The 1153433-nt window shown below is 43.4% G+C and overlaps 2 protein-coding genes across 8 annotated transcripts; one reads left to right on the top strand and one right to left on the bottom strand.

Annotated features, from left to right (window-relative positions):
- Positions 1–116338: 116338 nt before the first annotated feature.
- On the top strand, positions 116339–116719 carry LOC144824293 (centrosomal protein 20-like; the record flags this gene model as incomplete). The annotated part of the gene is made up of 1 exon (XM_078683418.1): positions 116339–116719. A coding segment is annotated over one exon (381 nt), but the record flags the coding sequence as incomplete, so codon positions are not given.
- A 390089-nt stretch (positions 116720–506808) lies between these two features.
- On the bottom strand, positions 506809–1119145 carry LOC144823715 (histamine N-methyltransferase A-like). Of its 7 annotated transcripts, none has more exons than XM_078682469.1 (7): positions 1119097–1119145; positions 999835–1000062; positions 821273–821325; positions 665026–665133; positions 534812–534942; positions 522117–522210; positions 506809–507407 (listed from the first exon to the last, which is right to left on the bottom strand). In XM_078682469.1, exons 2-7 carry the CDS (start codon positions 999969–999971, stop codon positions 507052–507054), a joined length of 879 nt encoding a protein of 292 aa, XP_078538595.1. In that variant the 5' UTR covers positions 999972–1000062; positions 1119097–1119145; the 3' UTR covers positions 506809–507051. The 7 variants fall into 7 exon arrangements, with proteins under 7 accessions (XP_078538595.1, XP_078538592.1, XP_078538594.1 ...); XM_078682466.1 differs by lacking the exon at positions 1119097–1119145 and adding an exon at positions 1112259–1112368; XM_078682468.1 differs by lacking the exon at positions 1119097–1119145 and adding an exon at positions 1112145–1112260.
- Between the last annotated feature and the right edge of the window lie 34288 nt (positions 1119146–1153433).

The raw sequence follows: 1153433 nt of genomic DNA, 5'->3' as shown, positions 1-1153433 counted from the left end.
TAACAGAATGAACACTATTACAAAAAAGATTAAAAAGACACCACAATTGATTGTTACAGGGTGTCCATGAACAAATGAAGAAGAAAATACTCGACGCGCGTTTCGGCGAAAACGCCTTCTTCAGGAGTCACAAATAACCATCTGCAATTACATATAAAAGAAAATCGGTAAATTATATTACTTAAGTGGCTTACATCTACAAGTAATACTATTAAATCGACAGATAATATACAAACCATACAAAACTACATAACATACTACATGACAATATTGTCGCCGACCTAACATTTCTACTTTGTGTCTAATTAGTGATATGATACACATATTTCAAACAGGAGATTGTATAGTACTCAAAGTCCAACTTCAAAGTCTATTTATAACATTTTAGTAACTATTTAGTTAATCAGAGAAACAAATTCTGGCACGTTGATATTTGCATAAAATAATGTGAACTTACAGGGTATGACAAACACCACCTTCGAGTTGGTAGTTTCACGTGAAGAAGAGGTCAAACATGTACCTGAAAAAACATATATACAGGCAACATATGTATTAAGGTGTGGCAATCAAATCTCTTGATACAAAAATTACGATGAGTTAAATGAACACAACATTGCCATACAGATGCAAAGTCACATAGGGTTTCATCTTCTAATCAATAGGTTTCACTCTTGATTAGAACAGATCTGTATATTTGAGATGCCTACAGGTGTGGCGATCAAACCTAAATGTTATGAGAGAAGTCCTATGAGAGAAGTCCTAAATACGACAGGTTCAACAAATACTTCTCATAGTACCTGTTAATAGGATATATTTTTCTTTGGTAAACGTCAATTTGAATTCACAAATATCTGTGGAAGATCACTTCGCTGTGTATCAATGACTGTAAGACATAATAGTAGTAGTTCCTATCGATTAGTTTTTAGAAACATGGAATTTGAAACCAAACACTCAGAATTTAATAAAAATGAGGCATGAAATAAGGAACCATTTACCTTAAATTTCAAAAATTGCCATATATTCGAGATCCGTATATTCAGGAATTATTAGCAAAGTGGGATTGTTAAAATCGATAAATCTAGGAAGATAAGATATGTAGGAGTGAATCTCTAATGTTTCAAGGGACAACCTAGTAATCAAAACGATAAATAAATCAATTACCTGAGAAAAGGGATGAAATATATCTTGTCATTCATAGGAGTATGAGCGATAAAAGGTCCACATATATAGTTCCAGTCGTGTTTGTCTATATGTCGCAGGGTAGTGACTGTAGATATGAAAGACGATCAAATTAGGTATAGAGAACATTGATGAATAAATGTAGGTCTCATATTTAAATTTCGACCCATATCCCGTCAGCCGATATAAAGCCAGCCGAAGAAAATTGGTTTACAAGTGGGGCGCCTGATATATTTAGTTGGAGTTCCTTATCGCGCAACTAGTAAACAATCTAGCGAGGCATTTTTATAAACGATTCTAGTATGAGACGAGGCTGGATACAGACCCTATCTACTGATTTAAGTAAAAGATGGGGGGGAGGAAAAGGAACCGTAAATATTAGTAGTTATTCGATTAAACTAACTGATTCAGCCGAACCGCTGAGGGAGTTACCTGATGAATAGACACGCTGAAACCCGGATGATACTAACGGCGTTCCCGTAATGTGGCGTGCCGTCGGCGAAGCAAGGATCAATCGGCATCTGTTAGCCAATCTCTTTAAATATGTTACTTGGAGGGCGAAGCTGCCAGAGTAGCTCGGAATTGATCATGGAAATAGATAAGGGACTAAAAATAAAAAAGAGAAAAAAGACTAGAAGATATCCTGAATTGGGGCCTCCATAGATAATGCGATGTATTGAGCATATATCGTCAATTTTGTGAGGGATATCTTTGAAACCAGTTGATAATTCAATATTCAAAAGCAAGTAAACTCTAAAGGGATTCTTAAAGGAGAAAAATAGGGATAACAAGGAAAGATTATAGGAAATAAACTAATAGAAACAAGATATATTGATAATGGCCACATGGATGGGAATTACTATATGTACCAAACTATAAACGTGATATATTTCAAATAACATTCGTGAATGAAATAAACTGAAATAAATCAAAATATGGCTGATGACCACACATAATGTGTATAGTGTAAATGCGACAATGGATAAAAATCCAAGAAAATTATTATCGATCCAATACGAAGTATTTGCGAAAAACCGCATATTAATAGGAGCTGGCTAGTTGCTGCAAAAGGATATTGGAATGGACAAAGACATTCCCATACTTGGAAGGGCCTAGAATCGCTCTTGTTAATTCACTATATAAGTAATGGAGTCATGAGATTATATGAGGGAGACAGACGCTTGAAAATTAATACTGGAGCTTTAGTAGATAGCATTTTCCCATGGAATTTCTGAGTTGAGGCCTTTCTTAAAGGTCCCAAGTGAAAAGATCCAAAAAACCTCTCGTTTTTTTCTAATTTTACCTCCACCTTTACTTTCAGTGAGTCTAATTTTTTCGATGATTCACCATTTGAAATCATCTGGAGCGTGTTGTTTCTCGTGGAAATGTTTTGCCATTAGAGCCGTTAGTTTGTGGGTGCGGATAGCTGAACGATGCTCAGTAAGTCTCACTTGAATAGTTCTAGATGTTTCACCCACATATCCTAGCTGGCAGGGGCATATGATGAAGTAGACACAGTTAGCGGTCTTGCAGTTCCACATATCCTTTGCATCAACACGGCAACCGTTATGTTCAAATGACTCACCTCCTAAAATGTTCAGGCACGATTTACAGGAGGAACACTTTACGGTGCCCTTGACTGGGAAGTTATTATCAATGGTCCTTTGAATAAATTCAGATCTAGAATGATTAACAGTAAATCGCGAGTGCACAATTAAATCCTTTAGATTTTTGTTTCGCTTATGTGCAAACAATGGTTTATCCAATTTAATCTGTGATGTGGGGTTAGAGTTCAGAATGTGCCAATTGCTATTCACGATATGTTTCACTGTGTTACCTAGGGTAGAGTGCTTAGTAACACAAACAAGTTGGGTATTCTCTTTTATAGCTTTTTTCCTTAAAAGCGAATCTCGATCATAGAATCTTGCCGGTTTGAACGAGTCCCTCACTAGTCTATGAGGATAACCTCTGTTCAGAAATTTTTGGCGCATAATACTGGCTTGTGCATCGTAATCAGCTAGATTAGTACAGTTTCTCCTAATTCGGAGGAATTGGGAGAAAGGGATGCTTTCGTGTTGACAGCGGGGATGGAAACTATTAAAATGAAGAAGGGTGTTCCTAGCAGTAGGTTTCACAAAGAGATCAACAATTAATTTGTTATTTTCATGTTTAATAGTTAAATCGAGAAATTCCACTTGATGTTCGTCATGGTGGCCTGTGAATTTTAAATTAATATCGGTAAGATTAATCCATTGAAGAAATTCAAGTAGAGTATCTTTCCCACTGGTCCAGACAAAAAAGATGTCATCAATGTATCTGGACCAGTGGGAAACCGACTCATAGAATGGAGCCATTTCGTTGTAGATGAATTTCATTTCAAATGCTGCCATGTAAATATTGGCAATCGAGGGAGCCTCCGAAGCCCCCATGCTGACACCTCTTATCTGTCGGTACAGAGTGTTGCCGAATTAAAAAAACTTCTCAGTCAGAACAATGTGTAAGAGATCCAAAATAAATTCTTTAGGGCAGATGATGTTAAACTGATCAATGAACCAGCTAGTAGCCAAAAGCACTTCTTTCTGAGGTATATTACTATAGAGCGCTTCAATATCCATGGTTACCATAATATCTGTTCTCGGATTAAAGGCTAAGTTTTCAACTTTGTTTATCATGTCGCCCGTGTCCCTGACATAGGACGGTATTCTCGGTATATGTGGGCGTAGAAAAAATCTATGAATTTGGAGAGAGGTTCGGTGTTAGTTCCGATGGTCGACACAATGGGCCTGTAGGGAGGATCTAAGAGGCTCTTGTGAATTTTTGGCATGCCATAGATGCATGCAATTTTCCCTTGATTATAATTGAGGAATTCTTGGTCTTTTTGGTCAATGTCCCCAGATGCGAGGGCCTGATTAGTGAGTATCAGGATTCTATTGGATACTTTACCTAAGCGATTTATTTACTCATTGTGGTGTGGATCTGGTCTCATCTACGTAGTGATTCTGTTTCTAAAAATCTTGTTTGAGATAGGGGTAAGTACCTTCTAATGAATAGAAGCGCTTATCTTTGGTCAATTTGTCATGTTTACGTTTATCAAGATAAGCGCTGAAGGATTCCAATTCTTTGTTGGCTTCTTCAATTTTCTTCATTGCTTCCTCTATATTGCCTGCTGCTCTAAGTTTAGATTCTAACTCGTCAATTTCAGTTTTAATTGCCATTGCCAATTCTTTGGCAGTCTCGACAATCAAGATCATAAGAACTCTAGAGCATCTATTGGCAATGAGGCTCCATCTCTCAAGGAATGGTCTGTGATGGACAAAAAGTCCAGGGATGTTTCGGACTTTCAGTCCCATGGGGATTATGCCGTTTCAAAGGTAAGCCAGCATGAAGTCCCCAGGTGCTTTCATTCGCTTTAGTTTCTTTTTTAGTTCTAATAGATGTAATCTCTTTTTTCAGACGGATCAGACTTAAAAAATTCTTTGAATCAATGGTAGATTCTAATGAGACACAATCTGAAATCAGACGTTTGTCCCTTCCATCCACCTTTTACCCTAATCTAGACCAACTAGGTCCAGAGGTAGCGACATTCGAGCTTGTTGTTCTTCAACAATTAGAAAGAGCCCTTCGGTTTATACCGAAACCCATTTACAACCTTAGCAGGGACGAATTTGAAACACTAAAATCCTTAAAAAACAATGACAAATTAGTAATCAAGAGTTGTGATAAAGGTGGTGGCATCGTGTTTTTAGATTCGAGCCTTTACGAACTTAAAATGAATACCATGCTGGCAGATGTCACCACATATTCAAAGATCAAAATAAATCCCTTAGGTAAAGTATCCAATAGAATCCTGATGCTCACTAATCAGGCCCTCGCATCTGGAGACATTGACTAAAAAGACCACGACTTCCTCAATTATAATCAAGGGAAAATTGCATGCATCTATGGCATGCCAAAAATTCACAAGAGCCTCTTAGATCCTCCCTACAGGCCCATTGTGTCGACCATCGGAACTAACACCGAACCTCTCTCCAAATTCATAGATTTTTTTCTACGCCCACATATACCGAGAATAATGTCCTATGTCAGGGACACGGGCGACATGATAAACAAAGTTGAAAACTTAGCCTTTAATCCGAGAACAGATATTATGGTAACCATGGATATTGAAGCGCTCTAAAGTAATATACCTCAGAAAGAAGCGCTTTTGGCTACTAGCTGGTTCATTGATCAGTTTAACATCATCTGCCCTAAAGAATTTATTTTGGATCTCTTACACATTGTTCTGACTGAGATCATTTTTGAATTTGGCAACACTCTGTACCGACAGATAAGAGGTGTCAGCATGGGGGCTTCGGTGGCTCCCTCGATTGCCAATATTTACATGGCAGCATTTGAAATGAAATTCATCTACAACGAAATGGCTCCATTCTATGAGTCAGTTTCCCACTGGTCCAGATACATTGATGACATCTTTTTTGTCTGGACCAGTGGGAAAGATACTCTACTTGAATTTCTTCAATGTATTAATCTTACCGATATTAATTTAAAATTCACAGCCCACCATGATGAACATCAAGTGGAATTTCTCGATTTAACTATTAAACATGAAAATAACAAATTAATTGTTGATCTCTTTGTGAAACCTACTGCTAGGAACACCCTTCTTCATTTTAATAGTTTCCATCCCCGCTGTCAACGCGAAAGCATCCCTTTCTCCCAATTCCTCCGAATTAGGAGAAACTGTACTAATCTAGCTGATTACGATGCACAAGCCAGTATTATGCGCCAAAAATTTCTGAACAGAGGTTATCCTCATAGACTAGTGAGGGACTCGTTTAAACGGGCAAGATTTTATGATCGAGATTCGCTTTTAAGGAAAAAAGCTATAAAAGAGAATACCCAACTTGTTTGTGTTACTAAGCACTCTACCCTGGATAACACAGTGAAACATATCGTGAATAGCAATTGGCACATTCTGAACTCTAACCCCACATCACAGATTAAATTGGATAAACCGTTGTTTGCACATAAGCGAAAAAAAAATCTAAAGGATTTAATTGTGCACTCACGATTTACTGTTAATCATTCTAGATCTGAATTTATTCAAAGGACCATTGATAATAACTTCCCAGTCAAGGGCACCGTAAAGTGTTTCTCCTGTAAATCGTGCCTGAACATTTTAGGAGGTGAGCCATTTGAACATAACGGTTGCCGTGTTGATGCAAAGGATATGTGGAACTGCAAGACCGCTAACTGTGTCTACTTCATCATATGCCCCTGCCAGCTAGGATATGTGGGTGAAACATCTAGACCTATTTAAGTGAGACTTACTGAGCATCGTTCAGCTATCCGCACCCACAAACTAACGGCTCCACTGGCAAAACATTTCCACGAGAAACAACACGCTCCAGATGATTTCAAATGGCAAATCATCGAAAAAATTAGTCTCCCTGAAAGTAAAGGTGGAGGTAAAATTAGAAAAAAAGAGAGGTTTTTTGGATCTTTTCACTTGGGACCTTTAAGAAAGGCCTCAACTCAGAAATTCCATTGGAAAATGCTATCTACTAAAGCTCCAGTATTAATTTTCAAGCGTCTGTCTCCCTCATATAATCTCATGACTCTATTACTTATATAGTGAATTAACAAGAGCGATTCTAGGCCCTTCCAAGTATGGGAGTGTCTGTGTCCATTCCAATATCCTTTTGCAACAATTAGCCAGCTCCTATTAATATGCGGGTTTTTCGCAAATACTTCGTATTGGATCGATAATAATTTTCTTGGATTTTTATCCATTGTCGCATTTACACTATACACGTTATGTGTGGTCATCAGCCATATTTTTATTTATTTCAGTTTATTTCATTCACGAATGTTATTTGAAATATATCACGTTTATAGTTTGGTACATATAGTAATTCCCATCCATGTGGCCATTATCAATATATCTTGTTTCTATGAATTTATTTCCTTTAATCTTTCCTTGTTATCCCTTTTTTTCTCCTTTAAGAATCCCTTTAGAGATTACTTGCTTTTGAATATTGAATTATCAACTGGTTTCAAAGATATCCCTCACGAAATTGACGATATATGCTCAATACATCGCATTATCTATGGAGACCCCCATTCAGGATATCTTCTAGTCTTTTTTCTCTTTTTTATTTTTAGTCCCTTATCTATTTTCATGATCAATTCCGAGCTACTCTGGCAGCTCCGCCCTCCAAGTAACATATTTAAAGAGATTGGCTAACAGATGCCGATTGATCCTTGCTTCGCCGACGGCACGCCACATTACGGGAACGCCGTTAGTATCATTCGGTTTCAGCGTGTCTATTCATCAGGTAACTCCCTCAGCGGTTCGGCTGAATCCGTTAGTTTAATCGAATAACTACTAATATTTACGGTTCCTTTTCCTCCCCCCCATCTTTTACTTAAATCAGTATATAGGGTCTGTATCCAGCCTCGTCTCATACTAGAATCGTTTATAAAAATGCCTCGCTAGATTGTTTACTAGTTGCGCGATAAGGAACTCCAACTAAATATATCAGGCGCTCCACTTGTAAACCAAATTTCTTCGGCTGGCTTTATATCGGCTGAAGGGATATGGGTCGAAATTTAAATATGAGACCTACATTTATTCATCAATGTTCTCTATACCTAATTTGATCGTCTTTTATATCTACAGTCACTACCCTGCGACATATAGACAAACACGACTGGAACTATATATGTGGACCTTTTATCGCTCATATTCTTATGAATGACAAGATATATTTCATCCCTTTTCTCAGGTAATTGATTTATTTATCGTTTTGATTACTAGGTTGTCCCTTGAAACATTAGAGATTCACTCCTACATATCTTCTCTTCCTAGATTTATCGATTTTAACAATCCCACTTTGCTAATAATTCCTGAATATACGGATCTCGAATATATGGCAATTTTAGAAATTTAAGGTAAATGGTTCCTTATTTCATGCCTCATTTTTATTAAATTCTGAGTGTTTGGTTTCAAATTCCATGTTTCTAAAAGCTAATCGATAGGAACTACTACTATTATGTCTTACAGTCATTGATTCACAGCGAAGTGATCTTACACAGATATTTGTGAATTCAAATCGACGTTTACCAAAGAAAAAATATATCCTCTTAACAGGTACTATGAGAAGTATTTGTTGAACCTGTCGTATTTAGGACTTCTCTCATAGGACTTCTCTCATAACATTTAGGTTTGATTGCCACACCTGTAGGCATCTCAAATATACAGATCTGTTCTAATCAAGAGTGAGACCTATAGATTAGAAGATGAAACCCTATGTGCCTTTGCATCTGTATGGCAATGTTGTGTTCATTTAACTCATCGTAATTTTTGTATCAAGAGATTTGATTGCCACACCTTAATACATATGTTGCCTGTATATATGTTTTTTCAGGTACGTGTTTGACCTTTTCTTCACGTGAAACTACCAACTCGAAGGTGGTGTTTGTCATACCCTGTAAGTTCACATTATTTTATGCAAATATCAACGTGCCAGAATTTGTTTCTCTGATTAACTAAATAGTTACCAAAATGTTATAAATAGACTTTGAAGTTGGACTTTGAGTACTATACAATCTCCTGTTTGAAATATGTGTATCATATCACTAGACACAAAATAGAAATGTTGGACCCTCTCATGTTAGGTCGGCGGCAATATTGTCATGTAGTATGTTATGTAGTTTTGTAATGTTTGTATATTATCTGTCGATTTAATAGTATTACTTGTAGATGTAAGCCACTTAAGTAATATAATTTACCGATTTTCTTTTATATGTAATTGCAGATAGTTATTTGTGACTCCTGAAGAAGGCGTTTTCGCCGATACGCGCGTCGAGTATTTTCTTCTTAGTTTGTTCATGGACACCCTGTAACAATCAATTGTGGTGTCTTTTTAATCTTTTTTGTAATAGTGTTCATTCTGTTATTATATGTAACAATTGCATATAATAATTTTTACTCTGTATTGTCATATAATTTGAATTATGTTAGTTCTATATATGGATTTCATTATGTATATTCAAAATATGTTTGTCTTTTACGTATGATTATGTATATTTTTTGCACGCCTGTTCCTAGTTATAAGTGGGTACCATTACTTGTTGTCTACTATTAAGACTGCCTAGGAGTTTTTGCACACACCCGGTGGGAGCTTTAGTTCCATCATTTGTTGAACAGAACTGTCTCATCAGGAAGGGTATGTTTGCCAGGATTTCTTTGCTGATGGAACCCGGACTGGGGACTGAGGTGTGCCAATTTCCCATCTGTAGATAGATAGGATAAGTAGATCCTGGTGAGCAGAACGTGAACCGTTTTGGTCAGGCAGGAGTTTGTTTTAAGAGAGGTGTCACCTTTTTGGCAGAAGAGGATAACCTCCATTGGGGACACCACCTGTGTCTGTGATCCCTGTATGCCAGAAGTGAGCCACTGAAGACTTCAGAGGCTGTCGGCTGTCGGTTCTAGGATCCTACCAGATCTGGATGTTTGCCTGTAATTATAACTGCCAAATGCTAGGAGGAAACACTGGGACCAGAGGGACTGTTGCTGTGTCAGAGAGGTACCCACAACCAGCGGCGGCTCCTTCGCTAAGCTGCTGGAGCGTCGCTTCACTGCTTTTCAGCAATATCAAAAAAGAAATATAAAATTATAATAACACAATGTTATTATCATTTTATTTTTCAGTGTGAGCTAGGTTAGGATGGCACTGGTCTGTCATAGTAAGGGGAGGAGGAAATATGTGCACTTAAGTGTGCATGAATGGTTTGGCTGACCATCTTGGGCTGGTCAAACAGTCATGCACACTTAGCATATTCTCCACCTGGGTATATTGCACAATCTTGATGGAAAACATACACAGACTCCCACTCCCTGTCTGAGTGCCGAACCAGGCTGCTTATACCAAGCACAACATTAGCATTGTGATTGCCTTAGGGTAGCCTGTGTGCTTCCTGCTTCTGTAAGTCAGGAAGAGAAGAGGAGGAGAGCCAACGGAGGAGAGACAGCGGCCATGCAGAGGTAAGTGTTATATATATATTTTTACACCCCCGCCCTCCCACCCCATTCCATACCTGCTGCAACTGACCGCAACCCATGGAGGGACTCAGAAACAAGACCAGAAGCCGGCCTGCTGAAGGATACTGCTTCAGCAGGCCGGCTTCTGGTCTTGTTTCTGGTCCACCCGGAGGCCTCATAAGTGCTGCCCCTGCTGAACGCAGGATAACAGTGCATGCTTCTTGCTGTGGGAGTGCAGGGGGCAAACCACCCTGGCTCCCAGACACTTTGGACAACCCAATCTGATAAGACTAAAGCAAGGACGCAGGCCCTTCATTGGGATCTGTGTTCTGTCCAAGCACTGATTTATTAAGAAGATAGACAGGCTTTGATGCAGACACTGGTGGGCCACACCAGGGGGCATCACCCAAGTTCCATCTGGGGGCATAGAGTCAGTGTGGAGAGAAAGGGAGGAGAGAAAGGACACACAGTGGGGGGAAACACCATGGTTCAGTGCTAGAAGAAATTGTGAGCCCTTGCATACCTTATACCTACTGCCCTCTTAAGAACCTTGGTCTGTTCAACCCGCACTATCACTGACAGTCAAGTGCTGAAGAGGTAGTACTTGGGCCAGTTACTCAGAGCCCACAGTAATTAAAGCCCTGTGCAACAGGAGTGAAAGGTCACAGTGCAACAGTTGGGCCCAATAGCTTCTGCTTGCCCTGTGGGCATCTGAAAGGAGTTCAGGCAATCATGTTGAAACTAACCACAATAACACATTTCAGCGTGATCCACACTGTCTCCCTTTGGCCTTCCGTTGAGACAGACAGATGAGGCATGATTTCATATCCTCTTTGTATGCTTTTCATATAGGATTTCATATCCTCTTTGTATGCTTTTCATATTTAATTATTTCAAAGCTCAAATCTCTGTCTTTGATAATTGAGTTTCAGAATTAGGTATTGTGGATGGAATTTGGGAACTGGACATTCTTTTTCTATACTATAAAAGAGAAGACAAAATTAGTAAGATGTTACCACAACGGGCATCTAAGTTGAGTTTAGTTTTGTTAAATGGAAGAACAGAAGGCAATTGTAAAGCACCCTGGAATTCACCATGTGATACTCAGGGAAGGGACAGCAAGGTCTTAAACATTGAAATAAGGTGGCTACTTCTCCTTTGCTACACCTAAAATAGAGGAGGGGCAGACAGTGCTGTAGCAATATTTTAGGTAGGAATCTGGATTCTTGGAGTGTTAGGTTCCATAAAGGAATCGCCACTGTGATTCCTGTTCCCATCAGTGTAGGATGCCATGCAGGATTCGACATTTTCATTCCTTAAGCATTAGGTGCTTTAGAAAATAAATCACATTTTGATTTCAGGGCATGTGCATCATATGAGGCATTTTGTTATTGTAGAAGGGGCTGCAGATGCATGTGTGACTCCTGTATAACATAGATCACATTGTGCATATTTTAGGCTATCACAATCATAAGGGGGCACACTTTCATTTGCATGCAGGCGTAACTTCATGGACATGAGGAAATACTTTGCATTTTCACCAATGCCCTTTTACAGATGTGGGTTTACAGCGCAAAATCCCATAAAGAAGTGTACTGAGTGTGTGTCGAAAAGAGGCAGCACACACCCAGTGCACCCCACAAAGGTGTCCTTTTGCAGGGGCTCACTGGGGTTCCAGGTAGCACTCAGGCATTATCCTGTAGTAGGGTGCACTCACTATTTTCACCCACCTGCTGGGTGAACTCTGTCCCCTTTGGAATGCAGGGTGGTTGGTGCCTTCTCAGTGAAAGTAAGATTAGCACCTTCAAGCAGCCAAGCCATCTTTCACCAATGTGTTCTTGCCAATGCAGGCATTGGGTCTGTGCCTACAAAGAGAACAGTGAATGTGTTGGCATTCGGCTAACTGACCTAGCCTTTTGCCAACGAGAATACTTATATATCCCAGGAGGGTTGGGTACCATGCAGGAATAACTATTTCTATTACTGGATGATTTGGTGACATGCAGAAGCCATCTGAGTGATTACTGGATTATTATGTTCCCTTTAGTATTCTACATTTAAATTCCGGAACTGTGCTGTGCCATGTAGGACTCAACATTTAGATTCCTGGTGCCATACTTCTGATATGGCACATGGTCTCATTATGTGGCATGGTGCATACTTAAGGGTATGCATTGCTTGCATAGTGGGACAGAGAGCCTTTACACATCAAATTCACAATTTACAGTGCAGGCACGAACCCAAACTTGCACTGGGAGCAGCACCTTAGTGAAAGACAAACCGGCAGGTTGAAGCAGCCAGCCTGCATTTCACTGGATAGGTGGCAACCCGGCCTACCATTCAAAAGTGGATGCCTTGAGTACTTTCCTACGAACTCCAGTGTAGCACCTTTATGTGATGCTCAATCCACGTGCCTCCCAACAGCTTATTTATCTGTGTGCCCACCCTTGTAGTAAAGTTTGGGCAGCAAGGTAAAGGATTTACTCGTTTTCATGGAGTCACACCAATGCAAATGAGGGAACACCTCTTAGGGTTAAATCAGTGCTCACTTAGTGCTGATGTGATCTATATTACAGAAGGGACCGTGCAAGCATCGGCAGGTACTTCAGTATTACCAAAGTGTCCCAGGGATACAAATATCAGGCATGTAAGCCCATTGCACCCTCGGGGCATTTCTATAATTCCACCCCTCGGCAAGTTGGGCACCATGCACGAATCACCATTAAGCCTGACAGACTATTGGTTAGATTAGGCTAGTGTTGGCATGCAAATGATGAAACATCGTTTCTTACAATTGCACACATTCAGAATGTTAGGGGAACATTTAACTTATAACTGAGCCTCTCGAGGCTGGACTAAGGATAGTGACTTTGAACTGCCCTGTGGGACTCTGGCTGCAACTTCGTGTGCTTTGTGGACCTTTTTGGGGGCTAACGTCGGAACCTACAGCGGGACTGCGAGGACCAGGTATCTCAGCGCCAAAGACACCGGCCGCACCTGGGTCCTCTTCCCGCCCCGCCCCCCAGCACTCCCTACTTAGCCCGCTCATCACACGCGCACGGGCCGCGCTGGGTGAAGCCCGGGCAAAGGGCGGGCCCTCTGTGGTCCTCCGAGGCCTGTAGTGTCTGGTCTGGGCCAGAACCCTTGGCTTTGCCAATCCAACTGTTGGGATAGTTACCGGGGTCTGTTAATAGTGTGACTGTTTCCCCTTTTCTAATTGTGTTTGTTTAGTATTTTGGAAGCAGGTCTTTTGGTTTGCTCTTTTGATAGTTAGGACCAACCTTTTCCCACAGGAATGTGTACCCGTGAAACATGTAGTAAAACCACGGCCGGTGCCTCCAAACTGACAGGCACTTTAGATAACTTTATTGTATGCACTAATTCATTAATTGATGTAGGTATCGCCCTTATGGAAAGAAGGGTGTCCCAGGATCTCGCACACGCGAGAAGATCTTCCTTAGGAACGATAGCCTTTGCGCGCATGCCACTAAAAATCCATTTAACCCCAGAATTAAATCCAATTGTTTTGTCGCCTATTTCCCATTCTACTAATAGTAGCCAGCCTGCCACACTTGAATTCCCCACCTTGATAACCCCTCCCTTAGCTCTTCCCACACCCTCTGTGACTCCCCAGGCAGTTATTGACAACCAGGAAGAGACATCTAATCTTAGGGGCATAAGGGAGGGTGCTATCCCCAAAAATTCAAAACCATCTAGTAAGGAAAGTAGGGTTTGTATAGAGGTTGAAGAGGGGGCGGTGGGCCCTATAGAGATTGCCAGTAACACCAGTGGCAACATGGAGGGAAGGGTTAGTATGGCCAATTCGGTTAACAGCCTAGCGAGAGTGGAGGCGAGCCATGTGCCCCATCCCCTCCCGATGTATCTTCCTGATAACTCAGCCTCCAACACCAGTCTTGCGAGTCTCCTTGAGACAAGCAGCCTGGATGAAACTACGGAGGGATTGGAAGATAGAAATGGCATATTCATGAGTTCCTTATCCAATCTAGTCAAATCTTTGCTTACTCCTTTGGAGACTAGATTACAGGGGATTGAACAGCCGCTCCAGGCTATATACCTTGAGCTCAAAAGCCACTCAAAGGCGCCCGTTCAAAAAGTCTCGAGTACTCCAGTATTGCCCAATACCAAACCCCCTGTACCCTCCAAACATCCAGCAGGGAAAAACGTGTCAACTACATTACTCCCACTTAAAACCCCCACTCTGAAGACCACTAATAACTATGCTGCCAAATTGTCTTCTAATGCTCCTAGTAAATCCAAGTCTTCTGATGGACCCCCCATCCCCGCTCCTAAACCATCAACCCTCCACCTGCGAAATCTAAGGCACGCCGTAATATTAACTTACCACCTGACGCATGCCCCTATGTAATAGTGTTAACAGGCGTCCCTGAGTTGGCCCCTACAATAATTGAATCCTTTTGGGCTCTCAAAAATAAAGTCTGCCATTGGCTAGATCAAAATTATCCATTGCCACCAAATATCCACAGTAATATACTCATGGTAGAGAGAGCCCCTGGGGTAGGGGAGAATAAAAAAAATATTCAAGGGGACTGTGTTGTCGTGACATTTGAGGATTCGTGTTTGGTGGAACATATAATTGATGGGCCCCCATGTAACACTAACTCCTCAGTATCAGCCAAACCTCTATCATATTTCTACATGGTCTCAGACCATCGTAGTAATAGGTGGAGCTGGCTGAGAGGCTTGAACCACACAGGAAGAGGAACAAGAGGGGAGCCTTGGCGGGACCACAATTTAAATCAGTGGAATGGTAGTAATACTGGAGGGTGGACTCCATTGCAGCCTAAAATAGGTAGCCGTCCCCATAGCCTATCCAGCAAAACGGGGCATGGTCTGGGCAACATTATAATAATACTAGTCAGTGGGATGGTGGCAACAATGGAGGGTGGAGCATAGTCCCGAGAAGAACTGGCAGACCCCTGTATGAGGTAAACCATTTTGATGGAGCATGGTCAGGACAACAGCACAACCCTCCTCCCATACCTTGTTTTAACCGTTACAGTGGGTTGGAAGCAGTTGACTGACTCCCAGTTTTTTCATTGGAGAAAGCAACACTGAGGGAAGTATTGGACCATCCTGGGGCTGATGTAGGGCTGATGTATGTATGTCTAGAGAGACTCAAGTATATCTGGAAATCTGTAGCCCCAGTGATAGCAAAGAGATAGATGGCCCTTCACTCTCAACTACACCGGATAAAGAAGTATTGAGAGAAATGATAGACCCTTCGGAGGCTGAAGTTGGTAGTCTCAGGGAGGGCGAGTTATACTCGGCACCTTGCGGCCCAAGTTTCAGTGAAGAGGAGCCCGGTCCTACACGTTTATCCACTGTACCGACTGTAGTCGGCACTCCTATTAATATTCTTTCATGGAACATAGCAGGTCTCAAGAAAAACCTTGCAACTCCAGAGTGGAATGATTTCATTGACCTCTTCCATATCTGCATGTTCCAGGAAACCTGGTCTCTCTCTCCGCAATACAAAAACGGGTATTCAACCTATTACGTTCCGGCAGTCTCCTCAGGGAAAGGTCGCCCGTCTGGTGGCCTCCACATATGAGTGAAAGTTAATTTAGACTACGTTGTTACCATGCACAGTGTCCCCTCAAATGATATCTTGCATATCTCCCTGAAAAGTCCCCATGGGGATAAAATACAATTTTTTTGTATTTATGCAAGAGGGGCACAGGGTTGCCAAATTTCTCCAATAATCGAGCTGCTGGATTCCAAGTTAGCAGAACTACCACCTGGTTCAAGAATCCTGGTTGGGGGCAATTTTAACTGTACATTTGAACCTCTGGATGACGAGGACGTATTGGGTTGGAGCTCGGAGGACTGGAGACATTCTATACCACCTCTAGATCTGGCTCCCATCAAGAAATGGTATCCCAGAGCAATACAGTTGAATGCTCTGGCCTCGGATCATGACCTACGAGCTCTTAATGGGCGGACCATTTCTGATCGTAATGGGGCGATGACCTATAATAGGATAGGCTCCCCATCGCGAATTGATTATATTTTATTAGATGTCAAATCCTGGGCCAACCTTGTAGATATGGAGATCAAGCAGTCCTCAGACAGTGGCCACAACCCTTTGTGTATGGGAATTAACTGGGCCAATGGGTTAAGTGAGAGTGCAGGACCGAAGCTGATTACTAAGGAGGTCTTCCCCTCCAACTGTAACAAGAAATTAAAATGGCATGTGGTTAAGTGTGAAGAGGGGATACTTAACCATATCAGGGAATTAGTTATCGCAGAAACCTCTAATTTCGCAGCGATGGATTTGGTTAATACAAATCTCTCGGGGCAAAAATTATTAGACCATTATCAGAACTTTGTAGTTAATATAGGAAAGTATTTCCTTAAAAACTCTAAGGGGAAGCCATCAGTCGATCTTCGAATCCCGAAGACTAACCTTTGGTATACAGCAAACTGCAGGGAAAAGAGGAAGGTTATTGCCCTAGCCATTAAACTAAAAGATCCAAGAGCTGTGAGACTGGCCAGGTGTGATTATCGCAAAACCATTATCCTAGCCAAAAAGAACTGGGAGGAGAATCACTAGCAGCAGCTTAAAGTCGCGGCTTATGAAAAGAACTCAGTCACTTTCTGGAAATTAATCAATGTCCTAGATCGTAGAGGAGTTGATCCTATTTTAAATCACCTAAGTGAACATCAATGGCATGCCCATTTTTTAAAATTATATTGCGATGAGGACGCTCATCCTCACCCAACACCATTAGCTCTATGTAATCCAAGAATAGATCCATCCACCGAGGCAATCCCATTCACTGTGCGAGAGGTCCAAGACGCCATCTCTAAAATCCTCCCCGGTAAAGCAGCCGGTCCAGATGGCCTGCCCGGAGACTTGTTATCTTATGACCCCTTAATATGGGCAGATTTCATTGCATGCCTAATGAACTTAATCCAGCAAGGTCACCCCGTCCCGGAATCATGGAAAGGGGCGGAGGTGATCACGATCTATAAAAATAGGAGATAGAGAGTACCCTGCCAACTACAGACCAATTAGTTTAATTGATACAATTCAAAAGGTAGTTGGCAGGGTCATCATAAGTAGAGTTGAGACATGGCTTATGGATGATGGTATATTAACACACTTTCAGGCCGGGTTTAGGCAGAATGTAGGAGCAATGGATCAGGTGTTTCGGTTTTGTGCGGTCTACTGGAAGTCAGTATCTATTAATAAGGGCAGCCTCTACCTGGCTTTCATAGACCTCAAAACCGCATTTGACGTTATCCCACGTGTTAAACGGTGGGAGGTACTATTGGCCATGGGGTTTTCTAGCTATTTGCTGCAATTTATCATCAAGCTCCATGAGGACAATTTTGCAAGGATACGGTGGGTGTGTCAGGGGCAATTGACAAGGAGGGTACCAGTAAATAGAGGGGTGCGGCAGGGATGTGTGATGGCCCCAACACTGTTCTCCCTTTTTATAAATGGGGTGGTGGACTATTTAAGGGAGGACCCTGCGGACGCGCCCGTCCTTGCCGGAGAGAAGACCCCCACACTCCTCTTTGCGGACGATACCCTCCTGATGTCCAAGACCCCGAAGGGTCTGCAAAAATTGCTTGACCATTTCTCTCTCTTCTGTAAAGAGCGTGGTTTATCAATAAATACCACGAAAACAAAGTTAATGGTTTTAACTGCAAAAAGAAAGGTTAGGAAAGTAAACATCTCACTTTACAGGTCACCTCTGGAGGTGGTAAATGAATTTGATATTTGGGGGTGAGGTTATCTAATAATATGTCTTGGGGCTCCCATATATCCAAAATGGTACTTAACCTCAAAAGGGTGTCAGGAATGATACTAAAAAATCAGCGCCTCTCCATTAGCAGACCGGTTGCTCCAGCCTTGGCAATCTATGAGGGGAAGGCTGTAGCCTCGGCAGTCTATGGTTCAGAACTATGGGGTGCTGAAAACACCAAGGCCCTGGTGTTTGCAGAGAATAAGTTTATTAGAGATTTGGTATCACTTCCAGTGTCAACCCCTTTGTTACCATTGTTTTTTGACATGGGCAAGAAATCAATTGCTGATAAAGTCCATCTCAGGCCACTGTTATTTTGGGTGCGCCTCAGAAAGACCCAAGAATTAATTGAATATGCCCGAGTGTTGGACGAATTAATCTCTCTCAATGCCAATAATAAGATTAAGTGGCTCAACAATCTTAAGCTGTTGGTAACTTCTATAGGTTTGGGAGAATCTTGGGTTTCACAAATCCCTCCTCCCAAACAATTTGTCAAAAAGTTATACTGGGATTGGGTTGAGACCAAGGTCCATGCCAACCACAAATTGGGATCCCTGACGACTAAATTCCTTGAACATAAACCAACGTGTAAGCTGGAACCATTTTTGGACTTTATCCAGCTACCCAGAGACAGAACCTTGTATTTGAAATTGAGACATGGTACTTTGCCCCTTAAGGAATTTATGAAAAGATGGAAAGGCATGGGGGGGCATGATTTAATTGGCCCAGGTTGCACTTGCCCGAAGGAAACCCTAGGTCATTTCTTATTTGCATGCTCAGCATACAAGAGTGTTAGGAACAAATGGCTGAAACCAGTATGTAAGGCTCTGGGTGTGAAAGGTCATAGATCAGCCCTGCGTATCATGTTAACTAACACTGCCTCAATGTATATTGTTTGTGGGGTTGCAAAATATCTTGCGGGTGCCTGGATAATTCGATCTAGGTTGTTGGGCAATGTATAATAACTGATCTGAAATGACTGTATAGTTTTAATCTTCCTCTTATTTTAAAATAACCATGTCTTTTAAAATTGCTTGGGTTATTTTGCTGGAATGTATTACTCTTGGGTAGATTGTTTTTTTATGTACTATTGTATGTATGTTTGTACTTTTATGATAAATATTTATCGAATAAAGTATCACAACAACAGAAGGTATTTCGGCCCACTACACCTATAGAGAGGCAGTGTCTATCTCATGGATGGGGAAGAGTGATAAGTAAATGTAATGTATCCTGCTTTCATAAAGAGGGAGGAAGAGTGTGGAGACTCTGTCACCCTATTTTCTGGCTGAGAAGGAATAAGTACTCAGTGGAGTCGAGTCACTCTACTTTTGAAAATGCAGCTATTTTCAAAGTACGGCTGTTTTTTAGGCTACTAACCATTATAAAACTATAATAGGCATTCAAGTCAACTAAACTCACAAGACGTTCAGGCCCTCTTTCTTATCCAGGAATCACTGAAAGGAAACCTCATCTACTGAGTGTGTCACAAATGCATCTTTCATTCAAAAGCCAACTGCTGGTAAAAGCCGGAGTCATTTTGCTGTCCTAACTCTCAATTGGAATAAGAGTAACAGAGTTGAACTGACTGGCTCCACATTGAACTATGCTGGGAATATGACTTCTAATCATTCTTAGTGTTAATGGACATTAAAGAAGATCTAGTGAGAGTTCCACTGGATTGTCAAACCAAAAAGATGCACCCATATATTACTCAGTTTTATAGCATCAGTAGGATTTAAAGGGCAAATGCTGGGTGGTAGTGGGGTCACAACAGAGTTCCTAAATTCAAGAGTAAGTTAACTATAGTACTTAGTTTTACTAAAGTACCCATTCCTGGATAATGTCAGCAACAAATGACTGGCTGAGCAACAATAACCCAATCTGGATTCAGACCCAACCACAGCCAGACACTGCTCTTATGTCTGTCATAGATGACATATGACTGTCAATGGAAACTAAACCTATCTACTGCCTTCAAAACTTTCCCCCTCCTCATCTTTATTCAGTGCCTCCACAAGGCCGGCACAAGAAAGCCAATCCTGTACTGGCTCTGCTTCTTCCTCAACTGATTTAGCCATTCTGGTCCTAACACCTCAGTTGCCACCAAACTCATCTGTGGAGTAGCCCAAAGATCCCCTCTCAGTCCAGTGCGGTTCAACATGCCACCACTCACCAAGATCATCCGATCGAAGAGAATCAACATCATCTATTATGGTAAGCAAACCCAACTCATCCTCTACTCAATTGAAACATAGAAACATCCAGTACCTGGATCAAGTTCACCTCTTGCATGTCCGAAGCTGCCCACTTGATGAAGACCTCCTACCTGAAACTAAACAAATACAAAACAGAATTGGTACTCTTTGGCAAAAACATTTCCCTATGGAACTCTACCCGGTGGCCGACAGACTTTTGAAAACACCCTGCCCGAACAATCAAGCAAAAAACCTGGGCTTTGTGGTGAACAGCCAACTCATAATACCCAGCCTGGCCAATACGATCATCTTGTCTTGCTTCCACACCCTAAAGATCCTTAGAAACTGTTTACATTCCTTCCAATTAACTCAGGTAGAACTAAGACTGGGCACCAAACTCCACTTTGCTCGTGGAATTTGCGGATTGTTGGCAAATCCGCGTTCCACGTAGAACGCAGAGTTACCAAATTCTCTGTTCTCCATACCGGAGTGGAGTTTTTTTAGTTCACAAGCTCAAAATGCAATCACCAATGAGATTTCCCATCCGTTCGTGAGCACCACGAGATTTGGTAGGCGGTCGCAAGGTCCAGCAAGAGTGTACAATCGCGAACACATCAGTTATGCGCACCATCGGACTTCTTTGTGAAGATCGTGATCCCTGGACACACAGAATTTGCAATCTGGAGAAGAATTTCTCTCAAGCAGCATCAAAACCTTCTCAAAATGGTGCTTTGGGTTTAAAAAACTCATCAGATTGACATTTGGCTGTACTTGTTTGTGCAAGGAGTCCCTTTTCTTTTTTTACTTTTTTTTTCAAGAGGAAGGAAGTGCCCAAGAGTCTCCAACATTCTGTTCCTGTCCAGCAGGCACCTCCCAGTGCTGATTCCATCTCGTGTTCACTTAAAATGTGGATATGGAGTTGGAAGGATCACTCTTTTTGTCTGCTGCATCATATATCATTGGATCTGTGGACTTTTGGATTTTGGATTTGAGATTTCAAAAGTTAGTTGTAAAATTGGTGTTGTTTGTTTGATTGGGGTATTGCACCTACATTTCTTTGTACTTTTTATCGTTTTTTAAAAATGTTTTGAGGTGGGTGACTTGTAGTTTCAGTAGGGGGCTAGTTGTTTCTATGTATGTAATTTTTCTTCTAGTTTTCTTTTAAATAGGAAACATGTTGCAAAGTTCACTACATTTTCTCCAACTTTTTAATTCAATTTGCAATATTTATTTAATTCACTAGTCGAGTAGTCTTCCAATAGGCCTTTCAGCCAGTTGGCCCAGAGCTACTCATAAGTTTCTGTGGTGTTTGTTGAATTTAAACATCATTAAGAGAATGCATAGCATTGTATTGAAATGCAAAACGTGTTTTTATTTTTGTATTTCACTTTTCTTATGTGTGTTAAATAAATGTCTTTTTTGGATGTGTGTAGTTGTTAACTGCAAACCTTTTTTAGCCCTTTGGATTTTAGTTTTTTGCATTGTTGTATTAAAGCTGTGTTGTTTAGCATGTCTCCTTTGTCTGGCCAGTGGGTGAGTGTGTTTGTAATAGTGGGTCATCATTTGCCTTGACTGAGCCTCCCTGTGTCGCATGGGGCCATTTTGTAAAGTCTGTGTCCATATAAGTCTGCTTTAGTTCATTGTTTTCTAGGTCTCCTGCTTGTTGTTGTTGTGAGTGACTATGTAGCTGGTGGCAATTTTGTGGTGGTGGTAGTGCTTTTGCCATAGACCTACATGTCTTTTTTCCTTTGTTCCTCTTGACTTACTGCTTCTTGTTGCCGCCTGGTGGCCATTTTGTGATAGCAACCAGTGTGCTTTTGCCACAGGACTGCATTGTCTGTCTTCACATTCATGTTGTTGTGGCCTGCCTGGCCATGTAGCTGGCGGCCATTTTGTTAAAGCAGTCAGTGTGCTTTTGCCATATGCCTGTATTGTCTATCCTCACTTTCCTGTTATTGTGGCCTCCCTGGACATGTGGCTGGCAGCCATTTTGTTAAGGCAGCCAGTGTGCTTTTTACCATAGGCTTGCATTGTCTTTCTTCCCTTTCTTGTTGTTGTGGCCTGGCCATGTGGCTGGCAGTCATTTTGTGAAGGAGCAGCCAGTGTGCTTCTGATTAGGCCTGCAAGCCTTATTTATGGTGGCCATGTCTTCTTGCTGGTTATTGTTTTGCATTCGATTTTTTATTCTTTTATCCAGCACAAAATGTAGCACAGTTCACTACATTTCAATATTATTGTTTCGAATTGATTCACTATGTGCCCTAGTCTGCCAATGGGTTTTCCAACCAATAGGCAGATCTACTCATGGGTGCATTAAACAACTGTTTAATTCGCATCTATTGAATTTAAACATCATTTAGGGCATGGGTGGCATTGGATTGAAATGTAAAATGTGTTTTTGTTGTTTTTTCACATTTTATTTTTGTTGTTTTGGTGTGTGTTAAATAAATGCCTTTGTTGGATGTGTGTGGTTGTTTTGTAAGGTGCAAACCTTTTCTAGCCCTGTGGATGTTCATTTTTGAAATTGTTGTATTAAAGCTGCGTTGTTTAGGATGCCTCCTTTGTCTCGTCAGTGTGTAAGTGTCTATGTTTGTAATAGTGGGCAAAAAGAATAGAGGAGGTGTGGCACACCTGAGTGTAGTGAAAGTTCAAACTTGGTAATCTCCGACTGAAGATTAGGATCGTTTCTGGGCGCCTCAGGAATCGTCCCTTCTGGCTGGTGAGGGAATCTTATAGTACAACAATATCAAGCGAGTGCGGGGGTTCCCACACTGGTTCCTGTGGAGCTCCTATAAGGGCAAATGTTGCCTCTGTTTGTCTTTAAAGTAGTCAAGTTCATAAATCAAAATCAGTTTATCATGAATTTATTCATATGAGTCATGTATTACGATCATATCGACCCCAATGATTTTATCCAAAGTTTATCAATGAACGTTCTTCAAATGGAGAAATCCCTATGCATTTTGGGATGAAAGTCCCTTCATCAGAGGACTCAAGGTAATCTGAAAGGAAACAAACACTGGTTCAGGGGGTGGGCACAACCCTAAATTTAAAACAAAGAAGTGAAATGTGAGACCAGAAAACCGGAGGAAATGAAAAAGGAAAAAAGGAAATAGACCCCGTGTTTGACAGTTAAACCGCGGTGCTAAAAGAGCTAAAACGAAGTGGCAAATAAAATAGTGACTTGGGTGAAAGAGCGGAAACTCCGCAAAGTTAAAACGTAGTGGCATGCAAAACCGATACGAAATGGCCAAATATAACAATACCTACTTCTAACGAATAGCGCCAAGGAGATCACCAAAATGGGTGCTGCTTTAACTAACTCTAGTGCACAGAAGAGAAAGGTAAAGCACAGTGAAATGTACGTTCTCAGCAGTGATCCAAAGTGACCGCGTTCTATGGCGGGTATCCACAGAGTCAGTACCCGGATGTAAAAGAGTGCGTCTTCTAGAGGTTGGTAAAACATAAAAAACAGACTACGAAGTATACGGTACAAAACCAGTGTACCAGAGACTGTAGGTAAAGCCCCCGATAATCAGGGAAGGTGTCAAATACATAACAAAGTCATAAAAAAGTCATAAAAAACAAAGTACAACAATCTGAAAAATAAATAACGATCAAAAATTAAACATTGAATCTAGTGTGCAAGTGTCGGCCATTTTGGATAGGGAACACACAATGAAACATTTGGAAAAAAAGGACAATATGAGATGAGGTGCAATGAGAGAAGAATAAAGTGAGGAGGATTAAACGAACAACAGTACAGGCTAGAAAGTGGGAAAATCCAAGACAATATTACAGAGCAAAATCGACAATGTTCCTCTCGGGGTAGGAAGAAGATGTTCGTCACAGAATATAGAGGAAAATTTGAATGTAGAAAGAGGTAGGAATGTATGATAAAGAATAAAAATAAAAATAAGGATGAAAGATTGGAGGCAGGGTAAGGAAAAAAAAGCAAGATAGACTCAGTAAAATGATTGGTGAAAACAATAGAAACCAAGGGAGATAAGAGAGGCATGTTTAAAGAAAGCAACTGTACTCAATTCGTTCATTGAGTCCTTTAGGTTGGCACGAGTCCAACTTCTTTATCCAAAAAAGTTCACACTGTAGTAGCTTTTTATGATTGTCAATGCCAGGTCCCGTCGGGACAACCTCCAGTACAAGGAATCTCAACTGGCTGATGTTATGTTGAGATGAGGTGAAGTGTGCAGCTAGGGGAGACTTTATGGTCTTGTTCCGTATTGTGCTTTTATGCTCAGTCAGACAAACTTTAATTTTCCTTTCTGCCTTCCCAACATATGGTAAGCCACAAGCACATTTAAGTAATTGGCCCCAGTTCATAGAATCACAAGTGGCATTTGTTCTTAGTCTGACCTGTTTGCCAGACAGAGGATGGTTGATGGAATTGCCTCTGATAATGTTATTGCAATGGCTGCAATTGTGGCCTGGTCACCCCCACACCCCCCTGCCGCTCCTCCTTACCTGCTGCCAGACGCCGAAGCCGAGCCTACACCCCAGCCGCCGCAGGGCCGCCAGCCGAGCCCCCAGCTTTTCCCGCCACAGTTTTTCCCGCCGTAGCAGCCCCGAACACGCCCCCCCGCCTGCCGATTGGTCCCCGCGCTACCCGCCCCCCAGCGGACCCTCCCTCACCGCTCCCTTCTTATGACGCCCCCAGAGCGACCGCGCAGCGGACGCGCGCAGCGGGAGCACCGAATGAGCGCCGAAGGTGCGCCAAAGGTAAGCCCGTCTACGCCCGTCCGCGCCTGGACCGCGCCCAGCGCCAGGACCCCTGGCCCCCGCAGACCCCAGCCCACCCGCCGGATGTACGACGCCGCCACCCTCAACGCACTCAACGCCGGCCGAACCCCTGGATGCTACCGAGCCACCCCGAGACGCACCCACGGACCCTTCATCTGCCAGTCCTGCAAGTTCTCCTGCATCCGGACCTGCACTGCACCAGCGTCCACCGAGCAGAACACCAGCAGCAACAACCTGAAGTGCATCCTGCTCAACACCCGCTCCGTCCACAGACACGCCGTCGAGCTCTGGAACCTGCTCGACACCACAGACCCAGACGTCGCCTTCCTCACGGAAACCTGGATGAACGCCTCCTCAGCGCCCGACATCGCCATCGCCATCCCGGACGGCTACAAGATCATCCGGAGAGACCGCGTCAACCTGACAGGAGGAGGCATCGCCATCATTCACAGGAACACCATCCGCATCACGACCAACACCGACGACACCATCGCACCCGCCGAACACCTGCACTTCCAGATCCACGTCAACCCCAAGACCACCCTCAGAGGCACCCTCATCTACAGACCCCCGGGACCACGCACACAATTCAGCGAAGACATCGCCGACTTCATCAGCCCACACGCCCTCCTCTCCGCCGACTACATCCTCCTCGGGGACCTCAACTTCCACCTGGAGAACAACGATGACCGCAACACCACCACCCTGCTGGAAAACCTCGCAAACCTGGGACTCAAGCAGCTGGTGACCACCCCCACCCACCTCGCCGGACACACACTCGACCCCGTCTTCTCATCCAGCAAAGACATCGCCTTCAGCCACGCCACAGGACTCCACTTGCTGGACCACAGCTGCGTCCACTTCACCTTCAGAAGAACGACGATCCACCACCACCAGCAACAGGTTGCCCGAAGAAGCTGGAACAAGATCACAGCCGACCAGCTCGCCGCTTCCCTGAGTCAGCACCCTCCCGCCAGCTCAGCGAACCCCAGCCAGGCCGCAGACAACCTCACGAAGTGGATCAGCAACTGCGCGGACGAACTCGCCCCACTGAGGACCCCGCCTAGCAGACCCGGCAGCAAGAAGGCCCCATGGTTCACCGACGAACTCAAGAGCTCCAAGAAGAACTGCTGAGCCCTCGAGAAAGTCTGGAGAAGGGAACCAACACCGGACAACAGGACCACCCTCAAGCTTGCCACCCGGAAGCACCACCAACTGATCCGCGCCACCAAGAAAACTGCATTCAAGGACCGGCTGGACAACAACGCACACAACTGCAAGGAACTCTTCAACATCGTGAAAGAGCTCTCCAACCCCAACGCCGGAAACAACGACATCACCCCATCGCAAGACCTCTGCAACTCCCTCGCCTCCTACTTCCACAACAAGATCGCGGACATACACAACAGCTTCAGCATTCAACCATCGCACACAACGACCGCAGCAACGCCGCCCACCACCACCCTCCGCGCCTGGACTCCGATCAGCACCGATGACACCATCCGCATGATGAACTCCATCCACTCCGGATCTCCAACCGACCCCTGCCCTCACCACGTCTTCAACAAGGCCGACACCGTCATCGCACCCCACCTGCGGGACATCATCAACACCTCCTTCGACACCGCCACCTTCCCGGAGAGCTGGAAGCACGCCAAACTCAGCGCTCTACTAAAGAAACCAACAGCGGACCCCACCGAACTCAAAAATTACTGCCCCATCTCGCTCCTCCCGTTTCCAGCCAAAGTAATCGAGAAGACCGTCAACAAACAGCTGGCCGCCTTCCTCGAGACGAATGGATCCCTCGACCCCTCACAGTCTGGCTTCCGAGCCAACCACAGCACCGAGACCGCCCTCATCGCTGCCACCGATGACATCCGAGCCCTGATGGACAACGGAGAAACAGCGGCCCTCATCCTCCTAGACCTCTCCGCGGCATTCGACACTGTCTGTCACCGCACCCTAGTGCAGCGCCTCAGCAACGTCGGAATTCAGGAGAAGGCACTGGAATGGATCGTCTCCTTCCTCGACGGAAGAACACAGAGAGTCCGTCTGGACACCGTACAAGTCAGAGGCCACCGAAGTCATCTGCGGCGTCCCTCAAGGATCCTCGCTGAGCCCCACCCTCTTCAACGTCTACATGAGCCCCCTCGCGCCCATCGCACGCCAACACAACCTGAACATCATCTCCTACGCCGATGACACCCAGCTGATCCTCTCCCTGACCAACGACCCCGCCGCTGCCAGAGCCAACCTTCACGAAGGGATGAAAGATGTAGCCGAGTGGATGACGACCAGCCGCCTGAAACTGAACTCAGACAAGACGGAAGTCCTCATCCTGGGCTCCTCGCCCTCCGCCTGGGACGACTCCTGGTGGCCCCCCGCCCTGGGCACCGCACCCACACCGACAGACCACGCACGCAACCTGGGCTTCATCCTGGACTCCTCCCTCTCCATGACCAGACAAGTCAACGCCGTCTCCTCGTCATGCTTCAACATCCTGCGCATGCTACGGAAGATCTTCCGGTGGATCCCCATCGAGACCAGGAAGACGGTCACCCAGGCCCTCGTCACCAGCCGACTGGACTACGGCAACGCCCTCTACGCCGGAACCACCGCCAAGATCCAGAAGAGACTCCAGCGGATCCAGAACGCCTCAGCCAGACTCATCCTCGACATCCCCCGACGCAGCCACATCTCCGGACATTTGAGAGACCTGCACTGGCTCCCCGTCAACAAAAGGATCACCTTCCGTCTCCTCACCCACGCACACAAAGCCCTACACGATCAAGGCCCGAGCTACCTCAACAACCGCATCAACTTCTACGCTCCCAAACGCCACCTCCGATCAGCCAGCCACGCCCTCGCCGCCGTCCCCCGCATCCGAAGAACGACAACAGGAGGAAGGTCCTTCTCCCACCTGGCCGCCAAGACCTGTAACTCCCTCACGACCGACCTGCGCCTGACCCAAGACCACCTCTCCTTCAGGAAGAAGCTCAAGACCTGGCTGTTCGAGCAGTAGCAGCACCCCCCCCCCCCCAAGCGCCTTGAGACCCTCCGGGTAGGTAGTGCGCTCTATAAATGTCCTTGATTGATTGATTGATTGATTGATTGATTGATTGATTGATTGATTGATTGATTGGCATGGTTTGGTCCCTGAAAAAACTGTGTCCGGTACTTTGGGTTTGCATTCCAACAAATTTGTCAAATTGTTAGCTCTTTGGTATGCGAACAAAGGCGTGCAGTTAAATATTCCACCAAAGTCTGGTTCAAATTGAATTATCTGCCAATTTCTTAGAATGATATTCTTGACAGACAAACTTCTGGAAGAGTATCTGGACACGAATACAGGTCTTTCACTGTTGGTGATGTTAGTGCGAGGGGTCAAAAGGTCATTTCTATTCTTAAACTTGATTCGTTCTCGAGCAGCTTGTAAGGTAAATTCAGGGTGTTTCCTCTCCCTGTATTTCTGCAGAATGTTGTCTTCAATTGAGCAATATTCCTTGGGTTCAGAACAAATCCTTTTGGCCCTCATTATTTGAGAAAAAGGTAGGTGTTTTTGCAGAGGAGTGGGGTGACAGCTGGTGTACATTAGTGCGTTGTTCCGATCTGTGGCTTTCACAAACAGTGAGGTTTTTATCTTGGCATTGTCTAGGGTGACTAAGACATCCAGGAAAGGTAAGCATTTGGTGTCCGCACTAAAGGTGAATCGTATATGATCATCCACGCCTTTAATGTGGGAGATGAATTCTGGTATCTCTTCAGGTAGTCCGGCCCAGATTAGAAAGATATCATCTCTGTATCGCCAGTACGTTTCTATGTTCTTAGACCAATGGGCGTTGTTCAAAATGTAATCAAGTTCATGGCGGTACATGAACAGGTTCGCGTAGCTGGGAGCTGCACAGTTGACCATCGATGTACCCACTAGCTGCATGTAGAACTCATTATCCCAAGTGAAATAACTGTGATATAAGGTGAATTGCATAAGCTCAAGTAATAACACTTTCAGAACTTCTTTCATAGGATAAGAAAGTAGAAAGGACTCCATAGCTTCAATGCCCCTGTTGTGTGGTATTGAGGTGTACAAAGCGCACACGTCGATGGTAACCAGAGTGTGTGGAATGTCAGGGTCAAGAGTCACTTTTTGTAATTGATTGAGGAAATCAGTGGTATCACGTATGTATGTAGACATGCCCCTCACAATGGGCTGTCAATGAACTTCCCGGTGGGTTCATGGATGGAATTCTTTGTGGACACAATAGGCCGAAATGGTGGTTGATGTAAATTTTTATGAATTTTAGGCAGCATATGTATGCTGGGACACTTGGGATGAGGGTGTATCAAGTATTTCAAATCTTTTTGCGTGATGGTTCCCATTTCCATAGCGTTTTCCAATATGGTCTTTAAGATCTTCAAAAAGGTGTCAGTTGGGTCTGAGATCAATCTCATGTACAGTTCTTTATCGTTCACATGGTCAGTCACGCTCTTGTGGCAGAACTCCTGGTCCAAGATGACCAGGGCTCCCCCTTTGTCCGCCTTACAACAGGTGATTTTCTTGTTGTTGATGATTTTTCTGAGTGCTCTAGACTCTCTCAAATTGAAATTGCTGGTCTTAGGAGTGTGTTTTCTGAAACTTTCTTTCAAGGCATTCATGGTGATGGTCTCATACGAGTTGAGAATCTTATGGCTTACCGGAGCCATAAAAGAGCTTTTGCTTCTTAAGTCTTTACAAGTGTGTTGTACAGGGGGATCAATCATGGGGTTCACGTTGGTGAAGAAGTGGAGAAATCGCAGGTTGCGCATACATTTAAATAGACTTATTTTGATCTCAAGTTCATTAGCATGGTAGGTGGGGACAAAAGATATCCTTTTTGTAGAACGCTCAATTGGTTTTTAGTTAGGGAAACTTTCAAAATGTTGATAACTAGGTTTTCTTGCTCCTGGTTGCTTGTGCTATGGATGATGTTACTGTTGCGGCTTCTGCCCCTCCGGGTTCTACGGCAACAGTTGGACCTTTCTCTAAAAAAGGAACACCAGTGGTTGTGGGGACTGTCTGGGTGATGTTATCCCCCCCTACTCTCTGCAGGAACAACCCGAAGTTCACGGAACGCTGGTGTTAGAACTGGCTATTTCTGGTAGGCTAAGGCTGACGCCAAAGCCAGGCAGAAACCACGATTCTAGTCAGGGCGAGGGAGTCACACGCCAAGATAACCCCTGCTCACCCCCTTGGTAGCTTGGCACGAGCAGTGAGGCTAAACTCGGAGGCAATGTGTAAAGCATTTGCGCCAGCACACAACAGCAACAACATCCTAGGCACACCACAAAAGGAACTCCACACAAGGTTACATTAAAATAACTTTTGTATTGTCAAAACACATCAGATAAAAATCACACATGTACATTGTGCCAACTGGCACGGGCAATATTCATAAGGGATTATTTACAAGACAGGGCCACATGGGCCACTGCCAGAATCAGCACTTAGTAGAAATAGAAATACTGTCAGAAATTAGAATAAAAGGATATAAAATCACTGTAGCACAAAATAACAGTTATAAATCACAACCAGTAACTACTGGTACAGGTAGGTACACACTACGCAATACTAATAACCATAGGCCTAGATCACGCATGGACACATAACCTCTCTAGTATAAACTATACTAGGCAAAACACAACCACCTAAGAATAAAATAAATTTAGGGGTAGAAGCAAGAACACATTACACATGATGCATCAAAAACACATTCAGCGGTGTAGGAAAAAAAAGGTAAACACATGATGCATAAAACATTCAGAGGTGTAAAATCCAGGAAGACACATGATGCATAAAAACATTCAGAGGTGCCAGAACATAACTCAATAGCGCAAAAACACATGATGTCCAAAAACATTCAGAGGTGAAATAAAACCACACAATTGCGCAAAACCTACATAAGCCACCACCTGTGGCAGTCCCTAGGCCAACTGGCCTTGTTGGGGCTAGGATGCCCTGTGTCTCAATGTCAGGGGCCTAAACGGTGCAGGTGCCCACTACTTGCTGGGCACCTGTGGACAATCCCAAGCGCCTAAACGGTGCAGCTGCCCACTAATTGCTGGGCACCTGGGAACTTCAAACTGCGGCAAGGGCTCTCACTGGCCCTAGACAAACTGCGCCGCAGGGGTTGGAGCCAAACAGGCTCTCAGTCAGCTGAGGGGCGTTGGAGCCATCTGGCTCTGTGAATTCTCTGTACCCAAGAGCCTCACTGGGCTCTAAAACAAATATGGGCTAGGAGCCTCGCAGGGCTCAACGAATATGCCCCCACGAGCCTCTCCGGGCTCGCACAAATAGGCCCCGCACGTTGGAGTCCTCCCTCTGGGGACTCGAAGAATAACTGCGGCCGGGTGTGAGCCTCGCAGGCTTTTAAACACAATGTGGACACTCAAGAGCCCCTCTAGAGCCGCTCAGGCTCGTAATCACAATGGCCGCCGTTGGAGTCCCTCTCTGGGGGACTCGGACCAAACAAAAAGATGCCCCCGGAACGGTGGAGTCCTTCCCTTGGACTCAGAACACAGATGCAAGGGCCCCGGGAGCCTCTCCCAGGCAAGGCACTCACCGGCTGCTTCTAGGAAGTTCTCTCTCCGCCTTCTCCGGAGCCTCGGCTGCTCCGTCTCTGCTGCTGCCGGCCTTCTTTTGATGCGGGGCTCTCCTCTCCTCATGGGAGCCCCGCGGGCGCCGCAGTCTTCCTCCTCACAGGGCAGGAGCACGGGGAAGCCCTCGAGGTCGGGCCAATCCCTGCGCGGTCCCAGGATGACGCGAGGGGAATCTCCGCCGGCTGGGCCAATCCTAGTGCAACCTTTCCGTGACGTCGGCGGCTGCTTCCTCTCGGCCCGGTGCTGCGGCGGTGATACACGGGGCAATGCCGGGTGGGCTCCGGTTTCAAATATCAATATAAATCGAGGTGGGCACTCGATTGAGGGGCATGAAAATCGGCAAAATAGCGGAGTGGGCTCCCGCGCCGCTCCCCACGCAAAATGCGGGCCAATGCCTGGTGTGCTCCCCAGCGCTAGGACCAAAAATAAAGCGCTCTCAAGTGCTAAAGGCAAATAAAGCGCTACCAGGCGCTAGGAGTGAGAGCAAAGCACTCCCAGCGCTAGGGAACAGTAAAGGTCCACAATTCCAGCAAAGTCCTTCAGGGGTCTAGGACCTCAGCAGTCCAGGACCTAAGGTGGAGCACAGCAGCTCCCAGAGAAGGAAAGTCCATCAGGTGTCCAGGGGCTGGGCAGGGCCCAGGGATTCCCCTGGGCCCAAGCAACAGCACGCCCCTGGCAGATTCAAGTCCAAAAACAAGAACACTTTGGAAGGGGACACAGCCCCTTCTTATACAGAGAAAAGTCTTTGAAGTCTTTGTGCAGGCAGTGTGAGAACCAGCTAGAACTGGTTATAGGGAAGTCCTTTCAGTATCAGGGACAGAGATGGCAGTCGCCCAGCGGGGAGGTGGAGCCAGCATTGTGGCAGGCAGGCACAATCTCATTCACTCCCAGGTGCTATCTCCTCCCACTTCCCTGGCAGCAGATGCTGCCTTTCATCCACGGGCTGACTCAGACAAGCTCCTGGGGCTCCCCAGCCCCTGTCATCCTCAAACCAGACAGTCAATCCACAAGCAGGCCCAGGCACTCCTGGGCCAGGCTCACCAGCCAATCACACGCCAGCCACAGACTACACAAATATGCCAACTTCTTAAAAGTGGCACTTCTAGACTAATCACAACCATGCCGCATACACCATTACGCAGCATTCAATCTCACGAGTTCGCACATATCAAACTCGACCCTGCACTCCCCACACATCAGGAACTACCATGGGCATACATATTCCCCATTCATTCCTATGGGAGGGCAGGTCACTCACCACACATACACAGAGAGCACACGCACTTTACACTGTACCACAGTGAAAAAGTGCGCAAAGGCCAAAAATCACCAACACCAGGTTCCAGAAACAGGCTAGGAAAAAGCAAAAAGTTTCGGGGTGAACCTGCCAAAAGGGCCAGATCCAACAGCTGGTATGCCATCTTAAATCGTTGTTCCCTTGATCTAATTTTATTAATTGTTGAAGAACTTTCGAAAGTTATCAATGACCTTGAGAAGTAAATTGACCAGATTCACCAGAATTTGGATAAAAATATGAATAAGGATGAACTTGACAAAGCCCTTGAGGACATCAACATCCAGTTGGACAAGTATACCAAAGAAATAAATGACCGAAAAATCTGAAAATATAAAAGAGACACAATGGATTATAAACTGGGCGAGGTCTACAGTTGGGCGGAGGTTTACGCCCAACGCAGACAACAGAGACCCTTTAACAATCCTTCATCTGATGAGGGTAGTTCTTCTGATGGATCAACAGCCCCAAGAAGCGGCCCCTGTCAGGGGAGACCACCTAGAATGCCCCCCCATGGCAGAGGGGGGGATAACATCACCCAGACAGTCCCCACAACCACTGGTGTTCCTTTTTTAGAGAAAGGTCCAACCGTTGCCATAGAACCCGGAGGGGTTGAAGCGGCAACAGTAACATCATCCATAGCACAAGCAACCAGGAGCAAGAAAACCTAGTTATCAATATTTCGAAAGTTTCCCCAACTAAAAACCAATTGAGCGTTCTACAAAAAGGGATATCTTTTGTCCCCACCTACCATGCTAATGAACTTGAGATCGAAATAAGTCTATTAAATTTTATGCGCAACCTGCGATTACGCCACTTCTTCACCAACGTGAACCCCATGATTGATCCCCCTGTACAACACACTTGTAAAGACTTAAGAAGCAAAAGTTCTTTTATGGCTCCGGTAAGCCATAAGATTCTTGACTCGTATGAGACCATCACCATGAATGCCTTGAAAGAAAGTTTCAGAAAACCCACTCCTAACACCAGCAATTTCAATTTGAGTGAGTCTGGAGCACACAGGGAAATCATCAACAACAAGAAATTCACCTGTTGTAAGGCGGACAAAGGGGGAGCCCTGGTCATCTTGGACCAGGAGTTCTACCACAAGAGCGTGACTGACCATGTGAACGATAAAGAACTGTACATGAGATTGATCTCAGACCCAACTGACACCTTTTTGATGATCTTAAAAGCCATATTGGAAAACGCTAGGGAAATAGGAACCATCACGCAAAAAGATTTGAAATACTTGATACACCGTCATCCCAAGTGTCCCAGCATACATATGCTGCCTAAAATTCATACAAATTTACATCAACCAGCGTTTCGGCCTATTGTGTCCACAAGGAATTCCGTCCATGAACCCACCGGGAAGTTCATTGACATGTACCTTCAGCCCATTGTGAGGTGCATGTCTACATACATACGTGACACCACCGATTTCCTCAATCAATTACAAAAAGTGACTCTTGACCCAGACATTCCACACACTCTGGTTACAATCGACGTGTGCGCTTTGTACACCTCAATACCACACAACAGGGGCATTGAAGCTATGGAATCCTTTCTACTTTCTTATCCTATGAAAGAAGATCTGGAAGTGTTATTACTTGAGCTTATGCAATTCACCTTATATCACAGTTATTTCACTTGGGATAATGAGTTCTACATTCAGCTAGTGGGTACATCGATGGGCAACTGTGCAGCTGCCAGAACCTGTTCATGTACCGCCTTGAACTTGATTACATTTTGAACAACGCCCATTGGTCTAAGAACATAGAAACGTCCTGGCGATACATAGATGATATCTTTCTAATCTGGGCCGGGTTACCTGAAGAGCAGGGGCGACACTAGGGGTTGCGGGGGGTGCGGACCGCACCAGGTGACACCCTCACATGGGGTGACACCATCTGGTTACTGTTACGCTGTGCAGGGGCGTACCAAACACCCCTGCAGCCCCCCAGTCTTCAGTACTTGAAGGAGGCCCCCTTCGAGAAATTAATCCTTCCTGCCTGCGCTGGGCTTGGAGGACTCGTTCTGATTACCAGGTACCAGCCACGGATCTATTGTGTATTTTCCTGCTTCTCCCTCTGTCAGACTGTCAGACTGTCAGCCCCGCCCAGCCTGCCTGGAACAAACATAGTTGCGAATCTTCAGCGCGGGCGGGGCTGCTCAGAATGTCATTGAAAGAGGCTGTGCTTCCTGCTCTGGTCTCGTATTTCCCTGGAGCAGAAAGCCATTGAGCGCGAAAAAAGGAATGACGAGGTTAAGTGTGCCTGCTGTTCACACTTAAAATATTCAAATACAGTTAGTGGCGCTGCCGCCTGCCCTTCCAGCGTTATACCCACCTGGAGGAGAACTGAATGCGACTCTGCACCCATTTGAAAAATACATTGAAATGCTCCTCTGCTGCAGTCCTGCCCAGGATGGTCAGAACACTTCCAAAGCTGGTGACGTCGCAGCTCAAGGGAAAGGAGCAGATAAACCGTAAGCATGAGGATTATTAGGCAACAACTCCGATCTTTCTTTGTTACTTATGATGTGCATTTTAGTCATTGCATGCCAGGTTATCAAATCCGTGGCTTATTTTGGGAGCAGAGCAGAACACGAGTTAGCAAGTCACATTATCGGCCGGTTTTAGAATCCTAAGCACACAGGAAGTGCTCCAGTTACTGTGATTAGAAAGCCTGCACTTGATGGGGTCATGATAAACTTTCGACACAGCACCTGCTCGGGCATCTACATGCCCCCAACCCCTCCACAAAGGGAGGGTCGACGGCTGCGTCAGAGGCCTACACATATTTGTTGAGTAGGCTGGGGCGTGACCTGTGCAGACGCTCCGCAAGGCAAGAGTTTGGCATGCACAGAATAAGGTAAGGTGAGTCCCTATTATTATAGGCTGTTCTACGTGCTGTAGCTGCTTGATGACTGGCACTGCACCAACTGTATTTCTGCAACCACTACCTTAAATTGAGAATATCACCCTGAGAAGTTACTGTTGGGAGCTGGATAGCAAGCCTCCAGCCTAAGGATGAGTTTGCAGGAATAGCAAAATGCAAAGTAAAGGACAAAGTATTGGTAACAAAACCATGCATGTCTTTAGTTTTTCCTGTTCAAACCATCAAATATAAACCATGCAGTTGCAGATATGAGTGTCTAAGCGCATTAAATCAAATAGCAAATCAGGAATGGACTAATGTAACTATAGGGCTGTTTTTGAAAGGTCTATTGGTTGAGAGGGGAGATAGTGCAGGCAGAGGGGAGATGGTGACGGTTGAGGGGGAGATGGCGCAGGCAGAGGGTGAGATGTGCAGGCGGAAGGGTGAGATGGTGCAGGCAGAGGGGAGATGGTGCAGGTGGAGGGGAGATGGTGCAGGCGGAGGGGAGATGGTGCAGGCAGAGGGGAGATGGTGCAGGCAGAGGAGAGATGGTGTAGGCAGAGGGGAGATGGTGCAGGTTGAGGGGGAGATGGCGCAGACAGAGGGTGAGATGGTGCAGGCGGAAGGGTGAGATGGTGCAGGCAGAGGGGAGATGGTGCAGGCTGAGGGGGAGATGATGCATGCAGAGGGGAGATGGTGCAGGCTGATGGGGAGATGATGCAGGCAGAGGGGAGATGGTGCAGGCTGAGGGGAGATGGTGCAGGCAGAGGGAGAGATGGTGCAGGCAGAAGGGAGATGGTGCAGGCAGAGGGTGAGATGGTGCAGGCAGAGAGGGAGATGGTGCAGGCAGAGGGGGAGATGGAGCAGGCAGAGGGTGAGATGGTGCAGGCAGAGGGTGAAATGGTGCAGGCAGAGGGTGAGATGGTGCAGGCAGAAGGGTGAGATGGTGCAGGCAGAGGGGAGATGGTGCAGGCGGAGGGGAGATGGTGCAGGCAGAGGGGAGATGGTGCAGGCAGAGGGCAGATGGTGCAGGCAGAGGGGAGATGGTGCAGGCAGAGGGGAGATGGTGTAGGCAGAGGGGAGATGGTGCAGGCAGAGGGTGAGATGGTGCAGGCGGAAGGGTGAGATGGTGCAGGCAGAGGGGATATGGTGCAGGCTGAGGGGGAGATGATGCAGGCAGAGGGGAGATGGTGCAGGCTGATGGGGAGATGATGCAGGCAGAGGGGAGATGGTGCAGGCGGAGGGGAGATGGTGCAGGCAGAGGGAGAGATGGTGCAGGCAGAGGGGAGATGGTGCAGGCAGAGGGTGAGATGGTGCAGGCAGAGAGGGAGATGGTGCAGGCAGAGGGTGAGATGGTGCAGGCAGAGGGTGAGATGGTGCAGGCAGAGGGTGAGATGGTGCAGGCAGAAGGTGAGATGGTGCAGGCAGAGGGGAGATGGTGCGGACAAAGGGAGAGATGGTGCAGGTAGAGGGGAGATGGTGCAGGCAGAGGGTGAGATGGTGCAGGCGAGGGGAGATGGTGAGGACAAAGGGAGAGATGGTGTAGGCAGAGGGGAGATGGTGCAGGCAGAGGGGAGATGGTGCAGGCAGAGGGTGAGATGGTGCAGGCAGAGGGTCAGATGGTGCAGGCAGAGGTTGAGATGGTCCATCCCGTAAGTTGTGAGGGGGTGACATCAAGAGTTACCCGCACCGGGTGACACCAGCCCTAGTGACGCCACTGCTGAAGAGATACCAGAACTCGACGCTTGACCTTTCAGGTGGTGTTGATTACTCTGCACTTTCTATTTCACCACTTCTACTCCTGGTGTGGAGGAAACTCTGCACCTGTGGAACAGAAAGGTTTCCTAGACTTGAAGCCTCCTCATTTTCTGGGGGTCGGCCATGTGCTGCTGCAGCAGTTTGTGTTGTCTGTAATACATCAAGAGGAGTCTTTGCTTGCACTAATCCACTCACAACCTTTCCACTACATTGCCCCATTTCATCTTTGAGATTTACAGTGTCTAGAAAGGACTGAAGTGGCAGTTGGGGAACGGCTCACTGACAACACAAATGCATCAATTCTGAAAAAATCTGTCTCTGTCTGCGCCTTTGGGAATATGCTTCGTCCTGCATTGTAGTGCACAAGGCTATGACAACATCTTTTATTTGCCTCCATCTTATTATTGAAGGAGCGGTATCCATTATTAATAGTGTTACAAACGAATTGTGACTTTTCTTGTTTCAGTCTCCAGAACCAAAAAGGGCAGAAATGTGCGATATTTACAAGAATACGTGCATTACTGGACTGACCACTTCGCTAATAAAGCAAACTAGCACCAATTCAGGCACCCTCAGTTAAAGGGTGCCTACCTTCCAGGGATTATTGATTTTGTGGAGGAAGGGACCTTCGCTGCCCGTGCAGGTAAGAGCCATGGGATGGTGGGGGGATTTCCACATATGACCACAAGGGAAAATTAATTATTCCCTGTGGCCGTCTGTCGAATCCCCGCCCCATCCCGGCCCCACCGCTCTTACCTGCATGGAATGTGGAAGGTGGCGTGAAACGGGCACATGTTTACAAGGCCATGAAAAACCATGTAAATTGACTTTACTGCAGCACATTGCGCCACCGGATCATCTAAAAGGGGGAGTTGCGGTGGTGCAAATGTGCTGCTAGGGCCTTGTAACTGAGGCCCTGAACCTTCAAGTTCACTAATTGAAAGGATTTAGCTACAACACAATCCTCTTCAACATGACTTAATACACATGCTCTAATTTCTGCTCTGAATTATTATTCCCTATGGTTGTCTGTCGAATCCCCTCCCAACCCGGCCCCACCGCTGGAAAGGACACCTTTCTGCACAAAATAAATCAATAGAGGGGATTTCCTTCTATGTGTGCTGCATTCTGCAGCACTAATAGAAAGAGGAAACCACGAGGAGAAGTAAGGATATTTCTTCTTGTTGCATCTCCCTAATGCCACCCCTTTGGGTTGATGTTAGAATCTGATGCATTCCTAGCTTTACAAATCCTCATAAACCTGGGAATGCTCCAGATTCCATGGGTGTTGAGTGAGAATACCCACAGCAACATCCATGGACCACTCCTTTCATGCGGTGTTCTGCTTGAAATGGGCACATGTTTACAAAGCCATGAAAAGTCATGTAAATTGGCTTTACTGCGGCACATTGCCCCACCTGGTCATCTAAAAAGGGGAGTTCCGGTGGTGCAAATGTCTGTTAGGGCCTTGTAACTGAGGCCCTGAACCTTCAAGTTCCCTAACTGAAATGCTTTAGCTACAACACAATCTCCTTTAACATGACTTGACACACTCCTTTGAGCTGTGGTGAAACGGTGCCTGCCTTGTAGGGATGATTGCTTTTGTACAGGAAGGAAAACCCTGCTGCACAAAAACAATCACAATAGCCTTTTTTACTATTTCTATGTGTGCTGCATTCTAAGAACAGTGTTCGTGCAGCAAAGTATCCCTTTTTGTTCAAAAACTATTCTGACCACAAAGTGGGGATCATTGAGTCATAGCACAAGGGTGCCTGCATAAGCGCTAGGCAGTCAGGAGTGCATCAGCTTTACAAGTAAGCAGGACTGGGCCATATCTTAGTTAGACATGGCAATTTTACGTCTTTCCCTTTCACACAATGCAGCACAGCAGCTTCCCTTGGTGCTCTGCCTTGCGTTAAAGGTTAATAAAAATGCCCCTTAGTTAGATGCTCACCCTCGAGCCTTTCAGTGTGATGCAAGGCTTTGTATTTTCACCCCTATTTAACCTTTTCATCGAAAATCAGTGTCTCCTTCACCAATAAGTATGTGAACCACAACTATACCTGAAAATGGATACCCTTCCTGCCCTAACCAACAGCATATTGGAACTACATACCTGGATTAATAATGTGAAATTAAATTCAAACTCCCTGAAAAAATAATTCCTTATTTTTTCCTCCAGGTAAAACTAAGAGCTACCTATGGACTTGGTTGAACACCAGAATCAAATGGGGATTTCACATAAACTACTTTATTTGGTAAAACCCCTGCTTAATTTTTTAGACTAAAAACTATAGCAATATAAAGAGTGCAAATCACTAACTCAGAATTAAATGTAACATTAAACTTTTTTATCCAAGTGTCATAAATTATCAATGTTTCTTTGCTGTAGCCTGTTATCCCTCCTCCCTGGTGGAATAAAATGAAATAGGTATTGGCCAATTAATTCATATGGCACTCCGCAAATTATATTCTAGGTTTAGGAAAGGGGCAGAATTACACGTACATTATTAATAAACATTCTTGCATAACTTATCTGCTTCATAATGGGAATTAATCCCGAATAATCAATTACGCAACAATATCATTCACATATTTATGTAATTTTTTTATATTTTCTTTTACAAATTCATTTAATTCTTAGTAAATATTTCTTAAAACTTGTTTAAAGCACTCTACAGTAAAAGAAACTTCATAATTAAAATGATTTGTATCACAAAATGTATACATACTTAATCACACACAGTCAGAATTATCCCAACATGAAGACCACTCTTCTTAATCTTCTATTGCTGTGTCAACGCATGTTTCAGTGGACTTCATATTTTCTTTTATATTCTTCAGGGCCTAAATCTATATATCTTTTTCACAAAGCAAACATGTGGGCATTTTAACATGTATACTGTCCCTATATCTGTACATGAAAGCAAAAATATATGTACTCCTATACATCTTATCATTATCAATATTATTAATTCCCAATATGAGGTTACGTGGGAATGTTTATTAATATTGTATGAGAGGCCATTCTGTTCCAGAAGACACTATATCAATCACCTGAGCATCCTGAATGTCACCTCTTCACACCAGTATTAATCTAAGGAGATATATGAGGGAATTTGTTGGTTTACTACTCCGGCATACTATAATGGCAATTATGGTATGTCTGTTTACATGTCTAATTTTCACCTTTGCTAATCAGTAAACATCAGTCACCCCGCATCCGTCACCCCGTATGCTCTCATAACGCGGTCAATACCATGACCGCGTTGTGACAACGCAAAACAATTACCCCGCATGTCGTTACAACGACTTGTGGAGGGGGGAGAAGGTGTTGGATTTAAAAATCCAACACCTTCCCTACTTTCCGCACAGACTTAAGTTGGAATAGTAAATTATACTATTCCGGCATCCAGCGCCCCCCTCCGCAAGTCGTTGTAACGACTTGCGGTGTAATGGTATTGCTTTGTTACAACGTGGTGGTCGTAACAACCGCATTGTAACAACATGCAGGGTGAGGGATAGCGGGAAAAGGAGGCATATTAGTTCTACTGTTTTTCTTAATTTTACAGTAATTCCCCTGCATGTCTTATGGCCTAGGTAAGTATTAAATTACAAAAAGTTAAGACTATTGTTGTCATTTTCTATTATTTCTCAGAACAATATGGTAATCCCATGAATGCAAAATTAAGCTGCAATCTCTCACAAGTCTGTCGTAATCTCCTGCCTGTTTTCCAGACTGTTCAGATTCCTTTGTTAGCTATGAGTGTCTGAGACAAGAGGAAATTGTTAGAAATGGTATTCCTGTTTGGCTGAGGTATGCGCCCCGGCCAGGCACGAACCACCACACCACACTATTTAGGATAAGTAAGATGCATATGAAAAGTTTACCTGTGCTCACCCTTTGGTAGTTTGTCACCGAGGGGTCAGGCTAAAGTAAAGAGGCAAAATGTAAAGTATTTGTGCAACACACACACAGAGTAACCCAATGAATACACCACAAAAGGATTTCACACAGGTTTATAAAAAATATGCCATTGGATTATCACAATGAAACCTTTTTCAGCTCTGCACACATCTCCCAGTATTCATCCTCACACAACCATATACACAGAGATTATTGGACCGCGATAAGAAAGAGAAGGATATTATTAATTCCCAATATGTGGTTATGTGGGAATGTTAATTAATAATGTATGAAAAGACAATCCAGTCCAGAAGACACTATACCAATCACGTGAGCATCCTGAATACGATCTATGGACACCAGCATTGTAAAATATCCTTAAGGGATTCCCTTTTCCTAATCTAAAGAGAGATATGTGGGAATTTTATGGTGTACAACTCAGGCATACTAAAATATCAATTATGATATTTCTGTTTGCATATCTAATTTTCACCGGTGCTCATTATTTATTTATTTTACAGTAATTCCCTGCATGTTTTATGGTCTAGATAAGTATTAAATGACGAAAAGTTAAGACTATCAATGTGATTTCTTATTATTTCTCAGAACAATATGGTAATCCCAAGCATGCAAAATTAATCTGCAGTCTCTCACAAGTCTGCGGTAATCTCAGGCCTGTTTTCCAGACTATGCAGATTCCTTTGCCAGCTATGAGAGTCTGAGACAAAAGGAAATCATTAGAAGTGGGATTCCTGATTGACTGAGGTATCCAACCAGGCCAGGCAGGAACCGCCACTCTAGTCAGGGTAAATAAATACATACTAAAAGTTTACCTGCGCTTACCTTCTGGTAGCTTGGCACAGAGGGTCAGGTTAAACTAAAGAGGCAATGTTTAAAGTATTTGTGCAACATATACACAGAGTAACCCAATAAATACACACCAAAAAGTCTCTACACAGGTTTATTTACAAACATAAGTTATTGTATAAACAACAAAACAATACCCAAATGATAGAAATGCAATTAATACATTTCAAATTATGACTTCCAGAGATTGCACATAAAAATAGTGTTCAACACGCACTTTGTGCTGAAATGAATATGGACGTCTGACTGGACTACTTGACAGTGACAAAGATCAAAGCTGGGGTCCTCCCAAGATGTTGCCTCCAAATGGCTCAGTCCCAGTACCTATGCTCGGATGTTGATGGGCCTCGAAAGTGGGTCCTGCATCATCGCATCTTCCCAGATGGGTAATCACCAGCGTAGAACACACAGCAATGGCCGTGGGACAGAGACGGGCTGACGAGCCCCGTGTCTCGAGCACATCCCTGTTTTCCCTGGCAACGCTTTAACGAAGAGCCTTGAAGGGTTGCAGTGAGGGTCAAGCCGGACAGGCTGGTCTTTGAACGGAGCAGAGCGCTTGTTGATCAACAACACTGCTTGCGATCCAGCAAGCCCCGCTCCTGGTCACAGTTTCAAATGTTCAGAGTTGATTCTGGGCAAGTGAAAGCGCTCGATCAGTAGGCAGGCAAGCTTGGGATCAGGCATGCTCTGTTCAATGCTGGACTCATTGAGTGCAGAGTTCCACAGCCAGGGTAGAGTAAAGAAGTCTTTGATGGCCCTGAGACTTCCAGAACAGGGGGCAAGCCATTAAGACCTTGGAGATCCCTTTGGATGAAGGTAGAGTCCAGCCCTCCTTCAACATAGGCAGAGAGCAGCAGGGAAACCAGCAGAAATCCAGTCCTTCCAGAAAAGCAGTACAGATTAATCATTGAGCCACACAGCAGTTTCTCTGACAGAGCTTAGTTACAAGTCAAGTAGTTTCCAATTTTAGGGGATCAGAGACCCAGTACTTATACCGAAAAAAGCCTTTGACATGGAGGTGACTTCAAAGCAATGTCTTTAAAGTGCACAGTTCCCCTTTCATCCCAGTCCTGTCTGCCATCTGACTGGTTGGGGGTTGATTAGTGCTGTGTGTGAAGACAGGATACCACCTATTGAGGTGTAGATGTCTACTGCTACCTTCCCTCTTGCTTGGGAAGGTCCATCAGTATGCAGATACCCTAAGGTATCCTGTGTTTTGTGGCTGTCTACAGGGAATGTGTAGCTGCCAGCTTTCCCAGATGTATAATGAAGTAAGGCTATGAGGCACATAGAGCGCTAAGTGCAGAGACATGTCCACGTTTTAACAGTGGCACTCCTAAACAAGTGATGTCAAATCACCTTTACCATTAAAGTAGATTTGCCATCACCAATCCAAAGATATAAAATATAAAGCAGCTACTCCTCTGTAATCGGGAATTCAGGATTGGTCATAACTATAATCAAATTCAATGACAGATTACTCACAGGTCGTCCCAAGACCTGACTTGCTCCAATAAAAACAGGTATGGACTCATCTCCATCTATAGGAAATTAGACCACACCACTACAGTTCTTACCTCGTCGAAAAGGCTGCCTCTAAAATCAGGAAAGGACCCTATTTTCAAACTGTATTTTGTATTATGTTTAGTATTTCTCCAAGAGAACTACTAATGTAATGCAAAATGCTTTTCCCAGACCGACAAGTGTAAATCTCAACCTCTGCCTCCCCAATTTTTCATATGGGTGATCCTCAAACATGAAAGTTTACTACTTAGGTCCTTATTTTGAGTTCATGCATACATTCTGATAGTTATGCAAACATGTATTTATGCAAGGATCAGCATTTTGAGTTGATGATAATTATTAAACCTTAGCTGTTTTCCCCTGATGAATTCAGACATATCAAACCTGTGGAAATGTATCCTGTGAAAAGGCCAGGAAAACAGGCATAACATGCACAATTTGGTGTGTTATAACCAATTCTGCATGTTATGCAATGTTTTCCTGTTTAAAACTCAAAGTAGAAGATACCTCACCCTGGGGTAATTATACCACACACTATACCGACAAATTTGCAATGAGTACTTTAGTAGTGAATGTGAAAGGGACAGGGTGGAGTGGTTGAAAACTACCACAAAATAGGTCAGTGTCTAGAGAAATAAGGGGGAGCTAATGGAGTTTTAAGGGTTTAGGGAGGGCCAGGCATCCACCCACAAAAGAGTTTGCGAACTGCACTCCTATATCTACTACATCGAAAAAGGTCTCTCAAAAGAGTAGTAAATGTACTCCAGTTCAGAGCTGGTGTAAGTTCAGCATGACACATGGCCGACCAATGTTACTGCAACAGCCTTCCATAGAAGCCAAAGGAGGTAAGGAGTTAAAATAAAACCTCATAGGAAATATTGTAAAATTAAAATATTTAAATTATTTTTAAAAACACATTTAACTTAACGTTATAAAAAATAAAACATATTTATTTTTTAACTTAAACAAATAATAATACATTTTGAATAAAAAAATTATTATAGAACTCATTTTTACATTTATGAACGCATAGTAAAATATAATTATTTTACCTTAAGTGGAATTATTTGCTGAATGTAAACTATTTAATGTAATATATTTAAATGATCCAAATATTTATTACAAAACTTAGCTAATAGTGATGTAGCATTGTTTTAATTTTGATCTACATTTAAAATAAATACATAAAAATAATTTAAATTAACATTAAACTTAACATATATTTACTATTCTGTTTCAAGCTTACTAAGCTTTTTTTCTTCCCTATAGTCTGTCATAGGAACATCTCTGCGACTATATCTCCCTGGCCACAAGGAAAATCTATAAAAATTTTAAACTTGAAAAAAAATGTTTATTTCAAATATTAATGTAAATAATTTACATATATACTTATTTTAAAAGTAGAACAACATCAACATGAAAACATGCTACACTAAGGAATTAATTTAAGTATATAGAATTTAATGAAAATTAATTTTTATAGTTTTTTTAATCCCATCTTTAGTAACATGTTTGCATTTACTAATTATATATTGAAAATTAAGAACATTCAAGTATTGAATTAATTGGAATAAAGACTGTTTTTTAAAAGAATAAATAAAGTTATATTTTTTCCCAGGTTAAAAAGGGTTATAAAAGGGGCCTGGGCCTGGCCAGGCGCCCAGCGAGCATTGCGGCATTTTCGTGAGGCTCTCCGCACAGGTACGGCGGATTCCCGCTTGAAGAACACATCATGTGAAGCTATGTGGAGGAATGCCTTCATAAAGAGGTGTACACAAGGATGTGCCGTCGCTACCAGCTCTTCACAATAACAGAACGGTTTATTTTAAGGTAAAATGTTCCGAAGTGAAACCGCTGCAAAGTGGCCGCCATTTTGGTTATCTGGGTCGCGCTGCGAACGTCTCTCCTCACAGAGGCAAAAATTATTCATTTCTATGTGTGCCCTGGCTTCTTTCGCATGAAATAACTCTATTGCTTCTTTCTAGTGGTAACTCAATGCGGTACAGTTACCCAGCATAACCTCACCACTTCACAACTGCTGAGGAGATGAGGATGCGACTGCCATTTTGAGGAATATTTACATGCACAATATGGTGAACTCTCAAGTATTTATTTGGTTTATACATGTTTCTCATGAAATTTCTCTCACACAACCCTCTCAATTAGGGGCTATTTTTGCATTTTCCACTCCCCTGCTTTAAGTATTAGTTTATATGACGTATATTAAGAGGAGGGAAAAGGCATTTCAATGAGTATAAAGACTCTCTTTGCAACAGTGGTCATAGTGGTCCTTGTTCCTTAAAGGCTGCAATTATCTCACAGTCCATAGTATGCTACAATACTCACCTTGGCTGCATAGTTTTTACTTAAGGTGCTGCATCTTCCAGGCTCAATCTGCTTCTTCATTTCCTAACTCCTTTACTAATACTCTCTGAATCTGCCTTCAGGTAAGGTAAGGTAAAGTTTATTATGCATAGTTAATTAAAACCAGTGCAAAACATGTTACAAAAGATCATAAAATATCTTACTATAAAACCGTTAAAAAGTCAACGTACAATAAAAGGTTCAGTATGGCTGACTGTACGCCTTTTTTGCGAGGACGGCTCTGTATGAGCCTTTTTCTTCCTTCTGTCAGTCTGCTTGTTTAGCCTGTGTTTATATTGTTTGACCCCGGTTTTGGTAGTTTTAGAATTCTTTGCTCTACCATCGCAAGAAATTTGACATATCTGCAGTTCAGTTTAATATTTGCAGGTTTCAGGCAGGCCAGCACCGCTTGCCTTCTGGTACTGATCCCTTGTTGCTTAAAAAGATCCTTGAGTAGCTGTTGACGGGCTTGTTGTAATTCTTCACAAAGACAGGTGACATGAAGGATGTCCCCCTTCTTTGAGTTACAGAGCGGGCAGGCCTCGTTGCCATCTGTTCTGAGCCAAGGTGGAATGTGCTCTGTACTTGGACGAATTCCTAGTCTATGTTTCATGTGTGGTATATAAATAAATAATACCGGGACTATTTTTGACTATATTAACAATAACAGATAGCTCAATAAATAAGAGGCAGGATCCGATGTGTCCGAGTCAAAAGGATTTATTCAGGCAAAAGGGAAGGGACTGGAACGGGACAGCCTGAAATAAAACAGGTAGGACGGAAGGCAGCTGCAATGCTTCATCGACAGTGCAGCATATATATAGTAATACATTTCAAATACATTACATACAGTAGGCGTAACTTATGACAAACGTAAGATAAGAGTACATTGGGTGGAGAAAGAAAGGCGTGTACAGGGCGTGTAATGAAACATGTGGTATGAAACGTCACAGAAATGTCATGAATGGGGCGGAAACATGGAGGGGGCTACTCGAGCAGCTGGGACCTTTAACCTAGTGGTGGGCGCAAACGGGCAATGACGTGTTACCAGGGAGAACTGGGGGCTATGACTTCTGAACTAGACGAGGAGACTAAAGTCTGCGGTGTCAGGACGACATGTACCTATGGCATATCTGGTATCTGGTGTTTGGAGTACATGTTGATAGAATCCAAAAGTTATCAGGGCAAAGGCTACTTGACTCTAAGACTGGTGCATGCATTATTCTACATGTATTGCGTGTGCTAGGAATATTCTATGAATATTAATACAGTATTTCTCTTACATGGAGACAGAAAGACTAGACCATAGCTGTAACTGTTGATGCAGTTCAGTAGCTTAGGAATGCAGAGAAGGAGGGCTGGACTGATAACTAGAAGCATAACATACTCTTGGCAGACAGGCAGGCAGAGCCAGGCCGGGCCGGGCACCGCGAGGCAGGAAATAAGTGAAGGGTCAGTGATGCAGGTGGGGGCTGCATCGCTCCTCGGAGAGGGTTCAGGAGACTGGAGCTGAATCTGATGTCCGGGCCTTTTTGAGGCCTAGGAACGGGGACAATGCGATGAATTAACGTGCATACTGTGAAACGTGGCAACATAGGCCTAATACTCGTTGCTTTCATGAGAACTGGAAACTGGCATACTAGAGTTGGACACAACTGTAATTGCGTCATTAATCGATCATGAGGGAATACATGCATATCGATCATGCACATATAACATAGAGTGGGGAACACGTAGGCACATACAACATGGCAAAATTTACTTTTCCACATTCCCTCCTTGTGCCCTACGTTTCCATCAGGAAACATCAATATTCATGATACCATCTATCTGGTCGTATAGCATCATTTGCTCGTCTCGAATTGTCTTAGAACGGGATTTAGGACTAGGAATACAAGAGGTAGCACACATGCCGCAAATCGCAGGGCCACATTGTAAACAGAGGCAGCAACTGAATATGATCATTACTGCTATACCTAGGAATGACAATACTTTCCATCCCCAGGCAGATATGATACTCCAGAGCCAACCGGACCATGTCCAGGTGCCTGGATTCTGGTGTAACTGATGGGCAATTTTATGAAGTCTGGTTATAGCTGAATAAACAGATGGCGCGTTATTAGGAATGAAAATGCAGCAACTAGATCCGATGACTCTACAAGCTCCTCCTCTATCGGCCAATATGACGTCAAGAACGAGACGATTTTGGAGCACAACAAAACGCATAGCAGATTGCTCTTCGGTTAAGTTACCTAGAGCGGAAGTAGTCTCATTCACTACTGCTTCAAGGGTTCTGGTTAACCTACGTATTAACTTACTATTCTGGACAGGTCCTATAAAGAAAAAGAAACCTTTATTGAAGTCTTGATATTGTTCTAGAGCAGTTTCAGTTTGATCGACAATTGGGGACTCAGTCTCCCTTCTATGTCTAACGTGTACTAGATGTGTGTTTCTGTGATAATCGGACGGGGCTAGAAAAACTGGTGGCAGTAGGAAGGCAATATAACATGTTCCATCCCAATCGAGGGGCAGACGGACCTATGCGGTCTGACCACACACAAAATAAGAATGACGTGAGGCTTTGAAAATAGATTTCCCACTGTCACTATACTCGACCATAGTAGTACAATCACTATGTCCTACATGTGCGGAACCATTCTTTCTGACACATAATTCGCCTTTGACTGGTAGTACTGAAATAGCAGGCAAATCTGGAGTAGTATCGGACTGAACATTCAAGACCATGAAATTCGAGGAATAATTACCTAAATCATATACTTCATTTTCTAGATCTAACCCTGTTCTATGGGAAAGACCTTGCTTGTCTGGGAAACATGTTTGATTCAGAAGGGACATATCAGTGGAGGATGACGTTAACGTGGACCATGCTCCACACGAACCATTATGTGAAAACGGATAGGGAAAGAGTGGCAGAACTCCCTTCGGTGTCTGGAAAGGGGGGAGTCGACCACACACCCAACAATTTGTGGCATTGCTGGTCTGGTGTGAATAGTGCAACATTCGGATAAAAGTGTTGTTACGCATAGCAAGACGATAAGATATCTCGTGAGGAGGCAGATCACTAAATGTGTGCTCTACTGTAACATTAGAAAACATATGTACATGTGAAATAGGAAAACATAAATGTAACGCATAACTTATGCATGTAACCATAAGACTTAAGAACAATAAAAAGAATAGAACGATAATACATCTTTTAGAGTTTTGACTAACTCTCTCACTGTGTGGGTCTGTCTCATACATGTCATGAACCTGTCTAACCGTTTCACCCGAGAGGGACTTAGACAATTAAACTGGCTGACTTACTAGACCGGAGTTTTGCTTTATACTCCTGCTGCGGAGTTTTCTCTAACAGGGGTATTTTAAATTTATAGTCTGGACAGTCCTTGGGGATGGGGCAGTCCTTGAGAAATGTCTTATTTCTGAGTCCATGGAATTTCTTGATGTGGCTCATATGTAGCCACCCCTTGCGGTTTTCGAGCTTCACTGCAGTCCGGGTGGTGAGGAGGACCAGGCGGGGCTGCTTCCAACGGGGCTCCAGCGGACTTGAACGATCAAAGTTCCGGACCAGAACGAAATCCCCCGGAACGACTTCATGCGGTTTCACCTCGGTGTTGTCTGGAAATGCAGCGGCAACCTGTGAACGACAAGATTGTAGTGCAGACATCAAGGAAGCAAGGTAATCTGTCAACATATTACTGTCAATATCGGTAATGCTACGGGGTCTAGGTGTACCCCACATGTTAGGGGGGCGACCAAATACTATCTCATAGGGAGATAGACCTGAACGGGAGTGAGCGACCATTCTCATATAAAAAAGGGCAACTGGCAATGCTACTATCCAATCTACACCTTTCTCTGCACACACTTTGGCTATGCGGATTTTCAAAGTCTGGTTATGTCTCTCTACGAGACCGGCTGCTTCAGGATGGCGTACACAATGGAACTTCCACTGGTACCCTAACAGAAGGGATACTTGTTTCATGAGCTCGGATGAGAATGGCTGGCCGTTATCTGAATACACGACCCTAGGTAATCCATAGCGGGGAAAATACTCACGAACCAACTGCCTGGCAGTGGTCGCAGCTGTGTAATCTGGAACTGGATATGCCTCCGTCCACCTGGACAAAGCGCATACAACTACGAGGACATACTTGAAACCTCGACATCTCTCCATCTGAATATAATCCATTTGGAGGACTTCAAAAGGGTGGTCAGGGGGTTGAAATCCACCTTGTTCCACCGGGACACTTTTACCTGGATTGAACTGACAACATATCATACAGGTACGTACTTTCTGCTTGGCTGCTGCTCGTAAATGCTTGTTGAACCAAAGGTTCTGGATACTGTCTAACATAGCTTTTTCTCCTAGATGTGCTGGACTATGTGCGGTGTTGATAATGACTTGAACCATAGAGTCGGGGAGAAACCATGTGGCTTTTCCCTTCGTCACCCATCCTTGATCTGTCTGGACCCCTCCTTGTTCGGACCATTTCTTGATTTCATCGGGAGTAGCATGTAACTGTATATCTATGACATCTTGTGTAGGGTCCTTAACTGTCATACAAGTAGTCTGTTCTGGAGTGAGTGTCTGTGTCGTGTTAACTGGAATGTCTGGAGTCTGAGCTGTAAGCTTGGCTGTTCGATCTGCTAGATCGTTACCCTGGGAAATGATATCAGTGACTTTCGTATGTGCCTTGCACTTCATGATGGCAATAGCTGTCGGTAAATGTATTGCATCTAACAGAGCTTGAATGAGGAGACCATGCTGAATCTTGGTCCCATGAGAAGTCATGAAACCTCTCTCCTGCCAGAGCACTCCAAAGTCGTGTACGACTCCGAATGCATAACGTGAATCTGTGTATATGTTTACTTTCAGGTTCTTGGCACGTATGCAGGCTTGGGTCAGAGCGACAAGCTCTGCTGCTTGAGCAGACAGGGTGTCAATACGATGTGTTTCTATAACTTCAGTGTCAGTAGTCACTGCATACGCGGCTACTAGTTCTCCTGTACTTGTTCTCATACATGAACCATCCACATAAAGTGTCAGGTCTGGATCAGGTAATGCAATATCTGTCAAGTCTTGTCTTGGCTTTGTCATGGTGTTAACAACTTCCACACAATCATGTGTGGCAGGATTTGAAGTAACAGACGGTAACAGTGTAGCTGGATTTAGAATGTTGCAGCGTCTGATTTCTATGTGTGGCTGAAATAATGTCAGTTCATAACCTGTTAAACGTGCAATTGTCAAGTGCTGAGTCTGTGTTCGGTTTAAAAGAACTTCCACAGAGTGTGGAACTTGTACTGTCAGGGAGTGTCCTAACACTATGGAATCACTTTGTCTGATAGCTAGAGCTGTGGCTGCAACTGACTTGAGGCACGCAGGCAGAGCCTGGGCCACTGGATCTAATGTGCTAGAAAAATAAGCACAGGGCTTGTATTGTCCTGCTTGATCTTGTGTGAGAACAGATAATGCAGTACCATCACGTTCTGTGACAAAAAGTGTAAAAGGCTTACTGTAGGTCGGTGTTGCTAGAACAGGTGCATTACATAAAGCTTTCCTTAACTCATTAAAAACAAGTGTATGTTCCTGGGTCCAAGGGAGGACAGTCGATGCGGCTGCCTCCTGTGTCGTTAACTGTATCAGTGGCTTGGCTAGAAATACATACTGAGGAATCCATTGTCTGCAGTAAGAAGTGAGGCCGATAAAAGCTCGCACCTCCTTCTGTGTCTTGGGCTGTGGAAGACGTGCTATTAACTGGATACGGTCAGGTGTCAACTGCCTACCCCTCTTGGACAGTAAGTGTCCCAAGTAGACCACTTGCTGGACACAGAATTGCAATTTGGAAGGGGACACCTTGTGCCCCATCTCGACCAGAAAATACAGAACTGTAAGTGACGCACGCTCGCAGTCACGTTCAGAACGGGCTGTGATCAGTAGATCATCGACATACTGGAGCAGGGCAGTGTCAGTTGGCATGTGAATATTGTCTAGTTGTCTTTTAAGTGCTTGACTGTAAATGCTAGGACTTTCTGTAAAACCTTGAGGTGCTCGTGTGAATTTATAGCTTCTTCCATTTAAACAGAATCCGAAAAGGAACTGGCTGTCTGGATGAATGGGGACACTGAAAAATGCGTTCTTGAGATCGATAACTGTGAAGAACGTGGCTTCAGAATCAATGGCTGTCAATAGAGAAGAAATGTCTGGGACTACTGGGTACTGGGGTCTGATACATTTATTAAGTTCTCGAAGGTCAATCACTAATCGATAAACTGGAGGTGCATTTGGATCAGTACGTTTCAGGACTGGAATGATAGGAGAATTACATACATTGGAGTCAGTTTCTATTTCTATTTCTATTTAGGGGGTTTTGTAAAGCGCTTGGTGATGCACAACGGCGTGTCCCCGCGCTGAGGAGCAGCTCTTACTGGAACCTATAGAAGCGGCGTACCTTACTGGGCAAATAGTGCAGTTTTAAGTTTGACTCTGAAAATTGATTCTGATGGCTCTAATCTCAGTGCCATGGGTAGTTTGTTCCATCTTGAGGCTGCAAGGTACCTGAAAGATCTTCCGCCCATTCGAGCTCTAGACACCTTGGGAACGACCAGGAGTCCAGAGCCAGATGATCTCAACGAGCGGGACGGCTCATAAGTAGTCAGAAGTCCCTGCAGGGGAAGAGGGGATCTCCCGTTGATGATCCGATGGCACGTACATAGAGCTTTAAATTCTACCCTGCTTCTGACCGGAAGCCAATGCAGAGATCGGAGTTTCTACAACCACTCCTTGAACAATAAGTTCGTCAATAATTTTGGATAAAGCTGCTACAGCCTCAGGTGGCAATTTGTACTGTCTGATTCGTGGTAAAACAACACCTTGCTTCAGAGTCACACGATGGGGTGTGATATGCATACAACCTACATCAGTTGGACCTTGCGCCCATAAATGCTGTGGTACATTCAATAATCTTGGATCAAAATCACGTAATACATAATGACCTTTAAAATCACGCAAGAACAGACGGACCCCTTCTGGGGAGCAGCAAATGACTGCTCCTAATTCTTTTAGTGTTTTAATGCCTAACAAATTTTCTGGACAAGACTTCGTGAGTAACAAATCTGTAGTTCGGGACAATGGACCAACTTCTAGAGTAACTGGTTTCGATATTTCATTAACAATAGGCTTTCCTGAAAATCCAAGGGAAACATTTCTAGAGCCTGAGAGCGGAGCCCCTGGAACCTCGTCATGACTGATGGTAGTCCTACTTGCCCCTGTATCAATCAGAAACTTTCTGTCTTTCCCCAATACTTGGCTGTGTACATAGGGACCCTCTTGATCTACAGGTATCTCGATGAGAGGCAAGCCTACTTCCCTCTCTAGGCTGTTTCATGAATATGGCTGATTATCTGGATACTCTGACTGTGCATACTGGTACATCTGCTGTGTAACATGCTGTGTTGCAGCGATAGGCTGCGGTGCTGTAACTGTCTGTTGTGCATTCTGTGGTGGCTGGGAAGTCTGTGAAACTTGTTCTTGTCTAGGCGGACGTGGTCTTTCTTTAGTTTTACCAGTAGCTATGTTATGTTTCAGAACTGCACATTCGTTTATAAAATGACCTGGCTGTTTACAGTAATTGCATGTCCCTTTAACAGGAACTGCAGGATGACTGGCTTGATTCGGACCCCTCTTCTGACTGTCTTGTGGGACAGATTGTGCAACTAATACTTTCATTTTCGTGTCTTTCATACGTCTCCTTTCGTGTTCCTGCTCTTCCCTGATTCTGTTCTGGTGGTACTGGAGCATTTGAAGCATCTGTGACGGAGTATTAGCTTGCCAGGTGCTTTCGACTTTTAGTACTCGATTTTTAACTTGTGGGCTTGAATTCTCGACTAGTTTGGTAACAAAAAGATGAGGGTATGATTCACTACTTGTTTTCAGACCACTATTAATAATAAAACATTTTTCAAATCTAGAATAGAAATCACTAGTATCTTCGTCTTGTTTCTGTTTACAGGCTGAGATGGCATCCCAATCTTCCTTTTTCGTGGCTAGTAATCTTGGCAAAACTTGTATCAATAACTCGGGCAATTCTTTAGCTTTATCCCCAAGACCAGTACCTGGTACTCGTGAATTATCTTCAGCTTCTAGAGCTGTCCAATCTATCTTTTTCTCTCCCACCTCCCATTCTTTTTCTTTGAGTTTTTCATATATGCCCGCAGGCAACAGGACCTTTAACATTTTAATGATATCAGGATACGTGTATTCTCCCATACGGAGCATGTCTTTTAATTCACGGTGGAACCCTGCTGGATCTTTATCGTGACAGGGTATTAACTTTTTCATCTCTAAGAGTTCCATTTTTGTGATGGGGGTGTAAACAAATACTCGTTCTAGACCACCACCCTCTTTCTTGACTGGATGTACTTCTCGTAACGGATTCTGTCTGTCTATGTAGAATGGTTTACTTTCTGGGGGTGAGACGTGAACAAAATGTGGATTCAGAAACGTTCGGTATTTGTGGCGCTGTTCTAGAATGACACTTATTAAATCGGTACCTAGACCTTTCCATCTGTACTGGAGTAACTCGTTCAATACATCGTGTAGAGGACCTGGATCAGAATGTTGATCCTCATACAGCGTAATGAGGTGCTGGATCATATACATACCCACCAGTCGCTGCTCGGCTGGGGGCAGTTTCAGAAACATTTGTGCCACTATTTCGTCTGGAAAAGTGGTAGAATCAGTGGTCCATCGGACTGCTGATCGGGCTAGTTCTTGTTCATGCATTGTACTAAGCTCGCTATAACCTATTCGTGATTTCAGAATGTGATCGGTAGCTTGGAATACTTGCTCAAGAGAACACTGTTCTGGTGCTGGAGGAGGAAAAGCTTTCTTGTAATCTGGGTGTGAATGTCGGTCGGAAAGTCTAGTTCTACCTACATACGCTATTCTGGAGGGATTCTCGTCATCTACCTCTTCAGTAGAAGAGTCGTCTTCTTTCTCGGTTGCTTGTTTGGCTTCTCGTTTCTCGTGTATCTTTATGATTTCCCTACGGATTTTCTTGTACATAACCTCTATACAATTTTGTGTCTTGTGTTTTCCCTCGGCTATATTGTCACTCCACCTGGTCAGGGCTTTCATTTCTTCTTGGTCTTGTTCTGGACAATCTTGCTCTCTTATTAAACAGTTAATCAAAAACTTTAAAATCATGAGTTGAGTCTCGACTTTTCTTTGAACCATGGCTTCGTGAATACTTTCTGGATTCACTCCTGTACGGATAAAACGATATATTCTGTCTAGATGTTCTCTCATATCGGGCAGGGTTTCCAAAAAGCCGGCAACCCTTCTTAAACGTAATGAATATATGACCATGTAATCATCGCCAGGAACTGGATCATAACGACATTCAGTAAGGGCTCGCTTGATGTCTACGTATGTAGTCACTTTTTGGACCTTTGGCGTACGCTGCAACGCTAGTTCATGTAGCGTCATACGTCTTGGTTGAGGCGGGGTACTAGGAGAACCTCCCCCCGCGGCTCCTAAACTAGAATCGTCGGTGTATACTATACGTGCTGGTAGAGTGACTGACGAAACGGGTACATGTACTGTGGGCTGGGCCGGGGGTGCTGTAACATGAACTGAACCCACGGAACCACGACTGGAGGAGCAGGAATTACATTATTAACGGGAGCAGGCGGAATAGGATTTGCATATTCTGGGACTGTGTCGTCCAAATAGGACGAAAGAAAAATATCAGCTGCGGTCGGTTTGTGACGTAGCTTAATCGGGACCAATGGTGGCGGGAAATTACAGGGTGCTTCCGGGGTTGCTTTTGGCAAGCCCTCGGCAAGAAGAGGATACATACCTTTAATAAGGGCATTTCTCTGTCTGTCTGACTGTTCTGCTCTAACTCGTTCACCTTCTTCAATTAATTCCCTTTCTTGGGCTCTTTCTGAGGATTCCCTACTTAATTCTGTTTTTCTGAATTCTTTTTCGGTCCTTTTATGAGATTCTTTGCGCCACAACTCGATGGCATCTTTCTGGGACTGTCTGGCTTTCTTTTTCCATAATGCTTCTTCTACTCGCATGATGCACTCGGCATCCCATGTACCTGATACGGGCCATCTATATTTCTCTTCTAGTTCCTTGGTATAATCCGCCCATAAGTCTAGATATATTATGGCATCTAAGCCATGCTTGTGATACATAAAATGTCCTGGACTGTCCCTAGGAGGGACAGGAACTGCTTCTTCGAGTAACCCTTTTCTGGTCTTTAGCTGACGTAACTTCGAGAACAGAGGCATTTCACTAATACACTTGAAACACAATACACAATAATCACAGTAATAATATAGCGAACAAAACTTTCATACCACGACATAAAAATACATAAATAACAGTTCGAACAGAAATATTACCTGATACACTGAAAACAGAACACATGAATTTTCTCGAGAACGAAACTTACTAGAATTACTGGATGCACTGCTAAAACAGTACAGAACATACCGGTCCCATAAAGAGACACGTCAGGACCCGTATCCACCTAGGTGAACACTTCGTACTGGATCTGCGTACCCAAACCCATCGGACCAGGAACAAACTAATGCTCCTGTCTAGATACTTCCCCTGCGACGGTACTCACCGGGAAGCAGAAACTGGAAGGCCTCGGACTGGACTGGACTGCTACGACGTCGGACTACAAACTTCGGAAACTTCGGTTACAGGTGGGCCTCCGGATACTTCGGACCTTGCTCTCTCGGCTTGGGCTCTGGTCGGGACGAACCGCATTCCACACCGCTTCGTCTGGATGTCGGACCGCAGTCTCCGTCTCCTCCGTGGGCCTGAGGGAGACTTGAAGCAGAAATATCTGCACGTGCACGGTATTGTTCCGTCACGGCTGCAGAGGGTCAGGGGACCGGCGTTGCATCGCCAGCGCGTGAGGAAGGGGCTCGTCCCTATTCGGGCGCCATTATGTGGTATATAAATAAATAATACCGGGACTATTTTTGACTATATTAACAATAACAGATAGCTCAATAAATAAGAGGCAGGATCCGATGTGTCCGAGTCAAAAGGATTTATTCAGGCAAAAGGGAAGGGACTGGAACGGGACAGCCTGAAATAAAACAGGAAGGACGGAAGGCAGCTGCAATGCTTCATCGACAGTGCAGCATATATATAGTAATACATTTCAAATACATTACATACAGTAGGCGTAACTTATGACAAACGTAAGATAAGAGTACATTGGGTGGAGAAAGAAAGGCGTGTACAGGGCGTGTAATGAAACATGTGGTATGAAACGTCACAGAAATGTCATGAATGGGGCGGAAACATGGAGGGGCTACTCGAGCAGCTGGGACCTTTAACCTAGTGGTGCGCGCAAACGGGCAATGACGTGTTACCAGGGAGAACTGGGGGCTATGACTTCTGAACTAGACGAGGAGACTAAAGTCTGCGGTGTCAGGACGACATGTACCTATGGCATATCTGGTATCTGGTGTTTGGAGTACATGTTGATAGAATCCAAAAGTTATCAGGGCAAAGGCTACTTGACTCTAAGACTGGTGCATGCATTATTCTACATGTATTGCGTGTGCTAGGAATATTCTATGAATATTAATACAGTATTTCTCTTACATGGAGACAGAAAGACTAGACCATAGCTGTAACTGTTGATGCAGTTCAGTAGCTTAGGAATGCAGAGAAGGAGGGCTGGACTGATAACTAGAAGCATAACATACTCTTGGCAGACAGGCAGGCAGAGCCAGGCCGGGCCGGGCACCGCGAGGCAGGAAATAAGTGAAGGGTCAGGGATGCAGGTGGGGGCTGCATCACTCCTCGGAGAGGGTTCAGGAGACTGGAGCTGAATCTGATGTCCGGGCCTTTTTGAGGCCTAGGAACGGGGACAATGCGATGAATTAACGTGCATACTGTGAAACGTGGCAACATAGGCCTAATACTCGTTGCTTTCACGAGAACTGGAAACTGGCATACTAGAGTTGGACACAACTGTAATTGCGTCTTTAATCGATCATGAGGGAATACATGCATATCGATCATGCACATATAACATAGAGTGGGGAACACGTAGGCACATACAACATGGCAAAATTTACTTTTCCACACATGAACCTCATTTTTTTGGCTTTTGGATAACCCTGACTAAAGTATGTTTGCGGTGTCAGGGATTTGTATGAGTTAAGGGTCATCCATGCGTGGGATCTTTTGGAGAAAGCAGCCTTGTCCTCTAATAAGGAGAGTAATTTTACGTTTTTCCAGACTATTTTTCTGAAGGTGGTATGCCCTAGTTGCATGTCCCAAAGCGCCGTGAGTTTAGTCGTACCTAGCGCTGCCTGCAAATAGGATCTTGCTTGACATACATCCCTGCCTTGTATGTCCTGCCAGAGCAAGGAGTTTAAAGTGTCTGTAGTAGCGGATCTAAGTTTGTGGCAGCAGATAATATATGCTCCGTGCCTGGCTAGGTTTTGTTTTTGCAAGCCAAACTCCAGTCTTATTTGAGCTGGCGAAGTATAGTGCGGGAGTGAAAACATTGATCTGTAAGCTTTGACCTGCATAATGTCCAGGTTTTTTGAGTTTTTGTCCCGCAAGGGCTCACTGCCATAGGTAATCGAGGGGAGTAGCTTCGCCTGGATGATTTTCAGGTAGGGGGTCAGAGTCAGTCCCATCAGTTGAGTTGCGAGGTTTTTCAGCGTCATGGCAATCAATGCTCCGCTCCTTTTTGATTCCTGCTTCTGCTGCGTAAATGAGCCTTCTCTATCAAAAATGACTCCCAAATATTTGTATTCATTGGTTTGCTCAATTTTTATGTTTTTTGTTGATGTTAATTGAAATAGTGCAAGTCTTGCTCAAGTTTAGTTTTAAGGTGTTTTCTGTTGCATAATTGTGCATTTCCATCAGAAGCTGCTGGAGACCGATGTAGGTGTGGCTGATCAGTACAACATCATCAACATACAGGAGGTTGCTCAAAGTTTTCCCTCCCAACCTCGGGGAATGAGAGTTGCAGGTGTCAAGCAGTCCTGGTAGATCCGCCATAAACAGGTTGAACAAGATTGGAGCAAGCACGCACCCCTGTTTAAGTCCTTTGGTGGTGTGAACTTTTGGGGACAAATGAATGCTGCTTCCTAGTTTCACCTGCACCCGGGTGTCAGTGTGAAGAAGCTTCAGCATGTTTAGGGTCGTCTGTGGTGTGCCCCATTGTGCCAATTTTGCCCAAAGTCTGCCTCTTTCGATGTTATCAAATACAGCGCTGAAATCAATATAGCACAGGTGTAACAGGAGTTTTTGGGATTTTGCTGCATCAATAAGTAATGAAATGGCAAGAATGTTAGTTGCTGTGCCGGTCTTTTTCCGAAAGCCGGTCTGGTTTAGAGGTATAATCAGGTTTAACTCAGCCCAAAGTACGATCTCCTCTAGGATGGTACCCGCAAAGTATTTCGCCTCGTTGTCAAGGAGGGCTACTAAGCGGTAGTTGTTTGGGTCCATCTTATCTCCTTTTTTGTAAATGGGGACGATCGTCGACTCCCTCCAGGATTCTGGAATTCTATTTAGAAGCCTGACTTCCACAAATATGCTTGGCATGATGTTCGCCCACTCAGGGTTTTTTGCTTTGTAAAGAGCCGGAGGAATGCCGTTTGGTCCTGGAGCACCTTATTTCCTGCCTTTCGTTATCTGCTTTATAATTAAGGCTATCTGTTGGGTATTAGAGGTATCTTGGCTGTTGGTGGATGAGCCTTGATCAGCCTGACCCAATATCGCAGACATATGTATTGCGCGATCTGGCTCTGTGCTCTTGTTTAATCTTTTTTTGTGTTCCTTCATGCTCTGAGCGGTCATTGAAGTGGCTAGAGAGATAATTAATCCAAGTCTCTTCCACGTCTTTGTACTGTGGGCGCAAGATCCTATTCACTGATTGCCAGAAGCGGGCGCAGTTGTTAGTTTTGGTGTCGTACAATAATTTTGCCCAGACCTCATTTTCTGCCTCTCTTTTAAAGTTCCATTTGATTCGATTGAGCGCAGCTCTGTGGTGTTTCAGCTCTGCTCGTAGGTAGATGTTATTAGGGGCTGATCTCAGCTTTCGTAGAGTTTGGTTTACTGATCTTTTTTGTGTCTTTAGTTGTACTCTCTGTTCTTTCTTTAAGTTGTTTATGCTCCTCTCTTTGTGAGGTCTGCTTTTTGAGGCAACCTTGGTTGGCAGTTCTTTGAGCAATATTCCCGTGTAGTACTCCCAATAAGTGATGTGCCCGACTGCACTTTATTTTTGGATGTTGTATAGTTGAAGTGCAGCTTCAGCCAGAGTGGTTGAGTTAAGTGAGGTGCATTTGATCCTTTTTTGGTTCATGGAATGGATCGACCCAAGCATTGTGTTTGGCCTTATTGCAGTTGATGGCTTTGATGTGATGTGGCATTCCTGGGGGCGGTGATCACTTTCACCCTTAACCCCCATTCTGAACCCCAGGATGTGCGGAAAAACCTCTAGACCGGCAAAAGTGTAGTCAAGAATGGAGCTTGCTGTGGTCGAGTAAAATGTTTCTACTGGGGGAGAGTCTGTCGGAAATCTCCCGTTTAGAGCCCTAAGGTGTTGATGTTCGAGGTCTTCAAGAAGGCGGTAGTTTTGTTGTTTTCTCCTGTTTGGTGGGGCGCTTTGCGTTGGTATGGTGTAAATTCTATTTAGAGCCAATGCCTCTTCTCCTGCTGACGAGCCGAGTAGGTCTTGGTGTAAGTCCCCTGTCAGAAGGAAGAGGGGTTTTTCCATCTGGGTGACATATTCAGCCAGTTGGTTGACGATTTTGGAGGGGTCGTTAGCTCTGTTTTTGGGATGGACGTAGGCATTGATTATGCATACCTCTTCTTCTTTGTTACCAAGGGCTAGTTTTATCCTTACTGCCAGCGTTGTAGTTGAAGATAGATCCATAAGGGTGGCCGAGGACATAGATGTGGTGTAAACGTAGGTGGCCAAGCCTCCTGAGTGGTGACCAAATCTGCTAGTCCTTGCTGCTGCTATGGCATAACAGGTGTATCCCGTGATGTGCTGTGGAGTTGTAAGCCAGGTTTCTTGCAGCGTTATTATGTCGAAGGAGGTAATGTAACGCTGAAAATCTGGATCACCCATTTTTTAATTTAGACCGTTAATATTCCAGGAGCAAATGCCTATGGTTGATGCCCGTACCCTACTGCCTTCGCTGTTATATTGAAGTCGTCAGGCCTCTTCAGGGCGTATAAAAATTGTTCGGGACAATATTTCCTTTGTTGGAACTTGATTTTGCTCCAAACAGCCCCGGACACTGCATATGCTTCCTTTTGGTGAGGTTCCTCGTGTGAGCTTGAATGCACTAAAAGTGCGAATCTGGTATTTCGTTGTCGCTGGGCTCGACCGGCGAAAGGATAGTACTGAGTGGATGCCTGCTGCCGCCGTCGGGCATGCTACTGGTCGCTGCCAGGGGCTGCTCTTGCTTCTTTTGGGAGAGCTTCCAAAAGCGTCCCTAAGGACGCTAAAGGTGTAAGCCTGTTTGGTCTCTGGCGCCTGGCTTGAACTACTCAAAAGTGGGAAAGGATAGGCTGGTCTTTGTAGGGGGACCAGCTTAATACCCCAGTTTTAAATGTCTCTACTTCTGCTAAAATCAAGTCAATAACATTGCTAGAGGACCAGATCATCTTGGTTGCCTCTGGGCTTTGTGGGTTAGTAGCAGGTAAGAATTCTACCAAGACTAAATCCTTTGTGCTTATGGCCCCCAGGTTGGGGATGCATTCCATTAGTCTGAGGAAGTTGCCGCGGTTGAGCAGGTCCTGCTGCCCTTTTGATGTGTATTCAGGGTAGAAGACCAAGATCTCTGTTGACTGTTGGATGCTTCCCTCTCCCTGCGGTTTTATTAGTGGATGGTGTGCTTTAACTGTTAATCCGTAGCCTAGTTGTGCTTCATGGGTTGCCAGGTAATCACTTTCGTCAGATGTTGAGACTGAATGTATGGTTGGTTTGGTTAGGGGATTTAGCTTTGGTATTGCACCCCTGTCAAGTGGCCCTTTAGCCTGTAAGTGCACTTTTTGGCTGGGAAATGAGTGAACAGTAGTAGTTGCTATGTTCCTGCTTAGGTCTTCGTGGATTAGGCTTGGCGTTGGGCCAGGAATTCTTTTTCTAACCCCTTCGTGGGGGATTAACTTAGATGGTTGCTTGCTTGCGTCTGGTGATGGTGCCTCTTGGTTAGCAGTCACAACGTGTGCTTGGCCTAGGGTAGCAGACAGGTGATTTTCCAGCTTGTCCTTGAGTGTCGTCTTCCTGTTTGAACATGTTATCTCCAGTTTATTTTGGCGGTGGGCGTTCGTCGCCTCTTTTTTGTGTGCGTCATTTTGTTTAATTTGATCTGTTTTTGGAGGGTATTGGGTCCGTTTCCCGTCTTGATCCAGTAGACTGCCGTTCAGTTTTTGCTGTCGGTTAAAGCTGTTTGCGGGTTGGTTTGCCCAATCTGTTGGGTGTGTATTAGTTGTGTTGGCCGAGTGTTTTTCCTTTGTACCGGTGAAGATTGAGAAGTATTTTGTTGTTTTGTTGTCGACGTTGTTTTGCATTGAGTTTTTGCGGGATCCCCAGTCCCGTCTGTGTTATCTCTTCTTTTCCAGAGGCAAGGTGGTCATTTAGCCTTTTAACGGATGTTTCCCTTCTGAGAGCTCCCTCTTCGGTTTTGTAGGAACCAAGATCTTTTATTGTTTTTTCTGTGTGTAGGTTCCTTAAGTCGCCTATAAGGACAGATAGCATTGAGGGCAGTGTCTCTAGTTTGTCCACTACCTAGCTACAGTTGCAGTTAAGGTAGGTATTTGTTTGTGCTCTCATTATCAGATTGTTCAAGTTGCCTAGTTTATCATCAATACCAGCTGTTAAGACTGCCAGAGTGTTAAGGAGAGTTAGTTGTAAGTCCATTTTATCTGATTGTATTGCAGTGCTTCAACAGCTAGCTGGATTGTATTTATCAGTGAATTCCAGGTACCGATGTTTTGTTCTTTGCTGAGCTCATTCTCATTTTTGCTGTTGGTATTGTGATTAGCATTATTGGCTGCCAGAGGTGGGTGAAGGTGCTCTTTGTGATCCAGCTTATAGGTTGCGAGCATATCTTCCCGTTCAAGTGTGTTAAGATGTAACACCGTTGCCCTGCCATCAGCCGTCTGGCTGAGGTTATGGCAACCGGCTCCTAGCCTCCCCGAGTTGGACGGTGCAGAAGCTGGGCCATGGTCATCCTGGTCATCCTGGTCTATAGGTGGTGGAGCGCTTACAGGCGTTAAATTTGCAAACTTAATAGGTGTGCTGTGGCTGTGGGTCATGAGTTGATTACATGACTTAGGGCTGGAATATGTTTCTTTGGGAAGTACTGCTGCTTCTGTGTGTGGGTCGGCCCCTGATACCCTTTCGGTTGGCCAGTTCCCTGATTTATCACCTGGGTTTGGTGCTAAAGTTGGTTTCTCACTGTCTGAAAGTTCGGCCAATAAGGACCTCTGGGTGTTGCGCCAACTGCTTGTGTCCTGTCCCGCCAGATGGTCAAGAGATGAATGAGATGAATGTGGAGTAAGGATAAGGACAAGGTCGTGGAGCTTCCCGCTGACAGATGGGACCGTCTGAATTGTGCTCGAGGTCCTGTGGTTCGAAGTTCTGCCTTGATGCGGTTGCGCCATGGTTTTTTCTGGGGGAAGGCTTGTGATCGTTGCTGGCGTTATAGGTTGCGGATCTGATGGTTGCGATGGCAATGGTAGCAGTGGAGTTTGCAGGCCATGTAATTGTTCGTTGCTCGAAAAAATGGCTGACCCTACATCCTTTAGAAAGTTAAATCTTAGGTTGATGGCACTTATTCATGTGCTTAACTTGCGGTTTTACTGCTGGCGTCTCATGGGCAGGGACCGGTTCCTGGTCTGTTGTAATGAGCTTCGGCTCTATATCAAGGGATACACTTAGTTTTGTTTTGTTTCCCTTTTTGTTTCCTGTTGTTGCCTTCGGTTTTGGCTTTGGCCCCAGAGACCCCTTCATCCTGCCTGACCTCATGAATTAGCCCTGGATCGCCCTGGATCGCTGCCAAAGGAACTTTAAAGAGCTCTTTGCTAGGACGGGTCTCTGGTGCAAAAACTCCGCTCACTGTTGGAACTCTGTCCTGCCTGTCTGTAAGCGGCAGCAAACGGTGGCAAACGGTGACAATCGGTGAGCTTGTGGGCGGGAAAGCTGAGCTCCCTCTTCCTTCCACCGATGGTGCTCGCCCGTGAGCCCGTCTCTTCAAGTATCTGGCTATCTAGCTAGCTCACTGGGCAACAGTCTGCCGACCGCCATGCATCACCCTCGTCGCTCTCGTCACTCTCGTCACCCTCAAACGTAAAGCAAGGGCGAAGGTGACCTGCTGACTTTAACTTTAACCCCCCCCCAGGGCCTGCTGAATCCTGGAGTGCGCTTCTGTAATCTGCAGTGCAAGCAGCCCGAGGAGGATTCAAGGCGGGGCGGGACCTTGGCGCGGGGCTGCGCTCTCACCTCACTCCTCGTTTCTCCCGCCCGCCTTGCCTCTCGTCGCAGTTCTCCTCTCCGCCAATGGAGACCGCCGCAGCTCTCCTCTCTGCTGCTGGAGACCGCAGGAGGCCACCGCGCTGGGTGCCCAATGCTGGATGCCGGGTGCCGCCGCCGCCGCTCTGCCCTCTGCCTTCCCTGGACTCTGGCTCGGGTAAGTCTCGGGTTCGGGCTCCAGCTTCCCGGTTTCCCCGCGGCTTCTCGCGGCTTCGCGCGGCTTCTCAGGGCTTCTCCCGGCTTCTCCGGATGTCACAAACGTGGATTCTGCGGCTCTCGCTGCTTCGCTACTCGCTTCTTCGCTTGATCTCGCTCGATCTCTCTCCTTCACGGCTGCTCCCTTCTGCCTTCAAGATTTTCTGCTTTACCTACCTCTCAAGTTCATGGGTAGAACGAAGGGATCTCTTCATAACGCTTCAAAACCACAACGCTTTTTTATTAAAAATGTAACACTCTTTTCAGAACTCTCCAAACTGAGGGACTCAGGATTACTTGTGACAGAGAGCATTAACAGAATAATGGATGACTCACAAGCATTACCAGGAAAGTCCAATGTGAAACGCCCGAAAAAAGGCCCCCCCTCACCACCTAAACCAGTTTTTCCAGTCTCAATTGAATTATTATTACAGAAAATAGGAGGCCTCAGACCCTTTGTGGAGGAGACCAACTCTAAATTACAAGTCCTTTCAGACAATTGGTCACAACTAGATACAAGACTTACAGCAGAAGAGAAAAATGTCTCCTCCTTTAATGATACCACCAAGAGTGTTACTTTTCTGCATTCTCAAGTCTCAACAATTCAAAAGCAGGTCGAGGACCTTGAAAATCCTAATAGAAGAAACAACATACATATTTATGGTCTGATGGAGGGGGCCGAAGGTACGGACTCTCTTACATTCTTTAAATCATTCCTCCTTAAGATCCTTCATATGCCAGAAGGCACAGTGCTGAATATACAATGAGCCCACAGGTTAGGATGAATTTCCACTACCACTTCACCTTCACAACGACCAAAAGGAGTCATCCTTTATTTTCTAGAGTAATACTGATTCGCTGAAAGTAATGGCAGCTGCTAAAGCTATTCAACAGATTTCGTGGTCTGGCTCCGCACTGTTCTTTTCACAAGATTATTCTAAGGTTACGGCAGCCCGGCAATAAAGCCTTTCTAAACATGAGACCAGACCTTTGTTCCATGGGAACTAGATATGGTCTTTTTTACCCTTGTCTTTTTAAGGTTACTTAGAACAACAGAACAACAACATATGAAGATCCAGTACGTATGTAAAGTTTCAACAATTTGCACAAGACAGATCATATGGATTCTTCAGGATCCTCCTCATCACATATTAAATGACTTGCTTGAACTGTATATATGAGGTGCCATCATTCTTTTGACTGCAGATTTTATGATGTTAGTCTTATATATATGCTGGTAGTTTCTTCTCAATAGCATTACAGTTTTTTGTTGCTTTTGATAATCTTAAGCTCATGTTATTGTGTTTCATTGTTTCCATGTTCATCATTCATCCTATGAATTAATGTTAAGTATGTTATTCTTCGCTTCACAGATACGTCTAAGTTATGGCGTGATCCTCCCCCGGTCTAGTCAAGTCATCCTTAGAGGTTCGTCTGCTCCATGTGGTTCCACCCACCCCCGCATCCATGTTTCCTTTTTGTAGAAGTTATTTGTTTTGTTTTTTGTTATTTGTTTTGTCGTGCATTTCCTTACTCTCATCTCTTTTGGTGACTCTATTATCTCCACTTCTTCCTATATATTTATGTTTATTAGTATATTTGCCATTACATATCTAAACCTTCTTATAGTTCTATTTGTATACTACTTAACTATTATACTGATCTTCCTTTCTATTGCTAGCTCTAATTTTCGTTCCTGGCTCAGGTCATCTGATTCTTTTCTCTTCCTTTCTCTTGCGATTGAATTGACCATTTATCTCTATCTTTTCCCTTTCCATATCCTCTTTTGTCGCCTTAATGAATTGGACTTAAGTGTCATGCTCCATTTTCATTCTTTTTCTGAACCTTTATGTCTTTAAAACTGATTTCATGAAACGTTAGGGGATTAAATTCTCCTATCAAAAGACAGAGTCTTAACTCATCTAGCTAAATTAGGCGCTGACATAGTTTTTCTACAAGAAACACATTTTACGGATGTCAAATCTTTAAAACAAAGAAAAAGTTGGGTGGGGGAAGTTTTCTTTTCTCAAGGGGATGGTAAATATAATGGAGTTATGATACTTTGTTGTAAATCCCTTCCAGTTAAACTTTTATCGCAAGACTCAGATGCTGATGGCAGATGTTTGAATGTCAAATTGTCTCTTTAGAGTGTTCCAGTCTCTTTCCTTAAAGTCTATGCCCCTACTGAAGGTGATACTGGTTTTGGGCATACATTGACTAATCAAATTACTCAATGCATTGAAGATAATTTTATATTAGCTGGCGATTGTAAGCAAATTTATGACCAATTGTAGACAGATGTTCAAAAGTTTCTTTTGTCACCAATACGCCTCATAAATCTTTGGTTCACACTATCACTCAGCATAAGCTCCTTGATGCTTGGCGTTTGTGTAATCTGACTACCAGAGAATACACTTTTTTATTCCACAGTCCATCAAACTCAGTCACAAACAGATTATATATTTGTCTCTCATAATATTTCACAAGCCCTCACAAACGCAGAAATTGGCCCTATTCTATTGTCAGATAACGCCCTGTCTCATTGGGCCTTGACACATTGTCTAAAGTTAATGCTCCTAGAAGATGGCGTATTAATAATGCTCTTTTTTAGATCCAGTGTTCACAGCTACCTTTACCACCTTCATCAACGAATACTTTGTGATAAACCAAAGTGAGTCCATGTAATTTTCAACTATTTGGGATGCTTTTAAAGCTTCAGCAAGAGATTTCATTATTGGATTTGTTGCCAAGAAATGAAAATGTGCACGCACACTTGATCTCCTTCATGACATTAGGAGACTGGAGCACTCATACTACACGTCACACTTTAAGGAATGTTTAACAGCTCTTATAAATACCAAAATTCAATTTAACAAGGAATCTACAAATATTGCCTCATTATACCTGTTAAAATCTACTGCAAAATTCTATGGAGGCAAAACCAAGGCAGGGCTAATATTGGTTAATTATTTAAAAATTCGGCACAACAAATTAAATATCGATTCTATCTATGATGAACATTTTGCTTTAAAATGTAAAGATGTTGCGATATTGAAAGAATTTTCTCTCTTTTATAAATCTTTATACACATCCGAAGCACAATCTACAGACCAATCATTGTCATATTATTTTTCTATTATACAGAAACCTCAACACACCACTCCTGATTTATCTTCCTTGGAATTGAACCTAACACAGCAAGAACTCCTCAAAGCTCTCCAACATCTCAAAAAAGATAAAGCTCCAGGTCCAGACGGTTTTAACGTTGAATTTTATCTTCACTTTTCCAAACTTTTAATGCCCTAATTATGCGCCCTGATAAACTCTTTTTGTTCTTTAAATAGTTCCTCTGGCTCTATCTCAGAAGCGCACATCTGCCTCATTCCTAAACAGAGAACAGATTCTAAGTACTGTAAAAACTATAGGCCTAGCTCCCTGTTTAACATTGATTACAAAATGTTTTCCAAAGCGCTACCTATACGCTTAGATTCCTCTTTACCAAACTTGTTGGGCAAAGGACTATGTTGTGTTATGTTATGTTATTTTAATTTGTATCACTCGCAGATACTCATAAGTGTCGTAAGTGTCCCGGCCGCGGAGCAAAGAGAGGTAACCAACAGGAAATTAGGCGAAGAGAAAAGTTTTCAGATTCTTCCTGAATATTACGAAGTGTGAGAGGAAGAGCGTTCGAGGCAGCCACGGCTTTCCTTGCCAAGGAGCTGCCTCCAAGCCTCTGATGTTGATGTTAAAAAAAAGTCATTTAAAGCTATGCTATCATTAAATATGTTCTTTCAATAAATGTATGATTCTTTTAAAATTCAATTTAATTTATATATATATTTTAAAAATCAATGCAAATTATTTTCATTTAGCATTATTTTTTCTGGGGTTCTATTTTAAATCTGTACCTCCATCATGTATTATGGGAGACTGTTACTGTATCAGTGGTAGGCCATGTGTGATACAGGATTTACTACTGCTCCTTTTTTGCTGTTACACGGAAAGGAGATATGTAAGTCTACACTTTTTAGCAATTTTACACTGTAAATGACCATTAACTAATGGTGCCAGAGCCATGCACATATTGGAGTGACCAGTTGTAAGGAAGACTCTACGAGGTAAGCTAACTTGGCAGTAGGATGTACATGCACGTGCGACTGACGAAGCACTTCAGAGTTTAAAGTTCTGCAATAAATCAGTTTTTTGCACCACTAGTAGAAGTACAGGGGACAGATATAAAAGCAAGTGGAAAAACAAGTTTAGATATTGCAATCCTGCTTTGAACCGATCTTGATTCAAGGGGATGTTAATCATTGTTAGATTCAGAGGGACATTAAACTAACAAGTAGGTTATAGGTGATATTTTAGACTGGTCTGAAATAAATGATATTAAGCTTCCATGATAGAGAGTGCCATAGGTTTGTACAATGCAGGAACATGTGCGTTTTGCAGTCGAGATTTTCTTTGTACATAGGAAGACTGAGGCGTAGGAAGGACTCCCCTCTTAAGTCTTTGCTTCTTCCAGAGAGAGTCAGTTTGTTGGTGAGGTAATTCAAATGTGGAACCCTGTAGTTGATACTGTCGGTCTTTTATGCACTTCTATGCCTATTCACAAAGGTAAACTCAAACGAGCGTAAATCTACATGGATAGGTTTACTCCTACGCTTTGATGTAACTTTACTACATTCTGCTATTCACCATGATGCACTGTGCACAAAGAAAAATAAGCAAAAGACTGTAGGGGAGGTTTACAAGTCGTGTCATCTTAAATACAGGGGGCCTTATTTATGAAGGCCTTGCGCCGCCGGTGCGTCACTTTTTCCCATTTTAAAAGTGGCGCACCGGCGGCGCAAGGCCTTCATAAATTTCTAGCAGAAGGTAAGCGCCACATCATGGAGATTTCGCCTGTCTCCCATGTGTGTTGAAAATATAGCTCTTCTAAGTGAAAAAAAAACTAAACAAATACACTCAAATATCTGGAATGAACGTATCATTTCAAATAGGTGTGTTATGTGTGCTTGCGGTGCACCATGACGCAGAACAGATAATATGATTATGACTACGCTATTTGAAGAGCTTACAATACATTTGCTGTATTGCCGACTACAGAAGATGTACGTGTTTAAAGGTGGTAATTTATTAGGTGATATTTTTCGTTAAAGTTATCTTCGAACGATCTTTAATTAAACAGCTGCTTGCTTCTATAGCACTTCTGTTTGCATAATGGAATCGGAGCCAGCTTCGCTTACAGATAACGATTTCTTGAAGTAACTGATTCTGCCTGATGTTAAGAGATAGCTACAGAATTGAAAAATGTTGTTTTTAAAGATGTCTTAATGGCAAGGAGTTTGCAATTGTTCAATAAATAACAAGGTAACAGAGTACTTGTGTATATATTTTCGAATAGGCATAGCCTGATTCTGCAATTCATATAACAGCCACATCGTCTACAGGTCAGTAATATCCACGTCTGTTTAATGAAAGAACATTAAATACTGTTCAGTATAAGGGATGATTTAGACGCACATAAAATATAGTACATGTTCGCGATTGTGTTCCTTGCCAAATCGGAAATCGAACAAATATTATTTCTCTAATAATTACGTTTTTTACATTGATTGGAACTGTGAAAGTGTGTTGCTGTTTTATTCCTGTACTATATTTGATCTATTGAAAACATGCAGCAAATGTGATCAAACTCATGAATTGGTGAAATGGAAAACTGATCCAGACAGGTATTTATTGCAGACTACCAGAGAGTCACAAGTCAATTCAGATTGATGACAGTATACTCAGGAAACAAAAAGAAATCACATGAACACATTATTTTCCTATCATCATACCTGTATCATCCCGCTGTGACGAAGTCTCTGTCACTTGACGTCGGGTAATGGTGATTTTGACAGCACAATAGAGCGACATAGAAGCAACCATTAATATCAAGAGCAATATTAAACACTGTGCCCTGGGGGCGCAACAGGCAGAATGGTATTTACAAGGGGCCGCAGATGCTTTTGCGTCCCCATACTGATAGTTCTGGTGGACATTTTGCGCCAGCTCTATCATACGCGGCATTCCCTCATTTGCATGGTGGCGTGGCCCCTTGCAATGGATGGGATCTTTTTGTCTTCATGCCTGCACCATAATATTGACGCAGGCATAGAGGCAAACATGCATTCAGGACGCACAATTGTATTGAGATGCGGGTGAAGACGCTTGTGCGTCCTCTTCTAAAATACTGACAGCGCTGGGCACATTTTGTGCCAGTTCGATCATAGGAGGGCATGGCCTCATTTGCATGGGGGTGTGGGCTCTAGCAAATAAGCGTCCGCGCGAGTGCCATATTATTGATGCATGTTACGAAAGACAGGGTTGACCCATATAAGTAAATGAACGTTATAGACAGAGTGGTCCCAGACTGGGAGAGGGAAAAAAGGTTTACAGCAAATGATAACACATTTATATAGATATACAAGAGACAAGACAAATCAGATGTACAATGTTTTAATTCACAATGTACCGAGAACCGTGTTAAATGGCTACACACTAGAACAAATGCCTTTTTTTCAGTTTGTTGTAAATAAATGCCTGTTAATTATGGGCATTCATTTACAACAAATTGAAAAAAAAGGCATTTGTTCTAGTGTGTAGCCATTTAACATGGTTCTCGGTACATTGTGAATTAAAACATTGTACATCTGATTCGTCTTGTCTCTTGTATATCTATATAAATGTGTTATCATATTATTGATGCAGGCGCAGAGGCAAGCATGCATTCGAGAGGTGCCCTCACAATGTACCACAAAAAGGTGTTGCAATGTCAGTGTGCTCCTGAGGGTAGCCCTCCCAGTGATGAAAGAGGGTACCATGGAGCCCCCAGATTTCCCCTTGCAGACTGGTGCAGTCACTCACTGTACCTATCTGCAGGGGGATCTCTAATCCCTCTTCAAAGTACAGGCTGGTCAACGCCTGGACTGTGAAACATGGAGCTGATGTGGAGCAGCCGCTCCGTATTTCACTTGAATGTGATGCCCTCGGATGGCACAAGTTTGGGGCAGCTCTAAGGGCAGTGCATTCACCATATTAGAGTGCACTGTCCCTGGTTGCACCCGGCGCACCTGTTTGAAGGTGTGCCATGGTGCAATGGTGCAAACAGGGAAAGTACACCTTTATTGTTGTACAGGCCCTGGTGGATGGTCAATCATTAATTTTAACTATCAGCAAGCATTGCACTTACTTCTTGTGCTGAAATCATTTTGAACTCATGCCTTGGTACCACCCACCTTAAACTCAGCTGACCCATAAATACCAGGTTATGAACTGCATTCCAATGGAAATTTTCTAACTAGGAAAAACAGCAAAACTCCAAATATTAGAGACTGGAAGTGCAGGATTTCCGTGTACTGTTCTGTTAAATTATGACTTCTAGATTTGAAACTTCAAAAATAATTGAAATCTGACTAACACCTAGCATCTTTCTTTCTTCCTTATGCTCTTATAGTGGTAACTCCATTCCTGTGTTTAAATAGGAACTTTAAGATTTGTAGGATTCTTCCTCTCGTTTCACCCAACTAGTGACATCTAGTTTATTTCTGAATACCAAGAAAACCCTGATTTTCAGGTATGATAGCATTTGCACACTTTTTGAAAATTTCCTCCAGAATCCGGAATAGAAACTTTGCAGGAATACATGCACCTTGAGGCTTTTTCCAGGGCACATTTACAAGTGAAGTTTACTTTGTACGTAAACTTTATCCAATATACATTACAAGACATGCAATAACCATGCATGCCTTTACCACACAGTTTTAGCAATGCATGCCCTTACCACACATACACACATATGCCTTTACCCCACAGGCAAGTATATACAGATAAGCATCAGTGTTGCGTGTGCGGCTCATGTCTTTCCAGCAAAAGGGAGAGAGTGGTATAATATGTAGCGGCTTGGTCCCGCCGCAAAGCTACGCACAGCAAGTATGCCATCATTACCCGGCCTTGGACTGATTTGTGTAACTCGTGAACACGAGCTGTGGGTAACGGATGCTGCCAGATACCAGAATTTGGCATGGTTCCACAGCAGCCTCGAAAATAGGACTGCAGACGGAGCAACATTGATTTGGAGACTACAATCACTCCGTTGAGACATTAAAATGTAATGGCACAGCCAACTGGAGGGTTTCTATTTTGAATGAAATGTGAGACCACAAAATCCATCATGCATTGCAAATACCATCACAAGGGTGTCCACTAGAGGGCCGAAAATGTTTAAAATCTGCAATTGTTGTGGCTCACACTCGGTTTCCTGGTACCTGGGCTTACCTCAGAAGAAGTTCAAAGACTGAACGAAATGCAACAGGATTGCCCAAAACTGCTCGAATAAATGCTTGAAGCATCAGTGTTGCGTGTGCTGCTCATGTCTTTCCAGCAAGAGGGAGAGAGTGGTATAATATATATATATATTCACAGAAAAAAACATAGATTTTAGGGGTGTTACAGTTAGTTGGACATTTCACTCATACAAAACCATTGAAATTCCCCCGTTATAGTTAGTTCAGCTAACTATAACTTGCGCGCCCGCAATGCACTGCTGATGACGTCACATATTACATCACTCATGACATGGTCAGTGACGTCACTCATGACATCACTGATGACATCTCAAATGATATCACTGATGACATCACTGATGACATCATCCAGTGAATGCGTGTTTTTCTGAAAATTAAATATTTTTATATATGTATATCTCATGGTCGAAGGAAGAATAAATAGGTATATAAGTATCTAAATGGATGATTTTTTTGTTTTTTATTGATTGTATAACTTGGTGATTAAGTGTATCTTAGTGTATACAGGGGTTAGTGAGTAATGTTTAAATATATAAATATCTATATTGGTCTCTCACTTTTGGGCTGATTCCGATCTCGGTCGGTCAGCCCTCCGAGACGTGTCAGTAGCCTTAACTTACGGCCGAACCATACCAGGAGTGGGACCGTCCAGGCGAGGAAGTACGATGCGGAAAAGTGCCAAATTCCCGACCGACACACACACTCCGACTCCATCCACAATATCTATCCGAGCCTGACCTCGAAACACTCAATTCGCACCGCACGGCACCATAAACACTGCTACTTTTGGCCGGTCAAGTACGATGCGCAGTTCTTACATTCCGGATGGGTCGCCACGTACAGCACGTCACAGCACCTGGAAGAGCTGCATATCAACTGTGATTCACGGCATTAACCCCTTCCACTGATTCGAAGCAGAGCAGCTAGCAACGAATCGAGACGGAGCATGAATCCAATCGCGCAGGTCATACCAGTACTGTATATATGTGACCGGATCAGGAACAGACGCGGACGGCGCAGACGGTAAGTCTGACACCCATCCTACGAACAGTACCACACCTCCTCAGGGAACCCATGGCCACCACTACTGCCACCCCACCCATAGGAGCATGTTACCTATCACTGATGCCACCCCACCCATATGTGTCATGTGCTCTATCACTGATGCCAACCCACCCATAGGGGCATGTTACCTATCACTGATGCCACCCCACCCATAGGGGCATGTTAACTATTACAGATGCCACCCCACCCATAGGGGCATGTTACCTATCACTGATGCCACCCCACCCCTATGTGTCATGTGCTCTGTCACTGATGCCACCCCGCCCATATGTGTCATGTGCTCTATCACTGATGCCACCCCACCCATATGTGTCATGTGCTCTAACACTGATGCCACCCCACTCATATGTGTCATGTGCTCTATCACTGATGCCACCCCACCTATAGGGGCATGTTACCTATCACTGATGCCAACCCACCCATATGTGTCATGTGATCTATCACTAATGCCACCCCACCCATAGGGGCATGTGCACTATCACTGATGCCACCCCACCCATAGGGGCATGTTACCTATCAGTGATGCCACCCCACCCATATGTGTCATGTGTTCTATCACTGATGCCACCCCACCCATAGGCGGCAAGCGGTTTCCGTTCTGGGAAGGACATGGCTTTTGTAGTTCGGACTGGACTGTTCCCATGGGGCACAGGGTCAGCGCTGATTTGCATATCGCCATTGTCTAACCCAGGGTGGTGTGGAGTGGAAAAACGATGGATTTGGGCCCAGATCTTTGGACTGGGGTGAATGTGTGACATTGATCCACATTCTGTCCATCACTGTTGTGTTTGCAATTACCCCACCCATAGGGGCATGTTACCTATCACTGATGCCACCCCACCCATATGTGTCATGTGCTCTATCACTGATGCCACCCCACCCATAGGGGCATATTGCCCATCACTACTGCCTCACCCACCCATAGGGGTCAGTGTGGCAGACAATATTGACACCCCCACCCATAGGGAGGATGATGCGCCACACATCCATCAAACATCAACCACAGGTATGTCAGCCAAATACATTTCACCACAACACCATGCCAACAGTGTGTATTGACTGACAAATAACCCCAACAGTGAAATTGAATTATGACACACAATGTAACTACCATCAGATGTGTGATCAACACCAGAGTGTGGGCTACACAAGTCAAGCTTTGCAATAGCACTGGGACAATGATTTTAAAGAAAAAACCTCAGTGTGTACATCCAATGTAAAATGTGTGGATACAAACTGCAGCTAAAGTTGACCTTCGTGGCAAAGGATGAAAATCCCCCATCATCACAGTGACCTCAGGGTAAGTGTCATCATGGAAATAGCAAACACAACAGTGATGGACAGAATGTGGATCAATGTCACACATTCACCCCAGTCAAAAGATCTGGGCCCAAATCCATCGTTTTTCCACTCCACACCACCCTGGGTTAGACAATGGCGATATGCAAATCAGCGCTGACCCTGTGCCCCATGGGAACAGTCCAGTCCGAACTACAAAAGCCATGTCCTTCCCAGAACGGAAACAAGCATCCGAGGACCGGCCTGGTTTCGAGGTAACACCTCTCATCAGCCCGGCTAGCTTGACTCCAGTGGTGTGGAGTGCCTGGGACTCACGTCTGAGCATCCCCAGTACACTTAGAGCGGTAATTGCAAACACAACAGTGATGGACAGAATGTGGATCAATGTCACACATTCACCCCAGTCAAAAGATCTGGGCCCAAATCCATCGTTTTTCCACTCCACACCACCCTGGGTTTGACAATGGCGATATGCAAATCAGCGCTGACCCTGTGCCCCATGGGAACAGTCCAGTCCGAACTACAAAAGCCATGTCCTTCCCAGAACGGAAACAAGCATCCGAGGACCGGCCCGGTTTCGAGGTAACACCTCTCATCAGCCCGGCTAGCTTGACTCCAGTGGTGTGGAGTGCCTGGGACTCACGTCTGAGCATCCCCAGTACACTTAGAGCGGTAATTGCAAACACAACAGTGATGGACAGAATGTGGATCAATGTCACACATTCACCCCAGTCAAAAGATCTGCCAAATCCATCATATAGCCAGTGTCTAACCCAGGGTGGTGTGGAGTGCAAAAAAACGATGGATTTAGGCCCAGATCCTTGTACTGGGGTGAATGTATGACAGTGTTCTACATTCTGTCCATCAACTGTGTTTTTTGCAATTTTCACCCCGAGTGGGCTGGGTATGCTCAGACGTGAGTTCCAGGCTCTCCACACCACTGGAGTCAAGCTATCCAGGCTGATGAAGGCTGATAGCCAGAAACCGGTCCTTGGATGCTTGATTCCGGTCTGGGAAAGACATGGCTTGGTAGTTCGGACTGGACTGTTCCCATGAGGCACAGGGTCAGAGCTGATTTGCATATAGCCAGTGTCTAACCCAGGGTGGTGTGGAGTGCAAAAAAACGATGGATTTAGGCCCAGATCCTTGTACTGGGGTGAATGTATGACAGTGTTCTACATTCTGTCCATCAACTGTGTTTTTTGCAATTTTCACCCCGAGTGGGCTGGGTATGCTCAGACGTGAGTCCCAGGCTCTCCACACCACTGGAGTCAAGCTATCCAGGCTGATGAAGGCTGATAGCCAGAAACCGGTCCTTGGATGCTTGATTCCGGTCTGGGAAAGACATGGCTTGGTAGTTCGGACTGGACTGTTCCCATGAGGCACAGGGTCAGAGCTGATTTGCATATAGCCAGTGTCTAACCCAGGGTGGTGTGGAGTGCAAAAAAACGATGGATTTAGGCCCAGATCCTTGTACTGGGGTGAATGTATGACAGTGTTCTACATTCTGTCCATCAACTGTGTTTTTTGCAATTTTCACCCCGAGTGGGCTGGGTATGCTCAGACGTGAGTCCCAGGCTCTCCACACCACTGGAGTCAAGCTATCCAGGCTGATGAAGGCTGATAGCCAGAAACCGGTCCTTGGATGCTTGATTCCGGTCTGGGAAAGACATGGCTTGGTAGTTCGGACTGGACTGTTCCCATGAGGCACAGGGTCAGAGCTGATTTGCATATAGCCAGTGTCTAACCCAGGGTGGTGTGGAGTGCAAAAAAACGATGGATTTAGGCCCAGATCCTTGTACTGGGGTGAATGTATGACAGTGTTCTACATTCTGTCCATCAACTGTGTTTTTTGCAATCATGGAAATAGCAGCACATGCCAAACAGTATGTATGTTTCCTGGACATGTCAGCACAACACTTGTTCAGTCAACCATCATTTACCACACAAGGTAGGCTCGGGTAACATACGCCTGCGTACGGTACTGCCCCTCAAGTCACCTGCACATAGACAATACATATGTCTACCAAGTTGAACAGAGGACACAGTTGACTTTACACCAATGATGACCACACCTGCATGTACAGTGGAGATGGGACAACAGTCAGGGAAAGTGTCAAATTGAACATTGCGAAGCACATCATATGTGCATGGGTGCAAGCCACAGATGTTGCCATGCCAATGAAATGTTACCATCCCTGTGCTAAATTAGTTAATCATGACACAAAGGATGACATGGATACCAACCTGTACAGGAAACATATCTCATGGTCCACATGAAATACTCCACATCAACACCTCAGTAACATACATTTGTAAATCCTGCATCACCACAGCAAAGTCAGGGTAATTAGCATCAACAATATGTACAGCTAAATCAAATGCACAAGGATAGCAACAAATATTTTAATCAGCAATTTGGCATCTGAAAGGGAAAATGCAAAATTAAATTTAGTCCATTGTCCTTTCAAACATACACAGTCCAATGAAGGCGTGAGTGACACCTGTCACCCGTTGCTTGCATGCACTGATGAGGACTGGGAAAATTCACTCTGAGGGGCATACATGGGGCTGGCCAAGCACCGCAGGGACAGGATCAGGGCTCATCAGAAGGCGGCTGTGAAGGGGTGGTGGGTGCAGGAGAGTCAGTGGCAACTGCAGCGGAGTTGTCTGGCATGGGTTGTGCTGCCACAACTGTGAGGCACAACTCTGTTGGGGTGGGTGCTGGAACCACTGCAGTGGGCTGGTCAGGTGTAGTGGACATGGTCCCCACTGCAGTGCCCATGTCAGACTGGGTGGTCGTGGACTCTACTGCAGTGTCTAACCCCATGGGAGTGGAAAGGGGTGCAGGTGAGGTTGGCGGGACAGCTGGGGGGCTATGGTCCCCATAGTAGTTGCAGTAACAAACAGACTGGGGTGGTGCCAGTGGAAGAGCAAGTGGGACTTGGGGAGGGCCTGAGCATTTTGGGGATGATCTATCTGTGGGTGGAGGAACCTGGGACAGGGACAGGCAGGTGAACCTATGGTCTGCTGACCTGGGGGATGGAGGAAGGAGACTGTGCAGTGGAGCTGGGGGGTGGGGGTGGGGGTGGGGTCTTGCTCTTCTGGGTACGGGGTGACTTGCGGGTGGGGGCCTCAGTCTGCCTGTGCCTGGGGGAGGGTGTCTTGGTATGAGGGGCACTCTTCTCTGTGTGTGGAGACTTCCTCTTCCCCCTGTAGTCTGGATCTGCTGGATCTGAGGGGAAGAGGCCTAGGTCACACAGGAAGAGCTTCTTAAGAGATGGGGTTGCAGGTGAGGCAAAGTGAAGGGCTCTTGGAGGGAGAGGGATCTGAGGACTGTGGAGTGCTTGTGGATGCCAGTGTGTGTGTTTGCGACCCATCCCCTATGTGTGTGGTATCAATCCCCTGACTTTGCTTGCTAGCACGTTTTGACTTTTGTTTGGGTGATTGTGTGCTGTCTGTGTCTGTATGTTTGGGTGACCGTGCTGCTGTGTGTGTGCTGGGGACAGGTAGGGTAATAGGAGTTGTTGTTTGGGCAGAGGCTGAAGGGGTCAGGGACTTCTGGAGGAGGGATACTGCTGCTGTCAGGGAGGAGGCCATGGACTGATTGGTCCTCTGTAGGACAGACATGCCCGATGAGATGCCCTCCATGAATGACACCAGTAGTGTCAATAGACTGGTGTGTGCATGGTGGACACTCAGTATTGATGTCTGCCCTACATGGATCTGTTTAAGCAGGTCCACAGACTCCACACTCAGGGCAGCAGGGCACACAGGGGCAGGGGGTGCGGTGCCTGGCAGGAAGGAGAAATGCTCCCGAACACGAGGGCTGCCATGGACCTCTGGGATGGGAGCCGAGGGGAGGGTGGTGGTGGCGGGAACAGCCTCACTAACCATGCTTTGCTGACTGCTGACTCCTGCCCCCACAAGGGAGTCATCCTCCAACCTGCTATGGTCCTCAGCTGAGGTGGATGGTGCTGAGGACTCCTCAGTGTGGCTCCCCTCACCCTCCGTGCCACTGGGTGCCTCCGACTCCTCAGTTGCTGGCCCAGGCTGGCTCTGCCCCTCTTCCTGTTCCGTGGCGCTGTCTCCTGTGCCCGTGGATGTAACTATATATAAGTAGGAAAAGAAGGACCACATTAGTCACCTGCGGATGTATGACATTACAACGCATGCATTTACATCGCATGCCTTTACAACGTAAGTATTACAACGCAGTCCATTACAACGCATAGTGCTTTGGGGTGCTGGATAGTGAATAGTTTAATTTACTATTCCAACTCCAGTCCCCGTGGACACTAGGGAAAGTCATTGGATAGTAAATTAACCTATTCCCTATCCTAGAGCGCCCCCCAGAGCAATGCGTTGTAATAGTTTGTGTTGTAATGGTTGCGTTGTAAAGGCTCTGCGATGTAAAAGTTGCGTTGTAAGTGTTGTTCACCGTCACCTGCACTGACTGCATACAACACTGTCAATACACCACATTACAGGTCATGCACTGGCATCCTTAGCTGATATTTGCTCAAAATGCACACACAGGTCTACATAGGGCAATAGCCAGTGTGAACATCAACCATGGCACCCATATCCCTCCTGGACCTGTACCCATATGTCTGTTGCATGCTGGCTGATAATACCCAAAAACACACAAATACCCCACATACACACTTGTTGTACATAAAAATTACAATGTAGAAGTACATTACTATTGACATACATCACATCACATTCCAATCACTCAGTACAGGTGTCTGGATGAATGTATGCCGAGACTCACATTTCACAATCTTGTGATGCCTAGCAGCACAACACACAATGGTGTCCTTACGTCCTGAAAGTTAATGACACAATGGGGTGCATGGAGCACCTCTGATTCCAATGCAGGATCCCTCTTCTCAAGTCAATGCCCTGGCACAGACATGCATGGTAAGTCAGTCTTCACTGTCACATGTCATGGGGCAATGCATTCGGACAACATCAGTCTGCACTGCGTCACATGCATAGGTCATGCTCATTTCAAACTCTGCAGCTGACAAGTGCACCAGTCTGGCCTCTGCCACACACTGTTCTTGGACTATGTTGAACCTACATCACATAAATGTTGCATCTGAGTGACTGCGAACACAACTACCTGAGCATGAGCACCTCACAGTCTGCTGCTAATGACACACAGCTATGTGAAAGTCACTGTTGCATACACCATTGTGCACATTCAACTCACCACACCCCTATATGTGGCACAGGTATCATCCCCATTGTCACAACTCAGATGTCCTGCTGAAACTAAAATCCTCAACACACCAGTTGTCACAAAACAGGAAGCCACACTACAATGATATTGTGTCAGAGACCTGATGGAACATTTCAGAAAGTACAATCAGTAGGTCCATACACGTGAGTGTGAGTACAGAGTCTCCCAATGCCGTGGAGTGGGCATGACTGACCAGGTAAACATAAAACAGTATATTGGCCTGGACAGCAGGCAGGTGTCTGGGCTAGTGTTACAATCTTCCTATACATAGTCCTGAGGACTCACCTGCTGCATGGGCGTGTTTTAAGAAAACCACACACATGTTGTGACCCAGACCAGCAATTAGAACACAAATGAAAGGCACACACAGAACACATGTCAGAGACCAGGCATAGTGCAAAGAATAGACCCACCCATGATGCACACATCAGAGTCCCAGTTACATATGCTGTGCAGGGCCCTCAGCATAGCTGATTGAAGGGACACAGTGCCCAAGTGAAAAAAGTCACAGACTGTAGGGGCCACAACTGTGGATCAGATGAGGAGTGTGACTTACACAATTGAGGGAGATGAGTCCTGGACTCCAAGACCAATGTAATGTTGGAGTGTGACCAGGCCAAAACACTGCAAATAGCTTGCCAGACATTGTTCACAGGTTCAGCAGGGCCTGGTTCTCCTCCTCTGTGAATGCTGGGGCCCTCTCCAGAGTATGTGCCATTGCAGGATCCAGAGGAAGCATAGACAGCAGCAGCAGTGGATTTAGAAAAGTGGTCCAGTACCAAGTAGTGCAGGCAAGTGAGCTCCCTGGGGGGCCTGCCAGTCTTAAATCAGTGCTGCAGTGGCAGATTCTGTGACATTGCCCCTTACTGATAGGCCAGACATGGTTGCATTCTATGAATCTCCCCAATCCATGGAAATGTAAGACTCCTACACGTCTTCCGCATCGTTCAAAACGCTCACCTTCAGTACACCCTAGGATTGCAACATTGTTGTAGGCATCCAGCTGAATTTCCGGCGCACGACTCAATCAAATTTTGAATTTGCGTCCGTCACCATGACAGCCCATTGCCAATGAGTGGGCACGGCTCGGTAAACTGACTATAGGACGCGTATTTGTTTAACCAAACGCATCCGTCTGGATACGATTCTATGGGCTATGCGTGCGCACGTCTCGGTCCATGCCTGTACAGCGCGTCTTCTTACAAGTCACCCGCGTCGGTTCAGATCACAATCAATGGCTAAGCCATACGCACGGCTCAGTCCAGAACTGCACGACCCGTCACTGTTGAAATCACCCACGTCAGGACACATTGCATACGCGTCCAACATGCATGGACCGAGCTGTGCGCACGCATTGCCCATTGGCTTCAATGTGATCCGATGCGGGTGACTGTAATGCTTACTCATCATGCAGTCAATGGACAAGGTGTGAGCACTGCTCGGTCCATGCACGTACGTTGCGTCTGCATATAAGTCACCCGCGTCAGATCACATTGGTGTGACTGGCTGACGGTTTACACACAGATTTAATTCCCATGGCCACACCTTCAACACGACAGCATGGCCCACACTGCATGACATGGCATGTAAGGCTGCATCACCTATGTGTGAATGGGGGCCAACATTTCTATTCTTGAGTGGCACTTAGGTCAAGCCACTCCCAGGCAGGGCAGGGGTTCATGGTGACAGATTCGTTTTGGTGTGGTGCACCTCACAAATGCAAAGTCCAAGTGTTGGCTTATGGGCATGAGTCATGGACACAGTCCCAGTTTAGAGATGTGTATGACCTGTCACATACACCATGAGTACAGGGTTGCATGTCATGTACGTCACAGCCAGACCCATGGCCACAATCATGATGTACGCACAAGGTCTGTGTGCATGTTTGTCTCTGATGTTTGTGGTTCCATGTGCCCAATGAGAGACAGGGTCCACCATGTGCCTTGTGCATCCACATTGATGCTGTGTGTGTGTCTCAGGAACCTCCATGTATGGCCTGCAGGGACCACAGGGGCCATTAACTTTGGGACTCATGATTTGTTTTGGGATGTCCATGATACAACATGTCATTCCAGTGCACATGTGGCAATACAGGGACCATGGCTATCTCCTGACATGGAGTTGTGATACTGTGAAACATCAGTCCTCACTTGTCACTGTGTTGTGTATTTTGAACGTGACAGCAGTCAATATGTACTGTGCCACAGCCCAATGATTTGCCATTGCACTCCAAGGAACCTATGTACACATGTGTCATTGATATGTGAGATAATGGACATGAAGGTGACATATGTGTCCATAACCAACAGCCCACCACTCAGTTACTTTGTATTGCTATGATGTATAATGTGATGTTTTGCAAGGTGAGTGCCACATGGGCAGCTGACATTATAATGTTACTTTACCCATCTCTGTACTGCAGGGCGCCAACAGTCCACAGACCGTTCCCTGACCTCAAGACCATGGTGGAACACGACAGCATCCGACGTTACTGCTTTACCAGGAGTCTGATCGATGAGTTGGCGGAGCAGTTGGCGCAACATCTGGTACCTGGCCACACATACCCAACAGCACTGACACCAAAGGTGAAGGTGATGGCAGCCCTGTACTTCTTTGCCATTGGTACCTTTCACACACTGTGGCTAGTGTTGGTGGTATGTCACACACTATGTTCAGCCGTGTGCTTCGAGATGTCTTGGAGGGGACTCCTACATCAATTTTTCTAGACCGGGTGAACTTGCAGAGATTAAGGATGCCTTTTATGGACTGGGGAGGATGCCAGAGGTGATAGGCTCAATCGATAGCACACATATGGCCCTGATACCACCACGGGCACAGGAACAGACATACCGCAACTGGAAACATTTCCACTCTATCAATGCTTTGCTGCTATGTCTGGCTGACATGGTGATTACACATGTGTGTGTACGTTTCCTTGGTTCGGCGCACAATACGTATATCTTGAGGAGGAGTTGCATACCCTTGATGATGTCATAGATGCCAAACCAGCGTGCCTGGCTTGTTGGTGTGTACTGTTCACCATTGTGTGTGTCTTGCAATTTGGTCTCCCACCCCCTTACAATACTCAACTAATGTGTGATTCTTTGTATGTAGGTGACTCTGGACACCCCAACATGCCGTGGTTGCTGACACCCCTGAGGGACCCTGTGACAGCACCCCAGATACGCTACAACGAGGCACATGGCAGAACCAGGCGAGTTATTGAGCCTACCTTTGGTCTCCTGAAAAGCCGTTTCTGCTGCCTGGACAAGACCGGAGGTGCCCTCCTATATGAGCCTGCTAAAGTGTGCAAGATCATCATCGTCTGCTGCATGCTCCACAACATTGCTGTGCGGAAGAAGGTGCCTCTCATCCTGGACGACGACGACCAACATCCACCACTTGTGGAGGATCCTGGCCTGGGCCGCGAGGCCAGTGATGATGATGATGAGGGTGACATCTGCAAACAGCTCATCAACAACTTCTTCAGCTGAATGTGAGTTCACAGGGTTGTCATGTCAATGTCCTGAGTTAGCCTGTGATGTGTTTGTGCAGCTCAGTTGCTGTTTGAGTTTGTCCGTGTGGTACGGGACTGGATGCGTGCAGTGATGTGTCCTGTCAGATGGTCTGTAGTCCACAATGGTGTTGAAATGCTGATTTGTTACTGTGTAGGTTTCTTGTGACATGTTTATTGCATTTCCATCCTATTCTGGTGTGCTCCTGACTGTGTCTCATTTCTGTCCCTCCCAAGGTACTTTGACAGTCGCTTTGTCAAGTCTGACACCGACAACCCGAATCCAATGCCAGTGTGGGACTTCTAGTATGCCATCATGTGATGTGCATGACACCCCTGAAGCGCCATTTGACAACACTTGGTGACCGTGTGCCCACTGTCATGTCACCTTGATACTGGTGTGTTATAAACTTGTTTCTGATTTGTAATGAACCTGTGCTTCACTTAGTTATGGGTGTTGCCTGTCTTCACACATCTGACTGACAGTTGGTTACCTCACCTGTGGGCTTGTTAGCAATGACTGTGGAAAGGTGTGGTGTCTGTGCATTCCACCGTTTATCAGGCAAACATCTTTGTAGTCAATGTGTCACATGTCCATGGTGAGTATATGTTGTGGGGCCCTATTGGTGTGTCTCCTTCATAGGTGTCACATCAACATGAGTCACATTACGGTAATGACATTGGTGTAGTAGCCGCATGCACTTTGTACTTCGGCATTTAATCATCTCCATGACACATACCAAGTTTTAATCACAACATAGGCAAGTACTGTGTAATATTTACATACATGTGTGGAGATGTGCTGTACATGAGGTTTAGAATCCAAAGTTCACAGATGAGTTTGAAGTATTGGTAGATGAGGTGTCCTGAGTGAAGTCCCCATGCATCTTCTACATTAGTACAACATGGACCCTCCATGTCATGTTGGGGAGTTGTGTCATGTGCAACAAGGGGAACGCTTAGCACACAAAGACCAATATCCAAATCAAGTTCTGGGTTCCTGGGGGATGTGCTGGGACAACTGTGGCTCACTTGTCCTTCTTTGGAGGAGCCCTCTTCTTCTTCTGGGGGGATCCTCAGGTGCAGGCGACTACGTTGCATCGGACTGTCCACCAGATTCAGCCTCCCTCCCTGTGGCATTTGCTGATGTTGTTGCAAAAGATGTTGTTGGCACACAGGAAGGTGTGGACATATTGCTGCTGTTCTGGCGTAGACAAGTCAATATGTTGCTTAGCACACCAGTAACTTTTTCTCACTTGGCCTCCATGCGTGCATGATGGCCAGCCTGGTCCTGTTGCATGTCCTTGAGGACCCCCACTACCTGGCTGAAACCTCCGATGCTATCCTGGTATGCATCTATGATGAGTACCAGTTGGGGGACATCAGGCAGTCCAGGCCCCTCTGTAGACTGTGACCTCTGCCTAACACCACTCCCACCACCCCTAGACACATGGGCTGGACCTGTGGTGGCAGGCACAGTTGACCTGGGACCCCTTGAGTGTTGCTACTGGTGTTATTGTTCGTAGCTTCCTGGGTGGCAGTGTCCCTGTGCTGTTAGAACTTGGTGTCCTAGGTCTGTTGGTGTTGGCGGTGGTGTTAGGTCTTTGGCCAGATTTTGTTGGCGTGGCTGCAGGGGGTACAGGTGTTTGTGACGGTGGGGCTGCCTGATGACTCACACCGGAGGTGCCAGGTTGATCTTCGTCATCGGAAGAGGGCAGAGCCAGATCCACACCAGAGAGCTCATCCTCCACCAGAGACTGGGCCAGGGACTCCTCTTCACTTGCTGCTGTATCCCCAGTAGCACCTGTGTTTAGATAAGACAGACATTGTCAGTTATGTTACTACAGACATCAATGGTTAACCTATGTATATTGCAACAGGGAGGAAGGGAGAGGTACTGATACATTCATCTTGCAATGGGTAGTACTAACAATGAAGAAGGCGGCAAGGTATCACTCATCCTGTGCAGCTATGGTATGTACATGATTTCCCTCCTTTACGTCTACAGAAATGGGGCGGTGCTTCTTGGATTTCCGCCTCAGTGCACTGTAGCAGCATTTCATTTGGATCACCATTACTGCAAATATGATGTGCCTCTACCTGGAGGTAGACTGCCTGCTTTCCCAGTAGTGTCCAGAGGAGATATTAGCTCTAGGAACACATGGGACTGCAACATGTTCACCAACAGTGACCGACCCTGGTGCGGTGGATGAGTAGCTGGATCCACACACGCAACACCTTTATTTGTAACTTCATATGTTTAACATTTTTCTTTTGCCTGTTTAGTAGCTGGATCCACACACGCAACACCTTTATTTGTAACTTCATATGTTCAACATTTTTCTTTTGCCTCTTTGTGTTGTGTGTGATTTTGACTCACAGCCCTTGAGCACAGACACACGCTCTCAGTTTTCATCTCTGGGCTCTACTGGGGAACCAGCCAGGTTACCTCCAGGGGGAAACACAGCATATTTGCAACAATGGGGAGCCAATGATGCTGCTTCTACAGTACACTGATGTGGAAAAGCATGATATCATGCACTACGCATGTGTACATATGTGAGGCTTTCAATGGGGGCAACACAATAAGTAATGAACCAGGTTGCACAGGAAGAGTGGACCATACACCCATCCTTGATCTTTGTAACAATGTTTGATATACATGACATTCGCAACGGGACGTTAGGATGCATGCCTGAACACTGCATTGTCTTCAGTCGTCACGGACAGAGATTGATATTGTGGTAGCACATTGTCCTGCCAACATGAGGCCTTTCAGTGTGCATTTTGATGTGTGCGCATACCCAGCTCATGTATGGATGTCGATGCACATGGTCATTGGTACTCAAGGGCCATCAGGTGGCTGACACAGGAGTGTGATCCCTATTGACATTTGACTCTGCTTCCCTGTGAGGGGGTGTGCCTGTGCTGACGAAATGGCTGGCAGTGGAGTCCTGGTGTTTGGTGGTGGCCAATTCCCAGTTGGGCTTTGTGCTCCCCACAACAGTGCCCAGTCACAGAGATCTTGCCAATCCTTCCCCCCCCCACCCCCGTGAGGTGAGCATGGTTCAGTGTGAACTTGCTGGGCCATGTGGGTGGGTGGGTATTGTGAGTGACTGCAACTCCCAGCATGCTCTGGGCTACACCCTTCTTCCCAGCATACCCTCACTTCCCTCCTTCTGACTCTGCTTCCCTGTGAGGGGTTGTGCCTGTGCTGACAAGATGGCTGACAGTGGAGTCCTCGTGTTTGGTGGTGGCCAATTCCCAGTTGGGCTTTGTGCTCCTCACAACAGTGCCCAGTCACAGAGATCTTGTCAGTCCTTCCCCCCTGTGAGAAGTTGGCCTGGTATATGATGTCCACAGTTCTGTGGGCACCTTGTATCAGTCCAAACAATCCCTTATGGTGATGGTTGTAAGTCAACCTTATAGACAAGCTATCCTAGGGGTAGCATGGACTAAGCAGCCTTAAAGGCTTAACTCAAGAGGGCATGTGAAGCCAGCTGTTTTACCATATGCAATCCTGTAATATCAAATGAAAGGACACCACACAAGTTATATATTATAAAAATTTATGTATTTATTCTCAGAATAATCCCCACTACTCTTTATGAGCAATGAAGCACAAGCGTTTAAACAAAGCACAATATTACATATGAAAGTTGCACGTTTATGGATGAGGCCGGTGGCCACTCAAACCATATATCAAAAAAGTGGTATAAAAATCACTATTCGATCAGTGGTAAGGCCTAGGGCCTTGGGAATCGCTTGGACTACGATGGACTAACACTAGTTAGGACGGGAGTAGCCCACGGGATTCGGGTGCAGTGCCTAAAGCACAAGCATGCACCAATGCAATGTCAATGGTGCGTAAAAGTTATCGAGTTACAGTTTTAAGAGTCTTCCGACTGGACTAGAAGGACAACACTTTAGAATTAGACACTAGAGGTGTAAACCTCTACAGGAGCATCGGCGTTCAAGAGTTACCTCACCCACAGGAAGCGGGTGCACAGGTGCAAAGATGTGTCGAGTTTCGTCACGAAGATCTAGGGTGCCTGGAGATGAAGATGCTGCAGGCGTCCAGAAGAGAAGTGTCCGGTGCGATCCAAGGGTGGATCGAAGTTGGAGAGTACCTGAAAGCAGAGGGGACAGAGTCTGGGTCACTAGCCAGTGACCAGGAAGGAACCAGCCAATGTCGGGCGCAATCAGGTTGATGTCGTGAAGCTTGCCTCCGCTGCCACGTAGACTCTGGGGTACCAAGGATATCCTGGAGTGGATCACGAGCTGTCCCACAAAGGCTCTCGCTGTCGACGGTGTCGGCTTCCGGATCAGAGTCAACAAACCTTGGCAAAGGCAACCCACGCAGGATTCAAAGATCGCTTAACACTCGGACCAGCAAGGTCAGATCGGGTGCTCCTTTTCAGGGGAGTGAGGGCCAGTCTGGAGCAAGCAGCCCAGCTGTGTAAATTTAAAGGTTCGTCAGTTCTGGGGCCACAAGCCAATGGGCAAGCGACTGGACCAACGCATCAAGCAGGAAAATGCAAAAGGACCCCACGCAGCACTCGAGGAGTGTGGAGGGATGAGCTTTGGTGCAAAAGCTGCTCGGGGCTGGCGCTTCTCACGCTCCAATGCACAGCTTCAAGGGAGCCTTGGATGCTGCACGGTCAGCGCTTTGTAGTTTTTTCAAGATGGCCACTCCCACGCTTCAGGTTGCCTCCACGGGTCTCAGCTCTGCATAGACTGTGGATCGGGCTGTTGGAAGGCAGGATCGCTGGCTCTTGTTGAACTCTGTTGCTCGAGTTCCGGCGGGAACTGCAACAAAGCAAATGTTGAGGTGCTGGATGGTGCCTGTTTGCACAGGGTGGTCACTCCTTGACTACAAGGGAGATTCTTCAGTCTTCCACGTCGAGTGGGATGTCGAAGGGTCCAGAGTTTCGTTTCATAAGTTTCAGTCAGGATAATCTGATGTGCATTGGCACTGCTCCCACCTATATACCAAATCTGGGGGCTGGATTACCTGCTAGGTCCCTCCTATGGGTGGGACCCAGGAAGGGGTTAGTTACACCCCTTTCCCATTGTCCAGTTTGCCGCCAGGACTGGGGCAGGATGGCCCGAGAACCGGTTTGGATGGAATCTGCCCAGGGACACCTTGTGCGCCCCAGGCAGTGTCTAGATTCTTTCAACCCTCCCTGCTACAATCCACTATCTCCTGTCGGGGGTGGTGTGACACCTCCCTGTGACAGGATATCCTTTGATCAAGCATCCTCTGCCAAGTTTCGGTCAGCAGCAGGAGGCCAGACTCGTGTCTGTGGCAGCAGCATCCATTTTGTGATGCTGGGGCTCTGGTTAGGATTCACCGCGTTTTCAGTAAAGTAACATGTCTTCTCCCTCTAGAAGGGTGGAATGCTACCCCCGTTGCCAGAACTGGTGAGGGGGTAGTATTCCAAATTGTATGACACCAAACACAACATGTTTTGATAAAGCCAAACCAAAGTTAGCAATAACCGCGAGGATTATAATGCACTTAAGAGTATATGGTATGGCAGTATCACTAGAACAGCTATAAGGAAATGGTTCCGAAAGCTGCAGACAGGCTCAGCTCATGCTAGAGCACCATCTCACATAAAACCAAGCACTCTGCCTCCAGGATTGTTAAGGCCTGCCATAGGAGTGACTGATAGGTATATAGGTTTAGACATAGGTATACTATATCTAAGCAAGGGGTGATTACACCACCTTGCCCCAGCTGAGGGATCAGCCAGTTGTGTCGATTTAAGTACCAGGCAGGGGTGGCAAACGATATGCTGCAGCCCCTGGTAGGCCTTGGATGCACCTATGCCCTGGGCACCTATAGTGCACTGTACAGGGGCTGACAAGGTGTCCAGTACCAAATTGGTGATGTACCTAAAGTACATGTCTGTGAAGTTAGAGAGAGAACAGCAGGCTGTGGGTCTGATTAGCAGGTCCACAGCCACCTTAAGTCGAAAACCAGTGAAGCAAAAAGCAAAAATTGTGGTGACCATAGGATAGCAGACCCTACTCTCCCACATACCCCCCCCCCCCGAACGCAGGGACATTAAACTTAACCTTGACCAGATAAGTCTTCATGTTCTAAGTGGAAATACCTGGAGAGACCATCTGCATTGCCGTGGTCAGTCCCTGGTCTGTGCTCCACTGTAAAGTCCATCCCCTGTATGGAAATGGACCACATGAGCAGTTTGGGATTTTCACCCTTCATCTGATTGAGCCACAAGAGGGGCTTATGGTCTGTCTGAATTAGGAAGTGAGTGCCAAACAAGTATGGTCTCAACTTCTTCAGGGCCCAAACCACAGCAAAGGCATCCCTCTCAATGGCTGACCAACGTTTCTCTCTAGGGGTCAGCCTTCTGCTAATGAAAGCAATGGGCTGGTCTTGACCATCTACATTAAGTTGCGAAAGCACAGCTCCCACTTCCAACTCAGAAGCATCTGTTTGGACAATAAACTCTTTGGAGTAGTCAGGACTCTTCAGGATAGGTGCAGAGCACATGGTCTTCTTCAGGTCATCAAATGCCTTTTGACAGCTAACTGTCCACTGAACCTTTTTGGGCATCTTCTTGGATGTCAAATCATTTAATGGTGTCACAATGGACCCATAGTTCTTTACAAACGTCCTGTAATACCCAGTCAGGCCCAAGAAGGCTCTGACTTGTGTCTGGGTAGTTAGAGCAGCCCAGTCCTGTATGGCCTGGATCTTGCTCTCCAATGGTTGAACCTGACCCCCACCTACTAGGTGGCCCAGGTACACAACCTTGCTCTGCCCTATCTGGCACTTGGTAGCCTTGATAGTCAGGCCTACCTTTTGCAGGGCCTCCAGAACCTTCTTCAGGTGGATCAGGTGATCCTCCCAGGTGGAGCCAGAGACAGCAATATCATCTAGATATGCTGCACAAACGTCATCCAACCCAGAAAGGACTTGATTCACCAACCTTTGGAAGGTGGCAGGTGCATTCTTCAAACCAAAGGGCATCACCACAAACTGATAATGTCCACTTGGGGTAGAGAATGCTGTTTTGGCTGTAGACTCTTCAGCTAACCTGATTTGCCAATAGCCAGCTGTCAAATCAAATGTGCTCAGAAATTTGGCAGAAGCCAACTTATCAATGAGCTCATCTGCCCTTGGAATGGGATGAGCATCTGTCCTTGTGACAGCATTGAGACCTCTATAGTCCACACAAAATCTCATTTCTCTCTTTCCATCTTGGGTATGAGGTTTTGGCACAAGGACTGCTGGGTTAGCCCAGGGGCTCTCTGATGGCTCAATCACTCCAAGTTCTAACTTTTTCTGCACCTCAGCCTTTATACAATCCCTGACATTGTCAGGTTGCCTGTAGATCTTATTCTTCACAGGCAGACTGTCACCAGTGTCCACCTCATGGGTGCACCAGTTAGTTTGACTGGGTGTAAGTGAAAACATGTGTCTATGGGCTTGCAAAACCTGTCTGCAGTCCAACTGTTGCTGGTCAGTGAGGCTGCCTGCCAAGGCAACTCCATCAACTGAGCCATCATCAGGGTTTTGGGAAAGCAGGTCTGGGAGAGAGTCACTCTCTTCCTCCTGATCCCCATCTGTAGCCATGAGCAAGCCCATGTCTTCCCTGTCAACAAATGCTTTCAACCTGTTTACATGGAGCACCCTGTGGGGGCTCCTATGGGTGCCAAGGTCCACCAAGTAGGTGACCTCTCCCTTCTTTTCCAGTATGGTGTGGGGTCCAGACCATTTGTCTTGGAGGGCTGCTGGTGCCACTGGCTCCAACAACCACACCTTCTGCCCGGGCTGGTACTCAGTCAGAACAGCCTTTTGGTCATGCCAAGCTTTCTGTAATTCTTGGCTGGCCTCCAGGTTTTTGGATGCTCTCTCCATGTACTCAGCCATCCTGGAGCGGAGACCAATGACATAGTCCACAATATCAAGCTTAGGCTTTTTGAGAGGTAACTCACATCCTTCCTTCACAAGACACAATGGACCCCTCACAGGATGGCCAAACAAACGTTCAAAAGGGCTGTAGCCAACCCCTTTTTGTGGGACCTCTCTGTAAGCAAAGAGCAAGCAGGGTAAAAGGATGTCCCATCTTCGCCTAAGCTTTTCTGGGAAACCTTTTATCATTCCCTTTAGGGTCTTGTTGAATCTCTCCACAAGCCCATTGCACTGTGGGTGATAGGGTGTGGTGACCTTGTAGTTCACTCCAGACTCCTTCCACATTGCCTTTAAGTATCCTGACATAAAGTTTGTACCTCTGTCTGAAAGTACCTCCTTTGGAAAGCCCACTCTGGAGAAAACTCCAAGTAGGGCCCTTGCCACAACAGGAGCTGTTGTGGTCCTCAGGGGAATTGCCTCTGGGTACCTGGTGGCATGATCCACTACCACCAGGATAAATCTGTGCCCAGATGCTGTTTGGGGATCCATTGGTACAACAATGTCAATCCCAACTCTCTCAAAGGGCACCCCCACCACAGGTAGAGGTATAAGGGGGGCCTTTGTGGTGCCACCTGATTTGCCACTGGCTTGGCAGGTGACACAGGAGCGACAAAACTCCTTGGCATCTTCTGACATGTGAGGCCAGTGAAAGTGAGGGACAAGCCTGTCCCAAGTCTTGTTCTGGCCTAAGTGTCCTGCAAGGAGAATATCATGGGCCAAGATTAGAAGGAAGCCCCTAAATTGCAGAGGTATGACCAACCTCCTGGTTGCACCAGGCTTGGGGTCCCTAGCCTCTGAATAAAGGAGCCCATCATCCCAATACACTTTATGGGTACCTTGAGCATTCCCAGCAGCCTCAGCAGCAGCTTGCTGTCTGAGGGGTTCAAGTGAAGGGCAAGTCAACTGATCCTGCCCCAGGTCTGCCCTTGAGGGTCCCCCTGTCCCCAGAAACTCAACCTGATCAGGTTCAAGCTCTTCAAGGACAGTCTCCTCTTGGATCTCAGAATCACCCTCCTGTGAGGTCTGATCCTCCACCTGGGACAAGTGGAAAGGCTTTGCCTTACCCCTCTTGCTCCTTCTCTTGGGTTGTGGATGGTCTATTGTTCCAAGATCCACCACAGGTTCAGGTAGGCACTTCTTGGCCTGGGACCTGGTTACAGCAAGGACATGGGCTGATATCCCTAGCATTTCTGCATGAGTCCTGTACTCCACTTCTGACCATAATGATTCATCTAGGTCATTGCCCAACAGACAGTCTACTGGGAGGTCTGCACTAACAACAACTTTCTTGAGGCCAGTTACCCCTCCCCAGGAGAATTTAACAACAGCCACACTATGTGTAGTAGTGGTATTGCTAGCATTGGTCACTAGGTAGTCCTCACCTAGTATTATTTGTCCAGGGTCCACAAAGTTTGGTGTCACCATAGTGACACTGTCACAAGTGTCCCTGTAGGCCTGAGTCAGTTTCTCATTAATTAAAGGCGTCTGTCTATATTTGCCCAAAGTATTGGGACTCATAGGTGTGGACATAGATATGTCCACATCATATAGCAGAACTGCCTGAGTAGGGATTCTGACTAAGCCAGACTCCATCTCAGTACCCAGGGTTAACCCTACTATAGCCTTGGGTTGTGTACCACCACTGCTGACTGTACTAGGGGGAGCAGTTGCCTTAGAGGCTGCAGTAGTAGGGACTGGATTTTTCTTGGTGCATTCACTTCCCCAATGAGAAGTAGAGTTGCAAAAGTTGCACCAAGGTTTCTTTGGGCCATCATTCTTCTTTTTCTTGTTTCCATTTTGGGAACCACCCTCCTTATTACTAGTTTGGGGGCCTGTAGAAGACTTCTGGTCTTTATCTTTCTGATTTCCACCCTCCTGATCTGATTTCTTCTGATCACCTCCTTGGTTCTGGGGTTTCTTCTTAACCCTTGTTCTGACCCAATTTGTCTGCCTTCTTTCCCAATTCTCGGGCAGAGATCAGATCAGAGTCTAAAAGGTGTTGATGCTATAGCTGGTGCTGACAGTTATTAAGGATCTGTTCTCTCATTATAAGATTGTACAATCCTGTATAGTCTGCGACTTTACTTCCCTGCAACCAACCCTCCAGAGCCTTAGTGGCTCAATCAACAAAATCAGTCCAGTCTTCAGTCTGTGCTTTTTGGGTGTCTCTGAACAACAACCTGTATTGCTCAGTGGTTAGGCCAAACCCTTCAATAGGAGCACTCTTCAAGACAGAGTCGTTTTTAGCATCCTCAGGTCTAACTGTGAGGAGCTTATCTCTCCCTTTCTCAGAAAAGGAGAGCCACAAGATTGCAGCCCACTGATCTTGAGGGACCTGCTGTACCATGCAGGCCCTCTCCAGAGCAGTTATCCATTTGTGGATATCATCCCCATCTCTGTAGGGGGGCACAATCTTACTCAGGTTTCTATTGTCATAGGACCTGTCTTTATCCTTTGTGATATTGCTGCCACCAGTGGGTATCTCACCACTTAACTTCTGTTCTCTCCTACCAAGGCAAGTCTAGCTTGGGCCAGGGCTACTTCTTCCCTCTCTATTTGGAGATTAACAGCTCTCATCCTGGCCTTATGCTCTCTTCTCTGGGGAGAAGTCATTCCCCATTGAGATTCTCTTGAGGCACTAGAAATGTGAGAATCTCTTGAAAGAGATCTCTCCCTTCTATTGCCTGGGAGAACTCTGTTATGTACTCTGGGAAGGGGCATGCCCTCTCCATTTCCATGTAGGTCCAAGTTGGCCTGGCTAAGCCTCCCAACTGGTACCTGCTAACCCCTTGATCCTGTTCTGACTCTTCACCATTTGATTCAGGGTCTGCCTCCTCATTTTCTACTTCTGAGGAGGTGTTCTCAGTATCTGGGGGGCTCACTCCTTCTCCTGATCCTGAGAGAGCTATTCTAGCTTTCTCCAGGCCATCCTTTTCCAGGATGACCATCATGATAGGAATGGTAGGGTTGTGACCCTTTCTCAGCCCCCTTGCAGTGCATAAGGCACCCAAGTCCTTGTGGCTGAATTTGTCATAGCTGGAGGTTGCCTGTGGAGGGTCAACCCTCACAGGTAGAGAGCTGTAGCTTCACCTGTGCCAGACATGACTCTAGTGAGGTGTAAGTGATGCACTTACCTACACTAAGTGTTTTCCTACTGTACCTTGCTAGTGAGTTGTAGTCAGGGTGTGCTAAGCCCTTTTATCTACAACTACTAAGTTCAGTAGAACTTAAATATGCTAAGCTTTGTTTATATGTACCTAGGTACTTAATGTGATCTTTCAATTTGATATAAAGATTGCAATGGTAAAAACAACAGCAAGCTCAAATCCGCACCGCTGCTCACCAATGTGAGAAGTTGGCCTTGTATATGATGTCCACAGTTCTGTGGGCACCTTGTATCAGTCCAAACAATCCCTTATGGTGATGGTTGTAAGTCAACCTTATAGACAAGCTATCCTAGGGGTAGCATGGACTAAGCAGCCTTAAAGGCTTAACTCAAGAGGGCATGTGAAGCCAGCTGTTTTACCATATGCAATCCTGTAATATCAAATGAAAGGACACCACACAAGTTATATATTATAAAAATATATGTATTTATTCTCAGAATAATCCCCACTACTCTTTATGAGCAATGAAGCACAAGCATTTAAACAAGCACAATATTACATATGAAAGTTGCACGTTTATGGATGAGGCCTGTGGCCACTCAAACCATATGTCAAAAAAGTGGTATAACAATCACTATTCGATCAGTGGTAAGGCCTAGGGCCTTGGGAATCGCTTGGACTATGATGGACTAACACTAGTTAGGACGGGAGTAGCCCGCGGGATTCGGGTGCAGTGCCTAAAGCACAAGCATGCACCAATGCAATGTCAATGGTGCGTAAAAGTTATCGAGTTACAGTTTTAAGAGTCTTCCGACTGGACTAGAAGGACAAAACTTTAGACTTAGACACCAGAGGTGTAAACCTCTACAGGAGCATCAGCGTTCAAGAGTTACCTCACCCACAGGAAGCGGGTGCACAGGTGCAAAGATGTGTCGGGTTTCGTCACGAAGATCTAGGGTGCCTGGAGATGAAGATGCTGCAGGCGTCCAGAAGAGAAGTGTCCAGTGTGATCCAAGGGTGGATCGAAGTTGGAGAGTACCTGAAAGCAGAGGGGACAGAGTCTGGGTCACTAGCCAGTGACCAGGAAGGAACCAGGAAGGAACCAGGCAATGTCGGGCGCAATCAGGTTGATGTTGTGAAGCTTGTCTCCGCTGCCACGTGGACTCTGGGCCACCGAGGATGTCCTGGAGTGAATCATGAGCTGTCCCATAAAGGCTCTCACTGTCCGCGGTGTCGGCTTCTGAATCGGAGTCAACAAACCTTGGCAAAGGCAACCCACGCAGGATTCAAAGATCGCTTAACACTCGGACCAGCAAGGTCAGAGCGGGTGCTCCTTTTCAGGGGAGTGAGGGCCAGTCTGGAGCGACCAGACCAGCTGTGTAAATTTAAAGGTTCGTCGGTTCTGGGGCCACTAGCCAACGGGCAAGCGACCGGACCAACGCGTCAAGCAGGAAAATGCAAAAGGGCCCCACGCAGCACTCGAGGAGTGTGGAGGGGTGAGTTTTGGTGCAAAAGCTGCTCGGGGATAGAGCTTCTCACGCTCCAATGAACAGCTTCGAGGGAGCCTCGGATGCTGCACGGTTAGCGCTTCATAGTTTTTTCAAGATGGCCACTCCCACGCTTCAGGTCGCCTCTACGGGTCTCAGCTCTGCATAGACTGTGGATACGGCTATTGGAAGGCAGGATCGCTGGCTCTTGTCGAACTCTGTTGCTCGAGTTCCGGCGGGAACTGCAACAAAGCAAATGTCGAGGTGCTAGATGGTGCCTGTTTGCACAGGTTGGTCACTCCTTGACCACAAGGGAGAATCTTCAGTCTTACACGTCGAGTGGGATGTCGAAGGGTTCAGAGTTTCATTTCATAAGTTTCAGTCAGGATAATCTGATGTGCATTGGCACTGCTCCCACCTATATTCCAAATCTGGGGGCTGGATTACCTGCTAGGTCCCTCCTATGGGTGGTACCCAGGAAGGGGGTAGTTACACCCCTTTCCCTTTGTCCAGTTTGACGCCAGGACTGGGACAGGATGGCCCCAGAACCGGTTTGACTGGAATCTGCCCAGGGACACCTTGTGCGCCCCAGGCAGTGTCTAGTTTCTTTCAACCCTCCCTGCTACAATCCACTATCTCCTGTCGGGGGTGGTGTGACACCTCCCTGTGACAGGAGATCCTTTGATCAAGCGTCCTCTGCCAAGCTTTGGTCAGTAGCAGGAGGCCAGACTCGTGTCTGTGGCAGCAGCATCCATTTTGTGATGCTGGGGCTCTGGTTAGGATTAACCGCGTTTTCAGTAAAGTAACATGTCTTCTCCCTCTAGAAGGGTGGAATGCTACCCCCGTCGCCAGAACAGGCGAGGGGGTAGTATTCCAAAATGTATGACACCAAACACGACATGTTTTGATAAAGCCAAACCAAAGTTAGCAATAACCGTGAGGACTATAATGCACTTAAGAGTATATGGTATGGCAGTATCACTAGAACAGCTATAAGGAAATGGTTCCGAAAGCTGCAGACAGGCTCAGCTCATGCTAGAGCACCATCTCACATAAAACCAAGCACTCTGCCTCCAGGATTGTTAAGGCCTGCCATAGGAGTGACTGATAGGTATATATGTGTCCAGATATAGGTTTAGATATAGGTATACTATATCTAAGCAAGGGGTGATTATACCACCTTGCCCCAGCTAAGGGATCAGCCAGTTGTGTCGATTTAAGTACCAGCCAGGGGTGGCAAACGATATGCTGCTGCCCCTGGTAGGCCTTGGATGCACCTATGCCCTGGGCACCTATAGTGCACTGTACATGGGCTGACAAGGTGTCCAGTACCAAATTGGTGATGTACCTAAAGTACATGTCTGTGAATTTAGAGAGAGAACAGCAGGCTGTGGGTCTGATTAGCAGGCCCACAGCCACCTTAAGTCGAAAACCAGTGAAGCAAAAGCAAAAATTGGGGTGACCATAGGATAGCAGACCCTACTCTCCTACACCCCCCACCCCTCTGTGAGAGGAGCATGGTTCAGTGTGAACTTGCTGGGCCATGTGGGTGGGTGGGTATTGTGAGTGACTGCAACTCCCAGCATGCTCTGGGCTATACCCCCCTTCCCAGCATGCCCTCACTTCCCTCCTTCTCACTCTGCTTCTCTGTGAGGGGGTGTGCCTGTGCTGACAAGATGGCTGACAGTAGAGTCCTGGTGTTTGGTGGTGACAAATTCCCAGTAGAGCTTTGTGCTCCCCACAACAGAGCCCAGTCCCAGAGTACTTGCCAGCCCATTTCAGGCCCCTCTGAGGTGAGCATTCTTCAGAGAGGTGTTGATGGTGCAATTGTGAGGGGGGCATAATCTGTGACAACAACCCCATCATGCTTTTGTATACACTCACTTTACCAGCACACCCACTATTCCTTCCTGTCAATCAGCTTCACTGTGAGATAGTGGCTGTGGTGGCAGGGATGTCTGACAGTGTTTACTCAGATTAGTGCCACTGCCTTGCCCTATTTGTTGGTAGGTTTGTACATGTCATGACACACTTACACATCACTATGAGTTGGCCATTATTGTGTTTGTGTGACTAGCATACACGTCTTGGGCTGATTGAATTTGGTTTACTATGCCTTTGCTATCAGTGCATGGTTTCACTGTCCCCTTAATGGTGATGTGTGTGTATTGCCACACAATATTCAGTATATTTGTTGTGTACACACTTGGCTCTGGTATGTCTGGTAGGCCTTGGATGCCCTCTGGTGGTGGGATGTCCCGCACCTTCTCCTCCCAGGACCTGAAGTAGACTGGTTTTGCAGGAGGGCCACTGCCAGTGACCTGGCTCAGGACGTGTTCCTTCTGGAGGAGCTTCTTGGCGCTCCTGCGCACGTCATACCACCTGTTCTGGATATCACTCTTTGTGCGATACGCTGGGGCTTGTGGGTTCACCTTGTCCATGATTTTGTCCCACATCTTCATTTTCTGTGACATGGGGGTCTTTTGTAACAATGTGCCAAACAAATGTGCCTCCACTCTGAGGATCTCATCTGTGGATTCTTCTTAGGAGGCATGGTGGTGGTTGGTGGTGAGGAGTGATGTGGGTGGGTGCGTGTGTGGGGGGAAACATCCTTTACAACGCAACTTTTACCACGCAGTGCCTTTACGACGCAACTTTTACAACGCAAACCATTACAACCCATTGCGCTGGGGGGCGCTCTAGGATAGGGAATAGGTTTAATTTACTATCCAACACCTTCCCTACTATCCACGGGGACTGGAGTTGGAATAGTAAATTAAACAATTAACTATCCAGCACCCCAAAGCACTATGCGTTGTAAAGGCATGCATTGTAAATACCGCGTTGTAAAGGCATGCGTGGTAAAACCATGCGTTGTAATGTCATACATCCGTGTGTGGGTGCTGGTGAGACCGGGTGGGTGGGTGTCTGTTTTGGTAGGTGTATGTGTGAGATTTTGGAGGGGTGCTGATGGTGTGTGGGTTGTGTGATGGGTGAGTTGTGTGTGTGTCTGTGGTTGGTGTCTCAAGTTGTTCTGTGCTGGGTGCTCTGTTGTATTTGCAAAGGGTAATGGCAGTGTTTTTTGCCTTTTTATAGGTGGAGTTGTGGGTGTTTATTTGTGTTTTTTTATTTATTTTTATTTATTGACTTTGACATTGCTTGACTGGTCCTTTTTTTGTGTTTTTGCCATTGATTTTTATGGGCATGTAGGAGACGTTCTTCTGACCAAGTCGGACGCTCATGTTGGCTTGTGCGGGCTGCTACGTGCCTTTCACACTGATTGTGTTCTGTGTTGCATGCGAGTCGATCGCGCTGGTCTCTCTCCCTTTAGGTAAGTTTGCGGGCCGTGTCGGTCGTGCGGCTTGGGCTCCGTGCAAATCGGTTGGGTTTCATGCGTTTTGCATCGTACTGTGCGTGTCGGACGTCATGGGTATGTATCGGTCGGGTTCGTGTCCGTCGGTGCGCTCGTGTCCATTTTTCGGCCGGATAGCTGAATTTTGTACGGCTCGGTCGTATGGCTTGTTTTCCGTATGGCTCGGTTGTAGGTCACGGCTTTACAACTTACTGCACGGGTCGGACGGTGCCTGTAGGTGTCGGTCGGACTCCGTTCCCGGTACGAGTCAGTCAGGCCGATTTCCAAACGGAATCGGAATCGGCCTCTTTGTGTATGAGTGGCTGCATGGGTTGGTGAGTAGCTACATGAGTGTCTATATAAGTTATTACTTGGTTTTGTGAGTATCAGTATGAGTGTCTTAGTACCTGTATGGTTCGTTGGGGGTAATATGTAGTGCATAGATGCATGAATGAGTGACTAACTGTTTGTATGTCTTGAAGACAGCATGTGTGCAGGACTGCATGAGTTGATGAGTGTGTGTATGGGTGTGTTAGTGAGTGATTTTCTCAATAGTGGCTTTATGAGTACCTACATATGTTTTAAACTAGTATATGTGAGTATTGGTGTATATAAGTGAGTATATGTGAGAGTGAGAGATTGGAAGAGTTCCTATATAAAGAAGTATGTGTTTCTATAAGTGATTGTTTAAGAGAGTAAGTATGTGTACGTTTCTCTATAAGTAAGTGTAGTGGTTTGTATATAAATGTATATGCATCTAAATAGATGTTTGATTCTTTATTAGCATGAGTGACTATGTGTGTGAGTAACTCTACGAATGAGTGGCGGTGTGTAACAGGATGCATAGGCGTATGAGTACATATAATGAGTGAGTACATGTATGAGTGACTATATAGGACTGTTGGTGAATGGCTGGATGTGTGTGTAGATCTTGGAATTACTGAATAGTTTATTGCAATTGGTATTGGTATGTCCATTTTTCGGAAAATTGTTTCTATTTTTGAATGTGTGTATCAAAGGTTATGTTAGGGTGAGAGGAGGTCTGCCACTCTATCACAAGGATGATGTCATCAGTGATGTCATGTGAGAAGTCATGAGTGATGTCATGAGTGATGTCACTGACCATGTCATGAGTGATGTATTCTATTGTAATTGCATTTATATAGTGCTTACTACCCCTGACGAGGCGTCAAATCGCTTTTTCGGCAATTAGCACGCTACTCCGGGAGCCCTAGATGATTAGTGCTGAATTAGTATAGTGAAACATGCAAGTACATTTTAAGTGGTGGATAGGTTAGTCAGTTAATTGGATTTGAAATGATAGCAGAAGGATAGAGGAGGACTAAAGTTTGTATTTATATAGTGCTTGTTGACGCACGCTATTCAGGAAGACTACAAAGGTTTAGTGGTGAATTAATATGGTAAAATATGAAGTAATTTCAGTGGTAAATATTAGTCAGTTAATTGGAGTGAGAAGGATAGCGGAGGGATACATGGGAAAGAAAGATTTGCATTCATATTGCACTTGTTACCCCTGATGGATGTTGAAGCGCTTTTCTGGCGAGTAGTACGCCACTCCGGAACCCATAAAGGATTACTGTTGAAAATTAGTAAATAATATGTAGTAATTTGAGTAGTGGATATGTTATTCAGTTATTTGGGTAGTCTATTAGAATAGTTTAATATGGAATTTGAGAAGTGAACATGTTAGTTTGTCAATTTCGATTGAAAAGGAAAGTGGAGGGCTAAAAGAGTGAAGGATTTTTTTTTAGGTCTTAGCAGTTGGAGGAGGCTTTTGGATGAGTAAAAAGGAGTTTTGGAGGGGAGGACTCCCCGGGAAGAGTTTAGAAAGGTTTGTTTTAGGGGATTGGTATAGTAAAATAGGTGTCAGATGATGCAAGGAGGGGTAGAATAGGACAGAGTCTAGAATGGGTTATTTTGGCAATCATAGTAGTGGTATGGGGTTTGGGATAAATGAGAGAGTGGATGTAGAGGATATATTGATAGATGTATAGGATTAGAGATAGGGTAGTGCATTGGAAGGAGTAGTAGAAGAATTTTGAGATGAGTCAGAAGGTTGGGCTAGAAGATATATTGAGCGAAGTATAGGCTGAGAAATAGGGTAGTGCATTGGAAATGCTAAATTAAAAGAAAGTGAGAAATATATAGATCCACAATTACATTGAAAGTATATAGATACATAAAGGAGGTAAGTATATGTAGATTAAAGATATTGATAGAGGCACAGGATGAGAAATAGGGTAGTGCATTGGATATGCTTTTTAAGGAGAAAAGTAACAGACCCACAGATCCAAGTACATGGAAGGTACATAGATGCACAATGGAAGTATGTACATGTAGACCAAAGATGATAATTATTATTATTTTTTTCTCTCAACAACATAGCGATTTTACGTGTTTATACAAAGTAATACACAAAGATAGGTATATATCTATAGTGAAAAAAATGGTTGTATACAGCGAGATATGCTGTGAATTTCTGTTTGCGTATGGTGCTTTTGTGGGAAAGAGCCAAACCTTGAGTAGTTTTCTGAAGAGGTAGAAGAGTGATCAGTATTGTGTGGGTTTGTAGCAGTTGTGTTTTTAGTGCTGGTATTAGCTGTATTAGGATCGCAATCGTGTAGCTGTTCTGAATTGTGTTCCTCATCCAGCATGCTAAGAAGGCATTTTGATAGGTTTGCATGTGTATGTGTTGGAGATGGTGTTTGAGAGTGAATTGGAGTGCTTTATTGCTTTTGTGGTGTAACATTGTTGTGAAGGAGACATGGGGAAGCAAAGTTGTGAGGTGTGGCATGTTGCTTATATTTTTTGTGTGTGTTTAAGGCAGAAGGTGTATGAGTCAGGGGAGGTGTTGCAGCATGTGGGTCATGTAGTAATGTTCTAAATTGCCCAATGGATGAGAGGCGGTTAAAAGAATGGTGCTGTATTGCTGTATCTTTGTTAGGTGTGTGGAAGAGTGAACGCTTGGCATTGGAGTTTGTTCCTTTGTGTGGTTTGAAAGGTGGGTATATGTTTGTATTTTGTGATGGTAAGTATTATGAGGTGTTGCGCTTTGAAGATCTTGTTGTGCTGGTGTGTGTGATATGTTTTGCTTTAGAGGAGTAGTGAAAAAGGGTGCTGATGTATATGTTTCATGCAATGGATTTGGTTGTATAGTATTGTTTGTGGGAGGAGGTTGTGACGTAGAGCGGTGGTGATGTGTTTATGAGTAGAGTGTATGTGGTGTGTAGGAGGGAATGAAGTAGAGGTGAGAGTGTTTATCATAGACTGGTTTGCTGCAAGATTTAAAAAGTGTGGTGGTGTGCATTGTCTGTGGTGTGTGTTAGTGTTATTATGGTAGAAGGGAGAGGAGGGTGTTGGTTGGACAACTGATGGAAGGATGATTATATGTTTGTTAGTGATAAAAGGTGGTCTGTTAGGTGTAATGACAGCAGGGAGAGTGTGTCTGAATGGGATGAAGTTATGCATGATGTTGATTGGCGTTGTGTTATTGATGAGTGTATTGGTTAGTGGTATAGGATAGAGTTGTGTACTGCTTGTAGGTGATGGTGGATATGTGTGGTAGTTGGGATAGTAGGGTGTGTAGATGTGGTTTGGTTGGGTTTGTAGTGCATGCTGGTACATTGATCTGTGCATAGTGCTGTGCGTGGTGTACATTTGGAGTGAGTGTGTTGCTCTGTTTGTGGATGTGGATGGTGTGGGCTGGGTATTGCTAAATGAGAAAAAGGGCAGCATTTCTGGCCCTAGTCCCGACCAGTCTCGAACAGGCTCTAACAGGCAACTGCCCTTGTCCTCTCTACCCTTAACAGGCTCTAACAGGCGACTGCCCTTGTCCTCTCTGCCCTTTGCCTCGACGCTCGGGCTGAGACGCCCTAACCCTGGCCTTTTTTTATAGCCCTAGTAATCAGGTGACCCCTTAAGCCAATAAAACGCTAACCCTAACACTATCCAATCACAACACCAACCCTAAAATTTAGAACCAATAGGGGACCAGGACCTTACAGCCAATCTTAACCCTAGTCCAAGCACCCAATCAGTTCAAAAACCCTGATCTCTATGTCCAATAAAGGCCCTAGCCCTAGCAGTATTCCCAAAACAAGTCCATGCAACCAATGGCACAGGCAGCCCTAGTCCCTATTTCCAATAGAAAGCCTAAGCCTACTCCAAGTCCCACACCTAGTCCAGCAACCAATCACACCAGAAGCCCTAATCACTACTTCCAATTAAAGGTCTAACCCTAGCCCTAGTCCCACCCTACTCCCAACAACCAATAACATAGGAAGCCCTAGTCCCTACTTCCAATAGAAATCCTAACCCTAGCCCTAGTCCCTACCCTACAATGATTGAATCACAGACCCAGAAACCAATCAGAACCCTCAAACACCCAACCAATGAGGACATTAACCCTAATCCAATATAAACAACAAATACAACCTCCAACCAGTGTAGACATGTACCAACCACTAGCAGACCATATAATGTCCCAGCGACCTCAGACAAGGTTTTCTGGCCAGGGAGTTGGAAGCTGCTTCTCCTGTTCAGAATCTCCTAGGAGACAGACACGCTCAATCCAGACTTTGGACTTCAGCAGGTAGGGGCCATACTAACTTGAAATCTAACAATACTGTTTGAATAAAACTTTACTCTTGGGAAGAGACAGCACTAGTCTGTCTCCTTACCACTTCCTGGACTCTCTTCACTGCAATCTGGGGCACAGGTAGGCTGCAACTCACAAGATGGAGGAGAATGATTTGGGGTGCACCCAGCAAGGCCTTAAGGAGCCTGGGCATGTGTGAGGGAGGGCTCGGACTTGCCTGGTGGCTAAATAGCCAATGGTCTGCTGGTCTGGGGGTGGGGGCTGGGCAGCTGCTTCTCCTGTTAAGAATCTCCTAGGAGACAGACAGGCTCAATCCACACTTTGGACTTCAGCAGGTAAGGGCCTTACTAACTTGAAATCTAACAATACTGGTTGAATAAAACGTTACTCCCTCTGCTGGCCAAAAAATGAAGTGCACAGGCCCTAGTAAATACAGTTTAAACATCTCACAGAAGCATCCTCTGATATAGGAAATCCCTGTTGCTGGGGGGAGGCAGGGAGGCTGGTCTCACTGGCTTGTGAACACAAAATGGTGGCTGGGAGTGCACTGTTTTAACATATAGGTCATAGCACAGAATTGTTTAGTATACCATCTTTAAAACATCCCTAATTTGTTGAAACATACTGCTTAGATACACATGATTTTCAATGTTGATCAGAATATATTTTTCGCTCTTTTAGATTAAGTGGAATATGGGGTCTCCTTTCTACCTTTTAGTGTACATAACTTTAATCTAAGGGGGTTGAGATTGGATAAGCTAGTGATAGATCGAAGTTTTTTTCAAAACTATGGTGACTTGGATTAATGATCTGTATGTGTAAACATGGCGGAGTCTCAATAATAGATGGGCCGTTTAAAGATGACGGACTCTCAATAATAGACGGGCCGTTCAGAAATAAAATAAGGGGTGTGTAAGTATAATTTAGAAATTTAAATGTGTAGAGCCTATGAACTTCTTGTGAGGTATTATATTCAAGGCATTTAACTAAATAATATAATCAAATTCGATCAACGATATTAATGGGACCATGTCTGCCATTCTCTGTGATAAAAAATCTTTTTTACGCCTCGTTACATATAGAATAGCCCCATTACAAGATGGCGCCCAAGTATTTCAATAACAGACGGGCCGTTTAGAAATAAAGTAAGGGGCTTGTAAGCTTAATTTCGAAAATCCAATGTTCAGAGCCTATGAATTCCCCGCAAGGAACTATATTCAAGGCATATAATTAAATTTGATCAACAATATAAATGGGAATATGTCCGCTATTCTCGGTGATAAAAAATCTCTGCTTGATCATTACATTCGCAAATACTAACAACTTAATTAATTGAAGTCCTAATTTTTCAACTATCGTTGGCTTTTAGAATAAAAACTTTGAACAAGAAAAACTTGTATAAATAAACTTTTTATTGCTTTTCACGTCTCGTTATACATAGAATAGCCCCACTACAAGATGGCGCCCAATTTTTCCATTACGAGGGTCGCAAATGTCCAATACCAAAAAAAGCGCGCAAAAGCTGCCAATTTAAAAGCAATCTAATCGAGCTAATTATCAATTAGCACGAGTATTTAAAGAGTACCTCTCCAGCCACCCCACATGCACCTTGGCGACCATGTGAGGCGGACGTGATCGAGGACTTCTCTTGTGGGATTCGTACGACTACATCCGGGTGAGTTAATGAAAAAATCCCCCTGATATTCTTTACCAGTGCTTTGAAATTTTGTTCCTAGCTTAATAATCACACCGTTGTTTTAAAAACCGATGTATTGTTATATAAACGCTTTTAATCTTATAATTCAGGTTAAGGCCCCTTACACTCTTTACTAGTGCATTGAAATGTAGTTCCTAGTTTAATAATCACACCTTTGTTTACAAAAACCGACGTGTTGCTATACAAACTTTCTTAATCTTACCACTCAGTGCATGGTAGGGTGCTTTAGATGTACAATTAACTATCTGCCTCATATCTTTTTTGTTCTATAAAAAAACTTTGAATAAACCGGTTATGTTTTGTCAAACAAATAATTAATAGATGTAATTTGTCAAGTTTTTTAAATACGTGTAGCCCTTGTGTCATTCGACATATGTGCCCTTCACGTTCAGATATTTCAATACTGTAGTGCAATCAATATGTGCATATTCATTATGAATGCATACGCGAATATCTTGCGTGATGGATATTTTGACTGTAAATTTGCCTAAACAATTGTGTCTATATTATAGACATCGGAATTACTGAGTTGATAGGCCAATAATTATTGGCCTTATAGATATATTAACAACCAAAACATATCCGAGGGTAAAAAATACTTGAATATCAATGGGACTGTATATTAGAGTCACTATGATAAAATAATGACAAAACTATCAATGTTTGATATGGTCGTGTTTAATATTAGTAATATACATCTGATTTCATTTTTATGTTTAGGACATCACCCGTAAATAAAGTCTTGTCACCTGTGAAAAACTACTTTGAATATATGAGGAGGTGCATAAAACTAAATTCTAAAGTAAGTTAATTACAAAGTATACGCGTAGGCCGTAAAATCTCTAATAAAGCCATAGCTTAAAACTATTTGTCCTTATATGTCATTCAATTAATTTTACAGAATCACCAGCTGTAATATACGAAAGACTACTCAATGGAACATTCGTTATTATACTTATTTTCTTACGGTATGTGTTTTATATGTTGGTGTTAATTAATTTTTATATGTTATCATAGCTGTAGCTGTTCCTCCCTTTTCCGTATTCTCTTTACGAATATGTTGTGCTGAGTATGGGTCCAACGTTAATGAAATAACGCACGACAATGAAATTGGACAAAAACTATTAAAAGTTTGTTCAAGTAAGATAGGAATTTTTAGGTAGCAATATGGACTAATTAGATAATTCTGTCAAAGTCGATGTGTGTGTTTTTTTCTTTTTTTGTAAAACTGTGATGTATATATTGTAAATAGATTTTTTTTATATGTACTTTTGTAGCCCTGAAGAAGTACCTGGATGGGACAAAACACGTTGGCGGTTTCAAAAGTGTTGCGTCCAAAAGTCTTTTGAAAGAATGAAAAATAAAGAATAAATTGAAAACGAACATCGACTCGCCTATGGAACCAGATCTTTTTGAACTGTGTGATTTACTATATATTGTGCTTAAAGTGTGCCGGGCTATTATGTGTTTGTAGGTTGATGAATGCTAGGTTCCTTTGAATCGGCTTCTAAATTAATGGAAGTATAGGGAATTGTGCTTCCAGCCCGTTGTTTGCACCTTTTCTGAATACTGACAGGGACCCTAAGACTAGTGCAGGCGAAGTATGCTTTGATTCCCATTCTTTTGCCTTTGTCATAGCACAGAGCGAAGGAGAAATTTGGAGGAAAAACAGAATTATCACCAATGAATGAGAGGGACAAACTACAGAGGTTGGACTGCAAATCCCACAATTCAACACGCTAAATGGAGGTAATCATGAGCAGGGAAAGCACAAGTTTAAAACACAACACAGGTGATCAAATATGCAATTACAGGTAGGCTAAAACTACAATTCTTAACTGTAACAACCACAGGCAAAGACAGTAAAAACAGAAAGTGAAAATTGGTTTTTAAACAACTTTTTGTCTTGGGAAGAGACAGCACTAGTCTGTCTCCTTACCACTTCCTGGACTCTGCTCACTGTAATCTGGGGCACAGGTAGGCTGCAACTCACAAGATGGAGGAGAATAAGTTGTGGTGCACCCAGGAAGGCCTTAAGGGGCCTGGGCAGGTGTGAGAGGAGGGTTCAGACTTGCCTGGTAGCTGAATAGCCAATGGTCTGCTGGCCTGGGGGCGGGGCTGGGCAGCTGCTTCTCCTGTTCAGAATCTCCTAGGAGACAGACAGGCTCAATCCACACTTTGGGCTTCAGCAGGTAAGGGCCTCTCTAACTTGAAATCTAACAATACTGTTTGAATAAAACTATACTCCCTCTGCTGAGCAAAAAACGAAGTGCACAGGCCCTAGTAAATACAGTTTAAACAGCTCACAGAAGCACCCTCTGATGTAGAAAATCCCTGTTGCTGGGGGGGGGGGTCGGGGGGGCTGGTGTCACTGGCTTGTAAATGTAAATGTAAATGTAGTATACTTGTAAAGCGCACAGCTGCCCCAGCAACGGGGCGTCCCGGCGCTGTATAACTCTGGGGAACCCGTCCTGGCTTTCCCTGTGGGATGGTCCCTTGCTGGGAGTCCCCAAGGTGGAGCCAGGCATCCCCGGAATTGGTGGGGCCGTTGTGGAGATTAGGCAAGCTAATGCCCAGAGTTGCCGAGTGGAACCCCTGATTAGAGTAAGCACCGAAGCGAGAATTATCGAGTCCGCTGACCAAGGTCCACGACCCTACCGCGTCGGGACTGGAACCCTGGTCCCAGGCTGACTTCTGCTCTCAGGCCTGCCGCCTCTAACCAGTGAGCCACACTACTCCACTAAATGGTGGCTGGGAGTGCACTATTTTAACATACAGGTCTTAGCACAGTGAAAATGCGAAATTTGGAGGGAATATAGAATTGTCACCAAGGAATGAGAGGGACAAACTACTGAGGTTGGACTGCAAATCCCACAATTCAACATGCTAAATGGAGGCAATCATGAGCAGGGAAAGCCACAAGTTTAAAACACAGCACAGGTGATCAAATATGCAATTACAGGTAGGCTAAAACTACAATGTTTAACTGTAACAACCACTGGCAAAGACAATAAAAACAGAAAGTGAAAATCGTTTTTTAAACAACTTTTTGTCTTGGGAAGAGACAGCACTAGTCAGTCTCCTTACCACTTCCTGGACTCTGCTCACTGCAATCTGGGGCACAGGTAGGCTGCAACTCACAAGATGGAGGAGAATGATTTGGGGTGCACTCAACACCTAATCCAAACGCATGGACACTGTGAGTGCTCTATTCCTTATTTTCTTTGTTTGATCTGTATGTTTTTATTTTTACAAAATTCAATAAATGAATTACATTTAAAAATAGCACCAGTCAATCGGGAGCTGTTTAACTGTTACATTACATTTGATGACTTAAAAAAAAACTGTCTCACGGTGGTGGGGTGGAGTGGACTAAACAAGATAAAAAAAGACAAACTAGCATGCGGAAATAAAGTGTCCTGACTGGCTCGTACGGAGGATATTTTTAGCTGCAGGCACAAAGGATGTAACACTTCCCACCTTCTCATTCCCTATAAAGAGTGATATGTGTGTCCTCTGAACCAACAGGCAAGGAATGTTACAAGACACCCCCCTATCACTGGAAAAGGGAGATTCCCTTTCAGCACACCACTATCCCAGTGCATCTAAAGCCCCAGAAGGAGCTGCACTTTGAGGAAGGAGGCAAACACTTTACTTGTTTTTGAGATAAAGTTGGCCACAGCACGTTTACAAAATGGCCGTTAGTGGTGATGGCACATCTAAGCGGGATATTCCAGCACAGCCTTACATGAACAGAGTGGACAATGAAAGGGCAGGTTCCTTCAGCGATGTGATAACAGCACAAAACCATACAACAGCCACACTAGTCCATGTGCTCCCCTGTGAATTCCCTTCAGAGTACATATAAAGCCCTTCAGAGAGGATTGTGCATGTTTGTGTAGGGGTCCAGTGCATTCTTCTCTAGACACAACTGCCTGACAGCAAGAGGTGAGATGAAACTGAAGGGAATTAGGATATCCTGCATACCATAGAGCTAGAGAAACAGCCAGAGCTCCAGACAGAACTTGGGGCGGGGTGTCTGGACGTGTGACACACAGTTTAATTGGTAAGAATGGTGGACGGGTACACCTTTATAGGAGAAGGATGCCTCTTGCTATCCTTTATGGAATAAAAGCGAATGACCGGATACCTCAACACCTGTGGATCGTTTATTTGGACATTATCTCTGGAACTGTACTGATCGACTGAGTTTTTTCATCATTTTACTCATTGAGGATGATAGTAACATTGCTTTGGTATGTTTTGGTGTTTGTGGTAAATAGTTGTATCCAGACTACTTTGTAGATATAGGGCCATATGTATCAAAGCAAAATGGGTTCGCAAATGGCCAAATTCGCAGAATTCCGGCGTTTGCGAACCCATTTTCGCTAAATGGTATGTATGAATGATTTTTGGTGCAAAATAAGGAATCGCTAAATTTGCCATTCCTTATTTTGCGATTGCATTAAAGGAATTGCAAATTTTGCGATTCCTTAAATGCAATGTATCAAGGAAAAAAACATTCCAAAATGCCATTAAGGAATCGCAAATTACCACCAACTTCTAGTTGGTGGTAAGTTGCGATTTCTTTTAAAAATAGCATTTTTTTAAACATGAAAAGGTGCCATGTGACGCTCATACATGCCCTTACGGCATGTATGTGCGCCATATGCGCACACATGTCATTTTCAGGGGTGCAGCAGGGTGTTCTTGAGACACCCCTGCACCCTTGAAAATATTCACATTTTGCGATTAGCAAATTGCGAATCGCAAATTTCCCCTTCATTCCTATGGGCCTCCTGGCCCATAGAAATGAATGGGAAATTATTCCTTAATTGCGATTAGCAATTTGCTAATCGCAATTTAGGAATTTTAAGGAATCGCTATAAATAAGCGATTTCCTACATACATAAAATTTTGCGATTTCTAAATAGCGATTCCTTAAAAATCGCTATTTAGGAATCGCAAAACTGATTGTTGATACATGTGAATTAATACACAAGGTGGGTGGGTATTCTGGCATATAGGAGCACCCAAAAAATATGATATGATACCAACTCAGTGCAGATTTTATTGTGACCTGATACTTTGATGTGCAGACCGAGAAGCATATCCACTGTTTTTGTACACCTTTACAGAAGAAGAGTTTTTCCACAGGTCCAGGGACCATTTCAACAGAGGCATCTCTAAACATCTGGCGGCCTTCGAGGGTGGACATGTTAGTCAACAGCCAGTGGATTCTACAAGGGACTCAACAGTAACACTGAAGACTTTTCAGAAACTTTCACAAGAATTTACACAAATACTTACTAGACATTGTGCTATCTGTACAAGCTAGGTTCGACAAGATCATCCATGCTCTCAAATGTAACGCATTAATTTATTTACAGCACTCGCAAACATGGCTAGAGGTGCACATAACAGCAGAACTCGTTGCAACAGGGATCCAGATACATAAAGAATGAATCAGAGATCCTGCACACAATTGTCTGACCCCCTAGGCCTGCTCAGGGGTCCCACAAGGACCCTCAGGGCCCAAAAAATCATTTTTTTTTAAATTGCGGGATGAGCGGTGAATCCGCGGATCTGGCCGCAAAAATAAAAAAATCAAAGCGTGGGCTCTCGTGCTTCGCCATTAATTAGCCCTTGGGTGAGCCAATTTCCGGGGGCATCTAAAAAAATAATTTGTGTGGTCCAGGGGGACCCCAGCGCCCCCCTGTGGAGTGGCGTGGCTCACTGGTTAGAGGCGGCAGACCCGGAAGCAGATGTCGGCCCGGGACCAGGGTTCGATTCCCGATGCGGCAGGGTCGTGGACCAGGGTCAGCGGACTCGATAATTCTCGCCTCGGTGCCTACTCTAACCAGGGGTCCCACTCGGCAACTCTGGGCATTAGCTTGCCTAATCTCCACAACGGCCCCATCAACGCCGGGGATGCCTGGCTCCACCTTGGGGATTCCCAGCAGGGACCATCCCACAGGGAAAGCCAGGACGGGTTCCCCAGCGGTATACAGCGCCAGGACGCCAGCTGGCAACAGTACGCTTTACAAGTATACACATTACATTTATATTTTACATTTACATTTACACCCAACAGGGCTTTCTATAAATATTTGCAGAAGCACACAGCCCCCCCCACAGCCCCGGGGACCGCCACCCCAGGGGCTTTCAGTAATTATTGTGCGGGGGCACATGCCCCCACCCGCTGCCCTGGTGATAACCACCCCTAGGGCTTCTTTTCTTACAAAATAAATACCTGTGTGGGCGGGCTTGAGCCCCCCCACATGCCCCGGGGACCGCCACCTCCCCGGGGCACTAATATATTAATTTGGGGGTCTGTTAAGGACCCCTGAGCCCCGAGGACCACCACCTCCCCAGGGCTTTAAATGTAATGGGAAGGGGGTTGCGTAGCCCTCCTCCTGGAGCCTGTGATGGCCCTGGGGATGATTCCTGAAGTGTCCCGAGGTGACAACCCCTATGACACTGCTGTTTGCTATGACAGAGCGGGAGCATCGCGTTCCCGTGCTGTCAAAGCAAACTGGGATTTGAGTTTTGGAAGAGAGTGCAGGAAACCAGCTCTCTCTTCCAAAATCCAAACCACATTGCTTTTCCACACAGGAGCTGCATGTTAGCAGCTCCCCATGTGGAAAAGCAATGCCGGCTCCTGCAGGACGTGGGGAGCCGGCGGGACTGTGGGGGGATTGGGGCTGCCCCCATGGTCCCCAATGAGGTGGAAAGGCCCCGGGATGGGGTCCCTGGACCTATAAATGGCCTGAGGAGGGGGACCACGCAGCCCCCTTCATATTAATATAAAAAAATGTGGCCATGCCCTGGGGAATGGGGTCCCCGGGCCCCTTTCCGTTAATATATATGCATATTTTTTAAATTGGGGGTCAGACCCTGGGGGATGGGGACCCCAGGGCCCCAAAAAAGTAAAAAGAAGGGGGATTGCACAGCCCCCTTCACAAATTCTTTTTTTAAAAAGACACGCGTTCGTGCCTAGGCCCCGCCCCCTCACAGAAACACTCAGCGAACGCATTCTGTGGCACGTTGTAAATTGGGGAATTAGTTCCCTTCAATACTGGTGCCCCTGGAGGCCAACTAGCCCACCAGGAACCTCCAGAAAGCACGAACAGGGCTGCATTGCAGAGAGGTGGTCCAGGCCATGCCCCTTTTTACCCCTCTCTGCAAGGCAGCTCTGTGGCGCTTACTGGAGATACCTGGGGGGCTAGTTGGGCCCCAGGGACCCTCAGGTTTCAAAGGGTCTTAATCCCTGAACTTAAAACGCGCCACGGGGCGCGTTTGCACAGTGGTGAAGGGAGGGGCCTGAGTTGACATGTGTGCAAACACGCCCTGTGGAGCGCTTTAAGTTGGGGAATTAATTCCTCTTCAATCCTGTGGGTCCCTGGGGGCTAACTAGCCAACCAGGTACCTCCAGTAAGCACCACAGAGCTGCGTTGCAGAAAGGTGTAAAAAGGGGTGTGGCCTCTGAAAACCTCTCTGCAAGGCAGCTCCCTGGCGCATACTGGAGGTACCTGGTGGATAGTTGGCCCCCAGGGACCCTCAGGATTGAAGAGGAATTAATTCCCCAACTTAAAACGCGCCACCGGGCAAGTTTGCACACGTGTCACCTCGGGCCTGTCCCCTTCCTTCACCACTGTGAAAACGTGCCCCCTGGCGAGTTGTAAGTTGGGGAATTAAGTCCCCAACTTAAAACGTGCCACAGGGTGTGTTTGCACACATGTCACCTCAGGCCCCGCCCCCTCCCTTCACCACTGTGCAAACGCACCCTGTGGCACACTCATACACACACTCACCCACCCATACAGTCCTGCACACATAATGTCTTCAACACATACAAACAGTGACTTACTCATTCATGCATCTATGCACTAAGTAAAACCTCCAGCAAACCACACAGACACTCACACACTCATACTGATACTCAAAAACACAATAACCCATATAGACACTCATGTAGCTACTCAGCAACACATTCAGTCATTTTTACACAGAGTGAGAGACTCATACAGAGATTTACATATTTAAACATTACTCGCTAACCCATGTATTCACTAAGATACACTTAGTCAGTTATACAATCAATTTTACAAACAAAATGATCCATTTAGACACTTATATACCCATCTATTCTTCCATCGAACTTAAGATAAACATATATAAAACATTTAATTTTCTGAAAAACACACATTCATTGGATGATGTCATCAGTGATGTCATTTAAGATGTCATCAGTGATGTCATGAGTGATGTCACTGACCATGGCATGAGTGATGTAATATGTGACATCATCAGCAGTGCATTGCGGGCGCGCGAGTTATAGTTAGCTGAACTTACTATAACGGGGGAATTTCTATGGTTTTGTACGAGTGAAATGTCCAAATAACTATAACGCCCCTGAAACCTATAGTTTTTTCAGTTAATTCTAAGGTTTTTTAAATGCTCATTTCTGATTATAACATATAATTACTGGTGGTTGACAGTAGGCAAATCTACTTAGGACTTCCTAGTTTCCATAGGAAGAACATTTTTTGTTTTGACAACATCTTTGCACCATTTGACGAATCTTCACACAATTTTCAAACCTAATATGATGCTCAGTTGAACTGTAGTGTTGAACATTTCAGGGTGATCCGTCAAGCAGGGCCCGAGTAAACGTGGGTCCCAAAACATGTTTTTCCCAAATGAATTCCCATAGAGATTTTGAACATGATTTCAGTCCAAACCGCTGGACAGAATTACATCACATTTGCCAGAAAGCTGGCTCTTGGCCCAGAAAGCATGCTTATTGTGAATTGTTGTAAACCCATTCAGTAGTTTTAGAGACATTACCAAAACCCAAATGTGTATATCTGGGAGCGCAGACCCTCTGTGAATCTACTTGTGGTGAATCCGTGGCACCGTCTACCAAAGGAAGGTCCTGTTTGGCTGGCCGCAACTAAATAGAAAAGTTGCGGCTGCCATTTTATTTATTGGGCACGGTGCAGGAGCATGTATTGTGAATAAAGGGGTCAGGTTGGAGGTGTCCTGACCCTTTATGTGTGTTAAAAATGAGGTGTAAGCATGTGTACTGGGCAATAAAAGGCCTCTAGAACATTTTATGTTACTTGCGAGATTTGTGGGGCCATCACAGGGCTCAGAACTGCCCACATATAAAACCATAAACCTCACCATGAAGTTACATGGGGAGCGTGCTGAGCATTGCAGAGATTTTGCGGATTCATGGAAACAAACAACAAAACTGGGCTTCTTCGCAGAGAACATGTGAAGGGTTAAAGAAATACTGACCATTTATAAATGATATAACAAAAAAGAAAGAAGAAAGAGCACATGGTGAGGGGTAGCAGTTTTACCTGCTTTTCTACAGAGAGAGGAGGTACTTTGCAGGAGTTCTGACTGGAGATTTGGAATGAAAATGGATGTTACTGATCCAGCGGAAAACCAGGTATAAATACTTCACAAACAAATATTCAATGGGGCCCATAAACATTTACCCATAAATCACTTAAGTTCTGATTAGTTAAGTTTCCGTAATTTCAAACAATTTAGAACAATATTTAATAGCTAACTAATTGTTTGCAGATCAACACTCTGGTTGATGGACCATTAGCTGAGTTAGCTGATGGTGATAATAATGGACCATAAGCGAGCTGAAGGCTGTTGTAAAAGACACCTTGGAGAAAAGAGGCGTACTTGGGCAAATAAAAGCAAGAGTCCGGGCAGAGGTTTTTAATGCACTAGACGATCAAAGTGAACCACATCCACAACTGTCGCGTGAAAACCTACTCATCAATGAACTTATCCGAGAATACTTGGAATTCAACAAATACCGATACACGGCTTCCGTTTTAAGCACAGAATCTGGTCAACCGGATATTCCATTAGACCGGCAGTTTCTTGTCAGCGAGCTAAATGTAGTTGAAGACACAAATGGAAGATCCATACCACTTCTGTATGGGATTGTGTCAACATTTTTACAAGGAAAAAAGGAAGAAAATGTCCATCCGACATTAATGAAATGAAATGAAATGAAAAATTGCATTTGTATAGCGCATAACTGCCCTGAGGCCTCGCAGCACATTCTCGAAAATATCTGCACAGCAACTTCCAAGAAGAAATCTAAGAGATCACAATGAAAGAAAAGCAATGGATGACCTACCAGAACATTTGCCAAGTACAAGCATTGGAGGACCATTTACTTTAAAGGGATCGCAAAGATGATTTACATTTTGATTTTGTACAGTAATAAATAGAATTGAAATTCAACATATTTTATCTTTTAAAGCACTGTTATACTTTTATATTCAAATGTTTTTTACCCCTACTAATATGCCTTCGGATATGAATTACTCCCCCACAAGCCAATCGGCGCCCATAGAGCTCATCCCCAACAACCCTGTTTTTATAGGCCTAGCCACTACCCAACGGTCACATATAACAGTGATCTCTTGGAATGTGGCAGGCCTAGCCAATAAAATAGACTGCATAGAGTGGGGTTCCTACATCAGCTCCAAAAATATACTCCTTTTCCAAGAGACTTGGGCGCGCGAGGAAATATTATTTCCTGGCTTCGCCTCTTTTTCCAAAGCCGCTAAATGGGGGGGAAGGGGCAGGCCGTCAGGGGGAATCACGACCTGGGTAGCAACGGACCTAGGTTGTCAAGCTACCTGTATAGAGACCGCCTCAGATGACATATTGGCTGTTTTACTTGAGTGGCCAGACTCCATGAAGTTGTTAGTCATTAACATTTATTCAAGGCCGGTACCAATGCACAAAGAATCTGGTACCATAGATGAATTAGCTCGGCTTCTAGATGGCATTCCATGTGAACTCGCCTGCCTGGTGGGAGGTGATCTTAATTCTCATTACGAACCACTGCCTGGACTACGTGACGGGCCTTCCTATGAGGAAGATTCATGTTGGTTCGTCCCTGAGACGGTGGCACCACCTCCAAGGGCCTGGACTCCTTTGGCTTTGCAGATAACTGCCCTCACTCTCAACCAAGGTCTAAGGGCATGCAACGGCCGCTGCAATTCAGACATACCCAGTATCCATACCTATAACAAAACAGGCAGTGAATCTAGACTGGATTACATTATGGTTAAACTGTTCATGTGGCCATCAATAGTCGATTTTAAAGTCACCGAAAGAATGGACAGTGACCATAACGCCTTAGAATTGACTTATTCCCCGCCTGGGGGTGAGGTAACATCTCACGGAACGGACAAAGATAAGGCGGGGCTCCTACTTGAAAATAATCGGAGGAAATTCAAGTGGGAGAAACTGGCCAATAGTCTAGATAGAATACCGCAGTTATATGAAAGGATCATCCCATTTCTGGAGAGCGCCTTTCAGTTAGGAAATGAGGTGCAAGATGATGCCGTCAGAGGAATGCTTGCACAAATACAAGCAGACATCATCAAAACCTTAGAGCAGGATCGGTTCACATCCTCAGGGAAAAGGAAAGGCCCCCCGTCCAAGACGTCTTGGTATAACGCCGCTTGCAGGGAAGCCAAGGCCCATTTGTTACTTGCTATAAAGGGACGTCTTAGCAAGGAAGAAATCCATGCCAGGAGAAGATTGTACAAAAATCTTCTGGAGAATGCGCGGGCGGAATGGGACCACGATTACTGGGAAAATCTAGTTGGAGCACTAACAAACAGAGACTCCCGCAAATTTTGGCGCGTAGTGGCTAATGGCACGGAGGACTTATCCTCCGCAATAGAGCCTAACATAGCCCCTACGGTATGGCAAAGCCACTTCGAGGCGTTGTATGCGGAGGGAGGGGGGGACCAAAATAGAGCTGGTATCATAAAGACATCTAGCCCCACTGGGGTTCCTTTTACTGAAAAAGAGGTGAGGGAGGCTATTAAAGGCCTAGCTGCTGGAAAAGCCCCGGGACTTGATGGGGTGCCCGGGGACTTGTTCAAGCAAGAACCAGGGATATGGGCACCTTATTTCACATTGATATTCAATGCCATTCTGGGGGGAATGGAGGTGCCCGATACTTGGTTGGGAGCAGAGGTGGTCCCAATCTTTAAAAAGGGGTCCCCTCTGCTTCCTGCCAACTATCGTCCCATCAGTCTTATCGATATATCCCAAAAACTTTTCGGAAGACTGATCCTGAATCGGCTCCAGGCCTGGATTGAAGAGATGGACATCCTGTCCCCCTATCAGGCAGGATTTAGGCAGGGTGTATCGACCATAGACCACATTTTCAGGCTGAATCTCCTTTATTGGAGAACAGCGGTAATCGAGGGCGGCACTCTGTACACTATTTTTGTAGACTTACGTGCCGCCTTCGATTCGGTACCCAGAGCGAGACTGTGGAGAGTTATGGAAGAGCTGAACGTCCCTGGTGATATTCTGGCAGTTCTGATGAGACTACACTATAACAACTACGCTCGCGTAAGGTGTGGCAAAGGTGGCAAGTTAACCGAAAGGTTCCCCGTTCGCAGAGGGGTTAGACAGGGTTGTGTGCTCGCACCGACCCTGTTTTGCCTCTTTGTGAACGGGGTTGTTGCCCACCCAAACAGGATTGCCAATACTGATGCCCCAAAGTTGACAGGCAGCAGGGTGCCAGCAATTATGTTTGCAGATGACACCCAGCTGCTGTCTGAATCCCCTATGGGGATTCAACGCATCTTGGACGGTTTTTTAGAGTTCTGCTCTGAACGAGGATTGGAAATCAACCCACAGAAAACTAAATTTATGATTTTGAATCCTAACCCCCATAATCGAGCCCCACCTAGGCTAGGCACAGTCCAACTAGAACGTGTGCACAATATTGAATACTTGGGGATTACTTTAAATGAACATTTAACGTGGACGACTCACCAGACTAAAGTGAACATCAAACTGGCTCAGTTGGCGGGTGGCACTATGCGTCTGGCGAATAAATCCTCCTATCGCCCACTAACCCCAATCATTCATATCTACAAAATTCAAGCACGTGCAGGTGTTACATATGGGGGTGAGCTGTGGGGACATTCTCAACTCCCTAAATTACAGTCAACTGAAAATAAATTTCTGAGACAGGTCGTTGCCCTCCCACAGAGTACTCCATCGCTTCCCCTTAGATTAGACTTGGGAATTCGACCAATAACGGAGGAGCTACGACTTAAACCCCTAACATTTTGGAGGCGTCTGTGGTGTAGCCCAGATCTTATAAACTATAGAGAGGAGCTGCAGGAATTCCTGGAGCTACGGAATGCCAAGAGGATCCCGTGGTTGACTTATGTGAAGGGAATGCTAGAGGAGATGGGCTACCCGGAACTTTGGACGGATCCTTCAAACACCTGCCTAAAGATCCCAAAAAAGGCACTTTTGAGAGCATACCAAGAACTGATGCTCACAAAAGCTATTGACGCCACTCGTGAGGGATCCTTGACACATTTGTTCCTAAAAGTGAAAGACTCCTATTGTCTCGAAAGTACTCTAGACGCTATGTCTCCTGTATTAACGAGGAAATTATTCTTACAATGGAGATATGGAAGCCTCCCTTTAGCTTCATTTACAGTGTCCTGGTCATGCCGCTCCACCACAGAAACTTGCCCAGTGTGTGCTCATCCGAAGGAGGATGACGTTCACGTTGTCTTCTTCTGCAAGGGCTATGAGAGGAGCAGGAAATACTGGTTAGTCCCACTACTCAGGATCCTGGGTTTTAGATCTTTTCAACCTGCTTACAGAGTTTTAAAGACAGACCTTTCCCCCACTGTAGTCTTTACCCTCTCGAAATTTTTAACCTCTATGTGGTTCACTCGAAGCCGATGGGTCCAAAGACTTGTATAAAAAGACTCCTTGAAAGTTATATACTGTTTTCGCAGCACCCCTTGTTTTTTAATGTTTTATATTGGATCACATTGTGTTTAATTCGTTTTTAATTGTGTATAAATGTTATGTATCTTTTATGATCTGTGATCGAAATAAAGATTTTTGGAATGGATAATAATGGTTATATAATCAGTTCATAGATCTCAGTGAAATAGCCACAGACTCTGTGTAAGATTCATAAGTTTTATCTAAGATTTCAGTCATAAATTGAACGCTCATTAATACAAATTCACAGAGCAAACTCCATCATCTTTCACATGGGAGATAAAATTTCATTTGGCAAATACAACCAATGACACAAACTCATTCAACAAATTCAATGCAAAAGAGTGTATGGATGAAGAGACAGAAGGTTCAAAACAAAAAAACATTTGCAAAGGAATATGCAAATTTTGAGACAAAATAATATTTACCTATTCGAAATACTGAAAAACCACCCCTCTGGCCAAAGGACTGGTGGGGGTCCCCTGAATTAGAATCAGGAGACAAAGACAATAGGACAGGACAGATACTTACTAGACGTATCTACAAACCTGACGTACCATGGACCATTCCTCTCTTACACTCTATCCCTCCTTAATGTTCTTCCAGAATCTTCTAATCTAATCAAGTTGTCCTTCAGATATGAATCTTCCTAGTCTGCTATCTTCTCCCGCTTTTTTGATTGCTCGACTCAGCTTCTCTCGCTCTTTTTCTCCAGCAGCTCGATCTGACTTGACCTCTCTAATATTCAATGTCACTCTCGTTATAGTCTTCATTTCAACATGTCCCACCCTCAATAGTTGCAAATGTCAATAAAATACGGAATATGATTGGACAGGGCTAGGGGAGTTTTCATCACACTATGTTGACATATTAGGATACCGTTGTCTCGCAAACCCTTCCCCTTTAGCTCATTCATGTTTTCTTTCACATACATATATTGTTGCCGCCATTTTAATTTAACACTTTCAATACAGGCTCCATAGACGAGGGATACACGTCTTCACTTTCCCATGTCTTCTGTCCTCGGTCTCTGACAGCTGTTCAGTTTTCCGGTCATTGGGTCACATTACGAATCCACTGAGCATGCGCGACTCATTGTCATCCAGCGCCATTTTCTCTCTTTATCATAAGCGTAGCAGGCCCAAATGCACACTATTAATTAAAGAATCATAAATAGATGTTATTTTCTTAAACATATAATTCTCACTGTTCACCACCCACTTCTTCTCTATTCCATGTTATTATTATTTTTTGGGGCAAAAGCATAGACAACAGCAGCTTTCTTTTAGATTCAAGCAAGCAGATGCCGGGCTTGTGGTTCCTCAAGACCAAGTTAGTCCTTCTTTTGCATGCATGAGGTTTTTCCCTATCAAAGCGGGTTAGTCACGTTATCTCTTCGTAATTCTGGTTTGCACATGTGCAAAGGGGTTTTACAAGTTAAAGTGGGTTTTAGTCGCCTTTCACTTTATTCCATGTTAATTAAGCATGCGTAAAGCCTTCTTCCCATATGTCGGTGTCTGGTGTATATCAGTTTAATTTCATCTACAGTTTACAGTTAGTAGAAGTTAATGAAGGACTGCTCCGAGCAAGTTTCATTTTCTTGAACCCTTGCTCCATCATTACCAGATATAGAAGTACAACTGGAGTACAGCAAAAGCTTTTCCAGGTATGTTAATTAGGTTGTAGTATATAAAAGTGTATTTAGAGAAAACATTGCAAGTCTATTTAAGCTGATAGAAAATGTGTACCTTTGAGACACTATGCTAGAAGAGGAAATATAAGGGAGCTTAGATTAAAACATTAGCTAAAAATACAGTGAGCACGAAAGAAGAAAGAGAAATTGGTATACTGAAAGTATAGTAATTTTATTAAGCCAATATAAATGAATGTGTTTTAAATTAGATGTGGGTGCTTGTTTATAGCATGTATTTGTACATTATTTGCACATGCTCACACAGTCAGGCAGGCAATTATATATCCGGTTACACTCCCACAAAAGCACTTCTGTCCCCACTACTCACATAGCCAGACAGAGACTGCAACACAGTCACCTACTGATAAAACCATTCACGCACCCATTTTCACACCCATACGTCCATGTTTGAGTATTAGTTCATCCTTAGAACCTGGGAGGACATGCACAGAATGCAATCTGCACCACAAGAAAAGTTTCAAAAGGACTACTTCAGCACTCTTGAATAGGCAGAACCCTTTTTGTAGTTAAGCTCAGAATCAGGGTATCAATGGGTAGTGGGTTTCAGAAGGAGGGAGAGGAGTGGAGAAATGAGTGAGTAAAGTCTGCAGAGGAGAGAGGGGATCCTCAGAGAGAGACTTGTCTATTGGATATAGTGCGCTGGCAACAGTGCGCTTTACAAGTATACACATTACATTTATATTTTACATTTACATTTACACCCAACAGGGCTTTCTATAAATATTTGCAGAAGCACACAGCCCCCCCCACAGCCCCGGGGACCGCCACCCCAGGGGCTTTCAGTAATTATTGTGCGGGGGCACATGCCCCCACCCGCTGCCCTGGTGATAGCCACCCCTAGGGCTTCTTTTCTTACAAAATAAATACCTGTGTGGGCGGGCTTGAGCCCCCCCACATGCCCCGGGGACCGCCACCTCCCCGGGGCACTAATATATTAATTTGGGGGTCTGTTAAGGACCCCTGAGCCCCGAGGACCACCACCTCCCCAGGGCTTTAAATGTAATGGGAAGGGGGTTGCGTAGCCCTCCTCCTGGAGCCTGTGATGGCCCTGGGGATGATTCCTGAAGTGTCCCGAGGTGACAACCCCTATGACACTGCTGTTTGCTATGACAGAGCGGGAGCATCGCGTTCCCGTGCTGTCAAAGCAAACTGGGATTTGAGTTTTGGAAGAGAGTGCAGGAAACCAGCTCTCTCTTCCAAAATCCAAACCACATTGCTTTTCCACACAGGAGCTGCATGTTAGCAGCTCCCCATGTGGAAAAGCAATGCCGGCTCCTGCAGGACGTGGGGAGCCGGCGGGACTGTGGGGGGATTGGGGCTGCCCCCATGGTCCCCAATGAGGTGGAAAGGCCCCGGGATGGGGTCCCTGGACCTATAAATGGCCTGAGGAGGGGGACCACGCAGCCCCCTTCATATTAATATAAAAAAATGTGGCCATGCCCTGGGGAATGGGGTCCCCGGGCCCGGAATTGGCCACTGGAGGGGGGCCCACGCGGCCCCCTTTCCGTTAATATATATGCATATTTTTTAAATTGTGGGTCAGACCCTGGGGGATGGGGACCCCAGGGCCCCAAAAAAGTAAAAAGAAGGGGGATTGCACAGCTCCCTTCACAAATTCTTTTTTTAAAAAGACAAGCGTTCGTGCCTAGGCCCGCCCCCTCACAGAAACACTCAGCGAACGCATTCTGTGGCACGTTGTAAATTGGGGAATTAGTTCCCTTCAATACTGGTGCCCCTGGAGGCCAACTAGCCCACCAGGAACCTCCAGAAAGCACGAACAGGGCTGCATTGCAGAGAGGTGGTCCAGGCCATGCCCCTTTTTACCCCTCTCTGCAAGGCAGCTCTGTGGCGCTTACTGGAGATACCTGGTGGGCTAGTTGGGCCCCAGGGACCCTCAGGTTTCAAAGGGTCTTAATCCCTGAACTTAAAACGCGCCAGGGGGCGCGTTTGCACAGTGGTGAAGGGAGGGGCCTGAGTTGACATGTGTGCAAACACGCCCTGTGGAGCGCTTTAAGTTGGGGAATTAATTCCTCTTCAATCCTGAGGGTCCCTGGGGGCTAACTAGCCAACCAGGTACCTCCAGTAAGCACCACAGAGCTGCGTTGCAGAAATGTGTAAAAAGGGGTGTGGCCTCTGAAAACCTCTCTGCAAGGCAGCTCCCTGGCGCATACTGGAGGTACCTGGTGGGATAGTTGGCCCCCAGGGACCCTCAGGATTGAAGAGGAATTAATTCCCCAACTTAAAACGCGCCACCGGGCAAGTTTGCACACGTGTCACCTCAGGCCTGTTCCCTTCCTTCACCACTGTGCAAACGTGACCCCTGGCGAGTTGTAAGTTGGGGAATTAAGTCCCCAACTTAAAACGTGCCACAGGGTGTGTTTGCACACATGTCACCTCAGGCCCCGCCCCCTCCCTTCACCACTGTGCAAACGCACCCTGTGGCACACTCATACACACACTCACCCACCCATACAGTCCTGCACACATAATGTCTTCAACACATACAAACAGTGACTTACTCATTCATGCATCTATGCACTAAGTAAAACCTCCAGCAAACCACACAGACACTCACACACTCATACTGATACTCAAAAACACAATAACCCATATAGACACTCATGTAGCTACTCAGCAACACATTCAGTCATTTTTACACAGAGTGAGAGACTCATACAGAGATTTACATATTTAAACATTACTCGCTAACCCATGTATTCACTAAGATACACTTAGTCAGTTATACAATCAATTTTACAAACAAAATGATCCATTTAGACACTTATATACCCATCTATTCTTCCATCGAACTTAAGATAAACATATATAAAACATTTAATTTTCTGAAAAACACACATTCATTGGATGATGTCATCAGTGATGTCATGTAAGATGTCATCAGTGATGTCATGAGTGATGTCACTGACCATGGCATGAGTGATGTAATATGTGACATCATCAGCAGTGCATTGCGGGCGCGCGAGTTATAGTTAGCTGAACTTACTATAACGGGGGAATTTCTATGGTTTTGTACGAGTGAAATGTCCAAATAACTATAACGCCCCTGAAACCTATAGTTTTTTCAGTTAATTCTAAGGTTTTTTAAATGCTCATTCCTGATTATAACATATAATTACTGATGGTTGACAGTAGGCAAATCTACTTAGGACTTCCTAGTTTCCATAGGAAGAACATTTTTTGTTTTGACAACATCTTTGCACCATTTGACGAATCTTCACACAATTTTCAAACCTAATATGATGCTCAGTTGAACTGTAGTGTTGAACATTTCAGGGTGATCCGTCAAGGAGGGCCCGAGTAAACGTGGGTCCCAAAACATGTTTTTCCCAAATGAATTCCCATAGAGATTTTGAACATGATTTCAGTCCAAACCGCTGGACAGAATTACATCACATTTGCCAGAAAGCTGGCTCTTGGCCCAGAAAGCATGCTTATTGTGAATTGTTGTAAACCCATTCAGTAGTTTTAGAGACATTACCAAAACCCAATTGTGTATATCTGGGAGTGCAGACCCTCTGTGAATCTACTTGTGGTGAATCCGTGGCACCGTCTACCAAAGGAAGGTCCTGTTTGGCTGGCCGCAACTAAATAGAAAAGTTGCGGCTGCCATTTTATTTATTGGGCACGGTGCAGGAGCATGTATTGTGAATAAAGGGGTCAGGTTGGAGGTGTCCTGACCCTTTATGTGTGTTAAAAATGAGGTGTAAGCATGTGTACTGGGCAATAAAAGGCCTCTAGAACATTTTATGTTACTTGCGAGATTTGTGGGGCCATCACAGGGCTCAGAACTGCCCACATATAAAACCATAAACCTCACCATGAAGTTACATGGGGAGCGTGCTGAGCATTGCAGAGATTTTGCGGATTCATGGAAACAAACAACAAAACTGGGCTTCTTCGCAGAGAACATGTGAAGGGTTAAAGAAATACTGACCATTTATAAATGATATAACAAAAAAGAAAGAAGAAAGAGCACATGGTGAGGGGTAGCAGTTTTACCTGCTTTTCTACAGAGAGAGGAGGTACTTTGCAGGAGTTCTGACTGGAGATTTGGAATGAAAATGGATGTTACTGATCCAGCGGAAAACCAGGTATAAATACTTAACAAACAAATATTCAATGGGGCCCAAAAACATTTACCCATAAATCACTTAAGTTCTGATTAGTTAAGTTTCCGTAATTTCAAACAATTTAGAACAATATTTAATAGCTAACTAATTGTTTGCAGATCAACACTCTGGTTGATGGACCATTAGCTGAGTTAGCTGATGGTGATAATAATGGACCGTAAGCGAGCTGAAGGCTGTTGTAAAAGACACCTTGGAGAAAAGAGGCGTACTTGGGCAAATAAAAGCAAGAGTCCGGGCAGAGGTTTTTAATGCACTAGACGATCAAAGTGAACCACATCCACAACTGTCGCATGAAAACCTACTCATCAATGAACTTATCCGAGAATACTTGGAATTCAACAAATACCGATACACGGCTTCCGTTTTAAGCACAGAATCTGGTCAACCGGATATTCCATTAGACCGGCAGTTTCTTGTCAGAGAGCTAAATGTAGTTGAAGACACAAATGGAAGATCCATACCACTTCTGTATGGGATTGTGTCAACATTTTTACAAGGAAAAAAGGAAGAAAATGTCCATCCGACATTCTCGAAAATATCTGCACAGCAACTTCCAAGAAGAAATCTAAGAGATCACAATGAAAGAAAAGCAATGGATGACCTACCAGAACATTTGCCAAGTACAAGCATTGGAGGACCATTTACTTTAAAGGGATCGCAAAGATGATTTACATTTTGATTTTGTACAGTAGTAAATAGAATTGAAATTCAACATATTTTATCTTTTAAAGCACTGTTATACTTTTATATTCAAATGTTTTTTACCCCTACTAATATGCCTTCGGATATAAATTACTCGCCCACAAGCCAATCGGCGCCCATAGAGCTCATCCCCAACAACCCTGTTTTTATAGGCCTAGCCACTACCCAACGGTCACATATAACAGTGATCTCTTGGAATGTGGCAGGCCTAGCCAATAAAATAGACTGCATAGAGTGGGGTTCCTACATCAGCTCCAAAAATATACTCCTTTTCCAAGAGACTTGGGCGCGCGAGGAAATATTATTTCCTGGCTTCGCCTCTTTTTCCAAAGCCGCTAAATGGGGGGGAAGGGGCAGGCCGTCAGGGGGACTCACGACCTGGGTAGCAACGGACCTAGGTTGTCAAGCTACCTGTATAGAGACCGCCTCAGATGACATATTGGCTGTTTTACTTGAGTGGCCAGACTCCATGAAGTTGTTAGTCATTAACATTTATTCAAGGCCGGTACCAATGCACAAAGAATCTGGTACCATAGATGAATTAGCTCCGCTTCTAGATGGCATTCCATGTGAACTCGCCTGCCTGGTGGGAGGTGATCTTAATTCTCATTACGAACCACTGCCTGGACTACGTGACGGGCCTTCCTATGAGGAAGATTCATGTTGGTTCGTCCCTGAGACGGTGGCACCACCTCCGAGGGCCTGGACTCCTTTGGCTTTGCAGATAACTGCCCTCACTCTCAACCAAGGTCTAAGGGCATGCAACGGCCGCTGCAATTCAGACATACCCAGTATCCATACCTATAACAAAACAGGCAGTGAATCTAGACTGGATTACATTATGGTTAAACTGTTCATGTGGCCATCAATAGTCGATTTTAAAGTCACCGAAAGAATGGACAGTGACCATAACGCCTTAGAATTGACTTATTCCCCGCCTGGGGGTGAGGTAACATCTCACGGAACGGACAAAGATAAGGCGGGGCTCCTACTTGAAAATAATCGGAGGAAATTCAAGTGGGAGAAACTGGCCAATAGTCTAGATAGAATACCGCAGTTATATGAAAGGATCATCCCATTTCTGGAGAGCGCCTTTCAGTTAGGAAATGAGGTGCAAGATGATGCCGTCAGAGGAATTCTTGCACAAATACACGCAGACATCATCAAAACCTTAGAGCAGGATCTGTTCACATCCTCAGGGAAAAGGAAAGGCCCCCCGTCCAAGACGTCTTGGTATAACGCCGCTTGCAGGGAAGCCAAGGCCCATTTGTTACTTGCTATAAAGGGACGTCTTAGCAAGGAAGAAATCCGTGCCAGGAGAAGATTGTACAAAAATCTTCTGGAGAATGCGCGGGCGGAATGGGACCACGATTACTGGGAAAATCTAGTTGGAGCACTAACAAACAGAGACTCCCGCAAATTTTGGCGCGTAGTGGCTAATGGCACGGAGGACTTATCCTCCGCAATAGAGACTAACATAGCCCCTACGGTATGGCAAAGCCCCTTCGAGGCGTTGTATGCGGAGGGAGGGGGGGGCCAAAATAGAGCTGGTATCATAAAGACATCTAGCCCCACTGGGGTTCCTTTTACTGAAAAAGAGGTGAGGGAGGCTATTAAAGGCCTAGCTGCTGGAAAAGCCCCGGGACTTGATGGGGTGCCCGGGGACTTGTTCAAGCAAGAACCAGGGATATGGGCACCTTATTTCACATTGATATTCAATGCCATTCTGGGGGGAATGGAGGTGCCCGATACTTGGTTGGGAGCAGAGGTGGTCCCAATCTATAAAAAGGGATCCCCTCTGCTTCCTGCCAACTATCGTCCCATCAGTCTTATCGATATATCCCAAAAACTTTTCGGAAGACTGATCCTGAATCGGCTCCAGGCCTGGATTGAAGAGATGGACATCCTGTCCCCCTATCAGGCAGGATTTAGGCAGGGTGTATCGACCATAGACCAAATTTTCAGGCTGAATCTCCTTTATTGGAGAACAGCGGTAATCGAGGGCGGCACTCTGTACACTATTTTTGTAGACTTACGTGCCGCCTTCGATTTGGTAACCAGAGCGAGACTGTGGAGAGTTATGGAAGAGCTGAACGTCCCTGATGATATTCTGGTAGTTCTGATGAGACTACACTATAACAACTACGCTTGCGTAAGGTGTGGCAAAGGTGGCAAGTTAACCGAAAGGTTCCCCGTTCGCAGAGGGGTTAGACAGGGTTGTGTGCTCGCACCGACCCTGTTTTGCCTCTTTGTGAACGGGGTTGTTGCCCACCCAAACAGGATTGCCAATACTGATGCCCCAAAGTTGACAGGCAGCAGGGTGCCAGCAATTATGTTTGCAGATGACACCCTGATGCTGTCTAAATCCCCTATGGGGATTCAACGCATCTTGGACGGTTTTTTAGAGTTCTGCTCTGAACGAGGATTGGAAATCAACCCACAGAAAACTAAATTTATGATTTTGAATCCTAACCCCCATAATCGAGCCCCACCTAGGCTAGGCACAGTCCAACTAGAACGTGTGCACAATATTGAATACTTGGGGATTACTTTAAATGAACATTTAACGTGGACGACTCACCAGACTAAAGTGAACATCAAACTGGCTCAGTTGGCGGGTGGCACTATGCGTCTGGCGAATAAATCCTCCTATCGCCCACTAACCCCAATCATTCATATCTACAAAATTCAAGCACGTGCAGGTGTTACATATGGGGGTGAGCTGTGGGGACATTCTCAACTCCCTAAATTACAGTCAACTGAAAATAAATTTCTGAGACAGGTTGTTGCCCTCCCACAGAGTACTCCATTGCTTCCCCTTAGATTAGACTTGGGAATTCGACCAATAACGGAGGAGCTAGGACTTAAACCCCTAACATTTTGGAGGCGTCTGTGGTGTAGCCCAGATCTTATAAACTATAGAGAGGAGCTGCAGGAATTCCTGGAGCTACGGAATGCCAAGAGGATCCCGTGGTTGACTTATGTGAAGGACATGCTAGAGGAGATGGGCTACCCGGAACTTTGGACGGATCCTTCAAACACCTGCCTAAAGATCCCAAAAAAGGCACTTTTGAGAGCATACCAAGAACTGATGCTCACAAAAGCTATTGACGCCACTCGTGAGGGATCCTTGACACATTTGTTCCTAAAAGTGAAAGACTCCTATTGTCTCGAAAGTACTCTAGACGCTATGTCTCCTGTATTAACGAGAAATTATTCTTACAATGGAGATATGGAAGCCTCCCTTTAGCTTCATTTACAGTGTCCTGGTCATGCCGCTCCACCACAGAAACTTGCCCAGTGTGTGCTCATCCGAAGGAGGATGACGTTCACGTTGTCTTCTTCTGCAAGGGCTATGAGAGGAGCAAGAAATACTGGTTAGTCCCACTACTCAGGATCCTGGGTTTTAGATCTTTTCAACCTGCTTACAGAGTTTTAAAGACAGACCTTTCCCCCACTGTAGTCTTTGCCCTCTCGAAATTTTTAACCTCTATGTGGTTCACTCGAAGTGGATGGGTCAAAAGACTTGTATAAAAAGACTCCTTGAAAGTTATATACTGTTTTCGCAGCACCCCTTGTTTTTTAATGTTTTATATTGGATCACATTGTGTTTAATTCGTTTTTAATTGTGTATAAATGTTATGTATCTTTTATGATCTGTGATCGAAATAAAGATTTTTGGAATGGATAATAATGGTTATATAATCAGTTCATAGATCTCAGTGAAATAGCCACAGAGTGTAAGATTCATAAGTTTTATCTAAGATTTCAGTCATAAATTGAACGCTCATTAATACAAATTCACAGAGCAAACTCCATCATCTTTCACATGGGAGATAAAATTTCATTTGGCAAATACAACCAATGACACAAACTCATTCAGCAAATTCAATGCAAAAGAGTGTATGGATGAAGAGACAGAAGGTTCAAAACAAAAAAACATTTGCAAAGGAATATGCAAATTTTGAGACAAAATAATATTTACCTATTCGAAATACTGAAAAACCACCCCTCTGGCCAAAGGACTGGTGGGGGTCCCCTGAATTAGAATCAGGAGACAAAGACAATAGGACAGGACAGATACTTACTAGACGTATCTACAAACCTGACGTACCATGGACCATTCCTCTCTTACACTCTATCCCTCCTTAATGTTCTTCCAGAATCTTCTAATCTAATCAAGTTGTCCTTCAGATATGAATCTTCCTAGTCTGCTATCTTCTCCCGCTTTTTTGATTGCTCGACTCAGCTTCTCTCGCTCTTTTTCTCCAGCAGCTCGATCTGACTTGACCTCTCTAATATTCAATGTCACTCTCGTTATAGTCTTCATTTCAACATGTCCCACCCTCAATAGTTGCAAATGTCAATAAAATACGGAATATGATTGGACAGGGCTAGGGGAGTTTTCATCACACTATGTTGACATATTAGGATACCGTTGTCTCGCAAACCCTTCCCCTTTAGCTCATTCATGTTTTCTTTCACATACATATATTGTTGCCGCCATTTTAATTTAACACTTTCAATACAGGCTCCATAGACGAGGGATACACGTCTTCACTTTCCCATGTCTTCTGTCCTCGGTATCTGACAGCTGTTCAGTTTTCCGGTCATTGGGTCACATTACGAATCCACTGAGCATGCGCGACTCATTGTCATCCAGCGCCATTTTCTCTCTTTATCATAAGCGTAGCAGGCCCAAATGCACACTATTAATTAAAGAATCATAAATAGATGTTATTTTCTTAAACATATAATTCTCACTGTTCACCACCCACTTCTTCTCTATTCCATGTTATTATTATTTTTTTGGGCAAAAGCATAGACAACAGCAGCTTTCTTTTAGATTCAAGCAAGCAGATGCCGGGCTTGTGGTTCCTCAAGACCAAGTTAGTCCTTCTTTTGCATGCATGAGGTTTTTCCCTATCAAAGCGGGTTAGTCACGTTATCTCTTCGTAATTCTGGTTTGCACATGTGCAAAGGGGTTTTACAAGTTAAAGTGGGTTTTAGTCGCCTTTCACTTTATTCCATGTTAATTAAGCATGCGTAAAGCCTTCTTCCCATATGTCGGTGTCTGGTGTATATCAGTTTAATTTCATCTACAGTTTACAGTTAGTAGAAGTTAATGAAGGACTGCTCCGAGCAAGTTTCATTTTCTTGAACCCTTGCTCCATCATTACCAGATATAGAAGTACAACTGGAGTACAGCAAAAGCTTTTCCAGGTATGTTAATTAGGTTGTAGTATATAAAAGTGTATTTAGAGAAAACATTGCAAGTCTATTTAAGCTGATAGAAAATGTGTACCTTTGAGACACTATGCTAGAAGAGGAAATATAAGGGAGCTTAGATTAAAACATTAGCTAAAAATACAGTGAGCACGAAAGAAGAAAGAAAAATTGGTATACTGAAAGTATAGTAATTTTATTAAGCCAATATAAATGAATGTGTTTTAAATTAGATGTGGGTGCTTGTTTATAGCATGTATTTGTACATTATTTGCACATGCTCACACAGTCAGGCAGGCAATTATATATCCGGTTACACTCCCACAAAAGCACTTCTGTCCCCACTACTCACATAGCCAGACAGAGACTGCAACACAGTCACCTACTGATAAAACCATTCACGCACCCATTTTCACACCCATACGTCCATGTTTGAGTATTAGTTCATCCTTAGAACCTGGGAGGACATGCACAGAATGCAATCTGCACCACAAGAAAAGTTTCAAAAGGACTACTTCAGCACTCTTGAATAGGCAGAACCCTTTTTGTAGTTAAGCTCAGAATCAGGGTATCAAGGGGTAGTGGGTTTCAGAAGGAGGGAGAGGAGTGGAGAAATGAGTGAGTAAAGTCTGCAGAGGAGAGAGGGGATCCTCAGAGAGAGACTTGTCTATTGGATATAGTGCATGAAGTACTGTCTCCTCTCAAATCCAGTCCCATGGTTACCTCAAGGGCAGACAGCTGAGTGGGAGCTGAGGCCACAGCTGGCCCAGCTGGGTGCAGAGGTGAGAGCAAGATGAGGGTAAGCTAGCCTTGGAGGAGAAAAGGATCTTGCTGGCTGGAGTTTTAAGGAGGTGCCCTTGAAGGCTAATTAGGTGTTAAAGTCTAGCAAAAAAGGTATGAGCACTATTAGTGTGTCCAGTGCAGAAGAAAGACTTCATGTATTTAGGGAGTTGGTGCCTGACTTTAAGGAGGGATCTGATATAGACAAGTAGTTATGTCTGCCAAAAGAAGTAGCTGTAATGGTACAGAGAATCTCTTAGGAGAATTGTAGAAGTGCCTTTGAAGTCATATCCGTAGTGACGGGAGGGCCAACATACTGGCTCTAGGGAAGAGGTTGAAGTATCTCACTATGAAGGAGACATTGTCTGTAAGTATGAACGAACCCCAGAGGAGTGCAGATTGAAATTCAGTGTTAGTCAGAAATGGTGCCACTACTGCTGGGAGGATTTTGTGAGCAATGTTTGAAATGTTTGTTAAAAGTACTGTTGTTGTTTTTTAAGTAGGTGTTTCTACCAGTTTTATTAATATTCTTTTCAAAGAGAAATGAGAAGAAGCAACTTGAGGAACCTTTTCTCCAGACACTCATTGGAGTTCTTTTAGCTTGTTTCATTTGATACAATTCAATGGCATCCGCCATAATATCTTTTGAATGTGTTTATGGATTCTGTTGTGCTCATATATTCCTTCATATCTACTTCTATCCACTTTTTCAAACTGTCCACTTGAAGGAAACATTTCTTCCTTCATGCAACTTCCATGTTAGAAAACACCTACATCTTTATAGTAAACATTATTGTGTTTAATATATAATGTAGCTTTCTTCACCTTATTTATGGCCTCTATTTCCCGCAGGATTTTGTTGTTTTTTTGTGGGCACGCCACTCCCTAGAATAACAAGTGGTTCTTCCAACTCTATCTCTACACCCGCAGTTTCAATATTTTGTTTCACGGCTAAAGGAAAATACACAACTGTACTTTTAAGCCTTTTCTGAAGATCAGTGAAAGACAGAGTTTGCTTCTCTCAGAAAGTAATGTAAGTGATCCCATCTATATTCTGCCAAATTCAGGGTTAGAAACCAAGATAATGTTCCTAAATTTCTTAACATGACTACGATACCAGTATTTAAGTGTCCCAATGTTTGTAGAGGTAAAATAAATAGACAGAAGCAGTGCACGTACATGGGTGGGGTTCTAATGTATCAATTTATTCCTGGCAATTAATGCAAATACTACTGCACTCTCATTTATATGCAGCAGCATGTCTATGCCTTCATTTTACCTCTTCACCTATCTCTTTCTAGGAACCATATCTTCCCCATGGAATGGTGCTACTGTCTTTTACTTCATAACATTGGGCAGATCTTACAACTGCATCACTAATTTGTCATCTTTTCATCTTACTGTCCCTCATTTATCGTGCCAACTTCAGTATTACTCTAATTCTAAACATTCTTAGCCATTTTTCTTTAAATTGTTTCTGCCTCCAAGTCAAAATACTTTTATAACAATTTTGACTTTTAATATGACTTACTCCTGCTCCATCCCAAATTTTGAGAGGTAAAAGTAAATACACAGCAGCAGATTAACACCTTGGCTGCTTGGCAGATCCTTCTCCTGTGCTGGACCTTAATGCACCGTGCCTCATGACGAGCTGAGCTTGTCATGAGCACGGAAGGGGTTAAGTATATGGGTGAGTTCCAAGCAAACACCATGCCTCATGACGAGCTGAGCTCGTCATGAGCAAGGAAGGAGTTAAGTATATGGGTGAGTTCCAAGCAAACACAAGGAGATCATGGACAGAGTGCTGAAAATTTTAGGGCACTCAACGCCAAGCACAGATCCGGGTTGAATCCATCATCATTATTTAGCTCACTAAGCCACCACAGTTCAAACCCAGCCAAATGCAAATCAGTCTTAACCCTGTCCCTCATGGTAACACTGAAGCCTTAACTGCCTTAACTGCCAAGCCAGGTCTTCCCTGGACTGGAAACAAGCATCCTGGGACCTGTCTCGGGGGTAACACCCCTCATCAGCCAGGCTAGCTTAAATACAGTGGCAAAGTGAGTAAAGGACCCACGTCTGGCCATACCCTGCCAACTTTTCAGACACTGACCCCCAGTCACAGATCTGGGTTGAATCCATCATTGTTTATTTATTTATTTATTTATTTAAAGAGTTTTATATAGCGCTGGCTAGACCCGAAGGTATCAGAGCACTTTACATGAGAATCAACAATGTAACAGAGAAAGTTCAACAATTACACAATACATCCCCAAAAAATAGGCAATACAATTAGGGGAGGAGAGAAAGGAGAGAGAAAAGTAGTGGAGGGGGTATGGGAGGTGTTAAAGGGAGGATAAGGGAAGAGACAATAAGGAGAGACGAAAAGAAGTCTGTCTAAAGACCGACTGGGTAGGTGACGACCAAGGAGGGAATCCACGGCCCATCTGCCCTATAGCTTAACCAAGTAGCTCCATTGGGCATCAGACAAAAAAGTTCAGTCTCAATACATTGAGAGAGGAGGGAAGGAGAGACAAATAGAGGGAGGAGACGACAGGAGAGACGAAAGGAAGTGCAACAATGTGGTTCAACAATATACCAGAAAAAGATCAACAAGTAAACATTATATCAAACAATCAGCAATACATTAGGAGAGGAGAGAAAGGAGAATGTGATTCAATAATATACCAGAAAAAGATCAACAAGTAAACATTATATCAAACAATCAGCAATACATTAGGAGTGGAGAGAAAGGAGAGAGAAAGTAGTGGTGGGTAGGGTAGGAGAGAAAGTGAGGATAAGGGAAGAGACAACCATAGAGACGAAAGGAAGTCTGTCTAAAGACCGACTGGGTAGGTGACGGCCAAGGAGGGAATCCACAGCCCATCTCCCCTATAGCTAAACTAGGTAGCTCCATCGACTAGCAAAAAAATGGTCAGGGGTTCTGCCCACTTAACCCTCCCATACCTGAGCAGGAGACATCCTAAGATGAAAAAATAGCAACAAAGGGTACCGAAGGGATTGATCCAAATTTAATTCTCAAACAAGAAACAATTAATTATCTTGTGAAACAGAAACTAAACATGAAAGAATTGCATATCAAATTTATCAATACATATATGAGCAAACATCAAGGAAAACACAACAACCGACAGTCTATCTACAAATTAACACATATACATATATACAAATATACATCACATTTATAGTATCACGTATCTATGTACCCCAAACACAAAATATATATAAAAAATATATATATATATCCTAATTCGGATCAGTGCCTCCACTTTATTTGTAATGAGAGCACAATACAATGGTAGTCCCAAGAGTAAAGCACCTAGGGGTTACAGAGTCACCCCAGTCTATATTTGCATAGGTGCCAATCTGAAAAAATCAAACAAATTATTTCATCAAAACAAGGGACTCCAATTGAAGCAAAAGGTGTCGACGCAGTCGCGGTCGCGTTTCAGCCAGATGATATAGGCTTCATCAGGACAATGGGTACTCCATTCATCTAGGTCCTTACAAATTCTCGAACAAATATCGGCGGCCAGCAAACACACCCACCCACATGGGGGGGTGGTGCTGGGGCAGGAATCACAATCTGTCCCCAGTTCAAAGAATTCTTCCTTTATCTTTAAGCAGACCGTCCACTTGGATAAGGCAAGAGGAGGACAGGCGTGGCTTAACTACACATACTTTCTGCAAGCAAAAGACCAAAGCGACACGGACATCAGACCAAGGTAGCTCCATCGGGCATCAGACAAAATAGTTTGGTATCAAGTGGCGGGGGGAGAGGTTCACAGAAAAACCGGGTGGGGACAAAGGGCAAGGGCATGTGAGGGCAGAGGATAGAAGCTGGAAAGAGTAGGAGCAGAGAGGGGGAGGGATGGGGAAAGGGAAGGGAGAGGGGGACGATAAGGTCAGGAGAGACGCGGGAGCATTAGCCCGAAGTCCGTCTGGGTAGGTGATAGTCAAAGGAGGGATCCCAAAGTCAATCTCCCCCATAGCTCGCGAGGGAGCTCCACAGGGCATCAAACAAAAGTAACAAGTAGAGCTTAAAAAACTTGCAAGCCAAAAGATCATGGTGGCTCTGATGAACTTTTCCGGTCTCGCTAGGCTAAGGTTAATTCCTTGGGTGGCTCCAGCGTTATACTTTGATGACGCCGCCTTTGACTGCAGCCGCCATTTTAGGGTCAGGCATTGAGCTTTTATTGCCTCTCTCCTCTCTGGAGCGTGCTGCCAGCCGCAGGCCCTGTATCAACACACGGGCAGTCATCAGGGGGCCAACCACTCTGGCACGCATCAGTCAAATATTCTCTGCCAGGCCACAGCTCTCCCAGGCAGTAACTCTCGTCAGGGGGCTCCCTCACGGGTTCACGTCACCGGGTGAGTGTTAATTCCCCCTTACTACATTCTCGCTCCTCTGGGCCCCCAAGTTGCCGCCACACACTACCTTCACCTATCATTGTGCTTTAGCTCACTTCACCACTTCAGTTCAGACCCAGCTATGTGCAAATCAGACTTGAACTTGTGCCTCATGGTAACAGTCCATCCAGAACTGCCAAGCCAGGTCTTCCATCCACATCAAACCATAAGTTGCTGTGGTATATAGAGCCCATGTTGTGGTCACGGAGGAATGCAGAAACAGCTTTATTAACAATTAACACTGGTCAAATGAGTAATTCATGAAATGCACAGCACTGGAGGATAATCTCTATAACATAGTCTGGCAACCAAGATCACCAGCCATCTTCTTTTGGAATGTTATAACCCCCTGTCTAAAATGCCATCCGAGTCTGATCTGACTATATTTCCAAAAATGTTTGAATGGTTCATGTTGTATTATTCATGTTTCGTTTGCACATGATTTTATTTACTTATGAGTTAATATTGGAACTTATGTTCGAATACGCAGTTGTTGTGATTTAGGGGTTGGGATAACTCAGGGTGAGTTTTATTGGATTTGAGTCAGGTAACGTGGTTTCACCGTGTGATAAGTTTAAAGGCACTGATAGCGTTCATGTTTTTTAAAGAGCACTTTCACCACAGGCCAGAGACGGGCATGCACAAAGGTAAATATAGTTAGTAGGAGGTTTGTAATTAAGTTGTTAGGATACAATGGAGGATATATTTATTGTTTTATTCATTTTTGGGACAATGTTGTGGCATGTTTATTTTTAACATCGTCATGAGTTAAGTTCACCTTTATTTATAATTGACTCAGGCATATTGAATGTAATTTATGTTTTTCGCTTACTGCTGGGCCTTATGGGAACGTGGGGCATCATTCATTCACCTAGCATTTCAAATGTATTCTATGATAATGAGTGCGATGTACGGGTAATATATACATCACCAGTTTTCTTACAGTTACCCCCGATGCAGGGCATAGATTTCCCAAAATGCATTAGGTCCTTTAAGTAACTTATTATCACGCTCTGGGGAGGGGTGAACCCCCAGTTGTTGTTCATGAAAGGCCTAGATTGGCATTCGATGAATTTGGAACGGAAATTTGTATGACCATTTGAGAAGAAATTACTACGTATTGAGTCTTATAAATGATTTGAATGTGGATTAAATTCTTTTGGCAGTACACCCCATGTTGGAACCTGACGAGGTTCCATTATCACTGAAATAGCTTGATTGACATGTTTCCTGGATTTCTGTATCTGTGGACGAAATTTGGTTGACCACTGGCACTTCTGTCTTTGGCAAATGTTGGAGAACACTAAGGCAGTATGTGGGAAAAGTGTCATTATTTTACCCAAAGGTATCCTTCTTAGAATTTCTAGTCTAACCCCAGTAATTGTGTCTTGGTCATTGCCACCAGAGTGCACAATCAGGAGGGCTGAATGATGGCAATTGACAATGCTTTCAACCAAATGCAGAAAATAATGCCACTTTATCCCTCTTTGACTAACCCAAGTAATGTCTACATTAGGTAAACCTAGGTCCCTGTCAATGGCACTTTTTATAGCACTCTCACTGGCCCAAATCACACAACTCTGTCCCACAATGTACACTCTGACCATTTTGTAGACAAGCAGGAGTAGCACACAGGAAGGGCTCCAGAAAAATATGGTTGTTTTTAAGATAAAAGCAGCTAAAATGGAAGGCAGAACCTAAAATAAAAGATACAATATTTTATTGGATGGTGAAGATATGCAGGAAACAAAAATTATGTTGTGACTTTAAAGAAAAAGTAACTAACTCTGTAATTGGCTTTGAAAAAAGAATATTAGTAAGGTATGTTGTGTAGGATATGCTTGAAACTGCAAACAGTCACCAACACCTGCTACGGTTTAGTTTGTAGTCAGTATGCTGTTCAGAGAAAATATTGTGAACGTTTGACCTACCAGTAGCTAGAGAGTGTTGCAAACATGGTTACAATGTAAACTGAGTTAAAAGAATGTGGTGGGAAGTGAACAAAATAGACTGCAGTATGAAAACTCAAAAGCAGAGTGGTAGACAAAAATTGCTCAATATGATGTGTATGCCTTGTAATTAAGTATATTTTACAAAGTAAAACATTGATTAAAAGAATTAACAGTAGATTTCTGAATACCTTGAAGGGCTTCCAAGTGGATCCATGATGGATTCACACAGGGAAACTGCACTGAGCGCCACAGTGGATCTGCAAAAAGCCTTGCAAATTGAGCTTCTTTTCAAGAAACAAGGAAAGGGTTATACATTAGTGACCATTTACAAGTGATATAATAAAATTAAGATAAAAGGAAGTGTGTTATTTGCTAAGAATAGGAGTATAGGTAACAGCACATGGGGAAGGGTAGCAATTTTAGGTACTTTTCAGCAGAGAGTGGAGGAGGATTGCGATAGTTGCAACATGTGATTTGCAGTGAAAAACAGATGCTAACAGAAATTACAATAAAAGTTGGACAACAGCAAAGAGATTTTACTGGTATGTTAATTAGGTTGTACTATTAAAAAGTATTCTAGGAAAAGGTGTGAGTGTTTATAAGCTCAAAGAAAAACTGTAGCTTCTAGATACTACACTAAAAGGCAAAAAAGAGGGGAGCTTAGATAAAAGCATTAACTAAAAATATAGTGAGCAGCAAAAGAGGAAGAGGGATTGCTATACTGAAGATATAGTTATATTATTTAGCCAGTATGTATGAATGTGTTAGACATTAGATGTTTGTGCTTGCTAATATTATATAATTTAATAGTTAGTAGTATGCACCCACTCACACTGTCAGGCAGGCACTTACACACCCAGTTACACTCCCAAAAAAGCAGGTATGTACCCACCACTCATATAGCCATACACAGTCACCCACTCATAAAACCATTCACATACCCATTTACTCTCCTATATATCCACTTACATTATCATTCACACACTCATAAGGCACTATCACACCCACTCACACAGCTATACAGCCATTCACGTACTTAGCACTCAGATAGTAACGCACACACATACTTAGACACCAATACATATTGATATGCACTCAGTCAGCCACCCATACAGTCAGTCACATTCCTATTTCCATACAGCCACTAATCCACCAAGTCATACATTGGCAGAGTCACTTGCACACACATTCACACACCCTTACAACACATATATTTCCTCCACTAATAGAGCCACTTGCACACACATTTAAACAACCAAACACTCACTAACACAGCCAGTTACCAATCCATACAGCCATTTACATACCCATTTGAACACCCACACTCGCACTCTTGCACAGCCTGTTACACACTGATATAACCACGTATGTAGCTCTTCTCTTGCTTATAGTATGCAATCTAATAGTATGTAATCTGAAGTTAAATGTATTCCTTATTTGCTGTTCAGATGTCTACTGGTATTTAAAGAGTAATCGAAGATGCTAGGATGACGTAACAAAAATAGGAATGATGCTTCTTGACAGCATCCATAAAGTGGGCAACAGAAGATATATTTAGTTCAACTGACATATGACATTTCACACAATGGGTCACCATGTCTTGCAGTTTTGGTGAAATAGAGAGAAATATAAGTATCTGATCAAGTGGTAAGGAGCCCAGAGATGGTCCAACTGATGATGATGCACCATCATACATGTCTCTTATCCTCTTGTATGTACGGTTTTCAGGTGTTTTGAAATGGATGTGCCTGATGAACACTGTTTCATGGTTTCTCCTCTTGCCAGTTCATTGCTGTATTGATTTGTTTAAAAACTATTTTAGAAATAGTGTGTTCTTCTTGTTCGTTTTGCCCTTTACATTCTTTAATATTTTCAGTTGAAGAGATGTTAACATTGATGCTTTTTTCAAAATTATGAAATGAAATTATACAAAAGAGCTCTGCTGCAGAGACTGCCTCCAGAGGGATGTGACACTGAAATAACAGATTTAGTGTATGGTGTTCGATGTGGATGGGTGGCCAGATCTGTGGTAGAATTGCAGTGGATCTGCGGATCCATGAAAAAATGTAAAACAATAATTTGTTTTGTAGAAAGTTAAATCATTTATGGTTATTTGTTGTTTTTTTTGTTTAAATTGCATAGTATTTTATAAAAATGCTTTTAAAGTTTTAAAAATGTATATTACTGGATTGAACTTATTGGTTGAATCGTAGTACAATTTATAGTGAAAAAACATTGACATTCACCCAAAAAAACAAAGGTTACAGGAATGTGATATTTAGCCTCAGATGTTGTACGCACAAAACCATACAAATTAATCAGTTATAGTTACTTGACCTAACTATAACTTACACCCCCACATTGCACTGCTTATGCTAGTTTCTGACCTCTATTTTGCCTCTTGCTGCTCGTTTCTCACCTCTATTCTGCCTTCATTCTGCTCATTATGTCAACTATTTTGACTCTGTCTGCTTGCTCCTGACCTGTATTGTGTATTTTTCTGCTTGTTTCTCACCTTTATTCTGCCTCTTTCTACTCGTTTCTGAACTTGATTCTGCCTCTTTCTTCTCCTCTCTGATCTATATTCTGCCGTTTTCTGCTCATTTCACAACTTTATTTTATTTTGTCTCATTCTGCTCAGTGCTGATCTTTATTTTTCCTCTTTCTGGTCATTTCTCACCTTTATTTTGCCTCTTTCTGCTCATTGCTGACCTTTATTTTGCCTCTTTCTTCTCGTTTCTCACGCCTATGTTGCCTCTTCTACTAGTTTCTGACTTCTATTCTGCCTCTTGCTGCTATTTATTGACCTTCTTTTTGCCTCTTCTGCTCACCTCTGCCCTCTATGTTGCATCTTTCTGATTTTTTCTGATCTTTATTCTGCCTTTTGCTGATCGTTTCTGAACTCTATTTTGCCTCTTTCTTCTCATTTCTGACCTTTGTTCTGCCTCTTTCCACTTATTTCTGATTCAATTCTGGATCTTTCTGCTTTTTTCTGACCTGTATTCTGCATTTCAGCTTGTTTCTGACCTCAATTCGGTCTCTTTCTGCTTGTTTCTGACCTCTATTGTGCCTCTTTCTTCTCGTTTCTGACCTTTATTCTGCTGCACTGTGCTAGTTTCGGACCTCTATTCTGCTCATTTCACACCTTTATTTTGTCTCTAACTGCTGATTGCTGACTTTTATTTTACCTCTTTCTGCCCATTCTGTATGTTATTTTGACTTTTTCTGCTCACTCCTGACCTGCATTGTGCCTCTCTCTGCTTGTTTCTCACCTTTAGTCTGCCTCTCTCTTTTTTCTTGTTTCTGACCCTTATTCTGCCTCTTTCTGCTCATTTCTGACCTTTATTTTGCCTCTTTCTGCTTGTATATTATCTTTATGTTGCCTCTTTCTGCTCAATCCTGCCCTCTATTTTGCCTCTTTCTGCTTGTTTCTCACCTTTATTCTGCCTCTTTCAGCTCATTTCTGACCTTTATTTTGTCCTTACCTGCTCATTGCTGACCTTCATTTTGCCTCTTTCTGCTCGTTTATCACGTTTATTTTACCTCTTTTTGTTCATTGCTGACCTTTATTTTGCCTCTTTCTTCTCATTTCTCCTCACGTCTATTTTGCTTCTTGCTGCTGGTGTATGACCTCTCTTTTGCCTCTTCCTGCTTGTTTCTGACCTTTATTTTGCCTCTTTCTGTCTGTATCTCATCTTTATTTTGCCTCTATTTGCTCAATCCTGCCCTCTATGTTGCCTCTTTCTGCTTGTTTCTCACCTTTATTCTGCCTCTTTCTGTTCCTTTCTGATCTTTATTCTGCCTCTTCTACTAGTTTCTGACTTCTATTCTGCCTCTTGCTGCTTTTTATTGACCTTCATTTTGCCTCTTCTGCTCACCTCTGCGCTCTATGTTGAATCTTTCTGATTGTTTCTGAACTTATTCTGCCTTTTGCTGATCGTTTCTGAACTCTTTTTTTCCTCTTTCTTCTCATTTCTGGCCTTTGTTCTGCCTCTTTCCGCTTATTTCTGATTCAATTCTGCATCTCTCAGCTTTTTTCTGACCTGTATTCTGCATTTCTGCTTGTTTCTGACCTCAATTGTGCCTCTTTCTGTTCGTTTCTAAACTTTATTCTGCTGCACTGTGCTAGTTTCCGACCTCTATTTTGCCTCTTTCTGCTTATTTCTGGCCACTATTCTTCCTCATTTTGCTCATTGCTGACCTTTATTTTGCCTTTTTGTGCTCGATTATCACTTTTATTTTGCATCTCTCAGCTCGTTTTCCACCTTTATTTTGCCTCTTTCTGCTTGTTTCTCACCTTTACTTTGCCTCTTCCTGCTCTTTTCTAACCTTGATCCTGCCTCTTCTGCTCATTTCTGACCTTCATTCTACTTCTTTTTGCTAATTCCTGACCTTTATTTTGCCTCTTTCTTCTCATTTCTCACCTTTAGTCTGCCTCTTGCTGCTGTCGTTTGTGGTTAGAATAAGTGGTATATCTGAAAAGTGTCAACATGCTTATTTCTCCTCATATTTTCCTCTTTCTACATGTGCGGCATTCTGCAGCACACATAGAAAGAGGACAACTTCTAAAAGTTTTTTTTTAGTTTTTTTAAATGAAGGTGTCCCTCTCTACACAATCCTGCCTACAAAGCAGATGCACTTACACCATGGTGCAAGGGTGCCTGCATTGGCTCAAGGTAGCACATTGTGCGCAAGGCAAAGAGAGCACAGCAATACCCCATATATAATATTCAATATGGTGTTCTACTGTCCTCTCCCTTTCACACTGCTCAGCAGAGCAAGGTGTCTTGCTATGTTGTGTTGTGTGGAAGTTCGATAAATCTGGGCCTTAGTGTTTGTAAAGTTCAGCAACTCACATCTTAAAAGCTCTGAAGAAAGCTGTAGAGTCTTGGTTTTATGAGCATTAGGACCCTCATGGTTGTGAGAGGACTTCAAACAGGAATCACATAAGATGCTGACAGGTGTTAAGATGTGGTGGTTATTAAATCATGATGTAATTCCTACCATTAAGGAGTTGTGTGATTGTTTGCTGAAGAATAAAGATGTCTGTTACAGAGCTACCTGTGTGGCATGTATCATTTATTTGCTCCCGGGCTGGGGAGGACGAGACATCTGTGGACGAGTAGGGGATATGTGCCCAGCGGGCTGCTCTCACTGAGAGTTTGTGAGGATATAGTAAGCTGCCTGTGCATGCCACATGTGCCCCAGACTGATGCAGAGAAGTCTGAGGTTGGTATGTGTGGAGTAAATGCATTCCACCGGCCTATACAGGGCTCTTGGAGAAGTTGAAGACCTGACGGAGAAGCACAGTAGAAAAGCCCGCCAGAATCTGGTGATAATGCCAAAGGAAGACAAACTACACTGCACGATAAAACAGAGCCATCATCCATGCAAACCAAATGCTAAAGGAACGAAACCAGGAACGAAAGTGGAAACCTACTCACCAACATAAGCGAGTGAAGCGCTATATAGTCTTCAATCGGGCATGGAGATCCATGCCCAAACACATGGATTGTCATGCAGAAGTTGCAGGTGCTAGAGTCTGTCCTCCGCCCAAGTGGCATTTGCCCACATAATGTCGGTGGAGGGGAGCATGAAATATACAGTAGCCTCTCTCCTGAAACCACCACAGCCATTTGACACAGCGCAGAATAAGGACATTGGTGCCAGATGGGCTGCGTGAATTGAAACGTTCGATGACTTCTTAAATGTGCTAGAAAATGAAGATGATAAGAAAATCATTAAATACTTAAAGAACCTGGCTGAAGATAGAGTGAAAGAAATGACAAAGAAAGTCTCGCCAGCTGAGGGCAATCACACCAAAATATAAAAGAAGCATTGGAAGCCAAGTTCAACCTAAACTAAAACGTTGAATATGAAAGTTATATCATCAGCCAAGCAAAACAACAGGTTGGTGAAACGATTAATGAATTTGTTGAAAGATTTGCGACACTCATTATACATTGCACGTTCTGTGATTTCACCAACAAAGAAGCCATGCGACTCTGAATTATTAATAACTGCCTTTCCATGCAGGAGGGGAAGTCCCTATCCTGCTTTTATAAATAAGGGCAGATAGATGCTCCTTAGACGGTAGCAAAAAGATAACTTTATATTTTACTTCATTCTTTTCTCAGTGATGTGTTGTGTCTCCCTAATTGGCTTTTTACAAACCCCCTGGCCATTTCCTATTAAGAGCTCCCTGGAACACGGTCAAGCCCACCCTGACTTCTAGGGGTCAGGTTGACCCGATGATGAGGCATAACGCCACTAGGGTGTGTGAGGGTAATATAAACAAAAGGAATTGTGTCCTTCCCCACTCCCTAGCGGGTACTGATTCGTAACTCCACATAGGATCTTCCCACAACTAACCTACCAGGGTTAATGTTAGACACTCATGGACCCTGTTCACATGCTTGTGGGGTACTTTTTGTGGTTTGGCATTAAAACACGGGGAGAACGTACTTCCTCTCTGCCCTTACGGCACTGGGAAATGTAGTTCCTCATGTACCATTAGTTTCTTCGTGAAAAGCAAGCACCAGCGCCAACAAGTCGAAAGTAGGTTGACATCTTTCAAGAAATCAAAATGATGCTTCAGATGTGGATTTTCATTTTCCCATGAAGGTAAATGTCCAACCATAGGACAGGAGTGTAAAGGTTGCAGGAAAGAAAATCACTACATAACGGTCAGCAGAGCAAAAGAAAATGTAAATGCATCCCAAGACAAGGACAAAATGGATGCGTGAATGTTCCAGAAGCATTCTCGCCATGCCCACAAAACCAAGAAGCAACTTCAGCTACGAGAAATGGAAACAAGAGCAGATCAATCGTCATCACTATCGTGTGTTGATGAAGAAGGTGGGTGTTCGTTACTGGTGGCCACCAAGGAACTACATGCTAATGTTGGAATAGCTGTTTGCAAAGAAGCCCACAATTCAAAAGTAACTTGCCAAACTAAATGACAAACTGCATTTGGACACTGTCCCAAAATCATAATGATATCAACCGATGACTTTCATCATGGACAGTGGTGCTTCACTTAATATCATGTCCATGGAGAAGTTTAAAAGCCTGTTCCCTGTGACTTGTTTTACTCCATATGGCACAAACAAGTACACGTGGGCTGCCTCTGAACCACTGCAAAGCCAAGGATGATTTATAGCAACCATGGGACCCAAAACAACATCAGTACAAGTTCCAATCAGTGTACTTCAAGGATCTTCATCCAGTGCCTGTTCACTCAGTTTTGCCACAGCTGCTGACATGGGACTAGTACCACCCATTTACATTTCACACACAGTCAGAGATTGCGAATAAGTTCCTATCATAGGTTTAGGATGACTCAAGACAAGGAAATTGCAACTTCCTATTAATGGGAACATTCACCCTGTTGCTAGGTGACCTCACAGAATCCCCTTTCATTTGTAGAAGCTGTGAAACCTGTTACACATTCTTTCAATTACAGTGATGACCTATTGGTGGTTCGGACAACACACAAAGAACACAACAAAGCTCTTACACAAGTGTGCCAGTTGCTTGCTGATCCAGGTAAGGTGCAAGCATTGTCATCCGATGTAAGCATGCTGCGAGCCTACTTAGGCATGGCCAATTATTTATTAAGGTATATTTGTGAATTTGCTATGCTGAGTGCCCTATTGAGAGATTTGACAAAGTGAAATGTCCCATTCCAATGGACCCCTGAATGAGATAACATTTTCAAAATATTAGAATTAACGATTGAGAATGCAACTCAGATGGCCTATTTAACCCCAAATTACATAATGAGATCACACTGTAGCTGGGAACTATTCTTCCTCAACGCAATGGTCATCCAAATACTCAGAGACATAGTGGAAAAATGCCAGCAGAAGTCTGTCTGAAACTGAACGTGCCTATTCTCAGGCAAAGAAGGACAGTCTAGGTTGTGCTGTGGCCCTGCAAACATTTTCATTTGCTTCTCTATGAACAACATTCCACCATCATCACAAATCATCAGGCATTGCTGACTATCTTTGGAAATCTGAATACAAAGATACCCCCTTGTAAAGAGAGGTAGGAATTGTGACTGAAAAAATATGACTGAAATAGTATACGCGCCGGAGAATGATCATAGCCTGCTAATTACTTTTCATATTCTAATGCACCACAGTTCAACATCCAAAGTGGCTGAGGAGTATGTTAAATGTATTGTTCGGTTTAGTACACCAGCAGCTCTACCACTTGAAAAGGTTATTGCTGCTACCAACACAGACAAGAACATGCTCATAGTCAAAGACATAATTTCAACTCAATCACAGAAGAAAAGTGCATGAACATTTGCTGATGATGTTGGACTTTGAAAATGTAAAAATATTCAAGACAAATTATCCATCTCTCAAGAAGGAATTATTTTGAGAGGCTCAAGAATTGTCATACCTGAGAGCCTTAGACATTGAGCTTGTCCATTAAGGACATTGTGGCATTGGGGGATCGAGTGTGGTTCTCTCGCCTCAATAAATGAGTTGAGAAAGACCTGAAAGTGTTTCCTCTATGTAACTGTTCATCTCCCAAAGTGACACTGCATCCATTGACTTTGCCTGACCTTCCTGCTCAGGCCTGGGAGAGAGTGGCAGTTGATTTCTTTAGACCAACGAGAATGGACATCATCATACGGTGATCAATAAAGAACACTCATGTTTTCCTTTAGTGAAAGGCTTATCATCGAAAACCCATGACAGAGTGTCTTGATAATATCTTTGCAGCATGATGTATACCTGCAATTCTCAAAACAGACAATGGTCCACCTTTTAATAGCAAGGAGTTCAAGGAATATCTGATCAACTGAACATAAAGCATCAAAATAGCACACCGCTCTGGTAGCAGGCTAGTGGTGTTTTCAAACGATTTATGGGCATGCTTAAAAGCATAATGTAGCTAGCATAGTTGGAGAAAGTTGATCTGAAACAAACCATGTGTCAAGCTCTTCACGCCTATCAGACAACTTCTCACTCCACCACCGGTGAGAGTCCTGCCACCTTGCTATTTGGGAGAGCCATTGGAACTAAGCTACCAGAGTGGATTTCAGACAGATCAACAAGCACTGACAAGGTTCCTGTCACAGACACGTCTCAAAAGTGCAAAATTAAAACCCATGCTGATCGATGCCGATGTGCCCAGGAAAGAGTCTTCAACAGAGGGGGCTCACCTATCCCCCCTCAAACTTACCGACCAAGCTAAGCCCCTGTCGAGGATGGGAGGAAAATAACCCCTGCCCTCGGATGCTACTTTAAGGTGTAAATCTAAAGTAATAGACTTTACCAGGGATAGTTTCCTATTGCTATATCCAAACATCTAACTTGAACTGTGCACAGGAAATCTCACTCTGTAGATTTTACAATTGAACTTCAAAAAAAGGCGTACATATTCACTTGAAGGTGTCCAAAGGCAAATTTGGAGATGTTTGAGAATACAACTACCAGACAGATATGAGCACAGTAATGCGCTAATGATAAAATGTTTGCATACAATGCTCATTTTGCCCCCAGGTAAGCATTTAGACATAGAAAGGGCATATCCATCTCTTACCACAAGTCCAACTGTGGCTCAAATCTCACAACTCTAGGTATTTTCAGGTGTTTATATTTTCAGAAGAGACAGCCGCTTACTAAATATGCTGTGAAAAAAAAGACTAGGGATACCGGTGAATATAACTAATAATAGGGAAGATTTACTATCGTAGTCCAATGTAGTGCAGCAACCAAGTTGTTGCACTGGGTTCACAAGGGGGAGAAAACGGTGCAGAACTATATTCAAAGGCAGCAGGCACAGGTAAGCATCGTGAGGCAGTGGGGCTGTGCAGGGCGCAGCAGGGGGTAAAGCCAACACACGACGGAATATGTATTATTTATTTATTTAATTATACCTATTCCATCATCTGTCGACTTCCCCCACTATCACCACTCCCCGCCTCACCACGCTTACCTGTGCAGCCCGCCGCTGACTATATTAACTAAATATAGGCTGCTGCTCTACTCCCCGATGCAAAGTAGTGAGTTTGATGCCTAGCACAGGTTCTGTCCCAGAAGTATTCTATTTTAGTACAGTTTTCAACATTGGATGAGCACTGTACAGTGCAGCCCACATGCAATGCATGAATGGTTTGAAAAAAAAAAAATTCTCTTTGTGCCTGGCTGAAGGAGGTGTTATAAAAGTCTGTCTCGCAATTTTAGCACATAGGGTGTTACGGCAAAAACACATGGGTGTTTGCGCTGGACTGCCTAAGTCACTAACACTCCTGTGAAAACTCAGTAACTAAAAGTGGTGCAAAGCATTATTGCCACTAAAAAGAGATATATTTGTAACGCAAAAATGTTTTGCGCTGGAAAGCTGCAAAGTCTTTTAAGATTTCAAAACATTTTGTGGAATATTTAGAAGAAAATCGCAGTGTTTCGCCAAATTAGGCAACGCTGCGCTCTGCCATTTTCAAAATGCACGGGTCTGCTGTATTTACAAAAATGCAGCATACCCCTGCGTTTCCCCTAGAGCATGCGCTAAAATCCTTGCCTAATACCAGCATTGGCCCCCTGCCCCATGCTGAAAGGTTGCCTGCACTGCAGGGTTGATTGTTTATGTGCAGGAAGGGGCACCTTCCTCCACATAAACAATCAATAATGATGATTTGTTCTTACAGAATGCAGCACATATAGAAAGAGCAAATAAACAAGGAGAAACTAGTAATTTCTCCTCTTGTCACCATTCTAAGACCAGATATTACATGGCCTTAATTTTTGGCGCTGCCCCTGCCTTGTAAATCTGGGGAAGCATCAAAAATCAATGGGTGTTGCGGTCGAACATCACTGCAACACCCATTGCCCGTCCCTTTGCTACAGCAGACTGAGGGGTAAAGGGGCATATTTACAAGGTGATATCCATACTCTATGGCCTTATAGAGAGTTAAACATGGCAATCAGGGATTAGGCAATTTCTACATGTTTTAGGAGTCAGAGCACATACCCAGTGCCCCGGTGTACAGAGTCTAATGGCCACATGCATCATTGTAGGATTTTGCACTTCCTAAATTGTGAAAATTAAGGAATCGCAATTTAGGAATTGCAAAATCCTATGCATCAAGAAATCCTAAAAGTTTTTAGGATTTCTTAATGTTCGGAAATTGCGATTCCTTAATTGCGAATCGCAATTAAGGAATGGCATTACATTGATTCCTATGGGCCTAGAGGCCCATAGGAATCAATGCCGTTTTGCATTTCTTTTTTTTAGAACTCGCAATTTGTTGATGCATTGCAAGGGTGCAGAGGGGGGTCCAAAGGACCCCCCCTGCACCCCTAAAATGTATTTTAAAGTGCATATTTCACACACACATGTCCTAAGGACATGTGTGTCTGTAACATGAAAGTTTAAAAAATGCATTTTTTTGCTTTTTTAAAGATTTTCGCAAATTAACACGAGGGTCAACCTCGTGTTAATTTGCACTTCCTATTTCAAAATTCGCATTTTTTAAAAAATTGATGCATTGCATTTAAGGAATCGCACAAATGCGATTCCTTAAATGCATTCGCATTTTTAGGAAATGCAAAAAAAAGCGAATTTTGAAACATTGTTTCATGCATCCCACAAACGTATTTAGGAAGCGCAAACGGCCGAATTTACCGAATCGCACCGTTTGCACTTCCTAAATAGGTTGATGCATGTGCCCGCAAGCAACAGCAATAAAAATCCACAAAACATGGGTGTTGTTGTGCTAAAAGGAATATTTACTCACAATCTCTCTATAATTCCGTGAAGAATCATGTATCTCTCTTCTGGATTAAAATGAATTTAGCCTATTTTAAGTGAGAACTCTTGTCTTATCCAGCTTATTACCCGACCAAAATATGTACTTTACGATGGAGAGAATCTCTGGCCACCCACCCTTTCCATTTTAACACGTTTTCTTTAATTTATTAAGTGTTCCTCCTGTAGGAATGCTGAATAAATCTTGGATATGTGTATTACTGCTGAAACCATTCTGATGTTTTTGATGTCATTCAGTCCTTTTTTTTTGCGAGAACTTGATTGAAGGTATCAAAGGCTACACATGAGCACCAGTTTCATTACAGAGGGACACATTCATGTTTCTTTAGACACAGGGAGGCTTAAGTGATTTGTCCACAATCACAGGATGTTTGCGCCTCTGGCCAGACGCGAGCCTGGTTCTCCAGCTTCAGTGAGGTGAGGTGGTGGGCAGGGCGGGGGAGGGTCAGGGTAGGTGGGTAGTGGAGTCGGACGTACGATGACCAGGAGTAAAGTAAGTAAATAAATAAATAAAACTATTTACCTTGCGCTCGCTGCACCGCTGCATCGTACTCCCTCTGCGAGCCGCCACTGTCCAGCTTCAAGGTCAGCACCTCTAGCCGTCAATCCACTACGGAGTGTTAGTTGCTTCTGCGAATTATTCGAGTTCATTAGTGCCTATGTCTGTGTGCTGACTGGTGGAGTCTGCGCAAAATAAGGGCCCCTTTGCTAGATCAGCTGATGCCATTATGTATTCAAACTGGGTATCTTCCCCATCCCCCATCACACTGAATTCCCCACGTGTCAGATACACCCATATTTAAACTTGGCATAACTTCCAAGTAGGGTGTAGCCCGCAGGGTCCCAGGGGCTGGAGGCAGCGTGCACTGCGTACCCACCGCATTCACACATTGATGGCCACCTAATGTGCTGAGGGATTCAGAATTATGCCACCATCTCCCTGGTGCAGACATTCATTTGTCATGATCTAGATTAAAACGTGGGTTCTAATCTAATGCAAATTTGGATTCTAGGTCCTTCTCATATCCACAAGTTCTCTTGCATCTTCACAAACATCTAAGATAGAAAAAAATAACATATCGAGTTTTTTTTACTGATTAATTAGTATTGTGTTGCTTGATTGCTTTTTGCTCAGTCTAAGTTTGCATTTAGGATCGTTTGAGTTACACTTAAAAGGCTAATAAGCAAATCTAGTTTAGATTAAGTAAAATATGCTGCATGCAAACAGTTCATGGAAAAGCTAAGGTCCATACAATGTAAGATTTAAGGCCCCAAAACCCAGCAATTTACAAAACAATTGGGGACTGAATACTTAAAATATGCTTCATACAACAAGTGGTTTCATTAAGCTAATCAGGCAAAGAATGTTTGACTTCTTGATTTTTTTCTTTTCTTTTTTTTAAAAAATATGCGTGAAATTGATGCTTGCTGACAGACAATATGAGTAATCGAGTGGCTGTATTGGCAAATCACCAGTACAAATTCATCAGGTTGCAATTTCCCAAAATTATGTGCAATGTAACATCGAACAGTCTCCTGTTTCAACATGGCACCATGTGTTGTACAATAATGCATGCTGGTAATTACTTTAACTGATAACATATGCGTATCTATAAATGTTCATTAGCTTAACCCACCGATCTTTCTTTTCCATTAGGGGGATACATTGTAACACAAACAAGGTCATGTTAGACAGTGTACTGATATATGACAGAAATTAATCAGATCTGGGAATTTTGCAATTTCATGGCCTAGTGACTTTACTCCAAAATGAATCACTAAATTATTGTTTTTCATGCTATGAATATGAAATTGGCTAACATGTCATTATTTTCTAATAGAAACAACAGTGCATATTAATTATCAGAATATGTCTAGCTAAACATTCTAATTATAAATACGTGGGAATGGAAAATAGTTTAACATATTTTTGTAGGCATGATATAATAAAAGCCTGCTTAAAAATAACATAGTTATTCCTCGAATTAATAATAACGTGGAGAAGGACGCTTCCATTCAAATCACTTTGCACAGCGCATTTTTTATATTCAAATAATGCTGTTTTCACTCTCGTGTCATTTTTCTACCAGGAAAAATGTACAACAACTTCACTGCTGTAGCTAACACATTCCACTGTGTTGTGTAGAAAAAATGAATAATCTGCCCTCATCCCCTTGCTTTCAATACATTGCTAAAAGAAATATTAAGCCCCTCTCACAACACAGATACCAGGCTGTGTGGGGCAGCAGTCCTGTTCACCCAGCCCAAACACATGTGTGCATGTTTGTGAACCCAGTATCTCTAACCCTAGCTGTGTATCAGCTGATCTTGTTTTTAAAAGTTGGCCTAGGCAGTTAGCACCCACAATCTATAATAACAGAGCTTGCAGGGCATGAAACTCAGGCAAACACTCCCACAACCCGGAGTGTGCCAAAAGTAACAAGCATTAGAAATGCAATAGGTCTCGCATTTTTTGAGTTAGAGCTATTGGCATAGCTCAACAACTATCAGACAGAAATTGCCACTTTGCATGTGCCCAACAGAGCATTGCTCCGTGAAACTGCCTGAAAACCTAAAACGGTGTTGATAGCCTACAAAATAAGAGAGAGATCAGGATGGCCAGGAGGAACCGCGGATGTATTGGGATGGACAACGGAAGCAAACAATGAGTGAAATCGCATGAGTGTGACCCAAGCAAGCAAAGGCGGGAGAATCAGACCCAATGCACCAATAAAAAACCCTGTATTTCTACATGGCACTGATGGAGCAAGGATTCACACGTAAAGCGCCTTGCTTGTACTCATGAACCTCGAATAATGGTAATAATGTAACCAACATGTTTGTCTTACTAAATTTGCACATTTACACTTTACACGGGGTATCCGAGTGAAGCTTGCCTATGTGTTTACTAATCTTAATACGCTTGCTATCTAAGATGGCTGCTGCTAAATGGGAATTTCTACTGCGCATGCGTCGGTCATACTCACGTGACGGGACGTACTCGCAGTTCTGGTGGGAACTGTTTGCACATGCGCATTAGAGCTAAAATGGCTGCTTTGTGTTCTCACATGTGAGAAGCTTGCAATGCTGCTTTTGCTATGCTGTTTGTTCTGCTTAATCACTAAAGCTATAGTTATTATAAAGTAATGGGTATAGAGTAGAGATTCATGGTATACAGTGTATTCATTTTTTTTGTATTCCGTACTCCATTTTGCTTGAAACTGAGTCTGCGCGAGATCTGCGAGTCTCCACAGCAATGACCTTTGGAACTTTGCCAAATGGCAGTCCCAGCCAAGATGCGCCTGGGAAGAAGCACCCTCACCTAGTCGAAGAAGCTGAATTGTACTGACAATATTACATTGTATGCAAAGTTAAATTCACCATTGTTATGTGAGGAGCATGTGTCATGGGAACCCAAAATTCGATGGGCGGGTATGAAAATTCTAATGAGGGGCTTGAGAAAGCTCAAATCGTAGGTGGTGTGATGACCTGTCCTTTCCTTTTGTCCAATCGAAATTGGGGATCCTTACACTTGCATCATTTGGGGGGTGGAACACTGACCTGGAAAACAGTATAACTAGCCTAGGTTTAGCTAGAGAATTTGTCCGACATGTCCGAATAGCTGACCTGTCACTGACCCAACGCACTCAATAGCTTATTAAAACAGAGGTGCTGCGGAGCACTCTGTCAAACAAACTCACAGACCCAATCGGGGTTTTGAGAACCTTAAGTGCTGGCGAAGCACTTTGCTGGGGAATTCGATGACCCAATCAGGGTTTTGACTGATAGCTGCAGAGAGGGTGTAGCGCAGGTGTTGCAACTGATCTGCGGGTGCTGGTCTCAACTTAGGAGGTCCTGTCCTGATCCTAATCTGGTTTTCCTGTCCTGGTTTCCATTCTGCACCTGCTGGCCTACTGGCAAACTGCATTCTTTGGGGTTCTCCTGTCCTTAACTGACCCGTGGCCAGGGTTGGTCTCCACACCGTTCTAGGTAAATATAAATCTGTGAGAGAAACCTACTTGCGTCCTTTCCTTGCCTTTCTTGAAACCCCTAAAGTCTTACTTTCACATTGTTCCTTTTTTTCTCCTCCCTATTCTGACAAATAATAAAGTCACGCATTTGAGCTGTTCTTTTTAGCATGTTCCATTCTAAGCATGGGCGTAAAATCCGTTCCGCTCGCGGATTTTGCGGATTTTCGGTAAATTCGCAATCCGCGAACTCTCGCGAACTTGCCGAAAATTCGTAAAATCCGTGCGAAGCGGATTTTTTGCTTGGTCGCACTTGCCAACTAGAATACTATACAATTTCGCGGGAGTAAACACTTGCGAACACGTAGATGCGGCGGGCAGCGACAATCTCGCAAATGCGAGATTGCAAAATTTGCAATTTCGCACAAGAAATCCACCAGCAGGCAGCATAAACCTTGAAAATTATGATTTTTATCAGAATAACTCCTCAGGTTGACATTTGCCTGCACTTTTTCTTTGCAAGGAGTCCATTTTGGGGGGTGGGGGTGGGAGGAAGGAAGTGCCCCACAGTCTCCAACTTCCTGTTCCTGTCCACCAGGCTCCTCCCAGTGCTTTCTTCATGTGCTGGTCACTTTGATTTGGATCTTGACCTGGAAGGATTACTTTTTGTGGATGCTGCTGGATATTTGGATTTTTGCAAAACTGAAAGCAGGTGCAAAAGTTCAATCTTAAGATTAGTAACCATTCCCTGTAGTGCTTCCTGAGGGGGCCCTTCAGAGTACATTTGCCTACTTGCAACTATTCTATGACCCTGCTCTGACCCTCACAGCAGGCTCAGAGAATAGCTACAAGTATACAACAAAGGTCCTGTTAAAAAAATTACACTGCAACAGAAAGCAATTACAGACAAAACTGAAAGCACTCAGCAGGTGCAAAAGTTCAATCTTATCATTAGTAACCATTCCCTGTAGTGCTTCCTGAGGGGCCCCTTCAGAGTTCAGTTGCCTACTTGCAACTATAGGCCACAAAGGTCCTGTGAACTGCAACAGAAAGCAAATTACAGATAAGGAAGCAGGTGCCAGCCAGACTGGAAGTTTAAATTCAGTGACACATTAATCAACCCCAAATTAATTCATGTCAGTTGAAGCAGGGCAGGTGTGCTTGCTTTTTTTCACCCCCATAATCTACAGTGATAAACCAACCAGAGGGTGGCAGTGATGTACCAGAGGGTGGCATGGGTGTACCAGAGGGTGGCAGTGGTGAAACAGAGGGTGCTGTGAACCTGTGATGATGAACCAGATGTAGAAACAACATAATCGTGGCCGTTGCGAGCCGACAAGTAAGTTCGCAATTGCGAACTGGTACAGAACCCTCGCGAACTGGCAGAAATCCTTGCGAACACAAAAAAAAATAAAAAATCCGCAAATTCGCGAGAGTTTGCGGATTTTGCGGATTGCGAATCCGTAAATACGCAAGTTCGCGGATTGCCAATTCGCAAAATCCGCCCATGCTTATTCCATTCTTTTCCCATCCTTAACCAAATTGTGAAATACTGTTTATGAAATATAGATGTTCCCTTTCTTTACCCTCCTTTAGCGGAATTAAAGTGGTTGCTCTGAATTATTAGCGTGTTCCATTTTCCTTACCTTTCCTATAGCTACATGATTATTTCAAAATTTCATCATTAAAATCAAGTTCCTTTTACTTATTCACCTTTCTAGTGGTACTCAAACTGAGACATTCTAGCCTTTTCCTTATTTTTCCTGTCCTTTAGAAACACCATATCAAGTCTAATTTCTGAATATCTTATTAGCATGTTCCCTGTTCTTACCTTCCCTTTAAATTTATAAATGGTTGGAATCATTTATTTCCTCAATGGTTATACGCATTTCATGATTCTGGTTATTGATAGTTTGTTTGCTGTAAACCTCATGCTTTCTAACTTTGAAGATGACTTGATAAAGGTTTTCAAAACTTCCTGAGTCTGTGGTTATTATAAAGAGTGCAAATGTTATAAATGGTTATTTTAGACTGCTTATCTTTTCAGCTAGCTCCCTGATCCATTGTGATCATAGATATCAAACAACACGGATTGGTAAGTCTATGGTAAATAGGAATTAGTTAGTATCTGGATTACTGGTAGTAGAGTGTAGGTTACCCGATTAATAAATATGGTAAATTGAATTTATGGGCCCAAGTGTGCATATGGTAAAATTGTAGTCGGGTGACCTGCGCGCTCTATCAGCAATTTTCTGGTAGCAGAGGCGAATGTATGACGTTCCATCGCGCACAATTACACCGCGCGCTTTTTCCCCGCATCTTTTTGCTCGCCGATTCCATTACATCGTGTGTTTTCACCGCGCAATCTATTGCAGCGCGATTCAATTGGTTTCTATGGGGCCGTACTTTACCCCGCAGTACAGCATGTCGCATGCCAAAACAACGCGGTCTTTGTAATCACCTGCGAGAACTCGCCTCTAAGCCCTGGCCCCCATCTCCCCCCGCCGCCCCCCCCCCACCTCAACGCCAAATCTTCGCTTTCTATCGTAAGTTTGCACATGTTGAATTTTTTTGTGGGGTTGTGTTAATAACATTTTTAATTATACATAAAGAAATTTCAGGCTTTTTAAAGTGCTTCCCCTTACATGTTGTGAACACATATTGGGGTGGTATATAAGGACTCGCCCCCCATGCCTCCATCCATTTTGCAGTTGTTCGTCCAGCTCGCCAGACGTGAGTGCAACGTCCCAGCGTCCCGACCTCCGCCATTGCAAGTAAGTGACAATAAAATATTTTTGAGCGTGAAACCAGCTCTTTGCGCTCTGATGTGTCTATATGATGTACCTTTTGGCCAGAATCTCGTTAGTTTTTGTGATGATGTGTAACCTTTGTCCCTATATTTTACACTCACCGTCCGGCATTTGCATCGATGCCAGTCGGCCCCCCATGCCAGTCCCCTTGTATCGCGCACTTCATTTGCCCTTGACGGTCTAATATCTGCCTAAGGGAGCATTAGAAGAGCGTAATAACTTTATTGCTAAGCAGCAGTGCGTAATGTCCACACATGCTTCACTAAGGAACGACGCAATGCTTGTTGCCGCCTCACGTAATTTAGGTGCGCAGAACGAACACAGTCCCTTTGTATCGCGCCATAGGGCTCGATAATGGGACAAAAAAGGCAAAGCCTTATTTAAAGTACTGATACAACACAACAACTGTTGTTCCTGGCAAATAAGGACAATCATGAACACAGTTACCTGTTAACTCTTTATTATTTATCAACTGTTTATTGCTTATTGATGTTTTCCCAATCATATGTTACTTTTTCGCACAGTACACAAACACATCCATTAGCATAGTGTAAGCAGCAAGCCTCTCTATTCATGACTGACACGAAGTATAGTTTTTTTTCGTAATAACTTTATTGCTAAGCAGCAGTGCGTAATGTCCACACATGCTTCACTAATGAACGACGCAATGCTTGTTGCCGCCTCACGTAATTTAGGTGCGCAGAACGAACACAGTCCCCTTGTATCGCGCACTTCATTTGCCCTTGACGGTCTAATATCTGCCTAAGGGAGCATTAGAAGAGCTAATAGCACAAATATTGCTTAAACTTGGCCACACTCGGCCCAGGGGGCAGTATGTAAAATATGTATCTTGAAAAGGTTTTATAAATGTTGCTCATGTGAGCAACTTTGTTTGTTGTCCCAATTACATTCCCTTTAATTTGTCCCCAACACATGGGGGACCCAAGTGCTGGTGGACTCAGCCAACTCACGCTGCTGGCTGGTGGCTGGTGCCACACTAGGGGTAGACAGCGAGGCATAAAAATGCCAACACCACAAAATAATACGATTTAAAGGACGAAGTATGGCTAGTGATAGTGACTTTAAAAATCTGGCTCCAGCCTGGGCTGCAGAGCTAGTTCCATGTTGGTCACAATTCTGTGAAACCTACAACAAGCTGCTAGAGCCAGGACCCTTTGGTTGCTAAGACAGAAATGTAAATAACTCTCCGGTGTTCCCCTACCTGCGCGTAACACGACCGCCGCCTTCCACAGGATTTACGATTCACAAATCTGGAAATAAAAGTGAAAGTGGCAAGTACTGGGAATAAAATCTTGTAAATGCAGTTCAGAACCGCAGGACCCAAATGTATGCAGTTAAATGGGCAAGTACTTAGTGAATGAGAAGAAAGCAGGAAAAACTATTACAAATTGCATTTCTTAAGGAAATAAGTATATAAGTATGTGGTGAATATGACAAACTGACAGCAGCCAGAAGCTGAGCTTTTAAGAGACAAACTGTTATGTGAATCTGATGTCTCTGGTTTATGTACTTTAAGTTGTTAATGGGTACATTCCTTTACTACAGTCTTTTCTATATAGAGTCTTTAATGTAAAGTTTTCATGTGGGTGGGTGCATGGATGGGTGGGTGGATGGATGCATGGATGAGTGGGTGGGTAGATGGGTGTCATGTAAACACGCAACCAATAATTCAATCGCCAACTCTATTTATTTCTTTCGCTTGCAGAGTCCCAAAGGCCACCGAGTTGAAAGACAAGCTACAGTTTTGTGGGTGTGAGCGCAAAGAGCCAGAGCACAGTGTCCAAAAAGGTAAAAGAGCTAACGTTCGTAATGTGTGAGTGAAGCAATGTTTTTGGTAGCCTAATGCATGGGTGGGTGGATGGATGCATGGATGAGTGGGTGGGTGGGTGGGTGGGTGAGTGGGTGGGTGGGTGGGTGGGTGAGTGGGTGGATAGATGGGTGTCATGTAAACACGCAACCAATAATTCAATCGCCAACTCTTTTTTTTTCTTTCGCTTGCAGAGTCCCAAAGGCCACCGAGTTGAAAGACAAGCTACATTTTTGTGGGTGTGAGCGCAAAGAGCCAGAGCACAGTGTCCAAAAAGGTAAAAGAGCTAACGTTCGTAATGTGTGAGTGAAGCAATGTTTTGGCACCCTAATTTAGTAGGTGCTGATGTCCGTACGCATTTTTAGTGTTTACAAATATGTTTTTGGGGTATTGACGCAATGCAAATCATTGTTTATAGGTCTTGGCTAGGCCATGGATTTAGCGATGCTTCTGCCAGATATTAATTAGTGGCTTGCAAAAATCCCCACAAGCCTTTTTTCAGGCGGATTGCTCTCAGACATACATTCTCATTCCACAGCCTTGTAGTGGTGACCCTTCCTTACAGCAGCAGGTTAAAGGATTGGCAGTTATTAATTGGATTTTAGAATTAGAAAGGTGCAACATATATTGTGCAAATGCAAACAAGATAGTGCACAAAGCGATGAGTACAGTGTACAGAGCATACTCACAGTGTACACCTTTTACGACTCCCAACTTAAATGACACAGCCTGTTTCTGTCTTGAAAATGATTCCCTTATTTTTCCTTTTCACCCTATTCACAGCGTACACCTTTTACGACTTTCAACCTCAATTAAAGCTCCTGTTTGTGTATTGTCAATGATTCCCCTTTTTTTTCCTTTTCCAGGGAATGTCGGATCCTAAGATGGCCAAATACATAACTTTCAGCAGAGGGAACCGGCTACTAAAGCACACTGGTTATATATACTGTAAGGAGAGACATTCTGAGCCACGGGCTCATTGGAAGTGTGTCCAATATTACGCCAAGCAATGCAGAGGCCGAGCGGTTACTGTGGGTGACTCTGTTTTAAGAACCACCGACCATAACCACTCTGCCTCTGCAACTGCAATTGAAGTGAGAGAATCAATAAATGAGATGAAAGAGATTGCAGGCAACTCCAATGACCCGTGCGCTGCTATTTTAAGGGAGGTATCCCAAACCATTCCTGAACATGTTGCTAATAGCATGCCCGCTATTCCAAACTTGCGTCGAATAATCCAACGTAAGAAACAGGCTACTAATCCTAAGCGCATTACACCACAAACCTTTTCTGACATAACAATCCCTCGTGAACTTTCTGTTACAGTTGCGAATGAACCGTTTCTAATATATGACAATGAAAATGCTCTAAAGCGTGTTTTAATATTTAGTACCCCCCGTAATCTAAGTAGGTTGGAGAACAGTGATGTTTGGATGATGGATGGTACCTTTAAAAGTACGCCCACCCCTTTCACCCAAATATACACTATTCACGGCTATGTTAACAGCACAGTAGTTCCTTTAGTGTACAGTTTGCTGCCAGACAAACAATCCTCAACATATAGTGAATTTTTGTCAGTCTTAAAATCTAAAATGCCAAACAAAAGTCAGAGAAAAGTCATCATGGACTTTGAATTACCAATGATCAATACTGTAACCAAATTGTACATGGATACCCAAATTCAAGGATGTTTTTTCCACTTTTCTCAGGCGTTTTGGCGTAAAATCCCAAAAACATCCCTCATTGAGGATTATGCGTCTGACAGCAAACTCCAGTTTGAGCTTAAAAAACGAACTGCCCTTTGCTTTGTTCCTCCTCACAGTGTAGACGAGTACTACACATCGATTACTGAGTCTGAGTACTTTATAGCAAACGAAGACAAATTGGCACCAATTTTAAATTATTTCGAAGTCACATGGATTGGCCATCTAAGCAGGTCAGGTCGCCGGAGGAAACCATGTTTTCTTGTGGACTGGTGGAACTGCTACTCGACCTGCTTAGAGGGAGGAGCAAAGACAAACAATGCCATAGAGGGTTGGCACAACTCTTTGAACACGAGTATTGGTAAACCGCACCCTAATTTTTACAATTTTGTAGAGATTTTGCGAAAGGAGCAAAGCTACCAAGAAATGCGCATGTCACAATCTTTAGCATGTACTTTAAACCCACGGCTTTCACAGCGCACAAAGGAAATGTCGACTCGACTATTGGCAGCACTAAAACTTTTCCCCTTGTCTGTGGTTAGTGACTACCTTGCTTCGTTGGCACATATACTGAATTCCTTTCACTAACAATGTGTGTACCTTGCTGCCTATGACACCAAATTCCACGAATAACAAATACTGTCAATGTTAGATGAAAATGTTTCTGTTAAAATTTCTGTTTTACATCCAACAAGAATGAAATATGTGACATGAGAGCGTAATTTTCCCCAGTGTAAATTCAAGTTCAATAATGTTAGTCATGTCCTACATCGGAAGTATCTATCTCTGTGATATAAATTGAACGGAATGCAAAAAAATATAGACGGTTTCCCCTAAAAAAATGTAGAAGTTTTCCCCGTTAACCTTGTGTGTTGTTATTACATTCTATCAATTTCTGTGATCCCAATCCAATGTAATTCCATAAACATGCAACTTTCCTATGTAAAACTGTGCTTTATTTTCAACGCTTGTGCTTCGATACTCATAAAGAGTACAGGGGATTTTTCTTGTAATAAATACTTTCTTTTTTTATACTATCTAACGTGTGTGGTGTCCTTTCATTTGATATTACAGGATTGCATATGGTAAAACAGATGTCTTCACATGCCCTCTTGAGTTTAGCCTGAATCCCAACTTTTCACATTCCACCCATCCACCCATACACCCACCCACCCACCCACCCACTCATCGATGCATCCATCCACCCAACCACGCATCCATCCACCCACCCATCCACGCATCGACCCACCCACTCATCCATGCATCCACACCCACCCACCCACGCACGCATAAATCCACGCATCCATCCACCCACCCATCCACGCATCGACCCACCCACTCATCCATGCATCCACACCCACCCACCCACGCACGCATAAATCCACGCATCCATCCACCCACCCATCCACGCATCGACCCACCCACTCATCCATGCATCCACACCCAGCCACCCACGCATAAATAATAATGGTGCATATGAAGTAAACATAATTAACGTTGGCCTTGCCCTCAGACCAATTCGTAAATCATTCTTTCCCATTCGACCCACCCACTCATCCATGCATCCACACCCACCCACCCACGCACGCATAAATCCACGCATCCATCCACCCACCCATCCACGCATCCATCCACCCACCCATCCACGCATCGACCCACCCACTCATCCATGCATCCACACCCAGCCACCCACGCATAAATCCACGCATCCATCCACCCACCCATCCACCCACCCATCCACCCACCCACGCATAAATCCACGCATCCACCCACGCATCCATCCACACACCCATCTACGCATCCACCCACTCATCCATGCATCCACCCACCCATGCATCCACTGACCCACCCATGCATCCACCGACCCACCCACGCATCCAACACCCAACCCATCCAGCCCGTCCACGCAGCCATAAAAAGGAAATATATATGTTTGCAAGTAACAAAAACACTTACAATGTATTACGGGTATATTGTTGAATCTGACACGCAGTGTATAAAAAAAAAATTATTTTGTGAATGTGTGTATTTTTTATTGTCGACGTGACAGGAGGTTCGAACATTAGTCCCCGGGACCAAAGTTGTGCGCGTTGCCCTCAGACCACATCGTTACCCGTTATGTGGCCATAAATCATTTCTGGTATTTGGGCGCATATGAAATAAACATAATTAACGTTGGCCTTGCCCTCAGACCAATTCGTAAATCATTCTTTCCCATTAATTGTATCACAGAGTAAGTGGTCGTAATTTCAACCAAGTTGTAAATCATTCTTTCCCATTCTCCTGTCGTAAATCATTCTTTTGCATTATTTGCATCTGTGGCTATTTGTTATTCTCCGTAATAAGTTCCCGTAATAACTTTGGTGAACGTTTTAGGCTTTGTGGCGATGTCATGCCTTTGCCTTCCCGTAATAACTTTGGTGCATATGAAATAAACATAATTAACGTTGGCCTTGCCCTCAGACCAATTCGTCAATCATTCTTTCCCATTCGACCCACCCACTCATCCATGCATCCACACCCACCCACCCACGCACGCATAAATCCACGCATCCATTCACCCACCCATCCACGCATCGACCCACCCACTCATCCATGCATCCACACCCAGCCACCCACGCATAAATAATAATGGTGCATATGAAGTAAACATAATTAACGTTGGCCTTGCCCTCAGACCAATTCGTAAATCATTCTTTCCCATTCGACCCACCCACTCATCCATGCATCCACACCCACCCACCCACGCACGCATAAATCCACGCATCCATCCACCCACCCATCCACGCATCCATCCACCCACCCATCCACGCATCGACCCACCCACTCATCCATGCATCCACACCCAGCCACCCACGCATAAATCCACGCATCCATCCACCCATCCACCCACCCATCCACCCACCCACGCATAAATCCACGCATCCACCCACGCATCCATCCACCGACCCACCCACGCATCCAACACCCAACCCATCCAGCCCGTCCACGCAGCCATAAAAAGGAAATATATATGTTTGCAAGTAACAAAAACACTTACAATGTATTACGGGTATATTGTTGAATCTGACACGCAGTGTATAAAAAAATAATTTATTTTGTGAATGTGTGTGTATTTTTTATTGTCGACGTGACAGGAGGTTCGAACATTAGTCCCCGGGACCAAAGTTGTGCGCGTTGCCCTCAGACCACATCGTTACCCGTTATGTGGCCATAAATCATTTCTGGTATTTGGGCGCATATGAAATAAACATAATTAACGTTGGCCTTGCCCTCAGACCAATTCGTAAATCATTCTTTCCCATTAATTGTATCACAGAGTAAGTGGTCGTAATTTCAACCAAGTTGTAAATCATTCTTTCCCATTCTCCTGTCGTAAATCATTCTTTTGCATTATTTGCATCTGTGGCTATTTGTTATTCTCCGTAATAAGTTCCCGTAATAACTTTGGTGAACGTTTTAGGCTTTGTGGCGATGTCATGCCTTTGCCTTCCCGTAATAACTTTGGTGCATATAAAATAAACATAATTAACCTTGGCCTTGCCCTCAGACCAATTCGTCAATCATTCTTTCCCATTCGACCCACCCACTAATCCATGCATCCACACCCACCCACCCACGCACGCATAAATCCACGCATCCATCCACCCACCCATCCACGCATTGACCCACCCACTCATCCATGCATCCACACCCAGCCACCCACGCATAAATAATAATGGTGCATATGAAGTAAACATAATTAACGTTGGCCTTGCCCTCAGACCAATTCGTAAATCATTCTTTCCCATTCGACCCACCCACTCATCCATGCATCCACACCCACCCACGCATAAATCCACGCATCCATCCACCCACCCATCCACGCATCCATCCACCCACCCATCCACGCATCGACCCACCCACTCATCCATGCATCCACACCCAGCCACCCACGCATAAATCCACGCATCCATCCACCCACCCATCCACCCAACCATCCACCCACCCATGCATAAATCCACGCATCCACCCACGCATCCATCCACACACCCATCCACGCATCCACCCACTCATTCATGCATCCACCCACCCATGCATCCACCGACCCACCCACGCATCCAACACCCAACCCATCCAGCCCGTCCACGCAGCCATAAAAAGGAAGTATATATCTTTGCAAGTAACAAAAACACTTACAATGTATTACGGGTATATTGTTGAATCTGACACGCAGTGTATAAAAAAATAATTTATTTTGTGAATGTGTGTGTATTTTTTATTGTCGACGTGACAGGAGGTTCGAACATTAGTCCCCGGGACCAAAGTTGTGCGCGTTGCCCTCAGACCACATCGTTACCCGTTATGTGGCCATAAATCATTTCTGGTATTTGGGCGCATATGAAATAAACATAATTAACGTTGGCCTTGCCCTCAGACCAATTCGTAAATCATTCTTTCCCATTAATTGTATCACAGAGTAAGTGGTCATAATTTCAACCAAGTTGTAAATCATTCTTTCCCATTCTCCTGTCGTAAATCATTCTTTTGCATTATTTGCATCTGTGGCTATTTGTTATTCTCCGTAATAAGTTCCCGTAATAACTTTGGTGAACGTTTTAGGCTTTGTGGCGATGTCATGCCTTTGCCTTCCCGTAATAACTTTGGTGCATATGAAATAAACATAATTAACGTTGGCCTTGCCCTCAGACCAATTCGTCAATCATTCTTTCCCATTCGACCCACCCACTCATCCATGCATCCACACCCACCCACCCACGCACGCATAAATCCACGCATCCATCCACCCACCCATCCACGCATCGACCCACCCACTCATCCATGCATCCACACCCAGCCACCCACGCATAAATAATAATGGTGCATATGAAATAAACATAATTAACGTTGGCCTTGCCCTCAGACCAATTCGTAAATCATTCTTTCCCATTGTCCTGTCGTAAATCATTCTTTTATTTGCATCTGTGTCTATTTGTTATTCTCCGTAATAAGTTCCCGTAATAACTTTGGTGAACGTTTTAAGTTCCCGTAATAACTTTGGTGAACGTTTTAGGCTTTGTGGCGATGTCATGCCTTTGCCCTGTAATGCGATGTAATGCCTAGCACTCTCAAAGTCATTGCGGCGTCTTGCCATGCGTCGCAGTAGCATGCGGTGTGCAGGCATCTGCGATGTAATTGTCGCGATGCAATAGCAACGCGATGCAGTGCTTCCGCTGTAACGGGTGTTTCCCAGCAGAGGCATGGTTAGGGACTAGTTAAGATAGGTAGGTAGGTAAACTGCTGCTAACTGTGAAAATTAAAACTTGCTGTTAAATAAGTATTGATCGATCAAATGTAAACTGTGTTTTTTCTTTTGAAATGTTTTGAAATACTTCTTTTATATGCTGCTATATTGATTTATGTATTAACAAAACTTGTTTGTGATTGTTATATGTTTGTCTGGAATCCCCGGGGGCAGAATAGTGAGTGGTAAGTGGAAGCCACGTCGCATAGAAGTCACTTACTTGCAGTAAAGTTAGTGCATGGCTGGGCAGAATTGGAAGCACTAATTAGGGTTTTTCTGTATAAATGTATGAATAAATGATAGCAAAGAGTTCGCTGGCAAAACTTCTATTGTGATAGAACCTAGTAAGGGTCACACGGAAGGAGTAGTAGGTTTGTCTGAGCTTGATTGTTAGCAAAAGGGTTCGCTGATGAAACTTTTGACTTAGTATATATCCCAGAGTGGATGAGTCCGAAGGAGTAACAGGTTCTCTAGTGCTTGTGTGAAGAGTAGGGAAGAAGGGATCTACTCGCAGTATATGAAAAGTAAACGGAAGGGATTTACTTGCAGTGAAACAAATCTTTTCTTTCTAGACACTCGAGTACAGTGGAGAATATTTTTGCGTTGTAAAATAAACAGAGCACTTGCACTTTAAATAAAGAATTGAAATTTACGGTACCTTGTGAAGGAGGGAGTCAGTTGCGGAGCTGCGCTGACGTCACTCAGTGCCGCGCTGGTATTGGCGAGACAGCGGGCGTGTAGCTGAGATAGCATTGTAAAGGAGGGGTGAGCACAAGGAGCGTGGGAACTCGTTTTACGAGGAAAGCCGTGCACCCATTGGTTGAAATTGTTTTGAAACCACACATTTGGTTGGTTGCAGAAAAATAAAAAGACGCGCTAATATTGGAAGTGATTTTGTAAACAAAGTAAGTGATTTGTGAAAATATATGTGGTATCCAACTGATCCTGAGACTCGACCTGATCCAAGATATCAAGGTTTTGTGAGAGATCAGTGGAAAACAGGTAGACCTAGCATTATGTACGGAGGCAAGAGAAAAATGACATTGCTAGATAAAGTAAAGAACTACTTCAGGAAAGACAACCCTATCAAAACTAGAGAAGGAGTTATTATTCCACCACCTAATACTCCCGCATCATTTATGTTATTCGACAGAGGCTACCATGCTTGCGTATGGTTGGAAAATTGGGTGGAATATACTAAAGATGACGGAATTTTAGCATTTCCCTTAGAAGGTACATTTAATGGAAGAATTTTGTTTAATTTGAGGTCCAGAATGAATGATTTGCATCCCAGACCTAGACTAACGCAATATGAGGCCTTAGAAGAATGGGAAATAGAGGCTTTTGAGCGAGACAGACCCAGAATTGACAAAGGGTTAGCAAAATTTTATCCGAAGGTAAAGAAAGAGATCTGTGAAAAAAGAATGAAAGAATGGAGACAGAACATGATGGTAGAAGGACTGTACCCTGTGTTAACAGTAGAAGAGCCAATGGGAGGGAAAAGGACAGAGAAAACAAAACATTTAATGACCACTGGTGATTCAGACGATGATTATCTGGAGGATTTGTTAATGAAGAATCCACCACCTTATAATGAGGAACCTAGATCCCTAAGCACGAGAAACCCATTTCTGAAACCTAATTATGATGAGGGACCAAGTATGGCAAATCCTAGTGCCCCGAGTTATAACCCTCCTTTGATTCCACAGATAGTACATGAAACCTCCATGGATAAGGTACTACAGGATAGAGAACGAGAGGCTTTAGTTAAACAAAGAACAGAACTAATTCAGAAAATCTCCCAATTAAATACCAGTCCTGAAGCTCTGACAATTTCAGTAACTATTGGCCCAGTTGTTCTTTTGTATGGGGATAAGCAAGCTAGTTCAAAAGCTCCACTTATAACCCCATCTGTAGTACAGCCGAGAAAAGAGCCCTTGATAATAGACGATCAGGCAAGTGAATGTGAATCTGTGATTTCCTTGATGGATTTACCGATAAGGGAACCAGAAGGGAGTTCACAGAGAAAGAACACTCCTTTTACTTCGAAAGAAGTTCAAATTGAGTCATCTTCTGGTACCAGAAGTGCCACGGTAGTGACTCCTGAAGAAATAGACCATTGGACACGAGAACTAGAAAAACAAAATCCCCAGCCAAAACCATTATATATATATAAACTGAGAATAGAATTGGAGGAACTGATGGCTGGGAATGTGGTATTGGACAGACTGAACACCCTTAGTGAAGAGGAATTATTGTTCATTTGTAAAAGTATCACTCGAAATACGAGAGTGTTCCATGAAAAATTAATGGACACTGCAGCTAGCATGGGAATAGACAACCCAACAGAGCAGAGTTCTCAGATAAAGATTTGGAAAATATGAATGTGTCAGGAAAAAAGGTACAGATAAGAGAATTGCTAAACCTGTTACAAAAATGGGGAGAATTAGAAAAATGGAAAGCCAGATGGGCAAAGAAAAAAGAGGAAATTAGATCCAAACAAATGACTTCTGAGTATGTCTTAAAAGAAGCAGAAAAGGTGGAAAAAGTATATCCTATGAGAGAAGTGCCAGGTGGAGGATATGTACATGTTCCATGGTCCCGACAGGATATTGTGTCCTTTACAAAGGACTTCCCAAAATTGCGAGAAAAACCTGTAGAATGGTACAGACAGGTCGAGAGATTTGTGAAAGTTTCAAAATGTGTTTTGAAAGACCTGGATGGTTTCTTTGACATTGTAGTTCCCATAGACTAGTGGACAGAATGTAAAATTGCTGTTGATTGGCCTATTGAAGAGTTCCCTAGAGACTCAAAGACAGGGGCTCCTTCAGAAGATGTCATGAGAAAATATAATCAGGTGATGTTGTATCTGAAAGGAAAGGTGCCTGCAAAGGAGACTGATTGGACCCGAATAGATAGAACTACCCAGAATCGAGATGAAACTGTATACTCATACTATGAACGACTGTTGCAGGTGTTCAAGACGTACAGCGGCCTGGATAATATTAAAAAGAAGGACATGACCCACTTCATATATCGATTTCTGTTAGGGTTAAGGCCTGAGATCTCTCAGTGGATCAAAGACAATAAAATCTGCTGGCAAGCTAAACCAATTCACGAAGTCCTTAAATATGCTAAATACTGTGAAGATGAGCTGGAAAATAAACGAAAAGAATTCAAAGAAAAGGTAATGTGGGTACAAGTAAAATTAGCAGAGCACCAGGAGCAGCAGCTAAGCAAAATGACTAATAATCAGAGTCAGGGCCCTGGGAGTGGGAGTGGGGGAAAGCTGAGGGTAAAAATGAGCAGAGAAGAGGCACGAAAGAAATTTCCCTGCCATGGGTGCGGAAAGGTGGGACACTGGAGGGAAGAGTGTAAGGCTGTGCAGAATGGTAATGTGCAAATTAATGATTTAAATCCACAGACGCAGAATGAGACACCACGGAAGACCCAGCAGCAGGTAAAACAGAACCAGTTGCCTCGTGCACATAGGCCAAATTATAGGAGCAAAGCACAACATGGTGAAGACACCGAAGTTTGGGAAGAAAGGGAGGATAGAAATGCAGCAACTTCACAATTTTTGTTAAATGACACATTCCTCTGTGACGATACCTACTAACGGTGCCTGAGGGGGGAGGACGAGGAGTGCGTGCTTGGCGCCTGCTTACCGGTGGACCAGTCAGGGCCATACATTGAAGGAAAGGTTGAAGGAAATGACGTCACCTTTCTGTTGGACACAGGTGCTACGCATTCTACTGTGAGAACAGCAGACGTTCCAAACCTACCCCTCTCGGGAGAAGCGATCCATGTAGTGGGCGTTTCTAAGAAGCTAATGAGTACCCCAGTTACCGAACCAATGGAAATTAAAATAGGGAATTTTAAAGAAATGCATAGATTTGTTGTTTGTGATTCCAGTCCCGTGAACTTATTAGGACTAGATTTGTTGTGCAAAATGAACTGTACCATCTTTTGCACTCCAAATGGTGTTGAAATTTAGACTCCAGATGAAGACGGAATATACAAATTAATGTTAGCAAGACCCGACTCAGAAATTAAAAGACTGACAATACAAGACTTACCTGAAGAGCTCCAACAGACAGTGAAACCAGAGGTATGGGATTTTACTGGAAAAGATGTAGGATTAATGGCAGATGTTGACCCAATTAAAATAGCAATAAAGGAAGATGCAGTCTAGCCAAATACTAAACAGTATAAAATGAGTGCAGAAGTAAAGGCAGGGGTTGCTATTGAAATCAAACGGTTGCTAGAAGCAGGCATTTTGCAAGAGGTATTGAGCAGTCCTTGAAACTCACCGATAATTGGCATAAAGAAACCTAGTGGTAAGTACAGGGTCGTACAGGACCTGCGCAAGGTTAAAAAAATTGTTGTTCCTTGCTGTCCTGTCGTGCCAAACCCTGCAGTGATTCTATACCAAATACTGTGGAATGCTGGATGGTTTACCGTCATTGACTTATGTCATGCATTCTTTTCAATTCCATTACATCCAGACAGCAAATTTCTTTTCCCATTTGAATTTGACAGCCATGTCTACGTCTGGAATCGAGTTCCTCAGGGGTACACAGAAAGCCCTTCGATCTTTAATCAAATTCTGAAAAAATGCCCTGATATTGCCTGGAAAATCAGTCCTGGTGCAATACATAGACGACCTCTTGGTGGCGTCTAAAAGCAGGAAAGACTGTGTTGTCGACACCATTGCCTTACTGAACCATTTAGGTGAAGGTGGACATAAAGTGTCGCAAGAAAAACTACAGTTCTGTACCTCATCAGTAAAATATCTGGGGCACCAGATAGAGCGAGGTATCATAAAAGTTACCACAGAAAGAATTAGAAACATGGAATTGCCAAACACCCAGAAAGAAATCAGAATCTTTCTTGGAGTTGTTGGACACTGTAGGTAGTGGATTGTGGGATTTGCAGTCCTAGCAAGACCATTGATAAAAATGACAAAGAAAGGAGCAAAAGATCCTGTGGAATGGGATGACGAAAGCATGACTGCTTTTGTAAAATTGCGAGAATGTCTGAGTACAGCTCCTGCATTAGGAATGCCTGACTATTCAAAAGATTTTGCACTTTTCTGTGATACACGAGACAATTGTGCACTTTCAGTCCTGACCCAAATTCATGGTTTAACCCGACGTCCAGTGGCATATTTTTATTCCACATTGGACCCAGTAGCAGCTGGATTACCTGGATGTCTGAAAGCTGTAGCTGCAACATGCATGAGTCTTGAACAAAGTGAGTCCATTGTTATGGGACATCCAGTAACTGTGTATGGTCCACATTCTGTTGTGATTTTGCTGACAAGAACTAAAACTCAGTATCTCACACCAAGTCGTCTGACTAAGTATGAGAGAATCCTTGTAGGTGCAGGAAACGTAACCATTGATAGGTGTAATATTCTGAATCCAGCTACCTAACTGCCTAATTCATTCTCAGCAGACGTAAGAGAAGAAATTGAACATGACTGCATTGATTTGAACAAGTTTAGTACAAAACCACGCCCAGACATAAATGAAGAGCCTTTGAATTATGAAGATTATGAGCTGTTTGTAGACGGCTCATGCATTGGACATGAGGAAGGAGGCCTAAGCGCTGCCTACTCGGTGTGTACTTTAGGAGGTCCAGTGGAAGCATCTTATTTACATGGAGTCAAGTCTGCACAAGTAGCTGAATTGGTTGCGTTGACAAAAGCTTGTAAATTTGGGAAGAACTCGAAGATAACCATATATACTGATAGCCAGTATGGTTATGGGGTTGTGCACGACTTTGGCCAATTATGGGTGCAAAGGGTGTTCCTGACTTCTTCAGGCACCCCTATCAGAAATGGAAATTATGTGCAGGATTTACTGGAAGCAATCCAGTTACCAAAAGAATTGGCTGTGGTCAAGTGTGCTGCTCACAAATCTGGCAATGACAAAGTGACAGCAGGTAATCGATATGCTGACTAGTTAGCCCAACATTGTGCAAAGTACCGAATAGCAATCAATATAAAGGTTGGTGGAAAAAGAAACAGCTGCCAACTTTTGATGCTAGAAGGAATAAATACATGGGAGGAAGTGAGAGACTTACAGGACACAGCAGAGCCACAAGAAAAGGAAAATTGGAGAAAATTTGGCTGTCAGAGGAGGGTGGAAGATGGTGTCATTGTTTACCTGGAGTGTATGCCTGTGTTACCAGACTGTCTGCTTGCTCCAATGGCTAGGTTGATACATGGAGATACTCATTTGGGAAGAGATGCGATGATTCGCATATTCCGACAGGCCTGGTTCAATTCGAAATTCAGAAACATAGCAGAGGTACTCTGCCAAAGATGCCTGATTTGTCAGCAATTTGACCCAGGAAAGAAAACTGTACGCCGGAACCACCGCCAAACTCCAGAAGAGACTCCAGCGGATCCAGAACGCCTCAGCACGTCTCATCCTGGACATCCCCCGGCGCAGCCACATCTCCGGACACCTGAGAGACCTGCACTGGCTCCCGGTCAACAAGAGAATCACCTTCCGACTCCTCACCCACGCACACAAAGCCCTACACAACCAAGGCCCGGGATACCTCAACAGCCGCCTCAACTTCTACGCTCCCAAACGCCAGCTTCGATCGACCGGCCACGCCCTCGCCGCCGTCCCCCGCATCCGAAGAGCCACCACAGGAGGACGGTCCTTCTCCTACCTCGCCGCCAAGACATGGAACTCCCTCCCGACCCACCTCCGCCGGACCCAGGACCACCTCGCCTTCAGGAAGCAACTCAAGACCTGGCTGTTCGAGCAGTAGCGGACCCCCCCTCCCTAGCGCCTTGAGACCCTTTGGGTGAGTAGTGCGCTGTATAAATGCCGTGATTGATTGATTGATTGTAGTGTTACCAGGAAGGATTGGAAAGTCAGAGGGCCATTTTATTCGACTACAACTTGACTTTATTCAGTTACCCCCTTGTCGAGGAATGAAATACCAACTTGTCATTGTCTGCCTATTTTCAAAGTGGGTAGAAGCTTACCCCGCACGCAGGAATGATAGCCTCACTGTAGCCAAATTGTTACTTAGGGAACTTATACCTCGGTAAGGTTTTCCAGTCACAATTGAATCAGACAGAGGAAGGCATTTCCATAATGAAGTGATAAAGCAGATTTGTGCAGCATTCAAAATCACGCAAGAACTGCACTGTGCATATCGCCCAGAGGCTTCTGGAGTAGAAGAACAGCTGAATGGCACTATCAAATCAAGATTGGGAAAAATGTGTGAATTCACTCAAATGGAATGGCCAGATGCTTTGCCCCTTGTGTTGATGGGACTTAGAAGTATTCCAGACCGGAACACGTGCTTGAGTCCCCATGAGATACTGATGGGAAGAGCAAAGCGGCAAGCATGGATGCCAGGATACAAACTGATAAGCATATCTGATGATTTGGTACTAGAATACTGCAAAGAACTGGCTGACCAAGTGCGTTCTATCTCTCACCAGGTTGGGGAAGACGCTGTCGCCAGGCCAACGACTCCAGCACATGACCTGAACCCAGGTGATTGGGTTGTCATAAAGAAACATACTCGGAAAAGTTGCCTTGCACCAAGGTTGGGAAAACCACAACAAGTAATTCTGGTTACCACCACAGCTGTGAAGTGTGCAGGAGTACCTCGCTGGATCCATGCCAGCCATACGAAGAAAGTGACTGAACCAGAAGAAACTGAGGCTGAAGGTTGTGCAGCTGAGGGGTCCCAAGATATCGGTCCTGAAGTAGCTGAAGAAGACCAACCGAGCTCCAGTCAAGATGATTGGATCCCAATAGTCGACCTGACTATAGATCCTGTGAGAACAAGAAGACAAACCTATTTAGATAGACAGTGGGATAGTGAGGACGAGACAGGTGTAGAGGAAGATACTCAGATCATCGAAATCCAAATCAAATCTGATTCTGAGGAGGACCAGATAGGGAAAGAACAGGTAATTGACACTCCTCCAAGAACTCCTGAGCCAGAAGAGGGACAGAAAGGAATTAGGGCAGAGGTTCAAGCGGAAGAAAATCAAAAGTTCGAAGTGCTTGAACAGGACCAGACAGGAATAGACAATTGTGTTCAGGAAGAAGAAAACGATACAGAACAAAGCCAAATCCAGCATACACCTGAACTAGGCCAGTTTAGGGACCAGGCAGAAGAAACCGATATAAGACCTGGACCTAGTCAGTTAGGGAGAAATACTGAAGACGAACTTGAAACAAATGTGCCACAACTGAATGAAAATAAAAGAGTGTTTGAGGAAAGTCAAGACACAGTGCCAGTTAAAAGACTCAGAAAAGGAGACGCGGTACCTATATTTGTAAAGAGACTGAGACTGCGACTAAAGACAATAAACGAAGAACCTGAGCAGATAAATGAAGTCTCAAGTCAAACTGACCCAGCTGTGATAAAAACAAAGAGAAGAAGTGCCCGTATAAAGAAACTGAATAACAAGTATCAGAGTCCTGAATGGACTTACTTTGTATTGGAAGAATTTGAAAATCTGGAAATAAGTGACGAAAGTGATGAAGAATTGATTACTGATCAGACCCACCAAGAAGCAAAACCAACCTGAAAGTTGTTCGAGTAAGCAAGCTGTGCAGAGTTACAAAGAGGGGTTGAAGCTTCTTTTGAGTCAAAATGTCTGATTCCTCTGTGAATGGGAGACCGAGACGAGGTTGTTTTAAAACATGCTGCAAAGTATGTTTATGTAGTGTAGCAATAGTACTGATACTTTGGATAGGACTAACAATAGCTATTCCTTCTATGATGAGTAAAGACCCAAACCTGTACCCTACTAATCAATTGCCTAAAGACATTGAAGAATTGCAGACTAGAAATACACCACAAAGAGTAGAAGCACCAGAAAAGGTACTTAGCCTTAAGCAAACAAAATTAGATTTAGGAGCACCAGATGAGGAAGGATTACACTATAATAAAATCAAGAATAAAACCCATGTAAATGTTTTCGCAAACCTGTTAGTACATTATGTAGAAGTTATGGAAATAGACGACTGTTATGTCTGTATGAAGCTGCCTACTTCAGTAGCTGAAGGTGTGACATACCACCATCTGCCACTAACCTATGGAATCTCCTGTAGTATTCTAACTAGCTTATTTTATAGAAGAGGACCTTTTACAGTATTATTATTCAAACTTTGATGTGATATTTTCTGAACTTCCTGTGCGAAGAAACCTGAACCCTGTACATACGACAAGAGATGTAGTCAAATACATGACTGAATATTTTCTAACTGTAGGTAAAATAAATATAGATGACGCACACAAAGATAACTTGACCTGTTCATTACACTAAAAAGAGAAAATGTTTCTAAATATGGTAGAGAAAAGAAGAGAAAGTTTCCAAAAGAAAGCAAAAGACAAACATCAGAAAACCCCTAAATGGGCTGAAAGCATAGGGAGCACCTCAAATGGTGGGGCTAATGCTGCTATGTTTCTGGATTTCGAAAAGAAGGGGAAACTTTGTCTTCAAAGAGAAAGAACCAGTTACTATAACAATATATTCATTGGTTCCAGTGAATGCGAACACAATTACAAGGTAATTGGGGGTTGGGGTTTCAAAGATGGGTCAGAGCCTGTGTTTCCTGGAATTTATTATATATCTGGGAACAACGCTTATTTCAAATTGCCCGAACATTGGTACGGGAGATGTTACTTTGGTATTGTCTTCCCAAAGATATACCATGTGGGGAAAATCACTGGAAGCACCGAAAGAACTAATGAATTAGTACGTAGTAAAAGAGAAAGTGTTGGTGAAATAGTAGGTGATATTTTTAGTGCACTGATACCTACAGTGGGAGTAGCTCTGAATACACACAGAATTTGCAAATTGTCAACAGTAGTAGATCGGCTATCAACTAACACTGCTGGAGGTTTCCTGATGGTCAATACTGAATTGGTTGCGGTCAGATCAATGGACACGTTATTGGCAAAAGATGGCGGATTCTGCAGAATGTTGAAAGCGCAACATTGTTGCACTTACATATCAGACAAAAGTGTGGACATTAAAGGGTATGTGAGAAACATTACAAATTTGGAAAAAGAGCTTAAACCACTGGAGGTTGATAGTGCATGGAAGAGACTTACTGATGGTCTCTCCTCTGTAGGTAGTTGGTTTTCTAACCTAGGTAAGAGTCTTGTGAGTAAAATACTGATGGCAATTAGGGGAATAGGTCTATTAGTGTTTATAATAATAATTTGCTGCAAATGTCGAAAACACAAAAAGAAATATACAGTGAATAGGCGAGGAGTGAAAAGAAATGTTGATGAGCTCGAATTAGAAGAATTGAATAATCAGATTTACAAACGGGTGAAAAATTCTCATCCTAATAAAGATACTGAGAACAAGCTAAACAGAACGTTTGAAGAGATTGAACTGGGTGAGATGTGAGACGTTGGCATCTGGTTCCATTAATTATGATGACATAAAATATCATCAAAGAGGGGATTGATGGAGCAAGGATTCGCACGTAAAGCGCCTTGCTTGTACTCATGAACCTCGAATAAAGGTAATAATGTAACCAGCATGTTTGTATTACTAAATTTGCACATTTACCCTTTACACGGGGTTTCCGAGTGAAGCTTGCCTATGTGTTTACTAATCCTAATATGCTTGCTATTTAAGATGGCTGCTGCTACGCGGTAATTTCTACTGCGCATGCGTCGGTCATACTTACGTGACGTACTCGCAGTTCTGGTGGGAACTGTTTGCACTTGCGCATTAGAGCTAAAATGGCTGCTTTGTGTTCTCACATGCGAGAAGCTTGCATTGCTGCTTTTGCTATGCTGTTCATTCTGCTTAATCACTAAAGCTATAGTTATTATAAAGTAATAGGTATAGAGTAGAGATTCATGGTATACAGTGTATTCATTTTTTTTGTATTCTAAAACTGTTTTTTTTTCCATTTCATGGTACATTTACGAAACATGGCCTGCTGTCCCTTGCCGTACTCCATTTTGCTTGAAACTGAGTCTGCGCGAGATCTGCGAGTCTCCACAGCAATGACCTTTGGAACTTTGCCAAATGGCAGTCCCAGCCAAGATGCGCCTGGGAAGAAGCCCCCTCACCTAGTCGAAGAAGCTGATTGTACCGACAATATTACATTGTATGCAAAGTTAAATTCACCTTTGTTATGTGAGGAGCATGTGTCATGGGAACCCAAAATTCGATGGGCGTGTATGAAAATTCTAATGAGGGGCTTGAGAAAGCTCAAATCGTAGGTGGTGTGATGACCTGTCCTTTCCTTTTGTACAATCGAAATGGGGGCTCCTTACACTTGCAACATTTGAGGGGTGGAACACTGACCTGGAAAACAGTATAACTAGCCTAGGTTTAGCTAGAGAATTTGTCCGACTTGTCCGAATAGCTGACCTGTCACTGACCCAACGCACTCAATAGCTTATTAAAACAGAGGTGCTGAGGAGCACTCTGTCAGATAAACGCAGAGACCCAATTGGGGTTTTGAGAACCTTAAGTGCTGGCGAAGCACTTTGCTGGGGAATTCGATGACCCAATCGGGGTTTTGACTGATAGCTGCAGAGAGGGTGTAGCGCAGCCGTTGCAACTGAACTGCGGGTGCTGGTCTCAACTTTGGTGGTCTTGTCCTGATCCTAATCTGGTTTTCCTGTCCTGGTTTCCATTCTGCACCTGCTGGCCTACTGGCAAACTGCATTCTTTGGGGTTCTCCTGTCCTTAACTGACCCGTGGCCAGGGTTGGTCTCCACACCGTTCTAGGTAAATATAAATCTGTGAGGGAAACCTACTTGCGTCCTTTCCTTGCCCTTCTTGAAACCGCTAAAGTCTTACTTTCACATTGTTCCTTTTTTTTCCCTCCCTGTTCTGACAAATAATAAAGTCATACATTTGAGCTGTTCTTTTTAGCATGTCCCATTCTTTCCCCATCCTTAAGCAAGTTGTGAAATACTGTTTATGAAATATAGATATTCCCTTTCTTTACCCTCCTTTAGCAGAATTAAAGTGGTTGCGCTGAATTAATAGCGTTTTCCATTTTCCTTACCTTCCCTATAGCTACATGATTATTTCAAAATGTCATCATTAAAATCAAGTTCCTTTTCCTTATTCACCTTTCTAGTGGTACTCAAACTGTGACATTCTAGCCTGTTCCTTATTTTTCCCATCCTTTAGAAACACCATATAAAGTCTAATTTCTGAATATCTTATTAGCATGTTCCCTGTTGTTACCTTCCCTTTAAATTTATAAATGGTTGGAATCATTTATTTCCTCCATGGTTATACGCTTTTCATTATTCTGGTTATTGATAGTTTGCTTGCTGTAAACCTCGTGCTTTCTAACTTTGAAGAAGACTAGATAAAGGTTTTCGAAACTACCTGAGTCTGTGGTTATTATAAAGAGTGCAAATGTTATAAATGGTTATTTTAGACTGCTTATCTTTTCAGCTAGCTCCCTGATCCATTGTGATCATAGATATCAAACAACACGGATTGGTAAGTCTATGGTAAATAGGAATTAGGTAGTATCTGGATTACTGGTAGTAGAGTGTAGGTTACCCGATTAATAAATATGGTAAATTGAATTTATGGGCCCAAGTGTGCATATGGTAAAATTGTAGTCGGGTGACGTGCGCGCTCTATCAGCACAACAACGACTAAATGGCAATTCATTGGCATGCCAAAAGCCGATAGAGGAGATAACAACAGGTCTTACAGACAGCGCATGCAGGCTGCCTAGGCTCAACCTAAAAATCGCGAGGGTGGAGCAAAATGGGCAGTAACCCATTTTCCTACACCAAAATATGCACAGCTTTATGGGTGTTCACAAACCCTTCACGGCAAATAATGCATTGATAAAGGCACCTCCCACTCCTTCCATTGAAGTTACTAGTGTGTAATTGCACTCAGTTAGGCATACAGTTTACTCCTGCCAGGTGTCCTTTTATGAATAGTTGATAGTCATAAATTGAGCCATTTTTCGTAGTATTCATAAGCTTACTGCCCCAAATAGTTTTGTGAAATTACCATCTCATCACTGTTCCCTTTAAGGTGTGCGAGCAAGCACCTCTCTTCCTGCGAGCGCACACTGCCGCGTAAGGAGCGTGCATATACACAGGATATCCCGCGAGAGTGTTCTCCCCGCCGCTCTAAAAAAGTGAGCAGCACTAAAAATGGGCACTTCCTGGATGCTGTGTGGATGGCAGCGGAAGAGTATGGAGCAGCAGGTACATTTGTCTCACCTTGGGGCTTGGGACTGTTGGGCTGAGGGCACTTGCTGTACTCTTTTGTTAGTAAAGCGCGGTGCGGGACAGATTGTGTGCTTTTGTTTAAGTATTCATGATAATTACAGCCCCTTCACAAGCTGTGATTAACATGACTACATAAACAAAAGCACACAATCTGCCCTGCAGATGCGCTTTGCTAACAAAAGAGTACAGAAAATAAAGGAACAGTATTTGGGGGACACTGTCTTTTGGAGCAGCAATGTAAGAGATCTGACGGTGTTGTACAAGGAAAGTCAAGAGTTTGACAGTGGGCTTCTTTTGTCTTTTGTTTCCCTTCTTTGTGAGCACATTCAAAAAAGGTTCCTTCAGTTCACCTAACTGAAAGAATGGGGACATTTTGAATTCCAGGCAATAGCAACACAATCACATTTTGATTTTGGGACTGAGAATGTACAAAGACTTGTTGAAAAGTAAAAAAAGGTATTGGTCCTGGGTGATTGTGAAACACCGGAAGATGTTTGACAATACAGAGAATATAAATATGTGGTGGCAGAACATGTAAAGGGTGGGTTATTTACTACCATTCAAGACATGGTAAATTTCACTGTATGCAATGCTGCTCAGTATAGTGTGATGTCTCAGCTTGTTGATGTCTGCACAATATTTCAAGCATTTAGTGTGGATTATGAACGAGGATTCAGCCTCATGAATACTTTCAAGAGTAAATTGAGTAATAGACTAGAGCACACGCATTTGGAAATGCTGATGAGGATAAAGGCCTACCTCCTGAATGGGAAAGTTGACCTCAATAGAGTGTATCAGCACTGGAAAAATGGCAAAGATCGCCGTGAGACGCAAGCATGTCACCCATCTAGCTATGGCACTTGACTTTTGTGAACGGCCCTCTCCCACAGTCCCTGTTTGCCTGGGTGTCACACTTTTCCAAACTATCTCTGGCGGGATAGCCCAACATTACTCAGTCGCTTTCACATCAAATTGTAAATATGTTATGTAATTTTTAAACTTATTGTGTATATGTGATCTTGTATAGGATCCACCCAATTAACAGTGCTCCAGTGAAAACTATTTAGTAAAATCTTATGATGGTACCACCGTTGGAGCCTTGTGCTTTTATAAACCTGAAGTGTACTTGCCTGTTTAACCAATTTATGTAATGGCGTGTTTATCCGAATTGCAAATGTGCCATAAGACCTTTAACGTGGTGCTGTATGTGTGGGAATACACGATCTTTCCACTTTTTTAAGTAAAAGTTTGGAGTGATATTTGGCACTGCACACACACGCGGTCTTGTTCCTGATGCACATAGCCATGGTTACAGCGCAGAGAGACCTTAAAATTAAAGGGAACATTGCATGTCACTGTAATCTAAATCCTGTTGAGTAAGTTGCTTTAGTTCCAAGTGCCTCTCACATGTGCTTCAGGTAAATCATACATTTTCTATAGGGTGTGATTACATAAGCAATCAACATTGAGGAAATAAAGTAAAACAACAACACACATAGAAAATGTGAACTTCAGCCTCCTATAATTGATCAATTCTAATTTTGCTGACCATTAAATTGGAACACCCTTCAAAATACATCAAGGACAACAAAATAAAAATTACGTCGTTCTGCCTTGTTGTGACATCAACAAACTGCTGCAAGAGCAAACAAACTTGTAGCAGATAACTTTGTTCAGGTTTGTCCAGTATAGACTGGTGTTATTTTTGGACACAATAAAGTGTGCAAAAAGTGATAGATGGATTGGTCTCATGCACACTGAATTATTAAGTTTTTTAGTAAAAACTAGCGCCTAAAGGATCAAAGTCACAACCATGAACATCTAGTCATACGAGACAAGGGCAAAGTTGAATATTATGTCTCACCGATGGGCTGCGATTGGGATACATGAGGAGAATTGGACCTGATTCCCACTTACTTTCAGACTTAGAAGAAATTTTACAGGAAAATGGCAGAGAAGGTAAAGTTCAGTGGGAGGGGGGCAGCTGGTGTTGTCGAAGAAGGAGGCGTCGTTGTTGCTTTAAAGAATCCTATGTTTGGACTTAGTCTCTTTTTTTGGAGTAAAACATCTCCTGTGGGACAACGCTGCAGTCTGTAGCTAGTGAGAGCTTCAGGAGGACAGATAAACTTCTGTAGAGGAACTGTTGAATAGGATTTGCTGTGGGCCGGGGAAGAACGTACTGGGAACTACCTTAAAGTCAGGCTGAGTGGCGATGCACCTTGGGTAGTTCTCTGATGGTGTAAGGCAGACTTCAAGCTGCAGGACATTCATCTGGGTTGTCTCATGAAGTAAAATGCAGGCTTCAAGCAACAGGGCAGTCCTCTGAAGTACTAGGCAGTCCTTCTGGGGGTTCTCTGCAGGTCCATGTGGGTAGTCAAGACTTAAATACAATGCACCCTGCCCTATGGGCAGGGTAGGGCCTGCCCTAGGGTTGACTTCCATGTATAAAAAAGGGAGGTTAAGGCCTGGCAAAAGCTTTATTTTGACAAGTAAATTGGCAGCTTAAAACTGCATACAGGTCACAATGGCATACCTGAGACATGTTTTAAAAGGCTACTTAAGTGGGTGGCACAAGAAGTAGCAGCATTTAATCTTTAGGCCCTAGGTAAATGTTGTACAACTTTACTAGGCGATACCAAAGGGGATGATGGACGGAGCGTTTGAGCAAATCAAACACTCACCCCCAGTCAACTGATCTGGGTTTAATCCATCACCATTCTTTAGTGCACTCCACCACCCCAGTTCAGACATGGCCATATGCAAATCAGTCTGACCCTGTGCCTCATGGGAACAGTCCAGCCCGGACTGCCAAGCCATGTCTTCCCTGAACCGGAAACAAGCATCCTGGGACCGGTTTCATATTCATAATCCTCATCAGCCAGGCTATCTTGAATCCAGTGGTAGAGTGAGCAAGGGACCCACATCTGGGCATACCCTGCCAACTTAGGGCGAACAAAGTGATACCAAAGAGGATGATGGACGGAGCGTTTGAGCAAATCAAAAACTCACCCCCAGTCAACTGATCTGGGTTTAATCCATCACTATTCTTTAGGGGAAAACTGTTGAGGGTTCTCTTACATCTCGGTATCCCCCATTATCTTCTTGATGTGCTGAGATGGCTCCACACAGAAACCTTTGCCCAGGTGAGATGTGGGAAACAGGGGGAATTGTCGGCCCGTTTTCCGGTACAAAGGGGGGGGTGCCAGGGGCGCGTGTTGGCTCCCACCCTCTTTAGTTTATACATAAATGGGCTCATAGGCCACTTACTGGGTGTAAAGGACATTGATGCCCCTAGACTAGCGTCAGACAGAGTACCTGCATTGATGTTCGCGGACGATACGCTGCTATTGTCCAGGACATCAACGGGTATCCAATGTTGCGTGGATAGTTTTGCGGAATTCTGTGAGTTGAGAGGCCTTGAGATTAATTTAGCCAAAACTAAATGTATGATCTTTAACCCTCCAAAGAAGACGCGCCCAAAACCCAGAATTGAATGGAACATCCCTGGAGAGAGTAAAGACCTTTGATTACCTCGGTATTACTCTTGAGGAACATCTGGCATGGGACACTCAAGTGGCTAAGGCTGCCCTAAAGTTGATCTAAGTGGCGGGTGGGTTAACTAGACTACACAGAGCTTCCGTTTATAAGCCAGCCGCCCCAGTAATAGAAAGTTACAAAGTACAAGCGAGAGCAGCCTTCTTGTACGGGGCGGAACTATGGGGGCACTACAGGCCTACAAGCTTAGCTAGAGTAGAACACTCATTTATGAGTAACTTCCTAGGACTACCAGTTAGCACCCCTCTTGTCCCTCTTAGCCTGGATCTGGGGCTACTCCCTCTGGAGGAGGAGGTGGCATTAAGGCCACTTACCTACTGGAGAAGACTCTGGTCCATTCCGGAATTGGTCTCCTACTGAAACGAGCTCAGAGATGTGTTGACTGTAACCAGACACAAGAAAATTCCCTGGCTATCCCATATCAAGGTTCTTTGTGGTAGGATTGTCCTGCCAGAGCTTTGGCACTCACCTGATGTAGCATGTCCGGCACTTTCTAGGGCGGACCTGGTACATCAGTTTAGGGTTTACAATCTAGCAGCACTTCATGCTTGTCCATCATTGGGTAGACTGACCATGCAGTTCCTCTTAATAAAAGAGGAGTATAAAAAGGAGTACTTTCTTGACCTAATATACCCAGCAGTGCCAAGGAAGTTGTATGTGCAATTTAGAATGGGTTGCCTGCCGCTTAGGGCAATTACAAGTAGATGGGATTCAAACACCAACCCAGAGTGCCCTGCATGCAGACATTACTTTGAAAGCGAAATTCACGTTTTCTTTTTTTGTCCTGAATACCAGCTGCTGCGTAATCGCTGGGTGAAACAAATTTGCAGGAATTTGGATTTTAGAGAATGCGAAAATGCTTTCAGAGTACTAAAATATGATACCCATCCTCCTATTGTCTTTGCCTTCTCCTGTTTTCTTAATGGAATGTGGTTATAACGCAGAACCTTTTTAAACATATAAACTGTGACCCACTTATTTTATGAATTGAAATGTATTCTTTTGATAGCTATTTCGAAAGATTTAATCTGAATTTTAACTGCCTTGTTTTTATATTTGTAAATAGGAATGTATATATATGATTGACTATAACAGTAACAGACTCGACGGTGTTTATTACTGGAATGTATTTGATTTTTTTAATGTATTTATCATCTTGTACTTTTATTGTCCTTTGAGACCGAAATAAAGTTATCAAAGGACCGTTCTTTACCTCACTCTACCACCCCAGTTCAGACTTTATAGCTTTACTAGGGACATATTAGTAAAGTAATTGTGCCAATTGGGTGCAAGCTACTATTACCATGTTTAGAGGAGTGAGCACAAGCACCTTAGAAGTGGTTAGCAGTGCTAAAGTGCACAGAGTATAAAGGCCAAAAGAAATGAATTTCAGCACACAGGACAAGAGAAAGCAAAAGGTTTAGGGGAGACCACCCTAAGGGCTGTAAGCTATAAAAACATGCATTTGAATAAAATTGGAGGCAGGTAGTAAGCAACCGGTGAGTACATTATGGAAGAAAATGCCATTGAGCAAGGGATGGATATACACAGAACTTTACCTAAATGTTTCCGCAGTATTGACCTGTGCTTAACCCTTAGAGAAATGACACTCAGTGCATCAAGAGAAAGGCCCTACTCCTGTCTCATTGTCAGGAAACCATTTCTACACAGGGAGCCCGACCACTAGAGAATGGTAATTGATCTTTTAGAAGGAAATAAATGAACATAAACAGTCACACTTTTTACATAAAGAAAAGCATTGTAATGTTCTTCCCTACAAACTAAGGGCCTGATTTAAAACTGGTGGACTGAAATACAGTCTGTCAGGATGGAGGAGGGCATTACATCTGCCATCCCAAGGGAACTCCACCCACCACATGTAAATATTACCGCAGGCCCTGTAGTCATCTGTGAACATTGAGAGGAACTGATATTGCATTGGTTCCTTTAAATATGATAAAAGTTTGGTGTATGGCTTCCTTTGGTTTTAAAGATCATAAACCAAACTAATGACATTTTTTTGTTTTTTCAAAGAGGGATTTTGTTTTTGAAAAATAGGAATCTAATGGCCCTTACACCCTGGGAGTGTTCTCTCAGGGTTTGTGGGGTCATTATTACTTTTCCCTGTCCTGGGAAAAAAGGCTTTACCCCATCTACCATAAATAGGTGAGATAGAGTAATGTTCTTCCTCCAACAGCCTCTATGCTGTCTGGCCTTCAGAGGAAGCATTCCATCAATGGAGCCAATATGCGCTCCCTTGATGGAATTTTTAAGGTCCAGCCAGCTCTAAATGTCGCCGGATGACATAACAATTGACAGACAAGATGTTTTTTTGCGTTAGTAGCACAAGTACCCTGCTTGTTAAACTCTAAGGGGTATATTTACAAGCCCCTTGCACTGCCTGTGTGTCACTTTTTGTGACGCATCGGCAGTGCATTTTGCTGGCAGATATCTACAAGGACACTTAAAGCCACCCTGCATTGCTTTTTGTGCTCTTGTAAATATGGCCCTTTTTCATGCAGCACTTTGAGTGAAAGGGCCATGCCATAGGTGTTGCTGCGGGTGCATTCCCAGATTTACAACCGTTTGTAAAACTGGGAATGTGTCAGAATGCTGTGACTCCCCAGGGGAGGCATAGGGAAGTGTAATACGGAGAATTGTATTTATTTCTCCTCGTTTTTTCCTCTTTCAATGCGTGCTGCAGTCTGACTCACACATAGAAAGAAGAAATCACCTCTTGTGATTGTTTTTCTCTAGGAGGGTGTCCCTTCCTACACAGAAACAGTCTCTACTGACAGGAAGACACCCTTGCACCAAGGGTGCCTGCATTGGCGCATGGCAGTCAATTGTTGGGTAAGTAGACAGAATATCGAATTTTAAATATCGATGTGACAAAATATTGAAGTTTTAATATCGATAATAAAATATATCGAATATTTTAATATTGACATTAAAAATATCGATATTTGTATGTGTAGTGAAATATCGAAGCTAAAAATATCGAATCAAAAAATATCGTTGTACAAAAATATCGATAAAATGTAGTTTTTAGTAAGATTTTGTTGATTTTATTTTTTTAAATATTTTAATATGTATTTTATAGTGTGTTTATACTATGTAATTTGTTATGTTTTTTTAAATAATATATAAGTTTAGGAGCGGGATGTTGGGTTTATAGGGGATAAGGGTGGGGAGTTTATTAAAAATTTAGATTTTTTTTGTACATTTCTAAAAAAAAAAAATGTAGATTATTTTTTGTAAATTAATGAAATATAGAAAAAAAACGGAGAACATTTTTAGAATAATGTCGAATATTTACTAATATTTGAAAATATTTTAGGAGCGGGATGTTGGGTTTATAGGGGATAAGGGTGGGGAGTGTATTAAAAATGTAGTTTTTTTTTGTAAATAAAAAAAAAAAATGTAAATGTAGATTTTTGTTCGGAAATTAAAAAAAAAAATTACAAATAAAAAACAAAAACTGAGAAAAATTTGACAATAATGTCGAATATTTACTAATATTTGAAAATATTTTAGGAGTGGGATGTTGGGTTTATAGGGGATAAGGGTGTATTAAAAATGTAGCATTTTTGGATTAAATATAAAAAATAGAAAAACATTTTTTTTTATAAAAATGTAAAAAAAAATCTAAAAGTTTGATATTAATTTCTAATAATTGTAAATATGTTAAAATATTTTAGGAGTGGGATGTTGGGTTTATAGGGGATATGGGTGGGGAGTATTTTAAACTATAAAAAATCTATAATTTTTTATTAAAAAAATGAATAACATTTTATTAAAAAAAAATATTATGAGAATATTTTGAGAAATATTTGGAAGTATTACAAAATATTTTATGATTGGTATGTTGTGTTTATAGGGGATATGGTTGGGGATTGTGTTTAAAAATTTTAAATTTTCATGAATTTTTACAAGAATTTGGAAATTAAAAAAAAATAAAAACATTATGAGAATATTTAATGAAATATTTGAATATTACGAAATGTAATAAAAATATGTTGGAGTTGTATGTTCTGTTTATAGGGGATAAGGATGGGGAGTGTTTAAAAAATGTGGAAATGTTTGGCAAGTTTATAAACAATTGTAATTTAACCCAAAATTTACTAATTTACATTGCGAAATTCTTTTATCAATATTTTGGAATATTGTCACATTTTTGTATAATTTTAGAAAATTAAAAGGTTATTGTTTAGAAACTGTTAATACAATTGTATATAGTGATGTATACATTTTAAAAATTTATAATTGTTATTGTGAAAAATTCAATAAATGATGTTTATTTATTGGATTGCGAATAGTAAATAATGTGTAATTAGTGTCCAGTACCTACTTGAAATTAATTTAGACTAGACTTTGAATAGTAAATTAAATTTAATTAGTGTTGAGCACCTATCTTCAATTTATGTAGAGTGGAGTGGGAATACTAAATTCAATTTAATTAGTGTCCAGCACCTACTCCTAATTAATGTAGACTGGAGTGGGAATAGTACATTAAATTTAATTAGTGTCCAGCACCTACCCCTAATTAATTTACACTGGAGTGGGAATAGTAAATTAAATTTAATTAGTGTCCAGCACCTACCCCTAATTAATGTAGACTGGAGTGGGAATAGTAAATTAAATTTAATGAGTGTCCAGTACATAACCCCTAATTAATGTAGAATGGAGTGGGAATAGTAAATTAGTTGTAATTATTGTCCAGCACCTACCCCTAATTAATGTAGATTGGAGTGGGAATAGTAATTTAAATTTAATTAGTGTCCGGCACCTACCCCTAATTAATGTAGACTGGAGTGGGAATAGTAAATAAAATGTATTCAGTGTCCGGCACCTACATCTAATTAATGTAGACTGGAGTGGGAATAGTAAGTTAATTTTAATAAGTGTGCAGCACCTACCCCTAATTAATGTAGATTGTAGTGGGAATATTAAATTAGTTGTAATTAGTATCCAGCACTTACCCCTAATTAATGTAGACTGGAGTGGGAATAGTAAATTAAATTTAATTATTGTCCAGCACCTACCCCTACTTAATGTAAATTGGAGTGGGAATAGTAAATTAAATTTAATTAGTGTCCAGCACCTACCCCTAGTTAATGTAGAATGGAGTGGGAATATTAAATTAGTTGTAATAAGTGTCCAGCACCTACCTCTATTTAATGTAGACTGGAGTGGGAATAATAACTTAGTTGTAATTAGTGTCCAGCACCTACCCCTAATTAATGCACACTGGAGTGGGAACAGTAAATTAAATTTAATTATTGTCCAGCATCTACCCCTAATTAATGTAGATTGGAGTGGGAATAGTAAATTAAATTTAATTAGTGACAAGCACCCACCCCTAATTAATGTAGATTGGAGTGGGAATAGTAAATTAGTTTTTATTTGTGTCCAGCACCTACCCCTAATTAATGTAGACTGGAGTGGGAATAGTAAATTAAATTTAATGAGTGTCCAGCACCTAACTAAAATTAATGTAGACTGGAGTGGGAATAGTAAATAATATTTATTAGTGGCCAGCACCTACACCTAATTAATGTAGACTGGAGTGGGAATAGTAAATTAAATGTAATTAGTGTCGAGCACCTACCCAGCACCTACCCAAGACATAATTAATGTAGAATGGAGTGGGAATATTAAATTAGTTGTATTTAGTGTCCAGCACCTACCCCTAATTAATGTAGACTGGAATGGGAATAGTAAAATAAATTTAATTAGTGTCCAGCACCTACCCCTAATTAATGTAGAATGGAGTGGGAATATTAACTTAAGTTTAATTAGTGTCCAGCACCTTTATTAAATTTATGTAGATTGGAGTGGGAATAGTAAATTAAATTTAGTTGGTGTCCAGCACCTACCCCTAATTAATGTAGATTGGAGTGGGAATATTGAATTAGTTGTAAATAGTGTCCAGCAACTACCCCTAATTAATGTTGATTTGAGTGGGAATAGTAAATTACATTTAATTAGTGTCCAGCACCTACCCCTAAATAATGTAGAATGGAGTGGGAATATTAAATTAAGTTTAATTAGTGTCCAGCACCTACATTAAATTTATGTAGATTGAAGTGGGAATAGTAAATTAAATTTAATTAGTGTCCAGCACCTACCCCTAATTAATGTAGACTGGAGTGGGAATATAAAATAATATTTAATTAGTGTCCAGCACCTACCACTAAATAATATAGACTGAAGTGGGAATAGTAATTTAAATGTAATTAGTGTTCAGCACCTACCCCAAATTAATGTAGATTGGAGTGGGAATAGCAAAAAGATTTTCATTAGTGTGTAGCACCTTATTCAATTTAATGTAAACTGGGATGGCAATAGCAAAATATTTTTAATTATTGTACAGCATCTATATCAAATGTATCTATGTTAGAGTGGGATTTTTACATTATTTATGTAAATAAATAAAGTTCATACAATTTTTTAAAGAGATGTAAAAACGTTTTATTTATTAACATGAGAAAAATGAAACAGAAAACATTAGTATTATGATTTTATTCAATACAAATATATGAATGCATATATTAGGAAATTTTTTAATTGTTATGGTACAGTTTTTAATTGAAATTGAAATTGTACATTTTATTAACAAATAATATTTAATACAGTTGTAAGTGTTGTATAAAGTTATATAAAGCAAGTACAATTTTAGCACATTTTATATACATTTTTTATCTTGTAATACATGTTGATTGTACATAGTTTTTTAAAATTCATAATAATAATAATAATATTCATAATCAATTAAACAAATACAAATTTAAATGAAGACATTTTAACATATGTTCATTTATATACATATAGAAAAACATTTGTAAAGAATTGTTAACATTTGTAAATATTTTTTAATTATAATAATAAATATTATTTATTTGATAATATTTATCTTTATAATTTTACAATATATTTATTTTTTGTTCAGCTTTTGTTTACAAGAAGAAAAAAAAATATTGTTAGCATACTATTGATTTTTTATGTGTAAAGATTTATTTAAAAATATTATTTATTATGTTAGTAATGTTAACCTTTTTTATTTATTTTGGGTCATTTATTTTGTAACCGCTTTAGGTCGTTTGGTGTCATTTGGATGAAGAGAAGCTCGCGGTTGGGAGGCACTTCACGTCGCTTAAGGTAAGGTTTGTTTTATATGTTTTAAGTGTTGTGTATTAATTTAGAGAGTAGTTTGGTGATGTTTACTGTAGTTATAAGTGAGTTTGTTGTATCAGGTGTTTTTATGTGCTGTTTTTATGTGTAGTAGATGTACGTATTTCTAGCGTTGTCTAGGCTTGTTTGTAGATTAGTGTTTCATTGTGTAAAGTTTAGTAAGGAGAAATTTAATGTTATTATTAGTGTTAGTTTGTGGATATTTGATTGTTTATGTGGGTGGGAATGTATGTTTTCAGTGTTTTTATTTTAGGATTTCGTCATCTCGGAAGGAATCGTTTTTTTTAAAGAAGTGTTTGTTAGTTTTATTAACTAATATATTTTGAACACTTCTTTAAGTTTTTCGGTTTTCCTGGAGCGGTTTTTCTATATTTTATCTTTGTTCGGGTTTTTTATGGTTTTTCGAAGGACTTTCGTTGGATGGATTATTCTGTTTTTGGACAGTTGTATTTTTTCTTCGGCTTCATTTTATTATACATGGATTGTTTTGGTGGAAAAGGAGTTTACAGCCTTTGGGACAACATTGGTAAGTATTATTTATTTATTTATTATGGGTGGGTAGTATTTTTATTATTATTGATAGATCTTATTTTATTTCAAATATTATCAATGTGTGTACATATCTTTTATAACATAATATATATATATTGCTCACATTATTATTTTTGAGATAAAAAAGTATTGTTATTTACATGTCGTTGCTATTTTTTTTTACTGCTTTGTTGGTGATAGTAATTTAAAGTAGTGTTTTGGCTATTATGTTGAGGTATTCAATTCCTTTAGTGATAGGATACAATTTTACTTGTTGTTCTAGGTATTTATGCATTTGTTTGGTTTGCTTAGATGTTTTGGGAGTTAGTTCTGTAATGGATTGTTCCATTCGGAACTCTTGATAGCTTTGTTCCTTTTGTAGGCATTTAATAAAGTTTTCTAAACTAGGTTTAGTTCTACCTGTGGATTGAAGGAAGGCATTGTGCCAGCCTTCGACAGCGTTATTTGTTTTTGATTCTCCATTTAGTGTACTTTTGTAAACGTTCCACCAGGGTATTAAGAATTTAGGATTTCTTCTGTGGCCAGATCTATGAAGTCTACCCACCCATGTGTCCTCGAAATAGTCTAATAGAGGACTTAGTTTAGCTTCATTTTGTTTGTAAAATTTGCTGTCAATTAAAAGGTTGTAGTGTTCTGCCACATCTGTTTCGGGGACGTAAGCTAGTGCAGTTAGTTTTTTTATTTGATATGCAAATGATGAATTTGTAGCATATTCTATGCTTAGTGTTCTTTTGTAAATGTCTCCATAGACACTGGTTAAAATGATAATAACATCCTTGGATACAGGTGTGGGGATGTATTTTTAAGAAAGTTGAAAGCATTGCTTGTTCAAAGTCTAGTATTATTTTTTCTGGGGAATACTCATTAGTTTTTTGTTTAATTGTTTGTAATAATTCCATATATGTGGAATTATTTTTGTTTGGTAGTAGTGCATACAGAAGAGGAATATTGCAGTTTTGATAAAGACCATGTACTGTGTATAATTGGTAAAAAGGTCTGGGACAGATGTTAAAAGTCCCATCCATCATCCAATATTGGCTTTATTGAAGTTTTATGAGGTTTATAGCTGTGCCAAAAATTATTAGTCTTTTGTCATTGTTTTCATTATCATAAATGACAAATGATCTTTTGTTTAAAGTTATAATTTGGTCAGGATTTAAAATGATTTCGCTATATGTTCTAGGAGGTGGAATGGTAGTGGTAGTTGTTCTTTTGGTACGTGATATTGTTCTTTTTAGGGAGAGTATATTTGGCATTTGTGTGGTGGTTGTTTTAGGTATTTGGGGTATCTGTTCTTTTAGAATGACGCTAGTTGGTTTTTGGGAACCTGTACTAGCTTCTTTTATATTTTCTCATGCTGTTCTAACTTCAATTTCAGTTACGTTTGGTGGGTGGTTGTGTTCCCTGGTATAAAGTACTGTTGCTTCTCTAGTTGTTGCCCTCCCGTAACATGTGTTTGAATAATATTTACAACATTTCCAATTTACTTTCCTCCCAAATTGTCTTGGGTATAAGTGTAACCCATATAGCACAGTCATAGTTTTCCTTTCTGGCTCGTTACAAATTCTGCTCCTTCTGTCATTTTGCTGTTTCTTAATCTATAAGAAATATATTGTATACTTTTAATGAATGTTGCTAAAAATATATTAAGTTAATTAAAAAAACATTTTTACAGTATATACTTACATTGTTGATTAATCTGTATTTGATTGTGATGTATTTTTCTGTTCACTTGTGTTCTTGGTCTTCTGTATTTTTTGATCTGGATGAAAAGTATATTTATTTGTATCACTTGTTCTGATATTTATTTAAGGTGGTAGTTCAAGTTTTTGCTATAAGTTTGAGCTAACAGTTATTGCATGTGTTTTTAACATTGTTTGCAGATACTTACTTTGTTATTTGTGTATTTCTTTGGTGAGTTCTGTTCTTTGTTATTTGTTTGTAGACTATTCTGTAGAGGGAATAGAAAATAAAAAGTTGATATGCATTAGTACTTAGATAATTTTTAAATTTTTAAAGGTTCTAGCTGTTACTTTTATTTAGTTTAATTTAGTTACTTACTTTGAATTCACTGAATTGTAGGTAGAATGTAGAATTTCTTGTAGGTGTAGTTGAAGGCATCCACAGTGTTTTCTTCTGTTGTTTTCAAATTTTGTGGTCCTTTGTGTTTAGTGTTTAATTGTTTATATAGTATTTTAGAGTTAGTAAATAGGTTGTTATTGGTTCATTTTTTATTGCAGTGTTTTTATTGGTTAGTTTGTATTTTTGAAAATATGTTCGGGTGGTTAATTTCCATATAAGGCAAACGCTAATTAAGAATGTGGTTATTTGATTTTATAGTATTTATTTAAATAGTTTAAGTTAAAATGTAATCGTTTTTAATGTTATTTAATTGTGAAAAGTATTTTTATTTATAGTTAGTAATGAGAGATGTTTATTTTAGTGTTCATTTAATTTATAAATATTTAAAAGTTATGTTATAAATGTATAATATTTTTCGATATTACTAATTTAACAAATTTATTGCTGTCGATATTTTAGCAGCCGATATTTGTTACTTAGAGTGTTTATTTTAGAATAGTCGATAATAAAAATTCCGATATTTATGTTGTCGATTTTAGTGAGATCGATGTTTATGTAGGTCGATATTTTGTATCTGATATTTTTGTATGTTTCTAGATAAGTATAGGTAGTCGATATTATTGTGATCGATATTTTTGTATCAATATTTTTGTAGGTCGATATAGTGTCTATCGATATTATGTCAGTGATTCCAATTGTTGGCCAGCGCAGGGAACAGCACAAGGAAGCGAGATATGATCATAAATATGTTGCATCCCTGTGCTTTGAAAGTGACTCAGTGCTGCGGGGCCAAATGGCTTGTAGTGCCGTGCTGAGTCACTTTCCTGTAGATAAGCCCCTCAATGTCAAAGAGCTTCACAAATCTCCCCAAGAATATCTAAACTCAAATGTGCTCTGAAAAGTATTTAGGCAAAGATTTTGTGGAGCACGTTCAAACACATGGCATGCAAAAGGACATGAGAATCCTTCTCAGAAATGCCAACAAAAAGCACTTAACATGCTTTTTCCAGAAAGTATATCCATACCACATTCTAAGACTTTTACACAAAGTGCCATGTAAATGATGCAGGCATCATATGTGCCATTAAATCTTTTCACTCACGAATATTTTATAAACATGTATAAGAAGGACTTCAAAGCCTTTCAATCAAGGAGCACCAGAAGAGCACTCTCATACATCTATTATGCAAGTACCGGAAATATTGTTTCTGATGCCTTTTACACAAAGTGCACCAAAACACCTTACACATATGTATCAGAGGTAGCTTTAAAGTCTTTTACAAAGGGTGTACTCAAAAGCACCTTGTACTCAGGGGACTAAAGGAAAACCTTTCACATGAAGTGAACACCCAAGTATCTCACCAGGAGAAACATGTTTACAAAAAAGTGCACTGCCAAACACATTATTTACATGCATCAGAGGTGCCTTTAAAACCTTCCTTATAAAATGCGCTCTGCGAGAAAATGAAATTTTTTTGCATGGTCAGCCCTACGTTTTGTCAAATTGTATTCTAAGTTTTAGACTCTGCACAGTGGGGCACAATGGGGCAGGGCCAAGACACTAAAATCTATTTTCATTGTGGCAGGTCTGGCTGCCTTAAATAAAAAAACAGGATACAAAGAGTATGTTTTAAAATATGAATACTTCTATCTCTGAAATAGGACATGCTCGATAAATAATTTATCGATACTACAGGGAGGTTACTATCCCATTATACTGTCAAAGATTTAAGGCAACAGTGGCTTCACTGAGAGATAGGAGTGTCTCACTGAGCATTGGAATTGTTGGGAAAGGAGCTTCTCCCATCAAGAACTCTTCCCTGGGGGGGGTTTTACCTGTCAACCAATTTGAAGGTGCTGTACCCTTCTTTAAATTATTCATGAAATAGTGGTTGACTACACAATAGATACAGTGTAGAGAACACATTGTGGCTGGGAGATATTGTTTTTCCTCCTGAAGAAGGTGGCTGTCAAATTTGAGTACCCACCGAAACGCGATGATGCTTTATAAGATTCGAGACACTAGGGGCTCCATTACGATGTTGGGCGGATCGCCATTGCCATGGTGGCGGTGGCGATCCGCCTGACAGAAAGGCCCGCCCGCTACCCTTTCCCCCCCGCCACATTACAATGGCGGGGGGGACCGCAACGGAGGGAAACACCGCCCGCCACTTTTCCGCCCCGGTCGCCTTGCGGCCGGGGTGGAAAAGGAGTAATATGGTGGCGGTGTCTAATAGACACCACCAGACAAGTTATGATGTGTGGTGTGCAGTGCCTTTCCGCGGCGGCGATGCCGCCACGGAAAGGCATGCGGTCTTCACTCTGGGGGCCCCCTGTGGGCCCCCAGAGTGAAGTACAGGTGGGGGGTGCACATGGGGGGTACCTGTGGTACCCCCCTTCATTGTCATTTGCAAAGTTGCAGGCACCGCGCGGTGCCTGCCGCTTTGCAAATGACAATGTTAAAGTGCATTTTCAGCATTGTGGCGGGCGGTGAAGAGAGCACCGCTCGCCACAATGCTGAAAATACAGGATGTGCCTGCCACTGTGGCGGGCACATCCTAATGGCACCCCGGGACCCGCGCCCTTATGGCGGGCGGTCCTGATTTACGATGGGATGACGGGCGGGCAAAGTCCGCCCGTCATCCTAATGGACCCCTAGATCTTTAGGACATTTGTGAGTCGAAGAGAATTAAATTCAAGGAATATTCCGACTCAAAACTAATGATCTGTTACAGACTGGTGTCCTTTTAATGACACAATACAACTGTCTAATGTATTCTCCCGCTGTGTTGTCTGTCGAATGAGGGTTTATTTCATCTGAAATACTGTGTTATTTGTCCAAAATGATGTATGTTTTTTGCTCTTTTTAAATTGTATTCAACTAATTGTCATTTCTAGCAATGAAATTGTATGTACTGTGTTTTTTAAATGAATATATATTAAATGCTAAAAGGAATTTGGCTCACACTGAGCATACATATGAACTCATTTTTATTAAAATGTATGTTTTGGTGATATTGATTGACTATTGGTGTGTTCGTATGGGAGTGGAGTGATTGAGCTTGCCAAAGGGGGTTTTGAATTTTTGACTTCGATAAATAATTAAGCCACTAACTTCAATACCGAAACCCTAATTTCAATACATTTTAAAAAAAATGTGCTTTTAGAAAGTCAGTTTACCGGCCTAAATTGTCAGAAGACTAATTATTATGAGTCTCTGCAAACTCTAGTCTGTGTTCAAGCCTGGGAATAGGTGTGAAAGAGGTGTGGAATGCCTCTCAGGAGCAACCAGTGGGCATACCTATAGTAGCAGAGATGGCTCCTCTGAACTCTACAGAATATTTAGAGTGCAGGCTGAGGAAAGCATGTTGATACCCTACTCAACTCTTGCTCATTAGGTCTGTTGAGTTACATGTAACACTTGGGGCTCACTTAAGAGGGACGGAACAGGATGCTGACACAGTTCTGGTGGATCCCCTGTCTGGTTGCTGAAGTATCCTGCTTTTGCTCTGCCAGACTTCTGTTTCTGGATGTTTTGTGTGTGAAGTGCCTGCTTCAAACTGGATTTTAGCATTAGATATTATATGAGGACAATGTTGATTTCCATATGAAACTTCCACACAAACCCTCAGCCTTTAGAGCACAAGCTTAGTGTGGCAAAAGACTTTTGTTGTCTTGAAAATGTCCCAGCACATGGCATTTCGGGATTGCATGTAGTAAGGCAAACAGGAACTGCTTAAAAAGTCAGTCACCCAAAGGCATCCAAGGGAACACTGCTGGGCTTGCAAAAGGATATCAGGTGGAATGAACCTGCTGAAATTGACATTTGTGACCTGTGAGAAGGATCTAAGGAGGCTGGACTCTCTTCCACTTACAATTAAAGGATAGAAAGGCCTCCTAGGACAATAAAGCTGGTCCCTTGGGCGGCTCCAGGAACTTGAAAGGGCTGTTGAGGAAATTACTCTGAAGATTACTAGTTGTCCAGTAGCAACTGGTATTGGACTGGACTGCAAAAATGTCCGACCATATCAGATTGAATATCAGGTTTATCCCACAAGGACAAACGTTTTTCCTTGAAAAAAAAAAGACAAATTCTCTTTTCAGATTGCGACTTGGAACTTTTTTTAAACTTCCCTTCTTCCAGGCCCTAGTGAATCTTACCTATTGGTGTACACAACTCATACTGCATCATTTTTGGCCTCAAATGGAGCCTAAGTGCAGGTCTACTGCTACCATTGACTATTATAGGCTGTTTGTGCTTGTTGGTGCTTTTTTCATTTACATTTAAAAAAATCATATTTCCTATTCCTTTTACTGCATTTTTGGTATGTTTAAAATTGGAATGAAATTAATATTTTATTGTGTTTTAGACTTTTTGTCTGTTTTGGTAACTCTAAAATGGACGAGGAGGAGAGAATATTCAATCAACCAATCAAAATAACTTTATTTGACTAACGAGTCATAAAAGCACGTACAAAATAAAAACATATGCCTTAAAATAAGTCCTCAATACAAAGTTAAGGTCTAGTTAAAATCTAAAATCAATGCATTTATACAAAGTACAGACAGTGCTATCTTTTCAAAAGTTGCATGCTAAAACAAGACTGAAAAATTACACAATAATTGAAATCAATCTCATGCACCTGGCATAGGGTAAAATAAACCCACTTTGCCTGATTTGCCCCTATGTTCGTATTGGATAGTGAATAAGTTAATTGAGGGTAAGTGCTGGCCCTAACTAGTTTTGAGCGGATCCTCCACATCCACCCTAGAAACGTAGCCACAGGAATTGAATACCTGGGAAATGGATCAGAGCATAGTATTTGCAGGGCTGCTTTATGTAACTCTGTGCCCATGTTCTTACAAAGCTGGGCCCGCCAAACTTTCCACTGGCTCACATAAGCAGGATAGGCAAGGAGCACATGGGGGATAAATTCTACTTGCTTCATGCAGACAGGGCATTTATTATCCCCGGTGCAAGACCATTTGGATGTGAAAACCTTCAGCGGCAGTATGCCAGATCTAAATTGAAAATAAAGTTTCCAATCCAAAGGCTTTGTAATTTGGTCCCAGTATGACTCGTGGCACAATGACGGTTTTATTTGTAAGAAGAGCCCTGTGAGTGAAGATGGGTCTTATGATCTAAATTCTTCCTGGGCAACCATTTACCAATAAGTCTCTTTAGGAATGATTTTTAAGGGGAATGTCGAAGTGGAGGAGAGATCCCAGAAGTGTGAAAGACCCATTTTGTAAAACAAGTCTCTCAGGTCTCGCAGCCAGCTTATTTTATGGAAGTGATCTGAGTCAATAACATCCCTTAAGCCCTCAGTATATACTAACAATTCCTGTGTTACCCGTAGTTGATGCCAGTATAGGATCAGGCGGAGCCGAGCATGATCCTTTAAAGCTTTCCTACCCAAATCTTATCTTAAAGGGAGAGTGAGTGTGCTCTGTGGAAGGGTAGTTATTGCATGTATAAACGCGTTCTCAGCTAATGTGAGCGGGTTCCTGTTTTCTAATCCCCACAACTCAGCCCGACAGAGAACTGAGCTCACCACCATAAATTTGAAGGGCCAGGCTAATGGACTTAGTCAATGAGGTTTTGATTTGCTTTCTAAGGGGGCCTGCTGTCTGTCGGTGCTTCAATGCTATTGCTTCAATTTGAGGCTTACACCTCATATCCTTATGAAGTTCGATGCCCACATAGACAAAAGCATCCATCTGCTGCAGGGGGGGCCGATCCATCATTATTTTCCCCCTGAAAGATCTATGCTGGTTACATGCCATGAGTTGTGTCTTTGTGGCATTGAGCTTAAGGCCTCTCATAAAAAAAAACACTATATTGCAGTTTAAGTCAAGCTGCAATCCACTAGGTGCTTTAGAGATTAACAGCGTGCCATTTGCAAACATAGGAATGGGACTTTTATAACAAGCTAGAACAGGGACATCAGTGTGGCTGGAATAATAAATAACTAATTAATGTTCCCTCGTTTTTGTCCACCGAAATACCCCCTACCCTGCCCCACTGCTCTTACCTGCATGGGCCACTGCTGGCCTGAATGCCTTGAGCCACAGTTACCCGGGACTGAGCTCAGGTTTACATTTCTGCATCCTTTGACTGGACGTTACAAGAATAGTTACTTTTTAACTTGAGAAGGACATTCAATCACGCCAACCAATAAACCGCTTTCTCACAAACTGCTCTGCACATTATAGACAAGAACCAAGACCCGAGCACCTTGTGTGCAAGCACTAAAGGGAAGTAGCAACACACTGTGCACAGGAACCTTAAAGCCTTTGACAGAAAGTCCAGTTATAAATGAGCCAACCAAATAATGCTGGGTAGCACAACATTATAAATGTTATAAAGTGGCCTTATGTGTAATGACATTTTTCATTTTACAGGGAAAATGTATTGCAAGAATACTGCATTTGTGAGAGGGCAGGAATGCAAAAACACTGAAAATGCACAGAACATCCAATAATCTGGAACAGTTATACAGAAGCAGAAATGAACATAAGGCCTACAGCTGACCAAGCTGCAGTTATCTCTAAATGTTCAGGGCTGGTGACTCAATTCCAAAGGGATTAATGTTCACTGCATAGGAGTCTTAAGTTCAGAGATCTGGTGCAAGCTTTGACCCAGGCAATGTATGGAGATTCAACATATAAGGTGAGAGGAGAGACAAATGTTAAGCACAAACACCTGCTGGATATCTCCAACATCTGCTGCTCCTTCTACCACTGTCCATCGACTGGTAGCTTGGGTACTATATCCTCCAACTCCGTGGTGCTGACATGGCTAAAGTTGCCAGTGTGAGTTTAGTGTTGGTGATACAGAGGCAAAGCAAAAGAAACACAATGCATTGTGGTCTTCAACTCTATGGAGTTGGGCCACGCTGCAACTTACACCCAGCATAGTGCATTGACATTGCGTGGTTAATTCTCCAGGCTCAGCAGGGAACCCAAACACCCTAGAACATGGTTCGCAACTACCCATGGTTTATTCCATGGGCATGCAGCTACTCCTGTTGTCTCTTATCCTGCTATTCTCTGCCTGCTGGGGATCCTCCGTGTCACAGTCTCTTGTTACTTCCTTGGTGTTACGTTGCATTTTGGCTTTGCACTGACTGCTGGCCTACAGCTGTATTTAAATATACTGAAAAAATGGCAGCCTTCATAAAGGAATGAATGAATATAATTTATAAAGCGCAACTTATGCCCTTGGGTGTCTTGGCGCAGGATAGCTACAGCAGATGTCATAAGCAAGTTGGGCAGATGGCCAGGTGTCTTCTAAACCTGCGAGAAAAGCCAGGTCATTAAGGCTTTTCTGAAAGTAAATAAAGAGGGAGCAGCTTTTAATGTCAGTGGAAGGCTGTTCCAGAGCACAGCTGTGGCCCTGAAAAAGCTGTTCCCACCCCAGTTGGTCCTTCTCAATGATCGGACAGTCAGGTTCATGGCAGAGCCTGATTGAAGGCGTCCTCACAGGGACATTTCATTTGAGTTTCTCCTTGAAGTGGGCTGGCCCCAGTCCATGCAATGATTTATAGGCCAGACAGATACCTTAAACCTACATCGTTGTCTAACTTGCAACCAGTGTAGTTTCCTGGTGGCTCCTCTAGCCAATTTATGTTCAGGAATTTAAAAAAAGAAACGGGCAGCAGCATTTTGCAAAGTCTGAAGCCTCTTCAAGAGACCCACTGCGAGAGTAAGATAGAGACTATTGCAGTAATCGATCTTTGTCAGTACCAATGCAATGATAACAGTTCTCATAAGTTCGGGAGGCAAGAATTTTTTTATCTTTTTTATGAGCCTTAAGGAGCAAAATGAAACTGATGTAAATTCATTTACTCGGTCCATTAACTTCAGTTCTTTATCTACCAGGACGCCTACATTTTTTACTTTGTTTGAGGGTTCAGGAAGTGAGCCCAAATCAGGTGGCCACCAATCCGGCGTCCAGAATGAACGGTTGATACCAAAGAGGTTGACCTCAGTTTTAGCAGTATTTAATTTAAGGCAGTTATGGTCCATCCGCTTGCTCACATTGCTTATGCATGTTCTGAATGCCATACCAGCGTTGTTTTCAGGTTTTGCCAGTGACCCCACAATTTGGATGTCATCGGCGTAAGACGCCAGGAGAAAAGCAGCATTTTTTATAATTGTCGCGAGTGGCGTAACATAAAGGTGGAATAGTGTTTGGCTCAATGCCGATCCCTGGGGAACTCCACAGGGCAGGGAGAAAGACCTAGATGTAAACTTGCCTATCGTCACAATATGTTGTCTCTTAACCAAGAAGGATTGGAGGAGGTCTAACGCTGTATCCTTTCTTCGCATTCGGTCAGCAAAAATCTTGTGGCTAACCATATCAAATGCTTTGGAGAGATCCAACAAAATCAGGGCCCCTGTCCAGCATTTCCCGAATATCCTCCATAGCTACCACCAGAGCAGAAGGAGGGGATTCTCTTGAGGAATACTGTGGGCCGGATTCACAAAGGTAAACTTACAGTTTTGTATATGTTTACAATTGTTTACTGTTCACAAAGGGATTTATGAGTAGTTTCTTTATGAGTGCGTAATCTATCTATTTTTTATGTGCTTTGACTCCCCACTTGTAAAAATAATACTCGTAAATCTCTTTATAAATAGTAAACAATCATAAACTTACATTAAAGTGTAAGTTTACCTTCGTGAATCATGCCCTGTGTAAGTCTATTGAAATCTGAGGGGAATCTCCTTATGCCGGTGTTCATTGTGTACCACATGGAGGCCATCTTTGGAGAGAGGATTTCTGTCACATTTCAATGAAGTTCCACACACCGAAGAGCCAGATTATTCTGTAAGAAGGTCCTGGCAAATAGCTCTTGTTAAAAACTCTGCTTTCTCCCCATGGAGTACCGTCTACGTGGCTGCCTGAGGCAATGTTCTGAGAAGATTTTTTTGTCAATTGCCAATTCTTGCAAATTATATAACTGTGCAATACTCTTGTAAACTGATATGAATGTGTCATGCAATCCACTAAAACCTAGCTACAGAGGGTGTGCTCATAGTGATCAGTGACTGAAGTGGGCTTCCCTAAAGCACCGTTTTGTGAATAATTAATGTGCAATGCTAACATGAGCACTGGCTGATATCTAAAAACAGTCACATTTTATTTAACAAACTAAGCGGTCGATTAGGATCGCGGACGGACTTGAGTCCGTCCGCGACCCCTGAGGAGGAGGGAACGTCCGCATGGGCTGCGGCGTTCCCTCCGATCTGATTAGGATGTGACCGCCAGGGTGGCGGTCACATCCTCTATCTCTAACATTGCGGCGGGTGCAGCTTCAAGCTGCACCCGCCCCAATGTAAAAAATGCATGCACAGCATTTGCGTGCACAAAGCGGCAGGCACCGCGCGGTGCCTGCTGCATTGTGCACGCAAATGCAGGGGGGTACCATAGGTACCCCCCATGTGCACCCCCCACCACACCTTCACCCAGGGGGCCCGCAACGGGCCCCCGAAGTGAAGGTCCGTATGCTTTTTCGCCGTGGAAAAGCATAGAATTGCAGACATCCTAATATGCCTGGCGGTGTCTGATAGACACCGCCAGACATGTTAGTGCTTTTCCGCCGCGGTCGCCTTCCGACCGCGGCGGAAAAGCTGCGGACAGATTATCAGACCCACCAGCCATCCTAATTTGGCGGTGGGTCTGTGGAGGCTCCGCTGCGGTTTTCCCGCAACCTCCGGGCCGGCGGTGGCTTCCGCCGGCCCGGAGGATGCGGGAATTCCGCAATCATAATGACCCCCTAAGCCTGTTCTCTAGTAGTACATTGTACATTTGCAGCATTCTCAAAAGTAAAGCTATTTACCAAGATGTCTATACAACAAGCATAAAAAAAACAATTGGGCAGCAAAACTGCATCATCTCGCAAGTACATTATACAACTTCTTGTCAAATTTGACTACTTCACAAAGTCACAAAGCTGTGCTCTCGCAACTACATTAAGGTGTCACAGAAAAAAAGTACAATGACCAATGTGATTCAATGAACAGAAGCAGATTCTTTTGTGTGTTTCTTGTCACAGCAAGATGATGGTTTATTTGTATCCAGACTTGAGGAATATCACAGTTAGCCGACACGTGTTTCGTCGTGTATAGTTGAGTCAACACGACTCTTCAGGGCTGGTGGTACAAAAATAACGTATGCATATTCAATTATGCGTCATGTCACTGTAACATACTGCATATGGTGACTGGAGTGCATTCTACATGCAGTAGTGACGTGCGTATCCATTCGCACATAGTGGGGGTGTTTAGTGATGACGCTCGAGATCTAGAAAGTGTACCACTACAAGGATGTGAGTGGTTGACCTTGAGTGGTAGTGCAAAGGTGATGAAGTTTGGTGATATAACGTCTGAGTGTGTGATGAGTGTTCGCACGCACACAGTAGTCCTGCAAACAGAAGGTTCGTGAAGTGATAAAGCATCCAAAAGAAAGCAATCTAAAGTGAAGTGAAGTGTGAAATTAATGGTGATAAGTTCAAACGGAAGCATTTATGTGTGATTTAGAATTAAATATCGGCGGTGTCTGAAGTGAGTTAAAAGAAAACAAACTCTCTCTAAACGGTAAAGTATTTACCTTAAGACTCAACTCCAAACGTATGGGTTGGAACTAGTCTGGACCTCGTGGTTGTGTTCTGTGTAGGTAGATAAGAGAGAGACTGGAGGAAAAAAGGAAAAAACTCATCAGGAAGGCATTAAACGGGGGATGTCCAAGGACATCTGTTTATCACGCTGAAATCGGAGTAGTAAGGTTAAAAGGGGGACAGAGTGGAAGGTATCCTTACCACTATGTCATTAAGAATCAAAATTGTGACTGAGTAGGAATGGTGTATCCAGTGGAGTCACGTGCAAGATACACTTTTTGCTGCTAAATTCCGCCCTATTGGGTAGGTCAGCGTCTTCGAATATTAGCGCTCTAGTAGAGAGAAAAGCATGAAATGCAAAAATATCAGACTTGAGGTGCCGTATATCGTGGCGCTCTAGATGACATTAATTATAATGTAGGCGGAAATCATTGGTAGGTTGAGAGTAAAGCAGTACCTGAATGCGGGTGCGTATCAGGCAGTAACCGGGAGGGGATCCATCTGTATAAGTGCTGCAGAAAACGGGTTCGTTTTCTCTTTGGCGGTGTGCTGTAGATAGTGAAAAGATTGTATGCGTACGCATTAGACATGCGAGAGCCTGGTCGTATGGGCTTCGAAAGTTGATTTAAAAGGGAAAATAGTTGTTATGGAGAAAACCCAACAACTTACCCGTGGTGCGGTATCCCTCCTCTGTTGGTTCCCGGTCGTCGTCTCTCGTGTACGGACACGTGACCTGGGGGGAGGTGTCGTCATATAGGAGTATTAGACATAAACGATGTCCAGTCATATGCTGTCAAAACATGGACGCCATGTTTGAGAGGGGAGCTATATATGCGAGATGTTCCGTCTTAAAGTGTTGTTGTCTTGTAAACGAATGAAGGCGTGCAATTATTGGAAGGGGAAATGATGCGTACCGAAACAGGATATGTGGGCAATATTGTTTCAAAATTTGATAGAAGAAGAATAAATTCTAACGATTGATGGTAGAATAAAATTGAATTCTAACGACTGTCAAGCTACTTTGTCTTGCTCCATTCAATATCTAGTCAAATCTGATTACGCAGTGTCCTTCCGATTAGGTGAAACATAATTGTGAATACCAACGGCTGGTGTGGGCCGGTGCTCATAGATGTGGTGTGATATATAGAGAGAAATTGGATGACATAGCTGCCACCAGGGTGAGAGTGCACCATCATCACCACTCATTCGTGAGTTCACTCATAATGTTCTCAACAGTACTTCGTTTCAATATGAATTGGCAAACGGTGTGATTGAATTCATGTGACAGACCACAGTACAGGAAAAACATTAAGTTATACAGTACATCTTAAATTCAATACTAAACAGTACATGCAATCGGTGGCATCATCCTCTTCCAAAAAAAAACTATAAACATCTCTAGCAGTGTCTATGTTTGTTTACATGACTCAGTGACTGGTATTTAAAGACAACAATGCAGTGAATGTCACAAATAGAGGATCCCAAGGGGTAACTGTTAGTCACCCAGAAAGAATTGAAGCTCAGGATCGTAGTTAAGCCCATGTTCTACGCTTTGTAAACGCATGATCCACGTGGCTTCTCTACGTCTGAGTGTCAATTCACGGTTGCCCCCTCTGATATTGAGGGGAATCATGTCAATCCCAAAGACACGTACTTTGATGTCATCCTCCAGAGGTTGACATTCAGCTATGTGTAGGGCTACTGGGTATCTGGGATCTCTCTTCTGAATAGCTCTCATGTGTTCTGAGATTCTTTCTTTGAGAGCCCTGATCGTGCTGCCTACATAAATCTTGCCGCATTGGCATTCAATTATGTACACTACGAATTTGGTCAGGCAAGTAATGTTATGTTTGATTTTGTATACTGTCCCTTCAGGACCCTTGAAAGTAGTGGTACCATGTTTCCCCCAGATGCACATGGAGCAGAAACCACACTTGTGGAATCCAAGGCCTCGTGTGGATAGCCAATCACGAGCTGTAGTGTTCGGGGGAACTGTGGGGCTCAATTTGTTTCTCAGAGTAAATCCTTTTCTGTATGTGATGGAAGGTCTGTCTGGCAGAAATTCCTTGAGCACAGGATCATCTGTTAAGAGTTTCCAGTGTTTGTTAAAGCTCTTTTTGGTGGTGTGATTGAGTGCATTGAATTCTGTTACAAGTCTGATTTGTTGGCCAGAGGACTCTGCCTCTGTACGTGTCTTTAAACAATCTGGTCTCGGGATGATTCTGGTCCTTAGTTCTGCTTTCTTGAGGGATGTATTAGAGTACGCTATCTTACGAAACCTGTCTTTCATGTTGGAGATGCAATTATCATACTCACTGGATTCGCTACAGTTACGTTTAGCTCTTAGGAATTCTCCATATGGGATGGAACGTAACTGGTGCTCAGGGTGAAAGCTAGAGGCATGAAGTATAGAGTTACAGGAAGTAGGTTTCCTGAACAATTTAGAATGTAATCGGTTGTCCTTCACATAAAATTCTAGATCTAAGAATTCCATATTGGTAAGGCTATGTCGCATGGTGAAGCTTATTTCCCACGTGTTGGTGTTCAAATACTCAAAAAAAGAAAGAAGAAGTTCCTCAGATCCTGACCATAAGAGAAAACAATCGTCGATGTATCGACCCCAAAAAACTATGGAGTCGACGTATTGAGTTCCTTTGGTGCCCCAAATCAAATCAGCCTCCAAAGCCCCCATAAAGAGATTAGCGAAGGAGGGAGAGAATTTGGAGCCCATAGCTACTCCCTTTCTTGTCGATACCATTTCCGATCAAAAATAAAGAAGTTGTTCTCTAGGATGATTTTCATCATGTGTAGTAGCATGTTGGTGTGTGCCCAAAGTGAAGCCGGTCTGTTAGATAGAAGTTTGGTAATGGCCGATATGCCTAGTTTGGGATTAATGCTGGTATAGAGAGACACCACATCCATGGTTACTAATATGGTGTCTCGTTGCCATTCCATATCTGACATGATACTCAGTATGTGTTTGGAGTCTTGTATGTAAGAAGGAAGGTTCTTGACTAGAGGTCCCAAGAAAAGATCCACATACTCTGCGATTCTTTCGGTGGGACCCCCAATTCCCGATACTATCGGTCTACCCGGTGGAAACGGTAGATTCTTGTGAACCTTGGGTAAAGTATACAACCAAGGATAAGTGGGTCTGAAGACTTTGAGGTACAGGTACTCATTGTCATCCAGAAGACCAGATTGTTTCCAGTTAAGAAGGAGTCCATTAAGTAAAAGTGTTAGTGGACCCATGAGGTTATGGTTAAGTAACTCATAACATGAGTCATCATTAAGCTGGCCATGGATCTCGTTGTTGTAGTCGGTCAGATCCATGACCACCACATTACCCCCTTTGTCTGCCTCCCTGATGATAATGTTGGGGTTATTGCTTAAAGTGGAAAGTGCTAGCCGTTCCCCTTTAGTCAAGTTGTCTTTATACTTAAATTTGGTGTTTAAGTTCTTGGTATTAATGTTATTAAGATCCTCAAGAACGTGTCTGTGGAAGTTGTCAATTACATTACCCCCTGATAGTGTGGGTGTCCATTTGGATTTGCTTTTCAAACTGCTCGCCATGCTGTAATCAGTCTCTACATCAAGCTCCTCAAGTAACCTTTCCATTTCAAGAGGACTGTCTTCCCTGTCTGTTAAAGAAAGAAGCAGGTGTGTAGATTGCACATCTTTAATGGTTAAAGAAACATCATCAAAAACATTAGGAATGTGTCTAGGTTGTCTCTGCGTATCTTGTAATCCAGCAAAATGTTTTTTAAGTTTAAGATTGCGTATAAACTTAAAAATATCAATCTTGGTTTGGCAAATGTCACCGGTGGCATAGGGATTAAAGTTCAGGCCTCTACTGAGTAAGGAGACCATCTCCGGTGTCAAGGGAAATGAGGAAAGATTAATGACTTGTACCGTGTCAACTGGTGTGGCTAATTCCTCTGTGTCCCTGACCTCAGTTTCCTGCGATAGTCTTCGCTTATTCCCACGTTTGCCCCTGTGGGGTTTGGGCCTACAGCGACCTTTGGTGGCTGTGTCCTGTTGCCCTTCCTCACACGTTCCATTTCTAAAAAAAAGGTAGAACTGTTGGGCTCTGTATTGGCTAGAATTTCGTTCTCAATGTCACTGAGTCCAGTAGAGCTTAGTGAAGTGGTGCTGGAATTGACAGAACTGGTGGTAGTGGATCTACCTGCCTGCGGACCTGCCTTGGGCTTAGAGATCAGGGAATCATATTTCCGATCAAAAGTATAGATTCTACCTTCACAAAGTCCCATACTGTTGTTAGAGTGTTATTTATTCATATCTATCGTGCTCACTATTGCAGATGCCCTCTAACCTTATCTTTCTAGGAACTGTGAAAGTGTCAAGTCATTCAGCTAATGACATAGATATAATACCTCATGCGGCATTAGTCTGGAACTAGTGTCTTCTTATCACCATGTCAAAGTCACATGAGAACAAATAAAGACATATAGCCAAAATAGTGTAGCCTGAATTGACCTCCTTTCACTTTATATGTAAACTAGCAGCCCGTCCCGACGTTGTCCGGGTATGAAATAGAATGTGTGTAATGTGTGTATTCAGATACGGTCATTCACGTGTTCCCCCGCTTGATGCCCAGCTGCATCCCTGGTTGATGTTAGCAGGCGCGTGTCCCCCCGCTTCAGGCCTAGCTGCAGCCCTGGTTCATGTTAGCAGGCGCATGTATTTAGTGTAGTGATCCGCCGCCTGAGCCCGGCTACAGCCGGCAGGCAGGCTCGTGTAATTTGGTTTAATGTGATAGTTCAGTAACAGCGCGCATGAGAGTCTGCAGTAATTGTCCCTGCAGACACGCTCAGTCGCGTGTGCCCCCGCTTGAGGGCAAGCGGCGACCATCTAACAATTAGAATTGTGTAAATCTTGAATGATTGTTTCCCGCTGTTCTTATTTTTTTTTTACCCACACCGACGCTCTTCGGCCCGAGTGCTTTTTAGATGCACCCAGGCCAAGCCACACACTGCGTTCGGCCCTTTCAGACGCACCCAGGCCAAGGCACACACTGCATTCGGCACCCCCAGTATTTGTGAGACAACGGGCAGTCCCCCAAGGGAGTCTTGTGCATGGTTACTTACCACGCTTCGAGGTGAACGCCTTTGTGACGCCCCCAGCACACAGCCACAGCAGACGATCTGATTAATGTACGACCCAGATGGCATGAAGTGCGGAACGTAGCACGCACCCCCAGTGTTTGTCACGCCCCCAGCGTGCCCCTTGATGTGGCGCAATTGACGCTTCACATGGCATGAAGGGTGGACACACGCCCACAGCGGGGACACACGCCCACAGCGTTTGTCACGGCCCCAGCGTGTCACGCCCCCAGCGTGCCCCTTGATGCAGCGCAATTACGACTCACATGGCATGAAGGGCAGAACCTACCACACGCCCCCAGCGTTTGGCACGCCCCAAGCACACGCCCACAGTGGAACGCAGACACGCCCACAAAGGACTACTTTGCTGGCACGGTTCTTTTACCTTTTAAATGTATATGGTGGCCGTCTGCATAGCCTATGTCCTTCTGCTGCAACTGCCCTTTCCAATGCTGTATTGGGTGTTGTGATTGGTGCTGTGGTTACTGAGATTACCCGCCTCAAAGCTTTGGGCTCTCTCTTTATAATATCAGTAGCCAGTAGGTATATATAGTTAGGATTTTGAAACTGCTGCATATGTTGATCAGTAGCTATATGAGTAACTATATGGGTTATTGATTGGTTACCCATGTATTTGTATGGGAGACTGAGTGTGTGTGTGGGTGTCTGGGAGGTGTATGACTCTGTGCATAGATGTGTGAGCAGTTGATTCACTAGATGTATGGGTTCAAAAGTGCATGTGGAACCAGCTGTATGGGCGGTTGACTGTGTGCATGAGTGTATTGGTGAGTGAATGGATATCTCAGTGCTACATGTCAAAGTAAGTACATATGTAAAACACAGTACATTTGAGAGTTGACATATATAAATAACTGTGCATAAGAGCCAGTGAATGTGTGAGTGGCTGTATGGATCATTGTGAACTTGTATCCGGGATTGTATAAGAGAGTAAATATGTGTTAGTATATGTTTGAATAAGTAAGGTGTGTATAACTGTATAGTTGAGAAAATGGAGGTGTGATTGATTCTTTGCATGACTGACTAGGTGTGTGTGTAACTTCATGGATGAGTGACAGTCTGTGAGTGTCTGTTTACACTGAGTGTATCTAAGGTTATATTAGAGTCTGAAGAGGTTCATCATATTATCACATGAATGATGTCATCAGTGATGTGATCAGTAATGTCAAATGAGATGTCATCAGTGATGTCATCAGTGATGTCATTTGAGATGTCATCAGTGATGTCATCAGTGATGTCATTTGAGATGTCATCAGTGATGTCATCAGTGATGTCACTGACCATGTCATTAATGATGTAATATGTGACAAGATCAGCAGTGGATTGCGGGTGCGCGATATATAGTTAGTGCAACTAACTATATATGGAATTTCATTGGTTTTATGTCAATAAAATGTCCAGCTAACTATATATGGTCTCTAACCTATGGTTTTTCAGTGAATATATATATATATATATATTTTGATACCCCTCGGTTCCTTTTCGCCAGAATTTGCAGCGCTCTCTCGCCGGTTCGTAAATCCCCGCGGTAGAACCACGCCGCATTTAAATCCACAACCAATTTACCCAGCTGGGAGAAAAATGGGATGAACTCGCGTTTGTCTTCACTTATGTGCTTTTTTATTTAATCCTCACAGCATGGAGTTTCTCAAGCAGGCAGGCACAAATCTATGCGTTTCGGGATAGCATATCCCTTGTTCACGATGAATTTGGCTACAGGCTCTCAGTCTCAATATAGTGAGTCACATTATTACATCATTTCCTGTTTGATGTTATATTGGCCCTCGGCCTTCTGGATGATGTAGTTTTTTGCATTTTTTTTATAATTTTTTTTATCCGTCTGCATAGCCTATGTCCTTCTGCTGCAACTGCCCTTTCCAACGCTGTATTGGGTGTTGTGATTGGTGCTGTGGTTACTAATATTACCCGCCTCAAAGGTTTGGACTCTCTCTTTATAATATTAGTATGGATAGAATAGTATGTTTTTTTTGCAATTTTTTTATACATTTTTTTATCCGTCTGCATAGCCTATGTCCTTCTGCTGCAACTGCCCTTTCCAACTCTGTATTGGGTGTTGTGATTGGTGCTGTGGTTACTGAGATTACCTGCCTCAAAGGTTTGGGCTCTCTCTTTATAATATTAGTATGAATAGTATAGTATGGTTTTTTTGCATTTTTTTATACATTTTTTTATCCGTCTGCATAGCCTATGTCCTTCTGCTGCAACTGCCCTTTCCAACGCTGTATTGGGTGTTGTGATTGGTGCTGTGGTTACTGAGATTACCCGCCTCAAAGGGTTGGGCTCTCTCTTTATAATATTAGTATGGATAAGGAAACATGTGGGACTTATACCCTCATGCACATAATCTATGTCAGATATTCCCGAACTTATGTCAGAAATTCCAATCTCTGATAAGATTTAGTATAATAAGGACTGCCACTTGACCACTTAGCAGGAGAGGTCCTTTGCCCAGATTATCGCACAAGAGTCTGCCAGAGACAGTCTCACCTACACCTATTCCGAGCACACTGAAGATGTTGCATCCCATCTGATGCTGATAAAGTGGAGTACCAGAGAAAGGCTGGTATTGCAGTGTGTTTCCCCTTTGCATGGAAATCTACCTTCGTGCCACCGCTGATAATGACAGCTCTTACTGTCAAGGAAGGTATGCAGTGCTTCTCCCAAAGAAACTCTGGACTGCAAGCTGTTTAACACTCCAAGCTCTCCTAGTGTAGCACATTGAAGTAGGTTTTAGGATATTAGGTTGTAGATTACATTTTAACCATGTACGAAATTTTCATTTTATTTCCATTTGCAATGTGCCTTCTTGCTGTTTTTAATGATATCCTGTGTAGTTATTTTAGATGTGCTGAGAAACAGGTTTGCCCTATTGTGACAAATGCTTTTAGTTAAAAATGCCCATTCTTCTTAGTGCAATGTGTAGGTGAAATTTTGAATAATGAAACAGGTTTGTTTCTGTTACCACGGTACCCCTGATCCCATTGCAGGTATTGTTAGTAATACATAAGTAATACTTCCTACTTAAAAATGTATTGGGTAGGGTTCTGCAGGGCTACATTATCCTGTCTTTGACATTCAGTGTTGATGCATTGAATCAAGTTCACATGTATCAGCTGTGGATGGGAAAGCAATCCTTGTAGAAATACACCAAAGTTATAGTTTGCACAACAGTTGGCGCCCAACATGGGACCTATATCTTACGGTTACACCATAAGTAGTTCTTTTACTATTCACACACACGTGAACCACTATTATGTCATTACAGTGACGTCTGTAGCAGTAACAATTACCTACTACTGGGGATAAGGGAGCACCCATGTTGGTAGGGTTGTCAAGCTTGACACCTAAAGGTTATTCCCCATTCTGTAATTTTTCTTATTCTTTGGTTACAATTTCACTTGAATCTGTTCACCATGGTGGCACCTATTGTGATAGCAGGCAATTACAGGGAGGCAGTCACTCAGTGAAAACTCAAGGCATCCCTGATGAAGGGGCAGTTACTTTTGTAATAGCTGCACACACCATGTATGCCTTTTAGACATTTTAATCATGGGTGGAGTTTGAGCCAATCAATCCTTCCTTAGGGCAGTGTTGTACCTAGACAGCGGTAGACACTATAGGCTTACCAAGATTTGTAAATCCCTTTGACTTATCAGGAACAAATGAACAGGTTCACTGATCAATTGCCGCATACACACAAAAATATTGGTTTGGGGCCTCTGAGAAATAAAGGGGCTACCTGGCCAGTCTTGGCTGGATACACACCTGTTCCTCACCTCCACAACCTAGCACCTGTTCAGGTGATTGAGGTTTTGAACTATGAAGTTGACTTATACAGGAGACTCGTACAGTTCGCAAAAGTACTTTGAGCTCGAGACCTGCTATCACAGGGGACCAGCCGCTCCTACACAAATGCAAACTTTTAGTTCACACACTATTAATGCTATCATGGTAAAAGCACCCATGAGGCATGACGAAATGGCCTTTTGGATTGTTCGCAAGACCAACCAGTTAAAAGCAGTGTATCCAATCACAGCACCCTAGGACAAACATATAATAGTCACTATTTGTCTTCCTCTTTGGATGGTGTGCCTGTTGAGGAGTGTAATACCTGGGGAAGAATCTTTGCATGCATTTACACCAGCAAGCATGCAACGCCTACATTGGTAGTTCTCCCTCATGCACGTGAGCTGGTACAGCATGAGCATGAAGCTGCATCAGCTCTGGACTTAGAAATTAAGTTAATGGGGAACTTTTGTATAGTTTTATCTATCATCCTAAGCACTCTTAAGGGAGAAACGTTGGTTCTGGCTATTGGTCCGAGCCTGAAAGCCGTTTCAGATCAAGCTCTAGAATGGGAACTACTGAAATTAATCACTGAAGACTGTACCCCTGTGAATCAAGGTATTTTGGGTGCACTACCTGTTCAGCCGCATCTAAAACCTAAAAGTGAAACAGAGTTCATATAAATAAAAATCTGCAGGAGAAAGGAAGAAGAAACAGAGGGACAAAGAGAAAAAACAGACTGGAATGCCTGCTTCTTGGGAGACCTATACGGGTGGTTATAATTGACGAGATTGCAGGAGAATTAAAAAACCCAACTGGTATCAGTATTTTACTAACTGCTCTTCATGCTTTTTTCAGGATACTGTTGGTAATGCAAAAAGAACAATTGATGGACACTGTTTCCATTTTTCGCCGGGCATGCCCAGACATGGGGCCCTTGCTCACTTTCAAGGACAGTGGTGGTGAGATGCACACCTATATTATTCATTTTTAACTTACTCCATGTTTAAATTTCAAAACATTTTTCCTTTTATCGGCGTGCACCTTGCTCCGCGCTCCGCCCAATTGCGCTGCAATTGTAAGACCAAACAGGGAGGAGATAGTTGCGACTCCATTCAAGCTGCACAGCCGTTTTGCAAACGAATCCAATAAATTAAATTTATTATCACTCTTAATCCATATGTACTCCATTATATTCTTCTATTTTTATTTTTTCTTCTTTCATTTTCTTCAATTTATTTTACTCATTTGCTTCTTACTTCACATTTTTCCATATAAACACAAGAGAAAAAGTGTTTCCACAAGTCACGATTTATTCACCAACACCCAATGCATTTCGGGACCTCCCTTCCTCAGGGGTAATCTGGGAAAGAATTATTACCAACCATCAGTGAAATACGACTTTTAAAATACAATACACAAACTACAAGCGAAACTGATAACACCCTTTCTCAATGCGATTTCTTTTGACAATGAAAGACTTTTCAGTTATGCGCCACTTATTTATGTGGCTGCATACATTGTTTACAAGACCCATTTTACTTTAACCTATTGCGTTACTCCCTCATTATTTATGCATAAACTCTGAACATCAACATACAGCGCTACTTGCGTGCTAATGGGTTATCACTATAACCTGTTATATTGTCTCTATTTAAACAGCAGATAAATACCTTTCAAGTATGTTCTAGAGAAGTCTTTCATTGTAGAGAGCAAAGAGAAAGGATTGGACTGTAAAACTCTATGTGCCTTTCTTACAAGTCCCTTGCGCTGCTGGTGCATCACTTTTAATATACGAAAAGGTGACATACCTGTGGCACAAGGGGCTTGTCAATAAGGTCCTACGAGTGCATATTTCCACATGCAACAGATGAGGGTAAACAGATAATATCAATCCTAGCTATTGGCGAATCATCTAATGTGCTGCTGCCATGCTCTGGAGAGAAATTAGAAAAATACACAGATACCTGCGTGAAAGTGTACCATATTAACAAAGCTGCCTTAAGCCATGCAAAGTGTCTTAATGTCACTTTGTAAATATGGTGCAGGGTACTGGGTCACCAGAACGTCATTCCGGTAGCACAATACCCTTGTACGTATGTCCAAGAGTCTTTGGATTCTAAAAGGGAATACTTCATTTTCAGTTGATGCAGAAGACTTTATCCTTTTCTATAGGTTCACATTTGAGAAAGAAAATTACACCGAAACCCCTAACACTGGACAAGGTCCTTTCTGCCAAACCAAAGCTTAAATTAACATGCCCAGGGCACTTGGCGGGATTTTATATCAGCTTTGTCACAGTAAGCTTCAAAGGAAGTGAAGAGAGGACGCAGGTCTCTTAGTGTCCTGTTAAGGAGTGGTGCATCATTCACAAACAGTACGAGGTCCCTGTGAAGCTGCCTGGCCTCACAAAACAAGTGTTGGTGACAGCCAGTGAATTCAATAGGCCACACAGTGCAATCACCCAAAGAATCCCATACTCTGTTGTCATTGTGTTAGAATAGAAAAATATGCTTTTGCATTGTTTATGAAAAATTAGCATCCACTGCACCATTATATGTATGGCCGCCATTTTAAATTGTAATCAAAACTAATCCTTTGCCGTTTTCGAAAAACGGCCTTCTCTAGGTTATGTTTCTCCAGAGCTGAGTTTTGCTACATTAATGAATACAAGGTTCTTATTATCGCATACCTTTCTTTTTAGATGTATGCCTTCTCCCACTTCTCTTGCCGTGGGTACAGGCAGAATGACCATGAAAAGCAGGTAATGTGTGCCCGGCCTCTGTATCGAAATGTATTCCTTCTTTAATTTACTGTCCAGCTGCATCTGCTTCAAAAATTCCATGATGGGCGTACTTTCATTGGTTTCGAAGTGTACACAATGTATTATTATGCTTGCTGATGTCAGTGCCTCTGCAGCACTCCTAAGTGATGGGGCAGACAGGGCTCCACTCTGAGTGCATTTGAATAAACAATTATTGGTTTGTATACTCTACTGTCTGACCGAATCTTCATTTAGCATGGAAGGCTGAGAGGAGGTTGTGAGTTACCCAGGTGACCCTATTTGGCCCATTGCCTTCAGTTGGCGCCTGAACAGGGACTCCTTTGGGTGAGCGACCCATCCCGTTCCACGGATGGGGGGAGGTCGAGGCCATCGTCAGGTCGGATGGACAGATCAGGTATCCCTGCACGAAATGTACCTGGTACTCGCAGCTGCCCCTTCTGTCCAGCCGGATGGTGCCTCGCCCAGCGGTCACCCCGACTGTGTGTGACCATTTAGTCTGAAGAGTCAGCAGTGGAAAATCAATTTGTTTAACCTGCATATATCAGGTGAGTTTGTTTTGGATCTTTGTGGATAAGGTAACATTTTAGTTTGTATTTGGTACGGTCTAAGGACCGTCTTTGGGATAAAAAAGAGTTGCAATTATTATGCTAGGCATAAAATAGTGAACTTCTTTTCTTTTCACAATGCTTAGTGTAAGTAAGTTGTTTTCTTTGTGTTGTTGTTGTTCTACTGATGCTCAATTGGAGGAAAGTCAGCTGACACCTCCGGGAGACACTCTGGGCCTTATTTATGAAGGCCTTGCACCGCCGGTGCGTCACTTTTAAAATGGGAAAAAGTGACGCACCGGTGGCGCAAGGCCTTCATAAATAAGGCCCTCTGAATTTTGATATGCATGTGAAACATGGTCTTGGCCCTATTATTTTGAGTACAATATGGCACAAATTTATGAGGGACATTGCCGCGTTACAGTGGCCGCTGCAGGTACTTTCGATGAACAAAAGACTGAGTATTTAGAAGAACAGTTGTTTGAGAGACGAAGTAGGCAGTCTATGGTTGATTCTCTTAGGTCATGGCAGAAAGCAGCTAGACAGAAGCGATTGAAGGCAGAGAAGGAAGCTCGGAAGGGGAGAATGCAGACACTGACTTAGAAAGTGGTGGCCTATGGTAGGGAAAAACAGGAAAAGGGTGTTGAATGTGAAGATAGAAGGTTTTGATTACAAATTGATTAATCATATGTGATGATGTTTTTGTGGAGGAATTGTTGGATAATTAACCCCTGCCTCCACAAAGAATATACCCCACTGTTCCGGTGCCCTCACAGTTGCCCATTACAGTTGAGTCTACTGTTTATGCCCCTGAATCTACTGTTGTTGTTTCAACAGCTGCTGCTTCAGCTCCTCCTCCTCCACTTCCTTCTGTTTCTTTGCCCGTCTGTGGTGACTGTGACTGTTAGTACCCCTGCCACACCTACTGTCTCAGCATCCCTTTGGCCAGCTCTTTCTCCTGCGACACAACCTTCAGCGACGTTAGTGCCTGTTACTTCTGTTGCTCCTCCTACTATTGTTTTTCATCTTCCAACATTAGTAAGTAGTGGGACACCAGTACATGGATTTGAGTATAGGGACTGGATGAAATTTAAGGAATGCATGGGACCATTGATATCTGATGTGGGAGATGATGAGAAGCAGTTAATAGCTAACAAGGCTGTACAGTGGGCATGTAATCCTATTTATAGTGTAGAGGATGTCTGGGCGACTATGAGAGATTTCATACACCATCATGCCCTTAAACACATGTGCACAACTTTAATTGGTCTCTGGCAGTATTGTTTTGAAGCAGAAGCACCTCAAATTTAATATGATATTAGAGATAGTGTGTATATTAGTGAATTGGGGCCAGGACAGGTTTTTTCTAATGTTGTGACAATAATAGCTTATAGGGGAAGATTATATGAGAAAAGTCCCTGGTCAGTGTCTCAGTTTCCGATGCGGGAAGTACATCCTGTGTATCATCCAAAAATACCGGAATTAACGGATGGTGGCAATGTTACAAGGGTGAGGGAGGCGGTCTGTTTTCAGGAACAATCGGTTTATACTCCGTGGAAAAGAAGCAAAGTTTTGTCTCTTAAAACTCATTTGCCTGACCCTAGGAAAAATCCACCTGCATATTATAAGGAATTAACTCAAGCTGCCTCTACTACTGTAATGACTCTTGCTGATATTGAAAAGTTTTTTGGTTTGTTAGTTCCAGTTGATATTTGGAGTCAGGTACATACGCAAGATCATGTTGCAGAGTTGGGAGGTACATGGGACCAAATTAAAGCATCGGACCAGAAACAGAAGCCAGGAGATAAACGCAGAGCTGAGATACTTGCTTTGCCTGGTCGCATTATTACATATATGCATTCTCTTATTCCACCAAGAAAGGTGGATTGGGATAACTTGACGGCTTGTAGACAAAAGAAAGATGAGAGTGTGTCTGATTTGAGGACACAATCTTGGATTACGGTGGGCAGGGTTTGTCTATTGAGGGAGGTGTTGGGTTGTTTGTTAATAGATTTGTTTCCAATTTGCTTTCTGACATTACGACTCCATTGCAGGCATCTGAAAACACCTAGTCTACCTCTTCCCCTTCTGTTATTTTGAATGTGGCACAATATTATGAGCATAGGGATAATGAGAAAAGGTGAGGACAGAGAAAAAGCATAAGGGTTTGAAGATGAATGTGTTGTTGCAACAGACTTTTAGGGGGAATGGCAATTGACGTGGTGGTCCTGCCCAATAGCTTCTACACACTAGTAGGCAGTTGGATACTACTCTTTTAGGGCTGAATCAGTGTGCATACTGTAAGGAGGAGGGACATTGGTGTAGCGATAGTCCTGTGCTTTTGTAGAAGGTGGCAGTCCCTAGAGGATGCAGTTTTTGTGGACGGGGTCATGGAGCTGGTGGGGATGATAGGGCATAAAATGCTGCAGCCTCACAGGGTTGTTCTGATAATAATTACTTTGACAACCCTCGTGAGGGACAGTACTATCATGATGATTATGATATGGAGGAAGTAACGAGGATGTCTTATAGTTATGACAGCCAGGGACAGAGTGGGGGGACCAGTTCCGATATCTGTAGAGAAGCGTGACCCTTATGTAACAGTGGAACTGCATGGTTCGACTAAGGAATTTTTGGTGGACACAGGTGTGACAAAAAGCTCTGTTTCTCGAAATATGGTCCCCGGGGCATCTCTGTCTGACCATAATAATGTTTCTGTAGGTTTTTCTGGTGTCCGGTTGTAAGGTCTATTTTAAAACATCTTGCATTGACTATTGGTCCTTTTACTGTGGATTTGCCATTTTTGCTGACTTCTAATTGTGGTGAGAATTTGATTGGTTTGGATTTGTTGAAGAAATTGCATGCTACGATTTATTGTTCTCCGGCAGGTGTCTATATGACAATGGGCCCAGATGTAGTATGAGCTAAACAGTGTTTGTCTAAGGATGTGCCTCTTCCCATTAAATTTGCCGACGTGCCACCAACTTTGTGGGCAACAGGTGATACAGACGTTGGACTGCTGCAGATACCACCAGTTTTGATACAGGTTAAGGATGGTGCTCTTTTGTCACATATTCCTTAGTATAAAATACCACAGCCAAAAGAGCAAGCCCTATTGCAAATTATAAAGGATTTGATTAAGAAGGGAGTAGTAGAGGAAACATCTGCCAACATTTGTAATAGCCCCATTCTTAAATGGACACCTGCAGGTTCCTCTGATGATCATGAAGATGTTTATCGTTTCGTGAGTGACATGGCAATGTTAATAAAATAGTGGTTCCCCAGTTTCCAGTGGTCCCTGACATTACTACTCTTTTGACAATGATTCCTTCCAGTGCTAAATTCTTCTCCGTCATTGTTTTGAACATTGCATTTTTTAGTATTCCTATTCATCCAAATGTAGGTATTTGTTTGGATTTACACTAGCTGGCAGGAGTTTTAGGTTCTGTTGAGCTCCTCAGGGCTATGCTGAAAGTCCTAGTATCTATGGTCAGGGTTTCAAGGCTCAATTGGATTCTCTTTTGCATCCTGCAGGTAATGTATTGGTGCAGTACATTGATGACCTCCTTATCGCTTCTAATACAGGGCAGGGTTGTAGAGATAGTACTGTTAAAATGCTGTTGTGTTCGGCCCAAGATGGACATAAAGTTTCTCTTCCTAAAATTCCAGTATTGTTGACAGGAGGTCAGCTATTTAGGTCACCTACTGTCGATGGAGGGTAGGAGATTGACCACTGAGCGCATCCGTACAATTGTTAAAATGCCCATCACGCAGACTCAGAAAGATGTGTGCGCTTTTATAGGTATCACTTTGTACTGTCGGCAGTGGATATCTAACTACTCCCTACTAATCAAACCTTTGCTCACCCTAACCACTAAAGATGTGCATGAGCACTTGCCTTGGGTACCTGAATGTCAGCAGTCTTTCGAGCAATTGAAAACTGCGCTTTTTTCAGCTCCAGTACTTTGCACCCCTCACTGTAACAAGTCATTTGTGTTGTTCGTTCATGAGATGGCTGGTTGCACGCTTTATGTTTTAACACAAAAATGTTGAGATAAGCAATAGCTGTGTGCTTATTTCTCTGCTGTACTTGACCCTGTCGCAAGAGCCCTCCGAGCTGTCTAAGAGCAGTTGCGGCTGTGGCCGTTTCGATAAGACAATCAGCTGGACTTGTACTTGATACTCATCTCACAGTCATGGTACCCCATGCTGTGGATACCCTTTTGAATAAGACAAAGACTTAGCACCTCACCAGTGCAAGTCTGACTGGTTATGAATTAACAATGTTTGCTAAACACATCACGATTAAAATATGTGCCACTCTGAATACTTGTATTTGTATGAAGGGTAGAGGTGCACACCTGCTCTGGTTAATTTTCACTAAATTGTTTATTTATTGAACAATTTAATGCAAAGGTGCCTCACCACAGCAGGTGTTGACAGCACATGCTTGCGTAAAACTGTAAAACTAACAGGATCCAAAGCCTGAATGTAGTGAGCACTGTTTACTAAGAACAAGACATTATATGCATTTTTTTAAAGTATCTGCATAAGTGTAATACAAAATTAACACAAACTAATACATGAATAAATATTTTCTATTTATATATCATTCTCAAATTATTATTGCATGGCAAATAACTTTAGTCACTCCATCCAGTTTGCTATGTTCAATATGTGCCAATGCAGTTTCATGTAAACCAAAACAAGATTTTACAATCAGAAAACCAAAATGTCATACAAATATTGCAATCTTTGCACAAACAATTTTTTTCCTCACATTAACATGAAGCCCGATGCATTTTGGGACTCTGCGGTCCCTTCCTCAGGGGAATGTCTGCACCCAAACACATTTTCAATTATAAACTCGTATTCATCTTTACATGGACAAGTCCTGTATCCCAACAATAGATGAACAAACACACCATCATTTTAATGATGAGGCATGAACACAAAAATAAAAACTAAATAGAAAACCATGCTCTAGGAGAGGAAAAAGAAGAAATAGTAGAACAAAACTACTCAGACCACCATGCTGTGTGTAAATAGCGAGTGTCAATAAAGTTGTGTGTAGTCCTAAGTGGAAAGCCTGGAAAGATTCCTAACCCTGATGACCAATGCATGTGAAATCTAAAAAAGATGGTGGATGTGTACCTAGGCAATTATAAAAGACGCGAGAATGCGTACCTAAACTTTGGAAAGAAACAACCTCCTCTGAGAAAAAATACCAAATGAATCTCGAGTTTTTGTAAATTGCTGAAAAAGCTCACCTTATCTACAACCAGATGGCCCCGAGTGAGTACAATCCACGATGTTAAAGGGGGTACTGCAAGTAAAAAATACAAAAAATAATGCTGAGTGACTGTTTGATAATCAACCAGATGCTCAATAAATAACAACCAATTGTAACGTGAAACTCACCTAACGCCTGCAAAACTTAGCCGTAGGTAATCCCAAGTAATACACAAAGTTTGTCACACTGAAAAAGTGCATACTAATCGGACAGAATATGACCACAATTGCGAAAATGAAAAGCTAAAGAACATGAACTGGTAGTGAAATCTTACTGGTCAGGAGATGAGCATGTCGAACGCGAGCGCGTCGTACTGCGCTATAGAGCTAGAAAGCGGACCAAAAAAACAAACTGGAACCCATGGTATCAGAAACTACCTGGATAGATGGCTGTTAAACTCGTGTAAGCAGCGTAAACATAGCCCTACGTGCCGCTTAATCAATATGAAGAGCGGACCGTAGAATTAAACAGGAACTTCGACCACTAGGTAATTCAGTGGGAATGAACACTGACGAACCCTTAATGGAAACTGACGCAATGAAGTCAGGCAAAAGAAAGAGATGTAAGACTCCTAGATGTGCTGAAGATACCTCATTCAGTGCAATTGCTAATGTGAATAAACAAGTGTAAGGGAGTGTTAAATAGGAGATCTAACAGAGTGGATCATAAAGAGACAGATAAAAAACAATAGGAAAGAAAAAAGAAGAAAAACAATCACTTTTGTTACATTTGTAACTAATGTTCATGAATACCTTAACACTAAGCGAATGTTTATTTGCTTCATAAGAAGCACCTCATATCAACCCTGTCATTTAACCCTTTTGGAGCCAAAGTATCTAAAAAGTTTATCCAAAAAACTTCACGTTGCATTAGTTTTTTGTTGTTGTCAATACCCTCATTCAGTTTAACTACCTCAATTATCTGACATCTTAACTGCGATATTGCATGTTTGGCTTCCTGCCAGTGAACTGCTACACTGGAGGTTTTATTGAGGGTGCGTATAGTGCTTTTATGTTCCGTCAATCCAAGTTTGAATTTACGTTCAGTTTTTCCTACATAAGCCTTCCCACACGGACATTTCAAACAATAGACGACATTGTTCATATTGCAGTTAGCAGAATGTCTCAATTTTATCTTTTTACCCGAAGTGGGGTGTGTTAATATGTCTCCCACTATTATGTTATTACAATGAATGCAATTAAAACATTTGGACGTGCCCCTATATTGTGTGGTCTCTGGGCATTTTGCAAGGGTTGTAATCAATTCTTGAAGATTCTTGCCTCTGGTGTAAGCAAATGTCAGTTCGGTGTTGAATAGTCCATTAAAATCCTGTTACTGCTCATCCCTTCTGACAATGATGAAGTTGACAAACATGATTGCATCTTCCGGACGGAAGAAGAGACAAAAGGACAGGTAGACTTGACTGATGTTCCATCTGACCCACAAGGGGAACTATACGTTGATGGCTCTTGTTTTAAATTAAGAGATGGCACAACAACTGCTACGTATGCTATTACCTTGCTGCATACAGTAGTTGAGACATCCTGAGTTTCTTATCAGTCAGCCCAAGCTGCTGAGCTTGTTGCCTTGATAAGAGCTTGCGAATTGAATAAGGGCCTTTGGAGTTGCATACAACTTCAGGTGACTCTGGGCAGAGAGAGGGTTTCTTACTTCGATTACAACAAAGATTGAACATGGGCATCTTATATTGGGGCTTTTGTCCGCTTTGGCATTCCCTAAGAAATTGGTTCTAGTAAAGTGTAGTGCCCACCGGAAGGTTACCGATGATGTGGGAAGGGGTAATGCATCTGCAGATCAGATAGCTAAGGAAACATCCCGGACTAAAATGAAAAGAAAGTTTGTAGCAGGCCCCGCCAGGTGGGTGCCTGAATTTACCATGTTTTAAGATACACTTGAGAATGTCAAAGAGATGGAAAGTGAATCCACTATAGAAGAGTTAGCAGTGTGGCAGGAGAGCACAATACAATTGAATGATGAGGGATGTTGGATTGATAAGTCAGGAAACAGAGATGGATGTTGCCAGATGCATATGTTCTTCCTGTTGTCACAATGGCCCATGGCCCAGCCCATATTAGTGCCAGGGTTATTTGCAATTTATGAGACCCTGTATAGCAGAATGATAACATTTAAAAAATGTCTACATTTTGTGAAGTATTGTATGGTGTGCATGATGCACAATCTTGGTAAAGTTACACCACCTTCTAATTTTGCACGACCCACTTTTCCTTTTGAGGTCCTCCAGATGGATTATATTGAACTGGAGAGGTGAAATAATTTGAAGTATGTTTTGGTGGTTGTTTGTGCATTTGTGATGGGTTGTGTATCGAGCATAAGTTCCATGCTGTCAATCATCCACAGCTCATTCTAGAACAGGGTTGTCACCATACGAGGTTGTATTTGGATGCCCGGCAAATGTTAGGGGCATCCTGCGCCTTCGGGGGTTTTTGGATATTGAGTATCCATTGTTGATAGACTACCCCTGCCAGTTATCTGAAAATGTTCGTTCTATTCACCAACAGGTCCGGGAATCCCTACCAGCTACAATAGAGGGGCCCAGATACGATATTTAGCCTGAGAATGTTGTCCTGATGCGCTATTTCCAGTGGAAGAAGAGTTTGGAGCCGCGGTGGAAGGGACCAGAGCAGGTCCTCCTATTGACACATACTACAGTCAAGGTTGCTGGCCGTAAGAACTGGATCTATGTGACTCACTGTCGCAGGGGCACTCTGCCCTATGACTGACGGACAAAAGATGGAGTAGGGGACTCCAAGTGTGAGATAGTGCCTCAGTTTGTCCCCTTCAGTGATCCACGGCTAATTTGGACCAAAACGGATGATGAAAATGATAAAGTGTTGAATGCAGCTGCTCCTCCGGAAATCCGAGTTGTTCAGGAGCCCCTTTTTGCTGACCCTTCTGTGCCTGGAGACACCCAGTACAATTTCCGCCCTTGGCTGAAAGACAGTGCACTAAAGGAGAAGGAGAAGTCAGATTAGTTAGAGTTAGGGTGTACTTTGCTACAGTACCAACAGAGTTAGTTTAGGGTGATGTGAGGTTTGTGCACTGTTTGAACACTGGACAGGATAGCTTACAAGTATTCCCTTTGGGGGTACATTATTCTGATCAACGTGGGAACCCTAGCTTAGGACAGAGCAAGCTTTACCGCCTGTGCTCAAGTGCGCCAATGTTTTTGATGGACAATAGGAGCCTGTACCAGTGAGGCTCTAACGGACACTTGGAACTTGTATAAACCCCTTGCTGGCATTTTCTTCCCTCTGACCTCACTATTGGTTATGCACCCCTTTGGCAGAATGGTTGCTGACTAAGAGCAGCCAGTGATTTCCCCTGTTCCCTCACTTACATTTTGGTCTGTTAGGAAAAAGATAGTATGCATTATTTTTGTGATTTTGCTGCTATTGATTCTGGGGGGGGGGGGTGTCCTGGTTCTTGGAATGTGATCAGGACACACAGTCATGTACTAAGAATAAGGTTATTTCACAGGTTCATACAAAAAGGACAACTCCAAGTAATGTATTTCTAGACACACATAAAAGATTCTTTGGAGAAGGTACTACCTGCTACCCTACTGAGGGGGATATTCTCAAGAACGTGCGATAATCATTGCCAAAATATGTCAACGCAATTTTTCATATCGCCGTCTATCGAGGGAAAATAACGCTGTGTTTACGTCATATTCACAACACGGCGTTAACATGCAATACTTTCCCGATACCGCATCAAATGTCCACGAACGTGAAAAAAGTGGCAATGGGCCCAACCGCAATAAAAAAATCAGCGACAAGCTGCACCGGGCCTACAATTAACACATGTCAGGTGGGAAAAATCACTATAAAAGCCGAAAAAAATACACAAACAAAACCAAAACAACTGCAAAGCACAATGGAGGTAGCCGGAGCAAGTACAGAGGACAACCACAACCCCACAAGCCCCACTGAGGACCTGCCTGGGACCCCGGGTCAGGGAACTGCAAGGAGAAGAAGAAGAGGAAGACACGGTTCAGTCTGCAGGAGAACATGATCCTGATAACAGAGGTGATAGCAAACCATCAACTACTGTTCGTCACCTCCACTGTGTCATTGGCAACACAAAATGGAATATGGCAGTCCATCGTGGACAAGGTGAATGCAGTCGGAATTCTGAGGAGGACAATCAAAGAGGACAAGAGGCGCTGGAATGATGTGAAGTGCAAAACCAAGCAGAAACTCGGCAACAACCAGAAGGCAGCAATGCAGACTGGAGGTGGAGTCCAGCGCGGGAAACATCCTTAACCACGATGTATGAACAACGACTTACCGGAACAACGAAGAGTGAACAACGGAGAGGGCTGAACCATGAAGGTAACATCCACGAACGACGGAACAACGAAGGATGGAACCACGACTTTTAGAACACTGGAGTTGCACGTCACTTCTCGCCGTCACTTATCGCCGTCTTAGACTCTCCGCCTACCTAAGCAGTTGTGTTACCACTCACAGAGTACCTTTTTCATCTTTTTTTGATTCATGGAATTATAACATGCTACTTAACCATCAGACCTTTTTGTGCTTCTTTGATCCAAAGATTTGCATCTTGCATATCAGATCAGAGATACATAAAACAGAGTAAATGTATTGTTAGTGCCACGTTCTAACGCACACAGGATACAACTCGACAAGAAATAGGACACATGCTTTTACAAGGTGATTGAGGGTGGATCAGGGGTATGGGGGGCTTCCCCCCACAAATACGCATGCTAGGAAAACTTATAAATGGGTAGATGGGGGTCTGGGGGGACTCCCCCCACAAATACGATTAAAAAAATATGTATAGTTAGGAATATAACGTGATGAATAAATTCGTAATAGTTAAGTTTCAAATACAGCTAAGGTTGTTGAAGAAATTGGTTTACATTTAATTTACCGGTTTATGTCAGGAGATGGCAGTGTTGCTTTGATTTTAACAATTGTAAATGCTTTCGAATCACGAACAGAATATGATCAATGTGCTAATTTTTGTAAACAGATATTAACTAGTGTTTTAGAAAAAAAATGGCATACATTGAAAAAGTCTAATTAAATCTTATTTTTTCGTGGATTAGGGAGTAGTGGTTTAAAATGTAGTGGTTAAGTAATGGTCATGGTTTAGCCTTCATTGTTCCAGAAGTCATGGTTTAGGCAGTAGTTGTTAAGTCATACAATCGTCCAGCGCCACAGGAGAAGCTGGATGAGATTGAGGAAATGGTGTCCACAGTCATCAGTATGGAGACAGCGGCAGGAGTTGGGGGACCGGACACTGCTGAACATGACCTGACACAACAGCAACAGGGTGAGTAATGACCAAGGACTGGGGGGACAGGGGAGATGGGCACAATGGCACACAACACAAATAAGTATAGCACAGTGCACACCCACAATGGCTCTGGATCATGTCCCTGATCCCCTTGGCACACTGCAGCACACCTAGAAACAGCAAATAGGCCCTCGTCAATTATGTGCCCAGAGGGGGCCCTTCCCACACATCACCATTCCTACAACCAACCCATGCACATGTGCCAAACCCGGCAAAGCAGTGTGCCTGTGAGCCACACTGACAATGCAAGTTACACTGCATGACTAATAGCATGGCTGCATTCAATATATCATGACATGTTGCACGCCACGACACTGAGGTGGCTGAGTGTGGACCACATCCGTAAAAGAGCAGGTCACACTCTGACACATCCACGTGCACAAACAACCCCTGACAACAACAACACATCTGCAGACAAACCATGCCCCAGACTCCCAACTCCCACCAACAGCCCAATTTACCCAAGTATGCAACATCTCAGCACTGTATAAGCACAGAAGTCAAAGGCACACCACCTGAAAGGGATAAGGGGCAGCTTAATCAGAGCTGCAGGGGTGACTCTCCCATAATGCAGCACACACACATAACGTTCAGAGCACATCAACATTGACAACAATGTGGTACAAACTGCAACACGTTCACAACGGAACAGAGGACACAACTGGTGCCGCTTGTGTGTAGAAACTGGACAATCACATTTGGCATAGCAGGGAAATGTGAGTTGATAATGTACAAGTACAAACACACATCTGTGATGTTGTCGAAATGTCCACTGTCCCGCATCAAAAAGGCAGCTCCTCCCAAACAGTCACATTGCACATTGTCATGCAGTCTGTATGCAAACTTGTACAATGCGTCAACATACATGTGAACACAATGTTAAATTGCATCCCCCCTTCACATTGCAGAGGGAAAATCAACACCTCCTGAAGAGCAGACCAAACATATCTTCACTGATGATGAAGAGGACCCCCACACCATCGACCCTGACGCCATCCAACGGCTCATGGACACCCTCAGCACCCTACCTCCAGGAGCAGGGCAGCCCTGCTGCATCGAGGATACCCCACCCCCAGCACAGACCACACACCAGGAAGCACCCACCACCAAGGCGGTCTCCCAGGAGCCCCCCGAACAACACATGGCCTTCCAATGCAGTGAGTTGGGGTGCCAGAAGAAGATGGCTGTTCAGGTGCGGGTGGGGTTCTACCTCATCACAGCCAAACTAGATGCCATACGTGGGTGTCTACGTCCCATCAGGCACCATTCACAGTCCCTAACGGACCTCCACAGTCCGCTCCATGCTCTCCAACAATCCATGGCTGACATTGCTGGAGTCCTGACTCTGAGACAAGAACAACGTTCTAGTCAGAGTGGCTCCAGCGATGTCAGCCGGGAGTTGGTACACATGCGGAGGATCATGGGGAACGTGGAGTGGATGCAAGCGGAAAGAATGGCTGTCACATCTGCACACCAGCGAGATGTAGCTGGGTTCTTCCATGCACTGCAGACCCTCATCATGGCATTGCTGCCACAATGCCTGGAGCGGATAAATGCTGCTGTTACTACTCCATCCACATATCCACATCTCCACTCCCTGAAGTGTCAGTGACACACAGTGCTGCAGACAATCCACCTCCGGCCACTGATGTGTCACTGCCACATAGTGATGCAGACAAAACAACGCCACCCACATGTGAGGCGGATGATTCTGCCCTACTGGTAAGAAGGAAGCAGCAGCATTCATCTCTGCCATATGGCCTGTTTCTGCTTGGTTCTGCCCTCTGCATCATCACCTTCCACTGTCCCCCGATACACTCTGCGACACTCACCTTGGACATCGACATGGACTGCCATATTCTGTTTGGTTATCAAGGACACAGAAATCAGACTGCAAACTGAACTCTTTCTCTACCGATGAACTTGTCAATCACTGAAGGACTCTGGCTGGTCCTCCATGGGGGAACAATGTAAAGTGGGGTTTGCATGGCCCTGTACAGCTCCAGCTTCAATACTCCACCGAATGTGAATAAAACATTCTAATACACACAAATGTGTCATGTCTATGATCAATCAAGTATGAAAGTATGGATGAATGTAGGGGCAGTGATTCCCCCTCACGCCCTTGTTGCTAATGTTGTGGGACTTGAGTCACAGGATGCAACTCTCTGCATCATGGTGGTACATATTTGAGCCCAAATGACGCCCTGTTGTCTTTTCTTGGTCACAAATAACAGCCTTTATGTCATGAATTTCGACACATGTGCTACGTTGCTGAGTGGGATTACGTACTATATTTGACACCCTGAAATGACATTTTGAATACGTGACACCCTAAACAGTCTCTCTGTACAGAGGTTGACACTGACCATCTAAATGCCATTTGTGAGATTGTTAGCACTAAATGTTGCACTTACACTTGTCAGAGTGATGTGCTTATGCAGAGGAGTGACATGCACACAGGGAATGTGCGCTGGAGTGAATTTATTTGCACATGCTGTGCCTGTGGTCATTTTGTCCGGTCCCATGATTGCTACGGACAGTCACAATGTGGCGTGCTCATGTGAAGAAATTATTAATTATTGTGTTCCTTCTGGCTATTCCTGCTGCGGCTGTACTGGGGTGTGGTCCAGCTGCCTCATCGTCATTATCATCGTCCAGTGCATCTGGCACTTGGATCCATGTGGCATTGGTGCGTACACATATGTTGTGCAACACACAACATGCAATGATCATCTTGCACACTATTTCCGGGCTGTACAGGAGTCTTCCACCTGTGATGTCCAGGCACCTGAAACATGACTTTAACATGCCAAATGAGCGCACCATAATGCCCTTGGTGCGTTTGTGGTCCTCATTGTACTGCCTCTGGGTCTGGGTGTTTGTGTATCGGAGGGGTGTTATCATCCATGGGCAGAGTGCATATCCTTAATCACCTGTGACAGGGGAGAGAGATATGTGTCAATCGGTGGTTCTGCATTCTGTGTTAGCAGGATTATTAGTTTAGTGGTGTGTGATATGTGTGACTTTGGGATTAATGTTTGACATGTATTGCTTGTGGCAAATGAGCGGCATCCATGTGTATGACGTTGCCTCACAGCTGCTCCTCACTCCCCCATGAGCCTATTTACTTGTGTGCGCTGCACGGTTACATCACTTGCACTCCTAAGACACACCATTGTCAGGAGTGTATGCGCATGTCCACACGCCTGACAATGACACTGTGATATTGGCCGTTAAAGGTGGTCGGCCACGTGTGTGTAGGTCTATGGTCAGTACATGGCGGATACAGAGACACATGCAGTATTTACTTTGTTGGCCATCCCGGAAGTGAACCACGCCCAGAGCCCAGGGCTATTTATTCTCACTCCTACGCTGGACTGGCGTACGCCGGCTCAGCTCACTCTGCTTATGCTAACAGGGGCGGCGACATAGTTACATGTCCAAGGTCTTCCCCACTGCCTGAGGCAACATGGTAGTGTACACTATCCACAATAATACAAACACCAGCAGTATATGCCCACATGGACATGTCTGTTTTCGGCATACTGACGTCTGTCCAGCACATCACAGCCACACTTAGCATTGTGTACATTCCTATTCAAGGGTCACTTGCCTCCTTCACATAGACTTGGTTCCCACCTCTCCCCACATTCTGCAATTGTGTAGCAGAGGTGCCATGACATGGATGGTTTGTCTACATGGCTGGCCACTGTTACCACAGTTACTTGTGTTATTGTGTCTGGTAGAAGGGCATTTTATTTGGCATTTTGTGTGTAATTTTGTTACGTGGAAGCCCTAGTTGATAATGGACCATTGGAAGATGTAAGAATCATGCACACTGCCTGGGTAGTTGACGGCGACGTTGGTAAAGAGTCCCCGGAGGTCCACTATTGCCTGCACATTAATGGAATGCATGTGCTTTCTGTTGCGGTAATTGTGAGCCGTGTCGGCAGGGGGCACAAGTAGGACATGTGTGCAGTCAATTGCCCCAACAAGTGCGGGAATCCAGCTATGGCGTAAAAGCCTTGCTCGGTCTCCAGCTGTTCCTGCGCAGTGAGGGGGAAGTGAAGGTGCTGGGGTACCAAGCTGATAATGGCATCCAAGACAGGTGTGAGGAACTTTGATAGGGCTGGCTGTTAGACTCCTACGGCTCTGGCAGATGTTGGTTGGAAGGTACCAGGCGCCAACAGGTGCAGAACAGCCAGTAGCCTTGTCTGCGGAGGGATGCTGGTTCTCCGCTGTGTTGGTACCGTCAGCCTGTGGGCCATGTGGGTCAGGATGCAGAGGAAGGTTGTCCTTTTGAGCCTGTAGTGGGCAATGACATCCTCTGGCATTAAGTCTGTGAGACTGGCACATTTTCAGAAGGTCCGCTGTCTTGTTCTGCGCTGCCTCAGTGGCAGTCCGGGGGGTGGCCCGGGGGGAGCCTGGGGGTGGTGGCGGTGGTTGTTTTGGCCCTCTTGGGTCTCTGAGCTGCATGATGAGTAGCTCCATGACATGTGCTGTTCTTCGGATGTGGCTCTAGGCTGGGCTCCCTTTAATACTGCAGGTTGTCGTCCTGCTTAACACCAGTAGAAGGCAGGTGTTAAATACCTGCTGCTAAAGCACCTTATTGCTTGTTTTTGGATCGCCTCGCCGATCTTGCTGATCGTTGAGAATATCACGAAGTGGTGTTTTTGTGTGTTTTTGCACAAGAACGCCTACTCTGCACATCATTAGCGTTAGTTGTTGCACTCATCCGTGGCAATATTTTTGCAGCAGCCATTGCTGGTACACTGGCGATATTGGCAGTTTGCACCAGCTTGAGAATAGGGCAATAAATCTATTGCCACTTTTGCGACGCTAAAGTGATGATAAATCGGCGATAAGTCCTTTAGAATATGCCCCTGAGTCTGTTACTTGTTTGTGGACAGCAAATCCACTGTCAATTGTTAACTACACTTATACTTGACCCCCTGATTTTGTAGAAGTGCAAGGAGTGTTCAGGTTTGGTTATCCAGGTCCCTGTCTATATCACAGAAAGCCATGAGGCACAGGTTATCCAGAGTGTAACAACAACACTTACTGTGACCAATTTTATATAAAAAAACAGAATGTAACATTGGTGGGTTGGCATTACAAGGAGCTGACAGTTCTCAGAGAGGCTGGTTATTACCCTGCATGTTGTCCAATTGTTCATTTTACTGACCTTATGTAATTTGTCAATTGTTCAGGTATAATATTGTCAAAGGCTACATATCCTATGGTAGAGTCAAAGGACCCCAGAACAGTTGGGTGGAATTCCAGGTATGCTGCCATAGATTATGATAGGCCTATTTATGCACACCCATGTTTTTCTTTCTATCGAATGTTACTTATTCTAATATGCATATTGGTGTACATGACATGGCCCTTGGCACGGTATTACCTTTAGGTGTGCCTTGTAAAAATGCAAAGCAGAAGGTAAGATGGGTTAACAGAATGCGGACAAAGGAATTCTGCGAAGGAGTGACGGACCTCGAAGTCAATAATTATAGTAATGGTATCACTTTTGGGTATATTCTCTCATTCATTCTTACCTTTGGTGGGACTGCTATGGCCAGGGGTGAAAGAGCTAGAGAATATTTTGGATGTAAGTTGCAGATTCTGGCTACTTTGCGTGACATCACCACCCAATTTGAAAGTATGCAGATATATTCCGAACAGACTAGATATGCTGTTGATTTCATTTTAGCTAAGAGCAGTGGTGTGTGCGCAGTAGTAGGAGACCGGCGAGTAGTCAGGATCGCTAACATGGAAAAGAAAATTACCCAACACATTTTAGACATCCTAGAAAATGTTAAAGGAATGGAGAGTGGGAACTGGGGTTGGTCACTTTTTGGTAGTTGGAGTTGAATCCTTGAAAAGCTGATTTTGTTGTGATTCTGGTTTCTTGTTGTCTCCTGGTCCAATGCCTCCCCTTTTGTTGCTCTTATTACACCACTCTTCTTGCACCTACGAAGATATCAATTCATGATACTAATGCAACAATTATGATACAGAAAGAGGTGGATGACCTCATACACATAGATGAGGGTGTTTTCGAGACTTCTTCCCTCCTTACTGTTTCCCTGCCTGAAGCTGAAGACATGGAGTGCTTTTAAAATGGTTCATTTATGGTCTTTGACGCTCTATGTAGTTTGCAAATATATGAAAATGTTTAGCTCATGCTAAAATTAGGGTTAGTCAGAATAGAAAAATATGCTTTTGCATTGTTTAGGAAAAGTTAGGATTTGCGGCACCATTTTATGTAAGGCTACCATTTTTAATAGAAATTGAAACTATCCGAGAAACGGCCTTCTCTAAGTCATGTTTCTCAAGAGCTGAGATTTGCTACACTAATGAATACACTGTTCTTATTAGAACACACCTTTCTTGTTAGATGTAGGCCTTCTCCCACTTGTCTAGCGGTGGACACAGGCAGAATGACCTTGAAAAGCAGATAATGTGTGCCCGGCCTCCGTATCGAAACTTACTCCTTTGTACGTTACTGTCCAGCTGCATCTGCTGGGAAAATTCCATGCTGGACGTGCTTTCATTGGTTTTGAATCGCACATAATGAATTGTTATGCTTGCTGATTTCAGTCCCTCTGCAGCACTCCTAAGTGACTGGGCAGACCTAACACCACTCCGAGTGCATTTGAATAAACAAGTATTAGTTTGTATTCTTTACTGTCTGACCAACTCTTCATTTAGCATGGAAGGCTGAGAGGTGGTCATGAGTGATCCAGGTGACCCTGTTTGGGCCAATTCATTCAATTGTAAGAAATTAGGAGTATATTTGAGGGTAGGGTCATGACTTGAATATGGTTTGGTGACCCTTGCGAGGTTTTCGAAAGCGAGGTTGGCCCCTCTGAGAAATAAAGGGGCTACCTGGCCAGTCTTGGCTGGATACACACCTGTTCCTCACCTCCACAACCTAGCACCTGTTCAGGTGATTGAGGTTTTGAACTATGAAGTTGACTTATACAGGAGACTCGTACAGTTCGCAAAAGTACTTTGAGCTCGAGACCTGCTATCACAGGGGACCAGCCGCTCCTACACAAATGCAAACTTTTAGTTCACACACTATTAATGCTATCATGGGAAAAGCACCCATGAGGCATGACGAAATGGCCTTTTGGATTGTTCGCAAGACCAACCAGTTAAAAGCAGTGTATCCAATCACAGCACCCTAGGACAAACATATAATAGTCACTATTTGTCTTCCTCTTTGGATGGTGTGCCTGTTGAGGAGTGTTATACCTGGGGAAGAATCTTTGCATGCATTTACACCAGCAAGCATGCAACGCCTACATTGGTAGTTCTCCCTCATGCACGTAAGCTGGTACAGAATGAGCATGAAGCTGCATCAGCTCTGGACCTAGAAATTAAGTTAATGGGGAACTTTTGTATAGTTTTATCTATCATCCTAAGCACTCTTAAGGGAGAAACTTTGGTTCTGGCTATTGGTCCGAGCCTGAAAGCCGTTTCAGATCAAGCTCTAGAATGGGAACTACTGAAATTAATCACTGAAGACTGTACCCCTGTGAATCAAGGTATTTTGGGTGCACTACCTGTTCAGCCGCATCTAAAACCTAAAAGTGAAACAGAGTTCATATAAATAAAAATCTGCAGGAGAAAGGAAGAAGAAACAGAGGGACAAAGAGAAAAAACAGACTGGAATGCCTGCTTCTTGGGAGACCTATACGGGTGGTTATAATTGACGAGATTGCAGGAGAATTAAAAAACCCAACTGATATCAGTATTTTACTAACTGCTCTTCATGCTTTTTTCAGGATACTGTTGGTAAATGCAAAAAGAACAATTGATGGACACTGTTTCCATTTTTCGCCAGGCATGCCCAGACATGGGGCCCTTGCTCACTTTCAAGGACAGTGGTGGTGAGATGCACACCTATATTATGCATTTTTAACTTACTCCATGTTTAAATTTCACAATTTTTTTCCTTTTATCGGCGTGCACCTTGCTCCGCGCTCCGCCCAATTGCGCTGCAATTGTAAGACCAAACAGGGAGGAGACAGTTGCGACTCCATTCAAGCTGCACAGCCGTTTTGCAAACGAATCCAATAAATTAACTTTATTATCACTCTTAATCCATATGTACTCCATTATATTCTTCTATTTTTATTTTTTCTTCTTTCATTTTCTTCAATTTATTTTACTCATTTGCTTCTTACTTCACATTTTTCCATATAAACACAAGAGAAAAAGTGTTTCCACAAGTCACGATTTATTCACCAACACCCAATGCATTTCGGGACCTCCCTTCCTCAGGGGTAATCTGGGAAAGAATTATTACCAACCATCAGTGAAATACGACTTTTATAATACAATACACAAACTACAAGCGAAACAGATAACAACCTTTCTCAATGCGATTTCTTTTGACAATGAAAGACTTTTCAGTTATGCACCACTTATTTATGTGGCTGCATACATTGTTTACAAGACCCATTTTACTTTAACCTATTGCGTTACTCCCTCATTATTTATGCATAAACTCTGAACATCAACATACAGCGCTACTTGCGTGCTAATGGGTTATCACTATAACCTGTTATATTGTCTCTATTTAAACAGCAGATAAATACCTTTCAAGTATGTTCTAGAGAAGTCTTTCATTGTAGAGAGCGAAGAAAAAAGGATTGGACTCTAAAACTCTATGTGCCTTTCTTACAAGTCCCTTGCGCTGCTGGTGCATCACTTTTAATATACGAAAAGGTGACATATCTGTGGCACAAGGGGCTTGTTAATAAGGTCCTATGAGTCCATAATTCCACATGCAACAGATGAGGGTAAACAGATAATATCAATCCTAGCTATTGGCGAATCATCTAATGTGCTGCTGCCATGCTCTGGAGAGAAATTAGAAAAATACACAGATACCTGCGTGAAAGTGTACCATATTAACAAAGCTGCCTTAAGCCATGCAAAGTGTCTTAATGTCACTTTGTAAATATGGTGCAGGGTACTGGGTCACCAGAACGTCATTCCGGTAGCACAATACCCTTGTACGTATGTCCAAGAGTCTTTGGATTCTAAAAGGGAATACTTCATTTTCAGTTGATGCAGAAGACTTTATCCTTTTCTATAGGTTCACATTTGAGAAAGAAAATTACACCGAAACCCCTAACTCTGGACAAGGTCCTTTCTGCCAAACCAAAGCTTAAATTAACATGCCCAGGGCACTTGGCAGGATTTTATATCAGCTTTGTCACAGTAAGCTTCAAAGGAAGTGAAGAGAGGACGCAGGTCTCTTAGTGTCCTGTTAAGGAGTGGTGCATCATTCACAAACAGTACGAGGTCCCTGTGAAGCTGCCTGGCCTCACAAAACAAGTGTTGGTGACAGCCAGTGAATTCAATAGGCCACACAGTGCAATCACCCAAAGAATCCCATACTCTGTTGTCATTGTGTTAGAATAGAAAAATATGCTTTTGCATTGTGTATGAAAAATTAGCATCCACTGCACCATTATATGTATGGCCACCATTTTAAATTGTAATCAAAACTAATCCTTTGCCGTTTTCGAAAAACGGCCTTCTCTAGGTTATGTTTCTCCAGAGCTGAGTTTTGCTGCATTAATGAATACAAGGTTCTTATTATCGCATACCTTTCTTTTTAGATGTATGCCTTCTCCCACTTCTCTTGCCGTGGGTACAGGCAGAATGACCATGAAAAGCAGGTAATGTGTGCCCAGCCTCTGTATCGAAATGTATTCCTTCTTTAATTTACTGTCCAGCTGCATCTGCTTCAAAAATTCCATGATGGGCGTACTTTCATTGGTTTCGAAGTGTACATAACGTATTATTATGCTTGCTGATGTCAGTGCCTCTGCAGCACTCCTAAGTGATGGGGCAGACAGGGCTCCACTCTGAGTGCATTTGAATAAACAATTATTGGTTTGTATACTCTACTGTCTGACCGAATCTTCATTTAGCATGGAAGGCTGAGAGGAGGTTGTGAGTTACCCAGGTGACCCTATTTGGCCCATTGCCTTCAGTTGGCGCCTGAACAGGAACTCCTTTGGGTGAGCGACCCATCCCGTTCCACGGATGGGGGGAGGTCGAGGCCATCGTCAGGTCGGATGGACAGATCAGGGATCCCTGCACGAAATGTACCTGGTACTCGCAGCTGCCCCTTCTGTCCAGCCGGATGGTGCCTCGCCCAGCGGTCACCCCGACTGTGTCTGACCATTTAGTCTGAAGAGTCAGCAGTGGAAAATCAATTTGTTTAACCTGCATATATAAGGTGAGTTTGTTTTGGATCTTTGTGGATAAGGTAACATTTTAGTTTGTATTTGGTACTGTCTAAGGACCGTCTTAGGGATAAAAAAGAGTTGCAATTATTATGCTAGGCATAAAATAGTGAACTTCTTTTCTTTTCACAATGCTTAGTGTAAGTAAGTTGTTTTCTTTGTGTTGTTGTTGTTCTACTGATGCTCGATTGGAGGAAAGTCAGCTGACACCTCCGGGAGACACTCTGGGCCTTATTTATGAAGGCCTTGCACCGCCGGTGCGTCACTTTTAAAATGGGAAAAAGTGACGCACCGGTGGCGCAAGGCCTACATAAATAAGGCCCTCTGAATTTTGATATGCATGTGAAACATGGTCTTGGCCCTATTATTTTGAGTACAATATGGCACAAATTTATGAGGGACATTGCCGCGTTACAGTGGCCGCTGCAGGTACTTTCGATGAACAAAAGACTGAGTATTTAGAAGAACAGTTGTTTGAGAGACGAAGTAGGCAGTCTATGGTTGATTCTCTTAGGTCATGGCAGAAAGCAGCTAGACAGAAGCGATTGAAGGCAGAGAAGGAAGCTCGGAAGGGGAGAATGCAGACACTGACTTAGAAAGTGGTGGCCTATGGTAGGGAAAAACAGGAAAAGGGTGTTGAATGTGAAGATAGAAGGTTTTGATTACAAATTGATTAATCATATGTGATGATGTTTTTGTGGAGGAATTGTTGGATAATTAACCCCTGCCTCCACAAAGAATATATCCCACTGTTCCGGTGCCCTCACAGTCGCCCATTACAGTTGAGTCTACTGTTTATGCCCCTGAATCTACTGTTGTTGTTTCAACAGCTGCTGCTTCAGCTCCTCCTCCTCCACTTCCTTCTGTTTCTTTGCCCGTCTGTGGTGACTGTGACTGTTAGTACCCCTGCCACACCTACTGTCTCAGCATCCCTTTGGCCAGCTCTTTCTCCTGCGACACAACCTTCAGCGACGTTAGTGCCTGTTACTTCTGTTGCTCCTCCTACTATTGTTTTTCATCTTCCAACATTAGTAAGTAGTGGGACACCAGTACATGGATTTGAGTATAGGGACTGGATGAAATTTAAGGAATGCATGGGACCATTGATATCTGATGTGGGAGATGATGAGAAGCAGTTAATAGCTAACAAGGCTGTACAGTGGGCATGTAAAACTATTTATAGTGTAGAGGATGTCTGGGCGACTATGAGAGATTTCATACACCATCATGCCCTTAAACACATGTGCACAACTTTAATTGGTCTCTGGCAGTATTGTTTTGAAGCAGAAGCACCTCAAATTTAATATGATATTAGAGATAGGGTGTATATTAGTGAATTGGGGCCAGGACAGGTTTTTTCTAATGTTGTGACAATAATAGCTTATAGGGGAAGATTATATGAGAAAAGTCCCTGGTCAGTGTCTCAGTTTCCGATGCGGGAAGTACATCCTGTGTATCATCCAAAAATACCGGAATTAACGGATGGTGGCAATGTTACAAGGGTGAGGGAGGCGGTCTGTTTTCAGGAACAATCGGTTTATACTCCGTGGAAAAGAAGCAAAGTTTTGTCTCTTAAAACTCATTTGCCTGACCCTAGGAAAAATCCACCTGCATATTATAAGGAATTAACTCAAGCTGCCTCTACTACTGTAATGACTCTTGCTGATATTGAAAAGTTTTTTGGTTTGTTAGTTCCAGTTGATATTTGGAGTCAGGTACATACGCAAGATCATGTTGCAGAGTTGGGAGGTACATGGGACCAAATTAAAGCATCGGACCAGAAACAGAAGCCAGGAGATAAACGCAGAGCTGAGATACTTGCTTTGCCTGGTCGCATTATTACATATATGCATTCTCTTATTCCACCAAGAAAGGTGGATTGGGATAACTTGACGGCTTGTAGACAAAAGAAAGATGAGAGTGTGTCTGATTTGAGGACACAATCTTGGATTACGGTGGGCAGGGTTTGTCTATTGAGGGAGGTGTTGGGTTGTTCGTTAATAGATTTGTTTCCAATTTGCTTTCTGACATGACGACTCCATTGCAGGCATCTGAAAACACCTAGTCTACCTCTTCCCCTTCTGTTATTTTGAATGTGGCACAATATTATGAGCGTAGGGATAATGAGAAAAGGTGAGGACAGAGAAAAAGCATAAGGGTTTTGAAGATGAATGTGTTGTTGCAACAGACTTTTAGGGGGAATGGCAATGGACGTGGTGGTCCTGCCCAATAGCTTCTACACACTAGTAGGCAGTTGGATACTACTCTTTTAGGGCTGAATCAGTGTGCATACTGTAAGGAGGAGGGACATTGGTGTAGCGAGAGTCCTGTGCTTTTGCAGAAGGTGGCAGTCCCTAGAGGATGCAGTTTTTGTGGACGGGGTCATGGAGCTGGTGGGGATGATAGGGCATAAAATGCTGCAGCCTCACAGGGTTGTTCTGATAATAATTACTTTGACAACCCTCGTGAGGGACAGTACTATCATGATGATTATGATATGGAGGAAGTAACGAGGATGTCTTATAGTTATGACAGCCAGGGACAGAGTGGGGGGACCAGTTCCGATATCTGTAGAGAAGCGTGACCCTTATGTAACAGTGGAACTGCATGGTTCGACTAAGGAATTTTTGGTGGACACAGGTGTGACAAAAAGCTCTGTTTCTCGAAATATGGTCCCTGGGGCATCTCTGTCTGACCATAATAATGTTTCGGTAGGTTTTTCTGGTGTCCGGTTGTAAGGTCTATTTTAAAACATCTTGCATTGACTATTGGTCCTTTTACTGTGGATTTGCCATTTTTGCTGACTTCTAATTGTGGTGAGAATTTGATTGGTTTGGATTTGTTGAAGAAATTGCATGCTACGATTTATTGTTCTCCGGCAGGTGTCTATATGACAATGGGCCCAGATGTAGTATGAGCTAAACAGTGTTTGTCTAAGGATGTGCCTCTTCCCATTAAATTTGCCGACGTGCCACCAACTTTGTGGGCAACAGGTGATACAGACGTTGGACTGCTGCAGATACCACCAGTTTTGATACAGGTTAAGGATGGTGCTCTTTTGTCACATATTCCTTAGTATAAAATACCACAGCCAAAAGAGCAAGCCCTATTGCAAATTATAAAGGATTTGATTAAGAAGGGAGTAGTAGAGGAAACATCTGCCAACATTTGTAATAGCCCCATTCTTAAATGGACACCTGCAGGTTCCTCTGATGATCATGAAGATGTTTATCGTTTCGTGAGTGACATGGCAATGTTAATAAAATAGTGGTTCCCCAGTTTCCAGTGGTCCCTGACATTACTACTCTTTTGACAATGATTCCTTCCAGTGCTAAATTCTTCTCCGTCATTGTTTTGAACATTGCATTTTTTAGTATTCCTATTCATCCAAATGTAGGTATTTGTTTGGATTTACACTAGCTGGCAGGAGTTTTAGGTTCTGTTGAGCTCCTCAGGGCTATGCTGAAAGTCCTAGTATCTATGGTCAGGGTTTCAAGGCTCAATTGGATTCTCTTTTGCATCCTGCAGGTAATGTATTGGTGCAGTACATTGATGACCTCCTTATCGCTTCTAATACAGGGCAGGGTTGTAGAGATAGTACTGTTAAAATGCTGTTGTGTTCGGCCCAAGATGGACATAAAGTTTCTCTTCCTAAAATTCCAGTATTGTTGACAGGAGGTCAGCTATTTAGGTCACCTACTGTCGATGGAGGGTAGGAGATTGACCACTGAGCGCATCCGTACAATTGTTAAAATGCCCATCACGCAGACTCAGAAAGATGTGTGCGCTTTTATAGGTATCACTTTGTACTGTCGGCAGTGGATATCTAACTACTCCCTACTAATCAAACCTTTGCTCACCCTAACCACTAAAGATGTGCATGAGCACTTGCCTTGGGTACCTGAATGTCAGCAGTCTTTCGAGCAATTGAAAACTGCGCTTTTTTCAGCTCCAGTACTTTGCACCCCTCACTGTAACAAGTCATTTGTGTTGTTCGTTCATGAGATGGCTGGTTGCACGCTTTATGTTTTAACACAAAAATGTTGAGATAAGCAATAGCTGTGTGCTTATTTCTCTGCTGTACTTGACCCTGTCGCAAGAGCCCTCCGAGCTGTCTAAGAGCAGTTGCGGCTGTGGCCGTTTCGATAAGACAATCAGCTGGACTCGTACTTGATACTCATCTCACAGTCATGGTACCCCATGCTGTGGATACCCTTTTGAATAAGACAAAGACTTAGCACCTCACCAGTGCAAGTCTGACTGGTTATGAATTAACAATGTTTGCTAAACACATCACGATTAAAATATGTGCCACTCTGAATACTTGTATTTGTATGAAGGGTAGAGATGCACACCTGCTCTGGTTAATTTTCACTAAATTGTTTATTTATTGAACAATTTAATGCAAAGGTGCCTCACCACAGCAGGTGTTGACAGCACATGCTTGCGTAAAACTGTAAAACTAACAGGATCCAAAGCCTGAATGTAGTGAGCACTGTTTACTAAGAACAAGACATTATATGCATTTTTTTAAAGTATCTGCATAAGTGTAATACAAAATTAACACAAACTAATACATGAATAAATATTTTCTATTTATATATCATTCTCAAATTATTATTGCATGGCAAATAACTTTAGTCACACCATCCAGTTTGCTATGTTCAATATGTGCCAATGCAGTTTCATGTAAACCAAAACAAGATTTTACAATCAGAAAACCAAAATGTCATACAAATATTGCAATCTTTGCACAAACAATTTTTTTCCTCACATTAACATGAAGCCCGATGCATTTTGGGACTCTGCGGTCCCTTCCTCAGGGGAATGTCTGCACCCAAACACATTTTCAATTATAAACTCGTATTCATCTTTACATGGACAAGTCCTGTATCCCAACAATAGATGAACAAACACACCATCATTTTAATGATGAGGTATGAACACAAAAATAAAAACTAAATAGAAAACCATGCTCTAGGAGAGGAAAAAGAAGAAATAGTAGAACAAAACTACTCAGACCACCATGCTGTGTGTAAATAGTGAGTGTCAATAAAGTTGTGTGTAGTCCTAAGTGGAAAGCCTGGAAAGATTCCTAACCCTGATGACCAATGCATGTGAAATCTAAAAAAGATGGTGGATGTGTACCTAGGCAATTATAAAAGACGCGAGAATGCGTACCTAAACTTTGGAAAGAAACAACCTCCTCTGAGAAAAAATACCAAATGAATCTCGAGTTTTTGTAAATTGCTGAAAAAGCTCACCTTATCTACAACCAGATGGCCCCGAGTGAGTACAATCCACGATGTTAAAGGGGGTACTGCAAGTAAAAAATACAAAAAATAATGCTGAGTGACTGTTTGATAATCAACCAGATGCTCAATAAATAACAACCAATTGTAACGTGAAACTCACCTAACGCCTGCAAAACGTAGCCGTAGGTAATCCCAAGTAGTACGCAAAGTTTGTCACACTGAAAAAGTGCATACTAATCGGACAGAATATGACCACAATTGCGAAAATGAAAAGCTAAAGAACGTGAACTGGTAGTGAAATCTTACTGGTCAGGAGATGAGCATGTCGAACGCGAGCGCGTCGTACTGCGCTATAGAGCTAGAAAGCGGACCAAAAAAACAAACTGGAACCCATGGTATCAGAAACTACCTGGATAGATGGCTGTTAAACTCGTGTAAGCAGCGTAAACATAGCCCTACGTGCCGCTTAATCAATATGAAGAGCGGACCGTAGAATTAAACAGGAACTTCGACCACTAGGTAATTCAGTGGGAATGAACACTGACGAACCCTTAATGGAAACTGACGCAATGAAGTCAGGCAAAAGAAAGAGATGTAAGACTCCTAGATGTGCTGAAGATACCTCATTCAGTGCAATTGCTAATGTGAATAAACAAGTGTAAGGGAGTGTTAAATAAGAGATCTAACAGAGTGGATCATAAAGTGACAGATAAAAAACAATAGAAAAGAAAAAAGAAGAAAAACAATCACTTTTGTTACATTTGTAACTAATGTTCATGAATACCTTAACACTAAGCAAATGTTTATTTGCTTCATAAGAAGCACCTCATATCAACCCTGTCATTTAACCCTTTTGGAGCCAAAGTATCTAAAAAGTTTATCCAAAAAACTTCACGTTGCATTAGTTTTTTGTTGTTGTCAATACCCTCATTCAGTTTAACTACCTCAATTATCTGACATCTTAACTGCGATATTGCATGTTTGGCTTCCTGCCAGTGAACTGCTACACTGGAGGTTTTATTGAGGGTGCGTATAGTGCTTTTATGTTCTGTCAATCCAAGTTTGAATTTACGTTCAGTTTTTCCTACATAAGCCTTCCCACACGGACATTTTAAACAATAGACAACATTGTTCATATTGCAGTTAGCAGAATGTCTCAATTTTATCTTTTTACCCGAAGTGGGGTGTGTTAATATGTCTCCCACTATTATGTTATTACAATGAATGCAATTAAAACATTTGGACGTGCCCCTATATTGTGTGGTCTCTGGGCATTTTGCAAGGGTTGTAATCAATTCTTGAAGATTCTTGCCTCTGGTGTAAGCAAATGTCAGTTCGGTGTTGAATAGTCCATTAAAATCCTGTTACTGCTCATCCCTTCTGACAATGATGAAGTTGACAAACATGATTGCATCTTCCGGACGGAAGAAGAGACAAAAGGACAGGTAGACTTGACTGATGTTCCCTTATCTGACCCACAAGGGGAACTATACGTTGATGGCTCTTGTTTTAAATTAAGAGATGGCACAACAACTGCTACGTATGCTATTACCTTGCTGCATACAGTAGTTGAGACATCCTGAGTTTCTTATCAGTCAGCCCAAGCTGCTGAGCTTGTTGCCTTGATAAGAGCTTGCGAATTGAATAAGGGCCTTTGGAGTTGCATACAACTTCAGGTGACTCTGGGCAGAGAGAGGGTTTCTTACTTCGATTACAACAAAGATTGAACATGGGCATCTTATATTGGGGCTTTTGTCCGCTTTGGCATTCCCTAAGAAATTGGTTATAGTAAAGTGTAGTGCCCACCGGAAGGTTACCGATGATGTGGGAAGGGGTAATGCATCTGCAGATCAGATAGCTAAGGAAACATCCCGGACTAAAATGAAAAGAAAGTTTGTAGCAGGCCCCGCCAGGTGGGTGCCTGAATTTACCATGTTTTAAGATACACTTGAGAATGTCAAAGAGATGGAAAGTGAATCCACTATAGAAGAGTTAGCAGTGTGGCAGGAGAGCACAACACAATTGAATGATGAGGGATGTTGGATTGATAAGTCAGGAAACAGAGATGGATGTTGCCAGATGCATATGTTCTTCCTGTTGTCACAATGGCCCATGGCCCAGCCCATATTAGTGCCAGGGTTATTTGCAATTTATGAGACCCTGTATAGCAGAATGATAACATTTAAAAAATGTCTGTACATTTTGTGAAGTATTGTATGGTGTGCATGATGCACAATCTTGGTAAAGTTACACCACCTTCTAATTTTGCACGACCCACTTTTCCTTTTGAGGTCCTCCAGATGGATTATATTGAACTGGAGAGGTGAAATAATTTGAAGTATGTTTTGGTGGTTGTTTGTGCATTTGTGATGGGTTGTGTATCGAGCATAAGTTCCATGCTGTCAATCATCCACAGCTCATTCTAGAACAGGGTTGTCACCATACGAGGTTGTATTTGGATGCCCGGCAAATGTTAGGGGCATCCTGCGCCTTCGGGGGTTTTTGGATATTGAGTATCCATTGTTGATAGACTACCCCTGCCAGTTATCTGAAAATGTTCGTTCTATTCACCAACAGGTCCGGGAATCCCTACCAGCTACAACAGAGGGGCCCAGATACGATATTTAGCCTGAGAATGTTGTCCTGATGCGCTATTTCCAGTGGAAGAAGAGTTTGGAGCCGCGGTGGAAGGGACCAGAGCAGGTCCTCCTATTGACACATACTACAGTCAAGGTTGCTGGCCGTAAGAACTGGATCTATGTGACTCACTGTCGCAGGGGCACTCTGCCCTATGACTGACGGACAAAAGATGGAGTAGGGGACTCCAAGTGTGAGATAGTGCCTCAGTTTGTCCCCTTCAGTGATGCACGGCTAATTTGGACCAAAACGGATGATGAAAATGATAAAGTGTTGAATGCAGCTGCTCCTCCGGAAATCCGAGTTGTTGGGTGTACTTTGCTACAGTACCAACAGAGTTAGTTTAGGGTGATGTGAGGTTTGTGCACTGTTTGAACACTGGACAGGATAGCTTACAAGTATTCCCTTTGGGGGTACATTATTCTGATCAACGTGGGAACCCTAGCTTAGGACAGAGCAAGCTTTACCGCCTGTGCTCAAGTGCGCCAATGTTTTTGATGGACAATAGGAGCCTGTACCAGTGAGGCTCTAACGGACACTTGGAACTTGTATAAACCCCTTGCTGGCATTTTCTTCCCTCTGACCTCACTATTGGTTATGCACCCCTTTGGCAGAATGGTTGCTGACTAAGAGCAGCCAGTGATTTCCCCTGTTCCCTCACTTACATTTTGGTCTGTTAGGAAAAAGATAGTATGCATTATTTTTGTGATTTTGCTGCTATTGATTCTGGGAGGGGGGGGGTGTCCTGGTTCTTGGAATGTGATCAGGACACACAGTCATGTACTAAGAATAAGATTATTTCACAGGTTCATACAAAAAGGACAACTCCAAGTAATGTATTTCTAGACACACATAAAAGATTCTTTGGAGAAGGTACTACCTGCTACCCTACTGAGGGGGATATTCTCAAGAACGTGCGATAATCATTGCCAAAATATGTCAACGCAATTTTTCATATCGCCGTCTATCGAGGGAAAATAACGCTGTGTTTACGTCATATTCACAACACGGCGGTAACATGCAATACTTTCCCGATACCGCATCAAATGTCCACGAACGTGAAAAAAGTGGCAATGGGCCCAACCGCAATAAAAAAATCAACGACAAGCTGCACCGGGCCTACAATTAACACATGTCAGGTGGGAAAAATCACTATAAAAGCCGAAAAAAATACACAAACAAAACCAAAACAACTGCAAAGCACAATGGAGGTAGCCGGAGCAAGTACAGAGGATAACCACAACCCCACAAGCCCCAGTGAGGACCAGCCTGGGACCCCGGGTCAGGGAACGGCAAGGAGAAGAAGAAGAGGAAGACACGGTTCAGTCTGCAGGAGAACATGATCCTGATAACAGAGGTGATAGCAAACCATCAACTACTGTTCGTCACCTCCACTGTGTCATTGGCAACACAAAATGGAATATGGCAGTCCATCGTGGACAAGGTGAATGCAGTCGGAATTCTGAGGAGGACAATCAAAGAGGACAAGAGGCGCTGGAATGATGTGAAGTGCAAAACCAAGCAGAAACTCGGCAACAACCAGAAGGCAGCAATGCAGACTGGAGGTGGAGTCCAGCGCGGGAAACATCCTTAACCACGATGTATGAACAACGACTTACCGGAACAACGAAGAGTGAACAACGGAGAGGGCTGAACCATGAAGGTAACATCCACGAACGACGGAACAACGAAGGATGGAACCACGACTTTTAGAACACTGGAGTTGCACGTCACTTCTCGCCGTCACTTATCGCCGTCTTAGACTCTCCGCCTACCTAAGCAGTTGTGTTACCACTCACAGAGTACCTTTTTCATCTTTTTTTGATTCATGGAATTATAACATGCTACTTAACCATCAGACCTTTTTGTGCTTCTTTGATCCAAAGATTTGCATCTTGCATATCAGATCAGAGATACATAAAACAGAGTAAATGTATTGTTAGTGCCACGTTCTAACGCACACAGGATACAACTCGACAAGAAATAGGACACATGCTTTTACAAGGTGATTGAGGGTGGATCAGGGGTATGGGGGGCTTCCCCCCACAAATACGCATGCTAGGAAAACTTATAAATGGGTAGATGGGGGTCTGGGGGGACTCCCCCCACAAATACGATTAAAAAAATATGTATAGTTAGGAATATAACGTGATGAATAAATTCGTAATAGTTAAGTTTCAAATACAGCTAAGGTTGTTGAAGAAATTGGTTTACATTTAATTTACCGGTTTATGTCAGGAGATGGCAGTGTTGCTTTTTAACAATTGTAAATGCTTTCGAATCACGAACAGAATATGATCAATGTGCTAATTTTTGTAAACAGATATTAACTAGTATTTTAGAAAAAAAATGGCATACATTGAAAAAGTCTAATTAAATCTTATTTTTTCGTGGATTAGGGAGTAGTGGTTTAAAATGTAGTGGTTAAGTAATGGTCGTGGTTTAGCCTTCATTGTTCCAGAAGTCATGGTTTAGGCAGTAGTTGTTAAGTCATACAATCGTCCAGCGCCACAGGAGAAGCTGGATGAGATTGAGGAAATGGTGTCCACAGTCATCAGTATGGAGACAGCGGCAGGAGTTGGGGGACCGGACACTGCTCAACATGACCTGACACAACAGCAACAGGGTGAGTAATGACCAAGGACTGGGGGGACAGGGGAGATGGGCACAATGGCACACAACACAAATAAGTATAGCACAGTGCACACCCACAATGGCTCTGGATCATGTCCCTGATCCCCTTGGCACACTGCAGCACACCTAGAAACAGCAAATAGGCCCTCGTCAATTATGTGCCCAGAGGGGGCCCTTCCCACACATCACCATTCCTACAACCAACCCATGCACATGTGCCAAACCCAGCAAAGCAGTGTGCCTGTGAGCCACACTGACAATGCAAGTTACACTGCATGACTAATAGCATGGCTGCATTCAATATATCATGACATGTTGCACGCCACGACACTGAGGTGGCTGAGTGTGGACCACATCCGTAAAAGAGCAGGTCACACTCTGACACATCCACGTGCACAAACAACCCCTGACAACAACAACACATCTGCAGACAAACCATGCCCCAGACTCCCAACTCCCACCAACAGCCCAATTTACCCAAGTATGCAACATCTCAGCACTGTATAAGCACAGAAGTCAAAGGCACACCACCTGAAAGGGATAAGGGGCAGCTTAATCAGAGCTGCAGGGGTGACTCTCCCATAATGCAGCACACACACATAACGTTCAGAGCACATCAACATTGACAACAATGTGGTACAAACTGCAACACGTTCACAACGGAACAGAGGACACAACTGGTGCCGCTTATGTGTAGAAACTGGACAATCACATTTGGCATAGCAGGGAAATGTGAGTTGATAATGTACAAGTACAAACACACATCTGTGATGTTGTCGAAATGTCCACTGTCCCGTATCAAAAAGGCAGCTCCTCCCAAACAGTCACATTGCACATTGTCATGCAGTCTGTATGTAAACTTGTACAATGCGTCAACATACATGTGAACACAATGTTAAATTGCATCCCCCCTTCACATTGCAGAGGGAAAATCAACACCTCCTGAAGAGCAGACCAAACATATCTTCACTGATGATGAAGAGGACCCCCACACCGTCGACCCTGACGCCATCCAACGGCTCATGGACACCCTCAGCACCCTACCTCCAGGAGCAGGGCAGCCCTGCTGCATCGAGGATACCCCACCCCCAGCACAGACCACACACCAGGAAGCACCCACCACCAAGGCGGTCTCCCAGGAGCCCCCCTAACAACACATGGCCTTCCAATGCAGTGAGTTGGGGTGCCAGAAGAAGATGGCTGTTCAGGTGCGGGTGGGGTTCTACCTCATCACAGCCAAACTAGATGCCATACGTGGGTGTCTACGTCCCATCAGGCACCATTCACAGTCCCTAACGGACCCCCACAGTCCGCTCCATGCTCTCCAACAATCCATGGCTGACATTGCTGGAGTCCTGACTCTGAGACAAGAACAACGTTCTAGTCAGAGTGGCTCCAGCGATGTCAGCCGGGAGTTGGTACACATGCGGAGGATCATGGGGAACGTGGAGTGGATGCAAGCGGAAAGAATGGCTGTCACATCTGCACACCAGCGAGATGTAGCTGGGTTCTTCCATGCACTGCAGACCCTCATCATGGCATTGCTGCCACAATGCCTGGAGCGGATAAATGCTGCTGCTACTACTCCATCCACATATCCACATCTCCACTCCCTGAAGTGTCAGTGACACACAGTGCTGCAGACAATCCACCTCCGGCCACTGATGTGTCACTGCCACATAGTGATGCAGACAAAACAACGCCACCCACATGTGAGGCGGATGATTCTGCCCTACTGGTAAGAAGGAAGCAGCAGCATTCATCTCTGCCATATGGCCTGTTTCTGCTTGGTTCTGCCCTCTGCATCATCACCTTCCACTGTCCCCCGATACACTCTGCGACACTCACCTTGGACATCGACATGGACTGCCATATTCTGTTTGGTTATCAAGGACACAGAAATCAGACTGCAAACTGAACTCTTTCTCTACCGATGAACTTGTCAATCACTGAAGGACTCTGGCTGGTCCTCCATGGGGGAACAATGTAAAGTGGGGGTTGCATGGCCCTGTACAGCTCCAGCTTCAATACTCCACCGAATGTGAATAAAACATTCTAATACACACAAATGTGTCATGTCTATGATCAATCAAGTATGAAAGTATGGATGAATGTAGGGGCAGTGATTCCCCCTCACGCCCTTGTTGCTAATGTTGTGGGACTTGAGTCACAGGGTGCAACTCTCTGCATCATGGTGGTACATATTTGAGCCCAAATGACGCCCTGTTGTCTTTTCTTGGTCACAAATAACAGCCTTTATGTCATGAATTTCGACACATGTGCTACGTTGCTGAGTGGGATTACGTACTATATTTGACACCCTGAAATTACATTTTGAATACGTGACACCCTAAACAGTCTCTCTGTACAGAGGTTGACACTGACCATCTAAATGCCATTTGTGAGATTGTTAGCACTAAATGTTGCACTTACACTTGTCAGAGTGATGTGCTTATGCAGAGGAGTGACATGCACACAGGGAATGTGCGCTGGAGTGAATTTATTTGCACATGCTGTGCCTGTGGTCATTTTGTCCGGTCCCAAGATTGCTGAGGACAGTCACAATGTGGCGTGCTCATGTGAAGAAATTATTAATTATTGTGTTCCTTCTGGCTATTCCTGCTGTGGCTGCACTGGGGTGTGGTCCAGCTGCCTCATCGTCATTATCATCGTCCAGTGCATCTGGCACTTGGATCCATGTGGCATTGGTGCGTACACATATGTTGTGCAACACACAACATGCAATGATCATCTTGCACACTATTTCCGGGCTGTACAGGAGTCTTCCACCTGTGATGTCCAGGCACCTGAAACATGACTTTAACATGCCAAATGAGCGCACCATAATGCCCTTGGTGCGTTTGTGGGCCTCATTGTACTGCCTCTGGGTCTGGGTGTTTGTGTATCGGAGGGGTGTTATCATCCATGGGCAGAGTGCATATCCTTGATCACCTGTGACAGGGGAGAGAGATATGTGTCAATCGGTGGTTCTGCATTCTGAGTTAGCAGGATTATTAGTTTAGTGGTGTGTGATATGTGTGACTTTGGGATTAATGTTTGACATGTATTGCTTGTGGCAAATGAGCGGCATCCATGTGTATGACGTTGTCTCACAGCTGCTCCTCACTCCCCCCTGAGCCTATTTACTTGTGTGCGCTGCACGGTTACATCACTTGCACTCCTAAGACACACCATTGTCAGGAGTGTATGCGCATGTCCACACGCCTGACAATGACACTGTGATATTGGCCGTTAAAGGTGGTCGGCCACGTGTGTGTAGGTCTATGGTCAGTACATGGCGGATACAGAGACACATGCAGTATTTACTTTGTTGGCCATCCCGGAAGTGAACCACGCCCAGAGCCCAGGGCTATTTATTCTCACTCCTACGCTGGACTGGCGTACGCCGGCTCAGCTCACTCTGCTTATGCTAACAGGGGCGGCGACATAGTTACATGTCCAAGGTCTTCCCCACTGCCTGAGGCAACATGGTAGTGTCCACTATCCACAATAATACAAACACCAGCAGTATATGCCCACATGGACATGTCTGTTTTCGGCATACTGACGTCTGTCCAGCACATCACAGCCACACTTAGCATTGTGTACATTCCTATTCAAGGGTCACTTGCCTCCTTCACATAGACTTGGTTCCCACCTCTCCCCACATTCTGCAATTGTGTAGCAGAGGTGCCATGACATGGATGGTTTGTCTACATGGCTGGCCACTGTTACCACATTACTTGTGTTATTGTGTCTGGTAAAAGGGCATTTTATTTGGCATTTTGTGTGTAATTTTGTTACGTGGAAGCCCTAGTTGATAATGGACCATTGGAAGATGTAAGAATCATGCACACTGCCTGGGTAGTTGACGGCGACGTTGGTAAAGAGTCCCCGGTGGTCCACTATTGCCTGCACATTAATGGAATGCATGTGCTTTCTGTTGCGGTAATTGTGAGCCGTGTCGGCAGGGGGCACAAGTAGGACATGTGTGCAGTCAATTGCCCCAACAAGTGCGGGAATCCAGCTATGGCGTAAAAGCCTTGCTCGGTCTCCAGCTGTTCCTGCGCAGTGAGGGGGAAGTGAAGGTGCTGGGGTACCAAGCTGATAATGGCATCCAAGACAGGTGTGAGGAACTTTGATAGGGCTGGCTGTTAGACTCCTACGGCTCTGGCAGATGTTGGTTGGAAGGTACCAGGCGCCAACAGGTGCAGAACAGCCAGTAGCTTTGTCTGCGGAGGGATGCTGGTTCTCCGCTGTGTTGGTACCGTCAGCCTGTGGGCCATGTGGGTCAGGATGCAGAGGAAGGTTGTCCTTTTGAGCCTGTAGTGGGCAATGACATCCTCTGGCATTAAGTCTGTGAGACTGGCACATTTTCAGAAGGTCCGCTGTCTTGTTCTGCGCTGCCTCAGTGGCAGTCCGGGGGGTGGCCCGGGGGGAGCCTGGGGGTGGTGGCGGTGGTTGTTTTGGCCCTCTTGGGTCTCTGAGCTGCATGATGAGTAGCTCCATGACATGTGCTGTTCTTCGGATGTGGCTCTAGGCTGGGCTCCCTTTAATACTGCAGGTTGTCGTTCTGCTTAACACCAGTAGAAGGCAGGTGTTAAATACCTGCTGCTAAAGCACCTTATTGCTTGTTTTTGGATCGCCTCGCAGATCTTGCTGATCGTTGAGAATATCACGAAGTTTTTGTGTGTTTTTGCACAAGAACGCCTACTCTGCACATCATTAGCGTTAGTTGTTGCACTCATCCGTGGCAATATTTTTGCGGCAGCCATTGCTGGTACACTGGCGATATTGGCAGTTTGCACCAGCTTGAGAATAGGGCAATAAATCTATTGCCACTTTTGCGACGCTAAAGTGATGATAAATCGGCGATAAGTCCTTTAGAATATGCCCCTGAGTCTGTTACTTGTTTGTGGACAGCAAATCCCTTGTCAATTGTTGACTACACTTATACTTGACCCCCTGATTTTGTAGAAGTGCAAGGAGTGTTCAGGTTTGGTTATCCAGGTCCCTGTCTATATCACAGAAAGCCATGAGGCACAGGTTATCCAGAGTGTAACAACAACACTTACTGTGACCATTTTTATATAAAAAAACAGAATGTAACATTGGTGGAGTGGCATTACAAGGAGCTGACAGTTCTCAGAGAGGCTGGTTATTACCCTGCATGTTGTCCAATTGTTCATTTTACTGACCTTATGTAATTTGTCAATTGTTCAGGTATAATATTGTCAAAGGCTACATATCCTATGGTAGAGTCAAAGGACCCCAGAACAGTTGGGTGGAATTCCAGGTATGCTGCCATAGATTATGATAGGCCTATTTATGCACACCCATGTTTTTCTTTCTATCGAATGTTACTTATTCTAATATGCATATTGGTGTACATGACATGGCCCTTGGCACGGTATTACCTTTAGGTGTGCCTTGTAAAAATGCAAAGCAGAAGGTAAGATGGGTTAACAGAATGCGGACAAAGGAATTCTGCGAAGGAGTGACGGACCTCGAAGTCAATAATTATAGTAATGGTATCACTTTTGGGTATATTCTCTCATTCATTCTTACCTTTGGTGGGACTGCTATGGCCAGGGGTGAAAGAGCTAGAGAATATTTTGGATGTAAGTTGCAGATTCTGGCTACTTTGCGTGACATCACCACCCAATTTGAAAGTATGCAGATGTATTCCGAACAGACTAGATATGCTGTTGATTTCATTTTAGCTAAGAGCAGTGGTGTGTGCGCAGTAGTAGGAGACCGGCGAGTAGTCAGGATCGCTAACATGGAAAAGAAAATTACCCAACACATTTTAGACATCCTAGAAAATGTTAAAGGAATGGAGAGTGGGAACTGGGGTTGGTCACTTTTTGGTAGTTGGAGTTGAATCCTTGAAAAGCTGATTTATTTTGTTGTGATTCTGGTTTCTTGTTGTCTCCTGGTCCAATGCCTCCCCTTTTGTTGCTCTTATTACACCACTCTTCTTGCTCCTACGAAGATATCAATTCATGATACTAATGCAACAATTATGATACAGAAAGAGGTGGATGACCTCATACACATAGATGAGGGTATTTTCGAGACTTCTTCCCTCCTTACTGTTTCCCTGCCTGAAGCTGAAGACATGGAGTGCTTTTAAAATGGTTCATTTATGATCTTTGACGCTCTATGTAGTTTGCAAATATATGAAAATGTTTAGCTCATGCTAAAATTAGGGTTAGTCAGAATAGAAAAATATGCTTTTGCATTGTTTAGGAAAAGTTAGGATTTGCGGCACCATTTAATGTAAGGCTACCATTTTTAATAGAAATTGAAACTATCCGAGAAACGGCCTTCTCTAAGTCATGTTTCTCCAGAGCTGATATTTGCTACACTAATGAATACACTGTTCTTATTAGAACATACCTTTCTTGTTAGATGTAGGCCTTCTCCCACTTGTCTAGCGGTGGACACAGGCAGAATGACCTTGAAAAGCAGATAATGTGTGCCCGGCCTCCGTATCGAAACTTACTCCTTTGTACGTTACTGTCCAGCTGCATCTGCTGGGAAAATTCCATGCTGGACGTGCTTTCATTGGTTTTGAATCGTACATAATGAATTGTTATGCTTGCTGATTTCAGTCCCTCTGCAGCACTCCTAAGTGACTGGGCAGACCTAACACCACTCCGAGTGCATTTGAATAAACAAGTATTAGTTTGTATTCTTTACTGTCTGACCAACTCTTCATTTAGCATGGAAGGCTGAGAGGTGGTCATGAGTGATCCAGGTGACCCTGTTTGGGCCAATTCATTCAATTGTAAGAAATTAGGAGTATATTTGAGGGTAGGGTCATGACTTGAATATGGTTTGGTGACCCTTGCGAGGTTTTCGAAAGCGAGGTTGGCCCCTCTGAGAAATAAAGGGGCTACCTGGCCAGTCTTGGCTGGATACACACCTGTTCCTCACCTCCACAACCTAGCACCTGTTCAGGTGATTGAGGTTTTGAACTATGAAGTTGACTTATACAGGAGACTCGTACAGTTCGCAAAAGTACTTTGAGCTCGAGACCTGCTATCACAGGGGACCAGCCGCTCCTACACAAATGCAAACTTTTAGTTCACACACTATTAATGCTATCATGGGAAAAGCACCCATGAGGCATGACGAAATGGCCTTTTGGATTGTTCGCAAGACCAACCAGTTAAAAGCAGTGTATCCAATCACAGCACCCTAGGACAAACATATAATAGTCACTATTTGTCTTCCTCTTTGGATGGTGTGCCTGTTGAGGAGTGTAATACCTGGGGAAGAATCTTTGCATGCATTTACACCAGCAAGCATGCAACGCCTACATTGGTAGTTCTCCCTCATGCACGTAAGCTGGTACAGAATGAGCATGAAGCTGCATCAGCTCTGGACTTAGAAATTAAGTTAATGGGGAACTTTTGTATAGTTGTATAGTTGTATAGTTTTATCTATCATCCTAAGCACTCTTAAGGGAGAAACTTTGGTTCTGGCTATTGGTCCGAGCCTGAAAGCCGTTTCAGATCAAGCTCTAGAATGGGAACTACTGAAATTAATCACTGAAGACTGTACCCCTGTGAATCAAGGTATTTTGGGTGCACTACCTGTTCAGCCGCATCTAAAACCTAAAAGTGAAACAGAGTTCATATAAATAAAAATCTGCAGGAGAAAGGAAGAAGAAACAGAGGGACAAAGAGAAAAAACAGACTGGAATGCCTGCTTCTTGGGAGACCTATACGGGTGGTTATAATTGACGAGATTGCAGGAGAATTAAAAAACCCAACTGGTATCAGTATTTTACTAACTGCTCTTCATGCTTTTTTCAGGATACTGTTGGTAAATGCAAAAAGAACAATTGATGGACACTGTTTCCATTTTTCGCCAGGCATGCCCAGACATGGGGCCCTTGCTCACTTTCAAGGACAGTGGTGGTGAGATGCACACCTATATTATTCATTTTTAACTTACTCCATGTTTAAATTTCACAATTTTTTTCCTTTTATCGGCGTGCACCTTGCTCCGCGCTCCGCCCAATTGCGCTGCAATTGTAAGACCAAACAGGGAGGAGACAGTTGCGACTCCATTCAAGCTGCACAGCCGTTTTGCAAACGAATCCAATAAATTAAATTTATTATCACTCTTAATCCATATGTACTCCATTATATTCTTCTATTTTTATTTTTTCTTCTTTCATTTTCTTCAATTTATTTTACTCATTTGCTTCTTACTTCACATTTTTCCATATAAACACAAGAGAAAAAGTGTTTCCACAAGTCACGATTTATTCACAAACACCCAATGCATTTCGGGACCTCCCTTCCTCAGGGGTAATCTGGGAAAGAATTATTACCAACCATCAGTGAAATACGACTTTTAAAATACAATACACAAACTACAAGCGAAACTGATAACACCCTTTCTCAATGCGATTTCTTTTGACAATGAAAGACTTTTCAGTTATGCGCCACTTATTTATGTGGCTGCATACATTGTTTACAAGACCCATTTTACTTTAACCTATTGCGTTACTCCCTCATTATTTATGCATAAACTCTGAACATCAACATACAGTGCTACTTGCGTGCTAATGGGTTATCACTATAACCTGTTATATTGTCTCTATTTAAACAGCAGATAAATACCTTTCAAGTATGTTCTAGAGAAGTCTTTCATTGTAGAGAGCGAAGAAAAAAGGATTGGACTCTAAAACTCTATGTGCCTTTCTTACAAGTCCCTTGCGCTGCTTGTGCATCACTTTTAATATACGAAAAGGTGACATACCTGTGGCACAAGGGGCTTGTTAATAAGGTCCTATGAGTGCATAATTCCACATGCAACAGATGAGGGTAAACAGATAATATCAATCCTAGCTATTGGCGAATCATCTAATGTGCTGCTGCCATGCTCTGGAGAGAAATTAGAAAAATACACAGATACCTGCGTGAAAGTGTACCATATTAACAAAGCTGCCTTAAGCCATGCAAAGTGTCTTAATGTCACTTTGTAAATATGGTGCAGGGTACTGGGTCACCAGAACGTCATTCCGGTAGCACAATACCCTTGTACGTATGTCCAAGAGTCTTTGGATTCTAAAAGGGAATACTTCATTTTCAGTTGATGCAGAAGACTTTATCCTTTTCTATAGGTTCACATTTGAGAAAGAAAATTACACCGAAACCCCTAACTCTGGACAAGGTCCTTTCTGCCAAAACAAAGCTTAAATTAACATGCCCAGGGCACTTGGCGGGATTTTATATCAGCTTTGTCACAGTAAGCTTCAAAGGAAGTGAAGAGAGGACGCAGGTCTCTTAGTGTCCTGTTAAGGAGAGGTGCATCATTCACAAACAGTACGAGGTCCCTGTGAAGCTGCCTGGCCTCACAAAACAAGTGTTGGTGACAGCCAGTGAATTCAATAGGCCACACAGTGCAATCACCCAAAGAATCCCATACTCTGTTGTCATTGTGTTAGAATAGAAAAATATGCTTTTGCATTGTTTATGAAAAATTAGCATCCACTGCACCATTATATGTATGGCCGCCATTTTAAATTGTAATCAAAACTAATCCTTTGCCGTTTTCGAAAAACGGCCTTCTCTAGGTTATGTTTCTCCAGAGCTGAGTTTTGCTACATTAATGAATACAAGGTTCTTATTATCGCATACCTTTCTTTTTAGATGTATGCCTTCTCCCACTGCTCTTGCCGTGGGTACAGGCAGAATGACCATGAAAAGCAGGTAATGTGTGCCCGGCCTCTGTATCGAAATGTATTCCTTCTTTAATTTACTGTCCAGCTGCATCTGCTTCAAAAATTCCATGATGGGCGTACTTTCATTGGTTTCGAAGTGTACATAATGTATTATTATGCTTGCTGATGTCAGTGCCTCTGCAGCACTCCTAAGTGATGGGGCAGACAGGGCTCCACTCTGAGTGCCTTTGAATAAACAATTATTGGTTTGTATGCTCTACTGTCTGACCGAATCTTCATTTAGCATGGAAGGCTGAGAGGAGGTTGTGAGTTACCCAGGTGACCCTATTTGGCCCATTGCCTTCAGTTGGCGCCTGAACAGGGACTCCTTTGGGTGAGCGACCCATCCCGTTCCACGGATGGGGGGAGGTCGAGGCCATCGTCAGGTCGGATGGACAGATCAGGGATCCCTGCACGAAATGTACCTGGTACTCGCAGCTGCCCCTTCTGTCCAGCCGGATGGTGCCTCGCCCAGCGGTCACCCCGACTGTGTCTGACCATTTAGTCAGAAGAGTCAGCAGTGGAAAATCAATTTGTTTAACCTGCATATATCAGGTGAGTTTGTTTTGGATCTTTGTGAATAAGGTAACATTTTAGTTTGTATTTGGTACGGTCTAAGGACCGTCTTTGGGATAAAAAAGAGTTGCAATTATTATGCTAGGCATAAAATAGTGAACTTCTTTTCTTTTCACAATGCTTAGTGTAAGTAAGTTGTTTTCTTTGTGTTGTTGTTGTTCTACTGATGCTCGATTGGAGGAAAGTCAGCTGACACCTCCGGGAGACACTCTGGGCCTTATTTATGAAGGCCTTGCACCGCCGGTGCGTCACTTTTAAAATGGGAAAAAGTGACGCACCGGTGGCGCAAGGCCTTCATAAATAAGGCCCTCTGAATTTTGATATGCATGTGAAACATGGTCTTGGCCCTATTATTTTGAGTACAATATGGCACAAATTTATGAGGGACATTGCCGCGTTACAGTGGCCGCTGCAGGTACTTTCGATGAACAAAAGACTGAGTATTTAGAAGAACAGTTGTTTGAGAGACGAAGTAGGCAGTCTATGGTTGATTCTCTTAGGTCATGGCAGAAAGCAGCTAGACAGAAGCGATTGAAGGCAGAGAAGGAAGCTCGGAAGGGGAGAATGCAGACACTGACTTAGAAAGTGGTGGCCTATGGTAGGGAAAAACAGGAAAAGGGTGTTGAATGTGAAGATAGAAGGTTTTGATTACAAATTGATTAATCATATGTGATGATGTTTTTGTGGAGGAATTGTTGGATAGTTAACCCCTGCCTCCACAAAGAATATACCCCACTGTTCCGGTGCCCTCACAGTCGCCCATTACAGTTGAGTCTACTGTTTATGCCCCTGAATCTACTGTTGTTGTTTCAACAGCTGCTGCTTCAGCTCCTCCTCCTCCACTTCCTTCTGTTTCTTTGCCCGTCTGTGGTGACTGTGACTGTTAGTACCCCTGCCACACCTACTGTCTCAGCATCCCTTTGGCCAGCTCTTTCTCCTGCGACACAACCTTCAGCGACGTTAGTGCCTGTTACTTCTGTTGCTCCTCCTACTATTGTTTTTCATCTTCCAACATTAGTAAGTAGTGGGACACCAGTACATGGATTTGAGTATAGGGACTGGATGAAATTTAAGGAATGCATGGGACCATTGATATCTGATGTGGGAGATGATGAGAAGCAGTTAATAGCTAACAAGGCTGTACAGTGGCCATGTAATCCTATTTATAGTGTAGAGGATGTCTGGGCGACTATGAGAGATTTCATACACCATCATGCCCTTAAACACATGTGCACAACTTTAATTGGTCTCTGGCAGTATTGTTTTGAAGCAGAAGCACCTCAAATTTAATATGATATTAGAGATAGGGTGTATATTAGTGAATTGGGGCCAGGACAGGGTTTTTCTAATGTTGTGACAATAATAGCTTATAGGGGAAGATTATATGAGAAAAGTCCCTGGTCAGTGTCTCAGTTTCCGATGCGGGAAGTACATCCTGTGTATCATCCAAAAATACCGAAATTAACGGATGGTGGCAATGTTACAAGGGTGAGGGAGGCGGTCTGTTTTCAGGAACAATCGGTTTATACTCCGTGGAAAAGAAGCAAAGTTTTGTCTCTTAAAACTCATTTGCCTGACCCTAGGAAAAATCCACCTGCATATTATAAGGAATTAACTCAAGCTGCCTCTACTACTGTAATGACTCTTGCTGATATTGAAAAGTTATTTGGTTTGTTAGTTCCAGTTGATATTTGGAGTCAGGTACATACGCAAGATCATGTTGCAGAGTTGGGAGGTACATGGGACCAAATTAAAGCATCGGACCAGAAACAGAAGCCAGGAGATAAACGCAGAGCTGAGATACTTGCTTTGCCTGGTCGCATTATTACATATATGCATTCTCTTATTCCACCAAGAAAGGTGTATTGGGATAACTTGACGGCTTGTAGACAAAAGAAAGATGAGAGTGTGTCTGATTTGAGGACACAATCTTGGATTACGGTGGGCAGGGTTTGTCTATTGAGGGAGGTGTTGGGTTGTTCGTTAATAGATTTGTTTCCAATTTGCTTTCTGACATAACGACTCCATTGCAGGCATCTGAAAACACCTAGTCTACCTCTTCCCCTTCTGTTATTTTGAATGTGGCACAATATTATGAGCATAGGGATAATGAGAAAAGGTGAGGACAGAGAAAAAGCATAAGGGTTTGAAGATGAATGTGTTGTTGCAACAGACTTTTAGGGGGAATGGCAATGGACGTGGTGGTCCTGCCCAATAGCTTCTACACACTAATAGGCAGTTGGATACTACTCTTTTAGGGCTGAATCAGTGTGCATACTGTAAGGAGGAGGGACATTGGTGTAGCGAGAGTCCTGTGCTTTTGCAGAAGGTGGCAGTCCCTAGAGGATGCAGTTTTTGTGGACGGGGTCATGGAGCTGGTGGGGATGATAGGGCATAAAATGCTGCAGCCTCACAGGGTTGTTCTGATAATAATTACTTTGACAACCCTCGTGAGGGACAGTACTATCATGATGATTATGATATGGAGGAAGTAACGAGGATGTCTTATAGTTATGACAGCCAGGGACAGAGTGGGGGGACCAGTTCCGATATCTGTAGAGAATGGTGACCCTTATGTAACAGTGGAACTGCATGGTTCGACTAAGGAATTTTTGGTGGACACAGGTGTGACAAAAAGCTCTGTTTCTCGAAATATGGTCCCTGGGGCATCTCTGTCTGACCATAATAATGTTTCGGTAGGTTTTTCTGGTGTCCGGTTGTAAGGTCTATTTTAAAACATCTTGCATTGACTATTGGTCCTTTTACTGTGGATTTGCCATTTTTGCTGACTTCTAATTGTGGTGAGAATTTGATTGGTTTGGATTTGTTGAAGAAATTGCATGCTACGATTTATTGTTCTCCGGCAGGTGTCTATATGACAATGGGCCCAGATGTAGTATGAGCTAAACAGTGTTTGTCTAAGGATGTGCCTCTTCCCATTAAATTTGCCGACGTGCCACCAACTTTGTGGGCAACAGGTGATACAGACTTTGGACTGCTGCAGATACCACCAGTTTTGATACAGGTTAAGGATGGTGCTCTTTTGTCACATATTCCTTAGTATAAAATACCACAGCCAAAAGAGCAAGCCCTATTGCAAATTATAAAGGATTTGATTAAGAAGGGAGTAGTAGAGGAAACATCTGCCAACATTTGTAATAGCCCCATTCTTAAATGGACACCTGCAGGTTCCTCTGATGATCATGAAGATGTTTATCGTTTCGTGAGTGACATGGCAATGTTAATAAAATAGTGGTTCCCCAGTTTCCAGTGGTCCCTGACATTACTACTCTTTTGACAATGATTCCTTCCAGTGCTAAATTCTTCTCCGTCATTGTTTTGAACATTGCATTTTTTAGTATTCCTATTCATCCAAATGTAGGTATTTGTTTGGATTTACACTAGCTGGCAGGAGTTTTAGGTTCTGTTGAGCTCCTCAGGGCTATGCTGAAAGTCCTAGTATCTATGGTCAGGGTTTCAAGGCTCAATTGGATTCTCTTTTGCATCCTGCAGGTAATGTATTGGTGCAGTACATTGATGACCTCCTTATCGCTTCTAATACAGGGCAGGGTTGTAGAGATAGTACTGTTAAAATGCTGTTGTGTTCGGCCCAAGATGGACATAAAGTTTCTCTTCCTAAAATTCCAGTATTGTTGACAGGAGGTCAGCTATTTAGGTCACCTACTGTCGATGGAGGGTAGGAGATTGACCACTGAGCGCATCCGTACAATTGTTAAAATGCCCATCACGCAGACTCAGAAAGATGTGTGCGCTTTTATAGGTATCACTTTGTACTGTCGGCAGTGGATATCTAACTACTCCCTACTAATCAAACCTTTGCTCACCCTAACCACTAAAGATGTGCATGAGCACTTGCCTTGGGTACCTGAATGTCAGCAGTCTTTCGAGCAATTGAAAACTGCGCTTTTTTCAGCTCCAGTACTTTGCACCCCTCACTGTAACAAGTCATTTGTGTTGTTCGTTCATGAGATGGCTGGTTGCACGCTTTATGTTTTAACACAAAAATGTTGAGATAAGCAATAGCTGTGTGCTTATTTCTCTGCTGTACTTGACCCTGTCGCAAGAGCCCTCCGAGCTGTCTAAGAGCAGTTGCGGCTGTGGCCGTTTCGATAAGACAATCAGCTGGACTCGTACTTGATACTCATCTCACAGTCATGGTACCCCATGCTGTGGATACCCTTTTGAATAAGACAAAGACTTAGCACCTCACCAGTGCAAGTCTGACTGGTTATGAATTAACAATGTTTGCTAAACACATCACGATTAAAATATGTGCCACTCTGAATACTTGTATTTGTATGAAGGGTAGAGGTGCACACCTGCTCTGGTTAATTTTCACTAAATTGTTTATTTATTGAACAATTTAATGCAAAGGTGCCTCACCACAGCAGGTGTTGACAGCACATGCTTGCGTAAAACTGTAAAACTAACAGGATCCAAAGCCTGAATGTAGTGAGCACTGTTTACTAAGAACAAGACATTATATGCATTTTTTTTAAGTATCTGCATAAGTGTAATACAAAATTAACACAAACTAATACATGAATAAATATTTTCTATTTATATATCAATCTCAAATTATTATTGCATGGCAAATAACTTTAGTCACACCATCCAGTTTGCTATGTTCAATATGTGCCAATGCAGTTTCATGTAAACCAAAACAAGATTTTACAATCAGAAAACCAAAATGTCATACAAATATTGCAATCTTTGCACAAACAATTTTTTTCCTCACATTAACATGAAGCCCGATGCATTTTGGGACTCTGCGGTCCCTTCCTCAGGGGAATGTCTGCACCCAAACACATTTTCAATTATAAACTCGTATTCATCTTTACATGGACAAGTCCTGTATCCCAACAATAGATGAACAAACACACCATCATTTTAATGATGAGGCATGAACACAAAAATAAAAACTAAATAGAAAACCATGCTTTAGGAGAGGAAAAAGAAGAAATAGTAGAACAAAACTACTCAGACCACCATGCTGTGTGTAAATAGCGAGTGTCAATAAAGTTGTGTGTAGTCCTAAGTGGAAAGCCTGGAAAGATTCCTAACCCTGATGACCAATGCATCTGAAATCTAAAAAAGATGGTGGATGTGTACCTAGGCAATTATAAAAGACACGAGAATGCGTACCTAAACTTTGGAAAGAAACAACCCTTCTCTGAGAAAAAATACCAAATGAATCTCGAGTTTTTGTAAATTGCTGAAAAAGCTCACCTTATCTACAACCAGATGGCCCCGAGTGAGTACAATCCACGATGTTAAAGGGGGTACTGCAAGTAAAAAATACAAAAAATAATGCTGAGTGACTGTTTGATAATCAACCAGATGCTCAATAAATAACAACCAATTGTAACGTGAAACTCACCTAACGCCTGCAAAACTTAGCCGTAGGTAATCCCAAGTAGTACACAAAGTTTGTCACACTGAAAAAGTGCATACTAATCGGACAGAATATGACCACAATTGCGAAAATGAAAAGCTAAAGAACGTGAACTGGTAGTGAAATCTTACTGGTCAGGAGATGAGCATGTCGAACGCGAGCGCGTCGTACTGCGCTATAGAGCTAGAAAGCGGACCAAAAAAACAAACTGGAACCCATGGTATCAGAAACTACCTGGATAGATGGCTGTTAAACTCGTGTAAGCAGCGTAAACATAGCCCTACGTGCCGCTTAATCAATATGAAGAGCGGACCGTAGAATTAAACAGGAACTTCGACCACTAGGTAATTCAGTGGGAATGAACACTGACGAACCCTTAATGGAAACTGACGCAATGAAGTCAGGCAAAAGAAAGAGATGTAAGACTCCTAGATGTGCTGAAGATACCTCATTCAGTGCAATTGCTAATGTGAATAAACAAGTGTAAGGGAGTGTTAAATAAGAGATCTAACAGAGTGGATCATAAAGTGACAGATAAAAAACAATAGGAAAGAAAAAAGAAGAAAAACAATCACTTTTGTTACATTTGTAACTAATGTTCATGAATACCTTAACACTAAGCGAATGTTTATTTGCTTCATAAGAAGCACCTCATATCAACCCTGTCATTTAACCCTTTTGGAGCCAAAGTATCTAAAAAGTTTATCCCAAAAACTTCACGTTGCATTAGTTTTTTGTTGTTGTCAATACCCTCATTCAGTTTAACTACCTCAATTATCTGACATCTTAACTGCGATATTGCATGTTTGGCTTCCTGCCAGTGAACTGCTACACTGGAGGTTTTATTGAGGGTGCGTATAGTGCTTTTATGTTCCGTCAATCCAAGTTTGAATTTACGGTCAGTTTTTCCTACATAAGCCTTCCCACACGGACATTTCAAACAATAGACGACATTGTTCATATTGCAGTTAGCAGAATGTCTCAATTTTATCTTTTTACCCGAAGTGGGGTGTGTTAATATGTCTCCTACTATTATGTTATTACAATGAATGCAATTAAAACATTTGGACGTGCCCCTATATTGTGTGGTCTCTGGGCATTTTGCAAGGGTTGTAATCAATTCTTGAAGATTCTTGCCTCTGGTGTAAGCAAATGTCAGTTCGGTGTTGAATAGTCCATTAAAATCCTGTTACTGCTCATCCCTTCTGACAATGATGAAGTTGACAAACATGATTGCATCTTCCGGACGGAAGAAGAGACAAAAGGACAGGTAGACTTGACTGATGTTCCCTTATCTGACCCACAAGGGGAACTATATGTTGATGGCTCTTGTTTTAAATTAAGAGATGGCACAACAACTGCTACGTATGCTATTACCTTGCTGCATACAGTAGTTGAGACATCCTGAGTTTCTTATCAGTCAGCCCAAGCTGCTGAGCTTGTTGCCTTGATAAGAGCTTGCGAATTGAATAAGGGCCTTTGGAGTTGCATACAACTTCAGGTGACTCTGGGCAGAGAGAGGGTTTCTTACTTCGATTACAACAAAGATTGAACATGGGCATCTTATATTGGGGCTTTTGTCCGCTTTGGCATTCCCTAAGAAATTGGTTATAGTAAAGTGTAGTGCCCACCGGAAGGTTACCGATGATGTGGGAAGGGGTAATGCATCTGCAGATCAGATAGCTAAGGAAACATCCCGGACTAAAATGAAAAGAAAGTTTGTAGCAGGCCCCGCCAGGTGGGTGCCTGAATTTACCATGTTTTAAGATACACTTGAGAATGTCAAAGAGATGGAAAGTGAATCCACTATAGAAGAGTTAGCAGTGTGGCAGGAGAGCACAACACAATTGAATGATGAGGGATGTTGGATTGATAAGTCAGGAAACAGAGATGGATGTTGCCAGATGCATATGTTCTTCCTGTTGTCACAATGGCCCATGGCCCAGCCCATATTAGTGCCAGGGTTATTTGCAATTTATGAGACCCTGTATAGCAGAATGATAACATTTAAAAAATGTCTGTACATTTTGTGAAGTATTGTATGGTGTGCATGATGCACAATCTTGGTAAAGTTACACCACCTTCTAATTTTGCACGACCCACTTTTCCTTTTGAGGTCCTCCAGATGGATTATATTGAACTGGAGAGGTGAAATAATTTGAAGTATGTTTTGGTGGTTGTTTGTGCATTTGTGATGGGTTGTGTATCGAGCATAAGTTCCATGCTGTCAATCATCCACAGCTCATTCTAGAACAGGGTTGTCACCATACGAGGTTGTATTTGGATGCCCGGCAAATGTTAGGGGCATCCTGCGCCTTCGGGGTTTTTTGGATATTGAGTATCCATTGTTGATAGACTACCCCTGCCAGTTATCTGAAAATGTTCGTTCTATTCACCAACAGGTCCGGGAATCCCTACCAGCTACAACAGAGGGGCCCAGATACGATATTTAGCCTGAGAATGTTGTCCTGATGCGCTATTTCCAGTGGAAGAAGAGTTTGGAGCCACGGTGGAAGGGACCAGAGCAGGTCCTCCTATTGACACATACTACAGTCAAGGTTGCTGGCCGTAAGAACTGGATCTATGTGACTCACTGTCGCAGGGGCACTCTGCCCTATGACTGACGGACAAAAGATGGAGTAGGGGACTCCAAGTGTGAGATAGTGCCTCAGTTTGTCCCCTTCAGTGATGCACGGCTAATTTGGACCAAAACGGATGATGAAAATGATAAAGTGTTGAATGCAGCTGCTCCTCCGGAAATCCGAGTTGTTCAGGAGCCCCTTTTTGCTGACCCTTCTGTGCCTGGAGACACCCAGTACAATTTCCGCCCTTGGCTGAAAGACAGTGCACTAAAGGAGAAGGAGAAGTCAGATTAGTTAGAGTTAGGGTGTACTTTGCTACAGTACCAACAGAGTTAGTTTAGGGTGATGTGAGGTTTGTGCACTGTTTGAACACTGGACAGGATAGCTTACAAGTATTCCCTTTGGCGGTACATTATTCTGATCAACGTGGGAACCCTAGCTTAGGACAGAGCAAGCTTTACCGCCTGTGCTCAAGTGCGCCAATGTTTTTGATGGACAATAGGAGCCTGTACCAGTGAGGCTCTAACGGACACTTGGATCTTGTATAAACCCCTTGCTGGCATTTTCTTCCCTCTGACCTCACTATTGGTTATGCAACCCTTTGGCAGAATGGTTGCTGACTAAGAGCAGCCAGTGATTTCCCCTGTTCCCTCACTTACATTTTGGTCTGTTAGGAAAAAGATAGTATGCATTATTTTTGTGATTTTGCTGCTATTGATTCTGGGGGGGGGGGTGTCCTGGTTCTTGGAATGTGATCAGGACACACAGTCATGTACTAAGAATAAGGTTATTTCACAGGTTCATACAAAAAGGACAACTCCAAGTGATGTATTTCTAGACACACAAAAGATTCTTTGGAGAAGGTACTACCTGCTACCCTACTGAGGGGGATATTCTCAAGAACGTGCGATAATCATTGCCAAAATATGTCAACGCAATTTTTCATATCGCCGTCTATCGAGGGAAAATAACGCTGTGTTTACGTCATATTCACAACACGGCGGTAACATGCAATACTTTCCCGATACCGCATCAAATGTCCACGAACGTGAAAAAAGTGGCAATGGGCCCAACCGCAATAAAAAAATCAGCGACAAGCTGCACCGGGCCTACAATTAACACATGTCAGGTGGGAAAAATCACTATAAAAGCCGAAAAAAATACACAAACAAAACCAAAACAACTGCAAAGCACAATGGAGGTAGCCGGAGCAAGTACAGAGGACAACCACAACCCCACAAGCCCCACTGAGGACCAGCCTGGGATCCCGGGTCAGGGAGCGGCAAGGAGAAGAAGAAGAGGAAGACACGGTTCAGTCTGCAGGAGAACATGATCCTGATAACAGAGGTGATAGCAAACCATCAACTACTGTTCGTCACCTCCACTGTGTCATTGGCAACACAAAATGGAATATGGCAGTCCATCGTGGACAAGGTGAATGCAGTCGGAATTCTGAGGAGGACAATCAAAGAGGACAAGAGGCGCTGGAATGATGTGAAGTGCAAAACCAAGCAGAAACTCGGCAACAACCAGAAGGCAGCAATGCAGACTGGAGGTGGAGTCCAGCGCGGGAAACATCCTTAACCACGATGTATGAACAACGACTTACCGGAACAGCGAAGAGTGAACAACGGAGAGGGCTGAACCATGAAGGTAACATCCACGAACGACGGAACAACGAAGGATGGAACCACGACTTTTAGAACACTGGAGTTGCACGTCACTTCTCGCCGTCACTTATCGCCGTCTTAGACTCTCCGCCTACCTAAGCAGTTGTGTTACCACTCACAGAGTACCTTTTTCATCTTTTTTTGATTCATGGAATTATAACATGCTACTTAACCATCAGACCTTTTTGTGCTTCTTTGATCCAAAGATTTGCATCTTGCATATCAGATCAGAGATACATAAAACAGAGTAAATGTATTGTTAGTGCCACGTTCTAACATACACAGGATACAACTCGACAAGAAATAGGACACATGCTTTTACAAGGTGATTGAGGGTGGATCGGGGGTATGGGGGGTTTCCCCCCACAAATACGCATGCTAGGAAAACTTATAAATGGGTAGATGGGGGTCTGGGGGGACTCCCCCCACAAATACGATTAAAAAAATATATATAGTTAGGAATATAACGTGATGAATAAATTCGTAATAGTTAAGTTTCAAATACAGCTAAGGTTGTTGAAGAAATTGGTTTACATTTAATTTACCGGTTTATGTCAGGAGATGGCAGTGTTGCTTTGATTTTAACAATTGTAAATGCTTTCGAATCACGAACAGAATATGATCAATGTGCTAATTTTTGTAAACAGATATTAACTAGTATTTTAGAAAAAAAATGGCATACATTGAAAAAGTCTAATTAAATCTTATTTGTTCGTGGATTAGGGAGTAGTGGTTTAAAATGTAGTGGTTAAGTAATGGTCGTGGTTTAGCCTTCATTGTTCCAGAAGTCATGGTTTAGGCAGTAGTTGTTAAGTCATACAATCGTCCAGCGCCACAGAAGAAGCTGGATGAGATTGAGGAAATGGTGTCCACAGTCATCAGTATGGAGACAGCGGCAGGAGTTGGGGGACCGGACACTGCTCAACATGACCTGACACAACAGCAACAGGGTGAGTAATGACCAAGGACTGGGGGGACAGGGGAGATGGGCACAATGGCACACAACACAAATAAGTATAGCACAGTGCACACCCACAATGGCTCTGGATCATGTCCCTGATCCCCTTGGCACACTGCAGCACACCTAGAAACAGCAAATAGGCCCTCGTCAATTATGTGCCCAGAGGGGGCCCTTCCCACACATCACCATTCCTACAACCAACCCATGCACATGTGCCAAACCCGGCAAAGCAGTGTGCCTGTGAGCCACACTGACAATTCAAGTTACACTGCATGACTAATAGCATGGCTGCATTCAATATATCATGACATGTTGCACGCCACGACACTGAGGTGGCTGAGTGTGGACCACATCCGTAAAAGAGCAGGTCACACTCTGACACATCCACGTGCACAAACAACCCCTGACAACAACAACACATCTGCAGACAAACCATGCCCCAGACTCCCAACTCCCACCAACAGCCCAATTTACCCAAGTATGCAACATCTCAGCACTGTATAAGCACAGAAGTCAAAGGCACACCACCTGAAAGGGATAAGGGGCAGTTTAATCAGAGCTGCAGGGGTGACTCTCCCATAATGCAGCACACACACATAACATTCAGAGCACATCAACATTGACAACAATGTGGTACAAACTGCAACACGTTCACAACGGAACAGAGGACACAACTGGTGCCGCTTGTGTGTAGAAACTGGACAATCACATTTGGCATAGCAGGGAAATGTGAGTTGATAATGTACAAGTACAAACACACATCTGTGATGTTGTCGAAATGTCCACTGTCCCGCATCAAAAAGGCAGCTCCTCCCAAACAGTCACATTGCACATTGTCATGCAGTCTGTATGTAAACTTGTACAATGCGTCAACATACATGTGAACACAATGTTAAATTGCATCCCCCCTTCATATTGCAGAGGGAAAATCAACACCTCCTGAAGAGCAGACCAAACATATCTTCACTGATGATGAAGAGGACCCCCACACCATCGACCCTGACGCCATCCAACAGCTCATGGACACCCTCAGCACCCTACCTCCAGGAGCAGGGCAGCCCTGCTGCATCGAGGATACCCCACCCCCAGCACAGACCACACACCAGGAAGCACCCACCACCAAGGCGGTCTCCCAGGAGCCCCCCGAACAACACATGGCCTTCCAATGCAGTGAGTTGGGGTGCCAGAAGAAGATGGCTGTTCAGGTGCGGGTGGGGTTCTACCTCATCACAGCCAAACTAGATGCCATACGTGGGTGTCTACGTCCCATCAGGCACCATTCACAGTCCCTAACGGACCCCCACAGTCCGCTCCATGCTCTCCAACAATCCATGGCTGACATTGCTGGAGTCCTGACTCTGAGACAAGAACAACGTTCTAGTCAGAGTGGCTCCAGCGATGTCAGCCGGGAGTTGGTACACATGCGGAGGATCATGGGGAACGTGGAGTGGATGCAAGCGGAAAGAATGGCTGTCACATCTGCACACCAGCGAGATGTAGCTGGGTTCTTCCATGCACTGCAGACCCTCATCATGGCATTGCTGCCACAATGCCTGGAGCGGATAAATGCTGCTGCTACTACTCCATCCACATATCCACATCTCCACTCCCTGAAGTGTCAGTGACACACAGTGCTGCAGACAATCCACCTCCGGCCACTGATGTGTCACTGCCACATAGTGATGCAGACAAAACAACGCCACCCACATGTGAGGCGGATGATTCTGCCCTACTGGTAAGAAGGAAGCAGCAGCATTCATCTCTGCCATATGGCCTGTTTCTGCTTGGTTCTGCCCTCTGCATCATCACCTTCCACTGTCCCCCGATACACTCTGCGACACTCACCTAGGACATCGACATGGACTGCCATATTCTGTTTGGTTATCAAGGACACAGAAATCAGACTGCAAACTGAACTCTTTCTCTACCGATGAACTTGTCAATCACTGAAGGACTCTGGCTGGTCCTCCATGGGGGAACAATGTAAAGTGGGGTTTGCATGGCCCTGTACAGCTCCAGCTTCAATACTCCACCGAATGTGAATAAAACATTCTAATACATACAAATGTGTCATGTCTATGATCAATCAAGTATGAAAGTATGGATGAATGTAGGGGCAGTGATTCCCCCTCACGCCCTTGTTGCTAATGTTGTGGGACTTGAGTCACAGGGTGCAACTCTCTGCATCATGGTGGTACATATTTGAGCCCAAATGACGCCCTGTTGTCTTTTCTTGGTCACAAATAACAGCCTTTATGTCATGAATTTCGACACATGTGCTACGTTGCTGAGTGGGATTACGTACTATAGTTGACACCCTGAAATGACATTTTGAATACGTGACACCCTAAACAGTCTCTCTGTACAGAGGTTGACACTGACCATCTAAATGCCATTTGTGAGATTGTTAGCACTAAATGTTGCACTTACACTTGTCAGAGTGATGTGCTTATGCAGAGGAGTGACATGCACACAGGGAATGTGCGCTGGAGTGAATTTATTTGCACATGCTGTGCCTGTGGTCATTTTGTCCGGTCCCATGATTGCTGAGGACAGTCACAATGTGGCGTGCTCATGTGAAGAAATTATTAATTATTGTGTTCCTTCTGGCTATTCCTGCTGCGGCTGCACTGGGGTGTGGTCCAGCTGCCTCATCGTCATTATCATCGTCCAGTGCATCTGGCACTTGGATCCATGTGGCATTGGTGCGTATACATATGTTGTGCAACACACAACATGCAATGATCATCTTGCACACTATTTCCGGGCTGTACAGGAGTCTTCCACCTGTGATGTCCAGGCACCTGAAACATGACTTTAACATGCCAAATGAGCGCACCATAATGCCCTTGGTGCGTTTGTGGGCCTCATTGTACTGCCTCTGGGTCTGGGTGTTTGTGTATCGGAGGGGTGTTATCATCCATGGGCAGAGTGCATATCCTTGATCACCTGTGACAGGGGAGAGAGATATGTGTCAATCGGTGGTTCTGCATTCTGTGTTAGCAGGATTATTAGTTTAGTGGTGTGTGATATGTGTGACTTTGGGATTAATGTTTGACATGTATTGCTTGTGGCAAATGAGCGGCATCCATGTGTATGACGTTGCCTCACAGCTGCTCCTCACTCCCCCCTGAGCCTATTTACTTGTGTGCGCTGCACGGTTACATCACTTGCACTCCTAAGACACACCATTGTCAGGAGTGTATGCGCATGTCCACACGCCTGACAATGACACTGTGATATTGGCCGTTAAAGGTGGTCGGCCACGTGTGTGTAGGTCTATGGTCAGTACATGGCGGATACAGAGACACATGCAGTATTTACTTTGTTGGCCATCCCGGAAGTGAACCACGCCCAGAGCCCAGGGCTATTTATTCTCACTCCTACGCTGGACTGGCGTACGCCGGCTCAGCTCACTCTGCTTATGCTAACAGGGGCGGCGACATAGTTACATGTCCAAGGTCTTACCCACTGCCTGAGGCAACATGGTAGTGTCCACTATCCACAATAATACAAACACCAGCAGTATATGCCCACATGGACATGTCTGTTTTCGGCATACTGACGTCTGTCCAGCACATCACAGCCACACTTAGCATTGTGTACATTCCTATTCAAGGGTCACTTGCCTCCTTCACATAGACTTGGTTCCCACCTCTCCCCACATTCTGCAATTGTGTAGCAGAGGTGCCATGACATGGATGGTTTGTCTACATGGCTGCCCACTGTTACCACAGTTACTTGTGTTATTGTGTCTGGTAGAAGGGCATTTTATTTGGCATTTTGTGTGTAATTTTGTCACGTGGAAGCCCTAGTTGATAATGGACCATTGGAAGATGTAAGAATCATGCACACTGCCTGGGTAGTTGACGGCGACGTTGGTAAAGAGTCCCCGGTGGTCCACTATTGCCTGCACATTAATGGAATGCATGTGCTTTCTGTTGCGGTAATTGTGAGCCGTGTCGGCAGGGGGCACAAGTAGGACATGTGTGCAGTCAATTGCCCCAACAAGTGCGGGAATCCAGCTATGGCGTAAAAGCCTTGCTCGGTCTCCAGCTGTTCCTGCGCAGTGAGGGGGAAGTGAAGGTGCTGGGGTACCAAGCTGATAATGGCATCCAAGACAGGTGTGAGGAACTTTGATAGGGCTGGCTGTTAGACTCCTACGGCTCTGGCAGATGTTGGTTGGAAGGTACCAGGCGCCAACAGGTGCAGAACAGCCAGTAGCTTTGTCTGCGGAGGGATGCTGGTTCTCCGCTGTGTTGGTACCGTCAGCCTGTGGGCCATGTGGGTCAGGATGCAGAGGAAGGTTGTCCTTTTGAGCCTGTAGTGGGCAATGACATCCTTTGGCATTAAGTCTGTGAGACTGGCACATTTTCAGAAGGTCCGCTGTCTTGTTCTGTGCTGCCTCAGTGGCAGTCCGGGGGGTGGCCCGGGGGGAGCCTGGGGGTGGTGGCGGTGGTTGTTTTGGCCCTCTTGGGTCTCTGAGCTGCATGATGAGTAGCTCCATGACATGTGCTGTTCTTCGGATGTGGCTCTAGGCTGGGCTCCCTTTAATACTGCAGGTTGTCGGCCTGCTTAACACCAGTAGAAGGCAGGTGTTAAATACCTGCTGCTAAATCACCTTATTGCTTGTTTTTGGATCGCCTCGCCGATCTTGCTGATCGTTGAGAATATCACGAAGTGGTGTTTTTGTGTGTTTTTGCACAAGAACGCCTACTCTGCACATCATTAGCCTTAGTTGTTGCACTCATCCGTGGCAATATTTTTGCGGCAGCCATTGCTGGTACACTGGCGATATTGGCAGTTTGCACCAGCTTGAGAATAGGGCAATAAATCTATTGCCACTTTTGCGACGCTAAAGTGATGATAAATCGGCGATAAGTCCTTTAGAATATGCCCCTGAGTCTGTTACTTGTTTGTGGACAGCAAATCCACTGTCAATTGTTAACTACACTTATACTTGACCCCCTGATTTTGTAGAAGTGCAAGGAGTGTTCAGGTTTGGTTATCCAGGTCCCTGTCTATATCACAGAAAGCCATGAGGCACAGGTTATCCAGAGTGTAACAACAACACTTACTGTGACCATTTTTATATAAAAAAACAGAATGTAACATTGGTGGGTTGGCATTACAAGGAGCTGACAGTTCTCAGAGAGGCTGGTTATTACCCTGCATGTTGTCCAATTGTTCATTTTACTGACCTTATGTAATTTGACAATTGTTCAGGTATAATATTGTCAAAGGCTACATATCCTATGGTAGAGTCAAGGGACCCCAGAACAGTTGGGTGGAATTCCAGGTATGCTGCCATAGATTATGATAGGCCTATTTATGCACACCCATGTTTTTCTTTCTATCGAATGTTACTTATTCTAATATGCATATTGGTGTACATGACATGGCCCTTGGCACGGTATTACCTTTAGGTGTGCCTTGTAAAAATGCAAAGCAGAAGGTAAGATGGGTTAACAGAATGCGGACAAAGGAATTCTGCGAAGGAGTGACGGACCTAGAAGTCAATAATTATAGTAATGGTATCACTTTTGGGTATATTCTCTCATTCATTCTTACCTTTGGTGGGACTGCTATGGCCAGGGGTGAAAGAGCTAGAGAATATTTTGGATGTAAGTTGCAGATTCTGGCTACTTTGCGTGACATCACCACCCAATTTGAAAGTATGCAGATATATTCCGAACAGACTAGATATGCTGTTGATTTCATTTTAGCTAAGAGCAGTGGTGTGTGCGCAGTAGTAGGAGACCGGCGAGTAGTCAGGATCGCTAACATGGAAAAGAAAATTACCCAACGGAATGGAGAGTGGGAACTGGGGTTGGTCACTTTTTGGTAGTTGGAGTTGAATCCTTGAAAAGCTGTTTTATTTTGTTGTGATTCTGGTTTCTTGTTGTCTCCTGGTCCAATGCCTCCCCTTTTGTTGCTCTTATTACACCACTCTTCTTGCTCCTACGAAGATATCAATTCATGATACTAATGCAACAATTATGATACAGAAAGAGGTGGATGACCTCATACACATAGATGAGGGTATTTTCGAGACTTCTTCCCTCCTTACTGTTTCCCTGCCTGAAGCTGAAGACATGGAGTGCTTTTAAAATGGTTCATTTATGATCTTTGACGCTCTATGTAGTTTGCAAATATATGAAAATGTTTAGCTCATGCTAAAATTAGGGTTAGTCAGAATAGAAAAATATGCTTTTGCATTGTTTAGGAAAAGTTAGGATTTGCGGCACCATTTTATGTAAGGCTACCATTTTTAATAGAAATTGAAACTATCCGAGAAACGGCCTTCTCTAAGTCATGTTTCTCCAGAGCTGAGATTTGCTACACTAATGAATACACTGTTCTTATTAGAACATACCTTTCTTGTTAGATGTAGGCCTTCTCCCACTTGTCTAGCGGTGGACACAGGCAGAATGACCTTGAAAAGCAGATAATGTGTGCCCGGCCTCCGTATCGAAACTTACTCCTTTGTACGTTACTGTCCAGCTGCATCTGCTGGGAAAATTCCATGCTGGACGTGCTTTCATTGGTTTTGAATCGTACATAATGAATTGTTATGCTTGCTGATTTCAGTCCCTCTGCAGCACTCCTAAGTGACTGGGCAGACCTAACACCACTCCGAGTGCATTTGAATAAACAAGTATTAGTTTGTATTCTTTACTGTCTGACCAACTCTTCATTTAGCATGGAAGGCTGAGAGGTGGTCATGAGTGATCCAGGTGACCCTGTTTGGGCCAATTCATTCAATTGTAAGAAATTAGGAGTATATTTGAGGGTAGGGTCATGACTTGAATATGGTTTGGTGACCCTTGCGAGGTTTTCGAAAGCGAGGTTGGCCCCTCTCACAGTCAGACTCAATGCATCAGCCGGGCTCATCACAGGCTCCAAAAACGTAATCGCATCACACCTAACATTCTGCAGCTTAACTGTCTGTCTATTGAAGTTAGGATTTGTTTTAAAATAGCTTGCCTCATGCATAAAGCCCTGCATTACTACACTCCGGCGCACCTGACCTGTGCAGTTTAACTGGCTGTCTATTGAAGGTAGGATTCGTTTTAAAATAGCTTGCCTCATGCATAAAGCCCTGCATTACAACACTCGGGCCTATCAGGTGAACAAGCTTGTTCTTTCTGGCTCCTGTCTGAAATTAAGAAGTACGTCCACACTGCTCTTGAAACCTCATAAATTCAAAAAGAAAAGTACGTACACATGTGCTTTCTCAGGCCCTGCACCTAGAATTTGGAACGCTCTTCCTACGGAGATTAGAGCCAATCCTTCCACTGCTTCTTTCAAGAAACAGGCCAAATGGCTTTTCCTGAGTGAACATTAACTGCATCATCTTGTACTCTTTTTCTAGTCCCATTGTTGACAGATTTGTCATTGATCTTAACATATCTTTCTATATTTATTTTTGTTTGGTTGGTAAATTGTTATTTTACACTAGGGCCCTTCCGGAACTATACTAGAAGAATACTTCTTGACCTGATTACTAATTAGTCATTTCTTTTACTGTGTTGTGACGAGCCACTCTATCATTATTTTGCTGAGTGTTACAAGAAATACATTGCACCATATGAGAAAGTGAACTAGCGAGGCCCTCTACCCGGTACCTGATTTTGATTGTTTACTCCTTGTTGTTTTACAGCATGGGTACTCCCAAAGTTTCTCTCGGGGGCCAAATTTACAGTGTGGTTTGTGTCCGAGGGCCGCACCGGTGGGGGCGGGGTCAGTGGGGGAGGGGGCAGGGCTAGAAGAAAAAAAAACTGACCATGAGGTTGATCACAGGTCCCTGCAGCGGACGCCTTCGTCCACTGAGCCACCAGACCCGGCATGCACACATCTCTTTCTCTCTCTCTCTCTCTCTCTCTCTCTCTCTCTCTCTCTCTCTCTCTCTCTCTCTCTCTCTCGTTCTTTCTCTGTTGCTCTCTCTCTCTCTGTTTCCCTCCCTCCCTCTCTCTCTCCCTCCCTCTCTCTACCTCTCTCTCCCTCTGTCTCTCTGTCTCCCTCCGTCTCACTCACTCTGACTGTCTCACTCTCTCACTCCCTCTCTCCCTCTGTCTCACTCACTCTGACTGTCTCACTCCCTCTCACTCCCTCTCTCCCTCTGTCTCACTCCCTCTCTCCCTCGGTCTCACTCACTCTGACTGTATCACTCTCTCTTTGTCTCCCTCTCTCTCTCTGTTTCCCTCTCCCTCTCTCTGTTTCCCTCTACCTTCCTCCATTTCCCTCTCCCTCTCTCCTTCCTTCTCCCTCCTTCCCTCTGTCTCCCTCTCTCTCCTTCCCTCTCCCTCCTTCCCTCTGTCTCCCTCTCTCTCCTTCCCCCTCCCTCACTCCTTCCCCCTCCCTTACTCTGAGGTCTCCCTCCCTCACTCTGAGGTCTCCCTCACTCACTCTGAGGTCTCCCTCACTCTGAGGTCTCCCTCCCTTGATCTGTCTTTCCCTCGCTCTCCCTCTGTCTGCCTGTCTCCCTCCCTCACTCTCCCTCTGTCTGCTGTCTCCCTCCCTCGCTCTCCATCGCTCTCCCTCTGTCTGCCTCTGTCTCCCTCGCTCTCCCTCTGTCTCTGTCTCCCTCGCTCTCCCTCGCTCTGCTTCCCTCGCTCTCCCTCTGTCTGCCTGTCTCCCTCCCTCACTCTCCCTCTGTCTGCCTGTCTCCCTCCCTCGCTCTCCCTCTAGCTGGCTCTGCCTCCCTCGCTCTCCCTCTGCTTCCCTCGCTCTCCCTCTGCTTCCCTCGCTCTCCCTCTGTCTGCCTGTCTCCCTCCCTCTCCCTCTGTCTGCCTCTGTCTCCCTCCCTCGCTCTCTCTCTGTCTGCTTGTCTCACTCCCTCACTCTTCCTCTGTCTGCCTCTGTCTCCCTCGCTCTCTCTCTCCCTCTGTCTGCCTGTCTCCCTCCCTCCCTCTCCCTCCGTCCCTCTCCCTCTGTCTGTCTATCTCTGTCTCCTTCCCTTTCCCTCCCTCTCCCTCTTCATCTCACCCTGCCTGTGTGTGCCCGGGCTGAGACAGCTTCTGGGCACACACACACTCAGCAAGCCAGCCAGCCGCACCCGAGAACTTAACAGGTCTTTAAAAGACCATTCGCATGCTAATGAGGCTTTGTTCACCTCTTAGGCCCCTGCAGCCCCACTCTGACGGAAATCGCTCGGCCCTCACAGAGAGTCTCTGCATCGCGCTGCAGCAGGGGTGTTTGCTGAGATTCTTTAAGAAAAAAACATACACGGGTACGATGTCTGCACGGTCTGCGGGCCGCCAGGGAAGGCTTGCCGAGCCGCCCTTGGCCCGCGGGCCGTACTATGAGTACCCGTGTTTTACAGTGTTGATCGCCATTGGAATGTGTTTATTCATGCTTTTGCCTCTGTGTACAGCGCTCTGATACCCGCAAATGTCATGTTTGCGCTTTATAAAGCTTTCAAATAAATAAATAAATAGGGTCGGTTTTTAGCATGGGTGAGCTGGACCAATGCCCATGGTGCAGACCTTCAGAGGAGAATACAGATAAGGCATCAGTCTCATTCAGACATGCTCCAGTGATTCAGCCCACACTGTAATTAATCATTAATTTTCTTTTACATGCTGCAGGCACCCCTGTTTAACATCCTTTCCACTTCTCCTTTCCTTTCCACTGCCACTTCCTAGGATTGGCTCAGGCCTTAATGAGTGGGTGATTCAGGTTAGGGTGGGGAGATTTTTCTAATCAGCCAGAGCCTGAGCAACAAGTACAAAAGCCCAAAAGAGGATCTGTGTTGTCACATTTTTCTTAGCAGTAAGGGCAGGGAACGGGAAGTAAGACAAGGCAGCAGCCCAGCCAGTTAGTGAAGGCCTCAGGCTGGAGCATTTGAACCCAACCTCCAAATTATTGTTTTTAAAATGCTAAAAAGATTGTGCTTTCCGGTAAAATAGTGTGTGCAAAATTTGAGTTTGATGTTTAGTGCTTGCAATTTTGTATGTTTTTGGTATACAGAACTACAATGCCGGACTACAAGCACTAGGGTGCAAAGAAACATGTATTTGAAAAGGCAATCAGTTAGCCATTTGCAAATTATCTTTTACAGCAAGTTCTAGGTTATAACAAAAACAAAATGCAGACAAGAGTAGGGTGAGGGGGCAAATTTGATTCCACCTGGGGCGCAATCTGGGCTAAGGCTGGCCCCGGTAGAGGAATTAACTGGCCACCTCAAGTAATAGTAAGTGTTTATTAGATTAGATTATTAGATTGAATCACTATAGTCAGTAAAATAACCTGAGGTCAGGCTCCTGATAGCTAAGGCACAGAGCAGACAGGCTTAACTTAGAGACAATGTGTAAAGTAGTTATGCAGTAACAAAACAGTAATAAAATTAAAACACAATATAAGAAAATATAAGAAAAACCTCAAACTAATTTTGAAGACTAGAGCACATTTTAATAAATAATATGAGACTAAAGCACCAAACAATCAATAAGGTCAACCAGAGATGTGAAGTTTTAAAATGTAAGGTTTAAAAAGTTATTCACCAGTTGCAGTCATCTGGTTGCACTTGCCTGGCACCTAGTTGCAAGTTAGGGCTGACTGCAGTGGAGCACAAGTCAGATACAGAAACCACGTTTGACACAGTTGGAACTTTTACCTATGGACAAAGGGCCTGATTCACAAAGGTAAACTTACAAGTTTGTGTAAGTTTATGCTTTTTCGATATTCACAAAACTGCATTTTAATTGTAGGTTTACATTTGCGGTGACTCTACAGTCAGGGCAGAAAACTCCACACATAAAATAAGTAGGGCAGGCCTATTAAAATTAAGTTTTATAAGTACTGAAAAAGTGTAAACTTTCACAAATGAGTATGTTTACCTTTGAGAATTAGGCCCTCCGTCTCAATGGTGCAGGAGAGCTCTTAGTGGGAGCAACCTGAATCTTCAGCTCAGTGGCGAAAAACCTTCACCAAATTGGCCTGGCAGGTGGGTACTGGTCCTTTACAGGTGTTTAGAGCCAAAAAGGTTCTAAGTCCCAGGTTTCAGGAAATGTTAGAAGGAGTAAACTTTGACAAATCCAAGTATCCCAGGACATTGGGTTAAGCACTTGGGTGTCAAGCCTCAATCCAGCAGAAGGCAGCAGCCAGATCCTGGGCAGGTCCCGTTGGAGTTGTGCAGCCGGGCAATTGAAAGAATTGGCTCTTGTAACGTGTTGTGTCCCTGTGCAGTGATTAGGAGATCAGCTGTTCAACCCTTTTAGGCCACTTCTTTGTTCTGGGTACAAGAAGGAGAGCAGGTCCAGTCTTCTAGCTTTTCTCAGGTATCTGACAGCAGGTTTAGTCCTCTTCTGATCTTCCACAAGCCCAGCAGTGGTCTTACTAGGTAATTGTGGGTGAAGTGGGCGCCACGTTTATGCTTGCCACAAGCTTATGGGTATGGCTAACTTCAGGTCTCTACCTAACCAATAGGATGAAAGTTCCCTGGGGAAACCCTATCCCCTTTTACAGCCCTTCCTGTCTTCCCTACTGTAAACAATCCAACTGTGCCTCTCTGTGCCTAAATCCAAGATGGCAAAAACTTTCTTCCCTCAGCAGAGCCAGTGTGTAGCCAGGGAAATGAGCAGCACCTCCTTTGTGGTTACTCTGAACTATTTCTGGTGGAAGTGCCTGTCTGACCAGGGGAACAAAGAAGGACCCTGCCCAGGTGTCAGCTAACATTTGCCTGTGACAGAGGTTTCTTTGAGGTTAATGAAGATAATTGGCATAGCCCAGTAGGTCATCCTACCAAAGGAGCAGAAACATATCACCACCATTGGAAGATCACCAGGCAAAACCATTAGCACAAGCCTAGAGGTGGTGTTGCCATCATATTCAAATATACCATCAACTGCACCACCTCCATGGACAACTCCACCGGCTACATGGAATACCTCAACTTCAATATATGCAGCAAAGCCAATATCTTTCTAGCCAGAACCCTCATATACAGACCACCAGGGCCCCACTCCATTTCACCAGCGACATCACAGAGTTTGTCGTATTCCTCATCATCAAAAAGGGGCACCTTTCTCTTCCTCAGAGACCTTACCTTTCAACTAGACCACCTCATCGACCCAAAATCTATGTCCCTTCATATCAATCCTAAAACAGGTCTACCAGCAGATACGGAACACCATGGTCACAGCTCTTGCCGATTGCTTTGATGCCGGCACAGTAGCAAGGAATCATAGATTTAGCTGTGCCTCCTTCAGCAAAATCATCCCCTTACAAGGCTTTTGTAAAAAGCTCTTGGACTTCTTCCTTGAGAGTAAGAGAGCTGGTGCCACCAGCCCTGAGTCCAGAGAGGCCAGAAGTACAAATCTGGAGCAGGTGTCACTTGTTCATTCTTTCTATGCTCCTCAGCAGCTCTCCCTTCCTATGCAGTAACATTTGAAGACAAGTCAATATTTCTGTGGCTGGTGAGACACCCCTTCTAATTTAGTGGTTCCACATCATCCCAACACCCCTGACTACCACCAAAGATGTTTGCACGGAATATAGGAACCAAAAATATTGTAGGATAAAATATTATGTCAAGAATATTGAGGTCAAAAATATCATGAAGGTAAGTTTCTATAGATAAGAAAGCTTTTACAATACATAAATAAATAAATCCAGTATTTGTTAAGTTGAACGAATCCCCCCTGAGGGTCTCAAGGTGATGGGGCCGTCGGGATGACTAAGTGAGCTATTGCTCCGGGTCACATAGTGCTGAGTTGAGCTTCCGCCGATGCCAGGGATCGAACCGCGAGCCCCACACTCAGTGTCATCCACTCTGTCCACTGCGCTACACCTCTCCCAACTTCGCATACATGTACCATGACAATATATATATCTTCAAGGTCGTATATGTGGAGATAAGAATGGTAAATTTATACTTAACTCTTAGCACTTTCCTTCTCGATTTTTTGATCCTTTTTCACATCTTATTCTGACCACACAGTAATTTTGGTTCTGATATTCTATCAGTGATCCTACACTAAGAGAACGCACTCACTATCCGCCCCAGATTTGCACAGCAATCTGAATACCTTTCAAGATGGTAGCCCTTACTAAATTGATTCAAATCATTCTCTGAGATATTCTGTGCCCACCAAGGCCTAACTTTTTCTCACTTAAAGCCCTTAATGGGGCAAGTGGTAGTCCAAAGACGTGCAAACATTCTCCATCTCCATCTTCACGCCTGAGAGCATCCCTTAAATATCAGGCATTGGCTATCTCGCATTCTTCTTTTCCCTTCTGTCATCTTTTCTCTGCATCTTGCATTCTCTCTATCTCTCTGCCTTACACTCTCTGTCGTTCTCTTTTATTAAACCTTTTTGAAAGCACTATTTTCTGTGACTTTTCCTGATGTGCTGGCTGAGTTTTGCAGGACTGTCGGTTCCTCTGACACTCCCCTGGATATGGTCACCTCTTACAGTACTCCTCATTTGCTCCGGACAATTATAGCCACAGTGTGGAAGTAATACATCAGAACTGTTTCATGATTTTCAAGATAGCGGAATAACAATTCTACAAAGTCCTTCTCCATCTAATCACAACTGTGAAAAAAATAATTCTGTCATGAATCACTGAATTGCGGTTTTAAATAGTAAAGAAGGAGGGATGATGTTAATTTTTCAAAGGCCCAAACTGGACTCTTTTTAAATGTTTATATCTAAAAAAAATAATGAACGGAATTACACCAATCAAATAAAGCACACTTACTTTCTTACAAAATTTGAAGGCAGATTTATGAAAAAATAACGCAGTGCAGCACAGCAGGTCAGGGAAAGGGCAGGAATGTGCTGACATTGAGGCAATACGGCGCATTCCTGGCTTTTCCCCTGTTCTGGCACCACTTTGGCTGCTTTGCACCAAACCAGGCACCCTTGCACCATGGTGCAGGGATGCCTGAGTTGCATGCAGGATTGTTTTTGTGCAGGTAGGGGCACCTTCCTGAACAAAAAAACAATCCTGAAAAGAAAATATATCTATGTGTGCTGACAAATGCAGAACACATAGAAAGAGGAAGTAAACAGGAAAAATAAATATACTTCTCCTAATTTATGCCTCTCTGGAAAGGCGTATATTTTTGGCGCATAGCCAGGTTTTCCAATTCTGGTAAATCTGGTAATGGTCATAACTTATGGAAGTTGCTTGGGAGCACCCACACAATGTCCATGGAATGCCTCCCTAGCACAGAGTAAGGCAGTGCAGCAATTTGCATTCTGTTGCTTTTACCCCATATTTTTTAAGCCAATAAGGGCCGTGCAAAGTGGCCTTGCTTAGCTTCATAAATCTCATTTAGGGATTGAGTCTCTCTTGCACCACCTTGCTTAGTGCAAGAGCAACATAACTCCACTTGTAAATATGCCCCTTGGTGTATATCCAATCAGCAACTTTGGCTTTAGGTGAAAACCACTTTTCCTTTGGTACTGATATTGGAAAACACCTTGTTTTCACCCCATCTCAACTTTTTTCATCTGTACAGACCTGCTTGAAAGTTACCATGCCTGACCATATGTGTTAAACTGGTTTCCTGCAACCAGAGAAGCTATATTTATCAGATCCAAATCAATAAGGACACCTAGCAAGGAGCAACACATGCAGCAGGAACAATATAAGTTTAATGAAAGTAATAGCAAAACACTCACGTATATTGGCAACGCTGGCTAAACAATAGCAAAACAGTTACGTATATCGCAATGCTGTCTCAGATCAGTTACACTGCAGTACATCAGAGCATAATAATATTAATTTTAAGAATCAAGATCAAGTACGAGAAAGAACATACATCCCTGGTTGACTTTGCTCTGGCAGCAACCACTGGAATCCCGTTCCAAGCACTCCTCGGAAACAGTGCAAAGGGAAAGTGTCTTAGGGCAATGGCAAATCTGGTGTGAGCTTCTCCAAGGGATCCACACTCCTTTTTATACACTAAAATCATGGCCGCTGGAATTATGCGATTGTGCGGCCACTGTGATTTTTGTGCAATTATAGATTAGCCACATTTGCCACATACTCTGTCATCTGACGCATAGTCTGGAGATATTACTAAAACTGCAACAGTACAGGTTGACGTGCAGTAGAAGGCCATTTGAAAAGGTTTACTTGTTGCTTATTGCTATATGGGGGTGTTAAAATGTGGTGCAACCAATGCCCAGACAGTGTTAGCGAGCATTGGCTAAGCCAAAAGGTCGCCACAGTACCAGAGCTATTGGCGTTGTCATAGTGTGCATATATCGTGTGAGTCACCTCCCCAAAACATGTTGCCACATAAAAGACACGAAGCAGGTTGGTTTGTCATTCACTGCGTAGTCTTTTATTAAATCTTAAAGCAGTGTAATCCTTTATTCATTTTGATTAAGGTACTTGCCCATTTTCTTCAACGGCAAAGGTATACACAACATTATTTACAATCCAATCATGGCCATACATCTTCGTCATGGCTGCCTGTGCTTGTTGTGCCAGCAGGCCCCAACTCGCACTGTTTTAGTTGTAACTTTCTGTGCTCGTCCTCCTCCCAGAGAGAGGCACTACCACCGTGGAACTGCTTCCACCTTGGCCCCACCCTACCGGGGTATACCCCCTCCAATGTTCTTAGACATACACACCGGCATCCTGGGAAGGGCAGGAGAGACCAGGACCACCAGCAGGTCAGTCCCCCCTCCCACCAGCCCAGAGCCCCACAATGGATGCTTGACCCTGACCTGGGTCAACCAGTGCATGCCAAAAAGGAAGTCCACACCCTTTTCTTGCCTGGGACCACGCCATACTCATCCTAATGTGCAGGGATGGGTGGGTGGGTAAATCATCGCTGGTCCGCTGCCGCTGGAGCTGCATGGAAAGGGCAAAGAGGATTAATTCCGCCTCTCCCCCTGCTTTTGTACCCTCGGGGGAGAGGTCGACCCTGCCTCTCTGAAGACATGGTGCTTGCGTGGGCACGCCTCACTTTCCACCTCGTCTCACCCCTGTCCCCTTTCTACCTTGATGGCAACCATGCTGGCTCCCGCTCTTGATGCCACTTGGGGCGCCACACCCCTAGACGCGGGTGGCGCTGCTCATAGTGTGCATACATCGTGAGAGTCGCCTCCCCAAAACATGTGGCCACATAAATGACATGAAGCAGGTTGGTTTGTCGTTCACAGCGTAGTCTTTTATTAAATCTTAAAGCAGTGTAATCCTTTATTCATTTTGATTAAGGTACTTGCCCATTTTTTTCAACGGCAAAGGTATGCACAACATTATTTACAATCCAATCACGGCCATACCTCTTCGCATGGCCCCCTGTGCTTGTTGTGCTAGCAGGCCCCAACTCTCACTGTGGGACATATTGGTATGATTATTCCCTGGTAGGCTTCTTGATTAGTGTTATATCCCAGCTACCAAGCTTCTGGCCACCCTAGTATAGTTGTAACTCCGATATCCTAACACTGGCCCCAGAGGTGGAACCTGTAGGCTGTACCTCCCACCTCTACCACGGCCCACTGCTGAGTGACAGTGCCCCTTTTGCAAAACCGCATAACCAACCCTGTTCTTGCGTTGCATACTAGGCGCCAGCCTGGGGCCTCACTAGAGTCTCTGCTTTGCCCCCCATGAGATGTTCTTATTACTGGATCGGGCTGTTGGGCCCCCTTCCACCTCCTACGCCTAAAATTCCCTGCACCCTTTACCCTATCCCTAGGGTCATCCAATAAGATGAAGACATTGCCCCCCACCTTATTAGATGATTGTGAACCGACTGGAAACTGTCCTCCCCGACCACTAAGAATCCCACACATAGGCGGGACTGAGCAACCATGTCCGCTGGCACCTGTTCCTTACAGAGATATCCCACCATACCTAGGCTGCGTAAATGATCTTTCCCTGCGAGCCTGCTTAAGCGACCCTGCCACAACCTTTGGTCTATCCCTGACCGTTAAAATAACCAGGTATATGACTGCCCCCAGCCCTACCTGCCATAATGTTAGGAAGATGTCGTGAATCATGGACCTGCTCATGGACCCAGAGCGTGGCCATCACCCCGTACCATGGTTCGGCTACTAAACTGGAAGTGAAATCAAAATTAACGGAGATGTACCTTGGAACGGTGCGATTGTAAACAGCCGTGCCCTAATGTGGACGTCTAGAAGAATTTATTCATCTTGCAAATGGATGACAACATAGGACTGATGCACCCTAAATATTCCGGACACAACCCAGGACCTGTTTATTGCCATTATTCCAAGCCCTGCGAGAATTATGTCCCCTGGGGAAATAGCCATCACCCCTGGTGGCAGGGTGTGCCCCATTGCATTCTCACTCCACCCTACCTGCTGCAGATCTAGGTATATCCTAGCCGACATCCTATATTAGAGCATTTGGACAAACTATTGCCTTGTGCGATCTTCCGAACTTTGGCGGATCCTCCAACTACGTGAAATTCCCACCACAATAGTGTCATGGAAGTTTTTTGTGGCAAACTCTGTCCTGCCCAGATTTGTGTCCTGGCCTTGGGCCCTATCGACTTCCCCCTCTGGCTTGTACTTTAAAATCTTCGGCCTATACCACGCTCCCCATCCGAACTATCATGTTTGTCTGACATGAGCCACGCCAATATAATTGACAGGAGAAAAATGCCCCCAGAGGTACGATTACCTTCCTAACGCTGTTACGCCAATTCAAGCAGCAATCCAGACCACCTTGTTCTGGAACCTACCTGTGGTGCCCCTCTCGGATCCTGATTACAGGCGCCCTGATGTGTTTAGCAGGTTAGCCCGACTGTTGACCCACTGCTGCATGGGAATATTTGTTCCAACTGTACCACCGATTCCCCTAGCCTTGGGAAGAATGGTCGGGATCAGAGAGAAACTAAAGAGCCAGCATATGGCTTCCAATAATGGAGTGCTCTCGAATTACCCTAGCTTCGGGCCCTTGTAGCAGCCTGGCATGAGTCGATTACCAGCTGTGCCCCATTGTTGGCCAAACCTAGAAAATTGCTGCTAGGAGCTCTGGAAGGGGTGGGTTGGGGGCCGCCAGTTCTAGCACCTATATCTGAAATTAAGTTGGAGTGCCGCCCGCAATTTGCCTGGGGTGCCTGCCCCATACCACATTATAAGCTAGTGTGACCAAGTGGCTCTACGGAAAAACCCAGTGTCGATATTCAGAGTTCACCAAAGGCTCACCCCCCTCTCGGTGATAAAGCGGGCCGCCACTCAGGCCTTGGAAGCCTATGATACCTAGGAAAATTGGCACTCCCCTTAGACCTCACCCAACTGCAGGGGAACCCTTCCCATCTGTGCAGCACCCACCCTCACAGTTCCCATTGCGTCCATCGCATGTATGAACGCACTGAGCTAAGGCTTTAACGCCATCCTCCAATCCACAAGCTGCTATGTGATGTTGCCATGGAATGCCGTAATGTATGCCCAGACTTGCTAAGTACCTTCAGCCAAGTTTTCCCAATCAACTTGTGTGACGTCTGAAAATGCTTGTCCTGCTTGGCACCACGTCGCTGTACCCACTCTGCAAGTTCAAGTGGATCCTCCTGAAATCGCGTTGGCAGCCTGTAGCGTGATGCCCCTCCCAGTCATCACATGAAAGAAGCCATAAAACAAAGGAAGAAATTAGTTATTCGCTGCCCCCTCCACTTGCTGTGCCTACTCATGACACCTCCCAACCTACTTGTTACGACCCGCTACAATATCCCCTTTGATTCTGCACCAGTTAGTAATTGCTGTCTTACCATGCGGACGAGACACTTCGTAGAACCCTGGGGCTGAGACCCCTAGTATTACCAATGGCTGCCCTTATTGCATGAATTCGATGACCCGTCAAAAGTACCTCCTGACATGCGTAGGCCCAGTCCCGGTCGCCCCCAGCCGCGGGCGGCCTTCCTACCATGCGGCCATGCCAGGGGGGGACTCTGACATACCTTACCTTGAGCTACCTTGGTCTTGAGTCACGCTCAGGAGTCCCCCTTGCCCCTATCAACTTGAGAATGTACGTGACTTGCGGCGAGTCAGTCGACTGCTGGCCTTAGCAGATGCTAATGTACTCCACCTGTGGCTCCGCTATATTTGACTATCAGCCGTGCGCCCACGGTCACTACAGAATGCCTAGATGAGATGTGGAGTCCCTGCCATATTCAGCCTGCCTCGCTAGAAAAACCCTGAATATACATTGTGTGCGTCTGCGCAGGCCATGTGAGCTGGCCCCTGTTCGCCGGTGCGCTACTCAAGGTGTGGGAGGAAGCCCCAACCCGAGCTACCAACCCGGGCTTTTAATTCCAAAGACTTCACCTCTGTCTATTACGCCACATTGGAGACATATACTCCCAAATTAGCGCAACTGCCTGCTTATGCCCTGGACAGCCGGAGCAATTGAGTGCCATCGCAATGACATTTGCGGAATCAAGTAAAAGTACTCTCATTTGTTTTTGCAAATGAATATGAAAATGAATACAGCTACTTGATCTTAATCAGACCCTTTTAGGATCTAATTTTTTTTTGTTACATATTTTTCTATATACCGGCTCCACCAAGCAGTATGAAACGCTTTGCAGACACTATTAAATTCAACCAGCTGATGTTCGGAAAAGCTATGAAATGAAGCCACGTGATAGAAAGAGGATACATTGTGTTGGAGATGAAACCTTCTGTACTTTAAGTGTGTAAATTCTGGGAGTAAATAATATGCTGGAGTCAGGGAAGTATCAGAGGTTCACCTTAAGGTTTGAGGCAAAAATTAATTGTAATATTGCCAAACCGTTAGAGATCATGGCAAGCCTATAGATGAAATAGCCTGCAGGAAATATTAGGTGTTTATAAGCAGCAAAAATATCGTTTAACGAAGTCTCCACCCGGAACAATATATCCAATTATCCAAGGTATGAGAACGACTGAGTAAAATGCATTTTAGAGTAAACCGGGACAAACCATAAGTATTAAAGAATATAAGGTTTGTGCATGTGTTGTTCCATCTTGAACAACGATTCTAACCGAAGCAGGGACATTATAACCCCCTTTACAGAATGTTGTGGAATAGTAAAACTGCCGATTATATAAGCCCACCAAAGGCCTTCACTATCTATGTCCCTTAAAGGAAAGGCAAATGTCGGGTTAATCTGCGTTGAAGCACAGTAACTAACGCTGCACCTACCAAAGGTTTTCTTTTTAAAACAGTGGCATCCGGGCGCTAACAACAGACTTGGTCCGTGATAGGCAGATGCCCTGGCCCGGTTCCCTCCCCGATCGTGTTGTCTGCCCGGCCAATCCGCTGGGCCATAAATGCCCTAATCCGCCACAAGCAACCTCAAAAGTTAGGGTCCTAATCTGCCTCCTTCCCGTCCCTTTATGCTCGGATCTGTGACTTGAAACGCGGCTTAACCCGGAAAGCTAAGCACTTACTTAATTTAAATCTATGCGGGCTTCCTAGCGATAAGGAGAACAGCCTCCATAGAGCCTGCCTGTAAACACTGTAGCGATCCCTATATGTAACCCCTGGCAGAAAGTCCACTGCCAGTTTACGTACCACTCACTGCACATGCCTTGAGTCCTCCGCCATTCCATCCGACGATCCTCCGAATTTCTCTGCAATATTACCGTGCTGGGCTGTCGCTCTCCGAGCATGGTGGCGGACCAGGAACTTCTCTCCCACGCTCCATTTAGAAGCATTTCCTCAAAGTAAATAAAAATGAGAAAATTGTTTAGCGCTAACAATCATACTTATGAACACGTACGGATGCTGGTGCTCCATGATAAATGTCTCGTAGACTTATTCGAACACTCACCTAAGAGACGGGGGGCTTGGGGGAGGGAGCTGACCGAAGGGAGGTCTCCTCCCCCGGGCATTTTGGGAGGGCTGCGAGGGGTTAAACAAAATGTAGAACTTTCCAGAATTGGGCTGGTTTAGTAGGTTTTAGCCAGCCCAATTATAAACTCAGGTGTCCCCTCCTCCTAGCCACCATTTTAGGTTTGGTGACCTGGTGGCTAGGAGGATAGTTAGCGTTTTTTGTCTGGTAACTCTTGGTAGATTTTTAGGGCAGTCCCTTTAGTGTTCATTGTCGCTACTTTTCATAGTGTGATGGAAGACTATCGAGTGCTTGAAGCGATGAGGCTTTTGTCTGAAGCAGGTCGCATGGATTTGTTGGTGGGAGGGGGGCCGGCGCGCCCTCAGCGCCAGGCCTCCGCTGGTGTGTCTGCTGCGGTGATGGCGTGCTCCTCGCCGAAGAAGAGACGCTCTGGGCAGGTAAGTGAGAGGGTCCGGTCCCGTACAAAGAAACCGGCCCCTTCTTGTCATGCGCGAGTGGCGGTTGGGGAGGGGGGAGCTCCGGTGGTGTCTGGCGCTCCTTTTGTGTGCGCGAGGGAGGCGCGTCAGGCCCCTGCTGGGCAAGCGCGAGTGGCGGTTGGGGCAGGGGGAGCTCCAGCGATGTCTGGTGCTCCTTCTGGGCAGGCGGGTGAGGCGGGAGGCGCGCTGGTTGTCCCTGCGGCGGTGCGGGCGGGCAGTGTGGCTTCCGTTGAAGCGTTAGCTTCGGTTTTGAATGTATCGGGCAGGCGGGGGAGGGGGGGCGGAGAGGGAGCAAGAAGCGCTCTGCCTCGGACCCATTAATTGAGCGTCAGGTAGAGCCGGAGCTTGTGGTTGTTGCGCGAGGAGCGCGCAGGGGCTCCGTGCAATTGCATAATTTACAAGGTGTATGCCAGAAACAGTTTGAGCCCACTTTGAATCCTTCGGAGCTGGTTGTTGCTGAATCACAGTTTGGATTGGATGCAGGCAATCAGGGTTTATTAACCCCTTCTAGACATTTAGTGTCAGGAGAACATGTTGGGGGAAGGATAGTTCCAGGCAGGGTTGGATCAGGTGGGGGAAGGGCCCTGGGGGTTTGGAGCATCAAGTTGGTCAGGTATTTTCTTCTCATGATGTTGGTGATGGTCAGTTGGAGGTGGAGGGTAATGTGGGCAGCCCTTTATTGTTTTCTACTCCTGGTTCTTCTGTGGGTGCTGCATTGTCTGTGGGGGGAGGTTCCAGGGGAGAGGGTGAGTGGGCTCAAATGGGGGAGGGGGGTTTGTTTTCTGGGGTTGCTTGGGGGCTGGAGGCTTCTCGGCCAGGGGGGGCGGGGTCTTTCGGGTTCATGGAGGTGGATGACCGTTTTCAAAGGGAGGGTAGGGGTGTGTCACAGGTGGGCCATGGAGCTTTTTCTTGCGATGCCAATGTTGCGGGTCGTATACCCGGTGCAGGGAGTTTGCGGCTTGGAGGGGCTGTGGTGGGTAATCCTGCAGGGGTTTGGCAACCTGTTGGAAGAAGTGTAGGGGATGTTGGTTTTCCTGGTACAACGTCACAGCATGACAGGGGTGTCAGGCAAGTAAGTGTTGGGCCTGTACAGGGGCCTATGGATGCTGTTCCATATGGGTCGAGGGATGCAGGAGGCCCCTTTTTGATGTTCGGTTCTCCTGGGTGGGAGCATTTTGGTGCTGCAGGTTTGGCGCAGCGGGGATTACAGAAGGATGGTGAGGGTCAAGATTGGCGTGCGAGGGCTCCTTTGCGGGCTTCTTCTACAGCGGTGGCATTTGATAATTTGGATTATAGTGGGGATGAGGAGATGATAGGCGACTCTCCGGTCAGGGAGGTGCCTTTGAGGGGTAGTCTTAGAGGGCGTTCTTTGGATAGGTTTCAAGGGATGGTTGTTGGTTCTAATTTGCAGGGGACAAGGCCTGCGTCAGGTGCTGTATTTCGGGATCCTAGTACACCAGTCCAAACTTTTTCTTTTCAGGACAGGGATAGGTGCGCCGGTCCAGACTTGGCAGGGCGTGGTCCAGTCCAATTTCGCCAAGGTGAAGTGAGGAGAATGCCTAGCGCGGCCCTCTCTGTTCCACCGAGGGAACCCGCCGCGGTCAGCACACGAATGTCCGGCGTGACCCCGCTGGCCCCAACGAATAGCAGGTCTAGGTGGTCCACCTTACCGTCGGCTATGGAGCCACAGAGTCAGCGCGAGGGGAGGTACGGGTGTGTACAGTCTGCTCCCCCTCATGGAGTTTCTTCACAATTAAAATGTAATATTGCTGATGCCGGGTTAGGTAAGGCCCGTAGTGTGGTGTTTCCTGCTGAACTTGATTCAGTGGTCTTGGATTATGATGAAGATAGTCCCGAAGAAGGAGAGTTACGGGAAGTAGAGGGGGGGAGCCCTCTCATGTGTCTAGCAGTGTTTTTCAGGCTCAAGCGGTGCAAAGACAAGTAAAGGGGAGAAGAGAACACGGCCCGTCAGTCAGGGCGCCTCGAAGACAGGATATATTGGTGTCGGCACCACGGGCAGAGCCTGCGAGAGTGGTCTCTTTGTTACCAGGTGAGCAGTTAGCTACACAGGCCAAACGTATTATGGTGTCTGTGGGCACAGGAGGGGAAGGGGCTGTTGGGGTTGGTGAAGGGCGGTTGCTGAAAGGACGTTATGTAAAAGACACTGCTGTGGGCACTGATGATGTTGTTGAGAGTACAGATAAAGTGGAGAGTAGTACTAGCACCGAGGCTTCAAGTGTGGTAAAAGAGCCATTGGCCAGCAAGGAATTGAAAATTTAAAAATTGCCTTATATGGGGGTCACGAAGCCTTTGGGTGCCCATTTAATGTTGGTCACAAAAGAGAGAATTTGGAAGGGAGAATATGTTGAAATTCTTAAGCTACTACACCGGGAAGTCCGGTCCAAAGAAGGATCAAAAGAAGAAGAGTTTGAGCTTGCAAAACGACCTAGAGTACCGTTAACCATTGAAAATTGGACAGCTGCATTCCTTATTTATGCGAGTGTTTATTGTGAAAAATTTCCAGAGCGCAGCGTGTCTCTTTTTAAATACATTGATGTGATACGTAAGGCGCAGCTTACTGGAGGGGGTATGCTTGGTCCCAATATGATGAGGAGTTCAGGGCCAGGATGGCTTGGGATCCGGAGGCCAAGTGGGGGGAGCTGGACACTGATTTATGGCAGCATACTATGGGATCTGCATCGGGGGGTAAGACGATTTTTACAGCCAGTGGTCTTCCCTTACTTTACCACCCCTTTCAGGCCAAGCCCACCCGGGGAGGGGTGGGGAGTAACTCAAACACACAGTCTGGGGTTGGCGCATGCTGGGAATTTAACAAAGGGTCCTGTAGTAGAGAGTATTGTAAATTCAGACATGAATGCTCCGGTTGTGGTAAGCGGCATCCCTTGTCTAGATGTTGGGATAACAAGCCAGCAGGAGGTCAACAAGGGAAACAGTCAGGTGCAGGTGATTCGGGGACGTCCCAGCAGTTTTCAGGGGGTAGGGGATCTAGAGGTCATCAGGGTGTTGGGCCCAAGGGCTCATACGCCGGTTAAGTTGGAAAAGTTGCGCCTTGCACTTCAGGATTATGATGATGAAGCTGTGAAACAGAAATTGTTGGGAGGTTTTGAATTTGGATTCCATTTGGGTTACATGGGTTCCAGACAAAGGAGATGGTCTGCTAATTTGAAATCAGCGTCTGAGCATGGCGCAGTGGTGCAAGACAAATTGAATAAAGAAGTGCATGAAGGAAGGATGGCTGGCCCTTTTCATGATTGGCCGATCCATAATTTGATAATATCACCTATTATAATGGTCCCTAAAAAAGATCCGGGAAAATTCCGACTTATTCAGCACTTGTCATGGCCGGAAGGGTCGTCTGTAAACGATTTTATTTATCCAGATTCTATTTCGGTCTCTTATTCCTCAGTTGACGTGGCCATGTCACTTGTTGTGACCGCGGGCGCAGCTGCTGAGATGGCAAAGTGTGATATTAAGTCGGCTTTCCGGCTGCTGCCTGTCTATCCAGATGACTGGAGTCTACTGGGCATACAATTTTCCGGAAAATGGTACGTGGACAAGGCATTGCCGATGGGTTGCTCCATTTCATGTGCTCTTTTTGAGTGTTTCAGCACTTTCCTACAATGGTACTTTACTCAGCAGTCTGGTCACTAACTGGTAACGCACTAACTGGATGACTTTTTCTTTGTCGGGTCTCCGGGCTCCACGGAGTGCCACTCTGCTCTGGACACTTTCCAAGGGCTTATGGAGGATCTGGGAGTTCCTTAAGCTCCCGAGAAAACTGTGGGTACTGCCACTGTTTTGTCCTTTTTGGGAATTGAAATTGACTCTGTGGCAATGCGGGCTCGCTTGCCAGAGGATAAAAAAGTGAAGATGCTGGAGTTGCTGGAAACTATGTTGTCAACACGGAAAGTGTTGGTGAGAGATATTCAGGTGTTGCTAGGTCACCTCAATTTTGGATGTAGGGTGGTGAGAACAGGGAGAACTTTTTGTCGCAGATTGGGCAGGGCCCTTGCAGGTCAGCATTTGCCTCACCATCGTGTCCGTTTGTCTGCTGATGTCAAGGAAGATTTGAGAATGTGGAAATTTTTTCTCTCTTCTTTTAATGGTGTACCTTTGATGCGGGATGTTGACTTCCAGTGGGATGTGCAAATGTTTTCTGATGCAGCAGGCAGTGAAGGATTTGGTTTGTATTGGAATGGGAGATGGTGTGCAGAACGATGGCCGGATGAGTGGTTGAATGGTGGTCGCAGCATAACCTTTTTGGAGCTTTTCCCTTTACTGGTGGCTTTGACTCTGTGGGGGGAGGTCTTGGCACACAAGAAGGTGCTTTTTAGTGTGGACAACATGGCTGTGGTGGAGATTGTTAATCGACAGTCCGCCAGGGATGAACAGGTCTTGAAGCTCATGAGAGTCTTCGTGCTGGGCTGTTTGAAACACGACATTCACTTTAGTGCTTTGCACATTCCTGGTGTGGACAATGACATTGCGGATGCTTTGTCTCGTTCACAGTGGGGGAGATTCCGTGGACTGGCCAGGGAGGAAGACAGCTCACCAACCCCGATGCCGATTCATCTGTGGCACGTAGGCAACGTCGGGTCTTACAACTGGTGGTAGGTTCTTTATCTGTGTCTACGCGTTCAGCTTATTCTCTGGCTTGGAGGGAGTTTTTGGAGTCCGGCGCTTGCAGGCGTGAGGAGGTTTGGCGTCATTCTGAGGATGTGGTGAAATTCATTTAAGATCTCATGGATAAAGGTTTGACTAGAGTAACTATTGCAGGAAAATTGGCAGGGATAGCTTTCATGGGTAAGTTGGTTTGGGGTTATTCTCCTTCGGCGGGTGAGATTGGCAGGAGAATGCTTGAGGGCTGGGCAAGAGAGCAAGGTCATTCTAGTAGATTAAGGGCCCCTTTATCTTGGCAGACGCTGGCTCAGTTGATAGCTATTTTGCCTTCGGTTTGTACAGATGACCTTGAGTCTTGCTTGTTCTCCATGTTAATGGCATTTATGTTTTTTGGAGCTTTTAGGGTTTCGGAGTTGTTGGGCTCAAAATGTAAGTGTGGTATTTTTTGGCGTGACGTGTTTTGTTCTGATGTAGGGGTGCATGTTTGGTTAGCTAGTTCCAAAACTGATCAGAAGAAGTTGGGGAAAGGAGTGTGGTTGGAAGCGCGCTCTCCTAAGATTACTTGCCCTTTGCTGTTGGCTCGGCGCTGGCGTTCTTTATCAGAGGGTGGTGATGATTCTCTTGTTTTCCAGCATATTAATAACACTCCTGTTACAGCATACCAATTTCGCATGGTTTTGCGCAAGGCGTTACAACACTTGGGTTTGGATGGGAATTTATATGGTACACATTTGTTCCGGATTGGTGCTGCAACTGAAGCTTTTAATAGAGGATGGACGCAAAGAGATATCATGAGGTTGGGGCGTTGGTCTTCGAACTGCTTTCAGCGTTACGTGAGAGGTCCGGCCGAGGAGGCGCATGCGTCATCTTCCTTTCCATAAGCTTTAACTATGTTTTCTTTTACAGGATCAGTAGCTGGGCCCCGTTCTCCAGTGGAGACGGTCTGGATAGTTGGGCATTCCTTCGTGAAATAGGCCCGAGTCCAGGCGGCGCAGAGTTACTTCGGAGAGCTTTTGGGTTTTAATGCTCACATGTTTCACATTGTTTGGAAGGGGAAGGGTGGTAGGCTCTGGAGAGAGTTAATTCCATGTCTCAACAACAGTATGGTGGGCGGGCTCTGTGCTGACATTCTGGTGATTCATTTGGGGGAGAACGATCTCTGTACCACGAAGGGTGTTGTATTGTTGCGAGCTATCAAAAAAGATTTGAGTCTCATTAAAGAGTTTTGGGCTGGTTGCCATGTTTTCTGGACTGAACTAGTTCCGCGTAGGATTTGGAGAGGAGCGGTAAGCCCCAGAGCGGTAGACAGAGCCAGGAAAAAGGTGAATTCTGAGGTTTCTAGATGTTGCCGGTTGCTTGGTTTCAGCAGGATTTCTCATAGAGAGATACGCTTTGAGACAGTGGAGTTTTTCAGGGACGATGGTGTTCATCTTTCCAGAATAGGGATGGACCTGTATTTGTTGGAGCTGCGTGAGATTTTGGCACGATCACTGTCGATGCAGCGTTGAATTTTGTTAGTTTCTGCTTATATTTTCCTAGTTGGGGGGGGCAGAAAGGGGGGTGGTGTAGTTTTCCTTCCCCCCCTACCTTTCTGGGTGGCGGGGTTTTTGTTGTTTCGGTGCTGTTTATTGTAAGTTTTTGGTGAGTATTGGTCTGATTCATTGATTGACAGGTAAAGGGGAAGTTGGTCATTGCTTGACCGTTCAGGTTTTGGGGGGTCTTGACAGGGGTGAAGGGTCAGGCAGGCTTTTGGTTATCGAGGGCCTGGTTTTCATTATGTGATGGGGGTTGTTGATGACGTAATGTGTTAAGTGATGACGTAATGATTTAACGGATGATGTAATGCTTTATTGATGATGTTATGTTTATAATGTTATTGTAATGTTTTAATGCTGTATTGTTGGGTGGGGGAGGGGCCAAAGAACTTTAGGGGAGGGGTGGGGGCGGGGTTTGAAGTTATTTATTTATTTAGTGAGGTCTAGTTTTGTCAGGCTTTGCCAGGATTTACATATTGTAATGTGCACCTGTTTCCTAATAAAGCGGCCTTTTTCACACTCAAATATTTTGGTCTACTTTCCTCCCTCACCCCTCGCCCTCCCTCCCAAGGGGGGCTTGGGGGAGGGAGCTGACCGAAGGGAGGTCTCCTCCCCCGGGCATTTTGGGAGGGCTGTGAGGGGTTAAACAAAATGTAGAACTTTCCAGAATTGGTCTGGTTTAGTAGGTTTTAGCCAGCCCAATTATAAACTCAGGTGTCCCCTCTTCCTAGCCACCATTTTAGGTTTGGTGACTTGGTGGCTAGGAGGATAGTTAGCGTTTTTTGTCCCTCCCTCCCTCCCTCTCTAATTTTTTATTGACTCTTGGTGAATTTTTTCTTTCCTCCTTATTTTTGGTAGAGTTTTGATATTTTCTTACTTTTTATGGTTTCTGCTTTTGTGTCCAAAGGCTGTTTTCTTGTTAACAGGTGTACAGGGGGTTTTTGATTTGTATTGTCGCTAGGAACAGGTGCGGTGCGGGGTTTTTGTTGTTTCGGTGCTGTTTATTGTAAGTTTTTGGTGAGTATTGGTCTGATTCATTGATTGACAGGTAAAGGGGAAGTTGGTCATTGCTTGACCGTTCAGGTTTTGGGGGGTCTTGACAGGGGTGAAGGGTCAGGCAGGCTTTTGGTTATCGAGGGCCTGGTTTTCATTATGTGATGGGGGTTGTTGATGACGTAATGTGTTAAGTGATGACGTAATGATTTAATGGATGATGTAATGCTTTATTGATGATGTTATGTTTATAATGTTATTGTAATGTTTTAATGCTGTATTGTTGGGTGGGGGAGGGGCCAAAGAACTTTGGGGAGGGGGTGGGGGCGGGGTTTGAAGTTATTTATTTATTTAGTGAGGTCTAGTTTTGTCAGGCTTTGCCAGGATTTACATATTGTAATGTGCACCTGTTTCCTAATAAAGCGGCCTTTTTCACACTCAAATATTTTGGTCTACTTTCCTCCCTCACCCCTCGCCCTCCCTCCCAAGGGGGGCTTGGGGGAGGGAGCTGACCGAAGGGAGGTCTCCTCCCCCGGGCATTTTGGGAGGGCTGCGAGGGGTTAAACAAAATGTAGAACTTTCCAGAATTGGGCTGGTTTAGTAGGTTTTAGCCAGCCCAATTATAAACTCAGGTGTCCCCTCCTCCTAGCCACCATTTTAGGTTTGGTGACTTGGTGGCTAGGAGGATAGTTAGCGTTTTTTGTCCCTCCCTCCCTCCCTCCCTCTCTAATTTTTTATTGACTCTTGGTGAATTTTTTCTTTCCTCCTTATTTTTGGTAGAGTTTTTATATTTTCTTACTTTTTATGGTTTCTGCTTTTGTGTCCAAAGGCTGTTTTCTTGTTAACAGGTGTACAGGGGGTTTTTGATTTGTATTGTCGCTAGGAACAGGTGCGGTGCGGGGTTTTTGTTGTTTCGGTGCTGTTTATTGTAAGTTTTTGGTGAGTATTGGTCTGATTCATTGATTGACAGGTAAAGGGAAAGTTGGTCATTGCTTGACCGTTCAGGTTTTGGGGGGTCTTGACAGGGGTGAAGGGTCAGGCAGGCTTTTGGTTATCGAGGGCCTGGTTTTCATTATGTGATGGGGGTTGTTGATGACGTAATGTGTTAAGTGATGACGTAATAATTTAATGGATGATTTAATGCTTTATTGATGATGTTATGTTTATAATGTTATTGTAATGTTTTAATGCTGTATTGTTGGGTGGGGGAGGGGCCAAAGAACTTTAGGGGAGGGGGTGGGGGCGGGGTTTGAAGTTATTTATTTATTTAGTGAGGTCTAGTTTTGTCAGGCTTTGCCAGGATTTACATATTGTAATGTGCACCTGTTTCCTAATAAAGCGGCCTTTTTCACACTCAAATATTTTGGTCTACTTTCCTCCCTCACCCCTCGCCCTCCCTCCTAATACGCTGTGAGGCCCTCTCCTTTTCTCCACGTGCAGCGACCCAACCTCCTTTGTAGCGCGTAAACCATTGCTGGTCCGCTGCCGCCAGAGCTGCTTGGAAAGGACAAAGAGGATTAATTCCGCCTCTCCCCCTGCTTTGTACCCTCGGGGGAGAGGTCGACCCTGCCTCCCCGATGACATTGTGCTTGCGTGGGCACGCCTCACTTTCCACCTCGTCTACCTTGTCTCGCCCCTGTCCCCTTTCTACCTTGATGACAACAATGCTGGCTCCCGCTCGAGATGCCACTAAGGGCACCCCGCCCTAGGCGTGGGTGGCCCCGCTCAATCTCAACGTTTTTTGTTCACTTTGAATAGCAGTGGCATTCACCAAACATAAGCTCAGCCTTCCGTTCTTCGGAGGTTGGAAAATTGACTACCTTTATCTTAAAGGCAGACATGCCAACCCTCCCGATTCAGGTGTGAGACTACCGATTTTAAGGCTAGTCTCCCGCCTCCCGATTCCTGCAAGCAAAACCCCGATTGGTTTCAGCTGACAGGGCTTGGTATTTATTGTGTAACGTGCAGGGGCTCTAGAAGGGGTGAAAAACCAACAAAGCGTCATTAACAAGGGAATTGTCTTTTAAAGACCTGTGAAGTCTAGGGGGGCGGCTGTGTGTGTGCCTGGAAAGTTGTTTCAGCCCGGGCTGGGAGGGCGGGGGTTCATGCAATTCCAGCAAACCTGCCAGGCCAGTGCACAACCCTTGCATCATCCTCTCTCTGTCTGCCATTGCGCTCCATGCTTCTGAAAGGTAAGAAAAAAAACGTGCATTTACGTTTCAAATGTCCGATCCTGCAGCAACACACTTCTAAAGCCCATACATGTCAGAAACCCGATTCAAGGCCCCAGTCTCCCGATATTTTTTTTTAAATCTCCCACTTTGCTCTTCTGAAATGTTGGCATGTATGTAAAGGTAACTGTAACAACTGTTATTTAAGCTTGAAAAAAATCAGTATTTAGGGCCATATAAATACACCATATTGTGTGGACATTACTTATATGCAAATATTAACAAAATAATATCATGGGTTCCCTGTGCTCATGCTTGCTGCTGGACCTAGGAAGCTCCATTTAACCCAACACTGGTGAAGGATAGAAATTAGATTTCTCTGTGCACGCTCATAAGATATATTAAGCTCACACTGTTGATTCATAATGTATTAGCATGATGTATCAATAAGCATATACCTTTGAATTAGAATGATGTAACTTGCATTATATTTCGTTCTTGTCGAATTGTATTGACTGTTCTTGTACATAAGCTAGGCCCTCACATAACCAACGCCATGTTGTATTCTCGTTGGTCTGTTTTAGTCGAGATCATGTGTTATTCCTTGCACGAATATAATGAGTTATAGTGGACAGCTGAATGTGGAGTGTTCTCCTTTCTGTCCTGAGGACCAAGGTCACATCTGGTTTTCCGTACGATAAGCGCATTCCTCCAGGTGCCATTCTTGCCCTCCCTAGCACCCAGACGAAAGGGAGTCACCTCTACTGACTTTCGCTCACAATAGCTCTGTGTCTAACAACGTAACCAATTATGTGTGCCATATATGGTCCTTCCTTGGATCTCGAGGGCTGGCTGGTACTTTTCCTAGTATATTCATTTCATATGTGTGATGAAAGATATATATGCTCTGTCTTGAATGAAAGCCAACAGTCTTCTCTGCGATCCTCGAGGTTGGAGGTCGTGGGGTGGCTCCTCTGCGTAGAGCCCTTTTTGACTAATAAATGATTGAACTTCCCTCACTGCCAACTGACTGATTATTGGTAAATGGTATAGGGGCTATTGGTAAGTATAGCTCCATAGTCATATTTAATTTCATACAACACTGGTTCATCCAGTCGTGCCTCCTTTGAAGAAAGGATTCCAAACAATAATTTGAGCAGTTACGTGTCTCTAATTGCTCACATTCCCACTGCATGCGAGAAAGGCAGGCCAGACCCCTGACTCGTGGGATTTAAACAGCCCAGTGTGTTGTCTCACCATCAGCCTCCAATAACCAGAGAATACCATCAGTCAGATCAGACAAACGACAGCCCGGGAAACCAGCAGTGCAGTGCAAAAATATTAAATAAAAACATAAAGTGAAGCTCTGGACAATAAAATCTGTTCAACTCATTGAGCATTTGGTAGATTACTCTTCACAACTACAAAAATAAAAACAATTGCTGGCCCTGTGCACATGAATGGTGGTGGATTTGCTTATAAACCGTCTTTGCACTAAATCAAGTAGGTGTTGTCTAGCCGAGAAGTAAAAGGAAAAAAAACCCTCCCTACTTTAGGTTTTGCCATGCACTATAAGACGACCTAGCAGCTGTAGTGGAGATGCTCTGCCAGTCCTGACCCTTTCGGTACAGAACAGTGTATTCTGGAACTTGCAGTTTCAGTTTTTACATTAAGCACAAGCTCAAAAAGCCAGCATGCACAGTGATGTTGACTGTGAGAGGAAGGCAGGCTGAAGATAACACACTTCCCCACTTGTTACAAATAATGTTGACAAATGCACACGATGAGACATATTGGTGAAACTAATTGTTTTGGAGCAGGGATCCTTGTGCAATGTACTGTTATGTACCCCAAAGTACACCTACGTAGCGGATCGACCTTTCACCTACATTTGTCCTATCTTGCTCTGACTGTTTACTCATTTATGTGCTGAATAAATGTTGATTGGTTTCCTTGAAACTAGCCTAATTTATTATGCAAGAGGATCCTTAAAAAGTCCCCTGCACATGACATACATAACAGGATTAACATACTCTGTATAAAAGTCATGATCATTTTCATCTTAGGCTATAGAACTACTTTGCATGATTGCAGGTATTGATTTAGGCTCATTTACATAATTGTACTCACAACATATCGATTGTGGTAGGAACCCTGAGGCTATAATTGTGGTATAAAAGAACCATACCTTCACTAGATAGACAGAGGAGACACTTCCACGCTGACATAGACACTGATATCCGGCCCTTCAGAAGTTCCAGCACACAGTGGTCTGATATCCCTTGTGCGGTTTCCAACTCGAGACCAAGACAGGGTCCTTCATTCTCTCCCATCAGGTAATGTGGTTGGCACTTCCCCAGGGGCTTCATGGCTTTACACCCAAATACATGCTAGGCACACTTAGATAGGGTTTGCCTAGTAGGAGTATGCTTGATTACTGTCATGATTATATGCAGGCATATATTCACTTTCTTAGTACCCTGTTAGAATTCAAGCTTCTATTTAGTCTGTTGGTGCTTGTAATCTTATATATCTGCTTCTGTCTAATGATTGCCGCAACAAACATGTGTTACACTAGAATTACTCTAGTTCAATAAATGCTTATTGAACACTACCCCAGTGTTTTTCTGTGTATCTCTCTGAGACTAAGTGAGGACAATTGACTGAACAAAAGGTACTGTACTGTTTCCAGGATCCCTGAAGGATCAAGGATGGTGGCCAGAAACTATTCACTCCTTGGTAAGGTTAGGGAGCTTATAGTGGCACTGTGAGCTAGGTGGTCTAAAGGGCAAAAAAATCCTATGGAGGTGTCCAGAATCAGTCTGGACGTCAGTTCCATAGTTTATGTTGTCCAAACATGCTGATCCTCTGTATTTTTAGGACCAACACGACAGAACAGCAGTACACTGCTAGACCACACAATGATCCTGGGAGTCGTTGATAGCACTTAGAAATAGGCAGATCGCAGCATTAAGTGCTACATAAAGCCAACAAAACACATGGCAAGGCGCACTAGGCACGTCAGTGTCCAAGAGCACAATGACCCTTTGACTTCACATGTCTCTCTACCAATAACAGCAACAGTTAGGGAGTGACTGAAAACAAAGGCAGCTGAGGGGAACCCACATGGCAGGGATAAGCACTGAGCAGGCACCGTGACTGGGCATCAAAGGCACATCCCCAGGTTTGTGATGTGTAGAATTCTAGGAAAGCAACAGCGTCCAGTATTTACACACAAGACCCGGTGTCCAGGGTGGGGACGAGTGGCAGCAGAGAGGTAGTGCAGATTGGGAGCAAGCATGCGTGTAATAAGGGGGTGCACTGCTATAGGGCCTTGATGCACTGTCCATATGGGGTAACACATCATACCGCATACATGCATTATTATGCACACACTGCTGAAGGGATGCAAGCATTAATGGGGTGCACCGCTGAAGCTTTTTTTTTTAATGTGTTCTCATTTTTTTTAAAATATATGTATTAAATGTTTAGAAAATAGTAATTTTTTCTAAGTAAAATTTGCGTTTTAGTATCAGAGCGGGTTGAGAGTTTATAGGGGAATAGGGTGGGAAGTAATTTAATTATAATTAATTAGTTAATATGTTTTATTTATTGTTATTTATTGTTAATTAATTAATACTTGATGATTAATTATTAATAAGTGGTTAATGTATAAATATATTAATTATAATTCATTTATATTAATTTGTATGTATTGATTGTTTTATAACACATTTTACAAATTTTTCGTTTTCATCCCATTGGTTACAACCATTACAATTACACACATATATCCATCACATTAAAGTTGCAGTGTAGTCTGGGCTTGAAAAAAAGGGGGTAGCTAAGAATACAATAACATATCCATTTGTTTCCAATAGCTTGGCCTTTCCAATCATGTCCATGTTTGCCACTTAATTTTGTCCGTATACAGTCCAATTGAGTCTGTGTCACAGTGCACTGCAGCATTACTGATCCATATTAGAAAAAAGTTGTGTATCACATGAATGCAACTATCCCACCCCTCCCTACCTGCCCCAACTTTGTCTGGCCCTATGCACTATAACTTATTCGTCGAGGTGTTCTGCTAGCTTCACCCGGTTGCACTCAAACATTCCAACATATATATATACTGTACGGTGGGAGGTTTATCTGATATGTGAATCAATATTAGTGTGTACTGGAAGAGGGACTGGGCAACAAAGCTACCATTAGTTCCATGTTACAGGGACAGGTGGCGGAGCCAGGGCCCAGAATACCATCCCGGTCTAGAGAGATAATCTTTTTGCGCAATCCCCGGACTTCCTTCCGGCGGATAGCAGCGCCCTCTTCACCCCCCAACTCACCACTTCCCCGTGCCAGCCATAGAGCTGTGGGTTTGTGACCAATTTCCACTGTATTGTGATGGAGCATTTAGCCAGGAGTAAAGTTAAATCTATAAAGCAAAGCTATACTTTCTGTGTCTTGGGGCGTCGGATCAGTCCTAATAAGTATACTGCAAGCGTGTCCGGGAGAGGAATCCCAGCCGCGCATTTGATTAAAGCAACCACTTCCGACCAGTAAGGTGCAAGTACTGGGCACTGCCAAAGCATGTGTAATAAGTAAGTGTCTTCTAACTTACATCTGGGGCAGCAGTGTTGAATGGTCGGGAATATGCGTTGCAGCCAGTGTGGAGTAAAATACGCCCTATATAAGATCATATACTGAATGAATTTGAATTTGGCGTTACAGGGGATTTTCTTAGAGTATTCTAAGATCCTGCTCCAGTCTTTATCCATCTGGCCTGTACCAAGGACCGTGGACCATTTGTTGTGCAAGTCCATCAATGGGATTCTAGTGTGGGTAGTAATGCCTTTGTATAGCCACTTAGGGCCTGATTATGATGTGGGTTGGAAAGCTTTCCCACCAAGGGCCTGATTCTGATGCGGTTAGGAAGCCTTCTAATGGCATTTGCTCCTTCCAAATCGGATCGGGAACGACCCAGGGACCAATTATGATGCGGTTAGGAACATATGCTCCAATTGAAGTCAATGGGAGTCCATCCAAATCGTATCGGGAAGCATCCGGATGCATTGTACTCCGTCGGTTGGACTGTCCCGATCCGAGTGGGTTGGAAACCATTTCCAACCCGATTCAGTCGGGAAGCATTTCCAACCCGCATCAGAATCAGCCCCTTAGTGAGATGACGGCCCTCTCCCATTAAGTAGGTTGTAAAGTCCATTTCATGCCGTGGGGGGTTCCTCTCTGTGGCGGGCCCAATGTTTATTTACATATTGCAGGATTACGTCATGTGATCAATTTAATGCATCAGAGACTCCATGCCGTCCATAAGTGTACCTTCATAAAACAGATCACCCACTGTGGCCATACCACTCTCCGTCCAGGGAAGCAAACACATTTTAGTGAGGAGGCCAGTGCGGATAGGGATGCCGATGAGTGGTGTGGTATCAGAATAAGGAAGGCAGCTATGCGTGTAGTGTGTGGATTTTTCCCAGTAGGTAAGCGCCGTGCACAGGAGCGTCGGGGCATCGTCCAGGATCTTAGCCAGCGGTAGGAGCAGTGTATGCAGCCGCCCTCGATCTATGTCAGCGGGAGTATAATCTGTTTAATGTAAGTTGCGCCCGTCCAACCAGTACGAGAGCCATTGTAGTTGGCTCGCAGCACAGTAGGCACGAAAATCCGGGACACCCAGTCCACCCGTATCAGTGTCCAACTGCAACTTGGCCAGTCCAGTTCTATGTAGGCCATTACCCCAAATCAAGGCGGAGAGTATAGTGTTCAGTGAGTTGAGAAGTGGGGTCGAAATCACAACCGGCAGGTTAGTAAAAAAGTATAGCATCGGAGGTAGGACTACCATTTTTTAAATAGCCACTCGTTCCATCACTGAGAGTGGTAGGGAGGATCAAAAGGCGACCTGCGAACGAAGAGATCATAAACCTTACCCAGGTTACCTTCCATGAGATCCGGCGCAGTTTGGTACACCTGTATACCTAGGTACTTGGACGTGTGTGCAGCGACAGTTAAGGAGTGGCAGCCAAACTTGATCGCCTCTGGGCATTCCCCTTGGTAAAAAAGAAGGCATAGGATTTGCTTTCATTTATACTAAGGCCTGAGAGCTGCGCAAAGGAGGCGAAGAAGTCCGGTATAAGTGTGAGATCAGAAGTTGGGTCGTTGGCATACAAAATAATACCATCCGCATATGCGGAAATTGCGAGTGTAGTCTGCCCCGGGCGTATTCCTATTTGCGTGGCTGACAGCCACACCTTAAGAGCCAACGGCTCCAGGGCCAGCACAAACAACCGTGGGGACAAGGGGCAACCCTGACGGGTGCCTTTGCCAATCGGATACTCCTGTGAGATGTGACTCGTAGTGGGGTCTGTATACAGGAGTTTGTCTGTATACAGGAGTTTAACCCTCTACAGATAGTCCGAAGGTATTCCGAATCTCTCGAGTATTCGAAGCATGTAGTGTGTCAAATGCCTTTCTCAAATCCAGAGTTATGCACCCTGCGTTACCTCTTTCCTGGGGGGGTGGCTGCCATGACATGGTACAGTTTCCCAATGTTAAGTGAGGGACTCTGCGCCTACACGTACCCACACTGGTCTTGGTGAATTAACTTACAAGATAAGGGAGTAGGCAGCCAGAAAGGACCTTACTCAGTATTTTATATTCAGTTGTGAATGGGGTAATTTGTATTTATTATTATTGTTAATTAATTTATTGTAAATTAATTATCAATTGGTAATTATTTGTTATTAATTGATTAATTTATAATTAAATAAATTATATTATTTTCAATGTGTAGCGGGTTGTGGGATTATAGGGGCATAGGGTGGAAAGTAATTTAAATATAATTAATTAATTAATATGTTTCTATTTATTGTTAATAATTATTTATTTGTTGCTAAATAAATAATAATTGGTAATTCATTTTATTAATTGGATAATTTTTAATTATATTAATTATAATTCATGTATTATTAATTTGTATTTATTGTTGGTGGTTAATTTATTGTTAATTAATTATTCAGTGGTAATGAATTTTTATTAATTCATTAATTGATAATGAAATTAATTGTTTTTTATGTGTAGTACATTGTGTGTTTATAGGGGAATAGGGTGGGAAGTAATTTATTGTTATTTAATTAAATATTAATTTAATTTAGTAGGTATTTATTACTAAAAAATGTGTTAAATAATTATTGATTTGTTATTTATTTTACAAAAAATATTTAGTTGCTAAGTATGTTAAGTTAACCCCGACGCTATCCTACATTTTCCATACTGTTACTCTCACTGGAATTGGAATAGTAATTTTAACCCCTCCGCTATCCAACACTTTCCCTACAGTTGCACTCACTGGAATGGGAATAGTAATTTTTACCCTTCCGCTATCCAACACTTTCCCTACTGTTGCACTCACTGGAGTGGGAATAGTAATAGACTTTAGCAGTGGTAGGAGGGAAGCCTTGAGATTCCTAATTTTCTCCTTAAGGCATTTCCCATCCCTTTCCTATTTTTTTTAATCCTGATAGGGGTACCAAGGAAAGTTTAATAAAGACACTTGTTTGGTTGGCACCCCTAATCAGTTTTAAGCACTTCTCTTGAACTGCACTTTCGGTCGCACTTACAGTTTTGGTCACTGGGTGTTTGCACGGCTTTCACCGCTATTCATGTTATGTGTTGTATTATGTTGAACTACTCTGGTTGTACGTCCTGTTAAGTGGAATTTATTTTTTTTTTCCCCTCCCTAATGCTCCGCCCTGAGTGTGGCTACACCAGGGCGTATTGTAAGCAGGCCCAATGATGAAGCATGTCACGTACTTCGGTATGTGAGTGAGGGCAGTTTTTCCAAACAGAGCAATTTGCCTGATTGGGGCGTTTATGTTCTGTGTTTTGTTTGCGTGGTCTACTCTATTCACCCCCTTTGTGTATGTACAATAGTAATGTGTACCCATCCGCTATCCAACACTTTCCCTACTGTTGCACTCACTGGAGTGGGAATGGTAATTTTTACCCCTACGCTATCCAATACTTTCCCTACTGTTGCTGTCACTGGAGTTGGAATAGTAATTTTATTTCCTCCGCTATCTAATATTTTTTGTATTATTGTAGCTAATGTAGTTACATATATTTATTTAATTTGTATTTATATTATTGTTTTATGTGTATAGATGTATTTATAATTTATTTAAAAAATAACCAATTTATAAGTTATTAAAATAAATATTATAACATATTAATAAGTAAGTATATATATTATATATTATATGTATATGTTTAATGTATTTTTAATTATATACATTACTTATAATTTTTAAACATTTTAAAATATTTTAACTATGTTTATTTAAATTATATGTATTATTTACTTTTTTAACATTATTTCTATTTTTAACAACTATATTTTTGACATCGATATTTTTAACAATGATATTTTTGTACTACCATAATGTAGATAGGATGTCGATATGCTTGTCTTTGATATTTTTGCTGCGATATTTTTGAAGGTCGGTAATGTGACCTTTGATATTTTGTCAGTGATTCGGTGTGTTGCGCTTGATTAAGGGTCTCTCTCTGGTGTAAAACGGGTGATATTGGGGAACACATCAAACTGCGTATATGCATTAATGGGGGTGTTCTGTTTAACAGACTTGAAAATGTGTCCATATGGGAAACAAGCATTAATGAGTGTGCTCTGTTTAAGGGTGTGAAACCCCTGCACATATTGAGGACAGTGGAACACTGTAAGTTAATGGAGTTGCTCACTGTCGTGTACACATATGCACACCAGTGAAATAAAGCAACATTCAAATGTGAGTGTGATCTGGCTGTGGGTGAACGAGGCAAAAGGAGGCAGAGGATGGAGTGATTGGAAACATGAGCACTGGTGGTCTATTAAAATTATATGTCATGGATACTTTTTTTAGGCTTAAATGTTTATTGCTACCAAATAGCCACCAGCTTTAGGTGATGGTGTGTTTTTTTGGTTCAGTTTATTTTTGTGACATTTACTGGTAAGAAAAAAGGAAATATTGCACTATCAAGGAAAGGTAAGACCTATTGACTTTGCCAATGCATGTTACACATGCAACAGATGTATGCCCAGACTTTATGCGATATCATGCGATGGAGTGCTGCTTGAAAAATTACAGTGTTGCCATGCGCAAAAGGCAGAATCAAAATAGTATAGCACCAGATTCAATAAGGCTTGCTTGCTGATCAGTGGCGCTTGTGCTAAATGTGTGCTAAATTTGTCTGTTTTGCCTGATACTCTAGTGAGCCAGTGGTTTATACTGGGATTTATACTTGATGTACAGCTTCCTATAAAAATTCCTATGCGTAAAGAACAGCAACAGGGCTTACGCATGTGTTAAGGTATGTAGCCCAAAGCATGTTACACGTGATCTTGTTTTCATCTACTTTGACTAGAAATTATGATATTGGGCAAGGCCAAATCATGCTACTTTAAATCTGGCATTGTGTTGACTCGAGAAGGAAATGACGGAGCACGATGTCGCAAGCCATTTACCTGTGCGGTGCTGTGTCATTTTGGATAAGGAAATTAACATCGCCGCCATTTGCGAGCAAACCTGTACTCAGGCCACGCCCACCTGAAAAGGCCACGCCCTAACTCTAGTATAAAATATGTGCACTTCTCGTATGCGCAGCGGACGGGCGCAGCAGGCGCGCCGACTGCGCGCCGAAGGCGCGCCTAAGGCAAGCCCGTCTGGGCCCGTCCGGGCCCAGACGGCCCCATGCCCCGACACTATGCTCATTTCGCCAAGGCGCTACCCTACCTTTACACGCGATACGCTCCTGGCGCTGAACGCGCATTAACTCCCCTCCTGTAATTACACTTATACGGGAGATGACTCTTTCATCCGCTGCAATCTCTGCAACCCGTCCTGGGCGGAGACAGAACATGGTAGCCTTCAACTCGGCCTCCTCAACTGCAGATCGCTTGTTAAGCACGCCCACGAGTTAAACCTCCTAATTCTAGACCACGCCATTGACATTCTGTTTCTTACAGAAACATGGCTTACTTCTAACAACGGCGCCGATAGCGTTAATGCCCTCCCTCCAGGCCACCAAATGTGTACATTGAACAGACCGTGTGGCAGAGGAGGTGGTTTAGCGATAATCTACAAAGATTACCTCACCTGCAGAATTGCTGACGGCAACATTAGAGACTGTGAAAGCTGCCATTACACCGTACAAATTTCACCTGAAATGTCCCTGTCCGGGCTGTTGGTATATCGCCCTCCAGGTCCACTTGCCGAGTTCACCAGCAGGCTCATTGACTATGTAACTCTTATGGCCACGACGTCCCCTAACTTCCTTCTGTTAGGAGACTTGAACCTCCACTTTCTGGACCCATTGGACACCCACGCAGCCGATTTACGGCTGGACCTTGACTCTATTGGTCTCCACCTAATAAACTCTCAGGCCACTCACGACAAAGGTCAGCTACTGGACCCGATCTTTACAAATATCCAGGACCTTAAAACCTGCCCGCCACTCCCCCTGCCCTGGACAGTCCACCTCCTGATTCCCATCGACTGGCACCTTAACACCTCCCCCTCCCAACCGCCTAAAATCAGAACTCTTACCAGGCGTTGGCACAAACTTATACCAGAAGACTGGGCACTCAAACTCAGGGATTCCATCCCCTCTCCCACTCAGAACCCTATAACCGCCGACATTGAATTTAATGCTTGGATCACCCACTCTCTGGATTGCCTCATACCCCTCTCTAGCACCCTCAAACGCTCCAAGAGAGTTAACCCTTCCCCTTGGTACACCCCTGAACTGAATTTTCTATGGAAGGAATGCAAGAGATCGGAACGCGCATGGAGGAAAGACAAATCAGCAGACAAGAAAGAAAGATTCCGATCTACCCTAAGAAATTACAAACTTGCGCTTCATAAAACTAAGAGTTCATTTTTTGAGGAAAAAATTAAAAACGCATCCTGCTCCGCTCAAGAAACCTTTGCTATCCTAAAAGAACTTCTTTATGTCCCAGATCCCCCAGTAAAACCCACGGACCCTAAATCCGCGGAAAACAAATGCATTAAGCTGGCTACTTTTTTCGACGAGAAAATCCAAAAAATCCTTTCCTCCCTTCCTTCTATCGACAGCGATGGTACAGGCTCAGACTGCCGCACCCCCCTTTCCTGTCAGGGCCGGCACGTCGATTCATCGGTACCCTCTCTTGACACTTTCGGTCCAGTCACCACAGAAGAGGTAGCCATGACACTCGCCACAATCAAGAGTGGCTCTCCCTGCGACCCGGCCCCCCTACGCTTCCTCAAACAAGTGGCCCCCACCATCACCCCTCCGCTCACGGCCCTTATCAATGCCTCTCTCCTGGAGGGAGAGGTCCCTCCCAGTTGGAAAGCAGCTGTTGTAAAAGGGCTCCTGAAAAAACCTTCATTGGACCCTCAGGATTTAGCCAACTACAGGCCAATCTCCCTCCTCCCAGGAAACAGCAAAATCACAGAGAAACTTGTGAACAAAAAGCTATCTCTATTCCTGGAAGCGAACAACCTGCTCAGGAACTCCCAGACAGGCTTCCGCCCAGGCCAGGGCACCGACACCGCCCTCCTGGCGGCAGTGGAGAAGGCCAGAAGCATTCTAGACTCAGGAGGATCAGTGGCAGTGATCCTCCTGGACCTCAGTGCGGCCTTCGACACTGTCAATCACCAGGTTTTAATCCAGCGGCTGAGAGACACGGGAGTGAAGGGCACGGCCTTGAAGTGGCTTGCCTCATTCCTCGATGGCCGCTCGTTCCAAGTCTGGGAAAACGACAGCCACTCCCCAGCGGTCCACCTCCGTTGTGGAGTACCGCAGGGTTCTTCACTAAGCCCAACGTTATTTAACGTTTATATGTCCCCGTTGGAGGGGCTGGTCACCCCGTTTGGAGTGACGATTATCAGCTACGCTGACGACACCCAGCTGGTGGTGACCCTCTCGCACCCCAACCAAGAACCTTCCAATCTTCACGGCTGTCTTACGGAAATCCATGGTTGGATGAACACCTCCGCACTCAAGCTCAATGGGTCCAAGACCGAAATCTTGCTGCTGGGACAAAAAGGAGCCTCCGTGCCACCCAACATCTGGCCCGCCTGCCTAGGCGACCCCCCTTCTCCCAAAAACGAAGTTAAAAGCCTGGGTGTATGGCTCGAGAAAGATCTGACCTTCAGAGTCCAGGCAAAGAAAACGGCGGGAATATGCCTTGGACTCCTTAGAGCTTGCAGGAAGGTGCTCCCCCTGTTACCCCCGACCTCCCGGAAACTGCTGATCCAGGGCCTCATTCTGTCAAGGCTGGATTACAGCAATGCAATCTATCTGGGAGCCCCAGAAGCCACATTCAACACCTTACAGAAAATCCAAAACGCCGCTGCCCGGCTCCTAACTAACACCCCAGCAAGATCATCAGCAAAACCTGCCTTGAAGCAACTTCATTGGCTTCCAGTCAGAGAGAGGGTGGTTTTCAAGGCCCTCTGTCTGGCTCATAAACTCCTTCACAACAAAGGTCCTCCAATCCTCAAAAATTTCATTATCCCTTACGCAGCCACCAGGTCACTCCGGTCAAACCAAGAGAACTTCATCACGGTACACAGAGTGAAAAAAGCCAGGTCTGGAGGCCGCCGCTTCTCGGTACATACTGCAAAGCACTGGAATAACCTTCCACGCAAACTAAGAACTGAACCAAACATTCTCCATTTCAGGAAATCTTTAAAAACCCTCCTTTTTCCATGATCCCTCTCCCTCTGCTGCTGCTCCCTCTTGATTCTGCAGGTTTTAGCGCTGGGATGCTCAAGGGTTACTACGCGCTCTACAAAAACCTTAAATAAATAAAAATAAAAATGTTCAAAGCACAGGGATGCGTTGTATTAAGGAAGGATGCCTGCGCTGCAGGGATGATTAATTTGGTGCATAAAAGGACACCTACCTGCTTTCTGCAGTGCACATAGAAAAAGACAAAAACTAGAAGAAATAAAAGTATTTCTCCTCGTAGCACCATTCCTATGCCTCCCCTGGGGAGGCGTGAGATTCGGACACATTCCAAGTTTTACAAAATGTTGTAAATCAGGGATGCATCAAGCTCCATGGACATTGTGTGGGAACACCCGTAGCATCCATGGAATGCCTCTTTCATGCAGAGTAAAGCGTAAAATTAATGAAAGGGGCCCTTATCTACATGGCCATGAAAAGTCATGCAGGGTGACTTTACGTGGCCTTGAAAATATGTACAAGCCCATTGCGCCTTATGTGCGTAAAAAAAAGTGATGCACAAGTGGCGCCATCGGCTTGAAAATAAGCCCCAAGGTTTTTCTGTTCTGACCCACTCTTGACATCTACATAAATTAACAGGGAGATGGGGAAAGTTTGTTGGGTACTTTCTGTGGTTTCTCCTTTGGTACGAAAAAGCTTTTGGCATGACATTTTGCACAGTTTTGCACCATACTACATTGCTTTGCATCACACGGGTAACAGTGCAGACCCTTATAAATCTATGCCTTGATGTCTATGTGCATGGAAAAAATGGAAGCCAAGAGTTCAGCAACTCATCATGGAAACTACTTTTGATAAATAAAAGGTGCATATGAATATATCGCATTTTTTTTATAATGTACTTGTGCATAGGCAATAAAGAAATATAAGTGTACAAATCCGGTGCCCGAAGGCTTCAAACTCGCACACCATTTTAATTGTAAAACATTGAACATTGAATGAAGCGTTTAATGAGTGGTAGGCCTGTAGAAAGGGATGATAAATAATGCAAAAATTCATTAAAATGTTATATGCTAAGTAATACGCTGAGATATTTAAACATGTAAAGTGAAAAAGAGGTTTTTGCCTTGAAATGGAGAAAAATAAACTGATGGAATATTTTATTAACTGCTGCTGCCACCTAGTGGGGGATGTTCAAAATGAGCTTCACAAGGCTTGAAGTTATAGATGTTTGTTGACCTATCCCTTTGTGAACTTCATTCATTGAATGTTTCCTTTGTTCAATACCGTTTTACTTGATACCGAATACGAAAAAAAATACCTTGTGATATTCCACTATGGTCCAATGTACGAAAATTAATTAAACATGATTTTTTTAGTGATTGTCGATGGCAGCAGCCTTTTATGAAGTCAAAATTCATTTCCTGTAGAAAAGTCTAAGGACTATGGGCCACATTATCAAGAAAGGGAGATACATTATCGCCGCTTTAGCAACAGTTTCCTGCCGATAAAAGCGGCGATAATGTATCGCCCTTTCTTGATATTATGGCCCTACGTTTTGCAAGCTAATCTGACATTACTTGTGGACATCTCTACTAACTAAAAAAAAGTTACAAAAAGAAATGACAACGTGGCCTAGATTCTCTTTTGTTGCTGTTGCCCTGCTTTCACAGACAACGCTCCTCTGCGAAAGGTAGTTGGCTCTTCGTTAAACATTTTCTGCATTAACAAGCCTCCTGGAAGCAAAATTTCTGCAAATTTACCTATTGCAAAATTTCTGAAAAATTCAATAATGGTGCAAGGGTGCCTGTGTTGACACTAGGCAGTCTATCGAGCGCCAGGGTAGGGGGAAAAGTCAGGAATGGTGATGTATGCCTTAAATACGGTGCATTCCTGCCCTTTTGTGGTGACGCAGCGCTGCAAGGTGACTTGCTGCGCTTTGATGCACAGCACAACTATTTCATAAGTATGCTGCCTTATCCATCTGAGCCTGGTGTGTACATAACACAGCTCAGATATCCAGACCCATATTTATAATTGTTTCACGGAGCAAAATGCAACAAGTCACCTTGCAACACTGCACTCTGCTGCATTGAGCGAAAGGGCATGAATGCGGCAAATTCCTGTCCTTTCCTTGTGCTGGTGTACGTTTGGCTGTACATTGCTGTTTTTACAATGCGAGTCTTTACAAAGACTGGCGCTGTAGGGCGCGGGACTTAGGAATAGTGTGATTTACTATTCCAACTCCAGCCTACGTACAGTAGGGAAGGTGTTGGAATAGTAAATCACACTGTTCCTTAGTCTAGAGCGCCCTCCAGTGCAAGTCGTGGTAATGACTTGCGTTGTAAAAGCAGAGATCTAAATCTACTGCGGTGTTTAGGTCATTTCCTCCTGGGTTGCAAGGGTGCCCCAAGGTGCAAGGGTGTCTGCGTTGTAAGAAGGATTTTTTTTTGTACAGAAAGGAATACCTTCCTGCACAAAAATAATTCTGAGAGGCATTTTCCTCTTTCTATGTATGCTGCAGAATTCCGCACCTGCAGGAAGAGGAAAAAACGATGCGAAATAAAAGTATTTCTCCTTGTTACATCTTACCGGGGAGGCCTTTTAATGCATTCCCAGGTCAAGCAGTAATGGTAAATCTGGTAATGCACCAAAATCCATGGGTGGGTGCATGAGAACACCCACCTCCACCCATGGAACACCTCCCTGGGGCAGAATAACGAAAGGCAGTGATTACTTCTGCCTTGAATATTTACTTTAGATTTATCAAGCCATGCAGGGCCACACAAGGTAGCTGTGTGCGGATTGATAAATCTCACTCAGGTTTTGAGTCACTCTTGCGTCCTCTTAGGTGGCACAAGAGCGATGCAAAACATTGATAAATCTGGTGCATAGAGGTATGAATATTCATGCCTTATGATATCATTATTGTTTCCGAATGTACGTCTGATGTCACACGACACTTCCTGTGAGTTTGTATTGAGGCTGCACTGGCCACAATGGAGGACTTACGGGTTTGCGGGCTCGGCCTCAGCGGCTTGGACTGTTGATCACAGAAGCTGGTCATAGCAGTCACAGCTTGGCTTTCCGACCTTGCCGCAGCCTCTATCATAGCTCTACAGCAACTTGGCGCGGTCTGGCGCGGTCCAGCCTGGCTTCTTCATTGGCCTCATCATCATCTGCTGGTCTCTGCCTGCTGCTTGCCAGCCATTGCGTCTCACCAGTTGTTGTTGCCAATGTCTTTTAGTTATATTTGGACCCCTAGCACCGGCACCGGCCCCCCGCTTTGGTGGCAATAGAAGTGGCCTTGAGACCAAGCCAGAGCAAAGGTGCAGACGGGAAGATCAGGACCTGCAATCTGGAGGGTTCAGTGAGTATTCAGTGAGTGCCAACAAAAGTAAATGAAAAGAAGTGCTGGGGGCAGGGGGACACACAATCACACACACCAGGAAATAGTTGTGTGCTAACGCATAGGCATGGCTGCAGCATGTGTAGCTTAACTTTGAGAACACATTTATCGAAGTGTCCCTCAAGCCTAGAAGCAAATCAGGCATAGCCACTATTAAACCTTCTTATTCAGAGTCAGAAGTGTTCTCATGCCCCTTCCCAGCAGAACTAGCAGATATTTAGCGACAGGGGAAGGTGAGTTGGTGCTGATTGCAGAATCTGGAGGAACCTGAAACCTGGAAACAGAGCGTGGCACTCCACTGAAAGGGCGCGACACAGCACTAGGGGCTGTTGTCAAGTGTTGAGGCTGGGATGGGCATGGAAGCGGCCTGGCTAGGCTCAGGTGTGGCTTGTACCTCCTGAGAATCTCCCCAGCCACAAGCTGCTGGGTCCATCAGTGCATTCCATCAAGCAATATTTCATATCATCTGTTAGTAACTGCTCTAATAGTCCACCATGTGGTTGGGAAAAGTACAAAGAGCCTCCAAATCAGCAAAAAAACACAAGAGGGGCTAAGAAGCGGAAGGACAAGCTTACGATCAACTACGAAGGAGCTCCGGACCCAACCTCTGATACAGATACAGAGCCAACAGGTAGGGACACTAGTCATCACCCCATATTACATCAAGTCCCAAGCCCAGGGCCCAAAAAAGGTCAAGATAATGGATGTTTTAATCATGAATCGCAGGGGCCCATTTATACGACCCAAGTAGCCCATGGGCTAGTTAATCAAAATAGAGCTATCCTCCGAGAAGGAGGCTCTTATCAACATAGCCAAGAACAAACAGCTACCAAAGCCATCGCAGTCAGTTTCAAACCTGACATGCTGGGCAAGATTTTGGAGTTTCAATCACTGTCCTGCATAAATCCCTCCATAACACACAGGCGGAAACTCAGGTCCGACCGATGCTTCTGATAGAGGCATAAGCAAAGGGATTCCGCGCAATATAATGCTCGGTACCTGCCCTTGACACATCAGAGACAATAAACATCTATTCAGTCACAATACTAGTTAAACAACTCTGCTTAAAAGGAGGACCCAGATGACTCAACGGTTTGGTGGGAGAGCCTCCTAAGTCAGTAGAACAGCCACCGGCATTAACTCTTGCTCAGCCCTGCTCCTCCTCCTCTTTACCATGCAAACATCAACACCCTGCTCTCCCCATCAAACTAGCTCAGGGGGGCCACATTGTTTATGAGGAAGATAGTCACCTTAAGATCGATACCAAGGAGCCACCCACAACAGGTGTAAATGGGGCACAAGAGGCCCTAATTAAAAGGCAAAAGACCCATATGGAAATTGAAAAGGCCCTTCACAGGCAATATACACCAACTTAAGACATACAAAGCAGACCAGGTCTGGGGGGGTGTATGACCATACCAGTGACTACGGACCAGCTGGATGCGCAAGTGTATCAGTGCCATTAGTAGTTATTGGAAACAAACAGGCTAGAAAAAATCCCATCAGACCACCCTTTATGGTGGAGTATGCGTCACGTGGGACTTTCTGATCAAACCATAACACAACCAACCAATTAGTGTTAGTGTGAAAATGGATGTCAGTAATCTTAGCCATAGTGTTTGCCAAAGGAGTGGACTAGTAAAGTGCAGTGCTCAGGAAATGGTGAAAAATAAATAAAATTAACTACGCAGGCTCTGACTAAGTGTGCATACAGAAGTCTGTGTGTCAGAAAGTTAAAAACACGCCTGGTGGAGGACTACTACTCCATGGCGCTGTGCAGTTTGGTCGACATGTTTCAGCCTACGGGGAATTACCCCGGCTTTCTTCAGGACCTTGAGATGTGAAATAGCTACTGCAACCAAACCCAAGTAATCCGTTGGGAAGGGATAACCATGACGTTACTGTTAGACAAATACATATCTACCAAGAATTTAGGCGTCCACTGGTGGGAGAAGATACTCTTCTTCCCAGCCTTGTGTTGTTGAAAACCTCACCTCACCCGGCAACCGCTCGGGAGAATGAGGCCCCGCTCTGTCCGTCGGTGCCCCTGGGTCTAAGCCAAGCGGAAGACCTCCACTTCCGCTTGGCTTAGACCCAGGGGCACCGACGGACAGAGCGGGGCCTCATTCTCCCGAGCGGTTGCCGGGTGAGGTGAGGTTTTCACCCACACAAGGCTGGGAAGAAGAGTATCTTCTCCCACCAGTGGACGCCTAAATTCTTGGTAGATATGTATTTGTCTAACAGTAACGTCATGGTTATCCCTTCCCAACGGATTACTTGGGTTTGGTTGCAGTAGCTATTTCACATCTCAAGGTCCTGAAGAAAGCCGGGGTAATTCCCCGTAGGCTGAAACATGTCGACCAAACTGCACAGCGCCATGGAGTAGTAGTCCTCCACCAGGCGTGTTTTTAACTTTCTGACACACAGACTTCTGTATGCACACTTAGTCAGAGCCTGCGTAGTTAATTTTATTTATTTTTCACCATTTCCTGAGCACTGCACTTTACTAGTCCACTCCTTTGGCAAACACTATGGCTAAGATTACTGACATCCATTTTCACACTAACACTAATTGGTTGGTTGTGTTATGGTTTGATCAGAAAGTCCCACGTGACGCATACTCCACCATAAAGGGTGGTCTGATGGGATTTTTTCTAGCCTGTTTGTTTCCAATAACTACTAATGGCACTGATACACTTGCGCATCCAGCTGGTCCGTAGTCACTGGTATGGTCATACACCCCCCCAGACCTGGTCTGCTTTGTATGTCTTATGTTCATGTAGCAGGGGAGGTAGCATACAGGTCTCTAAATATTCCCCTTGACCCTCTACACACCTTTGTTTTGTTAATATACACCAACTGCCAGATTCACCTACCTGGCATCCGTTGTTAAGCACCATGGAAGTATTTATAAGGGCATTAACATACCATGCAGATAAGACGGACATGCAAGTGGATCTATCGAATGCACTAGCAAATCATGTTCAGGAAACTGAACACAAACTGCAGGCATTGAACAAATATGATAATAAAAGTTCAACAGAAGCCAGCTACCGCCTACAATACGTGTCATTCCTCCTGGAGGATGGACACAATTGCCAGGGCTCCCACCATATAGACAGAATTACTGGGAGAAGTAAAGGAGTCTCAAAATTACCCCCATCCCCCCGCAATCAGTGGGTCAACAGCACATAGTGCCATTGCAAGAGTCAGCCAAATGTAGCTCGCACTTCACCTCCCATGCAGATGGAGCCTGAAAAAAAATGAGCCTTACACATGGAGATAATACAAATGAATGGACAACCAAACGTCTCGTCGTCACAGTCAGCTCCAACAGAAAAACCAGCAGAAGTCTCACCAAGCACAAATCCGCAAGTTTCCCTCACGAAGAGGGAATGCAAACACTTGAGGAAAGCCAGGAAAAGCAAAGGGAAAAAGACAAAGCACCTCTACTACACCTGCACAAATGCAAGCCTGGAGCAATATTAGCGATAAGAAGTCTGCTATAGAACCGGCTGAATACCTTACACATGCCCAAATGCATGCCCCTAGCTCAGACAGTGATAAGAAGCTCGCCATAGAACCAACCAAAGAACGGTTTAAACATCAAACTCCTGCCATTACTCCGTACCCAATATTTCAGTGCCCAAAATCAGCCGAGTTTATTGCGACAAGAGGCCATCCGGGTCATTTTACTCATAGTTCACACGCACCTCAAATATCCTTTCAGGAGCTCTCCGCTAACACTGCCAAGAAATCAGCAGTGGATCGAAGTAGTGAAGCCTCCTTAGTCAGATCTCTAAAAATTAGAGAACCAAGCATTGAGGATCCCCCCTAGTGGCAAAAGGCCTTTCCCTATTGAGAGGCCTGAATAATGGAATGGTCACGGCTCACAATGGGAAGCAAATCACCAAGAAGGGTCATTGGGGAAGCCCCCCCCCCCCACACACTTCCCATTCTCCTATTGAGTTAACCAAACATATAAATGCATGTATGGCCATCAGCGCCATCAGCGGTAAACCCCACGGAGTGGGAGTGGAGACAGGTGAGGGGCTTTATAATTCAGGAATGTGTAAAGATTGAGTTGATTCCACATTAGAAATCAAGGGGTGCTCACGACATTGTAAACCGAAGCGCAGTACTAAGATTGCTGGAAGCATTGCCGGGCCTAAATCACACCAGGTCTAGAAACATAGAAACAATTGAGTTCAGACCAAATCCCGAGCAACCAGGGAATGAAATCACAATCACTCCTGATCGGAGGAAACCATCGCAGCCCAAGTATGGCAGTGTAGAGAAACCTTTGCAGTATGGAGCATCGAAATGAAGAAGGTTGAGCCAATACACTGTCCAAGCCCGCAGCTAAAGCCAAAGCCACTGCCAGGCATGCTGAAGGGGGTGATGGGCTCGGATCATCCTATAGTAGTCAAGGAAGGACTGCAAATAAATATCCACATATCTGCCCTAAGATCAACACAGCAGTCAGACATCTATGACGAGTACCAGCAAGATGGACCCCCTAGTAGCAGGCGCAATAGGGAGGCATGAGTGAGGCATGCTGGCTCCCCTCTACATGACTCCTCTCTACAGGTTTATCCTTGTAAAATATATTCTTGGAATGTGAATGGCCTAAGCAGCAAGGTGGGCGAGGACAATTTTCAAAAATTCCGGCAAGAACATGAGGTTTTGTTATTGCAAGAAACCTGGCAGATGTCACACACACCTATGGTGGGATTTTAGGAATATCATAATATAGCAACCAAAGAAGCAAGGACCGGTAGAGCAAAAGGCAACCTATCGAATAACATCTCAACTGATAAACTAGGGGCCCATGAGGAGGTGGCAGTGGACACGTCATGGATTCAGTGTGTTAAGCTTGAAGCAGCCCACTATTTCACACTGATGATCCCAAACCTTTATACACATTAGCCTGGAAGCACAAAGAGGCAACAATCAAGTCCTTGCTAGGCACACTCAAAGCCTTCAAGTCTACATATACACAAGCTAATACAATATTGTCGGCGATTTCAGTATGAACTTACTGCAGGGCTCTGAAGTCAAACGTCCAGGCTAAACCCAGGATATATTTGGCAACCAAACAAGAAACGACCCATCTAGAAAAAAATGCATTTCCGAACTTGAAGCCTTGGGCCTTTGCACACTTAAAGAATGCTGAACAACGGACAATACTGCTGCTTTCACAAGAGTGACTGATGGGGCATGCTCTACCCTAGATGACACCTTGGTGGACCCTGACCTGTTCCAAGGAATTCCCAATTTTATTATAAAAGGAAGATCAGACAGTGACCACTTCCCCAAAACCTTCACCTTGGAACTCATTCATCCTCGGGCTCCAGAGGCGCAAGGTCTCCTCTCAGTCTCACAGGCGTTCAATCTAAGGCACATCGGGGCAGATTTACAGCCCCTCTTTTACGCTGCCATTGCGTCACTTTTGTGATGCAGCAGCGGCGCAAAGCCAGCACCATGCTGCGGGGTATTTACAACGTGACGCATCTGGGAGATGCGTCATGTTGTAAAGTCCTGCGCCACATGTAGGAGTTCTGGTGCGGTGCAGGGGGAGCGGGGAGGGGCGTTCCGGCACAGGAACACCTCCTAAAAGTGGCTGAGTGAAATCTACAAGATTTCACTCAGTCACTTTAAGGGCCATGCTGCATTAAAACCCTGCACCTGCTTGAAGCAGGTGTATGGATTGACGCAGCATGTTAGAGATAGGGCACCCCCCAGCCTTGCTGGAGCTGCGTCCCGCTTGCGACACACATCCAGCAATGTGCCGCATTTCCGCCGGGGATGCGTCACACATCTGCCCATCCGAGCGCCAGGGTGCGCTGCATTGTAAATGCGGCGCATCAGTTGTGGCACACGGGTGGGCAGATGCATCGCAACTCTTCTGGCGCATCTCCGCTGATTAGCAGAGATGCGCCAAACGTCGTAAATCTGCCCCATTGAATGGAAGGGAGAGGTGACAGATACAATTAAGGACTTCATTACAATCTGCCTCAATCATAGTGTACCGAGCCTCGAAGATAGGACGACCTCGACACTGGCTCGGATGGTCGTCGTCGAAACCTTTATACTGACATTTTTATTCAAGTCCACAACCGTACCAGCTATAGGCCAGAACAGGGAATAATGGTTCACTCCAGAATTAAGGTCTGTGAAAAAATTCTCGATACGGATCTCAGAAGTGCACACTTGCGTGGAAATGAGCCGAGTCAAGACTCTATCGCCAATCACCAGAATGAAACAGACCTATCAAAATGCGACAAGGGTGGTAAAATCCAATCATAGTATAGGCATTTGGACCACATTGCCACATGCAAGTCAACAAAAGAATCATAAACACTTTTGGGCTGAAATAAATAAAGGGGCATTCAAAACAATGAATGATGCAGTTCCTAGATTTTAGATTAGTGTACAGAACTGGTGTCAGAATTATCAAAAGAATTTTTTTTTAAACAATTTGCGCACCTTCATGCCCCATGCTCTATATTCATCAAGCACAACCACTCACATTGTGTTGTTTTTTTCTTTGAAGCTTTAATTCTTATTCACAATACTAACACAAGAAAAGTTTAATCAATCACCATCTGACCCAAACAATGTTGTGTGCTCAAGCACGTTCATAATTTAAATCATTCGGGTATGTGATGCTTTGACAAACTAATCATTGGGAGGCATTGCATGGCTGTTATTAGGATAGGTGGTGCACCTTTTTATAACTGCGGTAGCTTTTGAAAAAATATGAGTTAAATTACTGGCAGCATGGGGTTGTAAGTGACATATTTATTACTTGATACACAACGATGATGTGTTTGGTCCGCTAGTGCAAACATTGTCTTCTTTGTAGGAAGCTAATTAAGACTTTGCATTTCAGTAGGACACAAAGGTGAGCAAGTGTATTCACATAGGCCTTCTACTTGAGGTACAACTTCTACTCCTAATCTCTATATGACGGTTATCACCCAACTGTTCATCAACAACATCTGGTACAGTTCTCACAGATAGGGAGATAACTTGGTTATCACACTTCTCCCTGCAGATGTCCCACCTAATAGGGTGGCACGAAATAGTGAAGGAAAAAGTACGGGTAGGGTGTCCACAGATGTGAGTATTTCTACTGAAAATGGGAGGTTATTCTTTAGCACCGAGGTCGCAATCATGCCCAGAGACTGTTCAAAGTCAAGCTTCACTTCTATCTCCCAAGTGTACTCCTACATTACACACTTTGGTGTAGGCCTCTGTCATGTTGTGGCCAAAGCTGGGCCAAAAGCTACCAACATGTTATGCAATGTGTACGTATGTCATGTAAATACTGTTCCTTTGACGTTGTTTTTGTAAATATTGAAAAATACTTAGAGGTGTATCTTTGAATTTATAATATGGGAAAAAACATTTGAAAAAACAAAAGAAAATATAAGTGAATAAAGCCCAGAGTCAATAAAAAGGAGTCTTGTGGTATCAGTAATGTTTTATTTATGGTTACAGAGGTACCTTCTTTGTATTATTGTACGTAATTGATTCCAGCCTCTGTATTCAAGAACTGAATCACTCCCCCACTTTGGTAAGGCAAAGGATACAGGGCATAGTTTACAAACTTTTGATGCACGGCAGCGCAGCAGACCTTCCTCCAAAGAAAAGGGCAGTAATGCGCCATATCTACAAGATGCAGCACCTTCCTATCCTTCTCCCCTGCGCCGGTGCACAAACAGCAGCTGTGCACCAACGCAGGCACCCTTGGTTCATGTTGCAAGTGTGCCTGCATTGCGGGAAGATTGTTTATGTGCAGGAAGGTAGACCTTACTGCACAAAAACACTAATTGATGGCTTTTAGAAAGAGGAAAAAACAAGGAGTAATAAAAGTATTTCTCCTTGTTGCACCACTGCTATGCCTCCCCTGGAGCGTCACCCCACTGCTTTGCGGCAGTGATATAAAGGAAAAATAAAATGATAATAACTTGATGGTATTGCCATTTTATTTTGTCCTGCTTCAGCAGCTTTGCATGGCGGGCGGAGCTGCTCCAATGACAAAGAAGCAGTGGAAGTTGTGAGCACTCTCTGTAAGTGCGCATGAAGTTTGGCAGGTCCATATCGGGCCACCCAAACATTTATGCACACGTTGCATGTTCTCCACCCAGGCTGAATCGCAGCCAGGGTGAAGAACAAGCACAGGATCCTACTGACGCTCTGAGCACCGAACCATGTTGGTCAGACCAATCACAATGCTGCATTACAGGATTGTGATTGGCTTAGGGTTCCCTGGGTGTGTTTCCTGTTCTGGCAGGAGGAGAGACACAGTGAGGAAATGGTGAGGAGATGCATTTTATTTCTTCTTTTTTTTCCACCCACCCCTGGCCCTGCCACTCTCGATCTGTGCCGGCTACCACTGGACGGAATAGGAATCTGACGCATTGCCAAGTTTACGATTTCTCGTAAATCTGGGAATGCCTCAGATTACATAGGTGTTGCATGGGAACACCCGCAGCAATACCAATGAAATGCCTCTTTCACGTTGTGTTTTGCGTGAAAGGGGCACATATTTACACAGCAATAGGAAGCCACATAAAGTGCTGTGGTGTTTCATTGGAAATATGCTGCGGCACATTGCGCAACAGGAGGGCAAAAGAAGTGATGCTTCGGTGGTGAAAAAGTGCAGCTAGTGCCTCATAAATGAGGCCCGCAGTGGGGACCAAGCAGTGTTTAGCATGAGTTTTACACTTGAGGTACAACCTCCAGAGTGGATCTCTTTACACAGGCAACCTTGCAACTGTATGTATGTGTAATTTTGGACAAGTGGTTATTTAAATGGCCACTTGCCCAGCCTTTTACTTTGTGCTCTTTGCTTGCACCTATTTTTGCTTGGCTTTAGGATTTTAAACATTCATGCAAGGCCGAAGCATGTTACTTTGAATGAACTTAATTGATGTGGTGTTACATGGAATTCTCAGGGTGCTTGCACATTTCTCTCCGTAATACACACTTTCCATGGAGTACCATGGGTTCGACACTGTGTGATATGGGGCTATATGTATCAAGCTATTTAGTGTTTACAAACGGGCTGATTCGCAGAATCGGCCCATTTGCAAATGCTGAAACTGCTTTTTACATGTATCAAAATGCATTTTGTGATTCGTTAACCTGTTACAGAATTGCAAAATGGGTTTGCGATTCGCTATTAGGAAGAGGCGAGCTTCAGGCGGCCCTTCCTAAGACCGAATTGCATCAAATGTAGGAATGTTTTGTGACCGAAATGCAGTTGCAAAACATTCACATTTTACCACCTACTTCAAGTAGGTGGTCCCCCATTCCCAAATGGTAAGGGGTCCCCAAGGGACCACTTCCCCTTTGTGAACGTTTGTTGCAGCATTTTGTAAATGCAGGCAGTGGTCCCAGGGACCACTGCCTACTCTTAAAAAAATAAAAGAAAACTTTTATTTTTTATTTTTGAAATGCATTAAAAACAAGCATTGGCATAGCCAATAGGTCTCGCTATTAGGACCTTATAAGTATTAAGTTTTGCAGCACAATATCCTTGGTGCAACAACATCACCTGTGCTACCTGTACAACACCGGGCACACAGAATGGGTGAAGAAATGAGTGGGCGTGGAGTTTGTTAGTATGATGGGGGAAAAGGGAATGAGTGGATCTCAGTGGGAGAGAAATGGAGAAGAAAGAGGGCAAGAAGCAGGTGTGATTGATGTATTAGTGAGGTTGCGTTATTTACAATGTTTTGCATTTATGTAAAGTTATGTTACATACCTCTCGTAATAAAAGTGAACATTTCTGCTTACAAAGTAATAGTAGTATGGCATTTATTGTGGGGAACACATCGTGCACAGCCTCGAAAGGGGGGTGGATCAGATGTACACACTACTACGTGTGCCTCAATGTGGAAATATTTAACATCTCCATGGGGAGATGGTGGGCAGGAGGATTGCTGGGCTGCTCTTCTCAGTGAAGGGGGAGGTCTACATCGTGGGAGCCATTAACCAGTGACTCATTAATGGAAGAAGTTTCCTTCTTGGATTTCCAGCACTGGTTCACCCGGGGCAGAACGGGAATACTGCACAAGTATGCACACTGTGTAGCACTTACACTCAAAGAACCTTAGGCGGCAGTATCTAGCAGGCTAAAGTGAGCTTTGTATGTTTTTGTGTTGTTTTCATTGTTCAGTGTGGTGTTCTTTTCTCTACTAGCTGATGATTTTTTACTTGTTTTTAGAATTGATTTCCTTGTGTCCCACACTTAAATAAGGTTGGAAGCAGAGTTCATATGTATCGCAGATCTATGCATAAGTAGCTCATATGGTCTAGGGTTATACCTCACATTCTGCAATTTGCTGTCCTGTTTATCCCATTAGGAACTGAGGAATACAAGTTTAAAAATGCAAAGATAAATCAAGGAATGGATGAGCTACTCATGCAGGGGCCCGGAAAATTTGAGCTAAGTGGAAACCGATAAGAAATGTACATGGATTAAGAAAAAACAACATTTTCAGTTATCCTGTGACTTTTGTAGTTTGTCACCCAAACTTTGGCTACCAAAATCACAACGGCGATTTGTGCTTCGCTGTCTTCAACGGCTGGGAGCATTAAGGGAGGAGAACGAGTATTGGGGAGTACAGTGCAAAGAAGTGGTTAAAATGGGTAAAGTTTGGGTAAGGCCTACGGAATTCAGGAGGGGGTGCACTGCGCAGGGGTGAAGCAATGGATAGGGCTGAGGACCGCAGCGTGGTATTGTGTGTAGCATAAAGATGCAATGGGAATGGGGGGAGTGGAGAGATGAGGTAGAAACTAAGGCATTATAGAGAGTGCCAGGGTGCACACCGTGGGGAGTCTAGGTGCTGTCCAACATCATAGCGCCATCAACGAAGGGAGCAGAGTGTGCAATAGTTCATACAAAGTTCTAGTATCCTGTCTGTGGCGAAATAGGCGCCTGTGCATTTACAGACCCCAGACACAGACCACTTCACTCTCTGGGGGTAGATCCGCACTGGCCGTGACCTGACGGCTGAGGGGCCAGCAGGAGTGTCATCTCCCACCACGGAAAGGGCCCCCAACCCTACCGGTGGTAGAGGTGAGGGTGTCGGTGTACCCCCTGGCCCCTCACCTATGGTGGAGATGTAGGTGCTGTTGAAGTTGTCTTCCATGAAGCGGATGATGAGGTAGGTGTTCCCCACCCTAGCTGTCCCCGATCAGCAGCAGCTTGTACACCTTTGTCATCTTACAGCGGGGAGAGCGCACCACTGAGGGGAAGGAGCTACATGAAAAAGGAGACGGTCGGGGATGTGCTGAGCCAGGGCCAGGTAGGGCACCCAGGAGAGGCCCAGGGAATTGACTCCCCCGGAGGGGAGGCCCACCATCTGAGGAGGGCAGGCCAGCCCGCTAAGAGGTGGCACCCACTGAGGAGAGGGCCATCCCACGAGGAGGGAACACGGAGGCCAGAGAGGCAACACCCCCTGAGGCAGGGGGATAGAATGGGCCAGGGTCACAAGAGGGATATATGGAGGGAGCCACCCTCTGTGGAGGGAGGAACATGGAGGCCAGCCACCTCATGAGAACTGAAGCCCACGGAGACACGCAGGGCCCAACTTTGAGAGACCTGGAGGCGTGCAACGGTGGAGGCGTCCTCAGAGAGGAGGAGGGGACAAGAAAGCCCTGCGTGTGAGAGAGGGAAGGTGGAGAACAGGGAGAGCCCAACCCGTGAGGAAGCGGGAACAGGGGTGTAGAGCCGGGAGCAAGAAGTAAACAAGTGGGAGGGGTGGGGGGAGTGTGCAGAGAACACACAAAGCATTTCCCTTGCTTGAGCGAGCCAGGGGCACCATGTGTTTGTAAGTTAATTTCAAACCTATGGTGCAAAGTTCGCTGCCGCAAGGGAATCGCCAAATGTGCACGCGTTGCCATTGAAGGCAATGGAACGCGTGCACGTTTTTGGCTGAAAAGCCAAAGTGCTAGCTTAAGGTCTTTTGCCTAAGTAGCGCATGTGTGCTGCATAGGCGAGACCTAAAAATTGCTTTATTTAAAAGAAATCACGGGCATGGTGGTCTGCTGAGCCCAGCAGGCCACCTTCTCCGTCATTTTAGTGATTCCTAGAGGGTCTCAAATTGCGGTCTACCTCTTTAATTTTAAGGAGGAAGTGCAATTTACGACCCCCCAGGAAGTGCTATATAGAACTCTTGGAGTTTCATACATTGTAAATCGCGATTACCTAATTGCAATTCTCAGAAAATCACGATTTGGTATTCACAATTTATAATTTTGATACATGTAACCCTTAGTGCTGCTTCACTTCCATGCTCACATCAAGGGCCATATGTACAAAGAAGTGGCGGAGTGAGAAGTTAGCAGTCATGGCTTAACGCCTCACTCCGCCACTTCAGAAATGCAAGGCTGCACCATATTTACAAGAATATGGTGCAGCCTTGTGTTTCCCCCTGTGTTGGTGCTATGTTTAGCAGCTTAGCGCCAACGCAGGCACCCTTGCACCATAGTGCAATGGTGTCTGCGTGCAGGGGAAGATTGTTTATGTGTAGGAAGGTGTCCTTTTCTGCACTTAAACAATCTTTAACTGCTGTGTTGTAACTTTTGTGTGCTGCTTAATGCAGCACACATGGAAGTTACAAAGTCTCTCTATTTTTTTTATGATTGTTTATGTGCAGGAAGGGACACCTTCCGACACATAAACACTCCAGGGCGTTTTGCTTTTTCCAAGTGTGCTGCACAAGGGATCACACATGGTTAAAGCAAAAATGAGGAGAAATAAAGCATTTCTCCTCGTTTTGCCAAGTTAAGGCAAGGTTTTCCCTTGTCTTAATTTTGTCGCTGCCTCCTATTTACGCCACCCTTGTAAATAGGGGGCAGCGTCAAAATGAATGGGTATTGCGGTGGAACACCCGCCACAACACCCATTACTCTCCCCTTTCACGTTAAATAGAGTGTGATAGGGGTCCTTATTTACAAGGCAGCATTAAGCCAAGTTAAGTGGCTTAACACTGCCTTGTACATAAGGCGATGCCTCTATCGCCACAGGAACGTCGGAAAAAGTGATGTTCTCGGCGATAGGGGCTTGTCCATATGCCCCCAAGTTTCGGTACAAACATTATTATGCTTGCTAAAGTTAATTGATTCTGCAGCTGGTGCCACTTTGTACTGGGTAACACCCACACTAAGGTTTGGTGAATTTGATTAAATTCTGAAATACTGCAAACAATATTGGGGCAGATTTACAAGCCCTTTGCGCCTCATTTACGCCGCCGTTGTGTCACTTTTGTGACGCAGCGGCGGCGCAAATCCTGCTCCATGGTGCGGGGGTACTTACAACGTGACGCATCTGGGGGATGCGTCACGTTGTAATGCCCTGCGCCACATGTAGGCGTTCCGGCGCAGGAACGCCTCCTAAAAGTGGCTGAGTGAAATCTACAAGATTTCACTCAGTCACTTTTAGGCCCCTGCTGCGTCAAAACCCTGCGCCTGCCTGAACCAGGCGTAGGGATTGACGCAGCATTAACTAGATAGGGCCCCCGGAGCATTGCTGGAGGTGCGTCGCGCTTGCGACGCAACTCCAGCAATGCGTCACTTTTACAGCATCTGTGCCGTTTTTGCACCATGGTGCGCCGCATTGTAAATGCGGCGCATCCATGATGGCGGAGCTGTGGCACACAATAACTGGCGCATCCCTGCTGATTTGCAGGGATGCGCCAGTTATTGTAAATATGCCCCATTGTTTTTTTATGTTAGACAGTAAAAAAATATCTACTAGTATTATACAACAAACAAATGTGGGCTTCATAAGCTTCACAACGACTTTGCGAGAATGCACATAATTCATTACAAACGTTCTTGTTATACTTGAAAGCGAATTCCATACTGAAACACGAAGAAGTGCTAGACCATAACCCTAAAGTGACCCACGCAGAGTATTAGTAGGTATTAAAGATGTAATAGAAATTTCAGTGACGAAACTGAAAACGCATCTGAAAAAACATTTAGGAAGATGACTGTTGCCATCTGCTGTTTACGTTTAGTACTGTACTGGCTGGTAAAGAAATACTCTGGTTCAATAAATAACTCCACTGGTAAAAATTGAAATCTTGCAGATATTTTATCCACAGATTGTCTAACTAAATACAACCTAGCCTCCATCTATGTGGAGCAAGCTAAACCCAAGACGCAAGAAGATGGTCTCGTCTGGAGATAAAGAATCACACGATCTCAAAATATCTCGAAAAAAAGGTTGTTCCTATCACATTCTTAATCTGGTCCACTTTGAAAATTTCGGGACGCGATTTTACATACCAAAAGCATTAATTTTGAATAACAATAGCATATGTGTGCATTGTTTTCATTGCTAAATGTGGCTGTATATAAAACTCCTTAAATACCTGTAGGATGTATCACACATGGAAATAAGTAAGGAAGAGAACTAGGGGCATATCAACAAGGGCTTTATCTCTGCTTTTTTGGCTTAAAAAGACAAAAAAGCGGAGATAAAACTATCGCCCTATTTACAAGAGGGTCCTAACATGCATAATCACATGTTAGCACCCTTTTTCCGGACGCCTCCCTTTCCATCTCTAATGAGATGCAAAGTGCGCGTCACTGGGCGTACCCCAATGGAATACCTTGTAAAATATCGCTGATGTTCACAATGCGATATTTACAAGGCAGCCCACAGGATTTTAGCACACGTTACAATCTAACGTCTGCTAAAAACCTGACTTAGCTATCCCTAACATAGGGGGTGGATTATGCTGATACAACCACAGGGTCGTATTAGCAAGGTTATCGTCGTTTTGCAGGGAACATCGCTGGAAAACCAGCGATGTTCCCTGCAAAACGACGATTTCCCCGCTATCGCAGGAATTTTTATCGCCTTGGAGATATGCGTTGCTAATAACGTTTTCTCCGCGATAAAAACCTGCGATAGCCGGTGTTATAAAAATGAGCGCTAAGCGCGCTTTACGATAGTTATCGCAAAGCATTGCTAATATGCCCCCTAGTTCTCCTCTTTACGCATCTCTCATGTAGGTACACCATTTTGGTGCAAACCAGGTTTACTGCCTTTAGTAAGTCTGGGTATGTATCATACATTACACATGGATGGATGCATGGAAGCGCTGAATTACGTTACAAACCCACTCAAGGAAATGCAAGTGAGCCATTGCTTGGCTTTGTAAATCTGGACCAGCATTTTTCGTGGTGGCTGTACCAGAAAAGTTGCACAACCATGACACAAAGGGACAGATTTACCAATTTCTCACGCAGTGCACAAGCTGCAAATGGTGCGCTGTGTGAGAAGGAGAGAGCCTGAGAACGCCAAATTTACTGAAAATGGCACTCTGCTCCCCTCTCCCTAGTTCTGGTGCTGAAATTAACTGCTATGCGCCTTCAGACACACCTTTATGTCATAGTGCAACGGCTTCTCCGTGAGTCAAGCAAATATTTTGTACTGGATGGATACCCTTCCAGTACAAAATACCATCCTTAGACTAATTTTAAACATGTTCCCACTTTGTATTTGTGATGTACAGTGCAGCACACATGCAAAGTCGGAAAATAAAGGAGAATAATTTCTCCTTCATAGAGCCTGGTTGAAGGATGTGCTATTTTCTTACACTAAACCCTGACTACATAATTTAGTAAATTGGGTTTAGCATCAGAAACTTTGGGTGGTTGCAACAGAACGCCCATGCACCACCCGTGGTACGGCTAAGTATGCGCTGCATTTTGTTACCTTGACAGTATTTCCAGGGTGCTAGTTTAGTGCTGGAAAGAAAGTCAGACAAAAAGCTTTTGCACTGACTTGTGTCACTTTTGTGAAGCAAACATGGTGTAAAATGTTAGTAAATCAGCCCCACAATGTTATTGGAACTTGTCCTCCGTGAATGGTCTTATGGGCAACTATTGTTGGTTTAGACATCAAAGATTCCTCTCACCACAACTGAAAAATATGAGATGGCAATCAAGCGCACTTTTGTGTGGAGCATTCACCTTGAATACCACTTGCGTAAAGTTTCTGTCCCCTCTCTGCAGAGTAAAACACTAGGGGCCAGATGTAGGTAAATCTCATTTACCGATTCATAAATACCGAATTTTACCGATTCGGTATTTATGAATCTGTAAATGAGATGTAGGTAAATATTCGGTAATTTTTACCGATTCGGTAGGAATCGGTATTTACCGATTCTGTAATTACAGAATCGGTATTTGCCATTGATTCCTATGGGCCTTGAAGCCCATAGGAATCAATGCCAAATACCGATTCGGTAATTACCGAATCGGTAAAATTACCGAAATGTCAAGGGGAACAGGGTTGTCACTTTGACACCCTGTTGCACCCCTGTTTCAGGCTTGTGTGCCATGTGACACACATACATGCCCTTAGGGCATGTCTGTGTGCCACATGTCACAGGTGTACATGCACAGATGTGCATGTACACAGGGATTCGTTATTTACCATGCAATTGTATTACATGGTAAATACCAAATCCTGAAAGGCCTGTAGCACTGTTAAAAGTGCTACCTACATCTGAAAATACTAGGGGCCATATGTAGGTGGCCAAATACCGGTCGGTAACACCGAAAAAGGCCAGTTTTGGGCGTTACCGACCGGTATTTAGCCATGTGAGATGTACGTAATACCGAATTGAATCGATAATAACGAATCGGTAAAAAATTACCGATTCCTTAATTACCGATTTAAAATTACCGAAACAAAGAATACCGACTCGGTAATAACGATTCGGAATAATCCCCAAAAAAGCGATGTAGCAAACCTCGTTAATACCGAATATGACCAGATTCGGTAATAACGATTCGGTATTTACCACTTTTCAGGAGCATGTGTTAATCAGGTGCAGTGCTTAAAAACAGGCCCAAAATGCATCTGTGTGAACACAATGGCGGGCCTCTACCTCATAGCAAGGCGGCTACGCTTGAGAGCAGCAGGACTGAGGATCTGGAGACGGGAAGAGCTGGTGTACAGATTGCGCATCACATTGTTCCAATTGACAGAAGCAGAAATCCATGAAAGATACAGACTGCACCCTGATACCATCCTGGACCTAATACAGGACCTAAAACCCTATCTGGAGCATCAGACACCAAGGGCCCACGCTGTCCCCACCCATGTCCAGGTACTCTGCTGCCTGCACCTCCTTGCATCAGGAAGTTTCCAGGGTGTGATAGCTGCAGTGGGTGGAGTGTCACAGAGCTGTCTATCCCGGTTCTTCAACACCTTCCTAGATGCCATGATGGACAGAATGGAACATTACATTTCCTTCCCCAGTACACAGGCGGAGCTGCAGAGGACCAAGCTGGAGTTTTACCAAATTGCACACTTCCCACACGTCATCGGCTGCATCGATGGGACCCATATACCCATCTGCCCACCTGCAGCAAGTGAATACATATACAGGAACCGCAAATCCACCCACTCCATCAATGTACAGGTGACAAGTAATGCCAAGTACATAATTACTGACATCGTGGCCAAATTCCCCGGGAGTAGCCACGACGCGTACATCTTCCGGAACAGTGGCATCCATACACGTCTGCTTGCAGGTGAATTTGGAGACGGATACATACTAGGTAAGTAAATGTGACACACCCTGATGTACACCCTGGCTAAAGCTGTTGGTCACACATATTAATGCCACTTACATCTGTACATAGGTGACAGCGCATATGTTCTCCGGCCTTATCTACTCACACCATATCTCAACCCAGCAACCCCAAGGGAGAGGAGATACAATGTGGCACATAGGAGCACACGCAACGTGGTGGAGCGCACATTTGGATTGCTCAAAAGCAGATTGCGTTGCCTCCACAAAACTGGAGGTGCACGTCTGTACAGCCCCATCAAATGTTGCAAGATAATTGCCACATGTGCAATGCTACACAATCTGGCCACAAAAAAAGAACAGCAGTGGAACTGACTGACTCAGAGGACGAGGACGAGGACAACGCTCAGCCAGAGCCCTGCGCAGCAGGTGTTGCTATTGAACATGATGGGAGACAGAGACGGGCAGAGATTATGTCAAACTATTTCTGAGTGAGTAACGACACAGAGCCAGTTACAGATACATGTTAAGGTGTTTATTAGGCACACCCCCAGTATTGTGAGCAATGTCCTATTGGACATGGGTTACATCACCCATCTCATGCATGGTAACAGCCATAGGTCCTTACTTCCTGCGGCCACGCGGTGCCCGTGACCGTTCCCTATCAACACTGTCTGGTGTGTTGGACTGTTCCTGTGAAGGCACGTTACGTTCACTACGCCTTCTGCACTCGGTGGGTGAGGGCGTGATGCTACCACGGCTGGTGGCCTCCTCACTGTCCCCCCCCCCTTCCATTGTGGCCGCCGTAGCATTCTGCATTTGCTCTAGCATTGAGGTCATGGACACCATCCCCCTGGCCACATCCCTGCTGCAATGCGCCATCTCCTCCTGCATGCCGATGGACCTGCGACACATTAGTGATGTTGCAGTGGCCAGCCGGTTTACAGACTTGGTATAGGCCTGGAGCCTCTGTCTCTCCCTGCGCCTGGCTAGACGGTCCTGCTCAAGCTGGCTGCAGAGGTTGTCCACCGAAGTAGCTACTCTCTCCATTCCTGCACACAAGTTCTCCCCCATAGCACTGATGCCCTTCTCCATCCTGTGCATATGCTTGTTAATGTATGCCACCTCCCTGTGCATTGACTTCATCTCTCTCCATTGCAGGCGCTGGACCTTCAGCATGTTGCCTTCCAGTCCAGCAAACACACTGTCACCCTGCTCGGCTGCTTCTGGACTGTCCGGCCTTGCCCTGCGGCGTCTGGATGAGATGTGGGCACCCTCGGATGCAGAACCAGACCTCTCCCTGTTGGATCTATCTCCTATGGGACTTTGTTCGCCCCCTCTGCCCTCCTCCTCTGACTCCTCCATCTGCTGGAGGGTGGCCACGGCATGCCCCCTGCCTGACTGTGGTGGTGGGGGTGTTGGTGATCTTCGCAGTGGGGACTGTGTGAGAGGGGATTGCGGACTTCCCTGGCGCTGTGGTGATGGCTGTGGTGGAGGAATAGATTGCTGTGATGACGCAGAGGTTGTGGTCCCTGCAGGCATGCTGACGTCTTCATTTTGCCTCCCCTCTGGCCTGGCTGACGTAGCTCGGCTGCTCTCTGCTGCACTGCGAGATGACTCGCCTGTAATGACACTAATGTAGATATACTCACTGCTCTGTCTGCTATGGAATTACATTAAACAACATGCCTACCGAGCACAGTGGTTATCCTGACGTAGCCAATTACTTTACCATGCTATTGTGTTCGCTAGCCTGACTGTCCTATTCATGAGTTCCCTCTGACTACATCACCCATAATGCATTGCAGGTAACCAGTAAGACATGGGGTGGAGTGGGAGCCCCTTTGCCACTATGGGGTTTGGGGTTGGGGAGGGGGTAGCACAGCATGCTGGGCATGCTTCTTACCTTGCTTTCTAGCTGCTCTGGCGGAGCTGTCTGCGTCTCCCACGCCACTCACACTCTCCGGCTGGATGGTGGACTCCACCATCAGTTCTAGTGGAGTTGGTGCTGGGGCTCGGTTTTTCCCTCCACCAGTTTTGCCAGCCTGCCTCTGTCTCTCTGCCATTCTCAGTTTAGCTGTCTTCCTGAGGTCGTACCACCTCTTCCTGATGTCCTCAATGGTGCGCTGGGTCACACCTATGGCATTGATTTTGTCCCGGATGCCACTCCAGATTTGCCTTTTCTGTGACTCTGGCACTTAGTGGGACTGGGCTCCAAATAGCTTGTGGAGCTCTTGGCTGACATCCTGGATCAGGACCTCCAGCTCCTTGTCACTGAACTTGAGTTTTCTCTTTCTGTCGCCTCCCTCCTTCTCCCTGTCCTGGCTTGCCATTCCAATGCTTGTTGTAGTATTTCAGTCCTGCTTGTGGCTGTGTGGCTGTGTTGCTGCTGGCTCCTCAGCTCACCTGCCTGCCTGCCTGCCTGCCTCACTGTGAGCTCCAGGTCCTGTGCACCTGGCTGGGTGTGGCCACTTCCTGTTTGGGAGGTAATTGGGTGAATCAGGATTGGCTGATTCAACAAATTACGATCTTTTGAATTACCAAATCGGTATTTCCGAATCGGTAATGGATTCTGTAACACCGATTCGGTATTTTTAATTTATATATTTTTTCCGATTCGTTCTGATTCGGTATTTAATACCGAATTTTAACAAATCGGTAAACTTTAACGAAATTTTATGTACATTGCGTTTACCAATTCCTTAATACCGATTCGGTAAAATTCGGTATTAAGGATTCGGTATTCTCCATTTACCTACAAATGGCCCAGAATCGGTAATGTTACCGGTCGGTAAATTTACCGAATTGGTAAAATTTACAGAATCGGTAAATTTACTGATTCTGTAATTTTACTGATTCGGTAAAATTACCGGTTCTGTATGTTTTTTGAGCCCCTACATCTCCATAGCCCAATACAGGTTGGAAACGGCCAAAAATCGGTATTTTCTGCCGTTTCCGACCGGTATTGGGCTACCTACATCTGGCCCTAGGACACACACATGCCTGGATTTCTAATCACAGCCAGATTCGGCACCAAAAGTCCTGCCTAATTCCGCTATACCAACAACATAATGCCCGGAGCGAGGACTGTAAGTTGTACTTAGGGAATTCTCTCCCAAGACATTTTGGAACAAATTATAAAATGCAACTTTTTTCAAAATTTTCTTCACATACTGCCTTTTCTTGCCATTTCCATACTCTTCCTTTCTTTTGCCTTCTCACACTTTTTCTCAATCTATCACCTCTTCATTCTGAAGATGTAACATCCTTGTTTTCTACAAGCATAACATCCTTGATTTATTTTCTAACTAACGTTTTTTGTTCCATTTTTCTTGCAATTCATGTTTCATTTTTCTTGGGATGGGCTTAGGATGCTGGTTCAAGAAGAAATTATTAATTTCTCCTCGTATTTTGCTCTTTCTATGTGTGCTGCATTCTGCAGCACACATAGAAACAGAAAGTCGCCTTTAAAGATTGTTTATGTGTAGGAAGGTGTCTCTTCCTACACATCAACAATCACCCCTGCAGTGCAGGCACCCTTGCAACATGGCATAAGGGTGACTGGCTGGTGTTAGGCTGCTTTTTTAGTGCCAGTACTTAGGTAAACGCAGGGGTGCGATGTATTTTTGTAAGTACAGTGCATCCCTGCATTTTAAAAATGTGGGAGCACGGCGTTACCAATTTTGGAGAAGCACCACGCTCCAACATTTTATTGGAAATATCCCCTATGGTCTTGCTCTGCCTGGAATTGTGGAGGAATGAATGGCAGTGCCAACAGCCACTGAGTGGGAGTGTGGGGTGGGCGGTTATAAAGAATGACAAAAGCGGCCTCAGGTCTAGGAGAACTAGCCTTCAGGGCACCACCACCCAGGAGAATTTTCTAATGCCAGATATGGCCAGTCCAAGCAGGTGTGCAATATAAAGTCATACAACTCTATGTAGGAGTCCCAATGTGTATAAGTGGCTTGCTCCTTTGCCTGTGGTTTGCTGACCCCTTCACTGCTGTGAGCCTGCAACTCATAAATCTTGGGGGCATATTTATGAGAATAATGGCACAGGACAGTTGAGCAAGTTACTTTGCTGCACTGCCCTGCATCACAGGGAAAGGGCAGGTGCTGTTTTGGCAGCCTATTTCCAACGCAGGCACCCTTGCACCATGGTTCAAGGGTGTTTCTGTTGTAGGCAGAATTGTTTTTTAGAAGGAAGGAAAAACAATCCTAAGAGCCGTTTTCCTTTTTCTAAGTGTTCTGAAGAATAGAGCACACATGGAAAGAGGAAGTAACTTATGCCTCACCTGGGAGGTGAATCTTTCTGGTGCATTCCCAGGTCTAGCAGGTTTGGTAAATCTGGAATTGCATCAAAAGTCATGGGGTTTGCTTGAGAATCCCCACCGCAATGCCCATGGAATGCCTCCCTTGCACGTAGTAATGCATAGATTAATTTGCACTGCTTTGCAGTACTCATTTTTTAAGCCATTTAAAGCCATGGAAAGTGGCTATGCATGGCTTGAAAAAATAGGACTTAGAGGTTTGCGTTGTGCATGTACCACGTTGGGTGGTCCAAGCATGACACAAAGCCCTCGGTTTACACAGTGATGAAGGGGCATTCTTGTGAGCACTTGCATTATGCCCTGGATTTGGCTCTATATTTTAGCTAAATCCCTCCATTATTTCATCCCCTAAACTTTTGATCTGTTTGCCATTTGCCATAATAGATATTGTCCCTCAGTGCTCTCTGGGATGTCTCATGGTTCCTACAGTGTGGCCTTGTGGTTTCCAGATGTTGAACTTAAATGCCTCAGCACACAGCGAAGTTTGCTGAAAGTTCCTACTGCTTGTTCTAGCTTTGCCTCCATTAGCCACTGAGTAATTGTAATTAGCATTGTTTCCATAGGAAAATAATTTTTTCTTTTCCTAATAACTTGGAGCTGTTTTCTGAAATTACACAAAACATTCCCCAAAACAATGTTTTTCAATCTCAGCTCCTTCCTGAGTAATCAGTGAAGCAGGGTCAGAGAAAAAGGGGAGGGGGGCAAACACATTTTCACCATTCATTTTTCCATAGGAATATTAGACACAGATACAGCCCGACCAGGTGTAGGGTTTTACATAAAATTTGACAGATAGATGGATTTTGGTCCAGAAAGCATACCTTGTGCCTCATCGCAGTTTCAAAACAAACAGCCTAATTCCAATGGAGGCTGTTGGTTTGGAAATCTGCCAGACAATCTGGCTGGCTTCCAACTGCCTCAAGGAGCCCATGTGCAAGTCAGAACCAGCACGTAATCCCTATGGACAGCGTTTTATGCCATCCGGATTATGATGTCGGATTCCGGCAGGGTTTCCATACCTGGCTCTCAGACATGGAAAGCCTGTCCGAAAGAGACTTCGGGGCCCCTAGCATGACCCAGCAGCCTCCGGTTGGTGGCCAAGTGGGCACATATGGTGCCCCCACTGTTCATCCCTGCACTGTGTGGCAGGTACCATGAGGGGCCTGCCACACGCGTGGGGCATAAACACAAACTTCCTTTTCTGTATGGGAGCTTGTGCAGCGTTAAGTTTTGGATTGCAGCACAGACTCAGATTCAGAAAAAGAAGCTTACGACCCAGAGGTCGGGACTGCTGACCGGAGGTCGGTCGGACTCATATCCACAATGGTCCGCCCGACATCGATATGTGATTTGGTGTAATTCCATTAAGTAGTTTTTGAGAAATAAAGATTGAAAAAATCCTGCTTGACAGATCACCCCAAAACTTACCCGTTAGGAGCGGTTGTGGAAGAACATTTGTTTTGGAAAGTTTCATGAAGATTTAACAAATGGTGCCAAAATGAAAACTAAAAAAAAAACACTTTTCCCATTGAAACGTGGTTCTAGCTATAACTACCTGCTGGTATAGTAATTGAGGCAGTTCAAATTACTTTATTTCGGCCGCCAAGGCATTAAAAGTACGGACAATATAAAAGAGAGTAAAATGGAATAAAACATGCATAAAAACGTTTTTACAAGCAAGACTAAAATAAAACAACTGAATACAATATATAAAACAGGGCTTACATGAGCATTTGCGTAAAAAACATACATCATACTAATGCCCATTAGATGTCTAGGCAATACATATAGCTGCCAGGCAAGAAAAGAAAAGCCTTCCTACCTGGAATGTGGGCAAAGTTAATAATAGTGGGAGGAAGGGCTCTCATTTGGAGCACCCAAATAGCACCCAGGAATTTCACAACTGAGATGGCTATTATTGGACAACAATCCACTCTGAGGATGCGAAGGGTGACAGAGTGGTGATGTACAACAAGTATCCTGCATAGTAGGGATAACCAAGTGCAACGAGGAGAGGAATAGCCTGGGCACACACACAGAACATATGGGATGCTCTCTTTTGGAGAGTTAAAACCTGGAGGTGAACACTTTGAGGGGTAAGTTGCCTGGAAGTATAACTTCCTGTCCAGTACAACTGACAACAGATCACAGGATGGCTCAAACCCACAAGTGGGCTTGAAATCAATTAAGTCACTGGTGAGTTTGGAACAAACTGGTCTGAGAGATTCCTCAGCCACTAATGATGACCAATATTGCTCTTTCAGGAGGGCCTTTGCATGAACTCTGTGGAATCCGGATGGTTCCACAAATTGTGCATCTCGAGTTAATATCGAGCTAACTTTGTTAAATTGATCAGCCTTCGTGAAATCCTTGAGACTTTCAACATAATTTACAAGTTCAGGGGTTGTCCATAAGTGTCTCCAATTCAATAGGGGAAGCAATCAAATTTTACCTGACATCCCTGTTACTCCCAGATCCATAAACAGTGGGTGCAATGGCATACTAAAGGAAGTGAAACCAGATCTCAGTTAAAGTCAATTTATCGTGTTTGCCCCATACAAGGCAGAAAATCCTTTCGTAAAGCACCAGATGTCTGTTTAAGTTTAATTGCTGGAATCTTAAGGACTAAATGGCGGTTGTAGACATTCAAACATATCTACTAGGATAGAGTCTGTCACGCCTTACTATTCTATAAAGTGTGTAGAAAGAAATTACAATGAAGACTACAAAGAGAAATCAAATCGCTTCAGGATAATTGGTATCCCATCAATACACAATCATGTGCCCAGTATCATCATCTGGGATTCCTAACAATCCTCCCCTGCCTTTCTTAGCAATCAGAGATGGCAACAGAAGAGGCCTGTATCCTTCCGTACGATTCTTTCAGAAGGAAAAAACAAATTAGATTGTGTTGGTGAAAAAGGGGAACTTTTCAAGCAGTATCAAGTGTACAGTGCAAATAAAGATGTGCAAATAAGTGTTTCTTTTAAAAAGGATAAACTGCCAAGATATAGACTATTTGATGGTAATCCTACCAATCTTGCAGTTTTCGGGGTAAAAGCAACATGAAGAGTGAAAAAACAGAACAGTTTGAAACTAATCACTGTTCATATGGTCTGGTCGACATGTTTCAGCCGTTACGGAGTCTTTACCCCTGGCTTTCTTCAGGACCAATCAATTTCTTAGTCACTGCATTTATAAACAAAAATAAGTACAATTCATACATACAGTTTCACTGTCATGTTAATAGTGTTCAAACCCTTTGTAGGCATGATAGCAGAACTGCATCTAGAACAAATAATTGAAAAGCATTCTCCTTTTATACACTAGTCTTCATATATAATACTTCTACTTCTACAATGGATTTAATCTCTTCCTAGCTCAATGAATAAAGCTTCAGGGGGCTTACCATCACTTCTCAAGGGATAAGCCTCACCTCACTCGCACCAGCTCGGATTTATGAGGCCCTGCTCGGTAAATAAAATAGTCCAACCACAAAATTTTGTGTGAACAAACATTGATGTTGCCTTAATCATCAATACAACAATAACAAATCACATAGCAACCTATGTTTAAAAATCACAACCATCAATGGTAAGGAACTCCGTAGGATCTGACTAATGCCATCACGATATTATCTATGTAGATTCATTTGGGCCGATCTATATATAAATATATATATATATACACCCACTTTTCCTCAACAGCCAAGTTGAACTTCCTCTGTTGAGTATATATAAGCAACTCGTCTGTATATGTGTGTCCATATATGCGTTAACTACAGACAACTTCAATCACCGTGTACCCAGACACAGAGAATCACGTGTAGCATGTACCAAAATCAATGTCATAACGTGATCTTAGGTCAAGAGAGTGTTTCGGTACGTCCGCTGCCCCATAACAAAAAAGCTACAGAAGGAGTCCCCCTTGGCAACAAAACATTGTACATGTCAGGCCATCTTAGACAAGATGAATGCAGCCTGAGAGCGGAGAAGGATAATGGAAGAAAACCAGAACATACGGAATGATGTGAAACGCACAAAAAAGCAAACACGCCAACAACAAGAAGGCAGCCATGCACACCGGAGGTGGGAGTCCAGCGCCACACCAGGAGCTGGATTACATGAAGGAAATGATATCCACCAGATCAGTCTGGAGATGGTGGCCGAATTTGGGGACCAGAAACTGCCCGAAACAACAGACACAACAACAACAGGGAGAGGAACCAGCAGGGACTGGGAGGAAGGGGGGAGATGGGCATAATGGAACACATGCACAATTAAGCACAGCACAACTACAGACAAACTATGCCCAAGAGTAACAACACCAACCAAGAGCACAAGTTACGCAACCCGGCAATATCACACCACTGAACAAGCACAGAAGTGAAAACCACACTGCCCAAAAGGGTGAGCCAAATCAGAGCTGAAGGGACATCTCACACACAATGCAGCCACACACATAGGTAGCATAGCACCCCAACATCAAACACAATGTGGTACAAACACCAACATTTGCACAACCGAACACAGGACACAAGTGCACCCGCCTGTGGCCGGTAAAAGGATGTATGCATCTGGCAAAGCACAAAACAGGGACATGATATTGCACAAGTACAAACCCACAGTCCTGATGGGGTAGCAATGCACGTATGGCAGGGAGCCAGAGAGCCTGTGACACACACATTGGCATACAAATCAAGACACAACACAGTTGGAGACAAGTGAAAGTGCGGAAACTTTTTCAACAAGTGCATGTCAGTACGACCAAGAAAAATGCCACGATATGCAGACTAGTGCAGCAGCATGATTGAATGAGGAATGTAGAAAAGCGCACATGTCCACCTCGGGGGACTCCATCACCAACTCAAGAGTGCCAACCCGCGTTGGTGGTCCGCACCTGGATCATAAGTCAAGGCCAATGCAGCTATGTCCACTGTCGTCTTTGGACATGTGACCAGATTCCCAACATACAACCAGGCGTCGGAACACGTGCAATGGGTCACATCCAGTTGTGGCTGCAGGTATCTTGTCACTCGTCCATGAATGTGAGTGCAGCAGCAGAGGCCAACATCACCAATGAGCGATTGTTGTCCACCACATCTGACATGTCGTCGATGTAATCCATCAGCTGACCCGGTCAGATGTGCTGACTCCAACCACAGGACCCAATGTGCACCAAAGCCCAATCGGGTGGAGGCTCAATGTGGTCACTGCACACGACGACTCGTGCAATCTCCCCGGTCCAGTTTCCAGCCTGCATGACAAACATCCATGCATGCCAGAAATGTGCATTACGGTGACACTCTTGGTTGTGGGCCAACATGGGGCGCACACACATGTCGAAACACAGGTCAGCTACCATTACGTTGGAGAGGCAGACATCCATGGACCACTCAAATATGCACGAGTGACAATGCAACACAGGCTGAACGCAGGTGAAGTACGTAAGGTGGAAGCTCAGATGGTAACTGATCCGCAACACTGCCGACGGCAGTGTCCCCAGTACATGCAGCAGACATACACGGTACAGGTCCCAGAGACTGGAGTTGAGCAGGTGTTCGCGATGGGGTGCCATTGTGTCCGTGGCTCTGCTTGAAGCAGCACTGGCTTGCCCTGCGCCAGTCCTGTGGATAAAATGGCACAGCTCGGTGCAATGAGAAGTGTCTGTGTGCAACAGGTGCAGGCCTGGTGTGGGGTGGGGTGGGAGTATGTGTGAAGGCCATTTCACGCACGCTAACTACGACCAAGGACATCTGCTTGTGGGATGTCTACATGTTGGTCTCATGTCAGGCAGTGTGTGGTATATAAATAATTTAATACCGGATCTATTTTTCAGGATACTCATATAAACAGATAGCTCAATAAATAAGAGTCAGGATTCGAGGTAGCTGGAGTTTACAGGCTTTAATCACGCATAAAAGGACAGGAACAGGACAGCCTGCACGGGAATAGGATGGCAGCTGCCGGGGGCAGGATCTGGGAATTGGCTAGCTTTTAATAACAGTGCACAATATTTATAGTTAAACAAATACATTACATTCAATACAGGGGGCGTAGCAGTAGGCGGAGTTTGTAGCAGTCGCGAAAGATAAGGCATAAAGTGGGTGTAACAAGAGGTGTGTACAGGGCGTATACATAGACATGTGATGCAAACGTAACAGAATATGTCATAAATGGGGCGGAAACATGGAGGGGGCTACCTGAGCAGCTGGGACCTCTAACCTAGTGGTGCGCGTAAACTGGCAATGACGTGTTACCAGGGAGAACTGGGGGCTATGACTTCTGCACTAGAAGAGGAGACGAAAGTCTGGAGGGTCAGAGCGACATGTACCCAAGGCATATCTAGTATCTGGTGTTTAGAGTACATGTTGATAGAATCCAAAAGTTATCAGGGCAAAGGCTAACAGACTCTAAGACTGGTGTATGCATAATTCTATATGTAGTGCGTGTGCGAGGAATATTCTATGAATATTAATACAGTATTTCTCTTACATGGAGACATAAAGGCTAGACCATGACGGAAACTATTGATGCGATTCAGTAGCTTAGGAATGCAGAGAAGGAGGGTTGGACTGATAACTAGAAACATAACATATTCTTGGCAGACTGGGAGGCAGAGCCAGGCCGAGCCGGGCACTGCGTGGCAAGAAGTAAGCTAAAGGTCAGGGATGCAGGTGGGGGCTGTATCGCTCCTCGGAGAGGGTTCAGGAAACAGGAGCTGAATCTGAGTCCGGGCCCTTTTGAGGCCTAGAAACGGGGATAATTCAATGAATTAACGTGCACACTGTAAAACGTGGCAACGTAGGATTACATAGGCCTGATATTCGTTGCTTTCACGAAGACTGGAAACTGGCATACTAGAGATGGACACAACTGTAATTGCATCTTTAATCGATCAGAAGGGAATACATGCATATCGATCATGCACATATAGCATAAGATGGGGAACACGTAGGCACATATAACATGGCAAAATTTACTTTTCCACATTCCCTCCTTGTGCCCTACGTTTCCATCAGGAAACATCTATATTCATGATACCATCTATCATTTCATATAGCATCATTTGCTCGTCTCGAATTGTCTTGGAACGGGACTTAGGACTAGGAATACAAGAGGTAGCACAAATGCCGCAAATCGCAGGGCCACATTGTATACAGAGGCAGCAACTGAAAATGATCATTACTGCGATACCTAGAAATGACAATACTTTCCATCCCCAAGCAGATATGATACTCCAGAGCCAACCGGACCATGTCCAGGTGCCTGGATTCTGGTGTAACTGATGGGCAATTTTATGAAGTCTGGTTATAGCTGAATAAACAGACGGCGCGTTATTAGGAATGAAAATGCAGCAACTAGATCCGATGACTCTACATGCTCCTCCTCTATCGGCCAGTATGACGTCAAGAACGAGACGATTTTGGAGCACGACAAATCTCATAGCAGATTGCTCTTCGGTTAAGTTACCTAGAGCAGAAGTAGTCTCATTCACTACTGCTTCAAGGGTTCTGGTTAGTCTACGGATTAACTTACTATTCTGGACAGGTCCTATAAAGAAGAAAAAACCTTTATTAAAGTCTTGATACTGTTCTAGAGTAGTTTCAGTTTGATCGACAATTGGGGACTCGATCTCCCTTTTATGTCTGACGTGTACTAGATGTGTGTTTCTGTGATAATCAGATGGGGCTAGAAAAACTGGTGGCAGTAGGAAGGCAATGTAACATGTTCCATCCCAATCGAGGGGCAGACGAACATATGCGGTCTGACCACAAACAAAATAAGAATGACGTGAGGCTTTGAAAATAGATTTCCCACTGTCACTATACTCGACAGTAGTAGTACAATCACTATGTCCTACATATGCGGAACCATTCTTTCTGACACATAATTTGCCTTTGACTGGTAGTACTGAAATAGCAGGCAAATCTGGAGTAGTATCAGACTGAACATTCAGGACCATAAAATTCGAAGAATAATTACCTAAATTATAAACTTCATTTTCTAGATCTAACCCTGTTCTATGGGGGAGACCTTGCTTGTCTGGAAAACATGTTCTATTCAGAAGGGACATATCATTTGAAGATGACGTTAACGTGGACCATGCTCCACACGAACCATTATGTGAAAACGGATAAGGAAAGAGTGGCAGAACTCCCTTCGGTGTCTGGAAAGGGGGGAGTCGACCACACACCCAACAATTAGTGGCATTGCTGGTCTGGTGTGAATAGTGTAACATTCTGATGAATGTATTATTACGCATAGCAAGACGATAGGATAGCTCGTGAGGAGGCAGATCACTAAATGTGTGCTCTACTGTAGCATTAGCAAACTTATTTACATGAGAAATTGGAAAACATAAATGCAATGCATAACTTGTGCAGGTAACCATCAAACTTAGAAACAATAAGAAACTTAGAAAAACGATACATCGGATAGAGTTTTGACTAACTCTCTCACTATGGGGGTCTATCTCATACATGTCAGATACCTGTCTAACCGTTTCACCCGAGAGGGACTTAGACAATTAAACTGGCTGACTTATTTTGCTAGACCGGAGTTTCTTTTTATACTCCTGCTGCGGAGTTTTCTCTAACAGAGGAACTTTCAGTTCGGGATTGAGATTAATGTCTGATTTAGAGTCTTGTTTCAGGCAGTCTTTAGAAATGGAACAGTCTTTGGAATTGTCATTAAAAGTCTTTTTTCGGATTCCATGAAATTTCTTGATATGCGACAGATGGACCCAACCCTTGCGGCCTTCCAACTTCACGGCCGTACGGGTGGTCAGAAGGACTAGTCTCGGCTCCTTCCAACGGGGCTCCAGTGGACTTGAACGATCAAAGTTCCTGACCAGTACTAGGTCACCTGGGATGACCTCGTGCGGTTTCACTTCGGTATTATCTGGAAATGCAGCGGCAACCTGTGAACGACAAGAGTGTAGGGCAGACATCAAGGAAGCTAGGTAATCTGTCAGCATATTACTGGAAACATCTGTAATACTGCGGGGTCTAGGTGTACCCCAGATGTTTGGGGGGCGGCCGAATACGACCTCATAAGGGGACAGACCTGATCTGGAATGTGCAACCATCCTCATGAAGAATAAAGCAACTGGCAGGGCAACTAGCCAGTCTACACCTTTCTCTTTACATGTCTTGGCAATACGGATTTTCAGGGTCTGATTATGTCTCTCTACGAGACCGGCTGCTTCAGGATGGCGCACACAATGGAACTTCCACTGGTACCCTAACAAGAGGGAAACGTGTTTCATTAACTCAGATGCGAATGGCTGGCCGTTATCAGAATACACGACCCTAGGGAGTCCATAACGGGGGAAAAATTCACGAACCAACTGCTTGGCAGTGGTCGCTGCTGTGTAATCTGGAACTGGATATGCTTCTGTCCACCTGGACAAAGCGCATACCACTACGAGGACATACTTGAAACCTCGACATCGCTCCATCTGAATATAATCCATCTGGAGGACTTCAAAAGGGTGGTCAGGAGGTTGGAATCCACCTTGTTCCACCGGGACACTTTTACCTGGATTGAACTGGCAACATATCATACAAGTACGGACTTTCTGCTTGGCTGCAGCTCGTAAGTGCTTGTTGAACCAAAGGTTCTGTATACTGTCTAACATGGCTTTTTCTCCTAGATGTGCTGGACTATGTGCGGTATTGATAATGACTTAAACCATAGAGTCGGGGAGAAACCATGTGGCTTTTCCCTTCGTCACCCATCCCTGATCTGTCTGGACCCCTCCTTGTTCGGACCATTTCTTGATTTCTTCGGGAGTGGCATGTAACTGTATGTCTATGACATCTTGTGTAGGGTCCTTAACTGTCATACATGTAGTCTGTTCTGGAATGAATGTCTGTGTCTTGTTAACTGGAATGTCTGGTGTCTTGTTAACTGGAATGTCTGGTGTCTGAGCTGTAAGCTTGGCTGTTCGATCTGCTAGATCGTTACCTTGGGAAATGATATCAGTAACTTTCGTATGTGCCTTGCACTTCATGATAGCGATAGCTGTCGGTAAATGTATCGCATCTAACAGAGCTTGAATGAGGAGACCATGCTGAATCTTGGTTCCATGAGAAGTCATGAAACCTCTCTCCTGCCAGAGCACTCCGAAGTCGTGTACAACTCCGAATGCGTAACGTGAATCTGTATATATGTTTACTGTCAGGTTCTTGGCACGTATGCAGGCTTGGGTCAGAGCAACTAGCTCTGCTGCTTGAGCAGACAGGGTGTCAATACGATGTGTTTCTATAACTTCGGTTTCAGTAGTCACTGCATACGCGGCTACTAGTTCTCCTGTACTAGTTCTCATACATGAACCATCCACATAAAGTGTCAGGTCGGGATCAGGTAATGCAATGTCTGTCAGGTCTTGTCTTGGCTTAGTCATAGTGTTAATAACTTCCACACAGTCATGTGTGGCAGGATTTGAAGTAACTGACGGTAACAGTGTAGCAGGATTTAGAATGTTGCAGCGTCTGATTTCTATGTGTGGCTGGAATAGTGTCAGTTCATAACCTGTTAAACGTGCAATTGTCAAGTGCTGAGTCTGTGTTCGGTTTAAAAGAACTTCCACGGAGTGTGGAACTTGTACTGTCAGGGAGTGTCCTAACACTATGGAATCACTTTGTCTGATTGCTAGAGCTGTGGCTGCAACTGACTTGAGGCACGCAGGCAGAGCCTGGGCTACTGGATCTAATGTGCTCGAGAAATAAGCACAAGGCTTGTACTGTCCTGCTTGATCTTGTGTGAGAACAGATAATGCAGTACCATCACGTTCTGTGACAAAAAGTGTAAAAGGCTTACTGTAGTTCGGTGTAGCTAGAACAGGTGCTTGGCATAAGGCTTTCTTTAATTCATTAAAACTAAGTGTATGTTCAGATGTCCAAGGGAGGACAGTCGATACGGCTGCCTCCTGTGTCGTTAACTGTATCAGTGGCTTGGCTAGAAATGCATACTGAGGAATCCATTGTCTGCAGTAAGAAGTGAGGCCGATAAAAGCACGTACCTCCTTTTGTGTCTTGGGCTGTGGAAGACTCGCTATTAACTGGATACGGTCTGGTGTCAACTGCCTACCCCACTTGGACAGTAAGTGGCCTAAGTAGATCACTTGCTGGACACAGAACTGAAGCTTCGAAGGGGACACCTTGTGCCCCATCTCGGCTAGGAAATACAGAACTGTAAGTGACGCTCGCTCGCAGTCACGTTCAGAATGGGCTGTGATCAGTAGATCATCGACATACTGGAGCAGGGCAGTGTCAGCTGGCATGTGAATATTGTCTAGTTGTCTCTTAAGTGCTTGACTGTAAATACTAGGACTTTCTGTGAAACCTTGAGGAGCTCGTGTGAATTTATAGCTCCTTCCATTTAAACAAAAACCGAAAAGGTACTGGCTGTCTGGATGAATGGGGACACTGAAAAATGCATTCTTGGGGTCTATTACAGTAAAAAATGTAGCTTCAGAATCAATAGCAGTCAATAAGGATGAAATATCTGGGACTACTGGATACTGGGGTATGATACATTTATTAAGTTCTCGAAGGTCAATCACTAATCGATATACTGGAGGTGCATTTGGATCAGTACGTTTCATGACTGGAATGATAGGAGAATTACATACATTGGAGTCAGTTTCTACAACCACTCCTTGAGCAATGAGCTCGTCAATAATTTTGGATAAGGCTGCTACAGCCTCAGGTGGCAATCTGTACTGTCTGATTCGTGGCAAGACTATACCTTGCTTGAGAGTCACACGATGGGGTGTGATTTGCATAAATCCTACATCAGTTGGACCTTGCGCCCATAGATGCTGTGGAACATTCAGTAATCTTGGATCAAAATCACGTAATACATAGTGACCTTTAAAGTCTCTCAAAAACAATCGTACTCCTTCTGGGGAGCAGCAAATTACTGCACCTAATTCCTTCAGTGTTTTAATACCTAACAAATTTTCTGGACATGATGTCGTAAGTAACAAATCAGTAGTTCGGGACAATGGACCAACTTCTAGGGAAACTGGCTTTGAAATTTCGTTAATAATAGGCTTTCCTGAAAATCCAAGGGAAACATTTTTAGAGCCTGAGAGCGGAGCCCCTGGAACCTCGTCATGACTGATAGTAGTCCTACTTGCCCCTGTATCAATCAGAAACTTTCTGTCTTTCCCTAATACTTGACTGTGTACATAGGGACCATCTTGATCTACAGGTATCTCGATGAGAGGCAAGCCTACCTCCCTCTCTAGGCTGTTTCATGAATACTGTTGATACTCTGGATACTCTGTCTGAGCATACTGGTACATTTGCTGTGTAACATGCTGTGTTGCAGCGATAGGCTGCGGTGCTGGAGCTGTCTGTTGTGCATTCTGTGGTGGCTGAGAAGTCTGCGAAACTTGTTCTTGTCTAGGCGGACGTGGTCTTTCTTTAGTCTTACCAGTGGCTATGTTATGTTTCAGAACTGCACACTCGTTTATAAAATGACCTGGTTGTTTACAATAATTGCATGTCCCTTTAACGGGAGCTGCAGGATGACTGGCTTGATTCGGACCCCTCTTCTGACTGTCTTGTGGAACAGATTGTGCAACTAGTACTTTCATTTTCGTGTCTTTCATACATCTCCTTTCGTGTTCTTGCTCTTCCCTGATTCTGTTCTGGTGATACTGGAGCATCTGTAACATTTGGGACGGAGTATTAGCTTGCCAACTACTTTCGACTTTTAAAACTCGATTTTTAACTTGTGGGCTTGAATTCTCGACTAGTTTAGTAACAAAAAGATGAGGGTATGACTCACTACCTGTCTTCAAACCACTGTTAATTATAAAACATTTTTCAAATCTAGAATAAAAATCACTAGTGTCTTCATCCTGTTTCTGTTTACATGCTGAAATTGCATCCCAATCTTCCTTTTTCGTGGCTAATAATCTTGGCAAAACTTGAATTAATAACTCGGGCAATTCTTTACATTTGTCCCCAAGACCGGTACCTGGTACTCGTATTTTATCTTCAGCTTCTAGAGCTGTCCAATCAATCTTTTTCTCTCCCACCTCCCATTCCTTTTCCTTGAGTTTTTCATATACCCCTGCGGGCAACAGGACCTTTAACATTTTAATAATATCTGGATACGTGTATTCTCCCATACGGAGCATGTCTTTTAATTCTCGATGGAACCCTGCTGGATGTTTGTCGTGACAGGGAATTAATTTCTTCATCTCTAAGAGTTCCATCTTGGTGATAGGGGTGTAAACAAATACTCGTTGCATTTCACCACCCGCTGTCCTAACTGGGTGTACTTCTCGTAACGGATGCTGTCTATCTATGTAAAATGGTTTACTTTCTGGAGGTGAGACGTGAACAAAATTCGGATTCAGAAACGTTCTATATTTGTGGCGCTGTTCTAGAATGACACTAATTAAATCGGTACCTAAACCTTTCCATCTATACTGGAGTAACTCGTTCAGAACATCATGTAACGGACCTGGATCAGAATGTTGACCCTCATACAGTGTAATGAGGTGCTGGATCATATACATACCCACCAGTCGCTGCTCGGCTGGGGGCAGTTTCAGAAACATTTGTGCCACTATTTCGTCTGGAAAAGTGGTAGAATCAGTAGCCCATCGGACTGCTGATCGGGCTAGTTCTTGTTCATGCATGGTACTAAGTTCACTATAACCGATTCGTGATTTCAGAATGTGATCGGTAGCTTGAAATACTTGTTCCAGAGAACCTTGTTCTGGTGCTGGAAGGTGAAAAACTTTCTTGTGTTCTAGGCGTGAATGTCGGTCTGGAAGTCTAGATCTACCTACATACGCTATTCTGGCGGTATTCTCGTCTTCTACTTCTTCAGTATCAGTGTTGTCTTCTTTCTCGCTTACTTGTGCTGCTTTACGATTGTCGTGTAACCTTATTATTTCCTTACGAATTTTCTTGTACATACTTTCTATACTACTGAGTGTCTTGTGTCTACCCTCGGCTATATTATCACTCCACCTTGTCAGAACTTACATTTCGGTCGGATCTTTAGTCGGACAATCTTGTTCCCTTATTAAACAATTAATTAAAAATTTTAATAGCATGAGCTGAGTCTCAGCTTTCCTTAGAGACATGATTTCGCCAATACTTTCTGGATCGTCCCCTGTACGGATGAAACGATATATTCTGTCTAGATCTTCTTTCATATTCGGTAGGGTGTCCAAATACTCGGTCACCCGTCTTACGCGCAATGAATATATAACCATATTATCATCGCCTGTGACTGGATCATAACGGCATTCGGTAAGAGCTCGCTTGATATCTGCAACGGACTGATATTTGGGCGTACGCTGTAACGCACGTTCATGTAACTCGACTAACGTTACACGTTTGTGTGGCGGCGGGGTACCAGGAGGACCTCCCCCCGCGGCCCCTAAACTGGAATCGTCGACTGATACTCTTCGTGCTGGCAGAGTGACCGATGTAGCGGGAACTTGTACTATGGGCTGGACCGGGGGTACCGTAACAGGTGCTGTAACAGGTGCCCCGGTGGCTGGAAGAACAGGAATTACATTATTTACAGGAACTGGCGGAACAGGATTTGCATATTCTGGGACTGTGTCGTCCAAATAGGACGAGAGAAAAATATCAGCTGCGGTCGGTTTGTGACGTAGCTTAATCGGAACTAATGGTGGCGGAAAATTACATGGTGCTTCCGGGGTTGCTTTTGGCAAGCCCTCGGCAAGAAGAGGATACATACCCTTAATGAGGGCATTTCTCTGTCTGTCTGACTGTTCGGCTTTTACTCGTTCACCTATTTCGATTAATTCCATTTCTTGGGCTCTTTCTGAGGATTCTCCACTTAATTCTGACTTTCTGATTTCTTTTTCGGTTCTTTTATGAGATTCTTTGCGCCATAACTCGATGGCATCTTTCTGGGACTGTCTGGATTTCTTTTTCCATAATACTTCTTCTACTCGCATGATGCACTCGGCATCCCATGTACCTGATACAGGCCATCTATATTTCTCTTCTAGATCTTTAGTATACTCGACCCATAAGTCTAGATATAATATGGCACTTATGCCATGCTTATGATACATAAAATGACCTGGACTGTCCCTAGGCGGGACAGGAACTGCTTCTTCGAGCAGACCTTTTCTAGTTTTTAACTGACGTAACTTCGAGAACAGAGGCATAACTAGGCTAGAGTCTGGACACAGTACAATACACGATAAACACAATAATAACTTTAAGAAAACAAATCACTCATACCACGACATTGAAAACACATGAAATAACATTTAAAATAACAGTTCGGACAGAATACTACCTGAAATACTGAGAACAGAACACATGAATTTCTCGAGAACAGAACTGACTAGAATTACTAGATGCACTGCTGAAACAGTACGAAACTTACCGGTCCCATAAAGAGACACGTCAGGACCCGCATCCACCTAAGTGGACACTTCGTGTTGGATCTGTGTACCCAAACCCACGGACCAGAGACAAATTAATTGACCCTGTCTAGATACTACCCCAGCAACGGTACTCACCGGGCAGCAAGAACGGAAGGCCTCGGACTGGACTGGACTGCTACGACGACGGACGGACGAACTTCGGACTTTAGTTACAGGTGGGCCTCCGGATACCTCGGACCTTGGACTCTCGGCTTGGGCTCTGGTCGGGACTCGCCGCGTTCCTCCACCGCCTCGTCTGGATGCTGGACCGCAACCTCCGTCTCCTCCGTGGGCCTGAGGGATACTTGAAGCAGAAATATCTGCACGTGCACGGTATGGTTCCGTCACGGCTGCAGAGGATCAGGGGGCCTGCGTGGCTTCTCCGGCGCGTGGGGAAAGGGCAAGTCCCTATTCGGGCGCCATTATGTGGTATATAAATAATTTAATACCGGATCTATTTTTCAGGATACTCATATAAACAGATAGCTCAATAAATGAGAGTCAGGATTCGAGGTAGCTGGAGTTTACAGGCTTTAATCAGGCATAAAAGGACAGGAACAGGACAGCCTGCACGGGAATAGGATGGCAGCTGCCGGGGGCAGGATCTGGGAATTGGCTAGCTTTTAATAACAGTGCACAATATTTATAGTTAAACAAATACATTACATTCAATACAGGGGGCGTAGCAGTAGGCGGAGTTTGTAGCAGTCGCGAAAGATAAGGCATAAAGTGGGTGTAACAAGAGGTGTGTACAGGGCGTATACATAGACATGTGATGCAAACGTAACAGAATATGTCATAAATTGGGCGGAAACATGGAGGGGGCTACCTGAGCAGCTGGGACCTCTAACCTAGTGGTGCGCGTAAACTGGCAATGACGTGTTACCAGGGAGAACTGGGGGCTATGACTTCTGCACTAGAAGAGGAGACGAAAGTCTGGAGGGTCAGAGCGACATGTACCCAAGGCATATCTAGTATCTGGTGTTTAGAGTACATGTTGATAGAATCCAAAAGTTATCAGGGCAAAGGCTAACAGACTCTAAGACTGGTGTATGCATAATTCTATATGTAGTGCGTGTGCGAGGAATATTCTATGAATATTAATACAGTATTTCTCTTACATGGAGACATAAAGGCTAGACCATGACGGAAACTATTGATGCGATTCAGTAGCTTAGGAATGCATAGAAGGAGGGTTGGACTGATAACTAGAAACATAACATATTCTTGGCAGACTGGGAGGCAGAGCCAGGCCGAGCCGGGCACTGCGTGGCAAGAAGTAAGCTAAAGGTCAGGGATGCAGGTGGGGGCTGTATCGCTCCTCGGAGAGGGTTCAGGAAACAGGAGCTGAATCTGAGTCCGGGCCCTTTTGAGGCCTAGAAACGGGGATAATTCAATGAATTAACGTGCACACTGTAAAACGTGGCAACGTAGGATTACATAGGCCTGATATTCGTTGCTTTCACGTTGACTGGAAACTGGCATACTAGAGATGGACACAACTGTAATTGCATCTTTAATCGATCAGAAGGGAATACATGCATATCGATCATGCACATATAGCATAAGATGGGGAACACGTAGGCACATATAACATGGCAAAATTTACTTTTCCACAAGTGCATGCATTGTGGGAGTTGCAATCAAAGGCTATTGTATCTGTCAGGGGGTGTTGGGCACATGCCAGTTCCTGCTTGGAGCTGCAGATGTGCTACCGCCTGATAGTTAAGACAAAGGACCTTTCATCTCTACAGTAACTTCACCATCTGCATGCATACAGGAGATGTACAGAGACCTGTTGTGGGTGTGTGTGTTGGGATGTCTGCGACCTTGGGAATCGTGGATGATATGCCCAGCACGTGGCACATGAGCGGCCTCACTGTGTGTTACATTACCAACATATTTTTGTGGCCAGAAAGAGCCGCCCCAGGGACTATATGTCAATAAACAGACCTCTTTGTCACACCTGTGCCACCAAAAATTCCTTAGTCAAACCTTGCAAATACACTGTGACATAAGGACCACGCTGATCAACAGGCATCTGGACTGGTCCCTCACCCTGTCCCCCGCTGTTCAAGCTGTAAGACATCCCTGTCACCTCATCCGTAGCATAGTCATCATGATAATACTGTCCATCACGAGGGTCATCAAAATGATTGATATCAAGATGACCCTGCGAAACCACAGTATTCGGATCTCTTTCAGTCCCATGACCTTTTCCACGAGAACCTCGCCCTCAAGGAGAGGCAGCGTTCTGTAAAAGCACAGGACACTCACTACGCCAATGACATTCCTCCTTACAGTACGCACACTTATTTGGCCCCAAAGGTGTCGTTGACGGCTGCCTACTTGTTCATGGAAGCTGCCTAGAAGGACCACCTTGTCCCCTATTATTTAAGCTAAATGCTTGCTGCAATAACACCTTCATCTTCAAATCTTTATGTTTTTCATCTGTCTTATCTTTCTCTTCCTAATCACGATATTCATGGTATTGAGCCATATTCAATATAACAGAAGAGGAAGATGTAGACCAAGTACTCTCAGACGTCTGCAAACGAGTTATTATTTTGTCAAGAAGATTAGTAACAAACCTATCAACAAGCAGCCCGACTCCTCCCTCAGTGGACATATCTTGCCCACTATAATCCAAAAATGTGTCTTCAAACTGTGTAAAAAAATCTGATACACTCTCTTACTTTTCTGCCTACAAGCTGTCAACCTATCCCATCTACCTTCTTAGGCGGAATAGGTCTGTGCATGTATCTAATAAAAGACTGGGCAAAGGAAGTATCTCAGCGTGAGGCTTATTGCCAGGTTTCCTCTCCTGAACCCATCATTTAATCACATCCCATGTACCACCCAATTTCTCAACATGATCTTGAGTATGCACCTGTTGCCAGATATGGCACATAACGTGTGTGTCTGTATGCAGAGCTCTGACTGGAATCACAGATCCAGAGGAAGAGGAGGAGCCACGTGCCGCCACAGCTGCTTGCTACCTTGCCATCTGCCTGCCGTTATTTGCTGCCCACTGTTTGACTGTTGCTCCGCCGCCTGCAGCCTGTGACCTGCCGCCTTCTCGCCTTGTGCCTTTTTCTCCTGGTTCTTCATTTACAGTCCCCCCCCCGGTCCAGACCGGACTGCACTGTACTGGCCCCACGGGCGACTGTGAGTGCCGGTGGCAGAGGCAAACTCCTGGAGCAGTAGAGGTGAGAACTGCGGGGGCCTGTGAGCCACGGGGCCACAGAACGGCTATGTGCTTGGCGTGGTTGGCAGATCACTGCTTAGGGGGATTGCGGGGACTGCAGGACTGGAGGATTTGCTGGCACACCCCTGGATGGTTCGCTGTCTGAGGGGGTTTGAGGGGGGCCTGCAGTCTCATCCCTGCTGCCCTTGCAAGCTCACTGGGAGTTCTTGGTCGCTGCCTCCAGTTCACATGTTCTGTCCTGCCAAGCATGTGTGCAGAGCAGGCAGTGAACGCCACCACCGCAGCCGAGGAGGAAACAAGAGGTCGCTGCTGCTGCTATATCTGCGACCTGTTGGCAGCTTACCTCCTGTACTGTCCAACTCTGGCAGGGCACATTGTAGGTATCAAAGCGGAACATGAAAAAAGTCCACCTTAGATGGTAACCCAGCCTAAAGCTCCTTGAAACACATATCGAGGTCCACACCAGAGTTGCGCAGCTCTTCATAAACTAATCACTAACCACTGGTCGTATTCACCGGATGTTGAGTGTTGTGCTGTCTAAGCAAGCCGCAAGCTGCTTCCTGTTGAACACCGGCACCCGCTGAAAGCCGCTGTCGGAGCTGAGAGCGAGGAGCAACAGAGAGCTACAGCAGAGTGCCTGCCAAGGGCCGCAGAGCTACCGCAGAGTGCCTCAGCAAGGGGGCAATTTTTTGCAATTTTAGCAATTGCTAGTAAACTTCAGCACTGCAGTCGCTTAACAACCCCCCCTTACTACTATCGGTTATTATTGCAGCATTATTCATCATCATCATTATTATTATTACTGCAGTAAGGAACAGCTACATGTTGCCTGGGGGGGCAATACACAGCGCTAGAGACTTGTTGACTTATTGACAATCCCTGCAACGAGCTCACAAAAAGGCAATCATTATTGGTGGACGGACACAAGTAAATTTTTTTCTCATCTAAAAGCAGGAAGTAGCACCTTTATCTGCCTAATTAACGGTTCACAGACTAGCAGTCCAGCAGACTGGCTTAAACCATGCTTCAATTCCTATAAACCAGGATTTAGCTCCTGCATCTGCTCATTAGACTACTGAGTTAATGTACCAGCCAGCACAAGCTCTGCAAGCGCAAGCGCAAATAGTGTCTCGACACAGCTTTCTGAGGCAGCAGAAGGCTAGAGAGCGGGCAAGAGCGTGGGAACGTGGGGTAAGGCTACAGTGCTCTTCTTTTCACTCTAACTGGAAGGGTTCCAGATGTAATCCAAACTCAACTTGCAAATAATAGGAGGGCTCTGAAGTGGCCGGCTATTTTGGGCAATGTTGATCTTTTAACATTTGTATATAATACCTTTGCTGATTTTCTATCACAGTATCTAGTGGGGTCACCAAATGGCCCAACGATAACACAAATCCATCAGATGTTGATAGAAACTATCAGGCCCCATTTAACTAAACCAGCTTCTGGAAGTAATAAATCAAAAACCAAGGATGGTTATACTAATCTTTGGTTTGACTCTGGCTGTTCCCTTGCTAAGAGAAACCTATGTAAGGCTCTTGACACCAAAAATATCACATTGATTAGGGAAGCAAGGGCTACTTTCAAGAGCGTCCAGAAAGCTGCACGTAGGAAGTGGGAAGATGACTGCTGGGATGAACTGTTATTAGCTTCTAAAAGGAACGATCAATTCCTGTTCTGGAAAATTTTAGCAAATGGTTCAAAGGCAGAAAACCCGGTGCAAGATTATCATTTGGATCCTAAGACTTGGTATAATCATTTTGCTCATCTTTATGCACCCCCGGCTACTGTTGATGAAGACTCTGTAGCTACGGGTATAGGATTTATGTCATCGAGCCATGTACCTACCCTCCAGTTCTCCTTGTCAGGAACAATAAGGGCAATTGCTGCAATAAAATCATTCAAGGCACCAGGTCCCGATAAGATCCCGGGGGATATATTTAAACATGAGCCAGATGTATGGGCCCCTTATATAAATCTTCTCTCTCACAGTATAGCCAACGGCCAGCCTGTCCCTGCTACATGGAAAGGAGCGGAGATCGTTCCAATCTATAAGAAAGGTTCCAAGAAGGAACCCTCAAATTATAGACCAATCTGTCTTCTAGATATATTACAAAAAGTCTACGCTAAACATATTCCTAGATAGGCTGAATGATTGGATTGTGGATAACAATGTCCTCTCCTCTTGCCAAGCAGGTTTCAGAAAGAAAACTAGTACGATAGACCAGGTTCTGAGACTAATAATTATTGCCTAGAAGTATACAAGGTTGTGCCATGGGAATTTGTATGTGGCCTTCATTGATTTGAAAGCCGCTTTTGATTCTTTTCCCAGGGAATGTCTTTGGGCTAGTCTTTTGCATTTAGGAGTCCCTAGTAACATTGTATTACAGCTTATTAAATTACATGAGAACACATACGCAAAAGTGCGTTGGGGGAAAGGGGGTGAATTGACAGAGGAGATACCTGTAAAAAGGGGCATGCGCCAGGGCTGTGTCCTGGCGCCAACCCTCTTTCTCCTGTTTGTCAATGATATGACTACAGCACTTAAAAAAGCTAGCCATGATTCCCAATAACTGGGAGGTGAACACATTTGTGCTTTAACTTTTGCTGACGATACCATCCTATTATCTCAAACCCCAAGGGGACTTCAAAATCATTTAGATGCACTGGATGGATATTGTAGGCAAAAGGGTCTTGAAATCAATCCGATTAAAACTAAATATATGAGTATCAGACCACACAGATGTTTCAATAATAAGATGCAGTCAAGTGGAATTAGCTTGGAACGGGTGACAAATTTCATTTATCTGGGGGTGACCATAAACTCTAAACTTTCCTGGAACCCACAGATTATGAAATCTAAAACTGTTCTTAATCAATATGCTGGCCCAATTGCAAAAAAACTTTTGTCAACATCGTCAAAGGCAGTCACCCCTGCTTTACTAGTCTATAAAGCCAGGGCTCAATCAGCTGCCTTATATGGCTCAGAGTTATGGGGGGGTGGGACTCTTGCCCCGCTAACTTTAGCAGAAAATACAATTATGACGAGATTGACTGCCCTCCCACAAAATACCCCAGTGATACCTCTTATGTTGGATCTGGGCCTTAGACAGATCGAGCATAGGGCCATATGGATGTCTCTTTCCTATTGGATTAGGGTATGGACAACTGAAGAATTGCAGATATATCGACAGGCAATAAGTGAAATAATTAGTCTTGATACTTCTGTTACATTTCCTTGGTTGAGCCATATCCGTACTTGGTTTTTGCAACTGGGTCTGAACAGATATTGGGAGCACCCGGAACAGCTCTCCCCTGACTCAAAAATGGAGTGTAAAACCATTTTTTGGAGTTACATTGATCAAAGTATTGCAGTATGCCCCCCATGGATCCCTTACTAATCGGTTGTTAAGTTTCAAAATAAGTCCCTTCTTCGAGTAGTTTATGGATGAAATACTAGCCAAAGTACTCTATCTAAAATTTAGATACAGTACACTGCAAATTAAGAAATGTATGTCTAAGTGGGGGAAAAATGATTCTTCTTGCACTCAGTGTGCTGTGGGTAGACAAGAGGACCTAGCTCATATTTTATTTTTCTGTTCTTGTTATGAAATCCCAAGGAGAAAATGGATTCACCCATTGGGTAGGAATTTGGGTATCAGACAGTACGCTGAAATGTTACACATCCTCAGATCAGATACCTCTAGGTTGGTCGTATTTGGGTTGAGCAGATTCCTACTAGCCGCCAATTTTATTAGACTAAAACGAGGTTTAAAATTCTGATATGTAAGGGAATATGCTAATATATGATACATGGTCTTGCCCAGGAGTTGTCTCCTACTTTTATTTACATTGGCGTACCCATGTGATAAATGCTGTATAGCTGGATTTCGTAGATGTTTTACTATTTATAATGTATAATGCCTATGATTAGTAACGGTTCTAGGAATTATGAATTAATAAGTGTTACTATTGCTTGACGTATTGGAGAAGTGTGGCTCACTGGTTAGAGGAGGCAGACCTGGAAGCAGAGGTCAGCCCGGGACCAGGGTTCAATTCCCGGCTCGGCGGGGTCTTGAGTCCTAAAATGTCCATGGACTTGACAATTCTCGCTCCGGTGCCTACTCGATTCACGGGTTCACACTCTGCGACTCTGGGCAATAGCTTGCTTAATCTCCACAACGGCCCCTCGCGGCGGGATGCCTGGCTTTCACCTTGCAGATACCCTGCCGGGGTTATCTCACAGGGGAATAGCAGGACGGGTTCCCTAAGCAAGCGCTTAGAAACCGCCGGTGATTTGCGCTATATAAATTCCTGTACATTTACATTTACTATTGCTTGACTGTAGGTTTGCAAAAATATTCCCTATAGGTTGCTGGAACTTAAAATTAATTGAAAAAGTACTTTATGCTAATAACTTTAAAAACTGAACTTTATAACTATTGAATCTATTATTGATAATATATTTTATATACATTGTTTTTAACTTATTTATATATGTATTTTAATGTTATTGATGAATTTTACTACTTTGATTATTCAGTGAATCGAATAAAGATGTTTTTCCAATAAAAATCAAGAGGTCCACAAACCAACAATAGAGGGTACCCAGATTCATCAATATTTCACAAGACAAAAATAGAAGTTCCCAGCACCCATAAGGCCCGCAAGACGAAAGAAGGGGGAGTAATAAAAAACAGTCCCAGTATCAGTTTATACAGCCAAGAGTTGGGGATAACATCATTTAGGTGCCACTAGCATCTTAGAATTGGTATCCAGAGAATTAACAAAAATAACCTCTATAGCAGACCCTAAACTGCAGTTATTGGGAGAGGTCTCTGCAGGGTCACAACTGTCAGACACTGCAGAGCCCAGAGTGGGGAACAAGAGTCAAACGAAAAGTATGGTCCTAAATACATCTTGAATACAATAAATTTGTCCTTACTGGAAGCCGTAGAGGCACTCTCCTGGCAATCACACAAATTAGAGATCCAGGTGGATTTAATTCATATGCTGGCACAAACGGTCTTGATAATTAACGAAAAAGTGGACACGATCAGTCACAATGTTGAACAGTTGGTTGTCAGCGAAAAGAGCAATGGGAGCACCACAAGCCCTGCAAAAAACTTCAGTGACGCAATTGTGGAGAAATTAACCACACTCCCAGACCTGCTGGCAGCATTAATTAAACAATGTAATGAGGCATGGATAAATCCCACACTAAACAGTAAATATTGAAGCCCTGGAGCCATAAATATGTCTACAGCTATGGACTCCGAGGCCATAAAAGACAACGTAGCTATAAACATCTGCAAATCCCCGGTCAAAAGGCCGGGTGCCGGGGACTCAGCTTCCCAGAGTCCCCCGGCAGCCCCCTACCCAGGTATAGGGGAGGTTAACCAAACTGAGAACACTGGTCAAAACCCAACTGATGGACAGCTATCCAGATGTCAAAAGAAAAAACTTCAAAAAATTCTAAAAGCAAACAAAAGGAAAGGCGGCATGTTAACAATGCAAAAAAAGCATGAAACAACAAACTCTTTAATCCAACCCAGCAATCAGGCTATCATTGGAATTGCCAGCAATAAAAATGGTCCTATGACTTATCCAATTTTTCAAATCAGAAACAGCTCCTCATCCACAGCATCCAATGAGAATAACTGCCAGGAAATTCCTGGGAAAACATGTCTGCCAACGCAGCATACGGAAGATCCACATAAGGAAAATGTATTACACTGTAATATACAAACCCCTTTAAATTCACAAGTAAAAACAAATGCTGAGATGGTGATCCCAAACTTTGGCAACCCACCCAACAGGCCAGAAACCGGTGACCTTAGAGTAGAGCCATTGAGAGGGAAAGAAAATCAGGAACCAAGGCTTAGGCTGGACACCAGTAATTGTACGTTTTCCCAATCAACAAGTCAGATGCTCAGCAAAAAGCTACCAGGAGAGAAAACTGAGCTAATGACATTGGCAACGAAGAAGGAACCTGGTGTAGGGAAAACCCTCCAATTTCACATGGAATGCCCTTGCAACGCTCAAAAAACAGCAAGCGCTCTAACCTAGGCAAACAACAAAGATAATACAAGTAAGAAAGACCTCTTCATCTGGTCTAAGGAGTCAGATGCATGAGCAGCCACACTTTCCTAACATTAATTTAGAAAAGGAAGCAAACGCTGCCCCCGGCCGGAATAACCGCCAAACAATGCCCATAGTACAAACGTATCACGGGCCAAGTTATGAGGGTAAGGAAAACGTAGTAGCTCCAGACCCATGGGCAGACATGGAGTCCATGTTGATCTTTACCCCTGAATTTGAGACAAGGGTCCCAGGTGATATCCTAAATCGGTCTAACATTCTGTATCTTTTGACAAGCATACCCTCATTGGCTTATGTAACTACTTCCCAACTCGTAGCGGTCCACTTTAAAAAATACACTTGTGCAGGGAACAAGGAGTCGACCCTAACAAAGTGGCTCAATAAACAAAACATCCAAAACAGAATGGCAGAAACCGACACACTTAAGGATTTGAGTATGCGATTAGATAGTTGACCAACTGAAAAGTACCCACAAGTGCTACTTCAGAGGTCTAAAAACCAAGTAGTGCTTCGTGCACAGTGCAGTACATTAAGGGGCACCAAGACAAATTCAAGCCTATCATTTAACAATGACCGTAAGATTGAGATACATAGAGGTACCACCATCAGACATTGCAAGGAGGTGTGCATCTACCAGGTCGACAAACAGGAAGATTGGGCATGGCTTACTTCTGCATTGCAATCCAAGAATTGGGGAAATTCCTAGTATAAGGAAAACACCAAATTCGCATGGTTTACAACAACATGGCCTGGCAGGGAGGACTAAAATACACATTCACATAGGCACTAATACGGAGATATTAAACTCTAAGTTTAGGCTAATTAGCTGGAACGTGGCAGGGTTTCAGTCAATCATTACCTATAATGAAGCCATTAAATCATTGACTGGAGACATCTTATGCTTGCAGGAAACTTGGTTGGAAATAGCGAATTACAAAGGCTAGCAGACGATCCATACAATGGCAAGTAAAAAAAAACATCTTCGGAAGACCAAGTGGTGAGATCTCGATATTTGCAAATTTAAACCTGCAACTACAAATTGAGGACAGGCCCACGCATGCATCAGATGTCCAGATTATAACAATAAATGGGTTCAGAGTAGAGCGCACCCAATTCAAACTTGGAGTAATTAACCTATATGTCAACCCAAATAAAAAGGTAAAAAATACAAACATCAGAACGATCATTAGGATAAGTAGGATAATTAAAGCATACCTCCACGAGAACCCTGAACATGAATGCATCATAACTGGGGAATTTAACATAGGAGATCTATGTGGCCAGGAACAAAATCACGAGGACCGCAGTCGTATTCTTATGGAAGCTTGCATTAACTAATTCAACCTGGGGTCCACGAATAACGCAAGCCAGCTGAAAACGATTCCACAACCTACATTTAAAAACATCTCCACAATTGACTTTTTCGCCGCTCCTGCCTCACCGCCAGTCTATCTTCTGCCAAAACAGTCCGAGGGGGACTGCACCGTCACTGCTGCTGACCAGGGGGAAGCGCCGGGTGCCGGGGCCTCCACTTCCCGGAGTCCCCCGGCAGCGCCCTCTGCAGCGTCATCAGGAAGCTCCAGGAGGCGCTCAAAAACGCCGCAGGGCTCCAGCAGCGTGGGTCCCTTTTTTGCCGTTCCTACCTCCTGCCTCACCGCGAGTGTATCTGCTGCCAAAACAGTCCGAGGGGGACTGCACCATCACTGCTGCTGAGCAGGGGGAAGCGCCGGGTGCCGGGGACTCAGCTTCCCAGAGTCCCCCGGCGGCACCTTCTGCAGCGTCATCAGGAAGCGCCAGGAGGCGCTCAAAACTGCTGCAGGGTTCCCGCAGTGCGGGACGCGCGCGGACATGCCCGGGCCATGCCTGGGCCACGCCCAGGCCAAGGGCGGGTGTGCCTGGGCCCATCAGGGGCCGGAAGAGGCTGGGCTGGGCCACCCCCCTTACATCTCCACTGGAACTCCAAAACGCTGTTGATCAGGATGACGCTAGGAAGAAGTTCTGCGGACTGGTTTAAAGTACTAATCAGTTGTCCCGTATCTTACCAATCCTTGCCAGGAGGCGTCTGAAGGGCCCTCTTTTGACACTAAATCGACAATTTCCAAAGCTTTGGGATGGATCAGATGGTATCAAAATCAACGCATATAGCTGGTCATACGCTTGATGGCATTTTCACCAATAATGACCATATCAGGATAACATCCGTTATGCCAGTTCCATGGTCTGATCACGCAGCCATCCTCTTCAACCTACAAACCAACCTCTCTATCACTCGCCGAAGGGATCATCTTCTCCCAGTCAAAACGCGTGCCTGGAAAAAGATTCAAGCTAATCAGCTTACTGATATTCTATCCATAAAACCCCCTTTAACTGGAACCTATTACAGTAATAGCGGGGCCAACAACTTTAATGCATGGATTAGCCAAACGATAGATGAGCTGGCCCCAGAGGAAACCAAGATACCTAGATGACGCTCAGTCACCTCACCATGGTACACTCCTGATGTCAAATTAATTAAACTTAAATGCCGTCGTTATGAACGGATTTGGAGATCTGACTATAGCTCCCAAAACAGGAAGGAATACACCAGAGTCCTACTTGAATATAAGACAAAGATAGAACAGGCCAAATCGACTTTCTTCACCCAAAAAATCCAAGAGGCCTCAAATTCCTCTACGGAACTATTTAAAACTGTCTCATACCTAGCTAAGAGTCCCTGTGACACTATCTTTGTCCCGGACCAGAATTTTGTGGAAATCTGGCCCTGTTATTCCAGCAAAAAGTACAGGCGGTCTATGATGATCTCCACAATCTATCCACTATAACAGTGATAAACCACAGGGAAGACATAGTACCAGGCACCAACAAATTCTCGCAATTCTCATATCTAGATGAAACACAGGTGGCGAGCCTGTTAACCCAGATGAAATTGGGCTCACCTTTGGACCCTTGCCCTCCCTACAAACTACATTTGGTACCTGAGACAATCAGCCCTACTCTGACCCCTCTGCTTAATGAGGTCATAGGCTCTGGTATCTTTCCTCACAGATGGAAAAAAGTGTGCATAAGGCCCATTCATAAAAAAGAAGCCTTAGACCCTACGGAACCCAAGAACTATCGTCCGAAATCTTGCCTTCCCTTACCGGCCAAGATTCTAGAAAAGGCCATGAATCAGCAGCTCATGAAATTCATAGACCAAAACAACTTACTAGACACCACTCAACATGGCTTTATGTCATGTCATTCTACGGAATCCGCCTTAATTATGGCAACTGAGGATATCTGGAGGACTATGGATGATGGTGGAAGAGCTGCCCTGATTCTATTAGATTTAACAGCAGCATTCAATACTGTTAATCATGGGCTTCTACTAAATAGACTTTGAACACTAGGCATTACAGACACTGCCCTAACTTTACTCAAGTCTTTCCTAGATGCTCGATTACAGCAAATTTATCGGGGAGGTCTCCAATCTGGAGAGTTCTCTCTCCCATGCGGCGTACCCCAGGGTCACCGCTCTCACCTACATTATTCAATCTGTATGTGACTCCTCTTGCAGTATAAATAAAATAACATGCTCTGCGTCTAGTGTCCTATGCCGATGACACACAATTAGTAGTGTCACTCTCCCAGACGGTAGAAGCCACAGCAGAGCGCTTTAGAAACTGTCTCCTAGACGTTAAGAGCTGGATGAGTGAGAATTTTTTTAAACTCAATACTAAAAAAACTGAAGTGATTGAGTTTGGTCAAAAACCTTCTATCTGGAATCACCTGTGGTGGCCCCCAGAAGCTGTTACATGCTCAGTCACGGCCAAAAAGGTTAGGAACCTTGGTTTCATGATTGACAAGGAACTAAACTGTACAGCATAAATCAGTCAGGTTACATGGACATGCTTCTTTACAATCAAAGTTCTCCGGAAAATCCCGCCTTACATTCCCTTCACTCTGCGGAAAACCGTGATGGGAGCTTTAGTAATGACCCGTGTAGACTACTGCAATGCACTGTACCTAGGTACGGGAGAAAAACAGCTCGCAAAGCTTCAGTCAATTCAAAATGCGGCAGCCAGAGTCTTATTGGACCTCCCTAGGCACCATCCGACATCTCAGGCCATACGGCAACTTCATTGGCTCCCTGTCAGGCGTAGAGTCCAATTTAAAGCCCTCTGTCTGGTCCACAAATCTCTCAATGGAAGAGATTCAGAGGATTTCACTAATCTATTTCCTCATTATGTGCCTTCTTGCACATTAAGATCTAGTAGCCAAGATCTAATCCGCCTGCCCAGAATAAGGAGAGATCGATGGGGTGGGAAATCCTTTTCCTACCAGGCAGCGAAACTGTGGAATACCATGCCCATCACGCTACAATCCGACACGAACAGAACCAGTTTTAGCAAGGCGCTAAAAACCTGGCTCTTTTCTATGCCCTAATAGCTTTCTGAGTTCTCTTCCGTTCTACAGCGCCAAGACGCCTCGGCATAAGCGCGCTTTAAAAATAATTCAGTCAGTCAGTCAGGAAACCCCAAGGCCTCTGGCACAGAACTATAATAGCTGCCAAGGTACTCATTTCTAATTCTTTCATTAATATCTCATCGAATATTCGCCCACTATAAACCCTTTATTTTTCGGGATGAGTAAGCGCAAGGCAACAAGCTCTCTGGTGCAGGGGGTAAAGGGGACTATTGATGCCTTCCTCACGAGAGCGGAGTCTTTGTTAGTCCACGAAATACAGCTTACAGAAAAAGCGATTATCTTTGGACTCGATTATAGAGCAACAGCGATCTTCTATGGGCATCACAGCTACGCGTAAATCACCTAATGCTGGGGCTCCCTTAGGCCAAGCTAAATCCAAAAGTGGTAACAATATAAAGGCCTTAACCCCTGCAGTTCTCTCGCTACAGGGTGTGGGCTTGTCAACTCAACCGATCGAATTGTTAGCTGATGACTTAAGTCCGCCACAGACCATCATAGAAGAAACAGAGGGGGTCTCTGAATTAAACTCTGTGTCATCCGACAGGGCAGGGACGGGAGAGGGAGAGCTCGTTCTAACTGCAGATCCATAAGGCGTAGAACTTATCCCAAGGGAAGGCGGGGAGGTGGTCACCTGATCCAAAAGGGCTTTGAAGTCACAGGCATACCCAGTGTGGCCACCCCTCTGGCTGGGGGGACTGGTCCTCATGCCCATTGGAAGAGGGCTTGCACTTGGAGCATACTAGGGATGGAAGAGAGCTAAGGAAGGTGCTGGGCATACACGCCCTCCTATAACCTATGGACTTGATCAGAGTGGGGGAGAACAGCACGGTCCATCCAACTTTTAAAAGTAGGAGAAGAGACACTTTTATTGATTTTATTTTCACTACCAACACGTTAAAGTGTTGGATTTCAAGTTTTAACAAAGAGGCCAGTATTTTTTGTAATCACAAGCCCCTGATCCTGTCGATCAGGGATACAAACCCGAACAAGCATTCCTTGCGAATGGGGGCCAGTGGCACGATAAGTGCCACCGACCAAGGAACGAGACTCAGATGGGCCCACATCAATGGTGAAGCTTTTTATTGAGAGTTAATCTCAGATTTAAAACTTTTCTTTTCACTCAGGCCTATTTTAAATAGTGATTTTATGTCTTTTTATGCACTGTTATGTTTTGATTCTCTCCTCAGCGCCAAGAAGCCCTTGGGCGTTCGCGCGCTTAACAAGTAATAAATAACATAACATAAATAACATAACATAATGAACAGCAGGTTCGGAAGTGTTTAGATTTAACAGTGGAGGGGGCAGATTTGATCAAAGCCTTTGAGGGTGTTGCCCAACATATTGATGGCCAGCTTAGCAGTAGAACGCCAAAAAAGGGATTGGATATCCCAAGGTGGTTTAACGGTCAATGCTCTATTGCCCTGAGGGAACTGAAGTCAGCTTTAAAAACTGTCCCTAAAGATAAAACTAAGGTGTCTTCATGTAGAGCTCTGTACAAACAGGCAATAAAACGATGTAAAACTACATTGCAGCAGCAGGCCTGGGAGAACGTGAGAGAAGCGGCCAAGTCGAAGGACTTGACCACTTTCTGGAAAGTCATAAATGACCCCTGTTTCCAAGACACAAACAAGCCAAAGGTAGTAAGTCATATTCTACCAGAGTCTTGGTTTGAGCACTTCCAAGGCCTTTACAATCACGGCAGCACCAATGATCCGATAGCAGCAGAGGAGGGGAGTGTGGGCTTCACCCAGATATCTTTTTCCCTGAGAGAGATAAAGGTGGGTATCGAGAGCCTGACACGGAATTAGGCCCCGGGTCCTGATGGGATCCCACCTGATCCTTTCATGAGCCAGGTAGAACTTTGGGCGCCCATATTAACTAGAGTCATTAATGCAGCAGCGGAGTCAGGTATGCCAGCATTCTGGTGCACTGCTACAATTGTCCCTATTTTTTAAAAAAGTGCAATAGGGATAGCCATTATGTTATAGGCCCATCTCCCTCATTGATGTGACAGTGAAAGTACTAGGCAGGGTCATCCTCAATCGGCTAATGGATTGAGCGGATGAACACGAATAATCACTGACACTCAGTATGGATTTAGGTATGTTCGCTCAACTACCCATCACTGCCTTAATCTATATCTTTTGGTAGCCAAGTACACTGTTGCTAGTCAAGAAACAGTGTACTTTGCTTTTATGGACTTGACATCAGCTTTTGACCAGGTAAATCGCAGGAAATTGTGGGAATTAATGGGGGCTCTTAGAGTAGATCCAGTATTTGTAAACACCCAGGAGTATTGCACCAGAACACCTAAGTAATCAGAGTAATCAGAGCATTCGGCTTTGATGTTCTATCCTATGCCGACGACACTCAAATCCTGGCCACTCTTGGCCCTGACGTGAACGAGACCAAAGGCCGTTTCAAGAACTGTCTGATGGAGGTAAAAAAACTGGATGGGCCGAAACCACCTGCAGCTAAATGGCAGCAAGTCGGAGGTCATGTTGTTCGGCAAAGCCATTGAACATTGGACCCAGGACTGGTGGCCTACACAACTGGGCGAATGCCCAGCCCCCAAGGAATTGGTCCGTAATCTAGGTCTACACATGGATAATAGGCTCTCCATGAAAGCCCAAGTAAACCATATTGTTGGTACCTGTTTTGGCATCATTGCGCGGCTTGCGCAGGGTTTTTAAGTGGATTTCAGCTGAAGCCCGTAAGCCCTTGGTACAGGGCCTTATCATAAACAGGCTTGATTATGGTAATTCGCTACTACTTGCCACAAATGAATGCCACCTCAGGAAGCTGCAGGTTCTGCAGAACACGGCAGCACGCCTTGTCTTGGACTTACCTCGAAAATCTCCCTCTGTGCCGTGTCTAAAAACCCTACACTTGCTTCCCGTAAAAAAATGGATCACGTTTAAAACATTATGTATGGTACACCAACATCTGTATGGAAGGGGCCCAAAATATTGGACCCAGAAACTCACATGGTACATGCCAAGGAGGCAGCTGAGATCAAGCACTGCGTCACTACTCACTCCATTGAGAATACAAACTGCCAGGAATGGAGGTCGCGCTTTTGCCTTTTTGGCACCATCACTTTGGAATAAAATGCCTCTTAGTCTGCGCACAACCTCTGAACACACCAGTTTCCGAAAGAAACTCAAGACAATGCTTTTCTGCTAATTTTAGCTGCTTACCTTTCTGTCAGAACTGTCTGCATGCACCATGAGACTCTTTGGACGTGATATGTGCGCAATACACAAATAATCACTGACACTCAGTATGGATTTAGGTATGTTCGCTCAACTACCCATCACTGCCTTAATCTATATCTTTTGGTAGCCAAGTACACTGTTGCTAGTCAAGAAACAGTGTACTTGGCTTTTATGGACTTGACATCAGCTTTTGACCAGGTAAATCGCAGGAAATTGTGGGAATTAATGGGGGCTCTTAGAGTAGATCCAGTATTGGTAAACACCCAGGAGTATTGCACCAGAACACCTAAGTAATCAGAGTAATCAGAGCATTCGGCTTTGATGTTCTATCCTATGCCGACGACACTCAAATCCTGGCCACTCTTGGCCCTGACGTGAACGAGACCAAAGGCCGTTTCAAGAACTGTCTGATGGAGGTAAAAAAACTGGATGGGCCGAAACCACCTGCAGCTAAATGGCAGCAAGTCGGAGGTCATGTTGTTCGGCAAAGCCATTGAACATTGGACCCAGGACTGGTGGCCTACACAACTGGGCGAATGCCCAGCCCCCAAGGAATTGGTCCGTAATCTAGGTCTACACATGGATAATAGGCTCTCCATGAAAGCCCAAGTAAACCATATTGTTGGTACCTGTTTTGGCATCATTGCGCGGCTTGCGCATGGTTTTTAAGTGGATTCCAGCTGAAGCCCGTAAGCCCTTGGTACAGGGCCTTATCATAAACAGGCTTGATTATGGTAATTCGCTACTACTTGCCACAAATGAATGCCACCTCAGGAAGCTGCAGGTTCTGCAGAACACGGCAGCACGCCTTGTCTTGGACTTACCTCGAAGATCTCCCTCTGTGCCATGTCTAAAAACCCTACACTTGCTTCCCGTAAAAAAACGGATCACGTTTAAAACATTATCCGCTATATGTATCAACAAACCATTTTGCATTTCCTAAATAGCGAATTTTAAGGAATCGCTATTTAGCAAATGCAAAACGGTATGTATGTACAAAATCGCTTTCCAATAGCGATTCCTTAGCATTCCTTAATTTGAGATTAGCAAATTGTCAATCGCAAATTACCCCTTCATTTCCATGGGCCAGGAGGCCCATAGGAATGAAAGTGCAATTTGCAATTAGCAATTTGCTGATCGCAAATTAGGGATGTTTCCAAGGGTGCAGGGGTGTCTCAGGAACACCCTGCTGCACCCCTGAAAAAGACATTTGGGGGCATATGGCGCACATACATGCCCTAAGGGCATGTATGGGCGTCATATGGCACCTTTGGTTTTTATCAAAAAAGATTTTTGATAAGAATTCGCAAATTACCACCAACTAGAAGTTGGTGGTAATTTGCTAATCCTTAATGGCATTTATTGCATTTTATTTGTTTGATACATTGCATTTAAGGAATCGCAAAATTTGCAATTCCTTAAGTGCAATCGCAAAATAAGGATTAGCAAATTTTGCTATTCCTTATTTTGCATCATACTAGTTTGATACATTCCATTTGTCTAATTAGCATTCGCAAAGGCCGAAATTCGCAGAATTTCGGCCTTTGCGAATGCTAAATAGCTTGATACATATAGCGGTATGTATGGTACACCAACATATGTATGGAAGGGGCCCAAAATATTGGACCCAGAAACTCACATGGTACATGCCAAGGAGGCAGCTGAGATCAAGCACTGCGTCACTACTCACTCCATTGAGAATACAAACTGCCAGGAATGGAGGTCGCGCTTTTGCCTTTTTGGCACCATCACTTTGGAATAAAATGCCTCTTAGTCTGCGCACAACCTCTGAACACACCAGTTTCTGAAAGAAACTCAAGACAATGCTTTTCTGCTAATTTTAGCTGCTTACCTTTCTGTCAGAACTGTCTGCATGCACCATGAGACTCTTTGGACGTGATATGTGCGCAATACAAATATCCTGACTTGACTTGACTTGACTCTGCCCAAGTTAGATATAATGAGGAGGGGACCACCACTGACCCCTTTCCATGTACTAGGGGAGTGAGATAGGGTTGCATCTTGGCGCCTTTTCTATTTACTCTGTACATAAATGGCCTAGATCAGGCGCTTGGTGCTCTAGGGGTGGACTCCCCAAGGATAGGAATGAGAGGGATCCCTGTTCTGCTATACGTGGATGACGAGGTGCTTCTCGCGCGCACCGCGCATGGGCTTCAGTGCCTGATAAATGATTTTGTCTGCTATATGGAGAGTTTAGACCTGTCCCCCAACCTCTCTAAATCATATATCATGGAAGTGGGAAAAACCCGAAAAAGGAAATTTTATTATAGTATTGGCACTCACTGTTTGGAAAAGGTGCATGCATTCTCATACTTGGGGATTTTATTTGACACCCGGCTCAGTTTTAAAGCCCTGGTAGATGAGAAATGCCGCACACTAGCTAGTTGCTCCGGGGCAATTATGGATTTTGCATGAAGGCTGGGTCGTTGGTCCCCAGAGCAAATTTTGAGACTGTATAGTTCCATGTGTTGTGCCAAAGTTCTATATGGCAGTGAGGTCTGGGGTTTTACTGAATTACAACAGTTACAAACTGAAAAGAATAAATACTTGCGGCGGTTGCTGAAAGTCCCCCAGAGCACACCTTCCCATATTATCTACGAGCAATTGGGTGTTACTTACATTAGAGACAGGTCGCAACTTAAACCCCTAACATGTTGGATTACAATTTGGACAAACCCGGAGGCCCTACTAAGTAAGCAGATTATAATGGACTGCATCGCCTGGGACCGGGGTCGGAACATCCCCTGGCTTAAGTATGTGAGGGAAACTTTAACAGGCCTGGGATGTGCGAACTATTTTAACTACCCGACAAAATTGCTACCCCGGGACAAGGCGCATGTTAAGGCTGACTTTCTAAAGTATGTGGCATCTCTCCGGGAAGACAGGGAGCTGACTAAACCATCTGTGAGAGCACACCTGCTGACCAAATCCTGTCTGGGTATCAAACCCTATCTGTCCCTTATTCACAACGCACAGATCAGATTCATAATGACCCATTTCAGGTTGAACCTATTACATGATATTTTGGCTGTTCCCGCTAGATATACACCATCCATAGAGTTGAAGGGCCCGTGCGGCTGTGACCAACGGTCTCTGCAGGATACCCTTCACTTTGTTTTATTATGTCCCTATTATGCTCACCCTAGGAAGTTATTTTTAAAACGTATTCTAAAGAATGCCAGGTTCAAGCAGGCAAAGGTGGTACTATTGTTTCTGAAACTGTCCACAGAAGTTCTAACACTTTTTTGTACTGTACATTTTTTAAGGTCAGCTGTGAGACTCAGAAATACAAGAGGTGAGGGGTGAATATACATGGTTGTAGTACCTCTTTGTTAGAAATTTTAATAATGAACTGTTTGGGGGTGGGCAACTTCTTAGTATAAATGAATTAATCACTTGTGCACCTATATATTTGATTTTACATGTAACCCGCCATCAAGCGCAGGTCGATCCACTCTATCCCAGGACAATTCATATATGACCGCTAAGAAGAATGACACTGGAAAAGTGGCCCTACTGTGAATTGATTGCACTTGTATTTTAGCCCGGTTTTAATCCTTTTCTGTGATGTTCCTTTTAACTGTACTTTTATGGTATTGTATTTATGCCGAATAAAGTAATCTTGATTGATTGATTGATTGATTGGTTGACTACATTTTTATGAGTAAGAACCTGTTAAGGAGATATGCAGAGTATAAGGTACTGCCCACTCCCTGAAGAGATCATCAACCAATCTCTGTCCTGGTCAACACTAGCAGCATGATGCATGAGGAACATCGAACTGCAGGCAACATGCTCAGTCTAGATAACGAATCAGCTTCAATTAAACGCATAAAATGGGGGCTTATAAGCCGTGCAAAGTATATCAAATGGAAGCAGAACACATGCATAAACGGCACACAGAGCATTTGGGCCGAAACTATGGCCTCGCTATTCAATGCTTTGACTCCAAGAAAACAATCTACTTATAACAATAAATACAGGCAAATGGAGCAAATTAATTACACAGACAATCAAATCTATATTCAGAGTAAAAAGAGATGCAGTTTGGCAGAATTAAAGCATAGGAAGGAAAAATCTATTCGAATGGAAAAAAATTGAAGACAGCAAGGAAAACGCATAAAAAATTGGCAATTGAAACAAACCAACATAGAGGGAAAATGGAGATACATCTATACACTACTAAATAAAAGCAAGGAATTTTGGAGCTATGTCAACGGCCTAAATGGTGTCCAGCACACCCATAATGCTGTCCCTGGTAACAAATGGGCTGCTCATGCCACCAACCTATACGTCAATCCGAAAATATCCATGGAAAGCACTGTCAAGGTCAAAGACCACCAACATGAAGAGAGCAAAGCGGATGATCTCTCCCTAACAGGAAGGTAAACACTAACCATCCTCCAGGGCATCAGGAAGGATGAAGTGCCAGGGCCCCAGGGGCTGCCTGGGTATATCTTTAAGGAAGACTATGAAATTTGGGCACCCCAAATTCAAACTGTATTTAGTCATTCCTACAATATTTCTGTGGTTCCGGATTCATGGAAAGGCTCCATCCTACATCCCATTTATAAAAAGGGGGATGCCGCTGACCCAGGGAATTATAGACTGATTGCCCTACTGGACGTGGAAGGAAAGGCATTTGCAAAAATGCTCCTGAAAGAGCGAGAGTCATGGATCACGAAAAATCAAGTAATCCCACATTATCAGACTGGCTTTCGGCCTAATTCGTCAACCATGGACAATGCCATTGCACTTTCATATCTGGCAACAAAGGCAACCAGGCCCACCTCCCCTCCATTATATGCTTGCTTTGTGGATTACAGTGCCGCCTTTGATGGAGTTGATCGAAACATCCTGTGGGCAAAATTGGCTAAATGGGGAATACCATGGAAACTGCTGGCGGCATTCTTATCACTCTACACCGGCACGTGGGTGCGAGTAAAGCTAACTAGTACAAGCGCAACTGACAAGATCTTCACAAACAGGGGGCTAAAACAGGGCTGCGCGATTGTCCCCACCCTGTTTAATTTATACACTGCTGACTTGGGAGAAGCACTGTTAAAAACTAACATCTTTCCTCCAAAATAGGGCCACCTTAGACTGCTAATTATGCAGTATGCGGGCGATCTCGTTTTGCTGGATCATATAAGAATTGGCATGAAAAGGGCATTAGAGATGCTACATAATTACAACACTGAAAACAAGCTCGCAGCTAATGCATCAAAGACTAAAGTGCTGATCTTTGGCCATAAGCCAAAAAAACAAATACTGGCATGGCAGCTGGACCCTCTAAGGATAAGCACAACCAATAAGTACACCTACTTAGGAGTGCAATTTACAGATACCTGCAGACCAGCACTGCAGGTCAAAGCACTGGAGGCAAAAGCAGCTAAGCTAACATATGGCTTATGCAAATTACACCATAAGCTTGTAAGCTACTCGACGGAGGGGATCCGACGAGTTATCCAAGCCAAGCTAATGTCCACACTCAGTTATGGCCACCTTGTCTTTCCTGGTCTGTTGACCAAAAAATTGGAGGGCCTCTATACAATGGCGTATGGAAAAGTCTTTAAGCTCCCATACACAACCAGGCGTTCACTGATTCGATTAGAGTTTAACATCACAGCAATGGACATTGAATGTAAAAAAGGTGTAGTCAAACTCCAACTCCAAAATAATGTCATCAATTCTTGCCCAGGCACAATCAGGGCTGCACTACAGGTGGTCTTCTCAGATAACAACAGTTGCTGGGTGAGGTATCTCTTGATTGCCAAACAATACTACTACTAACAAAGTATAGCTTAAAGATCCTGCTAAAAAAGTGTGGCAAGAACATTTCGAGGCAACAAGACCTTGAACGGATCAGATCAGTCCCATGTGCAGAAGGCCTTGGTAACTCACATGAAAGCACTACATGTCAGCCCTACTTAAAAGCAGGTGTGAGAGAAAGAGAATGGGTTTGAGACAGGAAGATCTGGCGCTCTAGCGAGTACGATTGTAAGTTAGACTTGTAATTCCAAAATAGACGGCGCCAACAGGTCAGGGGTAACAAACCCAGACAGGAAACAACCCCTGTAAAGGTGAGGGACAGATCCGACACCGTACAAGTCCTGTGCACACGTATCAAAATGTTAGGTTCTAGTGTCAGAACCCAATGAGTGGGACAAGATTCATGCAGACAAATGTAATGAAGATCGAGATCCAGAGTTTCGTAAAGAGCAGATTTATAATTCAATCTTGATCAGTACATATGAAAATGAATCAGCCGACACGTGTTTCGCCACTCCGCATAGAGGATGTGACTCTTCAGGGCTGGGAAGGACATAAAATGACAAAAAAGCTTAAAAGCAGGTCTTGGAAGGCAAGCCCTACATAATGTCTTGAGAGTGAGGCTCTTAACTTTGCCCATACAAGACTATAAATGGTCATCAATTGGCTACAGCTGTTGTCTGTGACAACATCCCACAGAATCTGGGGAACATGTTATTTTCTGCTGTCCAGCTTTGCTGCCCCCAAGGCGCTTGTATCTAAGATCTATGTTCATATACCACGGTGTTATATCATGTAATGAGGCTTTAAGGCACATCTACACCACCACAGTCCCGATGGAGCTAGCACTAATTGGGAAGTTTTATGTTGCTGCTGGAATGCTCATACGTTCAGCCAGAGAAGTGACAGTTGTATAAATTAGGCTCCATGCATCACTGACACTTACAATCATTTATAACCGTATTTCCATTAACACACATGCCTTCACTAACTTTTGGTAGGAACAGGTCGGCCAGAGCAGTTTTGCACATTTCTCGTTTGACAACCTCTGCGTGTGTTGTTTTTTAATGGACCCTTTTCCCCCTATATTTGTTTTGGTAATAAGTCATTCGCGTTTTGCAACCTTCATACTTTAAAAAACATGTTTTTTTTTAAATTTAGATTTTATGTATTTTATTATCACCTTTCTTTTTAAACTTGCACTTTCTGCCATTTTTGTAAAGGATTGTAATTAATCACAAAATAAAGATTCAATGTGTCAGGTACTCTACCAATACTCCATACCAATCCCTACTGAAATCAATTATTTAGGATCTCACCGACCAGATCAGCCTACCCGTTGCTAGCAGTGCCAGCAGAATGCACCCTCACACCCCACATTGTAGGCATTGTGCCTTTCCACCTTCACCTCTGCACTCAATCTTGACTCAAACCTATGTGACTACTGCTCCTATTACCTCCAAGCCAAAACCCACGGATGCACCAAGGCAAACTGGGCCTTCTTGGCCAACTAGCACCAATTTCCAAATTATGCAGGAGTCACTGCCAAGAAGGGTCCCTCTGTCCAACTCCGAAAATTTGCCCAGACTACCTAGGTATGCTCATTCAGCTGACAATCCAAAGGTGCAGTGTATGCGCTCTATCTCTCACCCCAGATCTATTTTCATGATCAAAATCCCTAAACATTTGCCAAATCAGAAAATACGAAGGGGTAGAGTCACTCATAAATACAATTGTACATTGGATTCGTCACTTGAGGGGCTATCACTCAGTAATTATAGATGATATTTTAGGAGCCAGAATGCTAATCCGCCTCAGCGACCACGTGTATTTACTTTGAAATATGCTTGGCTGATGAGACAGTGCCTCATAACCTGATAGCCTTAGAACCAATATTTAGTGCCCATACATCCTCTCCCATCCAATTTAAGTATTGCCTCCCGCAGAACCCTTTGCCCATAAGAGCTCAATCTTCTGTTCCCTACCCAGACAGAGACTCAAATCTGGATGCAAATGATTGACTTGTACTACCTAGCAATTATCTGTGTCCAAAACCTCCATTATCCTTTTTTCCAATTCCTCAGTATTCACATTTAGTCAGGAGATCATATTTCCTTAACTGCCCCCCATATGTTTTGAACAAAGCTACCCAACGGCGCACTGAGTTTTTTCGTACCCCTGACACTCCAACACTGGTTACAGTTTATCAAATTCTTTGACATATGTATACTGCAAGAGTCTTGGAGTACCAAGCCTTGTTATGTCCCTGGCTATGTAACTTTCTATTGCCCAGAAATCTCCAACAAGCCGGGATCAAGATGGCACTCCAATGTACGATTTGCAAGTTGAGGTCAGATAGCCTGGATATTTTTGCTGTGCAACTCAAAGCCAGAGGAACTAAGGTGGGAAAGACGTCAGCCACGCTAGACGAGTTGGAGGCTTCCTGGATGATAGGGCCACTCCACCTCAATTGATTGCGGCTGGTGACTTCAATGTCACTTTTGAACCTCTGGAGAGCGAGGATGTCTGAGAGTCCAGTCAGGAGAACAAACTGTGGCATGTCCCCTATCTTGATCTTCCCCCTATAAAAAATGGACACAAGTGGCACTCCAATTAAATGCGTTGTCCTTGGAATTCATGCTAAGGGCAGCAAACGGTCGTACCATTTTAGACAAAAGGGGGGGCTAACACATTTAACAGGACTAGCAATTTAAGCCGTATAGATTACATTTTGGTGGACCTTAGGCTATGGCCAGTGTGCATGACCTGGATAGCGACCATGACCCTCTACAACACTTGTTCTAGCCACTCTGGGTGGACTCCCTTAGTTCTCCAAATCAAGTCCTGTCTTTAAAGGGGATACTCCCTTCTAATGAGATTCATCCCCTTGAGTGGCCCGCGGCCAGTTAAGGATGTTGAGAAGCTGAAATTCATAAAGCAGAACATGCTGACTTCCACTGCTGCGCTCCAAAGGTTGATTGACCAACCAGGAGGGCTAGAACAGATTAGGGATTGTCACTCCCATCTTTTTGAGCATTTAGCCATTCTCTTTTACGAACCAGTGTGCACATGTAAATCGGTATATCCCAAGACAGGCTGAGTCAACAAGGAATGTAGAGTGATAAGATGACACCTAGCCCAGTCAATCAGAGAGAACAATCTGATAATAATGAGGAACCTGAGGAGAGGGTGCAAGGTAGCACAAAAGAAGGCTAAAGAAGGCTAAAAGGGAGTGGGATGGGAGCAGATGGGCTCTGTTTAGGGAGGCTTGCTATAACAAGGATTCACAAACGTTCTGGCTCCTTGTTAACAGGGGGGCTACTAACAGACCCCAGCCCCACTAAGAACATCTCTACTACCACGTGGTACGATCACTTCTACCGGCTATATTCTGGGCCCAGTCCACTTGGAAAAGAGGATGCCTCATACAGCCTTGACCCTGCTTCAACAAATGATTTCTCGAAGTGAAATCATGATCTGTATTAATTGCATTGCCAAGGCCTAAGCTGCAGGCTTAATGGTGTCACGTGTGACGTGTTTAAATATGACAGTGAGAACTGGGCAAACTATATCCAGGCCTTAGCCAATGCCATAGCTCAGGGGCACAAATACCCATCTCTTGGAAGGGAGCTGAAGCGATAGATGTCTACTGGGCAATTACAGGCCAATCAGTTTGATTGACTGTATGCAAAAAGTCTTTCCCCGGGCACTCCTGCTTAAGGTCCAAGACTGGATGAGTGAATGTAATATTCTTTCCCCATTTCAGGCTGGCTTTAGGCAGAGAAACAGCACCATTGACTATGTGTTTTCATTTCCTGCTTCTCACTTGGAAGATCGTGCTCTTGGGTTATGAGAGTCTCTATGTAGCCTTCATCGATCTCCAGGTCGCCCTCGATCTTGTTTCTAAAAATAAACTATGGCAATTTTTAAATGGTTATGGGCCTCCCTAAGAAGATCTTAACAGTTATCATTCGCCTTCTCAAGGCAAATTTTGCTAGGGTGCATTGTGGTTGCCAAGGTCAGCACACCGGCCTGATAGGAATCAATAGGGTGGTGTTACAGGGCTGTGTTCTGGCCCCCACTCTTTTCTCCTTCTTTGTGAATGATATAGTCCAGCATCTCTTACTGTTATTCTCTGATGATACCTTGTTAGTATCGAAAACACCAAGTGGACTCCAACTACTCTTGAATTGGTTCAAAACCTTCTGTGACCTACGGTGTCTAGAGGTTAATTTTCTAAAGACGAAGCTTCTCCTCCTCAATCCACACCAGTCATTCAAAGGTAAATTTACAATAGGACAGATGCCCGTGGAAGGGTGAACTCTTTTGACTACTTTGGAATTACTATCTCTGAAAATTTGTCTTGGAAACCCCATATAGATAAGCAGACACTCAAGCACAGACAAATTGTTGGGGCTCTGCTCAAAGAACATAGGACATCTTTCACTAAACCACTGGCAGCCCCACTTCAGATCTATGAGGCTAAAGCTGTGTTGTCGTGCATATATTGTGGGGCTTTGAAAGGATGGGTGTTTGGAGAACAAGTATCTGAGGTCCCTAGTCTATTTACCAGAAAGCACGCTACTACACCCGTTAAGACTTGATATGCGTAAAGCCACCATTGTAGAGAAGGCTAAACTGTGCCCCTTAATATTTTGACTGCATATTAGGTCTACGTCGGATGCTGCAGCTGAAGTGGTCACACTTGACCATTCTAGGAAGGTTGGCTGGATTTGCAATCTGAATTCCTCTTTAAGAGCATTAGGTCTGGAGGATCTCTGGAACAGTAAGAACAAATTTCTCTCTCTTAGGAAAGATGCACTTAAAAACAGTACTGGAATTGGGTAGCCCAGGGTTCAGCAACTAGCTCCTCATGGGGACGTCTAACTTTGGATTTTATTAATTTTAAAATCGTTGGATCTTATGAAAAATATCTTGGGCACGATTCACAAAAGTAATCCGAGACAAAATAGTAACTCTACGACTTTCGGTATTCACAAAAGGCATTTAGGAGTAGTAAAGTTAGGATTTTGTCTTACGTTTGTCTTAAGTTTTTGTCTTAAGACAAAAGCCTAACTCAAGTTAAACCTAAGTTAAACTTAGGTTACGATTTTTTCTTATGTTTGTCTTAAGTTTTGGTCTTAAGACAAAATCCTAACTTAAGTTAAAGTTAAGTTAGGATTTTGTCCTGTTCCTTGTAAATACGGCCCCTTTACATGCAGTACTTTGCGTGCAAGGGGCGTTCCAAGGAACCAGACACATTTCCAGATTTACGAGGATGTGTGAAGATGGAAAAGTGTCAGTATGCTATGCAACCCTAGAGGTGGCACAGCGAGGAACAACGAGGAGAAATGTTTTCATTTCTCGTCGCTTTTCTCCTCTTTCAATGCGTTTTGCATTCTACAGCATGCATTGAAAGAGGAAAATGCATGTAGTGATTGTTTTTGTGCCGGAAGTTGCACCCTTCCTACACAAAAGACAATCTCCCCGTGATGCAGGCATCCTTGCACCGTGGCAACTGTTTGTGCGCCAGCGCAGGGGAGAGCACTGCAATGCGACATATTATTGTAAATATGTCACATCCATGTGATTTGAAAGTGCGGCAGCAAGGCGCAGCAAAAGGCTTGCAGTGCCACGCTGCGGCACCTTCTTGCAAATCTTCCCCCACAGGTGTTTGAGTGTACTGAAGAGTGGGTCAAAGGGTCCCCTTTGTATAACTTGTGCCCACTTTGAAGTGGAAGAAACTTCTAGAGTCTACAGATTTGGCTGGAATTTCCTGTCTCCCTGTCCTGGTCCCAGTATTTCTGCAAGCACAATATGCTAGTAGGAATTCCTTTGTGTGTGAGCTGGGGTAGTGTATTTAAAGTACAAGAGATACAGGTGACAGCTCTGCCCCTGTCAAACAGTCAGAATGGCCCTTCATGTTAACACCCAGATCCTCTATTTTGTGGCTTCCTTGGAGGAATAAACAAAGACCAACCTTAAAATATACATAGTTGTGTGACCCAGAAACAAACTGTATGCACCAAAGTGTTAGGGCAAGAAAATGCCAACTTTCTAAAAAGTGGAATTTAAAAAAAAATCTGACTCCACCATTAAACAGGTGCTTCCAATTCCATTTTCTCAGACACCAAACATAATATTCCTACCTATTCCCAATCAAAAGTTATCAATTATTAGATTTAATAAGGTAACCAAATGTTATCCTATGGGAGAAGAAGGCCTTGCGATAATGACAAAATAATTTAATAGTTATTCACTACCAGGAAATATAAAACTTAAAAGTACATGTCCAAATTTCTAAATACAACACACCCTGCTGTGTGGGCTGTTTAGAGTCTACCCTGTGGGTGACTTGCTTATATTAAAAAGGAAGGGTTAGACCTTACAAACTGTTTATTTCGTCATCTCAAGATGACAGTTTAAAATTGCACATACAGGCTGCAATTGCAGGCTGAGACATGTTTTGAAGGGCTTCGTAAGTACATAATTGATTAGTACAATAAGTGCTTTAGGCACCCCAGTAGCATATAATTTATACCTTTAGTATCACTTTACTAGGGATTCATAAGTAAATTGGGTATAAGCCACTTTTACCATGTTGAAAGGAGAGAGCACAATCCCTTTAGCACTGGTTAGCAGTGCTAAAGTGCACAGAGTACCAACACCAACAAAAACGAATTCAGCAAAAACAGATGGGGTGAAGGCAACATAGGGAAAATTGTGAGTAAACCTGTGGAGAGGGCCAGGTATAACCATTACCCCTATATTTATTAGGTAAGTAGTGTGTTCCTGATGTTTCATCATAGACAGTCATTCTTGGAGCCCTCACAATATATTTTTATATCCAAATATTGCAGCATATCTGCACAGACAATGGTTACAGAGGGAGAACTAATTTTAGGTGAAATAACCTGACTCCACATAAGGTTCTAAAATGCATAACCCACGAAAAAGCAATATAATACACGTTAAGTGCTGGAAGATTTTGAAAACAATTTAGTTGGCTCCCTCTCTTCACTCTCTCTCATACCACCCAGTTCAAAGTGGTAATGCACTCGCTCACTGCGATCATTCACAAAGTGACTCCTCACTATTCTTGATTCTGCATACATGTAAGAAGCATGCACTCACAAACATTCGTTATTGTGCAGGGCATAAAAAAAGTTGGATCGTAGAAGTTCTATTCACCACAATGCCATCCCACAGATATGCATACTGTTCCTTCTTGATTTATCATTACTTACCCAACAACCATGATTACCATCAACATACCCAATTAGGTTGTATGCATTAGGCTGCATGGTTCTTCCTCTCAATACTGAGAGTCTTTGTGGAAGAACTAAACCTGAACCACACACCAGAAGGGTTTCAGAGTATAAAAGAGTCAGATAGAAGTTTGTGAATGATCACAAGCTTACAACTTTGTGGGCGTTCACATGCTTAGAAGGCAACTGGAACTTGTAAGATCAACTCCTTGTCCTCAGCTTGGTGTTTTCTGCTTCATGATGTGTGCAGCTGTGGTAAAAATCTTCTTATAGATCAACAGACTTACAGATGCATGGCCTCCTTTCTGGAGTCCTGGCAGCCATAACGCCTTCCCTTTTGACTTATAAACCTTATTTACAAATGCAAATGGCTTTGTAAATTGGATTATAATGTTCTTCAAAAGACCTCTTGTATTCCTCTTTCTGGGATTTAAGAAAATTGCAATTTTAAATTATTTTGCCCCAAGATCATTAGAAAGTGGATGATTTTGTAGGCTGCAGATTTCAATTCAACTATGAAAAGGGTCAAATTGTTCTATCCTTTCTGTGGTCATAATCTTTATCTGGTCTAGGTGCAAAAGAACATTCTCTGCTAATCTTGATGGCTTTAAAATGTCAATGATTACAGTTCAGTTTGCAAGGATTATGGGGTGGTTTAGGTATTCGGTTTACATGCTCATGGTTCTGAAATTTCTGCATTCCAAGGTAAGATAGATAGAAAGATAGATAGATAGATAGATAGATAGATAGATAGATAGATAGATAGATAGATAGATAGATAGATAGATAGATAGATAGATAGATAGATAGATAGATAGATAGATAGATAGATAGATAGATAGTGAACTGCAGTTCATTATTTAATGCATTTCTGCAGTCAAACACTTTTTAGAAACCGATTCAGACTAGTCATCTTCCAATTCTGGTACTGCCAAACATTATAAGGACATTGCAAGTCACAGAGGAATTTCATTACCATATGATGGAATGAGGGCAAGATTATGGAACTCTGAGGTGACTTGCAGTTTCCTTGTCATGTACACCAAGGGGTATTTTAACCCATATAATCCATGGTCAATCCATCTGCTTAACCACAAACCACTTAAGACCTTGGTGTGCAGCTTTCATATGAAAGAGGAGCCTGTTTGCAAACCTTAATATAAAAAAATAAAACCTCTGGTGCACAATTAAACTCATTAAAAATCAGTTAGATATTTGTTGTGAAAAAATATTAGAAACAATTCAATACAAGTCAGGTTTTTTTTACTGCGGCATGTAAGTAACTCCAAACCATATGAATAAAATATCTAAAAAGAGTTTTTCTCTATATACAGAATGTCATATTTTTGTCAAATGCCTTCTTTTTGCCCACATGTGCCCCAAGAACTTGGAAACAGCCCAGACAATCGCCAGGGTGGTATCTGCTCTCATAATATGCAGGGCTTCAATATTGTGACGCATGCCTAACAACTTACAGATTGGTTTCAGCCATTTGCGTCTTGGAGTACAGTAATTAGGGCAAACAAAAATACGTGGGCAATGGTCTCAATAGCGGATATGCACCTGGGACAATGGTGAGAAGGAATAGATGCCTGCCTCCTGGAACTAGTGTATGAGTTTAATGGAAGTGATCCAAAATGAAACTGCATGTAGAGTTTCCTGTCCAAAGGAACAGTGATAAAATCAATGGTCCTAATTCACAAAAGTAATCTGAGACAAAATCCTTACTTTAAAACCTAAGTTTTGAGTTTCTTCCCTTTCTGTGACATTTCTTCAAGCTTCTTGTTTTGCTAGGGTTCTGTAATTAGGTATTGTTCACATCAGTGCCTAGGTGTGGCTACAGGACAGTGACTTCACAGTTAGGCTCGAAGGAAAGACCTGTAGCAGTTCAGAGGTCATTGTACTGATCCAGTGCTCAGGAACTTACAAATTTCCAAAGACAGGGGCCCAATTTCCATTACCCAACAGGTTAGCTCCCTCACGCTTGAGTCAGTTTAACAGTGAGATTCTAATGACTATACCAACTTACCAATTTCCATTAGTATGGTATACCTAATTTACAAAATATGGCGATTAAATCATTATGTTGTTGGCATTTAATGACAAATCAATACTCATGAATAAAATACTCTAATAAAGACCGACTCATTTGTAAATTTAAAATATTTATCTAAATATTGTAAATAAATGCTCATACAGTACTCCGACACAGTACCAATCATAGATCATCACAAAGCAAACAACATTAGAAGAGAAAATGTCAAATTCTTAATCAATGACAATCCATTAAGTAGTGGATAGGAGAAGAGACAAAAGATTCTGAGAGAAAAATACATTTGCAAATGATTATGCAAACTTAGATATCAGGCTATACTAACCCAATTAGGTAACACTGTCACCTGGCCTGGGCAACAGCATGGGCCCTTCAAGAAGATTTGAAAAGGTATCATTTGGATAGCAGGCGGATCGCCACCGAGTCTATGGCGGTGGGGATCCGCCTGCTAAAAACCTCTGCCCGCTTATGATTCCCCCCCACCACATTACCATGGAAGGGGGGGGACCCCTGCGGACGGAAATACCGTCTGCCGGTTTTCCGCCCAGTCGCAAAGTCGACTTGAGAGAAAAGCTGCTAACATGGTGGCGGTGTCTGGGAGACACCGCCATCCATATTAGCATTGCAGCGGGGTTGTGCCTTTCTGTGCCGGTGTTGCTGCCACAGAAAGGCAGGCGGTATTCGCCATTAGGGGCCCGTAGCGGCCCCCCAGGTATTCTGGTGGGAGGGGGGTGCACATGGGGGGGTACCAGTTTCATGCACAACATGGCAGGCACAGCGAGGTCGGTGAGAGCACCGCCCGCCGCAATGTTAAGAATGCGGGATGCGCCCGCCAGTGTGGTGGGCGCATCCTAATGTCACGAACTGGACCCCAGCACCAATGGCGGGCAGTTCCATTCTCCGAAAGGGTGGGGGCGCGGACAAAGTCCGCCCGCCATCCTAATGACCCCCTAAGTCAGGAAAAACAAGAAAAACAGCAAACCAACGACATACGACGATCTCACCCCAACAGTCAGCAAAAATGTCTGTCCTTACTCCTTCCTCCGGGCACCTCAATTATACCCTAAAACCTAAAAGACCAACCCACAGAAGTTTCTAACTTAGGTCATGCTTCACATTTGATTGGTTATGGAAAGGGGGTGTACTGTCACACCACTCTACGCACACATACGTTTTAAAGAGTTCTTTGTTTTATTCATCTATATGACATCAATCTTCTCCTCAGGAAGCAAGATACAAGTTATTATAATTTGTTTCCTCCTCTCCGACAATCATCTTTAACCGTGTATATTTCTTCCTCCAAAAGCCTCTCCTCAGATGAACCTTCCTTCCACGTGCATAACATTGTTCATTTCATTCAGATCTTGGTAGATATTCCGGATTATGAAGGACAAGTTAGGTTCAGCTTTCTCTCTTGCTCAGATTTTCATTTTCTAGTATTTGATTCTTCAACGTGAATGACTTATAACTCGTTATTTGTAATGCAGAACAAAATCCATACTTGTTTCTATAATAAACAAAACACAAAGATTAATGTATCAACTCAAAATACATTTCTATACGCACCATACCAAATGCTGCATTTATCCCCGCGCAACCCATGTTGGTTTCTGCATTAAAGCTATAATAACGTGCACTTGAAGCGGCTTTAGTCCTTTGTTTTTATTAATCAAGGCATTATTGCGGCCTACTTTAGTAGTTTAGCTCGTGCTTGCGCAGAAGCATTTTCCCCATGCTTCACTTGTATTTTTCACTGCACACTGTTGGTAAATGTTACTGAGGGTTCAATCCGAGCAGGTTTATTTTACACAGTACCAGCAACTGAGAAAGAGCAGCTAGCATGGGGGGAAGTCTGGCAACATCATTGACTAGCTTTACACTGAGTAGGTTGCTTCTTTCATGGATGTGCTGGGGTTTACTTCTATCACTGTGTGGTGTAGTTACTTTAGTTTTTCCCACTTTTCTATGTGTGGTGTTTAACGACAGTCGATGGAGATACTGATACTCAGTAAGCATTTAGGGGCATATTATCAAGGGGGTTTATCTCCGCTTTTTTGGCTTTAAAAGCCAAGAAAGCGGAGATAAAATTATCTCCCTATTACCAAGCTGTCGCTAACACCAGTTAGTGACAGCTAGTAGGAGATAGCGACCATCTTGGGCCCCGCTTTGCATGTCAGTGATATTTATCACTAATGACATGCAAAGTGGGCGTGCCAAGATGTTAGCGACTGGAAACAGTCGCTAACATCGCTATCTCCTATTACCAACTTTTGGAGATATTCGCGCTTAGCGTGAATATCTCCAAAAGCTAACACCTGCCCTGAGCAGTTCTTCACCATGTTATCCAATGGGAGGTGGATAACATGGCTAAGAGCATTTGCTCGATAATGCATGAATATCGCTGACTTTTCAGCGATATTCATGCATTGCGGCCGTTTTTTATCGCATTTGCGATAAACCTTGCTAATAGCAAGGTTTATCTGCGATAGAAATCGCCGATGTGCGGCGATAATTTTTGTCTCTAAACAAGTTAGAGACAAAAATTATCGCTAGTTGTTGGTAATATGCCCCTTAGTGTTTCATGTCTGCAGGCTGTCTGATTTATTTATGGCTTGTAGTTTTTCACTTTTGCCTTACTGGTGATTTGGCAGAGGGCGTTTCCATCACTTGTCTCTCACCACATCACCTGTGGGTGAAATATGTTCAGGGCAAGTCAAGTCAAGTCTTACTTTATTCGTTTGGATACATCAACCATGAAAATAGAAGTACAATTAAAAACAATACAAAAAACGTCATTTAAAAAAATATATATATTTATTAAGAATCCACAGTATCAAACCATTAAATACAGACACATCATGAATCAAAATACAATGATGAATAAGTATAAATTCATTCCACTCCCCAAGAGAATAATTTCAGCAGGTCAAATGATCAAGCATACCCCCCCATATATACATACCCAACTTTCGCTTTCTTGGGTCTTTGACAGAGTACACGCTGAACTCCAGGGTAAATGCAATATAAAACCAGCATGCCACAATTCAAAAGAAGGTGCCTCAGGATGAAGCCATGTGGATGCAAAAAACAACCGTGCAACTGCCATAGCAATAAAAATGAGATACCTAAAATGTATATGTTGGAATCCCTTGAAGTAGATCCTCCCCAGTCCCAAGTAACATTATAGGGGCTGAAATCGTTATTGCTAGTCCAGTAACCTCTGATAAAAAAAACTCTTGATGTGTTGTATATACACAGCCAGATTAATACATGACTATAAAAAATATCAGCGCCATTCGCACCACATCGGAAACATTTCCCATCATACACACCCCCATTTCTTCATCTTTGCAGGAGTGTGATACAAATTAAATAATGTTTTATAATGCTGTGCTTTTAAATCCGCTGCCATAAGAATTGTTTCTGCTATATCGATCGAATTCTCTAAGGACACAGCTTGCTCTCCAAGGGAACTCCCCCATTTAAGATTAAGTTTCTCTAGGTCATCGACTTTAGATGCTTGTAGCACTTTATAGAGAGCCCCAATTTTTTTCTGACATCTGATAGCTTCAACTATCTTATGTTGTTTTAGCATCGTAACATGTTTACTAAGAAATCATGTATCTAAAGATATTTTAAAAATTGGCTTTTGGGTAGCTGATACTTATCCGCCAGGTTCGAAAAGGAGGAGTACAGCCCCCCAGGCTCCGTAAAATGCCCCAGTTGCGTGATACCAGACAGTCTCCACTTCCCTACCACATAATCATGAAATATCGGTGGGGGAATTCCTGCTGTGGACATAGATGTATAAAATGAGAGCCCCTCAATCTGCAAATTCTTTTGCATGGTCTTCCACACCTTATAGACTCACTGCACCCAAGGTTTTGAAAAGAGTTCTTTTATAGGCGCTAACGTCAATTATTTTAAACAAGCAATTTCCTGAGCACCATCTGATACATTGATGGAGCCTCAGCAGGGTTATTCACTATTTCTCCAGTCTTCAATAGTTGTATATTTGCTAAAATACAAGCATAATAGTATAATGCAAAATCAGGGACTGACCACCCCCTCTGTCGTGTGGAAGAGTCATTAATCGTGCCGCTCTACATGATTTCCCCGGGGCCCACAAAAATCGAGTACAGATTTCATTTGCTGTTTCTGGGGCAATTTACTTTACCCTCTCAGGCTTCCCTACCTGAAGCTGGACACTGTGTTTGGACCGCCGTCCCCCTGCCGCCACACACACCATTCCCGCGGCCGCCGAGTGGAGGACTACCAGTCCCAGGGTGCTTTGCGGCAGAAGCCGCCCACAGCCACTTCCCGCGCCCAGAGGCGCTTTAAACTGCGCTGCCTCCCGGTGGAGCGGATGTTCATTTGCTGTTTCTGGGGCAATTTACGTTACCCTCCCTGGCTGCCATACCTGAAGCTGGACACTGTGTTTGGACTGCCGTCCCCCCGCCGGCGCACACACCAATCCCGCGGCCGCCGAGTGGAGGACTACCAGTCCCAGGGTGCTTTGCGGCAGAAGCCGCCCACGCCACTTCCCGCGCCCGTAGGCGCTTTAAATCGCGCTGCCTCCCGGTGAAGCGGGTGTTCATTTGGTGTTTCTGGGGCAATTTACTTTACCCTCCCTGGCTGCCATACCTGAAGCTGGACACTGTGTTTGGACCGCCGCCCCCCCGCCACCGCACACACCAATCCCGCCGAGTGAAGGATTACCAGTCCCAGGGTGCTTTGCGGCAGAAGACGGCCACACCACTTCCCGCGCCCGGAGGCGCTTTAAATCGCGCTGCCTCCCCGCGTCACGGGAACGCGCGAGGGAAGCGCCGGGAGAAGCCCGGGTCTGCGGTCGTCCGAGGCAGAGTGAGACCGGGCTGGGCACCCACTCTTACATCCTTGGCTGGACAGTACCAGAGTCATCTACAAGCAAGGTGCGAGACATTGATATACCTGTGTCCAGAGATCTGTTTATATATATTTAGGCTTACCACACTGCTATGGCTAAAGCTAACCTTAAAGTGTGCACTGGGGCTGGGGGGGCGGGTACTCTAGATGCCTTTTTGAAATGGGCGGAATCTGTTGTGGCCAAGGAAATTGAACTGGTAGAAAAGAGGTTGTCCCTGGATCCATCTTGTCTAACTGTTCTCCCTATATTAACCTCAGAGACGTCTGCTTGCTCTGTTGTTATACCTGATTCTATGCACCCCCCTCAGGTTTTTAATGGGTCAGTTTTAGATGATAATTTATCTATCACTTCTGTTCCTTCTCCTGTACCCAGTCCACCTCCTTCACCCCCGGTTACAGGCACTAGGCACCTACGGGCTACGTCGGCTAGTAATGTCAAAGCCACATCGGGGAAAAGAAAGGCTAGTCATGCCCCTAAAGGGAGCTGGCAACAAGCTAAACTGCCTAGGAATATAAATTCCACATATGGGTTGGGTCGTCAGGAAGAAAATGCTTTATCTCAGGTTGCTGAGGGTAGGGCTTCGGGAGGAAATGAGCATATTGTGCAAGATGTAGCAAACAATATGGGGTGCACGATGTCCGAGTTTATGAGGCTTATGGATGATCGGCTCAGGTCACTTATCTCCCCAGTAATGGCCAAACTCGAGCAAATAGATGGCAGATTAAATGTCATTGAAAAATACTATTTAGAACAAAAAGGTCCAATGCTTGAGATTAATCCTCCCGTAGTTCACCCTTTGAGTACAATTACAACTACAGTCAATGATCTGGTGGATTCCATGTTGATCCCATTACCCCAAGCTGCAGCCCAAGTTGTAGCATCTAACATACCATCTCTAGCTACGGGAGCCACGCAGGGAGTGAAGCATGGGCCTCAGGGCCCAGTGGGGAGATTAAGTCCTCTAGCACAGACCCCTAAAAGGGAGTTTCCATTACACCTTCCTCCGGAGGCATGCCCGTATTCAGTAATCCTGGCAAATGTTCCTAAAACTCAGGATGGTCGAGAGGAACACTGGACCACACTAAAAAATAAAGCCCTTCACTTTCTGACTACAAAAACTGTGTTAGGTGAACACTTGTATAATAATTTCAAGATGGTGAGAAGGGTATAATGGGTGGGCAAGTCTAAGAAAATTATGGAGGGTGATTGTGTCGTTGTGAGTTTTGGCTGCTCCAGATTGGTTGATGACATTCTGAGGCAGGCGTGTTCAGCCAGAATTCACCACGACTATGTAAATGTACTCCCATTGGGGTTTTTCTATCCCCCTCACAACATTGGAGCTTTTAGTAAGGGACAGCCCAGTACTCAGATAGCTCCCTATATTAGTTCAGTTGCACTGAGCAACAGATACGAGGTTTTCAGTTCACTGGATATTAACGATTGACTCGGGGGTGGAAATACTAGGGATCAGGGAACGGCCTGTCTAGTTGATGTTAATAGAGTGTGCTCATCTCTGGAAATTGGGTCGCAGGGCTACACTTTTCCCATAGCTCTCAACAGTGCTGCACCTACAGGCCTTAAAGATACAAATCCCCCCTGAGAGAAATAGGCCAATTGGCAGCTAGATAAGACGGGGACCCAGTGGCAGGGGGTTCCCCTGAATCTCTAAATAGAAGTGCTGACCTTAACTTGACATCATTAGTCTCATGGAATGTGGCAGGTTTCAAGAGTAAGGCGTCATCCATAGCTTGGCTGACATTCCTAGATGGGTGGGATTTAGTTCTCCTTCAGGAAACCTGGTTGCAAAACCCAGAGTATAGACCTGGATTCCTTAGCTTTAGTGTTCCTGCTATCCCAAGCCACCATGGAGGAGCAAAAGGCGGACTCTTAACATGGGTCAGACAAGATAGTAGATATAAGGTGACCCAAATAGAATCTAAAAGTAATGATATCTTGCTAATTCAAATTCCATGCCCCGACCATAGTGATCTTTTTATTTATAATGTATACACTAGGGGAATGCAGGGCGGGAAATGGTCTAAGACAGTTGATGAATTAGAAACCCTGCTAGAGTTTTATTCCACTAGAGGTAATAACATAGTAGCGGGAGATTTTAATTGCTGTTTTGTACCGTTAGACAGCAATGATGTGGACCTCACGCTGGAAGAAGATAGTATATGGAACATCCCCCAGCTGACGCTCTCGCCGATCAAAAAATGGACAGAGGCTGCCCTACAGCTCAAGGTCCTGTGTGTGGGATTAGGAGAGCAATAAATGGCAGGTCAGCTTCTGATAAATTTGGGGCTTTTACTTTTAATAATGGTCTACGTAAGAGCTTCATTGACTACATACTCACCAATAAAGAAAACTCGTCCAATTTAGAGGATATGGTGGTTGTAGAAAGGGATGAAAGCGATCATGACCCGCTTTGCCTTACATTCATTCAATGGAAACCCTTAAGGGAGGAAACTCTTCCGGATAGGGTTGACATTGTTCTAACAGATGATGTCAGGCGCATTAGATGGGCGCATTGCTCATTAAGTGAGGCCAAGTTAACAGCAATGAGGGAAATGACTACCCAGGCGACAAGTGATCTCCTAAAATGTCTAGAACAGGAGGGGGTTGTGGCAGATCTAAATCCGATCCACACAAATTTTGTTAACAACCTTAGGGATTTTTTTTTATAAAAAAGGGTCCTTTCAAGTCAAACAGGCCTGTCAAGAAGAAAGATCAATGCTATGGAAAGTCGTGCAGGTCTGCGTATAAAGCACTGGCCCTGGCAATAAAAACTAAAGACAGGGCTAGAGTTAAAAGTGCTCGTGCACTTTATAAAAAAGCACAATATGATGCCACACGTGCTTGGGATGAGGAAAACTGGAGGGAGCTGTACTGCGCAAGCAGGGTACGCTCAATGTGTACCTTTTGGGACCTTGTTAAGTGGGGCAGGGGGACTCAAAGGGGCGAACCGGTAAACTATGTCTCGCCGAAACTCTGGGTCTCCCACTATGCCACTCAGTTTGCATTTCATGAAGCGATCATGGAAGTTGCTGAGGGTCCCGTGTTGCTAGATACGGGAATAGTTCCCATTCACTTTGAGAGAATAGAGGTAAGAAAGGTATTGAATTGTATCCCCAAGGGCAGAGCACCTGGTCTGGATTCCATCCCAGCCGACCTATTTATGCATGACAAAGAGCTCTGGGAACCATATATTCAAGCTTTAGCTAATGGTATCGCAAATGGCTCGACCATACCAATTACCTGGAAGGGTGCGGAGATCGTACCGATCTTCAAAAAGGGGGATCATTCTGATCCAGGAAATTACAGGCCTATTAGTTTGTTAGATTGTATCCAGAAGGTGGTGCCAAGGCTTGTTCTGCAGAGAATCCTATCGTGGATCGAGGAGGAAGACGTATTGTCACCTCTCCAGGCAGGATTCCGCATTCATACAAGTACCATAGATCAAGTTTTTAGATTTCTTTTAATTTACTGGCGGGTGGTAGTCCTAGGGGGAGGCATGTTATTCGCGGCGTTTGTCGATCTTAAATCGGAGTTTGACTTGGTGCCGCAAGATAAAATGTGGGTAGCTTTTGCAGAGCAGGGCATGCCACCTAGCATTTTGCTATTTTTAAAAAAACTACATGAGAATAACTTTGCTCAAATTAGATGGAATCATTAGGGTAATGTCACAGACAAATTTCCAATACAGAGGGGAGTTCGCCAAGGGTGCGTACTAGCCCCAACCCTCTTTTCACTATACATCAATAGGGTGATCAGCTATTTCATGCATCGACTGACCGACGCTCCGAAGTTGGATGGTAAGCTGATCCCCCTGTTGATGTTTGCAGATGACACTCTTCTGATTTCTAAAATGCAGCAGGGCCTTCAACGAGCCATTGATGTGTTTGAGGTCTTCTGCAAGGACCACGGACTTGTAGTAAATGTAAGTAAGACCAAGTTCATGGTACTTCACAAGTCCAAACATGTTAGAGGTAATGTGGAAATGGATGGGGCCAGATTAGATCAGACTCAGGTGTTTTCATACCTGGGTATTACTCTATCATCCAAATTAGATTGGAAACCACACGTCTCTCAGTTGGTTACCAAGCATGCTCAGCTAACAGGAGCTCTAACTAACGAATTCTGCCTTTTCCACACAAGGCCTATAACACCTGTATTGAAAATTTATGACGCCAAAATAGCCACAGCAGTTTTATGTGGGGCTGAATTGTGGGGTTTTAGCAATGTTGCTCACTTGACTAGTCCCAAAATAAGTTCCTTCGAGGGGTAACGGGCCTCCCAGCATCGACCCTGCTGATTTCCCTTTATTATGATCTAGGCATTCAGCGCTTGGAGGATAAGGCGCACTATAGACCAGCCGCGTACTGGAGGAGGTTGTGGGTTACCCCAGAACTTTCCCAGTATGCGAGGGCCTTCCTGGATGTTAGAGATGCGGATAAGGCTCATAAAATTGAATGGATGAGGGAGGTGCGGGTTACTTATTCTGCCATGGGCCTGGCCAGCTTATGGACGGATCCTATAGCAAAGGACTTTCCCCCCAGAAAAACCCTAAAAGAACTTTACTGGATCCTGGTAGCACTGAAGAGATTTGGTTCCACCATTAGTCCATCATTGTCTGCGGATTTTTTGGAACTTAAACACTCACCAGTGCATAAGGGTTAATGAGATTACATCACTGTCCCGGAGGCTAGAAAGAGATATCATCAGTTTAGGGTGGGAAGCCTCCCAACAAATTCCTTCGCTTCCAAATGGAGAGAAGGATCTGCTCCCACCTGTCCTTTCTGCCCCACTCAGAATGAGACCACAGGGCACATTGTATTTATTTGCCCTGAGTATAAAGCTCCGAGACGGATCTGGTTGAAACCTATCTGTTTACAGCTTAGACTCCAAACAGGCTATGAGGCCCTAAGAATTCTTAAAACTGACACTACCAAGCCTGTAGTTATTGCACTGGCTAAGTTTTTACATTTGTCTTGGAGAATCTGTATTAGCAAGATAGGCCCAAGATGATTATTTTAGCCATCCACTGTATACATCTATTAGTGTAGCTCTTTTGAACCAATATCGATTTTAACTTTAGTCTAAAGTGTATTATGAAAGTATAAATGTATAATACCTTATACCCAATTGATCCTAAATTATTTTTTTAGCTTTGTGGGACGGATAGTTTTGCTGTAACGCCCGGGGATGCTCTATTTATATTGGAGTTTGTAAATAACTACTATGTATGTATTACCATATTGTATTATTTTTTTTTTATATCTTGTTGGAATTTTGTATAACTATTGCTGTCTTTTATGATTCATAATCGAAATAAAGACTTTTGATAGTGATTGCAGCTGTTATAATCGCAGCTGAAATATTTCCTAAGGTACCAATCTAAAAAAATATAGCACTTTTGGCAAAATGTTCATTTTAAGATTGTTAGCTCTACTGACCAAAGACAGACAAAGACATTCCCATTTCTCAAGACCTTGTTTAATATTTCCTGTGATGGCCCCCAGTTCACATCGACCAGCTCTTTCAGACCAACCCGTATCGTGATACCTAGATACAAAACCTCGCTAACAACTCTTGGATCATAATCAATAATTAGATTATTACAAAGAATTTGGGTTTAGATGTATTGAGCTTATAGCCAGCCAGACGGATGCATTAGTGTGCCAGATGTTCCATTTCGGGTAGCACCATCACAGGATCAGATGTTACTATGGCTATGTCACAGAACTGATCCTGCACCACCATAAACGGTCTTATCCTTGCACTCCTCTTGAGCCTATCCAAAAACGGTTTGATATAAAGCGCAAACAAAAGCGGAGAGCAGGGGCACCCCTGATGTGTCCCTCTATACATCTGAACTACCTCAGATGTTAATCCCATAGAACAGATCCTAGCCACAGGAGAGCGATATAAAATCTGCAAAGCCCAGATATACCTGGAGGAAACCCCGTCAACTGTAGGATCCCCAAAAGAAAGTTCCACGACATGCGGTCGAACGCCTTCTCGGCATCGAGCATCACTATTCCTACATCCCTAGACTCCACCTGGGAATGTCAAGTATGGTAATATCTCTAGCAATGTGATTCATGGTCCCTCTTCCACGGATGAACCTGTGCTGTCTTAAGGAAACCAAAGGGGATATAACCTTAGCCAGTCGATTCACGAGAATCTTCACATAAATCTTCTAGCCACAATTTGTGAGTGAAATTGGGCGATAAGACCCTGGGAGATCAAATGGCTTGTCGTTCTTCTTAAAAACAACGTTAGCATCATCCCACGAATGTGGTACATACTGCATCAATTTAAGTGGCCCGACAGACAGCCCAAAAAATCCAATCTGATGTCTTTGAAAAAAATCCGGTAAATTTCAGATGGAAGCTTATCTGGACCCGCGGCCCTACCCCTTGTCATGCTATTAATAGCCTATTCTAGCTCATCAATCGTAATAGGACTGTCTAATATTCCTACTTTTTCATGTGCAAGCTGCTGAAATTGTACATTTAAAAACCCCAGATCCTTAGCATCCTGTTCTATATCCTGCTCTGTATAAAGCTATTGATGGAAGTTGTGGAAAATCTCTAGAATCTCCTTTGGATTCTGTACCAAGACACCAGAAGCATTCTTCATGCCTTCTATTCTTTGCGTCGCTTCTTTGGAGCGTAACCTTTGAGCTAAATAACGCCCTGTCGCATCCCCATATTCATAACATTATTTTTTAAAGAGCTGATATTTTCTGGCAATTTCTTTACTCCATGCCACATTAGTCTGAAGCCCGATAATGTTGCTTCTGCACAAAATCCCATGTGTTAAGTTTTCTTCAGCAGATTTCAATTTATTATACAGCTGCTGGACTATGTGTTTAGCCTGTTTCTGTTTATATAGTCCTAAACGTAACACTTCCCGTCTAAAACAGGCTTTGAAAGTATCCCAAACAGTCCCACACCTTGTAGAATGACGATTGCTTTGAAAATAATCCCCAATCCAATTCCTCATATGGTCAGTAAAAACACTATCCAGGAGAAGCTTTCTATCAAAAGTAAATCCCCTTGGAACTGAATTAATACCCAGAGCAGGAATATCCAGCACCACTGGAGCATGATGTTATGTTATGTTATGTTATGTTATGTTAATGGTTTGTTTGAGCGCACAGCTGCCCCAGCTAAGGGGCGTCCCGGCGCTGACCGTAACCTAGTACCGGAAAAGGAAACTGCAGAAGAGAAAACCTAAGTTAAAGGAAAAAGAAAAGTCTCAGAAAATGATCAGAGGTGATTCGGGGGAAGAATTGTGTAGGAGAGTAGAATCTGCTTACTATGGTTACTCCCACTTTTTGCTGGTGTTTCACTGTTTTCCGACTTTAGTCTGGCTGAGGCCCTGCTACCCAGGACCCCAGCCTAGCTGCTTCCTCTCTAAATTGATTACATGTACTATAGGTACACTACAGTTTGATTACCGGAGTACCCTTGTGAGTCCCTAGTATATGGTACACTAGGTACTAAGGGCATAGGTACCCTAGAGGCCTACCAAGGGCTGAAGCATGTATTATGCCTCCTCTGGGAAGCCTTCCAGATGACACCACAGGACTGCTACTGCAGCCTGGGTAAGGTGGTGCATGCACCCCTTACTAAAATATAGGTTACCTACATCTACCTTTAATCACTGCACATATAAACCTATCAGTCACACCTATGGCAGGCCTTATCATTTCAGAAGGCAGAGTGCTTGGTTTTCTGTGAGAGGGTGCCCATGCATGAGCTGGGCCCCTCTGCAGCTTTCGGAGCCTATTCTCTGAGGCTGCTCTCTGATGAGGCCAAACCATATACTCTTAAGTGCATTATAACCTTGCGGTAAATGCTAACTTTGGAATGGCTGCATAGAAGCATGTCATGTTTGCCAGTCCTGGAGGCGGGGGTAGAATTCCACCCTTCTAGAGGGAGAGACATGTGCACACTGGTCTAACCGGTAATAGTTTAAAAGAGCTCTGGCATCACAAAATGGATGCTGCTGCCTCAGACATGAGTCTGGCCTCCTGCTGCTGACCGAAACTCCAGAAGGGGAGGCCTGAACAATAGGTTTCCTGTTACAGGGAGGTGTAACCACTTCCCAAACAGGCTTTAGTGTATTGGGGCTGGTTGGGAGCACTCCATGAGTGCTTTGAAAGTTTACACTGGGGGCACATTTGGTGTCCCTGTGCATAGTCCAGTTCAAACCGGTTGCAGGAAGTACCAGCCCCTGCTCTGGTGCGAAACTGGACGAAGGTAATGGTTGTAACCACCCCTCTTTCCAGACCCTCCCATAGGTGGGTCCCCATAGTATGTCCAACCCCTTTCTTTAGAATAAGTAAGGAACCCCTGGCAACAGGACTTTAGATTACACCTGGACGAAACTCTAAAACTGAATCCTGGAACTTCAACGCTTTAGAAATGACTAGAGGATGGAAGAATCTCTTGGGGTCAAGGAGTGACTCCCCTGCTTGGCAGACACCAACAAAGCATCTTGCCAGTCTGTATTTCCGAAGCTCCCACTGTACTCCAAAGTATTTGCAACACAGGAAGAGGATTTCCAGACTTCTCAGGCCAACCCGAGTCCCCAGCAAAGCTGAGACCCTCAGCCCTCACTAATGTGACGTGGTACCGAAACCCCTGGACACCATTCACATTTGCAAGTGCATTAACTTCTCAACATCCCTTGAAGTTTTGCATTGAATTACTTGTAGCCCAAGTCCCGAGCACCATCTGCACTAAAGATTGTGGACCTACATGCCACAAGTGTTCCGTGAGCCCGCTTCTTGCATTTATGCTTGAGGTTCCTTCGCGATCCCTAGTCTGTCAACTGGTGGGTCACTACAAAGGCAACTCTGATTTTCCTTGGGCTTCCCTGGTTGCTCTAGATGTGCCCTGACTCTCCACCACGTGGTGAGCCCTTTGGACCTTGCTGGTCCACACCGAAGCATTTCTTTGATTGCTGCATGGGTTGCTGTTAACAAGGCCTGTTGGGTCCAATCCGGGCACCTATAACGCAACACTCAATATCCTTTGTTAGACAGCTCAATTCCAGATCCTGGTTGTCATCGACACCTCCTGATCCTCGTGGCTGAAGTGTCAAACGTCACCTCTTTCACCTGAAATCACCCGACATCGGTGGGCATTCGACTATTGTGCCCCTGGTCACTGGCAAGTGACCCAGACTATGTCCCCTCTGCTTTCAGGTTCTTTTGATCTTTGATCTAGGCTTGGATCACATCGGACACTTTCCACTTGGACGGCAGCAGCACTTTGCTGCAGATCGCCATTGAAAACGACGACGAAACCAGACACCAAAAGACACCTATGCATCCAGCTTCCCTGGGTGAGGTAACTCGAGTACTCCGGTACTCCCCTGGGTGATGGCCCTAGAACCCCTTAAGTCTAAAGGGGTTTGCTCAAAGTCCTCTCCTAAGTGTCCTTAGTCTTTAAATTTCCAACTGCGACTTTCCCTATAGAAGTTAATGGTGATCCGCGGCTGTGTTTAGACACTGCATGCGCCCCCTGTGTCCCTACCTTGTATATTGTGCTAATTGACTGTGTGTTATTAAGTTTACTGAATGTACTTTTGCCTCTAGCCTCATAAAGAGACTAGAGGGATGTGTTTAGAACAAATACATATATTTTATATATATACCTGGTGTGGTTCTCCTTTCATTTGGTCATTCACAAGATTACAGACTGGTAAAACAAGCTGCTTTACATTTTTCCAAGACCTAGCCTGAAGGCTGCTCTCCACAGCTACCACTAGGATAGCTTTCTATAAAGTTTGTCTTTAAACCTACCATCAATAAGGGTTGTTTGGACTGGTGCAAGGTGCCCACTAGAATAGTGGACAGCGTATGCCAGGCCAACTTCTCACAACTTGTATCTGGGCTTCTGTAAGTAATAGTGGCGAGAAAAAAAAAATAATCAAGCCGTACTAATTTGCCATGCGGATCAGTATAAAATGTATTCCCAGAGTTGGACATTTTAAGCACCCCAAAAGATCTATTAAGCCATTATCCGAGATTAAATGATATAAAGCCTTGAACACCCTAGGTGTCCTACTAGTAAAGCTCTGAATGTCTGCTTGTAATTCGCCCGCACCAAGTTAATGTTAAAATCCCTACATAACACAAGCGGGGTGGGCCATGATGCAAGCTTGAGAATTAGATGTTCAAGAACAGGGGCTTCATCCAGATTAGTACCATATACTGTACATAACGTAAACCTAGAGCACCCCAAAATGCATTCCAGAATTGGCCACCACCCATGTCTATCCACAGAAGTACGTCAAGATGTAAGTATAGTTCATTTGGCCAACACCGCCTCCCCACGTTTCATTGTTGTTTGCTGTGAGGTGGCTAAGACTACATACCCCAATTCTGATAGGACCTTACTCTTTCTCCAAGGTATGTGTGTCTTCTGTATGCAAATAAGATCGGGGTGGATCACCCTAAGCTGTGCGGAAACTCTTGGTCTTTTATTGTAACTATTAAGCCCACAGACATGTAGCGAACATATTTGGAGCCCTACCTTAGCCATAAGACAAACATGGATGCCATCTCTTGCTAAATTCTCTTAAATAACTTTTGATATCTCTCAATTTCACGAACTTAACAATACTGTGGATTATTTTTCTTTTTTACCCCCACTCACCTTAACCCTAACCCCATCCCCAGCTGGCTTCCCAAACCCCCTCCCTCTGCCCCTCCCCAACCCTTCAATAGGGGAATGTTCCATGTGATGATAAGTTCCCCCCCCCCCCGGGTGACCCCCAACCGCACTAACATACCACTTTGTGTGCGAAAACCCCTCCAATATGTAAAGCAAGAGAAAAACACTTCTACATAACACATATTTATCTCTGTCCCTGAAGGAGCTTCAAGTGCCAATGCATTATTCGCTGAAAATATCGAAATTTGGAACTGGGCATAAAAAGGGATATACAAATGATAAAATCACCCCGGAAGGAAACAGAGTTTGAAGACTATTTTTATTCTCTGCAGACCACTCTGACTCCTCCAGCAATAAACCAGAGCGAAGCCTAAAAACTCAAACATGATTGCATGGGGCCAGTGGCAGCAACTTTAGCAGTGTACATCTGGAGGATACAGGAGGGGATACATCTGAAGACAGCCCTCATACAATGCGAAAGAAACAGGATTTTAGAGAGGGTCCCAAATTGGTAGACAGCGGCAATGGTGGCAATGTTCTGCAGTGGGATTACTCTTTTACAACGGTGAATGGAACGGGTACTGAGGTGGCTAAAGGAGATGCACCTGGTTCATCTGAAGAGGTATCACTTGCCTTGATCTATCAAACTTTAATGAACCATAGGAAGGAGACTTGATCAGAGAGCCAGAGAGTGCAAAGCTCTTGCCGCAAACTTCAGAATTCGGTGCGTCATTTAGCTAAGACCTGCACGGAATTTACAACTAGATCCCACAAAGCTGAGGCACAGATTTCTTCTTTAGAAGATGAACTTGTAGCACAGAAGGCCTTAACTGAAACTTTACGCTCCCTAAAAGATGACACACAGTGGAAGCTGGCTGACTTAGAAACTCGCTTCCGCAGGAACAATCTTAGAGTTCTGCAGATTCCAATGGGCATAGAGGAGCAGGATCCTCGCAAGTTTATTATCGATATGTTCACCGAGGCCTTCCCTGATCTCACACAGTGGGACTGGCATAGAGAGGTGCAGAGGGCACATTGTTTCCCTTTTTTCATTCATCCTGGACCCGGTCAAGTAACTGCTAGACCTAGAGCGATGTTAATTTCTCTCAATCATTTTTTGGCATGGGAAGTCGTGTTTGAGCTGGCCCTCCCTGATAGAAAGAGGGCTGGGAAAGGGCTGGAGTTTTTTGTGCGCCGTTATTACTGCCACCACGCTGTAGAAAACTGCTGGCAGCTCTCACCATTCCAGGCTAAAAGGGCTGGAGACAGCATTGTGGAAGACCGACACAGTCCATTCAGGTGCAAGCAACAACTCCCCCCACTACTCTAAATGCAGCCAGGTCTATGCAGCCTGGCTATGAGGTAACCAGGAAAGGCAGGACTCAACCCCCCTTGTTGTTAGGCTAGTGTGAGTGCACATCCCCTGCACCTGTCACTAAACCCAGACAGGGAATACACAAAAGGCAGAGGCACACAGGATTGTTAGATAAGAAAATTTCCACTTTCTAATATGAAAATCATCCTTACTAAAAGATGTATTTCTAAATTCTGAGTTCAGGCATACTAAATTCAATTTCTCTGTCTTATCCCAATGGCAACTCCCATGTTAAGTATGTGGGACAGACAGCCTTGCAAAAGCGGAAAACGAAATACACAGTCTTTCACTATCAGGACATGTAAAACATACCAGTACATGTCCTACTTTTCACATACACTGCATCCTGCCCATGGGGGTACCTTGAGCCTACCTAAGGGGTGCCTTACATTTAAGAGAAGGAAAGGTTTTGGCCTGGCAAGTAGGTACACTTGCTAGGTCGACATGGCAGCAAAAACTGCGAGCAGACACTGCAGTGACAGGTCTAAGACACCTTGGAAAGGCTTCCTGTGTGGGTGGCACAATCAGTGCTGCAGGCCCACCTGCAGCATTTGATATGCAGGCCCTGGGCACCCATGTGCACATTACTAGGGACTTAGTAGTAAATAAAATAAGCCAATCATGGAAACACCAATCCATATGCACAGTTTCCATGGAGAGCATATACACTTTAGCACTGAATAGCAGTGGTAAAGTGCCAAGAGTCTGCATAACCATCAAGCAAGAGGTATAAAACAGGAGGCCAAAAAGCAAAAAGTCGGGGGTAAACCCACTGAAAAAGCCAAGTCTAGCACTATCAGTCCTGTTTCTGCGATCTGCTGGGAGCGTGCCTGTTCTGTTCAATCTCTGCAAAATAATGGTTGGATGCCTGCTCTATCTATATGTACGGCTGTGCGGATTACCTGACTGCTCTATCTCTGTAAACTGCTAGGATGTTTGCCAGCCTGCTCTCTGAATATGCTGGCATGGGCCCCTTTGCTTCCCTCCTTTGGTATATTCACTCTTTTAACATAATCTTTTATGTAGCGATTTATTTTACATCTGGAGCACATCCGAGCATACATCGCTCCATTTTTAGGACACAGACTTTTCTCTTTTTTGTCCGAATAGTGCTCTTAAACGGAGTCATATTAGTTTTTATTTTCCTTCATAAATCTAGGGCGGTAATAACTTGAATGAGATTTTAAAAAAACACAGCGGGGCAGATTTATGAAGGCCTTGCGCCGCCGGTGCGTCATTTTTAACATGGGAAAAAGTGACGCACCGGCGGCGCAAGGCCTTCATAAATCTGCCCCAGCGTTCGTTGATCCGCAGACGTTTGTCTCCACTTGAGTATTTCCGAATGCTGGCATCTGTCACTTGTATGGTTTCTGGTTAAATCTGTTCTTAACTTTTGCAGTCCTCTGTACAACCAAGGGTTTGTAAAGATTATGAATGAATGTTCTAATGAACAGGCTTGCACAGCACAGTTTTATGAACTAGATCGAGCATCTGGGCACATGCAAATGAGGTTGGATTGGATTGTTTAGAAACGCTGTATGCATTGCATATTCGCACCAAAGACCTTCGGTAAAATGTCTTTTCTTCCATTTCTTATCTGTATGGTACTAGTGATGTTAATACAAGTGTATGGATGCATTTTACAGCTTTTTATATATGTTGTTTGTAAAGGTCTTTCATATTATTTGTATTAATCAGCACCAACGTCAACCCCCCATGTTTTAGGACTACATAAACTGCTTCCAACAGATCTAAACATTTTCCTTAAGTTTGAGGCAGGAATCACAAGGAAGTCACAGACATGCCCATATCTTTACAACACACACACACGTGTACTTGTAGTCAATCTAGTTGCTTGAAACAAAATTAGCACATGGGCAGCCAATAGGTCTGGCGTTAATGTAGTAAATTATAGTGGGGTGATCTATGCACACCTATTTATTAGTTATTAAAAAGCTAAACACTTTCTATTGATCAGTGTGCTATGTCTGAATGGGTGTACCTAAACACTCTAAATTGAAATTCGTGGGGGCTAGCTAGCTCAATTGCCTACTAGACTCAGACATGCACAACTCTTATGTGATTTACCTCACATTAATTCAAAAGTTAGACATTTGTTTTAAGCTATTCACCATGAATTTATGTTCAATTTGATTTTCAAAAAGCATTTTTTTTTCGGATTCTTTGTCAGTAACAAAAGCTGTTCCTATATATACATCAAAACAACCTAATTATGATTCACAAACATGATTTTGTATTTGAAACATATGTATTTTCTTTGAATGATGTAGATGGTGATTGCCCAATGCATTTCGGGACTTTTTATAGTCCCTTCTTCAGGGGCCACACTGTAATTCAAAAACAACAAACAAACATAAACTACTGTTTTCACCACATAGTACGTTCTATACATAACACTTTTCTTATTCACGAGGTAATATACAGCAAATATGTGAATTTATTCAAATACTGTAAAAGTCTATAAGCAAAATGGCTGAATGCAAATAAGCTCTGGTCAATGAAGAAAATATTCATAGAAACCACCACCTTTGTGCAAAATATAATGCTTAACTAATCCATGAAATACACTTACTCAATACGATTCCAAATGCCTCTTGTCAATGATGTATTCTTAAAGATTTCCTAAAACTAATTAGTAAACAACATATCTGTTTTTAGACAACTGGCTTATATCTGATTTAAGACAGCTGGCTTATAACACAATAAAAATAGAAGGGATGCCCTAAAACACAACTTACATTGCTGGATAATTATCGAGGTCATCAATCCTGCATGTAAAAAAACAGGAAATGAACTGCCAGAATCTTTAAAGTCAATGGTTCTATTGTGGTAAATAAATAATTAATTACCGGTACTATTTTTGAATACAGTGAATAAAACAGATAGCTCAATAAATAAGAGACAGGATTCGAGGTATCTTGAGTCTTACAGGCTTTAATCAGGCATAAGGCATAAGGGAAGGGACAGGAACGGGATAGCCTGCACGGAAATAGACTGGATGGCAGCTGCCGGGGAATGGGTAAGGGGGTAAGGGTAAAAGGATATGGGTGACTTTCAGTAACAGTACACAGTATATATACTAAAACAAGTACATTACATTCAATACAGTAGGCGTAACTCGTAGCAGTCGCGAAAGATAAGGACAAAATGGTGTAACAAGAAGGCGTGTACAGGGCGTATACATAGACATGTGATGTAAACGTCACAGAAGTGTCATGAATGGGGCGGAAACATGGAGGAGACTAAAGTCTGCAGTGTCAGAACGACATGTACCTATATCATATCTGGTATCTGGTGTTTGGAGTACATGTTGATAGAATCCAAAAGTTATCAGGGCAAAGGCTACTTGACACTAAGACTGGTGCATGCATTATTCTACATGTATTGCGTGTGCTAGGGATATTCTATGAATATTAATACAGTATTTCTCTTACATGGAGACAGAAAGGCTAGACCATGGCTGAAACTATTGATGCGATTCAGTAGCTTAAGAATGCAGAGAAGGAGGGCTGGACTGATAACTAGAAGCATAACATACTCTTGGCAGACAGGCAGGCGGAGCCAGGCCGGGCCGGGCACTGTGCTGCAGGAAGTAAGTGAAGGGTCAGGGATGCAGGTGGGGGCTGTATCGCTCCTCGGAGAGGGTTCAGGAGACTGGAGCTTGAATCTGGTGTCCGGGCCCCTTTTGAGGCCTAGAAACGGGGACAATTCAATGAATTAACGTGTACACTATGAAACGTGGCAACATAGGCCTAAAACTCGTTGCTTTCACGAGAACTGGATACTGACATACTAGAGTTGGACACAAGTATGATTGCGTCTTTAATCGATCATACATGCATATCGATCATGCACATATAGCATAGGATGGGGAACACGTAGGCACATATAACATGGCAAAATTTACTTTTCCACATTCCCTCCTTGTGCCCTACGTTTCCATCAGGAAACATCAATATTCATGATACCATCTATCTGTTCATATAGCATCATTTGCTCGTCTCGAATTGTCTTGGAACGGGATTTAGGACTAGGAATACAAGAGGTAGCACACATGCCGCAAATCGCAGGGCCACATTGTAAACAGAGGCAGCAACTGAATATGATCATTACTGCTATACCTAGGAATGACAATACTTTCCATCCCCAGGCAGATATGATACTCCAGAGCCAACCGGACCATGTCCAGGTGCCTGGATTCTGGTGTAACTGATGGGCAATTTTATGAAGTCTGGTTATAGCTGAATAAACAGACGGCGCGTTATTAGGAATGAAAATGCAGCAACTAGATCCGATGACTCTACAAGCTCCTCCTCTATCGGCCAGTATGACGTCAAGAACGAGACGATTTTGGAGCACAACAAAACGCATAGCAGATTGTTCTTCAGTTAAGTTACCTAGAGCGGAAGTAGTCTCATTCACTACTGCTTCAAGGGTTCTGGTTAACCTACGTATTAACTTACTATTCTGGACAGGTCCTATAAAGAAAAAGAAACCTTTATTGAAGTCTTGATATTGTTCTAGAGTAGTTTCAGTTTGATCGACAATTGGGGACTCGGTCTCCCTTCTATGTCTAACGTGTACTAGATGTGTGTTTCTGTGATAATCAGATGGGGCTAGGAAAACTGGTGGCAGTAGGAAGGCAATATAACATGTTCCATCCCAATCGAGGGGCAGACGAACATATGCGGTCTGACCACAAACAAAATAAGAATGACGTGAGGCTTTGAAAATAGAATTCCCACTGTCACTATACTCGACAATAGTAGTACAATCACTATGTCCTACATGTGCGGAACCATTCTTTCTGACACATAATTCGCCTTTGACTGGTAGTACTGAAATAGCAGGCAAATCTGGAGTAGTATCGGACTGAACATTCAGAACCATGAAATTCGAGGAATAATTACCTAAATCATATACTTCATTTTCTAGATCTAACCCTGTCCTATGGGAAAGACCTTGCTTGTCTGGGAAACATGTTCTATTCAAAAGGGACATATCAGTGGAGGATGACGTTAACGTGGACCATGCTCCACACGAACCATTATGTGAAAACGGATAGGGAAAGAGTGGTAGAACTCCCTTCGGTGTCTGGAAAGGGGGGAGTCGACCACACACCCAACAATTAGTGGCATTGCTGGTCTGGTGTGAATAGTGCAACATTTGGATAAATGTGTTGTTACGCATAGCAAGACGATAGGATAGATCGTGAGGAGGCAGATCACTAAGGGCCAGATGTAGGTAGGCTTTTACCGGGTGGTAACGGCCGAATTCGGCCGTTACCACCCGGTAAAAGCAATTTGACATGTAGGGCCCTGTAATTTACAGACTCGGTAAATTTACCGGTAGGTAAATTTACCGAGTATGTAAAATACCGAGTCGGTATCATTACTGATTCCGGACAATTGGTATGTAGGTGGGACTCTTCTGAGTCCCACAAGCAGTACCACATCGGTATTTTACCATCAAATACTACTTGATGGTAAAATACCGTTTCTGGTGTGCATGCACATGTGTGCATGCACACCTATGCCATATGACAGGCAGACCTGCCCTTAGGGCAGGTATGCCTGCCACATGGCACCCGAGCCTCTTTTGGGGTTGCCAGAGGGTGTCAAAGTGACACCCCCTGCACCCTTGTGACAGTCGGTATTTTCCGATGTGGTAAATACCGACCGGTATATGCCCAATCAATCCTATGGGCTTCAAAGCCCATAGGAATGCATGGGCATTAACTGGTCGGTATTTACCACATCGGAAATTACCGACTGTTTCCGATTCGGTAATTGCACATCTGCAATTACCTACATCTCGGTATTTTTATTTTCCGACCTCTTAAATACCGAGTCGGTGTGACTCGGTATTTAAGAGGTCGGTAAATAAAAATTACCTACATCTGGCGGTAAATGTGTGCTCTACTGTAGCATTAGAAAACATATGTACATGTGAAATAGGAAAACATAAATGTAAAGCATAACTTATGCATGTAACCATAAGACTCAAAAATAATAAAAAGAATAGAACGATAGTACATCTTTTGGAGTTTTGACTAACTCTCTCACTGTGTGGGTCTATCTCATACATGTCAGGAACCTGTCTAACCGTTTCACCCGAGAGGGACTTAGACAATTAAACTGGCTGACTTATTTTACTAGACCGGAGTTTGGCTTTATACTCCTGCTGCGGAGTTTTCTCTAACAGGGGAAGTTTGAACTCAGAGTCTGTCTTTGTGTAGTACTTAAGAATAGGGCAGTCTTTGATAAATGTCTTTTGTCGCAATCCATGGAATTTCTTGATGTGGCTGGTATGCACCCAGCCCTTGCGTCCCTCGAGCTTGACGGCGGTCCTTGTTGTTAATAACACCAGCTGTGGCTCCTTCCAACGGGGCTCCAGCGGACTTGAACGATCAAAATTGCGCACCAGGACGAATTCTCCCGGAACGACTTCATGCGGTTTCACCTCAGTGTTGTCTGGAAATGCAGCGGCAACCTGTGAACGACAAGAGTGTAGGGCAGACATCAAGGAAGCTAGGTAATCTGTCATCATATTACTGGAAACGTCTGTAATCTTTCGGGGCATAGGTGTACCCCACATGTTTGGAGGGCGGCCGAATACGACCTCGTACGGGGACAGACCTGATCTGGAATGTGCAACCATTCTCATATAAAAAAGAGCAACTGGCAGAGCTACTAACCAATCTACACCTTTTTCTGTACATACTTTAGCAATGCGGATTTTCAAAGTCTGGTTATGTCTCTCTACGAGACCGGCTGCTTCAGGATGGCGTACACAATGGAACTTCCACTGGTACCCTAACAGAAGGGAAACTTGTTTCATGAGCTCGGATGAGAATGGCTGGCCGTTATCTGAATACACGACCCTAGGTAATCCATAGCGGGGAAAATACTCACGAACCAACTGCCTGGCAGTGGTCGCAGCTGTGTAATCTGGAACTGGATATGCTTCTGTCCACCTGGACAAAGCGCATACAACTACGAGGACATTCTTGAAACCTCGACATCGCTCCATTTGAATATAATCCATTTGGAGGACCTCAAAAGGGTGGTCAGGAGGTTGGAATCCACCTTGTTCCACCGGGACACTTTTACCTGGATTGAACTGACAACATATCATACAGGTACGGACTTTCTGCTTGGCTGCTGCTCGTAAATGCTTGTTGAACCAAAGGTTCTGAATACTGTCTAACATAGCTTTTTCTCCTAAATGTGCTGGACTGTGTGCGGTATTGATAATGACTTGAACCATAGAGTCGGGGAGAAACCATGTGGCTTTTCCCTTCGTCAACCATCCTTGATCTGTCTGGACCCCTCCTTGTTCGGACCATTTCTTGATTTCATCGGGAGTAGCATGTAACTGTATATCTATGACATCTTGTGTAGGGTCCTTAACTGTCATACAAGTAGCCTGTTCTGAAATGTGTGTCAGTGTCATGTTAACTGGAATGTCTGGAGTCTGAGCTGTGAGCTTGGCTGTTCGATCTGCTAGATCGTTACCTTGGGAAATGATATCAGTGACTTTCGTATGTGCCTTGCACTTCATGATAGTGATAGCTGTCGGTAAATGTATTGCATCTAACAGAGCTTGAATGAGGAGACCATGCTGGATCTTGGTTCCATGAGAAGTCATAAAACCTCGTTCTTGCCAGAGCACTCCAAAGTCGTGTACGACTCCAAATGCATAACGTGAATCTGTGTATATGTTTACTTTCAGGTTCTTGGCACGTATGCAGGCTTGGGTCAGAGCGACTAGCTCTGCTGCTTGAGCAGACAGGGTGTCAATACGATGTGTTTCTATAACTTCGGTGTCAGTAGTCACTGCATACGCGGCTACTAGTTCTCCTTTACTTGTTCTCATACATGAACCATCCACATAAAGTGTCAGGTCGGGATCAGGTAATGCAATATCTGTCAAGTCTTGTCTTGGCTTTGTCATGGTGTTAACAATTTCCACACAGTCATGTGTGGCAGAATTTGAAGTAACAGACGGTAACAGTGTAGCTGGATTTAAAATGTTGCAGCGTCGGATTTCTATGTGTGGCTGGAACAGTGTCAATTCATAACCTGTTAAACGTGCAATTGTCAAGTGCTGAGTCTGTGTTCGGTTTAAAAGAACTTCCACGGAGTGTGGAACTTGTACTGTCAGGGAATGTCCTAACACTATGGAATCACTTTGTCTGATGGCTAGAGCTGTGGCTGCAACTGACTTGAGGCACGCAGGCAGAGCCTGGGCCACTGGATCTAATGTGCTAGAAAAATAAGCACAGGGCTTGTATTGTCCTGCTTGATCTTGTGTAAGAACAGATAATGCGGTACCATCACGTTCTGTGACAAAAAGTGTAAAAGGCTTACTGTAGTTCGGTGTTGCTAGAACAGGTGCTTGGCATAAAGCTTTCTTTAATTCATTAAAAACAAGTGTATGTTCCTGGGTCCAAGGGAGGACAGTCGATACGGCTGCCTCCTGTGTCGTTAACTGTATTAGTGGCTTGGCTAGAAATGCATACTGAGGAATCCATTGTCTGCAGTAAGAAGTGAGGCCGATAAAAGCTCGTACCTCCTTCTGTGTCTTGGGCTGTGGAAGACGTGCTATTAACTGGATACGGTCAGGTGTCAACTGCCTACCCCTCTTGGACAGTAAGTGTCCCAAGTAGACCACTTGCTGGACACAGAATTGTAATTTGGAAGGGGACACCTTGTGCCCCATCTCGGCTAGAAAATACAGAACTGTAAGTGACGCCCGCTCGCAGTCACGTTCAGAACGGGCTGTGATCAGTAGATCATCGACATACTGGAGCAGGGCAGTGTCAGTTGGCATGTGAATATTGTCTAGTTGTCTTTTAAGTGCTTGACTGTAAATGCTAGGACTCTCTGTGAAACCTTGAGGTGCTCGTGTGAATTTATAGCTTCTTCCATTTAAACAGAATCCGAAAAGGAACTGGCTGTCTGGATGAATGGGGACACTGAAAAATGCGTTCTTGAGATCGATAACTGTGAAGAACGTAGCTTCAGAATCAATGGCTGTCAATAGAGAAGAAATATCTGGGACTACTGGGTACTGGGGTATGATACATTTATTAAGTTCTCGAAGGTCAATCACTAATCGATATACTGGAGGTGCATTTGGATCAGTACGTTTCAAGACTGGAATGATAGGAGAATTACATACATTGGAGTCAGTTTCTACAACCACTCCCTGAACAATAAGTTCGTCAATAATTTTGGATAAGGCTGCTACAGCCTCAGGTGGCAATTTGTACTGTCTAATTCGTGGTAAAACCACACCTTGCTTCAGAGTCACACGATGGGGTGTGATATGCATACAACCTACATCAGTTGGACCTTGCGCCCATAAATGCTGCGGTACATTCAATAATCTTGGATCAAAATCACGTAATACATAATGACCTTTAAAGTCTCGCAAGAACAGGCGGACTCCTTCTGTGGAGCAGCATATGACTGCTCCTAATTCCTTTAATGTCTTGATGCCTAACAAATTTTCTGGACAAGACTTCGTGAGTAACAAATCAGTAGTTCGGGACAATGGACCAACTTCTAGAGTAACTGGTTTCGATATTTCATTAACAATAGGCTTTCCTGAAAATCCAAGGGAAACATTTCTAGAGCCTGAGAGCGGAGCCCCTGGAACCTCGTCATGACTGATGGTAGTCCTACTTGCCCCTGTATCAATCAGAAACTTTCTGTCTTTCCCTAATACTTGACTGTGTACATAGGGACCCTCTTGATCTACAGGTATCTCGATGAGAGGCAAGCCTACCTCCCTCTCTAGGCTGGTTCATGAATATGGCTGATAATCTGGATACTCTGTCTGTGCATACTGGTACATCTGCTGTGTAACATGCTGTGTTGCAGCGATAGGCTGCGGTGCTGTAACTGTCTGTTGTGCATTCTGTGGTGGCTGGGAAGTCTGTGAAACTTGTTCTTGTCTAGGCGGACGTGGTCTTTCTTTAGTTTTACCAGTAGCTATGTTGTGTTTCAGAACTGCACATTCGTTTATAAAATGACCTGGCTGTTTACAGTAATTGCATGTCCCTTTAACGGGAGTTGCAGGATGACTGGCTTGATTCGGACCCCTCTTCTGACTGTCTTGTGGAACAGATTGTGCAACTAATACTTTCATTTTTGTGTCTTTCATACGTCTCCTTTCGTGTTCCTGCTCTTCCCTGATTCTGTTCTGGTGATACTGGAGCATTTGTAACATCTGTGACGGAGTATTAGCTTGCCAGGTACTTTCGACTTTCAGGACTCGATTTTTAACTTGTGGACTTGAATTCTCGACTAGTTTGGTAACAAAAAGATGAGGGTATGATTCACTACTTGTTTTCAGACCACTATTAATAATAAAACATTTTTCAAATCTAGAATAAAAATCACTAGTATCTTCGCCTTGTTTCTGTTTACAGGCTGAGATGGCATCCCAGTCTTCCTTTTTCGTGGCTAGTAATCTTGGCAAAACTTGTATCAATAACTCTGGCAATTCTTTAGCTTTACCCCCAAGACCGGTACCTGGTACTCGTGTATTATCTTCAGCTTCTAGAGCTGTCCAATCTATCTTCTTCTCTCCCACCTCCCATTCTTTTTCCTTGAGTTTTTCATATACGCCCGCAGGCAACAGGACCTTTAACATTTTAATGATATCAGGATACGTGTATTCTCCCATACGGAGCATGTCTTTTAATTCACGGTGGAACCCTGCTGGATCTTTATCGTGACAGGGAATTAACTTCTTCATTTCTAAGAGTTCCATTTTGGTGATGGGGGTGTAAACAAATACTCGTTCTAGATCTCCACCCGTTGTCCTAACTGGGTGTACTTCTCGTAACGGATTCTGTCTATCTATGTAAAATGATTTACTTTCTGGGGGTGAGACGTGAACAAAATGTGGATTCAGAAACGTTCGATATTTGTGGCGTTGTTCTAGACTGACACTAATTAAATCAGTACCTAGACCTTTCCATCTGTACTGGAGTAACTCGTTTAATACATCATGTAGTGGACCTGGATCAGAATGCTGTTCCTCATACAGTGTAATGAGGTGCTGGATCATATACATACCCACCAGTCGCTGCTCGGCTGGGGGCAGTTTCAGAAACATTTGTGCCACTATTTCGTCTGGAAAAGTGGTAGAATCAGTAGTCCATCGGACTGCTGATCGGGCTAGTTCTTGTTCATGCATTGTACTGAGCTCACTGTAACCTATTCGTGATTTCAGAATATGATCGGTAGCTTGGAATACTTGCTCAAGAGAGCACTGTTCTGGTGCTGGAGGAGGAAAAACTTTCTTGTAATCTGGGCGTGAATGTCGGTCGGAAAGTCTAGTTCTACCTACATACGCTATTCTGGAGGGATTCTCGTCGTCTACCTCTTCAGTAGAAAAGTCATCTTCTTTCTCCGTTGCTTGTTTTGCTTCTCGTTTCTCGTGTAACTTTATTATTTCTCTACGAATTTTCTTGTACATACTCTCTATACAATTTTGTGTCTTGTGTTTTCCCTCGGCTATATTGTCACTCCACCTGGTCAGGACTTTCATTTCTTCTTGATCTTTTTCCGGACAATCTTGCTCTCTTATTAAACAGTTAATCAAAAACTTCAAAAGCATGAGCTGAGTCTCGACTTTTCTCTGAACCATGGCTTCGTGAACACTTTCTGGATTCACTCCTGTACGGATAAAACGATATATTCTGTCTAGATGTTCTCTCATATCTGGCAGAGTGTCCAAATAGTCGGTCACCCGTCTTAAACGTAATGAATATATGACCATGTTACCATCGCCTGGAACTGGATCATAACGACATTCGGTAAGTGCTCGCTTGATATCTATGTATGTAGTCACTTTTGGCGTACGCTGTAACGCTAGTTCATGGAACGTCATACGTCTGTGTTGAGGCGGGGTACTAGGAGAATCTCCCCCCGCGGCTCCTAAACTGGAATCGTCGGTGGATACTGTACGTGCTGGTAGAGTGACTGATGTAGCGGGTACATGTACTGTCGGCTGGGCCGGGGGTGCTGTAACAGATGCTGTAACGGGTGCGGTAACGTGAACTGTACCCACGGCCCCGGTGGCTGGAGGAACAGGAATTACATTATTTACGGGAGCAGGCGGAACAGGATTTGCATATTCTGGGACTGTATCGTCCAAATAGGACGAGAGAAAAATATCAGCTGCGGTCGGCTTATGACGTAGCTTAATCGGGACCAATGGCGGCGGAAAATTACACGGTGCTTCCGGGGTTGCTTCTGGCAAGCCCTCGGCAAGAAGAGGATACATACCCTTAATAAGGGCATTTCTCTGTCTGTCTGACTGTTCTGCTTTAACTCGTTCACCTACTTCGATTAATTCCCTTTCTTGAGCTCTCTCTGAGGATTCCCTACTTAATTCTGTTTTTTTGATTTCTTTTTCGGTTCTTTTGTGAGATTCTTTGCGCCATAACTCGATGGCATCTTTCTGGGACTGTCTGGCTTTCTTTTTCCATAATGCTTCTTCTACTCGCATGATGCACTCGGCATCCCATGTACCTGATACAGGCCATCTATATTTCTCTTCCAGACCTTTGGTATAATCGACCCATAAATCTAAATACAATATGGCACTTAAGCCATGCTTATGATACATAAAATGTCCTGGACTGTCCCTAGGCGGGACAGGAACTGCTTCCTCGAGTAACCCTTTTCGGGTTTTTAACTGACATAACTTGGAGAACAGAGGCATTCTAGACTTGAATCCGAACACAATACAATACACGATAAACACAGTAATGACTAGAAAAACAAATCAATCATACCACGACATTGAAAACACATTAAATAACATTTAGAATAACAGTTCGGACAGAAATATTACCTGGTATACTGAAAACAGAGACATGAATTTCTCGAGAACGAAACTTACTAGAATTACTAGATGCACTGCTAAAACAGTACGAAACATACCGGTCCCATAAAGAGACACGTCAGGACCCGTGTCCACCTAGGTGAACACTTCGGACTGGATCTGTGTACCCAAACCCACTGGACCAGAGACAAATTAATTGACCCTGTCTAGATACTACCCCAGCAACGGTACTCACCGGGCAGCAAGAACGGAAGGCCTCGGACTGGACTGGACTGCTACGACGTCGGACTACGAACTTCGGACTTCAGTTACAGGTGGGCCTCCGGATACCTCGGACCTTGTACTCTCGGCTTGGGCTCTGGTCGGGACTCGCCGCGTTCCTCACCGCCTCGTCTGGATGCTGGACCGCAACCTCCGTCTCCTCCGTGGGCCTGAGGGATACTTGAAGCAGAAATATCTGCACGTGCACTGTATGGTTCCGTCACGGCTGCAGAGGATCAGGGGGCCTGCGTGGCTTCGCCGGCGCGTGGGGAAAGGGCAAGTCCCTATTCGGGCGCCATTATGTGGTAAATAAATAATTAATTACCGGTACTATTTTTGAATACAGTGAATAAAACAGATAGCTCAATAAATAAGAGACAGGATTCGAGGTATCTTGAGTCTTACAGGCTTTAATCAGGCATAAGGCATAAGGGAAGGGACAGGAACGGGATAGCCTGCACGGAAATAGACTGGATGGCAGCTGCCGGGGAATGGGTAAGGGGGTAAGGGTAAAAGGATATGGGTGACTTTCAGTAACAGTACACAGTATATATACTAAAACAAGTACATTACATTCAATACAGTAGGCGTAACTCGTAGCAGTCGCGAAAGATAAGGACAAAATGGTGTAACAAGAAGGCGTGTACAGGGCGTATACATAGACATGTGATGTAAACGTCACAGAAGTGTCATGAATGGGGCGGAAACATGGAGGAGACTAAAGTCTGCAGTGTCAGAACGACATGTACCTATATCATATCTGGTATCTGGTGTTTGGAGTACATGTTGATAGAATCCAAAAGTTATCAGGGCAAAGGCTACTTGACACTAAGACTGGTGCATGCATTATTCTACATGTATTGCGTGTGCTAGGGATATTCTATGAATATTAATACAGTATTTCTCTTACATGGAGACAGAAAGGCTAGACCATGGCTGAAACTATTGATGCGATTCAGTAGCTTAGGAATGCAGAGAAGGAGGGCTGGACTGATAACTAGAAGCATAACATACTCTTGGCAGACAGGCAGGCGGAGCCAGGCCGGGCCGGGCACTGTGCGGCAGGAAGTAAGTGAAGGGTCAGGGATGCAGGTGGGGGCTGTATCGCTCCTCGGAGAGGGTTCAGGAGACTGGAGCTTGAATCTGGTGTCCGGGCCCCTTTTGAGGCCTAGAAACGGGGACAATTCAATGAATTAACGTGTGCACTATGAAACGTGGCAACATAGGCCTAAAACTCGTTGCTTTCACGAGAACTGGATACTGACATACTAGAGTTGGACACAACTATGATTGCGTCTTTAATCGATCATAGGGGGATACATGCATATCGATCATGCACATATAGCATAGGATGGGGAACACGTAGGCACATATAACATGGCAAAATTTACTTTTCCACACTATTAAAACATTAACACTCGACATCCTTTTCACATACCTTGGAAATGTGCTCATCGATACACACCAAATGAATCTCTGTAACCCAACCTCTCAACAATGATACTTTGTTTCGTAACCTGTTTAAAATGAAAAGAAATCCCTTCAACTTAACCATTTTCATCTCAGTGAATGACTCATACCGACGCAATGCAAAGATCTCAGGTCGACACATACACATAATGTAGTAAAGAAAGAAAACAAAGTCATGTACAAATGTATTTGTATTGATTAGCACATTAAACTCAGACCTATTGATTTTGCATATGTTTGTTACTTTATTCTTTCTTTATTTTTTCTGCTCCAAGTAATTCTATTCTGCACCCATATCTTATTTGTCAAAGTAATTTATTTTCACCCCATTCTTTTATTCTCACTCGATGCCGTTTCAAAGTCCAGTTATCACGTTTAACAGCTGCTGCCTCCCAACAGAAAGAGAAGCTGTCACAGTGGCCGCAGAGTGTGAATTAATTCTGAAGTATAGCACATCTCGGGGAGCAAATGGAAATAAAGGCTTTTGTCGCCACTGTTGAACTGTTGATATTTACTTTGCAGGCAGCTGCAAAGCACGGCATTGCCTCTTTTTGTAACTTTGCACAGCACTTAAATACATTTCACCTATTTCCAGACACCACTCACCCTGCACACTCACCCACCATTTACTCTGCACAGTCACCCTGGCATTGCGTTGGCAGTTAGAGACTGCTCACCCACCACTTACACAGTGCTGACTCTGCAATTACACGAAATTGACATACCTCTCACCCCGCACTCACATTCCTCTCACCCCTCTCACCCTCCACCCATACCTCTCACGGTGAACTCAAACCACTCATCCTACACTTATACTATTGACATACCGCTCACCCTAGACCTGCACACCTCTTACCTTGTACAAGGTAACATCTCTCACCCTGTACAGTCACACAATTCTCATTCTGAACTGAACACACATCAATCACTATGCTTTGAGGCACTTTCACCCAGCACTCAAACACTTATCAACCTTTCTTCTTGCACCACTCACCCTGACATAGAGCATTCACACCATTTTCCCTGCACTAAAACTCTGCTTCCTCATCTCTTAACTTATTAATCCAATAGGTGGTGGAAGGTCCTATATAGCTATGAGCTGTGAAAATACCATTACCTCAGATTTCAACACTCCTTTGAGAAGAGCTGCTCCATTTTGGTGGGCTACGGAGGCGCGGGAAGTTCTAACTGCCCAAGCACAGTCAACTGCACTGATTCAGCAAAGTCTGCAATGTGGTGAGGGGGTAAGGGGTTGCGCCAATTTCGAGCATCACTCGTCAAGGCCTCAGTGAGGTACTGAGTTCAAGAGATACTGTGTGTAGGAGGTAGGGTATGACCCTTAACCTGATCACCCCTCCTCCTGCAGAAGGAGGCCAATGAGATGCTGAGTAAGGATTGCGAAATGTGACCCAATAAGACATTGCCTCCAGTGCATCTAACCTGCCACTTGGGTGCAAGCCCCTGAAAGTGTCACAAAGGTCTCGGCGCAAGCACATGAGTGCTGCTTACCCTTATATTCAGCATCTGTGGTTACACAAGACTGCTTATCTTGGAAGGCTCCGTGACCCCGGCAAGCCTTCTCCTCCCCCTATCATGGCCTGTGGGCTGCCCTTGCCGGGCAGCAGAGCCTCTATCCTGGGCAAATGTTGGCTGGAGTACAACTTGCAAGACCGGCAGGAGGTGGAGCAGCTCAAGGAGGGGAGTGCTGCCCAGCAAGAGCCTGTATTTACTTTTTACTGGTGCTGTGGCGCAGGTGGATCTGTTGTTCGTCCCTGCGTCATGCCCACTGCCCATTCTGCCCCTCCGCAGAATTCGGCTGAATTTTAATGTGATTCCGTTGATTGAAACTGCCAATTTTGCCCAGACCTACTGAGAAGAGAATCACAAAGAGTAGGTCTGCTACACCTGGATCAACCTTTTGATGCACATATCATTGTGGCTGACATCCAGGATTTGAATTCAAGTCACTCGCATAGCCTGTGTGGTGGGACTATCAGCTTCAGAGTCGCTTTTGCTGTGACAGACTGCTTTTCAAGAGGAAGAGAGAGGAGAGGAGTGGATATTTCAAAAGAAGTAGAACCCCAACATCAAACCTGAAAGAGCAGACCCAAATCACATTTGCAAATGGACTATAACAAGGAGAGTTTGAGACCCCAAAAACTGTCTTCTGCCAAGCAGCCAGAGGGGTTGTGTGAGGAGGAGTAGTTCTGTAGGATTGGCCCTTTTACCAAGTCTGGGGGCCAACTCTTGCCAATCTGCTGGGTGAGAAGATGTCACTAAGGGAAACCAAGACCACGTGTCCTGGAGCACCAGCACCTGCCTGCTTACCAAGAACAGTGTGCCCTGTGAGGAAGAGGAGATCGTTGAATGGAGAAAGGCTGAGTAGGGAGCCCAGTCAAGTGAACTCCTTGTGCAAGGTTTGAAAAAACGGTTGCTGCCTTGATCGCGTTGTTGCCTGTGTGCAGGACAGAGTCAGTGACCCCTGTATGCCCAGAGAGGGTCGCCTTGTATTAAGCTATATGCAGTGCTGCACGAAGCCCTTGCATAATGCTTAGTTGGCTACCTCGTATGCCAGGAGGGGCTGCAGTGAACAACACTGCTGTGCAGTAGTGGGCGGCGACCCTGTGTGTCAGGAGGGTCCGCCATGAAGGACTTTACTGTGTCGATTGGGCAGGAGTCCATGTACTGTGAGATTCAATGAGCTTGTATAACAGCGGGGGCCACCAGGAGCATCAAGAACTGCGACCTGATCTGCCTCCTCCCACTAGGGAAGTGAGAACCCCGTGGGAGCACTTGCACACCATCACCCAGGCAAAATACTGAAGACAGGATAGTTACAGGCAGCACTCACTGGGAGACGAATCGAGCACCTACCCAACAGGAGGAGCCACATAGAGTCTCCAGTCATTTCTGGAGCGCGACCGTGAGTGATAAATGACTCATCTGGACTCAGTTGCAGCAAATGCGAGCACCCGCGAACAGGGCATACTAAAGAATTCATGACAGCTGGTGTGGGTAGGACAGGTGTTGGGCCTGTCAGCTCTACCGGAACTTGTTGGAAAGTTAGAGCTGGAGCACTATTGACTTTAAATTAGAGTCAAAGTGGATTCTTGAGACTTGGACTGCTAGTGGGGTGAACCCTGAATGTTACCAATGGTGGATGGGGAATAACCGCTATCACAAGAGTGGTGCAGGGAACCCCTACAGCCCCCACTTCAGAGAGGACTGTGCAATTGTTTGTGCATTTTTACGTTGTGTGGATAGCAGTAATAATAAAATACTTATCTCTTTTCATAAAAGTTAGATCATTTTTGCTGCTGCTGCGTTCATGTTGAGTTGTGAGACCATGTATATTAGCTGTATTTCCCAGCCCCCAGAGGGAGCCTTGGACTGCTAGGTCTATAATATCATGAGAGTCAAGCGCAGAAGAAGTACTTGGCCGAGTTGCTTAGGATCCATTGTAGGTCAGGACACAGGACATCAGAAGTAAAAGGCCTCAACTACCATGGTTGGATCGAGTGGCCCGAGGGCCCTGTGGCCCTCTGAAAGGGGTTCTGACTATTGGCAGCAAGCAATGGGGTGCCTAAGGTTTAGGAGCCTGGATACAGGTGTGGCATTGGCCAATTCCAGTTTGCGCTAGTAGTTCATTAAGTCAAGTTTATTCAACGGAAAAGGCTGTAGTTGACTCTGGGGAGGGAGACAAGGCAGGAACCCAGGAAGAGGTGCTATGGACTCAGGCTCCACGGTCTAGGGTCTAGAAATCTATCCCAGTCACATGCCAAGTGAGTCTTGTAAAGCACTTGCCAGAGTTTCACAAAGACACCACCTTTAATTGCTTGAATACTCTCAGTGTGTACATCAGTGTGTACATCATCTCGAATTTCTAGGGAACCACTGTTGTCACCAATTCCAGGAATAAATCCCTTCGGAGGGTTGTGTCAAGCATAGACCCTAAGCTTGCAGTTAGCTTTTCAGAAATCTAAGGCTGAGGAAGATAAGAAAGAAGCAGAGTTTGAGAAGGAGAGAAGCTAAGATTAGCTCACTGGGAACAAGGGGAGAGGAGGCGGGAGTGACAGTAGGGATGAATTGGGAAGGACAAATTGCGAGAGGGAGAAGAAACAGAGAGAAGGGGAGGAAAAACTGAGAAAATGGATGGAGAAATAGAAGGAAAAGGAAAGAGAGATGGAAAGGGAAAAGATTGATCTGGAGAGAGAAAAGTATCTAAATATCCAGTTCAGACCAGGTTTTTGCCAAGGATCCAAAAGATTTATGTGGACATTTTAAAGTAGTGTGTGAGCTTTGAAGTTGTTTGTAGGGCGCATGCCTTAAATGAGTTGTCTAAGGTAGCTGCTTTAATGAAGTGCATGACATTGGAGGAGACATCCATCATTGGGAGAATTCCTGCGGCAGACCAGATGGTCTATGAGCGAATGAAGGAATCTATGATTGGGCAATTTCAGCTGAAGCCAGCTCAGTCCCTTCAGAGAATCTGGGACTGCAAGAGAGGAGATTTTGTTCCATTTGAAATTTGGATTTGTGGTGGGTTACTTGATTGGAATGAGTGGGTAAGAGAGATGGAGGTCAATGAATTTTAATCCCTGGTCCAGTTGATGGTGACAGAGAGACTCAAAGAGGAGTGCTATACCCCACTTAGGCAATACCTATCTGGCTTGACAGAGAAGGAGACTGAGAAACCTGCAGTGTTGGCTCACAAGTGGTTAGCTAATAGGGTCCACAAAGGGCTAAAACAGCATGGTTCTAAACCAAGGGGGGGGGGGGGCACTCTCCACAGACTACTCGTAAACCAGAGGCTAAGTGCCAGGGCAATTCTCATGGGACTCAAGGGTGGCCCCGGAAACATGGGAATCGTAATAGTGTGTGCTGGAAGGACCATTGTGAGTAGGGGTGGGCGAAACTCCGCAAGGTGGTTAGAAAACTTAATTAATCATTATTTGTTATTTGTAAAAGAATCTTTTGAAAATGGATATTTCGCTACCTTTTCTATCTCCTCAGAGCGGGGCCTCTATTGACCTGAGCGAGTGCCAGGCGAGGTGAGGCCTTTCCCCATAAATTCTTTGGGTGAGTCTTAACAATTAAATATCTGTTCCAAATGAGATTTAAGGCCAATATATATGATGTTCAGTGTATACATTGCTGTTTTTCACATTTTGTTGCATGTATGTCTCGTGTCTGTTCTTTCTATATTTTCATACAGGTGAGAATCCACTGACCTACTACGTGGTATACGGTAGGCATCCACATAGTTTGTGGTTTTTTCGACAAGTGATTGATAACTTGTATAGTATTTGTTGCAGTAGTACTTTACATCATAGGTCCTGAAGAAAGCCTTTACAGGCTGAAACATGTCTACCAGATCCATCTGATTGATAGTAATATTTGTTTAATACTATCCACATACTGTTGCTTTTAATATTACCTCTGTGATGACCCCCTAATAAAGTACATTGCCTTGGCATCACACTAGGTAATTTTATCTCACTTTTCTTTCTTTCACACTTCTCTTCACTGCAACCTCTCCCATCCAGCCATGTCAAATATACATCTTTTCCGTCACTGGAGGATCTGTTTCTAGGTCTCCTCACAATATCATCAGGTGAGAGACCTAACAGATACCAGTTCCTGTACAAAAAATCCCAGATGACGAGTTTGCGCCAAGTGGTGTGCTGATGGGAGTATTTTTGTCTTGTTCTCACACTTGATTTCCTCTTTGATCAGACACCTGTTCATACATGCTCCACCTTGGAATTGGCATACAATATTGAGCCCATTGTAAACCTCCAGTATCCCTTGTGTTTTTGTTATAGTTAGATTGGGGGATAGGATACTTTGTAGGTCTTTAACTTTGCTTCCCCTATAGACCCTCCCACACAGTTGTTCCTTGTTAGGTTAGAAAACTCCACAAACTACGAGTTTTGTGAGTGGGCGGAGTTGCCTGCCGAACCAGTTTGCATTACGTTTGGCAGCGCCAGCCCCCCAAACCACCAGCCCCCTACCTTGTGGTGTGCCACACAGAGAAGGGGTTCTTCCCCATGCAATGTTTACCAATGTGGAGTGGCAGCACGGTTTTTTACTTGCAACACCACCTCCCCTCTACCCTGGCAGCGGCTACGCCTTCTGGGAACAGAAGCAGCGTAGGGAGAGGGTGCACCGGGCCATTTGCCGCTGTAAGGGCATCACGTGCACCCAACAGCAGCTGACATACCAGGGGGAGGCAGACATATTGGACCGGGACCAGGACCTGCTCGACCGGCTGGACATGGAGGTTGCAGGGCTTGGTGGGTAATAATTATTTATTCATTGTGTTCTATCTATGATAATATTTTTTTCTCAATTAGCAAACATGCTGCTCACGCTCAAGTAAATTAAATTTATATTGCAAATATGACATGAACATCCTAGATTAGACAGATGCTCAGTGGTGCTAGCTAATCTAACTCATGTAGTTGCTTATTGGCACTCGCTTAGACTGTTTAAGTCTTGCAGATACTACACTGTTCTGTCACTGGGATAGTTGTGTATTAGGCAGTGAGCTAGCTCATTCTTCTTTCACGTCTCTGTGCCTTTATTTTTTGTAGCTCATACAGTCCCAACCCCAAGTGATTTCCCAGTGACGAATTCTAAATTGACCTCTGAGCACACTAGTATCAAAATTCTGTACGTCACTACTTGCAGTATTCAGGCAAGAGTCAATCAAATCCAAAGGTTAAAATTTCAAAATTAAATGTCCACATTCCAAAGGAATGGTGTTCCTTGTAGTTTATTTTCTTGCTTCAGTTTTCACAAAAGATGGTACAACAGCCAACACTTGTTTCGTCGTGTACAGTATAACACATTGACTTCTTCAATGTATTGAGTTTCAGCTATAATGGTTCTGATTTATACAAGATTGACACTTTTATCAACTGTGAGACCACCTTTGTGATATATGTAATAGCATGTACATGTGGACAGATTTATGTCGGCAGTACAATTCGTAGACTTAGAGGTAGGATGATAGAACATATTAGGGCATGGAAAAATGGGGATACTAGGTACCCGATTGCTGCACACTGTGTCCAAAACTGTGATAACAGAGATGACCACCAGTTTAGCTATCATGGGATAGAACATGTAACAACAGATCCCAGGGGTGGCAACAGATTACTGAAACTCAGGAGAAAGGAGGTATTTTGGATTATGAAATTGAGAGCGGTGGAGCGGGGACTTAATATTGATAATGAATATCAATTTTTCTTAGGCAATGACTGAAGTGATTGAAGATGCACTAGTGAGAAATTACTGTCTAGTTGGAGAGGTCTTAATTACATATGTGCCAGAAAACCTAACTGTTAAAGCAGGAGATATATATACTATGACCATTATTTAATGGAATATTATGTACAAGATCAGAATTTTGACTATCACATTGATATATTTGGGATTTAAATTGTTTTGTATTTATACTATGTTTTCTAAATACTGTAAAGATTCCCTACTACTGATCCCTGACAAACTGGCTAACATGGGCACTCTATATTCTTTTACTGCTCTTTACAGAAATAGAATTGAACAAAATACTCTAACCTCATGATACTACTTACTGTTGCATGCACATTTCTATTAAGAGATTCTATTGTTGATGAGTACTCAAATTACTCACTATTAACGTTGTCTATATTCACATTTATAACGGTATGAGTTCGGTTCTACGATGTGACCATATTTCTTAAATACAATTTCGCTTAGGAATATCTCTTAGCGCGTGGATTATTTGGTGGATTATTGTATTTATGAGGAGAACCATACTAATATTGGAGATTGGGGCGCGTGATACAAGATAGTTAAAATACGAACATGTTACAAGATGGCGCCCGGGGTGAACGAATATAAATAGACATTACAAGAGGGCGCCGGTGCTAGACGCCGAGGAGTTTCGATGAGAATTTTCCACCCGTACTGAGGTAGAAGTTTTAGTAGTTTTTCATCGTGGAGATATCCTTTCTGTGCAGGATTTGATTAATAGAGTGGATTTTGAAATATGGTTTTTATTTATTATCTCTATTCAGGAGTTGGATTGGAGGTTGTGAAGAAGTTGTGATACAATACTGGGTGAGCGGTAACGTAACATAAACCAGTTACTTTGGATATGTTATGGATAGTGAAACTGATCCTTTAGATATTTTCGTTTTCTACTTTAGAATTGAAACTTGACAAACAAAGTTAATAATGGCCTCCGGGTATAACAATATATTTTTAACGTGGGTGAGTGTACACAGCTCTACTGAATTTAGGTATTAGACCTGTGAGATACAAATCTTTGACGACATGTTAATGTATGTTATAGAGACAATAAGGAAGCATCTATCTTAGGACGAGGGAACTCATGAGGAAAGGGGAGACACCGTAAAGGTGAGCTTATTGGAATAATAGTATGTATGGAATCTGATATAATATAAGGGTAATACTACCATGTGCGTGATTTTGTTTTTAACAGGATTCGTAACTGATAATCGGAGAAACACGTTTGAGGAGTTCCCCCATCTTAGTATAGCTTACATGTTTGGTGAGTCGTGTTTACTATACTCACTTTAGTTTAACTGTGCAGTACTAGTGAGTTTAATAGTGAGTTAAAATATTGCTTATCGTTACAGTTCGGATAAGAAGGAAATAAGCTTTAATATTGGTGAGATTATGAACCCACCTATTATGGTTAGGGTAAGTGTGATGGTAATAGGATAATAATATTATCTCCAATATTTAAAATAAAAATTTACACAAAATATAGGTTTCAGTAAAAACATATATCTTTAATTGCAGAGTGAAATCGAAATTTGAATATTGGAAGGATCGAATGAGAATTCTGTTATAGAGTATTGAGACGAGTACTGATAGAGGTAATTCCACTTGTTTCAACACACTGATGTTTATGATGAGGTTGTATACAATTGGTTAAATGGTCTATGTCATTGTTTAGAATCATTAGAGGCTGATAGAAGGTCTTTTCATTACAGAAACTTAATTTACTGGATTTATGAACCACTTCTGATGTTAAGAAACAGTGGATATTTCGGTGAATATAAAATCAGACAATACCACGCTTGATACACTTATCTTTATATTAACTTCTTGGTAGTGGGCCTATAACCTTTTTCACAAAATTTAGGTGTGAAGTCTGACAGCAGTGGCTTGACTATTTTCTTTCTTTTCCCTGAATACTACATACTCAGCGGCTAATATATCACTAGTATATGCTTTGGATCTATTTCTTTACACTAGCCATACGTAGTGCGTGTAGTAACTGAGGGTAATTTTTATTTGGTTTCAGCCCTGAAGAAGTCAATGTGTTATACTGTACACGACGAAACAAGTGTTGGCTGTTGTACCATCTTTTGTGAAAACTGAAGCAAGAAAATAAACTACAAGGAACACCATTCCTTTGGAATTTGGACATTTAATTTTGAAATTTTTAACTTTGGATTTGATTGACTATTGCCTGAATACTGCAAGTAGTGACGTACAGAATTTTGATACTAGTGTGCTCAGAGGTCAAATTAGAATTTGTCGCTTTCTCTGAAAGTTATAGATGTAGGATACACATCTTACCTCTAGACGCACCTTCCTTATGAGAGTTTAATACATACGCCCAGATAATATTGGGGAGAGCGCCCATAGTCTGCAGGTATCCTTATACTGATTATATTTTGACAGCAAGGAGTAGCCACCCTTGGGCATTGTACTTACACATTTCCGTGATGAACAGAGATCAGGAAGAACAGGATCTATTTAGTAACCTGCAAGCTGGGAGTAAACAAGGCAAGACTGTCAATGTGCCATTACCCGCTAAGAATGTAGGCTTAAGGGAAAAGTTTATAAAATTAGAGCATTTGAAGAAACAAGAGCTTAGCAAATGGTGGGACGCTGTAACCCTCAAACAATATCTTTCCCTTAACAGAATACCTAGGGGTCTGCGTTCGCAGATAATGCCCACTTATGAAGATTTGGAGCCAGACTTATTAGCAAAATGGGAACAGGAACTTACTGCCTCTTCTAGAAATCTTATGAATTTACTTATAGAAAATGCAGAGAGAAAGATCAAAAAGTTAATAGAAGAGATCCACAGAATTGAAGAGGAAATTAAAGAACTTAATATACCAGAGGCTACAATTAAGAATTATACTATTTTGGATAATTACTTGGCAGATTTACAAATAGATATCAAACGCAGAAAGGCAAGGAAACTGCAAAGAGATGAGTATGATCACAAAGCGGGTCGTGTTTTCACGTTTGCTAAACGCTTTGATTATCTGGTTAAACAATCCCAAGGTTCTAAACATAGAACGGTGACCACACCAAGTGTAAGTTCCATTGATACTGAAGCTTCATCACTGGTCAGCAGCGAGAATGAGGAGGCTGATGGGACACCAGTAGCCGGGGTTGGGACACAGGGAAATGCTTTTTTAGAGGAAGTAAAACGTCTCAGGATGGGAAATCGAGACTTGACAACCAGAGGCAGAGGTGGCGGAGCCACAAGACTAGGAGAGGATCTAGGGGCAAGGGGTCAACAGGGAGCCAGAAGAGGGATGAGAACAAGATCGTGGAAAGATTGACAGGGATACAGACATACCCTGAACATGAAATAGAGATTGTTGATTTGTCCAACTTTGTACTTACAGATGATATGGTCAATTTGTTGAAGAAGGGATTAGGCTTTTGTCCCACTACAGTACCAGATTGGTACATGACTAAAATTGATTTATATAAATTTGTAAGAGTTCTCAAGATCAAAAAATACTTTGTTCATGTACCTATGAAAGATAAAAGCCTTGAAACATTAAAACTAATGAGTGACTTGACTATTGAGGGGGCTCACGCAACGAGATTACTCTTATCTCTGACTGAGAGTGAAGATGATCCTATTACACTAGCTAAATTACTGGAAGACCTAGAGATTAACAGATATTTAAGTGTAAGTAGTGGTCTCAAACTCAAATCGAAATGGACACCATAGCTTGGTACAAGTAATATCATCGATGCGTTTTACAAATCGGTTGAATTGGATATTGACAGACTTATAGATAAGAGGTCCAGGGGTGGCTACCATGGTAAATTGGATAATTTGACGCAGGGGGAGAGAGCAGTATTAAGAACTTTGAAGACAAATGACGACATTACCATCCGGATGGCAGATAAGGGTGGTAATGTTGTCGTAATGGATACCCTAAAATATAATGCGGAAATACTATCTCAGCTAAATGACCCGAGATACTATGAATCTTTAACAAGTAATCTATTAGAAACATTGAAACATGCTGTTAATGAAAAACTGAAATTGTGGTATGATATGGCATTATTGGATCTTGACTAATACAATTACATGATTATATCGACACCAAGAGCACCCTGCTTATACACCTTACCTAAGGTACATAAAGATAGAGAACATCCACCTGGAAGACTTATAATTTCAGGTATCGTTGGACCGACAGAGAAAATCTCAGAGTACATTGATATTTTTATGAGACCTTATGTTGAAAGTTTGCCCTCTTATATTCAGGATACTAAACATGTACTTAATTTAATGTCGGATGTTGCATGGCAGGAAGGTATGTATTTGGTCACATTGGATGTGGTTTCTTTATATTCTAATCTTGATCATACCATGGGGACAAACGCAGTGGAAACCTTCCTCAATAAGAGACCTGCTGAAATACTAGAACATACGAGGATGATGTTGGATATGACACAAATGGTATTGAAAAACAATGTCGTTATCTTTAATGGAAAATGGTACAGACAGTGTCTTGGGACCGCGATGGGCTCCAGATTCGCTCCGTCTTTTGCCAACCTCTTTATGGGGTGGTTTGAGGCGGAGTGGATCTGGGGTCGTCACGGCCAAAAATGGATTGAATACATACAGTATTGGGGGTGTTTTATTGACGACTGTCTCATGATCTGGACTGGCTCCCTAGATGACCTAATGTGTTTTTTTGATTATCTAAATGATAATGAGGTTAACTTACGGTGTACAACACAGCATGATACTAAGAGAATAACATTTCTAGATGTGGAATTGTACATCAAAGATGATAGACTTTGCTTAAGAATGTACAGGAAATAAACCAGTTGTAACTCAATTTTGCATGCTACCAGTTGCCATCCAAGATTCCAGGTTAAATCAATCCCCTATGGGGAGATGGTAAGAGCGAGACGTAATTGTTCAGAGGATGATGATTTTGAGTTGAATATTGATGATATGACCAGGATGTTTACAGCCAGAGGCTATAATAAGAATGTGATAGACAAAGCAAGAAAGCGAGCATTTAAACTCAAACGTTCGCAGACTTTGAAACAGAGAACTGATATGGAGAAGAACGAACAGAAAGTAAGACTGGTGACTAGTTATAATACAGAGTCTAATCGACTTTATTCTATTCTTAATCGTCACTGGCATCTACTTATGGCCGACAAAGATCTATCACCATACATTGGAGAGAGACCCTCTAAAACTTTTAGGAAAGGAAAGACTTTGGCTAATGATTTAAGTCCCAGCTACCCCATGAATATAAAGAGTTTCTGGCCTAGGAATATAGTGAAAGGGTTCCATAAATGTGGACGTTGTAACTGCTGTAGGTGGGCCAGAAAGAAAGTATTGAGTTTCCGCTATAATGGTTCTGATTTATACAAGATTGACACTTTTATCAACTGTGAGACCACCTTTGTGATATATGTAATAGCATGTACATGTGGACAGATTTATGTCGGCAGTACAATTCGTAGACTTAGATGATGGAACATATTAGGGCATGGAAAAATGGGGATACTAGGTACCCGATTGCTGCACACTGTGTCCAAAACTGTGATAACAGAGATGACCACCAGTTTAGCTATCATGGGATAGAACATGTAAAAACAGATCCCAGGGGTGGCAACAGATTACTGAAACTCAGGAGAAAGGAGGTATTTTGGATTATGAAATTGAGAGCGGTGGAGCGGGGACTTAATATTGATAATGACTATCAATTTTTCTTAGGCAATGACTGAAGTGATTGAAGATGCACTAGTGAGAAATTACTGTCTAGTTGGAGAGGTCTTAATTACATATGTGCCAGAAAACCTAACTGTTAAAGCAGGAGATATATATACTATGACCATTTTTTAATGGAATATTATGTACATAATCAGAATTTTGACTATCACATTGATATATTTGGGATTTAACTTGTTTTGTATTTATACTATGTTTTCTAAATACTGTAAAGATTCCCTACTACTGATCCCTGAGAAACTGGCTAACATGGGCACTCTATATTCTTTTACTGCTCTTTACAGAAATAGAATTGAACTAAATACTTTAACCTCATGATACTACTTACTGTTGCATGCACATTTCTATTAATAGATTCTATTGTTGATGAGTACTCAAATTACTCAATATTAACGTTGTCTATATTCACATTTATAACGGTATGAGTTCGGTTCTACGATGTGACCATATTTCTTAAATACAATTTCGCTTAGGAATATCTCTTAGCGCGTGGATTATTTGGTGGATTATTGTATTTATGAGGAGAACCATACTAATATTGGAGATTGGGGCGCGTGATACAAGAGAGTTAAAATACGAACATGTTACAAGATGGCGCCCGGGGTGAACGAACATAAATAGACATTACAAGATGGCGCCGGTGCTAGACGCCGAGGAGTTTCGATGAGAATTTTCCACCCGTACTGAGGTAGAAGTTTTAGTAGTTTTTCATCGTGGAGATATCCTTTCTGTGCAGGATTTGATTAATAGAGTGGATTTTGAAATATGGTTTTTTATTTATTATCTCTATTCAGGAGTTGGATTGGAGGTTGTGAAGAAGTTGTGATACAATACTGGGTGAGCGGTAACGTAACATAAACCAGTTACTTTGGATATGTTATGGATAGTGATACTGATCCTTTAGATATTTTCGTTTTCTACTTTAGAATTGAAACTTGACAAACAAAGTTAATAATGGCCTCCGGGTATAACAATATATTTTTAACGTGGGTGAGTGTACACAGCTCTACTGAATTTAGGTATTAGACCTGTGAGATACAAATCTTTGACGACATGTTAATGTATGTTATAGAGACAATAAGGAAGCATCTATCTTAGGACGAGGGAACTCATGAGGAAAGGGGAGACACCGTAAAGGTGAGCTTATTGGAATAATAGTATGTATGGAATCCGATATAATATAAGGGTAATACTACCATGTGCATGATTTTGTTTTTAACAGGATTCGTAACTGATAATCGGAGAAACACGTTTGAGGAGTTCCCTCATCTTAGTATAGCTTACATGTTTGGTGAGTCGTGTTTACTATACTCACTTTAGTTTAACTGTGCAGTACTAGTGAGTTTAATAGTGAGTTAAAATATTGCTTATCGTTACAGTTCGGATAAGAAGGAAATAAGCATTAATATTGGCGAGATTATGAACCCACCTATTATGGTTAGGGTAAGTGTGATGGTAATAGGATAATAATATTATCTCCAATATTTAAAATAAAAATTTACACGAAATATAGGTTTCAGTAAAAACATATATCTTTAATTGCAGAGTGAAATCGAAATTTGAATATTGGAAGGATCGAATGAGAATTCTGTTATAGAGTATTGAGACGAGTACTGATAGAGGTAATTCCACTCGTTTCAACACACTGATGTTTATGATGAGGTTGTATACAATTGGTTAAATGGTCTATGTCATTGTTTAGAATCATTAGAGGCTGATAGAAGGTCTTTTCATTACAGAAACTTAATTTACTGGATTTATGAACCACTTCTGATGTTAAGAAACAGTGGATATTTCGGTGAATATAAAATCAGACAATACCACGCTTGATACACTTATCTTTATATTAACTTCTTGGTAGTGGGCCTATAACCTTTTTCACAAAATTTAGGTGTGAAGTCTGACAGCAGTGGCTTGACTATTTTCTTTCTTTTCCCTGAATACTACATACTCAGCGGCTAATATATCACTAGTATATGCTTTGGATCTATTTCTTTACACTAGCCATACGTAGTGTGTGTACTAACTGGGGGTAATTTTTATTTGGTTTCAGCCCTGAAGAAGTCAATGTGTTATACTGTACACGATGAAACAAGTGTTGGCTGTTGTACCATCTTTTGTGAAAACTGAAGCAAGAAAATAAACTACAAGGAACACCATTCCTTTGGAATTTGGACATTTAATTTTGAAATTTTTAACTTTGGATTTGATTGACTATTGCCTGAATACTGCAAGTAGTGACGTACAGAATTTTGATACTAGTGTGCTCAGAGGTCAAATTAGAATTTGTCGCTTTCTCTGAAAGTTATAGATGTAGGATACACATCTTACCTCTAGACGCACCTTCCTTATGAGAGTTTAATACATACGCCCAGATAATATTGGGGAGAGCGCCCATAGTCTGCAGGTATCCTTATACTGATTATATTTTGACAGCAAGGAGTAGCCACCCTTGGGCATTGTACTTACACATTTCCGTGATGAACAGAGATCAGGAAGAACAGGATCTATTTAGTAACCTGCAAGCTGGGAGTAAACAAGGCAAGACTGTCAATGTGCCATTACCCGCTAAGAATGTAGGCTTAAGGGAAAAATTTATAAAATTAGAGCATTTGAAGAAACAAGAGCTTAGCAAATGGTGGGACGCTGTAACCCTCAAACAATATCTTACCCTTAACAGAATACCTAAGGGCCTGCGTTCGCAGATAATGCCCACTTATGAAGATTTGGAGCCAGACTTATTAGCAAAATGGGAACAGGAACTTACTGCCTCTTCCAGAAATCTTATGAATTTACTTATAGAAAATGCAGAGAGAAAGATCAAAAAGTTATTAGAAGAGATCCACAGAATTGAAGAGGAGATTAAAGAACTTAATATACCAGAGGCTACAATTAAGAATTATACTATTTTGGATAATTACTTGGCAGATTTACAAATAGATATCAAACGCAGAAAGGCAAGGAAACTGCAAAGAGATGAGTATGATTACAAAGCGGGTCGTGTTTTCACGTTTGCTAAACGCTTTGATTATCTGGTTAAACAATCCCAAGGTTCTAAACATAGAACGGTGACCACACCAAGTGTAAGTTCCATTGATACTGAAGCTTCATCACTGGTCAGCAGCGAGAATGAGGAGGCTGATGGGACACCAGTAGCCGGGGTTGGGACACAGGGAAATGCTTTTTTAGAGGAAGTAAAACGTCTCAGGATGGGAAATCGAGACTTGACAACCAGAGGCAGAGGTGGCGGAGCCACAAGACTAGGAGAGGATCTAGGGGCAAGGGGTCAACAGGGAGCCAGAAGAGGGATGAGAACAAGATCGTGGAAAGATTGACAGGGATACAGACATACCCTGAACATGAAATAGAGATTGTTGATTTGTCCAACTTTATACTTACAGATGATATGGTCAATTTGTTGAAGAAGGGATTAGGCTTTTGTCCCACTACAGTACCAGATTGGTACATGACTAAAATTGATTTATATAAATTTGTAAGAGTTCTCAAGATCAAAAAATACTTTGTTCATGTACCTATGAAAGATAAAAGCCTTGAAACATTAAAACTAATGAGTGACTTGACTATTGAGGGAGCTCATGCAACGAGATTACTCTTATCTCTGACTGAGAGTGAAGATGATCCTATTACACTAGCTAAATTACTGGAAGACCTAGAGATTAACAGATATTTAAGTGTAAGTAGTGGTCTCAAACTCAAATCGAAATGGACACCACAGCTTGGTACAGGTAATATCATCGATGCGTTTTACAAATCGGTTGAATTGGATATTGACAGACTTATAGATAAGAGGTCCAGGGGTGGCTACCATGGTAAATTGGATAATTTGACGCAGGGGGAGAGAGCAGTATTAAGAACTTTGAAGACAAATGACGACATTATTATCCGGATGGCAGATAAGGGTGGTAATGTTGTCGTAATGGATACCCTAAAATATAATGCGGAAATACTATCTCAGCTAAATGACCCGAGATACTATGAATCTTTAACAAGTAATCTATTAGAAACATTGAAACATGCTGTTAATGAAAAACTGAAATTGTGATATGATATGGCATTATTGGATCTTGACGAATACAATTACATGATTATATCGACACCAAGAGCACCCTGCTTATACACCTTACCTAAGGTACATAAAGATAGAGAACATCCACCTGGAAGACCTATAATTTCAGGTATCGGTGGACAGACAGAGAAAATCTCAGAGTACATTGATATTTTTATGAGACCTTATGTTGAAAGTTTGCCCTCTTATATTCAGGATACTAAACATGTCCCTAATTTAATGTCGGATGTTGCATGGCAGGAAGGTATGTATTTGGTCACATTGGATGTGGTTTCTTTATATTCTAATATTGATCATACCATTGGGACAAACGCAGTGGAAACCTTCCTCAATAAGAGACCTGCTGAAATACTAGAACATACGAGGATGATGTTGGATATGACACAAATGGTATTGAAAAACAATGTCGTTATCTTTAATGGAAAATGGTACAGACAGTGTCTTGGGACCGCGATGGGCTCCAGATTCGCTCCGTCTTTTGCCAACCTCTTTATGGGGTGGTTTGAGGCGGAGTGGATCTGGGGCCGTCGCGGCCAAAAATGGATTGAATACATACAGTATTGGGGGTGTTTTATAGACGACTGTCTCATGATCTGGACTGGCTCCCTAGATGACCTAATGTGTTTTTTTGATTATCTAAATGATAATGAGGTTAACTTACGGTTTACAACACAGCATGATACTAAGAGAATTACATTTCTAGATGTGGAATTGTACATCAAAGATGATAGACTTTGCTTAAGAATGTACAGGAAATAAACCAGTTGTAACTCAATTTTGCATGCTACCAGTTGCCATCCAAGATTCCAGGTTAAATCAATCCCCTATGGGGAGATGGTAAGAGCGAGACGTAATTGTTCAGAGGATGATGATTTTGAGTTGAATATTGATGATATGACCAGGATGTTTACAGCCAGAGGCTATAATAAGAATGTGATAGACAAAGCAAGAAAGCGAGCATTTAAACTCAAACGTTCGCAGACTTTGAAACAGAGAACTGATATGGAGAAGAACGAACAGAAAGTAAGACTGGTGACTAGTTATAATACAGAGTCTAATCGACTTTATTCTATTCTTAATCGTCACTGGCATCTACTTATGGCCGACAAAGATCTATCACCATACATTGGAGAGAGACCCTCTAAAACTTTTAGGAAAGGAAAGACTTTGGCTAATGATTTAAGTCCCAGCTACCCCATGAATATAAAGAGTTTCTGGCCTAGGAATATAGTGAAAGGGTTCCATAAATGTGGACGTTGTAACTGCTGTAGGTGGGCCAGAAAGAAAGTATTGAGTTTCCGCTATAATGGTTCTGATTTATACAAGATTGACACTTTTATCAACTGTGAGACCACCTTTGTGATATATGTAATAGCATGTACATGTGGACAGATTTATGTCGGCAGTACAATTCGTAGACTTAGATGATGGAACATATTAGGGCATGGAAAAACGGGGATACTAGGTACCCGATTGCTGCACACTGTGTCCAAAACTGTGATAACAGAGATGACCACCAGTTTAGCTATCATGGGATAGAACATGTAGCAACAGATCCCAGGGGTGGCAACAGATTACTGAAACTCAGGAGAAAGGAGGTATTTTGGATTATGAAATTGAGAGCGGTGGAGCGGGGACTTAATATTGATAATGACTATCAATTTTTCTTAGGCAATGACTGAAGTGATTGAAGATGCACTAGTGAGAAATGACTGTCTAGTTGGAGAGGTCTTAATTACATATGTGCCAGAAAACCTAACTGTTAAAGCAGGAGATATATATACTATGACCATTTTTTAATGGAATATTATGTACAAGATCAGAATTTTGACTATCACATTGATATATTTGGGATTTAACTTGTTTTGTATTTATACTATGTTTTCTAAATACTGTAAAGATTCCCTACTACTGATCCCTGACAAACTGGCTAACATGGGCACTCTATATTCTTTTACTGCTCTTTACAGAAATAGAATTGAACTAAAAACTTTAACCTCATGATACTACTTACTGTTGCATGCACATTTCTATTAATAGATTATATTGTTGATGAGTACTCAAATTACTCAATATTAACGTTGTCTATATTCACATTTATAACGGTATGAGTTCGGTTCTACGATGTAACCATATTTCTTAAATACAATTTCGCTTAGGAATATCTCTTAGCGCGTGGATTATTTGGTGGATTATTGTATTTATGAGGAGCACCATACTAATATTGGAGATTGGGGCGCGTGATACAAGAGAGTTAAAATACGAACATGTTACAAGATGGCGCCCGGGGTGAACGAACATAAATAGACATTACAAGATGGCACCGGTGCTAGACGCCGAGGAGTTTCGATGAGAATTTTCCACCCGTACTGAGGTAGAAGTTTTAGTAGTTTTTCATCGTGGAGATATCCTTTCTGTGCAGGATTTGATTAATAGAGTGGATTTTGAAATATGGTTTTTTATTTATTATCTCTATTCAGGAGTTAGATCGGAGGTTGTGACGAAGTTGTGATACAATACTGGGTGAGCGGTAACGTAACATAAACCAGTTACTTTGGATATGTTATGGATAGTGATATTGATCCTTTTGATATTTTTGTTTTCTACTTTAGAATTGAAACTTGACAAACAAAGTTAATAACGGCCTCCGGGTATAACAATATATTTTTAACGTGGATGAGTGTACACAGCTCTACTGAATTTAGGTATTAGACCTGTGAGATACAAATCTTTGACGACATGTTAATGTATGTTATAGAGACAATAAGGAAGCATCTATCTTAGGACGAGGGAACCCATGAGGAAAGGGGAGACACCGTAAAGGTGAGCTTATTGGAATAATAGTATGTATGGAATCCGATATAATATAAGGGTAATACTACCATGTGCGTGATTTTGTTTTTAACAGGATTCGTAACTGATAATCGGAGAAACTCGTTTGAGGAGTTCCCTCATCTTAGTATAGCTTACATGTTTGGTGAGTCGTGTTTACTATACTCACTTTAGTTTAACTGTGCAGTACTAGTGAGTTTAATAGTGAGTTAAAATATTGCTTATCATTACAGTTCGGATAAGAAAGAAATAAGCATTAATATTGGCGAGATTATGAACCCACCTATTATGGTTAGGGTAAGTGTGATGGTAATAGGATAATAATATTACCTCCAATATTTAAAATAAAAATGTACACGAAATATAGGTTTCAGTAAAAACATATATCTTTAATTGCAGAGTGAAATCGAAATTTGAATATTGGAAGGATCGAATGAGAATTCTGTTATAGAGTATTGAGACGAGTACTGACAGAGGTAATTCCACTCGTTTCAACACACTGATGTTTATGATGAGGTTGTATACAATTGGTTAAATGGTCTATGTCATTGTTTAGAATCATTAGAGGCTGATAGAAGGTCTTTTCATTACAGAAACTTAATTTACTGGATTTATGAACCACTTCTGATGTTAAGAAACAGTGGATATTTCGCTGAATACAAAATCAGACAATACCACTCTTGATACACTTATCTTTATATTCACTACTTGGTAGTGGGCCTATAACCTTTTTCACAAAATTTAGGTGTAAAGTCTGACAGCAGTGGCTTGACTATTTTCTTTCTTTTCCCTAAATACTACACACTCAGCGGCTAATATATCACTAGTAGATGCTTTGGATCTATTTCTTTACACTAGCCATACGTAGTGCGTGTAGTAACTGAGGGTAATTTTTATTTGGTTTCAGCCCTGAAGAAGTCAATGTGTTATACTGTACACGACGAAACAAGTGTTGGCTGTTGTACCATCTTTTGTGAAAACTGAAGCAAGAAAATAAACTACAAGGAACAGCATTCCTTTGGAATTTGGACATTTAATTTTGAAATGTTGAACTTTGGATTTGATTGACTCTTGCCTGAATACTGCAAGTAGTGACGTACAGAATTTTGATACTAGTGTGCTCAGAGGTCAATTTAGAATTTGTCGCTTTCTCTGAAAGTTATAAATGTAGGATACGCATCTTACCTCTAGACGCACCTTCCTTATGAGAGTTTAATACATACGCCCAGATAATATTGGGGAGAGCGCCCATAGTCTGTAGGTATCCTTATACTGATTATGATTTCCCAGTGATGTGTAGAAAGTATTAGCAACTAGTAACTATGCATGCATCAGCATGTATGCATTGAAAAAAATGCACACTGAGGTGACCCATCAAAGATTGAGACTGAGATTCAGAATGAGATATGAAGCCAAGATCAATTGTAGCAATTTATTATTTGTTCCAAGTTAGTTTAGGAAATTTGGAATAGGGTAGGGTCAGGAAATTGAGGAATAGGTGCACAATAGTAGTAGGAGAAGAGATCTGATTTATAAATGTTAAATGATGAAATGTTACTGTGTTTCCTCTCTGAATGAAAACATTTTCGGGGAGATTAACTGTACCACTAATCTTTTTTTAAATTCATTTTGTTTATTTCCTACATCAGCATCCAGGGGTAGGAGGGATATAGCAGCAAGCACCACCACCATGGTATAGGCGAGTGAGGGGGACGGAGGTGCCTCCACCAGTACATATGGCTCTGCTATGCCCAGTAAGTCCTCCTGTTAATATTATTTATTTCCCTATCTTTTCTTCATTCTTATTTTACTGCTCCACATTTAGAATAGTTTTATTTCCTTTTTACTGTGTCTGTCTTCTGATTGTTTTCCAACTCACTTTGATCTATGTCTTAAATCTTTCATATCCCTACATTGTCCTATTTATTATTTACTTTATTTTCTCTATATTTCAAGTTTCTGTACTTAACTTGACTTCAAAACTATCTGTACTAGTCTGTAGCTTCCTTTTTCTTCTGCTTTTTCAGTAAGTTTTCCCTTTCCCTTTATAGACTGGTGGTACAGTAAGACACAGAGAACCCATTTTAGGTCAGCTAATCTACTGTGAAGATTGCTTGCAGCTGGGGTATTCTATGCATGTTTGATGAGACGGCTTTATATTTCTTACTCATGTTCAAACAGTACTGTAAAACGAGAGAGTGACCATGGTCGTGGTGGACCCCCCAGTGTTGTGCATGTTTGGTAATGGTATACCAGCAGGTAATGACTATGCAGAATGTATGATGAGGAGAACGGCCCAATTGCATTTGCCAACTAAGACTATACGTCCTTCATTGACCAATTATTGAACCACTTGATTGTGCTTTAATAACTCAGATTCATTATAGCTCTGTCCCTCTATAATTGCAAAAAAAAATTGTTTGGCTTGACTACCTGGCTTTTCAATTTTTACCAAACAACAAAATGCACAAAGTGATGTCTTGCATTTTGATAGGAGATTATGAATCAGTAACCGAACTGTAGTGATATTTTGTTGTGTGGTTTTGTTTAAAAAAACAGCGGAGGCATATCTGGCATCTCAAATTATAAATATGTAATGTTTTTTCCAGCCACACAGACCACCAGTGCTGGGGACAGTGGTGCCAGCAGAGGAGACGCAGCTGCAGCGTTCAGTGGAGAGGAAAACCAGCGGCAGCAGGGGCGGGCAGTGGTAAGTCACATTGCTTACTTGTTGATAAATAGTAATACACTCACTGTGAGGGCGTAGACTGACTCGTGAACAACACCCTGCTTTAGCAGATACAGTGGGGATCGAGTAGTTATTATGACCGTTTTCTAGCTGCAACTCAGCAGACAAAAGTATATGAATTAACTTTAATAATGACTAGTTGATAGGATGCTTAGTTCCGGTCCAGACCTGGCTTGGCAGTTCGAGCTAGACAGTACCCATTAGGAACAGGGTCAAGACTGATTTGCATATGCCTGGGTCTGAAGTGGGGTAGCGAAGTGAGCTAAAGAACGGTGATGGATTCAACCCAGATCTGTGACTAGGGGTGAGTGTCTGAAATGTTTCAGCACTCCGTCCAGCATCTCCTTTTGCTTGCTTTGTTTGCATCTCCTAATCACCACCATCCTTCACATTTTTATCCCTGGCCGGAGGGTCCAGGAACAAAGGCTTAGGCACAGCGACACTTCCAAGCTAGTTTTAAATTACATCACACTGCACTTTCACTACCATCATTCCCTCGCACTGTGAAATAAATTATTTCTCTTTATGTTATATTGTCTTCTCCCACCCTATTGCTCCACCCCTTGCGTGGGGACGCTGGGGTGTATTGTAAACAGCCCTATAATGACCCATGTCACACAATCGTACCCTCACCCCTTATTTTTTTGTGTACTACAAAAATGGGCGCAGTCACATGGTCACACAAGCAACACCAAGCAATAAGGCATAGGGATCAAACTTAAAAGAACACATGCAGGCCTATGGAAAAAGCTCACTGGCTGATACACAAAATGGCCGCCAGCCACATGGTCATTGGTCATTGGTCACAACAACCAGCAAGAAGGCATGGCCACAAAAAGAACACAAGCCGGCTTATGGCAAAAGCTCACTGACTGCCTATGCACACTGCCCACCAGTCACCGGCAACAAGAAGCCAGAGGCATGGAAACAATGAACAAATACAGGCCTATGGACACTGACTATACAAAAAGGCCCCTGGCCACATGTCATGGGGAACAAAGGGACCTGATGGACTGTGGCAAAACACACAGGAGGCATAGTTAGACAGAAAGAACACAGAAATGATTAATTCAGTATTCCCAAAAACAAAAATCAAGGCTAAAGGTTTTTACACCAACACACATCCTCCAAAGGCATTACCCAACCTATACACTGTTTACGGAAAAAAGAAGCGAGAAATAACAGAAAACAACTCATCCAATACCATCCATGGCCTTGATAATGTTTCAATTTAACAGACACCACAGAAACAGTTGTTTTTCATGCACCCTACTGGCTGGAAGGCCCATTCCATTGGCAGACTAGACACCACATAGTGCATTAAAAGAATGTAGCAAATATATTAAAGACATGGAGACAATTTTCCTGTACAAAAAAAGAAAAATAACATGCAAAAAAACAACAACCAGCAAAAAGGCATGGGCACAAACAAAGAGCACATGCAGGTCTATTACATAGGCACACTGACTGCCTATCCAAAATGGCCGCCATCCACACGGTCACAAACAACAAGCAGAAAGAATGGAAAACAAGGAAAACTTGCAGGCCTATGAGAAAAGCATACTGGCTGCCTACACAAAATGGCCACCAACCAGATGGTCAAATAGCAAGCTAGGGGGCGTGGCCACAACAATAACACATGTAGGCCTATGGCAAAAGCACACTGGCTGCCTACACAAAATGGCCACCAGCCACATGGTCACAACAACAAGCAGGAGGCATGGAAAACAAAGAACACATGCAGGCCTATGGACACTGACTATACAAAATGGCCCCAGGCCACATGGGGAACAAAGACAAATGGTGGTCTGTGGCAAACACACACCGGCCAGACAAAGGAGGCATTCGTAACACAGGAAACACAAAATGAATTCAGCAATGCCAAAAACAAAAATTAACAGGGCTAAAAATGTTTATAACAACACACATTCTCCAAAGGCATTACCCCACCTAAACACTATTTGCAGGAAGAAAAATAATGAGAAATGTCACAAATAAAAGCACATTTTGTATTTTAAACCAAATCCATCCATGGCCAACAGACACCACAGAAACTGTTGTTTCATGCACCCATGACTAGCAATGGGCCTACTGTCTGGAAGGCCCGTTGGCAGACTAGGTCCCATAGTGATTAAATCAACATTGCAAATTTATTTTAACAACTTGGAGAAAATGTAGTGAACTGAGCAACATTTTTCCTTTATAAAAGAAGAAACATTATTTACAGAGCAATAACTAGGCCCTTATTAAAACTACAGGTCACCCACCACAAAAAAAATGTAAAATCGGTTAAAGTACAAATAAATCCAAGTGCTGATCTGCGATCAAACAAACAACACCAGTTTTTCAACTAACTTGAGAAATAAGTACATATACAAAATCCTTAAATCCAATGGTATATGCAGCAGACACAAAGAGTGACCCTTCCAGCTCCAAACACAAATGAAAAGTGACCAGGAGCTGGACGAAGCACTGGGAGGAGCCTCCTGGACAGGAACAGGAATTTGGAGACTTTGGGGCACTTCATTCCAGTTGAAAAAAAAGTTTTTAAAAACGGACTCCTCGCACAAAAAACCCAAAGCAAATGGTCAATTTAAGGAGGTTTTTGACTCCATTTATCATTTCAGAGGATTTTAAAGCTTCTCAAGGGGAGAATCTTCTGCAGATGGCAGCCACGTTCAGGATCACTTACAACAGAAAACATCTGCCGGAAGTTGTGTTTGAGACTGCAAAACCTCCCGGGAGTAAGCGGCCAGCTAATTAATCTTGTGGCTCCTGCGAATGGCTCTGAAAATCTAATGTTCAATCACGAGTGCCTGCAAGTTGCTCCCGTGAGCGTGAAAGGACATTTTGAGCATGCTAATACAAATAAAAATCTGCTCTGTTGCGGAGTGCAGAGTTTATCGGTCACTCTGTGTTCTCCGCGGAACATGGAGTTACTGAATTTTGCAAACTCCATGAGCAGATTAGAATTTCATGCCCAGGTCTAATTGTGAGAAGGGAGGGCAGAGTAGTCCTTCCAAGTCCAAGGTGGCCACCTGCTTCAAGTGACAGAAGGTGGAAAACTTTAAGAGCGATTGTAAGGCAGAAGATCCTGACCCAGAAGCACCCATTTTAGAATGCATGTTACTTGTAGGTGAAGGCACTCTAGCGGGCCCAGTTGCGTACAATCTAGTAGATATGGACATTTGAGATACGGATACAGATGCTCTGAAGCACATTCATACTAACACAATGGGTTTTGTGTACAAAGATAAAAACAATGCCTGCCCTGTGGGATACTGGAGCCTTCTGCATTACTGTTGAGAGTAAGTACTTTAAGCCTGAAGAGACACCCCTGGGTACCAAGGATACATGTTTGGTTTCCAGTACAGAGGGCATGGAGTGTCCCTTGCCGGAGTTGAGATTGAGGTCAATGGCAAGGTGTCCATGATATCCGAGCAAGGTGCAAGATATCTCTTGGGCAATGACTTGATTGATCTTGGCTTGATGCCAGGACCAGAAGCCTTTATGGCTTGGATTGAGGTTACTTGGTTTTCGACTTCATTCCGCATTTGGCCGCCATTTTGTGTCCTATCGCCATTTTGTATTGCCTTCACTCAGGCAGCACGGCGATCGGAGTGTTTTTGTCGTTTCCAGCTGCTACGTGTCTCCTTCTGTTAAAAAGTAACTCCCTGCCCTTGTTTACGAAGCCGATGTCAGGGTCTGGCCGAGTCTCCTAATCCATGTCTGGGCTGATTGATCCCTGTCTCGACTGACTGTGTGGCTCTCCTATTCTTTCCTCACTTTATCTTATCCGAGTGGCCTTTGCTATTCTCTTCTTGTATTCTCTTGTTACACAACTATCCTTTGAGGCACACAAATGTATCCTGCCACCTGCAAATTAGATTATGGCACTAGCATTGATTAACTTGTGGGGAGGGGTAACACACAGGGTCTGAAAGAAGGGCGTATTTTGGACATTTGATAGCTTGTTTTCCAACTTCTCCTACTGGTTAGCTTTGTATGTATTGGGAGTACATGTCGTAAATATGTGTGTTATAAAAGATTGTTTGTCACGGAATTGAAGTGGAAGTCTCCTGAGAACCTACTTTGTACTTCTGGGACAACTGTGCTTAGCTGCAGCTAATAAACCCTGTTTTCTACGCTTAAACAGAGTGTCTCGTGTCTCTGTCCGATAAGGCAGGTGAACCCGGAGATTAAGGCGTACCCTGCACCGCCAGGCCCGGTTCTTCAGGATAAAACAGTTGTGTTGACCAGAGCATAAGCTGCACATCAGTCTCAGATAGAGACTGGGATCATTCCTGATTTTCAGGGACCAGAACAAGGTAGTTTGCAGGAAAGAGCAGACTCCAGGAAGGCAATGTTTGTGGAGGTCATCTGCTCCAGATCGAGGGGCGGATGAGGCTCCTGAAGTAGACCAGTTGCTGGAGTCTGGGTCGCTTCCAGTGTCCAGCAAATGGCCTGACCTAGGAAGATTTCCACTGGGCAAAGGAGGAGTGCCCTTTGCTTGTGGTACTTTGGAAAAAAGCCCAGGATCGGGTCAGCAAAGGGGTGGCCGGGGAACACTAAGTTAGCTGAGAGGATGGCCTACTTTACAGTGATCTGTAAATCCTGAACCAGGAACTAGCAAAAGGGTAGTGATTCAATTAGTGCACTGGAACTTCCTGTTGTCACTGACCCATGAAGTGCCCTTAGCTGGACACTTAGGATTTAGAAAAATCCAGGATAGTTTGGATCTTCTATTATATTGAATAGGAATGCGCAGAGAAAAGGGGTGGTTCTGTAAAACCTGTCACACTTGCCTGATGAGTGATAATACAGGAGAGTCGACTAAGCCAGTATTAGAGCCTTTTCCAGTTGTATGTGTTCCATTTCAGTGGGTGGGGATAGACAACGTTGGTCCATTCAACCCCACCCACTCACAGTCAGGCAAGAAGTATATCTTGGTTGTTGTTGTTCACGCAGCCACGTACCCTGAGGCTGTACCTCTGTGGAGTATGACTGCATGGATGGTAGCAAGAGCTCTCTTGGGCTTCTGTCTAGGGTCAGATTTCCAAGGGTGGTAATTTCTGACCAGGGAACCAACTTCATTTTCTCTCACAATAGAGAGATGTGGGAGCAAACTGATATGAATGGTGATGGACTATCCCCCTGGTTTTAGCAATCTGATCACCCACCCTCTCCAGATTGCAAGTTGGTTCAGGGTGCTCTGATCTGGGTGGTGCCTCTGTTGGGAAGGAAAGGTCCACTGCATGGTAATAGACATGCACTCCTGCTCTGAGTGCCTAACTGTATTGATGTCTGAAACCCTAATGCTAATTTTTGTTGTCATATTAAACATGAAGAGCAGGCTCAAGAATGATTTGCATATGGCTTGGTCCTAACTGAGATGGTATGGTGGGCAAAAAATTATGGGTTGGGATGTGGCCCTAGCAATTGCCAGAGGCTGAGATTAATTCAAGTAGTCCATCCATCGCCTTTGTTTGTTTATTTGCCACCCCAAATGAGCTGGGTATGCCCAGATGTGGGTCCCAGGCTCCCTGTGCCACTGGAACCAATATATATCTGCCTGAAGAGCCCTAACTAGGGTGAAACCGATATTAGGTTGCTGGTGTACTGGTTGAGGGAGGACCTGGCTTAGTAGTTAGGGCTCAACTGTACCCAGAAGGAGCAGGGTCAATCCTCATTTGCATATGGATGGGTCCAAACTGAGATGGCATGGTGGGCAAAAAACGCTGGAGTGAGATGTGGCCCGACCAAATGAAAGTGGCTGAGATTCATTCAAGCATTCCATCCATCATATTTTTGTTTTTGTATTTGCCACCATAAGCGCACCCGTTAACCCCAGGCATGGGTTCCCAAACTCAGTGTGCCACTGGAACCAAGCTATACCTGGCTGAAGAGGCCTGACTAGGGCAAAACTGGTCATAGGTTGCTTGTGTTCTGCTTCATGGCGGATCTTGCTTGGCAGTTTGGGCTGGACTATTGCCATGAGGAGCAGGGTCAAGACTGATTTGCACATGGCTGGGTTCAAACTGAGGTGGCATGGTGGCCAGAAAATTATGGATTGCAATGCGGACCATAGTAATTGCCAGTGGCTGAGATTAATTCAAGCATTCCATCCATCACCTTGTTGTTTTTGCATTTGCTGCCTTGAGAGCACCAGCTATGCCCAGACGTAGGTCCTGTGCTCAATTTGCCACTGGCACCAAGCAATATCTGGCTGAAGAGTCCTAATTAGGACAAAACTGGTCCTAGGTAGCTTTTGGTCTGGATCAGGGAGGATTTGGCTTGGCAGTTCGGGTCGGACTGCTCCCATGATGAGCAGGGTCATGACTCATTTGCATATGGCTGGGTCCAAACTTAGGTTGCATGATAGGCAAAAAATTATGGGTTGCTACGCAACCCTGAGCAATTGCCAATGGCTGACATTAATTCAAGCATTCCATCCATCACCTTTTTGTTTTTGCATTTGCCACCCTAAGTGCACCGGGTATGCCCACCTGGTTCCAGTGGTTCACTGTACCACTTGGGCCAAGCTATACTGGCTGAAGAGCCCAAACTAGGGTGAAACAAGTCCTAGGTTGCTTGTGTTCTAGTTCAGGGTGGACCGGGCTTGACAGTTTGGGCTGGACTGTTCCCATGAGGAGCAGGGTCAAGAATGATTTGCATATGGCTGGGTCCAAACTGAGGTGACATGGTGGGCAAAAAACAATGGATTGGAATGCGGCCTGAACAGTTGCCAGTGGCTAAGATTTATTCAAGCAGTCCATCCATCACCTTGTTGTTGTTGCCTCGATAAGTGGGCCTGTTATGCCCAGGCTGAGGTCCCGGGCTCACTGTGCCACTGGAACCAAGCTATACTTGGCTGAAGAGCCCTAACTCATTTAAAACTGGTCCTGGGTTACTTGTATTCTGGTTCAGGGAGGATCTTTCTTGGCAGTTCAGGCTGGACTGTTTCCCTGAGGAGCAGGGTCAAGACTGATTTGTATATCGCTGAGTCCAAACTGAGTTGGTATGGTGAGCAAAAAACAACAGGTTGGGTTGCAGCTTGAGAACTTGCCAGTAGCTGAGATTAATTCAAGCATTCCATCCATCACCTTGTTATTTTTTGCATTGTATGCCCTAAGTGCGCCTTGTATGCCTAGACATGGGTCCTGGGCTCACAGTGCCAATGGAACCAAGCTATATCTGGCTGAAGAGCCCTAACTAGGGTAAACTACCCTAGCACCCTACCACCTCTGTACTCAAACCAGGCCTAAATAACATAGCAACTTGGATGCAATCTATTTTTTTTTATTAAATGGAGAGAAAACAGAGATACTGGAACTAGGAAAACAGAAAAATCTCAGGAGCCAGCAGCATTGACTGTGCAAAATGGGTGCTCTTCCTCATCGCAAGTACGCAATTGAGGTGTGCTAATTGATGAGACCCTCAGTATGCATTCCCAGTCAGTTATAGTCACAGCCACTTGTTTTACCATCATCAAATGACTGCATAAAAATCTGCTGGATGCTACCAGAAGCGACCATAAAAACCGCAGTCAATGCCTTGATTACATCAAGGCTGGACTACTGTAATGTGCTTTATATGGGAGCAAACAAATATGTAATCCAGAGATTACAGGTAGCACTAAATGCTGCAGTCTGGCTACTATGTAGAGTTCCTAAAACCTCATCTATTTCAACGCACCGAAGTAAACTTCACTGGCTGAAAATTGAGAGCCGAGTAAAATTTAAGACACTCACCTATATGCATAAAATTAAATCAGGAATGGCCCCTAGTTACTTTCTTGCTCTGGCTAACCCATATATCCCATCTCGTAATCTACGATCAGCCACGTAAGGAAGAGTTGTCGTCCCAAAATTGAAACTGGCCCAGATGGGGCGAAAATCCTGTGCACATTTAGTGCCCACACTCTGGAATTTACTCCCTGTCACGCTCCAAAATGAGACAAATAACATCACCTTCCGCAAGTCACTTAAAACCTGGTTGTTTGATAAATAAAATTCTCTGGTTTCCTGTTGCCTCTACTATTTTGTCTGCGCCGGGAAACCCTTTTTGGGAGCTGTCGCTCAATACAAATTCCAAAAACTAACTAAACCTGGTCCAAGATAGATGGTGTTCTGGATCAAGGAGGATCTTGCTAGGCAGTTCGGGCTGGACTGTACCCTTAAGGAGCAGGGTGAAGACTGATTCGCATCTGGCTGGGTCCAAACTGAGGTGGTATGGTTAGCAACATATGATGGATTGGGCTGCTGCAAAAGAATTTGCCAGTGGCTGAGATTAATTCAAGCATTCCATCCATCACCTTGTTATTTTTAGATTTGCTGCCCTAAGTATCCCAGGTATGCCCAGACGTGTGTCCTGGGCTCACTGCACCTGTGGAACCAAGCTATAACTGGCTGGAGAGCCCTAACTAGGGCAAAACCGGTCCAATGTTGCTTGTGTTCTGGTTCACAGGTGACCTGGCTTGGCAGTTGGGCTGGACAGTTGCTATGATGAGCAGGGTCAAGACTGATTTGCATATGGCTTGTTCCAAACTGAGGTGGCATGTTGAGCAAAAACAATGCACTGAGATGAGGCCCCAGCAACTGTCAGTGGCTGAGAGTAAATCAAGCATTCTATCCATCACCTTGTTGTTTTTGCATTTGCTGCCCATAGTGCACCGGCTATGCCCAGATATGGGTTGCTGGCTCACTCGCCACTGTAACCAAGATATACCTGGTTGAAGAGCCCTAATTAGGGCAAAACCAGCACTAGGTTGCTTGTGTTCTAGTTCAAGGAGGACGTGGCTTGGAAAATTGGGCTGGATTGTTCCCATGAAGAGCAGGGTCAAGACTGATTTGAATATAGCATGATCCAAACTGCAGTGTCATGGTGGGCAAAACATTATGCATTGGGATGCTGCAGAGCAATTGCCAGTGGTTGAGATTAATTGAAATATTCCATCCATCACCACGTTGTTTTTGCAAAGGCAAACATGGATCATGAGTGTGTGCCATGATAGAGGCCTGTTTCATGGATTGCAGTTTTGTTGGACCAGGAGGGGTACCCAAAGCGCTACCCTCATAGTGGTGAAAGGTTACTGCCTTCAACAGAAGTTATGCAGCACAAGTGCAGTAAGGGCATCATCCTGTGTAGTGATCAGGAGTAGTGAACAATTCCTTTATAACCTGTGACTCTGGAGTGAGGCCAACTGGCTCTCACATTGTAAAAGACCCATTGCTGTGTACTTAACTCACCCCTTGGCTTACATCAGTTTAGTGTGTAGTGCAGTGCAGTGCATGACTGTTGTTTTCGCGCTGGATGTATATGTGCCTGGGAAGGGTCAAATACAAGGGGCATGCAGTACTATGCAGTGTGCGCTTGATTAATGCATGTGCTGGCTGTATATTTGCCTGTGAATGGTACAATACACAAATGGTGTATTGCTGTGCAGCATATGCGTGCTGGATCCATATACTGGGTGTTTATGTGCCTGTGAAAGTTACAATACAGGAAGGAGGTAGTGCTGTGCAGTATGTGCATGCTATATGCATATGCTGGGTGCATGTGTACCATACACAAGGGATACAGTGTTAGGTAGTTATTGCATGTATGTGCTGGATGTATGTTTGCCTGTGAGCATTACAATACATGAAGGACACAGTGCTGAGCAATGCATTCATGGTAAGGTGTATGTGCTGTGTGTAAGAGTGCCAATGTATGGTACAGTACATGGAGTATACAGTGTGTTGCAGTGTGTGCATGCTCTATCTGTAAACTTGGTGTACGTGTGCCTGCAGATGGTACTTGGATTGAGGACCCTGGTTTCCATTTTGAGAGACCCAGGCTTGCATGGTGAAAGCATGAGGAGGTAGATTAATCCCCCAGAGAGATCTGTGCATTACTGCATTTCTGTAACCCGAGTAGGGCACACCCTGGGAAGTGGAGATCCAGGCTTCCCCTGTAGACTTCAAAGGGGGCTCTTTGATTCTATGAGAGGTCCCAATGAAGGGGTCTGGGCACATCTAAGGAAGGAGATGGGGCCAATAAGAGAATCATAAAGAGTAGGGATATGAGTCCTGCGCTAACATTCTGAAACACATATCACTGCGGCTTACATTCAGGTGTGACCTTTCGTCACTCCCATGCCTGTGCTGTGGGGCTATTAGCTTTGGAATTGTTCCTGCTCTGACCGACTACTTTTCAAGAGAAAGAGAGAGCAGAGGAGTGGATACTTCAAAAGAAGCAGAACCCGAACATAAAACTTTAAAGACTCAGGGCCCGATTCACAGAACTAACTTAAGACAAAATCCTAAACTTACTACTTTTGGTATTCACAGAATGTACTTACTACTTTTGGTATTCACAGAATGCACTTACTACTTTTGGTATTCACAGAAAGAACTTATGATGACTAACTTTACGTCCACACTCGGGCCGGAGATTCCGGCCTGGAGGTGCCGTTTCCGGCCGGTGGTGGAGACTTAGCAATGGCCGAAATGTCCACCACCGGCCCGGAATCTATGCCTCCGTGCCAGAATCTCCACCTCCAGGCCGGATTCTCCGGCCCGAGGGCGGACGTAAAGTTAGTAGTCGTAAGACCATTATGTGAATACCAAAAGTAGTAAGTGCATTCTGTGAATACCGAAAGTAGTAAGTAGTAAGGCACAATACGCCTCATAGCTCAATTCACGGTGGGTCTGGCCTGGCATACAGGAGTCATCAACTGTGTCCTGCAGATGGTCACTGACCCAATCACTGCAGCAGCTGTTTCCTCAGAACTCACACAGCGGGTCTATTTGACCTGGCGCTCCACTGGACCTTGCTCCCTTTAATGCTCTCCTCTTCCTCACAGGGCACACTGGTTTAAGGAATATGGTCCTGGAGATGGGCTCACAATAAGAAACTTTTAAAAAGAAACTAAAAAGAACAGGTGTAAAAAGATCTGTACCAGCATTTAAAACCCGTTCCACATCTGAAACATTGCCTGATTTAAATGCCTGCGAAAGAGGCTGACTCCAACCACTAGAGTGTGGGGACTAAAATGGCACCTCTGTGGTGGAATCAGAAGTGCAAAAATCCAGAAAAACTCACACATAACTCACTTCACTTCACATAATATCACTGTACAAAGTTTTGAAAGGAAACCAAAAACAACAGATTAATATAGATCTGTACCAGCACTTAAAAGTTGTCATTAATCGCTAAATGATAGTTATCATGCACTTACCCATAGATTGGCCATACCAACTAGCTGCTCTGCTTATCTTCTCCATGGCATCTAATCTGCCTTCAATGAAGGCTAATCCCTCCTCTCGTCTAGGTCTATCCTTTTGTAAAGTTAGGCCAGATAACTTACCTCTGCCCTCAATCTTTTCTCTGATCAATTGTTTGATCATAAATAACCTCGATGATACCGTCCCATTCAAACTTTTTCTCCTCTACCTGATGATATTTGGTATCACGGCAAGGCCCTAGAACGCCAATTGTGCCTTTCCTACGTCCCTTGCAACAAAGCTATAAAGCAGAAATCCAATCTGATTACGATGATTTTTACCTCCTGCTTTACTGAGAAATTCAAGACCATGTCCAATTCTTCATGAGCAATGTTCAGCATTTATCTCACATCTATCTACCCATTATCTCATCTCAACTCTACCAAAACCAGTACTCTTTTCCATTTAACAAAATACCCATAATAGCGAAAAAAGTTCACTCTCAACTATATCTTGTCTCCGTTATGGGCTCCTTGGACAAATCCTCTAGCCCTACCAACACTACTCTCTCATAACATGCTTTTCATTGCCTTGTAAATATGTGCCCCTTTCACAGAGAACACTGGGCATTCCATGGGTGTTGCTGTGGATGTTCCCAGGGAACACCCATGAAATCTGAAGCATTCCCAGATTTACGAGAAATTGTAAACCTGGGAATGCCTCAGAATGTAACGCCACCCCAGGGGTGGAATTAGGAAGGCGCAACGAGGAGAAATGTTTTGATTTCTCCTTGCCTTTTCCTTTTTCTATGTGTGCTACATTCTGCAGCACACATAGAAAGAGGAAACCACCTGAATTGATTGATTTTGTGCAGAAAGATGTCCCTTCCAGCACAATCAGCCCTGCAGTACAGGCACCCTTGCACCATCATGCAAGGGTGCCTGCGTTGTTGCATGGCAGCCAGTTGTGCACCGGCGCAGGGGAAAAGGACAGGAAGGAGTGGTATCTGATAGATATGGCACATTCCTGCCCTTTCGTTTTAATGTAGGGCAGTGTTGCAAGATTCCTTGCAGCCCTGCTCCAAAACCTCATGAATGAGGCACAAAGTTAGACTCTTCACCTGACACCTGTCCTCCCAGAATAGCAGGTCACACCTCTCAGTTGATGGGATCTGTCCACTCTACTTTATGCAACCTCTTCGACCACAGTACTCAGAATACTGGAAGAAGGCACATGTGGTTCTGATTCTCAAAACAAAAATACCTGTGACCTCAAAACCCTATCCAACTTTTTCTTATATTGCTTTTACCCATGCCAATTAAAGTCATCAAGAGCACAATAAATAAACAATTTTCACAATATCTTGAAGGCCACTATCTCTTGGACTACTCCTAATCTGGTTTTCACCTGCTTCATGACACAGAAACTGCTCTTCTTTCAATAGCACTTGACCTAAGATGTATTTAATAGCGGGGACATTCCACCGCTCCCGTATTATGTAACCTGTAAATGGTATATGATACATATCTCATTCCACTCTGATCAAAGCCTTTTTCGAACTTGGAGATTTGTAATTCAGCACTTAAATAGATGTTCTCCTTTCTCTGTAGGAGAGCACAGGTAGTCTATCTACTACTTTTCAAATCTAATGTAGTTTCATTTACTTGGGGGTTTCTAAGTGATCTTCTAATAGTCCTATGCTGTACAATGGTTACTTGTTCCTTTGGTCCTGACAAGATTTCCCATGCAGTTGACACTCATTATTTCCATACTGAATGATTTCATACATACCCAAACACATTTTTCTGCTCTCATTAGCTCTGTTGTTTATGAAATGAACTCTCGCTGCATTAAACCTAGTGAGGACAACACAGAAGTTCTTAGGTTTGGCCGAAAAGCAACTCTGCAGTCCAAATCTTGGTGACCAGAAGAAATGGGAATCTCCTACGCCCCAATTTTAATTGCCAGGAGTTTCGGTTCAATCTTTAACCAACATGAACTGTGCATCCCTACTTCATTCTCCGGCCTGTAAGACAGTAATACGCTTCTCATAGTCTCTCGGTTGGTCTATGAGAACTCGCTCTACCTTGGACTCCCTGATTACCTCTCCCATCACTTCAGATCATTCAAACCTACTGCCAATTCTTGGTCACACTGCGCATGTGAACGTGGAACAACCCAGGGTACCCACAATCTATGTACTACCCAAGGTACATAAAAATTCAGTGAAACCACCCGGACGTCCAATCATATCGGGATGCGGCTCTCTTCTAGAGCGTCTATGCAAGTTTGTGGATGTATTCTTAAAACCACTCGCTGAAGCAACACCCACCTATCTCAGGGACACGATGCAAGTGATCAACCTGATGGACCAGATGCCATTTAACAAAAGCAGTCAATTCCTGGTGACGATGGACATCGTCTCTTTGTACACCAGTATTCCACAGAGACCGGCCCTGGAATATATGAGAAGAGCATTACAAAGGAGGGAACAACCGGCAGGGGTCCCCACAGATTACATCATCGATCTGTTGGAAATCGCCATGATGAAGAATTTCTTTGTATTTCAGAACAGGTTCTACATTCAAAGCAAAGGAGTGGCGATGGGCGCTGCCTTCACCCCAGATCTGGTGATCCTATACATGTCTGAATATGAACAGCAGTGCATCCTATCGAAACACAATCCATACCAAAATATGATTTCCACATGGCACAGGTATATAGATGATGTCCTTACGATATGGACAGGTGAGGAACGTGACCTGAAATTTTTCAGAGAGTAGCTGAACACACAGTCTGAAGATATCAAGTTCACAATGCACATGAATAAGGAGTCTATTGACTTTTTGGATATCAGCATAAAGGAAAGGGACGGTAAACTATACACCACTCTCTACAGGAAACCAGCCAAAAGAAACACCCTTTTGAGATACACGAGCCATCACACCAGAGGACTTCGGGACAACCTGCCCTTCGGACAAGTTCTCCGCATCCGGAGAAATTGTTCTCTGGAGGAGGACTATTTCAAAGAATCCGAGGATTTAATTTCCCGCCTGACGGATAGGGGCTACCCCAAGCGGCTTGTGACAAGATCCAGAAAAAGAGCATGGTACCAAGACATATCAACCCTACTGATGCCTAAGGAACGCGCGTCATCTCAGGAACGAATGATCTGCGTGACAACACATTGCACCAAAAGCAATGATATCAAAAGAATAGTCAACAAACATTGGGGCTTGGTTGCAGACATTTTAGACACCCCTGAGCCACCAATGCATGCCTTCAAAAAAGCTAAAAGCATAAAGGACCATGTGGTCCATTTTCTGCTGGACACACCGCAGGCACCGACCTTCCAAGGACTCTGGAATCTACCAGAGGTGATAGGCCAATTCAGATGTACCACGTGCAAAGCATGCCCAACATGTTGGGAGACAAGTAAAGTGACTCATAACAACCTGACTGTAGATCTCAGGTCTTTTACAAATTGCAATACCAGTGGGGTAATTTACGCCATTTTCTGTCCATGCGAGCTTATGTACATCGGACAAACCAAACAAAAAGTAAAGAACCGGATCTTCCAACACTGCAGCAGGATCTGCTGTCAAACAGCAGGGGCACCACTTGTAGAACATTACATGGACAAGAAACACACCCCAGAATCTATGCGATGGGTAATACTCGAAAAGATTACTCTGGGCCCCCGAGGAGGTAACCTGAACTCTATTTTAAACATCAGGGAGTGTAAATGGATGCACACATTCAACACCATAAGCAGAGGACTCAATGAACTAGATGCCAACTTCGCACAAATGGCAGGATTAGACCCTGAGTAAGCACACTGTCGCATGGTTAAGACATGACACACTTCACAGGTGCCTCTGCCTTTCAGGGATATGGAGATAATAATATATAACTCTGTCAATACCTTCCCACTTGTATGTACAACCCATTGCTTGTATAACAAATGCATAGTAACGGGATGTATGACATTACAACGCATACTTTTACCACGCATGCCTTTACAACACGGTATTTACAACGCATACCTTTAAAACGCATAGCGCTTTGGGGTGCTGGATAGTGAATAGTTTAATTTACTATTCCAACTCCAGTCCCCGTGGATAGTAGGTAAGGTGTTGGATAGTAAATTAAATCTATTCCCTATCCTAGAGCGCCCCCCAGCGCAATGCGTAGTAATGGTTTGCGTAGTAAAAGTTGCGTCGTAAAGGCACTGCGTGGTAAAAGTTGCGTTGTAAAGGATGTTTCCCATAGTAACGTTATAAGTATTTTGAATGGGGATACCGTACAGGCTCACTTTTCATTTTTAAGGAAGTTAACCATCTACCTCACATCTCAGTTTAACATGGCTATTTTGCAAAAGCATAATTCTTAACCAAGACATCATCTAGAATATGTAAGAACTTTTGGCCACCTGCCAGGCCTGGCACGCATGTTATGTGATTATATTGTTATTAATGTTGGGAATGTATATTGTTATAAATATAAACGTACCAGGCCTTTCCCTTTTTCTGCACATAACAACATATGGGAATACTACTTATAGCCTCAGCCCGATTTTGACATTGATGACCCAGAACACAAGACGGAGTAAGTTGATTTCCAACATATCCCTTAATCTAATGAGGCATCTTTTTGGACGCCCCCTTGAACGTACGTCACCCTCTGACACGGCACAATGTGTATCAGGCCGGGGAATGGTCCCGCCGAGCCGTGCCCCTTTACCTAGCATCTAGCGGCGGCACCTCGAGCATCTCCAGATACATCGAGGGAGTGCCGCGCACTGACGGCTGAAGCCGAACGCCGATCAGGTAGGAAAGTATACGCGAGCCCATCCACACGCTCCAATCCTTTTTAAACCAACACCCTTGCTAATTTAACAACGATACTAGCCTCCTGACCTTACAGATCCCCGTATTCTTTGCCATACTATTAGACCCCTGCGACCCCGAGGGCCGTTAATTCAAGGAGTCTCGACTAGTGGGTTATACCACAGCAAACACGACCAGATGCCTAGCAAGCATCTATATTGCCATTATACTACCATAATTAAATTCCATACAGCGGTTCTTTAACCTTCAGTGAATCCAACACCATTGAGCCCCTATGTTTAATACAGCCCCTCTTTGTAAAATAGTGTACATTTTGATACCACACCAACCCTCATTATGATTATTTTGTTGATTCTTTAGAATGGTGCCAGGTGTGCACTGAAACCAGAAAGTGAGAACGACTGATTAGAAAAAACGTGACAAGACATAGTATGCGCATCTATAGGAGCATTGCCCAAGTAAGTCTCCCGCCCCTACCATTCATTTGCTATTTGGCTGTTGTGCCAATACCTTCCATTGAGACTTTTCCCCATTTTCTTTGTAGAATACCAAGGAGCCCGTGCAGGCCAACGCAGCAACGGTTCAGACGTCGACCGTTGTTTCTATGTAGGTATTCCCTACATTCAGTCCATATACTGAATACAGCTCACCACAAACATTTAATGCTAACCTTTATATTATATTGTAGGCTCTCTCTTTTGTCCTGATGAAGACCCCATCATGAGGCAAGAATAACCCTTAAGCGTACATGGGGGTCGAAACGTAGACTACGCCAACCTAGCACACCATGGGATCTGACTAAATGGACTTACCTAACCTATGTGTGATGTGATTTGGGAACATTTATACTACCTTGACTGTAAAGGCGTATTGATTTTAATGTGATGTTATGAATGTCACACCACCTTTACCCAGTCCCTCACAAACCTTTTTCACACCCCTTCCCTTCCTCACTGAGAGCACCATTGATGTAATGACTTGAAAATTACATTAACAAACTTTGATGACCCAAAAGAATTTCTGTGATGAAGAATTTACAAGAGTATACGATTGCAAAAATAAATGCAATTAGACTTTGAATATTGTAAGCTTTATTGTTCACTTTGTTTAGTTATAATTAGTGAAACATATATGTGGTGAACGTCTGTATGGAGTAATACAGAAAACTTGTGGAATAATTGCGCAAAACTCTGACCACCCCCTTTTTTGTACTTACTTATTGACCCAGGTCCATGAGTTTTCAGGGCCGACCCTGTTAAAACTCAACACTCATGTGCAAATGAGCATCCATGAATCCTCAGATTGTCTAGAAAAACTATTGAACGTAAATAGGTCATAATTCCTGACATGCCTCAAAAGTGATCTAAACCCAAAGAGCATGCTAGAATCCTTTACCAACATTACTATAACAATAAACACAATTCTAAAAATTGATCATTCATGTTTTATACCCCAGTTAGACAGCTGAGGTCAGCGTCCCAGCTTCTTGTCCAGATACCTCGTGTTCACCTCCAAAGAATCGGGGGCAGTTCTCTTGCCTTTAGGGCTGCCACAGCCTGGAACTGAATGAATGAATGAATTGGGGATTTATATAGTGCAACTGAGCCCAAAGGCATCAAGGCGCTAGAAGATGGTACAGAAGTTTGTGCTGAGGGAAGAGTGGATAGGCTATACATAGGCTTTCAGGAAGAGCCAGGTCTTAAGTGCTTTGCGAAAAAGCGCAAGAGAGGCATGTCCCTTGAGGTCGTCTGGAAGCGAATTCTACAATTTGGGTGCAAGGGAGCAGAAAGCCCTTCCTCCCCATCTGGCCTTAGAGACTCGGGGGACGGCAAGCAGTTTTTTATTGGTGGAGCGGAGAGTCCTCCCAGGAGCATAATAAGACACAAGGGACTGGATGTCTTCAGGTCCCGTTCCATGCAAGGCACAGGGCGTGAGACAAAGGACCTTGAAGTTGATCCTAGCCTGCATGGGGAGCCAATGCAGATCCTTCCTAATGGAGGAGCCCGAGGAAAACTTAGGGGCATCTGCAACAAACCGGGCGGCTGCATTCTGCACTACCTGCAAGCGCCTGATCAAGCCCTTATTAGAGCCTAGATACAGCTCATTGCAGTAGTCCAGCCTGGATGATATAAGAGCCACCGCCACTTGTTTCCGGGCTTTGAAAGAAAGATAGTGGGTAATCTTTCTCAAGATCCTTAAGACTCCGAAGCAGGTTGACACCGTCCTGTTGACTTGTTTGTCAAAAGAAAGGGTTGTGTCCAGGATAACACCCAGGTTGCGGGCCGATGATGTGGGCATGGGGCAGGCACCGAGAGCAGAGGGCCACGAGGCTAAGGAGTCTAGCAAATGGACCTCTCTTCCTTACACTCTGCGCAGTATTCAGGATCAGCTTTGGTTTAAAAAAAGCATAAAATATATTTTTTTAACAAATTAACACTTCTTCATACCTCAAAACTCACGACAGGACACTCCTTTACCACATTACAAACTGCATTAACATAACATAACATAGAAGGCATCATTCTTGTAAATGATTTATTTTAATGGTTTATTATCAATTGCTGAAGGAGCCACAAAAACTTGTTGAGGCCCTAAACCAAAATCCCAGAGACCCAGAAATGGTAAGAGTTTGTAGATGCCAGTATAAAGGAAGGAGGCCTGGTAGAAGCTCTATAAAGCAAGTGTTACTGAAAACGGTAATCTTTTTCGAAGACCTCTAATTGCCCTTTCTTCCAGGATAGTCATAATAACACCACTGATGTTACACTACCCCAAATGAATGGTTTGACCATATTTCTGAAATCTACAGGAGTGGAGGGGACTTTACTGACATCATAGACTGTGAGAATTCTGCAACAGGGGCTGTGATAAGGTTAGATCCACTCACAATCCAGGAAGTCACAAAGGCACTCAGTTTGACTAAGAAAAATAAGGCAGCCATTCCTTATGGCATACTGGCCGATTTCTTTCTGGCAAAACCTGATTTATGGCTCCCTATTTTAACTAATATTTTAAGCTGCGTTGCAGTCACAGGACCGTTCACATCCTGGTCAACTGTAATTGTCCCTATTTTAAAAAAAGGAGATAGGTCGAACCCCAAATGTTACCGCCCAATATCACTGATTGATACCACATGCAAGTTGATGGGCAGGGTTTTACTCAACCGCCTTGAAACATGGATAGCTGAAACTGGTTTTAGAAGAGGCCTGAGTACTGTGGAGCAGTGCCTTAATCTATACCTGGTAATAAGGAGATATACACTGGCAAAAAACACAAATTTATATCTGGGCTTTATGGACCTGACATCGGCCTTCGATTGTGTGATGAGAGTGAAATTTTGGCAAAAGATTTTAGGAATGGGCATAGATGCTCCCCTAGTTCACTTCTTTGCATAGATGCATCGCAACCTGACAGGCAGAGTGAGCTTTGGGGGGTGACGTAGAACTGTCATCCCAGATTAAAATAAACAGTGCCATTCGACAGGGGTGCATGCTGGCCCTTTTCCTGTTCTGTCTTTACATTAATGATTTGAATGAATGAATGAATGGCTTTATTTCGATATATAAAATATCATGAAAGCAGAAATACAGCATGTTAAAAACAATAAAAACAATTACATTCTGTTTATACAGTAAAAAGACATAAAAGCAGATAATACAAGCATTAAATAGCCAGTGAATGCCTATTCAAACGGATTAACCATAACCATTTTAAAAATTTGAACACCTCGCAAACAACTAAAGTGCGTGTTTCAGATTTTAAGATGCGGAGCGCCTCTCTATGCTGCCGGGTGCCTAATAGTCTACATAGGGGTTTAAGCCATCTCCGCCTCGGCAATGCATATGCTGGGCACTCAAAGAAGATGTGGGCGACTGATTCTATGCGGGTTGGGCAGGTCACACAGAAGGGGGAAGACAAGTGGAATGATTGCCAATGGGCAGTGAATTCGCCTATGGGTAGTGTTCCCACTCTGAATTTAAAATACAGAGCTCTATCTGTTGGATTAAAAATAATGTCGAGATAGGGTTCATATGCCACCACATCCTTCATTTTCAAAAATTAATCGGTAGATTTACAATGATTCACATCAGTGGAGTTTTTACAATGGACCCAACTCCAGTAGAGTTTCTTTAGTGCAGTTTTGGGGATGGCGGTCCTGGCATCCCACGCAGCCCCAAGACCCAAGGCTACTAGCAGCCATTTAACATACCTCAGCCACTTTATCTTAGACCATCCCTCCAAAGACATGACCTCATCCAAGGCCTCTGCGTATGAGATCAACTTGGGCACACGCCGCAGACACGCCCAAAGCAATAAAGGGCGAATTCGGGCTTGGTCCCTGATCGGTCTGCAACCCAAGTCCATTAACACGGGTACTGATGGAGTGCTCTGCGGAAGAGCCATCAGATCTTTCAAAAATGTTCTCCCTGATCTGGCTAGCACATCAAGGTTACACATACCCCACAATTCCGCCCCGTACAAGGCGGCGCTAACCCCTCTAGCTTTATAGATCTCCCTAACTGGGGCAATAGGCTTGAATGTAGAGGAACGTTGCTCCTTAAGTAGTGCACCGCCCACCCTTTTGTGGCTCAATAGCATCTTTTGAATGTGCATTGAATCCGAGAGACGGATGCCTAAATAATCAAATTCAGACACCCTCTCCAGGGGCACGGAATTCAGCACCGGGGGGGCGGCCCATTTTTTGGGGCGGGTTCAAAACCAGCAACTTTATTTTATTGGAGTTGATTATCAAGCCCCGTTGTGAGCAAAACTCCTGGTAGCTATTTAGGAGACTCTGCAAGCCCACAGGAGTCTTGGAAATGAGCAGGGTATCATTCGCAAAGAGCAGAGTGGGGATGCACTTGCCCGCCGGGGAGGGTGCATTTGCAGGGTGTTTGAGCAGGTGCTCCACTACTCCGTTCACATAGAGTGAGAAGAGAGTGGGGGCAAGCACACATCCCTGACGGACACCCCTTTCAACCGGGATCCTATCAGTTTTTTTGCCGCGCTTACCCCACCGCACCTGTGCGAAATTATCAGCGTGAAGCCTGACTAAGAGGGACAGGATATACGGGGCAACCCCATCTCAGACAGGACTCTCCACAACCCCTCCCATGGTACTAGGTCAAAGGCAGTCTTCAGATCTATAAAGGCCAGGTAAAGACTGCCCTTGCCCAGCACCACCACCTTCCAGTAGAGAAGAACGAGTCTGAAGGCCTGTTCTATGGTCCCTGTCCCCGAGCGAAATCCAGCCTGGAGGTCCGATAAGATGTCATTCTCATCTATCCACTGGAGAACCCTTCCCAGAATTACTTTACCAGCTACCTTTTGGGTTGTGTCAATTAAACTTATGGGCCTGTAGTTGGCTGGGTCTTTAGAAAGCTTCTTGAATGAAGGGGTGATTAAAGTGCCAAGGATGGGGCTGAAAAATATCTCCTCACTATTATATGTAGACGATTGCAATTTAATTTCAAGAACAGGTGTGAGGCTGCAAACCCTTGTCAATAGATTTAATGTATTTATGAGTGAGCTGGGACAAAAGTCTAATATAGCCAAGTCACACCTCATGGTGTTGAGGAAAGCACATTGTGAAAAAAAAGATCCTGTTTTATTAATAATGAAAACTTATCCCACGTTTAAAATGTTTTCTATCTAGACATCCCTTTCGACCAAAAAGGCTCATGGACCCATCTATATGGAATTAGTCTTGACCCTGTGCCTCATGGGAACAGTCCAGCCCGAACTTCCAAGCCAAGTCTTCCCTGAACCGGAAACAAGCATCCTGGGACCGATATCTTCATCAGCCAGTTTAGCTTGAATCCAGTGGCAAAGTGAGCAAGGGACCCACGTCTGGGCATACCCTACCAAAATGAGTGCGAACAAAGCAAACACGAGGAGAGGATGGACGGAGCACTGAAACTTTTCAGACACTCACCCCCAGTCACAGATCTGGGTAGAATCGATCATCATTCTTTAGCTCACTTCACCACCTCAGTTCAGACCTAGCTGTATGCAAATCTGTCTTGACTCTGTGACCGTGAAAGTATGCTTGATCAGAGTGAAGATAAGAAGAATAAGAGAGCTGCCTCTGACAATCGCCTGGTGTTCGTTACACAATTCTCGAGCATCAGCAATTGATTGAAAAATGAAGTGAACTCTAATTGGGGTATACTAAATGAAGGGCAAGAAGTCAAATTAGCCAAACGGAATGAGAACATCAGAAAAGGCCTAGTGAATACTTATAGACCTAGTAAACCCCAGATCCAGGCAAATATGCAGATGACAAAACGAGTTGGAAATTTTAAATGTGGAATCTGCAGTGTATGTGAAAACTGCATAACTACTAAACAGTTAACTCATAACAACTTTACAATGACATCAAAGAGTTTCAATAACTGTAGAAGTAGCAATGTGTTCTACTTTTTACGCTGTCCCTGTGGTCTGGCATATGTTGGAGAAACAGGGAGGGAACTTAGACTACGTGTGCTAGAACACAGATCATCCATTAAAACTAAAAAAGTGAACGCACCCTTTGTAGAACACTATATAAAGGCTGGACAGAAACTGAGTGGTTCATTATTGAGAAAATGACACATAACATTAGAGGAGGGAATATGGATATCAAGAGAAAAAACAGGGAACAATGGTATATTTCTGTCCTCAACACCATGATCAATGGTCTAAACTCCAAGGAGGAATGGATGAGATTAACTGTGTAAAATAGAAATATATTACTGACAAAGTCATGATGAAAGATGCTTTTAAGGGATTCTCAAGATAACCTTAATACACTATAGAAGATGAGTTTATATACTCATGTTGATTGAGAATTCGTTGTTTCATTGATATAGATGTGCGAGGCAAACTGAGAGGATTAAGGTAGACCACGGATGCACCAGATGTGGCCATATATATATATATATATATATATTTTTTATATATATCTCTTTTTATCTTTTCAATTATTTTTTCAACTATTATTCTTTATTGTTTGTTTATATTGTTTCAGCACCTCAACAACAGGGTGATATATCGGGAGTTTCGCATAAAATGCCATATTAGTGTAGGTATATAGATTAGTATAAAGTGAGTATCCTTTCCTTGAAATTTAAACAAGTGAGCAATCACGCTTCAGTACAGCCATCTCCTTTAAGAAAGTGGCGGGTTTAGTAGAGCGCATAGCTGCCAAGGTTTCAGATTGCCATGTGTGACATTTAAAAAATTTGAGTGAAATTATGAGTGACATTTCAACCACTATGAGTGACACTTTCTCTCGAGCAAAAATCATGCTTTTGAGAAGAGGGAAACTTTTAAATATCAGAAATTACAGCCAATTGAGCAACAAGAAACTCCAAAGACTACTTGAAACTGTTGCAGAGCACCAGCAATGGAAGGAGACTAATCCTATTGCTGCTGAGTGTCACTTTTCTCTTGTAACATTATACTGTGTTACCTCCTACATTTTGTTTGCTTTAGACACTTGCACGAGTGCCACCATTGCCTACGTAACGTTTGTTCTTGTGCTGTTGAGTGTGTCTGCCATTTATTGCAGTATTATCGTTCTACCTGTGTCCAGGTACTCTTTTGTAACTTGCACACGTCACTTTTCCCTTGTAACACACTTTGCTACCTCGTACATTTTCTTTGCTTCAGATTGCACAAGTGCCACCATTGCCGCGTTTCTTCTTTGTGTTTGAGTGCTTGCTTTCTGCCATTTAGAACAGTATTATAGGCTCTACTTGTTACTTTGCACGCTTTTATTACTTGCACGTATGCCACTTTTTCCTCCTGTAATGCACCGCATTTGCTGTGTATTTTCGTTTGCTCACGATTGTCACTTTATTTTGCCTCATAAATTAACGTTTGCTTTTGTGTAATATTTGTTGTAGTATTGTAATTTTCTCCTCATGTCAGAGTCACTCAGTACTGTTCCTATTGTGAAGCGCTGACGGCGCCCCGGGGTAAAGTCCGCGCTAAATGCATAACATTATAAAATAATAAAATAAAACCATTACCATGATACACCGGCTGACACTTACTTAGTTGGTAGTCTGAGCTGCTGCTGCCCACGGCCACCCAACCACGAATCGATTTGTCGACGGTCACGGTCCACTCACTAGACTGTCCCGCGGCGTGACCGGCCCGATGGACACTCGGCTCGACGACGCCGGGCTGGGCTGGGCTGTGCTGCCGCCGCGGGGGGCGCCACCGCCGGGTCCCTCGCAGTTTTCTTTCCTGGTGGCCAGAGCGGTGTCCTGTCGCCGGCTCAGCTGAGCTGCCTGCCACAGTGGTGGTCAAGGTGCGCTGCAGACTATGCAGCTGTGTTTTAGCGGGGGGGCTGCACAGGGGGCCGCGGCGGTGGGTGGCCATGATGCTTCAAGTGACTGCGTGTGCCGCAACCTGCCTGCACTCTCTAATCACCCGCGCTTCTGAACTTCCTGCTTCCTCCGGACGTGACGGCCCATCCCAGGCCGGCACATCCGGATTTATAATCCTGGCCCCTGTGGTGCGCCACCGTGATTGACAGCTCTGAGGCTGTATCGACTGAGCGGGCAGGCCGGGCGCTGGGGCCCCCCTGCAGACTGCAGAAATCGCTGCATTCTCTAGTTTCCAGGGCAACAGGGAACACTTATTCGTCGGACTCTCTGGCAGGCAGAGCAGAGATACATTGTAGCGCGGCACCGCTCACGAGCTCAGAGAGCTCAGCTGCAGTGTCTGGTTTCTGTTTAGGCACTAGTCGGGCAAAGCATCACTCTCAGAACTGTAGAGAGCCCGGGCACACAGGAGCTGCTGGCGCGCTGGCAGCACAGGTGGCAAAAATGCATGACAAATGCATTCAGTGCGGTGATGCGGATCACTGCACTGAAATGCGTGCGTGTCACACCTGTTGCATGACGCTTGGCAGGACTGAGAGCGCAAATACGTCGTCCGCGCGTCTTTTTCTTTAACCGCATGCGCGCTAGTGGTTTTCCCGCTGCGCCCTGCGATTTCAAAAATCCCGCGTTACGTGACAAGGTCAGCTCGTCATGCGCGCAGCGCAGGTAACGCCCATGACGAGCTGACCTTGTCATGAGCGCTGAAGGGTTTAAAACCGGAAAAGTGCTGGCGCCCAGGGCCGGACTGGGAACCAAAACCGGCCCTGGCAAAGTGCTCGGCCGGCCCCCTCCCGCCCCCCGGGCGGGAGGGGGGCGAGCGCTTTGCCAGGGCCGCTTTTCAGCTGATTTTGTTACAGGGCCGATTTTGCAGCTTGCTGCAAAAACGGCTCTGCAACAAAAACGGCCCCCAGGGCCCAAAACCGGCCCCCACCCTTGCGGCCGACCGGGGGATTGCCCGGTGCCCACAACGGCCAGTCCGGGCCTGCTGGCGCCTCTCGTTTATGGCGGCGATATGATAGACAAGACCAGCCTGGCATACAAATGCACAAGAACCGAGGAAATTGATAGAGGTGAGTGGGAATACAGGGTAAAAGGCCCCTAAATTGTTAATGAGTTAGGGTAGAGGTCGTACGAGTTGAATGCGCTTAAGGTTTAACACCCTTACTAATGCTCGGTTTATATATTGGCATATAATGACAATTATGCCATGTACAGCTAATCGACATAGCTCTCACACATAATCCAAAAAGAGGGCACAATATGTCATCGAATTTGTTTTGGCCCTTAATGACCTTGGGGCTTAAACATACGCATTATAAATAAACAATGCGAGGTTGTGGCAGGAATAAAATATCGGCAGCCACACTGTGATATTAAGAGATCGAGGAAACCGGTATTGGGTAAACCCAAAACCGGAGGAGCATGTATGTGGTAGTGAGATCCCGTGCACCTCTATTTTGAATATTACATCATTTGAACTGTCTTACTCGACATGGGAACCGCTTAATTAAAAAAAAAAAAACGATTGTGTTTATGAGGGGCACAAGATATATGTTGCCAGAAGAAGGGGAGCACATAAAATACATGACGGTGCGCTGTTGGCCTATTAGTGAATAATGAAAGACCTGGTTCTGCTTTGGGTAAACAACATGTTTTAGTGCCGTGACATAGTGGGAGAATGGGCTTTAAAATCACAGCGCACTAATCTCTCCAGGTAAATAGGGTGATGTTTTTTTAATTTGTTTTAAAAAAAATTATGTAGACAATAGGCAGAATACTAAAAAGGTATCTGTTTCTGTTTGTCTTCTATAATCAGCCCTATAATTGAGGAGATACAGCCCAGACCAACAATAATATTTTAGACAGTGTCTTCCTTCCAAAATATAAGGTAAGCGCATAAGGGAGTAAAAAAAGATGGAATAGACCCTAAGTGGAATGTATATAGTGTGCATGTATATATGGTATATATACATCAGCATATATATGGTTGCGTATGTATATGTATCTTTTAGGTAAAGAAACTATTATGGATCAGCTTACCCAATGACTATAGAATACCATCAGTGAGAAACAAGACAGTAACGAATAATATACACGAGACTGAAAATAAGGTGAGATTAAATCCCATTGGCTAGGATGAGGTTCCGTGGTTTTCGGGACCGGACTCCATTATGTTTGCGTTGTTCGTGACGCCATTTTGTGTTGCCCTCATGTAGGCCATAGAGGTAAACGAACGAACAAAGTTGCATGGGCTTCGTTGTTCATGTAAGCATTAACAGGCCCTTTTCGATTTGCGAGTGAACTGCAAAGACGCTGACCCCTTCACCTGAAACTGACCTTTTGCGAAGCCGATTGCTTTAGCGGATCGTTGTCTGAAATTGCCAATCAATGTTCAGGATATTGTTAACTTTTAGTTTCCTTACACATATCTTATCCTATTCAGCATCTTAACTGTTCCTTTTCTTATGTCTTTTCATTACATGGGTAGTGCTTTCAATTATGGGTTTGTCCTGCTTGTGGTAATCGAATTTGGGACAGTCCTAATAATTAACTTATGGGTTGGTACGATGTAAGTGAGCTTTTTGGAATGTAATAATGTGTGTGAAACTGTGTTCTATTGGTCAGAATTTGCCGCAATGGGTGTGCATTTGTAATTAATCGAAAACAGCATAAAAAGTGATGTCTTGCTCTACGAAAGTTGAGCAGTCTCCTGAGTTGTACACCGTGTTGTATTGCTTGGTTTACTGTTACTAGCTGCAGCTAATAAATTTGATCTCCGACGCCACCTAGAAGTATTCCGTGTCTCTGTATACCAAGACAGGTGGAACCCGAAGACTTCGGGTGCGTCCCTGGCACCGTTGGGTTCTAAAAACCCGGTTCTTCAGTTGGCGCCCAACGGTGGGGCGACTTCAGCGGTACCAGTCCAAGCCCGAGGATCATGAGGAGCCACGGTGAAAATTCTGGAGGATGGCCGCCACTTCATTGACCCCTGTATGTCGCCGTGGACCGAAAGTTTTTGCTGCGAGGCCTCCCCGCTTTCCGACGGCTACGAAGGACTGCTGCCCTGACTGTCGCCCTGTCTTGGATCCTTGATTGATCGTTTGTAAAGCGAGACGATAGACGGTCTTCTGGTTGCGTGACAGATACTTTGGTTAAGTATAAGTGGGTCGCTCCCACGACTTTGTTTTGGTCCTTGGTTTTGATTCGGTTATAGCAATAGTCAAAGCCGAGGGGATCGTATATTTACGAGTGTATCGATAGTTGATAACCCCTTGAAGTTTGAAGCTAGATTAGTGAGCTATAAGATGCCTGGTCTGAGCAAAATTAAAAAATGGTTTAGTTGTGGTTGCAACAAGGATTCCCGATTGGAGGATTCGTGTCCGATACCTCCGGTTGGAACTCCGACTTATGAGCTCTATTCAAAACACGGAGTAGGTCCTATTGCTTATAACGAAGTGTGGGTCCGCTATACGAAGAAAGATGGTGTTTTACGATGGCCCCAACATGGTAGTTTTGAATTAAATATTTTAGATAATCTGGAAGTTGCGCTATTTAAGAAGAAAGCCCGGCCGGCAATGTTTGACTCTTTTCGCCTCTGGCGTAAGGAAGCCAAACAGCGAGAAATTAAGCAAGCAAAGAGAGATAGGAAAGATAAGAATATGTCAGTACTACAAGCTGCTAGGCAGTTTAAGGCAGATGAGGAAGATCGAGTGAGTGAAGTCTTAGATAGACAGTGTTGCATGGCCATAGATAAATGTTATCCGGCCTTGCCGACTTCTCCTCCAAAAGTGACTGAAGACCCTCATTTACTGAGATTGCCACCCCCTTATGTGCAGGGTGCTACTGCGCCTCCATTTCCCCCGGTTGTTCTACCCTTTGCTGTTCAACCTCCTGCTGTTGTTCAGCCACCTGGTGCTCCACAGATGGTTTTGCCTCCTACTGCGCAACCCACTCTAGGGTCGCAAACTTTGCTACCAGCTTTGCCTCAAACTCCTTTGCCTTCTACTTCTGCATCTCAGACTCCTACTGCTCTTGTTCCTACTTTGCCTCAAGATATTCATTTTCCTGTTTTTACGCCTACTTCTTCTCCTTCTGCTCGAAAACGAATGACTGAGACTGTTGCTAATTTGTTGTCTCCACTTTTTGGGGCACTGAATATGACCCCTGTTCCGGAACGAAAGCAGAGTCGTAGTCAGTTTCCTGGTCCCGAAGAGCGGGCAGTGTTGGATCTATTGGCTCGTAGATGGATTTTAAATGTTTCTAGGTATAATTTACAAGCAGTTATGGATGTTTTCTTTCAGTGGGATCCGCCTAAGCAAAGGTATGTTTTTGATGTAATGTGTACTTTTCTGCGTCAGGCATGGGAAGATAATGAGTTGGGTCCGATTCCGCAGGAAGTGCTTGATGTTCAGTCAGAGTGTGCTAAAGGGACGATAGTGGAATCTGATGTTGTAGATGCTGTAGAGACGATACTTGCTTTTAGATCTAGATTACCGTCTCAGATATTGTACGAACCTGATTCCTCTGTTAGGAGGAAAGTGAAGCAGTATCCTATGAGAGAGGTTCCCCCTGTATGGAGCGAGGCAGTTGTTGCTAATGTTAATCAGGGTATCGTAGCCGAACCGGCCCATTTTCAGCGAGTATGGGTACATGTCCCTTGGAAGAGAGCAGAGGTCTAAGCTCTTAAGCAGACCTTACCTGACCCCCGTAAGAATCCTGCTGGTTATTATAAGGAGTTGTCCCAGACAGTTGAAGCGTGTATTATGAATTTAGCTGACATAGATATGTTGATGGGTAATGTAGTTCATCAACCTTTGTGGGCGAAGATTCGTCATGAGAATCATGCGGCAGAATTAGGCGATAAGTGGGCTAATATTTTTGTTGCAGATGGTTGACAGGTAAGTGGTGCCAAACCTGAGCCCTTAGTTGCAGAATTACCTGGTAGGATTATTAATTTAATGAAAACTATGATGCCTCCTTTACGAGTGAACTGGGATTGGTTAGCAGCATGCAAGCAAAAGAAAGACGAGAGTGTGTCTGATTTCTTCACAAGGTTTGAAGAAACGTTTATCGATCATAGTGGTCAGGACATGAGTACGGAAGGTGGTCAAAGATTGTTCGTGGACAAATTTGTCTTTACTTTACTTCCCGAGCTTTCTAATAAGTTAAAGGACTCTGAGAGTTGATGGGCTGTTTCTTCGTCGGCCCAGATATTGGCTACTGCCCAATATTATGAAAATAGGGATAAAGATGAGAAGGATAAAGCAGAGAAGAAGACTAAGGATCTAAAGACGAAAGTTCTTTTGCAGCAAGCTTATCCGCCTCGTTAGAATCAGCCTCAGTTTCAGCAACCTCCACAGTTTCAGAGATTGTTACAGAAGCCTGAGCCTTATGCTCCGCGATTCTTTCCTGGACCTAATCAGTGTGCTTATTGTAGAGAGGAAGGTCATTTCAAGAATAGTTGCCCAGCTTTGTTACAGCGTGCAAATGGCGTATCTGGTCAGAGAGGTCGTGGTGGTTTCCAGCAAGCTCCTAGAGGTAGGGGACATGGTGTGTTACCCCAGAATGAGCGTTCCTCTTCCCTTCAGAATTCTGCGAAATATTTTGACAGACAGAATGTTCCGACTGTTCAGTCTGCACAGTACTATGTTGACGATTATTATGTTGAGGGTGAGAGTACTGGTTATAATGACAGTTAGGAAAGCCATGGGCAAAGTAAGGGAGTAGTGTCAGTTCCAGTAGACCAGAGTGGACCTTATGTTGAAGTGATTACATCAGGTGTGGTAGAACCTTTTCTTTTGGATACTGGTGCGACAAAGAGTTCGATCATGCACTCTAAACTTCCTGGCGCACCTTTGTCTGGCTTGACCAATGTTTCAGTAGGATTTTCAGGCGCCCCAGTTTGTAACCCAGTTTTTAGTCCTTTGCCTCTTTCTATTGGTCCGTGGGAATTGGAAGCACCCCTTATTCTAACGACTGGTTGTAATGAGAATCTGTTGGGTTTGGACTTGCTGAAAAGATTGTATGCGACATTACATTGTTCTCCTTCGGGAGTACATCTTACCTTGGGTAAGAAAGTGATCTCCCCGATGTATTTGTCTAAAGATTGCCTTCCACTGGAATTACGATCGTTAGCTGATACAATTTGGGCTACGGGTCCGAATGATGTTGGTCTCTTGCAGATTCCGCCCTATGTTGTTACCCTCAAATCAAATGCTAGGCTACCTCGTATTCCGCAATATAAGATTTCTAGTGATGGCGAGAGAGCTCTTTTGGCGATTGTGTACCAATTACAAATATATGTCTTTCTAAAGTTACAGTTTTATCAATCTGAGCATAAACAGTTTCAGCAACACAAAAAACGAAAGCTCCTTCCCAAATGAAGGGTGTAAAGAGAGTTGGGATCTCTCACGAATGTGATAAGGATAAACCTGCAGAACTTAGGAAAGGGAGTGATTCAGTGAGACAAATGTATACACAAAAATGTTTTTGCTACAATGTATTATAGAATGAAGTAGACTAAGGGCAGGGGAAACGTACAGTCAGTTTCCATCCAACCAAGCAATGCATGTCGATCTGTTATTATTGAAAAGAAACACAAGTATTTGTTTTTCTGAGCTTGTACCAGGGAGAACTTTATAAATTTCTTTGCACAATTGTTACCTGCTTATCACAGATCTCCCAGACAGAAAAGAAACTGCCTGTTATAATCATAAACTGTTATGTACTTACTGCATCTTATGTTGTATTTATCTATTTTTCTAGGGTGATTTTATTGACCCCTATACGACGACAGATATTATATGTAGTCTTGACAAAGGTGGAGAATATTGTGGAAAACCACCGAAACGCGTCGACGCACCATTTAGTATAATTCACAACTCGGACATCTTTGTTGATATACTATTTTATAGAATACATAATTTAGGTGTCATAAATAGAGTACGAATATACACCCAGTATTGCACGAGTGCAATGTCTTACTTTTTTCTGTCTTTTTGTTTCAATTTTGCTGGTCAATATTGAATATGAAGTGTATCTTTTATTGTCTTATCTTGTTTTAATCAGTGTTAAGTGGTCTCTTAACTGTCCACTATTTTAAATGTTTGTATTACCAATAAACTGTAAGAATTCTTTTATACACATGAATCTTGTTATTGTTTTTGACTTTCTAGCTTTAGTGTTATTTAGTCCAGTTCAAGGGAATCTCTCCTATTTCTACTTGTGGGAGAGGTGTGGTGCCGCGGCCAGGGCGACTGACGCTGGAATCTGGGGATCACGGTTCGATCCCCGGCACCGGCGGCAGATTAGCCCAGCACCATGTGACTCTGGGCAATAGCTTGCTTAATCTTCCCGACGGCCCCCAGCGCCTAGAGACCCTTACGGGTGATTGTGCGCTTTACAAATGTGGACTTTACGGTTGGTTAACCCTATGTCCCTTAACTTCCGTCTAAGGGGTACCTCTCATGCTCATCCCTACAATTGTACAACCCTTTGGTTGGAGAGGAGCTTGTTCTCCCGGGACCCTCTTTTAGGGGCCCCCAATATTTTGTTGAAACACACACCAGACCCATTATGGATAAACTGAAAACATTTGGGTTCTCAGAACAGAAGTATACCAGATTAATGAATCTGGACCCCAAAATTGGGGGTTCTAAAAGTCTCCAAAATACAAGCCACGAGCAATTGATTAAAATCTTAAATCTGAAAAAGAAACTTATCAGAACAGAACTCCATGCCGAATTTCTGATCAATTATCTAAAAGAAGGGGTTATTCCCGTAGGATTACAAGTCCGGAACGAGCCTGGACTGTTTGTTGAACATCCCAAATTCATAGAGACCTGGATGCTGATCGCCAACCGGTGTAGCCGAAATTGGCTTATTTTAATTATAGAAACAGCCCAGGAGATAATAGAACTGGAAAAAGAAGAGATAGATAAAATAGAAACAACACTCAAACAGTCCCCGGCATTGGAAGATGCCAAAAAGAAATTGGAGGAAATTAACTTTGAGGCCGATGGATACAGGGAATACCTATTTAACAAAAAGCTTAGGAATTTTAGAAAAGATGTAGAAAAATACTCCATCGAGGGAGTATATCCCTATACCCACAAGGACTATCACTCCAACAAAAATCAACCCCGCTGGGAAAGACCAAATCCACAAAGACCACTCTATTCTAGAAATAACAACAAGAGGATCACCTTCTCAGAATCCTCAGGGTCGAGTGGCGAAGAGGAACCAGACAGACCACAGGAGAATAGGGCAAGCTCCAATTATGAAAGGGAGCCTTTTTTAGACAGGCGCCCAAATGGGGGTTACAGGAACCCCAGGGGATACAACCGCTCGGATTATCCGAGGAAGCAACAACCTCAAAACAGCTCCAGGGAATATATAGCCACCAGGAGCACCCAATATTGGAGGTAGGCGAATTCCCTATAGTCAACCTCTCCAAAAGGACCCTAAACAGGACAGAGCAAACAGTACTACAAAAAGGCTTTAGTTTCGCCCCTACCAATGCACCCTCCTTGTTCCACATGGAGAGTGACCTGAAATCATTTTTTAGAAAGATCTGTCTCAATCGCTTCTTCGAAAATCGCGATTACAATCCCCCTCCAAGCTTCACGCGGCTAAAACCCAAATCGACATTCTTTCCCAGTATCCATCAAATAGACAAAAACGTAGAGGTGTTTGAAAGAATAGTGGAGGTAGAAGTAAAGAACTTATTCTCTAAAAAAACCATCTATAATAACAACTTCTCAAAAGCACAGAGAGATGCCCTTACTAACATGCAAAACAGTGAGGAACTTACAATCAAACTCGCTGACAAGGGCGGGGGAGTAGTGGTTTTCGACACTGAAAAATATGACAACAAAATGAAAGAACTCCTTAGTGTCAAGGAACATTATCAGAAATCCAAATTCCAAGAACTTAGAAAATTAAAAAGTGAAGTAGCCAACCTGTTGAGTAAAGGGAGAGACAGGGGTGCCATCAGTGAAAGTGAATATAAGTTTCTCTTCAATCAACAACCAGTCACCCCGGCAATGTATGGACTCCCGAAGATCCACAAGAACCTCACAGACCCACCCATGAGACCAATAATCAGTGGAATAGGATCAATACTAGAGCCTTTGAGCAGGTATGTAGATTTTTTTCTACAGCCGATTGTTAAAAAACAAAGGTCGTACCTCAAAGACACCTCCCACGCGATCTCGGTATTTGAGGGTAGAGGGTTCAATAGGGTGACCCAGTTCCTGGTCACCCTAGATATTGAAACCCTTTATACGAATATCCCCCAAAATAACACCCTGGAGGTCATAGCTTCCATTCTTGAAACAGAGGACCTTAATGGTGGTGTCGATACCTTTATTATGTCATGTATCCACCTTATTTTGAAGAGAAATTATTTTCTCTTCAAAAATGACTTATACCTCCAGATCAAGGGGACCAGCATGGGGTCCACTTGTGCCCCCAGTCTGGCCTGTTTATATGTGGGAGACTTTGAACTCAGACACATATTCAATGAGGCTGCCCCCTTTTTTGAGTATCTCCTGCTGGCATCGCTACATAGATGATATCATCTTCATCTGGAGCGGTGCCAGCCAGGACCTACTCAGCTTCCTGGAATGGCTCAACCTGGGTGATCCAAATCTAAGATTTACAGGACACCACAGCAATTCCAAGGTAGAATTTCTGGACATAGTGGTTAAAGAAGAGGAAGGTGTCCTGAAGGTGGAGTTATTCACCAAACCAACGGACAAAAACTCTCTGTTACATTACTCCAGTAATCACCCTAAGGCACAAAAGGACAATGTGCCATTCGGTGAATTTCTAAGACTAAGGCGAAATTGTTCAAACCTGGAAGATTTCTATCGACACTCTGAGAATATGACAAAGAAACTTAAGGAGAGGGGCTACCCCCACAAACTTATTAAACATTCCCTTAAAAGAGCAAGATTTTATAACCGTGATAGTCTCCTTGATCAAGACAAAGTCTGTAACAAAATGGACCTCGACAGAGTAGTATTCGTGACTCAGTTTTCACATCTAAGTAATCAGATCAAAAACATAGTTAACAGAAATTGGTGTATACTAAATTTTAATACTGCTAATCAACTCAACAAACCTTTGTTCTCATTCCGCAAAAGTAAAACCCTTCGCAACTGCCTGGTACACACATAAACCACCTATGGAAACCCAACGAACCCTTGCCGGCCCAATAGCGACAGGTAACCACAAATGTGGGACATGCTCGGTGTGCTCTCATTGTATCACAGGCACTAGCCTTGAATTTAATGGAAAAACTCTGACCTCCAAGACATTCAATAATTGCAGGAGTCAAAATGTAATATACCTGCTGATCTGCCCCTGCAACCTGGGATATGTGGGGGAAACTAGCAGAAAACTCAGACTCAGAGTTTTGGAGCACAAATCAGCCATACGCACAAACAAGTGCAATGCACCCCTAACAGAGCATTTCAGCCAGCACAATCATACCTGTGATGATCTGCGTTGGTATATTTTAGAGAAGATTAGGACCACTAGACGAGGCGGCGACATTGACAGACTAAGAAAAACTCGTGAACAATTCTACTTCTGTTTTCTTAACACCATCCTCAAAGGTTTAAATACCAGGGAGGATTGGACCAAATGCATTTAGACCCTCCGTTCTCTGTTTCAATACAGAAGGACTAGTATCCTAAATTAGTCCCTTGACAAACCCCTATCATAATTGCTCACGCCAAGTTTAACGAAGAAAATCTTTCTCCTTTCCGAGAGTGATTAATCTACCCCTTTAGGATTTTAGCACTGCAAAAAAATTTTCTTTTTTGTCCCCTTTAACAAATCTTTTCCTTTCGATAGGTCCCAGTAAGCCTGCGATCATTTCCCAAATACAGAAAAGAGCGTTAACCAATTCCTTTATTGCGCTGCAAATAACCAGGACACTGAGAGTCCCATGATGTTTAATATATTAAATTTAAACTGTAACATCACTGTTCTGTAAACCACACGATCATTGCCAGTGTATTTTTGTGTTCTAAATAGTTTCAGCAACGTTCAGAATATAGGCCCATTATTTAGACCAATCGTAAGGTAGAGGTACAAGCCGGTAAATGTAAAAATTTTGGCCGGAAATTGCTCTTTTCTATTGGGTTCGAATTAGGCCTATCATGCGCCAAAGCCGGTATCAGGAAATACTAGAACACGGGCCGTCCACATCGGCCAATCGGAACGTAGAACTACAAGTCGGCGTATGCAAATCCGGAGTTTCGAAACTCACCTTTCTAATTGGCCCATAACTTGACCTATCAGGTGCGAGACTTGGTACTTAAATACAGCCTTTCATCTCCCCTTGCACACTTCAGGTAACCAGAGAAGAAGGCAGTATCACACTTCTTATCAGGTAAGCGGCAATAGGAATACTAGGATTGAATTGGGCGAGGTCAGAGAAAAAACCGGAAGCCTTTTGACAACCGCGCTTTAACTGACTTTACTTTCTTGTCCCAATCTCCAGGGAAATATCCACTTTTCACCGCACAAACATGATGCAAGCTTCCCTGGCAATTTAACCAAATGAGCCTTATACAACCAGAGAAGTAGGCAGTCAGCTGCGCTTGAATTGGTAAGCACTTGTAGAATTTTAGGCTACACAGGAAGCTGATTCCAAATTATGTTCCACTCCTAACGGCTTTTCATTTACTTATGTCCCAAACCTTAGAGAACCATAAACTCACATCGCAAGGACATGACATAGGCGCCTCTTGGTTTTAATAGATCAAGAAAAGACGACTGAACGTTTGATGGGGCTTAAGTATTTCGGAATGCCCATAGTCAACGCTTAATGTCCTAGCACCAGGTATGCGAAAATCAGGATAACTACAAAAAATAGTCCTGTTTTGATCAAGATATATACCTCCTGTTCATCTTAATTACAATTATATTTTTTGCCCCATAGGACGATTTTACTTTTAGCCAGACTTTACGATTTTAAATGGATGCATGAAGCTAGCAAATCTCTCTGATATACCACATTCGGATTTGGATAACAATTTATACCCAACAATTCCAAAAAGCAAACCCTAAGGTAACTTAATATTAACAAATACTAAGGTATATAAGGCAATTTAAAAATCAAAGAGGAAATAGCGAGTATACAATTTCCTACTCACTTTAAATGATACAAACCCGAACATATAGGCATTAACTTATAGACTTTGGTTTCTCAATCTGGTATACGGAATCAATGTAGTACCAGTTACAAATATATGTCTTTCTAAAGTTACAGTTTTATTAATCTGAGCATAAACAATTTCAGCAACACAAAAAACGAAAGCTCCTTCCCAAATGAAGGGTTTAAAGAGAGTTGGGATCTCTCACGAATGTGATAAGGATAAACCTGCAGAACTTAGGAAAGGGAGTGATTCAGTGAGACAAATGTATACACACAAATGTTTTTGCTACAATGTATTATAGAATGAAGTAGACTAAGGGCAGGGGAAACGTACAGTTAGTTTCCTTCCAACCAAGCAATGCATGTCGATCTGTTATTATTGAAAAGAAACACAAGTATTTGTTTTTCTGAGCTTGTACCAGGGAGAACTTTATAAATTTCTTTGTACGATTGTTACCTGCTTATCACAGATCTCCCAGACAGAAAAGAAACTGCCTGTTATAATCATAAACTGTTATGTACTTACTGCATCTTATGTTGTATTTATCTATTTTTCTAGGGTGATTTTATTGACCCCTATATGACGACAGATATTATATGTAGTCTTGACAAAGGTGGAGAATATTGTGGAAAACCACCGAAACGCGTTGACGCACCATTTAGTATAATTCACAACTCGGACATCTTTGTTGATATACTATTTTATAGAATACATAATTTAGGTGTCATAAATAGAGTGTGAATATACACCCAGTATTGCACTAGTGCAATGTCTTACTTTTTTCTATCTTTTTGTTTCAATTTTGCTGGTCAATATTGAATATGAAGTGTATCTTTTATTGTCATTGGTTGTATGACTCAATAACTACTGTCTGATGCACGACTGCCTGAACCACGACCTCCTAAACCACGAATGTTTTAACTTCGATCTTTTCTTTACAACTACTTTTTTTTTAACGACTTCCTTAACAACGAAATTCCTTAAATTTTTCTTTTTTTGGGGGGGAACCCCCCCCCATAAATCCCTTTTTCATGTGTTGCATGATTTCATTTTAAGTAATTTCCTACTTTTTACGCTATTCCGTGTGCAGACGAAACGATGGCAATGTTAACTTTTTTTTTTCTTAACCTATCCCCGGAGACATTTTGTGATTGGGCAGAGATGAGTGACGTATCACTCCTTCAATGCCCAATCGTAGTGAGCGTAAGGGGATGGTTGGCGGAAGCCGAGCATGAGGGCAAGATGGTGATATTCTGAAAGTCGTTGTTCAGTCCTTCGTTGCTCCGTTCTTCGTTGTTCCCTCGTTCGTGGCTCAGCCTTTCTCGTTGTTAACTCTTCGTGGTTAAGGTAAGTCGTTATTTAAAAATCGTGGTTAAGGATGTTTCCCATTGTCATTTTCTTGTTTTAATCAGTGTTAATTGGTCTCTTAACTGTCCACTATTTTAAATGTTTGTATTACCAATAAACTGTAAGAATTCTTTTTATACACATGAATCTTGTTATTGTTATTGACTTTCTAGCTTTATTGTTATTTAGTCCAGTTCAAGGGAATCTCTCCTTTTTCTATAGCCATGTACACATCAAAAGATGCAATGTGTTGAATCCAGCTACGTTGTTGCCGATTTCTGTAGAGTCAGATGTTCAAGAACAGCATGATTGTTTTCTTCGGACAGAGGAAGAAACATAAGGCGAGAGTTGATTTGAATAAATACTCCTCTTGCGAATGTTAATGGTACCCAATGGGTAGATGGTTCATGTTTCAAGCTTCCGAATGGTGAGACGACTGCAGCATATGCCGTCACAACTTTACATACAGTTGTTGAAACAGCACGTATAGCACAGAATTCTGCGCAAGCAGCAGAGTTGATAGCATTAATGAGAGCGTGTGTGTTATCAGAAGGAAAGCGAGTGAATGTCTATACTGATAGCCAGTATGCGTTTGGTGTTGCCCAGAGTTTTGGGCGTTTGTGGAGAGAAAGAGGATTTCTTACTTCTCATGGTACGAAAATTCAGCATGGGCAGTTGGTGAATGAACTTCTGGAATCACTTACTCTCCCAAAACAGATTGCAATTGTGAAGTGTAGTGCGCATAAGAAAGTTGTGGATGATGTAGGTCGAGGGAATGCGTTTGCAGATGAAGTTGCGAAGGAAACGGCGAGAGACATGATGAGCCATATATATGTTGCAGGCCCTGCTAATTGGGTCATGGCTGGTGGAATGTGTGAAGACACAATAGAAAGTGTGAAGATGATTCAGGCTGAAGCTACGGAAAAGTGTGAGTGTGTGGAGAGAAACTACGGGTATGTTGGATCCTACGGGTTGTTGGGTTGAGTTGTCAGAACACCAGTGATGGTTGTTGCCAGATACGTATGTGCTCCCAGTGGTTACTATGGCTCATGGAATGGCTCATATCAGTTCGAAAGGGATATGCAAGTTGTTGGCTCCAGTATGGCAGAATGCTGGAATTCCTAAATGTGCTGAGAATGTGGTGAAGCATTGTATGATTTGTCTGCAGTATAATCCTGGAAAGGGAACTCCAACTCCAGCTGGTCATTTTGCTCCTCCGACGTATCCGTTTGAAGTGATACAGTTAGATTACTGTGATCGTGGGATGTAGGCGGACCGGAATAACAGGCGTGGAGGCCGTATATAGTGGGCTATCTCTTAGCCGATTTTTAATGTTTTATACACCGTTCAAGGGGGAGGGAAAGGGAGAACAGAATCTTGAAGCGAGGCTTGGTTCGTCGTCGAGGTGATGGCTCTTCGCCGAGGGATGGCACTTGGCTGGAAGACGGGTTGAGGGTTCCCAGAGAAAGGTTGGTCAGTTGAGCAGCGGGATGGTGGCTCCTCGGAGGTATAAGAAGGAGAGAAAAGAGGGCCGTAAGTTCTTTCTTTCAGAACTATATAAAGCCGTCTACCTTCACCGGGGTTGTGTGGGAAGTCAAGCGAACATGAGGTAGGGCGCGGAGGAGTAAGAGATGGAAAGAGGAAGTAGGGGTAGGTAGAAGGGTGACTGAGTGTCGGGTAAGTGAGGGGGCAGTATATACAATCGTGCCAGTGACAACAAACGGGCTATATATACAATATCCTACAGTGCTGGGTGCAAGGTGGGGGGGAAGGTCTACTATACACTATGATATTTACACTCAAGGGGAGTCGGTACTCACTTGGCCCGCCGCAACTCTTCCCGCGAGTTGCGGCAGCTCTCCAGCTTCCTCCACCGGACTCCACCAGTCCTCCGTCCAGACTTCGTCTTCTTCTTCCGCTTCTCCGCTCGCCTCCCGGGGTTCTCCGCACGCTGTCTCCTGCCACGAGTCTTCCTGCTTGAACGCCCTGTTGTCTTCGGTTCCGGCTTTTCTGTGCTCCGCCTCTGTACTGTGGGAGGGACTTCCGGGGTCACGGGAGAGTCCTTCCGGGATTCCGCTCACCGTGATTGGTTCCTGTAACGAAGGAGAGAGGGGTGGAGTCCGGGTTGCTAGGGACGCCTGAGGATCGGATGGCGGGCGCTGGGATCTTGAGGGAAGGCGCGGCTTCGCCAAGGTAGGGGTCGTGGCCCCTTCACATCCCCTTCCCCTAGCTGTCCTTCTTGATCGGGTTGGAGGGTGAGGGTATCGGGAAAGATAATCGGCGTTCCCCTGATGAACGCCTTTCCGATGTAAGGTACTGAACCTGAAGGGCTGTAGGGATAAGAACCAACGAAGAACGCGGTCGTTGTGTCCCTTGTTCCGCGCCATCCACTCCAACGGGGCATGGTCGGTGTATAGGATAAAGTCTCGTCTGTCCAGGTAGTAGTGGAGGCTCTCCACTGCCCATTTAATGGCAAGAGTCTCTTTTTCTACTACGGCGTATTTCATCTCTCTGGGAAACAGTTTTCTACTCAGAAATAGGATGGGTCGTGCGTCTCCATTGTGGTCTTTCTGGGAGAGGACAGCCCCTAAGCCCTGTTCTGAGGCATCAGTCTGGAGAATAAAGGGTTGGGAATAGTCCGGGCTGATGAGCACAGGACCAGACATCAGGGACTGTTTAAGGATGTTGAATGAGTATAGCAAAGAGGGGCCAGGCTGCCTTAGTGCTTCTTCCGTCTTTGCTGACTTCTTTAAGAGATCGGTTAGGGGGACTGCGGCCTGAGAAAAGTTAGGGATGAATCTCCTATAGTACCCCAAAAGGCCTAGAAATGCGCGGAGTTCTTTCTGTGTTTGGGGAAAGGGGATAGACTGTATGGCGGTGATCTTATTGTTTTGGGGTCGGATTAGTCCCTCGCCCAACAGATAACCCAGGTACTTGACTGTTTGGGCCGCTAGGGTGGTTTTTGAGGGGTTAATGGTGAACCCATAGGAACCTAAGGAGGAGATGACGGCTTGTAGGTGGCATAAGTGTTGGTCCCAATCATCACTGTAGATGATTATGTCATCCAAATAGGCCCCTGCGAAGTGGGAATGAGGCCGTAACACCTGGTTCATGGCTCTCTGAAAAGTTGCGGGGGCACCGTGAAGGCCGAAGGGCAACACGGTGAACTGGTACAGTCCTTCGGGTGTGGAGAAGGCCGTTTTCTTTTTATCTTCGGCTCTCAAGGGCATCTGCCAATAGCCTTTGCAGAGGTCGAGCGTGCTGATATACTGGGCTTTTCCTATGCGTTCAATCATCTCATCAACACGAGGCAAAGGGTAGGTGTCAAAGGACGAGATCTTATTGATCTCGCGGAAATCGATGCAAAACCTGATCGATCCGTTGGGTTTTGGCACCAACACAATCAGCGAGTTCCAACTGCTAACAGAGGGTTCTATGATCCCCATACGTAGCATCTGGGCTATCTCCTCCTTGATAACAGGTCTACGGGCCTCAGGGACCCAATAGGGTCGCTGGCGTACTGTTTTACCGGGTTCTGTTAGGATGGTGTGCTCGATGACAGTCGTGTGGCATGGGTAGGAGGAAAACACCTGTTGTAATGGCTTCAAGGCGGTATGGAGTTCCTGTTTCTGTCTGTCCTTTAGATCTGCATCCATGCAGACCTCATAGGGGAGGACAGTTCCTGGTACTATGCTAGAGAGAACAGGACGAGGGCCTACCCATTCTTTCAATAGGTTCACGTGGTATATCTGGGTGACTCGTCGGGTAGGGTCTGTTTCTATTTCGTAGGTAACCGGCGTCACCTGTCTTAGGATCGGAAAGGGGCCTTGCCATTGACCCAGCAGCTTGTGGTCTGAGGACGGCATCAGGAGGAGTACCAGGTCACCGGGAAGAAAGGACCGTGGTTTTGTGCCCTTGTCATATTGCTGTTTCTGGTTTGCTTGTGCTGTCACCATGTTCTGCCGCACTATGTCTCGTATTTGACCCAGATGGGTTCTAAGGTTCTCTACGTACTACGGGAGGGGTCTGGTTCAGCCTCCCAGGCCTCTCTGGCCATGTCTAACAGGGTTCTCGGGGGTCTCCCATACAGAAGCTCATAGGGCGAAAAGCCTGTGCTGCTCTGGACTTTGCAGCCGATCGCAAACAGCGCTAGGGGTAGCATCTCTTCCCACCTCTTGCTCTCCAAGGCCAATAGCTTTTTTAAGGTGGTTTTAGGGTAGCGTTGTAATGCTCAACCAGCCCGTCTGTTTGGGGATGGTAAGCGGAAGTCCGTATCTATCTAACGCCTAGTTGGGAACATACCTGTTTCATAAGGGCTGATACAAAGGGGGTCCCCTGGTCTGTCAGAATCTCCCTAGGGAAGCCTACCCTGGAAAAGATCGATATTAAAGCCTTGGCTATGTTCTGGGTGGTGGGTTGTCGTAGGGGGATAGCTTCCGGGAAACGGGTGGCGTAGTCAACTAGGACCAAAGCATACCGACACCCGCTTCTGTATGGTAACATGGGGCCTATTATGTCCATCCCCACCCTACTGAAGGGGATGTCGATAAGGGGTAACGGTTGAAGAGGGGGCCGGTATCTGCTACTTTTTTTGGCAGATCGGGCAGGCGCGGCAGTACTGTTTTACTTGCTGGTAGACGCCTGGCAAATAGAATTTTTCCAGGATCGCCTGTCCGATCTTCTCATCGCTAAAGTGGCCCCCCAAGAGGTGACTGTTGGCGAGAAACAATACCTTATCGCGAAAGGGCCCCGGGATTATCAATTGGGGTGTCTGTTGGGCTCCCCCCTTTCTATACAAAAGGTCGTTCTTTTCGTAGAAGTATGTACCTACTTGTAAGGGGTCTTTATTGTCCAGGGCACGTCCCCATGCATCCTGCAGGACGGGGTCCTCCTGTTGGGCAGCGCGAAACTCCCTGTCTGTTTTCCAGGGGTGTTCCTCCACACGAATGGGAAAAGCCGTAGAGTAGTTCCTCTTCTCCTTTTTCTTTTGGGTTTTTGTTTTGTGTGGTCTGGCGGCTGTTGTGTCTGCAGGTGGAGGGTCGTGGGGAAACGGGGCCTCCGACCACCACTTTTCTAAGGAGGTGGTGGTGTCGTGTAGAAGGCGGGGAAGACCGGGGTAGTCGCTACCCAGTATTACTTGCTCCGGAAGAGAGGGTATGAGACCCACAGTTAGCTTACTTCCGTGATCCATGGGGTGTTGAACCCGGATTCGGGCGGTAGGGTACAGTTTCGTATCGCCGTGTACGTACTGGATGGCTACAGTACCGGTCACTGGCCCCACCGGGTGAGGAAGCTCCTGGGGTCGGAGCACGCTCTGTCTGCAACCCGTGTCGGCAAGGGCAAGTACCGGGTGTCCATCGATTCGCACGGGGCAGTGGTATGCGGGAGGGTTTTTTTCTGCAGGGAGACAGACATAGTTCCGGGCGAGACCCACCTCCATTGGTTCTTCTTTTTGGGGGCATACTCGGGCAATGTGTCCATATCCCCCGCAGTGGTAACATTGGGGACCGGGTGGAGGAGGTTGGGGCATAACAGGGTAAGGAAAAATAGGAGGGGGTTCCGGTTTCCTAGGTAAGAAAGGTCTCGGGGTCCGATTGTGGCTGTGGGGTTGGGGTCGATTTGGATGTTCCTCTTTTGGTGTCTGATAGTCTTGTGCCCGACTGTAAGCGCTGGCGATCTCTATCGCGTTCTCCAGTGTGAGGCGGGCATGCTGACGAACCCATTTTTGTGTGGTAGGATGGAGAGAGGCTAGGAACTGTTCCAGATAAATCTTGGAGAGTATGTCTTCTTTTGTGGCAATGGAGGATCGCAGCCAACGATCGGCCAGGTCCTTGATACGAAAAGACAGGGCCCGAGGGGTTTCTTGTGGCCCTTCTTTGGCTTGGCGTAGCCGCACCCGATAGGTCTCGTCGTCAATACCCAGGCGTTCTAGGATACAGGTCTTGATGTCACCATATGGGGTCTGTCCCTGGATATTGGCCTGTTGGTAGGCTGCTTGTAATTCGCCGGTCAGCAGGGGACCCAGATAGTGACCCCAACGGTCAGGGGGCCAGGCAGCGGCTTGAGCCAGTCGTTCGAAATTAGTGAAGAAGAAGTCCGGGTCTTCTCCCGGTACATACTTTTGGAGAACCACCGAGGGGAGAGTAGTGGCAGGTCTTTGTTGTCCTAGGACATCGGTGAGTTTGCCCAACGCTTGGTCCTGGGCTGTGCCCTGGCCTTTCAGGACGTCGTGTAACTGTCCTCTGTCGTCCTCGGCCGTCTTGAGGAACTGCTCCATCATCTTCCCCAGTTGCTCCTGGGTCTCCGCCAGCTTTTTCACGGCGGCCTCCATGCTTCCGGGTGATCCCACTTCTGACACCACCTGTGATCGTGGGGTGTAGGCGGACCGGAATAACAGGCGTGGAGGCCGTATATAGTGGGCTATCTCTTAGCCGATTTTTAATGTTTTATACACAGTTCAAGGGGGAGGGAAAGGGAGAAAAGATTCTTGAAGCGAGGCTTGGTTCGTCGTCGAGGTGATGGCTCTTCGCCGAGGGGCACTGGATTCAAGATAGCCTGGCTGATGAGGATTATGAATCCAAAACCGGTCCCAGGATGCTTGTTTCCGGTCCATGGAAGACATGGCTTGGCAGTTCGGGCTGGACTGTTCCCATAAGGCACAGGGTCAGACTGATTTGCATATAGCCATGTCTGAAATGGGGTGGCTGAGTGGGCTAAAGAATGGTGATGGATTAAACCCATATCAGTTGACTGGGGGTGAGTGTTTGATTTACTCAAACGCTCCGTCCATCATCCCCTTTTGTATCGCTTTGTTCGCCCTAAGTGTGGCAGGGTATGCTCAGACGTGAGTCCCTTGCTCACTTGGCCACTGGATTCAAGATAGCCTGGCTGATGAGGATTATGAATCCGAAACCGGTCCCAGGATGCTTGTTTCCGGTCCATGGAAGACATGGCTTGGCAGTTCGGGCTGGACTGTTCCCATAAGGCACAGGGTCAGACTGATTTGCAGATAGCCATGTCTGAAATGGGGTGGCTGAGTGGGCTAAAGAATGGTGATGGATTAAACCCAGATCAGTTGACTGGGGGTGAGTGTTTGATTTACTCAAACGCTCCGTCCATCATCCCCTTTTGTATCGCTTTGTTCGCCCTAAGTGTGGCAGGGTATGCTCAGACGTGAGTCCCTTGCTCACTTGGCCACTGGATTCAAGATAGCCTGGCTGATGAGGATTATGAATCCGAAACCGGTCCCAGGATGCTTGTTTCCGGTCCATGGAAGACATGGCTTGGCAGTTCGGGCTGGACTGTTCCCATAAGGCACAGGGTCAGACTTATTTGCATATAGCCATGTCTGAAATGGGGTGGCTGAGTGGGCTAAAGAATGGTGATGGATTAAACCCAGATCAGTTGACTGGGGGTGAGTGTTTGATTTACTCAAACGCTCCGTCCATCCTCCCCTTTTGTATCGCTTTCTTCGCCGAGGGATGGCACTTGGCTGGAAGACGGGTTGATGTTTCCCAGAGAAGGGTTGGTCGGTTGAGCAGCAGGACGGTGGCTCCTCAGAGGTATAAGAAGGAGAGAAAAGAGGGCCGTTAGTTCTTTCTCTCAGAACTATATGAAGCCGTCTACCTTCACCGGGGTTGTGTGGGAAGTCAAGCGAACGTGAGGTAGGGCGGGGAGGAGTAAGAGCTGGAAAGAGGAAGTAGGGGTAGGTAGAAGGGTGACTGAGTGACGGGTAAGTGAGGGGGCAGTATATACAATCGTGCCAGTGACAACAAACGGGCTATATATACAATATCCTACAGTGCTGGGTGCAAGGTGGGGGGGAAGGTCTACTATACACTATGATATTTACACTCAAGGGGAGTCGGTACTCACTTGGCCCGCCGCAACTCTTCCCGTGAGTTGCGACCACTCTCCAGCTTCCTCCACCGGACTCCACCAGTCCTCCGTCCAGACTTCGTCTTCTTCTTCCGCTTCTCCGCTCGGCTCCCGGGGTTCTCCGCACGCTGTCTCCTGCCACGAGTCTTCCTGCTTGAACGCCCTGTTGTCTTCGGTTCCGGCTTTTCTTTGCTCCGCCTCTGTACTGTGGGAGGGACTTCCGGGGTCACGGGAGAGTCCTTCCGGGATTCCGCTCGCCGTGATTGGTTCCTGTAATGAAGGAGAGAGGGGTGGAGTCCGGGTTGCTAGGGACGCCCGAGGATCGGATGGAGGGCGCCGGGATCGTGAGGGAAGGCGCGGCTTCGCCAAGGTAGGGGTCGTGGCCCCTTCACAATTACATACACATGGAGAGATGCAATAATTTGAAGTATGTCCTTGTGGTTGTTTGCGCCTTTTCCAGACGAATAGGGGCTTACCCCCTAAAGGATAATACTGCCTTGTCTACTGCCAAGGTTTTGCTCAAAGAGTATTTTCCTAGATATGGATTGCTGAGAATTGTATGGAGCAAGAATGGGAGTGAATTTGTGGGTTAAATCATGAAGAAAGTGTGTGCAGGTTTGGGTATCAATCAGAAATTCCATGCTGCGAATCACCCCCAGTCAGCAGGTCTGGTCGAGTGCTATAACGGCACGTTGAAGCTGAAACTAGCTAAGATACAAGTGAGCACTGGTCTTACATGGCCGGATGCCTTGCCGTTGGCTCTTTTGTCAACAAGGACGACAGTGCATTCTCGTGTGGGACTTAGCCCATACGAAATAGTCTTTGGTCGTCCAGCGAATGTTTGGGGTGTGCCTCGTCCTAAAAAATATAGCGAGATTGAGTACCCTATGTTGGTGGATTACTTACATGACGTGACTGCTAAATTACGTGTTCTCCAGCAACAGGTCTATGACAGTTTGCCGACAGCTACTGTAGATCCAGGCCATACGATTCAACCGGGAGATTTTGTATTGACGAAGAACTTTCAGCGAGCGAAAAATTTGAACCAAGATGGACTGGACCGCATTTGGTTTTCTTGGCCACTAGAACTGCTGTTAGAGTAGCTGGTAAAAAAAACTGGGTGCATGCCACCCACTGTAAAAAAGTTCTGTTGCCCTTACTGTATGACAAGTGGGTGAGGGATAGAATAGCCGACTCCGAGTGTGAGAGAATTCCTAGATTTGTACCTTTTAGTGATGCACATTTGACATGGACTCAGTCAGAACGTGCGGATGACGATATTCTGCAAGCTGCTGTGCCTCCGCACCTACGACTCGACACCACGAATCCGGAAATACTTTTTCAAGATCAAACTGTGCCTGGCAAAGAGCGTTACAATCTGAGATCGAAAAAGGACACATAAATGGACAAATAAAGATCAAGAAACTTTTTTACTTTTTTCTTTTTCGAGTCACCATCTGGACTGAGCTGCAGGGTCGCGGTACAGCCTTAAGGGGTGAGCCGCGTATTGACACAAGGTCTGTGATTCATGGTCGTTAGTACAATCTTGACGCACACTTAAGTGAAGAAGGTAGTAGCCGTGAGCAGCACGTTAGAGGATGGAGTTTTTTGAGTCTGATAAGGGTGTTGAGAAAACTGATTTTAAAATAAGAATGTGTACCTTGATTCGTAGCAAATGTTTTTTAATAATGTGTTTTCTAGTGCTTTTGAATATTACGTTGGCTTGTGTGGGTTGGATTGTCTATGTTACACAACAGACGCTTGCATCTACCTCCCAACCTACTCTTTCTTTTTCTACTGTTTCCCCACATGAGTTTTATACGTTGCCTGAACATGAACAGACACGAATATCAGAATTTGTGAACAATTCGTTTATACAGATGTTGCATCAGCATCAGCTAGTTGTAAATACCACGAATTGTTGGGTTTGTGGTCTTATGCCGTATACGACAGATAAGGGAATGCCATATTTGGTTTTGCCTGTTTTGCCTAATGGGTCAGTGCGGGCACTCCAAGCAATGTTTATTTATGCGAATGAAGCATCTCCTGTACGTTCCGTCAAAGATAATGCGAGTAATAATGCCTTGATAAAGGGAATAGTAGATATGATCAGAGATATTGATGCGTATAATGCTATCCCTAAAGATTAGGTACGAGCATATGTTGGTTGGAACAAGACGAGATATAGTATTAGTCTGACAGAAAAAGAGAGACAGAAAAGGTTTCCGCCTATTTGGATTATACCCCACCGAGGTCATTTTTGTCTGCAAGGTAATGGTCAGAATGCGAGAGCTCAGCTTGGTAAGAGTGTGTGTGTTCACACCTATGTTTATACTTCCCAGAAATCTCCACCGTTCGTGCCAGCCAAAGGCACGTATTTTGTTTGTCACGACAGAGCATATACATGGTTGCCTTCTGATTTTTCAGGCACATGTTATGTGGCATTTTTGCTTCCCCCTACGTATACAGCTGCTTTCAATTACCATAAGACAAGATATGGTAGAGGTGGTATTGATGCGAAAGATACTGTCGCACAAGAAGTTGGAGACTTCTTTAAGGGTTTCCTGCCCTTTTGGGGTCCTATGGCTAATAGTAGGAATATTCGTCAGCTTACGAGAGTGGTCGAGGCCACTATAAATGAGACTGCAGGTGCCCTTAGCAATATTACAGCTGAGCTTCAAGAGGATCGCCTTATGACATTACAGAACCGTTTGGTTTTAGATATTATACTTGCAGATAGAGGTGGAGTATGTAAATTGATCGGGTCTAGTTGCTGCGTTTTCATTCCAGATAACGCCCCGACAGTGTACCAAGCCATCTTGAGGTTACATAAGTCCGCTGAGTCTATACATGTAGACGAAGGGAACTGGTCGTTGATAGGATGGTTTTGGGAACTGCTTTCCAAATGGGGATGAAAGATTCTAATGTTTCTTGGTACGGCTTTAGCAATCCTTTTCTCGTGTTGCTTATGCTTATGCATCCAGTGTGGTCCCGCCATTTGTAGTCTTTGTGCTACGATCTGTGTGAGAAGACCTGTGCCGAGAGAAGTGAAGCATAATAAGATGATGTTACAGCAACACCTTAATGACCTGATGAGAATAGATATAGACCTGGATTCAGATTGACGTGAGTTTGGGCCATTGCCAACGTAATGGCAAAAAGAGGGTCTGAGGTTCCGTGGTTTTCGGGACCGGACTCCATTTTGTTTGCGTTGTTCGTGACGCCATTTTGTGTAGAGGTAAACGAACGAACAAAGTTGCATGGGCTTCGTTGTTCATGCAATAAAAAAGAAAGGGAGGTCTCCTTATTAATCCAATTAGGGACAAGGAGAATAGGAGTGAAGAATTTAGCGAGTCCCGAAAATTCAACTCTTGAAAAGCCCTTTAGTGTATTACCCTCATATCTCAATCTATTATTGATTTGTAATAAACTGTTTATTTTTTAATATACCAAACAATGTTCTTTAATTTATTTATATATCCTTGTTTTCACTATATGTCTAATATTGTTTAATTATGTATACTCTTCTACGTAGTCGGCATTTTGAGATATGAGGGTAATACACTAAAGGGCTTTTCAAGAGTTGAACTTTCGGGACTCGCTAAGTTCTTCACTTCGTTGTTCATGTAAGCATTAACAGGCCCTTTTCGATTTGCGAGTGAACTGCAAAGACGCTGACCCCGTCACCTGAAACTGACCTTTTGCGAAGCCGATTCCTTTAGCTGATCGTTGTCTGAAATTGCCAATCAATGTTCACGATATCGTTAACTTTTAGTTTCCTTACACATATCTTATCCTATTCAGCATCTTAACTGTTTCTTTTCTTATGTCTTTTTATTACATGGGTGGTGCTTTCAATTATGGGTTTGTCCGGCTTGTGGTAATCGAATTTAGGACAGTCCTAATAATTAACTTATGGGTTGGTACGATGTAAAGTGAGCTTTTTGGAATGTAATAATGTGTGTGAAACTGTGTTCTATTGGTCAGAATTTGCCGCAATGGGTGTGCATTTGTAATTAATCGAAAACAGCATAAAAAGTGATGTCTTGCTCTACGAAACTTGAGCAGTCTCCTGAGTTGTACACCGTGTTGTATTGCTTGGTTTACTGTTACTAGCTGCAGCTAATAAATTTGATCTCTGACGCCACTTCGAAGTATTCCGTGTCTCTGTATACCAAGACAGGTGGAACCCGAAGACTTCGGGTGTGTCCCTGGCACCACTGGGTTCTAAAAACCCGGTTCTTCAAGGAGGATGTTTAGCATAGAATCTTATAAACAAGAATATATCTACTATCAGAGAGAGAATTTTTATTGTAATATCGATTTATTATTACCTTATAGGATTCATAAGAACCTAATAAATAAACAGAATATTGTACATATTCGAAACTGCGAGGACAAGATATCTGAGTTGTCCATAAAATACAGTGTGAAGGTAAATACATGTGTCATTACCGTATATGTGAGAATAGAAGGATACATAAGGGTATTATATTGGTGTGCACCCATAATATCGAGTCATTTATTTCGATTGGTCCGAATATCGAGTAAAAAATATAGAATGGACATAATATCGACTAGACATAATATAGACAACAAAAATATCGACTAGAGAAAATTAATATCGAATAGAATGGACATAATATCGAATCAAAAATATAGAATGGACATATATCGACTAGACATAATATAGCCAACAAAAATATCGAATTTAAGGTAAGTTAATAATAATTTTTATTTTTTGTGTAATATAAGTCTGTAGCGGGTTGTGGGTTTATAGGGGAATAGGGTGGGAAGTAATTTAATTATAATTAATTAAATATGTTAATTTATTTATTGATATTTATGTAGAATTAATTGTTAATTAATTATTAATTGGTAATTAATTAAAATATAATTGGTAATTAATTATAATTGATTAATTGATAAATATTTTAATTGTAGTAATTTATTTTCTGTAGCGGGTTGTGGGTTTATAGGGGAATAGGGTGGGAAGTAATTTAATTATAATTAATTAAATATGTTAATTTATTTATTCTTATTTATTTGGAATACATTGTTAATTAAATAATAATTGGTAATTAATAAAAATATGATTGGTAAATAATTTTAATTGATTAATTGATAAATATGTTAATTTCATTCACTTATTTTCTGTAGCGGGTTGTGGGTTTATAGGGGAATAGGGTGGGAAATAATTTAATTTTCATTAATTACATATGTCATTTAAATTATTGTTATGTATTTTGAATTAATTGTTAATTAATTTTTATTAGGTAATTAATTAAAATATAATTGATAATTAAAATTAATGTATTAATTTTTAAATTGTAAATTAATTTATTGTTAAGAGGTAATTAATTAGTATGAGTAGGCAATATTTATAATTAAATAATTTTATTTTGTATTTATAAATAAATATTTAATATTTTTTATACACAAGTAAAATATTTTATTTATTTGTAATTGGTATTACTATTTATGTTATTTATATCTATTTGTGAAGTATTTACTTTCCCTATTATTGCACTCTCTGAAGTTGGAATAGTAATTTTAACCCCTACGCTATACAACACTTTCCCTACTGTTGCACCCACTGGAGTGGGTATGCAACGTTTACAACGCAACTTTTACTATGCACTACCATTACAACGAAACTTTTACAACGCAAAAACTTTTACAACGCATACATTTACAAAGCATGTTTTTACAACGCAGATACCTTTACAACGCATACCATTACAACGTAAGTATTGCTAAGTATATAATTATTTTTAAAATGTTATATGTTTGGGTTTTTGGGTAAAGGGGTATTTTTAGGGTTCAGGGTCAGTTTTCAGTTTTTGGGTAAAGGGGTATTTTTAGGGTTCAGGGTCAGTTTTCAGTTTTTGGGTAAAGGGGTATTTTTAGAGTTCATGGTCAGTTTTCAGTTTTTGGGTAAAGGGGTATTTTTAGGGTTCAGGGTCAGTTTTCAGTTTTTGGGTAAAGGGGTATTTTTAGGGTTCAGGGTCATTTTTCAGTTTTTGGGTAAAGGGGTATTTTTAGAGTTCATGGTCAGTTTTCAGTTTTTGGGTAAAGGGGTATTTTTAGGGTTCAGGGTCAGTTTTCAGTTTTTGGGTTAAGGGGTATTTTTAGGGTTCAGGGTCAGTTTTCAGTTTCTGGGGTAAAGGGGTATTTTTAGGGTTCAGGGTCAGTTTTCAGTTTTTGGGTTAAGGGGTATTTTTAGGGTTCAGGGTCAGTTTTCAGTTTCTGGGGTAAAGGGGTATTTTTAGGGTTCAGGGTCAGTTTTCAGTTTTTGGGTAAAGGGGTATTTGTAGGGTTCAGGGTCAGTTTTCAGTTTTTGGGTAAAGGGGTATTTTTAGGGTTCAGGGTCAGTTTTCAGTTTTTGGGGTAAAGGGGTATTTTTAGGGTTCAGGGTCAGTTTTCAGTTTTTGGGTAAAGGGGTATTTTTAGGGTTCAGGGTCAGTTTTCAGTTTTTGGGTAAAGGGGTATTTTTAGGGTTCAGGGTCAGTTTAGGGTTTTTGGGGTACAGGGGTACTTTGTAAAAATAAAGTAAAATTACATTTAAATTACATTAATTAAATAAAATTAAATAAAATTAAATTATATTATAATATTTTAAATTAATTTATATTAAAATAAATATTATATAGTTACCAATACTTACGTTGTAATGGTATGCGTTGTAAAGGTATATGCGTTGTAAAATCTTGCGTTGTAAATGTATGAGTTGTAAAAGTTTTTGTGTTGTAAAAGTTTTGATGTAATGGTAGGTGTTGTAAAAGTATGCGTTGTAACGTCATACATCCCTGGAGTGGGAATAGTAATTTTAACCCCTACGCTATCCAGTGCTTTCCCTACTGTTGCACCCACTGGAGTGGGAATAGTAAATTTTACCTCTACGCTATCCAACACTTTTGCTAATGTTGAACTCACTATACTTGTTACAATAAAGTTTAACCATTGTCTATGCTACGCTAAAAATTTTATATATGTTTATTTAATTATATGTTTATATATATATATATATATAATCGTGGAGTTGTCTGTTCTTCCTGGGGACCCGGGACGGCAGTGTGGCTTCTTCTTGTTCCTGAGATATATATATATATATATATTCACTGAAAAAACCATAGGTTATAGACCATATATAGTTAGGAATTAGCATTTACAAAACCTTGAAAATTCACTGAAAAAACCATAGGTTATAGACCATATATAGTTAGGAATTAGCATTTAAAAAACCTTATTTTACTCACACAAAACCATTGAAATTCCATATATAGTTAGTTGCACTAACTATATATCGCGCACCTACAATCCACTGCTGATCATGTCACATATTACATCATTCATGACATGGTCAGTGACATCACTGATGACATCACTGATGACATCTCAAATGACATCACTGATGACATCACTGATGACAACATCCAGTGACTGTATTTTTCTGTAAAGTTAAAATATGTCTTGAGTGGATGTATAAGTGTCTGGATGAAGGATTTAGTAGGTGCATGACTGACTGTATGAGTGAGTGATTAAATGTGTCTCACTGAATGCATGGGTTAGTGACTAAACTGTCTTAATTTGTGCATCATTATGTCTGTTGTTCTGTAAACTGCTGCATGTGTTGATCATTAGCTATACGAGAGGCTATATGTGTTATTAATTGGTTGCCCAAGTATTTCTATGGGAGATTGAGTTTGTGTGGGGGTGGCTGGAAGGTGTGTGACTCTATGCATAGATGTGTGAGCAGTTTATTCACTAGGTGTATGAGTTCAAGAGTGCATGTGGAAACAGCTACATGGGCAGTTGACTGTGTGCATGAGTGTATTGATGAGTGAATGGATATCTCAATGCTACATGTCATAGTAAGTACATATGTAAAACACAGTACATGTGAGAGTTGGCATATATAAATAACTGTGCATGAGAGCCACTGAATGAGTGAGTGGTTGTATCGATCATTGTGAACTTGTATCAGGGATTGTATAAGAGAGTAAATATGTGTTAGTATATGTTTCAATAAGTAAGGTGTGTTTAACTGTATAGTTGAAGAAATGGAGGTGAGATTGTTTCTTTGCATGACTGACTGGGTGTGTGAGTAACTCCATGGATGAGTGGCAGTGTGTGAGTGTCTGTTTACACTGAGTGTATCTAAGGTTATATTAGAGTCTGAAGAGGTTTATCGTATTAGCACAAGAATGATGTCAAATGAGATGTCATCAGTGATGTCATCAGTGATGTCATTTGAGATGTCATCAGTGATGTCATCAGTGATGTCACTGACCATGTCATGAATGATGTAATATGTGACATGATCAGCAGTGGATTGCAGGTGCGCGATATATAGTTAGTGCAACTAACTATATATGGAATTTCAATGGTTTTGTGTGAGTAAAATAAGGTTTTTTAAATGCTAATTCCTAACTATATATGGTCTATAACCTATGGTTTTTTCAGTGAATTTTCAAGGTTTTGTAAATGCTAATTCCTAACTATATATGGTCTATAACCTATGGTTTTTTCAGTGAATTTCAATGGTTTTTTAATAGCAAATATCATAAGCTGTCGAATGTCAAGTACGTGGTAAGTAAAAACATTTTTGTGTTTATGCACACTGATCTGCTTTGAATGCTGCCCCCCACCCCTCATTTCTATTAGGAGTACTCTCTCTTTGCAGATAGTGAAGGGTAGTTAACGCAGCCCTTTGCCCCCTTTGTAATACGTCGTGCCTGCTTCTCTCTCCATTTGATTGATTGTTCTCTTTGGTTCATTCTCTATTTACAAACAAGCACAGAGTCGCAATACTCTGTTTAGTCTTTGCAGATAGCGAAAAATCGTGTAAAAAAACAAAAGGAATCGAGCAAAATCAGTAGGCCACTAATGGGATCTCTTTTTGACCTCGCTAAAATAGAAACATTAGGAACAACCTGTTGAAAATAGCAATGCGTATGTACATAAGCGGCGTTCATTTGTGTTCACAGTACCCCTTGTTGATTTTTTCAATCGAGCATTGAATTGTTCGAAGTTAATTCTCTTAAGGATCTTCTCTACCTGCAAACGAGGAAGAATAGGAATATTCTCTCTCCCGTTGCAGATAGTGAAGGGTAGGTAACGCAAGCCTTTAACACGTCGTACCTATTTCATTCATCATTGATTGATTGATTGTCCGAACATTGACTGTTTGGGAATTAGTTCTTTTTGGAGGTATTCCCTGTTTGCAAATAAACGTAGGAAAATCTTTGCAAGTAGTGAAAGGGTACGTAATGCGGACCTTTCTCCCCCGTTGTAATCTGTCATGCCTATCTACTCCCCACTGATTGATGCACCTTTTTCACCCGGACCATTTACTAGAGATACGTCATCTGGCCCGACCAGAGAGCACCCCTAGTGAAAAGGACATATGCAATAATAACGAAGTGATCACTGTATCCTGTTAACAGAAACTTTACCATGAAACAACCTGGAAAGAAAAAAATAGGAAAACGAAAATCAGTAGGCCACTGATGAACATGAACTTTTATTAAACAACAAACAAAGAAACGATAACATAACGTAATGATAAAACCTATTAATGTCCTAGAAACAAGAAAACGTTAAAGTATGCCAGTGGTGAGAGACCAGAAAAACAGTCCGAGAAACCAAATCACCCCTCGCTGTCCCAACTCATGCACTCTGAAAGTTCAAAGTTTTGAGGAGTGCTTGTAACATTGTCTGAAGCCTATTTGCAATTGCTTCATCTTCACTATTCTTAAAGTAAGTGGGGGCTGTTGTGATGCGGTGCCACCCTGAACCGCTTGACGGAGGCCCCCGAGGGACGGTGTCATGTCGCGGACTCGGAGGGGGCGCTTGGCTCCGGCCCCCTCCCCAAGTCGTGTTGCCCTGGTGTGGCCTGAGATCGCCCTCGACATAGGTGGCCGGCTCCCGGGGTCAAGCGGAACTTTTTTCCTTTTGGTGACTCTTCCATTCTTCACCTTGTCCCACAATCCGTTTCACCTAAAGACACGCTGTAGTGGGGCACCCCTTTTCCGTTTCATTTGCCATTCAGCCCGCTTTTGCTACACTGTGCCTCTTCCGCTATTCAGCTGTTTACCGCCCGCTCTTTCGACTACAGCGTCTCGCTCACCATGTACTTGAGTTGCTCCCGCTCTTGCGGTGCAGCGATAGGCGGCTGCCACAGGACTCTCAAAATGGCGGCCATCTCTTCAGATTTGGGCGTGGTCCACTAAATGGGCCTGCGACACCTTGGAACTCGGACGCTTGTCTGCTAGAGCTTGGGCTCCATTCTCGAAAGCGTCCCCTCATCCTTGAAGATTCTACAAAAGTCTTGGGGGCCCCCGACTCCCGCAGGCTTCTGGTGGGGAGCGCCTAGCATGATTGCTCGTGGAATGGCCACGACGGAGCTACGAAATGGTGGTGCTCTCATGCTAACGCCAGCTTCAGTCTGAAACATCCAGAAACACTGTAGACTACCAATTCGATCAGTTCCGGTAGCGCTCCAACGTGACCCGGTAGAGAAGAACTTGCCCTCCCCTCTTTGACTGATGGTTCTTGTTGCCTGTCCCTTCTGTTGTCATTTAACAGAACTATTTAGCCTGCTGAAAGGGGTTGTGTGCCGTCCGCTGGTTGGTGGAGACATTTTGACTATATTCTGGACCTGCGTTGTCGCGTAATGCGTCATATGACGCGCCGCGTTAGAAAGTTTAATAAATTATGAAACACAATAAACAATCCTTAAAAAATAAAAAAAAATAAAAAATAATCAACAAAAGCAACAGCTAGGTAATACACATATAATTTTATCTCCGCGAAGCGGAGCGCTGTTACAGATATATATCTTGTTTCTGAACGTTAATTTCTCAAAATGCACTGAAGCACATATATTGAGACCTAGCAAAGGCACATCGGGCTACCAGTCCCTACAATTTTTCCAAGTTTCGTGCAAATCCATTCAGCTGTTCGATCCTACCGAGAGACAAGATGGCGGCCGCTACGGACTGTTTGGAATGTTTACAGACACCGGAGAGCCAATCAGCTTCGCTTCGCAAAGCTCCGTAACGCGAAAAGTACGCGAAGCGGTGCGCTGTTACAGATATATACTTTTTTTTAACGTTAATTTCTCAAAATCCACTGGAGCACATATATTGAGATCTAGCAAAGGCACATCGGGCTACCAGTCCCTACAATTTTGCCAAGTTTCGTGCAAATCCATTCAGCTGTTCGATTATTATTATTTTTATTTTTTTTTGCCCCGCGGGGCCCTTTTAAAACCTCCACATCAAACCTAGGGGGTGAGCGACAATGTACTATGCCCCCTTATGGTCATTTGCCCCTTCGCTTTGGCCTCCTCTTGTCTCTCGATCCTACCGAGAGACAAGATGGCGGCCGCTACGGACTGTTTGGAATGTTGACAGACGCCGGAGAACCAATCAGCTTCGCTTCACAAAGCTCCGTTGCGCGAAAAGTCCGCGAACCAGAGCGCTGCCCGGTCCGCTGTTACAGATATATATCTTTTTTTAAACGTTAATTTCTCAAAATCCACTGGAGCACATATATTGAGACCTACAAAAGGCACATCGGGCTACCAGTCCCTACAATTTTGCCAAGTTTCGTGCAAATCCATTCAGCCGTTCGGGCTAAAAGTGAGGCCAACCGCCCTATGGAAATTAACATGGGAAAAACGCGTTTTGGGACCCCCCTTTTTTCTCGGCCCCCCCTTGACGAACCCCCCCAAGATTTTCAGGGGCTGCTCAGAAACAAAATGTGCCATTTTCCTGAAAATTTCAGCCAATTCCGTCCACAAACGCCAAAGTTATTAGACATAGAATTTTCAAAAAACCCATAGAGAAAAAATCCTAACTATATATACCTACTGGCGACCGCCAGTAGGTAATATATATATATGTATATATATATATATATATATATGTATTATTATTTTTGGTGATATAATTTTTTTAATTATAGCAATTATTTATTAAAATTAAATTTTTAAAATAATTATTTCTAAGTTTATATTACATATATTTATTACTATATTAGTTTTAACTTAATTTTAAGACATTTAAAAAAATCGATATTTTGACAGTCTATATTTTTGTAAGTCGATATTTTGGAGTCGATATTTTGGTACTTACCTGTTTGTAGATAGGGAGTCGATATTTTGTCCCTCGATATTTTTCACTCGATATTTGTGTATCTCGATATTTGTGATGTCGATATTATGTCAGTGATCCATTATATTATGGGACAAGATATCTGCATTTGTCCATAAAACACAGTGTTGAGGTAAATACATGTGCCATTACCTTAATTGTTTGAACAGAAGGATACATAAAGGTATTACAGAGAGTGTATTTTGTACACAACATTTCTAAGGTTTTTTTAAAAATAAGAGAATCCAGTACAGATAAGATTGTTTGTTGGATATATGTGTCCTGTTAAGGGACAATACGATCAATTCGGGACATCTCCAAATGCAAACAAAATGAGAATGATTTAGGTTCTATAAGGGAAATGTTTTAATAAGATAAACACTGTTAGGCTTTTTTGTACATTGCGGGATGAAAGAAGGGATATCGAGAATAGGCGGGGAAGCTGTTTTGTATTAGAAGTGCAATAATTTATATTTCTTGTAATATATTGTGTTTTCTGCTAGATACAATTGTGGAATACGTGGTGGAAGGACTCTTTTATTCTATTGTGCTGAAGAAGGTGGAAACAAACTGCTAATTCTACCGAAACGCATCGACGCAAATACACAAGTTGAATCTGTAAACAGGGCGATGGGCATAATGACAGAGTTTTTGTCTTGAGCTATGTTCCTAGTTATGCACAGATTGACGCAATACGGGTGCATTTTTGTGGCCTGGTGTGGGTTCCTTCCATAACAGTCTATTGTAGTATTTTGTTGAATCTGCTGCTATTACATGTATGTTTTCATTGTTTTATTATGTGTCTATAACACAAAATATTGAGTTTTTAATGTGTATTGAATTTGATTCACTGTGATCTTTTGATCATTTTTAATATTACATATGCTGTGCTAAAAAATACATTTTGATACATTTTTCATATATTTTTGACCTTTGGAGTTGTCCCAAAAGTTGATGTGTGGATGTGAGGTATGATTGAGTTGATATAACTAAGTAATCCCAAGGGTAAATTCTTTTTCACCATTCTTGACCCTATGCCTCATGGGAACAGTCCAGCCCAAACTGCCAAGCTAGGTCTTCCCTGAGCCAGAAACAAGCATCCTGGGACCGTTTTTTGGCTAACTCCATTCATCAGCCAGGCTACCTTGAATCCAGTGGCAAAGTGAGCAAGGGACCCACGTCTGGGCATACCCTGCCAACTTAGGGCGAACAAATCAAACACAAGGAGATGATGGACAGAGCGCTCACCCCCAGTCACAGATCTGGGTAGAATCCATCATCCTTCTTTAGCTCACTTCACCACCTCAGTTCAGACCTAGCTGTATGCAAATCTGTCTTGACTCTGTGCCTCACGGCAACAGTCCAGCCCGAACTGCCAAGCCAGGTCTTCCCTGAACTGGAAAAAAGCATCTTGGGACTGATTTTTGGGTAACACCCTTCATCAGACAGGCTAGCTTGAATCTAATGGCAAAGTGAGCAAGGGACACACGTCTGGGCATACCCTGCCAACTTAGGGCGAACAAAGCAAACACCGGAAGTCCTGTGCTCTCCATGCCACTGGAGTCAAGCTATAACTGGTCCCAGGAGACTTGTTTCCAGTCCAAGGAGGACATTGCCTGGCAGTTCGGGCTGGACTGTTCCCATTGGGTGCATGTTCAAGACTGATTTGCATATGGCTGGGTCTAAACTGGAATGGCATGGTGAGCAAAACATTGATGGATTTAGGCCCAGATCACTGTACTGGGGTGAATGTATGACATAGTTCTTCATTCTGTCCATCAATTGTTCTTTTTGCATTTGTCACCCCGTGTGGGACGGTTGTTTCCAGACGTGGGTTGCGTGCTCTCCATGCTGCTGGAGTCAAGCTATCCTGGCTGATGAGGGCTGAAAGCCCAAAACCGGTCATAGGATGCTTGTTTCCAGTCCAGGGAGGACCTGGCCTGGCAGTTCAGGGTGGACTGTTCCCATTGGGTTCAAGGTCAAGACTGATTTGCATATGGTGGGGTCCAAACTGGAATGGCTGAGCAAAAAACTATGGATTTAGGCCAGGTCACTGTACTGGGGTGAATGTATGACACAGTTCTGCATTCTGTCCATCTATTGTTCTTTTTGCTGTGGTTTTGCATAGGGCTGAGGTTTGGGGATTTTGTAAATCATTAACTATACAAATTACTTAAAATGTCCTTCTTAGAAGAGTTATGCCCCCCCCCCAGCCTGCCCTCTATCATTTGCCACAAGGAATTGGGGCTAACGCCCCTAGCAGATTGAATACAGATTGCCCAATCATGTTGTGGTGCTCGATTTGGGCAAACGAAGAGCCTGCCCTCAACCCAGCAATAATTAAGGATTGTCTTAAGTGTGACTACGCACACAAAATACTGTGGCTTGGCTATGTAAAGATCCAGATGGATCTCGTGGGGAAGGCAGGACTGTTTTACAAATCCTCATCTTATCACTTCTGTCAGGAAACCCTAACTAAAAAGAGAACATTGAACTTCTTAATGGAGTGTTGAGAACATGCGGAGCTTAGTAAAAAGCATGTAGCCGCCTATTTACCTTTCCTTACTACTGACGGAATTGAGCCAAATCTCCTGTACCCTTTTTGCCATTTTACTTTTTTTATCTTATAGGATTTAGCATTGGCATCGCTCACTTACTGGTGCCTTACCCCTGTAAAATATATCACAATCCCCATCTGGATCCCTGCCCCTGTGACTGTAAATCAAGTCAGAACATGTTGCATTTCTATTTTATTGTCAGCTATATGACAAACCATGCAGGGAGCTTATTTTACCACTCCTGAGGATGTTGAATATTAGAAAATAAAGGTTGGCTCTATTGCCACCTTCTGCTACTTCAAACAGAATACGTTTATGTAATGATATGTAGATTTATTTCTGCTGCAATTCGTTTAAGGAGTCTAGTTGGAAAATTATTGCTTTCTTCCTTTTTTAAGTTTTAGTACCGAACCTGGGGGCATATTACCAAGCAATAGCGATAATTATCGCTATTGCTTGGTTAGAGACAAAAATTTACTGCTGAGCTGCGGCGATTTTTATCGCAGATAAACCTTGGTATTACCAAGGTTTATCGCAAATGCGATAAAAACGGCCGCAATGCATGAATATCGCTGAAAAGTCAGCGATATTCATGCATTACCGAGCTAATGCTCTTAGCCATGTTATCCACCTCCCATTGGATAACATGGCTAAGAACTGCTCAGGGCAGGTGTTAGCTTTTGGAAATATTCGCGCTTAGCGCGAATATCTCCAAAAGTTGGTAATAGGAGATAGCGATGTTAGCGACTGTTTCCAGTCGCTAACATCTTGGCACGCCCACTTTGCATGTCATTAGTGATAAATATCACTGACATGCAAAGCGGGGCCCAAGATGGTCGCTATCTCCTACTAGCTATCGCTAACTGGTGTTAGCGACAGCTAGGTAATAGGGAGATAATTTTATCTCCGCTTTCTTGGAGATAAACCCCCTTGATAATATGCCCCCTGATCTCTTTAATTTGTCTAGACAGATTATTTGCCACCTTCGGAGAATTTAACATTTTTCTGGCACTTTCAAAAGGCATTATGCACCTTGAAATATGTCCTCTTCTAAGGTTGTATGTCATGTGATAAAATCTTGTGATGTATTCATTGATCTAGCCCTGCATCCCAGTTAATTTGGAAATGCTTGAATGATCCTATTCTTTCTAGGATAATAGATTGCATTTGATCCAATCCTGTTTTGTATTTTCAAAAAGGCATTATGTTCTTTAATAATGTTTCCTTCACGGGGCTGTGTGTTCAGCCCGAGCACTTTTTTAATTAGTTGAGTCCTTTTTCCCAGTGATATGGAAATATCAGATTGATTATCTTTTTATTATTCCTTCTTTTTTACCTCATGGTATAGGCACTGTGCAATTTAAAGAATGTTTAATTTTAGGGTTTTATGTTGTGCTTGAAACATTTTATAATGTATTTCGTAACTCTTACATTTAGATATAACTGAATCATTATCGTTGTATTGTGTCTGAAGAAGCTTAATGAATTTCAAATTTCCTGAGCTGGATGGCCCTGCTGTTCTTTTTTATTAATTTTAATTTTGCTGAGCCGGCTTCTCTCCCACTTTTATGTTATTCGTGTATTTTTTGCATTTCTTTGTGTGACTTTTATGGTTTGCTAAAACCGAATACAGTTGTATTGAGATAAGGGAAGTTTTCCACAAACAATAATAGCCGAGGAGGGCGTGGAGCGGAATAACCTTTGGAGGCTATTTGTGTCGTGTCTAATAATCCTGCAGTATTTTGGTATATGCCAATCATTCAGAATCTAAGATTAGAGGTCGGCATATTAGAAAGCGTGAGCATGTGGGTTTTAAAATTGAACATTAGTCAAGTACAAATTGTGGTAGAACATTTTGTATTACTGACATACAAATTGGAGTGCACACTCGTAGGCTAGGTGCATGTAGCACTCGTTTGTGGGTAAGTCATACTGTTTTAACAGATAGTTTGAGTGCTCAATTTAAGATAGGAGAGATGTTAGAGCTCTGCCATTAAAAGTATATGATTTATGAGAAGTCCTATATGGAAAATATGAGTGCTATAATGTGATGTAATCCAGCAACAAGCATGGGTAACATATAGGAGAAATCGGCACATTAATGAGCACATTGGCCATACTTACAATTCTCAGTAGGTTTCCCATATTGAAAAAGACTCTTTTAGTGTAGGTTGACTTAAGAATCACGAACCTTTGAACAAAGGCCAATTGAGCACCCATATTATTTAGAGTCTTTAAATATTTTGTTAAATATACTAGATATGAAATATTTGTGATCAGTTCCCTTAAATACACGAATGTTATTGTTTTTAAGTTGGATCGCCAAACTTGAGGTGGATAAAAATAGGACAAAAATTTAAAAGAATGAACCACATATATGAGAAAAATTAAAGGAAGACGTGGTACTTTACAATCAAAGGTAATTCAAAAGTAGAACTAGCAATAAAAGTTTTTTGGCTATGTATTTACACCGCTTTATTAATAAGGGTGTATTTTTGTTTTAGGACAGTTCGCCTATCACTGGTGGAAATTGAAAAACCCCCTATTCCTAGTACGCTTAAGGCCTATTGGCCCTGGTATGTATTTTTAATAGGGAGAATGTAGATTAGTAGATTGATCATTTCCCAACTATATTTGAGATATTTTACTCTGATCTTATATACTTTATATACAGGCAATTAAATGAAGTGTTCTCTAAATATCTATTGGAGATAACAAGTTCACCATACTGAATATCAGGAAGATATCCCTTGAGGATTATTTTGTTCAACCTGTGCTGATCATGGTGGGTATCATTGACACTTTATGTGTTTGTACAAATGAAGGAGGTTGTTTAATCCCTTTTTTTCCACACCTGGCCCATAAATAAGTATGTACTTTATCAGACACAACAACTCATTAGTATTAACTAACAGTGAGTTGGTTGCTTAGTTCAGCTTAGTTTGGGAATTTAAACTAAACTTTCGTAATAAAAGAATAACTAATGATTGGATGTGTATTTAGAATGAATCTGGAGTTCCTTGAGTTGGGTCGCTTTATTAACAACACCAGTAAACTCAAAAATTAATATAGTACTTGTTAGTTTAACAAAGTCCACAAATCTACTGAAAACCTCTAAAAAGAATTAGGTATAATGTATATTGCTGTTGTTAAACAATATAAATAAAATGTTTTTGTATGTATATTTATATAGATGTGCAGTATTGAAATAGATGTCTAGCAAGCGTGAAGAAGGAGGTGGATCAACATAATCCTCTGAAACGCGTCGCTGTCTTTTGCTCACAAACTACTGAATGTATTGCTGTCTTTTGCGCATGAACTACTGAATGTATTTGCACATTACCATTTGATAAAAGTAAATAGTGTCATATTGATGTGAAGGTTGTTATTAATTTCTTTGTATTTTTGTGACTTGATTTAAAAAAAAAATGTAATGTGTAAATTGTTGTGCTATTTTTAGCAAGATATCTTTTAATGATTTTATATGAATAAGTTTAACAAAAAAAACTTTTTTTTCCCTCACGGAAAATAATTCCTGTCCAGCTGTTGACTTTCTGGTGTTGATGGTACTGACCCAATGTATGTTTTTGAGTGTTGATGAATACTGAGGTATGATTGGACACATTGTATGACAATAAAATATCCCAAAGGGAATTTTTCTCAGACTTGAGATACAAAACAACATTGTTAAAGGCATGGGGAACATTACGTAGCAAAGTTTCAAAGGATTCAGACCATTCCATGGTCCAAAATATGTTAACACATTTGCATTAAAAAATAACATATGTAGTAATGTGCCATTTCTACAATTACTTGACCAACAAATATAGGAAATGTAATTATCCATTTTACAAATATAATAAACAATAAGAAGGAACCTATAAAAAAGAAGATTGATTAATATTTGTGGAATTAGAATTTTAAGCAATTTGAGGCACACTTCGTTCCATATTTATAATGCAACTGGTTATTTCCAGTATACTCATTTTCGGAACACAAACTGAAAACCCATTTATTCAATTGCTGTTCTGTCCTAGTGGTCATGCTGTTTCCCTGTACCCCATTTAGAGCAAGAATGCCCTTAGAGGGTAATTGCTGTGTGTTAGACCTGGCACCATTGGCGTGGGTCTCCCTTCCATTTTTCGCTGTGCCTCATGTTTTTTTGCTGGTGTTAGATGCTTTGGGCACTGTGCCACTGCTGTCCAGTGCCAAGTGCTCCCTATTGTAAATGAATGTATTAATTGGTGATTCCATGATTGACTATTTGGTTTACTTGTCAGACCCTAGTACAGTGCACCAGGAGTCCCCGGGGCTTGTAATCCAAATGCTGCTAGTGAGCTTGCAGTACTGGTTGTGCCACTCACAGAAGCAGCCTTGTAAAAGGTGTCTAAGGTCTGCCACTGCAGAGCCTTTGTACAGTCTGGTACTGTTATGCTGACTGGGCAAGTCCACCCACTTGCCAGTCCCTAAACCTTCCATTTTCTTCATATCAGACACCCCTATGGTAGGCCCAAGGGCAGGGTGCATTGTAAGTATAAGGTAGGACATGCCCTGGTGTGTGTGGCATGTCCTAGTAGTGAATTACAGACATTTTCATTTTTCCCTATTGCATGGCTACCTGTTCTCTATAGGCCAGAACGGGCTGTTAGATTATTACATGTTTTTAATCCTAACTAACTCAGATCGAAAAATACATGTTTTAGTGAAGTTGGTTTAACATTCTGTGTTTGAAAATACCACTTTTAGAAAGTAGGTATTTTCTTGCCTAACCTTTCAAGCTTGCCTCTGCTAGGTTGTGTATTCCTTTGTCTGGGATTTGTGAGTGACAGGGCTGGGGATTCCAAGAGACAGGATGAGTCAGCCCAGTGGTGAATAGAGAGATCTGCATCTAGATGGGAGGGAGGAGTTGCACCTGAACCTTGAATAGGGCTGTGCCTGCCTTCCACAATGCTGGCTCCACCTCCTGGGGTGCGGCTGATGTCCCTGCCATGCACACTGAAAGAAGAGAAGGAATCCTGTCAACAAAGGGCTCCAGGGCTGTGCTTGCCTTCCACAATGCTGGCTCCACCTCCAGTGGGGCGCCTGATGTTTCTGCCCTGCACTGTGAAAGGAAAGGAGTCTTGTAAACAGAGTGCTCAAGAACTGGTTTGGACTAGGCAAAGGCCCCTCTCCCCTCATAGAACAAAGGATTTAGGGGTATAAATAATGGGACCCTGATCCCAAGAAATTAGATCACTTTTGGACTACAAGAAGAAACCTTTGCTGAGGAGAGGAACCTGAAGAAACTGAGGAGAGACTATCTCTAAGTTGAAGTGCTGCTTGGGTGATTGGCCTGCAGTGGTTGCCTGACTTCCAAAGAAGGGAGGAAGAACTTTGTGTGCTTTATTTTCAACTTGTGAAGGATCTCCAAGGGCTTGGACCAGAGCTTGCCCCTGCTGAAGTCTCAGGCACAACAGACTTCACCAACGAGCTCCCCAAGAGTCTTCCTGAAGTGCCTGCAGCTGTGCTGGACTTTGTGGGGGATTTGCGTGTCGCAAGGAGCTGGAAGCGCGACTCAAGATCAAGAAGCGGTTCACCAAAGTGCCACTGCCGCTTCACAACACAAAGCGCCCCGCAACACCCGAGAAGAGAATCGATGACGCCGCAGATGCCGACACATCACCGGGAAGCGTGTCGCAAGAGAGAAGGACCGATGTCACCGCAGATGCTGCTGCATCTCTGAAAAGCGTGTCGCAGGGCCTGTCACGGCTCATTGCCGGAGAAGAGGATCGATGTCGCCACAGATGCCGATGCATCACCAGGAGGAGTGTCGCAGGGCCTGTCACGGCTCGCATCGTTGTGAAAGCAACTTGCATCGCTAGGAGAGAGGATCGACGTCGCCGCAGATGCCGCCGCATCACTGGGAAGCATGTTGCATCAAGGAGAGAGCGTCATCTCTATTTCTTTGCAACCAAACTTCCCCGCATTTCCATCGCTGCAACATTGCTTGTTGTGGAAGCGCAACGCATTGTAAGGTACATTGACGCAAAGTGTCGCATCTTAAGAACTGAACTGAACTTAAGCTAAAACTACAATTTTTAAGTAATATTACTGTGGACTTCTGCTGTTTGTGGTCTTGTGATAAGTCTATATAAAGAATACCTATTTTTGATATAAAACCTTGTGTGGTGTCCATCTGTAGTGTTGTCACTGGGTTACTGTATGTGGTCACAAATGCTTTACACACTGCGTCTGAGATAAGCCTGTCTGCTCATGCCAAGCTACCAAGGGGGTGAGCAGGGGTTATTTTAGGAATGTGCCCCCTTACACTGACTACAGGCAAGGGTCCCTATTTGTCACAAGTACCTACATGTGCCAACTAGAGACCCCCAAATCTAACACTGTGCTTTACAAAACCCATGCCACAACAGCAGAATTGTATACTTTCACCCCAAGACGTCCCCCAGATAAATGAAAGTCTTGGAGAAATGATGAATTACCAGGGGAATTCGACCTGGAATTACAGATCCCAGAGGTCATTCCTGAATTCTCTGGGAATCTTAGGATTCAACTAGCAATCCAGGTTAATTCTGCACCCCTAGAGTTAACAGGACCCTCAGCATTGTTAACTCTGTGGATGCAGAATTACTACAGTCATGATGAGGCCCTGAACAGTGAAATGTGCAAAGTAGTTGGAACTTAATGTATTGTACATTGTTTTTCCATAGTTGACTTTAACAGCAAAAATTCTGCCTTCTCTATATGTTGTAAATGTCTAACACTGCATAGAGAAAGACTCTCCCTGTCTAACTCAGAAGACAATCATATTCATTGGATATGTCTCACAAATTATAATACAAAAACAACAAAGAAAAGTATTCCTTACTTCAAACATCAGAAAACTTCAATATAAAATGTTAACACTGCTCCACAACATGATTAAATGTGGAAAACCATAATTTAGATGGCACTATTTTATTTTTGCCTATATGTAAATAAACCAATACACCATGTTTGTGATTTTTAAAGGAAAAAAAAAAGAAACCAAAACCCCTTAACACTAATGCCATCACCTAATATTTCACACCTGAATGAAAATGCATTTGTAAAGATAATTTAGCAGAGTAAAATATTCATGCTTTTAACTTGGTACACTAACTTTAAGAATATATTTATTTACCCGCAATGTATGCATAAATTATTCACTGTGGAATCACAATTGCTTCATTATGGTTTTTAAACAAAATCTTTCCATCTTTCTCATCACTGCAGTCTTGTTGTTTTAGAATGTCCAATAATTTAACTACCCGATCATATGGGGCTACTTTATAAAAGTCGATAGTGCGTGTTATAAAATCCAGAAGAAGCTCTCCATCTCTGCTGCCCTGGACAAAGCATTCTGAAATGTCTATTTCGGATGGTAAATGGTAATATTCAAAGTTAACTTTTTGCTCATCTAGAATTGTCTTCACATCCCAAGAAGTACAGGTTGAGATCGTATAATCCTTGGGATAAAACTGGCCATAATTCTTCCATAATGTGGCCGGTCCACTGTTTCCTGTGGAGAGGGAAAAAAAAGGCATTTTCTATAAAATAATGTTGAAAGCTGAGGAGAAATTAAAGAGATGCACTGAGCATAAATTTACTCACTCATAATCAGACTCACAGACAGCTCAGCTTGTGTGAAAATCCACAGGATAGGACCAAAATTGCTACAACCTAAACTTAAACTATGAGGTCAAAGGAGAAATCTCAGTTTCAGAATGGCTCCTCTCCTCATAATCCTTGCTACAAACCTGCATCAGTGGGACATTATTCACTGTAGAGCCTTGCAAGTTCCTGAATACCTTCTCAAAGAGGATAAGGGGTGATCTCAAAATGTGGACCCAAGTGACTATCTATCTGATGTGAGGTATTTCTATACCAACCTGCAAACCTATGGCTCATACACCTTTTGTGTCCCACTTCATGTGCAAAAGCAAGATGCAGCTACATGATGCTTTGACATTGTGTTTCCTGTTATTTTTATGAATTAGGCATTGTTAAGGGAGAGACAAATGGTGGCAAAGAGAGCCACAGACAGTGTTGTTCACTCTCCTGCCAGTCCTCAACGTGTAGATATATGGTTGTCTTTTCAACTATGAAGGAAAAAGGAGAGAGTACTGAGTATAGTTTTGTCATTTTCAATAGCCATTCTTATCTGCTCTCAGTGGATGACAACAGCAACCATCAGTGTCATAGTTGCACCCAGGGGAGGCAACAGCAGCCGCCATGGCTTCTGATCTCTAGGCAACGAATGCCATGGTTGGGGCTCAAGCAAACAGAAAGATGACAATTTAGCAACTGGAATCAGCTATTGAAAAATGGACAACGGGTGCTTGAGTACCTATCCAATCAAGCCAGTCATCCAACCTATGGAATAGCCAATGTTTAGGATTCCCCGGCCAATTCATGCCTCTGTGATGCCATGCAAGAGAACTCAGTGGCAGTACTTGTTGTGATATCAGTGCCCCAGCTCCATGAGAAGACCTCACATTCACCTGGAGGTGAAACTAATGTCACAGGCAGGGGCTACATCGGAAGGCAAGATAGAATGAGATGTCAAAAATGTATCCCGCAAAGCTGCTTGTTCAGCAACAAACAGAGACACAAATGTTGCACTCAATTCTGATAGAATAGCATTGGTCTCTTCCAACTCTTTTCAAATGAATTCACCTGAGAAACTAAAGCAATTCACTAATATTGAACAGACACAGAAACATTCAAAAGAAGCTTGAGTTCCACTGATAAGATATTCACCCTGAATTAATAAATGCTTAGCACCTCCTCAAAGGGTGGACTGATGCACACTTGATACCCCATTCTTTAAGTGCTAGACCATAAACTTAAATTAGGTCTTTAAATAAGCCTACATACATTTGATATTTCACTGCTTTTCAGAGGACACAATGGCCCCAGCAACTCTTCTGGAATATAATATATTCTTTATTCTAGACAGGTGGTCATCAGTAAAACAGCAACAGACATGCTCGAAGCCCGGCCTAACAATGTTTCCATCGGAAAAAGGGTGCTCAAACGTACAAATAAGAGAGGTGATCCAAATATGATTGACAAAAAGAAAGTAATGCCTAGACTGCAGAGTGCTCCAGGGAAAACCATATAGCAAAATCCTAAGAATCTCTCCAGTAAAACTAGTATCAGCACAGAAGTGTAAAGAGCCTAGTGAGACAGACTCATCCATCTGTGACTGATTTATCCAGCATGTTGATGACCTGATGTGGGAATGTCTCATTGGTTTACCAACCCATTAAAGCTCCAGCAACTTAAGGAAAATTCATAATGACACACAGATCAAAGAACTTTCCTTGGAAGCCATATTTCAACTGATTCAGGTACATGGACATGAACCATTAGTATACTGTAAGAAGACCAAGCCTGATGAGCTGAAGAAGTAACAGTTCTTAGCAGAGGTCGCTGGAAAAATCTGTACGCTGACTGAGCAGATGGCTGAGTCTGAAAAATGCACTGCAGACACCAAAAAAGACATAGCACGGATAACTGCGTCAGCTCAAGGGCATGAGTGACAAGTTCAGAAAATCCAATGCAAAACATTGAAGATCTAGTGAACTAACAGTTGAGGGATGATCTTCAGGTTTTTGGTATTCTGTAAGAGCAGCAGGGGAATGATCCCCAGCAATACATTATACTCTTATGCCTAAAAACATTTCCTGACTTAACTGACTTGGGTTTTGCCTACCAAATTCAACGGGCCAATTGGCTTCATTTGGCTATATATATATATGCAATCTAATTTGCTTACAACTACTACTATTGGTAACTCTTTATTATGACAAACAACCCATCTGAAGGCACACCCTACTAATTCAATCCTGTTAGCACTACATCTTTTTTTGGTTGATCTGGTTGCTGCCATTTAAATTTAGTGCATTGGTGACGACTATGCACAATGATCGAACCATAGAAAAGAGCAAGGGCACAGGTTTATTTGAAGAACCCCATCTTACTGAAGATTCAGAGACATGGCCATACTTACTTTTGTACTACAGAAGTGAAAATTGCTAAAATGTTGAAACAATGGGAGAAATTAAAAATTGAGGGGCATATTATCAAGGGGGTTTATCTCCGCTTTTTTGGCTTTAAAAGCCAAGAAAGCGGATATAAACTTATCTCCCTATTACCTAGCTGTTGCTAACACCAGTTAGCGACAGCTAGTAGGAGACAGCGACCATCTTGGGCCCCACTTTGCATGTCAGTGATATTTATCACTAATGACATGCAAAGTGGGCGTGCCAAGATGTTAGCGACTGGAAACAGTCGCTAACATCGCTATCTCCTATTACCAACTTAGGGAGATATTCGCGCCAAGCGCGAATATCTCCAAAAGCTAACACCTGCCCTGAGCAGTTCTTAGCCATGTTATCCAATGGGAGGTGGATAACATGGCTAAGAGCATTAGCTCGGTAATACATGAATATCGCGGACTTTTTAGCGATATTCATGCATTGCGGCCGATTTGTATCGCATTTGCGATAAACCTTGGTAATACCAAGGTTTATTTGCGATAAAAAATCGCCGCAGCTCAGCGGTAAATTTTTGTCTCTAACCAAGCAATAGCGATAACTATCGCTATTGCTTGGTAATATGCCCCTGAGTCTTCAAGAAATAGACATGGAAACTATACTATTGAGGAAAGACACTCCACAACAGATTGTCAGTAGGGAATAATGCGCAAAATAGTATAAAAATCTTTACTCTTCATATATCTTAAACTAGTTTATTCTCTAAGGAACAGATACAACCCCTACCATAGGTTGTAATAGTAGACAGATAAGAATCTATCCTAAATTACAAATGCAAATTCTCAACCTGAGCAACACTAATAAGTAACAAATGTCCAAATCAATATTAGGCTTTTCCAAATATTGTGGAATCCATATCTTTATTTATTCCAATCCAATTTCATAGTTCAATCAAATCCATGCTTACAACTGTTCTTAATAGAACCAGTAATCTCCTTCCGTATAGTTAAAACTGCTAAGATGGCGCTACCTGCCAAAAAGTGGTCCGTCTTCCATCTCTGAGCAGGTTTATAATATAGGAGGCAAAGAGGTAATTAGGTACTGAATTATTAGAATATGTGAACCTTTGTATCTCGAGTTAGACACTGCTTGTGATTTGAAAACGTATTCTTATTATATACAATTATTATTTTATTAAAAAATTAATATTTGATTATAATGTCCGAATATGTAGATACATTTCTTTAAATATTAGAATTGACTACACGATTAATAGATATTAGGGATCGCCATAAATTGGCGTCCGTAAATATTCCTTCCTATACACGGTATTTTTGAAATATCGATAAGGTGGGTCCGTTTTCTACTTCTGAGTAAGATAGGGTATATAAGTCCCAACCCAAGATGGCGCAGATGCTAGACGCCACTGTAAATGTGCTGGATGGAAGAACTTTGATTCATGTTACCGGTAAGTTTACAAGATACGATACCTAGACGGGAGATAATGGCTTTAGTTAAGAATTTAATAGTGTCTTTATAAAACACGAGCAGTGATGGTAATCAATTTGTCCTGTTGGCTCCTTTTTAGGTCCATATACAGGATAATTATCAAGCGTCAATGAACCGCTCATCTTTTCAAGTAAATGTGACACTGCCTCTCTTAAATTTGAGGTATATTCAGATAGGAATTTATTTATCTGTAATTTTATCGAACATAAATAGGATGCGTTTTAACTCTCGTGAATTTGTTCATGTTTGTTTTTCAGATTTCAACACAATATATTGGTCAAAACATTTACAGCTAGCAATTATATTAAGACAGAAACAAATGAAGAATTGTTTCTCCTCAGGTATTTACCCTTTCATTTAATAATCAACTCCGGACTGATTGAGATTATGAGATATGTTGCGGATAGATTATGATTGAGATTATAGAATAGGAGATATGTCTTTATTTAAATAGCGGTTCTTTCTTGTCTCTGCTGGCTAGTATTTGATTACTAGTCTTATTCCCAAAAGAGTTATGATATGTACAGCTCTTCCGGATATAGGATGCAAACTTTGCCTCTAATTAATTAATTAATTAATTAATTAATTAATCATCTTTTTGAAAAATACATGATAATTATCATGACCAGTGTCATTGCTGATTAATCTATTTCCTTTGTAGGAATCTTATATATATTTGGTCAATTGATGTTTGAATTTACTTCAACTTGATATTATTCCTGAAATTTAGTCAACTTAGTAAGATAAACTTAATATATGTCTAAATCTGACGGAGAGTTATTAGGGGGCAAACTTCGATTCACTTGCCTTTAATAATCATTCACTATATGATTTATTATCAGTGGCACCCTACACACAATTTGTGTTGGTACTTTTTCTGGCCCTTTTCACCTTTACTTTAATTTCACTAAATTTAGATAATTTCTTTTGTTGCAGAAAATCGGTGTATCGCTTTGGGTTAGTGACCTATTCTGAACACTTTATGGCTTTTATCTCTACTCTGTAGGTTCTTTCTATAATTAATAACTAGATCACAATTGTGAATCTTTTTATAGAATATATTCATGTGAATTAAGGATACAATCTGCTTTCTTTTAGCCCTGACGAAGTCATTGGCTGAGGAGCCAGACAAAACACGTGTTGGCAAAGTCTGTTGGTTATTTGTAATGCTGGAGAAACCTTTATGATTTGTACCCACGGATTGGATTGAACTATGAAATTGGATTGGAATAAAAAAAGAAGATATGGATTCCACAATATTTGGAAAAGACTGGTATTGATTTGGACATTTGTTACTTATTAGTGTTGCTCAGGTTTAGAATTTGCATTTGTACACTATTGAGGTAGACTGAACCATAGTTTTATTCATGACAGATTAAATACAGGCACAGGGAGTAAAAAAGAAGAGAAGAGCAAAATAGGTATGCATTCTTATTGAGGTAGTGTGCAAAAATAAATGAAAACAAAGCAGAATGGAGGCAATACATTTCTGATGGATCACTGACATAATATCGACGGACATAATATCGACTACCAAAAATATCGGCGACAAAATATCGACAGACAAAATATCGAGTTTCTATCTACAAACAGGTAAGTACTAAAATATCGAGTCAAAAATATCGTTAAAAAATATAGTTTGTAAAAATATCGAATTTCTTAAAAACAATGTTAAATTAAATAATAATAAAAATTAATAACTAAAATACACTTAAAAATATTTAAATTACATTAAACTTATTAAATAGTTAATTAAAGTTATAAAAAAATATAATCATATTTATTAAAACATATATATATAGTAACATAATATAAATACAAAATATGCAATAATATTACCGTAGAATAGTGTAAAAATTACTATTCCCACTCCAGAGAGTGCAACAGTAGGGAAAGCGTTGGATAGCATAGGGGTAAAAATTACTATTCCCACTCCAAAGAGTGCAACAGTAGGGAAAGCGTTGGATAGCGTAGGGGTAAAAATTACTTTTCCCACTCCAAAGAGTGCAACAGTAGGGAAAGCGTTGGATAGCGTAGGGGTAAAAATTTCTATTCCCACTCCAATGAGTGCAACAGTAGGGAACGCGTTGGATAGCTTAGGGGTAAATATTACTATTCCCACTCCAGAGAGTGCAACAGTAGGGAAAGCATTGGATAGCATAGGGGTAAAAATTACTATTCCCACTCCAGAGAGTGCAACAGTAGGGAAAGCGTTGGGTAGCGTAGGGGTAAAAATTACTATTCCCACTCCAGAGAGTGCAACAGTAGGGAAAGCGTTGGATAGCGTAGGGGTAAAAATTACTATTCCCACTCCAGTGAGTGCAACAGTAGGGAAAGCGTTGGATAGCGTAGGGGTAAAAATTACTGTTCCCACTCCAGAGAGTGCAACAGTAGGGAAAGCGTTGGATAGCGTAGGGGTAAAAATTACTATTCCCACTCCAGAGAGTGCAACAGGAGGGAAAGTAAATACTTCATATATTATTTAAAAAAATAGATATATTAATATCTATAAAAAATGTATTAAAAGTTATTACCAATTTCAATATAATATAATAATTAATCAATTAAAAATACAAATTAAAATAAATTATTACAATAAGTTACCTATGAATACAAATGAATTACAAATTAACAATTATTTAATTAGCAATTACAAATTAATTAACAATTAATTCAAAATAAATACCGATAAATACATTTACATATTTAATTAATTATAATTAAATTACTTCCCACCCTATTCCCCTATAAACCCACAACCCGCTACAGAAAATAAAATAGTAAAATTAACATAATGATCAATTAATCAATTAAATAAAATTAATTGGCAATTAAAATGTAAGTAATTACCAAATAAAAATTAATTAACAATTAATTTAAAATAAATACCAATAAATAAATGTACATATTTAATTAATTATAATTAAATTACTTCCCACCCTATTCCCCTATAAACCCATAACCCGCCACAGAATTAAATTACGCAAAAATTAAATAACATAAAATTCATTAATTAAAATAAATTATAACATAAATACACACTTTTCACACATATAATAACATAAAAAACACTATAAAAAATTCGATATTATTATAAATTCGATAATTTTAATAACCTATATTATATACTTCGATATTTTGACTTTCTATATTTTTAAAATTCAATATTACATTACTTACCTTAAAAACGATATTTTTGATGACTATATTCTGTCCATTCGATATTTTGTCCATTCTATATTTTGAAGTCGATATTTTGTCCATTCGATATTTTCTACTCGATATTTTGTCTGTTTACCATTTCTGATGACATGGCAACTATAAAGTTAACATGTTGGAATGTATGTGATTTAAATAGCTCATTAAAATGACGGCTAGTAAAAGAAGGTAGGATGTACAAACTGCAAATGTTCTGCTTAGCGGTGAAAAATACGATTTATAAAGATTGTACTGCTTTTCACAACTTGGATTATAACTTAGTTGAATGTACGTCAAAATAAATATCAATCTGCAGAGTGGTTGTCTTGTCTCTATGACAGTGTCCAAGATGGCTGCTGACCAATTTGATGCATGGGTCATAGTCCTGCCCGAGATGGAGCATGTTCTACATGGCATATATGTAATTTATAATATTCCAGATGATCCTCAGATTATTGATATGCTAGTTCTAGGATTCAAGCTTGACATAGGGAGTTAGTCATACTTAGCAATTTCAGTTGCATTCCAGAATATAAAATTGACTCTTCTCCTCATGGTTCATCCTAGATGCCAAGAGCTTGCAATTTAATACATGTCTTGATGAAAATTAATGGTTTCAACAATTTCTGCCAAGCACTATAAAGAGATGAAACAGTCTACACTTCCCTCTCAATAAACATTACTCCTATATGGATTTGGGCCTAGCACCATATAAAATAGCAATCAATGCTCGTATGAAATCTCCTCTAAAGTGATATTGTATCATAGTCATCTTATTCATTCATCAAGGGGAAGCAGAAATGTAATAACTAATGCTCCCCTTACCTTGATCTTGAATACAAAATAGTTACTAACCACCCTACATGAGCTTCTGACTAATAACATACTGCCCCCACAACTCACTGCCTTTAGGGCAGTATCATTGGACGAAGTAGGATCAGCCCTGGCCAAACTGAATAGCGGCTCCCCCCTTGACCCCGTACCTATCAGATTCCTGAAAGCAGTCGTTCCCACTATCCTCCCCACCATCACGGAATTCATCAACATCCCGCTATCCCAGGGCTCTATTCCACTGAGCTGGAAGAGCGCTGTAGTTAAGGCTCTTCTCAAAAAGCCCCAACTAGACCCCTCCGACTTGGCCAATTATCGGCCAATCTCGCTCCTACCCAGTATCAGCAAAATAGCCGAGAAACTGGTAAACGTCCAACTGTCCCAGTTCCTTGAATCAAACAACCTTCTACGTCGGTCCCAAACTGGGTTCCGCCCTGGCCACGGTACAGACACCGCCCTCCTCGCTGTCATCGAGGAGGCTAGGTGCATTCTGGATTCAGGAGGGTCAGTGGCAGTGATCCTCCTGGACCTCAGTGCAGCCTTTGACACGGTGAATCACCGTGTCCTACTCCACCGGCTGGCCGTGGCGGGACTCGCGGACACGGCGCTTGCGTGGATAGAATCTCTCCTATCAGGCCGCTCTTTCCAGGTATGGGACGGCAATTCCCGCTCAGCCCCTTTCCCCCTCACTAGTGGAGTTCCCCAGGGGTCGTCATTAAGCCCTACTTTGTTCAACGCTTATATGGCCCCCCTTGAGGATGTCGTCTCCCCTTTCGGAATCAAGATAGTGAGCTATGCGGACGACACGCAACTTGTCGTCTCACTCTCTCATCTTGACAATCACCCGGACAATCTGTTGAACTGCCTCCAGGAAATCCACCACTGGATGTGCGAGTCATCATTGAAGCTCAACGGATCGAAAACCGAAGTCATGCTCATGGGCAAGAAATGGTCCACCATCCCACCTTCGGTCTGGCCAGACGCTTTCGGTGAGGTGCCCTCCCCGAAACCAGAAATCAAGACCTTGGGAGTCTGGCTTGAACCGGAGTTGTCCATGAAGACCCAGGCACCCAAAACAGCAGGCACCTGCTTCGGACTTATGCGTTCCATCCGTAAAATCCTCCCACTACTCCCGCCCCTATCTAGGAAACTCTTGATTCAAGGTTTGATCCTTGCCCGGCTAGACTATAGCAATGCTGTCTATCTGGGAGCCCCTGAATCTACCCTGGCCAAACTCCAGCGAACTCAAAACGCGGCAGCCCGGCTGCTTATGGCCCTCCCTTCCAGAACCTCTGCCAGACCAGCGCTGAAGGCCCTACATTGGCTTCCAGTGCGGCAGAGGGTAGAATTCAAGGCGATGTGCACTGCCCACAAACTCCTCAATGGTCTTGGCCCTTCTATCCTGAGAGACATGGTCACCCCCTACAAGGCCCCTAGACTCCTACGCTCTGACAATGAACGCCTGGCCACCGTCCCGAGATTCAGGAAGGCACGCACTGGCGGTAGACGGTTCGCAGTAAAAGCGTCTGCAGGATGGAACTCACTCCCCCGCTTCCTGCGACTGGAACCCTGCCACCTCCTCTTCCGTAAAAAACGGAGAAACTCTGCTTTTCCCCAAATAAGCTCCCCTTCCCCTCTGGTCTCCACTTGTATCATTAGCGCGGGGATGCCTCAGGTCACCAGGCGCTTTATAAATCGCTAAATAAATAAATAAATAAAAAGTGATGACTAGTAATAGGTTTAATAATGTTACTTTCTAATAATTTCAAGATAAGGGGGTTAATATATAGAGCAAAAAGCAGGGGTGAGCAAGGACACCCCTGCCTAGTGCCCCTAGCGATGTTAATATGTCCCGATAATGACCCCGCTGCTAGAATTTTTGCTTTGGGGCGGAAATACATTGATTTAATAGATTGGATAAATTTGGGGCCGAAATTATTACGTTTCATAACTTCCCAAAGAAAGTCCCATGAAACACGGTCAAAGGCTTTCTCAGCATCAAGCAGGATCATCGACATTTGTCCCCCCGTGGCAACTTTGGCATCAAATAAGGCGATTGCCCTATGGGTGTGTTCCGTGGTTCCTTTGCCTGGTATAAAGCCATGTTGCCACGGGGAGACAAGATGTTCAATGACCCTGCTGAGTCTGAGTGCCAAGACCTTTGCATACAATTTGGAGTCCGAATTAATCAGGGATATAGGACGGTACGAGGTTAGCTGTTCGGGGGATTTTCCCTTTTTTGGAAAAACGATTATAGTAGCCTCATCCCAAGTGGCTGGTGGAACACCATTATATTGGATCCCAAGGAATAAATCATATAAAATAGGACATAGTTGATCGCTGAGAACCTTAAACAAATCAATCTCTAATTTGTCAGGGCCTGCTGCTTTACCAGATGATAATAATGATAAAGCAGCGCCGACCTCTGCTAGTGTAATTTCTTTTTCAAGTTCTTCCTTGGTGAAATCGTCTAAAGACTTCATAGCCTCAGAGTTAGTAAGAAAATTATCCAAATAATCTATTATATCCTTTTCAGTAGCTGGAGTTTCCTCCCAATAGAGATTTTGATAGTACCTTTGAAACTGATAATTAATATCTATCGCGTGGGTAAAAGTCTGTCCATTATCTACTATTGAGGAGATATTATTCCTAACATTTTTCTGACGTGTAGAAAGTGCCAATTGTCTACCCACTTTCTACCGGCTTTCATAAACATGTTTCCTATGCGTTTGATATGTTTGGGCAGCTTTCTGGCTAAGTTTAGTATTTAATTCGGATTTCAACACTGCTACCTGTATCATCAAGTGCCTGGCTTCTTGTTTTTGTATAATCTTGGCAGTATGTTCTTCCTCGGCTTTAGCTAGGGCTGCAATTTTCAGTTCATATTCTTTTTTAAGGATTTTTCTATTTTTATTTTGGAAGCTGATAGTCTCGCCACTTAGTGTAGATTTATAGGTATCCCATACAATGGGCCCGATTCACAGAATGAACTTAAGACTAAATCCTAAACTTACTACTATTTGGTATTCACAGAATGCACTTACTACTTTCGGGATTCACAGAGTGAACTTACTGCTTTCGGGATTCACAGAATAAACTTACTACTTTCGGTATTCACAGAATAGATTTAAGACTACTAACTCTAAGTCCGAAATCAGGGAGTAAATTTCGGCCCGGAGGCGGAGCGTACGGCCCAGAGGCGGAGCTTACGACCCGGAGGCGGAGCTTACGGCCGGAGGTGGGGATTTTTGCCATGCTGAAATCTCCAACTCCGGGCCGCAAGCTCCACAGACCACTCAATTGGCTCATGTAAATGAGGGGTCATAATCCCAATCTGATGCAGGTGGTACATCTCCCATAGGGAATGGAGTTTATGGTGGAGCACCATCCTGGATCAGACAACTCCAATGGTAAAGATCTGTCCAGGTTCCTCGGTCTTAGTGATGAGAACTCCCAGGAGGTTGGCACATGTTACACCTGCCAGCCTTAGGATGGTCTTCCACCAAATGTTTTGCTTTAAGTGCCTCATGTTTTGCTGAATTCCTTTTTGTTGGTCCTAGGACTCTAGCACTGGTTAGCAGTATCAAAATGCAGAAAGTGCATGTGCTCGCTCCCTAAAACATGGAAAAATTGGCCTATAACTAATTCGCACATTTTATTTACCTATAAACCGCTAGTAAATGGTACTACTCATACCCAGGGCCTGAAAATTAAATGCTGCTAATGGGCCCACAAAACGTATTGTGCCACGCTAAAGTAGCAATTTAGAAACATGTCTCAAGCCTGTAGTGCAAGTTTAAACTGCCATTTCTACCTGGAAAAATAAACCTTTTGCCAGGCCTAAACCTTTCCTATTAATACTTATAAGTTACCCCTAAGGTAGGCACTAAGGCAGAGTGCAAGGTATTTGAAAAATAGGAGATCTGGGTTTAAGTTTTACATGTCCTTATAGTGTAAAATTCCTAAAGTAATTTTTTATGAGGTAGGGAAATTATGTTTACACTCAAAATAATTGTAATTCAAAATCTTCTTTAATGATAAAGTTGGATTTTAAATCTTGATTCTGAAAATACCACTTTTAGAAAGCTGGCATTCCAGCGTGCCTTACTGCCAGTCTACTGGGTCACATATATGTGAGTGGCTCTCATGCTGTGGGACGTGTACTCCTCCCAGACATTGGAAAAAAAGAACATAGTTGTGACAGTATGGGCCTTTCTCGCAGAATGGCTGGGGATGAGTTGTGCCCAGCCCTAAATTACACTTCAAAAGACCTCTCTGCATCTCACACAAAGGACCCAACACAAGCCTTTTGTCACCTTAGACATTTGGGAGCCAAAGCTGGGAAGGGCAATGTAGTAGGCCAGGCATTGCCCCCTACAGAAAGATATGGCACTGGGGATAAAAAGGTGTCACTCTCAGACCCCCAAATCATATCGCATATGGACTTGTGAAAGACTCAGAAGAAAGACTGTCTTGCTGCCCTGATACTGGAATGACGGCTGTGCTGCTTGAGAAAGACTGGACATGCTCTTTGAACAAAGAACCACTACCTCCAGGGACTCTGCACCCGGCCTGCCTGCTGCTGATGGTCCCTGCTGGAGTGAGTCCTGGCCCTCAAGTAATGACCCCACCAGGTTCGGTACTGTTGGTGTGGCGCTAAAGTGACCATTTCCTACCAAAACTGGGACTTAAAACTTTTTTTAGCACAAACTGTTCTTAGAACTGACAGGAGACCAGGGCCTACCTGCACACAGATCCGTAAAAGGCGCATTGCCAATTGGATTGACTTTACCACAGACACCACTATGTTCTTCTCCACAGCAGCAAATCCTCTTCAGTTGGACCTCTCCATGACGGAATCCAGCCTCATGAAGCCCTCTTCGGCTATACCTCTACCCTCCTCATGCTGAAGGAATTTAGCTCCAGAACAACTTCTAAGTCTAAAGGTAGAAAACTTCTCCTGCCTCGATGACAAGTAGTACCCCATCGACGATGACAATCTCCTTGGCATGAATTCTTGATTTCTCCCATTCTGAGTAAGCCTGGTCAACAGCTTTACTGAGATCTCATCCAGTGGCTCCCTGTTGTCCACAAGACATCCTCAGATACAGCCTGGTACCTTGCTACGCTGAGACTTTAAGAACGTTTTCTGAAATTTGTTTTCAGTCTGAAGGTAAGCCTTGGCCAGGCCCAATCCACCCTTTGTAACTTCATAGCAGCGTACCTTAACTTTTGACTTTTTCCAGTCTTGTGCCACCAAATACACTTTGTTCTTTTTGGTGCTAAACTTTACAAAAAAGTTTAAAAATCCATAGCTCCGGTTCCACTATTTGGATTTTGATTATTTGGTATAATTTTATTTATAAAAATGTACTCCATTTTGCTAAATTGATTTGAGATTTTTCATGTGTTGTGTTATCCCATTATTACTGTTTGTGTGCGCTGCATGAATACCTTACACATTCCCTCTGAGTTAAGCCAGACTGCTTTTGTACCAAGCTATCAGAGGGCTAAGCACAAGTTAATTTAGTGACTTAGTTGTTCCCCCTGTGAAGTATTGTGTTTAGTTTTAGAGTATGGGCTTCCACCCCTCTCAAATAGTAATAACCCAATTTCTTACAACTTTGATGCCAAAATACGGTGCTGCTCAGGCCCTCCAACTGCTGTAACACACACCTTGTTCGCCCCTCTGCAAAGCAAAACCTGGGGTCTAAAGAGCCTCCATAGGGCAACCAGACCTAAATGTCAATAGTGTTGTTGCATTTCGGGGCCCTTGATCATAGTAAATGGAAATTCAGGGTAACTTGAGTAGTTGTCAGCATTTGTTGTTGTCCAGCCATGCTGCAGACTGCTTTTGCTTGGTTGAACATCTGGATGCCTAAGTACTTTTCTCATATGGCCACATAAATGTGATGAAAAATCCATGTGATGTGAGAGCAGGGACAGGGCTTTTGCAAGCAGTACAAGTCATAGCAATAATTGAAGGAGATCATGAGAGAAAAATGTTTTACATAGTCAAACAACAACACCAAAGTATGCAAATTAACTGAACTAGCACTTTAAAATCTTGAGTTCAGTGACTCTCACTAAGTATAGGGAAAGGATGAAAACTGATTTTGATAAAGAAAGTTGTTTAACCGCATGCGTGCGGGCGGAATTCCGCTTGTACGCTGAGATATGCGAAAGCGCATGTTACGTGACGAGCTGGGCTCGTCATCAGCGTAGCAGGAGGCTACCTCACGACGAGCCCAGCTCGTCATCAGCGTCGAAGGGGTTAAACAAAATTAAAAATGAAAGTTTGATCTTGGTTAATTGAAAAACCACAAGGGGTGACACAATTATTATTGTAATGCTATCAAAATGTGTATCTCTGTCTTCACTCAAAGAGGAAGTTACATTTTGAAATAGAAACTTCAACAAGGCCAAAGTGCTATGCAATGCCACGAGGAAAAACAAGAAGAGTATAAACTGCTTTAGCGAACACATAATATACTTTTACATTTATGGGAGGAAACTGGCATGTGACACATCCTCTAATCTTATCGCATGTCTTCACTTACATCTTCTTTGAATAATTGCTAGTGAGTGTGGGATAAGGTGAGCTCTATATTAAAATCACAAGTGAAATACAAATATAAAGTGCAATACATATGGATTAGTGAGGCAAGTAAAGATTCAAAGTTACCCACCTGATATTAGAATGATAAGAAGATTCCCACCTGGTGCCAAGCAATTTCTGAAGTAGTTTATAGTTTTCTTGATATCTTTCACATAATAAAGCACCTAAAAATAATAATTCAGATATATTAAGAACAATGTGCTAAGAACTGTGCTAAGAATATTGCCCAATTAACAAAATACATTCAACATGTATATTTTTTTCCACTAAAATGTAACTGAACAAGGAATGTCTACGAGATGTTTAAAATAGCAGTATCACTTAGAAATGGCATTGTGGCTACTCAACAATTTTTAGTTTTGGCTTAATGCAATGTACAAGTAATTCTCCGTTATCTTTCTTCCTCCGGACGAATTGTAGCTCTCAAAGGTGTTAACCTTAATTTCGACAACTTGATACGCATGAGGTCTGGCTCTACTGGTAAAAAATGTCAGCACGTTGCGATACACAATTAGAGACCAGTGGGCAGATTTACAAGCCCCTTGCGTCATTTTTGCACTGTTGTTGTGACGCAGCAGCAGCGTAAAAATGTGGCCCATTTACAATGTGACGCATCTAGGGAGATGCGTCACGTTGTAAAGCCCTGCATCACATTATACCTGCGTCAGGTATAATGTATGCAGGGTGGGCGTTCCAATGCAAAAAAGCCTCTTGGAAGTGATGTAGTGAAATCTACAAGATTTCAATAAGCCACTGCGTCAAATTCTTATGCCTACTTGAAGCAGCACAATGAGGATTGGCCTCCCTTGCATTGTTGGTGTTAACTCCAGCGTGATTTTTGCGTAAACAGATGGTTCAGAATTTCTGACGCATCTGTCAATCCTTGCACCATGGTGCGCCGTATTGTAAATATGGCGCATCCATATAGGAGCAAGGGTTTCTCAGGGTGGTGCAGGGAAATTGACGCATCTTTACAGATGTGTCTCTTTCTTGTAAATCTGCCCCCACAATTGTATTAGTGCTGGATGAGAAGTCATCTGGATTAGAGTTGTGGGTACCTATTTACTGGTTCTTTCAGAAGCTTTACATGTGCTACATCATAATGTTCTCATTCTAATCCTGATCAGCATAGTTGGTGTCATGGAGAGAGTCTGGCTGGCCTCATTCTGTACCAAATGACTGCAGCGGGCTAGATGAGTTCCCCCAACCCTATGCCATTTGGTCACATTAGGGCTCCTTTCTGGAACCTGTATTGTTCAGTCTGTACAATAGATCATTGGTATTCTTCAATAGTCAGTTAAGCATCCATGTGCCCTAATACACAGAGGATAATCAGCCATATCTCTGGAGCTAACTGAGACTGAATTTGACGTAACTTAATCATTTGGGGCTGGGTGCATAAGGGTCAGCATACTAAACAGTTTTAATAAAAATCTTTATAACAGAATTCCTTATATTGGTGAGGAGCAACATAATATTCCTATTGACCACCATTTGAAGAAGTGTATTCTCAGTGCTGATCAGACAATACTCTAGATACATGATATATCCAAGAGTTACATACTATTCCAATATACTTAGGGTCTCAGTGCAATTTCTAGTCAGCCTATTGACAATTTCACCTGCTTAACATATTAAAACTATTCCCTCACAGAATGAGTTTAGGGCTGCAGTTCAGGCTAAGGGGCTTTCAAAAGTATGGATTCCAAGAATGCCACCTTTGCTGGCCCTAATAAATTACCTCTTGCTTCCATAAGGGCAGGGCTACATGTCATTGGAAAGTAAGCTATAGGATTTAGTAAGTTAAGAATATCCACTGAACACACAGTTACTGTGTCTGATATGCAGTGCTGCACAACTCCTGGGTATGCACGCTGAGAAGTGCTCAAAGACGCTATACTATAATCTATGACTTGACAACTACTGGCCCTGCTCCATCTCATGTACACTAGTACAAGAGGCCCACAAACGTTCCCAATCATGGATGAATCTTAAAAACGCTTGCCATTTCTGACATCTGTGCTTCCCTACAACGGCAATGGAGAGAAGCAATCCAGGTCAACATATCACATGAGGGGTATAGAGTCTACAAACTCCATCCCTGTGGGTTCTGTCTTGGTGCATTAGCCCTGATGGCACTTAGGTATGCCCAAGGGTCAAAATATTAGACTGACATTGTCTTTTGTGCACCTAACTGAGGAGCTCAGTTAATATCCTCGTAGCTAGATACATCATTCAGTGGCATTGACAAGAGCGCTGAGCATATCACAGTAGGCGGTATGCAGACATAATATCAAAGATTAAATATCGATATACCATTATGTGATCTATATATCGTGATGTGTTCTCAAGTAAAGAGGTTCTTTAAACTCCGATGGGTTTAAATTCCAATGAAGAATTGGCAGTGCACCTTGCTGAATGAAACTGATTTAAGCTATCATATTGTCTGCATACTTGCTTTTTTAGTTGTCTGATGTTATCATTTTAACCTTTTTTAGGTAACTCTTGACAACAGTCTGAAAATGTTTTTGTTATAAATGAAGACAGGCGGCACACCAGCGTCGTGTAGGTTAGGGTCTTTTATTAAGCAGAGACGTAGAAAACCCAACCATCAAGAACGGGACCAAACGGGCAACTAACCGCCGTTGGACAGAACACTGGACATGTCACAGAGTCAGGAAGCACGAGCTTAGCGCGCGACATAGGCTGAGACACAGAGCGAGCAGGGTGAATATAACACATCTCTTTCCCTTAAACAGAGAATGGAAAAAAGGTGCAACAGAACAAATTGGACAAAAGCTTATAGCAACCTTTTGCAAGAGAACAGGTGAGATTTCAAGAAACAATACAGCATTGAATACACTTCATACTCTTGAGAATGCAGGGCCAGGTAATACAGGCCATAACCCCACACCCCCCCTTAAACAATCAAAATTAAACGTAGTCTTTTAAATAGGCAGGAGCAACCCTACGGCGAAGAGGTCTGCAAACCCCTTCAGCAACAATATTCTTAGTGATTGGCACTGAACAATCAGGCTTAACCTTTTTCTGGTAAAGTGCCACCCTGCGGAGGTTCCACGTTTGTCCATTCTGCAACTTAACGTAGTTGCCAACTACCGACCTTACTTGGTAGGGCCCTCTAAATTTGTTGAACATCCTCTGATTGCCGCCAGGTTTCACTTTTACCAGGTCCCCTTCAGCTATTTTAGTAGAGACGCATTTTCCCGGGATGTTGCCTCCCACCTTTTTTACTCTCTCATGTAGCCAGGTAGGAATTAGTTTCGTACCCGCCGCCCTCCCCCTCATGAGCTCAACGGGTGTCACGGACATGTTGCTATGGACTGTAGTGCGGTATGCCCACAGCATTTCTTTAATTTCCTTCTGTACCGATCGGCCTGAGGCTAAAGCAAGCTGCATAGTGCCCTTAACAAGTCTATTTAACCTCTCACAAAGTCCATTCCCTTGGGGGTTGTAGAGCGAAGTACGCAAATGCTTCAAGCCCAGAAATACAAAATAATCCTCCATAATGGCAGAGGTAAGCTGTGTGCCATTATCTGTCAAAACCATGGAGGGAATCCCTTCACGCCTAAAAACCTCATCAAGTACCTTGACAGTGGACTCTGCAGTGATACTTTTCATAAAGGCAACCTCCACCCACCTGGAAGTTGAATCCACCAATACCAAAGCGAATTTCTCAGAATCTAATAGGTCATGAAAAGGACCTATGAAGTCAACGCAGACCTTCTGCCACACACCATCGTCAGAAACAATCTTTCCCATGCCATCCTTACTTGCACGAACCTGTAACCTCTTTTCAGACTCCTTGCATAACTGGCATTGTTCAACCCAACTCTTTACCTGTGCATCTACCCCCGGCCACCAGAAGTCAGCTTTGATGCGTTTGCCAGTAAGGGTTTGGCCTAGATGGCCCTCATGCGCCAAAGCAATGATACGGGGTCTAAGGGATACCGGAGGTATATATTTTTCGCCCCGCACAAGAATATACTCGCCCTGTAAAGAAATCTCATCCTGTAACTGAACATAAGGCCTAAGAGCAGGTGAGACCGTACTCTGCCTTGACACCCCTTCCTTGCACATCTTAATTAAACCAACCATGACAAGATCTTTTCTCATTTCCTCCATCCATTCCCGCCTAGATATAGAACTTGGTAAATCACTTTCTAAGTCATCTAAAAACGCGACCACATTCTCAGTCACCAAATCTTTAGGCAGCTCTTTAGTGTCGGGCAATCTAGATAAACAGTCCGCAACACTGTTACACCAACCAGGTAAGTATTCCACATTGCATGTGAACTCTTGGACACTAACAGCAAGTCTCGCTAACCTCCCTGAGCAATTTCTAATTCCCCCAGGGGCTAGAACCTTCAGCAGAGGCTTGTGGTTTGTTCTGAGCGTGAATGTGATTCCCCATAAATACACTCGAAAATACCGGGTTGCACATGCAGCCGCCAATGCTTCACGCTCTATGACCGAGTAATTCCTTTCGGTCTCAGTCAGAGAACGCAAAGCGAATGCAACAGTGTTTTCTTTACCACCCCCTTTTTGTGTGAGGACCGCTCCAATACCAACAGACGATTCAGAAAAGGGGGTGTGATGAACAGAGTGTCTGAATTAAGCAGACCACTCTTACCCAGTCCAAAGATCAGGGCTTGATCCATCACCGTTATTTAGCTCACTGCCCCATCCCAGCTCAGAACCTGGCTATATGCAAATTAGTCTGTCCCTGGCCCAGTGCATCATGGGAACACGGCAGACCAAACTACCAAGCCAATTCTTCACCAGAAAGGAGACCAGCTTCCGGGGACCGGTTTCTGGCATTTCAGCCGTCGTCGGCCCGGCTTGCTTGAATCCTGATGGAGCAGTGAGCAAGGGACTCATGTCTGAGTATACCCTGCCACACCTATAGTGGCCAAAAACGATTCAGAAAAGGGGGTGTGATGAACAGAGTGTCTGAATTAAGCAGACCACTCTTACCCAGTCCAAAGATCAGGGCTTGATCCATCACCGTTATTTGAGCTAAAAAACGGTGTTGGATCTAGCCCTGATCTCTTGACTGGGTGAGAGTACTCTGCTTAATTCAGAGACTCTGTCCATCACCACCCCTTGTTGTAAATAATTTTGTCCACCCTAAGCGTGGAAGGGTATACTCAGATGTGAGTCCCTTGCTCATTGCACCATCAGGATTCAAGCAAGCCGGGCCGAAGACGCCTGAAATGGCAGAAACCGGTCCCCGGAAGCTTGTTTCCTTCCCAGTGTAAGAATTGGCTTTTGTAGTCTGGTCTGCCCTGTTCCCATGATGCACTGGGCCAGGGACAGACTAATTTGCATACAGCCAGGTTCTGAAACTGGGATGGTGCAATGAGCTAAAAAACGGTGTTGGATCTAGCCCTGATCTCTTGACTGGGTGAGAGTACTCTGCTTAATTCAGAAACTCTGTCCATCACCACCCCTTGTTGTAACCAATACCAACAGAGCTGGCGTCGACAGTGAGGATGGTGAAATACGACTGTACAAAACTTGAGAGAATATTAGCATCTAAAATGTTTTGTTTGATCAATAAAAAGGCATTTCTTTGATCTGCACCCCAAGTGAAACCTTTCCCTTTCCGCAAGATGATTCGCAAGGGTTCTACCTTTTCTGCAAAATTTTTAACGAACTTTGCATAGTACTCAACCATGCCCATAAAAGACCTTAGTTTGTCTTTGTCATCAGGTTCAGACACATTACATATTGCGCTTACAAGGTCTTTTTTGGGTTGTATCCCAATGCCAGACATGTGGTACCCCAGGTAATCTACTTCCTCAACAGCAAATACACATTTTTCCCTTCGCAATGTCAAACCAGCCCTTGAAAGAGCAGAGAGAACCTTGTCAAGAATAACATTATGGTCATCAATGTTCAAACCATGAATCAGGATGTCGTCCTGAAAGAATACTACCCTTTCAATGTCTTTGAGGACATCTGTGATGATTCTTTGGAACGCACTTGCAGCCGAACAGAGGCCAAAGGGAAGTCTTTTAAATTGGTATGTACCCTCCGGAGTGATGAAAGATGTGAATTGCTTCGAGTCCGGATGAAGCTTTACCTGGTGATATGCGCTGCGGAGGTCCAATTTTGAAAAGATCTTTCCTCCACCCAAACTCAGGACAATTTCATTTATGTTTGGAAGTGGAAAGTTATCCATTATCACAGCTTTATTAAGGCTTCGCATGTCCACACAGAAGCGCAAGGACTTGTCCGGTTTCTGTGTGATCACTACTGGACTCAACCACTGTGTGGCCTCCACAGGTTCAATTATGTCATCCTCCAATAACTGCTTGATAATCTTTCTGACCTCATCTCTTGCAGATAGGGGTATCTTCCTTGCGGTGTGTTTCACAGGTGCTACACTCTTCTTGGTTTTAATAACATGTTGGTAACCAACAGCCTCCCCCAATTTCTCATTGAAGATGTTTTCATGTTTTTTAAGAATGGCTTCTAAGTTATTGTGAATTATATTGCAAACATTTTCTCCTTCCACACACATTACAGGTGGATCAGCTCTCGGGTTCACTCTTATATTTAGCTCATATTGGTGTAACCATCCCAAAATTGCAGGGCCATGTGGGGATACATAAACCTTTCCCTGAGTAGTTCTCCCTTTAAACTTAATATTGGCCTCAAAGAACCCAAGGACACCAATGCTCACCCCTTGATAACCTCTTAGAGTGATGTCAGACTTTACCAGAACAGACTCGGTGCAAGACGAGTTATACAATTTCTTTGGGATGATTGTATAAAGTGACCCAGTATCCACCATTAAGTTCACAACATTCCCATTCAGCTCAAAATCTGCTTTAGGCCGAGATAGGACAACACCCTCTGCTAACTCCTGGCTGCCAGCGGACGTAATCATCATTACTTCCGCTTCATCATCAGTAGCTTCACACTCAACCATAGCAACCTTTTTTGCGCTATTTGTTCTACACATGCGTGCATAACGCCCTTTCTTCCCACATTTTAAGCAATCCCTAGACAAAGCCGTACAATTCTTGGAATCAGCTAAGTGAAAAGGGCTTCCACATCTGTTACAAGACCGAGTGGTCTGTTTAAACTTGCTTGTTGTCCCACTTCTATTAAAAGAGGTTGTGGGTTTCCCCCCTTTATTTGTTTGTCTCCCTTGTATTAAACCTATGCTTTCTAAAGCATCTGCCTGCAAAATTGCAACATCTTGACTACTTGTGTGTCCCAGTTGTATCCTTTTAAGTTCCTTCATGCACCTATCGCTTTCCTCAGCGACTTTAGCGATAGTAATGGCCTCAGTGAGAGTGGGGGTTTTGGCTGCCCACAACTTTTCTTGTGTTTTTTTGCTAAAACATTGCACAATTAATTGATCCCGAATCATCTCATCCTGTATGTTCCCAAACTGGCATTTCACAGAAAGTTCTCTTAGCCTAGAGACAAAATCATCTATTGTTTCATTTTCCCTTTGAGGAGCAGTGTAAAATGTATGTCTGCGCATTACTACATTCTCCTGTTTAGCAAACCTAGTATACAGTCTAAATAGCGCATCTTTATAAACATCATCAATGTCTGAAGGCGGATTCGGCAAGTATTTAAATACTCTTTGTCCCTCCTTCCCTAAAGCACCCAGTAACAAAGCCTTCTTTCTGATAGCAGAAAATTTTGTACCATCCAAGGCTGTGATGTAATTCTCAATCGCCTCACACCAATCATCCCATTCCATGGATGGTTCACCAGGAGCACTTAGGAAGGGGACAGGGGCTTGGATGGCATTACTCACATTCATAGTGAAAACCCTAGAGTAACACTTACAGTAATGTGAAAAAGTTTACTCAACACAGATCACTGAAAGACCTAAATTAGAGCGAAAATTACTCGGTAAGGTTCGTTATACCCCAATTTAAAGTGTGTGTGTCACTGTTGTTTATGTTGTAGATGCGTGACACACTGTGACGAAGTTAGCTTTAAAGTGAGTGTGTCACTGTAGATTAGGCTTATCTCCAAAAACGGCCGTTTTTAATGACGATCGTGTTTATTTAAAGTACAGTTCCCTTGTGATTGCGTGACACACGGTGACGAAATCGCTTTAAAGTGAGTGTGTCACTGTAGCCTGAATTACGCTCGTGTCTGTTTTAAATGCACCTCCTTTGCTCGAGTGCGTTTCCCTTTTAAGTTGTTCCCCCCCAGTGGTGGGGCTCACTGGTACTGCCTTTCCGTTTTATAATAGTTTCCCCTTTAAGAGCAATGGCACCATGGGGGCGCTGTTGCCTGCGTTGACGGGCTGAAGATCAACAGTTAAGGCTCCGTCACGCTTCATACGAAGATAGTTCCTTTCACGGTGAGGGATTTCTCAACATACCTTCTCTTGAGGCTTACGTTACTTGTTTTAAATTTGATCCGCCTTCTCTGGACTGCGGGTATTTCCCTTGGTCGGGTTTTCTTTCTTGCGTCGTCTCTTCGTTAAACTCTGTCTTTGCCTTCTCACGTTAGCCTCCGCCTTCGACTGTCGCCAAAATGTTAAAAATGAAGACAGGCGGCACACCAGCGTCGTGTAGGTTAGGGTCTTTTATTAAGCAGAGACGTAGAAAACCCAACCATCAAGAACGGGACCAAACGGGCAACTAACTGCCGTTGGACAGAACACTGGACATGTCACAGAGTCAGGAAGCACGAGCTTAGCGCGCGACATAGGCTGAGACACAGAGCGAGCAGGGTGAATATAACAGTTTTGGACATTAAACTAACAAACAGATGGTCGGAAATTGGCGACAGAGCATTTTTGGGCTAGTACTATGGATACGACTTCTTGGACACTGGGTGTATCAATGCCCACTTGGGCTAGGAGTAAACTTTACAACACGATCATTGGATTGAATAAGATATTTCTAAAGCAGCATTTTGCCCACTGGGGCACAGTTTTGTTCTTATAAGGGATCGCGTGTGCTGTATAATTATATATATAGACATCTTTTTGGATTGTTGAAATCTACCTTTGAATGATGCAAACTTTATTATTTGTTCTTAACACACAGTATTACACAGAGACATTGCTCAATGTAACTACGTTTAAAATCCGATATAAGAGGTCTTTACGTATGCCCGACAATTGTGCTGCAGTATTTATATTGATTTGTAGACATGTTGACATTTCGGTGGAAGTCGTGATTTTGCAGCGATATTGCTTTATAATTCATCTGGAATGAAATTGATTAATCCAGACCGACCAACAAGTTTGAAAGTGAGATATTATGTATTTTTTCACAATCAAAATGTATTTTTTCACAATCAAAATGTATTTTTTCACAAGTAAAATGTATATTTCAGTAATGGCCGCCATAGTGTCAGACTATTTTAACACGGGATTGGGTGATTGGTCCTACTTTTATGTTTAGCATGAATAGTGGGTAAAATGGACACTTGATGACACAACGGCTGAAACGTGATCAAGCCGAGAGGTGAAACGCGTTGTTTCCTGCCTCTAATAAACTTTACGTGCACCAGCAACTTCAGTGTTCGAGTACGTCTGTTCGTATCGATGGACTTTGTGTTGGATTATATGGGTGACCGGTAACCCTTTCTCGAACCGCCCGATGAACGTGACTGGTGTTTTTCTGCATAACCGGAGCTGGTGAATGTATTAATAATTGGTATATATGTTAATTGTGTATTTTTTTAAGAGTTGGTTGTGGGTTGCTAGGGGAGTATTTAACTTTAATGGAAATGTTATTAATTTTTGTATGCAATATTTATTTAAAGTAATTTTATAGTGTTAGTTGTGTGAACTAATATTTTTTTTTTGTTTTTAATTTGGTTGTTAATTGTTATTACTTAATTAATTAAGTGTTAAACAATTATGTTAATTGTGTAATACCTTACAATATTGGTGGTTACGTTTATAGGGGAATATAGTGGGAGGTAAATTAATTAGGAGATGGTGCTGAAGTTAATCTATGTCTATATGTTCTAGAAAGAAATTCATTATGCTTCAACATGGAATGTTCATTGAGATGCACCATCCTTGCCAGAGATCTAAATCTGCATCTGGAATTTATGTTCTCTTCCTTTTTGATTTTAATTGCTAAGAGAGGCATGGGCATAAATCAACAAGATAGATGCTGGACTCCGTCAACCACATGATACATGTGTCTTGAACCAACTTTTGAACAAAAAAATTCAATTTTCCCTGGCATTTACCAGAAATCCCATGTGTGAACATGAGTGTAGAGTAACTTTTCCATCACCATCAGTGGTGTATCTAGAACTTTTGCCACCCATAGCGGCTCCTGCTTTTGCCACCCGGCGGCCATAGGTTAAGAGCAGGGGGTGGCGATTCCTGCGTTCATTTGCTGCCCCACGACGGTCGAAGGTAAGAGCAGGAGGGGAGGCGGGCGCCCCCTTACGATCACCAGAACTAATAACTGGATCATTACTATCTATACCCTTTCTTAGATGATGGAAAAACATAGAAACACATGCAAAAGGATTGACTTAATGTTAGAACCTCGACTGTACTGGTTAGAAAGGACTTTTCCATAGTTTTGAGTGACCAGAATATCATATAAACAAGCAGGCTAGGATGAGTACATACCTTGAGAGCACTGCATGGAACTCCAAGAATCAAGGAACTTAAATGCTGGTAGAGATGAAGCCCTGACTAAGCATGTTAACATTATCAGTAGTAGGGGAAACCTTTGCCTCTTACCAGTGACTGGTACTAGGCAAAAGTTGAATGTGATGTACCAAATACATAGGGTGGGGAGCACTATAAGAAAGTGGCAACATGAGTTATGTGACTAACAGAAAATGGTGGTCAACAGTTGCAAGAGTGGGCAGCTTTGACTTAGTCACACTCCAAATCAGGGAGACTTTTGGTGATGTGCCTGATGTTGAAAGTGCAATAAAACGGCTGCTGTGACACAGCACAATGTTCAGAGCAGCCAACGGGGCAAAGATGTTTATAGGGAGATCTCATTGTCATCGGTTTTGTCTGCTCAATAGTGCTAATGAGGGCACAGTTATTGGTCATTCTATTGTAAGCATACTGACTTGCTCAATGTCGTATTAGGAAGATCATGAGGACATTCACTGGTTATAGTGTGCAGAATGGTGAAGATGTGTCTCCAACTATTGTGCATGGGGTACTGGGTGAGAATATCAACCGGTACCCAAGCCATCTGCCACCGTGTTCCAATTGGCTTCTGCCCTTGCCCTTACACTGTTTCTTTGCATGCTTCAGAGGATGGATCTAGCAAGGTAACAGAGGTGCCCATACCTTATTGCTGGTAGCATTAGCAGTGGTGTATGTCTGCTAGGAGAGGGGTATAGGTGCATCTGTGAGGAGGAACTGCATATATGGCAGTCACGCATTCCCTGAGTTAGTGTCATCATCTAAGCAGCTGTTCCAGGATGGTGGTGTTGCAGGTCAGCGTGGTGATGGAGCTGCTCCTTCACTTTAAAGAACTGCACCCTTAAAAATTGACCAGGTACTTTTCAACCAACCCTCTCAGCACACAAAGAAAGAAACAGTTCTATAAAATTCAAAACGACTGTGGCACAGCCCAGGTTCAATTCTATTTAATTTGGAATCCATATGAGCATGACAAAACAAAATCCCACTAATATAATAAACTGACATCTCTCCATGATATGAGATGCAGATCCCGAATGACTCATACTCCAGCAACATTAGAGCAACATAGTAAGTCATTCAAGTTAAAATGAAGCCATTCCTTTATCCATTGTTCACACCCACATTGTATATATAAGACAGAAGGGTCATCAATTGATAGAGCTATTTGGTGTGCTGAATTGCATAGAAGTTATGTTTCTCCTTGAATGGGATGTCCTTAGTAATTCAAGATAAGGAGTCACTTGTGATGGTCATTTTGGGGAGCATGAGGCAGACCTGCAGCAGGTCCTCTGCCTTTGGGGGATCTGCTTTGCTCCTACATATTCTGGTCCCGGCCCTCTCAACTGCCCTTTTGCCACGTTTTCACTCTTATTTTAAAATAATTTCTGTAAAGTGCCCGCAGAGGCACACTAATATCAGGCAGCTCACTTCTTTCCCATTTCATTGAAGCTCATGAATACTTTATTCCTGAAATCCTAGAACTCTAAATCTAAAGTACATTAGAAAGTACGTTGCTGCATTTGTGTGTGCATGTACAGTGGTAATCATTCAAAGATGACCTCCGTATGTTGTATGGCAGCCATCTTTGAAAATGTTTATTTTCCTTTAAGAAAAAGGCACACATTCGGTGCCCATCTATGGGAAAAATAGCATTGGCAAAGACGATAGGCTCCCCGGAGGAGGGGGAGGGGGAAGATGGGACTTTTTCATTGACAACCCTTCCAACGTGGTCATTTGTTTCTGAAAATGAAACATATGGTCCTGTGGCACACGCCGTTGTTATTTCTCATTTGGAAAATATACATTGGGCCCTTTTAGTGTGGTCTTCTTGGTGCCTAAAAAGCAGCTTAGTGTGGTGGACTGCTGGGAGTCAATCGTGGTTTCCCAGCTCTGAATGGGGTAGGGGAGCTACAAGTTTAGAGGGCAGGGGAACTGCAGATTTATAGGAGTTCTTTCATCCTGTCAAACTCTCAGTGACCCAGGCTTTTTTATATTTGCTAAAGAAACTTTATTTTCAAGAATATGGCCTGACAGCTTAATATATACATCACTTTTATTTGCCAAACCTTGATTTCTTTATTTCTGTGTTCATATACCATGCGGATATTTACCTGAATCATGTGGATAAAGTCATATTTGATTTGCTCTTTTTTATCCTCCATTTCACTTTGATATTCTTCTACAGTCATTTCATTCCAAGTGAAATGTATATTCCCAAGATGTGATGTTTTGGTGACAAGCTCTGAAAAAAAAAAATATGCTTGTCATTTTCTTTAATATTTTTCTTTTCCAATTCATTCTAGAAATTAATCTAGCTCATTCTGGATAGTCGGGAGCTTCATAAAAAAATGCTTCAACCGCAATAAGGTATTTCAGGTGAAGGGGCTGGCTTACCTGAATGTTTTCCCAAAAATGTGTCCACGTGCTGTAAGCAGTTTAATGGGATCATTTTGTTAGAAAGATGACAGGCTCGAGCAGGTGAAATCCAAATAATTTATTGGAAGCGGCACAGCAACAGATGAAGGCAGCCACTATGCAGGCAGGGACAGGCAACTGACCCTGGTGCCTAGAAGCTACACTGAGTCCCAAATGGAACTTTGAACATACAAAGAAATACAAGTCTATTTAAAGATGCAGAGTAAAATATACATGTAAGTGAAGGATGTTACACATCTCCCTTCATTGAAAAAGAAAAAAGAGAGCATAACAAAGCATAAGAAGAAAACTGTGGGAATACAGTTGGTTATGAAACATAGTCATCAAATTTCCTGGGAACACATTTGGGTCGGGAAAATAACTTAACCCTAGATGCAATGGACTCCAAAGTTTTTTGTTGTGAAACAGGAAGCATAGCATTATGAACATCAGGACATTTAGCAACCCGTTTGATGTTCCACAACTTACCATCTTGAGTGATAACACTGTTACTAAAAACTTTAACAAGTTTCATAGGTTTACCAAATTTGTCTGAACATTTGGCTAGGAAACCTGGCCTTCTAATCCTAACCAGATCACCCACAGACAAATTAGAAGTTTTGGTATTCCATCTATTATCATACCACTCTTTTGTTTTAGCTTGTTTAGATTCAACTTTATGAGAAACCTCCTTAACAAGATCCTTTGAAAATTAATTATTTCAAAATGTGTCCCTGAACCACCAAGGACAAATATTAGAAGCAGGATCTCGCCCTTTAAGCAGACGAAACGGACTAACCTCAGTAGTTCAGTGTGGAGTTATGCGATAAAGCCAAAGCTTTTCTCGCAATAGATTTTTCCAGTTGCACCTCGACTTGACATCATCCGATACAAACCTTTCAAAACCCTGTTAAAGCGCTCTACTAAACCATTTTCATAGGGTTCATATAGGGAGACAGTATGATGTACAATGGTTTGCCGTTTAAGGAAATCCTCCATGTCTAATGAGGTCAACTGAACCCCATTGTCAGTGACCAGTGTCGAAGGACAACCTTCTCTTGAAAACACTTCTTTAAAAAATTCAATAACATTATTGGTAGAAGCAGAAGCAACAAATTTGACTTGTGTGAGTGTTCTGTTTAATTCAGATACTCTGTCCATCACCACCCCCACTTTTAAAATCGTTTTAGCCACCACAAGTGTGGCAGGGAATACTCAGATGTGAGTCCCTTGCTCACTGCACCATCAGGATTCAAGCAAGCCGGGCCGAAGACGGCTGCAATGCCAGAAACCGGTCCCCGGAAGCTTGTTTCCTTTCCAGTAAAGAATTGGCTTGGTAGTTTGGTCTGCCCTGTTCCCATGATGCACTGGGCCAGGGACAGACTAATTTGCATATAGCCAGGTTCTGAGCTGGGATGGTGCAGTGAGCTGAAAAACGGTGATGGATCAAGCCCTGATCTTTTGACTGGGTACGAGTGTTCTGTTTAATTCAGATACTCTGTCCATCACCACCCCCACTTTTTGAATCGTTTTAGCCACCACAAGTGTGGCAGTGAATACTCAGATGTGAGTCCCTTGCTCACTGCACCATCAGGATTCAAGCAAGCCGGGCCGAAGACGGCTGCAATGCCAGAAACCGGTCCCCGGAAGCTTGTTTCCTTTCCAGTAAAGAATTGGCTTGGTAGTTTGGTCTGCCCTGTTCCCATGATGCACTGGGCCAGGGACAGACTAATTTGCATATAGCCAGGTTCTGAGCTGGGATGGTGTAGTGAGCTAAAAAACGGTGATGGATCAAGCCCTGATCTTTTGACTGGGTGTGAGTGTTCTGTTTAATTCAGATACTCTGTCCATCACCACCCCCACTTTTAAAATCGTTTTAGCCACCACAAGTGTGGCAGGGAATACTCAGATGTGAGTCCCTTGCTCACTGCACCATCAGGATTCAAGCAAGCCGGGCCGAAGACGGCTGCAATGCCAGAAACCGGTCCCCGGAAGCTTGTTTCCTTTCCAGTAAAGAATTGGCTTGGTAGTTTGGTCTGCCCTGTTCCCATGATGCACTGGGCCAGGGACAGACTAATTTGCATATAGCCAGGTTCTGAGCAGGGATGGTGCAGTGAGCTAAAAAACCGTGATGGATCAAGCCCTGATCTTTTGACTGGGTACGAGTGTTCTGTTTAATTCAGATACTCTGTCCATCACCACCCCCACTTTTTGAATCGGTTTAGCCACCACAAGTGTGGCAGGGAATACTCAGATGTGAGTCCCTTGCTCACTGCACCATCAGGATTCAAGCAAGCCGGGCCGAAGACGGCTGCAATGCCAGAAACCGGTCCCCGGAAGCTTGTTTCATTTCCAGTAAAGAATTGGCTTGGTAGTTTGGTCTGCCCTGTTCCCATGATGCACTGGGCCAGGGACAGACTAATTTGCATATAGCCAGGTTCTGAGCTGGGATGGTGTAGTGAGCTAAAAAACGGTGATGGATCAAGCCCTGCTCTTTTGACTGGGTGTGAGTGTTCTGTTTAATTCAGATACTCTGTCCATCACCACCCCCACTTTTAAAATCGTTTTAGCCACCACAAGTGTGGCAGGGAATACTCAGATGTGAGTCCCTTGCTCACTGCACCATCAGGATTCAAGCAAGCCGGGCCGAAGACGGCTGCAATGCCAGAAACCGGTCCCCGGAAGCTTGTTTCCTTTCCAGTAAAGAATTGGCTTGGTAGTTTGGTCTGCCCTGTTCCCATGATGCACTGGGCCAGGGACAGACTAATTTGCATATAGCCAGGTTCTGAGGTGGGATGGTGCAGTGAGCTAAAAAATGGTGATGGATCAAGCCCTGATCTTTTGACTGGGTACGAGTGTTCTGTTTAATTCAGATACTCTGTCCATCACCACCCCCACTTTATGAATCGTTTTAGCCACCACAAGTGTGGCAGGGAATACTCAGATGTGAGTCACTTGCTCACTGCACCATCAGGATTCAAGCAAGCCGGGCCGAAGACGGCTGCAATGCCAGAAACCGGTCCCCGGAAGCTTGTTTCCTTTCCAGTAAAGAATTGGCTTGGTAGTTTGGTCTGCCCTGTTCCCATGATGCACTGGGCCAGGGACAGACTAATTTGCATATAGCCAGGTTCTGAGCTGGGATGGTGCAGTGAGCTAAAAAACGGTGATAAATCAAGCCCTGATCTTTTGACTGGGTACGAGTGTTCTGTTTAATTCAGATACTCTGTCCATCACCACCCCCACTTTATGAATCGTTTTAGCCACCACAAGTGTGGCAGGGAATACTCAGATGTGAGTCACTTGCTCACTGCACCATCAGGATTCAAGCAAGCCGGGCCGAAGACGGCTGCAATGCCAGAAACCGGTCCCCGGAAGCTTGTTTCCTTTCCAGTAAAGAATTGGCTTGGTAGTTTGGTCTGCCCTGTTCCCATGATGCACTGGGCCAGGGACAGACTAATTTGAATATAGCCAGGTTCTGAGCTGGGATGGTGCAGTGAGCTAAAAAACGGTGATGGATCAAGCCCTGATCTTTTGACTGGGTACGAGTGTTCTGTTTAATTCAGATACTCTGTCCATCACCACCCCCACTTTTTGAATCGTTTTAGCCACCACAAGTGTGGCAGGGAATACTCAGATGTGAGTCCCTTGCTCACTGCACCATAAGGATTCAAGCGAGCCGGGCCGAAGACGGCTGCAATGCCAGAAACCGGTCCCCGGAAGCTTGTTTCCTTTCCAGTAAAGAATTGGCTTGGTAGTTTGGTCTGCCCTGTTCCCATGATGCACTGGGCCAGGGACAGACTAATTTGCATATAGCCAGGTTCTGAGCTGGGATGGTGCAGTGAGCTAAAAAACGGTGATAAATCAAGCCCTGATCTTTTGACTGGGTACGAGTGTTCTGTTTAATTCAGATACTCTGTCCATCACCATCCCCACTTTTTGAATCGTTTTAGCCACCACAAGCGTGGCAGGGAATACTCAGATGTGAGTCCCTTGCTCACTGCACCATCAGGATTCAAGCAAGCCGGGCCGAAGACGGCTGCAATGCCAGAAACCGGTCCCCGGAAGCTTGTTTCCTTTCCAGTAAAGAATTGGCTTGGTAGTTTGGTCTGCCCTGTTCCCATGATGCACTGGGCCAGGGACAGACTAATTTGCATATAGCCAGGTTCTGAGCTGGGAGGGTGCAGTGAGCTAAAAAACGGTGATTGATCAAGCCCTGATATTTTGACTGGGTACGAGTGTTCTGTTTAATTCAAATACTCTGTCCATCACCACCCCCACTTTTTGAATCGTTTTAGCCACCACAAGTGTGGCAGGGAATACTCAGATGTGAGTCCCTTGCTCACTGCACCATCAGGATTCAAGCAAGCCGGGCCGAAGACGGCTGCAATGCCAGAAACCGGTCTCCAGAAGCTTGTTTCCTTTCCAGTAGGGAACCCCCAAAGCGAAGTTCCACCAGCGATGATTCACAAAGCTTTACTGGAATCTCCCACTACAGCAATGGAAATCTGCAATGGTCTTCTCACTTCTCCCAGCCTCCTCCACCATAAACTTGGCTCTTTTGGCTAAACTTTGAAAAGGTAGCTTTTCAGTGGAGCTTACCTGATCCCTGTATTCTGCCCATGCTCCATCACGGTTGGCCTGAACCTGTGACTTCTCCCCAGTATAGCACAACCAGATGACCGTGAGCGGCACCTTGTGCTTTTAGTTGCTATATTTATCTAAAACTTTGACATTTCATATCTCCGCGTCTACTGATTGGATTTTTATCATTCCCATCTCAAATTATTTATTGAATTTTACTATGTTATTGTGTAAATTGGTGTGAAAGTTTTCTTGGGTTTTGCTCTCACTTTATTATTTTTTGTGTGCTGGCTAAAAGCTTAACACAGTTTAAGTTAAGCCTGACTGTTTTTGTGCCAAGCTACCATAGCATAACATAGCATACTTTATTTGCATGATTAATTAAAACAGTTGCAATAATTTACTTAAAACAGAAATAAATAAGCAAGAAATCAGATTATCTATTTTTACAACAACATGGTTTCGCATTTAAAATCGAAGAGAGGTTGGTTAACATTTTCAAACTGACATCACTAGGGTGTTGTGGTTCCATGTCCCCCGTTAGGGAGATAAAAGGGCAAGTTCTATGTGCAAAGATAGCAGGATTTCCAGTACAGTTAAAAGCCAGAGATTGTGGTAGCTTTTATTGTATAGCTTGGTCGGATCATCTGCTCCAGTTTTGGTAAAGACCTCATCTGTCCAAGGTCACTTTGAGATTGTTTACTTCGGAGAATCCAAAGTGGACGTGTTGCAAGTATGAATGAAGCAATGGCGGGCTTCCAAGAGCATTCCAGTGCAGCTAAAAAACAACAGTTGCAGCAGCATTAGTTTGTTGCGCGATAAGCCCTTCTGCTGCGATTTTGATAACGGCCACATCTGCCCGGGGTCGCCTTTAAGTTCATTTGGTTGTGCCATTATGCAACCATTTGTTGATTAGTTTATCTTTTTATTCTTGTGCCCACAATTGTTAGGAATTTTACCAAACAGCAGCTCAGTTGGACATCCTTTCCGGAGAAGCTTGCTAGCACTTCTTGTCTGCAAGACCGTATATTTTTCCTTTTAAAAAGTGGTCTGAGTAACACTTGGCACTCCCATAATAGTTTAGTTCAGTTAATAACTTTATTTCGGCCGCTTGGGCCATAAAAGTACATTATTACAATCATAAAACCACAAAAAAAAGAATAAAAATTAGATAACGACAGACAATACAATCATATTTCTACATTTGTTACAGTATAAAAATATTGGCTGGCCATTAACCTAAAATCGGGTAAAATACGACTGTACAATTCATTTAAGATTTTTAATTAAGAAGAATAGATGGATGGAGCAAGTGTCCTCATTGTATAAGCTTTCATAAATTTGTTTAAAAAAAGGGCACAATTATGGCTCTCCACACAATCACTTCTGAAAGCCCCTGCGCTTATGCCACATACCATTCAGGAAGCGCGAGACAGCAAAAACAATGGGGGGATGTGTATCATGTTTTAATATCCTATAGGCCTGAAGACAGTGCCTGGACCCTAGATTTCTGCATATTGGGGCTAACCAACGTTTGTGTGGTACAGAATATGCAGGACAGAGGAAAAACACGTGAATTTCAGACTCTACCTTATAATTGCACGCCGGACATTCTTCCTTCTTTTCTTTGTCCCATTTACTAGTGAACGTCATAAGTGGAAGTGTCCCCAATCTAAATTGAACATAGAGTTTCCTAGCCAGAGGAGGATAGATCACATCCAAGTACTCTTCTTTTCTATATTCGGCCTTTATTTGTGGGATCTCTAGTGTCAACCGGCCACCGGTGGACCTTTCATGGAGGATTGTCAAATTATGGTGCCTGTAGAGCCGCACAAGATCTACCCTAGTTATTAGTGGGCATGATAATTCAGGTGTTTTCCAGAGGTCCTGCCTTCCTGTTTTATTACTGAACTCCCTTATGTGGTTGAGCCACAAGATTTTCTTGTTAGTTAAACAATGTAGGACCTCTCTAAGTTCGGCTCTGTAGCAGGACAGCTCCGGTGTTGCCCAAAGCCTACGCTCTAGGCCTTAGGGCGATCTCCTCATCGATGGGTTGCAAGCCCAGATCCAAATGGAGGGGGACTAGGGGGTACTACAAGGGAGGCCCACTATTTGTCTCATGAAATTGCGTTCTATTTTCATGAGGTTAGAGGGCCTGCAGTGTCCCCACAATTCAGCCCCATAAAGGGTAGCCCCCTTGGCCTGAGCTTTATATATATTTGAATAACAGGGGCAGCTGGCTTGAAAGTGACAGTACTATGCATTTTTTAAATCCCCCCCCACTGTCTGTGTTAACTTCAGACTTGCCTTGGCCAGTTGGGTATCACACTCAAGATGTTCTGTTAATGTTATGCCCAAATACTCAAAGGTCCTCACTCTATCCAAGGGTGTTCCATCTAGGGATGGATTTGGGCGGGTGGTTTTGGGGGGATCGAAGATCATACATTTTGTCGTAGTTAGATTGATCTCCAAGCCCCTCAATTTACAAAAATCAGCAAAACCATCCAGGGTACGTTGTATGCCCGTTGCAGTTTTGGGCAACAACAAAGTGTCATCCGCGAACATCAACGTAGGCACCCTCCCTGAAACTAGCCTTGGTGCATCACTGTCATTGACACCAATTATGTGCTCAATGAGCCCATTAATGTAAAAGCAGAATAGAGTAGGGCCAAGGACACACCCCTGGCAAACCCCCTTTTTGACAGGGAAGCGTGCAGAGAGTTCCCCATGTTTTCCACACCTTACTTGGGCGTAAGTCCCCATATGTAGCCTCACTAGCACATCCAAAAGGTAAGGTGGGATCCCAAGGTCGCACAGTACTTTCCATAGTTTTTCCATTGGAACTAAGTCAAAGGCAGACTTCAAGTCGACGAAAATGAGATAGAGGCTGCCACCCTCTAAACTCATCGTCTTCCAGTAAAGCACCTGAAGTCAAAATATCTGGTTCACGATTGATATACTCAACCTGAAGCCTGCCTGATAGGGACTTAGTATCTCCATCTCCTCTATCCAGCCCTGTATTCTATCCAAGATGACCCGTCCCATAAGTTTCTGGGAAGTATCTATTAGGCTGATAGGCCTGTAGTTTGAGGGTAAGAGAGGGCAACCTTTTTTGTGAATGGGGACTATCTCTGCCCCACACCAGGTATCCGGAGGATCCATGCCCTTTAAGATGGCATTGAAGAGGGCACACATATGTGGGGCCCAGGTTTTCGGTTCCGTCCGAAAGAGATCCCCAGGTAGCTTATCTGGGTCAGGTGCTTTATTGGGTTGCAATTTATTAATAGCACATTCTACTCAAAGTTATCTCCCAAGCACCTTTCAATCGATTCTCATGGAAGGGCTTCAGGGAGGCAACAGAAGTACCCACTTCGGTGCGACCATCATATAATGCCCCATAGTGTGCTTCCCAAACTGCGGATGCTATATAAGATTCTAGGGTGGGTCGCCCTCCCCTTCCCCCAGAACTTACTATTGCCCAAAATGTTTTCAAATCTTTATCATTCAGGGCAATCCTAAGGTCTTCCCACTTCTCTGCTTCACAGTTTTTCTTTTCTGTTTTGGTAGTCGACTTGTACTTTGCCCTACACTGCTTGGTTACTGACCTATCCTTTCCCTTCACTGCATTTAGCAGGTCCAGTTTGGCTTTGCGGCAACTTGCGTTGAACCAGGGGTGCTTGGAGTCATAGTTAGTCCTTGGCTTTCCCACCGGGTAGAATGCATCGAGGAGTTTTGTTATTAGCTGCTCATGTATTTTTAGAGCCCTGTCCTGTGCCCCATTCGGGAATCAGCTCCTCCTACCTCCCCATTTCAATTAATAGTGGTAAAGCCTGGTTTTAAATATTGGCCAGTTTAGGTTGAGATTTCTGAATATGACACCACCTCACTCTCCACCTGTTGTTCGACAGTGTTAGTGCGTTTTGCTCCCTATTAGACACTGGTAGAGGGTTGGTCAAGCCCAAACTTCCTGCTTTTAAGGTCATTACTAGTGCATTATGATCGCTGTCTAGCCTCTGGTGTACCTGGAAGTCAAGGACCCTGCCCCAAATTCTAGTCTCACCCAGGAAATAATCAAGTAGCGAATTCTGGCCCTCTCTGTTAAACGTAAACTGGCCCGGTCCATCCGATTTGGTCTTCCCATTGCATACCATCAATGATAATGCCAGGGTAAGGGAATTTAGTTGCAAGACCAGCAGTGACCAGGCTTTAACTGGTGGAGTCTGTGGATCGTGTATCGACCAATACTCAGTGTGCCCTTTTAGGGTTGGGTCAATAAGAGGCTCAAACTGACAGTTAAAGTCGCCTCCTACTATCAATACAACTGCTGGATCCAAGGCTGGTATAAAGTGTCCCAATTCCTCTATAACACCTGATTCTTGCCCATTCTTTACAGGTCTAGAGTAAACATTGAGTTTATTATTTCCCTGCAGATAGGCGCAGGATATCCTCCTACCCTTTCCAGCAGAGAAGACAGGTTGCTGGCATCGGGGGCGTAACTATGGCGGCAGGTGGTACGCAGATGGTACGCAGATGGTAGTATACCTAGGCGGAATTTCAGGAAATTCTCTTTGGTGGTTTTGGAAAAGCCATTTTGAATGTACGTTTGACGTGTGGCTTTGATATAGGTTTGAATGGTGAATCAGCCGTGGGCTTGGACTGAGAAGGTGGCTTTTTCTTTTATAAGGGACTCTCTTTTGACAGTGTTGTTACATTGTGTTTAAAATTCTCATAAGTCCCCGATGTCTCCCAGAGGTCTCGTAGGCCTAGTTGATCGAGTGAGTCTTCCAGGTAGCATCTAACTGGGCCTGCCTCCTTAGCTAGCAGTTCTTTTCTTAAGTAGGTACTTAGGGTTTCTGGTTTCCCCTTTCTAATTTTATACCAGCTTTTAATATAAGCTCCTTTATGGGCCGGCTCTTGTCTCTGTATCCTGAACTCTAATCTTCAATTGTGCAGGGGATGTATCTCTTGGTAGCCCATAAGTCATTTGTAACGCTCTTACTATGGTGCCATCCAATGTTTCTGCATCGCTCCCTCTCATGGCTTCACTTCCGTAGGTGATGGATGGTATGAGTTTCGCCTGTATCACCCGAGTCAGAAAGGAGAGGCTTTTGCCAGAGATCTTATGTTTTAAGTTTCTTAGTGCCACGGCTGTCACTATCTCCCTCTTTTTCATGGCTTCGTGTTGAGCAGAAAAATTCCTTTTATTGTCCTTGATGACTCCCAGTACTATTGTACAGCTTCCAGCTTGCGTGTTGCCAGATGCTAGTGATAGAGTGACTTTGTTTTTTGCGGATATTTACGCTCATGACTTTAGTTTTTTCTTGATTAATGCTAAGTCTGTTGTCTTCTGAATGTTGGGATGTTATATTGAGCAAGCGCTGTAGGCCAACTGACTGATGAGCACAAGATCATCCCTATAGAATAGATTTGATAGGTGCAGGCCACCAAGCTTCGGGGCATGTGAGTTGCTTTCGTGCAGCCTGGCTGATAAATCTGCCATAAAGAGATTAAAACGTATTGGGGCCAGTACGCAGCCCTGTTTCAGACCGTAGTCCGTGGAGATCTTCTTTGTTAAGTAATCTCCTGCACCTAGTTTTACTTGCACCCAGGTGTTGTGTGTAGGAGGAATAGCTGTATTTAAAGTAAAGATGGAATATTCAGCTTTTGTAATTTTTGCCACAGTATGTTTCTATTTGTATGATCAAACACTGAGCTGGAATAAATAAAACATATATACAGGGGTTGTTTTAGTGCAAGTCTAGCACCTATCATTAGTGAGAGGGTTAAGATATTGGTAGTGGTCCCCATGTTCTTACAGAAGCCTGTTTGATTTGGTGGTATTTCTACGGTTTCTGTAGCCCAAGTTGTTAGTTCTTGCATATTATTTGGCATCGTTAGCCAATGGCGCTACTAACCGGTAGTTTTTTGGATCGTTTCTTTTACCTTTTTTATAAATCGGAGAGATAATGGAGGCCCTCCATGCTGACGGTATCGTTGATGTTTGCAGGATTGATTCAAAAACTGGTTTTAGTACTTTGGCCCAATATTCTTGATCAAGGGTGAACAATATTGGCGAGATCCCATTGGTGCCTGGAGCTCCCTCCCACTTTCCATTAGAAATTCTTTTACAAACTTGGTTGTTCGTAACTGTTAATAGCTGTTCTGATATAGAAATGGAGTTGGTTTGGGACGATGATGCTTCCAATTTGGTCGAAAGTATATTTGTGCAAGTTTGGGTTCTTAGGCCTCTGTTAAAATGTGATTGGAGGAAAGTTCTCCAAACATCTTCGGTCACACATGAATTTTCTGCCTTGGCTCAATGTATTAGCCAGAGTATTGATTCTTTACCAAAATCGCTAGTTGGTATTGATCTTAATATTGTGGAGTAGGTTAGCCCACAGAGTCTCTTCTGCTTCCACTTTGAGGCGCCAATTTAGTTTCCTGCGAGTAGCTTTTAATTGCCTCAGTTTACATTTGGTTTTCCTTTTTGACTCCATATTGGTTTCATAGATTTTTAGTGAATGTCTCCCACCTTTCTATTGTATCAAGCTCTGCAGCTTGACTTTTCCTAGAATTTGCTTTGCAAGGACCAACAGGCCTTTTTGTATTTGCATTTTATTCTTTTCTTATTAGTTGTATACTCTGGGCAGTGTACATTTGCTAGCTGTAATTGTGTTGTTGGCAACGCTTTTATTGTGATTTCGTAGGGCAGGTGATCGCTGTAGTCTAGGGTTCCAATGTGGTAATCCTCTACTTTTGACAACATATGACGGGAAATAAAAGTGTAATCGATTGTTGTACTTGCTACTGCATTATGGAATGTTGCTACCTGTGGGCGATCTCCTGGAAGTCTGACGTTTAGTGAGTGGAAACCCAGCTGCTCTAAGGTTGCAAGAAGCTACTGTGCTATTTTAGAATGTCTTCTGCAAGTATTATTTTCTTGTGGTAGTGTGTCCCATGCAAATGGGTCCTCGTCCATGTGGTTGTCGTCAACTGTTTCGCTGAACATGTATAGGTTGAAATCCCCAGTAATAATCAAGCTGTTCGATTGCTCCTTCGTTAATATTTTTATCAGTTATTCCCCCAGCTGGTGACTGCCTTTGGTTTTATCACACAGGTATTGATATACATTTATTAGTATCATATGTTCGTTTTTATCCACCCCTATGTCCTAATTCTAAGTGCTTGCATTGTGTTGGGGGGCACTAAGTTGTGGGGCAGAGGCTCCACTGCATAAATGCTCCTTATAGAGCTATAAGTTTCAAGACCCACATTACTATGGCTAACTTTGGAGCTCTTTGTAGCTAGTAAATGGTGTGAGTTATATCCTTGCAGGTCTATTGGTAGTTCACACCATGTTACCTGCAATTAAATAATGTTGATAGTTGCAGTTCCGGATCCGATGTCTTGTCTCCAATGCTCTTGATACTCCAGGAGCAGCGTGTTTTTTTCGCATTTGGTGTTGTGGGCAAGGTATGTCAGAGATTATGACTTTTGATGTTTATAGTCCTGGATAGCCATACCTACTCTTGTGCAGCTATACTTTCATTTTTATTTATCCAAAGATTCTGCTGCTTGATGTATTCATTGCTTTTGGGGAATTTGCAGAGGGCCCCTCACAATATTGAGTATGATTGGGTACTGAGTTAGTCCTGGCGGGGTTCTGGTTGATTTTTTAGTTCAGCTAGTAGGGGCTCTGGGTATCTTGGTTTAATAAAGGGCTGCAATTTAATGCCCCAGGCATTAAGTTGGGCGTGCTCTTTTAAGACTTTCTCAGCTAAATCTGGCGAGGCCCAGACTGTTTTGGTTACTACGACTCCCGGTTGATCTGGTGCCACCACAAATTTGATTGACTCTAGGTCATTGGTTTTTAAGTTCTTCAGACTTTAGTGGATGTAAGATATTTCCCCTATTTAGTGTTTTCACCCATCCCTTTGATTTATACTCCGGGTGAGCAACCTATCTAGAGTGGTGAGACCACTCAACTTTTGCGCACTGTTGCACCTGGTCAGTGGGTCAGACCAGAATCAACTTTATCTGTTCTATACAATTTTATGCCAACATTTACCACATGAATCTCAATACTTCAACATAAATGTTTGCTTTTTAATTTGCAAATTTCAACAGAAATAATTGTTCAATTGTGTTATTAACAATACATAACAGTTTCACAATAGAACTCCATAATTGTGCTTAGTCATGAACAGTTGTTGAAGCCCTTGTAGTAGCCCGATGCATTTCGAGTCCCTTCGGACTCTTCCTCAGGGGCCTGTAAATGAGGACCAATTTATAAACATTAGTAAACCTAGCTGATTTTTAACAATCTAATTAATCTGGCAATATGATGCGAAAACAACAACGTACAAGGCAAATATCAAAAATGTTGTCAAATAACATTAGGAACCGGATATTTCATTATACCTAACAAAACAGAAAAAAGCCGCCACCACACCATCGTGTAAAAGACTGAACAACCTCAAGAGTACTCATACTCACATTGATGATAAACACACTTCGCCCTGCCTGTGGACAAGATCACAATTACTAACAAGCTCTAACCATAAAGTTTTTTCAAAAGTGACCGTACTCCGTGAAAGACCTTACCTCGATTACTTGTGACTGCGCTCTACCGCGTTCCTCCCCCTTTTTTTTCAACAACCAAACCGTATCTGTAAACGAACATAAACAACCCTGCTCAAACCTTTCTCCTTATAATACTTTCCTCCGCAGTAACGGCGCACACCGCCAAAAACGCTACATACCTTGCTTGTCAAGTTCGTGTTCACAGTGTACTCCAAATATCTCCCCGGGACACTCTGTACCACATCACTGGCCCGTGGCGTTTTTAAACTCCCAGGCTCTTTCTAAACGTATCCACAGAAAGAGAAAACGGACTACCACTGAATTTTCCAACCTCAAGATTGGCAACATAAAGGACAGACTCCAAAACACTACCGTGGTCGCCATGTTGGCGCTGTCAACAGATTATAACAAAAAAATGAACTGAAAAAGTGGTTGAACAAGAATGAGTGCAACGAAGAAACCTTGGCCAAATAGAAAAATATTAACAGAACATAATCCGTGTACATAAATCATCACTCGTGTAGAAGTACAGGCACATATTTACAAAACAACGTGATGGAAATATCAGTACGAAATACGTTCCTATACATAGGTGATCACTCATATAAAACCTATAGGGTACAGTCACAAGTTTATAGGAAACACGTGTAATCAATTTTTTCATTCAGCCCTCTCGGTTCCTGTGTTCCAAGGAACCTGATCCAGAAAATTTCTCTCTGAAGGAGTGATCTGGTGAGATCACCTCCTTCATGGTTTTCTGTTCTCTCCAGAACTGAAAACTTCAATTGAGAAATGTTGTGCCTGTTTTCTGACCAGTGCCTCGCTAGATTGCTTTTTACATTATTATTCCTGATAGTACTTTTATGTTCAGAAATTCTCGTCTTTATTTTCCTTTCTGTTTTTCCTATATATACTTTGCCGCACGGGCATTTGATATAGTAAATAACATTTTTGGAATTGCAATCGCTATCATGATATAGCTCTATAGTTTTCCCAGTCTGAGGATGATTTATGGTGGTCCCAGTGATGGCATTGTGACAGTGCACACAGTTCAAACATCGTTTCATCCCTTTGTACATCGGTTTTCTCCTTGTTGAAGGTGCTTTCAACAATTCCTTCAGGTTTTTTGATCGTTTATAAGCAAACATTGGCTTTTGTGCAAAAATCCCTCCAAAGTCTGGTTCGTGCTGTAAGAGATCCCAGTGTTTTGTGATGATGTTCTTAATTTTAACTGAACTCGTGGAGTATTTTGATACAAAAACTTGTCTCTCCAGTGTTTTTTTTGGTTTTTGCTCTAAAAGATGATCACGGTTGAATAATTCAATTTTCTCCCTGGCTTTATTTAATACTACATCGGGGTAGCCTCTCTGGACATATTTCTGTTCTTGAAAGGTTAAGTGTTTACCCAAAGCATTGGGTTCCGAACAAATACGTTTGATTCTCATGTATTGTGACAATGGGAGATTGACTTTCAGATTCTGTGGATGAAAACTCTGAAACAAGAGAGAGTTGTTAACATCTGTTTCTTTTCGAAATACTTCAGTGTGTAACCTTCCTTGTTTGATCGAAACTAGAACATCTAAAAAAGCAATTTCATGTTCACTGATGTTATGGGTGAATTTAATTTGATCTACATGGGTGTTTAGAGTCAATATTTTCTGCTCCAGTTTCTCTCTGCTTCCGGACCAAAGTATAAAAATGTCATCAATAAATCGCTGGTACAATAAACTGTTGTCACGCCATTCTTCATCAGAAAAAATAAAGTCAGCTTCAAATTTTGCCATGTACGTGTTGGCGTACGCAGGGGCTCCTGAAAAACCCATACTGGTCCCATTCTGTTGCAAATAAAACTTAGAATTCCACTGAAAATAACTGTGGTATAAACAAAAATGCAACAGTTCTAGTATGAATGTCTTCTCCGCTCTGATGTTCTCAAGTTCCAACAAAGCCCACTCGACGGCTTCAAGTCCTGCATAGTGTGGTATGGAAGTATAAAGGGATTTGACATCAATAGTACAAAGTACTAGATCATGGGTAGTCGAAATATTCTTCAGTTTCAATAAAAAGTGGTTGGTATCTTTTGTGTAAGATGGCCAATTTTGAACAAATTGCTGCAGAAAGGTGTCAATGTATTGCCCCAACGGTTCAAACAGGGTTCCACAACCTGTCACGATCGGTCTCATTGGTGGGTTTAGTTTATCCTTGTGGATTTTGGGCAACATATAAAGGCGGGGCCGCCTTGGATGTTGTACTGTCAGGAACTGTCTTGTGGCGTGAGAAATATGCCCTAACTCAAAAGCTCTTTCCAAAATGCGTTGTAGGGTATCTTCCAATTCTTTTGTAGGGTCATCTTCCAATTGCAGATATGTGAGTTCATCGGACACATGCTCATTCACTTTGTTAACGTAGAAATCCCTGTCCATAACAACAATAGCTCCTCCCTTATCTGCTTTTTGAATATGAATACTCTCATTTGTTTGTAGTTTTTTCAATGTACTCCTTTCAAATTCTGTCAAATTCTTTGTTTTAGATCTTTTAAAACGCAGTTTCTCCAAATCATTCCGTACTGATTTTTCAAATGCATCCAGAATTTTGTGGGATACTGGTGATTGATATTTGGATTTTGCTTTGAACTCCATTAATTCTGTCGGTTCTTTATCCTCTTGTGTCGGAATAACATTCGTGATAAAGACGAGTGGGAGAAAATATTGAATGATACTAAAATCACGCTGGATAAATATACTAGAGAAATCCAGGAGGGGAAACTAAGGAAGTTCAAGCGAGATACACTTGATTACAAGTTGAATGAGGTGTACACCTGGGCCGAAGTGTATGCGCAAAGAAGAGTATATCAACCAAGGAAAAAGATTATTACAACTTCAGAGGAGAGCTTGGTTTCAGATACTGATTTAAGTGCCTCAAGACCATCAGCGACAGCACAAATGGGAGAAGCTTCTGGTCAGTCCCAACAAATAGAAACTGCTGAAACCGCAGCTACATCCAAGCCGTCTTCTTTTCCCCAGGTCGGGGATTTAACCCAACCTCCCGGAAAAACCAAACCAAAACAAGGAGAGGTAAAAGAAGGAGCGCAAACAAGGAGCAAGAGGTAAATCTGGTGATGAATATCTCAAAGACTGATCTAACCAAAGATGAGCTTAAAGTATTAAACCGAGGGTTAGGTTTTGTCCCTACCTATGACACGAACATATTGGAGGTTGAAATAGCCTTGTTCAAGTTCATGAGGATTTTAAGGCTCAGACATTTTTTCACGAATGTTATTCCGACACAAGAGGATAAAGAACCGACAGAATTAATGGAGTTCAAAGCAAAATCCAAATATCAATCACCAGTATCCCACAAAATTCTGGATGCATTTGAAAAATCAGTACGGAATGATTTGGAGAAACTGCGTTTTAAAAGATCTAAAACAAAGAATTTGACAGAATTTGAAAGGAGTACATTGAAAAAACTACAAACAAATGAGAGTATTCATATTCAAAAAGCAGATAAGGGAGGAGCTATTGTTGTTATGGACAGGGATTTCTACGTTAACAAAGTGAATGAGCATGTGTCCGATGAACTCACATATCTGCAATTGGAAGATGACCCTACAAAAGAATTGGAAGATACCCTACAACGCATTTTGGAAAGAGCTTTTGAGTTAGGGCATATTTCTCACGCCACAAGACAGTTCCTGACAGTACAACATCCAAGGCGGCCCCGCCTTTATATGTTGCCCAAAATCCACAAGGATAAACTAAACCCACCAATGAGACCGATCGTGACAGGTTGTGGAACCCTGTTTGAACCGTTGGGGCAATACATTGACACCTTTCTGCAGCAATTTGTTCAAAATTGGCCATCTTACACAAAAGATACCAACCACTTTTTATTGAAACTGAAGAATATTTCGACTACCCATGATCTAGTACTTTGTACTATTGATGTCAAATCCCTTTATACTTCCATACCACACTATGCAGGACTTGAAGCCGTCGAGTGGGCTTTGTTGGAACTTGAGAACATCAGAGCGGAGAAGACATTCATACTAGAACTGTTGCATTTTTGTTTATACCACAGTTATTTTCAGTGGAATTCTAAGTTTTATTTGCAACAGAATGGGACCAGTATGGGTTTTTCAGGAGCCCCTGCGTACGCCAACACGTACATGGCAAAATTTGAAGCTGACTTTATTTTTTCTGATGAAGAATGGCGTGACAACAGTTTATTGTACCAGCGATTTATTGATGACATTTTTATACTTTGGTCCGGAAGCAGAGAGAAACTGGAGCAGAAAATATTGACTCTAAACACCCATGTAGATCAAATTAAATTCACCCATAACATCAGTGAACATGAAATTGCTTTTTTAGATGTTCTAGTTTCGATCAAACAAGGAAGGTTACACACTGAAGTATTTCGAAAAGAAACAGATGTTAACAACTCTCTCTTGTTTCAGAGTTTTCATCCACAGAATCTGAAAGTCAATCTCCCATTGTCACAATACATGAGAATCAAACGTATTTGTTCGGAACCCAATGCTTTGGGTAAACACTTAACCTTTCAAGAACAGAAATATGTCCAGAGAGGCTACCCCGATGTAGTATTAAATAAAGCCAGGGAGAAAATTGAATTATTCAACCGTGATCATCTTTTAGAGCAAAAACCAAAAAAAACACTGGAGAGACAAGTTTTTGTATCAAAATACTCCACGAGTTCAGTTAAAATTAAGAACATCATCACAAAACACTGGGATCTCTTACAGCACGAACCAGACTTTGGAGGGATTTTTGCACAAAAGCCAATGTTTGCTTATAAACGATCAAAAAACCTGAAGGAATTGTTGAAAGCACCTTCAACAAGGAGAAAACCGATGTACAAAGGGATGAAACGATGTTTGAACTGTGTGCACTGTCACAATGCCATCACTGGGACCACCATAAATCATCCTCAGACTGGGAAAACTATAGAGCTATATCATGATAGCGATTGCAATTCCAAAAATGTTATTTACTATATCAAATGCCCGTGCGGCAAAGTATATATAGGAAAAACAGAAAGGAAAATAAAGACGAGAATTTCTGAACATAAAAGTACTATCAGGAATAATAATGTAAAAAGCAATCTAGCGAGGCACTGGTCAGAAAACAGGCACAACATTTCTCAATTGAAGTTTTCAGTTCTGGAGAGAACAGAAAACCATGAAGGAGGTGATCTCACCAGATCACTCCTTCAGAGAGAAATTTTCTGGATCAGGTTCCTTGGAACACAGGAACCGAGAGGGCTGAATGAAAAAATTGATTACACGTGTTTCCTATAAACTTGTGACTGTACCCTATAGGTTTTATATGAGTGATCACCTATGTATAGGAACGTATTTCGTACTGATATTTCCATCACGTTGTTTTGTAAATATGTGCCTGTACTTCTACACGAGTGATGATTTATGTACACGGATTATGTTCTGTTAATATTTTTCTATTTGGCCAAGGTTTCTTCGTTGCACTCATTCTTGTTCAACCACTTTTTCAGTTCATTTTTTTGTTATAATCTGTTGACAGCGCCAACATGGCGACCACGGTAGTGTTTTGGAGTCTGTCCTTTATGTTGCCAATCTTGAGGTTGGAAAATTCAGTGGTAGTCCGTTTTCTCTTTCTGTGGATACGTTTAGAAAGAGCCTGGGAGTTTAAAAACGCCACGGGCCAGTGATGTGGTACAGAGTGTCCCGGGGAGATATTTGGAGTACACTGTGAACACGAACTTGACAAGCAAGGTATGTAGCGTTTTTGGCGGTGTGCGCCGTTACTGCGGAGGAAAGTATTATAAGGAGAAAGGTTTGAGCAGGGTTGTTTATGTTCGTTTACAGATACGGTTTGGTTGTTGAAAAAAAAGGGGGAGGAACGCGGTAGAGCGCAGTCACAAGTAATCGAGGTAAGGTCTTTCACGGAGTACGGTCACTTTTGAAAAAACTTTATGGTTAGAGCTTGTTAGTAATTGTGATCTTGTCCACAGGCAGGGCGAAGTGTGTTTATCATCAATGTGAGTATGAGTACTCTTGAGGTTGTTCAGTCTTTTACACGATGGTGTGGTGGCGGCTTTTTTCTGTTTTGTTAGGTATAATGAAATATCCGGTTCCTAATGTTATTTGACAACATTTTTGATATTTGCCTTGTACGTTGTTGTTTTCGCATCATATTGCCAGATTAATTAGATTGTTAAAAATCAGCTAGGTTTACTAATGTTTATAAATTGGTCCTCATTTACAGGCCCCTGAGGAAGAGTCCGAAGGGACTCGAAATGCATCGGGCTACTACAAGGGCTTCAACAACTGTTCATGACTAAGCACAATTATGGAGTTCTATTGTGAAACTGTTATGTATTGTTAATAACACAATTGAACAATTATTTCTGTTGAAATTTGCAAATTAAAAAGCAAACATTTATGTTGAAGTATTGAGATTCATGTGGTAAATGTTGGCATAAAATTGTATAGAACAGATAAAGTTGATTCTGGTCTGACCCACTGACCAGGTGCAACAGTGCGCAAAAGTTGAGTGGTCTCACCACTCTAGATAGGTTGCTCATTTCAGAGGCATGGTGTTTGGACAAACGTGCCACTTTTGCAGCACGCATGGTAAATAAACACAACAAAAATTATATATTACTTTTAAAAAAAATTTTCACAAAAAAAGAGGTGTGCTTCTCACTTGTAAATTTCTTTATACTCCGGGTGAAACACAATTGTTCAGTCCTGTTGAGCTGTTTGTTCACCAAGTGAGTACTGTTGAGCTGTTTGTTCGCCAAGTAACTCAATCAGTTTGATTTTTGGTACCGGGCCTTATGAGCTCGTTTCACCTGCCCGGACTGTCTCTGTGCGAGGACCTATTGTTGTAGCCATGTCCCCATGTGTGCATTCTCTTCCTTTTCCGTGTTTATCCTTAGTGTTTCTGTCGTTGCTTGTTTTTTTTAAAGAGATTGCTTCCTTTTCCCTCTTGACGCCCTTCCAGAGTGGTGTTCTCTGCTGACACGTGATTATGATCCGACGGGTCTCGCACCGAGGTTGAGATGTCTGGTTAGTCTTCATTTGGTTGATTGCCAGGGCTCTGGCCCCTAGTGGGAGATTTTGGTTAGATCAATTTCCATTTTGGTCCCTTCCTCTTCGGTTTCCTCCACTGTTTAGAGGATTGTGAGCTTACTGATGAGTCATATTCCTGTGGGGGTTTACTTATAAGGGCGAAGTTTCCCTTTGGGGGAGTTGAAGCTCTTTGAGACAATGGCGTCTTAGAATCTTTTCCTTTTGGCTCCACAATCTCGTGGGGTGGCTTTGCTTCTGATGTTAAGTTGTAAGTAAGCTGTCCCCGAACCTGGATTATTGAGTTTGTCACTGGTGGCTCATTATTTCTGGAAGGGGATGTCAGAAAAGAGATAGTCCATTACTGTTGGTAGTGTTGACAATTTGTCAACAATTCTTACACAGGTGCAGCTGGCCTGAGTGAGCTGCGTCTCTGATTGGGCCAACCTAATCAGGTTGTTGAGGTCTGCCAGTTTAGCATCAATGTTTGCAACAAAGATGGAAAGTGAGTTTAAAACTGACAGTTGAATGTCCATCTTGTCAGATTGGTATTGCATCTAGTTTGCAGACATTTGCATTGTATGCAGCAGTGAGGTCCAGATGTCTTCTTTTTCCTGCAGTTTGCCTTGTTTGATGTTATGTTGTGGAGAGCTCCTGTTTTTTCCTTATAGTTCATCTCAAGAGACCTGTGTGTATGAAGCTACCAGTTCCTCCTATTCCTCTGTTGTGAGGTAAAACGACTCTAAGTCCAAATCCTGGGTTTTTAATGCATTTTTCCCTTGCATTTTTAGGGGGGGGTTGAGTTTGAATAATGCTTTGCAAGAGAGGGTGGTGCAGTTTTTCCTGGAATGGTTGACTGCTCTACTGTTGTTGTTTGGAGTGAGTCTGGTGATTGTCTTACATCTTTACCGGCTATCAAGTTGTGGGGGTCTTTGTTGCCCTCAGTGACCTCGATGACCTCAGGCATGATTGAGAGGGTTAGTTTCCTTTCTTGTTTAGATTCTGCCTCTGCCTGTGCCCTGATTGACTCCTGTTGTTGGAACATCTCTAAGAGTCTTGCCTCTCCCCTTGAGGTGATCGTGTTATGAGGGAGGTGTGTGCACGCTTGTGGCTCGTCCTCCTCCATTTTCATGGGGTGTGCGAGCCATTTATCTGGGCTTTCTACCTGAGTGTGCCTGTTAGGGTTAAGGTCGTCGTTTTTGTCTTTTCCGTTCTTTCTCGTGGCCGCTGCATAGATCATAGCTGGTCCTGGGCCATCATTCCCACTCCCAGTGAGTTTTGCGGAATTTTGAGGCATTGCCAACTCTGGCTGGTACAAAGGATCTTGACTTGTTTGCCCCCTTTTCAAGGTTCCTTTAGCCTTCCCTTATTCACTTCTAGTTTTGTTGCACCTGTGCCTTTTCTGGAAGTTACGAGCTCTTCACGTTCGTCTTCACCTGCCATTGTACTATCTGCTGTGCTATGGTTGGTAGGAGAGGGGAAGAGAGATTGTTTACTTTATCGTTGCTCAAGCACAGAACTTCCCAGGTGTCTATTATGAAAGGGAATTTGGTGTATATTTTTGGTTGATGGCTAAATTTGATTGGAGTGGTCACGCTATACGTTGTAGTGGTTATCAGACCCTGCGGGCTGGTGAGGAGTGGTGAGATCAAGAAGCAGTCCTCCTCCTTCTTCACCTGTTCCCCTTTGCTTGCTTTAGTAAAAGCCTTGTTAGTTGTCTTGTGCATCCTTTTGTTCAGTTTTGTTACCACCTGCTGTCTTACTTTCCTTGATCTCATTATGATTTTTGGTGGGGGCCCTCCTATTATCCCCTTTTTCCTCTTTCCTTGCCTTTGTCCTTATCCTTCCACATCATGTTCCTTGGCTGTCCTTAGCTATCCGTCTTCTCTTGCCTTTAAGCGGGCGGGTCTAAGTTGGAGCAAGTACGTAGGGTTCAAGTAGACATGCGTACTGGCATACAGGCACATAGCCCAAAGAAGTGGAACGTGGGGGAGCACTGTGGGCTAAGTGAGGTAGCTGGCTGTGGGATGGGGGCAAGCTGCACCGGGCTAACCCCGGCCGCTTCCGCTCCTATAACCACAGACACAAACCGCCTAGGGTCTCTCACCACCCTCTGTCTTTTCTTAGCCCGCACTCTGTGTTGCTCAGATCTTGCTGGTTTGAAGTCTTAAAATTTGTTTGAAGATTTTAATGTCTTTCAGTCTTGGTGTCATTGTACCCATCTATCCTCATGTAACACGTTGTTAACCCTTCTTTAAAGTGGCCTTTTGAGTAGTTTCGCTCAGACCACTTGGGGCCTAACTTATTGCTAAAAGTATTGCCAATGTTGTGACTGCTGTTGGCAAGTGGTGCCAGTAGTATGCCAATGGTGTGCCATTGGTGTGCAGTAATTAGCGTTTGATATTTGTAGGAGGGCAGCAGGAGTGATTGTATTTGTAGTTGTAGCTATATATGTCGTTTGATGTTAATAGGGGCTGGTTGGGGCTGCTTATGTTCCTGCTTCACCTAGTTGGCCACCTATTGGCTTGTTGGCCTCTAGTCAGACACTGAACTACCCACTGATCTACCCTCTGACCTCCCCTGCTAACACCCCCATGGGAGCTACGACCCCCTTGGTCCATGAGGCCACCATCTCACTCACCTCCTCTCCGCGGGTTTTGGGGTAAGGTCAGGATTATGGATCTCCCAACTCTGGGTCTTGGGTTTTTTCTAAGCATGCCTTCAGCCTTCAGCCACACCTCTTGCCGCTAGTGCTATCGCTTAGAGCTTCATGCTCTCTGGCTCCCTGGTGTTTCTTTCCTTCCTCCTCTGCTGCCGCTTCTTCCCTCGCCAATTGTGCCAAATTGCGCAAGTTTCAGTTGACATGATACAAATCTCATATCAAAATTCACTGCAGTGATAAAAAGTATATATATATATATATATATATATATATATATATATATATATTCACTGAAAAAACCATAGGTTATAGACCATATATAGTTAGGAATTAGCATTTACAAAACCTTGAAAATTCACTGAAAAAACCATAGGTTATAGACCATATATAGTTAGGAATTAGCATTTAAAAAACATTATTTTACTGACACAAAACCATTGAATCAGTGATGTCATTTGAGATGTCATCAGTGATGTCATCAGTGATGTCATTTGAGATGTCATCAGTGATGTCATCAGTGATGTCACTGACCATGTCATGAATGATGTAATATGTGACATGATCAGCAGTGGATTGCGGGTGCGCGATATATAGTTAGTACAACTAACTATATATGGAATTTCAATGGTTTTGTGTGAGTAAAATAAGGTTTTTTAAATGCTAATTCCTAACTATATATGGTCTATAACCTATGGTTTTTTCAGTGAATTTTCAAGGTTTTGTAAATGCTAATTCCTAACTATATATGGTCTAAAACCCATTGTTTTTTTGTGTGAATTTCAATGGTTTTTTAATAGCAAATATCATAAGCTGTCGATTGTCAAGTACGTGGTAAGAAAAAACATTTTCGTGTTTATGCACACTGATCTGCTTTCAATGCTGCCCCCCCCCTCATTTCTATTAGGAGTACTCTCTCTTTGCAGATAGTGAAGGGTAGTTAACGCAGGCCTTTGCCCCCGTTGTAATCCGTCGTGCCTGCTTCTCTCTCCATTTGATTGATTGTTATCCAAGCATTTACTGTTTTAGAATTGGTTCTCTTTGGTTCATTCTCTATTTACAAACAAGCACAGAGTCGCAATACTCTGTTTAGTCTTTGCAGATAGCGAAAAATCGTGTAAAAAAACAAAAGGAATCGAGCAAAATCAGTAGGCCACTAATGGGATCTCTTTTTGACCTCGCTAAAATAGAAACATTATGAACAACCTGTTGAAAATAGCAATGTGTATGTACATAAGCGGCGTTCATTTGTGTTCACAGTACCCCTTGTTGTAAGCAGAACAGATATCGCTAAAACACTGACTGTGTTATCCCGCTAGCATAGACCCATGCACACACGTACACGACAGCCATTTTAGGTACCATGGTCTCTCTCCGTGCAATCGATCACCAGCGCCCCTTCCCTGACCCTGCAAGCTTCCCCCATGCACCCTGACTGCCCCCGCTCCCATATGCGCAAGTCATGAGCCCTCCCCTCCCGCATGACTCTGTCTCCGAGAATCCACCCCGCGCCTGACCAACACCTCCTGTCCCTCCATGAATGCCCCTCCTTTGATGACCTCTTCCTCTGAACCTAATTGTCTACATGGACCGCTGGTCATCCCTTAGCCTGAGGATACAGTTCATTGCCCACTACTGCATGCACTCGCCTCTCTTGAAAGGAGCCACTATTGATCATGACCACCCCACCCCCTGAGATTCGATCAGGAGCACACATTCCAACGGAATCAACAGCACACTCAGCTGCGTGACAGCCCTTCCTATTGTATGGAGGATAAGGGCCCCTACTGTAGCCACGTGTTAGAATATCTTCGTACTTTACAATGTCTTGATTGTAATGAAGGATGTGTGTGTGCCATAAACCTGTGTATAAAAGACGAAGCCTCAGAGAAACTTGTTAGAGCACCTCCCGAAGACACTATGCGAGTGTCCCAAATGACAGGCTCTCGTGACACACGACAAATTGCGAAATTGATTGATTGATTGTTTGAAAATACTAGTATTACTTATTGATTGTTTCTGAGAGATTCTCTATTTGCAAACAAGCACAGAATCGCCATACTCTGTTTAGTCTTTGCAGATAGTGAAGGATAGGTAAATGCAGACTTTTGTCCCCATTGTAATCCGTCATACCTATTTTTCTCCCCATTGATTGATTGATTGAATCGAGCATTGAATTGTTCGAAGTTGGTTCTCTTAAGGATCTTCTCTGCCTGCAAACGGGGAAGAATAGGAATATTCTCTCTCCCTTTGCAGATAGTGAAGGGTAGGTAACGCAAACCTTTAACACGTCGTGCCTATTTCGTTCCTCATTGATTGATTGTTTGCCCGAACATTGACTGTTTGGGAATTGGTTCTTTTTGGAGGTATTCCCTGTTTGCAAATAAACGTAGGAAAATCTTTGCAAGTAGTGAAAGGGTAGGTAATGCGGACCTTTGTCCCCCGTTGTAATCTGTCATGCCTATCTACTCCCCACTGATTGATGCACCTGTTTCACCCGGACCATTTACTAGAGATAGGTCATCTGGCCCGACCAGAGAACACCCCTAGTGAAAAGGACATATGCAATAATAACGAAGTGATCCTTGTATCCTGTTAACAGAAACTTTAGCATGAAACAACCTGGAAAGAAAGGAATAGGAAAACGAAAATCAGTAGGCCACTGATGAACTTTTTATTAAATAACAAACAAAGAAACGATAACAATACGTAATGATAAAACCTATTATTGTCCTAGAAACAAGAAACGTTAGAAGTAAGCCCGTAATAAGAAACCTGAAAACAGTAAGAGAAACCAAGTGTGACATTGCAACGGCCACAAGGCAACGAGGCTTCATCGCCCCTCACTGCCCCAAAACGTGTCTGTCCCACCGCCTGCCACGCCCAAATAACGGCAAACTGGGAAAGATACAAGTCAGCAGACATCCGCCCCATTCTGGAAACTTCCAAAGTGCAACAGGTTTGCGGCTACGCCCAGCCGGAAGCAACACATATAAGGCGGGTCCTGCTGCCAACCGTCGGCAGAAGATCATCACGTAGGGTGTAGCCGGAGGAAAGGCCGAGGCCAATGGGACCCGGCCAGGGGGATTGCTACGACAACCCTGGAGAGTTGCAAGGGGGGGAATGTCTGTGTCCTCGACCCTCCCCTCTCTCTCCCAGCCCGGCCACCATCAACCAGAGGCCGAGGCCGACGGGATCCGGCCACGGTAACACTGGAGAGTTACAGGTTCGACCCCCCCCTCTCTCTCCCAGTCTGGACCAGCATCCATGGAGGGCCTGGGAGTGGAGAGGCCACTGCACGAAAGGCCCAGGAGAGGCACCGCGCGCCACGCGCCAAGGTCTGTCCCAAGGATGGACTAAGGGACCCGTTCCTGGGGCCGTGGCAAGGAGCGTCCGGCCACCATCAACCAGAGGCCCGCCCCAAAAGACGCACTGGACATTTCTTTTTTCTTCCATAATGGCTGCAACAACCCGGGGGGGGGATGTCTTGCACATGCCTCCGACCCCCCCTCGTCCTCATCGCCTGGTCCGGCCATAACAAATGTCAAGCGAAACGCCGTGGGGTGCACTGGGAGGGAGAGACGTGCGAACAGGCCTCTCCCGCCTCCCCAGGTGGAGGCTTCCCAGCTGCACCCTCAGCGCTCCAGGCGCCCGGAAAAGGGTTCTTCCACTGTGGCGATGCTGCAACGTCTCGCCCGGCAGGGTGGAGCCCGTCCGCTCATTTGACCCCGCGATCGCCGGTAGCTGCCGAACTCTCAAAATGGCGATCGACCTGGCAAGAGCGGGCCCAGCATGAAGAAATGGCCCGGTCACTGGTTGACTCCACCACCGTAGTCCTCCACGACCTTGAAGATTCTAGAGGAGCCGCGGGAGTCCCCGACCCCCACAGACACCCCAGATGGGGAATGACTGCCATGATCGCCCGTGGAGCGACGAAACTGTAGCCGCGGGACGTCGGCGCTCCCATGCTGGCACCAGCCTCAGTTTGAATGACTAGAATCCTGCAGACCACAGTTCGGATCAGTTCCGGTGAAAGCACAGTGTGACCCGGTAGGAAAAATTGTTGCACCCCCTCCCCTTTTTGACTGATGGTTCAAACCACCGATCCTTTCTTTTGCCCTTTTAACGGAACTTTGGACTGCCAAAGGAAGCTCTGGGCCAACCACGAGTTAATAGAGATTTAGACTATGCCTGGTTCTGCCTGACTGCACCCAAAATGGCGCCGATGCAAATGAAACCCTCAACTCCTTATTGTACCCCGATTGCTCAGCCTCGGTGTCATAGGATATGTATGAAGTTTTTAAACATATAGATTGATATAGGATGTGTACTGATTATGAGTTCGGACAATGGATTGATATAGGATGTATACTGTCAGCTCGGACAATGAATTGATATGAGATGGGTACTGATTAGGTGTTCGGACAATGAAGGACAATGAATTAGCATAAGATGGGTACCGATTGAACATTCGGACAATGAATTGTTGTTGAGTTTGGCGCATCATGATTATTGAAAGTTCGAAATTTCGATGCTTATGATATTCGCTCACACTAAAGATTCAATATGATTTTTATTGCACTTGGCGCACTTTTTATGAAATTAACGACCAATGACTCCATTAAGTTTTCCACTAATAAAGTATCCCCACATCTACAGTTCCAGCCTGCTCCGTGGCCGGCCCACGGGGTTGTAGGCCCGTATTTGTGCACCGACATTCTCATTAAAGATTGTTTTTGAGAAAGCAAATATAGTTGTCCGCGTAAATTGATAAGTTTCGAATAAATGATCCGATATAACTTAAGTACAGGTGAAACGACTCAGCTTGATTAAAAAAAAAAGGGTTAAAAGGGTATAGTACGCAGAAATACTGCAAACATGAATGGTCCAGGTTTTTGTTGTATGTACTTTGCACATTTTTGTACAGCCAAAGGCAACCGCTAAAGATCCTGGTATTTAGCCTATACTTTATATGCTGCCTGTATAAGAAAAATCACACTAACGGTCCACCTGGGCTTGAACGCCCAGTTGGCAGTGACTGCATCCCGTGGAGATAGGCCGAGTACGCAGTAAGTAAAAGCCTTTCTGGGTTTATGCGCGCTAGTGTGTCTATCAATGTAGCTCCTGCCTCCCTTCTTTTTCCCTCTCTCTGCAGGTCACATCGGAATGTCGACTAATGTACGAAAATGGTGATCTAACGAACGACGAGACGGGAAAAAGGCGTTTGATTATGGTGCCTGACCACGACAAACCCCGAATAGTGCAACGAAAAATAACATACAATAATGAATACATTCCTACTTTTAACTAAAGTAGGGAAAAGTTTAGGGTATTTCGAGGTAAGGGTTACACAAGTATCCTCCGCCGAGAGGACTAGGGATATTGCCAATATTTGAAAACCTACTACCTCCTTTTTCGCATCCTCATAGGCATGTAACTCAAAGCTGCCCCATTGTTCTCCAACTGACACCGACTATTGTCTCAGCCTGGAAACACATTTGCTAAAATGACTCGAAAATACCACCGTGAGCACTAGCCCGATCAGGTTAGTTCATGACCAAGTGGCAGAGACGTAAGTGTGCGCAACCACAACCTCCAGTAAAGGCAGCCGACAATAAAGAGAGAAGAACAAGTAAAGAGAGCTTAAGATACTGAGAATGCGCAGCGTACCGGAGGAGATCATTGTCTACCGGTCCCCCTGGGCTTAAACGCCGAGATGGTAGGGACTGCATCCCGTGGAGATAGGCCGAGACGTCACTCAGCAGAAAAAAAAGAAAAAAAAAAGTCTATAAACATACAATAAGTTAAAAGTCAATCATTCTTGTTTCCTTGTAGTACGCTCCCCAGTCCGCTTCCCGTTACGCGAACCGGGCGCACCCCACGAAAAAAAACGATTTATTTTTTTTTGCCCCGCGGGGCCCTTTTAAAGCCTCCACATCAAACCTAGGGGGTCAGGGAGGATCTACTATGCCCCCTTATGGTCATTTGCCCCTTCGCTTTGGCCTCCTCTTGTCTCTCGATCCTACCGAGAGACAAGATGGCGGCCGCTCCGTACTGTTTAGAATGTTTACAGACACCGGAGAGCCAATCAGCTTCGCAAAGCTCCGTAACGCGAAAAGTACGCGAAGCGGAGCGCTGCCCGGAGCGCTGTTACAGATATATATCTTTTTTTGAACGTTAATTTCTCAAAATCCACTGGAGCACATATATTGAGACCTAGCAAAGGCACATCGGGCTACCAGTCCCTACAATTTTGCCAAGTTTCGTGCAAATCCATTCAGCCGTTCGATTATTATTATTTTTTTTTTTTTGCCCCACGGGGCCCTTTTAAAACCTCCACATCAAACCTAGGGGGTCAGGGAGGATCTACTATGCCCCCTTATGGTCATTTGCCCCTTCGCTTTGGCCTCCTCTTGTCTCTCGATCCTACCGAGAGACAAGATGGCGGCCGCTACGGACTGTTTGGAATGTTTACAGACGCCGGAGAACCAATCAGCTTCGCTTCACAAAGCTCCGTAACACGAAAAGTACGCGAAGCGGAGCGCTGCCCGGAGCGCTGTTACAGATATATATCTTTTTTTGAACGTTAATTTCCCAAAATCCACTGGAGCACATATATTGAGACCTAGCAAAGGCACATCGGGCTACCAGTCCCTACAATTTTGCCAAGTTTCGTGCAAATCCATTCAGCCGTTCGGGCTAAAAGTGAGGCCAACCGCCCTATGGAAATTAACATGGGAAAAACGCGTTTTGGGACCCCCCTTTTTTCTCGGCCCCCCCTTCACGAACCCCCCCCAAATTTTCGGGGGCTGCTCAGAAACAAAATGTTCCATTTTCCTGAAAATTTCAGCCAATTCCGTCCACAAACGCCAAAGTTATTAGACATAGAATTTTCAAAAAACCCATAGAGAAAAAATCCTAACTATATATACCTACTGGCGACCGCCAGTAGGTAATATATATTATCGCAGATAAACCTTGCTATTATCAAGGTTTATCGCAAATACGATAAAAAACGACCGCAATGCATTAATATCGCTGAAAACTCAGCGATATTCATGCATTACCGAGCTAATGCTCTTAGTAATATATATTACCTACTGCCGGTCGCCAGTAGGTATATATAGTTAGGATTTTTTCTCTATGGGTTTTTTGAAAATTCTATGTCTAATAACTTTGGCGTTTGTGGACGGAATTGGCTGAAATTTTCAGGAAAATGGCACATTTTGTTTCTGAGCAGCCCCTGAAAATTGGGGGGGGGTTCGTCCAGGGGGGGTTGAGAAAAAAGGGGGGTCCCAAAACGTGTTTTTAACATTGAGTTTTCCATAGGGCGGTTGGCCTCACTTTTAGCCCGAACGGCTGAATGGATTTGCACGAAACTTGGCAAAATTGTAGGGACTGGTAGCCCGATGTGCCTTTTGTAGGTCTCAATGTATGTGCTACAGTGGATTTTGAGAAATTAACGTTTAAAAAAAGATATATATCTGTAACAGCGGACCGGGCAGTGCTCCAGGATGCATACTTTTCGCGCAACGGAGCTTTGTGAAGCGAAGCTGATTGGTTCTCCGGCGTCTGTCAACATTCCAAACAGTCCGTAGCGGCCGCCATCTTGTCTCTCGGTAGGATCGAGAGACAAGAGGAGGCCAAAGCGAAGGGGCAAATGACCATAAGGGGGAATAGTAGATCCTCGCTGACCCCCTAGGTTTGATGTGGAGGTTTTAAAAGGGCCCCGCGGGGCAAAAAAAAAAAATAATAATAATAATCGAACGGCTGAATGGATTTGCACGAAACTTGGCAAAATTGTAGGGACTGGTAGCCCGATGTGCCTTTGCTACGTCTCAATATATGTGCTTCAGTGGATTTTGAGAAATTAACGTTAAAAAAAAGATATATATCTGTAACAGCGCACCGCTTCGCGTACTTTTCGCGTTACGGAGCTTTGCGAAGCGAAGCTGATTGGCTCTCCGGTGTCTGTAAACATTCCAAACAGTCCGTAGCGGCCGCCATCTTGTCTCTCGGTAGGATCGAGAGACAAGAGGAGGCCAAAGCGAAGGGGCAAATGACCATAAGGGGGCATAGTAGATCCTCGCTGACCCCCTAGGTTTGATGTGGAGGTTTTAAAAGGGCCCCGCGGGGCAAAAAAAAAAAATAATAATAATAATCGAACGGCTGAATGGATTTGCACGAAACTTGGTAAAATATTAGGGACTGGTAGCCCGATGTGCCTTTGCTAGGTCTCAATATATGTGCTTCAGTGCATTTTGAGAAATTAACGTTCAAAAACAAGATATATATCTGTAACAGCGCTCCGCTTCGCGGAGATAAAATTATATCTGTATTACCTAGCTGTTGCTAACACCAGTTAGCGACGGCTAGTAGGAGATAGCGACCATCTTGGGCCCCACTTTGCATGTGAGTAATATTTATCACTAATGACATGCAAAGTGGGCATGCCAAGATGTTAGCGACTGGAAACAGTCGCTAACATCGCAATCTCCTATTATCAACTTTTGGAAATATTCGAGATAAGCGCGAATATCTCCAAAAAGTAACAGCTGCCCTGAGCAGTTCTTAGCCATGTTATCCAATGGGAGGTGGATAACATGGCTAAGAGCATTAGCTCGGTAATGCATGAATATCGCTGAGTTTTCAGCGATATTAATGCATTGCGGTCGTTTTTTTATCGTATTTGCGATAAACCTTGATAATAGCAAGGTTTATCTGCGATAATTTCTGACGGTAAAAAAATCTTTGCAATGCATCGTTAGGGATAAATATCGCTTAACTTTGGTAATATGCCCCAACGTCTGTTAACGTTTGATTCGAAGGAAATCAGGAAGTGTTGAAAAACATTGTCTGCGCCATCTTGTCTTTTTTCAAATGCCACACTTTTGTCGTGCACGGCAGCCATTTTAGATGCCTTGACCAGACCCACTCTGTGCACGCTGTCGATCCTTAGCATGGCTCCCCACCCTCGCAAGCATCTCACCCAGGCAGTGGTCACCCCCGCTCTCTGTCTTATGCATGGGTAATAAACCTCCCCCCATCTGCGCTGCTCTTCCCTGAGAATCACACCCTGTGCCCGCCCGACACCTCCCTTTCGCCCTATTCACTACCGCACCCTCTGACACTCCTTTTCCTCTGTGTCCGATTGTCCAGGCCGGTCCTAGGCTATCAGCTAGCCCTGCAGATGTAGTTTATGGCCAGAGCTGTAAAGAATCATCCCTCTTCAAAGGAGTTATAGTAGATCAAGGCCCACACTCGATGAGATCCGTCACAGCAGAAGCGTTGCTATTATCTGAAAACCATCCTGTATTGTGATTGGGGAGGGGACCGAGCGTGAAGCGGAAGATTCCAGGGATGACTCTTTGTACATCAAAGTTTTTACAATTATGTGTCACATTAAAAATATATAGCACTCCGACAAAGTAGTAAGATTATAAAACTTTAATAATTTATAAATATATACAAGAAAACAAAAATAGTAATAACATATAAACATTTTTAGGGAAAAACAACGAAGTAGCGGTCGGCTGTGCGAATAGTCCCAACGCAGCACAACGTCCAGATTTCCGGCGTGGGGCGTCGCGGGGGGTGGGTCATCAGTAGCAAACTGTTGTGCGAATAGTTCCAAGGCAGCAGAACGCGCCGAAATCTAGATGACACGAAAGTGATGTCTAGTAAGTTGCCACCCAGCAAATAACGGCGTGGGGCGTCGCGGGGGGTGGGTCATCAGTAGCAAACTGTTGTGCGAATAGTTCCAAGGCAGCAGAACGATGGCACCAAGGTGATGTCCAGTAAGTTGCCGCACTGGTTTTGGTATCCTACAATGCTGCTCCGAATAACGGCGTGGGGCACCCCGGGGGAGGTGGCGTGAACGGGCCTCTCCAGGTGGAGTGTCATCTGTTGTAGTGGGGCGCCCCTTTACCGTTTCAGTTGCCATTCCGTCCGTTTTTGGTCCACTGTGTCAAAAGCCGCCATTCAGCTGAGTTGCGCCCACTCTTGCGGTGCAGCGATAGGCGGCTGTCACAGGACTCTCAAAATGGCGGCAGGCTCTTTCCTTTTTGGGCCTGGTCCACTGAAATGGCCCTGGGACACCTTGGAAATCGGACGCTTGTCTGCTAGGTCTTGGACCCCATTCTCGAAAGCGTCCCCTCCGCCTTGAGAATTCATCAAAAGTTTTGGGGGCCCCGACTCCTGCAGGCTTCTGGTGGGGAGCGGCTGCCATGATTGCTCGCGGAATGACCACGACGGAGCTACGAGATGGTGGTGCTCTCATGCTGACGCCAGTTTAGTCTGAAACATCCAGAAACAAGGTGGGGCTTTCATCGTTTGGGAAAAAAAAAAAAGTTTTCATCCAATGAAAAGTGTTGTTTTTAGGTCATATGATCAAGCCTTCCATCATTAGGAAACCAAAAGTAAAATGAACCAATGAAAAGTTTTATAAACAAGTCACATGACCTGTTATGCGGCATAGGGTATAAAATGCGGAGAAAATACGTTGGCACGTGAGGCGGCGTCAGTAGCGGACCGATGTGCGAATAGGCCGAAGGCAATACAACGCGCCAAGATCCGGATGGCACCGAGGTGGTGTCCAGCAAGTTGCAGCACTGGTGTGGCCATCCTACAATGCTGAAAGTCGGCGTGGGGCGCCCCGTTGGCCTGTGAGTTTGCGTCAGTAGCGGACCGATGTGCGAATAGGCCGAAGGCAGCACAACGCGCCAAGATCCGGATGGCACCGAGGTGGTGTCTAGTAAGTTGCTGCACTGGTGTGGCCATCCAACAATGCTGAAAGTCGGCGTGGGGCGCCCCGTTGGCCTGTGAGTTTGCGTCAGTAGCGGACCGATGTGCGAATAGGCCGAAGGCAGCACAACGCGCCAAGATCCGGATGGCACCGAGGTGGTGTCATAGTTGAGAGTTCTGAGCAGCGGTTGTAACACTGTCTGAAGCTTATTTGCAGCTGCTGCAGCTTCACTACGCGTCAAGATCCGGATGGCACCGAGGTGGTGTCTAGTAAGGTGCACTGGTGTGGCCATCCTACAATGCTGAAAGTCGGCGTGGGGCGCCCCGTTGGCCTGTGAGTTTGCGTCAGTAGCGGACCGATGTGCGAATAGGCCGAAGGCAGCACAACGCGCCAAGATCCGGATGGCACCGAGGTGGTGTCTAGTAAGTTGTCGCACTTCTATGGCCATCCTACAATGTTGAAAGTCGGCGTGGGGCGCCCCGTTGGCCTGTGAGATGGCGTCTGTAGCGGACCGATGTGCGAATGGGGCCAAAGGCAGCGCAACAATATTTTCTGATTTGAAGACACCACAAGGCGCTGAGATGCCAAGATCCGGATGGCACCGAGGTGGTGTCTAGCAAGTTGTGGCACTGGTGTGGCCATCGTACAATGGTAAAAGTCGGCGTGGGGCGCCCTGTTGGCCTGTGAGATGGTGTCAGTAGCGGACTGATGTGCGAATGGGGCCAAAGGCAGCGCAACAATATTTTCTGACTGACACCACAAGGCGCTGAGATGCCAAGATCCGGATGGCACCGAGGTGATGTCTAAGTTGCGGACTGATGTGCGAATGGGGCCAAAGGCAGCGTAACAATATTTTTTGTATGGAAGATACCACTAGGCGTTGAGATGCCAAGATTCGGATGGCACCGAGGTGATGTCTAGCAAGTTGCTGTACTGGTGTGGTCATCCTACAATGCTGAAACTCGGCGTGGGTCGCCCCATTAGCCTGTGAGATGGCGTCAGTAGCGGACCGATGTGCGAATAGGCCGAAGGCAGCACAACGCGCCAAGATCCGGATGTCACCGTGGTGGTTTCATAGTTGAGAGGCACTTCATCTGCAGTGGGGCGCCGAGATCCGGATGGCACCGAGGTGATGTCTAGCAAGTTGCTGTACTGGTGTGGTCATTCTACAATGCTGAAAGTCGGCGTGGGGCGCCCCATTAGCCTGTGAGATGGCGTCAGTAGCGGACTGATGTGCGAATGGGGCCAAAGGCAGCGCAACAATATTTTCTGAAGAGAAGACACCAAAAGGTGCTGACATTCCAAGATCCGGATGGCACCGAGGTGGTGTCTAGCAAGCTATGCAGTTGAGTTGTGTGCGCACTTGCGGCGAATAGGTCGAAGGCAGCATAACAATGTTTTCTGAATAGAAGACACCACAAGGCGTTGAGATTCGGTTACCACCGAGGTGATGTCTAGCAAGTTGCCGCACTGGTGTGGCCATCCTACAATACTGCTCCGAATAACGGCGTGGGGTGCCCGAAGGGGGGGGGGAAGCCGGCGTGAATGGGCCTTCCTAGGTGGAGGCTCGTCTGCTGTAGTGGGGCGCCCCTTTACCGTTTCAGTTGCCATTCAGCTGAGTTTCGGCTGCTCTTGATGCTACAGCGACAGGCGGGTGCAAGAGGACTCTCAAAATGGCGGCCTGTTCTTTGGATTTGGGCCTGGTCCACTAAAATGGCCCTGGGACACCATAGAAATCGGACTTTCGATTTTTTTTTCCTTTCCTGTACATGCAAAAAAAGGTAAATGCCCGGTACGTTACACGCTTCATCTGCCACGATGAACTCTCCAGAGGAACCGAAAAAAAATATAGTTGTGGTAACTATACCATGCATCGTCATATGGAGAGGTGGCACCAATTAATTATAGTGCTGCATAAAAGAGAGATTTGGAGGAGAACCCCTGACCTGCTAGTACATTCATCAAAGAAGTGGCACTGAGAGCTTCAGAGGCAAGGGAAACGGTCCCAAATATTTAGAAGAACTTTGGAAAGATTAAAATGACATGTTTAGATTGTGGCAAATTAATTTTATGTGGACAGATGAGTGTTACTCTAATAAATACAGCATATGAACATCATCATAGTCGATGGTTGGTAGAGACATTTTGACTATATCCTGGACCTGCCCGTCCTCGCCCAAAATGGCGCCGGAATAAATGGGACTCGTAACTCCTTGTTGTGTACTGGTTGCAGAACCTTGAAATCACGAGATACGTATGCAGTTTTGAAGCACATGGCGGGCGGGGACGAGAATTGATTGAATATTTCGACATCCCTATTGATATTAAGTTCTGATGTGTTATTGATTACTGTACTGTTGAAAGTTCGAATTAACGTCACCCATGGTACTTGCCCGCAAATGTATATCTAGATAATTTTATTGTAACTGGCCCTGTCGTATTTTAATTATAAAATGTACGTCCACCGATTCCGTAACTGTTAGACACCTTAGTTCTTGCAACCTAATGGCCCGCCCGTTACGTTCCTCTACAGTGTAAATGTCTATTCATCATATACGATTACAGTTTGCTCCGTGGCAGGCCCACGTGGTTATAGGCTCGTATTTGTATAATGAAATTTTCACAATAAAGGTTTTTAAAAGAAAACATGGTAGTAGTATATACATTGGTAAAGTTTTTAATAATAGTGACTGTTTTAGAATCATTAAAAGGCAAGTGAAATAAAGCAGACCAATTACATGAAGGGTAAAAGGTATAATACGAAGGAACGCAGTAAAGATAAATGGTCAAGGGCTGTTGTGTTTTCTATTCCTGCAACATAAAGTGATCGATAAGAATCTCATATTCAGGCGTATCGGCGACTAAGACAGCAGGTCGACCCTCTTTTGCTCAACGGCTCCGTCATGGGACGAAGAAACGCTCTTTTTCTCGAAAAAAGAATATATTTTACTTGCAGGACAGTTGTAAAATTTCCGGGAAAGTACATTAGCCTGGAACATTATAACATATATTTAAGAAAAAATAATGTTCGGAAGTAATGAAAAGCGCAATTTTTAGGTCATATGACCAAGCCTTTCATCATTACAATAAGAAAAGTAAAATGAACCAATGAAAAGTTTTATTAACAAGTCACATGACTTGTTATGCTTACGTTACGCGCTGCGCGCCCCGGATGACTTCCGGATGCGCTAACGCGGCGCGTCATATGACGCATTACGCGACAACGCAGGTACAGAATACAGTCAAAATGTCTCCACCAACCAGCGGTCGGAACACAACCCCTTTCAGCAGGCTAAATAGTTCTGTTAAATGACAACAGAAGGGACAGGCAACAAGAACCATCAGTCAAAGAGGGGAGGGCTAGTTCTTCTCTACCGGGTTACATTGGGGCGCTACCGGAACTGATCGAATTGGTAGTCTACAGTGTTTCTGGATGTTTCAGACTGAAGCTGGGGTTAGCATGAGAGCAGCACCATTTCGTAGCTCCGTCGTGGCCATTCCGCAACCAATCATGGCAGCCGCTCTTTATCGTTATTTTGGGCGGGGTGGGTGGCGGAGCCGAGCTGTTTTTCAGCCATCATTGTGTGGAGTTCAGTTCATCTCACTAGTTTTGTATTTGTCATGAGGGGTTGTTCCTAATGTTTCTATTTTAGCGAGGTCAAAAAGAGATCCCATTAGTGGCCTACTGATTTTGCTCGATTCCTTTTCTTTTTTTTTTACACGATTTTTCGTTATCTGCAAAGACTAAACAGAGTATTGCGACTCTGTGTTTGTTTGTAAATAGAGAATGAACCAAAGAAAACTAATTCTAAAACAGTAAATACTTGGATAACAATCAATCAAATGGAGAGAGAAGCAGGCACGACGGATTACAACGGGGGCAAAGGCCTGCGTTAACTACCTTTCACTATCTGCAAAGAGAGAGTACTCCTAATAGAAATGAGGGGGGGGGGCACCATTCAAAGCAGATCAGTGTGCATAAACACGAAAATGTTTTCACTTACCACGTACTTGACATTCGACAGCTTATGATATTTGCTATTAAAAAACCATTGAAATTCACTGAAAAAACCATAGGTTATAGACCATATATAGTTAGGAATTAGCATTTACAAAACCTTGAAAATTCACTGAAAAAACCATAGGTTATAGACCATATATAGTTAGGAATTAGCATTTAAAAAACCTTATTTTACTCACACAAAACCATTGAAATTCCATATATATTTAGTTGCACTAACTATATATCGCGCACCCGCAATCCACTGCTGATCATGTCACATATTACATCATTCATGACATGGTCAGTGACATCACTGATGACATCACTGATGACATCTCAAATGACATCACTGATGACATCACTGATGACATCTCAAATGACATCACTGATGACATCACTGATGACATCTCAAATGACATCACTGATGACATCTCATTTGACATTACTGATCACATCACTGATGACATCATTCATGTGATAATACGATGAACCTCTTCAGACTCTAATATAACCTTAGATACACTCAGTGTAAACAGACACTCATAGACTGTCACTCATCCATGGAGTTACTCAGACACTTAGTCAGTCATGCAAAGAATCAATCACACCTCCATTTCCTCAACTATACAGTTATACACACCTTACTTATTCAAACATATACTAAAACATATTTACTCACTTATACAATCCTGGATACAAGTTCACAATGATCCATACAGCCACTCACACATTCACTGGCTCTTATGCACAGTTATTTATATATGTCAACTCTCACATGTACTGTGTTTTACATATGTACTTACTTTGACATGTAGCACTGAGATATCCATTCACTCACCAATACACTCATGCACACAGTCAACCGCCCATACAGCTGTTTCCACATGCACTTTTGAACCCATACATCTAGTCAATCAACTGCTCACACATCTATGCAGAGAGTCATACACCTCCCAGCCACCCAGACACACACTCAGTCTCCCGTACAAATGCTTGGGCAACCAATCAATAACCCATACAGTTAATCATATAGCTAATGATCAACACATGCAGCAGTTTACAGAACAACAGACATAATGATGCACAAATTAAGACAGTTTAGTCACTAACCCATGCACTCAGTGAGACACATTTAATCAGTCACTCATACAGTCAGCCATGCCCCTACTAAATCCTTCATCAAGACACTTATACATCCACTCATTCTTCAATATGTAAGACATATTTTAACTTTACAGAATTATACAGTCACTGGATGTAGTCATCAGTGATGTCATCAGTGATGTCATTTGAGATGTCATCAGTGATGTCATCAGTGATGTCACTGACCATGTCATGAATGATGTAATATGTGACATGATCAGCAGTGGATTGCGGGTGCGCGATATATAGTTAGTGCAACTAACTATATATGGAATTTCAATGGTTTTGTGTGAGTAAAATAAGGTTTTTTAAATGCTAATTCCTAACTATATATGGTCTATAACCTATGGTTTTTTCAGTGAATATATATATATATACAAATAATTCCGAACAAAAAGATAAGACATTATTAAAAAGTGCATACTACTAAGTGACCACACGGAGGATCGCAAGAACTAGCATAAAAACAGGACTTGTCATCAGACAGTTGTTGTAATGAATTAAAAGCCTGGGTGCACTGTCTAAATTTGGAGACTTCATAAAAGGAATTAAAAACAATTTGGTAAATGTTTTGTAAAAACCACAAAAAAAGATAAAATGCATCCCTGATTACCCAGTCCATGTCATCACAAGGGCATGATATAGATTATTTTGGAAGCCCAGCAGAAAAAAGAGTAGGCATTTATTTGTATCTGCAGTGAAGCGAATAAGTATTAGTTCCCAGTGTCCCCATATATTAACCGCTTGTCCGTCGCGGTGTTGAAAAAAATTACATGTGCGCACATGTCTACCGCGACGTAGGACGGCCGGGGGCCGCCCAACGCATCAAAAAGGTTAAACAAGTAATTAGTTGGGGATCTATCAGGGCTCAAATGCAGATAAGCTGCAACAGGGGTTTTAGCATTTCCGTAATTAGACTGTTAGATTGGGCCTGGGTAAATAATAACCATTGCACATGCTTTCTATTAAAGTTGTCACTCAATGCAGGCATAAGGAAGGCATGGGCAAATCCAATGTCTTAGAAAATGTTGTTTACAAATGCTAACCATGGGATGGAGAAACCTTTGTCACGTGCAAGACAGTCAGTATTAATGCCTCCTCAGTTCTCCAGATGGATAACCACAGCAGCGGTGGGCGTGTTCTAATACAAATCGCAGAAATAACTTAAACTCAGCGCTGTATGACAGAGAAAATGGGAGAAGGATAAAGAACCGGACAGAACTTTTCTGCACAAGTCGTCTTCCTCCACCTGTATATTAACACAATCTGCAGTACCCCAGATTTTAGCCCCCTAGGTTGCCACAGGTACCCATTGTGTGATATATACCCGTAGTAGTGGAGAAAGTACCCACCTCCTGGTGGTTGTGAGAGACTGAAGAGTGAACCAACTGCCCTAGACAACTTCATCCTATAGTGGGTGATGCTTATGCCCCCTAGATAAGCAAAAGTGCTAGTACTTTGTAAACGGTTTGTGCTGATTACAAAATATGAAAGCTGAGTACACTTAGGGCTGCACGCCATAATATATGATTTGGAGAAATTAGTCTGTAAAACGAAGGCAGCCATAAATTGTACAAATGAGTTCACCAGTAGGTGCAGTGCTTTTAGGGTACAGGCCTTCATTACGGCATCATCTGATTATAGTAATACTGGGAGAGGGGCACCGTTTACCTTATAAACGTCAGGGATGCAAAAGGATAAATAAGGACTGAGCTTGTTAATACACAAGATAAACAGAAAAGGGGCAAACACACAGCCTTGCCGCACCCTGCAACCAATCTCAATTTCATTAGAAACGTCACCATTTGGGCCAAATCTTATCCTTTCATTCATATTCTCATGCAAAGATGCTAAAAAGTGTACGAGTGCAACATCCGTCCCCATTGACAGAAAGAGTTTCCACAGCTTTGGGCGAATAACACCGAGGATAACCCCATAAATGTGAGATGCAAAGGTGTTTTCTTTGCTATTGTGTATTTGCCTATGATTAAATTTAGGTTCAAACATTGCTCAGTAGTTCCTATGCAGTTTCTGAAGCCATATTGACAAGGATTTATATTTGCTTTTCTGTTGCCCACGCCTTAATTCTGTAATATTATACTGTTCATAGGATTCTAACAGCAGTATCGATCAGTGAGACGGGACAACAGCAACTTGGCAGTGACCTGTTCCCTTTCTTGAAGATTGGAACAATAGTAAAAGTAGCCCAAAAACTTGGTACAGATGAATAGTTAAGATTGTTAAAAACATTAGTCAGCTGCGGGGCCCAGAGTTTGATGTTACATTTAATCAAATTGATAGAGTCTCCATCTGGGTCAGGAGACTTTCCACCAAAACTCTGTTGATTAGAAGCAACAACTTCAGATAGGGTAAACTTTATATATGAGAAACTGTGTTGTGCAGCAGAATATATTAGGGAAACGTGTTCCTGAACAGCCTCACTGTGGATATGACACCCAATTGGGGTGACTGTATGGTCAGCTATTCTCATAACAGAATAGCAGCATAAACTAATATTGCTCACTGCTGTGAGATGACCTCTTCCATTTCTTAGCAGTAGATGCTTTATACTGTTTCCAGACAGCAGCTACTGTAGGAGGGTACCAGGGTTAGCAGCAAGGGTCCTTGGAGTGATTAGTTAGCTGCATAGAATTTGTGTTTAAGCCATCTTGGTGCTTTGTAAGTCAATATGGAAGGTTTTGAAAAGGATTTTTTAATGTTTAAACAAAGATCCACAAAAGAAGTGAATGTTGCCCCATTACCTCCCTCGTCTGCCAGTCACCTCAAAACCAACCCCTGGTTCTCATTTATTCCTTTATGCAGAAATTGGCCCTAATTCTGAAGTTTCCATTCCTCCCTAAGATTGTCTGTGGATGACTGTAATTTGCCAATCCTGTCCCCAAAATGTAATTTCACCCTGGATGGTACGGCCAGAGCTACTTCGATGAGATTTTGGTCTCTGAAATGTGAACAAATGATGGCAACAGACAGTAGTGAGTTATTTGAATTACTGGCAGTAAACATCTAATCGATAATGTGTGCGCTGCTCCTTCCCCTGAAGATGGGTAACCCCCGGTCACTAATGCTGGCCTCATCCATCAAGTTATGCAGATTGAGTGATGAGAGGAAGGCCTCTACATCTTTACCTTTTTGATCAAAACCCTCTCAAGCATAATTATGATTCTGTACCTTAGGATGGGGGGACAATCTTGCAATAAAATCCCCAGCTACACACAAGTGACCCTTGAGCTTGAAATATTATCAAAATCATTGTTATAGAAGTTAATCAAATACAAGGTCAGGTCTCCCTTAAAAGCAAAGCTTGAAAATCACTACCCGGGGTTTCCAGTGCAATGGCATGGCCACCAGTCAACAAATGTATCCAAACAGTAATAACTCAATTCCGACCACATTAAAATCTAGATGGACATAACAACAAACACATAAACCAAGCTCATAAATATGACATAATTATTGAAATCACAGTAACTATGCCACCTAAAGACAGCAAATCAGAACTGCAATGTAAAAGAGTTCACACACAAGCCATATTTATATTCACTTTCCTTTGCTACAGAAAAGCTCAGGAACACGGAAAACTGCAAATAATCAAAATTAGCAACTACTGGGGCAGACAGAATGCAGATTATGGGATGGTATCATTATTTAGAGAACCTAAAACTTTTCAGGTGTCCATATTTGGTGCACCTAATTTTGGGGTGCCCGTATCCTCCACCAAAAATGTTCAGACTATCTAATCAGATAATCAAGATAAAGTGCCATCAGGGTAGCACGCGCAACGTGACCTAAGATGGCTGCCTAGATACGGAGCTCCGCACCACCTCTGGGGTCGTCGATGTGATTTTGGCGGTTCAAGCGCCGTTTTTGGTATTCTGCAGGTGTTTCTCTGTTTCTGAACACCTTCTCCTGGGGTGTATGACATTATAGTTCACCATGTTCCTTGATAGACCCTAAAGATTTCAGGGGATTCTACAAGTGGTTTTTCAGCTGCCATTTTTAACTCTAGCCTGCTCTATTTCTACTCAGAAATCAGCCTGTTGGGCTCTGGAATGCTGTTTTCCACACTTTTTAACAACTTTTTCCTAATTTTCTACTATTGAACTGTATTCCTGTACCGGGAGGAGCATTTATTTAAAGGACTTCTGAAACTAGCAAAGTACATTTCGCTAATTACTGTGCTTTGTCACATAAACCTTTTCTTGGTCCTTGGCTGTTTTGGTTCATGGGTAGGAGCAAAATATTACTACACTGCACCAAGAGAAATAAATCCAATGAACCAGTGTCTTGCTCTACCCACTCTACTTCCTTCAATAATTCCTCCTGACCTTCTGAGGAAATGGCACAATCAGTGTCTTCCGGCCCTGCAGTTTTGCCTACCATGGTGTCTAAAGCACAATTATATTTGTCTACCAACAAAAGAATTAAACAGGATCCCCCTTCTCCACCCAAATCTATTTCTCACATCTCCTTGGATATTGTCCTGGAGGAAATACGTGCTCTAAGACCGTTTGTTAAGGAAACAAATACTCGTCTTCAGACTTTGGATAACAAATGGTTGTTTATGGATTTCCACTTATCCTTGGTGGAACAACAAATTAGCGATGTACAGGAGTCATCTTCCAGAATGACACTCTTGGAGAAAGAGGTGTTGAAAATAAAAAGATCGACTGAAGACCTTGAAAACAGAAATTGTTGCAACAATCTTCGCTTATATGGCCTTCCCGAAGGCCTCGAAGGTGATGACTCTGTTATGTATTTTACCACTTTCCTCCCACAGGTTCTGGACCTCCCAACGACGACCAAATTAATTATTCAATGGGCACATAGACTGGGTCTGCTTCTGTCATCATCATCTGCTTCGTCCAAGCTTTGCGGAGTAATTCTCTTATTTCTACAATTTACTGATCTTTTACAAGTTCTAAATGCAGCTAAACTCAAAAAACTGTTTATCTCTCAAGATGTTTCAACTGTCACCGCATAACAAAGAAAGGAATTCCTAGACCTTCACACTGCTCTTCGCTATATTACCTGCTTATTTAAGGTCACCTTTTTGAACAAACCTTCTTCATTTGAGGATCCTGCAGATCTTAGAAAATTCATTTACTCTCATTCTACTTCCTCGATGGAGATTGCTGGTCCTTCTTCTAACACTTGACTTTAATAGTTTTTCTGTAATGTTAATAATTTTTGCTCATATTGAGGCATGTTACTTTGTTTGATTGCCTTTTTGTTCATATGACTTCCCTATTCCTATTACAGGTCCTTTGAAATTCATTGTGTACCCACCTCATTTTCCCGCTCCTATTGATGTTGAATTGACATCCCGATATGGTGCGTTGCCCCTTGTTGGGTGTGCTGTCTTCAAATATCCGTTGCCACTCCGAATTCTTCCTTCTGTTCCCCTGTGAAGGTATGTATTACTGTCATCAGGTTCTGACATGTACTGTCTCTTGTTCTTTCTTTTTGTTCCCGTTTCCTCTTTCCTCTTTAGTGTTGATCACCCTCTCTTTTTCTTGAAGCTGCTGCAATTTCTTCTCTTTGTACCTCTCTCTTTCCCTACGCATCTCTCTTCTTTCTCCAATGTGGTACTTTTCTATTTACATGTTTTCATGGTATCTTTCACTTCACCATCCCTTTCCCTTTCGATGACACCATTGCAGTTTTTATTTCTCTCTCCTTCTCCTTTTCCTTCTCACTTACATTATTACTTCACTGTTGAAAGTGTTGCTCTTTCTACATTTTTGATATTCTACATTCAGAGTTGTTTCTTGGAATGTGAAAGGATTTATTAACCCAATCAAAAGACTCTCATCTTCACCTCCGATACACACGCTGACCAGGCACTCTTCACCAATGCCTGCGGTGCACCACGACACGCACCCAGCGCGCCCGAGACTCACTTCACCTTGAATGCACACATTGGCCAGGCGCTCTTCACCAATGCCTCCTGTGCACCATGACACACACCCAGCACATCCGAGACTCGCTTCACCTTCGATGCACACGTTGACCAGGCGCTCTTCACCAACGCCTCCTGTGCACTACGACACGCACCCAGGGCATCCAAGACTCGCTTCACCTTCGATGCACATGTTGACCAGGCGCTCTTCACCAACGCCTCCTGTGCACCACGACACACACCCAGCGCCTCCGAGTCTTACTTCTCCTCCGTGTGTCAAAGATCACAGGGCACACCTTCCGAGGGTCTCAAGCTGACACAACACGGGCCCACCGCATCGCATGAAACTTTCCTGTTACCTTTTATGTTCCTGTGTTTCCAAACAGGGGGCCAACTCACCTCTGGCCCTAGGGGTAACAAGACACGACAAAAAGCACAGTCTTCTTCAAGCAGGGGAAAGGAGCACACACAGCACAGTCCCAACAGTCTCTTCCTTGGTTAAAATAGCAAACTGCAGACCACCGCAGATCACAAAGCAAGGTTTGGTCCTTCCCCTCAGTCCCTTCAGTTTTTCCTTTCTTAGCAGAGGTTCCTGTTGACCACAAAATGGGTCTAAGCCTTTTCAGTCTCAATCCATTTCTATTCCAACGTTCTGGGGCCTCAGCTCTCATAGTTATACCCCTAAATGTATTTGAAGTTCGTTGTGCTCAGGGGTCCCTGACCCCTGCCTAAATCAGTTCTGGGTGTCTCCCTCCCAGTATCACCTTTCTCCCTTTGATACTGGGGGTCTGGATCCTTAATCACTCAGAAGGAGATGGGTCAATTGGTTTATAGCAGCAGCCCAGGCCTTTTCACCTCCCGGGCTTCTCCTCCCCCTACTCTTCAGATGCAGGGCAGCCTGGTGCCATCTCAACCCTCTGTGGGTCAAGACCTCTCCCAGCTCCTCTCACCTCTCAGATCCAGACAGTCAATCCACATTCAGCAGGGACACACTTAAATGCTTAACGCACAAAACTCAGCCACTTTGTGAAAGAGTGGCTTCTGAACACACAGTGACAAAACCACTTTCATAGAAAGATTTGTTATGACACTGTGAGTTCATGAATACTAAACGTCACCTCTCCATTTTAAACTTATAGGAAACTAGGCTAACAAAACACAATATCCAGCCTCCCCATTCTGTCCTATGTGCAGGATGGCCTTTCACCAGTGAAAAAGGAAATTGAGTGTTTTCACTATCAGGACATAGTACACACCTCAGTATATGTCCTGCCTTTTACTTACACTGCACCTTGCCCACGGGTTACCCGGGACCTACCACAAGGGTACCCACTGTGTACGCGAAAGGGAAAGTAAGGCTTGACAAGTGGTTGCACTTGTCAGGACAACCTGCTAACTTAGCCAACTGCGCGCAAGCCCTACACTGCAGGCCTGAGTTCCCTTCTCCGCGCACCTTTGCATTACTAGCCCTGGCACACACACTGCACATCACTAGGGACTTTACTAGTAAGGAAAACATACCAATCATGGCCAATCAATTACCATTACATTTTACAAAGGGAACACCTGTACTTTGACACTGATCAGCAGTGGCAAAGCACCCAAAGCATCTAAATGAGCAACTCTATGTCAGGAAAATGGTCTTGGGGGAAAGCAAACATTTTAGGGAACTTTAGCCCAAAAATGCCAAGTCCTACATCTAAAAAAACAACAACATAAAGCTACATTGGCAAATATTAAAGACCTGGAACACAAATTTTACACCTCGACATCGGATTCTATCATCCAAGAACTTGTTCGTGCTAAACTAAATTTTAATAAAGTCACTACTGATAAAGCATAATTTATATTACTCCGTAGTAGTGCTTGCTACTATGGTGGACATAATAAAGTAGGTAAACTTCTGGCTAACTACCTCCATTTTTGGAAAGCTGGAACTTTACTTGATTTCATTTATTCTTTGGATGGGAAGCCTATCCATAAGTATAAGGATATCCTAGATCTATCTATGTTATTCTACAACGATGTATATATTCCAGAATCCCCTTCCACTATCTGCCTTATCCAATCTTATCTCAATACCATTCCTGCCCCTTTCAATGGTCATCTCAACTTCTTTCCACTTGAATCTGATCTTGTGGAGGCTCTTTCTCGTATTGACAAACTCCTTTCATCTTGGAATCCCCTATTTCTCTCGTGGTGGGGACGGCTTGTTGAAACCTTTGACCGAAACAAAGATTAATTTGAGAGAATCCATTGCCTGTTTGCTGTAGCTGGTGACAAATCAGACCTGATATCAACTGTTACTCCATCTATCACAATAGATTTTTTCTTTAAAGCAAGTGACAGAATTTTCTCCTTTAATGAGTATGTCGCAAAATTAATCAAAATTTTTCTTGGCTTGGCCCGGTCTGGATTCAACCTAAAAGGATCTCGATGTATTCGTTGAATATCACGGACTAAATTTTCCTCAGTTTCCTCTAGTGCTAGCTCTTTCTTCAGCAACTGCACTACAAAAGTCTTTATATCTGTCCCCTCTTTTCCTTCTGGAAGTTTGAGAATTTTTAGGTTGTTACGCCTTTGCATATTTTCCAGCCTTTCTATCCTTTCATCCATTTGCCTGTCTTTAGAATATAGAGTCTCTATCTCCTTACGGTTATCCAGAACTCTTCCCTGCACAGCTTTCATTGCGGATTCCATCTCTCCTGCACGTGTCGTTAATTTATCTATCTTGTCCTCTAACAACGCACATGTGGCACTAATACGCTCTTGATTCTTCCTAGAGGCTTCGAAACCTAAATGGATATCCTGTTCCAGTTTTCTTAAGAGTTCCATAACAGACACGTCTGATGAGGCAGATCTCTCTTGCTGCCCTGAGCCCAACTCAATTGTGGAGAACATCGTCTTTTCATTACTACGGGTTTCATCCCTCTTTGTAAATATATCCTCTACCGCCTTCTCTCCCAATTCAGCAGAGACGACAAGTGAGCTCTCAGCTAACATATTTAATGTGACTGATGTTGTAGATTGGAATATCTGCTCCATACACACCTCTACATCAGAACTAGCCCCCTTATCTGCCTCCATCTCTGTATCCAAAACCTGAAATGGGTTTGGTGTTGAAAGAGTTGACCAGTCCTGTTCGCGTTCCTCTTCTTCCATAAATTTTGATGTATATTCAATTTTTTCCTCGAGCTCCACTGCCTCACCAGCCCTAACTTGAGGTTGAGGGGTAGAGTCAGGCTTCAACACCAGCACCTTTGGGACTGGCTTAAAATAGAGGTTAAGTGAAGGAGCTATTGGGGTCTTAAATCCAGTTTCTTTTTTTTTTTTGTCTTTTTTTCTTTTCTCTCTTTGAAGGCGAAACCTTAGATTTATATGCTGTGAGCTTAGGGAAAGCTTTTTCCTCTGTCTCAGCGTTTTTCACCCCCCCTTGTGTACTATCACTTTTATTTAACCCCACAAGAATGTCTTTTCCCAGCCTCTTACTCCTTAACTGGTATCTTGTGGGGTTTCCTCCCTCGTTCACCCCCCTGCTTACTTGCTCCGCACGGGCCCCTTGCGGTATGCTTTTGGGGTTGGGATTGCTCGTGATGGCTTCCAGCCCTCGACCCCTTCCTCCGCTTGTTGGAGTGCCGATTTTCGCAAGCACTCGGCGTCCTCTGCTGACCCCCTGCGCCGCTCGCTCCCAGCTCCCGGCCGGCAAGTAGCGCGACTCCGCCCCCTCACTCTCGGTCTCGGCAGCTTGCAGGGCTGGGTTCTCCGCCATCCGCCGCTGCCGCTGCTGCTGCTGCTGGTCTCCCGAACCCAGCCGGCAGACAGCCTCCAAGATCTGCCGGTAGCTCGCCGTGACTCCACCAAGTCTGCCTAACAACCTGGTACGTGCAAACCCTGAATCAGACGCCGACAGTCGGCCTTTCTCATCAAACTAACACCACCACTTTTTCCGACATCCGCGACCCGCTCGTTAGCCGGCCGCCATGTTTTCCCCCAAAACATAATAATCATGGTTTATTTGACCTTACGATGGCTTTAGTCTTCCAACAAAATGTTCTTAATTGGAAAAATTCAACAAAACTCTCCATCCAGCACTGGAGGAATAATCTGTGTCATTATCATCGACTACACATTGCTTTTGCCTCCTCCAGTAAGCCAGTTGTTAATAGAGATGTATTCTGGTTGCCACTAACATTATATCTAGATAAGATTGCAAAAACAAAAGTCTCTTGTATATCCTTTGAAAATTTGGAACCTCTGTGAATGTTTCATTTGCTTTGTTTTTTTCTTCTCTAGTTTCTTGTTGGCAAGCTGATCTCTTCAATTGTTATGAGATTGTTTTTAAAGTTTTCTCAGGTTATGCAATATAACTCATTCTTCAGCTGTAAGAGTATTCCTTACCTCCCCTCCTTCCCTCCCCTTCTTTCCTTACTCTTTATTGCTGTTTTCAAACGAAAATAGCTTTCTTCTCTTCTTTTGTAGCTAGCCGATCTTTGTACATTCTTGCTTATTAGTATTACTATGTAACTGCTGGATTTTTGTACCATTGTCTTGTTATTCAATAAAGCTTTTTAAACAAAAAATAAAAATAAAGTGCCATTGCAGGATCCAGGATAGTGTTCAAGCTCCAGCATATATAAGGCAATGTGTCCCGAAATAGCACCCACACAGAAATTAAATAATTAGCATTTAACTTAAATAGTAGGATGCAAACCATGAGGGTTTATCAAAATATTCAGGTGCAATACATAGCTCAAACACAATAATTAGAAGAAATGTAGAGTATATCAATATAGGGAATCAGTGTAAGACTCATTGAAATGCAGCATGAGAATGACATTAAGCCAAGTGAAAAATATTCTAAGTCAAATGTATGAGACAATGCAACAAGTGTTCACTCTCTAGAGTCAAGCAAACCAGACCGGCTCACCTCCAAAATGTACCATCTTTGCAGAACGATTCAGAACAGAGGATAATGGAAAGGGCGAAGTTAGCATAAGGAGTGCAAAGGTAAATACATCGCAATTCAGAATGATATATTATCACCTATTGCCACATCCTAGCACTATGCTGTAAATTAATATTAATTTGCCCTATTCTAACCTAATGTCATTCGATGTGGCATTACAAATCTAGTTTCTCAAAAGAATGGAAGCCTCTTAAATTATTGGCAGCAAGAGCACTGAATTATACAAAAGACTTCCTCTGTAGTTTTGGAGAACTACATGTCAATACAGAACATTATATAGTGCACACTTTGGTTACGTGCGGTAAACAGATCTGAAATACACACATCACAGCATGCGTTAAAATCCAAGTTGGAAGATCGACTTAATTTGTGCCTAGTTTAGTCAATGACAGGAAAACAAAGTTTGGTCAAGTACATTCATTTAGTTTTAGTGCATAAATGTTCATACCGTTAAGCACACATTTTTATTAAATCGAAATCCACTAAAATAGCATGAAAGCAGTTCATTTAAAAGAAAAGCGATTCAAGGTGAATCAAAAGATCTAAAGCCCAGCCCTCTTTGAGGTATAGAGACATTACTGTCTTGTAGACTTGTAGAGCGCACTATCACCCAGGAGGGTATCCTAGCCATGAGCAGGTGTGTATCAAGCCAAATCTAAGGCCTATTGGGACTACTCATTGCACTGAAAGTGTGGGTGAGGACTTTAAATTATGCTTGTTTGTGACCTGGGAGCCAGTGGTGCTACTTCGGGTGGTGTGTAATGTGAATGTGGTGTAGGAGGTTGAGGGTGCTTCTGTCCACTGAGGTATGAATGGTCTTCAGACCTCAGGTGAACTTTTATTACTGCCGACATTGCGGGTGTTCCCATAGTCCCGCTTACATGTGACAAGGGTGTCTGTGATGGTTTTCTGTATGCTGATTCTTAGCTTTTTTATTGAGTTGCAATGTGTAACAAACGTGTGGGCATGAGCAATTTTCAGGTCCAAACGTTGAGTTAAAAATGACTGGACAGACATTCTGGGCCAGCGATTTCAGATGTAACAAAATTACTGAGGACAAGATCAGGCACTACAAATACAAAGCACAAACATAAGAACATAAAAGCCAATGCACAGATGCATGCTGATCAATGCAGAATTCTTCTTGTACTGTAGAATATGTCTGAACCCTTAAAAAGTAATTGGCACTCCTGTTAAGCAGGAATATACATTTCTCAAATTATTAGATTTCGTTTTTTCCCCAGATGGCAATAATCCCATTCTTTGTATACAGTTAGAGCTTTGCGCAGTGCAAATTGCAGCTTTCAGAATTCTCACTCTACCTCCCTTGTTTGTATGCCACATGTGGTTAATGAGTGAGGCTTTACAGACTTTTTTGCCACTTTCATGGAGTATAGGCTAAGTGCATCATCTCATACCTCTTTTACTATTCAGCTCTCGCAAACAAGCCTTTATAAACACTTCCCTCTGACTCTTCCCCCTCCACCTCCCCATTACTCATCCTAAACCCCCTCCTACTGCCATAAACTCCGCAAAACAACTAAAACTTTCTAGACCCTTCCCTTCCCTCTTCTATCTCTCCGCTATTCATTTTCAATCCAAATAACAGACTAATATGTCCACCACTCACATTAATTTAATATTTCCCTATACTAATTCCCCACTAATCCTGTGTGGGTTCCACTGTAGCTTGCTTCCTGCCAAAAAGCACTTCAACACCTCATCAGGGCTAGCAAGGGCTATATAAATGCAAACCCTTCCCTCTTCTGTAACTCCACTATCCTTTTCCATCCAAAAATCAAACTAACATGTCAACCGCTCGCATTCATTTCACATTTCCCCAGACTAATTCACCAGTAATCCTTTTTTGGTTCCGGAGCAGCGCGCTTCTCGCCTAAAAGCACTTCAACACCTCATCAGGGTAGCAAGCGCTATATAAATGCAAACCTTTTCCCTCTTCTATAACTCCACTATCCTTCTCAACCCAAATAACAGATTAACATATCCACCACTCAAATTAATTTCATATTTCACTATACTAATTCACCACTAATATTGTATGGGTTCCGGAGTAGCATACTACTCGCCAAAAAAGCAATTCACCACCTGGTCAGAGGTAGTAAGCGCTATATAAATGCAATTACAGTACAACACAATACAATGCTAAAGAAAACAAAAAGATTCGTTTGAGAAAAAAGACTGAAATGAACGCGAGTTAAACAGAATTTAAAGGGAGAGGAAAGCATCACAGTAATTGATAAAACACAGAATTAATGCAAAAACAAAAGGGGAAACAAGGAATAATTTCAAATTTGAAAAAGAACGATAGAGAATGCATGAGAGGAAAAACGGAGAAATAAAACAATTTGGCTTTTTTAATAATAAAACATATTCAAAGCCTACATGGACAGAAGCAGCAAAAGCCTTCCTTATCTGTATGTAGACATGGGTCTGGTGTTGATATCTCACATGACACCTCTCTTGTTGTATTTTGGCAGCAATTGGGTTAGCATTAGCAGAAGCCATCCTGTATTTAGAGGCTATCTTGTCCGTTTTGTGGAATCCATTTTGTATTTCTGGCAGCCATCTTGTTTGCCATGTGCTACCTCGTGCAGGGCATGTGCTCTGTCCTACCTTGCTGTTGTCTGCTCTTGAAATCTGCCTAGAGACAGGTTATATTTAGCCTCTTCTGCTTCGCACATGCTCAGTTGAGCTTGCAGCTGTCCTTGCAGCTGTCCCTAGTCTGTAAATGTCAGGATGTGTTCATCAGAATTAACAACTGTTAGATCCTCCCACTTGTTGACTGTGCATTTTCTGTATGACCTTATGTACCTAAAACCTTCTCTTACACTTGTACTGCCTTCTTTTGAGCCCCTGTGTGGGTATAAAAGGACCAAGCTCCTTCCATTCAGTGTGCTACTTCATACATTGCCGAAGGGTGTTGTGTGAATGTAGTTCCACCTCATGAGGTTTAATACATTTCGTAGTTTCTATTCCAGTTTCTGTGCCAACTTCTTCCTATTAGTCTGAGGACTTGTGCAGAGAAGGGCGACCCCCTAGCACCGGTAGGCCTTGCTGAGGCCCACCACCACAAATTGGCACCCACCGCGGGCCTCATCGGCTACTCGGATGCCCGAAGGAGTGGTCGAAATGGAGAATTGGAATCTCGCTTTGGATGATCACTGCCTGAGGAGACCCGCGTCTTGGGAACCACAGCGTTTTTCCTGTCTTTCTGATCTGACCCTCCAGGTGTTGCCGGTCCTCGACTGAGATCTCTTCTGTTGATTCGCCGTGCAGTGACCATTTGGTCGATTTTGAGAACTTGGCAGTTGGAACCTGGACACCAAGTGATTGGTAAGAGTTGTTATGCAACACTTGCTGTTGGTTTTGATGCCTGGGTTTGGTAAGGTAGTTTAGTAACTCTTACTGTGGCTTTGGAATTTTGGAATTGTGTTGGCCAACTTGGATTTGTATGGGATTGATATTGGAATTGCAATTTATATAGGCAGGTAATGAGGAGAATTTTCTCTATTTGAATTGATTTGAACGGCACATTGTACTAAAGGTACCTTAAGTGCTACTTTGGTTATAATACTGCATATTCTGCACTATTTTTGGCATGCCTGTTTCTAGCACACTTCGTAGGATGTGTTGCTTTTGTAGTGGTACCAGTTTGAGACTCAATGAAGCACAACCGCCCCTCCCGGAGGGGACGCCTAATAGGGATATGTATATTAAATATGGTCTTTCTTCTATAATGTACAGCACGTTATGGAATAAATATACTCGTAAGGATCCTGAGTTGCGTTGGCCTATGCATGGGTCATTTGATTCGCGAAAGATTCAGTATGTGGAGCAATGAATGTTTAAGCGAAAGGCTAGGCAAGACATGTTTGACTGTGTACGAATGTGGGAGAAAGAAGTGCGTGAAGGAATGAAGCGTGAACAAGACTTGATTGAAAAAGAACAGCAAAAGAACATCTATGCGAAAGCATTAGAAATGAAAAATGAAGAAATAAAAGAACTAAAAGAGAGGGAAGATAGGGAGCGCCATTTACAGGTAACTGGCCAATACGATGTTCGGCGACCTCTCTATCCTATCCTTAATAAACCTCAAGATAATTTCTTGTTAGATCGGTCTCCACCTCCTCCTGCTCCTCATGATTTAGATGAGGACTCTCCTACAGACCAGGACGAAACACGAGAAACTCGTTCTATGTTGTCCGCTGAACGTGCGTCTCAGCTTAGATCTACTGCTCGCAAAGCCGCCCGTAATATTGCTTCTGCTTCTGAACTGTTAGATAGCATAATGGATTGGCAGGAAAGGGAGCAAATATATTTTACAGAGGTGTTTGCCATGGAAGTTGTTGAACGGTTTAGGAAATATTCTGAAGAATTGGAGCCTGTTGATATAGCAAATGATTGTAAGCAAATGCTTGATTGTCTTTTTGTCTTTTCTCAGGTGGCTGACTTAATCAGGTGTTTGGTTAAATTACGTGTTGAGACAGTCCGTTTGCGAGAGGAGAAAAAGGCAGCAGGCGCAGCTGCACAAACACCTCCGACCGGAGTGGCACAAGCTTCTATCTTGGGAACAGATAAGACTATGATCGTTCATGCGAAACCTATGCGGGAAGCCGCACCTTTGTATGTTCCTCCTAAAGGAGCGGATACGAGTGATGATAAGGCTTCTACTGATGCAAAGGGTTATTTTAGTTATAATTGGATTTACACTCCTTGGAATAGAGCGGATGTTATGGCTCTTAAAACTGCATTACCTGATCCGCTGAAAAATCCAGCAGCTTTTTATGAGGAAGTTGAGGGTGCCATTAGTTCTTGTACTATGACTCTGCCTGATATTGACCTGTTTTTCGGATTTATATTACCCCCTGATATGTGGAGAACTGTACGTAAGGTTGATGATCAGGCAACTTTTGGGGCATTATGGAAAGATTTAGAACTACTGGATGTAGAGAGGGAACCCGCACAGAAACCATGTCAGTTAATTTTAGATCTTCTCGCAGCCATATTAGTTAAGTTAAAAACGATTATTCCCCCTAAAAATATAGATTGGACTGTATTAGCGTCCTGTAAGCAAAAGGCAGATGAATCGGTTTCTGACTTCTTTGCGCGTTTTGAGGAGGCATTCCATGATTTTAGTGGCCAGTCATTGACAGATGACACAGGCAGGCATCTGTTCATCGATAAATATGTCGCAAACCTATTGCCAGGAAAAGCTAGTCGCCTAAAGGCCAGTGAGAGCTCATGGACTACCTCTTCTCCGGTTTCTCTTTTAACTATGGCTCAGTATTATGAACGGCAGGAGTTAGAAGCGAAGGGTAATGAGGATAAGAAAACTAAGGAGTTAAAAACGAAGGTTATGATGGCTCAGGTTTATGGTCCGCCTTCTAAAGGTAATGATAGAGGTGGACATGGATCTTATGGTTCGTCTTTTCCTTCTTATACTCGTTCAAATTTGTCTGTTGACAAGTGTGCGTACTGCAGGAAATTTGGGCATTGGACTTCTGACTGTCCAGCATTGCGTGCTCAGCAGTATCCACGTGGACGGGGACAAATGGGAAATCGCTTAGTCCAGTGGTTCCCAAACCTTTGACTCCTGAGGACCCCCATTGAGTCACCACTGGCAGCCGGGGACCCCCAAAACATCTGTATGATTTAAAAGCAGTCCTGGCAAATGTTTTCGATCAGTCCCCATATGGTGCACACCAAGGACCTCATTTATGAAAAGTGACGAATCGCTGCGTGAAAACAGCGATGCATCACTTTTCATTACGCCCTCCTTGCGACACCAATGATGCTTCATATTTACAGTATGACGCATCATGTCGTAAGGATTTACAGATACATCAGTATTGCTGACGTATCTGTATGCACAAACATGACGCCTTGCTGGAGTGTCTCACAAAAGTGACGCAACTCCATCAATGGGTCATTTCACATGGGCAAGTCCCATTTTAAATGTGCCTGTGTCAGTCTTACGCCTGCTGTGAGGCAGGCGTAAGATATTGATGCATTTACATCTTAGAAGGGACGCAGTGAAATCTCATAAATTTCACTGAGTCACTTCTACGAGGCTTATTTGCGTCAGAACACCCACCCTGCATACATTATACCTGACGCTGGTATAATGTGGCGCAGGGGTTCACAAAGTGATGTGTCGTGTTTACAAAGTGACGCATCTAGGTAGATGCGTCACTTTGTAAATACGACGCAACATGGCGCATTTTTTACGCTGCTGGTGCATCACAGAAAGTGACGCATCGGCGGCACAAAAGTGAAAGCAAGGGCTCATAAATAAACCCCCAAGTGCAGTGACTGAGCCTAACCACTACAAAGGGGGCTTTGGGAGGCTCCCCCCCCCAAGATAATGTAGAAAACAATAGTGCATTCTTCAACACATTTATCATTATATATTGAATTGTATTAGCTTTTAAAGAATACTAAATGATGACCTTACTATCCACCAGGATACAACAATCTTTGTTGGGTTTCTTCAATGATTCCCTTATTATCAACCTCCACAGTGCCTCTCATCTCTGTCACATGTATTTCATTTTGTTTCATTTATAGCATCTCTCACACCATTACAGGATGTCAGAGCACTTTACAATACACACATATACTTGCAGATTTACAAGCCGCTTGCGCAACCAGTGCGTCACAAAAAGTGACGCTCTGGCGGCGCATTTTAGTGCCCATTATTTACAAGGACAGGAAAAGCCACCCTGCATGACTTTTCCTGTTCTTGTAAATACGGCCCCTTTGCACGCAGCACTTTGTGTGAAAGTTGCATTCCATGGGTTTTGCTGTGAAGGTTCTCATGCAACACCAATGAAACCAGACATTTCCAGATTTACGAGAAATTGCAAATCTGGAAATGCGTCTAAATGCTAGCCCCTCCAGGGAGGCATAGGGAGGCGCAATGAGGAGGAATTTATTAATTTCTCCTCATTTTTTTCCTCATTCTATGCATGCACGCATAGAAAGATGAAATGTTCTCTGGTAATTGTTTATGTGCAGAAAGGGAACCCTTACTGCACATAAACAATCTCCCCACAACGCAGGCATCCTTGCACCATGGTGTAAGGGTGCCTGTGCCGGCGCATGGTAGCAGTTTGTGCACCAGCGCAGGGGGAGTACAGAGATGCAACATGTTGTAAATATGTTGCATCCCTGTGCTTTGAAAGGGACTACGTGCGGTGCAGCCAAATGGCTTGCAGCACTCACTGAGTCACTTTCCTTGTAAATCTGCCCCAAAGAGAAAATGAATCATACATGTAAATCAGTGTAAAGGAAATGTTACATGTGACAGACAAGTACAAATTCTAGGATTTACATGTCAATCATACTGGTAGGCATTTTTAAAGAGTGCTTGGTCTGGAGAAGCACAAATTTAGGATTCAGGACATAACACAGTGATTAGCATTGACTTTACCGATAAAAATGTATTTCCATCCAAATAAACCTTTTTAGCAGCATCAGGATGATGAAGGACTGGGAAAAAACATAAGTTACTAACTTGTACCATGCAGTTTGCAAGCATCTTTTTGATGCCAGTTTATAGGTCACTGTGCTAGATCACGATTGTCACTTATAAACTGCAAAGTAACCCACTGATCTATGCAGATAAAACATAGTTTTTAAAAATGCAATAGGCATATTAACCCTCTGTGCTACATTAGAGAAGTCAACGCTGCCACTGGACAAAACTCTCATCCCTCTCCAGCAGGAACATTAATCACTGGTGTTATCTTGACACTTTTATTGTTGCTCTAAAACTGCTAATTAGACAGGGAACTTTGCAGTGCTTTTAAAACTGTTGCCTGAGGGCCCCCTGGGAATGTGTCACGGACCCCTGGGGGTCCGCGGACCACAGTTTGGGAAACACTGGCTTAGTCTATTCAGGGCCTAGAGGAAGCACGGACGATCGTGCTAGATTTGATGCTAATACACGTGGACAGGATGAGTTTAACACTTTTGATAGATGAAATCAATATCAAATGTCTGATTATGTGCCGTCTGATTTGAAAGATTCTGCTTATGCATAGGATTGCCTAGGATGGGGTAAGGAATCAGTCGAAGTTCCAGTAGATCAGAAGGGTCCCTATGTTACAGCACATGTTTTGGGTTCTACTGATTAGTTTCTGGTTGATACAGGAGCTACTCGTAGCGCCTTATCTAAACAATTGGTTCCAAGGGCTCCCCTGTCTGGCTTTACCATTACATCGATAGGTTTCGATGGAACACCTTCCGTTAGCCCACTATCACAACCACTTGCATTTCATGTTGATAAGTTTACTGCTCTTTGTCCGTTTTTGCTTTCTCCAAACACACCAGAAAATATTGTGGGTCTTGATATGCTTAAATATTTCTGGGCTACGATGTGATGTTCTCCTGAAGGTGTACATGTTATTTTGAATGACAACTAACCCGTGATTGAGAGATATTGTCTTGTTAAAGAGGATATTGCATTAGCTTCACTCCCTAGTACTTTGTGGGCTACTTCAGACGCAGATGTAGGGCAAATGGTTATCCCACCAGTGTATATTAGTGTCAAGGAGGGCGCTTCATTGCCAAGACTGCCTCAGTATAAAATTTCTCGAGAAGGAGAAGAAGCACTTATACGTATTGTTTATGATTTAATTAAAGTGGGGGTTGTGGAAGAAGTTCCTTACAATGTTTGCAACAGTCCCATTCTTCCAATTTTGAAAAAAGACACTGACACTAGGATTTACAGATTCATCATTGATTTGCGAGAAGTTTATAAGATTGTAGTACCGCAGTACCCTGTGGTTTCGGACATAACAACATTACTTACCCTAGTTCCTCTAACAGCAACTAAATTTTCTGTAATCGATTTGAAGAAGGCTTTCTTCTTGATTCCTATTCATCCTGATAGCCGATATTTGTTCTGCTTCACTTTGAATAATCGATCGTTTGATTTTGTAGAATTCCTCAAGGGTACACTGAGAGTCCTAGCATTTACAGTCAAGCATTGAAAAGACAACTTGATTCCTTTACTTTGTCTGAAGGAGTGGCTCTCATACAATATGTCGATGACATCTTGTTGTCAGCAGATACGTCTGAGCAGTGTAAAAAATGTACTTTGTCTCTACTTTCTTTTCCTGCTACACACAACCATAAAGTGTCATGGAAGAAATTGCAATATTGTAGACCGAAGGTCACCTACTTAGGTCACATTCTGTCTAAGGAGGGTCGTGCACTTACACCAGATCGTATACAAGCAATTTTAGACGCACCAGTACCTTCTACTCAGAAAGATGTCCGTGCATTCATTGGTTTGACTTTGTTCTGCAGGCAATGGATATTAGGCTCTTCACACATTGGTAAACCCCTGCTAGCACTTTTAACTAAAGATACTCCAATGCCCCTTCCATGGACAGATGAATGTCAGAATGCTTTTCATCAGTTATGTCAAGCTCTTTGTTCTGCACCAGTGTTAGGCACCCCAGGTTACACGAAGGCCTTTACACTCTATGTACACGAGAAAGATGGGTGTGCATTGTCGGTTTTAGTACAGACGCACGGTGACAAGCAGCGTACCTGTGCGTACTTTTCAGCAGTTCTTGATACTGTTGCTCGTGCATTGCCTGGGTGCTTCCGTTCAGTTGGAGCAACAATTGTGTCCATACGTCAGAGTGAAGGGATAGTTTTGTCACATAAACTGTTGGTGCTAGTACCCCATGCGGTTGATGCCCTTTTGAATCAGACGAGAACGCAACACTTCACTAGTGCTCGTTTAACAGGGTACGAGTTGACACTGTTAGCCCCTCACATTACATTGAAGAGATGTGCAACACTAAACCCAGCAACTTTGTTGCCATATCCAGCAACTCAGACTCAGTCACAAGAATATCACGATTGTATTTTCCTTACTGAGGAATTGACAAAGTATCGCGTCGACTTGCAAGACACGCCCCTTTCAGATGTAGATGGGGAACTGTGGGTTGATGGGTCCTGTTTGAAGTTACCAGATGGTACGACCTCAGCTGCATATGCAATCAGGACACTTGAGACAGTAGTGGAAACAGCTCGCATACCACAAAAGTCGGCTCAAGCAGCTGAACTTATAGCTTTGACACAAGCGTGTGAACTTAGCACTGACTTATGTGTGAACATCTTTACAGACAGCCGCTATGCTTTTGGAGTGGCCCATGATTTTGGCCTACTCTGGAAGGAAAGAGGCTTTCTTAAATCCCACGGGATGCAGATAGTGCACGGAGAACTAGTGCATAATCTTTTGACTGCACTTACATATCCAAAGAAAATTGCTATTATTAAGTGTAGTGCACACAAGAAAGTCATTGATAAGATAGGACAAGGCAACGCCTTTGCAGATCGCGTAGCTTGTGAGACTGCGATGCAATGAAGCACTACATCCATGTATGCAGTGAAATCACAAGCTGAACATTGGCATGATGCTAGAGAAGAAGTATTAAATATACAGAGATCTGCCTCTGTGAAAGAGCTGGAACAATGGTCTAAAGAAGGAATGTTAGACGATGAGGGCTGTTGGCGTAACAAAGAAATTGATAAGTTGAAATTGTCTGCTGCTTATTTACAACCTATGGTTCTAATGGCACATGGGCTGGCACATGTTGGAGCTCTAGCAATAACAAAATTGCTTAGGTGAGTTTGGGAGCATCGTGAAATTGCCAGCACAGCTAAGAGAGTAGTACAGTCCTGTTTGATCTGTTGGCAGTATAATCCTGGTAAAGGGACACAAACTCCTACAGGAAGGTTTGCTACACCGACTGCCCCTTTCAAAGTTTTGCAGATGGATTGCATCCAACTTGAACGCTGCAATAATCTGAAGTACGTTCTAGTGGTGGTATGTGCCTTCAGTAAATGTATAGAGGCATACCCTACAAAGGATAATACAGCTCTCACTACAGCGTAGGTGCTTCTAAAGGAGTTTTTCCCTAGATATGGTGTTTGCAAACTTTTATGGAGTGACAACAGACCTCATTTTATTGGGCAAGTTGTTGAGCATGTCTCGAAAGGATTAGGAATCAAACAGAAATTCCATGCAGTCTTCCACCCGCAATCAGCAGGATTAGTGGAGAGGTACAACGCTACACTAAAGCTGAGCTGAAATTAGCGAAAATACTGGCTTCCACCTCTATGAAATGGCCAGCTGCACTACCTCTGGCATTGTTGTCCATAAGATCGGTGCCACATTCACGATCTGGACTTACACCATATGAAGTGGTGTTTGGGAGACCGATGAACATTTGGGGAGTTCCTAAGCCACGCCCCATACATGAAGTACCTTGTGTTCTGATGAATGATTATTTGGCACCGTTAACCAACAGTTTGATCTCTATTGATCAACAGGTTCGAGAAGCTCTTCCTGACAGATCTACAGGTGAGGCCCACGAACTCCGTCCTGGAGATCATGTGATGGTCAAAGTTTTCGAGAGGTCGAACAGTTTGGAGCCGAGGTGGCGAGGACCGGAGCAAGTGCTCCTTGCAACAAGGACAGCAGTTCGAGTGACGAACAGGAAGAACTGGGTCCATAGCACTCACTGTAAGAGAGTGTCGCCTGCCTTGGTGGAACCTGCTGTGCTGACTGATCATCTGGAGATCTTGGAGATGGAGAAGGGCCACGCTATCTCACCTGACGAATCTGAGAGAGTCTTCCCGGACCACACGATTTCTGGAGCATCGCGATACCAACTGAGACCACGGAAAGAGCCTGCATTGTCGAAAAGGACTGGTTGAGCTACCGCCCTGGGGTGGTGAAACGGAGTGCCGATGTGGCAAGGGGGGGGGAATCAGTCCTGCAAACTGACACCCATCTTGACCCTCGGTGAAGAAATCAACGGCTGCCCAGGGATAAGAGCTCCAATGGTTGTGGGTTTTTTTTGACGACGAAGTGATCATGTCTGCCGAGAGATCAAAAGTTGCTAAGATCTGCACTAAGAAAATAATTTGTGCTGTAGGGTTTGTTGGTGCTATGGTGGTTACCTGGTATTGTCATATAGATACTTATTACCTATATACTGTGTTAAGTTAGCATGAGCTTATTAAATGTTTAAACGCCATTTTACCTTTGCTGCTTCTGCACACGACACATAATTGTTGTTTTAGCTTTCAGCCTAGTAGAGCGTTGTGATTTACTCGAGAATAATATGGTATTGCTCTGATATCAGCTTTGCTTGGTAAACTGTGTCTGTACAGTGAGTGCTGAAACCTTCAAGGATAACTCGACACAGTGTTGTTGTGAGGTCTGATCTTCGCACCTTCCTAGACATAACATACATGCAAGCGGCCAAGTTTTGACTTTAGGCACGATTGATATTGCGCCAAGCAGAGCACACGACACACACTTGATGGTGCTTCGCATGCAGAGAGCTGGTGGAAGATGATGTGATCCATTACCACTAGGATCTTGAGGTATGGGGCCGCCTTGCTAAAACCCAATGAGACCTTCTTAAATATAATATGATATACTAGATAGGGAGGGTGAGAATTAGGTGTTGCTAACCCCTATTCATTTTAGCATTTTAGCATGCTGTCACCTTTTGCATTCTATGGACTAGTAACTATGCTGATAACTTTGCTTCTTATAATATGTTTGCTTGTATTATCTAAGATACTGCGTTTGAGAACACTGCATTAGTAAATAAATATTTCAAATGTGCACGCGTCCTCTTTACTCCACGTTCTGGTTTGAAATGATTGTGTAACGAAAGAGTGTTCATGTGTTCCACGTGACCTAAGGTATTCTAAGTTCATGTTCTGGTTTGTCTAAACATTGGGAGTTCGTAAGGACCAATGAGACACTGTAGCTAGCTCGGTAAGGGGATTTTGGGTACTGAGGTGAGTTTTGGCACACCCTAATTCACTGAGGTTCCAAGTCTCTATGCACAGTTCTGTAGGAGAACGGAATCCCAGCTACATGGCGCCCAACATTGGTGGTCTTATATCATGACACTTGAGTAGTATATCATTAATTCCTTAACCCCTTCACTGTCATTTCCGGAAAACGATGGTGTCGGAAAAAACTTACCTATTTTTGAAATAGGTCTTTTCAAGCTTGAAACTTTCTAAACGGTGTCCTTGAATTACTACCCAGTTGTGCTACAAAGTTTGCTTTGTTCTTTTACCTTTCTGTGTCGTCATGGCCGCTGCCGTGGACATTCCGCACCATAGTCGTATAGCGGTGCGCAATCATTAGCAGACTTAAAATGTCCCAGTGGATGGCATGGCCGTGATAATGGTGGTGAGTGCGGAAATAGCTTACCCTTACGAAATCTTTTATTCGTGAGTGACATTTCTGGCTGTGGACGGAACTTCAGGTGTGTTCCACACTTACACTCCCTCTCCTGTACCGAATGAATATACTCCGTACAGGGCACAGGAAGTACCTACTATTGATACTTGGCAGCATCGTGTTTGGTTTGGTGGCGCCCTCCCCCATTCTTTAACCGCTCCGAGGTTAGGTCCTTTGTCCATTCCAGGCGCAAATTGGCCTGTTTTGGCTGGATTTACACCTCTTCCTCAGCACGGCAATTGTACCGTTGCTGAGCTACGGAGGCTACATGTAGTCCCTATTAGTGTTATTCGAGCGTTAGTGTAATACATAACCCGCAATCTCCCGGGCGGGGCCCCGGGTGCTGCGGCGCCTCAAGCAGGACAGGGCGGTATGAAGGCCAGTCCTGTGACGGTCAATGCTGTGATGGGCAGGCGTCCCCAGGATAAGGATGATTTTCCTTTCTGGCTTGCCGAGAAGTTTGACCAGCTAGAGGCAGTATTTCCTAACACGTCTCCTGGAGAGAAACACAGGATTCTGACGATTAGTTTGCCGAAAGACTTGGCCCCTGAAATCGGTGACTGTGAGACCTGGGGTAGAACTTTTGCGGCGGTCTATGCGAGGTGTTACGGTACTCCGTCCATGACTGTCCTGCCAACGGTCCTTAAACGTGTTCAGGATGAGCACGGACCTGAGGCTGCGGTTCAATTGGGTATGCGCCTGTGTGGCTCCTTTGATGTGGTTTGCGATCTCATTCTTGCTAATGTCAAGGGGGATGCAGTGAACTTTCAGGTGGCTAATGCTTTGGGTGCGCTTCCCGATGCCGAGAAACTCCAACAGTTAGCGAGGATTATTGTGGCGGCTTATAAAACCGTGGGCCACAATAGTAGGGGTCTCAAACCTTTTTTGACTAAAGAGAAAACGCAACCCCAAGGGCAGAAGTCTGAAAATGACGTTCAGCCCAAGTTCAAAAAACAAAATTGGCCTAAAAAACTAAAACAGGGAAAGCAACAGCAACAGAAACAGGAGTCTCGTCCTGCGTCTTCAGAGCCTGCACCCACAGAACGTGTTTATGACTTGCACGGTCGCGTGAAGATTAAATCACCTGATCGTTTTCAGGTTTCTGATCAACGCTCTCCTCGTTCTTTTCAGGAGTCATCAGCCTCGTCGACTGGTGGTGGAGGAGGCGGAAGGGGTCGGGGTGACCAGCAAGGACATGACCAGCCCTGCCCGAAAGATGGTGCAGGAAAGCAGGACGGCACTACACCGAAAAGACCCCAGTTTCAAAAGAAGAAAGTCGCCGCTTTAACAGCGAGATATGCCACAGATAGTGAGAACGCGGCTTCGGAATCTGACATGAGCTCTGACCTTGCTGGACAGCGCGGCAGAGATTAGCATAATACGGGAGGTCCTCCGTCCACTACTGAAGGTGACAGCGACTGACCGTTATGTTGTAATTGAAACAGCTGAAGTTGCTCCCCCTGACAGACTTTATGATATTGTCCTGTTAATCGAAGGTAACATACAACGTACCATAAAAGGGGTGTTTTGGGAAAATCTTTCGTCTACCTATGACATTTTGCTTTCGGAGGCTGACTGGCCCCCACCTTTTGTTCTCGCAGCTCCGCGAGGGGAGGAGGTGATCCTCCCCAGTTTCGCGCACACAGTCTCAAAGGAGCATGCGCTGAATTTTGCAGAAGAGTGGGCTAAGGCTCTAGCGCCGGCTCTGTACCGTACACACTGTGGTTGGGATAAATGTTCCCCACACCACGAGATTCCTTTGCGGTCTCAGCCTCAGCCTCAACCTTTTTAATATAATAGCAGGGGGCATGAGTTAGGTGCTCGCACTGCGCTGTCTGTTAAACCTTTTAGCTGCTATCCCAGGGGGCACGTTTGAGGTGCTTGCACTGTGTCTTTATTTTAACTTGGTCTTCCTGGCGCTTTACTGTTCCTGGCATTGGCGCTGCTGCTGTGAGAGAGCAGGGGGGCATGATCTCAGGCGCTACGCTGTTTATGTTTTAAATTTCACATGCACTCTGTTATGTTATGTTATGTTATCAGGCATTTTTATAGCGCTCGGCTACTCTAAAAGAGTGTCCCGGCGCTTTTCACAGGCAACTTACAGTGTAAGATCAACATAACAGGTAAAAGCAGACCCCGAAAGAAAAGGAAAAAGAAAACCGTCTAAGCAGAGAGATTAAAAAGCCACGTCTTCAAATTCTTCCTAAATTGAAGCAGGTTGGGGGTGCTACGCAGTGCCAATGGAAGCGAATTCCACAACTGGGAGGCCTTGAGGCTGAAAGAGCGCCCCCCCGTGCGTGCCTTCCTCACGCGTGGAACCACGGCAGTAAAAAGGGATTCTGAACGCAGTGAGCGAGCCGGGCGATAGAAAACTAATCTTTTTTTCAGATATCCAGCACCTGAGCCAAAAAGAGCCTTGTGCATCAGGGTCATAGATTTGAAGACAATCCGCTTCCGAATTGGAAGCCAGTGGAGCGTCTGCAGCAACACAGAAGCCCGTGCTCATCTATGCAGACCGAAAATTGCCCGGGCTGCCGAGTTCTGTGCCACCTGCAGACGCTGGACTAAGTAATCCGGAAGGCCTAGAAAAAGGGCATTGGCGTAATCAAGCCTAGACCCGATAAGCGCCTGCACCGTAATCCGTCTGTGCTCCGCAGACAGTAGGGGAAGAAACTTGCGGAGCATTCTGAGGATACCGAAGCAGGTGCCGGACAGGCCAAGGATGTGCGCTCTCAGAGAAAGTTTGTTGTCGAGCTTAACACCCAGGTTCTTGGCAACCGAGGATGATTGTGCCGGGGGACACATGGCAGCCGGCCACCACTGCCGCCACTCGGGATCGGAGGCACAGCCAAAGAATAGAACCTCCGACTTGCTGGAGTTGGCCTTCAGACAATTTAGCTGAAACCAGCTGAAAACCCTGTCCAAGCAGTCCCGGATTCTCTCCCCAACAAATGTCTGATCTTTTTCACAAGTGAAGAGGAGTTGTGTGTCATCAGCGTAGGACACGATCTGGGCTCCGTAGGCCTCAACCACAGCCGCCAGAGGGGACATAAAGATGTTAAATAATGTCGGGCTCAACACAGAGCCCTGTGGAACCCCAACACCCAATGGCGGCATCTCGGCTGATCTCTGGGATACCCAGACCGTCTGGCGGCGGCCCTCCAGGAAAGATGTAAACCATCTGAGCACCGTCCCCCTTAGGCCGATGTCATAGAGCCTGGCGAGCAGCGCCTTATGGGGGACGGTGTCGAAAGCCGCCGACAGGTCCAACATGACTAACATGGCCTTGCCACCCCCATCCAAGGTCTCCCTGATGATCTCAGAGACCTCCACCAGCGCTGTTTCCGTACTGAAATTCGGACGGAAACCGGATTGGGATGGGTGGAGCAGATTGTTAGACTCCAAGAAGTTCGACAAGACGCCATGAACATGTTTCTCGGTGATCTTGGCCAAGGCCGGGAGAAGTGAGATTGGCCTGTAGTTGGCCAAGACCTCGGCATCAAGACCAGGCTTTTTCAGGAGGGGGATCACCATCGCCCTCTTCCAGGAGCGTGGGACAATCCCCTCGCTCAAGGAGGCATTGAGGATCGGGTTGACCAGGGGATTCACCACTGCCGCCATCCCAGCCAAAAATTTGGCGGGGCAGGGGTCAAGTGGGGATCCAGATTTAAGACTGGCTAGCAGAGTCCGGGACATGTCACTGGAGACAGATGGAAAGTCCTCCAGGATAGCCACAGGCGTGGCCGGTGTTCCAAGTCCTGCCCCGGGATCACAACAAGCCTCCACCGTGCTCTCCAAAAAGGAGGCCTGAATGGCCTTAATCTTGTCGGTGAAAAAGGTGGCAAGATCACGCGCCCACGCATCGGGTGATCACCTGATTCCCACTCCACATCTCTCACCTGATTCCCACTCCCCGGTCCACCCCGAGCTTAGCTCGTTGTTGTGGAGGGAGCTTCTTGCTTTACCTTTACTCACTTCCGGCGGAAGGGGGGAGCGGTCTAGTTTCCTACCGCCGCCTCCCCTCTTAAACACAGGATGTTGGCCGGATGCAGACCTACCGATTGAGGGTACGAGTGCTGCTGCGCTATTACCTGCTACTGCTGACCTAGCATTTTAATTTAATAGCAGGAGGCACAAGTTAGGTACTCGCACTGCGCTGTCTGTTAAACCTTTTAGCTGCCATCGCAGGGGGCACGTATGAGGTGCTCGCACTGCGCCTTTATTTTAACTTTGTCTTCCTGGCGCTTTACTTTTCCTGGCATTGGCGCTGCTGCTGTGAGAGAGCAGGGGGGCATGATCTCAGGCGCTACGCTGTTTATGTTTTAAATTTCACGTGCACTCTCACCTGATTCCCACTCCCGGTCCACCCCGAGCTTAGCTCGTTGTTGTGGAGGGATCTTCTTGCTTTACCTTTACTCACTTCCGGCGGAAGGGGTGAGCGGTCTAGTTTCCTACCGCCGCCTCCCCTCTTATACCGATGTGCTGGTCGACGCGCAGCGGACGCGCGCAGCGGGCACGATGAGAGCGTGCCGAAGTCGCGCCAAAGTCCAGCCCGTCTGCGCCCGTCCGCTACGTTCTGGGACCAGGGGCTATCCCCCTTAGTACTACATCTCCCGGTCCTTCTCTTATTTATTCTAGAGAGGCCCTTCTCAGCTTTAGGTCTTTGCATTGCTCACATAGCACACCCCTGAACTGTTCTTTGGCTCCCATAACCTGCCCTGACTGTAACCTTTCCCTCTCCTCCCTCCCCTCCTTAACCAACACAGCTACTTGTACCTTCCCGTCATTCCTATCTAGGCCTATACACATAGATCCCCCCCAAGTTTGTACGTTTATTAGCCTTAACTGCAGGTCATTAGTCAAACAAAAAGAGATATTTTTGATCTTCTCACTGCTTCGCAACCAGCGGCCCTATTTCTCACAGAGACCTGGCTAAAAGATTACTCCGGCCCGGACATTGCATCCGCCCTCCCTGATAACTACACGTACATAGGAAAAAATAGAGTGGGGAAAGAGGGTGGAGGGGTAGCTATAATTTTTAACCGACTATACTCCTGTAAATGGGAGGACCTTGACATACCTAACAGTGAAGCGGGCCACTTTAAACTTGTGTTGTCTCCCAACTTCACCCTTTCTGGGATGCTCATTTATCGTTCCCCTGGCCCAGCCAGCTCTTGGGCCTCTGCCCTTCCTGAGTACATAGCACCACTACTTCAAACCTCCACTAATTTTTTGATTATTGGTGACTTGAACTTACATTTTAATGACCCATCTTGCTCTACTAGTATCAACCTCCTTCAGGATCTTGCAGCTCTCAACATCACCCTATATAACTCTGGTCCCACCCATAAGGCAGGGAACCTTTTGGATCCCATCTTGTCGAACCTGGAAACCATTACGTACAGATCGTCCTTACCCATCCTATGGTCAGACCATTATATGGTCACCTTTTCTGTTACTATTGGCTGTTCGTCCACCATCCCTTCCAATTCCAATGAATTTAGGCCAACCAGAAATTGGAAAAATTTGGACCCCATTAAATTTCATTCCTGTCTTGAGACTACCAAGCCTTTCTCTGAAGTCATCAGCATTGAAGCGGAGGCTGCTATTCATAGCTGGCTTACTCAAGCCGCCAACATATGATTACCTCAGCGTAAACAAAAGCACAACCCACATCACCCTCCTGCGCCCTGGTTTACAGATGCTCTGTAAAAAGAAAAAACTATCTGTAAAAACCTCGAGCACAAGTGGCGCATACACTATGATTTATGCTCCAAGCCCTAATCAACTATCATCTACTCTGTAAAACTGCCAAATTGAAATATGTTAATCTAACCATACTTGAGGCACAAAATCGTCCAAAGGCACTTTTTAAGGTTGTACAAGAACTGTCGGGCGCTTTATGTCAACCCAAATCGCCTTGTTTAGACGCCTCACAATGCAACACCTTGGCGGCATTTTTTATTTCTAAAATCAACGCCATATATACTGATTTTGAAACATCTATTTGCCCCCCTCAATCACCCGACCCAATCGCTCTCCGTGGTCCTGAGGCTTTAGTGGATGTGCACTCCATACCTGCACAACAGAATAGCCTCCCTAGAGCACCAGATCCCGTAATCTTCCGCGAACTTAAAGTCCCAGAGGAGACACATTTTTCACCTGTACAGCAGATCAGTACCTGGGATCTTCTTACCACCTTCACACTCCACGATATCATCAGTAATATTAAATCCGGCTCCCCACTGGATCCACTTCCCCCTCAAATTCAAAAAATCCTGGACTCTTCCTCCTTTAATTTTATTTTGGATTTACTTAATTCCTCCCTTAAAGAGCCCAAGGTACCCTCTACATGGAAACATGCAATGATTGTACCCATACTAAAAAAGGCAAATGCTGATCCCAATAACCCATCTAATTTCCGTCCCATTTCTCTCCTCCCTATTTTTTCAAAAATATTAGAAAAACACATTAATACACAACTCACCCGGTATATTGAATCTAGAAATATTCTTCATCCTTCCCAATCAGGCTTCAGGTCCGGTTTCTCGACTGAATCTACTCTGTTGGGGGTCTCAGAAACCATTCGTTGCCGAGTGGATGGGGGGGAAACCGTGGCACTCATTCTGCTCGACTTGAGTGCCGCATTTGACACGGTTTCCCACCCCACCCTTATTAATGCCCTTAAATCATCTGGCATCACCGGCTCTGCCCTAAACTGGTTGGTCAGTTTCCTTTCAGACCGTACTTTCCAAGTATTCTCCCCTTCCTCAGCCTCTCAAACCTATAAATCGGCATATGGCGTCCCCCAGGGCTCCATTTCTAGCCCCCTACTTTTTAACTTATATGTCAGTTCCTTGGCCACGATTGCGGAACAAGCTGGGCTGACTATTTACTCATATGCCGATGACACGCAGATCATCTATTCTCTCTCGACGGGATCTCACTCCACCCCCTCCTCCCCCTGCGTAGGGCTTAATAATATCGCCACGTGGATGCACGCAAATAAACTAAAGTTGAACGGGGGAAAACTGAGCTCCTCTTGTTTGGCCAGAACACTACTCTGTGGGGGCCCCAACATTGGCCCACGCAAATGGGCACCCTCCCTGTTCCCTCAAAAACAGCTCGTAATCTTGGCATCATCTTTAATGACCAACTCTCCATGAGGCACCACGTGGTTAAAACCTCCTCTACTTGCATTACTATCATCAAATGGCTCCGAAAGATTATTTGGATGTTTCCCCTGGAGACGCATAAAACCGTAGTCCAGGCCTTAATCACCTCTAGACTGGACTACGGCAATATTCTTCTCCTGGGGGCAAGCAAAGAGGTGACCGGTAAACTACAGACAGTGCAGAACATGGCCGCTCGGCTGCTCTGTAATCTTCCCAACAAATCCCCCACTTCTAACTCCCTTCGTAACTTGCATTGGCTCCGTATTGAAAGTCGTACGAAATTTAAGGCTCTATGCCTTATGCACAGAATCAATGCAGGCCGGGCCCCACCCTATCTTAGTACGTTGGTTGATCACTACTGCCCTGCACGTACTCTTCGTTCTTCCAACCAGCAGAGGTTTCAGGTTCCCAGAGTTAAAAGAGCCAGAATGGGCGGCCACTCGTTCTCCTATCTGGCCCCTTCCCTCTGGAACTCTCTTCCCCTGGCTCTGCGTACTGAATCTTGCTACCTCAAGTTCCGCAGAGTGGTAAAAACCTGGCTATTTAACCAATAATCGGCCCCTTTATCTCTCAGTTCCTCTTCTCCTCAATCTGGTTTTTAGCGCCGGGAAACCTCCGGCTAGCTGTGCGCTCTATAAACTTAAATATAATAATAATAACCTCAATATCCCATTCGACATGAAGCGAAGGCTTCCGTTTCGTAAATCCTTGAACAATTGGAATATCAGGGAGTGATTGAAACGTATGTGTCACCGATGAATAACCCTCTTTTCACTGTGACCAAGCCAGACGGTTCATATTGTTTGGTATTGGATTACCGGCATTTAAACTCGCATTGCCGTACCTGTGCAGTACAGAATACTCACGGCTCTGCCTTGGTGGATAGTCTTGTGCGAAAGCTGTTTAAGACCACGCTTGACATATCCAACGGTTTTTATGCCCACCACTTGGATGGTCTGAGTTCCCAATGGACCTCCTTTACTTGCGGCGGTGTGCAAAAACAATTTCGACGTTTACCTATGGGCTATAAGAATAGTCCTTGGATGTTTACTGCCCGCATAGTCTCTCTTCTAGAGAGAGTCGACCCAGATGCATGCTCGTATGTGGATGACATTTATCTCACAGACGACGAACTTTGGGAGCATCTGTGTCACGTTGACCGCTTAATTTGTAGCTTTGCAGACATGGGTTACAAATTCAATTTTGCAAAATTGCACATTGCAGAATATACAGTGTTGTTCCTGGGCTACAAGCTCAACAATGAAGGTAGAGGTTTGGCTCCTCACTTCCTGGAGAAATGCGCACAACTGCGCGCTCCGACAACTCTGAAAAAATTACAGTCTTTACTGGGTTTTTTAAATTTCGGAAGGACATACATTCCGGAATATGCCCAGCGTATCAAGCCTTTGTATGCTTTGATACAACCAACTTTTTCCAAATCATGCTGGCTGCCTGAGCACTCAGCTATTCTGCAATCCTTGCAGGCTGATCTGCTCGCTTCTAAATTCTTACTGACTCGTGACAACCACACCAACCTGGTGATAAGAATTATCCCTGGGACGGTGGGTTTCACTTACCTGACTTTTAATGAAGGAGACACAGTACCTATTGCTTACAAGTCACACTTGTACACTTTGGCTGAAATGCGATTTTCCACTGTGGAGAAAGTTTTAACGGCTGTACAGATGGCGATTCTTAAGGAACGTGCTCTGTCACAGGGAAAACGCATGTTGGTTATTACTCCGTGTCCTGCCTTGGAGGCAGTTACGAAAGCCAGTGTACCAAATTCTAAAGCTTTGCACCCTCGGTGGATACAATGGGCTGCGTCATTGACGTCCCCAGATGTCACATTTGTTTTTGACGCCTCCTTACGGTCGCAGGAGTACCTACAGTATGAATTTGTTCATCCAGCTCCTTTAGCTATGCGACCTTTGGAGGATTTCCATTGTATCATTTACCCTGATGGGTCGGCGCAGGATGCGCATGGCTCTAAACACGCCTACGTTTCCGCATGCGCCATTGTGGTCGGTGCCATGGTGAACGATGAGTTCAAGTCCAGAGTCGTGCACACGCAGACTCTAGGGGACTGCACCGCACAATTGGCAGAGCTTCGGGCTCTGATGCTTGCATTGGAGTACGCTGATCCTAGTGTGACGACTCTTATTGTGAGTGATTCCTATTACTGTGTCCAGTCTTACAATGAAAACTTGTTCTTTTGGATTCAAAATGACTTTCTGGATTCCAAAACATAAAATGATCTGGGTTCGGGTGGCTGAGCTTAAAGAGCATTTGCCACTTGTGTTTGTAATTCATACTCTTGGCCATCAGCGTGTTGGAGTTCACGCTGTGGGTAACACGCTTGCTGATGAAGCGGCGAAATCAGCAGTATCTACATATTTAGTTGCAGCAGTTACACGTTCCAAAAGTTAGATTGATGATGATATCTTGGCGGCAGTAGCTGCCACTGAGAAGGGAGGTAAATATCCTGCGGGGTTCCCTTCGAAGTACACATACCACTTAAGTCCCGATAAGGCTCCTTATATGAAACTTCCTGGAGTTGGTGAGCGGTTGATTCCCAATTCGGACCGCAGGATTACATTGATCACAGCGGCACATGAAGGTGTGGCGTCTGCGCATGCGGGCGTCTCGGCCACTGTATCTCAGTTACAACAACGTTTCTGGTGGCGGGGACTGTACAAACAGACGCGTGATTATGTCCTTCAATGTGACATTTGCCAGGAGATAAAACCTTCGACTGCTGCGCGTCCACCACAGACACAGTTGTACATATCTAATAAACCACTAGGATGCGTTTATTTAGATCACTGCGGTCCTTTTTCTTTTGATACTGCATATAAGTACATCTTAGTAGCAGTTGATTCATGCACACGCTTTGTGTGGGTCTGGCCCCATCGTAGCGCTGATTCACGGACTGTCATAAGAGATTTGCGTGTCTTTGTAGGGATTTTTGCCTGTGGTACCTTCCATTCAGATCAGGGTCCGGCTTTCGCCTCTAAGGCGTACAAGGATGCCATGATGTCGATGGGGGTCCAAGTCAAGTTTTTGTCTCCATACAGACCTGAGGGTAACAGTGTAGTGGAACAAATGAACCGTGACTTAAAGCAATCATTGACAGCTCGAGTTATAGGCACTGGCAGAAACTGGCTGGCCCATCTCAATGGCGTGCAGCGTGCTCTTAATAATCTCCCTAGAAGGTCTCTGGGTGGGCGGACCCCATACGAAATGCTCTTTGGTATCAATATGTATGTTCCAGACCTTGACGGTCTAGACTGCGTGGCCCAAGCCACAACCTTTGACGTAGATGAACATTGCAATGTTTTACAGGATCTACAAAAGACCAGAGACAGTCTTGCAAAGGAACATTTGCCCTCCACATTGGATGATGCGTTGCAGATCCCGGTAGTTGGCTGACTACCCCAAGTTGGAGAACTGGTTCGAGAGAAGATCAATAACAAGAAAGAATTTGGTCCTTCCTATCGAGCTCCGGTTCCCGTGCTTGGCGTGAAGGGCACAAGAACAGTCATTTTACCACCACTTCCAGGTCGTAAGGAAAACAGGTTTATCTCAATTGACAATGTCAAGATACACAGAGTGGCCGATTCTTCTTAGTATGACACCGGCTGTCTCCTGTCCTTCGATTGTGAGAAGTTCTGTTTTGGCCACTGCTTCTAATCCTGAGCCAGAGGTGGCCATCGAGATGCCTACAATTTCCAGTCCTTTATTAAGTACTTTGCCTGGTACTAACGTTGATGAACTTGATTACACTTACCCGACTGACTTATCTATGCCTGATTTGCAAACACGTTTGGCCACAGAATCCAGATTTTCTTTTGACACTGTTTCGCATAACTCAAAGAAGCCCTCACGTTTTGCAATTGATGCCAGTTTAGTTAAAAAACATTTTTTGATTCCCCCTTGGACATATATTTGGCTGATACTTTTTTCAATTTACCTTTTTATGTCAATTGGTTTTGTGTTTTATTTTTTTCGAATCGTCAATGGATACTATGTCGCGGAAAGAACATGCATTCGAAATCTAAATGAAACTTTGGCACCCCTTTCCTCTTCGCATTCAGCACACAGACTGAAGAGACACTTGACTTTTGTTAACATCACAGCTTGGCCTGTCCTTGATGGGATTGTGTGGGTTGCGGTTAAATTTCAAATCCATGGCCCTACTTAGGTTGTTAATGTCCCTAATGTGCTCAGGGTAAACATGGGGGAGGTAGTAAAACAAAACATATGTTCTGATGATTGGGATGTTCAGGCCGTAGAGGCATTGTTTTCTGATTTGAAATATTATGCTGCCTTTGATGCTGAAGATTTGTACTTAGAATCTGCTAATTATGGTGAATTATTTTGCTCCTAACATTTTGGCAACCATTATCTGCATAAAAGTAATTCCAGAAGGAGTGCTGTAAATTATACACAGTGGGAGCATTGCCCGGCTCCTTTACAAGGCAGTTCGAGTACTTTTTTGAAAAAGTACACTTATTTTACCGACTTTAATCAGTGAAATCCCGCGTCTTTTTATTTTAAAATGACAGAGAAGTCAATGTCCAAGGTTAGACTTACCGATACTAAGTTGTTGTACTCGAAGTCCTTTCTAGACAAGTTGGCTGTAGAAGGCTACGAGTTATGGAAGGAAAGCATTGACCTTAAATCTGTTTGGGGTTCTAAAAATTGGCAGGTACAAGGCACTGAGGCTTTGCACCGTGCATGTCTCATCCCAAATCATATGTTGTTTTTAAATTCTACCATTTTTCAAACCACATGCTTTGGATTGGCTACTTCTAAAAAATTAAATTATCCTGCCCTACCTGATTTAGGAGAATATTCCGGTTGGGGAAATACTACTGACTTTTCAATTGGAGAGTTACAAACTCTTTTGCCAAATTCATCATTTAATATATCCAGTTTGAACCCAAAAGGTTGGCTAATGTGGCACAGAAGTGCAGATTCCTGCCAACGTCATTTTCTGGGTTTAGCTGATGGCTTTACTCAGGGCAGGTCCGATCCCCGTTTTGAAAATGACCATTCTGTCACCACTTATTCAGTAGGCAAATTATGTCAGAATTGGCCAAAACATTCTACCTTGGCATCAGTTAAACTGCATCTATCTAAGCTGACTGATGATGTGGATTTAAATGATTTCATAAAAGGCCCGGGTAGTGGTAGATCGAAGAGATGGATATATGCGATTTACAATGAAATCTGGAAAACATCACAGGTTGAGGCGGCAAAACGCCTTTGAGCTATTGATCATGGTAATTTAGAAAAAGTACTTGCAGTTGTAGATAATAGCATTAACATGCTTTCTTCCGCATTTACACGTTAGATAATATTGTGTCTTCTGTTGTTGATATTGTGCAAAATGAAGGGTCTGTGTTATATCATGGTCAAAATCAATTGCGTTCCATTATGCAATTTGTGTGGACCCTGCGGATGCTTAAGTCTGGTAAAGTGCCTTGGAATTACATGAACGTCTCCTCCCTCTTTGCCCCTTTTAATTTGACAGACAAGCAGCGCATACTTTCAATGAGAGATGTGTCTTTTTCTATGTTACACATTGAAAGGTTGGAGTCTTTACCGTTTTCTGTGGCAGAAGCCACTGCAGCAACGTGGCTTATTCACGGCTTAATCACATTACCATTTGCCCTGTTTAAATTTACAAATTGTATGCGATATATTGCGATAGGCCGATACGAACCACTTGGTAGTTTTTTTCTACATGAAGCCTGGTCGCTCCCCTTTACTTACAGATGCCTCAAGGATGGGAAAGAAGTATATCTTAAAGGTGAAGAGTGCACAGAGACGCCAGATCACTCATTGATGTGTAGACATATTCAATTACATGGTTCTTGCAACCAGGAACGGCCCAATTTAGCCTGTGTTTTAAAAGGTACTCCAGTTCCCGCAATCATCCCCACTTTCACATTACTGGCAAACGGCAGTTATTTACTTTTAAAAAATGAAGATTGTTGTGGGTTAATTAGCGGTATTGCTTATGTGGTCACTGTATCTGAACGTGTAGTGTGTTGCAAAAACGTTCTGTATCCTCCTCCACATGGGAATTCGGATGTTTCCATCTGGCCGCGGATTCCAACCTTGACGGCAGAGCTCAATGGAATGAGTAGAATAAGAGCCCTTTTGTCTCAAAAAGAGGTGGCCCTGAGTTCGGCTCGTGAAACATTTGTCCTTCATGTCGCCAACACCCGCACAGAGGTGCAGGCACTATTAAATACTGACTTGCCATTGCATTTCAGCGAGCTGATTCTCTCTATCTTTAACGGTCCTCCACTTCTGGCCTTGCTCACTTTTTTAAAATAGTTAGCAGTGGTCTTGTGACTTCCTTTGAAAAGATATTCGGAGTCATTCCTGCTTTCTTCCATTCGATATTTTCCAGCTTATTTGGTGGCTTTCCTGTTTTGGTGGCGCTGGCTGCAGGCGTTCTGGTGATATTTTGTTTTATTAAAAATGGATGCCCTTCCTGTGTTACACGACGCGCAGCCCCAACTTGCACTGTTTCGCAACAGGATGCTTGATTACTATGGCATGCTGCCGCTTGCCACCTTAAGCGCAGCATATGGATTATCGTTTTGATTTTCCTATTTCACATGTGTCCAGCCTGTGTTTCATTGCCTGAGCTGCGATTTCAAGTGAGCCCTTGATTTGTGTCTCCGCAAGACGGTGTCTCCTAACGTGGATTTTAATCGACTGATGAGTCCCATAGTTACTCACGAGTTGGTTTGTTCTGGCGAAAGGATTATGGCCTTGGCAGTGATGCATGGACTAATGGGTCATTGGAACATACTCGCAGCAGCGTAAGATTTCTTGGCACACAGCTTTATTGAGAACCCACCGAGTTGTCCTCTGATGGTGCTAGAGGCTCCGGTACTTGAAGAGCACGTATGTTCTTTCCCGCTATTAAATTGGATGGCTGAACTGTTTTCGGATGATGACAGTGACATCCTGTTGGAGGCTGTTGCTGCATATTTTGCATTTTCAGTCCTGTCCTAAAGGCTTCTAATGCTTTTGATGACATACCGTTATTTTTTACACAATCTTTGAAAATTATGCGGAAATTTTTCACCACCCAGCCCTATTGACTTGAGTAAAAGTGAACAGTAAATTGGCAAGTTTGAATATTTTTAAATTGACTGATAAAAACGTTTTTTATACCGATTTTTGAGTTTGAACTGGCTAATCGTTCTTGAACTCTGCTTTCTGGATGTGCCCCTTATCTTATCTTATCTTATCCGTGCTCGGATCATGGGGGGATGTCATATAGATACTTATTACCTATATACTGTGTTAAGTTAGCATGAGCTTATTAAATGTTTAAACGCCATTTTACCTTTGCTGCTTCTGCACACGACACATAATTGTTGTTTTAGCTTTCAGCCTAGTAGAGCGTTGTGATTTACTCGAGAATAATATGTTATTGCTCTGATATCAGCTTTGCTTGGTAAACTGTGTCTGTACAGTGAGTGCTGAAACCTTCAAGGATAACTCGACACAGTGTTGTTGTGAGGTCTGATCTTCGCACCTTCCTAGACATAACATACATGCAAGCGGCCAAGTTTTGACTTTAGGCACGATTGATATTGCGCCACGCAGAGCACACGACACACACTTGATGGTACTTCGCATGCAGAGAGCTGGTGGAAGATGATGTGATCCATTACCACTAGGATCTTGAGGTATGGGGCCGCCCTGCTAAAACCCAATGAGACCTTCTTAAATATAATATAATATACTAGATAGGGAGGGTGAGAATTAGGTGTTGCTAACCCCTATTCATTTTAGCATTTTAGCATGCTGTCACCTTTTGCATTCTATGGACTAGTAACTATGCTGATAACTTTGCTTCTTATAATATGTTTTCTTGTATTATCTAAGATACTGCGTTTGAGAACACTGCATTAGTAAATAAATATTTCAAATGTGCACGCGTCCTCTTTACTCCACGTTCTGGTTTGAAATGATTGTGTAACGAAAGAGTGTTCATGTGTTCCACGTGACCTAAGGTATTCTAAGTTCATGTTCTGGTTTGTCTAAACATTGGGAGTTCGTAAGGACCAATGAGACACTGTAGCTAGCTCGGTAAGGGGATTTTGGGTACTGAGGTGAGTTTTGGCACACCCAAATTCACTGAGGTTCCAAGTCTCTATGCACAGTTCTGTAGGAGAACGGAATCCCTGCTACATGGCGCCCAACATTGGTGGTCTTATATCATGACACTTGAGTAGTATATCATTCATTCCTTAACCCCTTCACTGTCATTTCCGGAAAACGATGGTGTCGGAAAAAACGTACCTATTTTTTAAATAGGTCTTTTCAAGCTTGAAACTTTCTAAACGGTGTCCTTGAATTACTACCCAGTTGTGCTACAAAGTTTGCTTTGTTCTTTTACCTTTCTGTGTCGTCATGCCCGCTGCCGTGGACATTCCGCACCATAGTCGTATAGCGGTGCGCAATCATTAGCAGACTTAAAATGTCCCAGTGGATGGCATGGCCGTGATAATGGTGGTGAGTGCAGAAATAGCTTACCCTTACGAAATCTTTTATTCGTGAGTGACATTTCTGGCTGTGGACGGAACTTCAGGTGTGTTCCACACTTACACTCCCTCTCCTGTACCGAATGAATATACTCCGTACAGGGCACAGGAAGTACCTACTATTGATACTTGGCAGCATCGTGTTTGGTTTGGTGGCGCCCTCCCCCATTCTTTAACCGCTCCGAGGTTAGGTCCTTTGTCCATTCCAGGCGCAAATTGGCCTGTTTTGGCTGGATTTACTCCTCTTCCTCAGCACGGCAATTGTACCGTTGCTGAGCTACGGAGGCTACATGTAGTCCCTATTAGTGTTATTCGAGCGTTAGTGTAATACATAACCCGCACTCTCCCGGGCGGGGCCCCGGGTGCTGCGGCGCCTCAAGCAGGACAGGGCGGTATGAAGGCCAGTCCTGTGACGGTCAATGCTGTGATGGGCAGGCGTCCCCAGGATAAGGATGATTTTCCTTTCTGGCTTGCCGAGAAGTTTGACCAGCTAGAGGCAGTATTTCCTAACACGTCTCCTGGAGAGAAACACAGGATTCTGACGATTAGTTTGCCGAAAGACTTGGCCCCTGAAATTGGTGACTGTGAGACCTGGGGTAGAACTTTTGCGGCGGTCTATGCGAGGTGTTACGGCACTTCGTCCATGACTGTCCTGCCAACGGTCCTTAAACGTGTTCAGGATGAGCACGGACCTGAGGCTGCGGTTCAATTGGGTATGCGCCTGTGTGGCTCCTTTGATGTGGTTTGCGATCTCATTCTTGCTAATGTCAAGGGGGATGCAAGTGAACTTTCAGGTGGCTAATGCTTTGGGTGCGCTTCCCGATGCCGAGAAACTCCAACAGTGAGCGAGGATTATTGTGGCGGCTTATAATACCGTGGGCCGCAATAGTAGGGGTCTCAAACCTTTTTCGACTAAAGAGAAAACGCAACCCCAAGGGCAGAAGTCTGAAAATGACGTTCAGCCCAAGTCCAAAAAACAAAATTGGCCTAAAAAACTAAAACAGGGAAAGCAACAGCAACAGAAACAGGAGTCTCGTCCTGCGTCTCCAGTGCCTACGCCCACAGAACGTGTTTATGACTTGCGCGATCGCGCGAAGATTAAATCACCTGATCGTTTTCAGGTTTCTGATCAACGCTCTCCTCGTTCTTTTCAGGAGTCATCAGCCTCGTCGACTGGTGGTGGAGGAGGCGGAAGGGGTCGGGGTGACCAGCAAGGACATGACCAGCCCTGCCCGAAAGACGGTGCAGGAAAGCAGGATGGCACTACACCGAAAAGACCCCAGTTTCAAAAGAAGAAAGTCGGCGCTTTAACAGCGAGATATGCCACAGATAGTGAGAACGCGGCTTCAGAATCTGACATGGGCTCTGACCTTGCTGGACAGCGCGGCAGAGATTAGCATAATACGGGAGGTCCTCCGTCCATTACTGAAGGTGACAGCGACTGACCGTTATGTTGTAATTGAAACAGCTGATACTAAAGTTGCTCCCCCTGACAGACTTTATGAAATTGTCCTTTTAATCGAAGGTGACATACAACGTACCATAAAAGGGGTGTTTTGGGAAAATCTTTCGTCTACGTATGACATTTTGCTTTAGGAGGCTGACTGGCCCCCGCCTTTTGTTCTCGCAGCTCCGCGAGGGGAGGAGGTGATCCTCCCCAGTTTCACACACACAGTCTCGAAGGAGCATGCGCTGAATTTTGCAGAAGAGTGGGCTAAGGCTCTAGCGCCGGCTCGGTACCGTACACACTGTGGTTGGGATAAATTTTCCTCACACCACGAGATTCCTTTGCGGTCTCAGCCTCAGCCTCAACCTTTTTAATTTAATAGCAGGGGGCACGAGTTAGGTGCTCGCACTGCGCTGTCTGTTAAACCTTTTAGCTGCTATCGCAGGGGGCACGTTTGAGGTGCTCGCACTGTGTCTTTATTTTAACTTGCTCTTCCTGGCGCTTTACTGTTCCTGGCATTGGCGCTGCTGCTGTGAGAGAGCAGGGGGGCATGATCTCAGGCGCTACGCTGTTTATGTTTTAAATTTCACGTGCACTCTCACCTGATTCCCACTCCCCGGTCCACCCCGAGCTTAGCTCGTTGTTGTGGAGGGAGCTTCTTGCTTTACCTTTACTCACTTCCGGCGGAAGGGGGGAGCGGTCTAGTTTCCTACCGCCGCCTCCCCTCTTATACCGATGTGCTGGTCGACGCGCAGGGGACGCGCGCAGTGGGCGCGACGAGAGAGTGCCGAAGTCGCGCCAAAGTCCAGCCCGTCTGCGCCCGTCCGCGACGGTCTGGGACTAGGGGCTATCCCCCTTGGTACTACATCTCTGGTCCTTCTCCTATTTATTCTAGAGAGGCCCTTCTCAGCTTTAGGTCTTCGCATTGCTCACATAGCACACCTCTGAACTGTTCTTTGGCTCCCATAACCTGCCCTGGCTGTAACCTTTCCCTCTCCTCCCTCCCCTCCTTAACCAACACAGCTACTTGTACCTTCCCGTCATTCCTATCTAGGCCTATACACATAGATCCCCCCCAAGTTTGTACGTTTATTAGCCTTAACTGCAGGTCATTAGTCAAACATAAAAGAGATATTTTTGATCTTCTCACTGCTTCGCAACCAGCGGCCCTATTTCTCACAGAGACCTGGCTAATAGATTACTCTGGACATTGCATCCGCCCTCCCTGATAACTACACGTACATAGGAAAAAATAGAGTGGGGAAAGAGGGTGGAGGGATAGCTATAATTTTTAACCGACTATACTCCTGTAAATGGGAGGACCTTGACATACCTAACAGTTTTAAACTTTTGTTGTCTCCCAACTTCACCCTTTCTGGGATGCTCAATTATTGTTCCCCTGGCCCAGCCAGCTCTTGGGCCTCTGCCCTTCCTGAGTACATAGCACCACTACTTCAAACCTCCACTAATTTTTTGATTATTGGTGACTTGAACTTACATTTTAATGACCCATCTTGCTCTACTAGTATCAACCTCCTTCAGGATCTTGCAGCTCTCAACATCACCCTATATAACTCTGGTCCCACCCATAAGGCAGGGAACCTTTTGGATCCCATCTTGCCGAACCTGGAAACCATTACGTACAGATCGTCCTTACCCATCCTATGGTCAGACCATTATATGGTCACCTTTTCTGTTACTATTGGCTGTTCGTCCACCATCCCTTCCAATTCCATTGAATTTAGGCCAACCAGAAATTGGAAAAATTTGGACCCCATTAAATTTAATTCCTGTCTTGAGACTACCAAGCCTTTCTCTGAAGTCATCAGCATTGAAGCGGAGGCTGCTATTCATAGCTGGCTTACTCAAGCCGCCAACATATGTTTACCTCAGCGTAAACAAAAGCACAACCCACATCACCCTCCTGCGCCCTGGTTTACAGATGCTCTGTAAAAAGAAAAAACTATCTGTAAAAACCTTGAGCACAAGTGGCGCATACACCATGATTTATGCTCCAAGCCCTAATCAACTATCATCTACTCTGTAAAACTGCCAAATTGAAATATGTTAATCTAACCATACTTGAGGCACAAAATCGCCCAAAGGCACTTTTTAAGGTTGTACAAGAACTGTCGGGCGCTTTATGTCAACCCAAATCGCCTTGTTTAGACGCCTCACAATGCAACACCTTGGCGGCATTTTTTATTTCTAAAATCAACGCCATCTATACTGATTTTGAGACATCTATTTCCCCCGCTCAATCACCCGACCCAATCGCTCTCCGTGGTCCTGAGGCTTTAGTGGATGTGCACTCCATACCTGCACAACAGAATAGCCTCCCTAGAGCACCAAATCCCGTAATCTTCTGCGAACTTAAAGTCCCAGAGGAGACTAATTTTTCACCTGTACAGCAGATCAGTACCTGGGATCTTCTTACCACCTTCACACTCCACGATATCATCAGTAATATTAAATCCGGCTCCCCACTGGATCCACTTCCCCCTCAAATTCTAAAAATCCTGGACTCTTCCTCCTTTAATTTTATTTTGGATTTACTTAATTCCTCCCTTAAAGAAGCCAAGGTACCCTCTACATGGAAACATGCAATGATTGTACCCATACTAGAAAAGGCAAATGCTGATCCCAATAACCCATCTAATTTCCGTCCCATTTCTCTCCTTCCTATTTTTTCAAAAATATTAGAAGAACACATTAATACACAACTCACCCGGTATATTGAATCTAGAAATATTCTTCATCCTTCCCAATCAGGCTTCAGGTCCGGTTTCTCGACTGAATCTACTCTGTTGGGGGTCTCAGAAACCATTTGTTGCCGAGTGGATGGGGGGGAAACCGTGGCACTCATTCTGCTCGACTTGAGTGCCGCATTTGACACGGTTTCCCACCCCACCCTTATTAATGCCCTTAAATCATCTGGCATCACCGGCTCTGCCCTAAACTGGTTGGTCAGTTTCCTTTCAGACCGTACTTTCCAAGTATTCTCCCCTTCCTCAGCCTCTCAAACCTATAAATCGGCATATGGCGTCCCCCAGGGCTCCATTTTGAGCCCCCTACTTTTTAACTTATATGTCAGATCCTTGGCCACGATTGCGGAACAAGTTGGGCTGACTATTTACTCATATGCCGATGACACGCAGATCATCTATTCTCTCTCGAAGGGATCTCACTCCACCCCCTCCTCCCCCTGCGTAGGGCTTAATAATATCGCCACGTGGATGCACGCAAATAAACTAAAGTTGAACGGGTGAAAACTGAGCTCCTCTTGTTTGGCCAGAACACTACTCTGTGGGGGCCCCAACATTGGCCCAAAAACAGCTCGTAATCTTGGCATCATCTTTGATGACCAACTCTCCATGAGGCACCACGTGGTTAAAACCTCCTCTACTTGCATTACTATCATCAAATGGCTCCGAAAGATTATTTGGATGCTTCCCCTGGAGACGCAGAAAACCGTAGTCCAGGCCTTAATCACCTCTAGACTGGACTACGGCAATATTCTTCTCCTGGGGGCAAGCAAAGAGGTGACCCGTAAACTACAGACAGTGCAGAACATGGCCGCTCAGCTGCTCTGTAATCTTCCCAACAAATCCCCCACTTCTAACTCCCTTCGTAACTTGCATTGGCTCCGTATTGAAAGTCGTACGAAATTTAAGGCTCTATGCCTTATGCACAGAATCAATGCAGGCCGGGCCCCACCCTATCTTAGTACGTTGGTTCATCACTACTGCCCTGCCCGTACTCTTCGTTCTTCCAACCAGCAGAGGTTTCAGGTTCCCAGAGTTAAAAGAGCCAGAATGGACGGCCGCTCGTTCTCCTATCTGGCCCCTTCCCTCTGGAACTCTCTTCCCCTGGCTCTGCGTACTGAATCTTGCTACCTCAAGTTCTGCAGAGAGGTAAAAACCTGGCTATTTAACCAATAATCGGCCCCTTTATCTCTCAGTTCCTCTTCTCCTCAATCTGGTTTTTAGCGCCGGGAAACCTCCAGCTAGCTGTGCGCTCTATAAACTTAAATATAATAATAATAATAATAACCTCAATATCCCATTCGACGTGAAGCGAAGGCTTCCGTTGCGGAAATCCTTGAACAATTGGAATATCAGGGAGTGATTGAAACGTGTGTGTCACCGATGAATAACCCTCTCTTCACTGTGACCAAGCCAGACGGTTCATATCGTTTGGTATTGGATTACCGGCATTTAAACTCGCATTGCCGTACCTGTGCAGTACAGAATACTCACGGCTCTGCCTTGGTGGATAGTCTTGTGCGAAAGCTGTGTAAGACCACGCTTGACATATCCAACGGTTTTTATGCCCACCACTTGGATGGTCTGAGTTCCCAATGGACCTCCTTTACTTGCAGCGGTGTGCAAAAACAATTTCGACGTTTACCTATGGGCTATAAGAATAGTCCTTGGATTTTTACTGCCCGCATAGTCTCTCTTCTAGAGAGAGTCGACCCAGATGCATGCTCGTATGTGGATGACATTTATCTCACAGACGACGAACTTTGGGAGCATCTGTGTCACGTTGACCGCTTAATTTGTAGCTTTGCAGACATGGGTTACAAATTCAATTTTGCAAAATCGCACATTGCAGAATATACAGTGTTGTTCCTGGGCTACGAGCTCAACAATGAAGGTAGAGGTTGGGCTCCTCACTTCCTGGAGAAATGCGCACAACTGCGCGCTCCGACAACTCTGAAAAAATACAGTCTTTACTAGGTTTTTTACATTTCGGAAGGACATACATTCCGGAATATGCCCAGCGTATCAAGCCTTTGTATGCTTTGATACAACCAACTTTTTCCAAATCATGCTGGCTGCCTAAGCACTCAGCTATTCTGCAATCCTTGCAGGCTGATCTGCTCGCTTCTAAATTCTTACTGACTCGCGACAACCACACCAACCTGGTGATAAGAATCATCCCTGGGACGGTGGGTTTCACTTACCTGACTTTTAATGAAGGAGACACAGTACCTATTGCTTACAAGTCACACTTGTACACTTCGGCTGAAATGCGATTTTCCACTGTGGAGAAAGTTTTAACGGCTGTACAGATGGCGATTCTTAAGGAACGTGCTCTGTCACAGGGAAAACGCATGTTGGTTGTTACTCCGTGTCCTGCCTTGGAGGCAGTTACGAAAGCCAGTGTACCAAATTCTAAAGCTTTGCACCCTCGGTGGATACAATGGGCTGCGTCATTGACTTTTCAAAAGTGATCGTTTTAAAAACATGGATTTTGAGCCATTTCTGCCTCCGACCCTACATTGGTGACAGTGCCATTAGTTAAATAAGAGGCAAGACAGTCTTTATATGAACCCTGTCTGCATCCTAGATCACTAGCTAGCAACTTTGTGGTCAATGAAATCAAACACAGTAGGATTTTGTGCAGCTGGTATTCTGAAATCACGTATTTGAAAGTGCTTGAGAAATAAAATGTATGCCTAAGATCACAAAATGTAAGGAAGGAAGCCACAATTTATCCAGCCTTTCTGGTTTCACTTTGTAAAAATCAGTTACTAAATGCATGTGTTAGTGTCTCCTTATTAGGTTAAGGCTTTGTTTTTACCTCTTTGGCCATATTTCAGCAAGTTTTTTATAACGAAAACTCAACCCTAAGGCTTTGGAGCGCTTTATATCAGCAATATTGACAATAAACAAAGTCCCATTTTTTTGACTCAGGCAATACCACTGTGGCATGGAATCTATGTGTGGCAGGTGGCTGCGCTGCCCGGGTTACACGCTCGGAACCTTATTGGACTATCCACACTAGGAGACATTATGAAGGGGCAGTGCTTAAATCCTTTAAAAAGCTGCAGGATAAATATCAGTTCCACCGTAGCCAGTTCTATAAGTACCTACAACCTAGACATGCACTGACACCATATATTAAGGACAGATTTACCCGAATTTAACCCATTAGAACGGCGACTGTTAATGGGTGATATGGTAGCCCACTAGATCAGACAACTATACCAAACTTTAGTCACACATAGTCACACCACGGTGGGTGCATTGTGGGTGACGTGGGAGGGTGATATCACAGACCTAAAAGATGATGACTGGACAGAAGCCTTGGCAAGTCCTCGAGGCACTGCCATTGCAACACGGTATCATTTAATCCAGGTCAAATACCTACACCGAGTATATGACACAAGCCCTGCCTCTGGCGCATCAGAGTAATATCTCCCCCCCATGTTTCCGATGCAGCAGGGAGAAGGGGACTTTCCTCCACACAGTGGAGTTGCCCCAAGCGTGGCAGGACTTTACGTACATGATTTCGAAGAGAAATTCATCCGATCTGTAACTAACCCCTTCGGTGACCACATTAAATTTTGGCGATGTTACATTGACGACGTCCTAGCCATCTGGCAAGGACCAGAGGAAATACTCATGGAGTTCATTAGTTGGCTAAACTCCTGCGACTCACACTTGAAATTCACCCACTGTTTTGACAAACAACACATTGTGTTCCTGGACTTAGAAATCTCAAAAGATGGAAACAGCCTAACATCCAAAACCCACTTTAAACCAACTGCCAAAAACAACCTCCTCAGATATGAGAGTTTCCACCCTCGTCCTCTCAGAGAAAATCTACCCTACGGGCAATATTTAAGATTCCGGAGAAACTGCAGTAACCTATCTGACTACAGAGTTCAAGCCCGAGATTTAACCAGTAAACTTCAACAACGTGGGTATCCTACTAGAATCATCGAAAAATGTCAAAAGAGAGCTAGGAACCAACCAAGAGAGGGGCTCCTTGAAGAAAAAACAGTGGGAACAGACCAAGTACCACTCACCTGCGTCACAACATATAACACCATATCCAACCAAGTGAGTAAATGTATTAATAAACACTGGGCAATAGTGAACACAGGTGCATTCAATTGGGACAAGCCATTGTTTTCTTACAAAAGAGCACCCAGTCTGAAAAACAGCCTAGTTTCCACCAGACCAAAACTGAATCCTGTCAACCTTAACCTGAGTATTACCACAGCATGGAACCTACCCCCAGTTACAGGACACTTCAAATGTGGAGACTGCAGTGTCTGTCATCTGACAGAAAACACCAAGACACTGAACCTAGAGGATGGTAAAGTGTGGGAACAACGTGCACACACTAACTGCAACAGTGCCAATGTGGTATACCTAATTAAGTGTGCATGTGGAAAATCCTACGTGGGCATGACGACTCGCAAAGTCAAGCAACGGATCTGCGAGCACCGCAGCACCATACGATGCAAGAAAAATGCGACAAAACTTACTGACCATTTTCTCGAGGTTCATCACACACACAACGATATGAGATGGACCGTCATTGAGCAAGTCCCACAGGGACCAACACCCAGTGGCTCCTATATGAAAAGGAACAACGTTGGGTCTACAGACTGTCTACCCACAGAACAGGGCTCAACGATAATATCCCTTGGCACTCAGTACTACAATGACTCCAAACGAACTACTCTCAGATCTAGAGAGGGTCCCTCATCGTGAAGCAGCCACACACTTCCAGCAATATCTGACACTATCTGCCGTCAAACTTTCCCATCTGTAACAGAACACGGAGCTGTGGGCTGACTTGCCATCCCACCACATATAGTCTAATAGCCTTTCCCGCAGGGCCACTCGGCCAGTACCCTGGCTTTAACCCCATTTAATCCTCATTCGGGTTGACATCCTCAGCAGAACTTGACACCCAGTACAGGCTCCAACCAGTGCTGAGCCTAGTACCCCCAGCCTGGTCTCTTCTCCCAATAATCTTAATATGGTCAAATTGTTGCTCTCCAGGGCTTTACAACATCTTGCCCTCGTAGCAACGTAATTATTATTATTTAATTTCCAAGGGTGTTCAAAAATTCTTGCTCCCCATGGCTTTATTACTTATTACCCTCGTAGCAGCGTAATTATCATTATTTATTTTCTAAGCCTTTTTGCTCCCACATACATCGATCCCCTACCCGGGAATCGAACCCTAGAGTGCAGGGCGAGATTGAGCAAATGCGGCCACCATTCGTCTCACAGCGCCTATGACGAAACTGACGCCGACCCACGTGACCGGCAGCCATCTCCGCCCACCGCGGAAGTAGAAAGCCTACATACCGGCCCAGACGCCCGTTCTCACTGTAACAGGGCGGAGGACCGCAGTAGGTATACGGCCAGTAACCTCTTCAAAAACTGTAAGTAATCTATGCGCCTGGACCCGCGGGCTGCACAGACCTCAGCGCCCGGTCCCGTTTTGTTCGTAACCAATTTTCGTAACCTACTGTTCCTAGTTAGACGCTATTCTTGAAACATACCTCCGATCTTTGTTTCAGAATACGTTATTCCTGACGAGGCTAGCCTTCCCCACCCTATGAGGTTTCCAAATACCCCAATACGAGTAAGCTTAACCCTTGTGTGTCTTTACATGTTTTGTGTCTGTGAGTCCGGTACGAGTGACGCATGTAGAGCATGGCAGTCTATGCACTTTTAAAGAAAATAATTTTGCCCTCACTGTAGGCATGCAAGATTTGTTCGCGCCACATAAACTGGATGTCTGGCGCATGCATCTAATAGATATTGACGCACGCAAAATTAGCGTTTTTGTACTTGAGTGGTTAAGCAGCACACCACCTACAACTAAATTCAGGTACCTCCACATCATGGCACTGAGCAAAAGTACCGTGTACACGAACATAAGGTACCTGTCCTAATGGGATCATCAGCATGCAGACACGTATGCGAGACACTGCACAACGTTACAGGCTTGTACACAAATCAATTATCTGACATTACTCCCCAATTTCTTTGCAGGTATTTAGATTTTTCACGCTAACCCAACCGGGTTATAGCGTTTACCACAGACATTTACTTTTTTGTCAATCATTGTGGTCCCAGAGAGTAGGACTGGGTGCGCCTTTTAGGGGACGCACATCACCCACTCTCAGGGCAACGATCCTGAAGAAAACCTGGTGAACCTACACCTTTATGGTTGAAACATGTAGACCTGACAACACATAGAGATATAAGGGCTCATAATCACCCTCACTTTATCTCACACTTCTGTTTTTGACATTGTCCAGTTACTTATAAATAAAAATTCCATTTCTTAAGTTAAACCAGGACAATGTTTAACACACATACCCTTTTTTCTTTTCACGCATCCTCACTCACAACCAGCTCCACTGTAATCAGGTGTTGCAGCACACCCTGATGACGCTAGGTCATTAGGGTGGACCCCGATGATGAAGCATGTCACCACTAGGTGGTGAGTGAGGGGTTTCTAAACAAAAGGAAACTACCCCCCCTTTTTGTTTCAGCGTGTACCCCATTAGGAACGGACGTTTCCACTGGGTAGTACTCCTTCTTTTGTTCTTGATCGATATACCCAGGGGTAAAGGAGTATTCCCCCGTTCATTTGGTGAACCAAATACCTTGCTCTCCCCTCTGTTTTTCAGGCTCTCACTTGTCGACACTTTGTGCCGCAAGTGGAGCTCATGCCACCTGTACGCCTTCCTGCCCATACCACATCTTCCCAAAGTGCTCAAGAAGATCAGGAGTGACCGAGCACAAGTTATTATTGCAGCTCCGGACTGGGCATAAGGAGTTCGGTATCCCAAGCTTCTAAACATGAGTATTGAGCCTCCGATCAGGTTGCCCCTTCTGGAGGATCTTCCGTCGCAGTGGTCCTTTACCCGATCCTGTCCACTCCCCGCCTCCTTGCGTGGAGATTGAGCAGCAACAGTTGACAGCTTTCGACCTCCCTCCCGAAGTCTATGAGGTAATTTTGGCAGCAAGACGTCCCTCCATGAAATTATTACACCTGCCGATGGAACACATTTTGTAAATATTGTACAGAAACGTCCATTGACCTCTGTCTTCCTCTGTGGCGGATATCCTTTTGTTTATGTTTTCCTTGGTCCAGCAGGGTTCTGCCTGAAAGGTTATCTTTCGGCCCTTTCAACTTTTCTCCGGCTACCAGATCGGTCCCTTTTCAAGTCCCCTCTGGTGCAGAGGTTTTAAAAGGGGTTAACCCACTTGTTTCCCCATTCTCCCTTTCTTATGCCACAATGGGTCCTTAATTTGGTTCTGACCTTCTTAATGTGCGCACCGTTTGATCTAATGCACAACTGTCCTCTACGGTTGCTCACCATAATAACAGCTTTCTTGGTGACAATTACCTCTGCCTGGAGAGTGGGAGAACTGCAAGAACTGTCATCACAGCCTCCTTACCTGACAGTTTTTCCTGAAAAAGTGGTACAGAGAACTAGGGCATCCTTTTGCCTAAGTTTGTAACTCCCTTTCATCTGGAACAGTCAGTTACCCTGCCCACTTTCTATGCATCTCTGCATCCTTCCAAGGAAGAGGAGCGTCTCCAACTTCTGAACCCAAAAAGGGCATTATCATTTTATCTAGTTTGCACTACTCTTTGTAGGATACGGGAAGCAAAGAAGGGGCGTGCGGTTCAAAAGAGGACCATCTCCTTTTGGGTCATCCTCTGCATAAAAATCTGTTACGCCTAGGCTAAGAAGTAGCCTATTGAGGACCTTAGGGCTCATTCAACCAGAGCAAAGACAGCCACCACAGAGCTTTAGCGTGGGATTCCATTCAATGATATCTGTCAATCTGCCACGTGGGCGTCTCTGCACACGTTTACCAGACAGTACTGCCTAGATTCTCAGGTTCGCAGAGAAAGCCTGTTTGAGCACTCTGTCTTGAAGGATTTTCTAGTCTAAAAATGTTCCACAGTCCCTCCTCCGGGGAAGGTCTTCCTTGGGTATCTTTTCAAAGGTATTAAATCTGCGGCTAGATGTCTCTATCAGATGGACAAGGTACTTACCTTCGGTAACACCTTATCAGATAAAGAAATGATCTAGCTGCAGATTATTTTCTGATCCACCCCTCCTCCCTGTACTGCAGAACAGTTTTAAGTATCAGGGCTTACCCCCTTCAGGGCCGTAGCTTATTTTTTAAACAAAACATGGTCAGACACTTCATGGCTCCATGCTTCTGGCGTGGTAAGTCGTGAAAAGTACCGACGCGCAGGGATACTGCTAAAAAAAATCCAGAGGTAAGTATCTTGTCTGCCAATTGCTAAAGGATAACCCATGAAAAGTTGTGGATACGTGATATAACAGCCTTGCATAAACCAAAATATTTGGTATCCCCATAGTAAGAGATGTTGGAAAACTTGAGGAAGGGAGCCAGTTGGCAGAAAAATACTGTGCTTATCGAGCCAACATCAGACCGTGTCCAATTGAATCCTGGTAAGTTTTAACCCTAGAAACCTAGGGGATACCACAAAGTATAGTTCATATGGTCCACTATAGTTGGTATCCCCCAAAGGAACCGGATGGGAAAGATTGTGGAATGAAATCAAAACTGCGAAAGGAGACTGCAATCTGGTATCAAATAAAAGGCAACTCATGTTGGTTAATGGTTAAACGGTAACCCTTGAAATGTAGGGGATACAAGATATTACAGCAACATGTGAGCTGCAATATACAGTATCCTCATATTAAAAGGAGTTGGAAAACTCAAGAAAGGGTGTCAGTTAGCAGAACTATACTGTGCTCACTCATCCAACATTAGACCATGTCAAATTATATTTACCAAATGTTATAGGCATTAGAGGTCATTATATTTGGTAGCCCCTAAGGTAAACAGATGTAAAATCTTGTGGAAGGATGTAAAAATGTGAAAAGATACTGTGGTCTGCTATCAAATAAAAGGCAACTTCAATTAGTGAATGGCTGAATGGCAGCCCCATGAAACATAGGGGATATGAGATATTACAGTGAGCCATAATATTTAGTATCCCCATTGTAAACGATGTTGGAAAGCAAAAGGAAGGGTGCTATTTGCCATAGAAATACTGTGCTCATCCAACCAACATAGGACCATGTCAACTTGAATACTGGTAAGTTCTAACCCCAGAAAAACAAAGGGATACTAAATATTATAGGCGATAAATGCCATTATATGTGGTATCCTCTAAGGGAACCTGATGTAAAACTTGTGGAATGGTGTAAAAAATGTGAAAAGATACTGTAGCCAGCTATCAAATAAAAGGCAACTTCAAGTGACCAATGGCTAAAAGGTGACCCATGTAACGCAAAGGATGCGAGATATTACAGCAATGCGTGAGCCAAAATATTTGGTATCCCCAATGTAAACGATGTTGGAAAGCAAATGGAAGGGTGCTATTTGCCATAGAGATACTGTGTTCATCCATCCAACATACTAGTAAGTTCTAACCCCAGAAACGCATGGGATACCAAATAATAAAGCTGTTATAGGCCATTATATTTGGTATCCAGTAAGGGAACCGAATGTAAAATCTTGTGAAATGATGTAAAAAATGTGAACAGATACTGTTGTCAGCTATCAAATAGAAGGCAACTGGAAGTGGTCAAAAGGGTAACCAATGAAACGTAGGGGATACAAGCTATCACAGCAATGCATTAGCCACAATAGTTGGTATCCCCATTGTAAACCATGTTGGAAATAAAAAGGAAGGGTGCAATTTGCCATAGAAATACTGTGCTCATCCATCCAACACAAGCCCATGTCAAATTGATTGTTGGTAAGTTCTAAACCCAGAAACACGAGGGACATCAAATATTATCAATGGTAAAGGCCATTATATTTGGTATCCCTTTAGGGAACTGGCTGTAAAATCTTGTGGAATCATGTAAAAAAATTCTAACGTTATCTTAGTCTGCTATCATATAAAAGGCAACTTTAAGTGGTCAATGGCTTAAGGGTAACCAATGAAACGTAGGGGATAGGAGATATTACAGCAATGTATGAGCCATAATGTTTGGTATCCCCATAGTAAACAATGTTGCAAAGCAAAAGGAAGGGTGCTATTTGGCATAGAAACACTGTGCTCACCCGTCCAACATAAGACCATGTCAAATTGATTTCTGGTAAGTTCTAACCGGAGAAACACAGGGGATACCAAATATTATAGGCGGTAAAGGCAATTGTATTTGGTATCCCCTAAGGGAACCGTTTGTAAAGTCTTGTGGAATGATGTAAAAAATGTGAAAAGCTAATGTAGTCTGCTAACAAGTAAAATGCAACTTGAACTGGTGAATGTCTACAGGGTAGCTCATGAGACGTAGGGGATACTATATATTACAGCAATACGTGAGTCATATTATTTGGTATCCCTATAATAAATGATGTTGGAAAGCAAAAGGAAGGGTGCTATTTGGCATAGAAATATTGTGCTCACCTGTCCTACATAAGACCATGTCAAATTGAATCCTGGCAATTTCTAACCCCAGAAACACAGAGGATACCAAATATTATAGTTGGTACAGCCCATTATATATGGAATCCCCTAAAGGAACTGGATGTAAAATGTTGTGGAATGATATATAAAATGTGAAAAGAAACTATAGTCAGCTAATAAATAAAAGGCAACTTCAACTGGTGAATGTGTAAAGGATAGCCCATGAAACGTAGGGGATACGAGATATTACAGCAATGTGTGAGCCATAATGTGTGGTATCCCCATAGTCAACATTCTCGTAAAGCAAAAGGAACCGTGATCTTTGACATAGAAATATTGTGCTCACCAATCCAACATAAGACCATGTCAAATTAATTCCTGGTAAGTGCTAACCTGTGAACAACAGGGGATACCAAATATTTTAGCTGGTATATGCCATTATATATGGTATCCCTTAATGGAACCGGCCTTAAAATGTTGTGGAATGATGTATAAAATGTGAAAAGCTACTGTAGTCTGCTATCAAATAAATCTCAACCTCAACTGGTCAATGGCTGAATGGTCGCCCATGAAATGTAGAGGATACAAGATATTACAGCAATGTGTGAGTCATACTATTTGGTATCCCCATAGTAAATAATGTTGGAAAGCAAAAGGAAGGGTGCTATTTGGCATAGAAATACTGCACTCACCCATGCAATAAAAGACCATGTCAAATTGAATCCTGGTAAGTTCTAACCCGAGAAACTCAGGGGATACCAAATATTATAGCTGGGACAGCCGGTTCCCTAAAGGAACCGGATGTAAAATGTTGTGGAATGATGTATAAATGTGAAAAGAAACTGTAGTCAGCTAACAAATAAAAGGCAACTTCAACTGGTGAATGTCTAAAGGGTAGCCCATGGAACGTAGGGGATACAACATATTACAGCAATACGTGGGCCATAATATTTGGTATCCCCATAGTAAACAATGTTGGAAAGCAAAAGGAAGGATGATATTTGGCATGGAAATATTGTGCTCACCCATCCAACAGAAGACCATGCCAAATTGAATCCTGGTAAGTTCTAACCTGTGAACAACAGTGGGCTGGTATAGACCATTATATACGGTATCCCCTAATGGAACCGTACTTAAAATGTCGTTGAATGATGTATAAAATGTAAAAAGTTACTGTAGTCTGATATCAAATAAATCTAAACGTCAACTGGTCAGTGGCTGAATGTCACCCATGAAATGTAGGGGATATAGGATATTACAGCAATTAGTGAGCCATAATATTTGGTATCCCCATAGTAAACAGTGTTGCAAAGCAAAAGGAAGGGTGCTATATAGCATTGAAATAATGTGCTCACCCTTCCAACAAAAGACCATGTCAAATTGAATCCTGGTAAGTTTTAACCGAGAAACACAGGGGATACCAAATATTATAGGCGGTAAAGGTAATTGTATTTGGTATCCCCTAAGGGAACCGGTTGTAAAGTCTTGTGGAATGATGTGAAAAATGTGAAAAGCTAATGTAGTCTGCTAACAAATAAAATGCATCTTCAACTGGTAAACGTCTAAAGGATAGCCCACGAAACGTAGGGGATTCTAGATATTACAGCAATACGTGAGCCATAATATTTGGGATCCCTATAGTAAACAATGTTGGAAAGCAAAAGAAAGGGTGCTATTTGGCATAGTAATATTGTGCTCACCCATCTAACATAAGACCATGTCAAATTGAATCCTGTTAAGTACTTACCCGAGAACCACAGGGGATACAACATATTATACCTGGTATAGCCTATTATATATGGTATCCCCTAATGAAACCGAACGTAAAATGTTTTGGAATGATTTAAAAAAAGGGAAAAGCTACTGTAGTCAGCTATCAAATAAATGTCAACCTCAACAGGTCAATGGCTGAATGGTAGCCCATGAAATGTTTGGGATACAAGATATCACACTAATATGACGCTGAGACGCTGAGCTGAGACGCTGCAGGCTTTTCCTTTTCATCGCGGATATCACACTAATATGTGAGCCATAATATTTGGTATCCCCATAGTAAACAATGGTGGAAATTAAAAAGAAGGGTGCTATTTGGCATAGAAATATTGTGCTAACCCTTCCAACATAAGACCATGTCAAATTAAATCCTGGTAAGTTCTAACCCGAGAAACACAGGTGATACCAACTATTTTAGGCGATAAAGGCCATTGTATTTGGTATCCCCCAAAGGAACCGGTTGTATAGTCCTGTGGAATGATGTAAACAATGTGAAAAGCTAATGTAGTCTGCTAACAAATAAAATGCTACTCCAACTGGTGAATGTCTAAAGGGGAGCCCATCAAACGTAGGGATATGAGATAATATAGCAATACGTGAGCCATAATATTTGGTATTCCCATAATAACCAATGTTGGAAAGCAAATGGAAGGGTGCTATTTGGCATAGAAATATCATGCTCACCCGTCCAACATAAGACCATGTCAAATTGTATCCTGCTATATTCTTAACAGAGAATTACAGGGGATACCAAATATTATAGGAGGTAAAGGGCATTGTATTTGGTATCCACTAAATGAACCGGTTATAGTCTTGTGGAATGATGTAAAAATGTGAAAAGCTAATGTAGTCTGCTAACAAATAAAAGGTCATTTCAACTAGTCAATGGCTAAAGGGTAACCCTCGAAACATAGGGGATACAAGATATTACAGCAATATGTCATCCATAATATTTGGCCATAGTACATGATGTTGGAAAGCAAAAACCAGGATGCTATTTGGTATACAAATACTGTGCTCCTCCATCCAACATAAGGCGATGTCGAATTAGGTCCTGGTAACTTCTAACCCGTGAAACACTGGGGATACCAAATATTTTAGGCGGTATAGGCTATTATATTTGGTATCCCTTAAGGGTACCGGATGCAAAATCTTGTAGAATGATGTACAAAATGTGAAAAGATACTGTAGTCTGCTATCAAATAAAAGGCTTTTTTAATCGGTCAATAGCTAAACGGTAACCCTTGAAACATAGGAGATACAAGATATTTCAGCAATGCATGAGCCATAATATTTGGTATTCCCAGAGTTAATTATGTTGGAAAGCAAAAGTAAGGGTGCTATTTGGTATAGAAATATTGTGCTCCCCCATCCAACATAAGGCGATGTCAAATTGAATCCTGGTAACTTCTAACACGAGAAACACTGGGGATACCGAATATTGTAGGCCGTATAGGCTAATATAATTGGTATCCCCTGAGGGTACCGGATGTAAAATCTTGTGGAATGATGTACAGAATGTGAAAAGATACTGTTATCAGCTATCAAATAAAAGGCAACTTTAACTGGTCAATGGCTAAGGGGAAGCCATGAAACATAGGGGATACGCGATATTACAGCCATGTGTGATCCATAATATTTGGTATCCCCATAGTAAACAATGTTAGGAAGCAAAATGAAGGGTGCTATAAGGCATAAATAAACTGTGCTCCCCAATCCAACATCATATTATGTCAAATTAATTCCCGGTGAATTCTAACCCGAGAAACATGGTGGATACCAAATATTAAAGGCTGTATGGGCCATTTGTTTGGTTATCCACTAAAGGAACCAGATGTAAAATCTTGTGGAATGATGTGAAAATGTGAAAAGGTATTGTAGTCTGCTATCTAATAAAAGGTAATTTCAACTGGTAAATAGCTAAAGGGTAACCCATGAAACGTAAGGTATGCAAGATATTACAGCAATGCGTGAGTCATAATATTTCGTATCCCCATAGTAAATGATGTTGGAAAGCAAAAGAAAGGGTGGTCTTTGCATAGAAATACTGTGCTTGCCCATCCAGCATAAGGCGATGTCAAATTGAATCCAGGCCAGTTCTAACCAGAGAAACACAGGGAATGCCAAAAATTAAAGCACTGATGAGGCATTGTATTTGGTATACACCAAAGCAACGTGTTGTGAAAGCTTTTGGAATAAAATGAGAAATGTGAAATGATACTGTAGTCTGCTATCAAATAAAAGGCAACTTGAATTAGTCAGTGGCTAGAAGGTAAACCTTCCATAGTTGGGGATACCAGAATTCACAGCAACACAGGAGCCGTAATATGTGGTATATCCACAGTAAAAGGTGTTAGAAAACAAAGGGAATGGTGCTATTTGACAGGAATATACTTTGTTCACCAAGCCAACAGAAGTCCATGTCAGATAGAATCCTGGTAAGCTCTAACCAGAGTAACCTGGGGGATGCCAAATAATATAGCACTTATGAGGCATTATATTAGGTATCACCCCAAAGGCACCTGATGTGAAACTGTGGAATGCAATCAAAAATGTGAAAATATACTGTTGTCTGCTAGCAAATAAAAGGAATTTTGAGTTGGTTAGTGGCTGAAAGGTAACCTTTGAAAAGTAGAGAATACCAAATAATACAGCAATGCAGAAGCTGTAACATGTGGTATCCCCACAGTAAAATATTATGGAAAACACAGTGAAATGTGCTATTTGGCAGGAAAATATTTTGTTCACTCAGACCACAGAAGGTCATGCACAACTGAATCCTAGTAAGCTCTATCCTGAGAAACGTAGGGGATAACAAATAGGATAGCCCTTCTGAGTCATTATGTTTGGTATCCTCCAAAGGAACCTGATGTGAAAGTGTTCAGAATTAAATAAAAATGTGAAAAGATATAGCAGTCTGCTATCAAATACAAGGCAACTTAATTTGATCAGTGGCTAAAAGGTAACCCTTGAAAAGTAGGGCATAGCAGATATGACAGCAGTACAATATTATCGAAAACAGAGGGAAGGATGCTATTTGGCAGGAAAATACATTCAATCAATCAATCAATCAATCAATCAAAGCATTTATATAGCGCACTACTCGCCCAGAGGGTCTCAAGGCGCTGGGGGAGGGGGGTCCGCTACTGCTCGAACAGCCAGGTCTTGAGTTGCTTCCTGAAGGCGAGGTGGTCCTGGGTCAGGCGGAGGTGAGTCGGGAGGGAGTTCCATGTCTTGGCGGCGAGGTAGGAGAAGGACCGCCCCCCCTGTGGTGGCTCTTCGGATGCGGGGGACGGCGGCGAGGGCGTGGCCGGTCGATCGAAGCTGGCATTTGGGAGCGTAGAAGTTGAGGCGGCTGTTGAGGTATCCTGGGCCTTGGTTGTGTAGGGCTTTGTGTGCATGGGTGAGGAGTCGGAAGGTGATTCTCTTGTTGACCGGGAGCCAGTGCAGGTCTCTCAGGTGTCCGGAGATGTGGCTGCGACGGGGGATGTCCAGGATGAGACGTGCTGAGGCATTCTGGATCCGCTGGAGTCTCTTCTGGAGTTTGGCGGTGGTTCCGGCGTAGAGGGAGTTGCCGTAGTCCAGACGGCTGGTGACGAGGGCCTGGGTGACCGTCTTCCTGGTCTCGGTGGGGATCCACCGGAAGATCTTACGTAGCATGCGCAGGATGTTGAAGCACGACGAGGAGACGGCGTTGACTTGTCTGGTCATGGAGAGGGAGGAGTCCAGGATGAAGCCCAGGTTGCGTGTGTGGTCTGATGGTTTGGGTGCGCTGCCTAGGGCGGGGGGCCACCAGGAATCGTCCCAGGCGGAGGGTGAGGATCCCAGGATGAGGACTTCCATCTTGTCCGAGTTCAGTTTCAGACGGCTGTTCTTCATCCATTCGGATACCTCTTTCATCCCTTCGTGAAGGTTGGCTCTGGCGGTGGCGGGGTCGTTGGTGAGGGAGAGAATCAGCTGGGTATCGTCGGCGTAGGAGATGATGTTGAGGTTGTGGTGGCGTGCGATGTCTGCGAGGGGGCTCATGTAGATGTTGAAGAGGGTTGGACTGAGCGAGGAGCCTTGAGGAACGCCGCAGATGACTTCGGTGGCTTCAGATCTGAACGGGGGGAGGCGGACTCTCTGTGTCCTTCCGGCGAGGAAGGAGATGATCCACTCTAGTGCCTTTTCCTGGATTCCGACGTTGCTGAGTCGCTGCACTAGTGTACGGTGGCAGACAGTGTCGAAGGCCGCGGAGAGGTCTAGGAGGATGAGGGCTGCTGTTTCTCCGTTGTCGAGCAGGGCTCGGATGTCATCGGTGGCTGCGATCAGGGCGGTTTCGGTACTGTGGTTGGCCCGGAAGCCAGACTGGGAGAGGTCTAGGGATCCGTTCGTCTCGAGGAAGGCGACCAGCTGCTTGTTGACGGTCTTCTCGATGACTTTTGCAGGAAACGGGAGGAGCGAGATGGGGCGGTAGTTCTTGAGGTCGGTGGGGTCGGCTGATGGCTTCTTTAGTAGAGCGCTGAGTTCGGCGTGCTTCCAGCTCTCCGGGAAGGTAGCGGTGTCGAAGGAGGTGTTGATGATGTTCTGCAGGTGGGGTGCGATGACAGCATCGGCCTTGTTGAAGACGTGGTGAGGGCATGGGTCGGTTGGAGATCCGGAGTGGATGGAGTTCATAGTGCGGACGGTGTCTTCGGTGCTGATGTGGGTCCAGGCCGGAGGGTGGTGGTGGGGGGCCCTGGTTCGGTGGTGGGGGGCCCTGGTTCGGTCGTGGCGTGCGTCGGTTGGGTGCTGAAGCTGTGGTGTATGTCCGCGATCTTGTTGTGGAAGTAGGAGGCGAGGGAGTTGCAGAGGTCTTGCGAAGGGGTGATGTCGTTGTTTCCGGCGTTGGGGTTGGAGAGCTCTTTAACGATGTTGAAGAGTTCCTTGCTGTTGTGTGCGTTGACAACAGAATGACATCTCCAATTGAATCCTGGTAAGCTCTATACCGAGAAATATAGGGGATACCAAATATTACAGACCTTATGAGACATTAAGGGGCTGATTCCAATTCCGGTTGGAAGGACTCCAAACCATGTTCGGAGCCCTTCCGACCGAATCGGTCAGTGCCGGCCGGATTCCTTTCCAACCGAGCCATTCCGATGGGCTCGGTCGGAATGGAATCTGACTCGGATTTCCGGATGGCCTTCGACGGGCTCGGCTTCAGTACTCCACCTCTTTACGACCGAGGGAGTACGATGGTAGTTTTTCACTGCCTTTTTGTGCCGGTGTGTCCGGCATGAAAAGGCAGTTGGAAACTGTCTCTGGGGCCTTCAGCAGGGCCCCCATGGGTGCAAGGCTGCTGAATGGAGGCCTGGGGGCACCTATGGTGGCCCTCTGTGGATCCCTGCACCCGGTGGAAGGCACCTTGGGGTGCCGGTCACAGGGTGCAGGGATGAACTATACCCCTGCTTTTCTCAATGGAGGCATGCATTCCGCTCATAATCCATGCCTGCATTGTGAAGTATACGAGTGCGACCGAACCCTGTTCTGTTGCATCGTATTAGCAGGGCCGTAACCGACGACAGCAGGTCGGTTGGTTACGGCTCCTGACCGATGTCGGACGGACCTGAGTCCGTCCGACATCGGAATAGGCCCCTATATGTGTTATCCACCATAGGATCTAGATGTGAAAGCTTGCCCAATGAAATAAAACATTTGAAAAGTTATAGTAGTGTGCTATCAAATAAAAGGCAACTTACGTTGATATGTGGTTAAAAGGTAACCATTGAAAAGTTGGGGATTATAGATATTACACTACTGCAGAAGCCGTAATATGTGGTATCCCCACAGTAAAATATTATGGAAAACACAGAGAAGTGTGCTATTTGGCAGGAAAATACTTTGTCCACAGAATGCCATGTCAAATTGAATCCTGGTAAGCTCTAACCCAAGATATTTAGGATACCAAATATTATAGCCCAAACAAGGCATTATATTTAGTATCCACGAAAGGAACCAGATGTGAAAGCTTGTGAAATCAAATGAAAAATGCAAAGAATTAGTGTAATCTACTATCATATAAAAGGTAACTTGAATTAATCAGTGACTAAAAGTTAACCGTTGAAAAGTAGCGGATATCAGAAACTACAGCAATGCAGGAGCAGTAATATGTGATATCCCCATAGTAAAATATGTTGGAAAACACAGTAACGGGTGCTCTTTGGCCTGAATATACTGTGTTCATCCAGCCCAAAGTTTGCCATGTCAAATTGAATCCTGGTAAACTCTAACCCGAGAAACATAGGGAACACCAAATATTATAGCCCTTATAAAGCATTATATTTAATGTCCCCAGAAAGACCCTGATGTGAAAGCTTGTGGAATTAAATCACAAATATGAAAAGATACGGCAGTCTTCTATCAAATAAAAGGCAACTTGAGTTGAAAAGTAGGGCAAAACAGATTTTACAGAAATGCATGAGCTGTAATATGTGGTATCACTTTAGGAAGAGATGTTGAAAAACTCAAGCAAGGAAACAAAAAAGTAATGTGTTCATAAAGCCAACAGAAGGCCATGTCAAATTGTATCTTGGCAAGTTCAATCTCCAGAAAAATTGAGGATACCAAATATTATAGGCTGTACAGGCCATTATATTTGGTATACTCCAAAGGAACCAGATGTGAAAGCTGTGAAATTATATCAAAAATGATAAACAAGACTGTAAGCGTCTAACAAATAAAAGGCCATTTGAACTGGTCAGTGGCTAAAAGGAAAGCTTTGAAAAGTGGAGACAAATATATATTAGTGCATGAGCAATTTTGTTTGCTACCCCCATACAAAAAGATATTGGAAAACACAAAGATTGGTACACATTTTACAAAAAATATTGTGTACTAACCAATATGGAAATGTCTTGTTACTTGCCCATTTCAAATGTTTTCAAAATGTGAAATACAAAATGCTGTAGAACAAAGCGAGAATGTGCTGTAACCAGTAGCACCCAAGATTGGCTGCTAGTCACTAACCAAACCAAGTAGAGGGAGTATCGCCAACCTAAAACTAAATAACATATTGGGGCGAAGGATATTTTTTTGCTTTCAGTTTTTTATTTTCTATTTGCAAGTTTTCCCCTTGAAATTGGCATGCCCTTCACTTGGCACTTGTAGCAACCGCCTAGTACACCTATAAACTCTGACAGTAACTTTTATGTATTAAAGCGAAGCTTGCGCTGCAGGTATTTGAATGTCTGGATTCTCTTTGGGTTGTTGACCATTACACTATTCATTGCCACACAGCACTTTTAGGGTACCCAAGAGCACTTTGCATGCTGCAATTTCTCAGCCATACTGTCAATCTTAAAAGAGAAACTAAAAGTCCCAGTATTCTCAATGTAGACTAAAAAGTGAAGATTTACATCTCTCATAATATAGAGAGACTTGACACCGGGACAGCACCAGAAACAAACATCATTTGGTTATGTTTAATATTCTGAAACTGCCAAGTGTTGGCACATGAAATGGTATTTGTGTAAAATGCCCTATATTGAATTGTAACAATTATGCTTCCTTTTAATAATCATTGCAGGAAATGACCACATTTTGTGTTGCATTCCTCCAGATTTTTCCCATATCTGCTCTACTAGCTTTACAACTCAGTGCAATTTACCCCTGCTAGTAGAGTGCCTGTGCACCCTCCTAGATATGGTTAATTTGGCTTATTCCTCATTGGAACATTCAACTTGCTTGGATATCCCTACTATATGATGTAGAAAGTGAACACAGGGTCCTGAAATGTAATGGCACTAGAGGACTGAAGTGCCTATAGTGTCATCAACTACATTGGCAGGGCAAACATGGCTTCAGGCCTACCCTGTGTATTCCGGACTGCTGCAATGTAAAACATACTGTGCATCCATTCAACGTAACTTTTTTTGTTAGGTAAAAACATTTCTTTTAAATATCAAAGAGTCACTCCTGTGAAGGCCGTATAGCCCACAAGGCAGTGTGCATGGTCTAGTAAAGGAGAACAGTAGAAATATACAGTTAACATGACCTTATAGGGACCAGCACCCAAAAGCTATTTTTACTGTGAGAAGGCTATTGCTATCCCAAAGGGAAACACTGGAAAGCAATAGTAAACATAAATGTTGGTATCTCCAGTTAGGGACCAGCTACTAAAATGATGAAACAACTATTTTCTATTAGTTATTAAAATTCCAACTCAATGGTGTGCAGTCGTATTTTTATTGAATATTGGGGAAAGGTATATTTTAGAAAGTTAAATTTTCCCTGCTTGAAGCTGCTCAGGGCTAATTTGCATTCTCTCATAAGCAGTGGCACAGACAGAAATAGGCTGCGATGAATGGTATGAAAAATTATCATAGGGTCGGTACAATGGCTTGGGAATCAGGAGTTGTTTTTCTCTTTCCCTGGCAAAAAGATCAGTGGGGTTGGCCCAGGAAATGTATTTACTTCAAAGGGGTGTCCCAAGTAACAGGCAAATGTTTGGTGACACCTGGAGAGGTCCCGGCTTTTGTCTTTCATATCAGGCTGGCCCCAAATGCTTCCTCCAAAACTGGTGTAGGGTGATCTCAGAGAAGGAGAGTGTTGATTTCCCTGGTAATACATCCGAGAGGGATACAAAAGGGGATGATGGACGGAGCGTTTGAGCAAATCAAACACTCACCCCCAGTCAATTGATCTGGGTTTAATCCATCACCATTCTTTAGCCCACTCAGCCACCCCAGTTCAGACATATGCAAATCAGTCTGACCCTGTGCCTCATGGGAACAATCCTGCCTGAACTGCCAAGCCATGTCTTCCCTGGACCGGAAACAAGCATCCTGGGACCGGTTTCGGATTCATAATCCTCATCAGCCTGGCTATCTTGAATCCAGTGGCCAAGTGAGCAAGGGACTCACGTCTGAGCATACCCTGCCACACTTAGGGCGAACAAAGCGATACAAAAGGGGAAGATGGACGGAGCGTTTGAGCAAATCAAACACTGACCCCCAGTCAACTGATCTGGGTTTAATCCATCACCATTCTTTAGCCCACTCAGCCACCCCAGTTCAGACATGGCCATATGCAAATCAGTCTGACCCTGTGCCTCATGGGAACAGTCCAGCCCGAACTGCCAAGCCATGTCTTCCCTGGACCGGAAACAAGCATCCTTGGACCGGTTTCGGATTCATAATCCTCATCAGCCAGGCTATCTTGAATCCAGTGGCCAAGTGAGCAAGGGGCTCACGTCTGAGCATACCCTGCCACACTTAGGGCATACAAAGCGATACAAAAGGGGATGATGGACGGAGCATTTGAGCAAATCAAACACTCACCCCCAGTCAACTGATATGGGTTTAATCCATCACCATTCTTTAGCCCACTCAGCCACCCCAGTTCAGACATGGCCATATGCAAATCAGTCTGACCCTGTGCCTCATGGGAACAGTCCAGCCCGAACTGCCAAGCCATGTCTTCCCTGGACCGGAAACAAGCATCCTGGGACCGGCTTCGGATTCATAATCCTCATCAGCCAGGCTATCTTGAATACAGTGGCCAAGTGAGCAAGGGACTCACGTCTGAGCATACCCTGCCACACTTAGGGCGAACAAAGCGATACAAAAGGGGAAGATGGACGGAGCGTTTGAGCAAATCAAACACTCACCCCCAGTCAACTGATCTGGGTTTAATCCATCACCATTCTTTAGCCCACTCAGCCACCCCAGTTCAGACATGGCCATATGCAAATCAGTCTGACCCTGTGCCTCATGGGAACAGTCCAGCCAGAACTGCCAAGCCATGTCTTTCCTGGACCGGAAACAAGCATCCTGGGACCGGTTTCGGATTCATAATCCTCATCAGCCAGGCTATCTTGAATCCAGTGTCCAAGTGAGCAAGGGACTCACGTCTGAACATACCCTGCCACACTTAGGGCGAACAAAGCGATACAAAAAGGGATGATGGACGGAGCGTTTGAGCAAATCAAACACTCACCTCCAGTCAACTGATCTGGGTTTAATCCATCAGCATTCTTTAGCCCACTCAGCCACCCCAGTTCAGACATGGCCATATGCAAATCAGTCTGACCCTGTTCCTCATGGGAACAGTCCAGCCCGAACTGCCAAGCCATGTCTTCCCTGGACCCGAAACAAGCATCCTGGGACCGGTTTCGGATTCATAATCCTCATCAGCCAGGCTATCTTGAATCCAGTGGCCAAGTGAGCAAGGGACTCACGTCTGAGCATACCCTGCCACACTTAGGGCGAACAAAGCGATACAAAAGGGGATGATGGACGGAGCGTTTGAGCAAATCAAACACTCACCCCCAGTCAACTGATCTGGGTTTAATCCATCACCATTCTTTAGCCCACTCAGCCACCCCAGTTCAGACATGGCCATATGCAAATCAGTCTGACCCTGTGCCTCATGGGAACAGTCCAGCCCGAACTGCCAAGCCATGTCTTCCCTGGAACGGAAACAAGCATCTTGGGACCGGTTTTGGATTCATAATCCTCATCAGCCAGCTATCTTGAATCCAGTGGCCAAGTGAGCAAGGGACTCACGTCTGAGCATACCCTGCCACACTTAGGGCGAACAAAGCGATACAAAAGGGGATGATGGACGGAGCGTTTGAGCAAATCAAACACTCACCCCCAGTCAACTGATCTGGGTTTAATCCATCACCATTCTTTAGCCCACTCAGCCACCCCAGTTCAGACATGGCCATATGCAAATCAGTCTGACCCTGTGCCTCATGGGAACAGTCCAGCCCGAACTGCCAAGCCATGTCCTCCCTGGACCGTAAACAAGCATCCTGGGACCGGTTTCGGATTCATAATCCTCATCAGCCAGGCTATCTTGAATCCAGTGGCCAAGTGAGCAAGGGACTCACGTCTGAGCATACCCTGCCACACTTAGGGCGAACAAAGCGATACAAAAGGGGATGATGGACGGAGCGTTTGAGCAAATCAAACACTCACCCCCAGTCAACTGATCTGGGTTTAATCCATCACCATTCTTTAGCCCACTCAGCCACCCCAGTTCAGACATGGCCATATGCAAATCAGTCTGACCCTGTGCCTCATGGGAACAGTCCAGCCCGAACTGCCAAGCCATGTCTTCCCTGGACTGCAAACAAGCATCCTGGGACCGGTTTCAGATTCATAATCCTCATCAGCCAGGCTATCTTGAATCCAGTGGCCAAGTGAGCAAGGGACTCACGTCTGAGCATACCCTGCCACACTTAGGGCGAACAAAGCGATACAAAAGGGGATGATGGACGGAGCGTTTGAGCAAATCAAACACTCACCTCCAGTCAACTGATCTGGGTTTAATCCATCAGCATTCTTTAGCCCACTCAGCCACCCCAGTTCAGACATGGCCATATGCAAATCAGTCTGACCCTGTGCCTCATGGGAACAGTCCAGCCCGAACTGCCAAGCCATGTCTTCCCTGGACCGGAAACAAGCATCCTGGGACCGGTTTCGGATTCATAATCCTCATCAGCCAGGCTATCTTGAATCCAGTGGCCAAGTGAGCAAGGGACTCGCGTCTGAGCATACCCTGCCACACTTAGGGCGAACAAAGCGATACAAAAGGGGATGATGGACGGAGCGTTTGAGCAAATCAAACACTCACCCCCAGTCAACTGATCTGGGTTTAATCCATCAGCATTCTTTAGCCCACTCAGCCACCCCAGTTCAGACATGGCCATATGCAAATCAGTCTGACCCTGTGCCTCATGGGAACAGTCCAGCCCGAACTGCCAAGCCATGTCTTCCCTGGACCGGAAACAAGCATCCTGGGACCGGTTTTGGATTCATAATCCTCATCAGCCAGCTATCTTGAATCCAGTGGCCAAGTGAGCAAGGGACTCCCGTCTGAGCATACCCTGCCACACTTAGGGCGAACAAAGCGATACAAAAGGGGATGATGGACGGAGCGTTTGAGCAAATCAAACACTCACCCCCAGTCAACTGATCTGAGTTTAATCCATCACCATTCTTTAGCCCACTCAGCCACCCCAGTTCAGACATGGCCATATGCAAATCAGTCTGACCCTGTGCCTCATGGGAACAGTCCAGCCCGAACTGCCAAGCCATGTCTTCCCTGGACCGGAAACAAGCATCCTGGGACCGGTTTCGGATTCAAGATCCTCATCAGCCAGGCTATCTTGAATCCAGTGGCCAAGTGAGCAAGGGACTCACGTCTGAGCATACCCTGCCACACTTAGGGCGAACAAAGCGATACAAAAGGGGATGATGGATGGAGCGTTTGAGCAAATCAAACACTCACCCCAGTCAACTGATCTGGGTTTAATCCATCACCATTCTTTAGCCCACTCAGCCACCCCAGTTCAGACATGGCCATATGCAAATCAGTCTGACCCTGTGCCTCATGGGAACAGTCCAGCCCGAACTGCCAAGCCATGTCTTCCCTGGACCGGAAACAAGCATCCTGGGACCGGTTTCAGATTCATAATCCTCATCAGCCAGGCTATCTTGAATCCAGTGGCCAAGTGAGCAAGGGACTCACGTCTGAGCATACCCTGCCACACTTAGGGCAAACAAAGCGATACAAAAGGGGATGATGGACGGAGCGTTTGAGCAAATCAAACACTCTCCCCCAGTGAACTGATCTGGGTCTAATCCATCCCCATTCTTTAGCCCACTCAGCCACCCCAGTTCACACATGGCCATATGCAAATCAGTCTGACCCTGTGCCTCATGGGAACAGTCCAGCCCGAACTGCCAAGCCATGTCTTCCCTGGACCAGAAACAAGCATCCTGGGACCGGTTTCGGATTCATAATCCTCATCAGCCAGGCTATCTTGAATCCAGTGGCCAAGTGAGCAAGGGACTCACGTCATGGCATACCCTGCCACACTTAGGGCGAACAAAGCGATACAAAAGGGGATGATGGACAGAGCGTTTGAGCAAATCAAACACTCACCCTCCAGTCAACTGATCTGGGTTTAATCCATCACCATTCTTTAGCCCACTCAGCCACCCCAGTTCAGACATGGCCATATGCAAATCAGTCTGACCCTGTGCCTCATGGGAACAGTCCAGCCCAAACTGCCAAGCCATGTCTTCCCTGGACCAGAAACAAGCATCCTGGGACCGGTTTCGGATTCATAATCCTCATCAGCCAGGCTATCTTGAATCCAGTGGCCAAGTGAGCAAGGGACTCATGTCTGAGCATACCCTGCCACACTTAGGGCGAACAAAGTGATACAAAAGGAGATGATGGACGGAGCGTTTGAGCAAATCAAACACTCACCCCCAGTCAACTGATCTGGGTTTAATCCATCACCATTCTTTAGCCCACTCAGCCACCTCAGTTCAGACATGGCCATATGCAAATCAGTCTGACCCTGTGCCTCATGGGAACAGTCCAGCCCGAACTGCCAAGCCATGTCTTCCCTGGACCGGAAACAAGCATCCTGGGACCGGTTTCGGATTCATAATCCTCATCAGCCAGGCTATCTTGAATCCAGTGGCCAAGTGAGCAAGGGACTCACGTCTGCCCTGCCACACTTAGGGCGAACAAAGCGATACAAAAGGGGATGATGGACGGAGCGTTTGAGCAAATCAAACACTCACCCCCCAGTCAACTGATCTGGGTTTAATCCATCACCATTCTTTAGCCCACTCAGCCACCCCAGTTCAGACATGGCCATATGCATCCGAGAGGGCAGTGTACACAGGCTCTGCATAAAGAGAAAATGATTTCTCCATCTTGGAGTTTGAGAGTGACGGGGCACTGTGGGATTGTTTACAGAAGGGCAAACCAGAACAGTTTCAAAAGCAGGTAGGGTTACCCCTAGGAACTTTTACCCATTCGCTTTGGGCGCCATGATGAGCAATACACTAGTTGGTACCTGTTAGACCTTGCATCATTGGTGTGAGTCTTCCTTCCATTTTTACTGATTTCCTCCTCTGTTTTGATATATTATTGCTGGTTATATGCTTTGGGCACTGTGCCACTGCTTTTCAGTGCCACAGTGCAAGTGCTCCCTATGTTAAATTGATGTACTAATTGGTGATTCCATGATTGGGTTATTTGATTTACCTGTCAGCCCCTAATACAGTGCACCATGTGTGCCCAGGGCTTGTAAATCAAATGCTGCTGATGGGCTTGCAGCACTAGTTGTGCCACCCACAGTAGCAGCTTGTAAAGTGTGTCTCAGGCCTGCCTTTGCAAGGCCTGTGTGCAGTCTAGTACTGCCATGTCGACTTGGCCAGTGCATCCACTTGCCTGTCCCTAAACCTTCCCTTTGCTTCATGTTAGACACCCCTATGGTAGGCCCAAGGGCAGGGTGCATTGTAAGTATAAGGTAGGACATGCTCTGATGTGTGTAGCATGTCCTAATAGTGAATTACAGCCATTTTAGTTTTTCACTATTGCAAGGCTATCTGTTCTCCATAGGCTAGAATGGGCAGTTAGATTATTACATTCTTATAATCCTAACTGACTCAGGGAACATGGTGGAAATTCAAATTTAGTATGCCTGAACTCAGAATGATAAAATACATATTTTAGTGAAGTTGGTTTTAATATTCTGTGTTTGAAAATACCACTTTTAGAAAGTAGGTATTTTCTTGCCTACCTGTCCAGGCCTGCCTCTGCTAGGTTGTGTATTCCTTGTCTGGGTTTGTGAGTGACAGGGCTGGGGGATTCCAGGAGAAAGGCTGGGGCAGCCCAGTGGTGAATAGAGAGATCTGCATCTAGATGAGAGGGAGGAGTTGCACCTGGGACCTGAATAGGTCTGGGCCTTCCTTCTACAATGCTGGCTCCACCTCCTGTGGCTTGTCTGATGTCTCTGCCCTGCACTGTTTAAGGAGAGAAGGAATCTTGTCAAGAAAGTGCTCCAGAGCTGTGCCTTACCTCCCCTGTGCTGGCTCCACCTCCTGTGGGGCGTCTGATGTCTCTGCCCTGCACAGTAAAAAGAAGGAGAGAGTCATGTAAACAAAGTGCTGAGGAACTAGTTTGGACTAGGCAGAGGCCTCTCTGCCTTCAGAGAACAAAGGATTTTGGGGTATATATATTGGGACCCTGATCCCAAGAAATTAGATCACTTCTGGAACAAGAGACCTTTTGCCAAGGAGAAGAACCAAGGAAGCTGCAGGAGTTTGACTGCCCCTCTGTCAGTGTGCTGTTTGCAGGGTCGGCCTGCAGTGGTTGCTCCATTGCCAAGGGAAGGAGAAGGAACTTCTTAAGGACTTTCATCATCTACAGAATATTCTCCAAGGGCTTGAACTGTGCTTGCCTCCTGCTGAAGTCTCAGGGACAAAAGACTTCATCTCCAGCTCCCCTCTGAATTTCCTTGCTGGGACTTCTGTCTACAGACATTTGCGTGTCGCTCGGAGCTGGAAGCACGACACACCGAGATGAAGCGTGTCTCCACCACAGCTGAAATTGTTGCATCGCTGGAGAAGCGTGCCTACCCCGCATCTCCCTGGAAGCGTGTGTTCATCAAACCTGCCTGCTGTTGCATCACCGGAGAAGCGTGACGCCATCGAGAAAGTTGCCATCGCATCACCGGAGAAGCGTGTTGCAGGGCCTGTCGCAGCTCCAAAGTACAGAGTCGTCACAAGGCTACCAGGGCACCTACGCATCATCATCGCAGCGTCATCACATCGTCACATCAAGGGCGCCATCTTCTCGTATCGCAACCGGATCATCGCATTGCATCAAGGCACCATCTTGCGCGCCGCAACGGGCCCAGCAGGCCGAGAATCTACGCATCAACCTTGCACCGGTAAGGATCACGATTCATCCCCTACTCTGCGCAAGCATTGAAGCACGATGCGTCATTTCCCCAGGATCACAGAATCGACGCAACTCCCCTTTTGCGAGCCTTTTTGTTTACTTTGCGTTAGGCGTCCAGGTACTTTGTTGAGAACCTTGTCGCATTGATCATCAACTTCAACTAAGCAACATTTTATCATCTTTAAGCAATCTTAAGTGTAGTATTGTGGATTTTTTGTCGTTTGTGGTCTTGTGTTAAGTCTAGATAAAGAACACTTATTTTTATAAAACCTGTGTTGTGTCCATCTGTAGTATTTTCACTGTATTACTGTGTATATTCACAAATGCTTAACACACTGCCTCTGAGATAAGCCTGTCTGCTCGTGCCAAGCTACCAAGGGGGTGAGCGGGGGTTATTAAGGAGTGTAATCCCCTTATTCTGACTTAGAAGTAAGGGTCCCTATTTGGACATAGGTGAATACCATTGCCAACTATAGACCCCCAGATCTAACAGTACCAAGCATTAATATGGAACCTCAAGATATCCTTTTTAATCACACTTTATGTACCTGTGGAAGAAGAGAAGCTGAATGGACCTGATATCTGTAACTAGAGCAGAGCCTTGAAGGATTGGACTTGCTTCCCCTTGTAACCAGGACATAAAAGATGACTCCTAATGACCTGTGCAGGTTTAGGGCCACAACAAGCTGCAAGAGTACTTTTCCTTGAAGTGCCCAGCTGACCAATACCAACTGGACCTGACTTGGAACCTGCTGATGGCCTCTCCTGGAGTGAGTCTTGACTCCCAACTGTTGTTTCTCTTGTCCTGGAAATCTGAGCTGTGTCTAAATGCATTTGTCATACCAGCTCTGAAAAGTTGGAACTTACAAGGTTTTGGACTTCCAGTTCTCAGGAGAACCGGAACACACAAACCCATTCTATCCACCCAAGGCATAGCCACGCTGTTTTGAAGAAAGTGGGTTCTCCCCCTTGGAGCTTCTCCGCAGCAGCAAATCAGTGGGCTCTGATCGATAAGGTACCCAGCCTCATGGAACACACTGTCGGATACAGCCTGGCAGCTTGACCCACTGAAGGATTTTGACTTAAATTTCAGAGACTGAGTCCCAAGGAAAAACTCTACTGTGGTCATTGACTATCATTGACGCATAATCCTTTTCAGTGCTAATATCACTTTAATCTTTAAAATTCATAAGTGTTATATACCTTAATGGATTATTCTTGTTTTGGTGTCATTTTGCTTATTAAAGTTTACTCTATTTTTATAATTTGGGTTGAGATTTTTATTGCTTGGTGGTTTTACTTTATTACTGTTCTGACAGTGGATAAATAAGTCACACATTGCCCTAAATTAAGCCTGTCTTATCAACACCATTCCTATCAGCGGGTGAATCTTAGGTTAAATAGCGACTTTAAAGGTCCACGCTGTCTTGAGTTGTGATTGTTCCTTGAGATGGATGGTTGTCCACCCCAAGTATGAATCCACATTTTTGCAATCATAGAAGAAATGCATATTTTTAAAGGACTGCTTTGTGGGCTTCTTGTTTTAGGTGTATATGTGAAAAGGAAAAAAAACATACATAGTTGTATTGCTTTTTAGGCTGAGTCTAGCCAATTCACATGTGCTCTCTGGAAGACCTGTTATATTGATAAAGGAGTTTTTTCTTGCCTGCTGGTTACCATTGGTTCAGTCCAGTGTCGCTCGACTTTGTTGCCTCCTAAGTGGTACACGCAGCGATACCTCACTTCAGTTTTTCGCAGAAGAGCACCACCTAAATACAGTTTCTTTCCGCTTGCATTTTTCATCTGTTGTTGGGGATAACTATTTTTTCTTATTGTCATGCTTTATCACTGTGCAACAAATGTAAACCCCAGCTCGTATGTACAGCTGCCGACCCTTACATTTCTCTCATTCCCAGCCCACAACCCCCCATTTCTCTCATCAGTCAGCGGTGAGAATAAAATAGTGGAGGCTCGCCTGGATACTGTGAACTTAAATGCATGAAGTCTGCCCTCCGTATGACACTGCCTCTGCTAAGAGCCGTCTCGCTTCTTTCGCTAGTGGCTGTTTTGTGTTGCTTCCGCTGTATTAGGTTTGCGAGCCCTCAACCATGATTACACAGTTTGCGATCCCTTAACCAAAATGGCGGATCCTCCGCTGATTACCTTCAGCGTTGATAGTAGCTTAACTAATTTATATCGCCCTTAGAGTGACAATGTACGGGTGCTGCGCTTGTCAAAGTAATCTAATTTTTGCCTTCCTTCTGCCTCCCTTACTGGCTGAGCTGCTAGAGGCCGTGGAAGGCAGCAACGAACTAGGCCTGCCGAAGTAGGAGCAGGAAACGCAAATGGCCTCGGAGCTCCATTCGTTCAGGTAGGGCAGGGGTGGTGGGCTGCCTGGGCAGGTACAGCATCACAAGTTCGGCAGGATTGCTTTTTAATACAAAACATGCTGAACACCTGAAACTGTTATTTGCATCTTTGTAAGGCAAACACAATGTTTCTGCAGCGTGCTTTGGGTATAGTTATACTTCTGATGTGTGAGGCTAGACTAAGGTTTTTTCAGAGCACAGTGCAGCCTTATTTCTTCATTGTAGTGCTTCAGTGAATGCATGGGTCAGGTGTTTGGTCAGAGAATAAGGAGTTTCACCTAGCCCATCAACTTAAGCAGTATTAAACGTGCTGGGGCCGTATTACAGATGAGTGCGCCAGCGCTAATTGTCGCTGTGCATCAGAGTATGTCTGTCTTTATGTGCGTTTGCATCTGTGCGCTAATACAATATGCCCACAGACACAAACGTACATAAACACAGAGTTCAAAGTCTGAGCCAACATCACGGCGCATTACAGACTGATCCTCTGTAATGCAGTCTGCCGCATACACCGGCCGACAGCGACAATTAGCGCTAGCGCAGTCAGCTGTATTACTGCCTCAGATATGATATCTTTTGTTTGATCTTCCAATCGAGTAAGCAACAGAGATACTGGGAAGATGCTGCTGTGAAGGCTTACTCCAAAATGTTGCAATCCTCAGAGCAAAAAGCCGATAATGCTACTCAAATTTCCTTTTTATAAATATTTTTCCTATGTATCCATCTTTTTCTTTCCATACCAACCATCTTTAACTATCCTACCCATGCATCACCTACCATCTTTTTATTCATCTGAACACCCAGACATCCATGCATGTACTCATACAGCTATTCATCTATTCAAGCATTCATACAAATAGCTATCATTCTACCAACCCATCCAGCCTAACTGCACTTCTGCTGCATGAATGCTCACATTATCTGGCTGGCAGCCACATAATTCCACTACACACGACATACACTGACACTCCTCTATAACACATAAATATTTAAATTTACAACTCCAATAGCTTTAACTCTCATTTTCTAAATGATCACTCCACTGCAAACAAAAACAAGCATTTGCAATGCAATAGGTCTCGCATTTGCGAGAGTTTAAGCTATCGGCATTGTAAATGACAATGCCTTTTATTGATCTGTTTTGTAATTAACACATAAATAAAAGACATTGTCATTTACAATGCTAACAGCTCAAACTCTTGTAAATACGAGACCTATTTCTTAGCAAAGAAGCAGCATTGTCCTGGGCTGCTTGGAAAGTGAAAGTGCGCATGGCACGCCGAATGTTGCAGGAAAGACTGTTCTGCCTTCAGTAGGAGACATTCATTGGAAAACCAGCATTAGATTATTCTGTGCAGCGTGAGGCATAAGCATGCACCAAGTTCCATGGTTAAAAACCAGCCATGTGGGAAACCAGCATTAAAGTGTGCTGTGCAGCGTGAGACACAAGTATGCACAAGGACCTGTGCCTTAAAAACAGCATTATGGAAAACCAGCATTAGAGTGTGCTGTGCCGCGAGAGACGCAAGCGTGCACCCAGGTCTATGTAAGAAAACTATCATTCGTGTGTGCTTTGCAGTGTGAGGCATGAGCGTGAAACAGGATCTGTGAGCGAAAGCCAGCCATGTGGGAAACCAGCATTAGAATGTGCTGTGCAACATGAGGCATGAGCGTACACCGGGATCTGTGCCCGAAAACTAGCCGTGTGGGAAACTAGCATTAGAGTTTGCTGTGCAGCATGAGGCATGAGCATGCACCTAGATCCATGTGCAAAAAACAGCCGTGTGGGAAACTAGCATTAGAGTTTGCTGTGTAGCGCGAGACATGAGTGTTCACCAGAACTCATGCATCAAAACGAGCCCTGTGGAAAACCAGCAATAGTGTGTGCTGTGCAACATGATACACAAGCGTGCACCAGGAAAACCAGCCATGTGGGAAACCAGCATTAGAATGTGCTGTGAAGCGTGAGACACAAGCGTGCACCAGGATCTGTGTATGAAAACCAGCATCAAAATGTGTGCAGTGCCACATGAGACATGAGCGTGCACCAGGATCAGTGCATGAAAAATACCATTGTGGAAAACCAGCATTAGAGTGTGCTGTGCAGCATGCAACACAAGCGTGCACCAGGATTTGTGTAAGAACACCTGCCCTGCTATGTGGAAAACCAGCATTAGAGTGTGCTGTGCAGTGAGTGACATGGGCATGAACCAGAATTCCTGTGCAAAAACCTGCCATATAGGGCACCAGCACCAGAATGTCTGCCGTGAGCCACCAGCGTGCACCAGCATCCGTATACGAACAAAGGGAGTAAGGGAACTAGTCACAGAATGTGTGCTGTACAGCCTGAGACACGAGCGTGCACCAGTATCTGCGTACGAAAACGAGCAATGTGAAAAACGAACATTGGAATGTGCGCCACTAGTGTGCACTAGGACCCATGTATGACATCCATTTGCAATGCAATAGGTGTCCCATTTGCGAGAGTTTAAGCTATTGGCCTTGTAAATGACAATGACTTTTATTTACCTGTTTTGCAAATTAACACATAAATAAAAGGCATAGTGATTTACAATGCCAATAACTCAAGTTCTTGTAAATGCGAGACCTATTCAAAGAAGCGTCCGCCATCATCCCGGAATGCTCGGAAGGTGAAAGCACACATGACGCACTAAATTTTGCAGGAAAGCACGCTGTGCATGCAGTAGGAGAAACTCATTAAAGGAAATAGTGTTTACACACTAAAAAATACTTACTTTGTAACAACTGAAATAAAAGGGCCAATCCTCATGGGAGGTTACAAGTGAGGACAAGGCAGTACTAAGGAGGGATTTAGAAGGCTATTAACAAATCGGAAGCGATCATTTACGAAGGACAATGACACAAGCCAATGGCAAATATGGGAACAGAATGGGCGGGGCTTCTATTCCATACTGCAATACATCATGCCACAGAGTAGCGCATGCGATGCCCAGGCTCGACCTAAAAAATAAGTTAAAAACATTGTAATTTACAACCCCCATAGCTCTAACTTTCACACAAGTATGATACCGATTGCGTTGCCAATGCTTGTTTATTTAGCATGGACACAAAAATATAGGGCAGCTGGTAAAATGCCAAGTATGTTGTATGAGCCTAACTAAACATGCACTGTTTTTCAACTGACTGTGCGAGTTATATGTTTGTCATTGACACCTTGCAACATATTCATTACGTGAAAATAAAAACTCTTTATTTCCCCATTTTGATACTTTGCTTTTTTCCATTGCCTTTTATTTAACCTTCACCCTTTAATATTTCCCACGTTTTGAAATTAATTTTCCCCTAATTTGAACCCCTGCCGTTGTTTCTATTCTCTTCCCCTCATGTTATTTCGTAACGTTTTGATATGCTTCAGCAATTATAGTTTCTTTGCTTTCACAATGTTTATTAAGTTAATTGCTATTTTCATTATGATTCATTTTCTGTATTTATTGCGCTCTCTGCCTGTCTTCATGCAAACGTTTCAGGTGATTCTATGTCAGGACCGGGGGCTTCGATTATGCTTCTCATTTTCTTTGCTTTATTACAGCAGCCAATAAAAAAACGATCTTTTTTATTTAACATGTTATCATAAACTACAAGTCCCATGAGCACACTGCCCTGTCTAACCATAGAGACTGTTCCTATATATTGTCTAACTGAGGCGCACACGTCCTCATTCTTTGCTGCTCCGCAGCCAGTTAAGTGTCTTCCCCCTTATTACTTGTCTTGCACTAGTAGTTTATGGGCTGGGGGGCACCGCTTTGTAGTTGGCGCTTCTGTATGTTCTTACATTGTTTTATTGGCGCTCCTGCTGTGATTCATTTTGATTTGATTTGATTTTGATTCGGATTTATAAAGCGGATAGCTACCCAAGGGCGTCCCAGCGCTGATACTCGGCCTGCTTGATCCAGAGAAGGGGTTGTTTATGGGAAAAGCCAGGTTTTCAATAACCTACGGAAGGCCAGTAGGTTAGTTTCCCTTCGGATGGTGAGAGGAAGGGCATTCCATAGCTTAGGGGCATTATATGAGAAGAGGCGTCCCCCTGAACGTGCTCTTCTTATTCTGGGGACACTGGCCAGGGAGAGGGTGTCTGATCTCAGCTGTCTATTGGATTTGTGAGGTTTGATGAGAGGTCTCAGAATGGGGGGGCCTCTGCCATGGAGTATTTTGTGCGAGATACAGAGGGTTTTAAAGGTAATCCTTTCTTGAATTGGGAGCAAGTGTAATGATTTGAGGGCAGGTTTGGCAGAGCATCTGGGCTTTGTCCTGGTGAGGAGCCTGGCGGCAGCATTCTGGGCATACTGTAGTCTGTTGATGACCGATATTGGGGCACCTAAGTGCAGGGCGTTTCCATAGTCCAGCCTTGAGATAATTAGTCCCTGCATTAGAAGTTTTCTGGACTGGAAGGGGATTAAGGGAAGGATTTTCCGTGCTGTCCGTATAAGGCCGTAGCATGTACCGCCGGTTTTCCTTGCTTGGACTTTAAAGTTAAGGTCTTGGTCCATCCAGATGCCAAGGCTCTTAATTTCCCTTTTTGGGGTGGGGGGAGTCCCCATGCAGGTTGGCCAGGAGAGAGAGGAGGGAAGTTTGCGTGGGTCGCCAAGTAGTAGGATCTCTGACTTCTCTCCGTTGAGTTTAAGGCGAGAGTCGCACATTCATTTTGATATGTTCTGGAGGCAAGTGGCCAGGTTATCCAGACATTTGGCCGACTGGTTTAAGGAGACGACCAGTTGGGTGTCGTCAGCGTACATGACTACCTTTATGCCGAAAGGTTCCACGATGTCTTCTAGGGGGGACATGTATACGTTAAAAAGTGTGGGGCTCAAGGAGGAGCCTTGGGGGACCCCACACTGAAGGGGGAAAACTCTGGAGTGGACATGACCTCCGGCCACCTCAAAGGTCCTGTGTTCTAAAAAGGACTAGAGCCAGGTCAGTGCGGTACCGGAAATTCCTGCCATGTTAAGACGGTGGATGAGGATGGCATGGTCCACCGTTTCGAAAGCAGCACTCAAGTCCAGGAGGATCACTGCCACTGATCCTCCTGCATCTAAGATGGTTCTTGCCACTTCGATCACGGCCAGGAGTGCGGTGTCCGTGCCCTGTCCTGGTCTGAACCCTGTCTGGGAATGGCGGAGGAGGTTATTGGACTCCAGGAAGGTGGAGAGTTGTTGATTTAGAATCTTTTCAGCCACCTTGCTGATACCCGGGAGGAGTGAAATTGGTCTGAAGTTGGCCAGATCAGCAGGGTCAAGGTGGGATTTTTTCAGTAGCGCACATACTGTTGCTTTTTTCCAGTTGGTGGGGACAATGCCTTGGGTGCCTTGGGGTAATTAGTTTGGTGAAGGGGTGGGACACCGTGGGGGCAACCAGTTTTAACTTGTTCATGGGAGCTGGATCTGTTGGAGCTCCGCTCTTCACAGAATTTAGGGTGGCAAGAAACAACTCCGTAGATACCGGGGAGAAGGCATCGAAGTGAGGGCATCAGGGGGAATTGGAGGGGGCAGTGAATCTGGGGGAGTGTTATGGGTGGGAAGTGTTTTTAAAATATTGTTAATTTTGGAAGAGAAGAACTCGGCTAACTGATTACATCTGAAGCCTGAAGGATCCACAGTGGGCTGTGGTACCGGGACTTTCGTCAGAAGGCGGATAATGCGGTATGTTTCTTTAGAGGAGTTGGCTGCGGCTAGTATTTTTCCTTCGAAAAAGGCAGCTTGAGTGTTTTTTATGCCGGTTTTGTAGTCCTTCATAGCTGACTTATATTCACCTTTACTCTTTGTAGCCCAGTCCTTTCTCCAAAGGCGTTCGAGCTTTTTACATTTCTTTCTCAGTTCACGCAACTCGGGTGTGAACCAAGGTGATTTGAATGTTCCCTTCTTGCTAGGGAGTGGTTTATTGGGGAGGACTGAATCGAGGGATTTTTCGATCCAAGATCGGAGTTGGAGGTCCGCCAGGGATGGATCTGAGTCGAGAGCAGGAGCAGTGGCTGCCAGTTCATATGTCCAGACTACTGTATCTAATTTTGGCCAAGGGCGGGATGGAGCCTGGGGGGGAGGTCTGTCTGGGGCTTCGGTGGAAATTTGAAGCTTAAAGGGGATTAGGTGGTGGTCTGACCAGGGCATAGGAAGGGTCTCGTCTACCGCCAATTCAAGGATGTTCGTAAAGATGGGGTCCAACAAGTGGCCCTTGGAATGGGTAGGCTGATTGTTTTTCAGATGGAGGTTGAGGGAGGCTAAGTCTTCCTTGAGGTCTTCCGCTATTTTGTCTGACAGATCGTCAAGGTGGACACTTAGGTCTCCTAAGACAGTAAAGTTGGGGGATAGGCAGGCAAGGGAGGAGATAGTTTCCACCAGGGAATTACAGAACTGGCCTTGCGGTCCTGGCGGACGATAGACAAGAATGCCTGAGAGTGTTTTTAGCGGGGAGAGTTGGATAGAGAAGCGGACATTTTCACAGTCCTGAATCGGGCTGTTCTTAAAATGGCAGGACAGATTGTTTTTGAAAATATTCGCGACTCCACCCCCTATCCCAGATAGTCTATCGTGATGTTTGATTAGATACCCAGTTGGCAGTGTTTGAACTATGTCTGGGTCCGATGCTGTGTTAAGCCAGGTTTCAGTGAGGAAAAGCACCTCGAGTTCTGTCTCCAACAGGAGTAGATTGATCTCTGCGCTGTGTTTAGGGAGGGATCTACAGTTAAGTAGGGCCATCTTGACCCAGTGCTTTTTAGAAGGGATGTGAGGAGTCAGGCTGTATGGACATTGATGGCATCTTGTTTGTCGTTCTTCTGGGGAAATCGTATGGAGGCAGGGAGCGAGGGTGATGTTCCTGAGCTGAAGGAGGGTATTGTGTGAGTACCTAATTGGGGACGGTATAGATGTTGTGGAGGTCCTGGGCCCAAGGCCCGGTGTGGCGCGGACGGGTTTGCCTTAGGCGCGCCTTCGGCGTGCTGTCGGCGCGTCCGCTGCGCTTCCTGGTGAGTGTGGCCATTTGTACTGGGGATTGGCGGGAGGGGCGAGCACTAGTCTGCCGACCCACTCCTCATCCAAGATGGCGACCCCCTACCTGACAGTAGCCCAAACTCGGCTGCGGCGGTGAGAGGGAAGCGTAAGGCGCGTGGGGACCAGTGCGGCATCAATCGCGGCAACAGGTATGATAAAGCTGCAGAACACATGTGAGCAGTACAATAGTAAAAACAATTTTTTAAGAATAGCAAGTTTTTAAAAAAATGAGGAGAGCTTCCCCGGCTTCCGCCTCAGGGATTCAGTGCAAGCGAGTGTCACGCGTCAGCACTAACGCGGCTTTTGTACTGGGGATTGGCGGGAGGGGTGAGCACTAGTCTGCCGACCCACTCCTCGTCCAAGATGGCGACCCCCCACCTGACAGTAGCCCAAACTCGGCTGCGGCGGTGAGAGGGAAGCGTAAGGCGCGTGGGGACCAGTGCGGCATCAATCGCGGCAACAGGTATGATAAAGCTGCAGAACACGGGTGAGCAGTACAATAGTAAAAACAATTTTTTAAGAATAGCAAGTATTAAAAAAAATGAGGAGAGCTTCCCCGGCTTCCGCCTCAGGTATTCAGTGCAAGCGAGTGCAAGTGATTGGCTTCGCATTGCATTTTAGCGCATTAGTGGTTGTACAATACTGTTTTCTGTGGGCTTACCGTTTTTCTCCTCTCACGCTCTCGCGCTCTAGCGGGCTCTCTGCTGGCGTGTACCTGATGTGGTGGTACTCGCAGCGCTGAGCCTGCTTGTCCACTGTCCCTGATTCCGCCTATGTTCGGCACGTGGCAGGAGGGAACGCGTCAGCCTCCCTGGCTGGGCGCGACGCGCCCAAATCCTGTTTAAGTGGAGCGGGAGTTGTGGGGCTTGAGGACCGCGCATTTCAAGGTGCTCAGTCCTCTTTCTGTTTTACCGGGCGGCCATTTTGTCTGGCTGTCAATTTCACCGCGATCTTCTGCCTAGATCGGAGCCTGAAACGAGTTTTGAAATAACGAAGCCCGTGTAGATTGCTGCCCCGCGGACGCCCAACGCTGAAGAGTGCTGCGGGCTGTATATCTAGCATAGGCACTGCCTAGAGAGGTTCTGGTGTAGGCAGGCCCTCCCTCCACTCCTGATTACTTTATTTAGCTGTCTGGCCTGGCTTGCCTGGGGGTTGTGCCTCTTCCCCCTTACTCCTCAGTATCTATTACAGCATTATAGCTGGTGCTGTCCTTCTATCATGGCAGATTACGTTTATGAGGATGATTATTATGGTGAAGAGCCGTTAGGCTCCCTGGAGCAGGACCTTGTTGAGGCTCTGGATGCTGGTGTGCAGCATTCCGTTAATTCTGCCCTGGTGCAGGCTATTGCACCCCTTAAGCAACACTTGAGTAAATATGCCATTCTGCAGGGGTGGATCCCTGCGGCGGCGGGCGCCACAAGGCCAAAGACCCCAAAGCGACCAACCCGCATGCTGAGGATTTTGCTCGCCTCTCCAAGACCTTGGCCAATGATCACGCGTATGTTGCACGCTCAGATCAGAATGAGTCTGCCCAAGGCACTCAAGGAGATACCTCTTCCACCTCCAACACGATACGGATTCAGAGATAGAGGTGAGCCCCCAACCGGCAAAGAAGCTCAGGAAAGAGCAACACAACGAGCCGCAGCAACCCAAGGTATTGAACCTTTGGTGGCGGACTACGTTCAGGCTCATCTACGCAGACCTTTTGATAAGGATGTCAGGGCCTGGCTGCGGTCAGAATGCCCCAGACCGGACCTGGCAGCCCGGGTCGCAGAAACACCTGAAGTGAATCTGACAATGCTCACCTACTTAAAAAAATGCGCAAAGGATCCCAAAAAGGGCATTGCCCGCTCCTGGCGGTCATGCCAGGACAAACTGCTGGATCTCTCAGGGCCCCTAACAAAAATCCTGGAGTTAGGGTTCCATGCCAAGGAATCTGGAACATCAATAAGTCCTCATTGGATTGGCGCAACGGGCGGTCTGCCTATTAGGCAACGCCAATTGCGCCATGTCCAGTGAGAGGAGGAGATCTATCCTCCTCAAGCTGGACCCTAAATTGGCCGAGTTGTCCTCGTCAGAGGCGGGTCCAGTGGCCCAAGGTCTCCTCTTGCCCAGCCGTTCTTAAAGGAACCGACCAAATTTGTGGCCACTTTTAGTGGCCTGGATAAGGCCCAGGAATCTCTTTGCCGGGCCTTCAAACCGGTTTTCACCAGGGCTGGATGAAGTCGAGGGCGGTCGTTCGGCCGAGGAAACCACCAAGGTGCCCCACGTGGCCATCAGCACCACAGAGGTAGTTACCAAGACAACTCCTCCGGCAACCCAAATTTCCACCCTTCACGAAGAGCGAGGAACCGGTTCCGCAGGGGACGGTTCGGAGGCAACCACGGAAATCATCAGGATACCGGATCTACAGGTGAGGTTAATCCCATACACGGAGGTGGTCTTGGGGGGATGTGTTCAACTTTTTCTGCAACAATGGCGCATCCTCTCGCAAGATTCTTGGATCTTGGAGACGGTGCAAGGGTACAAACTAGAGATGTACGTGACACCCTCCAAAACTTGTCACCCCCTGCCCCTAAATTTTTCCCAACAATATCAGAACTTTATCTAGGAAGAGATACGTGCCCTATTGGCGAAAGGGGCGATTTCGGTTACTCAATGTCATCCCCAGGGTTTACTCAGCAATGTATTCCAGGTTGAGAAGAAAGGGGGAGGGTCCAGGTTGGTCATAAATCCCAAAGAGTTCAATGGCTGGATCCTCTATCGCCATTTGAAAATGGAAGGTGTCCACCTGTTGCACGATCTTCTACAGGAAGGGGATTGGATGGTCCGGTTGGACCTGAAAGACACGTATTTTTCCGTCCCCGTCTATACCCCACATCGGTGTTTCCTTCAGTTTCTCTGGCAAGGTGTCTATTCCGAGTACACCGTCCTTCCCTTCGGACTTTCGTTAGCACCCTGGTGCTTCACGAAACTCGTTCGTCCGGTGGTAGAGTCCCTACGCACGCGAGGGGTACATCTGATCGTCTATCTGGACGACTATCGTCCTCATGGCGCAATCCCCTCAATTAGCGACTACTCATCTGGAATGGTCCATCCAGCTCCTTCAGAGCCTCGGATTTGTGGTAAACTCACAGAAATCAGTCCTGGTCCCCACACAATCCATAGAGTTTCTGGGATTTCAAGTGGATTCCTGCAGCTGCCAGCTTCTTCTGCCCTCTGCCAAGATCAGAGCGATCAAGAGAGAATTGAAAGTGATTGTGAGCAGGCAGATTGTGTCCTTGAGGTCCATTGCCCGAGTAGTGGGGTTACTGGCCTCGTTGATCAAGGCCATCTTCCTGGGACCCCTTCACTACCGCTCACTCCAATGCTTGAAGATCCAGCCTCTTCTCAAAGGCCTCGGTTATGCCGAACAGATTCCTCTTTTAGAGGACATGAGGTTGGAAATGTTGTGGTGGTTAGATCACATGGAGTCGTGGAATGGGAGAGCCATCTTTGGCTCGAAACCCAAGATAGTGATCGAATTGGACGCCAGCCGTTGGGGCTGGGGCTGGGGTGCCCGCTGCAGTCTGATCTCAATGGGGGGCGATGGTCTTCGGAGGAGCTCTATCTTCATATCAACTGCATGGAGTTGCTGGCAGGTAGGTTCGACATCCGCAGCCTTTACCCACTGAAGACAGACTGTTGCATCCTATTGCGGATGGACAATGTATCGGTGGTTCGATACGTGAACAAGCTGAGAGGTACGAGGTCTCGTATCCTGGCCGAAATCGCCAAGGATTTTTGGCATTACTGTCTACAACACAGACTGTCAGTGGTGGCGGAATACCTAACGGGACGCAAGAACGAAGTGGCCGACTGGCACTCCCATTATCTACGGGATTACAGCGATTGGCGGTTACACCCTCGAGTTTCCCGGATGCTGAACCTCTTATGGGGTCCTTGTCAGTTGGACCTCTTTGCATCACGTCTGAACAAACAGCTCCCGGAGTTTTACAGTTGGCACCCAGACCCAGAGGCTCTGGCCTCGGATGCGTTTCTTCAGACGTGGCCCCAAGTTGTTTGTTATGCCTTCCCGCCGTTTGTCATGATCACCAGAGTCCTGGCCCAGGCCAGGCTGCAACGGGCGGAATTAGTGCCAATAACCCCTCTGTGGAGAGCACAGGCATGGTTCCCAATGGTGTTGGGAATGTCTTGTGCAGTACCAGTCCTCCTCCCTCAGAGAAGTCCCCTGTTGCTAGACCCCCACAAGATCCCTCACCCTCTAATGGCGCGTGTCAACTGCCACTGGTGGCATGGCGAGTTTCCGGGACAGATGGCACGTCCCAGGCATTTGGGCAGACACTTCGGACTTCATCAAACAGGCTTGGTCAAGTAATACCCACAAGCGGTATTCATCAGCATAGAGCAAGTGGCGTAGCTGGTGTATTCGACGGGAAGTCGATCCCACTACAGCTGATATCTCCATGGTCATGAATTTCCTAGCTTCTTTGGCTTCCTCGGGCTCGGCATATAGGACAGTTAACAATTTTCAGTCCGCGATTTCGGTAGGACATTCCCCAATTGAAGGCAAACCAGTGGGGGAGCATCCCTTGGTTTGTAAATTGCTTAGAGGCATTAGGATGGTCAGACCACCCTGCCCCAAGTATTCATTCCTGTGGGATGTGTCAGTAGTTCTCCGGTTCTTAGAAAGTTGGCCGGCGATTAAGTATTTATCTCGAAAGCAACTTTCGGCCAAGTTGGCTATGCTCTTGTGCCTAGTTTCTTGCAGACGAGTTTCCGACATCAGAGCTTTGGATCTGGCTGGTCGTCGCTTTTCCCCAGAAGGGATCATCTTTACTATTTCTAAATGCACCACGTGTAATTCAGCCTCGGGCTCTTACCCAATGTTTCCACATATTCCCAAATTATGTGTGGTGCAGTGTTTAAAAGCGTACGAGGAAAGTACCTCTGAATTTTGTTCTGATATGCAGGGTCATCTGTTTAATGCACTGCAAAAACCTTTCAGGCCAGTGACTACAGCTACCTTAGCTAGATGGGTATTTGAATTTGAATTTTTAGCAATTTGTAAAGCGCACATTCACTAGGCAGTTTCTTGGCGCTGAACGATTCCTGAACTGGGGAGGGCACCGGGGGTTATAGGCTGAAAGCTTGTTGGAACAAAAAGGTCTTAAGGGCTTTGCGAAACTCAGTGTAGGAGGGGGCGGATCTGACGGGGGCAAGGGTGTTCCAGAAGGTGGGCGCAAGAACCGAAAATTTCTGACCGCCAGATCGTTTTTTCCTAAAGCGGGGAATGACTAATAAGGATTTAGTGGAGGAGCGTAGGTCTCTGGAAGGGCTATAATTGGAGATGGCAGAGTTAATGAAAGCGGGGGCAGTGCCCGCCCGGGCTTGGAAAGTGAGGCAGCCAAGTTTGAAAAGGGCTCTTTGTTTAATTGGGAGCCAGTGAAGGGCCGTGAGAATGGGTGAGGAGTGATGATATTTAGATTGGCCGTGTACCAGGCCGGCTGCCTGGTTCTGCACCAGCTGAAGGCGTTGAAGTGCATAGGCGGGGGTACCATTGTAGAAGATGTTCCCGTAGTCGATCTTGGATAAGACCATGGCCATTACAATCAATTTAAGTGCAGAGGGAGAGAAAAACCGGGATACTTTCCTAATGATACGCAAGGTAAAAAAACAAGAAGAAACAACATAACTAATGTGGGTGTGAAGTGTCAGGTGGTGATTGAGTGTAATGCCGAGTTTTGCCTTCCCCGATGTCCGGATAGACGCGCTGATCCATTCAGCCCACACCCAGCACGGCTGATTGACGCGGCCGGCTAGAACGCTGAGTTCCCCAGCAAATACATACCGAGTACGGCTGATTCACACGGCCGTTTCGCGCGCTGAAGTCTCCAGCGAGCTTCCCCAAGCAGCCCCATCATTCGGTGACCCTCTTGGCTACCTTAAGTCATCCCCTTCCTGTTGGTTACAAGGATTCCAATCCTCAAGGATCCTTCCAGCACTTTCTAATTCAGACAACCAGTCCTGATGATGATCCAAGATGCTCCGGATCGAAACGCCGTCGACCTAGCAGCCTGAACAATAGGCGCACTTCTCCTTAGTGGCTTTAGATTCTAATTAAATCAATTGTGCCCACTGTGATATCACAATGTCACATGCGCCGGTTTAGCCACTCACTGTAAATAGTCTGCACTTTATGCACAGTGCGCCAACTACGCTGTTCTCTTTTCACTTGCGTCGCCACTTGCACTATTTATTCACGTTTGTTGCACCAAGTTCCATGTGGTTGTCATTACATTCTATGCAGTGCTGTTCTCAACTGTGTATATCCGACCTTGAAACGAATGTTACCACATAAAGATGAATAATTATCTTTTGCCTTAAAAAATGAGTAATCTCCTTCATGTGCACCCAAGCAATGCTATGTGCATGCTATCTATAACTGTCTACTGACTTTTACCTTTCAGGACACTGTGTTCTAGTTGTATCTGGCTCATGAATGAAGCAGGCATTGATATATCTAAATTTTGCGCCCATTCTGTTCGTGGTGCAATGGCGTCTAAATCCTACTCATTGAGAGTAAGCCTCGCTGACATCATGAACACGGCCGATTGGTCAACGGATTCTACATTTAAATCTTTCTATTACAAACCTATTGGGGATGTTGCATCGGTGGTGGTGGCTCAGCTTTGAACAAGCATAATCGGAGCATTCGGTCCTGACATAGAATTAAAAATTTGCGAACATTCGTGACAAGAATTTTCAATTCTATTAAGGACAACGGAGACGAGGATGATCTCACCCAGCAATTATGTCTTTATTTACAAATTCATACAATGTGAAAATACGATGTCTGTCTGTATAGCGATCTAATGGCATGATTTTGACTGTCCCCCCCCCCCATATTATGTTTTGCTGTTGGCAATTAGTTCAGGGATGTTCGTTATTATGTAATTACTTTCTTGTTTCAGATTCAAATGGCAAGTGAGGATCGTATTGGTGGCTCCAAATTGCCGTGGAGAGTGATTTCCCCTCTACGAAGTTGGTGTTATCGAGCAAGAGTTGGCCGTCGAATCTGAATTTTTTCCTGTTGGTCTTCGGATTGTCTGGTTCTTATGATCATTTTTTGTCACGGACGACGTGTGAGAAAATGCTAAGTTGAGGATGTTGGACTTATCTGTTACGGTTTCGCAAAGAAAGAGGACGTGTGTGCCTCAGTTGGACAATATATTTTTTTGGCTGCTGTAATAAAGCAAAGAAAATGAGAAGCATAATCCTCACCTCCGTTGTCCTTAATAGAATTGAAAATTATTGTCACAAATGTTCACAAATGTTTAATTTATCGCCAGAGCCAAGTTTGGCATCCTCTTAAATCGTGTTCCCCTAACTCAGCACGGGCAGTAATCAGCAGCTTCTGTCTGAACCTGCCCAGGCTGAGTTTCGTTTCCGAAACGTGCCGAAGAGCTGGGGATATACGATATCGTGGGGATGCCAATTATTACACAACACCTGCTTCACTTTTGCTGGTGGACGTCCGTAGTCAGAGCACCGACTCACGGAGGTGAGTCCGCCTTGTATGCTCCTTATGATCATGATTTGGAATCATTCTCTGAATTAAATATTTAGCGAGGACACATGAATATTCATTATCATAGTTAAAGACTGTGAATCTAGATAGTGTAGCCTTGCATTGACAGATAGACTACAAGCCCCAGCATTCATAGGACATTTTCACGTACCAGTGTCACATCCGGTCCTACTTTTAAGGAGAACCAATGGCGGCCGGCTTTACCTTTGCTGAGACATCCACAGTTAGAGCACCAACACTCCGAGGTGAGTTTGCTGTTATGCGTTACTAATCATACCTTCTGGGGGCCCTTTACTGTGAGATTTTAACCGCGAAGTGGGAATCTGGAACGGGGGAGCAGTTGGGTCACATGCCTGAGTTGAGCTTGGAGTGGGGCACGAAAATGAGTTAGACTTCAGGTTGTTACCTTTGAATTGGGTTGATATTTTGCATAATCCAGGTCCTCTTTTTAAATCTATCCACAGTGGGCCACAGAATAAAGTTAGTTGGTACCCTGGAGGTAGCTTTAATCACAACTATTAATTTTGGGCACTCTGTTCCTCCCTCACCCCATATCATCTACTTATCTAAAACACCTCACACTCCTCTCCGATTGGAGAATTGTAGCCCACACTATAGACCTTGCAGTCCGAGTGTGAGGAGGGGACCCAAATGATGAAGCATGTCACCCTCGGGTGAGAGAGGGATCTCGTCCTAAAAAGGTTTCCCTTCCATTTGTTCATAGGCCCGGTCACATTTCACTCTGTTTGTACTGGACGTACTTCTTTGGGATTTGCCCCATAGATATCAACCTGCAGATGGGTGCAGTCACTCATAGCACCTGACTGCTAGGGGCATCTCTGTTCCCTCTTTAAAATCCAACCAGCTACCACCCACACTTCATACTGAAGAATCTCTCCTACCTGGATCAACTCAGAATATATTTACTAATATTGAAAGGGTCATGGTAACAAGAGATGAGGAAACATGCTATGTTTTATAAAAGTAAAAAACTATTTCATGCAAAAGAACTCATTGTTTCAGAAAAACATATGAAACAAACAAATTGGGGGGAGAGACGTCAGGTTCGATGTGGACTCCGCCTCCTATTTAATGTATGTAACCAAAAAGAGTCCACTTGTCCTAGAAGTAATGGTGCTACCATAGGGCTTAATATTAGTTAAAGGAAAACAATGAGTTTTCCTAAAATAACCCTCGCCCACCAAGATGTCCCATCGTGGCATGCGTCATCATCGGATTCTTCCTGCCCCGCTACGGGCCAGGCCATGCTACAACCAACGGAGAAGTGGGAGCACTTTGTAGGGTATTGACTGTTGGGTAATTAAGTGATTTGGATATGAGAGTGGGAGGGTCAAGTAGGTGAGTTTTGTTAAAAAATACCTGGCGACGTGGAGGCTAAACTTTATTAAATCCTGTAGCTGGTATTATTAAAATACACTCTAATGAGTGTCTCCTGGTCTACAAGTTTCTAGCCTATCCCCAAAGGCTTTTCGTCAGGACCAGGATAAATGATCCCTCATTCCACTCCTACAGAAACCTAATAGGTCTTCTTAATTATTATTAAGGGGAAGAGAGAATATGATTAAACAATTGTTTTCATGCAAATGCAATACTTAATTAGGCATATCTTTGGGTTAAGATATTGTTTTCACTATAATAAAGCCCCATGAGCTCTGCACGGGAGGGAAGGGGCGCTTGTAGTCACACAGTCATCAAAGCTGCACCCTTGCCCTGAATAGTCTGCCTACCTCATTGTTTTCCTTGAACTATTATTAAGACCTATGGTTGGACTGTTACTTCTATGACGAGTGGAGTCTTTTGGGTTACTTCAGAAAAACATAAACGTAACTATTATACGATTACCTATATTAAATACTACCTTACAATGAAGTTAAACAATGATAGAAGTTTGGAAACACATTGTAAAACGACGTAAACATACTTTAAACTACATAGAGTATGCATGTTTCTAAATACATTACCTTGGTATTTTGAGAGACGCACAGAACTTGGTTCAACCACATGTGCATTAACTTGGACTCCTGGGCACTGAGCTTGTAATTTTGACAAAAGCTGTATATCCTTTTCTCCTAAGTAGAAAATATATGAAATTAAATCATCTGAAAATGTAAGCAAACCACAGACTGCTTCAAGCTGAAAACACTCCCTAGTAACTCCTGCATCTTTTAAGTCTGGCTTGTTTGCTTCAGCCCTCTTCAAGGCCTATAGTCTATTATATACCTAGAGTGAGCTAAGAGTTAGCCGCTTTTCATCACTGTAAATCACATCTTGTATCAGTCCAAAAAGGTATACCTCTCTGAATTACAGTAATTTGTTGATTGGCATAGTATTCTTCTTCCCGAGGTCTATTTGCTGAACACAAAAACCTGAAAAAAACCTTCTCAGTTCAAAAGAACATATTCTCATTCCTTATTCTTGATCAAATGCTCCCTGACAATATGCATCTCAATAATCGTTGAAATGCGCTATAATATTTTCTCAGTTGATTTTTCCAGAAGACAGTTATCAAGCAAAATAAATGCTGCATTAAGACCAACGAGTATGAAAAAAGTACAATACTGTTTTCCACTTTTTGTTTGTTATGCAGGGGAAACTTCTTTGTAACATGTCTTTCTTCTCGTTTCAGTGTGGGTAATTTGATTAAAATGCCTAGTCCAGGTGCATAGCTGCAGGTTGAATGCAGAGTGTTAGAAGGAAGCTTTGGATGGATATTAAGGAAGACTACTAATTGTGACATTACTACATTGTTCAACTCCTGCTCACAACCTTTACTCTATAAGGAAAACAGCTGTTGATAACTTGGGGCCCTCAGTCGATCAAAGATGGTTGCTAAATATCAAGGACAGTGGGCGCTTTAATTAAAGCCTCTGACCCTAGAAACAAACAGGAAGAGGCCGGACAAACTGCAGGGGGCATATGAAGCGTCTTAAAGCTCCATAACAAGCTGGTTCCACTGATAATGCTATAATAATACTATAATCCTAAAACCTGTCAGTAAGGAAAAATCAAAACATTATAATGATACTCCAGCCATGGGAGAAAAGTCCTATGCCAAGGGGAGTAATGTGTATTTTCTTTACAAAAAGAAAATCCTGTTCAGGATTTTCTTTTTGTAACGAAAAGAATATATTAGGAAAATGCATTTAACTGAACCACAGTTACAGCGTGTTGGACTTGGCCCTTTTGTCAGGTTCACCCCTGAACTTTTTGCCTTTTAATATGACATGATGTTAGTTTATTTCTGGTCTCTGCGCACTTTAGCCCTGTGGCATGCCACCCATCGGAATGCAAGGGGGATACGAGTGTCCATGGTAGTTCCTGATGTGTGGGGAGTGCAGGGTCGAGTTTGGTATGTGCAAACTCGTGAGGTTAAATGCTGCACGACGGTGTGCGCAGATTTAATGTGTCTAGTGTAGAAGTGCCACTTTTAGAAGTTGGCATTTCTGTGTGCAGTGAATGTGAATTGACTGTCTGGCTTGTGATTGACAGGAGCTGGCTGGTGTGCTTGGCTCCAGGAATCAGGATGGGTCTGCCCGGTGGTGAATGGGGAGATCTGCATGTAGATGGGAGGGATGAGTTGCACCTGGGACCTGAATAGGGCTGGGCCTTTCCTCCACAATGCTGGCTCCACCCCCTGTGGCGCGTTTAATGTCCCTGGCCTGTCCTGTGAATAGAGAGGGGAGATGAGCAAAACAAAGTGCTCCAGAACCAGTTGCATCTGGTTCTCCCCTTGCCTGCACCTTTGGAGACAAAGGAAATGTGTGTATAAAAAGGGGCAGTGACCCCATATAAAATGTTCTTGTTTTTTGCAACTTGAAACTACCAGGGGTGTGCTGCTGCTGGGGCCCAGGGGAAGGCTTGCCTCTCTGAACGCTGCCCTGCCCCTGGATGCCTTGGAACCCTTATTTCCTTGGGACCCTCCTGCTTTGCCCCAGGATCCCTTCTGTATCTCCGAAGACCTTTTGCCTGTCCCAGCGAATTGCGAGCGCTTCATTTTAAATAACCTCCACAGTGCGGTGTTGCTTATGCTTCCCAGAAGGAATCCCCGGCGTAGGGATTCCCACGAGATTGCCGGGACTTTGCAGGTGCCCACTCTGCCTTATGGCCGCTGTTTGTATACTTTAACTAGCAGGAGCCCAACCTGCTTTTTAGCCTGATTTGGAGGGAGCCTACCCCTCATTTAGCCTTTTTTTTAACGTATTTAAACCTGAAGCGGGTGACCACCCCGTGCTTTCCCCACTCAGCTCGAGTGCAGGAGGAGACTTCCGGGCCGCTGCAAGATGCGACCCGGAAGTCAGGCAGCGTGGTGCTTGATGGCGGGCGGGACTTCCAGTTTACGGAAGGAAGCCCCGCGCCTGCCCACGTTGCCGAGAGTGAAGCCGACCGAACAATGGCCGACTGCTGCTCGGGGCTTCCAGGAGTTGGTGGGAGCCCCGGGGACCCTGTGGAAGGCGAAAGAGCCCCGTGAAGAGGTGTGGGGCTCTCCACGTGATCCCCGCCACAAGCCGAGCAGCGTGATTCCCTAGGAGGGGGCGCGAGGCACATTGCCGGTGCCTGCCCCGTCCGCCTCCTTGTGATGAGCCCCGCTTCAGAAGAGAAAGCTCCGGTGAGTAGGGGCTGTCTGTGAGCTCGAGCGGTCCCGCCTTTATCGGGGCCATGGGGCCGTGGGCATTTCTAGGTCCCCCCCGTGGTGTCAAGGCCTTAATTGGGAGGGCAGCTGCCCCGTGGCCCTGAGTGTTCCAAGGGCCCAAGGGGCACATGTTATCTGCCCTGTGAGATACCTCAGTGTTTAGGGCAATCCCTTCTGTTTTGGGCGCATAATTAGTTTAGGAGCCAGAGTGCTCCCAGGGGGCATGTTTTGTTTAAAGACCCTGCGTGGCTCTACCCTGGCCTCATTTATTTACAGCGCTAATGTTTGGGGGCATTACTCACTTTTCAGGGCCTAGATGGCTCCAACGTTTGGCGGAAAGTATTCTAAAGGGCCAGTGCAGGCCCATGCCGCATTTCTACTTTTACAGCCGCCCAGCAAGTAGTGGGCAGCTGCACCGTTTAGGTGCAATTCCTGAGAGAGTCCCTGGGAGGGACAGAAGTGGCACCGAGGTGCCAGGCCTTCCACAGCTGCGCAGCACTTAGTGCCAGCTGCAGCGTTTAGGCCTCCATTTTATTGTTCTCAGTTGCCCAGCAAGGAGTGGGCAGCTGCCAAGTTTAGGTTTTGCGCAGAGGCGTACCCTTGACTTATACTGCTTAGGCAGCAGCCCTGACTTTATGGACATAGGGCGTTTGAGCCCCTTTTCTAAGATGGCCAGTTGGCCAGGGGGGTTGTTACATTTATAGGGCGCCAAGCCCTGATGTGATTTATGTGCTAAAGTGATTTATGTGCTAATGCTTTGGGTGCTAAGAAATGTATTGTGTACAGTATGTTTTGCGCACCCTGTTTTGATACCTCTAAATATGGTTGATTATGAGGTTGTGTTACCTATCTTGGTTTGTTTTAGGGAGATTATACTTCCCTGTGTGATTTACGACCCTAGTGTAATTTTTACTTAGGTGGTTAGGGTCTAATGTATTTAGACTTGTGGGATTATATGCCTGTTATGATTTATATTACAGGTTGACGCTGAGTGTAGTGTATGCCAGTGATTACTGGCTGTGTTCTAAGTTCATATATATTCTTGCACAATTTCTTTACCTAGTTCACTCTGTGATAATTCTGACAGTGGTCCAGGTGGCCCCTTGTAAATATTGCCCCGTGCCAGTTGGCACAGTGTACATAAGGTGATTATTATTCTAATGTGTTCTGAGAATACAAAGGCTATTTTTGATATAACCTTGTGTGGAGTTCCTTTTGTAGGGAGCCTGGGATGTTGTTGCTGGTGGGTGCCTGCGCAAATGCTTTACACATTGCCTCCGGGATAAGCCTTACTGCTCGTGCCTTGCTACCAAGGGGGTGAGCTGAGGTTATCTTTGGAGTGTAACTCCCTTGCCCTAACTAGAATGGTGGTCTCTGCCTGGCTTTGGTGCAAGCATTAGCCAACCAGAGATCCCATTTCTAACACAGCGGTTTTGGTCAATGCCTTTATAAGTGATCGTCTTATAAATTACGTGGATGGTACCTCCATCATGGGGCCGTCCCTCTAGTTATAAATCCCCCCCCGTTAATTTATTTAAATGGAACTTTCACCTAAAAGGGCAATTCACCAAGTTGTACATTTTTTGTATGCTATGAGCATATACCATCTGTGACACAGTGAATTATTAATTGGGGTGGATAATAGATGAGTAATAACGTCCACTAACTTGGTAGGTCCAGTCACAAGGTTAAATAATTTCAACCTGAGCCCCACCTCTTGGTAAATATGGCAGAGAACAGAGAGGCTTAACTTAAGGAAAACACAAAAAGTATTCAGCAGTACCGGAAAAATTAGAGAGTCAAAGAAATTACACAATACAAATCCCAATCCAATGTATCCATGTAGAGAAAAATGTAATAAACCAAATTACACCAAAACAACATAACTCCAATGAGGGGAACAGGAGTCCTGAATTTTGGTCAATGGTCACTGTAGACCGCCAACTAGGAATGTTTTGATACTGACTGTAATGAAGCGCAGGTCCGATACACTGATTAAATTGGTCCCGCTGGTGCTTGGAATTACACAAGTCTATAAAGTCTGTGGAATTGCCGGTCGGATACTTTTCTCAGCAGGTACTCTTGAAACTCTGGATCAAAAGTGTTTCTAAACTTTCTAAATGGCTTTAAGTATCTAAACAACCACAGGTGTACACTTCTAAGGCCCCCAGGACCTCAAAGGGACTTCCATGATGTCAGGCAGAGGCCACCAAAATATTCCAGTCTAAGTTCTATTTGCCACTCTCCAGCAGTGAATTTCCAGCAAATGGTTTCTTGCAGCTTGTTTATGTCCATGTAGCCACACAGGAGTTTATTCATCTAGCCTTTGAAGTCTGCTTCTTCGACCTAGGTACAAGGGGCAGCAGTCCAGTCCTTCAGGTGAAGACAGCAGGTCAGTCTGTTCTTTTGCAAATCCTGAAAGTCTTTCTTAGGAGGTGTCTTGGCATCCTACATGTATGTCTGGCTCAAGCTAGTGGGTGAGTGTAAATCCTAGGCACCCCCTAACCCATGGAGTAAAGGTTCCTGGGGGCACTCCAACCCACATATTCAGTAGTTCCACTTTAGTTTATCACAAATATTCCCAAAGGGCCATGTGTCAGGGCAATTTAAAAATGGCCTAAGTCTTTAGCAACACTGAACTTGGGCTCTGAATGCTGAGGGGTTGTAGAGAGTGGACTATGGGAATCACCGGTGTCCACCCACAGCTAACACTAAAACCTAGTTTGAAGAATGAGGCAGAGGTCTAGTAAGACAAAAACAAGATGCACATGAATTGACCAGGTATCCTGTTTGCTCCCTTTCAAGGGTGTCAAAATGTAAATTGTTGCTCAAACAGACCTCTCAGGTAGGATTTGACCTTGAGGTTCAGGAAAATGGCAGGACACCATTATTCTGCTTAGTTGAAAGGAGTAATCTCTGTCTATTTAGAGCGACCTGTCTATCACAAAGAACTGTTATGTAGGTCCTGGGACGAATTCCATACCTCAGTCACACCTCATTCAGGATAGCCGTTTCTGGACTTCGTACTTCAGACATGGAATATGTAACTTTTTAAAGTTACTTATCCAAAATATTTATTAGAAATCTGACTTCACCTTTGAATTGGATTTTTAATACTGTTAAAAATAGTTTTTTCATGATAATTATTATGTGTTCTATTCAGGGGTGGTTCCTGTGTTTGAGCATTGGGGCTTCGTCCTCCTAATTTTGCAGGCATGTGGATGTTAATTGCTAAATTGTTAATTGCTAGTAATTGCTTTTAACAATTAGCATTCACATGCATAACAAAATATTTTTGTGCCTCAGTGTCTGCCTTTCTTTAACCCTTGCTCACTTGAGGGTCAGGCAACACGCCAGTTTATAGTTGCATATGCACATGTGCCAGGTAACGTTTTCTTTTTTTTTGTGTGGCTAAGTAGGACTAAACTAGCACCAGCACAGGTTTTCTGGAATCAGAGACTTGGAGGACCTCCCACTGATGATGTGTAGAACCATCATATTTTAGAAGCTGCCCGGGCATGTAGGGCATCAGTTCTGTACTTCCCGGTGCTGCTTGTCAGTCATTGCTGAGGTTTCCTCACCATCCTACCATCTCCCAGGTTGTCACAGGGTGAGGTGGGGCCAGCAAGTCTCACTGACCCCACCACACGACGACCTGGGAAAGGGTGGTGTGGTGTCTTCCACATCAGGAATAAACAGACACATACCAGGTAAGGCTCTGGTCGAATTTATTCACCTCATCCATCTACTGCTACTCAGTAACTGACAACAGTAGAACCCCCTTACATAGATTTCACATAGAATACATAGTGATGTTCCACACAGAACCAGGTATGATTTCACACATCTTCCCTCTTTAAAACGATAGAAATAAAACAAAACATGAAAAGGCAAGTTAGAAAATGAAGTGTTACAAACATGGCAAATGAATTAACAACGGAAGGTAATTGACAAACATAAAGGAGAACTTAACAAACATAGTCCTTCATATACACTGGTGGTCTGTGAACCCTCTGACTCCTCTCTCTAACATTAACGGGCAAGGAATGAGACCCTGTCGTTGAAGAATCAACATCACTTGTTGAGAAATTAATGCCAGTACGACCCTTTTTCCTGAAAGCTGGATTTTTAGGTCTCGTCCTCGAGACCTATTGCTGCCGAGATGCCTCTCAAGGGAGACAGTCCGGGGCACGCGCAGGTTCGGTTATGTGGACGCGCTTCCCAGAAACTGTGCACAGCAAGTCAGCCTCTCGCCTCTCAATCACGCTCGCACACACACACACACACAGGAGCGCACAGAGACACACAAACCCCCTCCCCCCTACAACTAAGCCCCACACCGCACACACACACGCGCACACACACATCCCCCACACACCCCCACTCACCGGGCTCTTTCCGCGTGTCCCTCTCCCTCCGCAGCAGGTCTGTCTCGGCATCGGCATCAGGCTCCATGTCTTCTCCGGCGATCCTCCTCTGCTTGCGTGCACGCTCACGGCGAAGGCGTCTCGTGCGCCCACCTCGTGCACTACTCATGCCTGAACCTGGGGAATGGGATCGTTTTTGCGGTGTCTCGCGCTGGTGCGCGTGCAGCAGTTCGCCGGCGGTCTGTGTTCCTGCTGGTTAATTATGTTTTCCTTTAGGGGGACTATGCTGCTGTAGTCTTTCTACGCTGTCAATCGTTTGTGAGCCTAATACATCTGTTCGTGAACATCTGTACCTCTGGTCCCTCTTCTGTGTTCGGGTAAATTGCGCATCACTTTCCATGTATGAGACTCCGAAGTGCTGCTAAGCTGCGTTGACGCGGCACGCAGGGCCGTGCTCCCTAGCGCGGGGCAGGTCGGGATATTTAAGGTGTCCCGAGCGTAGCCCGTGATGGTTCCTGCAGCCAGGTGCCTGAGCGCGACCTTGGTGCTCGTGCGGCACCGCGCTCGGGGGGCTGTCTGGGCCGCGTTTCTGTTACTCGGGGTTGGCCTGCTCCTACCCGCCTGGACAGTGGTGTCACTTCTGCTGCTTGCGGGCGGCGCTTGGTGCCTGCACACTGGGCCTCCGGGGCTGTGTCTGCTGCCGGAGCACCCGCCCAAAGCCTGTGCAAACGGTGGCCCTTCTCCCTCTCCTCGCGTAATGCTTGTGGGCAGCTATCTCGGCCACCCTGAGGCAGGCGTCGAGGGGGCCCGGGGTCAGCAGCAGCGTTTGCGAGAGGAATTACACCGGACGAACCCCGCCGTACCAAGCCCGCAGCGAAGGCTTAGTTACGGGTAAGGGCGATGGCACTTGAGAGTGCAGATCTTTAATTCATAGTGTGTGTCCGTGCCATATGACTCTCTAAAGCTCAGGGCAATAGGTGCTTTTAGTGTCCATAATAAAATTGGAAGGATTCTGTGTAGCAGTAAACTTGTAAAGAGCAGTCCTAAGAGCATCCCTCTTAACCCCATGAGTTTACAATAACGATGGGGGAAAGTGGTTTTGGAGGGTGTTTCCATTGAAGTAAATGAAGGTAAACACGGTCTACAAGGCTGGCGATCTAGTTGTAGCGCATGGGGGGCACTTTGCTCGTTTGAGCTGGTGGCGTGCGTTGAAAGGCGTTGTAGTGGTATGCATGGGAGAGCGCACCTGTGGTTTGGTTGATGAGATCAACGCGAGCACAAGCAGCTTGAGAATATCTAGAAGCTTAGAAGATGTTGAGTGAGCACTCTGTAGGTGTTTCTTGGGAAGCAATTCTAATTGCCACGTGAGCCGTTATGATACTGTTTTCATTTTGAGTAGGTGAACGATATTTACTGGCACGTCTGTTGGGTTACAGGCGATGCGTTACATAGAAATAAAATAAGTCTGTAATAATGAAGCAGGTCCGCAGGAGTTCGGTTCGATAAATGAAGCTTTATTGTGACAGCCGGCAGTAACCGTGATTACAACAAAGGCATTCACTGTTTCAGAGTACCTGTTTGCTACTGTAAGTCCTACAGGAGACATCCGCTCTGAGTAGAAAATGTTGCCTTCCGCTGTGGATGTGATTGATGTATGCTTGATGCTTGATAGGTGTCTGCGAATGACGGTGCTGTCATAAGCTATATAAAGTTCACCTGCGGGTAATACACGTCTTGAGTGGCGCATGTTTTCGATCTTTTGCGCACTGTTTTTGTGATGAAACAATCCAAGCCCTGCATCACATCCTACTGACCTAGCAATATATTTTCGAAGGATGAACGCATTTGTGGGGCGGGTGGGGTTGAAAGTGTGCGGATCAATATGCCAGGGTGAACATGAAGCACTCCTTTCAAAATCTGCCAGGTTAGAGGCTCCCGGCTAGTTCTTTGGATTACAAATATTAAAGTTTGCAAAGTAATTTTCTAATGAGGGGGATATATTTCTTCACGTAGCGCAGAGCTGGAGATTGTCGCTTGGCCCGTCGCTTTGTCACCGGTTATCTTTAACATCTAAATACATTGCATTGTGTCTGTTCTACACACGATTGTATTAACTATAATGCTTGGCGAGTCTCGGAGTTTGCTGCTGCTTTCTCCAGCATCTGATAATTTAACATGCTCGAATGGCCTTGCTTAGTTGCCCAGTATTTCATTATTTTCTTTTCAGGGAGCTCCCAAGTATGAATCGCTTTGCTCTGACACCTAGACGGCGGTATCCTATTCAACAGACACAGTATGCTATGACGGGGGCAATGCCTACGGTGTGCTGGGATGGCTACCAACGAAGAACGTGTTAACTGCTAAAAACGCCACAGTGATCCACAGTCCAGTTACAGTGAAGATTGCTCCCCAGATAGCAAGATTGCCTGCTCTCCCATGTAAGTGTGTAGTGTCTATTTGCTGTTTTTGTGGAGACAGCTGGACATTTTCAATAAGCATTAATATTTTGTAGCTATCCTTGCATTGAATGTGAGCATATTGATTTAAGTGACTTATTCAACACTTGTTCAATTGTCTACATATTTGGCTTCCTGTATGCATTGCGGCTTCCTGTATGCATTGCTGTGATTGCTCCTGATGTCTTGTAGACTTCAACTTTAAATCAAACTGTTGGTGGTACCGATGGTTCTTTTGTTGGAGCGTTGTGCATTTTGTTTATAGCTGTTGTGCAACTCGAAGCTTGCTTAAATTGCTGCACGCTTTTTTGCAATTAATTCTTATAACCTGTTCTGTTTTCCATTTGTTGATGATCTAAAAGTGGATTTTGTTATATAGTTGGGAGCACCCTTCTACCCCTTACCCTAATCCCTCTCCCCAAACCATATATGCCCGGTAAAATAAACTGAGGAGAAAATCCCTCCCAGCTCTACCTCTCTCCACACATCCCAACTCCCCCCTCCCGCCCACTATAACCCTTACCCTAATCTTTGCAACTCAATTCAACTCTCATCTCACCTTATTCATGCACCATACCTGCCAGCTTGAGTCTGTTAAATTAACCTAGCTGAATGCGTATAGTATAATAATGTTACGACATCCTCTTAATGTTATATTTTCTTGCTCATCTCTCTAATACCCATTCCGTTCATTGTTATTTTTGTGTACTGTACTTGTTTGCTTTTTCTTTTTGATACATTTGTCCTGTATTCTTTTTACTATCATACCTACAATGTAAAGCGCTCTGATACCCTTGGGTGAAGCCAGCGCTATATAAAACTTCAATAAATAAAAAGTACAAATACATTTAAAAAAAAGCACAGAATAGCGTCACTGCCAAAAATGTAAAATTAGTAGTCTCACTTAATTCTTGTCTCTGCAGCTTTGACCAGTTGACATCTCCAGTATTTAAATCTGCGGAAAACGTCACACCAGACCCATGTACGAGAGAGACTGTGCTTAATGCCCTGAAAGCAAGTCGAAAGAGGGTTGTGGAAGAAGATATAACACGTTTAGATGGCCAGGAAAACTAACAGAGGTAAACGGGTATTACCTTAAGGGTGATAGGGATCCTAGTTACAAAGCCCATTTTTTCAGCAGCCTTTCTAACTATGATTCAGTTTTCATTGAGCCGCTTTGCGGGGTCCATCTTGCTGCCATGACCCTTCCATGTTTTTAACATTGTAAGCCTTTCTAGTACTAGTTGTCGTGTTATAATTTAATAAACGCAGAAGTGATCAGTGATGAAGCATGTTGCATTCAGCTCGTCTTTTAATTTCCCTACAGTAGATAGTTACTGGCTTTGCTCTAGGGATTGTGTTCTCTCACAGCCCATATGGACTGTATTCTACCATGACCGTGGTATGCTTTAAGGGGCAGATTTATGAGGCCCTTGCGCCTCTTTGCGCCGCAATTGCGGCACTTTATTTGACGCAACGGCAGCGCAAACAATGCGCCCTATTTACAACGTGACGCATCTAGGAGATGCGTCACGTTGTGAAGCCCTGCGCCATAAGGAGGCGTTCCTGCGCAGGGGGGGCGTTCCTGCGCAGGAACGCCTCCTGAAAGTGGCTGAGTGAAATCTATAAGATTTCACTCAGTCCCTTTCAGGCCAATGCTGCGTCAAAACCCTGCTTGAAGCAGGCGTAGGTCTTGAAACAGCATTGTGAAGATGGGGCACCCCCGAGCCTTGCTGGAGCTGCATCACGCTTGCGACGCAACTCCAGCAATGCGCCACCTTTACGGCACAGATGCGTCACGCATCTGTGCCGTTTTTGCCCCATGGTGCGCTGCATTATAAATGCGGCGCACCATGGGTGGCGGAGCTCTGGCGCACTGTGGCGCACATTAACTGGCGCATCCCTGGGGATGCACCAGTTAACATAAATCTGCCCCAAAGTGCTTTAATTTCTATGTGATATGTATAGTATCTCTAGAATAGTTGTGATTGTTTCTGAAATGGAATCTTGTTCTGTTGTCTCCTATTTTATTTGCTTATGCTCTGTCCATCTTCTACAGACGGCAGTGGACAGTCTGCATTTGAAACCCTAGTGGCAAACGGCTCGCCTGCGTCCCTGATACCAAAGTAAGTAAGAAAGGAAAAGTCACATGGATAAACTGTTTCATATAGGGAAGGGGGGGTTGCATTGGGAATATTAGTGCATGCGTGTAAGGATTGTTGGTCGTTGCTGAAGTTTTAGTTTAAGGCGAGAGCATATCTGGTCTAGACACAAACTGATTCTTCTCGAGATTTCCTTTTTCACAGTATTGCAACAACATTCTTCTTCAAGCTGATTTCTAAGTATTCCCTTTTCCCTTCTTTTTTTGTCGATGATGGTCTTTGTTGTGAGGCATGATGGATTTCCTTAATAGATAAGATTGTTTTAAGTGCTTTTTACATAACTGATGTAGTAAGTTACTAGCCAAAGAATAGTAAAGTAACACAAGTAATACACAAGGTTATCAACCAATTCCCTTAGTTAATAATGTTCAGCACATAGTTGTAAGCTGGGGCTTGCAATTTATTTAAGTTAAGAGAAGATAATTTCAAAGATGGGTGAGTTATCTGGGGCATGGCAGTTGGAACTAGGTAGAGCGGTTCAGAACATTCTAAAGTAGGACCGATTCTTGAGGAATCAGTGAGGTATGGGGTTTTAAATGATGGGTAGAATCCATACAAGTAGGTACTCTTTCAGACTTTTGTCATAAGCAATATGGGGTATTTGTGTCTGTAGGGATGCTGTTCTAAATCTTCATTGAACTTTTTAAAATCGCGGAGTGCAAGCAGAGTACAATTTTGCTATCTAGCACTCTATCCACCAGAGATGGTTACCACCTTTGCCTTAATTTAGCAATATTGCAGTAGATGGAAAGGCTCCTTCAGGAGTCGGAATTGTTGGAACAGCCCTGGCTTCTTTTGTTAATTTTAAGTTGTCTCATAGTATTACAGCTTTGAATCAAGAAAGTGGCTTTTCGATTCGGTTAATCATCCAACGTCATCTGGATATTTAGTAGTCTCACATTAGTACTGCTTTTAGGTCTCTCCTGAGTCAGCGCATACGCTGCTCTGTCGAGACATTTAGTAAGCGGGCTTTTAAAAGTCCAACCACACACTTTTGCTGGCCTCAAGCTTGCGGTTACGTGTGCGAGCACGTGCACAGCCGCCATCTGGCTTTCCTTGCAGCACCCTTGCAGCGCGCCTCGCTCTGCCCCTCCACCACCACAGAGCGCGTCCCCACGATCGATTTCACGGCTGTGTTAACTTTTACTTCTCTTATCTCCCATGCCCCATTTAATCTTGAATAATGGCGGTCGAGTGGCTTCATATAAAGCAGGTCACCCAAATCTTTTGTTTTTAATTGTATAATTTTCAGTGCATATGCCGGCAGCGTGTCTTTCTTATAGCATGCACTGCCAAAATCCTTATTAAGAAAATGCAGCACGCTGAGCTTGTGTTTTTTGGTGGCACATCGCTGATTTGAGGGCGCATGTTCTTCAGCCTCCCAACACCGTTCCGCTTCGCAGCTTGGCTGCGTGAATCCTCTGCATGTGTATAGGGTAACATTCTGTTGCTCCTGTCTGTGCTTAACTAGTTACTTGCTTGATTCTTTTAGTACAGTTTCTGTTCACTAGATGTTCCAGAGATGAAAAGTTAATTGATCTATACTACTATTATAAAGAGAGAACTTGCACCTTTTGGCCAGGTAAACTCGGGAACCACAGCGCCAAACTACACACCCGATACATCTATGAAAATCTCAGGGTGTGTAGATGGACATAGGCTATATAAATTTTAAAAAAAAGTACATTAAAAAAATTAAGTTTGTAAACAAAGTAGTCCCCTGAAAGTAGCGCCGGCCGGGACCTAGCGCTGGCCGCGACGCGACGTGCGTGATGACCGCGACGCGACGTGCGTGATGACGATGAAGGAGGAGCGGCGGTGCAGTGACGAGCGGCTGTGCAGTGAGGAGCTGAGGCACAGGTAAGGAAAGGGAAAGTTCAGTGCGAGACTGTGTGATGCAGGAGGAGGCAAGAAGGAGGCAGCAGTAAAGGAAAATGTCGGAGCGCGAGTGAGTCGGGGCGGGAGGGAGTCGGTGCGGGAGGGGGTCGGGGCGGGAGCGGGTGTACTGCCCCCAGCCCCTTTCTGCCCCAGGCAACGCTGGGGCGGGCTGCTAGTATTTTATAAAGTGCTGCATGCAAAGCTTAATTTTTATCAGCACTGTTTTCTAAGTGTGCCTGTTCAGTTCTGTCTCCCAACACCATTTTGCTATGCAGCTTAACCCCCCCCCTTACCTCCCTAATAGCTTTACCTATGTTGGCCTCGTAAATGCTTGTTATTACAAGACACTGGCTGACCGCTACAGCAGTCAAACCTGACCTAAAAATCTGCCCAATCTTTTCCCACCCGAAAATGTTACAGAAAATGTAGAGTTTATGAAGGTCCTCCAGGGGATATGAGAAGCAGATTGTGTGTTTTATTGCCTGTAAACTGATGTTTAATGAGCATTTACAGTCGCACTTCAAAGCAAGTCATTCTGATCACGTCACAGTGCTCCGGCCCGGTTGTCTAAATCTGTTCATGAGATGACCACGCTTGAAAACACTTCATTACTGCGCCGGGGGTCGGCAGGCATGGGTTTAAAGCAGATCTGCTAGCACAGCGATACTGTATGCATGTCGTGTCTATGGTATGAACCGTCATCTCTTTCCTCGTCTTACATCCTCGGGTTAGCTTAGAATGGAAAGGGAATTCGGTGAATGAAAGACGGACTGCTTTTTGGCCATCACAAGGTACCTATGCCGACTGGCCCATCTGGCAATGCCAGAAGGACAAATTTGGTAATGATAAGTGAATTTGTATGATAAATTCTGAAGCGGAGAGCTGAAACGTGCACACACTTTCTTGCCTCCTTATCCTGTTTACCACCTCTACAACCAGCAGGCAGGACTTCCACCCATGGGTGTAAGATATATCACCCCAGTTTTTGGGATCATGGGAGAAAAGGCGATGCAACAAAGGGGATTAAAAAACTCTTCTGAGTGCCTCCAGGGTTAGTAGGGCCGTTAGCGCTTTGCAGAGCCATTAGCACACTAAAGTGCTACCAACGATGTTCCTGCTTTCGACCTTCTGACCTGTCCCTAGTACTTGTGACCAATCTGTAGGTTATGCAGTGAGGCAGAGTTATGTGCTTCTGAGGACAAGAGAAGAGCAGGAAAAGGGGAGGAAGTGGTTTACTGCCTGCAGCTTGCCCTGGAAGAGAACCAGTCACCCACTGACTGGCAGGCATAGGCTGTGGGCAGTCTAGTGCTCTCGGCCCTCCTTAACCATAGCCCTACCAAGTTTCCCAGTTCCATGAGTTATGAATTGCTCCAATCCAGGTTCTATTATTTGTAGAGGCAAAACTGTCACCTAAGAAAAGTCATCCTGACACTAATCTAAACGTAGACCCATCCAGACATGACATGTAAGAGCTTTAGAGCTTACAGAGCCCGCTCTTCAAGGCTTTCTTAAAGGCACAGAGATAGCTAACAGAATGAAGATAGTCCAGCATACTGTCCCATAGCCAAGCCACTTATACAAAAAATGTTCTACCACTAAGGTGAGCGTTCTTAAATTTGAGAACTCAGAGCAAATTGGCATTCGCAGAGTGTAATGACCTAGTTGGAAGATAGCGTTGCAGCTGTTGTCAAAGTGGAAGGGTACCAGTGTGATGAAAAGCTCTATGTACGATGCTTCAAAACTTTGTACGCTTGGCCATGGGGGAGAAACCTGCTGACTTATAGAACATAGTACATAAGAAGGGGGTCCCAGTACAGAACCATTGAAAGGAAAGGTTGAATAGAAAATAACGTTTTTTAACAGAACAAATATACATACAACTTAGATTCAATGTTATTTAATCACAATGAATCCAAACATAGGTTTCATATGCAGATTATTGAGTCATAAATTATGTTGTCCAAAATACGACAAACAAAGAAGTGCCCCAAGGAGGGTGGAGGCGGGAAGGTGAGGTCAGTGCAAGGTAAGTGCGAAGGTTTGCTGGGAAATCGGAAAGGAGTGCTGGTCAGGGTGACCTACTTCCTTGAATAGTTAAAACCGTATTGACTAAGAAATGTAGCCACAATTATAACATGAATGTTCAAACAATAGCATCATAAGCCATCAGAAGGGAAACCCTTGCAAATAAATCAACAATATGGTCAAAATGCAGGCACATGGGATGAGCGTCAATGTTTCAACCCCACAGGTTCTAGGTAGCAGTGTGAATTTAGGAAAGGGTCTTCTTCAGGACAAAAAGGCAATCAGGAACACAGGGGTGTGGGGGGGCGGGAACCTGGGAGACAAAGGCAACAAATCAATATACGAGTAGGCTCACTAAATGGCAATAAATGGTAGCTAATGTGGCAAAAACGGTTTATTACCGTGATCAGCAGTATCACAATGTGGGATTTACATGGTATTAATGGGCCCGCAGGGCTCCAAAAGCGAGAAGAGGTGACATAATTGGGTGTCTGGAGGAGGAAAATAAAAGTTAAAAGAACTAAATTCTATGTGTGTTTACAGAAAGCAACCTGAACAGCAAGGTAGGCAGTTACTCAATACACTCACCCCGCGTGATAATCACAGTATTCAAGAAGTGCGGGTGCCGCCAGGAGCAGGTCGGCATAGGTCGTGGTCTGAAATGGAAAGGCCAACACTTAAAATAGTTGTGGCGGTCCTGGGACCGCAAGTACACCAGCCCACTCAGTATTGAAGAGTGGGACCCCGCATGGAGGGGTATGAACACAAACAGCGACACTCCGAGGCAAAGTATACAGGCTTTACTCACTTGGCTCACGAGCTCGATGAGTGCGAGGACGTCACGCCAACGCTAGATGCGTGAAACCTACAGGTGGTAGGGGGAGTGGTTGCGCGTCAATGCAGACGCTAGCCTGATTGATGTGGTTGCCTAGGTGACACTGACACCATAGACATAAAAATACATATACTTAAAAGGACAGAGACTATCATGTGCCATAGTAGATGACCGATTACTGGGATAGACGCCACTGTGCGGGTGAGTGCACATAAAGTATCACAGTCCAATAGTTTAGGCCACGGCTCTAATTCACTGGGGTGCAAAAGCTGTGTCAAACGCGTATCTCTGGATACGAGAGGACAGCGGGTCAAAATGTAATGACGTCAATCATTTATAAAGTTTTCTTGAAATTACTAAAGACAAACGAGCATATTAGTGCATTGCCACCGAACTATCGAGTACTTCACATCGCAGAAGAGTAAAAGCGTGTTTTCGGATTGAGGAAACCTTCAATGGTCTAACACGTCATCCTTCAAAACAAGGTTGTTCAAATAATTTATATATTGGCAAATTGAAGCCAGTACCTCTCATCGCAGGAGGGTAAAAGCTCCAGTATAGATCAGAAGTACATTTCAAGAAACATAGCAAGTCATTTTTAGCTAGGGAAAGGCAGGGATTGCAGGGAAAAAATTTATATGGGCATATTACAGCCAGTACCTCTCAACGCTGGAGGGTTAAAGCGTCTTGTTCAGTCCAAAAAATCAAAGCCCTCGATAGCAACTTTAGAGAGAGAATGAAAGACCAAATTTGAAGACAGGATAGATTCAAGGACAGATAGTTGCCAGTTGGGCATGGCTACTTTCTATTTCATTCAGACCATTCACAACAGAGTCAACAAGCATTTGCAATGCAATAGGTCTTGCATTAGGAAAGTTTGAGCTATTGGTATTGTAAATGACACATTTTTTATTTATGTGTTGGTTTTGAAAATAGCTAAATTAATAGCTTTGTCATTTACAATGCCAATAGTTATAACTTTCGCAAATGTGACACCTATAGCCTTTGTAATGCAATATGTGTTGTATTTACGTAACTTAGATGTATTGATATTACAAATAACAATTGCTTTTGTTTTTTTTTTAAATAATTAATACTTAAATAAAAGTTATTGTAAGTTATAATGGCAATAGCTTAAACTTTTGTAAATAACTTTTGTGAAGATTTTGTTCAGTGTATTTTATTGTGACGAAAATCCAAGAACAGAAGTGAAATATTAACATTTTTTGTGACATTTGTAATAAAGCTTGAAACATTGAGAGCACATATTGTAACCAGTTGTTGTTGAATGGTTGCACAGATTGATGATGTGGTGGCGCTGAGTGATGCTGTGGTGGCGCTGAGTGATGCTGTGGTGGCGACGAGTGATGCTGTGGTGGCGACGAGTGATGCTGTGGTGGCGACGAGTGATGCTGTGGTGACGAGTGATACTGTGGTAGCGACGAGTGATGCTGTGGTAGCGCATAGTGATGTTGTGGTGCCCCTGAGTGATGCTGTGGTGGTGCTGAGTGATGCTGTGGTGATGCGATAGACATATAAATAAAAATATTGTCATTTACAATACCAATAGCTCTAAGTTTGGCAAAGGCGAGACCGTTGCATTGTAAATGCTTGTGATTTGTTTTGACCAAGACAACTCTGCTTTTATTCCAAATCCTACCAACATCAGTTTTCACTGTATTCTTAAATATGTTAGCAACTGTTCTTACTCTGGTGTACTTATACCATGTTTGCCAAACAACAGGAGCCTTCACATAGTCCCCTACATTCACGTCAGTGGTTTGAACACACTTTTTTTCATCAAAGTACAATTTCCTTGCCCACTGTTTATAAAGCTCTCTGCTCCTCCAATCCCCTAGCTGGCTGTTTTTCAGCCCTTTGATCAAAACCATCCAACCTGGAAACAACTTAGAGTTGGATGCCCTTCTTTTGAATAACTCAAAGGGTGTCCTTCCTGTGGTCGTGTGGGGTGACATACGATAGGCAGTGATCCTGTCTTGCAGGACAGTTTTCCAGCTACTGACCCTGGTTAATTGAATGCTTTCCTTGAGAGTTTTATTTACTCTCTCTACAGGCCCATTTGTTTCTGGATGGTAAACTTAACTCCTCTTATGAATTATTCCAAAATCTTTCAAAAAGGTCTGCATTTCAGAAGAACAAAACTGTGGGCCATTATCTGAAAATTGGGATAACCTTCCTTCTTGAAGATTTCCTCTAAGAACTTAATAACACTTGTCGAAGAAATTTCCCTTACTGAGCTTACTTCAATCCATCTTGAATAAAGATCCAAAACTACAGTCAAATAAGGGGTATCACTCACACCATGCAAGGGTCCAATAATATTGATGGCAATTTCATCCCAGGGATGTTCTGGTAACTTCCAGCAGACTATGGGCATTTGCTTGGTTTTCAAAATGTTGTCACTTGCACAACACTTCAGGCAATCCCGGACCACCCTCTCAACCTCTTTATCTATTGCAAGCCACCAAAATTGCATCCTCAAATACTCCTTTGCTTTAACTAGGCCTAGATAACCAACATGTGCAAGAGTGAGGAGTTTACTTCCCTTGAACACCCCGTACTCCATTCAAAGACCACATTCTTGCCTGTTAATCTCCTAAAACTTTGTTTCTTGTCAGCATACCCTGGAATAAATTCACAGTAAAATTTGACCATGCCCAAAAAGGACAGTAACTCCTCCTTGTTACAAGGTTCATTCAATTTCACAATGATGCTAACAAGTTCTTTTTTAGGGAAGACACCTTCCCAAGTGATGAAATGATCCAGATAGTTTACCTCTTTAACAGCAAACTTACAATTCTCCTTCTTAAGCGTCAAACCAGTTTTCCTCAGTCTTTCCAACACAGCACAAACCCTTGAACAATGTTCAGCCTTAGTGCTACCATAAATTAGCAAGTCATCCTGATACTAATACTTCACCCCAGAAAGACCTTTGAGCACATTCAACATGATCTGCTGAAAAACAGACGCAGCTGAAACAAGCCCAAATGGCATCCTAAGGAATTTATGTTGGGTGTCATAAAGGCTGTCAAATATTGAGAAGCCTTGTCCAACTCCACCTGATGGTAGGGGGACGCGAAATCTAGGGTAGTGAAGTACTTAGCACCTGCTAAGATGCTAACAATCTCATCGATTTTTGGTAGGGGAAACTTATCCACAACTTCCTCCTTGTTAAGAGAGTGCAAATAAATGCAGAGATGAATCTTGCCATTGGCTTTCTTTGCAAAGACTATTGGAGCTAACCACTCAGTTGCCTCGACAGACACAATGACACCCATAACAACCAAACGCTCAATCTCATTCTGCACACTTGCTTGCTCATTCAATGGTACCCTTCTAATTTTGGCAACAGCGGGGCAGCATCCCTCCTTAGTTTTATATGATGCTTGTACCCCTTAAGACATCCCAACTTGTCTTTGAAGACATCAGCAAAATGTTACCCTAGGACAAATAAAGGATTGTCGACCACCTGTACCTGAACTTGCAGTACAGCATTCGGGTTAAGGAGAACTCCAAGCAAACGTTGGTGAGGCCACCCTAAGAGTGTGTCTCCTCTCCTGGCAACGTATACCTTACCAGCAGTCATTTTTTCACTCAATACAAGGCAAGAAATAGCCCAACATGTTTATGGGTAAACCTTCATAATCAGCGGGAGAGACATCGTTTTTCAGAAGAGTAACCTTGTCTCTAAAATGTTCTTCAAAAGTGTCTTTGCTAATCATAGTGAGGTGAGAACATGAGTCAAACTTCATTTCAAGCTCAATTCCTTCAATCACGACTACAGGAGAGGGATGTTTTTGTTTTTCAGTCATCTACTTGATAAATAATTTCTTTAACCTGTGGTTTTTCCCTTCTTTTCACCCTGCTCTTACAACATTTTGCAAAGTGACCTCTCCTCTCAAAGGCATTGTAATAGACTTGCATAGCTGAACAGAAAAAAGCATTAGCTCTATTGCCTGACATGCCACATCTAAAACAGATAGACTTGCTATCTTGCGAACTGGTACCTTCCACAACACAAGAAGGCTTTCCACTTTCAATATCATCAGATGCCTTATTTTTTACCTGACAAATAACTTCGTCAACATTAGTGGTGAAAGCATTTGACTTGTTTTTTGCATTACTTAACTTGTCCACACATTTCATCATATGTTCGACCCCTTTGGCAATCGCCAAAACCTCATTCAAGGGTGGATCATCTTTTAACCATATTCCCTCTATTATTTTATGATGACCACACTTCAACATGAATTGATCTCTAATTCTTTCCTCTACGGCACCACCAAACTTGCAGGAGGCAGCAAGTTTTCTATACCCTGTCACAAACTCTTCAACAGAATCATCCTTCTTCTGTTCACGTAAACCAAAATGGTATCATTCCATTATAGTGCTTACACATGGGAGATAGTGTTGATTTAGTTGTAGTACACATATCGAATACTCATACAATGCCCTCTGATCAGCAGCACTGAGTTCTGGCAAATGTTCAAGTACCTCCTGTCCTTCCCACCCCCCCTAGACAATGAAGTAACAAAGAATGTTTACTTTCTGCACTTAAGTTTGTCCCACAGACTCTCGCATAGTTTACAAGATCTTCTTTCATTTTTGCCAATTTATTGCTGGCTCTCCAGGACTGGTCAAAAAAAATGGTGGTTAAGTTACATTCTGCATGTTAACTTGGTAAAATCAAAGCCAGCTACTGGACCTTTACGCCTTGGATGATGCAAAAGTGTCTTAATTTCCTTCAGATAAATTTTTTGTGTTGAATCTTCCTTCTGTTGCAAAATTGTCAAACCCCTCATTTAAAAAAAAAACTATAAATTTGGTGAATACAAATCAGCTAAAACAAAGTAGTACTCAGTTTATAAAAGAGAAGAGATGAAGGATTCACTGGTCCAGTAACTATGCTATGGTGTCCCAATCACCGTGGGTCCTTGTCATCGGCACACAAAATATATGAAGCAAAAGCAGAGGTGTGCCAATCACCGCAGGTCGTTGCAAAACAAATCAACTCCCCAAACAGAGAGAACAGATTTTGTGTTACACAGTTGCTCGGCAACACACTTGCGCATAGGACATGAACAACTTGAATTATGCGTTGTCCTATATAAAGTTTCCCAATCTTCTAAGATGGCGCCCGTGCGTGGCAACACGCGTCCAGACGCACGTTGTGCAACACGTTAAACGCAGAGCAGTACTGTGAAAAACTTTCCACTCTTTCAAGATGGGGCCTTTGTGTGACAACACATGTCAGAATGCTAGTGGTAAATTGACTATGGGCGTTACATCACTGGAACCCAAATGTGTTCCATCACTTGATCGTCCAACAGGCGAATTGAGGCCTAACTAGCCTGTTTAGAGAGGACGCGCAAGGACTGTGGAACGCACATGTGTCTCACCACATTCCCGTCCCACGGATTACCTCACCATGGTGTTTCCCTGGCAGTAGGCTCTCCTCCATGAAACCGAAAACAGCCGCTGGAGAAGAGTGGGAGCACACCTTCTTGTCTGCCTTATGTTCGCCACTGGAGAAGAGATGACCACGACTTCTCTACCAATGAAAAAGGAGGGAAAAAGCTCTTGTCTGATGTTGAGGTGATGCCCTGGCTCGTCGCCAAATTACATGTGGTGTCTTCCACATCAGGAATAAACAGACGCACACCAAGTAAGACTCTGGTCTGATTTATTCACCTCATTCATCAACTGCTACTCAGTAAGTGACAGCAGTAGAACTCCATTACATAGTCAGGTTCCACATAGAATACATAGTGAGGTTCCACATAAATCCAGGTATGATGTCACAGGTGGGTTTACAGGAGGCTGCCTGCGATGCCCTGGTGTCTGCCTTCCAGGAATCCTTTTTATTATAAAGTGAGCCGGCAGCAGAGCGCGAGGGCTGGGGGGGATCCAATACTACACTGGGACACTCATGATAAGCCTTCGTAATTTGAGAATATGACTGGCCTAAAATACGTGAGCTCAGGATGTGCAATGAACAAAAAGGATTGGTTGTAGTACAGCGTGCACCTGATATCACATATTTCACAGTGCTCATATGTGCTAATGAAGTCAATAGCACTAGAAGTTGGCAAGCCAATGAAATAACTGGGAGAGCTGAACCAAAGCTGAGCCATCGCAGACTCTAGCTCTAAGAGCCAGTGTATGAGTTGAGTCTTGGAAATATTTGTCATATAAATAATGCAACAATCATCATGCTAAAATATAACATGGTGTTAGTTTTTCAATCTGTACTCTGATTTTCTACATAGGACAGCTAGGACTGCCACAGTGGAAAAGGCTTTTGGGCATTCACTGTAGGGTCATGCCAACATTAACTTTGCACATGTCCCACTTTTAAATACCATATACCCTACCTTGTGGGCAAAACGGCCTTCTTAGGGGTGAGCTTCTAAAATTAAAACTACACTGTAGGTTTTCACTGCAGCAGTCAGGTGAAAATGATAGTCATGAAGCGATATTTTCTTTTAAGACCCTAGTAGATGGCACTATATGTGCTGCAGTCCACAGGTGGCATGTAACCTATAATGACATGGGTGTATTTCCACACCATATAACACGATCTTATAGATATGTTAAGGCTGGCAATTAGGAGTTAAACACTAGGCACAGGGGACATTTCAATTATGCTGGAGTAATCAAAGTAATTTTGGGTTAGTCTTTTGATGTAAAATGACTGAAAATTGTGCGATTACAGCAGTTTGCATACTTAGTACAAAAATGCCAAAGCAGGAGCACAGGTAAAACAAATTTAGCAAGAACAAGCAGATCCTGGCTTCTGCTGCTTGTGTTCTGTTGCATTTAGCACTAATTTTCCATCCATTTTGGACGCATGGGTGCATTTTGCACTACGGAAGCAGCATTTTGCAATAAGAAAATAGGACTACATACTGTTTAGCACTCACATAATTACTCTACTGCAAATTACATGAGATAGACCTGCCCAGCCCTAACAGTCACCTGTTTCGCAGCGCCCCATTGTCATAGTAAAAAAAAAAAACAGCATTAGTCCTATAAAAATATATAGGTGATCACACCAAAAATAGCACTTTCCTACACCTTCCAAATAGTTTAAAAATACATTATTGTACTACAAACTGCCTAACCTGTTTCAAAAGTGCTCTATTAAATTCTATCACATTCTTAATGCATTTCTTCACATTTGGTAATAAAATCGTCAATGCTAGAAGGAGCGCAAAGGGCTGGCAGGAGTAACGGCCTGATTCATGAAGCAAAATTGCGCCCGCAATAGCTGCGAAAATGCTATTGCGGGCGCAATTTCCCTAATCGGCATTCACCAAGAAAATAGCGAAAGCGCAAAGAAAAAATAGCGAATTCGCAAATAGATTCTCAGACGGCCTGATTCATGAAGCAAAATTGCACCCGCAATAGCTGCGAAAATGCTATTGCGGGCGCAATTTCCCTAATCGGCATTCACCAAGAAAATAGCGAAAGCGCAAACAAAAAATAGCGAATTCGCAAATAGATTCTCAGAATCGCGGCAGGAGTGCGACAAACCACGGATTCTGAGAAAAAAATTGCGAATTCGCTATACAAGCGCAATCGGTATTCATGAAAATTCTCAAATAGCGAGAAAAAAAAAATCGCTGTTTGCGAGGTGCAAATTAAGTACAACCCAAAGCAGGTGGTAACCATAAAAGCCATTGGAATTTTTTTTTTGAAAAACCGTTGGCCAATCAGGAACAGGTGCAGACCTGACCAAACACACATAAGGAGATTCAGCAGCAGCAGTTGGAGTCTCACAATGCCAGGAATGTACATGGTGGTCAGGCGGCGAAGGCTACAGCGAGCAGCACGGAGGAGACGCAGAATCCAGGACAGGATATTCCGCCAGCGGGTCACCCTGCCGGGCCAAACCAGAGAGCAGATATATGCAAAGTACCGCCTGAATGGGGAAATGATAATCCAGCTAATACAGGACCTTGTACCCCTGATGCAGCACCCAACAAGGCGGACCAATGCCGTGCCTACACATGTCCAGGTATTGTGTAGCCTGCACCTCCTGGCCTCCGGGAGCTTCCAGGGGATAGTAGCGGTTGCTGGGGGGATATCCCAGCCCACCATGTCACGCTGCCTCAGGAGTTTCGTTGACGCAATGCTGACCCAGCTACACCGACACATCAAATTTACCACCAGCCAACAGGATCTGGACTTGACCAAGCTACAATTCTACAATGTGGCCCATTTCCCACATGTGATAGGATGCATAGACTGTACCCACATCGCCATCTGCCCACCAGCTGCAACGGAGTACATGTACCGCAATCGCAAGTCCTACCACTCCCTTAACATACAGATGGTCTGCAATGCTAAGACATACATCACGTACATAGTGGCCCAGTACCCAGGGAGTACCCATGACTCATTCATATTCCGGCACAGCGGCCTCCACACACGACTGGCCAGGGGAGACTTTGGGGAAGGACACCTACTTGGTAAGTACACTTTGTCAACAATGTCACATTGCAATGAAGTAGCTGCGCAGCACAGGCACTCACCCTCTGCTCCTCTCATTCAGGTGACAGTGGCTACGCCCTCCGTGAATACCTCCTCACCCCATACCTCAACCCTGCTACACCACAGCAACGGCGTTACAATGTTGCACACATACGGAGAAGGAATTGCATTGAACGGACTTTTGGGCTACTGAAGAGCCGGTTCCGCATACTGCACAAGACAGGTGGGGCAGTGTACTACAGTCCTGAATTGTGCTGCCGCATTGTGGCTGTCTGCGCAATACTACATAACATTGCTACCAAGCGCAGGATACCTGTTGACATCTCTGGCAGTGAGTCGGAAGAGGACGACCGGCCACCTGCACATGGGCGTCATGCACGCGGGGAGAACCCAGCTGAAGGCCACAGACGCCGCAACCACATCACAATGAACTGTTTCTAGTGCACCCTCTCCCCTCAACCAACAAATCACAGTTGCATGCAAAATTTAATAATGACACTACGCCAATGTGTGATGCCAAATTAAATCTTATTGTTTGAATCACAATAATGTTTCCAGTTGACATCCTTTCATTGCAAACAGTATTTCAGCATACTGCTGCGTCCAATACACAGGGCAGGCTTATGTTCAGCCTGTGCCTGTACAAGTACTATTCAGTCAGGTGCGCCTCCGGCGCGAAGCACCCAAGCGCCTCTCCGGCTCCTCCTCATCCACCGCACGTGTCCCTGCATTGGGCCTGGTGCTGCACCTCAGCGCCCCTACGTGTGAGGCAGAGTGGCTGCTCACACTTGATGTCCCCTCACTGGCATCGTCACCCCCGACAGTGGCAGGTACAGCAGGGTGAAGTGCCATCACGGCAGTGGTCAGGCCCTCAAGTACCCTGGCAACATCCTCGCAGCATTGAATGAGCTGCTGCTGCTGCGCCAGGCACCGGCGCGATAGCTGCGAGGTGGCATTGCCAATAACATAGTTTGACCGGGTGTAAGCCGTCAGCCGGGTCAGTAGCTGACGGTGGCGGCGGCGGTCCGTGTTGCGCTGTGTAATCATTGCAGCTGTGTTGGCCTCCATGGCTGCAGTCATGCGGGTCATCCCCTCCCCCACACCTGCCATGGCTGCCGTCATGCGGTCCATCCGGTCCCCCACACCTGCCACATTGCGGCCAATGTTATGCAGCTGCAGCTGTATGGCCCCTTGCCGGCGTGCCTGCAGCTGGTGAATCCGGAGCATGCGACGTTCGACACTCATGCTCTGCAGCCGCTGTCCATTCCCCCTCCTGGTGCTGGGAGCATTGGTCTGCAGGCGAGCCCTGCCACGCCTGCTCTGCTGGCCTGCCACAGTGCGTGGCCGCTGTGTCGCCGCTGTCGCGGGACCTGATGTTGGTGCGCCAGCTGCTGGTGGAGTCAAGCTAGGCATTGCTGTTGCGGCAGAGGCTGGAGGCACAGTGGTAGTGGGCCGGGCTGCAGGTGTTGGTGCTGCAGCAGAGGCTGGAGGCACAGTGGCAGTGGGCCGGGCTGCAGGTGTTGGTGCTGGGGCAGAGGCTGGAGGCACAGTGGTAGTGGCCGGGCTGCAGGTGTTGTTGCTGCGGCAGACGCAGGTGGCTGTGTGTGTAACAGCACCTCCTCGTAATCCTGTTCATCCTCATCTATGTGCAGCCTCTCGCTGTCGCTGCTGTCAGCACCACCTGTGAGGGGAAGTGGACGTACATTAGTTGCATGTATCTGTCACACGTGCAGTTGCTACATGCATGCTGGGTGACATTCCCTGACTGCCTATAGCATTGCGTACTTTTGGACCTGTCTGGCTGCATTGGAGTACTTGTACATTGTGGCCACACTACATGTCCCACAATGCTTTAGGGCATTAACTGATGTGCACCAATGGCATGACTTTGGAACACTATGAGAGGCTATAGGGTCATGGCCATTCATAAGGGACAGGGTCGCAGTCGCATGCCACTTACCTTGGCTCTCTTGTGTGGGGCGGGATGAGTCCATTCGGGTGACTCCAATACACGCCTCTTCCTCCAGCGTGTCTTCAACGCGATCCTCCAGGGGGGTGTTTGGAGGGACTGTAGGTCCTCCCCCTCCAGTACCCAGGGACTCTCCCAGGCTCTCGGCGACCCTCTCCTTGGCACGACCTCGGAGGTCGTACCACCTTTTCTTCAGGTCATCCAGTGACCTGTCGGCCACACCCACAGAGTTCACTGCGGCCGCTATCCTGAGCCAGATCCTGCGCCTCTCCTGCTCGGGCACCCTCCGTGAGTCTTTCCTGAAAAGTTTGGAGTGGTTCTCCACCACCCCTTCAATTAGGTGCTCCAATTGTTGTTGCTGGGCCCAGGTACTGCATCCTCAGCCATTGCTGCAGTGGTATTGGAAGTGGTAGTCCAACTTAGCAGGTGTCCTTGCAGGAGCTGTCTCTGTTGCTGCCTCGAGGTCTGCCTCACTGTGGTGAATGGGGGTGGGAACTGGCTGCTTCCTGGTTGTGATGTCATCACTGTGCTCGAAATGCGACTTCCCGTTTTCCCGATCTCGCGCTTTTTGCGGTCCCGCTATTGACGATCTCGCTATTAGCGATATCGCTATTCCGACACGGATGTTGCCGGAAATAGCGATTTTAATGCGATTTTCGATGATCGGAAACGGTTTTTGCGGCCGCGTGCGATTCGCTTTTTTTTCTCGCAATACATCATGAATACCGTTTTGCGTGTCCTTAATAGCGATTCGCTATGAATCGCTATTAGGGGCTCGCTAAACGGCCCGTTGATGAATAAGGCTGTAAGTTCCCTAACATTCTCGTTAGACCACATATTATATTCATTCTTCGCATGTTTCTATATTTCCTACATGTCTCTTGTAGCATATCAATCATCAATATTTCAGGAATCCACCTACTTAGGAGACTCCTTCAACAGGACAAACATTTTTGCAACAATCTGCTCATAGTAGCATTAAAGCTACACATATTTCCAAGGAATCAATAATAAACAAGCATTGAAAATGCAATAGGTCTTGCCTTTGATTAAGTTAAAGCCATTTTCTTTGCGAATGGTATTGTATAGCAAAGCAAATGGCTTTAACTTAATAAAGGTGAGACCTATTGCATTTTTAATGATTGTTTAGGACTTGTGCTCTGGGTGCAAGAGAGGTAATTTAATTTTCTGGCTACTCCTGGGGCAAAGCTCATACTGTTGAAAATGTGTCCCCACTAGACCCACCATCATAATGGGCCCCACACCTTAAGCCGTGCCTCCCACGCTAAAACACTACCACCTCCCATCTCCAAAAATATGCCTTTCGCTGATAACAAGCAGTTCTACAGCATGCGGGCCATGCTGGAAGGCGTCCTACCTGCAACTGCATTTACAACGTGAAAATTGGAGCGCTCAAAGGCGAGGTTATTTGGCCGTGATGGGCCTATTACCACCAGCACGGTTACAGCCAGCACCCGCCGCAGAGGAGCGTAGCGCCCAGAGCAGCCCGGGCTCTGGGATGTCACAAGCCGCAGCGTGGCGCCCCTCCCTGCGCTTGACAGCGCCTTACTGTTTCTAGACGATTGACAGCGCCTTACTGTTTCTAGGCGCTTGACGGCACCATTGCTGTTTCTAGACTCTTTACAGCGCCATTGCTGTTTCCAGGTGCTTGACAGCGCCCTTGCTGTTTCCAGGCGCTTGACAGCTGCAGCAATAATTTAGCACACTAAATTCCACAGTTTCTTTTTCAAGTTTTTGACGGGTAAGTCTAATGTGGTCAAAATAATTTTCATGATGTTCGAGTCAACCGCTCAAGGGCGGTGTAGTCTTAAACACCGTGGCACCCCAGCGCCAGTGAAAACGGGGAGAGCGAACACAGAGATGGCCTGTCAGTAACAGAGCGACTCTACGGAAGAGACACTGGAATCAGTCTGACAGGTCGGGGTTAAGGGGTTAAGGAAAGATGCGAGGGCTCGGCTGGAGTGCGCAATAGGGCTGACAACACTACACACAGCCGGGCACACAATGTCTTTTGTCAGATTAAATTCGATAGTTTATGGGAAAAGGCCCAGTTTGTAGTTTTTCTTTGGGAAAAAGGCGAGTGCCTATCTCTGAATGCGCTGTTGCCGGGTCCCTGGAATTAACAAATTGATGCACCAGGGCCAAGCACTGAAAATAAATAAGTCGATGGGACCCGGGGGCTGTGTAATATTGTTTTACTTTTATAATCAGAAGGGGGAAAGGATCACTTGTCCTGCTTAAACCTTGGGTTCACAAGTCGAGGAACTGGTATCTCCCAACAAATATGACCCTCATACACGTGTATGTTGGTAATTTCTCTTCAGCAGTATATACTGTGTCCCCGCTTTTTTACACGTGCGTGCGTAATCATCGAGTCATTTTTTGTATTGTGCACCCTCCACCAGGAGGTTTTGCCTTAGGTTTAAGGCAGTAGTGATCGTGGAAAGTGGGGGGTCTAGTGGTGGTGTCGTTATAAAAAGTCCGGACAGCCAGACAGAGGCAATTTAATAAGTCTGGATTCGGACTATGAATAAAAAGTTTGGTGCACTCTTTGAATTGGTAAGGGATTCAAGTGCACTTAGTATATAGGGTTTAAAAAGAGGTCAACATGTTTCAGCCTTTGGTAGTCAGAGGATCTATAGGCTTTCGTCAGGACCAATGGGGGTGAATAAATAGTGAATAAAATTTTTTGTGAGAAGAATAAAGGGTTATTGACCTGATTCTTCGTGGATTAAGGTTTCATTGAACCTGCAAAATAGAGAACATACACACAAACAGCAACAAACAGGGAGATGGGGTATGGAAAAACACATAATTATGTACAATAGTACCCTTATATTTGTAAGGAACTAGAAAATGGCAATACTTTTCATCATACTCATTTCAGGCGTCAACTCTTCCTTTGTCATACTTCGGTGGGCAGAAAAGAATTGACTAATACTGTATTGAAGTGCCCATAGTTCTAACATTATACTCTCTCTGTGCGTGGTCTATGGTGAGAAACGTTATAATATGTGGCCGCTTTGTGGTTGCATGTACACTGCAGACATTCCATGCTCACTTTAACAAATATTTCGAGCGTGTGGTTTTTTACGTGCTACAATGAACTTATCACATGCTCGTGTGACCAATAGTTGTCCGTGGGTCATAATTTGGTGATTAGGTGATGCGTGACACCCTTATAGTAGCAAAGACTATAAACTCAACGATAACTCAGATACAAATAGTATGTCTTCAGACAACAGCTCAGACCAGAGCGGAGATGATACTACAACCCGGGGTCGTGGGAATTTCAGGAACAAAGGAGGACAACGTAGAGGCCGCGGCAACTACTGGCGTCCCCCTTTTTTCCAAAACAATGGACAAGGAATACCATTCCATCCATTCAAACCCCAGTTCCAAGGGTGGCCAAATCCATACTTCCCAGTACCCATGAACCACCAAATGCCACCACAAGGTGCCCAAAATTACCAGCAAAGCCGTCCTTTTTTAGGGAATGGCCAGAACAACCGGAGGTCCAGGCAAAAAGGAGTAACATGGTCCAACCAGACACGACAGGTCCAAACCAGGAGCGTCACCAAAGCCACCACAGGACAAGGTCCGACAATCTAATAGTCAACTTAACAGGACTAGAATTAACAGAGAATCAAACAAGTGTCCTGAACAAAGGATTAGGTTACGTGCCAACCCCAAAAACAGACATTATCAAAACAAAGTGCGAACTCGCAAACTTTTGCCGCACGCTGAAACTGAAAGCGTTTTTCAAAGGAGAACAGCAGCCTCAAGAAGGAGACACCACCTTAAGGAATAAATCCACCTTTTGCCCACTTAACTCGCAAGTACCCATTGAGATTAGTACATTTGAACAGGCCATCATGAAGGAAGTTGAAGAACTAAATCAACATCCTCCGAGACCTTTCCAGAACCTATCAAAAGCGGAAAAACTCGCTCTGACAGAACTGAAAGACAACCATGACATAGTCATAAAGCCTGCGGACAAAGGCGGAGGTGTAGTCCTACTATCAGCAGAAGGATATGACAGGCAATGCATGAATTTACTAGCAGACACCAAATTCTATCAAGTGATTACAACTGACCCGACAGCACGTCTGCAAAGGACAATAGCCCTGATGATTGAGGAAGCAGAGTGTAACAACTGGCTATCTAAAAAAGAGGCGGACTATCTGGTAACTAAAGCACCAGTCACGCCATACTTTTACTCTCTGCCCAAGACGCATAAAGATAAGATGCCCCCACCAGGAAGACCAATTGTCTCGGGGATCAACTCTATTCTAGAGCCATTATCACAATTTGCAGACCAGTACTTGAGACCATTGGTCCAAACCACGCCTACCTACCTTAAAGACACACGAGACTTGATCAATATGCTACAGAACTTCGAGTACTCAGAGAGCAGTATGCTCTTAGTAGGGTTAGACGTCGAGAGCCTCTACACAAGCCTTCCACAACAGAAAACCTTAGAGACTCTCGAATCAATATTGTTTAACACCGATTGGCCCCATCGAACTCCAAGACACTTCGTACTGGAATGCTGCAGACTGGCCCTTATGGAAAAAAAATTCCAATACAAAGATACCCTCTATCTCCAGCAACATGGTACATCTATGGGTAGTACCTTTGCTCCCAGCGTGGCGGGTCTGTATGTAAGCACTTTCGAACAGACTTACATCCATAATGTAAACAACCCCTTCTCTCGTCATATACTCTTCTGGAAGAGATATATCGACGATATCTTTTTAATCTGGAAAGGAGACAATGCATCACTAACAGATTTCCATAGGTGGTTGAATAATCAGGACGAATGCCTTAACTTTACATTCACATCCAATGCGCAGAGTCTTGACTTCTTAGACATTACCATCTTCGCTGAGGGAAACACCTTACAAACAAGAACATTCTTCAAGCCTACTGCCAAAAACAGTCTGCTATCTTTTAATAGTTTTCACCCCCGCCCTTTGAGAGAAAACCTTCCGTACAGTCAGTTCTTACGACTGAGGAGAAACTGTAGCTCCATAAAAGACTACAAAGTCCAAGCAACTGATCTCTGTGAAAAACTAACGGCTAGAGATTACCCTAAAAGAATAATCAACTCCTGTGCAAAACGAGCCAGAAATCAACCCAGAGAATCTCTACTTGAAAGTCGCCCAAAACAGACTGATGACAGGACTACGTGTGTCACAACCTATAGCCCAATAACAAATCATGTGAAGAAAATAATCAACCGCAACTGGAAGATTATAACATCGAACACCTTGACCTGGTCAAAACCAAGATTTGCTAACAAAAGGAGCAGCAATATAAAAGACCTACTGGTCCACACAAGACCACCACCGAAGAAGAAGAAACAACAACCAGGCTTATGGAATAACCCTCCAATTACTGGACACTATCCTTGCGGTACCTGCGTAGTTTGTGCGACCACAGAACCAACGAAAGAACTGCAGTTACTTCCAGACTTTGTATGGAAACTGAAAAAACACACCAACTGCAACACTAGCCACGTTGTATATATGATCACATGCCCTTGCAATATGAGGTATATTGGGATGACGTGCCGTAAAGCCAAACAGAGACTCTGCGAACACAGGAGCAATATTAATTGCAAGAAAAGCACGACAAAGATGTCATTGCATTACAAAGAAAAACAACATACATCCAATGACCTGCATTGGGTAATCCTAGAAAGCCTAGATACAGTAGACAGAAACGCAGCCAATATACTGTTTGAGAAGGAACAACGTTGGGTCCATAGGCTCAAAACAGACACCCAGGGTCTTAACGATTCTGTTCCTTGGTTGTCCCTTAACAGATGATTCAATATTCTAAGCCCGTTTGTAACACTTTACCTCAAGTGCGGAATTCAAGTGGCCTAATAACCCTGCTTACATTGTAGATCAGTGACCTATGAGAGCAACAACTAAACCATTGCGCTCTCCGCAAGGCGTAGTAATCTCCACGCCCACCTCAGCATACCTTGAAATTATAAAAATTGCTCTTTCCATAATGCGTGAATCCTGGACCATCTGCTCAGCAACAAATTGCTGCATCCAGTGGTGCATACACTTTTCCAGAACAATCACAATAAATTAAGTTTACAATATTACAATCCCTTTTCTTTTTTCCCCCTACGAATTAAATTACTAACTTGAGCACTAATTTTATTTTGGCAAATGAATATAACTAGTAACAGTATTAATTGCCATCACAGACCGATTGTGAAGTATTTCTTCTGAATCCTGATCCTTCTACAAATTGGTACATACACTTCGCCAAAATAAAGTTTACAATATTACAATCCCAATTTGCCACCAACGAATAATATATTCAATTTATTCGGCATCATTTTATTTCGAATCTAACTGAAATAGTATTAACTGCCATCATAGAGCGATTGAGAAGTATTTCTTCCATCGCCACCGCCACTGAGTACAAATCCACCCGGAACTACACCACACTGTAGTTCCGGGCGATGACAGGCAGAGTCAGCACATGCTGCCAGGACCGAGTACGAAGGCACTAAGGTAACGCGGGAACCCAAGCGCGCAGAGTACAAGACAAACCGCAAGTACAAGACCGCGCCCTGTAATACCTTTCCTTTAATACCCCTCTAGTAAGGCCTCTCTCGATCAGCCTAAATCCCCGAGGAAGCAATTTTTCCGACATAATAAGGTACGCATTGGAAATGAAAGCGCACATAACGTACTTGGTACTACTCTAGTCACGCATCACCTAATCACCAAATTATGACCCACGGACAACTATTGGTCACACGAGCATGTGATAAGTTCATTGTAGCACGTAAAAAACCACACGTTCGAAATATTTGTTAAAGTGAGCATGGAATGTCTGCAGTGTACATGCAACCACAAAGCGGCCACATATTATAACGTTTCTCACCATAGACCACGCACAGAGAGAGTATAATGTTAGAACTATGGGCACTTCAATACAGTATTAGTCAATTCTTTTCTGCCCACCGAAGTATGACAAAGGAAGAGTTGACGCCTGAAATGAGTATGATGAAAAGTATTGCCATTTTCTAGTTCCTTACAAATATAAGGGTACTATTGTACATAATTATGTGTTTTTCCATACCCCATCTCCCTGTTTGTTGCTGTTTGTGTGTATGTTCTCTATTTTGCAGGTACAATGAAACCTTAATCCACGAAGAATCAGGTCAATAACCCTTTATTCTTCTCACAAAAAATTTTATTCACTATTTATTCACCCCCATTGGTCCTGACGAAAGCCTATAGATCCTCTGACTACCAAAGGCTGAAACATGTTGACCTCTTTTTAAACCCTATATACTAAGTGCACTTGAATCCCTTACCAATTCAAAGAGTGCACCAAACTTTTTATTCATAGTCCGAATCCAGACTTATTAAATTGCCTCTGTCTGGCTGTCCGGACTTTTTATAACGACACCACCACTAGACCCCCCACTTTCCACGATCACTACTGCCTTAAACCTAAGGCAAAACCTCCTGGTGGAGGGTGCACAATACAAAAAATGACTCGATGATTACGCACGCACGTGTAAAAAAGCGGGGACACAGTATATACCGCTGAAGAGAAATTACCAACATACACGTGTATGAGGGTCATATTTGTTGGGAGATACCAGTTCCTCGACTTGTGAACCCAAGGTTTAAGCAGGACAAGTGATCCTTTCCCCCTTCTGATTATAAAAGTTAACTACGGAGACTGAAAGGATTCTCACTCTGCCTCCCCCATCCCCATGATTATACATATTATTGTTTTACATCACACAGTGGCGCTGGAAAAAGGGGTGCCGCAGCCCACTTATAAATCCTTGTAGTTCAGATAGAGCATTATCAATGGAGATTCCTTTATTTATTAGTCCTGAGGCATTTACTGTGTGTTGAAGTGACAGGCACCTCTGCGTGCTCCTAATTCTTTAAACACAGAAAGCTGTGTCTACTATTCAGGTCTCTGGCCGCTTTCTTAGGCTATTTTGTTATTTTAACGAGTGAAATTCTTAATGGGATATAGGAGAGCAGAGAAAGTCAGAGCACTTTAGAGGTTTTTTAACAGTTTCAAAAAGACGTGCGTGCGTTACAAAGTAAAGTAGCACGTGTTTGAAATAAAACAGCAATATAAATTACTCCTTTACTAACACGTTCACAATCTGTCCTAGTATACATTTTATCATGCATCATTACAAACTATGAAAACGAGTCATCCCTAATTTAGTGCAAGCTCTAGCCTCCATCCTCAGGATGCCCCTGCTTGCAGGTAACATCGTTGCTGCTGAGTTGCTGTTTAATCCGCCAGCAAGCATGCCAGGGATGACTCAGTCGTTCCTCCTTCCAGGACTGGGATACTGAGCTGGTTAATATTACCAATTTGCACCCCTAATCAAAATCTGCCTGGAGGTCTGGAAAAAGTGTGCAGCACATAACTTGGAGCCCCGCAAAGTACTATGGCTTCTGGACAACAAACCCTCATTGGTCTCGACATTGTACTGGCTCTGTAAGGGCCAAGGAAGCCTTCTCCATCTTGTTTCAGTGAGGAGAGAATCCTTTCTGTTGTGCAGGCCTCTAAGTGTTGTAGAAACGTCTCAGTCCGAAGCGTCCTGAAGTCGTGTTTGAGACTGTGCAAAGCATCACACTCAATGACTTACTCAAGGCTAAATTATGCAAGAATGTTTGGGACTTTGTAATCATCTTTTGTGAAAGGAAAAAAAAAATTCCACTGCATAACGTTGAGATATAAGCAGGAGCCGAGAGCCATTGGTGATAGTGCACACTAGTGTGAGTGAAAGCGTGTGCCATTGGTGACAGTGTGCACCCGGGTTGAGATAAAAGCGGGCGACGCGCTACTGGAAAGCGGACGTCATTGTTGACGGTAATCGCCCATACTGAGATAAAACTGGGCGACAGGCGCCATTGGTGACGGTGCGCTCTAGTGTTACATTGAAATGCCATTGGTCACTGTGCACGGTGCGGTGAATTGGTATCAATTTAGAAAGAGCACACGTGCCTCGATAACACCAGAACTAAATTAGTATCACAATGATTCCGATTATAAACGAGCGTAAACTACTACATATATTACCTGCCGTGGCAACGACCTCGTAATAGTCTGTTTACCCTGTAAATGATATTACAGGCTAGAAGGGGCGAGGTGATCTTGTCTACAAATTGACGTCCCGCCTTCTGGACTGTCTCCTGGAAGAAATGGCATTGCTACATATCTATCATTCCACCGTCACCAGGAGTGTCTCATTCTCTGGCACAATCTTTTTGTTACTCTGGTACTCTCAGCTTTGCTGGCATGAGCCCCGCCCCAACGTGTAATGAGTGTTGCAGTGTTTTTCACAAAAAGCGGGCACAGAAGTGGCAAAGGGCGTGACTGTTGCCTCATGCCGCCACTATCCACCCTCGAAACATGAATGTTGGCACTGTCCTCACTGAAAAGCCTGACGCCCTAGCACACGCAGTTATCTCCTTTACATAAACGCACCAACGCTAGCGCTGTCAGGGCGTCAGCGAAATAATATACCGTCATCGTCTGGTATAATTGCAGAGTAGTATCCAAAAAAAAACAGTGGTCGAAGTGGTGAAAAGAAAGTAGGGGAACTGTGGGCGGAGAATCAGAGGGCGGGAATAACCTGAGGATTGGATCAGTGGGCGGAGTTAGAGGTGTGGCGAGGGTGCGCAAAACATCCCAATCTTTAGTATTTGTGTGGCATTTCACTGACCAGTTACAGCTTATTATGTTATGTAATTCAACCAATGGATACACATGATTATTTAACGATTAATATGAGCTATTGACATTAGAAACATATTCCACTTTGTGAATTTATTTTAATCGCAGAATGTCCCAAAAATGCTTAAAAGTGGAAGCAGGAGCCGTTTGTTTCCGAGCATGGAGTTTCTGTCGTCAGCAATATACACAGAGACAATCAATTTTACGTGTGTAAATGACTGTATAGGAAATGTTACATAAGACAAAGGACTACAAGGCGTAGGAGTCACATGATAACCATACTAGTAGACAGTATAGTTTAATAGTGATTGGCCTGGAGAAACACAAACTCAGAATTTAAAACTTAATACCATGATTGGGGGTTCTCTTTAAAAATCATTATAGATTTGTATCAAAAATAACACTTTTTACAACATTAGGATAATCAAAGGCTTAGGGAAAAAACATAACGCTCTAGTTTATACCTTGCAGTTTGTATGCCGCTCTTAGATGAAAGTTAATAGCTCACTGTTCTTTGTTAGGATTTTAACTTATAAACTGCAAGTAGCAAAAGGATCTCACTGACAAAAGTAGTAACCCACTGACCTATTTACAATATGTGCACTTTGTGATGGGCCTGGTACATTTTCTATGCAGCAGGCACATTAACCCTCTGCGCTATCTTTCCATGAGTCAAAACTTCCACTAGACAAATCTCCGATCTCGCTCTAGGAAGAAGTTTATTCATCAGAGTTATTATGACATTTTTATTATTGCCGAAAATAGCTGGCGGCCAGGAAGGAGGCAGCAAGTGCTTTTAAAACCATAATATAAGAAGCCTCCACTCAAAGTCAGCGCCCGTTGCGGTCACACCAGGCGCGCCGCCCTAGAGCCAGCTCTTCTCAGGGGTCCTGTGACCTCAGTGACAGAGTCACTGTTGCTCTAGGCTCTGCTACTTCGTCGGCCTGCCCGCAAGACTGGAGGTGAACTTCAGTATGGATTGTGGTGGGCAAGCCTTCAAGGTGAACCCGCACTTGCCACTGCTAGGGTCCACCTGCTGGTGCTAACACACCAGGGCTTTTCTGGTGCCTTCTAAGGTCTGGTATGGGAATGTGCTCCCTCAGGGGAGTGGTCTGGGTGACTGTTCATGAATGCTGAACCTGGTTCCACAGTTCTAAATTTAGCAGCTCTGTCCCTAGTGCTACATCTGCTCTCTCAGTGAACACCATACTGCCCCACTGAGAGAAACTCATACTGCCTTCAGCTACAATCCAATTTAACCAGTGGCGTAACACAGGCCCCCGCAACCCCCGCAGTGCGGGGGGGCCCGCGCTCCTGGGGGCCCCGGCCGGGCCCCCCTCCTCACTCACGTCATAGAATATACACTAAGTGTGTGTGGCTCTACAATGCAAAAATGTTGCGCAGCGCGGGCCCCGGGCCGGCCGGGGGGCCCCTGCGACACAGAAGTGTGACTTTTGAAATGGGGGGGGGGGCCGGGGCCCCCGGCCCAGGTGGCGCCGCGGCCCCCGGCGGGCCCCTGCGAGTGTTTGAAAATGGTGCGGCGGCCGGGGCGGGGGCCCCGGCCAGGACAGTGTGGGACAGGGGACTGGAGCAGCAGAGTCTTCAAATGCGGGGCCCCGGCCGGCGGGCGGGCCGTCCCGAGTCTGAAATGGTGCTGTGCATTGTGCACCGTGTGCGGGGCCCCGAGAGCAACAACTGAAGTCCGGGGGGTGGGGGTGGGGGGGGGCCGGGGTGTGAGTGTGTCTGAGTGAGTGAGTGTGGCAATGCACGAATGCAATGCATTTATTACTTGTCCTCAGTCTTGACCGTTGACCCGCCACTCCACTGCCTGGTCTCGAATCTATGAAATGGCGGCTGGCGGACAGGGACAGAGTAGACTTTCCTTCAGTTTCACTTTCCATTCCTGGTTCGGCCGCCGCGTATGCGCGTGCCGTGTGGGGGGCGGGCTGCTGGTGTGTGGTGACCCAATGCCAGGCATCCGGCCCCGGGCCCAGGGGTACAACACTGTCGGGCGGCCCAATAAGCACTAAGGTCAGGTGTGACTGAGGTGTGGCCAGGGCCAGGGGGCAGGGGCGCGCACGCACGTCGCATAGCCATAGTGTGATGTGAATAAGTGAAAGTGAAGACAGAGAGAACTGAACAACGAAGTCGAACTTCGAAGACAAAAAGCGGAAAGCCAGGCCCGCCCTCCCGCCCACGCTCAGCCTCAGGACTCACTCGAGTGTGTGTGTGTGTGATGTGACTGACTACCCTCCAGTCTCCGAACCGGCGAACTCCGAAGTAAGTCCGTCACCGGGGCTGTTGCTGCCGCAGCCAGGCAGCCTCCAGGCTCCAGGGGTCCTCTTGCCATCACCTCCGAATTGCACTGACTGTACAAGTCAAGAACATGATTAATACTTTTGATATGATGAGGGCAGGCAATATAAGATGTTTGTACTGTAACTTGACTGGAAAACATGTTTTAGCCAAATGTATTGTAGGCAGGGACTGGACGGAACCGTTTTCCCCGAGGCTCCGAAAACTAGGGTGCGTGCGTGTATGCAGTATAGGAGAGTCCATAGGAAAGAAACCCCAGGCAAAATGCAATTGGTGTTTACTGAATGTTGTGGGCACTGGGCAGGCTACGGTACATACCACGGCCTACGTGGTCTGGAACTGAGGATGAATTGAATTCCATGATATAGACGTTAAAAGAAAGAATCTTCAGTCTTCTAATCTATCTGTATTAATTACATGAACAGCACTTTGGCGACGTATGCGTGCGCAGAGGAAGGCCATTCACAAAGCTTAACTGGTCTTCTTTCATTTATTTCTGCATTTGGTTGTTAAAATGTTACAAATTGAGTGAAATCTTGGTGCAGACAGACAGTATAACTATGTTTACAAATTACAAAACAATGATGCAATACTACCAAAATATCTGCCGTATCATGCCGCATAATTTGGCTTTTCTCGCAACACAATTTAGTCATCCATGCCGAATAATTGGGAGCTCCACTGCCGCTTAAATCCAGTGCCCCTGTCCTAGATGCAAGGCAGAGGCCGCTGCTCATTCACAGTACATAGCAAGCACATCATGCATGGCAGCAGAGCTGCGCAGCGCAGCGCGTACTAACACTCCAAGGAGATGAGGCGAGTAAAGATCATTTCTGCTTAACACCTTCAGCGCTACCGCGTTTACCTGCCCTGCGCTGAGAAAGGAGTAAATGGCTTGTTTGTGACAAAGCCAGCTCGTCATGAGCGCAGGGCAGGTAACGCCCATGACGAGCTGGCTTTGTCATTAGCGTCGAAGTGGTTAAGCTGCCTTTAGTGCGAACTCGGAGTTAGCCAGGGCTTTAAGTGGGCCGTTGCCGAGTCCTGCCTGTGCTCAGCTCCGGCGGTAGTTTGAAAAAGCTGATGCTGAGACTGTCCCTAATGGGCTCTTTATTATTGTCCACTCTCATGGTGAAAAAAATATTATCTGTGCAGCGGGCAGCGGCACCACCCTTCAAAGAGACTCCTTTAGTTCTTTCACAGTCTAATCATTTCAAAATGGAAGCTTTTTCGATTCTGTATACGGCAAACCCATAGTTGATGCTACTTTTATATTATGCAACTAACAACCATTTGCAAAGCCAATAGTCCTGGTCTGTTGTATGTGAAATGTTACTTCTTGTATTGTATTATATATCCGGATGCAATGATAGAAACAGCAAAATACCAGTCGGGCGGCACACTATGCTAAGCACAGGTTTTTAGCTTGGGTGTTTTTAAGCCACGCCATTAAATACATTAGCCACGTACCTTCGAGGCACCCCCCCCCAGTTTTTTCATCCCACTTAAAGCCCTGTTACAGGCAATTTACATTTTGCTGCGTGTTGCACAAAATTACATCCTCCCTATAGCCTTTCGTTTCACACTCGTACTCCTGAAACCAGTCACAAAAATCACTTAACTTTTCTTTCTTTTACTACAAAGCGAGAGGAGTTTGTAAACACCAATCCCCATGTTATTCCTGCAACTATACTGCTGATCCCCTTTCCCTCTGGTGCCTTTTTCTGTGACAGTGCGTTGATGCTTATTGGTTTTATGCGCTTTATAAATTCAGATTGAAATGTTAAAAAAATATAAACAACAGTTTGTTAGAAGACCAGGCCTGACATTTGACCTCTATCTTTGAAGCGCAGCAAATGTGACCAGGTGAATTCAGAATTTAAAGGGTTCTTTATTTATTGCTTGGACTTTTATGACCCACAAAAAATCGGTCTGCAACCCACTAGTGGGTCATAACCCACAGCTTGAGAAACCCTTTTCTAGGACTTGATGTGGAAGCAACTATTTTCAAACGAAGAAGTGCAATTTTCACACCGATTAGTTTGCAAACAAGCGTGCAATTTGCAATGTGACCTATGTACTAATAAGTCGCATCCAGGCAGGTTGTACGGTCATAGGGGGTCTCAAAATGACCTGCATCATGTCATGAAGATTAATTAAGCAGGTTGCAGTAGTGACCCTTGTGACTGGCGGCAAATGCAGGGATGAATGCCTGAAAGGGACAGCAGATCTCTGTCACTGCATATGCAGGGCAAAGTGGAACATGGTGGGCCGCGCCGCCGGGGAGGCATGGTGGGCCGCGCCGCGGGGGAGGGGGGCCCCCTCCATGTGCTTTGCAGGGGGGCCCCCTCAAGTTTCGTTACGCCACTGAATTTAACCTGCTATAAATAACTGGATGCGACTCAATTCAAATTACACACTAGGCAAGAACAATATGCTGCCTAAAAGAAAAGGTAACAACATCCTGGAAAAAGCAAACACTCATAAGGAATGATTGATTTAATAAAGCATGTGAAATGTAAGCAGGAACATGGTGAACTTAACTCTTTTACAGCCATTATTCAGAAATCAACAAGTATTTTTGCCTGAAAAGTTAAGGACATAACTACAGGGCCCAGAGTGAATCCATTTCAATGTCCACTGCTTATATGCTTACAAAACGTAAGCAGTATGGTTTCAAAAGACCACATTTGTGAACACAAAGCCGCCGTACACATTTCGTTTTCCAATCCACCCATCAACCAGGTATTGCAGTACCTCCAGCCAGGTCGGAGGTACTGGAGGAAAACAATGCTGTTCAAAGAAAGACAAGAAAACAAAAGTAGCGCTTTACTGGCAAACTCTGTATAGTGGCGCTAATGTGTTGGGGTTTGCAAAAAAATTATCTGGCCACTTTAAGAACACTCCATCTTGCTTTATTTAATTATTTTTCAGAGTTTGAACATTTTATTTCCAAGGCTGCACTTTGGAATAGAAAAATGTCAAAACGGCATTTCCAGCAAAAGTGTTTTTCTTTTTTGCATCCATTTCACAGGGGTACAAATGGACGATAGGAAGAGATGGTAAGAACCATTTCTTGATTCATGATTTTCGGAAAAGTGAGAAGGAGTTAGACAGAACGAGAGGGAATAGGAGTAAGAAAGAGGGGGCAGCTGCCAGCGGTAGAGCAGAAGCGGACACCTTCCTTGTCTTGTCTGGGCAGGAAGTAAGAGACAGAGATCTTTTCCTTCTCGCTCCCCGCCCGTCCACCAACAGAATATTTCTGACGTCCAGGGACGCATGTTCATAATAAAGAAGTAGGGGAACGGAATCTACAGAATTAAAGAAGTAGGGGCACTCCATGCCCTGCCGTTCCCGCCCACTTCGACCACTGAATAAAACACAGGGCATGCATGAGAGAATAAGAGGAGTACAGTTTGGGAAAGATGTGGCGGGGGCCTGTGTCGGGCATCATGGTCGATACTCAAGGGCACCGCCACGTCTAGTACTGTATCTCTAACAATCACCAGCAACAGGTCTTCTAGAATGAGGCTTTGTTTGATGACGTCAGCTGGGGTATTGAGGTGCCCTTTTACACATACATGGATTTCCTCATATGGTTTCACAAGACTGGGCTTTGATGAGAAGTGTGCAAAAAAAAAAGAAGCACTTTTAATCCAATGCTGGGCACAGAATACAGCTGCTCCGAGTACTCCTCTCCGTTTCAACAGAGCACAACGATGCCGAAGTTGTTGGTTTCCAGGAAACGCACTCAATAGGCGCGCTGACATTCTCCACGCAACCGGCCACGTTCTGAGCACTGCAATGACGTGGAGCTCGCATTGCTTTGTCGAAAATGCGGTCAAACAGGATCAAATAAAATAAATCCTTGTAGACAGGACGGGATCAAAACAGCTTTCTCAGTCGCCTGCGTCCTGGTCCAACCACTGCTATCAGGCGTCATACTGCCATGAATTCAAGGATTCAGATGAAACATCCGCTGCCCCACCACACATGAGGGTGCTCCAGTCGACGCCACTGTAAAGAAGTGCCACTCTAAGGATGGCAGGAACCGAGTTGAAGTAAGAAGTTTATTTGTTACAGCCTTTCTACCAGCAGGGCAGCCAGCAACTGACCAAACCGCTATAAAAACAAGAAAAAAAATGAGAAAAACAAATGCGCGCGTGCCTCACGCTAAAGGAGGAGGCAGCAGGGGGAGGGGAGGGGATGGGCCTGCACCTGTTTCCCTTTCGGGAGTGAACAGGGGCATCATATGTTTGCATGTTTGTTACAAACATATGGTGTGAAAGCTCGCTCCCGCAAGGGAATCACTAGATGTGCACGCGTTGTCATTAAAAGCAATGCAACGCGTGCACATTTTTGGCTAAAAAGGCACATCGATGACTAAAGGTCTTTCTCCTAAGCAGCGCATGTGCCCAGCGTAGGCGAGACCTAAAAAGCATGTGCATAACTGTTAAAAAATGGATGGAGCTGCCCACAAAATGTACTCCAATATAATTAAAAAAAAGACTAGAATAACTTTATTGTACAGTTAATAAAAACTCACAATATAAAAACTTCCATCATTAAAAAATCCTTTGAACCTCGTTTTACACTTGTTATTAAAATAAAAAGAAAAAGGTGTTTTACACTCTATAAAAACGTGTCAGTCTCAATTGCATTGTCTGTGTTGTCCTTTTCTAAATTTATAAATTGAATGTGCCGCAGTATGCTGAAACGAGATTATGGCTTGGCAAGTGTTTTAGCAGGCTGTTCCTTTATTTGATTAGAGTGCTGTTGCTTGCTATGCTTAAGATGTACCATATGGCTAGCTCATGAGTCTTCTGGTCACTATATAAAAGTACTTTGTTAGTCTACAATTTAGCTGGATCTCTTCAGGTTTAAACCACAGCTTCACGGCCTGCCTGCAACTTGTTATGCCCCTTTGGTTCCATAATACTCAGAGTAAGGCGCGCCTTATGTCCATCAGGTTTGGGCAGATGCAAAGTATGTGTATTAGGTCCTCTTTCCCTATTCTACAAAGACGGCATAGGTGGTCTTCTGCTCCCCTTTTCCAAGGTGCCAGGTGAGGTAGTATTGGTAGGATGCCGAAGCGTAGATTTAAGAATTTGTCTTTTGTCTTCTGCGTGAGGCCGGTTTTCAGGTATTCCTGTGGTTTAAGAGCTTTATAATCTTTCAGCACTGTCCATCCATGAGCCCTCTTGGCCAGTATTGCTTTATCTTCTATAGATGAAATCATTTTGGTTACTTATGTTACCACCTTTTTGAAGCTTTTATTGTCTGTGGATGACTCCCAAAGGTTTGTTAGTTCCAGTTACTCCAATGATTCTAATAGATATTTCCTGGCGGTTGAGTTCTCTTAGGTAGACAGTTCGGTCCAGAGATGGGCGTTTAGAGAGCCTTGCTCCGCGCCTCTGATTTTGCGCCAGTTTTCTTTTTTTTTTGTCCTGTCAAATCTGTTTTTATTGTTTTAAGATTATACTTGACAACACAAACATCAGACATAGTAGCTCACAATCAAGCACAGTTTATTCATAAGTGCGTTAGCGCATGGCCATGGTGTTTTTACAAGCATACACACATTGCTGTGAATGGAACAGAGGATACTCACCCAGCAGCTACCTATGCTACTTTTCACCAGTCCTGATGCAGTCTTTGAGGCCACTAGTGAGGACCGATTTGTCAACTCCTCAACTGTCTGTATGGTCCAATATTGACCCTGCATCTTGGGCATGCAAACAGATGGCGTACATATAAACAAGAAACAATACCAATAGCAGCAGAAACCATATGTACATTTTGACTCCCTCTCCCTATCCCCTGTTTGTGCCAGCTTTTTATATAGGCGCCTCTTCTCTCCACCGTTTGTCTCTGGAGACCAAATTCGAGGCGGATTTGGACAGGGAAAACGTAGTTCTGAAGATGGAAAATTGCCCTGTATGCTCTACTGATTATTTTGTCTAGAGCCGTCGCGTCTTTTCCTTGTATGAGTTCGCTGCCATATGTGAGCATTGGCTGTAGACACCTGTAGGAGGGGTCCAGTGATCAATCTGGGAGAACTTTCTTAAGGGGTTTCATTGAAAGGTAGAATGTTGTTCTCTTTCGACAGATAGCCTCTAGTTGGGGTTTAAACAAACCTCTGCTGTCTAATAGTACTCCTAGGTATTTGTAATTGGCTACGTGGTCTAGCCTCTGTCCATCCAGGAACCATGCAAATTTCGTTGTTTTATTATAGTAAACTGAAATAACTTTTGATTTGTTTAAGTTGATCTTTAATGCATTGTTTATTGAGAATGTGTTGGTGGTGTCCAGGAGGTGTTGTAGTCCAATAGGGGACCGACTAATTAAGATCAGGTCGTCTGCGTACAGGAGATTTGATAGTGAGATGTCTCCCAACCGTGGGGGATGCGATTTGGTTCTATCCAGTTCTCCAGGAAGATCTGCAAGGAAAAGGTTAAACAACATGGGGGCTTGAACGCATCCTTGTTTTAGACCTTTGGTGGTGTTGATTTGCCTTGAAAGGTGCGTTCCATATCCCAGTTTAATTTTGATCAAAGTGTTGATATGCAGTAGTATCAGCTGTTTTAAAAGTGGCCCGGGAATCCACCATTTTTCCAGTTTCTGCCACAGTTTGCTACGGTCTCCATGGTCAAACGCAGCACGGTAATCTATGAAGCAAAGAAATAGAGAGCTCTTCGCTGTCTTAACCACGTCTGTCAGAAGAGTTAGTGCCATGATGTTAGTTATTGTGCCCTGACCTCTACAGAAACCGGTTTGATTTACTGGGATGACGTGTTTTGAAGTAGCCCAGGATGTTAGTTCCTCCAAGAGAAGTCCCGCATACTACTTTGCCTCTCTGTCAATTAAGGCGATAAGTCAATGGTTACTTGGATTGCTCCTTTCACCTTGTTTAATGATTTCGGACTTATTATTGATCCTCTCCAAGATGATGGACATATCGCTGTTTCACTAATTTCCTGGAAGACTGGCGCCAGGGTGTTGCTCCAGAACTCCGCGTCTTGCTTGTACATTATTGGCGGGGTTCCTTTGGGGCCAGGAGCACCTTCTACTTTCCGTTTTGATATTTGTGGCTTGATCCTAGCCGCTGTTGCTGCTTGATTTTTTTTCCTTCCTGTTTGCGAATAGTATGGAGCTTGTTGTTCCTTCCTTCTCCAGGTTTGCAAGCTTGGTCTCAGTCAGGTTGGAGTCATCATATACTTCCTGTTTGTGTGTTCCAGTTTTGTTAGTGCTAGGGTACATCTTGATTGTCCGAGTTTTTCCTCTGAATGGGTCCCGCTCTGGGTTTTTGTCGTTGAAGTGATTTCATAAAGAATGTGCCCATTCGGTTTCAGATTTATGTGAGTTTATTCCTTTGTGACCTGGCCGTAGGAGGCTATGGATTGTTTTCCAAAATCTTGCGTTGTTCTTCTGTTTCAAATCATACACGATTTTCGGCAAGAGTTCCTCGTTCATTTGCCTTTTCCATTCCCAAGTCTTCTTTTTTTGCTGGGCCTTTAGGGTTTGCAACTCCTTTTGCAGGGCTTCATTGTTAGATTGTTTGTGGAGCTGCCTTAGGATCTGTTTTATTTTCCGTTTTAGGTTTTTTATCTCTGATGTGGTTACCTTTCCCAATATGTTGCATGGTATGTTCCCTTTGTGCATTTTTTTCTCTGTGGCGTGTTGTTCCAAGTTCCATTACAAATTGTTCCCAAGCCTCCAATGGGTTCTTTGTCAAAATTGCTATCCGGTGGCAGATTATTTTTGCGTTGATTGTTAATTCTTCTACTTTATCGGTCTTGCACCTTATCCGTCTAAAGTTGGAGGTATACTCTGTCGCGACACTTTCTCTTGCTTCCATGTAGTTCCCACTAGTGACGCCTAGTGGTCGCTTTGGCCGTTTTCTCCAACCTCGAACAAACTTATTATATCAAACAGTGGTAATGTTGCATGGGTGAAGTTGAGGTGAGAAGAGGTGGTTGAAGAAAAATTTGTTATTGCTGGCGGTGTGTTCCCTTCAAATCGACCATTTATTACTCTCAGGTTTAGCTGCTCCAGATCTCTCAATAGTTTGGTTGAGCATCTTCTTTGCTTATTTGGAGAGGCTGGGGATTGGTTTCGTATTCCCCATGCAATGTTCATTTCCTGTGCTATTTCATCTTCTGATTTTTTTTCTCCAAAAAGGTGAAGATTGAAGTTGCCTACCAGAAGTAAATTCTCCTTTTCCCTTTCTTCTTATATGAGCCTTACCAGTTCACTGACCAGTTCTCTTGCCCCTTTTAGTCTGTGCTTGGGGTGTATGTATGTTTTTATTATATGTAGTGGTTGAGCCACCTGGTTATTTTCAATTGTTATTGCTATTGCCTGTATGGCACTAGGGGGAGTGATTTTTACCTTGATTTCTTCCATTGTTCCTATTGTTAGTATTGAGGCAAGTGAAGCCAGGCCTCCTGAGCTGTGACCATAAGGAGAACCTCTAATTGCTGTGTGGGTTTAAGTTGTGTATCCTTGTAGGGGTAACTTTTTCTTCCCAGGTTTCTTGGAGTAAAATAATATCGAATGATTTTAAATAGTTTAATGTATCTGGGTCTTCCAGTTTGCTTGAAAGACCATTTATGTTTCAGATACATATTTTAATATTAGAGGTGTCAACTTTTGTAGAGGTCTGGCCTGGTTCACTTTGTCACTTTGTATCTTCTGTGGTTATTGTCCGCCATATGTTAACCCAGGTTAGATCTGCTTGCTGAGTTGCTAGGTGTTTTATGTGTGGTAAATTACTGTTGGGTCCTGGGGAATAACTACGTGCTCCTTTTAATATCTATTTGACTGGTAGTGGGCGTTCTTTTTTACTTTCTTCTAGGAGTGGGGTGGGGTAGGCTAGTCTTTTTCCTGCTCCAAGCTTTATTCCCCACTGAGAGAATCTGAGCGTTTCCCCCAGGATTTGATCTGCTGAGTCGTTTGTTTTCCATATTGTTTTTGTCATTTCATGTCCATGTTGATCTGAGGAAGAGTGAAATTGTATTGCAAGCAGGTCTGTTGTGTTAATATGTTTTACATTTTCAATTGATTGGATGAGTCTTAGTATGTTACCCCTGTTTAGGGTAGCCATTCTTCCTCTGGATTTGAATTTTGGGATAAATAGGATAATGTCTGTATCTTTTTTTTCAGGGGTTGGTACTCGCTGATGGGTGGTTAGCTCGTGTTGTTTGACCCCGTGAGAGGGCTGGATTTTATTTGTTATGTCGTGGCTTGCTGCACTGACACCGTAGAAGTCCTTTTTTGCCTGTTCATTTTCTAGCTTGTTCGAGCTTTGTGTGCTTACATTTGTCTTTTGTTCCTGGAAGGTAATTTCATTGCAATAAGTAACACTGTTTGTAGGTAGGTCAGTGTTTGTTGCTTCTGTGTTAATGTGGACAGGCTCCTCTACGGCCTGCTCTGGGACCTGTGTACTGGTTTGTATTTTTACTGTTGGTAAGTTTTCTGCCGAGCTCCTTCCTTTGCTCCGTGTGTCATTTGCCGGTTCTGGTGTGTTACTGGGTTGCTTGCGTTTGGCTTGGCCGATGTCCTTCGGCTCTGTCTGTTTACATATTTTCTCATTCGATAATGTTGATGTTGGGGTGTCTGCTGCATTTAAGATCTTTGTGTCTGATGATTTTTTGTCTTGAGGTGCTGAATTTTTTTCTTCGATGTGCTTCATGGTTTCTCATGTTTGCTCTTTATCTCCAGATGCAATCATTTGCAGGTTCTCGTCAATGTAACCTACTCCTGTTGTCTTTCTGTTCCTACCCTTCCTTTTTTGTTTGCGTCACGCTTGCGCGATCATAGATGTCTCTGCACCGGCTCTTTCATTGATTGAGACGTTTAAAACTGGCACTTCTGGTGTGTGTTTGGGTTTTGGAAATGAGTCCCCTTGCTTGTTGGCAGTGTGATGGTCGTTGCCAGTTCCTGGTGGTTTTTCGCTGAGGCCTGTTCTTTCGGACCTGGCCTCCATTGTAGGGAGCGTATTTGTGTTTAGTTTTAGATCCGCCAGGAGGTTCCCTAACATCGTGGGTAGTGTAGATAGCTTGCCGACTATTGGGGAACAGACACAGTTAGTTCTTACTATTGGAGATAGTTTCGCTGCTTCGTGTCCTCTTTAGGTCTCGTAGCGATACAGTGCGTAAGCACTGTACTCGCCGAGATCTATTGTTACTGACTCTGCTTCCCAGGAGACAGTGCCGGCCGCGCGCTTCTCTCAAAAGGCGATCGGCGCAGGCCACGCGCGCGGCTGTCTCCTGGGAAGCGCCAACATATACAGGCACACCTCCCCCTGCACGCATGCGCACACACATGCACGGAGAGACTTTTCATCGTATTATTTCTCCTTCGTTCATCCACCAAACTGCTCGTGCTCATCATAATCTTATTCCCTCCGCCTAGCTGCATATTCTATTAAAAAAGGATCAAGCGCTTCCATTTTTAGACGCCGGGCTTTCATCTATTAATTAGCTGCTACACTATGGTCCGTGCTTTGCCTTCACCGCGTGCAAAGAGAAAGGAGACAATTCTGCATGCTCGTCTCAGCTCGCTCTTGTCTCTCCCTGTACGGCTGTCACATACACAAGCATACACACACACACGCACGGAGAGACATTTCCCCCCCCCCCCCCCCCCAAGCACAGATACAGGCACCAACCCCTCCCCCCCTCCCCCCTCCTCTTCCATTTCACTTTTCACCATTACAGATGCAAAATTGTATGAACATTGGGAGCAACATAATAAAGTATAGGCGGTGCTGTTGTGCCGTTTGGAAATTGTGTGACTTCATGAATTTCTCAGCCTAGTTGACACCGCAATTAATTTGTGCATATATGCACTGTTGTACCAGTGCGTAATCTGTGTGCCCTGCATTCCATGACGATTTACCAAAACGTGAGGTAAAGTGTGTAGTTTGATCAACGACAGAGTGTCTGCATAAATGAAGTCATCAGTTGAGTCGATCATCTTGGCGTATTATTAGCATAGTCCCCAAGAAATTTAAATGGTCTGTTTTTCAGAGAGTTTTCCAGAATATCGTTTGCTTCTGCATGTAGTTTGTAGTTCCTATTTAAAGTGTGTGATATCAGACTACTATTCGGATTTGATGAACGGTAAGATATTTGCGTGCATGGAAAAACTACCTTGTAGCTCGAATGTGGCACGTGCCTCTCGGTTTCTGGTGATAGCTTAGTGATGTATACGGTTTTCTGTGCATTATATAGTTCTGCTCCATAGCTCATAAAAAGGTCGGCAGGAGTTTTTTTCTGATTTCGATCTCTTGGGAGCTGCCATGCTGTTTGTCCTTTATGTTGGGTCTGGGGCTAGTAGAGCTTGTCGCTCGAATGCTTTTTCTTTTATGGATGTTGGTAGCTAATTGTATGTCCAGTTAATTATGTGTCTGCTGCCCTGGGCTGAGAGAAGAAATTAGATGCTTTTATAGTCGAAGTGAGTATTCATGTGTGCCAACAAGTTTCAAATGGTATGTGTGAAAAAACTCAATGCTAGTTTGAATGAAACTAGGCATGAGCTGAAACATAGTGTGGTCATGAAACTCTGAATCAGGGTAGGCGGATACAAGGATCTGTGTGAGACATACACTTAGCACACCCTGAAAAATCATGGGCTTTAGCTATAAGTAAGGACTGTCAATAGACGCCTTTTCTAATTTCTCTTGGTGATTCCGCAGGTGCATCATCAGAGCTGTGTGAATAACAGCTGTGAGCAACAGCGTACTCTTGCACACACACTCACTGCTCACCAATTCAAAGTTTGCAAAATATTTATGCAACGCATTGTCATACACAATGCCAATAACTCAAACTTTAATGCTGCGAGACCTTTTGCATTGTAAATGCTTGTTTTATAAGGCCATTAAGATCCTCAAGTTTTCTTTCTATCCCGGAGGTAGCTTCTGCTAGGGTTTGCAGAACTATCAGCAGCATATCTAGTTTATCGGATTGGTACTGCAGTGCTGTTGACGACAGCTGGATTGTGTTTAGTAAGGTTACCCAGAATGTGTCAGTGGGGCCTCTACTCCCCTTAGTGTGCGGCTCTTCGGTGGAGCTATCAAAGGTTGGTTTTACATTGTATGATGCCACTAGGTCCTCCCATTCTTGTGACGCCAGAGAGGTCATGTCGCTATCTGTGGTAGACAAGTCCTCGTGTAGCGAGTGTGGGTGGAGATTTGCTGGGTCAATATTACTTTGCTGTTTGTCTACTGTTGGAGTGTCACCTTGTATGGTCTGTTGATTATGTGGGGAACTATTTTTTTCGTAAGATGTTATGATCTCCATCATGTTTGCTCAATGTGTTCTGATGGGATGGGGAAATGTAGATGGAGGATAACGGACCTTTTGAGTCGTCGGGACTTTGGTGCTCCGGGAGCCCTTCTAGTTCTGCGGCCCTTTTGCTCTCGTTCTCCTTCTCGGTCTCGGGCACGAGCCCCCTTGAGTTTTTTTCCTGGTCTCCGGAGTCTTTTGGGGAGTTGTTTTGGGTGCTGGCCCCATCAGTTGCTTCAATGGTGTCCCCATCTTGCCCCCGGTGAGCTCCATCCTCCATTATACTTCTCGGGTGGACTGTGGTCTCCGTATGGTTTTTTAACATATGTATTTCCGCAGCTGTGATTTTTGATGTTCGGGGTAAGGGACTATCAGCTCCAGAGGGTCGCAGTGGGGAATGTAGACCCATTATGGTGTCATTGTTTGAGTAGATTACTTTGCCTGGATCTTTTAGAAAAGTGAATTTCGTAAAGATTTTTGGCTGGTAGTAGTTTGTGATCTTCCTTGGAGGTTGTTCTTCTCTGTTTATAAGTTTGTAAGGATTTTTTCTTTTGTCACTTTTGGGTGTTTCGTTTAGCTGATTTGCATTTTTTAGCTCTGTTATGGATGATGGACTGTTTTCTTTGTTAGCTATTGGACATTCGATTGAGCAGGTTTTTGTGTCCTCGATGTTCTCCTTACTGGTGCTTTTGCTGTCCTTGATGCTAATTTCATTCAGATTGTTGTTTTCTGGAGTCAATTTGCATCCGTGGTTTTCACGTGCGAATTTCTTTCTTTTTGTTTGGTTGATGGCCTTGTTATGGATCTTCTTACTCTTCCAGACCTTATGTCGATACTTGGGAGAGGGGGATGAATGAGGTTGGAGCCAAGTCTGTGTTGAGTCAATATGATGATGGTGGTATCGCAAGTTGGTTTAGTAAGAATAGGGTTCCTGCTTGCTTCTGCTTTTTCCCCCGCCCCCTCCACCTGCCCCATTGCTGCTTTTTCTGACTCGCTCCAAAGAGGTCGGCGGGGGGGCCACAATGGTGGGGATGAAGTTGGTGTACTGGCTGCTGATTACGAACTGTCGACTGTAGGTTGCTTCCCTCTGGTTGCTTGCCTATGTTTCCTGAAAATAGGTGCTGGGGTGGGTAGAATCGAACAGAGGGGTGTGGGCTACTCTTACAGGTTGGATGCAGGTTGAATGCAGAAAGAGGGGCTCCTCCTCTCTCAGCCCCCGGAGATGAGAGCGAGGCCCAATGGGCGAAGCTTTCTGACTCTCAGGCTCTCTGTCTGGGCAAGGCGAGGCAGGGCGAAGCGGGGAAGGCAGAGCAAGCCGTGCCCGCCTTGTTTGCCTGACCTAGTTCCCTCTGTGCGTCTGTTGACTTCTCTAGTCACCACTGGACTGTAATTTGCACTGCTGTCACCACCCTATGCCTCCCTTGATTGCAAGATGCTGAGGTCAGGGGAGTGGGGTTGGCTAGGCGTAGGAGAAGCTAGTATGCAGCTCCTGCTGTGTTAGGCGCCAGCTCGGTCGGGTAGGTTGAATGGTTGGATACTCCCTCTGGAGGAGGACAAGGGGAGAGAGGATAGAGACAAGGTTGAGGGCCGGGCTAGTCCCTGATCTTGCTTTTCTTGGCAGCTGGGGGCCCCAGCCTCTCCCAGGCGCTGACTACCATTTCTCCCGCCGCTACCCCGCCCAAAACGCTCAACACGCTCCTTGCAATGTGAAAACTTGCGTGTTGCGTGTATGCCCCTGCTGTGTTAACCGCCGTGGCACCGGGAGACCAAAGGGCTTACCACAGCTGCTGATGCTGCCGGTAGTTGTGGAAGGGGCTTGGCCCCTGGCTCTCCAGTTTTGCGGCTCGGTGTGGTGGAGGGTGGCGGCCTTTAGCGACTTATTCGGCTTCGGCTCAGCTTCGGCTCGGTAGGTTTTCCAGCCACTTGGGTGCTCTCCACTAGCCTCTCGCTCGCTTCTGCACCTCACTGCTGCTACCAAAACGTGGACTGGAGTCTAGACAACAGGTATTCCTGGCTTCTAGACTTCTCCAATATGGTGTTTATCAATGCCTCCGATGCGTCCCAAGCACTTCTAATCAACTAGTGACCAACTTATATATCATCACTTCTGGGCAGAAGGCTTGTGATGAAGAGAGGTCCACTTGAGTGAATGCCAGGAGTGATCTAGTGCAGAAAGTAGCCTAGAGTGCTGCCCCCTTGTGTGATCCTGTTTGGTAGAGAGTAAACTCTGGGGAGCAGTGGCCAGCGCAAGGGTACCCAATGTATGGTGTTTGTACTGGTGGCAATGGAGGAGAGGATGGCTGCACAGGAACTAGAGGACATATCTCTTCTTGTTCCTCTTTACTCCTCAATTGTCCAGATATTGCACAAGGACTCATTACTTGCCAGAGTGGGTAAAAGACTACTGCTGTGGGCAGCTGAAAATTCTGAATACCCAGGAGTGAGATGTGAGATTCTGAGATTGTTCCTTTTGGTGTCTGGATACACAGAAAATCAGGCCAAATGAATTCAAGGTACCAGATACTCAATTTGGGTGCACCTGGTAAGCCACCACCCCCTTTCACTGGCTGTAACCCTACAGCAGTGCAGTGATACTACTGGGACGAGAGTTGGCTCACTTCTGGACAATAGATAATTAGAGAGTAGAGGACTGGCATAGACGGCAAGCTAATACGTGGAAAGTCCTAAGGCAACTCAAATGATACTTGAAACAAAAAAAATGTTAAATAAACTTGAAAGAAGCAATTTGTACAAAAATGCAATATATATTGTATTATTTTAAGCAAATACAAAATTGAATAAAATACTTCACATACTTGCTTCAATCATGGCTACAGGCACTCAAACATCCACAAATCTAAAATCAGAATGACATAAAAACACACAATGATATTCAATACATATGACCAACTCTGCAATGGCTAGTCAATCTGCTTGATATACATATGAATGGTTAAAATGTATTTTTAGTAGTCTGATAATGGGTAAGATATGACTGAGACCCACATAATGACTGCATTGAGACAATGACAGGAAGAACGTGGCACGGACCCTGATGGTATCTACCCGCGTTTCGCCACTCAAAGTGCCTTAATCAGGAGAAGCCACAACTTTAAATCTTGATATGCTGTGTAATGCAGAAATCTAAAAGATGTGATTCAGGGATTTGCTCCTTTCCAAAGGTGTTATAAATTTCAAGATTAAGATCTCAATGCAAATGGCTTGTGCTGCATGTGGATTAATCGCCCGCTGCTAACTCCATGCTGATGAGGACATAACTAGGGTCAAACCGGTCCTGGGTTAATGTGGTCCAGGGAGGACCTGGCTTAGCAGTTTAGGCTGGACTGTTCCCCTAAGGAACAGGGTCAAGACTGATTTGCATATGGCGGGGTCCAAACTGAGGTGGCATGGTAAGTAAAAAAGCAATGGGTCAAAGTGCTACCCCGAGCGATTGTCAGAGGTTAGACTTATTGCAAGCAGCCACCCATAATCTTTTGTGTGTTTTATGTACCACCCTAAGTGGCATTGTTTTACCCATATGTGGGTGCTATGCTCACTGGAACTAAGTTGTACTCGGCTGATGAGACCCTAACTAGGGTTGCCTGCGGCCCTAGGTTGCTTTTGTCCTGGTTCAGGAGGACATGACTTTGCAGTTCAGCTGGACTGTCTCCATGCGAAACAGAGTCAAGACTGATTTGCATATGTCTGGTTCCAAACTGAGATGGGATGGTGAGCAAAAGAGCAATGGGTTGGAAAGCTACCCCTTGATATTGCCAGTGGGTTAGATGTATTACAAGCAGCCACCCATCACCTTTTGTGTGTATCATAATCACTGATGGCATAATTAGAGAAACCAAGAAGAAGCTGGAGGATACAGAGGGACTGTGGAAGTAGTGCACAGTGAACTTCTACCAAGTTCAAAAGCACTGTGGAAAAAATTTAAAGAGCTGACTTAGAGGGTGAGGTTCCGTGAACATACAGCCATGCACATGGATGGGTAGTCCAGGAGAAATAGCATATGAGTTAATAGATGCTGGAAAGGCCATAAGGCATAACATTCTCTCTTTTTGGAGAACTGGATTTCTGAAACATTGTGCATGGAAGGACTTTCAAAATTCTACTTTACAGAACATTTCATGTAGAGCCCTGGTGAAATCTTCACAGCCCGGCTCGGCCCCAACACCAACAGTAGTCAGTATCTTAAACTAAAAACACAGAGACTTGATCTCATAAAAGGTTTGGGAAGCAAGATATTTTGAAGTTGTAAACAGTATTGTTCTACTGTTATGTTATTACATGCTGGCTGCCCAGTCCTGGTGTGTTTGCTTCCTGACAGTAAACCACAGACAAGAATTGGGGTTGCACTACACCCTCTTGTTCCCAGCTAAACACCAAATCATGGTGAAGAACAAAGCACTATTCTTCTTTGAACTCACAGATGTGTGGGTTTGGATGGAAACAAATAAGGAGAGCAGATTGGCATGGCAAGGCATCAGTGTTAACATTGGGGGACAGACTAGTAAAAGTTGAAAAACAAAACTAGGTGTGACCACTGACAAAGGAAGGGGGAAATCTGGAGGCTGTGGCAGGTGTGCTGCAGGGTGGCCATCAGAAGCTGGAGAGCTCTGGGAGTGGCAGAGTTAATGATTGTGACAATGGCCAGGGATCTAGGCAGGCCTCTGGAAAATAAATGGCCCAATGGAAGCTCACTCCCATAATAGCGTACAACTTGCTGTGATGTTGAATATTGCGAGGCTCTGAGAATTTAATACGAGGTTGCAAGGGCGCTTCAAGCAGAGCCTCTGTATATTACTTGGCAACAAACATGTGTTGCTCTCATAATCTTTGCAAGCAATTGTGGTTACCAACAGCAGTCATTGAACATTGAGCTTAGCCCACTCATTACTTTTTGCCCCTTAGAAGATATAGGTACTGCATTTCTAATGATTACAGTGTTGTTAGTGGACTGGGGGCTGCTGCTACTCAGCCCTGGGAGGTGTGTGTTGGGAAATACTTCTGGGTCAATTGTTTATGAGTAGCAATCCTTTGCTGTGCATGGTTAGGGAACACCATGGGAAAGTCTGATAGGATGAGGGGTGATTGCCTGTCTACAGAAATACAGTATACAGTGGCAATTGTACTGAAAAATGCTAAAACCCATCATCGCCTGATAACTTCCAAGTTCCTAATGTGGAATGCCGGGGGTATGAATTAAGATATTAAGAGGGATAACATTGGTTTGTCTGGAAAAGATGCAGAACACCTATAAAATGTCTCCATGAACCATGCTTATGACAAGAGGACGTTAAGAAATTACATAAAATATGGAGTGGTCATCTGCTTTCCATTAATTTCTCATGCTACACAAGGGGGGGGGTTGAATCAGGGCCCTGGTTCCATTTACTCTGATCATGTCATAAGTGGACAAGGAAGGCTGGTATGTGGTTGTATATTGACATGCGTATAAGGGGCCTGTGTCGACTATGATCCAACAGAACAGCCAAGTTACTATAATCATTTATTAGGTCAATTGCTTTAATTTGGTGATAGTGGGGGTGATGATTTAAACTGCATGAGCAATATCTGTTTAAATAAGTTTTACTCACTGCTAACTAACTCCCCAGTAATGGGGCTGACCTGAATGTTGAAAGAATAGTGTGGTAACTGGGACCTTGTTGATATATGGAAGGACATTCTCCAGTCTGTTAACTCCATGTTACGCTAGACAGTATACTCAGAATCGCATGCCTACAGCCCTAAGTGGCGGGTGTGCCCAGACATGAGTTCCATGCTCATTGTATCACTGAAACCAAGCTATACCTAACTGAAGAGCCTCAATCAGGGTAAAACTAATCCTGCATTGCTTGTATACTGGTTCAGGGAGGACCGGAACTGGCAGTTTGCACAGGGCTGTTCCTATTGGAGGAGGGTCAAGACTGATTTGCATACACCTGCGCCAAACTGAGGAGGCATGCATGATGTGCAAAATAAGGACAGATTGTGGCGCAGCCCTGACTAATTACCATTGGTTGAGATTAAATCAAGGATTACACCCATCAAGGTGTTGTACACAGCACTGCTGCAGCAGCAGGTCAAAGAATTCAGTGCCACAAATACAACATCTAAAATTGTGGCTGTAATGAATGAAATTGTGAAAGGGAAACCCCCAGGGTCTGATGAGTTTCAGGTGGAATTTTACCTTACTTCCAAGACCTACTTGCACCAACTCACAGAACTGACTCAGTGGTCTTGCAAGAAGGTGCCTTGCCTCTGGCAATGTTTGAGGTGTTAATTATGACACTACCAAAACCCAGCAAGGACGCTAGTTATAAGATATAGAGCATTGGTACTCACAAACATTTTCCCGGGGGTCATCAAGTTTGTTCCTATGTGGGAATGAGGGCCGCACTGATGCCAGCGGGGGAGAAATGGTGTAACATGGGTGTAGGGAAAGCAAAGCATGTATATCTACTTTTTAACTCAGTTGCCCAAAGTGTAACCAGAAAACCTGGGATAAATCCCAGCTTTGCCCCTTGCCCAAATTGTGTGAATATGGGCAATTGTTATATTTCACTTTCCCTCCTTTTTCTTCATTATCACATATAAGAGGACCCCAAAATACAAAACTTCAGGATGAGAGATGTACAAAACCATCTACTAATGGCATTGTTGTCAGGGTGGGGGGGGCGTGGACATTTCTAAATTCATGTTTGAAAACCATCACTTCTGAATGCACTGCTATAATTTGATTTACTAAGGTGAAATTGGTTCTACAGGTCAATGAAATACACTTCTTGAATTTTGAAAAGACTATCGTATTTTTACGTTTGCTGTCTTTCAATATGAAGGAGTTCCTAAAGTTAAGGCTCTACATAGTTCCTTTTGTGTATCGGGAATTAACCTCTAAATATGTGCTTGCTGTATATTTTTTTTATTTTTTTATGTTAAGATTGAGTTGAGTATACAGAAGCCCAGTGCTCCTGCTGCTCAAGTGGCCGCATGTAAAGGTCAGGAGGGCTGCATGCGTACTTTGAGTATCAAGGATATAGAGTAAGGTCCTGACAAGTCGACTACTCTCCTATTTGCACCAAATGGTTCATGAAGATCAAAATGGCTTTGTGCTGAGTAGAAATGTTTCCCTTAATATTTGTTGGGTCTTTGCTTATTGAACAATGCTCCATATTTCCCACACAATGCTGTGGCAGTAATGTGGAGGTTGGAAAAAAGTGCTTCATACAGTGTGTTTGAAATTTTCATTTATAACGCTTAGAATGTTTGGCCATGAGTAGGGATTTAGAATGAGGTTGTCTGTTTTGTATGCCAGCCAAGCTGCAAGAAGCAAATCTATTAGTTGCATTGGAGCTCTGTACATGTTATGTTATGTTATGTTATAGGTTATTTGTAGAGCGCACGTACACCCTAGGGTTTCATGGCGCTAGTGTCTGAGGTCCCGAAATAATCCCTAATCATAGGCTTGTTTGTATAATCATGTTTTTAGTGATTTTCGGAAGACCAAGAGGCTGTCGCATTTCCTGAGTGAGGTAGGAAGAGAGTTCCACAGCACAGCCGCTAAGTGAGAGAAGCAGCTTCCTCCTTGCTTCTTCCTTTTGAAGGAAGGGATGGTCAGCAGGTTCAGGTATGCTGAACATAAGTTTCGTTGTGGTTTATGTGCAGTTAGCAACTGTCTGATAAATTTTGGGCCTTTTCCGTGTAGAGCTTTAAATACAGTGCATCCCGTTTTAAAAATGATCCTTTGGGCTATTGGTAGCCAATGGAGTTTTTTCAGACTTGGTCGGGCTGACTGCCATTTGGGCTGTTTGCATAACAGCCTCGCCGCCTGATTCTGAACCATCTGCATCTGTTTCAGTGCACCGACTGGGAGCCCAAGATTGATGGCATTAGAAAAATCAAGGCGAGAGAGTACCAGGGCGATTATTATCTGCACTAGTGCTGAATGGGTGAGTAAGTGCGCAATTTTTCTGATTTTCCATAGCTGGAAGAAGCTTGATGACACAATGGCTCCCACTTGGCCTGTCAATGAGAGGTCGGCGTTAAGTATAACCCCCAGGCTTTTTACTTTCTGAGATGCTATAGGCGGGGAGCCCAAGTGTGGAGGCCAAAAATGTGGACCCCAGCTGAGCTCGCTCTTCCCAGGCAAAATTAGTTCTGTTTTGCCTGGGTTGAGCTTAAGGTGGTTTGAGTCCATCCATTTTTGTATAAGTGACATCGTTACCTGAAACTCGCTGCCTGCATCCGATGTATTCAGAGGGAATATTAGCTGTAAATCATCAGCGTAGTTAAAAATGGTAACTTTCTGAGTTTTAAGTAAATATAGTAAGGGTCTTAGGTATAGGTTGACTAAAAGTGGGGAGAGTGAAGAGCCCTGTGGCACTCCACAGAATGAGGGTAGTTTGTGAGCTGTGAAGGTGCCAAGTCTCACAGACTGCGTCCGGTCAGTAATAAAGGACGCTATCCAACCGAGCGCTGACCCCCTGAGGCCGGCCTGCTTAACACGGTTTAACAAGATGTTGTAGTCAACCGTGTCGAACGCGGCCGACAAATCAAGTAGAACCAGCGCCTGGTGGATATCTTTGTCTGAGTTGGCTTTGATTGTATCCCGAAATGCAAGGATTACTGTCTCAGTAGAGTGAGCTGGACGGAACCCAGCTTGGTTAGGTTCCAAAAAGTCTGATTGCTCTATAAAATTTGATAAACATCTGGACACATGGGCCTCGAGAAGTTTAGATAGGAACGGGAGGAGTGAGATAGGCCTATAATTTGCCGTATCGAGTGGATCGGCCCCCTGCCTCTTTAGAAGCGGGACGAGCGTAGCAGCCTTAAATTTATCGGGCACCTTACCCTGTACCAGAGATGCGTTCAGGAGTGAGAGGATACTGGCAGGGAAGGTTAGACATACCTCTTTCAGAATATGTGGGGGGCACCTATCATCCGAGGATCCGGATTTAACCCTAGCTAGGAGTTCTGATAGCATATTTTGGTCAATAAGGGGAATGGCGTCCAGAGTATAAGGGTTGAAGCAAATGTCGTCCAACACTTCTCCGTTGAGTGAGTTAGAAATACTCCTTTTTATAGTGGTTATTTTATCTATGAAAAATGAATTAAGTGAATTGCAGAACTTCTGAGTAGGTACCTGAGGAGGAGCGGTTCTGTCACTGTTACAGAGGTCGTTCACTATCTTGAAGATGTCCTTGGCCGGGTTTTGGGAATTAAGGATTTTTCCAGAGAAGTATTCAGTTTTATTTTTTGTGATAGTTTTTAGATACTCTCTGCGGGCCGTCATATATACTCCCTTTTGTTGCTGACAGTAATTCGCTCTCCATGCTCTTTCTTTCTGGCGTAATTCCAGTTTGAGTTTTCTTAATTCAGGGCTGAACCACTTGTGAGCGTCTATGGCGCGTGTGCAAGAAAACTTGACTACTGGGGCGTGTATATCCGCAGCCTCTGATAACCACTCTGGGATGTTTTTTTCCATGTTATCTGGTTCATTGCTTAATTGGGGTTGTGTGGATTTTAGAGTTGGAGGGAGTAAGTGGAGGGGCTACCTGCTGTCCTCAATTATATGTGAGCTGGTAATAGAAAGCCTGGCAACTGTACGCAGGCTAGAGGGCAGGCGTAGGAAAATTACCAAAGCAAAGGAACCACATTTGGTCTTGCTATATGTGGATGATACTTGTGTGCTACATGATGCACTTTGATAAGTGGACTCATGTGCCAATGCTCTATGTGAGTTCGGACAGTTGTAATGACTTTGCAGTCTAGCCTTTTCCTCTTCCTCCTGGAACTGGCTGTGATACAACTTCCAAAATCTTGTAAAGATCTTACTTGGGAACTGAATATATTCTGCTATTTGGGGGGTAACATTTACTATAGCGATCCCAAGACCCTAGGGGCCTATTCACAGAACTAATCTGAGACAAAATTCTAAACTTACTACTTTAGGTATTCACAGAAGGCATTTGGTAGTAGTAAAGTTAGTATTTTGTCTTAAGTTAGTATTTTGTCTTAAGTTAGTATTTTGTCTTAAGTTAGTATTTTGTTTTAAGTTAGGACTTTGTCTTAACAAAACGTAAGACAAAATGCTAACTTAAGACAAAATAATAACTTAAGACAAAATACTAACTTAAAACAGAATTTTAATCTAAGACAAAATACTAACTTAAGACAAAATACTAAACACTTTCTTATATTTAAAAATCTTAATAATTGTTTTAAAAAAGTAGATCTTGGGATAGCATGAAGTTTACAAACAAACATAAACTGTAAAGTGCTCTGTTCCGATTCTGAGTCACAAGGACACCGGTCCAATTTAGCATCACAATGTGCATCACGTTCAAGTTCAAGTTCGGGAATTTGTATAACGCACTACTCACCCAGAGGGTCTCAAGGCGCTTGATGGAGGGTGGGTGCATTACTTATCGAAAAGCCAGGTTTTAAGTTCTTTTCTGAAGGAGAGGTGGTTCTGTGCAAGGCGGAGGTGAGTGGGGAGGGAATTCCAGGTTTTAGCTGCTAAGTAGGAGAAGGATCTTCCTCCCATGGTGGATCTATGGATGCGCGGAATTGCGGCGAGGGCTTGATTGGAAGATCGTAGTTGGCGGGTGGGTGTGTAGAAGGACAGTCGTGTGTTGAGGCATTCGGGTCCTAGGTCGTAGAGGGCCTTGTGTACGTGGGTGAGGAGACGGAACGTTATTCTCTTGTTGACGGGAAGCCAGTGAAGGCCTTTCAGGTGACCGGAAATGTGAGCTTTGCGGGGGATGTCCAGTATGAGTCTGGCTGAAGCGTTTTGGATGCGTTGGAGTTTTTTTTGTAGTTTGGCTGTGGTTCCGGCATGAAGGGTATTTCCATAATCCAGTCGGCTGGTGACCAGTGCGTGGGTGACCGTTTTTCTTGTTTCGGTGGGGATCCAACGGAAGATTTTTTTGAGCATGCGCAGGATGTTGTAGCATGAAGAGGAGACGGCATTGACTTGTCTGGTCATTGAGAGGGAGGAGTCTAGGATGAAGCCCAGGTTACATGTGTGATCTGTGGGTATGGGTGCTGTGCCCAGGGCCGGTGGCCACCATGAGTCGTCCCAGGCAGAGGGGGATGATCCTAAGATGAGGACTTCTATTTTGTCCGAGTTTAGTTTTAAACGGCTGTTCTTCATCCATTCTGCTACCTATTTCATTCCATCGTGTAGATTGGTTTTGGCGGTGTTTGGGTCTTTGGTGAGGGAGAGGATCAGCTGGGTGTCGTCTGCGTAGGAGATGATGTTGAGGTTGTGTTGTCGCGCGATGGATGCGAGGGGACTCATGTAAACGTTGAAGAGGGTGGGACTGAGTGAAGATCCTTGTGGTACACCGCAGATGACTTCGGTGGCCTCCGATTTGAATGGGGGGAGGCGGACTCTCTGAGTTCTTCCGTCGAGGAACGAGATAATCCATTCCAAAGCTTTTCCTTGTATTCCGACGTTGCTGAGGCATTGTATGAGGGTGCTATGACAGACTGTGTCGAAAGCGGCGGAGAGGTCAAGAAGGATGAGGGCAACTGTTTCTCCGTTGTCCAGTAGCGTTCGGATGTCTTCTGTAGCAGCGATGAGGGCGGTTTCGATGCTGTGTTTGGCTCGGAAGCCGGACTGTGAAGGGTCGAGGGAGTTGTTGGATTCGAGGAAGGCGGCGAGCTGATTATTGACGGCTTTCTCAATGACTTTAGCAAGGAAAGGGAGGAGTGAGATGGGGCGGTAGTTCTTAAGTTCAGATGGGTCTGCTGTGGATTTCTTCAGAAGGGCGCTGAGCTCGGCATGTTTCCAGCTTTCCGGGAAGGTGGCGGAGTTGAAGGAACAGTTGATGACATCGCGGAGATGCGGTGCGATGATGGAGTCTGCTTTGTTGAAGATATGGTGGGGACATGGGTCAGTTGGTGAACCTGAGTGGATGGAGTTCATCAGGTGGATGGTGTCTTCAGTGGTGATTGGGTTCCAGGCGCAAATGTTGTGAGAGTGCTGTTTTGGTTCGGGGGTGGGTGGAGTGGTCTGATCTTTGGATTGGTTTTCAAAGCTGTTATGTATGTCGGCGATTTTGTTGTAGAAGAAAGAGGATAAAGAGTCGCAGAGGTCTTGGGAGGGAGTGATGTCATTGGAGCCGGCGGTGGGGTTGGTAAATTCTTTGACGATGTTGAAAAGTTCCTTGCTGTTGTGGGCGTTGTTGTCGAGTCGATCCTTGAATGCTGATTTCTTGGTGGATCGGATCAGTTGGTGGTGTTTGCGGGTGGCGTCCTTGAAGGTGGTCAGGTTCTCAGTGGTAGGGTATTTTCTCCAGGTTTTCTCGAGGGTGCGACATAACTTCTTGGATTTCTTGAGGTTGTCGTTGAACCAGGGGGCCTTTTTGCTACCTAGTTTGGTCTGGTGGTTTTTCAGGGGTGCTAATTCGTCAGCGCAGTGGGTGATCCATTGTGTGAGTTTGGTGGCAGCTTGGTTTGGGTCCGATGATATGCCAGGAGGGTTTTGGTTAAGCGATGTGAAGAGTTGGTCGGTGGTAATTCTGTTCCAGTTTCTTCATGGAAAAGGTTGTGGGGGGTTGTGGGTCGTGGTCTTTTTGTAGCTGAAGTGAACGCAGCTGTGGTCCGTCCAGTGGAGAGCTGTGGTGTGATCGAAGGAGATGTGTTTGCTGGAGGTGAAGATGGGGTCGAGCGTGTGTCCGGCTAAGTGGGTGGGGGTGTCAACGAGTTGTTTGAGTCCGAGGTTGGCTAGTTTGTCCAGAAGGGTGTTGGTGTTGTTGTCGTTGATCTTTTCCAGGTGGAAGTTGAGGTCTCCTAGTAGAATGTAGTTCTCGGATGTGAGGGCATGTGGGCTGATAAAGTCAGTGATGTCTTCGTTGAATAGTGTGCGGGTTCCTGGTGGTCTGTAAATGATGGTGCCTCTAAGTGTGGTCCTCGGGTCGGTGTGGATCTGGAAGTGAAGGTGTTCGGCGGTCGCGAGGTTATCGTCGGAGCTGGTCGTGATTCGGATGGTGTTCTTATGGACGATAGCGATGCCTCCTCCTGTTTGGTTGATGCGGTCCTTTCGGATGATCTAGTAGGTGTCCGGGATGGCTATGCCGATGTCGGGCGCTGATGAGGCGTTCATCCAAGTTTCTGTGAGGAAGGCGATGTCCGGTGAGGAAGTGTTGAGTAAGTCCCAGAGTTCGGTGGCGTGTCTGTGGACGGAGCGGGTGTTCAGCAGGATGCATTTCAGGTGGTTAGAGTCGGATTTGTGTTTGGAGGAAGTGGGTTTGGGGTGGGTCCAGATGCAGGTGAACTTGCAGGAATGGCAGGTGAATGGTCCATGGGTGTGTCCTGGGGTGGCTTCGCAGCATTGTGGTGAGCGACCGGGATTAAGGGTAAAGAGGGTAGCGGCGTCATACGTTATGCGGGTGGAGTGGCTATTGCGAGGGCCAGGGGGTTTGGCGCTGGGCGCGGTCCAGGCGGGACGGGCGTAGACGGGCTTACCTTTGGCGCACCTTCAGCGCACAGGGGGCGCGCAGGGGGCGCGACCGCTGCGCGTGAACGCTGCGCGCAAAGGCATCTGTCATATGTGGATAGTGGAGGGGGAGGGGTGAGGGAGGGTCAGCTGGGAGGCGGTAGCGGGGTGGAGGTCCGGGCAGGGAGGTACGACAACAAACAACAAGATGGCTGCAGGCCAAAAGCGAAACTGGATTGGGGCAAGAGCTACAAAATACGCTATGCACAGATCAAAATCCAAACTTCTATGAACTCAATGCACAGAGTGAATTATACAGCCTAAGGTAGCCAATCACTATACAATGGTGTTAGAAGTGCGATTTCCAAATATAGCGCTACGATCAATTTTTAAATCGAGCAGCAGGCAGGCACTAACGCGCGATTAATAAATAAAGCGCAACAATGCAATTTAAAATGTTAAGCAGGTAACAAAGGCAATGCAAGTAAGCGGTCTGGCGGTGCAAAGAGCTGAGATATGGCAACAGTGCTGGGAGCTGCGTGGGGAGCGACCGCTTCTGACGGCTTTCAGGACGGTCACGTGGGTACGAAACCAGTAAATAAGCAGTGCCCATCCTAAATCTTATGAAATAAAACATCTTAACATGATTAAAATAAAAAGAAAGATAGGGCTCAGTGCCTGGGGAGCAAACCAACAATGAGTGTTCAACCCTTTTCTTTGTCAACTCTTTATGATCTCTGACTGAGTAGGAATAAAACAGGAAAACTCTTTTCAGCTCAGCTCTTAAGATTTTGACCATGTTTCCAGGGCTATCGATACATTCTGATAAACCCAACTTCCCCAGTAAATCATAGATATACATGATCCAAGGAATTTTCTTTACACAATCCAGCTTTAAACAGTCAGTGATTATAGCACGATTCAAGCCTGTCTCTTCTTTTGCCCAGATGTTACGCCAGAGCAAAAGAGGTGCTAGTTGCATACGAAAAGATAAAGGGGTCACACCTAGTTCATTATGACAAATCGTAGCAGCAGTACCTTTCTGGACTGTCAATTTTTTCAAGAACAGGTTTTCGTAGATTTGCAATGCCGTAACATTACAAAATTCCTAGACACCGGCACCATACATAGTGATGGCACACGTACAAACTTTATTGATGTCTATAAAGGTTTGTATAGGCAGACAGCCTAGTTTAAAAAAAAATCTTAACATGGCCTCAATATTTTGATAAGAACCCCCAATTCTTGCCTCAATTAAGTGAGACGAGGAATTTTTTTGATTGAAAAGAATGCCCAAATAAGAAAAGGTGGGTACGTAAAATAATTTTTAATCATTTATAAAATTTGTTTTCAGACCAAGGTCACTCATAAAATTATTAAAACCAGTTAAAAGCCTCTGCAACCCCTCCATTTCTGGACATTAACACCCAATCATCAGCATATAAAAGTGCTGGGAGAGGTCCGTGGCCTATTAACGGTACGTCTGTATTCCCATTATTAAGATTGCTCTCTAAATCCTTAATGTATAGGCAAAATAAAAAAGGGGCAAGGGCGCAATCCTGTCGGACCCCGCGATCCATCTTTATTGGAGCGGATAATTCACCATTGGTACCGTACCACACTCTACCCATAACACCCTGATGTCATTGCTGCTGAAACCTGGACAATTGGTTATTTAATACCCATGTATAGCATCTTCTCCCAGAGTCTCCCCCTCTGTACCCAGTCAAAGGCAGACGTCAGGTCCATGAACCCTAAATAAAGGGGTCCAGGCCTGGCTAAGGTGTATTTGGCCACGACTAGGTGCAGGTTGAGGCACTGTTAAACTGTGCCCAGACATCTCCTAAACCCATTTTGGACATCGGAGAACTTCCCCTTTTCGGCTACCCAGGACTCCAACCTCTCCAATTTAACTCGACCCATACTTTTACAGGTTCTGTCAATTAAAGATATGGGCTGATAACACTTAGGGTCCAACCTGTCTCCCTTTTTAAAAATAAGAACTATTATTACTGTTCTCCAGGGGTGCATAACATATCAATAAATTTGTTAGCAGCGGTAACCACAGGGGAAGGTTGGCTAAAAACAGATCCGCAGGTACACCATCTGGGTCAGATGCCTTATTTTTCACAGTCTGGTAAAGGGCTCTGTCCAGTTCAACTAACACCGGCGGTGCCAGGGTGGGAGCCCCATGTTGAAAGTTAGGGCTATCATATGAATTAATGCAACTTTTGTAAAGACTAGAAAAATGGTCTACCCTAGATACAGGCATAATTGTCATGTCCATACTGCCATTTTTTGAGCTATTAAAGTGCTCCTGATTTACGATGCACCAGAAGAGCCTAGAATCCTTACTTTGACTTGCCGCATGGAGTTGGCCCCATGCTTCTTGCCTAATTTCCATTTTGTGTTTCTTCAGCGCATGTTTATAGGCATACCGTAAATATTCTATCTCCATGAGATTTCTGGGTTTTACTTTTAAGGCCTTTACCAATTTATTATGCTGTAGGGTGCATTTGCTATTAACTCACCAATTGATTCTCTGTTGTTTAGAGCTTGATTTCTTGGTGAGTAATCACCCTTGTTGTCTCAGTAAAACCATTTTTATGGATGTTAAAAAACACTGAGTACAAGTTAAAATAATCAGATAAGACAATAAAATCAATGAGGGTGCCTCGGCCTCTCCCAACATATGTTACTAAATCAGCACTTGTTTCTTCTAGGAGATCAATAGTTAAAAAAAGAGAATATTTTATCAACAGCAAGTTAAATATATTCCCACAAGGGTTGGGGTTAAAGTGTTGGCCACCTACGCTTGCCCCATCTGTAAAATAGTTTTTTATTATTTTAATTTTTTTAACTTTAAAAATTATGTAATGGGAGGCGATTTTAATTGCAAGGTGTGCCCCCTTTCTAAGTGTTCAGCTTGTCATTTTCTGGTCATGTGCCTAAGATCACACTGTGAGTCAAGCATGATTTTAAATGGATCTGGGTGAATAATATGCTTAGTTGATGTCTTTAAAAATATGGAAGTACATGTTTTTTAAAGACATGGTAGATTACACGTAACATTCTGGTCATGTGCCTAGGATCACACTGTGAGTCAAGCTTGATTCACCCATCAGTGTGATCTTAGGCACATGACCAGCATGTTACATGTAAGGAGAAATGAATGTTATGTCTTGCTTATATATAGGTGGCCTGTTTTGACATGCTGCCTAAGATTCTCTAGCAGTATATATCATAAAGATTGCATGTAACATCCTGGTCATGTGTCTAAGATCACACTGTAAGTCAAGGTTGATTTTAAATGAATCTGGGTGAATAATTTGCTTACTTTATGTGTTCAAAAATTATTTCTTGAAGTCAGTTAGGCTTTATGATATGCACTGTTAGAGAATCTTAGGCAGCATGTCTGTTAGGCCTCTTAGTTGCCAAAAGATCCATGGAGATTCCTTTTGGCAACTAAGAGGCCTAACAGACATGCTGCCTAAGATTCTGTAGCAGTACATATCATAAAGAGTGCATGAAACATCCAGGTCATGTGTTTAAAATCACACTGTGAGTCAAGCTTCGTTTTAAATGAATCTGGGTGAATAAGATGCTTAGATGATGTCTTTAAAAATATGGAAGTACATGGTTTTTAAAGACATGGTAGATTACATGTGACATCCTGGTCATCTGCCTAAGATCACACTGATAGGTGAATCAAGCTTCACTCACAGTGTGATCTTAGGCACATGAGCAGGATGTTACATGTAATGAGAAATAAATGTTATGTGTTGCTTATATATAGGTGGCCTCTTTTTGGCCTGTAGAGACAGTGAAATAATATGAGCAGAGACGCACATACTTCTTGTAGAGATAGACATGGTAGATTACATGTTACATGCTGGTCATGTGTTTAAGATCACACTGTGAGTCAAGCTTCATTTTAAATGAATCTGGGTGAATAATATGCTTAGTTGATGTCTTTAAAAATATGGAAGTACATGTTTTTTAAAGACATGGTAGATTACATGTAACATCGTGGACATGTGCCTAAGATCACACTGATGGGTGAATTAAGCTTCACTCACAGTGTGATCCTAGGCACATGAGCAGGATGTTACATGTAATGAGAAATGAATGTTATGTCTTGCTTATATATAGGTGGCCTGTTTTTGGTCTGTAAAGACAGTGAAATAATATGAGCAGAGACACAAATACTGCTTGCAGAGACAGACATGGTAGATTACATGTAACATGCTGGTCATGTGTTTAAGATCACACTGTGAGTCAAGCTTCATTTTAAATGAATCTGGGTGAATAATATGCTTAGTTGATGTCTTTAAAAATATGAAGTACATGTTTTTTAAAGACATGGTAGATTACATGTGTCATCCTGGTCATCTGCCTAAGATCACACTGATGGGTGAATCAAGCTTCACTCACAGTGTGATCTTAGGCACATGAGCAGGATGTTACATGTAATGAGAAATAAATGTTATGTGTTGCTTATATATAGGTGGCCTCCTTTTGGCCTGGAGAGACAGTGAAATAATATGATCAGAGACACAAATACTACTTGCAGAGACAGACATGGTAGGTTACATGTTACATGCTGGTCATGTGCCTAAGATCACACTGTGAGTCAAGCTTAATTTTAAATGAATCTGAGTGAATAATATGCTTAGTTGATGTCTTTAAAAATATGGAAGTACATGATTTTAAAGACATGGTAGATTACATGTGTCATCCTGGTCATCTGCCTAAGATCACACTGATGGGTGAATCAAGCTTCACTCACAGTGTGACCTTAGGCACATGAGCAGGATGTTACATGTAATGATAAATAAATGTTATGTGTTGCTAATATATAGGTGGCCTCTTTTTGGCCTGGGGAGACAGTGAAATAATATGATCAGAGACACACATACTGCTTGCAGAGACAGACATGGTAAATTACATTTTACATGCTGGTCATGTGCCTAAGATCACACTGTGAGTCAAGCTTGATTTTAAATGGATCTAGGTGAATAATATGCTTAGTTGATGTCTTTAAAAATATGGAAATACATGTTTTTTAAAGACATGGTAGATTACATGTAACATCGTGGACATGTGCCTAAGATCACACTGATGGGTGAATTAAGCTTCACTCACAGTGTGATCTTAGGCACATGAGCAGGATGTTACATGTAATGAGAAATTAATGTTATGTCTTGCTTATATATAGGTGGCCTGTTTTTGGTCTGTAAAGACAGTGAAATAATATGAGCAGAGACACACATACTGCTTGCAGAGACAGACATGGTAGATTACATGTTACATGCTGGTCATGTGCCTAAGATCACACTGTGAGACAAGCTTGATTTTAAATGGATCTGGGTGAATAATATGCTTAGTTGATGTCTTTAAAAATATGGAAGTACATGTTTTTTAAAGGCATGGTAGATTACATGTGACATCCTGGTCATCTGCCTAAGATCACGCTGATGGGTGAATCAAGCTTCACTGACAGTGTGATCTTAGGCACATGAGTAGGATGTTACATGTAATGATAAATAAATGTTATGTGTTGCTAATATATAGGTGGCCTCTTTTTGGCCTGGAGAGACAGTGAAATAATATGATCAGAGACACACATACTGCTTGCAGAGACAGACATGGTAAATTACATGTTACATGCTGGTCATGTGCCTAAATTCACACTGTGAGTCAAGCTTGATTTTAAATGTATCTGGGTGAATAATATGCTTAGTTGATGTCTTTAAAAATATGGAAGTACATGTTTTTTAAAGACATGGTAGATTACATGTAACATCGTGGACATGTGCCTAAGATCACACTGATGGGTGAATTAAGCTTCACTCACAGTGTGATCTTAGGCACATGAGCAGGATGTTACATGTAATGAGAAATTAATGTTATGTCTTGCTTATATATAGGTGGCCTGTTTTTGGTCTGTATAGACAGTGAAATAATATGAGCAGAGACACACATACTGCTTGCAGAAACAGACATGGTAGATTACATGTAACATGCTGGTCATCTGTTTAGGATCACACTGTGAGTCAAGCTTCATTTTAAATGAATCTGGGTGAATATTATGCTTAGTTGATGTCTTTAAAAATATGGAAGTACATGTTTTTTAAAGACATGGTAGATTACATGTGTCATCCTGGTCATCTGCATAAGATCACACTGATGGGTGAATCAAGCTTCACTCACAGTGTGATCTTAGGCACATGAGCAGGATGTTACATGTAATGAGAAATAAATGGTATGTGTTGCTTATATATAGGTGGCCTCTTTTTGGCCCGTAGAGACAGTGAAATAATATGAGCAGAGACACACATACTGCTTGCAGAGACAGACATGGTAGATTACATGTTACATGCTGGTCATGTGTTTAAGATCACACTGTGAGTCAAGCTTCATTTTAAATGAATCTGGGTGAATAATATGCTTAGTTGATGTCTTTAAAAATATGGAAGTACATGTTTTTTAAAGACATGGTAGATTACATGTAACATCGTGGACATGTGCCTAAGATCACACTGATGGGTGAATTAAGCTTCACTCACAGTGTGATCCTAGGCACATGAGCAGGATGTTACATGTAATGAGAAATGAATGTTATGTCTTGCTTATATATAGGTGGCCTGTTTTTGGTCTGTAAAGACAGTGAAATAATATGAGCAGAGACACAAATACTGCTTGCAGAGACAGACATGGTAGATTACATGTAACATGCTGGTCATGTGTTTAAGATCACACTGTGAGTCAAGCTTCATTTTAAATGAATCTGGGTGAATAATATGCTTAGTTGATGTCTTTAAAAATATGGAAGTACATGTTTTTTAAAGACATGGTAGATTACATGTGTCATCCTGGTCATCTGCCTAAGATCACACTGATGGGTGAATCAAGCTTCACTCACAGTGTGATCTTAGGCACATTAGCAGGATGTTACATGTAATGAGAAATAAATGTTATGTGTTGCTTATATATAGGTGGCCTCCTTTTGGCCTGAAGAGACAGTGAAATAATATGATCAGAGACACAAATACTACTTGCAGAGACAGACATGGTAGGTTACATGTTACATGCTGGTCATGTGCCTAAGATCACACTGTGAGTCAAGCTTAATTTTAAATGAATCTGAGTGAATAATATGCTTAGTTGATGTCTTTAAAAATATGGAAGTACATGTTTTTTAAAGACATGGTAGATTACATGTAACATCGTGGACATGTGCCTAAGATCACACTGATGGGTGAATTAAGCTTCACTCACAGTGTGATCTTAGGCACATGAGCAGGATGTTACATGTGATGAGAAATTAATGTTATGTCTTGCTTATATATAGGTGGCCTGTTTTTGGTCTGTGAAGACAGTGAAATAATATGATCAGAGACACACATACTACTTGCAGAGACAGACATGGTAGGTTACATGTTACATGCTGGTCATGTGCCTAAGATCACACTGTGAGTCAAGCTTCATTTTAAATGAATCTGAGTGAATAATATGCTTAGTTGATGTCTTTAAAAATATGGAAGTACATGTTTTTTAAAGACATGGTAGATTACATGTGACATCCTGGTCATCTGCCTAAGATCACACTGATGGGTGAATCAAGCTTCACTCACAGTGTGATCTTAGGCACATGAGCAGGATGTTACATGTAATGAGAAATAAATGTTATGTGTTGCTAATATATAGGTGGCCTCTTTTTGGCCTGGAGAGACAGTGAAATAATATGATCAGAGACACACATACTGCTTGCAGAGACAGACATGGTAAATTACATGTTACATGCTGGTCATGTGCCTAAGATCACACTGTGAGTCAAGCTTGGTTTTAAATGGATCTAGGTGAATAATATGCTTAGTTGATGTCTTTAAAAATATGGAAGTACATGTTTTTTAAAGACATGGTAGATTACATGTAACATCGTGGACATGTGCCTAAGATCACACTGATGGGTGAATTAAGCTTCACTCACAGTGTGATCTTAGGCACATGAGCAGGATGTTACATGTAATGAGAAATTAATGTTATGTCTTGCTTATATATAGGTGGCCTGTTTTTGGTCTGTAAAGACAGTGAAATAATATGAGCAGAGACACACATACTGCTTGCAGAGACAGACATGGTAGATTACATGTTACATGCTGGTCATGTGCCTAAGATCACACTGTGAGTCAAGCTTGATTTTAAATGGATCTGGGTGAATAATATGCTTAGTTGATGTCTTTAAAAATATGGAAGTACATGTTTTTTAAAGACGTGGTAGATTACATGTGACATCCTGGTCATCTGCCTAAGATCACACTGATGGGTGAATCAAGCTTCACTGACAGTGTGATCTTAGGCACATGAGTAGGATGTTACATGTAATGATAAATAAATGTTATGTGTTGCTAATATATAGGTGGCCTCTTTTTGGCCTGGAGAGACAGTGAAATAATATGATCAGAGACACACATACTGCTTGCAGAGACAGACAGGGTAAATTACATGTTACATGCTGGTCATGTGCCTAAATTCACACTGTAAGTCAAGCTTGATTTTAAATGTATCTGGGTGAATAATATGCTTAGTTGATGTCTTTAAAAATATGGAAGTACATGTTTTTTAAAGACATGGTAGATTACATGTAACATCGTGGACATGTGCCTAAGATCACACTGATGGGTGAATTAAGCTTCACTCACAGTGTGATCTTAGGCACATGAGCAGGATGTTACATGTAATGAGAAATTAATGTTATGTCTTGCTTATATATAGGTGGCCTGTTTTTGGTCTGTAAAGACAGTGAAATAATTTGAGCAGAGACACACATACTGCTTGCAGAGACAGACATGGTAGATTACATGTAACATGCTGGTCATCTGTTTAGGATCACACTGTGAGTCAAGCTTCATTTTAAATGAATCTGGGTGAATATTATGCTTAGTTGATGTCTTTAAAAATATGGAAGTACATGTTTTTTAAAGACATGGTAGATTACATGTGTCATCCTGGTCATCTGCCTAAGATCACACTGATGGGTGAATCAAGCTTCACTCACAGTGTGATCTTAGGCACATGAGCAGGATGTTACATGTAATGAGAAATAAATGGTATGTGTTGCTTATATATAGGTGGCTTCTTTTTGGCCTGGAGAGACAGTGAAATAATATGATCAGAGACACACATACTACTTGCAGAGACAGACATGGTAGGTTACATGTTACATGCTGGTCATGTGCCTAAGATCACACTGTGAGTCAAGCTTAATTTTAAATGAATCTGAGTGAATAATATGCTTAGTTGATGTCTTTAAAAATATAGAAGTACATGTTTTTTAAAGACATGGTAGATTACATGTGTCATCCTGGTCATCTGCCTAAGATCACACTGATGGGTGAATCAAGCTTCACTCACAGTGTGATCTTAGGCGCATACACAGGATGTTACATGTAATGAGAAATACATGTTATGTGTTGCTTATATATAGGTGGCCTCTTTTTGGCCTGTAGAGACAGTGAAATATTATGTTCAGAGACACACATACTGCTTGCAGAGACAGACATGGTAGATTACATGTTACATGCTGGTCATGTGCCTAAGATCATACTGTGAGTTAAGCTTGATTTTAAATGGATCTGGGTGAATAATATGCTTAGTTGATGTCTTTAAAAATATGGAAGTACATGTTTTTTAAAGACATGGTAGATTACATGTGACATCCTGGTCATCTGCCTAAGATCACACTGATGGATGAATCAAACTTCACTCACAGTGTGATCTTAGGCACTTGAGCAGGATGTTACATGTAATGAGAAATAAATGTTATGTGTTGCTTATATTTAGGTGGCCTCTTTTTGACCTGTAGAGACAGTTAAATAATATGATCAGAGACGCACATACTTCTTGTAGAGACAGACATGGTAGATTACATGTTACATGCTGGTCATGTGCCTAAGATCACACTGTGAGTCAAGCTTGATTTTAAATGGATCTGGGTGAATAATATGCTTAGTTGATGTCTTTCAAAATATGGAAGTACATGTTTTTTAAAGACATGGTAGATTACATGTGACATCCTGGTCATCTGCCTAAGATCACACTGATGGGTGAATCAAGCTTCACTCACAGTGTGATCTTAGGCACGTGAGCAGGATGTTACATGTAATGGGAAATACATGTTATGTGTTGCTTATATATAGGTGGCCTCTTTTTGGCCTGGAGAGACAGTGAAATAATATGATCAGAGACACACATACAGCTTGCAGAGACAGACATGGTAGATTACATGTAACATGCTGGTCATGTGTTTAAGATCACACTGTGAGTCAAGCTTCATTTTAAATGAATCTGGGTGAATAATATGCTTAGTTGATGTCTTTAAAATATGGAAGTACATGTTTTTTAAAGACATGGTAGATTACATGTGACATCCTGGTCATCTGCGTAAGATCACACTGATGGGTGAATCAAGCTTCACTCACAGTGTGATCTTAGGCACGTGAGCAGGATGTTACATGTAATGAGAAATACATGTTATGTGTTGCTTATATATAGGTGGCCTCTTTTTGGCCTGGAGAGACAGTGAAATAATATGATCAGAGACACATATACAGCTTGCAGAGACAGACATGGTAGATTACATGTAACATGCTGGTCATGTCTTTAAGATCACACTGTGAGTCAAGCTTCATTTTAAATGAATCTGGGTGAATAATATGCTTAGTTGATGTCTTTAAAATATGGAAGTACATGTTTTTTAAAGACATGGTAGATTACATGTGACATCCTGGTCATCTGCGTAAGATCACACTGATGGGTGAATCAAGCTTCACTCACAGTGTGATCTTAGGCACATGAGCAGGATGTTACATGTAATGAGAAATAAATGTTATGTGTTGCTTATATATAGGAGGACTCTTTTTGGCCTGGAGAGACAGTGAAATAATATGATCAGAGACACACATACTGCTTGCAGAGACCGACATGGTAGATTACATGTAACATCCTGGTCATGTGCCTAAGATCACACTGTGAGTCAAGCTTGATTTTAAATGAATGTGGGTGAATAATTTTAATATTAAGATGATGACTAGATGGGTCATGACGTTTTACAAGAAAACATTTTACATAGTAAATCGTTTTTGACACAAAGCGCAGCCCATTTCATTGTCCACTACAAAGCAAAGCAGAAACCTAACTAATTTCTAAAATACATTTCCAATATGCACCATACAATTTTTGAAAATATGGAAGTACATGTTTCTTCAAAGACTTGGTAGATTACATATAACATCCTGGTCATCTGTCTAAGATCACACTGATGGGTGAATCAAGCTTCACTCACAGTGTGATCTTAGGCACATGACCAGCATGTTACATGTAATGAGAAATGAATGTTATGTCTTGCTTATATATAGGTGGCTTCTTTTTGGCCTGGAGAGACAGTGAAATAATATGATCAGAGACACACATACTACTTGCAGAGACAGACATGGTAGGTTACATGTTACATGCTGGTCATGTGCCTAAGATCACACTGTGAGTCAAGCTTAATTTTAAATGAATCTGAGTGAATAATATGCTTAGTTGATGTCTTTAAAAATATAGCAGTACATGTTTTTTAAAGACATGGTAGATTACATGTGTCATCCTGGTCATCTGCCTAAGATCACACTGATGGGTGAATCAAGCTTCACTCACAGTGTGATCTTAGGCGCATAAGCAGGATGTTACATGTAATGATAAATAAATGTTATGTGTTGCTAATATATAGGTGGCCTCTTTTTGGCCTGTAGAGACAGTGAAATAATATGATCAGAGACACACATACTTCTTGTAGAGACAGACATGGTAGATTACATGTTACATGCTGGTCATGTGCCTAAGATCATACTGTGAGTGAAGCTTGATTTTAAATGGATCTGGGTGAATAATATGCTTAGTTGATGTCTTTAAAAATATGGAAGTACATGTTTTTTAAAGACATGGTAGATTACATGTGACATCCTGGTCATCTGCCTAAGATCACACTGATGGGTGAATCAAACTTCACTCACAGTGTGATCTTAGGCACATGAGCAGGATGTTACATGTAATGAGAAATAAATGTTATGTGTTGCTTATATATAGGTGGCCTCTTTTTGGCCTGTAGAGACAGTGAAATATTATGTTCAGAGACACACATACTGCTTGCAGAGACAGACATGGTAGATTACATGTTACATGCTGGTCATGTGCCTAAGATCATACTGTGAGTCAAGCTTGATTTTAAATGGATCTGGGTGAATAATATGCTTAGTTGATGTCTTTAAAAATATGGAAGTACATGTTTTTTAAAGACATGGTAGATTACATGTGACATCCTGGTCATCTGCCTAAGATCACACTGATGGGTGAATCAAACTTCACTCACAGTGTGATCTCAGGCATATGAGCAGGATGTTACATGTAATGAGAAATAGATGTTATGTGTTGCTAATATATAGGTGGCCTCTTTTTGGCCTGTAGAGACAGTGAAATAATATGATCAGAGACACACATACTTCTTGTAGAGACAGACATGGTAGATTACATGTTACATGCTGGTTATGTGCCTAAGATCATACTGTGAGTCAAGCTTGATTTTAAATGGATCTGGGTGAATAATATGCTTAGTTGATGTCTGTAAAAATATGGAAGTAAATGTTTTTTAAAGACATGGTAGATTACATGTGACATCCTGGTCATCTGCCTAAGATCACACCGATGGGTGAATCAAACTTCACTCACAGTGTGATCTTAGGCACATGAGCAGGATGTTACATGTAATGAGAAATAAATGTTATGTGTTGCTTATATATAGGTGGCCTCTTTTTGGCCTGTAGAGACAGTTAAATAATATGATCAGAGACGCACATACTTCTTGTAGAGATAGACATGGTAGATTACATGTTACATGCTGGTCATGTGCCTAAGATCACACTGTGAGTCAAGCTTGATTTTAAATGGATCTGGGTGAATAATATGCTTAGTTGATGTCTTTAAAAATATGGAAGTACATGTTTTTTAAAGACATGGTAGATTACATGTGACATCCTGGTCATCTGCCTAAGATCACACTGATGGGTGAATCAAGCTTCACTCACAGTGTGATCTTAGGCACGTGAGCAGGATGTTACATGTAATGAGAAATACATGTTATGTGTTGCTTATATATAGGTGGCCTCTTTTTGGCCTGGAGAGACAGTGAAATAATATGATCAGAGACACATATACTGCTTGCAGAGACAGACATGGTAGATTACATGTAACATGCTGGTCATGTGTTTAAGATCACACTGTGAGTCAAGCTTCATTTTAAATGAATCTGGGTGAATAATATGCTTAGTTGATGTCTTTAAAAAATATGGAAGTACATGTTTTTTAAAGACATGGTAGATTACATGTGACATCCTGGTCATCTGCGTAAGATCACACTGATGGGTGAATCAAGCTTCACTCACAGTGTGATCTTAGGCACATGAGCAGGATGTTACATGTAATGAGAAATAAATGTTATGTGTTGCTTATATATAGGAGGACTCTTTTTGGCCTGGAGAGACAGTGAAATAATATGATCAGAGACACACATACTGCTTGCAGAGACCGACATGGTAGATTACATGTAACATCCTGGTCATGTGGCTAAGATCACACTGTGAGTCAAGCTTGATTTTAAATGAATGTGGGTGAATAATATTAATATTAAGATGATGACTAGATGGGTCATGACGTTTTACAAGAAAACATTTTACATAGTAAATCGTTTTTGACACAAAGCGCAGCCCATTTCATTGTCCACTACAAAGCAAAGCAGAAACCTAACTCATTTCTAAAATACATTTCCAATATGCACCATACAATTTTTGAAAATATGGATGTACATGTTTCTTCAAAGACTTGGTAGATTACATATAACATCCTGGTCATCTGTCTAAGATCACACTGATGGGTGAATCAAGCTTCACTCACAGTGTGATCTTAGGCACATGACCAGCATGTTACATGTAATGAGAAATGAATGTTATGTCTTGCTTATATATAGGTGGCCTGTTTTGACATGCTGCCTAAGATTCTCTAGCAGTATATATCATAAAGATTGAATAATTTGGTTACTTGGTGTGTTAAAAAATCATTTCTAGAAGTCAGTTAGGCTTTATGATAGGTACTGCTAGAGAATCTTTGTCAGCATGTCTGTTAGGCCTCTTAGTTTCCAAAAGATCCATGGTGATTCCTTTTGGCAACTAAGAGGCCTAACAGACATGCTGCCTAAGATTCTTTAGCAGTACATATCATAAACATTGCATATAACATCCTGGTCATATGTCTAAGATCACACTATGAGTCAAGCTTGATTGTAAATGAATCTGGGTGAATAATTTGCTTACTTGATATGTTAAAAAATCATTTCTTGAAGTCAGTTAGGCTTTAGGATATGTACTGCTAGAGAATCTTAGGTAGCATGTCTGTTAGGCTTCTTACTTGCCAAAAAGGCTCTATGCTGTGTAATAAAGATGTGTGTATATTTAGTGTTTGCTGCTCAAATCCAAGAATCTGGAGTGTAATTGAGAGTGTTGTGAACCTTCAAAACCATTTTTAAAGGTGAGTTGCTAATTTGTAAAGGGGATCTATTTTTGTGCAGTTTGAAATAATAAGAAAAAATTCTCTCAATGTTTCCACCATTTGTTCTGTGTTGTACCATTTTATCTTTTATGTGTACCTTGTCTGTATCTGCTTGCACTATTTATGTATGTTGTCATACTATTTTACTGTCTCTTGGCACCATCTTTTTATGGGACTGCTCCATGTGTTGTATTCTTTGCAGTCCTACTTTATCTATCTTCTGCCTGTAACAGTTTAGTGTCTGCGTGCATTATTTCTTGCTTAATCTGCATTATCTCTCTAACTCTGGCTGTACCATCTGTCTGCACCCGTTCTTGTGTATTTGCAGAGTTCTATTATGATATGGCGGTTGGTGTGTGTTATGCAGTCCTACCATGATAAATATTTTCCCTCTCTGTCTGTAGTTTCGCACTCTCTGGTTGTACTGTTTTCTCTCTGTCTTCTCTATCTGCGCCTCTGTGTTCTTCATGTAGCCTCTGGATGTAACATTTCAGTGTCTGTTTCTAGCATTTTTTATCTATTGTACCATTTTATCATCTGTGTCTACCATGTTTGAGTCTGCTTGCACTATCTGTGTCTGTTTTCATACCATCTCACCGTCTCTACTGGCAAAAAACAGACCATATACATGTAAGCAAGAAATAACATTCCTTTTTCATTTCAACAGCACACCCTGGATCTTTATTGCACAACATAGAGCCTTTTTAGCAAATAAGAGGCCTAACAGATATGCTGCCTAAGATTCTCTAACAGTACGTATCCTGAAGCCTAATTGTCTTCCAAACATGATTTTAAAACACATCAACTAAGCAAATTATTCACCCAGATTAATTTAAAATCAAATTTGACTCACAGTGTGATCTTAGACACATGACCAGCATGTTACATGCAATCTACTATGTCTGTCTCTGCCTTCACTATGTGTCTCTCTGCTCATACCATCTCACTGTGTCTCTGCACCTTCTTTTTTTGTAACTGCTCCATCTGTTCTTTTACTTGCAGCAGTGCACCAAATATTCTCTGACTGTAACAGTTTACTGTCTGCTTGCGTTATTTCATTTCTCGTCAGCACCATCTCTCTATATCTGTGCCTGTACCATCTCTCTGCACCCTTTTATATGCATTTGCAGAGGTCTATTATGATATGGTTGCTCATGCTTAGCGTGAAATTTTGTAGTACATGCTGTGCAATTTAGATGCTGAGTGTGCTGTTGAAAGGCAAAAGCAACTGTCTCTGTGGCAAGTAGTAATCTTTTTAGTGAATTTACATTTGTGCACCGTGAGTTCCACCTTCAGTCTGTACACAGTTTAAACACCAGTTTATTATGCTAAACTCAGAAAATCCATCCCTAGAAATAAGTTATAAAGTCTTTCAACAGTTCTACAGTCCAGAAAACCCTTAAACAAAGCTCACAGTAAGACCCCCTTTAACTGCAGTAATTATTTAAATAAATTGCAAGGGATAGTGTTATGTGTCTAGGATCACAGTGTGAGTGTGTTTTCAAAAAAGAGGAAGGTGGCAGATTAATGTGTTTAAAAGTATGGTAATGTATGTACTTATAAAATTGGTAAAGGTAGTTTTTAATGATCTATTTGTGAAAAAGATATAATTAAGTCTTTATATTTTTTTGGAAGGACCAGCAACATAATATTATTGATACAATGGAAGAGCATCAAGAAAACGTTTCCTTGAATTTTGACATCTCAAGTGATTTATTAGAGGAAGTGAAAGATGGACTTTTTCCAGAGGAAAATGATACTGGAAATGAAGATTTTTTGGATGAGAGTTTGGACAGTGCTTTTGTTGAAGTGGTAGAAGATTTTGAATTGGAAAATGAAAATTTTGTTTATGATGAAAATGAAATACCGCATGAAGTCATGTTGCAAGTTTTATTGGACTATGAAATGTTTGACGAATACATTTATAATTTATAATAAAACATTTTTCAAGTCAGTCTTCTTGTAGTATTGATCGTTCATGTGTTTAATCAAAATGAGAATAAATGTTTTAATGAAGTGTGTTAGAGATTAGGGTCAGAAACATTAATTCCACTATGACCCCCTACACCGCCTGAAAAGCACTGTACTGTTCTTAACACTGAAATATTATTCTCAGCAAATACGTCTATAATGTTGACACACCAATGCACTGCCATCAAGTCACAAACAGCACTCACTACATGATTTCCTACTCTGTTCAGAGACTGTTGCTATGCCTTAATTTTACTTATAAACTGAACCAATGTTTACATTATTTAGTGGTTATAATTTCTATGTTATATGTTAGTAGAGGTCTATATTATTTTTTTTCTTTATTCATAACAGATTATAATTTTGAACAGAAAGAAAAATCAACATGCCGAACAAAAATGAAAAAACAAAAAACAAAAACAAACATACTATTCCAAGAGAAAACAATTAGAAAAATTGCGTAATCAACAAAGCACAGACAAAAAGAAGAGTGCTCCTGGTAAGACAACCAAGGATTTTATAAAGAAATTATGTCAAAGGAAAATTTTTGGGGATAATGTGGGAAAGGAAAAACATTTGGCAGTATCTACAAGGAGAAATCAGAGAAAAAAGAAAAATGTTTCCCAACTCTGCGGTGAACAGATTAATAGACGTACTAATCAGTTTGCGGAAATCAGGAAGCGTATGTTTTATAATAGAGTAGTTTCGAATTTATTAAAAAATGTAAACATTTTTAAAATGAAATCTGCTTTTTATAAGAAAAAAAAGTATATTGAGAATATTGTTGAACGCGCATTTGAGACAAAAAAAAGTTATTTGTTTTAGTAATTAATAGAATAAATACACTGAATAAGGGAATCAAAGTTTTAAAAGCTAAGAGTAAATGGAAAAGAGTAATTAATCGGACTAATTTTTGTGATGTTTTTTTGGGGAAATGGATGCATAGTTCAAGTTGTGAGCCATTTTTTAATGAAGAGAGTTACTTTCAAAGTAATGATTTGTTGCATGCAGTTGACACCAGTGGTCGAGCATATGAGGTGAAGGACGGTTGTCCTATTGAAAAAGAGAAAATTGTGCCTAGAAATACAGAAGAGGTGATAGCTGATGAAGTTTTAGGGAGACGTCCTAAGGCTCCTGTGTACACTTAGAATTGTAGTAGTATTTGCAGTGTACGACAGGATTCAATTGATTTCTTTCGCAATTTCTTACGTAAGTATGCTAAGAAAAGTCTTAAACAAAAAGTTAAAATGTTGCAAGAATTAGACCCTTGCAGAGTGAGAGAAAAACAGGTCTGCAAGGGCATTCTCTGGCTTGTCTTTCTAAAAAATGATTCCAGAGTGTTTTTCACCATTTCATGATGTTAGCAGTGCATCATACCGAAGTGAGGAAATTAGTGAGAAGGTTGTATTATGCAAAAAGTCCAGCCTTAAGCTCAAACAGTTAAATAGTGCTATTTTGCATGGATCTGAATTAGATGTTAAGAAGATCTGTGAAGAAATTGAGGTTAGTTACTTTGGTCCAGAAGAAGACAGTGCAGAAACTGAGACAGTAATAGATGGAAATGTGGTAGAAAATGTCCGGAATTTTAATACTGAAAATTTGAACAGGAAATAACAAAGTTTAAGGTTATTGTAGGTGAAAAACCAAATTTTCCTTGTGTGTGTTGTCAACGCACTCATTACAAAAATCAAACCAGGTTAGTTGATTTATATTTAAAAAGTAAAGAGGAAAATAATAGTGAGTGGAAAAACTTTGCAACTTATTTGTTGGTAGAAAATTGTTTTGATTTGGGTTCTGATCAACGTATTTTTAAATATTGTTATAATAAATTAAGTGATAATAGAATGCCTGCTAGAGCTGTACATAATATTCTTGAGTTGGTGAGTATTCCATCTGAACTGAAGGATTTAAATACCTATGAGACTATTCTGATTCAATGTGTGCATCCATTTCAGGCTATTGTTCGTATGGAGCATAAGACAGGGAAATTAAATCCTTCAGATTTACAAAGAGGATTAAAGGGAAGAGTTGTATATTTGCCTCTTGATTTAAAGAAAAACATTGAGACAATTGGTGTTGAAAATGTAGAAGAGGAACCTTTAGTTATTCTAGTTAATGGTGTGCCTACAAAGAGTAAGAAAATCTGGCAAGATTTAGTGGATGTTAGAAAAGTCAAAAAGGCAACGTTGTATTTGGTCAAAAACAATAAATACTATACAAATATACACGTAGGAGAAGAAGAAATAAATGAAGAAGAGGATAATGATTTGTCTGCTGGACAAATTGAAAAAGTAGATGTGTCCAGAAGTGAAGAAATTCATGAACATTACAGTGTTCATCCACTGCATTCCAAAGAAGCAATGGGGAATGCTATTGAATTATTTCAGATGAAAAAAGCAGAAGGAACTCCCATTAGTGTATGCGAAGAAAGCTTGGAAGCTCGTTGTTTTCCTCAGTTATTTCCAACAGGTCAAGGTGCACGATATGATGACCGACCTATGCAGATTCCTGCATCTGAATACCGGACAACAAGATTATATGCAGAAGATCCACGATTTCGTCAATGTATTCCATATTTGTTTCATCTTCTGTTTGAGAGTGACTTATCTGGATTTTCTTGTGCAGTAAACCATATACTAAAAAGTGGAGTACATCTGCAAAATGTTTCAGCAAGGGAGTTTATGAATAAAGTCCAACAGAAAGACACTGTTTTGGATTCTCATCTAATTAATCTAATGGCATGTCAGCGTGGTACTAAAGAGTATTGGTACCGTCGTCATGGGGATTTGAAATGTATGCTAAGAAACTTAGGAGCACCTACATGGTTTCTAACTCTAAGCTGTGCTGAGTATGCTTGGGAAGATTTACTTGATTTTCTTCGAGAGGCAAATGCAAACATCGAAAATATAGAGTACAATACACCTGGAGAACTGTGCTCTTTGGATACAGTTACTGTTTGCAGATATTTTAATCATAGATTTGAAGCTATGATGTCTTTTATTACAAACAAAAAACTTCCTCTTGGCGAAGTTCTGGATTTCTTTTGGAGAAAAGAGTATCAAGCGAGAGGTGCTCCTCATATTCATATGCTATTATGGATCAAAGATGCTCCCAAATTTGGAAAAGACTCTGATGACACTGTACTGTCTTTCATTGAAGAATATGCAACATGTGATATACCCAAAAGTACAATTGATAAGGACTTAAGAGGGAAAGTGTTATGATTTCAAAGCCATCGTTGTGGCAAATATTCTCGACGAAAATTCAAATCAAAGGATAAATTCTATACCAAATGTCGTTTTGGATTTCCACGACCAGTAATTTGAAAAGTAAGAGTGAACAATTTTATGTCGTCTTTGCGACATACTGTCACAAGAAGATCACCCAAAAATTTGTACAATTTAAGAAGAAATGAAGAGTCAAAATACATAAATGACTATAACCCAGTCATTTTGTCCATGTGGAATGCTAACATGGATATTCAATATGTTTCAGACAACTCTATTGCTGTGGCTCGATATGTAACGTCTTACATCACCAAATCTGAAAAGACGGAACTAAAGGATATGTGGGAAGACATTTCTCATGAAAAGAGCCTAAGTAAGAAATTGTATACCTACAGTTTGAAGATGTTATCTCATCGAGAAATTGGAGCATATGAATGTTGTGATCGATTATCATCAGCAAGTCTTTATGCAAAATCTCGAACAATCATTGGGTGAGTTTAGGTCTTGCAAGAACACGAAACCGAGTTTTGAAACCTGTTCAAGAAATTGAATATTTAGCAGAGAAAGAACCAAACAGTACAGACATTCTGAAGACAAACATGTTGGATACATACTATCCAAATAGAAGTAATCTGCTTGAAAATATTTGTCTTTATGAAATACTACAAAACTACACTTTTAAAAGGAATATGACAGAGGATATTGATAATGGTGTATATGCTGTGACTGGATATGAAGGATGTCTGGTGAAACAAAGAAAAGGATATTTGATTAATCACCGAAAACTGAGTGGTGAAACTCCTGACAAAAGAGAATTTTACTATTTAGCTCTTTTGCAACTCTTTAAACCATGGCGTAAAGAAGAGGAACTACTTGGTGACTTTGACAGTTATGAAGATTCATTCAACGCATCTAAAAATAGTATAGAATCTCCTGTTTTTAGTAATTATCTGCAAATGTTGAAGGACGAAATAGAGCAAGAAGCAACAATAGCAGCGGAGATTGCTAGAGACCGTTCTCAAGATAGTCAAAGTTCTGCTTCGTTGAGTCAAGATCCACTAGGACAACCAATGATCCAAAATGAAGCAGCCACTGCCATGGATGAGGTGGAAAAAGCAATGGAAGAAGTTCAAGAGGATGTAATAAACTTAGAAGAATTGGAAACGCAACTTAATCTTGAGCAAAAACAAATATATGATGAAGTGACAGAGCAGATTGAGCATGGTTTTCGTCATGAGAAAAAAGAATGCTCATGTATGTCATTTCAACCTGTCCGACTATATGTGAGTGGAGAAGCTGGAACTGGTAAAAGTTTTCTAATTCAAGGAATTGCCACATATCTACAGGCATCACTCTCTTGTGTTGTTACTGCTCCAACTGGGTTGGCAGCACACAACATTAAAGGGATTACTTTACATCGTTTATTGATGCTGCCAGTTGAACATGAAAATAAATTACAATACCACAAGCTATCTGGAGAAGCTTGTTGTGAAGTTTCTAGAGTCCTTAAAAAAATGAAACTTTTCATTATTGATGAGGTAAGCATGGTATCAAATTTAATGCTTGCCTTTGTGCATTTAAGAATGCAACAGATACTTAAAACAGAGTATGATGTGTTATTTGGAGGCAAACACGTCATAGTTTTTGGAGATCTACTGCAGCTAACTCCTGTAAAAGGACAACCTGTATTTAAAACTGTTACACATGAGGACACCAGAAAGTGCCTGGGAAGTATTGGAAATGTTAATATATATGGGCACATTTCAAATATACTGAACTCATTCAAAATATGCGACAGGCAAAGGATGCTAAATATGGAAATATTCTTCAAGATATAAGAAATGGAAAACTAGGTGAACATGCCAAAGAAACTTTACAAACACGATTACTTTCCAATTTGTTTCCAAATGAAAATAATATGGCAGAGAAAATATATAGTAAAGAGGCAGAAGATAAGTCAGTTATATGCTTGATGCCAACTCTACAAGAATGTTCAATGTTCAATGAAAAAATTTTGAAGTTAGAAAATCAAGAAATTAAGAAACTGGAAGCTAAAGATAGAATAGAGCATGAAGGAAGTACTATTATTTTGTCAGAAAGGTTGAAGTTAAAATTGGATTCTTTAGAGAAATCAATATCTAAAACTGCTGGTTTAGAAAAGAATCTGTATGTATGTTTAAAATGTCGGATTATTTTACGAAGAAATTTACATGTGGAAAGAGGTTTGGTGAATGAAGCAATTGGTAATGTTGTTGGTTTTGTGAATTACCCAAATAGAGATGAGATTGAATTTTTAAAAATCAAATTTGATGGAATTGAAGAGGTACAACAAGTCAGTCGTTGTTTAAATCGATTTTTGCTTGTAAAAGATTTATATGTCCGACATAAACAGTTTCCTGTTTGTTTGGCATATGCGGTGACTATTCATAAATCACAAGGTTTAAGTGTAGATAGTGCTTTGATAAATATTGGAAGTACTGTGTTCAAAGAGAGTATGGCCTATGTTGCTTTATCTCGTGTTAGAACTTTATCTGGATTGTATCTGATTGATTTTGATGAGACAAAGATTAGTGCAGATTTAAATTGTGTGAAGGAGTATAACAGGTTAAGAAGAGAATATGCTCCAAGTTTACCTCAATATCCTTTAATTGAAAAGTGTGTGGTAGGTCGAAAAAGGAGATATGAGGAAAAATGTACTGAAGTAGTAGAGAAACGAAAAAAATAGATGAACCTATGATTGGTAGGAAAAAGAAAAAAGTTACTACTGTAGAGATTGTTGGATTTAAATTTGAAAACAGTTCTGGTGTCAACTGCTATGCAAATGTAGTGGTTAATGTTGTTGTTTTTTTTTTTAAGTTTACAGGAACAGATTGTTGAAAATCGGGACCAAACATTTTGTTGTTCATTAAATTCTTTGTTTCAGAAATGTAACAGTGATAATAGTCAAATAGCGAATGTTTCTCAACTTCGAAATGTTTTAGACATATGTGCTGGACTAAATCAATTTTCTCAGAATATTCAGCAAGATTGTCAAGAATTTATTATGCATATGCTTACAGTTTTACAAGATGAAGGTGTAGATATTGATAGTCTTTTTGGCCTTTCTTATAAATGGCAACATAACTGCGACATTTGTTCATTTTCAAGTTTTACTGACATACACACTGAAAGATTTAAATATTTAACATCACCAGACTGTAAAGCAGTGTCTTTCAATAATCTAGTTAGAGATGCGCATCAAAACATGGTCTGTTCTCAATGTAACTCAGAAATGTTATCAACATTATTTATCCGAAGATATGGACAGTATGTAATTTTAATGTTCCAACGATGCAGACCTGATGGAACAAAATTGACAACTTCAATTAAACATTTTGTGGCTTCTCAACTATCAATTTCTGGAAGAACTTTTGTAACTGTAGCAATTATCTTCCATGATGGTCCTTCAACAACATCAGGACATTACACAGCTTATTTGAAATCTCCAACAGGCTGGACTCACTGTAATGATAGTCAATTGACTTTTAAAAAATGTTTGCCTTTTGACTTACCAAATTCTTATCTGGTGTTTTTGCAACCCAAATTTCAGTAAAATTACTTGGCGTAGGAAGATTACTGCTGTTAAGAAAATATACTCTGTTGTTCAGAAGTATCGTGCGAGTGAGGGTGACCAAATTTAAAAATGAAACTTGTATTTGGCATAGTGATAGTATCAGGTATAGGTTTAAGTAATGTTTCATGGTACAGAACACGTTGGAACGTTTTATTCTAAAGGTCAGGAAAAGAATGGTTAAGAGTACAATTAAGTAATTTGCAAAATAAGGACTTTACTCATACTATTTGGCCGTGAGGAATAGTATCTGAGAACAAAATGACTACTTCAGATAAATGTTGTTAAAACATGCTTGTACGGAAGTTTATTGAGAGGTATTTAAAAATAAGTCATATTATTTTATTACTTTGTGATTGTTGAAGATGTAGCATCCTTACACAAGAACTTGCGATTTAGAGAAAAACTTTTAAGACATGTTTGTTTCTCATATTTACATTATGTAATTAAATGTTGTCTGGGTTTTTTAAACAGAATCATTTTGATTGTGTTTTTTTCCCCGCTGTTATATGATGAGTACTATTGAACTCACTGTTTATAGTGAAAATCAATATATTCTGAGAACAGCAAAAATAAACCATATAACATATTGTACAAGTTATTTTGTATTTTGTATTCACAAATATTTATTATAACTGATTTGTTTATTCTCTTCCACAGATATTACATTTATAAGGTAAGTACGACTAATAAAAAATACTTTTTCATTAGTTTTTATTTCTGTTTCTCCCTATCCTTCCCTCACTCCCTCTCTCTTACCCTCACTCCCTTCAACCCCTCACTTTGTCAGTCACCTTCTCTCATGCTCACTCCCTTTAACTCATCCACATTTCGTCATTTACCTTTCTTTGCTCCTTCCCTGAGTCCCCTTCTGTCACTGTTTCCTTCACTCCCTCTGTCTCTTCACTTTCTCACTCCCCTTGTCTCATGCTCACTCGCCTTTATCCACCCTCTATCACCCCTGTTTCAATCTCAATGCCCTTCTCTTACCCTACCTCACCCCTGTTCCCTTACTCTGCTTCCTTCACTTATCCTCATTCACCATACTTCAATCTATACTTCAGTCCCCTTAGCCTACTCTATTTCCCTTTGTCCATCCCTTATACTCCTTCCCTGTCTCTACCCCATTCACCTTCTCTCACTCACTCTTCTTCACTCTATTTCTCTTAGTGCCCTTTCACTCTCCTTAACTCACTTCTCTACCCTTAATCCTTTTCTTTTACACACTTTCTCTCATCTTCCATTACTCATCACACTCTCCTTTCCTCCCTCACCATACTTTCCTTTCCACAGTCATTCCCTCAGTCCCTTCTTCTGTTTCACTCAGTCATCTTAGTCATTGATTTATACACTACACATTCTGTCCCTCTCTCTCTCTCCCTTTCTCTTCCTTTGTTTCACTTTCTGTTTCCTGCACTCCTACTTTCTTTTGCTTTATGAAATGAATATTATAACTCTATTTTTTCTTTTCTTCCACAGATAGTATATTTTTAAAAGAAATTTACTATTAGTTTGTTACTATTTCTAAGGTAAGTATGAGAAACAGAAATACTTTTTAATCACTCTCTTACTTCTCTTTGTGTCTTGGTCATTGTTAAATCTATCTCTTATTCGCCTTCCTTAACTCTTTTTACTTTCCTTTACTTATTCCCATTATTTCCCTTCTTTCTTCTTTACAGTCTTTCTTTAATTATTAATACTGTTTTTTCAGCCTCACTCACCTTGTCTAACTACCTTTTTCTCTCTCTGTCCTTTATTTGTCTTTCCTACCTTCTACTATCACTACGTTTATCTTGCTTTTTTTCCCATTACTTTTTCCCCTCACTCTTATATCCCTTCCCTCACTATCACTGCCCTTTACTGAATCTCACTCCTCTTCTCCCACTTCATGTTCTCTTCTCTGTGCATCACTCCCATTCCTTTTCTTCTTCTCCAATTTCTTCAGTACCCCTCATTTTCTTTTCCTCACTTCATCTGTCAATCTTGCTCCCTAATTTCTTTTTCTCATTCCCTTGTGCTACCTCCTTTTCATTTACTCTCTCACTCATATTTTGAATATTTTTTTCTCCCTCTTTTATTTTGTGTTACTCAGTCTAACTTCTCTTCCTGTCTGTATCTCACCCCTTTTCTCTTTTCCTCTCTCTTTCCATTACTCTCCCTCACACTCTTTCACTCATTTAATTCCTCAGGGGCAAATTTAGAAGCCCATTGCGCCTCTTTTATACCGCCTGTGCGTCACTTTTCTTACGCATTGGCAGTGCAAAAGAAGCGCCATAGTGCAGGGAGATGCATCACGTTGTAAAACCCTGCACCACATGAAACCAGTCTCAGGTTTCATGTGGGCATTTCCACGCAGGGGTAGGCGTTCCGTCACAAGAACCCCTTTGAAAAGTGATTCAGTGAAATCTACAAGATTTCACTGAGTCACTTCACCAACACTGATGTGTCAAAACATTGCATCTGTTGAAGCAGGTGTAAAGGTTGACGTAGCACGTTACAGATAGAGCAAGTTGGAAAAGTGCTGGAGTTGCGTCCTGCATGGAACAGAATTTCAATACTGTGCAAACTTTCAGCCCTAGATGTGACATGCATTTGTTTATTCCTGTGCCATGGTGCACTGCATTGCAAATGCGGTGCATCATGAGTGATGCAAGGATTAATTTGTGTATCGCATCTTTCCTGGCGCATCTCTGCTATTTTGCAGAGATGAGTTGGGTAACATAAATCTGTCCCTCTGTTCCATTCCCTTTCTATGCTTTCCTAAGTCCCTTCATTCTCTTACTCAATTTTTTAATCACTTATTTCCCAATTCTCACTTTCACTTACCTCCCTTTTATCATCCTCAAATCCCCTTCCTTCATCATCTTTCCATTTCTTTTACCTTCACTCCCCTAGCCCTACTCTATGTATCTCTCTTTGTCCCTTACTCTCCGTCCATATATCCATCCTCACTCCCCTTCTGTGACTCCTCCACCTTTACTTTCTTTTCCATACTGCTCTTCCCATAATTTTTAATTTCCCTTAACTCACTACCCTACCTTTAGACATCTTGGGGCAGATTTACAAGCCCTTTATGCCTCTTTTGCGCCGCCGTTGCGTCACTTTTGTGACGCAGCGACGGTGCAAAAGATGCGCCATGGTGTGGGCTATTTACAACGTGACGCATCTGGGAGATGCATCACGTTGTAAAGCCCTGCGCCTTAAGGAGGCGTTCTGGTGCAGGGGGGGGGGCGTTCCTGCGCAGGAACGCCTGCTAAAAGTGGCTAAGTGAAATCTACAAGATTTCACTCAATCACCTTTAGGCCAATGCTATGTCAAAACTCTGCGCCTGCTTGAAGCAGGCGTAAGGCTTGAAGCAGCATTAGTTGAATGGGCCCCCCAGGAGGATTGCTGGAGCTGCATCGCGCATGCAATGCAACTCCAGCAATGCGACACCTTTACGGCACAGATGCGTCACGCATGTGTGCCGTTTTTGCCCCATGGTGCTCCACATTGTAAATATGGGACATCAGTGGTGGCGCACAGGTGGTTTTGCTTGTCGTAGGTTACTTGGCCCATCCCTGCTTATTTACATTACATTACATCACTCATGACTATGTCATGAGTGATGTAATATGTGACGTCATTAGCAGTGGTTTGCCGGCGCGCCAGTTATAGTGAGTACAACTAACTATAACGTGGGAATTTCAATGGTTTTGTATGAGTAAATTGTCCAGCTAACTATAACTGATTTAAAACCTATGGTTTTTTCAATGAATTTGCTAATTTCTTTAAATGCTGATTCCTAACTATAACGTGTGTAAAACCTATGTTTTTTTCAATGAATATATATATATATATATATATATATATATTACCTACTGGCGGTCGCCAGTAGGTATATATAGTTAGGATTTTTTCTCTATGGGATTTTTGAAAATTCTATGTCTAATAACTTTGGCGTTTGTGGACGGAATTGGCTGAAATTTTCAGGAAAATGGAACATTTTGTTTCTGAGCAGCCCCTAAAAATTTGGGGAGGTTTCGTCAAGGGGGGGACGAGAAAAAAGGGGGGTCCCAAAACGCATTTTTCCCATGTTAATTTCCATAGGGCGGTTGGCCTCACTTTTAGCTCGAACGGCTGAATGGATTTGCACGAAACTTGGCAAAATTGTAGGGACTGGTAGCCCGAGGTGCCTTTGCTAGGTCTCAATATATGTGCTCCAGTGGATTTTGATAAATTAACGTTCAAAAAAATATATATATCTGTAACAGCGCTCCGGGTAGCGCTCCGGTTCGCGTACTTGACGCGTAACGGAACTTTGCGAAGCGAAGCTGATTGGCTCTCCGGTGTCTGTCAACATTCTAAACAGTCCGGAGCGGCCGCCATCTTGTCTCTCGGTAGGATCGAGAGACAAGAGGAGGCCAAAACAAAGGGGGAAATGACCATAAGGGGGCATAGTAGATCCTCCCTGACCCCCTAGGTTTGATGTGGAGGCTTTGAAAGGGCCCCGCGGGGCAAAAAAAAAAAAATTCGTTTTTTTTGCGTGGGGAGCGCCCGGTACGCTTTTGTGCAATGGGCGGTGGTAATCTAAATGATGAGGGGGGGGGGCAGCGTTCAAAGCACATCAGCGTGCATAAACACGAAAATGTTTTTATCTACCACGTACTTGACTTATCTCTCTGAGATGCATTCCCTTGTGTTTCGGCAATGGTAGTCTGTTCATTACATAGATCGCCCGAGGGCGGTAGTACAGACCGCGCGTAGGAAAGGGTCAAAAGCCAGGGGTATAGGAGTATGTAACAAGCGAGCCATTTAATTGAAAAAACTAAACGTGACAAACGGTTGCAGGATCAGTGAAGGTTGATTTTATAATTGAAAGTATAACAGGATCAGTTACAATAAAATCGTCCATACGCACACCATGGGCGAGTATCATGGGTAACATTATTTCGAAGCTTTATTAATACAATAATCAATAATGAAAAATCGACATCAATAGGGTTGTCCGTATTCCTAGTCAGTACCCTTCCCCACCCGCCATGTGCACAAAGACCGCATACATCCCCCATAACGTCAAGGCTAAGTAACTAGAACGTCATAAGGAGTTGCAAGTCGCTCCCATACTGGCGCCATTTTGGTCGAGGCCAGGCAGGTCCAGAGTATAGTTCAATGTCTCCAATAAGTAGCGGCAGGACCAGAATCCCTTTCGGCAGTTCTGGCTTCGTCATTACGAGCACTAGAAAACAAGACATTCTGGGCAATACCACCCTTGACGCAGCCCTTTATGCTACAAGATGGTGTCTTCCATTCAGAAAATATTGTTGGCAGCATTTTGAAAGGAAAGATAAACGGCCGTTCTCCTAGTGAGTCTCACATTGTTACATTTATGAAGAATGTTGAAGAGTAGTATGTTGAAAATCTGATGCCATCGTTCTACAAACTCTCAACCAGCCTTGGATGGAAAAATCCTGAAGAATGTACAAACTGAAAACCAGTTTTTGTCTGCATAGCATCAGCAGCAACACTTGAGTCAGCTTTGTGTGAAGCCGCCATCTTGATCCAATCAATACCGTCCCCCTGCACACATTCAGGGACCAGGCCGCATTGCGAGGGCACCGCAAGACGTGTCTTCAGGTCAAACGGATTGTGGGACAAGGTCCAGAATGAAGAGTCACCAAAAGGCAAAAAGTCCCGCCGGACCCCGGGAGCCGGCCGCCTATGTCGGGGGCGATCTCAGGCCACACCAGGGCAACAAGACTTGGGGAGGGGGCAGGAGCCAAGCGCCCCCTCCCAGTCCGCGCCACCACACCGACCCTCGGGGGCCTCCGTCTAGCGGTTCAGGGAGGCACCGCAGGCAGCGGTTCTTCAGATCAGTGGCTCTCACCGGCAAGGCTCCCCTCCGTCAGCAGCGATCGTTGTCGGTGTGGTTGCGGCCGGAGGCCCCACCTAGTCAACGCCCCGGCCTCTCCATGTTGTAGGCCGCAAGAGTGGGCGCAACTCAGCTAGATGGCGGATGAGATGCTGTAGCCGCAAGAGCAGGCGAAACTCAACCGGCCGAGTGAGGCACTGTGCCGCAAGAGCGGGCGCAACTCAGCTGGCCGAGCGAGACTTGGGGAGGGGGCAGGAGCCAAGCGCCCCCTCCCAGTCCGCGCCACCACACCGCCCCTCGGGGGCCTCCGTCAAGCGGTTCAGGGAGGCACCGCAGGCAGCGGTTCTTCAGATCAGTGGCTCTCACCGGCAAGGCTCCCCTCCGTCAGCAGCGATCGTTGGCGCTGTGGTTGCAGCCGGAGGCCCCGCCTAGTCAAGGCCCCGGCCTCTCCATGTCGTAGGCCGCAAGAGTGGGCGCAACTCAGCTGGCCGAGCGAGACTTGGGGAGGGGGCAGGAGCCAAGTGCCCCCTCCCAGTCCGCGCCACCACACCGCCCCTCGGGGGCCTCCGTCAAGCGGTTCAGGGAGGCACCGCAGGCAGCGGTTCTTCAGATCAGTGGCTCTCACCGGCAAGGCTCCCCTCCGTCAGCAGAGATCGTTGGCGCTGTGGTTGCGGCCGGAGGCCCCGCCTAGTCAACGCCCCGGCCTCTCCATGTCGTAGGCCGCAAGAGTGGGCGCAACTCAGCTGGATGGCGGGTGAGACGCTGTAGCCGCAAGAGTAGGCGAAACTCAACCGGCCGAGTGAGGCACTGTGCCGCAAGAGCGGGCGCAACTCAGCTGGCCGAGCGAGACTTGGGGAGGGGGCAGGAGCCAAGCGCCCCCTCCCAGTCCGCGCCACCACACCGCCCCTCGGGGGCCTCCGTCAAGCGGTTCAGGGAGGCACCGCAGGCAGCGGTTCTTTAGATCAGTGGCTCTCACCGGCAAGGCTCCCCTCCGTCAGCAGCGATCGTTGGTGCTGTGGTTGCGGCCGGAGGCCCCGCCTAGTTAACGCCCCGGCCTCTCCATGTCGTAGGCCACAAGAGTGGGTGCAACTCAGCTGGCCGAGCGAGACTTGGGGACGGGGCAGGAGCCAAGCGCCCCCTCCCAGTCCGTGCCACCACACCGCCCCTCGGGGGCCTCCGTCAAGCGGTTCTGGGAGGCACGGCAGGCAGCGGTTCTTCAGATCACAACAGAGTCTCATGCTCGATCGATTGAGCTGGCCGAATCAGGCAACAAGAAGGTGGGGGGGGGGCACCTCTTGCTCAACTACCACCTGAGGAGGTGGTACTCTCTTCCTAGGAGGTGGTGGTGGTGGTGGGGATGCACCAGCTGAAGCTACAACACTTGCCATTGCTAAGTGATGAAAAAAGGTCTTCCTCTCACAAAGATGAAAGTCAGAGTGAGGAAACAAGGAGGGGTTTTCATCATTTGGGACAAAAAATAGTTCTAAACCAATGAAAAGTGTTATTTTTAGGTCACATGACCTAGCCTTACATCATTAGGAACCCAAAAGTGAAATGAACCAATGAAAAGTTTTATTAACAAGTCACATGACCTGTTATGCTTATGTTACGCGCTCCGCGCCGCGCCCCGGATCGCTTCCGGGAAGCTGCGCTTCGCGCCTCGCGCACCGGAGCACTTCCGGGTGCGCTAACGCAGCTCGTCATATGACGCATTACGCGACAACGCGATATGTCGCGGTTACGCGACGCGTCACGATGTTGTTTTCTAACGCGCCAGTTGCGCAAACAGAACGTTTATCGGCCGGGCATATGGAATACATACACATTCATACCATACAATCAGGGCATGTACGCTCAGTCACACCATACAATTTTTCACATTCACAGTGATGGTCTGCACTCCATGCAATATCTCACAGCGCTTGTCTATGTCTTTCCCTACATGGAGCACGGTGCGGTCCATGTCCACTCCATTCTTCAGTCGGAACTCCGATGTAACCTACAGAGGAGAAAAGAAAGGGGGGGGATACAGCATTCAGAGGATGTCAGCGCGCGCAAACACGAAAAAGCTTCTACTTACCATGTATCAGACTAGCTGCAGGAACGTGTGATACAACAGATCTTGGCTATCCCTTTCGCATTATTTTTCTGTGTAACATATCCTCCCCTTCTTATGATGCCAAAAAATGTTTCATTTTGTTTGTCTCTAAATTCGCGTTCCCTCTTCGTGTATTTGTTTCTCAATTAGTCTTATTTTATGGGACAAAATACCACACCTTACATTTGGCAGATACGTTAAGCTACGGTCGACCATTTTCTAACAATTCTGGAAAAAGGGCAGGTATGACGGATACAAATTTCAATCAATCCAAAATTCAGGCAAAGGGTCTGCATTATCTGTCTTCTATTGTTTGGGAATAACAGCCATTATTCTAAAATCCTACCCACCTAGACGATTGTTATGACGCTGATTCCATACTTCCTTCGAAAACTTTTTTTTTTGCAAAATTGTCAATATACAAATACGGGCCTACAACCACGTGGGCCGGCCACGGAGCAAACTGGAATCGTATATGATGAGGGGACCTTTACACTGTAGAAAAACGTAACGGGCGGGCCTTTAGGTTGCAGGAATTAAGGTGTCTAACAGTTGCGGAATCGGTGGACGTTAATTTTATAATGAAAGTACGACAGGACCAGTTACAATGAAATTATCTAGATATACATTTGCGGGCAAGTACCATGAGTAACGTTAATTCGAACTTTCAATAGTACAGTAATGAATAATACATCAGAACTTAATATCAATAGGGATGTGCAAATGTTCAATCAGTACCCGTCCCCGCCCGCCATGTGCTCAAAAACTGCATACATATCTCGTGATATCAAGGCTGAGCAACCAGTACACATCAAGGAGTTGCGAGTCTCATTTATACCGACGCCATTTTGGGCGAGGCCGGGCAGGTCCAGAATATTGTCAAAATGTCTCCACCAACCAGCGTCGGAACAGAACCCCTTTCAGCAGTCCAAAAAGTTCAGTTAAATGACAACAGAAGGGACAGGCAACAAGAACCATCAGTCAAAGAGGGGAGGGCAAGTTCTTCTCTACCGGGTCACGTTGGGGCTCCACCGGAACTGATCGAATTGGTAGTCTACAGTGTTTCTGGATGTTTCAGACTGAAGCTGGCGTCAGCATGAGAGCACCCCGTGGCTACGTCGTGGCCATTCCGCGAGCAATCATGGCAGTCGCTCCCCACCGGAAGTCTGCGGGAGTCGGGGGCCCCGGTGACTCTTGTAGAATCTTCAAGGCTGAGTGGACGCTTTTGGGAATGGGGCCCATGCCCTAGCAGTCAAGCGTCTGAGTTCCAGGGTTGCCCAGAGCCATCCTTGCAGGCCATGCCCAAGTCTGTGGAGCCGACCGCCATTTCGTGAGCTCCGTGGCAGCGCCTGTCGCTGTACCACAAGAGTGGGTGCAATTCAGCCGGATGGTGGGTGAGACGCTGTAATATCAAGAGCAGGCGCAACTCAGGTGACCGAGCGAGGCACTGTTCCGCAAAAGCGGGCGCAATTCAGCTGGCCGAGTGAAGCGCTGGGGTGCAGCTGAGAAACCTCCAACTGGGGAGGTGGGGGAGGCTCGTTTGCGCCGCCTCTCCCTTCCAGTGCACCCCACGCCGTCTCCTGGCGCAGGTATATGTGATGGTCGGACCAGGGCACCTGTCTTCAGGTCAAACGGATTGTGGGACAAGGTCCAGAATGGAAGAGTCACCAAAAGGCAAAAAGTTCCGCCGGACCCCGGGAGCCGGCCGCCTATGTCGGGGCGATCTCAGGCCACACCAGGGCAACAAGACTTGGGGAGGGGGCAGGAGCCAAGCGCCCCCTCCGAGTCCGCGCCACCACACCGCCCCTCGGGGGCCTCCGTCAAGCGGCTCAGGGAGGCACCGCAGGCAGCGGTTCTTCAGATCAGTTGTCTCACCGGCAAGGCTCCCCTCCGTCAGCAGCGATCGTTGGCGCTGTGGTTGCGGCCGGAGGCCCCGCCTAGTCAACGCCCCGGCCTCTCCATCTCGTAGGCCGCAGAGTAGTCGGGGAGAAATCCCGGGAACGGCGGCATGTATTTGGATCGATGTTGCAGCAGGCTGCCATGTAAATAGTTATTTAATAAAACGTTTTACCCTGTTACTTTGCTGGTGTGTTGTATATATTTATAATATTTGCATAGGGTTTGTCGTTATTTTTGGGCGGGGTGGGCGGCGGAGCCGAGCTGTCTTGCAGCCATCATGGCATTGAGCTCGGTTCCTCTCACTAGTTTCATATTTCTCATGAGGAGTTGTTCCTAATGTTAGGTCAAAAAGAGATCCCATTAGTGGCCTACTGATTTTGCTTGATTCCTTTTGTTTTTTCTAATGATTTTTCACTATCTGCAAAGACTAAACAGAGTATTGCGACTCTGTGCTTGTTTGTAAATAGAGAATGAACCAAAGAGAAGCAATTCCAAAACAGTAAATGCTTGGATAACAATCAATCAAATGGAGAGGGAATCAGGCACGACGGATTACAACGGGGGCAAAGGCCTGCGTTACCTACCCTTCACTATCTGCAAAGAGAGAATACTCCTAAAAGAAAAGAGGGGGGGGGCAGCGTTCAAAGCACATCAGCGTGCATAAACACGAAAATGTTTTTACCTACCACGTACTTGACATTTTAAAGCTTTTGATATTTGCTAATAAAAAACCATTGAAATTCACTGAAAAAACATAGGTTATAGACCATATATAGTTAGGAATTAGCATTTACAAAACCTTGATGTGATGTCATTTGAGATGTCATCAGCGATGTCATCAGTGATGTCACTGACCATGTCATGAATGATGTAATATGTGACATCATCAGCAGTGGATTGCGGGTACGCGATATATAGTTAGTGCAACTAACTATATATGGAATTTCAATGGTTTTGTGTGAGTAAAATAAGGTTTTGTAAATGCTAATTCCTAACTATCTAACTATATATGGTCTATAACCCATGGTTTTTTCAGTGAATATATATATATATATATATATATATATATATATATATATATATATATATATTACCTACTGGCGGTCGCCAGTAGGTATATATAGTTAGGATTTTTTCTCTATGGGTTTTTTGAAAATTCTATGTCTAATAACTTTGGCGTTTGTGGACGGAATTGGCTGAAATTTTCAGGAAAATGGCACATTTTGTTTCTGAGCAGCCCCTGAAAATTTTGGGGGGGTTCGTCAAGGGGGGGCCGAGAAAAAAGGGGGGTCCCAAAACGCGTTTTTCCCATGTTAATTTCCATAGGGCGGTTGGCCTCACTTTTAGCCCGAACGGCTGAATGGATTTGCACGAAACTTGGCAAAATTGTAGGGACTGGTAGCCCGATGTGCCTTTTGTAGGTCTCAATATATGTGCTCCAGTGGATTTTGAGAAATTAACGTTTAAAAAAAGATATATATCTGTAACAGCGGACCGGGCAGCGCTCTGGTTCGCGGACTTTTCGCGCAACGGAGCTTTGTGAAGCGAAGCTGATTGGTTCTCCGGCGTCTGTCAACATTCCAAACAGTCCGTAGCGGCCGCCATCTTGTCTCTCGGTAGGATCGAGAGACAAGAGGAGGCCAAAGCGAAGGGGCAAATGACCATAAGGGGGCATAGTACATTGTCGCTCACCCCCTAGGTTTGATGTGGAGGTTTTAAAAGGGCCCCGCGGGGCAAAAAAAAATAAAAATAATAATAATCGAACAGCTGAATGGATTTGCATGAAACTTGGCAAAATTGTAGGGACTGGTAGCCCGATGTGCCTTTGCTAGATCTCAATATATGTGCTCCAGTGGATTTTGAGAAATTAACGTTAAAAAAAAAGTATATATCTGTAACAGCGCACCGCTTCGCGTACTTTTCGCGTTACGGAGCTTTGCGAAGCGAAGCTGATTGGCTCTCCGGTGTCTGTAAACATTCCAAACAGTCCGTAGCGGCCGCCATCTTGTCTCTCGGTAGGATCGAACAGCTGAATGGATTTGCACGAAACTTGGAAAAATTGTAGGGACTGGTAGCCCGATGTGCCTTTGCTAGGTCTCAATATATGTGCTTCAGTGCATTTTGAGAAATTGACGTTCAGAAACAAGATATATATCTGTAACAGCGCTCCGCTTCGCGGAGATAAAATTATATGTGTATTACCTAGCTGTTGCTTTTGTTGATTATTTTTTATTTTTTTTTATTTTTTAAGGATTGTTTATTGTGTTTCATAATTTATTAAACTTTCTAACGCGGCGCGTCATATGACGCATTACGCGACAACGCAGGTCCAGAATATAGTCAAAATGTCTCCACCAACCAGCGGACGGCACACAACCCCTTTCAGCAGGCTAAATAGTTCTGTTAAATGACAACAGAAGGGACAGGCAACAAGAACCATCAGTCAAAGAGGGGAGGGCAAGTTCTTCTCTACCGGGTCACGTTGGAGCGCTACCGGAACTGATCGAATTGGTAGTCTACAGTGTTTCTGGATGTTTCAGACTGAAGCTGGCGTTAGCATGAGAGCACCACCATTTCGTAGCTCCGTCGTGGCCATTCCACGAGCAATCATGCTAGGCGCTCCCCACCAGAAGCCTGCGGGAGTCGGGGGCCCCCAAGACTTTTGTAGAATCTTCAAGGATGAGGGGACGCTTTCGAGAATGGAGCCCAAGCTCTAGCAGACAAGCGTCCGAGTTCCAAGGTGTCGCAGGCCCATTTAGTGGACCCCGCCCAAATCTGAAGAGATGGCCGCCATTTTGAGAGTCCTGTGGCAGCCGCCTATCGCTGCACCGCAAGAGCGGGAGCAACTCAAGTACATGGTGAGCGAGACGCTGTAGTCGAAAGAGCGGGCGGTAAACAGCTGAATAGCGGAAGAGGCACAGTGTAGCAAAAGCGGGCTGAATGGCAAATGAAACGGAAAAGGGGTGCCCCACTACAGCGTGGCTTTAGGTGAAACGGATTGTGGGACAAGGTGAAGAATGGAAGAGTCACCAAAAGGAAAAAAGTTCCGCTTGACCCCGGGAGCCGGCCACCTATGTCGGGGGCGATCTCAGGCCACACCAGGGCAACACGACTTGGGGAGGGGGCCGGAGCCAAGCGCCCCCTCCGAGTCCGCGACATGACACCGTCCCTCGGGGGCCTCCGTCAAGCGGTTCAGGGTGGCACCGCATCACAACAGCCCCCACTTACTTTAAGAATAGTGAAGATGAAGCAATTGCAAATAGGCTTCAGACAATGTTACAAGCACTCCTCAAAACTTTGAACTTTCAGAGTGCATGAGTTGGGACAGCGAGGGGTGATTTGGTTTCTCGGACTGTTTTTCTGGTCTCTCACCACTGGCATACTTTAACGTTTTCTTGTTTCTAGGACATTAATAGGTTTTATCATTACGTTATGTTATCGTTTCTTTGTTTGTTGTTTAATAAAAGTTCATGTTCATCAGTGGCCTACTGATTTTCGTTTTCCTATTTTTTTCTTTCCAGGTTGTTTCATGGTAAAGTTTCTGTTAACAGGATACAGTGATCACTTCGTTATTATTGCATATGTCCTTTTCACTAGGGGTGCTCTCTGGTCGGGCCAGATGACGTATCTCTAGTAAATGGTCCGGGTGAAAAAGGTGCATCAATCAGTGGGGAGTAGATAGGCATGACAGATTACAACGGGGGAGAAAGGTCCGCATTACGTACCCTTTCACTACTTGCAAAGATTTTCCTACGTTTATTTGCAAACAGGGAATACCTCCAAAAAGAACTAATTCCCAAACAGTCAATGTTCGGACAATCAATCAATCAATGATGAATGAAATAGGTACGACGTGTTAAAGGCTTGCGTTACCTACCCTTCACTATCTGCAAAGGGAGAGAGAATATTCCTATTCTTCCTCGTTTGCAGGTAGAGAAGATCCTTAAGAGAATTAACTTCGAACAATTCAATGCTCGATTGAAAAAATCAACAAGGGGTACTGTGAACACAAATGAACGCCGCTTATGTACATACGCATTGCTATTTTCAACAGGTTGTTCCTAATGTTTCTATTTTAGCGAGGTCAAAAAGAGATCCCATTAGTGGCCTACTGATTTTGCTCGATTCCTTTTGTTTTTTTACACGATTTTTCGCTATCTGCAAAGACTAAACAGAGTATTGCGACTCTGTGCTTGTTTGTAAATAGAGAATGAACCAAAGAGAACAATCAATCAAATGGAGAGAGAAGCAGGCACGACGTATTACAAAGGGGGCAAAGGGCTGCGTTAACTACCCTTCACTATCTGCAAAGAGAGAGTACTCCTAATAGAAATGAGGGGTGGGGGGCAGCATTCAAAGCAGATCAGTGTGCATAAACACAAAAATGTTTTTACTTACCACGTACTTGACATTCGACAGCTTATGATATTTGCTATTAAAAAACCATTGAAATTCACTGAAAAAACCATAGGTTATAGACCATATATAGTTAGGAATTAGCATTTACAAAACCTTGAAAATTCACTGAAAAAACCATAGGTTATAGACCATATATAGTTAGGAATTAGCATTTAAAAAACCTTATTTTACTCACACAAAACCATTGAAATTCCATATATAGTTAGTTGCACTAACTATATATCGCGCACCCGCAATCCACTGCTGATCATGTCACATATTACATCATTCATGACATGGTCAGTGACATCACTGATGACATCACTGATGACATCTCAAATGACATCACTGATGACATCACTGATGACATCTCATTTGACATCATTCTTGTGCTAATACGATAAACCTCTTCAGACTCTAATATAACCTTAGATACACTCAGTGTAAACAGACACTCACACACTGCCACTCATCCATGGAGTTACTCACACACCCAGTCAGTCATGCAAAGAAACAATCTCACCTCCATTTCTTCAACTATACAGTTAAACACACCTTACTTATTGAAACATATACTAACACATATTTACTCTCTTATACAATCCCTGATACAAGTTCACAATGATCGATACAACCACTCACTCATTCAGTGGCTCTCATGCACAGTTATTTATATATGCCAACTCTCACATGTACTGTGTTTTACATATGTACTTACTATGACATGTAGCATTGAGATATCCATTCACTCATCAATACACTCATGCACACAGTCAACTGCCCATGTAGCTGTTTCCACATGCACTCTTGAACTCATACACCTAGTGAATAAACTGCTCACACATCTATGCATAGAGTCACACACCTTCCAGCCACCCCCACACAAACTCAATCTCCCATAGAAATACTTGGGCAACCAATTAATAACACATATAGCCTCTCGTATAGCTAATGATCAACACATGCAGCAGTTTACAGAACAACAGACATAATGATGCACAAATTAAGACAGTTTAGTCACTAACCCATGCATTCAGTGAGACACATTTAATCACTCACTCATACAGTCAGTCATGCACCTACTAAATCCTTCATCCAGACACTTATACATCCACTCAAGACATATTTTAACTTTACAGAAAAATACAGTCACTGGATGTTGTCATCAGTGATGTCATCAGTGATGTCATTTGAGATGTCATCAGTGATGTCATCAGTGATGTCACTGACCATGTCATGAATGATGTAATATGTGACATGATCAGCAGTGGATTGCGGGTGCGCGATATATAGTTAGTGCAACTAACTATATATGGAATTTCAATGGTTTTGTGTGAGTAAAATAAGGTTTTTTAAATGCTAATTCCTAACTATATATGGTCTATAACCTATGGTTTTTTCAGTGAATTTTCAAGGTTTTGTAAATGCTAATTCCTAACTATATATGGTCTATAACCTATGGTTTTTTCAGTGAATATATATATATATATATATATTACCTACTGGCGGTCGCCAGTAGGTATATATAGTTAGGATTTTTCCCTATGGGATTTTTGAAAATTCTATGTCTAATAACTTTGGCGTTTGTGGACGGAATTGGCTGAAATTTTCAGGAAAATTGAACATTTTGTTTCTGAGCAGCCCCTGGAAATTTGGGGGGGGTTCGTCAAGGGGGGGCCGAGAAAAAAGGGGGGTCCCAAAACATGTTTTTAACATTGAGTTTTCCATAGGGCGGTTGGCCTCACTTTTAGCCCGAACGGCTGAATGGATTTCCACGAAACTTGGCAAAATTGTAGGGACTGGTAGCCCGATGTGCCTTTGCTAGGTCTCAATATATGTGCTTCAGTGGATTTTGAGAAATTAACGTTCAAAAAAAGATATATATCTGTAAGCGCGCTCCAGGCAGCGCTCCGGTTCGCGGACTTGACGCGTAACGGAACTTCGCGTAGCGAAGCTGATTGGCTCTCCGGTGTCTGTCAACATTCTAAACAGTCCAGAGCGGCCGCCATCTTGTCTCTCGGTAGGATTGAGAGACAAGAGGAGGCCAAAACAAAGGGGGAAATGACCATAATGGGGCATAGTAGATCCTCCCTGACCCCCTAGGTTTGATGTGGAGGCTTTAAAAGGGCCCCGCGGGGCAAAAAAAAAAAAATACTGTATGTTAATTGATTGTTGGTTTTGTTGATTATTTTTTATTTTTTTTTTATTTTTTAAGCAATTATTTATTATTGTAATTGTGTTTCAAAATTTAATAACATTTCTAACATTTCACTAGTTTATGAATTACATATAAAAATGATTACATTTTTTAATATTACATATAATTTTATTTTTCGGATTGTTTTTCAAAATTTAATAGAATGTCTAACATTTGACTGTCAGATATGTCCTCTTGTTGAGTGAACATAACTTCCCACATTTGACCGTCATCATAATGAAGTAAATGATCCACAGATTCTACACATTGAACTAATTCATGGTCCCGTGATTCATCCATGAAATCTGAGTCATCATTGTCCTCAATATCTTTTTCTGTGTTGTTCTCCAGAACAATTTCGAAGGAAATATTCTGCTCTCCTTCCATTTTCTTGCTGTAATTTGCATAAAAAATAAATATATCAGTAGAGATAGGGCACTGTTGGGTTTAAGTTCAGACAGGTACTTGTGAGTTTATAACAGAGAAGTAATCTTTGGGCACTGTATGGTTTCAGGCGTGAAGTAGTACTATTAAAAAGTGCCTGTGAAGAAGCCTAAGTAAATTCATAATTATACCACAGAAACCTAAATCAATCCATAATTATAATAAAGAAGCCTTTCTCAATGTCTAACTCTTACAGAGGGATATTATATAACTATCTGAAAATGTTTTCAAATTTATAAAATAATATCTCACCTTCTAAAAACAAGTTTAAGTTGTGAGTGAAAATGATCTTGCAATGTAGTTCAGGAAGTAGTAGTCAAAATGGCTGTGTTTCTCTCTCTTCCTTTATATATATTCAGGTACATAACCATTCAAATGTCAGGTAAAAAAAGTAGAAAATGAAAGTAACATTTTAATTGGTTGTCAATTCCAACACTTCAGATGTGTTTTGTGAAGTAATTTACCTCAGGGTATTTAGAGAGGTCTACAGGCTAAATGGTTAAATGGAATTTCAATCAAATTTGTGAAAATGGTAGGGATTGGTATGTAGTATGAGCTAATCTATATTTGGTGAAATTGTCTCCAGTCGCTTTTGTGTAAACTACTTTCCCACCTTTTTTGATGGTGCGCTTCACAGGGAGCGACCCGGTACGCGAACTGGCGAGCGCCCCGGTACTCGAACCTGAAGCGTTACGGGAGTCCACCATTTTGTGTTTTGGTCGAATTAAGATACAAGATGGAGGGCAAATATTGTTCAGAATGGGTAGAAGGGGGCACGGTAGACTTATCTTGACCCCCTAGGTTTTCTGAGGGTGGCTGAGGAGGCCCATATGTGCGAAAAAAATAAATTTTTTAAAAAATTTAGCGAGGTTAGCTCCCGGTTCGCGTACCGGGTAGCGCCCCAGGGAGCCTACTTTGTTGAAAATTAGTGAAAAAAGTTAGAGTAAAATAATAATTGTGAGTGATCAGATGTAGGGTAGCTCTGAGAAGAGCTTTTGGGTCTATGGTACATTTAGGTACTTATAAGTAGGTACCAATGCACAGTCTTAAATTCCATGGTCTCTCATGTAAGCTGAAACAGATTTGTTTACATGCTTCCTCGACTTCTCAATTTGTGGACAAAATTGGTTTGACCACCTCCATTTCTGTCTTTGGCATATATTTGAATATACCAAGGCAGTCTGAGGAAAAAGTGCCATTAATTGCTCAAAGGTGTCCTTTAAAAGCATTTCCAGACCTACCCCAGTCAAAGTGCCCAAATCATTACCTCCACAGTGCACAATTAACAGGTCAGGTTTTGGCAAATGCATAAAGGTTTTCACCAATGGTATCAATTGGTGACATTTTAATCCTCTGTGGCCAAACCACTTAATTTCCACTGTTTGTAAATTGAGGTTAGGTAAATTTCTGTTCTCAGCATACCTCTGAGCCCAATAGATGTAACTATGTCCAACAATCCAGACAGAAAACATGGTGAGAGAAGGTTCTCCTGCAGTCAGATAAAGTGTGGCAATGAAATGGCAGTTGAAAAAATAAGAGTGTAAAATGAAAAAAACTGTGGAGTTTCTGTGTTAATGAAGCAGTAAGAGTGATTGGTGGATTTTGATTGCTGAAAACAGAAAGTTAGGGTGCATGGATGAGTTCTTTGAAAGATGTATTTTGAGTGGTCAAGAAAAAATCATTAAATGAAAGAATGCACTGGATATGCAGGTGCACTGAGAGTTCAGAGTTCAATTGCAACATTGTTGTGTGAACTTGCAAACACCAGAGGTCTTCCAAGAGGTGGTTGCTATGCAAAAAAAGCAGAGAGGGCAGAGGGGGGAAGGGTTTTGATTTGAAAAAAAGTGAGGGAAGAGTTTTGATTGGGTGACATGAGAGATATGTGTGAAGAATTACAGCATTTGTGTGCTTTTGATAGCTGCAGACTCTGGAGTGCATATCTTTTGCTCTGCTGAAGACAAATTGGTGTGTTTCTGAGACTGTTTTGAAACTCAAAGTATTTGCTAAGGTGAGAAAAGATTTCTTTAATTTAGATAGAGAATAGTGTGCTTTAAGGAGAAAATTATGAAGAAAGTTGTGTTTTTCAAATGTTGCTTTGTCTCAAGTGTTTTACAAATAGATTTTGTTTCTTTGAGAAATTGTAATTGGAATTGGAGAAAATGTGAAGTATTAGTACTGACAGGGTTTTTATGTGCATAGGAGCTGTGGAGTGTTTTCAAATTATGACTTCCTTTTTGAGGAAAAGGAATGGTTTTAATATTTATGACAAGGACATAATGGTGTATGCTTCTTTATAAGGCAATTGAGTGTCTCTGATGTTATTTTTCCCATTTTAATGTAAGACCTTTCCCTGTGGAGCAAATTGCTTGTAAATATGCTCACACCTGTGCATGGCAAATTTAGATTTTGAATGTTTGCGTTACATAGCCATGTTAAAAGTGACCCAAACATGCTGCAAAGGCAATCAAAAAACGCTTTCATGTGTCTTAAGGACATTTTAAGTCATTTCCCCATGTGGAGTGTTTTCAAATTATAACTTGTAAATCGTTTTTGAGGAAAAGGAATGGTTTTAATATTTATGACAAGGACATAATGGTGTATGCTTCTTTATAAGGCAATTGAGTGTCTCTGATGTTATTTTTCCCATTTTAATGTAAGACCTTTCCCTGTGGAGCAAATTGCTTGTAAATATGCTCACACCTGTGCATGGCAAATTTAGATTTTGAATGTTTGCGTTACATAGCCATGTTAAAAGTGACCCAAACATGCTGCAAAGGCAATCAAAAAACGCTTTCATGTGTCTTAAGGACATTTTAAGTCATTTCCCCATGTGGAGTGTTTTCAAATTATGACTTGTAAATCGTTTTTGAGGAAAAGGAATGGTTTTAATATTTATGACAAGGACATAATGGTGTATGCTTCTTTATAAGGCAATTGAGTGTCTCTGATGTTATTTTTCCCATTTTAATGTAAGACCTTTCCCTGTGGAGCAAATTGCTTGTAAATATGCTCACACCTGTGCATGGCAAATTTAGATTTTGAATGTTTGCGTTACATAGCCATGTTAAAAGTGACCCAAACATGCTGCAAAGGCAATCAAAAAACGCTTTCATGTGTCTTAAGGACATTTTAAGTCATTTCCCCATGTGCAGTGTTTTCAAATTATGACTTGAAAATCGTTTTTGAGGTAAAGGAATGTTGTTAAAATTTATGTGCGCCATATGCCCCCAAATTTCTTTTTCAGGGGTGCAGCAGGGTGTTCTTGAGACACCCCTGCACCTTTGGAAAAACTCCTAATTTGCGATGAGCTAATTGCTAATCGCAAATTGCACCTTCATTGCTATGGGCCTCCTGGCCCATGGAAATGAATGGGTAATTTGCAATTAGCAATTTGCTCATTGCAAATTAGGAATGGTAAAGAATCGCTATTTATTCCTTAAAATTCGCTATTTAGGAAATGCAAAATAGTTTGATGATACATATGGCGGTTCATCTCTAACAAGATAAGAAGCTTAGGGATACATTTATGATGACTGGCGCAATGAAGTGGACATCACTTACTTCATTGGTAGACCTTTACATGTATTATCTCCTCTGTATTCTTCATCAAGCGTAACTTTGATCTGCAATCCTGAGTAGGCCTCACCTTAAACAAACCTCTGGATAGGCCACACCTTATCGTCATCCTGATTTAATCATTTAAAATGCTAGGGACAGATTTATGATAGGTGTATGCCTCTTTTGCACCACTGTGCGTCACTTTTGTGATGCAGCGGCGGTGCAAAAGATTTGCTATGAGGCGACAAAATTACAAATTGATGCATTTAGGCAGATGTGTCATGGTGTAAAAAACACCGTGCCACATGAAACCGATGCAGCAGTGATGCAAAAGATGCACCATGTTGCAAGACAGGCCTCACTTGGGGCCATATGTATCAAGCTAATTAGCATTCGCAAAGGCCGAAATTCTGTGAATTTCGGCCTTTGCGAATGCTAATTACACAAATGGTATGTATCAAAAAAGTTTGATGCAAAATAAGGAATAGCAAAATTTGCTATTCCTTATTTTCCGATTGCACTGAAGGATTTTCAAATTTTGCAATTTCTTAAATGCAATGTATCAAACAAAAAATATGCAAAAAATGCCATTAAGGATTTGCAAATTACCACCAACTTCTAGTTGGTGGTAATTTGCGAATTCTTTTGAAAAAGCTTTTTTTCCAAAAAACAAAAGGTGCCATATGATGCCCATACATGCCCTTAGGGCATGTATGTGCGCCATATGCCGCCAAATTTCATTTTCAGGGGTGCAGCAGGGTGTTCTTGAGACACCCCTGCACCCTTGGAAAAATTCCTAATTTGCGATGAGTTAATTGCTAATCGCAAATTGCACCTTCATTCCTATGGGCCTCCTGGCCCATGGAAATGAATGGGTAATTTGCAATTAGCAATTTGCTCATCGCAAATTAGGAATGGTAAAGAATCGCTATTTATTCCTTAAAATTCGCTATTTAGGAAATGCAAAATAGTTTGATGATACATATGGCGGTTCATCTCTAACAAGATAAGAAGCTTAGGGATACATTTATGATGACTGGCGCAATGAAGTGGACATCACTTACTTCATTGGTAGGCCTTTACATGTATTATCTCCTCTGTATTCTTCATCAAGCGTAACTTTAATCTGCAATCCTGAGTAGGTCTCACCTTAAACAAACCTCTGGATAGGCTACACCTTATCGTCATCCTGAATTAATCATTTAAAATGCTAGGGACAGATTTATGATAGGTGTATGCCTCTTTTGCGCCACTGTGCGTCACTTTTCTGATGCAGCGGCGGTGGAAAAGATTTGCTATGAGGCGACAAAATTACAAATTGATGCATTTAGGCAGATGTGTCATGGTGTAAAAAAAACGTGCCACATGAAACCGATGCAGCAGTGATGCAAAAGATGCACCATGTTGCAAGACAGGCCTCACTTGGGGCCATATGTATCAAGCTAATTAGCATTCGCAAAGGCCAAAATTCTGCGAATTTCGGCCTTTGCGAATGCTAATTAGACAAATGGTATGTATCAAACAAGTTTGATGCAAAATAAGGAATAGCAAAATTTGCTATTCCTTATTTTGCGATTGCACTTAAGGATTTGCAAATTTTGCGATTCCTTAAATGCAATGTATCAAACAAAAAATATACAAAAAATGCCATTAAGGATTTGCAAATTACCACCAACTTCTAGTTGGTGGTTATTTGCAAATTCTTTTCAAAAAGCTTTTTTTCCAAAAAACAAAAGGTGCCATATGACGCCCATACATGCCCTTAGGGCATGTATGTGCGCCATATGCCCCCAAATTTCTTTTTCAGGGGTGCAGCAGGGTGTTCTTGAGACACCCCTGCAGCCTTGGAAAAATTCCTAATTTGCGATGAGCTAATTGCTAATCGTAAATTGCACCTTCATTCCTATGGGCCTCCTGGCCCATGGAAATGAATGGGTAATTTGCAATTAGCAATTTGCTCATCGCAAATTAGGAATGGGAAAGAATCGCTATTTATTCCTTAAAATTCGCTATTTAGGAAATGCAAAATAGTTTGATGATACATATGGCAGTTCATCTCTAACAAGATAAGAAGCTTAGGGATAGATTTATGATGACTGGTGCATCACCAGGGATGTGCCAGTCATCCTGCGCCGCTGTTCCGCCACCCATGTTTTGCTGCATTTACAATGCGGCGCAGAATGGGGCAAAAATGGCACAGATGCGTGACGCATCTGTGCCGTAAAAGTGGCGCATTGCTGCAGTTGTATCGCAAGTGCGATGCAGCTCCAGCAAGGCTCAGGGGTGCCCCATCTCCACAATGCTGCGTCAAGACCTATGCCTGTTTCAAGCAGGCGCAGGGTTTTGACGCAGCTTTGTCCTATCTGATTGTAAATGCGTCACACCATGGGTGGCAGAGCAGCGGTGCACGTTAACTGTTGCATCCCTGGGGATGTGCCAGTTAACATAAATCTGCCCCTTTACATTTAAGTATGTGCAGGGGACACAGAGTCGGTGAGGCTTATCCAAGGTTAAGAAGAGATGAGTCCTGTTCACTGAAAAATTGGACATAGGCTTCACCTCCTCAGCATCGCTGGACATGGCTAAATAATAGCTGCAAAATGTTACTCTTGTTAAACAATTTTACTATTATAATCTCTGAGATTTGTCTCTTACTCTGCAACATCTCATTGTTGTTATCTTTCTTTAAAGATAAAGACAACATCAACATGAGCGACAATCAGCAATCAGTTGATTTCGACCTCATCATTGAACTCGTAATTGAAACATCAGTGGATGTTGATCCCTTGGATGATTTAAATCCTGAGGATGAAGAAGAACGTGATGAGGATGCAGATTTGTCAGAATTGTATGACATAGGATGGGAAGCTGACGTGCTTGAGCCTATGGAACTATAAACATTTATTTTAAACATTTATAATAAATAAAAAGTAAAAATGTAAACCGTTTAATTTAAAAATAAAGACACCTTCAAAAACAGGTTATGTGTAGTGTCTTCAATAAAATATTAAAATATGCTCATAAAATTAGATCAGATTCACATATAAAACAGCACAGGTAAAATGAATATAAATTCCTTTTCTTTTCTGCTATTTCTGTATTCTTAAATTTGCCAAGCACTAAAAAATCTAGAAGTAGTGTTTTAAGTTTTTGATTACTGTTATTGATTTACTGTTGGGTAATAGTGGTTAATAACATTTTTTAATATATTTTACCACAGATTCAACTGCAGATCATTTCAAGATTTCACCATGCCAACTAAAGAAAGACTGAGAAAGGCTGCAAAACGTCAAAGACAGCAGGTCAATGAAAAAAAGCAGCAGTCCTCTAACAAAAAGATTTCTCAAGTCACCAAGAAAGCACCGGGTAAGAGTACAAAAACATTCATAAGAAATATCTGTAGTAAAAAAAATATTACTACAGAAAATGTTTCAGTCCAGAAAAAGAGAAGCAATTCAAACGGAAAGGAAAGGCCAATGAAAAATGTTACTGCTAGAGCAAGAGATAACTCTGTGCATGATAGTAGAAGGAAACAACAGTTTAGGGACATTCGTAAACGAATGTTCCGCAACAGGATAATTGGCAATTTGTTTAAAAATATTAAGAAAGGTCAACAGAAAGTGGTTTTTTATAAGAGAAAAAAAATAGTTGAGAAAGTTATTGATCAGGCATTTGAAATTAAACGTAAGTTATTTATTTTGATAATCAATAGAATTAGGAAGCTAAACAAGGCAATTTATGATTTCAAAAGAAATAGTAGATGGAAGAGAATAGTTAATCGTAGTAATTTTTGTGAAGTTTTTTCTGGAGAATGGATGCATAGTTCAAGCTGTGAGGCATTTTTTAATGAGGAGAGTTATTTCCAGGATAATGATTTGGTGCATGCAGTTGACACCAGTGGTCGAGCTTATGAAGTCAAAGATGGTTGTCCAGTTGAAAAAGAAAAACTTGTGACAACAGAGGCAGAAGAGGTGTTAGGTAATGAGGTTTTAGGAAGACGTCCTAAGGGTCCTGTGTACACCTGGAAGTGTAGTAGTATTTGCAGTGTGCGACAGGATTCCATCAATTTGCTTTGTGATTTTGTACGGTCATTTAATAAGAAAAGTTTGAAGCAGAAAATGAAGTTGTTGCAAGAATTAGATCCTTGCAGAGTGAGAGAAGTGACAGGTTTGCATGGTCATTCACTGGCTTGTCTTTCCAGGAGTGTATGCCAGAGTGTTTTTCATCATTTCAGGATGCTAGCAGTGCATCATAATAAAGTGAGGAAATTAGTTAGAATGTTGTATTATGCTAAGAGTCCAGCAATTATGCTTAAACAATTATGCGCTGCTCTTTTGCATGGTTCTGAAATAGATGTGAAGAATATATGTGAAGAAATTGAGTTTTGTTACTTTGGAAGTAAAGAGGAGAATGTTGAAATTGACCAAGAAGAAGCGGGTAATGTGGAAGATAGTGTACAGGTTTCCAGTACAGATAATTTCCAGAGGGAAATTGCGACGTTTCAGGTCAAATCAAGTGAGAGGCCAAATTTCACTTGTGTGTGTTGTCGACGCACTTATTATAAGAATCAGACTAAGTTAGTGGATTTATATGCAAAAAGTGAAAGGGAAAATAATAGTGAATGGAAGGATTTCACAACATACTTGATGGTAGAAAATTGTTTTGATTTGGGATTGGATCAACGTGTGTGTACTTATTGTTGTAACAAATTAAATCAAAACCAGATGCCTGCTAGAGCAGTTCATAATAATCTGGAATTGGTTGAGATTCCTTCTGAATTAAAGGATTTAAATACTTATGAATCTATTTTGATTCAAAGTATCCATCCCTTTCAGGCTATTGTAAGAATGGAGCCAAAGACAGGGAAATTGCCTCCATCAGATTTACAGAGAGGATTAAAGGGAAGAGTTGTTTATTTGCCTCTAGATTTGAAGAAAAACATTAACACAATTGGAGTAGAAAAAGTGGAAGAGGAACCTCTGGTTGTCTTAGTTAATGGGGTTCCGACAAAGAATAAGAAAATATGGCAAGATTTAGTGGATGTTAGGAAAGTTAAAAAGGCAAAATTGTATTTGAAAAAAAATAATAAATACTATAAGAATGTATATGTTGCAGAAGAGGAAGTAAGTGAGGAAGAGGATAGCGATTTGTGTGCTGGTCAAATTGAGAAAGTAGAACCCTCTACTAGTGAAGAAATATATGAACATTATAGTGTTCATCCTTTGCATTCCAAGGAAGTCATGGGGAATGCTATTGAGTTGTTTCAAATGAAACAAGCCAAAGGGAGTCCCATTAGTGTTTGGGAGGAAAGTTTGGAAGCTCGGTGTTTCCCACAGCTTTTTCCAACAGGTCAGGGAGGAAGATATGATGAGCGACCTCATCAAATTCCTGCTTCTGAATACCGGACTTTGCGATTGTATGCAGGAGATGCTAGGTTTCGACAATGCATTCCCTATTTGTTTCATCTCCTGTTTGAAAGCGATCTGTCTGGACTGTCATATGCAGTGAACCACATCTTGAAAAGTGGTATACACATGCAAAACATCTCGGCAAGTGACTTTATGGATAAAGTCAATGTCCAAGACAGTATTTTGGATTCTCACCTGATTAATCTCATGGCGTGTCAGCGTGGTACTAATGAGTACTGGTACCGTCGTCATGGTGATTTAAAATGTATGCTGAGGAACTTAGGAACTCCCACATGGTTCCTCACTCTGAGCTGTGCCGAGTATGGCTGGGAAGACTTACTTGAATTTCTACGAGAGGCAAATGCTAACATAGAAAACATCGAATTCAAGACACCCGGAGAACTGTGCTCTTTGGATCCAGTCAATGTATGTAGGTACTTCAATCATAGATTTGAAGCTATGATGTCTTTCATCATGAATAAGAAGAATCCACCTCTTGGAGAGGTGTTGGATTTCTTCTGGAGAAAGGAGTACCAAGCAAGAGGTGCTCCTCATATACATATGTTGCTGTGGATCAAGGATGCACCTAAATTTGGAACGGATCCAGAAGACTCAGTGATGAGTTTCATACAACAGTATTCTACGTGTGCTGTTCCAAACGCAAAGGAGAAGAAAAGCCTAAGAGAAAAAGTTCTACGTTTCCAAAGCCATCGATGTGGAAAGTACTGTCGTCGTAAATTCCGAAACAAGGACAAGTTCTACACCAAATGTCATTTCGGCTTTCCACGACCGGTGATTTCTAAAGGAAGAGTGAACAGTTTGATGTCTTCGCTGCGACATAATGTGATGAAGAAATCACCTAAAAACACATACAATTTGAAGAGGAACGAAGAGTCTAAGTACATCAACGACTACAACCCGGTGATTTTGTCCATGTGGAATGCTAACATGGATATACAGTTTGTGGCTGATAACTGTATGGCTGTGGCTCGGTATGTGACATCTTACATCACCAAAAAAGAGAAGACAGAATTGAAGGATATGTGGGAGGACATTTCCCATGAAAAGAGCCTCAGCAAGAAGTTGTACAGTTTCAGTCTGAAGATGTTGTCGCATCGAGAAATCGGAGCTTACGAATGTTCTGACCGGTTGTCTTCAGCAAGTCTCTATGCCAAGTCCAGGAGTATCGTTTGGGCGAGTCTTGGTCTTGCTGCAACGCGTAATCGAGTTCTCAAACCTGTGCGGGAAATTGAGTATTTGGCGGAAAAGGAGCCAAACAGTACCGACATTTTGAAGACCAACATGTTGAATACATATTATCCAAATCGAAGCAGTCACCTCGAGAATGTTTGTCTGTATGAGGTTCTTCAAAATTACATATTCAAGAGGAACATCAAAGAAGATACTGAGAAAGGAGTGTATGCTGTAATAGGAAGTGAGGGATGTCTGGTCAAGCAAAGAAAATGCCACTTGATAAACCATCGAAAATTGAGTGGCGAATCTCCTGAAAAAAAGGAGTTTTTCTATTTAGCACTTTTGCAACTTTTCAAGCCTTGGCGTGCAGAAGAGGAACTGCTTGGAGATTTCTTCTGTTACGAAGACTCTTTCAATGCTGCCAAGGAGACCATAGAATGTCCTGCTTTTCCCAAATATGTAGAAATGTTGAATGCGGAAATCGAGCAGGAAGCAACGATTGCAGCCGAGATTGCCAGAGACAGTTCTCAGGACAGTCAGAGTTCTGCTTCATTGAGTCAGGATCCACTAGGAGGACCTGTTATCGAAAATGAAGCTGCCACTGCTATGAATGAAGTGGAAAGAGCCATGGCACATGCTCAGGAGGATGCGGTTAACTTAGAAGAGTTGGAAAGACAACTCAACGTTGAGCAGAGGAAAATATATGACGAAGTTACCATGCAAATTGATCATGGATTAAGTCATGACAAGAAAGAGTGCTCATGTACGTCGTTGAAGCCTGTCCGACTGTACGTGAGTGGAGAAGCGGGAACTGGAAAAAGTTTCCTTATTAAAGCAATTTCATGTTATTTGCAGGAAAGGACAGAGTCATTGCTGTCTTGTGTTGTCACCGCTCCAACTGGACTGGCAGCACATAACATTAAAGGGATTACTTTACATCGTTTACTGATGCTGCCAGTGGAGCATGACAACAAATTACAATATCACAAGCTATCTGGAGATGCTTGTTGTGAAGTTTCAAGAGTCTTGAGGAAAATGAAACTTCTTATCATTGACGAAGTAAGCATGGTTTCCAATGTCATGCTTGCCTTTGTGCATTTGAGAATGCAAGAAGTTCTCAAAACAGAGTATGATGTGTTATTTGGTGGCAAACACATCATTGTTTTCGGAGATCTTCTGCAGCTGACACCAGTGAAAGGGCAACCTGTGTTCAAAATGCTCACGCATGAAGATACCAGGAAGTGCCTAGGGAGCATTGGCAACGTCAATATATGGTTAAACTTCAATTATGCTGAACTGCATGAAAATATGCATCAGGCGAAGGATGAAGTTTACAAGACTATTCTACAAGATGTTAGAATTGGAAAAGTGACCGAGCATGGGAAAGAAGCTTTACATGCACGATTACTGACAAATTTATATCCAGACCAAGATGTTGTGCCTGAGAATATTTTTCAGAAAATTACTGAGAAGAAATCTGGAATATGTTTGATGCCAACTCTTGCAGAATGTGCCAAATTCAACAACAAAATTTTGCATTTAGAAAAGCAAGAGATTGTGAAACTGGAAGCTATTGACAGAGTAGAGCATATGGGATCAACAATTATTTTGTCTGAGAATCTGAAAACAAAATTGGATTCATTAGAGAAGAGTATATCTAAAACTGCAGGTTTTGAAAAGACTCTGAATGTGTGCTTGAACTGCCGTATAATTTTAAGAAGGAATTTACATGTTGAAAGAGGTCTGGTAAATGGATCAATGGGTAATGTTGTTGATTTTGTGAAATACAGAAATAGAGATGGAATTGAATTTTTAAAAATTAAATTTGATGGCATTGAGGAAGTACAGCTAATTGGTCGTTGTTCTGCTAGATTTTTGCTTGTAAAAGACTTATATGTTCGCCGTAAGCAGTTTCCTGTTTGCTTGGCATATGCGGTGACAATCCATAAATCGCAAGGTTTAAGTGTAGACAGTGCATTGGTGAATATTGGCAGTTCTGTGTTCAAGGAGGGTATGGCATATGTGGCATTGTCACGAGTTAGAACTTTATCGGGATTGTACTTGATTGAGTGTGATGTCACAAACATTTGTGCGGATCTAGATTGTGTTAAGGAATACAATAGGTTAAGAAGAGAGTATGCGCCACATTTGCCTCAATATCCTTTGTTTGAGAAACGTGTGGTAGGCCGGAAACGAAGAAATGTGACCAATACTGGGGAGGTTGTAGCAAAAAGACGAAAAGTCGATGAACCTGAAATTATAAGCAGAAACAAAAAGGATTCTGTTGAAGATGTTGTTGGTTTTCAATTTGAAAACAGTTCTGGTGTCAACTGCTATGCTAATGTAGTGGTTAATGTTTTGTTTTCTCTAGAAAATGTAAAACAAGAGATTGTGGTCAATTCTGATCAAAGATTTTGCAGTTTGTTAAATTCTGTGTTAGAGAAATGTAGCACTGATAGAACAAACATAGAAAGTGTGTCTGAAATTCGAAATCTGTTAGACAGATGTTCAGGCCAAACACAATTCTCTCAAAATAGTCAGCAAGATTGTCAGGAGTTTTTAATGTATATGCTTGATGTATTGCATGATGAAGGTGTAGATGTAGATCACCTGTTTGGGCTTTCTTATCAATGGCAGCATGACTGCGAGAACTGTAGGGTATCAAGTACTACTAGTGTAGACTCAGAAAGATTTATATATTTAACTTTGCCAGACAGTAAATCAGTCTCTTTTAATAAGCTAGCAGCTGATCACAACATGGAGTGTAGCCAATGTAAATCTGAAATGATGTCCACATTATTTATACGAACATATGGCCAGTATGTCATTTTAATGTTCCAACGATGTAGGCCTGATGGAACAAAATTGACAACTTTAATTAAAAATGTTGTGGCTTCACAGTTGTCAATATCAGGAAGGACTTTTGTAACTGCAGCAATTATATATCATGACGGTCCTTCAATAACATCAGGACATTGCACAGCTTATTTAAAGTCTAGAAATGGCTGGTCATTCTGCAACGATTCTGTTTTAATTTTCAAAAAAAAATTGCCGTATGACCTCAAAAACTCTTACCTGGTGTTTTTAAAACCAAAATTTTAGGGAAAGAATCTCGGGATGTGCTCTGAGGAATTTCAAGAAGTTCTAATGGCTCCTACACGATTTGGCCTTGAGGATAAGTGTAGTACAGAGACATAACTTCTTACCATAACACTGGACGTCATGGAGAAATAAGTGCACTTTGAATGAGTTCAGAAAAACGGTTTCTTTTTATAAGCTAATTGAAGCAGCCAATCAAAACATGGAGTAGAGGGAATGTAAGTCTGCAATGCTGTCTACAGTTTTACATTGCTTTGTGATTAAAAGTGATGTAGAGAATTAAATAATTGTAGTAGTCATAGAGGTAGTCTGCTTCATAGTAAGCAGTATCAGTGTCATAGGAAATGTAGAACATGACTGAGCAAGAAGGGGAAGATATTACTAGTCCAGGATTGTGAAAATGATCTTTAACATTTTAATTGTGAAAGTTGCGGAAATACAACATGACGGGATTGGCTTACAAGAATTCTAAGAGTTATAAATGGCTCAGACATGATTTGGCTTTGTGGAAACGTGTGGTAGAGAGCAAGAAGTCATTTATTGTATGTAACATGTTTTTCAAAACGATGGAGGTTTTCTTTCAGAAAGTGGCGGTCTGAAAGTAATAACAGCACAACAGAGTGTAAGCTGTTCATAGGACATCCTTCGACGTCATGGAAAGTAAGTTAACTTTAAGGAGTTCTGAATTCTGATTTGTTATGTTGTATGGGTTTTTTAAACACAATCATTTTGATTGTAGTTTTTTTTCCCCGCTGTTATATGATGAATACCTTCAAGTCACTGTTTTTAGTGAAATTTGATACATTCTGAGAACAGCAAAAATAAACCATTTAACATGTATAATTAATTCTGTACTGTTTGCATTTATGATGTACATGTAGAACTGTGTAGGAGGCATGGAGAAGGAGAAGCTTCTGTAAGTGTCAAAGTTGTTGCATACAGTGCTCATATTCTACATAGTCTTTCATATGATAGACTACATTTCCACAATGAGATACCTAAGCAAAGGAAACACAGGTGATATGATTGTGGAATGAGCAAAATAAATTGCACGTTTTTCAATTATATTACCTGTGTTTCCTAACATTACACATCACATTGTGTAGATGAGGTTTAGGCCTGTTCCTGGAGACAGAGGAGGTCTGACATTTGTTCAAGAGTGCAGTGGACATGACTCACTTCGTTGGTAGGCCTCCACATGTATTATCTCCTCTGTATTCTTCAACAAACCTAAATTCCATCTGCAACCCTGAGTAGGACTTACCTGACACAAATCTGTGCATAGGTTACATCTTATTGGCATCTTGAAACAATCATTTAAAATGTTAGGGTCAGATTTATGGTGGCCGTGCGCCTCTTTTGCTCCATTGTGGGTCACTTTTGTGTAAAAGATGCACCATGTTGCAAGATAGGTTTCAGTTCATCTCCAGCAAGATACCATCAGTTTAAAATGTATATAATTAGCACTGTGTAGGGAGCATGCAGAAGCTGAAGCTTTTGTAAGTGTCAAAGTTGTTGCATGCAGTGCTGCACTTCTGGGTACTGTTTAATATGCTGCACTACATCTGCACTATGAGATACCTAAGCCTAGGCAACACAGGTGATGTGATTGTGAAATGAGGAAAAGAAACTCCACATTTTTCAATTGCATCACCTGTGTTTCCTAAGTTTACGAATGACATTGTGCAGATGAAGTTTAGGTCTGTCCACGGACACAGAAGAGGTCTGGCCTTTGTTCAAGAGTGATGTGGACATGACTTACTTCATTGGTAGGCCTTCACATGTATTATGTCCTCTGTTGTCTTCAACAACTCGAAATTTCATTTGGAACCCTGAGTAGGCCTCACCTCAAACAAACCTCTGGATAGGACACATCTTATTGGCATCCTGAAACAAACATTTAAAATGTTAGTGTCTTGCGACACTTTTGTGAAACAACAGCAGTGCAAAAGATGCACCATTTTTTAAGATAGGCCTCACTTCATCTGCATCAAGATACTGTTAGTTTAAAATGTATATCTTTAGGACTGTGTAGGGGGCCTGGAGAAGCAGAAGCTTCTGTAAGTGTCAAAGTTGTTGAAAAACTGTTTCTCCTTTAATCTTTTCCCTTGTCTTTTCTAATTTTTAAATACATGTTTTAATATTTTTCAAATGTTTGTTCTCTCTTTCACAGATTGAAAGTATAAAAACAAAAAGTGAGTAAGTTAATGACAATTATAAGGTAAATGTTTTGTACTCTTTTCGTTACATTTCTATCACATTCACCTACTAGTAGTTTGACAGCTTCATTTCTTTAACCCTCAGTTTCCTGCCTTTGCTACTTCCCTCATTCCTTTCTCTATTACCTACTTACTCTACTCCTTCCACTCCTTTTCTCAGTCCCTCTCTTCTCATAGTTCCTCACTCTTGTTCACTCACTCCGTCTCTATTACTCTTAGTGTCTTTGACTAATCACTCTTTCACTACTTGTTCATTATGCTTCTTCTGTGTAGTTGAAGCACACTAAGGGGCATATTATGAACACAGCCAATAAAATTATTGCTGTTTTTATTGGCAGAAAAGTGTTGCAAAAGTTGTTTTAGCGGCAGTTTTCCACCGCAAAAGCAGCTTTAGCGACACATTTCTGCCGATAAAAGCTGCAAAACTTTTATTGCCTATGTTGATGATATGGCTCTATGTTATTTACATTTCTTTGCTGTTTCAATTAATCTTTTTCTGTTATTTTTTCTTTTTTGTTTTCTGTTTTTTCTCTCTGTTATTCCACATGTTTTACTCTGATTTTGAACATTCACTCACATTGTCCAAGAAACTCTTCTTTGTTATTGTTCTACTCTCTTTTTTTTCTTTCACTTCCTTATCTATTTTGTTTTTCACAATTATACCCTCTTCCATCTTTTCTTCTGTAAATAGATCTATTAAACAGTATCTCTGGTTTACTCCCTATAGCTGTCTTTCTTTTAACATTACTCTCTGTTTACTTCCCTTATACTTACTCTTCTTTTTAAAAAAAAAAAACTTTTTTGGGTTCGCTCCTGGTTCGCGAACCGGGAAGCGAACTGGGAAGCGAACTAAAAGAAATAGAGCTTGCCAGAGTGCTAAACATTCTAGCAATTTTTTTTTGAAAGGGGAGGTAGTTCTGAAAAGAACTTTTTTTTAATGTTTTTGTTGTTTTATATATATATTTTTTTTTAACATTTTTTGTTTTTTTTGTATTTTTTGAAGTTTTATGTTTTTTTTTTGTTTTTGATGGAGGGGAAACAACAAAAAACAGGCATTGAAAAGGGCTCAACAGGAGCAAAAAAAAATTACTGTCTGGGGCGGTTAGGGCAATTGTGATTTACATAAGCTACGTTGATTAACGTAATGCTCATGTTACCACATGATAGCAATTCACCGCAGTACATACAAGTAAATTTGATATGCGCAAAATTCTCCTGGATGTTTGGCACGGTTTCACGTGCCTCTGCTCCTGTCAACGATATTAGTGATGTTGACCTGGCCACAGGAGTTGTTGTTGGGTTATCTTGCATGTCACGTATCTCCGCCCGGCTGTAGTTCAATGGATGCCACCTGCTCATGTGACGATGCATTGTATAGTTTCCGTAGCTATATTTTTTATCAGTGCCTCTGGATAACCGGTCTTTACAAATCAGGCAGGTGACATACCTAGCATTTACTTTTTTTTGCCCTCGAGGGAGTGAAAAAAACTGCCAAATAAAGCTGGCTTTCCGATGGGAAACCCGGGGCACCTCCTGAAAGAACTGTGGTCCTTCGGTCTCCTCTTCCTCTAGTTCATCCTCTTCCTCCTCTGTCTGGCTGATAAACTGGGGAGGTGGTCCTCTCTTCCCATGAGGAGGTGGAGGATGTGGTGGGGGTGCACCAGCTGAAGCAACTACTGAAGCCATTGCTCAACTATGAAAAAAGGTCTTCCTCTCACAAAGATGAAAGTCAGAGTGAGGAAAGAAGGAGGGGTTTTCATCATTTGGGAAAAACAATAGTTCTAAACCAATGAAAAGTGTTATTTTTAGGTCACCTAACCTAGCCTTACATCATTATGAAACCAAAAGTGAAATGAACCAATGAAAAGTTTTATTATCAAGTCACATGACCTCTCACGCTTATGTTACGCGCTGCGGAACGCGCCCCGGATCGCTTCCGGGTCGCTGCGCTTCGCGCCTCGGTTCGCGCTCCGGAGCACTTCCGGGTGCGCTAACGCGGCGCGTCATAAGATGCATTACGCGGCAACGCGATACATCGCGCTTTCGCGACGCGCCGCGGATCGCTTCCGGGTCGCTGCGCTTCGCGCCTCGGTTCGCGCTCCGGAGCACTTCCGGGTGCGCTAACGCGGCGCGTCATAAGACGCATTACGCGACAACGTGATACGTCGCGCTTGCGCGACGCGTCACGATGTTGATTTCTAACGCGGCAGTTGCGCAAACGGAACGTTTACCGGTTCGCGGACTGGGTCGCGGCATCAAGATGAGCTAACGGGAAGCTTCCCGGTTCGCGAACCGGGAGCGAAGAAAAAAAAATATTACAAAAAAAATGTATTAATAAACATATAAAATATATTTTTGGATTTAAAGAAGAATACATTTTACAGCTACAGATATTAGCTTTTAAAAAACCAATGAAATTCACTGAAAAAACCATAGGTTATAGACCATATATAGTTAGGAATTAGCATTTACAAAACCTTGAAAATTCACTGAAAAAACCATAGGTTATAGACCATATATAGTTAGGAATTAGCATTTAAAAAACCTTATTTTACTCACACAAAACCATTGCAATTCCATATATAGTTAGTAGTACTAACTATATATCACGCACCCGCAATCCACTGCTGATCATGTCACATATTACATCATTCATGACTTGGTCAGTGACATCACTGATGACATCACTGATGACATCTCAAATGACATCACTGATGACATCACTGATGACATCTCATTTGACATTACTGATCACATCACTGATGACATCATTCATGTGATAATACAATGAACCTCTTCAGACTCTAATATAACCTTAGATACACTCATTGTAAACAGACACTCACAGACTGTCACTCATCCATGAAGTTACACACACACCTAGTCAGTCATGCAAAGAATCAATCACACCTCCATTTTCTCAACTATACAGTTATACACACCTTACTTATTCAAACATATACTAACACATATTTACTCTCTTATACAATCCTGGATACAAGTTCACAATGATCCATACAGCCACTCACACATTCACTGGCTCTTATGCACAGTTATTTATATATGTCAACTCTCACATGTACTGTGTTTTACATATGTACTTACTTTGACATGTAGCACTGAGATATCCATTCACTCACCAATACACTCATGCACACAGTCAACCGCCCATACAGCTGTTTCCACGTGCACTTTTGAACCCATACAACTAGTGAATCAACTGCTCACACATCTATGCACAGAGTCATACACCTCCCAGCCACCCACACACACACTCAGTCTCCCATACAAATACTTGAGCAACCAATCAATAACCCATATACTTACTCATATAGCTACTGATCAACACATGCAGCAGTTTACAGAACAACAAACATAATGATGCACAAATTAACACAGTTCAGTCACTAACCCATGCACTCAGTGAGACACATTTAACCACTCTTTCATACAGTCAGTCATGCACCTACTAAATCCTTCATCCAGACACTTCTACATCCACTCATTCTTCAATATGTAAGACATATTTTAACTTTACAGAAATACACAGTCACTGGATGTTGTCATTAGTGATGTCATCAGTGATGTCATTTGAGATGTCATCAGTGATGTCATCAGTGATGTCATTTGAGATGTCATCAGTGATGTCATCAGTGATGTCACTGACCATGTCATGAATGATGTAATATGTGACATGATCAGCAGTGGATTGCGGGTGCGCGATATATAGTTAGTACTACTAACTATATATGGAATTTCAATGGTTTTGTGTGAGTTAAATAAGGTTTTTTAAATGCTAATTCCTAACTATATATGGTCTATAACCTATGTTTTTTACAGTGAATATATATATATATATATATATATATATATATATATATATATATATATATATATATATATATATATATATATATATATATATATATATATATATATATATGGATTTGTTGATATTTTGTTTGGAGCATAATTGTTTCCTTTTTAATAAGCAAATGTACCGACAGGTTCAGGGTGTTGCTATGGGGGCCAGCTTCTCCCCCAGCTATGCCTGTTTATTCATGGGCTGGTGGGAGGAGCTGGTCCTTAGAAAGCAGTACCCTGGCATTTGTAAAGATAAAATTGTATCATGGTTAAGGTACATTGATGACTTGGTAATAGTGTGGAAGGGCAATGCAGAGGAAGCAGAAGCATTTATTGAAAGCATCAATAATAACCAGGTGAACTTGAATTTTACATCAAATATCAGTAAATGTCAGGTCTCCTTCCTTGATGTGTTAGTCAATATAGATAATAATGAGATCAAAACCACATTATTTAGAAAGGAAACATCAGAGAATACCCTGCTACACGCAACTAGTGCACACCCGAAACACCTCATTTATAGCATTCCCTATGGGGAAATGCTCAGGCTGCGTAGAATATGTAGTGATGAGACAGAATTACGGAAACATCAACAGGAAAGCAAGAGTAGATTTCTGGATAGAGGCTACAGTGCTAAAACAGTAGATGCAGCTATCATTAAGTCGAGACTAAAGTCTAGGGAAGAACTACTGGGAACAGTGGAAGCCAGTGCTATTGAGAACAAGGAAAGTACACAAATATTTGAGGACACACCCAGACTAGTCATGACATATAATCGACAGCATAAGGAGCTGCGCAAAATAATACAGCGCAATTGGCATCTAGTTAAGGATGATCCTGTTATTGGTGAAAGTCTGCCAGACTACCCGGAATACAGGGAAAACACATGGTGGTCATTAGCCCGGAAGGGGTTTTACAAATGTCCCAGTTGTAAGGCTTGTACATATGGTGTAAACAAAACATGTTATATGACAACCTTTAGCCCGAAACCGCATACCATAAAATATCACTTAACCTGTAAAAGTGAGTATGTGGTTTATATACTAGAATGTAGCTGCAATTTAAAATATGTTGGCAGTACAAAGCTTCCAAGCCACAAGAGAATTTTTGCAGCACATCAGGGCGATTAACAACAACGACCCCAATTACCCCGTGGCAAGGCATTTCCATGAAGTGCATGGAGGTAACCCCAAAGATTTGAGATATTATATAATTGATACTGTCCCAATGCAGAGAAGAGGTGGGGACAGGGAAGGAATGTTACGCCGGTTAGAAACACACTACATACTTACATTAGATACAATGCAGCCTAAAGGTTTAAACATGAGTGAAGATTTGTATACGTTTTTAGATTAATAATTTTGATTATTAATAATAATTGCACTATGAAGACTGTGGTTATTTATTGATGAGAAAATGTTTCAACCCCCATGAAATATCAGTATGTAAATATCTTATTAGTTTTGGTATAATATGTATGAATTTTTAAAGAGAGGTATTTTTAGTATATCTATTTTTGTATAAAACATGGGTTTTAATTATTTATGGAATTTTAACGACTGAATGAATGAATTGATTAGTATTTCGTTGAAATACTGGTTTTATCAACTGTGGGAATCATTCTTTGAAAGTCGAAAGAAAGCCTTAAGTTAGTCATACCTATGAAAATACTGTCTCGATATCTAATAATACATTAAGCACACATTGTCTTTAGGTGAAGAAAAGCTTCATGTATATACTTAATAATTAAGCTATCACTTAGGGTGTTATGATTGGATACAAGTTATAGTAGTTTACATTTATAATTTGGTTTGTTTAACACATTTTGGTATTAGTTGGATTTGAGTTCTGCGGATGCACAGTAGCACTATGGTGATTAGATGTACAGGAAAATAACAGTTAGAGGTAATATAATTTTGGGCTGGAACAATGGAACAAGGTTGGGAATGCAACATGTGGCAGTTAACATTTATGTTTCGAAAAATGTATTTTACATTTATTACTGATTCCCATGTTTCATGTTTGCATTTGAAGCAATTATGAAAAACTGTATTATACAGATAGTCATCTACTATTCCCCGTGTTTTCAACAAATGTATTTTTTATTTTTCAAACCCAATTGATTTTACTTATCACATAGAAAATGGAATACATACGACTGCAAAATATTTCTTCTATGTCCATCTAATGCACTGTCACTTTAAAAGGAGGTGCATCACACGACACTGTTGTCATGTGATCAAGGCAGGGAGCTGCCGAAACTCGTCGTGATGATGTGGTCGCACTTTTGAAAATAAATTAAAGAAGCATCAAATTGGGTCTACCTTGTCTGATTGCAAGTCTGTTGGAGAGAAGTTGTGGAGGACGAGTCTTGCAGCATATATATATATATATATATACATATTTAAATCGATATTTTTTACATCTACGTTTTTTACATCAATATTTATGAGTCGATATTTTTGTACTTACCTGTTTAGGTATGCAAATCGATATTTTTGTAGTCTATATTTTTTCCTCAATAGTTTTTTACACCAATATTTGTGACATCGATGTTGTACCAGTGAACCGCCATGTAGAGCCAATTAATTCAATCAATTTCTTTTTCAGCATCTATTGCGTGTCTGTCGCCTCAGAGCAGGAGATCGAGGAAGAGGAGGAGCTAGTGGTCCGTGCTACTGGCACTGCTATTGCCGGAGAAGACGCCGGCGTTCACGGCGTTCACAGAGGCAGCTGAATTCGCCGAATATCCCCAACCTTGCCAAAAACCAAACCCGTGGTCATTGACCGAGCCGTCGGACCCCCGCCGTCGGGCCCCCGCCGGGCCCCCACCCCCGCCGAGGCAAGGCGCAGTGGGATAACAGCGGGAGGGCCGCGGCTGCTGTGGATTACGGAAGACCGGAGAGACGGATTATGGAAGACCGGAGAGAAAAGGCAAGGCGTGGGGGCAGCAGCTGACGCTGACGAGAGAAACCGCACAGCAGCCTGCAGCCTTCAATCCATTCAAAGCGGCTGAGAGCGCCGGGGTGCACCCCGTCCCCCCTCCCTTCCTGTTTCTACCAACCCTGACGGGCAGAGAGGACAGAGCGCCCCAGGAGAGGCAGGAGAGGCAGAGAGAGGCAGAATAACGGGCGAGAAACTCATGTGCTGCCGAGAGTCTGGGCAGTTGAGCAGGGCAGTTGAGCAGCCGCCCTGTGGGTCCAAGGACCGGTGAAGCGCTGCGTGCTACCAACACCACCCCCACACGCTACTGTAACAGAGGGTCGCAGTGGTAAGCGGAGGAGGCAAGCGGCAAGTGGCTGATTCCTGGTAGCCAGGAGAATAAGGAAAAAAAAGGAGCCAGGAGATGGTGGAAACATCACCAGAGTGCCAGCTTAAACAGAGCACTCTGGGCACCGAGTGCTAGAGAGAGCCCGAGAGAGCCTGAACACTCGAGCCAAGGAAACAGCGCAGCACAGTGCGGTAAGGAGGGCAGCAAGCATTGTAAACCTCGGGGGTGCGCATTCTATTCAGCGCGGAACCGCTACAATCAGACCACTCTAGGACCCGCTAGACAACACCAAAAAAATAAATAAAAATAAAAATAAAAAGGGGGAAAAAAACACACTCCCAGACAATAAGCGCGAGTGGGAGGACCCGGAGCCAGAGAAAGGCTGGTCGCATGATTTGTACGTTTGGCCGCACCTTTTACCCCTGCACCCAATCCAGCCGGCACCCACTTACATCCTTTCTGACAAGCACTCGCAGAAAACAGCCACCAAAAAAAAAAAACGACCAGACACCCCGACAGGGACAAAAAAGGAGCGCGTGGTCCTGATCATGAGATCGGGGAAAACGCGACAATTCGTGGAAAGTAAAAAAAACTCCAAAAAATCAAAAAAGACTACAGTGGAAAAAAAAATAACACTGGAAATAGAGCCCGAACTAAACCCCAGGGAGAGGTTGGTATCGGCACCAACCCCTGAGCTCACACCAGTCCCCAGACGGAAATCTGGTATCCTAAAATTCTTTTATCTTAAGGACCCAATGGCGGCGATTTATGCACAGACTGCGGAGACTTGCAAGCTACCAAGCCCCATTGTGCCATCAAATGTACCCTCCCCTGGGGCTAACAGTTTGCAGAATAGGCTAAGTAGCGAGACAGAGCGCCTATCTCCATCATTGCGTTCTGGTCCCTCGTGCCAAGGCAAACCTGCGCTAGTAACCGCCCAAGTGCACCGTCCCAATATCCTCAAAACAACAAACGAAAGCAAGGGAGGTACAGCAGAAAAGGACACCCCAGACAACTGCCTCATGAAGGACACCAGGCAGAACGAGAACAAAAGCGGGATAGTCATGGAGCCAGTCAAAGTGAGCAATCACTCAACGGCAAGCAAGGGCGAGCCGGAGGGAAACACAGGTCACAAAAATCCATCCACCTCACCCGGGCAAGAAGGAGACTCTTGGTTAAAACCTCTTTTCTTATCAAATGATTCACAACTTGAGGAACTCACTGAGAGAATCACAAAGTATATCGACTCACAAGGGAGAGCACCACAAGCAGCTCATGGTTTTGACGATCGACACTTGAGTCCGGGTATGCTGGTCTCAACCCCGCGTGTCCGAGTGCCAAAAAAAAAAAGTAAACAAAAATCTCCCACAAACGATAGCATTGTTATGCAGGCAAATCAACTACATCCCACACACTCCGCACCAATCACAATTTCATCGGGGAGTACGTCTGACTTAGAATCCAAGGATTTAAGTAAAATCCAAAAAGACGAGCCCACCACGCCATGGACCCAATCTCTGCTAAATACTCTTGAGCAAGCAATAAGAGTGCTGAACTACCAATCCAACAAAATGGAAGTTCAGATAGACCTTATTACATTAATGGCCGGGCACATATCGGGCATAAACGCTAAACTGGACTCTGTCTCAGCGCTCTTAACAACTCAGGGGAATACAGAGCCAAATACCAGCCGGAGCAATCAACAACGAAACTGCGGATGTGGAAGTATCATCGAAAAGCTAGCAAGCCTCCCGGCCATTTTGATGGACATTTTAGGGGAGGTAAAACAACCACGCGTAAACAGTGAGACTACAGACACCAAGCCCAACCAGGACAAATCACAACCATACAAGAGACTGCTCTTAAACGGATGCACAAGAAGTACACAACCAACGGATCAGGAGCAACTAGTAAAGGAAAGTGGTATAGACAAATCAGCTTCAGACACTGAAGAAATACAACCCAACCAACAACTCGCTTTTGAGAATAATCCAACAAAGAGACAAAGGAAAAAGGCGAGGAAGGCCAGGCTTAAGTATAAGAACCAAGTAAACTAAGTCACTGGCAAAATCTTCCCCATATTCAACACTAATATCCATCATGATAACAAACTCAATTTCAAGAAAGTGTCGCCAGTGGGCGAGGTAACTCCTGTTGACCAATATAACAAGTCAAACCAACTAATCAGAATAAAGGGCGAAGGCGCCAGGTCAGAAGCCAAAATAACCCCATCCCCCCCCACAGGGGACAACACACAAATGGACACAAGATCGAACAATCAGCGACAACAAGTGCAAGAGCTGGGAAGGAATACAAAAAAGAAACTAACACAAGCAGTCAAATATGGAGATTGCGAGCACCAAGAGCTGTCATCAGTCCTGGAAAAAAACTGCTTGGTTAATAAACATACCCACAGAGAGGCCCGCAACCTGGTTCCAAAAATTATTTTTGAGCAACAAGCACCTACGATGTTTGAAAGAATTGCATATGAAAATCACGGACCAGAAACAGCTCTTGAAATCAACACCGTGACAACCCCCATGCGAATCACCGTCCGAGATAAGGAACGCAAATGTGCGCTATTTCGAAGGGAGCAAAGCATGGCTCAAACCAAGTCAACAAACATCGTTCCGACTCAAAAAAAAGCAAACACTACGGAGGCAGTACAGAAAGAGCAAACACAACAATCGATCCATCTCGCCTGCGATAGTCCTCAACCTCATAACCCGCCAACATGTAATGTAGGTTCAACGCAGAAGGGGCCAAGCAAGTATCCAGAGCCATTCGATCTAAAACTAACTTTTATCCCGGAATACCCAACAAGGGGGACTCAGGACATTTTGAATCGAGGCAATTTGTTAAAACTGTTCAAAGAAACGTCGTCTCTAAAAGAAATCACCACTCAGGACCTCCACTCCGTCGAATTTAAACAAAACGCTAATAACGCGGACACTGAAGAAACAGTCACAACTTGGGCCTCAAAGGACCTGGTAGAAAGGATATACCTGGCAAGACCCCATTTTGAATCATGGGGAATATCCTTAATGCGACACAGGCGTCCCAGGTACCCCCATCCCTTACAACCCAACATAGGTGACCAAAACAAGGGGCAAGGGAGCAGAAGTCAACATACCACTTGTCTACGAGGCGCCCGGGCCTCTATGCCGGAGCGGGCACACGAACGTCATAAACTGAGAACAACAGATCTCCGTTATGCAGACAGAACAGATTGGTCGTGGATACCCAAAGTCCTGTGCAACAAAGCTACCTAACCCAGATCTAAACCCCTACGTAACCAGGCAGAATGATATGCTCCCCCAGAACCCAGCAAAGAAATCAAAAGTTACAATCTGCTCGTGGAATGTGCACGGCTTTCGAGAAATGGCTCAGGACCGCGAAACTCAAGCTTTTTTCCTACGTCAAGATATAATCTTGATCCAGGAATCATGGAACCTGCAATCGACCCCCATTTCAGGCTTCAAAGAACACCAGATTTATGCAGAAAGCCTGTCCACCCATGGGCACCCCGCGGTGGATTAACAACGTATGTAACTCATAAACATAACTGGGTTTCAGAGGAGATAGACGTAGGCCTGAAGTGGGCCCAAGTGATCAAAATCACCGAAGCCTCATCATCGGGGACTGAGCCATGGAAAATGTTAATTTTCAACGTCTACATCCATCCTGACAGAAAGGCACAAAAAGAAAAACACGCGTCCTTGCTGTCACTCATTAAGGCCATGCAAAGGTGCTTTTCGCAATACCCACAGGTAATTTCGGGGGACTTTAATAACGCCCTAATTGACCAAAATAAGGCGAAGGTGAAGATGACTGGAAACAGCAGTGGTAAAAAACTAGTATCCAGACTAAACGAATATGGTCTGTCCATCCTGAATGGCAACACAAAGGGGGACATACCGGCAGCCACTACATATTTGAGCGGCAGGGCCCGTTCAATAATAGACTATTCAATAGTAAGTCACAAGCTTATCTCCAGCGTTGACTCTTTTGGTATAGAACATCGACCTGAAAGTGACCACTTCCCCCAAATAATAAGCCTGAATATTGCACCAAGCACGGCGCCAACAACAACTTCCCTCTCACATCACGCAACAAAGTTTAATCTGAGGAAATTAAAATGGCGTGGAGATGGGTTGGGCAAAATCACGGACTCAGTTAAAGCCCATATGGCCAACTTGGGAATCCAAAAGGAGGAGGACCTTCTACCAAAGTGGGAGGGAATGATTCAGGTCCTGCAGCAAAACTTCCCAGCAAGGTCAGGGAATCACAATTATTTTAACACTAAGAAGGAGCCTTGGTTCAACATGGAGCTAAGATCCAAAAAGAGAAAAGTTGCTAAAGAAGTCCGAGCCCTCGCAAGCCAAAAAACGTTGGGGTCCGTGGCAAACAAATCCAACCTGAGGGAAGCCAGGAGTACCTACAGGAAGGCCCTGAGGGCTGCAAAGTACTGATATAAAGAAACCATCTGGAACAAACTGTTAATCGCGGGAAAACACACTAATAGCCGGGACTTCTGGGGCATAATAAATGACCTTAACCAAGGGGCAAAACTGCAACAAGAAGCAGGTGTTGGAGCAGAAACCTGGATCAGACATGTACAAACCCTATACAGCAATACAGACTCAGGCCACTTTAAGGACTTAGGGACAGCTAAGGATAACAAGGAGGAATCCAAGGGACCGAACAACAAGGAACGTAGGGAACCAGAGCAGGAAGAACCTCAGAAGAGGACAACAGAGCTAGTTGACCTAACCACCAAAAACGAGCTGAGGATGATAATTTCAAGATTAAACTCAGAGGGTGCAGCAGGCCCAAATGGGCTCCCAAACGCGATCTTTAAGCACGACCCAGACTTGTGGGCAGAGACCCTAACGCCTCTGTTCAACCAAATATACAAGCAAGCAGAGTTACCAGCCTCTTGGAAAGGCAGCATCATCCATCCCATCTTCAAGCATGGAGACCATCGTAATCCCTCAAATTTTAGACTAATATCCTTAATAGACGTAGAGGCTAAACTTTACGCCTCCTGTATTTTGCTCGAACCACAAGCTTGGATATTAGAAACAAAAATCATCCCAAAATTTCAAACAGGATTCAGGCAAGGAATGGGAACAACAACTAATCTAACTTGCCTGTCTATCCTAACGGATCAAGCAAAAGTCAAAGGCACTCGCTTGTATGCCTGTTTTATAGACATCAAGTTTGCCTTTGACCGGGTTAATAGAGAGCGTTTGTGGAGAAAACTAGAGAGCTGGGGGCTGCCACATCAACTCTTAAGAGCCATCAAAGCCCTACATCACCACACTTGGGTAAGAGTGAAACTGGGAAACAGAGGTAGCACAACCAGTTCCATACAAACGCACCAGGGCCTAAAACAAGGCTGTGTATTGGCCCCCACCCTTTTCAACCTTTTCCTCTCCGACCTCTCAAGCGTGATCACTTCAACAGACAGCCACCCTCCGTCTTTGGCCAACAACCCAATACACTACCTCCAATATGCCGACGATATCGTATTGTTGAGCAAAACTCCAATCGGCCTACAAAGAGCTATCAACAAATTAACCTTGTACTTAGAACGGGAAAGCTTAGAACTAAACAAAGAAAAAACTAAAGTGGTCCGTCTAGTAGACCCACAAAAGTTAAGGTATAAATGGATGGCCCAAGGAACACCAGTCAAAGAACAAGAGTACTACAAGTATTTGGGAATTACAATCACCAAGGGAGCAAACGACAAGGATCACAAAATAGCACTTAAAGCGAAAGTACAATCTTTAATCTTTGCGTACCGGTCTCTTAAGGAAAAAATGGATTGTCCCAACTATAACCATCTGTTAAAAGTAATGGCAGCGCAGATTATGCCCACCCTATCGTACGGTATAGTCACGTGGTGTGGCAAGGAGGTCGATCTCTTAAACGATCTACAGATTAAAATTTACAAATCCGTTTTCAACTTGCCAAAATCCGCCTCTGCCTCACAATTCAGGCTCGAATTTGGTCTGCAAAATCAGAAGTTCCGGAGCATGAGCGGCTTCGTGAAATTCTGTCACAAACTTAGATCTGCAGACCCAGAGACACTGGACTGGCTAAGCTGGGAGGAAATTAAAAAATGGGGGGAAACTGAAACCCCGAACTCATGGGGAAAATATCTGAAACTCAGTGTGGAAAAGTTGGAGCTGGACGCAGTCTGGAAATCTGAGACAGACAAAGCAAGGCTAAGTAAATTAGCCAACTTGTCAGCAAAAAGGAAATCTTTCTTGGAGGACAAAGAGCTATTGGCAAAACGTCGGCATGCCTGGACCATCATGAACTCCTTCACAACCCAACAACCACAAGCATATTTGTTATCCCACTTCAGTGGTCATTTAAAAAAGGCCTTTACAGCTTACCGGATGGGGATGCATGATTCAAAGGACTTACTACCGGTTTGGAAACTGTCTCACCAATCGAAACAATGTCGCCTCTGCGGCTACAAATCTGAAACCCTTGTCCACCTTTTTTGTATATGTCCGGCCTTGATCAGTCAGAGACTACTCCTATTGAAACCCATATTCAACGCACTAAATATACGTTCCTGCAGACATGCAGTGACAAGCTGGCTTGGAGGTTCCTCCACAATCTTGGCATGCCGTGGAGCTAAATTCATGGCAGAAGCAAGAACATGCCTAGAACTAACAGAACAGGAGGCCCAGCCAGCCGGCGGGACTACAGGCTGACCCTAATCCCCGGATCTTATATGCCCAGTCCCCAACAAAAAGAGATGGAGAGACACTATTCTCAGTATTTTTTTTTAAATCTTGCTGTTATTATATTGCAAATTTTGTAACAATTTTAACTAATTATGCAAATAAAACTTTTTTTTTTTGACTATTGCTAAAAACATCCGTTCCTGATTTGACCGCTGGGCTTTGCAATGAGATGAAGTACTCGTTTCATATTAGCACTACATTGGCGATAGGGTACAAAACCTGCTTGATCCAGATCTATGCGGCCAGGCAACAAGGGGCTCAAACAGGCTTTAAGGATGCCAGTGAAGAGGTTAAGATCTGCATTTAAAAGTGATATTGGTCTATATGATTCACAATAATGTCTACCCTTACCTGGCTTTGGAATAATAACAATGGGTTCTGTCAACATTGAAGGGGGAATTTAGGAAAGATCCTCAATCATATTAAATATTCTGGTGAGGAGGGAAGCTAAAACCGAGCAAAATGTTTTGTAAAAGAGTGCGGAGAGGCCATCTGGGCCTACGTATTTAAGTGGTTGTGGCGGGCTATAATTGAGATGACCTCGTCAATCCGGATAGAACAGCCAACATTGGCTGCTTGTTCTGCTGCTAGTTTTGGAGTGTGGGCCTCTTGAAGGTATGTGGCTGGCATGTCTGTGGACAGGCTTTGGGCCGTATAAATGTCTTTAAAGAAATAAAACTCTGTCTGGAGTCCCATCGTCTGCCATTGCACCTGCAATCTATTAGCTAAAAGGCAACAACATCTATTGCACCCAATATAATACATTTTGCAGAGACAGAGTGCTGCATATTTCGCTCTATCCAGATCAATACCTACCAGTTGGGAATGGGCAGCCTCGAGCTGTTGCTATATCCAGGGAGCGTCCATCCATTTGAGAATGTATTCCAGTTCTAAAACCTGGTGGGACAGGCGTTCAAGTTTTCCTTGCGTATTTCATTGTCTGCAGCAGAAATAAAAATCACCTCCCCCCTAACAACAACCGTTAGAGTTTCCCATAGTGTAGTAATAGTAAGGTTGGGGTGTTTTAGTAATTTTTTTTACAACTTCAGGGCTTTGCACTGAGGTTTCTCAAAGTCACCCGGTTTTGGGTGGTGGTCTGGTTGGGGATACAGTCAGGGCAATAGTTACAACTGCATTGTCCGATAAAGAAAAGGGTTCCATCTCGGAGGCTGTCCCTATGCAACTGACCTCAGGTGAGCTACAAAAATTATTTAATCTAGCATATGTTTTGGGTGCGTGGGAATAAAATGTTTAATCCCGATTCTGCGCGTGGACGGCCTGCCAGGTGTCCATTAAGCCTATGTCACCTAACCATAGTGCCACTCAGGGGAAAGGGCTCCCATTTGTCAATGATGTTGGACTGACCTGGAAAACCAAATTCAGTTTTCCTCCCTGTAAAACCAGCTGATCTGGAATGTTTATCAACTCTGCACTTATTGTCGGAAAAAGGGTTCCTGCCATTCGTTAGGTGAAAGTATGAGAGCCCACTATCAACGTATATGCCAGCAATCTACCCTTAATTTCAGCCGGCCTGTTTTGGACTTACCTTCTCTTGAAAGGAGTTGGAGACTAGAATTACCACTCCTGCAGTTTTACTGTGAAGGGATGAGAAATATTGGTGAAATATTGGTGGGGAAAAGCTTTGGATTGCAGTCTGTGAGTATCACTGGTAAGAAGGTGCGTTTCATAACGAAGACAAATATAAACCCCAGAATGCACAAAGTATGAGAGGATAGCGTGTCTTTTAGTGGGATTATTTAGACCCTTAACATTGAGGGTGAGAATCATCAGATCACCGGTCATCTGCACGAGGGGTTGGTGAGCTGCAGAGGTACCTCCATGGGGTGCTTTAAGCCGCATGTATTAATCGCATCGGGTGTCATGAGAGAGCCCATATCCAGAGTACAAGTGTTTGAAAAGGGGATCTCTAGCTTTTAGGTCCCAAAAAAACAAAGGAATAAACAACCCAAAGGGTAAACAAACAAGCAGTTGTAGAAACATTGTGGACAGTTTCAATGTCCAGGGCGCAGCACCCTAGGGAAAGGAATACAGAAAAAATGGGTGTACAGTGGCCACTACGCCCTTTTCACCACCCCCACCTGGGTCAGCTCTCAAGAGTGCGGAGAAAGGAAGAAGAGGAAATGAGAAGCAGAGAAGGAAAGGATGTGGTCTGCTTCATGTTTCTGCTGAGTTGGCTGAATCTCCACTGAGCGAAACCAGGACTGCTTGTCTCTGGGTCTGGGCGTAGCTCTGCAGGGGATAGTCTTCTGGTTCTCCTTTTGCAGGTTCTTCGGGTTTCTTGAGCCTGCCGGTCATTGAGAGACAGCTCGGGGGAGACATCTTTAATGTCCAATATTTCACATGCCTCTTCATGTGAGCAAAGCTCATGAAGTTTTGCATCAAGTCGGAAGACCAGTCTGAAGAGGTGTCCCCATGAATATGATACACTAGTTGATCTAAGGTGGGTAGTGACAGGACGAAAGACCACAATTTTGAAGCATGGATGCTGCAATGTCTTTATGAAGACTCAGATTGTGTCCTTCAAACTGTATCAGGTGTTTGTCTTGAGCCATTTGGAGGATGCATTCTTTCAGCAGGAACTCATTAACACATGTCCAAGTGTCTGCAGGGTGTGCCGGAGCTGACCTTTTAGGACCTACTTAATGGGTGCGATTCAATTTGATTTTAGTGTCTGGAGGTGCTTCAAGAATTGAGCGAAAAAGTTCAGTCACAAATGATGTGATGTCTGAGCCAGCCATAGTAGATGGGATGCCCTTAATACGGATGTTTTTGTTCCATGACCTACTTCCAAATCTTCCACATAGGCTTGCAAGTCTAAGTGTTGGTCTAGAAGGCGAAGACTTCCTGCTGGAGTCGCTCAATTTCCTTGTTTCAGCTTGATTCGTGATCTTTGAGCACCAAGAGTCCATCTCCAATGCTCTCTGTCTCGACGAACCTCCTTGAGATAACTAGAGAGCTCTTTTTTATGGCTTGGAGATCATCTCTCAGGGTAGCAAACAGCTCTCCAATAAAGGAGATGGTGATTGGGGCATCAGGTTTCCCAGAATCTAGTCTCTCATCTTTACCCAAGGCCGGAGCGGCATCCTCCAGCTGAGGTCCAGAAGTTTTGATAAGCATGTCCTTTAGCATGAGGTCTCTCTTCCCCCGTTTCATGTCCATGGTGATTATAGCCTGGGGTGTTCTTGCAGCCACAATGAAGCCAAATCCTCAAATTCACCTCCCAGAGTATTCCAGGAGATTAATAGGAGACCTATAGGGGAGTGGGGAAGAACATGTAGCCATATAGATGTGAGGCCCGGGGGTGGAGGAGGGATCTTACATCCTCTATAGGTGACTGCTAAAGTAGGATAAATATTGGCATGTACAACAGGAGCAATATGCAGGTGCTTACTTGTGGCCCTCAAAATAGGGGTGCATGTAGTGTGTGCTTCAGAGTCTGTAATTCCAAGGGCTGTTCAGCATCGTCCAAATATGGGGGTCAGCCACAGCAGAGAGTCCAGAAAACAGTCATGACTCTGTCCTCTGAGCCTTTTGTCCCACTAGCAATATCCAAGAGAGGCAGGCAGTACACAGGGTAGGGTACACTGAATACACCATCTCATAACTCCAAAGAGGCAGTTGAAAGTGCAATGTGAAAATTAGGTAGGGGGCACTTATCTGAGGTTGAGGGAGGTCGAAGGCTCCGGTGTACAGTCATAATATCGAGTCAATTATTTCGACTGGACAGAATATCGAGAAAAAAATATAGAATGGACATAATATCGACTAGACATAATATAGACAACAAAAATATCGACTAGAGAAAATTAATATCGAATAGAATGGACATAATATCGAATCAAAAATATAGAATGGACATAATATCGACTAGACATAATATAGACAACAAAAATATCGAATTTAAGGTAAGTTAATAATAATTTTTATTTTTTGTGTAATATAAGTCTGTAGCGGGTTGTGGGTTTATAGGGGAATAGGGTGGGAAGTAATTTAATTCTAATTAATTAAATATGTTAATTTATTTATTGATATATATTTAGAATTAATTGTTAATTAATTATTAATTGGTAATTAATTAAAATATAATTGGTAATTAATTATAATTGATTAATTGATAAATATTTTAATTTTAGTAATTTATTTTCTGTAGCGGGTTGTGGGTTTATAGGGGAATAGGGTGGGAAGTAATTTAATTATAATTAATTAAATATGTTAATTTATTTATTGATAATAATTTAGAATTAATTGTTAATTAATTATTAATTGGTAATTAATTAAAATATAATTGGTAATTAATTATAATTGATTAATTGATAAATATTTTAATTTTAGTAATTTATTTTCTGTAGCGGGTTGTGGGTTTATAGGGGAATAGGGTGGGAAGTAATTTAATTATAATTAATTAAATATGTTAATTTATTTATTGATATTTTTAAAAAATTAATTGTTAATTAATTATTAATTGGTAATTAATTAAAATATTATTGGTAATTAATTATAATTGATTAATTGATAAATATTTTAATTTTAGGGTTCAGGGTCAGTTGTCAGTTTTTGGGTAAAGGGGTATTTTTAGGGTTCAGGGTCAGTTTTCAGTTTTTGGGTAAAGGGGTATTTTTAGGGTTCAGGGTCAGTTTTCAGTTTTTGGGGTAAAGGGGTATTTTTAGGGTTCAGGGTCAGTTTTCAGTTTGTAGGTAAAGGGGTATTTTTAGGGTTCAGGGTCAGTTTTCAGTTTTTGGGTAAAGGGGTATTTTTAGGGTTCAGGGTCAGTTTTCAGTTTTTGGGTAAAGGGGTATTTTTAGGGTCAGTTTTCAGTTTTTGGGTAAAGGGGTATTTTTAGGGTTCAGGGTCAGTTTTCAGTTTTTGGGGTAAAGGGGTATTTTTAGGGTTCAGGGTCAGTTTTCAGTTTGTAGGTAAAGGGGTATTTTTAGGGTTCAGGGTCAGTTTTCAGTTTTTGGGTAAAGGGGTATTTTTAGGGTTCAGGGTCAGTTTTCAGTTTTTGGGGTAAAGGGGTATTTTTAGGGTTCAGGGTCAGTTTTCAGTTTGTAGGTAAAGGGGTATTTTTAGGGTTCAGGGTCAGTTTTCAGTTTTTGGGTAAAGGGGTATTTTTAGGGTTCAGGGTCAGTTTTCAGTTTTTGGGGTAAAGGGGTATTTTTAGGGTTCAGGGTCAGTTTTCAGTTTGTAGGTAAAGGGGTATTTTTAGGGTTCAGGGTCAGTTTTCAGTTTTTGGGTAAAGGGGTATTTTTAGGGTTCAGGGTCAGTTTTCAGTTTTCGGGTAAAGGGGTATTTTTAGGGTTCAGGGTCAGTTTTCAGTTTATGGGTAAAGGGGTATTTTTAGGGTTCAGGGTCAGTTTTGGGTTTTTGGGGTACAGGGGTACTTTGTAAAAATAAGGTAAAATTACATTTAAATTACATTTATTTAATAAAATTAAATTATATTAAATTATATTATAATATTTTTTATTAATTTATATTCAAAAAATTATTATATACTTACCAATACTTATGTTGTAATGGTATGCGTTGTAAAGGTATATGCGTTGTAAAATCTTGCGTTGTAAATGTATGCGTTGTAAAAGTTTTTGCGTTGTAAAAGTTTTGTTGTAATGGTAGGCGTTGTAAAAGTATGCGTTGTAACGTCATACATCCCTGGAGTGGGAATAGTAATTTTAACCTCTACGCTATCCAGCGCTTTCCCTACTGTTGCACCCACTGGAGTGGGAGTAGTAAATGTTACCTCTACGCTATCCAACACTTTTGCTAATGTTGAACTCACTATAGTTGTAACAATAAATTTTAAACATTTTCTAAAATGTTATATATGTTTATTTAATAATATGTTTAAATATATATATATATATATATATATATATATATATATATATATTACCTACTGGCGGTCGCCAGTAGGTATATATAGTTAGGATTTTTTCTCTATGGGTTTTTTGAAAATTCTATGTCTAATAACTTTGGCGTTTGTGGACGGAATTGGCTGAAATTTTCAGGAAAATGGCACATTTTGTTTCTGAGCAGCCCTTGAAAAATTGGGGGGGGTTCGTCCAGTGGGGGCCGAGAAAAAAGGGGGGTCCCAAAACGTGTTTTTAACATTGAGTTTTCCATAGGGCGGTTGGCCTCACTTTTAGCCCGAACGGCTGAATGGATTTGCACGAAACTTGGCAAAATTGTAGGGACTGGTAGCCCGATGTGCCTTTTGTAGGTCTCAATATATGTGCTCCAGTGGATTTTGAGAAATTAACGTTTAAAAAAAGATATATATCTGTAACAGCGGACCGGGCAGCGCACTGGTTCGCGGACTTTTCGCGCAACGGAGCTTTGTGAAGCGAAGCTGATTGGTTCTCCGGCGTCTGTCAACATTCCAAACAGTCCGTAGCGGCCGCCATCTTGTCTCTCGGTAGGATCGAGAGACAAGAGGAGGTCAAAACAAAGGGGGAAATAACTATAAGGGGGCATAGTAGATCCTCGCTGACCCCCTAGGTTTGATGTGGAGGTTTTAAAAGGGCCCCGCGGGGCAAAAAAAAATAATAATAATAATAATTGAACGGCTGAATGGATTTGCACGAAACTTGGCAAAATATTAGGGACTGGTAGCCCGATGTGCCTTTGCTAGGTCTCAATATATGTGCTCCAGTGGATTTTGAGAAATTAACGTTCAAAAAAAGATATATATCTGTAACAGCGCTCCGCTTCGCGTAACGGAGGTTTGCGAAGCTGATTGGTCATTCTGTCACTGGGCTATAGTTGGGCTACATCTGGCTGATATTTGGGCTACATTTGTTTTTTTGTGTGTCTGGCGGCCATCTTTGGGCTACATTGGGCTACATTGGGCTTCATTGGGCTACATTCGGCTAATTAGCAAATAGCTCATCGCAAACTAGGAATGGTAAAGAATCGCTATTTATTCCGTAAAGTTCGCTATTTAGGAAATGCAAATAACTTTGATGATACATATGGCGGTTCATCTCTAACAAGATAAGAAGCATAGGGATACATTTATGATGACTGGCGCATCACCAGGGATGTGTTAGTCATTTTGTGCCGCTGTTCCGTCACCTATGGTGTGCTGCATTTACAATGCGGCGCATCATGGGGCAAAAACAGCACAGATGCGTGATGTATCTGTGCCGTAAAAGTGGCGCATTGCTGGAGTTGTATCGCAAGTGTGATGAAGCTCCAGCAAGGGTCGGGGGTGCCCCTGTCGCAGGGTTTCTGTTCTCACACAGAACTGTGGACAGAGGATTGGAACCTCGGCGAATTAGGGTGTCCCAAAACTCACGTTAGTAATCAAAAACTCCTTAGCAAGCTAGGTACAGTGTCACATTGGATATAACAAACTCTCAATGTTTAGACAATCCAGAATATGAACTTATAGTACCTCAGGATACGTGGAACTCATGAACAGTCGGTCGTTATAGATTTCTTAGAAACCAGAACATGGAGTTAAGAAGAACAGATGTGTATTTGAAATGTTTATTTACTAATGCCGTCTTCTCAGGCGTAGTACCTTAGATAATAAAAGTACACATATTATCAGTAGCAAAATTACCAGCATAGTTACTAGTACATAAAAAGTGAATGGTGATAGTATGTTAACATGCTGTAAATGAATAAGAGTTAGCAACACTTATAAGCAGCCGCGGGCCGTGGAGGGAGTTACGGTGAGGCAGGGAGGCGGGGAGGGGGAGAAGCAGGGTGGAGAATACAAGTACACATATTATCAGTAGCAAAATTACCAGCATAGTTACTAGTACATAAAAAGCGAATGGTGACAGTATGTTAACATGCTGTAAATGAATAAGAGTTAGCAACACTTATAAGCAGCCGCGGGCCGTGGAGGGAGTTACGGTGGGGCAGGGAGGCGGGGAGGGGGAGGGGCAAGGTAGAGAGGGCTCCACCCTGCTTCTCCCCCTCCCCGCCTCCCTGCCCCATCGTAACTCCCTCCACGGCCCGCGGCTGCTTATATCTCACCCTCCCTAATACACATATTATATTATTTGCTAAGAAGGTCTCTTTGTGTTGGTTTAGGGCGTGCCCATACTTTAGTGTCTTAGATTTGAAGGAATCACATCAGCATACACCAGCTCTCTCTTCATGTGAACCGCATCAACTGTTGTGTATGTGTGTTCGGCAAAGCAATATAAAACCCGCCTCATGCCCAGAATTGGCAGAAGTTGCACTTATGTTATGAGTATGAAGTCGTGGAGATCAGACCTCATAACAATTCTGTATCGTGTTGTTCTTGAAACTTTAGCACTCGCTGTACAGATATAGTTTAACAAGTAAAGCAGATAGTAGACCAATAACATATTATTCTCATGTAAACCACGATGAACTACTAGGTGGAAAGCTAAAGCAACAACTAAGTGTCGTGTGCAGAAGTTGCAAAAAAGGAAAAATGGCGTTTAAACCGGTAATGAGCCCATGCTAACTTAACACGGTGTAAAGATATCCAGGACCTAGATGACACCTCCTCATGATCCGGAAACGAACTGAATAAGATAATAGAAGTGCCATCTCATGAGAGCAGATTGCAAGTTTATATGTGGACGGTCCGCAAGGTAAAGCATTAAAAACTAGGAAAATTTAATGCTAAAGAAAAATAAAACAGCCAAGTACTTTATCGAGTCTTAAGCCAATAGGCAAGGTAAATAATAAAAACTTGACAAATAAGTCAATGAATTGTCAATGAAATGCTAGTACTCAGCATATCAAACATGAAAAAGGTCTATGACATAACTGTGTATGCAAAATAAGCTGCAACAGCCTCCAATAGGAAGTCACCGTCTTCATCCAAAAACAGTTCAGCCATCCAATTTAAAAGCGGAAAAGAACATACGTGCTCTCCCAGCACCGGATCCTCTATCACCATCAGAGGACAGCTTGGTGGGTTTTCAAGAAAGCTCTGTTCCAAGAAAGACTGTGCTGCCGCCAGTAAATTCCAGGGACCAAGTAGTCCATGCATCAATGCCACAGCCATAATCCTTTCGCCAGGACAAACCAACTCGTGAGTAATGATAGGAGTCATCAGCTGATTAAAGTCGACGTCAGGAGAAACCGGTCCGCAGAGACACAAATCAATGGCCCAATCGAAATCACAGGTCAGGCAGTGAAATACAGGCTGGACACAGGTGAAGTAGGAGAACCGAAAAGATAATCCATATGCCGTGCTTAATATCGCCAACGGCATTGTGCCATAATATTCTAGCATGCGATTGCGGAACAGTGTCAGCAGCTGCAGGGTCGGAGGTTGCATAGGAGGGACATCCATATTTAAAAATGTAAAAAAGCACAAGAGCGTCCGCTGGTAATGCAAGTAAAAATGCCAATCTACGAACCAGAGTGCAGAAAATACAATGAAAGGAAGCAGGGATGACTCCAAAGATTTTCTCAAATGAAGTCACGAGACCACTGGTAACAACTTTAAAAAAGTGTGCCAGGGACTTTGTGGAGGATGCGTTAAAGATAGTCGGAAACATGTTGCTGAAATTGAAAGGCAAATCTTAATTGAAAAGGGTGTGCACCTCTGTATGGGTGTTCGCTATGTGAAGTACGAAAGTTTCACGGGCCGAACTCAAGGCCACCTCTCTCTGAGACAAAAGAGCTCTTATTCTTGCCATGCCGTTGAAACGTGTCCCAAGGTTGGTATTTGTGGCCAGATTGAAAACTCCCTATGTTCATGTGTGGGAGGAAATAGAACATTTCTGCAGCAAATAACCCGTTCACTTACTGTTACGATAAAAGGAATACTTTTAATTAACTCAGAACAATCTTCATTATTGAGCATCAAATAACTACCATTTTCCAACAACTTGAACGTGGGGATGATAGCAGGAACTGGCGTGCCTTGCAACACGCAAGCCATATTTGGTCGGTGTTTGTTGCATGAACCGTGTAACTGTATGTGCCTACACATTAGTGAATGATCTGGCATCTCAGTGCATTCCTCTCCATTCAGATAAACTTCTTGATCATCTTTGAAACATCTGTATGTGTATGGAAGCGACCAGACCTCATGAAGAAAAGCACTACCTAAAGGTTCATAACGACCTATTGGTATATATTTCATACAATTTGAAAACTTATATAAAGCAAAAGGCAGCGTTATTAAACCGTGGATAAGGCATGTTGCCAAAAAACCCGCAATCCTCTGCTGATGATGTCACTGAGCATGTCATGAATGATGTAATATGTGACATCATCAGCAGTGGATTACGGGTAATGGTATCTCTAGTTTACTCCCTTATAGCTGTGTTTCTTTTAACATAAGTGTCTGTTTCCTTCCCTTATACTTACTGTTTTTGGTTCGCTTCCGGTTCGCGTACCAGCGAGCGAACTAGGAAGCGAACTAAGAGAAATAGAGGTTGGCACAGTTCCAAATATTGTACCAATTTTTTAATAACGGGGAGGTAGTTCTGAAAAGAACTTTTTTTTTTATTTTTCTGAACATTTTTTTACTGTTTTTGAATTTTTCGGAACAGTTTTATATTTTTTTGGGTTTTTCTTGGAGGGGGCAATGAAAACGATTCATTGTAAAGGGCTCAACAGGAGCAACAAAACAAAAAAAAGAAGTATTTATTATTTTGGGCGTTTCGGACAAACTTGCATATGATAGTCAATAGCTCTGTTGATCAGAGTGATGCTTTTTTCTCCGTAGGAAATGAATCCATCGCAAAATGCGCAGATGTGTTTTACATCACCAAATCTCATTTGTATATTTGGCACCATCTCCCTGCCCTCTGGTCCCGTTACTTCCGGTACAACAGATCTTCTGGCCATAATAGGGAGATTATCTAGGTCGTTCCGAAACTGTGCAGCACTGTAGTTGTTAGGATGCCACCTAGTCATATGGCGATGCATTGTGTAGTTTCCGAAACTGTATTTTTTGTCGGTCCCTCTGGACAGTCTATCTTGACATATAAGGCAAGTTACGTATCTTGCATTTACTTTTTTCTGACCTTTGGGAATTTTAAAAAATTGCCAAATGAAGTTTTCTTTCCGGTGAGACGTCCTGGGCTGCTCAGGCAAAAACTGCCTCTCTTCGTGCTCGTCCTCCTGTTCCTCTTCTTCTTCTTCTTGTTGAATTACAACTTGAGCAGGTGGTCCACTCTTCCTTGGATGTGGTGGAGGTGGTGGGGAAGCACCAGCTGAAGCTACTAAAGAAGCCATTGCTCAGTGATCACAAAGGGTCTTTCTCTCACAATGATGAAAGTCAGAGTGAGGAGAGAAGGAGGGATTTTCATCATTTGGGAAAAACAAGAGTTCTCAACCAATCAAAAGTGTTCATTTTAGATTATATGACCTAGTCTTACATCATTAGGAAACCAAAAGTGAAATGAACCAATGAAAAGTGTTATTACCAAGTCACATGACTTGCTGTGTTTACGTTAAGCGCTTTGCAGGGCCTCCCGGTTTGCTTCCAGAAACCTGCGCTTTGCGACTCGCTTCGCGTACCAGTTCGCTAACGTAGCACGTCATATGACGTATCACGCGACAACGTGAAACGTCATGCGGACGGGAGGCGTCACGATGTTGTTTTCTAACGCGGCACTTGCGGTAAAGAAACGTTTACCGGCTCGCGGTCTATTTCGCGGCATCAAGGTCAGCTAACGGGAAGCTTCCCGATTCGCGAAGCGGGAATGAAGAAAAAAAAATATTTAAAAAAAAATTATTCATAAACATATAAAATATATTTTTGGATTTAAAGAAGAATACATTTTACAGCTACAGATATTAGCTGTTAAAAAACCAATGAAATTCACAGAAAAAACCATAGGTTATAGACCATATATAGTTAGGAATTAGCATTTACAAAACCTTGAAAATTCACTGAAAAAACCATAGGTTATAGACCATATATAGTTAGGAATTAGCATTTAGAAAACCTTATTTTACTCACACAAAACCATTGAAATTCCATATATAGTTAGTTGCACTAACTATATATCGCGCACCCGCAATCCACTGCTGATGATGTCACATATTACATCATTCATGACATGGTCAGTGACATCACTGATGACATCACTGATGACATCTCAAATGACATCACTGATGACATCACTGATGACATCTCATTTGACATCATTCTTGTGCTAATACGATAAACCTCTTCAGACTCCAATATAACCTTAGATACACTCAGTGTATACAGACACTCACACACTGTCACTCATCCATGGAGTTACTCACACACCTAGTCAGTCATGCAAAGAATCAATCACACCTCCATTTCCTCAACTATACAGTTATACACACCTTACTTATTCAAACATATACTAACACATATTTACTCTCTTATACAATCCCTGATACAAGTTCACAATGATCCATACAGCCACTCACACATTCAGTGGCTCTCATGCACAGTTATTTATATATGCCAACTCTCACATGTACTGTGTTTTACATATGTACTTACTATGACATGTAGCATTGAGATATCCATTCACTCATCAATACACTCATGCACACAGTCAACCGCCCATGTAGCTGTTTCCACATGCACTCTTGAACTCATACACCTAGTGAATCAACTGCTCACACATCTATGCACAGAGTCACACACCTCCCAGCCACCCCCACACAAACTCAATCTCCCATACAAATACTTGGGCAACCAATCAATAACATATATAGCCTCTCGTATAGCTAATGATCCACACATACAGCAGTTTACAGAACAACAGACATACTGAAGCACACATTCAGACAGTTTAGTCACTAACCCATGCATTTAGTACGACACATTTATTCACTCACTCATACAGTCAGTCACGCACCTACTAAATCCTTCATCCAGACACTTATACATCCACTCATTCTTCAATATATCAAACATATTTAAACTTTACAGAAACACACAGTCACTGGATGATGTCATCAGTGATGTCATCAGTGATGTCATTCGAGATGTCATCAGTGATGTCATCAGTGATGTCATTTGAGATGTCATCAGTGATGTCATCAGTGATGTCACTGACCATGTCATGAATGATGTAATATGTGACATCATCAGCAGTGGATTGCGGGTGCGCGATATATAGTTAGTGCAACTAACTATATATGGAATTTCAATGGTTTTGTGTGAGTAAAATAAGGTTTTCTAAATGCTAATTCCTAACTATATATGGTCTATAACCTATGGTTTTTTCAGTGAATATATATATATATATATATATATATATATATATATATGTGTGTGTGTAATTTTTGGTGATATAATTTTTTTAATTATATAAATTATTTATTAAAATTATATTTTTTTAATAATTATTTCTAAGTTTATATTAAATATATTTATTACTATATTAGTTTTAACTTACTTTTAAGACATTTTAAAAAATCGATATTTTGACAGTCTATATTTTTGTAAGTCGATATTTTGGAGTCGATATTTTGGTACTTACCTGTTTGAAGATAGGGAGTCGATATTTTGTCAATCGATATTTTTGACTCGATATTTGTGTATCTCGATATTTGTGTCGTCGATATTATGTCAGTGATCCGAAGGCTCCATATGGCAGCACAAGGTATGTAGATTGTGCGGCTGCTGATCCACAGGGTCTGTCAGGTACAAAGCTGTCGTGAGAGCTGGATCTAGTTCTAAGCTGAGGGACTCAGAGGGGGCAACCTCGACCACCAGCTATAGCTGCAGATACTGCAGATCTTCCAGAGCAGGCCACACTTTCCCTTTCATCAGACCGGTCAGGTGTCAGGGAGGTAGAGGACACAAGACAATCATCAGCCAAACACTCTGGGGTTCTCCACACTAAGGCTCTCATGGGCTCTCACTGTCAGTCTTCCTGGGGGGCATCAACACAGCTGAGGATCAGCTCCAGAGTCAACCAAGGGTGGCTCCCAGAGGAGGCTGATCACCTCCTCAACCAGCTGCTTTCTCCTCCATAGGATGTAGTGCCGTGGCAGCAACACCACAGGCTCAATGCGGGAGTGTCTGTAAGGCATCGTCAGGTGTCCAGGATGGAGCACCTCCATCTGGGCAGTAGAAGGAGCGTTAGCACTCTGGGCCATTGCACAGCAATGAACTGTTGGCCACCACGGCTCCCTCAAGCAGGTGTTTAACAGAGGGACGAGTGTCTGGATCTTCGATGCACCTAAACCTCCATTTTTGTGAAGACGCGGCACTGATCTCTCTGTGTGTCCAGGACGGGTTGGAAAACTCACTCTGCTGGTGCAATGGAAAGCACTAAGTCCGCAGCTGTCCGAATTGGGCCCTCAGAACCTGACTTGAGAAGAGAAGGCCCTGTGGCTGGGGATGGAGAGACCAGGAGACTCACCTCAACTGCCTGCAATCTTGGCTACACCCCTCTGTGATTGATTTTAAATAAAGCAATATTTTTTTTTCAACACAGCCAGTTTTCCTCAAACGAAAATGTGATGCTTTTAAAAGAAGAAAAAGGAACATTTCTAAAACTTTTTAAAAAAGTAAATAGTGGTGCCAGGGACCACTGCCTACTCGTTTGAGGTGTCGAAAACCTATCAATGATTTGTGGGTGCAATCCACTGGTACATACCATAAGGAATCGCATATTGGAAGGGACACCCGAAACATGTCCCTTTTATTTTGTGATTCAATATGTAGTCACAAACCTATTTTGCTATTCGGTAACAAGTTATTAATTGCAATTTGGGTTCTGAACATACTCAAAAGTTATTTAGTAGATGCAAAGGCTCAGATTATATGATTCAGAGCATTTTCCACAACAAAATAGTGCTGTACAAAAGGTACAAGGAGATTTAATTTTGTTAGAGCACCTCATAATACCCAATGTCAATTGGTGGATCACTTGATGATGATATAGCAGTACTTCTTGAAATGGCAGACCCAGTTTTGTTTCATCAACAATATTGATCTTTTTGCTTGCTGTTCTTTTGACAAGGTGAAGGGGGAGGTGCAGGAATTCACAATTTCACTGCTGACATTTTTGCTAGAAATCCTGAAGAGTGGGCCAACTATTGCTTCCCGTATTTACAGAAATTTAGCAAACATAAACAATCCCCAACCTCAAAGTAACAAAAGTGGATTGTATCTTGTTAAAAATGGGACTGTTTAACTGCATAAATTAGCACCATCTCCTTGCTTGTTATAGGTGACAAAATTTACACCAAGTGGGTCACCGCAGGCAATTAAACGTTATGGAGAATACATCACCATACATGTTGAGTTCAGGAGCAGGTGTACCGCTTTTCTGGACCTCACAGAACATTTGACTTGGTTGATAGGAAACTGCTATGAACTACATCTTTACTGATATGTATATCTGTGGACCATGGGAGTAACACCAAAAGTCTCATACCAGAACCACTGCCTTGGTTAGATGGTATTGTAGTGACATGACACTTTGGAGATGTGAGGATTGTGGTGTATTATATGGTATGGTTGCGCAACTTTACTGGGTAGTACACTCATGAAATAATGTTGGGTCGGGTCAGGCAAATTTTTTAAACCTCTAGCTCAACCATAGGTACTTGTGGTTTTAAGCAGCAAGGTTTAAATAAAGGAACTAGTGTAAAACATTAGGAAGCACCAAACACCAAAATAAGAAAGTGACACAACAAAAAAGAAATCTGACAACAACTTACAAAGATAGATTATATTTTTATGAATTTCTAGACACCAAGATGATTAAAATCCACTAAAGGGTTCAGGAAAACTTACATCTCAGCTTTTCAGTAGGGGTGGGCGATAAATTCTGCTTCACCAGTGTAGTTGGTGGAGAATTCACATGTAACCCGGCATTCAGGCCAAATTCCACCAACCTCCTCATGGCAGAGTTTTTTCTCACACACGGCTCACCAATTGTAAGTTGGCAAGAGTGAGCAAGATTTAGCGTCCCCAAGCAAAATTTTGGGTCACTGGTAGGGCACCAGGCATAATTTTCCCAATGGGGGAAATCGCAGGCAGTCGCGACCATTCGCGGTCAGGAAGATGCCTTTTGAGTAGAAAATGTACTCTAGCAGCAGCAAAATAAATTTGAGAAGCAGCATCCACTGGCGCTCCACGTAGTGCCATTCACGCTGATTCTTCAGGCCAGAACGAGCTCCCAGCGCTAAAAATCAGTGCAAGCAGGGCAAAGTGCCTAATTCCTCCCATTAGCAGAACTCCGAAGTTCCTATGGAGTTTTCATGTAACTCATGTAATTCCACGGAAGAAAACTCTGCGAGTTTCACCCACCCCTACTTTTTAATCCAAAGGTCAAACAAGCAGTGGTAACCATAAAGTATGTAAACTTTTGAAAAGTTTGAGAAAGTTGTGTTCGGCTACTTTGGCCCAGCCTGGAAAACCAATTCCAACAAGGAAAATGTCAAGGTGGCAATATGGAGTGTTTGGACTGTTACCTGGTCACCAAAGAAGTCCCTCGTCCAATTCCACGCTTTACATCTAGACCACCATAGACTTCAATGAAGTGGTCCTGATGATGGGGATGCAGGTGCTGTGTGGTTGACAGGGGCCTGCCTGGGGTATTTCTCGGTCCATGGGTAAGGTGGGGTGACTTTGGTTACAGGGGTTGGAGTCCCTTGAAATGTTCTTCAAACCAGTAGAAGCCCACCAGCGGCTGGGCTACCGATCTCGGATCATAGTGGGTCCAGCTGTATCCTTTGGTGAGGGCTAGTGTCTGTCTTTGGCACAGTCCTCTCCTCAGTAGCCCAAGAGCAAGCAGGTTCACTGCAGTGGAAGGTTCATCCTCTCTTGCCAGGTATAGGGGTCAGCAGAGCAGTCCTTCTTTGGAATTCTCCCCAATCCAGATGTGGTGTGAGGTTCAGGCTGCCAGGGGTGCCACATGTATGCTCAGAAAGTGCCCTGGGAAGATGATGCGGTCACTAGTCAATGGGCTACCAGGATCCCTCCCGCCTTATGATGACCTCTAGGTCTGTGTAGAATTTAGCAATCCCAGAGTGCACTATTATGGCCACTTCCAGAATGTCTGAATCCTTCCTCGGATGTTAGAAGCTAGGTAGCCCACCCTAGAAATGTGGCTCCCTCTGAGCTACACTCCCACAAAAAAACTGGTTTGGCAACTGGTTTTCCCTCTGTGTTGCTGGCGTTAACCCATCTTCCTGAAAGAAAGGGCAGCCCTACACAAGTGTGATCACCATTTGACCACCCTCTGAAGATTGACCTTTGAGTCAGCATCTTTTTTGGCTTCCTACAGGGGCGAAGTAACACCTTCCTCTCTGGCAGGCCTTTATTTTTCCTGAGCCTGGCAGTCGTTCATACAACTCCCTAGGACGACAGAAGACCAACTGCAAAAGGCCACCAGATAAACTGGACAAAAGAGTAGCAACTTTTTAAACGTTGCCTTTCCTTAAAAGTGATATTAAATTTGACGTAGGCATCTAGTCTGGTGTAATGCCATGATTAATTTGATACCTTGAAGTATACATTTTGGTAAACTCATTCAGAGGTTAACAGGACTGAGATGTCAGCCTGTAACTCTGTATTAGCCAATGGAGCTACTAACCTTCCCCGAGTAAAACTGACAATTTGGATGTTTTACTGTTAGGACATGTTAAAGTTTGTCCTACCTAAAAATATACAGCTCCCTGCCTATGGGATCAATAGGCCTTCCTTAAGGCAGACACATGTATTGTTGAGGGTAGTTAGGGCTATGTCATTGGCTTGAATGGCAAAGTCGAACTAGCCTTAAAGCTGCTCTGTCAGACTGCAGTGGCAGGCTAGGAGCCATTTTCTACTTTGTCACATGCAGGGTGGCACAACCAGTGCTGAAGCCCTCTGTGGATGCTCTAACTTTCATTTCCTGGGTCCCCTTAGATCTATATACTAGGAACTTATAGGTAAGTCTGCATATGCCATTTCGGGGATCCAATTCAACATACATTTTGTACGTGGCTAGAACACTGGCCTTTTGATCTGGTTAGCTGACCTCAGAGCACTCTCAGAGTTAAAAAAACAGCAGCTAGTATGCCAAATGGAGGCGAAAAGTAGGGGCAGGTGGAAACCTGCAAAAAGCCTGGTTCCTCACATTAGCTGACTCAGAATGCTTTCCTGCTGCACAGCTTTTCTGAGAGTTTCCTCCATTCTAAAGCACACAATAATAATAGCGGCCTCTACTAAGCGTGGGTGATGGGGCATGGGTGGTGGTGCGGATGGGGAGCAGAGGGGGGAATACAAAAAATAAAAATAAGCACACTTACCTGGGAGCCGACTGGTACTTCCGCCTTGCTCCATCTCCTCCGCGCCGCAACAGGAAGCTCTCAGCCTTCTAGAATCCCCTGTCTGATCATAACGCTGCCTCAAGCAACGTTGTGATTGGTCTAAGCGCCATGGTTCGGCAGTCACACAGGGGCTTGGAGGCTTAAACTGTTCCTCATCAGGCTGTCTAATGCAGCCAGCCTTGTGGGGAAGATACAAGAGGGCCGGTCAAACTATCAAGCGCACTTTAGGGTGTGATTTACACTCCTCCCCTGCCCCCTGCACTGCCCAACACGGCTCCGCTACCCCACCCTGCACCCGAGCAGGCAGGAAAACTAAAATGATATTAACATTAGTTATTATCATTTTAGTTTTTTTTTACTTTTTTGCTAGCTATGCAGTGTGGCACCCCTCCTCCGCCTTACCGGAGGAGCCGCTGCTGCATCACAATGCGTTCTCCTTCACCTTGATGCCCAAAGCATTCAATTTTTTAAAACAGGAAGATCAGAGATTTCCAGACTTTTTCTGGTGTATTAACTACTATTAAAAGGTGGCCTATAGGAGCCTGCTTTGAGTCTAGGTACACTATTTGATAAATGAGGCCATCGTGGTATCTCTAAGCATCCTGGATAATTTAAACCATAAGCTGGATGAATGTGTTAGCTACAAGGGAACCTAGACTTCAATATCGTTTCTATGATGTTCCTTAGACTTGATAATTAATGAAGGAACACATAGGGCTTCACTTATGAAAAGTGACACATCGCTGCGCGAAACAGCAATGCGTCACTTTTCATTGCACTCTCCTTGAAACATGTTGTATTCGTCATATTTACAGTATGACGCATCACGTCGCAAGGAGTTACAGATACGTCAGTATTTCTGACGTATCTGCAGACGCAAAAATGACGCATTGATAATGTTTTTCAGCTAACGCGTGGTCATTTTGTGATTGTTTTTTGTTGTTATTTTATTTTCTATTGATCTTACTTTGAGGCTTTTTGATGAATTTATTTCACTTTATTTATTCCTAGGATGTATTTCTTATTTTTCTTCTCACTGTTCTTTGGAGCACCATTTTGCCCTCACGGAGTATTATTTGCACCGTTTTCTTGGCTTCTAATTTATTACATTGCACCGCTGTGGGTCTTTTGGTTCTATCATTATTTCTTTCTTTCCTTATTCGTGACTGGTAACTTTTTCTCCTTTCTTTGCCTAGTACTCTGGTCCTATTTTTATCTTTTTGAATTATCCTAAATCTTGGGGCTTCCCTCCCTCCTGAAGGATGTATGTCGTTACAACGCATGCTTTTTCCACAAACCCTGCCCTTACCACACAGGTTTTACAACACAAGTCGTTACAACGACTAGGGTTGGGGGGCGCTGGATAGTGAATAGTTTAATTTACTATTCCAATACCATTCCCCGTGGATAGTAGGGAAGGTGTTGGATAGTAAATTAAACTATTACCTATCCTACAGCGCCCCACAGCGCAATTCGTTGTAACAAATTGCATTGTAAAAGTTGCGTGGTAAAGGTAGTGCGTGGTAAAAGTTGCGTTGTAAACGCTGTTTACCCTCCTGAATGTTAGTGTGCACTGATCTGACTTTGCAAAACATTGTTTTGAGTAGCTTATGCAAAATTATTGAAACTCTGAATACCCATTGTTCCTATGTTGTATTATCTTGATTAAATATTATTTTCAGATACCCCCCACTTTTTTCTCTACGGAGACATGTGCCCTGAGGAAGGTGAGGCCTTTAATAGGTCAGACACCAAAACATACGTTGGCACCACTACAGAAAGAACCTGGCGAAGCCAACCACATATTGTTATTCTTTATAACTGATTGTCTTTGTCCATTTACCCTTCCAAGTCTTTATCTGACATCTGTGAATGTATTAACTTCATTGCATAACCTTTGTTATATTCTTTAAACATTGAATTTGTGAAAACTCTTAGACAAAACAATTTGTTTCTCAGGAAGGCTATTTTGTCTCCGTGGCCTACCATTGAATATTGTGGTTCTTCGCCCTTTGTAGGAAAAGGTTTTTTAATTGAGTTTGAATGACTGGATCCTTAGGATCAGGACGAATGACATTGCGTGAATGTGGAATATGTGTTGTTTTGAGTGTTTGAATGATTGTATTGTGGGGATGTGTATTTTTGCCTTAAAGTTATCTTTTTTTAAATCAATCAAATTGTACATACATGAATATTGATGAAAGCCTATTTATGGATATGTTCCCAAAAAATTTGGTATATTGATTCTTTCTTATTGGGAGGGAGAATGTATCCCTGGTGACTTTATCAGCACCCCTTTGATCTATACTGGGTGGAGACATTCCCGTGTACTGCATTGCATTGAAAGAGTGTGTCACGAAAGTGACTAAACTCCATCAATGGGTTATTTCAATGGGCAAGTCCCATTTCAAATGTACCTGCGCCAGTCTTACGCCTGCCTCACAGCAGGCGTAAGATATTGACACATTTGCATCCTAGAAGTGATGCAGTAAAATCTCATAGATTTCACTGTGTCACTTTTACGAGGCGTACTTGCGTCAAAATGCCCACCCTGCATACATTATACCTGGCGCAGGTATAATGTGGCGCAGGAGTTTATAAAGTGAAGCATCTACCTAGATGCGTTACTTTGTAAGTATGATGCAACATGGCGCACTTTTACCCTGCTGGTGTATCACCGAAAGTGACGCACCAGTGGTGCAAAAGTGACGCAAGGGCACAAAAATAATCCCCATAATGTCTATATTCGGCACACATTTGGATGGATGAGTGCAGTTTGAAAGGGGACTTTTTTCCATTTGAGAGGGTAGTGTTCTATTTTTTATGTCAGTAGAAGATAGATTATTTTATATATAGATAGTATTCTTACAAATATGAATTGACGTTTTGGTAGTAACGTGGTTGGGTGAACAGCTTCATATGTTTTTCAGGTAGCATGACAGGAAAGCCAATAATTTTAACTAGGCCTGTTTTTTCATCAATTTACCTAATTTGTTTTTGCTCACCTTTACAAACACTTTTGTAAATTTCCAAGAGGTACGATGGAGACACTAAACACCCCCTGATAATAATCGAAAATGTTTACAGACCACTTTCTGTGCTGGAGGAGACATATTTTATTGATATGTTTGAATCAATATTTCTTCACGCCCTCTAAATATAGCCCCGCTATTTTCTAGCAATAGTTGAAACAGCAGCCATTCCATTGTGTTTTCCGGTGACTTCGTAACCCAAGCCAGCCTCTTACATTGCCAGGAACTTGGCTGAAAGCTTGAAATGTACAATAGTTCAAGCCATTTTTTGTATAATGTTTTGTAAAATGCGAAATCAAGAACATAGATTCGGTTAACATTCATATGACTAAATATAAGTTCACCAATTGCTTGTGTCACTGAAAAAGGCAAATATGCACATACTCGTCGGGATTATTTGCATGGCTATCGTCTAGCATTTACAGTACATTAGACCAAATGTTACGACAGTCGCATTCCACACCTCAAGTGGTGTCTTCATCAAAGCCCAAAAAAAGCAACGCATTAGGAAAAATAAATACATTGAAATTACTAAAACTTACAAACCTGTTCCACTCCCTATACCTAAGACATTGATTGAAGACTTCCCTTGTCCAGTCCTGAAAGTAAAATGGATACAACATTTTATTGCTGTGAATCAATTAAACAATATACTTATGCTTAATCGAAAATGTGTAGTAGTATTATCACCTGAGAACCATTGTTTTTCTAATCACACATTTCTGAATTATTACAGAATTACAGTTTAATGGAAGAGGTATTTGAAATGCTGAGATATTGTATGTATTTTTTCGAATGAATGGCATCAAAAAGACAATACTTTTGAATCAACACATCATGATTAGTCTCGGTTTTGGTATTGTCTCATATATATACTGTTGGACCTGTCATCTTTAGGGTAGTCTTCCCCTCAAAAATGTTGTTTGCTGTATTATTTTGTTGGGCTTAGGTCTCTGAGCACTTTTCCACTGCTGACCAGTGCTAAAGTCCATTGTAGAGCCCGTGTGTGCAGTTTACAACATCTTCGACTTGGCATTTAAACCACTTTCCAAGCCTTAAATTCCCCTTTTACTACACATAACCCCCCTCCCCCCATGGTAGGCCCTCAGTAGCCATAAGGGCAAGATGATGTGTTAGTAAAAGGTGGACATGGCCTTTTAAGTTTTACATGTCCTGGTAGTGACAAACAGCTAAATGTGTTTTTCACTACTGTGAGACCTACTCCTCTCATAGGCTAGCATTGGAAAATCCTTAATACTCTTTAAGCTGTAATTCCTGAGTAGAAAGGACTAGCTGCATTTTAAATCTTTCGAATGGTAAAGATCAATCCTCTCTAATGGTAAAGCTGTATTTAACATTATTATTTTAGAATTACACTTTTAGAAAGTATATTTTACCACACTAAGGTAACACAATATTCTCCAAGGAAACTAGGTAATTAAGTCAAAAAACAAAATTTCCCTGGTGGGATTATTTCCAGTATACTTTGTGTTTTGCTGGTTTTTAAATCCAACACTATAATTACTATGCAGAAGACACCATTTACAGTATAACCAATATAATGAAATAAAACTCATGCATAGTGGTCAAACAAAATGTTTATTTATTTTCACAATTCTTCTATTTATCGTACAAAGAGTAATAAACACATAAACAATATACATTTAAGGTTAGGTTTACAATTGGCAACATTCATACAAAAACACTGTCGCACACCATATGATCAAATCAACAAATACAAATACATTCTAAAAGAGATCAATGAGGATAGATATATCCTCCTAACCACATGTAGTCCCAGATAAACAGTCCAAACAAGTTTCTTCTTCTTTGCTCCAAAATATTGTAGACATATATTAGAGCAATATCAATGTGACTGCTGGTAGAGATGAGTAACTGTAACATTTCTGTCTCTTAATGCCAAGTGGTCCACAAGACCATCATCAGAAAACAATAAGTGACAATCGCCTGAATGGTCTAACAAAATAAAATATAAATTTGTAAAAATGAACAGTACGCCAAAGAGCACCATGTGCACTGCTAACCCACATTGCGATGCCTCCATACCACCAAACCTGACAGGCACTCTATTAAAAGCCAGAAAGTGCCATCAAATGACCAGGCCAAAAATGCAAGCTCTATGTGCCCATCTATCCTTACTTCCAGACATATTGAGCATTTCTACACTGTGTTCTGGCGATGGTCTTGTGGGCCTCTTGGTCTTAAGCGACAGAAACATCAACGATTACTCCTCTCTAACAGCAGTCGCAGTGATATTTCACCTATATATACCCATAAGATGTTTGGAACAAAGAAGAAAACAACTGTTTGGATTGTCTATTTGAGACTACATGTGGTTAGGAGGATATATTGTTCCTCTGTGATCTTTTTAGAATACTTTTCATTTGTTGATTCGATCATGTGGGGTGTGACAGTGTTGTATGAATATTGCAAATTATAAATCTAACCCTGAATATATATTGTTGATGTGAGTATTACTCTTTGTATGATAAATATAATTATTTTGAAAACAAAAAGTGAAAAACTTTGTTTGAACAGTACACCCAAATGTTATTTCATTGTATTGATTATATTGTAAATGGTTACTTTTGCATATTCATTATAGTGTTGGATTAAAAGACCAATAAAGCACAAATCAGGGACATTCTGTTTTATGAGTTTTAGAAAGTGGGCATTTCTCTGCACTTACTGCTCTGTGTGCCTGCAGCCTGTCTCCAATACATCTCTAGAGTGGGTGAGAACTACACTTTGTGCATTCCCTCTAAACAGCCACAAAAACAGTAAGGGTGGGTGTGACAGAGAACTCATTTGCATCCACCTGCCTTTTAAAAGTCTGGGGCCAGGCCTGGGAAGAAATAAAGACCTGTGCACTTAAAGGGATTGCTTTAAAGTCACCCCCACTTCATACGCACAACTGGCTCTAAGTGCTGGGGCTCTGACCCTACCAAGGGACTGCACTACTGGATCTGTGAAGAACTTTACCAGGAGTAAAGACTGCTGTGCTCCAAGGATTGACACTCTGCTTGACTGCTGCTTTGCTGTGCTGCCCTCCTGCTTGCTGATCTGTGCCCTGCTGATGACAAGGAATGGACCCATCTCACTTGAACGCAGGAAAGGATGACCCTAAAGGCTTGCTGACTTCCCCTGTATTTTGAAGTCTCAGGGCCATCAAAAATGTCCTTCAACTCTACAACAGCACTTCAACTCTGCCATATGTAAATCCTGCTCTGCCAAATGGTGCTAAACCAGCCTGGACCCTTAAAAGGTGACTACTGCTGTCCAGAACCATCAAAATTGGTGCTGTGATGACTTTGTGCCAATCGGAACCAACACATTGCCCTTCGACACTGAGGCAGGAGGCGATCGATTAAATCATTTAGAAGGACTGTCTTGCTTCAAGATTGCTTCACGATGATGGACAGGGCGTCTCAAGGACGTCGCATCCCCTGCATCATAAAGGGGTTCGTCGAAGATGCCATCATTGCCTGCGCAGATCGGAACAGACGCATCAAGTCTTCGACGTTGATGCTTTCCCCACCCAAGGTTCTTTTTCAGCAGGACCTGTGTAAGTCCTGTAGCCTGCCTGCCCTCCATCGTGGTCGCCTGAACTTTGGATTCACCCTGGTCCAGGACTAAGCATGAGCGTAAAATCCGTTCCGCTCGCGGATTTTGCGGATTTTTGGCAAATTCGCAATCCGCGAACTCTCGCGAACTTGCCGAAAATTCGTAAAATCCGTGCGAAGCGGATTTTTTGCTTGGTAGCACTTGCCAACTAGAATACTATACAATTTCGCGGGAGTAAACACTTGCGAACACGTAGATGCGGCGGGCAGCGACAATCTCGCAATTGCGAGATTGCTAAATTTGCAATTTCGCACAAGAAATCCACCAGCAGGCAGCATAAACCTTGAAAATTATGATTTTTATCAGAATAACTCCTCAGGTTGACATTTGCCTGCACTTTTTCTTTGCAAGGAGTCCATTTTGGGGGGGGGGTGGGAGGAAGGAAGTGCCCCACAGTCTCCAACTTCCTGTTCCTGTCCAGCAGGCTCCTCCCAGTGCTTTCTTCATGTGCTGGTCATTTTCATTTGGATCTTGACCTGGAAGGATGACTTTTTGTCGATGCTGCAGGATATTTGGATTTTTGCAAAACTGAAAGCACTCAGCAGGTGCAAAAGTTCAATCTTATCATTAGTAACCATTCCCTGTAGTGCTTCCTGAGGGGCCCCTTCAGAGTTCATTTGCCTACTTGCAACTATTCTATGACCCTGCTCTGACCCTCACAGCAGGCTCAGAGAATAGCTACAAGTATACAACAAAGGTCCTGTTAAAAAAATTACACTGCAACAGAAAGCAATTACAGACAAAACTGAAAGCACTCAGCAGGTGCAAAAGTTCAATCTTATCATTAGTAACCATTCCCTGTAGTGCTTCCTGAGGGGCCCCTTCAGAGTTCAGTTGCCTACTTGCAACTATTCTATGACCCTGCTCTGACCCTCACAGCAGGCTCAGAGAATAGCTACAAGTAGGCCACAAAGGTCCTGTGAAAAAAAATTGCACTGCAACAGAAAGCAAATTACAGATAAGGAAGCAGGTGCCAGCCAGACTGGAAGTTTAAATTCAGTGACACATCAATCAACCCCAAATTAATTCATGTCAGTTGAAGCAGGGCAGGTGTGCTTGCTTTTTTTCACCCCCATAATCTACAGTGATAAACCAACCAGAGGGTGGCAGTGATGTACCAGAGGGTGGCATGGGTGTACCAGAGGGTGGCAGTGGTGAAACAGAGGGTGCTGTGAACCTGTGATGATGAACCAGACGTAGAAACAACATAGTCGCGGCTGTTGCGAGCCGACAAGTAAGTTCGCAATTGCGAACTGGTACACAACCCTTGCGAACTGGCAGAAACCCTTGCAAACACAAAAAAAATCCGCAAATTCACGAGAGTTCGCGGATTTTGCGGATTGCGAATCCGTAAATACGCAAGTTCGCAGATTGCCAATTCGCAAAATCCGCCCATGCTTATCCATGACAACCTCAAGTAACCCTTAAAGCACTACATTTTGATGAATTCCTTAAATTCATAACTCTGGTTCGATTTAATGGAGTTTGATTGTTTTGGCATTGTTTTACTCCTAAAAATATGGTCTACGTCACTAACCCTGAGTGGAGTATTTTTGGTGTTTTCATTGTGTTACTTGGTGTAAGTGTGTGTGTGTTGCACAAATACTTTACACATTGTCCCTTTAGATAAGCCTGACTGCTCTGTGCGAAGCTACCAGAGGGAGAGCACAGGTCATCTTTTAGCGTGTATCTAGCTTTCCCTGCCAAGAGTGGGTTCCTGCTTATACAGGGTGCCTACTCTGACAGCTAGAAACCCCAGTTCTAACATTTGTGATGAGCAGTGAGGACAGGACTTGTGTTTGTGCAATATGATTTAATAACTCATTGTTCACAACAACTCTATACTAAGACCAATTCAAACCTTTTCCACTTCTCCCTAAATTGGCATCTTTGATTTTTCCAGAGTGTTTGTTCCCAATACTAATTTCTTCCAGGAACGTATGTGGCCTTTTCTGGCAATATGGATTCCAGCTGGCCAATCTGGAGATCCTCACAGTGGCCCAGCTCAAGCAATTCTGCCAAGAATGGAGGGTGTTCACTAAGGGAAGTGCCAAGAAGGATGAGCTCCTAAAAGACTTAGGAGCATGGGCAGCAGCCCACCATACCAACACAGAGGATGAGGAGGAGGGATCAGCGTCTGAGGAGGAATTGGAGCAGGACCTGTCTTGTCATTCAGTCTACGGATGTAGGGGTAACATTCTCCCAGGACTGGATGTAGGCAGCAGTGTGTCTTTAATGAACCAGTCTCCAGTGGAGTTAAAGGACAGGAAAGCGGAGAGAAAGCTGAAGTTAGAGCTTGTAACACTGAAATTAGAGAAGGAACCGGCCCTTGCCAAGCTAGATTAGGAGCAGGTCCTTGTTAAAATGGAGAAAGAACAAGTTCTAGAGAAGAGGAGACTAGCCATGTTGTAAAGGAAGATATCCCATGAGCTGAGTCTCAGAGAGCTGGACGTGGGAGCCCTACAAGTGGGGTCCAGCAACAGCAATGGAGGCAGCATACCTGAAGTGTCCACTTGTGAGTCTGGAGTCATGATACCCAAGGATTTCTTGCCCAGTTATGAGGGGGGGGTGACATAGATAAGTAGTTTGCAGCTTATGAAGTGGTTCTGAAAGTGCACAAGGTCCCATAGGAGTTCTGGGGGTGTAGTCTATGGAGGTATACACCTGCAGTGGGAAGGGTCACAGTCCTTACACTAGAAATAGAAGACCAGAATGCTACACTGCTATGAAGGCCATCTTAGTCAGTAGGTGTGGGTTGCCCCCTGAAAAGTATAGGAAATTGCTCATGCCCAGCCACAAACTGTCCACACAGACGTGTGCATTTAATGGATTATGCTTGTAAGGAACTGAAGGACTGGGTGAGGGGCAACAAGGTTGATGATTAATCAGGGCTGTAAAACCTATTTTTATAGAAGTACATGCTTGATACTTGTTTTCCAGACCTGTGCCAACACCTGGGTGATAACAAGCTTACAGACCTTAGGACACTTGCTGAGGATGCTGGCATCTGGGTCAGCACCAGAATGTTCAAGAAGGTAACTGGGAGGGATTCCCAAAAGGGTGGTCAGGGTTCCTACCAGAAGATGCAGAGGGGGAGACAAAAAGACAGAGTTCCGTAAAGGCCCTGAAAACAACTCCAAGGGGAAAGGGTCTGGTTTACATTCCCAATCTGGACACCAGAAGAAAAACTACCCTGACAAAGACAGCAGCCCAAGCCCATCATGTGCTATGTGTATGGACACTACTTGGGGGAGTGTCCAAAAAGAGCACCACCTCCCTCTGGTGGAAAGATTCCAGGGGTGGCTAGTATAGTAGCAGGAGGAGTTTGTCCCAGTTAATGTGGGAAAGTTTATTGGCATTACCCTAGTGCCTATGGGTGACAGTGAGATGCTTTTAAGACCCACATTTACTCAAATACTACAAAGTATAGGCAGCAGGTCACCATCAATAGGCATGTTGATGAGGCTCTGAGGGATAAAGGTGCTAGCAATACTATGGTATGGGGTCAGCTGGTGTCCCCAGAGCAGATGTTTCCCAATACATTTCACCAAGTTGTGGTTGCTGACAATAGAGAGCCCCTTGTTCGATTTGAGTTCAGGGGTCAGCTCTTCTGAAGGTGGCTGTGAGCCCTGCCATGCCCGTGGACTATTTGCTTGGTAATGACCTTGAGCATACTAACTGGAAGGAAGTGGAGCTCAAGGCTCATGTGGGGATGCTGGGGATACCTGACTGGATCTATGATGCTGGGGATACCTGACTGGATCTGTGCTACCACACGGTCCATGGGTGCCCAGGATGTGAGACAAAAAGGGCTGGAACCTAGAATAATGGCCCAGCCAGGTGCTAAGATGGGAAAAGGCAGAGGGCCCTGAAAATCAGCCCCTGAATGTAGACCCAGTGAAATAGATGGGGCACCTGTGGTGACCGCCCAGAGTCCACTGAGGAGGGTATTTCTTCCCTTGGAGACCTGTCTACAGCTACTGGATGGCATGTAGAAGGAGGACCCACCAAGGAGGAGTTATGTAGGGTGGGAAGAGAATGTCCAACTCTGGAGGGCATGAGGCAACAGGCCAAATCCCAAGCAGCAGGTGATGCCTCTGGGAGTCATCCCATTTACTGGGAGGACAACCTCCTTTACAGTGAGCTTAAGGCTACTGTGCATAGGACGACAAGCTCCCTGGTTGTCCCTCAATGGTACAGTGCCTTCCTCCTGGAGCTGGCTCACAAAAGTCCTCTGGTAGAACATCTAGGCCACGACAGGACCTTTTCAAAGCTTGTACCTCACTTTTACAGGCCTATGATCAATGATTCCTCCGATGCATTCTGAAGCATTTGTGTGGCCAGTGGAAAGACAGGGAAGAGGCTGAGAGCCCCCATTAATCCCTTGTCTGTCATTTGCACGCCCTTTGAGTTGGTGGGCATCAACATTTTTGGGCCTATGGATCCCCAGACTGCATCCAGCAAAAGGTTTATTCTGGTACTGGTGGATCATGCCAATAGGTACCCAGAGGCAATCACTTTAAGCACCATATGTGCACCAGCATTGGAGGTACCACAGAAAGGAGTGGGCTTCAGCCCATTTTTGCTTCTGTATGGGTACCCTGCCAGAGGACCTCTTAGTTTGGTCAAGGAAGAATGGGCGCAAGCTTCCAGGAAGATTCCCCTGGGTGTAGTAAGCTACATGCTGGCCTTCAGGACGCAAATGTCTAAGTTGTGGAAGCAAGCTTCTGACAACTTAGAAGCCAGTCAAGCCGTGATGGAAGAGTGGTATGACTAAACTTCTACCACTGTAGAATTACAACCCTGGCAGAAAGTGTGGGTTATGGAATCTGTGGGACTCAGGGCCCTCCAGGATAGTTGGACTGGACCCTATGAACAGAGGTGGAATGCTATAGAAAGGGAAGATTTTGCTTTGGTCTGGACACTGAAGAAGATCAGACCGTACCTCCATACCTGTTTGGCCTTCACTTCCTGATGCAGACTGACCAGAGGCCCCTCAAGTGGCCCATGCAAATGAGGGGTGAGAATCTAAAACTTTTGAGGTGGTCCATTTCCCTACAGGTTATGGACTTCAGGGTTGAACACAGATGACGGGTAGACCACGCCAATGCTGATGGTCTATCCAGGTTCTTCTCCCTTAGTGATAAGAACTCCCTAGATGTTGGGTAGCTCTCCCTACTTTCAGCTGGGGAGGAACCCAAGTTAGACCTGTCATCCTTAGGGTGGTGGTCCCCCAACATTTTGCCTGCTAACATTTTCATTTTGTTGTATCTTTTTGTTGGCCTTAGGACTCTGAGCACTTTATCACTGCTGGCCAGTACAAAAGTGCATATACTTCTCCCCTAAACATGGTAAAAGTGGTGTATACACACATGGCATATTTAGTTTACTTGTAAGTTTGTTGTAAATTTGTATAGCATTAATTATTAGATATCCCTGTTGGTATTCAAGAAATCATGACTAGCCATTTCTGTCTCTCAGATGCTGCCAAAGGCGCGGAGATACTCCTTCGGGAGTCGATTCCCAGCGCCATACAAGTATGCAAATAAATAAATAAATAAATAATTAAACCCAGGACCTGTAACCTAAATGCTACGAGTGGGCTTGCAGCACTGATTGGGCCACCCACATAAGTAGCCTTTCAAACCTGTCTCAGGCCTGCCACTGGAGAGTCTGTGTGTGCAGTTTTCTGCCATTTCAACGTGGCATTTAATACCACTTGTCAAGCCTTAAACTTCCCTTTTATTGCACATATGTCACCACTAAGGTAGGACCTAGGTAGCTGTAAGGGCAGGGTGCTGTCTTTTTAAAAAGGTAGGACATGTCATTTTAAGTTTAAATGTCCTGGTAGTGACAAACTACATTGTTTTCACTACTATGAGGCCTACTCAGAAAGGAGTACTGCATTATGTATTACATCCTTGGAATGGTAATGCTAAATCCTCTTTAATGGTAAAGTTGGATTTAACATTACTATTAAAGAAATGCCACTTTTAGAAAGAGGGCCTCTCTACTCTTACTGCTATCTATGCCTACAACCTGTCTGCAATACATGTCTGGTGTGGGTGACAGCTACACTTTGTGCATTCCCTCAATACAGCCACAAACACAGGCAGGGTGGTTATGACAGAGAACTCATCTGCATTCATCTGCATTCTGATAGCTCTTCCTTGGCAGGAAGAGAGAGGGGAGCTGACAGCTATTCCTGAATAGGCAGTGTACTTTTTCCCACACAAAGGTCTGCTTATCCCCTACTAATAGTCCGGAGCCAGGACTGGGAGAAAAAGGGTGCTCTTCAAGGGCCTTCTTTGAACTCACTCCCACAGTAACTCAAAGGCACAACTGGGCATAAGTAAAAGTACAGGGGGTCTGACTCTACCAAGATAGTGCCCTACTGGACCAGTCAAGAAGTCTATCAGGAGTAAAGACTGCTGTGCTTAAAGGATTGCCAATCTGCTTGACTGCTGCTCTGGAAGAACTGCTTTTCAGGTTTGCTGTGCTGCCCTGCTGTCTGCTGATCTCTGCCTTGCTGAGGACAAGGACTGGATCCATCTCACAACCCAAAGTGACTTCAAGGGCTTGCTGGCTTGCCCTCTGTTCTGAAGTCTCAGGGACATCAAAGACCTCCTTTAATCCTGCAGCAGCACCTGGAATATGCCATCTGTGAGTCTTGCCCCACCAAGTGGTACCGTCCCAGTCCTGGGCCTTTGAAAGTGACTTCTGCTTTCCAGAATCATCAAATTCGGTGCAGTAATGACTTTGCGCCAGTCAGAACTCACACTTTTCCCTTCGATGCTGATTCAGGAGCCGATTGGCAATATTGCTTTGAAGGATTGTGCAGCTTGACAACGATAGACACCATGGCTCAATGATGATGCCTCAACTGCATCATAAGGGGGTTCATCTATGAAGCCGCCATCACCTGCGTGGATGGTAAACGACACACCAAGTCTTCAACAATGACGCTTCCTCCATCAAAGGTACTTTTTCAGAGGGTCCTGCATGAGTCCTGTAGCTGACCTACTCTCTATCGCGGTCAGCCTCAACATTGGACTTTTCCTGGTCCAGTGCGACCTCAAGAAACCCATTAGCACTATCTGCATTTTAGCACTTTATACATATATATATATATTTATATATATACACACACACACACACATAGATGTGTATATCTATATATATATATATATATATTCACTGAAAAAACCATAGGTTTTAGGCCTTATATAGTTAGGAATTAGCATTTAAAAAAAACTTTGAAATTCACTGAAAAAACCATAGGTTTTAGGCCTTATATACTTAGGAATTAGCATTTAAAAAACCATTGAAATTCCTCCTATATAGTTAGTTGGACTAACTATATTTGGCGCACCCGCAATCCACTGCTGATGATGTCACATATTACATCATTCATGACATGTGACAGTGACGGCTGAATGGATTTTCACCAAACTTGGCAAAATTGTAGGGACTGGTAGCCCGATGTGCCTTTGCTATTTTGAGTAATTTAGGATCAAAAAATGTATATATCTAGAGCCGCGCCCCGGTACGCGTACCGGGGAGCGCTCCGGGCGCGTCACGCGACTTGCGCACGGCAAGCTGATTGGTTCTCGGGTGTCTGTAAACATTCGAAACAGTCCGCAGCGTCCGCCATCTTGTGTCTCGGTAGGATTGAGACACAAGAGGTGGCAAAAATCAAAGGGGGAAATGAGCAAAAGGGGGAAGGGTACACCCCCCCTGACCCCCTAGGTTTGATGTGGGGGCCTTAAAAGGGTCCCGCGGGACAACAACATTTTTTTAATTTTTTTCGATTTTCGCGGGGGGAGCGCCCGGTACGCGCACAGGGGAGCGTACCGGGGAGCGTACTTTGGTGAAAAATAGTGAAAATAATAGTGTAAAATATTCATTTTGAGTGATTACAGGTAGGGTAGCTCTGAAAAGAGCTTTTGGGTTCTGTGGCTGTTTTAGGTACCTACAAGTACGTCCCACACACACCCACACGCACACAACCCCACACCCACACACTCCCCACACACACCTCACACACGCACACCTCCACCCACACCCAAACACCCCACACCCCCACACCGACACCTTACACATCCACACCCACATCCCACACACCCACACTCAAACACACACCTCACCCCCCCAACACACACACACACGCACACAGATATCTCACAGACACACCCCACACATCCCACACACACACCTCCCCCCCCACACACACATACACCTCACAGACACATCCACACATCCCACACATACATACACATCCTACACACATACCCCCCACACCCACACACACCCCACACACACCTCACACACCCACACTCCCACCTACACCCAAACACCCCACACACCCACACACACACACCTTACACACCCACATCCCCACCCACACCCACATACCCCACACACCTATACACCTCATCCCCCCCAGACACACACACACACACATACACACCTCACAGACACACCCGCACATCCCCCACACACACCTCCCCACCCCCACACATGGGGAAAACTCAGTGAAACACTAAAATAATAATTTAAAGTGCTTAGAGGTAGGGTATCTCTGAATAGAGTTGTTGTGTTGTGTGGGTGATTTAAGTACCAACATGTAGGTACCAATGCAGAGTCTTAAATTCAATGTACACCGTTTCCTCTGTAGATAATTTGCATGTTGTTATAGAAGTTATTGTGGTATATGGAATCCATACCATAGTCTGTCAGGTAAGCAGAAAGAACATGGAGGCAGGAGAGGAAAAAGAGATGTCAAATACACATTGGAGATAATATAGTGGGAGAAAGGAAGTATCTATGAGCAAAATTACTATGTAAAACAAAAACGTTGCACAGTATACTATAAGTTTGACTTTACATTATAATCAATTTGGTACTAGTTTAAGAATTACATATAAAAATGAATAATGTCTCAAACAATTTTAGAATTATTAAATATAAATTTATTTTTGAGATTCATTTTCCAAATTAAATATAACGTCTAACATTTGACTGTCCGAAATGTCCTCTTTTTGAGTGAACATAACTTCCAACATTTGACTGTCAGAAACGTCCTCATATTGAATTAACAAATCCACAGATTCTACACATTGTAGAAGTTCATGGTCCCGTGATTCATCCATGAATTCCAAGTCATTGGGTTCAATGATTTCTTCATTGTTCATCTCTAGGACAATTTCAAAGGAAACGTTTTGTTCTCCTTCCATTTTAGTGCTGAAATTTGCATTAAAAAAAAAATCAGTTGAAATATGGCACTGTTGGGTTTAAGTTCAGACAGGTAGTTTTGATTTTTTAACAGTGAAGTTAACTTTGGGCAGTGTATGGTAACAGGCAGGAAGTAGAAATATAAAAAAGTGCCTGTGAAGAAACATAAGTAAATTCATAATTATAGCAGAGAAGCCTAAGTCAATCCATAAATATAACAGAGGAGCCTATCTCTATCTATAACTATAGCAGAGGGACAGTAAATAACTATCAAAAAACGTTTTTACAAATCAACTTAAAGTGCCCCTTACAAATTATCAACTTACTTTACAGAGAGGTGAAGAAGACAAAATGCGAAAATCCTTTCAAGATGTACCTCAGGTAGTTGTAGTCAAAATGGCCGTATTTCCCTCTCGTTTTTCATTTATATTCATGTACATAACCAATCAAATGTCAGAAAAAAAATTAGAAAATAACATTTTAATTGGTTGTAAATTCTAACACTTCAGATGTGTTTTTGTGAAGTAATTTACCTCAGGGTATTTAGAGAGGTCTACAGGCTAAATGGCTCAATGGAATTCCATCGAATTTGGGAAAATGGTAGGGATTGGTATGTAGTATGAGCTATTCTATATTTGGTGAAGGTCTCTCCAGTGGTTTTTATGTAAATTAACTTTTAACATTATTTTAGAGCGCTTCCCGGTGCGCGCCCCGGTACGCGTACCGGCAGCGCTTCGGCAGTCCTCCATTTTGTTTTCGGTAAATTTAAGACAGAAAATGGAGGACAAACAACGTTGGGAATGGGTATAAGGGGGCATCGTAGGCACTCCTTGACCCTCTATGTTTTGAGAGGGGGTCTTAGGAGGCCCAAAAAGGCAAAAAAATAATGTTTTTATTTTCCGCGGGGGGAGGGCCCGGTACGCCCACCGGGAAGCGTACCGGGGAGTGTACTATGGTGAAAAATAGTGAAAAAAGTTAGAAAAAGATAATCATTTGGAGTGATCAGAGATAGGGTAGCCCTGAAAAGGGCTTTTGGGTTCTGTGGCTGATTTAGGTACCTACAAGTAGGTACCAATGCACAGTCTTAAATTCAGGAGCAATATTCTATTCCCCTCATCTGAAAAGTGCACACCATCTCCCCTGTAGATATCTTGCATGTTGTAACACAGGTTATTATTGTATATTGAACCCATTCCATAGTCTCTCATGTAAGCAGAAACAGATTTATTCACATGTTTCCGTGCTTTCTCAAATTGTGGACAAAATTGATTGGACCACTTCCATTTCTGTCTTTGGCATATATTGGAATATACCAAGGCAGTTTGAGGAAAAAGTGCCATCAATTGATCAAAGGTGTCCTTTAAAAGCATTTCCAGACCTACCCCAGTCAAAGTGTCCAAGTCATTTCCTCCACAGTGCACAATTAAAAGGTCAGGGTGTGGCAAATGCAAAAAGGTTTTCACCAATGGTATCAATTGGTGACATTTCAATCCTCTCTGGCCATTCCATTTAATCTTCACATTTGGTAAGTCAAGGTTGTGAAAATTTCTGGTAGCTGCATACCTTTGAGCCCAGTGGATATAGCTATGTCCAATAATCCAGACAGAATACATGGTGAGAGGAGATTCTGATGCAGTCAGATGAAGTGTGGAAAAGAAATGGCAGTTGGAACAATAGGAGTTTGCAAAAAAAAAACCTGTGGAGTTTCAGTGCTCTTGAATCACAAGCAATGATTGGTAGAATGAGATAGTTGAAAACTGAAAGTTAGGGTGCATGGTTGTGTTCTGTGTAAGAAGTAATTTGAATGGTTAAAAAAAGTCATTTAAAGAAACCTTGCACCAGAAAAGCTGGTGTATTTGCAGGTCAAACATCCTTGCTGAGGTGATTTGCAACATTGTAGAATAAACTTTTAACCCTGGGAGCTCAGTGAGGAGGGAGTTGCTATGGTAACAGGTAGAAAGGGCTGAGGGGGGGGGAAGGGTGTTGGTTTGAAAATACAGAGGGAAGAGTTTTGATTGGTTACCATGAGCAATATGTGTGTAGAATTAGAGGTTTTATGTGCCTTTATGGTTTGCAGTGCCTGGAGAACATACCTTTTGCTCTGCTAAAGAAATATTGGTGTGTGTATCTGACACTGTTCTGAATCTCCTAAAATATTTGTAAAGGTGAGTTATGATTCATTTAATATACATAGAGACTTGTATACTCTATGGAGAAGATTTGGAAGCAAATTGTGGTTTTTTAATGTTGCTTTGTGTCATGCTTTTTGATAATGCTTGGTAAAAAGTTTTTACTGCATAGAGTAATTGTATTTTGTAAAATTGTGAAGTTTTAGTAGTGACATGGAATGCTTCTGCATAGGACCTGTGCTTTGTTTTTTAAATGTGATGTCAAAAACGATTTTGGGAAAAATGAATGGCTTTTACATTTTTTAAAAGGAATAAAGAATGTGTGCATGTTTAAAAGAAATACATTTGACTCTTTACAATGATGTTACCTGTGTTAACTCAGTGTAGGAAGCATATTGAGTTTGTTTGCATAGAGGAATTGTATTTTGTAAAATTGTGAAGCTCCATGTGAAAGCTTTTGCCTCAGTCTTATCCCTGCTGTGATATGATATAATATGAATGGTTTTTACATTGTTGAGTATAATGTGGCGCAGAGGTTTAAAAAGTGACGCATCTAACTACATGCGTTACTTTTTAAATATGGTGCAAAAAGGTACATGTTTGGGCTTTCCTGGGGAGCGTAGGTGGTGAGGCTTGTGTCTAAGAGTGCAGTGGACTAGGCTTCATGAAGCCTATCCCCGACTGCACTCTTAGACACAGGTGTCAATTTGACTCTTTACAATGATGTTACCTGTGTTAACTCAGTGTAGGAAGCATATTGAGTTTGTTTGCATAGAGGAATTGTATTTTGCAAAATTGTGAAGCTCCATGTGAAAGCTTTTGCCGCAGTCTTATCCCTGCTGTGAGGCAGATGTTTGTACATAGGATCTGTGCTATTTTGGGGAAAATTAATGGTTTTTACATTTTTGAGTATAATGTGGCGCAGAGGTTTAAAAAGTGATGCATCTAACTACATGCGTCACTTTTTAAATATGGTGCAAAAAGGTACATGTTTAGGCTTTCCTGGGGAGCGTAGGTGGTGAGGCTTGTGTCTAAGAGTGCAGTGGACTAGGCTTCATGAAGCCTAGCCCCGTCGGCATTCTTAGACACAGGTGTCAATTTGACTCTTTACAATGATGTTACCTGTGTTAACTCAGTGTAGGAAGCATATTGAGTTTGTTTGCATAGAGGAATTGTATTTTGTAAAATTGTGAAGCTCCATGTGAAAGCTTTTGCCTCAGTCTTATCTCTGCTGTGAGGCAGATGTTTGTACATCGGATCTGTGCTATTTTGGGGAAAATGAATGGTTTTTACATTTTTGAGTATAATGTGTCGCAGAGGTTTAAAAAGTGACGCATCTAACTACATGCGTCACTTTTTAAATATGGTGCAAAAAGGTACATGTTTGGGCTTTCCTGGGGAGCATAGGTTGTGAGGCTTGTATCCAAGAGTGCAGTGGACTAGGCTCCATGAAGCCTATCCCCGTCTGCATTCTTAGACACAGGTGTCAATTTGACTCTTTACAATGATGTTACCTGTGTTAACTCAGTGTAGGAAGCATATTGAGTTTGTTTGCATAGAGGAATTGTATTTTGTAAAATTGTGAAGCTCCATGTGAAAGCTTTTGCTTCAGTCTTATCCCTGCTGTGAGGCAGATGCTTGTACATAGGATCTGTGCTATTTTGGGGAAAATGAATGGTTTTTACATCTTTGAGTATAATGTGTCGCAGAGGTTTAAAAAGTGACGCATCTAACTACATGCGTCACTTTTTAAATATGGTGCAAAAAGGTACATGTTTGGGCTTTCCTGGGGAGCATAGGTTGTGAGGCTTGTATCCAAGAGTGCAGTGGACTAGGCTCCATGAAGCCTATCCCCGTCTGCATTCTTAGACACAGGTGTCAATTTGACTCTTTACAATGATGTTACCTGTGTTAACTCAGTGTAGGAAGCATATTGAGTTTGTTTGCATAGAGGAATTGTTTTTTGTAAAATTGTGAAGCTCCATGTGAAAGCTTTTGCCTCAGTCTTATCCCTGCTGTGAGGCAGATGCTTGTACATAGGATCTGTGCTATTTTGGGGAAAATGAATGGTTTTTACATCTTTGAGTATATTGTGGCGCAGAGGTTTAAAAAGTGACGCATCTAACTACATGCGTCACTTTTTAAATATGGTGCAAAAAGGTACATGTTTGGGCTTTCCTGGGGAGCGTAGGTGGTGAGGCTTGTATCTAAGAGTGCAGTGGACTGGGCTTCATGAAGCCTATCCCCGTATGCCTTCTTAGACACAGGTGTCAATTTGACTCTTTACAATGATGTTACCTGTGTTAACTCAGTGTAGGAAGCATATTGAGTTTGTTTGCATAAAGGAATTGTATTTTGTAAAATTGTGAAGCTCCATGTGAAAGCGTTTGCCTCAATCTTATCCCTGCTGTGAGGCAGATGCTTGTACATAGGATCTGTGCTATTTTGGGGAAAATGAATGGTTTTTACATCTTTGAGTATATTGTGGCGCAGAGGTTTAAAAAGTGACGCATCTACCTACATGCATCACTTTTTAAATATGGTGCAAAAAGGTACATGTTTGGGCTTTCCTGGGAAGCGTAGGTGGTGAGGCTTGTGTCTAAGAGTGCAGTGCACTAGGCTTCATGAAGCCTATCCCCGACTGTACTCTTAGACACAGGTGTCAATTTGACTCTTTACAATGATTTTACCTGTGTTAACTCAGTGTAGCAAGCATATTGAGTTTGTTTGCATAGAGGAATTGTATTCTGTAAAATTGTGAAGCTCCATGTGAAAGCGTTTGCCTCAGTCTTATCCCTGCTGTGAGGCAGATGCTTGTACATAGGATCTGTGCTATTTTGGGGAAAATGAATGGTTTTTACATCCTTGAGTATATTGTGGCGCAGAGGTTTAAAAGGTGACGCATCTACCTACATGCGTCACTTTTTAAATATGGCGCAAAAAGGTACATGTTTGGGCTTTTCTGGGGAGCGTAGGTGGTGAGGCTTGTGTCTAAGAGTGCAGTGGACTAGGGTTCATGAAGCCTATCCCCGACTGCACTCTTAGACACAGGTGTCAATTTGAGTCTTTACAATGATGTTACCTGTGTTAACTCAGTGTAGGAAGCATATTGAGTTTGTTTGCATAGAGGAATTGTATTTTGTAAAATTGTGAAGCTCCATGTGAAAGCGTTTGCCTCAGTCTTATCCCTGCTGTGAGGCAGATGCTTGTACATAGGATCTGTGCTGTGTTTCCTAAATGTGATGTCAAAAACGATTTTGGGGAAAATGAATGGTTTTTACATCTTTGAGTATATTGTGGCGCAGAGGTTTAAAAAGTGATGCATCTAACTACATGCGTCACTTTTTAAATATGGTGCAAAAAGGTACATGTTTGGGCTTTCCTGGGGAGCGTAGGATGTGAGGCTTGTATCTAAGAGTGCAGTGGACTAGGCTCCATGAAGCCTATCCCCGTCTGCATTCTTAGACACAGGTGTCAATTTGACTCTTTACAATGATGTTACCTGTGTTAACTCAGTGTAGGAAGCATATTGAGTTTGTTTGCATAGAGGAATTGTATTTTGTAAAATTGTGAAGCTCCATGTGAAAGTGTTTGCCTCAGTCTTATCCCTGTTGTGAGGCAGGTGCAAGATTTTGATGTAACAGTGTCCTAAAAGTGACGCAGTGAAATCTCATAGATTTTACTGCTTCATTATTACGAGGCTTTTTGTGGAGAAATGACCCCTCTCTGTACATTACACTTGACAGAGGTATAATGTGGTGCAAAAGGTTTTAAAAATGACGCATCTACCTACATGCGTCACTTTCTAAATATGGTGCAACAAGGCACATGTTTTATGACGCCAATGCGTCACAAAAAGTGACGCTTCAGTAGCGCAAATCTGACGCATGGCTTTATAAATGAGGATCAATTATGTCATCTGTGTTACCTGAGATTAGGAAGTAGATTGTGCAGATGAGGTGAGACATGTCCAGAGGGACAGAGGAGGTGAGGTTTATGATCAAGACTGTAGTGGGAGAGAGGCCTTTCTCGGGAAGCATAGGTGGTGAAGCCTGTGTATAAGAGTGCAGTGGACTTATACACAGGTCTCATCTTCTTTGTACTTGTGGACAGAGCTGTCTTCCACTATACTCTTCAATACAGGCCTCACCTTTTGTGCACCCCTGGAGAATCCTCACCTGATCTGTAACCCTGAATAGATCGTTTGCTTTTTGTCATTGCTTTGTTGTTTGGTAATAGTGGTCTATAATGTGCTATTTTTTTCTTTAACACAGATTGAAATCGTTATTTCAAGAGTAAGCAAAGATGCCCACAAGGGAAAGGACAAGAAAACAACGTAACCGGGAAAAATCAAAAACAGCAACGGAATTACAGCACTCTTCCACAACAAATACTTCAAAAAACAGGAACCAAGCTCCTGGTAAGACAACTAAGTCTTTTATTCGGAACATATGTACTTAAAAAAAAAATGATGGACAGCATGTAGAAAAAGAAAATGAGAGAGTAAAATTGAAAAGGAAGGAGAGAACTTCAAAGAATCCTAAAACTGGAGCAGGAGAGAATAATATGTATAGGAATAGAAGGCAGAATCCGTTTAGAGACATTCGTAAACGAATGTTTCGCAATAGGGTGGTTTTAAATTTGTTAAAAAACATTAGGAAAGGTAAACAGAGAGCTGCTTTTTTATAAGAAAAAGAAAAGTGTAGAGAAGATTGTTGATCAGACTTTTGAAGTTAAGAAAAAATTATTTATTTTAATAATCAATAGAATTAGGACACTTAACAAGACAATTGATGTTTTCAAATCAAACAGTAGATGGAAAAGAGTAATTAATCGGACTAATTTTTGTAAAGTTTTTTCTGGAGAATGGATGCACATTTCAAGTTGTGAGCCATTTTTTAATGAGGAGAGTTACTTCCAGGAGAATGATTTAGTGCATGCAGTTGACACCAGTGGTCGAGCGTATGAAGTGAAACACGGTTGTCCGATTGAAAAAGAGAAACTTGTGCCTAGAGAACCAGAAGAGGTGTTATCTGATGGAGTTTTAGGGAGACGTACTAAGGGTCCAGTGTACACTTGGAAGTGTAGTCGTATTTGTAGTGTGCGACAGGAATCAATTGATTTGTTTTGTAATTTCTTACGTACATATAGTAAGAAAAGTCTAAAGCAGAAAGTGAAGTTCTTGCAAGACTTAGATCCTTGCAGAGTGAGAGAAAAGACAGGTTTGCAAGGCCATTCACTGGCTTGTCTTTCTAGAAAAGTCTGTCAGAGTGTTTTTCATCATTTTAGGAAGTTAGCAGTGCATCATACCAAAATGAGGAAATTAGTGAGAATGTTGTATTATGCAAAAAGTCCAGCACTTAAGCTTAAACAATTAAACAGTGCTCTTTTGCATGGAACTGAATTAGATGTGAAGAAGATTTGTGAAGAAATTGAGATTTGTTATTTTGATAAAAAAGAGGATAGTGTAGAAATTGACACAGCAATTCAAGGTAATGTGGAAGACAATGTACAGATTTCAAGTACAGAAAAGTTTGAGCAGGAAATTACCAGGTTTAAGGTGAAATCAAGTGAACGGCCGAATTTTACTTGTGTGTGTTGTCGACGAACTCATTATAAGCATCAAACTAGATTAGTTGATTTTTCCTAAAAAGTGAAAGGGTGAATAATTATGAGTGGAAAGATTTTGCAACTTATTTGTGGGTGGAGAATTGTTTTGATTTGAGTTCTGATCAGCGTATTTGTAAATATTGTTATGATAAATTAAATCAAAACAGAATGCCTGCTAGAGCTGTTCATAATAATCTGGGGTTGGTAGACATTCCCCCTGAATTGATGGATTTAAATACATATGAGTCTATTTTGATTCAATGTGTCCATCCTTTTCAGGCAATTGTTCGCATGGAGCCTAATATAGGGAAATTGCCTCCTACAGATTTGCAGAGAGGATTAAAGGGAAGAGTTGTTTATTTGCCTCTAGATTTAAAAAAAAATATTGATACAATTGGTATAGAAAAAGTAAAAGAGGAACCTTTAGTTATTCTAGTTAATGGGGTTCCGACAAAGAATAAAAAAATCTGGCAAGATTTAGTGGCTGTTAGGAAAGTCAAAAAGGCAATGTTGTATTTAGTCAAAAACAATGAGTATTACAAACATGTTTATGTTGCAGCAGAGGAAACAGCTGCAGATGAAGACAGTGATTGTTCAGGCGGCCAAATTGAAAAAGTTGATGTCTCTAGAAGTGAAGAAATATATGAACATTATACTGTTCATCCTTTGCATTCCAAAGAAGTAATGGGGAATGCAATTGAATTGTTTCAAATGAAAGCAGCAAAAGGAAGTCCCGTTAGTGTATGGGAAGAAAGTTTGGAAGCTCGTTGTTTTCCACAGCTATTTCCAACAGGTCGAGGTGGACGATATGACGATCGACCACTTCAAATTCCTGCATCTGAATATCGAACTGTAAGATTATATGCTGAAGATCCAAGGTTTCGTCAATGCATTCCCTATTTGATTCATCTACTGTATTAAAGTGACTTGTCTGGGCTTTCTTATGCAGTAAACCATATACTGAAAAGTGGAGCACATCTGCAAAATGTTTCGGCGAGGGACTTTATGGAGAAAGTGAATCTGCAAGATAATATTTTGGAATCTCATCTAATCAATCTCAAGGCATGTCAGCGTGGTACAAACGAGTATTGGTACCGTCGTCATGGGGAATTGAAATGTATGCTAAGAAACTTAGGAACTCCTACATGGTTCCTCACTCTTAGCTGTGCCGAGTATGCATGGGACGACTTACTAAAATTTCTACGAGAGGCAAATGCAAATATACAAAATATAGAATTCAAAACACCTGGAGAACTGTGTTCTTTGGATCCAGTGAATATATGCAGATATTTCAATCATAGATTTAAAGCTATGATGTCTTTTATTACCAACAAAAAAAATCCTCCCCTTGGAGAGGTTTTGGATTTCTTTTGGGAAAAGGAGTATCAAGCGAGAGGTGCTCCTCATATACATATGTTGTTGTGGATTAAAGATGCACCCAAATTTGGAACAGATTCGGATGAAACAGTGATGAGCTTCATTGAAGAGTATTCAACATGTGCTGTTCAGAAAACTACAGAAGATAACAGTTTAAGGCAACAAGTTTTACGCTTTCAATCCCATCGTTGTGGAAAGTACTGTTGTCGAAAATTCAGAAACAAGGACAGGTTCTACACAAAATGTCGTTTCGCCTTTCCACGACCAGTGATTTCTAAAGGAAGAGTAAATAATTTGATGTCTTCTCTGCAACATAGTGTTACGAGGAAATCTCCAAAAAATACATACAATTTAAAAAGAAACGAAGAGTCCAAGTACATCAACGACTACAACCCAGTGATTGTGTCCATGTGGAATGCTAACATGGATATTCAATTTGTTGCTGACAACTCTATTGCTGTGGCTCGATATGTGACGTCTTACATCACAAAAAAAGAAAAGACAGAACTGAAGGAAATGTGGGAGGACATTTCACATGAAAAGAGTCTAAGCAAGAAATTATACAGTTACAGTCTGAAGATGTTGTCGCATCGAGAAATTGGAGCATATGAATGTTCTGATCGATTGTCATCAGCAAGTCTCTATGCCAAATCTAGAACCATCATTTGGGTGAGTCTAGGTCTTGCTGCAACACGAAATCGAGTTTTGAAATCTGTACAAGAAATAGAGTATTTGGCGGAGAAAGAACCAGAAAGTACAGATATTTTGAAGACCAACATGTTGGATACATACTATCCAAATAGAAGTAGTCATCTTGAGAACGTTTGTTTGTATGAAGTTCTGCAAAACTATATTTATAAGAGAACCATCAGAGAAGATATTAACAACGGGATATATGCTATCATTGGGTGTGAAGGATGTCTAGTGAGACAGAAAAAATGCCATTTGATTAATCATCGAAAATTGAGTTGCGAAAATCCAGAGAAAAGGGAATTTTACTATTTGGCTCTTTTGCAACTCTTTAAGCCTTGGCGTACAGAAGAGGAACTACTTGGAGATTTTCTCTGTTATGAAGATTCTTTTAATGCAACCAAGGATACCATAGAATGTCCTGTTTTTCCAAATTATCTGCAAATGTTGAACGAAGAAATAGAGCAAGAAGCCACAATTGCTGCAGAGATTGCTAGAGACAGTTCCCAAGACAGTCAGAGTTCTGCTTCACTGAGTCAGGATCCACTTGGAGGACCAATTATCCAAAATGAAGCTGCCACTGCCATGGATGAGGTGGAAAGAGCTATGGAACAAGCTCAAGATGATGAAGTTAACTTAGAAGATTTGGTGAAACAACTAAACTTTGAGCAGAAACAGATATATGACGAAGTCACAGAACAGATTGAACATGGATTCAGTCATGAGAAAAAAGAGTGCTCATGTACATCATTTAAGCCTGTCCAACTGTACGTGAGTGGAGAAGCGGGAACTGGAAAAAGTTTTCTGATTAAAGCAATTTCAACTTATCTGCAGAAAAGGACTGAATCACCGCTGTCTTGTGTTGTTACCGCTCCAACTGGGCTGGCAGCACATAACATTAAAGGGATTACTTTACATCGTTTACTGATGCTGCCAGTGGAGCATGATAACACATTGGAGTATCACAAGCTATCTGGAGATACGTGTTCCAAAGTTTCAAGAGTCCTGAAGAAAATGAAACTTCTTATCATTGATGAAGTAAGCATGGTGTCAAATATAATGCTTGCTTTTGTGCATTTGAGAATGCAAGAAATTCTTAGAACAGACTATGATGTCTTATTTGGAGGAAAACATATCATTGTTTTTGGAGATCTTCTGCAGTTGACTCCAGTGAAAGGACAACCTGTGTTCAAAATGCTCACACATCAAGATACCAGGAAGTGCTTAGGAAGCATTGGAAACGTTAATATATGGTTAAACTTCAAATATGCAGAACTGCTTCAAAATATGCGGCAGGCAAAGGATGAAGATTATAAAAATATTTTACAAGATGTAAGGATCGGAAAAGTAAGTCAGCAAGGGAAAGAAGCTTTACATGGACGGTTAATTTCAAATTTGTACCCAAATGAAAACATTCTTCCAGAGAATATTTTTACGAAAATTAACGAGATGAAATCTGCCATATGTTTGATGCCAACTCTGAAAGAATGTTCCATGCTCAACAACAAAATGTTAAATTTAGAAAATGAAGAGATAGTGAAACTGGAAGCTACAGATAAAATAGAGCATATGGGAGCAACAATTGTTTTGTCTGAATATTTGAAATCAAAATTGGATTCATTAGAGAAGGGTATATCTAAAACTGCTGGTTTTGAAAAGACTCTGAATGTGTGTTTGAATTGTCGTGTCATTTTGAGAAGGAATTTAAATGTTGAAAGAGGTCTGGTAAATGGAGCAATGGGTCATGTTGTTGGTTTTGTGAATTACAAAAATAGAGATGGAATTGAAATTTTAAAAATTACATTTGATGGCATTGATGAAATAGAACACATTTGTCGTTGTTCAGCTAGATTTGTGCTCGTGAAAGACTTATATGTTCGCCGAAAACAGTTTCCTATTTGTTTGGCATATGCGGTGACAATTCATAAATCTCAAGGTTTAAGTGTAGATAGTGCTTTGGTGAACATTGGAAGTTCTGTGTTTAAAGAGGGTATGGCATATGTGGCTTTATCACGAGTCAGAACTTTATCAGGATTGTACTTGATTGAGTGTGATGAAACAAAGAATTGTGATGATCTAGATTGTGTTAAAGAATACAATAGGTTAAGAAGAGAGTATGCTCCACATTTGCCTCAATATCCTCTGATTGAAAAACGTGTAGTAGGCCGAAAAAGAAGAAATGAGAGTAATTGCAGTGAGGTAGTAGCATAGCAAAAAGACAAAAAGTAGATGAAACTGTAATTGTAAGGAGAAGGAAAAAGGATTATCTTGAGGTTGTTGTTGGAATTCAGTTTGAAAACAGTTCTGGTGTCAACTGCTATGCTAATGTAGTAGTTAATGTTGTTTTTTTTCTTCAAAATTTACAAAAACAGATTGTCGAAAATCGGGAACAAACATTGTGCTGTTTATTGAATTCTGTGTTAGAGAAATGTAGTGATAGAGGAAAAATAGAAAGTGTTTTAGAAATTAGAAATCTTGTAGACATATGTTCAGGTCAAAATCAATTTTCACAGATAATTCAGCAGGATTGTCAGGAATTTTTAATGTATATGTTTGATGTATTGGAAGATGAAGGAGTAGATATAAAAAATCTTTTTAACCTTTCTTATCAATGGCAACATGAGTGTGATAACTGTGCTTCATCAAGTACAACTACAATAGACTCTGAAAGATTTATATATTTGACTTTACCAGACTGCAAATCTGTGCCTTTTAATATTCTAGTTAAAGCAGCAGATCACAATATGGTGAGTACCCAATGTAAGTCTACAATGCTGTCCACATTATTTCTACAAAATTATGGTCACTATGTCATTTCAATGTTCCAACGATGTAGACCTGATGGAACTAAATTGACAACTTCTATTAAAAATTTGGTGGCTTCTCAGTTATCGATATCAGGAAGAACCTTTGCAACTGTAGCTATTATTTTTCATGATGGTCCTTTTACAACGTTAGGGCATTACACATGCTATTTAAAAACTTCTAAAGGTTGGACCCAATGTAACGACACTCATTTGACTTTCAAACAACGTTTGCCTTTTGGCTTTATAAATTCATACCTAGTGTTTTTACAGCAAAATTTAGGTAAAAGTAAATGGCCAATGAAGAAGGGAGCGTTACTAAAGGTTATTTTGCTGTTTAAAAATATATTCTGAGTAAAAGTGATCCAGGCAATATAAAAAAATGACTTGTCATATAGGTACTGTAAGTGGATCTCATAGTTAGTGATGTTAGTATTATACAAAATGATGAACATGAGTGAGTCAGAGATGGTTTTACAAATACTTGAATATTGTGAAAATGTTGTAGAGCCTTTCTTTAAGAACGTCGGGAAAAAGGTCATTTCAGAGTGCCTTAGAATTAATTTGTGCATATACTCATACATCTGACACTATTTGGCCAAATGGAAAGGTGCAGGAATGAGTAAAGAGTCATGACTGAAAAAAAGCAGTATATGAAAATATTGAAAATATTTCAGATGTTCTTGGAGCTTTTCTTATAGAAAGTCGATGAAATGTATTTTTAAGTGAACAGCAAAGTACTTTCCAACGAGAAAAGGACCACCATGATACAGTATTTGGCCTCAAGGAAAAGTAAGTCAATCTAACTTTAGCGTACATTTGTCATTTGTCAGTACTTAAGTTTTTTTTTAAAACACAATCTTTTAGATTGTGTTTTTTTTTTCCCGCTGTCATATGATGAGTAATTTGAACTCACTGTTTTAAGTGAAATTCAATATATTCTGAGAACAGCAAACATAAACTTTGTAACATGTTGTACAAGTTATTTTATACTTTGGATTGTTCAAATTAAATTGTATTCCCATTCTATGACACTTATTTTCCTTTTTCCATCCTCTTTCAGCTCTTTTTAGTCACTTATAATGTCTTTCTCTCACTCTCTGTAACCCCCGTTCCCTTACTCCACTTCTTTGACATCCCCTCATTCACATTTCAACTGTGTGTATCCCGTCTCTCCGTTGCATAACTTTTCAGCTTTCAGTCTTTCTGCTTTACTTCTCTTTTCCATATTTTCCTCCTTTGCTCTTTTAGTAATTCCTGTTTACTCACTCGGCAGTATTATTGCACTCTATCACTCTAAATCACCCACTCTCCCTAGCTTTTCTTTGTTTGCTCCTTGCTTTTGACCTCTTCTTCCTATTTTTTGTTCACTACTTCTATGTCCTCAGTGTCTCACTCTACTTGTGTTATTTTCACTTGTGTTTATCTACCTTCTATCACTTCTTTTAACAACAACTTCACTGCTCCTCTCTCATCGTTCTTAATCCCATTTCTTTTACTCTGGTTCCATTACTATCCCTCATTTCCTTTCTTTCAATGTCCTTCTCTTTACTTTCATCACCAAATTATTTTTTCTCAGTACCACTGTTTTAGTCGTCTTCTCCTCTCTTTCCTTCTTTTTGCTCACTTACTCATTTCCTTTTCTCACTCATTGTACTCCACCTCACTCAGTTTTTCTCTTAGTGTGTCTACCTTATAACTTCCTCAGTCCATTTTCCTCAATCGCTGTATATTATCCTGTCTCCCTTCATCCTTTCACTCTATGACTGTTCTTCATTTACTCTCAGTTATCTTCTATTCCTCATTCTTCCAAATGCATCCTTAATTAGACTGTTTTCTGTCTCAGTCATTATCTTTTTACTTACTTTTGTTTCCTGATTTAGTTTTGTTAACTCACATTGTTTTAGTATCTTTCTTTCCTTCAGTTCATTTCTCTGTTCTTCTCTCTCTTTTTGTCAGTGAATCTATATGCCTTACTCTTTGTAATTTCCTCTTCTTCTATTTCTTTTTCTCTCTTTTTGTCCTTCTACCTTGTTTTATTTCCCTTTCTGTGTTCTTCACTCTAAATTTATTTCTAAATAGAGCGTTATGATTTTTAACCTCTTCATTTGTATCTTTTAATTTAAAATACATATTTTACTAATTATAACATATTTTTTCTTCTCTCTTTCACAGATACAAAGTGTAGTTAAAAAAATTAATTAAAGTTTTATTTATTATATGGTAAGTATGACTAAAAAAATGTAGTTTGTCATCACCCTTTGGTTTAAGCTCACTAACATTTTCTCAATCTACCACACTCCTGTGTCTTTACTCTGCTTCCCTCACTTTTTCTTATTCTACATGTTTACTCCCCTTTTCCGATTTTCCATCTCATATTCAACTTCTTTCAATCCCTTTTCTTTACTTCACTTATCCTCTAATCCCTTCCTTTGCTTCTTCACTCATTCTCTTTTTCTTAATTATTTACCTTACTCCTACACATACACCTCATCCCCCTTCCAACACATACACACACCTGTAACATACACCCCACACACACCACACACATACCTCATACACACAAAAAATCCTCCCACACACACTCCTCAAACACACACACACATTCCATACAAACACATACATCGCACATATTTACACCCACAGTCATACACTCCTCACACATATTTCACACACCCTCACCTCCACCCACACCGAAACACCGCACACAGCCACATCCACAGACACACCTTACACACCCACACTGCGACCTACACCCACTGACTCCCTATAAGTCACACACACTGTATTACTGATCTTTTTTGCTGTTTTACTCAAGCCCATTCAGGTACTGTTTCCTTTACTCTCTTTGTCCTTTCTCTTTGTCACTCCACATGTGTTTTCATAATTCAATTTTTCTCCCTCTTTCAACTCTCTTTACTTATACTACCTGGTCTTTACTCACTTTCCCTCATTGTTCTTTATTTATCGTGATTCAGCCACTACCCTTCATTCTCCATTTTTTACTGTCTTTTCTTTTTCTTTTAACAGCTAATCACAGTCTGGCACTATCTCTACTTTAGTGTTCTTCCTCTCTCTTCCTTTCTTTCGCTCCTTTAGTCATTTTACTTTTTTCACTTTCATCCAATTACACCTTCTCTATTTTTTACTATGTAATAAACAATCCCTCTGTGGTCATCTTGTAGTTCTTTTTCTCTTAACATAACTCTGTTTGTGTCCTTTCCTCACGCTAACTGCTTCATTAAATGTTTTTTTTCTTTTTTTGGGGGGGGGCGCGTCCCGGTACGCGTACCCTAAGGACAATGCGCTTACCCGTGCGTTCACCGGAACGCGCCCCGGGGTAAAAAAAAAATAAAAAATTGACATAATTATACAATATGAAATTTGCTTTAAAATTTGTTATTTTTTATAACTATAAAGATTTGCTATTAAAAAAACATTGACAATCACTGAAAAAACCATAGGTTTCACACCAGTTATAGTTAGGAATTAGCATTTAAAAAACCTATTAAATTCACTGAAAAAAACATAGGTTTCACACCAGTTATAGTTAGCTGGAAATTTTACTCGCATAAAACCATTGAAATTCCCACGTTATAGTTAGTTGGACTCACTATAACTTGTGCGTGCAATGCACTGCTGATGACGTCACATATTACATATTGCCGTCTCCTCCACTAGCTTCAACTGCCTTCACATCCTCCGCAAGACCTTCAAATGGATCCCCCCGACTGCAAAAGGACTGTCACCCATGCACTCATAACCAGCAGACTGGACTACGGCATCGCCCTCTACACCAGAATTAACAAAACTAGTCTACGCAAACTACACACCATCCAGAACGCTGCAGCCAGACTCAGAACACTACGCCATGAGCACATGACCCAACACCTACGTGGCCTCCACTGGCTCCCCGTCAAGAAGAGGGTCCCTTTCAAATTTCTCATCCACGCCTACAAATCCCTCAACAACATCAGACCCAATTACCTCAACGATAGACTATCCTTCCAAGTACCCAAGAGGAACCTCCGCTCTGCCAACCTCACCCTGGTAGAGGTCCCCCTCATCCGCAGAAATAGAACCGGCGGGAGAGCTTTCTCCTACATCGCAGCAAAAACCTGGAACGAGCTCTCGGTGAACATCAGATGCTCCCCACCCTGCACACGTTCAGGAAGGACCTCAAGACCTGGCTCTTCGATTGACCTGGAGCCGCCGCCCCCCAAGTGGCTTGAGACCCTCACGGGTGAGTAGCGCGCTATATAAACCCCCTGATTGATTGATTGATTATGTATGTGTGTATATATATATATATATGTATATATATGAAAGCTCCTGTCCCCTAAAGAAACAAGCTGCACTGGTGGGGTTACATCCAAGTTGCTTTATTCTGCAAGGACGCGTTTAGGCGTTTGCCTTCTTCTAGCTCGCTCCAACAAACAGCATAAAGATAGTGTCTCTCCAAGAGTCTTTTTAAATGCTAGATGGATTCCCATTGGCAGCAGTTCATGGGAGGGAGAAGGGGATTGGTTATTCCTGTCCCAATGGTTGTCACTCTCTGTTTGTTATTACGAGAATCTTTCAGCACTGCGGGAGTTTAATTAGACATTTACAGTCTAGATGACAGTTACGATGTTAGTGGATTGTGCCTCCAATGGGCACCCTCGCAGTTCAATGATCCTCCCATACCTGTTGCCACACACTCAAGCACACTGTCCCGCTGAAAGGATGTTTCTTTTGGCGAACCCCTCGTCAACAATGTGGCTCCAAAGTACCAAGCGCTGGAGTCGGTAAATCGCCGTATCTCCAACAGTCTGTAGGACTGGCGAACTGTTGACGCCAGTACCCAGGATGCTTCAATGGCGGTGCACATCGCCGCATATTAAATCCTGCTCCAGTGTCCACATTCGTGCGTGCTGCACTCTTTCGGATGGGACCCGTGACCAAGGCGAGTAATCGCTGAAACGCGTTGGGTTGGTTCCATGCACTGTTTGTCATGCTGGAAATAAATTGAACAAGAATGAACCACTACGGAATGGTTTGATGATGTGGTGTTTATCGCTGGACTAGAGTGCATTAACGCAATGGCAGGGAACCCTCTGACCCTGCATTGCACTGCAGTCCATGTGTCCCCGTCCCATTGGAGGAAGTAAAACAGATATGTGAATTCACCTGCGGAGGGGCGGAGCTGACATTGCACCAATCGGCATGCAGCAAGGTACATTTACATGCAGAGCGCAAGCAATTCCCTAAGACACACCACGGCGCTGACGAGGCCTGATGAGGCCGAAATGCATACGCCAAACTGAAGAAATAAAGATGTCGCCGTTAAATCCCCTTGTGGCTTCTGCTTCTTTCAACTTTGGGAGGAGTTTTCTTTTATATTCATCACGCGCTTTTCCAGAGGCGCGTTCAGTTGCCCATCCTTTACAAGCTGGCCTGAAGGTTCTGGTCCCTGCTTCGTTCAGAAGTATTTTCTCCTTCAAGCAATTGAAAACGCCAGGCCCACCTATTAGCCCGAGCTGAACTGTAGCGGTGCAACGAGGTTATTAACCTCAGCCTGGGCGGGTTGCATTCCTTCCTGCCCCCGTTTAATGGATACTCGTGCTTTAGGTCAAAGGATTAAGAGGGCACCCGAGTGACATTTTCCACATTTCTCACTGGGATTCCTGCAGCGTTGTGCACAGTACTGAGCCACCCATAGACATCTTGGACTATTCGGAGTATGACCCTTGGCAGCACTTACCTGGATACCAATGGTGCATCCTGGGTGTTTGAGTCCTGGATTGAGCAAGGACCTGTACAATCAAGTGAATTCACCTGCGGAGGGGCGGAGCTGACATTGCACCAATCGGCATGCAGCAAGGTACATTTACATGCAGAGCGCAAGCAATTCCCTAAGACACACCACGGCGCTGACGAGGCCTGATGAGGCCGAAATGCATACGCCAAACTGAAGAAATAAAGGTGTCGCCGTTAAATCCCCTTGTGGCTTCTGCTTCTTTCAACTTTGGGAGGAGTTTTCTTTTATATATATATATATACATATATATATATATATATATTACCTACTGGCGGTCGCCAGTAGGTATATATAGTTAGGATTTTTTCTCTATGGGATTTTTGAAAATTCTATGTCTAATAACTTGGGCGTTTGTGGACGGAATTGGCTGAAATTTTCAGGAAAATGGCACATTTTGTTTCTGAGCAGCCCTTAAAAATTTGGGGGGGGTTCGTCAAGGGGGGGCCGAGAAAAAAGGGGGGTCCCAAAACGTGTTTTTAACATTGAGTTTTCCATAGGGCGGTTGGCCTCACTTTTAGCCCGAACGGCTGAATGGATTTGCACGAAACTTGGCAAAATTGTAGGGACTGGTAGCCCGATGTGCCTTTTGTAGGTCTCAATATATGTGCTCCAGTGGATTTTGAGAAATTAACGTTTAAAAAAAGATATATATCTGTAACAGCGGACCGGGCAGCGTCCCAGGACGCGTACTTTTCGCGCAACGGAGCTTTGTGAAGCGAAGCTGATTGGTTCTCTGGCGTCTGTCAACATTCCAAAAAGTCCGTAGCGGCCGCCATCTTGTCTCTCGGTAGGATCGAGAGACAAGAGGAGGCCAAAACAAAGGGGGAAATAACCATAAGGGGGCATAGTAGATCCTCGCTGACCCCCTAGGTTTGATGTGGAGGTTTTAAAAGGGCCCCGCGGGGCAAAAAAAAAAATAATAATAATAATAATCGAACGGCTGAATGGATTTGCACGAAACTTGGCAAAATATTAGGGACTGGTAGCCCGATGTGCCTTTGCTAGGTCTCAATATATGTGCTCCAGTGGATTTTGAGAAATTAACGTTCAAAAAAAGATATATATCTGTAACAGCGCTCCGCTTCGCGTAACGGAGGTTTGCGAAGCTGATTGGTCATTCTGTCACTGGGCTATAGTTGCGCTACATCTGGCTGATATTTGGGCTACATTTGTTTTTTTTGTGTCTGGCGGCCATCTTTGGGCTACATTGGGCTACATTGGGCTTCATTGGGCTACATTGGGCTATATTTGGGCTCCAACATATATATAGGCCAATGTAGCCCAATATATATTTTTCAAAGTTAATTTTCGTAAAAACCACTGGAGCATATATCTTGAGACATAGCAAAGGCACATCGGGCTACCAGTCCCTACAATTTTGCCAAGTTTCGTGGAAATCCATTCAGCCGTTCGAGCTAAAAGTGAGTCCAACCGCCCTATGGAAATGAAGGAAATGAATGGGTAATTTGTAATTAGCAAATAGCTAATCGCAAACTAGGAATGGTAAAGAATCGCTATTTATTCCTTAAAGTTCGCTATTTAGGAAATGCAAAAAACTTTGATGATACATATGGCGGTTCATCTCTAACAAGATAAGAAGCATAGGGATAGATTTATGATGACTGGCGCATCACCAGGGATGTGTTAGTCATTCTGTGCCGCTGTTCCGTCACCTATGGTGTGCTGCATTTACAATGCGGCGCATCATGGGGCAAAAACAGCACAGATGCGTGATGTATCTGTGCCGTAAAGGTGGCGCATTGCTGGAGTTGTATCGCAAGTGTGATGAAGCTCCAGCAAGGGTCGGGGGTGCCCCTGTCGCAGGGTTTCTGTTCTCACACAGAACTGTGGACAGAGGATTGGAACCTCGGCGAATTAGGGTGTCCCAAAACTCACGTTAGTAATCAAAAACCCCTTAGCAAGCTAGGTACAGTGTCACATTGGATATAACAAACTCTCAATGTTTAGACAATCCAGAATATGAACTTATAGTACCTCAGGATACATGGAACTCATGAACAGTCGGTCGTTATATATTTCTTAGAAACCAGAACATGGAGTTAAGAAGAACACATGTGTATTTGAAATGTTTATTTACTAATGCCGTCTTCTCAGGCGTAGTATCTTAGATAATACAAGTACACATATTATCAGTAGCAAAATTACCAGCATAGTTACTAGTACATAAAAAGCGAATGGTGATAGTATGTTAACATGCTGTAAATGAATAAGAGTTAGCAACACTTATAAGCAGCCGCGGGCCGTGGAGGGAGTTACGGTGAGGCAGGGAGGCGGGGAGGGGGAGAAGCAGGGTGGAGAATACAAGTACACATATTATCAGTAGCAAAATTACCAGCATAGTTACTAGTACATAAAAAGCGAATGGTGATAGTATGTTAACATGCTGTAAATGAATAAGAGTTAGCAACACTTATAAGCAGCCGCGGGCCGTGGAGGGAGTTACGGTGGGGCAGGGAGGCGGGGAGGGGGAGGGGCAGGGTGGAGAGGGCTCCACCCTGCTTCTCCCCCTCCCCGCCTCCCTGCCTCACCGTAACTCCCTCCACGGCCCGCGGCTGCTTATATCTCACCCTCCCTAATACACATATTATATTATTTGCTAAGAAGGTCTCTTTGTGTTGGTTTAGGGCGTGCCCATACTTTAGTGTCATAGATTTGAAGGAATCACATCAGCATACACCAGCTCTCTCTTCATGTGAACCGCATCAAGTGTTGTGTATGTGTGTTCGGCAAAGCAATATAAAACCCGCCTCATGCCCAGAATTGGCAGAAGTTGCACTTATGTTATGAGTATGAAGTCGTGGAGATCAGACCTCATAACAATTCTGTATCGTGTTGTTCTTGAAACTTTAGCACTCACTGTACAGATATAGTTTAACAAGCAAAGCAGATAGTAGAGCAATAACATATTATTCTCATGTAAACCACGATGAACTACTAGGTTGAAAGCTAAAGCAACAACTAAGTGTCGTGTGCAGAAGTTGCAAAAAAGGAAAAATGGCGTTTAAACCGGTAATGAGCCCATGCTAACTTAACACGGTGTAAAGATATCCAGGACCTAGATGACACCTCCCCATGATCCGGAAACGAACTGAATAAGATAATAGAAGTGCCATCTCATGAGAGCAGATTGCAAGTTTATATGTGGACGGTCCGCAAGGTAAAGCATTAAAAACTAGGAAAATTTAATGCTAAAGAAAAATAAAACAGCCAAGTACTTTATCGAGTCTTAAGCCAATAGGCAAGGTAAATAATAAAAACTTGACAAATAAGTCAATGAATTGTCAATGAAATGCTAGTACTCAGCATATCAAACATGAAAAAGGTCTATGACATAACTGTGTATGCAAAATAAGCTGCAACAGCCTCCAATAGGAAGTCACCGTCTTCATCCGAAAACAGTTCAGCCATCCAATTTAAAAGCGGAAAAGAACATACGTGCTCTCCCAGCATCGGATCCTCTATCACCATCAGAGGACAGCTCGGTGGGTTTTCAAGAAAGCTCTGTTCCAAGAAAGACTGTGCTGCCGCCAGTGAATTCCAGGGACCAATTAGTCCATGCATCAATGCCACAGCCATAATCCTTTCGCCAGGACAAACCAACTCGTGAGTAATGATAGGAGTCATCAGCTGATTAAAGTCGACGTCAGGAGAAACCGGTCCGCAGAGACACAAATCAATGGCCCAATCGAAATCACAGGTCAGGCAGTGAAATACAGGCTGGACACAGGTGAAGTAGGAGAATCGAAAAGATAATCCATATGCCGTGCTTAATATCGCCAACGGCATTGTGCCATAATATTCTAGCATGCGATTGCGGAACAGTGTCAGCAGCTGCAGGGCGGGAGGTTGCATAGGAGGGACATCCATATTTAAAAATGTAAAAAAGCACAAGAGCGTCCGCTGGTAATGCAAGTAAAAATGGCAATCCACGAAGCAGAGTGGAGAAAATAGAATGAAAGAAAGCAGGGATGACTCCAAAGATTTTCTCAAATGAAGTCACGAGACCACTGGTAACAACTTTAAAAAAGTGCGCCAGGGCCTTTGTGGAGGATGCGTTAAAGATAGTCCGAACCATCTTGCTGAAATTGAAAGGCAAATCTGAATTGAAAAGGGTCTGCGCCTCTGTACGGGTGTTCGCTATGTGAAGCACGAAAGTTTCACGGGCCGAACTCAAGGCCACCTCTCTCTGAGACAAAAGAGCTCTTATTCTTGCCATGCCGTTGAAATCTGCTCCCAAGGTTGGTATTTGTGGCCAGATTGAAAACTCCCTATGTTCATGTGTGGGAGGAAATAGAACATTTCTGCAGCAAATAACCCGTTCACTTACTGTTACGATAAAAGGAATACTTTTAATTAACCCAGAACAATCTTCATTATTGAGCATCAAATAACTACCATTTTCCAACAACTTGAACGTGGGGATGATAGCAGGAACTGTCGTGCCTTGGAACACGCAAGCCATATTTGGTCGGTGTTTGTTGCATGAACCGTGTAACTGTATGTGCCTACACATTAGTGAATGATCAGGCGTCTCAGTGCATTCCTCTCCATTCAGATAAACTTCTTGATCATCTTTGAAACATCTGTATGTGTATGGAAGCGACCAGACCTCATGAAGAAAAGCACTACCTAAAGGTTCATAACGACCTATTGGTATATATTTCATACAATTTGAAAACTTATATAAAGCAAAAGGCAGCGTTATTAAACCGTGGATAAGGCACGTTGTCAAAAAACCCGCAATCCTCTGCTGATGATGTCACTGAGCATGTCATGAATGATGTAATATGTGACATCATCAGCAGTGGATTACGGGTAATAGTATCTCTAGTTTACTCCCCTATAGCTGTCTTTCTTTTAACATAAGTCTCTGTTTCCTTCCCTTATACTTACTGTTTTTGGTTCGCTTCCGGTTCGCGTACCGGCGAGCGAACTGGGAAGCGAACTAAGAGAAATAGAGGTTGGCACAGTTCCAAATATTGTACCAATTTTTTAATAACGGGGAGGTAGTTCTGAAAATAACTTTTTTTTAATTGTTTTTGTTGTTTTATATTTTTTTTATTATTTTTCGGAATTTTTTTTTACTTTTTTTGAATTTTTCTGAACAGTTTTATATTTTTTTGGGGTTTTCTTGGAGGGGGCAATGAAAACGATTCATTGTAAAGGGCTCAACAGGAGCAACAAAACAAAAAAAAAGTATTTATTATTTTGGGCGTTTCGTACAAACTTGCATATGATAGTCAATAGCTCTGTTGATCAGAGTGATGCTTCTTTCTCCGTAGCAAATGAATCCATCGCAAAATACGCAGATGTGTTTTACTTCACCAAATCTCATTTGTATATTTGGCACCATCTCCCTGCCCTCTGGTCCCGTTACTTCCGGTACAACAGATCTTCTGGCCATAATAGGGAGATTATCTAGGTCGTTCCGAAACTGTGCAGCACTGTAGTTGTTAGGATGCCACCTAGTCATATGGCGATGCATTGTGTAGTTTCCGAAACTGTATTTTTTCTCGGTTCCTCTGGACAGTCTATCTTGACATATAAGGCAAGTTACGTATCTTGCATTTACTTTTTTCTGACCTTTGGGAATTTAAAAAAATTGCCAAATGAAGTTTTCTTTCCGGTGAGACGTCCTGGGTTCCTCAGGCAAAAACTGCCTCTCTTCCTGCTCTTCCTCGTCTTCCTCTTCTTCCTCTTCTTGCTGAATTATAACTTGAGCAGGTGGTCCACTCTTCCTTGGATGTGGTGGAGGTGGTGGGGAAGCACCAGCTGAAGCTACTAAAGAAGCCATTGCTCAGTGATCACAAAGGGTCTTTCTCTCACAATGATGAAAGTCAGAGTGAGGAAAGAAGGAGGGATTTTCATCATTTGGGAAAAACAAGAGTTCTCAACCAATGAAAAGTGTTCATTTTAGATTATATGACCTAGTCTTACATCATTAGGAAACCAAAAGTGAAATGAACCAATGAAAAGTGTTATTACCAAGTCACATGACCTGCTGTGTTTACGTTAAGCGCTTTGCAGGGCCTCCCGGTTTGCTTCCAGAAACCTGCGCTTTGCGACTCGCTTCGCGTACCAGTTCGCTAACGTAGCACGTCATATGACGTATCACGCGACAACGTGAAACGTCATGCGGACGGGAGGCGTCACGATGTTGTTTTCTAACGCGGCACTTGCGGTAAAGAAACGTTTACCGGCTCGCGGTCTATTTCGCGGCATCAAGGTCAGCTAACGGGAAGGTTCCCGATTCGCGAAGCGGGAACGAAGAAAAAAAAATATTTAAAAAAAAAATTATTCATAAACATATAAAATATATTTTTGGATTTAAAGAAGAATACATTTTACAGCTACAGATATTAGCTGTTAAAAAACCAATGAAATTCACTGAAAAAACCATAGATTATAGACCATATATAGTTAGGAATTAGCATTTACAAAACCTTGAAAATTCACTGAAAAAACCATAGGTTATAGACCATATATAGTTAGGAATTAGCATTTAAAAAACCTTATTTTACTCACACAAAACCATTGAAATTCCATATATAGTTAGTTGCACTAACTATATATCGCGCACCCGCAATCCACTGCTGATCATGTCACATATTACATCATTCATGACATGGTCAGTGACATCACTGATGACATCACTGATGACATCTCAAATGACATCACTGATGAGATCACTGATGACATCTCATTTGACATCAATGACCACATCACTGATGATATCATTCATGTGACAATACAATGCATCTCCTCACATTTTAATATAACCTCTGTTTCACCCAGTGTTAAATACAGAGTATAATTTTTGAAACCATTGACACACCAATACTAGTTACTACATACGTACTCACTGATTCCTACGTCTACACACACATTCACTCATTCACCCATACAATCATTCATACATACAATCACTCATCTTTACAACACTATCATATGCACTCATACACCTATACAGACACTCACACTCTGCCACTCATCCATGGAGTTACTCACACACCTAGTCAGTCCTGTAAAGAATCAATCACACTTCCATTTTCTTGTCTATACAGTTAAACATAGAGCACCTTACATTTTCAAACATATACTAACACATACTTACTTTCTTATACAATCATTGATACAAGTACACATTGATCTGCACAGAGTCACACACCTCCCAGCCAGCCACACACACACTCAGTCTCCCATACAAATACTTGGACAATCAATCAATAACCCATATAGTTAATCATATAGCTACTGATCAACACATGCAGCAGTTTACAGAACAACAGACATAATGATGCACAAATTAAGACAGTTTAGTCACTAACCCATGCACTCAGTGAGACACATTTAATCACTCACTCATACATTCAGTCATGCACCTACTAAATCCTTCGTCCAGACACTTATACATCTACTCATTCTTCAATATGTAAAACATATTTAAACTTTACAGAAACACACAGTCACTGGATGATGTCATCAGTGATCTCATCAGTGATGTCATTTGAGATGTCATCAGTGATGTCATCAGTGATGTCACTGACCATGTCATGAATGATGTAATATGTGACATGATCAGCAGTGGATTGCGGGTGCGCGATATATAGTTAGTACAACTAACTATATATGGAATTTCAATGGTTTTGTGTGAGTAAAATAAGGTTTTTTAAATGCTAATTCCTAACTATATATGGTCTATAACCTATGGTTTTTTCAGTGAATTTTCAAGGTTTTGTAAATGCTAATTCCTAACTATATATGGTCTATAACCTATGGTTTTTTCAGTGAATTTCATAGGTTTTTTAATAGCAAATCTTTATAAAAATAATACATTTTAAATCTAATTTTATATTTTATAATTTTTTTATTTTTTTTTAATATTATTTTTAGTGCGCTCCCGGGGCGCGGACAGGTGAACGCACGGGTAAGCGCAATCTTGCGGCGCGCCCCGGGGCGCGTACTAATGCACGTCCCAGAAGCGCTATTGCCGAGAACGAAAACAACATCGTGACGTATCGCGTAGCCGCCCCGCCTTGCGTCATAAGACACGTATCGCGTAGCCGCGAGATGCGTCTTATGACGCACCGCGTAAGCGCACCCGGAAGCACATACGATCGCGCAACGTAAGCGCCCCGATGCGCTTACGATACACGCCCGGGACGCGCCCCGGGGCGCGTAGCGTAAGCGCGTCAAACCATGTGACTTTAAAATAACACTTTTCATTGGTTCAGAACTTTTTTTTTTCCAAATTGTGTGAAACCCACCCATTTCTCTCACTATTGCTTTGTACTTGGAGAGAGCAAGAGCTGTTGTGTCTACTCTATCTCCTACTTTTCTGATCTCCAGCAATGGCTGCAAGAGAGTCATCCAGCAGTGATTCAGAGGGATTTTTAGATGAGGACCCTCCTCAGCAAAAGAAAAAAACCCATTTCATCTGGAAATTTTACGAAATCCCAGAAGGACAGAAAAAAGTCAACGCTCCCAAAGTAACATGCAAAATATGTGGGAGTAGTTTATCCAGAGGCAATCCTCTGAAAAAATATAGTTTTGGGAATGCTAATTTGATCCGGCATGTGAAAAGAAGACACCCTAACAACTTTGCCAGGGAGAGTGTCAGAGAGCTGGCACGGAATGTACCCACAGATGGCGGCAGCACCTCCACTGGTGGAGCAACACCTTCGGGACCACCCCGTGGAAGAATGGTCCCTAACATTCAGCCGGTGTTTGCGGGCATCAAATTTTTGTGCACAGAGTGTGACGAACTGCTCTGCTATGGGGAGCAGAGTGTTGAACTGATTGCCCTAAAGAAACAGCAACACCGCTGCTCTTCCAGTCCCTAAATGTTCAAATTGTTTTGCTCCTGTTGAGCAGTTTTGGAATCCTTGTTTTTGTTTTTCCCTTGAAAAAAATCCCAAAAAAATATAAAATTGTTTTAAAAAGTCTAAAAAAATATAAAACAACAAAAAAAAAAAAATATATATAAAACAACAAAATCAAAAAAAAGTTCTTTTCAGAACTACCTCCAATTTTTAAAAAGAAGCTTTATTTTTTTAAAAGTCTGTCATTTTTAATCTCCATGGTACGCTCCCCGGTACGCTCCCCGGTGCGCGTACCAGGCGCTCACCCCCGCGAAAATCGAATTTATTTTTATTTATTTTTTCACCCGCGGGAGCCTTTTATGGCCCCCATATGAAACCTAGGGGGTCAGGGGGTGTGTACCCTGCCCCCTCTTGCTCATTTCCCCCTTTGATTTTTGCCACCTCTTGTGTCTCAATCCTACCGAGACACAAGATGGCAGCCGCTGCGGACTGTTTCGAATGTTTACAGACACCCGAGAACCAATCAGCTTGCCGTGCGCAAGTCGCGTTGCGCGCCTGGAGCGCTCCCCGGTACGCGTACCGGGGAGCGCTCCAGGCGCGGCTCTAGATATATATCTTTTTTTGAACGTTAATTTCTCAAAATCCACTGTAGCACATATATTGAGACCTACAAAAGGCACATCGGGCTACCAGTCCCTACAATTTTGCCAAGTTTCGTGCAAATCCATTCAGCCGTTCGGGCTAAAAGTGAGGCCAACCGCCCTATGGAAAACTCAATGTTAAAAACACGTTTTGGGACCCCCCTTTTTTCTCGGCCCCCCCTTGACAAAACCCCCCCAAATTTTCAGGGGCTGCTCAGAAACAAAATGTTCCATTTTCCTGAAAATTTTAGCCAATTCCGTCTACAAACGCCAAAGTTATTAGACATAGAATTTTCAAAAATCCCATAGGGAAAAAATCCTAACTATATATACCTCCTGGCGACCGCCAGTAGGTAATATATATTACCTACTGGCGGTCGCCAGTAGGTATATATAGTTAGGATTTTTTCTCTATGGGATTTTTGAAAATTCTATGTCTAATACCTTTGGCGTTTGTGGACGGAATTGGCTGAAATTTTCAGCAAAATGGAACATTTTGTTTCTGAGCAGCCCCTGAAAATTTGGGGGGGGGTTCGTCAAGGGGGGGCCGAGAAAAAAGGGGGGTCCCAAAACGCGTTTTTCCCATGTTAATTTCCATAGGGCGGTTGGCCTCACTTTTAGCCCGAACGGCTGAATGGATTTGCACGAAACTTGGCAAAATTGTAGGGACTGTTAGCCTAATGTGCCTTTGCTAGGTCTCAAGATATGTGCTCCATTGGATTTTCAGAAATTAACGTTCAAAAAAAGATATATATCTGTAACAGCGCTCCGGGTAGCGCTCCGGTTCGCGTACTTGACGCGTAACGGAACTTCGCGAAGCGAAGCTGATTGGCTCTCCAGTGTCTGTCAACATTCTAAACAGTCCAGAGCGGCCGCCATCTTGTCTCTCGGTAGGATCGAGAGACAAGAGGAGGCCAAAACAAAGGGGGAAATGACCATAAGGGGGCATAGTAGATCCTCCCTGACCCCCTAGGTTTGATGTGGAGGCTTTAAAAGGGTCCCGCAGGGCAAAAAAAGAAATACAATTTTTTTTGGGTTTTTTGCGTGGGGAGCGCCCGGTTCGCGAACCGGGAAGCGGCCCGGGGAGCGTACTATAAGGAAAAAAGAATGATAGACTTTTCAAATATTGTATGTTAATTGATTGTTTGTTTTGTTGATTTTTTTTTAATTTATTTATTTTTTAAACAATTATTTATTATTGTGATTGTGTTTCAAAATTTTATAAAATGTCTATCATTTCACTGTCTGAAATGTCGTTATTTTCATTGAACATAGCTTGTAATGTTTGAGTGTGTAAAATGTCCTCATTTTCAAGGAGGACATCTACTGATTGCACACATTGCAGTAGTTCTTGGTCCCAAGTTTCATCCATAAATTCAATATCATTTGGATCAATGATTTCTTCGTTGGTCTCTGCAAGGACAATTTCTAATGATACTTTCTGTTTGCCTTCCATTTTGCCTGAAATTTGCATAAAAAATATATATTAGTAGAGATAGGGCACTGTTGGGATTAATTTTAGATAGGCAGTTTTTAACAGTGAATTTATCTTTGGGCAGTGTATAGTATCAGAGTGGAAGTAGAAATATAAAAAAGTGTATGTGATTTAACGTAAGTAAATTCATAATTATAAAAGACAAGCCTAACTCCATCCATAACTATAACAGAGAAGTCTATCTAAATCTATAACTACTACAGAGGGATAGTATATAACTATCAGAAAAAGTTTACCATATTAACTTAAAGTGCACAATATACTTCAGTTTTTAAAATAACAACTTACCTTTACAAAGAAGTTGAAGTTTTCAGTGAAAATCCTATTGAAATGTACACCAGGAAGTAGTAGTCAAAATGGCTGTGTTTCCTTCTCTTCCTTTATATTTAGGTACATAACCAATCAAATGTCAGGAAAAAAAAATGGAAAAGAAAGTAACATTTTCATTGGTTGTCAATTCCAACACTTCAGATGTGTTTTGTGAAGTAATTTACCTCAGGGTATTTAGAGAGGTCTACAGGCTAAATGGCTAAATGGAATTCCAACCAAATTTGTGAAAATGGTAGGGATTGGTATGTAGTATGAGCAAATCTAGATTTGGTGAAAGTGTCTCCAGGGTTTCTTCTGTAAATTACTTTCCCACCTTTTTTAATGGAGCGCTTCCCGGGGAGCGCCCCGGTACGCGAACCTGCAGCGTTACGGGAGTCCACCATTTTGTGTTTCGGTCGAATTAAGATACAAGATGGAGGGCAAATAATGTTCAGAATGGGTGGAAGGGGACACGGTAGACGTATTTTGACCCCCTAGGTTTTCTGAGGATGGCTGAGGAGGCCCATATGTGCGAAAAAAAAACCATTTTTAAAAAAAAATTTGCGCGGTTAGCTTCCGGTTCGCGTACCGGGTAGCGCTCCGGGGAGCGTACTTTGTTGAAAATTAGTGAAAAAAGTTAGAGTAAAATAATAATTGTGAGTGATCAGATGTAGGGTAGCTCTGAGAAGAGCTTTTGGGTTTATGGTACATTTAGGTACTTATAAGTAGGTACCAATGCACAGTCTTAAATTCAGAATGAAAACTCTGTTCCCTTCATCTGAGAAGTGAACTCCATCTCCTCTGTAGATATCTTGCATGTAGTAACGCAAGTTATTGTTGTACATGGAGCCCATTCCATGGTCTCTCATGTAAGCTGAAACAGATTTGTTTACATGCTTCCTCGATTTCTCAATTTGTGGACAAAATTGGTTCGACCACCTCCATTTCTGTCTTTGGCATATATTTGAATATACCAAGGCAGTTTGAGGAAAAAGTGCCATCAATTGCTCAAAGGTGTCCTTTAAAAGCATTTCCAGACCTACCCCAGTCAAAGTGCCCAAGTCATTACCTCCACAGTGCAAAATTAACAGGTCAGGTTTAGGCAAATGCATAAAGGTTTTCACCAATGGTATCAATTGGTGACATTTTAATCCTCTGTGGCCAAACCACTTAATTTCCACATCTTGTAAATTGAGGTTAGGTAAATTTCTGTTCTCAGCATACCTCTGAGCCCAATAGATGTAACTATGTCCAACAATCCAGACGGAAAACATGGTGAGAGAAGGTTCTGCTGCAGTCAGATGAAGTGTGGCAATGAAATGGCAGTTGGAAAAATAAGAGTTTAAAATGAAAAAAACTGTGGAGTTTCTGTGTTAAGGAAGCAGTAGCAGTGATTGGTGGATTTTGATTGCTGAAAACAGAAAGTTAGGGTGCATGGATGAGTTCTTTGAAAGATGTCATTTGAATGGTCAAGAAAAAATCATTTTATGAAAGATTGCACTGGATATGCAGGTGCACTGAGAGTTCAGAGTTCAATTGAAACATTGTTGTGTGAACTTGCAAACATCAGAGGTCTTTCAGGAGGTGGTTGCTATGCAAAAAAGGCAGAAAGGGCAGAGGGGGGAAGGGTGTTGATTTAAAAAAAGTGAGGGAAGAGTTTTGATTGGGTGACATGAGAGATATGTGTGAAGAATTACAGCATTTCTGTGCTTTTGATAGCTGCAGACTCTGGAGTGCATACCTTTTGCTCTGCTGAAGACAAATTGGTGTGTTTCTGAGACTGTTTTGAAACTCATAAAGTATTTGCTAAGGTGAGAAAAGATTCATTTAATTTAGATAGACAATAGTATGCTTTAGGGAGAAAATTATGAAGAAAGTTCTGTATTTAAAATGTTGCTTTGTGTCAAGTGTTTTACAAATAGATTTTGTTTCTTTGAGTTACATAGCCATGTTAAAAGTGACCCTTAAAAAAACGCTTTCATGTGTCCTAGGGCATTTTAAGTCATTTCCCCTTGAATGAAGGTATATCATTGATTTATATGATGTGTTTAAAATCGTTTTTTGAAAAATATTAGGTTTCTTGATATGTACTGCTAGAGCTTCATAGGTTGCTTGGGGCATATTTATAAGGCATTTGAGTCTCTCTGATGTTATTTTTCCCATTTTAATTTAAGACCTTTCCCCGTGGAGCAAGGTCCTTGTAAATATGCCCCCATCTGTGCTTGGCAAATTTAGATTTTAATTCTTTGAGTAACATAGCCATGTTAAAAGTGACCCAGAAATGCGTCACTCAAATGTATCTAGGCAGATGTGTCATGCTGTAAAGTCCTGTGCCACATGAAACCGTGCAGCAGTGATGCAAAACATGCACCATGTTGCAAGACAGGCCTCATTTCATCTCCAACAAGATAAGAAGCTGAATCTTCTGTAAATGTCAAAATTGTTGTATACACTGCTCAACTTATGTGTATTCTTTCATATGCTAGAGTCCATCTGCACTATGAGATACCTAAGCAAAGGAAACACAGGTGATGTGATTGTAAAATGAGGAAAAGAAACTCCACATTTTTCAATTACATCACCTGTGTTTCCTAAGTTTACGAATGACATTGTGCAGATGAGGTTTAGGTCTGTCCACGGACACAGAAGAGGTCTGGCCTTTGTTCAAGAGTGAAGTGGACATGACTTACTTCATTGGTAGGTCTTCACATGTATTATCTCCTCTATACTCTTCAACAAGCGTAAATTTAATCTGCAACCCTGAGTAGGCCTCACCTTAAACAAACCTCTGGATAGGCCACACCTTATCGTAATCTTGAATCAATCATTTAACATGTTAGGGACAGATTTATGATAGGTGTGTGCCTCTTTTGCGCCGCTGTGCGTCACTTTTGTGACGCAGCGGCGGTGCAAAAAATTTGCTATGTGGCGACATATTTAAAAATCGATGCATCTAGGCAGATGTGTCATGCTGTAAAGTCCCGTGCCACATAAAACCGATGCAGCAGTGATGGAAAAGATGCACCATGTTGCAAGACAGGCCTCATTTCATCTCCAACAAGATAAGAAGCTGAATCTTCTGTAAATGTCAAAATTGTTGTATACACTGCTCAACTTATGTGTACTCTTTCATATGCTAGAGTCCATCTGCACTATGAGATACCTAAGCAAAGGAAACACAGGTGATGTGATTGTGAAATGAGGAAAAGAAACTCCACATTTTTCAATTACATCACCTGTGTTTCCTAAGTTTACGAATGACATTGTGGAGATGAGGTTTAGGTCTGTCCACGGACACAGAAGAGGTCTGGCCTTTGTTCAAGAGTGAAGTGGACATGACTTACTTCATTGGTAGGTCTTCACATGTATTATCTCCTCTATACTCTTCAACAAGCGTAAATTTAATCTGCAACCCTGAGTAGGCCTCACCGTAAACAAACCTCTGGATAGGCCACACCTTATCGTCATCCTGAATCAATCATTTAACATGTTAGGGACAGATTTATGATAGGTGTGTGCCTCTTTTGCGCCGCTGTGCGTCACTTTTGTGACGCAGCGGCGGTGCAAAAGATTTGCTATGTGGCGACATATTTAAAAATTGATGCATCTAGGCAGATGTGTCATGCTGTAAAGTCCCGTGCCACATGAAACCGATGCAGCAGTGATGGAAAAGATGCACCATGTTGCAAGACAGGCCTCATTTCATTTCCAACAAGATAAGAAGCTGAATCTTCTGTAAATGTCAAAATTGTTGTATACACTGCTCAACTTATGTGTACTCTTTCATATGCTAGAGTCCATCTGCACTATGAGATACCTAAGCAAAGGAAACACAGGTGATGTGATTGTGAAATGAGGAAAAGAAACTCCACATTTTTCAATTACATCACCTGTGTTTCCTAAGTTTACGAATTACATTGTGCAGATGAGGTTTAGGTCTGTCCACGGACACAGAAGAGGTCTGGCCTTTGTTCAAGAGTGAAGTGGACATGACTTACTTCATTGGTAGGTCTTCACATGTATTATCTCCTCTATACTCTTCAACAAGCGTAAATTTATTCTGCAACCCTGAGTAGGCCTCACCTTAAACAAACCTCTGGATAGGCCACACTTTATCGTAATCTTGAATCAATCATTTAAAATGTTAGGGACAGATTTATGATAGGTGTATGTCTCTTTTGCGTCACTGTGCGTCATTTTTGTGACGCAGCGGCGGTGCAAAAGATTTGCTATGTGGCGACATATTTACAACTTGATGCATCTAGGCAGATGTGTCATGCTGTAAAGTCCTGTGCCACATGAAACCTGCGTCAGTTTTCATATAGGTGTTTTGTTGCAAGGTATGCATTAATTTGCATGAAAGCCCTGTAAAACTAACACAGTGAAATTTAGAAGATTTCACTGAGTCAGCTTTATAGCATTGCTGAATCAAATCCTTACGCCTGTTTGAAACAGGCATAAGAAGTGATGCACCATGCAATGTGAGGGTTCCTCCTGTGCATTGCAGTAGACATGTCGCGCTTATGACGTGATTCCTGCAATGTGCTGCTTTTGCGGCACAGATGCGTGACGCATCTGTGCTGTTTTTGCTCAATGGTGCTCCACATTGTAAATTCGGCACACTATGGGTGGCAGAGCAGCGGTGCACATTAACTGGTGCATCCGTGGGGATGCGCCACTTAGCATAAATCTGCCCCTGTACATTTAAGTATGAGCAGGGGACACAGAGTCGGTGAGGCTTATCCAAGGTTAAGAAGAGATGAGTCCTGTTCACTGAAAACTTGGACATAGGCCTCACCTCCTCAGCATCGCTGGACATGGCTAAATAATAGCTGCAAAATGTTACTCTTCTTAAACAATTTTACTATTATAATCTCTGAGATTTGTCTCTTACTCTGCAACATCTCATTGTTGTTCTCTTTCTTTAAAGATAACGACAACATCAACCATGAGTGACAACCAGCAATCAGTTGATTTAGACCATATCATTGAACTTGTAATTGAAACGTCAGTGGAAGTAGATCCCTTGGATGATTTAAATTCTGAGGATGATGAAGAACATGATGAGGATGCCGATTTGTCAGAATTGTATGACATAGGGTGGGAAGCTGACGTGCTTGAGCCTATGGAACTATAAACATTTATTTTTAAAATTTATAATAAATGAAAAGTAAAAATGTAAACCGTTTCATTTAAAATTAAACACACCTTCAAAAACAGGTTATGTGTAGTATCTTCAATAAAATATTAAAATATGCTCATAAAATTAGATCAGATTCACATATAAAACAGCACAGGTAAAATGAAGAAGAATTCCATTTCTTTTCTGCTATTTCTGTATTCTAAATTTGCCAAAGCACTAAAAAATATTCTATGTAAAAATGTCAAGTAGTGTGTTAAGTTTTTGATGACTGTTATTGATTTACTGTTTGGTAATAGTGGTTAATAACATTTTTTATTATATTTTACCACAGATTCAACTGCAGATCATTTCAAGATTTGAGAATGCCAACCAAGGATAGACTTAGAAAGGCTGCAAAACGTCAAAGACAGCAGGTCCATGAAATAATGCAGCAGTCCTTCTACAAAAAAAACTTGTCAAGTCACCAAGAAAGCACCGGGTAAGACCACTAAAACATTCATAAGAAACATTTGTAGAAAAAAAAGTAGTAGTACAGAAAACGTTTTAGTCCAGAAAAAGAGAAGCAATTTAAACGGAAAGGAAAGGCCAATCAAAAATGTTACTGCTAGAGCAAGAGATAACTCTGTGCATGATAGTAGAAGGAAACAACAGTTTAGGGACATTCATAGACGAATGTTCCGCAACAGGATAATTGGCAATTTGTTAAAAAATATTAAGAAAGGTCAACAGAAAGTGGTTTTTTATAAGAGAAAAAAAAAAGTTGAGAAAGTTATTGATCATGCATTTGAAATAAAGCGAAAGTTATTTATTTTGATAATCAATAGAATTAGGAAGCTAAACAAGGCAATTTATGATTTCAAAAGAAATAGTAGATGGAAGAGAATAGTTAATCGTAGTAATTTTTGTGAAGTTTTTTCCGGAGAATGGATGCATAGTTCAAGTTGTGAGGCATTTTTCAATGAGGAGAGTTATTTCCAGGATAATGATTTGGTGCATGCAGTTGACACCAGTGGTCGAGCTTATGAGGTGAAAGATGGTTGTCCAGTTGAAAAAGAAAAACTTGTGACAACAGAGACAGAAGAGGTGTTAGGTAATGAGGTTTTAGGAAGACGTTCTAAGGGTCCTGTGTACACCTGGAAGTGAAGTAGTATTTGCAGTGTACGACAGGATTCCATCAATTTGCTTTGTGATTTTGTACAGACATTTAATAAGAAAAGTTTGAAGCAGAAAATGATGTTGTTGCAAGAAGTAGATCCTTGCAGAGTGAGAGAAGTGACAGGTTTGCATGGTCATTCACTGGCTTGTCTTACCAGGAGAGTATGCCAGAGTGTTTTTCATCATTTCAGGATGCTAGCAGTGCATCATAATAAAGTGAGGAAATTAGTTAGAATGTTGTATTATGCTAAGAGTCCAGCAATTATGCTTAAACAATTATGCGCTGCTCTTTTGCATGGTTCTGAAATAGATGTGAAGAATATTTCTGAAGAAATTGAGTTTTGTTACTTTGGAAGTAAAGAGGAGAATGTTGAAATTGACCCAGAAGAAGAGGGTAATGTGGAAGACAGTGTACAGGTTTCCAGTACAGATAATTTTCAGAAGGAAATTGCCACGTTTCAGGTTAAATCAAGTGAGAGGCCTAATTTCACTTGTGTGTGTTGTCGACGCACTTATTATAAGAATCAGACTAAGTTAGTGGATTTATATGCAAGAAGTGAAAGGGAAAATAATAGTGAATGGAAGGATTTCGCAACATACTTGATGGTAGAAAATTGTTTTGATTTGGGATCGGATCAACGTGTGTGTACTTATTGTTGTAACAAATTAAATCAAAACCAGATGCCTGCTAGAGCGGTTCATAATAATCTGGAATTGGTTGAGATTCCTTCTGAATTGAAGGATTTAAATACTTATGAATCTATTTTGATTCAAAGTATCCATCCCTTTCAGGCTATTGTAAGAATGGAGCCAAAGACAGGGAAATTGCCTCCATCAGATTTACAGAGAGGATTAAAGGGAAGAGTTGTTTATTTGCCTCTAGATTTGAAGAAAAACATTAATACAATTGGAGTAGAAAAAGTGGAAGAGGAACCTCTGGTTATCTTAGTTAATGGGGTTCCGACAAAGAATAAGGAAATATGGTAAGATTTAGTGGATGTTAGGAAAGTCAAAAAGGCAACATTGTATTTGAAAAAAAATAATAAGTACTATAAGAATGTATATGTTGCAGAAGAGGAAGAAAGTGAGGAAGAGGATAGCGATTTGTGTGCTGGTCAAATTGAGAAAGTAGAACCCTCTAAAAGTGAAGAAATATATGAACATTATAGTGTTCATCCTTTGCATTCCAAGGAAGTCATGGGGAATGCTATTGAGTTGTTTCAAATGAAACAAGCCAAAGGGAGTCCCATTAGTGTTTGGGAGGAAAGTTTGGAAGCTCGGTGTTTCCCACAGCTATTTCCAACAGGTCAGGGAGGAAGATATGATGAGCGACCTCATCAAATTCCTGCTTCTGAATACCGGACTTTACGATTGTATGCAGGAGATGCTAGGTTTCGACAATGCATTCCCTATTTGTTTCATCTCCTGTTTGAAAGCGATCTGTCTGGACTGTCATATGCAGTGAACCACATCTTGAAAAGTGGTATACACATGCAAAACATCTCGGCAAGTGACTTTATGGATAAAGTCAATGTCCAAGACAGTATTTTGGATTGTCACCTGATTAATCTCATGGCGTGTCAGCGTGGTACTAATGAGTACTGGTACCGTCGTCATGGTGATTTAAAATGTATGCTGAGGAACATAGGAACTCCCACATGGTTCCTCACTCTGAGCTGTGCCGAGTATGGCTGGGAAGACTTACTTGAATTTCTACGAGAGGCAAATGGAAACATTGAAAACATCGAATTCAAGACACCCGGAGAACTGTGCTCTTTGGATCCAGTCAATGTATGCAGGTACTTCAATCATAGATTTGAAGCTATGATGTCTTTCATCATGAACAAGAGAAATCCACCTCTTGGAGAGGTATTGGATTTCTTCTGGAGAAAGGAGTACCAAGCAAGAGGTGCTCCTCATATACATATGCTGCTGTGGATCAAGGATGCACCTAAATTTGGAACGGATCCAGAAGACTTAGTGATGAGTTTCATACAACGTGTGCTGTTCCAAACGCAAAGGAGAAGAAAAGCCTAAGAGAAAAAGTTCTACGTTTCCAAAGCCATCATTGTGGAAAGTAATTCAGAAACAAGGACAAGTTCTACACCAAATGGCGTTTCGGCTTTCCACGACCGGTGATTTCTAAAGGAAGAGTAAACAGTTTGATGTCTTCGCTGCGACATAATGTGATGAAGAAATCACCTAAAAACACATACAATTTGAAGAGGAACGAAGAGCCCAAGTACATCAACGACTACAACCGAGTGATTTTGTCCATATGGAATGCTAACATGGATATACAGTTTGTGGCTGATAACTGTATGGCTGTGGCTCGGTATGTGACATCTTACATCACCAAAAAAGAAAAGACAGAATTGAAGGATATGTGGGAGGACATTTCCCATGAAAAGAGCCTCAGTAAGAAGTTGTACAGTTTCAGTCTGAAGATGTTGTCACATCGAGAAATCGGAGCTTACGAATGTTCTGACCGGTTGTCTTCAGCAAGTCTCTATGCCAAATCCAGGAGTATCGTTTGGGCGAGTCTTGGTCTTGCTGCAACGCGTAATCGAGTTCTGAAACCTGTGCGGGAAATTGAGTATTTGGCGGAGAAGGAGCCAAACAGTACCGATATTTTGAAGACCAACATGTTGGATACATATTATCCAAATCGAAGCAGTCACCTCGAGAATGTTTGTCTGTATGAGGTTCTACAAAATGACATATTCAAGAGGAACATCAAAGAAGATATTGTGAAAGGAGTGTATGCTGTAATTGGAAGTGAGGGATGTCTGGTCAAGCAAAGAAAATGCCACTTGGTAAACCATTGAAAATTGAGTGGCGAATCTCCTGAAAAAAAGGAGTTTTTCTATTTAGCACTTTTGCAACTTTTCAAGCCTTGGCGTGCAGAAGAGGAACTGCTTGGAGATTTCCTCTGTTACGAAGACTCTTTCACTGCCGCCAAGGAGACCATAGAATGTCCTGCTTTTCCCAAATATCTAGAAATGTTGAATGCGGAAATCGAGCAGGAAGCAACGATTGCAGCCGAGATTGCCAGAGACAGTTCTCAGGACAGTCAGAGTTCTGTTTCATTGAGTCAGGATCCACTAGGAGGACCTGTTATCGAAAATGAAGCTGCCACTGCCATGAATGAAGTGGAAAGAGCCATGGCACATGCTCAGGAGGATGCGGTTAACTTAGAAGACTTGGAAAGACAACTCAACCTTGAGCAGAGGAAAATATATGACGAAGTTACCAAGCAAATTGATCATGGATTAAGTCATGAGAAGAAAGAGTGCTCATGTACGTCGTTGAAGCCTGTTCGACTGTACGTGAGTGGAGAAGCGGGAACTGGAAAAAGTTTCCTCATTAAAGCAATTTCATGTTATTTGCAGGAAAGGACTGAGTCATCGCTGTCTTGTGTTGTCACCGCTCCAACTGGACTGGCAGCACATAACATTAAAGGTATTACTTTGCATCGTCTACTGATGCTGCCAGTGGAGCATGACAACAAATTACAATACCACAAGTTATCTGGAGATGCTTGTTGTGAAGTTTCAAGAGTCTTGAGGAAAATGAAACTTCTTATCATTGACGAAGTAAGCATGGTTTCCAATGTCATGCTTGCCTTTGTGCATTTGAGAATGCAAGAAGTTCTCAAAACAGAGTATGATGTGTTATTTGGTGGCAAACACATCATTGTTTTCGGAGATCTTCTGCAGCTGACACCAGTGAAAGGACAACCTGTGTTCAAAATGCTCACGCATGAAGATACCAGGAAGTGCCTAGGGAGCATTGGCAACGTCAATATATGGTTAAACTTCAATTATGCTGAACTGCATGAAAATATGCGTCAGGCGAAGGATGAAGATTACAAGAATATTCTACAAGATGTTAGAATTGGAAAAGTGACCGAGCATGGGAAAGAAGCTTTACATGCACGATTACTGTCAAATTTATATCCAGAACAAGACGTTGTGCCTGAGAATATTTTTCAGAAAATTACTGAGAAGAAATCTGGAATATGTTTGATGCCAACTCTTGCAGAATGTGCCATCTTCAACAACAAAATGTTGCATTTAGAAAACCAAGAGATTGTGAAACTGGAAGCTATTGACAGAGTAGAGCATATGGGATCAACAATTATTTTGTCTGAGAATTTGAAAACAAAATTGGATTCATTAGAGAAGACTATATCTAAAACTGCAGGTTTTGAAAAGACTCTGAATGTGTGCTTAAACTGCCGTATAATTTTAAGAAGGAATTTACATGTTGAAAGAGGTCTGGTAAATGGATCAATGGGTAATGTTGTTGATTTTGTGAAATACAGAAATAGAGATGGAATTGAATTTTAAAAAATTAAATTTGATGGCATTGAGGAAGTACAGCTAATTGGTCGTTGTTCTGCTAGATTTTTGCTTGTAAAAGACTTATATGTTCGCCGTAAGCAGTTTCCTGTTTGCTTGGCATATGCGGTGACAATCCATAAATCGCAAGGTTTAAGTGTAGACAGTGCATTGGTGAATATTGGCAGTTCTGTGTTCAAGGAGGGTATGGCATATGTGGCATTGTCACGAGTTAGAACTCTATCGGGATTGTACTTGATTGAGTGTGATGTCACAAACATTTGTACGGATCTAGATTGTGTTAAGGAATACAATAGGTTAAGAAGAGAGTATGCGCCACATTTGCCTCAATATCCTTTGTTTGAGAAACATGTGGTAGGCCGGAAACGAAGAAATGTGACCAATACTAGGGAGGTTGTAGCAAAAAGACGAAAAGTCGATGAACCTGAAATTATAAGCAGAAACCAAAAGGATTCTGTTGAAGATGTTGTTGGTTTTCAATTTGAAAACAGTTCTGGTGTCAACTGCTATGCTAATGTAGTGGTTAATGTTTTGTTTTCTCTAGAAAATGTAAAAGAAGAGATTGTGGTCAATTCTGATCAAAGATTTTGCAGTTTGTTAAATTCTGTGTTAGAGAAATGTAGCACTGATAAAACAAAAATAGAAAGTGTGTCTGAAATTCGAAATCTGTTAGACAGATGTTCAGGTCAAACACAATTCTCTCAAAATATTCAGCAAGATTGTCAGGAGTTTTTAATGTATATGCTTGATGTATTGCATGCTGAAGGTGTAGATGTAGATCACCTGTTTGGGCTTTCTTATCAATGGCAGCATGACTGCGAGAACTGTAGGGTATCAAGTACTACTAGTGTAGACTCAGAAAGATTTATATATTTAACTTTGCCAGACAGTAAATCAGTCTCTTTTAATAAGCTAGTAAAAGCAGCTGATCACAACATGGAGTGTAGCCAATGTAAATCTGAAATGATGTCAACATTATTTATACGAACATATGGCCAGTATGTCATTTTAATGTTCCAACGATGTAGGCCTGATGGAACAAAATTGACAACTTTAATTAAAAATGTTGTGGCTTCGCAGTTGTCAATATCAGGAAGGACTTTTGTAACTGCAGCAATTATATATCATGACGGTCCTTCAATAACATCAGGACATTACACAGCTTATTTAAAGTCTAGAAATGGCTGGTCATTCTGCAACGATTCTGTTTTAATTTTCAAAAAAAAATTGCCGTATGACCTTAAAAATTCTTACCTGGTGTTTTTAAAACCAAAATTTTAGGGAAAGAATCTCGGGATGTGCTCTGAGGAATTTCAAGAGGTTCTAATGGCTCCTACACGATTTGGCCTTGAGGATAAGTGTAGTACAGAGACATAAGTTCTTACCATAACACTTGACGTCATGGAAAAATAACTGCACTTTGAATGAGTTCAGAAAAACTGTTTCTTTTTATAAGCTAATTCAAGCAGCCAATCAAAACATGGAGTAGAGGGAATGTAAGTCTGCAATGCTGTCTACTGTTTTATATTGCTTTGTGATTAAAAGTGATGTAGAGAATTAAATAATTGTAGTAGTCATAGAGGTAGTGTAAGTCTGCTTCATAGTAAGCAGTATCAGTGTCATAGGAAATGTAGAACATGAGTGAGCAAGAAGGGTAAGATATTACTAGTCCAGGATTGTGAAAGTGATCTTGAACGTTTTCTTTCTGAAAGTTGCGGAAATACAAAATGACGGGATTTGCTTACAAGAATTCCAAGAGTTATAAATGGCTCTTACATGATTTGGCTTTGTGGAAACGTGTGGTAGAGAGCGAGAAGTCATTTATTGTATGTAACATATTTCTCAAAACGATGGAGGTTTTCTTTCAGAAAGTGGCGGGCTGAAAATAAAAACAGCACAACCGAGTGTAAGCTGTTCATAGGACATCCTTCGACGTCATGGAAAGTAAGTTACTTTTGAGGAGTTCTGATTTCTGATTGGTTATGTTATATGTTTTTTTTTAAACACAATCATTTTGATTGTGTTTTTTTTTCCCCGCTGTTATATGATGAATACCTTCAAGTCACTGTTTTTAGTGAAATTTGATACATTCTGAGAACAGCAAAAATAAACCATTTAACATGTATAATTAATTCTGTACTGTTTGTATTTATGATGTACATGTAGAACTGTGTAGGAGGCATGGAGAAGGTGAGGCTTCTGTAAGTGTCAAAGTTGTTGCATACAGTGCTCACATTCTACGTAGTCTTTCATATGATAGACTACATTTCCACAATGAGATACCTAAGCAAAGGAAACACAGGTGATGTGATTGTGGAATGAGCAAAAAAAATTGCACGTTTTTCAATTATATTACCTGTGTTTCCTAACATTACACATCACATTGTGTAGATGAGGTTTAGGCCTGTTCCAGGAGACAGAGGAGGTCTGACATTTGTTCAACAGTGCAGTGGACATGACTCACTTCGTTAGTAGGCCTGCACATGTATTACCTCCTCTATACTCTTCAACAATCCTAAATTTCATCTGCAACCCTGAGTAGGACTTACCTGAAACAAATCTGTGGATAGGTTACACCTTATCAGCATCTAGAAACAATTATTTAAAATGTTAAGGGCAGTTTTATGAAGGCTGTGTGCCTCTTTTACGCCGCTGTTCCGTCACTTTTGTGTAAAAGATGCACCATGTTGCAAGATAGGCCTCAGTTCATTTCCAGCAAGATACCGTCAGTTTAAAATGTATATAATTAGGACTGTGTAGGGGGTATGGAGAAGCTGAGGCTTCAGTAAGTGTCAAAGTTGTTGCATGCAGTGCGTACTCTTTCATATGCTGGACTACATCTGCACAATGAGATACCTAACCAAAGGAAACACAAGTGATGTGATTGTGAAATGAGCAAAAGAAATTGCACGTTTTTCAAATACATTACCTGTGTTTCCTAACATTACGAATCACATTGTGCAGATGAAGTTTAGGCCTGTCCAGGGAAACAGAGGAAGTCTGAACTTTACTGGTTGGCCTGCACATGTATTATCTCCTCTGTACTCTTCAACAAGCCTAAATTTTATCTGCAACCCTGAGTAGGCCTCACCTGAAACAAACGTCTGGATAGGACACACCTTATTGCCATCCTGAAACAATCATTTAAAATGTTAGGAACAGTTTTATGATGATTGTGCACCTCTTCTGCGCTGCCATTGCGTCACTTTTGTGAGACAACAGCAGTGCAAAAGATGCACCATGTTCCAAGATAGGCCTCACTTCATCTGCATCAAGATACTGTTAGTTTAAAATGTATATCTTTAGGACTGTGTAGGGGGCGTGGAGAAGCAGAAGCTTCTGTAAGTGTCAAAGTTGTTGAAAAACTGTTTGTCCTTCAATCTTTTCCCTTGTCTTTTCTAATTTTTAAATACATGTTTTAATATTTTTCAAATGTTTGTTATCTCTTTCACAGATTGAAAGTATAAAAATAACAAGTGAGTAAGTTAACGACAATTATAAGGTAAATGTTTTGTACTCTTTTCTTTACATTTCTATCACATTCACCTACTATTAGTTCCACAGCTTCATTTCTTTAACCCTCAGTTTCCTGCCTTTGCTACTTCCCTCATTCCTTTCTCTATTACCTACTTACTCTACTCCTTCCACTCCTTTTCTCAGTCCCTCTCTTCTCATAGTTCCTCACTCTTGTTCACTCACTCCATCTCTATTACTCTTAGTGTCTTTGACTGATCACTCTTTCACTACTTGTTCATTATGCTTTTTCTGTGTAGTTGAAGCACACTAAGGGGCATATTATGAACACAGCCAATAAAATTATTGCTGTTTTTATCGGCAGAAAACTGCTGCAAAAGTGGTTTTAGCGGCAGTTTTCTGCCGCAAAAGCGGCTTTAGCGACACATTTCTGCCGATAAAAGCTGCAAAACTTTTATTGCCTATGTTGATAATATGGCCCTATGTTATTTACATTTCTTTGCTGTTTCAATTATTCTTTTTCTGTTACTTCTTCTTTTCTGCTTTCTGTTTTTTCTCTCTGTTATTCCACATGTTTTAATCTTATTTTGAACATTCACTCATATTCTCTAAGAAACTCTTCTTTGTTATTCTTCTACTCTCTTTTTTTTCTTTCACTTCCTTATCTATTTTGGTTTTTCACAATTATACCCTCTTCCATCTTTTCTTCGGTAAATAAATCTATTAAACAGTATCTCTGGTTTACTCCCTATAGCTGTCTTTCTTTTAACATTACTCTCTGTTTACTTCCCTTATACTTACTCTTCTTTTTTTTTTTTTTTTTTGGTTCGCTCCCGGTTCGCATACCGGGGAGCGAACGGGGAAGCGAACCAAAAGAAATAGAGGTTGCCAGAGTGTTAAACATTCTAGCAATTTTTCGTAAAGGGAAGGTAGTTCTGAAAAGAACTTTATTTTTTATTTTTTGTTGTTTTATATTTTTTTGTGTTTTTTTGGAGGGGGGGGGAACAAAAATGATTCAGTACAAAGGGCTCAACAGGAGCAACCAAAAAAAAAAAAAATTTAGTTTCGGGGACGTTTTGAACATTGATGATGTTCACATGCTGTATTTATTAGAGTAACACTCATCTGTCCACATGAAATTAATTTGCCACAATCTAAACATGTCATTTTAATTTTTCCAAAGTTCTTCTGAATATTTGGGACTGTTTCCCTTGCCTCTGATGCTGTCAGTGCCACTTCATTGGTGGATGTACTGGCAGGTCGGGGGTTGTCCACCAAATCTCTCATTTGTGCAGCACTATAATTAAGCGGGTGCCACCTCTCCATGTGTCGATGCATGGTATAATTACCATAACTATATTTTTTTTCGGTCCCTCTGGAGAGTTGTTCGTGGCAGATCAGGCAGGTAACGTATCTGGCATTTACTTTCTTTTCATGTGGAGGCAAAGAAAAAAATTGCCAAATAAAATTGACTTTAACATGGGACGTCCTTGGCATTTCTTTCAAAAACCCCCTTGTCCCTTGCTCCTGTTCCTCGTCTTCCTCTTCTTCCTCCTCTTGTTGGAAGATGACCTGGCCAGTTGGACCTCTCTTCTTTGGTGGTGGTGGACGTGGTGGGGAGCCACCAGCTGTAGCTACTACAGATGCCATGAGTAAGCACGCAAAAACAGGTCTTTCTCTCATAAAAATGAAAGTCGGAGTGAAGAAAAAAAGTGGGACTTTCATCATTTGGGAAAAAAAAATGTTGTAAACCAATGAAAAGTGATTATTTTACGTCATATGATCAAACGTTCCATCATTAGGAAACTAAAAGTAAAATGAACCAATGAAAAGTTTTATGAACTAGTCACATGACCTGTTATGCTTACGTTACGCGCTCCGCGCCGCGCCTCGGATCGTTTCCGGGGCTCTGCGTTTCGCGACTTGGTTCGCGTTCCAGAGCGCTTCAGGGTGCGCTAACGAAGGGTGTCATAAGGCGCATTACGCAGTAACGCGATACGTTGTGATTACGCGACGCGTCACGATGTGGCTTTCTAACATGGTCAGTGGGGGCTGTTTGAGGATCTGACTGCATTGGAAAGCAATGTGATGCTGTGCGTCGCCCCCAAGATGGAGGTTCCTTGGCTGCAGTGGGGCGCCCCTTGGTGTTTCACTCGCTATGCAGCTGAGTTGCGTGCGCACTTGCGGCGAATAGGCCGAAGGCAGCACAACGCGCCGAGATCTGGATGGCACCGAGGTGGTGTCCAACAAGTTGCCGCACTGGTGTGGCCATCCTACAATGCTGCGCCGAAAGTCGGCGTGGGGTGCCCCGTTGGCCTGTGAGGTGGCGTCAGTAGCGGACCGATGTGTGAATAGGCCGGAACCAGCACAAGGCGCCAAGATCCGGATGGCACCGAGGTGGTGTCATAGTTGAGAGTTCTGAGCAGCGCTTGTAACACTGTCTGAAGCTTATTTGCACCTGGTGCAGCTTCACTATTGCCCTGGTGTGGCCTAAGATCGCCCATGACATAGGCGGCCGCCTCCAGGGGTCCGGCGGAACTTTTTTCCTTTTCCTTTGTGCATCTTGTCCCACAATCCGTTTGACCTGAAGACACGACCAGGTCCCTGAATGTGTGCAGGGGGACGCTATTGATTGAATCAAAATGGCGGCTTCACACAAAGCTGACTCAAGCGTTGCTGCTGATGCTATACAGACAAAAACTGGTTTTCAGTTTGTACATTCTTCAGGATTTTTCCATCCAAGGCTGGTTGAGAGTTTGTAGAACAATGGCTTCAGATTTTCAACATACTACTCTTCAACATTCTTCCTAAATGTAACAATGTGAGACTCACTAGGAGAACGGTGTAGTGAGGGCCACAAACGGCTGTTTATCTTTCCTTTCAAAATGCTGCCAACAATATTTTCGGAATGGAAGACACCACAAGGCGCTGAGATTCGGTTGGCACCGAGGTGGTGTCCAGCAAGTTGCCGCACTGGTGTGGCCATCCTACAATGCTGCGCCGAAAGACGGCGTGGGGTGCCCGAAGGGGGGGGGGAGGCGGCGCAAACGAGCCTCTCCCGCTTCTCCATGTGGAGGCACTTCATCTGCAGTGGGGCGCCGAGATCCGGATGGCACCGAGGTGGTGTCTAGCAAGTTGCCGCACTGGTGTGGCCATCCTACAATGCTGCGCCGAAAGACGGCGTGGGGTGCCCGAAGGGGGGGGGGGGAGGCGGCGCAAACGAGCCTCTCCCGCCTCTCCAGGTTGAGGCACTTCATCTGCAGTGGAGCGCCGTCTAGCTGAGTTTCGCCCGCTCTTGCTGCTACAGCGACAGGCGGCTGCAACAGGACTCTCAAAATGGCGGCCTGTTCTTTGGATTTGGGCCTGGTCCACTAAAATAGCCCTGGGACACCTTAGAACTCGGACGCTCGAATTTTTTTTCCTTTCCTCTACATGCAGAAAAGGTAAATGCCCGGTACGTTACCTGCCTCATCTGCCACGATGTACTCTCCAGAGGAACCGAAAAAAAATATAGTTATGGTAATTATACCATTCATCGTCATATGGAGAGGTGGCACCGATTAATTATAGTGCTGCACAAAAGAGAGATTTGGAGGACAACCCCCGACCTGCCAGTACATTCACCAAAGAAGTGGCACTGACAGCATCAGAGGCAACGGAAACGGTCCCAAATATTCAGAAGAACTTTGGAAAGATTAAACTGACATGTTTAGATTGTGGCAAATTAATTTCATGTGGACAGATGAGTGTTACTCTAATAAATACAGCATATGAACATCATCATAGTCGATGGTTGGTGGAGACATTTTGACTATATCCTGGACCTGCCCGTCCTCGCCGAAAATGGCGCCGGAATAAATGGGACTCGTAACTCCTTGTTGTGTACTGGTTGCACAACCTTGATATCACGAGATATGTATGCAGTTTTGAAGCACATGGCGGGCGGGGACGAGAATTGATTGAATATTTCGACATCCCTATTGATATTAAGTTCTGATGTGTTATTGATTACTGTACTATTGAAAGTTCGAATTAACGTCACCCATGGTGCTTGCCCGCAAATGTATATCTAGATAATTTTATTGTAACTGGCCCTGTCGTATTTTAATTATAAAATGTACGTCCACCGATTCCGCAACTGTTAGACACCTTAGTTCTTGCAACCTAATGGCCCGCCCGTTACATTCCTCTACAGTGTAAATGTCTCCTCATCATATACGATTACAGTTTGCTCCGTGGCCGGCCCACGTGGTTATAGGACCGTATTTGTATACTGACATTTTCACAATAAAGGTTTTTAAAAGAAAACATGGTAGTAGTATTTACATTGGTAAAGTTTTTAATAATAGTCACTGTTTTCGAATCAGTAAAAGGCAAGTGAAATAAAGCAGTCCAATTACATGAAGGGTAAAAGGTATAATACGCAGGAACGCAGTAAAGATAAATGGTCAAGGGCTGTTGTGTTTTCTACTCCTGCAACATAAAGTGATCGATAAGAATCTGATATTCAGGCGTATCGGCGACTAAGACAGCAGGCCGAGCCTCTTTTGCTCAACGGCTCCGTCATGGGACGAAGAAACGCCCTTTTTCTCGAAAAAGGAATATATTTTACTTGCAGGACAGTTGTAAATTTTCCGGGAAAGTACATTAGCCTGGAACATTATAACATATATGTTTAAGAAAAAATAATGTTCGAAAGTAATAAAAAGTGTAATTTTTAGGTCATATGACCAAGCCTTTCATCATTAGAATAAAAAAAATAAAATGAACCAATGAAAAGTTTTATTAACAAGTCACATGACCTGTTATGCTTACGTTACGTGCTGCGCGCCGCGCCCCGGATAGCTTCCGGGAAGCTGCGCTTCGCGCACCGGAGCACTTCCGGATGCGCTAATGCGGCGCGTCATATGACGCATTACGCGACAACGCAGGTCCAGAATATAGTCAAAATGTCTCCTCCAACCAGCGGTCGGAACACAACCCCTTTCAGCAGGCTAAATAGTTCTGTTAAATGACAACAGAAGGGACAGGCAACAAGAACCATCAGTCAAAGAGGGGAGGGCAAGTTCTTCTCTACCGGGTCACGTTGGGGCGCTACCGGAACTGATCGAATTGGTAGTCTACAGTGTTTCTGGATGTTTCAGACTGAAGCTGGCGTCAGCATGAGAGCACCACCATCTCGTAGCTCCGTCGTGGCCATTCCACGAGCAATCATGGCAGCCGCTCCCCACCAGAAGCCTGCGGGAGTCGGGGCCCCCAAGACTTTTGTAGAATCTTCAAGGCTGAGGGGACGCTTTCGAGAATGGAGCCCAAGCCCTAGCAGACAAGCGTCCGAGTTCCAAGGTGTCGCAGGGCCATTTTAGTGGACCACGCCCAAATCTGAAGAGCCGGCCGCCATTTTGAGAGTCCTGTGGCAGCCGACTGTCGCTGCACCGCAAGAGCGGGAGCAACTCAACTACATGGTGAGCGAAACGCTGTAGTCGCAAGAGCGGGCGGTAAACAGCTGAATAGCGGAAGAGGCACAGTGTAGCAAAAGCGGGCGGAATGGCAACTGAAACGGTAAAGGGGCGCCCCACTACAGCGTGTCTTTAGGTCAAACGGATTGTGGGACAAGGTCAAGAATGGAAGAGTCACCAAAAGGCAAAAAGTTCCGCTTGACCCCGGGAGCCGGCCACCTATGTCGGGGCGATCTCAGGCCACACCAGGGCAACACGACTTGGGGAGGGGGCCGGAGCCAAGCGCCCCCTCCGAGTCCGCGCCATCACACCGTCCCTCGGGGGCCTCCATCAAGCGGTTCAGGGAGGCACCGCATCACATTGTTTTCAAATGCAGTCACGTCCTCAAACAGCCCCCACTTACATTGAGAATAGTGAAGCTGTAGCAGGTGCAAATAAGCTTCAGACAGTCTAACAAGCACTCCTCAAAACTTTGAACTATCAGAATGCATGAGTTTCATGCTCGATCGATTGAGCTAGCCGGATCGGGCAACAAAAAGTATAAAATAGTTATGTAAATAGTTATTTAATAAAATGTTTTACCCTGTTACTTTGCTGGTGTGTTGTATATATTTGTAATATTTGCATAGAGTTTATCGTTATTTTGGGCGGGGTGGGTGGCGGAGCCGAGCTGTCTTGCAGCCATCATGGTGTGGAGCTCAGTTCATCTCACTAGTTTCGTATTTCTCATGAGGGGTTGTTCCTAATGTTTCTATTTAAGCGAGGTCTAAAAGAGATCCCATTAGTGGCCTACTGATTTTGCTCGATTCCTTTTGTTTTTTACACGATTTTTCACTATCTGCAAAGACTAAACAGATTATTGCGACTCTGTGCTTGTTTGTAAACAGAGAAGGAACCAAAGAGAACCAATTCTAAAACAGTAAATGCTTGGATAACAATCAATCAAATGGAGAGAGAAGCAGGCACGACGGATTACAACGGGGGCAAAGGCCTGTGTTAACTACCCTTCACTATCTGCAAAGAGAGAGTACTCCTAATAGAAATGAGGGGGGGGCAGCATTCAAAGCAGATCAGTGTGCATAAACACGAAAATGTTTTTACTTACCACGTACTTGACATTCGACAGCTTATGATATTTGCTATTAAAAAACCATTGAAATTCACTGAAAAAACCATAGGTTAGAGACCATATATAGTTAGGAATTAGCATTTACAAAACCTTGAAAATTCACTGAAAAAACCATAGGTTATAGACCATATATAGTTAGGAATTAGCATTTAAAAAACCTTTTTTTACTCACACAAAACCATTGAAATTCCATATATAGTTAGTTGCACTAACTATATATCGCGCACCCGCAATCCACTGCTGATGATGTCACATATTACATCATTCATGACATGGTCAGTGACATCACTGATGACATCACTGATGACATCACTGATGACATCTCAAATGACATCACTGATGACATCGCTGATGACATCTCAAATGACATCACTGATAACATCTCAAATGACATCACTGATGACATCACTGATGACATCTCAAATGACATCACTGATGACATCACTGATGACATCAATGGTCACATCACTGATGATATCATTCATGTGACAATACAATGCATCTCCTCACACTTTAATATAACCTCTGTTACACCCAGTGTTAAATACAGAATATAATTTTTTAAACCATTGACACACCAATACTAGTTACTACATACGCACTCACTGATTCCTATGTCTACACACACATTCACTCATACAATCATTCATACATACAATCACTCATCTTTACAACACTATCATATGCACTCATACACCTATACAGACACTCACACTCAGCCACTCATCCATGGAGTTACTCACACACCTAGTCAGTCCTGTAAAGAATCAATCACACTTCCATTTTCTAATCTATACAGTTAAACATAGAGTACCTTACATTTTCAAACATATACTAACACATACTTACTCTCTTATACAATCATTGATACAAGTACACATTGATCTGTACAGAGTCACACATCTCCCACCCAGCCACACACACACTCAGTCTCCCATACAAATACTTGGACAATCAATCAATAACCCATATAGTTACTCATATAGCTACTGATCAACACATGCAGCAGTTTACAGAACAACAGACGTAATGATGCACAAATTAAGACAGTTTAGTCACTAACCCATGCACTCAGTGAGACACATTTAATCACTCACTCATACAGTCAGTCACGCACCTACTAAATCCTTCATCCAGACACTTATACATCTACTCATTCTTCAATATGTAAAACATATTTAAACTTTACAGAAACACACAGTCACTGGATGATGTCATCAGTGATGTCATTTGAGATGTGATCAGTGATGTCATCAGTGATGTCACTGACCATGTAATGAATGATGTAATATGTGACATCATCAGCAGTGGATTGCGGGTGCGCGATATATAGTTAGTGCAACTAACTATATATGGAATTTCAATGGTTTTGTGTGAGTAAAAAAAGGTTTTTTAAATGCTAATTCCTAACTATATATGGTCTATAACCTATGGTTTTTTCAGTGAATTTTCAAGGTTTTGTAAATGCTAATTCCTAACTATATATATATATATATATATATATATTACCTACTGGCGATAGCCAGTAGGTATATATAGTTAGGATTGTTTTCCAGAGGGAAATCGCAACATTCTATTGGGAATAACTTTGGCGCCGGTTGCGGAATCTTCCTGAAATTTTCCTCAACTTTGCCTCGCGGCGCTCCGCTCTTTCCCTTAAAGTTTGGGTGTGATTCGTCAAGCGGGGGCTGGAATAAAAGGGGGGTCCCAAAACGTGTTTTCCCCATGTTAATTTCCATAGGGCAATTGGACTCACTTTTAGCCCGAACGGCTGAATGGTTTTCCACCAAACTTGGCAAAATTGTAGGGACTGGTAGCCCGATGTGCCTTTGCTATGTCTCAAGATATGTGCTCCAGTGGTTTTTACGAAAATTAACTTTGAAAAAATGTATATTGGGCTACATTGGGCTATATATATGTTAGAGCCCAAATGTAGCCCAATGTAGCCCAATGTAGCCCAAAGATGGCCACCAGAGACAAAAAAAACAAATGTAGCCCAAATATCAGCCAGATGTAGCCCAACTATAGCCCAATGACAGAATGTCCCAGAGTGTTCTAAAGAACAACTAGAGCGCTAAAGGTCTTACTTATGACAAAAGTATGGCACACCTGAGGTCATCTTGATTGGAATAAAGTGTTAACACTTAAAAATTTAATTTGCAAAGGAACAAAATGAGGGGGTTCATTTTGCCATAGAAATTATGATTAGTGCTGAAGAAAGAAAAATTAGGGCACATTTTGAGTGACTTCTCAAATCCTCTTATATTTCATTAAAAAAATTCTGATATGCAGTCTCCCAAGATGGCCACCAGAGACAAAAGAGCCCAAATGTAGCCCAGATATCAGCCAGATGTAGCCCAACTATAGCCCAATGACAGAATGTCCCAGAGTGTTCTAAAGAACAACTAGAACGCTAACAGTCTTACTTATGACAAAAGTATGGCACACCTGAAGTCATCTTGATTGGAATAAAGTGGTAACACTTAATACATTTAATTTGAAAAGGAACAAAATGAAGGGTTTCATTTTGCCATAGAAATTTTATATATATATATATTCACTGAAAAAACCATAGGTTATACACCAGTTATGGTTAGGAATTAGCATTTAAAAAACCTTTGAAATTCACTGAAAAAAACATAGGTTTCACACCAGTTATAGTTAGCTGGAAATTTTACTCGCATAAAACCATTGAAATTCCCACGTTATAGTTAGTTGGACTCACTATAACTTGCACGTCTGCAATGCACTGCTGATGACGTCACATATTACATCACTCATGCATATATTTAAATATTTAAACATTACTCGCTAATATATGTATTCACTAAGATACACTTAATAAGCCAGTTAATCAATCAATTTGTTTTAAAAAAACACTGAAAAAACCATAGGTTTCAGGCCTTATATAGTTAGGAATTAGCATTTATAAAACCTTTGAAATACACTGAAAAAACCATAGGTTTCAGGCCTTATATAGTTAGGAATTAGCATTTAAAAAACCTTTGAAATTCACTGAAAAAACCCTAGGTTTCAGGCCTTATATAGTTAGGAATAAGCATTTAAAAAAACCTTTGAAATTCACTAAAAAAAACATAGGTTTCTGGAGTTATATAGTTAGGAATTAGTTTTTAAAAAACCTTTGAAATTTACTCAAAAAACTATAAGTTTTAGTGGTGTTATAGTTAGCTGGACATTTTACTCATACAAAACCAATGAAATTGCTCCTATATAGTTAGTTGTACTAACTATATTTCGTGCACCAGCAATCCACTGCTGATGATGTCACATATTAGATCATTCATGACATGGTCAGTGACATCACTGATGACATCTCAAATGACATCACTGATGACATCACTGATGACATCATCCAGTGAATGTGGTTTGCTTCGTTATTTAAATATGCATTATATATATAGCAATTTACATTGAAGAATGAGTGGACATATATAAATAAATATTTGGATGGAGGATTTAGTATGGTTTTTTCAGTGAATTTCAAAGGTTTTTTTAAATGCTAATTCCTAACTATATAAGGCCTGAAACCTATGGTTTTTTCAGTGAATATATATATATATATATATATATATATATATATATATATATATATGTATATATATATATATATATATATATATGCACCCAACGCCCACTCAATTACGAATGAGCCCGACATATTGTAGTGTGTTTATATAGGGACCTGTATCGATACTCCTATTTCTGACCCTTGTCCGGTTATAATTCACTAATGTCCATACAACGGCACAGAAACCCGTTTTCGGATTAAGTCATAGCACATGCGATCACATTAAGCAAGCACTATTCCTCCAGCCCCCTAGAAAGCACACCGAGTTCTCAAAACAAACCAAACCACCAGCAGACCTGGGAAATCCCCCGCAGCTATTGTTTTGATTTCGTTTGAGAACTCCTGTAAAGAATGTAAGAACGACCAGTTCTTATGACATCCTTACTGACGTTTTATGTCCATCCTTACGTCAAACTCGGCACCTTTCAGGTATAAATATACCGACGCTGCCCTAAGCAAACACACGGTGGTGATGAGCTTGGAGCAGCGCTACTTGCCGGAGAGCCCAGCTGATGCGAGAGCCCACGGACGCTGCCCCTCCCCTTTTGACGCGCTGAGGAAGACGCTGTCTTTTCTCCTGCCGAGAAATCCAGCCTCCAGCGTTTCCAGCTTGCCCTCACGGGTAACTGGGATACCGAGTCCTGAGACAGAGATACCAGCCCTCCTGCCTTCTAAATCCCAGGTACTGAACTGACTAACCCCTTACAGAGAATTCTTGAGTCAGATTCTTGGCAAAACAAACTTAACTTAAACTGCTACTTACTTACTCCTTCCCACGTATTAGGCTTAGGTCAGGTACACCGGGGTAGGCATAGTTAGAAGCACCAGTTGAGTACGATTAGTCAATGTATATATGTATGTATATATTTTATTCATTTTAAAGTATCATATGGCTAAGAAACCATATCAATGCTTTTACAGTATTATTTTATAATCCTGCTTTTATTATATGCATTCTACTTAACCTTAAGTATTGCAATTGTAGCGATTCATTTCTCTTGTATGAGAAAAAAGACTGATCAATAAATAACACCTTTTATTGAACACGCCCGTCTCTTCTTTTCTCTACAATCTGGTGAAACTAAGTATGCACGTATTGACTGAGTAAAATAGCTGTCTTTTGTTTGTTTTCACACAACTCTAGAGATATACTCTTGATCAGGGAGAGCAAAGTTGTCATGTTCTATGGTTGTCAGAAACTAAATCCCTTCTTGTCTATCCAGGGAGGTTAAACTCCTCCTTGCCTATTCGAGAAAGTTTCTAGTGAACTCTGAGCTAGCTGGCACACAAAACTTAAGTCTAATATCGTCAGTAGAAGACCTAGTTAACCTCTGTCCTACGTCTATACTATTGAAGATATTATTCCAATGCGCAGAGCCTATTGGGATAATAGGAACTACACTACAATATGCCGACTTGCCAACAGGATTTATTTCATGCGGTAACGCCAGTGAAACAACATACTGGCTATTAACATGAACCCAACGCCCACTCAATTACGAATGAGCCCGACATATGCCGACTTGCCAACAGGATTTATTTCAGCAAAATTAGCAGAGTTCAGGAAATGCCAGGCAAACAGGATTTATTTCAGCCAAATTATCAGAGTTCAGGAAACGCCAGGCAGACGCGTTTCAAGCGGAGATGTGCGCTTTCATCAGTGCCGGTTCCCGTTTCCTTCTTTTCAGAGCCTTGCACCTGGGGGTAATTAAAGTGTCCTGAGCAGTCTCTGGCCACTCCTTTGGTGGTTCCTCCCCGCCTCTGTTTGATGTTGTGCTGCCTCCCGTGCACGTGATGTGCCCAGAGGAATGCTGGTGATGCGAGTCCAATGTGCCAGCCCATCCAGTGAATGGCTGACAAATGCACAGTGGCTTGACTAGCAGCGTTGCACTCCTCCGTTTTCTGCACACAAGGAGAGTAGTTTGCAATACCTGATGGGGCCTCTGCACACACACTGCAGCCTCCTTCCCCGAAATGAAAGTCCGAGTGTAATAACAAGAGACCTCTCGGGGGGGGGGGTGAGTGCGCTGTATTTTCGTACCAAATCCAAAGTTTTGCTGACTTGGCGCCTCCCACCAGACCAGGAGGGCATGCCGGTAACGCCAGTGAAACAGCATACTGGCTATTAACATGCACCCAATGCCCACTCAATTACGAATGAGCCCGACATATGCCGACTTGCCAACAGGATTTATTTCAGCAAAATTAGCAGAGTTCAGGAAACGCCAGGCAAACAGGATTTATTTCAGCCAAATTATCAGAGTTCAGGAAACGCCAGGCAGACGCGTTTCAAGCGGAGATGTGCGCTTTCATCAGTGCCGGTTCCCGTTTCCTTCTTTTCAGAGCCTTGCACCTGGGGGTAATTAAAGTGTCCTGAGCAGTCTCTGGCCACTCCTTTGTTGGTTCCTCCCCGCCTTTGTTTGATGTTTTGCTGCCTCCCGTGCACGTGATGTGCCCAGAGGAATGCTGGTGCTGCGAGTCCAATGTGCCAGCCCATCCAGTGAATGGCTGACAAATGCACAGTGGCTTGACTAGCAGCGTTGCACTCCTCCGTTTTCTGCACATGAGGAGAGTAGTTTGCAATACCTGATGGGGCCTCTGCAGACACACTGCAGCCTCCTTTCCCGAAATGAAAGTCCAAGCGTAATAACAAGAGACCTCTCGGGGGGGGTGAGCACGCTGTATTTTCGTACCAAATCCAAAGTTTTGCTGACTTGGCGCCTCACACCAGACCAGGAGGGCATGCCAGTAACGCCAGTGAAACAGCATACTGGCTATTAACATGCACCCAACGCCCACTCAATTACGAATGAGCCCGACATATGCTGACTTGCCAACAGGATTTATTTCAGAAAAATTAGAAGAGTTCAGGAAACGCCAGGCAAACAGGATTTATTTCAGCCAAATTATCAGAGTTCAGGAAACGCCAGGCAGACGCGTTTCAAGCGGAGATGTGCGCTTTCATCAGTGCCGGTTCCCGTTTCCTTCTTTTCAGAGCCTTGCACCTGGGGGTAATTAAAGTGTCCTGAGCAGTCTCTGACCACTCCTTTGTTGGTTCCTCCCCGCCTCTGTTTGATGTTTTGCTGCCTCCCGTGCACGTGATGTGCCCAGAGGAATGCTGGTGCTGCGAGTCCAATGTGCCAGCCCATCCAGTGAATGGCTGACAAATGCACAGTGGCTTGACTAGCAGCGTTGCACTCCTCCGTTTTCTGCACACAAGGAGAGTAGTTTGCAATACCTGATGGGGCCTCTGCAGACACACTGCAGCCTCCTTCCCCGAAATGAAAGTCCAAGCGTAATAACAAGAGACCTCTCGGGGGGGTGAGCACGCTGTATTTTCGTACCAAATCCAAAGTTTTGCTGACTTGGCGCCTCACACCAGACCAGGAGGGCATGCCAGTAACGCCAGTGAAACAGCATACTGGCTATTAACATGCACCCAACGCCCACTCAATTACGAATGAGCCCGACATATGCTGACTTGCCAACAGGATTTATTTCAGCAAAATTAGCAGAGTTCAGGAAACGCCAGGCAAACAGGATTTATTTCAGCCAAATTATCAGAGTTCAGGAAATGCCAGGCAGACGCGTTTCAAGCGGAGATGTGCGCTTTCATCAGTGCCGGTTCCCGTTTCCTCTAATATATGATCAAGGCCACTGCGTTGGCTGAAACGCGCCATGACTGAATTGCACCTTTAAACTGAAAAAATAAACACCACCACGGCAAGCAAACTCAGCGAATAGAAGTTGTCTGTTTCTCCTGGACTGGTAACTGGATATATATATATTCACTGAAAACACCATAGGTTTCACACACGTTATAGTTAGGAATTAGCATTTAAAAAACCTTAGAAATTCACAGAAAAAAAACATAGGTTTCACACATGTTATAGTTATCTGGACATTTCAGTCATACAAAACCATTTAAATTCCCCCGTTATAGTTAGTTCAGCTAACTATAACTCGCGCGCCCACAATGTCACATATTACATCACTCATGACATGGTCAGTGACATCACTCATGACATCACTGATGACATCTCAATGACATCGCTGATGACATCTCTGATGAAATCACTGATGACATCATCCAGTGAATGTGTTTTTCAAAAAATTAAATGTTTTATATATGTATATCTCAAGGTCGATGGAAGAATAAATGGGTATATAAGTGTCTAAATGGATGATTTGTTTTTGTAAAATTGATTGTATAACGGACTGATTAGGTGTATCTTAGTGAATACATGGGTTAGTGAGTAATGTTTAAATATGTAAATATCTGTATAAGTCTCTCACTTTGTGTATAAGTGACTGCATGGGTTAGTGAGTAGCTACATGACTGTCTATATGGGTTTTACTTGCTTTCGAGTATCAGTATGAGTGTCTGAATGTCTGTATGGTTCGGTGGGGGATATTACTTAGTGCAGAGAGGCATGAATGCGTGACTCACTGTTTGTATGTGTTTTGAAGACAGCATGTGTGCAGGACTGTATGGGTGGATGAGTTTGTGTATGGGTGTGTTAGTGAGTGAATGACTGTCTCAATAGTGTCTTTATGAGTAAGTACATATGTTTTAAACTACTATATGTGAGTATTGATGTATCTAAGTGAGTATATATGAGAATGAGAGATTGGAAGAGCTCCTGTATAAATAAGTATTTGTTTCTATAAGTGATTGTTTAAGAGAGTAAGTATGTGTAAGTTTCTGTAGAAGTAAGTGTAGTCGTGTGTGTAAAGCTGTATATGCAAGTAAATGGATGTTTATTTGCATGTGTGAGTATGTGTGTGAGTAACTCTATGTATGTATGAGTGTCGTTGTGTAACAGGATGTATAGGTGTATGAGTACATATGATGAGTGAGTACATGTATGAGTGACTGTATAGAACTGTTGGTGAATGAGTGGATGTGTATTTAGATGCTGGAATTACTGAATAGGTTGTTGTAACCGGTATTGGTATCTCCATTTTTTCGAAAATTGTATTTTCTATTTTTGAATGTGTGTATCAAAGGTTATATTAGGGTGAGAGGAGGTGTGCCACTCTTTGACAAGGATGATGTCATCAGTGATGTCATTTGAGATGTCATGTCATCAGTGATGTCACTGACCATGTCATGAGTGATGTAATATGTGATGTCATCAGCAGTGCATTGCGGGGGCACGAGTTTAGTGAGCTGAACTAACTATAACGGGGGAATTTCAATGGTTTTGTATGAGTGAAATGTCCAGCTAACTATAACATGTGTGAAACCTATGTTTTTTTCAGTGAATTTCTAAGGTTTTTTAAATGCTAATTCCTAACTATAACATGTGTAAAACCTACGGTTTCTTTCAGTGAATTTCAAAGATTTTGTAAATGATAATTTTAAAATGTATTAATTATTATATTTATTTCTTTTTATAGTAATTTCCTATATTTTTATTATAAATATATTTTTTTTAAGTTATATTTCATACTCTTAATGTAAAATAATAACAAAACAAAATATATATAATTTATTAATATATCAAAATTAAATTCTATATCATTTGTTTTTCATTGTTTTTTGGTAATCGTACCGTACGCGTACGGTGATCGCACCATACTTTGTACTGCTAATCGTACTCGGCGCCTACCCGCGCATACGCTACGAATACGCTTTGACATTACGCGTCGCATCAACGCTTCCGTGTGATGTCATGTACGGCGCCCCGTACGCAAAAAGCGCGAAAGTTTTTAATTGTTTAAAAACATATATTTATGTATTTAATGTTCATACTAAGAGAAGACGTTATCTAGGATGATTATGAAAATATTTTTTTTAACTTTTAATAAGCGTATATTACTTTTAAAAGCAATTACGCAAATCTTGGCGGGACGTCATACGTACTCCCATCGTAAGAGCACCGTAAGCATATGCAAAGCCATGTGACTTTCAAAGAACAGATGTAATTGGTTCATAATACTTACTATTCTAACTGTTGAAAGACCCCACCCATTTTGATAATTCTTCCTTGACTTTCATTGAAGGAACACCTTTTTCTGAAGGAGCTTTGTTTTCATTGTTTTATCATGGCTGCCCAGCAAGAAGACATTTCGCAACACTCTTCTGAGGAAGAATTTGTGGCAGAAGATCCACCCACAAAAAGAAAAGAGGCAGTGATATGGAAAAAAAATCATTTCCAACAGGTGAAAAAAACGTAAATGCTGCAAAAGTAGCCTGCAAAATCTGCTCTGTTGTACTATCTAGAGGGAATCCGAACAAACATTATTCCTTCGGGACTGCAAGCATGGTGAGGCATGTCGAGAAAGAGCACCCTGTAAATTATGCCCCTGCTGCATGCACCAGAGTCAGGGAGGACATTCCACCAGCAGAACCAAGTACTTCAACAGGATCTGCAAGTCCACATCCGGATTTCGTTGATTTAATAATTAAATGTAAATTTTGAAAACCACTATCATGCTACGGTGAACAGTCAATTGATTTAATTTGCAGGAGGAAACAGCAGCACCAGTGCTCTCGGCGTAATTTTTTTTTATGTGTTCCTGTTGAAAGCTTTTTTGTTTGAATTTCCTTTTTTTCCTAACAAAAAAAACTGTTAAAAAAACACAATAAAACTACAAAACAACACAAAAAAAAGTTATTTTCAGAACTACCTACTCTGGTTAAAAAAGAGCTAAACTTGTATGCTAGTGTGTGAAAGTTTAGATGTATGTATGTGTAGTGCATAATTAACTGAAAGAATACATTACTAGTGTATGGTGAATGTGAAAGTGCAGAACTATAAGGAAGTGCTACAGCTTAAATCTATAGGGTGTTTACTTATAGTATACTGTAGTACATCTGAAGCACTTGAACGTAACATATGTGCATAAATACACACATATGTTACAAGTCTATGCTTCCCTTTACACTGCCAGTGAAACTGCCTGGGTGAATTTGTAAGTGTTTGTTAGGGGCAGATTTACAACCCCCTTGTGCCTCTTTTACACCGCCGTTGCATCACTTTTCTGATGCAGCGGTGGTGCAAAAGATGAGCCATGGTGTGTGGTATTTAGAATGTGACATATCTGGGAGGTGCGTCACATTGTAAATCCCTGTACCAGAAGGAGACATTCCTACATGGGGGGGGGGGGCGTTCTGGCGCAGGAACACCTCCTAAAAGTGGCTGAGTGAAATCTACAAGATTTCACTTTGTCACTTTTGGCCTCATGCTGTGTCAAAACCCTGCATGTAAGGATTGACACAGCTTTCTGAGCATAGGGCCCCCAGAGCATTGCTGGAGATGCGTTGCACTAGCAATATAACTCATACAATACACCAACTTTTACAGCCCAGATACATCACATATGTGACCCATTTTTGTCCCATGCACCGCATTGTAAATATGGCGCATCCATGGTGGTGGTGTCACGGTGCACAATAACTGGCATATTCCTGGGAAAAAGCCAGTTATTGTATATGTGCCCATTAGTGTTTTAATGTAGTGAATGGATTACTACATACCAATGAATGAGTCACTACAAAACTAAAACAGCAGTGACAGAGTGTTTGGTGGAAGTGTAAGGATACAAACTGGGGGATTGAAGGTATAAAAGACAAGTTTGCAAGTACATAGAAGGCTGCATGCATAGTCTATAGGGGTTTGATGCAGTCTATGGCCTAAGGCCTATTTTAATGCATGAGCACTTATCTAGTGAATGGATAATTACAGTTCTTCAAGGAAAGTGCCTGATTGCATTAATAACAGCCTCAGTTTTACCACAGTACATAGATAAACACATACTGCTGAATGGTTCACTACAATATTGAAACAGTAGTGTCAGAGTGTTTGGTGAAAGTATAAAGATACAGACTGGGGAATTGAAGGTATAAACGACAAATTTGCCGGAGCATAGAACACTGCATGCATAGTCTATAGGTGTTTGAATCAGTCCATGCCCTAAGGCACACTTTCCACCAGGAGTACTTGGGTACTGGCTGAATGATTACAATTTTGCAAGGAGAGTGTGTGGCTGAATGTATAGCAGCTTTACTTTTACAACAGTGTATAGATAAGCATATACTGCTGTATCGTTCACTAAAATACTGAAACAATAGTATAAAAGTGTTTGGTGAAAGTGTAACGATACACACTGGGTAATTGAAGATATAAAAGGCAAGTTTGCTGCTGTCTACAACAGTGAATGCATAGTCTATAATGATTTGAAGGGGGGGAATGGGGGAGCGTTCCAGCGCAAGAACACCTCCTAAAAGTGGCTGAGTGAAATGTACAAGATTTCACTTTGTCACTTTTGAACTCATGCTGCGTCAAAACCCTGCACTTGCTCGAAGCAGGTGAAAGGATTGGCTCAGCATTGTGAGCATGGAGCCCTCGAGCATTGCTAGAGATGCGTTGCACTTGCTACACAACTTAAGCAATGCGCCGCATCACGGCACAGCTACATCACATATCTGTACCGTTTTTACCCCATAGTGCACCACATTCTAAATACGGCGCATCCATAGTGATGATGTCACAGTGCACAATAACTGGCATATCCCTGGGCATATGGCAGTTATTATACATCTACCCATTAGTGTTTTAATATATTGAATGGATTACTACACACTGATCAATGAGTCACTACAAAACTATTACAGGAGTGGCAGAGTGTTTGCTGGAAGTGTAAGTATAGACACTGGGGAATTGAACATATAAAAGGCAATTTTGCAGGTGCATAGAAGACTGCAAGCATAGTCTATAAGAGTTTAAAACAGTCCATGGCCTAATGTCTACTTTGCTCCATGACTACTTGGGTACTGACTGGATGATTACAGTTGTCCAAGGAGAGTGTTGAGCTGAATGTATAACTGCTTTACTTTTAAAACCGTGTATAGATAAACACACTGCTGTATGGCTCACTTCAATACTAAAATAGCAGTAGAAGAATGTTTGGAGGAAGTGTAAAGATACAGACTGGGTAATTAAGAGTTTAAAAGCCAAGTTTGCAGGTGCATAGAAAAGGGCATTTATTATTTATTAATCTTCCCAATGCCCCAAGCGCCAGCACACCTTTCCGAGGGTAGGTTTACGATTTACAAATGCTAGCATTTTTTAAATTAAGAAGAATAATAATAACAAATATTAATCCTTTATTTTCTTCTAATGATAACAATTTTTTTTATGTCTTCTATTTAGATGTTATTAAGCATGAAAATGCAAAGAACACTGTTTACCAAGTAACACTTTTTAAACTCTCCAACGTATGTAGATAATAATACCTTATACATGTTTCTATCGAAATCGAAACCTTTACAGCTTCACAGTTTGTAACTTTTCCGAACACATGCAGAAGAAAAACAGTTAAAACGTGAGCACTTGTAATCTTTAAAATGTGCCATCTAAATAGGCGGACCCACAGCTTCCTTCCGTAGACTACTAAACAACCAAAAACTATATAAACCACACCTACTCTGCAATTAGTTTCATTTTTGCAAGTTATTTCTGAGTCGCCAATCTATGTTGCAGGTTCTGTTTTCTAGCATCGGATTCTCTTTTTGTGTCAACAAACAAATTCCGAAGTTGTAAGTTGTTTCAATATGGCATAGGCATAGCACTTAGTTATAATTTGAGGCTATTTGTCAATATTTAAACATTTTATATCTAGAAAAAAATGTTATTGCATGTTTTTCGTTTTTTCTCTGTAACGTCAGCAGCTTGTTTTTAGAAACAAATAGATTATAGCAAACATTGCTCCTTTTCTGGCTCCTTTCACCTTATATATAGTGACTTTTTATATTTTAATATTGAAACTGTACTTAGCTTGAGAGGTGTTGGTGACCCGTCAACGCAAACCCTAAACATTTACAATCAACGTCACCATCTTCCACTTGCTATTGTGTTTTCCCCTAGAGATCACATACTGTTAATATGTATATTATAACATTAACAGTCTTGCTGATCTTAATGGAGTTCAAGATCCATCGTCACAAAGATTAATGATAAGTAAGCAACGATACCGGCTTGCGGTTTTCAGTCTATTTTCCCCTTGAGATCATGTGCTGTGAGGATATATACATTTTATTATTCTCACCGTCATGATCTCAGAGGAGTTTATGACCCGTCACCACAAAGATCCAACTTTTTCACGTCCCGTAGAAAAGAAATTCAGTAAATGATTACCACTCGAAAGTTTTTCATTATGGATGTTCTGTTAAATACATAACTTTATTTTCCTTTACTTTTTACTGTAACAATGGTATCAATCGTTATATTGTAATCAATTGTCCTATTGCTACAGAAGAGGAATGGGAGATTTGTTAGCGCCATCCATAATATAACTTTCAAATATTAAAAAGTACTTGATCAGATATTTTTTCAAGAAACATATTTTACGAAACAGCAGAACAAAAATTATAGCTGTCATGCATACTTTGTTACTTTAAATATTTAATAAACCCTACATTTCTGAATGTTATTTTCTAATTTATATTCTTATTTGCGGTTCCTATTCACCTTCTCCCTAAAGAATATATAGGACCTGTACTTTATATTATACGAGTACCATCCTACATATTCTTTAGTGAGTATGTGATTTATTAGCGGAACTGCCTGCAACCTCTAAGCACTACGACAGCACGTTCCTGAATTGTACAGAATACAAATATATATAGGGTATGAACACCCTATATATATTTTTTTTTCACTGTGTAGTACGTCCCACTAAGGTCCTGACGAATTGCCATCCGGGCATGAAACATGTTGACCTGATCAGGGGGTTGTAGGTATATTGCTCAATACTACCTGTAGCATTTATCTCCCCTCCCACCATTTTAACCAAGGGCGCCAGCCACGTTATTAAATTTCATTGTGGACTGACCCACCTTTTTTACTTTTCACCACACTTCTCACGACTACACCCCTTTTTCCTCCCCGCACACCCGCATGCATCATATGGCTGGGACAAAAGATCTCCGTTAAAGAGCTCCTTTATGGGTGCCCGTCGGACATTGCAGCGCCAGTCCAACGAGGAGCAAACCCATATGATGAAGCATGACGTCTAGCTTGCTAGGTGTGTGAGGGTTTTAGTCCCAACAAGGGTATTCCCCTCTTTGGCTTTTCCTATCCTTCTCTTTTCACGCTCCACTTGACATACTCTAGCTCTCCACCACCCCACTTGAGGAACTTTGTATATTACTTTGTGACTAACAGTGAACCTTTCCCACCCAAAAATGAGCAAACTTGTGCTCGGAACACTTATGCCAATAAAATGTCATGTAGTTCCACAGACCAGCAAGGAATGACTGCTAAACCTTCTACTTTTAATACTTCACAGCCAATGAACATTAAACTTCGTAAAGTCCCGCTTGGAGCACGTTACCCTAATACTCCCCGAACAGGAAGGAATCCCTAACAAAAATTTTCCACTGACTTCTTGTACGACTAACGGTTCCTATGAAAAAAATATAAATCTCCAGCACAGTAACTATTTCAATTAGCAACATATTGTGGTGAACTTCTAACCTCTGTGCTCACGCAATTGATCCATGAACTGTTACTATGGTAACAGGCAGAAAGGTACTGGCTGTACAAAAAACGTTATATTTACCCTGGATCCTCTACAAGACAGAAAGGAAAGCAATATAAAACAAAACACTGTACCACATTTACAACCCCCTTGCGCCACTTGCGCGTCCACGCCCCCCCCCCCCCTAAAAAATTTAAAGTATATGCACCTCAAACCCCGGGAACAACCACCTCCCGGAGATTTCTGTATTGTGTGACACGGGCTCGTTGGCACTCCGCCTGGTGCCCTCGAAAGCCCTAGAGACTGCCATGCCCAGAGCCGGTTCCATCAGTGTTTCGGGGTGCCTACACCCGGGATACTGCTGTTTGCTATGAGAAGGCGGAAATCTTTCGGCTCCCGCCCTCCCATAGCAAACTTAGTTTGAACTTTGAAAGACACAACAGTGAAGTCTGTTCTCACTTTCAAAATCCAAACAAGATTGCATTTCCACATGCAACTTAGCATCTCCCCATGTGTAAAAGCAATGCCGGTATTCTATAGAGGAGTGGACCCCATCGAGCTGTGTACCCCTTTCACTCAGCGCATGTGTATTAATGGTGCGCATGCGCGCTATACGCTCCACCATGCCCACCATCAGTCCGTGTACCCCTAATGTTTTTCATTTCATTTGCGCATGCTGTATTCGAACATGGCGGTCACGAGGAGTCGGCGGGACCGTGTGGGCATTGTCCTCTCCGTCTTTTTTGTAGATAGGGTCACGTGTGTAGTGACGTATGTACTGGATGGCTGCGGTGTGGATGTATACCAGCCATGAGGGAGTGTGTGTGTCGATCTGACAACTAGACCTGGAACTAAGAAATTAATACAATGGAAATCTGGGCCATGTACTGTTCGTCGAAATGTGAGAAGGAACGTGTATAAAAGCGTGATGTTATCTAACTCCAAATTATTATAGTAACAATTACCAATCATAACATCTTTCTTTTATTATCTTTTAAATGTAGAGCTTCAGGATGGGTTATGTCCGGCACGTGGTGAAAAACACCGGTGACAAAAAGGTGAGCTGCGAGTATTGTTTTCAATCACTCTCTTATATAAATTACTCACAATGTTAACTTCCTTTTTATCTTACAGGTTGTGTTTTACAAATTGACGACACCCCCCAAAAGAAACTTACAAAGCTCTACGTTCGTGTATTCTGCGATGATGCCTGGCCATTGTAAAAAGGACAGAGAAGCCTGCTTCGACACGTAGTGCTCCCTGCTTGAATGACGGCAATGGCACAATGTGAGCAAAGAAGCTTGTTTCCGAAAGAACTGTGAAAGGAGAGAATGTGTCGTATGAAGCAGGTGCGCAAAACACACATTGGGCTAACGGGGCTTCAGCTAGGATGAGATAGCTTCCTGGGCCCACACACAGTCGCACCCGAGTACTTCACAGGTCTTTTAAAGACATTTCGCTTGTTAATGAGGCTTTGATGTCCCCCCCGATTACAGCCCCTGCAGCTCCACTCTTCTTTTTGTTTGAAGTTAAGCACCCCCGAATTTTTTTTCTAGCCCACCCCGATATTTTTGACTGTGATTGTGCCTCTGGCTTCAGGCCCCTCCCCCCATCGTGTGTGTCTCTCCAACGTTTCAATGTCCTTTTTTCACTCTTTCTCTTTCTTTTAAAGTTTTGGACGCTGCTGTCTCCAGTCTGCTGTATACAACCTTATCTGAGTTGAAGTGGTGAACTCTCTTGGTTACAGTGAAGACTGCTTCGACACGTAGAGCACCCTCTTTGAATCACGCCAATGGCACTAGGTGAGCAAAGAATTTTGTTTCCGAAACAACAACAAATTATTTGTGAAAGGAGAGAGTGGGTAGTGGGCAGCAGCTTGACTGTGTAGAAATGTATAATTACCTCCGAGCAGTGACAACAGATAGGTTACAACAGTCTGAGAAACAGATCTACAAGCTTATTGCGCCACTTTCGTGTCACTTTTAACATGGGAAAAGTGGCGCAAGGAGCTTGTAAATCTGCGTCTGACTTTTCAAGAAAAAATCTCAACTCCAGACTCTGCGAGTCAATGGGGTGCAACAGTCTAGGTACGCAAAATTAAGAACTCACATTAAAATTCCCTTTTGTCAAGACTTTCGCAACTCAGTTTACGGTGATTAATCAAATGTCCTTTTCTTTGCTTCACCAAACATCCTTCAGAACCAATCACGCCTTATATACCATTATTGATGTTTTCTGTAATATTCCGTTTAAAAATATAGTTTTGCAGCACTTCATAGAGACAAATGTTCTCAAGATGATGACTTCTATTTGGATAATATGTATCCAACATATTTGTTTTTACAACATCTGTACTTTCTGGCTCTTTTTCAGCTAAATATTCCATTTCTTGTAAAGATTTAAGTACTCAGTTTCGTGTTGCAGCAGGACCTAGACTCACCCAAATGATTCTTCTAGATTTGGAGTATAGACTTGCAGTACTCCGCTCTGCCTAATGCGAACATTGGGCGTGAGCGAGTGAGTGGGAACAGCGCTGCTGATTACCAGCCTTCATTTGCAAAGTGCCTTTTAAACTTGTGTGTGTGTCGCGCTGATTGCTAGTTCGCCGCTTTTTAGCTGCATTGTATTTTACCTGCATTTTTGCTGTGTGCTATGGCCTGATCTCCTTTTTTGTTTCGTTACCTGAGGCTGTGCCATTAAACTCCTTGTTCTAGCTTTCTCCTCGCCTCCCCTAACCCCGTGCAGTTCTCCTCTGCTGCCGGCTTAAACGTGTGGGGCCGTGCAGGGAGAATCATCGTGGTCCCTCTTCCTCTCGGCCGAGTGGGTGCCGTGGGGGCTTGTGGTCCACGTAGGAGGAGTGTTTGGGGAGTGGCCATCTTGGGAGGGAGCCAGGCACGCTGGTCGGCGGACCAGTGGTGCGCTTGCTCTGGGAGGAGACGGCTTAAAACTAGAGCCTCTTACCTCCGCGCAGTGGTGCGCTCCTAAGGAGCGCCGTAGGAAAGGCCGTCTACGCCCGTCAACGTCCCGGAGGCGGACGGGAGCGGCCAGGCAGGGCTTGCCATTTGGGCCATATATGCCGGCTGCACGATGCTGACATATTCAGCAGCCTTGCTGCTCTCCTTGAGGAAAAAGGCTAGTTTTTGTTGCTCGGTCTTCCCGGGGCGGGCTAACGGCAAGCGGCGTTGCCCGGGTTGTGGATGGCTTCCGGGGAAAGCCCCTGTTTCGGCTCTTTGTCCCCCGCCCATGAGGTATTCCTTCTTTCTGTTAAACACAAGATCGCTGTGTAAACATGCCCTGGATATTCATGAGCTTCTGGTGACTAAGGAACCGCTGGGCCTCTTTCTAACTGAGACTTGGCTCCGGGAAGGCTTTAACCCTGTTATTGCTACTGCGATCCCACCTAACTATGTGATTTTTAGGCAGGATAGGGTCACAGGCAGGGGTGGGGGAGTCGCGATTGTGGTAAAGAGAACTGTCACTTGCTCCATCCAGTCCATCGAGGTCATTTCAGGCTGTGAGTCCCTTGCTTTCTCAATAGCCTTGTCCCCTCACCAGTCGTGCACTGGCCTTCTGATTTACAGACCTCCAGGGCCTTCCGGCTCTTTCTTTGAAGAGCTGCAGCCCATGGGGTTGTCACTGTGTCTGAAGGCCGAACATTGCACAGTACTGGGGGATTTTAATATCCATATGGATGTCGAGACGGATGTGGATTCTATCAAGGTCCGGGAGGTCACTCTCCCCCTTGGACTTGTTCCTTACCTCTCTGTTTCCACGCATAATAAAGGTCATACACTCGACCAAGTGTTCTCCACCATGCCGGTCGATATTGTCTCCCCTACACCTGTGCTCTGGTCTGATCATTTTTTAATCAACTTCTATATCTGGGGCAGCAGAAAGCCAGGGAGTAGCATCTCTAGTCGGTTCTGCCAGGCCCCGCGGGCCTTCCATCGCGTCTCTGTTGAGATGATGGCCGAGGCTTGTGTACGCTACCCGTGTACGATGTCTGGCAATTTGGAGAGGGACTTGGACTCTCTGCAGACGTGGCTTACGGATAGACTAGATGAATTGGCTCCCATAATGCCTCCACGTAAATCTGTTAGCCGATCCTCTGCCCCCTGGTTCTCTGACTCGTTGGCATTGGCGCGGCGGCAATGTAAGGTGGCAGAGAGAGCCTGGCAGCGCCAGTATGATTCTTTGGCTAAGGAGACATATAGGGTGGCCATTAAAAGCTATCATCGTGACATTTTGTCTGTTAAGAAAGCCTACTTGTCTAAAAGAATTGAGGCTGCCGCCAATACCAGTAAGGAGATTTTTTCAATAGTTAGGGAATTCACTTCTCCTAAATCTAGTACTCCATCCTGTCTTCATTCTGAGTCTTGGGTAACTCCCTTGGCTAACTTTTTTACGAATAAAATCAAGTCCATCCAGGCCTCCTTTCTGGCGTGTGGGGCAGTGGCACCCCCCTGCGTCAGTACGGCACTGGATTCGCCAAGAGATTTGGACCATACCTTCTCTGAATTCCCGTTACTCTCCACTTCGGTTTCTCTGGACATTTTGTCCAAACTAAAGTCCGGCTCCCCTATGGACCCTTGCCCAGCTAAATTGTTGGCTAGAATGGCGGCGGTGCTGAATCCTGTCATCAACCCGGTGCTGAATCTGTCTCTCAGCACGGGGGTGGTTCCTTCAGTCTGGAAGCAGGCATTTGTCATCCCCCTGCTTAAGAAGCCCAATCTGGACCCGGAGGGGTATGCCAACTATAGGCCGATTTCTCTTCTACCTGCTCTTGCTAAAGTAGTGGAGAAACATGTACAGACTTCTCTCTCTAACTTCTTGGAGACTAATAATCTCCTCCACAGCTCGCAGTCCGGTTTTCGGGCTAACTTGAGTACCGAGACGGCGTTGCTGGAAGTTACTGAAATCATCAAGGAAGTGTTGGACTCTGGAGGTAAAGCCATGTTGGTTATGTTAGATCTATCAGCGGCATTTGACACCGTCCCCCACGAGGATCTCCTAGTAAGACTCAGGGAGATCGGTGTACGGGGGACGGTGCTCAGCTGGTTCCGCTCCTTCCTGGCTGGCCGGAGTCAGACGGTATGGGCTCCTCCATTTTCTGCCGCAGTGCCGCCACTGGAGGTCGGGGTCCCGCAGGGGTCGATATTGAGCCCGACCCTATTTAACATCTTTATGACCCCTCTGGCGGCATTGGCGAAGTCCTTTGGAGCCCAGATCCTGTCATACGCTGATGACACACAGCTCCTTTTCACTTGTGGGAAAGGTGCTGAATTCGATGGGGAGAGTATCAGAGGTTGCCTTGGGGCTGTGTTTAACTGGTTCCATCTACAGAGCCTCAAGTGTAACTCTGATAAGTCAGAGGTGCTTTTCTTTGGTTGTCGCTCGGATCCCATCTGGCAACCGTGGTGGCCTGAGAAGATCTTTCCACCTTCGGCTGCCTCTACTACGGCCAAAAATCTTGGGATAAAAATGGACAAGGATCTAACGATGAAACCCTAGATTCTTGGCCCTACCGGGAGGTGTTTTGGTCTTCTCAAGATGCTGCGCAAATTTCTTCCACTCTTGACACCTGCACATAGAAAGTTCACTGTGCAGGCGCTTATTGGGTCGCATCTTGATTACGCCAACATCCTGTATTTGGGTCTTCCTGAATACCTTCTCCAACGCCTGCAGGTAGTGCAGTACTCAGCGGCATGTGCCATCTTCGGACTTCATCAGTGCGCCAGAGCTTCTGACCTCTTGCAGACCTTGCACTGGCTGCCCATTCGGAAGCGTATCGCTTTTAAAGCCCTTACTCTGGCCTTTAAGGCCCTTCACATGACCGGAGCTAAATACATTCAAAAAAGGCTGACTTTCTACCAACCTGCCAGATCACTGAGATCAGAGTCTTTGGCTCTGGCCTATGTCCCGGCCATAGGAAGAGTTCGGATTGGCGGCCGGTCATTTCGGCGCCTAGCCCCTCAGCTGTGGAACACACTGCCGGTCTCCCTGTGCAGGAATCCTAACCTGTTGGCCTTCAGGAAGGACTTGAAATCTTGGTTGTTTGTGCAGTAGTTCTCTTTTCCCCTTTTTTACTTTTGTCCTTTGTTCGTGTTAGGTCAAAGCGCCGGGACACTCCTCGGAGTAGCCGAGCGCTATACAAAAACATTCTTAACATTAACATTAACAGATGATAAGCGATCCAAACATTAATACGCTCCAATTTCTTGATGAGATAACATCTTCAAACTGTAACTATATAATTTCTTACTGAGACTCTTCTCGTGGGAAATCTATTCCCACATTTCCTTCAATTCTGTCTTTTCTGATTTGGTTATGTAGGATGTTACATATCGAGCTACAGCAATGAAATTGTCCACAACATATTGAATATCCATGTTAACAGAGTTAAATTGAAGTTGTGAACTCTGGTAGCCGCAGTGTTTATACAAGGTAAGCACAGTGGCCTAGATATACAATGCCTCTGTTGCAATGCATTAGAAATAAATCGGCATATTTACAATCCCGTTGTGCCACTTTTGGGTCAGTAACGCAGCAGGCACTTCCACATAGACACCACTTGAATGGGGGACTATAACAGAAGTGAAATGTACTAGGCACACTGCACACGTAAAATCGTAGTGTTACCTTGACTTGTAATGCTTCACCTTATTTAGTCACATCGGAAAAATGTTAAACTCTAATTTTCTTTTTTGTGTTGCAGATTACCTTTTGGAGTCCACATCACAATTTGTTTATAATATTGTTTTTTTTAAAAGATATTTTTCTAGTTGTACATTATATTATCTTTAAGTTACATTTACAGTTATTGTTGTTTTAATAAAAGTTAATAAAAAAAACTATATAATTTTTTTTTTTGGAGGGGTGACGATCCACAATAAAAATAATATTTATTATTTGAAGTACTATGGTAAGATGTTTGAGAGTAGGGTTGAAAAGAACTGGCTGAACAATAAGTTATATTTTCTCTGGATGGACTACAAAACAGAAAGGAAATCGAAGTAAAACAAAACAATGTATACCACATTTACAAACCTCTTGCGGCATTTTCGCATGAAAAGCTACCCCCCTACAAAATTAAGTGTGTGGGCCTCAATGACGCCCTTCAAACCACGGAAACAATCACCCCCCAGAGATTTCTATATTGTGTGAGAGTGGCTGCGTGGCCCTCCGCCTGGTGCCCTGGAGTCCACTACACCCAGGCACGTTTCCTACAGAGTCCATTGGGGGGAAACAGCCATTACAACGTGTTCATAAGCATGCGTGATCGTCACCACAAAGCCATTAGCACGCATATGGCTTTACCACGCATGCCTTTACCACGCATGCTTTTACAACTAGTATACATTTACCACCTATGATAAAGGCATAAGTATAGTAATGGCTTTGTGGTGACGGTCACACGTTGTAATGACTGGCTTATGTCCTTCATATTAGTTTTTAGGTATGCGTGTGACCAAGTCTGATAAGATCGGAGGCTAAGGACAAACACTGTGGTGTCTGTGGCAGGAAATCTCATGGTTCACAAACAAGGTAGGTGGGGGGGTAAAATGAAAGTAGCAGGTATAATAAAAATAACGGAGGAAAACTACTAAAATGGCGGAGGACGGAGTTTGTAATCAACGTTTGGCGTCTCGGCAATATGATTCAAATAAATATAGATAGAATATGATTATTAATATATTACAAAAGTGTAGCAGTGGACGAGGCACATGGCCCGGACGAAGAAAGCAGCAAATTTAATACCTGAAATGAGGAGACGTTTACTTGGCGAACTTGAAGAAAAAGAAAGAAGCGTGAGCTTGAAAACGATGCTCTGCATGAGTAGAGAGTACAACTGGTGCAGAAAACAGAAAGTTTTACATACTATCATAAACATATAGCTCTTTTTTTTACCAGTAAAGTTAGTTCTGAAAAGAACTGTTTCTTTGTAGCCCCAACGCCCCCACGGTCCCTGCCGGCTCCCCACGTCCTTCTGGACCCGGCATTGCTTTTCGTCAGAGAGAGCAGCTTACATGCTGCTCCCTCTGATGAAAAGCAATCTGCTTTCCTACTTGAAAGAGAGAGCAGGTTAACAATGAAGCGGGCTTTGTTTTTTTTTTATTTTCTGCCCAAAACACGTACCAACCGCGTACGCCGCAATTTTGTAAAAAAAACTTTTTAGGGTCTAACAATCCATGTGCGACCCTCTGAGCAGGCCTAAGGAGTCAGGATGTTTCTACCCTGCCCTCTTCGCGTGTTTTTTTACAATTCTTTCACTGCTTTCTTGTGACTCGATTCTACCGAGGCACAAGACGGCTGCCAACACTTCCTGGTTTGCAGTGTTCACAAACAGTTCACAGCCAATCAGCATGCAGCTCATGCTCGTAATTGTACAGTTTTTGGTACACTTACTGTACGCGTACGGTACTTCGTCTCTAGATATTACTATGATTTTACTTTTGATTTTCTCAGGAACTACTGAACGGATTTACACCATTTAACAAAAAACACAATCTGCGAACTCTACCTTTTTGCCAAATTTGGTGTAATTCCGTTCAGCCGTTCGGGCTGTAGTCCTGGCTAAAAGTCCTATGGAAAATTGCATGCGGAAAACACGTTTTGGGACCCCCCTTTTTTCTCGGCCCCCACTTGACGTATCAACCCCAAACTTTCAGGGACGGTGCGGAGCGGGGCAGGCCATTTTCTTGGAGAAATTTGCAACAATTCATCCACCGGCGCCAAACTTATTCCAAATAGAATGTTGTGGAATTTCCTATCGAAACTAGGTCCTAACTATAACTACCTACTAGCGGCCGCCAGTAGGATATATATATATATATATCTATATTGTATAGTTCTCCTTCAAAACTGTGCCTTCTCGCTGTATGTGCCTTGAATAGAGCACATCCACAGGATTCTTCAAATATTGCTTAGTTTATTGCTTTCTCACAAACAAAAGGGCAGCCATTACATGTTTCGTCCCTCCCAGGGGACTTGATCACATGACGTGCATCTACCATTGGCGTGTGACGTGCATCTACCATTGACGTGTTGCTTTTAAAGGTTACACTTTTTTCTTTTTCAATCTCCATTGTTATAAATATATAAATACATAAATATATAAATATATACAGTTATAAACAAATAAATGAATAAATAAATAAATACAAAATTGGATAAGTCCATAAAATTCATTTTTCATATTATTCATTATTGCATGAATGCCAGATTGTTTATCGTTCTGTGGAAATTGTGTTATGCGTATGGTCCTTTAATCTGTCATTCTAGATCTAGTACTAAATTCCCCTTTTGGGCCAAATTTACATCTCGTCCTTATATTCAACGCGCCTTGTTGTTAAAAATGTGCAAACAATGTGCTTAAAAAAGTGAATCGTGTCTAAATCTTTAAAAAATTGGTGATATTAAAAACAAAGTGAAGGTACTAAGATATATGACCTAGTACAATTACTAACTGTGGACTTGCTGGTTGTGTATCAGTGACTACTTCATTTTTGTCCATAACAGTTCATATTTTGGCTGAAGGATGGTACTTGTTTCAGCTGGCAGGGTTTGCAATGTTAGATTAATGCCCATTATACATAAGCTGGCATAGAGCTCCTCAGTGCTATTTTGTCCATTAGGATGCTCGGTGTCAAGATTTAAAATGTAGTGCATCTCCAGTAGCTGGAGTGTCTTCTCCCTCTTCCCACCTCTTTTGGTCCTCGGGACAGAATCAATAAGGAAATATTTAAGCTCATTTGGATTGTTATCATGGCGCTCACTAAAGTGGCGAGCCACTGGATAAGTTTAATCATTTATGACCTTGTGGGATCGTACTTTCAATGTATCTCAGTTTACATGGACACTCCAGCACATACACCACATGATCCGTTTTGCAATTAGGGCCATGTTGATTTGTCTATCTGGGCCACCAAAGAGGGTCAAATAACTTGTCATTGACACCCCGTGTTGGCAGGCTTTACATGATTTACATTTGTGAAACCCCAATCTCTGGTTTAACCAAGTTGTCTTAACTGGAGGACCACAGGGATCATTGTTCACCAATGTGTCTTTCATTGAGATGTTCCTCCTATATGTGATGGATGGATGCTTAGGAACTACATTTCCAATAATGGGATCCTGTCTAATGAGGGACCAATTCTTATTGATTATATTTCTCACAGCTGATTCTTGTAGGTTAAATTCCAGGATGAAAATGAAATGATTTGGTGTTTTATCTGGGGTGTGCCTGTCTGACTTCTTTTTAAGTAGAGTTTCCCACAGTATGAGAATACGTTTGGTTAGTGCTGATGCTAGACATTTGTTGCTGTAACCCCTTTACTTGAATCTGGCTAGGCATTCCTTTTGTGCAACTTCTAAGTCTTTACTGTTGCTGCATATTTGCTTTAAGTGAAGTAGCTCCCCATAAGGTATACTCTGCACTAGATGGATCGGGTGTGAGCTACTTGCATGCAAAATTGCATTGCCTGCCGTGGATGTCCTATGTAGGTTCGTTTCTAGTTTGCCCTGGTTGATGTACACCTCAACATCCAAAAACATTATACTTGTTTTGCTAATATTGTCAGTGAAGCTTAAATTCAACTCACTGATGTTAATTGATTCAATGAACATTACTGCTTCTGCCTCTGTGCCTTGCCATCCCTGCAACAAATCATCAAGGAACCTCCACCAACCCCTGACATGGTTAGTCATTACCTCTGAGTGGTTCTCCATGAGAACCAGCTCCTCCCACCAGCCCATATGCATAACTGGGGGAGAAGCTGGCTCCCATGGCAACTCCTCGTGACTGCTGGTACAGGGTATTTTGGAACATGAATATGTTGTTCATCAAACACATTTCTACCACATTAACCAACATTTTGGTGTGTTCAGCATATTGTGACCCTCTCCAGGACAAGTAATGTTGCAAGGCTCTTAGTCCATCCTTATGTTTTATGGAGGTGTATAGTGAGGCCACATCAAGTGTAATTTAAAAGGTAGTCCTCTTGCCATGGAAAGTTCATCATTTTGGATAGGAAGTCCCCCAAATCTTTAATATAGGAGGCCAGTTTGCGGACATGTTCCTGTAGAAAAAAGTCGATGTATATGGAGGTTTTCTCAAAAATACAGTTTTTGGCCAATATAATGGACATCCTAGGGGGGTTTCCTACGTCCTTATGTACTTTTGGAATGAAGTACATTATTGAGGTAGTAGGGTTAGCATGCCATAGATATTTATATTCATCCGTTGTTATTAGGCCGATGTCCTGCCAAACCATCAGTTTCATTTTGTAAGTTGAGTATACCAAATTTACAGTAATTTTGTTGCTGTCAGAGTAACAAGATTTGTCATTAAGTTGACTCATAGCCTTATATATATGTATATGTATATGTATATGTATATTCACTGAAAAAACCATAGGTTATAGACCATATATAGTTAGGAATTAGCATTTAGAAAACCTTATTTTACTCACACAAAACCATTGAAATTCCATATATAGTTAGTTGCACTAACTATATATCGCGCACCCGCAATCCACTGCTGATGATGTCACATATTACATCATTCATGACATGGTCAGTGACATCACTGATGACATCACTGATGACATCTCAAACAAGAAGATGAAGAAGAGGAACAGGACGACGAGCACGAAGAGAGGCAGTTTTTGCCTGAGCAGCCCAGGACGTCTCACCGGAAAGAAAACTTCATTTGGCAATTTTTTTAAATTCCCAAAGGTCAGAAAAAAGTAAATGCAAGATACGTAACTTGCCTTATATGTCAAGATAGACTGTCCAGAGGGACCGACAAAAAAATACAGTTTCGGAAACTACACAATGCATCGCCATATGACTAGGTGGCATCCTAACAACTACAGTGCTGCACAGTTTCGGAACGACCTAGATAATCTCCCTATTATGGCCAGAAGATCTGTTGTACCGGAAGTAACGGGACCAGAGGGCAGGGAGATGGTGCCAAATATACAAATGAGATTTAGTGATGTAAAACACATCTGCGTATTTTGCGATGGATTCATTTCCTACGGAGAAAAAAGCATCACTCTGATCAACAGAGCTATTGACTATCATATGCAAGTTTGTACGAAACGCCCAAAATAATAAATACTTCTTTTTTTGTTTTGTTGCTCCTGTTTACAATGAATCGTTTTCATTGCCCCCTCCAAGAAAAACCCCAAAAAATCGAAAACTGTTCAGAAAAATTCAAAAAAAGTAAAAAAATGTTCCGAAAAATAATAAAAAAAATATAAAACAACAAAAACAATAAAAAATAAAGTTCTTTTCAGAACTACCTCCCCGTTATTAAAAAATTGGTACAATATTTGGAACTGTGCCAACCTCTATTTCTCTTAGTTCGCTTCCCAGTTCGCTCGCCGGTACGCGAACCGGAAGCGAACCAAAAACAGTAAGTATAAGGGAAGGAAACAGACACTTATGTTAAAAGAAAGACAGCTATAGGGGAGTAAACTAGAGATACTATTACCCGTAATCCACTGCTGATGATGTCACATATTACATCATTCATGACATGCTCAGTGACATCATCAGCAGAGGATTGCGGTTTTTTTGGCAACGTGCCTTATCCCTGGTTTAATAACGCTGCCTTTTGCTTTATATAAGTTTTCAAATTGTATGAAATATATACCAATAGGTCGTTATGAACCTTTAGGTAGTGCTTTTCTTCATGAGGTCTGGTCGCTTCCATACACATACAGATGTTTCAAAGATGATCAAGAAGTTTATCTGAATGGAGAGGAATGCACTGAGACGCCAGATCATTCACTAATGTGTAGGCACATACAGTTACACGGTTCATGCAACAAACACCGACCAAATATGGCTTGCGTGTTGCAAGGCACGCCAGTTCCTGCTATCATCCCCACGTTCAAGTTGTTGGAAAATGGTAGTTATTTGATGCTCAATAATGAAGATTGTTCTGAGTTAATTAAAAGTATTCCTTTTATCGTAACAGTAAGTGAACGGGTTATTTGCTGCAGAAATGTTCTATTTCCTCCCACACATGAACATAGGGAGTTTTCAATCTGGCCACAAATACCAACCTTGGGACAGATTTCAACGGCATGGCAAGAATAAGAGCTCTTTTGTCTCAGAGAGAGGTGGCCTTGAGTTCGGCCCGTGAAACTTTCGTGCTTCACATAGCGAACACCCGTACAGAGGTGCACACCCTTTTCAATTCAGATTTGCCTTTCAATTTCAGCAAGATGGTTCCGACTATCTTTAACGCATCCTCCACAAAGACCCTGGCGCACTTTTTTAAAGTTGTTACCAGTGGTCTCGTGACTTCATTTGAGAAAATCTTTGGAGTCATCCCTGCTTCCTTTCATTCTATTTTCTCCACTCTGGTTCGTGGATTGGCATTTTTACTTGCATTACCAGCGGACGCTCTTGTGCTTTTTTACATTTTTAAATATGGATGTCCCTCCTATGCAACCTCCCACCCTGCAGCTGCTGACACTGTTCCGCAATCGCATGCTAGAATATTATGGCACAATGCCGTTGGCGATATTAAGCACGGCATATGGATTATCTTTTCGATTCTCCTACTTCACCTGTGTCCAGCCTGTATTTCACTGCCTGACCTGTGATTTCGATTGGGCCATTGATTTGTGTCTCTGCGGACCGGTTTCTCCTGACGTCGACTTTAATCAGCTGATGACTCCTATCATTACTCACGAGTTGGTTTGTCCTGGCGAAAGGATTATGGCTGTGGCATTGATGCATGGACTACTTGGTCCCTGGAATTTACTGGCGGCAGCACAGTCTTTCTTGGAACAGAGCTTTCTTGAAAACCCACCGAGCTGTCCTCTGATGGTGATAGAGGATCCGGTGCTGGGAGAGCACGTATGTTCTTTTCCGCTTTTAAATTGGATGGCTGAACTGTTTTCGGATGAAGACGGTGACTTCCTATTGGAGGCTGTTGCAGCTTATTTTGCATACACAGTTATGTCATAGACCTTTTTCATGTTTGATATGCTGAGTACTAGCATTTCATTGACAATTCATTGACTTATTTGTCAAGTTTTTATTATTTACCTTGCCTATTGGCTTAAGACTCGATAAAGTACTTGGCTGTTTTATTTTTCTTTAGCATTAAATTTTCCTAGTTTTTAATGCTTTACCTTGCGGACCGTCCACATATAAACTTGCAATCTGCTCTCATGAGATGGCACTTCTATTATCTTATTCAGTTCGTTTCCGGATCATGGGGAGGTGTCATCTAGGTCCTGGATATCTTTACACCGTGTTAAGTTAGCATGGGCTCATTACCGGTTTAAACGCCATTTTTCCTTTTTTGCAACTTCTGCACACAACACTTAGTTGTTGCTTTAGCTTTCCACCTAGTAGTTCATCGTGGTTTACATGAGAATAATATGTTATTGCTCTACTATCTGCTTTGCTTGTTAAACTATATCTGTACAGCGAGTGCTAAAGTTTCAAGAACAACACGATACAGAATTGTTATGAGGTCTGATCTCCACGACTTCATACTCATAACATAAGTGCAACTTCTGCCAATTCTGGGCATGAGGCGGGTTTTATATTGCTTTGCCGAACACACATACACAACAGTTGATGCGGTTCACATGAAGAGAGAGCTGGTGTATGCTGATGTGATTCCTTCAAATCTAAGACACTAAAGTATGGGCACGCCCTAAACCAACACAAAGAGACCTTCTTAGCAAATAATATAATATGTGTATTAGGGAGGGTGAGATATAAGCAGCCGCGGGCTGTGGAGGGAGTTACGGTGAGGCAGGGAGGCGGGGAGGGGGAGAAGCAGGGTGGAGCCCTCTCTACCTTGCCCCTCCCCCTCCCCGCCTCCCTGCCCCACCGTAACTCCCTCCACAGCCCGCGGCTGCTTATAAGTGTTGCTAACTCTTATTCATTTACAGCATGTTAACATACTATCACCATTCGCTTTTTATGTACTAGTAACTATGCTGGTAATTTTGCTACTGATAATATGTGTACTTGTATTATCTAAGATACTACGCCTGAGAAGACGGCATTAGTAAATAAACATTTCAAATACACATGTGTTCTTCTTAACTCCATGTTCTGGTTTCTAAGAAATATATAACGACCGACTGTTCATGAGTTCCACGTATCCTGAGGTACTATAAGTTCATATTCTGGATTGTCTAAACATTGAGAGTTTGTTATATCCAATGTGACACTGTACCTAGCTTGCTAAGGAGTTTTTGATTACTAACGTGAGTTTTGGGACACCCTAATTCGCCGAGGTTCCAATCCTCTGTCCACAGTTCTGTGTGAGAACAGAAACCCTGCGACAGGGGCACCCCCGACCCTTGCTGGAGCTTCATCACACTTGCGATACAACTCCAGCAATGCGCCACCTTTACGGCACAGATACATCACGCATCTGTGCTGTTTTTGCCCCATGATGCGCCGCATTGTAAATGCAGCACACCATAGGTGACGGAACAGCGGCACAGAATGACTAACACATCCCTGGTGATGCGCCAGTCATCATAAATGTATCCCTATGCTTCTTATCTTGTTAGAGATGAACCGCCATATGTATCATCAAAGTTTTTGCATTTCCTAAATAGCGAACTTTAAGGAATAAATAGCGATTCTTTACCATTCCTAGTTTGCGATTAGCTATTTGCTAATTACAAATTACCCATTCATTTCCTTCATTTCCATAGGGCGGTTGGACTCACTTTTAGCTCGAACGGCTGAATGGATTTCCACGAAACTTGGCAAAATTGTAGGGACTGGTAGCCCGATGTGCCTTTGCTATGTCTCAAGATATATGCTCCAGTGGTTTTTACGAAAATTAACTTTGAAAAATATATATTGGGCTACATTGGCCTATATATATGTTGGAGCCCAAATGTAGCCCAATGTAGCCCAATGAAGCCCAATGTAGCCCAATGTAGCCCAAAGATGGCCGCCAGACACACAAAAAAACAAATGTAGCCCAAATATCAGCCAGATGTAGCCCAACTATAGCCCAGTGACAGAATGACCAATCAGCTTCGCAAACCTCCGTTACGCGAAGCGGAGCGCTGTTACAGATATATATCTTTTTTTGAACGTTAATTTCTCAAAATCCACTGGAGCACATATATTGAGACCTAGCAAAGGCACATCGGGCTACCAGTCCCTAATATTTTGCCAAGTTTCGTGCAAATCCATTCAGCCGTTCGATTATTATTATTATTTTTTTTTTTTGCCCCGCGGGGCCCTTTTAAAACCTCCACATCAAACCTAGGGGGTCAGCGAGGATCTACTATGCCCCCTTATAGTTATTTCCCCCTTTGTTTTGACCTCCTCTTGTCTCTCGATCCTACCGAGAGACAAGATGGCGGCCGCTACGGACTTTTTGGAATGTTGACAGACGCCGGAGAACCAATCAGCTTCGCTTCACAAAGCTCCGTTGCGCGAAAGGTACGCGTCCTGGGACGCTGCCAGGTCCGCTGTTACAGATATATATCTTTTTTTAAACGTTAATTTCTCAAAATCCACTGGAGCACATATATTGAGACCTACAAAAGGCACATCGGGCTACCAGTCCCTACAATTTTGCCAAGTTTCGTGCAAATCCATTCAGCCGTTCGGGCTAAAAGTGAGGCCAACCGCCCTATGGAAATTAACATTGGAAAAACGCGTTTTGGGACCCCCCTTTTTCCTCGGCCCCCCCTTGACGAACCCCCCCAAAATTTTCAGGGGCTGCTCAGAAACAAAATGTACCATTTTCCTGAAAATTTCAGCCAATTCCGTCCACAAACGCCAAAGTTATTAGACATAGAATTTTCAAAAATCCCATAGGGAAAAAATCCTAACTATATATACCTACTGGCGACCGCCAGTAGGTAATATATATATATGTATATGTATAGTCACTGAAAAAACCATAGGTTTTAGGGTTGTTATAGCTAGCTGGACATTTCACTGGTACAAAACCATTGAAATTCCTCCGTTACAGTTAGTTCTCTTAACTATAACTCGCGCGCCCGCAATCCACTGCTGATGATGTCACATATTACATCATTCACTGATGACATCACTGATTTTTTTTTTTTTTTAAGACCAACGGTCCCAAACTTTATTTAGTTTCACAGATAAGCCAGTAGTTATTCATACAGCGTCATAACAATGCATTATTGTCTCAAACGGCACTTAGCAAATAGTACGTTGTGACATTGCGGTTATACATGAGTGAAAATAAACATTAGCTGATGGAAGTGCATTAGTCCATAAGTGACGGTACCAGGAAATGTCTCATGATGCATCGCTCGCAGGTCATAGCGCTGCAGAAGGACCAGCATGGTCACGAGAGCCAACAGTCATTGTTCGGAGTCGAGTTCCCTGACCAGTGCGGTAGCGGGTAGAGGCGGTGTCATACCCTCTGCTGTCGTATGGGTCGCTGGGTGTCTGTTCCCTGACCACGGACGCATCCAGCCTGCTTCATGCGAGACGTGAACAGGGAGGGGGGACCCAGCAGTATCATGAGTACAGTATGAACAGCCTCTGTGTCAACCAAAAGATATAACGGGGGAGCATAATACAAGGGGAGGGGAGAAACATTTCAATAACTGTTGGACTTGCATTTGCGTGGGTGGTAGTGTATCTAAAACTCTAGCTGTGTGTGGTGCATCCTGTGTGGGTCGCGCGGGGGCGGGGACAAATGGAGAGGCGGTGTCGCTGCGGCTGTAGGGCGAGGGGGGGGGCGAAAGGCAGGGGGGGAGCGGCAGGGGACATCTCTGTGGTGCGAGGTCTCAGGAGCCGGGGGGGGGGGTGGCGGTGAAGCCCGTGCCAGGTGTGGGTAGCTAGTGATTGGGCCCCTTCTATTCCGTGTCGGGACGGCACTCAATGCCGGCCTGGGCGCACGCTCGGTGATAAGCGATTAGGGTAGCATCCCAGTCTTGGGCTATCGGGTATTTCCGTAGGCCAGCGGTTTCCTCCCTGTGTAGAGACACACTCTCCGTGCAAGCCCAGTTGCCAAGAGAGCGGCGCCAGTCCGCAGGGCGCGGCGGGGCAGCGCCTTTCCATCGTCTGGTGATAAGGCGTTTGGCCGTAATGAGGCCCAAGTCCCAAAAACGCTCCCGTAGTTTAGTCTGCTTGGTTCTCTTGTAGAGTCCCAATAGGCATGCTTCCCACGTCTTGGGGAGGGTGACACCCGTCGCTGCCGTCAGCATGTCCGTGACCGCCGACCAGTACGGGGTGAGATGAGCGCAGCTCCAGAGTGCATGTAGGAAGTCGGAGTCCAGGAGGCCACATCTGGGACACGCCGATGTAGTGAGTCCAAAGTAGCGATTCAGCTTATCCGGAGATAGATATGCGCGGTGGATGATGTAATATTGGATAATTTTAAATCGCGCATTGCGGGGGACAACTCTGGCGCCTGCTAATATAGCGGCCCACTGTTTGTCCGTCCAGTCTGTGCCTCGGTCATTCGCCCATTTGTCCCTCAGTCTCCGAGAGGAAAATTGAGTATGACTGTGTAGGGCTTGTGCAAGCCAATGCACAATGTGGGACCCGTCGCCCATCACATGTAAGTACTGGACGAGCAAGTGAGTGGGTGGCTCATGGCTAAGATCACCCCATGCCTTCGTCAACTCATGCAGGAGTCTGGCGTGTGCCAGGAATTGACCCACTGGCAGCTCCGTGTCCGCGGCCAAGGCCTCGAAGGGCAGTAGCTCTCCGTCGCTATACAGTCCGCTCAGGTCGTCCAAGCCTGCCGCAGTCCAGCTGCGCAGCTCGGTTGAGGACAACGTGTCAGCGCCCAAGGGCGTCCCCAGCAGAGGTAGGTTGGGAGCATAGGGCACCGTATGTTTGGTGAGCTTGAGGCTCCGTGCGAAGCACCGTTTTGCTACCGCCACATGCACCTGCGTGGGGGGTCGGCCCTGTGTTAGGGGGTGGAAGAGCGTTATTACCTGTACGGGAGATAGGATGGCGTCGGCGGTGGCCGTGTCCATCAGATTCTTACCGCTCAGCCAGTAGGCGACCCATTGCAGCTGTGCTGCTAAGTAATAGAGCTCCTGATCGGGAACCGCTAAGCCTCCGGCATCTGTGGCTGCGTATAGGGTCTTCAGTGCCACCCGGGGTCTCCCCTTATTCCAAATGAGGCGTCTGGTGAGGGTTTCCAATCCCTTAAATATGCTCGCCGGCACATACACTGGCAGGTTAGTATAATAATAGAGGAGCCGGGGAAGCATTATCATCTTGGTTAGAGCCACTCTTGCCGGCACATTCAGTGGGAGGGAGTTCCAAAACGTGACCTGGGCCGTAAGCGAGGATATCGCTCTCACCAGGTTTCCCTCCAGGAGATCCACTGGGTCCCGATAAATTAAGATCCCTAGGTACCGGAATACCGTTGGGTGCCATCGGAGCGTCTCACCCATCATGCGCACAACACACTGTGGCATCTCGCCATCGAATGCATCGGCTCCCGACTTGGCCCAGTTAACGTGGAGCCCTGACATGTCTCCAAATGTCCGAAAGATGTCCGTGATCGCCGTTGGGATGCGCGTATGGTCCCTAACATATAGCAATAAATCGTCGGCATACAGAGACACCGAGTGGGTGCCATCCGCCAGTGGGATGCCCCAGGCGATTCCGGAGACACGGAGCATTTCCGCCAGTGGTTCCATCGCCAAGGCGAATAATATAGGGGAGAGAGGGCAGCCCTGTCTGGTACCTCTCCCGATGCGGATCCTGTCGGAGAACAACCGTCCAGTCCGGACCCGGACCTCGGGTGCTCGATAGAGGAGTTCCACCATCTGGACGTAGGCGTCGCCCAGCTCGTACTTCTCGAGAACTCGGAGGAGATATGGCCACTCCACCGAGTCGAACGCTTTTTCCAGATCAAGCACGATGCATCCCGAGCGTGGCCAGGTCGGGATTGCATATGGCTGGACTCTGAAAAAGCGGCGTAGATTGTAGGACGTGCTCCGGGTGGGTACGAAGCCATTCTGATCAGAGTGCACCAGAGCGGGGATCAGTGGTGCAAGCCTCCGGGCCAGCGCCGCTGCAAGTATTTTATAATCGGTGTTGAGGAGCGCTAACGGCCTGTATGAGCCGAGTTCGTTCGCTTCTCTACCCGGTTTCAGCAGGGAGACCACGTTAGCTGCATTTAGGGACGCCGGGAATTCAGCATCCTCTGACGCCGCCTTATACATTTTCAGCAGTTCCGGTATCAACACCAGCGAGTAGGCTTTATAGAATTCCGCAGGGAGTCCGTCAGGGCCCGGCGCCTTGCAATTGGAGAGGGAGAAAATCACCTCCCGCAGCTCCTCGCCGGTGAGTGCGGCACCCAGCTCTGCTTGTTGGGCAGCGGTGGCAGTCGGGAGCTGCAGTGTCACTAGGTAGTCTGTGATCTCCACCACTGTGGCCCGCAGCCGTGTGCTGTACAAGGATTTGTAATGAGATGTAAACGCTTCATCGATCTGCGTCTGGGTGTAAACCTCAACGCCCTGGGCAGTACGGATTGATAGGACCGACGCGGATTGTGTGTCTTGCCGCACCAACCACGACAGTAATCTGCCGGGCTTGTCACCTGCGCTGTGGGTGCGCGCGGAGTGTGCTGCGAAGTTAATGTTCTTTAGGCGCTCCATCAATACAGCGTGGTCTGCCCTAGCCGAGACCAGGCGGGAATCATCTCCTCCCGTTGCCTCCCGTTCCCTATCTAACAGTTCCTCCTCCGCCCGCGTCAATTCTCTCTCCACTTGTCTACGTAGGCCCGCCTGTACGCCGAGGCAGCTACCCCGGGCCACCGCCTTGAAGGCGTCCCACTCGGTCCTCGGGGAGGAGGTCGAGTCAGTATTGTCCTCGAAATATTGTAAGATCTTCCCGGATATCTCCTCTCGGAATGTGGTGTCAAGCAGGAGATCCGGTTGCAAGCGCCAGGTAGGTACGGGTGGACGCGGGCGCTTCCATCCATAGACCAGCGAGTGTGGGTTATGGTCCGAGTGCGTCCGTCCCAGGTAGTCAGTGTCTGTCACGGAGGGAATCAGGTCACGGGACATCATGTACCTGTCCAACCTGACATGTAAGGAGTGGGCTCCCGAGTAGTAGGAATACACCCGGGCGGTGGGGTTTCTGACGCGCCAGGCATCTCGTAAGTTCCACTGTGTTGCCCAGTCAAGTAGGGCCCTGGAGGTTGTCTGCACTGGGGCGAGTGCCGCTGGGGGGGACGAGCGGTCAAGGGAGGCATCTAACACGCAGTTGTAATCCCCGCCTATCATCAGGGGTACGTCTGTGCAGGTCGCAATTACTGCCGATAACCGCGTGAAAAATTTCCCCTGGTCTACATTAGGTGCGTATATGGAGGCTATGACAATCTGTTGCCCATCTAGTCTGCCCTGCATGAAGACATAGCGCCCCTCAGTGTCAATAGTGCTGTGTGTCAGTGCAAACGGAACCCCGGGCCGAACCCAGATCAGGGTCCCTCGCGCAAATGCTGAAAAGGTGGTGGCTATTATCTGTCCCCTCCACCTACGGCGAAGCGCGGCTACCTCGGCAGCGACCAGGTGCGTCTCCTGCAGTAATGCAATCTGGATCTGATGTCTTTTAAGATATGAGTACACCTGGTATCTACGTGAGGGTGTGTGCATGCCTCTAACATTCCAGGTACAAAATTTAATCGTAGCCATCATGGTATTCATTGCGCCCAGGTACCCATCCCCCCCCCCCGGCCCCCAACCCGCCTCGCCCACACCCGCACAGCAGCAGCAAGTAATGAACATTTTATCCCCTCGCCCTCTCCCACAGACCCAAGGATGCACGCTGTTGCATTTCAGTGTCAACACTAGTCTCAAAATGAAGAACCTGAACATAAACATAATACCAAAAGGGCAACAACAAAACATGTCGCCGCCCAAACGCTCTATCGAGCTCAATCAATCCGTGAGTTCAATGGGGGGATGACTAAATACAGCACTTGGATAGAACAAGGTAGTTCGTTACGCCAAGAGAGCCGTGGCGGCTCCCCTCCACGGGTATTGGGCCATAAGGGCACCAGGAGTCAGTGTCAGTGTCCGCAGACAGGCCGGAGTTCCCAATGTCACTGGACCTGGACAGTCAGTCCCATGGCGGGACTACGTCTTACATTCCCCCCCGGGGGGGGCACTCACCTCCAGGGGTCCGTCCACCCCTTCAATGATATGGTCCCGGTGGCCCTCCAGTGAAACAGCTCCAACTCTCCTCCCGGTGCCACGGCGACTCCGCGGCAGCCCGGTAGATGGGGGGTTAGAGAGTAGAGTACAGACCCCGAGGGTGGGGGTGTTCATGTCTGTCGGGGTCGTCAGGGGCGCTGGTGTGGACCCCCGATCGGGCCATCCTCGGAGGCGAGCTGGCCATTCCGTTATGTTAGTTGCAGTGGTCTAGCCGGAGCTAGGCTGGGGAGGATTTCTCATGCTATCAGATCAGATGTTTGGGGCGTGACGTCTGGCAGGCCCCCCGGGTTCGAGTCATCTGGCAATCCGTACATGTAGTCATCGTCCTCGCTCCCGCGTGATCGCGGGCTGGCGTTGGAAATCAGGATAGGCGATTGTGACCCGCTGATCTCTGCTGTTATGCGGACGGCCTCCAGTTGTTCATTCTGCATTTGCTCCGGGGTGGGGGCAATTTCTGCTTCCACAGCCGGGGACTTGGCCCTCGAGTTGCGTCGTTGTCTCCGCCTGTGCGTACCTCGGTTCCAGCGTTGCTCCATTGGTGCGGGTCTGGGATCCGTGTCCACTCCTGAATCCAACCAGGCCGTTGCCGCCTCTGGGGTGTCGAAAAAGTGGGTCTTGTCTAGCGCCACCACTCTGAGTCGCGCCGGGAATAGCAATGAGTACTTGAGAGCCAGGTGTCTGAGCCGCTGCTTCACCGTGAGGAAGGACTGGCGTCGCCGTTGGACCTGTATGGTGTAATCAGGGAAGAACATCACTTTGGCGTTGTCCACCTGTATGTTTGACAGTTTCAGCGTTTCGCGGAGGATGGCGTCCCGATCGCGGTAGTTCAACACTCGCATGAGCATTGGTCTCGGGTTGGAGCCCTCTGGGGGCGGGCGGGATGGTACTCTGTGTGCCCTTTCCACTACAAAGTGTGGCGACAGTGTGCCCTCTGGCAGTAGCCCTCTGAGCCAGGTCTCCATGTGCTCCGCCGTCTCTCTCCGTTCCCATCGTTCCGGCAGACCTACTATGCGCACGTTGTTCCTTCTGGCCCGTCCCTCCGCGTCCTCCGCTCTATCCTCAAGGAACTCCACTCGGTTGAGCAGGTCTTGGACGTGTTTGTCCGTCTGTGCCAGCTTGGGTGTGGTCTCCGCCATCGCATGTTCTAGAGACGTTGTGCGGTCGGACAGTTTCTTGTGGTCTGCTCGGAGGAGTGTCAGGTCCACAGCCACCTTGTCAATCCTGTTCTCTAGTGACGTACGGGTCAGCTGCATGGACTCCTCCAGGCGCTCCATGGCTGCCAGCATAGTGTCCAGTTTGGAGGCAGTGTGGTCAGCGTCTGTGGTCTTCACCATTTTTCCTTTGCCCGGCGGTCCCCCGGCGCCAGTCTTCGCCCTGGTCCCCCCAGACATGTGGGTGGTCTTTGCAGCTGGGCAGCCAGGCAAGTATGCTCTCGCAATGTATAGTGTTGGGACTCGTGTGTGTGAGTCTCTCAGTCAGGCTCTCTGTGTCACCCGTGGTAGATGGCGCGCGGTCCGTGGGTGGGGGGGGTGGGGACTGCCTCACCGCAGGGCCTCAGGATTTTGCATCATGGCATCGCCCGGGGAGGACGAGGTGATCGTGGAGTGGCCGGTATGAGATCCCCCAAGGTGTGTCAGTCCATGCCGGGAATGCCCGTATTGCAATTGCCTCTCGGTTGCGCTATGTGTTGGCCTGCCAGGTCGGGTCACCAGGTCTCTCCGACTGCGTCCGTCCTCAGGGCCTGGGAAGGCGCACCTCGCCGGGCGGCGCCAGACGCCACCAAGCGCCACGTGGGGACCTGCGTAGCCCAGCAGTGGTCCGATATAGGCGGTGTGTGCTCAATGTCTGCTCCCGCGCCAGCCGGGAGATTCCCCCAGGGTCGGGCCGACCGTCGGGGGGTCAGTGCAACGTGGTTCCAGCTTGCGCGTGGCGTGGCCTGGAACCCACGGTGTCAGACAGGCCCGGCGCCGACCAGTGACGGCATCCAGGTGGTGGTCGGCCGCAGGGGCCCAGAGGGGCAGGGCCGTGTGGCCTCCGGTGGTGGTCGGCTGGGCCCAGGGGAGACGGTGTCTGTGTGGGCCCCGCGGCAGTCGGCCCGGTGATCCTCTGGTTCCCGCCAAGTCCGGCCGGGTGGCTCCAATGCTGGTGGTCGAGGCGGGCTGGCGTCACTGCCCGCCACGGGCCGGTGCGGCCTGGTCACTGGCAGCTCCCGGGGCCCACGAGTGGCTGGGTCGTCGGGTGTGTTGGGTTCCGTGGCGCGGGTTCCTCCCCTCGGCCGAGCCCGTGTCGGGGCGATGGGTGGGCAAGGGGGTCCAGGGGACTGGGTCACTCAGCGTCCGGTTCAGGCCGCCAGGGCCTAGGGGCAATGGCGCCAACGCGGGTCTCCAAACAGTCTCACGCACTCACCCCTTGGTGCACACGGATCTCGGCGGGTCGTCCCCAGAAGTGGCTGGCAGGGTGGGCTGTGTCCATGGGTCGCCGTGGGCCCTGTTGGCAAACTGTTTGTCAGTGCCTGGGGCTCCGGTGTAGCCGGGTCGCTGGGGAGCGTTCGGTGTGTAGGACTCGGTCTCTGTTCCCTGGTCAATTGCGTCGCAGAGGCCACATGTGCCGCGGCCTACCTCACAAGGCCGGATCCCCGGCCTCAGGTGACTGGGGTCGCCGACCGGAAGTGCGCCCTGGGCGGCCAGCTGCCGGGGCCGCCGCCGGTCGGAGGGTCAGGCGCGTCGATTCGCCTGAAAATCGTCCTGGAGGTGGAACAGGGTCCCGGGTGCACTCGGATTGAGTTTGGGCCCGGTACCCCCAGAAATGAAGGATAAAAGGCCCGTGGTAGGGGAGCCTCACACGGAGCTCAGCCCGGGCACGTCTTCTCACATCTCGTGCTTGGCCACGCCCCCCCCACTGATGACATCACTGATGCCATCTCAAATGACATCACTGATGATATCATCCAGTGAATGTGGTTTGGTTTGTTATTTAATATGTATTATATATATAGCAATCTGCATTGAAGAATGAGTGGATATATAAATATCTGGATGGAGGATTTAGTAGCAGTGTGATTGGCTGTTTACTTGACTAATTTATAGTGTCTCACTAACTATATTGGATAGTTATGTTATGTTATGTTATGTTATGTTATTTATATTTCTATCGCGCACAGCTGCCCCAGCAAAGGGGCGTCCTGGCGCTTTTGACAGGCACTGTAACATAACACACATTAAAAGAAGGGGAGATTATTAAGAAGCGGGAAACAGGAAGGTTTTGATCGCCTGCCTAAAGGCGAACAGGTCATTGAGGGCTCGGATGGATACCGGGAGCGAGTTCCATAGCCCTGCTGCGAGCACCCGGAATGAGCGGCCGCCCATTCTACTCAATTTGAAGCGGGGGCAGACTGCCAGGTGGAGGGCCTCTGATCTTAGTGATCTCAGAGGGATGTAGGGAGTAAGTAAATTGGCAAGTGCCAGCGGCGAAGAAAATTTCAGAATTTTAAAGGCCAGACACAGCGCCTTAAACTTGATCCGCTGTCTGACCGGAAGCCAGTGAAGGGCCAAGATGGTACCTGACACAGAACAGTGTCTGGGGAGGCCCACAATGGCTCGCGCCGCGGCATTTTGTACCCTTTGGAGCCTAGAGGCCTCCGCCTGATTCATCCCCAACATCAGCGAGCTGCCGTAGTCCAGTCGGGATAAAATCGACGCCTGGACCACAAGCTGTCTAGTGGGGGGATCAAAATACTTCAGGACCGGCCTTATACCCCGCAGGATACCATAGCACGTGGCTGCCGTCTTTTTGGTGTGGTCCATAAAAGTGAGCGCGGGGTGCAGCCAGATGCCTAGATTTTTCACTCCAGACGCTGGAATCGGAGTAACGCCCAGCTCTGGTGGCCACCACTGGTTTCCCCATAGCTCAGCGTGCTTCCCCAACACCAACACCTCAGTTTTGGTGTTGGTGACTAAACTGTGTGAATATCTGTATCACTTTGTCAGTTGTTGTGTAAACTGCTGCACCAGTTGGTTACTAGCTATGTGAAAGTCGATATTAGTTATTTATTAGTTAACTGAGTATTTGTATGGGAGAGTGAATTTGAGTGTGGTTTGGTGGGGTGTGTGTGACTGCCCAAAGATGTGTGAATAGTTGATTTAGTAGGTATATGACGTTAACACTTAATGTTATAACAGTTGTTTGGGTGAGTGAATATCTTTATGGGTGTGGTGATGAGCAAATATATCTCTCAATGGAACATGTCCAACAAACTAGAAAAATAAAAGGCAGTGTATGTGACAGTTGTTGTATATAAATAAGTATACAGTCAGTGATTGTATGAGTGACTGTATTGATAACTATATACTTGTAATAGTGATTTTATACCATACTAAGTATGAGTTACTAGCTATGTAACTAAATGAAGTGGTATTTGTATAAGTGTGTAGCCGAATAAATGTAAGTAAGATCCATTGTTTGCATAAGTGAGTAGGATGACTGCATAAGTGAATAGGATGTGTACTGGTGTGTAATGTCGATTTAGGTGCATAAGTATATTTGGTAGTGTTCTATTGATCATTGACAGCATGTATGAGTGAATCTGTAGGTGAGTGATAAGATGTGTGTGTAGATCTAGGAATCACTGAGTGGGTTTTTAGAAACTTGTATTGGTGTGTCAATGGATTCAAATATGGTACTCTGTATTTTACAGTGAGTGATGAAAAGTTATACTAGTGTGTGATGAGGTTATCTGATTGTCACATGGATGATGTCATCAGTGATGTCATTTGAGATGTCATCAGTGATATCATCACTGATGTCACTGACCATGTCATGAATGATGTAATATGTGACATCATCAGCAGTGGATTGAGGGCACACGAGTTATAGTTAAGAGAACTAACTATAACAGAGGAATTTCAATGGTTTTGTACAAGTGAAATGTCCAGCTAACTAGAACACCTCTAAAACATATGGTTTTTCCAGTGAATTTCTAAGGTTTTTTTAAATGCTAATTCCTAACTATAACATGTGTGAAACCTATGTTTTTTTCAGTGAATTTCAAAAGTTTTTTAAATGCTAATTCCTAACTATAACATATCTGAAACCTATGTTTTTTTCAGTGAATGTAAAAGGTTTTTTCAATGACAATTTTTAATGTAATAATTGTTATATTAATTTTTTGATACTGATTTACTAAATTTTTGTAAACTATTTATTTTCAGATATTTTATTTTTTAAATTACATTATACTTACATTATACATTACATCACAAAATAAACTTTCTCAGAATAAATTACTCTAATTTAAATACTTTGCAAATAGGCAATAGACTTTAAAGTACAGTAGTTACAGTTGTTGCAATGGGCAACAACATTTGAAACACAGTGCAACATTGAGCTCAAAGTGAATTTCTAGTTAAATGCAATTAGTTACTTTATGGATTACTTTTCTAACCACAGGACTGGATCCTAGATTCAGTCCTGGGACATCTCCTGTAAACAGTTGAGTTAAAGTTTTTTGGTTACAGTAGTGATTTTTAAGGAATATTATTGTATTTTAAAAGTTGAGAGAAATTCTTTCACATAGAATCACCAATGTTATCCTATGGGAGGAAATTCACTTAGCAGGTAAGTAGTGTTATCATTACTTTTTCTTACTCAGTGGTGGATCCTGGATCCAGCACTGGTGCATCTCCTGTAAACAGTTGAAATAATGCGTTTAAGTCATATAGGCGATTTTAAGAAATATTTGTAGTTTGTGAAAATAGACAGAAACTTTTCTGGTGAAAACCAGACAATGGATTCCTATGGAAGGAAATACAAGTTACTGGTAAGTACGGTTATAATTACTTTTCAGTGTCAGTGCTGGGCTAAAAGATGCAGCACTGGGTTCTCTCCTGATAACAGGTGAGTAAATCGGAATTAGTTGTTCGGCTGATTTTAGGTGAATATTTTAAAGTTCCAAAACTCCACACTTAGAAGAATTTCCAAGTGAAACCAGTCAATGTTATTCTATTCATAGTTTGGCTGATTTTAGAGGAATATTTGTCAGTTTCTTAAATGAACACTTAGAAACTTTATCAGCAAAAAACAGGCAATGATATCCTATGGAAGGAAATTCAAGTTACTGGTAAATACGGTTAGAAATACTTTTCAGGATCAGTACTGGGCTCAAAGATGCAGCACTGAAGTCTCTCCTGATAACAGGTGAGGAAATCGGAATTCGTAGTTCAGCTTATTTCACTTCAGTCAAGTATATATAGAGCAACTTTCCTACACCATCCCCTCCCTTCACCACTGTGCAAACACGCCCTCTACCGCATTTTAAGTTGGGGAAATAATTCCCCTTCAATCCTGAGGGTCCCTAGAGTCCAACTAGCCCACCAGATATATCCAGTAAGCGCCACAGAGTTGTGTAGCAGAGAGATGTAGAAAGGGGCACATCCTGCACCACCTCTGCAACGCAGCGCAGCGCAGTGGCGCTTCCCGGAACAACCTGGTGGGCTACTTGGCCCCCATGCGCCCTCAGAATAGAAGGGGAATTTTTGCCAAAACTTAAAACGCGCCCCTGGCGTATTTGCACACATCACCTCAGGCCCCTTCCCCTCCCTTCACCACTGTGTAAACATGCCCTATGGCCGTTCTAAGTTGAGAGATTATGTCCCCTTCAATCCTAAGGGTCCCTAAGGTCAAACTATCCCACTAGTTACCTCCAATAAGCGACACAGAGCTGCTTTGCAGAGAGGTGTAACACGGGTCGTGGCCTCTGAACACCTGTCTGCAACACAGCTCCCTTGCGCATAGTGAAGATACCTGTTGTGGTATTTGGCCCTAAGGGACCCTCAGTATTGAAAAACAATTAATTCTCCACCTTAAAACATGCCAGGGGGTCGTTTGCACAGTGGTGAAGGAAGGGGGCGTGGCCTGAAGTGACACATCTGCAAACACGCCCTGTGGTGTGTTTTAAGTTAGAGAATTAATTTCTCCTCAATCCTGTGGACCCCTGGGGGCCAACTAGCCCACCAGGTACCTCCAGTATGCGCCAGGGGGCTGCGTTGCAGAGAGTTGTTCAGAGGCCACGCCCCCTTGTTACAACACTCTGCAACGTAGCTCCATGGCACTTACTGGAGGTACCTGGTGGGCTACTTGGCCCCCATGGACCCTCAGGATTGACAAGGAATTAATTCCCTAACTTAATCCGCACCACAGGGTGTGTTTGCACACATATGAACTCAAGCCCCACCCCCTCCCTTCACCACTGTGCAAACGTGCCCCATGGCGCATTTTAAGTTGGGGGATTAACTCCCCTTGAATAAATATTTATATATTTAGAGCCCCGAGGAGGAGGCAGTACCCTGGGCGTGTGGGGGGGCTTGAGCCCCCCACACAGGGTATATTCTTTTTTTAAAAAGCCCCAGGGGTGGCGGTCCCCGGGGCTGGCGGGCCTGAGAGCCCCCCATCTAATTTCAAGAAGACCTGGGTGTGGCGGTTCCCGGGCCTGGGGGGCCTGAGAGCCCCCCACACAATTGAAAGAAACCCCGGGGGTGGCGCTCCCCAGGGCTGGGGGGGCCTGAAAGCCCCCCACCTAATTTCAAGTAGCCATGGGGGTGGAGGTCCCTTGGTCTGGGTGGCCTGAGAGCCCCCCATACAATTGAATAAAAGCCCTGGGGTGGCGGTCTCTGTGGCTGGGGGGCCTGAGAGACCCCCACACAATTGAAAAAAGCCCATGGGGTGGCGGTGGCTGGGGGGCCCCTCTGGCCCCCCGTTTACATAAGTATTGCCCCTGGCATTCAGCCCCCCGAGGGCCAATTACCAAAGAAGCGCGGGAGCCTGCACTTTGTTTTTTTTTTATCGGCAGGACCCGCGCATCCTGCGCCGATTTTGCCGATTTGTATTTTTTTTTAAAAACGGGGGTCCTTAGGGGTCCCTGTGGGACCCCCTGAACAGGCCTGGGGGGTCAGGGCATTTCTACCCTGCCCCCTTTTGGCATTTTGCACAGTTTTTTATTTAGGTTTTTTTGTGACTTGGTTCTACGCCCTGCCGTAGCACACACTGCTTTGCTTCTTGGAACCTAGAGCAGGAAACCTGCTCTCGCTTCCAAGAAGCGCGGCACAATTTCTTTTGCTCTAAGACCACTAGTCAGCTTAGCAAAGTATTCCTCTGTGTATAATGGAGCCTCTTTATTTCTTATCGCACCAGAGGGAACGGCAGCACCACAGAGGCCCGTATCGAATATAGCACAAGTACAAGTAACCACATTGTCAAGATTGAGCTACCGCCATTGACGTAGAATACCTACATACCCCTTTTCAGCATCCACTCCTGAGGAGATAGCGCCACCGTGCGCAATTTGCCCCCTGCTTCTCCCACAATAGATCCTTTGGACCGATCCTTTATACATAATTGCCTGCTCTGCACTCCCTTCCAAGGGCTCCCGGCCGCGAACCCTGTGAGTTTTTTGTATTCACTTCGACTACACGGTGCCACTTCTACCAACTACTTATTATCACGCAGTGCAAACCCACTTCAGGTGTCCCCATATTGACAAGTCCTTAAGAGACCCAACATCCACCAAGGCTCAAAATGCCGTCGACAAATAGAAAGAGACAGACCACACATAATAGTTGCCCAGACTTCCAACTATTATATATTTATTATAGACATTTCATTTTGGTAGCCGCTTTCTGATGAAAATCAAATACGAAACAGAAACCGTCTTTTATGTTATTTATTTTTCACTATAGAAGTATAGGTTCTCTAAAAATATTCACTTGGGACACACTGTCACTTGATATACTGTGTATGTAAATGTTTTGTATACTAAGTATTGATAATCCCCACTGTCTGTGTGTATAAGCTATGGAAATATCTTAATAACTGACTAAGTGTTTATGCAGCTGCTTTATTTGACGTCCCCTGAACACCCACATTGCCATTGTGCACAAATACTTATTTGTATGTGTTCCATATCCATCCACCGGAGCCGTTTTTTAGCCAGCACAATTGCTTTTGGGCAAGGGGAGCTGCATGTTAGCATCTCCCCTTGCCCAAAAGCAATGCCAGCTACTGCAGGAGGTAGAGAGACTGCAGGGATTTTGGGGCATTGGGGCTCCCCCTACGATCCCTATCAAACAGGCCAGACCCCGGGGAAGGGGTCCCCAGGGCCAGAAGTGGCCCAGGAGGGGTGCCACTTGGCCCACTCACCTTTATTTTATTTTTTTAAAGGAAAGCCGGTCCCGGGGATGGGGTCCCCAGAGCCATAATTGGAATCAGGAGGGGGGCCATGAGGCCCCCTCCAAAAAAAAAGGTGGCCAGGCCCCAGGGGATGGGGTCGATGGGCCAGAAGTGGCCCAGGGGAGGGGGGCCACACAGCCCCCTTCCCGTTATTTTTCAAATAAATAAATGCTCAGGCCCTGGGGGATGGGGTCCCCAGGGCCCAAAAAATACTAAAAGAATGGGGGCCACCCAACCCCCCCTTTAAAAATCTCCCTGCACCACCCTGCAAAAGTGCCCCCTGGCACATTCTAATGTGGGAGATTAAGTACTTTTGAATCCTGAGGGTCCCTGGGGGCCAACTAGCTCACCAGGTACCTCCAGTAAGCCCCACACAGTGGGATTGCTGAGAGGTGGTATTAGGCCGTGCCCCTTTTTACACCACTCTGCAAACGCGCCTCTTGGTGCACTGCTGGTGGGGCAATGAGGTCCTCTTGTGTCCTGAGGACCTCAGGACACAAGTGGACTTCTTCACCCAAACTGCAGTGCACTAGGAGGTGCGTTTGCAGGCTGGTGTAAAAAGGGGGCATGGCCTCGGACCACTCTCAGCAATCCAGCTGTGAGTTGCTTACCGGAGGTAGCTGGTGAGCTAGATGGTCCACAGGGACCATCAGGATTCAAGGGAACTTAATCCCCCAACCAAGAGTGCACCAGGAGGTGCGTTTGTAGGGTGGTAGACAAAGGGGGCATGGCCTGTGTTCACCTTTCAGCAATCCCACTATCTGGAGAATACTGGAGGTATCAGGCAGGCTAGTTGGCCCCTAAGAATCCCCAGCAGTGCAGGGGACTTTAATCCCCATCCAAGAGCACGACAGGAAGTGCGTTTTCAGAGTGGTTGGGAAAAGGGGCGTTGCCTGCTATGACAACTTAGTAATGTCGCTGTGTGAGACTTACTGGAGGTAATAGGATGGGTAGTGGGCCCCCAAGGTTGTCCTTGGGGGCCAACTTCCTTTCCTATTACCTCCACTAAGTCCCATACAGTGGGATTGCTAAGAGGTCACCCCTTTATCCTCCTGAGGGACTTTGGGGGCCAAGAAGCCCTCCTGATACCTCCTGTACGTCCTATGCAGTGGACTTCCTGAGCGATGGTCAGAGGTACAGCCCCCTTTCTGCACCACTCTGCAAATGCGACTACCAGTTAAAAAAAACATTGTAATGTAATAGGTCTTGCATTTGAGAGAGTTAGAGCTTTTGGTGTTGTAAATGTAAAAGATTTTTACTAATTTTTTTTGGACTGGATTTTATGTACGTTGTGTGTAGTGTAATTATGTGGTATGTTGTGCAGTGAAATTACGTGAATAGAAAGTATGTGGCATTTAGTGTATAGGAATTATATGGAGTGGGATTATGTGTTTTGGAGAGTAATTATGTGGTATTTTAGTCCGTGTTGTGGAGTGGTAACCTCAGGTTTAGTCTTCCTCGTTTCCGTCAAAGCTAAACTATAAACTCAATGAGGCACAAAAAAAGAAGCAACCACAGAGGAGCACTTCTGGACCTAGTCAGAGGTATGAGCAGGGCCACTAGTATTATTTGACTGTTCGGCTGCACCAATTTTCACATACTTAAACATTTTCCGCATTTGCCAAATATTCCATCATCTGCTGCCTAATCTGCATATTTGAACAAAAAAAGCCTTATTTCTAGCTCAAAAGGTTCAAATGTTCCCAAAAGTTCAGCGTCATGATTTACATCATGGTGGAAGGCCCTTTGCAAAGCTGGAATGGACGTGTGTTACTTATTGCAAAATGTGGGTGTTAAAATGTTACTAATGGTGCACAAACCTCCCTTCTTTCTGCATTTCTCTTGCTTCTTTCTGCACTTTTGCTCCTCTTTCTTCACCTCACTGCATTCCAAATGTATCTTTATTGTTTAAGTTAATTAAAACCATAACAATTCCAATAAAATTAATCAGTCTGCAGAGGAACTTGTGGGACACCCCCGCGCCGCACGGCCACCAGCTGCTGCGTGTGCCCCTGCCCTGCCACCTCTGCCTCGCTGCCGCTGACCACGCCCCCTCCGGCGTGCTCCGCGATCGCCTGCCGGCTCTCCTGTTACTGCTGCTAGGTGTTGTCTTTTGCCTTGTTTTTGCCGCCATTTGTGCCTGTTTTTAGTAATTTTGTTGTGCCTGTGTTTACGTTTTCCTTCCTTGTTGTCCGCCTACCTCGCCGCCCTCCGCTCTCCCTTCCCGCCACCACCGCTTTCCCACGCCCCTTTTCTCTTCTGTACCCTCCCCGCTCCCGCCTCCCAGCTGCTCCGCCCACCCGCGCACTTGGCCTTAAATGGCGACCGTGCGACGCAGGTGAGTGTGACCCACTTGTGGGACACCCCCGCGCCGCACGGCCACCAGCTGCTGCGTGTGCCCCTGCCCTGCCACCTCTGCCTCGCTGCCGCTGACCACACCCCCTCCGGCGTGCTCCGCGATCGCCTGCCGGCTCTCCTGTTACTGCTGCTAGGTGTTGTCTTTTGCCTTGTTTTTGCCGCCATTTGTGCCTGTTTTTAGTAATTTTGTTGTGCCTGTGTTTACGTTTTCCTTCCTTGTTGTCCGCCTACCTCGCCGCCCTCCGCTCTCCCTTCCCGCCACCACCGCTTTCCCACGCCCCTTTTCTCTTCTGTACCCTCCCCGCTCCCGCCTCCCAGCTGCTCCGCCCACCCGCGCACTTGGCCTTAAATGGCGACCGTGCGACGCAGGTGAGTGTGACCCACTTGTGGGACACCCCCGCGCCGCACGGCCACCAGCTGCTGCGTGTGCCCCTGCCCTGCCACCTCTGCCTCGCTGCCGCTGACCACGCCCCCTCCAGCGTGCTCCGCGATCGCCTGCCGGCTCTCCTGTTACTGCTGCTAGGTGTTGTCTTTTGCCTTGTTTTTGCCGCCATTTGTGCCTGTTTTTAGTAATTTTGTTGTGCCTGTGTTTACGTTTTCCTTCCTTGTTGTCCGCCTACCTCGCCGCCCTCCGCTCTCCCTTCCCGCCACCACCGCTTTCCCACGCCCCTTTTCTCTTCTGTACCCTCCCCGCTCCCGCCTCCCAGCTGCTCCGCCCACCCGCGCACTTCGCCTTAAATGGCGACCGTGCGAACGCGCAGCGGTCACGCGCAGCGGGCGCGCCGATTGTGCGCCGAAGGCGCGCCATAGGTAAGCCCGTCTGCGCCCGTCCGCGACCGGATCGCGACCAGCGCCAGGACCCCTGGTCCCCACCGACGGAAGCCGACCCGACGAACCTACACCGCCGCCGATCTCACCGCACTCAACACCGGCCGCATCCCAGGATGTCATCGAGCCGCCCCGAAGCACACCCACGGACCCTTCAGCTGCCACGCCTGCAAGTTCACCTGCATCCGGACCTTCCCTGCACCCGCCAAGCCGAACACCAGCAGCAACCACCTCAAGTACATCCTGCTCAACACCCGCTCCGTCCACAGACACGCCGTAGAACTCTGGAACCTCCTCGACACCACCGCCCCTGACGTGGCCTTCCTCACCGAGACCTGGATGAACGCCTCCTCAGCCCCAGACATCGCCATCGCCATCCCGGAGGGCTACAAGATCATCCGGAGGGACCGCACCGCCAACCAGACGGGAGGAGGCATCGCCATCATCCACAGAGACACCATCCGCATCTCGACCAACACCGACGACACCCTAACCACCGCTGAACACCTGCACTTCCAGATCCACACCAACCCGAAGACCACCCTCCGAGGCACCCTGATCTACCGACCCCCGGGTCCACGCACACGATTCAGCGAGGACATCGCCGACTTCGCCAGCCCGCATGCCCTCCCCTCCGCCGACTACATCCTCCTGGGGAAACTCAACTTCCACCTGGAGAACAACAGCGACCGCAACACCATCAGCCTGCTCAACAACCTCGCCAACCTCGGACTCAAGCAACTGGTGACCACCCCCACCCACCTCGCCGGACACACACTCGACGCCGTCTTCTCATCCAGCAAAGACGTCACCTTCAGCCACACAACAGGACTCCACTGGACGGACCACAGCTGCGTCCACTTCAGCTTCAAAAGAACGACGATCCACCAACACCAGCAACAGGTTGCCCGAAGAAGCTGGAACAAGATCACAGCCGACCAGCTCACCGCTTCCTTGAGCCAGCACCCCCCCGCCAGCTCAGCGAACCCCAGCCAGGCCGCCGACAACCTCACGAAGTGGATCAACAACAGCGCGGACGAACTCGCCCCTCTGAGAACCCCGCCCAGCAGACCCTGCAGCAGAAAAACACCATGGTTCACCGACGAACTCAAGAGCTCCAAGAAGAACTGTCGAGCCCTCGAGAAAGTCTGGAGAAGAGAACCAACGACGGCAACATGACCACCCTCAAGCTCGCCACCCGGAAACACCACCAACTGATCCGCGCCACCAAGAAAAATACATACAAGGACCGGCTGGACAACAACGCACACGACAGCAAGGAACTCTTCAACATCGTGAAAGAGATCTCCAACCCCAACGCCGGAAACAATGACATCACCCCGTCGCAGGACCTCTGCAACTCCCTCGCATCCTACTTCCACAACAAGATCGCGGACATACACAACAGCTTCAGCAACCAACCAACGCAAGCCACAACCGCAACAACGCCACCCACCACCACCCTCCGCACCTGGACGCCGATCAGCACCGAAGACACCATCCGCACAATGAACTCCATCCATTCCGGATCTCCGACTGACCCCTGCCCTCACCACGTCTTCAACAAGGCCGACGCTGTCATCGCACCCCACCTGCGGGACATCATCAACACCTCCTTCGACACCGCCACCTTCCCTGAGAGCTGGAAGCACGCCGAACTCAGCGCTCTTCTCAAGAAACCCACAGCAGACCCCACCGACCTCAAGAACTACCGTCCCATCTCGCTCCTCCCGTTCCCGGCCAAAGTCATCGAGAAGACCGTCAACAAACAGCTGGCCGCCTTCCTCGAGACGAACGGATCCCTCGACCCCTCACAGTCTGGCTTCCGAGCGAACCACAGCACCGAGACCGCCCTCATCGCGGCCACCGATGACATACGAACTCTGATGGACGACGGAGAGACAGCGGCCCTCATCCTCCTGGACCTCTCCGCGGCTTTCGACACTGTCTGCCACCGCACTCTAATACAGCGCCTCGGCAACATCGGAATCCAGGACAAGGCACTGGAATGGATCGTCTCCTTTCTCGCCGGAAGAACACAAAGAGTCCGCCTACCACCGTACAAGTCAGAGGCCACCAAAGTCATCTGCGGCGTCCCTCAAGGATCCTCACTGAGCCCCACCCTCTTCAACGTCTACATGAGCCCCCTCGCGGCCATCGCACGCCAACACAACCTCAACATAATCTCCTACGCCGACGACACCCAGCTGATCCTCTCCCTGACCAACGACCCCACCACCGCCAGAGCCAACCTGCACCAAGGGATGAGAGAGGTAGCCGAATGGATGACGACCAGCCGCCTGAAACTGAACTCGGACAAGACGGAGGTCCTCATCCTGGGCTCCGCACCCTCCGCCTGGGACGACTCCTGGTGGCCCCCCGCCCTGGGCACCGCACCCTAACCGACGGACCATGCACGCAACCTGGGCTTCATCCTGGACTCCTCCCTCTCCATGACCAGACAAGTAAACGCCGTCTCCTCGTCTTGCTTCAACATCCTGCGCATGCTACGCAAGATCTTCCGGTGGATCCCCACCGAGACAAGGAAGACGGTCACCCAGGCCCTCGTCACCAGCCGACTGGACTACGGCAACGCCCTCTACGCCGGAACCACCGCCAAGCTCCAGAAGAGACTCCAGCGGATCCAGAACGCCTCGGCCAGACTCATCCTCGACATCCCCCGACGCAGCCACATCTCCGGACACCTGAGAGATCTACATTGGCTCCCGGTCAACAAGAGAATCACCTTCCGTCTCCTCACCCACGCACACAAAGCCCTACACAACCAAGGCCCGAGCTACCTCAACAACCGGATCAACTTCTACACCCCCAAGTGCCTCCTCAGATCAACCAGCCACGCCCTCGCCGCCGTCCCCCGCATCCGAAGAGCGACAACAGGAGGAAGGTCCTTCTCCTACCTGGCCGCCAAGACCTGGAACTCACTCCCAACCGACCTGCGCCTGACCCAAGACCACCTCTCCTTCAGGAAGAAGCTCAAGACCTGGCTGTTCGAGCAGTAACGGCACCCCCCCCATACCAGCGCCTTGAGACCCTACGGGTGAGTAGTGCGCTATATAAATGACCTGATTGATTGATTGATTGAACATATACTGTACATATTAAAACCATTAATTACCATTAATAAAAATGTACAGCTTTTGATGATATCGTATCAAGACAGTGTTAGCACCAGTGCATATACCTATTACACTTACTGGTTATCCGCTGCAGAAACCAGTTCCAATTGTATGAAACAATAATTGAGCCATGTATCAAAAGTTTCAACTCTTAAGTAAAGGACCATTTAAAATGCTAGTTCAAATCAGGTTTTCATATAAGAGTAAAAACTTCACCAATCTACAGTTAAGTTGCGGGTCATGTGGATTAAGACACTTTAATATAGCAGATCTGCAGGTGCGTATGCCCCTATCTTTAAAAGGATTTTTTAGCAATAAAAGACGATTTTGTTTTAAAACAGGTCATATACAGATCAGATGAACAAAGTCCTGCTTCAGAGCACCACATAATGCACATGACGGCGGACCACTATATTTCCAGAGGGGTTGATCTACATTAGTTGGTAGTGCCCCAAGGCGTATTGCTAACAATTTCCTTTTAAGATGAACAGAATATGTTATGTCAAAATAAGCCACTGGTTGTAAAATCGTATTGGATTGCAGTACCATCCAGGCATGGGAGCGCTTGCTGAAAATAATTTTGTCCTCCGTTAACGAGTGTCTTTTTGCTACTTTATTTATTAGTCGCCAAAATGCTGCTGAATGGTAAATTAAAGTTCCATAACTCCGACACCTTTGTTAACTTTATTGTTAACTGCAAATATTTGTGATAAGCTGATCGTGGATTATTCCCAAATGGCGCTAGTAAGCGGATTCTGGCAGCTTGACCGAATTTTATACCACAGTTTTATTGTTGCATACATTCTTGCTAGACGTTGCTGTAGTAAGCCAAACTCTAGGCGAATCAGCACAGGAGAATAATTTCTCGTTAGAGCAAATACTGTTCTATATGCATTCATTTGCATTCTCTCCAGAACTGCTATTTCCTTGCCATGTTGAACTTCAGTAGCATAGGCTAACGTTGGCAAGAGCTTTGCTTTAACAACAGCCAGTAATCGTTTGAACGATGGACCGCTTAAACTCTTCGCTATAGAGCAAAAAGCATATATCAAACCATTTCCTTTCTTCATTAAACCATCATTATGTGTTTTAAAGTTACATCTGCTATCAATACTTAAGCCAAGGTATTTATAACTAGTGACTCCCTCCAAATTCACTTTGCCTAGTTTGAATTGTTGTCGTACCTGCAAGCAGTGACTCATTGTCATGATCTTAGTTTTCACTATGTTTATTTCTAATAGGTTATACTTTGCAAAATTGCTCAATACGTTTATCCCTCTTTGAAGCTCTACTTTCATTTAACTTAACAACACTATATCGTCCGCATAGGATAGATGCGTTAGTTGCAGGAGGCCTAGGCGTGGTGGATGTAAGTTTACCTGGTCTAGCTTGTGGGAAATATCATAAATAAATAAGTTAAACAGGTGAGGGGCTAAAACGCAACCTTGTATCAGGCCAATTTCTGTTTGTATTTTCCTCGCAAGTCTGGAGCCATCTGCTAATTTAACTTGCATCCGGGTGTTTCTGTACAACTGCATTATGGCTCGGAGGATGTGGGTTGGAAGCCCCCACTGCTTCAATTTGTTCCATAAAATACCTCTATCTACACGATTGAATGCAGCTTTGAAGTCTACAAAGCATTCATGTAGGCTTTTCCGCTGTTGTATGATCTTATCTGCTATTAGGCCTAGGGCTAGAATATTTGTAATTGTGCCCGAACCCTTACGAAATCCAGACTGATTGATGGGGATTGTGTTATTTGTTTCTGACCAATGTATCAAATCACTGAGAATTAGAGAGGCATCATATTTAGCTTCTGAGTCCATTAGAGAAATTAATCTGTGATTTGCTGGATCTTCCAAATTACCTCCTTTATGTACAGGGTTGATTATGGTGTCCCTCCAGCTTTCAGGTAAAATACCTGACCTGCTCACCTCATTGTACAGATGCAACAGATGCATCAAAGGCGCAGCCCAAAAATCCGGGTCAAATTTGAAAATTGCCCGTGGGATGCCATCATGTCCTGGCATACCTGCCCTTATTGTTTTAAGAATGTCATCTTTTGTAAATTGCAAAATTGAGTTTTCAATCATGCTGTCTGCTGTTGCGTTTACATCTTAGAATATTCCTGATGTCTTACCAGCAATATAAGATGATTTAATCGGCACAGATTGACTATGTAAAATCAGTTGGATAGTGTCCCTTAGCGTTAATTCTAAAATTGCATTGTCATCCTTTGTTGGCAGATGTTTAAGGATGTTTGTAGCTTCTTTTCTCATTGTATCCACCTTCTCAAAGGTACTTATTAAATGTTGCATCCGAACCTGCTCTGAGAGGCAAGGAGCGTTAAGTATTTTTTTTTAGGTCTCACGAGACAATTAACCTGTTCCCAGAATGCTTTTGCATTTGACTGTTTTACATTAAAAAGCAGCTTGGACCAGAAATGGTCTGCTTGTGTCATTTTGTTCTCCCAAGTTTCATTTTTATACTGTTTTTTAAGAGATTTTATTTTTTTCCAGGTACTGTTAGAGACAGTTTTTGCCTTTGTAGATTTTACCAATGCTCTCAATTCTTTACTTATATTCCAAGCTTTATTCCCCATACATTTAAGAGACATCTGCCGCGCTTTCTTGCCACAATTTCTTGTAGCAGCATCTTTTAACAAATTTCTTTGAAAAGTTTCCCATGGTGTTACCAAAGACCCTTTCCTGGGATAGTGTGTTGTCACAAGCTCCTTTGCTTTGACAGCTATATCAGGGAGGGTATTGGTCGTCCATCTTATGCGCTTCAGGTTAATTGTTGATATTTCTCCTACTGACGGCAAGGCTTCCATAAGCCTTGGTGGGGAAATTAATAATTCGAGTCGCTGATGTGAATGCTCACTTTTGACGGTATATTTGATGGAAAAATCCTTTGCTAATGCAACTTTCTGTACCTCATTTGCTTCTGCACTTCTCTTGCCTCTTTCTGCACTTCTCGAGCCTCTTTCTGTATCTCTCTTGCCTTGTTCTGTACCTCAAGTGCCTCTTTCTGCACATCTCTTGCCTCTTTCTATACTTCTCTTACCTCTTTCTGTACCTCTCTTACTTCTTTCTGCACCTCACTTGCCACTTTCTGCTCTTCTCTTGCCTCTTTCTGAAACGTACCCCCATATTCATCAAGAACACATTTTGCTATTACTTTATAGCGAAAAATACCGATTCGCTATTAAGGAATAGCAAAATATTATGCATCAAGAAATCACTACAAAAATAGCGATTTCTAATAATTCCTTAATTGCGACTCGCAAATTGCGAGTCGCAATTAAGGACTATCTCCCCATTCATTCCTATGGGCCTAGAGGCCCATAGGAATGAATGGGGAGACAATCTCAATTTGCTAATCGCAATTAGCGATTCGCAAATAGAGATTACGATTTCAAGGGTGCAGGGGTGTCCAAAGGACACCCTGTTGCACCCCTGAAATTGATGTGTGCACATATGTTGGCACACATATGCCCTTAGGGTACGTGTGTGTGCAACATGAAAGTTTGAAAAATGCACTTTAGTGCATTTTTCAAAGTTTTTGCAAATTACCATGAAAATGTACTTCATGGTAATTTGAGTGCCCTAATAGCGTATTCGCTATTTTTTACACTTTCATGCATTGTATTTAAGGAATCTCAATTTGAGATTCCTTAAATGCAAAGAATCGCAATTTAGCGAATTCTTAATTAGCGATTTTTGCATTTGGGATGATGCATCCCAAATGCAAAAATACCGCCCGCAAAGGGCCAGATTCTCAGAATCTGGCCCTTTGCGAGGGGATTTAAGCTTGATGAATCTGGCCCTTACTCTCTTCTTTCTGTACATCTCTAGCTTCCTTCTGCATCTCTCTTGCCTCTTTCTGCACCTCTGTTGCTTCTTTCTGAAACTCTGTTGCTTCTTTCTGCACTTCTCTTGCCTTTGTATGCACCCTCTTGTCTATTTCTGTATCCTTCTTGCCTCTTTGTGCACCTCCCCTACCTGTTTCTGCATGCCTTTTGCCTCTTTTTGCACCTCTGTTGGTTCTTTCTGCACTTCTCTTGCATCTATCTGTACTTCTTTTGCAAATGTCTGTATTCATCATGCCTCTTGCTGCACCCCTGTTCCCTCTTTCTACACCTTACCTGCCTGTTTCTGCACCTCTCTTGCCTCATTCTGCTCCTCTGTTGCTTCTTTCTGCACTTCTCTTGCCTCTTTCTGCACCCCTCTTGCCTCTTTCAGCACCTCTGTTGTTTCTTTCTGTACTTTTCTTGCTTCTTTCTGCACCCCTTTTCCCTCTTTCTGTACACCTCTTGACTCTTTGTGCACCTCTACTTCCTCTTTCTGCACCTCTGTTGCCTTTTTCTGCAGTTCTCTTGCCTTTTTCTGCTGCGCTTTTCCTTCATTCTGCAATTCTCTTGCCTCTTTGTCTACCCCTCTTGCCTCTTTCTGTACCTCTGCATGTTCTTTCTGCACTGCTCTTGTTTCTATCTGTACCTCTTTTGCAAATTTCCGTATCCCTCCTGCCTCTCTCTGTACCCCTGTGCCCTATTTCTACATCTTTCCTGCCTCTTTCAGCACCTCTGTTGCTTCGTTCTGCATGTCTCTTCCTTCTTTCTGCACCCCTCCTGTCTCTTTCCGTAGCTCTCTTCCCTCTTTGTCCACCTCTCCTACATTTTTCTGCACCGCTCTTGCCTCTTTTTGTACCTCTTTTGGTTCTTTCTGTACTGCCCTTGCTTCATTCTGCACCTCACTTGCCTCTTTCCGTACTTCTATTGCTATTTTCTACACCTTTGTTGCTTCTTTCAGCAATTCTCTTGCCTCTTTCTGAACTTCTTTTGCTTGTTTCTGCTTCTCTATTGCATCTTTCTACAACTCTGTTGCATCTTTCAGCAATTCTCCTGCCTCTTTCTGTACTTCTCGTCCTTCTTACTGCACCCCTCCTGCCTTTTTCTGTACCTCAATTGCCTCTTTGTGCACCTCTCCTACCGCTTTCTGCATACCTCTTACATCTTTTTGCACCTCTGTTGGTTCCTGCTGCACTTCTCTTGCTTCTTTCTACACCTCTGTTGCTTCTTTCAGCAATTCTCTTGCCTCTTTCTGTAATGATCTTACTTGTTTCTGCACCTCTCTTGTGTCTTTCTGCACCTCTCTTGACTCTTTCTGTGCCCCTCTTGCGTCTTGCTGCACACCTGCTGCCTCTTTCTGTACCTCTCTTGCCTCTTTGTATACCTCTTCTACCACTTTCTGCACACCTCGTGCATCTTTTTGCACCTCTGTTGGTTCTTTCTGCACTGCTCTTGCTTCTTTCTGCACCTCACTTGCCTCTCTCTGTACTTCTCTTGCTTCTTTCTACACCTCTTTTGCTTCTTTCAGTAATTCTCTTGCCTCTTTCTGCACTTCTTTTGCTTGTTTCTGTATATCTATTGCATCTTTCTACACCTCTCTTGCCTCTTTGTGCACCTCTCCTACCGCTTTCTGCACACCTCTTGCATCTTTTTGCACCTCCGTTGGTTCCTACTGCACTTCTCTTGCTTCTTTCTACACCTCTGTTGCTTCTTTCAGCAATTCTCTTGCCTCTTTCCGCACTTCTCTTGCTTGTTTCTGCACCTCTTTTGCGTCTTTCTATACCTATGTTACCTCTTTCTGTACTCCTCTCCCCTATTTCTGTTTCTCTCTTGCATATTTCCAGCCTGTTTCTGTACCTCTCTTGCCTCTTTCTGTACCTCAGTTGCTTCTTTCTGCGTTCCTCTTGTCTCTTTCTGCACCCTTCGTGCCTCTTTCAGCACTTCTGTTGCTTCTGTCTGCACTTCTCTTCCTTCTTTCCTTATCCCTCTTGCCTCTTTCTGTACCCCTCTTACCTCTTTTTGCACCTTTGTTGGTTTTTTCTGTACTGCTTTTGCTTCTTTCTGCAGCACTCCTCCCTCTTTCTGCACCCCTTTTCCCTCTTTTTGCACCTTTATTGGTTCATTATGCACTGCTCTTGCTTCTTTCTGCACCTCACTTGCCTCTCTCTGCACTTCTCTTGCCTCTTTCTACACCTCTTTTGCTTCTTTTAGCAATTTTCTTGCCTCTTTCTACACTTCTTGTGCTTGTTTCTGTTCCTCTCTTGCATCTGTCTGCACCTCAGTTGCCTCTTTCTGCATGTCATTTGCTTCTTTCTGCACTCCTCTTGCCTCTTTCTGCACCTCTGACTTAGGGGTAGTTTTAAACCTCCTGCCCTATTATGTACTTGGGCCTTACAGGAACGTTCATGCAAATCATAGGGATACCCATAGTGTACCCTAGTGTATGTAAGTGTTTCACTGTATTCTAGCTGTCTTTGAGCATAGCACTGGCTCCTGGCCTGGTTAGTCAGACTCAGTAACTACCAGTACCACTAAGCAAAAAGTTGGGGGCACAGGATGACTTTGCAACAAGGCCTCTTTCTGCACCTCTGTTGGTTGTTTCTGCATATCTTTTGCTTCTTTATACACCTTTCTTCAGCTTTCTGAACTTCTGTTGTTTCTTTCTGCATTTCTCATGGTTCTTTCTGCGTCTTTCTTCCTCTTTCTGCACATGTCCTACCTCTGTTGACATAGTTAGAAATTAGCTTTTATAAAACCTTTGAAATTCGGTGAAAAATCATCGGTTTCAGGGACGTTAAATTTCAGAGATTATAATTTAAAAAACCTTAGGAATTCACAGAAAAAACGTAGGTTTAAGGGACGTTATAGTTAGAAATTAGCATTTAAAAAATCTTTGAAATTCACTGAAAAAAACATAGGTTTCAGGGACGTTATAATTAGGGGTTATCATTTCAAAAACCGTAGGAATTCACAGAAAAAAACACAGGTTTCAGGGATGTTATAGTTAGTTGGACATTTCACTCATAGAAAATTAGAAAAATTTGGGGCCATATTATCAAGGAACGGCGATAACATTATCGCCACTTTAGCGGCAGGAAACTGCAGCTAAATCGGCGATAAGGGGCTTGATAACATGCCCTTGAGAATTCCCATAGAAGCCCAGGTTCACACCAGAACCTGGGCTTCTATGGGAATTCACAAGGTCATATTATCAATCCCCTTATTGCCGCTTTAGCGCAGTTTCTTGCCGCTAAAGCGGCCATAATTATTATCGCCGTTCCTTGATAATATGGCCCTTGGCTGTGATAGTTAGTTGAGCTAACTATAACTCGCTTCCCCCAATGCACTGCTGATGACATCACATAGTACATCATATCATTCATGACATGGTCAGTGACATCACTGACATCTCAAATGACATCACTGATGACATCATCAACGTGATAATCGGATGTACCTCCTCACAACTTTGATACACCCACTCAAAAATACAGACTACCATTTTTAAAACCATAGACACACCAATAACAGTTACTACATACCCACTCAGGGTTCCTAGGTCTCAACACACATCTACTCATTCACCCATACAGTCACTCATACATGCAGTCACTCATCAATATTGCACTATCATATGCACACATACACCTATACAGACACTCACACACCCCCACTCATCCATAGAGTTACTCACACACCTAGTCAGTCATGCAAAGAATTAAACACACTCCCATCACTCACCTATACAGTTATACACACACCACATCACTTATTCATACAGATACTAACACATACTTAATCTCTTATACAATCATGTCACTGATACAAGCACACACTCATCGATACAGCCACTCTCACACTCACTCACTCTCACATATAGTCATTTATATACTCCAACACTGCAAAACCAAAGGGGATGATGGATGGAGTGTTGAACATTGCAAGCACTCACCCTCAGTCAACTGATCTGGGTTTAATCCATCATCATTCTTTAGCTCACTCGCTACCCAGTTTAGACATGGCTATATGCAATTCAGTCTGACCTTGTGCCTCATGGTATAAATCCAGCCCAAACTGCCAAGCCATTTCTTCCCTGGGCCAGAAACAAGCATCCTGGGACCGGTTTCTGGCTCACAGCCCTCATCAGCCAGGCTATCTTGACTCCAGTGGCAAAGTGAGCAAAGGACCCACGTCTGGGCATACCCTGCCAATATTTGTTAAGGATACGAATTATTTTTTGGAGAAATTGGAACAAGTTAAAATAACATCGGAAGAGCAAATAATATTATGTAGCATGGATGTTAAGTCCTTATATACGTCCATTCCCCATCAGGATGGTATAGAGGCTATTGAACAGGCATTACTCCACACAGAACTGGATGAATACTTCAAAGTCTTCCTAATGGAGCGTTTATATTTTACCCTGTATCACAGCTATTTCAGATGGAAAAATCAATACTATTTGCAACAAACTGGTACAGCTATGGGAAACTCGGCAGCGCCAGTATATGCTAATATCTACATGGAACGATTTGAAGAGGAATATATTCTTAATCATGAACCGTGGTAGTCACACAAAAAACTCATATTGAGGTATATAGATGACATGTTCATCATATGGACCGGCTCAGAAGATATGCTATTGGCTGCCATCACCGAATTGAATGCAAGGGATGAACATATTCAGTTTACATCAGAAATAAATGACAGAAAAATCACCTTTTTGGATGTGGAGATTCAGAGAACAGGATCCACTTTTCAAACTGACATTTACCGTAAGACAACGATCGCAATAACCTGTTACATCATAGTAGCTTTCACCAAGACTCTTTGAAGAAGCATCTCCCTTACTCCCAAATGATAAGAGTGAAGAGGATAGTATCAGTATCTGATAAGGCTGAAATCAGAATCAACGAAATGGAGAACAGATTTAAAGAAAGGGGCTACCCACAACAAACTTTGAATGAAGCAAAGATACGATGCGCACAAAGGGACAGGAAAGAACTATTAAAGAAGACCACCAAAATAGAAACTTCCAGAGTAGTGGTTGTATCTAAATATTCCACCAAGAGTAAAGCATTCAAAAATATCATTAGGAAACACTGGGTGAGGGATTGAATGTGCCCCAACTAGAGAGGCAAGATGGCGGTCTGGCCGTAGACCGAAGTGCAGCACAACGCCAGAGCTCCGCTTCTACTAGTAAATCGAGATTGCTTCAAAGCGGGAAAAAGTCGAGCCATGAAAAACGATGGTAATTAACAATGAAAACAAACGGAGCAATGAGACTAACTAGATAAAGAAAAGGAGGAAAGAAAAAAAAAACCCGAGAACACAGAGAAAAGGTATTTTGTATGCCTGGCGCCGAACGGACTGAAACAGACTGAAGCCCGTAGTCATACCTGAAAATCCAGCAAAACTCACAGGTGAATCAGGAGAAATGCTCGGCGCAGGCTGTGAAACGCCAAATCTAAGAAAACGTTTACTCGAGACATCGGACCTGACTGAAAGGCTGCAGGCATTGCTTGGCTGGATTGTTTGTGAGATTGAGGGTGGAACCACACACCGGTGCTCCCAATTGACACGCCTGAGTCAGAGTCAGGCTAAGCAAACATTCAGCGTCCCCTGCGTGCAGGAATCTAAGGCGGAGTGTGAGTCAGAGGCGACATCTGTATTTTTGTCTTGCACGAGCTACTACAGGATCGGAGGAAATCTATCACAGAAGATCTATATTTAGCGCTGGGACGGGCAGTGTGTAGGCTGATATTTTCGCCCCCTAATCCACCTGCGGCAACCGGGTGTTGCAGTACCAGTATAGCAGCAACTACTAACATGCCTTCTAAAGCCGCGTCTGCAGCAGCAGCCCGCTCGAGATTAGCGAAGGCTGCCGGAGCTCTGCGCGAGGCTGAATTAGAAGAGTTACAGCAAACTCAGGATATCTCACAGAAAATAGCAGGATCTGCATCTGGAGGTAATACAACCATGAAACCTAGAAGTAAAAAGCAGCCTAATGCTTTTGCTGAGCCCACACCACGACAAGAGGTGCTAGCGACCAAACGCAAAATAAATAAAGATAACATGCTAACAATGGCTACACCAGGAAACTCCGTGATGGATTTATTGCTGCGAAAACAAAGTGCTTCAATAAACGCCTCCCCCAACTCTCAGCGCTCCAACCTGTCACCAATGCTTGATCTGGATCTGGAAGATGTCAATAAGGCTGTGGGATCATCAAAACGTGCGCAGCCGTCTACAACCCCCAAAACTGTGAGTACACAAGTAATTGGAGAGCCGATTGAGGTGGCGCTTGAGGTGGCGCTTGATGTAGATAACACTGTTGGTTCACCTTCTAATACTTCTAATACTTCACCTTCTAATACTGGTATTGGTCAACAAATAGCCACGGAAAAGCATAGCATGTCATTCTCTGGGGCAGGAAAGAATATCATGGGTGTAGCTGAAACTGTGGTAGGGCAAACTATTTTGATCTCCGCTGCAAATACGCCTGAAATTTCTAGCCAGGAGATAAATGAGACTGGGGCTGGAAATGAGCGAATTAGAACAGACACATTGCTACCTACCCCAGCTATTATCGCTTCTGGCCAATTAGCTGCGGAACCATCACCTCAGTCACTAGACACTGAAAATAATGAACCTAATGAACACAATGATGGCGAACAACCAACATCCAATGCTGACCTGAAAAATTCTAATCATCTTGCTTCAATTGAAGGTGAAAAAGAGACAAATGTATTCTACTCATTCTCAGACGAGACAGGAGTAGAGGTCGAGTCAGAATGTAGATCACTTGATAATGAAGATGAAAAATTTAGTGAAGAATCCGAAGATGAAAATGATAAATCTCTGCTTTTTTCTAACACCTCTAACACTTCGGATGAAGGAAGCCTCGAGGAGGGCTTACAGCTCAATACAATCAGATCTAAGGCTAAAATAGTATCCAGGCGGAGTCATCGAGTGCCGGTTGAGCATCCTGCTATCTCTCAAACCATTATGCAATCTACTCAAGATGCTGAAGGGTTAGAAGCAGACGGTGACATTGTCAATAACCAAGAGATCCCCTTAAATGCGGTTGAAACTATATTACAGGCTATCGCTGCTCACAGAGAACAGACAGCTATTGACAGCAAATGATCCCGGGCAGCTATACGCAAAGTTCAAGAGGTGGTTAAAAAACTGACTAAGACATGTAATCAAATTGGGGAAAGAGTCACCGAAATAGAAGCAAGGGTACTCTCCGCAGAAAACGAAGTAACAGCAAATTTAGGGAAAATCAAGTTGCAAGACGCAGAATTAGTTGACATTAAATGGAAGCTGGAGGATTTTGAGAATCGGCAGCGCAAGAACAATCTACGCATACTGGGGGTCCCCGAAAAGATGGAGGGTGCAAATATACGCTCTTTTGTTGTGGAACTACTTAGCAAGGCAATGCCAGAATTAACAACCTGGGATTGGGACGTTGAAGTTCAGCGTGCTCATCGAATGCCTTTTAACCTACCGCCCAAACCAGGACTATATCCTCGCGCTATATTAGTGTATTTTGGTAATTTTTTACTAAGGCAAACAGTAGCAGAAAAAGCAAGACCTGATCACAAATTAACCGTTAATGAAGTTACCTTTTTTACGAGACCTGATTTTTGTCATGCTACTGTTGAGAGACGTTGGCGCTTAAGGTCATCAATCAAACCCTTTCAAGAGAAAGGAGCCCAAGCATTTTTGAATAACCCAGCTAAGTTGTGTGGCGTGGTATAACCAAATTCTTTGTTTCTGAGATCAAAGCCAAAAACTATCTAGAGGATCTGCACTAATAATCTGAATAGAAAAGAATATGAATTGAAAACTAGATTTCTAAATTATGCCTGAGGGTACTGCTAAAATTTAGAATAAATCTTATACCTAAATATTTTCTTACGATTTATAGGCTTTTTCTAAATATGCTTAGGTATATCTAGGTATGTTGAAAAACGTTTAGTAATATGCTTTCTTGGTTTTTTTTGTTTTTTTTCTCTGGTATATTTAGTGTTTCTAAATTTCTCTCTACATCATTACATTATGAAATTATTCATTTTTTTCTCACTTAGCTTAAGCGGTAGCTCAGGTGTTACACTGCATCCATCACTAGTCAGACTCTGGTAGAGTCTGATGGCCTACACCTGGGGGGGAGCGGGCGGGGTGGGAGGGGCTGCTAGGGAGGGTTGGGGGGGGGTTGGTGGGGCACTTAAACAAAAAATAAAAATTAACCAGATCTGAAGACAGAACAATATGATAACGTTCCCTTTTTTTCGAATATACTAAAAAAAATTAAAAAAAATTGTGTATAATGACTGATTATAATAACAAGACACCAAAAGAATCTCTTGGTCAATTTTTCGTGATAAATAATGGGTAAGTTGGTTATACAAACATGGAATGTAGGGTGGCTATTGAACAGTGAGAAACAACGTCGGTTCGCAGAACGAATTGGCCTGAATCCGGTAGATATACTATGTCTCCAAGAGACACATGTGCCATGGGCTCGGAGATCATTATTGAAAGTAAGAGGTTATAATCTGTTAGCTGCATCAACGCAGTCATCAAATATAAGAGGAGTTGCAATCCTAGCTAAATCACATTTAGGTGGGCCGGTACGTCACCTCTCTGACTCTCATGGAAGATGGGCAATTGTAAAACTTGCCATAGGTGTTACTATTTGTACCATCTATGGCTCTAACCAAGATGACCCTACAATCTTCACATTTCTTGAATCAGAACTCGCCACTTGGCAGGGCCCTCTAATTATGTGTGGGGATTTCAACATCTCTCTTAATCCTATGCTTAATAACATTAGTTTAACTCAACAGACCTATACAGGCCGGAAACCTAAAGTATATAAAGCAATTAGGAGACTGGTGAATAGCTTGGGATTAATTGATATATGGGGGGAAAAAATCAGAATACCCAGAATGCTGGATACACATATTTTTCACATCCACACCAAAAGCACATTTGTATAGATTATGTTTTCACAACTAGAGATCTAGCCACGCAATCCTCTATCAGTAAATACCCCAAAATTATATCAGACCATAACGCCCTGGCCTTCACAATGAAAATAGAAATGTCAAGTAACAAATCTAGACAATGGTCTTTTGATCGCAAATTGCTCTCTAACAATGATTATATTAACTATATTAGTAATTGGACAAAGGAATTGTTAACATTAATCGCTTTAGCGCCGCAAGGAATGTGGTATGGGACTGCTATAAATCGGCACTTAGGGGGGAAACTATAAGCTTTCAAGCTAGGGCAAAAAAACAAAACACCATGAACTATAGCCTGAAACTCGCGGCCCTAGCAAAGACAGAAGAAAGTCACACCTTGATCATCTCACAAAGGTTAGATGCAAAACAATCTATGTATCAATTATCATTGTTAAAAGCGGAGCTGAATGCAAGCCTTAGTGAAAAAGCAGCCCAAACGTATAAAGCATACAGGAAAGATGTCTACGAGAGTGGGGAGATAGTTGGTAGGCAACTGGCTTTGCGCACTAGACAAAAGAATGTATCTAGCTATATCAGTCAGATAACTGATAGTGGTAAAACCTATACTGACACTCCTGACATCATTTATTAATTTCAATAGTATTATCAAAAACTCTATACTGAAGAAACTAACTCTACTGACAATGAAATATTCTGTTTTCTTGACAATCTCCTTCATAACCATGAGGCATCAAAAATCTTAGATGATACTACTAGAGATGATTTAGAAAGTGAAATCACCCTACATGAAGTGGAAAATGCTCTGTTATCACTCTCATCGGGCAAAGCAGCTGGACCTGATAAAATACCAATAGACCTGTATAAGATACTTAGTTGTCAAATATCTCCTCTGCTTCTTGTTCTCTTTTTGGGAATACAATGGAATGGTGTATCATCACATTCTTGGAAAGAAACAAATATAATTGTCTTCCCTAAGAAAGGAAAACCCCCTGAGCAATTAACTTCATATCGCCCTATTTCTTTGATAAATTCGGACTCTAAATTATATGCCAAAGTGATGGCTACGAGACTCAGCAGGGTTATTGAACAACTGGTCTCCCCTTGGCAGCATGGCTTCATTCCTGGTAAAGGCACTACCGATCATACATGTAGGGCTATTGCCCTCTTTGATGCCATGTCTGTCATAGGGGGTCGGATGTCAATGATCTTGCTGGATGCTGATAAGGCTTTCCATCGTGTCTCATGGAGCTTCCTTTGGGCAGTTATGGTACATAATAATTTTGGCCCCAAATTTATTAAAGCCATTAAATCTATGTATATATCTCCCAGAGCCAAACTTCAGATGTTAGGAACTGAGTCTGGTTATATTAACATCACAAGGGGTACCAGACAAGGGTGCCCATGCTCACCCCTATTATTTGCATTGTATATAAATCAATTAATTTTAAAAATTCTTGAGAGTCAATCCATCAACCCAATTATTTGTAATCAATATACAACAAAAGTTCTGGCATATGCCGATGATATCGCGGTTATTACATCTGACCCGATTGAGGCTATGGAGGAAATAGTGTCCCTCACCTCTGAATATGGTATCCACTCAGGGTATTCTTTGAACCGGGAGAAGACAATTGTACTATGTACTGACAACAATAATTATATCGATCAGAGAAGGGCTGATAGAGCTACCTACTTAGGAATTATTATTAGCCCTGATTTTAAGGTAATAAATGTTCTTAACTATAACCCTCTTATTGAAAAAATCAAAAAAGATCTGGATCGGGTTAATGGTTTACACTTATCAATTATTGGAAGAGGCAATTTTCTTAAAATGAATGTGCTGCCTAGATGCTTATATCTGTTCCATGCAATTCCCTTTGCAGTAGACTCCAAAACCTTAAAAACACTCGACTCTGTTATGAGTAAATTTTTATGGCAACAAGGAACGATTAGGAGATCCCACAAGCTATTATCATTATCGAGAGATAGAGGTGGGGTTGCCATTCCCAATACAAGTCTATATCATTGGGCAGCACTCTTTAAACAAATGTCACCCATGTTTAATTATAGTCCTGAGATAGCTATCGTGGACGTCAGTGTAACACCATCAATTTATGAGCTAGTTCTCGGAAGAGATGTAAATGGGCTGTTTTTACAACAAAAAGAAGCTAAAGATATTAGAAAGATATGTAAATTTGAAATTGTAAGCAGTGCTTGGAAGGTTTGGGCTAGGATTGTTAAACATATGAAAATTACGAAATTTAATAGATATACTTCACTATGGCAACAGAGAACCACTCATTGTTTTTCCCATGATGTTATAGCTAGGAAATGGCAAAGACTTGGAATTTGTAGAATAAAGGAATTTCTGTTAAATAATTTTGAAACTAAGTTTATAGATTTAAAGAATAAATATCAATGATCTAATTGTGATTATATGAAATATGTACAAATTTATGCTTATCTCAAAGCAAAATGATCAGCCATAAGTCTAACAAGAGTGGATATTATAGAAGTTGTTAATAGACCAAATATAAAAATAGGATTACTGTATGACATTTTATCAACTCACATCCAAGATGATTTGGAGAAAACCGAAGCAAACTGAGCTAGAAAAATTAATAATCCTAATGTCGATATCTATAAAGTGTTGGAACTAAGCGATTCTTTGTTTATGGCTAGTAATCTTAAAGCTCAGACGTATAAAACTGTATTCAACCCCTACTATACTCCTGCTAAACTATTCAACTGGGGTAAAAGGGAAAATGATTTATGTCCTAAATGTTCGCAGGGCCCAGCGACACTAATACATATGTTTAGCAACTGTCCAAAGCTCGATCATATTAAAATAGCGATTAGTGATTTTTGGCTGGTGATATTTGGGCGTAAACTCTCTGAATCCGATACTTTGTTTATGTTTGGTTATGACTCCTCGTTAGAACTCTCAAAACAAGAGGAAAAATTGGTATTTATTGGAACGGCTGTCCTTAGAATTATTTTGTCATCCCGTTGGAAAGAACTTGAACCCCCTAGCTTCCACATGTGGTTAGCCCGATTCTTAGCAGTTTTTAGCTATGAGACAGCTATTTATGCACTAGGGGAATTAGAGCAAAGAAACGTGGTGATTCAATATGGCACCCAATAACAAATTGGAAAACTGGTGTCGTAACTATGAATTAAGATAATGTTCTTGTTATATACGTATTTTTGTTATGTGTGTTAAGTTTTACAACTGCATGTCGCTTCTTTTAATAGCCTTATTGATTCAGTATTGATGTATCAATTGTATTTGTATTATTTGTAATAAGTTATTGTATTTTATCTTTTTCTGTTTATACTGTCTGATCGAATCTGGTTCAATAAATAAAAATAAAAAAAAAAAGGAAACACTGGGTGATACTGTCACAAGAATCTGAATTCTATAACATATTTTGCGAGATGCCTCTGTTTGCCTATCAGAGGGCAAGGATCTTGGGAAGTTTACTAAAACCGAAAGAACAACAATCTGGTGAAACGTTATAATTGCAACCATTGCAACAGTATCATCAGAGGGAATTTTGTTACACATCCCAGCAAGGGATATAAAATCAAATTACACGTTACAGCTACATGTGACACGTCAAATGTCATCTACTTATTGAAATGTCCCTGCGGTTAAGGGTACCTAGGGAAGACTGAGAGGAAAATCAAGATTAGACTTAATGAACATAAATCAAGTATTCGAACGAAATCATTGAAATCCACAGTAGCCACTCATTTCTGGGAAGCTTCAAATAATATTAGCCAATTGAGATACACAATTTTGGAAATTGTGGCAAAAAAAGAAGGTTTAGATAGTAATAAATGTCTACTACAACGCGAGAATTATTGGATTTTCAAACTGGAAACGTTGACACCAACGGGAATGAATGACCGGGTTGAATACAGCTGTTATTTATAAACATTTTGCTTTATTCTGATAATTTTTTTACTTTTTTTCCATTTGTCATATAACTTTATTATCCTTAGTTTAGGCATATGCTTGCTAGCTAACTCTGATTTTGGTGTCTTTTTCAATGTTTACACTGTCATTATAACAGATTACATGGATAGTTGGCCATATAATTAATTTTCAGTTGTACTTTTTCTTTAATGTTGTGGTTTCTACCATAATTTACACACTCTAAGATGGCCGCCATTTTGCGGGAGGTAGGATAGTCCTATTTCTATGGTTACCTATAAACACGACACTATGGCATTTCCCTGATTAAACACTGCGGCGAGCAGAGCACGGCGAAATTACTTTGAGATTTGATGTGGACACACTGAAACCTCTTCTTAATGTAAGTGATAGTTTTTTTTTCTTTTTCGAATTCTCGTAAGCATTTGGTTTATGTTTACCAGCATGTCTCGGTTAAGAGGCTTTGAGCATGCTTGATAGTTTTCAAAACATGCATAGCCCGCCTTTCACAGTTTTTGTTTTTAAACGCACATAGCCTGTTGGTGTATATTCATCATTTGGACTCACCCGACACATTACCATTACCATATCCTTATGAGTTTAGTTTATAACTTATAGGATTACCTTTCATATCACGAGATAGACATCCATTTGATCGTAGAACTGTTATACATAGTTCACCATGAATTGGGCACTTACGTTAAGATTATGTATAATTGAGTAGTATCACACCACATTTACTTATTAATTGTTTATCCTTTAAATGGAGCCCATGCTGCACTCTTTTAGGGATGATACACGTATTTGATTTGCAGAACCCAGTCCCTGATGAAGGCTACATGGTAGCCTAAATGCATTGGACAATGCTCTGGGAATAAGAATTGATGTATTTCTATCTTTGAAGAATTATGAACTATACATATTGGTTTACACCTAATGGAATGAAGAATTAAAGATATCTGGAGTACAGAAAAGATATCGCTTTGGTCTTTGGAATTTATTTGTTGAACAATAACAACCCTATCAAGGGATTACGCTGTGACTAGGGGACATCACCCAATTAAGGGGCACGCTTTTTGGTTTATACGTTCAACTTCTTCACACATAATAGTTGAAAAGTGTTTGGAACTGTTCAGATTAGTTATGTTAATAACTATAGAATCCTGTGGATTTACATGATTAAGCCCACAGCATTGCTGGATTGAATATATACTCAAAAAATGGGGAATACATGCCTCTGCTGCTATGTTAGTATCCATTTTGGTGATTTCTTTCACATTGCTCTTGGTAACCAAATTCCAAAAGATTGTATGATTCTATTTCTCTTGTTGCTGTCAAAAGCAACTCCAATTTACCACGGTCCCATTCTTTTTTTTCATGCTTTAATATTTTGCTATAATCGGCATTGGCGGCTCTTCCGCTACGGCGGAGGAGCGCCGCTGCAGTGCTCACTGAGTGAGCAATTAAAAATGGAAACATTTAAATTATAATACCTTAATGTTATTATAATTTTATTAAAACATACTGGCTCTGTTGTTTAGGGACATGGCTGTTTAGAGACTGGGGGAGGAGTGGTGGCACCGTCCTAAGTGGGGGGTGAATGTTTTGCCGGCCCTTTAGGCTGGCCAAACATTAATGTGCACTTTGCATGTTCTACACCCAGGCTGCATTAGAGCCTGGGTGGAGAACATTGCCAGGGTCCCATTCCCTGTCTGAGCACCGAAACACGGTGCTCAGACCAATCAAAAAGTTGCATTGCAGTGTTGTGATTGGCTAAGGGGGGGTGTGGGTTCTCATCAATCACAACGCAGCATTGCAGTGTTGTGATTGGCTCAGGGGAGCCTGGGTGCTTCCTGCTTCCACTTAGGCCAAGTAGAGGACGAGAGGACATCCTCCATCCCCCCCACATCTGTTTGGTAGCTGCCACTACTGATAATCAACCCTATTTTTTTGGATCTCTCATCTATCCTTAGTTTGTACGACAATTATCAAGACCTCTTGGTCAGTCTTTGAAAGAAACCCATCTGGGAAACAGTGTGTAACGAAGCAATAGATCTCCACCAAAACAGTTAGTAGGAAAGGGTAGTTTTTCCTGGACACCCCTCCCCCATCAGGTTTACCCCTTGGTGGCATGCTTCATCATTGAGGTTCATCTCAATCCACTGCGGATTAAGGCGTGATGCAACCAAACGATTACGCGGGAGCACTTAACAGATGAAGTGTATGATAAAGACAGTATTGGTGAAGGAAGTAGAAAGTAAGTGCTGGTAGGTTTAAAAATACCTGGCTAGTAGGTCTATTGTTTTATTCAGGCCTTAAGCCGGTAGGGTTCAAATCAGGGGTAGTGTCTGAAGGGGTAGACCATGATGAGTCTGTTCTCTTCAGAATTGGACGGTCAACATGTTTGAAGCCGTTCCCTTATTGGCTCTTTATCAGGACCTATAGGAAATGTATCCCTATTGGTACCACTCCTCAAGATCCTTTAATAAGGACACGACGGATAGCATGCCATGTGCATACCTCTATTAATCATGCGGTAAACAAAATGATCAATCGGTATATTTAAGATGCTGTACTAAAGCATCATGCTCTTGACAGGGAGGGGGCCTGTAGTCAAACCTTCCTCAAGGCCGTCCTCGGCCTTTTTGCCTAATAGGTATCAATAGGGACAGCATCTATGCGTATAACTGTTTGGTTGTAGCACGCCTCAATCGCAGCGGATTGGGATGTACCCCAATGATGAATCAATCCACCAAGGGGCAAGCCTGGTGGGTGAGGGGTATATAGGAAAAACTACTCTTTTCTACTAACTGTTTCTGTGGACATCTATTGCTTTCGTTTCACACTGTTTCCCAGGCTGGGTTTCTTTTGATTCTTTTGAATTTTGTGAATAAATATCTATATTGAGGACAAACCTAGCCTCTAAATCTCCGTCCCTCGTTTTTTGTTGCATTCTTTGGCCAGTCTACATTGCCTATTATACCTGGTGGGTATTTCCCTAATTGTGTCCTGTTTCCCATTTTCTATAACAACAAAACATTGTAGAGATCCTCAAAAAGATTGGAATGGATGTCCCTTATTGCATTCAAAGAATTTTCTTAATTTAAATCAAGGTCTAAGTAAGAATAAGCCCCCAGACTGCCTTTAACTAGGTTATATATATGTCTCATGGTTTCCTCTGAGTGCCTCACTAGGGGATGAAAAGTTGTAACTACATCTTTACACGTGGTTAGACTCAATGAAAGATCAAATGCATTGTGATCACTGTCTGTTCTGTTAGTCACTGTCATATCCAATACACAGGGCCATAATCTAACATCCACTAAGATGTAGTCTATTAGACTCGGACATACAGGCACATGCATCAATGTTGGATTTTGCGATTTCTGAATTGCGATTTTTAAGGAATGGCAATTAAGGAAATTAAAGAATCACAAAAGCCAATGCATGTAGAAATCTCTTAAAAAATAGCGATTGCTAAACATTGCTTAATTGCGACTCGCAAATTGCGAGTCACAATTAAGGAATACCTCTCCATTCATTGAGGCCCATAGGAATGAATGGGAATGTAGTAAATAGAAACCTACTCAGGGGTCCCACTGATACTTGGTCCTTTTAAACCAACAAAGAAGAAATTGGCACAAAAGCTGAAATATGTGTAAGCATGCAAAATTCCTAAGATGGGCATGCAAGATCTGCTTGCTCAACAAAGTGGGAGGAAAGTTACTTCTCCATACAGCAGTAAAAATAGCCTGACAGTTATACTAGAGAAGCAGGTGCATTCTACTAACTAGGCCCTTCTGAGCATGTGCGATGGTGGAAGATGCTAAATATATTTTGTTTCTAGGCAGATTACAAGAGCAGTCAACACTGAGGGAGGACAGAGCACATGGCGAGCATGTGGCAGCACATGGCAAACAAGATGGCTGCCAGAAATACAAAATGGCTTTCAGCTCATGCTAACAAATCCCTGCAATATTTAACAGGAAGACATTCTCAATTTGTGATTCTCAATTAGAGAATCGCAAATTGAGAATGCAACTTCAAGGGTGCTAGGGAGTAAAAAGGGCACCCTGTTGCACCCCTGAAATCTACATATAAGTACATCTTGCACACACACATGCCACAAGGGCATGTGTGTGTGTGTAAAATGGAACTTTGAAAAATGCACTTTAATGCATTTTTCAAAGTTTTTGCAAATTACCATGAAGTTCAACTTCATATTAGCGAAATTACATTGTTTTTTTACTTTAATGCATTGCATTTAAGGAATCTCAATTTGCGATTTCTTAAATGCAATTGCTATTTGAGAACTTACAATTATTTGCGAATTCTCAAATTGCTAGGGCCTTGACCTTTGATGCACCGCAAAAGCTAATTTTGCGATTGCAAACAGCCGGATTTTTGCGAATTGCACCGTTTACGATTGCAAAAAGCTTTGATGAATGTGCCTGTAGATGCTCTATTGAAGTGGAATTCTCTGTCTTGTCTGAGTTTTTTCCTACTGTTGCATGCTCCAAAGCCCTGGTTAAGCGTTCTCGCATTTATTTGGATTGCTAGGGCAGACCACTGTTTAATAGGTTGGAGATTAAGAATGGGAATTGCCCAAAATCTATCTTCTTTCCAAAGGTTAGTACAGCAAGAAATATCTAATGGCTCAAACTGACAATTCAAGTCCCCACCTATTCATTTTACAATTGCTGGTGGTAATTTTACCATGTGGGATGCAAGATGACTTAGTTGGGGGATTCTTGTTTACTCGCTGAAGGTCTCAAATATATGTTGTATATGCTAAAAGTTAGACCGCTGGGAAATGTAATAGTTACACACACACAAGGTGTCTTTTTATAACTCCTATACACTCAGCACCATAGATCCAGTGTGCATCCCCACCCTGATTAACAAAGCCCCCAGACGTTTAACCACTGGCCCCTGTTACTGCTGCTGTGCTATATTAGGCATACCCTAGAGTCAATGGGAGAGTAATGCTAGGTTTCTTGAAAGAGACATATTTCATACTGTTTTATAAAAGGTTCCTAGTCTGGGTTTCCAAGTTTGGATTCCCGCAACATTCCAAGAAACTACCTTTAGGGTGGATTTTCTCCCAGCAACCCCATTGGTAGTAGTATCACCCATGCTGGCTACTGTGGCTTTGAGTGATCTACAGGGTTGAGAGATTCATCTCTTTTTGTATTCAATCCTGTTTTGCCCAGGACTATTAGGGTCTGATGATATTATGCGAGAGGAAGAAACCTAACTTTCCGATTCTAGATCACTTATTTTGCTAACACATGGTTGGTTACCCATTGACCCGGTAAAACATATTTGCATGAATATCAAATTTACTCAGTTTCCACTTACAGCATAGGCCTCCCTGATTAGGTGGGGTTGGTGTTGGGACTCTCCCTTCAACATCGGTCAGTCTATTTGGCCGAGGGTCCCAAACCTGTTAAAAACAGGAATGTTGAATATTTCATTGGTTTGGTGTCACCCAAAACCTGGCATCAGTGTATTGGTCTTGGTGGATCAAATAGAAGGTTTGTAAAAATACCCCAAAGGAAGAAGTATGTTCTAGAAGACCCTGAACCCCTGGACATCTATAAATCTTATCTGTAGTAGGGTCCTCACCACCTTGGTTCTCTAAAATTGATGATAATACAGTCTCCTCCTTGGTCCTTCACCCCCTTACCTATCCAGTTCACTTTTCAGGTAAAAAGAATATTATCAACCAGTGACATGGGGAAGTTCCTACGCAATCTCAGTCAGCTGATACACTTGTTTTTAAGTTCAGGAAATGTTTCCATCTGGACCGTTCCGAGACCTGGAACTCTGACCATCACAACCACATACGGAGTGGCTTCAGGGAGCAGGCCAATCACTTCTGGATTCCTGCTATCAATTGATGCTATGTCCTTCTTCTCATTTTCTTGACGAGTCAGCCCTATTTTACTTGTGTTCAGTTCCTCAATTGTTACCATAAGGCTAGCTGGGTCAATCCCGTCTATTGAGGCAAACAGGGGACCATCCTTTGCTCTGTCATATTGCTGCACAAGATTACAATTTTGTTTTGTTGTAGAGTCTGTACCAGCATAATGATTTCCAAGTTGCTTTGTTGAGGGAAGCACTTTGATATGAGATTTTATTAGTTGCTCAATCTCAGATAATCTTGCCAATACTGGAAAAAGTTCCTCCTTCATCACTGATTTAAGTTTCCCAAGCAAATCCTCCATAAGGTCATTCACCCAACTTTGTTTAGCGATTTTCTCAGTCCCATCCACCTCACCACTGCTAGGGGGCTGGTTGATACACTCTGTGAACAGAGGAGTGCACACTGGTAAACCAGCTGGGGCATTTGTCTTGCTTTTCACTACACTTTTAGCCTTCTTCACAGACTGGTACATATTTTTACAAATAGCCCCTTCAGATTGACTAACACTGCGTGGTAACTTAGGTCATCCGTAAAAGAGTTCCCCTGTGAGATATTCTGTTCCATTGGCTCATCTGCAATTTGGTTTAATTACTTTTGTTACTGTAGAGCTCCACCCGAGGGATAATATCCTCTCTGTGAGTTCATTTTCAGGTGCAACTACTCCAATAGCTCTCTGGAGCATAGGATCAATCGAGGTTGGGTGTACCGGTAAAATTGTTTATATGACTTGGGTCCCCGTTACACTTTTGTTTCCACATGATTCGGTAACAATGAACTGGCCAGAATCTAACCAGAATGAATTCCTAGGTAGGGATGTACCTGCCTGACCTGTGCTAGCCCCTGGTGCCTCTAATGTCCAATGAAAAGGGGGTGGCCCAGCCCAGCCCAGCCACATTCGACCCCTGACGGGCACAGACAGGCCCGCTCTTGGCTGGTCTTCGCCTGTGCCACCACCAGTCATGACCTGCGCGTGTCCCTTGCTTATTTCAGTGTCAGTGGTGCCGTCTTAGTGTGAATGGGCCCGTTCACGGTTGCAAAGAACCCAAAAGATCGATTTCAGCTTGCTGAGCCACATCAATGGTCCAGTACCTGAGGGGCATCACTTGGGCATCAGGAGTGAATTGAAGGTGGGTCCTGGAGCTGTTTGAGAAGCCTTTTACATCTCTAAGGCTCAGTTCAGGAGGCCAGCAAACTAGCCCTTGGCGTCACTCTGGGGTCCTGCGTTCAAGGTGAGGATGCAGGTCCAGTTCTTCGGCCCTAGGCTAAAAGGCCTTTGAAGTAGTGAGAAGCTTCTAGAGGCATGCCTTTGAAGTGCACGGATTCCCCGCCTTCCTGGCTCCAGACTAACTACAGGGGGTTTGTGTATGTGGCGACAAAACACAGCCTATTCAAGTGTAAGTAGGACTTGGCCCAACTCCCCCACCCATTCTGTTAGTGGTGGCCCCTCCAGTCACATCTAAGCACCCCATTGTGTGTGACTGTCTAGGAGGAATACACAACTCTCAGCTACACCCTGTTACCCAGAGACAGGTTGCAGGCGTCAAATGCCTAAGGCAAGAAAATGTTGCTAAAAGTGGCATTTTCAGAATTACAATTTAAAATCCAACTCCACCGTAAGTTAGAACTTTAAGTCTTGATTTCAGGGTCAATACAATAACAATTAGTAGGGGAGGGTCCGAGGGAAAAGTTTAGCGACCTTACAGGTAAATACCCCCAGTGCAGCAACCTAAAGAACAAGAGTACCTGTCAGTCGAGTGACGCCGAGGTGCTTAAACTCACGCTGGAAAAAGTGTACAGAAAAAACAAATAGGTCAGGGACTAATAATTACATTGACTATCAACAATTGCTGTTTTGAGTCCTATCAGACCACCCAACTGGTGGAGCCTCATCATGTAGGACACTCAAACCATGATCAGTCTGCAGACGCCCAGGTGTATATTGGCAATGCATGACTTGGTCATGGTCTGAACACCGCAAATGTTAATACAAGAGGTGGTACTGATATGTGCAGTGCAAAAAAATTATATAAAGTGAAGTGACTAAAATGGCTGTCGAGGCAAACAAAGACCTTTATTAGTGATTGCCTGGACGTCAGATTAAAAATAGTGTAATGACAGTGTAAAATAATCACTGTCCAGCTTGCTTGGTGGAAAACAAAAATCAGGCCAACATGTTTCTGCCGTACTGTGTAAGTTCACTGGCATTCATCAGGGCCAAGCTCTCATATGCTACTGCAATTACACTAACAAATGTGTAGAAATGAAGTAAAAAGAATTTAATCAAACAATCATATTACAGGTAGAATAAGAGTGGTCGAACACGACCATCCTACCGCATCTTCTTAATTTGCTCAGTGGATGCGATTGGTCTTCCCTGTGGTAGGAGTCAAAAGAAGCGGAAAACCATGTAGAAAATATAAACACGTGATGCTCATTAAGACATGGACAATATTTTATAACTCAAGTATACCCAAAGATACCACGTGTTATTTCTGTGCAAAACCAGCGGTCATTAAAGCAAACTTAGACAGATCCATCACTAGATTATGATGATCATTCAAAAGGTGCGTATATAACGTCACCAAAAGTTATTCTGTGCAATGTTTCAAGAACTTAGATATAGCACTTACCCATCAATCTGTGGGAAGTAAGCCTCACCTCACCCGGCAACTGCTCGGAAGGATAAGGCCCCGCTCTAGACATGTGAATAAAGACAGTTCCTTGGTTAGATCACTGTCAAGGTACAATGTACTGTCTACAACCCAATAATTTTCTAAACTGCCCACACCTCGGATCTCACCACGATGAGCCAGATGTAAACATTCGACGACTAACATATAATACAACCTCTATGCATATCAAAAATTAATGCTAACTACTGTAAAGTAGCTCAGTTCTGTGTCTATACTGAACAACTGTGCAGTATTCAAGATGGAAAAACGAAGGTAATAACCACGTCCCAGCAAACATGTCTCTGGTCAAAGCTGGCATAATAAAGACAGTTTCTATATGGTCAGACCAAAGTTACATGCTAAAAATAATAATCCAACCTCTACAGTCCCAACTAACCGGTCCGTCGGTACCTCACGGCGGGTTCACGAGCCGAAGGGGAGGCACTGACGGACCGGTTGGGGCCAGTTTTATACTAGCGCTACATGAGTGATTGTTTACAGCTGGTTAATGCAACGCTGCAACAGCGCATGTGCGCTGTAGAGACTGTGTCCAGCGCATGCGCAGATGTAACCAAAAACGATCGCGCGCATGCGCTAAGCGAGTTATCCTCAACTCGGATAATCGCGCTCGCCTTGCAAGCGTGTGTACTAACGAGGCGCATGCGCGTGCCGAGAGCACTTGTCTGCCTCTAACGCGCAGCCTCAGTTTACCAGTTGTTATTCATCGCGCGTGTGAAAGACTGTGTATTAACGAGGCGCATGCGCGTGCCGAGAGCACTAGCCGGCCTCTAACGCGCAACCTCAGTTTACCAGTTTTATTTAGCGCGCGTGTAAAGGACTAAACAACGACCCTCCAAAAGCCTGTGATACTCGACAGACTCGGTCCAAACGGAATCAAGGGGTGCAATTAGGGACACTCTCAATTGTACGGCTCACGCATGCCCGAATAAAACTAATGTGGTTGTAGGGCGCATGAGCATATACACGACACTCATGTGAATGCACAGGCTCTGTTAGCCAATATCGTTATGCAAGCGCATAGCAACATCGCAGTGCCTTTAACCACTTGGATGCTAAGCACATTTCTGTGCTTCCATTGAATTTCCATTGAAATCAATGGAAACTCCATGACGAGTTACCCTTGTCATTAGCACTGAAGGGGTTAAAGGTAAGTATGGCATTCGCAACCATCAAGTACCCCAGGTGTCCGTGCTCTGAGGAATAGAATCAAGGTACCATGGGCCAACTAAAACCACCCTAAAGAGTCAAAGATGTAAGTAATCAGAGGCTAAAAGTTGCTTTACAGAAGCCTACCTGGGCGAATGTTTAAGTATCAACACGAGACATCAGATAATAGTAGAGCCTCACTGGGCCCCAGTACAGAGATCCACCAGACTGTCTGCAAAGACGGATCAGCCCTTACGAACAAGCGCCTTATGTAGAACAAAAAGTGCCAGGTACACCACCTCTGTCAACTCCACGGCACACGTACTTATGCTAAAGAAACCGGTGGTCAGCCCTCAAGTACTGCCCGGCATACATTAGAATATAATGATGCCTTGGAGGTGAGAATTTTTACCCCTTAGTTTTAAGTGGAACTACCTGCTCTGTTGGAGCACCCTAACAGTAATAAAGGCTGCATGTTACAGGTGCAAAATTGGAGATCTAAGTAACCCTAGGTTCAAAGTAGCTATAGGTACGCGATCAACCCACATTGTAGTATCAGAGGAGTATCACAATGGCAAACGTTGCACCCAGGTTGAATGGCACGGAGAGTGCACTCAGATAGAGAGCCACGGAATGTTGTCATTCAGCCCGATCACGTCAGACTTCAATTTGAAAATCCAGCGCGCGATTATCCGAGTTGAGGATAACTCGCTTAGCGCATGCGCGCGATCGTTTTTGGTTACATCTGCACATGCGCTGGACACAGTCTCTACAGCGCACATGCGCTGTTGCAGCGTTGCATTAACCAGCTGTAAACAATCACTCATGTAGCGCTAGTATAAAACTGGCCCCAACCGGTCCGTCGGTGCCTCCCCTTCGGCTCGTGAACCCGCCGTGAGGTACCGACAGACAGGTTAGTTGGGACTGTAGAGGTTGGATTATTATTTTTAGCATGTAACTTTGGTCTGACCATATAGAAACTGTCTTTATTATGCCAGCTTTGACCAGAGACATGTTTGCTGGGACGTGGTTATTACCTTCGTTTTTCCATCTTGAATACTTCACAGTTGTTCAGTATAGACACAGAACTGAGCTACTTTACAGCAGTTAGCATTAATTTTTGATATGCATAGAGGTTGTATTATATGTTAGTCGTCGAATGTTTACATCTGGCTCATCGTGGTGAGATCCGAGGTGTGGGCAGTTTAGAAAATTATTGGGTTGTAGACAGTACATTGTACCTTGACAGTGATCTAACCAAGGAACTGTCTTTATTCACATGTCTAGAGCGGGGCGTTATCCTTCCGAGCAGTTGCCGGGTGAGGTGAGGCTTACTTCCCACAGATTGATGGGTAAGTGCTATATCTAAGTTCTTGAAACATTGCACAGAATAACTTTTGGTGACGTTATATACGCACCTTTTGAATGATCATCATAATCTAGTGATGGATCTGTCTGAGTTTGCTTTAATGACCGCTGGTTTTGCACAGAAATAACACGTGGTATCTTTGGGTATACTTGAGTTATAAAATATTGTCCATGTCTTAATGAGCATCACGTGTTTATATTTTCTACATGGTTTTCCGCTTCTTTTGACTCCTACCACAGGGAAGACCAATCGCATCCACTGAGCAAATTAAGAAGATGCGGTAGGATGGTCGTGTTCGACCACTCTTATTCTACCTGTAATATGATTGTTTGATTAAATTCTTTTTACTTCATTTCTACACATTTGTTAGTGTAATTGCAGTAGCATATGAGAGCTTGGCCCTGATGAATGCCAGTGAACTTACACAGTACGGCAGAAACATGTTGGCCTGATTTTTGTTTTCCACCAAGCAAGCTGGACAGTGATTATTTTACACTGTCATTACACTATTTTTAATCTGACGTCCAGGCAATCACTAATAAAGGTCTTTGTTTGCCTCGACAGCCATTTTAGTCACTTCACTTTATATATTTTTTTGCACTGCACATATCAGTACCACCTCTTGTATTAACATTTGCGGTGTTCAGACCATGACCAAGTCATGCATTGCCAATATACACCTGGGCGTCTGCAGACTGATCATGGTTTGAGTGTCCTACATGATGAGGCTCCGCCAGTTGGGTGGTCTGATAGGACTCAAAACAGCAATTGTTGATAGTCAATGTAATTATTAGTCCCTGACCTATTTGGTTTTTCTGTCCACTTTTTCCAGCGTGAGTTTAAGCACCTCGGCGTCACTCGACTGACAGGTACTCTTGTTCTTTTGATTTCAGGGTCACCAAACATAAACTGGTTATCTATTCACTTTGGAAATTACACTTATAAGATGTAATAATTACTTAGGGCTCGATTCACAGAACTAACTTAAGACAAAATATTAAACTTACTACCATTTTGGTATTCACAGAAGGTACTTACTCATTTCGGTATTCACAGAAGTGAGGAGTCTTAATTTTAGGACTCCTAAATGCCTTCTGTGAATACTGAAAGTCTTAAAGTTAGGATTTTTCTCAGTTTAGGAGTAGTAAAGTTAGGAACCCTAAATTTAGGACTCCTAAATACCTTCTGTGAATACCGAAAGTCTTAAAGTTAGGATTTTTCTCAGTTTACGAGTCCTAACTATACCGCCCAGAGGATTCTGGAGTGGTAGAACAACTTAATGGCACAATCAAGTCAAGATTAGGAAAGATATATGCATATACCAAATTAGAATGGCCTGATTCTTTACCTCTTGTTCTGATGGGACTCAGAAGTATTCCAGATAGGAACACAGGCTTGAGTCCTCATGAAACCCTCATGGGAAGAGCAATGAGGCAGGCATGGGTGCCAGGAACATAAGTTGATAAATATATCTGATGACTTTGTGCTAGAGTACTGCAAATAACTGGCTGACCAAGTGCGTTCTATCTCTCACCAGGTTGGGGAAGAAGCTATCGCCAGAAAATTCACTCCAGCACATGATCTGATTACAGCGGACTGGGTAGTGATAAAAAAACATACTCGAGAATCTTGTCTAGCATCAATGTGGGGAAGACCATGTCAAGTAATATTGGTCACCACCACTGCTGTAAAATGTGAGGGAATTCCGAATTGAATCCATGCAAGTCACACAAAAAGGGTGACTGAACCTGATGAAACTGAAGCCGAAGGTGGGTGTACAGCTGAAGGGTCTCAAGAAATCGATCCTGAAGTAGCTGATGAATGACCAAGCACCTGTCCGGACGAGTGAAATCCAGTAGTTGACATACCTACCAGGATCATAAGAACAAGGAGTCAAACCTATTTAGATAGACAGAGTAATAGTGAGGATGAGATAGGTTTAGAAGAACGTACTCAGATTACAGAAATCCAAGTCAATGGTAATCCTGACGAGGATCAGATAAGGGGAAATCAATATACTCAGACATCCCAGATACCTGTCATAGCTCCAGAGTCTGAGGAGGGACAGATAGGTACAAGGGCGAATGCTCAGGAAGAAGAAGGGCAAGAGATCGAGTTACCTGCGCAGGACCAGATAGGTGTAGAAAAAAGTATTCAGGAAGAAGAGGGCGAACAAAGTCAAAATCAAATTCAGCACACTCCTGAACAAGGCCAGATTAGTGTTTTGGCCTAAGAAACAGAAACAAGTCCTGAACAAAATCAGATAGAGAGGGCTACAGAAGATGAAGATGTACAAATTGTGCCACATCTGAACGAAAATAAAAGAACAATTGAAGAAAATCAAAGCACAGTGCCAGCTAAAAGACTCAGAAAAGGAGATAGGTGGCCTGGTTTTGTCAAAAGATTGAAGTTTTGCCTTAAAACCATAAATGAAGGACCAGAGCAAGTAAATGAAATATCAAGTCAGGCTGGGCCTTCCACAGAGCAACCAAGAAGGAGAAATCCACGACTGAAGAGACTGAATAATAAATTCAGAGGCCCTGAATGGACTTACGTCATCCTTGAAGATTTCGAACACTCAGAAATAAGTGACGAAAGTGGTGACAAATTAATTGCTGATCAGACTGAGGAAGAAGTGAGACCAACGTGAAAGAAATTACACAGGTTAAAAGACTGTGTAAAAGTTACAAAGAGGGGTTAAGTCTCCTAGTCAGTAATGGCTGATCATACTGTTAATGGAAGACCAAAAAGAAACTGCTTGAAAACATGCTGGAGTATATGCACATGTAGTATAGTGATAGTACTCATAGTATGGTTAGGACTGACAGTAGCTATTCCTTATATAATGAGTGGAGACATAAAGAATAACACTAACGTACCTGAAACAATAGATACTCCTAGAAAAATAGATACACAGGAAAAGGCACTTAGCATTAGACAACATAAGGTAGATTTAGAAGCATCAGATGAGGAAGGATTACATTATACTAGAATTAAGAATAGAACTCACTTAAATGTATTTGCAAACCTATTAGTACACTATGTAGAAGCTATGAAAATAGAAAATTGCTATGTCTGTATGATGTTACCAGGACTCTGATTAGATTTGTCATGGGCACCTCGTTGGTGAGTTCATGAAGCCCTCACCCACCAACCTGGTTGGTGGCATGCTTCATCATCGGGCCCACCCAGTGACACCTAATGTGTCCCGGGTGTGCTGCGACGCCTGATTACAGCAGAGCTGGTATATTACTGAGAGTGCAGTGTGAGGTGTAAAATGAAGTGTGAGTTAAAACGGCTTGGCGAGGGTCCCAGTACCAGAGGGTAAATTACATTTTAATAACTGGGCCCCCGTCAGCGGTTAAATTAAGGCTTGGGTATGTTTAAGGGAGGCGAGTTACTACCTCCTACATCCATCAGTTGGTCGACATGTTTCAGCCAGTGCCTTAAACTAAATCTGGCTTTCCTCAGGACATTTTTAAAATAGAGTGCAGTGCAGGTTAAAAAGGAGTGTAATCCAGGCTATGTGTTACACTCACTAACGTGTTTCTTTAAGTGTGAGAGGGGGGATTCCCTTCTCATATATGCGCTTAGATTTTGCAGCCAATGCTTCCAGAAGTGAAGCGGTAAGGGGTTGACCAGCTTTTCTGGTCAGAGCCTGCCTTGTACCTGTTGCACCGTCCTCGTACTCCGGTACGGTACGGAATCCCCCCTCTCACACTTAGTGAGTGTAACACATAGCCTGAATTAGACTCCTTTTTATGGCACATGTCAAACTCCAGAAGGAGCTTAAGTCATTCGTCATTGAACTGAATCCAAACTTTCATCACACTAGAAGATACGCCTGGGAACCTGACTTGATGAACCCAAGCAGAAGACAAACTGTTAACATTGTATTTCTATAAGAACATTCAATTGTTGGGTGGAATAAAAACGCATAGGAAAATAAATTGATGAGCGGGAACATTAAATTAAATATTCAGAAGAATAGTTTAATTTTGGTATGGTGTGATGACCTCTCCCCGTCTTCTGTCCAATCAAAATTGGGGATCCTTACACTTGTAGCATTGGGGGTGGTACACTGCCCTGGAAAATAGTATAACTAGAGTAGGCTTAGTTAGAAAATGTGTCCGACTTGTCTGAATAGCTGACCTGTCACTGACCCAACACACTCAATAGGTGATCGAAAGCAGAAGTGCTGGCGGAGCACTCTGTCAGAAGATTCGATAACTCAATCGGCGTTACTGGGAAAGGAGAATCAAACACCCAATCGGGGTTTGGCTGTTGGCTGCAGAGAAGGAGTAACGCAGGTGTAGCACGTTAGCTGTGGGTGCCGGTCTTAGCCTGAGGTGGTCCTGTGCTGATCCAATTTGGTCCGTACCTGTCCTACTCTGGTTTGCATCTATTCTTTCCTTTTTTAAATTTTTTTTTTATTGAGAATTCATATGGTACAAAAGATGCAATGTACAGAGGAATCAGATAAATGATACAGCGAATCTTCAAGATGTTAGAAAATTACGTCAAATTTAAAAAAACAGTTCATGAAAAGCTTTGCATACAATCCATAAAAGACATATATAAATAAATATATAAATATCCATATAAATATGTATAAAAATAGCAGACTAGACGGAGAAGGGTGGTTGAAAAGGGGGTGGGAACTTTTCAAGTATTTACAAGGTATCCATAAAATATATCCAGATTTTTTTCTTTTTTTTTTAACAAACATAGGATTCAAGTCCCCACGAACCCAGGCCTAGTTAATTATAACTGGCCCTCCCTCCAGGCTTTCAGGGGAGCCCAGATTTTACATCCAAGATCCCGCAGTTTCCTACCCTTGTACAAATACAGTGCGGATTCAATATTATGGATTCCGAGAAGCCTAATCAGCCACATTTGGAAAGTTGGAGCATTTGAGTCTTTCCAGGCCGCCGCTAGCAGGATACGCAGTACAGCGACAGCTAAGAAGACTAATGCCTCCTTTTCACTGTTATTAAGGCCAAGCGTACTATCACTGCCGAGAATCATCACTGTCGGGGATAGACTGATCTTAGAGCCATGCAGCCCCTCCAGGAATTTCTCAATCTCAGTTTTGATTATACTAAGCTTCTCGCAGTGGAAAAACATGTGCAGGAGATCCCCAGGCCTTTTCTGACACCTGGGACAGTTACTATCCGTCCTCATACCCCAATCATGTAATTTAGATTGTGTATAATACATATTGAAGAGTGTTTTAAAATGCTGCACCTTCATATTTGAGGACCGCAGTATCTGTTTATCCAGATATAGATCTTTATCTAGATCCACATCCGGGTCTTGCAATTTAACTGCCCAGGCGGCCTCATGCTTCTCGAGGTCATCAGGCACCCTTTCAATTAAGTTCTGATATAAAACCCGAATCCTATTCCCACCTGTTGCAAGGTATTCAATCATAGGGCATTTAGCGTCGATGGCTACATCAGAACTAGCAGCAGTAAGCGTTTGCGAAACCTGGAGATACTTGAAGCTTTGACCGCTAGGTAGACCATACTTCTGCTGTATGGTGGCAAAGCTCATGATGCTACCATTCTGCATTACATCGCCCACCGTCTGGTTACCCTGCTGTTCCCAGAGTTTCCATGCACCGTCCATACTTAGATTTGAAAAGTGACCTGATTTCCATAACGGCGTGTGCATGTTGACTCTGGGAACGCGTAGCCATTTCTGCAATTTTTTCCACAGATCCCAGGCGCTTATAGGAGCCTTGTACCGGGTTTTCTTAAAATATCTGCGGCCAGTTTTTCTCAATAATACGCCCACGGCTTCCTTTCCGATCAATAATTCGTAAATTGATGGGATAACATATAGATCGGAGGATGGATCTAGAGTAGCTCTTTTGTTAGGTGCTGATTCAAATAGAATGGGCATCTGCGCCAGCAGACAGGCCCAGTGGTAGAACCTTATGTTTGGGGCTCCTAAACCTCCACGTTCCTGAGGGAGAGTCATGAGTCTTGTTGACCGCCTAGTCTTACCATACTGCCATAAAAAGCTATTAAAAATAGACTCAATTTTTTTCAACACCTTCTCCTCAATCAAATATGGGATGGATCTAAACAGATAGAGAAGCTTGGGCAGCATCGTCATTTTTAGCACATTTGTCCTTCCTATGAGGGACAAATGTAATATATCCATACGTTTCAAATCCATCTCCATCTTTTTGAGGAGTGGGTCAAAGTTATCCTGGATAATTGAGCTTGTTGATGCATTAATTATTACCCCAAGATATGTCGCTGAGTCGACATACCTTTATCAAGTTTCACAACATCCTTTGAGCATATTATCTGGGTTTTTGCCTCATTAAGGCGATATCCGGAGTAGTATCCAAATTTCCTAGTAACTTCCACCAGAGTTTGCATAGTCTCGGCAGGCTCAGATGTAATCACTGCCAAATCGTCAGCATATGCTAGGATCTTACTCTCGAATCCGCTGGTAATCACTGGCTTGATTTCATGATTTCCCAAGATTTGCCTGACCAGCGGGTCGATGTACAGTGCAAACAAAATGGGCGAGCAGGTGCACCCCTGACGGGTGCCCCTACTGATAGTGATCTTTTCTGAACTTTGGCCCATTATCTGAATTCTGGCCACCGGATCGCAATACATAGCCTTTATAGCCTTCAGAATTGTTGGGCCAAACCCTCTGCCAGCGAGGACATCCCACAGATACTGCCATCTGACGCGGTTGAGCGCTTTCTCCGCGTCGAGAAGGATCATAGCAACCCGCTCCCCCCCCCCGCAGCATGAGCCTCGAACAACGTAATTGCTCTTCTGATATGTTCCGTTGTTCCTCTTCCGGGGATGAACCCATGCTGACAGGGGGAGACGAGGCCACCAATGACACTCCCCAAACGGGTAGCCAAGATCTTTGCATATAGCTTGTTATCCGAATTTATAAGGAAGATTGGCCTTTAGGACCCAGGGCTTTCTCTTGGCTTTCCCTTTTTATGGAAGACCACTATATTAGTGTCCTTCCATGATTCCGGGATTTTACCTGTACAAATGATCCCAATAAATAGATCTAATAGCATCGGGCCACCTCGACCGATAAGCAGTTGTACAACTCCAAAGGGATGCTATCTGGCCCTGCGGCTTTACCACCTGCCATGTCAGATAAAGCCTCCCGAATCTCGTCAGCCGTTACATATCGCTCTAGATTTTCTAACTCGGACGATCCCAATTTGGGCCCTGTATCCGGGTATCTGCCAAGTGGACACTCACCCCCTATTTCTTCCTTGTACAGGGTTTGATAGAATTCTGCAAATACCGAAAGGATATCTTGGGGCTCCACAAAATCCCGTCCATTTGCATGGATATTAGTTATAAAATTTTTGGTATTATCTTGTCTGATTCTCAGCGCCAATGCTATCCCTGCCTGCTCCCCCGTCTCATATAGTTTCCTCCTAGACGTCCAATATTCCGTTGCCGCTTTCTCGGCCAGCTGTTTTTGTAGTTCCGCTTTAATGAGGCAGATACTAGTCTCTTCATCTATTCTTTCCTGCTGGCACCTGCACTTTGGGATTCTGTTCTTTGACCCAGCCCGTGGCCAGGGTTAGTCTTCACACCATTCTAGGTAAATATAAGCAATGTGGGTTCGTCTTTGTACTGTTTTCCCTTTTTCTACTCTTCCTATGTTTCAATGCTTAATGAAAGTCTCTCAAATCTATCTTATCTTAATCATATTTTTGTTGATTGATCAAGTTTCAAATAATATATTATGGCCACTGACATTTAATAATTTACATTAGATAAAGAATTTAAACCTTTCCCGAGTCTGTGGTTAGTATATGAGTGCAAATGTTTATTCACTGCCTATTATGCTAACACCCTTGATCGCTTAGGACTTTAGGTACCGGTGACTATGATTGGTATGCCAAATGGTATAGGTCCTGAATGGTCAAACAAAATTTGATTAAGCGTAGGTTTACCTGTTCAAAGTGTGTATGTTGATTTATGGGCCCAGGTGAGTATGGTAAAATGTTGGGTAGTTGAGCCCGCGCTCTATCACTACTACTAAACTGAAAAGAATCCTAACTTTAAGACTTTCGGTATTCATAGAAGGCAGTTAGGAGTCCTAACTTCTGTGAATACCAAAATGAGTAAGTGCCTTATGTGAAGATCAAAATGGGTAAGTGCCTTCTGTGAATACCAAAATGGTAGTAAGTTTAGGATTTTGTCTTATATTAGTTTTGTGAATCGGGCCCAGAGCTATGCCTACTACCCCTCCTGGGGTATAGGCCATCTACCAGGACTCTCCAGCCATCTCTATCCTGGGATTTTCTTCCAAGAAAACTCCAGGTGTAACCCATCTCCTTCTCCTTACAGTTAGTCTTGAGTACTTGAAGCCAGATGTTTATTTGCCTTCATATTTTCTTTTTCCCTTGAGGGCATGTTGGGTGGTGTTTCATGCGGGCTTGCAGAGGCTGTGACCTATCCAGCCCTAGCATCTTTTCATGATTTCCTCATGAGAAAAGAGTTAGAAAGTTTGCTGCCACGCGTCATTGTTGCCGATGGTACTTGTCTAATATACAATAGAGCAACCCAATATTCCCCTTGGGACTGGGTATAATTAATCACAAAAAGCAAATGTCCCTAGAGAAATAATTCAAGTACTATTTCTTATTTCAAATCGTGTCACAAAAGTGAACATAATTTCTCACAATCAGGGAATTTCTCAAAAAACAATATTATACAAATGGTTACTTTAATCCAGTTTTTTGAGAAAAATATTCAATTCAACATGAACGGCAACTAAAGTACTACTGATAATATCTATTTGTTTCACAGTAGTAATCCAACACATTTGGCTTTTATATGTATATGGATGAAAAACACCATATATCAGAATTAAACATGTCCTTTCATATTGCATTTATTATGCCTGTTAAGAACATAAATACAAACAAAAAGGTCCAAGAGAGTTGACGTTTCGGTCTCTCTAACGGTCTAGAACATCCAGAGACCATCTTCAGGACGGTAAAGTTGCACATTCAATCTTGCAGTTAATCTCCAAATGGGTAGGCAGTACGAATAAATCAACTGGGGCTTAGTTCTGAACTGGCGTCCCACAGTTTTCTACCCAACTCAAAGGACCAAGTGCAACTTTACCGCTCTCACTTCTGTCTGCGTCTCAGGGGGGGGGGGGTGGGTCCCAAGCCACAATGCTTTCATTCTTGGCCAAGAGGGGCTGCACTTTGCCTCCTCCCATTTGGTGACCCATGTAGACAACTGAACCCTGCCAAATCTGGCACTTATTGGCCTTCATAGTCAGGCATGCCCTCTGCAGAACCTACAGCACTCCCCTGAGATGACACAAATGATTCACCCAGCTAGAACTGAAAACTGAAATGTTGTCTATACAGCAGGCACTAAAGTTCTTTAACCAACCAGAACCTGGTTGACCAACCTCCGGAATGTGGTAGGGGCGTTCTTCAACCCAAAGGGCATTACCATGAACTGGAAGTCCTTTTCTGGGGTTCAGAGTGCGGACCTCTCTTTGACCCCTTCAGTTAGGGCAATCTGACAGTACCCAGACTTTGAATCAAATGTCCTGAGGAACATGGTAGCTGGCAACTGATCTATAGGCCCATCCGCTCCTGAGATGGGGTGTGCGTCAGTCTTGGGGACTGCATTGAGACCCAGGTAGTCCACAGAGAATGTGGGTTCCGGGTTGGCACCTGGAGGGGCAACTTGTGGACCAACACCACTGGTCTGGACCAAGGGCTGTTTGAGGGCTCAATTACCCTTATCAGACATTCTGTAGATTTTACTCTTCACCAATGTGCTGTCCCCGATGTCAATACCATGGGTACAGAATGTACCTGGGGTAGGGATAATAATGAGGCAAAATGCTCAACAATTGGTGGCAGACTCTCTGTTGGTCTAGGGTCAATGTAGAAAAGAAGCTGTTACTCTCCACTGACCCATCCTTTTACTTCGAAGAAAGATGGTTGGGGAGAGGTTAACTCTCCTTCTCCACTCATTCGTGACCATGAGCATGGTTAACCCAGACCTCGTAAAGTGAGGTTTTAGGTGATTTATTTGCAACACCCTTAAAGAGTTCCTGGAAGTCTTGAGGTCCACCAGGGTAGGCGACCTTACTCTTGCACTTCATAGTGCCCAGACCAAGGGTCTTGTAGGGCCTGTGGATCCTCCTAGATAGCCTTTTTGGCCAGGCTGAAACTGTTTTATGACATGGCTTCTAGATTCACCTTAGCTTGCTTCAAGAAATGCTTCATCTGGGTCTAGAGCACTAGCATGTAGCTGGCTATACCCTGGGGGCCTTCCTGGGAGCTTGCCCCCACCTTCTTGACCACACTGAGAGGTCTTTGCACTGGGCGCCCATACAAAGCTCAAACGGGCTATAGCCAAACTCCTTCTGTGGCTCCTCCCAGTATGCAAACGACAGGCATGGCACGAGAATGTTCCACTTCCACCTCAAGGGTCCTGACAGGCCCATGATCATGCCATTAAGGCTCTTGTTGAACTTCTCAACAAGCCCATTGGTTTGAGGGTGGTAAGCAGTGGAGAACTTGTAGGTTACCCAACATTCCTTCCACGTGGCTTTTATGTACGCCGAAACGAAGTTGGTACCATAGTCTGACACTGCCTCCTTGGGGAACCACATATGGGTAAAGATCCCCATCAGTCCCCTGGCCACTGCAGGCATAGTCACTGTTCTTAGAGGGATAGTCTCCCCGTTCTGGTAGCATGGTCCCTCATGGCCAGGGTAAACCTGTTTCCAATGGCTGTCTTGTGATCCAGAGACATACCAATATCAATACCCACACTTTCGAAGAGGGTGCCACCAACAGGAAAAGGTTGCAGGGGAGCCTTGCACTTTCTTCTTGACTTTCCACTGGCCTGGCAGGTAGAACGGAACCTGCAGTAGGCATCTGATGCCCTCCTCATTTGAGGCCAATAAAAGTGGAAGACAAGCCTGTCAAGAGTAGGGGACTCAATCTGTACCTTACAGAACTCCTTCCGGGGGACCCTCTTCCTGCTGCCAGTTGGCCAGCTCAAGTAGATTCTTCCTGGATGGCAACATCCTCATCTGCAGGCTCTGGGGCATACCCCTGAGGATCGGTCTTCTCCTGGATCGTGGAGGTTTCAGGAGTGAGTCTCCCATCCCCCTTGCCCTTCCTGGGATATTTATTAGGTCCTCTTGGGCATCCATGGACAGTGTGGTCAGGCATACCCACTCAAGCAATTCTAACATTTCAAAGTGCTACCTGAGCTCCACCTCCTTCCAGATGGTATGCTCCTGGTCATCGCCAAGCAGATAATCCACAGGCATGGATGGACTGATGCTGACCCATCGGTCTGCCTCTTTAGCAAGCTCCCTGGGGTCAGTGAGGTTACTATCAATAAAGGATTGGTGTAGATTTATGTATTTATTTGAAGGTTTTATATAGCGCGAATAAGACCCTTCTGGGTATCGGAGCGCTTTACAGGGTAGAAGTTGGAAAAAGGTATGAGCATAGAGAAAAAGAAAACAAAAAAAAATATAGGAAATTCAAACACAAGGTGTTCACTAGTCCAATCTAGTAGTTATATTATATTGCTAAGTAAGTCATTAAGTGAATTTAGCCATGTGAATCGACTTCACTTATTTTCTTAAGTAGACAGTAGAAGGGTTCAGCCTTGTTTCTGTGGGCAAAGCATTCCGGATCTTGGGCGCCATTCCTGAGAAGGTCCGGTTGTAAGTCTTCTTGGCGAATCGTTGAGATTTCAGTAGAAGAATGTTGGAGCTTCTGGAGGATCTGTGATGTAATGCCTAGTGTGTCAAACAAGCCATTTTTAGATGAATTCTAGCCTTGAACGGTAGCCATTTGAGGGTTCTATGGTCTGGGGACATGTGACAGTTTCTTTTTGAGCCAGTGATGAGTCTTGCATCTGAGTTGATTGAGGCTCTTAGCGGGGCCGTCGTCGATGTGGGGAGGCCGCATATGGCACCACTCCCATATTCCACTCTTGGGATTACTAGGGCTTGCACTGTCTGCTTGAAATCATATGCTGGCAGGAAGGGTTTCGGTTTTCTCAGAGGCGCTGATATGTTTTTGCATATTTAGGTTTCTGTCCAGCGTCAATCCCAGCGATTTCGCTGAGTCGACAATGAGAGGTTGCCCTTTGAGTGCTGTTAGGTGAGTTAGCCAGTCAAGTATGGTGGTCTATTGGTTCGACGGGGCGATTAAGCGGAATTTCGTTTTGAGGGTGTTTAGTTTCAAATGGTTTTCGGTCAGCCATGTTTGAGTTTTTTGTAGCGTTGCATTGAGAGATTTGATGTCCTCAAGTGAGTGGATCTTTAAGTAGAGTTGGGTGTCATCTGCGTAAATGTGAAAGTGGACCTTGGAGATACTGAGAGGTTCGATGAGTGGTTCCATGAAAAGGTTGAAGAGTGTGGGTGAGAGGCAGGATCCCTGCGGTACTCCTAAAGAGACTGGGACCGGGTTAGATAGAGATTGATTAACCTTGAATCTCTGCGATCTATTTTGGAGGAAGGAGACAATCCCATTCTGTATTTCAGGAGCTCCAGCTGGTGGTCGTGTTTGACGGTGTCAAATGCCGATGAAAGGTCAATTAAGATTAATAAACAAGCTTAATTTAGTTATTTAAGTCAGATGGGTCGGCCGTTGGTTTCTTTACGATAGGAGAAACCTGACCTGTTTTAAGGATTTCTTGGATGGTTCCTTGAAGGAGGGAGGTATTTATAATCTAGGCCCATAGAGGTAGTATCGGTGGAATGAAGTCTTTTAAGTAGTTTGTGGGAAGAGGGTCTGTGAAGTGACTGGGAGGATTTAAAGCCCTAAGTGTTTTTAGTAGAGTATCTTCACCGTAACGGTTAAAGGAGGATCAGGATGCCTTGTTTCTAAGCCTGAATTTTGTGGGGTATATGAGTGGGGCACCTTTCGAGAGCAGAGAATTGTTTGTCTGAGTGTCAGTAAGGAATATACGATTGTTGCGCAGGTCAGTCTTTATGGTTTCTGTCTTCCTAGTAAAAAAGGAGGCTAATTCCTCACTCTTGGGTAGTGTGTCCGGGATAGCCTGGGGTTGGGTGTGTACACCCTTGGTTTGGGCTTTGATTAGTTCGAATAGCTTTTTGGGCCGGTCCTTGGCTTGGTCTAGTTGATTACTGAAGAAGTCTGCTTTAGATCGTTTTATCTTTCTAAAGTTGGAGTTTCTCATGGTTCTTAGTAGTTGGAGGTGGTCCGAGGATCAATTCTGGCTAGTCTTGTGATGTCATAGTTTGGTGGTACCAGTATGTCCAGGATGGGTGTAGATGATTCATTTACCTATGTTTCTGTAAGGATTAGTATATCAGGTTCATTAGCAAGTATAAGGTCAGCTATATCGGTTGCAAGACTTGATGCTGACCTACGATTTAGGAGTATACATTTTAACTGCGTCTTGTTGGATGCTGTGTTGGGTACGAGTGTGAGGGGGATTCGAGTGAGGTTGTTTTCAACTATGCCTCTGGAATTGTGTCTTGAGGCTCTGTGGGTATTGATAAGGATAAGGATAGGGATAGTTTGGATTAGGGAATGTATAAGTAAGTTATCAGGGAGCTCAGAGTGAAGTAGGAGGTGGGGTAGCTCATAAGAACGGAGTAGGGAGTTTAAGTCTTTAGATAATAGGGTTTTTCTCATCCCGGCAAGACGAGATAAGCCGTAGGGGTAGGGCACTGTTCTCCATCTTGGGGGCTCATGCTTCTGGAAGCTTACGTGCAGTTGTTGGGTGTGCTTCGAATTTTTAATGTGTGGGTATGATCTGGATTCTAGTTCAGGGTGCGCGAGCTTAGGTTTTTGAAGAATCAGGTTGTATGGAGCTACTTGTTGTAGTGATAGTAATATCTCATCTAGTCTGGGGTCTGTAGTGCGAATTGCCATATTTAATGGATGGACTGTGGGTGAGGGAGGTGTAGTTGAATGAAGTATGTAATTTCAGGGAGAGTCTTAATCAGGTAGCTTGTGTTGGCTGCTTTCTGTGTTGCTATCTATGACGAAGGGAGTTTAAAGGCCTGGAGTGCGGGGGTCAGGACGAGGGTCAAGTGTGAGGCTGTGGAAGTAAATGTGAGGGGAGAAGGGATGGTGGGATGAGTGGGGCAGTGATTTCTGGTGTGTTTGGGATGGTGTGGGTAGTGGGTATTAGAGTTATTTGGTGAGGAGTAAGCGTAGGGGAGATGTATTGCGCCATGAAGATGTAAGGTGGATTGGATAAGGGGTGTGTGTGGGACAGTGGGAGTACTGGTGCAGGGAGAAGGGAGGGTGTTGTGGAGGGATGAGAGGATTTAGGGGTGTGGGGGTTGAGTGGAACCGTGGTGGTAATGGTAGTGTTGGGGTGCAAGTGATCTGTCCAAAAAAGACTGAACATGTGCTCCTTTTCATTCAAATTGTACAGACCCTGATAATATTTTACTTCACTGTCCTTCACCCAACCATCCAGTGCATTGCAAAAGGGATTAACACAATCTACCCAGGGCTGTTGGGCCAGTTTCCGACTGTCCCTAGACATCTGACTCTACTTCTCTGGGGGTAAGGCATACTTTCTGAGAAAGGGCTTACTTCATGGGGAGATCCCTCATCCTGTCATCCTTCTATAGGGTCAGTAGGGTGTCCCTCCCTTTGCTAGGGATATGGGTCTACAGACCAGCCCCCAATCCTTCTTAGAGATCCTGTGCATCTATAAAGTAATCTCATAAGCCTCAAATCACTAATTGATATTGTTCCCCACAACAAAGTAAGGCACCATACCTTTAGGAATATGGACCCTCTTGTCTCTAGAGGGCATTGTAGAAATGCTGCCACCATCACTACTGCTCTCTGCCTGCCTGGCTTTAATGTTCATCTCCTTATGGGTCCTCTGATGTACCAACCTCTCCAAAGTCATTCTCTCCTCTGTGACCAGTTTCCTTTCCTCCATGGCCAATTTCATCTCTTTCTTTTCAACTGGACCATCTGCAGTTTAAATGCTCACTGCTCCCTCCTCTCTGCCAGCTCCTCTTAGAACAGGTTACAAGAGAATACACTGCTTCCTGAACGAGGAGGGATCTCCAATCACGGGGGCAAGTCATCCTCCACTTCAACAGGCTGCATTCTGAGACCCTCCTGAATGTCCTCCTATGATCCCTCCACATCATCCTCGCCCTGCTGGTCATCTATTGTGCCTGCCAACTGCTGGGTCTCTACCCATGCCCTCCAAGCCTTTTGAAGCTCCACTTTCTGGTGCTCCTTTTGCCAGGCATCACCCACTCCTGGCAAAACTCATTGAGCTCAGCCACAATGTAGCCCTCCAGGTTGTAAAGTGTGAACTTTATTCTTGCAGATGGGCCCACATACACATTTTTAAAAATCCAAAAAGGCTAATCGGGGAGCATTTAAAATTAAAACTCAAAATGGTCTCAGATAGAGGGTGTTGTTGTACACCAAATCACTCTAGGTCATATATGGCACTGAGAAAACATAAGTCCTGATCCTCACCTCTGATCACCAATGTGAGAAATTGAGTTAGTGGTTGACTGGGGTGTGAGCCCTGGTCAAACAGCAACCACAATCCTTGCCAGGGTAAGGCACAAGCAAACCTCAAACAAGGCTGTGCTCAACCGCCTGGTAGCTTGGCACAAAGCAGTCAGGCTTAACTTTGAGGTAATGTGTAAAGTATTTGTGCAAAACCTCAAACAGCAGCACAGTGAAAATACCACAGAGAAAGTTTCCCACACTAAGTTAAAAGGGTTGAGCTGAATTAAATAAATAAAACAAGTCCAAAACAACATAGATTCAATGAGTAGACCCCGTGATAGGAATTTTTAAAGAATAAAGAGAATATAGTGCCAAAAAGCACAAAGTTCCAATTTGGGATATCTAGTAGCGATAAACCGGATAAAATTCAAAGGTTTAGGCCAACTGCAATGGAGCGCATGTTGGATACAGTCCTAGGTTAGTCCCACTGAAGATTTACCTTCCTAAATTTTGCACCAAAAGTCCCAATTGTGTTGGAGAGGGCTACGAGAAGCAAGGAGTTCATTGCAGAAGGCTGTGGAATGGCCAAGAGCAGGCCTGTGTATCATGGATGGGCAAGCTGGAGCTTTGTATTGGTGTTCCCCCATGAACGGTTAATGCTGCCGTGTGAAGAGATGGACTGGTGACGCTTCACACTGATTTTTGGTGTGAGCTGCATGATCTTAGTGCAAACAGGCCTGTTCACGTTGCGAAAAGTCCAAAAGCTTAATCTAAGCCCCCTGGCATAATATCGATCCACAAAATATCCAAACACAAAAATATCCTAAATTGAATATTGATAACCAAAATATCGCCACTGTATATTTAACTATAAAAAACACAAATATTGTTGTTCGAAATATCAATTTTTACATATATTGAAAACAAATACATTGTTGCCTTTAAATAAACATATAATCTCAAAAATAATTCATGCAATATCAACTACAATATTATCAACAACATATGTAAGCTGCTAAGAACTCTACCGAAGTTGATGGGCTTGCGTAGTACGATATGGGAAGGGAGTGGCCTTTCTGCCGAGACCTTTCCCCTGGTTATCAAATAAATGTATTACGCTATGGGGAGCGACTACCCTCTCAGCTGAAATCTCCCCCCAGGTTGGCAGTGTGCATAATATGTTGTGACAAATGAGTGCCCTCTCCACTGAGACACATGCCCAGGGTAACAGGCATTCATAGTAGGGTGTGGGACAGAAATGGCCTCTCCACTGCAATCTCTCTCTTGGATGATGGGTGTGCTATGTAGGGTGTGGAAAGTGACTGACCTCTCTACTGATATCTCTCTTTTGGATAAAGGGGGTGCATAGTAGGGTGTAAAAAAATTAACTGGCATCTCCGCTAACAACTTTTTCTGGGATAACAGGGGAGGGAAGAAGGGCATGAAGAGGGAATGATCTCTCAATTGACAGCTATCTTCAGGGTGTTGACTGTGCGTACTAGAGTATGGAGAGGAACTGGCCTCTCCATTGAGACTTCTCTCTTAGAGGACGAGTGTGCATAGAAGGGTATGGAGAAGGATTGACCTCTCCATTGATAGCTAGCATCAGGGTGATGGGTATACGTAGTAGGGTTTGGGGAGGGACTGGACTGTCCACTGGCATCCCTTTACAGGAAGACAGGCATCCACTGTATGGGAAGGGACTGGCCTCTCTGTTGAGACTACACTACAGTGTGAGAAATAAGCATAGTAGGGGGTAATGATAAACTACCTCTACAGTGAGACTCCTCCCTAGGGCTACGGATGTTCATAGAACTGTGGAAAGGGATGTTATCTACCCCTTCCTAATTGTTTACGATCCCACAAGTGTCTCACAGGATTTCAACAATTTTAAAAAAAGGATTTCCACTTTTTTTTCATCACAGTGCTTATGCCTTAAAGACCTCCTCTCAATTATCAACATATGTAAAAGTACAATTTATATAAAAATGAATATACATACAAGCATCATGGCTAGAATAAAACATGTCATGGTAGATCACACAGGTGCGAGCGATTCTCAGATGAAAACCTATAATGGTCTGCCATGTTAGTTGGAAACTTTCAAACCTAATCCTAAACATGGACTCAACCATTTTTCTAGTGGCCTCTAGTGGCCTCCAACAATCTAATCCCGGAGTTCCCTGAGAGGGGAATTTCACACTTTGTATTAGACAGATTTGGGAACCCCTTTACGAAATCGCTTCAAATGTTTTCTTGTATCAGTATAATTAAAACATGTGGAAAAAAAGTAATACAAAAATGGTTAGCCATTATGCACAAACCATTATGCAGGAAACATTATATGGCAAGGTAATTACAAAGACTGTTTCCCTCCAACAACCTGTGGTCATTAGATATTTGATTGTCCTGAAAGGGGGGCATATGTTAGGCAATTTGAAGCCCAGCTTCCTCCACTATACTAGATCCTGGGGTCAGGATCCTATTGCAATGTTTTATTGCCTACAAGTGATTATCGAGATAAATTGCAAATGCTTTGTAAAGGCTAGAGACAAATTTCTAATGCGGTATTGGGCTATACATACTAGGCTGGAGTGTGTATGACAAAGATACCCAAATAAGGTCCACAAAGCTATCTGGCTCTACACTTTGATTGCATGTTTTGATTTCCACCTTCTTATAGGCCAAACTGCTTCGAAGAAGTTAGCAACAGACAATAGGATGCAGAGGCTGGTATTCAAATTACAGATCATCATGGGCATTCTGTATTATCTAACCCCCAGTTGCATACAAAGGTGTAGGATCCAGAATTTCCTTATTTCCTTTCTCTTTCATTCGTCTTGCCAAGGAAAAGAAAATGGGCCTTGATTTCGGGAGCAACACCACATGCACGGCAATTGGCTTGCCTGGGGGGAGGGGAGGGTAGTGCTTCAGTTTGTCTGTGAAGTGGGTGAGTGGCATTGTACACAATCTACACCAAACAAAAAATTACCTTACAGAGGAGGGATTAATGTAATAGAAAAAAAACTTCAAAACAGGGAGCAGGTTTGGACACCAAAAATTGCAGGGTTAATCTCTCTAAATTGGGGCAACGGTGCAATGTTCCCACTCCCAGTGGTGCAACTTAATGAGCTTACTCGAAGACTGATTAATGCTCTCCCTGTACGGCCACAGTTCACTTAACCCCAAATATTCAATAAATATCTTGAAAACCTGGAGCCAAGGTAATTTCAACAATCCCAGAGAGTTTAAGATGTTGGTCAAGCAATCCCTACACTGTTTTAGATCTGGGACAGCTCAGATCCGGATCAAGAACAGACATGGCTTTAGTTTATTTAGGACCCTTAAAAATTTTCAGTTTAGGTCTACTCTAAAATGTACTATAGGAGTACTTTGGGGTAATTTCAGGAAAGACCACTCAAATTTGTTCTAAGTCACTTCCAGCTGGTCAACATTAATATGGCCCCACAGTTCCATGCCTGACACTGCTTGTGCTTGCCATATTTCTCTTTCCTTTCTGTGTCCATCATTCCTGAAGCTTTGTGTTCAAGTGCAGAGGTGGTTTACAAGGAAACAAGAGAACCTTAGGAGTCGAGAGGGACCAACGGCTTGCAATTTGTTTATAAAGACAGTGGCCCCTATCACAAACATTTCTTAAAATATAGCACAGAACTGCAATGAGAACCATGTAGGTTTTTCAAATAAGCAATTTGTATTTATTTAAACAGTTATTACGACAAGGAAACAAAGTATAAATAAGGTGCAGTAGGTAAAAACGGGGTTGGAAATCAACAGATTTCCAGACCGCAGGCAATTACTCGTACAGTGACTTCACACATATATTTACAACAGTCACATTTGTAAGAAACATCTTATGCTCCACATAAATCATGCAATAAGCAAACAAATGATGGACAGAATGCTAAATGAATCCTACCTTCACCCCCAGTCAAAAGATCTGAGTTAAATCCATTGCACTTTTGCTCACTCCACCACCCCAGTTTGGACCCAGCTATATACAAATCAGTCTTGACACTGTGCCTCATGGTAACAGTCCAGCCCGAACTGCCAAGCCAGGTCCTCCCTGGGCCGGAAACAAGCATCCTAGGACTGGTTTGGGGTATTACCCTCATCAGCCAGACTAGTTTGAATCCAGTGGCAAAGTGAGCAAGGAACCTATGCCCGGGCATACCCAGCCCACTTAGGGTGAAAAGTGATATGCAAACAAATGATGGACGGAATGCTAAATGAATCAGACATTCTCCCCCAGTCAAAAGATCTGTGTTGAATCCATTGTTCTTCTGCTCGCTACGCCACCCCAGTTTGGACCCAGCTATATGCAAATCAGTCTTCACCCTGTGCGTCATGGGAAAAGTCCAGCCGGAACTGCCAAACCAGGTCCTCCCTGGACCGGAAACAAGCATCCCAGGACCGGTTTCAGGGTATTACCCTCATCAGCCAGGCTAGCTTGAATCCAATGGCAAAGTGAGCAAGGGACCTATGTCTGGGCATACCCATCCCGATATACAAACAAATGACAGACGGAACGCTGAATTAATCATACATCACCCAAGTCAAAAGATCTGGGCTAAATCCATCATTCTTCTGCTCACTGTGCCACCCCAGTTTGGACCCAGCTATATGCAGCTCAGTCTTGACTCTGTGCCTCATGGGAACAGTCCAGCCCGAACTGCCAAGCCAGGTGCTCCCTGGACCGGAAACAAGCAGCCTTGGACCGGTTTCGGGTATTACCCCTCATCAGCCATGCTAACTTGAATCCAGTGGCAAAGTGAGCAAGGGACCCACGTCTGGGCATACCCATCCCGCTTAGGGCAAAAAGTGATATGCAAATAAATGATGGGCGGAATGCTGAATGAATCATACATTCACCCCCTGTCAAAAGATATGGGTTGTCTTGTATCCATCTTTCTTCTGCTCACTATGCCACCCCAGTTTGGACCCAGCTATATGCAGTTCAGTCTTGACTCTGTGCCTCATGGGAACAGTTCAGCCCGAACTGCCAAGCCAGATCCTCCCGGGACGGAAACCAGCAACCTGGGAGCGGTTTCGGGGTATTACCCCTCATCAGCCAGGATAGCTTGAATCCAGTGGCAAACTGAGCAAGGGACTCACGTCTGGGCATATCCATCACGCTTAGGGAGAAAAGTGATATGCAAATAAATGATGGACAGAATACTGAATGAATCATACAGTTATCCCATTCAAGAGATCTGGGTTGAATCCATCGTTCTTCTGCTCACTACGCCACCGCAGTTTGGACACAGCTATCTGCAAATCAGTCTTGATCCTGTGCCTCATGGAAACAGTCCAGCCCGAACTGCCAAGCCAGGTCCTCCCTGGACCAGAAACAAGCATCCTGGGAGCGGTTTTGGGGTATTACCCCTCATCAGCCAGGCCAGCTTGAATCCAGTGGCAAAGTGAGCAAGGGACCCACGTCTGTTCATACCCATTCCACTTAGGGCAAAAAGTGATAGCTTTGTTCAAACTGGAATGGCATGGTGAGAAAAAAAACAATGGATTTAGGCTTGGATCTATGTACTGGGGTGAATGAATGACATTGTTCTGCATTCTGTCCATCAATTGTTGTTTTTGAATTTTTTACCCCGAGTGGGGCTGTTTTGCCCAGGTGTGGTTCCTGTGCTCCCTTTGAGACTGGAGTCAGGCTATCCTGGATGATGAGGGGTGAAACCCTGAAACTGGTCCTAGGATGCTTGTTTCCCGTCCAGGGAGGACCTGGCCTGGCAGTTCGGGCTGGACTGTTCCCAGCGAGAGATTGTGTACTTCTGACGGGCTGCGTACCCTGGTTAACGATGTGTGGAAGGGCTGTGTTTAGAGTGTGATATAAGCCATGTGTGAAGCGCATGCGTGCAACCATTAATGTAGGTGAATTGTCAACGCCCTATTGGAAGGTGCAATTAGGTTGATGGGAAGAGCAAAATTCTCAGAGTAGTTGTGTGTCTGGATATTTAAAGCATAAGAAATATCAATATTTTGCAAATGAGGGGAGTACAAACTCGTGAGCCACCATAAATCATTCGACATTTGCAGAGGTATCATAATGGTAAATCTCCAAATGGGTGTACGATCCTTGATATATACCGGAGTGATGAGCCACATACATAGAAGCTACAATGCTGGTCTGAATTATTAGAGGTATAGAATCATAAAAAATGATAGGGAAGAAGAAGGCATGGGAAATTGCAGTTGGTATTATTTACAATATATGAAGTGTGTTCCATTATTTTCAGTTACATGAGAATACAGCATTGACTATGAGAACTGGAAATAGAAAATTGGAAGGGGAGGGTGGAGACAGACAAGGAGATTATACTGTAAAGATATTGAAATTGTCAGAGCTTGTGGAATAATTAAAACAACAAGGCAGTCTTCAGAACACAAATACAGGGATCTTGTTGTATGCTTAAAAGCAGATTAGTCCAGTCCTCCATTCGGTTAAGGCCGGTGTGTAAACTGTTGGTTTGCAGGATCCACTTGAGTTCCTCTTTGTTTATAATTGCGGTGATATCTGTACTTTGAGGTGGAGGATGGATCATATTGACAACTTGCCATTTCAGATCTTCCTCTGTGTGTCCCAAGTTCGTGAAATGTTCAACCAATGGTGCATTTGGTGTTTGACACCACAGACGACTGCGATGCTGACAAATCCATATTCTTACCTTTTGAGTCATTTGGCCAAAATAAATGAGGTTGCATGGGCGCAGAATAGCATATATAACATTTTGTGTATTACAGTTTGAAAAATGGTTCAATATTACATCTATGCTGCCAAAGTTTAATTTCTTGCTTTCAATAGTTAAGTGACGAACACTGCAACCAACACATTTAAAATGCCCAAGTATTGGATGTAGCCCCCACATTTCTATTAGTGTGCAGGGATAACCTCTATTAATAAGTTTGGTTGATAAGTTCCCAGCTTCGTGAGAGTACTCTTGTTTGAAAAAACAATTCCTTCGTATATGAAGGAATTGTGAGAAATGTAGGGAATCTCTTAATGCCCGAGAGTGATGTCTAGGTTTTCTTTTCATTAGGTTTCCCAGAGAGTGTAGTATATAGTTTGTCTTCATAGGCAAAAATGAGTAAATCCAAAAAAGCAATCTGAGTAGGATTATGTGTAAATGTAAACTGAGTCCGTTGCAGTGGGCATTTAACCACTCATGGAACATGATCAACTAAGTCTCGGGACCTTTCCAAATCACGAAAATATTGTCACTATATTGCTTCCATTCTAGAATATTTGGAGGGAAAGGGTTAAATTTGGACAAAATCCTATTGGTTTCGAGCCAGTCCATTTACAGCATGGCAAAGTTAGGAGCAAAGACAGCTCCCATGGAGGTCCCCTTGATTTTTCGGTAGAAGCTGCCATCAAATAGGAAAACATTTAGAGTCAGGCAAATTTTAAGAATATGGAGAATGAATGACACGGGGACCGAATGTGTGCGGGTTCTAGAATCCAGAATACTTTGGAGAACATCAATCCCTTCCTCCTGCGGAATGTTTGTATAAAAGAGATTCAACGTCCAAGGTAACAAGTATATTTTTAGCCTGGTCAAGTTTTAGGTCTTGAACTAGATTGATCATGTTCATGATGTCTTTTATAAACATTTCGTAGATGGAACAAAGTCTTTAATAAAGTTGTCCACATAGTGTCTGAGTGGTTCTAAAATAGAACCACAACCGGATATAAAAGGACATCCTGGTGGGGTATCAATGTTTTTATGTATTTTCCGGCAATGTGCTGATCACTGGTATCCTCTGTGGTTTTGTGTTGAGGTACAGAAATTCATTTTGAGTGAGAAATCATTCTGCTTTGCCTGCTTCTGTTGCAGTGCGAATAAGTGCCTGCGGGATCTGAAGTTAATTTCCTTTAATGATCAGTATTAGATAGTTGTCTATGGATCTCAAATTTATATGGTTCAATGTCCTAAAGGACAATTCCTCCACCTTTATCAGTTGATAATCAGACTGTCATTTCAGTTCACTTAAGGCATTTTTTTCTTGAAGTGAGAGCCTAATCAATTTTAGTTAGAGTCTAATCTATTTTGTCGGGGCTTTTTCTAATTGGTCAAATATTGCGCTGTCTGTGGTGTTTGGGAGCCTCTGTGGTTCCTGAAAATAGAGAAGGCCCTCAAGAATCTTTTTAATATATTCATCAGAGTACAAGGAGGCATGCTGTGTCATGCTGTAGTAGGAGGGCTCCAATGAATGGTCTCTATGCTTACGGAATATCTTAAGGCAGATACAATATCAGTTGGCCTCCAAGTGAGGATTATACCTGGTGTCTTCACTGACAGTAAAAAATATCTTAATGGGAACAACTGGCTCTAGGCACTGGATGGTATTAGGCATTGACATAGCCATGGAAGAAATTACCAAAGTCTTAGCTGAAATAGACAACATAGACAAACAGATAAATGAAAACAGTAATTTTGAAAATGCAAAAAGTCTTATTGAAAAGGTAGAGAAGACAATCTCAGAATTTCATAGGATAAAACAAAATAACAACAACTGCAAAAGTTAAAAGGGACAATAAGAATTATAAAGTTGAAAGAACCTACCCAAATCTAACTGAGGACTTCTATACCAACAGGGGATCTGCAAACCCCAGGCCACCACTCCCTTGGGGAAGATTTAAAAGACAGAATACCATTGTGGGTTTCTTGAACACATTAGGTGAGTCCTCAGCGAACTCTGATTCAGGTGAAGGCCCTAGCACCTCGAGAAACAGGAATAATCAGAATAACTATTTTTTAGACAAAGACCAGGGACGTCCTCCCGATCGGGGAATAGGATGCCCCCCCAGATGCTCTGTCCATCACCACCCCTTCTTGTACCACTTTGTTCGCCATGAGTTGGCAGGTTATGCTCAGACTTGAGTCCCTTGCTCACTTTGCCACTGGATTCAAGCAAGCCAGGCCGAAGACGGCTGAAATGCCAGAAACCGGTCCTCGGTAGCTTGTTTCCGGTCCAGGGAAGGCATGGCTTGGCAGTTTGGGCTGGACTGTTCCCATGATGTACAAGGTCAGACTGATTTGCATATGGCCATGTCTGAACTGGGGTGTCAGAGTGGGCTAAAGAACGGTGATGGATGAAACCCAGATCTGTTGACTGGGTGTGAGTGTTTGATTGGTTCAGATGCTCCGTCCATCACCACCCCCTTTTGTACCCCCAGATGGTACAGCGCACCAGAAGACTGGCAGAAAGACAGAAATATTACCAATGGTAAATGAAATCTGCACATCTGATTCACAGACTCCCAGTATGTCAGACCACCAGACTCCCAGTATGTCAGACCACCAGAATATACAAATCGTTAGCCTCTCTAATCGCCAACTTTCTGAACAAGAAATTTCTTTACTGAACCTTTCCTTTATACAACTCTCAATCCCAAATTCTTAGATCTCCAAACTGAACTATTGAGGCTCTTCAGAAAGATCCGCCAACAGGCATTCTTTATTTCGGTACCTCTGCCCTATCTTCTGTCTCTAAACGTGCTCACTGTTAAAAATCGAAACGTGCTTTTATATAGCTCCACGTTGGAATGGTGGAAACTGCACTTGGGCAAACCGCTGCTCTTTCTTAAAAATTAAGTTTGGTTGAAACTGTTCACTTTCTAATTTAAATTTGTTTTACCTTGCATTGTGCTGAGATTGTTCAAACAGCATTTAAGAAAGCTGCTGCTTTTTAAATAAATTAGGCTGTGTGGAATTTAATCTGTTTACCCCGGCCCAGCTACTTCCGGTAGTTAAGCCCACTCGGGTGCCAATCACCAAGAAGGGGTGGCGTCAAGGCTGCCACCGGCTACTTCATGCCTCACGTGGCGCGCCGAAGGCGTGCCAAAGGCAAGCTCGTCTGTGCTTGTCCATGCACATCTGGGCCCAGGGGCCAGGCATTATGCACAAAAAGTCATTTACTCTGCTGTGGAACTCAAAAAACTGCACACAGATAAACTTAAACGTAATCCTCTCGTTCACCGCAGTTTGAATAAACATCGGATTATGGTCACAAGAATATCTAACCCTGAACTGGTCAAACCCACTCACAGTATATGCCCTTTCCAAACTCATGTGGGAATCGGAGCTCAGAGACTTTCTGTCATCTATTTGAACACCCGCACTATGGTTAAACCGGTTTTAACAGGAGGCATTCATCAAAATCCCTGGGCCTCTCATTTTTGGCCCAATGAACTGGGTCAATCTCCCTCCCCTTCCAGTTCGGCCAAGAGTCTTGGGGTAACAATTAACCAGGATCTCACTATGAAGTTCCAAATTGGGTCAGTAATTTCCACTTGTTTCTTCCATCTAAGGAAAATAAAAAAGATCAGAAGACTACTTAGCCAGGATGCTCTGATTCAGGTGATTCTTGCCATGGTCATATCCCATACCGATTATGCCAACTTATTGTATTTTGGCATCCCTTTATACCTATTAAAACACCTGCAGCTTGTACAGAACCAAGCTGCGCGCCTGACCTCGAATCAACCCAGGAACTGCCATGTCACTCCGCTTCTGAGGAAACTACACTGGCTCCCGATTGCTCAGCACTGCTCCTTCAAGGTTTGCTGACTCATTTTCAAAACTCTTAATGGAAGTAGTCCCACATTTTTGAACAGCCTGTTTATAAGACATGAACCCAAATGCAACCTGCATTCGGCCCATAAGCAATTCCTGTCTACTCCCTCATTTAAACTGAAGAGTGTAGGCAGTGTGAGGATTGCCATTTTGGCCCCCAAACTTTGGAATGCTCTTCTTTCTGAAATCCGCTTCTGCACCGACCTCTTAGGTTTCAGAAAACTTCTTAAAACCTGGCTGTTTTGACAGGCTTCTGAGTAACTCCTTAGGGCACAGGTATCTATCAGGGCATCGCCATGAAACCAACCCGGTGTACGTGCTCTATATAAATTTCTGTTAACATAACATGGACAAACCTTACCCTGGGACCACAGCTTACACCCACATTTGCCCTCCATCCACATTCTCACCCCCTCAGTGTTGTATACTGACTAAAATTAAGACCTTTGAAACACTAGTCCTAATGGAAGTCTTAGTCCTTGAAAATAAACAGAGATTCATGCCTTATAATCTCCCACTTCAAGAAAAAAATGCCTTAAGTGAACTGAAACTAAATGGCAGTCTGATTATCAAATCGGCTGATAGAGTTGGACGAATTGTCCTCCAGTACATTGAAACATATAAATTGGAGATCCTTAGACAACTATCTAATACTGATCATTACAGGAAATTAACATCAGATCCCTCAAAGGAGATTTAGGCACTTATTCTCACTGCAACAGAGGCAGGCAAAGCAGAAGGATTTCTCACTCAAAATTAATTTCTGTACCTCAACACAAAAACACTGAGGACACCAGTGATATACACACTGCTGAAAATATGCCACACCAGGACGTCCTATTCGGTCCAGTTGCGGTTCTATTTTAGAACCACTTGGACACTATGTGGACAACTTTATTAAAGACTTTGTTCCATCTACCAAATGTTTTATAAAGGGCACCATGAACATGATCAATCTAGTTGAAGACCTACAATTTGAACAGGCCAACAATATACTCGGTACCTTGGACGTCGAATTCATTCCCAATGAGGAAAGGGATTGATGTTATCCATAGTATTCTGGATTCTAGAACACACCCACATTCCGACCCCATGTCATTCATTCTCCATCTTCTTAAAATTTGCCTAACTCAAAATCTTTTCCTATTTGATGGCAGCTTATACAAACAATCAAGGAGACCTCCATGGGAGCTGTCTTTGCTCCTAACTTTGCCATTCTGTATATGGACTGGCTTGAAACCAATAGGATTTTGTTCGAATTTAACACTTTCCTTCCAAATATTTTAGAATGAAAACAATATATTGACAATATTTTCCTGATTTGGAAAGGTCCTAGACTGAGTTGATCATGTTTATGTTTACGAGTTTTGTAGAGCGCATAGCTGACCAAGGGCTTCCCAGCGCTAAGGAGCAGGAGAGAGCATATACCAGTGACTCAACCTGGGAATAGCCATGTCTTCAGTTTCTTCCTGAAGGCAATCTCATCTGTAAGGAGCCTTAGTTCTATTGGCATGGAGTTCCAGAGTTTTGGCACCAAATGCGTGAAAGATCTTCCTCCCCATCTGGATCGCCTAATCCTTGTGGTTTTGGTTAGGCGATCTGAAGAGGAACTTAGGGCTCTTTCCGGTGTGTAGGGAGTGATCAGGGCCCTGAGTAAAATTGGCCCTTTTCCATTCAAGACCCTGTGTGCTATGCACAGTCCTTTGCACCTGGTCCTGGCCTGAACTGGCAACCAGTGGAGTGTTTTCAGGGCCTTTTTTGCTGATTCATATCTTGGTATACTTCTGAGTAACATGGCTGCTGCATTTTGTACAAACTGCAGTCTAATCAGCATGTATTTGGGTGACCCAAGGAAGAAAGAGTTCCTGTAGTCTAAGCGCGAGACCACCAAAGACTGTATCACTGTTTTCCGGGACTCCTCTGGAATGAGTTCAAAAAGTTTTCAGAGCATCCGTGAAATTCCAAAACAGGTGGCTGCCAGTTTCCTGGCTTGAGTTTTCATGGTGAGGTTGTGGTCTATCCACACTCCTAGATTCTTTATGAAATTTTATGAACCGGTGGACATCCCAATTCTTTTGGCCATTCCATGGTGACTTTTTGTGGCACATTGTTTCGTAGGTACATGAGTTCAGTTTTGTCCCTGTTCAGTTTTAGCTTGCAGCTTGCAATCCAGCTAGCTACTCTTTCCATGCAAGGAGACACTAGATTGTGTTTCGAGTCGGGGGTCCCCTGCCATTGATACTACCAGTTGGGTGTCATCTGCATATTATACAATTGACAACCCAAATTCCTGGGCAATCTTGGCCAGACATTGAATGCACAGGTTGAACAACATAGGGCTGAGGGATGAGCCCTGTGGCACACCACATGTGACCTCTAGACTATCTGAGAAGTGTCCGCCTTCTATGGTTTGAAAGGATCTGTCCTTCAAGAATGATACTATCCATCTTAACGCACAGTCATGAATCCATGCTCCCTCTAGTCTAAGAATGAGTGTTTTATGATCCACTGTATCAAAGGCTGCACTCAGGTTGAGGAGCAGGACAGCAGCAGCACCTCTTGATCGATGATTCTCTTCAGTTCTTCTTTGACCAGTAGTAGGGCAGATTCAGTGCTGTGTGTGGTCTGAAACCCATTTGGGTTTGGTGTAGTACCTCATTCTCCTCTAAGAACTGGGACAGCGTGTGGTTGACATGTTTTTCAGCCATCTTTCCTAAGATGGGTAGGATCGAAATGGGGCGGAAATTTCCCAGATCTTTTAGGTCGGCATGTGGCTTTTTAAGCAATGGACAGACTATGGCGTGTTTCCAGGATTTCAGCACTTTCTCTTGCCTGAGGGATAGAGTGAGGAACTCTGTGTCGATTGTTAGGATGATGTCTCCCCCCTGTAACAGAATGTGAGTGTCTCGCTGTGTGCCCAATAAAAGCTTGGTGCCTTAAGGGTCTGAATTATCTCTACTCCCTGTCATGGAATTGTAGATGTTTTCAACCTTATTTTTAAAAAAGGCTGCCAGTTCATTGCATGTCTCCTTAGACGAGAATTGTGGAGAGGTATCCGGTTCTATTGATGTGAGGGATTTAACCACCTTCAAAAGTTCTGACTTTATTCTTTCCTGGAAACATCTAGCTTGGGCTATCTTATTTTTGTTGTGGTAGAGTCTAATCTCTTTCTTATATTGTGGCTTTAAGGTAGTGCCATATGATTTCCGCCAGGTTCTTTTGTTTTTTACAGGCTCTTTTTAGGGATGCCAGATGGTTGTTAAACCAAGTTGGTTTCTTTTGTATTCGGTTTGTTCCTGTCCTCTCTTACTACAGTGCTCTGCCTCATTAGTGAGCCATTTGTCCCCGATTGAGTCTGCTAACACTACATCCCTAGTCATTTCCGGTGTATGTCTCTCTAGGGATCTATAAGCTTTTCTGGGATGGTTCTGGTCCATTTCCTACCTGATTTAGGTACAATGTATCCTATTTTTAAAGGTGCGTGTTGGCCAGTGATAGAGGGATGTAGAATGTTCTGACCAAGGCACTGGTGTAGGAGAGGTTGCTTTTAGTTTAAGATCGCTGGTAAATATTGCATCTAAGATATGTCCTTTTTCATGTGTTGCTGACTGCACCCTCTGGCCCAGCTGCATGGCATCGCTGTATATAATCTGTTGGTATTGGGGTCGTTCTGTTTATCTAGGTGGATGGTAAAATTGCCTAGAATGGTTATTGCACTTTTGGAAGTGATATTCTCTGCTATGAGGTCTGGGAAGTGTTCCAGGAAGGTATTGCAGGACCCTGGTGGTCGATAGATGACTATCCCTGAAAAGCTTTAGGTGGGTGATAGCCTAATGCTGAACAGTATAGTGTCACAGATAAGGGGGGTTTAGGTGTAATAGAACAACTGTGTATATCTTTTTATATAATGGGGTTTCCTCCTACAGTGTTTCCCACTCTGTACTGTCTGTCCATGTTCTATCCTGAAGGAAGAGCCAGTGTGAGATTTGGCATAGACCATTCTTTAAGCCATGTCTCAGTTACAAATAAGACATCCAGTTGTTTTTTCTCAATTAGACATCTAATCTCAATTTATGTGCTGGGATACACCTACAGTTTATTAGCCCCATTCTCCATCTTGCTTTTTCCTTTGTTTCTGTTGGATACCCCTTTAAACAGACACTTTCCTCCTACACTGACCATTTGCAGTGGGTGCATGTGATCTTACGTACTGTCAGGTATTGCAGTGCAATTGAGTGGCTACATAGTGGGCTGGAAGCTGGTCTCAGCTGTATCAATTATTTTGTGTCATATCTTATCGCTCCCTGCGTGTCTGGATTGTGACAGTCAGGGTTACTGGCTCCTAGCCCCGGCCGGAGGCTGTTGGGCACAGATGGGCTTGTCTTTGGCACGCCAGCAGCTCTCCCGCTGCACGCGTTCCCAGCTCATCAGCACCTGCATTGGATTAAATAAGCAGCCTAGCAGCACAGCTGTCCCCAGCCGGAAGTGCTAAACCAGAAGTAGAAATGTGCGCTCTGCCCTCCGTACAATCGGCAGAGCAGCCACGACATATCAGAGCAGGAAACAAGGGAATCCTGTATTGTAAGAATAAGTGCCCTCAAGTCTTACGATAAAAGCTCTCCAACCAGAAGCAAGTTTAAAAATTGTTAAAAAGTAACCTTTTAAAAAGCCAGGTGTGAGACACCGGCAGACTCAGGCCCTGTCCGCTGCACATCCGCACCTGCATTGGATTGTTCCATGAGTGGGGTAAATGCCCACTGCAACGGACTCAGGTTTACACTTACACATAGTCCTACTCAGATAGCTTTTTTGGACTTACTAATTATTAGGCAAACTATGTACTACACTCTTCAGGAAACCTATTAAAAGAAATACCTTACTTGCCTACTATAGTCATCACCCTCTGGCATTAAGAGATTCTCTACCTTTCTCACAATTTCTTCGTATACGAAGGAATAGTTTTTTCAAACAAGATTAGTTTCACAAAGTTGGGAACTTACCCACCAAACTCATGAAAAGAGGTTATCGCCGCAAACTCGTTAAACGATCCCTGAAAACAAGCTAGGTACTATCCACTTCAGGCACTTTTAATGCCCAAATCTAAGGCAGAGAACAACCGCTTGGTATGTGTCACCACTTTTTCCCCTATATTCAACCAAGTAAAAAAAGTGCATTCTTAAGCACTGGACAATATTGAATGCAGGGAGTCTGACACTGAATCGACCACTGTTTGCATTCCATATAAACAAAAACATTAAAGATCATTTGGTCAGGGCATCACTCCCATCTCCAAAAAAACCTCCAGCACGGCAACGGAAATGTGGGGGCTATCTCCAACACTTGGGTATTTCAAATGTGGTGGTTGCAGGGTTTGTCACTTAACTTTTGAAAGCAAGAAATTCAACTCTGTCAGCATGGATGTAACATTGAACCATTTTTCAAATTGTGATACACAAAATGTTACATATGCTATTCTGTGCCCATGCAACGTAATTTATATTGGTCATCGACTCAAAAGGCAAGAATACGGATTTGGCAGCATCAAAGCCGTCTGTGGTGTAAAACACCGAATGCACCATTGGTTGAACATTTCACAAAGTTGGGACATACGGAAGAACATCTGAAATGGCAAGTTATCAATGTGATCCATCCACCACCTCGAAGTACAGATATATCTGCAATTCTAAACAAAGAGGAACTCAAGTGGATCCTGCAAACCAACAGTTTAAACGCCGGCCTTAACCGAATGGAGGACTAGACTAATCTGCTCTGAGGCATACAACAAGATCCCTGAATTTGTGTTCTGAAAACTGTCTTGTTGTTTTAATTATTCCACAACCTCCGACAATTTCAATATCTTTTCATTATGATCTCCTTGTCTGTCTCCTCCCTCCTCTTCCAATTTTCTATTTCCAATTCTCATAGTCAATACTGTATTCTCACGTAACTGAAAACAATTGAAGACACTTCATGTATTTTTAGTAATACCAACTGCGGTTTCCTGTGCCTTCTTCTTCCTTTGATTCTATTACTCTCCTAATTCAGACTTACTGTCTTTATGAATCTATAACTCTCCTAATTCAAACCCGCATCCTAACTTCTGTGTATGTGGCTCATCACTCCCGCATCTATCAAGGATCGCACACCCATATTGTTGTGTACCATCTGGAGACTTACCATTATGGTTCCTTTGCAAATGTCAAATTGTTTGTGGTTGCTCACAAGTTTATACTCCTCTCAGTTACAATATATTGATATCTCTTATGCTTTAAATACCCACACAAGCAAATACTCTTAGGTGGCAGCCCTCTGCATATGATGCCCCATTTTCTTTCCCCCAGTCCGTCAGGCTGTCATAAAGAGGGAGTCCCCAGCTGCATCTGGGTCACTGTCAATTTTGCTTGAGGCTATAGAGGATCCTGAGCCATCAGCCAACCACTCAGGACCATCAGAGAGGGAGTAAAAACAGTCACTAGGGTCTATCTCAGCCTCGAGATTTGCATGTAAAGTGCCTTGAGCTTGGGCTTTGAACTGACCTATTTCATCTACTTGCTGAGGTGCTTTAGAGACTTGGGGGCCTTTAACGGTTGGGTGTCTCCTTAGCGGTCCTCCCCCTGCCCGCTGTGCTCCCCCATTCATATTGTCCTGATTTAGGGATGATATGAGATGTCCAGGAGCCTCCTGCTGACACCTGTCCAATGTTTTAGCCACCGCGTGATTCAATAGCTCTCCCTCTTTCATGGTACTTACACTCTCAGCCCCCGAGTGTAGCTCTTCCACCATGCTACTGTGCTGCACAGCACCCTCAATAGCCACGATCCATTACTTTGCACCAATCTTCAGCAGAGCCTGGTATCTCCGCCTTTGCCTCAGCTACAGACTGTTTTCCACCTGGAACACGTAGCAGCTCTAACACTGTAGGTCCAGGGAGGCGTCGTCCTGAGGAAACCCCACCTTTTCCTCTCTCTGCTGCCGTCACATTCTCCGGCGCTGGCCTCACCGAATGAGGCCTCCGTCTTGGACCTTGTCTGCCTTTGCCCCTGCTGCCTGCTGAGTCTGCAATCGCCGTCGGGGTGCGGCCAGCTTCCCCTTTGTGGTGCTGATAGTCTTGGGACCCATCAATGCAGTCGCTCTCCCTTGGCAGTGCTGACAGCCACGTGTATCTAAAGACCAATCTCACCAGCCGATCAAGCACCGCACAGCACGCCTGGAATAGCGCGGCCCCCGGGTAGCCTCCAAGCCCTAATCGGGAGTCAGCAACAGAGCTGGAGATTTCCACATCAAAGAGTCATTGGTTTACCGTCTGTAAGTAGAAACTCTTAATCCCTTTTCCCCGTCACTCCAAAATTCTATTTCACAGTGTTTGTGGCAGGCTCGCTACAAAGGCCTCAGGCGGCCGCCCTCTTGCTTCCCACGCTCCCAAACCTAAACAGTTGCCATTGCAGTTCTTTGCTATATTTTTAGAAATTTTTGTGATAGGGACCACTGTCTCTATAAGGATAAAACACAAGTGCTGAGTTGGCCATTTCATTTCTAAATCTCCAACAGCCAGTCAATGAGAGGGCTCACTCTTGAGGGAGCATCTTGAGAATCCTGATGAGAAAACAAGAGGCCAGATGTAGGTATCCAAATACCGGTCGGTAACGGCCGAATTCGGCCGTTACCGACCGGTATTTGGCTACCGAGATGTAGGGGGACTGTAACGCTGCAAATCGGTAATTTTACCGGTCGGTAAATATACCGGTCGGTAAATTTACCGACCGGTATATTTACCGCCCGGTAAAATTACCGACCGGTATATTTACCGACCGGTAAAATTGATATGTAGGTGGGACTCTTCTGAGTCCCACAAGGTCTACAAAATCGGTATTTTACCATCAAATTGTATTTGATGTTAAAATACCGATTCAGGTGTGCATGCACATGTGTGCATGCACACCTGTGCCATATGACAGGCAGACCTGCCCTTAGGGCAGGTCTGCCTGCCATATGGCCCCCGAACCTTTTTTGGGGGTGCCAGAGGGTGTCAAAGTGACACCCCCTGCACCCTTGTCAAAATCGGTATTTACCGATCGGTAAATACCGACCGGTAATGCCCCATTCATTCATATGGGCTTCAAAGCCCATAGGAATGAATGGAGCATTACCGGTCGGTATTTACCGATTCGGTAAATACAGATATTTACCGATCGGTAAATTGGAACATCTGGATGTTCCTACATACCCCCCTTCTTATTTACCGATTCTTATTTACCGAATCGGTAAAATTCGGTAAATAAGAATCGGTAAATAAGTTTTACCTACATCTGGGCCTTGGGGCCAGATGTAGGTAAAACATATTTACTGATTCTTAATTACCGAATTTTACCGATTCGGTAATTAAGAATCGGTAAATAAGAAGGGGGGGTATGTAGGAACATCCAGATGTTCCATTTACCGAATCGGTAAGAATCGGTATTTAACGATTGTTAACGACCGGTATTTGGCTACCTACATCTGGCCCAAGGTCTCTTGTTCAAACATATGGTTCCATTTTTTAATTTGCGCTCCTGCGGGACTCTTGCAGATCTCTTCAGGATCTACAAATATTTTCTAACCCTAATTTATCAAAAACTACTGAACAGATTCAGACCAAATCACAAAAAGTTCAATCTATGAGCTAAGATCAAGCATCCTAATTCAAAATTTGGTGCAATTGCGTTCAGCAGTTTTTGCGGTAGAGCTTGTTAAAGAAATCTATGGAAAATGAATGAGGATTTTGCATTTTGAGGCCATCTTTTTTTCACAACCCCAGCTTGATGGATCACTGTGAAACGTCCCACAGAAAAACTAGATGAAAAAGCATTAGAAAATGTTGTGGAGATTTGTCAATTTGCACCAAAGATATTAAAAACAGTGCAAACGGAATTTCGAATGGAAATGCATATGTAACTGTAACTACCCAGTGACAATAGTATATAATGAATAAACAGAATAACTTACCCTGAAATTATTTTTGGAAAATCCTTTGAAATAAATTCCTGCATGCACATATGTTCTGTCGACTTGTCAAGGTACACTTGGAATGCTTGAGCATAATGGACTTCATCTGATGCAAAGCTTCTCGGGGAAGATGCCATTGTGGTTGGCTTGTGACAAATTAATGAAAAGTTCAACTTAATGAGAGTTGACTCAGTCTTTTCTTCTCACCTTGTCTGGTAGTTCTCTTATCTGAAATGAAAATGAATATAACTTTTAGAACACAGCTTGGATATTATGTTCAAGCTACTTATATTTTTAGAGTGTCTAACGTTTTATGCTCTCGGATCCATAAGGCAAATATTCAGCTATCTGGTATGAAAAGAATAATGTTATGGTATGATCTTTATTGCTATGATATTTGCAAACTAGGGCTATTACATTTCTTGTTTCATTGAAACAGGAAAGCACAAAGTCTCAAGTAAACATTTGGTATACTAATGTTTGTTGGTGTGACATGAATTCAACTTTAAATTCAATTGTGCTCTAGTAGAGTAATGCTGCCATTACCTAACAGTAACAGTCATTGCCCTGAGTCCTAGTATTCTCTTCGTGACAGTCCTAACCGCATGAAATGGTCTTTACCTTAAGACAGAAACTGTTTAGTGGATTGTTTGGAGAAAGAAAACAAGATGTTTGCTGATCGTTCTTCCTTATTTATGCACAAGCTCATACCCGTACCCACATCCTTTCTCCTCCTTTCTTTGGCTGACCTTCAAATACAAAGCAAAATAGGAGAATTTAGGGGCCAAAGGTAAAAAGGTTCAAGCACTGGGACAAGGAAGATTAGAACTCAGGTTAATGAAGATTACCGGCAAGTAACAGGGTCATTACTCCATTGTCCTTCTTCTTCATACTAGTCCTAATCATGTGAGGATATAATGTAGGTCTAATTGTTTGCGGCATTGAGAATATAAATACATTCAATCATGTTTTGCACAGTTATGTTTTGTAACTTAATTCTTGTTATATTATCCTACCTCTGAGAGTAGATGGGGATAGGAGAAGGTCAAAATGAGGCACTACTGCCTGAGAACCACAGTCGATAAGGATTGAAAGCAGCTCTCAATATCACTGTGGCTGTGTGCACTAGGGGATTGGTGGTCATATCTCCCCCAGAAAAATTACATACCTGTGAGCCACCTGATAGTCTGGCTGTGCTATCACCGATTTCCCTATCATTTGAAGGGAAAACCACAGCAGAGATTTAAAATCATTAAAAATTAATTACGGATTCGATAATTGCAGGTTTTCTGATTGAGACCAACTGCTGTTCAATTCTAATCCGCTCACTGTTGGCCAGACCCATCCCTAATGACTTGAATCTTTATCCAAAATGACAATTTTGGAAAATATTAGAACTCCTTTCTGTGGACTTTCTTGAACCAGCCACTTGAGATTCCTTTCAGAACTATATTTTCATATATTTTTGTTTCCGGAGATCAATAAGCCACTAATGGAGGCAGTAGTGTAGTGTAGTTCCTATATTCCCAATAGGCTCTGCGCATTGGAATAATATCTTCAATAGTATAGACGTAGGACTGTGGTTAACTAGGTCTTCTACTGACGATATTAGACTTAAAGTTATGTGTACCAGCTAGCTCAGAGTTCACTAGAAACTTTCTCGAATAGGCAAGTAGGAGTTTAACCTCCCTGGATAGACAAGAAGGGATTTAGTTTCTGACAACCATAGAACATGACAACTTTGCTCTCCCCTATTCAAGAGTATATCTCTAGAGTCGTGTGAAAACAAAAGACAACTATTTTACTCAGTCAGTACGTGCATTCTTAGTTTCACCAGTTTGTAGAGAATTAAGAGATGGCCGTGTTTCAATGAAAGATGTTATTTATTGATCAGTCTCTTTTCTCATAAAAGAGAAATGAATCGCTATTATTGCAATACTTATAGTTAAGTAAAGTGCATACAGTAAAAACAGGAGTATAAAAAAATACTGTAAAAGCATTGATATGGTTTCTTAGCCATATGATACTTAAAATGGATAAAAGATATACATACATATATACATTTGACTAATCGTACTCAACTGGTGCTTCTAACTACGCCTACCCCGGTGTACCTGGCCTAAGCCTAATACGTGGGCGGGAGTAAGTAAGTAGCAGTTTAAGTTAAGTTTGGTTTGCCAAGAATCTGACTCAAGAATTCTCTGTACGGGGTTAGTCAGTTCAGTACCTGGGATTTAGAAGGCTGGAGGGTTGGTATCTCTGTCTCAGGACTCGATATCCCAGTTACCCGCGAGGGCGGCTGGAAACGCCGGAGGCTGGATTTCTCGGCAGGAGAAAAGGCAGCGTCTCTCTCAGCGCGTCAAAAGGGAGGGGCAGCGTCCGTGGGCTTCCTGCATCAGCTGGGCTCTCCGGCAAGTAGCGCTGCTCCAAGATCGTCACCACTGTTTGTTTGCTTAGTGCAGCGTTGGTATATTTATACCTGAAAGGTGCCGAGTTTGACGTAAGGATGGACATATGACGTCAGCAAGAATGTCATAAGGACTAGTCGTTCTTACATTCTTTTCAGGAGTTCTCGAGCGAAATCAAAACAATAGCTGCGGGGGATTTCCCAGGTCTGCTGGAGGTTTGGTTTGTTTTGAGAACTCGGTGTGCTTTCTAGGGGGCTGGAGGGATAGTGCTTGCTTAATGTGACAGCATGCGCTATGACCTAATCTGAAAACGGGTTTCTGTGCCGTTGTATGGACATTAGTGAATTAATAACCGGACAAGGGTCAGAAATAGGAGTATCAATATAGGTACCTAGATAAACACACTACAGTAGATGCTTCAGTTGATGACAAGCAGAGGGCACCATCAAGATATAGCAGATTGTAAAGTCACCATCTTGAACAGAGTATAGAGGACATAACGGTTTACTGTCTGTAAGTATAGAACTGGATGAACCCTCCCGCCCTAGTAACGCACCAGAAATAGGATAGAATAGGTTCCTAAATGTTTCTGAGAATGAGGGACATGAATCATTGCATATGTGTAGTAGGAGTTCTTCTTGATTTCTGATTGGGAATAGGCAATGGTTCAGGACTAGGACCTTGAATTTTATATGATAGCCACCTTGGGTAATGGACAATAGCCATTTATCTTGTATCATTTATTTCCATTTTCTTAAGAAAGCGTTCATACTGCCTCCCACCTTAGGGCAGTGATAATTATGCTTTTCAGGGCTGTTGCTGGGTGGGCTGGAGAGTGGAGACAACATTTTTCAGCGTGTGCAAGATCCCAGCCCTGCCTTGAAAGGGGAGACATCCATCCAGAAAATCTTGGATTCTGTATCATTGGACAAAGGATTGTTTAGAACATGTGGCTGAAAAAGTTGTAATAATCATCTTTGTTAGCCGATTTTTTAAAACATTCATTAAATTTAGGTACAAAAACCTTTGGACCAAAGTAGATGATGCACTAGATCTTTTTACCAACATCGAGATTCCAAAGTTCATCAACAGAATCCCTCTCCCTGCTACTAATGCACCAGCAGATGTTGCAAAGGATCAGAATGATTGTAGATGACAATAACTGGGCCAACCATTCCATGTTGCCCAAAATGTAGGTATTGTTGTAGGAATTCTGCTCCTACACAGAACTGTGCACAGAGACCCAGGACCTCAGTGAATTGTGGTGGACCAAAAAACTCACCTCAGTACCTAGAAACCCTAACCAGCTAGCATCAGTGTCACATTAGCTCTTCATCCTATAGCAAAGGAACCAATGATTAGACAACCCAGAACATGCGACTTAGGTTATACTCAGGAATGGTGGGAATCAAGAACACTCTTTCGTTTGTTATTCTCATACCAGTCCTCAACAGGAGTAAAAAAGAGACACGGGCAAGTTTAAAATATTTATTTTAACGATGTGCTCTAAGATGCAGTATTTTTGCTAACACAAGCAGACATATGATTAGAAATATTATGATCAGCATTGTTGCAATTCCATGAAACACAAAAGGAGAAATCATGTTATATTGATGGTGAAAACAGGTTCTATAGCACCTAGTATATCACCCTCCCTATCTAGGAACTATGTTTTATAAAATATAGAAGGTCTCTTAGGCTTGAATAGGGGACCCCATACCTCCAAGATCAGCAGGAGTGTATCACATCAGGATCTGCAAAAGGTCTTTCTTTCTGGAAACGGATTTCTTCCAAGTGCCTGAAATCATGCCTACAGTGCAATAATAACGGTGCCAGAATCACAGTTGGATGCAGCTGCATGTGTGTTATGTCTAAAACGTGAGCCAATCAGCCCGAACAACAGGTACCTTGTTATGATAACCTTGGAGGCTTTAGCACTCACTGTGCAGACTAGGGTCGCGATGTAAGTCTAGGGATGCCGAAAACAAGGTTTTCTCATGTGAAGTAATTCACGGAGTCTAACTTACAACAACAGCTATATACAGTGTCATGTGCAAAAGCAGCAAAAGGTAAAATGGCGTTTAAACTTCTAATAAGCCTATGCTAACATAGCAATGTGCGCAATGAGGCTCGGCCCTCAATACAGTATGATTATCTCCTTCTTTAAGACTGAAAATTCTTTGAAAACGGTTGTGCAGCATATGCCACAAATATTCCAGCCCTGATTGCAAAATTAGATGCTGCACTGGAGCGTTTTAGAAAGCTCTCCATCTTGTTGTTGGCAGAATATGTGAAAACAGATGTGTTTGAAGCCATAGAGGATGAAGAGGCTATACTTGATAGAACGGAGTTCACCTTATGCATTTGAGAAAACGCCTCCTTAAACTTCACCAAGGATTATTTTTTGTTGAAGAATCTAGGAGGTTCGATTTGTCTATATCTCTAAATTCCTACAACACATTGTTTTTTGTGACATTCTAAAATGTAAGTTCATCCTTCGTCTTGTGGAGAAACTTGAAGTTGTAGGACTTCCCTTACTTGTTTAAGGAGTAATTGTGCTCCTTGTCTATGTTTCCCTCTTGGCACAGGGTCCTGGTTGTCATATGTGTCAGGATAAATAATGACCTATTTGCCACAGGCAATTCAGGGCTGCTGACACAGCACTGGAAATCATGGCCTGAAAAGCAGCTGTAGATATAGATATACTGTCCTGCTCCTCCTACTTCTCAGGGTCACTGGGGACATTGTGAAATTTCTCTACCCAGGTTTCTCCAAGCAGTCGACCGCGAGCTACCAGTAGCTCTCAGACATTTTCAGAGTAGCTCACAGCCTTGAGTTCATTTTTAAATACGTACTGCTGCATTTTCCTTTTAAAGTTAAGTGAATGCTGTGCTTAGTTTACATTATTATCATCAGCCTGCAAATAGCAGGACCTGATAATGAGCGGTGCTCAGTAAGATTTAGGACCAAGGCTGGAGCACCGAGGTGAAGAACTGAAGTACTGAGTGAGTTAACTCTTAAATAAAAGTCCTTGTGTACTAAGTATTGAAACAGGAAAACAAAATAATGTTTCTAAATGCTTTTAAATGAGATAAAATCAAAATGAAAAGTTACCTTAATGATTAAGGGCCAGATGTAGGTAATCTTGATGTACCTACTCTTAAATACCGAATCATACCGATTTGGTATTTAAGAGTAGGTAAATGGGATGTAGGTAATTTCTCTTTTTAAATTACCGAATCGGTAAGATCCGGTTATTACCGAATCGGTATTTACCGATTCGGTAATTGCCATTCATTCCTATGGGCCTCGAGGCCCATAGGAATGAATGTCAATTACCGAATCGGTAAATACCGATTCGGTAATTGGGGGAAACATTGAAGGGTAGCAGGGTGTCACTTTGCACCCCTCAATCGTGTATGGGTGCACATGTTGCAGATAATACATGCCCTAAGGGCATGTATGTCTGCAACATGGCAGCGTTTGAAAAGCAAAAACCATGCTTTTTCAAGGCTATTCATTATTTACCACCAACTAGAACGAATTCTTAAAGCCCTGTAGCACTGATTACAGTGCTACCTACATCTCATAATACAGATTGGTAATTTTACAGAATCTGTAAAATTACCGGTTCTGTAAAATAACCGAATCTGTATTTTAGGTGGCCCTACATCTCAGTATCCAAATACCGGTCGGTAATGGCCGAAAATCGGTATTTTCGGCCGTTACCGACCGGTATTTGGATACCTACATCTGGCCCTAAGTTAACTCTTTATTTTCCTTTACTTCCATTTACAAACAGCAGGCATCTTCCAGTGACCAGTAGACCTGTGCCATATTTCAACAAAAAAATACAGTTATTTGTGAAGTGAAGAAAAATATTTCTATGAAATATGAAGTCTGAATGTTTTTCTCCACTTTCAATTAAGCTAATTACATCTTAGTCCGTAATTAGGATTTCGGTCAGTATGCCTCCAATCGCTTGTCGGAGGCTTATTGACCTACATCCTTCGTTTGAATTCCCACCACCATTTTATGATCTCGGCAGTCAGAATTCAAACCGGCTGGTCAATCTCGCTGGCTTCTGATTGGCTCAAGAAGCCCATCGGCCAGTCGGACACCAAAACATAATCCCTTACAGACTGCGTTTCTGCCTGCGGGGTTATGATGTCAGATTTGGACAGGCTATCTATGTCGGGCTTTCCGACATGGAAAGCCTGTTGGAAAGCAACTTTAGGGGCCCCTATCTGGGACCCCTTTCTACTGCAGTTTCTGTTATGGTGCCCCCCTTTAAATCCCTGCACTGTGTGGTAGGCACCATGATGTGCCTGCCACACAGTACCGGGATTTACAGTGACTCCAATTTCTCTATGGGAGCTTGTGCTGTGGCCTGTTTCCGACCAATGCACAAGCACCCATAGGGAAATGGGAGTCTGTGACCGCACCAGATCCAGTCGCATAATAGTTGCAGTTTCAGACCACCGACCCGAGGTCGTCAGTCTCGAAACCGCTGGGATGTTGGTCGTAAGGAAAATCTGACTGATATCCTAATCAGACCCTCAATGTTTCATTAAGCATATGTCTTCACTTTAAATTCCTCCAATTTAAACAAATGGCTGTATTTTTCTGTTATAAATACAGCCCCATGTCTACAGGCCAATACGAGCAAGATGCCATCTGTTTGTAAATGTGACACTTGGAAATAGAGAACATTTAAAAATGAGTATTATGGAATTGATATAAACATAAAGTTAGCTATTTAGTTGAATTTTCTCCCATTTCAAAGTGTCCCCATTACACAAAGCATGCATCTTTCTCCCAGTAACTTGTATACACTGCCATATGTATAACTGAAAAATACAGACATTATTTTAAGCAGGAGACATTTAAAGGTCTGAAAAATCTTCCATATTATTAAGATTTTTGCTGAACATTTTTCTGCACTTTAAATTTCTCCTATTGAAAAAAATGGTTGTATGTTTGTGTTGTACATGTAACGGTGCCACATATTGTGAAAGGTATGTCCTGTCACAAGTGCATACATCACAGGCTCACAGTCACCCACAAACATATATCCTAATCATACACACACATGTTCATACATCCCCAAAGACTACGCTCTCAATTACACACATTGAAGCCCTGTCATAGTGCCCTTAGGCAAAGTATTTAGTTTGAACCATAGTTTCTAGCTTTGTGGACACAAGGCTCAAAGTGAGTTTATCTGGGTGTGAGGGTGTCTGGTAACAATAAGCGAGTTGCATAGCCTTCAATAGCTCACAATGATTTTCACTGATCAGAAGTAGCTCTCCCTAAAGAAAAGGTTGGGGACCCCTACCCTGTACACTTCTTCTCTTCCATGGTGTTAACACCAGACTACCATACTCGCTGATGTAGCGGTTACTCTTTCCATAGGTTAGCTACCTGGTTCTCATCTTGTGAATCAAGAATCAGTGTTAAAATCAACCCAGTGCAGTCCAACCTCTCACGTGAACACTCCTATTCCAGTGCCAGAAGAAATAAGGAATACACAATAGCAGAGATACAATAAGACACAGCAGGGACATTATTCATCCAATTCATTCAATCCCTGAAACAGTAACTCATTCCTGCTGCCCGCTCAAGTGTAGCAGATCCATATGTGAGTTTTCAGAGCATTTCACATACAATTAAATCACTACTTTTGACCTTAAATACACACTACTCGCTGCAAGAAGGTATCAATGTCTTGAAGGAGAGAGAATGACCGTAACGTGTATCTGTATGAGGGGTTGGGGCCACATCACGGGAGTAGAGCTGGGAGGAGGAAGACAGAGAAAGGGATAATAGAGTACAAAGCAGGTGAAGCTACAAATGACATGCCAACATCTCCCACATTAGAGATCTGCGACAGTCACAATATGTATGACTCATAGAATATGACTCTGCCCCAGATTTCCAAATATAAGTAAACATGGGAAAGCACCAAATCAGTACGCCTTCTGAGGTGAGGGGTAATGAGGAGAAATATGTTTATTTCTCCTCATTTTTTCTACTTTCCATGCATGCTGCATTTTGCAGCACACATGGAAAAACGAAAACGTCTCTTAGGATTGTTTTTGTGCAGGAAGGTGCTGTTTCCTGCACAAAAACAATCCTGTATGCAATGTAGGCACCCTTGTACCATAGTGCAAAGGTGCCTACGTTGGTGCTAGGCTGCTAAAACAGTGCCAGCACAGGGAGAAAGGACAAGAATGCACTGTATTGCTTAAATACAGTGCATTCTGTGATTTCACTTTGGCGAAGGCAGTGCAGCAAGGTGCCTTGCTGTACTGCCCTACGCAAAATCCCATAAATAAGCCCTCAGGTGTTCATTCCAAGTAAGACTTCAGAGACCTTCTTGTCCAATCAAGCACACAGAAATAATTTAGTCCAACATGTATCTCTTTCACCAGCCCCTAAAAAGTTTATTGAGTCAAAAGCATACATCTTAAGAGGGTTTAAATATAATATTATCACTTTCAAGTGTACAACAGTAGGGGATGCATTGGACTTCAGAGAGGATACATTTAGTATTCCCACTCCAGTCTGCGAAACACTAAGGAAAGTGTGGACTTTGGACGGGTTTAATTCACTATTCCTATTCCAGTCTGTGCAACAGCATGTAATGCGTTGTACTTCGGAGGGTTAAAATGACTATTTCCAGGCCAGTTTGTGAAACAGCAATGAAAGCGCTGGACTTCAGAATGGTCAAAATTACTAAATCCACTCCAGTCTAAGCAACAGTAGGCAAAGCGTTGAACACCAGTGGTGTAAGATTTCCTATTCCTGCCCCAGTCTGTGCAATAGTAAGAAAAGTTTTGGACTTCAGAGGGGTAAAATGTACTATTCCTACTCCAGTCTCTGCAGCAGTTGGGAAAGCATTGGACTTCGGAGCAGTTAAAATTACTCATCTCACTCTAGTCCAAGCAACAGTAGGGAAAGCGTTGGACTTCAATCCAAGCAAAGCAGGTATATTTCTTCACTTCCACACATTACATGTTTGCATAAATATATTAATTTAGAACATTTGATATTTACTACACTTATTAAAACAATTGGGAAAAAATGAACCAATTTACAAAATTCAACTGTTGTGTTTCGATTTAGATACCCGGACATAGGTTTTCCGAATAATGCCCTTTTATAGGCACAACTCACATTGCCCTTATTTAGGCATAGAATCCCAGTCCTTATTTATGTATCAGCCATGCTATCCAAATACAAGCATGGTCACCTACATCCATCCATCCCACGTCACAACGAGTTCTTAGATACCAGACCCTTAAGCCATGGGACATTTCTTGCTTGGAATATTGATTTTTCCAAGAACTCACTTACTATGCATGAACAACTATTCATTAGGGGTTCATTCATGACGTTCCTCTGCCCGACTTTTACGTCAATGCTAGCATTCCTAAGCACCTTCCAGGTATAAACATACCTTCACTTACCATGGCAAACCACGGCTCGGCTACACAGCTCAATTCGGCTCGCCACGGAAAGTTCGGAAGGAATTCGAGTCCGCGCCTGACACACTGACCAGACGCTGTCATCCTCCTTGCAAAGAATCCTGTTCCAGTGTTTCTGACTCCCTTCGCGGGGTGTTAGAGATTGAGACCCGGAAAGAGATTCCAACCTCTCATTCTAAGGTATGGTGCAGACTAGAACCTAGAGGGACTTCTGGCAAATACAAACTATACCTAACTTATACTATTGAAAATCAGCACCTCTTTCTAACCTCAAACTATACTTAGGTTAGGTACACTGGGGTAGAACTATTTAGAAACATCAGATGAGTATTCACATTTTTAGCCTGTGTTATTTGTATATGTTTATATGAATATATTTCATAGCTAAAATACCATGCTATTGCAGTATTATTTCTTCTTACTGCTCACGCTGTACTTATTATATTTCGCATACCGTCTTGCGATCTTAACCGCTCATATCTCTTGCACGAGAAATAAGACCCTTCAAAAAAACCTTTTTATTGAAATTCCCGTCTATCTATTTCTGTGTAACTCTGGAGAAACTAAGCAAGCACGATTGACTGAGTGAAACTGTTATCTATTGTTTCCCAGATTCTGAGAACTGTTCCGATTCTAAGGGAAACAAAGTTGACATGTTTATGCAGTTGTCAGGAACTAATCCCTTCTTGTCCATTCGAGAAGTTTCTAGTGACCCCTGAGTTAGCTGGCACGCAAAGTAATTAAGTTTAATATACTTGATAGGAGCATACTGACCTTAGTCTTATGCAAAAACTATAGTGTATATTATTCCACACTGCAGAGCCTATAAGGGGTATACAAACTACACTACATGGTGCCCAACAGGTTGGTAAGGCACTAATTTAACGCTAGATCCTGAAGTAACTCAGTCGTGCTTTTCTCAGAAACCCCTACTCATAATATTTCATAAAACATCTGGAGTGGGTAGAGATAATATCCGCCATATCTGAGTAGGATGAAAATCCTATGTATTAGCTGTTTGGTTTTTTCAATGTTGAAGGATACAGTGTATCAAAAATATTGTGCACTTTATCTTTCTTTCTTTGAAACTTGCTCTGCATTTTTCATTAAACAATGTCCATTAACGAGGACAACAGCACCGGAACCGGTGGGGTTGCAGCCGACCAAGTAGCACCAGCTTTTAATTTTACAGGTTTTAATGAAACCGATGACGATGTTATAAACATCCCTCCAAATTTAAGGTGAGCCATCACTCTAAAACGTATAAAACATGGCCTAACATTGAGAGGTGGTAGAGCAGTTTTTGTGATAGAGGCACATTAATCTTTTTAAACAGAGGTATTCAATTCATGGAGAGTATTCCCAGAGTCAAATCCAGCAAAACATTTGTTTCACTTCTATAAAGAAGATGATCCACCTGAGGAATATGTTACTTTTGAGGACATTGAAATCCAACTCACATACCAGGAGCATAATCTCTGGTTTAAAGGTACCCTAAAAGATTTCAATCACATTACCAGGCTCAGTCCAATAGGTAGACCAGGAGCAACATGGCCGATTTTAGCCGGCTACACACCTCGTCCTGACATTGAAGCAATGTCAGATGAGGAACTACTTAATGAAGTACAAGATTTAATAGAATTACACAGTTAAACCACAACTGTCTGAAGGTCCTGAGAAGGACTCTATTAAACACAATCCCACATCTTCTAAAAAGAAGTGGGAAAATAACAAACAACATTCAAAAGAGCTCATTTTCAATCCTGAGTTAGGTCTCCTCAAAAGGAGCCCTCTGAAAGAAGGTATAACTTCAGGAATAGGGATAGTTTGAGAAAACCTGATAGGTATCAAGATACTGATACACATTCCTCTCATACCTTTCAGATATCATCACAGACATCCAAAAGAAGAGGAAGGTCAGATCAAAGGGAAGAACGTGTGAAGTCCAAAGATGGTCAGCACGTTCAGAAAAACAAATCAAAACCTCAATCCACCAAGAAAAAGGTAGCAGGTCTGAAAATCAGACATGCCGAGAATTCTGAGAACTCAACTCAAGAATGGAGAATGGGCTCAGACAATACTGGACAGTGCAGCCAAAGTCACAACAGCTCGCCAGAACCTGAAGGAACTTCTGGAGGCAGTGGACTTGACTTAATACATACAAGTTGAGACTGTAGACACCAGGGTTAGTTCTCCACAAAAGTTATATGAAATAACACTCTGGATGGAGGGAGACATACCAAGAAAAGTGAAAGCACTCTTTTGGGAGACACTTTCAAGAGGTTATGATATACTTCTAGCAGAACAGGACTGGTCATCAGAATTTGTCATGGAGTGCCCACACGGTGAAGACACCATTATGCCAGCCTTCTCCAACCATGTTCAAGTACATTTAAAATATACTTATGCCAGGAAATGGGCAGCTGCCCAAGCCCCAGCATTATACAAAAATCATGTAGGATGGGATGAGGACTCGCCTTACCATAAGATCCAGTTAAAAAATCAACCAACTGCAGAAAGGCAGTACCCACTTAAGCAAGAAGCTAAAAAACAGGCCAGGGAGATTTTAGATCAACTTGAATACCATGGGGTGATTACAACATGCTCCTAATCAATGAACAGTACTTTGTTTCTTGTTTCCAAACCAGACAATACATATCATCTAGTTTTAGATTACAGATACCTGAACTCTTGTTCTAAAACATTTGCAGTGCAAAATTCACACAGTACAGCATTAATGAATAACATTGTGCGTAAAAAATAGAAAACCAAATTAGACATTTCTAATGGTTTCTTTTATCAAAACATAGCACCTGAAAGTAGGTATTTGAAAGCTTTCCCAATAATGGGGACTCAGCTTCACTTTTGTCGACTCCCACAAGGGTTCAAGAACAGCCTCGGGTTATTTTCAGCAAGAGTAACAAAGTTACTACAAATTTATGATGACGAGGCATTGTTATATGTCGATGATATCTATCTGACAGACGATGACCGGGATAGGCACTTGAACAGGGTGAATACCGTTATACTGGGCTTCGCCTCTGAGGGCTACGAATTCAATTTCAAGAAATAAAGAACTGCCAAACATAGAAAAACTTCCAGTCGATTCTAGGTTTCCTGAATTTTGGAAGACCTTACATTCTAAACTACGCAGAAAGGTTTAAACCTCTCTACGAATTAATCAAACCTGCTCAACTGCAGGAACGTCGATACCCCAAACACCTTGTTAAAAAGGCATGGAAACGTGCCTCAAATAACAATCGCGAGGCACTTGTGGAAAGACGTCCCCCTAAACCACCATTGGACAGGCTGACATTTGTCAGCACATTCAATACACTGTCCAATAGAATTCAAAAAACTGTACGAAAACATTGGGGAATCTTGAACATCACTGATGCCAATATCCCTTTGCCCCTTTTTTCATTCAAATGAGCACCGAGCCTGCGGGACACCCTGGTCTACACGAGACCCTGGACACAAAACACTGTAAGATCCATGTCACTTTGGGATCTTCCACCTGTCTCTGGCCACTATCCTTGTGGGTCATGTAGCGTATGTCCTCAGACAAGTAAAACTGACAGAGTCGATTTGGGCACGGGCAGGACGTGGCTCTTAAAAAAACACACAAACTGCAACACTGACAAGGTCATTTATATGATCACCTGTCCCTGTTCCCTAAGATACATCAGCTACACCACCCGGAAAATTAAACTGAGGATTGGTGAACATAAAAGCACAATCAGGTGCCGAAAACAATCAACGAGGCTGACCAACCACTTCTTAACCTCCAAACACACAGCAGATGACATGAGGTGGGTGGTCTTAGAACACCCTTACATCCCCCCTCACATTAGTGATGTGTCTAGGTTCCTGTTCATTAACCACTTGCATGCTAATGACAAGGTGAACTTGTCATAAGGCACACTGGAGCTGTGCTCATGACAAGGTCAACTCATTATGTATAATGGGAAACATCAAAGCTCAGCGCAGGAGGGGAAAACCCCTTAGCAGCCAAGTGGTTAAAGAACAAAAATTGATTTTTTATCTTAAAAGTGACAGCAAGGGCCTCAACGATGACATACCTTGGACATCATTATAAATAATCTATAGAGGGTTCTATACGAGTCCAATGAGATCTGTATACACAAGGTAGAATAGTGACTTAGGGATAGTAAGAGCACTTTTTAGCCACTTGCTATCATGACATGATATAGTTATTTTACCATCTGGCTGTACAGCCTGCTTACAATACATATCCCTACTACATCTTCTCCCACAATGTAGCTCTGGCTGTGTTGGTCGAGTTTTCCGTTATTACTACTCCACAGAATCATCTGATGAAATTAGTTTATAATAACAATCTGGCCTATGGTCAAGCGGCAATGGGTAAACTCGATCTGAATTGTTAGTTGAGTCAAAGCAGACACCTCCTGTTATTTTATCACACTCGCGCGTATGCATTGTCTCCGTGCGCACGCGCGGTAGTAGATTCACTATATTGTTGCGCATGCGCGACTACACATATCATCTGCGCATGCGCTACAGAGAGAAGTGTACGGTTTTCCGCACGACCGCATTACGCGACATTTGCCCAGGAACGACATCATTAGAAACGAAGGTGCAAGCAATTACCTAATTATTCCATCACAACAGCGCTTTAAAACACGTGCGAAGAAGGAGCCAGTTACCTTCACTCCTACTCGGACGCTGGTTTGAGGCACCGACGGATAGATAGGCTCCTTGATAGTGTTTGTGTTTAAAACTGTTTTTTAGAGCTGCTGTCATATTCGGTTCTCTGTCTCTCTTTTTTAATCTGTATTCTCTCTATATGAGAGCCTGTTAAATGTGGGCTACTTTGCATGAGAATGCACTAGAGACAGAGTGTTAGCTCTATTTTTGTTCAACTATCTTTGCTCATTAATCTTCTCTCCTCTCCATGCAAAGTTGAGAGTTAATTGGGTCCTTTTTATAACTGGGTCTTGCCATGCCTAGTCTCAGCCATTCCTGTTTGTTTGGGTCATAGTCTTTTTATGAAACAACTGGTTTATGTTGGAAATTATGGAAATGAGGGAGCAATGTATCCATACACCTCTGAAGAGCTTCTGAGGTGTTCTTTACGTCATTTTTTGCATTTCCACTCTAACTGAGCGGGCCTCATTTCTTCCCGAGCAGGTGCCGGGCGAGGTGAGGTGTCTTCCCACAAAACGCTGGGTAAGTGATATATTGTAAATACTGCTTGGTTTTTCTTATAGCTGAATGACCAGGAGAACTATATGTCTTCTGAGTGGCGTTGAGACTCTTTCTTCGCCCTGTTCGTGATGTCTTGTTTTGATGTTTTTATCATTGTGGTACCATTACACATTATATTATATTTTGCTTTTGTGCACTATCTTTCTATTCATAGGAAGGAACAAATGATTAAATATCCACCAGCAAACATTGGGGATCCAAGTTCCTGGTAGAAATAATTTATTGTATTTGTGCATAATTACTATTGTTATCACATATTTGCAGTCGCTATTTTCATTCGGTCCTGAAGAAAGTTGGACAGTTTGTCCGTTTGAGCTGAAACATGTTGACCCCACTGCACTGCGCCTCTGCATAGTTATAATTTCAAACTATCAGGCGTTGTTTTAAACTTTGACACTAGGTCAATACCTATTAAACATATTTTTTGTCCTAGTAGCCAATTTTATTTCCACTTCATTTTCACGTTATTTTCACTAGCACTGCACACCATTGGCACCATCTGGAATACACTGTGGTTAGAAAAATATTTTGATAATCCATCTCAGCATCATTACCAGGTGCGTTGGGCGAGATTTGGATTTACTACTCGCATCCCACAGGAGGATATTCCGCCACAAGGGTGGGCTGATGGGAATTTTTCAACCCAGTGTCATTTCTTAATGTAGCTATATGGTCCCTTTGATTTTTAGTCTCAACAAGACACACAAATACGTTTTTTGGACCAGACATCTCTTCATATTTATGCATTATATAGTCGGGTTCCGAGATGTCGTGGTCATTAAACAACCCTCCTTTGACCCTTCTTACCCTTTTTTCTTAGTTATGCGCTTTACATCAACAGAAAAAATTCTGACAGTAGTTCAAACCGCTGTAGCAAAAGAAAGAGCTCTAGATCAGGAGAAACACATTATTGTAGTGACTCCAGTACCAGCCTTAGAGGCAGTTACAAAAGTGAGCATTCCGAATGCAAAAGCTTTACATCCAAGATGGATAGAATGGGTTAATTCTCTTGCTTTGACAAAAAGAGGGGGGAATCAGTGGGGGCTTATTAAAGAGGTCCAGGCTTCGTGTTCTACAAAGAAAATAGAAGCTGTTCCTTTGAACTAGAAATCACCTACCAACTAATTAGTGGTGGTGAGTTATAAAAAGGGGTCAAGGAGGTAGTGGGATCTGGGATCCCGCTTTTGCGGAACTAGGGTCCTCACACACCCAGCAAGCTAGGTGTCATGCTTCATCATATGGACCTGCTCCTCGTTGAGCCGGCGCTGCAATGCTCAATGGGCACCCGCGAAGGTGCTCTTTGTCGGAGATCTTTTGTTCCTTTGCCGTATGATGAAGTGGGGGTGTGTGGCCCGTGTGTATGTAGATAGTGAGTGGTGCTGTGGGTGTGATTTAAAAAAGGTTGGATATTCCAGGAAGATACGTTTTATTCTGGTTGGTAATCCACTTTGCTAAAAAGAAATATATAAAGTAGAGTGTCACCGGCCCTAACGGGGCCTGTTCATTCAATATTGTGCTCTTCTCTCTGGGTCGACATGTTTCTTGCCCTGTTGGTCAATTAGTACCGTGGCAGGACCTATATATGTGTAATAAGTGTAAAATGGGTGGTGTTGAATATCTACACTAAATGGTGCTGCTAATTAGGTGCTACCATTCAGAATGGACTACCTATCTAAGTTTGTGTAGTCAAAAGTGAAGGACCTCCCTCTTTGATGTGAGGTGCTTCAACGTGGGCTGGAGAATCGCAGGGCGCCTCGGTAGTAGGAGCCTTAACTCTGGCGGAGTGACCGTGGGACGGGTGACGAAGGGTAGGTTACCCACGCAGACTCCACCAGAGTTAAGGCTCCTACTACCGAGGCGCCCCGCGATTCTCTATTCTCTTGCTGCAACTGATGTTGAATATGTTTTTGATCCTTATTTGAAAACACAAGCATTCCTTCAATACAAACACAAATGTCCTCTGCCTACTGAGATTCTCCCTCTTGACCAGTACGAATTTTTAATTTATACTGACTGATCTGCACAACCCGCTACAGAGAGTAAACAAGCTTATAGTGCAGCATGCGCGATCATTAAAGGTCATATGTGCGTTGGCAAATTCAGACCAATGGTCACAAAAACACAATCTCCAGGAGATTGTACAGCTCAGCAACCTGAACTACAAGCATTCAAATTGGCACTCTAAAATACGGATTGCGAATTCCCCACACTCGTAGTGTGCGATTCTTTTTACTGTGTTCAATCATATAATTAGTATTTGCAGGATAGGCTTTAAAATGGTTTCAAATATGCAAAAGGTGGCACAATCAAGCATAAAACACTTTGGAAACAAGTAGTTCAGTTACGATACGGACTACAAAATGCTCAATTGATACACACCCTGAGTCATCAATGTGATGGCGTTCACGTTGCAGGGAATTCATTGGCTGACCAAGCCGCAAAGGGGGCTGTGCAAATGGCTGCCGTAGCTGCGATCACTCGTTCAAAAAGGAGAATAGACAGTGAAATATTACTGGCTGTCAATTCTTCAAGCAAAGGCAGCGGTGCAGCGTTACCTAAAATGTTTCCACTCAAATACTCATATATAATTGAGGCGAACAACGTTCCATTTGCTCGAATCCCTGGAGTGGGGGATATGGTAATTCCAAACATGGAACATAGATTAGGACTAATCCTAGCAGCACATGAAGGGATAGCCTCTGCCCATGCAGGTGTTTCCACCAAAGTATCATTACTAAAACAGAGATACTGGTGGCCAGGTATTAGGAAACAAACCAGAAACTATTTTTTGGAATGTGAAATATGCCAGAAAATGAAAGTCTCTACAGTGAAACATCCTGCGCAGACGCCCCTGTTAATTTCAGATAAACCATTAGCGTGTGTTTACCTGGACCACAGCGGTCCCTTACAAAGGGATGGTAACTATAAATATATCATGGTCACAGTGGATTTGTGTTTAAGGTTCCTGGGGATGTGGCCTCAGCACTCGACTGACGCTCGAACTGTTATAAAAGATTTGCAAGTCTTTATCGGCACATGTGCAGTAGGCACACTACACTCTGACCAGGGCCCTGCATTTAGCTCTCAGGCCTACAAAAAAGCCATGGCCAGTTTGGGCATAGCATTGCAATACTCTTCTCCATTTGATTCTGAGGGAAATTCAGTTGTGGAAAGAAAAAACGGGCCATAAAGCGGTCTATAACAGCTAGAGTATTAGGTTTGAGAGATGGGTGGGTCAAACATCTTTATGGGGTCTAACGCTCATTAAACAATTTGCCAAGAAGTTCTCTAGGTGGTGTCACTCCATATGAGGTCCTATTTGGGACTAGAATGTTGGTTCCAGGACCTTGATTTAAAAGGCACAGTGGTGGAAAATAAACCATTTGGTATCAAAGATCTTTTGGCTGTCTTATTGGACTTAAATGAACTAAGATCGAAACAAAGCAACGTGTTCCTGAAGCCAACCACCACTGGGGAAAATCCAGCCGTCCCAGCAAGGCCTGTCTGAATCCCAAAGCTTGGGGATCTTGTCAGGGAATATTGAGGACAAGAAGGAATTTGACAAGAAACCAGTACCTGTCCTAGCAATCCACGGATCAATAACAGTACTGCTGCTGCCACTTGCTAGAAAAAGGGAGAAAAGATTTGTGCCCATCAACCTCATTAAACCACACTATGTGGCTGATACTAAACAGAAGGCTATGTGGACTCCGACCAAGTAGCAGGCGCACTCCTCAAGCTACTTTCCAAGAGGTTCAAACTGAGAGACTCATCACCTTTGAATATTCTACAGTGAGAAATGAAGGACTAAACAACAATGCTATGGAACTCATACCTCTTGAAACCCAAATAACAGTTTGTATTGATACACATGTCTACAGCGAAATAACAAGTGATCAACTGGTTCCAGCGATTTCAACGAATCCTGATGCAATTCCAACCATTGACCAGACCTCCCAGGATATAGCGGCATGGATTAGCACATTTAGCCGCACAAATATGGAAATTTAGCGGCACAACTATTGAAATATAGCGGCATTTTTGTGGCACTTTATTTTACTCATAATCATTCATTCTCAGACTTAAATCAATGGAAACTGTTTTAGCCCCAGGTTGAGACACAAATTGTATTGGGTGGGTGAGGGGGGTGGGGGCTGGGAAGCCCAATGGGCGATTCGAGTCTGGTGAGGATGGCATCGGTGCCATATTACTGAGGAAAATAAAATACCAGTCTGATGTAAATACCAACTGCGGGAAACTGAAAATAAACTGGTTAAAATCTAAGCATTAGTTGATAAGTATTCTTCTTTTTGCTTTAATAACCATTTAGATTTACTTTAAATAGCTCTTCAAATACGCTTCATTTCTTTATGTACCTGGTACTTAAAGTTTATAAGCCAAAAATATAGACCAGAACGGTAAAATACAGGCCAAACAGCTAGTCTACTCTCTGCACCGCACCCCATCCACAGCTAACCTGATACCACCTGTTCAAAGGGAAGAAATGTCCAGCAAGGTAAGTTGGCAAGTTCCGAATTCAGGGAGTTGCTACAGAGCTGAATCGGCTAGCGATACGAACGAGCTGCCTGGGAAATGTGCTTCTTATCAACTCTGATATATTTAACAAGTCTTTTGGCAGTTTCGATGGCAGGGAGCCAAGTTATCAAGTTGTCAAGAATATGCATGACCTTGCTTTAACACTGGAGCCCTCAAGTGATACACTGAATGAAATGCACTGGGCAGATACTCACAGGTATATTGAGGACCTGCACTGCTTTATTTTGAGAAAGGAGAGCACCAGCACTTCTCAGTGGGCGTCCAATACTATTAATGAGAGTGTAGCAGCACTTCTCGAAAACCCACATCCAGGGAAGTTGTGAACCCAAGCTTTAGCAGCTGCAGCAGGGCTGGGTTCTTTAAGGGCCACTTCTGTCTGCTACTTGGCAGACAAAAGGTCATAAGTCATGCTATAGAAGAATGCAGCCTCAATAGAAGAGCAAGGAAGAATGAAAGAAGGGTAAACAGGAAAGGGAAAGATGGAAGGAATATTGAATGGAAGGGTGGAAGGATGGATGGATAGATGAGTGGGTGGAAGAATGAGTGGGTGGAAGAATGAGTGGGTGGAAGAATGAGTGGGTCAGTGAAATAACGAATGAAGGGATGGGAGAAAGCCAAGGGGATGGCAGGGAGGAGTCAAAGTACACATGACCACACGGAGGTGAGAGGAGAAGGATAGAAGGAGTGCAGAGTGGCAGGCAGGAAAGAAATTGGGTGCAAAGAGGAAAAGCAGAGCAAAGTAAGGGCAGCAGCCCTTTTCAACACCGAAGCTTGTCACACACTCGCATAAATAGGCCGTACACGAAACTGTAAAGGGCAAAATGTGGTGAATAGATTTTTTGTAGTATTTGTTTTCATATGTGTCTTTGGCTATTTTCTGCGTGTATTTGTTGGGCGTGTTTTATGCTTTCAGTGCATCTGAAAATATGAGTATGTTTGTGTGTGTTCGTTTTAACAGCGTGTGAGTAAAACGCTGTGGTTGGCAGCTCGATGTGTGTTTTGGAGGCGTGTATAGTTGTTATGAACGAGTGTGTAGGAGAGCGAAAGAGTGAATGTTTATGGGAAACTGTATTTGTGTGTTTTTCCTCAGTGATGGTCCGTTAAAATTGTTTATGTGTGCTTGTGCGTCAGGTTTATTTAAGTGCATGTGTTTACATCTGTTCTTCACTTCTGCTTCTCCGGACTACCCCTGTGCAGCCGATTAGGTGCTGCCTGGGGACCGGATCGGATTAGGACCCGCCATCTTGAGTGAGGATTAGGGCGAGCAGACTAGTGCTCGGCCCCTCCCGCCCTCGACAGCATAAAAGCCCAGGAAACGCTCGGAACACTCGATTGACATTGTGTAAGAGTGTGGTCTCGAGGCGGAAAGCCAGGACCTGGTGTGTGTGTTTTGGCGAATAATTCCTGCTATTTTAAACTTACACCTTGCGCCGATTTATCTTAAAAAAAGAATCTGACAAACCTGCAGTTTTAAAACTTGCACATTACTTTGGCTCCTACAGGCGCTGACTCGCAGTAGCGCATCATTTCGCCACCCTCTGCTTCACCGGACTACCCCTCTGCAGCCGATTAGGTGCTGCCTGGGGACCGGATCGGAATAGGACCCGCCATCTTGGGTGAGGATTAGGGCGAGCAGACTAGTGCTCGGCCCCTCCCGCCCTTGACAACATAAAATGGATCCCCGATCTAGGAAGCGCAGCACACGAGCGCAGGGGGCGCGCCAGCAGCGCGCCAAAGGCAAGCCCGTCTGCGCCCGTCCGCGACTGGCCGGGACTAGGGGCTACAAACCCTGCCTCATTTTCCAGCGACAAGTCAGATATATCAAGACTGACATACTCCAGAGGCAACCTTATGAAACTTAATATCAAAGCCCCACACGGTCACTTTCGATATGACAAATCAGAGCCCGTCAACACCATGGGCCCTTTTGGCTGTCGGATATGCAGATGGGATAGTAATCCCATAGACTGTTCAATACACAGAAACTCTCCTAACCTCAAAATCTCCTGCATTTATCTAAACACAAGATCTCTTCCTAAGCACTCTATTGAAATATGGGACACCTTATACCAAATTAAACCTGACCTTGTGTTCCTCACAGAGACCTGGCTTGATACGCATAGTACTCCAGATATTGCAGCAGCACTCCCCATAGGGTATAAAATCTTAAACCTGAATAGATCAAAAAAGAAGGGTGGAGGGGTGGCTTTACTATTTAAAGAAACGTTCACCTGTATCCAAGAAGTACCTACACAACAAAGTAAACACGAAGTCATGATTTTCTCAGTCTTCTTAGACACCCACTTATTGCTGGGAGGTGCAATTATTTATAACCCCCCTGGGAGCACAGTAGAATTTAGTACTCAGCTTCTTTCCCAAATTCTCCCGACTTGTCTAAAACATAAAAACGTTTTAGTATTAGGAGACTTCAATGTACATTATGAGTTGTATACTAATACACTCACTAAGCATCTAGCAGATAACATGGAAATTCTGCAAATAACACAAAAAGTTAACCAGGACACACATAGAGCGGGACATAGGCTGGACTTGATATTTACGAATATAGAAACTACAACCATTAACAATATTATGCCTCTAACATGGACTGACCACTACAGGATTGAATTCACTATCCGCCTACCCATAAAAAATATGAGACCAATTGTACAGACCTCAGTTACAGCTAGAAACTGGAAAAAATTCTCATTGGAGAAATTCCAACAGCACTTTCATTATAACATTGATCTGGGATCCTCTACTGAGCAGGAAATATACCACCTGCAAAAAAGTATTGGGGATGCACTTGAACATTGTTCAACAAACAGTACTAACCATAACTCCATACGAACAGTGTCGGAGAAATGGTATGGCCCAGACCTCAAGATTCTTAAAAGAAAATGCACTACACTGGAACACAAATGGAGGCTAAGCAAAACCATGGACGACAGATTAATTTATAAAAGGGAATTGAAAGCCTATAATGCAGCCATATGAAAAGCAAAAAAATACTATTTTTCACGGCAGATATCAGAAAACAGGCATTCCTCCAAAGAACTTTTTAAAATTGTTAGAGAACTCTGCAACCCCTCTAGTCTTACATCAAGCCTGACACCTTCAAAAGAGGGATGCAATAAAATCAGCAACTTCTTTTGTGAAAAAATAGATAAAATCTATACATCCTTCTCCAATAATAATCAGGAACAGGCTGAGCTTCACTTAGACGTAGATTCCACCTCTTCGGTCAGCTGCCCTTTCTTTGGCCCTTTCTCAGAGGAGGAAGTAAGCAAAGTAATGTTTGAAATTAAATCAGGATCCCCACTGGACCCATGTCCACACAATATCTTCTTACAATTAACTCTTCTAATCAGTCCAATAGTGACGCAAGTATTAAACCTGTCACTCGACCGAGCTGAATTCCCAGTTATCTGGAAAACTCAGTAGTTACTCCCCTACTAAAAAAAGCTGGTGCCGATACAAACAATCCTGCCAACTATCGGCCCATCTCACAGCTGCCATATTTTTCAAAAGTGCTGGAGAAACTGGTGAATAAACAGCTGTCCAACTTTTTGGAAACCAATAACTTACTGGATGCCTCACAGACAGGTTTTAGGGCTAATAACAGCACCGAGGCAACACTCCTGGCAGTGCTGGATGACATTGGAAGCCAGGCTGATGAGGGTAAAACGGTCGCCCTGATGCTATTAGATCTATTAGCGGCATTTGATACCGTATCCCATAACCTTTTAATACGAATGTTAGCCGCAAAAGGAGTACAGGGAAAAGCTTTGACCTGGTTGAATTCCTTTCTGTCTGACAGATCGCATTCCGTCCGACTAGGCAATTTTACTTCCACACCCCGGAAGATCAAGTACGGAGTACCACAGGGGGCCTCATTAAGTCCAACATTATTTAATGTTTATGTATCATCGTTAGCCACCATAGGGAAGAGTGGGGCATCAGCATCTGCTCATACGCAGATGATACGCAACTAATGATTGCCCTGAACGGTGAAGAGGACTCCAAAAATAGACTGCTTAGCTGCCTTACTGTATTATCTAACTGGATGCACAGCCACTGTTTGAAACTAAATGCCGATAAATCGGAGATCCTCTTGTTCGGCGGATCCCAACAGCTCTGGGATGACACCTGGTGGCCCAATACTCTTGGTACACCCCCTAAACCAACCCAGATTGCTAGAAATCTGGGAGTCCAAATCGACAATGCATTGTCGATGAAAAACCATGTAACAACAATTTGTGGTAAAAGCTTCGCGTTACTAAAAATGTTACGCTGAGTCTTTCCCTGGATTCCCGTGGAATGCAGAAAGATTTTAGTGCAGTCACTACTAATTAGTAGACTCGACTACGAAAACTCCCTATTTGTTGGCATGGCGGACTATTTATTTTCAAAGCTACAGCTTGTCCAAAATGCGGCATTAAAAGCCGTCTGTAACAAAAAAAAGTACGACTCTGCCAAGAGTTGTCTGAGAGCCCTACACTGGCTCCCAATGAGGGAAAGAGCTTTTTTCAAAATGTTGTGTATTACCCACAGAGTGCTGCATAATACTGGTCCGACCATCCTAAAAAATAGGATTAATTTTTATGTACCGAACCAAAATCTCCGCTCCCAATTCACTGTAAGAGCTGTTACTACCCGAATAAAGAGAGTCAGGACAGGCGGTCGTGCCTTCTCACATCTGGCTGCAAATCTGTGGAATAATTTACCAACAGATTTAAGACTCACTGATTGTTACCTCACTTTCAGAAAAAAACTTAAAACCATGTTCCCCAATGCAGACTAAATTTTCCAGGCACATGTGTTAGTTCACTGTACATTGTCAATCTTAGCGCCATGATATCCTTTTAGGATCAATGTTAGCCCTTTAGAAGTACTCTTAACATTAACATTAACATTAACTGTGATGTAGCGGGCATTTTACTTAATCACATGTGTGTGTTTAAATACGCAACAGGGGCCCTAGGAGCTTCACCAATAATGTATTCGAGCAGCTGTGCACGTGTTTATGTTCGAGTTTTCTACATGTCGCATAAATGCTTGTTTCAACCTCTTGTAGAATATTTGCATAACATAGAACGACACAGACGTGCTCTAAGTCACACAGGACATTGTTCTGCATTCTGTCCACCAACTTTTGTTTTTGCATTTGTCACCCCGAGTGGGATGGATATGCTCAGACGTGAGTCCCATGCTCTCCACACCACTGGAGTCAAGCTATCCTGGCTGAAGACGGCTGATAGCCAGAAACCGGTCCTAGGATGCTTGATTCTGGTCCAGGAAAGACATGGCTTGGCAGTTCGGGCTGGACTGTTCCCATGAGGCACAGGGTCAAGGCTGATTTGCATATGGCCATGTCTGAACTGGGGTGGTGTGGAGTGCAAAAAAACTTTGGATTTAGGCCCAGATCTCTGTACTGGGGTGAATGTATGACATTGTTCTGCATTCTGTCCATCAACTTTTGTTTTTGCTAAGTCACACAGGATGGCGTGTTTTCAGGTAATGCACGAATGCGTTCGAGTGGACAGACAGGTAGCAGTGAACTGTACCAGGGTCAAATCTTACCTACGTCAACGGAGTCTCCTTCAGTGCCCAATCACCTTCCGATTTCGTAGGCACTTTTGTAAAAATCGCTGCATTTTTACAAAAGTGCCGATTTCGCGGGCACTTTTGTAAAAATCATGGCATTTATACAAAAGTGCCGATTTCACGGCAAACTGCGAAATCGCGAAATCCTGGAGGGGCTGATTGACAGAACTGCCTCTGGCTATTTCATGAACTCTGATACATTTTCTGAGGATTCCAGTAAACCTGAAACGACGCCAGCACAAAGAACTGGTTTCACCATGGATTGAACTATGGATTGTTTCTGGAATATTTTTCTTTCTACTTTGGCTAGCTTTGGTAACGACTATGAGTATGCTGATAAATGGAAGATATATTCAAATGGACACAGCAAGTAAAAGAGTGAACTTACATCTGACACTACACAAATCATTCCATCGTGAAGCAAGAGACTTGTCAACAACAGTCAACATCACAGCCGTTCCTATACAAGATGGTATAGTTTGGGACAAAACTGAATATGACATGTTTGGCCCGTCGGAACCTTTGAAGATTCTACACTTATTTAAAATGTATTTAAGTGACTTTATTTCCACTAGCACGTTTTCTGGTGATTGGAACTTCATGACTGTGAATAACATGATGTCTGATCTAGAAATGTATGCTGCCTTCTCTAATCATGAATATTTAGAGGGTTCATCAGACTATGAACAGTTTTATTATTACAAACAATATGGTCTTCATTTCTTGCTTTAAACTGCATCACCTAGAAATGTATTTATGTATAACCAATGGGAACATTGTCCTCCCCCCAAAGGGTAGCTCAAAAACATTTGCAATGAGGTTTCCATATTTTCCAGTGTTCAATATATCCAATCCAGAAACGTTTTACTTTAAAAATGTGAACAAAAGAGAAACGAAAAATATGTTAACCAATACAAAACAGATTTATTGTGCAGCCTTTATTGCCCAACTGTATGGACAAGGTTTCGACTTTTGGAAAGACACAATTGACACAAATTCTGTCTGGGGTACAAAAGATTGGCAAGTCTATTGGATAGAAGCTTTGTTTAGAACCTCTATCATCCTACAGCAAATAATGTTTTTGAATGACACTATCTAACAAACGTCTTGCCTTTGGTTAGCCAAGATCAAAGATATGAACCCTCCGCCCATACCTGCACCTGCAAGTATTAGCACTACACAGAGAGAAGTTGACATACATACTATTTTGCATCACAATAGATCAGATCCTGAATGGAAGAAATGGTTACTCTGGCCCACAGACACAAACAACTGTCAAGATCGATTCCTGAACAAAATACAGGGTTTCACTATCAATAAGCCATACCCACGCTATGTTCAAAGACAGCATCAGGGGTAGTAACAAAATACAGTGTAGGAAAATTGTGCCTTGATTGGCTCCAGAAATTTACACTAGAGGATGTGAAACAACACTTATCTTTACTTAAAGAAGGTGCAGGCCATGGGGATTTCTTGCTAGGTCCAAGAAACCCGCGTCAAAAACTTTTCATATATGCCGGTATCTACGCTGCTTATAATGAAATATGAAAGGTTACCCAAGCAGGTGCTGCAATAAGAATCCAAGAAATTGATTGTATTCATTTAGAGAAATCTCTCGCTGTAGTCGACAACGGGTTAATAACTCTATTGTACAGAATATATTAATTGGGCAACATTGTATCCTCTGCCATTGACATTATGGAACAAGAATTGGTCATGCTGCGACAAGGCCAGTCTCAATTACATTCTATCTTGCTATTAGGCTGGACGCTACAAAACCTGTGTGCAGGCTGTGGACCATGGCGTTTTATCAACACATCGTCTCTGTTTTCAGAATTCAATCTCACTGATGAACAGATTGAACTGGCACAAAGGGGAGCAAAGTATACAGTGCTGAGCATTGAAAAATTGGAAAAATTGCTATCGACGGTAGCAGAAAAACCAGCTATTGAGTGGATCATACATGGCAAAATAACTCTGCCTGTTACAACTTTCCATTTTCAGTATTGCCTCAAAAATATACCAGCAGGCAGATATGAAAGGATGGGTAAAGAATACATCAAGACATCCTGGGAATTACCTTACACACACAGATGTTGGAGTGGGCGGCGTGAAGTGTTTCTTAGCGGTACAAACTGTGAAAACACACTAAGCAGTTCTCTCCTATGTCAGGGTATAAATTTACACAGGGCTTTCTAACAGTTCCACTGCAAACCTGTCCTGTCACCTGCAAAGTTTACCAGCAGTAGTGATGAATCCAATTTTTGGACAACTTTCAAATGGAATTTACATTATGTTGAATGATCACAGCTGCTTTGGCATGTTGCCAGGAATCCCACATCTAGTAACAGTTACTTCCAGGGTCACTTGCTGTATGCAAGTCTTGTTCCCCCAAATAGACACAGTAAGGGAGTCGCCTTTATGGCCTTCACTGAACATCTGTTCTATTCGAATTGATACTTTAAGCAGAAAGATAGCCATTCTTTTGCCACAAACCGTGCCTTTGACGTCGGCCAAAGACACCTAAGAGCTACAAATTGCAAGGACTTCGGCTGAGATGCAGACTCTATTGAGTACAAACTGCCCTATACATTTCACAGAAATGTTGAGACGTATCTAAACATGTCTGATGAGCGGTTTGTGCAGGTATTTAAGAACGTGTGTTTAGGACTGTTAACACCTTTTCAAGCAGTCCTCGGAATCATTCCAAACTTCGTGCACTCATGTTTGGTGGTCTGCCGCTAATTCTAGCACTCGTTGCAGGAATCCTGTTTTTATTCCTACTGCTACGCTATGGCAAGCCAATCCACCAGCGTCACCAGCGTCACTCCCGGAATCTTGGAGAATGCCCTCCTGGAAAGGAAGTGTCGTGAGTGTATGGTACAAATTTTGGGTTTACTTGTCTACAAGAATTAAATACCACATAGTTTGTCATTCAGACCAATCGGGCAAGATTGCATCTTACCTGTCCTACGCTGCCTGCTTTGAAAGTGAAGAATGCGTGCTAGACATCTGTCTAACACTCCCATCAGTCATGTCAATGGATACTGATACTGTGCTGTACCCGGTAACGGCCCATGCTCTGTGTTGTCCCCAGTGGCTACCAATCCTGATGACGGCATTCATTGAGATATCACAGACGCAAAGTGCTACTGCTGAGGTACAAGAGGAAACAACGGGCACGCAGGTAACATCGGAAACGGACATTGCTGAAGCTTCCAATGCTGAAGGCGATGCTTTGCAACTATGTGCGGTTAATCTACTAAATGAGGTAATCCAACTTTCAACTACAACAGTAGACAACTTTTTTCTACAGGAATAGAGGATTTCATGTTTTCTCCATCCCCATACACTGACTTTTGATTCAGCACACAGACTCTGAATTTGGCCTTCATTTTTCAAAACAAAGTCTAAACTTGGAACTTTTTCCTATGATTATTTTTTTTTTCCAAATTTGTATTTTTCATTTTTTGGCAAAGTAATCTGCTTACAGAAGAACTATTCATAGAGAACAGAATTCTTTAGACACTTCCAGAGACAATATGTCACCTTGGCAACAACCAATTGATTTATGTAACTTGACGTGAAATGGTTTCGGACATTTTCTTCTGTATTTACGAGCCATTTCATCATGTTTATATAAATGTATGTTCATTCATTTAGCATTGACTGTAAATATATGATTAGAATCAAACACTGCTTTAATATGTGCAGCACCATTGCACTTCACGCAAGGCAACAGTTTTAATGCATTTTAAAATATATTTTAGACATGTTTTTAGCAACTCATGTGTACATCTATTTTAGTATGATTTAGCATATTTAGCATTTAGTAATGTCGTTCATACGAAATTGGAGTGGGTGTTTCGATTTAGAAACCTGGACATAGGTTTTCCGAATCATACCCTTTTATAGGCACAACTCACATTGCCCTTATTTAGGCATAAAATCCCAGTCCTTTATTTAGGCATCAGCCAGGCTATCCAAATACAGGCGTGGTTACCTACATCCATCCATCCCACGTCACAATGTGTTCTTAGAAACCATACCCTTAAGCCATGGGACATTTGTTGTGACTGAGCTATTTTATGGTTAAATGGCCCGATTATGACCATTACCCACCACCTTCTCAGCATATTTTGGCCTAATATAGTGATGTGTAGGCCTGTTTCTGACTTTGTCTTGTTCAGCGGCAGTGCTGACTATTGCCTTTGACATGCTCTCATGTCAACCTGCTTTGCAATTTATACTGTCATATAACATGGTAATGTGTAGGCCTGCCTAGTAAGAATGACCTACAAAGTAGGGTTTGATTATGTACCTTTCTGTTTCTGACTTTATCTTGCTTAATTGCAGGGCTTGCCTATTGGCTTAGGAATAATCTTATGACATCTTGCATACTAATTTTGGCTCTTTGCGGGAGTAGTGGCCTATGCTTAAGCGAATCCATTTTCTGAGCTATCTCCATCTTTGAGCCTTTCTAGGTGAGAAGCTATGTTTTGCTTTTCACTTGTTTTCTGCACCCTGCATGCTGGTAGATACCGGTTCTTGTCGGAGGAATGTGCTCACTCTGCCCCAGAGTCATAACAGATGCCTAGACTCAGAAGCTGTGACCTTGGAGCGGGCTGGCGCTGAATCTGATGAGAGAGAGGGGGGAGGCTCACAGGAGCTTCGTCCAACGTTTCCACTTGTACTAAAGGGGGTGTTTGGGTCACAGTGTAGCTGTGACGGTGGAGCAGATAATCCTGATTCGGCTGGAGAAACGGACTCCCCTCTTTATCATTGTGTAATAAAAGAAACCCCAGAGCATATAAATATTTGTCTGTGTTCCTTGGGATTGGAGGTCAGGGCCTTTCTGATCCAAATGCTGACGTATCGGAAGGATGGTAAGTTTCCCTTCCTGCAGGTAGTTGTTGAAGGAAAGCCGTCCCGCTCTCAACCAGGGAAGTAAAAATATTAATTCTTCCACCCCAGGCCTTGTTAGGAGGAGTATGCATTGATGTAGTCCCACCTGGGTGGGCTTTGTTTGCGTTGTCGTACCTCGTGGCCCTTGGTTTGCGTTGTCGTACCCTGGGGTACGTTGATGTAGTCCCACCTGGGCGGGCTTTGTTTGCGTTGTCGTACCTCGTGGCCCTTGGTTTGCGTTGTCGTACCCTGGGGTACGTTGCTTGCATTTTTGTTATTTGCGAGCTTCTCTGCAATGGCCATTTTTAGTTACCTGTAGTTATTATTCCTTTCTTGTGTGAGTATTGTGAAGTTTTGTGTCCCTTTTAGGTCCCAAGAAGGGATAAGGTTGTATGTCCTGATGACTGGCAGAATTATCAGGCCATTACAGACATTACCTGCTTGGATTATTGGTTTCTCCAAGAACTCATTTATTATGCATGAACAACTATTCCTTAGGGGTTCATTCATGACGTTCCTCTGCTGACTTTTATGTCAATGCTAGCATTCCTAAGCACCTTCCAGCTATAAATATACCTTCACTTACCATGGCAAACCATGGCTTGGCTTCACAGCTCGATATGGCTAGCCATGGCAAGTTTGGAAGGAATTCGAGCCCCCGCCTGACACATTGACCAGTCGCTGTCATCCTCCTCACAAAGAATCCATCTCTAGTGTTTCTGACTCCCTTGGGGGTGTTAGAGATTGAGACCCGAAAAGAGATTCCAACCTCTCTCATTCTAAGGTATGGAGCAGACTAGAACCTAGAGGGGCTTCTGGCAAATACAAACTATAGCTAAACTATACTATAGAAAAACAGCACCTACTTCTTTACACGTACTACACTTAGTTAGGTATAAATGGGGGTGGGGTCGCACACTACTCACACAGCGGCGGTGTCGCCCCTAAGGACTCTGGTCAATGTAGTAAAGTGTTCGCGATGCATCATCTTTCGATCTTCTGCTATCTTCGCTGTCTTCGCCATCCCTGGACATGTGTTTCGGGGTATTACCCCTCATCAGCAGGGATAGGCCATGTACTGGGGTTGCCGATGGCTGCCAATATCTGCTAGGTATAGTACCACTCAGGCGCGTAGGTGCGGGATCCCAGGCTCGTCAGCCCGCTGCTCAAGGGAGCTTTAAAGTTACAAATGGGGGTGGGGTCGCACACTACTCACACACCGGCGGTGTCGCCCCTAAGGACTCTGGTCAATGTAGTAAAGTGTTCGCGATGCATCATCTTTCGATCTTCTGCTATCTTCGCTGTCTTCGCCATCCCTGGACACGTGTTTCGGGGTATTACCCCTCATCAGCAGGGATAGGCCGTGTACTGGGGTTGCCGATGGCTGCCAATATCTGCCAGGTATAGTACCACTCAGGCGCGTAGGTGCGGGATCCCAGGCTCGTCAGCCCGCTGCTCAAGGGAGCTTTAAAGTTACAAATGGGGGTGGGGTCGCACACTACTCACTACGCGCCTGAGTGGTACTATACCTGGCAGATATTGGCAGCCATCGGCAACCCCAGTACACGGCCTATCCCTGCTGATGAGGGGTAATACCCCGAAACACGTGTCCAGGGATGGCGAAGACAGCGAAGATAGCAGAAGATCGAAAGATGATGCATCGCGAACACTTTACTACATTGACCAGAGTCCTTAGGGGCGACACCGCCGGTGTGTGAGTAGTGTGCGACCTCACCCCCATTTGTAACTTTAAAGCTCCCTTGAGCAGCGGGCTGACGAGCCTGGGATCCCGCACCTACGCGCCTGAGTGGTACTATACCTGGCAGATATTGGCAGCCATCGGCAACCCCAGTACACTGCCTATCCCTGCTGATGAGGGGTAATACCCCGAAACACGTGTCCAGGGATGGCGAAGACAGCGAAGATAGCATAAGATCGAAAGATGATGCATCGCGAACAATTTACTACATTGACCAGAGTCCTTAGGGGCGACACCGCCGGTGTGTGAGTAGTGTGCGACCCCACCCCCATTTGTAACTTTAAAGCTCCCTTGAGCAGCGGGCTGACGAGCCTGGGATCCCGCACCTACGCGCCTGAGTGGTACTATACCTGGCAGATATTGGCAGCCATCGGCAACCCCAGTACACGGCCTATCCCTGCTGATGAGGGGTAATACCCCGAAACACGTGTCCAGGGATGGCGAAGACAGCGAAGATAGCAGAAGATCGAAAGATGATGCATCACGAACACTTTACTACATTGACCAGAGTCCTTAGGGGCGACACCGCCGGTGTGTGAGTAGTGTGCGACCCCACCCCCATTTGTAACTTTAAAGCTCCCTTGAGCAGCGGGCTGACGAGCCTGGGATCCCGCACCTACGCGCCTGAGTGGTACTTTACCTGGCAGATATTGGCAGCCATCGGCAACCCCAGTACACGCCCTATCCCTGCTGATGAGGGGTAATACCCCGAAACACGTGTCCAGGGATGGCGAAGAAAGCGAAGAAAGCAGAAGATCGAAAGATGATGCATCGCAAACACTTTACTACATTGACCAGAGTCCTTAGGGGCGACACCGCCGGTGTGTGAGTAGTGTGCGACCCCACCCCCATTTGTAACTTTAAAGCTCCCTTGAGCAGCGGGCTGACGAGCCTGGGATCCCGCACCTACGCGCCTGAGTGGTACTATACCTGGCAGATATTGGCAGCCATCGGCAACCCCAGTACACGGCCTATCCCTGCTGATGAGGGGTAATACCCCGAAACACGTGTCCAGGGATGGCGAAGACAGCGAAGATAGCAGAAGATCGAAAGATGATGCACCGCGAACACTTTACTACATTGACCAGAGTCCTTAGGGGCGACATCGCCGGTGTGTGAGTAGTGTGCGACCCCACCCCCATTTGTAACTTTAAAGCTCCCTTGAGCAGCGGGCTGACGAGCCTGGGATCCCGCACCTACGCGCCTGAGTGGTACTATACCTGGCAGATATTGGCAGCCATCGGCAACCCCAGTACACTGCATATCCCTGCTGATGAGGGGTAATAGCCCGAAACACGTGTCCAGGGATGGCGAAGACAGCGAAGATAGCAGAAGATCGAAAGATGATGCATCGCGAACAATTTACTACATTGACCAGAGTCCTTAGGGGCGACACCGCCGGTGTGTGAGTAGTGTGCGACCCCACCCCCATTTGTAACTTTAAAGCTCCCTTGAGCAGCGGGCTGACGAGCCTGGGATCCCGCACCTACGCGCCTGAGTGGTACTATACCTGGCAGATATTGGCAGCCATCGGCAACCCCAGTACACGGCCTATCCCTGCTGATGAGGGGTAATACCCCGAAACACGTGTCCAGGGATGGCGAAGACAGCGAAGATAGCAGAAGATCGAAAGATGATGCATCGCGAACACTTTACTACATTGACCAGAGTCCTTAGGGGCGACACTGCCGGTGTGTGAGTAGTGTGCGACCCCATCCCCATTTGTAACTTTAAAGCTCCCTTGAGCAGCGGGCTGACGAGCCTGGGATCCCGCACCTACGCGCCTGAGTGGTACTATACCTGGCAGATATTGGCAGCCATCGGCAACCCCAGTACACGGCCTATCCCTAGTGATGAGGGGTAATACCCCGAAACACGTGTCCAGGGATGGCGAAGACAGCGAAGATAGCAGAAGATCGAAAGATGATGCATCGCGAACACTTTACTACATTGACCAGAGTCCTTAGGGGCGACACCGCCGGTGTGTGAGTAGTGTGCGACCCCACCCCCATTTGTAACTTTAAAGCTCCCTTGAGCAGCGGGCTGACGAGCCTGGGATCCCGCACCTACGCGCCTGAGTGGTACTATACCTGACAGATATTGGCAGCCATCGGCAACCCCAGTACACGGCCTATCCCTGCTGATGAGGGGTAATACCCCGAAACACGTGTCCAGGGATGGCGAAGACAGCGAAGATAGCAGAAGATCGAAAGATGATCCATCGCGAACACTTTACTACATTGACCAGAGTCCTTAGGGGCGACACCGCCGGTGTGTGAGTAGTGTGCGACCCCACCCCCATTTGTAACTTTAAAGCTCCCTTGAGCAGCGGGCTGACGAGTCTGGGATCCCGCACCTACGCGCCTGAGTGGTACTATACCTGGCAGATATTGGCAGCCATCGGCAACCCCAGTACACGGCCTATCCCTGCTGATGAGGGGTAATACCCCGAAACACGTGTCCAGGGATGGCGAAGACAGCGAAGATAGCAGAAGATCGAAAGATGATGCATTGCGAACACTTTACTACATTGACCAGAGTCCTTAGGGGCGACACCACCGGTGTGTGAGTAGTGTGCGACCCCACCCCCATTTGTAACTTTAAAGCTCCCTTGAGCTGTGGGCTGACGAGCCTGGGATCCCGCACCTACGCGCCTGAGTGGTACTATACCTGGCAGATATTGGCAGCCATCGGCAACCCCAGTACACGGCCTATCCCTGCTGATGAGGGGTAATACCCCGAAACACGTGTCCAGGGATGGCGAAGACAGCGAAGATAGCAGAAGATCGAAAGATGATGCATCGCGAACACTTTACTACATTGACCAGAGTCCTTAGGGGCAACACCGCCGGTGTGTGAGTAGTGTTCGACCCCACCTCCATTTGTAACTTTAAAGCTCCCTTGAGCAGCGGGCTGACGAGTCTGGGATCCCGCACCTACGCGCCTGAGTGGTACTATACCTGGCAGATATTGGCAGCCATCGGCAACCCCAGTACACAGCCTATCCCTGCTGATGAGGGGTAATACCCCGAAACACGTGTCCAGGGATGGCGAAGACAGCGAAGATAGCAGAAGATCGAAAGATGATGCATCGCGAACACTTTACTACATTGACCAGAGTCCTTAGGGGCGACACCGCTGGTGTGTGAGTAGGATGCGACTCCACCCCCATTTGTCACTTAGTTAGGTACACTGGGGTACGACTATCCTGATCCGACGGGAAACGCTAACAGCCATCTTCTGCTGGGGCGTCCTTTCATTAGATAAACAGCCGTTACCTCGACTCATACATCTTGAGTCTTGATATTCGTATCCCGAATGCTTTTAACGGTTTTCAGCAACTGAGCACGTTACTGTGCCTTTTTTCTTAAGAATTTAACACACCCTTAACCCCACGTGGATACTTATGGATAGATATTAGACATAATTGTTGCAGTATTGTGAAGCACGTTTGTTTGTGAAGCTTACAGATTCTCCGATTATTTACCTGGAGGACCTGTTATTTTATAAATTTTAGTTCTTATCAGAAAGGTGAACGATTGAGTGATTCTAGGATCAGTTTGAATTGCTCCTGATTAGTTCGTTTGGTCTACTGGTCTTCATGGTACACCTGAGAGACCTGGGACCTACTCCCTTCTTTTAAAAAATGATGTAGGTCCTGATGAAGGCTTTTGTTTAAACGCCGAAACACGCGTCGACTACAATTTTGCTGCTTTTGATATTAATTGTTTGTGCTTTGTTTAATTTCTCTGTATTTTTTATTTAATTATTACAGTTTCGTTTTTATTGTGTATTCATTTATGGTTGTATTGTATTTCACATTAATCCTGATTTTATTATTGTGTTATATATTTGTTCATTAAACAATATATGGTTTTAGTATATAGTGTGCCGCTCGCAGCCTCTTGGGGAATATCCTGCTGACCTTTGAAGATTTTAAATACTTTTAGCCTGCTGGTTTTGTTCCCTTCATCCTGACCCACGAGGACCTTGGGAAACAGACGGACGCTGCCGGGGCCGGGACTGCGAGACCCAGGGTGCCCAGCGCTTCAAGATCTCAGCGCACCTGGTGTCTCTTCCCGCCCCCAGCTCTCCGCCCTCCATTGCTCTTACCGGCTCTTACCGGCTACTCAAGGCTCGCGGCCCCCGCTCCGCGGGTGCCGCTCGCAGCCTCTTGGGGAATATCCTGCTGACCTTTGAAGATTTTAAATACTTTTAGCCTGCTGGTTTTGTTCCCTTCATCCTGACCCACGAGGACCTTGGGAAACAGACGGACGCTACCGGGGCCGGGACTGCGAGACCCAGGGTGCCCAGCGCTTCAAGATCTCAGCGCACCTGGTGTCTCTTCCCGCCCCCAACTCTCCTATTTTAACGTAGTGGTGAGCGCGCACGCGGGACGCGCGCGGGACATAGCCCGGGGCTAAGCCCGGGCAAAGGGCGGGCCCTCTGAGGCCCTCTGAGGACCAAAAGGACTGGACTGGCCGCAACTCCTTGCACGTTTTATTAATTGTCTATTGTTGTTGTCATTGACGTGCTCTATTCTCGTATGGGATGTTATTGTTTAGTCTTTAGCACCACCAAGTGTACCAGTTTTTATTTTGGTAATATTTAACATTACAGGGGTTGTTAACTAAGCATCTGTCCTTCTACTTTCTGACTAGAGTACCCCTTGATAGTTACTTGCTGGTGTAATACAATGTCATCACGAAAAACCAGAAGTCAGGCGGTGGCGGGGATAAAGAATATAAAAACCAAAAAACTTACAAATACTCTGGATAGCTTTATCCTTTGCACTAACACCCTAATTGATGAGGGTATTATATTGATGGAACGGAGGGTTTCTCAAGATTTGCTCAAGGCCAAAAAATCGTCATTGGGTAATATAGCCTTGGCTTGTACTCCGAATAGACATTTGAGTTTATCAGATACGCCCCAATCGTTAACCACTCATGTGACCCCTATATCAGTTGTGGCCCAGCCTCAATGTATAAATATATATCCGGTACCCATACTACCAGTACCCTCAATTGAGTCCGCCACTCTTACTACTCCAGTGGTTACCTCTGCTATTATACACACAGACCCTTCACAGGCAGAAGGGCTCCCTGTAGAAGGTACAACATCCTCCCCAAAATCATCCGTTATAGAGGTGCCTAGTGATACTGTAGTAAACCAGATTACCTTGCCTTGTATGGGGAATTCAGTTTGTGTGGGAAATGGTTTACAGGAGGGAGGGATAAGTGTGGATGCCCCAGTTGACAATGTTAGGTCACATCGTGTATCCCACCCCCTGCCCCTAGAGTTACCTGACGTAACTGTATCCGATACAAGCTTGGCTAGCATTCTTGATGATGGTAGCCTTGATGAATCTGTAGAGAGTGAAGAGAACGAGGATGCGCCCTTTTTTGATTCTCTAGCGACCCTTATTAGGTCCTTGCTTTTGCCCTTGGAAACTAGACTCCAGGGTATTGAACATCAACTTGGAATTATATCCAAGGACCTGAATTGTAAGGGGGAAAAAGCAACTCAAGTAATCCAGAAGAATACCCCGGGTACATCGGGAACCCCACTGCCATTGGCTAAGAACCCTTTACCAGCACCCAACCAGCAAACCAAGACCTGTCCAACCGTTCCAACTGTGCAGAAGGTTGGTAAAGTGGTCACTAAACAAGTTTCTGCAGACGTTAATAAACCTCAGGAAAAAGCTGGTTCTACCGCTTTAAGCGCTGTCCCTCCTCCCCCCCCAGTGAAGACACCAAGGGTACGGCGGAATATTAGTTTACCTTCAGACGCCTGCCCATTTGTGTTAGTGTTAACGGGTGTCCCTGAGCTTACATCAGACATTACCGAAACATTTTGGGGCCTTAAAAACAAAGTTTGTCACTGGTTGGATAGGAATTTCCCACCCCCTCCCAATGTCAATAAAAATATCCTTATGGTTGAGAGAGCACCATGGGTAGGAGAGAAAAATAAACATCTCAAAGGTGACTGTGTGGTGATTACATTTGAAGATCCTTGTATAGTAGAGTTCATTTGCTCTGGACATTGCCGTAACAATGACTCGGAGATCCTTGTTAAACCCCTGTCATACTTCTATATGCCCGTGGGGAACCATGATAATAGATGGAGTTGGCTAAGGGCTACCACACACGAATACGGTAGGAGGAGACTTGAAACCCAAGGGAATCAACGCTCCAATAATTGGGGAGGGGCCGCAAACGGAGACTGGCAAGAAGTCCGAAGAGGGAGAGGTAGACCATATAATGGTGGAAATAGGTTTAAGGAGGGATGGTTGGGCCCCCAGCTGGATTACCCTATTCAATGCTACAATCGTTTCAATGGCCTGGAGGAAGTCGATTGACTTACTAACAGGCCCATTGAGCGATTGGGTAGTCGGGTGGTGCAGGTTTTTCCTGGAGATCAAGTAAAACCGCCCGTAGACAGAGTGGCTACTGCAGGTTCCACCAGCAAAGGTACAGATATTATTGAACCCATGGTTGCAACTGGTAGCTGTAAGCTAGATATAGCTACTATAGGACAAATGGAATCAAGGGCATCGGGTCCCTTTATCAATATTTTATCATGGAATATTGCAGGTTTAAAGAAAAATTTAGCAAACCCCGATTGGAATGTTTTTATTAACAACTTTGATATTTGTATGTTTCAAGAGACGTGGTGCCCATCCCCCGAATACATGAATGGTTATTCTACCTTTTATGTTCCAGCTGTTTCATTGGGGAGAGGGCGCCCCTCTGGTGGGTTACATATTTGGGTGAAAATATCTCTGAACTGTAGTGTTATCACTAACAAGTATGTTTCTAATGACATCTTACACATTACTTTAAAGAATTGTGCAGGGGGCTATAGTTATGAAATCTTCTGTATTTATGCTAGAGGCCTCCAGGAAGGGCTCGCTTCCCCAATATTGGAATTGTTGGATGTGAAGCTATCAAACCTCCCGACCAGATCTAAAATATTGGTCGGGGGTGGGATTTTAACTGCACATTCGAACCTTTAGATGTAGAAGAAGCATTGGGGCCTAATGTAGTGGAAGGTAGACAGATCATACCACCATTAAATCTTACCCCAATTAAGAAATGGTCATCGAGAGTTATTCAGTTGAATGCCCTGGTGTTAGATCATAATTTATGGGCTCTTAATGGCCGTACAAAATCAGATCGCGAAGGAGCGATGACCTTTAATAGGTTGGGGTGCCCCTCTCGTATCGACTACATCCTCGTAGATGAACATTCCTGGCCCGATGTAATTGATATGGAGGTCAGGGAGTCCTCCTATAGCGACCACAACCCCTTATGTATGCAATTTAAGTGGGTAAGTGGCCGCGATTATAGTTGGAAAACAGAGTTGATAACTAAAGAAGTTTTCCCTGTAAATAATAACCGGAGGCTAAAATGGAATGTGGTCAAATGTGATGAGGGGAAGCTCCAAAATATTAAGGATTTGGTATCTAAAGAAACCAGTAGATTGACAGCTCTGGTCTCCTCGCCAGTTAATCTAGTTGATCCCAGCTTGTCGATCTCTTATAATAATTTAATAAGTAAACTGGGAGCCCACTTTTGTAAGAAACCAATGATAAAACCCCGCTCTAATGGTATTAAACCCAAAAGTAATCCATGGTACACGATTAATTGTAGAAACAAAAGGAAAGCAATTACTAAAGCAATACGAAGCAAGGATTCTGTGGCCGTCCGGTTGGCCAGGAAAGATTATTTAAGTAGTATAAAATCTGCTAAAAGAGATTGGGAGGAAGAGCATTGGCAGCAGCTGAAGGAAGCAGTATGTGGGAAAAATACTGTTATATTCTGGAAACTAATTAATGTTCTAGATAGTAAGGGAGCAGGACCCATTTTAAATCATATTACTGAACAGGAATGGTATTCCCATGTTTTAAAACTGTATTGTGAGGATAGCTTGGATAGCTCGATATCACTATCAGCTCCTATCCCCAAAAGTATGCCTTGTGAAAATTTGATCCCCAACACAGACTTATTTTCCCAGAGTGAAGTATTAGATGCCATCTCCAAATTATTGCCCGGGAAGGCCCCAGGCCAAGATGGTCTTCCAGGGGATATGTTAAAGTACGAACCAAATGTGTGGGCTAAGTATATATCACGTCTGATGAATCTGATTCAGGCTGGTCACTCTGTTCCTGACTCCTGGAAAGGTGCTGAGGTGATAACCATTTATAAAAAGGGCGAAAGGGATGACCCCGCCAATTACAGACCGATAAGTCTGATAGACATTATTCAGAAGGTGGTTGGAAGGGTGATCATAAATCGCACAGAGTCTTGGCTTGTGGATAAAGGCATTTTGTCTCATTTTCAGGCCGGGTTTAGATGCAATATAGGTGCAATAGATCAGGTCTTCAGATTTTGTGCAGTCTGCTGGAAGTCAGTGTTAATTACAAAGGGCAGTCTATACCTGACTTTCATAGACTTGAAGACAGCATTTGACGTCATTCCACGGGCTAAGCTCTGGTCGGTCTTATCCGATATGGGTTTTCCTAGTTACCTTCTACAATTCATTATTAAACTCCATGAAGGGAATTATGCTAGGATTCGCTGGGGAACCCAGGGCCAACTGACTGAGAAGATTCCGGTAAATAGGGGAGTGAGACGCGGGTGTGTGATGGCTCCAACCCTGTTCTCCCTCTTTATCAATGGGGTGGTAGACCATTTGAGGGAGGACCCTGCTGATGCCCCCGTCCTTGCAGGAGAGAAAACACCCACTCTCCTCTTTGCCGATGACACCCTTCTCATGTCAAAATCCCCCATGGGTTTACAAAAACTGCTTGATCGTTTCTGCAGTTTTTGTAAAGATAGGGGGTTGTCAATAAATACTTCGAAAACAAAGTTGATGGTGCTGACTGCCAAAAAGAAACACAGGAGGGTAAACCTCTTGTTGAATGGCACTTCGCTGGAGGTGGTAGAAGAATTTGATTACCTCGGAGTGAGACTTTGTAATAATTTGAGTTGGTCTGCCCATATCGCTAAAATGGTTTTAAATCTCAAAAGGGTTTCAGGAATAATTTCTAAGAACCAGCGACGATCCATTAGTAGACCCATAGCTCCTACCCTGGCAGTTTATGAAGGGAAAGCATTGGCAGCGGCAGTTTATGGTTCAGAACTTTGGGGGGCGGAAAATACAAAAGCTTTAGTAGTGGCGGAAAATAAATTTATTAGAGATATGGTTTCGCTACCCTTATCGTCCCCCTTGAAACCTTTATTTTTAGATCTGGGTAAAAAATCGATTTCTGAGCTGGTGCAAATACGCCCCTTGTTATTTTGGGTTCGTCTTAGAAGGACCCCTGAACTTTTTAATTATGCCCAGGTTTTGGATGAGCTGATTAGTTTGAATGTAGCTAATAAAATTAAATGGCTCAACAATTTAAAGAGGCTGGTGAAATCAATAGGTCTGGAGGAGAGTTGGATTTCACAAATGCCACCCTCAAAATCAATTGTCAAAAAACTTTACTGGGATTGGGTTGTTGCAAAAGAACTCAGGAATCCAAACTGGGGTCATTTAACTAGTACCTTTCTTGACCACAAGCCCCTTAGAAAGTTAGAGCCTTTTATGGATTTCATCCAGGTCCCTCGCGATAGAACACTGTTTCTGAAATTCAGATATGGTATTTTACCCCTTAATTCATTCAAAGAAGGTTGGAAGGGATACAGAGGAACAGAGCTTAAATGTCCAGGTTGTTCCTGCCCGAAAGAATCACTGGGCCACTTCCTATTTGCATGTGCAGCTTACAAACAACCAAGAGAAAGGTGGTTGAAACCTGTTTGTAGGAATTTAGGGGTGAGGGACCATAGAGTAGCCATGCGTATCATTCTAACTAATGTCATTTCAATGCATATGGTTTGCGGGGTGGCCAAATATGTGGCGAATGCTTGGTTCATCAGGTCAAAACTTTTACCCGATGTCTGAATTGTTTTCATGTATAGCCTATTTTTGTTTTATATTATGGGTTGGAATATGTTAAATGTATTTCGGATATTGTATATTGTACTTTTATGAAATCTGTTTCGAATAAAGTATCTAAAAGGTATATAGTGTGTTTTTCCATGTCCTTCCTTCTATACCTGTTCCTTATGCAAATGTTGTGATTGCCTATGATTAGATACACACAATTTGTTTTCCCTGTCCTAGGAATTGTAACATTTTTTATTCAGGGGGTCCTTGTTTATCACATGTAGAACTATTTAGAAGCATTAGATGAGTATTCAAAGGTTTAGCCTGTGTTATTTATGTATGTTTATATGAATATATATCTTAGCTAAAAGACCATGCTATTGTAGTATTATTTCTTCTTACTGCTCATGCTGTACTTGTTATATTTTGCATACTGTCTTGCGATCGTAACAGCGCATATCTCTTGCACGAGAAATAAGCCTGTTCAATAAACCCTTTTTATTGAAACGCCCGTCTATATATTTCTGTGTAACTCTGGAGAAAGTAAGCATGGACGATTGACTGAGTGAAACTGTTATCTTTTGTTTCCACGATTCTGAAAACTGTTCCGATTCTAAGGGAAACAAAGTTGTCATGTTTATGCGGTTGTCAGAAACTAATCCCTTCTTGTTCATTCGAGAAGTTAGCTGGCACACATAGTAGTTTAGTTTAATATACTAAATAGGAGCATACTGACCTTAGTCCTATGCAAAAACTATAGTGTATATAATTCTAATGCGCACAGCCTTTAAGGGGTATAGAAACTACACTACATTCACCTAATTGCATTATTGATGATCTATTAAATAGCTAATTAACAGGTATTCATTAATAGTTCAATAATAATTACTTAATTAACTTCCCACACAACAACTCTAAAACCCAGCAGCCCATACATAAAGCATAATATATATATATATATATATATATATATATATATATATATATATATATCTATATATATATATATATATATATATATATATATATATATATATATATATATATATAAACGCTCCAAGGTTGTCCCAAACTTTGAAAATGCACTCCAACTCTCACCGATTACGGGTGAAAGCAGTGACAGCACACCGCAGGTAGCAGCAGCATATCGATCTTCCTTCTGCTCAATTCGTGACGCCTGACGCGTTTCAGTGCCTCCGCACTTCTTCAGAGGCGTGGTCTCCACATGCCCATCCATTTCAATACCAAACATCCAATGAGCGGCTCGGTTGAGCTCAGATGGCATTCTGGGACATGTGGTTTAGTTGTGGCATGTTGTACCGCTTACAATCCCTTTATTAGTGAAAGTTATCCATGTGAGACTCAGTAACATCTGGAGCCTCATGGTCCCCACTTTAGCGAGGCGGTGCATTTTCTGCGGCAGGACGGCCGCAATATATAAACGCTCCAAGGTTGTCCCAAACTTTGAAAATGCACTCCAACTCTCACCGATTACGGGTGAAAGCAGTGACAGCACACCGCAGGTAGCAGCAGCATATCGATCTTCCTTCTGCTCAATTCGTGATGCCTGACGCGTTTCAGTGCCTCCGCACTTCTTCAGAGGCGTGGTCTCCACATGCCCATCCATTTCAATACCAAACATCCAATGAGCGGCTCGGTTGAGCTCAGATGGCATTCTGGGACATGTTGTTTAGTTGTGGCATGTTGTACCGCTTACAATCCCTTTATTAGTGAAAGTTATCCATGTGAGACTCAGTAACATCTGGAGCCTCATGGTCCCCACTTTAGCGAGGCGGTGCATTTTCTGCGGCAGGACGGCCGCAATATATAAACGCTCCAAGGTTGTCCCAAACTTTGAAAATGCACTCCAACTCTCACCGATTACGGGTGAAAGCAGTGACAGCACACCGCAGGTAGCAGCAGCATATCGATCTTCCTTCTGCTCAATTCGTGACGCCTGACGCGTTTCAGTGCCTCCGCACTTCTTCAGAGGCGTGGTCTCCACATGCCCATCCATTTCAATACCAAACATCCAATGAGCGGCTCGGTTGAGCTCAGATGGCATTCTGGGACATGTGGTTTAGTTGTGGCATGTTGTACCGCTTACAATCCCTTTATTAGTGAAAGTTATCCATGTGAGACTCAGTAACATCTGGAGCCTCATGGTCCCCACTTTAGCGAGGCGGTGCATTTTCTGCGGCAGGATGGCCGCAATATATAAACGCTCCAAGGTTGTCCCAAACTTTGAAAATGCACTCCAACTCTCACCGATTACGGGTGAAAGCAGTGACAGCACACCGCAGGTAGCAGCAGCATATCGATCTTCCTTCTGCTCAATTCGTGACGCCTGACACGTTTCAATGCCTCCGCACTTCTTCAGAGGCGTGGTCTCCACATGCCCATCCATTTCAATACCAAACATCCAATGAGCGGCTCGGTTGAGCTCAGATGGCATTCTGGGACATGTGGTTTAGTTGTGGCATGTTGTACCGCTTACAATCCCTTTATTAGTGAAAGTTATCCATGTGAGACTCAGTAACATCTGGAGCCTCATGGTCCCCACTTTAGCGAGGCGGTGCATTTTCTGCGGCAGGACGGCCGCAATATATAAACGCTCCAAGGTTGTCCCAAACTTTGAAAATGCACTCCAACTCTCACCGATTACGGGTGAAAGCAGTGACAGCACACCGCAGGTAGCAGCAGCATATCGATCTTCCTTCTGCTCAATTCGTGACGCCTGACGCGTTTCAGTGCCTCCGCACTTCTTCAGAGGCGTGGTCTCCACATGCCCATCCATTTCAATACCAAACATCCAATGAGCGGCTCGGTTGAGCTCAGATGGCATTCTGGGACATTTGGTTTAGTTGTGGCATGTTGTACCGCTTACAATCCCTTTATTAGTGAAAGTTATCCATGTGAGACTCAGTAACATCGGTGAGAGTTGGAGTGCATTTTCAAAGTTTGGGACAACCTTGGAGCGTTTATATATTGCGGCCGTCCTGCCGCAGAAAATGCACCGCCTCGCTAAAGTGGGGACCATGAGGCTCCAGATGTTACTGAGTCTCACATGGATAACTTTCACTAATAAAGGGATTGTAAGCGGTACAACATGCCACAACTAAACCACATGTCCCAGAATGCCATCTGGGCTCAACCGAGCCGCTCATTGGATGTTTGGTATTGAAATGGATGGGCATGTGGAGACCACGCCTCTGAAGAAGTGCGGAGGCACTGAAACGCGTCAGGCGTCACGAATTGAGCAGAAGGAAGATCGATATGCTGCTGCTACCTGCGGTGTGCTGTCACTGCTTTCACCCGTAATCGGTGAGAGTTGGAGTGCATTTTCAAAGTTTGGGACAACCTTGGAGCGTTTATATATTGCGGCCGTCCTGCCGCAGAAAATGCACCGCCTCGCTAAAGTGGGGACCATGAGGCTCCAGATGTTACTGAGTCTCACATGGATAACTTTCACTAATAAAGGGATTGTAAGCGGTACAACATGCCACAACTAAACCACATGTCCCAGAATGCCATCTGGGCTCAACCGAGCCGCTCATTGGATGTTTGGTATTGAAATGGATGGGCATGTGGAGACCACGCCTCTGAAGAAGTGCGGAGGCACTGAAACGCGTCAGGCGTCACGAATTGAGCAGAAGGAAGATCGATATGCTGCTGCTACCTGCGGTGTGCTGTCACTGCTTTCACCCGTAATCGGTGAGAGTTGGAGTGCATTTTCAAAGTTTGGGACAACCTTGGAGCGTTTATATATTGCGGCCGTCCTGCCACAGAAAATGCACCGCCTCGCTAAAGTGGGGACCATGAGGCTCCAGATGTTACTGAGTCTCACATGGATAACTTTCACTAATAAAGGGATTGTAAGCGGTACAACATGCCACAACTAAACCACATGTCCCAGAATGCCATCTGGGCTCAACCGAGCCGCTCATTGGATGTTTGGTATTGAAATGGATGGGCATGTGGAGACCACGCCTCTGAAGAAGTGCGGAGGCACTGAAACGCGTCAGGCGTCACGAATTGAGCAGAAGGAAGATCGATATGCTGCTGCTACCTGCGGTGTGCTGTCACTGCTTTCACCCGTAATCGGTGAGAGTTGGAGTGCATTTTCAAAGTTTGGGACAACCTTGGAGCGTTTATATATTGCGGCCGTCCTGCCGCAGAAAATGCACCGCCTCGCTAAAGTGGGGACCATGAGGCTCCAGATGTTACTGAGTCTCACATGGATAACTTTCACTAATAAAGGGATTGTAAGCGGTACAACATGCCACAACTAAACCATATGTCCCAGAATGCCATCTGGGCTCAACCGAGCCGCTCATTGGATGTTTGGTATTGAAATGGATGGGCATGTGGAGACCACGCCTCTGAAGAAGTGCGGAGGCACTGAAACGCGTCAGGCGTCACGAATTGAGCAGAAGGAAGATCGATATGCTGCTGCTACCTGCGGTGTGCTGTCACTGCTTTCACCCGTAATCGGTGAGAGTTGGAGTGCATTTTCAAAGTTTGGGACAACCTTGGAGCGTTTATATATATATATATATATATATATATATATATATATATGTATATATATATATATATATACATATATATATATATATATATATATTACACAATATACATAATAATAACTCTGTATTATATAATGTATATATTTAATAATACCTCTAATAAATCATAATACATTAGTGATTAATTGTTAAATAATTATTACTTAATTACCTTCCCACCATATACCCGTACAAATCCAGTAACCCCCACCTAACATTTAGCTCCAACATGTAATTAGCCAACAATTTACATAATTAATTAATAAAATATTAAAAATGAATTGTTAATTTACCTAAAACAATGATATTCTTGACAGCGATATTTGTGCATCACAATATATTTTTTGCACAATATTTTTTAAAATATTGCTATATCCTGATACTAAAAACTCGATCTGTTGTCCCAAACACCAAAAAAGATTGAGAATTTGAGGAGTGCCATGTATGAAATGTAACCACAGCTTTGACCTATGCAGTTCAAAGGTTTGAATGAGCGGGGCTACATGTTGAATCAGAGTGCACATAAGAAAATGCTAAAAGTTCACATTGATTAGGCAGCCAACCATTGGATGGATGTGAGATGGCATTTACCAAAATGGAGGGCCAGTACGATAGATCCTGGCCAGAGGAGGGATCCTTTGAACCTGAGGCCATTGCAGAAAACTATAATCAAAGAGATACTTCCCCTACATGCAGGAATATTGTCTAAGAAGATGGGAGTGCTACGTTGGAAAGAAACAAGCAACACTACTTAAAGCCAAAATGTCCCTGCTGCTGCAGATGGGCACGTCAGGGACCATCTATGTGCCAAGGGCCCAGTTAGACAAAGAAGGGCTCAGGACCAAATTGCTGCCATTGTTGGATGGAGTGGGGCAATGGATCTCATGTATTAAGAAGCACACCATGGGAATAAACTTAGTGGTAGGCAATGTGAAATGTCAGCTAAACAGTCTCAAGGACAGCAGACTAGCATAGTGTTCACACAAGCCCGCATCCCAACAGTCACACTGAGCAACACAGAGCATGACGAGGCTGCATTAAATTTGTACAGGCGCCATATATGGACGGCCCTGGGGGAAATAATCCCAGACTGCCCAGTTGTTGGGTGAGTGATGGCTGAAAGCATAAAACTTGGAGAGACCATAGCTGAGGTCTTGGGCTTCATGAGGGAACGATGGGGACAAGGGACAGGACAATCATGGACCGATACGGGCCCCCAGGTTGCATTCTTCTATAACATCCTCAAAAAGGGGCTATCTACCAAAATTCAAAGTGGTTTGGACAGAGTAGTGGGGTTCGACACCAAACCCTGGCAGTAGACTCAGGCCCACAGATTGCATTATTACAGAAGGAAACAGGAAAAGTAAAGGCAAAAACAGGAGCAAGCCCAGAGAGGCACCGCCAAGCTGGTCTGCCACAAATTGAAAAAGACTGTCCTTGAGGGAGTCACTTTGGCTGCAAGTGTGAAAACGGCACCAGTATTGAAGGGAGCTCCACCACAAACCCCCTGGGTTTTAACCCAGTGACAACGGCAGAGGTCAGTGAGGTTGTCAGTAGCCAGACCTCAGAGAGTGTTTTTATTGCCACAGAATGGGCCACAAGGCCTACTGATGCTGCCTAAAACCATATCATGAACAATGATCAGTGAGCCTGGGCTAGTCCCTGCAAAATCCCCATCCTCAAAACCAAGCCCAGGGTAACCCAAGTGAACCTTACACTCAACCACAGGGATATAAAACACCCACTGCACCGCTGCAACAAGGATCAGGAGGCTGGTGAAACATCTGGCAACCGCTGCAACAGACAGGGAACCCAGCCCAACAAGGACCAGGGCTACAACTAAGGCTGGGAGAGGTAACTGTGTGGTGAGGTAATGCCTTTGTGCAAACACAAAACGTAAATCCACAGTAAGTGAAAACCCCGAATGGAAAATATCCACTTCATGCATACTTCAGCATTCATTTAAAAAATAAAGACTAGTGAGGCAGCATTAGGAATTCAAGCGTACACATGCGTTTGGGAATCTCGGAGTTGCTGTACCTTTTGCCGATCGGGAATCGGCACCAGAGTTCACCATTTTGGATACCTGCAGGAGCCTAGGCCCCCCTTTGCTGCTGAGCCCCAAAGGCGGGGCTGGCTGACCACACCACAGGGGAATGCAGGGTGGTCCCCGTCCAGAACCTTAAAAGACAGGCACCCAGATCCCCTCACCTAAGTCCAGTTGGGACTCGTTCCTATGACTATATCAAAAGGACCCCATACTCGGGCCTCCGGCCCAGGACCAAAAATCCTTCGGGCCTTGTGGTTGCAACTGCAGCTCCAGTCAATAGAGACACCATTTAGTTCCAAAACAAAGTTGTGCTCCATTGTTGGGAGCCAGACTTTCCATATACCCGGGATAGGGATGACCCTCTGGCCTCCACCACTAAAGTCCGAGAGGTGGCGAAGCACCATGCGGCACCGAGGGGAGGTATGCCTGAACCACCAACTATCCGAGTCCAGCACCCAAGGTTAGACAAATTTCGATGAGTTTTGGCCTCGCACAGGACTCCCATTTTAGCAATATTCTGCTGCCTCCTTTCCCTCAAAGTTTTTCAAACATCCAGAAGCCTGCTCATCATGTCATGTCCCTCCAAAATAATGGAGGTAGCCTGTCGCCAGTTAAACATCCCTGTTCCCAGCTGGGGACAGCAGGCCCAAATCTCCTGGACAAGATTCACCTCAAGGGAGAGGGGTGCCAGGAAAAAGAGAGTCTTCAAAAGCCCATCAAAGCTTCTTGTGAGATACACCAGAATATGCTCACCGCTGTATCCGGCCTAGCAGTCAGCTAACACAAAAGGTCTTCTACAGACTGTCTGGGGAGGCAAACCCACAGTCTCAGTCACTGCCACATAACACATGGGGTCTGCTGGACAACTCTTTGACCCCCTCTAGTGCATGACGATAGAGACTGCAAATCACATGCAGACCTAGAGAAATGCCCAAAAGACTGGTAAAAAGATGCCCCAAAATAACCCTCTAGAAAAAAGGCATATTCAGGACACCTGCCACCATTAGGGAGTGTCCCCCTGCACATCTTGTGCCGGGACTGGAGGGGTATACACATGACCTCAAAGCAAGACCCAATTATGACACTCTCCCTCTTTCTACATCGCCTCACACACATGTAGGTCAAACGGCACCCCCACACATACTAGGGAAGATAGGAAATTGGAAGGTTGGTGACACCCCTAAAAAACTTTAGTTAAAAAAACAAAAATCATCCACAAGCTCACAATGTCCATCCTTTAAAATACCCGTTTTCTGTCATGCTGAGGAGGGGAGGGCTGGAGACCTATCAGTAAACATGTAGGCGACCCATGAATAACCACAATTTGGGGTGTTCCTTATGCTTTTGTCGTCCTATGTGAGAAGTTTATGCCCAGACGTGGGTCCCTTGCTCACTGCGCCACTGGATTCAAGCTAACCTGGCTAATGAGGGGCGATGTCCCAAAACCGGTCCCAGGATGCTTATTTCCAGTCCAGGGAGGACGTGGCTTGGCGGTTCGGCTGGACTGTCCCATGAGGCACAGGGTCTAGACTGATTTGCATACAGCTGGGTTCAAACTGGGGCACCATGGTGAGCAAAAGAACGATGGATTAAACCCAGATCTTTGTGACTGGGTAGAATGTCTGCATTGATCAGCATTCCGTCCATCGGGCCCGATTCACACAACCAACTTATTACAAAATCCTTAACTCACGACCATTTTGATATTCACAGAATGCACTTACTCATTTTGGTATTCACAGAATGCACCTATTCATTTTGGTATTCACAGAAGGCACTTACTCATTGATGAGTAAGTGCCTTCTGTGAATTCCAACATGAGTAAGTTACTCAGAATGAGTAACTTACTCATTTTAAGTAACTAATTATGTTTGCTTTTAATTCCCTGATTAAGGCTACCTTCCAGTGCCCCACTAAAATAGCAAGTATGAATATAAAAGCACACCTCTAAAAAGAATGAATGATGATGATATGCGTAAGGATGCAACTGTTTTCTGAACTAAACCAACAAACAGCAACTCGTATCCAACAGGTCTGCAATCGAGCCGCCACTGTGCACCTGCTTTACAGCAGCACCCCACCTCTGCAAAGACTATTTCCATAACCCCAACGAGACCCAAGTGTGCGAGGACGACAAACTTTTTAAACATACTTTGAGAAGTTTTCGAAGAGCGAGTAAGAAACTGCTGCTCAAGTGTTATTGGGCTCTTCAAGGCTGTTAGTGAACAGTGTTAATACTTTGAAAAGCCAGGCTGAATTATGTGCTATGTGTGAATGAAGACACACTGTCATTTTGAAGAACATAGAAACCTTCTCAGGGGTCTCAATGATACTTGGTCCTTTTAAACCAACAAAGAAGGAATTGGCACAAAAGCTGTAATATAAAAGTAACATCTTTAATAACCTCAAATGAGGGAGACTATGTCACGCAGAAGCCTTAGCAAATGAATGAGGCAGTCTGAGGAGTACAGAAAACAGGGGCCTTATATATGCTTAGGGTTACATAGTCAGCATAAGACCAAGGGAAGGTCCTGGCTCATGTAAGCATGCAAAATGCTTAATATGGGCATGCAAGATCTGCTTGCTCAACAAAGTGGGAAGAGAGTTACTTCTCCATACAGCAGCAAAAATATCCTGACAGTTGTATACTAGGAGCAGCTGCATTCTACTAGCTAGGCCCTTATGAGCATGTGCAATCTCTGAAGAGGGAAACAGCACATGGCGAGCACATGGGTAACTAAAATGGCTGCCAAAATACAAAATGGCTTACAGCTCATGCTAACAAATCATTCCAATCTTTAACAAGTTCACATCGTTTATAGAGCACATTACACATGTTGTGAATATTGTATTATTACTTATAGTAGAATATCCTCTGTGAGCTCTATATTTGATAATGTGCTCTCAGAAAGTGGACATTGAACAGGGAACCTTTTTTTGTTTGATTGCTGTGATGTAGTTAATCAACCCAGATTACAAGGGTGATAATAGGCTCACTTAATGTGGGAATACATGTACTTGATGGACTATGGGGCAGCATTAACGATGCCCTGTCATGCTATGTGACTCTAGTTCAAAAACTACAGCTATCTTGAGAAGTGGAATCCTTATGGTTAAATGCATTTAATTTACTGTGCAACACTTTGCCCACATCTTGAGTATAGTGTGATGCATTTTTAAAGGTGGAGAGGACTAGGAATATGGTATTTTGTTTGACAATATATTACTGTACATGTTATACCTTTAGAGTCCTGATACTTACTTCGAAAGGACTTATGAAGGTGGATGTTGACTAATAGTCTCCAATTGGTGAGACTATATACATTAAATTGTTTGTATTCACACACTTTTGCAGTGCTGGTGAGGGACACTTGTGTTATGTAAATATTAGGACCTTATAATATACATAATGTGTTTTTGATGTGTGTTCTTATAACTTTACAGAAAGTGGGCATGTATACAAGCTGGTACCACAAAGTAATCCTATATTAGTAAAAGTATGGTAACCTACTCTTAATATTATTATTTTTGCACTAAGTAAGCAGAGTGACATTGTTAACGGTCCTGGGGAATGCCAAGAATCTTTCCAGTCTAATTAAGGCAGAAACATGTCGACCTGATCCTAATAGGGAATATCCATATCCCTATTTTCACTGAGTTTTTTTAATCTATTCACTGGGGACATTAATACAAGATTAATCTTGCCCACCAGTAAAAAAAATGTTAAACATTTTTTTTATTCAATTTTACATAGTAAATCAAAACATTCTCCATTACATCATGTTCTATTACATGGACCATGATTCCTTTACAATGAGCCATATTGGTTATCTGGATAATCAGTTCGTCCCATCCTAACATATTTGCATCAGATTTCTGCTTTTCACCTCCTCCCATCTTGCCATGGTGTTGTACATTCGGACCGGACCCTGACCCTTCCATTGCCATCATCCCGGGCTTGTGTGAGAGCTTGATTCTATCTGTGGGGGTTCGCATATGTATCCCCTAAATTCGATGGTATTGCCCATTCGCGTGGTGATGCCAATGCATCCTGCCAGTCAGAGTCTTCCATGTCGCCCACGTCTGCCTGCCATTGCTCTCTTAGGTCTTCGTCGGGTCAGGTAAGTTATTTATGATCTTACGGTACGTTAGGGAAATAGCCTTCTTGTCCATGTGGTCAGTGAGGAGTCTGTCCTCTAAGGGAGCGGTCTCTGGTAATTGTGTCTCTGGAGGAATGGCACTTGTAAGGGCGTGTCTGATTTGGGTGTCTCTATACAGTTCGGTCCCTGCTAGTTCATATTTCTCTTGCAGTGTTGCAAATGGCACCACCTCCCCTTTTGACCATAGGTCCCCTGTTTCGTTGATACCAATGAGGTCCCATTGCTTGAAACCCTTCATTCTGGACAAGTCTGGGTCTCCTATAGGGGGGTGGGCTGCGTCAGTACTCCCTCCCAGCCTAGCGCCCGTTGCGCCACATGCCAGATTTTAATTGTGTATGCTGTGGGGCATGTAAGTGTAGTCTTTCTTTTGGTGTTGTAGAGGGCTCTCATTAACTGGTCAGCAGGCACAACAAATCTGTCCATCCAAAAGGCAGGCGGTGTATGAATCCAATGATTTATCACCATAAGTTGTGCTGCCCAATAATACAATTTTATGTTAGGCAAGGCAATCCCTCCGTCATACCAACTACGGGTCAGCTTGTGTTGTGCTATGCACGCTGTCTTTCCGTCCCACAGTAGCATGGAGACCTCTGTTTCAATTGCTTTAATATAAGTGTGGGGGACCGGAAATTGAGTGTTTTGGAGGGCATATAAAAACCGAGGCAGGGCCATCATCTTAAAGAGGGAAGCCCTGCCAAGAAGTGTCAATGGGAGAGACCTCCAATGTGTGACGTCTTGTCGGCACTTCAGTAGTGGTTTCATGAGGGTTTTGTCTATAAATAATGTGTGCTGTGTCGTAGCACAGATTCCCAAGTATTTAAATCCCCGGGTTGTGACCTGTAGCTCACATCCCTGCAGAAGCTGTGGTGTGGGGCCGTGCATTAATAAAGAAGCGACTTTGTCCAGTTAATTGTGTATCCCGATAACTTTCCGTATGCAGTGCACATGTTCAGCAGGCAGCTCAGTGATCGTGTCGGGGATGTCAAGTATATCAGTACATCATACGCATAAAGCGAGATGCGGTCTTCCCATGTCTTTCCCCATCTTATCCCTCGGATCACCTCGTCCTGTCTTTTCCAAGTTGCTAACGGTTCTAGTACCAGTGCAAACAGGAGAGGCGACAAGGGTCAGCCCTGTCTTGTGCCCCTTCCTAATGCGAATTCCCTTGAAATACGTCCATTTGCTATGACTTGTGCCAAGGGGGCTGTGTACAGAAATTTAATCCAAGCGCAGAATTTTGGACCAAAATCTAACCTCTGGAGGACCGCAAACAAGAACGGCCATCCCAACTAGTAGTTTTAAACTCACATTTAACTTTATTATTTTTTGCACCCTGCCACTCACTCTGCCCTACATTGGATGATATAAAACACCTTGCACTCCTCTCCTATGGGAGAGTTGTAGCCCACACTTGGTACCCTGCAGTCCCAGTGTGTAAGAGGGAACCCAAGAATTAAACATGTCACCCTAGGGTGAGTGAGGGTTCTTATCTTAACACATGTGTGTGTCTGTACTTTTTTCCTTCCCTGTTTCCCTCCCTTTGTTTATCCAGTGATTTGTTTGGATACACTATCTGGTTACCTTTTGTGAGTATGGACTACCTGGAGTGGTACCGTGGATGGTAAGAATTCCTCCCTCTTGAACCCCTATAGTGAGATTATATTGAGTGCAGCTACTTTATCTGTGGGTCTTGGTTACTTTTTAATTATTCACAGTTGTCATTATCAGACACTCAGACCCTTGTTACTTTTCCCTTGTGGTAGCACTGCACTATTTCGTTACCAACGTATTTAGACATGACTGAGACTACGGGACTAGCCTTTGATGATGAGATGGTACAGGCGATTCTACAAACACCAAGTACACTAGATACCAACATTTCACAAACACTCTCACAAACAGAGGACTGGACCAAACTTAGTAGCATCAGCAACACATCATAATGATTCCACACGCAGCAATACTAATGGAATACCTTAGAGGTAATATTGCCCCACAAGTGTCCAATGCACCATGACTCTTTATCGGACAATAAGGTGTTCACTACCAACTGGTCTAAAATAGCTTGGCGATGTACTAGAGACTGACTGGCTCTACTGATAAACACAGCTAAGGAAACATCTGATCTCTTGATTATAGAGATTCAGACTTTAGAGAAACAACTGAAAACCTCCATACAAATAACAACGTATATGTTGGAGGAATTCACGAAAAACTTGAACGAGACAAAAGAAGAGTGAGGAGATTTTTCGTAAGAGCTCTCAAAAAATCTATGAAGAGAGTAATTTTACTGGCAAACTCCTGGCGTGGCAGGCCAGAGAACAAGCCTTGTCGAATTTAATACATTCTTTGAACTCTCCTGAGACTCTTAGAGACACTTCGGTTCCAATCGAAATTGGAGATATTATGGTCGCACATTATAAGAAAATCTATGATACTCAAGCGATGATAGACCATCAAAACTTATTGAAGTATTTGGAAAAACAATCTCTTTCTACTCTTTCTCCTATAGATCAAGCGAGTATGGTTATCTCCTTCTCACGAGAGGAAGTAGAGAAAGTAGTTCAACAGCTCCCACTTGGGAAAGCTGCTGGCCCTGATGGGTTCCCCTCAGAATTTTTTAAAGTTTTCTTTAGTGCCTTTTCAGATTTTTTTATACAACTATTAAACTCCATGTTGATGGGCGGATATGTTCCGGATTCATTCCGGGAAGGAACAGTAGTAAGTTTTCTTAAAAAGCGTAACCCCCCGACAGACCCGAACTCTTATAGACCCATTACGTTACTGAACACAGACTATAAAATCACCACTAAACTATTATCCACTCGTTTTAATTCTTTTTCCGCAGATTTGATTCATGGAGATCAGAATGGTTTTGTTGCCGTGAAGGCAATTGTTGACCAATACTCATTTTCTAACGGAGGCTCTTGATTTCTTTGAAGCACGAAAGATTCCAGCATTAATTCTATTATTTGATGCTGAAAAAGCTTTTGATTTGGTGGTATGGGAGACACTTTTTGTTATTTTACAGCACTTTGGCATTCCAGATGCAATAATAGATCTGATACGGAATCTTTATGCAGGGGCCCGGGCTAATATCATTATCAATACAGAATCAGTGGGACTAGTCTCGGTGAAATGTGGCACTAGACAAGGCTGCCCACTGTCTCCGATATTATTTGCTTTTTTCATAGAACCATTAGCTACTGCAATCAGGAAAGCTCCACTGTTACTTCCCCCTATTAACTCGATGCCTAAAATTAAACTTTACGCAGACGATATAATCCTGATAATCAGGCCAGAAATGCAATGTCAAGCTCAGGCCCTACAAATATTCGAAGAGTTTGAGGATCTGAAGGGATATCGGATAAATAAAAAAAAAACGAAATTCTAGTGTGCGGGGGTATCAAGCCCGTAATACATCCCGATTTAAAGTCATGCATCAATAATAAACCGAAAAGATACTTGGGGGTTTGGTTTTCATCCTCAGTTGCTGATCTTTATAGTTTGAATGTTGTACCAATGCTGCATAAAATCCGAGTAATGTTTGAAAGATGGAATTCCCTACCATTAACTATTATGGGACGTATTGCTCTAATTAAGATGTCGGTTCTTCCGTTATTCAATTTTCTATTTTCAACTATCTCTTGTGCTCTGCCTGGCTCATTTTTCTCTAAGGCTGAACCTTTGTTTTCTTCTTTTATATGGGCTAAAAAGACGCCACGCATTGCCTTGCAAACTTTATTTGAGGATAAGGAACAAGGAGGGCTTGCTCTTCCCAATCTTAAAGACTATTATAATGCTTATTTGGCTCAATTTATGACTAGATTTAAGGACAATACCCAACAACTTTTTCTTAATTTTTTCTTTGATTTGATTTGTAAAGAAGCTCAGATTCCCTCACCGCTTCAAGTTTTCAAATCACCAAAAACAGTTAGGTACAAGGTTTTGCACTGGTTCTTTAAAAGACGTACAGCACTCCTAAAGAGGCACTCTCAATATATTCTCTCCCATTAGCTCCGTTTTCTCTTTCTTTGGGGTGGATATTAATTTGGAGTTATTAGAAAAATGGCAGAAAATAGGGTTCAGGAAACTGAATGATTTTTTGAAAAATGACACCTGGATTAGGATGCCAGATTTGACAGCACGGGTTCAGGGTAATTTTATATTACTGGGTTCATATAAGCTGATTCATGGTGTTTTGCTTCAATTAGATCCTACACATCTTTCCCCCCCGATTCACTATTTAATGAACTTTTTCTGTTAATACAAGAAAGAAAGCCAGGGGAGTGGAAACGCCGATTAACCATGAACAGGGATCCGAATCTATGTGGCAAAGCAAGTAATAAATGGCTAGACCAGGAAAACATGGTATTAACACCCGCCGTATGGAAGAGAATTAATGTGTTGAATTTCTCTGCACTAAGAGGGGCCAATTGGCGCAGAATGCTGTTTGTTAGTAAATGGCTTCTGTATTTCACTCCGGTCAAAATTAACAAGATGTATCCTGAGTGCTCTTCGATTTGTTATAGGTGTTTGCAGCATGACTCTGCTAATTGGTCTCATGTGGTTGCTAAATGTTCTAAAATTGTTCCTTTTTGGGAAGATATATTCACGTTTTTGCAAAACCAGTGCGAAATCTCAATTTCTGTTAATTATAAAATGATTTTGTATGGATTCGATCCTGAAATGATGCTAGAAGGGCAATTAGTTAAATTCACATATATCGCCATGGCTTTGGCGAGGTCATTAATTCTTCAAAATTGGTGATCGCAATATTGCCCCAACGTACATGAATGGCGTTATAAAATGCAAAAAGTTAGAAACAGCGAACAAGTGTATGCTCAAAGAGTGGGGTCGATTCGGAAGTTTGAGAAAATCTGGGGTTCCTTTTATTTCGATGTTAATTGAGCCTAAGTGTTTATATGGTTGTTTTTTTGTTTATCTTTCTCCTCTCCGTATTTATCTTTATTGCTCAAATCTACTGTTATGGTGATATGTGTGTTTACTGATTTTTGGTGTTTTGTGTACATTTGGGTCAATTTACGTTATGCTTTTGTGTGTCCAAGACTTCCATAAAAAAAAATAAAAAAAAAATAAAGAGACAAAAGAAGAACTGGTCAAATACAAGATTACCAAATTGAGGAAAGACCTGGAGAGATTCACCTTTGAAAAGGTATATCTGTACACAGCTGATGGCTATTAGGCAATACTGAGCAAAAGGACAAATAAGAAAGGAACTTGGGGCTGACACCGGGACACAGACGAGTGGACTTGAACTCAGATGAGTGGAGTGATTCCAATGACTCAGATTCAGATCTCCCATTGAAGACCAACACTAGGAGAGGTAGAGACCGAGCTCTTTCCTCCGCAGGCAACTTGTTGGCCACCACAACCTTGGTCATTTCCACCACAACCCTTCAACACATGCCCCCCTTTCGGAGTCCCTTCCTTCCAACCTCTTTTTGGACAGGACAGAGGAAGAAGAGGTTGAAGAAGAAGCAACAGATGGCGGTCAACATGGAACCACCAACATGTGAATTGGGACCCTGCCTTGAAACAGAGAGTGATCAGGAGCATGACGAGAGAACACATGGCATCGAAAAGCAACCTGATAACCTAATTGTGAATTTGAGTTGTAAATGACTCACAACACTGGAGAATCAAGTCCTAGAGAAAGGTCTCACCAAAGTGGGCAGCAATTTTATGACACACAAGGAACTAGCAGAGTCTTTTCACAAAGTACGCCTTTATTGTTTTTCTCCAATACCAAGAGAGAAATATCCATCTCTAATTCCAATACAGGTTTGAGGAATAAATCAACTTTCCTACCTATGTACAACAGGTACCTTCGCAATTCTCCACTTTTGAGAAGGCTATGATGAAGGAATATGAGTCTAACAAAGATCCAGCAAAAATACCATTCTGCAATATCTCCAGAGAGGAGAGGAAGTGTGCAGAGGAGTTAGGCAATGATGTCACTATTACCATCAAGCCTGCTGACAAGGGCGGTGCAACGGTGATATTGGACATTGAGGTCCATCGTACTGAATGCCTTATACAGTTAAAGGACATCAAATTCTACAAACCCATCCAACGTGATCCCACCACTAGACTGCAAGGGGAGATTAAGGCCCTAATAAATTAAGGGAGGGACTCAGATTGAATCACAAAAGGGGAAGCCAAGTTTCTAATTCAGAAACATCCTACAATACCGGCGTTCTACTTCTTACCCAAGATCTACAAGGAGCAAAGACCACCACCAGGGAGACCTATTGTCTCTGGAATAGGTTCTCTCCTAGAACCTTCTTACAATTTGTAGACCACTTCCTATGCCCCATAGTGGCTGACACACCTTCCTACCTGCAGGACACCAAGTATGTATTATCACTTTTGGAAACAGTATCCTTTGATCCACACTCCAACCTGATGGTCACATATGATGTTGAATCATTGTATAGTAATATTCCTCAGGATGACACCTTAGGCACCATATACCATCTCATCGCCATGACCAGACAGCCAATTCATTTATCATCCATTGTGCCAAGTTGGCAGTGAAAGAAAATGTCTTCATGTTCGAAGGACATTTATACTGGCAAACCACCAGAACTTCAATGGGCAGCACATGTGTCCCAAGCATGGTTAATTTATACATGCATGGGTTTGAGACAAAGAACATCTACTCTATCACCAATCCATTCCAACAAAACCTGAAGTTGTGGAGGCAGTATATAGATGACATTCTAGTCATCTGGGAAGGAGACCACATGTCCCTTGATGCCTTCGCGCGTTGGTTAAATACCCGTAACTTATGTTTCACTGGCGAATCGTGTGCTGCAGAGGTCTCCTTTTCAGATCTTTGGCTTTATCCTAAGGATGGCAGAATTAACAGTGAACTTTACCAGAAGCCAATGGCACGCAACTCTCTACTGAGCTATTCTAGCTCTCATCCCCATGCACTGCTGAACAATCTCCTTGTAGGTCAATTCTTAAGGCTGAGGAGAAACTGTACGAAATAAATGCAACATGCCAGAAATCTGAACAGCAAGCTACAGACACGCCATTACCCTGATTATCTTGTATGTGGAGTCGCCAAGAGAGCATGCAATAATAATAGGGAGGCCCTTCTGGAGACACACCACAAAGAAAAGAAAAACAGACTGGTATGTGTGAAAACATTTAGCCACTTGATGGATACCATCAAGAAAGCAATAAACAATAACTGGCATATCCTAAATATATGAGAGATGTCCCTGGACAGACCATTATTTGCTCTCAAACAAAGTAGTAACCTTAAGGACCTTTTTGTGCACACACGACCAAGAGGCAGACAAATACAAGAAGGACTCAATTATTGTGGAGAGGACCCCCTGTGTTAGGACTTTTCCCATGTGGGTCATATTCAGTGTGTCCGTTTACATGACACACTAAAGAACTAGATCTGGGCTTACAGACACTTTGGCAATTAAATAACCATACAAATTGCAACTCATGGGGTGTGATTTATATGATCGCATGCCCATGTTCGCTCAAGTATATTGGCATGACCACATGTAGAGTCAGACATAGGATTGTAGAGCTTTATAGTTCTATTAGATGCAAAAAGTCAAACACACGACTGACTAGATACTTCCTTAAACGGCCCAGACGGAGGACGATCTATCTTGGGTGGTCCTGGACAAACCAAAATATGACACACTAATGGTACTTTAGAGAGAGTTCTCTTTAAGAGGGAACACATTTGGATGTCCGCACTAGAGCCACACTACAGGACTTAATTATGATATGCCTTGGTGTTCACTATGATATATTTGGTAGATATAGATATGGTGGACCTAACCAGCTGTATTCAATCCCTATTCGTTGTAATTTGTCCTGCCTACTATATCCACCTAGAGAATGAAGAGAATAGATCGAACACTTATGTGGGTAGATGCACCATATGACCAGCACATGAAGTATTTTCCATTTATAAGGTCAAAGAAATATGGTAATACCCAGCTTTTTCTCGCAAACTCATTACACACCATTGCATATATGGGGGCCTCACAGTGTGCCTTGCTCCAAATATCATAAGAATATAGAATAAACTACAATTCCCAGCACCCCTGCGACCAGCTGTGTGATTAAACCGTCTTTCCATTCAACTATTGCTACTACATGACCATCCGTTTTTATATTGGTCTGAACAGAAAATACTACTTATACCACGTACATTTGGGAGCCACGATTCATGATAGACACCGATAGTAGAAAAATTCCGTAAAATACTACAACTCCCAGCCCCCCCCTGACCCGTAAATAGATCATGTGATCATTTCTGCCCAGCCACGCTTAAATCAAAAGTGCACTCCGTGAACGGTGCAGGAGACAGGATACAAGGTAAGGCACCTCGTGGTGCATACACCGGTTTATTAACTAATATTGTTTCCAAGTTTTGCGCTGATACGCCTGATAATACTAAAAGAGCTAACCTAAGCGGCTCCACTGGGTGCACTACGGAGACAGACGCCCTCGCCATACATATACCGTGAGTGGGATTAATCCGCTTTGATAGAGCTAATTTACACAATACTGTGGGGCCCCCTGTCTCCAGCGCTACAGGTGCACACAAACTTGATTAATAATACAGGAGCTCATCGATGCAGGTCAATTTGGAGCACAACACACTTGCCATACACATACAGAGAGCGGGTAAGAAACTGCCACTCGAGTGTTATTGGGCTCTTCAAGTCTGTCAGTGAACGGTGTTAATACTTCGAAAAGCCAGGATGAATTATGTACAATGTGTAAATGAAGACACACTGTCAGTTCACATTGTTTATAGAGCACATTACACATGTTGTGAATAATATATTACTCCGTATAGTTGAATATCCTCTGTGAGCTCTGTATTTGATAATGTGCTCTCAGGAAGTGAAGATTGAACAGGGACACTTTTTTGTTCCATTGCTGTGATGTAGTTAATCAACCCAGATTGCAAGTTTGATACAGGCTAACTTAATGTGGGAATACATGTACTTGATGGGCTATGTAGCAGCATTAACAAAGCCCAGTCATGCTAAGTAACTCTAGTTCACAACGTACAGCTCTTGCGAGAAGTTGAATCATTATGGTTAAATACATTTAATTTACCGTGCAACACTTTGCCCACATCTTGAGTATAGTGTGATGCACTTTTAAAGGTGGAGAGGACTAGGAATCTGTTGTTTTGTCTGATAATGTTACTGTAATTTTTATACATTAGGAGTCCTGATACCTGCTACAAAACGACGTATGAATGTGGATGCTGACTAATAGTCTCTAATTGGTTAGACTGTATACATTAAATTGCTTTTATTCACACACTTTTGCAGTGCTGGTGAGGGACACTGGTGTTTTGTAAATATTGGGACCTTATAATATACATACTATGTTTTTGATGTGTGTTCTTATATATTTACAGAATGTGGACCTGACTGCAAGCTGGCACCACAGATTAATCCTACACTAGTGAAAGTATGGTAACCTACTGTTAATATTATTATTTTTGCACTTACTAAGGAGAGTGACATAGTGAATGGTCCTGAGGAATGGCAAGGACCTTTCCGGTCTATTTAAGGCGGAAACATGTCGATCTGATCCTAATAGGGAATATCCATATCCCTATTTTCACTGAGCATTTTTAATCTATCTATGGGGGACACTAATAAAAGATTAATCTTGCCCACCAGGACATAGTTTTGAACTCACATTTAACTTTATTATTTTTTGCACTCTGCCCTTTCACGCCGCCCTACATTGGATGATAAAAAACACCTTGCGCTCCTCTCCTATGGGAGAGTTGTAGCCCACACTGGGTATCTTGTAGTCCCAGTGTGTAAGAAGGAAGCCAATGATGAAGCATGTCACCCTAGGGTGAGTGAGGGTTCTCGTCTTAACACATGTGTGCGTCTGTCCATTTTTTCCTCCCTTTGTTTCTCCAGTGAGTTGTTCGGATACACCATCCGGATACCTTTTGTAAGTATAAATTACATGGAGTGGTACTGTGGATGGTAAGAATTTCTCCCTCTAGAACCACTATAGTGAGATTATATCTAAACTGGTTTGCCTGGCTCCCCCGGTGGCTGAACGGACTGTGCACATCACTGTTGCCCATTCTCATCTTTTATTGATCGTGTGTGGTTTCTTTCAATTGAGTGCTTCTTGCTGTAAAAATGCTGTCCTCAAATTAGGTGGAATGCAAATAACTAGGAACGTAGAAGCAGTAGTCAAAACTTAAAAACAGAATGCCCCCAATAATGTGACTGTTCTGAAGTATGGGTTAGACAATGTAGTTGAAAATTCCATTACAGAGGGGAAATGCCGTTATTGATAAAAATGGTGCTAATGCTTATGATGGTCCATTCGCATACACAGATGAAATTGCATTGCTATTGTAAAAAGTCACCCATCATGAACTCTCCATGAACCCCATTTCGAAAATACGTGATCAGGCAGGCTCTCTAACCCAGGACAGTGGTAACTGATTGCCAGGTCATAGATTGGGTGACACATAGCTGGCATAAAAGGTTTGATCAGAAAACTCATGTCCATCCCCCAGATAAACACAGTGACACCACAATGGCCATGGAAATTAGCCTCACTAAAGCACACGTGGTCAGAGGGGTGCAAGCATTCCCAAACATCATAAAGTCAGATGTCACATAGAGTTAGGAACACACAGCCATTCAGGACACAACACACACAGTACATGCATTGATCACGCGCCCCTCATGCCAGACATCTAGACACACTACCCAATGACCCACATTGTGCCCACACAAGGTCCACCAGCATATGTTACCAGGTAACTCATATTTATGACTCCACAGAGAAGACCTTCATTCTTTTACCAAACAAGGATCACCAGACGTACATTTATTGCCCCCAAAACTTTAGAACAATCGCTTGGATTGATTGTGCTTTGAGACAGTCCTTAGATTCGTTTCTGCAATCTGTAGTCCTGGCCACAGTGTTTAATTAAACCAACTGTTCCTGTTTTGCCAAACACCTCTTGTCTTTTGTGTTTTCAAGGCAAATTCATATCGAGCAACACTAAAACTTTTTTACAGTTGCTTTGTTCGACACTATCATTTAGAGCAGTGACACTCAAAGTAAATTCCAGGGGCTGTATGCGGTCCGCCTGACTTTTACATCCGGGCCCTGGTTAAACAGCAGCACAAGGCTGCTGTTTACTTTTCAAAGCTCTAATACTCATAAAGATATTAAATAAATGCAAGCATTTATGTACAGTCAAACTGAAAAAGTTAAACAAAAAGTTAAAAAAATAAGAAGCACAGACACTGTCCCGCACCTCTTAACTTTAAGAACACTTTCATTTTTAAAGATATTTTGCAACAAACGTGTAAAAATACGATGAAATCCCTTCAAAATTCAGAAAAGTGTATTTCATTAACTTGCAGAAGCATTTCACCTCAGTACATCAGATTTTAAAAGTTCAATTTCTTTCTTTAAACTGTCAGTTTTCGAGCACGAATATAGAAACATTCATGTCTCCTTCCTCCCCCACCCTGAGAACAATGCCAATAGGCAAAGTGAAATAAAACAATTGCCCAGGATCACACCGTTTGGTCAAGTGTGGAAGCTGGGATTGCTCCCAGGTGCAATTCAAATACTAGATATACATGTGTTGCTTCCCCTACGCCCACTTTACACCTCTCAAGCCCAACGACCACCACCATGCTGGCATAATTGCGGCCCTCGGTCACACCAGAAATTACCTTTTTGCCCCTGGGAAAATGTTTGCGAGTACCCATGATTCAGGGAGAGGTGTATGACTTTTCTGGTCCCTGTACACAGGGCATATAGATGCACTGTAAAAAATTCAGACGAAGATATCTGCAGGGGTTAATTACATTAAAAACCATATTCATAGCACCTACTAATTTATTTAGCTTAATTTCATATCTTTTGTAGAGCTACTCACCCGAACGGAGGGTGGCACAATCTTTTTACTTGTGAGAAGTTAATTGTGAATCATTTCTAGTACAGGAAAATACTAGAGATGAGTGAATGAATACCCTTAAACATGTAAATATATGAGTGTGACAGATTCACAGTTTATTCCAACCCTATAAATATTACTTCCTGCTACTTCCAACACCTGCATGTACATTTCTGGAAAGATGGCAAAATTAGAGTCTTGCTAGAATCAAAGCTCAGATATAATATGAGTCCTAGCATAATAGCAGAGGCTATTAATCGTATGCTGATATAATAATGATGTTGCAATAATTTTTCAACACGAATGTCATCAAAAGGGACAACTGGATTTTATAGCATGGCAAGTATATTTCTGAAAGAATTCTCAGGAGTAGGGATGCACATAATTTTCTTACAATTGCTTTTCAAACCTATACAAGTACGTCCACAATTGGAGGGATGTATGACATTACAACGCCTGCTTTTACCACGCATGCCTTTACATCGCAGTTTTTACAATGCATGCTGTTACAACGCATAGCGTTAAGGGGTGCTGGATAGTGAATAATTTAATTTACTATTCCAACTCCAGTCCCCGTGGATAGTAGGGAAGGTGTTGGATAGTAAATTAAATCCATTCCCTATCCTAGAGCGCCCCCCAGCACAATGCGTTGTAATGACATGCGTTGTAATAGTTGCGTCGTAAAGGCACTGCGTGGTAAAAGTTGCGTTGAAAAGGATGTTCCCCCAATTGGAGTGCCGTTTGGCATGGTGACATGCCCTCCCAGCACCTGGGTTAATAACATTCTCAAAATAGGGACATGTTATCGCCCCTGCTAAACGCACAACTGGAGTTACCTAGTGTAGGCAGTTGTCCAACTAAACAAAGTAAATCGATATATTTCGGTGTAAACCAGTTCATGCATACTTTCGTTAAATTTTTCAAAGATTTTCTCTCCAAGCACGAAGTGGATTTGACAATTTTCAAGATTTCAAATGTTAAGGCTGGGCCATCCAAACCTCTTGCACAGAACACGAGTAAAGCAATTTTGTCAAGGACAGTGTAGTTTATTTTAATGCCCAATGCATTTCGGGCCTCTGGTGCCCTTCGTCAGGGGTCACTGCAATAACAAATGAAATGACTAGTATTGTAGGGTACAGCATCAAACATCATCAAACGAATACATTAATATACGTTTAAGTTTCAAAACTCCATATCATGGACAAACTTTTCATGTTTCTTACGTAGCCACTGTTATTCATGGTATAGAGTCAAAATATTGAGTTTTTAATTTCGACTAGACATAATATAGAGTAAAAAATATAGAATGGACATAATATCGACTAGACATAATATAGACTACCAAAATATCGACTAGAACATTTTAATATCGAATAAAATGGACAAAATATCGAATCAAAAATATAGAATGGACATAATATCGACTAGACATAATATAGACAACAAAAATATCGAATTTTAGGTAAGTTAATATTAATTTTTCTTTTTGTGTAATATAATTCTGTAGCGGGTTGTGGGTTTATAGGGGAATAGGGTGGGAAGTAATTTAATTATAATTAATTAAATATGTTATTTTATTTTTTGTTATTTATTTAGAATTAATTGTTAATTAAGTTTTAATTGATAAATAATTGATTCTTAATTGATAATTAATTTTAATTAATTGTTTAATTGATAATTATGTGAATAATATTATTTTATTTGTAGTAGCGGGTTGTGGGTTTATAGGGGAATAGGGTGGGAAGTAATTTAATATAATTAATTAAACATGATAATTAATTAATTGGTATTTATTTTAAATACAGTGTTAATTTTTAATTGGTAATTAATTAATTCTTAATTGGTAATTAAAATGTATTAATTGATTAATTTATAATTATGTGACTTAGATTAATTTATTTTCACTAGAGTGGGGATATTAAAATTTACCCCTATGCTATCCAACGCTTTCCTTACTGTTGCACTCTCTGGAGAGGGAATAGTAATTTTTACCCCTACGCTATCTGACGTTTTCCCTACTGTTGCACTCGCTGGAGTTGGAATAGTTATTTTTACCCCTACGCCATCCAACGCTTTCTCTACTGTTGCACTCTCTGGAGTGGGAATAGTAATTTTTACCCCTACGCTATCCAACGCTTTCCCTACTGTTGCACACGCTGGAGTGGGAATAGTAATTTTTACCCCTACGCTATCCAACGCTTTCCCTACTATTGCACTCGCAGGAGTTGGAATAGTACTTTTTACCCCTACGCTATCCAATGTCTTCCCTACTGTTGCACTCTCTGGAGTGGGAATAGTAATTGTTACCCCTACGCTATCCAACGCTTTCCCTACTATTGCACTCTCTGGAGTGGGAATAGTAATTTTTACCCCTACGCTATCCAACGCTTTCCCTACTGTTGCACTCTCTGGAGTGGGAATAGTAATTTTTACTCCTACTCTATCCAACGCTTTCCCTACTGTTGCACTGGCTGGAGTTGGAATAGTAATTTTTCCCCCTACGCTATCCAACGCTTTCCCTACTGTTGCACTCTTTGGAGTGGGAATAGTAATTTTTACTCCTACTCTATCCAACGCTTTCCCTACTGTTGCACTCGCTGGAGTTGGAATAGTAATTTTTCCCCCTACGCTATCCAACGCTTTCCCTACTGTTGCACTCTCTGGAGTGGGAATAGTAATATTTACCCCTACACTATCCAACGCTTTCTCTACTGTTGCACTCTCTGGAGTGGGAATAGTAAATTTTTACCCCTACGCTATCCAACGCTTTCCCTACTGTTGCACTTACTGGAGTGGGAATAGTAATTTTTACCCCTACGCTATCCAACGTCTTCCCTACTGTTGCACTCTCTGGAGTGGGAATAGTAATTTTTATCCCTACGCAATCCAACGCTTTCTCTACTGTTGCACTCGCTGAAGTTGGAATAGTAATTGTTACCCCTTCGCTATCCAACGCTTTCCAGACTGTTGCACTCTTTGGAGTGGGAATAGTAATTTTTACCCCTACGCTATCCAATGCTTTCCCTACTGTTGCACTCGCTGGAGTGGGAATAGTAATTTTTACCCCTGCGCTATCCAACGCTTTCCCTACTGTTGCACTCGCTGGAGTTGGAATAGTAATTTTCACCCCTACGCTATCCAACGCTTTCCCTACTGTTGCACTCTTTGGAGTGGGAATAGTAATTTTTATCCCTACGCTATCCAATGCTTTCCCTAATGTTGCACTCACTGGAGTTGGAATAGTAAATTTAAACCTCTCGCTATCTTACGGAAAAAATATTGTACATGTTTTGTTAATAATATGTATATATATATATATATGTATGTTTTAAACATTTTTTTTTTAAGTTACAATAATTATTTATTAATTTTAAGTTTATTTAAGTATTTTAAGTATGTTTAAAAAAGTTATATTTATTATTATAGTACTTTAAAATTACTTTTAAGATATTTTAAAAAATCGATATTTTGACTATCTATATTTTTTCCTATCGATATTTTGGAGTCGATATTTTTGTACTTACCTGTTTGTAGATAGGAGGTCGATATTCTGGCATTCTATAGTTTTTACCTCGATATTTTGACTGTCGATATTTTGACTGTCGATATTCTGTCAGTGATCCGTTATTCATAATACGGGTGAGAGTTACTGTATGTCTCCGTATGTAAGTATATTTCTAAAGCTTCCCATCTCTTGGGCAAGTAGATAGTTTATAAAGTTACACACGCATATATAATCATATGCTGGTCATGAGGCACGCCCAAAAATGTGTGTGCTTAATGGCTGAGAACACAAACATTGTCTTCCTTACTTCTGTCCTCACTCGAGTCCCTTTTCTAGAGTGCAAGTCTGTCCAACATTAGTCTCATAGTGCTAATCAGTTGACATTCATTTTCAACTGCTACAACAGGTTCCGTACTGCTTAGAAAGGGAACATAGCAACAAGAATACAAGGGAAAGGTGGAATATTATCTTAATCAGCCTCTATGCTGTGCAAGATATATGGCTTGGTCTATATGTACCCTGTCTCAATAATCACATAAAAGCATTTAGTTTAACATTGAAAACTCAGCATATTGCTTTCTGGTTTTTCCGCATAGGCAGACTATGAAAGCTTATTGGATTTGACATGGTTTACAAATAGCAACAAAAATATTAAACTGCTTATGAATTGCATTAAAACTAAAGCTATGAATTTTGGACCCATTAAAAACTGTTTTACTTGGTGTGTTTGTGGATCAAGACTGAATACAGTCACTCATTATAAGTAAGATGGCAATACATTTGGCTATCTCTAGTACTGGGACCCACATCTTAAACACCCAGTGCTGAGATCTAGCTTTTTGCCACATTTGGTGTACCTTCACATTTTGAATCTTTCCTGGAAGGACCTGAGGTGGATGAGACTTTTTGGGGGAAAATCTTGTGAAGATTAGTCAAATAATGGCAAATTATAGGCAAACAAAAAAAACCTTTCCCATGGAAATGTGATCCTAAATATCATTACTGAGTAGCAACTGATTTCATGCTAATAATACACAGTTAAAAACTGAGGCATGGCTCTGGCTCAAATGTTTAAAACTACTGAAATCCGCCAGTTACGAATTCCAACGCATACAACGCACGCCACAACTTATGCCACCCACCATGTTGATTTTTATAGCTTTTTTATTTTTGTTGTTGGCAAAACGGTGTTTTGAGCATTGGTAGGGCTACCGTCCACAAGTTAACAAGTAGTTAAGTAAGGGCAGCCTGTCTTTCTTTTCTGACCTTGTTTCGGGTCACGCTGACAGAAGACTCCCAGTTACAATCCCACCTTCCTCCTAGCTATTGGCTAGAAAGGCTATAGTAGAATAGGCAAAAGGTATGAACAGCCTTAACCATCCCCCTGAAAGTACTATTAGAATACATAAATGCTGTCTGCAACATTGATATATGGATGGGACAGCACATTTAGAGCAAATGCACGTCAAGATATCTCTTCTATAATCTTGTTCCTCCAAACCAGTGGCAGCCGAGAAACTCACTATACTCTAGGTATGAGGGTAACTACAGCTAACCTTCCTTACCAGGTAGGGATCAGAAACATGCAGAGTTCTACGAACCTGCCAGGAGAGACTGCATTGATCCTGATTTCAAAGAGAGAGAAGACCAGTTGCTCAGTATGGAAATTGGAGGTGATGCATGAGGAAGACACTGCTGTGGAGAAGGGCTGGAAAGATGCTGAGGCAAGAAGAACCAAAGGCGTCTGCTGCAATGCAGGGAAGAGCCTGCACTGCTCTGCCCAGGGTCTGGGTTGGCAGCCCTGAAGTGGCCACTCAGCTTGAACGTGAAAAGGAATTCTGGAATTAGAGTGCCAGGGTATTGGATACTGTGTGCATTCCGCTGAATTAACTCAGTGCCAAGAAACATCAGGGCACTAGCAATATCTGACCTCATCCTGCAATTTACTATTAAAGACAAAAAGTATTAAAGGGAGTGCTACTCCAATGGAAAGAACTTCAACCACCCTGAAGAACTCATCACTGTGAAACGGAGCTGATTAGATTGTTTAGATGGTGGGATCATGATTGCGCCTCAGGGACAACCCAAGTGGCAAGATCCACTGCATCATGAACAACGCACCTCTGGCACCTCCTCTCTTCAACTGGTACATACCCTGCTTTCCTGGATCAGAGTGCACAGACGCACAAGTCGAGGACTGCAGGCACATGGGTCGATCCACATTAGGACACTCGGTGACCCTTGCTGAGCGCACTCTAACCAGAGTGGTGTTGTCTCTTGCCTACCAATGGAGACTGAAAGCCTATTTTTCAGTAAAAGAAATAGAAATAATGGACAAAATTTACTGTGCAAAGTGGAAAGATACTGAGGGGTGGGAGAAAGCAGTTCAGCAAGAGAGGGAGCGTTGGCCAGCATTGGCATAGGCCATATGTGCCTTCCACATGAACACTAGCCATTCCAGAACCACAGGAGACTGACTCCCATGGAGTGTTTTACTTTTCCTTAAAGGTACCATTGATAATTGTCACATTGAAGCAGGACAGGAAGACGGTTATCCATTATAAAATGTTACTTAAGTTCATAGCAATGACAATTGTCCTCTGATAACTAAGTGTAGTAGTATTATGTTGTGTGCAACCAGTAAAGTAGTTTCACTTTTAAGGCAAATCACTGACTGGATGTTTTTTCTTTAATATCTAGGAGATGATGTATTGAATGTTCAGTCTTTAACCTCACATCCCCGTCCTGAGTAAGTAGGGTTTTCACCTGGCTGTTTTTATTTACCGTCCTGTCCTGTAAGTCTAAGTCCAGGCTCGAAAAAGTATTGCAAATAGCAATAAAATCCGGTACTTTTCTATTTAGAGACTTGCAGGCACATGCATCAAAGCCAATTGCATTCGCAAACGGTGCAAATCGCAATTTTCGGCCGTTTGCGAATGCAATTGACTAATTTGGAATGCATAATGCATTTCGCAATTTTAGGAATCGCAACCATGTTGCGATTTCTAAAATTGCGATTGCATTTAAGAAATCGCAATTTCAGATTGCTTAAATGCAATGCATTATCATTTTTTAATTGCGAATTTGCATTTTGGAAGTGGTAAAATAGCATGAAGTTGACCTTCATGCTAATTTACCGAAAACGTTCAAATATGCACAAATTGCATTTAAGTATTAATTTACACACACACATGCCATTGGGGCATGTGTGTGTGTAAATTGCATTTGAAGTTACATTTCAGGGGAGCAGGGAGGGGTTCTTTGGACCCCCCCCTGCACCCTTGAAATTGCATTCACATTTTGCGAATCTCAATTTGAAATTCGCAAAATGTGAATGCCTTCCCATTCATTCCAATGGGCCTTTTGGCCCATAGGAATCAATGGGAAGGCTTTTCCTTAATTGCGATTCGTAAATTCTGAATCGCAATTAAGGAAAAATACCGAATCGCAAAAAAAAATGCGAATTTTTCATGCATTGCAGTTTGCGATTTCTAAATTGCGATTCCTTAATTTTCGCAATTTAGGAATCGCAAACGGGTGCAATGATGCATGTGGCCGATAATCCTTCAACAGCAAACACATAAATATATCAAATAAAATGTATTTAGGAGCTGTGTAAATTGTTTCCGAATGATTATGAGAGCAGGCAGAGGGAAAATTGACATGTAACAAAAAAATCCTGAGAGCTTTTCATCAGTTCTTTTTCATACCCCAGATCTTGACTGTCTTAGAATAGCAAAACGTAAACAAGTGGCCGGTATCTTTTTTCTACAGAATATGGCAACAACATAAGTAGGCCTTGGAAAACTCAATTTCATTACGTAATCTCAATATAAAGTACTAATGGAGTGTCCTTGACAGGGTGTTTGCTAGGCAGAGAGATGTTCCAACTGTGAATCTCAAATGTCCCAACTGTAAAAAGCAGAGATGCAGGGTGGAAAGATGAGATGACCAAGGTTCAGGGAGGACTGTTTCCATGATGAACAGGGTCAGAAAAGATTTGCCTTGGGTGGGCCTCTGTTTATAGTAGTAGCACAGTGGGTGCAACATGATGGGTTGAAATGCTATCCCAAGCTATTGCAAGTGGTTGGACTTTGTAAGCATAAGTCCTCTCACCTTTTGGGTGTCTGATTGCCAGTAGTATGTGAGGAAACCTGAGACCTGCACTGCTTTCTAAGCCTACTTCTGCCATTATATGTTAATTCCAGAATGTAGCGCATTTGCACCTCTTTAATGAACACTTCAATAAGCATAGACATAACAAACATGACCCAGGACCCCCAGACCCAACCACCAAGCCAAGAATGCATTTGGGGAGTGTCACCCCCCCAAACCTGCCTTCTGAAGCTTGACCATCTACCTGTTCTACCTGGACTGGTAGTTCTCCCAGGGACCTCATGAATATGGTCACGTTCAATACAATAGCCAGGACTCCTTGCCCTGGGATCACGTTTAAATGTATTTTCCCTGCACTCACTCTTCTTCATGTCTGTTGCGAAAAGCCTTGATGGCAGAGCTTCAGAACTGTGTATGTAGACGGGGCTCCATATGTCCTGTTGTCACTTTTTATAAAGAATGTTATCAGGTGACTGACAGCTCCATGTACTAAGCCCAATTTGCAAATAGAGGTGGATGCAACAGCAAATTAGGTTGAGGGTCTTGATGTCTATAAAAGTACGCACACAATTCAAGGCGTGACAACATTTGGCATGTATATCGTGTAAAAAAAAAACTGCATTTTTCCTTAGCACATCAGACCTAGAAACAATAATGACTTTGAACCTAGAAACTTTAATTGCTTTCTCCCTAACGACAATGCCATTATTGGCCCAAGAGGCAAGTCAGCACTCATCTAAATACTAAACATGGCAGACATTGTTATTAAAGATGGAACAAGATTATAGTCTATTAATTCAAACACGAAAGGAGCTTGTAAAGTACACATCCTGAAATTAATTATTTAAAGGTACTCTTATATGTGAAAATAAAGAAAAAGGAGGCTCTGTGAAATAAAATGTTTGCAGAGGATCATACACTTTGGAAAAGCAGGGAAGGTGGTATTGATTTTTGGTTATCTGGTTTTCGCATTTTGGAATTCAGCCAGCAGATGGATATCTCTGTTTCTCTCTCTCTCACCTGCTTTACATTAAGGTCACTGTTTTGTATTTTATTCTTGGAGCAGGATGAGAATAAATTACACAAACTTAGCAGACATGACTCAGGGCCCCCCAGACCAAACAACCAAACCAAAACTGCATTTGATTTGGTGGTTTCACAATCCAAACACCACCAAGGCGCGACTGGGAACCGAAAGAAGCCCTGGCAATTTTGTGGGACCGGCTTCTCCCCTGGGGGGATGCAAGAGTGAAGCGCTCCTACTTAACCAGCCCGGCCCCCAGCACTACTGCTTTGGTTACTGGGGGCCGGTATTGCAGTATCACTGCAAAACCGTCTCCCACTGATCCAAAACTGGCCCCCACCACTCCAAAGCCACCCCCACCCTTCTAGCTTTCCTGCCAAAGGCTTAACCTTCGTATGGAGCCCAAAACTGAGCATCAAAGACAACGGGATGAAAGGCTCTGATTGCCACAGTCTAAACCCAACAATCATCCTTTACCTAATGACCCCTGAAAAAGGTCCCATCACAATTGTATTTTTGTGTTGTGTAAATACTTGGCTTTGGCTGCCTGTCATAATTTGCTGGTTAATTTGAACTGAACAAATGAGTATGTAAACATGTTCAGTAACTTTTTTAATTTCAAATATCCAGTCTACTGTTGGATAATCAACAAATCATGTATAGTATACTTTACGAATATCACACTCAATATTTACAAGATTTATACGGTTATAAAATAGGAAATAAAAGTCACAAACAAGGATAACCCTGCAAAGTCTGAAATCAATAAGTTATTTTAAATCTAATATGTAAAGCTGCATGTTAATCTAAATATATGTCGCTTTTATAAACTAACGTAGATACAACTATATGAATGTGTAGCTAATACCTAGTATGTGTTTACCCACATGTACAGCAAAGAATATAGTCACATGTCTTAAATTAACAGTGGCAGACTTACCTAACTCCTTCCTCCACTATGATCATTTCCTTTAAGGCTGCAGTAGGCAATGTGCGGAGAAAAATATTTCAATTCTGGAGTTGAAATTCATGAATGATAAAGAGTTTTTACTTACGATACACTGCTCTCAAGGACTCAAATTGGAGTAACAGAGTGAGTGCTGTATGAATCTGGAACTTCGAAAGCATTCAACGACCCTGCCAAGTCAAACTTGCAATAGCTCCACCCCCACCAAAGGGCGTTTTGGCAAAGAAGGTGTGGTTTTGTCTCCAGCAGAAATGAGCATCCAGACAGTAGTCGATTATTATACATTATATTTCCCTTCTTTTTTGCTGCCAATTGAAAGCTGTCATTCTGGCTAAACCATTGAAATCCAATTTGTATGTCATGTGTTATTTAGCTGTGTGTTATATTAACTTGTTGAGAGAGGCAGCGAAGATTCATGGAATATATTAGGGATAGGCCTGGGAGGAATTCAAATACGAAAGGCAGGGTTAGTCACGTAGTTCACTACCCCATGCTCGTGCATTCGGTGAATTGGCCTTGGGAGTGTCACAAGTGACCTTCTGGCCCACAAAGAAGCTGACAAGTTAACTGGTAGGCGTCTTGAAACTAGACCTTGCAGGGGGCTCTACCCTGCCCCGACTAGTGTAGGAAGCTCGGCCTGCTGGCTAGCACTTCTGGCCTGCAGGGCTGGGATTTCCAACATGGGAATTAAGGAAGTTTTCCAGCTTGCCGGAGCCCCAGGCACCTTCCTGGTCCAACGCTACCCTGGCCCAGGTAGGGAAGGTGGCCCTGCCCAGTGCCTGGAGCCCTGGCTTCTCAGGCGAAAGCCATGGCTTTGCATGCCTCTCATGGAGAAGGGGAATTACACAAGCTGTTCAGCCTGCAGGAGCCCCAGACTCCTCCACTGGTCCGATGCCACCCTGACCTTAGTAGGGAAGGTGGCCGTGCTTGGTGTTTAGAGCCTTTGCTTTCCAGGCAAAAGCCATGGCTTCACCCAATGGTTGTGGGGGCATTATGGGAACTGTCCAGAGCACATGAGCTCCAAACTCCTTCCTGGACTGATGCCACCTTGGCTGAGGTAGGGAAGGTGCACCTGCCCTGTGCCTGGAGCATTGACTTCCCAGGAAAAAGATTTGGCTTCACCGGCCTCTACTGGGGGGAGGAATCTGGGCAACTGTTCAGCACCACTATAGCCTGGATATGGATGGTGGCTCTGCCTTGTGCAGAGAAACCTGGCGTTGTCTCCCTCTCATGAGCAAATAAAAGGAACTGTACAGGCTGCATGAAACACAGATTTCTCCCCAGTCTGATGCCAACCTGGCCCGGTATCAGCATGGGCCTTCACACTGGGACGTGTCTCCGCTCCACACCCCGGAAAGGCATGAGAGTCCTCGCCAGTCTGCAGCCACCGTGCCCAAGCTACGGATTGTCACCCAGTCCATCAGCTAAAGAAGCCCAGGGTTGGTGCCTTCCAGCTTCCTGGTGCATGCGCCTGGGATCTAAGGAGGGTCAAACCCCAGCCAACCCCTTGTTTCCCCTAGAGTATGCCTGGAAAGCCATTTTTCATTGATTATCATGGGGTTTTGCAGAGCCTGGGTGGGAGACAAACGTCAGAGTTGGCTGTTCCGGCAGGCCCTCGTGCCCACTCCTGCCAGCATCTGACTGGTTATCTGGTCAGCCAGTGATTGGCTGGTCATCTGGTCACCCAGCCTGGCAATCAGGTGGCTGGGCCCAACCCGCTGACCTGAATACCCTGGCAGGAGACGACGATGATGATAGCACTCAGGAGGTACCTTCCTTAAGCCACTGATCAGCTTTTTACCATCATGCGGCTCCAATTGTGTCTGTTCTGGACGTCTGTTCACCCCGCTGCCCTGTGAGGTGTTGTGTCCCCATCCCTGCACCTAGTGGCACAGGACAGGAGAAGGAGGTCCCCATGCTGCACTGCACATGTTGGAGGCAGCTTCCCATGGGCTGCCACCCCATCTCTCCCACTGGCCTAGTGGCAGATGGAACCGGGGGGACACAGGTATCCACAGACTAAGACAAAAGCTGTGAACAGAGGATGTCTTTCAATAGATCACAACAAGGTAGCTGCTCTGCTACTTATGGAACCCTGACCCAGAATCAGGAAGTCTGCAAATAATTTAGCACCAGGTGCCCCATGAACATGTCGTGCCCTAGGGGTAATGGAGACTGCCCCCTTCCATTCACTTTCCATGAACGAGCAGCTCTAAACACTGGCACCGAGGCCAGCTATCCCATGCCAATAAGGCTCCATGGTATTTCGTAATCATTACGGTTTGGGGGTGTTAGACCTGTCATCCTTAGATCGTCAAAGATGAGAGGTAATAAGCAAAATGGTTGGGGGAAATCCCCAACCATTTTGTCTGTTGCCGCCCGTCTTTGCAGAATGCTGAGCACTTTTCCACTGTTAAACAGTGATAAAGTGTATGTGCTTCTCCCTAAACATAATGACATTGGTGTATACCTGATTGGCATAGGTGGATAACTGGTAAGCCCCTTGTAAAGTGGTATACCATATACCAAGAGCAACACTCAAATGCTACTAGTGGGCTGCAGCACTGATTGTGCCACACACAGAAGTACCCTCTATACTTACTGCTCTTTGTGCCTGACACCCTGTTTTCAATATACGTCTGGGTTGGGTGCCAGCTACACTTTGTACATTCCCTCTAGACAGCCACAAACACAGGGAGGTGATGCTCATCTGTATTCGTCTGCATTCTGATGGGTCTTCCTAGGCAGGGCAGAATGGGAGGGACTGACACTTACAATTCAATTGGTCGTGTCTTGTCCACACACAAAGCACTGATTTACCTCCCAGACAGGTAGACTGGTAGACAGGACTGGGTTGAAAAGGATCCTTTTGCACTTCGGAGAGTTCCTTTGAAATTACCCCTTACATCAAAGGCACTTTTGGGTATACGTACTGGGTCTCTGACCCATAAAATTAGACCCTTCTGGATCTTGAACTGAACCTCTGTCAGAAGGACTCTGTGCTGCTGAAAGGACTCAACTGAGCTACTTTTCTGGGAGAAGTGCATTTCTGCTTGTTGCCATTCTGCTTGCTGCTCCCTGACTCTGCTGACAGGACTCTGACTTCCCTGCAAGTGATCTCCAAGGGCTTGCCGGCATGCCGCCTATTTTCTGAAGTCTAAGTGACACAAAATACTTCCTACAATTCTGCTGGTGTTGTTGGACTCTCCCTTCTGTTATTTCTAGCCTTTCCTGAGGTTCCCCCTCCAAGCTCTGGACCTCAGAAGTGAGTTCTGCTGCTGTTTTCATCAAAAACCAATGCATGCATCGACTGTGTGAGAAATTCGGCTACATTGCCTTTTGGTGCAGCGTCTGACCGACAACAGTGGTTCCACAGCCTGCATGGCTTTATGACAACGATTTATGTGGTACGTCGGCAACGCATTGCCTTCACTTCAGCAAGTCTCAACGACAATGAAGTGACCCTACTGCATGGAAATGATTGACACATTGAGCCCTCAGTGTTGACGCTTTGCTCCATCCAAGGTACTTTCTCAGCAGGCTCTGCGTGGGTCCTGTAGCCGGCTTTCCCTCCATCATGGTTGGCCTGAACTTTGGATTTGCACTGGTCCCTCGTGACCTCAAGAAGCTTTTTGACCGCCATTCACTTCTAAGCACTATGTTAGGTTTATTCTTTAAAAACTAATATCTTGGCTTCTACTTATTATATTTTTGTTGTTTTGGTTATGTTTCACTCAGATAAATATTCTCAATTTCTCTAAACCTTTGTGGAGATGTTTTTGGGTGTATTCATTGTGTTACTGTGTCTGTGTGTCGCACAAATACTTTACACATTGTCTTTGTACATAAGCATGACTGCTCTTTGCCAAGCTACCAGAAGGTGAGCACAGTTTATCTTATTGTGTGTCTGGCTTACCCTGACTAGAGTGGTGGTTCTTCCCTGGCCTTGGTACCTAACTCAGCCAAGTAGGAATCTGATTTCTAACAGTAGAGTTCTGACTTAAAGGGGTTTAGTCATAATTCAACAGATGACATAATCGACCCATTGGATCCTCAACTGAGCATATACACCAAATGTCTGACTCTACAGTTCCCTCATACTGAACAGGATTACTACTGCAACAACAAATTATTAGTAGGATAAAACTGAGCTTTTTTAATCTATCCATGGGTGACACTAATAATCTTGCTTATCAGGAGATAGTTTTAAACTCACATTTAACTTTATTTGTTTTGCTCTCTGCCCTTTCACTCCGCCCTACATGGGATGATAAAAAACACCTTGCACTCCTCTCCTATGGGAGAGTTGTAGCCCACACTGGGTATCGTTTGGTCCCAGTGTGTAAGAAGGAACCCAATGATGAAGCATGTCACCCTTGGGTGAGTGAGGGTTCTTGTCTTAACACATGTGTGCGTCTGTCCATTTTCCCTCCCTTTGTTTCTCCAGTGAGTTGTTCGGATACACCATCCGATTACATTTTGTAAGTATAGATTACATGGAGTGGTACTGTGGATGGTAAGAATTCCTCCCTCTTATATTAAACTGGTTTGCCTGGCTCCCCCGGTGGCTGATGGGACTGTGCACCTCACTGTTGCCCATTCTCATCTTTTATTGATCTTGTGTGGTTTCTTTCAATTGGGTGCTTCTTGCTGTAAAAATGCTGTCCTCAAACTAGGTAGAATGCAAATAACTAGGAACGTAGTAGCAGTAGTCAAAACTTAAAAACAGAATGCCCCCAATAATGTGACTGTTCTTAAGTATAGGTTAGACAATGTAGTTCAAAATTCAATCACAGAGGGGAAATGCTGTTATTGATAAACACGGTGCTAATGCTTATGATGGTCCATTCGCATACACAGATGAAATTGCAATGCTATTGTCAAATTCACCCATCATGAACTCTCCATGAACCCCATTTCGAAAATATGTGATCAGGCAGGCTCTCTAACCCAGGACAGTGGTAACTGATTGACAGGTCATAGATTGGGTGACACATAGCTGGCATAAACGTTTTGAACAGGAAACTCAGGTCCATCCCCCAGATAAGCACAGTGACACCGCAATGGTCCATGGAAATTAGCTTTGCTAAAGCACACATGGTCAGAGGGGTGCAAGCATTCCCAAACATCATAAAGTCAGATGCCACATAGAGTTAGGAACACGCAGCCAATCTGGACACAACACACATAGTACATGCATTGATCACGCGCCCCTCATGCCAGACATCTGGACACACTACCCAATGACCCACATTGTGCCCACACAAGGCCCACCAGCATATGTTACCAGATACCTCCTATTTATGACTCCACAGACAAGACCCGCATTCTTTTACCAAACAAGGATCACCGAATGCACATTCATTGCTCCAAAAACTGTAGAACAATTGCTTGGATTGATTGTGCTTTGAGACAGTCCTTGGATTTGTTTCTGGAAGCTGTAGTCCTGGCCACAGTGTTTAATTAAACCAACTGTTCCTATTTTCCCAAACGTCTTGTCTTTTGTTTTTTCAAGGCAAATTCATATTGAGCAACACTAAAAGTTTTTTTAAGCTGCTTTGTTCGACACTATCATTTGGAGCAGTGACACCCAAAGTAAATTCCAGGGGCTGTATGCCGTCCGCCTGACTTTTACATCCGGGCCCTGGTTAAACAGCAGGACTAGGCTGCTGTTTACTTTTCAAAGCTCTAATTCTCATAAAGATATTAAATAAATGCAAGCATTTATTTACAGTTGAACTGAAAAAGTAAAAAAAAGTTAAAGAAATAAGAAGCACGGACGCTGTCCCGCACCTCTTCACTTTAAGGACACTTTCATTTTTAAAGATATTTTGCAACATTGCAACAGACATGTAAAAATATGATGAAGTCCCTTCAAAATTCAGAAAGTGTATTTCATTAACTTGCAGAAGCATTTCACCTCAGTACATCAGATTTTAAAAGAGCAATTTCTTTCTTTAAACTGACAGTTTTCGAGCACGAATATAGAAACATTGATGTCTCCTTCCTCCCCCACCCTGACCACAATGCCAATAGGCAAAGTGAAATAAAACAATTGCCCAGGATCACACCGTTTGGTCCAGTGTAGAAGCTGGGATTGCTCCCAGGTGCAATTCAAATACTAGATATACATGTGTTGCTTCCCCTACGTCCTCTTTACACTTCTCAAGCCCAACGACCACCACCATGCTGGCAGTGTTGCGGCCCTCGGTCACACCAGAAATGACCTTTTTGCCCCTGGGAAAATGTTTGCTACTACCCATGATTTAGGGGGAGGTGTGTGACTTTTCCAGTCCATGTACACAGGGCATATAGATGCACTGTAAAAAATTCAGACGAAGATATCTGCAGGTGTTAATTACATTAAAAACCATATTCATAGCACCTACTAATTTATTTAGCTTAATTTCATATCTTTTGTAGAGCTACTCATCCGAACGGAGGGTGGCACAATCTTTTTACTTGTGAGAAGTTAATTTTGAATCATTTCTAGTACAGGAAAATACTAGAGAAGAGTGAATGAATACCCTTAAACATGTAAATATGTGAGTGTGACAGATTCACAGTTTATTCCAACCCTATAAATATTACTTCCTGCTACTTCCAACACCTGCATGTACATTTCTGGAAAGATGGAAAAATTAGAGTCTTGCTAGAATCAAAGCTCAGATATAATATGAGTCCTAGCATAATAGCAGAGGCTATTATTCGTATGCTGATATAATAATGATGTTGCAATAATTTTTCAACACGAATGTCATCAAAAGGGACAACTGGATTTTATAGCATGGCAAGTATATTTCTGAAAGAATTCTCAGGAGTAGGGATGCACACCATTTTCTTACAATTGCTTTTCAAACTTATACAAGTACGTCCACAATTGGAGGGATGTATGACATTACAACGCATGCTTTTACCACGCATGCCTTTACATCGCAGTTTTTACAATGCATGCTGTTACAACGCATAGCGTTAAGCAGTGCTGGATAGTGAATAATGTAATTTACTATTCCAACTCCAGTCCCCGTGGATAGTAGGGAAGGTGTTGGATAGTAAATTAAATCCATTCCCTATCCTAGAGCGCCCCCCAGCACAATGCGTTGTAATGACATGCGTTGTAATAGTTGCGTCGTAAAGGTACTGCGTGGTAAAAGTTGTGTTGAAAAGGATGTTCCCCCAATTGGAGTGCCGTTTGACATGGTGACATGCCCTCCCAGCACCTGGGTAAATAACATTCTCAAAATAGGGACATGTTATCGCCCCTGCTAAACGCACAACTGGAGTTACCTAGTGTAGGCAGTTGTCCAACTAAACAAAGTAAATCGATATATTTCGGTGTAAACCAGTTCATGCATACTTTCGTTAAATTTTTCAAAGATTTTCTCTCCAAGCACGAAGTGGATTTGACAATTTTCAAGATTTCAAATGTTAAGGCTGGGCCATCCAAACCTCTTGCACAGAACACGAGTAAAGCAATTTTGTCAAGGACAGTGTAGTTTATTTTAATGCCCAATGCATTTCGGGCCTCTGGTGCCCTTCGTCAGGGGTCACTGCAATAACAAATGAAATGACTAGTATTGTAGGGTACAGCATCAAACATCATCAAACGAATACATTAATATACGTTTAAGTTTCAAAACTCCATATCATGGACAAACTTTTCATGTTTCTTACGTAGCCACTGTTATTCATGGTATAGAGTCAAAATATCGAGTTTTTAATTTCGACTAGACATAATATCGAGTAAAAAATATAGAATGGACATAATATCGGCTAGACATAATATAGACTACCAAAATATCGACTAGAAAATTTTAATATCGAATAAAATGGACATAATATCGAATCAAAAATATAGAATGGACATAATATCGACTAGACATAATATAGACAACAAAAATATCGAATTTTAGGTAAGTTAATATTAATTTTTCTTTTTGTGTAATATAATTCTGTAGCAGGTTGTGGGTTTATAGGGGAATAGGGTGGGAAGTAATTTAATTATAATTAATTAAATATGTTATTTTATTTTTTGTTATTTATTTAGAATTAATTGTTAATTAAGTTTTAATTGATAAATAATTGATAAATAATTGATAATTAATTTTAATTAATTGTTTAATTGATAATTATGTGAATAATATTATTTTATTTGTAGTAGCGGGTTGTGGGTTTATAGGGGAATAGGGTGGGAAGTAATTTAATATAATTAATTAAACATGATAATTAATTAATTGGTATTTATTTTAAATACAGTGTTAATTAATTTTTAATTGGTAATTAATTAATTCTTAATTGGTAATTAAAATGTATTAATTGATTAATTTATAATTATGTGACTTAGATTAATTTATTTTCACTAGAGTGGGGATAATAAAATTTACCCCTATGCTATCCAACGCTTTCCTTACTGTTGCACTCTCTGGAGAGGGAATAGTAATTTTTACCCCTACGCTATCTGACGTTTTCCCTACTGTTGCACTCGCTGGAGTTGGAATAGTTATTTTTAACCCTACGCCATCCAACGCTTTCTCTACTGTTGCACTCTCTGGAGTGGGAATGGTAATTTTTACCCCTACGCTATCCAACGCTTTCCCTACTGTTGCACACGCTGGAGTGGGAATAGTAATTTTTACCCCTACGCTATCCAACGCTTTCCCTACTGTTGCACTCGCTGGAGTTGGAATAGTACTTTTTACCCCTACGCTATCCAATGTCTTCCCTACTGTTGCACTCTCTGGAGTGGGAATAGTAATTTTTACCCCTACGCTATCCAACGCTTTCCCTACTATTGCACTCTCTGGAGTGGGAATAGTAATTTTTACCCCTACGCTATCCAACGCTTTCCCTACTGTTGCACTCTCTGGAGTGGGAATAGTAATTTTTACTCCTACTCTATCTAACGCTTTCCCTACTGTTGCACTGGCTGGAGTTGGAATAGTAATTTTTCCCCCTACGCTATCCAACGCTTTCCCTACTGTTGCACTCTTTGGAGTGGGAATAGTAATTTTTACTCCTACTCTATCCAACGCTTTCCCTACTATTGCACTCGCTGGAGTTGGAATAGTAATTTTTCCCCCTACGCTATCCAACGCTTTCCCTACTGTTGCACTCTCTGGAGTGGGAATAGTAATATTTACCCCTACACTATCCAACGCTTTCTCTACTGTTGCACTCTCTGGAGTGGGAATAGTACATTTTTATCCCTACGCTATCCAACTCTTTCCCTACTGTTGCACTTACTGGAGTGGGAATAGTAATTTTTACCCCTACGCTATCCAACGTCTTCCCTACTGTTGCACTCTCTGGAGTGGGAATAGTAATTTTTATCCCTACGCTATCCAACGCTTTCTCTACTGTTGCACTCGCTGGAGTTGGAATAGTAATTGTTACCCCTTCGCTATCCAACGCTTTCCCTACTGTTGCACTCTTTGGAGTGGGAATAGTAATTTTTACCCCTACGCTATCCAATGCTTTCCCTACTGTTGCACTCGCTGGAGTGGGAATAGTAATTTTTACCCCTGCGCTATCCAACGCTTTCCCTACTGTTGCACTCGCTGGAGTTGGAATAGTAATTTTCACCCCTACGCTATCCAACGCTTTCCCTACTGTTGCACTCTTTGGAGTGGGAATAGTAATTTTTATCCCTACGCTATCCAATGCTTTCCCTAATGTTGCACTCACTGGAGTTGGAATAGTAAATTTAAACCTCTCGCTATCTTACGGAAAAAATATTGTACATGTTTTGTTAATAATATGTATATATATATATATATATATATATGTATGTTTTAAACATTTTTTTTTAAAGTTACAATAATTATTTATTAATTTTAAGTTTATTTAAGTATTTTAAGTATGTTTAAAAAAGTTATATTTATTATTATAGTACTTTAAAATTACTTTTAAGATATTTTAAAAAATCGATATTTTGACTATCTATATTTTTTCCTATCGATATTTTGGAGTCGATATTTTTGTACTTACCTGTTTGTAGATAGGAGGTCGATATTCGGGCATTCTATAGTTTTTACCTCGATATTTTGACTGTCGATATTTTGACTGTCGATATTCTGTCAGTGATCCGTTATTCATAATACGGGTGAGAGTTACTGTATGTCTCCGTATGTAAGTATATTTCTAAAGCCTCCCATCTCTTGGGCAAGTAGATAGTTTATAAAGTTACACACGCATATATAATCATATGCTGGTCATGAGGCACGCCCAAAAATGTGTGTGCTTAATGGCTGAGAACACAAACATTGTCTTCCTTACTTCTGTCCTCACTCAAGTCCCTTTTCTAGAGTGCAAGTCTGTCCAACATTAGTCTCATAGTGCTAATCAGTTGACATTCATTTTCAACTGCTACAACAGGTTCCGTACTGCTTAGAAAGGGAACATAGCAACAAGAATACAAGGGAAAGGTGGAATATTATCTTAATCAGCCTCTATTGTAGTGTAGTTCCTATCTTCCCAATAGGCTCTGCACATTGGAATAATACCTACAGCAGTAAAGGCCTAGGCCAGACGTTAACTAGGTCTACTACTGTCGATACTAGACTTAAAGTTTTGGGTTTGCCAGCTTAGCTCAGAGTTCACTAGAAACTTTCTCGAATGTTCAAGGAGGACTTAACTTCCCTGATTAGACAAGAAGGGATTTAGTTTCTGACAACCATAGAACATGACAACTTTGCTCTCCCCTAATCAAGAGTCAATCTCGAGAGTCGTGTGAACAAAAGGCAAATTATTTTACTCAGTCAGTACGTGCATTCTTAGTCTCATCAGAATGTAGAGAAAAGGAAGAGAGGGGCGTGTTCAATAAAAAGGTGTTATTTATTGATCAGTCTCTTTTCTCATACAAGAGAAATGGATCGATATTATTGCAATACTTATAGTTAAGTAAAGTGCATACATTAAAAGCAATAGTATAAAATAATACTGTAAAAACATTGATATGGTTTCTAAGCCATAAGATGTTTTAAAATGAATAAAATATATTACATACACATATACATTTGACTAAACGTACTCAACTGGTGTTTCTAGATACGCCTACCCCGTGTACCTGACCTAAGTCTAATACGTGGGCGGGAATAGAAAGTTACAGTTTAAGTTAAGTTTGTTTTTGCCAAGTGAATAACTAAAGAATTCTCTGTGAGGGGTTATTCAGTTCTGTACCTGGAAGTTAGGATGAATGAGGAATGGTATCTCTCTCTCTGGTCTCGATATTCCAGGCTGCCTGCGAGGGCTGCCCAGAAACGCCGGTGCTGGATTCTCGGCAGGAGAAAGCAGCGCGTCTCTCAGCGCGTCAGAAAGGCGGGGCTGCTGCCAGCGGGGTCTGCTCTGCTCTTCGCTTCGGCAAGTATGGCTGCTCCGTCTCGTCACCACGCGTGTGTTTGCATATGGCAAGATCGGTAATATTTATACCTTTAAGGTGCCGAGATTGACGTAAGGATGGACATAGATACGTCAATAAAGATGTCATACGACTTGCTCGTTAGCACATTCTTTTACTAAAGTTCTCGGTGAAATCAAAACAATGGCCGCAGGGTTTTGCCCAGGTTGTCATAGGTTTGATTTGTTATGAGAACTCCGTATGCCTTATCAGGGACTGGAGGAAAATCGCTTGTCTAATTAGATCGCAAGCGTTATGACCTAATCAGATAACACGTTCCTGTGCCGTAGTGTGACTGCGTCGGATAACGGTATCTGCATCATGGGGGTTTTCTGCCTCATGGGCTGACTGCTAGTTAACTTGTTGGTTTGTTTAACTAGAATAGGGTCAGGAATAGGGGGATCGATTCAGGACCTATAGGAATACATGACACCCACTCCACGCTAACTATGGACATATTTACTAATCTAGGCATAGTATAACATAGTACAACATACTATAGAGTAGTGTGTATACCTTACCACCCCAAAATACATAAATGCATTTCGAAATTTTCAAATATACTGAAAAATTGCAGACATATATATTGTATGCACTCAAGCTGTAGAATAATGCCAAAGTAATCGCATTTGTATACATTATTGCTTATTTGGTATATGAGAATTACACATGAAATGGTTTCTTAAATACAGAAAAAAGTTTCGAGACCATTCCATCACAGAATAAAATATTTATGAACATGCCAGCGGGCAGCTAATGTCTATAAGCTATCTAAAAGTTAGAAACCTTAGTTCTCTAAGAATAGTTCTTACTTTAAGCAGAAGATAGTGTCCCGCAAAATATGCAAAAATATTTTGGGGCTGCTGAAAAATTGCTGTCCGTGAACTGGGGCGAAATTGTTCATGTGACTTTATTTTTAAAGTTGAAGGCCGAATTCAGGGAACGCCGTGTGCGGGCTTGTTCAAAAGTCTCTATTTCTGTTCGGGTGAGAACATCATATCATTTAGGCTTTCGAAAAAACTGTCAACAGCTTCCTGGGAAAGTTCCACTAACTCGGAAATAGGTGTAATCATGCATTCTTGCGCATGATTGTCTCCATTGACATTCTGATTCGCATTGCTGACAGAAGGTCGTACCTGTTCGATGCTGCTTTCATCTTGAACTTCACTACCCATCAATCGTAGTGGTGAAGCTTCCACGAATGCCGTCATCAGGATTGGTAGCCTTTGAGGGCAGCACAAAGCATGAACCTTGATCGGGCTCAACAATGTTTCTGCATCCATCGGCGCTTCCGATTGTAGCGTCAGACAGGTGTCTAATACGCATTCTTCTCCGCATAGCAGACACCTCAATACAGGTAAAACACATCTTTGCCACATTGGTCGAAATGATAGAAACCAACTCATGTTCAGGTCTCTAAGCCGGGAGAGTCCCAGGATTTTTGATATCCGGTCCCGGTATCCAATGGCTAGGATTGTTTCTTCCCTTGTCGCAAGAGTTTTGTCTGTGACATGGGTTGCCATAACGAAAAATAAGGACTAAGAATAGGATTCCTGCAATTAGTCCCAAGATCAGGGGAAGTCCGCCAAAAATCGAATGGACGAAATCTGGAAAAATACCCAGTATGGCTTTGAATGGTGGTAATGCCATCGAAAATACTGTCTTAAATACCTTTGAGACTGTTGTATAGCTCCTATATATCCTTATATCGTGTTAAGTTAGCATAGGTGCATTTGAGATTTAAACGCCATTTTTCCTTTCTTGCAACTTCTGCACACGACCCTTAATTGTTGACTTAGCTTTCAACCTAGTGGTTTGCCGTGGTGTATGTGAGAATAATATGTTATTGCTCTGATATCAGTTTTGTTTAATAAACCATGTCTGCACGGAGAGTGCTGAAGTTTCAGGAGCAACACGATATGGAATTGTTATGAGGTCTGATCTCCACGCCTTCATAGTCATAACACAAGTGCAGCCTTTGCCAACTTGGGCTTGAGGCGGGATTGATATTGCTTTGCACGAGAATTGTTAACACACTTGATGCGGTGCACATGCAGAGAGAGCTGGTGTATGCTGATGTGATTCCTTCATGCTAGGACACTAAGGTATGGGCCCGCCCTAAAACAACCCAAAGAGACCTTCTTAGCTAATAATATAATATATGTGTTAGGGAGGGTGAGATATAAGTGTTGTTAACTCTTATTCATTACAGCATGTTAACATGCTGTCACCATTCGCTTTTTATGTCTTAGTAACTATGCTGATAATTTTGCTACTGATAATAAGTATACTTGTATTATCTAAGATACTGCGCCTGAGAAGACGGCATTAGTAAATAAACATTTCAAATGCATATGTGTCTTCTTTACTCCATGTTCTGGTTTGTAATGATAATATAACGAAAGAGTGTTCATGAGTCCCACGTACCCTGAGGTACTGTAAGTTCATGTTCTGGTTTGTCTAAACATTGGGAGTTTGAGATGTCCAATGAGACACTGTAGCTAGCTCGGTAAGGGGTGAGTTGGTTGCTAAGGTAAGTTTTGGGACACCCTAATTTGCCGAGGTTCCACTCCTCTGTGCACAGTTCTGTGTGAGTACAGAAACCCTGCAACATGGCGCCCAACGGTTTCGGTGGTCTTATATCATGACACTCGAGTAGTTTATCGTTCATGCCTTAACCCCTTCACGTCCGTTTCCGGAAAACGGGGTGTTGGTGAAACCTACCTATTTTTTGAAATAGGTCTTTATTCAAGCTTGATTCTTACTTAAACGGTTTCTTTGAATTACTACCCAGTTGTGCTACAAAGTATTCTTTGTGTTTTCTTGTTTCCAATTCTGTAATGGCGGCAGCGGTGGCTATTGCGCAGCATAGTCGCGTAGCGGTACGCAACCATCTTCAGACGTACCAGGTCCCAGTAGATGGGATGGCTGTGATTTTCGTGGTATGTGCAGATCCGGCGTTTCCTTACGAGTTGTTTTACTCTTGGGTTACGTTTCCGGCTGTGGACGCTAATTCTGGTTTGTTCCACTCCTACACCGCCTCGGATGTCCCGGCTGAATATACGCCGTACAGGGCATTGGAAATACCTATTGATCATTGGCAGCATCGAGTTTGGTTTGATGGCGCCCTCCCCCACTCTTTGTCCCCTGCGAGGTTAGGTCCACTCTCAATTCCAGGAACAAATTGGCCTGCGTTGGGTGGCTTTACCCCGCACCCGAATCACGGGGCTTGTACCCTGGCAGAAATTCGCAGGCTACATGTAGTTTCCATTTCCGTGATTCGTGCTTTAGTGCAATACATCGGTCGACATCTTCCTGGTGGTCCCCAGGGGGGTGCGGCCGCTCCCATGGAACGAGGCGGAATGCGTCTCAATCCAGTGATGGTAAATTCGGTTTTTGGTGCGCGTCCTGTTGACAACGATGACTTCCCATTCTGGCTAGCAGAGAAGTTTGATCAACTGGAGGCGGTTTTTCCGAATTCTACTCCTGCTGATAAACATAGAATGTTAACGATTACTCTACCGAAGGATATTACTCCTGAACTTGCTGACTGTGAAAGCTGGGGAAAAACTTTTGCAGCGGTTTATACGAGGTGCTTCGGCACCCCGTCTATGAATGCTCTGCCTGAAATCATTAGACGTGTTCAGAATGATCACGGTCCAGAGGCAGCGGTTGAATTGGGTATGCGCCTGTGTGGTTCTTTTGAGATTGTAAGTGATCTCATTCTCTCCAATGTTAAAGGAGATGCAGTTAACTTTCAGGTGTCGAATGCTTTGGCTGCTCTGCCCGATGCCGACAAACCCCGCCAGTTAGCAAAGATTGTGGTGGCCGCTTATAAGACAATTGGCCGCACAAGTAGAGGTCTGAAATATTTTCCAGTGAAGGATAAAAAACAACCTCAGGGACAATCTGCAGTGACAGATGTCCAGCCCAAGTCCAAAAAACAGATTTGGCCTAAAAAACAGACACAGGGGAAGCAGACTAGGCAAACTCAGGATCCTGTTCCTGCAATACAAGCTCCTGCGCCGGCAGACAGAGTTTATGATTTGCGCGATCGCGCGATGATTAAATCACCTGATCGTTTTCAGGGTTCTGATCAACGCTCTCCTCGTTCCTTTCAGGAAACATCGGCCCAGAAGACCGGTGGTGGAGGAGGGGGTGGACGTGGACGTGGTGGCCAGCAAGGACGTGGTCAGTCCCGCCAGACAGACGGCGCAGTGAAGCAGGAGGATTCTACGCCTAAGCGTCCGCAGTTTGCGAAGAAGAAAGTCGCGGCCTTAACAGCGCATAGATATGCCACAGATAGTGAGAACGCGGCTTCGGAATCTGACGTGGGCTCTGACCTTGCTGGACAGCGCGGCGGAGATTACCATAGTCAGAGAGGCGCTCCGTCCACTACTGAGGGTGACAGCGACTGAAGTTTTTGTTGTTATAGAAACAGCCGATACGAGATTGGCTCCCCCTGAAAGACTTTTTGAAATTGTCCTGTTAATTGAAGGTGACATACAGCGTACTGTCAGAGGGGTATTTTGGGAGAACCTTTCGTCTACGTACGACATTTTGCTTTCCGAGGCTGACTGGCCCCCACCTTTTGTGCTCGCGGCGCCGCGAGGGGAGGAGGTGATCCTACCCAGTTTCGCGAACACTGTCTCGAAAGAGCATGCGCAGCATTTTGCAGAAGAGTGGGCTCGGGCTCTCGCACCGGCTCTGTACCGTAACCAATGTGGTTGGGATAGATTGTCGCCTTGCCACGAAATTCCGTTGCGGTCTCAGCCGCAGCCTCTACCTCAATATCCCATTCGGCGTGAAGCAAAAACTTCCGTCGCGGAAATCCTTGAACAATTGGAATATCAGGGAGTTATTGAAACGTGTGTGTCACCGATGAATAATCCCCTTTTTACTGTGAACAAACCTGACGGATCATATCGTTTGGTTTTGGATTACCGGCATTTAAACTCGCATTGCCGTAACTGTGCTGTACAGAATACCCACGGCTCTGCCCTAGTGGATAGTCTCGTGCGTAAGCGTTTCAAGACAACGCTTGACATATCCAATGGTTTTTATGCCCACAGATTGGACAGCTTAAGCTCCCAATGGACCAGTTTTACGAGCGCTGGAGTCCAAAAGCAATTCCGGCGTCTTCCAATGGGCTACAAGAATAGTCCTGGTATATTTACCGCTCGGATTGTCTCTATTCTGGAGGCACTCGACCCTGATGCTTTTTCGTATGTGGATGACATATATCTCACAGACGACGATATTTGGGAGCATCTGTGTCGTGTAAATTCTGTTATTTGCAACTTCGCTGACATGGGTTACAAATTTAACTTTGCAAAATCGCACATTGCTGAACACACAGTGTTGTTTTTGGGCTATGAGCTCAACAATGAAGGTAGAGGTTTGGCTCCTCACTTCTTGGAGAAGTGCGCACAGTTGCGCGCTCCAACAACACTGAATAAATTACAATCTTTACTGGGCTTTTTGAATTTCGGCAGGACTTACATTCCGGAATATGCCCAGCGTATCAAGCCTTTGTATGCTTTGATACAACCAACTTTCTCAAAATCATGCTGGCTGCCTGAGCATTCAGCCATTTTGCAATCCTTGCAGGCTGATCTGCTCGCTTCTAAATATTTACTGACTCGTGATAACCACACCAACCTGGTAATAAGAATAATTCCTGGGACGGTGGGTTTCACCTACCTCACTTTTAATGAAGGTGACACAGTACCTATTGCTTACAAGTCACACTTGTACACTTCGGCTGAGATGCGGTTTCCCACAGTGGAAAAGGTTTTAACTGCTGTACAGATGGCAATTCTAAAAGAACGAGCACTGTCTCAAGGGAAACGCATGATGGTGGTAACACCCTGTCCTCACTTGGAGGCAGTCACGAAAGCCAGTGTACCGAATTCGAAAGCTTTGCACCCTCGGTGGATTCAGTGGGCAGCGTCATTGTCATCCACGGATGTCATGTTTATTTTTGACGCTTCCTTACGGTCGCAGGAGTACTTACAGTATGAATTCGTTCATCCTGCTCCTCTGGCTATGCGACCTTTGGAGGACTTCCATTGCATCATTTACACTGATGGGTCGGCGCAGGTTGCGCATGGCTCTAAACATGCCTACGTTTCCGCATGCGCCATTGTGGTCGGTGCTATGTTGAATGATGAGTTCGTTTCCAGGGAAGTGCACACGTTGCCCCTGGGAGATTGCACCGCACAATTGGCAGAGCTTCGTGCTCTCTTACTAGCTTTGGAGTACGCAGATCCAAGTGTTACTACTCTAATTGTAAGTGATTCTTACTACTGTGTCCAGTCTTACAATGAAAACTTGTTCTTTTGGATTCAAAATGATTTTCATGATTCCAAGGGTAGCACAATAAAACATAAAATGATCTGGGTTCGAGTGGCAGAGCTTCAGGCTATGTTGCCACTCGTTTATGTGATTCATACTCTCGGTCATCAGCGCGTAGGAGTTCACGCTGTTGGCAACTCGCTTGCTGATGAAGCGGCGAAATCAGCAGTATCTACATACTTAGTTGCAGCGGTTACTAGGTCTAAAACCAAGATTGATAGCGACATCTTGGCAGCGATTGCTGCCTCTGAGAAGGGAAGTAAACATCCTTCGGGATTCCCTTCGAAGTATAAATACCACTTAAGTCCCGAAAAGGTTCCTTTTGTGACAATTCCTGATGTTGGGGAACGGCTGATTCCCAACTCGGATCGCAGAACAGACTTGATTACAGCGGCTCATGAAGGTGTGGCGTCTGCGCATGCGGGCGTCTCAGCCACTGTAACGCAACTACAACAACGTTTCTGGTGGCGGGGACTGTACAAACAGACGCGTGATTATGTCCTTCTTTGTGACATATGCCAGCAGATTAAACCTTCAACTGCTACGCGTCCGCCACAGACTCAGTTGTACATTTCTAATAAACCACTAGGCTGTGTTTATTTAGATCACTGCGGTCCTTTTTCATCTGATACTGCGTATAAGTACATCTTAGTAGCAGTTGACTCATGCACACGCTTTGTGTGGGTATGGCCACATCGCAGCGCTGATTCACGGACTGTCATTAGAGATTTGCGTATCTTTATAGGGATTTTTGCCTGTGGTACCTTCCATTCGGATCAGGGTCCGGCTTTCGCCTCTAAGGCGTATAAGGATGCCATGACTTCGATGGGGGTCCAAGTCAAGTTTTCGTCACCCTACAGACCTGAGGGTAATAGTGTAGTTGAACGAATGAACCGTGATTTAAAGCAATCTTTGACAGCCCGAGTTATAGGCACTGGCAGAAACTGGCTGGCTCACCTCTATGGCGTGCAGCGTGCTCTTAATAATCTCCCTAGAAGGTCTCTGGGTGGGCGGACCCCATACGAAATGCTCTTTGGCATCAAGATGTACGTCCCTGACCTTGACGGTCTAGACTCTGTGGTTCGCGCCACTTCCTTTGACGCAGATGAACATTGCAATGTTTTACAGAATCTACAAAAGTCCAGAGACAGTCTTGCAAAGGAACATTTGCCCTCCACATCGGATGATGCGTTGCAGATCCCGGTAGTTGGCTGGCTACCCCAAGTTGGAGAACTGGTTCGAGAGAAGATCGACAACAAGAAAGAGTTTGGTCCCTCCTATCGAGCTCCGGTCCCAGTGCTTGGAGTGAAGGGCACAAGAACAGTCATTTTACCACCACTTCCAGGTCGTAAGGAAAACAGGTTTATTTCTATTGACAATGTCAAGATACACAGAGTGGCCGATTCTTCTTAGCATGACACCAGCTGTTTCCTGTCCTTCCATTGTGAGAAATTCAATCATGCCCACTGCTTCTAATAATGAACCTGAGGTGGCCATCGAATTACCTGCTGTTTCCAGTCCATTATTGAATAATTTACCGGGAACTAACCTTGATGAGACAGACTATACATACCCCACTGATTTGTCCATGCCTGACCTGCAAGCTCGTTTAGCCACGGATTCCAGATTTTCATTTGACTCTGCTTCCCTTGCCTCTAAAAAACCCTCTCAAATTGCGGTATATGCTAGCCTGTTTAAAAAACATTTTTTGATTCCTCCTTGGATATACATTTGGCTGGTCCTTTTTTCGGTTTACCTTTTTATGTCAATTGGTTTTGTGTTTTATTTTTTTCGGATTATGAATGGACACTATGTCGAGGAGAGAACATGCATTACTCATTTAAATGGAACTTTGGCCCCACTTTCCTCTTCACATTCTACACACAGATTAAAAAGAGACTTGACTTTGGTTAACATCACAGCCTGGCCTGTTCTGGATGGAATCGCGTGGGATGCAGTTCGGTTTCAAATTCATGGCCCAACGGAAGTCGTTAATGTTCCTAATGTACTAAGAGTGAATATGGGGGATGTGGTGAAACAAAACATTCGTTCTGATGATTGGGATGTTAATGCTGTGGAAAGTTTGTTTTCTGATTTGAAATACTATGCTGCTTTTGATGCTGAGGATTTATATTTAGAATCTGCTAATTATGGTGAATTGTTCTGTTACCAACATTATGGCAATCACTTCTTACACAAAACATCTTCCCGAAGGGATGCTGTTAATTTTACTCAGTGGGAACATTGCCCGGCACCTACACAAGGGAGTTCAGAAACGTTTCTTAAAAAGTATACTTATTTCACTGACTTTATTCAGTCCAATCCCGAGTCCTTTTATTTTAGGTTTCAAAGACAGCCACTGTCCAAGGTTAGACTTACCGATACCAAATTGTTGTATTCGAAGGCCTTCCTAAATCAATTAGTTACTGGGGGCTATGAGTTATGGAAGGAAACCATAGACCTTAAATCGGTTTGGGGTTCAAGGGCCTGGCAGGTACGAGGCACTGAGGCTTTGCACCGTGCATGTCTCATCCCGAATCATATGTTGTTTTTAAATGAAACCATTTCCCAGACCACATGCTTTGGATTGGCTACATCTAAAAGGTTGAACACCCCGTCTTTCCCGGAGTTGGAGGAATATGGGGATTGGAGTAATTTTACTCAATTGTCCATTAAAGATATACAGGCTCTGCTTCTTAATTCCTCCTTTAACATTTCCAGTATGAATCCTAAGGGTTGGCTGCTTTGGCACCGTAGTGCTGATTCTTGCCAAAAAAGATTTTTGAATATAACTGACGGTTTTAAGACTGTTAGATCTGATCCCCGGTTTGATTTGAGTCATACTGTCACCTCTTACTCTGTGGGCAAGTTGTGTCAAGCTTGGCTGAAACATTCAACTTTACCTGCGGTTAAGTATCACCTTTCCAAACTGAATGCAGACGTGGACTTAAATGATTTCATTAAAGGCCCAGCTAGTGGCAGGTCGAAAAGGTGGTTATATGGGGTTTACAATGAAATTTGGAAACTGTCACAGATTGAGGCTGCTTCACGCCTTAGGGCTATTGATCAGGCGAATCTTGAGAAAGTGCTTGCAGTTGTTGACAATAGCATTAACGTGCTTTCCTCTAGAATTTACACATTAGATAATATTGTGTCGTCTGTTGTTGATATTGTGCATGATGAAGTGTCTGTATTGTACCATGGTCAAAATCAATTACGGTCAATCATGCAGTTTGCATGGACACTTCAGACTCTGAAAATGGGTAAAGTTCCCTGGGGATACATGAACGTTTCCTCTTTGTTTGCACCGTTTAATTTGACAGACAAACAACGCTTGCTTTCAATGCGTGATGCTTCCTTTTCTATGCTACATATTGAAAGGTTAGAATCTTTGCCTTTTTCTGTGGCAGAGGCCACTGCTGCTACGTGGCTTATCCACGGTTTAATAACACTGCCTTTTGCTTTATATAAGTTTTCAAATTGTATGAAATATGTGCCAATAAGTCGTTTTGAACCCTTGGGTAGCGGTTTTCTTCATGAGGTCTGGTCACTCCCATACACATACAGATGTTTCAAGGATGAACAGGAGGTTTATCTAACAGGGGATGAGTGTACTGAGACGCCAGATCATTCTTTAATGTGCAGACACATACAGTTACACGGTTCATGTAACAAGGACCGACCGAATATGGCTTGCGTTTTACAGGGCACGCCAGTTCCTGCTATCATCCCCACGTTTAAATTGTTAGAGAATGGTAGTTATTTAATGCTCAATAATGAAAACTGTTGTGGTTTAATTAAAGGTATAGCTTTCATAGTAACAGTAAGTGAGCGAGTTATTTGCTGCAGAAATGTTCTTTATCCTCCCACACGTGAACATAGGGAGTCTTCCATTTGGCCACAGATACCGACCTTGGGAGCAGAATTCAGCGGCATGGCTAGAATAAGAGCTCTATTGTCCCAGAAAGAGGTGGCCTTGAGCTCGGCCCGTGAAACTTTCGTGCTTCACATTGCTAACACCCGTACGGAGGTTCAGGCTCTTTTAAACACTGATTTGCCTTTGCATTTCGGAGCCATGGTCCGTTCTATCTTTAACGCATCCTCCACAACGGGCCTAGCACATTTTTTTAAAGTTGTTAGCGGTGGTCTCGTGACTTCCTTTGAGAAGATTTTTGGAGTCATCCCTGCCTTCTTCCATTCTATTTTTTCGTCCTTATTTGGAGGGTTCCCGTTTTTACTTGCATTAGCGGCTGGCGCATTGGTGGTTTTCTGCCTTTTTAAATATGGATGCCCTTCCTGTGCAAGACCACGCTCAGCTGCTACTGACGCGGTTTCGCAACCGCATGCTTGATTATTATGGCACACTGCCGTTGGCGACTCTAAGCACGGCGTTTGGATTATCTTTTCGGTTCTCCTATTTCACCTGTGTCCAGCCTGTATTTCGCTGCCTGACCTGTGATTTCCTTTGGGCCATTGATTTGTGTCTCTGCGGACCAATATCTTCTGACGTCGATTTTGATCAACTGATGAGTCCTATCATTGCTCACAAGTTGGTTTGTTCTGACGAAAGGATTATGGCCTTGGCGGTGGCACATGGACTAATGGGTCCCTGGGATGTGTTGTCGGCAGCGCAAAATTTCTTGGAACAAAGTTTTCTTGAAAACCCACCGAGCTGTCCTCTGATGGTTATAGAGGATCCGGTGCTGGAAGATCACGTATGTTCCTTTCATCTTTTAAATTGGATGGCTGAACTGTTTTCGGATGAGGACAGTGACTTCCTCCTGGAGGCTGTTGCAGCTTACTTTTCATATACAGTCTTATCATAGACCCTACCTCAAATTGACATGCTGATTGATAGCATTTCCTTGATTTTATTGACTTTTGGTCAAGACATTTTATTTTTGCTTGCCTATTGGCTTGAGCCACATTATACTTGTGGGCTATTTTTTAGCATTAGTTTTTATAATTAAATTTTTATTCATGCTCGTTTATAATTGGATTCTGCTCTCATGTGATGGCACTTCTGTTATCTTATTTAGTCCGTTCTCGGATCATGGGGGGGTGTTGTATAGCTCCTATATATCCTTATATCGTGTTAAGTTAGCATAGGTGCATTTGAGATTTAAACGCCATTTTTCCTTTCTTGCAACTTCTGCACACGACCCTTAATTGTTGACTTAGCTTTCAACCTAGTGGTTTGCCGTGGTGTATGTGAGAATAATATGTTATTGCTCTGATATCAGTTTTGTTTAATAAACCATGTCTGCACGGAGAGTGCTGAAGTTTCAGGAGCAACACGATATGGAATTGTTATGAGGTCTGATCTCCACGCCTTCATAGTCATAACACAAGTGCAGCCTTTGCCAACTTGGGCTTGAGGCGGGATTGATATTGCTTTGCACGAGAATTGTTAACACACTTGATGCGGTGCACATGCAGAGAGAGCTGGTGTATGCTGATGTGATTCCTTCATGCTAGGACACTAAGGTATGGGCCCGCCCTAAAACAACCCAAAGAGACCTTCTTAGCTAATAATATAATATATGTGTTAGGGAGGGTGAGATATAAGTGTTGTTAACTCTTATTCATTACAGCATGTTAACATGCTGTCACCATTCGCTTTTTATGTCTTAGTAACTATGCTGATAATTTTGCTACTGATAATAAGTATACTTGTATTATCTAAGATACTGCGCCTGAGAAGACGGCATTAGTAAATAAACATTTCAAATGCATATGTGTCTTCTTTACTCCATGTTCTGGTTTGTAATGATAATATAACGAAAGAGTGTTCATGAGTCCCACGTACCCTGAGGTACTGTAAGTTCATGTTCTGGTTTGTCTAAACATTGGGAGTTTGAGATGTCCAATGAGACACTGTAGCTAGCTCGGTAAGGGGTGAGTTGGTTGCTAAGGTAAGTTTTGGGACACCCTAATTTGCCGAGGTTCCACTCCTCTGTGCACAGTTCTGTGTGAGTACAGAAACCCTGCAACAAGACCCCATTGGTATCAGAAATATTTAAGATTTCATTCAGGATTTCCGCGAAATGTACGGGGGAATTAGTTGATAATAATGTATGTATCTCTGCAGTCGTCCTTGCGACTTGTAGATCATACATTTCTTTTGATGACGAGAGCGTGGTAGGCGTCTGAAGAAGGACTGTTTTCATTCTGCTTAAAGTATCTATTCGAATAGAAGTAATTTTCAAATCGGGCCATGCCCTTGCCTCCCTGTCTGGGAAGGAGCTGGGGAACAACGAGCGTCCACAGCACTTGACCTTCGCAGTCGTAGTTACTAGATAAGGAGTCCCGGGCATAAGACTACAACATCTGCGGTCTACAATAAGAATGTAACTCCCATTATAGAGTCTTTGAAAGAATGGTTCTATTTCTGTTGCAGGTGCACCTTGCTGGTGACATGAAAGGTTGTATGAATTCCCTTCACAGGCTCCATGCAAACTAATTCCGTTACACAGAAGTGTGCCACTTAGTGACATCGCACAATTGTTGCCACTAAGAAACACTTTCTGTCCTTTATTACTGACACATGCATGTGAATAGGGCAGGTTCCATGTTGTTTTAAGGTACCCCTTTCCCAATTTCTCGTACATGCCAGCCTGTATATATTTTTGGCAGTATTGAAACCTGAAGGTTGAGATTGGAATATTTATTATCCCATGTATTATCCATTCACTGACAGGTCGTTCTGACATTGTCATTGGTAATCTTTCTAGTTTTTCAATGCTCAAGATTGTATAATCAGCACCCTTTTGTGCCATACCGATTTGTCTATCAGTAAGGTTAAAGATTTGGAATAGTGACGTTGTGTTGATTAAACGCCAAGGCACATAGCCTGAACGCAGATTTTGTAACGTCCAGCCAAGCTGTACAATAGAACGCAATTGTGACTGACCGTGTTGTAATAACAGTAAGTCTTGCGATAATATATCGATTGCTGACGACACAATGCTGTCCAAAGAAAAAATTCTGGAGGACAGAGTCATTAACCCATTGTCCACTACAGAAAGTGATTTTTCCAAATTAATACGGTCAATTTCCCGTATTCTTTCTGCTGTTTCAATTTGAGTAACCTTCCAGGCCTCATTGTATGCTACATATACAGAGGCTGCTATGAAACGCTTTTGACGCTGTTTGCGTGGTCCCAAAGTGAAATCACGCAAGTCAGCACCATCAGTAAGTAAAGTTAGGTGTTGCTTAATTTCTGCCAGTGTGGAAGTTTGTAGCCACTGAAGGCATAATTTGCCCACACTGTAGGTTGTTATTATCCCTGGGTGATGTCTTTGAGGATATCTAGGGTCTGGCCTGGTCATTTTGAACCCCTGTGTTTTGTTCAGGAATCTGTCTTGACAGTTATTAGTTTCTGTGGGCCAGATCAACCACTGTTTCCAATCAGGATGTGTTCTGTTTTGGTTTAATATATGGTTTACGTCTATCTCTTCATCTGTAGAAGTGTTGCTAAACATTGTTGGCTTTGGAATAGACGGTTTATTTAAATCTTTGATTTTGGCTAGGCCAAGACAGGTGGTTTGTTGAACAGTGTCATTTAGAAATATCATTTGTTCTGGGATCATGCAGGCTCTAAACAAAGCTTCTATACCCTGTACTTGCCATTCTTTTGTACCCCAAACGCTTTTCAATTCAACATTTTTGTCCCAATATTCAAAACCAAAAGTATTCATTTTTTCAAAGAATGAGTCTGAATATAACAATTTTGTGTTGGTTATCATGGTTTTGGTTCCTGTCTTGTTCGACAATTTAAAATAAAATGCTTCAGCATTACTTCTGTTAAAACCTGAAAAATATGAATATTTGTCGTAAACGGTTCTTGAGCTCCCTTTTGGAGGTGTTGCACAATGTTCCCATTGATTATAATTTAAAACATTTCTAGGTTGTGCAGATCTATGTAAAAAGTGGTTACCATAGTGGTTATAGCAATACATACTGTCATAATTTGTAGAACCCTGCAAATAATCATGTTTGGTAAATTTAGCAGACATTACTAAGTCAGACATCATATTATTAATGCTTTCGAAGTCCCAATCATCAGCAAATGTGTTTGGTTTTGCAAAGTCACTCAATGAGATCTTAATTTGGTGTGGATATTTCAGGATCTCGACCGGACCATAAATTTCATAGTCAGTGATGTCCCAAGCTACCCCACCAGGTATCGGATTGGCTGTGAAGTTGGCTGAAGAAAGTTCTCTTTTCTCGAAGTGTGAAGATGTGTGTGGTTTGAGGATCAAGTTGATTTTCTGACTTGCTGTGTCCATTTTAGCATATTTTCCCTCAATGAAGCGTCCCAATGTTAGTATCATGATGAGCCAAAGTATGAGGATAAATGCACCAAAACCCACCCAAAATTCAACCCATGGAGAAATCAGATATGTTTCTTTCAGTTGTTTCAAAAGTTCTTTAGCTTTGTCTTTAAAGGATTTTGATGATGGCTGTGTTTTTGATTCACTGAAACCTTCAGAGGAATCATCGAAGTTTATGAAGTAGCCAGATGCAGTTCTGTCAATTGTTCCAATTGGTTCAGGATTTCTGTTTCTTGCATTTTCACTTGGTACTTCATTATAGATTGGTGTTTCTCTGCTAAATGTTTTTATTTGGGTTTTCAGAGGTCTGAGTTCTATTGCATTGCTGCATAGTCCTTGTTGTTCTTCTGTAGGCGTTTCGAATGTGATGAGCCTCTTTGTTAGGACCTCTGTACTGGTAGCAAACCTTGGTGTTCTGCTACTTATGGGGAGTCCACTTGGCCTACTGTTTGTTATCGGCCACATGTTGCGGTTTTACCAGGTCGATTGATACAACTCGGTTCTCCTTTTTTCCAGCAAGTGGCGGTAGTACAACTGATCTTGTCCCGTTGACAGACAAGACAGGAACTGCTTTTCTGTAAGAAGGCCCAAATTCCTTCTTTACCGCGATCTTTTCCCTGACTAGATCCCCGACTTTTGGAATCCAGACAGGTCTTGCAGGGACAGGTGGTGGTTCTTCAGTGGTTGTTGGCTGTTGTTTCAACTTTATGTTGCTCAGGTCTTTTCTTGTTTTGTTTAAGTCCTGCAAAATAGCCAAACGGTCTTTGATATCAAAGGTTTTTTCTTTCACCACTGAAGTCTGACTATCAATGTCAGAGATCATCATCCTAGTTCCAAATAATAATTCGTACGCACTGAATCCCTTCAGAGAATTTCTTGGCAAGTTATTGAGACTACGTTGGACACTTATTAGATGTTTGACCCACCCAGCTCCCGAACCTAATATCCTTTCCGTTATAGATTGCTTTATGCCTTGGTTTTTTTCTTTACACCGTCCCGTACCCTCAGGAAGGAAGTGAGAAGATTCCCGCTGGACTGTGCTCATTTGGCCATGTTTCCCCCCAGGCTGGAGGGCTTGAGTGAATACAATAGTCAAACGTAGCATGCGCTTAGCGTATATGCCATTTAGACCCGCAAATCTTTGTATAACAGTCCGGACGTCAGCCGAGTGCTGGTGATCTACATTATAAGTGGAAACTAGCCTGTATATGTTAATCGCAACCCTTCCTTTTTACTCCTTATTTTTCCTGGAGTAGAACGACGAGGTATTAAACTGTTTCTCTCCCCACTGCGATCTCTGTTGCAGTTTGGGCAGTTTTTTACAAACATGGTGTGACGCAAGCTCATGCCTGGCCACCAGTACCGTGATTGTAATTCTTCCAGAGAATCTTTCAGTTTAAGGTGTCTGAGACCCTCGCCCATGTGTGCGTCTGCGATTAACAAGTTTCTCCTGTCCATGTTTGGAATCACTCTATCCCCCACTCCAGGGATTCGAGCAAAAGGCACGGAGTTTGCATCGATTATGTATATATAATTGAGTGGATAGTTGATCGGTAACGCTGAGCAGTCGCCTTTTGATGACGTTTTCACCGCCAGCACTGTTTCACCGTCAATGTATTTTAATGTACGCTTTTTTCGAACTACGGGAGCCGATTTAGTGGCTGCCGCTGCGGCTGTTTCAGCCAATGAATTCCCTACAACGTGAACGCCATCACGCTGATGACTCAGTGAGTGAGTCACGTGAGTCTTTGGTAGTTCTTTTTGTAAAAGAGCTATTTGTTCCCAGAGCAGTTTCTGCTTTATTGGTGCATCTGTGTCATCTTTGTAACCGTTTTGAATCCATGTCTGCAAATCGCTGTTATATGATTTGACGCAGTAATATGAATCTGACACTATAAGTGTCGGGAATTCGCGATCCGCATTATCTAGGGCCATTTTCAAAGCTAATATTTCAGTTTGTTGTTCTGAATTAGTTTCTACTGAGTGTGTTTTTGTTAATAGAGGTCTTAGTTTACCTCCGCGCCACACTTCTATTGTAATCTCACATGTGGGGTTGTATGCTTGTTCTCCCCAAACGGAGGGTTGAGCATGTCCGTCTGTATAGATTACACAGGCGTAATGTCGTAAAGGCAGAATGTCGATTGGCAGAGGATATGTTTCTTCATATGCTAGATTTTTCAATTCTTCTAGTTCTGGATCAAAGTAGTAGTATACTTTGTCCGTTGTGATTGAATTCACCCATTGTAACCATTCTGGATCCAATGTTGTTGTTGGTAAATTACACGGTGTTGTTAATGCCTCAAAGGCTGATTCAGCTGTTCTGACTGTGATATGTCTACCGTCTGCTTGATCTTTTTCTCTAGCTATTGCAGTTTGAACTGCATGAACAATTTTTTCTTTGTTGCTGAATTTCTGTTCAGCTTTTGTGTACAAGTGTGATTTGAATGCAATTGGTACCTTTTCTCCCTCATTAGAGGTCAGGTATGTGAATCCGCATCTCCCTGGGATGACTCGAATCACAAGATTGCGTGTGTTATCACGTGTTTCTAATTTTGTTTTAATTAGCATGTCTGTTTGTAGGGATCTCAAAATTTCTGTGTGTATTTGAGTCCAATTGGATCTTTTAAAATCTGGTTTAATTAGATCATAAAGGGGTTTGACCCTTTCTGCGTAGTTTGCAATGTATGTTCTTCCGAAATTTAGGAAGCCTAGAATCGACTGTAAGTTTTTTAGTGTTCTAGGTGCTTGGAGTACGGCACATTTCTCTAGGAAATTGTCAGCCAGGCTTTTGCCTTCACTTGATAACTCATATCCTAAGAATAGGACTGTCAGATGGGCAATTCTGGATTTTTTAAAGTTGAATTTGTAACCCTCTGCCGCGAACCCAAGTATTATGGTGTTCACTCTTTTCAAGTGAGTCTCCAAGTCATCATCTGTTAACCACTTGGCTGCTAAGGGTCCTCGACGAGCTCCATTGACTTTCCATTGAAATCAATGGAAAGTCCATGACGAGTTACCCTTGTCATTAGCGCTGAAGTGGTTAAGTAAATGTCATCGACATAAGATAATGCTTCATCATCATATAGTTGAAGTAATTCTGTTACTCTCGCTGAGAATACCCCCGGGCTGTTCTTGTACCCCTGAGCTAACCGACAGAATTGTTTTTGAGTGCCATTTACTGAGAATGCAGTTAAATATCTGCTCTCTGGTGCTATGTTTTGACAAAAGAATCCATTGGAGATGTCTAAGGTTGTTTTATATTTTTTGCGCACTATGTTATTCATTAGTGCAGCACTGTGTGAGTTTTGCACTGCAAAAGTTTTGCAACATGTGTTAAGGTGTCGGTAATCCAAAACGAGACGATATGAATTGTCTGGTTTGGAGACCGGAAACAAAGGGTTGTTCATTTGTGAGGTGCAAGTTTCAATCACCCCCTGGTATTCTAGCTGATCTAGTATTTCATTTACCTGTTTTTTAGCTTCTTGCTTAATTGGGTACTGCCTTTGTGCAGTAGGTTGTGATTTTAACTGGATTTTGTGAGGAGGGGAGTCCTCATCCCATCCTACATGATTTTTATATAAAGCAGGTGCTAGAGCCACTGCCCACTTTCTGGCAAGTGTGTATTTTTTATGAATTGGAATTTGATTTGAGAAGGCAGGCATAATTACTTCTTCGCCATGAGGGCACTCCCTGACAAACTCTGGTGGCCAGTCTTTTTCAGCTAGAAGGATGTCATAACCCTTGGAGAGGTTATCCCAAAAAAGTCCCCTTATTTTCCTAGTCTTATCTCCCTCTATACGTAATGTTATCTCGTATATCTTGTGAGGTTTGCTAACCCTGGTGTCTGCAGTTTCCACTTGAAGATATTCATTCGTGTCCACTGTCTCCAGATGATTCATAAGGACTTTGCGAGCTATGCTCACTTCTGCTGCGCTGTCTAGCATTGTCTGAGCCCATTCCCCGTTTTTCAGTTGTGTCCTCAGTATTCTCGGCATTGTTAACTACCTTGATACTGGCTACCTTCTTTTTTGGAAATTGTAATTTCTTTTTTAGTTGAGCAGGTTCCTTGTCTTTGGACTTGGCGTGCTCTTCTCTTTCTGCGAGGAAGTCTGAAAAGATTGAGAGGGACGTGTATCAATGTCTTGATATCTATCAGGCTTTTTTATATTATCCCTATTTCTAAGGTTATATCTTTTCCCAGAGGGGTCACTCTGCGGTGACCTGTGTCTTTGGTTCGGAGATTTCTCTCTTCGCCTAGGAGACCTTCCTCTGGACTGGAATTTCTTTTCTTTAGGATTGGATTGTTTGTTTCCATCCCAGTTCTTTTTTGGTGAATTATTATTAAAAAATATTTTTTCTGGACTTTCAGTCAGTTGCGGTTTTACTGGTATTCCACCTAAACTATCTCTGCCTAGTTCCTCATAGGATTTTTCTATGATTCTGGCAATTTTAGCTGGTTGGTCTGCTATATCTGTCTCTTTTAACCTCTGGCGGATCGCCACGTTTGCTGCTTCACCTTTTATGTTGGCTAATAATATAGCCGAAACCTGCTTGAAGTCTTTTAGTAATTTCATACCAAGAGTTAAAGCAGGTTCTGGACCGTATTCGTCTTGAATTTGTTTTAGCACATCTGGTATCACCAAAATGGATGGAACACCGTGCGTTTTTGTGTAGATGGAAGCAAAGACTGTACCCCAAGTGTCACAGTCCTCAATGTGTGGTGCGATTCCCATTGGAAGACAGATAGTCAGAATCCTGTGTTTTTCTTGCGGGGTGGTGTCAGGAAACACCGCCTCTATTTGGGTAATTTTCTGTGCCAACCAGAATGGTATTTTTTCCCGTTTAGCCGGTACTTTACCTAGGCAAGACTGGATGTTCTGTGGTGTAATTTTATTTGTGTTCCCCTGGTGAGGGGTCAGCTGTGGAAGCTTAATCGCTGGCTGAATTGTTGAAGTCCGCATCACATACTGTACTAATTGTCTATGAATTTTTATTAATTGTTTTAGCTGTGTTAACAGCTCTGCTACAGACATCCCATTGATGTCTGGGTGTGGTGTGTATCCGGCTAGGACCGGCCACGTTGCTCCTGGTCTACCTAAAGGACCGAGCCTGGTGATGTGATTATTGTGTTTTAGGGCGCCATCAAATAAGAGCAAATGCTCTTGGAATTTGAGTGGTACTTCCACCTCCTCGAAAGGAGTATACTCATTAGGAGGTTCCTCTATTTTGTAATAGTGGAAGTACTTTGTTACAGCATTTGCTGCTGGAAAATGTATCCATGAATAATATACCTCTGTCTGCCGATATTCGTGTGCCTCAATTACGAATATGACTGTACCACCTCTAGGTGTCAGTCCATTTTCTATAAGTTTCAGGGTTATAGATCTCCTTTTGATGACCGGGATGAGTATTATATCCCCGTCTGCATCTAGTGCTGCAGCATCAGCCGCTGCGAGTTCAGCTGCTAATCTAACTGCCTCTCTTTCTTCTTCATTGTCTGACATTTTACTGTCCTGAAGGTTATTTTGTTTGTTTGCAGATCAGGTTTCTTATGGAAACAAAGATTAGATGCACAATATTTTGGAACTGTTTATCCTTCAACGTTGACTATACCAAGAACCATACATAGGAGTTCCCTCCTGCGAGGTCTGGCGGATATAACCTTTCACCCACTCCAGACGTCTTTGGAGTATTTGGGAAAAGGGGTCTGAGTGAGAAAGCACGACTGAGTTACTCTAAATGTCTTACGTTAGTTTTATCGCCCTTTCCAAACGCGTTGGGCGCCATGTAGTGTAGTTCCTATCTTCCCAATAGGCTCTGCGCATTGGAATAATACCTACAGCAGTAAAGGCCTAGGCCAGACGTTAACTAGGTCTACTACTGTCGATACTAGACTTAAAGTTTTGGGTTTGCCAGCTTAGCTCAGAGTTCACTAGAAACTTTCTCGAATGTTCAAGGAGGACTTAACTTCCCTGATTAGACAAGAAGGGATTTAGTTTCTGACAACCATAGAACATGACAACTTTGCTCTCCCCTAATCAAGAGTCAATCTCGAGAGTCGTGTGAACAAAAGGCAAATTATTTTACTCAGTCAGTACGTGCATTCTTAGTCTCATCAGAATGTAGAGAAAAGGAAGAGACGGGCGTGTTCAATAAAAAGGTGTTATTTATTGATCAGTCTCTTTTCTCATACAAGAGAAATGGATCGATATTATTGCAATACTTATAGTTAAGTAAAGTGCATACATTAAAAGCAATAGTATAAAATAATACTGTAAAAACATTGATATGGTTTCTAAGCCATAAGATGTTTTAAAATGAATAAAATATATTACATACACATATACATTTGACTAAACGTACTCAACTGGTGTTTCTAGATACGCCTACCCCGTGTACCTGACCTAAGTCTAATACGTGGGCGGGAATAGAAAGTTACAGTTTAAGTTAAGTTTGTTTTTGCCAAGTGAATAACTAAAGAATTCTCTGTGAGGGGTTATTCAGTTCTGTACCTGGAAGTTAGGATGAATGAGGAATGGTATCTCTCTCTCTGGTCTCGATATTCCAGGCTGCCTGCGAGGGCTGCCCAGAAACGCCGGTGCTGGATTCTCGGCAGGAGAAAGCAGCGCGTCTCTCAGCGCGTCAGAAAGGCGGGGCTGCTGCCAGCGGGGTCTGCTCTGCGCTTCGGCAAGTATGGCTGCTCCGTCTCGTCACCACGCGTGTGTTTGCATATGGCAAGATCGGTAATATTTATACCTTTAAGGTGCCGAGATTGACGTAAGGATGGACATAGATACGTCAATAAAGATGTCATACGACTTGCTCGTTAGCACATTCTTTTACTAAAGTTCTCGGTGAAATCAAAATAATGGCCGCAGGGTTTTGCCCAGGTTGTCATAGGTTTGATTTGTTATGAGAACTCCGTATGCCTTATCAGGGACTGGAGGAATATCGCTTGTCTAATTAGATCGCAAGCGTTATGACCTAATCAGATAACACATTCCTGTGCCGTAGTGTGACTGCGTCAGATAACGGTATCTGCATCATGGGGGTTTTCTGCCTCATGGGCTGACTGCTAGTTAACTTGTTGGTTTGTTTAACTAGAATAGGGTCAGGAATAGGGGGATCGATTCAGGACCTATAGGAATACATGACACCATGCTGTGCAAGATATATGGCTTGGTCTATATGTACCCTGTCTCAATAATCACATAAAAGCATTTAGTTTAACATTGAAAACTCAGCATATTGCTTTCTGGTTTTTCCGCATAGGCAGACTATGAAAGCTTATTGGATTTGACATGGTTTACAAATAGCAACAAAAATATTAAACTGCTTATGAATTGCATTAAAACTAAAGCTATGAATTTTGGACCCATTAAAAACTGTTTTACTTGGTTTGTTTGTGGATCAAGACTGAATACAGTCACTCATTATAAGTAAGATGGCAATACATTTGGCTATCTCTAGTACTGGGACCCCCATCTTAAACACCCAGTGCTGAGATCTAGCTTTTTGCCACATTTGGTGTAACTTCACATTTTGAATCTTTCCTGGAAGGACCTGAGGTGGATGAGACTTTTTGGGGGAAAATCTTGTGAAGATTAGTCAAATAATGGCAAATTATAGGCAAACAAAAAAAACCTTTCCCATGGAAATGTGATCCTAAATATCATTACTGAGTAGCAACTGATTTCATGCTAATAATACACAGTTAAAAACTGAGGCATGGCTCTGGCTCAAATGTTTAAAACTACTGAAATCCGCCAGTTACGAATTCCAACGCATACAACGCACGCCACAACTTATGCCACCCACCATGTTGATTTTTATAGCTTTTTTATTTTTGTTGTTGGCAAAACGGTGTTTTGAGCATTGGTAGGGCTACCGTCCACAAGTTAACAAGTAGTTAAGTAAGGGCAGCCTGTCTTTCTTTTCTGACCTTGTTTCGGGTCACGCTGACAGAAGACTCTCAGTTACAATCCCACCTTCCTCCTAGCTATTGGCTAGAAAGGCTATAGTAGAATAGGCAAAAGGTATGAACAGCCTTAACCATCCCCCTGAAAGTACTATTAGAATACACAAATGCTGTCTGCAACATTGATATATGGATGGGACAGCACATTTAGAGCAAATGCACGTCAAGATATCTCTTCTATAATCTTGTTCCTCCAAACCAGTGGCAGCCGAGAAACTCACTATACTCTAGGTATGAGGGTAACTACAGCTAACCTTCCTTACCAGGTAGGGATCAGAAACATGCAGAGTTCTACGAACCTGCCAGGAGAGACTGCATTGATCCTGATTTGAAGGAGAGAGAAGACCAGTTGCTCAGGATGGAAATTGGAGGTGATGCATGAGGAAGACACTGCTGTGGAGAAGGGCTGGAAAGATGCTGAGGCAAGAAGAACCAAAGGCGTCTGCTGCAATGCAGGGAAGAGCCTGCACTGCTCTGCCCAGGGTCTGGGTTGGCAGCCCTGAAGTGGCAAATCAGCTTGAACGAGAAATATTTATCTGGGATTAGAGTGCCAGGGGAATGGATACTGTATGTATTCCGCTGAATTAACTTAACGCAAAGAAACATCAGGGCGCTAGAAATCCCTAATCCCATCCTGCAATTTTCTATTAAAGACAAAAAGTATTCGCGGAAGTGCCACCCCACTGGAAAAAACTTAAACCAGCCTGAAGTACTCATCACTGTGAAACGGAGCTTATAAGGTTGTTTAGATGGTGGGGATCATGATTGGGCCTGAGGAGCAACTCAAGTGGCAAGATCCACTGCATCGTGAACAATGCAACTCTGTCGCCACCTCCTCTTCAACTGGTACATGCCCTGCTTTCCTGGATCAGTGTGCACAGAAGCACATGTCGAGGACTGCAGGCACATTGCTCGGCCCACATTAGGACACTGCCAACCCCACTCGGTGACCCTTGCTGTTCGAACCCTATCCAGAGTGGTGTTGTCTCTCACCTACCAATGAAGGCTGAAAGCCCAGTTTTCTCTAATAGAACTAGAATGGACAAAAGGTACTCTGCAAAGTGGAAAGATACTGAGGGGTGGGAGTAAGCCGTTCAGCAAGAGAGGGAACATTAGACAGCATTGGCATAGGCCATTCGGCAAATAACAGACTAGATGTTTATTCTTTAATCTCTAGGAGATGATTTATTGAGTGTTCAGTCTTTAACCTCACATCCCCTTCCTGAGTAAGTAGGGTTTTCACCTGGCTGTTTTTTTTTACCGTCCTGTCCTGTATTTTTAAGTCCAGGCTTGTAAAAGTATTGCAAAAAGCAATACAATCTGTTCTTTTTCTATTTCAAGACATAATCCTGAAACAGCAAATATATCAAATAAAATGTATTTAAAAACTGTGTAAATTGTTTCCTAGCGATTATTACAGCAGGCAGAGGGAAAATTGACATGTAACAAAAAATCCTGAGAACTTTACATCAGTTATTTTTCATACACCAGATTGTGACTGTCTCAGAATAGCAAAACGTAAACAAATGGCCAGTATTTTTTTCTACAAAATGTGGCAAAAAACGTGTGTACACCTTGGAAAACTCAATTTCATTACATAATCTCAATATAAAGTGCTAAAGGAGTGTCCTTGACAGGGGTGTATCTTATCCAGAGAGATGTGGGGCTGTGAATCTCAAATGTCCAAACTATAATAAGCAGAGAGATGCATGGGGAAAGATGAGATGACCAAGGTTAACGGAGGACTGTTTCCATGATGAACAGGGTTAGAAGAGATTTGCATTGGGTGGGCCTCTGTTTATAGTAGCACAGTGGGTGAAACATGAAGAGTTGAAATGCTATCCCAAGCTATTGCAAGTGGTTAGACTTTGTAAGGATACATCCTATAAACTTTTGGGTGTCTAATCGCCAGCAGTATGTGAGGAAAACTGAGACCTGTACTGCTTTCTAAGCCTACTACTGCCATTATTTGTTAATTCTAGAATGTAGCACATTTGCCCCCTTTTAATGAACACTTCAATGAGCACAGACATAGCAAACACGACCCAGGGCCCCCAGACCCAACCACCAAGCCAAGAATGCATTTGGGGAGTGTCACCCCCCCAGCCCCCTCCTGAAGCTTGACCCCTGACAGTCCTACCTGGCCTGCTAGTTCTTCCAGGGACCTCATGACTATGGTCACCTTAAACACAGTGTCCGGACTCCATGCCATGGGATCACATGTTTTAAATGTATTTTCCCAGCGCACACTCTGTTGCGAGAAACCTTGATGGCGGAGGTTTCAAATCTGTGTATGTAGACAGGGCTCCATATGTCCAGTTGTCACTTTTTATAAAGAATTTTACCAAGTGATTGACATCTCCATGTACTAAACCCAAGTTGCAAATAAAGGTGGATGCAAAAGCAAATTAGGTCGTGGGTCTTGATTGATAATAGGAGTAGGCACACGACACAAGGCATAAAAACATTTAGCATGACTATCATGTAAAAATTCCCTGCATTTTTCCTTAGCACCTCTGAACCTACTAAGATTAATGTCTTTGAACTTAGAAACAGTAATTGCTTTCTCGCTAACAACAATGCCATTATTGACCTAAGAGGCAAGTCAGCACTCATGTAAACCCTTAACAGGCAGAGATTGTTATTAAAGATGGAACAAGATTTTAGCCTGTTAATTCAAACATGAAAGGCTCTTGTAAAGTACACATCCTGAAATTAACTATTTAAAGGTACTCTTATATGTGGAAAAAAAGGAAAAGAAGGCTCTGTGAAATAAAATCTTTGCCAAGGATCATACACTTTGGAAAAGCAGGGAAGGTGGTATTGATTTTCGGTTATCTGGTTTTTGCATTTTGGAATTCAGCCAACAGATGGATATCTCTGTCTCTCTCTCTCTATCACCTGCTTTACATCAACGGTCACTGTTTTGTACTTTATTCTTGGTGCAGGATGAGAAAAACAGACACAAACTTAGCAGACGGACTCAGGGCCCCCAGACCAACAGCCAAACTAAAAATGCATTTGATTTGGTAGCGTTACACCCCAAACACCCCCAGGGCAAGACTGGGGAAACAAAGAAGCACTGGCAATGTTGTGGGACCGGCTTCCATGCCTGGGGAAGCGGGGGAATTCAAGCGTGAAGCACTGCTACTTAACAAAACCAGTCCCCAGCACTGCTGCTTTTGTTACTCGGGGCCAGGGCCAGTATTGCAGCATCACTACAAAACCAGCTCCCACTGATCCAAACCCCACCACCCCCCACACTTCTAGCTTCCCTGGCAAATGCCTGATGCCCACTACGACCAGCTCTGCCCTGAACACACCCCTGAAGTTAAGCCCCTAGTCTTTGAGAGTAACCTTCATATTGAGCCCACAACTGAGCACCACAGGCACCAGGCTTAAAGGCTCTGGTTGCCGCTGTCTGAACCCAATAATCACTTATTGTCTAATGACCCCTGAAAAAGGGCCTATCACAGTTGTATTTTTGTGTTGTATTCTGAAAATACTTGGCGTTGGCTTTCTGTGGTAATTTGCTGGTTAATTTGAACTGAACTAAGTGAGTGTGTAAACATGACCAGTATTTCTTTAAGTTCAACTATCGAATGTGTTAGTACAGCAGTTAATAAAACACACATTCAAATCCACTCTACTGTTGGATAATCAACAACTCATGGATAGTATACTTTATGGATGACACACTCAATATTTACAAGATTTGTACGGTTAGAAAATAGAAAATAAAAGTCACAGACAAGGATAACCTTACATAGTCTGAAACCAAACAGTTAATTTATATCCAATATGTAAATCTGCATGCTCATGAAAATATGGCGCTTTTATAAACAAACGTAGATACAACTATATGAATGTGTAGCTAATACCTAGTATGCGTTTACCCAAATGCACAGCAAAGAATATAATCACATGTCTTAAATAAACAGTTGCAGACTTACCTAACTCCTTCCTCCACAATGATCATTTCCTTTAAGGCTGCAGCAAGCAGTGTTCAGAGAAAAAGTTTACAATTCTGGGGTTGAAATCAGAAATGATAAAGAGCTTTTACTTACGATATATTGCTCTCAAGGGCTCGAACGTAAGTCACAGAGTGAGTGCTGTATAAAACTGTAACTTCAAAAGCATTAGACGACCCTGTCAAGTCAAACTTGCAATGGCTCCACCCACACCAAAGGGCATTTTGGCAAAGAAGGTGTGGTGTTGTCTCCAGCAGAAATGAGTTCCCAGACTGTAGTCAATTATTATACATTACATTTCTCAATTCCACAGTGAAAGTTTGGCACAGAGTTCTGCTTTTTGCTGCCAACTGAGAGCTGTAATTCTAGCTAAACCGCTGAAATCTAATTTTTATTTCATGTGTTATGTAGCTGTGCGTTATATTTACTTGCTGAGAGAAGTAGCGAAGATTCATGGAATGTTCGGGATAGGCCTGGGAGGAATTCAAATTAGGAAGGCAGAGTTAGTGACGTAGGTCACTACCCCATGCTCGTACATTGGCTGAATTGGCCTTGAGAATGTCACAAGTGACCTTTTTGCCCACAAACAAGCTGACTAGTTAACTAGTAGGCGTCTTGAAATTAGACCTTGCTGGGGGCTCTATCCTGCCCCGACAGGTGCAGGAGGCTCAGCCTGCTGGCTTGCACCACTGGCCAGTGGAGACTGACCTCCAACAGGGGAATTATGGGAGTTGTCCAGCGTGCAGGAGCCCCAGGCGCCTTCCTGGTCCAACGCTACCCTGGCCTGGTAGGGAAGGTGGGCCTGCCCAGTGCCTGGAGCCCTGGCTTCTCATGCGAAAGCCATGACTTTCCATGCCTCTCATGGAGAAGGGGGATTACACGAGCTGTTCAGCCTGCAGGAGCCCCAGACTCCTCCCCTGGTCTGATGCCACCCAGGTCCGGGTAGGGAAGGTCACCGTGCCTGTGCTTAGAGCCATGCTTTCCCAGGTGAAAGTCATGGCTTTGACCATCGTTCACAGGAAGTGGGGATTATGGAAGCTGTCCAGCCCCCAGGAGCCCCAGACTCCTCCCCTGCTCCATTCTACCCTGACCTTAGTCATTTTTTACTGTTGGTTTACCACTTTATATATTTTTGCTATATTGTGGCCTCAGGTCGCACCCTTGAGCAGCGGGTGCTTATAGAGAGTGCACAACGCTTCTTTGGAAATTACTTCTTGTGGGACAAAGGGAAGGTGCTGTTCATTGACTCCATGCTCATTTTGCATTTTTGTGACATATTTGAGGGCTGACATGCCCGCCTCTTTATCTATTTAAAATTAGAGTATTAGTGTAGGAAAACATGTCTAAATTCAAGAATGGAAGGGTGGAACTAGCTCAAGATCTTTTCTCTGCACAAGTTTCAGCAAATACATGTGAATAGATTGATCAGACAAAGGAAGGCATCAATTTTATAATGCAGGTATGATGAATATGTTATCTCAAAAAGCCTAACAAAAAGTGCATCCTAATATCAAAGAAAGTGATGTAGAAAAATTAAACACAGTTCCTAGAGGGATATTGTCCCGGATATAATGTTAAGCCAGCTATAGGATCTCTTATCTGAGCTCCCCTATGCAAGAAAATTCTACGTTGTTCGAATTAAGTGGTCTGGTAGATCTAAGGGGGATAACAATAAGTAGTGGTAATACTAGGTTAAAATGATGAACTTGTAAAAAAATAAATACTAAAAACGCTTTCATTTATTTTTAGAAATAATGGAGTCAAATGTTGTAAAGTCCTGAAGAAGGTGTGAAAAAAGAAAAAGCACCGAAATGCTGCGTCGACTGTTTTATTAATCTTTGACTTTTTTTATATGAGATTGTACAACCATGTTATGTGGTTTTTTAACTTTTCTTAAAATTGTGATAATGTGTTAGATTGTAACCCAATTGGGAGGTAATAAATCCTCATCATTTTTTAATGACAAAAAAACCTTTTCTCGTTTGGTATACTTGAGTGCGTTTGTAAGTTCATGAAGTTGTAATATAGTGTTCCACCTAGTAGGTATACCTGCCCCTATAGAGAATGGTATAGATTACTATCCCTCTTAAACCAGACCACCTCCACAAGCACCAAAACCAGCGATCTGCTGTCTTGCGAGACAGGGATTTCCAAATTTCTCTACGGTTCTAACCCCCCTCCCTGTTGTAAAATATCAGGGGTACCTCCTATTTGTTTTGCTTATTGGCAGCCCTGAAGTGGCCACTCAGCTTGAACGTGAAAAGGAATTCTGGAATTAGAGTGCCAGGGTATTGGATACTGTGTGCATTCCGCTGAATTAACTCAGTGCCAAGAAACATCAGGGCACTAGAAATATCTGACCTCATCCTGCAATTTACTATTAAAGACAAAAAGTATTAAAGGGAGTGCTACTCCAATGGAAAGAACTTCAACCAGCCTGAAGAACTCATCACTGTGAAACGGAGCTGATTAGATTGTTTAGATGGTGGGATCATGATTGCGCCTCAGGGACAACCCAAGTGGCAAGATCCACTGCATCATGAACAACGCACCTCTGGCACCTCCTCTCTTCAACTGGTACATACCCTGCTTTCCTGGATCAGAGTGCACAGACGCACAAGTCGAGGACTGCAGGCACATGGGTCGATCCACATTAGGACACTTCCAACCCCACTCGGTGACCCTTGCTGAGCGCACTCTAACCAGAGTGGTGTTGTCTCTTGCCTACCAATGGAGACTGAAAGCCTATTTTTCAGTAAAAGAAATAGAAATAATGGACAAAATTTACTGTGCAAAGTGGAAAGATACTGAGGGGTGGGAGAAAGCAGTTCAGCAAGAGAGGGAGCGTTGGCCAGCATTGGCATAGGCCATATGTGCCTTCCACATGAACACTAGCCATTTCAGAACCACAGGAGACTGACTCCCATGGAGTGTTTTACTTTTCCTTAAAGGTACCATTGATAATTGTCACATTGAAGCAGGACAGGAAGACGGTTATCCATTATAAAATGTTACTTAAGTTCATAGCAATGACAATTGTCCTCTGATAACTAAGTGTAGTAGTATTATGTTGTGTGCAACCAGTAAAGTAGTTTCACTTTTAAGGCAAATCACTGACTGGATGTTTATTCTTTAATATCTAGGAGATGATTTATTGAATGTTCAGTCTTTAACCTCACATCCCCTTCCTGAGTAAGTAGGGTTTTCACCTGGCTGTTTTTATTTACCGTCCTGTCCTGTAAGTCTAAGTCCAGGCTCGAAAAAGTATTGCAAATAGCAATAAAATCCGGTACTTTTCTATTTAGAGACTTGCAGGCACATGCATCAAAGCCAATTGCATTCGCAAACGGTGCAAATCGCAATTTTCGGCCGTTTGCGAATGCAATTGACTAATTTGGAATGCATAATGCATTTCGCAATTTTAGGAATCGCAACCATGTTGCGATTTCTAAAATTGCGATTGCATTTAAGAAATCGCAATTTCAGATTGCTTAAATGCAATGCATGATCATTTTTTAATTGGGAATTTGCATTTTGGAAGTGGTAAAATAGCATGAAGTTGACCTTCATGCTAATTTACCGAAAACATTCAAATATGCACAAATTGCATTTTTGAAAGTATTAATTTACACACACACATGCCATTGGGGCATGTGTGTGTGTAAATTGCATTTGAAGTTACATTTCAGGGGAGCAGGGAGGGGTTCTTTGGACCCCCCCTGCACCCTTGAAATTGCATTCACATTTTGCGAATCTCAATTTGAAATTCCCAAATGTGAATGCCTTCCCAATCATTCCAATGGGCCTTTTGGCCCATAGGAATCAATGGGAAGGCTTTTCCTTAATTGCGATTCGTAAATTCTGAATCGCAATTAAGGAAAAATACCGAATCGCAAAAAAAATGCGAATTTTTCATGCATTGCAGTTTGCGATTTCTAAATTGCGATTCCTTAATTTTTGCAATTTAGGAATCGCAAACGGGTGCAATGATGCATGTGGCCGATAATCCTTCAACAGCAAACACATAAATATATCAAATAAAATGTATTTAGGAGCTGTGTAAATTGTTTCCGAATGATTATGAGAGCAGGCAGAGGGAAAATTGGCATGTAAAAAAAAAATCCTGAGAGCTTTGCAACAGTTCTTTTTCATACCCCAGATCTTGACTGTCTTAGAATAGCAAAACGTAAACAAGTGGCCGGTATCTTTTTTCTACAGAATATGGCAACAACATGAGTAGGCCTTGGAAAACTCAATTTCATTACGTAATCTCAATATAAAGTACTAATGGAGTGTCCTTGACAGGGTGTTTGCTAGGCAGAGAGATGTTCAACTGTGAATCTCAAATGTCCCAACTGTAAAAAGCAGAGATGCAGGGTGGAAAGATGAGATGACCAAGGTTCAGGGAGGACTGTTTCCATGATGAACAGGGTCAGAAAAGATTTGCATTGGGTGGGCCTCTGTTTATAGTAGCACAGTGGGTGCAACATGATGGGTTGAAATGCTATCCCAAGCTATTGCAAGTGGTTGGACTTTGTAAGCATAAGTCCTATCACCTTTTGGGTGTCTGATTGCCAGGGTAAACAACGTTTACAACGAAACTTTTACCACGCACTACCATTACAACGCAGGCATTACAACGCAAACCATTACAACGCATTGCGCTGGGGGGTGCTCTAGGATAGGGAATACGTTTAATTTTCTATCCAACACCTTCTCTAGTGTCCACGGGGACTGGAGTTGGAATAGAAAATTATACTTACCACTATCCAGCACCTCTAAGCGCTATGCGTTGTAAAGGTATGCGATGTAAAAACCGCGTTGTAAAGGCATGCGTGGTAAAAGTATGCGTTGTAACGTCATACATCCGATTGCCAGTAGTATGTGAGGAAACCTGAGACCTGCACTGCTTTCTAAGCCTACTTCTGCCATTATTTGTTAATTCCAGAATGTAGGGCATTTGCACCTCTTTAATGAACACTTCAATAAGCATAGACATAACAAACATGACCCAGGACCCCCAGACCCAACCACCAAGCCAAGAATGCATTTGGGGAGTGTCACACCCCAAACCTGTCTTCTGAAGCTTGACCTCCTACCTGTTCTACCTGGACTGGTAGTTCTCCCAGGGACCTCATGAATATGGTCACGTTCAATACAATAGCCAGGACTCCTTGCCATGGGATCACATGTTTTAAATGTATTTCCCTGCACTCACTCTTCTTCATGTCTGTTGCGAAAAGCCTTGATGGCAGAGCTTCAGAACTGTGTATGTAGACGGGGCTCCATATGTCCTGTTGTCACTTTTTATAAAGAATGTTATCAGGTGACTGACAGCTCCATGTACTAAGCCCAATTTGCAAATAGAGGTGGATGCAAGAGCAAATTAGGTTGAGGGTCTTGATGTCTATAAAAGTACGCACACAATTCAAGCCGTGACAACATTTGGCATGTATATCGTGTAAAAAAAAAACCTGCATTTTTCCTTAGCACATCAGACCTAGAAACAATAATGACTTTGAACCTAGAAACTTTAATTGCTTTCTCCCTAACGACAATGCCATTAGTGGCCCAAGAGGCAAGTCAGCACTCATCTAAATACTAAACATGGCAGACATTGTTATTAAAGATGGAACAAGATTATAGTCTATTAATTCAAACACGAAAGGAGCGTGTAAAGTACACATCCTGAAATTAATTATTTAAAGGTACTCTTATATGTGAAAATAAAGAAAAAGGAGGCTCTGTGAAATAAAATGTTTGCAGAGGATCATACACTTTGGAAAAGCAGGGAAGGTGGTATTGATTTTTGGTTATCTGGTTTTCGCATTTTGGAATTCAGCCAGCAGATGGATATCTCTGTTTCTCTCTCTCACCTGCTTTACATTAAGGTCACTGTTTTGTATTTTATTCTTGGAGCAGGATGAGAAAAAATTACACAAACTTAGCAGACATGACTCAGGGCCCCCCAGACCAAACAACCAAACCAAAAATGCATTTGATTTGGTGGTTTCACAACCCAAACACCACCAAGGCTCGACTGGGAACCGAAAGAAGCCCTGGCAATTTTGTTGGACCGGCTTCCCCCCTGGGGGGATGCAAGAGTGAAGCGATCCTACTTAACCAACCCGGTCCCCAGCACTACTGCTTTTGTTGCTGGGGGCCGGTATTGCAGTATCACTGCAAAACCGTCTCCCACTGATCCAAAACTGGCCCCCACCACTCCAAAGCCACCCCCACCCTTCTAGCTTTCCTGCCAAAGGCTTAACCTTCGTATGGAGCCCAAAACTGAGCACCAAAGACAACGGGATGAAAGGCTCTGAATGCCACAGTCTAAACCCAACAATCCTCCTTTACCTAATGACCCCTGAAAAAGGTCCCATTACAATTGTATTTTTGTGTTGTGTAAATACTTGGCGTTGGCTGCCTGTCATAATTTGCTGGTTAATTTGAACTGAACAAATGAGTATGTAAACATGTTCAGTAACTTTTTTAATTTCAAATATCCAGTCTACTGTTGGATAATCAACAAATCATGTATAGTATACTTTACGAATAACACACTCAATATTTACAAGATTTATACGGTTATAAAATAGGAAATAAAAGTCACAAACAAGGATAACCCTGCAAAGTCTGAAATCAATAAGTTATTTTAAATCTAATATGTAAAGCTGCATGTTAATCTAAATATATGTCGCTTTTATAAACTAACGTAGATACAACTATATGAATGTGTAGCTAATACCTAGTATGTGTTTACCCACATGTACAGCAAAGAATATAGTCACATGTCTTAAATTAACAGTGGCAGACTTACCTAACTCCTTCCTCCACTATGATCATTTCCTTTAAGGCTGCAGTAGGCAATGTGCGGAAAAAAGATTTCAATTCTGGAGTTGAAATTCATGAATGATAAAGAGTTTTTACTTACGATACACTGCTCTCAAGGACTCGAATTGAAGTAACAGAGTGAGTGCTGTATGAATCTGGAACTTCGAAAGCATTCAACGACCCTGCCAAGTCAAACTTGCAATAGCTCCACCCCCACCAAAGGGCGTTTTGGCAAAGAAGGTGTGGTTTTGTCTCCAGCAGAAATGAGCATTCAGACAGTAGTCGATTATTATACATTATATTTCCCTTCTTTTTTGCTGCCAATTGAAAGCTGTCATTCAGGCTAAACCATTGAAATCCAATTTGTATGTCATGTGTTATGTAGATGGGTGTTATATTAACTTGTTGAGAGAGGCAGCGAAGATTCATGGAATATATTAGGGATAGGCCTGGGAGGAATTCAAATACGAAAGGCAGGGTTAGTCACGTAGTTCACTACCCCATGCTCGTGCATTCGGTGAATTGGCCTTGAGAGTGTCACAAGTGACCTTCTGGCCCACAAAGAAGCTGACAAGTTAACTGGTAGGCGTCTTGAAACCAGACCTTGCAGGGGGCTCTACACTGCCCGACTAGTGTAGGAAGCTCGGCCTGCTGGCTAGCACTTCTGGCCTGCAGGGCTGGGCCTCCAACAGGGGAATTAAGGGAGTTTTCCAGCTTACAGGAGCCCCAGGCACCTTCCTGGTCCAACGCTACCGTGGCCCAGGTAGGGAAGGTGGCCCTGCCCAGTGCCTGGAGCCCTGGCTTCTCAGGCGAAAGCCATGGCTTTGCATGCCTCTCATGGAGAAGGGGAATTACACAAGCTGTTCAGCCTGCAGGAGCCCCAGACTCCTCCACTGGTCCGATGCCACCCTGACCTTAGTAGGGAAGGTGGCCGTGCTTGGTGTTTAGAGCCTTTGCTTTCCAGGCAAAAGCCATGGCTTTACCCAACGGTTGTGGGGGCATTATGGGAACTGTCCAGAGCACATGAGCTCCAAACTCCTTCCTGGACTGATGCCACCTTGGCTGAGGTAGGGAAGGTGCACCTGCCCTGTGCCTGGAGCATTGACTTCCCAGGAAAAAGATTTGGCTTCACCGGCCTCTACTGGGGGGAGGAATCTGGGCAACTGTTTAGCACCACTCTAGCCTGGATATGGATGGTGGCTCTGCCTTGTGCAGAGAAACCTGGCGTTGTCTCCCTCTCACGAGCAAATAAAAGGAACTGTACAGGCTGCATGAAACCCAGATTTCTCCCTAGTTTGATGCCAACCTGGCCCGGTATCAGCATGGGCTTTCACACTGGGACGTGTCTCCGCTCCACACCCCAGAAAGGCATGAGAGTCCTCGCCAGTCTGCAGCCACCGTGCCCAACCTACGGATTGTCACCCAGTCCATCAGCTGAAGAAGCCCATGGTTGGTGCCTTCCAGCTTCCTGGTGCATGCGCCTGGGATCTAAGGAGGGTCAAACCCCAGCCAACCCCTTGTTTCCCCTAGAGTATGCCTGGAAAGCCATTTTTCATTGATTATCGTGGGGTTTTGCAGAGCCTGGGTGGGAGACAAACGTCAGAGTTGGCTGTTCCGGCAGGCCCTCGTGCCCACTCCTGCCAGCATCTGACCGGTTATCTGGTCAGCCAGTGATTGGCTGGTCATCTGTTCACCCAGCCTGGCAACCAGGTGGCTGGGCCCAACCCGATGACCTGAATACCCTGGCAGGAGACGACGATGATGATAGCACTCAGGAGGTACCTTCCTTAAGCCACTGATCAGCTTTTTACCACCAGGCGGCTCCAATTGTGTCTGTTCTGGACGTCTGTTCACCCTGCTGCCCTGTGAGGTGTTGTGTCCCCATCCCTGCACCTAGTGGCACAGGACAGGAGAAGGAGGTCCCCATGCTGCACTGCACATGTTGGAGGCAGCTTCCCACGGGCTGCCACCCCATCTCTTACACTGGCCTAGTGGCAGATGGAACCGGGGGGACACAGGTATCCACAGACTAAGACAAAAGCTGTGACCAGAGGATGTCTTTCAATAGATCACAACAAGGTAGCTGCTCTGCTACTTATGGAACCCTGACCCAGAATCAGGAAGTCTACAAATAATTTAGCACCAGGTGCCCCATGAACATGTCGTGCCCTAAGGGCAATGGAGACTGCCCCCTTCCATTCACATTCCATGAACGAGCAGCTCTAAACACTGGCACCGAGGCCAGCTATCCCATGCCAATAAGGCTCCATGGTATTTCGTAATCATTACGGTTTGGGGGTGTTAGACCTGTCATCCTTAGATCGTCAAAGATGAGAGGTAACAAGCAAAATGGTTGGGGGAAATCCCCAACCATTTTGCCTGTTGCCCCCCATCTTTGCAGAATGCTGAGCACTTTTCCACTGTTAAACAGTGATAAAGTGTATGTGCTTCTCCCTAAACATAATGACATTGGTGTATACCTGATTGGCATAGGTGGATAACTGGTAAGCCCCTGGTAAATGGTATACCATATACCAAGAGCAACAACCTCAAATGCTACTAGTGGGCTGCAGCACTGATTGTGCCACACACAGAAGTACCCTCTATACTTACTGCTCTTTGTGCCTGACACCCTGTCTTCAATATACGTCTGGGTTGGGTGCCAGCTACACTTTGTACATTCCCTCTAGACAGCCACAAACACAGTTATGTTATGTTATGTTATTTGTATTTTATAGCGCGCAGCTGCCCCAGCAAAGGGGCGTCCTGGCGCTTTGACAGACGCTGTAACATAACACACAATAAGAAAAAAGTTAGCTAGACACTGGAAACAGGAAAGTTTTAATCGCCTGCCTGAAGGCGAACATATCCTCAAGAGCTCAGATGTGTACCGGGAGCGAGTTCCATAGGCCTGCCGCTAGCACCCTAAAAGAGCGGCCACCCATCCTGCTCAACTTAAATCGCGGACAGACAGCCAGATGTAGCCCCTCAGATCTTAAGGATCTCGAAGGCACATAAGGCAAGAGTAGATTGGCAAGTGCCGGTGGCGAAGAAGATTTCAGAATTTTAAAGGCCAGACACAGCGCCTTGAACTTGATTCGCTGTCTGACCGGGAGCCAATGCAAGGCTGTGATGGTACCAGACACTGAACAGTGTCTGGGAAGGCCCACAATGGCTCGTGCCGCGGCATTTTGTACTCTTTGGAGCCTAGAGGCCTCCGCTTGATTCACCCCTAACAACAGTGAACTGCCGTAGTCCAGCCGCGATAGTATTGAGGCCTGAACTACAAGCTGTCTGGTAGGGGGATCAAAGTACTTTAGGACTGGCCTAATACCACGCAATATTCCATAACATGTGGCAGCCACCCTCTTGGTGTGGTCCCTGAAGGTGAGCGCAGAGTCCACCCAGACTCCCAGATTTCTCACTCCAGCCACTGGAATAGGAGTGACACCAAGCTCTGACGGCCACCACTGGTTACCCCATAGCTCAGCGTGCTTCCCTAGAACCAACACCTCCGTTTTGGTGGCATTCAACTGGAGGCAGTTGGTGCGAAGCCAGCTGGCTACTGCCAAGAGACCCGCACGGAATCTCGGAGCCGCCACCTCGGGGTCTCCACTAAGTGTCACCGCTAGCTGTGTGTCGTCCGCATATGAGGCCATCGTAAGACCCCACTGTTTGACGACACCAGCCAACGGTTTCACATAGAGGTTGAACATTGTAGGGCTCAACGAAGATCCCTGTGGTACCCCCATCTTCAGGGGATAGGTGGCTGATTGGCCAGGTGGTATGGCCACTTTAAAAGTACGGTCAGCCAGAAAGGACCGAAACCACTGGAGAGCGACATCCGTCACTCCCGCCTCCTGTAAGCGTTGGATAAGTATTTGGTGGGACACAGTATCGAAGGCAGCGCTTAGATCTAAAAGTATAAGCGCTGCAGTATGACCTGAGTCAAGTACCTGGCGAAGATGTTCCAAGATGTAAAGTAGTGCCGTCTCGGTACTGTGTCCTGACCGGAAGCCGTTCTGACTGGGGTCCAGAATCTGGTTACGAACCAGATGCTCAGACAGAACCGAGTTGACGTGGGCTTCTGTTACTTTAGCAATCCAAGGCAACAGGGAAATAGGTCGGTAGCTTTCTGGCAGTCGGGGGTCAGACTTAGCTTTTTTTAATATGGGAGTAACCACTGCCTGTTTCCAGGCCGCAGGTACTGTACCAGAAAACAGAGACATATTAATGAGATCCAATATAGGGTTGCGACACAGCAGGGAAAGTGTATTAATGAAGGCTGGCTTTAACGGGTCCGCAGGGGAGCCTGACTTGACCCTGAGGCTGAATCTGTCGAAGGCCTCAACCGACAGTTCAGGTAGGATAGCCAAGGGCTCATGATCCGACGTATCAGAGACAGTGGCTTCTTGATCCTGGTAAAATGTATCGAACCCGTGATATATTTTTTCCACTTTCTCCACAAAAAAGGAGGCCAATTTGTCACAATGTGAATCTGTGCAAATCGCCTCTGATGAGGATCTGTTTTTCATAAGGTCCTTATCACAGGGAGGTGATGCTCATCTGCATTTGTCTGCATTCTGATGGGTCTTCCTAGGCAGGGCGGAATGGGAGGGACTGACACTTACAATTCTATAGGTCGTGTCTTGTCCACACACAAAGCACTGATTTACCTCCCAGACAGGTAGACTGGTAGACAGGACTGGGTTGAAAAGGATCCTTTTGCACTTCGGAGAGTTCCTTTGAAATTACCCCTTACATCAAAGGCACTTTTGGGTATACGTACTGGGTCTCTGACCCATAAAATTAGACCCTTCTGGATCTTGAACTGAACCTCTGTCAGAAGGACTCTGTGCTGCTGAAAGGACTCAACTGAGCTACTTTTCTGGGAGAAGTGCATTTCTGCTTGTTGCCATTCTGCTTGCTGCTTCCTGACTCTGCTGACAGGACTCTGACTTCACTGCAAGTGATCTCCAAGGGTTTGCCGGCATGCCTCCTATTTTCTGAAGTCTCAGTGACACAAATGACTTCCTACAATTCTGCTGGTGTTGTTGGACTCTCCCTTCAGTTAGTTCTAGCCTTTCCTGAGGTTCCCCCTCCAAGCTCTGGCCCTCAGAAGTGAGTTCTGGAGCTGTTTTCATCAAAAACCAATGCATGCATCGACTGTGTGAGAAATTCGGCTACATTGCCTTTTGGTGCAGCGTCTGACTGACAACAGTGGTTCCACAGCCTGCATGGATTTATGACAACGATTTATGTGGTACGTCGGCAACGCATTGCCTTCACTTCAGCAAGTCTCAACGACAATGAAGTGACCCTACTGCATGGAAATGATTGACACATTGAGCCCTCAGTGTTGACGCTTTGCTCCATCCAAGGTACTTTCTCAGCAGGCACTGCGTGGGTCCTGTAGCCGGCTTTCCCTCCATCATGGTTGGCCTGAACTTTGGATTTGCACTGGTCCCTTGTGACCTCAAGAAGCTTTTTGATCGCCATTCACTTCTAAGCACTATGTTAGGTTTATTCTTTAAAAATTAATATCTTGGCTTCTACTTATTATATTTTTGTTGTTTTGGTTATGTTTCACTCAGATAAATATTCTCAATTTCTCTAAACCTTTGTGGAGATGTTTTTGGGTATATTCATTGTGTTACTGTGTCTGTGTGTCGCACAAATACTTTACACATTGTCTTTGTACATAAGCATGACTGCTCTGTGCCAAGCTACCAGAAGGTGAGCACAGTTTACCTTATTGTGTGTCTGGCTTACCCTGACTAGAGTGGTGGTTCTTGCCTGGCCTTGGTACCTAACTCAGCCAAGTAGGAATCCCATTTCTAACAGTAGAGTTCTGACTTAAAGGGGTTTAGTCATAATTCAACAGATGACATAATCGACCCATTGGATCCTCAGCTGAGCATATACACCACATGTCTGAATCTACAGTTCCCTCATACTGAACAGGATTACTACTGCAACAACAAATTATTAGTAGGATAAAACTGAGCTTTTTTAATCTATCCACGGGTGACACTAATAATCTTGCCCATCAGGAGATAGTTTTAAACTCACATTTAACTTTATTTGTTTTGCTCTCTGCCCTTTCACTCCGCCCTACATGGGATGATAAAAAACACCTTGCACTCCTCTCCTATGGGAGAGTTGTAGCCCACACTGGGTATCGTGTGGTCCCAGTGTGTAAGAAGGAACCCAATGATGAAGCATGTCACCCTTGGGTGAGTGAGGGTTCTTGTCTTAACACATGTGTGCGTCTGTCCATTTTCCCTCCCTTTGTTTCTCCAGTGAGTTGTTCGGATACACCATCCGATTACCTTTTGTAAGTATAGATTACATGGAGTGGTACTGTGGATGGTAAGAATTCCTCCCTCTTATATTAAACTGGTTTGCCTGGCTCCCCCGGTGGCTGATGGGACTGTGCACCTCACTGTTGCCCATTCTCATCTTTTATTGATCTTGTGTGGTTTCTTTCAATTGGGTGCTTCTTGCTGTAAAAATGCTGTCCTCAAACTAGGTAGAATGCAAATAACTAGGAATGTAGTAGCAGTAGTCAAAACTTAAAAACAGAATGCCCCCAATAATGTGACTGTTCTGAAGTATAGGTTAGACAATGTAGTTAAAAATTCAATTACAGGGGGGAAATGCTGTTATTGATAAACCCGGTGCTAATGCTTATGATGGTCCATTCGCATACACAGATGAAATTGCATTGCTATTGTCAAATTCACCCATCATGAACTCTCCATGAACCCCATTTCGAAAATACGTGATCAGGCAGGCTCTCTAACCCAGGACAGTGGTAACTGATTGACGGGTCATAGATTGGGTGGCACATAGCTGGCATAAACGTTTTGAACAGGAAACTCAGGTCCATCCCCCAGATAAGCAAAGTGACACAACAATGGTCCATGGAAATTAGCTTTGCTAAAGCACACATGGTCAGAGGGGTGCAAGAATTCCCAAACATCATAAAGTCAGATGCCACATAGAGTTAGGAACACGCAGCCAATCTGGACACAACACACATAGTACATGCATTGATCACGCGCCCCTCATGCCAGACATCTGGACACACTACCCAATGACCCACATTGTGCCCACACAAGGCCCACCAGCATATGTTACCAGATACCTCCTATTTATGACTCCACAGACAAGACCCGCATTCTTTTACCAAACAAGGATCACCGAATGCACATTCATTGCTCCAAAAACTGTAGAACAATTGCTTGGATTGATTGTGCTTTGAGACAGTCCTTGGATTTGTTTCTGGAAGCTGTAGTCCTGGCCACAGTGTTTAATTAAACCAACTGTTCCTATTTTCCCAAACGTCTTGTCTTTTGTTTTTTCAAGGCAAATTCATATTGAGCAACACTAAAAGTTTTTTTAAGCTGCTTTGTTCGACACTATCATTTGGAGCAGTGACACCCAAAGTAAATTCCAGGGGCTGTATGCCGTCCGCCTGACTTTTACATCCGGGCCCTGGTTAAACAGCAGGACTAGGCTGCTGTTTACTTTTCAAAGCTCTAATTCTCATAAAGATATTAAATAAATGCAAGCATTTATTTACAGTTGAACTGAAAAAGTAAAAAAAAGTTAAAGAAATAAGAAGCACGGACGCTGTCCCGCACCTCTTCACTTTAAGGACACTTTCATTTTTAAAGATATTTTGCAACATTGCAACAGACATGTAAAAATATGATGAAGTCCCTTCAAAATTCAGAAAGTGTATTTCATTAACTTGCAGAAGCATTTCACCTCAGTACATCAGATTTTAAAAGTGCAATTTCTTTCTTTAAACTGACAGTTTTCGAGCACGAATATAGAAACATTGATGTCTCCTTCCTCCCCCACCCTGACAACAATGCCAATAGGCAAAGTGAAATAAAACAATTGCCCAGGATCACACCGTTTGGTCCAGTGTAGAAGCTGGGATTGCTCCCAGGTGCAATTCAAATACTAGATATACATGTGTTGCTTCCCCTACGTCCTCTTTACACTTCTCAAGCCCAACGACCACCACCATGCTGGCAGTGTTGCGGCCCTCGGTCACACCAGAAATGACCTTTTTGCCCCATGGAAAATGTTTGCTACTACCCATGATTTAGGGGGAGGTGTGTGACTTTTCCAGTCCCTGTACACAGGGCATATAGATGCACTGTAAAAAATTCAGACGAAGATATCTGCAGGGGTTAATTACATTAAAAACCATATTCATAGCACCTACTAATTTATTTAGCTTAATTTCATATCTTTTGTAGAGCTACTCATCCGAACGGAGGGTGGCACAATCTTTTTACTTGTGAGAAGTTAATTTTGAATCATTTCTAGTACAGGAAAATACTAGAGAAGAGTGAATGAATACCCTTAAACATGTAAATATGTGAGTGTGACAGATTCACAGTTTATTCCAACCCTATAAATATTACTTCCTGCTACTTCCAACACCTGCATGTACATTTCTGGAAAGATGGCAAAATTAGAGTCTTGCTAGAATCAAAGCTCAGATATAATATGAGTCCTAGCATAATAGCAGAGGCTATTATTCGTATGCTGATATAATAATGATGTTGCAATAATTTTTCAACACGAATGTCATCAAAAGGGACAACTGGATTTTATAGCATGGCAAGTTTATTTCTGAAAGAATTCTCAGGAGTAGGGATGCACACCATTTTCTTACAATTGCTTTTCAAACTTATACAAGTACGTCCACAATTGGAGGGATGTATGACATTACAACGCATGCTTTTACCACGCATGCCTTTACATCGCAGTTTTTACAATGCATGCTGTTACAACGCATAGCGTTAAGGGGTGCTGGATAGTGAATAATGTAATTTACTATTCCAACTCCAGTCCCCGTGGATAGTAGGGAAGGTGTTGGATAGTAAATTAAATCCATTCCCTATCCTAGAGCGCCCCCCAGCACAATGCGTTGTAATGACATGCGTTGCAATAGTTGCGTCGTAAAGGTACTGCGTGGTAAAAGTTGTGTTGAAAAGGATGTTCCCCCAATTGGAGTGCCGTTTGGCATGGTGACATGCCCTCCCAGCACCTGGGTAAATAATATTCTCAAAATAGGGACATGTTATCGCCCCTGCTAAACGCACAACTGGAGTTACCTAGTGTAGGCAGTTGTCCAACTAAACAAAGTAAATCGATATATTTCGGTGTAAACCAGTTCATGCATACTTTCGTTAAATTTTTCAAAGATTTTCTCTCCAAGCACGAAGTGGATTTGACAATTTTCAAGATTTCAAATGTTAAGGCTGGGCCATCCAAACCTCTTGCACAGAACACGAGTAAAGCAATTTTGTCAAGGACAGTGTAGTTTATTTTAATGCCCAATGCATTTCGGGCCTCTGGTGCCCTTCGTCAGGGGTCACTGCAATAACAAATGAAATGACTAGTATTGTAGGGTACAGCATCAAACATCATCAAACGAATACATTAATATACGTTTAAGTTTCAAAACTCCATATCATGGACAAACTTTTCATGTTTCTTACGTAGCCACTGTTATTCATGGTATAGAGTCAAAATATCGAGTTTTTAATTTCGACTAGACATAATATCGAGTAAAAAATATAGAATGGACATAATATCGACTAGACATAATATAGACTACCAAAATATCGAATTTTAGGTAAGTTAATATTAATTTTTCTTTTTGTGTAATATAATTCTGTAGCAGGTTGTGGGTTTATAGGGGAATAGGGTGGGAAGTAATTTAATTATAATTAATTAAATATGTTATTTTATTTTTTGTTATTTATTTAGAATTAATTGTTAATTAAGTTTTAATTGATAAATAATTGATAAATAATTGATAATTAATTTTAATTAATTGTTTAATTGATAATTATGTGAATAATATTATTTTATTTGTAGTAGCGGGTTGTGGGTTTATAGGGGAATAGGGTGGGAAGTAATTTAATATAATTAATTAAACATGATAAATAATTAATTGGTATTTATTTTAAATACAGTGTTAATTAATTTTTAATTGGTAATTAATTAATTCTTAATTGGTAATTAAAATGTATTAATTGATTAATTTATAATTATGTGACTTAGATTAATTTATTTTCACTAGAGTGGGGATATTAAAATTTACCCCTATGCTATCCAACGCTTTCCTTACTGTTGCACTCTCTGGAGAGGGAATAGTAATTTTTACCCCTACGCCATCCAACGCTTTCTCTACTGTTGCACTCTCTGGAGTGGGAATAGTAATTTTTACCCCTACGCTATCCAACGCTTTCCCACTGTTGCACACGCTGGAGTGGGAATAGTAATTTTTACCCCTACGCTATCCAACGCTTTCCCTACTATTGCACTCTCTGGAGTGGGAATAGTATTTTTTACCCCTACGCTATCCAACGCTTTCCCTACTGTTGCACTCTCTGGAGTGGGAATAGTAATTTTTACTCCTACTCTATCCAACGCTTTCCCTACTGTTGCACTGGCTGGAGTTGGAATAGTAATTTTTCCCCCTACGCTATCCAACGCTTTCCCTACTGTTGCACTCTTTGGAGTGGGAATAGTAATTTGTACTCCTACTCTATCCAACGCTTTCCCTACTATCGCACTCGCTGGAGTTGGAATAGTAATTTTTCCCCCTACGCTATCCAACGCTTTCCCTACTGTTGCACTCTCTGGAGTGGGAATAGTAATATTTACCCCTACACTATCCAACGCTTTCTCTACTGTTGCACTCTCTGGAGTGGGAATAGTAAATTTTTACCCCTACGCTATCCAACGCTTTCCCTACTGTTGCACTTACTGGAGTGGGAATAGTAATTTTTACCCCTACGCTATCCAACGTCTTCCCTACTGTTGCACTCTCTGGAGTGGGAATAGTAATTTTTATCCCTACGCTATCCAACGCTTTCTCTACTGTTGCACTCGCTGGAGTTGGAATAGTAATTGTTACCCCTTCGCTATCCAACGCTTTCCCTACTGTTGCACTCTTTGGAGTGGGAATAGTAATTTTTACCCCTACTCTATCCAATGCTTTCCCTACTGTTGCACTCGCTGGAGTGGGAATAGTAATTTTTACCCCTGCGCTATCCAACGCTTTCCCTACTGTTGCACTCGCTGGAGTTGGAATAGTAATTTTCACCCCTACGCTATCCAACGCTTTCCCTACTGTTGCACTCTTTGGAGTGGGAATAGTAATTTTTATCCCTACGCTATCCAATGCTTTCACTAATGTTGCACTCACTGGAGTTGGAATAGTAAATTTAAACCTCTCGCTATCTTACGGAAAAAATATTGTACATGTTTTTTTAATAGTATGTATATATATATATATATATATGTATGTTTTAAACATTTTTTTTTAAGTTACAATAATTATTTATTAATTTTAAGTTTATTTAAGTATTTTAAGTATGTTTAAAAAAGTTATATTTATTATTATAGTACTTTAAAATTAATTTTAAGATATTTTAAAAAATCGATATTTTGACTATCTATATTTTTTCCTATCGATATTTTGGAGTCGATATTTTTGTACTTACCTGTTTGTAGATAGGAGGTCGATATTCTGGCATTCTATAGTTTTTACCTCGATATTTTGACTGTCGATATTTTGACTGTCGATATTCTGTCAGTGATCCGTTATTCATAATACGGGTGAGAGTTACTGTATGTCTCCGTATGTAAGTATATTTCTAAAGCTTCCCATCTCTTGGGCAAGTAGATAGTTTATAAAGTTACACACGCATATATAATCATATGCTGGTCATGAGGCACGCCCAAAAATGTGTGTGCTTAATGGCTGAGAACACAAACATTGTCTTCCTTACTTCTGTCCTCACTCGAGTCCCTTTTCTAGAGTGCAAGTCTGTCCAACATTAGTCTCGTAGTGCTAATCAGTTGACATTCATTTTCAACTGCTACAACAGGTTCCGTACTGCTTAAAAAGGGAACATAGCAACAAGAATACAAGGGAAAGGTGGAATATTATCTTAATCAGCCTCTATGCTGTGCAAGATATATGGCTTGGTCTATATGTACCCTGTCTCAATAATCACATAAAAGCATTTAGTTTAACATTGAAAACTCAGCATATTGCTTTCTGGTTTTTCCGCATAGGCAGACTATGAAAGCTTATTGGATTTGACATGGTTTACAAATAGCAACAAAAATATTAAACTGCTTATGAATTGCATTAAAACTAAAGCTATGAATTTTGGACCCATTAAAAACTGTTTTACTTGGTTTGTTTGTGGATCAAGACTGAATACAGTCACTCATTATAAGTAAGATGGCAATACATTTGGCTATCTCTAGTACTGGGACCCACATCTTAAACACCCAGTGCTGAGATCTAGCTTTTTGCCACATTTGGTGTACCTTCACATTTTGAATCTTTCCTGGAAGGACCTGAGGTGGATGAGACTTTTTGGGGGAAAATCTTGTGAAGATTAGTCAAATAATGGCAAATTATAGGCAAACTAAAAAAACCTTTCCCATGGAAATGTGATCCTAAATATCATTACTGAGTAGCAACTGATTTCATGCTAATAATACACAGTTAAAAACTGAGGCATGGCTCTGGCTCAAATGTTTAAAACTACTGAAATCCGCCAGTTACGAATTCCAACGCATACAACGCACGCCACAACTTATGCCACCCACCATGTTGATTTTTATAGCTTTTTTATTTTTGTTGTTGGCAAAACGGTGTTTTGAGCATTGGTAGGGCTACCGTCCACAAGTTAACAAGTAGTTAAGTAAGGGCAGCCTGTCTTTCTTTTCTGACCTTGTTTCGGGTCACGCTGACAGAAGACTCTCAGTTACAATCCCACCTTCCTCCTAGCTATTGGCTAGAAAGGCTATAGTAGAATAGGCAAAAGGTATGAACAGCCTTAACCATCCCCCTGAAAGTACTATTAGAATACACAAATGCTGTCTGCAACATTGATATATGGATGGGACAGCACATTTAGAGCAAATGCACGTCAAGATATCTCTTCTATAATCTTGTTCCTCCAAACCAGTGGCAGCCGAGAAACTCACTATACTCTAGGTATGAGGGTAACTACAGCTAACCTTCCTTACCAGGTAGGGATCAGAAACATGCAGAGTTCTACGAACCTGCCAGGAGAGACTGCATTGATCCTGATTTGAAGGAGAGAGAAGACCAGTTGCTCAGGATGGAAATTGGAGGTGATGCATGAGGAAGACACTGCTGTGGAGAAGGGCTGGAAAGATGCTGAGGCAAGAAGAACCAAAGGCGTCTGCTGCAATGCAGGGAAGAGCCTGCACTGCTCTGCCCAGGGTCTGGGTTGGCAGCCCTGAAGTGGCCACTCAGCTTGAACATGAAAAGGAATTCTGGAATTAGAGTGCCAGGGTATTGGATACTGTGTGCATTCCGCTGAATTAACTCAGTGCCAAGAAACATCAGGGCACTAGAAATATCTGACCTCATCCTGCAATTTACTATTAAAGACAAAAAGTATTAAAGGGAGTGCTACTCCAATGGAAAGAACTTCAACCAGCCTGAAGAACTCATCACTGTGAAACGGAGCTGATTAGATTGTTTAGATGGTGGGATCATGATTGCGCCTCAGGGACAACCCAAGTGGCAAGATCCACTGCATCATGAACAACGCACCTCTGGCACCTCCTCTCTTCAACTGGTACATACCCTGCTTTCCTGGATCAGAGTGCACAGACGCACAAGTCGAGGACTGCAGGCACATGGGTCGATCCACATTAGGACACTTCCAACCCCACTCGGTGACCCTTGCTGAGCGCACTCTAACCAGAGTGGTGTTGTCTCTTGCCTACCAATGGAGACTGAAAGCCTTTTTTTCAGTAAAAGAAATAGAAATAATGGACAAAATTTACTGTGCAAAGTGGAAAGATACTGAGGGGTGGGAGAAAGCAGTTCAGCAAGAGAGGGAGCGTTGGCCAGCATTGGCATAGGCCATATGTGCCTTCCACATGAACACTAGCCATTCCAGAACCACAGGAGACTGACTCCCTTGGAGTGTTTTACTTTTCCTTAAAGGTACCATTGATAATTGTCACATTGAAGCAGGACAGGAAGACGGTTATCCATTATAAAATGTTACTTAAGTTCATAGCAATGACAATTGTCCTCTGATAACTAAGTGTAGTAGTATTATGTTGTGTGCAACCAGTAAAGTAGTTTCACTTTTAAGGCAAATCACTGACTCGATGTTTATTCTTTAATATCTAGGAGATGATTTATTGAATGTTCAGTCTTTAACCTCACATCCCCTTCCTGAGTAAGTAGGGTTTTCACCTGGCTGTTTTTATTTACCGTCCTGTCCTGTAAGTCTAAGTCCAGGCTCGAAAAAGTATTGAAAATAGCAATAAAATCCGGTACTTTTCTATTTAGAGACTTGCCGGCACATGCATCAAAGCCAATTGCATTCGCAAACGGTGCAAATCGCAATTTTCGGCCGTTTGCGAATGCAATTGACTAATTTGGAATGCATAATGCATTTCGCAATTTTAGGAATCGCAACCATGTTGCGATTTCTAAAATTGCGATTGCATTTAAGAAATCGCAATTTCAGATTGCTTAAATGCAATGCATGATATTTTTTTAATTGCGAATTTGCATTTTGGAAGTGGTAAAATAGCATGAAGTTGACCTTCATGCTAATTTACCGAAAACGTTCAAATATGCACAAATTGCATTTTTGAAAGTATTAATTTACACACACACATGCCATTGGGGCATGTGTGTGTGTAAATTGCATTTGAAGTTACATTTCAGGGGAGCAGGGAGGGGTTCTTTGGACCCCCCCTGCACCCTTGAAATTGCATTCACATTTTGCGAATCTCAATTTGAAATTCGCAAAATGTGAATGCCTTCCCATTCATTCCAATGGGCCTTTTGGCCCATAGGAATCAATGGGAAGGCTTTTCCTTAATTGCGATTCGTAAATTCTGAATCGCAATTAAGGAAAAATACCGAATCGCAAAAAAAAATGCGAATTTTTCATGCATTGCAGTTTGCGATTTCTAAATTACGATTCCTTAATTTTCGCAATTTAGGAATCGCAAACGGGTGCAATGATGCATGTGGCCGATAATCCTTCAACAGCAAACACATAAATATATCAAATAAAATGTATTTAGGAGCTGTGTAAATTGTTTCCGAATGATTATGAGAGCAGGCAGAGGGAAAATTGACATGTAACAAAAAAATCCTGAGAGCTTTTCATCAGTTCTTTTTCATACCCCAGATCTTGACTGTCTTAGAATAGCAAAACGTAAACAAGTGGCCGGTATCTCTTTTCTACAGAATATGGCAACAATATGAGTAGGCCTTGGAAAACTCAATTTCATTACGTAATCTCAATATAAAGTACTAACGGAGTGTCCTTGACAGGGTGTTTGCTAGGCAGAGAGATGTTCCAACTGTGAATCTCAAATGTCCCAACTGTAAAACGCAGAGATGCAGGGTGGAAAGATGAGATGACCAAGGTTCAGGGAGGACTGTTTCCATGATGAACAGGGTCAGAAAAGATTTGCCTTGGGTGGGCCTCTGTTTATAGTAGCACAGTGGGTGCAACATGATGGGTTGAAATGCTATCCCAAGCTATTGCAAGTGGTTGGACTTTGTAAGCATAAGTCCTATCACCTTTTGGGTGTCTGATTGCCAGTAGTATGTGAGGAAACCTGAGACCTGCACTGCTTTCTAAGCCTACTTCTGCCATTATTTGTTAATTCCAGAATGTAGCGCATTTGCACCTCTTTAATGAACACTTCAATAAGCATAGACATAACAAACATGACCCAGGACCCCCAGACCCAACCACCAAGCCAAGAATGCATTTGGGGAGTGTCACCCCCCCAAACCTGCCTTCCGAAGCTTGACCATCTACCTGCTCTACCTGGACTGGTAGTTCTCCCAGGGACCTCATGAATATGGTCACGTTCAATACAATAGCCAGGACTCCTTGCCCTGGGATCACGTTTAAATGTATTTTCCCTGCACTCACTCTTCTTCATGTCTGTTGCGAAAAGCCTTGATGGCAGAGCTTCAGAACTGTGTATGTAGACGGGGCTCCATATGTCCTGTTGTCACTTTTTATAAAGAATGTTATCAGGTGACTGACAGCTCCATGTACTAAGCCCAATTTGCAAATAGAGGTGGATGCAACAGCAAATTAGGTTGAGGGTCTTGATGTCTATAATAGTACGCACACAATTCAAGCCGTGACAACATTTGGCATGTATATCGTGTAAAAAAAAAACCTGCATTTTTCCTTAGCACATCAGACCTAGAAACAATAATGACTTTGAACCTAGAAACTTTAATTGCTTTCTCCCTAACGACAATGCCATTATTGGCCCAAGAGGCAAGTCAGCACTCATCTAAATACTAAACATGGCAGACAATGTTATTAAAGATGGAACAAGATTATAGTCTATTAATTCAAACACGAAAGGAGCTTGTAAAGTACACATCCTGAAATTAATTATTTAAAGGTATTCTTATATGTGAAAATAAAGAAAAAGGAGGCTCTGTGAAATAAAATGTTTGCAGACGATCATACACTTTGGAAAAGCAGGGAAGGTGGTACTGATTTTTGGTTATCTGGTTTTCGCATTTTGGAATTCAGCCAGCAGATGGATATCTCTGTTTCTCTCTCTCTCACCTGCTTTACATTAAGGTCACTGTTTTGTATTTTATTCTTGGAGCAGGATGAGAATAAATTACACAAACTTAGCAGACATGACTCAGGGCCCCCCAGACCAAACAACCAAACCAAAAATGCATTTGATTTGGTGGTTTCGCAACCCAAACACCACCAAGGCTCGACTGGGAACCGAAAGAAGCCCTGGCAATTTTGTTGGACCGGCTTCCCCCCTGGGGGGATGCAAGAGTGAAGCGCTCCTACTTAACCAACCCGGTCCCCAGCACTACTGCTTTTGTTGCTGGGGGCCGGTATTGCAGTATCACTGCAAAACCGTCTCCCACTGATCCAAAACTGGCCCCCACCACTCCAAAGCCACCCCCACCCTTCTAGCTTTCCTGCCAAAGGCTTAACCTTCGTATGGAGCCCAAAACTGAGCACCAAAGACAATGGGATGAAAGGCTCTGAATGCCACAGTCTAAACCCAACAATCATCCTTTACCTAATGACCCCTGAAAAAGGTCCCATTACAATTGTATTTTTGTGTTGTGTAAATACTTGGCGTTGGCTGCCTGTCATAATTTGCTGGTTTATTTTGAACTGAACAAATGAGTATGTAAACATGTTCAGTAACTTTTTTAATTTCAAATATCCAGTCTACTGTTGGATAATCAACAAATCATGTATAGTATACTTTACGAATAACACACTCAATATTTACAAGATTTATACGGTTATAAAATAGGAAATAAAAGTCACAAACAAGGATAACCCTGCAAAGTCTGAAATCAATAAGTTATTTTAAATCTAATATGTAAAGCTGCATGTTAATCTAAATATATGTCGCTTTTATAAACTAACGTAGATACAACTATATGAATGTGTAGCTAATACCTAGTATGTGTTTACCCACATGTACAGCAAAGAATATAGTCACATGTCTTAAATTAACAGTGGCAGACTTACCTAACTCCTTCCTCCACTATGATCATTTCCTTTAAGGCTGCGGTAGGCAATGTGCGGAAAAAAGATTTCAATTCTGGAGTTGAAATTCATGAATGATAAAGAGTTTTTACTTACGATACACTGCTCTCAAGGACTTGAATTGAAGTAACAGAGTGAGTGCTGTATGAATCTGGAACTTCGAAAGCATTCAACGACCCTGCCAAGTCAAACTTGCAATAGCTCCACCCCCACCAAAGGGCGTTTTGGCAAAGAAGGTGTGGTTTTGTCTCCAGCAGAAATGAGCATTCAGACAGTAGTCGATTATTATACATTATATTTCCCTTCTTTTTTGCTGCCAATTGAAAGCTGTCATTCTGGCTAAACCATTGAAATCCAATTTGTATGTCATGTGTTATGTAGCTGGGTGTTATATTAACTTGTTGAGAGAGGCAGCGAAGATTCATGGAATATATTAGGGATAGGCCTGGGAGGAATTCAAATACGAAAGGCAGGGTTAGTCACGTAGTTCACTACCCCATGCTCGTGCATTCGGTGAATTGGCCTTGAGAGTGTCACAAGTGACCTTCTGGCCCACAAAGAAGCTGACAAGTTAACTGGTAGGCGTCTTGAAATCAGACCTTGCAGGGGGCTCTACACTGCCCCGACTAGTGTAGGAAGCTCGGCCTGCTGGCTAGCACTTCTGGCCTGCAGGGCTGGGCCTCCAACAGGGGAATTAAGGGAGTTTTCCATCTTACAGGAGCCCCAGGCACCTTCCTGGTCCAACGCTACCCTGGCCCAGGTAGGGAAGGTGGCCCTGCCCAGTGCCTGGAGCCCTGGCTTCTCAGGCGAAAGCCATGGCTTTGCATGCCTCTCATGGAGAAGGGGAATTACACAAGCTGTTCAGCCTGCAGGAGCCCCAGACTCCTCCACTGGTCCGATGCCACCCTGACCTTAGTAGGGAAGGTGGCCGTGCTTGGTGTTTAGAGCCTTTGCTTTCCAGGCAAAAGCCATGGCTTTACCCAACGGTTGTGGGGGCATTATGGGAACTGTCCAGAGCACATGAGCTCCAAACTCCTTCCTGGACTGATGCCACCTTGGCTGAGGTAGGGAAGGTGCACCTGCCCTGTGCCTGGAGCATTGACTTCCCAGGAAAAAGATTTGGCTTCACCGGCCTCTACTGGGGGGAGGAATCTGGGCAACTGTTTAGCACCACTCTAGCCTGGATATGGATGGTGGCTCTGCCTTGTGCAGAGAAACCTGGCGTTGTCTCCCTCTCACGAGCAAATAAAAGGAACTGTACAGGCTGCATGAAACCCAGATTTCTCCCCAGTTTGATGCCAACCTGGCCCGGTATCAGCATGGGCTTTCACACTGGGACGTGTCTCCGCTCCACACCCCGGAAAGGCATGAGAGTCCTCGCCAGTCTGCAGCCACCGTGCCCAAGCTACGGATTGTCACCCAGTCCATCAGCTGAAGAAGCCCATGGTTGGTGCCTTCCAGCTTCCTGGTGCATGCGCCTGGGATCTAAGGAGGGTCAAACCCCAGCCAACCCCTTGTTTCCCCTAGAGTATGCCTGGAAAGCCATTTTTCATTGATTATCGTGGGGTTTTGCAGAGCCTGGGTGGGAGACAAACGTCAGAGTTGGCTGTTCCGGCAGGCCCTCGTGGCCACTCCTGCCAGCATCTGACCGGTTATCTGGTCAGCCAGTGATTGGCTGGTCATCTGGTCACCCAGCCTGGCAACCAGGTGGCTGAGCCCAACCCGATGACCTGAATACCCTGGCAGGAGACGACGATGATGATAGCACTCAGGAGGTACCTTCCTTAAGCCACTGATCAGCTTTTTACCACCAGGCGGCTCCAATTGTGTCTGTTCTGGACGTCTGTTTACCCTGCTGCCCTGTGAGGTGTTGTGTCCCCATCCCTGCACCTAGTGGCACAGGACAGGAGAAGGAGGTCCCCATGCTGCACTGCACATGTTGGAGGCAGCTTCCCACGGGCTGCCACCCCATCTCTTACACTGGCCTAGTGGCAGATGGAACCGGGGGGACACAGGTATCCACAGACTAAGACAAAAGCTGTGAACAGAGGATGTCGTTCAATAGATCACAACAAGGTAGCTGCTCTGCTACTTATGGAACCCTGACCCAGAATCAGGAAGTCTACAAATAATTTAGCACCAGGTGCCCCATGAACATGTCGTGCCCTAAGGGCAATGGAGACTGCCCCCTTCCATTCACATTCCATGAACGAGCAGCTCTAAACACTGGCACCGAGGCCAGCTATCCCATGCCAATAAGGCTCCATGGTATTTCGGAATCATTACGGTTTGGGGGTGTTAGACCTGTCATCCTTAGATCGTCAAAGATGAGAGGTAACAAGCAAAATGGTTGGGGGAAATCCCCAACCATTTTGCCTGTTGCCCCCCATCTTTGCAGAATGCTGAGCACTTTTCCACTGTTAAACAGTGATAAAGTGTATGTGCTTCTCCCTAAACATAATGACATTGGTGTATACCTGATTGGCATAGGTGGATAACTGGTAAGCCCCTGGTAAATGGTATACCATATACCAAGAGCAACAACCTCAAATGCTACTAGTGGGCTGCAGCACTGATTGTGCCACACACAGAAGTACCCTCTATACTTACTGCTCTTTGTGCCTGACACCCTGTCTTCAATGTACGTCTGGGTTGGGTGCCAGCTACACTTTGTACATTCCCTCTAGACAGCCACAAACACAGGGAGGTGATGCTCATCTGCATTTGTCTGCATTCTGATGGGTCTTCCTAGGCAGGGCGGAATGGGAGGGACTGCCACTTACAATTCTATAGGTCCACATTTGTAAAGTAAAGTCCACATTTGTAAAGCGCACAATCACCCGTAAGGGTCTCTAGGCGCTGGGGGCCGTCGGGAAGATTAAGCGAGCTATTGCCCAGAGTCGCATGGTGCTGGGCTAACCTGCCGCCGGAGCCGGGGATCGAACCGTGGTCCCCAGATTCCAGCGTCAGTCGCCCTGGCCGCGGCGCCACACCTCTCCCTGGTCGTGTCTTGTCCACACACAAAGCACTGATTTACCTCCCAGACAGGTAGACTGGTAGACAGGACTGGGTTGAAAAGGATCCTTTTGCACTTCGGAGAGTTCCTTTGAAATTACCCCTTACATCAAAGGCACTTTTGGGTATACGTACTGGGTCTCTGACCCATAAAATTCGACCCTTCTGGATCTTGAACTGAACCTCTGTCAGAAGGACTCTGTGCTGCTGAAAGGACTCAACTGAGCTACTTTTCTGGGAGAAGTGCATTTCTGCTTGTTGCCATTCTGCTTGCTGCTTCCTGACTCTGCTGACAGGACTCTGACTTCACTGCAAGTGATCTCCAAGGGTTTGCCGGCATGCCGCCTATTTTCTGAAGTCTCAGTGACACAAATGACTTCCTACAATTCTGCTGGTGTTGTTGGACTCTCCCTTCAGTTAGTTCTAGCCTTTCCTGAGGTTCCCCCTCCAAGCTCTGGCCCTCAGAAGTGAATTCTGCTGCTGTTTTCATCAAAAACCAATGCATGCATCGACTGTGTGAGAAATTCGGCTACATTGCCTTTTGGTGCAGCGTCTGACCGACAACAGTGGTTCCACAGCCTGCATGGCTTTATGACAACGATTTATGTGGTACGTCGGCAACGCATTGCCTTCAGTTCAGCAAGTCTCAACGACAATGAAGTGACCCTACTGCATGGAAATGATTGACACATTGAGCCCTCAGTGTTGACGCTTTGCTCCATCCAAGGTACTTTCTCAGCAGGCACTGCGTGGATCCTGTAGCCGGATTTCCCTCCATCATGGTTGGCCTGAACTTTGGATTTGCACTGGTCCCTTGTGACCTCAAGAAGCTTTTTGACCGCCATTCACTTCTAAGCACTATGTTAGGTTTATTCTTTAAAAATTAATATCTTGGCTTCTACTTATTATATTTTTGTTGTTTTGGTTATGTTTCACTCAGATAAATATTCTCAATTTCTCTAAACCTTTGTGGAGATGTTTTTGGGTATATTCATTGTGTTACTGTGTCTGTGTGTCGCACAAATACTTTACACATTGTCTTTGTACATAAGCATGACTGCTCTGTGCCAAGCTACCAGAAGGTGAGCACAGTTTATCTTATTGTGTGTCTGGCTTACCCTGACTAGAGTGGTGGTTCTTGCCTGGCCTTGGTACCTAACTCAGCCAAGTAGGAATCCCATTTCTAACAGTAGAGTTCTGACTTAAAGGGGTTTAGTCATAATTCAACAGATGACATAATCGACCCATTGGATCCTCAGCTGAGCATATACACCAAATGTCTGAATCTACAGTTCCCTCATACTGAACAGGATTACTACTGCAACAACAAATTATTAGTAGGATAAAACTGAGCTTTTTTAATCTATCCACGGGTGACACTAATAATCTTGCCCATCAGGAGATAGTTTTAAACTCACATTTAACTTTATTTGTTTTGCTCTCTGCCCTTTCACTCTGCCCTATATTGGATGATAAAAAACACCTTGCACTCCTCTCCTATGGGAGAGTTGTAGCCCACACTGGGTATCGTGTGGTCCCAGTGTGTAAGAAGGAACCCAATGATGAAGCATGTCACCCTTGGGTGAGTGAGGGTTCTTGTCTTAACACATGTGTGCGTCTGTCCATTTTCCCTCCCTTTGTTTCTCCAGTGAGTTGTTCGGATACACCATCCGATTACCTTTTGTAAGTATAGATTACATGGAGTGGTACTGTGGATGGTAAGAATTCCTCCATCTTATATTAAACTGGTTTGCCTGGCTCCCCCGGTGGCTGACGGGACTGTGCACCTCACTGTTGCCCATTCTCATCTTTTATTGATCTTGTGTGGTTTCTTTCAATTGGGTGCTTCTTGCTGTAAAAATGCTGTCCTCAAACTAGGTAGAATGCAAATAACTAGGAATGTAGTAGCAGTAGTCAAAACTTAAAAACAGAATGCCCCCAATAATGTGACTGTTCTGAAGTATAGGTTAGACAATGTAGTTAAAAATTCAATTACAGAGGGGAAATGCTGTTATTGATAAACACGGTGCTAATGCTTATGATGGTCCATTCGCATACACAGATGAAATTGCATTGCTATTGTCAAATTCACCCATCATGAACTCTCCATGAACCCCATTTCGAAAATACGTGATCAGGCAGGCTCTCTAACCCAGGACAGTGGTAACTGATTGACGGGTCATAGATTGGGTGGCACATAGCTGGCATAAACCTTTTGAACAGGAAACTCAGGTCCATCCCCCAGATAAGCAAAGTGACACAACAATGGTCCATGGAAATTAGCTTTGCTAAAGCACACATGGTCAGAGGGGTGCAAGAATTCCCAAACATCATAAAGTCAGATGCCACATAGAGTTAGGAACATGCAGCCAATCTGGACACAACACACATAGTACATGCATTGATCACGTGCCCCTCATGCCAGACATCTGGACACACTACCGAATGACCCACATTGTGCCCACACAAGGCCCACCAGCATATGTTACCAGATACCTCCTATTTATGACTCCACAGACAAGACCCGCATTCTTTTACCAAACAAGGATCACCGAATGTACATTCATTGCTCCAAAAACTGTAGAACAATTGCTTGGATTGATTGTGCTTTGAGACAGTCCTTGGATTTGTTTCTGGAAGCTGTAGTCCTGGCCACAGTGTTTAATTAAACCAACTGTTCCTATTTTCCCAAACGTCTTGTCTTTTGTTTTTTCAAGGCAAATTCATATTGAGCAACACTAAAAGTTTTTTTAAGCTGCTTTGTTCGACACTATCATTTGGAGCAGTGACACCCAAAGTAAATTCCAGGGGCTGTATGCGGTCCGCCTGACTTTTACATCCGGGCCCTGGTTAAACAGCAGGACTAGGCTGCTGTTTACTTTTCAAAGTTCTAATTCTCATAAAGATATTAAATAAATGCAAGCATTTATTTACAGTTGAACTGAAAAAGTAAAAAAAAGGTTAAAGAAATAAGAAGCACGGACGCTGTCCCGCACCTCTTCACTTTAAGGACACTTTCATTTTTAAAGATATTTTGCAACATTGCAACAGACGTAAAAATATGATGAAGTCCCTTCAAAATTCAGAAAGTGTATTTCATTAACTTGCAGAAGCATTTCACCTCAGTACATCAGATTTTAAAAGTGCAATTTCTTTCTTTAAACTGACAGTTTTCGAGCACGAATACAGAAAACATTCATGTCTCCTTCCTCCCCCACCCTGACAACAATGCCAATAGGCAAAGTGAAATAAAACAATTGCCCCGGATCACACCGTTTGGTCCAGTGTAGAAGCTGGGATTGCTCCCAAGTGCAATTGAAATACTAGATATACATGTACTGCTTCCCCTACGCCCTCTTTACACTTCTCAAGCCCAACGACCACCACCATGCTGGCAGTGTTGCGGCCCTCGGTCACACCAGAAATGACCTTTTTGCCCCTGGGAAAATGTTTGCTACTACCCATGATTTAGGGGGAGGTGTGTGACTTTTCCAGTCCCTGTATACAGGGGATATAGATGCACTGTAGACAATTCAGACGTAGATATCTGCAGGAGTAATTACATTAAAAACCATATTTATAGCACCTACTAATTTATTTAGCTTAATTTAATAGCTTTTGTAGAGCTACTCATCTGAACGGAGGGCGTCAAAATCGTTTTCCTTGTGGGAAGTTAATTTTTAATCATTTCTAGTACATGAAAGGACTAGAGAGGAGTAGATGAATACCCTTAAACATGTAAATATGTGAGTGTGACAGATTCATAGTGCATCCCAACCCTATAAATATTACTTCCTGCCTACTTCCAACACCTGCATGTACATTTCTGGAAATATGGCAAAATTAGAGTCTTGCTAGAATTAAAGCTCACATATAATATGAGTCCTAGCATAATATCAGAGGCTATTATCAGTATGCTTATATAATAAGGATGTTGCCATAATTTTTCAACCCGATGAATGTCATCAAAAGAGATAACTGGATTTTGTAACATGGCAAGTATATTTCTGAAAGAATTCTCAGGAGTAGGGATGCACACCATTTTCTTACAATTGCTTTTCAAAATTATACAAGTACGTCCACTATTGGCGTGCCGTTTGGCTTGGTGCCATGCCCTCCCGGTACCTGGGTAAATAATATTCTCAAAATAGGGCATGTTATCGCCCCTGCCAAACGTGCAACTGGAGTTAGTTACCTAGTGTTGGTAGTTGGCCAACTAAACAAAGTAAATCTATATAATTCATTGTAATCCAGTTTATGCACACTTTTGTTCAATTTTTCAAACATTTTCTCTCCAAACACGAAGTGGATTTGCCTATTTTCAAGATTTCACATGTTAAGGCTGGGCCATCTAAACCTCTTGCACAGAACACGGGTAAAGCAATTTCGTCAAGGACAGTGTAGTTTATTTTAATACTCAGTGCATTTCGGGCCACTGGTGCCCTTCGTCAGGGGTCACTGCAATAACAAATGAAATGACTAGTATTGCCAAGTACAGCATCAAACATCATCAAACGAATACATTAATATACAATGAGGTTTCAAAACTCCATATCATGGACAAACTTTTCATGTTTCTTACGTAGCCACTGTTTTTCATTATCCGGGTGAGATTTACTATTTGTCCCCGTATGTAAGTATATTTCTGAAGCATCCCATCTCTTGGGCAAGTAGATAGTTTATAAAGTAACGCACCCATATATTCTCATATGCTGGATATGAGGAGCACCCAAAAATGTGTGTGATTCATGGCTGAGAACACAAACATTGTCTTCCTTCCTTCTCTCCTCACTCAAGAGTCCCATTTCTAGAGTGCAAGTCTGCCCAACATTAGTCTCGCAGTGCTAATCAGTTGACTTTCATTTGCAACTGCTACAACAGGTACCGTACTGCTTAGAAAGGGACCTTGGCAACAAGAATACAAGGGAAAGGTGGAATATTATCTTAATCAACCTCTATGCTGTGCAAGATATATGGCTTGGTCTATACCCTGTTCCTAAGAATCACATAAAAGCATCTGGTTCAACATTGCAAACTCAGCATACTGCTTTCTGGTTTTTCCACATAGGCGGACTTTGAATGCCTATTGGATTTGACATGGTTTACAAAGACTTTGGAATTCCTTTACAAATAGCAACACAAACATTAAACTGCTTATGAATTGCATTACAACTAAAGCTATGAAATTTGGACGCATTAAAAACTGTTTTACTTGGTTTGCTTGTGGATCAAGACTGAATACAGTCATTTATTATAAGTATGATGGCAATACCTTTGACTATCTCTGGTACTGGGACCCACATCTTAACGCAGTGTTGAGATCTAGCTTTCTGCCACATTTGGTGTACTACTGAAATCCGCCAGTTAAGGATTCCAACGCATACAACGCATGCCACAACTTATGCCACCCACCATGTTGATTTTCATAGCTTTTTTGTTTTTGTACAATTGGCAAAACGGTGTTCTGAGCATTGGTAGGGCTTCCCTCCACATGTTAACAGGTAGTTAAGTAAATGCAGCCTGTCTTTCTTTTTCTGACATTGTTTCGGGTCACGCTGACGGAAGACTCCCAGTTTCACCCCACCTTCCTACTAGCTACTGGCTATAAAGGCTGTAGTTGAATAAGCTAGAGGTATGAACTGCCTAAACATCCCCCTGAAAGTACTATTAGAATACACAAATGCTGTCTGCAACATTGATATAAAGATGGGACAGCACATTTAGAGCAAATACACGTCAAGATATATCTTCTAAAATCTTGTGCCTCCAAACCAGTGCCAGCCTAGAAACTCACTATATTCCAGGTGTGGGGTAACTACAGCTAACCTTCTTTACCAGGTAGGGATCAGAAATATGCAGAGTTCTACGAACCTGCCAGGAGAGACTGCATTGATCCTGATTTGAAGGAGAGAGAAGACCAGTTGCTCAAGAGGAAAATTGGAGGTGATCTTGAATGAGGAAGACACTGCTGAGGAGAGGGGCTGTAAAGATGCTGAGTCAATATGAACTGAAGGCGTCTGCTGCAATGCAGGGAAGAGCCTGCACTGCTCTGCCCAGGGTCTGGGTTGGCAGCCCTGAAGTGGCCAATCAGCTTGAACGTGAAAAATAATTCTGGAATTAGAGTGCCAGGGAAATTGATACTGTGTGCATTCCGCTGAATTAACTCAGAGCCAAGAAATACCCGGACGCTAGAAGTCTCTGACCCCATCCTGCAATTTACTATTAAAGACAAAAAGTATACGAGGGAGTGCTCTCCAACAGAAAGAGCTTCAACCAGCCTGAAGAACTCATCACTGTGAAACGCAGCTGACTAGATTGTTTAGATGGTGGGGATCATGATTGGCCCTCAAGTGGCAAGTTCCACTGCATCATGAACAATGCACCTCTGGCGCCACCTCCTCTTCAACTGGTACATGCCCTGCTTTCCTGGATCAGTGTGCACAGAATCACAAGTCGAGGACAGCAGGCACATTGGTCGGCCAACATTAGGACATTGCCAACCCCACTCGGTTACCCTTGCTAAGCACACCCTAACCAGAGTGGTGTTGTCTCTCGCCTATCAATGGCGAATGAAAGCCTATTTTTCAGACAAAGAAATAGAAATAATGGACAAAAGGTACTGTGCAAAGTTGAAAGATACTGCGGGGTTGGAGAACGCCGTTCAGCTAGAGAGGGAGCGTCGGCCAGCATTGGCATAGGCCATAAGGGCCTTCCACGTGAACACTAGCCATTCCAGAACCACAGGAGACTGACTCCCATGGAGTTTTTTACTTTTCTTTAAAGGTACCATTGATAATTGTCACATTGAAGCAGGACAGGAAGACGGGTATCCATTATAAAACGTTACTTGAGGTTCATAGCAATGGCAGTTGTCCTCTGATATCTAAGTATAGTAGTATTATGTTGTGTGCAACTAGTGAAGTAGTTTCACTTTTAAGGCAAATCACTGACTGGATGTTTATTCTTTAATATCTAGGAGATGATCTATTCAGTGTTCAATCGTTAGCCTTACATCCCCTTCCTGAACATACCTCAACAGCCGCCTCAACTTCTACGCTCCCAAACGCCAGCTTCGGTCGACCAGCCACGCCCTCGTCGCCGTCCCCCGCATCCGAAGAGCCACCGCAGGAGGAAGGTCCTTCTCCTACCTGGCAGCCAAGACTTGGAACTCCCTTCCGACCAACCTCCATCTGACCCAAGACCACCTCGCCTTCAGGAAGCAGCTCAAGACCTGGCTGTTCGAGCAGTAGCGGACCCCCCCCCCCCCCCCCAGCGCCTTGAGACCCTCCGGGTGAGTAGTGCGCTATATAAATTTTATGATTGATTGATTGATTGATTGAGTAAGTAGGGTTTTCACCTGGCTCTTACTTTTTACCGTCCTTACCTGTAAGTTTAAGTCCAGGTTCGAAAAAGTATTGCAAAAACAATAAAATCTGCTACTTTTCTATTTAGAGACATACTTCAACAGCAAACACATAAATATATCAAATAAAATGTATTTAAGAGCTATGTAAATCGTTTCGGAATGATCATGAGACCAGGCAGAGGGAAAATTGACATGTAACAAAAAAAAACTGAGAGTTTTACATCAGTTCTTTTTCATACACCAGATCTTGACGGTCTCAGAATAGCAAAACGTAAACAAATGGCCTGTATCTTTTTTCTACAGAATATGGCAACAACATGAGTAAGCCTTGGAAAACACAATTTCATTACGTAATGGAGTGTCCTTGACAGCATGTATCCTAGCCAGAGAAATTTTCAGCTATTAATCTCCAATGTCCCAACTGTAAAAAGCAGAGGCGCAGGGTGGAAAGATGAGATGACCAAGGTTCAGAGAGGACTGTTTCCATTGGGTGGGCCTCTGTTTATAGTAGCACAGTGGGTGCAACATGATGGGTTGAAATGCTACCCCAAGCTATTGCAAGTGGTTAGACTTTGTAAGCATAAGTCCTATCACATTGTGGGTGTCTGATTGCCAGTAGTATGTGAGGAAACCTGAGACCTGTACTGCTTTCTAAGCCTACTACTGCCATTTGATTCCAGAATGTAGCACATTTGCACCCCTTTAATGAACACTTCAATGAGCACAGGCATAACAAACATGACCCAGGGCCCCTAACCCAACCACCAAGACAAGAATGCATGTGGGGATTGTCACCCCCCAAACCCCTCTTCTGAAGCGTGACCTCCTACCTGTTCTAACTGGCCTGGTAGTTCTCCCAGGGACCTCATGACTATGGTCACGTTCAATACAATAGCCAGGACTCCTTGCTCTGGGATCACATGTTTTAAATGTATTTTCCCTGCACTCACTCTTCTTCATGTCTGTTTCGAGAAGCCTTGATGGCAGAGCTTCAAAACTGTGTATGTAGACAGGGCTCCATATGTCCAGTTGTCACTTTTTGTAAAGAATGTTATCAAGTGACTGACAGCTCCATGTACTAAGCCCAAGTTGCAAATAGAGGTGGATGCAACAGCAAATTAGGTTGAGGGTCTTGATGTCCATAGGAGTACGCACACAATTCAAGCCGTGAAAACATTTGGCATGTATATTGTGTAAATAAAACCTGCATTTTTCCTTGCAACATCAGACCTAGAAACATTATTGACTTTGAAACTAGAAACTGTAATTGCTGTCTCCCTTACGACAATTCCATTAGTGGCCCAAGAGGCAAGTCAGAACTCATATAAACCCTAAACATGGCAGAGATTGTTATTAAAGATAGAACAAGATTATAGTCTATTAATTCAAACACAAAAGGAGCTTGTAAAGTACACATCCTGAAATTAATTATTAAAAGGTACTCTTATATGTGAAAATAAAGAAAAAGGAGGGTCTGTTAAATAAAATGTTTGCAGAAGATCATACACTTTGGAAAAGCAGGGAAGGCGGTATTGATTTTTAGTTATCTGGTTTTCGCATTTTGGAATTCAGCCAGCAGATGGATATCTCTGTTTCTCTCTCACCTGATTTACATTAAGGTCACTGTTTTGTATTTTATTCTTGGAGCAGGATGAGAAAAACTGACACAAACTTAGCAGACCCGATTCAGGGCCCCCTGACCAAACAACCAAACCAAAAATGCATTTGATTTGGTGGTTTCACAACTCAAACACAACCAAGGCTTGACTGGGAACCCAAAGGAGCCCTGGAAATTTTGTGGGACCGGCTACCACCCCTGGGGGGGATGCAAGAGTGAAGCGCTCCTACTTAACGAACCCGGTCCCCAGCACTACTGCTTTTGTTGCTGGGGGCCGGTATTGCAGTATCACTGCAAAACCGGCTCCCAATGATCCAAAACTGGCCCCCACCACTCCAAAACCACCCCCACCCTTCTAGCTTTCCTGGCAAATCCGGGATGCCCACTACGGCCAGTTTGGTGCTGAACAACCCCCTGAAGTCAACCCCCTAGTCTTTAGTTTTAACTTTCGTTTTAAGACCAAAACTGAGCTCCAAAGACAATGGGATAAAAGGCTCTGATTGCCCCAGTCTGAACCCAACAATCACCCTTTACCTAATGACCCCTGAAAAAGGTCCCATCACAGTTGTATTTTTGTGTTGTGTAAATACTTGGCATTGGCTGCCTTTCGTAATTTGCTGGTTAATTTGAACCAAACAAATGAGTATGTGAACATGTTCAATAACTTCTTTAAATTCAAATATCCAGTGTTAGGACAGCAGATAATGAAACACACATTCATATCCAATTTACTGTTGGATAATCAACAAATCATGCATAGTATACTTTACGAATAACACACTCAATATTTACAAGATTTATACGGTTATAAAATAGGAAATAAAAGTCACAAACAAGGATAACCTTGCAAAGTCTGAAATCAATCAGTAATTTTAAATCTAATATGTAAAGCTGCATGTTAATCTAAATATATGTTGCTTTTATAAACGAACCTAGATACAACTATACGAATTTGTAGCTAATACCTAGGGGCCCATTAGGATGGCGGGTGGATCGCCCCCGCCAGGGTGGCGGTAGCCACCGCCGGCCTGGCGGGGGCGACCCGCCCACCATCCTTGCTGCAAAGACCCCCCGCCATATTAACATGGCTGGGGGTCCGCGGCGGATGGAAAGACCGTCCGCCGCTTTTCCGCCCCGTCAGCCATATACAGTGGGAATTCAACAATGCCTTTCCGTGGCGGCAATGCCGCCACGGAAAGGCATGCGGAGCCTCCCTGCATGGGCCCGTTGCGGGCCCCCAGGGACTCCGGGGGAGGGGTGCACATGGGGGGTACCTATGGTACCCCCATGCATTCCAAGGAACAGCGTGGCAGGCACTGCGCGGTGCCTGTCACGTTGTGCTTTGAAATGCACAAGATGTATTCTTAGCATTGTGGCGAGCGCATCCTAATACCCCCACGGGACCCTCGTCATCATGGCGGGTGGTCGGTTCACACGATGGGATGGCGGGCTGACTAAGTCCGCCCGTCATCCCACTGGACCCCTTAGTATGTGTTTACCCAAATATACAGCAAAGAATATAATCACTTGTCTTAAATAAACAGTGTTAGACTTACCTAACTCCTTCCTCCACTATGATAATTTCCTCTAAGGCTGCAGCAAGCAAGATTACAATTCTGGAGTTGAAATTTAGGAATGATAAAGAGTTTTTACTTACGATACACTGCTCTCAAGGACTCGAATTGAAGTAACAGAGTGAGTGCTGTATAAATCTGGAACGTCAAAAGCATTAGACGACCCTGCCAAGTCAAACTTGCAATAGCTCCACCCACACCAAAGGGCATTTTGGAAAAGAAGGTGTGGTTTTGTCTCCAGCAGAAATGAGCATCCAGACAGTAGTCGATTATTATACATTCAATTTCCCATTTTTTTGCTGCCAATTGAAAGCTGTAATTCTGGCTAAACCGTTGAAATCCTTTTTTTAATGTCATGTGTTATGTAGCTGTGCGTTATATTAACTTGTTGAGAGAGGTAGCGAAAATTCATGGAATGTTAAGGATAGGCCTGGGAGGAATTCAAATACGAAAGGCAGGGTTATTGACGTAGGTCACTACCCCATGCTCGTGCATTGGGTGAATTGGCCTTGAGAATGTCACAAGTGAACTTTTTGCCCGCAAAGAAGCTGACAAGTTAGCTGGTAGGGGTCTTGAAACCAGACCTTGCGGGGAGCTCTACCCTGCCCTGACTTTTGTAGGAGGCTCATCCTGCTGGCTAGCACCACTGGCCTGCAGGGCTGGGCCTCCAACAGGGGAATTAAGTGGGTTGTCCAAATTGCAGGAGCCCCAGACTCCACCACTGGTCCGATGCCACCCTGGTCCGGGTAGGGAAGGTGACCCTGCCTGTGCCTAGAGCCCTGGATTCCCAGGTGAAAGTCATGGCCTTGCCCACCTCTCACAGGGGGTGAGGATTACAGGAGCTGTCCAGCCCTTAGGAGCCCCAGACTCCACCCCTGCTCAATGCCACCCTGACCTTAGTAGGGAAGGTAGCTGTGCTTGGTGCTTAGAGCCATTGCTTTTCAGGCAAAAGCCATGGCTTCACCCAACTGTTATTGGGCCTTATGGGAACTGTCCAGAGCACAGGAGCTCCAGACTCCTTCCTGGACTGATGCCACCTTGACTGATGTAGGGAAGGTGAACCTGCCCTGTGCCTGGAGCATTAACTTTCCCAGAAAAAAGCCTTGGCTTCACCAGCCTCTCCTCGGGGGGGGGGGGGGATCTGGGGAACTGTTCAGCCACAGAAGCCCCAGACTCCTGCCTGGTCCAATGCCACCCTAGCCCGGATATTGATGGTGGCTATGCCTTGTGCAGAGAAACCTGGCTTTGCTTCCCTCTCACGAGCAAATAAAACTGTACAGGCTGCAGGAAACCCAGAATCCTCCCCAGTCTGATGTCAACGTGGCCCGGTATAGCCTGGGCCTTCACACTGGGACCTGTCTCCGCTCCACACCCCAGAAAGGCATAAGAGTCCTTGCCAGTCTGCAGCCACCGTGCCCAAGCTATGGATTGTCACCCAGTCCATTGGCTAAAGAAGATTGAAAAAAACAAGGACCCCCTGAACACTGGTGTCAGTGAACTCCTAGGACAGGGATAATAATGTGTGAACAAAAATTCCTAGGCAGTCAAACAAAATGGGCAAACAAGTAACATAAAGTGACAGCGAAAATCATTCGGAGAAACTATTAAATAAAAACAATCATGATTTTAATGAACATAGTTAAAAATCATACAGATAACTGACTAAGCAACCCCTGTATGATGATAAGATTAGTTAAAAAACATACAATTCATACAGATATCATTTAATCATATAAAGAACACCCCAGCAAGTTAATATCATTGGTGACCAAGAGAGACAACACTGTGGCGAGTGGCGCGTTTCGGCGTAGACAACGCCTTCTTCAGGAGCCACACAGTGATATCTGAAATATACATATGAAGAAAATTCCTTTTACAATATATACAAAAATTTAATAAAACACATGAAAATTACATTTAAAAAGATACATCTTTTATGAATAAAACCAACATATTCTAAAAAAAAGGACATTTTTCGCTGTCAACTTATTTAATCTTTTATCTTGTTTCCACAGCAAACATGATAAAGCTATATTAACAAGATTGTGAAGTACTCATTTCTAAACTAAAGAGCAAATGAGAAAATACAATAAATGATAAAATGATAGTCATCATACAAGGAGAATTGCTACAACATAGAGACGCAAGGCTTATTTTTCTGATAATTATATTGGTTTTTAACAATAGACGTTTAACAATTTTTTTCTATGTAAGCTTACATTAGCTATATTCAAAATCATAGAATCCGACTCACTGTTTTATGGAGGGTTACCCAACTTTTATATTGGATACAATCAAAAAGATCTTGAAAGCTCGTAAAATAATGACCGGAACAGATATGGTCCTAGAACGTATAAAATATTAAAATTAAAACTGTAATTCTATAAGTGCAACCTGTCAGATACAGCGGCAACCTTAGTTACCCGAACAATGGATGTCACATGAATGTAGAAGGGCATGCAGAGTAATAAATATCAGCCATGTTGAAGTAGCATTTATCAAGAAAAAAAGAGGAGGGTTTTTTTTTTTACGGTACTTAGTTCAATCTAAGTGATATCTGGATCAATACTATGAGTAGCATCAGGAGGCACAATTAATATCTTTACACTGCTACCCTCACAGTCTATATCTTAATGTCGAGCTAACAACAATTGCGCTCGGTTCGAGGGAAAAAGGTAAGGCTCAAAATGATAAATCTTTTCGTAGAGCTCTCATAGCATAACATTACAATCATTTAGGTTAGATGCACTTATGACGGAAGTAGCGAGTTCCTAGAGTAGCGATATATTTCCTAGCTGTAGAGGTTATTCTTGTCTACTCTAAGTAATAGATGGCAAAACAATGAGGAAAGGGGAAGAGGCAGGGGAAAGTAGAAGGAGCGGCCACTCTACCTCCCAAAGAACCGGTAAGAAACTAATTTACAGTCGTGTACCTACATACATGATATACAGAATTTTAGGAGGCAAAGCTTCTATACGTTATGCCACAGATGTTGTAATAACACCAAGGCATCGATAAATATTATATGAGGGTTCCTGCAAGACACAAATGAAATAATACCAATTCAGAACCCACAGGGCTACAAAGGAAGAAAAAGCGGTGCCCTAGCGTGAGGGGATATACCTTTAAAAATGAAGCTGCGTCTGCTTTACGTCTGCGTGCTGATATTGAATGGGGCTTCTTGATTACCGCATACCGATCTTTAAAAAGCCTCCTCCCGGAAGG

This window comes from Lissotriton helveticus, chromosome 3_1 (assembly GCF_964261635.1).
Source record: "Lissotriton helveticus chromosome 3_1, aLisHel1.1, whole genome shotgun sequence".
Taxonomy (NCBI): Eukaryota; Metazoa; Chordata; class Amphibia; order Caudata; family Salamandridae; genus Lissotriton; species Lissotriton helveticus.
The sequence above is the reverse complement of the archived record's forward strand: the minus strand, read 5'-3'. Positions and strand labels throughout refer to the sequence as shown.

Excerpts from the sequence above, each read along its gene's own strand:
- LOC144823715 (XM_078682469.1), bottom strand. The coding sequence starts at position 999,971 with ATGGCATCTTCCCCGAGAAGCTTTGCATCAGATGAAGTCCATTATGCT. Across the intron at positions 665,134-821,272 it reads AGGTATAGGGAGTGGAACAG|GAGAAAAGGATATACAGCTT; the intron begins GTTTGTAAGTTT and ends TTTTCTACTTAG. Across the intron at positions 534,943-665,025 it reads GCGTCTCTCAAAATACCAAG|AGCTTGTCACCAAAACATCA; the intron begins GTAATGTATTTA and ends TTTTTTTTTCAG.